Source organism: Mirounga angustirostris, unplaced genomic scaffold (assembly GCF_029215605.1).
Source record: "Mirounga angustirostris isolate CCGP_5_RB_7025 unplaced genomic scaffold, mMirAng1.0.hap1 SCAF_5, whole genome shotgun sequence".
Taxonomy (NCBI): Eukaryota; Metazoa; Chordata; class Mammalia; order Carnivora; family Phocidae; genus Mirounga; species Mirounga angustirostris.
The window spans coordinates 79,201,831-80,355,263 of NW_026991713.1; the positions used below are offsets into that span (position 1 = coordinate 79,201,831).

General features: G+C 39.0%; 4 protein-coding genes, 3 long non-coding RNA genes and 2 pseudogenes across 18 annotated transcripts; 5 read left to right on the forward strand and 4 right to left on the reverse strand.

Annotated features, from left to right (window-relative positions):
- Positions 1-28,822: 28,822 nt before the first annotated feature.
- LOC129045579 (uncharacterized) lies at positions 28,823-33,100 on the forward strand. The gene is made up of 3 exons (XR_008505531.2): positions 28,823-28,918; positions 32,120-32,183; positions 33,009-33,100. It is a non-coding gene; the product is annotated as an uncharacterized LOC129045579 (long non-coding RNA).
- A 6,523-nt stretch (positions 33,101-39,623) lies between these two features.
- Positions 39,624-40,158, forward strand: LOC135364336 (large ribosomal subunit protein uL24-like; annotated as a pseudogene).
- Positions 40,159-66,839: 26,681 nt separating this feature from the next.
- On the reverse strand, positions 66,840-75,908 carry LOC123843890 (uncharacterized). The gene is made up of 3 exons (XR_006790662.3): positions 75,634-75,908; positions 70,253-70,377; positions 66,840-69,109 (listed from the first exon to the last, which is right to left on the reverse strand). It is a non-coding gene; the product is annotated as an uncharacterized LOC123843890 (long non-coding RNA).
- A 232-nt stretch (positions 75,909-76,140) lies between these two features.
- ITPR2 (inositol 1,4,5-trisphosphate receptor type 2) lies at positions 76,141-572,383 on the forward strand. Of its 6 annotated transcripts, none has more exons than XR_010411571.1 (58): positions 76,141-76,553; positions 112,164-112,234; positions 173,194-173,309; positions 174,104-174,190; positions 176,181-176,339; positions 182,185-182,283; positions 182,558-182,641; positions 182,945-183,091; positions 188,492-188,587; positions 203,572-203,616; positions 214,940-215,091; positions 218,519-218,618; positions 219,308-219,468; positions 229,964-230,105; positions 232,370-232,531; positions 237,189-237,361; positions 238,708-238,827; positions 238,943-239,128; positions 240,433-240,684; positions 241,284-241,428; positions 242,992-243,142; positions 264,859-265,052; positions 269,448-269,577; positions 271,557-271,614; positions 273,395-273,560; positions 274,836-275,009; positions 294,146-294,235; positions 294,353-294,478; positions 297,623-297,745; positions 298,400-298,600; positions 300,781-301,032; positions 303,856-303,981; positions 319,232-319,360; positions 320,606-320,726; positions 344,396-344,586; positions 350,943-351,085; positions 356,023-356,131; positions 410,065-410,173; positions 410,663-410,850; positions 416,974-417,157; positions 417,865-418,121; positions 421,268-421,468; positions 423,943-424,053; positions 428,603-428,698; positions 430,450-430,572; positions 464,673-464,780; positions 472,614-472,806; positions 475,358-475,483; positions 486,585-486,760; positions 494,697-494,861; positions 498,083-498,278; positions 502,125-502,217; positions 512,407-512,537; positions 513,647-513,812; positions 524,484-524,644; positions 568,575-568,662; positions 569,238-569,519; positions 570,503-570,639. XR_010411571.1 is itself a non-coding variant. In XM_064591479.1 (57 exons), the coding sequence occupies exons 1-57, from the start codon at positions 76,462-76,464 to the stop codon at positions 571,465-571,467; spliced, it is 8,106 nt and encodes a 2,701-aa protein (XP_064447549.1). In that variant the 5' UTR covers positions 76,142-76,461; the 3' UTR covers positions 571,468-572,383. The 6 variants fall into 6 exon arrangements, 3 of the variants coding, with proteins under 3 accessions (XP_064447549.1, XP_064447550.1, XP_064447551.1); XR_010411570.1 differs by having other exon boundaries at positions 569,271-569,519; XR_010411569.1 differs by having other exon boundaries at positions 568,575-569,519.
- LOC135364451 (uncharacterized) lies at positions 498,979-507,109 on the reverse strand. Its single transcript, XR_010411572.1, has 3 exons — positions 506,854-507,109; positions 501,547-501,629; positions 498,979-499,054 (listed from the first exon to the last, which is right to left on the reverse strand). It is a non-coding gene; the product is annotated as an uncharacterized LOC135364451 (long non-coding RNA).
- A 78,594-nt stretch (positions 572,384-650,977) lies between the features above and the next one.
- SSPN (sarcospan) lies at positions 650,978-764,877 on the reverse strand. 4 transcript variants are annotated; one of them, XM_045873734.3, is made up of 5 exons: positions 764,753-764,877; positions 761,615-761,714; positions 753,796-753,924; positions 661,462-661,548; positions 650,978-655,460 (listed from the first exon to the last, which is right to left on the reverse strand). In XM_045873734.3, exons 4-5 carry the CDS (start codon positions 661,516-661,518, stop codon positions 655,095-655,097), a joined length of 423 nt encoding a protein of 140 aa, XP_045729690.1. In that variant the 5' UTR covers positions 661,519-661,548; positions 753,796-753,924; positions 761,615-761,714; positions 764,753-764,877; the 3' UTR covers positions 650,978-655,094. The 4 variants fall into 4 exon arrangements, with proteins under 4 accessions (XP_045729690.1, XP_045729691.1, XP_064447552.1 ...); XM_045873735.3 differs by lacking the exon at positions 764,753-764,877 and adding an exon at positions 763,331-763,713; XM_064591482.1 differs by lacking the exons at positions 753,796-753,924; positions 761,615-761,714; positions 764,753-764,877 and adding an exon at positions 688,095-688,593.
- A 27-nt stretch (positions 764,878-764,904) lies between these two features.
- On the forward strand, positions 764,905-769,863 carry BHLHE41 (basic helix-loop-helix family member e41). Its single transcript, XM_045873732.3, has 5 exons — positions 764,905-765,493; positions 765,630-765,693; positions 766,023-766,130; positions 766,457-766,568; positions 767,031-769,863. The coding sequence occupies exons 1-5, from the start codon at positions 765,432-765,434 to the stop codon at positions 768,137-768,139; spliced, it is 1,455 nt and encodes a 484-aa protein (XP_045729688.1). The 5' UTR covers positions 764,905-765,431; the 3' UTR covers positions 768,140-769,863.
- A 30,779-nt stretch (positions 769,864-800,642) lies between these two features.
- Positions 800,643-803,588, forward strand: LOC123839786 (ubiquitin-conjugating enzyme E2 variant 1-like; annotated as a pseudogene).
- Positions 803,589-813,280: 9,692 nt separating this feature from the next.
- Positions 813,281-940,745, reverse strand: RASSF8 (Ras association domain family member 8). Of its 4 annotated transcripts, none has more exons than XM_045873737.3 (6): positions 940,607-940,745; positions 895,696-895,792; positions 840,886-841,090; positions 822,182-823,071; positions 819,499-819,643; positions 813,281-818,889 (listed from the first exon to the last, which is right to left on the reverse strand). In XM_045873737.3, exons 3-6 carry the CDS (start codon positions 840,986-840,988, stop codon positions 818,768-818,770), a joined length of 1,260 nt encoding a protein of 419 aa, XP_045729693.1. In that variant the 5' UTR covers positions 840,989-841,090; positions 895,696-895,792; positions 940,607-940,745; the 3' UTR covers positions 813,281-818,767. The 4 variants fall into 4 exon arrangements, with proteins under 4 accessions (XP_045729693.1, XP_045729694.1, XP_045729695.1 ...); XM_045873738.3 differs by lacking the exon at positions 940,607-940,745 and adding an exon at positions 897,118-897,136; XM_045873739.3 differs by lacking the exon at positions 895,696-895,792 and having other exon boundaries at positions 940,607-940,743.
- Positions 940,746-1,153,433: the final 212,688 nt, after the last annotated feature.

Here is a 1,153,433-nt window from a genome sequence, read left to right on the forward strand (position 1 = left end):
ATACACAGTTTAGTTTTGGAGGAAGGTCACCAAGTGTTTGAATTCTTGAATACTGCTCTTGTATTCCTGACTCTATGGTACACTTAGGTACCCTTAGCTGAGGACAAAACAGTCTATGGTACTTTGTTCAAGATTATTTTATGAAGCAATGAGTTATTTGCTTTGTTATTACTGGCACATTTCAATTAAAGTCACAAGTACAATTGCACCTATGTAGAGGACAAAAGTGTCCAGATGCTAATTTTGTTATGGACATGCTGCTAATGTGAGCAAATCTAGAAATTTCCATATTATTGTAAAGATTTGGAAACTTTGGGATCTAAATTTATACTTATCAAGTTTGATTTCTTTAAATTTTTTTTTTTTTAAGATTTTATTTATTTGAGAGAGAGAGAATGAGAGACAGAGAGCATGAGAGAAAGGAGGGTCAGAGGGAGAAGCAGACTCCTTGCTGAGCAGGGAGCCCGATGTGGGACTCGATCCCGGGACTCCAGGATCATGACCTGAGCTGAAGGCAGTCGCTTAACCAACTGAGCCACCCAGGCGCCCCATCAAGTTTGATTTCATTGAGATCTCTATTTCCATAATTAAAATGAACACATTTGATTGAACCATACGAAATTGCCATCTTTATGTGCAAGACATAATTGAATACTGGCAATTTCATATGGTTCAATATAAAGACATTTATTCATTCTGAATATTCAAGAGAAACTACAAATATAAGAATTTGCGTATATCAAGAAATAAGTTCTTCCTAGTGAAAGGTGAGAACTTAATTTAGTGTCTGCTGAGAAGTGTTCCATTTGTAACATTTTAAATTAATTCCGTGGGTGCTCTAAATCAATTGAAAATGAAAAGCTCTAAGAGAGAAAAAGTGATATTGAGTTAAAATGCCCCTGTAATTTCTTTCTTAGTAAGAAAAGGGGGTAATAACAAATCTATTTAGATTAGAATATTAAAAGTAGAGACAAAATACTGTTCTGTTTAAAAACTGATGCCACAGGGATGCCTGGGTGGCTCAGTCGGTTAAGCGTCTGCCTTCGGCTCGGGTCATGATCCCAGGGTCCTGGGATCGAGCCCGGCATCGGGCTCGCTGCTCGGCGGGAAGCCTGCTTCTCCCTCTCTCACTCCGCCTGCTTGTGTTCCCTCTCTCGCTGTGTCTCTCTCTGTCAAATAAATAAATAAAATCTTTAAAAAAATAAAATAAAATAAAAACTGATGCCACATTACTTCTATGTACTTAACATCTTCAAGGACAGTCACTGGGGATCATGTTTAAAGGGGTAAAAAGGGGCACCTGGGTGGCTCAGTCAGCTAAGTGCCAGACTTGTGGTTTCAGCTCAGGGCATTATCTCATGGGTCCTAGGATTGAGCCCTTGTGGATGGAGCCCTTGTGGAGCCTTGCCTCATGCCCCACATTGAGCCCTGAGTGGAGCCCCAAGTCGGGCACTCAGCAGGGAGTCTGTTTGGGATTTTTTTCCTCTCTCTCTTTGCCCTGCACCACCCTGGCACATGCTCTCTTTCTCAAATAAATAAATGAATGTTTTAAAAAATAAAATGAAGGGGTAGAAGAGAAGGAAAAATAAAAGAGAGGAAAAATAAAGAAGTGTCATAGGACCTGTAGAGATGTTCAGAAGACTAAAGTCTAAGGCCAACCAAAGGATATGCCAACTGAGATACTGATAATTTCTTCTGAAAAACTATTTCCATGGAATGGTGAAAGTAGAAACTACATTACAGCTATTAAAATGTCGCTTGAATGAAGTTAGAAGTAGAAGATGTAAGCATGGTCAGCGGTTCCAGAAGCACAGTAACAAAAGTATCCTTGATTGTTATGGTAGCTTGATACAAGAACAGAATTGAGGGAAGGTTTGTTATTTTTTGGTAGTCTTAAAATCAGTATGATGAGTTTGTTAGCAATCTAAAGGTAAAAATACAATGGAGAAGTAAAGATTCAATAATTCTTTGCTCATGTATAGTAGAACTTTAACTTATTATAGAATGTATTATTTAATGTTAAATTATTTGTGTCTTGGTGCTGAAGCTCATAATGAGTAGCTTGGATTGGCAGTTTATGGCATTTTTCGCATTTGGAGATGCTGTTGCCAATGGGGCAATTTCTTTCCATAACCATTGAGTCATTACAGGATTTGTTTATGGTAGTGGTCTGGATGCGAGAAATTTATAATTGACCATCCAAGCTTCCAAGGGGAAATAAGTGATTACAATTAATTGGTAGTGTGTTAATACATTTAACACAGAGGATGAATTATTTATTGCTCATTTTCTGACAATTTGATTCATCAGTTGTTTATTTTACCTAATTCCTAGACCAATTAACCCTGTTTCTTATGCAGGTGTTGATGCACATGGATTTCAGATATCATTACTTACTTTTCCTTGGGTTAATGAGATCCATTTCATAATGGAACAGGAGCTGATACTTTGGAGGTTGAGAGAATGGTGATTCTTGTTTCTGTGTCAGGGATTACATTTTCTCTGTAAGGTTGATGTTGAGAAGACAGTGGTACCCCTCTCCGTAACCGAGGTGAAGGCAGAGCTTCACACTCCAGGATAGGTGGCTTTCAGGACCTGAATACATACATTTTTTAGTCAGTATTACTTACTAAATTTCTCCCTTGAAACACCAGGGACTGAGGAATAAGAAAAGTCTTATATTTCTTACAGAAATGATAAGCTACACTTGCTGTTGTTACCATAATCAGTATACATATACTTACCAACAGAGCCAGAAAAAGATTTCTAATCCAGGGACTATTTTCCATGCTAGATGAGGCAAGAATGCTGTTTTCAATTAACGACCCGTTGTCTGGCTCCAGGATAAGGCAGATCCCACTCTACGTGATGTTCTCAATTGTGCCAGTTTTGTATTCTGATAACATAGCATCCGCAAAGTTTGGATGGACATTTCCATCAGGCCTCCTTAGGTTAAACATCACTTCCTGGACTTTTCTGTTAGGACACAGTTTCAGAGAACTGCCATTGACTAAACATAAAGTGCTGTGATACCAGGAGATAGCAGTAGACCCTGTCTCAGGGTAGTTAATACAATTTGTTCAGGGTTAGTGGAATTTAGATAGTCAGTGAGCTTAGCAAAAAATAAAACAAAACAAAACAAAAACAAAAACAAAAAAACACAATCCTCTCTATTTTCTTAACAAATGAGTAGAAACTGGGTTTTGTGTGTGCAGAGTGTTTAACTGTGGCAAGGAATACTTCTGGACAGCCTCAGTGCAATGGTCAAAAGCATCTGAACAACCAGGCCCCCAGACTCTGTGGCACAAAGAATAAATTCCTGAGGGGAATACTGAAAGTCCAATTCTCAGGGATATCCATATAGTATTTGATGAGTTGCATTAAACTGCAGCCAGCTCTCTGGGGCTGAAGGATATTCATTTACTGATTTTATTTCAAGGGTCAAGTGAGCTGAGTTGCCCAATCATAAAATGTGTCATGAGGGATTGGGAAATGAAGTCTGTACACCATGGTTGCCGTTATCAATGGAATTGGATTAACAACTGTTGGAAATGTGCTGGTTTGACCTAGAAGGAGCAAACAAGAAATAAATTTCAACCAATATCAACAGATACCACTCTTCATTTAGGTGTTGAAGGATGTCTTAATGGTTGACTTGTTCCCCCCGTATTCACTTTTTGACCTGCTTGCCTAGGAAAGTGGGAAGACATCTATTGGATACACAGTAGATATATGTTTGCCTTAGCAGGTCATCCTGTTTGTGTACCACATAAGTAAGCCCCAGAGAGGAGTGAAAGGAACTGACTTCTTTCACTGTTTTTGCCTTTGATTTGGGACACTTCCACCATCTACTCAAGAGTCCTCTTCATCCATCTCAAGCCCTGTCTGCCCTTCCTCTTTCATGTTCTTTCTCCCTCTTCCCTTCCCTCCTCTTCCCTTCTTAATCTTCCCTCATAATCATTTGGTAGACTTTGCATTTTGGCTTGATGCTGCTTTGACATATTCATGGAATTTGTTAGTTTCCAAATTTCCTAATCCTTTCAACCTTAAATTATAGTATGAAGAAAATCTTCAAATTAGCTCATCAAGTAACCTTGGTTCCTGGGTTGGAGGTTGTGGGCTCAAATTCCTAAACTGATTGTGTGTGTGTGTGTGCATGTGTGTGGTTAAGAGCTCAACAGGGAAATGTTTTTTAAGTTCAGGATATTAAAGTCATATAATTGAACAAAGATGTAGAAATGAATTACTGCTCCAATTTCAATTAGAATATTTAATTTCAAAGAAGCTGGAAAGCAACTCAAACTCAGCATAGATATGGTGTGGTGTTGTCTGAGAAGGAAGATGAGGCGACTGATTATCACAAAAATGGGTATGCTGTGACATAACACATAACAAGGGTGGGAGGCTTTAGATACTGTGGGTAGCACTAAGTTGGCAAGATGAGGAGTGTCATACTGTCAAAAAAAGAACAACGAATCTAGAAGACAGAATAGGGCAGTCACTTGATGAACAAAAAGACTTTTTATTTTTTGTTTTTATTTTTTATTTTATTCTTTTTTGAGAGAAAGTGTGTGTGTGCACATGCATGTGCACACAAGCTGGGGTGGGGGAGGTGCAGAGGGAGAGGGAGAGAAACTTAAGCAGACTCCACACCCAGCGTGAAGCTCCACTTGGGGCTTGATCTCTGGAAGGTAGGACGTGCGAGGAAGTGAATCTGAGGCGATATTCGGGAGGACCCTGAGATCATGAAGTGAGCCGAAATCAAGAATTGGATGCTTAATCGGCTGAGCTACCCAGGTGCTCCAAAAAAGACTTTCTAAAAGTGAGACCTGAGCATACTTCGTGAGACTAATTAACAGTATATGTTCTGACTCCTAGGGAGATGAGCTCACACAGGCTCAGGTTCCATTAGCCTTACTAATCTTCGGGGATAGAAATGCTTACTTGTGTGTGACATGTCCTCAGGTTTCTGAGATTCAGAATGGAGAGCACATGCCAGAATCTTTCTTCCTTGTAGCAATTCATATTTATTGAAAAACAAACTGGCTGCACCTTGTCTAAATAATGTTTCTGGAAACTTTGTAGTGAATCTAGATAGAATGGTGAGCATCTATTTAATTTAGATGTTAAATTCAAACATAGGAAATCCCCCAGAATTAAAAATTGTCTGTGAAATTTTCCATGAAAGTTACCATACAAGTATGTTTCCATACGAAACGAGTTCTAAGAAAATCACTCTGATATGGGTTATCTAGTTCAGATATGAGAAGGGATAACAGCTTGCATTTCATAAACATTCACCATACACCAGGCATTCTGCTAAGTGCATATTTCATTTTATCTTCACAACAAATATATTGGGATAACTGTTATCCCCAATGTATACATGATGAAAGTGAAATAATAAAATTAAGTAACTATCCAAGGTCACACATATAGTATATTATAGAGTTAGCTTTCAAACTCTTGTCTGACTGTAGATACTGAATTCTTAATCACAGTATTGCAGGTGTTTACAGTTTATCATGAGACAGAAGCTAAATGAAAAAAAGATGGTCTTAAATTTACCTATAGAAACTGAGTTCATTAGGGGTACCTGTCGTTAAGTGTCTGCTTTCGGCTCAGGTCATGGTCCCAGGGTCCTGGGATCGAGCCCTGCATCAGGCTCCCTGCTCAGCGGGAAGCCTGCTTCTCCCTCTCCCACTCCTCCTGCTTGTGTTCCCTCTCTCACTGCATCTCTATCAAATAAAAATCTTAAAAAAAAAAAAAAAGAAACAGTTTATTAGCATGCATAAGGGTGCAAAAGATGATTAATGTCTTTCTGAGATAATTTAGAAATAATAGTAACTAGGGCGCCTGGGTGGCTCAGTCGTTAAGTGTCTGCCTTCGGCTCAGGTCATGATCCCTGGGTCCTGGGATCGAGTCCCACATCCGGCTCCTTGCTCTGCGGGAAGCCTGCTTCTCCCTCTCCCACTCCCCCTGCTTGTGTTCCCTCTCGGGCTGTGTCTCTCTCTGTCAAATAAATAAATAAATTCTTAAAAAAAAAAAAAAAGAAATAATAGTAACTAGACAGAGCATGTTCTAAGAGATAGCTTGAAGTTCCTTGCAGAGTTGTGAACCTTTGATATATCCGAATATTGTATTTAATGTGTATAGGGCATAAGATGGTGCTGTAGTTTCTTGTTGACTTTTCTTGTGTACTATATCTTAAATTCTTTTCTTCTGAAAATCACTATGTTCCTTGTAGAAATATTGGAAAATACAGAAAATGTATAGAAGAAGAAATTTAAAAGGTCATAATTTCACCACAGTGAACATTTAGGTATTTTAATTTTAATATTTTAACCAACATTTGGTTACCGCTCGTTACTATGAAGATTCACTGAAAAATAGAGCAGAGAAGTAAGCAAGGGGTGGTCCAAGATGGCAGAGGGGTAGGAGACCTGGATTTCGTCTGGTCCCAGGAATTCAGCTGGATAGGGATCAAACCATTCTGAACACCTACGAACTCAACAGGAGATCGAAGAAAAGAAGAGCAACAACTCTCTGAACAGAAAAGCGACCACTTTCTGGAAGGTAGGACGTGCGGAGAAGTGAATTCAAGGCAATATTCAGGAGGATAGATGGCGGGGGAGGGGGCCTCCGTCAGCCACTTCTGGCAAGTGATAGAGCCGCAGAGCACAAAATCAGAACTTTTAGAAGTCGGCTCCGCTGAGGGACGTCGCTCCAGTGGCTAAGCGAGGGGTGGAACCCTCATGGGACAGTGTGGTCTCAGGACCCTTGGGGTCACAGAAAGGCCGGGGGTCCCTGAGTGCGGCAGAGCTCCCAGGTATCGGAGCGGGGAAGCCGGCTGCAGAGACGGAGCCGAGGCGCGGGCTCTCAGCTCGGGGTTGCCCTAAACCATGATCCGTGGCACAGTTGGGCCACTGCTCCTCCAGCAGGGACCCAACAAGCGGCAGATCCAGGGAGACTCCCTTTCCTCCCCCAGGAGGAGTGGCGCGGGAGCTCACCACAGGGATCTGCTGGGTTTGGAGACTCCACACAGGGTTGGGTGCCAGAGACAGAAACGCTCAGTCACAGGCCAGGGGAGCGCGGAGTGCGGCCGGAGACTGGGGAGGCGGGAGTGACTGACTGCTTTTCTCTGGGGGCGCACTGAGGAGTGGGGCCCTGAGTTCTCAGCTCCTCTGGGGTGGAGATTGGGAGGCCGCCATTTTCACTCTCATCCTCCAAAGCTGTACGGAAAGCTTGCAGGGAACAAAAGCTCCCAAGAGCAAACCCGAGCAGATTACTTAGCCCGGACTGGGCAAGGGCAGGGCAATTCCGCCTCCTGCAAAGACATTTGGGAACCGTGGCAACAGGCCCCTCCCCCAGAAGATCAGCAAGAACAGCCAGCGAAGACCAAGTTTACCGATCAATGAGAACAGCAGAACTCCAGTGCTAGGGGAATAATGCACATAGAATCCATGGCTTTTTTACCATGATTCTTTAGTCTTTCAAAGTTAATTTTTTAAATTTTTTAAAAAAATTTTTTCTTCTTTCCTTTTTCAACCAACTTCTTATCAATTCCTTTTTTAAAATCTTTTTTAATTTTCATTTTTACAGTCATATTCTATCCCTTCATTGTATTTAACCTTTTTTTAAAAGATTTTATTTATTTACTTGACAGAGAGCGAGTGAGAGAGAGCACAAGCAGGGGAACAGCAGAGGCAGAGGGAGAAGCAGGCTCCCCACTGAGCAGGGACCTGAACTGGGGACTCCATCCCGGGATCCTGGGATCATGACCTGAGCCAAAAGCAGATGATAAACTGACTGAGCCACCGAGATGCCCCATGTATTTAACTTTATTTTTTGTGTATATATATAAGTTTTTCTTTCTCTAAAATTTTGGGATGCAGTTTCTTCTAACAGACCAAAATACACCCAAAATCTAGTATATGGCTCTGTTCTATTCACCAGCCTGAGCATTTTTTTTTTTTTTCCTTTTCCTCCTGGTTTCGGCTCTCTTCTGATTTGTTTAGTGTATATTTCTCTGGGGTCATTGTTACCCTTTTAGCATTTTGTTCTCTCCTTCACCTATTCTCCTCTGGACAAAATGACAAAATGGACTAACCTCAAAAAAAAGAACAAGAGGCAGTACTGACTGCCAGAGACCTAATCAATACGGACATTAGTAAGATGTTGGAACTAGAGTTCAGACTAACGATTATAAAGATACTAGCAGGGCTTGAAAAAAGCATAGAAGACATTAGGGAATCCCTTTCTGGAGAAATAAAATCTAACCAAGTCAAAATCAAAAAAGGCTATTAATGAAGTGCAATAAAAAATGGAGACTCTAACTGCTAGGATAAATGAGGAAGAAGAGAAAATTAGTGATATAGAAGACCAAATGATGGAAAATAAAGAAGCTGAGAAAAAGAGAGATAAACAACTACTAGATCATGAGGAGAGAATTCGAGAGATAAGTGATACCATAAAGCGAAACAATATTAGAATAATTGGGATCCCAGAAGAAGAAAGAGAGAGAGAGGCAGAAGGTATATTGGAGCAAATTATAGCAGAGAACTTCCCTAATTTGGGGAAGGAAACAGGCATCAAAATCCAGGAGGCACAGAGAACCCCTCTCAAAATCAATAAAAATAGGTCAACACCCTGACAACTAATATTAAAACTTACAAATCTCAGAGACAAAGAGAAAATCCTGAAAGCAGCTTGGGACAAGAGGTCTGTAATCTACAATGGTAGAAACATTAGATTGGCAACAGACCTATGCACAGAGACCTGGCATGCCAGAAAGGACTGGCATGGTATATTCAGGGTACTAAACAAGAAAAATATGCAGCCAAGAATACTTTATCCAGCTAGGCTGTCATTGAAAATAGAAGGAGTGATACAAAACTTCCAGGACAAACAGAAACCAAAAGAATTTGTGATCACCAAACCAGGCCTACAAGAAATATTGAAAGGGATCCCCTAAACAAAGAGAGAGCCCAAAAGTAACATAGACCAGAAGGGAACACAGACAATATACAGTAACAGTCACCTTACAAGCAATACAATGGCACTAAATTCATATGTTTCAATAGTTACCCTGAATGTAAATGGGCTAAATGCCCCAATCAAAAGACACAGGGTGTCAGATTGGATAAAAAAGCAAGACCCATCGATATGCTGCCTGCAAGAGACTCATTTAGACCCAAAGACACCTCCAGATTGAAAGTGAGGGGGCGGGAAAAAAAAAAGCTTTTGCACAGCAAAGGAAACCGTTAACAAAACCAAAAGATAACCGACAGAATGGGAGAAGATATTTGCAAATGACATCAGATAAAGTATCTAGCAGACAAAACTGCTAGAACTCATACAGAAATTCAGTAAAATGGCAGGATATAAAATCAATGCACAGAAATCAGTTGCATTTCTATGCTCCAATGAGACAGAAGAAAGAGAAATTAAGGAGTCAATCCCATTTATAATTGCACCCAAAACCATAAGATACCTAGGAATAAATCTAACCAAGGAAGCAAAGGATCTGTACTCAGATAACTATAGAATACTCATGAAAGAAATTGAGGAAGACACAAAGAAATGAAAAAACGTTTCATGCTCATGGATTGGAAGAACAAATACTGTGAAAATGTCTATGCTACCTAGAGCAATCTACACATTTAATGCAATCCCTATCAAAATACCATCAATTTTTTCACAGAGCTGGAATAAACAATCCTAAAATTTGTATGGAACCAGAAAAGACCCCGAATAGCCAGAGGAATGTTGAAAAAGAAAAACAAAGCTGGCGGCATCACAATTCCGGTCTTCAAGCTCTATTACAAAGCTGTCATCATCAAGACAGTATGGTACTGGCACAAAAACAGACACATAGATCAATGGAACAGAATAGAGAGCCCAGAAATGGACCCTCAACTCTATGGTCAACTAATCTTCAACAAAGCAGGAAAGAATATCCAATGGAAAAAGGACAGTCTCTTCAACAAATGGTGAAAATTGGACAGCCACATGCAAAAGAATGAAACTGGAACATTTCCTTACACCATCACAAAAATAGACTCAACATGGATGAAAGACCTAAATGTGAGACAAGAATCCATCAAAATCCTTGAGGAGAACACAGGCAGCAACCTCTTCGACCTCAGCCGCAGCAACTTCCTCCTAGACACATTGCCAAAGGCAAGGGAAGCAAGGGCAAAAATGAACTATTGGGACTTCATCAAGATAAAAAGCTTTTGCACAGCAAAGGAAGCAGTCAACAAAACCAAAAGACAACCAATAGAATGGGAGAAGATATTTGCAAATGACATATCAGATAAAGGGCTAGTATCCAAAATCTATAAAAAACTTACCAAACTCAACACCCAAGGAACAAATAATCCAATCAAGAAATGGGTAGAAGACATGAACAGACATTTCTGCAAGAAAGACATCCAAATGGCCAACAGACACATGAAAAAGTGCTCAACATCACTCGGCATCAGGGAAATACAAATCAAAACCACAAAGAGATACCACCTCACACCAGTCAGAATGGCTATAATTAACAAGTCAGGAAACGACAGATGTTGGCAAGAATGCAGAGAAAGGGGAACCCTCCCACACTGTTGGTAGGAATGTAAGCTGGGGTAGCCACTCTGGAAAACAGTATGGAGGTTCCTCAAAAAGTTGAAAATAGACCTACCCTATGATCCAACAATTGCACTACTGGGTATTTACCCCAAAGATACAAATGTAGTAATCCGAAGGGGCACCTGCACTCCAGTGTTTATAGCAACAATGTCCACAATAGCCAAACTATGGAAAGATCCCAGATGTCCATCAACAGATGAATGGATAAAGAAGATGTGTATACACATATATACACAATGGAATATTATGCAGCCATCAAAAAAATGAAATCTTGCCATTTGCAATGATGTGGATAGAACTAGAGGGTATTATGTTAAGCAAAGTAAGTCAATCAGAGAAAGACAATTATCATATGATCTCACTGATATGTGGAATTTGAGAAACAAGACAGAGGATCGTAGGGAAAGGGAGGGAAAAATGAAACAAGATGAAACCAGAGAGGGAGACAAACCATAAGAGACTCTTAATCTCAGGAAACAAACTGAGGGTTGCTGGAGTGGTGGGGGGTGGGAGGGATGGGGTGCCTGGGTGATGGACATTGGGGAGGGTATGTGCTATGGTGAGTGCTGTGAATTGTGTAAGACTGATGAATCACAGACCTGTACCCCTGACACAAATAATACATTATATGTTAATAAATAATTAATTAAATTAAAAAAAAAAAGAAAAGCAACTACCACAATCTTTCATCGTATACTGTTAACATCATAAATAGTCCCATATCTTGTTGTCAGTATGTTTTTGGAGTTTCATGGGTGACTTATCACCATTTCAGGAGAATCGAATTAAACACTGTTGCCTGGCAAAAGTTTGTTAGTTCTTATGAATTTGCTGAAAGCTAAATATTCTGTGACTCAGTACTAGTCAGTAAGAAAATGCATTATAATCTCTGAACCCATAGTTTCTGGTAGCCTAGAGGAATTTGCGAATTTGGGAAAGTCAGAAAGGAAAGAATCAGATAAATCACGTAGCTGAGTAAATGATGAGGTCTCCCTAGAATAGGATTGAGTTTTCATAATCATATCACATGTTGAGTCAGATGTACTATCCCATAAAATTTTCTATTTATGCTCATGCCAAGAGGTAATATTGTTTCTGTAGGAATGAGGAATGAATGAATCTTGAGAAAACTGTAGACATATGCTTATGCTCGTGAAGATGCTTTTGCTTTAGCTGACTTGACAGGTGCAACTGGCTGAACTCAAGGGGAAAATGGGAGGCTGCCAATGTCTCCCTTGTTGATTCTGAAGGTGTCAACAAACTGTAAGATGACTGTGCAACTCTCTCCAGGTAGACTGGAACAGAGCCACTCCAGTGGCTGAGAAATGTCATTGAAGATAGTCCTTCTGAAGGTGTGGCTATATTCTGTATTACTTCCTCAGAGATAGAGGACCCGAGAAAATGAATGCTTGGATAAGGCAAGGAGGGCTTGTGAATGCCAAGCTTGACTAATTGATTCTGAGACAGGTCAGATAAAACAGGAGGCTTTTGTAGTTTTGTTGTGGGGATTAGGGTGTGTTCCTGTATTTCCCATTCTGTAGAGTCTAGTTTTTCTAATAACATTGATACTGTAGAAGTTCTACTCTGAAGGAAATCAACATTTGTGAATGAAGTAGCTGTTAATACCCTAGAAGGAATGCCCTCAGAGAAAGTAAAAGAGGGGCACCTGGGTGGCTCAGTCAGTTAAAGCGCCTGACTTCAGCTCTGGTCATGATCCTGGGTCCTGGGATCGAGCCCCAAGTAGGGCTCCCTGCTCAGCGGGGAGCCTGCTTCTCCCGCTGCCCCTGCTTGTGCTCTCCCTCTCTCTTAAATAAATAAATAAATAAATAAATAAATAAATAAATAAATATCTTGGGGAAAAAAAAGGAAAGAAAGCAAAAGAGTATTCTAGGTTTGTTGTCAAGGGCACTTCCTTAAATAAATTTTGTGATACCACTGTGTGTAGTGGGCTTTCAATCTTCACACATCATAGAGTATTTGGCATAAGGTCAGGATCAGGGTTAGGAGCGAACTGTCTTAAGGCAGCAAATAAGCTAGGAATTGATGATGCCTCATCTTTAGGGATCCAGTGAGTCACTAAGGTGGGTAATGAAACAGAGAAAGGCTTGCTTAGTTTTGTTGATATTTCATTTGACTCCTTTGTTGTGATTGAGATAGCTCTTAAATGTTTGTGTCTTCTTTGAGATTTTTGAAGTAATCTCCAACCTTCAATCTTATATCCTAAAATTTGTGGAAGATACTTAGAGGAAGCTTGATATTGAAAAACTTGCATTAGCTCAGGCAGTAATGTAGAAACCTCATACTCCATAGGCCGGTAGAATTGTAGACAGTGACCTTGTAGACCTTGTAAAGGAACGCATGTCTAGGATCTTCAGCCAAGACTGGAAGATTCCACAGGTGCTTTTTTATCTTGCTTTTGAATGGGCTCATAGTCACTAAAGAAGTATCCAAGTGGAAATAGTCTGCCAACGTGTATACCAAAAAGAGATGCTTTTGAACACCAAAACCTTCAGCAGCTGCTTTAACAGTAATTTCAGTTAAAATGGTGGAGAACTCCTTTGAGCCTCCTTGGGCCCTAACACTGAAGATTTAAAAGAATAGCACAGCATGGATTATTGCTTTTTTGGCAATTCTTTAGTTTTATGTAGTCCTTCAGAGTATACATAGTATTCTCACATACATCATCTCATTGCTATCTCCAATAACGAGGAGGGAGGGAATGGCGAATATTATAATCCCTAGTTTATAGTTGAAGAAACTGATTCAAAATGGCTAAGTAAAATGCCCAAAGACATGAGAGTAAGTTCCTGATCCTAATTCAGGTGTTCTGACTTCAAACTGGAAGGTAGGGATGTCAGTGGAAAAGTTGTGGGTTTTGGAGTTAGAAAGTTTATAAATTCAGTTTGTCACTTGGACAAGTTACATGATCTTGAGTTATTTAACTGATCTGAACCTCACTTTCTTAAAATAAAATAGGTGAAATAACATTTACCTTGCAGAGATATTTTGAATATTAATTGATAGAAGGCACTGTGCCAATTACTTGGCACACGGATAAGTCCTTCACTCTACTGTGCCTTTCCTGTTCCTTTCTTTCCTTTTCCATTTTGCTGGGAGCTTTCTTATCTTTCTCCTCCCTTCTCTTCCTTCCATCCTTCCCTTCATCTTGCATTGCTATGTTATGCTTCTTTATCTCACACATTTTGCATCTAGACCAACAGTGGATCTCCTCTTAGATGGAAGTACTGGTTAGTGGTCCCTACAGTTACTAAATGTGCTCTTTGAAGGAAAAGGACCCATGGCTGGGCTTCCGTTCAGAGTTGAGTCATGACACCAATGTCTAGAAGACCTTGGCTATGCTGAATGAAAACTCAAGTAATAACTCAGAGATCCCAAAAGACTTTGAGGGTGGAATAGCCCCACTGTACTGTTGAGATGAGCAGGCATGCTAAATCAAAAGATTAAGTATAAAGAACTATGAAAATGATTCTAGATCTTTGAGGAACAAGAACATAGGATTTATTTTTAGGGGGGAATGAAGGGGTTATGTTTGTGATGTGTTCTTAAGGCTTCCATTTCTTTCCTTCATCTCCAAGACTTTCAAATGTCGTAACTCCTTGTGGAACCCACAAGGCTTTTCGAGATCCAGGCTCTGCTAGCCTCTTCAGCCTCGTTTCCTGCCGCTCTCCAACTTGCCCTGTGTTCCAGCAATATCAAATTTCATGTGGCTTCCCAAATACACAAGTTTGTTGTAACCATTGGTTTTTGTAACTCTTAAACAAGTCTATACCTGTAAATCATACCAATGGTTTTTGTAACCATTAAACAGGTCGTTCTTTCCACCTATAGTGCCTTTCCTCATTTTCTAGCTGGCTTCTTCAACTTTAAAAACCCATCATGGACGTTACTACATCCAAAATGTTTTTGCCAACATCCTCCCCCAAACTGTGTTAAGCTACTCATCTTTTTTTTTTTTTTAATTTTTTTTTAAATTTTTTATTTATTTGCGAGAGAGAGAATGAGAGACAGAGAGCATGAGAGGGAGGAGGGTCAGAGGGAGAAGCAGACTCCCTGCCGAACAGGGAGCCCGATGCAGGACTCGATCCCGGGACTCCAGGATCATGACCCGAGCCGAAGGCAGTCGCTCAACCAACTGAGCCACCCAGGCGCCCTAAGCTACTCATCTTTTTAAAAAGATTTATTTATTCATTTGAGAGAGAGAGCGTGTGTGTGTGTCACACACATCCACAAGTGGGGGGGAGGGGCAGAGAGAGAGACTCTTAGAGCAGACTCCCTGCTGCGGAGCCCGAGGTGGGAGGCTGAGACAGGGCTCGAGCCCATCACCCATGAGATCATGACTAAAGCTGAAACCGAGAATCAGACACCCAACCTTCAATCTTATATCCCAAGCCACCCAAGCCACCAAGATACTAATTTTACCTCTATATCTAACATACGGTTCTGTCACTGCATTCATTGTGCTATATTGTGATTTTTTAGTTATTATTTTTTATATTTCTGCATACCCTTCTGGACTGTTAGACTGAGTTCCTTAGTGGCAGTATATTTATATTATCTCCTACTCCTAGCTCAGGGATCGGACAAATAGTAGGCAGTCAACAAATTCTTACCTGATGAATGAATGAATAAATGAATAAATGAACAAAACAATGAGAAAAAGATGCAATGATATATGTAAAAACACTTTATAAATTGTGAATTGCTATGTAGGAGTTAATTACTATTGACCTGAACTATAATTTTCATAGTTTTGCATAAAAATCCTTTTAGAAATGAAAAGTCACTTTGCAAAGATAAACTTCAACATTTTAGATTAAGAGGAATAGAGAACGACAAGGTTATTTCCATATTGGAAAATTATTTGAAGAAAATAAAAAATATTCGAAATGTAGAACTGCCTTTTAATCTATTTTTCATAGATACTACATGAGCACAATATAAAATTCACGAAGTACTTTTTTTACCCCCACACCCTGGTTGCCTAATCTCCAGTTTCTCTCCTTCATCATAATATTCAGACATATACGATGCTTGTAAGACATGCATGTTTACAGGATGCTGCCTTTTGAAAGAGAGAAAGAGAAAGGACTATTTTCAATCAATGCATGGTCCCTGAGTGTATAATCAAATGGTATGAAAAATAAAAATTTAGTTCTCAAGATTTCACTTATTTTGGGAGGTTGTTTTCCAATTCAGTGAATTTCCGCAATAAGCTTTGCTTTAAGATCTCAGTGAAATGTCTCTACTTCTCCCGTTTTGTGATGGTCTTCTTCTGTTCCTCACTCTTTCCCCAGTATAAGATTTTACTTCTTCAAATCCTGCCGTGGATCTTTCAACTAAACCCATAGGCTGAGCACCACATAGAGCTGCCCTGGTACTTTTTAATGAGGACACTTACCCACTTGGAGAAGCAATCAAGCTTTCTCCCCTTACTTCATTCCTGGCCAGCACATGAAGGGTAAAGATGATGGAGGCTGTTTGTGTTTGCTGACAACAGAAATCTCCAGATACTAGCACCATGATTTGGTAATCTCTTCCCTCATCTTCTGGGGGCAGTCCTTGCAAGGTCTTCCCCATGCCCCCCGCCCCACCCCGGGGAGAAATTATTTTATTTTAAGATATTTTTATACATTGGGCGCCTGGGTGGCTCAGATGGTTAAGCGTCTGCCTTCGGCTCAGGTCATGATCTCAGGGTCCTGGGATCGAGTCCCGCATCGCCTGCTCCTTGGGAGCCTGCTTCTCGCTCTGCCTCTCTCTCTCTCTCATGAATAAATAAATAAAATCTTTAAAAAAAAAGATATTTTTATACATTTAACAAGAGGATACATACTGAATTACATTAGCAGAATTACATTTATAATAGGTAATTTATACCTGGAAAGCTAGTTAGAATGAAAAAATTTTTGTTTCATTAGTCTTCACAAACGGTATTTATTAGGTAGTTTATGTGATTTCTGTGAAAATGCACTGTAGAAGATCTTCCTTAAAACAAGTATGTAACAATCTAAAATATCATTAAGATTTCATTAGCATACAATCCCAAACTGACAAGGTCTTGATAGGAGAATTGTATTCCAGCTATCTTGGCAGTTTGATGTTATGAACAAGTGTAATGTTCAATTACAGATGAAACAAAGTATGAAGTTGCCTATAGAAAGGGGTTTTAAAATTGCTTGCTGTCACAGAGGTGACAGAACATCGATATCAAGAATTAAAGATCTCTGTTTTGGTCCTTGTCAAGTTTAATCATAAACCCAGTCCTTTTTTAAAAACTGTAATAACAAATACTCTTTTCTTTTCTTTTCCTTTCTTTTTTAAAGATCCTACCCATTCACTTGACAGAGAGAGACACAGCGAGAGCAGGAACACAAGCGGGGGGAATGGGAGAGGGAGAAGCAGGCCTCCCGCAGAGCAGGGAGCCCGATGCAGGACCCGACCCCAGGACCCCAGGATCATGACCTGAGCCGAAGGCAGATGCCCAACAACTGAGCCACCCAGGCGCCCCCTTTTTTTTTTTTTTTAAGAATTTATTTATTTGAGAGAAGGAGAGAATGAGCGGTGGGGAGGGGCAGAGGAAGAGAGAAAGAAAAAGAGAGAGAAGCAGACTCCCTGCTGAGCCGGAAACCCAACCCAGGCCGATCCCAGGATCTGGAGATTATGACCTGAGCCGAAGGCAGGCACTTAACTGAGTGACCCAGGCACCCCTCAATCTCAGGCTTATAAAGTCCTTACGAAAAACACAAACTTTGAGTAGAAATCACAATATAATTATTAAACTCCTTAAAATACTTGGCTAAGTATTTCACCAAAAAAAAGGTTTACCAAAACCTAGCAACTATTTAATATGACTGACAATTAAGGCTTGTGTCTAAAAATGCTATATTCTATTAAATTAGAATATTGAATTATTTTTCTTCTCAGACTGGTTTCCTCATAGTCGATTGTTATTTATCAGCCTTTAAAAATACTTTAGTTTTCTTAGTTAGTGCTCTGAGACACCTACATATAAACTATTACAGGGGTCAAGTTGGAAAATTTTAGCCCTATTTACTTTGAGTATCTATAAGGACAAAATGCTGAACAGATAGGTAAGAGCTACTTGGACGCTTACCTAAAACTGACTTAATTTTCCTTGGAAGGCATATGGAGAAATTGGATAGTAGAATAATTTTCCAATAATAGCAACTGCGCCTGGAATGCCACGGAGAACTCGGATCTCCTCACATGAGGGGTGAGCAGTCAGTCAGCATATTCATGGACACAGATGTCAGAACCAGCACAAGATGCGGTATCACTTAAACTCTTCTGATCCAGCCGAGGAACAAATGGGAACAGGCATTGCCTTCCATTTATTTCTTACTAGTATCTATTGCTTCGGTATAGTTAACTCCATTTAGGTAACTGGATATCACTGTACTGAACCTCAAACTGTTTGATAACAAAAGAAGCAACATTTGAGCTCAATCAATCAGTACTTCTTGGGAAGGGGGAAATAGATTTTATCTACAGAGCAATATTTAAGGTTTAGAATCCTTTTGTTTTTATATATCGTTCACATCAATTAATGGAGAATTAAAATAAAAATTCTGGGGGCACCTGGATGGCTCAGTCAGTTGGGTGTCTGATTCCTGATTTCGGCTCAGGTCAGGAGATTGAGACCCGCGTCAGGCTCCACGGTTGGTGGGGAGTCTGCTTAAGATTCTCTCTCTCCCTCTCCCTCTGCCCTGCCTCCCCATGCTTGCTCTCATGCGTGCGCTCTCTCTCTGAAGTAAATAAATAAATATATATATATTTTTAAAGTTGATTTTTCATTTTTTTTTTAAGATTTTATTTATTTATTTGACAGAGAGAGACATAGCAAGAGAGGGAACACAGGCAGGGGGAGTGTGAGAGGGAGAAGCAGGCTTCCTGCTGAGCAGGGAGCCTGATGCGGGGCTCCATCCCAGGACCCTGCATTAATGACCTGAGCCGAAGGCAGACGCTTAACCACTGAGCCACCCAGGGGCCCCAGTAAATAAATAAATCTTAAAAAAAAAAAAATTCTACTATCTCAAAACATGACTGCTCTGTGGTGACTGTCAAAGGAGTAAGAGAGGGAGACTATTGATGCATTCTGATGTAGCATCTGCTTTGTACTGCTTCCTGTAGTGATCTCCACCCAGCTAGACCTAGAGATTAAGATGGAACTCTTAAAAGAATGAATTAATGTAATAATACAGTAAACAACAACAACAACAACAACAAAAAGCCTTCCTTATTGCATTTTCATCTGTCCATGTATTAGACACCAGCATCCCTGTCCCACTTTTAGTCATAACCCTCCCTTTGGGAAAAATTTCCCTCTCCTACCTTTTGATGATCTGATGTAGCTGCCAATTACAGTGACTCATCTCTCTGGCCAAAGGGGTGAGCAAATGACACAGGCCTGGTCAATCATGATACTCAGTGCCTCTTGCCACTGGGAAAGGCCAGGTTTGAGTAGGAGAGCCAGGCTTGGTTTACCAGAGTCTTTTCCTGTTTTCTGGGATTTTTGTATGAAAATGCTGGGACATAAAATCTCTCCCTCTCCTCCAGGGTTGCTATGTCAACCTTCAGCTACCCAGCCTTCTCCTCCCCACTCCCACTCCCTCTCAGTCCTCTCTCAGCACCCCAGTCCAGCTCCGAACAGCTAAGTCATATTCAAGCACTCTTGAAAATGTTGAATAACCCATGGTGACAGTTATCAATTTATTTCTTTTCAGCTCCTGTGTCCACTCTGTGAGAATGGATTGATTTTTTTTGAGAGAGAGAGAGAATGCATGCATGCAAGCCCAGGAAGGGGGGAGGGGCAAAGGGAGAGGGAGAGAGAATCTTAAGCAGGCTCCACCCCCAGCATGGAGCCAACTTGGGACTTGATCTCACCACCCTGAAATCATGACCTGAACCAAAAATCAAGAGTCGCAGGCTTAACCAGCTGTGCCACCCAGGCGCCCCAATGGATTGCTCCTTATAGCATTTCTTCATTATGGTGAGCACTACGCCAGCAGATGGTATGGGAGAGACATTTCAGGAAGAAGGAGGTTTGTGGCGTCAGTGTGCTGTGTTCTGCTTTGTTAACTTCCGCTGAAAGGCGCATCAGTGTTTTGTGGAGGGGGATATCCAGAGACACTGCACCACCTACACACCGTCCCCTGGTGACCTTGCAGCCAGGCCCAGGCCCAGTGGTGACCACTTGACCACAACTCTTCTTACACGGACGCTGGATTGTTCCAGACCTCCTGTCAGCAGTGGTTCCTGGACTCCCTCTGTGCACCATCCAACCAGCCTTGGCTCATCTGTGCCCTGGAGGGTGTTGCCTGTAGCCTGGTGACTATGGACCAGCTTTGACTCAGGTAACCCAGCAAACTTCCCTGCCACCCAATGGGTGGCAACCATAATTTCCTTAACGAGGTCTAAACCCCACCCTTGGGGAGTGGGCTGTCCTCCAAGTTTTCCCTTCCTTGGGAACTCTCCAACAGCCTAGATACACATCTAGATACCTAGATACATCAAAGATACCCTTTATATCTTTTAAAGTTACTCTCCTATTCTAGTCTAATAATTCTTTATATAAAACCTCCCTTGTTCAAATTGTGTGTGTTTTGTTTCCTGATTGAACCCAGACTGATTAACCCATTCTTCTTTTTTTTTTTTTTTTGGTTAAATACAGTTGATTTTTTTTTTTTTTCAAGTAAGCTCTGTACCTAACGTGGGGCTTGAAATCATGACCCCGAGATTGAGAGTCACATGCTCTACCGACTGAGCCAGCCAGTGCCCCTAACCTGTTATTCTTTTTTTTCTTTAAGATTTATTTTATTTATTTTGGGGGCACCTGGGTGGCTCAGATGGTTAAGAGTCTGCCTTTGGCTCAGGTCATGATCCCAGGGGCCTGGGATCGAGCCCCACATTGGGTTCCTTGCTCAGTGGGGAGCCTGCTTCTCCCTCTCCCTCTGCCATTCCCTCCACTTGTGCTCTCTGGCTCTCTCTATCTCTCTGTCAAATAAATAAATAAAATATTTTTAAAAAAAGATTTATTTATTTTAGAGAGGGAGAGAAAGAGAGATGAGTGGGGGGAGGGGCAGAGGGAGAGAAATCTCAAGCAGACTGCCCAGTGAGTGCAGAGCCTGACGTGGGGCTCAATCCCACCACCCTGAGAGCATGGCCTGAGCTGAAACCAAGAGTTGGACACTCAACTGACTGTGCCACCCAGGTGCAGTCCACTAACCTGTTATTCTTAATATTAATTTTAGTTTCTGTGATTGACTTGGATCTTTTCTTACCTCTATGTTGTTTTTTTTCCTCACTATTTATACATTTTTATTTTTATTTTTTTGATGATTAATATTTTTTTAATTAACATATAATGTATTAATTTGTTTCAGGGATACAGGTCTGTGATTCATCAGTCTTACACAATTCACAGCACTCACCATAGCACATACCCACCCCAATGTCCATCACCCAGCCACCCTATCCCTCCTACCCCCCTTACCTCTGTGTTGTTAATGTTTTTATTATTATTTTATTTCTGAAGTTCTATGTAAAATGGGAGAAGCCATGCCTGTCTTATGTGTTATCATGAATAAGAGAGAGTTTGTAAATTATGAAGTGGTATTTTATGTGTGTTGTATTTATTATCTAATAATGCTTCTTTATCTTTCTGGATTTTCTTTCTCCTCACCCTCTGTCTGAATGTTTCTGGAAGGCTGGTTCTTGACTTTTGCCTTCTCCCTATTCCCTAGCTTCCGATAGCTTCATGCCGATCTCTTGCTGGAACTCTGGGCTCACATCTCCATTACTATCATCAGTTATTCCCCACTGTCTAGATGCTGGAAGATAATGTCCTAAATGTTTAATTTGACAGTCAAGACCCCATTAATTCAACATACATGAGGACCTATAATGTGCAAGGCACTGCTCTAGATGCTGGGTATACAGAAGTAAATAAGGTAGGCAAAACCCTTACTTTTATGGAGTTTACATTCCACAATTTAACCATAATCTATTCTTTCAGACCTATCTCCCTTCATCAACTTGTGCTCCAGGGGAAAGTGAACATCTCTTTGTTATTTTCCTGCCCCTTTACCAAGTATCATACCTGAAACGATCTTCACCTTCTCTGTCTATCCAAACCCAAGCTTTCTTCAAGATCCGGTTTCAACCCATCCATGAATCCTCAGGAGACTACTCTCAAAGCACTTTTTATAGCGGTAGTTCACAACTTTTCTCCATAACAACTTATCTGAGAGATAAAATATGCCCTTTTGTAACAGTGGCTCAAAATGCATCTATTCTCAATGGGTAAAGAAAGGGTTTTTACCAAAATCTCAGCACATGGGTGTGGGGACATATATAATTTGAAGAGTCTCCCCAGCCACAGTAAACTATGGCTCTTTCCCTGTTGAGAACAGCTGGTCTATACCTTATGCTTCTCAATGAAATGTGTGCTGCTTTTAAAACATTTTCATTATTCAAATTCTCATGTGTCATCTCTTTAAATAAATGGGAATGCATTAGAAAGAAGTCAGTGGAGGGGGGCACCTGGATGGCTCAGTCAGTTGACTCTTGGTTTTGGCTCAGGTCATGGTCTCAGGGTTGTGAGATCAAGCCCCAAGTCAGGCTCCATGCTTGGTGCAGAGTTTGCTTGAGATTCTCTCCCTCTTCCTCTGCCCCTTCCCCTGCTTGCATGTTCCCTCTCTCTCTCAATAAATACAGAAAAAAGAAAAAAGAAGTCAGTGGGTCTACTACTTCTTGACCATCTTCTCTGCCCACAATTCATGGTTGTGTATACAGATGGTCCCCAACTTAACGATGGTCTGACTTATAATGGTTCGACTTTACGATGGTGTGAAAACAATACGCATTTAGTAGAAACCATACTTTGAATTTGGATCTTTTTCCAGTCTAGGGATGTGCAGTGTGATCCTCTCTTACGATGCCAGACAGCAGCCGTCACGGCACCCAGTGAGCCATAGGATCAGGAGGGTAAACAACTGGTTCTCTTACACAAACACTCTGTACCCATACGACCATTTCAGTACAGTATTCAATACATTACATGAGATATTCAGTACTTTATTATAAAATGGGCTTTGTGTTAGGTGATTTTGCCCAACTGTAGGCTAATGTAAGGCTTCTGAGCACATTTAAGGTGGGCTGGGCTAAGCTATGATGTGCGGCAGGCTAAGTGTATTAAGTGCATTTTTGACACGATATTTTCAATTTACAGTGGGTTTATCAGGACATAGCTCCCTTAGAAGTCGAGGAAGATCTGTATTACACACAGAATGTTAAGAAATATTGAAATGATTATTGATTTTATTTGTAAATTGCAAATATATATATTTATATGTTACTCACCTTAACAACTATTGCCAATGCTTTCCATTTTTTTTCCCCAAAGGATTTCGAAGCCCATTCTTTGGTCTCATGCACTAAATTTCAGATGGAAAAATCAAGGTTACAGCTAAATATAAGAGTTAAAGCTATAAAACTTCTAGAAGAAAACTTAGGGAAAAATTTTATGACCTTGGATTAGGCAAAGAATTCTTGAATATGATATAAAAAGCACATAATTATTAGAATGATTAAAAAAGTTTAAGTTAACAATACCAAGTGCTGGCAATGATGCAGAAAACCTGAAACTCTCCTACATTGCTAATGAAGTTGCAAAATGGCACAGCAATTTGAAAAATATACCTACAGTTTCTTACAAAGCTAATCACATACCTATAGAATTTATCAAATATATAGTTTATTATTATTTTTAGTGGCAATATAATAATACAGAATCCCAAATATGAAGCTACCTTTATTAAAGATTAACATTTTGCTTTTCAATGAGGTAATCTTTCCTTACAATATCTCTTAATGTATTTTTTCTTTTTTTTACAGTTTTATTTATTTTTTTTGACAGACAGAGACAGCGAGAGAGGGAACACAAGCAGGGGGAGTGGGAGAGGGAGAAGCAGGCTTCCCGCGGAGCAGGGACCCCAATGCGGGACTCCATCCCAGGACCCTGGGATCACGACCTGAACGGAAGGCAGACGCTTAATGACTGAGCCACCCAGGCGCCCTTAATGTATTTTTTTTCTGCATTAAATCATCACCTAGCTGTCTCTTTCAGGTAGACATCCCCACCTCATTTGTCTCCTATAAAGAAACACTTCCCATCCTTTAGTCTTTTTAGCTATTTATCTTATACCCTCTTTAATTTCTCCAACATTCACATGAGGAGAGTAAACGTAGCCACTAACGAAGGGTTTAATTTTGCCTAAATATAAAAAGAATATTTCAATAAAGTGATTACTAGGGAAAAAATGTAATAAAGTACTAGCAACATGTTTGAAGCTGCCTTTGGAAAATTAGCCACCCCCGCCCTTTCCCCATGTCTGCTGGTTCTGAGATTCTATCTTTGAACTCCCCTCATTCTGATGAGTCCTGAAAACAGAAAGCTCCCTCCAGTGCACAGTTTGTATTCTTCTTATTAGGCATTTTAAGTTTTAATTTATAGAATGTGTCAGTCAGAGAAAGACAAATACCATATGATTTCACTCATATGTGGAATTTAAGAAACAAAACAGATGAGCAAAGGGAAAGAGAGAGGGAGAGAGGCAAATCAAGAAACAGACTCTGAACTATAGAGAACAAATTGCTGGTGACCAGAGAGGAGGTGGGTGGAGGATGGGGGAAATGGGGGATGGGGGAAATAGGTGATGGGGATGAAAGAGCGCATTTGTGATGAGCACCAGGTGATGTATGCAAGTGTCGAATCACTGTATTATACATTGGAAACTAATATAACACTGTATGTTAACTAACTGGAATTAACATTTTTAAAAAATGAAGTTTTAACCACAGAATGATAAAGGGAAAGTGGTAGAATAAATAGGAAGTTCTTTGAATTGGAGGGAGTTAGACCTGGATTCTTGTCCCGTATGCAATTAACGAGCTGGGACACCTTGGGAAAATCATTTTTCTCTGGGTCTCAGATTTGCAGTTGTTAAGTGAGGGAGGGTCAGACTCAAAGCTCCCTCTGGTCCCTTTTGGCACTTGCATTTTCTGATTTTGTAGTTATAGGTGTCATGAACGTTACTAGACTGAATTGTTCTCCCCCGTGGCAATCTTAAGGGCATTAACAGAAGTAACTTCTCTTGCTTACTTGGCTCTCAAGAGGGAAGCACTTCAGGGTGCCTGGGTGGCTCAGTTGGTTAAGCGACTGCCTTTGGCTCAGGTCATGATCCTGGAGTCCTGGGATCGAGTCCCACATTGGGCTTCCTGCTCAGCAGGGAGTCTGCTTCTCCCTCTAACCCTCCCCCCTCTCATGCTCTATCTCATTCTCTCTCTCAAATAAATAAATAAAATATTAAAAAAAAAAAGAGGGAAGCACTTCAGTGACTTGAGAGTGTTGAAGAGATGGAACACTTCAAATTCCCTTTCATAATATGAATAATATAATATAATACTCTTAAAGAAATCCTAAACCGGATTATTGGATAGCTTGAGAATATGTGATTGAGTCACTTACAAAGCTACTATCCATTTCTATATGTAGGAACTTTGGGGGTTTTCCTCTATTCCTTGCAACAAGTGGTAGCAATTAGAATTTAAGTAAGGCAGGCTTTGCCAGAGTTTAAGATTCTGTATTCCTTTTGGTGAATGAGATGATTGAAGAAGTAAGTAATAGAGGAATGATCCCATAGTTTCAAAATCTCGACTTTACAGGACTCTTCCAAAAGAAAAGAACATTTTATAAGCAAGATCTAAAAACCATGCCAATACAAAATCTATGGCTAGAAAATTCATGAAGTTTTGAACTTATATATGTTAGAGTTTGCTTCGTTTTCTTCCCTGAGCACTCCTCACGCAATGTTGCCTCGTAACTGCTTATTTACGGTGACAATGGGGGTCATTCCTTTTTTGCCTAATTCCAAAACTAGAAAATTCAGAGACAAAACAGTGAATGATTTGTTTCATTGATTATCAGTTTGGTTTCTATTGATTTTCAATCTTTCTGTGTTCTTATGTTTTAGGAGTACTAGCTTTAAGCAGCTGGATCTTTATTTTTACTTTTATTTTTTTAAGGTAGGCTCCACGCCCAATGTGGGGTTTGAACTCATGACCCTGAGATCAAGAGTTGCATGTTCTACTGACCGAATCAGCCAGGCACCCCTGAACACCTGGATTTTTAAAAATCCAGTCTGACATTTGCCTTTTTTTATGGGAAAATTTAACACATTTTCTTTTATTATGATTATTGAAATATTAGGATTATAGAAATAAATCTTATTATGTCTTTTCTCTTTGTGCTACCTTTTTTGTCTCCCCTCCTCACTATTGCTGCCTTTCAAATTCATCAAGTTTTCCTTTCCTCTTCCTATCTGATTTTTTATATGTACTAACTTAAAAGTAATATATTCTTTTTTAAAATTTTTGCTATTCTCATGTGAATAGTTGTCAGAGTTTACAGAGTTATAGAGTTCAATATTTTTACTTAAAAAAAATGCTAAGCCCTTAGAATGTTTTAATTCCGACCACCCGTCACGATTTATAAGTTACTATAATAGTGTTTGAGACCACTTATTCCCATCAATTTTTATTAAATTACAACCAATGTAATCAATTATTACAAACAATCACTGTTGCTTTCTTTTGCCCACATATTCCTGACATCCTTGAGCACCATTTCTTTGCCTTAAGTCCTTCCTTGGAAATTCGTTCTATGAGTTCTTTTGGTAGTAAGAACTTTCAGTTTTTATTGTCTGGAAATTATTCCCGTTCCCCCCTAGTTCTTAAAGGGTACAGACTAACAGATTGACAGCTGTTTTAACACAGCTGATTGAAGATATTATTCCACTATCTTCTGGCTTCCATCATTGCAGTTGAAAAGTCAGGTGTTGGCCTAATTGTTATTTCATCGTGCATGATTATTATTATTTTTTTAAGATTTTATTTATTTATTTGAGAGAGAGAGAATGAGAGAGCACATGAGAGGGGGGAGGGTCAGAGGGAGAAGCAGGCTCCCCGCCAAGCAGGGAGCCTGATGCGGGACTCGATCCCGGGACTCCAGGATCATGACCTGAGCCGAAGGCAGTCGCTTAACCAACTGAGCCACCCAGGCGCCCTCATCGTGCATGATTATTATTCCATTGTGGGTAATGTGCCTTCTCTCTGCATGCTTTTGGAGTCTTTTTATCTTTCAGTGTTTGCAGCTCTAACTAGGTATAGATTTTTTTTTTTCTCTCTCTCTCTCTCATTTTGCCTTTTTAGTTTGGTTCAGTTTGGTTTTCCTAGATCTGTGTCTTTTCACAATTCTGGGAAATTCCCAGTTATTATCCTGACAAATACTATTTCTTACCCATTCTATTACCTCATCCTGGAATGATAATTAGACCTCTTTACATCCTATGTCTTTTACATTTCTATTTCAAATTTTGCATCTCTGGGATATATTCTGAATTTCTTTGTATCTTTCTTCCAGTTCTCAACTTGTCTCTTCAGGTATAGCTAACCTGCGATTACTCCATTGTCTACTATTTTTATCGATTCAGTTTTTGACTTCTAGAAATCTATTTGCTTCCTTTAAAAATCTTTTCATTCATCTCTAGTGTCTCATGTTCTTTTTTTTTTTTTTTAAAGATTTTATTTATTTGACAGAAAGAGACACAGTGAACGGGAATACAAGCAGGGGGAGCAGGAGAGGGAGAAGCAGGCTTCCCGCCGAGAAGGGAGCCTGATGGGGGGCTTGATCCCAGGACCCTGGGACCATGACCCGAGCTGAAGGCAGACGCCTAATGACTGAGCCACCCAGGCGCCCCAAGTGTCTCATGTTCTTTATTCATATTTTGAATTTTCACTTTTATGCCTTTAAACATATTAGATATAATTATTTCATATTCTGTGTCTAATAGCCACAACATCAGAAGGCTTTTGGGGTCATTTTCTCCCTGTTGTTCCTGCCATCTCTTATTCATGGTGCCTTGCTTCCTTGTGTTTTATGTGATTCAACACAGTTATTCCTTTTTCTTGGATCTTTATCTATGCAAAATTTTGAGGCCTGGATTTTATTTTCTTTTGCCAGACATCTAAGGGACAATATCACTACTTTGAATAAAAATTTTAGCTTAAGTTTGGTTTTTTGTTTTTTGGGTTTTTTTGTTGTTTTGGATCACAGTGGCCAAAAGAGTTCAGGCTGGAAATCCCGGTGAGAGTCAGGCCATTACTTCCTGTCAGAGAGCGCTTTTACTTGGTTTGAAGGTCTGAATATTTCTTACTTTCCTGCTATCTCAGGAGTTTAAAAATATATTTTTATCCTTTATTTGTCTTATTGGGAGAGTCATTTAGAGCATCTAATCTGCCATATGGAATAGTCTGGATATGGTATAGTCTTACAAAATTCCAAGTTGATGCAATTAGTTTTTGTCAGCAGCATTGCTTTTTTAGTACAAGGATCCCAGTGACTAAAATGCCCCACAATTTGGACCAAGCTTAGCAAGAATTAGTAAATGAGAATTTATTACAAAGTAAATGAGACTATAGTTATACCTCTGTGACATCTATGGCACATAGAACATGATACTCACCAGCTTTGAGGTTTCACTATACTTAAGATCTGCACCGCTGACTTTGAAATGTGAAATGTGAGTTTTAAAAGAGACTTGGATGAAATTTCTCATAATAACTTAATGTTAATGAACAAGTTATATTGATTTAAGTGCAGGATCTACTCTGGGAATAGCTGTTCATAGCTGATACTGGATAGGAAGGAAGGTATAAATTCCCACTGATGGATGTAGCCAAGTGTACTGTGTGGACACCCAGAGAAAACATTCCTCTTTGCCTTCTTTTATTTTTTCTTTCGACTTGATTAGTTGCCCTGTGGTCAGACACAGGGCAATGTTTTCTGAGAACATATCTAGAAAATAGTTCACTTAGGAAATTCATGTGAATAAACTACCCTTAAAGCCAATAGCAAGATGGTAAACATCATGTGCCTGAGAAAGACAGATGACTATATCCCTGTTTCTTCCTCCAGGGAACACAATGAAACCTGCTGTAGTAAGAGTTCCACCAAACCAATGAAAAGAAGTAAGTCCTATATTCAGCTGCTGCTTTTTGTAGTCAATGTAGATCAAGATTTCTTCTGGCATAAAAATGTTTCATGTCTTTGATTCACTGAAGGCTGCTAATAGAAACTTCCATCATCTCTGGGAAAGCAGTAGCTGAGTGTGCGCCTTACTAGAGGGTGAGTAGCTCACGGCCAATGATGGCACCACCACCCCCTCCCGCCCCCACCCCAGGTCCTGATCAGGCAATTTAGAATGCTGGTCAAAGAGAGACAGTCAAGCAGTTCAGAATGTGTGTGCATAAATCTCACAAACAGCAAAATGGGTGAAGGGGAGTGGGAGAGACAGGCTTCCAGGTGTGGAATGAAAAAGTCATAGGAATAAGAGGCACAGCATAAAGAATATAGCCAATGATATTGTAATAATGTATCAGGACAGAGGGTAGCTACACTTGTGGTGACCACAGCGTAACTATAAACTTGTCCAATCACTATGTTGTACACCTGAAACTAATGTAACAGTGTGTGTCAACTGTACTTAAAAAAAAAATCTCAAATAGCAGCTTGTTCCATTAATGAGTTCCCACTGTGGTCTGGCATTGTTCTAAGTGCTAGGAATACAATAGTGAGCAAAATAATCCCATCTGTTCCATCTGTAGGGACAGTTCACAGTCCCCTGGTGGGGGACAGACAAAAAGAGACAATTCCATTATTAGAGTTGAATGAGGGCCTGGAGAGGAGTGGTAGAAACTGCTACCTAAACCATCTCTATGTCCATTTACTGGTTCCACATTGAGCTTTTCAGTCAAAATTGTAATACCTGTCACAACAGAGCATATAAAATGGTATGCTAGAAATCATGTCCCTAACATAAAAGAGATATGGAGGGTGGGGGAGGGCAGGATGGGAAAGGGAACAAAGAATGATGAAAATACTATGATCATTTGACCCTTTTTGACCTTTCAAAGAAGTTTTAAATATGTTATATCAAGAAAGCCTGCTGAATCAGTGAAACATTGGTACATTTGTCTGACATATGTAACTCTTAGACAAGAGTGGGAAAAGGAAGTGAAGAAAATTTTTAGTTTGGAACTAAGGAATCAAATTTTGGTATATTTCCATGTTAAAAAAAACAGTCTTATTTTAAAAATAAATTCCTTATGTAAAGATTATTTTTAGGGTGCTTGGGTGGCTCAGTGGGTTGAGTGTCTGACTCTTGGTTTCAGCTCTGGTCATGATCTCAGGGTCCTGAAATAGAGCCCCAGGCTGGGCCAGGCTCTGTGCTCAGTGGGGAGTCTGCTTGAGATTCTCTCTGCCTGTCCCTCTGCCCTTCCCCCTCTGTCCCTCCCCCTGCTCGCAGGCAGGCACACGCACTCTCTCAAATAAGTAAATAATCTTTAAAAAAAAGAATATTTTTTAGGACAGTGAAAAAAAACTGTATGATATTATAATGATGAACACATGTCATTATACATTTGTCCAAACACATAGAAGGTACAACATCAAGAGTGAACCCTAATGTAAACTAGGGACTTTGGGTGATGGTGACATGTCAGTGTTGGTTCACCAATGTAACAAATGCATCATTCTGGTGGGGAATGTTGTAATGGGGGGCCCTATGCGCGTGTGGGGGCAGGGAGTATATGGGAAATCTGTACCTTCCTCCCAATTTTGCTGTGAACCTAAAACTGCTTTGAAAATAAAGTTCTGGGGCGCCTGGGTGGCTCAGTCGGTTAAGCGTCTGCCTTCGGCTCAGGTCATGATCCCAGGGTCCTGGGATCGAGCCCCACATCGGGCTCCCTACTTAGCGGGAAGCCTGCTTCTCCCTCTCCCACTCCCGCTGCTTGTGTTCCCTCTCTCGCTGTGTCTCTCTCTCGGTCAGATAAATAAAATCTTAAAAAAAAAAAAAGAAAGTTCTGATTTAAAAAAAAAGAATATTTTCCATCTTGGTGGAACAGGAATGGCTGTCGCACTCAAAGTGTTGGGAGTTGTCTTAGGAATAATAGTTAAATAAAGCTTAGCACTTTCAATAGGGGCATTAAGACCATTTTTATCTCCTTCAGAAGCCAAACCCCAGTGCTGGCTTCCTGCACCAGCGCTCCCTTTATACGCACCTTGTAATTTGGTTCCTGCTGCTTGTCAACACCTGCACTTCTCTGTGTTCTATCCGCTTGAGCTCTGGGCACAAAAGCAGAGCTTGATAAGTATTTTGGCGACTGTCTCCCTGGTGACTGTGGTAGGAAATAACCTTTGACCTCTCCTCTATTGTTTGTAGTGAAAGCCTGACTTGGGGCTTGCAAGCTTTCTTTTGCACTCTCCTGAAAAAGCAAGGCTGCCATATTTTCTCTTGGGCCCTGGCCATCTGGCCCACTCACCATGCATTGTTTTCTTGGATCAGGAGATCAGGGCAACCACCAATTCTCCCTGAGGGGGAGCAGGTGAAGGAGGGGTGTGGGAGTGGGAAAGCCTCATTAAGGAGTATTATGGGCACGATACTTGCCAGGATAGCCTGGCATGATGAGAAATCTTTATATTTTCATATCTTCAACCACATTCTTCTGCTCTGTGTGCCTTTCTCATGGCTAGTTCTGAAATTTTTACTTATTTTCTCTTACTGAGAAAAAAAAGTCTGTATTTAACTTAAAATCATTACACTGAGAGACTTTCAAACACCTGGCCCTTTGCTTCCCATTGTCAGGTCACAAAGATAAGTTGTGTTAACAAGTGGGACACAAAAGAGGGTTTTCATGAGTCCTAGGAAAATTAGATGTTAGGATACAGACTGTAGATGGGATGTTGTGTGGGAACTCTGGGTGCTGGTGATAGTTGGTGTTGGTGGAAGTGAGTCAGACATCAAGAGAAAGGAGGGATATAGCATGAAAGAAGATACTTGGCCTACCTCAGATATTTTGTTTAGGGCAAAATTAACACCTATCATGCAGCATGCATTTGCCCAAAGGTAATTTTCCTAATTACCAGCAGGGGGACCTCGCTTATAGTAGTCAGGTGACTGCATTTTGAAGGCTCCTCATGGAGTAGGAAAACCAATTGGCTTTTCAGCATTAATTTGGGGACCTTGGTTTTGCATGTAGCTTTTGAATAAGATGCAACTTTATGCAAATCTTTATCGGTGGGTTAAATAGCTTGATTAGACTGAGGTTTTTATTGCTTTTTTTTTTTAAGTAAATCATATCTATGCCCAAAGTGGGGCTTGAACCTGTGATCCTGAGATCAAGAGTTGCATGTTCTACCCACTGAGCCAGCCAGGCACCCCAAGGTTTTTATTGTTGTTGATTCCATGACAGGTTCAATTTTCACTAAGTTAAAAAGATATTCATTCACAATTCCTTTTTTTTTTTTTTTTTCCTGTTTGGTTTCTAGTTGGTCAGTTCCAGTTTTTAAACTTACCCTCAGGAATATTTTGTCCAGCCACGGGAAATTCCAGGTATGTATCCAGGCTTGCACAGGAATCAAACCTTACCTTTTTCTGCATCTCATATCCTATATCCAAGTCCTATTGGTTCTTACTTTCCAAATATAGTATATTCTTAAATCAAGTATGTCTCAACATTACCATCTTAGTCCAAAACACCATTACTTATTTCCTAGACCATTGAACTTGCCTTGTAACAGGTTTCTTTACCTCCATTACCCCTTTGCCTCCCACCCATCCAGCTGTCGGGTTGAGCTATTGAGTCTCCAGAGGTTCAAATAACAATTTTTTTTTTCAAGGAAATCATCTTGGTGGTCACCTCCCCTCCCCCAATTTGTTTTTGCCTTATCTGGATGGTCATCCCTGGGGCGGTGGGTTAAATAGCTTGATTAGACTGAGGTTTTTATTGCTTTTTTTTTTTTAAAGTAAATCATATCTATGCCCAAAGTTATCCCTGGACAGGTGATGTATGGGAAACTAGAGGTTGCATAAGTAAGTGCAAATCTCTTCCACGGAGTGTAGCACACTGAAAAGAATATTCTAGTTCATGTTGGACAGGAGGATTTTTGCAAAGAATTCAACCAATAAGGGACTCTCACCTTAAAAACTTCTGCTTCAAAATAAACAAGTTCCAGGACAAAAGCTTAGTGTGATCAGAGACTCCAAAGGGTGTGAGCAGAAGGTCACATAACTTATGAAGAATAAGGTCCAGAATGTTTCAAGGAAAAATAAACTTGACACTATACAAATAGGATGACCTCAGTAAACATGATAACATAAAACACGGGCCAAGTTGAAAGGAACATTTGTCTTAAAGGAATTTCTTTTTCCCCCTAGATTTCTATTTGCAAGCTCCAAGTACTATTCCCTTCTCCATCCGATCTGAGGTATGACTCTATCACATCTATAACACAACTGTAGCAAAATGCCAGTCCACAAACTTCACTGTACAAGAAATCTACGTTTATCTTTTTATAACCTAATTTCTGTTTTGAGCCCTCATTCCTCCAATGCAGCAAAAATTGATCTCTGCTAAATTGGGCTAAATTGGTGATTTCCTCCCACGCTTCCCAGAGTTGCCTCTAATTTCGGAAGCATGTTCCAAGTGACAAGAAGCAGGGCATGGGGGATGTAGGGTTTGAGTCTGGTCTCTGGTCGTTATCAGTCCATGCTGGAATCCACTGTGACAGCCAACCCGGAAACATAATACCTCCCGCCACTGTGGCTCCCACAGGGACTACTCCCTCATATCTATCTGTTGGCCACACCCCAGAGTCATTTCTCTTTGAGGCCGTTCTTGCTCTTTCCCTTTGATCTGAGAATCCACAAACCCATCTGGAGCTTCGGTAATCCCCTCTTCCTATCTGACTCTTGAATGGGGAGAAGAAGAAGGGACAGACCCTGCTCAGAGGCTACATTAGCATCTATGTTCTGACTTCTTTCTAACACATCTCCTTCCCCCACACCTGGGAAATCTTTGTGTAGTCTTGGGTGGAAACTCGTTCTCTAAATTACCAAGTAAACTTCTACATCTTATGTATGCCTTCCTTATTTCCCATTCCCCTTGGGGCCTGAACTTTGAAGACTTAAATGCAAAAAGAAGTTCATTTTTTTCCTCTGCTTTCTGTTAACCTAGTCTACCTGGGGGTAACAGAACTCAGAATAACATATCTGCTGTTTGAAGGAGGGTAAGAATGAAGAAGTAGTAGAAAATTTTAGGGGAAAACATTGACTAATACTTCGTAAGTGTATCCTACCTCATAGCTTTCTACTGATCAATTCCCTAAAGAGAGGTAGCTGGAATGGCATCTGAAAGAAAGACTAAATATTTTGATGCATGCTAAATGATGCATACAAGATCTAATAAAATACATAGGAGCTCCTAAGAAAAAATATTACTGTAACAAATGGAAATTATTTAGGATATAATCAGCTTATATGGTTTTCATCTCTGCTATGATCTGACTGTGGAACCCCACCTAGGCTAATCACTTCGCCTTCTAAGCCTGGCTTTTCTCATTTGTAAAGTGGGAATAATAACTCCATTTAACAAGTTTTTAATAAGATTTAAATTACCTTAGGGGTGCCTGGGTGGCTGAGTCGGTTGGGCGTCGGACTCTTGAGACTCTTGGTTTTGGCTTGGGTCATGATCTCAGGGTCATGGGATCAAGGTTTGGGGGGTGGAGGGGTGGACCTTGGCTCCACACTCAGCAGGGAATATGCTAGAGTTTCTCTCTCCCTTTCCTCCCCCCCCACCACCCGCCCCTGCTTGTGTGTGTGTGTGCATGCACACTCAAATAAACCTCTAAAAAATTTTTTTAAATTACATTAGATAATCAAGATGATGCATGATAGTCACTTAATAAATACTTGTTTGTTCATTCATTCATCCATGCGTTCATACTTTCTTTCATCGGGTATGCATGCCTCACTCCTGTAATAGCAAGACTACAGCCACTGTTAATAAACCTTTTGCAAAATGTACAAACACCTGTTGGGTAACAGGTGTGACTCTGCCCTAGCCATTTATCTAGTTAGTAATAGATTAATAGATATAAGCCCTAAATAAGATCAGTGCAGGTAAGCCTCTCATACTCTCATGGATTCATACTCTGATGGATCTAATGAACAATACTCAAGGGTCTTCTATTGCTGTACTCGTTTCTAGTAAATGAACTTTGAGCAGTAGTAGTACTTGTGATGACAGAGAGCCTTTGATTGTGCACAATGTGGGCAACAGCATCCCCCTCACCTCTTCTCTAAATGGATGTTGTCAGTGATATTTTCCCAGCTTCACATAAAGAGTTGGATGGGATAAAATCTTAGGTGCAGAGCAGAATTCATAACTATTCTTTTTGTTTTATTGAAGTATAATTTTCATACAATAAAATGAACAAATCTTAAGTATTCAATTCAATGAATTTGGCAATTCTATACACCCATTCAACTACCACCCAAGACAAGAATTTAACATTTTCATCACGCCCAAAAATCACCTTCATGACTCTTTCTAGTCAATCCCCAATATGGCATAATTTTTTTATTGTAAGATCTCCCAAATGTTCTTAGGGATGTCTTCTGCTTTACTTACCATTTGAACTCTCACAACTTTCTTCTGTTGGAAGTAAACTAATGAGAGGTTTGCATGCATCATCTCAATATTCATAACTATTCTAGGAGGTAGGAACTATCACTTCTTCCATTTTATAGATGAGAAAATTGAAGCTTAATGAGGTAAAGTAAGTTACCCAAAGGTCAAACAGCTCTTAAGCTCTTAAGGTCTCAACAGCTCTTAATCCCAGAGCTGGGATTTGAACTCAGATTGGTCTGATTCTAGAACCTGACTTTTAAATCACTATTCTAAGGAGCAGATACATCAGGAGGTTTAGCTAACAAGTGCAATTTTCCTGGGTCTGGATTTTGTGCATCTGTTATTGTGACAAAAGGAGAGAAAGTAAACTGGTTGATTTAATACCATCTTATAGTATAATTCCATATCTTTTATGATACCTTATAAGCTCGGTTACTCTTTCATGAACTTGTGCCTGCAAGATTTTTACCAGCTGCCCGCTAAGAACCATGATGGGGATCACCCGGACGATGACAGTTAGAAGGGCAAATTTTTTTTTTTTTTAAGATTTTATTTATTTGACAGAGAGAGATATAGCGAGAGAGGGAACACAAGCAGCGGGAGTGGGAGAGGGAGAAGCAGACTTCCCGCGGAGCAGGAAGCCCGATGTGGGGCTCGATCCCAGGACCCTGGGACAATGACCCGAGCCGAAGGCAGACGCTTAACGACTGAGCCACCCAGGCGCCCCAGGGCAAACATTTTTGAGCACTGAATATGTGTCAGGTGCTATGTAAAACACTGCATCGAAATTTCCTGATTTAGTTCTCCTAACGACGTTCAGGGTAGGATCTGTTACTAACAGTTTTACAGACTAAAAATTTGCAGCTTAGCGAGCCTGAGTGACTTTGCCCGGTGCTGTACAATTAGAATGCGGCAGAGCTCATTTTGAATCTTGTCAGGCTGTCCTGAATGCCTGTATGTCATCCCCTGCCGTAAACAGCTTCTTAATCCTCTAGGTAGTCCTGTTAATAAAGAATGGTCTCAGTTCCTGCCTGAACTAGATTTCACCGGTATAAATATGTGAGCATGATCTCTGCCAGCTGGCATGCTTTTAGATAAGATCCTGTTAGTCCCAAACACTTAACTCCACCTGGTCTTCAGAAACTTGGAAAACAGTTGGCCCTTGGCCAAATTATGCGGTACATGAAGTTTGTCTTAGACATTTGATCCTCCTCTGCTCTCTGCCCCTACCCTCGAAGTAGCCTCTCAAACAAAGACTCTTCTTTCAATTGCTGGAGCCCAGGTCTTGCCAGAATTACTGAGTTTACGTGTTCAGACCCTCTGATGCTCCTCGGGCTCCTCCCCTGCCCCTGCCTGTTGATTTTCCCATCTGTACCTGAGCCAGTTTCGTTCTAGCTTTACCACCCAGGCCCGTGCTAATGTCTTCTTGGAGGGAAGTTGGTGAAGGACCTCCAGATGCCTGAGGCTTTCTAGAGCAAGGACTCCCACCTGTTTGGCAACCTGAGTGGTGTGTCTCCCAGGACTGACAAGAAAGGAAGACAAGGTGGCCTTAGTGGTAACAACAGCTGATATATAGCCTTGAATCTGCTCCCTGTGCTGTTCTAAGTCCTTTATATGTAGTAATTTATTTAATCCTTAGAACAGTCCTATAAGATGTGTTAGTCAAGGCTCCAGCAAGAAAGAGGAGGCATGCACAGATGGAATTCTGAAGAGAAGTTAAAGAAGAAACTATTTGCAGATGTGTAGGCAGATTTAAGGGAATCAATCAGGGATATTGAGGCACCCAGCAAACTAGCTGCAGTTGGAAGCTGTTCCCACTCACAGGCTGAAAGGACAAGCAAGGAAATGGTGTAACCAGAGCCTGAAGAGCTATTCTCGGAAAAGCTGCTCTAAGAAACCATCTGCAGTCATGGAAGGATGTGGCCAGAGACCCAGGGTGTGGAGGTGGGGGTGGCAGGTGAAGAGAACAGCTCGGGGGTTAGTGAGCTATTGGAGGAACAAATACTCTAATACCCCCTCCCACCTTCCAATTTCCCTTTGACTGAAACAACTAGAAGCCTGACATCAAGGGAGTCTCGGTGATATAGACTTGAAGTGTCAGTCGCCATGGGGCTCAGTATGGGGCAAAAGGACAGTGAATAACTAGTCCATGAAGAAACTGAGGCACAGAGAGGTTAAGTAACGTGTCCAAAGTCACACAGTTATAAGTGGCAAAACCAGGATCTGAACTGAGGTTGTCACGTCTGGTCTCGGGTTAAGGAGCTCTCCCACGCTAGTGTCTTACAATTTCTCCAAATGCCTTCTCCAGAGAGATTTTGGAAGGTTCCTGCAGGAGGTATTTTAGAGCAGGCACCCTAATCATATTATTCCCACTGACTTGGGAAAGATTCTAGGATCAGGCATTTGGGGCTCACCAGTGGATGACACTGTTGGGATGAATCTGGGCCAAGCATGGAAACTCACATGGGTCTTAAAACTGTTTCCACTAGTAACAGAGAGGAGCACCTGTTACAAATAAAAGGTTGCATTCATCTGTTCAAGATATCCCTGAACACAGTAGCCTCTTGGCAGAAATTACGTCGTGACACATACAGGTAATACCGGTAGGCTTTGGCCAATTCAGTGGGTTCATGATAACTAGCATGGTCAAGTTTATGAAACAGAAAGATCACGAAATACTAAGTTTGTCAGAAAAACACTGATAAGATGGGGAGAATCATTTTGCCTCAACTTAGGAGAAACTGAGACTTGTGGTTTCTGTGTGAGAGAAGCCAGTACTCAATTTGAACTTCTGCAAAAAAAAAAAAGAAAAAGCCACCCACCTGGGTTGAACCCAATCAAGGCAGACCAACTGATAGAAAATATAATCTTTGTGTGGAGACATTTCCTGTGAAATGAGAAGAGGAGGTACAGAAAAACACTCTTTTGTAAAAAGATAGAAAATTCAAGAGAAATGAAGTGATTAGCCTACGTCTTTTTATGTTAAAGAAGGAAAGCTCCAATGAGAGCCATTTAGAGTTTGTTATTTTATTTCTAATTAAGTTTTTTGTTTTCTCCTTTGTAAAATTAGGCAGCGAGCTGGCAGTTTTTATATAAACCAGGGCTTCTAGCAAGAAAAGGCGTGAGGCTGAGAAAGAGAGAAGAGGCCCAAGATGATGCACAGGAGAGTAAGAAAAATATCAACATTTCTTATGTAATTTAGCAACAAAAATGTATAGCATGCAATAGGACACTAAAGCTTGGCATTATTGCTGTAATTTGAGAAAGGAAAGCAGTCTTACTGATCTAGCAATCCTATGAAAGAACCCTGTGAAAAGTAAATGAAATGTATTCAGCTTATGATCAACTGGATGTTATACCCCTAGAGAACGCTCTTGTCTACTAGACGTTTTTTCTCTCCTATTATCTGTTCAAAAAGTGTTCTTTTAAAATTCTATCCTATTAAACTACTTGAAATGTGGATGTTTTCTTTAGGGAAGCAATCTTTATTATTTGTCATGAAGGTGGTATTTAATTGGCTTAACTGTTCTTCTTTCCACAAGTTAGTCATTTCTAGGAGTTGGTTATTAACAGTGTTTATTATACAGAAGGATTTCACATTGCAGCTGGTTTCTTTCAAACCATAAATAATGGAGGCGTACTCTATATAAATAGTCATGCATACCTGAGAAATGCACTCCCCGTTTTCCTTTCCTCTGGACTCCGGGTTTGTTAGGATGCTATGGGATTGACCCTGTGGGGGTAGGGATGGTAAAAGGTTGTCAGAGGGGGCTCCATTTGAGCAATGATCTCAGGAAAGGAGAGTCAAAAAGGTCAAGAGCCTAATCTACATGCATCCAATCCTCCCAAAGGCTGGGAGCTTATACTTGCATTTAAAAGTAAAAATTAAAGGGGGGCCTGGGTGGCTCAATTGGTTGAGCATCCAACTCTTGATTTTGGCTCAGGTCATGGGCTTGGGGTCATGGTCTCAGGGTCGTGAGATCCTGGCCCGCATAGAGCTCTGCGCTCTGCAGGGGGTCTGCTTGAGATTCTTTCCCTCCTCCTCTCCCTCTACCCCTCCTCCTGCTCATGCACATGTGCACTCTCTTTCTGTCTCTAAAATAAAAATAAATCTTAGGAAAAAAGTAAATTGGGGCTCTTGGGTGGCTCAGTCATTAGGTGTCTGCCTTCAGCTCAGGTCATGGTCCCAGGGTCCTGGGATCGAGCCCCGCATCAGGCTCCCTGCTCAGCGGGAAGCCTGCTTCTCCCTCTCCCACTCCCCCTGCTTGTGTTCCCTCTCTCACCGTGTCTCTCTCTGTCAAATAAATAAATAATAAAAAAAAAGAAATAAGGTAAAAATTAAGGAAGTGCTAGCAGCCAAAATGAAGTTCAATCCCTTTGTGATTTCTGACCATAGCAAGAACTGTAAAAGGCATTTCAATGCACTTCCCCACATTTGTGGGAAGACTATGTCTTCCCCTCTTTCCAAAGAGCTGAGACAGAACTAGAACATTTGATCCATGCCCATCCGAAAGGATGATGAATACAGGTTGTGCAAGGACACCACAAAGGTCAGCAAATTGGCGAAGTTGTCCAGGTTTACAGGAAGAAATGTCATTGAACAAGTACAGCGAGAGAAGGCGAGTAGCACACCTGTCCATGTGGGCATTCATCCTAGCAAGGTGGTTAGCACTAGACTGTAACTGGACAAAGACTGCAAAAGCTCCTGAACATAAAGCCAAATCTCACCAAGTAGGAAAGGAAAAGGGCAAATTAAAGGAAGAAGCAATTGAGAAAATGCAGGAATAAAGTAATCTTATATGTGACTTTAAATAAAAACTGTTAAAATGAAAAAAAAAGTAAAAAGTAAGAATGAAATAGGAATACCATCATCTAATTTATAAAATAAAAGATAAATTGAGTAATACCATCATCTAATTTATAAAATAAAAGATAAATTGAGTAATGTCCTTAAGAATCCTAGAAATGGTTTACCTTTAAAATACTATTTAAACCAAGGACATTTGTTTGTAATTAATACATACCAGAGGGGCGCCTGGGTGGCTCAGTCAATTAGGTGTCCGACTCTTGATCTCAGCTCAGGTCTTGATCTCAGGGTCATGAGTTCAAGCCCTGTGTTGGGCTCTACCCTGGGTGTGGATCCTCCTTAAAAAAAAAAATAGGAAGTGGCAGTGTTATGGTCTGTAACCCATTAGAAATAAAGTATGATCAACATTGTTTTTCAATCAGATTTATAGATGTAGTGATTTGATTAATGGGATAGAGAAGAAAAAGAAAGGGGATTAAGAGTATGCTTTGTCTCTATTCTTTCACACTTTGGGAGGTAGGGAAAACCATGTTTGCTGAGCTGTGACAATACATCGTCATCTACCTGTTAACTCTCCTTTAGATAAGGTGGAAAGGCAAAGTTATCCTTAATGGGGGAGGTGGTGGATAACTGCTAACCCACAGGCTGTGATTTTACAACATTCCCCTCTAGGACTTGTGTGCTTGCTGGTAACACATGGCTTCGATAACACACATCCACTCTTTTCATTCGCCCAGTGACTTTGGCTAGAATCTGGGGCCCATCATAGGAAACCACATGTCCCCTGGCACCAACACATCCTCAACAGATAGCTGCCTTCCCACCGTGCAGTCCACACTCCTTCCTATGTTCTCCTTGCTCTGCTTGCCCAAGCCCTTCCTGCCCTAGAGAGCCGGTGTCCATGTGGAGAAGACGATACCCAGCATGAAGGATGAATGTTGCCAAAGGTAGGCAATTTAAAAATATAGGCAGTTTTGATTAGATACAGACACTAATATTAGACAATCAATATTTGATTTCTCAATTCAATATTAATTTCTCATTATCTCTGCATTTCATGATTTCAATGAATGTAACTTTAGCCAAGTCAGTATGATGAGCAACTGACAGATTTCATGATTTCAATGAATGTAACTTTAGCCAAGTCAGTATGATGAGCAACTGACAGATTTAAGCAGTTGCAGGACTGTCTTGATATTGGATCCTATCCATCTAATGAAAATATTGTGATTATATTTGAAAGGCATTGTATTTTGCTTTATCTAGTCATCTCCTTATTGCTCTCTACTTTCCCTTTCATCTCCACAAACCCTTGAAAAATATGGTGGCTTCATTGACTCTCTTATTTGCCACAAGCTATGTACCGACTTGGTACATGTACAGACTCATTTAATCCTCATGACAACCCTATGAGATGATAACTCTTTTTCCTCCCAGTTTATAGGTGACAAAAATGAGTCAGAGAGGTTCATTTTCCCAAAGGCATACAACTAGTAAGAAGAGAACAGGGATCAGATCTCAGAGGGTCAGGTCCTAGGGCCCGGGCTCTCAACCACCACCTGAAGTGTCTGCACATTGTTCGCTGGTTTGTACTGCAAGAGTGGTTTGACTTGTTCTCATCTTTGCTCTCATGCATGCTGATTTATAAATAGGATTGTTGGCCTAAGGGTTCATACCTGTGTCCCCTTCCCTTCCCTCCTCTGTGTCCTGATTCCTGTCTATATCCCTTATGTTCTCCCTGTGGTCACACCATCTGATTCCACAGTATTCTGAGCCCTCTAAGGGGGGAAGCCCAGCCAGTTGGTGAGTGCACTGCTGACCATCCCCACTGTCCAGATATTTGAATCAGGAAATTTCATGTCAACCAGAGGTACAGGGAAAAAGGAAAGACTGAGTCCTGGATCCAAGCATTCTCCATAGATTTTGGAGAAGGGGCTAGCCCTCTAAGATACAAGGCCCCTTTGGATTGTCTATGATATGTGGCTTTCAAAACTCTTGAGCACAACCTATCATAAAGGATATATTTCTATTGCAACTCACAACACATGTATTTATATACAGAGAACTGAAACAAAAGGTCACAAAATGCTTTACTATGTGGGATGTGCTTTGAAAGTTTCTATTCTATTTTATTAGTTTTTAAAAAAGATACTGGTCCAGATCCAGCAAACTTATTTCATAACCCTCTAGTAGGTCATCACTGGCAGACTGAAACATACAACAATAAAGAAGTATTTTTAACTTAATATATAATGATTTTTCACCAATAATAGATTTAGGCTAAAAATGATAATTCCTTGATTATCCACAAAAAGTTCTGCAAATTATTTGTGTTCTCCTCTGTTTCAGATCCTTGTTGGAGATCAAAATGCCAGTAAGGGCAACATCATGGGAGAGATATGTAAGATAAGACATATGGGCATCAAGAAAGTATTCGTACACCAAAAAAGATTGTGGCCTTTCCTGAATGCCAGCTAAGATTGCCTCGGCAAACTTACCATCTTCTAAAATATTAAGATTTGGTCAGTTACATATTGGGGACAATTGGAAAAATTAGAATGGAATCTAGGTCTTAGGGAATTATTGTTAATTATACTAGGGTGTGGTAATGGTATTATGATCATGTAGAAAAGCATCCTCTCTAAATGTTTATAGTGAGGTATTTATGGGTGGTACGTCATGATGTCTATCATTTATCTTTTTTTTATTATGTTATGTTAATCACCATACATTACATCATTAGTTTTTGGTTTTTTTTTTTAAAGATTTTATTTATTTATTCTTCAGAGACAGAGAGACAGAGAGAGAGAAAGAGAAGCAGAGGGAGAAGCAGGCTCCCAAGGAGCAGGGAGCCCGATGCGGGACTCGATCCCAGGACCCTGGGATCATGACCTGAGCCGAAGTCAGACGCTTAACCATCTGAGCCACCCAGGCGCCCACATCATTAGTTTTTGATGTAGTGTTCCATGATTCATTCTTTGCGTATAACACCCAGTGCTCCATGCAGAACATGTCCTCTTTAATACCCATCACCAGACTAACCCATCCCCCCGACCCCGCTCCCCTCTAGAACCCTCAGTTTGTTTTTCAGAGTCCATAGTCTCTCATAGTTCATCTCCCCCTCTGATTTCGCCCCCTTCATTCTTCCTCTCCTGCTATCGTCTTCTTTTTTTTTCTAAACATATAATGTATTATCTGTTTCAGAGGTACAGGTCTGTGATTCAACAGTCTTACACAATTCACAGTGCTCACCATAGCACATACTCTCCCCAATGTCTATCACTCAGCCACCCCATCCCTGCCACCCCCAACCATTCCAGCAACCCTCAGTTTGTTTCCTGAGACTAAGAATTCCTCATATCAGTGAGATCATATGATACATGTCTTTCTCTGACTGACTTATTTCGCTCAGCATAATACCCTCCAGTCCCATCCACGTCGTTGCAAATGACAAGATTTCATTCCTTTTGATGGCTGCATAATATTCCATTGTATATATATATATCACATCTTCTTTATCCATTCATTTGTCAATGGACATCTTGGCTCTTTCCACAGTTTGGCTATTGTGGACATTGCTGCTATAAACATTGGGGTGCACGTACCTCTTCGGATCCCTACATTTGTATTTTTGGGGTAAATACCCAGTAGTGCAATTGCTAGATCGTATGGTAGCTCTATTTTCAACTTTTTGAGGAACCTCCATACTGTTTTCCAGAGTGGCTGCACCAGCTTGGATTCCCACCAACAGTGTAGGAGGGTTCGCCTTTCCCCGCATCCCCGCCAACATCTGTCGTTTCCTGACTTGTTAATTTTAGCCATTCTGACTGGTGTAAGGTGATATCTCATTGAGGTTTTGATTTGGATTTCCCTGATGCCGAGTGATGTTGAGCACTTTTTCATGTGTCTGTTGGCCATTTGGATGTCTTCTTTGCAGAAATGTCTGTTCATGTCTTCTGCCCATTTCTTGATTGGATCATTTGTTCTTTGGGCATTGAGTTTAAGAAGTTCTTTATAGATTTTGGATACTAGCCCATTATCTGATATATCATTTGCAAATATCTTCTCCCATTCTATCGGTTGTCTTTTGGTTTTGTTGACTGTTTTCTTTTGCTGTGCAAAAGCTTTTTATCTTGATGAAGTCCCAATAGTTCATTTTTGCCCTTGCTTCCCTTGCCTTTGGCGATGTTTCTAGGAAGAAGTTGCTGCGGCTGAGGTTGAAGAGGTTGCTGCCTGTGTTCTCCTTTAAGATTTTGATGGACTCCTGTTTCACATTTAGGTCTTTCAACCATTTGGGGTCTATTTTTGTGTGTGGTGTAAGGAAATGGTCCAGTTTCATTCTTCTGCATGTGGCTGTCCAATTTTCCCAACACCATTTGTTGAAGAGACTGTCTTTTTTCCACTGGACATTCTTTCCTGCTTTGTTGAAGATTAGGTGACCATAGAGTTGAGGGTCCATTTCTGGGCTCTCTATTCTGTCCCATTGATCTATGTGTCTGTTTTTGTGCCAGTACCATACTGTCTTGATGATGACAGCTTTGTAATAGAGCTGGAGGTCCGGAATTGTGATGCCACCAGCTTTGCTTTTCTTTTTCAACATTCCTCTGGCTATTCGGGGTCTTCTGGTTCCATACAAATTTTAGGATTATTTGTTCCATTTCTTTGAAAAAAGTGGATGGTATTTTGATAGGGATTGCATTAAATGTGTAGATTGCTCTAGGTAGCATTGACATCTTCACAATATTTGTTCTTCCAATCCATGAGCATGAAACGTTTTTTCATTTCTTTGTGTCTTCCTCAATTTCTTTCATGAGTATTATATAGTTTTCTGAGTACAGATCCTTTGCCTCTTTGGTTAGATTTATGCCTAGGTATCTTATGGTTTGGGGTGCAATTGTAAATGGGATCAACTCCTTAATTTCTCTTTCTTCTGTCTTCTTGTTGGTGTATAGGAATGCCACTGATTTCTGTGCATTGATTTTATATCCTGCCACTTTACTGAATTCCTGTATGAGTTCTAGCAGTTTTGGGGTGGAGTCTTTTGGGTTTTCCACATAAAGTATCATGTCATTTGCAAAGAGTGAGAGTTTGACTTCTTTGCTGATTTGGATGCCTTTTATTTCTTTTTGTTGCCTGATTGCTGTGGCTAGGACTTCTAGTACTATGTTGAATAGCAGTGGTGATAGTGGACATCCCTGCCGTGTTCCTGACCTTAGGGGGAAAGCTCTCAGTTTTTCCCCATTGAGAATAATATTCGCTGTGGGTTTTTCATAGATGGCTTTTATGATATTGAGGTATGTACCTTCTATCCCTATACTCTGAAGAGTTTTGATCAAGAAAGGATGCTGTACTTTGTCAAATGCTTTTTCTGCATCTATTGAGAGGATCATATGGTTCTTGTTCTTTCTTTTATTAATGTATTGTATCACATTGATTGATTTGCAGATGTTGAACCAACCTTGCAGCCCAGGGATAAATCCCACTTGATCGTGGTGAATAATCCTTTTAATGTACGGTTGGATCCTATTGGCTAGTATTTTGGTGAGAATTTTTGCATCCATGATCATCAAGGATATTGGTCTGTAATTCTCCTTTTTGATGGGGTCTTTGTCTGGTTTTGGGATCAAGGTAATGCTGGCCTCAAAAAATGAGTTTGGAAGTTTTCCTTCCATTTCTATTTTTTGGAACAGTTTCAGAAGAATAGGTATTAATTCTTCTTATATGTTTGGTAGAATTCCCCCGGAAGCCATCTGGTCCTGGGCTTTTGTTTCTTGGGAGATTTTTGATGACTGCTTCAATTTCCTTAGTGGTTATAGGTCTGTTCAGGTTTTCTATTTCTTCCTGGTTCAGTTTTGGTAGTTGATACATCTCTAGGAATGCATCCATTTCTTCCAGATTATCTAATTTGCTGGCATAGAGTTGCACATAATATGTTCTTATAATTGTTTGTATTTCTTTGGTGTTGGTTGTGATCTCTCCTCTTTCGTTCATGATTTTGTTTATTTGGGTCATTTCTCTTTTCTTTTTGATAAGTCTGGCCAGGGCTTTATCAATCTTGTAAATTCTTTCAAAGAACCAGCTCCTAGTTTCGTTGATCTGTTCTACTGTTCTTTTGGTTTCTATTTCATTGATTTCTCTTCTGATCTTTATTATTTCTCTTCTCCTGCTGGGTTTAGGCTTTATTTGCTGTTCTTTCTCCAGCTCCTTTAGGTGTAGGGTTAGGTTGTGTATTTGAGACCTTTCTTATTTCTTGAGAAAGGCTTGTATTGCTATATACTTTCCTCTTAGGACTGCCTTTGCTGCATCCCAAAGATTTTGAACAGTTGTGTTTTCATTTTCATTGGTTTCCATGAATTTTTTTAATTCTTCTTTAATTTCCTGGTTGATCCATTCATTCTTTAGTAGGATGCTCTTTAGCCTCCATGTATTTGAGTTCTTTCCAACTTTCCTCTTGTGATTGAGTTCTAGTTTCAAAGCATTGTGATCTGAAAATAGGCAGGGAATGATCCCAATCTTTTGGTACCTGTTGAGACCTGATTTGTGACCTAGGATGTGATCTGTTCTGGAGAATGTTCCATGGGCACTAGAGAAGAATGTGTATTCTGTTGCTTTGGGATGGAATGTTCTGAATATATCTGTGAAGTCCCTTTGGTCCAGCGTGTCATTTAAAGTCTTTATTTCCTTGTTGATCTTTTGCTCAGATGATCTGTCCATTTCAGTGAGGGGGGTGTTAAAGTCCCTCACTATTACTGTATTGTTGTCAATGTGTTTCTTTGCTTTTGTTATTAATTGGCTTATATATTTGGCTGCTCCCATGTTAGGGGCATAGATATTTACAATTGTTATATCTTCTTGTTGGATAGACCCTTTAAGTAGGATATAGTGTCCTTCCTCATCTCTTATTACAGTCTTTGGTTTAAAATCTAATTTGTCTGATATAAGTATTGCCACCCCAGCTTTCTTTTGGTGTCCATTAGCATGGTAAATGGTTTTCCACCCCCTCACTTTCCATCTGGGGGTGTCTTTGGGTCTAAAATGAGTCTCTTGCAGACAGCATATTGATGGGTCTTGTTTTTTTTTTCCAATCTGATAGCCTATGTCTTTTGATTGGGGCATTTAGCCCATTTACATTCAGGGTAACTGTTGAAATATATGAATTTAGTGCCATTGTGTTGCCTGTAAGGTGACTATTACTGTATATTGTCTGTGTTCCTTTCTGGTCTATGTTGCTTTTAGGCTCTCTCTTTGCTTAGAGGACGCCTTTCAATATTTCTTGTAGGGCTGGTTTTGTGTTTGCAAATTCCTTTAGTTTTTGTTTGTCCTGGAAGCTTTTTATCTCTCCTATTTTCAGTGACAGCCTAGCTGGATATAGTATTCTTAGCTGCATATTTTTCTCATTTAGCACTCTGAATATATCATGCCAGTCCTTTCTGGCCTGCCAGGTCTCTGTGGATAGGTCTGTTGCCAATCTAATGTTTCTACCATTGTAGGTTACAGATCTCTTCTCCCGAGCTGCTTTCAGAATTTTCTCTTTGTCTCTGAGACTTGTAAGTTTTACTATTAGATGTTAGGGTGTTGACCTCTTTTTATTGATTTTGAGAGGGGTTCTCCATGCCTCCTGGATTTTGATGCCTGTTTCCTTCCCCAAATTAGGGAAGTTGTCTTCTATAATTTACTCCAATATATCTTCTGCCCCTCTCTCTTTCTTCTTCTTCTGCGATCCCAATTATTCTAATGTTGTTTCGTCTTATATCACCTATCTCTCGAATTCTCCCCTCAGGATCCAGTAGTTGTTTATCTCTCTTTTTCTCAGCTTCTTTATTTTCCATCATTTGGTCTTCTATATCACTAATTCTCTCTTTGGCCTCATTTATCCTAGCAGTTAGAGTCTCCATTTTTTATTGCACCTCATTAATAGCCTTTTTGATTTTGACTTAGTTAGATTTTAGTTCTTTTATTTCTCCAGAAGCGTTTCTCTAATAACTTCCATGCTTTTTTCAAGCCCAGCTAGTATCTTTAAAATCATCATTCTGAACTCTAGTTCCGACATCATACTAATGTCCATATTGATTAGGTCCCTGGCAGTTGGTACTGCCTCTTGTTCTTTTTGTTGAGGTGATTTTTTTTCCGTCTTGTCATTTTGTCCAGAGGAGAATAGATGAATGAGAGACAAAATGCTAACAGTGTAACAACGTCCCCAGAAAATATACACTAAACAAATCAGAAAAGACCTGAAACCGGGAGAAAAGAAAGGGAAAGAAAGAAAAAAGAAAAAAAAAAAAAGAAAAAGAAAAAGATAAAAACAAACAAAAACAAAACAAAACAAAAAAACAGAATATGATCAAATATAATCAGGCTGGTGCATAGATCAGTGGCACACACTAGATTTTGGGTGTATTTTGGCCTGTTAGAAGAAAGTGCCTCCCAAAATTTTAAAGAAAGAAAAACTTATATACATACAAAAATAAGGGTTAATATGATGAAGGGATGGAATATGACTGTAAAGATGAAAATTATAAAAGATTTTATAAAAGGAATTGATAAGATAAGAAGTTGGTTGAAAAAAGAAAGAAGAGGATTAAAAAAAGAAAGGGAGAGAATGTGATCAGGCAGGAGACTAGAACAAAGCCATACACTAGAGATTTAGGGTATATTTTGATCTGTTAGAAGAAACTGTATCCCAAAATATTAAAGAGAGAACAACTTATATATATATATATATACCAAAAATAAGGGTAACTACTATGAAGGGATAAAATATGACTCTAAAATGAAAAATAAAAAAGATTTTTTTAAAAAGGGATTGATAAGATGTTGGTTGAAAAAGGGAAAAAGAAAAATTCAAAAAAAGAAAAAGAAAATTAAAAAAATTAACTTTGAAAGACTAAAGAATCATGGGAAAAAAGCCATGGATTCTATGTGCCCCTAGCGCTGGAGTTCTGCCGTTCTCATTGATCGGTAAACTTGGTCTTGGCTGGCTGTTCTCGCTGATCTTCTGGGGGAGGGGCCTGTTGCCGTGGTTCCCAAATGTCTTTGCTGGAGGCAGAATTGCCCTCCCTTGCCCTCCCGGCTAAGTAATCTGCTCGGGTTTGCTCTCGGGAGCTTTTGTTCCCTGCAAGCTTTCCGCACAGCTTTGGAGGCCGAGAGTGAAAATGGTGGCCTCCCAATCTGCGACCCGGAGGAGCCGAGAACTCGGGGCCCTGCTCCTCAGTGCGTCCCCAGAGAAAAGCAGTCAATCACTCCCTTCTCGCCAGTCTCCGGCTGCACTCCATGCTCACCTGGCCTGTGACCGAGCATTTCTATCTCTGGCACATGACCCTGTGTGGAGTCTCCAAACCCAGCAGATCCCTGTGGTGCACTCCCGCACGGCTCCTCCCAGGGGAAGAAGGGGAGTCTCCCCGGATCTGCCGCTTGTTGGGTCCCTGCTGGAGGAGCAGTGGCCCGACTGTGCCGCGGATCACGGTTTATGGCAACCCCAAGCTGAGAGCCCACGCCTCAGCTCCGTCTCTGTAGCCGGCTTCCCCCCTCTGATACCTGGGAGCTCTGCCACACTCAGGCACCCCCGGTCTCTCTGTGACCCTGAGGGTCCTGAGACCACACTGTCCCGTGAGGGTTCCACCCCCCACTTAGCCACTGGAGTGATGTCCCTCAGCGGAGCTGACTCCTAAAAGTTCCCATTTTGCGCTCCCACTGCTCTATCACTTGCCAGAAGCGGCCGACAGAGGCCCCCTCCCCCGCTGTCTATCCTCCCGAATATCGCCTCGGATTCACTTCTCCAAACGTCCTACCTTCCAGAAAGTGGTCGCTTTTCTGTTCAGAGAGTTGTTGCTATTCTTTTCTTCGATCTCCTGTTGAGTTCATAGGGGTTCTGAATGGTTTGATCCCTATCCAGCTGAATTCCTGGGACCAGAGGAAATCCAGGTCTCCTACTCCTCTGCCATCTTGCTCCTCCTCCTCATTTATCTTAAAATAAACTTGAACAGCAAACAAAGACTGGGGATAGGCATAGAGAAGCAGCACCATACCTCAGCCTCAGCGACAGCGGATGCTACCATTGTCTTGCTGCCACTTCCCCAGTCCCCTCTGTGATTAAAACTTCAGTTGCTGAGAGAATGAGTAAGAAAAAGGAAATGGGGAGAAACCGTCACTGACCTACTGAGAGTGAGATGTTAAAAAAAATCGCGCTCACGGTTCTGGTTCTGGGATGGCTGTAGCAAGCACACTACCTGTGTCTCCCACTGTGTGCAGCTATAACACCTGAAAAGCTGCATGGAACAGCTACCTGAGGATTCTGAAAAATAAGTCAGAACTGGCAGATTGGGGAAGAAGACCAGAATTTGGAGGAACACAAAAATGGCAGTGAATTTACCTATTTTTAAAAACTTTGTGTTGCCCAGCATGATTCAATACTATCTGAAACTGGGATGTGGACATCATTGTGGACAGAGAGAGAGCTCCTGAAGTCTGTCTGTTCAGGCACAAGGCGCAGGAAAGAGGATAGACAAAGCATTTCTAGATGTAAAACTGAAGGCACCATCCCCTAAAAGAAAAACTTGGCCAATTATACTTTATCAAATGTGAAACTTTTATTATGTGAAAGACATTATAAAGGGAATGAAGAGACAAAGTATAGACAAGGGAAAGTTTTGTAAATCACATATTCAACAAATACTTGTGTCCGGAATATTAGAAAGGACTTTGAAAATTAATAATAAGGAAATAAACAGTCCCCTTTCCCCCAAATGGCCAAGAGACTTGGACACTTCATCTAAAGAGGTATATGGGTATAATTTTTGAAAGATAAATAATATGCAGATATTTTATATCTTTTTTATTATTAAAAAAGAATTTATTAAATATTTATACTCATCAAACTGAAGCCTATGAATGCATCATTGGTCCCGGGCAAAATTCTTGATTACATTAGTAAACGAGTGACTTATGAGCACCTAGAAAAGAAAGCTGTGGTCACTAGAAACCACAGATTCACAAAGAGCAAGTTCATTGGACTTTTCCTTTGATAGAGTTACTATCAGAAAAGTATAAACCAGTTCAAGGCCTCTGTGAAAGCCTCATGAATTCTTTCAGATATATTTGAAAAATATAGGTTGAGGGAAATAACAATAAAGTCATTGATAAACAATGATTTCCAGAATCTGGAGGGAGGTACATCCTTCTTGTTTTTTCCCTTGACTTCCCATAATAAATATTTTGCTTGGTGATTTGATTCATGATAGAGAAAGAAATGCTTGTAAAAATATCTGTAGATTCTGTGAAGGTAGAAGGATTATGCACATTTGGATATCACGATCAGGTTTTAATAAATTCTTGATATTTGAAGGGATGGGATGAAGCAAGGAAAATAAAATCGATGTCGACGATTGTTAAGGTTTTTGTTTTTACATCCATAAAATCAATCATATAAATGTAATATGGAGTTTTGCTATAGTATTTATGAACAAGACCTATATTAACTTAAGCTAAATCTGAGTGCATTTGTTTCCTATTTCTGCTTTGGAAAAACTGTCACAAGTTGAGTGGCTTAAAAGACTAGGAATTCCTTCTCTCACAGTGATGGAGGTCAGCAATCTAAAATGATTCAGTAGGGCTACATTTCATCTGGGGGCTCTTGGGAAGAAGATGTTTCCTTTGCTTGTCCCAGCTCCTGGAGGCTGCCCACACGTCTTGTTCCATGGCTCTGCCTCACTCTGACCCCTGCTTCTGTGGTCATAGCTCCCTCCTGGACTCCGGCCCTCCTGTCTCCTTCTTGTAAGAACACTTGAGATTATATTTAACCACCCAGATCATCCAGAATAATTTCCCGTTTTCAAGATCCTTCACTTCATGGTATCTGCAAAGTTCTTTTTGCCATATAAGGTAACATACTCACAGACTCCAAGGATGAGGACATGGATATCTTTAAAGGGCCATTATTCAGCGAGCCACAATGAGTCAACAGCATGACGTTATCACTAAGAGCTACTGGATCCTTGGATGCATTAATATTTTGAATGAAATATTCTGATAACATGTAATAACTATATTAATCATATAGCAAGCAATAAATAGAATACTTCAAAGGAAAGCTTATAGGGTTTCACTCTACTCCTCCTTATCGGACACCTTACTTGGATAATTGTGTCCAGCTCTGAACACCACACTTGAGAATATAATCAAACAGGGGCACAATCAAAGAAATATTCCGAAAGAGCATAAGAAAGAGGAAATAGAATTAAGAATTGTCTACTAGAGAAAAGAAGTCAAGAGAGAGTATGATCGCTATCTTCCCTCTTTGAAGGGATGACAGCATATGGAATAAGCATTAGAGTCGTGAAAACCTATAAAAAGGCAAACTCGGAAAGGAGCTACACATCACGGAAATGAATTCAGTTCAATGGAAGGAAGAGCTGTCTAATCTGCAGTGGGTGCCCTACAGAGCTACGGAGTTCTCCTTCACTGGAGACTTCTGTGCATTAACTCCTTATGATTTAAAAAAATTTTTTAATTTAAATTCAATTAACATATAGTGTCTTATTAGTTTCAGAGGCAGAGTTCAGTGATTCATCAGTTGCTTATAACACCCAGTGCTCATCACTTCACATGCTCTCCTTAATGCCCATCACCTGGTTACCCCATCCCACCACCCCTTCCCCGCCAGCAACCCTGAGTTTGTTTCCCAGAGTTAAGAGTCTCTTATGGTTTGCCTTCCTTATGATTTATATAAAAGTGATGCGGGGGCACCTGGGTGGCTCAGTTGTTAAGCGTCTGCCTTCAGCTCAGGTCATGATCCCAGGGTCCTGGGATCGAGCCCCGCATCGGGCTCTCTGCTCGGCAGGAAGCCTGCTTCTCCCTCTCCCACTCCCCCTGCTTGTGTTCCCTCTCTAGCTGTCTCTCTCTCTCTCTGTCAAATAAATAAAATAAAATCTTTAAAAAAAAAAAGTGATGCGAACATATGGAGAGTCCTGAGCCAGATGAATTTCAGTGCCCCTCCCACATGTCAAGTTCTTGTGATTCCAATGACTAAATGTCTGTCCCTTCTTGAGGAAAGGAAAGAGAAATAACCAGAGCAGGAGAGCCAGTGAGCAGATAAGGGCTTTGTAAGGGTCTGAATGGGCTGTTTTCATGACTGACAGATTTATGATGGAATAATTTCCTCCGTTTGTCCTGTAATGAGTGTTTGTACCTTGGGTTTGCAGCAAACTCCTTCCCCTGTGAACATTTCCAGCTGGATTTCAAAGAAAGGAAATGGTTTTGCTTAAGTGACAACAGAATTCCTGTTGATTAATTTTTTCCTTATTGTTTTCAGCACAGCCAATAGGTAGCTATTTGTTTCAAAGTAATAAACCTAAAGTCTTATAATTTTAAGATAAATGTTTACATTTAGTTTATTTACATAGCATATGATTTCCTCAATGCCTCAACTTTCCATAGATCCTTTTATTCTGAACACAGAAATATAAAATAGGAACCTAGCAGCATCCTAGCGCTCTCCCGTAGCAAGCGGTACTTCTTGTCGATCTAGTTTTTTTCCATTCTACAAATAAGACTTTTCTTAATAAATACCTCTGTCACCCTCTCCCTCTCTTTGTTTCATACATTTCCTTCTCTCTTTTAGCCTTCTCCCTTTCTCCCACTTCTCCCTCTCCTTCACCCTAGTTTGTTAAGAAAAAAAGGAATCAGATGGTACGCCCTCATATTCCCATGAGCAATCCCATGACACGCCTATTTCTGTGCCCATCACCTTCTTCTTTCCTTCTGTTTCAATGAAAGAAGTGTTCCTCCCTCTCTTCCTCCTCCTTCTTTTTTTTGAAAAGGACTTTTTGTAAAGATCAAAGGAGAGCTAAGTTCTCTGTTTATGAAGAATTAGGGGATGTTGTGGTAGAAAGGAACAGGCCACAAATGAGCAATAAATGTGAGCTAGGCTTATTTTTTGCCCCCATAAAAAGAGAAAAATAAAATGATTTCAGAATTCCTACTGTACCATCTAAAATTTGGTTGTGTTCAACTTGAGACAATCAGTCCACAAGCATTTACCACCCTTTTACCTCATATACAGGAAAGAATTTTATTTTATTATTTTATTTTTTTAAGATTTTATTTATTTATTTGACAGAGACAGAGAGAGAGAGGGAAAGCAAAAGCAGGGGAAGGGGAGAGGGAGAAGCAGGCTCCCCACTGAGCAGGGAGCCCGATGCGGGGCTCGATCCCAGGACCCTGGGATCATGACCTGAGCCAAAGGCAGACGTTCTACTGATTTAGCCACCCAGGCATCCCAGGAAAGAGTTTTATGTTTAGAGGCAGATGTATTGGAATTCAGGTATAGTGATCACAGCTCTGGATTCTGCCTTCTTTACAGGCATGAGCTTATTATCCATTTCCTGAGTCTTCTCAGGGTTCTTTTCATTTTTTTATCAGATATTCACATATTTGTATTGGAGACTTTTCTCCTGAGATGAAGTTTTGCATCTGTTACTGGCTGGATAAGCAATTAGTGAGCATTACATGAAAAATAGAACTTTGTCAGGAAATTGATTGTTAGAAAATAATTGGCCCTAGAAAGTTAGTATCATTTCACTATACTTCTAACCTATCTTCCCACAGGATAATTTGGTTTATTTTTCTGGGAGTTTGTCATGACCCTGAACATGAGGAGATAATGTCTTTTTTTTTTTTTTTAAAGATTTTATTTATTTATTTGAGAGAGAGAGAATGAGAGACAGAGAGCATGAGAGAGAGGAGGGTCAGAGGGAGAAGCAGACTCCCTGCCGAGCAGGGAGCCCGATGCGGGACTCGATCCCAGGACTCCAGGATCATGACCTGAGCCGAAGGCAGTCTCTTAACCAACTGAGCCACCCAGGCACCCGGAGATAATGTCTTTTACCATAATTTTTCTCTTCCTCCCCACCTCTATCCAATCCGTCATCACGTCCTTTGACTCAACCTTTGAGATAATTTTAAATGAGTCTACTTATTTTCAGCTCTGTCACCACCACTAGAGTTCACACCAATATTACTTTTTACCTGGACAACTACCTTAACTTTCTCACTAGTGTCCCTCTATCATTTCTTATTCCCCTTGAACCCCTTTTTTCCCACAGCCCGAGCAATTTTGTGTCAAATGCTGCTGACCAGTCAGACTGCAAGTTCTCTATTAGACAATCAAGTTTGGATGTCTAGGCAGGTGGGTGTAGACTTTGGAATTCAAGCTGGAGTGGAAAACTTGTGAGTAAAGGTAGACTGATAAAAGAAGGGGTGCAAAGCCTGGGCCCTGGAGTCCCCCTTTGTTTAGATGTTGGGGATATGAGAAGGAACCAGTAAAGTCTGAGAAGTGGTCAGTGAAGTACAAGGTGAGCCAGGAGTGTATGGTGTCCTGGAAGGCAAGTGATAAAAATATATCAAACAGGAGGGAGTGGAGGACCATGTACAATGCAGCTGACAGGGCAAGTGAGAGGAGGATGGAGGACCACTGATTTAGCGTCATGGAGGTCACCGGGGACCTTGACAAGGGTGGATTTGGTGGATTCCTGGGGCCAAGCCAAAGGGTAAAAAGGATAATAGGAGGAGGAAAATTTGAGGCAGCAAATAGGCACAACTCTGTTCAGAAGATTTTCTGGAAGGGAGTGAGTTCCTAACAAGAGGACAGAAGGCACAGGAAATGACATAGAGGCGTTGGCAGGTTCTTTCGCAAGCTCTGTTTAACTTGCTTCTGTTCTGTCAGTGAAATAAGAGGCAAGGTCTCAGCAGGATAAAAGTAAGGACTGGACAGGAGCTGTTGGCATTTGAAGAGGGAGCAGAAAGTTTGAAGGAGTCATCTAGAAGGCTGGAGGAATGAATGGATTAAGAGAACATGTTATGACTGCCACATTCCCTCGAGGTCCAGTAGTCAAGTATTTAGAATGAGACGGGTCAGTGTGGTTTTATATCTTTCTCTAGTACTGTAAGTCAGCAGCACAGGTAGAGAGCAAGCTGAGCATTGGCTTTGACCAGGGTTGGATTTACCAGGTGAATAATACAAAGAGAGAGGACAAAGAGAGTTGAGAATAGTGCATGGAAGAATTATAATGATCAATTCTTTTTTTTTTTTTTAAGATTTTATTTATTTATTTGACAGAGAGAGAGAGAGAGAGTGAGAGAGGGAACACAAGGAGGGGGAGTGGGAGACGGAGAAGGAAGTCCGAGCAGGAAGTCTGATGCAGGGCTCGATCCCAGGACCCTGGGATCATGACCTGAGCCGAAGGCAGACACTTAGTGACTGAGCCACCCAGGCGCCCCTATAATGATCAATTCTAATCCAGCTGAGTAAGACAGGAAAACAGGACATGGGAGAGGCCGGTTGCCATGGAATCATGGTGGATCAGTGTGATTATGGGGATTTAAAGCTGTAGGAGTGAGGGTAGTTAGAAAGATAGGAAGTAGTTGGCAGTAAGTGAGTGAGCTGATTGAGAATGACATTGTGGATTGTAATTATTGGTAACGATAGGATCAATGGCATGCTCGTAGAGTGAGTAGCTGAAGCTGAGAGGAGGACTTGCAGTGAATTATATTGGAGGCCAGGATGTGAGAAAGACCATTTACATAGATATTGAAAGTATTATGAGTTATGTCTGGAGAAGTGTTGGCAAGAGTAATAATGAGCCCAGAGGTAAATCTGCAAGGAATGATTCAGGGGTCTGGTGATGACTGCGACAAGGATGATTAATGCATATTTATAGTCTGATGATATAGAATATTCCAGCCTGGGAGCCATAGAACAATAAAACTCAAACCTTAATGCTGGAATGTAATAGATCTCATAAAAGAGGTACATAGTGCTGTGATAATTGTTCTCAAATTTTAGCATGTATTCTGATACTTCTTAAGTGATTTGTTAACGTACAGATTGCTGACTCCCCTCCCCAAGTTCCTCCTCAGGAGGTCTGGGATAGAGCCCAGCAATTTGCATTTCTTTTCTTTCCTTTTTTTTTTTTAGAGAGAGAGATAGAGAGAGTGCTTATGTACATACAAGCAGGGTTGGGGAGGGGTGGGCAGTGAAGTGCAGAGGGAAAGGGAGAAAATCTTAAGCAGGTTCCATGCTCAGTGCGGAGACCGCCTCTGGGGTCAGTCTCACGACCCTAAAATCATGATCTGAGCCAAAATCAAGAGTCAGACACTTAACTGACTGCACCATCCGGGTGCCCCAACAATTTACATTTCTAACAAGTTCTGAGGTGGCACTGATTCTGATGGTCTAGGGCACCACATTTCAAGAACTGATCTGCTATGAAAATTCAGAAGAGAGATGGATTGCTTCTGGCTGCAGAGATCAAGGAAGGTTCATGGAGAGTATGCTTTATTTCCACTGCAAATGCTTAGAAACAGCAGTTTGACATGATCAAATAGCATATATTGATTAATAAGAGAAGTCGTACTTTTTGGGGTCCCATATTTACTTACTCTGTAAGTCAGAGATGCAGAGGAAATGTAGTTCCTTTATTTCTCTAAAACTTCATTGTATCAAATCAACATATTGTACACCTTAAACTTACACAATACCATGGGCCAATTATATCTCAAAAAAGCTAAAAAGAAAAATAAAACTTAAATTGTCTAAAGTGGATCTGATCTTCATCAAGATTCCACCTGCTGGATGACCAGGAAAAAGCTGACTTCTATTTCTGTTTAAAATTTGATCCTTGGCATAAATTTGAACAATCTCTTTAGGTAAATGTCTAATGTTTGGTCTCTTAGATTTCACCTGGCCGGGTGTGGTTTTGTGACCTTGTGGCTTTGGTGGTGGTGAGGGGATGGTTTCCTTGTTCTGTATTCTGGCTTCTCTGTTCTCTGTGGTAATGTCTCTTGTCTGCCAAGGAGCTGCTTGCTCAGCTGGCATGCTAGGCTGAGGTCTGCCCCGCTGTAACTCATGGTCTGGTCACTTAGCTTGACTGGAGCTCACTGGTTCTCCTTTACTGACTTGGCATTATCTTGCTCACTATGGTTCCCTCCAACTTTCTGCCCTGTTCTCTATCTGGCCACTAGCCTACTGGATCATGGATCATCTCACCCTGCACCAGAATGCAAAGTGATTTGTACAGTGGCCCTGTGGCAACACTACTGGGTCTCAGTTCACATGCCTTTCCATTCTTACCCTTAGAATCAGCACGTTTGGGTCCCATCTACACCACATGGAGTAGAAACAAACTTTGGGGACTTGGTCTCAAACTTCCCTCCCTGTCCATTTACACGGGGTCACTACTTTTTCTCTGATGTGACATCCTGCCTCTCCCATGAGCATGGCGATTGCTTGAGAGGCAGCCTCCTTTTAGAACCCTAACTGGAAGCAGGGCAAGAGCCCTTGTGTGTCCTCAGCGCTGCCCTCAAACTAGCCAATGGGCCTTCTTCCTTCCTCCTGTTTCTAAAGTGAGATTCAGGGTGTCTTGCCTCCCTCGCCTCCTTTCGTATTCCGTCTTTAACTGTATTTCGTGCATTCTGAGATCCACTTTCCACCTCCCTCCCTCATTATCCCTGTTATAATCTCCCCTTCCTTTCTCTTCTGTTCCTTTTGCTTTTCTTCTCCCCCCGAAACAATGCTGATTATTTCTATGAGAATTACATTCCAGTGGTTTCTATTCTATTACATTTTTTAAAAATGCTGCCATCACTGATATCATGACCTAGTAATTGGTCACAGTTTGCAATTTTCTTTCTCTTTCTATAAGTTTTAAGTTTATGGAATTTAAAAAAATCCCACTTTGTCTTATTTAGAATTGATAAAACACATCTATTAAGTGTCAAGATACACCACCAAAATAATATTTAATTATAAGAAATTTAATTATAAGCCACTTTATTGACCTAATATATATATTTTATATACTGAATATACTTTATATATATATATATATATATATATATATATATATATACACATATATACATAAGCTCTATGCCCAGTGTGGGGCTTGAACTCACGACCCCAAGATCAAGAATCACAGGCTCCACTGACTGAGCCAGCCAGGCGTCCCTAATATATTTTTAATGTGAAAATATTTGATATCCCTTAATTGTCATACAAACCATGAAATCTGCCTTTTTATCTTTGAGCATCTCTATAATTAATAATTATCTTAACAATATATGTTTTTAGAATTTTTTAAATGTATGCTTTGGAGGGCATGTACCATTATTCATATTATTCATGGATGATAGCACATGGTTTGATTTTTTTTTAAAAGATTTTATTTATTTATTTGACAGAGAGAGAGACAGCGAGAGAGGGAACACAAGCAGGGGGAGTGGGAGAGGGAGAAGCAGGCTTCCCGCCGAGCAGGGAGCCTGATGCGGGGCTCGATCCCAGGACCCTGAGATCCTGACCTGAGCCGAAGGCAGTCACTCAAACAACTGAGCCACCCAGGCACCACATGGTTTGATTTTTGATTATTTTCCTCAGAGCACCAATTTTCTAAGCTGTCATCCCCTTGCCAAATGATTTCTTAATAACATACATGACAATACATCCCTATCAGAGCTAAGTGGCAGTCCAAGAAGTTCAGAAGCTTAATTTTTTAAAAAGATTTTATTTATTTATTTATTTGAGAGAGACAGAGTGCTTGGGGTGAGGGGCAGAGGGGGAGGAAGAGGGACAAGGAGACTCTGAACTGAATGTGGAGCTGGAAGTGGGGTTTGAGCTCAAGACCCTGAGATCATGATCTGAGCGGAAATCAGGAGTCGGACACTTAGGACATTTAACTAACTGAGGCACCCAGGCGTCCCAGGAGCTTAATTTTTATTGTGAATTTGAAAGATAATACAATTTAACTTAAACTTTAAAATTTTGTTCAAAAAATAAGGAGGAAAATAGCAATTTGAGTAGGAAGTGAGATTTTTGTCTGCCTCTCAGTAGGTGTAGCTCAGTGAGAAGGGAATTGTTCATTTGTTCCTCCCTCTGTTTGAGTGACCTCATACCTTGGAGACCGTGAGCATATGACAGTTCTTGATGAGATTCTAATGCTTAAAGGATAATTTTTTTTTACTTTATTCAAATGTTACCTTAATTCTGATTTTAGAATTCCATCTTCAAGCCTGATGAACTGAACTGTAAAATTGATAAAGTATTTAATATCAATATTTTCTTTTGTCTTAATACCTATCCAATTTTACATATTTTACATGACTTACAAAAATCGGCTGGCACTTTTTTTTTTTTTAAAGATTTTATTTATTTGACAGAGAGACACAGCGAGAGAGGGAACACAAGCAGGGGGAGTGGGAGAGGGAGAAGCAGGCTTCCTGCAGAGCAGAGAGCCCGATGCGGGGCTCGATCTGAGGACCCCGGGATCATGACCTGAGCTGAAGGCAGACGCTTAACGACTGAGCCACCCAGGCGCCCCTGGCACTTTTTTTTTTTAAAAAGATTTATTTATTTGAGAAAGAGAGAGTGTGCGCGACAGAGCATGCGCACTGAGAGGTGCGGCAGAGGGAGAGGAAGTCCCAAGCAGACTTCTGCACTGAACACCGAGCCCAATTCCCAGCTAAAACCAAGAGTTGGTCATTTAATCCACTATGCCACCCAGGTGCCTCTAGGCTGGCACTTTCTTTTTTTAAATATTTTATTTGACAGAGAGATAGAGAGCACAGATAGGCAGAGTGGCAGGCAGAGGGAGAAGCAGGCTCTCCGCTGAGCAGGAGCCTGATGCGGGTTCGATCCCAGGACTCTGGGATCATGACCTGAGTCAAAGTCAGACGCTTAACCGACTGAGCCACTCAGGTGCCCCCTAGGCTGGCACTTTCTGATGCATGTTTAGGTCAAACTCCTTGAGGGCAGAAACAGTTTCTTATCACTCTTGAATAACTACCATTTAGCATAGTTCTTTTGGCACATAGTAGGTACTCAATAAGTATTTGTGGAATAAATAAAATGCCAATATGTCCCATTAACTTTGAACAGACGGTTACATTTATTTTATTTTTTTTTAAAGATTTTATTTATTCATTTGAGAGAGTGAGAATGAGAGAGAGAGCACATGAGAGGGTAGAGGGTCAGAGGGAGAGGCAGACTCCCTGCTGAGCAGGGAGCCCAGTGCGGGTCTCGATCCTGGGACTCCAGGATCATGACCTGAGCCGAAGGCAGTCGCTTAACCAACTGAGCCACCCAGGTGCCCCAAAGGTTACATTTAAAGCATTCAAAATGTTCATGTCTACTTGCTTTATAAGAACATTTTCAGGTGGATGACAACACAATTAGTTTTATTTCCAAATCCTGTGTCTTATTGGGTCTAAGTTGACGTAGTCATGGATGAAGAGAGCACAGAAAGAGTCCGTTTGGGGGGCAGAAATGATAGCGGCTGATACTTCCATCAATTTGGTGGGAAGAAATGAGTAAATATTCAGAACTGGAGCAACATGAAAGCATCTAATGCAACATAAACCTTAACAGGGCTCTTGGGAAAGGACAAAAGCTCTATCAGAAAGAAATATGACCGGTGCCGTGGAGGATGTCACTTGGATTGGTGGGCTGTATTGCAGCAGGGGTGAGAGTAGAGAAAATGAGGTCTCCTCTCTCCCCATATCCCTGTCTTTGGTCTAAGAATAGGGCTGACAACAAGAAAATCTGTGAAGGAAAAAAAAGAAGGTTATGTAAATATTAAGTTGGAAGAAAATACTAATGACTGAAAAACAGATGATAAAACTGAGACTGTAAAGTTAATGTAGATTTGTAATATAGCTGCTGAAAAACCAACATGGTGCAATTTTTCATGGGTATGTGTATGCCGGTGAATTCGGGGAGATGGCATATAATAAATCTTCGTGTTAGACATATGGGAAGGAGATTTCAAATGCCGTGGGAATGGAAGAGTTCTAACCCGTGAGTAAAGTAGCATGTTCATCAGAAGTAAAGGGAACAGATGCTGCTAACAAGTTTTCTCAAACGTTCTACCACTGCTCCCTGGCCACCCTCTGGTCCTACCCACTGCCATTGATACATTCTCTGGCACTTTCTGATGCATGTTTAAGTCAAACTCCTTGAGGGCAGAAACAGTTTCTTATCACTCTTGAATAACTACCATTTAGCATAGTTCTTTTGGCACATGGTAGGTACTCAATAAATATTTGTGGAATAAATAAAATGCCAATATGTCCCATTTATTGTGGAATAAATAAAATGCCACTATGACCCATCGTAGAAATTCTACGATGCCAAGACAGACACTTAAACAGTCTATGAGGAAGTGAGTATGTATTTAAAACCTGGTGTTGTGATATCTTAGTTTACACACAAACATGGGTAGGAAGTGGCGTCTGAGGCAGGTGTCCGGTCCGTCCTTTCAGGGAAATGAAAGTCTGTGTGAAGCAGCTGGGAGGGGTGAGTATTTGAAGGAAAACAGTGTTCTCTAGTGTAAACCTACTTCTGTAGGAAAAATACTAGAGTAGATTAGTACAATCATCTTAAAGCATTCTTAGGAGTGATACAATCTGAGCTGAGTTTAGGCCCATCTATTTGAATATCTGTACAAAACTCCTACTGAAAAGGGTTTAACATTTTATCTATCAATATTTCTGTGTCATTTATTGCAAGGTTTATTCAATATCATGCCTGCTCCAGTTTGATAAGCAGAGATTGCAGCGGTGATCATGGCTTAGCCCAAGGCCCATAGCTAAGGCAAAAATGGTAACAGGTTGAGTCACAACACTTTCCTGGAACATGGCACCCAGAAATAAGCAGACTCCAAACACTGATGAGGTTGTTATGGAGAACTGCATTCTGATCTTAAATCCATTTCTGCCAAGAAGGGTGGATTCGAATTCTACAAGCTTCTTGGATTTTCACTTGGCACCTTATTCTACTGAGATGTTCTGAAAGATGCCAGGAGACTGGCCTAGCCGAAACTGAATTACTAAAATGCCGTGAAGCTGTATGTGCTCTGCTTATGATTTCACTCAAAGAATGTGATAAACATTTTCTTGAAAATATGCATTAGTAGGAAAAGACTAATTAAAACTCCACAATCAAAAGGTTCCAAACATATCTTCTGCACAGCTGAATCTGATGATTCCCTTTTTTTTATTGCCCTGACTTCACTCTGCTGTGTCAACTTAGACTTTCTTTGAAAAATCTTTCCCATAATTTCTTCTCTCGAATTTTTCAACTTAAAAGCAAATGTCATTTATTGCTGTTTTTAAATTTTTTTTCATTTAAAAAATAACATATACTCTCTAAAACATTAGGAAAGTAAAAAAAAATAATACCCATAGTTTTATCATGCAAGTCTTTTTTTTCATATATTTTTTCTACATTTTAGTGACCATACTTAATATAGAACTTTTATCCTGTTTTTGAAGTCATGATATAAATCATTTTATATATTATTACATATGCTTAACGAGAATGATTGGCTACATATCATGTCAGCTGCTACAGTTTACATCACTAATTTGCTATTCAATATTTACTTCATCTCCAATGTTTATTATTATTAATACTATGATAAACACAATTGTAAATAAAGTGTTTTTCAAATATAAGATTATATCCTTAGGATATATTCAATAGTTCCATTTTGCCATTTAAAGTGGTTGTAGAAGATATGAGATTGGTTGTTTCAATATCAGCCTTGGTTATTATAACTAAAAAATATTTTTGCTAATCTGATACGTGAGAAATGGTATCTCACTACTATATGATCTTAATTTCTTGGCTATAATCAACCTTTTGCCTATAACATTTGTTGCAAAGTTTTTAATTTTATTAGAGTTTGGACATAATTCAAAGTTGTATGAATTAAACTTTCTTGATATTTTGCTTTATATTTTTATATTAATGCATATATATTTCTAAGCTAAGAGATCCCTTATTCATAGAGTGCTAAATTTAAATTCAATCTGGGGGAATAGTTTAGAAATATTGAGTGAGGGCGCCTGGGTGGCTCAGATGGTTAAGCGTCTGCCTTCGGCTCAGGTCATGATCCCGGGGTCCTGGGATCGAGTCCCGCATTGGGCTCCCTGCTGGGCGGGGAGCCTGCTTCTCCCTCTGCCTCTGCCTCTCTCTCTCTCTCTCTCTGACTCTCATGAATAAATAAAAATAAAACATTAAAAAAAAAGAAATATTGAGTGATAATATATTCACCTGAATTTATTTTACCTAAAGATAATCATGTGATATCCTAAAACTGTACCAAATTGGTATTCTCCATATAAGTAAATAATCACCTCAGCATCATTTTTTGAGTAATCTTATGCTTTCTCATTGCTTTTTGATGCTTCCTTTATCATCTACTGAGTTCTTACAAATAATCAGGCCTGAAGACTGTGGCTACGCACCGACCTGCACAACTAGCTGGCACCACACACCACCCCCGCTTACCCCCTTCCCCTTCCTCATCCTCACAGGTGTTTGCTCGGAGGCTGGGTAAGTGCAAGTCACATTTCCAGGAGCATTCCTCAGGAGGCCCCACTTCTGACCTCTCTGAAGTTTACTCCTTTAGTGATTTCTAAATGTGCCTATCATTTAAATAAACACTCACCTGGCTCCTCTCAATCCTTCAGATATTTATTTGGCCCACATACCACCAAATGACTTGAAAAGACAGAAAAGCCCATGGAAAGAGCCCATTCCAAGGCATTCATCCTGAGCAGCTCAGGAATGGAAGTATTATAACCAGGATTCGAGAGTATTTCCTGCATTAATGACTTCAGCCCTGTGTGTGGGCATGAGGGGAGATGCAAGAGAAGTACAGGACAGAGTTCTTGCCTTGAACGGGGGTAATCTGGATGTGCATGCCTGAGATAATGCACAGGAGCAAGCCCACGGAGGTACACTTCATACTGTGTATACGAAGGAGAGGAACCACAGCAAATTTGGGGAAAGGGCTGGGGCTGGGAAGAAAGAACTTCCGGAAGTTCTTCCGGAGAATCCTCCCTGGTTTTATCTTTATCCGAGTTATGGTGCTATTTTCTCTTTTCTCTCCAGGTATCTTACTAACTGGGGGACCTTGGGTAGATTCCCTAACTTCTCTAAGTCTCAGTTTCTGCAGCTATAAAATGGGGTTAAGAATAGCAATTATCTCATGGAGGTTATTACATAATGTATGAAGAGTGCTCAGCACAGAGACTCAAACAGGAACGTTGTTAATATATGTTAGTTTCCTTCTTCACAGTCCATGTCTTTCCCCTCCACCAAGACTCGCTCTTAAATCGTTTATTCCCATTAGCATTTACTGTTGGCCAGTTTGGCCTTCCTTATCTGTGTCCCCTCATCAAGACAGTTTAAAATTCTGAAGTAAACATTCAAGAGCCATCCAGAAATCCTGGGGGATCTTGGGTCCTGGACTACACTTTGAGAAATCTCTCTTAATTTGGATTTTAGGACCTTAACAGCCCAAGTTGCCCTTCTTATGATCTCCAGAAGTCTGCAAGAGGTGAGGGATAGTCCAAGTTCTGCATTACATCTTCCCCGTTATTACCCAGGTGACCACAAGCATGACAGTGGTGTTAGATGGTTGTTTTCTCTGTGGGTTTTATCTGTTCCCTTCTGTGAAGAGATAAAAGCTGTCAGCTTGTGGAAGGCAGAGATCCCATCTGACATTCTTGGGTGGTTTTGTAGCACTGGGCTGGAAACTTAGTCACTTTTGTTTCTTTTGTCTCAAAATTTGTGTTCCGTATTATGTCTGAAATTTTCCTCTTAAAAATTAGATTTCTTTCTCTTAAAGACTTTTTAAAAAAATTCAAATATCCCTGAAAGAGATCAAAATCTCAATAATTATCAAGTGTTTACTACTGTTTACTGAAGGGACTGATGTGTAAATGAAAGAGCAATTGACTCAGAGTCTTTGGAGCAGGCTGGTGCTGGCTCAGTCACTAGTGTGTCTTGAACAGGTCACAAGGTCTCTGATGCTTGGTTTTCTTATGACCCTTAATATTGCTTTTCTCTCAGATAATGATAATCATAAAAATAATTAGCATTTATTGAGCACTTACTTTGTGGCAGGTACCATGCCAAGCCCTTTAAGTGTATTTTCTAATTTAAGCCTCACACAGACCATAGAAGGTAGGCACCATGATTGCCCTCATTTTACAGTTAAGGAAAATGAAATCTCAGTGGTTACTTTTTTTTTTTTTTTGTAAAGACTGGGGAAATTAGTACTTAAATCAGTTCTATGTGATGCTTACATTCTTAAAAAATTCTGCTATATAGTTATGAGATCCTCTGAAATGATTGATAAATGCTATCCTGACATATAGATGGAAATATAAAATTGTATTTGGGGAATAATCATTGTAAATTGAAGTAGGCAAGATTCAAAATATTCATATATTTTTCTTTAAAATTTCCATTCTCCTTTGTTATCGCAAGTAGGCCATGAGCAGTTCAATGGCAGGTAGTGTAAATATCTCTAAGCGCTATGACCCTATCACATAAGTTGAAAGAATCTTTTAATAGGATGTTAATTTGGGAATTTCAGCAGAGGCTTCAAAATACAATGAGACCAAGATGCAAATGTTAAAAGGAAATAGTTGAAAACCAGGCTATAAGGCTTAAAACTCTGCTCCCAGATCAAAGATATAAAGCAGTTGAGCTGTTGGAGATAAGAGAGGATTCTGCAATGATGAGGGCTTTGTAGTGAGTTGCTGCTGTGTTCTGAGTCCTGCTCCGCCCCAGTGCATGGGAGAGGACCCTGGTGTGGAGGGGTAGAGGTAGTGATTGACTCTCATATCTAGTCTAGAGAGGAACTTCAAAGCCTCCACTTGGGGAGCCTGGTGTTTGTCCTCTGTAGGGAAATAAAGTAGACTGATGTCAGACTCCACTTTTGGAAATAGAGAGGTTAAGGGTCAGGAGATGGGCTGGACAGCATTCTTGGCAGGAAACTCGGACTTGCTGCTCCTTTGAGACTGGCCTGCATTTCCAGAGCTTTCTCAGTCTAAAGGATTGTTTCTTGTGAACCACGCCTTAAAAAGAGAGCAAGTTTGAGATTATTCCTAAACTCTTGTCTAACAGACAACACTTTGACAGTGATCAAAATTGATATCATCAACAAGAGGGCAGATGGTACCTGGGGAAGAACACATCATCACTTATATAGTGTTCTGGCTGGAAATGCTCCACTTCATCAAATTCTGAAGAAATACAAGACAAATCCAAATTGAGGAACACTCTATAAACAAATGGCCTGTGTTCTTAAAAAATGTCAATGTCATTAAAGACAAAGGATGGCTGAGGAATTGGTATAGATCAAGAGACTAAAGAGATTTGACAACTAAATGTTACATGTGATCCTGAATGGGATTCTGTGCCAGAGGAGCAAACTGCTTTAGATTTTTATTTTATTTTATTTATTTGAGAGAGAGAGAGTGAGTGAGAGAAGAGTGAGAGAAAGTACGAGCAGGGCGGGAGTGGGTGGGTGGGTGGGGGAGCGGCAGAGGGAGAAGCAGACTCTCCGCTGAGCAGGGAGCCAGACTCGGGACTTGATCCCAGGACCCCGGGATCATGACCCAAGCCGAAGGCAGACGCTTAATGGACTGAGCCACCCAGGCGCCCCAGAACAAACTGCTTTAAAGAACACTATTTGGACAGTGGATACATTGGAATATGGGCAATAGATTAGATTCAAGTTTTAGATCAATGTTACATTTTCTGAACTTGATCATTGTACTGTGGATATACTGTAGTCCCTCTGGTTTCATTTTTCCACGACGGTTTTAGTTACCCTCAGTCAACTGTAGTTTAGAAGCAGGTGATCCTCCTGATGAATCATCCAAAGGTCAGTAGCCTAACACTACATCACAATGTCTGTCATTCACCTCACTTATCTGATCACATAGGCATTTTGTCATCTCCCATCATCACGAGAAGAAAAAGAGTGTAAGTACAGGGCGCTAAGACATTTTGGGAGAAAGACACCACATTCACATACATTTATTACAGTATATTGTTATAATTGTTCTTTTTATTAGTTTTGTTGTTAATCTTTTACTTTGACTAACTTATCAATTAAACTTTATCATAGGTATGCATGTATGTGTAGGAAAAACATAGCATATATAGGGTTTGGTACTATCCATGGTTTTAGTCATCCACTGGAGGTCTTGGAATGTATCTGCTGAGGATAAGCAGAGACTACTATATAAGAGAATCTCTTTATTCTTAAAAATGCATGAAGTATTAGGAGGTAAATGGGCATGATGTATTCAACCTATACTTAAGTAATTCTGGAAAATAAATTGTGTGTGTATGTGTATGTGTGTGTATGTAGAGAAAGACAATATAAACAGACATGGCAGGTTATAAAAATGCTAAATATGGGTCAAAGTTGTGTACTCTCTTTGTAATGGTTCTGTATTTGAGATTATTTTAAAATAAGAATGAAAAAGTCATTTTCTCAGCAAGACCTCCCACTAGCCAATGTTTGTTTTAACCTTGCCTCATACAACCTGTGCCCATGCATAGTTCCCCATTCAGAAGTGCTAGTACGCTCCAACCCAGACCTGCTAAATCCAAATCTTTGGGGATGGGGCCCAGGGATCTGTGTTGTAACTCTCCAGATGGTTCTTATACACAAGAGAAGTTTGAGAAGCACTGGTTTCGACTAGTCAGGAGCCATGCCTGGAATTGGGTATGGTGTTAATTCAGGCTGTTAGACGGGGGGAAGGGTGATTGCTCTCAGGGAGGTGACCACAGGATCTAGCTCACAACAATGTGAGGACAGATATGAGATTCTCTTTCTATATCCCCCCCCGATACCATCCACTATTCTTCTTTCAGCTTAGAGACCTCAAGTACACAACATTTTTTAGTCCAAAATTTCACATCAGGAAGTATCAACGACTAATGTATGAGAGAACAAAGGCACAGATTCTCCATAGAGAATATAGATCGATTATAGTGAATCGGCAGAGTTGTCCATCTTCAGCTGAGGTACTGAGAGATAGTAGAGCTTTTTCCTTGTCTCCATGGAGGATATTTTGGAGCGGAACATGCGAAGAGTGGTAGTGCTCATGAGAAAAGGAGCCCTGGCCTTGAATCTCCTAATTGGAGGCAGCTTGGTACTTGGTATGTCAGACTGGATCTGTCTGAGAAGGGAAAAGGAATTAGAGAGAGATGGAATGAGGGGGCCAGCGGAGTATTTTATATGCCCACTCTGGTGCAGTAAGGATGTCTGAAATCAGGGCTGGCTACATAATTTTCAGGGCCCAGTGCAAAAGAAAACGTGGGCCCTCTTGTTCAAAAATAAGAATTTCAAGATGGTGCCAGCAAAATACCAAACCAAGCATGGGGCCCGTCTAAGCCCTGGACCACGTGCTACAGCACAACCATAAAACAGACCCTGCCTGAATCTTCCATGGTCAAAAGGAGACCACACTTGCTAGAACTCCGCCCAAGAGGGTGGTCTGTCTGTGGGGTACACTGTCAGTGGTGTAGCTACAGCGTTTGCAAGAAGTCAGGCCAGGGGTAGTTCTCCCACTTCAAAGAACTGTGGGCTGTGGAAATCCTTCAGAGCTGCTAAAAACATCACCCATGAGCCCAACAGAGAGCTAACATTTGACACCTACCTGAATGAAACCAGTCAGTGTGGGCCAGACAAACAGCAAGAGTCAAGAGGACTGAAATCACATATCCAGTTCAGAATGGTATGTTTGCCCATTTCATCTGGATCCTACTTCCCTATCTCAACATAGAAGGAGCTCAAATGTGAAGATGTATGGGTAGGAGTAAAAGAATAGCTCCACACTCCCTTCCTCATGGCTGCCTCATTAAGGAAGTCTGGAAGAGATGGGACCAAGTTTTAAACTGACCTGGAATGGGGTATGTGTGTATGTTTAATAACTGAAAATAACTACATCCAAGGGCTATTCTTGAAGTATCATTAAAGAACAGAACATACAGATTTGATGTTGCAAGGCAGTGATTTAAAAACTCATATTTTATTTGTACCTAATGAGGCAGACTGCTCAATAAGCCAGTTACATATTAAAAATTATATTTAGTACAAGGAAGGGAATGAGGAGAGCTATTCATGACTCAGTTGATGAATCACAGATTACAAATCCTTTCACTTCTAATCTTGATGTGAGGGTATCCAAGTGAACAGTGAATATAAATCACCCTGAAAATATCTCTGATGGAATAACTTTTTACTGGACACTTATTTTTCTAATATAATCAATCTTTTGGGAGTAAACATTTCAAATATTATGCTATCCTGTATTCATTACCTATCTTGTAGATGTTTTAGGGCAATGATGACTGGGCTTCTGCTGAAGTGATTCATAGTCTCAGCACAGGAGACTCTTTGAATGCCATTTGGTTGAATTGATGTTTGTGACATCTACTGTTGTTCCTAGCAGAGGTAATAAAAATACTTAAGCATTAAAAAATTCCACATCAGGGGTGCCTGGTGGCTCAGTTGGTTAAGCATCCAACTCTTGACTTCGGTTAAGGTCATGATCTGAGGGTGGTTAGATCGAGCCCCGGGTGGGGCTCCTTGCTCAGTGTGGGGTCTGCTTAAGATTCTCTCTCTCCTTCTTTCTCTGTTCCTCTCCCCCTGCCCCCTGCCTCAAGTGTGTGCTCTCTCCCTCTCTCTCAAAAAAAAAAAAAATTCCGCATCAGTTATTTATTGTTACATTAATCTATTAACTCTTTATTGAAGCCCTAAATGAGGACTGCTAGGCCCCATAAGGGATAAAACATGAATTAGGCACTGATCTCATTCTCAGGAGGTAAGGCTCAAGATGTATGGAAATAACAAGAAGGCAAGGTGGAACATATTGAGTGGTACCTGAAAAGAGATGTGCCCTTAGACTGGGCAACTGGGCTCCTGCCCAGGGCTCTGAGTTGTAGAGGGCCCTATTCTGGACCAATGAGACATGCCCACCAGCAGCCCGAGTTTCCTTGCACTTCTAGAATATGTTCTGGGTATCTGAGACCCCAGAATCCCACACATAGATGGCTCCTTACCCATCTTCCCAAGTGTGGACTGCACATCTGGTGTGTGCAGGGGTGACCCAAGAAGTGGGCAAGGGATGACTGCATGCAAGGATGTAGATAGGACGAACTTGGAAATGTAGGCCAATTCTCCCTGTACTACCTATAACAGTTTCATTTGCAACTTTTAATATTCAAACTCTGTTATGAGGGTCTCCAATTACTCTTGCCCTGGAGACCCACAAATGTTAGGGGCAGAGTGGCCTGGCTATGGGAATTCATGTAAAGCGAGAAGTTGGCCTTGGCAGTATCTGAGAAGCCTCACTGGGGAAGTGGAGCTTGAACAGGCAGAGGTAGAAGGGAAGGAGGAGAGGAATTTCTGGCAGAGGGGGACATCACACTCAAAGACATGGAATTAAAAGTGCCAGTTTGTATGTGGGAAGTCTAGCTTTCTGTGAGGATATCAGGAGTGGAAGAGTAGAAACCAAGGTTAGAGAAGAAGGAGGAGATCAGATCATGGACCGCCCGGAATGCTAGGACGTGGTGAAGTGTCTTGTATTCTCAGCACAGGGGATCCATTTACATGGACTAATGATCACAACATCTAATATTCACTCCAGCAGGTTAGGGTCTTTGAACTTCCTGCTGTTCCCCCTGCTTATGCTCACTCTCTGTCAAATAAATAAAATCTAAAAAAAAAAAAAAAAAGGGTGATTGCTAGGGGTGCCTGGCTGGCTCAGTCAGTAGAGCATGCAACTCTTGATCTCCAGTGGTGAGTTTGAGCCCCCACATTGGGGGCAGAGTTCACTTTTTTTTTTTTTTATTTGACACAGAGAGAGAGCACAAGCAGGGGGAGTGGCAGGCAGAGGGAGAGGGAGAAGCAGGCTCTCTGCTGAGCAGGGAGCCCGATGCAGGGCTTGATCCCAGGACCCTGAGATCGTGACCTGAGCCAAAGGCAGATGCTTAACCAACTGAGCCACTCAGGTGCCCTGGTAGAGTTTACTTAAAAAAAAAAAAAAAAAGCAAAAGGTGATTTCTTTTGGAAGCTGGGACACTTTTGACCTTGCATAGTTACATGATTAGTGAGGAATTACTGTTTTACCCTACCTTCAGAATTCTTTTCAGTTCTACTCTAACACATTTTTCTGGTCTGAGCAGCTAGATATGAGGTATGGGATTGCTCAAAGTAGGTGTCAGTTGGGACCAAGAGCACAGAGGTCAAGTTAAAGAAAAAAAATTGCCAAACACAAGTGTAAGTTTGAAGAATACTTTTTGAGTGAGTCTCTTTTAACCTTACATTTTGTTCCTCTCCATCCCCCCACCCTGAGACTGTTTTTTTCCCACTGATTTTTTTTTTTAAAGATTTATTTGAGAGAGAGACAGCGAGAGTGTGAGAGAGCATGAGCAGGGGAGAAGGGAAAAGAGAGGGAGAAGCAGACTCCCTGCTGAGCAGGGAGCCCAAGGTAGGGATCGAGGGGGGGCTCAATCCTAGGATCCTGGGATCATGACCTGAGCCGAAGGCACACACTTAACTGACTGAGCCACCCAAGCATCCCAATAGGTTTTAACATAGTCAGAGTTGTACAACCATCACCACAATTTTAGAACATTTTCATCTCCCCCAAAAGAAAGGCGGTGCGATTTACTTACCTACTCCAAGCCCTTTTTATCTCCATGGATTTGCTTATTCTGGACATTTCATATAAATTGAATCATATATGATCTTTATGTCTGATTTCTTTCAATTAGCAGAATCTTTTTTTAAAATTTTATTTTGTTAATCACCATACATTACATCATTAGTTTTTGATGTAGTGTTCCATGATTCATTGTTTGCGTATAACACCCAGTGCTCCATGCAATGTGTGTCCTCTTTAATACCAATCACCGGGCTAACCCATCCCCCCACTCCCTCCTCTCTAAAACCCTCAGTTTGTTTCTCAGAGTCCATAGTCTCTCATGGTTCATCTCCCGCCTCCGGTTTCCCCCCCTTCATTTTTCCCTTCCTACTATCTTCTTCTTCTTCTTCTTCTTTTTTTTTTTTTTAACATATAATGTATTGTTTCAGAGGTACAGTCTGTGATTTATCAGTCTTACACAATTCACGGCGCTCACCATAGCACATACTCTCCCCAATGTCCATCACCCAGCCACCCCATCCCTCCCATCCCCCACCACTCCAGCAACCCTCAGTTTGTTTCCTGAGATTAAGAGTCTCTTATGGTTTGTCTCCCTCTCTGGTTTCATCTTGTTTCATTTTTTCCCTCTCTTCCCCTATGCTCCTCTGTCTTGTTTCTCAAATTCATCCCATCAGTGAGATCATATGATACTTGTCTTTCTCTGATTGACTTATTTCGCTTGGCATAATACCCTCTACTTCCATACATGTCTTTGCAAATGGCAAGATTTCGTGTGTTTTTTTTTTTTTTTGATGGCTGCATAATATTCCATTGTATATATATATACCACATCTTCTTTATCCATTCATCTGTTGATGGACATCTAGGCTCTTTCCATAGTTTGGCTATTTTGGACATTGCTGCTATGAATATCGGGGTGCACGTACCCCTTTGGATCACTACATTCGTATCTTTGGGGTAAATACCCAGTAGTGCAATTGCTGGGTAATAGGGTAGTTCTATTTTCAACTTTTTGAGGAACCTCCATACTGTTTTCCAGAGTGGCTACACCAGCTTGGATTCCCACCAACAGTGTAGGAGGGTTCCTCTTTCCCCGCATCCTCGCCAACATCTGTCGTTTACTGACTTGTCAATTTTAGCCATTCTGACTGGGGTGAGGTGGTATCTCATTGTGGTTTTGATTTTTATTTCCCTGATGCCGAGTGATGTTGAACACTTTTTCATGTGTCTGTTGGCCATTTGGATGTCTTCTTTGCAGAAATGTGTGTTCATGTCTTCTGCCATTTCTTGATTGGATTATTTGTTCTTTGGGTGTTGAGTTTGATAAGTTCTTTATAGATTTTAGATACTAGCCCTTTATCTGATATGTCATTTGCAAATATCTTCTCCCATTCTAGCAGAATCTTTTTAAGGTTCATCCATGTTGTAGCATGAATCAGTACTTTATTCCTTTTCATGATCAAATAGTGTTCCACTGTGTTTATCTATTCATCAGTTGATGGACATTTGGGAAATTTCCACTTTGGGCTTTTATGAATAAAGCTACTGTGAACATTTGTGTGTGTGTGTATATATATATATATATATTTTTTTTTTCATTTCTCTTGGATATATCCCTAGAGATGGAATTGCTGGGTCAAATGGTAACTCTATTTTCAACTTTTTGAGGAAGTCCTAAACTGTTTCCCAAAGTGCTGTGCCATTTAACATTTCCTCTAGCAGTGTTTGAGAGTTCCAATATCCAAGGAAAAACATTTATGACTTTGAGCAGTAATTGTTGAGCATCCATTACATGTATGGCACAGGACTACACAGTATGAGCAACGATAGAATGTAATAAACAAATGCCCTGGATAAACAGAAACCTCTATTTCCAGGGTCATCATTTTGTTCCATCTGAAGCTTGTAAATAGTTCATGTTCAATGTCTTCGAGGCTTCAAACAGTAATACCATTTGTGTAGACAGAGGAGGGTTTCTATCATGTAACAGCCATTTCTAAGTTGCTAAGTACCCTTTTCCAAAGGAGAACAGAGATCTGTCAGCTGCATGGTAGGAAGATGACTGGGTCCAGTTTATCTCAATACTTACAGGCTTTGCGGGGGGCATTTCCTGGATTCTGGGTCTAACACTCTATTCTTTTCTTTCCTGTAGGCTTTCTAAAACTACACATTTGACTATTAAGCTTATTTTTCTTTCATATTCCATTGTGTGATTATAAGTCTCAACCCAAACCATCTCAGAACTGACTGTAAGACGTGTAAGACGTCTCTGAACTATAATTTAAGTTTTGGTCAGTCGCACAATTTGACATACATCCCTCTACATGCCCCAGCCCCATTCCTCTGCCTTTCTGTAAACCTTGCTCTGTGGAGATTACTCAAGGTCGCAATTCTTTAATCAGTTTGCTAGTGTCATAACCCACGTTCAAAAGAGTTTGCCTTCTCCAGGTCTTCCAGAAAGGTAGGGCTTCTAAAATGATAAGATGAGGGGTACAAAAGCAACAGAGGTGTGGAAACGTGTCCTGCCCCCACTTTCGTGGCTGCTAGAGTTTTAACAGTCAGCAGCTTTAAATGTAAACACAGGAAGATTGTCAGTGAGATGATGACAGTGGGCTCAACCTTGGCTTGGAGTTAAGGAAGCACGGGAGGCGTGTCCTTGGAGACTAGAGAAGGTTCACAGCCACCGGTTGGCCACAAGAATTGCTGGCTCGGCCAAGTGACGTTTACCTCCATGGCGGTTCGCGTCCACCTGGACATCTGCTGACAGGTCAAGTTTCTCTAACGCCATATATTTGAGACAAAATCCAAAACCACATACTCCCAAGTAAATACAGATCCACCCTCACTCTCTCTCTCTCTCTCTCTCTCTCCCTCCCTCCCTCCCTTCCTTCCTTCCTTCCTTCCCCCTCTTTATTTTCTTTCTTTATTATGTATTTATTCTTTATTTCTATTTCCCCCCCTTACTTCAACACCGTCCTTTCCCTCGTCAGCAAATTACCCACCCCCACCCCACCCATGGACTCCGGCTCCACCTTTTCATCTCTCGGCGTTTAGGGGGCTCACTCCACCGCTCGCGTCCTCCGCGTCCTCCGCGCCCGCCTCAAGGCCAATTGTCACCCTCCCTGCCCCCTTAAGAGCTCGGGGAAAACGTCCCGGCCCCGCCATCCTTCGCTTTCCCCGGCGGGGACTGTCGCACGCCAGGTCCGGACGCTCCGGGGCGGCTATGAGGCGCCCTCTCCCCGGCTCGCGGCCCCCGCAGCCCCGCCAGCGCCCGCCGTACACCACAGCGCGCCGCCTCCCGGGTGGCCGGGCCTCCGCTCAGTCGCCCCGCCCGGGTCCAGCTCCGCCCCCGGCCGCCGCTCGCTGATTGGCCTCCCACCCCCTTCACCCGGGCTCCTCTCCACCCCTCAGCCCAATGGGCATCGCCACCTGGTCCAAAAATTCCCCCGAGGGGACCGAGGGGCTCTGCAACCACCAGCAGCCGCCGGGCGCCGGGGACGGCCGCGGTGGGGCGCAGAGCGGGGAGGGGACACGGAGGGGGGAGCGGAGGAGGCGGGAGGAGGAGCAAAGGTGTTGGAGAGAAAACTTCTGAAAGGAACAGGAAACCTGCCGGGGAAGTGGCGGCTGCGGCTCTCGGGGCGCCGGGGCTGCGCACGTCGCGGGGTGTCCGCAGCGGCGGCTTCGCTCCTGGTCAGCTCCCCCGGCGCGGGGGCAGGGCTGAGCCACGACACTCGGTCGCTCAGGCCGTGCCCTTCGCCGCCGCTGTCGGCGCTGCTGCCGAGCGCTCCGTTCCGCCTCTGCCGCGGCGGCTCCCCGGAGAAGGGAAGAGGAGGGACGTCTACTTTGGAGCATGAAGCAGCATGTCTGATAAAATGTCCAGCTTCCTCTACATAGGGGACATCGTGTCCCTGTACGCGGAGGGCTCGGTCAACGGCTTCATCAGCACCCTGGGGTAAGCCGGGGGGCGCGGGCTGGGCAGCGCCCGCGCTCCGTCTCCTGAACGGTCCCTGTCCCTGCTCGCGCCGCAGTGTCCCCCAGCTCCCGCCCGAGGGTGGCCGGGCCGCGCGGCTGGGTCTGCGCCCGCGGACAGCGCCGCGCGCTCGGCTCGCTCGCAGGAAGCTGCCCCGAGCGGCAAGACTTTCTCAGCAACCTCGTAATCTCAAGCTCGGAGACATCAGAAAAGGAGGAAGTGATTCAAAAGCCCCGAGACAGGCCCTGCGAGGGAGTCTTCGCTAGCTTCTCCATGGGTTGTTTTCGTTAAAATGTTTGTTTTCCCTTAAAGATAAAGCAAAACTGCACCTCTCCCCCGGTGTGCTAGCGACCACTCTCAAGCCCCTGTCCCTCGGGGCCGGGTTTGTAAGAGCAGGGGATGAAAGTCTGTGGCCTTGGACGTAAAACTCAAGCGATGTGGTGGTGAGCCCAAGTGTGGCTTTGCCCCTGCGGGGGTTGCTCACCATCCCCTCTCCGCTGAAGTAATTTCCTTTCAGCTTTGCCCATCGGGGACTTGCCCCCCGCTGTCAGGGGCAGCCTAGGTGCGAGCGCAGCGCTGTGACCCTCAGAGGTCTCCGAGGGCTTCCTGGGTTCCAGAACTCAGACGTGCTTTTCTCCTTCCCGGGCCTTAGCCCACTGAAATCCTGAATCTGTCCTGGAACTCGGCCAAGCGCACGGCTCTTGAGATTCGAGTTGATTTATGAATGGGGGAAATATGTATGTAAACATAACATGTGCTAGTTGGTTAAATAACACTTCCTTGATTACTAGCATTTTCTCTCTGTCCTGATTGTGAATACCAGTTAGCAGTTGAAATGCACTTGTGAATACCAGTTAGCAGTTTAAACGCACAAGGCAGTGTATTTTGATGCGCAGGCATTTTTTGGGTTACCTTCTGGTCTCAGTACTTCACACTGCCCCGTCTTCAAGATTTCAGGCTGTGGAACTGGTGTTTCCACTCCTGGCTGGTCACTGTTTTCTGCTTGTAGGTTTTAGGGCACATGACTGACATGCAGTGTCCTTGGACCGTGACTGCGAGCCCTATTATAACGGGGTGGTGCCTACTCGGCAGAGGACGAGGAAGTCACCAGTACTTACACCGTTTGTGTTAATTGTGCATCTCCCCTAATAGGAGAAAGAAGGGAGGGAGATATAATTTAATCCCTTTAAGGTCACTGTTAATTGTGAAACTGAAGTGTGAAAGAAAAATATATCAATGGCAAGTGCCTGTGTTGGGTTTGTAAATCATGAGCTACAGATTGTTCCTGACAGAATTCACAGTATAAGGTCAGTTTTTGCTCCCTCAACAACATTTTGCAGATGAACTCTGCTGCACTTCGCCTTTCCCACCATAGACTCTCTAGGTGGTAGTTAAGCAGGAAATGCTCCAGGGCCAAAATGTTTAGGGTCAAATCCTGGCAAATCCGCCTGTGAATCTTATGACTCTGGGCAAGTTACAGAATTGCTCTGTATCTCAGTTTTCTCATGTCTGAAAATGGGCATAATACTGGTTTCTATCTCATAGGGCTGTGTTGAGGAAGAAGGGAGTTAATATATGTAAAGTGCCTAGCCCAGTACCTGGCACGTAATAAGCACTTATGTGTAATAAGCACTTATGTGTTAGCTATTGTAATTATCACTACCTTTGTGACTGTGGGCAATAGTTACACTTGTAGACAAAATAATAAAAAGGACTAGGAGTAGAGTATAAAACCTGGATAAATAAAGGGCCATGTTTTTGTAGTGTCTTGTTCAGCATAGATATGTGTTTGTGTACCTATACTCACATAAGGCCAGAGATGGTAAATCAGGAAACTAAAACGTTAGTGGAGTCTCTCCTGTTCCTTCTAGAGATCAAGGAACTGAGGGGAAGAGAAATGAAGTGACTTGCCTAAGAAACAGAGGACAGTCATGCCCCAAGCTGGAACTGTAACCCTGTCTCCAGATTCCCAGCAAAATGTGGGTTTCTTCCGTTACACATTATAATCTTTAAGCCTTGAGAAAAGTAAGCTCCACCTTTAACATAGCATATGTTTCTAAAAATATTTATTTGTATTCAATATTTTTTGCTGGTGATTTGAAAGTTGAGTTTCCTTAGAATGTGTGTAGTATTATTTTTCTGTTAACAAACTGAGTGTCGTTGAGGTTAATAGGACAAGACCTCTGTACAGCTTGATTCTGCGGGTACGGAAGGATCTTTAGAAATGCTGCCCTTGGTGAAGCTTGGTGCTTTGATTGGATATTCTTTTCTCTAACTTGTGGAGCTAAAGATTCATCTTAAAGTTTCTGATTTCTGTTTTAGCTTTTTATCTACCTGACACTTTTGATAGCATGATGGTTTTTAAAATTCAGCCTAAGGGAGTAGTTAATGAGAACTTAGTTTACACAGCATTTCAGGGTAATTCTTGGTAAAGATATTTGTCTGCAAATTAACATTTGCTTTTAACATTTAGCACATAAGGAAGTTTTGGAGGATATGCATTATTATCATTTAGCTTTGGGAAGTTTTGCAATCAGGTAATGAATTTTTCTGCTAAAAAAAAATTAGTTTCACTCTATGAGAGTTTAGCAAGCTCCTCTTAGAGGTACTTCCTACTAGAAATGTGGGAGGATTTTCTTGGGCTCTGTGACCCAGCTTCTAAGTTTGATTTTTCAGTCTGTGAGAAATTAGAATGCCCCAGTTGCAAAGATTTGCATTTCCTCTTTTTTTTCTCCAGTTATCCTTTAACCAATAATTACTTGATGTTTCTGAATCTCAAAGTGTTGCTGACTGAGGTCTTGTTCTCCCAGCTTGTGTAGGTGCCAGAGGGGCCTAATTGGTATTTTCTAACTTAACTGTTCATCTAAAGATCTATTTAGGAAACACATATTGATTTAAGGAAAACTTTAAATCCTATAGAATGATGATGGTGCATATATTTTAAGTAAATCTTTTTACTGCTGGTACATTTTAAGGTTGTTATTTTTATTTTTTAGAAAAGAAGGGAGGCAGTAGGGGTGCCTGGGTGCTCAGTCGTTAAGCGTCTGCCTTCGGCTCAGGTCATGATCCCAGGGTCCTGGGATCGAGTCCCATGTCAGGCTCCCTGCTCATTGGGAGGGAGCTCCTCCCTCTCTCTCTGCCTGCAGCTCCCCCTGCTTGTGCTCTCTCTCTGACAAATAAATAAAATCTTAAAAAAAAAAAAAAAAAAGAAGAAGGGAGGGAGTTTTGGGATCTGCTGTACAATTTCAAATGTAGTGGTAATTGTTTTTTCTCCCCTTTAAAATTTTCATTATCCTGAAACTTACTTCCCTGGTCGTTGCCATATGTGACACTTCATATTTCTGGGTCCATCCATTTGACCAATGGTTAGATACCATACAGTGGGAATGAGCACAGCAGAACTTCCAGGACGGGTGGGATAGAATCAGTGAAAAGGTACTGAACTCCTTCATTGTCTATCCTCCACATGGTTGAGAGGTTAGTAAATGACATGTGTGCATAAGTGTATTTGTGTGTGTGTGTGTAAGTGATTGCTTCTTCACAGGGTCTACCAAGATTCAACACCCACTAGTTAAAGTCTCAGGAAACCCTCAGGTGGCATCATGGATGCAGTGATTACAAAGCATCATAATAATCTCTTAGACAGAGTGACAGAAGATTGGACCCCTTATTTTTGTACACTCTCGCTTGATTTTGGCCAATTCAGTGAACTTTTCAGTTCCTTTGTTTCCATGTTCAATGATGGACGTTAGGTAGGGTGGTGGTATGTCACACAGTTTATAATTCTGACTTCATTCCTTGGATGAATAAAACTTTAAATGTGTACCTTTTATTGTTCCCAATTATAGTCCCTTGAATTTCCCTTCCTGATCTTTTACTCTGTTTCATGTTTTGGATTTAAATGTGTGCAGATCTGATTTATTATTATCTTTTCTGTTTGTCATTGAATTATGCTACTCTTATTATAGCTTTAAAAATCTTTCTCTTCCTAGGACTGTCTGATCAGTGAAGAGTTAAGTAGATGAAACAAGGAATGGTTATAGTCAAGTGTTATTTTAGAATAATTTGTAGGTTATCTTTAGTTTTCCAGATAGAACCCTTCAAGTTAGCAGCCAGTATTTCCTGCTAGAACTAGCTATATAAACTTAGCTTTGTTTTGGCTAAGGCATATGTTATTGTGATAAAAATATCTAAAAATCCATTGAATATTTGCATGCGTGTTCAGTGGAGAGGAAGAAGACAGTATAATCTTGAATACTCGGTTGTTTTGGAAAGTCTAAGGGTTAGTCCTGTCACGTTATGGAACTTGAAATCTGCTCAAGTACAAAGACAGTTTCTGAAGTGGTGAACATAAAGCCTATTTTAAGTTAACAGGTCGACTGTTTCTTATACTTAGAAGTCATTCCATAAATAACATTGCAACTTTTAGACACTCTCTTGTGGAGAGAGCTCAGTCAGGTAAACAACCATCCCTCCTCAAATGCCCCTGATGCTTCCTTCTGATTGACTAGAGTTCACAGGCAACTCCTTGGCCTCATTCTAAGTTTAACAGAAGATTTTTTTTTTTTTTTTTGCATAGGTAGCATATTTCATAATCGCATTTTTCCCTTGGAGCTGTTCTTGTACAGATGGAATATAGACAGAATACGATAGACTCATAATTTAAAACTGAAATTCCAGGCACAGGGTGTCTCTTCATATATAAATTTAGAAGAAGTAATAATGGACCTTTCTGATAAATTTATAGCATAATAACAGAATGAATTTTACTCCTTTTTTTTTTTTTTTTTTTTTTTAGAGAGAGAGCATGAGAGGGGGGAGGGTCAGAGGGAGAAGCAGACTCCCTGCTGAGCAGGGAGCCCGATGTGGGACTCGATTCCAGGACTCCAGGATCATGACCTGAGCCAAAGGCAGTCGCTTAACCAACTGAGCCACCCAGGCGCCCCTTACTCCTTTTTTTTTAAACACCATATCTTGGTAGCAGATCATCAGATTATAATGAGAAGTGAAAGTTTAATGATCATTCATTCATTCATTTAATGGATAAAACTGTGCCTTTCAAATGTATTGATGCCTATTTTTTGTGGTTATCTTTCTTCTCCCATGCAGATTTAGATAGGAAAGTTTTCAATATATGCCTTCAGAAAATCATAATTCTAATTAAAAAATACAAAACACTATATACGGAAAATAGTGAAAAAAATAGAATAGCATATTAATGGTGGTGGTACTGCATGGTGAATGGATAGGTGATTTTCATTTTCACTTTTGTATCTCCTGTATTCCCAGATTCTAAATATGTTTCTTTAATTAAATATTCTTTAATTAATTACTGTATTGTCAGAAGAGTTAGCTAAAGTGAAAGTGATATTTTTAAGGATTCTTCAGTTTCTTATTACTGTTGGTCAACAGTATTTATCTTTTTTTTTTTTAAGATTTTATTTATTTATTTGCCAGAGAGAGAGAGACAGAAAGAGAGAGCGTGAGAGAGTGAGCACAAGCAGGGAGAAGCAGACTGCCTGCTGAGCAAGGATCCTGATGCGGCACTCGATCTCAGGACCCTGAGATCATGACCTGAGCTGAAGCCAGACGCTTAACCAACTGAGCCACCCAGGTGTCCCAACAGTATTTATCTTAAAAAGCATAAATAAAGTATTGTCCTGGTCATGCTCAGTGAAGGAAATCTACAAACTAGGACAGTGCATGTTGCTGAAATAGATGGTCATATGTCTACCATAAACCAAATTTGTTCCTTGCTATTATTAGTATTGAAAATGTATTATGGAAAAATGTTTGACCAGTAATGCTGAGCAATTATAAATGATTGATTTAACTTAGGCACTAACTCGATAGTTTGTTTTATTTTAGAAGTCTGTTTATGCATGTAAGACGTATGCACTTTAGCATGGCTGATCTGTCGATGTTTGGAATCTAAGTAGTCACTATACTTTTATATCCTGAATCACCCTCTACAGGCAATAGTTTGTGAAGGATTTCTTTTTGGGTATGTATGATTGAAATGTTTTTATTAAGTATCCTTTTTTTTTTTTTAAAGATTTTATTTATTTATTTGACAGAGAGAGACACAGCGAGAGAGGAAACATAAGCAGGGGGAGTTGGAGAGGGAGAAGCAGGCTTCCTGCTGAGCAGGGAGCCCGATGTGGGGCTCGATCCCAGGACCCTGGGATCATGACCTGAGCCGAAGGCAGACGCTTAACAACTGAGCCACCCAGGCGCCCCTTTATTAAGTATCTTCAAAATGGATGGATTAGCTCTCTCAAAATAAAAAATTAATAATTGGTTAGCAATAGCTATTTTGTAGTTTATACCAACACATACCCACAGAAATCCAACCCAGAATTGAGAATAAGTTAAATGATGAGGTTATTTAGAAAAAAAACTTTAATCATAAAATTGAAGATGTGTTTACATCATGAATCAAGTCCATAACTTTCCTTGTGATGTGGTTTATGCTGGAGCATGCCACAGATGGAGTCATTAATTCATTCAACAAATATTTAATGAACCCTGACTATGTGCTTGGGATACAGTGGGAAGAGATGCTAGATTTTTTTTTTTTAAAGATTTTATTTATTTATTTGACAGACAGAGACACAGCGAGAGAGGGAACACAAGCAGGGGGAGTGGGAGAGGGAGAAGCAGGCTTCCCATGGAGCAGGGAGCCCGATGTGGGGCTCGATCCCAGGACCCTGGGATCATGACCTGAGCTGAAGGCAGACGCTTAACGACTGAGCCACCCAGGTGCCCCTGATCTTTTTTTTTTTTTTAATATTTTATTTATTTATTTGAGAGAGAGAGAATGGATGAGGAAGGGGGAGGGGCTTAGGGAGAGAGAGACTTCCCCGCTGAGCAGGGAGCCCAATGTGGGGCTCAATCCCGGGATCCTGGGATCATGACCTGAGCTGAAGGCAGATGCTTAACCAACTGAGCCACCCAGACACCCCAGAGATGCTAGATCTTATACTGTGTTAAATTATTATCTCAAAAACTAAAACTGTCAGGGCGCCTGGGTGGCTCAGTCAGTTAAGCCTCTGCTTTTGGCTCAGGTCATGATCCCAGGGTCCTGGGATGGAGCCCCACATCTGGCTCAGCAGGGAGTCTGCTTCTCCCTCTGCCTCTCCCCCTGCTCATGCTTGCCTGCTTGCTCTCTCTCTCTCAAATAAATAAATAAATAAAATCTTAAAAAAAACACACAAAAAACTAAAACTATCTTTGAGAATTTATAGTATGACATTCCTTTGAGAACTTGGCTAGGATCTATGGGAGTAAATGTATTGACACCTTCTTTGCTCTTAGTGCTATAAATGCCACAAGGTAAGGAACTGTCATTAAACAATTCCTGTTTAATAAATATTTGTGAACTAACTAGTGGTTACTAGTTACCATTAGTAACTAGTGATGGAGGTAAGACTGATATTGAATAACCACAACATGAGGCAATTCTTTTCAAATGTCATAAGACGATTAAAACCAGTATCATAAAGAAGTCAGAAGAGGATTCGTTGCTTCTGGCTGGTATGATCTGGGGAGGGCTTCGAGGAGGAGGTGGTATTTAAGCCAAACTTTGAAAGATCATGAGGATGGATACTTGTCTCAAATCCATACCCATAATTTGATCATATATTCTTGGTACTTTTTTCTTCCATTGAAAAAGAAGCTTGGTGAAATTTTACTGTCCATTTGATAGCTCCAAAAAAGGACGGAAACAATTTGATATTTTTGAGATATGAAAAGATAGAAGAAATGATCTAAAAACATACTTTATGCTTATTTACCAATTGTGAGAAGTTTAAATTTGGTTCAGACCCTCTAAGTTTTTGCCTCATACTGCCTGTGACTGTTCAACACACACACACACACACACACACACACACACACACACATTCTCACTTGGTATAGAATACCTTTCATAGATTCCCATGAACACAGGGAAAGACTTAGGAAGTGAACAAAGCATAATCTGAATACATGCCTAAATTCTTAGAATTCAAATGTGTTATTGAGGTTCTATCGATTAGTAAGTATTTGATCTACTATTAAAATACCCTCATAAAAAATTTCTTTGTGTGGGGGGTGCCTGAGTGGCTCAGTCAATTAAACGTCTGCCTTCGGCTCAGGTCATGATCCGGGGGTCCTGGGATCGAGCCCCGCATCGGGCTCCCTGTTAGCGGGGAGCCTGCTTCTCCCTTTCCCTTTTCTCCTCCCCTGCTTGTGCTCTCTCTCTCTCTGTCAAATAAATAAAATCTTAAAAAAAATTTCTTTGTGAAAATTACAAAATGCTGGACTTTTATTATGTATTAGTTATCCAAAACACTTCTCAATAGAGTCCTAGAGAAAACTGAAGTTTTTAATTAAGTAATTCCTAGATATCTAGCTCTCCAAGGCCTTGTGATAATGACTAATTTTAAAACAATCACTAAGAGTAGACACTACTCTTCTCCACATCTTATCTCCTATCGAAAAGAGGATTCTTGGGGCACATGGGTGGCTCAGTCGTTAAGCCTCTGCCTTCGGCTCAGGTCATGATCCCAGGATGCTGGGATCAGAGCCCCGCATTAGGCTCCCTGCACAGTGGGAAGCCTGCTTCTCCCTCTCCCACTCCCCCTGCTTGTGTTCCCTCTCTCACTGTGTGTCTCTCTGTCAAATAAGTAAAATCTTAAAAAAAAAAGAAAAAAAAGAAAAGAGGATTCCTCAAATTATGCAAGGATCGTCAGAGCTAAATATAAGAGCATAAACAAACAGAACCCACAACAAGCCAAAAAATAAAACTGGACCATAAAGTTGTTGATTGACTTTTCTAGTGGCAAATCAAAGTGTATTACAGGTGTCTCCTACTATCTGAAAGTTCACTTTATCCCATTTTACACTTACAAAAGACCTACATTAATAACCTGTCTTCACTAATTGAAAGAAATCCAAAGAGGATTTTTGCTTTTATGAAATGGTAATTGCTTCTTTGCTTTATGCCATTTCGGCTTTTGAAAGGTTTCAAAGGAATGCTCTACTTTCCGATGGGGGGTGGGTGGGGAAGCAACCTGTTTTTTGTGAAAATTTCAGAGAATAAAATGATATTCCAACTCACATTTAGTTAAATTATCTACAAACCTTGTATTGAATTGTCTTGGGACTCTTGAAAAAACAATCTATCAGTACCCTTTACTATCTTAATTCTTTCCACCTGATCTCAAAAGCCCAAAAGATTTGGAAAGCAAAATATACGTGTATATCATTTTCCCATATGGATAAAAGCTAAGAATCAAAAGTCTATAATGTATTAGAAATAAGGTTCTTTTGTTTGTAAGGAACAGAAACCATCTCTGCCTAGCTTAAGCAAAGAAGGAAATGTTAATTATAAGGATACTGGAGGAGCTCCAAGAAATTGAATGATGAGCTCAACAACTGAGCAGTAAGAAAGGCAGAAACCCAAGGCTGCTCTGGGAATCTAAATAGCAAAACTTTCTCTGAGTCCTGCCTTTCACATGACTTGGATCCAGCAATTCCTATACTCTGCGTCTTTCTTCTTAAATTTCAGAATATCGAGTGATGGAATTTGGCTCCATTTGGATTATTCGCTTATGTGAATGAAGGAAGTCACAATGGCAGGTTTGATTACCAGAGAAATCACTGAACAGGGCTCTCTGATTTCTGCCGGCTTCTGGGCAGTCCGGTATGGGAGAGAAAGAGCTAAGAGGAGTGTGAGCTTAGATCACTGCTTAGTAGGTAAATTAATAGTAACTTCTTAGTGCCTTTCTAAATAGTAAATGTGGGAAAATATATATAACATACAATTTACCATCTTAACTATTTTAAGTGTAAAATTCAGTGGCATTCATCACATTCACAATGTTGTGCAACCATCACCAGTTTCCATTTGCAGAACTTTTTCATCATCCCAGACAGAAACTCTGTACCCTTTAGACAATCACTCTGTCCACGTCCCCTCCTCCTCTCTGTAACCCCTAGTCTACTTTCTGTCTCTATGAATTTACCCATTCTAGGTGCCCCACATAAGTGGAATCCTCCTTTTGTGTCTGGGCTTATTTACTAAGCATAATGTTTTCAAGAATCATCCATGTCATAGCACGTACCAGCACTCCATTCCTTTTTATTGCCAAACAGTATCCTATTGTAAGGACTTAGCATGTTGTGTCTCTCTATTTATCAGTTGAGGGATCTTTGAGGTTGATTCTACTTTTTAAGTATTATGAATAATACTGCTATGAATAGTCTTGTACAGGTTTTTGTGTGTATGCGTATGTTTAATTCTTTTACTAGGTATATACCTAGCAGTGGAATTGGTGGGTCATTGGTAACATATTTAACATTTTGCCTCAGTCTTTCCTATTCTCCTTATCCTGCTTTACCTTCCCCCCAATACTATCTTATTACATACCATATAATTTACTATTTAAATATCCATTGTTTATCGTCTGGCTATAAACTCTTCGAAGGCAGGGATTTTTTGGTTTTGTCACTGAGTATCTCAAGTGCTTGGCTCCATAAATATTTAGAATATATATATTCTCAAATCTCTAAGTAGCTGTTAACATCAGTCCTTCTCTGGAAAAAAGTCAATGTAATTGTTCTTCTTATTAAATGTTTTGAGAATCCATATAGGTAATTCTTTTAAAACAGATGAAAATTGTCATTAGTTTTATGGTGCCATTAAATCTTATTTTAATAGGTAGTTTAATAATCTCTTGGGTCCTATCTCTGTACTTACTGGCCCAACATGTGATAAAACCTACAGTCTGGAAAAAATAATGTATATAGCCTTATTTAATGGTTTCCGTGTTATAGCCACATTAAAGAAAAGTTGATATTTCTGAAAGTTCAGTTTTGTTTTTAATGTGTGCAAAGGGTGAATTTGTAAGCATTTTATGAGACAATTTCTTACTTTAAATCCGCTCTTTCTCTTTGTGGATATTATATAACACATGCACAGAGACATTTTTTATTTTAACTGCTATTGGCAAAGAAGTTTAGTTGGAAATAATTTGCTAATATGAAACCAGAGAATAGTTGGGGAATTTATTGAACTTAAGAAAAATAAAAGAGAGCATATGACAACTGGTAATTTTTATTTTTGAAATTTAGGAATAAGTTCTGGAAAAGGATAAGCATTTAAATACAGGTTGAAGAGAGCAAGTTGCAGTATTTTTTTTCTTCATTAATTTATATTCCGTCTATTGACTGAGTCTGTTAGAATGTGCTTTGACTCAAGCTTATTCCAATATATACATGTTTGGCCATTCTCTTTAAGAACTTAAAATTCTCCAGTGTTGTTATTTGCTCTTATTCTTGGAATCTTCACTGGTAGCAATGTACAAATAAGAACTTCTTTGAAGTGTATTTGCATATAGGACAGAGAAATAAAGTGAAAAATATAGATATGTACAAATTACAAAATAATTTAAAAAGTAAAACAATGTCATTCTATTTCCTCTCATTGTAATGTGCCATGATCTTCTATGATAGGTGTTTAAATTGTAATATCTTTAGAAAAATACTTTTGAGGTGAAAGATACAAAACATTATTGGGGTTTTGCTGCATTTCTGTAATGTCCAAATTAATTTAGTGGAAGCACATCATACCAATTAAAGACAGTGACTTAAAAAGTATATTACACAAATCACCAACATAGTTACATTAGGGATCCAAAATAAGTTAATGATTTAAGGACTAGTTACTTGTGTTTGGCTAAAGTGTTCAAGGTCATTACTGATATCAGGGACATAACTACTTAAACATTTGCATTTCAAGTAGATTTTTGTTTTCAACCATGTTTTCAAAGAGGCTAATTTCAAACCTGGTGTGTTAAAATAGGCAGGAAATGTAAAGGAAGGAATTTTGTTGTACTAAAGACTCTATAGTTGTGGCTAGAAATGGTAAATATTGTGACATTTTAAGTCAAATTAAGCCTCATTGTCAATGAAAGTTATTTAAAACTTAACTAAATTAATCCATCTCTTCCATCTCTAGGATTAATAACAAATGAGAAAAGGGCCTTTATTTACCTTTCTTCCCTATTTACCTGGCAGGACATGATTTAATAGTTGAGTTCCAATTCTAAACTCATGTGAAGAATGAGCCTCCTTCCCTGATCAGTACAAATGAAGTCATTGTTATCTGTTAGGGTGAAACCCAGTGCTTATTTCCAGTCTTAGCTGCTAAAGAATCTCTCAGAAAGTCTTTTAAAATATCAAATTGCAAGTATAAAAACACTGTTATTATTGAGGAAACTGCATAAAGAACTGTTTAGGTAAATAGTCATGTAGGAGTTTTGAGAGGCAGTAATTACTTTGGGAATAGTATATAAAGTTATACTGTGACAGTTTTCTAAAGAGTAGGTCAACATTCATTTTGCACATTTTTTTTTTTTCTGAAATGGAAGTTGTAATTAATGTGATAAACTCTAAAGAACTGATGCCAACTGCATCATTTAGTTTGAGCTCTGTCCAATTTAGCAAAATGCATTTTTATTTCAATTTCTATATCAGAGACTGCTAGTTACTCCCTCAAATTCATTTTTCCTTTTTTCCATACTAACAGAAGTATTTGAGTTTGTGGGTGCCCAGAATAAAGACCACATTTCCCAGCCTCCCTTGCAGCCAGGGTGATCATGTACTATACTTTGAGGTCAGGCCTTTAAAGGAGGCTTTTGCTGCCATCTCCCCTTCCCTCCCCTCCCCTCCCTCCATTCAGTTAATTGTAATATGAGCAGGTAAGAAGCCATCTTGAATCATGCTGATGTGACCAATATATTGGGAATAATCAAGCATCAATAAATGAACCTGTTCTCTGGACATCCTCAAATCCTGGCTTGACTATATTCTAGCAGAAGATGGAACTGGATAGGAAGACAAAGGCCAGATCATATATTCCCCATTAGGTAATGTGAAGACGTTGAAGGATTTTTAAGGAGAGTGAAATGATCAGGTTTTGCTCTAGAAGGATCAGACAGTGGTAAAGAGAAAGAATAGAATGAGGTTGCAAATGGTAGGCATAGGAGGAATCAGGGTCTAAATGAAGCAGCCTGAACCAGGTCGCTGTACTGGGGATGAAAAGGAACTTGTCTTAGAATCACTGAAGGGACAACATTGTTTCACTTTAGACCCAAAAAGTTTTCCAGATTAAAATATTCATTGTGACTTTTGAACGCTTTATTTTAAAAATGGAACACATAGACTTGAGAGTTTCTCTTTCATTTGCTTATGTATGGATAAAAGGTCATTAAGCCCAGTGCAACTTCAGGCTTTTCTGGACTCTGAGATACAAGCCTCATCTTGTTCCATGCTTTCTTCCCTGGTTTTCTGCTTCGGGCACAATGCCTCTCTCCCCTCCCCCCTGCCCGCCGCCACCTTTTTTAGTTGCATATACATTCTGAGTTCCTTCTTACCACAGGGCCTTTTTATATGTTTTCTCATCTGTCTGGTAGGTTTCCCTGCTTAAACCTTTACCTTTTACCTAATTTATACCTAACCTATTCATCATTCAGATTTCAGCTCACTGACCCTTCTGCAGTGAACTTTTCCTGGTCTCCCAGACTGTGTGAGCTCCTTTTTTGTATGCTCATATAGCACCATATTTTTTCCCTTCAGAAAATTTATCACAGTTGTAGTTTTAATTTTACTTAAACTCTGTAAGGGCAGAGCCCGTCTGGTTTTGTTCACAATTATGTCCCTAATGCTGCATACAGTATCTGTCAGATAATAGGTACTCAAGAAATTCTGAGTTTGGTTCAGACAAACCTGATTTCAAATTACATCTCCAGGCTTCTTGGTATGACCTTAAGAAGTTACTTAATACTGAAACCTCTATTTCTTTATCTGTAAAGTGGGATTATTACTTAGGTTATACTATTGCCATGAGATTAATGGCAATTAACATTGTGAAACACTTAGTAAACATCAAACCCTTAGCATCAGGCACCTAAATTAAATAGGTAGAAACCACTGTTATTACTACTACTATTATTGTTATTACACCCAAAAAATCAGCATGAGTCTCTTTGTGGAAGCTTGGTTGAGTTCATAGTGCATGGATGTTGAAAGTTCTCCTGCATTATGTTTATAAAATTTTGCAGTAAACCAATTTAAGCTGGTATTTGTTTAATAGGCTGTTCAAAGGCACAGTGCCTTATCTATTATTTATTTTGGTTTTGGCTTTTTTTTCTTCCTCACTTTGATAATGCAGGTTACTAAATTGAAGGCACTTATATTTATCTTTTTTTTATTATTTGTTTTTTTTATTATGTTATATTTATCTTTTATTAGTGGTTTGATGCCTGCTATCCTTTTGATGTAATGCAAACACCTGAAGTGTATCAACATTAGTAATAACCTTAGAATTGCTTGGCATATATATGCCCTATCTTCCTTGACTAGAATTTTAAAGACAACCTGTTATTTTAGTTGCTAACATTTCTTCCCTGGTAGAACATAGTGGTAAAAGGAAACAATTCTATTTTATTTATTGAACCAAAAAACAAATGTTTGCTTTGGAGCCATTAGGGTAGAGATTTTGCACAATTTTCCACTGGACAGCTTCTCTAGTTTCCTATTGGCCAAGAACTCCTAATGAACATCTGTGACTGGTAGAGGGATTAGCAAAACCATTGATCTAATTTGGATAATTAATCAGTTTATAAATAAAAAAATTTGCCTAGGATAATCTTGTTAAATTTTGAATAGTGACTAATCAAATGATGATGGTTACTTATCCTGGGAATACTAATGATTTTTAGACAAAATCATAGGGATCTGAAAGGCATGGAGAGTGTTCTTACTGCTGCCTCTTGGATATACCTAATGAACAAAAATATGCAGGCTCTAGCTTTCTTTTAATTATGCCATAAAAGGAGATTTTACTATCACTGGAATCTTAGTGTATATATATGCACACAAACTGTTGAAGAATCCTTGTAAATAAAAGCATTAAAGGAAAACACTTAAAAACCCCCTCTTTATAAACTTTTTTGAAAGTTTCTCTGTGATGCTTCCTTTCAGCTAACATAAATTCCTTTTGTTGCAGTTTATACCAGTTTGCTCTTTCTAGTCCTACTGGAGTAATGGATAAGAGCTCCAAACATGTCACTTTCCTTGTTATGACAGAACTAGTGAATCTGAAGACCCTTTATTAATCAGGGTGCAAGAAACTGAGGACCCAACTGGAACAATTGTCAGCAAAGAGAACTTTGTAATCAAGGTAACCGAAGAGTCTAGGCATAGCACTGTTATAGACTCTATGCCTTGATTCTGTTTTATCATGAGCGTTGTTTCCATCCTCAGGCAAGCTTCCGCCTATGGTGACGGCATGGCTGCTAGCAACTTCTGCCTTACAGTACCCTATCCTCTTACACCCAGAGCTGAAAAGAGTGCCTCATTTCCTCAGACCCCAGAAGGACAGCAGTCATCACTGTTGCTCGACTGGGATAATGGTCCCATCTTCAGCCAAACATTGTGGCTAGGGAATGAGATGCTCTGCTTACAGAGGTGACATCATCATGCTCTGAGTGGGAGAAGAGCCCTTCTCCATTATTCTGTCAGGGTTCTGTTGCCAGAGAAAAGCCATGGACACTGGAAAGGCAAAGACAACACGTGCCCACTGCAGCCAAATAGGATTACCCCTTAACTTCCAGGAAGCCATATTTCCTATGTCCTTTCAATCAGATTTTCTTTTTCTTTTTTTTTTTTAAGATTTTATATATTTATTTGAGAGAGAGAATGAGAGAGAGAGAGAGAGCACATGAGAGGGGGTAGGGTCAGAGGGAGAAGCAGGCTCCCTGCTGAGCGGGGAGCCTGATGCGGGACTCAATCCCGGGACTCCAGGATCATGACCTGAGCCAAAGGCAGTCGCTTAACCAACTGAACCACCCAGGCACCCCTTTCAATCAGATTTTCAAATGAGAAGACTTTAATTACCTTTCGTGCTTCTAGAAGACTATTCTCTTTCCAGTTTAGTACTTTTGGGCTTTTTATACTAGCGCTGTTTCAGGCACAGTTTACTGCTTGATGAAAAGGAGGATTATCTGAATACTTCTACATGCTGTAGTAAAGCCTCAAGTCTGGTCCAGTCTAACCTTTGGCATCAGCTCTTGAAGGAAGGGACTCTGAGGAAATCAAAGGGTGGAGGTCATGGTGTGGGGTCAGAGGGAAGGCAGCAGTTTATTGCACCTAAATAATACTTCAATAATGTTGCTACAAAATAAAAAAAAAGAGGGAGTTTATGAAACAGACTTTTTCAAAATAAGTACATTATTCATTAGCACATGAATAAACATGATTTGAGACCTGAATCTTTTCCATGAAATTATATACATGAGAATCTCTATTTCTTACAGTACATTTAATTGTGAATGTATTTCCTTTTAATGTAGATAGCTTTTGTTTAGGCACGAGTAGCTTATCCACTTGATGGGGTAATTGTGGCACCTAATGTTCACACAGTGTACATGAATTAATTATTATTGTGGAGATGTATAAAAAGCAGGATTTAAAATACAGATTCTGAGATAATAAACCATTAGTTCAGATCTCAAAAATTAGAAAATTTTATTGCAAAAATACTTTCAATTAAAAACTCCCCCGTAAAACAAATGTATTTTGTGCCAGAGCTAGATATGAATTATGATTCCTAATTAATATGTAATATTGAAATGTGATCTTTGTGTAACCATTTCAGAAATGGCACAGTAAATTTTTCTATCTCTTAAAAGTCTGTCTTCAACTCATTTTTTCCCTCCTATTTTAATATTTAAAACTTGGGTCCACTTTGAACTACTGAAGAAATTGGTTAGTTATGATACAATTATCTAGAAATCATATTTAATTTCAAGGTTGAAATCAAATCATTAAGTAAATAGATGTTTGATAATGAGCTTTTAAAGGCAATGTGGATTTTGGAAAAGCTGTTGAAGTGCTCAGGTTTGAATTCTATTCTACCTTGAAGAGGTTCTGAGAACTTGGACAAAGTATTTAATATCTGAATTCGGTTCCCCATCTTTAAATTGGGAGTACTAATTATATGTGTCCTCTGTTCCTCAGTGGTTCTTTGGGGGTATGAAATGATGTTATGTCTGTGTGAATGTTTGGAAAGCTATACAGGTACATGCCAGATATTTTAAAAATTCATATATATTTTCTTTAAATGATAACGTCCTAAGGAGGACACCTAAATCTATTTACTAGCATGAGTTGAATCATGTTACACATTTAAATATCAATGGTTTCTTTTTCCAGATTTGCTATAATTTAAAAAGCCAGAAAATGTTTCGCCTATAAAACATTTCCCAATGTTTTCCCACTATTGTAGCAGTGATGTAAATAAAAAGAAAATGTTGAGTTAGTTACATAACCCAGTATTTTCTTGATTTTATTTTGTGTTTATTGATGAAGGAACATAGAAATAATTTAGTTATACATAAATATAAAACATATATATAATTAAATATCTTGTTTTAGGCAGCAGTTTTATTATTTATTTATTTTTTTAAAACGTTTTATTTATTTGAGAGAGAGAGCAGAAGCAGGGGAAAGAGCAGAGGGAGAGGGAGAAGCAGGCTCCCTGCTGAGCAGGGAGCCCAATGCGGGGCTCGATCCCAGAACCCTGGGATCATGACCTGAGTCCAAGGCAGATGCTTAACGACTGAGCCCCCCAGGTGGGGGCAGCGGTTTTAAAACTACACTCCAAGTATCATCTGACTACAATTCAACAGATCAATCATGGTATTTGGAGTGTCATTAAGGTATACTTTTTTATTAATTTTTTTTTAATGAGACATGAGAGAGGAGATGAGATACGGATTTAGGGTTTATTGATTGTTAAAAAAGACATCTGGTCAAGCTGTTTCTTCTAACTCCAGCGTTCAGGGAAGTTTAAAGGGTGAAATAAAAAATAAATAAATAAATAAAGGGTGAAATACTCAGCACAATTATGTGTGTAAATCAAGATATCCATAAATTAAAGGAAATGTAACATTGAATGAGGGAAAATAAAACATTTCCTATCACATCCTTTCTTTTCCTGTTTTTAAATTCCAAGCCCTTTAAAGAAAACTTTGCTACTTAGCAGTTCTTCAGGCCCTGTTTGGAATGCTAATGAGTCTGGCCTAGTAACAGCCCCAGCACTGCCAAGTTCTTGGAATTTAGATTTTTCTCCAGTCATGGAAGGGGCTTTTGATTGGTGTGTGAAAGGAAGGGAAGTCTGAACATCCCTTGATGCTGTGCTTGGAAAAGGGAAGAATTACAGAGGGTGGACACGGGTAAAGTGGCGATCATGGCTTTCTTATATTTAGAGAGAATTCAGTGGTTTAGAATATTGAATAAGGCAGGGAACCAAAGGGATGTCATTTCATTCACTTAACATTGAAATACAGGACACCATGGGGGGAAAAAAACTCTAAGGATTTTTGGAGACCATTTACTGTAGGGACTATCCGTCCACTTGCTTTGCGAGAGGAAACTGAGAAAGGACCAGGGAGTTCTCTTGGTAATGTGCAATCTCCATTCAGAGTGCATCTTGCGCCTTCCACAGACCTTCTTCTGACAGGACAAGAGCAAGGGCCAAGGGGGACCATGAAGGTTTTTTATTCTTTATGATTTAGGATAATTTCTCCTTATCCTGGCAGAAGACGCCACCATCCTGCACGGATGTGGTCTCTCATGACAAAGCCCTCAGTGTACAACCCAGAAACAACACATAGTTGAAGAATTGTTTCTCTCCTAATGGATGTATTTTTTCCATATGATTTGTTATTGGGCACAGCATTATGACTTAGTGTGCAGATCTAGAGGAACTTGAAAAAGAAAAAGCTGAAAGCTGTATTGGTTTGTGGGAGAGGGTGAGTATATTACAAAATCTACATGTGTTTCTTATCGCATGTCCCGTAAGATAGGGTGACCATGGAGGTTTGTCTTTTCCTTCTTGATTAGGAGTTTGGCTGGAAACCATCAGTTTGGCAAGATAATTGGACCCTAAACACAGTTTCTTAAAAAGATGGTTTAAGGGGCGCCTGGGTGGCGCAGTCGATTAAGCGCCAGATTCTTGATTTCTGCTCAGGTCATGATCTCAGGGTCGTGAGATCAAGCCCCGCTTTGGCGTCCGTGCTCAGGGTGGAGTCTGCTTAAGAGTCTCTCTTCCTTGCTCTCTGCCCTTACCCCCTGTGCACTCTAGCTCTCTCTCTCTCTCGCTCTCTCAAATAAGTAAATAAATCTTAAAAAAAAAAAAGGGTGGTTTAAAGAATATTTTGAGTAAGTTTGAAGCTTGACATCATAGAAGAGAAAGAATGAGAAAATCAGATACAGGTAGATAAGAGCACGTGCTATGGAAAGACAGTAGCTGGTTTTATTCATGGGGCAAAATGGCTGCTGATGACATTGTTCTCTCACCTCCTCCAGGAGGCCAGAGAGTCATACCGTGTGGGAGGGGGTTGGGAAATCTTACTAAAATGTCAGGTGAGATCGTCTCTCCCTAGGGAGACATCTCTTATTGAAGAGTGAAGGTAGTGCGTACCCGGTAAATAGGAATCGGTGAATTATCTGGGCAGGATAAAAAAAAAAAAAAATCATTGTGGACATTTGATTACTTGGTCTTTAGTTTCACTCCCAGGAATGGCAGGAGGTTCAGAAAGAAGTTGTTTTGCCTTGAAAAGCAATCTGCTGTTGGACGTCTCAGAGTAGGAAAAGCCAAGATGAAAGCCACCAAATCAAATTCTTAGAGGAAATTTTTGTGAGAAAATTGTTATAATGAATCAGCCGCTGTTAAAACATCTCCAGAAGACCATTTTTGAGTAAGGAAAAGCAGTGACGCTATTTCCTGTTTTTTTTTTTTACCAGATAGACTCTGATCAATATCAGTTTAGTAGAAAACCATTTTGCTGATGAAAAGGAGATACCTTTCCTTTTGGGTCCAGGAAAGACAAGTGTGAAACAGACAGCCTATATATATATGCTTCAAAAGGAATTGGAAAGTAGGTACTGAGATACTCCCAAACATTCAAATGATGGTCAGACTGCAGAAGATGATACCTTTCTTGAGCTTGTCTTTGTAAAATTATTTGCCTCTGATTTTAAATACTGTAGATGAAGCTTATAGCTTCAAGAGAAGCTTCTCTAATGTTAATTTCCCCTATAACTTTTCAGAATTATTGACATTTTGAATTTTGCAACTTGATTGCTGTTTGGTTCTATTAAATTATAATGAGGAAATGTTCAAATTCAAATTAAGTTGCTAAGGAAAAAAAATAAAGTTGTCTATTGATGATAGTGATGATAGCTGGACCCTTTAAAACTTAATGGTGGGGGAAGTCCTCCCTTTTATTTTTTTAAGATTTTATTTATTTGGCAGAGAGAGACACAGTGAGAGAGGGAACACAAGCAGGGAGAGTGGGACTTCCTGCCGCGCAGGGAGCCTGATGTGGGGCCCGATCCCAGGACCCTGGGACCAGGACCTGAGCCGAAGGCAGACGCTTAATGACTGAGCCACCCAGGCAACTCGGAAGCCCTCCTTTTGAAGAGTGATTTCTTTGCTTCCCATTAGATTTTTAAAAAATCATTGAACTATATGTTGGCCACAAATAGCATCCTAAGAAGACTGTATGTGATCTACAGGAGAGGGTCTAAATCCTCTTCTCTATTCAGCTTTTAAAGCGCTAATATTTGAGATGCTTTCGAACTTATTAGGGGTTAAGGCAACCAGCTATTAGCTATTAGTTTTGTTTCTATAGAAAAAAAGAATTATTAAAGGAGTTAGCCTCATAATATATTTTAAAAGAGAGTGATATTTCTGTGACATGCCTGTTCCATAAAGTGTGTCTTCTCTGAACAAAACTGTGCTAAGGTTAAGGGATGAGAATTTCCATAAAAACTTTGAGGTGTCTCGATCCTAAGGTATGCTTGTGCTCTAAGAGTTTTCCTTAATCTTGTGGGGGTCATATGTCACTTTGAGACTGAGGAAATTCATGTTGCAACTTCAGATGAGTGTACAAAAACACAAGAGTTTACATGCATTTGATGGTGTTCAAGACTCCCTGAAGATCGCCTGTTGGATCCGAGCTTGGCAATGCTTGTGCTAATGTGCAATAATAGCTCTTCATTAAGCTGGAAGCTTTGGGTTTGGTTTATATTGGACTCTGTTGTTTCCTCAATGCCTAGCACAGTGCCTGGCTCATAATCAATGAATATTTGTTGAATGAATCAGTGACAAAATGGACATATTTTATTTTGGACATATTTGGTGTGTGGTTCATCTAATCTGGATTTTCTAGTTGCTTATACTTTACCAGTTCTGTACTTTATAGGACCTTCATTTACTTCTTTTGCAAGGGATAGAAACCCAAGTAGTTTAAGCACAATAGGAGCTCTTTGGTTTGCATTACTGGGGAGTCCAAGAGGGGGTTCTGGCCTCAGGTTCAGCTGGGACCAAGGGTTCACTTGAGGGTACCAGGGGTTCAGTTGAAACTAGGATTTTGTCTCTCTTTTTTCACTTCTTTCCTTCTTGTAGGACTTATTCTCTGGCAGACTTTTTCCATTCATGGTGGGGAAAAATGATTTCTGGCAGTTCTAGGCCTACACTTTCTCTCATAATGCTTGATTTTAGAAGGAGATAGAACCCTCCCTTTCCTTTCATTGTTCATATCTGCTTCTGTAGAGGCACTTTGGCCCTGCTTGGGCTATGTTCTCTCCTCTGGACCAAGCACTGTGTCTGGTGTGATGGGAGAGAGAGGGGGCCCGCCTAGGTCTCATACTCTCTCTTGGGTGGTGGAGGGATCCCATTGTTTCTTAACCATGCCATCTTAAGAGTTATTAGGTGGGAAAGAGTTATTAGGTGCCTCTTCTAAAAGAGGCAGGATAAAACATAACAGATGTCCAAGGCACGTTTTATATGTGATAGTTTAATTAAGGTTGATATTGTGGTCTTAGGATGTCAGTGGGTCCATTGAGTGTCCCTTACTGAACAACTGGTTTTCTGGATATTATCATCAAAACATTTAGGTCCTCAAAGGAAGGACCTGTGTCTTTTTGAGAATTAGGAGAATAAATACCAACATTTGTGCAAAGGGAGGAAAAAGTAGGAAAGCATTATAGGAATCTTGTGAAACATATCATAAAGCTGCTTTCTTCAGACTGCAGAGGCAGTAATTTGGATTTACCAAATGTGATGTCAGGTCTAGCTTTAGCTTTTCACTTGCCCTGTGGTGTCTCCAGCAGGACATTGGCATGGGCTGAGCATACCGTCCTTGGTAGGGCTCATAAATGGAACCAGTGCAGGTTAACTTTGGGTGGGGAAGGAAGTACTTTGAAATGTATGGGTATTATTGAAATAACTTTCTATGTACTTTATTACAGGAGAAAACACTCAGTATCGATGACCAAGATTCCAAATGACTGTAATTTCAATTATTCTTTAAGCTCTATTTCATTGGTTTTCTAATAATTCATATATTTTTCTTTAAAAAGAAGAGTATTTTTTTAATAATTATCATGAAGGTTTGAGAATAACACTTAAGACTCAGATACATTCAAAACTTTAAGATATATTTAGATAAGTTAAGATGACTTAATATTTAACGGCATAATGCTCTTAATTTTCCGTTTGGTCCATTGTGGACTCATGCTGAGCAGGAGACTATTAGTTCCTTGATAGAGTGCTAACTTTTGAAACTTAGATCTTTAATATGTTCAGATTCTCACCCTGAACTGTTTTTTTGTTTTGTTTTTTAAAGATTTTTTTATGTATTTATTTGACAGAGAGAGACACAGTGAGAGAGGGAACACAAGCAGGGGGAGTGGGAAGGGGAGAAGCAGGCTTCCCACCGAGCAGGACCCTGGGATCCTGACCTTACGCTTAACGACTGAGCCACCCAGGCGCCCTGCTGAGCTGTTTTTCATGTTCAGTAACTAAATGTGAATTTATCTGGACTATTTCCACACCTTTATTATTGTTTTTTTTTTTCCTTGAAGTCTTAGTTAAGAGACCACAGTAGGTGGCCAGTTGTATTTGTTTAATGAAATGAGTGTAGCGTATATCAGTGTGCCTAATGAGCAGTGGGTCTATGTCATTTTTCCTATTAAATATCATATTTGAATAACATTTCTCACCAAGAAGTTGAGTAAATTTAGATTTACTAAATTAAATAAGTCATTATTATGTGTTTTCTCTGCACCAGGCACTGCTTAGTTTTTTGGCTTTGAAGTACTTATTTATGGTAAATACTATATTGCATGTATAATTCCACCATAAAACCAGTATGGTAGCCCTTAAAGAGAATAGCAATTTTTATCTCTTTTGAATTTCCTTGCTGTTCTTTTCAGTTAGAGTATTGATAGTTTGTATGGAACACATTTATGGATGTGTTTTCTCACTTGGATTTCTGTGCTAGTCTCTAAAGTAGTACCTTCCTCACTCCCACCAGTTTGCTCTCAGCTCGGCCACCAGAGAGATCTTTCTAGAAATAAGCCAGATCACGCTGACCTTTCTCTGCTCCTTCCAGTGGCTCCTGTCTCACTTGGAGTAAAAGCCAGAGTCTTTACTATGACCTAGGAGGCCTATAGGATGTGGCCTTTGAATCCTTGACCTCTCTGACCTCCTTTCCAATAGCTTACCTTCTTCCTCACTGCTATCAGCCACGATGTCTTCCTTGCAGGCTCTCGAATACGCCAAACATGCTCCCACTGGAGAGTCTGCATTTGCGTTCCCTCTGCCTGGAATGCAGATATCTTCCTCATGTCCTTTAAGTCTTTTAGCATGTTTTATGTTTCTTCTTTTTCTATCGCATTTATCCCTTAGCACACTATAAAATTTATGGATTTATTATTGTTTATTATTTGTCTACTCCCTGCTACCCCCAGCAAGAGTGAGTGTTGGTTTTGTTTGTTCTTAGAACAATGCCTTGCACATAGTAACTGCTCAGTAAATATTTGTGGAATGAATTTCCTGATGAAGAGATTTAAATAAATTTTTTCTGAAGTGATTACCTTACTGGTCAACTTCTTTCAGCAATTAAGGGTAATAATAAATAGTAATGTTGATGAATATTATGACAGTTAATAATTACTGAGTATGGGCGCCTGGGTGGTTCAGTTGGTTAAGCGACTGCCTTCGGCTCAGGTCATGGTCCCGGGGTCCTGGGATCGAGTCCCGCATCGGGCTCCCTGCTCTGCGGGGAGCCTGCTTCTCCCTCTCCCACTCCCCCTGCTTGTGTTCCCTCTCTCGCTGTGTCTCTCTCTGTCAAATAAATAAATAAAAAATCTTTAAAAAAAAAATTACTGAGTATGTACTTTGTGCTAGGCATTTATAATGTTCATGATGATGATGGCTAACCTTTAGTGAATGTTAACTTTGTACCAGGCATTTCGCATTATCAGATTAGTTGATTTTCAAATCAACTTTATAAAGTTAATACTAGTATGATCTAAATTTTATAATTAGGCCAGAGAAATAACTTTCCAACATCACGTATTTAGTATGAAATTGGTACAATTGTGATATTAGAATCTTAAAAGGAAACATATATTGTTAAATTTATTACTATCCCATTTTTGTCCTGTTCTAGCAGAAGTCAGTATGTCTCCTTGGGAACTTTTATTTGTGGTTATGATTATCACTGTCTGAAGAATTACTATTAGGATTAAGATTATCCTTGCATTTAGAGATAAATTCATTACCTGGTATTAAATACAACATCTAACTTAAGAGTACCACTATTTCTGTCTGCAGGGATTGGAATTTTTTTTTTTTTGTCTAACCTAGAAACAAGGGAAATAATTCAATGCATGCATGCGTTGCTTTCTTCAGCTGTTAGACTTATCTGCTTCTTTTTTTTTACCTTTGATTTTTGCCTTCACTTGGCTCTGCTTTCAGAGGTCATGTGCGTTGCTTCATTATTTTCAGGTAAGGATTCATTTACTCCATCCCACAGAGGTCTCTACTTTTTAATTAAAACATGCCAAAAGAGGATATATCTCTCATTTCAGCCACATTAGACCCTTGCCAATAACACAAATAAATCTGGGATTATTTTCTTCCTGCACAGAAAAGGCTTAAAAGGGGGTCTTATGCCCATTGATTCCATCCTTACCAATTATAAGTGTGACTTTAAAATGACATCAGTGTGTGTGTGTGTGTGTGTTTTTAACTCCTGTTTATTCACATTTAGCCACTGTAAATTAAATGTTGGAACCTATGTCTCTGGGAGGTTAATTTTTAAGAGTTTTGAGCTCTTCCCTTTCCTGGTAGTTCTTAGAAATGTCCCAGATCCTTATTGACTCAAAACAAGAGTCATCTGCTTGTATTTTTAACAAGGCAATTGTTATACCCTCCAACTTTCTGGAAAAAAAAAATCCAGTTTCTCATGCTAGAATAATTGTGGGAATTGGTCTATAGCTGCCAGAGGTTTTTCTGGCCAGGGAACTTCTCTTGCCAACTGTTTCTTCCTAGATATGTTTCTCTTTTATGTGTGATTAGCCAGAAAGTGGTAGATGGATCTCATATTCATCCTTTTGGAGAAGGTAGCACACTTAAAGGAACAGGGAAGAGGCATGTCCTTATAGCTATAAAACTTAATCACCAATAGCACTGTGCTTTGAAGATTTCCAAAGAAGGAAATATTTTTGGCTAACTTATGTTCTGTTTTGCCTAGGAGCTCTTACTGATTGGCTTACTCTTTAAGGTCTCTTTTAGCCATCCACTTCTAGAATGTATAATTAAATGTTACTGTATGATTTGCTAAGGGGATGAGCCAAGGATGAACAGTTAGTTTTATCATTATCACATATTTATTTAATCTTTCCTGCCTATGATCTTTCATCATCAACCTCATTTTGTCTTTTGCAATTTGGCTTCTTGACCTTCCTGATCCATTCATTCATTGAATTATTTTTTGTGTACTGACTACATGCTAGTCACTGTGCTACATAGTGAGGATGTAAAGATTAAAAATATACTCCTGCAAGGGGCACCTGGCTGGCTGAGTTGGAAGAGCATGCAACTCTTGATCTCGGGGTTATGAGTTTGAGCCCCATGTTGGGTGTATAGATTACTTTCATAAATAAATAAATGAATGTAAAAGAATATACTCCTCTTGCAGTCCTCAAGGATCTCACTGTTTATTAGAGACATTGTATCTTAGAAGTAGAATAGTAATAAATATCAGCTTGTAAGGGTGCATATCAAATATGGTGAGACCATAGAAGGAGACCCTCTGCCTCTGAAGGATGGATGGGTATGGGCTTTTTAGCTAAACATAAGTGCATTATGAGCCAAGAGAATAATATTTTTAAAAACCTGTAAATTTAAGCTATATTTTACAAATATAGTAGAAATATGAAAACCATGTGTAGTAATCTGAAAACAGTTGAGGGACCTGGTATATTAATGTTCCATATATGCTCAAAAGAAAGTACTTTCTCCAATTCTTGAATTTTATATGTTTCCATGAGGAGTTACATGTTTTATATATGCCCATTAGGTCAAGCTTGTTATTTATGGGTTTCAAGGCATGCATTCTTACCAAATTTTGTCTGTTTGCCCTATCAGTAGTTGAGAAGTGTGTTGAAATCTCTTACTATTGTTAATTGCTCCCTGTAGTTCTGTAAGTTTGGTTTGATATAATATGAGGCTATTACCCAGGCACCCCTGTTATGTCTTTTTCTATCCTTATGTTCTAGGATGATTCTTATAATTATGTAGGACATGGTTGGATTTTTTTATCCAGTCCAAAAATCTGCTTTTTTGGGGGGGAAATCTGTCTTTTAAATGATAAGTTAAAAATTTAAATTTATTATGATTATTGTTGACTTATTTATATCCTCTTACTTTGTGCCTTATATTAATCATAATTTTTCCCTGATTTTTCTTTTTTCTTAAATTTTTTTTTGTTCTGCTTATTTTTCTTTTGTTTCTTAAATTTTTTTTGTTTTGCTTATTTTTCTTTTTATTCCTTTCTTCTCTTTCCTTTCCTTCTGTATTTATATACTCTGTTTCTGTTGTTTCAGTAGTTAAAAGAAATTATACTCTACATACTTAAGAAAGTATAAAGGTGGGTGCCTGGGTGGCTCAGTCGTTAAGTGTCTGCCTTCGGCTTGGGTCATGATCCCAGAGTCCTGGGATCGAGCCCCGCATCGGACTCCCTGCTCCATGGGGAGCCTGCTTCTCCCTCTTCCACTCCCCCTGCTTGTGTTCCCTCTCTCACTGTATCTCTGTGTGTCAAATAAATAAATAAAATCTTAAAAAAAAAAGAAAGTATAAAGGTAATTGATATTTTAACTCATTTGTGTATAATTCAGAACCATGGGACTATTTCATTCTGAGGGGCAGAGGGAGAGGGAGAGATAGAATCCTTAAGCAGACTTCCCGCTGAGTGACAAGCCAGATTCAGGGCTCGATCCCAGGACCCTGAGATCATGACCTGAGCTGAAATCAAGAGTCAGACGTTTAACCGACTGAGCCACCCAGGTGCCCCGTTTTGTCTTAAAACATTCATAATAGTTACCTCATATTTTTCAGTTGATAATTACACTATCTATTGTTTTTGCTTATGCATGTTTGTTGCCTTGTCTTATTAGTGATTTAAAAAATTTTTAAGCTCATATTTCTTTGAATTTAATCTACAGCATAACAGTTATACACTCTGGATAAAGTGTAAAAAAAATAACTATGTGAAGGTGTGAATGACCAAAAGCAGTAGAAACCTGGGGTAGGGTAGGTTGTCTATACTTGGAGGAAAAGAGTGTCCCTAGGGTGAGTTTTCCATTTTATGACTTTTTTTCCTGAGAACACCTCCAAAATGGTGCCAAATTGGTCTTGGTGGCCAAAACTTAGAAAGGAATGTCAATCTGATAGGAGTAAACATCTGAACCTGAACTTTGCCTCGTGAGTCACTTTTACCAGTGCCAATGATTTTCTAGCTCTTGGCAGATGACTGAGAACTGATAGTAGTCAAGGTCAACTCAGCATCACTAAATACTTGATCTCAACTGGTAGAGATGCTCATTCATATCCTGAGGAAGGCATTTTGCAAATGCTTTTGACTTTTATGAAAACAGTAATAGGCAGACTAGGAGAAAATGCTGTACAAACTGACTTGCAACATTACTGGATTCCAAGAGGTCAAGGAGAGAGGGGTAGAGAGGGGAGAGAGGATCAAGAAGAGGAAGTTAGATGCAGAACTTAGGAAGATCCGAGAAAAAGTGGGTTAGGACTTGAAGCTTTCAAAATATATGGACAAATCCTCTCTGAAATCATAGTCAGGTACATGTTTCTCTTTGAAAGGCAACATGTAACTTAGTATCTCCCCATCTTCTCCCCCCTCCTTCCAGTTTCATCAGCATCTGTGCTCTGAAGATAATTGTTTCACAAAATGATGGCTTCTTGCAGGGATTTCTAAAAAGGTTAATATGTGCAAGACGTCATTGCCTTCGGAGTCCACATGATACCGCCCTTTTTAAAAGGTCTTTAAGTCACTCAGGCTAAGTGATAGCAATCATTGAAAAACTTAAACACAAGGATTCATCCAGTCTTTTAGGGGTTTCTGTGCAGTAGTACTTCAACATTTAGTGTTGATGCTATAAGTTATATGTGATTTAAATTGATTTGGTCTTTTTCATGGAAAAATAACTGTAGACATTTTAAAGACCTAAGAGTAAGCACAATTTCAACTTTGGAAGAAACCAGTTTTAGAAATATTAGCAGCCACCAACCTGTGTATGATTGAAATACTTCAATATGGAATTAAGCATACTTTTAATATTTAAGCTTAAAATATTTGTGTTAGTAAAAAATGTTACTGTAGTAAGAAATCTAAAAGGAGAAAATAAAAGAAGATACTGTTAAATTTTGTTGGTTCAATTTTTAGAAACCATACATTTTTTTTAAGGAGAACATTAACCTTTTTTTAAAGTTTTTTTTTTTTTTTAAAGATTTTATTTATTTATTTGAGAGAGAGAGAGCATAAGCAGGGGGAGTGGCAGGCAGAGGGAGAAGCAGGCTCCTTGATGAGCAAGGAGCCCGATGTGGGTCTTGATCCCAGGAAGTTGGGATCATGACCCGAGCCAAAGGTAGACGCTTAACTGACTGAGCCACCCAGGTGCCTGGAACCACACATTTCAAATGGCAAACAAAAGTGAAATTAATTCTTCTTTTCATTATAGACAGGCAAAGTAGGAATATAGCTATGAGTGAATTTGGTATGTTGCATCTGTTTTGCATTTATAAAGTAGAACACTTTTTGGCAGAAAGTTTTGGCAATGGTTATTTCTCTCTTTGCATGATTTGAATTGCTTATGGCTTTGTGCAGGGATTATGTTCATGAGACCTATCAGTTATAAGGTATGAAATTGGACATCTGAAGAATTTCCTGTTCAGTTACTCTGAATTATGAGACAAATTAATAGGCATACATACAAACAAGAATCTATAGGCTTGAGGTTGGTTCCTTACTTGGGCAACTTGAGTCCTATAAGTACAAAATGTCCATATTACTAAATGGCAAGATCTTAAGATCTTTTGACACCATGTTCTGAGACAATGATGAGTGAACAGAACAAAATCACATACTTGTACTTTGCTTGGAATGATAAAATAATACATCAACTTAAAAACATTGATACTAAACAGTTAAACATTCACACTACACTGAAAATATTATAAATGTCGGTTTGCTATTAAGGAATGATACCACAAGCCAGCTCTAATAACAAAATAGGAGAAATGAAAAAAACAAAAAACAAAAAACAAAAAACAGAAAAAGAAGGAACTTGTGAGATCACAACTGCCCCATTTAAGAAATAAGGTACAGAGAGGTTAAAGGACCAGTGTAGACACAGCTGGTTTTGTAGTGGCAGACCAAGGATTAAAACTTAGTTTTTTGTTTTTTTTTCTTCTGTTCTAGTGCTGCTTCTAAATGAAGGTGAAAGAGGGAGGTGAATAGGTGCCAGGGTTGTGGGGGCTTTGGGATGGCAGGTGGTGGGGTTTTGTGGGGAGGATGGATAGTTTAGGTAAGACGCCAGAGGACTGCAGAATTTAAGAGAGAAATTTATATGGCCAGCAAAGTGAACCCAGATTTGGGGATAAAGTTATTTGTGGTCAAGTTCAGGTCAAGTACTTTTAGGGCAGTTCCTTTTTTTTTTTTTTAAGGGATTTTATTTATTTATTTGTCATAGAGAGAGCGAGAGCGGGAGAGTGAGGGAGCACAAGCTGGGGGAGTGGCAGGCAGTTGGAGAAGTAGACTCCCCGCTGAGCAGCGAGCCCGATGCCATGTGGGACTTGATCCCAGGATCCTGAGATCATGACCTGAGCCGAAGGCAGACGCTTAAAGGACTGAGCCACCTCGGCATCCTGAGGGCAATTCCATCATGCTTATGAACTTAGCCACAATCCTAACCCCCTTTCTTAGTACACGTTTTTGATAATATCCATTGTGGATTCCCCACTTTCTCTTTCTCCCTAAATTCCTTTTGTTTAAATGTGCTTCAGAGTGGATTTCATTAGAAATGAACTATATCACTTAATGGTACAAGGATCAGATACACATGGTAGGCCAACATCAGGAAAGTAATATACTTATTTTACAAAGTATTCAAACTAGAAATAGTTTCTTTTGTGGTTTCTGAAGGAAAAAGATAACGATTGTTAACTTTAAAAATAAAAGTTTTTTTATCAGCAAAATTGGGTTTATTTGGGAATAACAGAATTGCAATTTGGGTCATGCAGGCTGTGGCAAAACCATAGGCAAGTCCAACAAACAAAAGAGAGGACCATTATTTTATGGAGAAGGAGGAAGAAGTTGAGAGGGATGGTTTTGAAGGAAAGTCCATTGGAGAAAAACATGAGTCCAGGGTGATGATAGTTTCTCAATGGCTGAGTTTCAAGGGTGGTTGATTTCTTATAGAAGACGCAGTATATACATCTTTCCTTTTGGGGGCCTGTAACTGATGATTCTTCTTGTTGATGTTTTTTTTTTGTTGGAGTCTGTACTTGACAATTCTTCATGTAATTGACCGTGAGTGGTATGGCCTCCTCTTCCAATCTCCCCTTCTATCCTCCCTACTCCATTTTTGTAAGATTTCCCTTTATTCACATGACTAACATATTTTACCTACTATGTGACATTTTTCTTCGCAGTTGGTGGAATAATAAGGGACTAGAGATCAAAGGATAATTTGCTTTCTTTTGGAAATCTTTTAAAAAATCTGGTAGCCATGTATTTTTATACAATAATTTGTTTATACTCCATGCATATTTCTGAAATAGCTACTATTTAGTCTTGCCAATTTATGCCTTCTATATCAATGGAATTATATAGCATTTACTAGTTTGGGACTTGCTTCTTTTAAGCTCAACTTTATGTCTTTGAGATTTTTTTTATTGGGTTGAAAGGGGCTATATGAGTTATAGTTATTTAAAATAGGCTATCTTGGCCTCTTTCAGGATTTGATATTTTTGATAATTTTCTGAAATTTCTGATAGGAAATGTTACCCACCCCTTCCTTATATCTACTTTTAGGCAACTGTTTATTGGTTCCAGTTATTTTTACTGTTTCTATGACTTACCAAAATAACATTATTGACTTATTCAGTGATTCAAAAAGACACCCATTCACTCAATTAATAATTATTTAGCACCTTCCATGTTTGAGGTCTAATGCTTAAAGTTGGGCATATTATGGTGAGCAAAACAGAAATGATCTCTCTTGGAACTTATCATTTATAGCATTAGAGACCTATGTATAAAAAAAATTATGATGGAGTGTGATAAGTTTTATTGATAGAGGATAGCCTAGAGTACTATGGGAATGCTGAACAGGTACTCCTGATCCATTTAAGGAAGGTGAGAGATTTTAAAGAGATTTATTTATTTATTTGAGAGAGAGAGAGAGAGAAAGAGAGAGAGAGTGCAGGAGGGGCAGAGGGAGAGAGAATCTCAAGATTCTCTCAAGATTCTCAGGAGAGAATCTCTGCAAGGAGCGTGGAGCCCCACCTGGGGCTCGATCTCATGACCCTGAGATCACGACCTGAACCAAAACCAAGAGTCCGATGCTTAACCGAGTGTGCCACCTAGGCGCCCCTGGAGAGATTTTTTAAAAATACAGAATCTTGGTCTTGATCCCCAGAAGTTTTGATTCTGTAGATCTGGACCAAAGAAACTCATTGTTGTTGTTAGTGTTATGGTAATGATTATTATTTTAACTCCCCACATGGTCTAGCCAATTAGCCAAGTTTAGAAAATACTGTGTATGAGCGATTAACATGGGCAGTAATCACGGCAGGGTCTCTTAATGAACTAGCTAGGGATGGGATAATGGTTTTTAGATAATTTCTGCCCATAGGCCAAAGGTTGAACTTTGTATTAATCCCTATTCAATTGTAAATTCTTGTCCTTAGGTCATAAAAGTTAACTGCTCCAGTGGTGGGTGAGCCTGCAGGTGGGTGAGCCTGCATGGCAGGATGCATGGAAAGGACCTGGGATTGTTGTGTAGCTATAAACCCAGTGAGAGTCAGAGGTGGGCCTGACTGCCACGGAAGCTGCCATGACCTGAGGACACATAACTGTAAGCATTGTATCAGAAGGAAGGAGGCAAGATTCCCTTGTGGAGCACTCATTGGAGGGCCTATCTGGAATCATGCGGATAGTCTAGGATCATATTTAAGGGGGATGTTGACACTTGGGGTGTATGAAAAGATGTTGAGCTCCCTGATAAATATCCATGTGAGAAAGAATTGGAGAGAAATAGTCTTATTCATCCCAGAAAAAGAAAACTTAGTGTACATAGTTCCAGAGGAAAGAACTGGGACTAAAAAGAGAAGGTTATTTGGGAAGCAAGTCTCATTTTACTCACTGACTAATTTATTCATGTAACAGATATTTAATATCTACTATAACTCATGCTCGAAGTTGCCAAAGATAAAATAGTAAACAAGATGGATTCAGTTCCTGACTTCATGAAGCTGTAATTTATTGGAAGATCCAGACAATTAAGCAGGCAGTTTAATGAAAATGTGATAAGTGCAGTAACGGGAAACACAGGTTGCTATTTCCCCTCCATATAAAACACCTCTCTGATATTCATGCTATCAGAAAGATGGTAAATGATGGCTACTCTGACCTTGGAGGTATTCAAGAAGAGGCTGTGGGAGTAATGAAGACGTTGTGCCAATAACTGCCATTAAAATCCTATTTAGCTTTTAGCATCAGTGATGGTCTATGTCTTTGTAACAGACTCACACTCCTTGCTTTTTTCCCCCTTCCTATCCCGTCCTTCCTTTTCTTCCATTTTCATTTGCAATTATTTAAGTCTGTATGATGGAATGATTTTGTGATTTTCACAGATGTTTGTCTATAAAGAATAGGACCAATTCTTAGAACTGAAGTCATTCTTAGTTATTATGTTTTAATCTGGGCTATCATGTAATTGAGGAGAGGTATAAGTGTTTACATGAATGCACTGTGATCTGATTTATAGCTTCAGTTTTTCTCATTCCTCTTGATGATTAACCCATGCAGGTAGGGACTCTTAGTGGGCTTTATAGTGGGGGTCTATATTTCTGGGGGATGGGTAGGCACAAAGAATGAGTAGAACATCAATGCTGCTTTTCATATAATATTTATGTGTTCTAAAAAAGATTATGGTTGTTTTGATCGTTATATTTTGAATTCTTAACACGTCTTAAATAATTAGAAGAGCTTTTAATTCGTAGCACTTAAGAAAAATTAAGTATTATGTTGTGACATTCTCAGGACTCTCTGAGCCTTTCACATTCAGTGTTTTAGGCTGAAGCTGGATATTGTGGAGGTTTGGGTTTACTTTCTCTTGACCCAATATGACTTCCTGTTTCTAAGAAAAACAGTTTTAAAGACTTTTAAAAGGAATATCTTGCATGCTTGGCAACTCTTGTAAAACCACATGTTAGTAAACCAGTGTGAATGAAGTATATATGAAAAAAAAATCAAAGAAAGAACCATATTGCTCGACCAAGTTAGCATTTTGTTTTGTGGAAATTGGACGCCATAGAAAAATTTGGTGATTTAGGAAGTGTCTGCTTTTGGTCCAGACAAATCAGGAACCAAAAGTTTCATTTTGATTTAGTTAGTCATCCTAATTCAAGGGGACAATTGATCACAAATTGGGGTTTACTCAGTGCTGAGTTGATGCATACTAGTGATTCTGGTTATATGGGTTTTTGTTTGCTTGTTTTTTTTTTGTTTGTTTGTTTGTTGCAACTCGGGCACCTCCTTTCAAATGAATTCATAAATTTAATTCACATGCATTCTCACAATATCCTGGGAAAAAAATCCAGTTATTCCTACCACTTAGCCAATGAAGAAAATGAATATTAGTGAATAAGGTTTGGTAGTTAGATAATTCTCTTTGAACAGGAGGTTCACGTCTCCTGGCTCTCAGGTCAGAGATTGAGCTTCTCTCTTGGTATTGTCCTAGAAATTGGCTTCTAATGAATATTTTAATAGGAATTAAATATGTTTTTGTAACTATAAGGGTGATTTATTCATTTGATTAATATTCACTGAGTACCTAGTATGTGTCAGGCATTCTTCTAGAAGCAGACTGTATGGTAAGGAATAAGGCAGGCAAGTTCTTTGATTTTATTTTTAAAGATTTTATTTATTTGAGAGAAACAGAGAGACAGAGAATGAGGAGAGGGAAGAGAGAGAAGCAGGCTCCCCTCTGAGCAGGGAGGCAGACGTGGGGCTCGATCCCAGGACCCTGAGATCATGACCTGAGCTGAAGGCAGATGCTTAACCAACTGAGCCACCTAGGTGCCCCACGTTCCTTGATTTTTATTTATCTATTAAACACTTATTTAAAGGCTTACTATGTGCCAGAAACCATACTAGGTTCTTCAGAGATATTAGGTCATTTAATTGTCCTAGCAATGCTATGAGGTAGGTATCTTTATTATACCGGTATAAAGAAAGAGGCTCAAAGTCACCTAGGTAGGAAGCGGCTGACCCAGGGTTTGAATGCAGGATATCTCATTACCACCCATTTTATGGTCCTTCTGTGAGCCCGATCTCCTGAGCGCACACGTTCCTTGTTAAAAAACAAACAAACAAACAAAATATCCCACCAAACACACACACAGGAAAAAAATAAAGGAAAATCAAAACTATGTAATCTGACCACTGTTAATATTTTGGTGTCTGTGTTCCGTTCCTTATATGTGTATGTTTAGAGGGTGTGTGGGTGTGTGTTTAAATATATATGATATCTTGTTGGTTTGTTACCACTTATTTTCATAAACATATTATAAATATTTTGCAGGCCAGTACATTTTAAAAATAAACTTTTAAATAGCTTTACAGTGTTCCATCATTTGTCTATATCATGATTTACCTAACGTATTTCCTTCCCCTTAACCAAAATTTTCAATTTCATAAACCCTGCTTTAATTAGTATCTTTATAACAAAATCTTTTTACAAATTTATGATTGTTAAAAAGTTTTTTGGTGAAAAATGGTATTCATACTTTTTGTAAATATTTATACAGTAGCCACATGAAGTCTGTGCTTTATGAACATGATGAGGTTATCAACGTCAACATGCTTTGTCTTCTAGGTTAGTGGATGACAGATGTGTCGTGCACCCGGAGGCAGGAGACCTCGCCAACCCTCCCAAAAAATTCAGAGGTAAGAAATAAATATATATATTTTTATTATGTGACATAAGGGCATGAGACTATTTTTGTGTCTTAAAATAAGTCATGTTAAAACTTTATTCAGTATGACACTTTCACGTATAAATATGTCCACTGAAAAGTCTTTCAAAAATTTCTTCATTGTTTTTCTTCTTTTACACATTGAAGGATTTACAAGGAAAGAGTAATTTCAATTTTTGTTTTGCTGGACAATAGTCAGTCTCTTGAAGGGAAATCTTGATGATGAACTCTGAAAGGCTACTTTCCAAACCAATAAATACAGCCAAATATTTATTTATGTATTCCTGGGACAATTATACTATAAATGTTTGTGTTTCATTATCAGCTCTTTATCTTAAATCTCCAGGAGGGTAACAGTGATTTGTTCTTGTAGCTTTTAAAATGTCACTTTGGATGGCATGTAATAACAGATAATTGTCTTAGAACTCCTTTCTAAGTATAATTTTAGAGTTAGCTTGATAATATCAACTGAGACATGGGCCATAATAGGAGACCGATTGTAACTGGACTGTTACGAAGGAAGGATTAATGGAATCTGCAAAGAATCATAGACAAACTAAAATCAGCAGTTAAAAGCTTGCTCAAATCAATTTTGTAGTTTGTGTGTACTTACAATAATAAAAATAATTTTAAAGCAGCATTCACTTTGAACACACTGTGGAAGCATTCCTTCTCATACTGGTGAAAAGCAGCTTTAATGTGGGATAAAATTCCAGAGAGAGAAAGTGGAAGGGATTCCCCAGAGTCCCAGACCCAAGTCAGGATGTTCACATTCGGCAAATGTTTCCCTTGTTTCACTCCCTGTGACAGACACTTTTCCACCCAATTCTCATTATAAGAATATCATATATATTTCATTTTCTCTATACTCAGAATCTTGCGGAGTGACAAGCCCAATAAATATTTTTTTGAATTAGATCGGTCACTTTGAAGGAGAACTCCCATTTTTTCCTCCATGTGGAGAAATGAACATAAAACCCGCCGTGGGAGAGACACTGCCCATTAGAAGCACCCACGAAACTAGTCAGTAGGGACTCTCCCCTCACTCTGGGCAAGTGAGGTGTTCCCTCAACGGCCCTCACTGAGGACAGACTCACCATAAAACTGCCAGCGAGGAGAGTCAGCAGTGCGACTGATGAGTAAATAGTGCTGTGGCGTTTCTAAGGCAAACGGGGAAAACAAATCTGTCTCTGTAACGGGAAAAAGCATGGGGTTCAGGTTTTGATGGTGCTGCTCACTGGCTGTGTCATTTTAAGTAGGTCGCCTAACCACTTTGAGCCTCAAAGGGCATTTGTCGTTGGCTGGTGAGAGCAAGGGTGGGTCATAACAAGAACAATGTCCCCCCGCCCCCGCCAGAGCTTTGTGAGGCTCGAAATCTTCCCAGAGAATAAAAGTGAAGTGTTTTAAATCATTATAGAAAAGATGGTTAACTTATCATCGAAAGGCATAATGTATTTCCTTTTAACATATTTGACTCTGCTCTTATGTTGTACTCTCTTCGAGGACAGGATTCTACTTTTTCCTTGTTTTCCAGGCACTTGCCCATCCTAGACATCCCAAAAGCTAGACATTAGATGCTTTTGGATGAGAGACCCAAACGTTCCCTGGGGTCACATGATAGAACTTGGTTCCCAGGGTCGCTCCACACATCACCGCCATGCGATCGGGTAGTCTTACTCCTCTGGCGGTCAGGGGAGATTAATCTTTCAAAGATAACCTTCAAGGTTTGTGGCCACCTCTTCTTTCTTTTCCTCTTTCCCAGTGAAGCGAATTGTTTTAAAGCGTGAAGATTATTTTAGTGTATTTGAGGGAGCCCTGTGGTAACACTCTGTACCCAGGAGGTAATTATATACAGATGCTTGGTGTCATGTTATTTGGTGGGCACTGGTTCAAAGTATGAATCACTCAGGTGCTCCATCCTGCCCTTGGAAGGCCGGCTTTTCCTGTAATCTAATACTCTCCGTCATTGTCCTTGCTAGTTTGCTCTGATTTTCTACCTCTAGTTGAAGACTAAACCATTTTTCTTATGCCATTCATCATCAGAGAAGGAGAGTCCTTTTTTCTTCTTCTGGGGATTGAGGGTTTCCTTTTATCTTAAAGCTCTGACTCTTCTCTGATGATTCTTGGAACCCCGTCATGACAGAGTCCCAGCGGATAATGCCCTGAGATGGGCTTGCCTTGGTCTTCAGACTGCTCAGCAGCCGTAAGTGTGCCTTCTTGTCCCAGATGCCTTGTCTTTTCACATAGCTCGTCCTTTTACAGCTCTTGCATCTCACCATTCTCTGCCTGCGCGTATTCCCCCTGTGCCCTCTGGCTTTGAAAATCATCATTCTTTTTCATAGACTGGCCTCCCAGCATCGCCACCCCTGCCTTTCCAGACTCCTCAGCCAAGTTTCCAGCGCACCCTCCCTCGTTGTTACTTTTTAGATAAGGTGAAGAAACAATAGCATATTGTGGTTCCGCTACACCTCAGTTCCTCTTGCCTCAGCCATACAAATGATAGTCTCAAATTAATTTGAAAAGATTTTTGTTTCTCAGTATATTATTTGTCCGAGTGAACCATACAATTTTAGAGCTTCTAGGCGATTAAGTTAATCTAGTGCAACTCCCCCAGTTTTTGGAATGAGGAACCAGAGCTCCAAAAGGGATAAAGTGATTCTCTCCAATACACACAACGATGCAGCAAAACATTCTTTTGACTGTGTCACATTGCCTCATGTATGAAAAGAGGAAACTGAGTTTTTTTTTTTTTTAAGATTTTATTTATTTGAGAAAGAGAGAGAGAGCACAAGCAGGGGGAGCGGCAGGGGGAGAGGGAGAATCAGACTCCCTGCTGAACAGGGAGCCCGATGTGGGGCTTGATCCCAGGACTCCAGGATCATGACCCAAGCCGAAGGCAGACGCTTAACTGACTGAGCCACCCAGGCTCCCTGAGGAAACTGAGTTTTAACAATAACTTCCCAAAGGCTATTTAAAACCTGACTGACAGTTGTTTTTCAGTAGAAACCACGTAATCAGACTAATATTAACAGAAGCACAGTGGCTTTCTCTTGTCAGTGCATAATTCCTCTCATGGTTAAATACTGCCTATTTTCTTAAGAGATAAACCTTAAACTGTGGAATAAATTCAGATGTACAGAGGAGTTATAAAAGTAGTACAGAGGGTTCCTCTTCACCCAGTTGCCCCTTGTGTTAGCATCTTCCATAACCACGGTGCATTTGTCAAAACTAAGAAATTACCATTTGTACATTACTATTGACTAAGTTCCAGACTTCCTTTGGATTTCACCAGTTTTTTGACTGCTCTCCCCTCCTCATCCCTGATCCCATCCAGGACCCCACGGGGCATTTAGTCATCCTGCTCCTTAGTCTAATCTGGTCTCTGACATTTTCTCAGTCTTTCCATGTTTCATGACCTTGATACTTTTGAAGAATACTGGCCAGGTATTTTGTAGAATGTCCCCTCATTTGGGGTCTGCCTGATGTTTTTCTCATGATTAGACTGGGGTTAAATTTTTGAGAAGAATACCACTGAGGGGGGCACCTGGGTCACTCAGTTGGTTAAGCATCTGCCTTTGGCTCAGGTGATGATCCCAGGGTCCTGGGATCAAGTCCTGCATCGGGCTCCCTGCTCCGCGGGAAGCCTGCTTCTCCCTCTCTCACTCCCCCTGCTTGTATTCCCTCTCTCACTGTCTCTCTCTCTGTCTGTCAAATAAATAAATAAATAAATAAAGTTGATTTTTTTTTTTTTAATAAATTTATCTTTTGGGGGCGCCTGGGTGGCTCAGTCGTTAAGCGTCTGCCTTCGGCTCAGGTCATGATCCCAGGGTCCTGGGATCGAGTCCTGCATCGGGCTCCCTGCTCCGCGGGAAGCCTGCTTCTCCCTCTCCCACTCCCCCTGCATATGTTCCCTCTCTCGCTGTGTCTCTCTCTGTCAAATAAATAAATAAAATCTTAAAAAAAAATAACCCTATAAAGTGGAAATTGTTGCTATTCCCAGTTTTGCAGTTGACAGAGTTAAGTATAAAGAAGTTATGTAGCCATCTTTAGGTCACTGACTCCAGAGCTTTTTGTTTTTAATCACTCTACCATACTATTTATTGAATTATCCCCTCCTATAAGTTTTACTTAGTGGTTCTGTATACCCACATAGATTAAATCTAATCCCTCTTCCACACAACAGCCCTTTGAAGTATTGTTTAGAATGATCACATTTCTGCAGATCTTTCCTTCTACAGGCTTACTTTTTAAAAGTCTTTCACTTGTGGCCATTCACAAATTCCTCACAGTGATTTCTCTAGTTTTCATTATACTGTTTTGTTTGTTTTCTGGTTAGGCTCCCGTTTGTCAATGTAATCCTTAGAGGTGTAGAAAGAAGAGAACATAGTACATTTGGTTGCAGTATGATGAGGATTTTCCTCTGTTTGGGATCTTATGCTTGTGGCCCAAGAGTCCTGGGCAGGACTCCCTAACTCACCTCCAGCTGTTAGTCAACCCAGACTCCTGACGCTTTTCATTTGTATCTCTGAATCCTCATTTTCCTCCTCCTGTGCTGTGTAATTGGTACGTTAGAAGCAAGTAGAGAATCTGTTACATTTCATTTTATTAGCATTGATTGGCTTATTATTCTAGCCTGCCACTCACTCTGTCTCTCACTCTAGCTCTCTCTCTCTCTCTCAGATCCTAACTCTTATCCAAATTATTTATTCAAATTCCCAGCCTTACAACACCTTGAAATTTGTTAAGTTGGTAAAAGGTAGATGTGTGATCCTCTGAATCCATGTGTTATTCCAGTGTTATTGAATATCTCTGAGGAGAAATAGAGTATGATTGTGTTAGAGTCTCTACAAATCAGACTTTGGAAGACATGGGAGGTGATCTCTGGAAGCACAGATGAAGAAATGGGGGGAAGTGAGCCTAGGGAAAGAAAAGGCAACAAATTGTCCATTACCGTCCATCACTGTGGCAACTGGAACTCAGTGCTGCTGGGGCCCTCTGAGACTCCATGAGGACCATGCCTCAGAATCTCCTGCCCAAGGACAGAAAAGCTGGGGCCAACTTCCATCCTCTGTAGGTTACGGGTTGCCCCTAAAAAGGCATTATCACCCTCTTCCATAACATACATCTGGGCTACTCCTGCTTGTAGCTGAGCCAGTTCTCCAAGAGTCAGGGAAAGCTTTCATGAAGAGAAGAGAGATGGGGGAATTGGAGGTTGGAGGCTGTTAGCATGCTGGAAACTGTCCACTGTAGTTGTCAGTGAACTTGGGCCTGAAGACACATAGTCACATTACTTGTGCATGCTCAGAAATTGCACCTGTTTCTTTATTTGAAAGCCCTGCAGTTAGGCTATAAACTGTATGAGGGTAAAGACTGTGATAGCCTTGCCTTCTGGGGCATTATCAAGATTAAGAACAGTGCTTTGCATATTGTCGGTGCTGAATTAATTTTTGTTGAATGAATGAATAAAGTTCTAGAAAAAATTGTAATTCTTTTATTTTTATTATGTTATGTTAATCACCATACATCATTAGTTTTTGATGTAGTGTTCCATGATTCATTGTTTATGTATAACACCCAGTGCTCCCTTCAGTACGTGCCCTCTTTAATACCCATCACCAGGCTAACCCATCCCCCTACACCCCTCCCCTCTAGAACCCTCAGTTTGTTTCTCAGAGTCCACAGTCTCTCATGGTTCGTCTCCCCCTCCGATTTCCCCCCCTTCATTCTTCCCCTCCTGCTATCTTCTTCTTCTTCTTTTTTTTTTAACATATGATGTATCATTTGTTTCAGAGGTACAGGTCTGTGATTCAACAGTCTTTCTTAAAGACAATATAATTTCAGGTCTGTCGTCAGATCCTTTTTTGGGATCTTAACACCACCCAGCATATAACAAAGTCGCTGGCTGATTAGTTGTTTTATAATAAAGCAATGTGTAGACATGTTATTTTGTTATAGTCTTAAAATCTAGTCCTCTAGATTTAAGTTCACTGGTGTCAAGGGTGCATTCTAACATATTAATCTGTAGGGTGAATAGCAGAAGATGAAAACTTCTTCATGTATCAAGTGAAGTTTTTTTAGGTTATAGCATTTTGTAGTTTCCTACAAAGAAGTCTAGAAAATTCCAATGGATTTCTAAGCCAAAAATTACATGATTAATACAAAAAAAACCCCCTTTAAAACCTCCAGTTGAATGTTACTGCTGCACCGACCCTGTGTATATGTGGTAAGTCATCATACTAAGAACCTTCTACAGCTAAGTCCATGTTATTAAACTCTAAGAAGCAGTGGAAACTGGATAATAAGTTTACTCTTCTCAGTGAGGTTTCAGAGAAGGGCCAAAGGATGAAATGAAAATAGATTGCTTTTCCTCTTTGCTGCTTCCTTAGGAGCTGGTCAGGATTGTAAAAGTGCTCGTGCTGTAAGATGCTTCAGTCTGTATTGGATGGAGGCAGTTGCTGTGGTTCTGAATGGTCAAATAGGACTACTTTTGAAGTCTCACGAATCGCTATTTAGGGCAACAATCACACAATTAATTATGTATCTAAAATGTATATGGCACACGGACTTTGATTTGTGGCTCTAAGCTGTGAAGTTTAGTTCTCTCCTTTAAGAGCAAGAAGTGACAGGCAGAAAACGAACACTTGTGATGTGCGTGTTTCATGGCGTTAGGACAGCGGTGACTCCCCCACTTTCTAATCATCTCTCAAGGGGCCGATTTTCCTGTGCTGCTAGCGCTCGTGTAAAAGTCTCCCTTCCAGTATTGAGTATGAAGTTAGTTACGTGTCTACATTCCCTGTAAATATTGAGTAAGTACCCTTTGTTAGAATTTTAATAGCCAAGACTACTCTTTCTGAGATAGAAAGTTCTAAATGTTGAATTTCTTTTTTTTTTTAAAAGATTTTATTTATTTATTTGACAGAGAAAGACACAGCGAGAGAGGGAACACATGCAGGGGGAGTGGGAGAGAGAGAGGGAGAAGCAGGCTCCTCACTGAGCAGGGAGCCGAATGCGGGGCTCGATCCCAGGACCCTGAGATCATGATCTGAGCCGAAGGCAGACGCTTAATGACTGAGCCACCCAGACGCCCCTAAATGTTGAATTTCTTAACTTTGAGTGCTTATGTTGGCCTTTATCCATGTTACCTTGTTTAATTCTCAATAGCCCCATTTTACAAATGTGGAAACTACACTTTAGAGAAGTGGAGTAACATGTTTAAGGTCACACAGCTACCAGCTAGGAGGTGAGGCAAGTTTGTTTCAAGCTGGTGTTCTTCAACATTATCGGGTCTTGGGATACTTTTTAGTAGAGATTTATTCAACATCCATTGTGTGCAATGCAGTATGTGAACTTGTTGGTATGGTTCAAACGAGTCAGAAATGAATGCTGCGCTCAAGGAATTTATAATCTAATGAGGGAGATAAGATGTATATAAATAATTACAGCACAAGGTGGAAGCGATAAAGGCTAAATAAAAAAGTGTGGTGAAGGTATTGTAGGAGGATGGAGATTTTAATTTCCTGTTTTGAGAGATGAAGAAAGCTTCTTAATAAAGATAGCATTTGACCTGTAGCTTAAAAAATTTGTACCCACAAGGAAGGGAGATCTAGGTTTTTCAGGCTGAGGATGAACGTTTTCATAAAAGTAGTTCCTAGGGTAATAGTATGCAAAGCTGAACTGCATCTTTTTTTCAAACAGTGACAGAACACTTGGCATTCTTTCAAGTATAATGCGAAGAAGAAAGCACTCAGCCATTTACCCCAATACATTTGGTCTTCTAGGAGATAGACAAGTTAGCCAATGATACTGAAATGTGACCAAGCCTACTCTCCTGCTACCACTGCGGATGTCACATTTATTTAGTTTTCACTATATGTCAGGTAATGCTTCATATTCTGTTAATCCATGTGATCCTTACATAACCCTAAGAGGTATGTATTATTACTGACACAGTATATGTGCATGAATTAGATAGGTGCTACACCAGAAGTAAAACAACCACCACCACCAATGGCTTATATAAGATAGAAGTTATTTCTCTCTCATTTCATAGTTCCTAGGTGAGTGGATCAGAACCATCTTGGCAACCCTACCATCCTCAACACATGGCTCCCAAATTTGTTCCATTTGTCACCATTTCCCAGTCAGTGGAAAGGGGGGAGGAGCACCTGGGTGGCTCAGTTGGTTAAGCGTCTGCCTTCAGCTCAGGTTGGGATCTTAGCATCCTGGGATCGAGCCCCACACTGGGCTCCCTGCTCAGCGGGGAGTCTGCTTCTGCCTCTCCCTCTGCCTCTGTTGCTCTCTCTCCTTGCTCACTTTCTCTCTCACTCTGTCTCTCAAATAAATAAAATCTTAAAAAAAAAAAAAGGAGATAAAAGGAATCCAGGGCAAGTAGATTTTTCTTTCAGGAACATCTGGAACCTCATGTATCACTCCCATTCATACTTTATTGTCACATGGCATATTGGGTTGAATGGTGGCCCCCAAAGGTAAGTCCATGTCCTAATACCTGGATCCTGTGAATGTTATCTTATTAGTGAGGAAAAAAGAGTCTTTGCAAATATAATTACATTAAGAATCTTGAGATGAGATCATCTTGGATTACCCAGGTGGGCTCCATATCCAATGACAAGTGTCCATGTAAGAGACAGAAGAAGAGAAGACACACACACAGAGGAGAAGGCCATGCAAAGACAGACACAGAGCATGCAGTTATGTTGCCACAGGCCAAGGAGTACCTGGGGCCACCGGAAGGTGGAAGAGACAAGAGAGGATTGTTTCCTAGACCCTTCAGAGGGAACATGGCTCTGTCGACACCTTGACTTTGGACTTACGACCTTCAGAATGACAGGAGAATAAATTTCTGTTGTTTTTAGCTGCCAAGTTTGTAGCCATTTAGTCTGGCAGCCACAGGAAACAAATACATACGGCCACATTTTGCTGTAAGGAGGCTGAGGAATGTGGTGGTTAGTGGGCTGGCCACGTGCCTACCTAATAGGAGTTCTGTTACTGAAAGGAAGAAGGGAATGGATATTGGGGGTGAGGGGTAACATTCTCTGGCACATACCATTTTATAGCTGAGGAAATTGAGGTTGGAGAAGTTAAGTAACTTGCTCAAGGTTATACAATGAAAAGGAAGCAAAACTTTGATTGAAATCCAGACCCTTAACCATTAACTGTACTGCTTTTAAGCCCAGCGGGCTTTGGAAGCACAGAGAAGAGGACTGTAATTTGTTTAGGAATTCAGAAGAATGGAGGTGAGCTGGAGCTGTGGAAGAAGGAGCGGTTGTTAACCAAGTAGAATGAAGGGGGTGGAGGAGAAAGAAGCATTTCTGGCTGAGGTGCAGAGGAGTGCAGTGGCATGACCCATGTGTGTTTGTGGCTTTTAAGAATGTTTAAAGCTTAGGAGAATGTGGAAGAGTGGCAGAGATGAGCTTGGAGGAGGGTCAGATGCCTCATGGCCTTGTATGCCGCGCTGAGGCATTTGCTATTTATGTTAAGACAGTGGAGGACTATTAAAGAATTTTAAGCTGATCTGAGACATGATCAGAATTGAAATTTTGAAAGACTGTTCTCTTGCATGGAGAGGTTGGAAATATAGGATGGGATATCAACTAGGAGACTATTAAAAATAGTCTAGAAAATTTGGTAATGGAATAAGCTAGTAGCTATGGATGGTGGGAAGGGGATGTATTTGACCATATTAGGGCTTGATGACTAATTGTATGTAGAAGTGGGGTGGGAGGTGGAGGTGAGGGGAGCGTGTGTCCCAGAATTCTCCCAGGTTTCAGATTTGGGCAATGTAGTATATGGTAGTAGCATGTATTGAAATATGGAATACAAAAGAAACTACTTGATAGGGGAAGGTAATTATATCAGCTCTTTCTATCTTACTGTCTGTCAAAACACCCCCAAACTGAGTGGCTCACTTAGCATCCATTTATTTAATTCATGAATCTGTGGTTCGTTGGCTGATTCTTTTTTTTTCTTTTAAAGATTTTATTTATTTATTTGACAGAGAGAGACACAGCGAGAGAGGGAACACAAGCAGGGGGGGTGGGAGAGGGAGAAGCAGGCTCCCTGCTGAGCAGGGATCCCGATGCGGGACTCGATCCCAGGACCCTGGGATCATGACCTGAGCCGAAGGCAGACACTTAACGACTGAGCCACCCAGGCACCCAAGAGAGGTAGATTTAGAAGACTGCTGGATATATTGACCTGTAGACTCAGAAATCTAGATGGAAAAATAGAGATTTGAAATTGATTGAAATATGGATTGACTCTAAAGCTGTGAGAGTGAGAAGAAAAGAGTAGCCTAATTGGAATCTTGGGGAATATCAACATTTAAGGTGCCAGAAGAAAACATCACAATATCAAGAGCCACCATGAAGTACCACTACAAAAATGGCTAAAATTAAAAAAAGGGGCACCTGGGTGGCTCAGTCGTTAAGCATCTGCCTTCGGCTCAGGTCATGATCCCAGGGTCCTGGGATTGAGCCCCACATTGGGCTCCCTGCTCAGCGGGAAGCCTGCTTCTCCGTCTCCCGCTCCCCTTGCTTGTGTTCCTTCTCTCGATTTGTCTCTCTCTGTCAAATAAATAAATAAAATCTTAAAAAAAAAATACTGAAAATACTAAGTGTTGACAAGGATGCAGGTCAACTAGGACTCTCATACATTGCTGGGGGTGTACAAGATTCTACAGCCATTTTGGAAAAGATTTTGGCACTTTCTTATAAAGTTAAATATGCACATACTATATGACCCCCAAATTTCACTCTTGGGTGTTAACTGAAAGCAGTGAAAAATTAAGTTCACACAAAGATTTGTACATGAATGTTTATAGCAAAATCTGGAAACAATCAAAATCTCAACTGGTCAATGGATAATTAATACATGCAATGGTATATCCACATAAAGGAACATTACTCAATAGTAACAAGAAATGAAGGACTGATATACCCAACAACACAAATGAATCTCAAAAGTGTTATCTAAGTGAAAGAGGCCAGTCTCAAAGAACTATGTAATGTATGATTGCATTAATATGCCATTTTGGAAAAGGTTGAGGCAGGAGGGATGAATTTAGCCAACTCAAGATAGAATAGCCCTGAGGTGGTTCAAAGTTCTGTTGACTCAGATGTACTCTCTTGACTTCACTGAAAAAAAAGAAATGAAGTCTCCCCACTTTACACTTGTGTGACTGTTTTTTTTTTTGCCTCTGTGGCTGGCTGTGTGAGAAGATGGAGAAATAACTTATTCATTCAGATGTCTTTGCCTGTCCTTGGTGAGGTCTTCAGATATTTACATGATACAGTATTAATTTTGGGGAAAAGAATGATCCTTATGGTAACTATTTTATTTATTTATTTATTTAATTTTTAAAAAAAGATTTTATTTATTTATTTGACAGAGACACAGCGAGAGAGGGAACACAAGCAGGGGGAGTGGGAGGGGGAGAAACAGGCCTCCCACAGAGCAGGGAGCCCAACCCGGGGCTCGGTCCCAGGACCCTGGGATCATGACCTGAGCTGAAGGCAGACACTTAATGACTGAGCCACCTAGGCACCCCTATGGTAACTATTTTAATCACTTTTATAGGATGTTTGCTCTTCTAAATGATCTGGAGGGTTAGACGTTTCCTCCTATGTAATATTTATTATTAACTTTGTATTCCTTAGGAAAGTAATCCAATTATTTTATTCCAGTGGAATTTCCTATAGAAAGTGCATTCTTTTTATAATGTAGTTTCCAGGAACACATTATGGTAAGAAGCACGGACTGTTTCTAGAACTGAAACTATGGCTCACTCAAAAACTCTTCAGGGAAGTAAATAGTAGTGATTTTTTTAAAAAGATTTATTTATTTCTTTGAGAGAGAGAAAAAGTGTGTTTTGTAGGGGGAGGGCAGAGGGGGGGAATCTCAAGAAGATCCCCCGCCCACCACAGAGCCCTATGCAGGGCCCATCTCATGATCCTGAGATCATGACCTGAGCAGAAATCAAGAGTCGGTCTCTTAGCAGACTGAGCCACCCAGGTGCCCCGATAGTCGTGATTTTTAAGCCATTTCTCTTGTCCTCTCTTATCTTGTCATATAGTAGGCATATTAAAAGGCATGTTAAAAAGTCAAATCACTTCAGTTTTCTCATGCTCTATAGCATAAAGTATCTACATGTGGGAGAATGTCATATATGTATTTGTTAAGTGGAAGTATATGTGAATTAAGATTGTACTTTTATGGTTTGTGGTAGGTGGGCCATACTTGTTTCACTCTCTTATGAGTATTAAATAAATTAATACAAGTTATATTTTGTGTATGGAAGTCTCTGTGTATCTCCATAAAGCTTACTAATCATTAACTTATTTAAGCTACCACTGAGATAAAAGATTGATTTGTACATTGTGTATTCAAGTTCAAGTAAACTGCCTCTCCTTCCCAGGTGTTGATTTAGTGAGTAAGCCATTTGAAGATCTTCTCTGATCAGGTGCACTTGTTTACAGTTTGTGGTTTTCTAGGTAAATACAGCAATTTCAGAATAAAGCAAACAGGTGCAGGCAGGTGGCATTGTTTGTTTTACAAATGCATGGAAGTAGTTTGGAAACTCTGTCTTTTAGAGAATAAAGTAGGTAAAAACCTAAGAAAGCAGCCCTCAAAAGTAGAGAGCCAGCCTCACTTGGCAATGCACCACTGACTCACCCTTGTTCTTCTTGAGCCTTGCTTGCCCTTTTTCAACTGGGGACCCCTACAAAGAGAGATAGATGTCCTGAAAATGAAAGTGGTGGCTCCCCAGGAACTCGCTGAGTCTTGGTACTTCTCTGATGTTTTGCTACATGGCTGGCTGCTGTGTGCGTGTGTGTGTGTGTGTGCGCGTGTGCATGTGTGTGTCAGTCTTCCACTGGATGGACTTAGAGGTGGTTAAACTTAAATTTCCGGAGGCTCTCAAGGGACATGTGGAACTGGAAGATAATAGGCTTTTTAAATAAAAATTTTTTATTGTTATGTTAATCACCACACATTACATCTAAGAGTGTCCTATCTTGAAATCATAGGTATAGGGAGGCTAAAACTGGCTTTTAAACTAGCATTTTCTAAATGCCAGAAGTTTCAGTTCCTGTTTAGAAACGGGGCTGCTGAATTCGTCCCTCTGATTCTATTTAGAATACTTAACGAAGCACAAGTACAGCTATGGTTGTTGTAGAAAGCTTCACAGTTATGCAACTTTCCTTCTGATTGTATCTGCATAATTAAATACCTCGATGTGGGTAAATATTAGAAGGAACGGAGTTAAACTAAGTTAATTGTGGGGCACCTGGGTGGCTCAGTCAGTTAAGTGTCTGCCTTCAGCTCAGGTCAAGATCCCAGGGTCCTGGGATCGAGCCCCCCACATTGGGCTCCTTGCTCAGCGGGGAGCCTGCTTCTCCCTTTGCCTGTGGCTCCCCCCTGCTTGTGCTCTCTCTCTGACCAATAAATAAAAAATAAAATCTTTGAAAAATAAACAGTTAATTGTGTGGCTAGGTTGGGAGTTATGTTCTGTAATGTTATCATATAAAAGAAAAAATTCAATACCTGAAATGTCATGTTAAAAAAAAAAGTGTGACTGTCCAGGGGGCAAACATAAAAACAAAGCAAAAACCACCCGATTCAGTGTAACTAATATTTTGACTTAAGACATTAACGATGGAAGTTCTTTAATTCCTATTTCTTTCTCACCTTATTTTCTTTCTATATATTTGGCCAACATCGCTAGTAAAATGAAAGGCTGGTATTGCCATTAATTGGCTTATGCATATGTAAACCAGGAGAACAAGATAGTTCCCTACTTTGATCCTAACACAAGGGACTGGTAGCACTGTTCTAGAGTCTTATTTGGATATATTACCTGTCCCTTCCTTGCCCTCCTAAGTAAAATTTATTCAACAACCTGGAATTCAAGGTTTCATCACTTAAATAGCCTAGAACTTATAAATAGCCTAGAAACACTGACTTAGTTGAATAAAACCTTTGGGATTTGGAAACTAATCACTTTTTACAGAGAAAGCAAAGGCAACCAGGAACACTTAACACGTGCCCTGTGAGCCATGCCATCACGGTGTATAGCAACCAGGCTAGCTGGAGACAGTCCCCTTGTGGTTGCCACAGGCCATAGGAGATGGTCAATGCACAGTGTGAATCAGGTAACAGAAGAGATCGAAGAACAAAGGCCTTCTTGTGGTTCGGTAGCTTGGGGTCCTCAAGGTCCTTTCAGGATGATCTGTAAGATCAAACATTTTTCATAATGAGACTAAGACATTATTTGCCTTTTTCATTCTCATTCTTTCTTGAGTGGATAGTGGAGCTTTCCAGAGGCTACATGAAGTGTGGTGGTTGTCACCTCTCTGTTGGCCAATGAAATATGTGCTGGTGTTTTACTGCATTGTAAAGTTCTTAATTTGTCATACAATAAACATAGGTAGAAATGGCCCACAAAAGGAAATCTCTTTGGGGTTCTGAGTAATTTTTAAGAATGTAAAGGCGTCTTGAGACCAACAAGTTTGAAAACTGTTTGCTAAAGGAATAGTCAGGTAGCAAGAATTAGGAATCAATTTCAGTAAGCTATGGGAAAAGACATGCGTTAAGAGCAGTGGATAGACAGGGAATAGGCAAGAACTGTGGTCAGGAAAAGTAATTAGAAATCAGGATGCCAGCAGGTATACCAAGGAGGCAGAACAAAATGAGGGGACAGGAGAAATACCTATTTTCTGTGTGCTTGTCAAGGTTCAGCTTAGTATCCCTAGCACTGTGCCTACAGTAGGATAGGCCTGTGATGAATATTTGTGAAAGATTGAATTTTTAAGTATAAAGATTGTAGAACCAAATAAAAATTTGAGAAACATATGAGATGCAGTGTTTAACACAGTACTACTTTTAATGGAGGGAATAAATATACAAAAGGGGGAAAAAGATTTTTACATCATTATGTGTCCTAAGTGGGAATTTAATGTTTTCAAGGTAATATTTAATGACATTAGAAGATGTGAAGTGTAAAAAAGTTTTATGTAAACTGTATATATTTATATATACAGTTTATATAAATGCATTTCCAGTTACTAAAATATGATATGCCTATATAAGTGTGTATTTTGGTCAATTTCTCTAACTGCCTGTCTCTCTAAGGATATACACCAAAATGATAAACGTGGTTATCCTTGGGGTATGAAAACAGGTGGAATTTTTTTTTCTTTATACTCTTTATATTTCCCCACTTTTTTCCAGTGGTCATTTATCAGTTTTATATTCAGAAAAACCCATGTTTTTTTATACACACAGACATACGCACACATTTTTTTAGGCCACTAGAAAAAAAAAAACTAGAGTTGTTTCATATCATCATAGCTTTATATCCCAGGCTCAGAATTTTTTTTTTTTTAATTTTTTCACTGTCTATGTGAGGCTCTTGAATGTCTGGAGGCAGCATGGGCAGGTGAGAATTCCAGGGGGTGCACTGGAAGCCAAATATTGCGGATACCAGAGAGAAAGCATGAATTCAAGAAGTTGCTTTAAAACGAAATCCAACAATACATGAAAAAATCATTCACGATTAAGTGGGATTTATCCCCAGGATGCAAATGTGGTTCAAGATTTATAAATCAATCAGTGTGATACATCACATCAACAAGAGAAAGGATAAAAATCATATGATCATTTAAATAGATGCAGAAAAAGCATTTGACAAAGTATAACATCCATTCATGATAAAAACCCTTAACAAAGTAGGTTTAGAGGGAACACACCTCAACATAATAAAGCCCATATATGAAAAACCCACACCTAGTATCATCCCTAATGGGGAAAAACTGAGAGATTTTCCCCTAAGATCAGGAACAAAACAAGATGTCCACTCTCACCACTTTGATTCAACATAGTACTGGAAGTCCTAGCCACAGGAATCAGACAAGGAAAAGAAATAAAAGGCATCCAAATTGATAAGGAAGAAGTAAACTTTCACTGATGACATGAAACTGTATATAGAAGACCCTGAAGATTCCACCAAAAAAATACTCAAACTGGTAAGATTATTCAGTAAAGTTATAAGATACAAAATCAATATACAGAAATCTGTTGCATTTCTATACACTATAGTGAAGTAACAGAAAGTAAGAAAACAATCCCTTTTACAATTGTATCAAAAATAATAAAATACTTAGAAATAAACTTAACCAAAGATGAAAAGTTTTCTGTACTCTGAAAACTATAAAAGATTGATGAAAGAAATTGAAGATGACACAAACAAATGGAAAGATATTCCGTGCTCATGGATTGGAAGAACAAGTATTGTCAAAGTGTCCATACTACCCAAAGCAGTCTACAGATTTAATGCAATCCCTATCAAAATACCAACAGCATTTTTCAAAGAACTAGAACAAATAATCTTAAAATTTGTATGGAGCAACAAAAGATCTTGAATAGCCAAAGCAATCTTGAAAAAGCTAAATAAAACTGGAGGTATAACAATTTCAGATTTCAAGTTATACTATAAAGCTGTAATAATCAGAACAGTATGTTACTTGCACAAAAATAGACACATAGATCAATGGAACAGAATAGAGGGCTCGGAAATAGACCCATGATTATATGGTCAATTAATCTTCAACAAAAGAGAGAGCCATGTGCAACAGGACAAAGTCTCTTCAACAAATGGTGTTGGAAAAACTGGACAGCAACATGCAAAAGAATGAAACTGGACCACTTTCTCACACCATACACAAAAGTAAACTCAAAATGGATTAAAGACCTAAATGTGAGACCTGAAACCATAAAAATCCTAGAAAAGAGCACAGGTAGTAATTTTTCTGACATCAGCTGTAGCAACATTTTTCTAGATTTGTCTCCTGAGGCAAGGGAAATAAAAGCAAAAATAAACTATTGGGACTACATCAAAATAAGCTTCTGCAAAGCAAAGGAAATGATCAATTAAACTAAAAGACAACCTACTGAATGGGAGAAGATTTTTGCAAATGATATCCAATAAAGAGTTAGTGTCCAAAATATATAAAGAACTTATACAACTCAACACCCAAAAAACTCAAATAATCCAAGAAAAAAATGGGCAGAAGACATGAACAGACATTTCTCCAAAGAGAAATGGCCAATAGACACATGAAAAGGTGCTCAACATCATTCATCATTGGAGAAATGGAAATCAAAACCACAATGAGATATCACCTCGCACCTATCAGAATGGCTAAAATCAAAATCACAAGAAATAACAAGTGTTGGTGAAGATGTGAAGAAAAGGGACCCTTTTGCACTGTTGGTGGGAATGTAAATTGATGCAACCATTGTGGAAAACAGTATGAAGGTTCCTCAAAAAATTAAAAACATAACTACCCTATGATCCGGTAATCACACTACTGGGTATTTACCCCCCAAAATACAAAAACACTAATTCAGAGAGATACAGGGACCCTTATGTTTACTGCAGCATTATTTACAATAGCCAAGATATGGTAGCAACCCATGTATTCATTGATGGATGAATGGATAAAGAAGATGTGGTATATACACATACAATGGAATGTTATTCAGCCATAAAAAAGAACGAAATCTTGCCATTTACCACAACATGGATAGAGCCAGAGAGTATAAATGCTAAGTGAAATAAGTCAGACAGGGAAAGACAACTACCATATGATTTCACTCATATATGGAATTTGAGAAACAAAACAAAGCAGCAAAGGAAAAGAGAGAGAGAGACAAAAACAAAATCAGACTCTTAACTATAGAGAACAAACTGATGGTTATCAGAGGGGAGGTGGGTGGGGGAATGGGGGAAGTAGGGAATGGGGACTAAAGAGTACACTTATCATGATGAAAAAAATTAAATGAAATGATAAAAAAAGGTGAAACGCCCATACACAAAAACTAACTCAAAGAACATCATAGAGTTTAAATATAAGAGTTAAAACTATTAAACTATTAGAGGCAAACATAGGAGTAAATCTTCGTGACCTTGGGTTCTTTAATGATTTTTTAGTTCTGACATCAAAAGCACAAGCCACAACAACAACAACAAAAAATAGATAAACTGGACTTCATCAAATTAAAAACTTTAAAAACTTCTGTGTTTCAAAGGACAACATCAAGGAAGGGTAAAGACAACTCACAGTCTGGAAGAAAATACTTACACATCATGTATCTGGTAAAGAACTTATATCTAGAATATATAAACATCTCTTACAACTCAATAATAAAAAGATAAATAACCCAATTGAAAAATGGGCAAAGAATCTGAATAGATATATCTTCAAAACTTAATAGATATTAAAATGGTCATTAAGCACATGAAACGATGTTAAATATCATTAGTCATCAGGGAAATGCAAATAAAACCCACAACAAATATCACTTCACACTTGCAAAGATGACTGAAATCAAAAGGCAGATAATAACGTGAATTGATGAGGATGTGGAGATCTTAGAACCCTTATACACTGCTGGTGGGAATGTAAAATAGTGCCTGTTTTACATTTGGACTTTGGAAAAGAATCCAGGAGGTCCTCAGAAAGCTAAAATAGAGTTACTGTGTGACCTAGCAAATCCATCTGTAGGTGTATACCCAAGAGAGATGAAAACATATCCACACAAAAACTTGTATACAGATGTTCATAGTAGCATTATTTATAATAGCCCAAAGTGGAAACAACCCAAGGGCCCATCAATTGATGAATGGGTAAACACAACAAGATACATCCCTTCAGTGAAATATTTTAGCCATAAAAAGCCATTTATTTATCCATAAAAACTAATGAAATACTTATACATGCTATAACATGGATAAACTTTGAAAACATTATGCTAAATGAAACAAGCCAGTCACAAAAGACATTGTGGGATCCCATTTATATGAAATATCTAGAATAGGCAAATATGTAGAGATAGAAAGTAGATCAGTGATTGCCTAGGGATGGGGAAAAAGGACATGGGGTTGATGGTGTTGAGTACAAGATTTCTTTTGGAAGTGATGAAATATTTTTAAATTAGTTTATGGGAATGTTAGCACAACTCTACGAATACACCAAAACCACTGAATTGTACACTTTGTTTTTTTTATTTTTTATTTTTTTTAAATTTTATTTTATAATGTTATGTTAGTCACATACAATACATCATTAGTTTTTGATGTAGTGATCCACACTTCATTGTTTTCGTATAACACCCAGTGCTCCATGCACTACATGCCCTCCTTAATACCCATCACCAGGCTAAACCATCCCCCCACCCCTCTCCCCTCTAACACACTCAGTTTGTTTCTCAGAGTCCATAGTCTCTCATGGTTCATCTCTCCCTCTGATTTCCCCCGCTTCATTTTTCCCTTCCTTCTCCTAATGGCCTCCATGCCATTCCTTATATTCCACAAATAAGTGAAATCATATAATTGACTTTCTCTGCTTGACTTATTTCACTTAGCATAATCTCCTCCAGTCCCATCCATGTTGATGTAAAAGTTGGGTATTTATCCTTTCTGATGGCTGAGTAATATTCCATTTTATATATGGACCACATCTTCTTTATCCATTCATCTGTTGAAGGGCATCTCGGCTCTTTCCATGGTTTGGCTATTGTGGACATTGCTGCTATGAACATTGGGGTGCATATGGCCCTTCTTTTCACTACATCTCTGTCTTTGGGGTAAATACCCAGTAGTGCAATTGCTGGGTCATAGGGTAGCTCTATTTTTAACTTTTTGAGGCACCTTCACACTGTTTTCCAAAGCGGCTATAGCAACTTGCATTCCCACCAACAGTGTAGGAGGATTCCCCTTTCTCCACAACCTCTCCAACATTTGTTGTTTCTTGCCTTGTCAATTTTTGCCATTCTAACTGGTGTAAGGTAGTATCTCAATGTGGTTTTGATTTGAATTTCCCTGATGGCTAATGATGATGAACATTTTTTCATGTGTCTGTTAACCATTTGTATGTCTTTTTTGGAGAAGTGTCTGTTCATGTCTTCTGCCCATTTTTTGACTGGATTATTTGTTTTTTGGGTGTTGAGTTTGAGAAGTTCTTTATAGATCTTGGGTACCAGCCCTTTATCTGTAGTGTCATTTGCAAATACTTTCTCCCATTCTGTGGGTTGCCTCTTTGTTTTGTTGACTGTTCCCTTTGCTGTGCAGAAGCTTTTTATCTTGATGATGTCCCAAAAGTTCATTTTTGCTTTTGTTTCCCTTGCCTTTGGAGATATATCTTTTTTTTTTTTTTTTTTTTTCTTTTTTTTTTTAAGATTTTATTTATTTATTTGAGAGAGAGAATGAGATAGAGAGAGAACATGAGAGGGGGGAGGGTCAGAAGGAGAAGCAGACTCCCTGCTGAGCAGGGAGCCCGATGCGGGACTCGATCCCGGGACTCCAGGATCATGACCTGAGCCGAAGGCAGTCGCTTAACCAACTGAGCCACCCAGGCACCCTGGAGATATATCTTGAAGGAAGTTGCTGTGGGCGATGTCAAAGAGGTTACTGCCTATGTTCTCCTCTAGGATTTTGATGGATTCCTGTCTCACATTGAGGTCTTTCATCCATTTTGAGTTTATCTTTGTGTATGGTGTTAAGAGAATGGTCGAATTTCATTCTTCTGCATGTGGCTGTCCAATTTTCCCAGCACCATTTATTAAAGAGACTGTCTTTTTTCCATTGCATATTTTTTCCTGCTTTGTCGAAGATTATTTGACCATAGAGTTGAGGGTCCATATCTGGGCTCTCTATTCTGTTCCATTGGTCTATATGTCTGTTTTTGTGCCAGTACCATGCTGTCTTGGTGATCACAGCTTTGTAATATAGCTTGAAATCGGGCAACGTGATGCCCCCAGCTTTGTTTTTCTTTTTCAACATTTCCTTGGTGATTCGGGGTCTTTTCTGATTCCATACAAATTTTAGGATTGTTTGTTCCAGCACTTTGAAAATGTCATTGGAATTTTGATCAGGATGGCATTGATGGTATAGATTGCTCTGGGCAGCATAGACATTTTAACAATGTTTATTCTTCTGATCCATGAGCATGGAATATTTTTCCATCTTTTTGTGTCTTCTTCAATTTCTTTCATGAGTGTTCTGTAGTTCCTAGAGTATAGATCCTTTCCTCTTTGGTTAGGTTTATTCTGAGGTATCTTATGGTTTTTAGTGCTATTGTAAATGGAATCGTTTCTCTAATTTCTCTTTCTACAGTTGTGTTGTTAGTGTATAAGAAAGCAACTGATTTCTGTGCATTGATTTTGTATCCTGCCACATTACTGAATTGCTGTATGAGTTCTAGTAATTTGGGGGTGGAGTCTTTTGGACTTTACACATAAAGTATCATGTCATCTGGGAAGAGAGAGTTTGACTTCTTTGCCAATTTGAATACGTTCTATTTCTTTTTGTTGTCTGGATTGCTGTTGCTAGGACTTCTAGTACTATGTTGAACAATAGTGGTGAGAGTGGGCATCCTTGTCGTGTTCCTGATCTTAAGGGAGAGGCTCTTAGTTTTTCCCCATTGAAGATGATATTCACTGTGGGTTCTTCATAGGTGGATTTTATGAACTTGAGGAATGTTCCCTCTATCCTTACACTCTGAAGAGTTTTAATCAGGAAAGGATGCTGTATTTTGTCAAATGCTTTTTCTCCATCAATTGAGAGGACCATATTGTTCTTCTCTCTCCTCTTATTAATGTGTTCTATCACATTGATTGATTTGCAAATGTTGAATCACACTTGCATCCCAGGGATAAATCCCATTTAGTCGTGGTGGATGATCCTTTTAATGTATTGTTGGATCCTATTAGCTAGGATTTTGTTGAGGATTTTGGAATCCACGTTCATCAGGGATATCGGTCTGAAATTCTTTTTGTTGGGGTCTTTGTCTGGTTTGGGGATTAAGGTAATGCTGGCTTCACAGAATGAGTCTGGAAGCTTTCCTTCTGTTTCTATATTTTGAAATAGCTTCAAGAGAATAGGTATTATTTCTTTGAATGTTTGGTAGAATTCCCCAGGGAATCCATCAGGCCCTGGACTCTTGTTTTTTGGGAGGTTTTTGATCACTGCTTCAATTTCATTACTGGTTATTGGCCTATTCAGGTTGTCAATTTCTTCCTGTTTCAGTCTTGGGAGTTTATAGGTTTCCAAGAAGGCATCCATTTCATCCAGGTTGCTCAATTTATTGGCATATAGTTGTTGATCATAATTTCTAATAATTGTTTCTATTTCCTTGGTGTTAGTCGTGATCTCTCCCCTTTCATTCATAATTTTATTAATTTGGGTCCTTTCTCTTTTCTTTTGGATAAGTCTGGTCAGTGGTTTATTGATCTTATTAATTCTTTCAAAGAACCAGCTTCTAGTTTTGTTGATCTGATCTACTGTGTTTCTGGTTTCTAATTCATTGATCTCTGCTGTAATCTTAATTATTTCTCTTCTAATGCATGGCTTAGGCATCATTTGTTGTTTTTTCTGTAGTTCTTTAAGGTGTAAAGTTAGTTGGTGAATTCAGGATTTTTCTATTTTTTTAAGTGAGGCTTGGATGGCTATGTATTTCCTCCTTAGGGTGGCCTTTGCAGTATCCTGTAGGTTTTGGACCGATGTGTTTTCATTCTCATTGGTTTCCATGAATTGTTTAAGTTCTTCTTTGATTTCCTGTTTGACCCAAACATTCTTGATCAGAGTGGTCTTTAGCTTCCAAGTGTTTGAATTTCTTCCAAATTTTTTCTTGTGATTGAGTTCCATTTTTAAAGCATTATGGTCTGAGAATATGCAGGGAATAATCTCAGTCTTTTGGTATCGGTTGAGACCTGATTTGTGACCCAGTATGTGGTCTATTCTGGAGAAAGTTCTGTGTGCGCTCGAGAAGAATGAGTATTCTGTTGTTTTAGGGTGGAATTTTCTGTATATATCTTTGAGGTCCATCTGGTCCAGTGTGTCATTCAAAGCTCTCGTTTCTTTGTTGATTTTCTGCTTAGATGATCTGTCTATTGCTGAGAGTAGAGTATTGAGGTCTCCTACAATTAACGTATTGTTATCAATATGACTCTTTATTTTGGTTAATCGTTGGCTTATGTAGATGGCTGCTCCCATATTGGGGGTGTAGATATTTACAATCGTTAGATCTTCTTGTTGGATAGACCCTTTAAGAATGATAAAGTGTCCTTCTGTGTCTCTAACTACAATCTTTAGTTTAAAATCTAATTTGTCTGGGTGCCTGGGTGGCTCAGTTGGTTAAGCAACTGCCTTCGGCTCGGGTCATGATCCTGGAGTCCCGGGATCGAGTCCTGCATCGGGCTCCCTGCTCAGCAAGGAGCCTGCTTCTCCCTCTGACCCTCCCCCATCTCATGGACTCTCTCTCATTCTCACTCTCTCAAATAAATAAATAAAAATTCTTAAAAAAAAATCTAATTTGTCTGACATAAAAATTCCTACCCCAGCTTTCTTTTGAGGTCCACTGGTGTGGAAGATGGATTTCCATCTGTTCACTTTTAGTCTGCATGTATCTTATGTTCAAAATGAGTCTCTTGTAGATAGCATATGGATAGGTCCTGTCTTTTTATCCAGTCTGCAACCCTGTGCTGTTTTATGGGAGCATTTAGGCCGTTTACATTGAGAGTGATTATTGAAAGATATGAATTTATTGTCATCATGTTGCCTGTGAAGACCTTGTTTTTATAGATTGTCCCTGTAAATTTCTGTTGTATATCGCTCTTGGGGCCTTTCTCCTTTTATAGAACCCCCCCTAAATATGGGGGGGTTCTTGCAGGGCTGGCTTTGTGGTCACATATTCTTTCAGTTTCTGCTGGTCTTGGAAGCTCTGCATCTCTCCATCCATTCTAAATGATAGCCTTGCTGGATAAAGTATTCTTGGATGCATTTTCTTCTCGTTTAGTACCCTAAATATGTCTTGCCAGGTCTCTGTGGATAGGTCTGATGTTATTCTGATGTTCCTCCCTCTGTACGTAAGGAATCTCTTCCTCCTAACTGCCCTTAAGATGGTTTCCTTTGTTCTAAGATTTGCGGGTTTTACTATTACATGCCGGGGTGTTGGCCTGTTTTCCTTGATCTTGGGAGGGGTCCTCTCTGCCTCTAGGACATGAATGTTTGTTTCATTCCCCAGATTAGGGAAGTTCTCAGCTACGATTTGCTCAAATACATCTTCTAGTCATCTCTCTCTCTCCACCCCCTCAGGGATCCCAATAATTCTGACATTGGAACCTTTCATGGTGTCACTTATTTCTCTGATTCTATTTTCATGGATTCCAAGTTGTTTTTCCCTGGCCTCTTCTTTTCCCTTCTTATTTTTTTTTTTAAGATTTTATTTATTTATTTGACAGAGACAGTGAGAGAGCACAAGCAGGGGGAACAGTAGAGGGAGAGGGAGAAGCAGGCTCCCTGCCAAGCAGGGAGCCCGACACGGGGCTTGATACCAGGACCCTGAGATCATGACCTGAGCTGAAGGCAGACACTTAACCATCTGAGCTACCCAGGAGCCCCTCCCTTCTTATTTATTAATTGGTCTTCTAAATCACTAACTCATTCTTCTGCCTCAATTTACCCTAGCTGTTAGATTATCTAGATTAGATTGGATCTCACTGATAACATTTTTAAATTCTGCCATTTCGGCTTTCCTTTCTGCCCTTAGAGACTCTATGTTGCCATTAATCGATTTCTCCATTCTAGCTATCGTCTTCACAATTGCTATCCTGAATTCCATCTCTGACATCTTGGTTATATCTAAATCCATTTGTAAATCTGTGGCATAAGTCATAGTCTCTGAGTCTTTCCTATTTTGGGGGTTCCTCCTCCTACTCATTCTGTTGAGGGGTGGTTGAGGGAATGTATAAAGTCCAAATTATTGACCACAACCCAAGCAAGATGCACCTGTTTTATAGGGACCTTAAGGTTGCTGGCCTCTTCTTTTCCCAGCCTGTCTTCTGGGGGAGGGGCCTGGCATGCTGTTACTCAGGCAACCCTGTTGGGCAGAGTTGCCCTGCCCCTGTGATGGGGGATGGGCTCAGTGGAAACCGCTTTTTTGGGGCTTTTGTTCTCTGGTGGCTTTCCCTGGTGGCTTTCTGCATCTCTTCGGAGAGTCAGAGCAAAAGTGATTGTTTCCAACCCTCTGCCTCAGAGCAGAGATCACAGTCTGTTCTTCCGTGAGCTCTGCAGGCCACACTATCTGCGTTTCTGTCTGTGCTGCTATAAACTGCAGTGTCCTGGGTTGTGTGCCCCTCAGCAGTGCTCCCAGTCCTTGCCTCCAGGTTGGGGCACATCTCTGCTCTTTGTGCTTCTAAAACTGAGCCCCACCACTCTGGGTTTCTGTCAGGGGGACTGCCCTAAAGTCCTTTGCCTGTCACTACCGGTCTGCAAATCTGTGCCCCGTCCCCAGTGCAGGAGGCTATTGCTCACCGGTGGTGTAGGATCCCCATGGATCCCTCCCCTGCCGTTTATCTCTGATATCTGCCCACGGAATCACGGCTCCCTGCTTCATACCTTGAAACCAAACACCTGCGATATTCTGTTTGTCGAGATCCAGATCTATCTTCTTACATCTCAGGCTGATTTTGTGTGTGTTTAGAGTGGTCTGTTAGATATCCAGCTCAATTCTGGGGACTGGTTGGAATAGTGTCCCCTACTCCTCTGCCATCTTTTCCCTCTCTCCTGAATTGTACACTTTAAAGGAATGAATTTAATGATAATTAAATTATATATGAATAAAACTGTTATAAAAGCAGAAAGTATGGAGCTAACATGTGATAAAATGTTAAAACTCACAAATAATTACCAAGTTGAAAGAATTTGGTGTACCATTATGTCTGTCCAGGCAGCCAAAATATGTAAAAACTATAGGCTTTAAGAAAGGCTATGCTTTGTGGAACTAGGCACTCTCACACTGAATGAGAATCTATAAATTGGCACAGACTTTCTGGAAAGCTGTTAGATGAACCAGACATAGTTTATAAGGCTTGGCTAAGGGAGGAAAATATAAAATAACCAGTAAGCAAAGAATTCTGATCTTAAATATTAAATAATAAAGTTCCATTTCTACATGCTCATGAGTACAAGTTCAATGATGAACTAGCCCATAAAATGTATTACTAGCTCATAAAATGTATAATTAACATAGTTTGTTGAGTCAATACAGAATAGGAGAAATTTTAGGACAATTTTGATGTGCTTCCCACAGAAAATACTGGCTATTTTGTTGGGTTTTCACACAAAATTCTTGGTTATTGCTTAAGTTCCATTTACACAAAGAGGTGTTCTAAGTTCAGTCAGAGTTTCCTTACGGTCCGATCTGACAACAGATCTAGATGGAAAGACCTGATAATCTTAGTCAAAACCTCTGTTCCAGTTGGGTTTTAGAGTTGTCTGGAAGTGGCCAAAGAATTGGCAGAAAAATTTTTAAAACTGTGTTTCTCATAATCGCTAACAAGGGAAAACAATAAAAATATTCAACAACTTAGGGATGGGTTAGTTAGTAAAGTAAACCATGAAGTATCAATGCCATTAAAAAGAACCGTATACTTTTGTATACACGTTCATGGGTATAAATTTCTTCTACTAAAAGAAAAGCTTCACAATGGGAGAAAATATAACTGTCTTGTTCATTTTTCATCCCCAGCAAATATAGTGTTTGGCACATACTAGATACTCAGTAACTCACTAATAAATAAGTCTGGAATATTTTATTTTTTGTTAACAATTTTTCTATATATTTGAAGTATTTCATCATTAAAAATTAAAAAAAAACCCCAACAATGTACCTACCTTTATTGTTACTATATAACATTTTGTTTTTAATAAGGACTCATTGTTTTATGTTTTTTTTATTATTTTTTGAAATATTTTCCTTTAAATTTGTTAGGCTATCTCAAGTAAAAAAAATAAAATTGTTAGTACAATGAAAAAAATAAGAGCAGCACATACTTTTTGTCATCATAGAATATTAGGAGCTACTATTTGGTGCAGATTCTAGTTGTTCAATCAGTGTCCCAATCCACAATTCACAATCCAGGCCCCATGATCAGTCTTTCTGCTTTCTGGTGGAAGGGCAGAATTAGGGCTTTAGGACTTTTTTGTGGGGGGGGAGGAGAGAAGGAGGGGTAGAGGGAGAGAGAGAGAATCTTAAGATAACTCCATGCCCAGTGCTGAGCCCAATCTCACAATCCTGAGATCATGACCTGAGCTGAAATCAAGAGAGGGATGCTCAACCTACTGAGCCACCCAGGTGCCCTGGGTATTAATATCATTTTACAGTTGAAAGAAAAAGGTGGAGGAGTAAGAAAGCAAGAGTGCAAAGGTAACTACTCCTCTTGCTTGATAATTACCACTTGGAAGAGTAGAAAGGGACGAGGAAAGACAAGAGCTGCCAGTATTAGACCAGCATCAGCTTCCTCCTGTTTGTCTCCTCCCTGTAGTTGTCCTTGCTGCACTTTGGGCTCTGCCACTTATAAAAGGCTCACTTCAGTCCTTGGGGACATTTTCCAAGGCTAATTCCATTCTTCTTAAGGCTTAACAGATTTTTATTCTGCTTTTTTCATTTAATTTTATAAGTTCTTTCCCATATTGCTATAAATTCATTATAATTATCATTTATCTTTGAAGTCACGATATCCTAACTTTTAAAAAACTTCTATTGTGAAGTAAAGCATGCAAAGATATAATGTATACCTTTGTGTGTATGTGTATAGATATGTGTGCCAATATATGGACATAAATTTTATAGATATAGTAACAGAACTAACTGGGCAGAGCCCAAAAGTAGCCCTGCTCTCTCTCTCTTAATAGACACCATTTTTAGAGCAGTTTTAGGTTCATGGCAAAATTGAGTGCAAAGTACAGAGAAGTCCCATTATACCCCTTGCTCCCTCACATGCATAGCATCCCCCACTGTCAGCATCCACTACCAAGAGTGGTACACTTGTTACAATTCATGAATCTATATTGACATATCATTATCACCCAAAGTCCACACTTTACACTAAGGTTCACTCTTGCAGGTGTATGTTCGGTGGGGTTTGACAAATGTATAGTGATGTGTATCTACCATTATACTATTGCACAGTAGTTTCTGTGCCCTAAAAATCTTCTGTGCTCTACTTACTCATCCTTCCTTCCATTATAAACCTGTCAACCCCTGATCCTTTTCTGCTCAGTTTTATTAAGATGTAACTGACATACAACATTGCATTAGTTTAAGGTGTACAACATAATGATTGGATGTGTGTATATATATATATCAAAATGATTACCATAGTAAGTTTAGTTAACATTCATTATCTCACAGTTACAATTTTTTTTTCTTGTGATGAGAACTTTTTTTAAAAGATTTTTTTAAAAGATTTTATTTATTTGAGAGAGAGAGCAAGTGCAAGTTGGGGGAGGGGCAGAGGGAGAGGGACAGAGAGTATCTCAAGCAGGCTTCACGCTGAGCATGGAGCCTAGTGTGGGGCTCGATCCCACGACCCTGAGATCATGACCTGAGCTGAAACCAAGAGTCGGACACTCAACTGACTGAGCCACCCAGGTGCCCCAAGATTTTGTCCTTTTAAGTGGGGCTTGTACTTATAACCCTGAGATCAAGAGTCACGTACTCCACCAACTGGGCCAGCCAGGTGACCCTCTTGTCATGAGCACTTTTAAGATTTACTTTCTTAGCAACTTTCAAATATACAATACATATTGTTAACTATAGTCATCATGCTGTACATTACATGTAGAGAACTTACTTATCTTATAACTGGAAGTTTGTGCCTTTTGACTGACTTCATGTACTCTCCCTAACCCCCTCCCAGCACAGCCACCACAAATCTGTTTTCTGTTTCTATGGGTTCAGTGTTTTTAAACTTCACATGTAAGTGAGATTGTACAGTATTTGTTTTTCTCTGTCTCACTTATTTCACTTAGCATAACGTCCTCAAAGTTCATCCTTATTACCACAAATGTCAAGATTCCCTTCCTTTTTAATGGTTGAATAATACTCCATCATATATGCCATTAATGCTCCATTTCAATAACATTCCATTGTATGTGATATATATCACATTTTTAAAATCTGTTCATCTGTTGATAGACAGGTTGTTTCCATTTCTTGTATATTATAAATAATGCAGTGAATGGGAGTGCAGATATCTCTTAAAGAGTGATTTTGTTTCTTACAGATATATATCCAGAAGTGAGATTGCTGGATCACATATGGTAGTTCTATTTTATTTTTAAAGATTTATTTACTATTCTATATATAGAGAGAGGGAGAGCATGCGTGGGGTTGGGGGAAGGGCAGAGGGAGAGGGAGAGAGAATCTCAGGCAGATGCCCCGCTGAGTGCAAGGTCTGAGGGCAGGGCTCCATCCCACGACCCTGAGATCATGACCTGAGCTGAGAGTTGGACACTTAACCAATTGAGTGACACAGACACCCTGGTAGTTCTATTTTTAATTTTTTGAGGAACCTACAAACTGTTTTACATAGTGGCTGCACCAATTTACATTCCTACCAATGGTGCACAATGGTTCCTTTTCTCCACATCCTCACCAACACTTGTTATTGCTTGTGTTTTTGGTAGCCATCTAACAGGTGTGAGGTGATACTTCATTGTGGTTTTGATTTGCATTTCCCTGATGACTAGTGATGTGGAGCACCTTTTCATGTGCCTTTTGGCCATTTATGTGTCTTCTTTGGGAAAATGTCTATTCAGATTCTCTGCTCGTTTTTTTCAATCAGATTGGTTTTTTTTCTTTTCTCTTTTTGCTATTGAGTTGCATGAGTTCCTTATATATTTTGGATATTACTCTCTTGTTAGATACATGATTTGCAAATATTTTCTCCCATTCTAGCCTCTTGCCTTTTTCAGAGTGCCATGTAATTGAAGTCATACAGTATATAGCCTTTTCAGATTGACTTCTTTTACTTAGTATATGCAATTAAGGGTCCTTCAAGTCTTTTCATGGCTTGAGAGCTCATTTCTTTTTAGTGCTGAATAACAGTGCATTGTCTGGATGTGCCACAGTTTCTTTATCCATTCATCTACCGAAGGACATATTGGTTGCTTCCAAATGTTGGCAATTATAAATAGAGCTGCCATACTCTGGTTTCTCTTCAGATCGCATAAATCTTTCGCCTTTTAATAAATAGAGCTGCCATAGACATTGGTGTGCAGATTTTGTGTGGACATAGATTTTCAATTCATTTGGGTAAATACCAAGGAACATGATTTCAGGATCAGATGTTAAGGGTATGTTTAGTTTTGTAAGAAACCACCAAATGGTCTTTTAAAGTGGCTGTACCATTTTGCATTCCCTAGCAATTAATGAGAGTTCCTGTTGCTCCACATTCTTGTCAGCATTTGATAGTGTTAGTGTTTTGGATTTGGGGCATTCTCATATGTAGTTGTATCTCATTGTTGTTTTAATTTGCATATTTCATATGAAGTTGCGCATCCTTTCATATGATTATAATACCATCTGTGAATCTTTTTTGGTGAGGCATCTGCTTAGGTCTTTTGCCCAGTTTTTAATTGGGCCATTTGCTTTCTTATTGTTGAGTTTTATGAGTTTTTTTGTGTATTTTGGATAATAGTCCCTTATCAGATATGGTTTTTTTTGGGCAAATATTTTCTCTCATTTTGTAACTTGTCTTCCCATTCTCCTGACAGTGTCTTTTGCAGAGCAGAAATTGTTAATTTTCATGAAGTTTAGCTTATCAATTCTGTCTTTCATGGATTGTGCCTTTGGTATTGTATCTAAAAAGTTATCACTATTCTCAAGGTCATTGAGGTTTTCTCCTATGCTATCACCTAGGAGTTTTATAGTTTTGCATTTTCATTTAGGTCTGTGATCCATTTTGAGTTAATTTTTGTGAAGGATGTAAGGTCTGTGTCTAGATTTTTTTTTCTTGCTTGTGGATGTCCCAGCACCATTTGTTGAAAAGACTGTCTTTTCTCCATGTACTGCCTTTGCTCCTTTGTCAAAGGTACAGTTGACTATATGCATGTAGGTCTATTTCTGAGCTCTCTGTTTTGTTCCATTAATCTATTTTCTAATTTTCACAAATATCATACTATCTTGATTACTATAGCTTTATACTAAGTTTTGAAAGTTGGATAGCCCTTCTCTTTCCTCACTAAGGACAAATTGAGCTGAGGGCAGGAAGTTGGATACCAAAATTTCACCTTTTATATAATAGAGGCTAGGTTTGAAGTTTTGGCTTTAAGTATTTTGGCCCAGTGGGTGTGTTAATTCTGAATTTAGAATCAAGCAGAACTCTCTACCCAGTCATAGGCAGCATTCAGGTACTCAGGAAGCCTCTTCACTTCCGCAGGCACGGGTAAACACAAGGGTGGAAAAATGCCACAGTTTCACTATTCGACTTCCTGTCACCAGAAAGAAACAATAAAAGTGGGGAAGAAAGTCTTCACTAATGGTACTATAAGAAAAACACCAACATGAGTGCCTGCCAACCAGCTTAAGAACTAGAACCTACAAGTACCTTGGAAGCCCCCTCTGTGCCCCTTACTTTACTGTGTCCGTCCCCCCTTTCTTCTCCCACAAAGGTAACTGCTATCCTGACTTTTGTGTTAATCATTCCCTTTCTTTGGTTTTATTATTTATGGCCTATCCATGTATTCCTAAATTACATGGACACATCTTATTGTTTTCTGAGTCCATGAACTTGGACAGAGAAAAATTCCATCTTATTTTCACCAGCCTTTTTTTTCATGAGTTTCATTTTTTTGCCAGTTTATTGCCTTTGATTATGGATGTAGGTAATAAAATATTATTGTGAGAAAAGGACTTTACTAGATTGTCAAAGGCCCATGGCACATTCTTGCTAGGGTATTTCCCGAGGAGTAGCATTGCTGGATCTTGGAAAACATGTTTTCACACAATTACTAGGAACTCGGCACACACTCCATTCTCTCCTTTCTCACCAGGATTCCCCATCTGTCACCGAACACAGATAATGTGAGTGCCTGTTTTCTCAGTTCTCCAAAGGATGGTACCTAATCAGCCCATTCTAGATACAGAGGAGAGGTTAATTTGTTATATACAATGAATTCCTTAAGGTATTAGGGCTTCTGTTCTGGAACCACAGTTTTGGCATTCAGGTTTTGGTGGGGATCTTTTTTTTACTGCATTGGTGTAATAGAATCAGACCCTGGCTCTGCCACTTACTAGGAACTTGGCTTTGAGGGGCTCCTTCATCCCACTCCGTGTCAGTATACACACTGTAAAATGATGGTGATACAGACATTCAGGGGTTATCTGAAAATGAAATAAAATAATTTGTGTAAAGTAACTAGCATGGTTGCTGGCAAGGGTCGGATCAGTGAGGGTTGTTTTTTTCTTAACCCCCATCCCCTATATTATAAGAAATCAGAGATACAGATGTTTAGATATACTTAAAATGTCCTTTTCTTTCTTTCTTCTTTGAAATGCTGACAGTTGTTTTTAATTTCCTACTTATTATTTCAATGTAATCATATTTGATTCTGGTGACCTCTATCTTGCTATGGGTTTCTTTAGTTCAGACTTCATTGGGCTTAGTGGGAAGAGTTCACAGTAATAACTGGCAGCTCTAGAAAAGATGGCGTGGAAGTGACATACTGTGTTCCTGGGCTTGCCAGAAGCTGCTAGTCCAGTGTCTTGCGCACTCTCCTTTAGTCTTGCTTCACCACCTGTGATTATGTGGTAGTCTTTGAAGGCATTGTTCTCACCTTTCATGAGGTAGTTTGTGTGTGCCAGCTCATAGTATTAGTAATTTTGTACTTAATTTGTCTAGATTTGCCTGGTGTTTGCAAAGCGAGGGTAATTTCCTTAGGTAAGATATAATTTACAACAGAATGACACCTCACAATTTAAATAGCAGCTGTTAAGGGAAGGCAGACGGTTACAAACTACTCCTTGCTGCCCTTTTGAAAAAGAGGTATGCAGTGATGAAATGAATAATGTATTTTAGAACATACCCGGGTTTCCTACTGTGGCTTGATTTACATGGATGAAGGGAAAAAACCCTCCTCATTTGAATTTGTTTTCAAACGTAACACAAGTTAGATTTCTGCTAGGGAGTTTTGAAAGAATATCTGTCTTGTTACTAAGAGAAGGAAATTCTTTCAGCTAGTTCATGTAATGCATATGGCCCACTACCCACTTCTTGTGAGGGGTATTTCTTTTGAAAGGTGAGAATTTATATGTCTGCATCATTCATTGATTTGTAAAGTATTTATTGAACACTTCTTAAGTGTTAGGTATTTTGATAGATACTGGAGGTCTTATTGTAAAATAATACAGATACTGTTTCTGCCTTTCTGCCCTCATGGTGCAAATGGCCTTCGATGTCCAGAGTTTAAATTTGGCCTCCTGAACTTGATCACAGAGAAGACTATATGCAGGATTGGATGTGGCCCACAGAATATCAACAACCTGTTGTTTGAAAAGCCAGAGGTTTTGTAAATATTTCCTTTGATAGTTCCCTTGGCATTTAATAAGAACATTAAAAAAGAATGCTGGCTGATTTCCTTTGAGCTAAGGAGGATGTAGAAAATCCCTCTTCCCATCCATGTGTCTGGGTCAAAAGATGGACATGTGGGTTGCAGCTGGAGAAACAACCATAATGGAACCTGAAACTCAATAGGATAGTCCAACTACTGGATCAGATATCTTGTTCTCCCTGGAGCTTCCTTCACAGTCTGGTCTGTGGATTTTTTAGGAGCCATCATGGCTAGAAAGACTGTGGGGAAAGGCTAGTGTTAAGGTGGGGAATCCTTTCTTCTTCATTTAGGGCAATTGATCTTGACAAATCAGTCAAGTAAGGGCCAGTTGCAAGGCAAAAACAACACACAAAGGGGGGAAGTTAATGTGAACTAACGTTAATAATCATCTATTATGTACTGGGTAGTATTTGGTTATTTCTAAGTTTTCATGTTCAGCTTATATATATATACACACACACACACATATATATATATTTAAAAATTTTATTTATTTATTAGAGAGAGAGAGCACAAGCAGGGGGAGCTGCAGGCAGAGGGAGAGGGAGAAGCAGGCTTCCTGCTGAGCAGGGAGCCCGATGCGGGGCTCAATCCCAAGACCCTGGGATCATGACCTGAGCCGAAGGCAGACACTTAACCAACTGAGCCACTCAGGTGCCCCTCAACTTATATTTTTAAATTGAGAAAAGAAGACATCAATATATATTAAGTGGATATTTAAAATACAGATTTATATCCTGTGTTTAGTTAATGAAGAAAGAAGATTAGAAGTGGGGAGATAGAGGGTGAGAAAGGCAAGAGAGGATGAGGAAGAGATTGGCTCTCCATGACCCAAGGAAAGAGATGGAAGAGAGAGCCATGTGGAAGGGAAAGCGGGCAGGAGAGGTTCTCAGCTGGACTGTTAATTTGGGCATTTTTCTTCAGAATCAAATTTTAGTAACTACTATTGTCCTTTGGATTCTAATTAATTCATAAGTAATTATAGTCGACACTTCTAGAACTGTCTTTGAGTTTCTACAAATTCTTAAGTAGGAGAGTCCTGGCAGCTGCCTCCTACCCTCATTTTACCATTTGCGCTTTTGAAAGAGGTATTTTTTTTTAAGGATTCTGCTTAAAGCATTATCATAACATAGAGTAATTCCGAAGAGCCACATAAAGTCAGAGATGAATTTGGATCAATTAGAGAAAGAAGAACAGTTGCGTTAAAGAAACAGTTTCATGTATTTGAAAGTTATTATGCCTATGTGAAAACTAGTCATTATCTCAACTCAGATGCAACAGGAGAAATTAGCTTAACCATTCTGAGGAACTTAGCAAAGGCAAGAAGCACTTTATTACAAAAAAGAGGGCTGTTGAAGTTAAGATGAGTTTTTAGATGTCTAAAGAGAAATCTTCTAAATTTTTTTTTAAAGGAGGGAAGTTCACCCATGATAGTTAATTAATCCTGCTTATGCATTTGAGTTTCCAGACTGTTAAAAGGTAAACTGAGGCACATTAAATTTTGAAGTTTATTTGGGCAAACATCAATTGGAATTGGGCAGTCGTACACCAGAGTGGTTAGGAGTGTTCCAATGATGGGAGCTAGGGGCGAGGTTTTTATAGAGAAGGTGCAAAAGCAAAGCAATTATGTGATTGTTTATAATTTACAGTGTTATGCAATTTGGGAAAGCCTAGTTGGCTGTTTGTGATTGGTTTCACTTTCTTGGATTCCAGGGCATGGACTCTGGCTTAGGTTTTGGTTTGCTTATGTAGGCTACCAAGCCACGGGAGCCTACTCAGTCTCATGGCCTCCCTGTTTAAATATTTTAACAAGACTGTAGACACATAGCTGTATAATTCTGTGGGATTATGCATGTAGTAAAAATAATTTTATGTCTGGGCTTGAAAGCATATTATTTTGTAGTGTTGATTTAGGACCTTTAAAACTTCTAGTATAAGATGATGCTTTTGACATTTCAAGCTCAGTTAATTGAACTGATGGGAGTTTGTTGTTCGAGCCTGTAATAGAAAAGGGAGGGAGAACACAAATCAGTCCGGGTCACCACCACCTGGGCCTCGTGGCTGCACGCCTGGCTCTAGTAGTTTGAGATTAGTCTTGGTGATGCCACAGTGACTGTGGGAACTGTCCCTTCAGAAGTGGCATCCATTGCTCTGAACTCTAGGGCAGTGGTCTTTCAACATTTTGATCATATGCCCCATCAGAAAGAAAGTGAGTGTAACAGTCATAAATTGACTTACAAATTATATATGTTTATTACTATCATACTGAGTTGTGTATATTATTGAACATACACGAAAATAAATTTTAAAATAGAAGATAAAAAATGTAAATTTAATTTCTAGCATTTTCTTCCACACTCTACTACTTTGTTTGGGCACTCCTCTGGAATGTGCATACCATTTTTAGAACTTTTGCCCTGGTATTTTGCCATTATGATGACTCAGCTGTTTTTGTTACCTGGGCGATTTTAACTAGCTGCCTGATCTTGAGCAGATATCCTCACTTAACTAAAGTGGAAGGTGATTCATAGCTATCTCATAGAATTGCTTTGGAGATTAAATGCAACAAGATATCTAAAGTTGTTAGCACAGTGTCTGAGATATTAACCACTTCTCCTGATGTCATTGACAAGTTTTTCTCCATTTCTGTCTGTCTCACCTCTTCTTTTCATTCATGATTACCTACTTCCTTTTCTTCTGCCTCAGGACTTTTGCTTGCTGCTTTCACTCTGTGTGTTTCTGCTGGCTTTCTTCTCTCATGTATAGAGAGAATATCTCTTTGGGCTAATTGGTTATAACCACATGTTCTATTTTTCTGAGACAGTCCTGGTTTTCACCTATTATCCTGATGTAATACAAGGTTCTTTTAACTTTAAAGGTGTCTTGGTTTGGAAATAAAGGTAAAGCACATGGTCACCATATTAATCAGTCACCATCAAGTACAGTGGACCTCTGTGGAGTGGATCTCTTGAATGAAAGGCCACCTCCTTGGTACTGTACAGCCTAGTGATGGTTCTCTTCAGATGAGGTATGAATCTCTAGTTTCCCCGAGCTGTTACCCAAAGAGAGAGGTCCCATAATTTACTATCTAAGGAGATGACAATGGGAGTGGTGAATATGGCACACCTCAGAGATGTCTAGTGTAAGAGGTAACTATAAATTACATACAACAATATATTACTTTATGGAACAGCAGGGCAGTTGGAGTCTATAGCCTTGATTGCCCAGATTGCACAATGAAAATCAAGGATTTATTGGATATTGAACTTGGAAATCTAAACCCGCCACCTGAAGCTTAACATTATGGTGAATATTTTTCCAAACCGAGAAAAAATTCTTTTGGTTTGGAATGAAATGTGCTACTATTATATAAGGTCACACTAAAGTTCATAATAGGAGTTAGAAATAGGCCATCTTATTCCTCACCAGGCTGTCTGGAAGGTGTCGGACAAGTTTCTTGTTCTCTAGTGGTTCATATTATCTCCTAATGTTGTTCCTTGTCTGGCTCCATGTTTTACCCCTGTTGGACATTCAGCAAATATTAATTAGCAATTGTGAAGGTTATTCTAACAGTGTCAATGGTGGGGGAGGGGTGGGTGGGCGGGGGAATACATGATTAATAAATTATGTACATCTTCAGTTTCAAGTGATTCCTATAACTGTGTTCCTGAGGCATAGTATTTAAAATTATTAGTTATTTAGGGAGTCATAGATAGAGGACATATGTCATAATAAAGAAAATGAAATTTTTGGTGTTTATTCCTACTTTGATGACACTTATGGGAATTGATAATACTAGAAACAGATGGACAAATTAACTTTTGCATTTCCTGAGAACTACAGGCTTGGTTTCCTAAAATGAACATGGTATTTGGTTGTGATTTTTAGAATCCTTACAATCCTGGCACAATACTTGAGAACAAGGGTCTTTATTTCCTCTCACAGAATCAAGTGCAGGTAGTGAACGTGGTGGAACATAATCAGTATTTCATTGTTTCCCAGGAGAAGAGAAAATAGGAATTGAAACTGTATGATTACCCCACTTAGGAAATCTGCTGACTAAAGTATGGCTGCAATACAGATTTTTCCACTAATGCTTGACATTTTACATTATGAAATAAGCAGTAATTTTCCTGCAGAAATTTTCATGAGTACTATGTCTGAATGATTGCTGCTTTGGATCACAGTCCATTTTTAATTCCCTGACCTGGACATTCATAAGTCAACGCCAATGCATCCTGAGTTTAGTTTCTTCTTCTAGTTTCCTATCTTGAAACAGAGGAGTAGGTGTAACAACCTATAGAAACTTAATAGGGAATCAAGCTAATCCTGTTAGAGAAGGGCTGGAGTTATGTGAGTGCTGTGTGACTCCTTACAGTCAGATCCCAGCAATGAATCTTACTTGTTTTTGTCCCTCAACATGTACTTAAAGTGATGGATTTCCTCAGGTTTTGCCCCTTCCCTTTGCATTCCTTTACTTCCATTTTTAAATTTCATCTATTCCTATAGTTTAAATAGTTATCTTTGTGTTAATAGATTCTAAAATTTGTATTTTAGATACTAAAATACTGCTACTTGTGATTTTCCTAGTCTATCCAGTGACTCGTCACCCATGGGTTTCCTGAGGGAAATGGTATTTTAGAATCTCAAATACTCTCTTGCAATTTAAAAAATAACTTACCCATGGGGCACCTGGCTGGCTCAGTTGGTGGAGCATGCAACTCTTGATCTCAGGGTTGTGAGTTCGAACCCCACGTTGGGTGTAGAGATTAATTAAAAAAAATAAAAATAAGGGGCACCTGGGTGGCTCAGTCATTTAAGTGTCCAACTCTTGATTTTGGCTCAGGGCATGATCTCAGGGTCTTGAGATTGGGCCCTGTGTCAGGCTCCACGCTCAGTCTGCTTAAGATTCTCTCTTCTTCTCCCTGCTTGCATGCTTGCTTGCTCTCTATTAAAAAAAAAACAACACAAATATCAAGGAATGACCATCATAACTGCCACTAAGATTAAAAGGAAGGTCTTATCTCCTATGGAAAATGGGACACCCTAGTGGATATATTCTGCAGATGTTTTGGAAATCATGTTACTGAAGTTTTAGTGAGAAGATGGTTTGGAGATAATATATCTAAAATTCAGGTAGGAACAAATGTGAAAACAATGAAAAATAATGATTTCTTTGTAATATTATAGCATTAATTGAGTGTTTAAAAGTTAATTAGGGAAGGCTTCCCAGAGAAAGTGTTTCTTCAGGGCTTTGAAATTAGAAGGGACTTGAATTGATAGACTGAATTATTCAGATGACAGACTAAGCCACATAAGTCTCTTATGAAGGCCAAAGAGGCTATGGGTTTGTGATAGGGTATTTTCTTGCCTAGGATAGATAATCTGTTGCAGGATAATGAGAAAGGTTAATGAAGTAATGGCATGAGATAGATGACTTGGTGGAGGACACTCAAGATGAGGTAAATACATTTTTATTTGATGCAGAATTCTTGAACAGGAAATATGTTCAAAGCAGTGTTGGAAGAAATTCGTCCAGTGGTCTTGAGACTGACTTGGAAGTGGAGATATGAATGATGTAGAGACATGCATGGATATAGTTATAATTGTCCTGCTGAGAGGTGGTGAGCTCCACATTCCAGTGCAATTTAGCAAATGGACAATGATCGCTATGAAAGTGGAATAAGAGATATATGAGATAAACCTTATGGAATTTGAGTGGACAAAACTTCATATTTGAATGAGTAGCATGAAGAAGAGAGGAGTTGAAGATGTTTTTAAGCATATATTAGGTTTGAGCTGTATGAAATTACCAAATTCAAACTTCTTAAATCTACCAAAGTGGTAGTTTTATATGGGTCCTTGTATACACAACTAGTTGGAGGTGACTACTCTCAAAAATGGGTAATGTTTGGGCACCTGGGTGGCTCAGTCTATTGAGTATCCGACTCTTGGTTTCAGCTCAGGTCATAGTCTTGGGGTTGAGGGATCGGCCTGTAGGGCTCCATGCTCAAAAAGGAGTCTGCTTGAGATTCTCCTCCTTTCCCTCTGCCCCTCCCCTGTGTGCATGCACATACACACACACACACACACACTCTCCCTCTCTCTCAAATAAATAAAGAAATCTTTACCAAAAAAAAAAAGTGGGTAATGGCATCAATGAGGAACCAAGAATTGCAAGGGTAGCAATACTACCAATGATGTGAGAACAAAAATTTTAAGTGATTGGGGGTATCTTCAGAGCTCTGAGCTGGGAGCAAAGTAAATTGTAGAATTGAGAACTAACTAACTAAATGCAAATTTCATGAATAATTTTTTTTTGAATTTTAAACATGTACACTTATATGTACTAACTGAAGGACCAGTAGACGAACTTTGGAAGATTGGTTACCTCTTTGGAGTTTGGTTCTGACCTGGGCAACTACTCAATTTTGAATTATTTGGCTATTTAGTAAGAAAAAGTAATTTTGTGAATTTGAAAGGGAATCTAGAAGCATGTTTTTCTCACTTTTATTTAATTAATTAATTAATTAATTAATTTGTTTGTTTGTTTTTTAAAAGATTTTATTTATTTGACAGAGAGAGATAGTGAGAGCAGGAACACAAGCAGGGGGAGTGGGAGAGGGAGAAGCAGGCTTCCTGCCGAGCAGAGAGCCCGATGAGGGACTCGATCCCGGGACCCCGGGATCATGACCTGAGCCGAAGGCAGACGCTTAACGACTGAGCCACCCAGGTGCCCTTTTTCTCACTTTTATAGTCATTCTTATGTAGCCACTAAGAGAATTAGATTCAACTAAAAAATGAAACAAAATAATTCTCTGTTTCTTTTTCTCACTTACGCACGCACACTCACACACACCCTGTTAAGAGAATACGTGAGATCTTTGAAGGAAAAAGCAGGTACATACAACAATGTACTATTTGTTTATTGAGATATAATTGGCATACAACATTATATTAGTTTCAGGTATAATGATTCAGTATTTGTATATATTGTGAAAGACCACCTCAATAAGTCTAGTTAACATATGTCACCATATTTTTTCTTGTGATCAGAACTTTTAAGATTTACTCTCTTAGCAACCTGCAAGTATACAATACAGTATTACTCACTATAGTCACCATGCTGTAGATTACTTCTCAATGACTTATTAATTTTAAAATTGGAAGTTTGTACCTTTTGACCCCTTCACCTGTTTTGCCCATCCCTAGCCCCCTGCCTCTGACAACCACCAGTCTATTCTTTGTATCTCTGAGTTTGTTTGTTTATTTTTTGATTCTACGTGTAAAAGATCATATGGTATTTGTCTTTCTCTGTCTGACTTAATTCCTTTAGCATAATGCCCTCTCAAGATTCATCCATGTTATCACAAAAGGCAAGATTCATTCTTTTTTATGGTTAACTAAAATTCCACTAACTAATACATAATATATATATGTGCCACATTTTCTTTAATCATTCATCTGTTGACAGACACTTAGGTTGTTTCCATATCTCGTCTATTGTAAATGTTGCAATGAACGTGGGAGTGCATATATCTTTTTGAGTTACTCTTTTTTGTTTTCTTTGTATAAATACCCAGAAGTGGAATTGCTGGATCATATGATAGCTCTATCTTTACTTTTCTGAGGAACCTCCATACTGTTTTCCATTTGTAGTTGCACCAATTTACATTCCAACCAACAGTGCACAAGGATTCCTTTTTCTCCACATCCTTGCCAACTCTTTGTCTTGTCTTTTTGATAATAGACATTCTAATAGGTATGAGCTGATATCTCATTGAACAATGCACTGTTTCCAAATATTGAACTAGGCTGAATTGCCTTGATAATCCTCTACTTTTCTTCATGCTGGTCTTATTGGTGAGTATTATTCATAAATGGCTCATGTTTGCTTCAGTAATAAAGAAGATAACAGCATTGTTAGATGAAGTTTGTCATTTTCTCAGCAAACCAAGGTGGTGTGAGTCTCCGGAGGAAATCTCCCACAGACTCCTTTAAAAAAGATGTGTCAGTAGACCAGCCAGCTCTCCAAGGAGGCATGCCACATTAAATAGGAACAAGTAGCAGCGAAGGAAAGAAGGTTACATCTTTAAGAGTGGCAAATTGTCAGGTTGTTTCTTCTCATTTCTTATTCAGACTCACGTCCAGTGCTTCCTAAATACCACAGAAACACTAGCCCTGTCTTCTCTAAGCTCAGTGAATGTGGGGCATGGGGCTCAGTAGAATGGGCTCATTCTCCAGGTTCCCTCCATTTGCATGCATATTTTATTGGGTCTTCAAAGAAGCAGCTCATGAAGAGCCATGCAAGAACGTGTGTGTGTGTGTGTGTGTGTGTGCGTGCGTGAGAGAGAAAGAGAGAGAGAGAGAGAGCAAGAGATGAGAGAGTGAGAACCAGTGATTATGTTTTGAGCTGTTTGTGCTCACTTAGGGTGAAAGAGGTAAGATGTTTCATATTTAATGTTTCCTCATGGTTAGGTACTGTTGGGTTATTCAAAAGAAATTTAATGCTCAGTCTCTGAATTTGAGGGAGTTGGGAGATAAGTTGGGGAGATTAGCATGTATGTATAAAATAAAGAACAACAATAAACCATTTGTAATCATTATTGGGTGGTAAGTATTATACGGGTCTGAGGAGGGGTTTTTTTGTGAGGTGATTTAGTCAGGAAGCCTTCTTGAAGAATGAGGTTTATATTTTAGAATTGAATTTCAGTTAAGTTAGCATTTATTGAATATCTACTATGGCAGTCTCTGTTTTCAGTAATGGGACTAAAATTTGAATTCTGAGTGAAAAAACACTCAGGTGTGATTCTCTTTGTATAGTTTAGGTAGAGCCACTTAAATGTTTTTCTATAATTGTGTTCCACAAGACAACATTATGAGTGCCACATTATTGTCTTTTTTCTCTCTTTTTAAAGCAGAGATTTCTTAATTTTTGCTTGGTTAAATTGTGATTTTCCTATAGACTTCTAGATGTTCTCGAAGTGAGGATTTTGTTCAGGAATTTCTTCCTTCCCGAGCCCGGGGAAGGCATTCAAGGGTGCTTCTTCAAACAGCATGAGTCAGCTATCTCAGTAGCAATTGTTCTAACAAGCAGACAGTTCCACTTTGCAGTTGGGGTTATCAAAAAATAATCCTGTACCATTTCCCTGGATTGTTAGCATATCCAGAACTTATGCCTCAAATCAACTTTTATGTCTGTGGTGCAGAGTCTTCTGCCTGGATTCAGTCACACAGAGTGTGAACATCACAATGTGTATTCCTTAGAAGTGCAATCAAAACTGTGCATCAGTTGAACCAGCTCATATTTAGTGAAGTCACATCTGCTTTGTGTCTGTGTTTGTTCAAGGATGAAAGGAAAGAAGCGCCAGGGCTCCTTTATGTTCTCATGTTTTCATCTAGCAGGCAAGGAGCACGGGAGGTCTGTTGTTCATCATTCCTGGTTAAGATCAAAGCCCGCCTGTTCTGGCAAAGCCGTTGCTAATCTGCAGGCAGGATAGGCCTCGATGACCCTTGAGAACATTTATAATGCTGCTACCTGGGAAATATCTCTCACTTTCGCAAAACATTTTATCTGCAAAAAGTTGCACCTGCCATCATTTGCCTAATTTTAACAGAGAACTTCTGACAATCTAGAAATGAATAACATTTGGCCTGCAAAATTACTTTTCTCCATACTCACACTTTCTTAATAAGGCCAAGTAGGTGGTAAGACACTCAAGAAAGAGCATGTTTTCTCTTGCTTTATTGTTTTCTTTTACTTTTTAGGCATATCACGAACAAGATCCAGTAAATTGCTGGCTCCTATGTCTGTGTCCTGTGTCAAAATAATTCATACTTATGACAAAAGATATAGATTGTACCCAAGGTTGTGGGATTTTTTTCGACATCCAAGAATTGATGTAACTGACATCATTCATTTCTTGTACTCAGTTATTCATGTGTGTGTTCATTCATTTAGGACCCATCCTCTGAGTGCCTACTAAGTGCCAGGCATCCATCAGGTGGTGCTGTGCTATGTAGAAAACTAAAGCAAGGTAACAGAGTGTGGCTGGAAAGGGGTTGCTGGTTCTGCAGTGCCCAGGCAGGCCTCACTGATGTTTGAGAAGAGGCCTAAGTAGGAGGCAGGATCAACTCTGCAAAAATCTTGGGGACAAGACAAAGGTGGCATCCAGGTCAGAGGCCCCAAGGTAGGGGTGTCCTGAGTAAGTGCCAATAATAGCACGCAGGTGGGGTGGCTGGGGTGAGCTAGCGAGTGTAGCAGATGAACTCAGGAAGGTCGTTGGGGGTGGCGGGGGCAGAGGGCCATTGTCGTCGCATTTTGAGCAGAAGCTGACTGGACCTGGCTTGTGTGTTAATAGGATTGCCCACCCCCCCCACCCCCCCCGCCCTGCCATGTGGAGAGTTAACAGGCAGAGGGGCAGGGGTGGAAGCAAGGAGACTGGTTAGGAGGATTTTGCCATAGCCAGGGGAGAAATTATGGCAATTTGAATTAGGTTGACGAGTCAGTGAGAAATCAGATTCTAGATATATTTGAAAGGTAGGTCTTACAGGGATTTGCTTATTTTGGACTTGAGGTACAGGAAATGGGATGAGTACCAAGCTGGCCCTCAAGTTGATAATTGGGGCGCCTGGGTGGCTCAGATGGTTAAGCGTCTGCCTTCAGCCCAGGTCATGATCCCAGGGTCTTGAGATCGAGCCTCGCATCGGGTTCCCTGCTCAGTGGGGAGTCTGCTCCTCCCCCTCCCTCTGCTTCCTCTCCTTCTCCCCCGGCTCATGTGCTCTCTCTCTCTCTCTCTGTATCTGTGTCTTGAATGAATGAATGAATCAATCAATCAATCCTCAAGTTGATAATCAAAGTGACTGTTCACCATTGTGCCTGTGTGATTTATGTTGTTGCATGTGGGAGCAGTTCATCCTTTTCATTACTTTTTTAGGACTCTGTTCTATGAATATACCACAATTTGTCCATTCTCCGATTGATGGTCTTTTGAGTTGTTTCCAGTCTGGGGGGCTTTGATGAATAATACTGCTGTGAATATTCTTTATGTGTTTTTCGGTGGGTAAAAGCAGTCCTTTCCCCTGGGTAGATACACAGAAGTGGAGTTGCTATGTTGTTCTTTCTCTGACTTTCCACATCATCCAGGCACTCCCTTAGATTCTTGTGGACCTGCCCTAGGAGTTCTTCCCTGCCTGGGCACACGTTTGGGACTGACTTTTCTTTTTTTTTCTGTTCCCTCTAAAGCATCTTGTAACAATCCTCTTTCTTTATGCGTTTTTGCTTCCATTGATTAGCAAAGTAGAGTTTAGCTCATGCCTGCCTACAACTCACTATGTTTGTACAGTTACCAGCATGGCAGCCTAACATGATTTGCAATGGCACATTTTCTTACAGTTGCAGCTGCTACAGGTTTTTGAGGGACCTAGATCCCTCCCTCTCAGAATGTGATAAAAGCTGTTGGCTCTCTGATAGAAAATGCACCTTTGGGGGTCACCTGGGTGTCTCAGTCCGTTACACGTCTGACTCTTGATCTCAGCTCAGGTCTTGATCTCAGGGTGGTGAGTTCAAGCCCCGTGTTGGGTTCCAAGCTGGGTGTGGAGCCTACATTAAAAAAAAAAAGAGAGAGAGAGAGAATGCACCTGTGAACACACACACTTTTTCTTACACTTTTGGGGGATCTGTGGACCTCCAGGAATCCCACTGAACTCTGGGTTCATGGTTCCTGGATTAAGAATCTTCTCTATTTTGTAATGCCTTAAAAATGGGTCAGTATTCTTTCGTCTACCCTGACTCTTTAAGATCTTCCACTCAGAGCTGACACTGTCAACAGATGTGGACATACAAAGGACCACATATGCATAAATAGAAGACTAACTAATAGAGAGACTCTGACATAGCTGGCCGGAGAGGTAAGAATTACTAGCACTCAGAAAACTCATTGTAATTCTCGTGGAATCCTCATTCTGTTCAGTTCTGCAACCATTTGAGAACTTTTCTAATTGTATCCTTCACCACTCTTGTTAAACTGCATAACTAGAGATTAAAAGAAATTGCAGTTCACCTGGACCCTCCCAGGCTGAGAAGGCCTCGCCTTGGCCTCAGGGACAGCTGGCCTGCGATGGGGATGTGCCCGCCTGCTGTTCCCACCCTCACTAGGAACCTGCCCCTCCTCAGCCTGGGCACGTTTCCTGTCTCCTATTTTCATAGTGGGTGAATAATTGGGTGCTGCTCCATCACAGAGGTCATGGAAAAGAATGGGAAAGGACTCAGTGAAGCACACAATTAAACAGTCCGTAATTAATGAGATCCTTTTCTTGAAAAATGAACGTGTTTTTGGTTTAAAAATTTATTGGTTTGAAATATTTACAAAGGTAAGAGGACAAAGTGAAGATCCTTTCTCCTTGTCTGCCATGCCCATTTCCACTCTGCAAGGAGAGCCGCTGTTCATAGTTTGTCTTCCCAGAGTTTTTATCAAGCATATGGAAGCATCGTATAGATTTGTTTGTTTTTCCTGGGCTGGGATCACGTTACATAGAATTGTGCTGCCTGTGTCTTCTACTTCGCGGGGTGGCACAGACACACTTTTGTGCATGTGCTGTGTTTGCGCCGACTTACCTTCCTCTTACCTTGTCCTTCTTTTGAAATGTGCCTATTCTCCTTTACTTGTTTTTAGAGTAATGAGCTGGGACCCTAACCTTCAAAGGAGACCAAAAAGTATTTTTTTTATACCTATGAACTCTTGGATTTTAACCTGTTTGATGTGCGTTAGTCCAATAGTCAGTCATTAATCTGGATGCTTGGATAGTCTCATCTTTGTTCACTGTGAGCCTTTTCAAGTGTTGTTGATGTGACTCAGGGGTCTGAGCTGAATTCCTCACTTTCACATATGGCAAGGTGTTCTAGCCTATTCTTTCCCCCAAATTAAAATTACATTTTGGAATAAGGCTCCATTTTATTTTGTGCTGTGTTTAGGAAAGTCTGTCTCACAAGGTTTAGCAGATCTACCTGCTGCACCCCTGCGTATGCCTTATCAGTCAATCACCAAATACTTTTGAAAGCCGCCATGTGCAGGGAAGCCAGCTAAATCCTGTTATGTAGCAAACAAGCCACCCAGTCTTCTTGCTCCCATAACAAACAAACCACGACCTAAACAACAAAAACGAGTCCTTATTATGTCTTTAAAGTTTATTTTTTATCTTAAGAATATTTTTGGGAAACCACTGATCCATAGAAAGGTAAGCAGTTAAAAGCCACATACAAATATAATAATTTTTTTTCAGTTTTATTGTACAGTAATTGACATACAGTAAAATCCACTCATTTTAAGTGCTTAGTTCAATGAGTTTTGTAAATGCATACAGTTGTGCAGCCAACACTACAATCATTACAATCATACTTTCATGACCCCAAAAAGTGTCTTCTTTTCTTTGTAGTCATTCCTTGTCCCCACCCCATTTCCAGGCAACCACTGATCTTTGGATGCTATAGTTTTGCCATTTCTAGAATTTCCTATAAATGGCATCCCGTAATATGTAGTTTTTTTGTGTTTAGCTTCTTAAAATTAGTAAGATGTTTTTGAGACTCATCCACGCTGTTGCATATGTCAGTAGTTCAGTCTTTTTTTTTTTTTTTTGCTGAGTAGTATTCCACTGTTCAGACATACTATCACATTAAAAGTTGGGTTCCCCTCCCCCTTTGGGCTGTTATGAATAATGCTGATATGAACATTGCATACAAAGCTTTGTGTGGACATATTTTCTTTTTTAAAGATTTTATTTATTTATTTGAGAGAGAGAGAGAATGAGAGAGAGCACATGAAGGGGGGGGAGGTTCAGAGGGAGAAGCAGACTCCCTGCCGAGCAGGGAGCCCAGATGCGGGACTCGATCCAGGGACTCCAGGATCATGACCTGAGCCAAAGGCAGTCGCTTAACCAACTGAGCCACCCAGGTGCCCCGTGGACATATGTTTTAATTCTCCTGAGTAGATACTTTGGAATGGGATTGCTGGATCATATATATATATTTTAAAGATTTTATTTGTTTATTTAGAGAGTGTGCAAGCTGGGGGAGGGACAGAGGGAGAGGGAGAGGGAGAGAGAGAGAATCTCAAGCAGACTCCCTGAGGGAGCTCGGAGCTGATGAAGGTTCGATCTCACAACCCCAAGATCATGACCGGAGCCAAAACCAGGAGTCCAATGCTCAACCAGCTAAGCCATCTAGGTGCCCTGGGATTTCTGGATCATATATTAAGTACATGTTTAACTTTTCAAGAAATCACCAGTATATTTTTCTAAGTCTTTGAACCATTTTGCATTCATACCATAGTTGAGGATATGATTATATGTATGTATCATATATGAAGGTTCCAATTGCCCTGCATCCTCGCCAACACATGGTATTATCATTCTTTTTAATTGTAGCCTTTTTAGCAGGTATGTAGAAGTAAGTAATCAGAGTTTTGATATGCATTTCCCTAATCAGCAAAGACGTTGAGCATCTTTTCATGTGCTTGTTGGTCTTCCATATATCTTTCCTTTGTGGTGTCTGTTCATATCTTATTGGGTTGTATGTGTTCTTTATTGAGTTGTAAGAGTACTTTCTATATTCCAAATCCAAGGCCCCTTTAGATATATGTATATGTTTTGCTTTTGCAACTTAATTTTAAGTTCAATTTTGATAAGAAAATGTCTAATTCATCTACATTTTTATTTGAGGTACAAAACATATAATCTTATCCAAACAAAATCATAATACATTTTAAGCACACTTTTTAAAAAAATTTTTATTTAAAAAAAATTTTTTTAAAGATTTTATTTATTTATTTGACAGAGAGAGAGACAGTGAGAGAGGGAACACAAGCAGGGGGAGTGGGAGAGGGAGAAGCAGGCTCCCCGCGGAGCAGGGAGCCCGATGAGGGGCTCGATCCCAGGACCCTGAGATCATGACCTGAGCTGAAGGCAGATGCTTAATGACTGAGCCACCCAGGCTCCCCTTAAGCACAATTTTATAATCATGTAAGGAAGAGAAAGAAAGAGAAGTCAAGAGAAAGTTCAGAGAAGAGATAAAGGAAATATTGGGGAAAGAGCAAAATAAGAGAGAGTAAAAGGAAGAACATGATTAGGAAAAAAGAAAGAACTAAGATAAAATGAAAAAGAGAGATGGAATGAGAGAGACTCTAAGAAACAGATGAAGAGAACAGCACACACATTTGAAGTTATGGGGGAAAAAGGAGAAATAGATATGAAAGGAGAAGACAAAAAAATGCAGGGAGAAGAAAATGCCACAACTGTTTCTTCTAGTTCCCTTGTCCTGTCTCCTGCATCTGCTACTCTGATACTTCATCTCTCTGTTTCTGACTTCTCACATCTAGCCTGCTTTCTGGAAGTCTCACTTTTCCTCCCACTTCCCAATTCTTCAATATTTTACTATTCTGACTTCCAGACATGCAAAATAGCTGGGTTGTGTGTGTCCTTTCCATCTTCAGAGTATAAAAGCACAGACTCTGCGGGCGCCTGGGTGGCTCAGTCTGTTAAGTGTCTGACTCTTGATTTCTGCTCAGGTCATGATCTCAGGGTTTTGGTATCGAGCCCCACATTGGGCTCTGCACTCAGTCCAGAGTCTGCTTGAGTTTCCCTCTCCCTTTCCTTCTGCCCTTCCCCCTGCTCTATCTCTCTCAAATAAGTAAATAAATAAAATCTTAAAAAGAAAAAAAAAAAGCACTGACTCTGAACTTAGGTGTTTGGGTTTGAATCGTACCTCTGCTACTTGCTAACTCTGTGACCCTGGGCAGAACCTAACATTCAAGGTCCAGTTTCACCATCTGCAAAGTGGGAATGGTGGTGCTACCTGTCTCACATTTTTCTATGAAGATTAAACAATGCATGTGAAGCTCTTACCATAGTGCTTGGTATGTATGTAGTGCTTGGTTATTGAATGGTAGCTGCTAGTGGTGTGTGTATGTGTTGAGGGAGGAGGTGTTTCTTGGTTATCATTCTCTTTAACTTTGGTTCTTTGTTCATCCTCTTTTAATCTGGGAGTATCTTACCAAACTAAAATATTTATGTGACAGAATATCACAAGCATCATGCTTCCGGAACTCCAAGATATAAACACAACTGTATTTGTTCATCTGGAATGTAAAGTTGAAGTAATAATAATGAATATTTATGTAGTGCTTTAACTTGGAGCATTTTAATGTAGTACTGACAGATGTTTAGTCAACTTACAGAGTCCAGGGCTGGAATTTCCTGGTGTCTGTAATAGGGAGATGCCAAACCAAACCATGGTGTGACAAATATAGCTGAGGAAGGTGAGAGGTCTGAGCTTTTTATCAGTAAATACTGGACATGAACTCTATCCTTTCATGCCAGTCACCTCAGCCACAATTGGCATTGTTAAACGGAAGGTCGTATTTGGAAGGGGCTCCTTCCCAAGGCAAGATCCCCTCTGTAGCATTTCTCATCCACCTCTGCCTGAACATTATTGTAAAAGTTTACTTGCTGATTAATTTGTATTTTTTGGATTTTTCCAATTGCTAGCAAGATTTTCTTTATACTTATAAATACACTGACACCCTTAGAAATTTTGCTTTGATCCTGGATCAATATGGAAAAAAAATGTCTTCCTTCTATTACACGTAGACCATCAGTTATATAAAGTGAGATTATGCCTACTCTTCATTTTCTCTGTTAGACATTTCCCAGTTTCTATTTTTGTTCCTCAAATAATATGACTAATATATTTTGCTTGCTTTCCTACTTGCCTAACTTTGGATCCAGGTAATCTGTTACACCTTTTAAGTGGCATCCATAATTGCGCCTAATATTCTGTCTATGTGTAATTGAGCCCAATGATCTGGATGTATTCCTACTTCCTCTGGTTATGATCCCATTCTTCTGTTAGTGAGCCCAAAATGGCTGCATCAGCTTTCAGCTCTCACATCACCAGTATTCATTTATTATATTTGGGACGATCATATACTTTATCATCTAAGCCAGGGCACTGAAAGTGAAAGGGGACACAGTTAATAATTAGGTTCAGGCAACAGGCATAAACCAGAGTTGTCCTGGGGAGGGATGTATGGCCGTTGTAATTATATTAATTTGAATTCAAGCCTAAGATCTAGGCTTTTTTTTTTTTTTTTTTTTTTTAAGATTTGTTACTAATAGCCCTTTGGCTCCCCTCTATCATGTAATTAAGCAGTTGAAATTTTTTGAACATAAATACAGAACGTTATATTTAGGCTTGTTTCAAATTTAATTATGTTAATGTTTGCCCTGTAGAGATTATAAAATCTAGATTTTGATCTGTCAGATTAGCTATTGCTTCCCAATCTGCGTCGTCTGAAAATCCGATAAACAACTTTCCTGTATTTCCTTCCCAGTCATTGGCAATGGGAAAGGTGTCTTACCCACACCTGCAGCGCCCATCCCCCTCACCCGCAGGCAGCGCTCTGGCAGTAGGGGTCAACTGAGAACCAAGAGCTCAGTCGTTCTCTTCTCAGGTATTTGCATTTTAACAGGAGACAAAAGAGACCATTAAACCTTTCTGAGCAGAAAGAAGAGTTTCTAATGATTGCTTCTCAGGTATCTTGCCAGGAGTTTCCTTCTGCAGATTCTGAGCATTTTCTATATACCAGATAATAGGTGCTGAATGTAGAGTTGGGTGCAAATGTGTTAACTAATGCAAGATACCATCTGATAGATCGGTGCTCCAGTAAAGGTCGAGGTTAACCAGAGTGGGGGTGAGAAGGAGGAAGAGTTTTAACACAGCATCTTCCTGTTCCATTGTAATTGCCTATATAAAAACTTGATGCAGCAATTAATAAAAGGATAGTTTTTGTAGATTTCCAAAGTCATTCATAGAGCAAAAAATTTCCTTTGGTGCTCTCCTCTCCGCTCCTCTTGACCACAGGATTTCTTTCTGTTTCTCTCTCCCTATTATATCTATAACATATCTATTATAAGTACATTATGTATCTATCTAATGTGGATATTATACATCTCTACTAACTTGTATAATATGTATACTTTTAATTTGTATTTATATAATACATATAGATATGAATATAATACATTTGTGTATATGTTATATGTATTTTTTAAATTTTCAGTTCTGTTAACCCTAGCTGGTGCACATGAGTAGTCCTTTAGAATAGTGACTTTCAAACACTTTTTAATGCAACTGTCAGTAAGAGATATATTTTACATTGTAATCAAGCGCACATACACACACACACACCAGAAACAAGTTTCTTGAAAGAGTACTTGCTAGTTGTAGTGTCCTCTATTTCTTTTCCCTCCCCGCCCCTCCCCTCTGCCCTCCCCACCCCTTCACGTTCCATTCCATTTCAATCCATTCAAAAAGGGCTAATTGAAACCATATAAATTAATTTCAAACCTGGTTTGCACAATGACAGTTTGTAAACACTGTTGTAAACTTATTTTTTAAAAGATTTATTTATTTATTTGAGAGAGGGACAGAGAGCAGGGAGAGGGGCAGAGGGAGAGGGAGAGATTGAACCTCAAGCAAACTCCCCACTGAGCGCGTGGAGCCTGACCCTGGGCTGGATCTCATGACCCCGAGATCATGACCTGAGCGGAAATCAAGAGCCTGAGGCTTAACTGAATGAGCCACCCAGGTGCCCCAACTGTTGTAAACTTATTGTCCATTGACTCCTAAATTGTCTGTAGTGATAGATTAATTATGGTGGTAATCAATAGAAAGCTTGTCTCACTTGGGCATAAATCAACAATGATAATGATGATTAGGACTCTATGATCTTTTTTGTTCATATGGATACATCCGCTGCCCGTAAAAGACCTAGTACAATGAACTGATTTTGTTTTAGGTTTTCCATATGAGAATAGCAGTTAATTCAGTATCTAGACAATGAACAGCATGCAATTCTTTAATCTAGATATTTCTATTACATAACTATATTGGCATAAAATACCCTGTTAGACTTAAAAAGGTTTTTTTTTCTTATGCCAGGAGTTATTATTGCCATGCTAAAATTGATTTAAAAAGGCGAGCCTACCTCTATAAAGTTAATTTATCTGTATTAACAGTTTAATTGTTCAGCTATTTGAAAATTGTTACTTTCCAAGTGGAGGGCACGAAGCTGTAACGTTCTCTGCCCAGGTATTTCTAGCTTGCTACTTTGCTATTTCTCTTAGGTCAGAGTTACAGGTACTTAAATACTCTTAAATATTTTTGGTCCTTATAGAAGGTCAGCATTTCTTGGAGTATGAAACCAGGGAAAGATAGAATATCATATTGTGTGTTTTAATTTGAGAAATACAGAATGCCTTCGATTAAATTGTGGTGGGCTTTGGAGACAGATTGATGTGGATTAGGTCTAAAAACTCGTTTTGAGACTTAAGGATAAATCTCTAAAATGTGCCAAATTTCTCTTTCTTCATTCATAATACTAATGCTTTTCTTAAAAGGTTTTTAGAATTAAATGAGGGAATGTATGTGATAACCTCTGATATATAGGAGACACCATAACAATATATTATCCACATAAATAAGAATACAAATAAACATATAAAACATACTGCATAAAAAACTATTATATATATATGTATGTATATATATACATACACGCACACACATTTATGTATGTATAAATTCACTTTTTTTTTCAGACTTGATATTTGTGTAATTGGGTTCAGAAACTTCCATTTAGGGGCACCTGGGTGGCTTAATTGGTTGAGCATCTGCCTTTGGCTTAGGTTGTGATCTTAGGGTCCCGAGATCGAGCCCCATGTCAGGCTCCCTGCTTAGTGGGGAGTCTGCTTCTCCCTCTCCCTCTGCCCTCTCCTCCCCCTCCGCTCATGTTCTCTCTCTCAAATAAACAAAATCTTTAAAAAAAAATAAAGAAAAGAAAAGAAACTTGCATTTGGATTTCTGAATCAGTCTGTTTATGACACTCTTGATTATCAGTGGTAATATGATATTTTGAGAATGGGATAATTGATTGCAAAATTATACATTATGATTTTTTGAAAAAATTCCACTTATATGTAGTATAATGGTCTGCTAATGCTCAAATTTAAACCTTGACTAGAATGAAAATTAACATTGATGCATTTGAATTTTATTTTTCTCCCCACTCCAAATGAAGCAAAATAGAAGTTTCATTTGTTTTTGAATATTTACCCATTAATGTATGAATTAGTTAATGTTTTTGAGACTAAGATTTTTGTAACATTCCTATTTTAGTTTTAAAAGATTTATTTAATTATATATGCCTATATGGCATATTTCCCATGAAAAACTATTCATTAGTTTCTTTTGAGGTATTATGACTCTTGTAGAGATTTATGTATATATATATATATATATACACACATATATAATATATGTATTATTTCAGAATATTTCTCTAGAAGTTGTATTATGTTGCAGGACTGTGGTAGCATGGAAACCGAGGCACATCTCACTCTCTGACCAGTGTTTTTACTATTGCATATACTTGATAAATACATTAATAACTGCTTTAATAAATGCCTTAACAAGTCAATGTTTAATTGGCTAAAATCTCATCTATTGTGAGGAAGTATTCTTCATATTTTATAATAAAAATGGAATTTTGTGAGGAGACCCCTCTGTGGTAATCAAACCAAAGATGAGCTCGGGATGTCAGATGGATGGTGACTTCAAATATTTAGGACCATTGTGTAGAAGTCAGATTAGATTTGTCTAATTGGTCTCGAGGTGTACATGTAAAATTTTAACAGCTTTTCAAGTGAGACAGATTTTGCCTCTGTATTGACATACCTGCTTCCAAATGGTGACAGAATATTGGGTTGGGTTCAGAGGATCTCAGTTCAAATTCCAGCTCGATTCCTTACCAACTGTGTGGTCTTAAGAAAAGTCTCCATTTCCTTCTCTGGGATAGGCGGAAAATAATCCTGATTAACTCTCAAGGTCTCAAATGATCTTGACTATCAATGTGTGGTACTCTTGACAGTTTACAAAGTGTTCCACAGGAGTAAATTGGAATGAGCAAACCAAGTGTGGTCTTGCCATCACTCCCTACCACCAAGAGGCCAGTCACTTGTGAAGGCATTCAAGCATCCTATGTGTGGTTGTACTTCTTCATATTTGTAATTTATTTTGATCTAGAGATTCTATCATGAACGACCTAGGCAGCTTACTCTGAGTTTTTACTTCTTCATCTCAAAGAAGGAAAAGGTTAGATTTTATCTGAAGCCCCTTGGAGTTCTAACATTTTAGCTGTCTAGAAGTCTGTAACTACAAAAGGCTATTTCTCTCTCTCTTTGGTAGTAAAATAGCTGACTTTTGCCTAGAGGAAGTTATCTTGCATCTTCCTGGTTGCCCATCCAGGGGTTGTGATAAACTTTAATGTTTGCTAATCCCTGTAATAAATTTTCTACAGGACTCTTTCCCTCTTACACACCCTCTCTACCCTTGCCTTAGGCTATGACCGAGGGAGGTAGAAGTTTTGTTTGCAAAACAAAACACACTCCTTTTATTTATTTTATTTTATTTTTTTGAAGATTTTATTTATTTGTCAGAGAGAGAAGAGAGAGAGCACAAGCAGGCGGACCTGCAGACAGAGGGAGAAGCAGGCTCCCTGCTGAACAAGGAGCTGGATACGGGACTCAATCCCTGGACCCTGGGATCATGACCTGAGTGGAATGCAGACGCTTAACCGACTGAGCCACCCAGGCGTCCCCAAACACACTCCTTTTAAAAAACACACTCTAACCATAAAGAGTTTTATACAAACACTGTATTTCATGATGCTTTCTTAGAGAAACTGAAAGACAAAAGAGAGCTACAGTTACATTTTCAGTTAATGAATGTGTACCTGTCTTCTGACCAACTCTGAATTCTAATTACGAGTATCCAATGGCCCCTTGTGTGCCTATCCCTTACCCTAGGGAGAGTTTTCTTACAACTTTCCACTTTATCATTGGGAAGGTCCCGTAACATTCACTGAGTGCTGCTGCGTCCTGTTTATATCATAAAGAGAAAAAGGAAGGCTCCAGACGCCCTCCCTCCCTACCTTTCTCCACGTGGAAATAATAAAGCCCTTGGCAACCATGTTCCCTGTAATCAGTATGAGGTAATTTTACAAGCTACCGTGAAAGAACCATTTGTTGAATGCCTGCTTTGTGACAGGCATTTGCTGATGGTTTCATATGTCTTGTGTCATTTAAATCTTACAATATCTTTAGGAGGGAAGAGAAATGAAACAGAAAGTTTTCTTTCCACCATTACCAAAGGAAGTTGTTGGCCATTACATAACTTTGCATCTAGTAGCCTAAATGGAGTCCTATGGACAGTTTCTGGGGGACAGAAACTGCCTTAGATGCAAATATTTAGTACAGATACAAAGCAAAACATTTCAAAACTATTTAGATAGGTGTTGTTAAGTGGAGGTTTAGACTGGTTTCCTGCCAGATTTAGATGGAATCATGTGGGAAAGGTAGTTCTTTGGTATCCACATTATGTGCTCTACACTGTTTGAATGGCTTTCATATTTTTTCCTCCACTAGTGTTTATAAGCAGCCAAAAAATGCTACCAATTCTTTCAGTTAAAAGTGAACACTTTTGGGAGGCTTATTTTCCTTCCAGAGTTGTAAAAAAAAAAGTTATAATTCTAAGGCATTGTTCTTATAATATTGCCTGACTGAATATATCATGCTTTGTAGGATTACTCACATTTCCTGAACTTCTGTAATTCTGCAAAATTATTGGCCTTAGGTCTTCAGGTTAAGCTTTTTAAAAAAAACTAACTTAAGTTACTTTCTTTAATTTGTGCTTTTAGTGTTGGCCCTATGAGGCAAAACTTTCCTTTTTAAAAATTATTCTTTGAGTCTTGAAATGCTGACGAGAATGTTCTTACCTAATTAACAGATGACACTGAGCTGCTTTCTGATTGGACAACCTTTTTCTTTTTTTTAAATTAACTTATTAAAAAAAGATTTTATTTATTTATTTGACAGGGAGAGAGAGAGAGAGAGAGAGAGAGAGAGCACAAGCAGGGGGAGAGGCAGAGGGAGAAGGAGAAGCAGGATCCTCGCTGAGCAGGGAGCCCGATGCGGGGCTCGATCCCAGGACCCTGGGATCATGACCTGAGCCGCAGGCAGACGCTTAACCAGCTGAGCCACCCAGGTGCCCCGGAAAACCTTTTTCTTATATACCTTTGAATTTAGAGAATGAGCAGACCAAGAAATACTAGAGGGCACGGTGAGGAGGGCAGATAAGAGAGGATAGCTCTGAAAGAGCAAGATTCCTACTGGCAGAGGGGGGAGAATGTGGGACTTTTGTGGAAGACTCCACCTGTGCTGGTGTGAGAGATTGTGTCTGCATATGTTAAAGGTAGTAGAGATTGCCTCCTCTGCTCACTGCCATGCTGTTTCAGGGAATTTGAGAATTTTATACGATAACACACTGTGGCATCTTAAACCACAGGTGCAAACACCTTGTTGTGAATTGAGTGTTTTTGGTTTGTGTTCAGGTTCAACCCGAGGACTCTGCTTCTTGTTGCTCTTTGCTGGGAGCTCTGTAAGGGTTTGGTCATCTCTTAATCTTAGGGAAGCGATTGCTGAATGAATGAAGCAATATTAATAATAATATCTTACATTTATAATAAGGCTTTACAGTTCACAGAGTACTTTCACACAGATTTCCTTTGCGAATCTCAGTAGTCCTGTGAATGAGGCGTGGCAGGTATCATTAACACTTTTATTATGCAGTAATTTAGAATCAGACAAAATATGTGAGTAGCCCAAGACCAGTAGACTTTTTTTTATGTTTTCTAAAAGAGGAAGAGAGAATTAAACACCCCCCTACACACACCCATCACCATCAGCACCATCAACAAGAAAAGCATTTTTACAGACATCTGTGTATGCCCCACATTCTTTCCCATCAACCAAAATAGTCCTGTGATACTAGTTCCCACACAGAAATGGATTGGTTATTTATTTACTGTAGTACGAAATGAGATGTGGCCAGTGGGAGGCTGCTGAGGATGACCACAGAACCAAGGCCCTGACAATGGAAAGGCTTTTGAAATCCGAGGCTTTGCATCTCAGACACAAGTTGGTGGACGCTTATTCATCTGGCCATCTTCACTTTCCCTCCTTCTCACCTCTCCCCACCCCACATCTCATAGGTTATTAAGCCTGTTGGTTCTGCTGCTTTCTTTGAAATCTATGGCTATCCCCTAAGTACCATATAGCCCACATTCAAATCCTTGCTGTCCCCCAGCATGCTGGCAGGGGGCTTTCTGCTGGTCTCCTTGCCTATCGGTCACATCTTCTTTCACACACTGTGAAGAACTTAGAATCCTTTAAGAGTTCGACGTTTTCCAGGGAATAAAGTCCATTCTTCTAATCTAGCACAGAGTACTCTACTGACCCCTACTTTGGCCAACTGCTCCATTCTCATTTCACAGCCTAGGCTGTAGTTTCTTGTATGGTTAGTAGGTTCCTTGGCACTCTCCTTCTCTGCCTCTGTACCCACCATTGGCTCTGTGTGGCATACCCCTCCCCTCTGTGCATTCGAACCCCCTTGCCAATGTGCTGAATTAATGTTGGTTCTTTCAAACTTGGATTGTGTCTTCTCCTTTGGGAGGACTATTCTGACCTCCCCTGGTGAAGTGGGCCACATGCATCTTTGTGTCCCATGGTACCTTCTCAAGAGCCCCAGTGTGAAACTTCCAACACACGGTAGACGCAGTTCTCATCCACTCAACTGTGAACTTTTTGGGGACAGGACCTGATTCTTAGCACCTAGCAGCACAACCAGACCAGTAAACATGGGTTGGCTGAGTGTTTGGCTTCACTTCACAATAACCTCAGCCACAACATTCAGGACCATGACACACACAGTCTGCTTGCTAGCTACCCAAAGATACCACTAATTAGGAGTGCTACCGAGGTGATCTAGAATTTAGCAAAAGTATTTTCTTCTTTAAAGGACCGTTTCCTAATGAACTTAGTTAGGAATTTGAAGTCATGGAGAGGGACACATTTTTCTCTTCTCTTTTCATGTGTGGATGAAGTCAGAAGTATAGGTTGCAGATGATGGAGTTCAGTTCCACTTGAATATGGATTTGTGTTTTTGCTACACTAAGACAATGTAGAATTCAGTCACTGGCCTAATACAGGATAGTCAGAATAGTCTGCTGCATTACATTAGGAGCATTTTTTTGGTGATATTAACAGCCTGTATATTGGTGCTTGAAAAAAATTTGTATATTCTCTTTGTAGTTACTAATATGTAGGAAGTAATTTCTAGGGCTTATAACATATGTTGCCGAGGGAAACAGTTTTCGGGTCTAGTTATTTGGTTTTCACACACATGTGCCAAGTGGAGATACCAATATCATACTATAATTGTGGTGGTCTCTCAGCCTACTTTTAGCTGGCAGAAGGTGTCTGTTTCCTGCTATGTATGAAATATTTACTCACCGAATAACTTTTAAACCAGAAATTAACAATTAGTTTTCTACAGCCTGTGTGTACCTTGAATGGGAGGACAATCAATAGAATTTGTTTATAATTACAAACTATAGAAAGAGTCATTATTTCTTCTGTGTTTTTAAAATTTCTTTAAAAATGTATAGTCATATTTCTTGATCATTTATGCCATTAGAACCGTAAGAGATTTGAAAAGAGATCAAGTCCATCATTTAATTTTATAGTTTTTTTAAAAAGATTTAGCTTATTTACTTGAGAGAGAGAAAGAGAGAGAGAGAGCACACATGAGCAGAGGAAGGGGCAGAGGGAGAGGGAGAGGTAGGCTCCCTGCTCAGCAGGGAGCCCAAAGCGGGGCTTGATCCCAGGACCCTGATATCATGATGTGAGCCGAAGGCAGACGCTTAACCAACCCAGCCACCCAGGCACCCCAATTTTATAAATATTTTTAAAGAAAATAGAATGAGTATATATATAATGTAGTCAATAATGTAGTGAAATTGACTGAATTTTATTTTATTTTATTTTTTAAAAGATTTTGTTTATTTATTTGAGAGAGAGAGAGAGAGAGCTTGAACGGGGTAAGGGGCAGAGGGAGAAGCAGACTCCCCACTGAGCAGGGAGCCTGATGCAGGGCTCGATCCCAGGACTCCAGGATCATGACCTGAGCCAAAGGCAAACACTCAACCGACTGAGCCACCAAGGCGCCCCCTGAATTTTATTTTTGTGATACATATTTAAAAAATGAGAATGATCCTAAATATTAACACATCAACCAAAATAAATTTATTATATTAAATTAATAGTTTTTTGTGAAAAAAAAATGAAGATAATGTTTGGATTTTCTGCATCACTATTCCTTTATCATAGAATGTTGGGAGTTGAGGGGCTCCTGGGTGGCTCAGATGGTTAAGCATCTGCCTTTGGCTCAGGTCATGATCCCAGGATCCTGGAATCGAGCCCCACATCGGGCTCCTGGCTCAGCGAGGAGCCTGCTTCTCCCTCTCCCTCTGCCCATCTCCCTGCTCATGCTTTCTCTCTCTCTCTCTCTGTATCTCTGTGTCTCAAATGAATAAATAAAATCTTAAAAAAAGAATAAAAAAAAAAGAATGTTGGGAGTTGATCTTTATTCTGGATTGTAGTCCATTTCACAAACATACAAAATCATTAGCATATGGAAGGATTGTTTAGTCAAATTTACAATTTCCTCATTAAAAAGAAAAAATATATTTAACTTTTGATTTAGAGATATCATTACCTGTATTATTCCACTATGATTTCCCATCTTGATATTTATTACAGGTACATGGAAACTTGGGGAATAGATGACAGAAATGTGATTTATTTATTTATTTTAAGAAAGATTTATTTATTTATTTGCGAGGGAGAGAGAGTGAGCATGAGCAGGGAGAGAGGCAGAGGGAGAGTGAGAGAGAGAGAATCTCAAGCATAGCTCAGAGCCTGATGTGGGGCTTGATCTCATGACCCTGAGATCATGACCTGAGCTGAAATCAAGAGTCAGACGCTCAGTGACTGAGCTGCCCAGGCACCCCTGAAATGTAATTGTTGTGACTGATTGTTTCTACTTTTGTATCACTTTGGCTGTCAAAGATACATACCATGAATAAATAATTGTGCAAGGTGAGGGAAGGTAGTGAAAGTCACTAATCTCATTCTCTTCACTTTCTAAGACCAGGTACCCCATTATCTTTAAGAAGTACCTTATAATGGAATGATTACATTGACTTGATTTTTTAATAAATTACAATAACTATGGTAGCCTTTCAAAAACCTAAACTAATGAACCAGAAGGTATTTTAACAGTCTAAGTAATTATTTGGAAAGGATGTTATGGGGGAGTTGAGTTGACTGGGAGATGGGCTCAATGTTCTTTCTGCTCAGGGATTACGAGATGCCAGGGCTAGGCTCTAAAGAAAATCTAAGAAATGCTGGTTGCCTTAGTTACAGTGTTTTTGTTTGTTGCTTTGTTTTAGACTGCCTCTTTAAGGTGTGCCCTATGAACCGATATTCTGCCCAGAAACAATATTGGAAAGCTAAGCAAGCCAAACAGGGGAACCACACAGAGGCAGCCTTGCTGAAGAAATTACAGGTAAGGGCCAGGCTTCCATTGGTCTGGCTTAGGCTAGACCTAGAACAGCAATAACAAACCATCTATTTTGTATCTTAGTGATTTCACTCAATACATAGAGATTTAGAATAGATGTAGCAACACATTAAAAGTGGAAGGGACTTTTAAGTTATAGGGTGTGACCCCTCATTTCCTGGCATGGAGTTAATACATTCCTGCTGCTAATTTTTAGGGTGTGCCAGACTAATTCAAAGATTCACATCAAACTAGAAACAATTCAGAATCTCTGTAGGAATCTCAAATCCAGTGATATTTTACTTGGCATATTACTTAATTTTTTTTTTGAAAGACTAAAAAAAATTGAAAGTCTGTTGCTTCTGGTTTGGGCTGAATGTAAATTCGATAGAACTTAAATTTTGTGTTACTAAAATTCCTGTTACTTTCAGAACTGAAACTATTTTTAGTCTTTTGAAATTCACCTTCTATTTTTATATTGTTTGGTTTGTCTAACAATATTCCTTCTGAAACTAATTTTGTAAGACCAAACAGCCTAGTACTTTTCTGAGATTTTTAACATAAAAGCATCCCGAGATATTTTTGGCCACATTTCAGCATCAAATTGAGACAATGATCATACTATATTATAGTCATTTATTTAATTGTTGGTCCCCCTACCCCTAGCACCAAGAGTAAAGCAGCCAGCCTATTTTATTCATGGTTATAGTCTTTGTTCCTAAAATAACCTTGTTTCTTTGTTAATTATTGTACTCTGCTTACTATGTTTCCATGCTGAGTATTTGATAATCATTTTACAGCATGCTGCAGAACTGGAACAAAAACAAAATGAATCAGAGAATAAGAAACTGTTGGGAGAAATTGTGAAATACAGTAATGTTATACAAGTAAGTCTATTTACTTTCTCTTAAAAAAGGTCAATATCTTATGGATAATTTGCATTTGCATAGGAATGTCAAGCTGCATTAAAATTGGGGATACAATAGTTTGTTCTTTGATGGCAATTATGGATATTGTGATATTTTCAGGTGATGTTCAGCACAGTATTCTATATGTTTGTGAATAAGTCTGATGTATACACGTAAGAAAGTGAGTTAATCTAGATGTATGCACAGGTCATTACATCAAAAGGAGGAAGATGGGGAAACATAATTTCTAAAGGCCTGTAGTAAAATCTTCCTTTAGAATTAATGGGACTACCATGTAACACACGAAGCTTAATTTTTTCATTTTGTAGAGAGAGGAAAGTTTTCATATTGTACTTTTATATGGAAATTGTCCTTGAGTTGTTATTAAATGATTTATTTCAATGAGTATGCACACTGATTTATCTCAGCTGCATTCCTCTCTTGTGTTTCACTTAGATCTTTTAACTTTTTACTTGGTTTATTTGTTAATATATGCCCCACCTTGTTCCAAAAAGAATGTAAGGCATTTTCAAAAATACATACCACATAAGATAAAATAGAAATAAATAAGGCAACTGGGTCAAAGGGAAAAGAGTGGTTAAATGAATAAGGTGAAGTCAGAGCGGAGGCGTGTTTATAAAATCCATGTTGTAAAGTCCGGTCAGCTTTGCTTGGAAGCCTTTTCGTTGCTCACCTTGCTGTAAAGGAAGTATAATATATTATAGCACTCCCCTAGGAGGTCCTTAACATAGAACTAAGTCAAAGGTCTAGAAGTGCAAATGTTCCCAGGAAGACCAGAGAAGTTTTCCTCCAGTGAGCTCTCATAAAGGGGACACTGTTTAATAGAGTAAATAATAGCCTTAACAACTTCCTTACAGTAAACACTACAATGAGGTGTTTCATAGAGCTGTTTTAAAAAATAATATCGCCTGATGTTTTGTTATTGGCCAATGGCAAAATGCTAGTGCACAGGACTGTCAAAGCAGCCCTCTCCTGGGGCATGATGAGAGTGCCTGGATCTGCAGCAACCAGAATGTAGGACTTCATCTAATGAAATTATATGATACCTGTGGCATGGGTGGGTTGCATGTCCCTTGAGCAATCCTCCATAAATAGAGTTTTTCTTAACCAAGGTTTGATTAATGTGAAGTGTCAGCAAGAGGAGCTTATGTTTCTTGTCAAGAACCGGAAGCACAAATGTTTGCATGGTCAGTTAGGGACCGAGCCATGTGCTCTATCAAGGTAGATTTCAAAGGAGTGGGGTTGGGCCAGGGGGGTTTCATTGGCTCATGAGATAATTTCTTTCTTATATTGTGGATATTAAAATGACCATTCTGTTTTGAAATGATTGTCATAATAGACAGGAAAGGTTATTTGTTTTAGCTTTCCTACTCGGTAGAATAATATCTTGGAAAGGTTTTGTCCATGGCGTCCAAAAAGTCTGAGAAATGGTGCATCTTTGCTCATCTGAGAAGGGAGTAGGATCCTCCTGCAGGAATTATTTGGGATGCAAAGCCCGCCTCTTTACAGAGGAAGAAGTAGGGCTGTCCATGGCAAGGATAGTTCATGATACTAAGAGGTTTGGTGCATTATTTTAGTTTCTTGGTTATTTTTTAGCATATTCTGGTTTTGTGTCTGTGCAAGAAATGAAGAAAATGTGATTTTGGGGCATTTCCTGGTCTCCTTTGGGAAGCCTGGTTTTATCTTATTATTTATCAGTAGATGAAAATTTTCAGATGTGTGCTCTTGTTTGATTTCTCCATGTGCCTGGTTCATTGTGGGGTAGAGGTGAGGAGGAACCCAAAGAAAGTCAGCTTGGAAAGATGGTGAGTGTGAAGTTTGAAGTGTGCCTTTGTTTAACCTGCACATCAAGCAGGATTATGTGAGCACAAGATATATGTACAAACACATACATGTAATTAACAGAGGACATCAAAGAATAAAGGTGGTAATGTCTTTTTCCCCACAGCTGCTGCATATAAAAAGCAACAAGTATCTGACTGTCAACAAGAGATTACCTGCTTTACTGGAGAAGAATGCCATGCGTGTGTCCTTGGATGTTGCAGGAAATGAAGGGTCTTGGTTTTATATTCATCCCTTCTGGAAGCTGAGAAGTGAGGGTGACAATGTATGTAAAAACAAAATTAAGAGGGAAACAGCGTGTTCCTAAGGACAATAATTTTTAATAAGTGAGAGAATCCAGATAGCACAAAGAAAGAACATGTAGTTTTCAATCAACACATTATTTTTATGGTGATCTCTTGAATAGGCTAGAACTATTTATTTATAGTGCACATTGTGCTTGGGAATCATAAAAAGACAAAACTGAGATTAATTAAAAAATCATCTTCCAGCTGGAATTCATATGAAAGAATTTAAGTAATGTTAACATTGGCTGAACCTTTTAAAGGAGAGGTAGAATTTGTTTCCTTTCCTAATCAGAAGGGAGCACGGTTGTAAGGAGAAAGCTATGCTTAGGAAATGTTGTTTATCCCTTTGAATTAATAGAGTAACAGTGAATTATGACAATATTTCATTTACTGGCTCTATGGTCAGCTGTTTACAGTCTATAAATCTTAAAGACGTATAGAGTATGAGGAGCTATATAGATAGGCACTTGCTTGTTGATGACAATATTTAAAATATGTTTTGGAATACAGGTATGTTGTATCGTGTAAATTTTAGTAGTTGCTAAAGTATTTTCTGCTAGTTTATGGAGTAGGGAAAATAAAAATTATGTGAAATGATTCAACAGGATCAATTGTTGGATATTTTTGTTTGTAATAAAGTAGCAAATGACAGTTCCTAACACATGGAAAATGCTCGATAAATGCTAAATAACTTTCTTAAATAGAACACCTTACAAGTATTGGGTCAGGTGATCAAGAAAAATAGTTGAGATTTAAAAAAATTAATGTTATAAATTCAAAGCAATATAAAAGTATAATTATTCTGACAGTGTTCTCAATAGTTTGATTACATTTTAAATATGTTTTGGATATTTCTTGTCCTATAAGTGTCCTCTTTTATAATGAATCTATATTTTCAGCGAATTTTGAAATACAAATTCAATTCCACAGGATGCAAGCTTCATGGTTTAATTTGGTTAATAAATTATCTGATGATATCCTCCTTAGGTAAGGTTTGGGAGATGCATGGCATGCAGGAATGTAATGCACCTTAAGTCTTGTGTTGGATTCCTTTAAAAAAAAAAAAAGTTCTACTTGTTTATTATTTGGCATCAAGTGATGTGTGCTGTGAGCATGATATATATGTTAATTTCAGTAGGTAGTTAATTACAATCAACTCTCAATTATATAGGGACTGATTATGCAGTTTATGAACTCCCCATGTCTTCTGGTGCCCTTTCTTGTAATGCTTTTTTCCCCTCTCCAGTCTCCCATGGAACAGTGTCCCAGTCTGTAAGTGGTAATGAAAATCAGACTTGAAAATGAGTAAAACCCGAGCTAAAGTTCTGAGGGAATACGAGGAAATGATTGGATAAATTAGGGCCTTTAGATTAGCTGTGGATTTTATTCATTCTATCTATTCCTTTCCCTGCTCCCAAATGCCTTTTATAGGATCAACTGAGAGTTGAATGTAATGAACTATTTCAAATAATTAGTTGTACTGGGGTCGGGGGGCCTCCCACCCAAACATTCCGTCTTGGTAAAATGGACAATGTAATTGTTAAGTGCAATATTGGAATCCTCCTTCTATAGATGTGCTCCATAAAGCATGGCTAAAACAACCTTCCACATTGCTTTTTGCTGGAACATCTCACGATTTTTGCTCACCACTATATAGCTGTTGTATGTGATTAAGGTTGCTGTGAAAACAAGCACACCCACATCCCCTGTTTGGCGCATAGATAATTGTCTTGTAATGCTCATTTTCTTCCCTAGAAATAGGTAGCATTCCCTAGCAATAAGTATCATTCTAAAATTCCAAAATGTATTTTATTGAAGGCAGTTGCAAATACTGTCACTTCATAACAAGTGATTTAATTACTACTGATTTTCTTTAAAAGTATAGTAAGCTAGGAAGAAGAAATTGTAAAGTTCAAAGGATTTTTAAACTTATATTTTACTATTAAGCAATTAGTAAGTTGTGATTCAGGTTGTAAGTATCCAATAAGATGTTCAGTGACAGAAATGAAATGTAAGAATGAGGCTGATGATAGTTTGGGGAGAAAAATGCGCATATCCTCAAAAATCAGTGGTTTCTACCATTTATAGAAGGGTCAGTTGGGTAGTTTTTGGGGGAAAATAGATTCATGGATCCCTCAACTTTCCAGCTGTAAAGAGGCCCTTGTTTGCTGTTGTTTAGTTAGAAAGTCATTGGGGATAGCAGAGTACATAAATATTTCATTTTCATTTATTTTCCCATGACTGAGTGGTTAATTTTTTATTTTCAACTTTAATGAAGGAAGACATTAGTTCTTTACCTTGATGGTAGATTTTTTTTTTTAAGATTTTATTTATTTATTTGACAGAGAGACACAGCGAGAGAAGGAACACAAGCAGGGGGAGTGGGAGAGGGAGAAGCAGGCTTCCCGTGGAGCAGGGAGCTCAATGCTGGGCTCGATCCCAGGACCCTGGGATCATGACCTGAGCCGAAGGCAGATGCTTAACGACTGAGCCACCCAGGCGCCCCAGTGGTAGATTTTAAAAAGGAGGAAAGCCCAGATATTCTTTCAGTGAAAAGAAAAATTCAACTCTTAGGCAAAGAGCCCCTTCAAATAGCAAGTCGATTTTCTTATTTTGCAAAACTAATTCTCTTGGAATTCTAGGCAGGACTAGATAGATCCCTGGTATGTTGGCTTCTACTGCAATGTCATGCCAGGTGTCACTTCCAAAGAAAGGTAGCTGCCAGTGGCATTATATTACTCTTTATTTTCAGTAAAATCTCAGCTTGGATCTTCATGGCTGTTGCATAGAATCAACAGAAGTGCTTTTGGAATTGGAATTTTTAAAAGATGCTTGTGTACTAGGATGAGCGTGACATGGCAGAAAATGATTGTATCCTCAAGTTCCTTATTTTAAATACACAGCTTCTCAGAAGGTATCAGACCACATCAGTGGACCAGCCCCGTGCTATGTTCTTCAGAGCATATTACCAAGTTCCATATTTACCAAGTTATCTAATTAGGTGTGAATTCCCTGAGGACAGGGACTGTTTGTCACACTTTGTATTCTTTTTGGCACCTCTAATGTTCTTTTTATTTCTTTTGATTAGCATCTTGTCCATTCCATCTGCAAGATTTTTTTTCACCTTGGTTAGTCAAAGTAACTGTTGTCAAGAACAAGACTGAGGACTTGGAAATTAGTGAGTTAATGTTAGATCCTCTTTGTGAATACCATTCTTATTCTTGGTGTTTAGAGCATTTTGGCTATATGGCTGATCTCTTAAAAATACACAGTAGAAGACTTTTTGGGCGGTGTTTTGAAATAAATATGACATATGAATTGACCCAAAGCTTACAGAAAACTATAGTAAAATAGTAAGATGTAGTGGATATAGGTGCAAACAAAAATATTCTTTTAATTAGAAGGACATAGCTAGAATATATCATTATATTTAGAAGCTTATTGGCTAATATTTTACGATGCAGACAAGAATGACATTGTAGACCAAATCCAATTGTCCTTTAAGAAATTGGAAGATCAGACGCAGCACGGGCAGGATGTGTATTAAGTCCCAGTATTTGTAGTATGAATGGCTACGTAGACTTCTGTCTGGCCCTGAGAGTTGGAGCTGCCTTGGTGTCATGTGCAATAAGTGTGTGTGTGTGTGTGTGTGTTTTGGAAGGGGATGTTGGAAATACGTTTATGTCATGGTGAGTTTATATGTTTTTGCTTATATTTAATTTTTAAAAATACTTACCAATTTTGGTTCAAAGAAAACAATATAAAGATGTATTGCTTAAAGTCTCTTATCCTTTTTTCCATTTCCCCATTTTCTGTCCCCTGTACCACAGTAAACCCCTGGAAAGATTTCTGATGCATGTACTCTTACTCCCTCCCTCCCTCCCTTTTTTACACAAAGAGAGCCTGGCTCTGCCCCCTCACCCTCTCACTTCATGTTTCTTGATGATATTCCCTTATCTGTGCATAGAGAGCTTCTATGATGGCTTTGGTGAGTCACGGCCCCAGCAACCGACTGATGATGGACTTGAAAGGCAGGTGATGAATAGAGACCAATCCTGTAAGCAGTAGAAGCTACTTCTGCAAACCTAAGAACAACTTCCCTTTGCTCGAATAGTGAGCTTGAGGCTTCTTTATCATAGTTTGTGACAACAGTACTTTGTGTAAATGTAGACTCCTGTATATAACCCATAAAGGCTTAATTTATATTGGAAATATGAAATTATGTTCCTGAAAGTCTAGGTCTAGGTTAAGGGAGGAGAAGTTTTGTTTATTCTTATTTTCTGAGGCCTAATTTTTCAGTTATCTGGCAAACTAATGTACTCTAATACTCAGTAAGAAATATGCAAAGAGAAGGTATTAGTTTTCATTTCTGAGATGGTGAGCAATTCTATATGAGAATTGAGAATGTAGGTCTTATATAGTAATAAGTCTTTTTTTAAAAAAGATTTTATTTATTTATTTGAGAGAGAGAGAGGGAGTGCAAAGAAAAACAGAGGGAGAGGGACAAGCAGGCTCTGTGATCAGCATGGACCCCAGTGTAGGACTCAATCCTAGGACCTTGATATCATGACCTGGGCTGAAATCAAGAGTCGGAGGCTTAAGCGACTGAGCCACCTAGGCACCCCATACAGTAATAAGTCTTCTAATGGGTTGTAACAAGAGAAACTTTAGTAACTCTAAAATTAAACTGTTCATTATTACCATTAAGAAAGCATAACTTAGGGACGCCTGGGTGGCTCAGGCAGTTAGGCGTCTACCTTCAGCTCAGGTCATGATGCCAGGGTCCTGGGATCGAGTTCTGCAAGGGGCTCCTTGTCAGTGAGGAACCTGCTTCTCCCTCTGCCTGCCACTCCCCCTGCTTGTGCTCTCTCTCTCTGACAAATACATAAATAAAATCTTTTTTTTTTTAAAAAAGAAAACATAACTTCATTTCCCACAATTTGAGTTATGAATATAAATTCTTGAAGATAAAATGGACATTGTTAATGATAACATAAATGAAAAATCAACTTCGACTTACTTCTCTGGAGCATTTCTCCCAAAGCCAACTAAAAAAATTTTTATATATATTTTATTTTATTTTTTTTCCGTAATCTCTACTCCTCTGAGATCAAGAGTTGCATGCTTTACCACCTGAGCCAGCCAGGCACCTCCTAATTAAAAAAATTTTAAGTTAAATTTTTTTTTAATTTAAAACTGAACATCAAAGTTTAAAGAGCAATATTAGTTTGGGATGTTTAAAATAAGAGTGAACCAGATGCTCAAGGACCAAACAATAAGCATATTTCTACAAGGTCATTCCTAATTGGGCATTTCCTGGATCCAGGTGACATTAGAATGTTTAATGCATTTCTGGGATGATGGGAAATTTCAAATTTAACAGACTTGTTTTTAATCCCATAGATAATACAAATGAGTAACACTTTCTGCTTGCACTTGATGTGCTTCTACTATTTAGGCAGATTGATTGTGGCAGATGTATTCACTTGCTCTGCTGCTGCGCTCACGGCATAAGACCCGGGGTGCAGGGGTAACGTCCTATTTATTGACATTGAAAAAGTTCTTACTGAAATGGGAGACTAATAAGAAAAGGGTCCACACTAGTTTTATGAATCCAGGCTGCTAGGCACTCTGAAACATGACTACATGATCATTTATCAGAAAATATTTTATTCAAAGAGAAAAAGAATTGAGCTAAGATTTGTGTGGAAGCCAGACCAGGTGTTAGGTCAATGACTGACTTCCCTGCAGTTATTTCTAGCTTCAGGTATAGCACCACAGATGTGCTCGGTGTCTCAGTTGCAACTTATTTCTGATTCCTAGATTGTCGTGGGTGATAAAGTTGTTTTGATGCCTGTGAACGCAGGACAACCACTGCATGCCAGCAACATAGAGCTTCTCGATAATCCGGGATGTAAGGAGGTGAGTTCAGGAGGAAAGAAAATGAATTTGTTTATTTTTATCATGAGAGGGAAAAAAAAGTCACAGCTTCATTCATTGTTGTCATGAACGTGATTATGCTAATTAATATTCCTAAGATCTGTGTAGATAGTGATTACTATTTTTGGATGGTGTTTGTGTTGAGGTACATACTTCGTTGTCCAGAGTTATCTTTTTTCTCTTTTTTACTAGTTGGAGGAATAATTTCTGGTATAAAATGGAATCAGTTTTACAATTTCACATTCTTCATTAATAGGTGAATGCCGTTAATTGCAACACTAGCTGGAAAATCACTTTATTCATGAAATATAGTTCCTATCGAGAGGATGTACTAAAAGGAGTAAGTATGTGCTACAGGGAACATTTGCTAGAAGAATTGAAAGTAGTCTTACTAAACTTCTGGATGCAAAACTTGTGTATTCAGTAGTATTCATAGTTCAGAAGATGATTATAAACCTTAACATAGTCACTATGAATGTTTCATTGAGTTTTCTTCTCTATAGTTTGACATGTATAGATAATCATTAAAAGCCAAGTAAGTAGCAGAAGGGCCCAGAGTATCAAAACCAGGAGACATCTGCTTCTTATGTCTATTTGTTCAGACTTCTCTTGGAAATACAGTGTTCTCTTCCTGCTTTCCTAGGGTGATGTTGTTAGATTGTTTCATGCGGAACAAGAGAAGTTTCTGACTTGTGACGAATATGAGAAAAAACAGCACATCTTCCTTCGGACAACCTTGCGTCAGTCAGCTACTTCTGCTACCAGTTCTAAAGCGCTCTGGGAAATAGAGGTGTGCAAATATTTTTTGGATTTTAATTAATATTTATATAAAAAAGACAAGATTTACTAGGCTGATTATTTTATTGTTATATGCATCATTTATGATAAACCCATAACACAATAGTATTTGTGGACTAACTTGTACCTCTTTGTTACTGTGATCAATTTGAAATGTTGCTACTTCCTTTACCTATCCTCTCTGGGGTATGTCTTTTCCTGTCTCTTTCTTTCTCATCTAATAAGGGAATATATAGAGGTTGCTTTTTTAAAAAATTTTTGTTATGTTAATCACCGTACATTACATCATTAGTTTTTGATGTAGTGTTCCATGATTCATTGTTTGTGCACAACACCCAGTGCTCCATGCGGAACGTGCCCTCTTTAATACCCATCACCAGGCTAACCCATCCCCCCACCCCCCTCCCCTCTAGAACTCTCAGTTTGTTTCTCAGAGTCCATAGTCTCTCATGGTTCGTCTACCCCTCCAATTTCCCCCCCTTCATTCTTCCCCTCCTGCTATCTTCTTTTTTTTTTCTTCTCAACATATATTGCATTATTTGTTTCAGAGGTACAGATCTGGGATTCAACAGTCTTGCACAATTCACAGTGCTCACCATAGCACATACCCTCCCCAGTGTCTATCACCCAGTCACCCCATCCCTCCTACCCGCCACCACTCCAGCAACCCTCAGTTTGGAAGTTGCTTTTTAAAAAATCCATCGTGAAATGTTGTCAGGACTGACCGGACTGCAGGTGATGTGCCTCAAATGGCATTGGAGTTACGATGGAACTTCCACGCACTTTAGGTAGAGACAGATATCAGAACTGTACAGTCATGGAGAAAAACACTTGTTTCTTTTGGGGAGCACCATTTTTATTGGATGAGGAGACCCATAGTTAAGAATTCATCCATCCCAGGGGCGCCTGGGTGGCTCAATCGTTAAGCGTCTGCCTTCGGCTCAGGTCATGATCCCAGGGTCCTGGGATCGAGCCCCACATCGGGCTCCCTGCTCCATGGGAAGCCTGCTTCTCCCTCTCCCACTCCCCCTGCTTGTGTTCCCTCTCTCGCTGTGTCTCTCTCTGTCAAATAAATAAATAAAATCTTTAAAAAAAAAAAAAAAAAGAATTCATCCATCCTTTATTTTTATTTATTTATTTTTTTTAAAGATTTATTTATTTATTTATTTATTTATTTATCTGAGAGAGAGAATGGGAGACAGAGAGCATGAGAGGGAGGAGGGTCAGAGGGAGAAGCAGACTCCCTGCCGAGCAGGGAGCCCGATGCGGGACTCGATCCCGGGACTCCAGGATCATGACCTGAGCCGAAGGCAGTCGCTTAACCAACTGAGCCACCCAGGCGCCCCTCATCCATCCTTTAAAAAGCGTTTCTTAAATGTTGCCAATATGGTAGAGTAATTAAGAAAATGTAAGGTATGGATTTTTCTTTAAAGGATCTTTCTGTATAGTGGAGGAGATAAGATGGACATAATTACCTATGAACAAGCCGACATTTGATAAGTTCCATCCTGATTTAATGGACATCCAGGCTGATAGTGGTGGTTCTCAACCATTTTAAACCCATCACTTCCCTTTTACAGCATATATTTCGTGACACTTCTTTAATATCTTAAAATGAAATTCATAGGTAATATTATTTATAGATTTACATGATTAAAAATTAATGACATCCCTAAATTCCAATTTAGAAAAAACAAAAGGAAAATAATTTATAATAAATAATTGATAATAAAATAATATGTATTTCAACATGTAAATAATTACTCTAGAAGGTGTAATATTTGTACCTATCTTGAATGAATACATTTGGATTTGAAAGAAGTGGTAGAAGATGAGAGGATCAGAAGACATTCAATACAGGGGCGCCTGGATGGCTCAGTCGGTTAAGCGTCTGCTTTCAGCTCGGATCATGATCTCGGGGTCCTGGGACTGAGCCCCGCCTTGGGTTCCCTGCTCAACAGGAGCCTGCTTCTCCCTCTCCCTCTGCCTCTGCTTTTGCTGCTCCCCCTGCTTGTGCTCTCTCTCTCTCGCTGTCTCTCTCTCTCAAATAAATAAATAAAATCTTAAAAAAAAAAGACATTCTATACAAGTACAGGGAAATGAAAGAGCAGGGGTAAATGTGGGCCCTTGACTATCTCGTGATCTTGTGTTAAGGGAAGTAATAACAGAACACATTTATTTGTCCGTGGTTAAAAAAAAAAGAAGGAAATAAACATATTGAAATAGGGATAACAACAGAAATTACAGACTATTGAAACAGAAAATGAGGAAGTATGATGTTTATGCCAATGAGCTGAGCCTTAATTATAAATGTAACATCACAACAATTCTCTAAGTTATGACATGGTTTAGAATAGAGATGAACTAGTACAAAAAGCATGTTTTCTTTCTTGAAACCCCAGTACATATTGAGGCATACTTTCAGTCTCTAGCATTCAGAAGAGACCTTATCCTTCAACAGGATAGGTTTACAGGGAATTGAGAAAGTCTCAGGAAAAACAACCATCATTCTTCCATGAAGTCTACCTGACAATGTCTTTTATCGGGCTAAGCCTGAAAGATAACAGGCAGCCCCCCAAATAAATACATAATTGAAATATGTATTTTTCACACCGTAGACTTCTTATCATTGTGCTCTAAAGAATTTTTTTTTAAAGATTTTATTTATTTGTTGGACAGAGCACAAGCAGGGGGAGTGGCAGGCAGTCGGAGAGGGAGAAGCAGGCTTCCCGCGGAGCAGGGAGCCCGATGCGGGGCTGGATCCCAGGACCCTGGGATCATGACCTGAGCCGAAGGCAGATGCTTAACAGCTGAGCCACCCAGGCGCCCCTCATTGTGCTCTAAAGAATTAAAGAAATATAGGGATAGCAATAATGTGAGGTATAATTTTAAAGCTTTATTAATGAAATAGTCATAAAAAAGTCACATAGTGACTTCCCCATACAGTGAGTTTCCCTCATTTCATGTGTCTCCGCCTATGTGATATTTGGCTCTAAGTCTTTTAAAGGAATTGTGAATCTTCTCTCTTATCTATTTACTATTAGTTTTATAGATTTTGCTGTAACTGTATCACTGCATCGTAATCCTTTCCAACAACACGTGTAGTTGAAAATACCGAGCAGTCAACATGGAGAGAATGAATCCATTATTTAATAATTCTGAAACAATGTCTTACACTCAGTTAAGCTTCGTAGTGAATTTCTCTTCAGTTACTGGACTTGTCATCTGACTTGATATGAAAACTTTTTAATATGATTGTATGTTAAAGTATTACCAATTTCTGTTTGTGGTAGGTTCGTTTCTGCAGGAGGTTTGAACGAGGTGGGCTGTGGGACATTTCTCTATCGTGCGCTGTGTCAGTCAGCGTGGTTGAGGTTGTTTCAAGCAAAGAGGTATCTGGTGTAGGAAATGAGGTTTCAGTGTTACTGGAAGGACCGGATGGGGGAAAACTAGGGTAGGGAACGTGGTCTTATTTGAAGATCAGGCAATGCCGAGAATCACCACTGCTCCTCCTCTGAGCCCTCAGCCCTCTCCCCCTTGCTTCAGGAGGTGCCCACATCACCTTGCAGGAGGCTGCACTAGGCAGCTGCCGCCCCTTCACCGGACCCCGAAGGGGAAGCTTTCGTCTACTTTTCTCTGCTTTCCATCCTAATGGAATGACTCCAGAACCCTGCTGGTGGGGCTTTCCACCCTCACAGAGACACCGAGAGAGGAGCGCTTGGAAGGATGGGATGGGACCCGAGTGCCACACGCAATATCTAGCCTGTGCTCAACTCCCCTGAGACTTGCAGCATATATATATATATATATATATATATATATATATATATATATATATATATAGTATCTTAGCCAACGCCCGATGATGCCAGTAGCATCCCTCCAAAATCACTGTGATGAATGAAAATGTGTTCTGTATCTCCAGTTGTCCCCTAGGGCCTCATACTGGTGTTGCTAGACCTACTACTGTCTGGGATAGGAGTTCTTAGTCTGGGATCCGTGGTGAGCCTCAGGTTATTCGTGAACCTCTAGCAGCTGTATACAAATGTGTGTGTATGTTCGCGAGACCACCAATAGATTTGATCAGAGTGTCAAAGGTGTCTATGCCTTCGCCAAAGGAGTTCGATGGTAGCCGGTGTGATTGCAAAGGATTTGTGGAAGAAGTTTGATTTGAGAACTTAGAACTTAGCCTTGGAGGATGGGTAGGTATTTGGTCACAGGGACAGTGGTTTTTTTTTTAAGACTTCCTCCACTTTGAAGTCTTTTCATAATTATTATCTTATTTGAACTATCCGAGTAGGGGAAGAGCTAGAAGCTAGAGTCTAGCAAAAGCATTAGGAGGTTATATACAGCAGCACGCAGAATCTGAGGCTGTGCAGGAGTCCGGGGGGGTGGGCGGGGGGTCAGTATTAACAAAAAGAAGGTAACCTGTTGGGGGAGAATAATGAAAAGTTCCCTAGTACTTAATCTTCAAAACAATCCTATGAATTAAAATCATTTTGTACATGATGGAACTGGCTTAAAGATATTAAATTACTTGCTGCGATCATACCATAGGAACTGGCAGAGCTGGGACTCAAACACAGTCATCTTCAGGCTGCAAAATGTAGGCTTTGTGACTGCCCCAAGGCACCTGCTTCAGAGCATCTACTTTTATTCTCAGCGAGCCTAGTGGCTCAGCATCTGGGGCAACGCCAATTCCAAGGACAGGTATCAAAGGCCATGGTATTAATAAAAAAGCACATGTGGAAAGGGCCAAGAATTAAGTTCGTTGAGAGCTCCAGGCCTTGGCATTTGTGGTTCTCTCTGCCTGGAATGCTATCTTCCGATCTCTCTACGTGACTGTTCGTTCTGATCCTGCAGGTTTCAGCTCACATGTCATGTCAGACAGGCCTGGGCTAATCGCCGCATCTCAAGAAGCCTTCCCTAATTATTCAGTCATGCGCTCTGCTTATTTCCTCCTGGCACTTGCCAAATCTTATTTATTGAAAGCTCTAGTCTCATTCATTGCTGTGACCCTATTGCCCAGAAGAGTACCTGGTGTATAGTAAGCTTTTAATATGATTTGTTGAATGAATATTTGAATAACAAATGGGGGAGAACCCCTCAGCGTTTCCAGTTTTGGCCTGGGAAACCTGTCTCTTGGAGGAATACCATATTTACACATTTAAGGCACGAACATCACGCATGCACACAGTGAGCGAACTGTTATGCCTCTTGCTTATTTGCGGGGAATTTTGTTTTTCTGCCATGTTGTCCTCTCATGAAAACATATATTGGATTTGACAAGTTAGCATTAACAGGCGAACGCTTTGTATAAACTGTGGGCACCTGCTTGCCAGCAACATGAATATCTTTTAGGCTTTATTGTTGTTGCTCTTTTTGTCTGTAGGTCGTTCACCATGACCCATGCCGCGGGGGTGCTGGACAATGGAACAGCTTGTTCAGATTTAAACACCTTGCAACTGGGAACTATTTAGCTGCAGAGGTAAGACTAATGGATACAGTGCTATTAAATCTCTGACTCTGAAATGGTGAAATAAGCAATTAGGTTCTCCAAAAGATGTTGTATTTATAGGAACAGTCATTATACCAAATTTGATTATTGTCTGTCATGATCTGGATTGGCATATAAATGATTCTTAAAATGTGAATATTAATCGAAGCCTTGCAATAATCTTTGTCTTAAAAATTAAAACAACAAGGGGGGCCTCGGGGGCTCAGCCAGTTAAGCGTGTGATTGTGATTTCGGCTCAGGTCATGATCTCAGGGCGTTGGAATCGGCCCTGCATTGGGCTCCGTGCTCAGCCCAGAGTCTGCTTGAGATTCTTTCTCTCCCTCTCCCCCGCCCCTCCCCACATTTGCGTGCGTGTGCGCATGCTCTCTCTCTCTCTAAAATAAATAAATAAAAAAGATTTATTTTTTTATAAATAAATAAAACAACAATAACAACAGAACACTGGTTGTTGGTTTACTTTAAGGTCAAGGATGGTAGAGTATCTAAATTGCATATGTATGTGATTTGTTCTGGACTTTTTTATTAGCTTAACTCTTTCAGAAGTCCGGGGGCGGGGGGTCAGTATTAACAAAAAGAAGGTAACCTGTTGGGGGAGAATAATGCACAATGCACTGGAGACACGATCAACTCATTGTTGGTGTAGTAGAACCTTGATAGTTTCAGGTCATCTTCACTGAAACTGGTTTCACTGGTGGATGGCTTTTATTGTTCAAACCGTTGGAGAGGAAAGGTGTTTCTTCCTGAGACACTGAACTGTCCTGAAGCTGTTAATAAAAATGGTCAAAACAAATAAAGGTCTTTTCTTTCTCCACTAAAAGCATGCTGACAGTCAGGTAGCTATGAAGGGTGGCTAGAAGTAACAGCATTGAAGTTTTAGAAATGACTTAATTAAAGTTTGGTTATCCAATGTAAAAGTAATTTTGAAAATACTTGTTTTTTAGATGCATGAAAATACCCGTTCATTCTACTCTCCTCAACTCTGTTTCTATTTTTCAAGATAGGGTTTCTTCTGGGATTTGAAACCAGAGTTTGGCCTTAGAATTTTTCGTATTACTTATCCAACTTTTGGTTTTGGATGTGAGGGAGGATAAGGAACTGGGGATGCAGAAGGGATGAGGAAAAGGTGTGGGAAACAGGAAGTTTCTGTAAACATGCTGAGCCCTGTCTAAACCACACTCAACAGCATTACCTTCTACCTCCTATTAATCTGCCATAATTGTCTTCATAGTACTCGCCACTATCTGACTTACGGTACATTTTATTTTCTCAACATTCTCTGTCAAAATGTATGCTCTCTGAAGGCAGGGATTATTATTATTATTTTTTTTTAACATCACCACTGTGTCCCCAGCATCGAGGGCAGTGCCTGGTACTTAGAAAGGATTGGATTTGATGAATATTTTTTGAATGAATGAATGAATATAAGGAAGCTATTCAGGCTTCTGTAAGCTTAGAGGATGGAAAGATTTTGGGATTTGTATCTGAGTGGCATTTGGAGCCATATTTGGGCAAATTAATCTCTCTAAGCCCCAATTTTTTCCTCTGGAAAATGGGGATAATCACAACATTTGTATAATATGAGTATTAAGATAATTAAATGAGGTAAAGTGCTTGGCCTGACGTGTGGCTCATGGTAAGCATCCAGTAAGTGATGCTGGCATGGTTATTAATGAGAAATAGGGATTACTCTTACTTTTATAAATATCTGACTTATTATATATGAATCTGTTCAAATAAATGAAATATAGCTTTGCAATTTATGGACTGTTTACACCATGAATGATTTGAAGTAACTTTTTTGAAAAATAACACTTTGATGCAAAATGAAGCAATAAGGTAGAGAATCTTGTCTAAAATAAGAATTAGAAAAGTCTATTAGATGTCCTGTAAAAGATAAGAAATTAGTATCAAAATTCTCTTGGATCTTATGTTAGTGACTCTTCTTCCTTAATTTACTTCAATCAATGGCTATATCAACTACTGACATTCTATAGAAAACTGATATGATTATACATTATTAGTTTTCTTAGTTAATTTCTGCAATTAAAACTTGTATCATTGACACATTCAAATGACTAGATTATTAAGAATTAAATTGTTTATTAACTTTAATGAAGATCTAAGACCTTAATAGAAATAGAAAGTAGTTCATTCCTTGAAAAGACTTTGAAAGACTCTTTATTCTGTCTTTAGAGAATATGACTTTAAATGCCAGATGCTATTTTGTTCATTCAAGAGTCTGGTGTACTTGGAGGATCTCTTCTTTGACCTTTAGTACTTGAGATAACGTCTTTTTTTTTTATGGCAAGGTGAAAGAAAGAGGATTAAGCATTAAATACATCTCTGAAAATTGAAAGCTAGGAATTTATTTTCTACTGATTTTAACTAGTAAAATAGAATGGGTGCTTCTGTGTAGTATTCTACCATCAAAAGAGAAATCTTAGCCTCAAAATACTGTCATCCATAGGTTAGGGTTTTATATTTCATTTGTCAACTAAGGTCAGGTAAGATCCTGGTATAGTCACATCTCAGGATGTATGTGTCTTACTGGTGTGAAAGTGTCTACAGGTGTGGCAAAATCACAGTTATTGTAGTCATTGTCACTTGCCAAAAAATTGATTTCCAGTTCCAATTCTACAACAGGTGGAAATTAGCCTCTGACAGTATTTAAAACACAATGCTTATCCTTTTATTATTTTGCTTTTTAAAAATGCCTAGGTCTTTAGTTTTAAATCATTCCCAACATATGGATTTGTAACTTCCTAGTCTTACTCATTTTCTTATATTATACTTTTATTCATAGGAGAGGAGGTCTCCATGGCTTTTATTTTACTTTTTTAATTATATCTTTAATATCTAGATACTTCTTAAAAAAATAAGACACACATCATAGGATGTTGAAAATGCAAGAGTTGGGAATAATTATTTTTGGAATTCACAGCAGCAACAGACATCCTGTTTAAGATTTCATACCGTCTTTAATATATGCTTTTTAAGTGACTGATAAATGCATAGCATGGTGGAGTATGCTGTAGAGAAGGAAGCAGAGGAATAAGTCTCTGCCCTCAAAGAATTGACTTCCTACTTTGGAAGACAGTCTACAAGGTAATGGCCACAGGATGGTCAACAGGCAGGGTCATGTCAGGCTGATTATGTGTGCAGGTGGAGTAAGGCCAGCAGGAAATTAGCCAAAGAAGGCCCTTGCTTGGGTGAACTTTTCCCTGGTTCACCAAGAAAGGAATACACACAGATTGGTAGAGAAACAAAAGGACAATCATTGTAGAAGTTGCCTGGGAGACACAGATAGGGTTGTGCAATGTCCAAATCATAGGCAGATGATGAAAAAAGGGAGGCCTGGCTCAAGGAAAGGGGTTCTAAAAAGAATTATTGAGTGACAGATCCCTTTGCTTGAAGATTTTGATTGAAAGGTTTGGATTTGATCTAATTCGTAAGAGGAATAACGTTTGAAGTAGTTACCTTAGAGGCTGAGGCTGGATAGCTATTTGTAAACATTTGGTAGACACCAGTGATATCCCTAGAAAATCTAATTTCTGCCCTTGAGGCGCTCTCAGTACAGTGTAATAAGTGTATTATAGCAATAGGAATAGTGGCGTGCTTATGGGGAGGTACTAAGATGCCAGGGGGGTACAAGGAATGGTGAGGAGGCCGGAGGAGGTGCTGCTTGGTGGATGGGTAAGGCAGGTGGGGAAGGGGGAGAAACCATGTTCAGGCGGTGAGGATGGCTTTTACACAGGCAAGGAGGTGTGTGGTATTGTACAAACTGGTTTTATGTCGATAATACATATGTGTATCACACATAGGCTGTGTGTGAGTTTGGAAGTGGTGCTAGACGGTGGGAGGGGAGTAGTAGGGCCAGACATGTAGGGCAGCTGATTTTTTCAGGCCATATCTATTAAGCTAAGGAGAATTGGTTTTATTTTTAAAGTATAAAGAACAGTGTTCTAAATAAATTTGTGTTTAAAGAGGACCGCTCTAGAATTTGCAATGGCTAATGTGGTAGCCACATGTTGGCTATTTAAATGAAAATAAATGCTATTAAAATTAAAATTAAGAAGTCAGTTTGTCAGTTACACTAGCCACATTTCAGGTGGCTCAATAACTACAGGGTATTGGATAGCGCAGATATAGAACCTTTCCATCATCACAGGGGAAGTTCCAGTAGACAGAGCTGCTGTGGAGCCTTAGCAACTGGAAGGGATCACCTCAGAGACAGGGAGCCCAGATAGGAGACAAAAGTCTGATACTTTCAGGGAACTTTGAGGATTTGAACCAAGGGAGTGGCATTGGTAATGGCAAGAAGGGGAAGGGGAGAAGACATTTTTAGGACATGGAGGCAATGGAGCTGTAATCCACAGAATGTTAAAGGTTAGGGAGTTGGAGGATTCTGGCTTTGGAGCGCTGGTGATGTCATTCATCAATTTAGGGAAAATGGGAAAGGGGTGCAGCACTGATGAGGAAATAATCCATTCAGTTTGGACTCGGTCTAATTGGAGGTGCTGTAAAATGTCCAGGTGAAAATGCCTGATAGGCACAGGGTTCACGTCTTCTAGAAGTTTGGGGATTGGCTTGACAGGTCAGCATCAGCATGGATGAGATCATGAGGCAATATGAAGAGAGTGAGAAGGTGTTTGAAGGTGGACCTCAGGGGAACATCATCTTTCAAGGGTGGACAACAGATGGGGTGCCTGAGAAGTCAAGAGAGGCAGCTGGAAAGTCCAATGGGTTGAAATTCGCAAATGTCAAGCAAGGGAGGCTAGAGTTTCAAAAAGGAGTGAGTGCTACCGAAAAAGCTCAGGAACAAAATGTATTTACAGCATTTGGCAAGAATACAGCCATTTGTGATTGAGAGCATTTTTAGTGGAAACCAGAATCCAGGGGATGGAGGAACGACAAGGATGCTGGGAAGCGGAAGTAGGGGTGGACTGACTTTTCATATCAGGGCTGTGAAGGAGCAGGAACAGTAATAAAAGGAAAACAGTCCTCTGAGATAGGCTTTTAAAGGTATATTTAAAAAAATAAGATGAGGGCACCTGGGTGGCTTAGTCGTTGGGCGTCTGCCTTCAGCACGGGTCATGGTCCCAGGATCCTGGGATCGAGGCCCGCATGGGGCTCCCTGCTCGGCGGGAAGCCTGATTCTCCTTCTCCCACTCCCCCCGCTTGTGTTCCCACTCTCGCTGTGTCTCTGTCAAGTAAATAAATAAAATCTTTAAAAAAAAATAAAAAAAATAAGATGAGAACAGAGCCGTTTTCGCATTAAGGGGAAGCTCCTGTCAGAGAAGCAGGACCTGGCAGGGCATTACTCTTTTCCCTCAGCCTTTCCATTCTCAACACACATATTGATAATTTGAAATATTACTTTAATGTGCTTGAGGCATTTCTGGTAAATTGGATTATGTAATTCTTGAATTGCTTTTGAGTATGTCATGTTTATATTGGCCTGTGTGGCAAAGAGAGCCTAGTGTAGTGGGGAAAATATCCCATGTATACTGCTCACAGTCTATCTGACTTAAAGCAGATATTTAACCTCTCTGAATCTCAGTTCCCTTTTGTGTAAAAAAGATGATAGTATATATTCCATGGGATTATTTTGGAATTAAGGAAGATACGGAAGGTTCAGCACCTTGCATATAAAATATATTCAGCAACTATGAAGTCCCCTCACTTCCATTGAGAAGGGGACAAAAAAATATGGAGTAGTGTTATTATTACTATCACTACTTCTACTGTTATTATGATTACAATTTTTATCCAGCACTGGTATTTTTTTGTAAGCCAGGTAACTGAAGGTTGGGGGGGCGTGGAATCTTGGGGCTCACCACTGGATACCTTGTACACGGAATTTATGTTCAGTAAATACTAGATAATCCAATGGATGAATCAGAGAGAGAGACTGAGGCCGTGAATCCAATCATTTCACTTCCCAGAAGAGGAAACCCAGGTTCAGAGAGGTGATGTACTTTGTCCAAAGTTCAAAAACAAGGTCATGACAGTCTTCGGGTTCAATGGCAGACTTGCGTTGCTTCATCTATAGCAGTTCTCGCCTAGGGTGATCCTGTCGCCCAGGGGCTATCTGACAATGTCTGGAGGCACTTTTATTGTCAGGCTTGCGAAGAAGGAGCTACTGGCCTCTAGTGGGTAGAGGCCAGGGATGCAGCTAAGCATCTGTGCACAGGACGGCCACTGCAACAGAGATTTATCTGGCCCCAGATGCCGGTAGTGCCGACATTGAGAAACCCTGACTGCTGTTACACCAACAGTACACAGTCGTTTATTGACTGCCTCCCAGGTGGAAGCACTGTGTTGATACTGTGAAGAAAACCAAGGCGATCAACCCTTTGTCCTTGTCCTTTGGGAGTTTGCAGGGTAGAGGAGAAGGACATTAATTCAGTCGCTGGGACATCTCCTTTCCAATTATTTCCAGCATGCATACACATCTGAGATCATCAGTTTTGTGTAATGTTTAAATTATTAACATCCAGAGATGACCACGTTAAATCTCAAAGTGAGTTTAAGGGGCTGCAATCTTAAATCTAAGCACAAATGAGAGAAAAAAAAAAACACCTCAAAATTGTACTTATACTTCCTACTTATACATATACTTCTGATATTCTATTTTAACCAGTACTTACAGGGAGGCCAAGTTTTCCAGAAAACTGTAATGAAGCTATTGCTTGGGGAGAAATGAAAGGTCTCATCTGCCTTGAGACCATTTCGTATGCTGAAGCTTCTGTAGTCTAATTATAGAGACAAAGCACATAAACTGCAAGCTATTTAAGAATAGCACTATAAATATAGTGCTATTTTGTTTTAGGGAGTTCAAAATTTATTTATTTATTTTTTAAAGATTTTATTTATTTATTTGAGAGGGAGAGAGAGCATGAGAGTGGGGAGGGTCAGAGAGAGAAGCAGATTCCCTGCTGAGCAGGGAGTCTGATGCGGGACTTGATCCCGGGACTCCAGGATCATGATCTGAGCCGAAGGCAGTCGCTTAACCAACTGAGCCACCCAGGCGCCCCAAAATTTATTTTTGAGAAATATGCAATGCTAGAAGCTCATGGACAAAATGTGGAACAAAGTATTTAATTGTGAATTAGAGAACGAAGCCATTTGTGGCTTTGTCAGATAAAGCCTTCCGGAACATTTACAGTACTGTATTGTTAGGCTGTCTTCCTGTGATGTCAGTTTCTGTGGGCCATGCAAGAGAGAAGGTAACATGAGGGGAAGGAACGCAAACAGCCATGTATTTTTGCATTTAATACACAGCACAGTTGTAAGCACGCTCATGGCCATTTGCCCTGGATCTTTTACTTGTATCACCTTATTGGTGCAGGAGAGTTCACAACCATATCAGTGGGGGAGAAAGTGATTTTATTATATTTTGAATGGGATATATGGGAGCCTCAGGAAACCATTCTTCCATTGTCATGGGAGCAATTATAAATCAAGTATTACAATTTCTGATCTGCTACTTCTACATTTTCTTTCTTGGGATATTATTAAAGCCATAAGGATCCTTTCCAGAACGATAGATCGCGTAGTTCAAATAATTTTATTTGTTAAAGATTTTATCATCGTGCTTTCAAATAAGCAAGCAATAGCTTATTTGTTTGTAGATAGGCCAGACTTCCACCAGATGGCAGTAAACTCTTATTTCCTAACTGTGCAACAGACTTTGGATTTAATTAATTAGTTAAAAACTTAGTACTCAAGAACCTGTACATCAGCATAGAATCTTACGAATATTAGGGTTATAGTTTTAAATATCTCTGTGTTTAGTTTTCTATTAACTATATCAGCCATAGTTTATGGTTTGTATGTTTGTGTATGTATAGGTATATATAAATAAATATGACAGAAGAATATATATACCAGGTCCTCCATACACAACACACACACACACACACACACACACACACACACGTAAATGTTATATATCAAAATATAAATTGTGTCTGGCACATATAAGCATTTAATAAAGGTTATTTTTTCCCTTCTTTTCTTTTCTAGACTTGTCAGTCAGAATAATAGATTGTCTCTGAAATGCCAGGCATTGGAAAAAAAAAACATATAGATATATAATTATTTAAAAATATACAAGCGATGATTTTAATGTTATATATCATAAAAATTGATCAAAACACATTTCCTCATAGAAAACTAACATTTTTGTTTTAAGAAAATGAGCATATATTGTGGACTTAGAAGGGTTCTGTCTGCTTCTTGATATTGTGTTAGGTGGAAAGTTGCAGTTGTCTTTCACTTGACTGTGGTACAATCATGGTTTTCATTGCCTAAGTGTTCATGATATTTCTCTGTCTCTCTCTCTTTCTCTGCCACTTCTCTATTCTGACTTGTGACATTCTCTACCTGACTCCTTTCCAGCTCTCTTTGGCCATTCGAATGAGAACTCCCTTCAAGGGTTCATACTGGGTCTTTGCTCTTCACAGTCTCCCTGTTACTCACCCCCATGGAGTCAGTGGGCCAGGAATTTGATCTCGGATATCCCACTGCCATTGAAGCTCAATAAATATATCTAAGATTGAATTGTTTCCCCATGAAACAGTGCATTTTCTTAGTGCAGTGTTAAAAACCTGAGAGTCATGACAAACATTTTTCTGTCTCAGTTTACACATTCCAATTCTACTGACTCGGTTTCCATAACATCTTCTGCATCTGCTTTTTCCTTTACATTCAGCATGATTATTTTTGTCAGGCCTCTGCTACCTCTTACTAGAACCACCATGCTTGGTTTCTTTGCCTCTTTCATCCCCTGTCTCCATCTTCTACTGACCATGGCCGGTTGAGGATTTTTAACGTAGTGTTTTTGCAAACACTTCCCCAGTGATATTCAAAACCTTTCTGAAGATGTAAACCCATTAGCCTATGGTTTAAAAGCCCCATTGGTCTGGGCTGGCTTGGATCCTACCTTGGATCATGCCCCTCCTCTTTATGGAGGCAGGAGGGAAGTAACATGGTATCGTAATTAAAGGATGGAGCTTTGGAATCATCAGACCTGTGCTTCCAAGTGGTGTGACTTTGCACAGAAGACTTCACTTGATGTGCCCCACTGGGGCCTCATCTGTAAAGTGGGGTGAAGAATTCCTCCTAATAGGGGGCACCTGGGTGGCTCAGTTGATTGAGCATCCAACTTGGATTTTGGCTCAGGTCACGATCTCAGGGTCGTGAGATCGAGCCCCGAGTGGAGCCCTGCGCTCCAAGCTCAGCAGGGGAGTCTGCTTGAGATTCTCTCTCTCCCTCTTGCCACCCCCCCCCAATTGCCCACTCTTTCTCTCTCTAAAACAAATAAACTTTTTTTTTTAAAAGAAAAGAATCCCTTCTAATAGGATAATTATAAGAGGAAATGAATTAACCTTTAAAAACATGTAAAAAGTATTCCATAAATGACATTTCTGGGTCTTCTCTGAACAGTCTCATTTTCTTATCTTGAATGATCTATGAATTATCTATGAATGAATGCCAGTTCATTTCCCCTGTACTGCCTTTCTTCTTCACTCTTTTCTTTCTCTGCCAGTTATGATTCAATCCATCCTTCAAGGCTTATCTTGGATGCTACCTTCTCTATGAATAATCCTTTTTTTTGAGATTTTATTTTTTTATTTGAGAGAGAGAGAGCAGGAGTGGGGGTGGAGCAGCCGACGGAGAAGGAGAAGCAGGTTCACTGCTGAGCAGGAGCCCGATGTGGGGCTCGATCCCAGGACCCTGAGATCATGGCCTGAGCCGAAGGCAGATGCTTAACTGACTGAGCCACCCAGGAGCCCCTCTATGAATAATTCTTGGCTAAATTTGCCCACCACAGATCCCTCCTTCCTCTGACCTATATTATTTATAAATTATTCATTCTTGTCTGGTATCTCTTGTCACGTTCTATTTTATATTACAGCTAACTGTATTTATGTCTTATTTTCCTTCCTAGATTGTAACGTCTCATGGTCAGCGACCATATTCTCTTTGTCTTTGCTAAAATACCATATGCCATAATGCTTTGCCCATTATAGATGTTCTATTAATGTTTGTTGAATAAATGATTGAAAAGCATATTAGGTCTTCCCAAGGGAAAAAAAAAGTTCTCTCTCTCTAATGCCAGGTTTATAATTTATTTTTAACATAAAGAAATATTTCCTTTAAAGTCCTAAAAGATTCCGGAATCTTCACATGACCATGTCTTTTTACCCCTTCTTTAGAAATAATATATTTTTGATTCATCGTTAGTCTAATTACTTTAATAATTGCTGCTCTTATATTCAGAGAAGGAAAGCAGCACTATAATTAAAACACACATTAAAGCATATATTTATTTGGTCTTCAGTTAATATTGGTGAATTTATATAGGCATAGATATATTTGGGTGGCTTCCCCTCCTCTTCCTCCTCTTTCTCCTCATTATTATTATCACTTTAATGAATTTACTGAAGCAATAACTCCATATTAATTATTAAAAAAAAAAACACATTATAGCCAGAGAGACACAAGATGAGGCAAAATCTAACTGATCAGCAAGCACCATCTTTAGTATTGTTGCCAAAGACATGAATAAATAAAATTTAATGACATATAATTAGTACAATTAAGCTTTGGTCATAGACTTTTCTCATTTAACAGCTGAGGACCCTGAGTTCCAAGGTTAGGTGAACTTTCCTAAAGCTCATGGGTATCTCTTCCCAGGGCAGAGCCTGGAGTCCAGTTTCCAGACTTCCCTGAGGGATTGACCTTGGGGATTGAAATGGGTGACCCCGAGTCGGTGAAATGTATGAAGACTGAATTTCAGAAAGTAGCGTTGTCTTTGGGTTGGAATATAGCTTACATTTTAGAGGGCATACATGATTTTGTGTTTGACCTAAGTATGTTAATTCCCGTTCCTTTACACATTTTATTTAGGATACATCATGGTTTCCAGCATGAATTCCCTCCACAGTGTCTGTGGCCAAACTACTCTTAACGCTTATTGAATGAACGCTTTGACCATGAGATCTATCCACGGCTAAACATGCTGCATATCTTTTGGAAATAATTTAGCTATAATTTTAGTATGGCTATTTTTTTAACTTGAAAAAACATCTGAATTCTTCAAATTGAAAACAAATTAAAAAATGCAAAACAGTAATGCGTGACTAAAATAGCTGGATAAACCCCTCCTGGGCACTATGCTGGAACTATCATTACTACCAAGGAAAAGTGTGTCGTTTTGTGTTTGATTAATCAGTACACAGGAGGCCAGTTAATTCCCTATCTTTTTGGCTTTCTACCTTTCACTCTTGGATTCCAAAAGCAAGAATAAGCCTGTTTTGGAATAATTCAAGGGAATTTAAGGAGCCTGAGATACGTATCTCCAAAGAAAAAGAAAAGTTCTGCCTCAGGTCTCCCCAGTTGCTGGCCTAGCACTAAGGGGCAACTTGTAACTGGATTCCCCTTTTCTTGCCCTCTCCCCTGCCTCCCATTGTTAGTTCTAAAACCTGAGAGACTCCTGTCATGTGACTCTTGGGCTGGGTTCTGCTTTCTATCCACTCCCCTCCCTTGTACCTCCCCACTCCAGCCCTCAATTTCTGGTTTGTTTAACCACAGTTTAGTTTTCTCTGACCTTAGAATTGGTGTAAATGGAGTCATACAGTGTCAGGCTTCTTCCACTTAAGATATTTTAAAAAATTAATATGTAATTGACATATAACCTTTTATTAGTTTAGACGTAAAACATAATGATTTGGTGTGTGTATATATTGTGAAATGATTACTGCAGTTAAGTCTAGATAACATCCATCACCACATGTAATTATTGGATGAGAACTTTAAGACCTACTGTCTTGGCAACGTTCACACATGCAGTACAGTATTGTTAACTATAGTCGCCATGCTGGACATTGTACCTTCAGGACATATTTTCTTATAACTGGAAGTATGTACCTTTTGACTCCCTTCACCCATTGCACTCATGCCCCATCTTCCACCTCTGGCAACCCACCACTCTGTTCTCTGTACCTATGAGCTCAGTTTATTTTAGATTCCACAGATAAGTGAGATCTTACACTATTTGTCTTTCTCAGATTTATTTCAGTTAGCACAGTGTTGTCAAGGTCCATCCATATTGTGGCAAATGACAGGATTTTGTTCTTTTTTTATAGCTGAACAATATTCTGTTGTCTATATTTTTGACATCCAGCCTTGTTGCTATATCAGCAGCTCATCATGTTTATTACTGAGTAGTACTCCATTGTTTGAATATGCCCCATTTTTATTTATCCATTCTCCTGTTACATGGTAAGCATTTTTGTCTAAACCTAATTTCTGGCTCTATTTTATGTCCCTACCATTGTTTTCCCTTTTGTCGCCCCTGCTCATTGTCCTTAAAGAATGTGTCTGTCCATTTTAGTTGATTTTCCTGGGGTATGGTAACCTCTGCATACCCAGTTCTTCAGCTGAGCAAAGCTTTGTTTTGTATTATCTTTGATCATTGCTTGTATTCCACTAATTTTCTCTTCCTCTTCAGTACACCCATCATCTGTTAATTGATAGGCCCTTCTCTGGTCCTCCATGACTACTTGCTTTTTCCTCATTTTTATTTCTTTATACCCTTCCTCTGTATTGAGAGATGGCTGTTCAATTCTTTTATGCTTTGCATCACTCATTTCCTGCAGCATCAAATGTGCTTTTTATTGCTGCCAACATGGAGTTTAATTTTGTATTCGTGTTTTCATTTTTAGTGAAATCCTTCTTCACTTTTTTTATAATTATTTATATTTGTATATTATTATTTATGTCATTATTTTTGTATTGTATTTTCAGCTGTTCATTTTATTCTGTTGTCTTTACATAGAGGAAATGTTTACTTACACTTTCTTGAATATGTCAAACCATTTCCTGAAAGTCGATTCTTCATCATACCATAGAAAATATTCAGAAAGACTCTGAGAAAAGAATTTCCCCTTATAATATGCTTTTTAATCAGTCCCATGTTGTTTCTTCCTTCCTTCCTTCCTTCCTTCCTTCCTTCCTTCCTTCCTTCCTTCCTTCCTTCCTTCCTTCCTTCCTTCCTTCCTATCCTCAGACAAGTGGGCTCTGTGCAGAGCCAGATGGGTTGAGTGGATGGTCATTTTGTTCTATTTGTTAAAATTCTTGATCCTTTTTCTCAGTCTTCAGCCGTAGGGCCCACTGTAGGTCCCAGGTCCCGCAGATGGCGACTCTGCCTACCTGGGCTCTGTGGCCCTTACTTCTCTCTTCTACCCCTTTGCTATTTCTACAATGTTAGGCAGTCTAATTCCCATATACGAAGCCACTGTTCTTGCTCTTCTCTTTCTTCAGGAAGTGCTTCTCAGAAAGCCCTCTGCTATTATCTGCCCCCTTGACTCTCTGCCCATTTGTTTTCTGAGCTTTGTTGCATTTCTGTGGTCATGAGAAGACAGAGGTAGTGGGACAGTGGATGGGAGTCCCGGGGAGACAGGTTTCTGCTTAGTCTAACAAGGGCTCCTCAGCGACACACACTTCTGTGTGGGTTTCTGGTGGGCAAATACTCGGGGTCTGTGAGAGAATGGACAAACTGTGGCAGCCACAGCAAGTATCTTAACTGTGCTCTAAAGGCTGTTAGCTTAAAGTGAGGTGTGGGTATGCCGGGAGGGAAAAACTGGGGACGTGTCTGCTTCTCCCCCAGCACCAGCTGCTTTGGGAAGACTGACAGTTCATTGTAGATTTGGGTTTAGGTTGTTTTTCAGTCTTAGTTTTCAATGAGATTCAGACTTTTTTTTGTTTTGTTCTGTTTTGCTTTTGATCCTTTGCAGCACCTTCACTGATATTTAGTAATAAGTTGAGAGGACATTCCTCAGAGCTACTAGCCAAGTGTCGTTCTGAGAAAGACTCTTGACCTTACATTTTAAATATTTTTTATTTCTCCTCCCTACAATCTTGAATTTTCAGTCTTTATTTTATTTTATTTTTTTTTAAAGATTTTATTTATTTATTTGAGACAGAGAGAATGAGAGAGAGAGAGCACATGAGAGGGGGGAGGGTTAGAGGGAGAAGCAGGTTCCTTGCTGAGCAGGGAGCCCGATGCGGGACTCGAACCCGGGACTCCAGGATCATGACCTGAGCCGAAGGCAGTCGCTTAACCAACTGAGCCACCCAGGCGCCCTTGACCTTACATTTTAAATGGTGACTTTCATACCTGGGGTTACATATTATAGACACCAACTGATTCATATTAAAATAGTAAAAATCAAGTGAACAACTCATTATTTAGAGAAAAACACCTTACTCATAAGTCTGTTGCTTTACAAATTATGAACTAGTTGTTTCAGTACAATGCAGACATCTTTTTGGGACTGTGTCATCAGGCGGGAGTCGGGAGGTATGGATTCTGGCCAGCTGGAAATGTGCGGGCCAACACTCAGCATATCCAGAGCTCATCCATCTTTGTTGGAATGACCCCCAAACCCCACAACACTCATGCATTAACCCTCATATCTGATACAGATATCTGATAGATAGCTCTTCTTTTGCTTGATTTTTCTTTTCTTGTGTATATAGCATGTGGAACATGATCTTGAATCGTTGTTACAAAGACTCTCCTTTGGTCTAATTTTAAAAATTGAGTTATTGATGAATAGCAGATTTTGTGGTGGGCAACATGACGAATTCTCTTGAAGGCTTCCTCGGAGGATGTGAGATTGTCAGCTCTCACTTGTTCAAAGATGTAAACTGTTCTAATATAAACAAAAGCAATAAACATGGCATTTTAGCTCATGTCTCCTGCAATTAGAGTTTGAAAGTAGTGTTTTAAATTGTACTATTTAGTAATGGTTTCTTCCTTAGGTTTTTTTTTTTAATATTGAATTTAGTTAAGGATACAATAGTGAACTGAATTAAAGATCATTGGTCTTGTTAATGTGCTTTTCATAGAGATTCAAAACTGGTTTTGTTTTGTTTTTTAGCTTAATCCTGATTATCGAGATGCTCAAAATGAAGGAAAAAATGTGGTGAGTGAAATTGTTTTCTCCCCAACAAACTCCAAATATATTGTTTATATTTTATATGAACAAATTGAGAAGTTAATAGAAAATTTGAAGACTAGGGATTCTGAGAGAGATTCTCAGACTAGAGGCTATGGATCACAGATAAAAAGTAAAAGATGACATGGCTTACATTATAAAAAGATGTCCAGTAGTGGGTATTTAGGGAGATTTCTAGCACCTTGGAGGCCATTTATGATAGAGCACTGAAGGCAGTGGGCATCTGGGAGATATGGTGGCTCTAGGTATAGTTTTCAGAGTGCATAGAAGTTAGGAAGGAGAAATTGAATTATGGTATGATATTAAAAGAGGACAACAGGACAATCCTTTCTGACTGAAAATAATTTGGGTTCTGTTTATGGGGAGAAATTGAGGCATCAAACAATTGTATGACTGATTTTTCTGATATTCTAAAACATGCTATTCAGAAAATCTCAATCTTATTTTAAAGCCAACTTTCATTAAGATATTTATTATTATTCAGTCTGATCTTTTAAATATTATTATTTCAGTTGTTTGTAAAGAAGATGACTGTCTGACAACAACATGACTTAATTCAATAGAAAATTCTGAAATTGAGGATATTTGATGTAATATAGACAAAAGCTGGTTGATGGGCTGGATTTATATACATATCTATATATCTACATATTTTAGCAATTTAGCTAGATATTTTAAAGTAAAATAGACACAGTCTATAATTTAATTTTCTTAGGAGTTTAGCAGTCTCTTTTGGAATTGCTAAGAATTATTACTGCATCGTCCAAAATTCTACCCTTTGACAGAATGGGTTGGACTATTTAATTGAAATGACTTCTGTCTTTGCATTGGCTCTCAGCTTTATGTTTTATGAGGATATTGATATGGGGGAGGTGAATCAAATCAGAATTTCTGGACCTGAGTCAATCCTGTTTGACTTCTTTCTCCATCTATCAGGTTTACAATAGAAATAAAGCTGAAGTATCAAGTCATTGGCCCAATGAAAACTTTAATTTGTATCAAAATGTCCCTAAACACAGTAGTAGGCTTGTTAGATCAGTTGGATCACTCATTTCTAATTCAGTTTTATGTCCCTGTGGGGACTCTTCTCTCCTCGGTTTTCAAATAGCTAGCCCAGGATTGTTGTGTTCTTATTTTCCTTTGATTTAGAAAAATGCCATCTGTAACCATGTTTAAAAGCTGAGTCTTTGGTTCTTGCTATAAGCTGATCAATGGTCTCTGGCCAAAGACCACCAGGAACACACCTGTTCTTAAACAAGTGGAATTAATTACACATTGCACTTACACCCCTGGGAACTGTGGGGCCTCTCAGAGGGTGTTAGAAAGAACCTGTGGTAGGATTTGGGCTTGTATAAGATGGTTTTGGGGAGGATTTAAGGCAGGGGGGCTTACTGTAGATAGGAATGAATGCTGTCAGGAAGAGGAAGTATCTTAATACAGTTTATCTATAGGGAGGGCAAAAGATGAGAGCCAGGCTAAGGTTCTAAGTGCTAAAGAAGCAGCACTCATTTTAGGGGAGAGGGATCTTAGATAGTTTTTATGGCTTGGACAACCTCCACATTTTGTTGGTGTTCAGACATGACTATGGAGCAGCCGTGTCTGATGTCAGTGTTCTGTGGAATCGCTCATGTTCACGGGAGGACAGTGTGGCCCATCCGTGAGCGTCGGGGTGCCCTTGGCCACACTGAGCCTGCCTGGTCATACCAGGCCAACCATCGGATGTCAGGGGTTGCTTTTTCTCTTTCTCGAGGTCTTTATTTATGATATTCTACATGACTTCTGCGTTGTATAGAACCAGGGGAGTTCTACTTCTTGCACCACCATTGACTTGTGTGGCCTTGGACATGTCAGATAGCCTTCCTGAGACTCCGCTTTCTACCCGAATGATGGGATGAGGATGTTTGCCCTGTGTTCGTCACCTATATGCCATGAGGTTAACATTCAATCAGATAAAAGGAAACTTTGAATGAAAGATGTTGGTAGGCTAAAAATGTACGTTGTTTCTGTTAGAAGGGCATCACCCCAAAGCTTCAAATTGTGCAATTGAATTATATCTCTTTGCTTACGTCCTTCCAGCTACATACTATTTGGTGATGCTGCTGATGCTTCTGGGCAGAACTGAGTGGGAGATAGAGTAGGAAGGTTTATGAAGCAGCACAGGGAATACAAGTAAAGAATCCATGAAGTTTGCTGTTCGTGTCCATCGAGCTTTTAGTTAGACTTCTTTCCTTTATGTTCTGAAATACAAGTTCTTCATCCACCTCTAAAAGTGAGAAAGAGCACTCTTCTGTGAGGCTGTTACCAGCAGTACTTTAATTGCATATAACACAGGTGGGTCTGCTTTGCCTTAGAAGTTTATGGCTGGATCTCGTCTGCCATCTCAGAGAGAGATCCAACTGGAGACATTTGATTTCATTTTTTTTTTCCCTATCCTTAATCCCTAGCTTGAAAGTAAATAAAACTGAAAATATGGAACAGTAAAGCTAACAATATGGCTTCTTATTTTATAGACCATTTGCCACCTAGCAATAATTATGTTTCTGTCTAAAAAAGAAAACAAAGGGGGCGCCTGGGTGGCTCAGTCGTTAAGCGTCTGCCTTCGGCTCAGGTCATGATCCCAGGGTCATGGGATCGAGCCCCGCATCGGGCTCCCTGCTCAGCGGGAAGCCTGCTTCTCCCTCTCCCACTCCTCCTGCTTGTGTTTCCTCTCTCGCTGTCTCTCTGTCAGATAAATAAATAAAATCTTTAAAAAATAAAAAAATTAAAAAAAGAAAAAAAAATAAAAAAGAAAACAAAGGAGCAGTTAGAGCTTAGCCTGTGAAAAGTGAAATCAATTTCCCCAAACAGAATGCTATCTCACCTCAGATCTGGGTTTCAGTAACACTGAGTTCACTGTGACCATGCTAATTATTTTTCTTTCCAAATTTTCCTTTATGTTGTCTATTTAATATCCAGTTAATATTTTTCCTGTAATTGAGAAACCTTTATCAAAATGTTGCCTTCCAGTTTTGAAGTCTCAAAGGTCAATGCATGGTGCTAGTGAAATGAGGCGGTGTGTGTCAGAGCTCCCATTAAGACCCAAATTGCTGTATTTATTCTACAAAGGAGCCTATTATTTCCAATCTTACAAATGTACAGCATCCACAGGGACCGTGTAAACATTGGAACTGTGTCAAGCCCAGCTGGGAACCTGACAGTCATTAGTTTTCTTCTCCTTGAAAGGCTGCATCTTTTCAAATGGCTCTTTGAAGGGGATTTTTTTTTTTTTTGGAATAACACCACCCATTTTCACATTACCATATTGATGTGGAATGTGATCGGATTTTTCAAGGGAGTGTCTTTGTCTATGCTGGGGATTCTCAAGCTCAGCAATACCGATAGATTGGCCCGGAGAATTCTTTTTTGTGGGGTGCTGTCCTTGGCACTGTCGGAGGTCGAGCACATCCATGGACTCTGCTCACTGGATGCCAGTTGTTGTCCACCCTGCTCTCAGTTGCGGCAACTAAAAATGCATCTGGAAATTGCCAAAGGCCCCCCCTGGGGTCCAGACTCTCTGCCCATTGAGAACCACCAGTCTTTGCGTATAGACATACATAAATAGCAGTGTTCTAGGAACCATGATACTTGGCTGAAATGTACTGGAAGATTCTATTTTATAGACTTTTTTGGGGGAGAGTGGTGGTGGGGGACCAGATTTTGAACAAAGACCCCCAAATTTCCTTGAGTTTATATTCATCAGTGGTAAGGTGATAAGGAAAAGAACGGAAAAAGGGTCATAGTAGGAATGAGTTTAAGAGTAACAGAATCTTGGGCGCCTGGGTGGCTCAGTCGTTAAGCGTCTGCCTTCGGCTCAGGTCATGATCCCAGGGTCCTGGGATCAAGCCCCGCATCCGGCTCCCTGCTCCGCGGGAAGCCTGCTTCCCCTCTCCCACTCCCCCTGCTTGTGTTTCCTCTCTCGCTGTGTCTCTGTCAAATAAATAAATAAAATCTTAAAAAAAAAGAATAACAGAATCGTAAGGAACCAGGCAAGAGAAGAAGCGTCTGCAGCTTTAAATAGCAGGGTTATGTCTGTTACATAAAGTCAGCCGTGAGGCCCTGGAGGGTCTGACCAAAAACACAGATGCCTGCACGTCATGATGCTGCCGTGCTGTGGCCGCACGCGGGTCTGCATCAGCCCCGAAAATGCATATACATTCTTTCTTACAGAATGTCTCTGGCTCCGAGCAACAGAATTGCAACGTGATGTCTCTGCTAAAAATTCGGTGACTCACAAATGAGTCAACAGAGAAGGTGTTACAGGAGGCTAAGGGCTGTGCCTCCACCAGCAGGGCCCAGGACAGGCGGGAGAAGCGAGGAGAAGCCGGGAGAAGCCGGGAGAGCCATTCGTTTACTCGGCTGTTTCTTCATAAGGGGATTTTTGACTTGTATAACCCGAGAGGCTGTGTGCCTTTGTTTCCAAGAGAAAACGCCAGTTTTATAAGAGCCCAGCAGACTAGGTTAACATTCTGAGGCACTGCATTCCCTAAGTGGAGGGTTTTGGATAGCTAGCTGATATTAAATCTAACACCTGCTTAAGCTTTCTTGGACCTTAAATGTATTTTCAAGATGTGAGAAGGGAGGCATTTCGCTTCTGTAATTCTGTGTGTCTTGTTTCTTTCTTTCTTTCTTTCTTTCTTTCTTTCTTTCTTTCTTTCTTTCTTTCTTTCTTTCTTTCTTTCTTTCTTTCTTTCTTCTTTCTTTCTTTCTTTCTTTCTTTCTTTTTTAGTTTTTGTGTGTGTCTTGTTTCTTACTTAAAAAAAAGATATGGGTTTACAAACAAAAGCCACAGGCACACAATTTTGAACAGAACTGCCTTCATATTATAGGAATACAATATTGGTTTTTCTTATGGATTGAAGCTTGATCCATACATTTAAAAATTATATATTTATATATATAAATATATATTTATATATTTATAACTCATCATTCATGTTTTATTGTTCACAAATTTTGAGGGGCTGTCTTGAAATTTACTGTGGAACTGTTTATGAAGGGGAGTTTGTTAAGCAAATTAGCGGAGTATAAGAGATTAAAAGCAAAATGTATAGCACTGCTTTAAAAAACTGCAAAAGATGTTAGAAACTCTTTTCACCCATAAATAATTGTTATACTATTTATAAATGGAATTTATCTATTCATTAAATCTTCTTCCTCCCCCTCCTCCCCCGGGGACCTAAGCAAATTATTTAGGGGTGTAGTGGTACATTCCACTTATCCTATGTAATTAAAATTAAACCATAGGTCTTAAATAGTATGAGTAATTCAGAGTGACCTCTTTTAATTAGCCCTAATAAACGAGTTTTCTTTCTGTGTTTGGAAAAGAATGTTATTGTTCATTATAAGAGTGTCAAAACAGAGAGGTTCCTGACTACTTTAGTTGGGAACCCACGTATTACCAAAGGGGGTGGAGTAGGAGGACAATCTAGGATTCTGGATCTGCTTTCTTTTTGTAAGGCTAGAAAATTTATTTTATGAGCATTTCAAAAAGAGAGTATATACAGTAGGATTGACTTGTACTAAATGAACTCACAAGTGACTGATGTATAAACCACAATGCCAACTTTCAATTGCTAAGTAAATCTAAATTGTTGGGTTAGTTAGTGCATTTTCCTTGAAGTAAAATCTATAGGAAAAGCTGTTATAATTAGAAGATTTGTGTGCGGGAGGCTCAGGAAAGTAGATGGCACATATTCTTTTTAGGGATATGGTATTCCTCCGAAAAGACCAGAATATTAATTTTTTGCATCTGCACTAGCAATGATGAGAGAAACTGCCAAATCCTGCTCACCGAATCTCTATTTATTTAGGTTACATGTTCATCTCTGTTAATAAAGCCTTTCTTCAAACATGGTTCAATATAATTGATTAAATTTTATTTTCCTTAATTAAAGTCATATTTTATTTGTGCCTTTCTAATAATCCACTGAAGCCACTTGTTCTCAAATCCCTTTGCCTACCTATTCAAAAAATCCTTTGGGTTATTTCTACAATTGACTGATCTTGTCCATTATTTCTGTGTTCCTATGTTATGAAGCAGTCTTCTCTCACATGTATTAATTAATATTAATTATGTTGGTGGTTCTTTCTTTTGGCTGCAGTAGCACTGTAGAGTCTAAAAACCAGTTCTTTTATGGTATTTCTTTGTGACTGTAATTCTTCTGGTCTGTTTCTCCTCAAGTTTTCATCTTATGAGGATTATAACGAAAGCAAACTTCCTCTTCTTTCTTTCAGAATTATCACTTCCTCTTCTTCTTTTTTATTTATTTATTTATTTATTTGAGAGAGAGAGAATGAGAGAGAGAGAACACATGAGAGGGGATAGGGTCAGAGGACGAAGCAGACTCCCTGCCGAGCAGGGAGCCTGATGTGGGACTCGATCCAGGGACTTCAGGATCCTGACCTGAGCCGAAGGCAGTCGCTCAACCAACTGAGCCACCCAGGCGCCCTATCACTTCCTCTTCTTAAACCTTCTCCTTCCTCCTCTCTTGGTTTTCTTCTTCATCATAGTCATTATCATTTTCAATATCAGATGGCACCACCATTTTTACCATTGAGAAGGAATTCCTAGGTGCAAATGGTATTCTCCAGGGCCGCGTATAAGAGGATTCTGTAGAACTTCTTGAGGCTTTCTTGGCGTTAGCTATTTGCACCCAGGCAGAAGTGTGGTTCTTGCGTCACCATTATGTTCCAGGCAAAATGCTTCTTTGCCATCCATATCTTAGTATAACCCCTGAATTTTCATATCGACCTACATGGCAGACATCAATGAAACAGCATCCTTTGGAGTTAGTTTGTTCATTTGTTCCTTCCTTCCTTCCTACCTTCCTTTCTTCCTTCCACAAGGAGAAAGCCTAAATCCGTTAACAGTCACTTGCCCTCCTCCCCTCCCCCAGGCCCTGGCAGACATGAATCTATTCTCTCTAAGGATTTGCCTATTCTGGACATTTCGTATATGGGCTTATAGAATATGTGGACTTCTGTGTCTGACTTCTTTCACTTAGCATAATGTTTTCAAAGTTCATGCATATGCTATAGCATGTATCTGTACTTCATTCCTTTTTATGACCAGATAATATTCCATTATGTGCATATACTGCATTTTGTTAATCCATTCATTATTTGATGGGCATTTGGATTGTGTCCACATCTTGGCTTTTATAAATGCTGCTGTGAACATCCATGGACGAGTTTTGGTGTGGAAATATATTTTCATTTTTCTTGGATAGGTACCTAGACTCAGAATTGTTGGTCATATGTTTAACATTCTGACAAACTGCCAGACTTTTCTGAAATGGCCACACCATTTTATGTTCCCCCAGCAATATATGACTGTTACAATTTCTCTGCATTCTCACTAACACTTGTTACTGTCTGTCTCTTTGGTTATAGCTGTCCTAGTTCATTTTACTAATTAGTAATGATGTTGACCATCTTTGCATGTGTTTATTGGCCATTTGACTATCTTCTAGGAGAAATGTCTCTTCAAATCTTTTGCTCAATTTTTAGTTGGGTTGTCCTTATTATTGAGTTGTAAGTGTTCTTTATACCTTATCAGGTATATGACTTACAAATATTTTCTCTCATCCTGTTTTTTTTTAAATAGACACTATTTTTAGGGCAGTTTTAGGTTCAGAGCAAAATTCAGTGGAAAGTACATGTTTCCATATACCCCTGCCACCACACAAGCACGACGTATCAACATTTGACACCAGAGTGGTACATCTGTTACACTGATTAACCTACTTAACATATTATTACCACCCCAAATCTGTAGTTTACATTAGAGTTCACTCTTGGCATTGTACATTCTCTGAATTTTGATAAAAGTAGCCATCATTTGACGTGCATCCAGTATTATAATATCATACACAATAGTCTCACTGCTCTAAAAATCTTATGTGCTCTGTCTTTTCATTCCTTTTCCCCCTCTACTCCCTGGCAACCGTCGATCTTTTTATTGTCTTCACAGTTTTGCCTTTTTTGGAATGTCATATGGTTGGAATCATACAGTAGGTAGCCTTTTCAGACTGGCTTCTTTCACTTGGCAATATACATTTTAAGGTTCTGACGTGTCTTTGTAGCTGGATAGCTCATTTCTTTTTAGCACTGAATAATATTCCATTGTCTGGATGTCCCATAGTTTGTTTATCCATTTGCCTCCTGCAGGACATCTGGTTCCTTCCATGTTTTGGCAATGACAAGTAGAGCTGTTATAGACATCTATTTCCAAGTTTTTGTGTGCATATTTTGGTAAATACTAAGGAGCATGATAGCTGGGTCATATGGTACAGTGTATGTTTTGTTTTGTGGGAAGCCACCAAACAGTCTTCCAATGTAGCTGTATCATTTTGCATTCCCACCAGCAATGAGTGAGTTTCTGTTGCACCACATCCTTGTCAGCATTTGGAGTCCTCAGTGTTTTGGATTTATTCATTCTAATAGGTGTGTGTGTGTGTGTGTGTGTGTGTGTGTGTGTGTGTGTGGTTAGCTCATTGTTGTGAGTGGCATCTCATTATGTAATTTGCAACTCCCTAATGACATGATGCTGAGCATCTTTTCATATGTTTATTCGCCACCTGTATGTCTTTTTCAGTGAGATGTCTGTTCAGGTCTTTCACCCATTTTTAAATTGGGGAATTTGTTTTATTAATGCTGAAGTTTGAGAGTTCTTTGTATATTTTGGGTAACAGTCCTTTATTAGATAAGTATTTCTGCAAATATTTTCTCCTTGTTTGTCGCTTGTCTTTTCATTCTCTTGACAGTGTCTTTCACAGAGCAGAAGAAACTGGTTTTCATGAAAACCAATTTATTAGCTGTTTCTTTCAGGGGTGGTGCCCTTAGTGTTGTATTTCTCTTGTATACTCCTGTTTTTCTTCTAGAGTATCACATTCATTTCCCTTTCCTTTGCCCTGTTTCTACCTTTCCATTCCCTCTTTCCTTGAGGATCTTCCTCCTAATCCATTTTGAGGGTTGAAATGCAGGAAATAAACAGAACTGTACAAAGACTCTCCAAATTTCAGTAGGGAATAACTAAAATGAAACCAAATGTTTTCAAGACCCAGAAGAATAAATTCCAAATGATAGAATTTCACTTGAGTAGCTACTGTCAGAAATTTATTTGGGAAGAACTCTTAGCTCACAGATGGTCTTTAAAGACCCTTCCCAATCTCAAGATTCAGGAGCCTAATTTTATGTTACCTGAGCAGTCATCTCCCCCAACTCATTTGTCTGACCAGGCTACTCTTATTGGGTTATTTAAAGACATTTAGATTTTCTTTTCTCAGGATATGAGGGTGTTTTTGTCCCTCACAGATTTTGTCTTCAATTCAGACTTCATTCCCTCAACTCAGATCACTGTGAAAATTCGTCTCATGACCCATGAAAATTTTTTCAGAAGCCCTAAGGAAGGTTCTTAGTTGTGAGTTCTTTCCTACCCTTTGAGGAGTAACTTAGTGAGTGTTGGAGGGCTCAGGCCAGGCCACTGGCTTTGGTTCACTTGGATTAAGGGGTGGCTAGTTGAATTTGGCGTTGAGCATTCACTACCACAAACCACTGCTCCCTTCTCCTTCTTTCCTTCTCCTCCTTCTTTTTTCTCTCCTTTTTCCCTCTCTTCCCCTTTCCTCATCCTTCATCAACTGTAGGTAACTGCACTCATCTCTTTGTCTGAAGGAAATGATAATATTCATCTTCCTGTCTTTCAAATTTTTGTTGTAAGATTAGTGAGAACAGCAATGACTTTGGTATCATGAGAAGCTTTGTGTAAATTGAAAAATATGGTTTGCTTACTGTTTCTGCATTTTTTTCCCCTATATCTCTACATTCCCTTATAATATGCTGTAAGTTAGTTAAGTGTGCTTTTTTCCTGATCAATAAGTATAGTTTATACTTACTGATTAGAAACAACTATTGTGGGGGTCAAACTACCTGGGGACAGTTTGCCAGACTTCTGCTTTCATTTAACTCTGAATTTTGGTCTCTGTAGAAGACATATAAGTCAAAGATGTCAGGAGCTACCAGTGCTTCTGGATTATGTGAGGCTTAGCACCTAACAGTTTTGCTCCTGCTTAGGAGCCCTGGGGTTCCTTTGCCCATTCACAGTTCAGTGGTGCTACCAATTTGCACACCATTTTCAGAAGACATCACAATGAAACCGCAAAGGAAATGATATTCCCAATCTTGGGATGGAACTTCAAGTGAATGTTTTGGAATGATTGGGTGTAATATCTCGTTGTCATAGTGGCCATTAAACACCTGCTTGTCGTTGGGGCATGGACTGCTTTCATCTACCTTTCAAACACTCCTTCTCTTCCCTACTTCAATTCAACTTCTTGTGATGGTACAGTGACACTCACTTTCTCTCTCTCTCTACTTCTTTTATTTAAAAATTTCATTTCTGGGGAGCCTGGGTGGCTCAGATGTTGGGTGTCTGCCTTCGGCTCAGGTCATGGTCCCGGGATCCTGGGATCGAGCCCCGCATCGGGCTCACTGCTTGGCAGGAAGCCTGCTTCTCCCTCTTCCACTCCTCCTGCTTGTGTTCCCACTCTCGCTGTGTCTCTCTCTATCAAATAAATAAATAAAATCTTAAAAATAAATAAAAATAAAAATTTCATTTCTTTCAATAAATATGTGTAAGTAATTATATTTATGTATGTAATTACCAATCTTATATTACTTTTGCTGTATCACTTTTTGGTTTCTTGTGCATCATATTCTTCCACAGGGATTGAGACTTGGTTCAAGTAAAAATATATAATTACCAATCTTATGTGGTTGCCAGCTTAAAATGGGGTGTTTCTCTCTCCCAATTATGTTCTGTCTCCCAATTATGTTCTGGGAGTTAGTTAGGAACTCTGAGACACTGCCATGTTGATTCTTGAATTTATGAAATCTAGATGATTCTACACACTATTTCTTCTCTCTGTTTTTTTAAATGTGGCATGATCAAAACTACTATGTAAATAGTTTTAAGTTTTAAGACAAGGTAAGGGAACACAACTATTATGACTGTTAGTGCTTTGATAATTTGCCCAGATCAAGCTGTCCCTCCAGGAGTGTGTGACTTATCACTATTGATAATAATTACCTTCAGGGCTGTCAGGCCTGACCTGCTTTCTCTGGATGATGTGAAACAGACATCTCCACGATCCAATGAAGAAATGATGGACAGATTTAAACCTTATCTCCTGATTAATTGGAGAATTTGATAAGAAACCTGCTAAAAGTAAATAACTTTGTACCTCCTCAATAGAGAGATGGAGATCTTCCAACTTCAAAGAAGAAACGCCAGGCCGGGGAGAAGATTATGTATACTTTAGTGTCAGTCCCACATGGAAATGACATTGCGTCCCTTTTTGAACTGGATGCCACAACTCTTCAGAGAGCTGACTGCCTGGTTCCAAGGTAAAAAAAAAAAAAAAAAAAAATATATATATATATATATATATGTACACACACACATAAATATATTGTTTAGCCATATATACAATAAACAATATACAATATACAATAAATAATAAGATTTCTTTGAGTAATTATAATGGTAGGTAAGGAATTAACATATAATGTTAATAGAATTTTTGTGATATCAAAGGAGCAAGCGTAAGTAAAGAACCACTGTGTAAAAATCATGCCTCTTTTGTGAGAAGATTCACATAGTTTGTTTTATTCTCATAAATAATTAAAATGTGCAGGATCAAAGAAATTCTGAAAAATTCATAAGAATTATTTATTCTTATTACTTGTAAGGCCTTTGGTTACTAACATGAAAAATGATCTAGGAGCGTTTCTATCAATACTTATATCATTTATTTCTATTATGTCAAATTCCAGCTTTCATTTATGCATTCATCCATTTGTTCATTTATTTAGTCATTCAGCCAATAAATTTTTATTGAACTTAACAGACATTGCCCTTGGCATTGGGAAGAGAACTGAACAAACTTAAATTCAAATGAGGCTGTAAGGCAATAGACAAACATAAAATAGGAGGCCAGGTAATATAAATGCTTTAAAAAAAAAAATTGCAGAGAGAGTTGTATTAGGTATGACTGTTCAGAAACAGCCTCTCTGATTTAGGACATTTGAGAAAAGACCTGAATGTTTTGAGAGATCAAGGCCTCTCCATCAGAAATGTTTCAAGCAGCAGGAACACGAAACAGAAAAATCTTAAAATTTATCAGGTGTGCTGAAGGACCAGCTAGGAAACCAATTGGACCTAAGTGAGTGATGGGTGAGAAAGTCGAACTGGTAATGAGGTAGCCAGGACTTACTGTCAGAGAATGTCTTACATTCTTTTGCTTGGATTCGATTATTTTAATTAAGCTCTTTTTGCCCCGCAACTGTCTATCTCCCAACAGTTGTGCTATGATGCACTATGATGCAGTCTCTAGGTGTTATCGAGGAGTCTTGCCCATATCATTAGATCTAGTGGGATGGTTCTAAATTGTCCTTGATAAGGCGCCTGGGTGGCTCATTCATTAAGCGTGTGCCTTCGGCTCAGGTCATGATCCCAGGGTCCTGGGATCCAGCCCCACATCAGGCTTCTGGCTCAGTGGGGAGCCTGCTTCTCCCTCTCCCACTCCCCCTGCTTGTGTTCCCTCTCTCGCTGTGTCTCTCTCTGTCAAATGAATAAATAAAATCTTTCAAAAAAAATAAATTGTCCTTGATAGAGCATTATTGTACTTGGCCTTGGGAAGATGGCAGTGGTTATACTGAAGGTACGTACAAGATGCAGACACCGTTGTGTAGGTGACTTCCAGGGAGCACTGCTGCATTAGCACTATCAATAAACTTTGCTTCCCAAGGTGTTACCTGGTTATGCTCGTTCATGGGAAATGCTGCCCAGTCTTGGCTTTATATCAGCCATCGCTCATGCTTTCCTGTTCCACTGTTATAAGCCTATAAAGAGATCCCATCTGAGGGTTTTCCCTGATCCAGGTTGCTGGCCTTCTCTTCTGAGTACTGGAATCTTCATCAATCCTTACTGTAACTTTAATCATTTTAGATTTTAACTCAGTAAAAATGGCGTCCCCCTTGAACTCTAACCAAGAAAGTTTACATAAGAAAATGATAAAAGAATCTCACTAGAGAGTGCACAGACCCATGATAAGTGGTTGATTAAAGGTAAATTTAGTGGCAAATGAGAGGTAAATTAGTGGTAAATTTCTGATTATTTGTACAAGGATTGGTTTGTGCTATTTTATATTTTTGAAATTCAGTTTTTATTGTATCTACCTTTATGAAGGAGCAGAACCATGATGCTGAGTGACTCGCTCTTTCCCGGAGGCCCTTGTTTTATTTGGTTCTGTCTTATTGACCTTAATGCTTTTTACCTCATGTTATATGATTTATTTATGCCTTATATTTCCTACCTAACTCTCAGCAACTTGGAGGCACAGAACTTACCACAATGCTTTTGTTTGAACAGATATTTTTACACATATTTGTTAAAGAAATGATGTTAATAAAAGATTCACTAAAATGATAATGTTTGAGTTGGATGAAGTTCTAGCTGTCCTTTCTCGGGTATTTCCTCACAGTTCACATACAGTTGATTCTTGTTTTCCCCAGTACATTGAATTAGCAAATACTGAGCCATTGTTCCTAGAAGAAATACGGGGTTAGGTTCCTGTGAGCCTCTGGTCACAATATTTTCATCAGTCAGTACCACATAACCTTGTGTTATGTGTATTTTTGTTTAAAGACACCTTATTTAATATGTATTGTTGATTCATTAACATCGAACTTACAGCCATCAGCACTATAACTCATGCCTGAATGAAGCTTATCTAACACGAGCATTTTCTCCATAAGGCACATTGCAGCCTTGTTCTTAGGATCACTGGACAGCACTTCAGCCCTGTGCTTGGGACTGTTTTAAGCAGCAAGCTCATCAGCAAAAAGCACAGAAATGTGGAGAAACGTACTAACTAGACCATGAAAAGGACGCTTGTTTATAGTATAAGCAGAAACGAGAAGGCAGAGCATTGCCTTGTTCAGCCTCACTGGGAATGTGCACAGTGGGGACTCAAATTTTTTGCCACTCTGTCCATGTCCGAGAAGATTGCAAAAATGCCCTGTTGATTTTGGGGTTACGAATCCATTTTAGTGAATAGGTGAATTCACAAGTACAGAATTGGCAAATAATGAAAATTGGCTGTACATACTTTTACATGCAGATGATTAAGCCGCAGAAGGGCCTATGATCAGACTCAGTGTTAGCTGAGGTGGCTACTCAGTCAGTGGTTCTCACATCGGCATTGCCTGGAGAGGCTGCTGAAAGACTCACTGTTGGCCCTACCTTCAGAGTTTCTGATTCAGAGAACTGGGATGAAGCCTCAGAATTTGCATATTTTTTTTTTTTTTTAAGATTTATTTATTTACTCCAGAGAGAGAGAGAGCATCTGAGAGAGCAGGGGAACAGAAGGGATAGAGAGAGAGAAACCCAAGCAGACTCCATGCCAAAGCATGAAGCCTAACACAGGGCTGGATCTCATGACCTTGAGATCACGACCTCAGCCAAAACCAAGAGTTGGTACTTAACCGACTGTGCCACCCAAGCGCCCTGAATCTGCATTTCTAATAAGTTCCCAGGTGATGCTGATCCTGCTGGGCTGGGACCACACTTTGAGAACTACCGGTCTAGGTAATAATACCACATGCTTTGAAATAGTCTTTGACTCAGAACTTTTTCTTAAACTAGACTGATCTATACTTGAGTCAATTACTAGTCTGAAATACATTCATATCATTTATGAAACTGTTAAAATATGTTAATATGTAAGTGTGCTAATTTTTTATAATCTGTTTTTTTGTATTTTGCTTTTAGGAACTCATATGTCCGGTTGAGGCATTTATGTACCAACACATGGGTAACAAGTACTAGTATCCCCATAGACACAGATGAAGAGAGACCTGTTATGTTGAAGGTAAATGTTCTTGAGTGGTTTAATTTTTAGCCATATGTTGTGTGATTAGGATCAGGGGGTGATTGACATGGTGCTTACAATCCATCTTTACCAATATTAGAGATTGTTGCAATTAATTTCATCACGTATTCATTCTGCCAGTTGCTTAGGTTGCTGAACTAAGTGGCTTGGCTGCTGGAAGGCTGTGATTCTGGAGGATGCAGCACACATACCCAAGTCATAGGAGCAGCATGTAGAGGGGCGCCTGGGTGGCTCAGTTGGTTAAGCGACTGCCTTCGGCTCAGATCATGATCCTGGAGTCCCAGGATCGAGTCCCGCATCGGGCTCCCTGCTTGGCAGGGGGTCTGCTTCCCCCTCTGACCCTCCTCCCTCTCATGCTCTCTGTCTCTCATTCTCTCTGTCTCTCAAATAAATAAATAAAATCTTTAAAAAAAAAAAAGGAGCAGCATGTAGAAGGGGGGGGAAGATTTCAGGAGTACATTCTCTCTACTCTGTTGACACTGAAGCAAAGGGCAAGTGTGAGAGGATATGGTTCTAGGTGGGCTTTGGGAACAAGGCAGGAAATGGGTGTAGAAAATCTGTGTATCCCTACAGTCTTTCATAGTGGAAGATGCATGTGGGAATTATTGTGTGTGGATGAGCTATTCCTGTCTTATACAACTGATCTGAATGGAAAAAACACATTGCAGATTGGAACTTGCCAAACAAAAGAAGATAAAGAAGCATTTGCCATTGTGTCTGTCCCGTTGTCTGAGGTCCGAGACTTAGACTTTGCCAATGATGCAAATAAAGTGCTGGCGACCACAGTTAAAAAGCTGGAAAATGGTACAATAACTCAGAATGAAAGGAGGTTAGTAACTTTTTAAATGGCTCTTAAATCATCAAGAGTCAGTTGTCAACTCTTGTGGTAAACCTCAAGTGAATGAATGACTCTAAGGGAATATTTAGAATGGTCTCCATAGCAGTACACCTGCTTCCGAATGAGCGGATCATGGTGAGTGAATGAAAATGGTGACATTAAAATCTGGTGGAATATTCACTTTTTCCATTTTAGCTTGGCTTGAAGACAGTTGTTTTTTTACTCGCCAATCTTTCCTTTTAAATGTTTCATAAATGACTTGCACTTCATTTAATATTTGGATTTAAGAGTTATAAAAGTCCTAAAAGAAGTTTTATGTTTTTGTATTCTTATTTATTCAAGACACATTGTCTGCTCCTGTACCACAAAATAAATATACTAGAAAACAATCTGCAAGGTATAGCACCCTGCCCTTATAACTCCCACAGAGAAACTGGATCCTCGATTCTTCAACTTTGGTTCTAGAGATAGTTGAGAAAGAGAATGCTACTGAGAGCTGTCAATTATATCATTCCTACTTTGTGTTGGTACTGTAAATATATTTTATCTACTCCTTCATATAGTCCTGAGATGAACATTATTCTCATTTTATGTAAGTGGGGGATTTGATCATGTGTGGTTTTAAAGCCTACATGTTTTCAGTGCACCAGAACACAAGCACTCTCTATATTTCCCTACTTGATGGTCTGCCACATACCTTTACATTTGAACAAGAAAAAGCTATTTGCCAATTTCCCAGGCATTCCTACATTGGAACTCTCATCACAGCTGGGGAGATGATAACTGGTATAAACACTTTGGAAAATAGTTTGACAGTAACTTGCAAAGTTAAAGCAATCACTCCTCATATAAGCAGAAGCATGCAATGCATGTTCTGGGACTAGCTCATTTCACATAGTGTAATGTCTTCTAGGTTCACCCATGTTGTCGCATGTGACAGGATTTCCTTCTTTTTTAAAGCTGAATAACATTCCGATGTATATGTGGGAAGGGGGGAATGAAGAGTTCTTGTTTAATAGGTATAAACTTTCATTTATACAAGGTAATCTGTTGTACGGCATTGTACCTGTAATTAACAATACTGTATTGTGCGCTTAAACATTTGTTAAGAGGGTAGATATCATAAGCGTTCTTACCACACACACACGCACACATACACACACTCCGTGACTCACCAATTCTTCTCCTAGGCTGCACGTTTTTGAACATCTGTCCAAAAGAAGCTCCTACATGTATGCACCAGGACACATGTTTAAGAATGTTCAGCCTTATTATCAACAACCCCATACTTAAAAATACATCCAATGTTCATCACCAGTTGAATAGGTGAATACAATTTTGGTAAGTTCATGTGATGGACTATAGTATAGCAATGACAATAAATGAACTACATCTATGTGTAACAACATGGATAAATCCAGTAAAATTCAGATTGAGCAAGAATTAGACATGGTTACATGCACTGTGATACTATTTGTACAATTCAAAAGCGAGCAAAATCAAATTCTATTTCTTTGGAGTGCTTAACTGCACTCCAAAGAAATAGAATGGCAGAACTCTAAAGAAATGCAAGAAAATAATTGTCACAAAAATCAGGATGGTGTTCCCCTTAGAGGGAAAAGATTCAAGGAGGCTTCTGCTGTGTTCCATTTCCTGCTCTGGGTGGTGGCTTTATGGGGTCCCCTTAGAAGTATTCCACAACTAAACATTTATGTTTTATGAACTTTTAGATGTATCTTATAATACAAAGGAACAAAAATGCAACTTGCCTTTTCCCACCCCTATCTGTAGAAAAACATCACAAATAGGCAAACAAATGGAATAGCTGTTTCTCAGCTTACTTTCTGTTCTTACCTCTGTTTTGCCCCTCACAAACGTGAATTTGAAAATAATTATTGTATATTCAATTGTACCCCAAACCTTATTGGAGAAAATAAATGAAGGCCAGAAGCTGAAACAACAGCCCTGCTCTTCTGGACTATAGACAATTAGATATCTGAGCTGGATCACAACGTGTGATGGAATCCAATGTGCAAATAGCACTTTTTATCTGCCTGTTATTTGTCAATGCTTCCTTTGGATGAATCCATTTCTTCGTCTCTGTCACTCACATATGCACAGAAATTTACTCAGCCTCACTTAAAAACTCTCCCTTGCTAATAGTAAGGTGTTTCTTGAAGAAAAGGACAAGTGAAGAGCAGATACGAGCCCTCCCCCGTTGCTGGTTGTAACCCCGAGCAAGTTGTTTGTCACTTTCTGCCAGAGAGAATCTTGACCCTCTCATGATTCTTAAAGGATGGTGTGCTGGACCCAGGGCTGACCAGGGTTCATGCATTTTTGTTTCTCCTGTTTCTTTCCCCATGTTTTAGAGTGAGAAACATCAAAGTGAAGAGAAATATGCCTGAGAAATACGAAGTTGCAATTATTGATCTTCATTTAGTAATTTTAGGAAAGTCATCTCCCATCAAAATTCATTCAAAGCTGCCTGTCAGTACAGTGGAACTTATTGGCATACTTGAATGCATTTACGTTATTTTCTCTGTTTTAGAATTCAGTATAAAATTCTTTCTGAAAATACCTCACAACTGTGACTTTTTTCTCCTCTGGAGAATGAGGTTATTATTAGATCTTCTTTTACTCAAAACCAGAAAGAATGAGACAAGGTCAGAGGGAAGGCGTTAGAATATTGCAGATCTAGCTCAAAATGTCTGTGTTGTTTGAATTCTCTCTCCTGGCTCCCCCTCTGCTCGCCCCAGGAATGGCCTCTGGAGGCGCAAGCTCCTATGCTATGCTCCAAGATCCTCAACCTCAGATATTTTTCAGTGGAATTTTCTGATCTTACCGTGCATAGTTGCACCAACAAAATAGAGAGTGTTGGGAACATATTAGGGGGTGGGAGAGGAGGTAGAATGAATGGGGGTTAACTGCTGTTCAGAGCTGGAAGAAGTGATGCATGCAATCATAAACCAGATTTTCTGCACCATGTTTTACCTCTGAGGGTCCAGAGAAAGATGTGGGCTTCCTCAGCAGCATTTATAGTTCAGAGCTGTAATTAATTCATGTTTCATGAACTCCTGGTATATGCCAGGCACGGGGACATGCAGCATGCACACACACTCATAATGAGGTAGTGAACAGCACAGACTATGGCCATGTTTTTATGCAGTTTACTGGTTTGAGGTTGGTTCTAATTCCTTGAGATAGAAACTCTCAGGATCTAGAATAGTGGTCATCTCACATGGAATCACCAGTTTGTTCATTTGTTTTTTTCAGATCAGATATCCTTGTAATTCAAAGTTAATATCTTCCTTAGCAACGTCATTTTTCCTTAAATTTTATTTGCCTGGTAGTACTATTGCTACAGTAGCTATCTTTTGTTGAGTATTTGTCTAAAGCCTCTTTTCGAATATCAGCTTATTTCAGATTTCCTGGTCATTTTGTTTTAGTAATGTCTCTCGTGAGCGGCAGAGAGCTAGATTTTATTTTTATTTTTTTATTCTTTTTAAATTTTTTTTTTAAAAGGTTTTATTTATTTATTTGACAGAGAGAGAGAGAGAGGGAACACAAGCAGGGGGGGTGGGATAGGGAGAAGCAGGCTTCCTGCAGATCAGGAAGCCCGATGCGGGGCTCGATCCCAGGACCCTGGATCATGACCGGAGCCAAAGGCCGATGCTTAACAACTGAGCCATCCAGGTGCCCCATATTTTTAAATTTTTTTAAAGATTTATTTATTTATTTGAGAGAGAGAGAGAAAGAGAGGAAGTGAGTGCACGGTGGGGGAAAGGGCAGAGGAAAATGGAGAGAGAGAGAGAATCTCAAGCAGACTCCCCGCTGAGCACAGAGCCCAATGTGGGGCTCCATCTTATGACCCTGAGATGATGACCTAAGCTGAATTCAAGAGTTGGATGCTCAATTGACCGAGCCCCCCAGGCACCCCCAGAGAGCTAGATTTTAAAAATCTAATCTGATCCCTTTCTTTTCTCCTTCTAGGTGGGCAGTTTGTTCTTTCAGTCCTCAGATTGATTTCTTGGGTCTTCAGAATGATTTGGTACTGATCTAGATGTGTTCAAGGGATAAGACAAGCATAGGGTCCCCCTACTACTCCACCATTTTAACTCCTCACCTAATTTGATCCCTTTCATCTGGAGCCCCCATCTTCCAGTAATTCTCCAAAAAGACCAACACAAAGGGAAAGAGGAGGGGTACCTGCTATATTCTCTAGCCTTTTAGAGAACACAGAGTGCTTCCTTTGGCCACGTACATGCAAATCTACAAGAAAGGTGATATTGTGAACATCGAGGGAATGGGCACTGTTCAAAAAGAAACGCCCACACATGTTACCGTGGCAAAACTGCAAGAGTCTACAACGTTACCCAGCATGCTATTGGCATTGTTGTAGACAAACAAGGGCAAGACTCTTGCCAAGAGGATTAATGCATATTAAGCACTCAAGTAGAGATAGCTTCCTGCACAGTGTGAAGGAAAATGATCAGAAAAAGAAGGAAGCAGAAGAGAAAGGTTCTTGGGTTCAACTGAAGCTCCAGGCTGTTCTGCCCAGAGAAACACCCTTTGTGAGAACCAATGGAAGGGAGCCTGAGCTGCTGGAACCCATTTCCTATGAATTCACGGCATGATAAGTATAAAAAAATAGAAGGCTTGAGGACAATAAGTAAATAAAAAAATAAAAAATCTAATCTGATAGCCTTTAAATTATTTTGCATTTAAGAAATAATGTGTTTAGGGGAGCTTGGGTGGCTCAGTCGGTTAAGCATCTGCCTTCGGCTCAGGTCATGATCTCAGGGTCCTGGGATCGAGCCCCAAGTCTGCCTCCCTACTCAGCGGGGAGTCTGCTTCTCCCTCCCCCTTCCCCTTGCTCCTTCTCTCTCTGGCTTACTCTTTCTCTCTCTCTCTCTCAAATAAATAAATAAATAAATAAAATCTTTCTCTTTAAAAGAAATAATGTGTTTGTATTTAGTCTAATTTTTTTCTTTAGTATAGCTTTTTTTCTTTTCCCTCTACTTTCTTGCTTTCTGTTAGATTGATAAAGTTTATATTTTCTCTCCATTTTTCCTTTTCCTCTACTGGTTTAAAAGCTTTAGGTCATGTTGCTAATCTTTAGCAATTGCCTTTAAGTTCTTGTCATACATTTTAACTGCATAACTGCATATTCTTTCCTATAAAATTTGAAGCTATTAGATATTTATTTCTTCTGCTCATGAGAGAAAAGCACCTTCTGCTCATGGGAGAAAATGCACTGATACTGTCTCATCTTCCTTGGAATATTTGTCTAGAACCATAGTTCTGTGTTATTTTTTTTCATTTAAAATTTTTATTTTATAATAGTTGATATCTACAAAGGAGTATATGTATCCTATAAATTATGATATATTATCTTTTTAAAATTTTTATTTCTAATAATTATTTTTACTATGAATTGTATTTCTTGATTCTCTTCTGCTTGCTATCTTCTGCTTGTTTTTATTTCTTGCTTCTCATTTCTTCTCTCTGGGTTCATTTTTCTTTTTGTTGAAATTTATTTAAAGTCATTCAGTAGGGTCTATGGGTTATAAATCTTCTGAATTTTTAAATATATGAAAATATATTTATTTTACTGCCACTCTTAAGTGCTACTTTAACTACATATAGAATGTTAGCTTGACAGTTATTTTCCTTTAGGATTTTAAAGTTATAATGTAATTATTTTCAGACATATTTTGTATTCATTAAGAAGTCTTTTGCTGATAGACTTTTTACTTTTTTGACCTTTTTTCTTTGCTTTTTGTTAATTTTGTACATTTTTTCTTTGTGTTTGATGCCCTGAAGTTTTACTCCGGTGTGTTTACAAGGAAATTTTTAATGCATTTTTTAAAAAATTGAGGTATGGTTGGCATACAACATTATATTAGTTTCAGGTGTACAACATAATTATTTGATATTTGTGTATATCATGAATGATCACCGCATTAAGTCTAGTTAACATCTGTCACCGTACAGACTTAGGGAAATTTTTTTTCTTGTGATGACAGCTTTAAAGATTTACTCTCATAGCAACTTCCAGATATATCATACAGTATTATTAACTATTGCTGCTATCTGTACATTACACCCACAGGACATTTTTTTATAACTGGAAGTTTGTACCTTTTGACTTTCTTCACCCATTGCACTCGCTCCCTACCCTTCACCTCTGGCAACCACCAATCTGTTCTCTGTATCTATGAGTTCATTAAAAAAAAATTTTTTTTAACGTAAGGAAGTTTAATTTTTTTTCCACCTGACTTTTAGGTATGCTTTTACTCTGTATACTTATATCTTTCTTTAATTCTGAAAAATTTTCAGCCATTTCCTTTCAAATGCTACCTCTTTATCTTTTCCCTCTTTGCTCTCTCTCTTAGAACTCCTATTAAATGTATGTTGGACCCTCTTAATTCATCCTCCTAATCCCTTAACTTTCTTTTTATAATTTTCCTTTTTAAATCTCTCTGTGCTCCTTTCTGGATTGACTTTTTTGATACTGTCTTACAAATCACTAATTTTTCTTAGAATGCGTGAAGAATAGTTTACCTCCATGAATTAGATTTTTATTTAAATGATTATAATTTTATTTCTCAGGTTTCTCTTGGTTCTTTTGTGTATCCACCTGTTCATTTGTATCTGCCTTTTTAAGATATGTTTGTCTTTTTCGTATATAAATACAAACTTTCTTTATCTCTTTGGTGATTGAAAAAGCTTATTTAAAAGTTATTTTGAAATTGTTCTGTTACTTGCATTTTGTTGGTAATGAATTGGCCTCTTGATATTTTTTTTTTAAGATTTTGTTTATTTATTTGACAGAGAGATAGAGAGAGAGCACAAGTAGGCAGAGAGGCAGGCAGAGGGAGAGGGAGAAGCAGGCTCTCCGCTGAGCAGGGGGCCCGATGTGGGGCTCAATCCCTGGACCCTGGGATCATGACCTGAGCCAAAGGCAGCTGCTTAACCAACTGAGCCACTCAGGCACCCCTCTTGATTTTTTTTAAAAGATTTATTTATTTATTTGAGAGAGAGAGCCCACAAGAGAGCACAAGTTGGGAGAGGGGCCGAGGGAGAGAATCTTCAAGCAGACTCCCCACTGAGCACAGAGCCCAACACGGGGCTCGGTCCATGACCCATGAGATCATGACCTGAGCCAAAATCATGAGTCGGACACTTAACTGACTGAACCACCCAGGCACCCTGGCCTCTTGATTTTTACATATGATGGGTCTGGCTTCACGTCCATTTTCATCATGTGCTTTGGAATTTGAATATGCAGGCTCTTCTTAGGTGGGTGGTTTTTGCTTTTCCTTTCTCTACATTTGCTTATCTCCTCTATCAGTTTCGTGGTTGCCTCCACTTGGCACGTCTCAGCTAGTTCAAAGCCAGATCTGAAATTGAGGACTAAGAGTCCATGTCTTATGGTAATTTGATGCTCAGCAGGTGGTGAGGTCCAGTCCTGTCTTGAGTTTTCTCTCTTCCTCCTACCACCGCATAGCCAGAGCTGAAAAGAGGCCACCAAGGTTTTAAGGTTCTTTTAAGAGGTGGAAAATCCCTGCTTTAATATCTGCTTTTATATCTTCAGCTTAGTTCCCTACCATGTGCTTTCAGTCCCAGTTATCTTACAAGGATTGAACAGTATCCTTGCTTATCGCCATGTTTTTCTTATTTTGTTCCTAATCCACAAAGCGTCTTATTTTCTTAGGTATATCTTTTAAAAAATGTATTTTATTTGTCATTGCTGCATATGACAAAGTCTCACAAAAAGGTTTTAGTACAAGCAAATTAATAAGATTGAGTGAATTAGTAGGACCAAACCACTTCTGAGTATAGAAGTGGAGTTTGATCTAAACTGAAAAAACCCAGTTGCTTTGCCACAGATGGGGTGCTTGAGGTGAAAAGCGGGGGGGAAAGGGTTTCAACAGTTTCAGAGGTTAAGAGACAAGACTGGTTTTCTTGCCTTCCATTGCCCAATCAGAGGAGCCAGGTGGTGTAAGCAGGGCTAATGTATAGTGATCCTCCATTAAGACTGTTAATTGTCTTGATCATCATTCCAGTAACTGTCCCCCATTTCAGGGCATTTGGAAGACTTTGAAGCAGAGTGATTTGTAGTTGTCCCACAGTTGTGCTTTCTTAGATGTCTAATCATCGGAACACACTTAACTTGAAACAGGAGAAAGAGAATATTAATAATTTTAAAAGAAAATACATATATTTATGGACTTAGAGACTGGACTTAGAGACTGAACAGATAGCAACTGAAGTTCAACTTCATTTCAATTGGTTGAAGAAACCTGAGCTCAAAATAATTTTTATTTTTAGGAATACCAGAATGACTTGGAAGATATTAAGTCACAATTTCAAAAGAAATTCACACCACATTTCAATGCACATGAATCATAGTTGACATTTCTGTGGTTGCCCCGAAAGGTTATGTGAGTGAATCCTACACAGGCACATTTTCAAAAAGACACAGATTGGGTTAAAATTTAAAATAGGTACCCCAAGAAAACATAGAATCTCTGGAATGTTGGAGTGGAATTTATGATTCCTGGAAATAGGCTGAAATTTGGCTGTAGGTGGCTAAATTCTGGATTAGGCCTTGTCCACTTGGTTCCAAGAAAGTTACATTCTCTTTTAGGAGGTAAATCTGGAGACAGATCCTCCATGTAATGTGCTTCTCTTCTCTCCATGCTGCCAATAAGCCAAATCAAAAGCTGTGAAAAAAAAAAAAAAGTGCTCAAGAAGGTGTGTAGATGAGAAAGTGATTTATTTCCAGGTCAGTCTCTGTTTCATGAAGCTACCAAACTTTAAAAAGAATGTCACTTTTTTTTCCCTTTGTTATGGAACCCAGAGATTGTAAAAAGAAAAAAGTTTTTGTTGCATTTTTGATGCTGGCACGAGGTTTTTGTCCACTTTTTTTCATGTATCTGTGTATAAAAAATTCTGTCCATTGTTTACTGTGAAATTAAGTATTACATTTTGAGGTAAACAAAAGAATTTGTATTGCTTGATAAACTATTAGCTTGTAAATTTAAAAGGTTTCTTTTCCTCAATTAACTTAATGGACCAATAAACCTATGAAAGATGCTTTCTTTAAAAAAAAAAAAATCTGGAGACAGATCAAAATGTTCCCTAACTGAATACATTCTACACTTTTCTGGATATGTTGAATCTCTTATAGTGTAATTTTCTTATTGATGTGATCATGATTGATCGTGCTAATAATAGTGAATGATTGTGCTGAGCTATATGGATACATATATGTATACATATTTGCTGGACAAAATTTTTCAAAAAATTAAAACAAATTTAAAAATTCATATAGAACATGATAAAGAGCAGACAGGAAGGAGGAAGAAGGTAGCTAAGGGAGGAAGGGTTTTCAAGATACTTCAGGTTCTAAATGCCACTGAAGTTCAAGTAATAGTTAAAATAATAACTAAAATGTAGAGTTAAAGGTGAATGTGTGTATGATTTTTGAATGCTATTTTTATAGATCAGGTAATAGTTCAAGAACAGTTCATTTTTTTATTATTTAAAACAATTCTTTAAGATTTTATTTATTGGGGCTCCTGGGTGACTCATTCGGTTAAGCATCTGCCTTTGGCTTGGGTCATGATCCCAGGGTCCTCGGATCCAGCCCCATGTCGGGCTCCTTGCTCAGTGGGGAGCCTGCTTCTCCCCTGCCTGCCGTCCCCCCTGCTTGTGCTTGCTCTCTCCCTCTCTCTCTCTGTCTGTGTCAAATAAATAAATAAAATTTTTTTTTAAAGATTTTTATTTATTTGACAGAGAGCGAGCACAAGCAGGAAGAGTGGCAGGCAGAGGGAGAAGCAGGCTTCCCGCTGAGCAAGGAGCCCCATGAGGGACTCGATCCCAGGATCCTGGGATCATGATCCGAGCCGAAGGCAGTCGCTTAACCTTAACCAAACTGAGCCACGCAGGCGTCCCTAGCTTAAGAATAGTTTAGAGCAGCTGATTGCTTGTGCTGAATCTGCTCACAGATAATTTAGGTTTTTCCTATTCTGTTCATTGGAGATGTAGAAGTGTGGTAAGGATTAGGAAATGTAGTTTGAGCCAATAATAGAAAAATAATTTGAATTTAGAAATTTAGAAATTGCGCTGTTCTCCCTTAAGCAGAAATACTCTTCTTTGCTGCTCAGTCATAGAAAAGGATCTGGTGGTGTTAGCCTATCAACTCATCTCCTCTTGGGGCTCATGTGGCTTTATCTCATAATTGTCTTTGCAAATACTTGATTAGAAACTCGAGGCAGGAGTGGGGGCTGGAGGAGCTGGAGAAGGCATGTTCTTTGTAAAGATTTAGGTAAATGTTAACTGAATTAGATATTTTGTCGATGAAAGAATTTCTATTACAAAATACTCTCTGTGTTCCAATATTTCAGTCCTTAGTGTTTATTGAAAAAAAAACCATTTTCTAAAATTAGAGTAAAATTTCCTCTTCGTTTTATGACAGGTTTGTAACCAAATTATTGGAAGACCTCATCTTCTTTGTGGCTGATGTACTTAATAATGGACAAGAAGTTCTGGATGTGGTTATCACTAAGCCAAACCGAGAACGTCAAAAATTAATGAGGGAACAAAACATACTGTCACAGGTGAATGTTTTCATGTAGTACATTTGCATATTTAATTTTTTTGAATTATAGCATCAGAAAGTCCTTGTGTTCGTTAACTGTTGCTGTGTAACAAATTACCCCAAGACTTTCATGGCTGAAAACAGCAGATACTTGTCTCACAGTTTCTGTGGATTAGGAATCTGGGAGTGGCTCAGGTGGGTGGTTCTTGCTCCGAGTCTTTCACAAGGTTGCAGTCAAGGTGCTGGCTGGGGCTGCAGTCATCTCAGGCTTGAATGGGAAATGATTCACTTCCCAGTGCACTCCCCACCCCCCTCAGTAAGACTTGCCTCAAGACTCAGAAGCTTCTCTCCTTAGAAATGCGGGGTCCAAGAGAGAACGAGGGAGGCCACCTAGATGGAAGCCACAGTCTCTTTTATAACTTAATCTGAGAAGTAACACCTCATTAGTTCTCCTGTGTTCTATTAGAAGGGAGTCAGTAGACCCAGCCCACGCTCAAGGAGACAGGATTGCATAAGGGTGTGAATCCTAGGAGGCCGGGATCCCTGGGGCCATCTCAGAGACAGCCTCCCGCAGATCTCTCACAAAACCTGCAGGGTCAGACTATCTCCAGGAAATGTGTTGGAATAATTTTCTAGGTAGAATTTCCAGGATAACTTGGGAAGTGCCATCTCCATCTATTTCCTACTTCTGTCGCTCTCTTCCCTAGGAAAGTAGGGCAGTCTATCCATCAGCTCACAAGTGCTCTATATAATATTCTAGTTTTTTTCCTGGAAGTTTAGAGCTGTACCTATACTATGTCTTTCTGAAATTGTTCATAACATACCAGTAAATTAATTCACTTCCTGATAATATGCGTATATGGGCATGCCTACCTTTATGTGTTTTTTTTATTCAGTTAATTGCTGTACAAAGTAATGGTCTTCTGCATTAATTGTGAACTCAAGAGAGATACTTAAAAAATAAAAAATCGTGTTATTAATATACGTGTTCTTGTGGAGTTGGGAAAGGAGAACAGTAGACATATTACCAATTAATATTCTATAGCTGATTGTCTGAAAATATAAAATCAACATTTCTCTCAAAAGAAAATAAAGGTTGCAAATCTAATGAGACAGAGGCTTTTCTGACGTTAGCATTCTTTTGTATAAAACATTTGATTTCAAGGACTTTTAGGACCTTGAATGATTTATTAATATTATTTTAACCAACATATGCCTAATCTTTCAGTATTATAAATATAAAAGTATAAAATACAAAATTCAAGGTGTAGTGAATATAAAATTATTGAAGTAACGTCAATTTGTCTTGCATTTCAGGAGCTACAAAAGATGATTCCTTTCTATTTTGCTTTCTTGTATTAATACCCATGCCCTTGTATGGGTGCTCTTTCATAGACAATTTACTCATCCTACCAGCTCATCCCTGGATGACCTTACCTGCTGTCCTGCTGCCTAAAAGATTTAGATTCCTCAATGCTTTTTAAATATTTCCCAGCTGCTAACCTTGGTATAATGTGAGTCATTACGTACCACCAGTTGCCCATGTTGCTCTCGATTTATTTGAATCCTGATACATTCATTGATTTGGCGACATCTTTATGTACCAAGAACAATAAATGAACTCTTTCCGAAAGAGGTTTAGAAGCAGTACTTGGAGGTGATTTTCTGATGTCAATTTCAGATGAAAAGTAAACGTTTTCTTTATATTATTTTGATTTTAGAAAGTTATGGAACACAGTAGAAGTAATTATAAAGCCTACAGAAATGAAACTATTTTTAGTTCATTTGAATATGTTCATGTAATTTGGTACAACCGACATCTTTATATTTTTTAATTTATTTTATTTTTTTAAAGATTTTATTTATTTGAGAGAGAGAGAAAGAGAGAGCACGAGCAGGGGGAGGAGCAGAGGGAGAGGGAGAAGCAGACTCCTTGATGAACAGGGAGCCTGACGCGGGCCGACCCCTAAGATCATGACTTGAGCCGAAGGCAGATGCCCAACTGACTGAGCCACCCAGGCATCCCTATATTTCTTATTTTAATAAAATGTAATTTCTAAACAAAATTAAGTATTTTATTTAAATGTTTTTGTCAATTTAGTGAATCCTTTAAATGGTATTTTTTTGTTTCTTAATATGTTGGTTCTGTATTCTAAATCTCCTTTTTCCTTTATATGAATTCTACTCAAATATTACAGAAGTGCTTTTGAGTCAATGTACTTATTTGTAAAACATACACCTCCATTCATCAGAATAGGTGGTTGTTTTTTTTTTTCCTGATAGGTATTTGGTATTCTTAAAGCACCCTTTAAGGAGAAGGCAGGAGAAGGCTCAATGCTGAGACTTGAAGATCTGGGGGACCAAAGATACGCTCCCTACAAATATATGCTGAGGCTGTGTTACCGTGTGCTGAGACATTCACAGCAGGACTACCGGAAAAATCAGGTTGGAGGCCACCATCTGTGTCTCTGCTTAACATTTTTGTTAAACATCTTTGCCTCTGTTTAGCATTTCAAGTAAGGGCAAGGTTCTTTGGTTACTGTTCTAAAATACATAAAGTAGGAATGGGAATTTCCACTCTGTAATGAAATATGCAAAAACGACCTGTAAGTATTTTGTGCTGACATATGTATTTATTCTTCCGTGTACAATTAGAATCTTTGAGGGAAGATGTCTGAGGTCTTCGTGCATGGTATTAGCTTTTGCTAGGCAGGAGGCATGCTGGATGTGTTATATAAAGAGGAGGGAGATATTCCTTGATATTTCTAGGAACATGTGAGGTTCTGCATCGTCACGTGTAGGCCAAAGAGTTCCTTGTCTGGTGGTGAAGATTGGCAGGTACTATCTGAAACATAAGGGAGAGGCAAAATGGGGACATGAGAGAGAAAAGGCAGCATTATGGGAATTCAGAAGAGACAGAGCTCAGTGTGGCTGGGGGAGCCCAAGGAGGGTGCTTGGAGCGGGAAGCATTTGAGGAGGATGAGACTTTTTCTTTCTTTTTTTTTTTTTAGATTTTATTTATTTATTTGACAGAGAGAGAGAGAGAGACGCAGCAAGAGAGCAGGGGGGAGTGGGAGAAGGAGAAGCAGGCTTCCCGCTGAGCAGGGAGCCCGATGTGGGACTTGATCCCAGGACCCTGGGATCATGATCTGAGCCGAAGGCAGATGCTTAATGACTGAGCCACCCAGGCGCCCCGAGACTCACTTTCATAAATTGTATGGGAACAGGAATTTCAGTGAAGAAGGGTCTATGAAGAGAGTGCTGGATGCTAGAAAGGGCACTTTTGTCCCAAGATAGTCCTAACTGTAGAGGACAGGAAACCTAGGGCTATAGCTAAAAGTTGCCAACGGCAAGTGAAATTTCTTTTAAATCTCCTTTTTATCTTAAAAATACACAGCATTTTGCAGTGTGTTTAATAATATACATTTGTTTAATATAAAATTGTTTAAAACTAATTATCGTATCCTAAATTAGCATCCTGTGTTTCTCTTAGCCAGTTTGAGAGAAGAGTGTGGACTCAGTAAGTTTTGTTGATTAGTTTAGTGGGAGAGAGGGTGGTTGAGGCAGGTCGGGCTGAACCACATAGGCCAGGATGTCAGGCCTAGAGAGTGGCATTTATTTGGGAGTAGTCAGTAGTGTTTACTGAGTGCTTACTTCCTACCAGCCTCAGTTCTAAGCACTTTTCATAACTTAACTCAGATAATACTGAGTTAAGATGAGGAACTGAGGCACAGAGAGGTTAAATAACTCGCCGAAGATTACACAGTGCTAACTGACACTGGAGCCAGGATTCAAACCCAGACTCTTAATCATCACACTGTGCCTCTTGGTAGTTTGAAAGTCTTTCGACAAGAAAAAAGAATCCGCTTTAAGAAAAATCTGTTAAAATATATTGGCTTTGAAATTCTATTTCAAGATTGAAAAAAGGTCTAAAAAGAATATGTAAAACAGACTCGTGAGAAGATAAATAATATGGCAAGGAGCAAAAGAGTGAGGAAGGGCACAATATAAACAAATCCTTAAAGACTTTTGAATATAATCCTATTATAAACAGCCTTCCTTGCAATTGGAAATACTGCCATTGGAATTCTTTCCCCCAGCTTCCCTGCATTCCATTAAAATGGAAGAAGAATCACGTTCCAGGACATTAAATGGTGGACCTTCAAGCACTCGGAGAATCAACGTTCCAGAAGCCGCCCAGTATTAAGGCTCATGTTATTCTGTGGGGGTCTGAGGTGGAGATGGGGGCTAGAGGTTGCTCAGTGTATGCCACCTAGCCTCATCTGTCTTCTTGGGTCTGGAAATATCTACTTTGCTAGATAGGCCACCACTCCACACACACAAGCAGTACCATGTTAGAGAGATTGAATCAACTGAAAAAACCAACAAGTCTACAGAATTTACCTGGTTCTCTGAGTCCCACGGGCTCACATTGTATGCCATTCTTTTTTTTTTTTTTTTTTAAGATTTTATTTATTTATTTGACACAGAGAGAGAGATAGCGAGAGCAGGAACACAAGCAGGGGGAGTGGGAGGGGGAGAATCAGGCTTCCTGCTGAGCAGGGAGCCCGATGCGGGGCTCGATCCCAGGACCCTGGGATCATGACCTGAGCCGAAGGCAGACGCTTAACGACTGAGCCACCCAGGCGCCCCTTGTATGCCGTTCTTAATTGTGCTCAGCCTCTGGAGGGGTCCCAGGGCCCTCCTTTCTATAGCACTGCCCTGGCTTCAGTGCCTGATCTCCTTGGGTTTGGTTGTTCAGCTAGTCCTTGGTAGATTCCCTGGGCAGCACATCTTAACTGATGTCCTTTCTTCATCTGGCACACCAAAATTTTCTCACTCCTTTTAGTTTTAGCTGAGGACTCCTGTGCCTAGTGTGCTGAGATGTGTGCAATTTCTCCTCTGAAAACATTCATCCTTCTGATAAGTGGAAACACACACACACACACACACACATTCAGCTCCTATAATTATTCCTCTTCTTTGTTCTTAGTTCACCTGACCCAGGCACATCACTACTCTGGGTAAATGATTATTCACTTTAGGGGACCTGCTTTTTGGTTTCTTTAGAGCATATGACTGTGGCGGGCACTCTTTCTCTCTTTTGGGATGTCTTCCCAAGGCATAGATAATTGAGCTGACAAAAGAGTAGAAGAATCACCAGCATCCACTGAGGGTTAGATTTTGTTTTCCCTTATGTTCTCATGCATGCTCCAGTTCAATCTCAGTGAGGGTTGAATAATGTTTTTCTCATTTCTTTTGAATCAGGAATGCTTTTGTTAAGCATAGAGTAGCTTTCTGATATTTTTAGAGCATGATTTTAAAATATAAGTAGAAATACTTTCTACTTTTTGCATAATTACCTTGTTTTCCTTCAGCCTCATCTATATTGTATAGAGTCCTAAGAGGGAGTTCTTTTGTGATTTAGTGCTAACCCAAGTCTTTAAGGTTGAGTGTCTGCTTATTATTATTTATAGAATTTGGTGACAACCTCTAAATTGATTTGATTTTTTATCAGTATCTTGATCTATTTATCAAACACCTTGGAGGTTTGCCTTATACTGGGGTATGATTACAATAGTCATAAAAGAGTGTAAATCAATACATGTCTTTAAAGTGATACACTAACAGAAGACATTTACTTTACTTAAATGGATACCCAATATAAAGGTATCATTTTGAGAGGCCACAAAATCACTGCTTAGAATATAATTAGATTTGTGCAACCTGTATCATTTTCAAGGAGTAGCTAGGTTCCAGTATATTTTACCTAAGGCAAAAAATACTTTCTAATCAGTAAGTTTGTCCATCATAGAACCAGAGATACATTCCCAAGGAGAATCCCCAAGAAGCTGAAGTGAGAACTATGGATTGTGGAAGGGGTTAGTTAAGCTTACCAGGTCTATCTATGGTTGTGTGGGATTCTTGCTTGTACACAGAATACAGGACATGAGCAATAGTGGCTTGGAATATAGGAGAGTCAGTGTGAAGAATGAGGAGCAGATTAAATCATGCATGATTGAAACTCCCAGTGGCTTTTTCTTGCTCTCAGAATAACATTTTGCTCCTTTACCCTCGCTCGCAAGGACCTACCTCTCCAACTTCAGCTCTTGTTTTCTTTTTACTTACTACCCTGTAGCTACACTGGCCACCTTTGTCTATAGAACACAAAGAGTGTGGTTCCACTGCCTACCTAGATTTTTCTCCTCCTCATGGCTGCCTTCTTTTGATCATTCCCTTCTTTTTCATCCCAGCTCAAATATCACTTCTTTAGTGTCTACCCCATATGAAGTTGCCACCTTTCCCCATCCCTTTGTTTCATTTCACTTATTAACATATAAAAGGATCATATTTATTATCTAATTTACTGCCTTTTTTTTCACACTGGGAGGTAGGCTTCATGAGAACTCACCTATCTTGTTTACCACCGTATGTCTAGTCTCTCAAACAGCCTGGAATGTAGTAGGCTTTCAAGAAGTATTTATGGGATGAATGATCTGGTCAATAAAGTGATTGATTAATCATATTATCTTGTTTGATAGCTTTTTAGGATAAAGAGTGGTATGGAATTTTATCTTTATTTTTAAAAAGAAGATTTAACAGATTGGGACATGTACAAAAAAGAAATCGCTTCAAGTCAGCCTGGGATCTTCATGCGACTGTATAGCTCTCATGCCTCATGAACAAAATTTCAGAGAGTCATTTTCTTTCTGTAATTATGATACAGTCAGTGGTTATAACTTTTAGTGTGAGTTAGAAGAAGGGCCTCTGTTAGGCTGGTAAAATTTACCATGTCGAAAGAAATTATTATTTTAACTAGGTTTATTTTTGTTTTTCCCACTTATGCTTTCAGAGTATAAGCACCCACATTGAATATTTCTAGGTATATAATTTTCTATTATAATTTAAATTAGGCATATGCTCATATGTTTTAATTTCCTTTCTCAAAAAGCCATATTTCTTGAAGGATTATTGCTTTTCTTTTGACAATGCATTTGAGTTTTTCTGTTATGAATAAATTAATCGATGTTGCTGACTCTAATAGAACCTGTTATTTCTAAGCTGTTTGGCAGCACATTCTGACAGTCTTTCTTCTTTGCAGGAATATATTGCTAAGAATTTCTGTGTCATGCAGTCCCAGATTGGCTATGATATTTTGGCAGAAGATACCATCACAGCTTTGTTGCACAACAACAGAAAACTACTAGAGAAACATATCACAGCAAAAGAAATAGAAACATTTGTCAGTTTACTCAGGAGAAATCGTGAGCCAAGGTTTGAAGTGGTTCATGTAGTATTCTTTACTAGTGGGAATATTGTGCTTTATTTTTTGTTTTTTTTTTTGCAAAAAAGCTTTTTGCTTTATTTTTAGAATGTTTTAAAAGTTGGAATTCTTTTTCTTTAAGATTTATTTATTTAAAGGAGAGAGAGAGTGAGAAGAGTGAGAAAGAGAGAGAGAGAGAGACCGCTTGAGTGGGGGGGGGAGGGGCAGAGGGAGAGAGAGAGAGACTTCAAGCCGACTCCCTGCTGAGGATGGAGCCCGATGCAGGGTTTGATCCCATGACCCTGAGATCATGACCTGAGACGAAATCAAGAGATGGACCCTTAACTGACTGAGCCACCCAGGTGCCCCATAAAAGTTGAAATTCTTTCATATCACTAACTTTCATGGACAAAACTATATTGGGTTTGCTGTTACAATAATTATGTATCATAGAGTTATTACCTCACAGGAAATGAAAACCTTTTATAGACATATTTAAATATAAGTGACTTTCATTCTGATCATTTATGTTTTTATAGTACTTCTAGTTTTTCAAAATCTATTCATGTACATTGTCTCATTTAAGCCCTTGTACATTTCCATGAGGTAAGCTGGTTGCATATTATTATTTTGTTATCAATATATTATATTATTGTAAATTATTATCCACATTTTTAGAGATGAGAAAACAGAAGCCTAGATAGCAACTTGTCCAAGAATACCCCAATAGTAAGGAATATTACTATAATATCATAATTACTTATTACTAATATTATGGTAATATTCCTTACTATTGGGGTATCCCATCAAATTTACTTTCTATTGCACCATGCTGCTTTATCTGGGAGAAATGAATATAGAAAAGTCAAGCAGACTGACAGTTTTCTTTACTAATTAGCACAGCAAATGAATGTTAGAAGGTTGAAATGGGCCTTTGACTCAACTAGGCCATGCTCACTTTTGTTGACTGTGTGCTGTTTTCCTATTTTACGCGGTACAACATTAGCTTTCATCTGCTTTTGTTTTGTTATGTGTTCTTGGATAGTCTCATTTTAAGGCAGATAAATGATTTTCTAAACATAATAAGTCACAGTGCTATGGGAGGAATATCACCAAATAAATAGAAGCAAACTTATCTCCTTTTTTGAAACAAGGTTTGTATTAAACACAAATAATTGGATGTTTAATTTGCTTCTAATGATGCAGTAGATAAGCAACATATTAAAAAATGTTGCGTGGAGGTATTAGAAATAAATCTAAAAACTTACTTGCATTATATCCCCAAGGATATTTTTATTGTGATATTGTATGAAGTGCCTTTTCTTAGTGTTCAATTTATTTTTTTTCCTCTTGCCAGGTTTTTGGATTATTTATCAGATCTGTGTGTATCTAATACCACTGCTATACCTGTAACTCAAGAACTCATCTGTAAATTTATGTTGAGCCCAGGCAATGCAGACATTCTCATTCAAACTAAGTAAGCCCAGATAGGGGAGGAATCTTCTTCTGTTCATTATTTGTAAGCATTGTAGCTCCTGTCGTATTTGTGAGTTAGCTTCTTAATTGATTTTGTATGTATAATTTATTTCAAGGCTGGTCTCAATGCAAGTAGACAACCCCATGGAGAGCTCCATCCTTTCAGATGACATTGATGATGAAGAAGTTTGGCTCTATTGGATTGACAGCAACAAGGAACCTCATGGCAAAGCTATCAGGCACCTTGCTCAAGAAGCAAAAGAAGGCACCAAAGCTGATTTGGAAGTTCTTACCTATTATAGGTAAAGAATCATAATTGTCAATATTACTTATTCATTGAGAGAAGATTCTCTGAAACCTCTAAAAGTCAGGTATCTATGAAGAGGAAATTTAAAAAGTCATGTCAAAACTAAGGTAGCTGAAATATTTAACATTATTTAAAATATTCAAAATAAAAGTGAACATCTGTGTTTTCTACCTATACAACTTGCGATTTTCTGACTTTTTCACTAATTTGGAATTGGTGTGCAGCAGAGGGCTTTTTCCTGTTATTGATTGGTATTAGATGAGAGACATGTTGGGACCACGGTGTTGGACTTGAGGGATGGAGCTGAGCTGGGTGTGTTGATCCAGCTGCAGAGGTGGCCCAGGAGAAAGTTAGCCAGTAGGAATGTAGATAGTGCTTATGAATATGTGGTGACCTAGGGTTGGAGAGAAGCTGCTATCTATAGTTATGAAAGTTCGGTGGCGGCACTTGGCAGCAGAAGTTGCCATGGTAGTTGCTGGTGGTCAGTATGCTGGGAGCAAGAACCTAGCTGGTGTCTTTGAGTTTAAGGTATCAAAACCTCTGAAAGACGCCCTTGGGAAATGTTGGGCCCAAATGACAGGAATCTGAGAAAGGCCGAGCGTGGCTCGTGTTCCTCGTTTCTATAGGTATCCCAACAGAGCCAAGGCTAATTCTTGATCTCAGAGGCTCTTGAATCCAAGTGTAACTGATGCCATTTGGATGGGTCACATTTGGTTTGGGAACCGAGTGGATCTGAAGTTAGAGTGTAGCTAGATATTAGGGCCGGAGCTAAGTGGGAATGGGAAACCGAGAGATGGTTTTGTGTGAGCGGTTTGTTATCCATAGCCCTCAGGCTTAGTGTATTTGTAATCCTAGGAAATCAAAAATGGAGAGCCCAATGCCACTTTCCTCCAGACAACATGTTACTGGAACAAGTAAGAGAAATTGTAACTTGAACAGACATAGAGACAATTTCATGTATTTGCTGTCATTTGATTACTTCACTCACTACCAAAAAAATTCGACTCCAGTGTCACGAACACTTGGGAATTTCGGTGTTGTATAAAAGTAGATAGTAGATACTGACTGATACTGTTTAAGAACTTTATCAAGAGGGGTGCCTGGGTGGCTCAGCCGCTAAGCGTCTGCCTTCGGCTCAGGTCATATCCCAAGGTCCTGGGATCGAGCTCCGCATCGGGCTCCCTGCTCCACGGGAAGCCTGCTTCTCTCTCTGTCAAATAAATAAATAAAATCTTTAAAAAAAAAAAAAGAACTTTATCAAGAGAAGACAAATAATGTAGTATGTTTCATATTTTTAAGGTACCAGCTAAACCTCTTTGCAAGGATGTGCTTGGATCGCCAGTATCTGGCCATAAACCAGATTTCTATGCAGCTCTCGGTGGATTTGATCCTGCGGTGTGTGTCGGATGAGAGCCTGCCATTTGACCTCCGGGCGTCTTTTTGTCGCCTCATGCTCCACATGCATGTTGACCGGGATCCCCAGGAGTCTGTGGTGCCTGTTCGCTATGCCAGGCTCTGGACCGAAATTCCCACAAAGATCACAATTCATGAGTATGTTTGGAAACATTTCCTGAGCACTTTCAATTCCATAGATGAACTCAAAATCAAATGTCTTTAATTTTGAAGTGAGATATATGGAAGGGCCTTTCTGTGTTCTAACTCAAGTTGTTAGTCTTTTTTTTTTTTTTACTGCTTTTATTTTTTTATTACTTTTTTAAGTTTTTATTTTAATGACAGTTAGTTAACATGCAGTGTTATATTAGTTTCAGGTGTACAATATAGTGATTCAGCACTTCCATACATCACCCTGTGCTCATCATGACACGTGCACTCCTTCCTCACCATCAACCTATTTAACCCCCTACCCCCCAACCCAGGTTGTTAGTCTTTCAAATACAAATAAGATACTCTTTTTGGAGAGTAAAATAACAGCTCTTGATAATAGAAACGTCATTCTGGAGATCAATAAGCAGAAATTGTATTTATAATAGGAGTAACAATTTTTTAAGTGCTTAATATTATGGTAGAAACATCTTGAAGGGTTAACTAAGTTACCTAAACTTAAGAAGCTGGGAGATTAAAGTATATATATTCTCTTATTTTTGAATGATTTCAATCAATTTAACTTGCATCATATTCTTTCTTTCTAGATATGATTCTATAACAGACTCTTCCAGAAATGATATGAAGAGGAAATTTGCGCTGACAATGGAATTTGTTGAAGAATACTTGAAAGAAGTTGTAAATCAGCCATTTCCTTTTGGGGATAAAGAAAAAAACAAACTGACATTTGAGGTATTTTATAAAAACAATTCATTTGTGAAGTTATTCAGTTTTCCCTGTCAAAAATTAGATATATTGAGCGTCAAAGATTTTTTCCCCTCTAATATTTAGGATGTTTTGGTAACTGGATAGTTTAGTTGATAAAGGTATGATTCCCTCTGCCATTGATTAAAAGATAGATTTGATGCTTTAATTAGACCTGATGTCTAATATAAAATATTCTATTTATAATTACCGGTTACCTACTGTTTTCCTGGATTTTGGGGGTTTTATTTATCTGTGTAAATTTTATTGCATTTCATGAACAAAGACAATTTGCATACATTGTAATTTGTTTGGATACATTTTTTTCTCTGATCTCCATGGAAGTGAAATTTTTAGCTTCATTAAACTGAATTGGAATACCTTTGATCTTAATATCATTTGGGGGATATAGTGACAAAACTAGAGAAAAGATGCCATTACTTGACACCTGGTGTATTAGGTATCTACTGGTGTATAAGAGATTACCTCCAAACTTAGCCCAAAGGAACAAGCACTTATTATTTTACAGTATCTATGGGTCAGGAATCTGGAAATGCATGGTTAGGTGGTTCTGGCTCAGGGATTCTCATGAAGTTGTAATCAAGCTGTTGACTGGGGTTGCAGTTATTTCCAGCTAGATGACCTGCTGCTAAGCTCACTCATGCGTTTCTTGGTGGCCGTATCTCCTTGCTGGCTGTTGGCCAGAGGCTTCATCTTTTTGCCAGGTGGGGCTTTCCACAGGCTGCCTGTGTCTTTATGGCATGGTACCCAGAGCAAGCCACTAGAGAGAGAGAGAGAGAGCCCAAGATGGAGCTTGCAATCTTCTCTAACCTAATCTTGGAAGTGGAATGCTATTACTTCTGTTGTATTCTGTTTGTCACATGGACCATCCTTGGCTCAGTGTGAAAAGAGACCATACTTTGGGGACCATGCTGGAAGCTGGCTGTCATACCTAGAATGTCTTATAGTGTCCAGAAGACCACAAAGCAGCATAGGGAACAAATTATTTCTGGACAAATTCCTGTATAATAGCCATTTATTAAAGTAATTCATTAATGTAACCATTTATTAAGTGATATCCTACTGACTTAAATAAGTTAATATTTACTTAAGTAAATCATCTAATGTAAATTTCTTTAAGCACCTTGATAAACCTAAAATCTCTTTTCGGCTTCCTTGCTGGCTGTGGATCAGACACCTCATCTTGTAATCTGGGCTTTTGAGAGAGATGGCAAACTGGCCTTATTTTGATTGCTTTTTCAGACATTTTAATTCCTAGGTATTAAGAATTAGAAAGTTTAGAAATACCTTCACTAATTTGGATAATATAAAAAAATCAATGTTAATTTTAGGGGCACCTGGGTGACTCAGTCAGTGAAGCGTTCGACTTGTGATCTCAGCTCAGGTCTCGATCTCAGAGTCATGAGTTCAATCCCCCCATTGGGCTCCATGCTGGGCATGGAGCCTACTTAAAAAAAAAAAAAAATCAATGTTAATTTCAGTTTCTAATGTTTTTTGTTTCTTTCCCACTCCCCTTCCCTTTTTCTTAAGGTGGTACACTTGGCTCGGAATCTTATATACTTTGGATTTTATAGTTTCAGTGAATTGTTAAGACTAACAAGAACACTTCTGGCTATCCTAGATATTGTACAGGCCCCCATGTCATCATATTTTGAAAGGTTGAGCAAATTTCAAGATGGAGGTAAGAATTTTTTGAGAAAAATTATGATCTTTTTGAAGGTGAGATAAAAACAAATCTACAGAGAAATTGTTGTTAACATGTACCTGCTAATGTATGTGTACAAATGAAAAGTGATTCTATAATAGGACTAAGTGATAATAGGCTGGATTTATAATTTATAAACTTTCTTCTCTGTTTTTAAATTAAAAATTTGAAGGAAAAATTCATAGATCAATGAGTTCCAACTTTGGCAACTAATGTTACAGCTAATCCATTAGTGAAAGTATTATGTGTTAAAAAATAAAAACATCTTAATATTTGTGATCATCCTGGTATGTGTGATATGCTGGCTATGCTTCATAGCAGAGCACAGAAAAGTGCAAAGAATTGGAACAGTAGTGGTCATACCAGAGAAGCAGTGAATGCAAAACCAGTGTGAGAGGCAGTATAGTGAAGTGGATAAGAGAATGGGCTTTTGAGTCAGAGTGCTGTAATCAAATCCTGCCTTTACCATTTATTAACTTAGGCAAGGTACTTAACTTTTCTAAGAGTTTATTTTCTCATCTGAGATATGAAGATAATAGTAATAGTATCTTCCTCACAGCTTCCTTGTGAGAATTAAATGAATGTATACAATATATTCAAGGTACTTATAACAGTGCCAATCTCATAACTCAAAAATTTTTTTGATGGTGATTGTCTTAGGTTGGATGCCTTGTAAATAGTGAGAGGTAGAGAATTGTTTGCCGAGGGTATATTGAAGAATGTTTTCAGGATATACACCTCTAAGGAAGTGAAGAAGGTAGGATTGGGCAGATAGAGAAGCTGATCCACACTGCAATTATAACTGAGCCATCAACTGATCCTACAGGTTAGCTCTACAGCAGGGTGGCCCTTGGCAGTTGTCATAAATTAAGGCAAAGGTACTGAGTTTTGTATTCTTGTATCAGCCAACCATTGATTGATGGCTTTATCGTGGAGGGGGGAGTGTAACCTTGGGTAAGGCAGTTTCCTTTGGCCAAGGGTCATTCTTAGTGAGAGGCATCATGGGAGGTTGGCAACTATGATGCTCCACAACTAGGAGAAAATGTGCCTGAACTCTGAAGAGGGGACCTGTGTAGAGCACAAGGTGTCCACTGCAATGTCTACTGCAGGATTAAAAAAGTAAAACCAGAAATGTAATCTCAGACTTAAGGAAGAAATATCTCGTTAAGAATTATAAATGAGGAACTTCCAGGTAGCTGAAGTAATTAATTGCTGCTGCCTAAATCTCAATAATTTCTACATCTTCCAGAAATCTGTAGAGATCAATCAGACTACATTTAACCATATAAATCCCTCACCTTTAGCAGAAGTAGAAGACAGAGGACAATTCAAACTTCAGGTGTAAGTAGAAAGGTAGCATCAGTTTTCAGTAGAGCTGTCTCACGAGTTCTCACTGCAAGCCTTTGCCGACAGTTAGAAGGTTCTGGGAAAACTATGCAGAAGAGACAAGAAGGGATTGTATGCAAATCTCCCTCAGAAAGAAAGTCTACACTAAGTGTGAAAATATTGACAGAGAATCCAGGTAGATAAGAGCACTGAATAAAGAGGAAGGGGCTTAACAGTACACAGGTAGCAGCTGTGGAAAAGCAATGCTTCTATAGATGAAGTGGGTTAATGTTCATCCCTAGGGATGAGGGAGAGTCACCCTTTGGAATCTTGTTGGTGAAGGGAAAAAGAAGCAAGATGATGAAATCCTAAGTACCACAAGATAAAAGAAACAAAAAAATCAAAGGAAATGTATGTAATTCCTTTCCATTGCCATCCACCAAGAGCTAGACTTTAAAGAAATTGAACTTTGCCACTCTGACAAGGGAGTGTTCTTGAACTGAAAATTATGTGAACCAGCTCATATTGTCAACCTTGTCCAAGAAATGCATATATGAAATCAGTCCTCCTATATATGAAGCTACTCTAAGATCAAAATAGAATGGAGAATCAAAACATTTCATTTGATGGAAATTCTCCTCTGAAAACTAACCATGAAAGAAAAGAAAATTGTAACATGAGACTCTAAAGTTAATTAAATATCTTCAAACAAAAATTGGGATATGAAAACCACCTTGAATCATAGATTAAAAAACTAAGGTTAGAAGTGGACAAAAAGCCAGGAGGAGATGAAATGAAAGTTTATTGGACTCAGGAAAGAAATAGAATAAAATGGTAGACTTTATTCTTTTTAGATATACAGACTAAATTACATTATCAAAAGAATAGATTTGAAGGAAAGTATAATATGCACCATTGAAGAAAGGCAGGAAAACAATGATGAGAATGTCAGTGATATGAAGAAACAAGTAAAAAGAGTCAGAGAAAAAGTGGTTGAAATGGAAGAAAGGCAAAGAAGAGCCATCATATGAGTAATTGGAGTTCCTCTGAAGAAGAAAAATAAAACCGTGGAGCAGAACTTATATTTAAAATTACAATCCAAGAAAACATTCTGTAAATAAAAGATAGCCTAAGTTCTCCATGGTGAAATTGTCTGGAATGGTGATCTCTAAGACATAGCATGATAAAACTGTAATATGTAGTGTATATTAAGAGAGAGTTGTGGTGTGTAGGGGGAGGTGCTATGAAAGCAAGTGGAGAAAAAAATGAAAAGATATATAAGCGTTTTGTACTCTTCTTGCATCTTTTATATAAATTTAAAATTTTATAAAAATAAAAGTCTATGAACAATATCTGAATGAAAGCAAAGGAAAAGCCAAGAACAACAATGGTAAATGGCAGGGGACATGCCAGTGGTCTATCCTATTTCTGTTTTCTGAATCTCACCAGTGAGAGCCTCTTCTTAACAGTCCCAGAGGGTACACAAGAGTTGAGATGTCAATATTAAGGGTGCTTCTTGGTGTGATGCTTTTATAATCTCCAGTTTACTCTGAACCAAATCATTCTTTAAAAGTTAGAAATTGGTCTTCACTATTGGTCTATTGGTCTCAGTGCTCACAGTCTGCTTTCAGAATTTTATCCTAAGGGAAAGTCTTACTTTTCCTCTAAAAATTTGCAAATATCTTGTTTGCATTCTCTCTGTCATGTCCGTGTCTACCCTATAAGACACATTTTTTACTCTTTTAAGTTATTTATAATTCTCATATTTTCTCATGGACTCCATTCATCTCTGGATTTCTTAATCATTCTGTCAACAATTTGAGAACCATTTTTAATTTTTTCAACAAGAATTTATTGAGTTACTATTGCATGCCAGACACTGTTCTACTATTGGGAATAGAGAAGTTAAAGTCCTTAGCCACAAGGAGGACAGACAGTTAATAAATACAAAGGCAGAGTCCCTCCCTTCTCCCTACTGAGGGAGACAGATAATAAACATATGAATATACACTAAATTCAGATAATGCTATGAAGAAAAATAAAGTGGGACAATATGGAGAGTGGTAGAGTAAGTGGGGAGGAGGACAGAATAGATTGAACAACCTCTGACATTTGAGCAGAGACCTACATGTGTCAAGGAAGCCCTGAGGCAGAATAAACTTGACATGTAGGAGGAGTAGCCCGAAGGCCATTTTGGCTGAGGTAAAGTGAGAGAGGGGAGAATAATAGGAGAGAAGGTTGGAGAACCCTGGATTGTAAAGCCTTGCAGACCTGTGAATTTGAATTTTGTTCTGAGTTTGATGCTCAACTTTTGGAAGGGTGTGAGAAGGGATTGATACGATATAATTTTGGCTGCTGAGTAGAGAATGGAGAATACTGATGTGGGCATAGTGATAGGAAGACCATAGTTAGGAGGCTTTTGGGGAATCAGGTGATGGTGATGAACTAGGAGAGTAGTGGTAAAGTAGGGGCAAAGTGGATGAATTGGGAATTTTACAGTCTTAACTGATAGGACGTGAATGTGGAATGAGAATGAGGAGAGTAAGAGATTATTCCCAGGTTTGAATTAACATTTGGGTAAATGTGGTACTATCATCAAGGTAGGAAGGACTGGTGGATGAGGGGGTTGGAGGGAAAATCAGGATTTCTGTTTGGGCACATTAGGTTTAAATACCTATTGGGCATCCAAGTGGAGATGTTATGTCGACAGCTGGATAGATGAATGAAACTTCAGGGTAATGTCAGGGTAGAAATTATAAATGTGAGAATTAGTGTATAGAAGACATTCAAAATATCAAACTGAATAAGATCACTTAGGGAGTACTTGTTGATTGGGGAGAAATGAGGTCTAAAGATTGAATCCTGGGACCCTCCAACATTGAGCCATGAGATGAGAGGAAGTGTCAGCACGAGAGACTGGGACAGAGCAGCTAGTGAGTAAAGAAGAACCCCAGGACAATGGGATATCTTGGAAGCCAAGCAAAAAGTAACGCTAGTAATTTTAATTATTTGTTGGCATATATAAATATACTTTCTACGTAGCTAATATTCATTGAGTACTTTATGTGCTAAGTGGTTTTACGTGGATTACCTCCCATGTAGTGTGATTTGTGCTTAACAATGACACACTGTATTTTACTCCATTATTAAGATATGAAACACCACACTTTTACTCCAGTATTAAAATAGATTCATAATAGTTTTTATGAGCCAATTATAATTCTCTAAGAAACTTTATGACGTATCGATGGAAAATATCTATATATGTACTGAATGAACCGAGACTCAGAGGTTTCTTCCTTTTGAGACTGGTATGTCGAATAGAACAGTGTCTCTTGATTTGGGGAAATAGATTTTCCTAATTGGTGGAAAGGAGTTTACGGATTTTGGCTAGATTTTTGGAATCTGAAAGAATGTGCCTATCCCCTTATGAATAAATACCCAAGAATTCTGTTATCCTAGTTTTTGGTGTATTGAAATTAATTTGAATTTAAGGACATAATTTCAAGATCCCTTCCTTGATAGGGGCGCCTGGGTGGTTCAGTTGGTTAAGCGACTGCCTTCGGCTCAGGTCATGATCCTGGAGTCCCTGGATCGAGTCCCGCATCAGGCTCCCTGCTCGGCAAGGAGTCTGCTTCTCCCTCTGACCCTCCCCACTCTCATGTGCTCTCTCTCAAATAAATAAATAAAATCTTTAAAAAAAAAAAAGATCCCTTCCTTGATATCTGCAAATCAGGGAGTAAATTATATTTTTATACATTCCTATGATTGGGTACATAATATAAACTGTGAGAAAACATAGTTTGTTGTTAAGCATGATTTGATAACAATTGTAATTGAATTACAGATACCTCTGAGAAATGTTGTTATGCTGGGCTTTCTTCCTTCCGCTCACCTCTAGAAATCCTTCCCGAGGAATCATTTTTGCTTATACTAATGTTCAACATTTATTTAATGTTAACTTGTGTTAATTATTAACTTTTTAGAAAGTTTTATTTTAATGTGCAAATATAGAAAAGTATATTCAGGGAGGTTAATTAACTTGCCCAAGACGCACTAGTTAGTTAGCAGCATTGCTAAGAGCTAAAGCATAAGAAATTAGTCTTCCTATCATTTGTACCACTTGATTATTTATTAGTCCAATAAGCTAATATATATTTTTTCTCTATCTAGCCTTCAAATTTATTGAGGAATGATGATGACATAAAGCTGGATTTATCATATCTGTATTTGTCACAAAATCTAGAGATAAAATCAGTTTTATAGGATACGAAGCTTGGGTGTATCATGTTGCTAGCAATATTGAACAATATAACGTAAACTTAATGCTCTTCAACCAATGACTGCTGTCGTTTGCCATCCCTGTTTGGGGCCTGTTGAGGTGCCTTAGTTATCCACAGCTTCTGGAAAGCCACAATGATGTTGAGGTCTATGGCAAGTGCTACTCAAGTGGTGTATCAGTCAAAGACCAAGCAGGAAACAACACACTCTACTTTAGCTTCATATACAAAGGTGTGGGAAAACCACAGAGACAGTGCAGTACATACCATGAGGTAGTCCAATGAGCTAATATTTTAGAAAAATTGTAACTGAGGTTCGAATTTTGGTCATAAATTTTTTAAAAAAAGTGTACGGGTTCAGTCTCTTAAATATGGATATTTTTTAAGCTAAGTAAACAAAATAGAGAGCTTAAAATAAAAGGAAATGGGGGCAAAGCAATGTCGTGTGCCTGTAGATGTGATGCACCGAAAAGGACATAACATCACCTAGGAATTATCCTTGACAAAAATTCAGAATTTCCCGCTAATTGTGAAGAATCTTGAGACAAGTACAAATTGTGGGAAATTTTATGGAATAACTGGCTTGAACTTTTCCAAATGTCCATGTCATGAAAGATAAAGGCTAAAAAACTGTTCCAAATTAAAGGAGATTAAAGAGACATGACAACTGGATACGATATGTGATTTTGGATCAGGGAGAGTATCATCTACAGAAGATATTATTGGCCCAATTGGTGAAATTTGAATATGGATTGTATATTCGATTGTGCTAGTAGATCAGATTTCTTGAATTTTATAATTGTACTGTGGTTATGTAAGAGGATGTCCTTGTTTTTACCGAATACAAGGTGAAGAATTGAGAGTTAAAAGGTCAGGATGTGTGAAGCTAACTCTTAAATAGTACAGGAAAGATATATATTTATGTATGTAGAGAGAGAGAGAGAGAGAGGATGCAAATACAGCCAAATTTGTGAATCTCATAAAACTGGGCAGAAGGTATTATAGTGGTTCTTTGTATTATTCTTGCAACTCTTCCCATAAATTTGAAAGTGTTTCAAAACAAAAAGTTAACGACTTAATAATTAGACAAGTGGGAAAATGATTTATTATATATAAGATGACACTTCAAACTGAAAGCATTATCTTCTGTCCTAGGAGGTGTGTTATTATAGCTGAGTTCTATTAGACTATAAATTCCTAACAAAGGTTCTATTAGACTCTCTAAATTCTTAACAAAAGAAGCAAGAGAGAACACATTTCTGGAATCTCTAAAGGTGGAGACAGGCTTTTCAGGCCTGGGAAAAATTCCTGTGGTACAGGATGAGACAGAGGTTGATGCCAGAGAGGAAATCCCAGATTACAGAAAGTACCTGGGGGGAAAAAGAACTGTTATTTGAAAGGACAACTCATGGGAGCTGTAGCAATGTGGCCACATTGCAATACCCAGTGTATCATCATCTTGGCTCTTTTATATTTAAGTGATCTGGATTATATTTTCCTATTTTAATGAAACCTTATTCAATTGGAAGTCATTTGCAAAGCACGATTTTTTAAAAATAGGAAGTAAATTTGTAAGCATTGTTGCTAGATGAACCAATTCCTTTAAGTAAGTGATAATAATCTTTCTTTCTCATACCGTGTCTGGAAAATTTTGTGCAATCGAACCAGGTCTTTTTTTATCCTTGTGATCTACATACCACTTACTAATTCTGCTCCAGCACAGTTGGGGTTGGACATTCAGAGAAATGTGTTTGGTAGCTGTTTGGCAGGTCAGACCCATGGGAGCAGAAGAAGAGGAATGTCCAGAAGGAAAGGGCTTAGAGTTCCTGGAGTTCCATTTTGTGCAGGCCTCAGTGGTGCTTGCCTTAAGGAGGGTGTGCACCTACAACATTCATTTGTGTTTCTGGGAAATCCTGTAGGTTTAGATGTCAGTGATTAGTGTTTGAGTTTCTGGGGATGTCTGCCTTGGAAAGTGGCGATTCCAGACGTTTTCCTCTTCTGGGTCCTTGGGAACAGTGCAGCCCACTCTGTGTCCCGGTGAGCTGTCCTCATTCTAGAGTTGGCTGGGGGTCTGAATCTAGCCGCCAGGCTGTGACTGCTCACCATCACTGTGGCTTTAGGTGGCATGCTTGGCAGAAATTGCTAGGCTGAGAAGCAGCTTTTCATTTTTGTGCCTTCGAGGTGGTCCGTTCGGAAAATGATGCAGGCATACTCACATGGAGACGCTGGGAGCTGGCACCGCCCTGTCCTGTGCTATCGTGAAATAGAAGGGCCTGACCTTCGGAACCACCCATCCGATACCTTTCGTTGGCTATGTACTCACTTACGAAAAGAAATACTGTTTTCGAACAAATGTATTCACTCCCAGCAGGCTATGCTGTTGAGTCAATTTGCTTTGCCTAATACCTATCATTTGCTCTCAGTGATTTAGAACGCACAGGCCCCATTCAGTGTAATTGATCTTTTGGGTAGAAGGATTATGTCAAGCAGGGCTCTTCTTTGTCAGGTATAGAAGTGAAAAGCCAATGCATATGCTGGCTGGTAAGTCAGATATTTTCTTTTTTTAAAAAAATTTTTATTTAAATTCAATTTAATTAATGTATAGTGTATTAGTTTCAGAGGTAGAATTTAGAGATTCATCAGTTGCATATAACACCCAGTGCTCATTCCATCAAGTGTCCTCTTAATGCCCATCACCCAGTTACCCCATCCCCCAACCCCCTCCCCTCCAGCAACCCTCAGTTTGTTTCCTAGAGTTGAGTCTCTCATGGTTTGTCTCCCTCTCTGATTTCATCTTATTTTATTTTTCCCTCCCTTCCCCTATGTTCATCAGTTTTGTTTCTTAAATTCCATATATGAATGAAATCATATGATATTTATCTTTCTTTGGCTGTAAAGTCAGATATTTTCAATACACTTTTGAAAGTACATTCTATTTTAAAAAATTATACTTTTCTTCCTCTTTATGCCTGCTGAAGGATATACAATCCAAGGATTGATAATAGTACTAATTAAGATCACTTTTTTATAGCAGGGTGGGTACATTTTGCTCTCCTAGAGAGTCATTCAAATATTTGGGAACAAATGTGAATACGACTTGCATTCTTCTAATGAACAACATAACATGTTAACTTTGGGTAGTCAGAGAAAGCCTCGTCTCCATTTGAACAGAATGCAGAACGTGACACAGTCTGGGAATGGTTTGGGTCTAACTTAGTATTTAGTTATCCTGTCAATGTCTTTCCACTTGTCTGTCATTTGAGTGGAACTGGGATTCAAATTTAAGCCTCCAACATGGAGCAATGAAGTCTTAACCCTGGAGTATGATGTAGGCCTAGTTAGGGTATCTAGGCCAAGACAGTCATTTCTTTTCACAGTTGTCTCCCCGGCCTTGAGCTCACCACAGTTTGAAAATGCGATACATCAGAAAACTACCAAAACACCAAAAAAGAGCTGAATAGTTTCTTGTAATCTTCTATCATTTTGCCTTTTTTTTTTTTTTTACAACTTGGGAGTTTCCATAGCCAAGCCCTGAAATGTGGGCCAGTTCCTAATCAGTGACCAGATAATCTCTTTGATTGGTATATATGTGTTCTAATGTTGAAAATGGGAAATCACTACAAAAGTCAAATGGAGAATTCCATTTAATTTTAGGATTCCCTTTCTTTGGGGCTTCAGGTTTGGAGCTGAAAGTGCCTTTGGTTTTACAGAATAAGAAACAGATAACCACAATGCCCTGAAAGAACTGGAGCTGCACTGGGTGACTTAGAGTCCTGTGGGTCCACCCAGGGGAGGGAAGAGATAAGACGGGCGGGTGGTAAGAGGCACTTGGATATATGTCTGTCTGGGAGCATCCCTTGCCCCAGGAGATTTGGGGAAGAGAGTGTAAGAGCAAGCTAACTCCCTATCTCGTGGCAAACAACTGGCTATTTCTTCAGTTTAAATTTTTTTTTTTTTTGTCTTGGCAGGGACTTTACATGATCCACCTTGAAATATGCTTTTTCTGGCAGCATAGTTGCTGTTAAAAAGAAGGGAAATTGAGATGGGAGGTGGAGCAGAAACATTTTTTAATATTGTTATATGGGTGGGAAATGAAGAAAGTATTTGCCGGCAAAATATCTGCCAGAAAATAGTTTCTTCCTTTATAAAATTAGATTAGTCTAACTGATCTTTACGGTCTCTTTCAGTTCAAAACTGTGATTCTTTGAAGATTAGTATGTAATTCTCATTCACTCACTGAATGGTGTTCTTTTTAACGTGTGTTGCAAAACATTCCTTTTAGCCAATATCCATGAAGTGTTTGTCTCCTGGTTAATAGCTGTGATCACTCTTTGTAAAGCCACCAGCTAGAATGCCTTGACACCAGAAACCTTTGTTCACTTAAAATATTAAGTGTATCACAAAAAAAGCAAGCAAGCAAGGATTTACCTGGGTGCAGGTGAGGCTGAAGACATATATATGTGGAGATGGGGATGACAATGAAAAGAAATAAGGTTTAATATGATGACCATAACTGAAGAACAAGTACCTAAGGTATAAGGCAGCTTTCATTTTAAGGACTCTTTCAAGTGTTCCTTCATCTTCTTTTAATTTTTCATCTGACTGAGCTCTTTCCAGGTCTCTATAAAGGATTTAAGTTTGCAGGGGAGTTCACAGTCCTCAGAAGCGTTAGCAAGGTTTACTTGTAGGGAGAAGATACCACCATTACCATTCATGTGAAAATCTCTTGGAGGGATTTCTGGACTTATTTTTTCCTATTCTGCCTCTCAAGGTTCTTCTTTGGATGGCCTTATTCTTTGAATTTATGCTCAACCAACTGAGCCTCCCAGGCACCCATCTTCCACTGATTTTTAAATAAGAACAGCAATGGCAGTAACAATGATGCCAATGTCCCCAAATCTCTGGAGTTATTTATTGCAAGTTGTGTTCCCCAGGAAGCAGAACCTGAGTCAGAGATTAGCATGAAGGAGGTTTATTAGGTTACTCTTAGGATCAACCCCAGTAGAACGGAAGGGAAAGAAGCAGGATCGGGCAAAGGGAGAAATCAGGTTGTGATGCAGACCTAGTGGGAAAACTTTGGGATGAGGGGAGATGTCTGCAGTTGGGATGTCCTTTCAGAGTTGTCTCCCATTGGAGTAAGGGTGGGGGCTGAGCCACCCCCATGGGCTGCCCTGCAATGGGTGTGTAGCCTTGCTTAAGGTGGATCTCTTCAGAATAGTCCGTCCCCACCCAGGGCTGACATTTGAGGGCTGTTCTCTGAGTAGCTCCCAGCAGGTGAGGCAGTATATTGTCCCTCATCCCTGAGAGGGAATCTGGGCATTGACTATCACAGCATCCACCATAGGTATCTTCCAGAAAAATACCATGATGGGAAAAGCTGTGGGTCAAGATTAAGATCTCATAGGAAATTCAGATTCGGAAGAAAAAAATGATTATGATCTTATAGGAAATAGAGATTAGGGAGAAAAATAAAAACATTAAGACATTTAAATGCACAAGAAAGTTCTAGATATGAAAGTTTTCTAGAAGCTGCCTACTTCCAAATGCCCCAGAATCAGTGGCATCAGAAACCTGTTCTGGGAAGCAAGTCTTTTCCAGAATCCTCTTCTTCAAATATGAAGGAAGAATTTCTGTGACATTCTGATCTTCTGAGTCTGGTTCTCCCACAGCTTTGCGCTATGCTGACTGTTCCTCTGAGTTCTTTCTGGCTTAACGCATCCGTCCCGTCCCCCCCCCCCCCCCGCCTCCCAGCTTTAAGCTTTTGTAAGTTTTAGAAAAAATGCCTGTGTAACTGTCCAGTTTCCTCTTAGTTATTAATAAAGCCTAAAAGGACTTCATCCCCCTTTGGGCTTAATCCTCTCTTCAAATATCCAGAAAGTTTCAAACACAGGATCTATGTTAGGTCATGTTCCTTTTAAAACTCAAATGCATGTCTAAAAATAGGTACAGAATAACTATGTAATATGTCTACTTTATACTGAGTTTCTACCACGTGCCAGGCCACATATTGGCAAAAGATTACTATAATAGGGTATTTATTATTTATATTCAACACCTAACACACCTAGAGATCTATCTTTTGCATACTTTTATTTTTTTAAAAGATTTTATTTATTTATTTGTCAGAGAGAGGGAGAGAGAGAGAGAGAGCACAAGCAGTGGGGAGCGGCAGGCAGAGGGAGAAGCAAGCTCCCCACCAAGGAAGGAACCCGATCCGGGACTCGATCCCAGGACCCCTGGGATCATGACCTGAGCTGAAGGCAGACACTTAACTGACTGAGCCACCTAGGTGTCCCGCACACTTTTACTTTTAAACCTTATTGCACTCCAGCAATTAGATATTATGGTCACTGTTTTGTCCAGGAAATTGCCTAAGATCCATGCAGCTTGTAGCTTGCCGAGCCAAATTTTGAATTCAGATTTCTTTTCCTTTTTCTCCACTTCCTTAAAAAAAACCCACAGCCCTACAGTTGATGTTTTTTCTGCTATTATTATACTACTTTCTATCTAGATGATTTCTTTATCTGCAGGGGTGCTGTTTTCTTTTTCCAAGTTTAGTTTCCAAGGAAGTTTAGTACTAAACAGTAGGTGTTTACTGAAGAGTTTTGATTTTACTTGAAGCGATTACAGGTCAGATCAAAAAAGATTTTTTAAACCAATAATCATCTCTTCTTGAATGGTTGGCTTTTCTCAGAAACAAAGTTTCAATCACAAGTCTTAAAAGTTTTACCCCTTAAATATCTCTTGAAGCTGAATGTTCCTCTTCACTTGCTGCAATAAATTTCTGACTGGTCTCCCTGAGTCCGTTTTTGGCTCTTTTCTCCACATTCCAACATAAGGATCCTTCTAAATCACATACTCTAGCTCTTTTACTAGCTCTCATCTTCTCTGGAGAATAACTCAGTTCTTTAAGTTGATGCCCAAGGGTCTTCATAATATGCATCAGATGTCTCTAGCTCTGTCTCTTGCTGTTTCCCCAGTAATTCTAAGCAATTTTATCTTCTTAGACACATTTCTGTATCTCATATATACTTTCATATCTCACTTATCATTAGGATGAACGTATGTAAGTGCCAAGCCTTACATAAATATGCATGTATTTGGAGGACAAAAGTATTTAGAGGTCCTAATATTCCAAATATATATTTGTGTCTTTCTTTTCTTAATTTTGTAATTATGTTTTATAAGTCTGTTTTTTTTCTAGTAGACTTACAAAAGGCTCCATGACTCTTAGATTTACCATCTGGATAATTCCTTAATAAAGTTTCAGATTTATTGACCGAAAGAAGCAAAGTGGGGAGAAAAACTATGAAAACAGATTTTCTTTCTGATTCTATAAGTTGACTTGTACCATGCATAATATACTATTATTTACATACTAGGCTTTGAAAAATACTGAGTGAAATGCATTTAATGAATGTATGTAAATTACATGTTTTATATAAAATGTAAGTGTTTGAATATTAAAAATATTTTCTGGACCATGACATTCCAAATATAGGATTGTTTTTCTTTTATTACTTATGAACTTCTAGTTTCACTTTCCAAACTTGCAATGAAGGAGAGAGAACATGACAAATGCCAGTTCATGTTAAAATATTTCCTGGTATTTTGTTCCTGCAATTTTATTTGAGCAGTTTTAGTGATTAATGTTATACCTTTCCAGTGATCTCTGATGCACCACCTTCATAGAGTAATGTGATTGAAATATTCACTTGCTAACTGTGTAAGTTAATAAATTTCACAAGGACTTAATGGGTATGATGCATGCATAATTTACATAGTACACTAAGTCACGAAGTACCTCTTCCTTTTGGTTCTCTCAGTCAGATGTTACTCACATAAAGTTATAATACATAAAATTATTTTTGTTAGACTTCATAATTGATTGACTAGTAGAGGCAGGAGACTGATTCTGTGTTTGTCCGTGTTTCTGTGGGATTTGTCAGAAACAAAGGCATCATGTGTAGTTTTTTGCCTTTTGGTTTCCCAAAGGTATTAGTCACACAGTGAGGGGAGCACCTTCCACAGTTTAGTGTGGGATTTATTCTTATTCTTTAAACTCTAGAGTGACTCTAGGAGTGATATGAATGGTCCCTGGCACCCAGGAAGAGGTACTACCATTACCATATTGAGTTAATAGGACAGAATCAATACCCAGGGATGACCTCACAGATAATGAGAATGACTGAGGAGGGCCATGTTGTCCTCACCTCCTCTCTACTCCAACTCTTTTCTCTATTTATAAATACTGTTTGAACCTCAGAATCTGATGCTTCAAGGTGTTAAAACACTGGGGATTAGGTTCCCCAGTTCTCTCAATTTCTGCTGAAGAGAGTCCACCAGTGACCTCTAATAAGGTACATTTTTGGAACCTAAACATAAATTTATAGAATGTTAGCGTATAAAGGGACTGTTGAAATCATCTACACAATATACAAACTTCAAATCTTCATATAACACCCATTACAAATGGTCATCTGGGATCTCCTTGAACATCAGAGTGACCAAGATTTTGTTGCTGCAAAAGGCAGGTCTTTCTTATTTCCAAGAGCTCCAATTATTAGGTCTCTTTTGTTATATTAGGTCTGTTTTGTTAGATTACCCTAACTTCCCTCTAACTTCCAATTAGCAGTCCTACTTTTGTTCCCTGGAGCCACATCACCTCCACATGTTGGTTCCCTCCATGGTTGAAAACGGCCAGGGTGTCACCTGCGCGTCTCCTCCTCTCTGGGTAGTTTAACTATTCGTCTTAGGATTCAGATGTCACCGATCACTGGTCTGACCAGCACAGAGGCAAGGACAGTTATTTTTCTCATTCATTCTTAACACTTTACTTTTGTAATGCAGTCTAGGTGAACTGAGTGTTTTTGGTAACAATGACACCGTATAGGTCCCCATGGAACCTGAACAGAACTGAAGTTGAATTTGTGCTCCGTTATATCACATTTTTCCATCATATACTTCAGTTGGTTTTATTGGGCCCTATGTACAGGGCATTTGATGTTTTGATTTTACCCTGTCTTCAACCTGTTGCTGTAGTTTGGGGAGTTGATGGAATCAGTCATTATATTAGTTATCCTTTCTTGTTTCATGCTACCTTTACATTTAAGAAACATGCTATTTCTGACTTCACCAGTCATCAACAAAAATACTTACCTGGTTGAGGCAATGGGAGAGCAGCAAGGAACTAGAGGCCCTACTGCACTTTAACAGTGATTGATGTACTGGTACTCTTTGGTTATGATCATTTAACTAAAGTCATACCTGTGAAACTGTACATAATTCAATGCACGTGTCTATAGTGTGATGATGAATCAGAACACTAGTTGCTCTTGGTGGTGGTGGTGAGGGGGAAGGTAGAGGAGAGGACCTGGAGAAAGGCACAAAAGAGCTTCTGGGGTAATGGAAATGGTCGGTATCTGGACGACATGTGGTTTATATGGATGTATGTCCTTCTTCAGCAGAACTGCTGAAACCTTTCATATAAGATCTGTGCATTTCATTGTATCTAAATTGTATCTCAATCGTAAAACAGTATGTAAATTCATTTATTGCTTAGATTACCAACTGTTAAGAATTAAAGTCAGCTTTGCAAATTAAAATCTTGAGGTTTGGAATATTGAAATGCCTTTGTCAGTATTTGACAGTGATGAAATCCAAAGTAGGATGTAGAACTCAACCACTGTTTTGTATGAATTGCTTTTTAAATTCATCCTTTGAATAACACTTCTTTAGGGTGTGGGTGGGATGGGAAATAATTTTCTTTTAAGCAGTCTACTTGATATTCAAAAAAAGATGGATGATAACATTACTATATTTTGGTAACATATGTTCGATAAGTTTTGCTTTGTTCTAATTCTAAGGTTTTGGAAAGTTGGAATGTGTAAATGGGTTATCAACATACTGTATTCAAAGACTATTTATTTAGAATGAAGAAAATTAGGTGTCATATGGTCTGTTTTGTCCACTGAGTATTCTTTATAAACCACTTCTCTGAAAGACTTCTCCTTTTTGAAGTGATATTGTGTGTCAATCAAGCCAGCGTGTAAGAGATAATGAGCTATGATGGAACCACACATTCCTTAGTAGGATGGTGGCCACTCTAATAGAACATGATGAAATGGAGAATAGTTGTTTTTCAGAGATGTAGTAAAAGCACGCACATGTCCTCCACTTTTCATTTTGAGGTCAATACATTACAATTATATGATACTTTTCTTTTATTCTTCATGACTTTTTTGCACATATTATATAATCTTATTCTCACAGGACTTGGAACATATTTTGTTAGATTAAGAGTGTGTACACAGGATGGTGAAATAATTTGAGAAAGATCATGCGAATCTGAATCTTCAACTCCATTCAAAGCCTAGTTCAAAACTGTGTCTCTTCAGTGAAGCTGCCCTTCTCTCTCCTCACCCTAAAATGATTTACAAAATTAAATTAAAAAAATTTTTAGGGGCACCTGGGTGGCTCAGTTGGCCAAGCATCCGACTGTTGATTTCAGCTCAGGTCATGATCTCAGGGTCGTGCGATTGAGCCCCACGTTGGGCTCAGGTGCTTAGTGTGGAGTCTGCTTGAGATTCTCTCTCTTCCTCTCCCTCTGTCCCTCCCCCTGCTTGTGTGCACTCTTTCTCTCTCTAAATTAAAAAAAAATTTCCAAAGCAACCTTCACACTGACCATTCTATACTATAACTATCTCAACTGCCTTGTATTTCTTCTTAAATTTTTTATGGATATGTTTTATGTTTTCTTAGCCATGCTTTCCTATGTCCTCCCACCCCCATTGTCCCTAGTACAGAGCCAGATGAACATTGGTTATTTAATAATACTTTCTGAGCAAGAGCTGCCCTTAAAATTAAATTGTGCAATGCAAATAAAATGCTCCGAATAGTGTGTGGCCCATCATAAATAATAAAAACTGGTTGGATAAGTTCGCTTGGGGATAATATGACCAAATTTATTATACGATTAATAGTAATTTCACATTTTTATGCACAGTTTTAATTAGAATCTTTGCTCTCTGGGGGTCGCCTGGCTGGCTCAGTCAGTAGATCATGTGGCTCTTAATCACAGGGCTGTGAGTTCAAGCCCCATGTTGGGCATGGAGCCTATTTAAAAAAAAAAAACTATTATACGCGAACAATGAATCATGGAACACTACATCAAAAACTAATGATGTAATGTATGGTGATTAACATAACATAATGAAAAAAACAAAAAAAAAACTATTAAAAAAGGAGAATCTTTGCTTTCTGCATTGGGTAGGTTTTCTGAGTTCTAGTATAAAATCTTTGGAAATTTGTAAGATGATGATCTCCTAGCAAAGCAGCATGGTGTGGGGAAAAAAGCTGCATGTTGATATTTGTTGACCTCTATCTGAAGCTCTGCCACTTTCTGGCTGAGTAAAGCAGGATGGGCCCCATAAGCCCCCACCCTGCAGTGAGGGTCTGTGTGGCCTAGCAAAGTACATAGGATGTGATTTGCCCTTGATAAGGGCAGATCATGATTCCCCTTCTCTCACTAGTATCTATTTTATTGCTTTTTCTTTTCTTTTTAATGAATAAGTTTTCAAGTAACATGGAAATTATATATGCTTTTTGAAAAAATTTAGAAAATTTGGGAAAATATAAAGGAGAGCAAGCAAAAACTCACCTTGATGAAAGACGGAATATTTTTAGTGTAATAAGATCCAATTTTTTTAATAAAAATGTCAATTTCATTTTTAATAATTCATTTATCAAATCTTTTTTTCTTTTATTAGTGCATTAATCTAGCAAATATTTATTGAATGACTACTGTGTGTCAGGCACGATTCCAGGTGTTGGAGACAAGGCAGTAAACTAGGCACGATCTTCGTTTTCATGGAGCTCATGTGTTTTTTTTCTTTTTTTGAGGGGAATATACAATAAACACATAAACAAATATAAAATATGACATGAGATGGTGAATAATGGCATGACTGAAATGTAAAGCAGGTGCGTGGGTCCAGAGTGATGGCAGTCCTCCTTTAGAGAGGGTGGCCAGAAGAGGTCATCTGAGGAGGTGACATTGTATCAGAAATCATAAAGGCGTGAGAAATCAAGTTAAGTGACCATCTAGTTAAGAGAACTCCAAGCAGAAGAATGGCAGTTTCCAGCACAAGGTTTAAAAACCTGATGGAGACTGGATTATCTAGCTCTCTAAAATCCCATGATCTAACTTTGAACTGGGAATGCTGGTTATCTATGTCCTCTTAGGGTGTTACGTCTTGATCTTCCATTTAATCCAGGCTGATACTATGGTACCCATTGCTCTGCTTGTATCTCTAGCTTCATTAAGGCTTTGATCTTGTGTTAATGTTTTTGTTTTGCATATAGAAAAGTCTTTTTATAAACAGACCCTCAACCACTGGGAGGAAGCACTGCTCCAGAGAATGTTCAAAATAGAAAGCCACTCCAGTTCTAAAATGTAGGCGTCTTCCAGCTAGTGGAGGTTTAAAAGGAGCTGCTAAGCAGGGATGGGAAGTAGGAAGATTTCCTGAGTCATGTCTTTATGGTTTAACATCATACTGTTTCATATGAATTATTATAACAGCAGATGCATTTTTTCCAAATCCAACTATGAAAATACATTTCAGGGAAGGAAGAATGGTTTTTGGGTTATCCATTCTTCAGCTTCCATTATAAAACATTGAGCTGACTTTAGTAGTCACAGAACAATTAAATTGCTGTGAACAACTATTCACAAAACTTTTCTAATTGAATATTTCTATGATCTCTTATAAATGCTGAGAAGGTTCCAGAAATGTCTACTTGAAATCTAAACAACTGGAAAATTCAAATTATCGTTTCTAGTGTTATGTATTTCTAATAGAAAAAGATCACAAATAAAGATGACTTTAAATTAAATAAAATACCAATACTCATAAGGTAAATTTCAATCGAGTAAGATTCTATTATATCTCTTATGCTTTCTAGAAATCCACATAACTGTTAATGATTGTTGAGTGCAATAATGCTCACAAGCAGTAATACGACTTCTGAATAGGTACAGTTAAATCATGGTCAGCTCAGCTTCCGTGTTATGTGGATCTCATTGCTTTTTACTTCTCTGGAATTGGTAATGGGAACTTAACTCATCGGAACCATCAAAGAAACAAAGAAACAAACTATGTATTCTCAGCCACTCCCGGCCATCATTCCTGTTATGCATTCAGTATACCTGTTTACTTTCGGGTTTTTCTCTTGAGGAAATTAGGATTAGTAAAACTATCCATACAATCATGTAATAAAAGAACCCGAAAGTCCATCTGTTTTTATTTCTAAGCAATTCCTTCTTTCTTACTTTTGCTTAACAAAAGATGACTCCCATTTTTTCAAACTATCTCAACACCCTTTACACATAAATCCAAATTCTGGCTGCTGGGTTAATAAAAAAGACATAGAAAAGCTGATTTTTTAGGGGTTAGTCTGTCCAGAAGATTTATATGGTGATACAGTAGCCTTTTTAGTAGTGTTAACTAATTATGATTGAGAGGAGAAATGGTAAGATTTCTTCTTTGGCAGTATGAAAAACCGATGGCCTCTGACTTATCTCAACAGTCTAGAATCAGAAATTTTTCTCTGGAGAAATGGATACTTGGGAGCCTTGCCTGTCTGTGATTTATGTGGCATTTGACTTATGTTTTCCAAGCTGTGGGAGTTCACAATTTAAGCACTTCTCATCACCACCAAGCAACTCCAGAAAATATAGCATCTTTTAATTTGGGACCTCTCAAATTAAAAAATTGGCCATACAAGGAGATGTCAGGAGAGTTTTGTGGCGACCACGTGCCATAGGCATCTAAGGATGTGGTAGAACAGGGACGAACCCCCCCATGTCATTGACAAAATGTGTTACATATTATTATGGTTCTGGCCTCTAGATTTTAATTTCTTGGTGACAGGATCTATATTTGGGGAAAAGAATTGTCTGGGCTAAATTTCTGTGTAATAATCATTTGGATTAAATGATTATTTTCCATGCAAATCTAAATAAGATGCAGACACTGTGGGTGCCAAGGATTTCTGTGTGAATCAGGGGTAGGAATGACAAAGGAGCCTGTTCGGTGTTAGTGGTGAGAAAGCATCTCTTGGAGGCTAACACATATACATACTCGAATCAAGATTCGGATAAATGTACTGGTTTAACATCGGGGACCTAAAACCATTGCCAACCACCAGATGTGCATCCCTGCAATCCACGTAGCAAACAATGGAGGGATTTGGAAGTAGTCAACTGCTGTGATTGCTTGAGAACCGCGGAAAAGGAAGCATTCTGCCTCAAGGTTGTTCTAGAAAATAGGGCTCTCTCAAATCCTTTATCTCAATCTTGTCTAAACTTGGAAATTACCTTTCATATACATTTTTTCTTTTCCCCCTTTTTTGGTCTATGCCAACAGCAGTCAAAGTTCATAGACTCTCAGAAGGAAAACCAGTTAATTTCTGCCTTGAAGATGCCACTTTAGGAAAAAAATGTTACTTCTCTGCCTACTCCAAAATGTACTATTTGAGCACCACCCTCTTTTATGTATACGAATTTCATATATGATAAGAATAAGTTTTAAAAGGCATTTCACTTTTCACCGTGATTACTGGTGGCTTGATGATAATTGTGGGTTGGTCTATGCAAGACCATCAAGATTTTTTTGAGTCATCCTTTCAATATTTTCCTTTTCTTTGTTTGCCTTTTGATTCTGTAGGTATCCCTACAGTTTATACTCTTCACTTAGAGCCGAGAGTTTTATCTCATCCCATCTTATTTCCATTTCCCTTTCTCTTGGTTTACACCCTGAGACATTCAGGGGAAGGAAAATTATTTGCCAGATTCTTAGGCCTTTGCTTGAGGCAAAGCTCCATGAACATACACAAGCAAAGACCACTGTTCCGAAAGAAAAGTAGACAATTGTTCTTTTGAATCCTTGCTGCTTGTTGAGGGAATTTAGAAGTGAGAAACAACAGTCAGGCCGGAGAACATAAATTGGAGCAGTATCAGGAGGATCCTTTGGTACAGCTGCTCGTGGTCAGTGGAAGGAATGAGCGTATGTGCAGTTTTATTGGAGAACAAGTGAATGAGAAGTCAAGTCAGAGAGGGAGACAAACCATGAAAGACTCTGGACTCCAGGAAACAAACTGACGGTTACAGAGGGGAGGGGGGTGGGGGGAGGGGGTAACCGGGTGATGGGTATTAAGGGGGACGCGTGTGTTGTTGAGCACTGGGTGTTACACACAACTAATGAATTGTTGAACACTACGTCAAAAACTAATGATGTACTCTATGCTGGCTAATTAAACATAATAAAAAAAAGATTAGGGAATTAAAAAAAAACAACAAAAAACTCAAGAAGACATAGAAGGGGAGTGCTCCCTTTTTGAAAATGATCATGTTTGTCACTAATGTGTTTTCATAATTACTCAAACATCATTGGTTTTGTGGATTTTGAATAACGATTTTTTATTCCAACTGGATGAAGGAATGGGAAGTGTATTGGCAAACACATGCTTCTTCCCCAGATAAAACTTTCTTTTTCTTAAAATGAAGTTATAGCAAGCTCCCCACAAGCTCTTTTCACAAGCATCAGGAAAGCAAAGCCGTAAAGTCCTTGGTTTGAGGGTAGGATTAGGATGCTAGTCACCATTTCCATGTTTTCGTGTAATGCCTGTATACTCACTTGCAGCTCATTTGTCGTAGAGCTCATTTGCATTTTTGTAAAAGTTAGGGCCTATTGGTGTGAGAGTTGGTAGGGCTTCCTGTGTTCCAGAAGGACCTGACTTGGATATTACCAGAGCTACCACAACTCACCATGGTGCATCATTGGAAAACATTTTCTGAGAAAAGTTTTTTAAACTTTTTTTTAATTTAAAAATTTTAAAATCTGTCATTTTGAAATGTGTCTGCAGTATCTGTGCTTTGTAAGGAAAGAGCCAGAGCAGTGCTGGTGCTATTCTTTCCTATCTTAGTACTTTTGCTGTCATGCTTGCAGTCTGGTTCTGACCAACTGGATATTACACCTGATTCTGCCGGTGTCGTGTGTGTTGACTTAAAGGCTTTTCTTGTGCCAGGAAACAATGTCATGAGAACCATCCATGGGGTGGGAGAGATGATGACCCAAATGGTACTCAGTAGAGGCTCTATCTTCCCCATGAGTGTGCCTGACGTTCAGCCCAGCATCCACCCCAGCAAGCAGGGGAGCCCCGTAGAGCATGAAGATGTGACCGTGATGGACACCAAACTGAAGATTATTGAGATTTTGCAGGTATGTTGCATAATGGAAGTGAAGTGACAAATACCTAATTGTGCATCTGTGTTTAACTTCTTACGCTCTTTGTTCCAAATCACTGTGGAAATATTCTGAAATGCTATTGATCTAATTTATTTCCTTTGAGTTAATGATACTATTTAACATATTAGTTACATGTGTTCATTTCCATTAAATGTATTTCTGGTGATATCTAACAATTGTGGAGTGCTTTGAGGTTGACAAAACCTCTTTCATATGCATTTTCTCATTTAGTATTGACCCTGATTTCATTTTACCTTTACTTCAGGATTTCAGAGCAGGCAAACTGAGATTGAATTCTAACTCTATTTCTATTTTTAATTGAATTGGACATGTAATTCTAGGTATCCAGATTTATCACTGTAGCAAGAAACTCAAATAAAATTGTATTTATTATTAACAAAAATGTTAATAATTGGTTTCAGTATTTTATATAAGTGACTATCTCTCTTTGTGTTTTTGTTTCTAAGAGGCTAGGAATAATATATGTTTTTAAAGTTGATATAGTCTAAAACCTAGCTCCATGAATTTAAAGGAGGTAAATTATTATTTCATGCCCACTGGTTTAGTGAATAAATTCCCCATTACTGTAGCTGTGAATTCTTAGCATTTTTTTTTTTTAAGTTTGGAAAGTAGCTTTATGATACTTTAATTATAGCATTTATTCCAGATTTGGAGAATGAAGCCTGGAGTTTTCAAGGATCTATTAAGATTCTGGATACAGTTTACTAAGTCTTTCATCATAATTTAATGTAGACTGAGCTACCAGAAGTGGGTTAGTAGTCCTGGAAGGATCTGTACATTTTTATTTAAAGTAATTAGATTTATAATCATAAAAGGTTTCACAGTTCCTCCAGAAATTCCAAAGGCTGAATCCTGAGAAATTTTGGCAGGCCTCCCAACCCTGTGTTCATGACCCTGTAAAATCACTTGGTTCTCCTATTCTTAAACTGAGAACGGTAGTGATCAACTGACGTGCGGACGGAAAGAGCCCGTAACTTACATCATCCTACTCACGGGACAACATCTAAGATATGTGACCTCAGTTTGGTCCACAGTTACAGAAGATCAGCATTTGAAAAACAATCTAACTGCTAAAAAAACCAGGAGATGGAGATATTGCTGTAGGGCAGATGAGGGCTGACCTCTCCTTGCTGCCTCTTTTTTTTTTTTTTTTAAGATTTTTTATTTATCCATTTGAGAGAGAGAGAATGAGAGAGAGAAAGCATGAGAGGGGGAAGGGTCAGGGGGAGAAATAGACTCCCCGCTGAGCAAGGAGCCCAATGCGGGACTTGATCCTGGAACTCCAGGATTGTGACCTGAGCCGAAGGCAGACGCCCAACCAACTGAGCCACCCAGGCGCCCCATCTTTTGGGTTTTTAATGTATTTCTTGTTGAGCCTCTTTTCTCACTCCGATTTTTGTGTTGCGTTGAATCAGGGTCTGATTCACCATGTGTTCCTATGTGCGGCTCTTGAATACGTTGCTTTCTTGGAACACCTCTTCAAGAGTTTCTTTGGGGGTGCCTGGGTGGCTCAGTCGGTTAAGCGTCTGCCTTCAGCTCGGGTCATGATCCCAGGATCCTGGGATCGAGTCCCGCATCAGGTTCCCTGCTCAGCAGGGAGTCTGCTTCTCCCTCTCTCTCTGCCTCTCCCCCTACTTGTGCTCTCTCTCTCTCACTTTGTCAAATAAATAAATAAAATCTTAAAAAAAAAAAGAATTTATTTGGAGCCGTGTTCCTCATACAAGTCTCCTGCTTTCTGCCAGCTCTTCCTCTTTACAGGGTCTTCCTTCCTTTTTCCCATCATTTTATGTATCTCTCTTCTTATTTATCTCTCTCGTTCTCTCCCTCTGTTTTTTTTTTTAAGATTTATTTATTTGAGAGAGAGGGAGAGAGAATGAGTGAGCAAGTGGGTGAAGAGGAGCAAAGGGAGAGGGTGAGAGAGAGAGAATCTCAAGCAGACTCCTCACTGAGCTCAGAGCCTCACCTGGGGCTCGATCTCACAACCCCGAGGTCATGACCGAAGCCGACACCAAGAGTCAGATGCTTAACCTACTGAGCCACCCAGGTGTCCCCCCCTCCCTCTGTCTGTCTTTGGTCCTCTCTCAACTGTCTTTCTCTGTCTTTATTTTTATTCTTCCCTCTGCCCCTTTCCTACCTTCCATTTATATTTTACAATTAAATATATTATACGTTGAAAGTTTTAATTTTGGTTATATGTATAAAATACAGTTCTATGAGCGCTAATCTTCAACTGAAAGTTAATAAGTGTTTCACTAATTAGTGTCTTATTAATTTGTTCTTTACATAGTTTTTTTTTTTTTTAAACCTTTCCTTTCAAGTCCCTGCCATCTAGTTTCTGTTCCCACCCAAGGCTATCAAGTCCAATGGCCCCTTCTCAGCTCTGTTTTCCCACAATCTGTCCCCTGCTTTGAAAATCCTCTTAACTACAATCCACTCAACCAAGATGCGTTGCAGCACTTACCACATGGTAATAAAAGAGACTCTTTGGTGTTTGTTTTTCCTTCCACATTATATGTTCTTCATAGGCAGGTCTTTTTTTTTTTTTTTAATTAATTTATTTTTTTATTCTTATGTTAATCCCCATACATTACATCTTTAGTTTTTGATGTAGTGTTCCATGATTCATTGTTTGTGCACAACACCCAGTGCTCCATGCAGAATGTGCCCTCCTCAATACCCACCACCAGGCCAACCCATTCTCCCAGCCCCCTCCCCTCTAGAACCCTGTTTGTTTTTCAGAGTCCATCGTCTCTCATGGTTCCTCTACCCCTCCGATTTCCCCCGCTTCATTCTTCCCCTCCCGCTACCTTCTTCTTCTTCTTCTTCTTTTTTTTTTTCTTAACATATATTGCATTATTTGTTTCAGAGGTACAGATCTGAGATTCAACAGTCTTGCACAATTCACAGCCATAGGCAGGTCTTATCCTCGACACCCCTTTTGTACTCTCAGCACCTTTCTTAGTTCCTGGCTTAGCAAATGTTTGTTGAACTTAGGTGACCATAGCTGACATGGAGCATGTTTGCTGCCCGTAAGAAGCATAGGGCTAGCAGAGGCGAGAAAGAGAGGAAGAGACAGAGAGACAGAGAGTAAATAAAAGAAGTATTAGGTCGACAGTAGACAGGTGTAAATGCGTTGAGTGAGCAAAAAGGAGAAAAAGGGATTTAGACAGGGATCCAGGAAAAGCTTCATTTTAAACTGAATCTTAGAGGATATCTCAAACACTGGTTACGCTGGGTTGGAGGAGAATATTCAAAGTAAAGAGGACACTGAACACATGTGAGAAGGCAGGAGAGAAACATCCAGTGCTTCTGGAACAGAGCAGTGTGAGAAGGAATGAGAGGAGGAAGGAGCGGGGGAGGGAGGGGGCTGCTTCAGGAGCCACAGAAATACTGGGAGATCAGGTCAGACAGTACCATGTGTGACCATTACTGCTCACTGTCCAAACAAGGCTCTTTTGAGAGTGTAGGGGACACGGATAGTAATTATGCTAGGACAAAAGGTTAAACCAGGCTTGTCTCGGGCAAACTGGGATGGAAGGGAGCCCTGTATATAAAACCACTTCTCTGTTGTTTACCTTCTCCACTCAGAAATCTATAGCACATACTTTTTCTTTCTCTGATCTCCACTGAATTTTCTATACTACATGATTTAGCCTTCGATGCTTTTCTAATTATGTTAACAATGCTATATTTTGTTTTCCCAACTCAGACTTTGGCTTCGTGAGGCCAGAGGGCTTCGAGTGTTTGCATTCTTCCTAGTGCCTAGCATAGACGGGAACCTTATTGGCACTTAGTTTCCGCCAATGTGTTAGTTAAGGAAGACAAGGACAACTACACAACCTAAGGAAACAAGCACCAATGAGGCGAATCCATGGTATATTTGGATGCTGTTGTTACTTCAGCTGTCCTTTTGTAGTCCAGATCCAAGACCGATTGTGGTGTAGCCAGAATCCACACTATTGTACCTGAAATTTTGGCCTCTCTATGCATGAGTGAAGGTCACAGCTCCAGCACTGTCCTCCCAGAACCAATGGTAACTCTGCAAAGTGCAAAAAATCATTACCTCTTCATCCAGACTCATTGGATACCTCTATCTGGATTATTCAAAGAGTAATCATGGGAAGTCAAGTTTTCTTCCTCCTAAAAACCTGCTTTGGGATCTTCCGGACATTGGCTAATGGAAATGTATCACTTTTCTTAGGTTTATGACTGATAAGCATGTATGCCACTGAGATTTCTAATTAGTTCATGTGATACGTTGATAGTTATGTTGTTCTTGGTGTAATGAATTGTAGTTTTAACCACTATGCTAAAAAAATAAAAGTATGTTTTTAATGCTTTTTGTAGTTTATCCTGAGTGTCCGACTAGATTATAGGATCTCGTATCTGCTGTCAATATATAAGAAGGAATTTGGAGAGAACAATGAAAACACGGAAACATCCACCAGCGGCTCTCCAGATACCTTACTACCGTCAGGTATCTCCTTTGTGCCCGTATTTGCTCTGTAGCTTTAGTATTTTCAGACCCAGTAGTGTTTCCATGAGACAAAAATGTGGAAATAATACCCGCCAATGACATGAAGAAATTCAGACAGGGCATTAGATGACTTGCCTATGATGGCTGGGAGGATATTTGCCATTACTTGGTGCTCAGTCCTCAGAATGTAGTTTATTTTGCAATCTTCACAGCTTGATGAGGTAGAGGTGCTGTTTATTGTGCCATTTTACAGATAAGAAAACCAAGGTCAGATGGATTAAGTTACTCGCTAAACATCATGAAAGTAGTAGAGCAGGGATTTCCTCGGAGGTCTCTCCAACTTCAGAGCCTGAATATTGTAAGCATCATGCTGTTTTGGTGAAAGTCCAAGGGAACTTACTTGCTTAATCAGAGAGCAGCGTGAAATGTAGCTGTGGGGCAAAAAGTTGTTTTGTAGGAAGCTGTTGCCCAACTCAAGAATAAAGACATGGTATTTCCCAAAGGTCTAAATGGGGGTATTAGTGTGTGTGTGTGTGTGTGTGTGTGTGTGTTTACTTTGCATGGTTATGAACTGGTACTATATGTCAATTTTTCACATTTAAAAAATGTGAGAATGAAGCCAGTCTATCTCTGTGTAGGAGCATAATGAAGAAAGAGCATAAAAATTATTGTGAAAATTTTGTGGCTATCGAAAGTACCTTATGAAACCTAAGAAATATTAAATTTCAATTTTTCTGGATAGATCCTACCAGTAACAGTGGGTTAGAAACTATGTCATATTAAAGATTTAGCCAGGTCACAGAATTCTTTTTCTGAGGATAAGATTTGTACACAGATAGGAAATTTTCTTCTAATCACAACCACCGTGAAAATAACAGGTATCCTCCTCTCTTTCACCCATCATTCAATATGACAGGAATGATTCAGTGATTGTGTGTAGTTAAAATGAATGGTAGACCAATGTCCTGATCTCCGACTCGTTAGTACCATCCGAAAGGCAGCATGTCTCTGTAGACGGAATTAAGCTTTCCTAAGGGAGAGGTCACTTCTGGTGTATTTGCAACCATGTTGTTTTTGTGCTTCCCAGAAGTATAGAACCCCAAAGGGCTATTTCCAGGAATGATATGGCAGAACCCGAAAATCTTGCTGGTGGTTGCATTGACAATGTAATAAAAATTATTGGCTCTTAGAAGCCAGACTTCTGGAAACAGAAGCTCTAAGTGTCAGTGAAGTATGGTTACTGAAGTAACCCTCAGAAAACCAGTTCTCTCTGATTTACCTGATCTTTCATTGGTTGAATCTGGAAGAGAGAGCTTTCTGGGGAGGATTCTTTTTCCTTTTTTATAACTTGCTCTGTTTTCTTTTTAAACTTTGGAGATAAGAAATAAATAATGTACTTATTTAAATGTGTTATTTTAACTAAGATATCTTCAAAATATTAGTGGTGAGGATGGGTGAGGAATCATGATTGGTTCACATTAAAAAAAGAAGTTAACGTCCCATAAGAAGAAGGGATGGAATTTTAGAAGGAAGTGTGGGTAAAAGGGTCATGTTGTTTGGAAGTACCATATAGTAACAAGGTTCATTATTGCTATATTTTGATTCTTTAAAAAACATGTTTAAAAAACATCCTTCCATCACCCCATTAAATTATATGTTTTTACATATGTGTGTGTGTGTGTGTGTGTGCCCGGAGTTGATGCATATAGATACATGTTTATACAGGTGAAGCAACTTTGTAAATGGTGCTTTCTGGTCTTCTAAATATATCTTTGACTATAGCAATATATATTTAAAATATGAACTTTGTTTAAAATGTTGATCTCTAAGTGGACTTAGATCGTGACTTTTTAAACTGTTACATTTGGTGGTATAAAGAAATTAATACAAATATTTTTAGGTATGCTAATATTGGTATAAATACTGTGACTCCTAACTAGGATACAATAACGAATGGATTTTGCCATTTGTCTTTTCAGCTATTGTTCCTGATATAGATGAAATTGCAGCCCAGGCAGAAACTATGTTTGCTGGAAGGTATAGTAACATTTATGTATCTTTATCTTGTGGATAAGATTTTGCTTAGAGTTCTATTGATACTTTGTTATTGTTTACGTCCCTATATTTATTTAATTTTAGATCCTTTATTGTTGTCAACATAATTTCTACCAGAAACAAAGCTGCTAATTTACTGTAGAAGAGAAAGCATAGCTTTTCTTTTTTTTTTTTTTAAAGATTTTTATTTTATTTATTTATTTGAGAGAGAGAGAGAATGAGAGAGAGCACATTCTTTAGGTAGGTCAGGGGAAAAAGACAAGAGAGATGAAATCAGCATATTGAACTTTTCCCTGAATTCTTTGCTTTTCTTTCCTCAAATAAGGACAGCACACAGATGCCCTTTAAGTCCCTTGGTATAAATAGCACTGCATCTTGCAAAACAGTGCTTTCCTGCATCTGAGAATTTTGAGGCAAGAAAGTGACTTCTTTCAATGTTATCATTAACTTCATTTGTGAGAAATAAAGCTATTTTCTGCCTGTTGGAAATATCCCTGATTAAAGAAAATAAAATGCCTCTGGTGTGACTACCCTCCTTTGTTTTTAGGAACCCTGACATTTATTGTTTTAAAGTTGTTTCTTTTTCCAAAATGAAATAGCACTAAAAAAGAAAAGCAAAAAAAAGCCCTAAAATGTCTAAGCTATAAATTATTGAGTTTCTTGCATTCATTTCTATTACAAATTTGCCATGAGAAACTAAACAAATTTCACACTAAGCCCTTTGTTGCATTTTCTTTGGTTAGAAAGACAAACAAGAATGAAGAAGGGGACCAAAAAGGATTTTTTTTTAATCTCTAGTGAACATTTGGTTTAGCTTTGTTTTTATATTGTTTTGACAGCTTTTGTTGTTGTTATTGTTGTTTTCCTATTTAAGTACTTCACTATTCCTGGGAAGAGACAATAAATCAGTGTATGATTTTTTCACCTTAGAACAAACTGAGGGTTACAGAAGGGGGGGTGGGAGTTGGGGTAACCGGGTGATGGGTATTAAGGAGGGCATGTGTTGTGATGAGCACTGGATGTTATGCGCAATTAATGAATCATGGAACACTACATCAAAAACTAATGACGTACTATATGTTGGTTAATTGAACATAATAATAATATTAATAATAAGAATAAAATAAAAGCTTACTAAACTTCAAAAAAAAAAAACCAAAACGATCTCTTATCCAGTGCAGTCTTACCCAGGGTCTGAATATACCAAGCACAGAGAGCAGCTCTGGTGATGACTGTGTGCGCATGTGTGTGCATGCACGTGCGCGTGCCCTTGTCCTTCCTGGCCGCTCACCACCTGTTGTGGAGAGGTCTCTAGGGTGCTGGGGAAAGTTAGTTGTTGCTGTACATCCGTCCTAGTATCTCTTCTCAATACTAGAGTTGAAGTTTTTTTGGATCAATTTTTGGATTGTAGCTTTTGTCTATGTCTAGGTGAGCAACTCATCCTGCTTTGCCTGGTACTTTCCCAGTGCAAGTCCTGAAAAGTCCTCCATCCTGGGAACCCCCTCAGCCTTGGACAAATGGGGATGGTTGGTCATCCCTGCTTTTGTGGACAAAAACATGTTTTTTTTTTTTCTTTTTTCTTTTTATGTGCTTTGTTTCTTCATCAGTTACATGAAGGGAAAAAAGTAAAATGATCTTCCTTTTTACTTTCCAATTTTGGGGGGAAAAGTCATATAACTGAGAATGTATACACAATTTTAACCACTTATGAGTAAATTTTTGGTAAATATAAGTTATTTTAGAATGATTTTTGGTTTTATAGAAAGGAGAAAAATCCAGTTCAACTTGATGATGAAGGAGGCAGGACCTTTTTACGGGTCCTCATTCATCTGATCATGCATGACTACCCTCCTTTGCTCTCGGGAGCCCTGCAACTACTGTTCAAGCACTTCAGCCAGAGAGCAGAAGTTTTACAGGCATTTAAACAGGTAAGATTGAGGAGCCCTCACTGCTGCCATAGCAGAAGCTCCGAAAATATTGTTTAAAACATCTGACCTCACTTCATGGTTGCAGAGTTAATCAGACTGTGTGGCTTCTCCTAGAGACACTTTCTATCTTTAAAGACAGATGTCACCTTGTCTTTTATTTTATTTTATTTTATTTTATTTTATTTTATTTTTTTAAAGATTTTTTTTTATTTATATGACACAGAGAGACACAGCGAGAGAGGGAACACAAGCAGGGGGAGTGGGAGAGGGAGAAGCAAGCTTCCCGCGGAGCAGGGAGCCTGATGTGGGGCTCGATCCCAGGACCCTGGGATCATGACCTGAGCCGAAGGCAGATGCTTAACGACTGAGCCACCCAGGCGCCCCAGATGTGGCCTTGTCTTAAGCTAAGACATGATCTATTTTAGAAAGAGTTCCCCACGAATGGAAATGACAGGCACGAAGATTTAGGAAGGCACTGGGGGAAAATACCATATTAGGAATTTTGTTGTCACTGCTATTATTTTGACCCCAGATTTTACTGATAAATTTGGATAGGACAAGCAGTAGCGCTGAAATAAATATTTTGTGATTGAAAAAATGTATAAATACAAAAGAAAGTAACTGTTTTGGATCTGATCTTTCTCTTTGTCATCTGAATGACATCGATTTTGAGCCTACTAATGAATAATACCTAAGGGCTTACATGTGTGTTTCACTAATATTTATTGTATTTAATAAAACATTGATTTTCATTAAGAAGTTTTATAAGAATATATTGAAATATGAAATAATTACAAGAGTAATTATAGAAATAGATATAATTATGCATAATTTGTATGTCATGTAATACATATAAATTATAATAAAATAAAGGTTTATAACATGAGGTTTCGACCATGTCAGAATTTTCTTCCACTTATTTCTGTATTTCTACCTCTTTTCAAATAGATAGAGTCTCGGGAAAAATTAACTTTAACAGTGAAATTAGAGTTAAGGTATCTTTTATTTTAAATTACTCTTTAGCACTTTGCTAGGGCTCACTTTTTAAAAATATATAATTCTTTATAACATATGAATATATTAGGTAGTGTTCACAGATACTTCCTGGTAAGTTTTCATGGCCAATATATATCTAAAATATCCATAAATATTCTAGAAATATTAAACTTCAACTGAAACACATTTGTTAAAAGACTTGGGATTTTTGACATCAATGAAATAGGAATGAAGGAATTTCCATAAGTAAATTGAGGGTTCAAATTCTTCTCTTTCCAGGTGCAATTGCTGGTGTCCAATCAAGATGTAGATAACTACAAGCAAATCAAGGCAGATCTAGACCAGCTTCGACTAACTGTAGAAAAATCTGAGTTATGGGTTGAGAAGAGCAGCAACTATGAGAATGGAGAAATGGGTGAAAGTCAAGTAAAAGGTGGTGAAGAGCCAATTGAGGTTCGTTTTCAAGATGTATTTTGAAATAATCCAAACAATGTCTTTTAATCATATGCCCTATAGCCAAAATTATCCATAAAGAAAAATTTTGTTCTGAGTAACAGAGCATACAATTTTCATTTGCCAAATCAATTAACTCCATAAACCTGTGTTTTGGTTAATTCTTATGGGTCTTGTGGGTCCTAAGCATAGACCTGTAAAGAGGTGGAAGTTCGTTGTTACCCTTCACTATGGCTATTTATTGCCAACCTGTAAATCATTTCTTTCTTCACTGCTTACCCTTATATAATACATAAAAATAGTTACATGGAACAGTATGCTTTAAGTGCCAGCATGAAAATACCAAAAATCTCTATTTACTCTAAAGAGTGGTAAGATGGTGATCCTAAGTCTTCCGTTGTATAGGTTTTAGTTTTTGGTGGGTTAAGTAGTTGTTGTTTTCACATTTCACTAAATACTAAATAACCATTTAAAGTTTTTAAAGCCATGTTTTAGTGGTAATACTTGGCAAACGAATGCCAACATCCTAATTGATGAGATATTGTTTCTTAAATTCCTGTCTTGTGTTTTATTTAGTTGTTTTTTAATCTGCGGGAATGTAGACTATTTAGAGAGGTTTACCTACCCTAGCTTTTCTGTTTGATGGAATACCCAAAATGTTGTGTAGTGAAAGGTGAAGACAGAGTAGGGGAAAATTTCAGTCCTCAAAATGTGGAAGAGTCCTGAAGGCAAGTTCATCTGGTGGGTTACTCCTTCTTCCTTGTCTCAGGACTCCTTACCACTAATCTGCACAAAATGTTAGACTTAAATTTTTAGCAACTTTTTTCTGTGATTTTATAATGGAAGTTATTAAAATGTAGAATTCCTACTCCATATAAATTTGTTTCATGACCAGCTCTTTTGTTGTTGATATAGAGTTCTTCCACAGCATATTTAAGAAATAAGAGGACATTTAACATTTATGTAGTACTTGCTGTAGTCGTCTTATAGCAGACATTTTCATACATGTTATCTCTTTTTAAATGTTACAACAAACTTTGGAGAGAGTTAGAAAGACCCAACTGAGATTTTAACCCAGGTCTTTCAGAGGATAAGTTCCAGGCTCTTTAATTGTACAATTGCACTTTCTGATATAATATTTAAAGACGTTAAGAGATGTGTTATGCTTTCACAAGGCTGGAATACCTCTTTTGCAGATACATCCTGTGCACATCTTCTAGAGAATAAACATAATGTTGCTTCCCCTTTTAGAACATTGCATTTTTAAAAATAAAGAACAGCTCTAAACCATAGGAAAATACTCTTTGTAAAAGTTTGCAAAAAATCATGTCAGAGTATAGGTGAGATGTTCCATGAAGGATGTTAGTCACTCGTCTGCAGTTTAAATTCCTAATTCTCTGAGCGAAGTGGAGAAAGAGCCTTCATCAGTGTGTGTGTGTGTGTGTGTGTGTGTGTGTGTGTGTGTGTATCTCCATGGTATCCCCGAAGCAGTTTAATAAGCAATTTGTATTGATGTAAGAAAGAAGATGAATAAGTTGTCTGATTGGGGATACCTTAGAAACAAAACAGCTTTCCACGTGGGTTGTAAATCTATTTTTCTAGATACTTGAGATGAATGTAAGTCATTGAAGTGGGAATTTGTTTATTGTTTGCTGAGTACAGGATTTATCAGTTCAGAAAATGGTCAGGATTTTCGGTGCTTGAAGCAGGAAGTGATTTAATACAAGGAATTGCATTTTGGGAAAGTCTCGAGGAGTACAGCTTGGAGGCTGCCACTGGACTGTTGATTTCAATGTCAGACAATCGTAGCTACGATTCCGATTCTAGAAGCTGCTTCAGCTGCTGCCAGCACTGAGGCTTCGCCACCACTCGCTCACACCTGAAAAGCACAGGGCTAGATAACGGAGCACTCGGGTCTCTCAGGAATTTTCTTCTCAGCCCTTACAGCCACAGAACGATGGCCTTCAATGGGTAGGGTGTTAAGAGCATGGGTTTTGATGTCACATACCTTAGAATTTGCCGCTAAGTATATGTGTGACTTTGGGCAACTTATTTGAATTCCCTGGTTTTTTTTTTGTTTTGTTTTGTTTTTAATATTCATTCAGTGGACATAATAATGGTATTTCACTCATGAGAATACTAGATCAGATGAGCAAACTGTGCACATGGCATGTCAGTTAATACAACTTCAGTGCGAAAATAGAAACAAGAAGGCGATATGTTATTTACCAACAAGTCAAGAAGTAAGGCTCCAGCTTTAATTAATTCATTTTCTCAGTGTGGTCACTATGGACCAATAGACGTAATTTTGGGACTGATCTTTTCATGGTTGCATCATGGAAGCAGCATCCTGGACATCACATCTCTGCACAACAACACCGAAAAGAGTATCTTTGCCTTTTTACGCATTTCTGAGTCTCCTGTGTAGGAGCAAGGAAACCTTTTCCAGAGATCCCTTAGTAGATTCTATCTCATGTCTCCTTGTCCAAAGCAGGGCCACATGTTTTCTTCTAAACCAGTGGATTATAAGATTAATTTAGCCTAAGTAAAGGATGACCCTCAAGCTCTACGATACCCTCCCCTGAATTACGTGGGGAAAGGGTAGATAGTAGAACAAAATTGAAATCTGCTATCAAGGAAGAACAAAGAAAGGCTGTTGGTTAGCAACTGACAGTGTCTGCCAAAGTCAGCAGTCAGTGACTGTTTGTTATCATTTTTATTGGTTTTTATGCACAACATATTGCACTGTTTACTATGATGGGTATGGAATTATGAAATCTTAGAGTTAAAATATACTTGTAGGGGTATCAAGTCCAATTCCCGTCTGATACTTATTTTCTCTCTAAATAGCTCACGTGAGTGAGATGTTTCTTAAAACAAAACGAACTTCTGTGATGGCAAATTCAGTAACTCTTGAGGTAGCACATTCTATTGAAATGAACACATAGCTTAAGAAATAGAATATTACTAGTAAGAAGTCCCTGCGGTCCCTCCCTGTATGCAGGAAGAGACCGTTATTGTGAGTTTATGTTAATTTCCTTGCTTTTCTTAATGGTTTCTGCCACACCTATTTGTATCTCTAAAACATGAAAAACCTATGAAAAATATTCCATGTAGTCTGTTTTGGATATATTTTTGCCCTCCTTCCTTGCTGATGTGTAGCTGCAACTCATTCATTTTTTCTAATATATATTAGAGAAAGCGCATTACACTTGATGCACATGTTTATCTAGTTAACTGTTGGTGGACATTTTCATTCTTTACAGTGCTTGTGTTTTTAAAGAAACTTTGCTACCAAAAGCAATGCTGCTTTAAAAACTTTTGTATGCCACCTGATGCACATGTTTAAGAGACTCTTCAGATTAAAGACTTAAATGTGAGACCTGAATATATAAAAATCTTAGAGGAAAACACAGTAATTTCTTTGACATCACTGTAGCAACATTAAAAGCTTTTACACAGCAAAGGAGCCCATCAACAAACAAAAAGGCAACCTACTGAATGGGAGAAGATATTTGCAAATGATATATCTGATAAGAGGTTAATATCCAAAATATATAAAGAACTTACGCAACTTAGCACCAAAAAACCAAATAATCTAATTAAAAAATGGACAGAGGACCTAAATAGACATTTTTCCAAAGAAGACATACAGATGACCTAACATAAGATGCTCAACATCGCTCATCATCAGGAAAATGCAAATCAAAACCACAATGAGATACCACCTTACACATGTCAGAATAGCTATAAAAAGGCAGGAAATAACAAGTGTTGGCAATGATGTGAAGAAACCTTGTGCACTGTTGGTGGCAATGTGAATTGGTAGAGCCACTGTGGAAAATAGTATGGAGTTTCCTTAAGAAATGAGAAATAAAAATACCATATGATCCAATCATTACACTCGTGGCTATTTACCCTAAGAAAATGAAAACACTTCAGAAAGATATATGCTCCCCTATGTTTATTTTAGTATTATTTACAATAGCCACGATGTGGAAGCAACTTGTGTCCATTGATAGATGAGTAGATAAGGAAGATGTAGTGTATATGCACATGCACACTGAAATATTATGCACCCATAAAAAAGAATGAGCTTGTGCCATTTGCAACAGCATGGATGGACCTAGAGGGTATCATGCCAAGTTAATTAAGTCAGACTGAGAAAGATAAATACCATATGATTTCACTCATCTGTGGAATCTAAAAAAAAAAAAAACTCAATGAATAAACAAACAAACAAAAAGCAGAATCAGACCTATGAATAGAACAAACTAATGGTTTGCAGAGGATAGGGTAGTGAGGGATAGGCAAATTGGATGAAGAGGAATAGGAGATACAGGTTTCCAGTTATGGAGTAAGTCACAGGAATAAAAAGCACAGTACAGGGAATATAGTCAATGATAATGTAACAGTGTGGTGTGACAGATGGTAGCTACACTTGGTACCATAATGTATAGAGAAGTAGAATCTCTATGTTGTATACTTGAAACTAATATAACATTGTGTGTCAACTATCCTCAAATAAAAAAAATAAAAAAAAAAAGAGATCCTTCAGGATATATATTTAGGTATAAAACATCTAGAATATTTACTTTTACCAAATAATGCTAGTTGTTTTCTGAACACCATGTGACACTCCTTCTAGCATTATATGAGAGTTCTGTAGCCCCATATCCTCACGACGGCTGACTTTCTCACTTTTTCATTTTTGATAATTGGGTGAATTGATATATTCTCTGTTGTGATTTTGTGGGATTACTCATGAGTTCGAGCATATTTTCATAGGCTTATTGGCCATTTCACTTCCTTTTCCATTTTAGATTAAACTAAATCTTGTATGGGCAAGTTAATTAGGTCCTACCAATTCATGTGTACCTACTACCAAGGTTAAAAATATTTTTGACTTCGGGGCGCCTGGGTGGCTCAGTCGTTAAGCGTCTGCCTTCGGCTCAGGGCATGATCTCAGGGTCCTGGGACTGAGCCCCGCATCGGGCTCCCCGCTCCACGGGAAGCCTGCTTCTCCTTCTCCCCCTCCCCCTGCTTGTGTTCCCTCTCTCGCTGTGTCTCTCTCTGTCAAATAATAAATAAATAAAATCTTTAAAAAAAAATATATTTTTAACTTCAAGTCATGGTGATGCTATAGTTCAAACTTGAGTACAATCTTTTCATTTCTTTTTTCTTCTTTGTTGCATTGGTAAAAATTTCCAGTATAATGTTGAATAGATGTGGTATCCTTGTCTTGGTTCAGATTTTAAAGGGAATGATTTTAACATTTTAACTATTGAATATAAGGTTTATTATCCATTTGTGTTTGTAGATACCCTTTATCAATTATGGAAGTCCCCTCTATTCCTAGTTTGCTAATTTTTATCATGAATGGTTATTGACTTTAATTAAACACAGTTCATACATCTATCAGGATTGTTATTTTTCTTTAATCTTAATCTGCTAATTTTTTAAAAAAGTTTTTATTTAAATTCCAGTTAGTTAACATACAGTGTAATATTAGTTTCAGATGTACAATGTAGTGATTCAACATCCATACATCACCCAGTGCTCATTCTTAATCCCCATCACTTATTTCACCCATCCCCCTCTTAGTCTGCTAATTTTAATAACAAGAATCATAAATAGAGCTTCTACCATAGTAACCTTGCATTCTAAAATAAATTTATCTTGTTGGTAATTTTTACATTGCTAAATCCAGTTTGCTAATATTTTGTTTAGGATTTTACATCTTTGTTGTCAGTGAGATTGACCTGTAAGTTTCCTTTGTTCTACTGTTCCTGTCAAGTGTTGGTAACAAGGTTAGACTAACTTCATAATAAAATGAGTTGCAGGATCTTCCCCTTTCTTCGCATATGTTTAGATATGTATTCTGTGAATGTTTGATAAAAAACGTATCTGTAAATCTGCCTGGGCCTTGGATTTAGTTTGTGGGAAGATTTTAACTACTGATTCAATTTTTTTAACGGTTATAAATTCATTCAGATTTTCTATTTTGGGTCAGTTTGCTGTATATTTTTCTAGCCATATGCTTTAGTTTTCAAATTTATTGGCATACATTTGTTCATATTCTTTCATTATCTTTTAAAATTTCTGCTATCTCTGTAGCTGCAGAACCCCTCCCTTTTTAAAGATTTATTTATTTTGGCGGGGGAGGGGCAGAGGGAGAGAGAGTCCCAAGCAGACTCCATGCTGAGTGCAGAGCCCAACTTGGGGCTGGATCCCACCACCCTGAGATCACTACCCGAGCCGAAGCCAAGAGTCGGACACTTAACTGACTACACCACCCAGGTGTCCCAAGACCCCCTTTTTATTCTTGATATTGTTTACTTGTGTTAACTTTCTTATTTTGACCCTTTAGATTTCACTATTTGTGTTGTATACTTCTGTGGGTTTTGACAAATGAATAATGTCACGCACGTATCATCTTACCAGCATTGCACGTATTTTATTCATGCTTTTTAATGAATCTGTTTTTGGCTTTGTTGAGCTTCTGGGTTTATTTTATTATATTTATTCTATTCTCACCTTTTATGTTGACACACTTTTCAGACTTTTAAAAAATTTAATGGTAAAATTTCCTTCTAAGGGACTGCATTCCACAAATTTTGACAAATGCCTTTTATATTATTGTTCAGTATTAGATATTTTAAAATTTTTCCATTATGATTTCATCTTTCTCCCAGAATTACTTGGAAGTGAGGTCTTAAATTTCCAAATGTCTAGACGAAATTTATTCCTTTTTGTTATTGAAGTCTTAATTAATTAACTTGTGGCGAGAGAGTTATTCGGTTCTCCAAAATTTGTTGAGACTTGCTTTTTGGCCTATTATATACCATCAGGTTTTGTGAATGTTTTATGTGGGCTTGAGAAGAATGTGAACAGGTATCGGGTTCCTTGTATATGGCTAGTAAGTTAAGCTTCCTGTGTTTGAATCATTTATCTACTTACTAATATTTTTGTTTTCTTGACGTTTCAATAGTTGAGAGAGGGATTTGTTGACATTTTCCACTATAATGGTAGGTTTATACATTTTCCTCTGTACTTTTATTAATTTTTACTTTATATGTTTTAAGGCTATTTTTGTTAGTTTGGTTTTCTTGCACTTCGCTTTTTTTTTTTTAATTTGAGCATAGTTGACACGTTTTAAGGCTACTTTATTTGATGCCTATAAACTTAAAATTATTTTTTTCCTGGTAACAAAAACTTTTATCAGTTGAAAGGTATTTTCTTCCATTTCTGATGATAATATTTCATGTCTTCAGGCTTCTGTTGCTGCTGTTGAGACGTTTGCTGTCTGTTTCAGAGTGATGCTTTAGTTCTGAAGCTGATTGTTAAACCTTATTATTGCCTCAATATCTGTTAATTTCATTTTTATATTTTCCATATCTTGGACTTTGTGCTGAATTTGAGTAATTTCTTTAGATTTATATGAGTCTCTCTTTGAGTATGTCTTATCTGCAGTTTACCTACTGACTTTTTAATTTCAGTCATTATATTTTTTCATACCTGCAATTGAGTTTTAAAACAACCTTTTTGGTCATTTTTTGATCCTCTTTTGTTGCTTGCTAATTTTTGTGATTCCATATGGCTATTTTATAGACTTTGTATAATAATTCCAGGATCAGAAGTACTTGGGCATTTCTTACGATTCTCACTCACGGTGCTGTTGCTTTATATATTTGGTCACCTTTGATTATGATCTCATACTTTTTTTTAATAGACTTTATTTTTAGAGCACTTTTAGGTTTAGAGAAAAATTGTGGACCAAGTACAGTGAATTCCCATACACTCTCCCCATTTTCATAGTATCAACATCTTGCATTAATGTAGTACATTAATGTGGTACATTACAATCGATAAGCCAGTATTGATACATCACTATTAACTAAAGTCCATAGTTTACTCTAGGTTTCAGTATTTGTGTTGTACAATTCTGTGGGTTTTGACAAATGCATAATGTCACATACAGTATCATACAGAATAGTTTCACTGCCCTAAAAATCCTCTGTGCTCCACCTCTTTGTCCTTCCCCTGTGAACCCCCGAGTCCTGGCAGCTGCTCGTCTTTTTTCTGTCTTTATAGTTTTGCCTTCTCCAGAATGTATGGTTTTAATGTTTATATAGTTTTTACAGACTGGCTTCTTTCATTTAGCAATACACATTTTAGGTTCTTGTATGTCCTTTTGTAACTTGCTAGCTCATTTCTTTTTATCACTGAATAACACCCCATTGTGGGATGTACAGCAGTTTATCCATTCACCTATTTAAGGACATCTTGGTTGCTTCCAGTTTTGGCCCATTATGAATAATGATGCTATAAATATTCGACTGTTGGTTTTGAGCTTTATGTTTTTGACTTCAGAAATGGGGGTTGAAATTGGGCATGTTTTCCTTCTTAGAGTATTTGTGATTACTTTGGCCTGTTGCCAGGGGTCACTGCTAGCCTGAGACCATGATGCTTTCTCCTCCTACATCTGTCTGAAGGCAGGAGTCTCAGGTTTAGCTCCCTGAATTTGACACGTGCTTAGAACAGACTTCACCTCTGAGTTGCTAGTGTTGGCATTTACCTTCAGAAAACCTTATCATGTTGCCTTGAAGTTTAGAGTTCTGATTTGGTTTCAGCTTACTTTTTATTTTTTATTTTTTTTTGGTAGATGGAAGGTGGGGTTTTGGAGTCCTCCTTTGTTTTCTGTGAGTCCAGAAATGTACTTAAGATAGGTTCTTTATCTAGGATGTAGCTGTTTTGTAATAGGAGGGCCATTTGCAGCTTTTAAGTTTGCTACTCTTGCAGGAGTTCATGGGAATGTGTTTACTTAGATATTTAGTAATTAAAAAAAGTATTATGAACTTAGATTCTTTGGAACTTTATATGTATAATTACTCTGAGGGTTATGTTTAACCCAGAGAAAATTTCATTTGCTTCTATGAGGCACTTTGGGTTGCTATATTTTTTGTAACCATCTTAAACAATGTTTTGGGCTTGGGACCTTTGAGGCCCCTTTATTAGTGGGAATTCTAGTTCCAAATCTTATGAAAGTGGGCTTGTCCTATAGGAGCTCAGGAGAATTCTTCTCCCTTTTTTTTGGCTTTGAATAAGCCAAGGCTAAGCCAGGTACCCCTTTCTTCTTCTGTGGGCCGCATCTTTTCCTGCCTTATTCTGGATGGCTCCTCTAAGGATTCCTGGTTCTAAGGCGGGTTCTCTAATCAGCGCTCTGTCTTGCTTGGGATTCAGGCTTTGTTTCCTTTCCATTGTGTGTGTGGGACATATTCAAACTCAGTATCAAGGTTATCAGATATGGACGGACGCCCTCAGGGTGGGTCCTGCTTGAATCCAGCGCTTGACTACTACTTGGAAATTTTGGTGAATCTTTATGTGTCTGGCCTCCATTTACTTCCTATTCTTTACTAAAAAGGGATCTTTTTTTCTAAAATGGGACATTTGAAAGATTTTATCTATCACTCTTAGATGCTGTATAGTTGGAGGGGTTTCTCTGCAATTCAACTTTGTCACATTTGACGTTCTTAAATTTTCTTTAAACTCTTAGAGACTCGGGCACCTGGGTGGCTCAGTAGGTTAAGCGTCTGCCTTCAGTTCACGTCATGATCCCAGGATTCTGGGATCGAGTCCTGCATCAGATTCCCTGCTCAGCGGGGAGTCTGCTTCTCCCTCTTCTCCTCCCCTCTGTTCTCTCTCTCACTCTCACAAAATAAATAAATAAATAAAATCTTAAAAAAATAAACTCTTAGAGACTCTTCCTCAAACTCTTCTTTATTTTGGGCCCATATATTTATCCTTTGAATGTCTGTTTATTGATGCTAGGTTTGTGGACCATATCTGAACCACCTCTATTTGGTTGCTGTGTGTCTCTCTAGAGCAAAATCCTTCTTTTGAACTTTCTGCTTAAAGTATGATTTTGGTTCCTTCACCATCATGCCTATGTAAGCCTTTGTACACACCTGGACTTCTCATTTCTGTTCTTACTCCCTTTTGATCGATACCTGTAATCAAATCTAATGTTCGAGATAATGGCTCTTGCCCTCAAAGAATGAACGCATAGAAAACAATACGCCAGAATGTCTGATTAAATACTGAGCTGTGTGGTCAGACGAGGGAGGAGTCAGTGTGGGCTGGAGGACTTGGAGAAGGCTTCACTGTTCTGAAGGGTCAGGAGGATTTAGTTAGCTAATATATTCAAGAATAATAAAAAGAGAATCAGTTCAGCAAGAATAAGTGGTTTGTATTTGAAATATCTGGAAATTGGGAGCCTCTGACCATTCTTGGGTTGGGAGGTGAGTATACCATCTTGGAAAATTTGGTCTGGCAGAGCAAGAGACTAAAGGTGGGGACCAACTAGGAGCCTCTTGCTTAAATTGAGGTGTGAGGTTATGCAAGCATGAACTAAGGTGGCAGCAGTAGAAATATATACAAATGGGTAGATTGAGAAACCAGGAGAGTGGTAGGTACATTTATAATAGCTTAATATAAGAAGTAAAAGTGAGAAGCTACAAAGTTGTTAACTTGTACACAACCAAATAATCTACACTTTGCAATGAACCAACTGCCAAAGATAGTGACAATTTATCGTAAACAGGATGAAATATGTCACAATGTCAATGGCAACAGCCAGTAGCAGGCAGGACGGACTCTAGCAGGCCAATACAAATAATAATCCTTTGTTGTTTAGTAAATCTTTACAAAGGCTCTAAACACAGAATGATTAGCATTGTTTTAAAACAGATCATAATGGTCTAACTTTGTGCCTGCTTAGATATCAGAAGACCAGATAACATCAATGTGATTTTTTAAAATGTGCTTCTTCATCTTAACAATAAAAAATCTTTCCTATAACATAAAAGTTTTTTTTTTTCCCCCTCAATAGTAGTTTCTCTTTACTCTGGGCCATAAATGGGAATGGATAGTCTTTCTACTAAGACTAACAAATCTCAGCATATGATCCAAAATTATCCTGTTACTGTAGGGAGGTGGATGGGATAGGTTTGGTCATCTAGTTAGCCCATTGCATCCCTAGCACCTATGAGCTTTACTACCTGTTGTATATGATAATATTTTCTTTTATTAAACTTACCTTCCAGGGCATTAAAAAACTATACCATCCTTGTTGAAAGATTAAAGGCTAGAGTATAACAAGTTGACAATATCTGTAGCATTAGTAATTCATCACATTCAAATAGGTGTTGAATTCTAAATATAGGGAAGGGGGGATTAACTCAGAAAATCATATCTGAATGGGTTAAGTCAGGATTGCCCTTTATGTTCATCCACCTCTTTATTAAGGGTTGAGAAGCAGGTCACTTGGGCATCATCGAGCTTCTAAGAGAAGTTCCCACTCATGTTATTCATTTTGGCTGTTAATTTTTCTTCACAACAATTGTGCTTCTGTATCTGTATGTCTGTATCTCTGTATTTATCTACCAACCTGTATTTGGTTGCATGCTTCTTTTTAAAAAGCTTACTCATACTGTCACTGATCTAGAGTTTAATATTTGAGCCGTCTATCTAGTTTTTACCTCAGGGACTATTTTTTTTTTTTTTCATTTTCAGCGTTTCTACTTGGTTCTTTTTCACATCCATGCATTCTAGATTCGTATCTGCCCGCTTAGCTTCATATTTTTTTGTTCTTTTAATGGATTTGTAATGTAAGGAACAGAGTTAACTGAAAAATGTCCCTAGGGGCTCACTCTGGGTTGTGTAGACAGCAGGCTGGCTGTACTGTGTGTGGGGAATGTGGGAGGCAGTGTCTTCTTTTCTGAGAAGCTGTACACCAGCTTGGCTTCTGATGGGATCTGTGGCTTCCACTCCTCAGCAGGAGCTGTCCAATTCCTGTGGGCGCCGTAGCTGGTATTCCTGATAAATTCCTATAAATGATGGGTACCTGAATCCAGACAGCCTAGTGCCCAAGAAGTAAGTTTGTGTGTACCTTTGCTGGTAGGTTGCTCTCACACTTGCCCCATAAGAAGTTACTACAAGGTGGGGATAGGAGAAGTTACTCAGAAATCTAGGCCCATACTGGTGTTCGGCAGAGCACCCAGCACCTACTGTGGAATGATGGAGGGATGGGGGACACTTGCCTTCTCTTGCCGGCACTTGGCTTGTAGTTTTTCCCCTTTCCTGATGAAGCTATCCTTGATCTCTGCTAAGTGATGCTGTGGAGTCAGCCTGAGCATGTGGCAACCACAGAGGGGTCTGCATGATGTGAGAGACGTTATTCCTCATTTTATCTCTATGATTATTTTAAACAAACTTTTAAGTCCTTGAAGATTTCTTGACCGTTTGCATTTCACTGGGAATGATATACTCTCATTATTGAGGTTTCTTGTTGTCTTAGCATTAACTTTCCTCATAGGCATTTGGATTTTATGCAGATTTATCTTAGTGAGAGAATGAATTTAATTCCTTCCTTTCTTCTCTCCCTCCTTTTCTTTGCTTCCTTCCTTTGCCTTTTCTCTATTTCTCTTGAGATACATTTTCCTTGTCTCATGATTTTTCTGTTACCTCCATATGCTATTATTCTTTTAAAAATTAAAAAAAAATTTTTATTTTATTGAGAGAAAGAGTGTGCAAGCAGGGGGGAAGGGGCAGAGAGAGAGAATTTTAAGCAGGTTCCATGCCCAGCATGGAGCCTGACATGGGCTCAATTCCATGACCCTGAGATCATGACCTGAGCCAAAATCAAGAGTTGGACGCTTAACTGACTGAGCTACCCAGGCGCCCCATGCTATTATTCTTTAAAAGCAAAAACTGGTTTCCATTCTTTGCCTACCACTTCTGATCTTTTTCCTTTGATAAAGCAAGCAAGCAAGAAGGCAGATCCCTCTAGAAGGATATCTGCAAAAAAAAAAAAAATATACTGTGCTTTTCCAAGTGTTAGTACTTTAATTCTGCACAGCAAGGAGAATAGTTCTACATAAACTTTGTTTCTTCAGCAAAACTTATGATTGACTAACTCTTGACAAAAGCAACTGGTAGAATGTCTAACCTTCATGGCTTGGTTTAGATGGAGTCCATATGCTTTATACAGAACCTTCCTACATGACCTGATCAATGAGGGACACTGTGGTCATTGCATGAAGAACTTTTATCCATTAATTTTGGAGCGTGTTTTTCTGAATTTCCCTTTTCTGAAATTTGTTTTCTTATCTCCTTTTTTTAAATTTTTGCCCCAGACTTCATTGTATATTTATTTCATTTATTTATATAACATTACATATCCCTGTCCTTTGCCTCTGAGCAAATGCTACTGAAGGTGATGGCTGTAGATGAGTGTTACAGAATAAGTCCTCTCACAAGACATACAGCTGAAAACTAATTTTTGGTTTTGAGCCAAATACTACTTTTACACATCCTCATTCTATTTGGTTGTCATGTAAATTCTTAAATGTAATGCTTTTATCTCCTGAATTTGTTTCTTTAAATTACTTCCACTGTAAGAATCCTTTCCCTTCTTGTCCTTTGGGACTACATTTACAATTAATGCTGTTTTAGGATAAACTTAGTATTTCTCCTCTTGTTATATCATTCCAATTTTAGTATATGTGCTGCGGAAGCGAGCACTCTCCTCTTGTTATAAAGAATGGTTACTTTCTCACTAATTTTTTTTTTTTTTGCTTTGCCATTTGTTCTCAATTTAATATAAGTTGTTAGTGAGGATTCTAAGTTCCTATATGGTTTATTTTCCTCAGCAGGTGGCTTGTAAGAAAATTCTAGAAGTTGATTCACTTACATTAGAGCGTGCAGAGGTCATTAGACCAGGTATTAACGTTTCTGTAGTGATTGCTTGCCAAAGAGGGAAGTCTGAAAGAAGGTGCCAATGACTTTGTCTTACATTCTATATGGACAACCCCCTTCTCACAGCTGTATCAGGGAGTGTTGTGATATGAGTGTGACTGGGGAAGCTTCTTTCACCTAACATATCAGGTATCAGACACAGTCTCTAAGGGCTCTATTATGTTGCTGTTTTCATTTCCTGTACGGTGCTTTGTTATTCTCTGTCACCCTGCTGACTAGAGGGTTGTCTATCCTTTCTATGTTTTATAAATGCTGGGGAGGATTACCTAAAAAACTATTATATATTACATTATATAAATAAAGTATTATAAAAAGTATTATACACTGCTGAACTGTAATGGGTTCCTGTTGCATTTTTATGAAAACAACTATGAGTTCACATTGAACATACCCATCATCAGTATATTCCCAATGTTTTCCCAATATCCCTCTAATGGACTGTAGTGGCACACACCCTTTTTTGGTACCTTATTTGTCAGAGATATAGATAGTTGAGGAGATTCGGGATGTTTTCTAGGACATCTGATTAAACATCATCAAATACTAATTAAAATGATGTCTCATGAGTCAGAAAATACCAATATTGTATTTGTCTTGGGACAAAGGGAAAGGAAAACAGGTTTGGGGTTAGGTTAGGAATATGTTTTTACCCTCTAGAAGGGAAAGTGTTTGGGCTTGAGCTGAGGGAAGTCTGGAGGGAATTTATCTGCCGGTAATGGTGGACATCACCTCTTCTGCACGTTGTAGATCTTGGGCCAAGTCTTCAAGCAGCCTTAGATGCCAACCAGGGAAGCAGAAACTGTCAGCCATGACCCCATAATTGTCCAAATTAGCTTTACATGCAAAGTCAGATAAGTAGATCTAGGGTGATTTTAGGGCTCTGTAACCCTCTAGGTATCTTCCTAAATGACTGGTATATGATGTTACTCTTAGATGGGAGGGAGAAAAAAAATATCATTCCACAGTAAGGTGGAATTCAGTTGTCTGAAGGAGGTGACATTTGTTATGAAGAGCTTCAACTAAATTATAATCTGATCGGTGAATCAAAATATAAAAGACTGGTTATTGGATTTTCTTTCATGTTTTGGAAGAAAGTGGGAAGGGAAATGAAGGCATTTGACATCCGAAGTTGGGAGAATGGTGATTGGTAAGTGATGTCACTAATGGAGTTGAATAATGGTTATAGGAAGAGAAGGCTAGGGATACAGACGGGGAGCAGAATGCTTTGCAGACTTGCTGACTTGACAACATTGCTGTGGAAGTACATCCTTTAACTTCACTGGGGTGGGGACAAAGAGAAGACGTGCACTGAGCTATTTTAATCATGCAGCTGCAGATGCAGGCAGTTCTACATTGTAGGATTTGGAAAGTCTTTTTTTTTTTTTTTTTTTTTAATAAGCACGACTGCCCTTGTTTAAATTAAGGAGCCAGATTCCCATTAATTGGTGCCAATATTTAGTTCACCAGATAGTTCATACAATATCACTTCCCTATATAATTTTTGCTATTGATATAAAAGAGTTTGCTTGACTGATGCAAAATAAATTTTGGGGGGTAGCTATATTCAGAATCAGTATTTGCTTAGGTATTCACTTTTTGAGTCTCTGTCTAGAACTCTGTTACCCATCCAATTTCTAGACTCTTCTAGAAATATCTAGACCCTTCTAGACTATTCTTGCTATATTGTTTCTAAACCTGCTGTTTTATGTTACAGTATATGCTATGCAATTAAAAATCTAGCTGCCTCTATGAAATCACTGAACTTAGTGGTTTCCCATACTCCATTAGAAGAAATAAGTTCAAATTCTTCCAGATGACAACAAATAATTATAATAAAGTGCAAATACTTTTGCAGTGCCATATTTATTCTTCATCACAGTTGTCAAAAGGATAATTTGGGTATCTACTATATGCATGGCACCATTCTCAGTGTTACACATTTTTTTTCTGAGCCTGTTCAGCTCTGGGACTCTGCATAAGTTACACTTCTGCATTTTGTACCTTACTAATATTTTGACATTAGAATGAAGGCATGACTTTGTAGATTTGGCCACGGACCTAAGATCAAAGTTACATAGGGTATAAAACGTATAATCAATTTCTGCCCTTTCTGGAGGAAAACTTTTGGAACACCTTTACTTCGAGCATTTTGGCATCAAAATAAGAAAATGAAACCTAACTGTAATTACATAGTTTACATATTTCTTAAATTCCCCTGATACACTTTGGAATCATCCAGATGTTCTGTGGGTTAATATTTTTGTTCTGTTTAATTACATTGAACTATTTTCTGAAATTAAAAGGGGCTGCTTATTGAATTCTCCAGTGCTGCCTCTTTTTGTTGAGTGCTGGCAATTTTAAGTTAGAATAATTATTCTTCATAATTCCCATACTTATGGAGTTTAGCATTGTCTGTATTTTCCCCTGGGCTGAACTAAAGAGCATAGCTTTTTGTAATGTAGTACATTTTGCCTGAGATTACTTTTCTTAAAACAAGACAGTTGCTTTTTCTTCAGGTCATTGTTTGAAAAATAGACTTAAATATATTTGCTAAAGCTTTGCCTGTGCTTGCATCTGATTTTTTTAAAGGTGACATGTATCAGAAACATCTCCTTTCCACTATAGGAGCTTTGTCAATCTTTAGACTTGGTAGTATCTTAATCCTGGTTTGTAGTACAAACTTGGTTTTCTTTAATATTTCTTTTCTTCCAGAAAAAAAATGAACGTGGCCTTTTTAAATTTCAACCTCCACCTTTGTGATCAGAAAAAGGAAATTTCATTATATTTCTAGCTTTTGAAATTTCTGCTTCTCATCAATAATTTTTGCTATCAGAAAGAAACCCTGTTTGTCTCATTCTCTGACCCCCCGTCTTTATCCATCTAAATACTTGCCATTCATATCAGCACTTGGGCTCCTTCCCTCCACTGCACTGGCTTCTCTTAGGTATGTAGCTTTACATTTGCTTCTACAAGTTTTTAGGATTCACTTACTGCTTGTTGTCTCGCAGACAATCTCTCGCATTCTTTTTTCTCTTTATTTACCTGCAGTGGAGGTTGGACTGTTTTCCTTTCCCTCCTAGCATTTGTTAGGATGGATAGGTGACACAATCCTGGACTCCAGCAGTAACACTGTGAATGTTTTCAGCGTTCACTAGTCTTTACTTTTTGCAGTTCCAGTTCTGTTGAGTGCAAGAGACAGGTGGTCAGAAAGGTAGAAAGTAATTTTGAAGACTATCAATGGCACGATAAAACAAGGAGAGTGGGATTTAAAGAAAATGATAGTGAGCTACAGAATCAAATGCTAAAGAAAGTTTTGGTGATTATGAGTCATTGGCACATAAAGCAATTTTAATACAGTGTGGTAGAGAGTATTCTTTTGAGAAATCTAGTGGGGCCATAACCTGAGATGCATGAGTACTCTCAAGGAGGGGCAGTATCACTGAAAAATGCTTGGTTATCCTCAACTTAGCCATATTTTTAAAGAGGTGAGAAAGAATCAGTAGACAGCAGAAACTACTCATGCACAGGAAACAGAGATGAAGCACGGAGAGGAGGCAGGGGAGATGGAATTTGAAAAATCCATGCACCAAAAGTTTTTTTGTTTTTTTGTTTTTTCTTCTGAGACACAGCAGGAAAGGTAAGTTTGTGGATGGTACTGGAATTTGCAGGTGGAAAAGAGGAAATGTTCATTTCCTCCATAAAATGGTAGGAGAGGTTATTTGCTAAGATCGCATTCAGACTGGAAGCCTCTCTCTTGGACAGTATTTGCCAGGAACAGAAGCAAAGACGAATACCAAGCTTACTAAGTGGTGATGGGTCAGCACTGGTCAAGTCACTCTCCTTCTTGAAGGCTTTCCTCAGAATTCTTTGACGAGCGTGGACAGTTTTTTCCTTTCTTTCTTGGTTTGTATTAATTTTGTGAATTTGTCATGGAAACAGCTTGGGACAAATGAAATTACATTGATTGTCTTTGCATATTTTTGTTACTTTTCCCTGAACTTAGATTGGGGTCCCCTTTAACTGTGAGAACCCAACACCATCAATATAGTCAGGAGTTCAGTGTGTTTTTGACTCAAGCTGGACTTGACATTCATCCCAGTGGCATTTTGTACATATTGTAAATCAGGAAGGCAATCAGGTCCCACTCTACTAATTGCCCTCTCTCTTGCAACATGTACTAGCTCTTCTTGCCATTCTCTGTACACTCTCATATGGGCTCTTTCTGCAGTACCTTTGACTAAAGTGACTTCTTCACCTAACAAGTGCCCCCCTCCCTCCACATATCTCTCATGCTTAAATAGTTTTCATCTTTCAAGACCTTGGCTTCCACTTGACCTCTTTCATAAAGCTGTCTAAAGATAGAGCTATTCTCCCTTTCTCTCTCTGTATAGTGAATTCTGCTCAGTTCAAATCTTTATTTTCATATTTCTTCCAGTTTTCTTAGTTAGACTGTAATTTTCTTGTGGGAAGGACCACACACCCTATTTCTTTTAGATCCACTCACCTTTGTCTAGTACCAGGCATGTATTAAGTCTTAATAAATGCTCAGGTATTAAATTATTTGTAATGTGTTTTATTTTTATTTAGTGATTATAAGAGTTGATATTTAAAATATGTCACTCCCTATATTTGTCTTTTATTGTGCTGCTACAGATAATGGTTGTTACAGTGAAATATTTTTGGCATTTCAGGACCTCTTAATAAGCTTTATTAATTTATTAACTCAAAATATTATTTTTTAATTTAAATTTTATTTTCCTTTCTTCAATTTCATGGTTCTGTACATGCTTGGCTGGCCCCAAGTCGTGACTCTTAGGGATGTCATGGTAACCTGGCAGAGAATTCTTGGGTTAAAGTGTTCTTTCCTTCCATCTCTGATATGTTTTTTCAGCTGTTATGATATGCTTTTTCACCTTTTTTTTTTACCCCCTGTAGCTTATCCCACATGATAAAATTACACATTTTATCCCCTGGATTTTTACTATTCCTTCTCCTATCAGCTCTGTAAAGCAATGATATGTCTGGTATATTTAGCATAAGGAAATACACTGTGTAATAACTTTTCCTTTTTAACTTAACTCATTAATTATTAGTAATACCATCTATCATGTAATTTGGCTGTTATTGGGAATTGGTAATTTGCATGATTCCTTCAAACCAAGGAACGTTTTATGGGATAAAAAAGTAGAATGGTAACATTTAAGTTGAAAAATAAATTACAAAATAATTATCAAATATATTTATTATTTATTACAAAATAAATAAATTTATTACAAAGCTATGTATGGGGTAAAAATACATACTTGTGTTTATTTTAGGAATCAAGCATTTTAAGCTTGGTGCAGGATGGAACAAGGAAACCTCAGATTGACAGCAATAAGAGCAATAATTACCGGATTGTAAAGGAGGTCAGCACATGTCAAATGTTTTTATATGGGTTTATATTTGGGTGGCAAATAACTTTTGCTTGTGTATTACATTTAATGTTATATTCCTTATATTTAACGCTTTTCTTCTTTTTAAAGATTTTGATTAGACTAAGTAAACTCTGTGTCCAGAATAAAAAGTGTCGGAATCAACATCAACGATTACTGAAAAATATGGGAGCTCATTCGGTGGTGTTGGATCTTCTGAAGATACCCTATGAAAAGGTTAGTGCTTAGTTACTTTTAAAAAAAAAAAAGTTTTTATTTTGATATGATTTCAAATATATAACAAAGTTACAAGAATTTTTTTCCCTGAACTGCTTGGAAGTGAGTCGCCAACCTGATCAGCCCCGAGCCCTTTGGTGTGTGGTTCCTACGCAAAGGATGCTCTTCTTTCTGCATAATCACATGACAAGTTTCCAGATCAGGGAAGAGCATGACACTTGACTGCCACTTAATCCTCAGGCGCCAGTCGTATTTCTCTCATCTCAACTGTGTCCTGTTTGACAAAAAGGTCCACTTCAGAAACAGGTGCTGTTTGGTTGTCATGTTTGTTTATCTCCTCATGCTGGCACTCCTAGGAAATTGACACTTTTGAAGACAGACCAGCTCTTTTGAAGACTGTTCCTTTTGGGCCAGCTAATATTGCCTCGTAATTAGATTCAGTTATGCATCATTGGCAGGAACATAACAGAAGTGAGGCTAAGTTCTTCCCACCACTTCCTATCAAGAGGCACATGATTTTGATTTTGATCCCATTACTGATGGTGTTTACTTTGATCACTTGATTAAGGTGGTGTCTGCCAGGATTCTTCACTGTGAAGTACTCATTTTCCCTTGGTAATTAATGAGTATTTGAAACTAAGTAACTATACCGTTCTTCATCAAACTTTCAATCTATTTATTCACTTATTTATTTGAATCCGTATAAACTTGTAGATGCTCATTTTATTCCCTAGGTTACACTAGGCTTCTCTAATTATCTTTTTTATTCTCAGATGGTCCCCAGTCTGCCCAGTGGCTCCCCTTTGAGCTAGCTTCTCTGTCCTCTAACATGCACATCATTCTTGAGTAGTTCTTTGCTTTTCACACATTAAGATGTTCCAGGGTCACTGTGCATTTTTCTTACTCCAGCTCTGGAATCAGCCATTTCTTTAAGTGGCCCCAGTTCCGTTTGGGGGAGAACGATTGTAGAAGCAAAGTTCTGAGAACTAAGTGTACGTACTGCTTTTGGGATTTTGTTCTTCTAGGCCCTCTAAAGAGACAAAGCCAAGGAACATACGTGTGTGTTGAAATACTCATTTGTTAATACAGTAAATAGCTAATCTTCCATCACTGCAGCGGCCCCCTGCTCCATATGGACACCCTCTGCCCCTCACTCGGGCTCTGACGGCACCAGGGTGGATGCCCCCTTTATCTCCCGGGTGCTACCTGCCACACCACGCCTCTCCTGGTGCAGATGTTCTCCCCACTTGGACTTACACTCCTCAGATGGGGTTGCTTCCTGATTCAGCCTACTTTTTAACATGTAAACTTATCAATTCTACCCTTCTTAGGTGGCATAATTCATTCTATGGCACACAATGCAATAAAATAATTATTGAAAGGCAACAAAAGGTATTAAATCCTCAGCATTTACTACCCACATTATTTCATCTTTGATATTGTAACATGGGCATTGGACACGTGACCAAGTCCCTTCTTCTAGTAATATAACTTAGCATTCAGTATTTTACTACTACATTATGTTTATAGATTTGCTCAGTTTTAATAACTGGATGGTGCAGAAACAAAAAAAAGAGTAAGAGGAGAGTTTCAAAGAAATGTCAAATACAGTGGAACTGGTCCTGGTGTTCTTCTGTGTTGGCTACCTTTCAGTGGGGACTAGGTATTCCTGTGGCTGAAGTCTCATTGATGTCTTTCAACTATCCCTGCATTACACAAGTAGAGGAAAGTGTTAGTAGATTTTGAATTAAAATTTCCTATATTTAAGTCAGGAATCAAGTTTTTGGTCTCATTTACTCTTCTAGTTAAATCATCCTTATTTTAAATATGAGGAAATGGGCCTATTAATGATCTTGGGCTGTTTGTTTAGTTATAGATGGTGTAAGCTATAGACTCTTATAAAAAACAGAAAACATTAAATTATTTATTAAAACTACTACTAAAAACATGAGTCCATTTTGTATCTCTGACACTATCTACATGACAAATTGGATAATCAACTACTCAGAAAGAATTTAGGTGGTTTCAGTGCTATCTCCATAGTGTTATGGGATTTTGGAAAATGACAGTGTATACGGAAAGCAACTTACGAGTACATGTGTTCAGAAAGAGGGGGACCCAAAAAGATTGGGGAATAGAGGAGATCAGAAAGCAAAAAGGAAAAGGAAAACAAAGAGGTGGAAATAGACAAGATAAATAGCAAAAGGATGGGTATTAAGGAATGCACATGTGATGGTGAGCACTAGGTGTTATATGCAACTAATGAATCATGGAACACTACATCAAAAACTAATGATGTACTATATGTTGGCTAATTGACCATAATAAATAAATAAATAAATAAATAAATAAATAAATAAATAAATAAATAGCAAAAGGCCAGGGTTGGGGGGAGGATAGAGTCGAGATGAGGTCAGAAATATATATAGAGAGAGAGAAAGAGAAATTTACCGGGGCGGGGGCAGGGAATAGAGGAAAAGTGAATGGAGAGAAGAAAGGGACTAGGGACAAAGCAAGAGGATGAGGGATGACGGATGCTGGGAAAAGCAGCAGGAAGGGAAGAGTTTGAGAAGGGGGAGGATCTAGAAGGTAGGGAAAGAGGAGAAAACAAGAAACAGGAAGATTCAGATACATGAAAATATTGGGAAAGAGAGCAAGTCCCACAGAAGGGAGGGATGAGAAGGATGGGAGTGAAGCAGAGAAGGGAGGGAACAGAGAGAGTGAAGGGCCAGAGAGAGGAAGGCAGGACAGACGAGCTCTGGGCAAAGAGGCTGTGGGCACAGAGGCGGGGGAGGAAGATGCAGCTGTGGGCAGATGGGAGAATGTAGTGGATAGGCAGAGAGGTTGGGGAGAAAGAGAGACAGACTGAAACAAAGAGGGGTTGAGAGAGTGGAGCGGAATAGGTAATAGAAGGAGAAATAAAGAGAAGGTGAGAAACATCTAGAAGACGGTGAGGGATGATGGTAACAGTGGGATAACGGCAGGGGTAGGGAGGTGTAGAAACAGAAAGGGCATAGAGGAAAGGGAGCAAAACACAGTAGCAGAGAGGATAAGAGAACATGTGGGAAAGAAAATGCTTTTTCATAATATTTGGTATTATGGTATATTTGTTTCTCTGTATCATCGCTACTCTTTCACTTACAGAATGATGAAAAGATGAACGAAGTGATGAATCTGGCCCACACATTCCTGCAGAATTTCTGTCGGGGAAATCCACAGAACCAAGTTCTCCTTCATAAACATCTGAATTTGTTTTTAACCCCCGGTGTAAGTATTTGAGTGACTTCTAATATTGATAGTAAAGTGTCCCCCCGATTTGTTTTAGCAGCATTGATGAATGGAATTTTATTAATCTTTACTACCATATTAGTCTTTACCACCTTATTTTTTTCCTTGTAAGGGTTCTCTCCCTAAAAGTGAATATGTTTTTTTTTTTCCATTAAGGAAACATTCACAGAAACTTGAAATATTACATGAATTTTACCTGCAAGTGACAACTTCCTTTATATGTATATAGTTTAACATTAGGAAAAAATCTAGTAGAACCAAGAGCAACTTCAATGCCATGAGTGAGATAAATATGGAAAACTCAAAGGTAGAGGTAACTCTGTAAAATGTGTGTCAGTGGATACTAGGGAAGAACTAACTTTGAGTAATAGATAATTAATCTCAAGAATCCTGTTGCCAACACGTTGACCTTTATGATAATCAACTCCTTTTTCCAACTAAATTCCTCTGTGAGCTCAGTTTGCTTTTAGTGGTGAATGATCTCATTGCATTTCGTAGAAGGCTTGCCCAGGAAACTCACTATGGCTTTGCATAAAATAAAAAACTGATCACAAGCAGGGAAATTAGTCTAAGCACTGTAAAACAGAAAATTGATCTTGTTAGAATTACAAAGGTACATTCCTCTCTGGTTAGCTCCTGGAAGCAGAAACCATGCGGCACATCTTCATGAACAATTACCACCTCTGCAATGAGATCAGCGAGAGAGTGGTGCAGCACTTTGTGCATTGCATCGAGACACACGGCCGCCACGTGGAGTACCTGAGGTTTTTGCAAACGATTGTAAAAGCAGATGGTAAATATGTGAAGAAATGCCAGGATATGATAATGACAGAGGTATGTTCTCGGTTTTCATTTTAACAGCTTCACATAAGTAATGTGCTCAAGGATGTGTTTTCTGTTAAAGTATGGTGTAAAACACCCCCACAGCATAGGTGTGGAAAATAATTTCGTCCTGATGGCTTAAGCAACAAGTATATTTTGTTTAAATCTGGTGAAGTAACATACCATTAAGTTGATTGCATAATTTTCTGAGTTTATTTTTCTTTTCTTTTCTTTTTTTTTAAGATTTTATTTATTTGACAGAGAGAGACATAGCGAGAGCAGGAACACAAGCAGGGGGAGTGGGAGAGGGAGAGCAGGCTTCCCGCCGAGCAGGGAGCCCGATGTGGGACTCGATCCCAGGATGCTGGGATCATGAGCCCGGTGGAAGGCAGACGCTTAACGACTGAGCCACCCAGGCGCCCTTTTCTTTTTGATCCTTAAGGAATTTGTGTACTTTAAATAGCAAAATTCTGTGAGATGTTATAATTGAGAATGAAAGTGACACATTTTATATTTTTAAGTTTTCAGTCTGTAACAAAGATGGTTGTAACTCTGTTTTCCCACTGCCTTTTTTGCTCTATTCCTGAAAGAAAGAATCCATGTTCTCTGCTACTGTTTGCAGAAGGGTTTGAAGGGCATTAAGTTAATTAATAGCAATTATCCATCAGTGATTTATGATATGTGGAAGCTTAAGTTGAAAATTTAAGAAATGCAAATGGTTGAAGTACCTCATTTATTTTGTTCTCTTCACTGTGATATTTGACATTGAGCGAGATTTATGCAATGAGTAAGTTACTCACCAGGAACCAAGTGGTACTTTGGAGAAATTGAGTCCATTTGGGTAAATCATTGCTCTGTGACCTAATGGTTCTCTAAAGGCCTGGATGGATTAAGCCAGCTTTCAACCCTGGCTACCAAACAGTTATGTAATAGATTATATTGATTGAGGGGATTTTCATTATTATATACTTTCAATTTGGGAATGAGGGGAGGGGGACTCCTATACTGATATAATGTGAGTCCCTCCTGCGCCATAGAAATCTTAAAATTAGTTCAGCTTAAAGCCTTGGATTTTTAATGTAAATTATTTTTATTAAGCATTTTAAAGATCATTTTAAAGTTTACCTTTTCCTTACCTATATTTACATTCGTAATTGTTCTTCATTGCCTAGAAATGTGGGAACTAATTTGATTTTGCATTATGATCATCAAGGAAAGAATTAAAATGGGAAAGCAGCAAATAAAAATTAGCAAAATTTTATGATACCAATTAGGGGAAGTGTTTTTATGTGGAAAGAAGTATTTGTAATATTATATTGTGTTGACATATAATACATATTTTAACACATGTACATTCTCTTTCAACAAAACGTTCAAAGCAAGCCAGTTGTTTTATCGATTTAAATCTGTTATCAATTTAATTAAAATAGAGAAAAAATATATCCCCCAAATATCTCCCATTGGGGTTAGAAAATTGGTACTGATAATAGACAATAAGATATTATGCAGTTTGAGCAATAAAAGTACCACCTGCTGGAATTCTCCACTAAAATTATATAAATAAAATAGGAAGGAAAATGTATATCCTAAAAGCTCCTGCTTATCCATTTCTTTGTTTTTCTCTCTCTTTCTCATTTTAAGTCTTTTCTCCATTTCTCTCATCTCCGCTTTTACCTCCATTCCCTACTGGTGCCCACAACACATGGAATTTCCAGATTCTTGTAAAGTTGCATTTGGCTCAAAGTACATGCTTTTTTATTCCGTCACTATTGAAGGGGGTTGGGATATTTTACTCTGCTTTAGTAAAATTAGACTTAGGAGATTTCTCATGTCTTGGCAATGGCATCTTCCATTTGAAGTAGAGGCAAGCAACTTCCTTGAAATATTTTGCAGGTTTAATTTCAGGGGATAATTCACTGGGGAATGATTAACTATCATCTATGCCATTTAATTCTTGTCCCCATCCAGCTCTCCCCTATCTCCCTGGCTTGCTTGTGATAGTATTCATAAATAATCACTTGGCACCTGACTAGAATCTTTTTACCATCTTGCCTTGGTATAGTTCTGCTTTTGCAATATCATCTGTGTTTTTAGAAGGAGATGCATGTGTTTCCAGATAGACCAAACCTTTGACAATAGCTGCAAGGATGAACATTTGGACTGCTATGTAGACTCTCTTATTATCATTTCAGTTGATAAATGGGGGTGAAGATGTGCTGATATTTTACAATGATAGAGCATCATTTCCCATCCTTCTCCATATGATGTGTTCAGAGAGAGACCGAGGGGATGAGAGTGGCCCCTTAGCTTACCACATCACCCTGGTGGAGTTGCTAGCAGCATGCACAGAGGGGAAAAATGTCTACACCGAAATCAAGTGCAATTCCCTTCTGCCCTTGGACGACATAGTGAGGGTGGTGACCCATGATGACTGCATCCCTGAGGTAAGCCTGGCAAAAGCTGAGCAGCCACGGAAGTACATAAGTGCCAGAAGTCCCCATACTATTTATAATGAGATAATGTATTTAGTCAAGAAATTGTACTTAGCTATATAATTAGGAAAATTTAAAAGAGCATAAAAAGTTTCCTTTTTTAGTTCTACAGGAAGCTATGAAAGACGGTAAACTTTTTCAAAGTAGAGGCACTGTTGGTTTACTGGAAGCTACTCTAGGAGTCTCTTAAATTCTAAGTATGGGCAGTGTGATAAAACTGAGATTTTACTTGTTACCTCTGGTATGTTCTTGAGCATGCAATAGATGCTTCATCAATAATTCACGATCATTGGTAGGAGAGGCCAAGATGGTGCAGTAGTATCATCTATTAGACTCGGTAGGTTTGCCTTGCTTTACAGAATAAATGCATTCTTGGAAATATGGACGTGCATTTTGCTTTATTCGCACATCATTCTTTTACCCTCTGTCCTTGTTTGGCTCTGATAATAGGGAAAAAAACTCATTAAAAACTGGTTGTCTGCCAACAGGATTAATGGGGCTTCCAGGAATGTACATTGCAATAATTTCTTTCTTTTCTACTGTTGTGGTGTATTGTTGCAAAGTTCATAAATGTGTGATGCATCGAATATGATATAAATCCAAACATTTTAAATCATAGTAACTTAAAAAAGTGTAGGGTTAAGTTAACTTCCCTAACTTCCCAGTAGTCCTATGTAGTGATGGACTTAAAAATATATTTTTGTGAAATTATTTTGTGGAATTATTGACACTTCATAGCAAGGGTACTTCATGCTTTGATTGGCTTGAAAGAAGATGGCCAAGAAAGGAAGCATAGTGTAGCGATTAAATTCCCAGGTTCTGTCTTTATTTGAGGTCCTGATTCTGACAGTACTTCTTCCCACATGCTGTTCTTTCTGACCACACCACGCTGGCCCCTTATGTTCACCTACTTCACTCCTCTTCATCCTTCGTATCTTGATTCAAGCATTACTTCCTTAAGGAAAACTTCCTTGGCCTCTCATAGTAGAGTTGTAAGAGTCTACAATTTGAAATTTGACATTTGAATGTTGTTAGTAAAGGTCTGTAGCCTTCACATCCTTGCCCAAGATTATAAGCGTGATGAGAGTAGCAACTAGGTTGTTTCTATTTACCATTATATTACCTGATCCTGAGTCTATACCTAATAAATATGTTTTGAATGAATGAACAAATGAATTAAAGAATGAGTCAGAATCCTGGATCCATTACTTCTAGCTGTGTGACTGATTCCAGCAGGTTACTTAACCTTTCTGATCTTCCATTTCCACAATTTTAAAGCGAAACAGTTCTGGTATGTATCCGATTGCTGGAGGATGGAATTAAGGAAGATATTACATACAAAATGCTGAAGGGTAGCAAACAATGAATAAATATAAGCTGCTGTAAAGATGATTATGATAATGCACTGAATTGTTCTGATGTCTCCCTGCCCTACGATCAGTTCTTGACACAGACACCCTGTCTGCTTTTTGGCCTTAGTCAAGGAGAGAGAAGCACTAAGGGCATGAAAGCTGGCCCTGTATTCCTTATGGTTCTAACTTGAATTCTATGAATCCTTGAAATTATTTACATGATTTTGTATGTATATGCATTTGGGGTGGTTTATAGCACCCATCACATTATTTATTTATTTATTCATTTATTTATTTGTTTAGAGAGAGAGAGAGAGCATGCACACATGTGAGCCAGGGGGAGGGACAGAGGGAAAGGGAGAGACACAATCCCAAGCAGACTCCACGCTGAGCACGGAGCCTGACTTGGGGCTTGATCTCATGACCCTGAAATCATGACCTGAGTTGAAATCCAGAGTCAGATGCTTAACCAACTGAGCCACTCAGACACCCCTCATCACATTTTCATTAAAAAAAATAAAGAAAGAAAGGAAAGAGAAGAACCACAAACACCACTGTTCCACACACTTAGAAATACTCTATGTTGGTGAGACTCACCCCAGTCCTGTATGAGGGATTTTGTTAAATATGGGAAAGAGTGGTACTACACTTTAAAATAATATAATTTTTTTTGTAAACTGTGAGCCTGTTTCTTCTCAGAAATAGTAACTTAAATATTTCCAAATGGCATTAAAGTATTATTTAATCAACACATTTAAACATTATGTTAGAACTCTCTTGGTTGCAAACGACAGAAACCTAACTTGAACTGTTTAAATTAAAAAAAGGGAATTTTATTGGATCCTGTATTTGGGAATTTGAAGGATAGTTGTTCTGATGGATCAAGAGGTTCAAACAGTGTCAGAATTCTTTCCATCTATTGTCCCCTTTTCCTTTGTGGTTTTGCCTCATTCTCTTTTTCTGAGCATAATTGTCCTCCATGTACTTGCAGAAGATGGGTTCTTGGAGTTTGGGTTTACCTTGTTCCACTTTAGTGATGAGTGAGAGAGAGAGAATGACAGAGACAAGAGAGAGAATGACAGAATGTCAGAGACAGAGACAGAAAGAAGGGGAGGGAGAGGGAGAGGAAGGAAGACAGGGAAAGGGAGCACATTTGACTCTCAGTGTCTCAACTAGGATAGACTTGGCTTCAATCAGGTGTACTTGTGCATTCCAACACTGGGTGCAGGGGAATGGGCTACTAGGTCAGGGCCTGGAGGGTTTTAGTAAGAGAAGGGAAATGCGAATGCTTTCTAGGTAGACATAAAGCATGCTATAATCCACAATAGTAACTAACCGAGATTTTATTTAACTTTTCATATTTGATTTTTGAAAATGAACAATGAAGAAAACTCACTTTCTCTTGTATTTGAAACTTGCACAGGTTAAAATTGCTTATGTGAATTTTGTTAATCACTGTTACGTGGACACTGAAGTGGAAATGAAAGAAATCTACACAAGTAACCACATTTGGAAATTATTTGAGAACTTCTTGGTGGACATGGCAAGGGTGAGTTACACTTTCATCATTAAACACTACTTCATGTTTAGTTAGGTTGTTGATACATATTTCGACTAAACAGGATCAAGGGTCTGGATGAAAATTTGGAATTACACCCTCTAACTTTGGATGTCATCCATTACATTCAAAAAGATTTCACAAGATTGTGAGTGAGATTTAATGAGTTCCTACACACAAAATGCCCAGTATACTGTGTATAGAAACAAAGTGTCCATTTCTACTTTTACCACTGGCTATATTGATTTGTTATTAAATGGAATTTTAGGGGCCTTTTTATGTGGGGAAGACATTGGCAGAAGTCAGTTTGGGGACATTGGGGAAGACATTGGCAGAGGTCAGTTTGTGTTCAGCCTCTTATCATGGATGCAATTACAAACTATAGATGGAAGAGATCTCAGGAGGCCTTGAGCGCTGCTTTCAGACAGATCGGTACTTGACCAGACTACCCAGGGCTTAGCATTGCTCAGTGTTGCCTATTCAGAGTTTTCTTTGGGAGAGCGCTCCAGTAATTGAATCATCTGGTTTGACTCGTCAGTCAATATAGGTCCTGCTTTTTACTGAGTCCATTTCCTCCTGTTTGGCCTTTTGGGGGAATTGGAGAGGACATGTGGAGCTGGTTGGCATTTTCTAGATATTGTCCAGCATATGTTTTTGAGTAAAATTGAGTGAATGAATGAATGAAGAAAGGAAGGAAGGAATCTTCTTTATAGATAGTGCTTAATTTTAGTTAGTATATCTTCAGCTCCCCCCCCACCCCCGCCTTTTATTGGCATGTTGAATTGTCATAACATAGAGGGTCTATTATTTTGGGTTTTTTGATCTTTAGTTTTCCCTTTGAAGTGATGGGATATAATGTTCAAATAAGAGTTTCACCAGTGGAAGATAGTGTATAGATAATCCTTAGGCCTGTGATGACTTATGGTGGGCTGTCCCAGTTTTTTTGACTCTCTACATTCCTGAGTGCTGGTAGCTTTACACAGGCCTTATTTAGATGTATTTGGAGAAGAGCAGAGTTAGTGAGGTCCATATTTCTACTGTCTTATAAGAATGGATGTTGATGGTTATCCACTAGCTAACTGGCTCCCTACAACACTTTCTGGAAGGAAGGAAGACAAGGGGGATATAATAAAGCATCGACTCAGACTCAGACATCAGGGCTTTGCAGGTGAAATGTGCTTATTTTACCCTCAATGTGGTGTAGTATGAGCCAACTCCACTAGGTTCAAGCATGAGTGGAGTAAGGCAGTTCCTAGTTTACTTCATTTCTATAGAATGAAAAGCCACTCATTACCTTTTGCAGGCAAACCAGTACCTGTGGAGAAATAATCTTGTTTTACACACGATTTTCATACCACTCATATTGACCCCCATGTCCTTGTGAAAGCCCTTGTATCCGATGGGCTACAAGGATCTCTAGAGACCTTGAAGTAAAGGACGGGTTATATGCCGATGACTGAGCTTTAAAATTGCACGTGCAGGAAGATATTAAAGAGATTATAGACTGATTTGCAGAGTTGCACAGTGCTACGGACTAAAGATAAGCTTGAAAAGACCAAGGTCACATTCTAGGCAGCATGAGCTGCAAAGCTAAAAGGAGTTTTATTATTTAAAACAAAGAAAGCTGATGGTAACTGCCATTGGTTCTGCCACCTTGGCAGCACCCTTGCCGTTGAGGTATTTATAAAGCTAAGACGTAGGTATTCTTTTTTGTAAAAAAAAGCATGCCTGCTAGGAAGGATTTTTTATTTTAACTATTTTTGATTAAGTAGACATTTAATGTTATTTATTATATAAAGGCTTGAAGGGAATTTTGAGATCTTTTTAGTCTACTCATTCATTATGTCTAACCACAGTGGCTTAGCTATACTGTAAAAAAGCATTTTTTTTTTCTTTCCTTCTGGTTTCCCTCTTATTTATATCTTATTTATATTTTATTTATTTATTTATTTATTTATTTATTTATTTATTTTTAAAGATTTTATTTATTTATTTGAGAGAGAATGAGAGAGAGCACATGAGAGGGGGGAGGGTCAGAGGGAGAAGCAGACTCCCTGCCGAGCAGGGAGCCCGATGCGGGACTCGATCCCGGGACTCCAGGATCATGACCTGAGCCGAAGGCAGTCGCTTAACCAACTGAGCCACCCAGGCGCCCTCTTATTTATATTTTAAAACAGCAGCTCTCTTATCCCCTCACCAAGAATGACAAAGAGTCACCCTTCCTATTTCAGGGAAGGGACAGGAAACCTGGCTTTTCTGTAACTGGGCTTTGTCTTTCTGCCCTTGAAGAGGGATTAAGGAGCCACCGCACACTCAAATTCAAATACAAAAAGTTGTTTAAATAAGTAGAAGTGGTTTCCTAGGCAAATTTTCAGTTGAGTAGATCAGTAGTTCTCAAACTTCAGTGAGCATCAGAATTTATCTGGAGGCTTTGCTAAAGCACAGATTGCTGAGCCCCACCCCAGAGTTTCTGATTCAGTAGATGTGAATCTTTGCATTTTTAACACGTTTCCAGGTGATGCTGACGCTGCTTATCCAGGGACCACACTCTGGGAACCATTGCAGTAGAATATAGTAGTTTAAGAGTAGGTACTTTAGAGGCATTAGCCAGACCAGCGTTCAAGTCCAGATTCTGCCGCTTCCTAGCTCAGTTACCTTGAGCAAAGTACTTACCACTCTGATTCAGTTTCCTTATTTGTAAAATGGATACACATTCCTCATAGGGTTGCCAGGAGGCTTCAATGAGATAATGCGTATAAAGCTCTTAGCACATGAGTGGCACTTAATCAGAGAGCTGGTAACATCATCTATTTCATCCACATCATGGTAACATCACTGGTATTATTACAAGGTTATATGTAGCCTTTAAAGCAATTTCAACAAGCTTCCTCCATACCTATACCAAATAATAATGTTGAAGATAACCAAAAGGAGAACAGCCAGTACAGGCAAGAGCTAGAAACCATGTCTGGGAAACTGGAATTGCGGAGTAATGACTTGACATAGAGATGGGCTAAATGGAGGTGTTCCCACAAAGTGATGAAGTCCTGGAGCAGCTGATTTACATCAGTGAGAAATGGTGGAGGTAACCTGGAGGAAAGGTATGTGGCAAATTGCCCCTAAAGAATCATAGGATCTTAGGGTTGGAAGAGACTGGCAGTCATAATAGCTCACACTCTTCAGCACCTGCCTGTATATTTCCAGTAAGAGTGATCTCACTATTTTTTTGAGACAACTGGTTTCATTATTACATAACTTTAATTGTGAAAAACTCTTTTTTTTTTTTTTAAAGATTTTATTTATTTGAGAGAAAGAGAATGAGAGACAGAGAGCACGAGAGGGAAGAGGGTCAGAGGGAGAAGCAGACCCCCTGCCGAGCAGGGAGCCCGATGCGGGACTCGATCCCGGGACTCCAGGATCATGACCCGAGCCGAAGGCAGTCGCTTAACCAACTGAGCCACCCAGGCGCCCCAGTGAAAAACTCTTAATATTGAGCCAAATTGTTATGTATTATAATTTTTGCCTATTTCTTCCTTCTGTAGCAACATAGAATGATTCAGTTCAACAAAAGTGTAGGTATTTACCATAAGCAATATATTCTCCTTGCTGGTGATCTACTTTCAAATAAAGTCATACAATTTTTTTTTTTTAAAGATTTATTTATTTATTTATTTGAGACAGAGAGAATGAGAGACAGAGAGCATGAGAGGGAGGAGGGTCAGAAGGAGAAGCAGACTCCCTGCCAAGCAGGGAGCCCGATGCGGGACTCGATCCCGGGACTCCAGGATCATGACCTGAGCCGAAGGCAGTCGCTTAACCAACTGAGCCACCCAGGCGCCCTAAAGTCATACAATTTAAAGAACTTAAGACCATTGAGGTTGACCTCATAATTTTGCCCCTCAGTTCCAGAGAGATTAATTTGCTAGCATAGGGTGACTTGCCTAGCTAGAAGCAGAGCTGGGAAATCTGCTGGAGCCTAACCTGGTGCTTTTTCCATAACAGCTTCTCAAATTTGTTCTGGGCTCCTTCCTGTTTTCAATATACTTTTGGGTTCTCTCTAATATATCAGTGTTTTAAAACTGATGGCATTTGGGTATGCATCCTTTCTGATGACTGAGTAATTTTCCACTGTATATATGAACCACATCTTCTTTATCCATTCATCCATCAATGGACATCTCGACTCTTTCCACAGTTTGGCTATTGTGGACATTGCTGCTGTGAACATTGGGGTGCATATGGCCCTTCTTTTCACTACATCCTGTGTCCCCAAGTAGGGCAATTCCTGGGTCACAGGGTAGCTCTATTTTTAATTTTTTGAGGAACCTCCACACTGTTTTCCAAAGTGGCTGTACTAACTTGCATTCCCACCAACAGTGTAAGAGGGTTCCCCTTTCTCGACAACCTCTCCAACATTTGTTTTTTCTTTACTTTGCAGTTTTTGCCATTCTAACTAGTGTAAGGTGGTATCTCAATGTGGTTTTGATTTGAATTTCCCTGATGGCTAATGATGATGAACATTTTTTCATGTGTCTGTTAGCCATTTGTATGTCTTCTTTGGAGAAGTGTCTGTTCATGTCTTCTGCCCAGTTTTTGACTTGATTATTTGTTTTTTGGGTGTTGAGTTTGAGAAGTTCTTTGTAGATCTTGGATATCAGCCCTTTGTCTGTAGTATCATTTGTAAAAATCTTCTCCCATTCCGTGGGTTGCCTCTTTGTTTTCTTAACTGTTTCCTTTGCTGTGCAGAAGCTTTTTATCTTGATGATGTCCCAAAAGTTCATTTTTGCTTTTGTTTCCCTTGCCTTTGGGGACATATCTTGAAAGAAGTTGCTGTGGCTGATGTCAAAGAGGTTACTGCCTATGTTCTCCTCTAGGATTTTGATGGATTCCTGTCTCACATTGAGGTCTTTCATCCATTTTGAGTTTATCTTTGTGTATGGTGTAAGAGAATGGTCGAGTTTCATTCTTCTTTGTATAGCTGTCCAATTTTCCCAGCACCATTTATTGAAAAGACTGTCTTTTTTCCACTGCATATTTTTTCCTGCTTTGTCAAAGATTATTTGACCGTAGAGTTGAGGGTCCATATCTGGGCTCTCTATTCTGTTCCATTGATCTATATGTCTGTTTTTATGCCAGTACTATGCTGTCTTGGTGATCAGGGCTTTGTAATATAACTTGAAATCAGGCAACATGATGCCCCCAGCTTTGTTTTTCTTTTTCAACATTTCCTTGGCGATTCGGGGTCTTTTCTGATTCCATACAAATTTTAGGATTGCTTGTTCCAACACTTTGAAAAATGCCATTGGAATTTTGATCGGGATGGCGTTGAAGGTATAGATTGCCCTGGGCAGCATAGACATTTTAACAATGTTTATTTTTCTGATCCATGAGCATGGAATGTTTTTCCATCTTTTTGTGTCTTCATCAATTTCTTTCATGAGTGTTCTGTAGTTCCTAGAGTATAGATCCTTTACCTCTTTGGTTAGGTTTATTCCAAGGTGTCTTATGGTTTTTGGTGCTATTATAAATGGAATCGATTCTCTAATTTCTCTTTCTACAGTTGCATTGTTAGTGTATAAAAAAGCAACTGATTTCTGTGCACTGATTTTGTATCCTGCCACATTACTGAATTGCTGTATGAGTTCTAGTAATTTGGGGGTGAAGTCTTTTGGGTTTTCCACATAAAGTATCATGTCATCTGCGAAGAGAGAGAGTTTGACTTCTTCTTTGCCAATTTGAATACCTCCTATTTCTTTTTGTTGTCTGATTGCTGTTGCTAGGACTTCTAGTACTATGTTAAACAATAGTGGTGAGAGTGGGCATCCTTGACGTGTTCCTGATCTTAAGGGAAAGGCTCTCAGCTTTTCCCCATTGAGGATGATATTCGCTGTGGGTTTTTCATAGATGGATTTTATGAAATTGAGGAATGTTCTCTCTATCCCTATATTCTGAAGAGTTTTAATCAGGAAAGGATGCTGTATTTTGTCAAATGCTTTTTCTGCATCAATAGAGAGGACCATATGGTTCTTCTCTCTCCTCTTATTAATGTGTTCTATCACATTGATTGATTGGATCAACCAGGAAATCAAAGAAGAACTTAAACAATTCATGGAAACCAATGAGAATGAAAACACATTGGTCCAAAACCTATGGGATACTACAAAGGCCGTCCTAAGGCGGAAATACATAGCCATCCAAGCCTCACTCAAAAAAATAGAAAAATCCTGAATTCACCAACTATCTTTACACCTTAAAGAAATGGAGAAAAAAACAACAAACGATGCTTAAGCCACACATTGAAAGAGAAATAATTAAGATTAGAGCAGAGATCAGTGAATTAGAAACCAGAAATACAGTAGAGAAGATCATCGAAACTAGAAGCTGGTTCTTTGAAAGAATTAATAAGATCTATAAACCTCTGGCCAGACTTATCCAAAAAAAAAGAAAATGATCCAAAATTAATAAAATTAGTGAATGAAAGGTGAGAGATCATGACTAACACCAAGGAAATAGAAACAATTAGTAGAAATTATTATCAACAACTATATGTCAATAAATTGAGCAACCTGGAAGAAATGGATGCCTTCCGGGGAAACCTATAAACTACCAAGACTGAAACAGGAATAGACAACTTGAATAGACCAATAACCGGTAACGAGATTGAAGCAGTGATCAAAAACCTCCCAAAAAACAAGAGTCCAGGGCCTGACGGATTCCCTGGGGAATTCTACGAAACATTCAAAGAAGAAATAATACCTATTCTACTGAAGCTGTTTCAAAAAATATAAACAGAAGGAAAGTTTCCAGACTCATTCTATGAGGCCAGCATTACCTTGATCCCCAAACCAGGCAAAGACCCCATCAAAAAGGAGAATTTCAGACCAATATCCCTGATGAATATGGATGCCAAAATTCTCAACAAAATCCTAGCTAATAGGATCCAGCAGTACATTAAAAGGATCTTCCTCCACGACCAAGTGGGATTTATCCCTGGGATGCAAGGGTGGTTCAACATTCTTAAATCAATCAATGTAAAAGTATGGCATTTGGGGTGGAACCCAGTGTTTCAGGTGGGGTCCGGCCAGCACAAGGCAGATGATTATTTTAGTAGAAGTTTGGAGAACAGTATTACCTAAAAGGCAAAAGAAATATTAATATGTAGTGGCATTCATACCACCTTCCACCTTTCTCTTCATGTTGCTCTGGAGTCATTTCTACCAGGTTCTTTTTTGTTTGCTCTTGGGTAAAACTCTCAAAAGAGTCTTAATTAGTATCTTTCTTATTCCTGTTTATAGCCCCTCATCTTTTATCTTGCTAAGACCCATATAAGAAAATCTTCCTGAAAGACTGTTTTTAATAAACTGGTGCTAGGTTTCACACACTTAATTCCATTCTGATTCCCTGACAAACAGTATCCGTGTTCTGTAAATACACCAGATTTAGGCAGGCAGCAAAGATATTAGACTCATGAAAAGTTGTTCCTCTGTGTTCCATGTGGCTAAAATTGGTCCTCCAGGTATCCTCAAGACTTCTTTCATGTTCCTGCTTAAAAGTCTTCAAAGACGCCTTCACTTACCACCCTGTGTGTAGCAGCTTTTTCCTTCTGCCCCCCACCCCTTCGCTTGCTTCAGTTTTCTTCATAGAACTTATCCCCATGTGACATTTTTATATACATTTGTATTTGTTCCTACTGAAACAAACAGAGGGCAGGGATTTTGTCTGTTTGGTTCACTGCTGCACACCTAACCTAGAACAGTGTCTCACACATAGTAGGTAGTTCATATGTATTTGTGAAATAAATGTCCACTGAAGTGAAAAATACTTAAGAAGTCCATTTGAAAACAAAGTAAGTGTAGTCTTAGCATCGAATTAAGTGGACATATCAATGGAATGAAATAAATAGGCATAAACAGATTTTTACATATGTAGATACTAATATATCATAAAGAAATTATTACTCATTAGTAAGGAAGTGATTAGTAATTTTCAGGGATGAGCAAACTTTCTCCATGAAAGCAAGGTAGTTCATATTTTAGCTTTTCAGGCCACTATTATTACGGTTATAGCAATTACTAAAGGGAAAGGAGCCATTGACAATATGTAAACGAGTGGCTATAGCTAGATTTGCCCCATGGGCTGTAGTTTGCTTACTCCTGGTAACATTAAAGTGATAATATAAGCTCCATTAGGGTAGTGATTCTTCTTTATTTTATTCGATAGATTCCAGGTACATAGAACATTCTTGGCATGGAATAGACATTCAACAAAAATTGTTGATTTGAACTAAATCAAAATGCCACTTGAGGACACTGGCTATTTGGGGTGAAATGAACTCAGTTCGTAACCTAAATCATATAATAGCATAAATTGCAATTAGATTAAAATTTTAGAAATAAATGTGGAACAATAAAAATGGATGGAAATGTAGGTGGCTATTTATCTGTCTTTGGATGAGAGGTTCTTTTTAAGCATAAAAGTAGTGAATGAGAATAGCTAAGGAAAATAATAGACGTTTCATTTTTTGAAAATTTCAAATTTAAGTACATAAAACATCACACATAGCAATAAAAAATCAAAATAGAAAAAAGTTACTAATATTTCTAAAAAGGCTTAAATAATCTTTACATAAAGAACTTGGGACGCCTGGGTGGCTCGGTCGGTTGAGCTTCCGACTCTTGGTTTTGGCTCAGGTCATGATCTCGGGGTTGTAAAATTGAGCCTCATGTCTGACTCCGTGCTGAGTGCAGAGCCTGCTTGGGTTTCTCTCTTCCTCTCCTTCTGCTCCCCACCCTCTAAAATAAATAAATAAATCTTTAAAGGCCCAATGCTTGAAAAAGAAAAAAAAAAAGAACTGATTTATATAGATAGATAAGAAAAAGCACTAACGATCTAATAATGAAATGGTCAAGACCCAGGCATTCATGACTTATAGGGGAGGAAATACAAGCAAACCCTTGAAAAAAATAGTCAACTGTTAATAATTTTTTAAAAATACAATGAAGAATAAGATCCAGTTTCTAACTATCAAAGTTGTAAGGGCAAAAAGATAAAAGTAAAGAGATAATATTAAATGTTGGTTCGCATACTTTGCTGATGAGACTGTAAATTCATGCTGTCTTTCTGAAAAGAATTTTGGTAATACATTAAAAGAGACCTTCATACCTTTTTAATGTGTCAAATAATTTACTTTCCACGAATCTGTCCTCAGGAAATAATTAGAAATGATATCAAGGATTTATGGTCAAAGAAGTTCAACATGCTGTTATAATAATATACAGTAAGAAATAGTTTCAAAATCGAATAATAGAGAAATGGTTCAATAAATTATGATATATCTATAAGATTGATGTTATAGAGTCATTGAGATTATTTCTTGAGGATTTTTTTTTTTAAAGATTTTATTTATTTATTTGAGACAGAATGAGAAAGACAGAGAGCACATGAGAGGGGGGAGGGTCAGAGGGAGGAGCAGACTCCCTGCAGAGCAGGGAGCCCGATGCGGGACTCGACCCCGGGACTCCAGGATCATGACCTGAGCCGAAGGCAGTCGCTCAACCAACTGAGCCACCCAGGCGCCCCTTTCTTGAGGATTTTTAATAATGTGGGAAGTACTAACTGGTTATCTAGAATAATTTCAGTTATGTAAAATATACATGGTAGAGCACAAAGATTAGAAGAAAGGATTCTAAGAGGATAACCATGGTTTGATCTGGATTTTTGTATTAAAGATAATTTTTGTTTTCTATTTTGTGATTTTCTGTATTTTTTTCAGGGCTCCTACAATTAATATATATTGATATTAAGAAAAATATTATCTTTTTAAAAAATGAGTTTAGAATTCTAAGAAAGCAAACTGAGTGTATGAACCGATGACTCACCTTTTAAAAAGGAGATGTTTAAAAAGCAAATGTTTGGAAGTTTTGGCCTCATGAATGAAGAGATGCAAATTAAAATAAATACGTGATATCACCTCAGCTATTTAGAGGAACGTGTCTACTGTCTACAAGGAATACAAAAACGATCCTTAGGATTTGTATTCCTTGGTCTGTGTGATCAAAAGTATGTTACTGGCACTAGAGCTCTCCTATCCTGCAGGGTAGAAGCTTGCCACATTTAAATTTAAATTTTAATTAGGTAAAATTAAATCGGATGGACAATCCAGTTCTTCAGTAGCATTGGCCACCTTTTAAGTGCCCAATAAGCACAAGTTTGACATCACTTATATGGATTTCCATCACTGCAGAAAGTCCTATTGGACAGTGCTGCTCTAGCATTTAACTTTTCAAATCCCATCTGTCATTTTGGAAGAGTAGCGGTGACTTTAGAGTGGAAGAGAGAAGGAACATCATATATGCAAGGGGAGAAATGTCAGGCATAATTATGTCTAGAAATGTTTCATATTTGTTTTTCAGCAAATGATTTCATATCTACTGTGTGCTGAGGTCCTGCATGTGCGGTGGTGAGCAAGTCAGACTAGTTTCCCAGGTCCAGGGACTTATATTCTACTGGTGGAGACAGATTTTCCTTGCTCTTCTTCCCAGAAACCTCCAGGGCTGTTTCCTCACTTCCTTCAGTTTTTTGTTAAAATGTTGCCTTATCCAGAGAGGTTCCCCAAGCAAGTTAGGTAAAATAGTAATCCTCCACCATACCCACTCCTCCGGTAGCATAAAAAGGAGCTATACTCCTCCTCCCTGTACAGCTTGCCCTTCTTTATTTTTCTTCTAGAGTATCCTATTTTCTCTATTTTCCACTTATATTATGTATTTATTAATTTGTCTTTTGCGTGTCTTTCTTGATTAGAGTAAAAACTCTTATGTAAGAGTAGGGATTTTATTTTGTTTGGTTCACTGTCCTAAATCCTAATCCAATATTTAGCTTTAATTTATTTTTTTTAAGATTTTATTTATTTATTTGAGAGAGAGAGAATAAGCAGGGGTAGCAGCTGAGGGAGAGGGAGAAGCAGGCTCCCCACTGAACAGGGAACCTGCCCAGGGGCTCGATCCCAGGACCAAGGGACCATGATCTGAGCTGAAGGCAGACGCTTAACCGACGGAGCCACCCAGCCACCCCAATATTTAGCTTTAATTTAAATAATAATAATTTAAACAAATAATTTGAAAAATAATGATATGTGGAGCTTGGGATTATTTTAATATTTTATAATATTTTACAGATTTTAAAATATTTTAAAAATTATGATACATGGAATATACCAGAGAGATATAAATAGTAATTAGTGATATAAGACAAACCTCAAGCAACCTAAGGGTGAGACAAGAAATCACTGTTCAGTAAATGTTTGGAGGACAGTTGGATGGATATCAATATTGGAAAAAATTGATCAGAATCCAAAAATCAGGTCACTACAGCAGCAAACTTCTAGATAGCGTAAATAGTTAAGTGGGAGTCAGGATGCGTATGGGTTGGAGGGGGGCTGGAGGGATGGAGGAGGACTCCAAAAAAAAAAAAAACAAATGTGTAGAATATCCTTTGCTTTTGTGGAAGGGAGGTTTTTTTCTTCTTTATATTAAATAAATAGAAACAATCTAAATAAAAAATAGTGCCTGAATGCTAAGAATTGACACAATGAAATTTAAAGAAATGAACATTCTAAATAAAAAAATCAGAATGTGAAAAATATATGTGAAATGATAATCCAAAAGAGCTTATTATGAAAAATATGTTAAAATGCTATGTCATGTGTCAGTCATTATCCAGGTCTCACTTAAAGTGGTTAGAGGATTTTGAATCATCTGTACGTGACAAAATATCGGCATGAAGTGATTATGTGGAAAGTGCCAACCCTCATTAGCAATGTCAGAAACACAAAATAAATTTTAGGTATCATTAAATGGGCGAAAATAATGATAATTTACAGGTGGGAACAGTTTCCGTGGGAACCAGATGGCATCCTCCAGGAGGTGTGGGCAGTGTGAAAGGGACCAAGAAGGCACAGGGGAGCACCCTGGAATTGGGGACACTGCAAAGCTGTTTGCACCCAGGCATGAAGGGGCGAAGGCAGCGCCATTGTTACTGGGGACACTGCTGAAGGGCTCAGTGGGGGCTGCACCCAGAAATTCAGACACTGCCAGAACCTCTGTGAGGGGAAGAAGATGGAGTTGGAAGCAGAGGTCCAGTAGGTCCCTGAATTCTCTCTCTCCTACTCTGTTCTGCCAGTGCCTCACATCAGCTGATCCCAACCAGAGCCTGAAAACAAGAGCTAGTTGGAAATAATGAGGGACCATCCTGTATATCCACACATAGGTTGTTGATAACATTGTACATTTGTTATTTTAGAGGATCAGCCCAGCGACAGTACAAAACTGTTTCTATATCCTCATCTGGTGATTCCTCTTTTGGTAGAATATACACCAAAAATCTGAAAGTAAATGTAAGAATTTTGCACAATTCGTTATAGTTGCGAAAAAAAGAATTAGGGAAATCACATAAAAGACTAGCAAGAAGGAAATAATTAGGAAAATAAGAAAATGATTTATATTTTTGGTTATGTATACCTCAATTTATTCCAAAAATGGATTTAAAGCATGATGGTGCATTGGTATGATGGAATAAATATTACCTTTTATTTTTATTTATTTTTAGTTTTTGCAATTCCTCAAAGTTCCAACTTTATCTTTATTATGTTCCATTAGCCAACATATAGTACATCATTAGTTTTTGATGTAGTGTTCAACGATTCATTAGTTGCATATAACACCCAGTGCTCATCACATAACCTTTTAAAATAAGTGTTTAGAGAATCACACGGGCCATGCTTTGTAGGAAATAATGGTATGCGAATAATATGTGCAAATAGATCGAAATTTTGAAAATACATGTATTACACATCAAAGTTAATTTCATGTGGTATCATTTTTTTGAATCATTTCCGATCTTTATTGGAACGAGGCAGTAAAAATAAATGAAAGACAGAATGGGTAAAGAAATATTGTTATTTTGGGGGTTCTTTTTTTTCCTGGAAAGTTTTAAAAGATTTTAATAAGTAAAGTGGCTTCTTGCATCTCTTGCCTATCCATGATATTGCAATGTAGGATGCAAGTTTCTGGAGGTACAAAAATATTATCATTCATATGGGGCAGAAAAAATATCTTGAAAAATTGTTAGAATTTCTTGTTCAAATGGATTGAGGAATAGGTTTGTAAACCCAGGATTTTGAGGAAACTCTTTATCTAGAAATAGATTACTTTTACTAATCCACTGATGAAAGCAAATTTCTTAGTGGTGCTTTAGCAAATGTCCAGTTGCAGGTAATTCAGGGTGGTACTGCAATAGCTCGGCAGAGCCCCCCACAATTGTGTGAAATGTCACTGGATGAGGAAGAAGCTTATTTGGGCTGGTTATGGTAGATTTGGTCAGCTACCTCTTCAACTTTAACATATTTTTATCCTGTGAATCAGAAAATTTCAGTATCAAAGCCAGTGCTGGAAAAATACTAAACAAAATAAATTCTATGTTATATCCATCATGGGATAACTAATTTTATATTAGTGCTGAGACCACACTCAGTTTTAGTCCTGTTGTTCCACAAATATAGCCTAACCCAGAGTGAACCTGTAACAACATAAGAGTCCTGTTCTTTCTTATTCTTTCATTTTTAAAGTGAATTGATTCATTCATGTCCCAAACATTAATTGAACATGTTGTATATGCCACACATTATGTTACCTGCTTGAATGCTGGTTAAAAGATTGCATAATTTGACATCATTTATTTCCTTTAATTGCACTGTTCCCTACAATAACTGTGAGATTAGTTCTCATACAACCCTGTGAGGGAGGTGTCACTTAATAGATGAGGAAAAAATGAAGAGCCCTGATGGGAAGTGATTTAGAAGCAAAGCAATCCCCGTACTCTTTCTTTTACCAGCATTCGGCAAATACTGTTATTTCCCCAACCAAAACTTTGGGACACACATTTGAGAAGGGAATTTTTCTCTTTTGTGAACTTATTTGTGTGAAAGGTTTTTAAAGCAATATCAAATTAAGTTATAATTACTTATTCTTTTTGATGAATCACCTTACTGAAAAGAAAAAGAAATGATGTAGAAATTTGGATTGTCTAAGAACATCTGGAACATCTGGCCACCATATTTCCCCACCATCACTGTGAATATTTAAATGTTGTTACTCTGCCCCAGTTTTTTGGGGTTTTCTCATACCCTATGCTTTTCCCCTCCACTTTTTTCTTCTTTTTATCTTCATGGTTCTTTTTATTAGCCAGCTTTTTTTCATTTGTTTTTAATCATGTATCTTAGCTTTTGCAATTTGTCTACCCTGACATATTTGGAAATTTGTGGTTTGTTTCACAAAATGACCAATTTCTGCGTCATTTAATCACATAAAAAATCAGGGCAGAAACCAGGCCTGTATTCTTTTCTGGTTTATCCTTAGTGCTAGTATTGTCTCTTCTTGCTCAGCCCTACTCAGGGAAGGAAGCATGCAAAGGCACACTTCAGTGCTTCCCGGAGCATCTATGCTATGGATGAAAAGGTCTGAAGTGTTGGAAAGAGTTATATCTTCTTGTAGCTTTCTACTTCCCTTGCCAAATATTTTCTGTTTGCATCCTCCAATTTGGGCCAGGTTTTATAAGTGAAAATATGTAGAGATATAAACCACCATTAATCACATTCACCACTTTCTTTTTTTTTTTTTTAAAGATTTTATTTATTTATTTGAGAGAGAAAGAGAGAGCACATGAGAGGGGGGAGGGTCAGAGGGAGAAGCAGACTCCCTGCTGAGCAGGGAGCCCGATGTGGGACTCGATCCCGGGACTCCAGGACCATGACCTGAGTCGAAGGCAGTTGCTCAACCAACTGAGCCACCCAGGCGCCCACCACTTTCTTATAATGACTGTTCCTCTTTGATTTCCTCACATTAAGTGGAAGATGGAAGGGCGTTTCCAGCAAAGCCATGCTTGAGAACAGAGGGAGAAGGTTGGTGTGCAAAAGTAGGGAGAAGCAGAGCAGGAGAAAGGGACTGGGGGCGTTTGTGAAAGAATTCTTCCAAGGATGAAATGACAACCAAACTTAAAGGAGCAGCTATGGCAGAATGATACAATTTTAATAGATGTTTGGCAGAAATATGTCTATTCAAAGCAACTTTCAAAAGCAGAAGAAATGTTATAAATAACTGTTTTGGGACAATTTTTAGAAGGTTCTGGTATTGATTTATATTTCAAAGTTGTGGTAGAGTGTATTGAGTTGTTCAATTTTTCTCTCCAGGTTTGCAATACAACCACAGACCGGAAACACGCAGACACCTTCTTGGAGAAGTGTGTCACTGAGTCAATAATGAACATTGTGAGCGGCTTCTTTAATTCCCCCTTTTCGGACAACAGTACCAGCCTCCAGGTAATGTAAACAAACACAGGAGCATTCTGTCACACAGAGTTTATTTACCTTATTTGAGTAGGAATAAACTTTAATCTGGTCAGGAAGTCATTTCCTACACTTCTGAAGGTCACTTTTCTCTCATATTATTTACTATTATGCTGTTTCTGAGTTTACCAAGTTTTATTTTAAGTAAAGAGGCCCCATCTTCAAATTGAATTATTCCTGTTCTCCCTCCAAGTATAATAAGAAACATTCATATCAGTATGTTGGCTGTTTGCCAAGTGTTGCAATAAATGATTCTTTCAAAGGATACGCATTTTGACTCAATAAATTCCACCTTAGTAATTAGCAGGAATTTATATACTAAGAATTAGTCTGGAATTAGAAGAAATTTATATACTAAGATTTTCATTCAAGTATTTATAATACTTAAAAATTGGCTTCGACCTTAAATGACCACAAATAGAATAGCTAAATAAATTATGGTGTGTCTGTAGGATGGCTTATTACATAACAAATGGAAATCGTGTTTTAAAAGAAATATGTATGACTAAAGAAAAGGATTGTGAAGTAATATTAAGTGAAACAGTCCCCAGAATTGCATTAGAGTATCATCCAAATCTGTATGTGTAAAGAACATATGTGCCTATATACATAGGAAAACTCAGGAGGTAAATATCTTCAAAATGTTTATACTGATTATCTCTACATGGTAGGAGTATTGGTGATTTTCATTTCTGTGGTTCCCCCAAATTCTATAGTGATCATGTATTACCCTTATAAAAATATCATTTTGAGTTGTACTTTCTTTAGGGAAAACTTTTAAATTACTAGAACCATATGAAATTGTTTCGTAGGTCAAAATTGTTGTCTCCTGTCCTTGCACATCATATGAAACCAAAACATACAGTCAAATAAACAAACTCAGAACACCGGCTCTACTTATACTCGGAAACAAAACAGAGATATTAAAAAAATATTTAAATTCATGTCATTGGCTTCAAGAAATGCCAATTTTTTTCTGATTAAGTGTATAGTTAAAATGCAAGTAATCGATTTTCTATAGTGTCTGGCATGGTGCCTGTCATGAAGTGGGTACATAATAAATAGTTGTTGAATGAGATACTCTGTCAGTGGCGCTGATGCTCAAAAAATACTGGGTTGTGTTTTATTTTGATGAGCCTTTTTGCTAATGCACAGCTGCCATGTTAGGAGTGTTAATGGCTTTAGTGGCCTATTTGCCTACTTTCTTTCTGTTTTCAGACACATCAGCCTGTTTTTATTCAGCTGCTGCAGTCTGCCTTCAGAATTTACAATTGTACCTGGCCAAATCCCGCACAGAAATCCTCCGTGGAGTCTTGTATCAGAACTTTGGCCGAAGTGGGTAAGTCAGAATGTTGGGTTTTACTCACTCTTACATTTTGTGAAAGAGATTGGACTTTTGGCTAGTAGCCAATACAAGCGGCTTTCCAGTTTACAACTTAATAAGAAAAAGCAGGTACGGTTTCTCCAAAGCTGAAGAGCAATGACCAGCAAACAGTTCTGAACATTGTGGCGTACTTTGTGGGAGGGGAAGATGATTCTTGTATTTCTTTTTTCAAAATTTCAAAATTTATTTATTCTTAATTGTATTTCTAATTGTAATATTGCATATGACACTTTAACACAGCTCGGTAAGATTTTACAGGGATGAGTTTAGTTTCGTTGTCGTCTCAGATTTCGTTATGGAACTGTCTTGTCCATTAAGTAGCCTGACATACTAATACGTTCAGAGGGCAGTGGGACCTTTTAAGGGTTTTTTAGTTTTCCAGTTTGGTCTGAAATCCATCAGTATTTACTAAGGGCCTGTTGTGTATAGAAACCTTCAGAAATTACAAATGAAATGGAAGGCAAGGGGATTACAGCTAAGGGAAGGTTAGTAGATTTTAGAGGGATTTTCTCATATATTCCTCTTTCCTTCCTTCCTTCCTTCCTTCCTTCCTTCCTTCCTTCCTTCCTTCCTTCCTTCCTTCCTTCCAAATGATTCTTATTTATTTATTTATTCAAGAGAGAGCACAAGCAGGGGGAGCACCAGAGGGAGAGGGAGAAGCAGGCTCCCTGCTGAGCAGGGAGCCCAATGTGGGGCTCAGTGCGGGGCTCGACACAGGGCTTGACGTGGGGCTCAATCCCAGGACCCTGAGATCATGACCTGAGCCAAAGGCAGATGTTTAACTGGCTGAGCCAGCCAGGCGTCCCTCTGAAAAATCCTTTCTTTCAGGTTAATTAGGGCCATACTCCAGATGGTGGAGGGGAGGCAGGAAAAGAAATAATGGGCTTAAAAAAGCAAACAGAGGAGCTTGGCCATTCTCTCAACTAATATAGCACCGGGAAGGGCAGTTTATAGTGTTTGTCATCACCGCTGACATTTATTGAGCACTTGCCATGTGCATTGCTAAGCAATTTGCTTGATTTGTCTCATTTAATGCTTGGATAGGTTCTTTGATAATTTACATTGTACAGTTGAGAAAAACAGAATTATCCAGATTAGGTAACTTGGCTAGGGCTATAGTATATGCTCAGTAAATATTTGATAAATGAATCAATGATTTAACTAATTAATGGCCATTTAAAATTTTTTGGTCTTTCCCCCATCTGCAATTTGACGTAAGTGACTGTATATTAACAAGATTTAATGACTGCTCAACTTTAATTTGAATAAATAACCTAAGATAGCCTAAGAGGATCAATTTAAAAATTTTAGAACTAAGAAGAGTTCATCTCAGTGATTAATTATAAATAAGTATTAAACTGGATAGATTTTCTATATACCAAAAAGAAACAGTGTGTAAAACACATTATTCACAATAATAATGAAAAATAATAAATACTTAAGACAAAGTTAACAAAAACATGAGAGAAGAATATTATAATACTATTTTGAGGGCTATAAAAATGTTTAATAAAGGAAGAGCTTTACTATTACTGGATTTAAAAGTTCCTTTTGTGAAGATGCTGGCTCTCCTCAAATACTTGATAAATTTAATGCTTCAACCTGCCTGGGAACCCTCCTCCACACACATCCTTCCTCCTCACAGCCCACTTGGGCTTAGGTACCACATGCAGGGCCAGACCCCACCAGGATGTGTCCCTTGGCAGTGTGCCCCTCTGTGAAGGCATCGTCCTTACCTCCCATAGATTCCCTCAGGCTGCTGAGGGATCTTCTTTCCACGGTCATGGCCTCTGACTCTGCTGGCTCACTCCTTCACATGCATTCCCACATCATCCTTGGTACCCTGTGCCAGGCTGTCCTCCCACCGGCTGACATGCTCTTCACCCCGTCAAGTTCTGATTCTCCACCGTGGGCAGCCTCCTATGCAGGCACCTTCCACTTCTTTTTGGAGTCAGAAGCTCTGGATCACCTCATCCCTATGTGCACTTCTTGCCCAGTGCTGATGCTTAACTTTGCTCTGCTCCTCCTACAGACTTTAGGACTGAACCTTTCAAGAAGGGGAGAAATAAAGGAAGAGGCCACAATAGGTATCGTGTTAAAAATAAAGAAGGACACAAAAGAGAAGCTAATTCTTACTTTAAAAAGATACACATAACAAAATGTCCAGAAGGATATAAGTGAAATATTAACATTGATTATCTGAGTGGTGAAATTATAGGTGAATCTGGTTCTGTTGTTCATGCTTTAGTGTAACCTCTGAGTTTTTAATAATATACTTTTTAAGCTATAATGAAACAGTGCTAACAGCATTTTTATTTGGATGAAGTCATCTGGGAAATAGACTAACCATTAAAAGATAAAATCCCAAGGAAAAACAAAGAAATAAGATGATGCTCTTTCTTTTTCTTTTTTTTTCTTTACATAGGAATACATTGTCTTAGCTGCCAAGTATATTTCTGTATTTTAACATTTTAAGGCAGCCTCCCCTCTTCTTCCTTCTTTCTCTCTCTGTCCTCCTCCTCTTCCACCTCCTTCTTTTTCTTCTCGTCCATCTTGTCCTCCCCCTCTTGCTCTCTCAGTATTTAGCAAATGCAATGGGGGGGGGTGGGGAACACCAGTTGGCCCTCCACAGAGCATAGAAGGCATACTGTTCAAAACATTTAAAAATTGAGATGAAGAACTTTCAGCCACAGGGGAGACCCCATGCTGTGCTTTCCATCTGACTTCCCACTTTAGTGGTGTTTCTTGTGCTTTGGGATTTAAAATAGTCACCGACACTATATTAGTCTAAATATATCTTTCATTTCCATTATAAGATTTCATTTCCTATCAATCCTCTACTGGCCCAAACCTTATGATTTAGCAGGATAGTTTAGTAACTTTTTGTTATGCTTTAAAGACATGTGTGATAGATAGGAAGTCAAAAATTATATCTAAGTCTGTAATCAAGGTAGGTTTGGAAGAATGATGTTTTTGTGTAGAATCTCAGTTTTATCTTTGTGAGGAGGCACGTTTTCTTTCTCTTCCTGGTTTGTTCTTTCCCCTTGAGCAGTTAGGAAGCCCTGGAAATTTCATCCCCACTATTATCCCTCTGCATTTGTACCTCTCCTTCCTTCCCCTCCATAAAGGCCTTGTTTAACCCCTCATCACTTCCTTCCTGGACCCCTGTAGGAATTATTCAGTGTTCTCTCCCCCTGTCTTTCTTCACCTAAAGAAATCTGCTGCCAGAGTAATCTCCTCGAAGCCCCCAGCCTTCAGCCCTGCCCCTTTGTCTAACAAACTCTTGAGGATGGATTTCCCATTGTCACGTTCATAGCCCCTACAGCACAGCCCTCCCTTACCTTTCTGACTTCCTTGCTCGCTGGTTTCCACATACCTCTTGTGACCGTGGACAGATATGATGCCCCATGCCTTGCTCACGCTGTACTTACTTTCTCATTCTCTGTTTCGTTCTTTCTCGTTCTCTGTTTTGTTCTTTTTCTTTCTCTCTCCAGTTTCCACCACCGCCACCTGTCAGCATCTTTCCCATTATTCGAAATTTTTTATTCAAATTCCTCCATGAAAGCCCTTCTTAACTCCCATATCTACAGCTGAACTTGGCCCCATTTGACCTCTTGTACTTTTCTTACGGTCTTCCTTTGATCCTATTGTATCCCATCCTAAGTCCTCATCTTATTTCCCCTATTAGACTTTCAGGGACAGTGATTATGAGTCACAAAGACATGAATAAAAAGCTATTGTCTAGGATGAAGAATGTGAAAAGCAAATCCCGCTTTGTGATAGTTAGACCACCTCTTTTTTTGCTTGTTCATGAATTGCTGCACATAGAAAAACATAATGAACGTGAGAGGCATTCAGAAGTGAGCATCCATAGTAGTAAAGTGATCTAGACCCACCTTACTTGAATAGCGATTGAAAACACTTGAAATATTTAGGCAAAGGAGAGAAATCTGAGGGAAGACATGAGAATCTTTCAACGTTTGAAGGTGATCATGGACTTCTTTTACAGGGATAAGGTTAAAACTAATATAGGGTAGCTGCCACTCTAAAGAATAACTATTTTACAGTTAGTAATCTTTGAAAACCATACTGATCACATTTGATTGTTCTCTTTTGTTCACTCCCATTAAACACAAGAGCAGGTTCTACTGACTTCACTTCCAAAATGTATCTTTTTCTTTATCTTGTGTGACGCCCTTGTCCAAATTCACCATCATGTGACATGGATTACAGAAGCATTTTCTTTTTTTTTTTTTTTTAAGATTTTATTTATTTATTTGAGAGAGAGAATGAGAGAGAGAGAGAGAGAGAGAGAGAGAGCACATGAGAGGGGGAGGGTCAGAGGGAGAAGCAGACTCCCTGCTGAGCAGGGAGCCCGATACGGGACTCGATCCCGGGACTCCAGGATCATGACCTGAGCTGAAGGCAGTCGCTTAACCAACTGAGCCACCCAGGCGCCCCTACAGAAGCATTTTCTTACTGAACTCCCCACCCCCACTCCTGTCTTGCTAGCATCCATTCCTTACACAGCAGTTAGAATGATCTTAAAATGTACATCAAATCATATCACTCACCTACTGTCCATTGCACTTGAAATTTGTATTCCTTACCATGGCTTAGAGAGTCCTTGATCATCTGAGCCTCTTCTTTTTTTTTTGGATGTAGTGTTCCATGATTCATTGTTTGCGTATAACACCCAGTGCTCCATTCAGTACATACCCTCTTTAATACCCATCACCAGACTAACCCATCCCCCCACCCCCCTCCCCTCTAGAACCCTCAGTTTGTTTCTCAGAGTCCATAGTCTCTCACAGTTCGTCTCCCCCTCCGATTTCCCCCCCTTCATTTTTCTCTTCCTGCTATCTTCTTCTTCTTCTTTTTTAAACATATAATGTATTATTTGTTTCAGAGGTACAGGTCTGTGATTCAACAGTCTTACATAATTCACAGCACTCACCATAGCACATACCCTCCCCAATGTCTATCACCCAGCCACCCCATCCCTCCCACCCCATGCCCCACTCCAGCAACCCTCAGTTTGTTTCCTGAGATTAAGAATTCCTCATATCAGTAAGATCATATGATACATGTCGTTCTCTGATTGACTTATTTCACTTAGCATAATACCCTCTAGTTCCATCCACGTCATTGCAAATGGCAAGATTTCATTTTTTTTTTGATGGCTGCATAATATTCCATTGTATGTATATACCACATCTTCTTTATCCATTCATCTGTCGATGGACATCTTGGCTCTTTCCACAGTTTGGCTATTGTGGACATTGCTGCTATAAACATCGGGGTGCACGTACCCTTTCGGATCCCTGCTTTTGTATCTTTGGGGTAAATACCCAGTAGTGCAATTGCTGGATCATATGGTAGCTCTATTTTCAACTTTTTGAGGAACCTCCATACTGTTTTCCAGAGTGGCTGCACCAGCTTGCATCCCCACCAACAGTGTAGGAGGGTTCCCCTTTCTCTGCATCCTTGCCAACATCTGTCATTTCCTGGCTTGTTAATTTTAGCCATTCTGACTGATGTGAGGTGGTATCTCACTGAGGTTTTGATTTGGATTTCCCTGATGCCGAGTGATGGGGAGCACTTTTTCATGTGTCTGCTGGCCATTTGGATGTCTTCTTTGGAAAAATGTCTGTTCATGTCTTCTGCCATTTCTTGATTGGATTCTTTGTTCTTTGGGTGTTGAGTTTGATAAGTTCTTTATAGATTTTTGGATACTAGCCCTTTATCTGATATGTCATTTGCAAATATCTTCTCCCATTCTGTCGGTTGTCTTTTGGTTTTGTTGACTGTTTCTTTTGCTGTGCAAAAGCTGTTTATCTTGATGAAGTCCCAATAGTTCATTCTTTCCCTTGCTTCCTTTGCCTTTGGTGATGTTTCTAGGAAGAAGTTGCTGTGGCTGAGGTCGAAGAGGTTGCTAGCTGTGTTCTCCTTTAGGATTCTGATAGACTCCTGTCTCACATTGAGGTCTTTCAACCATTTGGAGTCTATTTTTGTGTGTGGTGTAAGGAAATGGTCCAGTTTCATTCTTCTGCATGTGGCTGTCCAATTTTCCCAACACCATTTGTTGAAGAGATGGTCTTTTTTCCATTGGACATTCTTTCCTGCTTTGTCAAAGAGTAGTTGACCATAGAGTTGAGGGTCCATTTCTGGGCTCTCTGTTCTGTTCCATTGATCTATGTGTCTGTTTTTGTGCCAGTACCATACTGTCTTGATGATGACAGCTTTGTAATAGAGCTGGAAGTCCGGAATTGTGATGCCGCCAGCTTTGCTTTTCTTTTTCAACATTCCTCTGGCTATTTGGGGTCTTTTCAGGTTCCATACAAATTTTAGGATTATTTGTTCCATTTCTTTGAAAAAAGTTGATGGTATTTTGATAGAGATTACATCCGAGCCTCTTCTTTTTCTATCTTTTCCTTCACTCGTCCTCTCCTGACTCCGCTGCCCCACCCACACTGGCCCTCCTCCTGTTTCTAATCTACACCAGATTTTTTTCTCATCTCAGGGCATTTGTGTGTGCTGTTTCCTCTCTCTGGATCCTCTTCGCCCCAATTGTCACATGCTCAAAATAGAAGTGCTCAGTGAAATGTTCCAGAACATCCCATATACAGTGTCCCAGCTTCTTCCTGCTCCTTATCCTATTATTTTTTTTCCCCTCTTAGCACATAGCACTATTTGAAAGCATCTTGTTTGTTTGTCTATTTATTTATTTTTCCTTCTGGTTGTCTGCTTCTCCCATTAGAATGTAAACTACAAAAGCAGGGGCTTTGCCTTATTCACTAACTGGTAGGGCCTGGAAGTATCTGACACCAACTACACAGTAATCCATGGGCTAGGAATTTTGCAGATAGTGAAATTTAGGCTCAGAAATGTTAAGTAACTTGTCCAATTAATAAGTAGTTGAGTTGAGTTGAAAGTCCAAGTGTCTCTGAGTATAAAGTTTATGCTGTACTGCGTTACCCGAGAAGTCCTACCTTAGGAAGCGCTAACGTATAAACTAGAGCTTGGCAGTTTGGCTTGCTGAGTGGGGATTAATCTGAAGTTTTACAACTCAGTTGCAAAAACATTTTTGTGTTTCAGCAACTCTTTAAGAACACAAAGAGGCACTACAATTTAACACAATTCAAATACATAAGAATTTATAATATTGGAGAGAACAAAGAGGATACATATTTTTTTAAAGATTTTATTTATTTATTTGACAGAGAGAGACACAGTGAGAGAAGGAACACAAGTGGGGGGGGTGGTGGGAGAGGGAGAAGCAGGCTTCCCGCCGAGCAGGCAGCCTGATGCGGGGCTCGATCCCAGGACCCTGGGATCATGACCTGAGCCGAAGGCAGATGCTTAACGACTGAGCCACCCAAGTGCCCCAAAGAGGATACATATTTAAGCAAAAGTCAAGAGAACAAAGTCAAGAGAACACAAAGCAAATGTTCAGGGCATTTACAAATTGGTCAACACATTCCTGTAAATGCAAATATCTATTACAGATCCTCCTCAACTTACGATGGGGTTGCATCCCTTCAAACCCCTCCTTACTTGAAAATACCTAAGTCAAAAAACGCATTTAATACACTGAAACTACTGAACACCATAGCTTAGCCTAGCCTGCATTGAACGTGCTTGGAACACTTACATTAGCCTACATTTAGGCAAAAATCATCTAACACAAAGCCTTTATTCTTTAATAAAGTGTTGAATTGAGGTATTCACGTACAGACGCAGAACCCTCCTGGTTGTGGGGCTGACTGGGAGGTCCAGTTGGCTGCCACTGTCTGGCATCCTGGGGGAGGATCCTACTGCACATCATTAGCTTGGGAAAAGGGAAAAGATCAAAATTCAAAGTACGATTTTCTACCAAATGTGTTTCACTTTTGCACCACTGTAAAGTCAAAAAATTGTTAAGTCAAACCACTGTAACTCAGGGACCTTCTGTAGAGTTACATTTACATAACACGTTACAATTTGTAAAATGCTCTCAACTGCATAAGCTCAACTCATCTATCACCAAAAAGTCTTAATCTAATTCTCTTTGTGGTTTGTTCATTAGATACAAAAGGTAGTAAAAGGCGGGCACCTGGGTGGCTCAGGTTAAGTGTCTGCTTTCAGCTCAAGTCCTGATCCCAGAGTCCTGGGATTGAGCCCCACATTGGGCTCCTTGCTCAGTGGGGAGTCTGCTTCTCCCTCTCACTCTCTTTCTGTGTTCTCCCTCTCTCTCTCTCTCAAATAAATAAATGAAATCTTAAAAAAACAACAACCCCCCCCCCAAATGTAGTAAAAGGCAAGAGCACTTCCTTAGTGCTCACATTCCTGAGAGCAGTGAGTATTTATTGAGTATCGGACAGTGTGGTAAACTTTATGATGTGGACATAATTCTTACCCTATTTTACAGTGGGGATATGAGGTTGGCAATGTTAAGCACCTTGCCCAAGGTCACACAGGCAGGTGGGGACAGAGCCAGCACCTTCTAAACTGACAGGCTCACAGACATTTGTGATGCTCTGCTATCATAGATTGGTTTAAACAAGCATTATCTATTTGATGCCTTTAAGATACAAAATATGGATCAAGATGCTAATTTAAGCTGTACATGAAATGAATTCATGCAGTTTTCAGATAACTTAAAAAGAAGGTAAGGAGATAGTGAATTAAGTTAGTAAGGGTTCGGGGGGAAGTCCTCATAGAAAAAGAGTGCTTCCTATCATTTGTCTCTTTTTCCTTGATGAATACTCCAGAAATTTTTTATCAGCTACTATCGAATGTATTGAGGCCGTGATCAGTTGTGCATTTATTATGTCATGTTCAGTTTTTCTGTTAAAACTTCATAAGCATTTAAAACTGAAGCCGTGATCAACTGTGAATGTACCATGCCTATCATGTTAGGGTTATCCAAACAAACTTCCTAAGCTTCTAAAAGCTGAGGTGCTTTGAATGATTTGTATCTGCAGAAATTACCGATAGCTACCTCCATTGCTACACTTTCTCCTGAGTTATGTCAAATTTGAAATTGATAGGAAGATACAGGGTCTTCAGGGGTAATAAATGTGAATTCCCAGTAATACCATTCCCTGCGGGGGTGCCTAGCTGGAATGTAAGATATACACGTGTGTATCATTCTCTACCCTCAATGAGGTAAGTTAAGGCTGGTTTGGGAACAAGTAAGGATGGGGACCTCTGCAATAAATGAACCCCATGATGTTCACTGAGATTTGAGAAATGGTAGGGCCATTGAGGCCATGTAAAGTTTTAAATGCTGTTGGTCAGTTCCTGTTCCTCAGTTTACTCTTTTATATAAAACACAATAGCACATGTTAGAAGTAGTTTGAGAAAAAGCATCCAAAAATTACTTCCATATTATTTCACTTAAAAAAGAATTTTGCTCCATGTGTTTCATAATCTTCAAATGATTTGGGGGGATTAATGTTGGGTACTTTGTTGGCAACAGAATCTTTTTTCCAAATGGAAATTCTGTAAAATATCTTCTACAAATGGTTTGAATAATGAACATCAATCTTCAAGCCAATTGTTCCCCCAAAATTTGAACATGTAGAAAATAGTAACCCTTTGAGGAGAGAAATTCAGTGTCTATTAAACAAACAAATCTGTTTTAATCTACTTAGGATGTAGTTGATTGTAAGATGAGTTTGACACAACGTACTCCTGTAATTCTGGTTTTTAAAAACATCATTATTGCTTTTTAAAAGTTAAATCTGAATAAGTTACAAGATAGGTCAAAATCTTATAATATTTTTCACATATTCATTGATTCATTGGATTTATAATGATCCCTCATTATCTGAAACATATTATTTTAATTGTTTGGGAAATACATTCTCAAACTGTATTTCCTGCCCTCAATAAACTTTTAGTACACTGGGAGTAAATATAACAGGTACAGAAATCACAAAGCAGAATAAGTGTCTTAACTAAGCAGTACCAAGTAGCTTATCTGTTATAAAGTTTTAGAGCCTGAGATAGTACCTAGAGCTCAGTAGGTACTCAATAAGTATTTATTGCATGAATAAAATAAATGGATGAATACAGATAAATGCGTGAATATCTTACTCCTCTCATTGGCTGCATAGTATCTTATTATGTGCCTATATTCTAATTTATTTAAGCCCATTGCTGGATATTTATGTTGTTTCTAATCATTTTTGCATATGAGGGAGAATAAGGTGAATATCTACGAGTAGAATTTCTAGGTATTTTAATTTTGACAGACACTGCTGTCTGTAGAGATCATTTAATTTACATGTCACCAGTGATGTAGGAGAGCATTTTCTTCCTCGATAACGTGTTGTTATCAAATTCTTAGATCTTTGCCAATCTTGTAATTAAATATTGTTATAGATAATATCCTTACAAATATTGTTATAGAAAATATCATTATAAATAAAAGTATTATTATATATGTGTTTCTCTTTTTATGAGTGAAGAAAAATAATCTGTCCATATGGTTGAGTCATTGACATTTCCTTTTCTGTGGATTGTCACTTCTTGTACTTTGCTTACTTTTTCTAAAGGTTTTTTTTTCTTAACAGTTTCTCAATCATTATAACCCTTTATTTATTAAGGAAATACGCTCTTTGCCTATAAGTAACAATTGAAATTTTTTTTTCATTAATGTCATTTGAAATTTTATTTTATTTTATTTGTTTATTTTTAGTTTTTATTTTATTTATTTATTTTTATTTTTTTATTATGTTCAGTTAGCCACTGTATCATCATTAGTTTCTGATGTAGTGTTCAATGATTCATTAGTTGTGTATAACACCCAGTGCTCATATAATTTTATTTTATTTTATTTTTTTGGCATACAGAAATTTATTTTCTATTAGGCTTACAGGTTTTCTTTCATCTTCAGAATGGCCTTGATTTAAAAGATGTTTTTAAATTCCCATTGAGAATTTTGATGGCTTTAGTTTCTCTGTGTGCTTGTTTCTGTTTTTGGTGTGGCTCTTTACAATTGCGAGCTCTCTGGACTAGATTCAGTTATAAGGTAGAAGGTATAGAATCAGCTTTATTTTTTCCAGATGACTAGTCAGGTGTGCCAATAGTAGTTATTGCATAACCCATAAAATTATAGTCTTTATTCAATTTGGGGATTAATTGAATGTACTTGGAGTGCCACACAGAAAGATGCATTTCATATCTTTAGTGTTCTTTGCATTTAAGCACACTAGTGCTTTGGTAGAGACTTATCCTGGACACTGGGACATGGTACAGAAAAGGCACCACACTGCCCACCCTGTTACCCCTTCCTTGTGCACCGGCTGTTCTAGTTCTTATGGGCCTGCACAGTAGGGCTTGACAACCAAGCAGGGCTTCTAATTTCTGCTGATACTTTCTGTTGCCTTTCCCTCTACCTGTCAGTTTATCTACCTAAGCATTTTTTTCCATGGCACCTATCACTGCAATATGTGTGTTCTCAGAGATTTGGTTCTGGCAGGTACCATCAGTGATTTTGTCTAATTAAAAAATGTCACCTAATCTGCAATATTTAATGAATAATAATTAGAAATAGATTTCAATTACATCTTAAAATCACCGCAAGGATGAGTCATATCGAGAAAATTTTCAGGATAAGCCTAATTAGTAGCTTAGCCAAATCATCAAAATACCGGTGAATAAATATAGCTCATTTTAGAGAACTAGCTATCGCTAGGCAGAGCACTACAAAAGATAAATGCATTAATGACAGCCCATCCTTTCTACTATTAGTTTTTTAAAGAACTTCATACACTTACTGTCTGACAAAGCATCCTTAACAAGGTAGTATCCCAATTGCATTCTAATTTAGAAGAGAAATAGGAACACTTTTTTTTTAAGATTTCATTTATTTATTTGACAGAGAGAGAGACACAGAGAGAGAGGGAACAAGTAGGGGGAGTGGTGGAGGGAGAAGCAGGCTCCACACAGAGCAGGGAGCCTGATGTGGGAGTCGATCCAGGACCCTAGGACCATGACCTGAGCTGAAGGCAGACACTTAACGACTGAGCCACCCAGGCCGCCCCAGGAACATTTCTTTTTTAAATGTTTTAAACTTTAATGTGACTCTTTCCACTAAAGCACACAGTTGGAATTATTGCTACAGGCTAGAAGAATGACTGCTGTAGTAAATTCATTAGTTCTTTCTTAATGGGGGGGGGGCAGGGAATAACCAGCAATCCCCAAATACATCCTAGTTCACATTGCACTATACTGTACTATATATACCAGAATTTTCCTAATTTAATAAAAGTAAGCTAAGTTGAGATTATATTTTTGGTTGCATTTGAAAAATATTCTAGTTATTGTTTTTGTGAGATGAATTAATTCTTTTCCTCATCACAATTTTCCTTTCTGCTTTAATTTTTAAACAATATATGGAAAGCTAATTAGCATTGTCAGCTGTGCTTTTGAATTAATATTTATAATATTTTGATGGTGCAGAGAATCTATTTCAAGCCATACCTTTAAAGGGATTATATTTTTATAATTGCTTGAAAATTTTTTATCATTTCCACAGCTGTCTTATTTTAACTCGAATTCTCTTTTCCCCAGTTGCAGAGTTCATTTTCTTTTCTGACTTAGAAATTGTGATTTAGGCCTTGGCTGGAGTTTACCTTAGGCAAGAGAAAGTAAAGAGCTTTTATTTCACTCCGTTAATTTATAATGCACAATTTGTGCTAGGGTAGGAGACTAGAAAATACCCATTAAAGTAGTACAATTTGGGGAAAGTAAACAAACAGACAAACAAAACCCTTTCGACAAAGTTTGGGATAGTGAATTCTCCTGAGCCTGGTGTGTCCGAGCTGTTGGCCCTAGTGGAGTAGTGGAAGAAACATCTGGGGTGGGTGTGATTCTCCCTGAGATGGCTAGCTAATTAGAAGCCTGCACTGCCGGGACTAACAGAGATCCTGCCATTGGACTGAATCTCCACCGGTGTCATTAGAAAAATATTCGTTGAGTCCTTCTTTGTGTCAGTTCTGTTCATAGCACCAACACTTAGTTGATGGTCAGTTGTGTCTAATGCACCTGATTCCTAAAGGGGAGATCAATCCCAATCCCCTCCTCAATTTTTTTTAAGTGTTAGTGTAAACTTGGTTATAATATATATTGAGGAACATTGAAGTTTATACGTTTTTGTTTCTTCGTTGCTTAGAAAGTAACGTACAACAGCATTGTCTTCTGTTTGACTTTTGAGTGTTCAGAGCGAGCCCAGCTTATGTGTGAAGCAGCCAGAAAGGGATCAAAGTCTCGCCAGGATTTGATCGCGGTGCAGGATTGAGTATTTATAAAAATATGTGCAGCTTGGCAGTGCCGAGGCCGTCTGTCCTTCAGATGGAAATGGGGTGGAGTTGCTCCACCGCTGTGTGTGACGGACATAAACAGAGATTGTGTATGCTTTGGAAAAGGGACATTTACAATGAATATGGGAGAACATTGACTAGGGAAATCTGGGCAGCGCTGCAATTGATTGTTTAGCGTTATCTTACAGCTTTATTATTTCCTTAAATTTCAGCTAGAGCTCTTGCTTATTATATTGGTAACTTTTTGTGTTGGTAGCTAAAATTATCTGTTTTCAAAGTAGTTTTAAAGTATCTTTCAACTTCAGGGAATTTTCACCAGCAGAACTAGTACTGACTACTGTCATTGTTCTCCTTTCATTATATGAAGCAAGCCAAATTCTCTCTCTCTCTTTTCTTCCTTTCCCAGTTTCATTCATTAAAAAAAGTCTTCCAGGGGTGCGTGGGTGGCTCAGTCGGTTCAGTGTCTGCCTTCCACTCAGGTCATGATCCCAGCGTCTTTGGATGGAGTCCCGCATCCGGCTCCCTGCTCAGCGGGGAATCTGCTTCTCCCTCCGCCTCTGCCCCTCCCCCTACTCATCCTCTCTCCCTCCCTCTCTCTCTCCTCGCAAAAAAATGAATAAAATCTTTTTTTAAAAAAAAGTCTTCCAGCGACTATCATGATAACTTTAAATAATATCCTTACATTTCTGTGTTTTGACTTAACAGCTGTAAATAATATCTGTATTTCCATGCTGAAAAATAAGGAACATAACATATTGCCTTCATTTTGACCTCTTCTCTCCCACTCTGAGTTCTAATTATTGCTTAGTAGATTATTGGTTTTATGTTGTTATGATTTCTGAAACTTGTATTCTATTTGGAAATATAATGAAATCTTTTATAGGATAATAAAATTAAAAAATCAGATCATTCAGGGGAGGAGCAAGATGGTGGAGGAGTAGGAGACCTAAATTTTGTCTGGTCCCAGGAATTCAGCTAGATAGGGATCAAACCATTCTGAACACCTACAAACTCAACAGGGGATCAAAGAAAAGAATAGCAGCAACTCTCTGAACAGAAAAGCGACCACTTTCTGGAAGGTAGAACGTGCGGAGAAGATATTTGGGAAGATAGACAGTGGGGGAGGGGGCCTCCCTTAGCAGCTACTGGCAAGTGATAGAGCCATGGAGCACAAAATCAGAACTTTTAGAAGTCAGTTCTGCAGAGGGACATTGCTCCAGTGGCTAAGTGGGGGGGTGGAACCTTCACAGGACAGTGTGGTCTCAGGACCTTCGGGGTCACAGAAAGACCAGGGGTGTCTGAGTGCGGCAGAGCTCCCAGGTATCGGAGCGGGGAAGCCGGCTGCAGAGACGGAGCCAAAGTGTGGGCTCTCAGCTCAGGGTTGCTATAAACCATGATCCGCGGCACAGTCGGGCCACTGCTCTTCCAGCAGGGACCCAACAAGCGGCAGATCCGGGGAGACTCCCCTTCCCCCCACCCCCGGGGGAGCTGCGCGGGAGCACACCGCAGGGATCTGCTGGGTTTGGAGACTCCACACTGGGTCATGTGCCAGAGATAGAAACACTCGAGCACAGGCCAGGTGAGCACGGAGTGTGGCCAGAGACCGGGGAGACGGGAGTGACTGACTGCTTTTCTCTGGGGGCACACTGAGGAGCAGGGCCCCAAGTTGTCCGCTCCTCTGGGGTGGAGATTGGGAGCTGCCATTTTCACTCTCATCCTCCAAAGCTGTACAGAAAGCTTGCAGGGAAGAAAAGCTCCCGAGAGCAAACCCGAGCAGATTACTTAGCCTGGACCCGGAAGGGCGGGGCAATTCCGCCTCCAGCAAAGACATTTGGGAACCAGGGCAGCAGGCCCCTCCCCCAGAAGATCAGCAACAACAGCTGGCCAAAACCAAGTTTACCGATCAATGAGAACAGCAGAACTCCAGCGCTAGGGGAATACTGCACATAGAATTCATGGCTTTTTTCCCCCTGATTCTTTAGTCTTTCAAAGTTAATATTTTAATTTTCTTTTTCTATTTTTTAAAAATTTTTCTTTTTCCCTTTTTCAACCAACATCTTATCAATCCCTTTTTAAAAAATCTTTTTTATTTTTCATTTTTAGAGACATATTCTATCCCTTCATAGTAGTTACCCTTATTTTTGGCATATATATATAAGTTGTTTTCTCTTTAAAATTTTGAGATACAGTTTCTTCTAACAGATCAAAATATACCCTAAACCTCTAGTGTATGGCTTTGTTCTAGTCTCCTGCCTGATCCCATTCTCTCCCTTTTTCTTTCTTTTTTTTTTTTAAAAAAATCCTCTTCTTTCTTTTTTCAAACAACTTCTTATCTTATCAATTCCTTTTATAAGATTTTTTATATTTTTCACCTTTACAGTCATATTCCATCCCTTCATCATATCAACCCTTATTTTTGTACACATATAAGTTTTTCTTTCTTTAAAATTTTGGGAGGCACTTTCTTCTAACAGGCCAAAATACGCCCAAAATCTAGTGTGTGGCACTGATCTATGCACCAGCCTGATCATATTTGATTATATTCTGTTTTGTTTTGTTTTGTTCTGTTTTTGTTTGTTTTTATCTTTTTCTTTTTTCTTTCTTTCCCTTTCTTTTCCCACGGTTTCAGGTCTTTTCTGATTTGTTTAGAGTATATTTTCTGGGGATGTTGTTACCCTGTTAGCATTTTGCTCTCATTCATCTATTCTCTTCTGGACAAAATGACAAGATGGAAAAAATCACCTCAACACAAAGAACAAGAGGTAGTACTGACTGCCAGGGACCTACTCAATAAGGACATTAGTACAATGTCAGACCTAGAGTTCAGAATCATGATTTTAAAGATACTAGCTGGGCTTGAAAAAAGCATAGAAGTTGTTAGAGAAACCCTTTCTGGAGAAATACAAGAACTAAAATCTAACCAAGTTGAAATCAAAAAGGCTATTAATGAGGTGCAATCAAAAATGGAGGCTCTAACTGCTAGGATAAATGAGACCAAAGGGAGAATTAGTGATATAGAAGACCAAATGGTGGAAAATAAAGAAGCTGAGAAAAAGAGAGATAAACAACTACTGGATCATGAAGGGAGAATTCGAGAAATAAGTGATACCATAAGACGAAACAATATTAGAATAATTGGGATCCCAGAAGAAGAAGAAAGAGAGAAGGGCAGAAGGTATATTGGAGCAAATTATAGCAGAGAACTTCCCTAATTTGGGGAAGGAAACAGGCATCAAAATCCAGGAGGCACAGAGACCCCCCCTCAAAATCAAGAAAAATAGATCAACACCCTAACATCTAATAGTAAAACTTACAAGTCTCAGAGACAAAGAGAAAATCCTGAAAGCAGCTTGGGACAAGAGATCTGTAACCTATAATGGTAGATTGGCAACAGACCTATCCACAGAGACCTGGCAGGCCAGAAAGGACTGGCATGATATATTCAGAGCACTAAATGAGAAAAATATGCAACCAAGAATACTATATCCAGCTAGGCTGTCATTGAAAATAGAAAGAGAGATAAAAACCTTCCAGGACAAACAAAAACTAAAAGAATTTGCAAACACGAAACCAGCCCTACAAGAAATATTGAAAGGGGTCCTCTAAGCAAAGAGAGTCTAAAAGTAACATTGACCAGAAAGGAACAGAGACAATATACAGTAACAGTCATCTTACAGGCAGTACAATGGCACTAAATTCATATCTTTCAACAGTTACCCTGAATGTAAATGGGCTAAATGCCCCAATCAAAAGACACAGTGTCAGATTGGATAAAAGAACAAGCCCCATCAATATGCTGTCTGCAAGAGACTCATTTTAGACCCAAAGACACCGCCAGATTGAAAGTGAGGGGGTGGAAAACCATTTACCATGCTAATGGACATCAAAAGAAAGCTGGCAATCCTTATATCAGACAAATTAGATTTTGAGCCAAAGTCTATAATAAGAGATGAGGAAGGACACTATATCCTACTTAAAGGGTCTATCCAACAAGAAGATCTAACACTTGTAAATATCTATGCCCCTAACATGGGAGCAGCCAATTACATAAGGCACTTAATAATGAAAGCAAAGAAACACATCGACAGCAATACAATAATAGTGGGGGACTTTAACACCGCCCTGACTGAAATGGACAGATCACCTAAGCAAAAGATCAACAAGGAAATAAAGACTTTAAATGACACACTGGACCAAATGGACTTCACAGACATATTCAGAATATTCCATCCCAAAGCAACGGAATACACATTCTTCTTTAGTGCCCATGGAGCATTCTCCAGAATAGATCACATCCTAGGTCACAGATCAGATCTCAACAGGTACCAAAAGATTGGGATCATTCCCTGCCTATTTTCAGACCACAATGCTTTGAAACTAGAACTCAATCACAAGAGGAAAATCGGAAAGAACTCAAATACATGGAGGCTAAAGAGCATCCTACTAAAGAATGAATGGATCAACCAGGAAATTAAAGAAGAATTAAAAAATTCATGGAAACAAATGAAAATGAAAACACAACTGTTCAAAATCTTTGGGATGCAGCAATGGTGGTCCTAAGAGAAAAGTATATAGCAATACAGGCCTTTCTCAAGAAACAAGAAAGGTCTCAAATACACAACCTAACCCTACACCTAAAGGAGCTGGACAAAGAACAGCAAATAAAGCCTAAACCCAGCAGGAGAAGAGAAATAATAAAGATCAGAGCAGAAATCAATGAAATAGAAACCAAAAGAACAGTAGAACAGATCAACGAAACTAGCAGCTGGTTCTTTGAAAGAATTAACAAGATTGATAAAACCCTGGCCAGACTTATCAAAAAGAAAAGAGAAATGACCCAAATCAACAAAATCATGAATGAAAGAGGAGAGATCACAACCAACACCAAGGAAATACAAACAATTATAGGAACATATGAGCAACTATATGCCAGCAAATTAGATAACCTGGAAGAAATGGATGCATTCCTAGAGATGTATTAACTACCAAAACTGAACCAGGAAGAAATAGAAAACCTGAACAGACCCATAACCACTAAGGAAATTGAAGCAGTTATCAAAAATCTCCCAACAAGAGCCCAGGGCCAGATGGCTTCCCAGGGGAATTCTACCAAACATTTCAAGAAGAATTAATATCTATTCTTCTGAAACTGTTCCAAAAAATAGAAATGGAAGGAAAACTTCCAAAATCATTTTTTGAGGCCAGCATTACCTTGATCCCAAACTTAGACAAAGACCTCATCAAAAAGGAGAATTACAGACCAATATCCTTGATGAATATGGAGGCAAAAATTCTCACCAAAATACTAGGCAATAGGATCCAACAGTACATTAAAAGGATTATTTCACCACGACCAAGTGGGATTTATCCCTGGGCTGCAAGTTTGGTTCAACATCCTCAAATCAATCAATGTGATATAATACATTAATAGAAGAAAGAACAAGAACCATATGATCTTCTCAATAGTTGCAGAAAAAGCATTTGACAAAGTACAGCATCCTTTCTTGAGTAAAACTCTTCAGAGTATAGGGATAGAGGGATATACCTCAATATCATGAAAGCCATCTATGAAAAACCCACAGCGAATATCATTCTCAATGGGGAAAAACTGAGAGCTTTCCTCCTAAGGTCAGGAACATGGCAGGGATGTCCAATATCACCAATGCTATTCAACATAGTATAACAAGTCCTAGCCACAGCAGTCAGACAACAAAAAGAAATAAAAGGCATCCGAATCAGCAAAGAAGAAATCAAACTCTCACTCTTTGCAGATGATATGATACTTTATGTGGAAAACCCAAAAGACTCCACCCCAAAACTGCTAGAACTCATACAGGAATTCAGTAAAGTGGCAGGATATAAAATCAATGCACAGAAATCAATGACATTCCTATACACCAACAAGACAGAAGAAAGAGAAATTAAGGATTTGATCCCATTTACAATGGCACCCCAAACCATAAGATACCTAGGAATAAATCTAACCAAAGAGGCAAAGGATCTGTACTCAGAAAACTGTAAAATACTCATGAAAGAAATTGAAGACACAAAGAAATAGAAAAACATTCCATGCTCATAGATTGGAAGAACAAATATTGTGAAGATGTCAATGCTACCTAGAGCAATCTACACATTTAATGCAATCCCTATCAAAATACCATCCACTTTTTTCAAAGAAATGGAACAAATAATCCTAAAATTTGTATGGAACCTGAAAAGACCCCGAATAGCCAGAGGAATGTTGAAAAAGAAAAGCAAAGCTGGCGGCATCGCAATTCCGGACTTCAAGCTCTACTACAAAGATGTAATCATCAGGACAGTATCGTCCTGGCACAAAAACAGACACATAGATCAATGGAACAGAGTAGAGAGCCCAGAAATGGACCCTCAAGTCTATGGTCAACTGATATTTGACAAAGCAGGTAAGAATGTCCAATGGAAAAAAGACCGTCTCTTCAACAAATGGTGTTGGGAAAATTGGACAGCCACATGCAGAAGAATGAAACTGGACCATTTCCTTACACCATACACAAAAATAGACTCAAAATGGTTGAAAGACCTAAATGATGTGATATATATATATACTTATCATAATATGGTAAGTATATATGTGTGTATATATATCTATACACACACAGACACAGACACACACACATTGGAATATTATGCAGCCATCAAAAAAAAAAAAAACCCTGAAATCTTGACATTTGCAACAACGTGAGTGGAACTAGAGGGTATTATGCTAAGCGAAATAAGTCAATCAGAGAAAGACATGTGTCATATGATTGTACCGATATGAGGAATTCTTAATCTCAGGAAACAAACTGAGGGTTGCTGGAGTGGTGGAGGGTGGGAGGGATGGGGTGGCTGGGTGATAGACATTGGGGAGGGTATGTGCTATGGTGAGTGCTGTGAATTGTGTAAGACTGTTGAATCACAGACCTGTACCTCTGAAACAAATAATACATTATATGTTAAAAAAAAAAAAAAAAAAGAAGATAGTAGGAAGGGAAAAATGAATGGGGGAAATCAGAGGGGGAGATGAACCGTGAGAGACTATGGATTCTGAGAAACAAACTGAGGGTTCTAGAGGGGAGGGGAGTGGTGAGATGGGTTAGCCTGGTGATGGGTATTAAAGAGGGTATGTACTGAATGGAGCACTGGGTGTTTTATGTAAACAATGAATCATGGAATACTACATCAAAAACTAATGATGTAATGTATGGTGGTTAACATAACATAATAAAATTTAAAAAATTTAAAAATCAGTGATCAGAGCTGACCATATTATGATAAGTAAATATTTTTTGCTCTATAACCATTAGAGACAAAGATGTAGTGTGATGATATTGAGACTTTTCTAATTTCCTAACCAGGAACGTCTAATGGATCTTCCTTCACGTGTGTCTTGCTTTATTCTCTTCTTCAGGTTCATACTCAGTTGCCATGATTTCTTGTATTCACATTGACATTTTCTTGGATTCCTTTCTCTCTCTCTCTCTTTTTTTGTGTGTGTGTGTGATTTTCATAGTGGGTTTACAGAAAAAATTCTCAGATTTACATGTTCTGAAATGTTTTTATTCAGGTATCACTTGTTATCTTCAGTTTAGATGGGTATAAACTCCTAATTTCAAAATTTGTTGTCCATTAGTTCTTAAACATATTATTCTACAGATTCTAGCATACAGTATTGATGGTGAGAAGTTTGGTGCCTGTCTCTTTTCTGTAGGAATCCTACTTTTTCTCTTGGCTGTTGGCATTTCTATTAGTTTTGTAGGGCAACCATAACAAATTTCCTGAACAAGGTGGCTTACAATAATAGAAATTTTCTACGTCACAATTTTGGAGGCTAGAAGTCTGTAATCAAGGTGTCAGTGGCCCCGTACTCTCTGAGAACCCCATGCCTTTCTCTTCACTTCCGGTGTTTGCTGGCAGTCCTTGGCATTCCTTGACTTGAAGCTGAGTAAATCCTGTCTCTGCCTTGATCTTCACATGGTGTTCTTCCCTCTGTGTGTCTCTGCTTCCCTTACCCCTTTCTTATAAGGACACCAGTTGTATTGGATAAGGGCCCACCCTAATTTAGTATGACCTCATCTTAACTTGAATACATTTGCAAAGACCGTATTTCCAAATAAGGTCACATTCACAGATCTCTATGATTTAGACTTGAACATATATTTTTGGTGGCACGACTCAATCCATGATAGCATTGTCTGTTTTTACCAGAATATGGTCAATATGCTTATTTAATCCTGTTTTATACACAGTAGGTCCTTTCAGTTTGAAGACATACATCTTTCTTCAGATCAAGTAAATTGTTGTTTATTATTTTCTTAATAATTTCTTCCCTTCCATTGTCTCTGATCTTTCTTTCTGAAACTTATATATTTTAGATATTTGACTTTCTGGATGACTCTTTCTCTTTCATATTCTCTCTCTTTTATACTCCTTTTTGATCTTTTATGCTTTATGTTCTAGAAGATTCTTTGACTTTCCCAGATTATTAGCTTGGTCTTTATTCTTATCCTTTTCTTTTTCAGCCATTTTGAAATGTTTATTTGTGTAATTATATTTTAATTTCCAAAATTTCTTTCTTTTTCTGATTTTGGGGGAGTTTGGGGGAGTAGTATATACCCACATTTTCTGAGGATGATAATCAGATTATTTAAATATTTTCTGTTCTTCCCTGAATCATTTCTGTTTTCACTGGGGCCAGTTATTCTTAATGCTTTTAGTTTCCCCTATGATTCTTGGTGGTGTGTTCATAATTATAAAGGTCTGTAATGACTGCACAGCAGTTCTGAGGGTCTGTTTCTCTACTAGCATTCTTGTATAAATGACAGATCTGACCCAGAGTTCTGGGTGAGGGGCTGAATAAATGATATACAGGCTTTCCTTTGGGGGGTGTGTGTGTGTGTGAAGCAGAAGACCAGCTGAGAATACTAACAAGTGTTATAATATGAGAGCTTTGCTCCGGGGTTAGAGTCTTGAATATTTTTTCTTTCTGCTGGAGCTGCTTCTTCTCTCTTCCCTCTTCTACTTCTTATTTGATGAAGATCTCTGGAGTTACTTCAAGCTCTATTCTGCTTCTCTGTCAAGTCCTGACACCTTCATTTGGCATTCTCTCCAGGTAGGTATTTCACTTCCATGAGAGTTCCTTTCTATAATTCCCTAACTTTATCCTCTGGATAAAAACTGCTGTTGCTAATTGCTCTGTTTATGCTAGTCAGAGCGGGGAGGATCTTAACTTCCCAGCTATGCACATGCTGTTCTTTAATGAATTGCCCAGATAATTCCCCTACCCCCCATTACCACTCTTGGTGTTGGTTGACTCTCTTCTAAGGAAGACCTTTTCTAACTCTTATCTCTTATAGAGCAATGTCTGTCCTCTTCCTTCTCTGATAGACTAATCCTGTCTTCATTCTGCTTGCAAAAATGCCTCAACATTTTTGTTTTCCTTATGGCAAGCATTCTCATTTTTTCAGTACTATGATGTAAGTCTGATAAAATATATGTTTCAGTGAATTTGGGGAAGAAGGACATGTACAATGTGCCCTCTTCAAATACAGATTTTTTATACTATTCAAGTTTTTATTTCTTCTCTCACCTGTTTTGCTACCTGAAATTTTGTGTGTGCACATGTGTATGCATACACACATACACATCAATTATACTAATTAACAGACAGGCAGGATTTTATCATGTGTTTTCTGTCTGCTTTCTTATTTTTCTTGGCAGCTGGGAAAACACAAATTCACATGGCTGTTTTACACTGTTTTCTATAATGATGCTGTATGAAGTGAATTTCAAACATTAATCATCAAGAATCAAATAAGGTCTTGAATGTTTAATGAGCTCACTTTAATAATTGGTCTTAAGAATTGAAATGCTTTCAGGTTAAAAGCTTTTGTAGTTATAGAAAACAATTAATGGCAGAGTTTAAAGATTTGATTTTTTTCTGTTTTATTGAGATATAAGTGACATATAACATTGTATTAATTTAAGGTGTACAACATAATAACTTGATATATGCATATATAGCAAAATGATTACCACAATAAATTTAGTTAACATCCATCACCTCACATAGTTACAATTTTTTTCTTGTGGTGAGAACTTTTAATATTTATTCTCTTAGCAAATTTCAAATAGATGATACAGTATTGTTAAGTATAGTCACCATACTGGTCATTACATCACAGAAGTTATGGTTTTTCTTTTTTCTTTTCTCTGTTTATAAGATTATTTCAGTAATGTGTAAGAAGCTGTAGTCATAGTAAGAGAAAAATATTTTAATTCTTTCTTTTTCAGCAAAGAATCGTGGGATTGCCATTCCAGTGGATTTGGACAGCCAAGTTAATACCCTTTTCCTGAAGAGCCATTCCAATATGGTGCAGAGAGCAGCCATGGGTTGGAGACTATCCGCTCGCTCTGGACCACGCTTCAAGGAGGCTCTTGGAGGGCCTGCTTGGGATTATAGAAATATTATTGAAAAGTTACAGGTACAATGAGTATGCAATGGTGTACCATTTTCTAAATTATAATTTTTAATATATGTAGTAACACAAATAGAATATGGTTAAAAACATCAAGTTCTAATTGGGGACCAGGCTTTACTTTACAATTCCCTACCAATATTACTCTTTTTAAAAGCATGGCTTCCAGGTAAAAGTTGTTATTTTTAGTGATTATGTATTATCTAATACATACTGGGTCTTAATATCAATGGGTCTTAATATCAAATGGCTCTTAATATCAAAATAATACTCAATAAAACTTGGAAAAATAGGTCTTGGGAAAATTGGATAGCCACATGCAGAAGAATGAAACTGGACCATTTCCTTACACCTCACACAAAAATAGACTCCAAATGGTTGAAAGACCTCAATGTGAGACAGGAGTCCATCAAAATCCTAAAGGAGAACACAGCTAGCAACCTCTTTGACCTCAGCCACAGCAACTTCTTCCTAGAAACATCACCAAAGGCAAGGGAAGCAAGGGCAAAAATGAACTATTGGGACTTCATCAAGATAAAAAGCTTTTGCAAAGCAAAGGAAACAGTCAACAAAGCCAAAAGACAACCGACAGAATGGGAGAAGATATTTGCAAATGACATATCAGATAATGGGCTAGTATCCAAAATCTATAAAGAACTTATCAAACTCAACACCCAAAGAACAAAGAATCCAATCAAGAAATGGGCAGAAGATATGAACAGACATTTTTCCAAAGAAGACATCCTGATGGCCAGCAGACACATGAAAAAGTGCTCCCCATCACTCGGCATCAGGGAAATCCAAATCAAAACCTCAATGAGATACCACCTCACACCAGTCAGAATGGCTAAAATTAACAAGTCAGAAAATGACAGATGTTGGCGGGGATGCAGAGAAAGGGGAACCCTCCTACACTGTTGGTGGGAATGCAAGCTGGTGCAGCCACTCTGGAAAACAGTATGGAGGTTCCTCAAAAAGTTGAAAATAGGGCTACCATATGATCCAGCAATTGCACTATTGGGTATTTACCCAAAAGATACAAAAGTAGGGATCCAAAAGGGTACGTGCACCCCGATGTTTATAGCAGCAGTGTCCACAATAGCCAAACTGTGGAAAGAGCCAAGATGTCCATCAACAGATGGACAGATGAATGGATAAAGAAGATGTGGTATATATATATACAATGGAATATTATGCAGCCATCAAAAGGAATGAGATCTTGCCATTTGCACATGGATGGAACTGGAGGGTATTATGTTGAGCGAAATAAGTCAAACAGAGAAAGCCATGTATCATATGACCTCACTGATATGAGGAATTCTTAATCTCAGGAAACAAACTGAGGGTTGCTGGAGTGGGGCATGGGGTGGGAGGGATGGGGTGACTGGGTGATAGACACTGGGGAGGGTATGTGCTCTGGTAAGTGCTGTGAATTGTGCAAGACTGAATCTCAGATCTGTACCTCTGAAACAAATAATGCAATATATGTTAAGAAAAAAAAAAAAAGAAGATAGTAGGAGGGGAAGAATGAAGGGGGGGAAATTGGAGGGGTAGACGAACCATGAGAAACGATGGACTCTGAAAAACAAACTGCGGGTTCTAGAGGGGAGGGGGGTGGGAGGATGAGTTAGCCTGGTGATGGGTATTGAGGAGGGCACATTCTGCATGGAGCACTGGGTGTTATGCACAAACAATGAATCATGGAACACTACATCTAAAACTAATGATGTAATGTATGGGGATTAACATAACAATAAAATTTAAAAAATACTTGGAAAAATAAGTTACCATAAATTCTCATGTAATAAATTAAATATTCATAACCTTGCTTCAGTTTATCTCTCAGTATTCTCTTATACTCTTTTGGTGAAAATGGTGTAAGCACCATTATTTGCATAGTATCCCAATCCTGTGTTTGGCCTGGATTCTGGGACATCAAATAAAGAGAGACATTGTGTTTGTTTGCTCAGGCTGCCATCACAAAATACCATAGACTACATGGTTTAACCAACAGCCAATTATTTTATCACAGTTCTGGAGATAGAAGCCCAAGATCCCTCTCCTTGGCTTGCAGGTGGCTACCTTGTCACTGTGTCCTCATATGGTCCTTCCTCTGTACACATATGTGTCTGTATCCTTATTGCCTCTTCTTATAAGGACACCAGTCATATTGGATGAGAGCTGCCCATATGAATTCATTTTACCTTAATTATGTCTTTAAAGGCCCTATCTACACATATAGTCACATTCTGAAGTACTTCAACATATGAGTTTTGTTAGGGAGACACAATTCAACCCATAACAGAAATCTTCCCACCCACATAATTGTAGACAATTTCATGGAGTGAATTAGGGTATGGTTTGAGGAAATTGTTTGGCTTAGAGAATAGTCAAAACATGAACTGGAATAAATATTGCAAGAGGTTACATGTAGAATAATTGGTGGAGGTTCAGTATTTTAATAGCTGAGTGTTATGTGTGATTAAAAAGACAAGTTAGACTCAGTGTGAAAAACTTGAAGGTTATAAGTCATTGAAAATTTGGGTGAAAATGTCATTATAAGTTATTAAACAGTTATTGGTTTGCAGGAAAGAGTTATCAGGAAGAGACTAGAAGAGAACAGACTAGTTAAGAGCCACTAAATATCTGGGGTACATCGGTGGCTCAGTCAGTTAAGCATCTGACCCCTGATTTCCATTCAGGTCATGATCTCAGGGTTTTGAGATTGAGCGCTGTGCTGGGTGTGGAGCCTGCTTAAGATTCTCTCTCCCTCTGCCCCTCCCCACCTTTTCTCTCTAAAAAAAAAGAAAGAAAAGAAAGAAAGAAAAGAATCACTAAATATCTGAGCCAGCTGGCAGTATGAATGAATTGAAGAAACAGGGCTTATATCAATAATGAAGGCAGGGTCAACAGACCTGCCTTGGGTGGAGAGAGGGAGAGAGAGGCGTTTAAGAGGCACTGATGATCGGAGACTAGGTGCTATTATTAAGATGTTTTATTGTAGGAGAGAAGGAGAGACTACAGTAGAAGGAGGTTGTCCATGGTCATTGCTAATATGCTGAATCACATTAACAGGCTATTAAATGCATTGGAAGTTAAGTCTATATTTGGAGATATTATTTGGAGCAAAGACAGTGGATGGTGTTGCTAAAAGGGAGAATATAGTGATAGGAAAAACAAAGAACATCTTGTAAGAGGCCAGGAATGGCAGAATGGCTTAATAAGAGGTACAAATGGTAGGGTCACAAAGAAGAGGAGTCAGGTTTATGAGAGCAAAAAGAGTAGAACATTTCAGAGGAGAGATGGATAGAAGTGTTAGCCAGCGTATAGAGAGGACATGCGTTGTTTCACTCATTAAATAAATACGTCTTTAGTAAAAAACTCAATGCCAGCTACTGTGTGCTAGAGAAGAGCTGTGAGCCCTATGCTCTCATGGAACATACATTCTCACCCATTAGATGAATGATATAATGTTAGGTAATTAAAACTACTATGAATAAAATAAAGCACGGTAACGACATGGTGAAGACATACTGGGAGAATGATCTTATAGTAGACACCTCTGTTGAGGTGACATTTGAGTTGAGACCTGAATAAGGGAGAGGAATAATCTATTCAAAGATTTGAGGACAGAGATTTTTATTAGGAGGGAATAGTAAATGCAAAGGTACTTAGGCAGGAATGAAGCTGGTGGGTTTGAGGAGCCAAGAGAAGCCCATTGGGGTAAGAGTATAGTGAGCAAAGGAGGAGAGGATTATGAAAGTAGGAGCCAGATCATGTAGAGACTTGCATGGTAAGGCATTTGGATTTTATTCTAAGTGAGATGGCAACTCATTGGAGATTTTCAGTAGAGGATAATCATGACTTGGTTTGCTTTTTAAAAGGTCACTGGATTTTGAGTGATGAGTGGATTATAGGGTCCAGACATAGAAGCAGTGACTCTTTTGCATTAATTCAGGCAAAAGATGATGGCAGCTTGGCTCATGGGGGTAGCAATTGTAGTGAAGAGAAGGAGATGAATTTTGTATATATTTGGTTGTAGGGCCAACAGGACTTGGTAGATGGGTGGATGAGTTGTGGGGGGGTTGGAAAGGAGAATAGAGGATATGATATGATTGAATCATTTGCTAAGATAGGGAAGAATGGAGAATTGTAATTAGGAATTCTGTGTGTGAGATTTTAAGTTTGAGATGTCTATTTAGATATCCATGTGGGTATGTCAAACAGGCAGTTGGATATATGAGTCCAGAGTGGTTTGGAAAGATGTCCATGCAGGAAATATAAATGTGGAATGTTCCAGCATATATATAATATTAAAACCATGGACTTGAATGAGATTTCTCACAAGAAAGGACCAGGAGCTACTGGGAGTTGGCGAAGGAATGGTCAGGACATAGGTGGAAAATAGAGAAAGTATGATGTTACGAAGCCAAGAGCAGAGCAGGAAGGGTTTGACAGAATAGAAACAAGTGTGTAAAATGCTTAGCAGTGGTTGGGTAAGATGAAGGCAGCAAAGTAACCACTGGATTTGTTAATAGGGTGATGATTGCAACTAACTGTTACTCAACAGTAATGATTACAAACATTTATTGAGGAATAATAAGTGGCCAGTATGTGTTAGAGGCTGTCCTGTGTACTTACCTTTAATCCTCACAGCAAACCCATGTGAGTGTGAGTATCATTATCCTGACTTTTCACAGGGGGAAATAACAAGTTAGAGATTACATAATTGGCCTGTGATCAAAATAAAAGCTGAAGACAGAATTCACATCATAGGAGCCTGAACATAATTTGTTTAGTAAATGAAATGAAGATAGGTAATCTGAAAAAACAGATACATTTTATTAAATATGGTCATAAATTTGATAAGCATATTCTCTTCCCACATTATAGAGTATCTAGTTTCCAATTTACATTATTGCCTTCCTGATAGTCTCTTTTAACTGTCATCAGAAATTTCTCAGCTTATTAGAATAGTTGAAGTAGAAATCATCACTTTTGCTGAAAAGGGAAGAAAGGGTTAAACAGGAGTTAACTCTGAAATCTAGCCATAAGAAATCAAGAGAGGTGGTGGTACCCCATCTGTGTTGCTGTAGCTGAAAGTAACAATAAGCGATTGGCAATCAGTTTTCTGCTGAACAAAATATGTCATAGGTATGGGTGAATAAAATATTGCTTTAGGTGAGAAGATTTTTTTTTGGTCTTTTAACATAGTTATTTTAAAAACAAAAAGGGAATGCTTTAGTCATTAAAGAATGTTCAGTAAATTGTCATTGCCCACAGACCATTTTAGAAACATGTCAGTGAGAATGCTTCAGCTATAATTAACACAATTTTAATGAAAAGTGGCTTAAACAATTAAAGACATGTCATTTCACATAGCAAGGAATCTGGAGTTGGGGCTCTTCTCAAATTGGTTAATTTAGTAGCTCAAGAGAGCAGGGCCCTAACACTGTTGGTCTATTGGCTTTCAGCCTAAGGCTGGTCTCCAAAATTCATATGGGGGCTGCCTCCCATTTTGGGTTCACATGCTTAAGCTGTCTTGAGAGCCATAGGTAGTTTCAAAAGAGCCCACCCCTGCCTCCCCTAACACACACCACTGCCTGCTCAGCTAACGTCAACCAATGTCCTATTAGCTAGGACGGTGTCACATAATCATGTCTAGACTAATCACTGGCAGGGGAACTGGAATGACCATGACTGGCTTAAAGTAATCAACCATGACCCCAACCTGAGGGGGCTTATACCCTGAGGATGTTGTTGCCTAATTGAGAAACAACATGGGGATCCTATTAGTAAGGAGAAGGATGGAGAAAGGCTGTTGGGTAGGTGACCAATAATGTCTATCAAAAAGATGTAATTTGAAATAGTATTAAATGTCATCGAACCCTTGTGAAGTGCTAATACTCCTTCAAAGAATATATCAAGGAATTTCTCCAGTGGAAGATACGGTTAGTTCCAGATGACCAGAAATACATATGGAATCTTTAAGCTGTTCCTCAAGCATACCCCAATTTATTCTGATTTGCTGAATACCTATCGTGTCTCCATTAAAATCCTAGATACTGCAGGGCTTGTAACAGTGGCTTTACTCACTTTTCACCTTGTATAAATATCCTTAGAAATCATATACCTACCCACCCCTCTCTTATCTTATAAATGAAAAAGGTGACCAAAGCAATATTCATACAGACAACCAGACTATACTTTAAGCACAGACCTCTGATGCCACAGGAAGGTAGGGTACATCTCTGAAACTCCCACGTCTTATTTCTGGTTAGTATTCTTAGACTTGTCATATCTTCAAATGATGAAATCTGACTTAGGTCTTCATGTGGGTTCCCTTGTGCTTTATTCCTTAGGATGTAGTGGCCTCGTTGGAACAACAGTTCAGCCCGATGATGCAGGCTGAATTCTCAGTGTTGGTTGATGTGTTGTACAGTCCAGAACTACTGTTCCCCGAGGGGAGTGATGCAAGAATAAGATGTGGTGCTTTCATGTCCAAGTAAGTGGGTACAATCTGAGATTCTGCTAGTGTTACCAAGCCGAGATGGCCTCTAATACATTTCTGCTTTTTACTCTGCTGGTACATGACAGTCCACAGAATATGTGAAAGATCTAAAATCCATGTTAAAATACACTTTCAAAATCATTAATTTGAGTCAATTGAAATTTTATTTTGGTGAAGGTCAAGTTATATTTTACTAAAATTTACTGAAAATAAAACGTCATTATTGGGCACGAAATATCACATGAAATAAGTTCTCATTCCTCTCTATTCCTCTCTAATCCCACACACAGTATGTGGTGTGACCTTCAAAAAGATTCTTGTTTAAAGTCACTTATTTTCATTAACATAATGGAAAGAAGGGGAAACTAGCATTTACTGAGGTCTTGTTGTGTGTGTTATTGTCCTCCATGTGCTTACCTCTTGAATCTATCTGCACCAACACTCTGTGAGATTGAGGACTCAGCCTCATTTTTGTGGTGGGAAGGCTGAGGCATGCTTTAGATGAAGAGCTATGACGTCTCCACACAGCCTCTGCTGCCTTGATCATCCTCATCTGCAGCCTCTCATCTACTATTTCCCTCAGAAGATCTGCAAGTTGCGAGAGAAAGTGTAACTAGCTCCAGAAAAAAAGAGCCATGTCTTAATGTGAGGGCACTCATTGAGTGATTCACTCAAGATGGCCAGTCAGAGGTACTTGCTAACCCCTTGACCATATCTATCACAGCTAATTCCTACATGGTTGAGGATATTGCTAAAACCCCCTCCATTGACTGTGATGCACTTGAGGTAAAAATGGAAGGACTGGGGGACACAAGAAGTGTGTTCCTTCCTTTTACCAGTTAAAGCTGGGATTTGTGGAGAGAAAACAAGATATGGGATGAGAAGAACTGACTGCAGGAATCATTTTGAAGAATAGGCAGGGTTTCTGTATTATAGCCAGAATCATGGATTCTTGGCTCTAGACCCACTATGTCCTATAGGGACTAGGAAGAATGTGTTCGTCTGGACACTTGTCAGTCTTCTGATTAGAATTTTTAAGTGAAGAGGTCCAGTGTATCTGCAAAACTGATAACCATGGAAGCCATTAGAAAAAAAAAAATAAGTAGAGGTATTCACTAGTAATAGGGCCTTTGAGAAATATCCTTTACCTCCTGTGAATGTATATCAATGCATAGAATGTGAATTAAAAAGCGGGTAGTAATCGAGAATTGTAAGTCCAGGAAATTAATATGATACTATAGATATGTCCCAGAGACTTGATAGTCTAGGACAGGGGCTGGCGAACACTGGCCTTCGGGGTAAATTGGTCCTTTTGATGATTTTTGCGAATAAAGTTTTATTGAAACACAGCTACACGCTTTGATTCACATGTTGTCTGTGGCTATATAGTATTGTCATCTAGTTGCCACAGAGATTTTGTGGCCTACAAAGCCCAAAATGTTTATTCTTTGGCTCTTTAGAAAAAAAGTTTGCTGCTTCAATGTCAAGAATTAGGCTGTCAGTATGGTAGTTACTAGCTACACATAGCTTTTTAAGTTAAAATTTAAATTAATAAAAATATATAAAGAAAATATTCAGTTCCTATCACATTTGCCACATTTTAAGTGCTTAATAGCCATATGTGGCTAGTGGCCAACAAATTTAATAGCACAGATAGAGAATGTCTCAATTATTGCAGAAAAAGTTATGTTGGATTTCACCGGTCGAGAACTTAAAGATGTAGGTCTATGTAAAGATGACATAGAGTGACTCACAATGCCAAGAAAATATTGGCCTGAGCTGAACATGTGCTAAAAGCAAATCTGTTGCAACACCAGGTACCGAAAAGGAGAGAAACAGAGCAATATAATAGTAGGAACATATTACAGATACTACACTCAGATGGAAAAAAGAGATGTCACATACTTTTGTGGTTAGAGAAGAGATTTTTGTGCTATTATGATTGTAGTATGGCCAGTGACTCAAGAATGTCTGTTTTCTGCTCTAGTGCTTTTCCTACTCCTTCCCTAACTCTGTGAAGAACCAAGGGTTTTATTTGCAGGGATGTCTAATAAAGTTAGAATCCAACCTTATTAATAGCTATGCAAGGGGCCCTGTATTACTGTGCAGAGCTCTCTGGTAAAGCTTAGCTGGAGAAGAGAGCTTAGGTCCAAGGCCTTTGTGGGGCCTCCGACTTCCTCAAATGAATTTAATTTTTGGAACTTGTTGACTCAGATGGGTCTGCTGGAGAATGTGAGGGGTAGATCCCAGGAAAGATCCCAAATTCCCATATCTACTTTGTCACATAAATTGAGGCAGAAGAGAATAAAGAGAGAATAAGTCAATGTGGGTATTAACCTTTAAGACGTCTGGTTACAATCTATTCAAATTAACACTTAACTCCTCCCTTATGAAGGATAATCTCATAGTTTATCAAACTGTGGGATGTGATTCATTAATGGGTTTAAAAGTTAATTTAGGGAGCAGAGGCAACCATAAAAAATGAATTAAAAAATATAAAATATCAGTGCATCTCATATATAACTTTTGTGTTAGTTTAATACACTACACACATGTACTTATATGGTGCATTTTTTCGTGAAACTTATTTTTTCGTTAGATCATAGAAAGCAATATTAGAAGGCCACAGATTTTATTTTTATTTTTAATTTAATTTTATTATGTTATGCTAATCACCATACATTACATCATTAGTTTTTGATGTAGAAGGCCACAGATTTTACTCAACCAGACATTATGTAACGGATGAATACCTTGTATAAATTCCTAGCAAATGGTATTCACCCTTATGCTTGATGTTTTCAAATGGTTGGTGAATGAAATATTTATCTAAAGAAAAGTTAAAGAAAATTAAAATAGCCTGAGAGAAAAAAAAAAAATCAAAGGAAATTTACGATGTCCACCAAAACTATGTTCATGCATTCAAGGACTACCATGCAAAAGAAAGGACAAAACAGCAGAAGTTTCAGGAAGGCAGGTGTTTACCTTGCAAGGAGAACTTGAGAACAGTTATTCTGCCTGCTGAACCTGATCACATGTCTGAAAGGAAATCACTGTTCCTTCCTTCACTGTGTGCTCCTCCTTCAGCATGGCATGGGTATCATTTAAAAGTATCCCTGTCCATTCACTCACCCTGTCCATAAATTTCAGGTGTCTGTCATCTGCCCTTCCTCTTCTTCTTCCATTTCTGATTTGTCATTACTTACCAAGTCCTGGCTGTTTTATTTCTATATTGCTTTTTGTAGATTACCCCATCACATGCCCTGTGCATCCCTTGCCTTGTTCTTACTCTTCCATGTCATCTTTCACACGTAGGCAGGGTCATTCAGGTCCTTTAAAACAGAGGTCCCCTATTTTCTATAGCGTACATTCCAGACTCTTTAGCGTAATACTGCCTGTTCCTTCTTTTCAGATTGCATCTCTTATCCTCTCTTCTTTTATGTCTTCACGTGTCAGCTGGAGATAGAGTATTTATCATTTCCTGGACAGGAAGGTCAGCTTTCTGCCTCTGCCCTTTGTTCATAGTCTTCCCTTTGAAAGGACGCCTTCTCTCTCCACCTTTTCCTGCTGGGTGAAATCTTCATCATTAAAAGTTATCTCTTCACTGGAACCTTTTATCAGCCCTAGGAAACTTCCCCAAAGAATGTAGTAGTTTCTTTGTCCAGTTTATGGCATTTGCCATTACCTGTGTTGAAACACTTACCATATCACATAAGAGGTGGCTGAGTGGGGACTCTCTTCACAGTAACTCTGAGACTCAAGAGATTAGTAAATGGGTCATGTCACCACAGAATGGTGCTTCACAAACTTGGCTCTGTGGTCAGATGGACATGGGTCTATTTCCAGATCCCACCATTCAATGATTGTGTCACTACAGGCAAGTTGCTTTATCTCTCTGGACCTCTGTTTTCTCAGGAGCCAGGTAATAGAACCTGTGCCATTGGCTTGTTGGGAAGATGAATTGAGAGAATCCATGGGTAGTCCTAGTACTTCACCTTGACACCTGATAAGCTCTGACTAGTCATCTTCTAGTGAAAGCTCACTTTTCCTGAGGGTTATGTCCCATGGTACTCCTGTTATGTCACTGAAATGGGGCCATTCCATTATGTTCGACATCATTCTGTTTTTCTAGGAAGACATGTCTCACAGGGTCATTGTGAGAACTAGCTTTTTCAGAGTTATATAGGATAAGCTATGCATTCTGATTATAAACATTTTACTTGATTTTGAGTTCTTGAGGATGGTATATAACTATGATCCTCAAACTTTTCTTCTGACAGAATACCAGTGCAAAGGTTACCACTATAAAATTAGAATTTTTTGCCCACATTATAGTAAAAATAGTACATGGATAGACTGTCCTGGTGTTACTTTGTTGTTGTGGTTTTTGGCTTCTGATCACAAAACTGCCTGTTTCTACCAAGCCCTAGTAGTGAAAAATAGCACATTATTATTATTATTAACAGAAACTGGAAAACAGCCCATTATGCTAAGGTTGCAGTGTTGTATACTGCTACTGAACCTATGTAATTAAGGTAAGATAGTCTATAGAAAATAATATAGTATAACATAATATAATAAAATGTAATTTGCTGCAAATATTCCCGTTTCTCTACTAGTAAAGTTGGTTTAGTTCATATGATGGCATTAAAGATAATCAGTGTCTCATTGTCTTTTAGAGTATTGTGTCCCACTAAAAGTATGCTACTTGAATAAATTTAAAAGCACTGAGATATACTGCCTGTAAAGCAAAGGATGTTTTATAATACAAAGTCTGTGAGCTGAAGTGTAATTTTAAAAGTTTTGAAAATAGGTATCATGTTTACTTCATATTCTCAAATAATAATGTGACTCTTTCCCCTTTAGTATATGATGTTAGTAGATTGAAGAGAAAGCACTGTTGTATTTAAGACTTAATATTCTGCTTTAAGGTTGATTAATCATACAAAGAAACTAATGGAGAAAGAAGAAAAGCTGTGCATTAAAATTCTTCAGACTTTACGAGAAATGCTAGAGAAGAAAGACAGCTTTGTGGAAGAGGTATATATTTTTAATTTTTAGTATTTGAAAATTAAGTAGAATTTCTAGTATGCCATAACCAATGAATTACATGGGCTATGAGATGATTGCTTATATTACATTCTGATGGCATAGTACTTAGATGAATTAGATAATTTGTTTGTTTGGTATTCATCTTTCATGTCTGCTTTGAATTGAGAAAAAACTAAGATTAGAATGGCCCAAGTATTTGGCTCATTTGTTTTATTATATTTTATCTTCAATATGTGTATTTTCTCATATAGACCAAATGATTTTTTTTTTTTACAATGAACAACTGAGATTCATTATTAAAATTCTGTATAAAGTTCTGCTGCATATTAAAATGGTCTATGCATTTGGGCATATGTTGATCTTTTATTGTAAATATATGTCGCTTTTGTTTTCTATAATATTATGCCATGTATTATAAAATAATAATATTTTTTTGTAAGTGGAATAGTAAGCTTCTATTCTTACCTATATTAATTTAAGTATTGATTTTCAGGGAATATAACTTACAGATAATAATTGTCATTCTGTTATTAAAAATGACAGCTCAGGTGCTCATTAAGATATAGCTAGCAGCATGCCTAATACCCAAGGTGATACACTTAAATATAAAATATAAATCCAGTGAGGTGGGTTTTTTTTGTTTTTTGTTTTTTGTTTTTTTTTAGCTAGCTACCTATACTTATATGTTAGGTATCAAACAAAATTTGTACCATGTTCCTTAATAACTTTTTGGTCTGATTCTGTAAGTACTAATCATCTGATATGTTTAAAATAGGAAGAATTTTATTTATTAATTTATGTATATGCTATCTAATTCCAAAAAGATCATAGTGTCAGGGTTTGTTTTTTTTTAATTTAATCTTGTAGAAAAGAAATGCAATGGAATCTTGGATATTAATAGAAGGGGCATAACTTCAAACTACTCTATTTGAATCAGATGCTTGCTTTATAATCAAAATGACTTTTGCTTTGCATTAGTTCTCTTCATCATTTAAACTATGTTTGGGAAGCGAATTACAGAAATAAAGGTGGTCAGTGCAATTTTGGCAAATGTTTCTATGACACAATGTTTCTAGGACTCAAGAAAAATGCTTATAAGTCTGAGTATTTGGTACGCTTGTAAAAAATAGTCAATTTCAGACTTTATTGTTTTCTTTCTCTGGTTCTTTAAAATACTGCTATAGCTGGTTTGATTTTGATTAAAGTACTAGATCCTAAAATAGAAAAATGGGGTCAATATAAATTTTGACAGAAGAGTGAGGTTTACAGTAATAGTAACTTGTGCTTAACAGGAGATACGTAAGAGTTCCGATTTTATATAACAGATTATTATGGAACCGCTCTAAAGAAAATAAGAAAGAAATAAAGTAAGATTTTACTTTGAGGGGCGCCTGAGTGGCTCAGTTGGTTAAGCGTCTGCCTTCGGCTCAGGTCATGATCTCAGGGTCCTGGGGTCCAGCCCCACGTCAGGCTCCCTGCTCAGCAGGGAGCCTGCTTCTCTCTCTCCCTCTGCTTCTCCCTTTCCCTCTGCTGCATGCTCTCTCTCTCTCTCTCTCAAATAAATAAATAAAATCTTAAAAAAAAAAGATTTTACTTTGACTAATCAAGAGTATTAGAGTGTATCTCCCAAACCACCCTAGAATAAATCTCCTTTCCATTCCCACTGCTATCACTACTTCAGACTCTCATTATCTCTTGCTAGAAAACTCCAGTAGTCCACCTCTCTGAGACAGAGCTTGAAAGAAGCTAGAGCTGCTGTTTTCCAAAGTCCAAGAGGCACCATTCTCATATGATATGAGGGTGAATGGCCCCAGCAAGACATAGCCCTAAGGGAAGACTTAAGATGAGAAAGGCTAGTTGGGGTTATTCACTCAGTCACTTAACACATATGCTATGAACAATATTTAATGCTGGCATTGTGCCTGGGCAATGGAGATTAAGAGAGGAATGACACAGCTTGCCAGGGGCCACTGTGAGGTACAATTCACATGCTAGTGGACTCATGGAATATAGTTTGCAGAGATCGTAAGAGTCTTTCAGAAACTGTCAGGGGCTCTGCACTGCCTTGGTGTTCCAGACGCTCCATAATGTCCCCAGTGCTTTTTGCCCCCACCCTTCCTCATCCATTAGCCTCCAGAAATCTGTGCTGTTGTGTGCCTGCAATGTGCCTCAGGCTAATCCTGCACCAAACCTTGCTACATTTGGAATCATGTATTGCTAAAATCCAAACAAACCTCCAAAACCCCCAGTGTTATCTTTGTGGAGGAGCTCTAATGGGTAGTACTTATCACTTGTTCCAGCCAGTGGTGATTACTTTCTCAATAGAATTACCAAAATACACTGTGCCTCCCTTTTATGATGCTTCAGGCTATTTCTGAGTATTTAGTCCAAGCATTTATAAAGGATGTCATGGAGACCCAGAGACAGTATGTGATTTACCTGAGGTCACACAGTAAATGCCAGACCAGGACTTTACTTAGCTCAATTATTCATGTCGGGGGTCGGGGGGCAGGGGGCAGAGTGAAATGATTCACCAGTCTGGGTGAAATGGCACTGGGTAACAGATTCAGAAACCGGTCAAAGATATTCTACAACTCATTGTGTGCTCTCAGAAAAAAACCCTGATTATCAGTAGCAGGATTATAGGTGTCTGTGTTTTCATGATTGTATTAGTTTTCCATTTACCAAAATTTATCTTACAGTTTTGGAGGTCAAAAGCCGAAAATCAAGGTATTGGCAGGGCTATATTCTATCTGGAGACTCTAAGGGAGACTTTCTTTGCCTTTTCTAGTTTCTAGAGGCCTCCTTCATTCCTTGGCTCGCGACTCAGTTCTCCATCTTCAAAGCCAGCAGGATAGCATCTTTCAACCACCCCCCCCCCACACACACTCCATTATCACATCTCTCACTCTGACCCTTCTGCCTCCCTCTTGTAATTACAGTGATATTGGACCCACCTTGATAATCCCGTCTGTTCTCCCTATTTCAAGATTCTTCATCACACCTGCAAAGTCCTTTTGCCTTGCAAGTTCACATATTCACTGGTTCTGGTAGTTAGGGCATAGACATAGTTGGGGTATGCCACCGTTCAACATATCACAACGGTTCTTTTACTGACAGAGATGACATGTAGTATGTAGATGGAGAGTTTACTTGTGGCTGATTAAAATTGCTATGTAGGACAGTTTAAATGTGAATGAATATAACAAAAAAACCTGGAGACACTTGGAATGGCATTAAGTCACAAAGGGTACCTAATATCTGGTTGTCTAATAACTGGATTTCTACCATCAACTGGTTTTCTACTGTTTGTGTTCGAAGCATTTCCAAAAGATCTCTCAGAAGTAAATCAAAACAGAGAATTCACACCAGGTACCAGGGTTTTCCCGCACTAGCTATCCTAATACACGTTTCCCCTGCTATCCCAAAGTAGTGTTCCTATAAAACCTTTCATAGGCCAAAATGGTATAAAGCAAATAAATGATAACCATTAATTTATATGGAAAGTGTTTATGCATTCCTAGACCTAAGATATAACCTGTCTTAGGCTTTTCTGATACCTTGGGACATCTCTTGCTAACAAATGCACAGACTAAATCGAAATAAAGCACGGGTGCTCACAGACACAGTTCAAAACTCTGGGGGCTTGATGCTGAGACACTGAGTGTGGTTCCAGGGGAAGGAGCTTGGGGGTGCCACTCGCTGTTTGGGGTGCTCGCTGCCTCCATCAGGGCTCTGCGGCAAAACAAATGCTGAACACCATTTTCGCTTTTTGCCTTTTTTTTTTTTTAAGATTTCATTTATTTATTTGAGAGAGAGAATGAGAGAGAGAGAGAGAGCACATGAGAGGGGGGAGGGTCAGAGGGAGAAGCAGACTCCCTGCCGAGCAGGGAGCCCGATGCGGGACTCGATCCCGGGACTCCAGGATCATGACCTGAGCCGAAGGCAGTCACCTAACCAACTGAGCCACCCAGGCGCCCCTGCCTTTTTTTTTTTTTTTTTTTTTTTATAGAAGTGAAAATCTTCAGATTTCTTTCAGTGAGCGAAAACAGGTACTAGGGTGGGTCTTCTGTAAAAGCGAAGCGGTGTATCATGAACTTTTTAAAAAGCATAGGGATACGTTTCAGACTCCACCTATTTAAATTTAAAACCTTAAGAAATTGCCATTTACATTAATCTTCCTTTGGTTTGTAATATCAGAAGTTGTGTATGTTTGTGTAGCTGGTAAAATTAAAAAAAATGGAGCAATGAAGCATAAATTTGCTTCATGGTTGAAACAATTTCCAACTTTAAGATCCCAGCTTTCTGATTTTGTTTGCCTTAAGTAAAATCATCATGTAACTACATTTTATCTGGTATTTAGTCAGTTATTTTTAAAAACATTTACAATTTATAATACTCTGATGGCAATTCCTAGATGAATTTTACTTAATATTCTTTTTGTTTCATGTTTCTTAGTTTGTGCCAAAAGTTTGAGATACAAAATGTGGATGGGCAATATCTTGAAGAGTCTCAATAGAATAATATAAGTAGAGGAGAATTTAATTTTCTGTTATGTGTGTCTCTGTGTGAATCACCTAGTCATCATATATGACCTATATGTCATACTATAAGTTATAGTACTTAATTTTCTTGAAGGATAAAACATGAAAGGTGTATATAGAAAGTCCTTAAAGGGAAAAATTACCAGAATTTTAAAAAAAAATGCCATGTAAGGGTATGTATGTTGACAGTTTGGGGAGGGAAAGGGAAAAGAAGGAATGTTTTAAAGTGGCTTTGGGGGGGGGGGCGCCTGGCTGGCTCAGTTGGTTGAGCATCTGCCTTCGCCTCAGGTCATGATCCCGGGGTCCTGGGATGGAGCCCCACGTCAGGCTCCCTGCTCAGTGGGGAGGCTGCTTCTCCCTCTCCCTCTGCCCCTTCCCCCTGCTCATGCACGCTCTCTCTCTCTGGAATAAGTAAATAAAATCTTTAAAAAATTAAATAAAATGGCTTTAGGGCAGTATGATTTCAAGGGTCTCAATCCTGAAAGCCATTTTGTCCTACTCTTATTTCTATGACCTCTCTACCACAAAAAAGAAATATCTGATAGGATATGTGTGCTGTTGAACAGAGCAGAGTGATCATAGCACCACACCATCGTTTTGTGTATTTAAAGACATTTCAGGTCCAGATCTGAGTAAGGGTTTACCTGAGGTGGTAATGAGGGCACAAGCTCTGGGGGTTGGTTAGAGGTGGTCTGATGAGCGGGAGCAGGGAACAAAGAAGGACGGTGTTCAGAGGATTGGTTTGGTTTTAAGGATTTTTTTCCCCACTCGTCTTATACTCTTTTTTTTTTTTTAATTTTATTTTATTTGAGAGAGAGAGAGAGTGAAAGAGAGAGCACAAGAGGGGGTAGGGTCAGAGGGAGGAGCAGACTCCCCACCGAGCAGGGAGCCTGATGCGGGACTCGATCCCGGGACTCTGGGATCATGACCCGAGCCGAAGGCAGCCGCCAACGAACTGAGCCACCCAGGCACCCCTTCGTCTTATACTCTTTAGTATACATGTCCAAGAAGATTTATAGAGCATTACAAATTATTCCTCTCATAAAAAGGGAGAACCATATATAAATCATAAATATAGATGTCTATAAGCTCTGATCCTAAATATGTAACATTTGTAGCTTCTGTACTTTAGAACTGGAAAAGATAACTCGTACTGAAAATATTTGCTGATGGCTTGTGGAACTGGTAATTTAAAGGTACTTTCCTTATGCTGTAGTCAAAGAAGTTGACCTATTTAGAATGCCAATCATAATTTCCCCTGAGAATATGTTGCTATCTACTCATAAGTTACACTGACATACATATGATCTACAGGACAACAAAGATATTTCAGTCAGATTCAATATTCTTAAAATGTTCAGGTTACAATATATATCCTTGGGATTAATAGAAACTGCCTCTATAATAGCTATGGAGTGGTTTTATGCACTGATTTTTATAAAGTGGTAACAGCTAGCATTTATTGGGAGCTTAATATATATCAGATACTGTCCCTGATCTATGTATTATCTTATTTTCATCTTCAAGCCCATGTGGTAGGAGGCATTATTACCTCCCTTTTACTAGTGAGGAAACAGGTATAGAATATAAGGTCACACATCCGACAGGTGGAAGAGAGCTGGTATCCCAGCCCAAACATTTTGGCTCTTGAGCTCACACTCTTAATGAGCATATTAGAGCCAAACAGGATATAGGACTTGAAATCATGACCTTTTATTTGCTCAGATATTCAGGTAAATAAAATGAGAAGCTCTTTGATTTTATTCTTAATGAAATTTGCATACATATGTATTGGGAAGCATAAACCATTATTCAGCAGGTTACTAAGGAAAAAGCTTGAGATTTTAGACCAAGTTAAGAACTTGGGAAAGTTGGGAACAGTATGATGCAATAGTTATGGGATTTTTCAGGTGTATTGTTACAGACCTACAGATCATCATCAGAGCTCCCCACATCCCACCTTATGATCATAGTCTGAGCTGTTGGGACCCTGCATATTAGATTTAAAAGTTCTAAACTGTACTTTATAAGATGACCACCATAGGCAGCCCCTTGCGGAAATGTGGCATTCAACAAACGGCACAGCATCTAATTGAGAGCTGTGATCTTTACAAATGCCCAAGTGGGGTAGGTGGTATTTACACATTGAACAATGATGGCAGATAGTGGCTTCTTGATTTAAAAGTTGGTATCTGGAGTGATATGGAATAAAGGTCTTTAAGAAATGATGCCTTTGGTTATTTTTAAGATATCTTCCATCATTTTTTTTTAAACTCTAAAATTTACGTCAGCTGAGTTAACAAGAATTTATTCTTTTCCTCGGAAAAAAAAATCGTTGTAACTAATCTTTTATTTCTGATTTTGAGGAGCAGCAAAAAAGAATAAGCCAGAATTATACCAAGAAATTTACCTCCTACATCAAATATGCAGACCTGTCAGTCTTGGCAGTAATCACATTGTTGCAAATTTGTAAATTGTATCAAGCTCCTCTTGTAGTAAGAGTCTGTGCAGAATCATTCACCTTCTATGCATATACTCATTTCACTTTCTAGCAGGCAAATAAACAAATTTAAGTAGAATTGCTATACAGAGTGCACAGCAGCCTAAGAATTTGGTAATAACTGTTTTGCTAAGGGGAAATAAATTTCAGTTTTTAGCATCAGCTGCATTTTGTAGACTATCTTATTAAATACACTTTAGAGGTGAGTGCAGTTATTTATTTATTTTTGCAATGTTCTAATGCTGTTTTAAACTAGGTACAATAAGTGATGTTGCAGATATGTTGTGCTATCTTAATCACCTGTAAATTGTATTATGTGTTGTTTAAATTTAGGTAACTAAATGTTTGGAAATATGAAAATATGTGATATCTCCTTACAATAAAAGATCTGTTTTAGAAACATAATTAATATACTCTTTAACTTTGGAATCTTTATTTTATATTTTCATCTAGGCAAAAAGACTGTGATCATTAAGGTGGGCATAAAAGCAAAAATTTTTAGAAATTTACTTCTTTCAATTGCTGAGCTGGCTGGTCACTTGTTAAGCCATAAAATTGCTAAATTTACCAGGTTATAGTCATTGTAATCTCATTATTGCAACAATTTACAAAATTCTTTATTACACCTTGCCTTTACTTTTCCATTTAAAAATCTGACATGGTAACATCATTGCTTCAGTGGTTTTTGGGATATGCTGTGATTCTATAGAGATCAATGACTAAAAAGATCATGATGAAAACATCATTGGTACTCAAAAATTAGCCAACCACTCATTGCTACTAGTAAGTGTAAGACATTTGGTAGTTAATGATTGTAGGTGAAAAATGGTATTGTAATGGAAGAAAAAAGAATAAAAAGAAAAATGCATGAAGATTAATATATTATGATAGTTTCTTCCGCCTAAATCTAAGTTAAACAAACCCCTGTTAGGAAGCATTTCCTGATTATTTTCTTTTAACTTCATGTTATTTTAGTTTGTAACCCTTTCAGCACTTATAAAATCGTACCTGTCTTGTTAGCATAGACATTTTAATATCATGCCTATGAAGAGTTTCTTTGCTCTACGTTGTTATTTTAAATAAATTAGAAACTCCTCAATAGGTCTGATGCATAAGATAAAGAAATGTCCAGAAGGCCTTTCAAACCTGAGATTCCATGAAGGTATAGTTCTGCATTTCTCTTCAGTCCCACTCCATTCTCCATAAAGTGTTGTACCTAGTGAGGGCAGAGACTGGTGATCCTAGTCACTGGGGTATTCCCATTGTCTAGCATTGTTCCCCTCACATAGTCATTGTTCAGTAAGTGTTTGTGGACTGACTTATTCACACATGGTAGAAATAAATGTTACCAGCTATCTGCAGGTATAATACATTTACCTTCAGTAGTGGTATCCAAGAAGTAGCTTCTAGAATTATCACTTCAAGTTCCACTTTCCATCTCTTTGCAGCCCAGGAAGTGGCAGATTTCTTGATACTTGGCATGCAGAGTTGGGCCAGCAGTGGACAGAGCGATGGCATAGAGGGCTGATGAGATTATCTTGTAGGAAGCATGGTGTTGGATGGACTGTGTAGCGTTTGTTGCTGTCTGACTTGGAAAACAAAAGGGGAGGGAGTGGAGGGTCCCCAGACCCTGCACAGTAATGGTGGGAGCTCAGCCAAAGGAAGCTGGAGCAAAGGAAGGATGACCAGATCTGAACAAGCAAATGGGAGGAAGGTTCCAGCCACTGAGCTTCTCTTTCAGGAAGGGCTTAAAGGGACCCGGGAAGAACTAGTGAGTGACTCAGGCTACAGAAGAAGGAGGAAAAGCCCACTATAAAACCAGATGAATGACAGAGCAACTGGGGCTCTGGAGAGAGGCTGAGGCCCGGTCATCCAAACTGGGACACTGAGTTAGTCAGCTCAGCTAGAGTAACTAGCTGTAGCTTCCATCTGTGATCTCCAGTAGCACCAGGATCTCCTGCCACAAGGAAAGTTGGCCTTTGGAGCTGGTCTGTGTTGTTCCTGTTGTAAGGAGGAAAAGGTACATAGAAAGTTCGTGAAGCAAATTGGGCCTGATACATTTTACCTTTCTATCAGGACATTCATTCCTGAACTTCTATTTGAACAGGTCCTCAGAGAGGGGATATATAATCTGGTATGTGAGGTACTAAAGCTCCGTTATTATTATTGATGTTGTTACTTAACTTTGTTGACTGTGCGACTCTAGGAAGGCTATTTGCAGAGCAACTATGTGTGTGCTCTTGGATCCTCACTGTACTCTCTGAGGTAGAAAGTATTTTTTAATCTCCATTTTATAAGTAAGAAGACCGAGGCCCAGAGGGTAAAATGATCTACTAAGAACCATACTATTAGTAACTGACAGAGCAGGGATGTAAATCAAAGTTTTCTGAGTCTGCTCTGCATGTGATGCTTTTCCACATGGGAGAGAATTAAATAATGTTGGGGAAAATAAATGATAATTTAAATTTGCTTTTACCTTTTTAAACCACCTCTTTGAGGCTTTTACTTCTTTTACAGGAGTTCGAATCTGAAGGTTCAAGAAATCTTAAAATAAAAATTTTAAAAAAAGAAAAGTATTCTTTTTTAAAAAAAGATTTATTTATTTGAGAGAGTGGGGGAGGGGCAGAGAGAGACTCTTCAGGCAGACCTCCCGCTGAGTGTGGAGCCTGGTGTGGGGCTCGATCTCAAGACCCTGAGATCATGACCTGAGTGAGCTGAAACCGAGTTGGATGCTTAACTGACTGAGCCACCCAGGCCACCCCCCCCATGGAAATGTATTTTTATCCACTTTTAGGTACATACACTAAGAAATAGTAACAGCTAACACCTTTATGATGTTTACTATGTTATAAAAGCCAGATGCTTGCATAAATGCTTTCTAGTGTTACTTCATTTAACCTTCATAACAACATGTTGAGAAAATTGTGGCACAGAAAGGTTAAGGAACTTGACCAAGGTCACACAGGAAAAGGGAAAAAAGGATGAAAACTCAGGGTGTCAGCTCCAGTGCCCATAGTTACTATCACTACATGAGACTGTCTTTATTATCTCCTGGGATCAATTTACAAAGCTGTAGGACTGTCAGCCATGGCTTTCAAAGGAAAATGATTTTCCTGTTTAAAATAACACAAAAAAACCTTAAGAGATTTCTTCTGTGTGTAATGATTTTGAACGTCTACTGTGCACTGAGTTTTTCAGAATAGGCTTGGTTTTTGCACATTCTATCTGGTGCTTGAAAATCTCAAACATTTTTGATAAATCTTAGTTACAATGAAACAACACACATTTTGAGTATTTGCAGATTACTCAGTGCGACTGTGAGGTTTATCTTTGCTTAGTTGCTCCTAACCTTTGGCTGAGTTTTTAATTAAACCTCAAATTATAGACCATACTGCTTCTACTGTGATGCAAGAGGGGAAACCAATATGATGTGTTAATAAACACAACGTAGCAGCTTGGTATAATGAGTTGGTGGCACAAGATCTAAATGAGGGCATGTGGACAATAATAATCAGATCAAATGCTTATTATTAATATCAGATAGATGGCATAATGTTGAAGATAGTGACTCACAGACATGTACTTAAATTCCATCCCAAGTACTGTGCTAATTTCACTTTCTCTCAAAATACCGGAGTGTGGTAATCCGAGAGGTGCTGGCCAAAAGGTAAGCGGTAACCAGCAATAATCTCCAATGTGGGCATACTTTGGAGAAGGTTGCTTCTTTAGGCTTCTCACCACCTACCCACCTACCACCACGGTGTGTGTGGTCGCTTATTCATCTATTCATTCACCAAATAGGCTGCCCTGTAAGCAGACTGATTAAGAGTCCCTCATTCCCTTGGTAGAGTTGGACAAGACCTCTGGCTACTACTAGGCCCATTGCTCACTCCCTTGAGAGGAGCTGTTGATATCAAGTCTACCATGTTTTTCCCATTCAGTGCACAAAGTGTAAGCACAAGATCCCTCCAGCTCTGGCCCCCCATGTAGCCATGGCGTTCCATGTCTCCTTGCCCTGACCCTGCCATTTCTCTCCTCCTCAGCCTCCCAGGCTCTTCCTGTCCCTCTCTGTCCCACTCAGCAAACGCTCCTGTGTCCTTAACTCCTTCTCCAAGGGTTCCCTCTTCCTTCTTGCTTTAAATGAAGACTCACTCTCCCTTCAGGCTTCCTGGCTCTTCCCAGCAGCTCTGTCAAGTGGAGTTTTTTCTCCCTCAGGTAAAGAGGCTTTGTGTTCCTGTTGTTTCTCATTGTTACTTGTAGCCTGATTCCCCTGCCCTCTTTTAAACTCTAAAGCTCCTTTGAGGTTACGCCTCTTTTTTTTTTTTTTTTTTTTTTTAAGATTTAATTTATTTATTTGAAAGAGAGAGAGCACGAGCAGGGGGGAGAGGTGGGAGAGGCAGAAGCAGACTCCCCGCTGTGCAGAGAAGCCCGATGGGGGACTCGATCCCAGGACCCTGAGATCATGACCTGATCTGAAGGCAGATGCTTAACCGACTGAGCCACCCCAGAGCCCCAAGATTAAGGTTCTTTGACTGCATCACCCTGGCATCTGCCAACATCCCGGTCCTTCCCTTTTCTGCATCTAAGACTGTGGAACCTGGCTCACATTCTGTGTCTTGGCCCCTACACCTGTTATCATCAGAGGTGACTCTGGTCCTCATGGGCTGTGTATCCAATATGCTGGCTGCCCAGGCCCTTGCCCTCTGTACCTGCACTGACCTTTTTGTCTCCAAGTCCTTCACCCATTTCTTCTGTAACACCTTGGAAGCGCTCATCGCCAGGAACTGCTTCTTTCCCACAAGAGCCGATTCAGGCATCTCACTGGTTGACCTTTACTTTTTCCCATTCAGCTTGTTCTTTCAGCTAAATCTATTATAACTGTCCTTTTAGTTAAACAGATCTACTGACTCCTGTGAGTTCCCAGTTGCTCAGTTTGCTCCCTTCCTCTGCTTATTAACCCCAGATTTCGTGGTCACAAGCCCAACGATTGAGCAGCTGTTTAAGATAGGGCATTAACACAGAGTCCCAACAAAACAGTGTGGATGAGGGGAGGGATGGTTTCTCATAAGAGAATCCAAATATTGTTGCCAAAAGGTAAGGGAAATGATACCAGGCAGGCCAAGACACTACCAATGACCATACTGATTTCTTCTGCAATTTCTTCCTGACAGACTGAGTTATTTAGATGATCTGAGTTATTTGGCTCGTTTTCTGTTCATGTTCAACTTCAACTGTGTATGCCACCTCTTTCCAACTGGAACCAGAAATCTTGGCTCCAAGTTCCCTTACAAAAAAAGCTTCTACTTCACTATATACACAGGCACTCTGTGTTCTCCAAAATTGAAATGACTGAGGATATCTCTTCTCAAGGCTGAGAAAACATATGGACGAGAGTATGCTACTTCTCATCGTCTGCAGCCTTTTGACAAGACATCTGCTACAACATTTTTTGTTCTTGGATCATGGACTATTGTTTGCCAATTGTTTTCATAAATATTAATCCTTGAAATCTTGACTGACATCTAAGTTGTTCTTTTTGGATTCTTTTCTTCTTTATATGCACCATCTTTAAATAATTGTGTCACAATATAATAAACAAGGTTTTTCTTATGAAAAGTGCCTATTTTAAAATTGGAGCCTAGAATTTCTAATTCAAAAGCTTGTGTTTTCTCGCTTTTTTTCCTTTACATTTGAATTCTTCTTGTCTTTCCTTTACTTAACTAGATTTATTACTGTCGGAATACTGCTTCTGCATTAATTTTGCAAACAGTCTTTGACTTCAGCTCTTAGAAGTACCTCAGGAAGACATTTAAACTTAACTTCCCCAAGTACTTGATTGATTTAGTCCCAAGGTAGTTAACTATTCCTTCTCAGCCTGAAATTAGGAGCTTTACAGCTGGGTCAGGATTTTTTTTTTTTTTTAAGATTTATTTATTTATTTAGGAGGGAGAGAGAGAGAGAGAGAGAGATTGAGAGCACAAGCAGGGGAGGAGCAAAGGGAGAGGGATACCAGCAGACTCTCCGCTGAGCAGGGAGTCCAACTCCGGGCTCCATCCCAGGACTCTGAGATCATGACCTGAGCCAAAATCAAGAGTTGGACGCTTAACCGACTGAGCCACCCAGGCTCCCCAAGCTGGGTCAGGATTTTGAACTGGACGATGCATCGCCTATTTAAGATGTTTACTAATGTCAGCCAATCCATGTTAATTTCTAATCATACCTTTGCATGAGAAGATAATTTCAAAGTCTGCGATGGAAGATACGATGAGCCCACCTTCCACCAAAGGGTGTTATTTAGCGACTCTTGATAAAGTTTTACTGGCCTCTACTGTGCTCTAAGTAGCACGTGTGCAGCACTATAATTGCTACATGCAGCTTTTGGGGCTCGTTCTTATTGTGCATGGTAGTTCCTGATTTATTTCGCTGTTACCTCTAAGGCTCAGTATTTCAGCACATTTTAAATTGTTTCAATTATTTCTCAATTAATAAAACAACTTAAGAATGAAAAGCCTTCTGGGGCGCCTGGGTGGCTCAGTCGGTTAAGCGACTGCCTTCGGCTCAGGTCATGATCCTGGAGTCCCGGGATCGAGTCCCGCATCGGGCTCCCTGCTCAGCGGGGGGTCTGCTTCTCCCACTGACCCTCTTCCCTCTCGTGCCCTCTGTTTCTCATTCTCTCTCTCAAATAAATTTAAAAAATCTTTAAAAAAAAAAAAAAAGAATGAAAAGCCTTCCCCATAGATATTTGTCTGCGAGGCCTGCTAGCAGTCATCGACACCAAACACAGCTGGTGATAAATTGAGAGGGAAGTTTATTTGAACACAATGCCAGAGGATCTTTTCTCCTCCGTAAACTACCTGTTCAACATTGAATTTAATCTATGTTTTTAAAAATACATTTTAAGATCTCAAGAGGAATGCTCTTAGGTTTTCATAAGAGGTTTAGGTTTTTTTTTTTTCCTTTTTTCTTAAACCAGAATACTCTCTTACTAAAGGAGAGTTAATAAATTGGAAAATATAGTAACTTATCAACATATGATGAAATTGTTATGTCTTCGGCTCTATCTAGAATCATGTAACATTATATTTAGAGGAGAAGAGATTTTCATATTTTGGTATCTCTAGAGGCCGTGTCAAGGATTGGGAATGTATCTCACAGTTGGGATCAAGCAGAGTTTCCTCTGATGTCTATTGACAAGTTCAGCTGTCTTCTACATCTGCCATTTTCTGAGAGTAAAATGAGATTCACATGTTTGCATACCATCTTGCTGATCCTTGCCAGGGATACTTTCTGGAAAGAGCATACTGAGTATTTCTGCTGTGCCTCTATTTTAGGGAGAAAAGAGAATCTCACAAAAATTGGGAGCTGTTCCAGGGTTGGGCCAGAAGTTGAGGAGTAGATGAAGGGCCCATTTCAGGGAGACAGCTGCTGGGACAGCTAGTGATTCCTTGCAGTTAAGAGGATGGACTTGTTGAGCAGTGTTCCACCGTGTCAGGGATTAGCACCAGAGAGAGGATTATTTGGAGACAAGCCTGGCCTCACTTGCCTGGTTTCAGTCAATGACCAATACCTACTGAGTCTTGTATCACACTCTGTGGTAAGATACGAAGGAACAAAATGATACCACCTGTATTTGTTTTCTGGGGCTGCCATCATAATGCACCACAGACCGGTAAACAATAGAAATTAATTGTTTTGGAGCTCTGGAAGCTAGAGGTCCAAGATCAGATGTCAGTACGACTGGTTCCTTATAAGGGAAGAATGTGTTTCGGGCCTCTCTCCTTGCTTATAGATGGTCATCTTTTCCCTGTGTCTTCATGTGGTCTTCCCTCTGTACATTCGTCTGTGTCCTCTTCTTATAAGGATACCAGCCATATTAGACTAGAGCCCACCCTAATGACCTTGTTTCAATTTAATTATCTCTTTGAAGTCTGTCTCCAAATATGGTTCTATTCTGTGATAACGGGGTTTAAGACTTCAACATACGAATTTTTGGGTGATGCAATTCAGTCCATAATACCACCTCAGTCTTTAATCTACTCATAGATAAGACATATGCAAATGTTTTCTGTGAGCCTTTCCTGTGCTCATTTTGCTGAGGGCAATCAAATGCACTGAGCAGATTGCTGGTATCCAGAAACAGAGATTTAGGGAGTTATTTCTAAGCATTATTATTTAAGTCAGACTAAACCAACAAAGAGACATAGAAAAGGGATTTTGCTTTTTTCTTATTTGTAACTTAGACTAATGCTGAAAGAAAGCAGTTGACTGGCATAAAGACTCCGGTGGCACCGAGAAGGACATTGGTAGATGTTTGAGCATAAAATTGAAACATTATATATGGATCTGATTAGTTCTGAAAACACAAAATGAAAAAATTTGAAACTGTGATAGAATTTTAATTTTAATATTTGTGATATTCTTTAGCTTCAGACTCTCTCAAAAGCACAGTCTAGTTTATTTCTTGAGCACTTTTGTCAAATGTTTCAGCACAATCATGAAAAGTTGCAAGTGTCAGACATGATCTTGGAAGTTTCTGTATTCTTACAAGTTGAATTAAAAAATTATTCCGGGCTATTGTTTTGGCAATTTATCATTCTGTTTCTCTCATTTGCAAAATATACACTTAAAAATCCTTCATTGCAAAATGTCCCTTTTCTGAAGGAGTGCTTCATCCTGTTTACAAGTATTTGTAAACTCTACATGCACAATTTTACTTTTAATTTTGCCAAGTGACCAGTTTTTAAAATGGTTATTTCTAATACCCACATAAGGATCAGGTGACTTTTAAAAAAACGTGACACAAACAGGGGCACTAGCCTGGCCCCAATGCCTTATTCCTTGCACCTGTATGTGGGAGGTAACAATGAAATGAGTTCTCACTGTTTTAAGAAAGAAAAAGACGCGAATTACAGGATTAATTACTTCTGTAAATATCCTGGCTTGTAGAATATTTTTCTGATATTTTAGGGCAGCATTGTTTTATTTTCTTAGGTGCAAAGTTCTCCTCCTTGTATATTTTAAACCAGTTCTCTCATACCGACAAAACTAGGATAAGCAGCGTCCGAAAAATAATAAGAGTTCAGGATACATTCCAGACTAATTCCTTCTGTCCTCAAACAAGTGACTATTTGCATAGCTAAGTTAAGATTATTGATCATTTTTGTTTTGATGCTGGTATAATCTTTCCGATGAGACTCTAAGTCATTGCTTACTTCAATAACTGCACAGGGAAAGGGAATTTTCATGGATCATTCAGATATACATTTATACATATAGGTAAGTGCAGTAAACATGAGGCGTAGAAGTTGGTAGCAGGAAATCAAGGGTGTAAGTGAGAAAATACCACCTGTTAAAAATGAGACTGAGGTTCATTATTCTGGAAGTGGAGAGTCAATTTAAGCCATATAAGAATAACAATCACCAGAGCATTGTTATTGATGTATCACGAAGCTAAGAGGAGTGGAAAAATCCAGAAGCAGCTTTTAAAACCAATATTTCTCTAAATTTGGTTTTTCCTTCAGTTTGATACACATGACCAGTATGTGGTAAATGGTTAGGAGCAGGTTACAGAATTTAATGTGAAAATCATGTGTCTGATTTTATAGTTCACGGTTGTTATTTTCTGTGCATTTATTGAAATGTCTTAAACACTTAATGCTGCAGAGTGTTACACTTGTTTGTACTTCACATTTGCCTCAGATATTTCAGTGGGCAGAATACAATAAGGTGCATTAGGAAAGTCCAATGAATATTTATGGTAATCCAAGGGAACCACACACAGAAATGAAGTTGCTTGGTTCCCAGACATCTATCTTTCATCTTACTCTTAAGGGTATTTAAGATAAAAACAATTTGCTATAATTGATTTGTTTTACCAAATATACTAAGCATTCAGTGCTTATCTAAACCTAAAAAATGTTGGTAGTTCAACACTAAAAGTGGGTTTAAATTGAATCATAAAAGGATTTACTCTAAAAAGTTTTATTTTGGTCTTTTATCTGTCATCAGTTCTTCTTTGTTGAATGTAATTTTTTATGATTTAATATTTACAAATTAGGTAGCATGCATTTAGAGAACCCAAAATGAGAAAATAAAATATTTCTGGAAAGAAGTATTCCTTTTTTTTCTCTCTGAACATATTGCTACAATCCCATGTAGATAAACTACAGTGTTGGACAAAGCTACATACATGTGGCTTTTCTATCCAGAACAATTTTCATACCATTTAAGAACACAGTAGGGGGGAACTTAAGGTAGAGACTGACTTCAGAGAATCCCATACCAAGTACAGTTCCTGATACTGGAAGTAGAAGGCAGGAGACATTGTGTGTGGAGGTTATGACCCCGTTGATTGCAGTTGTTCATAGCCCCTTTTGGTGGGCCAAAGAACGAGAGTCCTCCTACATTTACTCCTGAAGGATCAAAAAAGAAAAAAAAAATCTCTAGGATTAGTGGGGAAAATGATCCTCAGCAAATAATATCATTGGAGGATTATTAACATTGGCAACACAAAAATGAAGTGTCCATGATATAAACATGAACACAAGAGAATAGTCTATATAAGCTTAAGTATTCTGTGGCATCTGGGTCTTTCTGTGAGGCCTTCAAATCTACAGAATTCCAGAACAAATGATTGGGAAATCAGCTAGTTTTCTGACCCCATATAGATGAGAAAACAAAATATCATCTATAGATTCTTGACTGTATACAGCTATTAAATATGAACTTAATCAGCCTGACTCTGTACACAGATCAAATATGGCCTTTAAGGTAACCTTGTGCAATGTCAAGAGCACTGGTCTGGGACATAGGGGCTCTCTCTGTATCATGATTAGCTGGGGGATCTTAGGCCCCTTGGCTCTCACCTGCCTCACCCATCAAGTTAAATTAAAAGCCAAAGCTGAATCAGATGATCTTTTGAGGTCCCTTCTCTCATGCTTCTCTGACTTTCCTTCTGTTTTCTGGATTTAGATTCTTAATGTGACTACAAAGTAAGTAAATTCCTATTCAGAAATATCAGAGTATAGACTTAAGGTGCTCCCCCCAAGATCATAATAAAAAAATTTATTAAGCTGCTTTGCAAGATTATAATAAAAATAAAAACTTGAGATATTTAATCCTCACAATAACTGTATGAGGTATGTGTAATTTCAACCTCCATTTTAAAAGTGACAAAACTGAAGTATAGGCACGTTAAGTCATTCGCCTCAGGTTTCATAGACAGACCCAGGTGACCCGGCTGGGATTAGAACCGAGGCAGTGTGGTTCCTAGGATCTTTGCTCTTTAATACTAAATTACTTTGCTGTCTCTCTTTGGGTACAAGCAGGGTGAGAAGAGTGAAAGGTGACAGGGGTTTCTGTTTCGTGTGGACTGTTAAGGGAATGCCTCTTTGACAAGGCAATAATATTTGATGGAGACTCGAGGAAGGTCAAGGGGCCCACCATGCTGATATCCAAGGGAGAGGAAGCAGTGAGTGCTAAAGACCCGAGCTAGGAGCTGGCTTCCTGTATTTGGGGAGTGGCAAGGAGGACAGTGTGACTAGGGAGGAGCTAGTGTGGTGATGCGTGGCACTAGGTCATGAGACCAGAGAAGTGGGAGAGGGACCAGATCATGTAGGGCTTTTGTAGGACATCATAAGACCTTTGGTTTTTCCCCTAAGTTAGACAGGAAGCCAGTGGACGGTTTGGAGTATAGGAATAAGTTAAATCTGATTTATGGTTTACAGGGACCGCTGTGTCTGCTTACAGACAGTACACTGAGGAGGGAGAGCTGGGAGAAGTTTTAAGAGGTTATTGTAGTCATCTGGGTGAGAAATGAAGGGATGGACCAGGGTGATAGTGGTAGACATGGAAAGTCATAGGATTCTGGGTATATAATGAAGCTTGAATGGACGGATTTTGCTGATGGATTGAATGTGAGGTATAATAGAAAAATGAGTCAAAAATGACTCCAACGAGTGTGGACTGAATGACAGGAAGGTTGGAGGTGCCATTTATTGTGAAGGAGGAGACCATGGGGAGAGCCTCCCCCACCTTGTGTTGCTAGTGCTCAGCACAGCAAATAGGTATATTATGGAACTGAACTGGTTAGGTGCAGAATTATTCCTACTCCTCAGATGAGTACAGAAAGCTAAGGCAATGAATTCTAGCCAAGAAACCATGTCCCATTTCTGTGGTATTTTGAGCATGCAAATGGCAGCAATATCAAAAGGGAAAGTACAGTTTTAATTTGGAGGGAGATTGAGTTTCATGAGTGATGAACTTGAAATTAAGAAAGATCTGTAACATAATTCTTCTACAATGTATAGAGTAATTTTGAGCAGGATTTCAGTGACTGGTGAAGAAATGTTATTCCAGTACATTTTCCGTCTTCAGGTTTTCATAAGGATGGATGTTTTATAATAAGTGACTAAGGAAGAATTTGGAAGAGGATGATAGGATAGACACTATTATCTGGAGTAGATGTAGTGTTTCTAGAACGTCTAAGTGTGTTGGATCATATATTTAGCTCTGTAGCCCCCAAAGAAAGTTCAACAGCTGGTATGGCTCTAATTCAAACTATTGTTAGTCTTAGGGCTCAGGGAAGCCCTTTATGTAATACCTCTGTCCCAGGATTTGGAACAGTTGAGAGACAGGAATCATTCAGATCGAGGCCAGAATGCAGCTTTAATATCTTCAGTGTCCAACTGGAAAACATACTTGAGATGTTTTCACTGGTATTTTGCTCCAACCTGGTAACAACCCCACACTCCCCCAGAGGGACAGGCCTCTAAGAGTATGACAGAGAGCAGTGCAGAACTTAGGAGAGGCTTTGCTAAGCATCCTCTTATTCCTTCTTCTCAGCTCACTAATCGGATAAAGTACTTCCCCTTTTCAGCGGAGTGGGTGATGAGTGGGTGGGCAGAGACAGGTCAGAAGTGTCACTAATCAGAGTCCTCCACCTGTGATGCATGAGGTGAGGAAAAAGGAACTTCTCCACTGACCTTTCTCTATTGGGAGCTTTTCTCATTACATAAATTTTCCTTGTCTTTATTCACGCAAGTTCACGTTTTTTTTTTTTCTTAAAGATTTTATTTATTTATTTGACACAGAGAGACACAGCGAGAGAGGGAACACAAGCAGGGGGAGTGGGAGAGGGAGAAGCAGGCCTCCCGCAGAGCAGGGAGCCCGATGCGGGGCTCGATCCCAGGACCCTGGGATCATGACCCGAGCCGAAGGCAGACGCCCAACGACTGAGCCACCCAGGCGCCCCGCAAGTTCACATTTTTATGAGAAATACCCCATACGTATATTATTTGCTTTGTACAATAGGAGCAGCAGGCTGTAAGCTTTTCCCATAGAACCATTGCTCAATAACAAGGCGTCAGTGTTGATACCTCACTATGTGCTCCTGCTAAGCTATGCCTAATGTCGGGTTTCACTGATGCTAAATCATTTCTTTTCTCTGTGACCTTGAAACTAGCATAGGCATGTTTCAGTCAAGATGGACTAAAGAAAATTTCCTTAAAATGAACATTTGGAATGGATTTTCCCAGTAAGATTGCCAGTGTACCTGAATTGAAAGGTATTCATTTGATTTCCACTCCCCAAATGCTGAGTGTTCAACTATATCAGAACCATATTGATTGGTGATGCAGTGTTTAATAGAATTTTCAGAATTGGATGCCACTGTTAAAACATTATGCTCTTTAGCATTAACAACAAACATTTATCAAAGCCTGCTTCGTACAAAATACAATACCAAGTTCTGAGGCAACAGCAAACATCAATTAACGGCCCACAGGATGTTTGTACTCCAGTGTAGAATGCATGCCGTGTGAGTACCTGTGAAGAGTAAATAATCTAAGTTAAGTCTGTGCTACCTGCTAAGGGAGTTATGTAGGTGTTAGGGGCAGAATGTGAAGTCTTGCACCAAAGACATGTTTGACAGGTTTAGAATGGCTACAAGCATTTCTTAGGAATTATTCATAAAACTTGAGACACTAGAAGTGAGCGTTACTGTTACTTTTTTAGGAATAGATCATTATGGGCTTCTTGGTCCTAGGGAATTTCAGGATGCAGGCAGAATTTTAGCTGGTCCTCAAATATCCCAAGGACTGAGTTGTTTGTGCCTTGCTCACATCCCCCTGCATTCCTCTGATTAATAAATAGCATCACCCTCCTCCAAGCCGCTCAGTTGGAACTTAAGTGTCATTCTTGGTTCCTTTTTATCTCTCACCCCATATGTTTTCACTGGTATTTTGCTCCAACCTAGTAACAACCCCACACTCCCCCAAAGGGTCAGGCCTCTCAGAGTATGACAGAGAGCAGTGCAGAATTCACATGCTCTTGTGGTCAGGAAGAACTTAGGAGGGGCTTTACTAAGCATCCTCTTATTCCTTCTTTTCAACTCGCTAATGTGATAAAGTACTTCCCCTTTATCAGGTGATGAGTGGGTGGACTTGCATCAGCAACTCCCGTTGATTCTGCCTAAAAATGTTTCTTGAACGCGCCCAGCTGCCTGTCTGCCCTGCGACCCTCTGGTCTGAGCCCGTTATCCTGAACCAAGACATCATCATCTCCTGTCTGCACCACCCATGATCTCCTAATTCATCTCCCTGCTTCCAGTGCTTATAACCTCCAACCCATTATTTCCATAGAACTATAGTTGTAAATCACGGATCACATTATACCATTCTCCTGTTAAAACCCTTTGATGTTTTTCTATTGCTCATTAAAAGAAAATTCACATTTCTTACCAGAATTAAGTAAGGCCCTGCATGACCTACTTTGTGCCACCTTTTTAACTTCTCTCCCTTATTTTCCTATAGGGTAGCCACAGTGGTGTCGTTTCTGTTCCTCAAACAAGATCATCTCTTTCCATTTAGAGGCTTTTCATTTGCTATTCCTTCTGCCTGGAATGCTGTTCCTCTGGCTATTTGTGCACCTGACTGCTATTATCCTTCAGATCTCAGCTCAAATGTCACATTCTCAGCTCAAATGCCTTTCTTGACAACTCTGTCTAAATAACTTTTTCCAGGAGCGACTGAGTAGCTCAGTCAACTGATTGTCTGACTCTTGCTCTCAGCTCAGGTCATGATCTCAGGGTCTTGGGATTGAGCCCTGCATGGGGCTCCATCCTTGGTGCAGAGTCTGCTTGGGATTCTCTCTCTCTCTCCCTAAAACAAATAAATAAAATCTTAAAAAGAATGAATAAAATAACTTTTTCTCACTTGTTCTTTATTATAACATCCTGTTCATTATCTTTCGTAGTACATTTTAGAAAATGCAAACTAGTTTCATTTTTTGCTATTGTTTACTTGTTTATTGTTTGTTTCCCTCAGTAGGCCTGTAACTCCACGAAGGTCAGAATCTTGTCTTTTGTATTTATTATTGAATCTGCAGTGCATATCAGTGTCTTACATTACTCAGCAGTCGTTTGTAAAATGAGTAAAGAATGCAGCCTCTAGACACAGAGGAGAAAGAAAGTGGCATAGCAGTCTGGGTGAGTGTGAGCAGAGGGCCCGAGACAGTGTGCTGAGCATCATGGTGCAGTGCTGGAGTCCTCCAGCTCTGGGGGCCGGGCAAGCCTAGCAGGAGTGTTAGCAGTGGTGGCCGGGGCTGGAGGTTGGGGCCTGGGGCTGGTCTGGAATGACTGAAAGTGAAATAGTCTCAGGGGTGAGTATGAATTGTGTTCAAAGAAGGAAACAAGAGATGAATAGCAGAAGAACCATATTAAGCAGCAGGCCTGATAGGGTGAGTTCAGGTTGTAGAGGGAAAATACCAGAGAACATTAGGAGTAGTGCATCGTGTGGAAGACAGAAGCATAATCACAAAATAGTTCAGGCTGTGGTTTATACAAATCATCCCGAGTGCTATTCTGGTTGGGTTTATAGGGTGCAGAGTTGTATTTCATGAATACTAGGATAGAAATTTGGAGAGTAAGGCTAACTTGCAGGTAAAGCTAACTTGTAGAAGGTCTTAAAGTCAGAGCTGTGGGAGTAGAATTCGCCCTTCCATCATCTTGAAGCTCCTGAAGAAGATTTTTGATCAGTAGAGGTAATCCTGCAGGTAGCATTGGTGGCAAATACTGTGAGGTCAGGGAGGAGAGGATTGTCGTGGGCCAGGCAAGAGCTTAGGAAATGTATTTCTGAGGCCATTTCATTTGGAAGGATGGGCTTTTTACATCTGTCATGAATCCCAAACTAAAAACTATTCATAGGAGGTTATTATGCAGTGAATGGAGTGAGGACCTGGCCTTTGGGAAGCTTTCTGGATAGAAAGGTTGGCAGGAACATAAGAGAATCTCTTCTCTGCCATTCCTTGCCTTCCGTGTTTATACTGTCCTCACCACAGGGATACTCACGTTCTGCACTGAAATTTGTTGAAATTTCCTTTTCCTGTCTCTTCTCTAATGGACAAAGGGCCTGTAAAGCTGGGCTGTAGTATTATGACACATCAGTAGGTGTCACCATTCACAGATGCTTTATCCCACTCAGAATTTCTCAAGTTGGCAGCTTTAAATGATAGAAAATACATTAACGTTTTATTTTATCCCATATATTTTGAGTTCTCACTCCATAGTTATAAGGATTTATTCAGGTCACAGGAAATCAAATTTTTTTCTAAATCTTGTTATTTACAATAACATAGTCACATTTTATTCAGAATTTTTTTGGTGATACTTTTGTACAATTGGTAGGCTGCTTAATTTTAGCTACTGTAATATTAAGTTATTTATTTTACTAATATTTTAATATTTGGTGGAGCTATAGACACATCTTGGAACCAGAAAAAAATATAGTCTGTGTACTTGGTTTTCATTTTTTTTCTTTCCGTGTAACATTTCCACCATCACAGAAAGTTCTATTAGACAGTCCTGGTATAGATTAAACTGATCTCTTCCGTTTAAAAAAAAAACAACAACAACAAAAACTGCAGACATCATTATGTGTCTGGGTTCAGGATCTTACACATAGATATGTTTTAAAAAATTTAAAACAAAATTTGGCTGGGAATTTATTTTCTTAGTGTATTTCATTCTCAGTTTTAGAGATTCGTTTTACATTATTAAGACACAACATTAGCAATAAAATGGAAAGAAGACAAGGGCTAAATGTCTAGGTATATATAATAGCTCAATATTTACTTTTTAATTTAGTTTTTTATATATACAACGGAATATTACTCAGCCATCAAAAAGAATGAAATCTTGCCATTTGCAGGGATGTGGATGGAGCTAGAGGGTATTATGCTAAGTGAAATAAGTCAGTTAGAGAAAGACAAATACCATAAAATTTCACTAATATATGAAATTTAAGAAACAAAACAGATGAACGTGGGGGAAAGAAGAGGCAAACCATGAAACAGACTCTTAACTATAGAGAACAAACTGATGGTTACTGGAGGGTAGGTGGGCAATAGAGGTGAGTTAAATGGATGATGGGGATTAAGGAGGGCACTTGTGATGAGCACCGGGTGTTGTATGTAAGTGATGAATCACTAAATTCTACACCTGAACTAATATTACACTATATGCTAACTAACTGGAATTTAAATAAAAACATGAAAAAAGCCCAATATTTATAAATCTAATAACGTTTCTTGAAAACTAGATATACTTAATATTTTAAAAATGCATATTCTGACTGATCCCTGGAAATAAAATGATGAGAATATGAGGCTAGGAACCCCTGTGCCTCATGTTTAGGACTAGACAACTCATGTTGGACAATTGGTTGTAGTCTATGTTGTATGTTAAATATATTTATTATTCCCGTGCCTTTCCAACTGAATATTCATTTGAAATGGCAGAGATAATGTTGTATATCCTTAATGCCTAGGAAAAGCACACTATTTTCCTTTACTCTCACACTTTACTTCTGGCCACCAAGTGTGTGAGTTTTTTTCCCATTGACCAATTCTCTATCACCAGCTGGACATCCTTCAGTGTAGCTCAGTTCTGCACCATCTACCTGGTGGTAGTGGCAGACCCCATGGGTTAAGGGCTCGGTCCCACAAGGCTGCTCCCCTTTCTAAGACGTCTACCACACTGTGCTTTTGACCAACCAGCCCGAAATCTGAGGTTCCCAGGACCCCCTCCTCAGGTTTGATAATTTGCTAGAGGGGCTCACAGAACTCAAGAAAAACAGTTCACTTACTAAATCACAAGCTTATTATAAAAGAATACAACTTAGGAATAGCCAGATGGAAGGGCCATTCCAGACACACCACCCTCCCAGTACCTCCACGTGCTCACCAACCTGGAAGCTTTCTAAACACGTACTTTAGGGATTTTTAGTGGAAGCTTCATCATGGAGGCATGATCAGTTAAATCCCTTTCCAGTCCCTCTCCCGTCTCTGGAGAATGGGGGGGGGGGGGGGCGGGGGCGGTGGGTTGAAAGGTCCAAACTTCTAATTGTGAGTTGGTCTCTGTGGTGCCCAGCCCCCATCCAGCAGCCCACCAAGAGTTGCCTCATTAGAACGAAAGATGCTTCTATTATCAAAGAAATTGCAAGGGATTTAGGAGTTCTGCGTTAGATGCTTTATCACTTAGGACATGATGAGAGTTTTAGGGGCTTCTTGTCAGAAACCAGGGTCAAAGACCAAATACCAGCAGGAACTGGGGACAGAAACCCTTGTGTGAATTTCTTGTTATTCCCCACCTGGCTGTTTAAAAAAGTACAGTAGAATATTTGATAGTTGCTTTCTCCCTTGCTAGCTTAGAAGCCGCAGTATTCTGTGTCTTTTGTCCTGGTAAATCTTGTGTGCCGAATGACTGGTTTTAATGAACTGTTTCTACCAGTAGGGAAATGGTCCCTGTTTTATTTGCTGCTATGAAAGTCTCAAAACATGTGACTGTCCACGTGAACACTCTGTGCAGATTAAGACTGCAGGGCATGATTGGAGGAGACATGAACTGCCAAGACACCGAGGCGGCTAAGAAGGTGGCCTGCGCCAACAACAGCATGGGATTATGTAAGGCCTGCAGTGTCTGGCACCATGCTCTGCTGGAGACACATCACGTGTTGTGCAATGCTCTTGGCCCTGAAATTCAATTAGATTGCTTTGAAGGATCCGTGAGTCTGCATGAGATAAGCTTTTACTGCTCTACACTAGAAAGCAAATGGGTTGATTAGCTGCACATAAATTGATAAATTGCCATTGTAATTCGAGCAAGAATATTTGCATTATATATACATCATCATGCCACGGAGGAGCAGAATTTAAGCATTATGTAACCTGGAGAAATAATGGGGCAGAAAAACCCAACCGTCACGACTTAGAGAAAAAAATATTATCTTACAGACACTTAGCAGTAGTTTTTTTGTTGTTTTTATTTGTTTTTATAGATTTTGCCATTATTTGGGGGAATCTGCTTAGAGGCTGCCAGTATTTTTTTTAATGCCATGGTCTGTGAATGAGAATAAAGAAATTGACAGAATGATAATTTTGGTGGGAGGGGGGAAGGAAATTTTATTGGAATGGATTTTAAATTGTGAGTTTCAACAGCCTTTTAGCACTGAGCAGATTTACTTTCATTGTGAACTTGTAGTTGATCAATTTAAGGAATTGGGAACCTTTAGAAATTAACCTCATATTGTTTGGCTGAGACCCTTTGATACTTTTTCACAAAAGGGAGATCTGGGATGAAGGAGGAAAGGTAATAGTAAGTGTTGGGAAATTGAGATTTTGGAAAGAAGGTGAGGATGATTATCTTATTAAGGGCTTTGACGATCCACTGGGAAACCACCAAAATCAATGATATGAGCTTGACTTTCCTCCTTCTACCCCCATTTTCCTCCAAACAGGACTTAAGATTTTTACTGAAAGCCCTGGTAAGAAGTTGACGTTCATTAGAATGGTTTGGGATACTGAGTTGAAACCTAAGGCCCTGATATCTTATACAGAGAACTTCCATTTTGTTATATCAACAGGGATTAAGTGTACAGTTCTTTGTGATTTTAGGTGAAAAGGTCTTGAGTTGTAGTAAAACCAGTGCCATTGTAGTTTTCTCCCTATTGGAAAAATGCTTTTATTTCTGACCTATCTTTTGAAAACCTTCTCAGGACACAAATTTGCTCAATGTAACCTTATATCCTGACTTTAATCCAAGTGGATATTCATGAGTGGGTTTTTTTTTTTTTTCCTAACAAGTCATATTAAAACCCAGATTTTAACAGGTTTTTATTTTAATAGATTACCTAAATTTTGTGAGGTTCAACATGCATGTGTATTTCCCACTAATTAATTTTTCCAACTATCTGCAGTAAGTGTTGTTATTCCATTTAACCAAAAGGAAAACAGATGTGTAGAGAGGTCCAACGAGCTGCCCAGGGTCACGGTGCAAGGAGCTGACTGGATAAGGTTCCAAGACAGATTGTAAGCATTTCATCTCACTATAATAATGGCCCCCAAGTGCAGTTCCATGGACTGGTACCAGGCTGGCTCATATTTCAAGGAAATTCTATTTTATTATGCCTAGAATGAAGGTCTGGGAACCTATCATTTTTAGTTTTTATATTTTATTTTATTTTACTTATTTTATTTTTGGAATCTATCATTTTTAAAAAGCTTCCCAGATGATTCTGATGCAAGATCAGAATTGGGAGCTACTTCATGTCCAATATTCTGGGCTGTAGAGATAGCATTAGAACATCTGTATTTATGCTGTACTTCATATATATTTTTTCTATTCATCCTCCTGATATAGACATAAATATATAGTCTCCATATATATAATACATATATATATATTCTTGTAAATTCAAACCAAACCAAACTGTAAAAATAGAGTTCATTCTTTTTTGTTTCTTTGTAAAACTTTAATAAAAATATATTTTTCTAGAATAGACATGAAATATTCTGTGATTAACATGGTAGTATTTTTTAATAGTCAAAAGAATATAGTAGAAAATATAATGCAATAAGTGGCATCTGCTATAAAAAAGCTAGTCTCTAGGTCTTAAATTTATGCTAGCTGGTGTAACTTTGTTAATGAGTGAATTCAGATTTGGTTTAATGAGTTGGCGATAGAGGAATGGCTTGTTATCATCAGTGAATTTCACTTGCTGATGCATCTTTACAAAATAATAGAAAGGGACTAGCTCATCCTTTCCCTATCATAACTGAGTCTGTTTTTTTCCCCCTTTCCTGTTTGCATCTTTAAAAGATGATATATAATCCATCATTGCTGGGGCTAGGGTTCCATGAACATCTTTCTTTTCTTTCTCCTCCCCTTCCCCGCCCCCACCATCTTTTTGCGAAGATTGTTTTGTTTTGTACCACAAACATTTGTTTTAAAGGGGAATGTTTGAAAAGGCCAAATTAAGTCTGTGAACCTACATGTTTCATGATCAAAGTATTATGGCTCAGGCTTTGAATAGACTCCAGAGGGGGCTCTGAATGCGTACAACAAATCTGAAAATTTATGACAGTTCTAAGTTAATAAGCAGGGTACAGATAACTTTGCAGAACATGCACTTTCTAGAAACACATTCTTAATGTTTCAACTGTCATAGTGCATTTACCAAGTGTATGACTGGGAGTTAAGGCATTTTTTTTTTTTTGCTTAAATTTTATTATTTACGTTAACACCCATATTACATAATAAATAGCAGTAATCTTTCATGTGTTGTATTTATAAAAATAAATAATAATGTGTGTTATGGTTTTCTGAACCTCAGTCATGAGTGAATAAACTTTTCTTTGCAAATGAACCAAATATTAATGTCAGCTTTGCCTAACTACTGAAAATGCACTGCCTCACAAAAATGTCTTCAGGTAATAAAACAAATGAAATCAGCATCATACAGGTTGCTTAGGTGGAGTTTCTTCTTGAGGATTTATACCATCGAAAGGAAGCTACTCAAGGACAGAGTCTGGGTCTTCAATGTACTTTCTTCCCCAATAACTAATATTGCAACATTAATGGGATGAAGTTTGGTCCAGGATATAATTTATCAAGGTACTCTAAAAAGAAACAAATTGCATTCCTTACATAAATGAATTCTCCCCAATTCCTGACTTGTTCCACTATAATTTTTCAAAGCTCTACCAGCCTATAGAAGATCCACACCCACAAATGTCTAATCAAATTCATAAGTAGTATGTGCTTAAAAAAAATAAAAAGGAAGATCTACTTGATGTATTAGGTTTAAGGGAGGAACAGAAAAAAACATAAGAGATTTTAACAGATTATTTCATATAAAGAATTGCTAACTGGGAATTGGAAAAATGGAAGAGAACACTCCAGGGTCATCCAGATAGCAACTTTAAGAAGTAGCTGTCACCTCTAGGGCTGGAGCAAAGGGAGGAGATTGGAACTGCTAAAACTTAAAAATGCAGAGGAGGGGACCAGTGTGGCTGGATGCAGACTTCTGAGATCGCCAGCAAAGGTGGTTCTAGATGTACAAGTCAAAACAATTAGCAGATGTTTCTGGGGGAGAGGCATGACAGAAAAACTACAGACTGGTTAGCTAACTAGCTATGGGCAGGAACCGCCCCTGCCAGAATACTGGGTGGCTGGAATGCCACACAGAGGAAGTGGAAGCAAAACCAGGAAGTCAACAGGAAGCCCACCGGAAGCAGACAAGAAAGAACATGTGTCCTTCTCCAGTCTTGCAGCTCCTGTCCATGCCTTCGATGGGCAGAGCCTTGCCTGGAGCCAGTCGGCAAAGCACAGATGTGATTTATAAAATTCCAGCCCCACCATCACAAGGGCCTGTGTGGAGCTGAGAGGCAATAGCTTAATAATGGGTATGCTGAAGTTTCTCTGAGAATCTTAAAATCCTCTCAAATTATTTTAAATTTTTAGGGAAGATAACACATGGTGCAAAAATAAAAAGAGGATAGTTTCTCACCTTCATGCCCCTTGTATCCTGTTCCCACCCTCCCACCTAAACTCCAACTAGATAATCACCATGGTTAGTTTCTTATGCATACACAAGCAAACATAAATATATAACTTATCTCTGTAATCATATGAGTTATCATACCCCTATTTTGCACCTTGCTCTTCTTACTTAACAATATGTCTTTGATCTTGCTATATCAGGACATAGAGAGCTTCTTTGTGTTTTTAAATCTCATTACCTTAATGAATTCTCTTACTGTTTTCATAGTTTTTCACTTTATTCTCTTTGGTATTCACAGGATAAAATGATATCATCTGCAAATACTGATAGTTTCCAAATTTTCTATCTCTAAGATCATTTCTCTGTGCTAATTATTTTGGCTTGTACATCTAGCACAATGTTAAATATTAATGGTAATAGTGAACATCTTTGTCTCTTTCCAGCCTTATTGGGAGTGCTTCTAATATTTCCCATTAAGCATGATGTGGATTTGGGGATAAGAGAAATATATTTTATTTTGTTAAGGAAATATCCATTTATTGAGCTTATTTTTTAAAATCAGAAGTGATCAATTTTGTCAAATGGCTTTTCAGCATCATTAGGGCATGACCATATGACTTTTCTTTTTATACTTAATATACTATGTAATATATTTCCTTACACTTCCTACTTTGTTAACAAATTTCCTAATATTTCTACTATTGAGCCATCTTTGTATTCCTGGAACAAACTCCACTGGGTCATGGAATTTGCACACACACTGATAATTATAAAAAGGTTGTAGGGATTTATTATTGTTGATGACTATTTGTTAGGTTTTTAAAACAGTTTTACTTGTTTCATAGGAAGAATTTGGAAGTTTTTCTTGTTTGCCTCTGCTCTGAGCCAGTTAAAGAACATCAGAATGATCTCTCCTTTAAATTTTGGTAGAATTTCCCTGTGAAACTATCTGGGCTTTGTACTTTTTGGGTGTGTAGCTCTTTGACAATTTCCTCTGTTGGAAATGGTCCTTTGAGATTTTCTGTCTCATTTTGGTTCAATTTTGGAAATTATATCTTGCTAGAAAATTATTCCTTTTGGCTTTCAAGAAGATTTTTTTTTTTAAAGATTTTATTTATTTATTTGAGAGAGAGAATGAGAGACAGAGAGCATGAGAGGGGGTAGGGTTAGAGGGAGAAGCAGGCTCCCTGCCGAGCAGGGAGCCCGATGCAGGACTCGATCCCGGGACTCCAGGATCATGACCTGAGCCGAAGGCAGTCGCTTAACCGACTGAGCCACCCAGGCGCCCCAAGAAAATTTTTTTATGGAGATGAAAAACTGTGTTGGCCATAGAGAATCTTAGGAGCGTTTATTTTTTGTTTGTTTGTTTATTTCCCCTTTACAATGTGTTACTTAGTGCTTTAGCATTTTATTTTTCTTTCTTTACTGGATTGTCTGATGCTTAATCTTTGTCTTTTTTTCTCCCAAAGGGCAAGTTTTCAAAAATTTATTAGTCCCTTTTATTTTCTTTTGTAACCATTATATTGTACTTCTGTATTTAAAAATTTATCTGACTTAAATTTTTGCTATTTTTTATTTTTGATTATGACATTTAATTTACTTTAATTGCTATGAATATTTAAGGCTGTAGCATTTTCTCTCAGCACCACTTTAGCTCTATCTTATAGCATCTCTTTCTTTTTTTTTTTTTCTTTAAAGATTTTATTTATTCATTTGAGACAAGGGATACAGAGAGAGAGAGAGAAAGCATGAGCAGGGAGAGAGGCAGAGGGAGAGGGAGAAGCAGGCTCCTTGCTGAGCCGGGAGCCCGATGTGGGGCTTGATCCCAGGACCCTGGGATCATGACCTGAGCCGAAGGCAGACGCTTAACCATCTGAGCCACCCAGGCGCCCATTATACCATCTCTTTCTATATAGGAATTTATTTATTGTTGTTTTCTAGAAATTCTGAGGTTCAGTTTGAATTTTCTCTCTGGCCCTGAAGTTGTTTAATGAGAGTATATTATTTTCCAGACAGAAGGGATTTAAATTTTTTTTTTTAATTATTGAAGTAGAGTTGACATACAATGTTATATTAAATTCAGGTGTACAACATAGTGATTTTTCATTTCTATACATTACTCAATACTTTCATATCCTTTTTATATATTTTTCTGTTGACACAACCAGTAATTTACAGGAGGTCTTTGAAGGTCCAAAAGCTCTTTCCTTTTCTGCCATCACAAAGACAGAACAGACCCTATAAATATGGCCTGCTTTGATGATCGCTTTTACAGCTGTCCTGCCCCTGTATCTCTGACATCGCTTTTCCTCACCCGCATTCTGACTTCCAGTGACACAATATCGAACGGAGTTTTTGTATTTCTCGTGGGTCCTTAACTTCAGGAGATGTATTTTTGCCTTTCCTTCCTGGGGCCGCTGCTGGGCGGTTTGACCTCTCTCATTGCTTCTTCCCTTTACTTTGTCCTCCCTGGTGTCTGCCTGACGGCTGCTGACACACGCCACCCTCATGTGGCCTCTGGAATCTTCAGATTGTATCTGTCTCTTCCTTTTGCTGAAAATGAAGTTTTCAGGGTTTCCTTTTATTCTCCTTGTGGTTTTTATTGATTTCCACAGAAGTATCATGATGTTAAATGAATTAGCCATACATAGACTGGAAGTTAAGATGTGTTTTTAAAGAAGAGCATTTTAATATAGGGCTTTGATAGCGTACAGAGGTATGCAGTAATTAGAGCAGGTGCTACACAAATGGGGAAGTGAAATGATGTTCAGACCTCCCCAGAAAAGTCACTGTGGAAGATGAGAGAGATGCTGCTTTTCTCTTAACTTGCCTTTCATTTCCTTAAAAAAAAAAAAAAAAAGCTTTAGTATTGGAATTTGGTGCTAGTATTTGGATAGTCCAGAAAGATTATTTTCATTAGTAAATGATATAAAGCTTCCGGGGTTTTTGAGTTATTTTTTTTTTTCCTACAGTTTCCTATTTTTTTTTTTTTAACCCATAGGTTCTTTTTTCTCTTTTTCTTGTTCTCTTGCTGGAACTGGAACAAATTTGTTCAGTCTGAGTAAAATTTTATGGACCCTGTTTTTCACTGTTCTTTTAGGTATCTTCTAACTTTTGATAGTGCAGAATAGGTTACTGAGTACTGAGATAGAAATTAATTTGCATGTTTGTTAAACTGTTCAGAATTTCAGACAATACTTTTCTACCTTCTTACTTTTAGTTACTAGAAAAATGCACAGATCGTGTTCTGTTTGAAGGCTATTTTTTTTTTCAGTCAGTTGTTATAAATCCAGACCATGGTTGATAATTATGTTTTGCCTGAAGAATTATAACCATAGTTTATATTCAAGTTTTAATTGATAAATTAAAATAAAAAATTTAAGGTCAGCTGTTCATGAAATCTTATTCCGTTTTGGTTATTGTTGGTAACCAAGGTTAAAATAGCTTGAATTAAGATGAAAAGTGAAGCTTTAGAATTAATTTCCCTTTTAAAATACAGTTCTCAGCGACAGTCAGAAAATAAATGAACTGAAGTCAGTGTTCCAACAGCGTAACTCACATACAGTGGCAAGTTCCCGGAGCTAGCAATTTTCAAATGATAGTAGCTGGTTATATAAGTCACCCAAGATGGCTTAATGTACTATTATTTCCAGACAGAATTGGAAATAACACGTGCCAAGGCAACAGGCAGTCAGACGAAAACATAACAATTTACTTTCCAATAATTATCATCACCTCTAGCCAGGCTGGAACTTGACTGATCCAGTACAGAAGAATATCTTTTGTATGGATTTATTTCAAGCCCCGAAACATCGTGACTGCAGCAAATATTCCTATAAATCATTTGTGGGACTTTATTAGAAGTGGTAATAATCGCTTCATTCCTTATATGTCAAAGGAAACTGATACAAATTCCAACCACTGTGATCCACCCATTCATTTGCCCCCCCCCCTTTTTTTTCCCTTTCCCTCACTCTTTCTTTTTCCTCTCTCTCATTTTAAAAATTACAGTTACCTGGAAGCTATTTTTTTTACATGCGGGCCGATTATACTAAGGAATTTAGCTCATACTTCTTCCATAGCTGGTAAAATGCTAAAAAAATAAAAACAAAATCTTGCTTCATATTATGCATAAGTATCACATCGTGCTCGAAGTATAAAGTTAATTGTGGGATTTCTACGTACTTTCAGCAGCGTGTTAATCCTAAAGCTATCACCGTGGAAGGAAACTATTTTCAGAGATTCAAAGGCAGGACAAATGAAAATGGACAAATGACAAGGGTGGTGGAAAATAGCTCAAAGCTAGAGTTTGAAACAGTTGATAATGTCCACGTGGCCTGCAGTCAGTTGATTTTCCTTCTGGGGAGCTTTTATGGGACTGGATCTACTCAGGGACAGTCACAAAGGAGAGAAAGTGTGTGTGTGTGTGTGTGTGTGTGTGTGTGTGAGTGTGAGAATTGTAGTACTGGGGATTTGGAGACCATGGAAAAATTGGATAGCAACGATAAGGCAAAGATACTGGAAAGAGGGAATGCGGTGACAAGTTAAGGGAAACCTGGAGAGACTCTGGTGTTGATGAAATCATATTCCCAGATGACTTATGGCCGCTTCGTGACGAGCTTGTGCTCAGCGTCAGAGTTTCTCCAGACAGTGGTGGGTCGGGGCAAAATACCTCAGGAAGAGTCTCACAGCTGGAGCTGCTCAGGACAAGACTAGCGATTACCCATCTGGGCTGACCACACTGGCTTGTTTTGGTTAAGGTTAGCACTAGCTGACCAAACAGAAGCCTGAAAACCTCTGGGGCTTAATCCGATAAAAGTTTACTTAGGTTAGCGTAGTAATCAAAGTTAAAATCCCAATGTGAGTGTTCTGCAGTGCAGCTCGCCTCCTACCCCGCTCCCCTGGCAATTCCAAGCCCTAGGTCCCTTCCATTTCGGGACCCTGCCTCTTCCCAGGCTGCTTTCCCTGTCTGCGTCAGGCTACAGCAGAGGAAGGAAACACAGGATTCCCACATGGGCCGGGTTCGTGTCACTTCTGCTCACCTTCAGTCTGTTCATCCTCAACACGTGGCCCCACCTGACTGCACAAAAGACGGGGTCATGGAGCCTAGTTGGGTGCAGATGGAGGGGATTTGGTGAGTAGCTGGCCAGCCTCGGCCTCCTCTAGCAAAAAACCAGAGGGTTATCCTTTTACTCTCTTGGGTTGCTAATGACAAACTTACAGGGCAGGGCTCTCTGATGGTATCTTTAACAAGGTACTTTTACACAAATATTATGTTGTCCAGAGGGAACAACCATACTGATATTCTTTCTTCGTGGAGCTAAAATGTTAGCATCATGGCAATGTCATAATGAATCTGAATTCTGACTTAAGCAGAGGCTTTTTATTTTATTTTTATTTTTTTAAAATTTTTTTAAAGATTTTTATTTGTTTATTTGACAGAGGGAGAGACAGCGAGAGAGGGAACACAAGCAGGGGGAGTGGGAGAGGGAGAAGCAGGCTTCCTGCCGAGCAGGGAGCCTGATGCGGGACTCGATCCCAGGACCCTGGGACCATGACCTGAGCTGAAGGCAGACGCTTAATGACTGAGCCACCCAGGCGCCCCTTAAGCAGAGGCTTTTTAAAATGTAGGATGGAAATGGCTTCCACAAACCTGAGAAATCCCCTGGGCATAAATGCAGCATCCTGTGCTTCACCATGATATTGCAGAGTGTTTGCTCCCTGTAAAGTGTTTGCTCACATGCATTTGAGTTACAAATTGGTTCCCTTCTCCGTTCATCGAGAGGTAAAACAAGGGCAGAGGGATGTTTTCAGCTGAGGTTCGAAATGAGGTGGAGAGTAGCTGAGGCCGAGTGGTACCAGGAGGTTGTTCTAGGTGACGGATGCTGCAAAACAGAAGATTTTCATGCTAAAGGAACTGATGCAGGCTGAAGGGTAAAAGAGGAAGACAGAGAGGGCTTAGGCTTCAAGACTTCATTTTCGTCTGGAGTGGACATGTGGAAATTCCCTTCCGCCCTTCCAGCCTCCGGTTCTTTGTACATTGGTCCCACATGTGTCCCAAACATGGCCACACATATGTTTATATGTTGGTCCCACAAGTGCTTCCCAGTGATGATTTTTTGTCCAAAGGAGGCCAAAATAGAATGAATAGTATTTATTTCATGGTATGACTTTTTAGGTGATTTTGAAAACAGGCATCTGATTCTAAGAAAAAATGTTCTCGTTAGGAAGTCATGAAGATGACAGAAAGCAGAGGTCTTTGGAAATAAAGAAATGCATGAGACAGTTTATACTTACAATAAATTATTGAATGTCTGCTAAATCCTGGAGGTGTGTCGATGAACAATCTATTGTACCCCCAGAGAGTTGTGAGTTTAGTGAGAAAGTCAGGTACTAACCAAATAGTGGGACAGGGATTGATTAATTTCTTCTCTTTACTTGATTACTCTGAGGGAGAAGTCCTGAGTGCCATAAGAGGGTGTCTCTGGAGGCTAGGGCAGGGGTATTCGGAAGATGATTTTTCCCAGGAAGGTGACACTGAAGCTGAGACCTGGAGAAGGAGGGGTTGTTGATGAAGGCAGGAGGAGTCAGTCATGCAATGGTGCCCAGTGGAGGGAGCAACGAGTTCCAAGGCCATTGCACCACTCATGGGGTGATGCTAGTAGAGATCTCTTCCACCTTTAAGAAATTAGACGCCTGGAAGCAACAAGGGATAGCAGGGGAGGACTTGGTTACAGTTCAGGTGAAAAGAAACTGAGAAAACAGCAAGAATGTGAGTGAACCAAGATGGTAATGAATAAGAAGTAGGGGAAGAGACCTGACAACAGTAAAGAAAACTTGATTAAAGCGGAGTTCTATTTAATATACATATTTTTCTTGGTAGAGTTCTTTTTTGTGTTTTTCTACTACCAATTCCTGTCCCCAATACTTTCAATGAACATTTTCTAATTGTTCAAAAATTTATCTTTAACATTAAATTAAAACAAATACACGCTTTTCAAAAATATTTGGGAACGGAATAATGCAGTTGACTCTTGCTGTTAAGCTGGGTGCCATATTAGTTTGCTGTGAGCATCAAATGAGATATTTGTGAAATTGTCCTTGTCCATAGTCAAATATTGGTTTACTTTGATGAAAACGTACTGATGCATTTGTCTCCTTTGTTAAAACAAGTTGTGTCCTTTTCCCTCACTCATGCTGGATCTCATGTAATGATTGGACTAAGTGGTCCAAAGAAAACAACTACATTTCCATGCATGTTGATTATCTCTTGGGTTCTGGGAATAAATCCCAACTTGATTGCCTAATAGTGGAAGTGATCTGGGGACATGGAAAAAGGCTAAGGCTATGACTTTCTCATTCTTCCTTCTTTAACCTGTTAAAGGTGTGTGGTCAGGTCTTCTCAACAAAGTGGTATGAAGAATGTCTTCTTTTCTTATGGAGGCTACATGTATTCTTCTTATGCTATATTTTGTCTGATTCTGACATGGTTCATGAATAACACTGTGGCTTTTATGCTACATCTGGAAGGCATGTAGTCTTATTTCATGGGAAGGAGCAAAAGGATGGTGGGTGGAGTAACCTGGTTGTAATTACAGTGTACATTTATTTGGAAAGATCAGCATATTAGTATGCAGTGGCCAGATCAATTAAACTCAGCTGGAATAATTCAATCGAGTTGGTTCCTATAAAAACGAAAAATCTTTAAAACTCTCGAGGTTTGCTGTAAACCTTATGATGACAGAAGCATTTTGAGTATGTCTTTCCCTCTCCTATGAAGTATAAAGCAACTTAAAAACTAGCCTTTTAAAAATTTTGCCTCCCTCTTGCCTCAAAAAAGAACAAACAAAAAACCAAAAACCCTTATCCACTTATCAGCAAAATAAATTCTAGCATCTTTCTTCAGGAAGATTAGTATTTTTTTTTACTAATATATTTTCCAAAGCGTAATTTTTGTGAAGTTGTTTAAAATTTTTAGTTTCTACACCTCAAGTAATGTGAGGTATCCATGGAAACTGTCTAGCTTATATTCAGTGCACTGGACTGCCTTCCCACACAGGTCGAGACACAAACAGTCCTAGGTATAAACTCGATTTACTGTGCCTTAGGCATTAGGCAGTTTTAACAAGAAATTGGCTTCTAATTGACACATACATTTTCATATTTAATTAGCAGTTTGAGCCTCTGCATTTTACTAACAGATGTAACATTCAAAACGTATGCCATTCGCCGTTGTGATACATCTGTTGCACAGATGTACTTGAAGGCAGGGACTTTGTGGCAAATAGCATTAATGCCTCAGCTGCTTAGCAAAAATTTGGACAGAACTGACATTATTTTCTTTAAGATATTTTTTTTTTAATTATTTAAGGAGTGAATTTCCTCAACCAATCTAGTGGATTTATTTTCCATTTCTCTAACAGCTTTATTGAGATATTCACACACCATAAAATTCACCCTGCTAAAGTATAGAGTTCAGTGGTTTTTAGTATAGTCATAGATTTGCAAACAATGCCCACTGTCTAATTTTAGAACATTTTCATTACCCCAGAAAGAAACCACATACCCATTGGCAGACACTCCCCATTCTCCCACCCCTAACTCCTAGCTACCACTAACCTACTTTCTGGCTCAATGGATTTGCCTCTTCTAGACATCTCATGTAAATGCAGTGATAAAATATGTGGTCTTTTATAACTGTCTTCTTCCACTTAGCATAATATTTTCAAGGCTTATCCATGTACATTTTCAGTACTCCATTCCCTTTTTATTGCCAAATAATATTCCATTATATGTATATACCACGTTTTATTTATCTGTTTATCATTTGATGGACATTGGGTTGTTTCTACTTTTTTAGCTATCATGAATGTTACTGCTATTTACATTCGGGTGTAAGTCTTTATGTGGACGTATATTTTTATTTCTTTTTTGTGTATCCCTAGGAGTAGAATTACTAGGTCATGTGATAACTGTTTAATTTTTAAGGACTGCAAAAATAGTTTTCCAAAGTGGTTGTACCATTTTATATTTCAATCAGCAGTGTGTGAAGGTCCCAATTTTTCCACACCCACAAACTTATTATTGTCTCTCTTTTTTTATCTTAGCCATCCTGGCAGGTGTGTAGTGGTTTCAAGGGGTTATTTTTTTTAAAGGAGAGCAATTTAATATTGTTTATACTTATGGGGCGCCTGGGTGGCTCAGTCGGTTAAGCGACTGCCTTCGGCTCAGGTCATGATCCTGGAGTCCCTGGTTCGAGTCCCACATTGGGCTCCCTGCTCAGCGGGGAGTCTGCTTCTCCCTCTGACCCTCCCCCTCTCATGTGCTCTCTCTTTCTCTCACTCTCTCAAATAAATGAATAAATAGGGCGCCTGGGTGGCTCAGTCGGTTAAGCGACTGCCTTCGGCTCAGGTCATGGTCCTGGAGTCCCGGGATCGAGTCCCGCATCGGGCTCCGTGCTCGGCGGGGAGTCTGCTTCTCCCTCTGACCCTCCTCCCTCTCCTGCTCTCTGTCTCTCATTCTCTCTGTCTCAAATAAATAAAAATTAAAAAAATATATTGTTTATACTTATAAATTAATTAAATGCATCTCTATTACCTATTTACTTATCCATTGCTCTTGATTTGTAAGTAAATATGCCTCTTCTCTCTATACTGTCATTTTCTTTATTAATTTTAATGCAGGCCCAACTCAGTATGTAACATCAAAACTTAAGTTGGAGGTGAATCGAAGTATCATATAGAAGATGTAGCAATGAAAAAGGGCAAACATTAAAAACAAATAGTTTGAATATAAGACTCATTCCCTAAATTTCTGGCATAATTTTCTCTTGCTTAATATGAGCTGAAAAATGGATATGTTAGTGATGTCACGTGCGCTGAACCTTTATCGGTTTACAATGCCAGATTAAATTCATTCAATATAATGTATCTCATCCATTCTAATATGCCAATAGTTGTATTACTAGAAGAAGAGCACTGCTGATTGAGCTATAACACACTATTGATTTTGGAGTGATCTGTCATTCAGAAATGTTGCAATGTGGGGGGAAAATGTGTGTTAGGTTCACTGAAATATGATAGAGAAAGAGGTGAACTTCTTCTTTTTTTTTTTTCCCTTGGAGGCAACCCAGTCATCCATGCTTACCGATACCCAGGGGGGAAAGCAAGACGTTTAACACCTCAGGACTTGATAAATGCCTTTTTCAAATAGGCATTAATATCCAGGAATATAAAAATGATGTATTACACACACACACACACACACACACAGAGGAGAAGAGGAGAGAGGTAGTTATTAGTTTAGGGGTAAGAGATCAGCAACCTATACTTCACTGAAATGATTTCTTTCCTTCTCCTCTTCAATTTGCTAATTAAAAATAGCTGGTTTACCTCAAATCGTGTTTATTAAACATTGTAAGCTTTCTTTTCAGCCTGAGAATGTTTTGTTTTGTTTCTTTCAGAAGCCAACATCAACGGGTAATTCATAAGCCTGTGAAAACTGTGTTTACAATGCAGATGCCTAGCACCCCAGCATTACCGAGAAGCTATGCTTTCATAACACCACACGTGCTTTGCATGTTATCAAAAATAAAGGGTTACTTTTTTAGTGTCCTGGATCCTAGTTAGGTTCTAGATATATAAGGTAGTGAGATATCTGCTATGGTGTATGCCAGAAGGAATCAAAATGATTTTCAAAAGCATGTTCAAAAGACTCTAATAAGCCTACCCAAAGACTTTCTGAAAAAGCCTGCTCCTGAGGAGGGCATTTGGCCTTTAATCAGCTCAGGCATCTTTAGGTTTGTTTGAATTGAGACCTCTTTTTTTGGAAGGTAATAATTGTACTGGTGCCTTGAAATGTTGATGAATATTTAAGGAATTCCTAGTGTCCACTAGCTCTAAATCATTGTCTCATAGTTTTTCACCGTGAAATTCTTTGAAAATTATGATTAACATGGGACACAATTAGGAGCTCATGAGGGCAGATAATAGCTTATATCAAATCAGGCAAAATATATCGTCTCATGGACAGTTTGATGCAGGAAATGATCAAAATTAGGTCTACGTAATTTTTTGATGTCAACAACAAACACTAAAGAAAGGAAATGATTTTCATTTTATGAAGGAAAAATGAGACAAAATAGAATTATCTTTAATTTTACCTTGTATTAAAAATTATGACACACCCAAACATATCTTAAAAAGACAATAGTGGCTTTGTAGCTTTTTAAATGACATCTTCACATAATATTAGAAATTATGTCTCTAAGTCAGACCCTTGCATGATGTGCAGCAGCAAGGTGGTTTCTATGTTTATCAATAAAACATAAAAAATCCTATTTCAATAGACATATTATAACAAGGGAAGGCCTTGGACTAGACTTTTTAAGTATTAGTGTGTTCTTTTTGCATTAGGCCATATCTGTAATCATTAATTAATATTTTACCTTCTGACTTTTCAGAAAGAATGTTGGAATTGTTCATCTGTACTTTTAAGTGTTTTCTAAAATTTGCATATTGGATTCCAGCACAACTTCGTTCTTACTTCCAGAGAACCTTAGTTAATGAGCTTGTATACTAAAAATATTTAATATGTGGGTAACATCGAATACATCTTAAATATTTGCCAAAGTTATAAGGCGTGATATACAATATATATCAGTCTTTAAATAGATGGCACTCAGCATCAAATTTTGTTGGTAAATATAGTGATCTCTGATGCAGAATCATGGACTCGTACATCCACTCAAAAATATTTATTGAATAGTTAATGTGTCAAGGTTTGCATAGATGTTAGAGTCATTGACCAGCCAAAAAGGAAAAAAAAAAAAAAGGCAGTCCCTGTCCTTGTGGTGCTTACAGTCTAGTAGAAGGATACTGAGATCATTCAAAGATTGATATAAATAAATATAAAACTGAAACATGTAGTGAAGCATATGGTGTTATGAGAGGATTGATTGGGAACTGACTTGGTGAAGTCGGAAAGGATGACTCTGATATGGTTGAGCTGAGACCTAAAAGTTGAGCAGGAGTTAACTAAGCAAAGCTGGAAGTACTGGTGTGGAGGGGATAGGCACTGAAAGCATGGCTGGTGAAAGGGAACATCATCTGCCAATGTCCTGAGACAGAAGGGATCATGGCGAGCCGCCAAAAGGCTTGGATGGCATGGGGAAGATGTGGATGGGTTGAGAGAGCAATTATGATAATGGTTCAAGATATGTGGGTGTCGGATTCTGGATCCTCACCTAAACCATGCAATGGATTGTGGTCAGTATTCAGAGGGGTGAAAAGTGACAGAACATCAAATGTAGGAAGCCACCACCATTTTGATGTTTAATACTTCATGAGTATTCTCTTTTAATAGAATGTTGTATTTATACAAAATAATATGTACAATATCATTTTTAATTTTAAAGCATAGTACTATAATGAAGACCTATGAACCCCTCAGCCAAGAGAAGAATGAAAAAATTACCCATGTGCTCTGGCCTCCCTTCCAGAGACAACTGGTAGCTCATATTTTTAATATCACACTAGATATTAAAGTGTGGTATCTTCTAGGATTTGCTTTTTTCCCTCTCTCTCAACATTATGCTTCTAAGATTCATCAAAGTTGTGTATTGCTGTGAGGCTCTAGTTCATTCATGTTTGCATCGTATAATATTCTACTCTGGGAATATACAATTTATTGATCCATTTTCCTGTCAGTGGATATTTGGATGCATTCTAAATTTTTTTGTTTGTTTTATTTTTGTGTTGTTGTTGTTTTTACTATTGATGCTAATATGAATGCCTGTAGTACGGTACTATGTGTCTCTTGGGGCACATGTCTCCCTGGGAATGGGATTGCTGGGTGGGAGCATATGTTTTCCAGTGTGGTTGTACTGATTTTCATTCCCACAATTGACCTGCATCCATTCCAGCACTTGGTTTTTTAAGACTTCTTAATTTTTGCCAATCTAGTGGGTATAAAATGGTGTCCTATCATAGTCTTACCTTGTATTTCCCTAATTGCTAATAAAGGTGAGAAATTTTTTCATACTTATTGGTCGGATGTGTTTCTTATATAAAATGCCAGCTCAATCCTTTGTCCACTTTTCTACCAGGTTATTTTTTTTTTCATTGATTTGTAAGCATTCTTTCTATATTCATATATTCTGAATTCTAGTTCTCTGTTGTTTCATATCCCTCTGAATACTGAGTGAAAAATGAATTAGAGGGGCACCAAGTGAATATAAGGAGACTAGTTAGGAAGTACACTCTTTCCTAATGAACAATCATTGCATAATAATTTTATAAATATATTTAATACCTTTCTTATATTTCTTGTGTTAAAATAAAATAAAATAATATTAGGAACGTGGGGCATTTGTGGGGCATTGGTTTTCCTACTGCTACCTTAAGAAAAGTTGGCCTAAATTGGCTTCTGATGAATTCTGCTCTGTGCATACAAAGGGATGGTTGAAACCTGTGCATTATTGGTGTTTTTATGAAAACAGCTGATGATCAAAGTAGCTTCAAAGTAATCTTCGACAGAATTAATGCTGTTTTCATTTGCCTTCTCTTAAAAATTGTAGAAGTTCAGAGCTGGATATTGATGTGAGTGGGTAAAACTCTATCTGTCTTCATGGCCCTGAGCATTGTAATGTACATGCCGTGAGTTGGACAAGTGTTATTTTCCTGTAAATGTTTAAAAAATATCACAATAACTGTTTATTTAGTACTTATTATAGACTAAGGGCTTAAAGCTTTTCGCATATCATCTATATCCTTAAAATAGCCGTGTGGTATGGATATTATTATTCACAGATGGGGAAATTGAGTCTCAGGGCAGTTAAATAAAATTCTTGAGATCACAAAGCCATGGCAGAACCTGGATCCAAGCCAATTACATTGGTCTCCGAGACATTATCTTTTCTACTAAGTACACGGGCTTTTCATGCATGGAGTTTCATAAATTACATTAATTATGTGTTAAACTGTGTGTGTGTAGATATCTCATTTAATTCTCAAGAATTTCCTTTGAAATTGTGCTATGCAGAGCTCCTCATCATTTCATCAACTCCGTAAATATTTCTCTCCGATCTGAAGAACTTCTAAATATATTCTGAATTTATTAAAATATGGCTTCATACTTCTTTTGTCAGAATATTTGCATTGATTGTAAGTAATGCAAGTATTAGTTTTCTCCCTCCCTTTTAGAGAGAATTTCTTTCTAGTATATGGGAAAAGGGATGAGGTCTCCCTCCCACCCTCTGTGTGTGTATGTGTATGTGTGTGTGTGTGTGTGTGTGTGTGAGGGTGGGGTGGGTTCTCTCCAGTGTTGTTCCCTTGACAACTTCAAGGTCGTGTGTTCCTCTCACTGCCCTGTGGGCTGGCACTCTCTTGGTTCTGATCAGTAGTTCACAGCTTGTGCTGACAGACTGCGCTAAGAACAAGAGACTGCATAGAAACAGGAAGGTGTACAAAAGGCTGAAGAGTGCTGATCTTACCTCTATGTATTGTTTCCTAGCTCTTGTTACACCATCTTGCGAAGTGGTACCTATGTATCAATCTTTACTAAATAGTTGTGGAGATATAACAGGAATCCCAGCAAGTGAGGATTGAAGACAGCAAGCTAAATCAGACTTTTCCCATCATCCAGGAGGAAACATCTTCCATTGTACTTCATATTGTTATTCAGATCAAAGTCGGTTCTCTCATTTATTCCCGTCTCCTCCCACTCCTGCTTTATCCCCTCATTTTCTCTGGGACCTCCCAGAGGCTGAGTCTATTATTGAACTATATACATCACCATATCATCCCTCAGGGACACAGACTTTGCAGAAGCTTTGAAATGACCACTTGAAATTCCATTTTCCCCCGCCTTTGGTGTGAGAGCACGTGCTGCTTGCATTGGCAGCATATTGATGCCATGTTTTCGGTAACAAATAGCACTCAGTAGGTTTCTACACTATGTACCAGGGGATGATGGGCTTAACGTTAGTTAAGTTGTGTGCACTGCCATTTGAGCGTGATTTTATGAGGTAGTGATTTATGATGTGTGAGGCTAGTAGTGGTGCTTCAACGGGGAAATGGTATCCAAAGCTTGTCTGTTTATTTCTTGCTTATTTACTCTTTCAACTCTTTACGTTCTGCAGATCAGATAAAGACCGCTTACTTAGAAAACTAAGCAATTAGATAGCAGAAAAAAATCCATTCTCCAGTACCGTGGGGGAGGGATTACATATGGTCTCAACCTCTGAATTGCAGCAGACCCTGTATTTAAACTGTTGAGGTGTTTGAGTCTGTTGAGTTTGATATTAGTCAGTATGCTTCTTGGAAATCAAATATTGAGAGGCTTTTATTACACCCCAAAAGAAAAGAAAGAAATCGTTTCCTTTACTCCTCACTAGTTATGGGGTACATTCCCTAACACAGCCTTTTCAGCAACCTTGTTTGTCTAGAGGCTAGGATATTTGAGAATCCTGGAGTGATGGCTGAAGTCATTTTTATCTCTAGCATCATCATCAAACGTTTAAGTATCATGTACTGTTTGAATGTGTAAATCTCACAAATGGAATCAAATGGTCCGGTGAGGATTATTTATATTGAAAAATAGTGCCATGTGTCTCAACTCTCCAAATTTGGAAATTCTTTTAGCATATGCTGCAGAATTGTTTTTGCACCCCCACTCCCGGTTCCTGACACATGGTAGAAATGTAATATGTCTTTACAATGAACATGAAAAAAGGGAAGGAAGGAAGATGGAAGTAGATTGTCACAGTGGTGTATGATCATTTGTTTTAACATTTCCCACAGCCTTTTTTTTTTTATAAGCCCTTTACTAGAATTGTTGAGACATCCATATGTTTTTCAGGATTGTAATGATTGTGTTGTTATATTGATGAAGAGCATCTTGTGAATGTATTTTATAACTACTCCTATTGACGTTTGTGTTTTTCATCTTATGAAAGACGGGAAAAATCATCAGGGGAAGGAACTGGCTTTCACTCCTTGGAGTTAGTGACTAAGAAATTTGAACCATTAGATGGCTAGATTATAGGACATTGGCCACATTTTCCCAAAGGAGTTCCTTGAAGATGTAGTCGATTATATTATTGGAATTACCTTATCCAATTAGGATACAACTGTTGCAATAGTTTATTTGAAATTCAAAATGTATCTTTTTACCCCTGGGAATTCAAATGAGGAAAAATATCTAAGCAGACATGCTATCATTAAACACAAAGGTTAGGGAAACACCAATTAGGCTAAACCAAGTTTATGTTAAAATGAGACTGTGGAGACTATAGGTACGTACCATAACCCCCTTACAGATCTGATCCAAGCTGATTAGAAGTTAAACATTAGTTTTTGAGGGGAAAACCCTAAATTAACCATCTCCACGTGGCAGTTTTCATTGCCTTTTGAATTCCCAATTGAGGACTTAGTTTTTTTTAGGATTCTAGTTGTAGTTGTCATATTTTGATGGTGTCTTCATTCTATTTTCCACAGTGGAAAAAAATATTACTTTATCGTGTCATTTTTCCAAGGGAAAGGGAACAGATGTGGAATCAGTACCTCAAATATCATCACATCCTTGAACTTTTCACTCCTAATGCTATTAACTCATATTAAGGCAAACAGGGTTGTGCTTTCTCAAAAATCAAAGAGAATCTTTAGTCCTTTCTAAGACTAATAAATTTTTGTTACTCTTTCTGTCCACGAAAAGCAATAATTTCTAAGCTTGATTTTTGATTCGTTGGAGTTGGTGCAATAGGAAGTGGCCAGGAAAAAAATGGTCCCTTGCAGATATTCACAAACTGTCAGCATGAGTGCCCTGGCCACAGAAGATGTCTTTTTATGGAGATGTTTTGTTGTAATTTCAGAAGGTGGTTGTTAGTTATCTTGGCTCCATTACATTTAGCACATCTGGGATGTGTTCACATGAAGACATTGGCTAAAAGCTGTGTCTTGTGGCCTGGAATTGACTCTGATATTGAAAAGACTGAAAAGGACATTTCTCGCTAGTTGGCCTCATCCAGCAAGGACACCTTCCATGGGAAGCCCAGTCAGGAATTCATTTTGGAAGTGAAGAGTGAGTGTAGAAGTCAAACTTCTCAATGTTGTAGAATTCTTTTCAAACTGGCTTAATGCGCTTTTAGTGCTTTCCCAAATTTCTGCCTTGACAATTATAGCTCTGAGATGATTATTTACAAGCCTGGTACCAGAATTTCTGCCGGTGAGTCCACCATTAATTTATTGGAGTTAAAGGAATTTGTGAAAATGACTTGCATCTGAATTATAGCCACTGTAACCCATCACAGATAGTGCCGGCCACTGAGGATGCCCCGAGACAAGCTGGAACACAGCGCTTGCCTCGATCTCTCAAGTCAGAACTCGATATTTGACAAAAGCAATCAGTTCTGCTAAACTTGCCATGTAGCAATATCTGAAGTTTTCCAATATTAAATGAGAATAACTCAGACGAACAGTAGAATCCTGTTGCATCCGTACCTATTCTTTGTTCATTTTTAGTGCCAAAGTTTGCCTTTGTTGAAAACTATGGAGTTTGGGCCATGGTAGAATTCATCCACTTTAGTTGGAGTTGTAAGGTCCATTTTATATAGTGAAGTATACACAGATTAGCTCACAAGGATATGATTCCAAGGGCTGATTAATAGTGGACAAATTAGGATTTTCAGGTAATTTATCATTTATTATTTTTGCCATTTTCTTAGTGTATGTATACAGAAATGTGGGTATGTTTGGTGTAAAGTGAGAAAGTATGTACAAAAGCACTTTGTAAAGTGTCCACTGTTGTGTCATCTGGATAATATTAATACTAGCAACAATAGCATCAACTCTGCACAACTTATGTAGCACCTACTGTGTGCTGGGAACTGTTCCAAGTACTTTACGTATTTTTACCTATTTAATCATCACAGAAACTGGAGAAGGATAGGTGTTATGACTACTCCACTTGATAGTTATGGAACTGAGGCCCACGGTGGTGGAGTAATATGCTTGAGACCATCCAGTTAGTATGTGGCATAAGGGGGATTGGAACCCAGGCAGTGTGGCTCCAGAGTTAAGAACAGGGATAGAGGAAATCCTTCCTTCTTTCTATGGCATTCTGAATATTACATAGTTAGAAAATATATGCTTCTGGCAAGGCTGGAATTGGATAAGAAAAATAATTTTAAAAGATGAAATTGCTCATTTGATTTTGATGTTTATAAATCTGATAAGCACCTGTGATTTTATTTTATTTGTCCAAAGAAAATTTAGAAATAATAGCAAATTTGATGCTTATTTTAATTTGATGTGAGACCCTTCTAACTCTATGGTTGGTTTTGAACAGCTTTATTCTTCCAGCAATATAAATAGGGCATCTTTAAAAACAAAGGATAAAATGCAGCTCTCTATTTCTCCTTTTAAAAAAGACACACCATTGTTTTTATCTCTTGGTTGGGTCCTTGCAGTAATGTGGTTAAAAGGCTCCCTTACATAGGATAAAAAGGGAGCTAGTTCATAAGGACCCAGGGTTCTGCTCACAGTAGGTTCTCTTCCAGATGGTGACAGGGACTTGTGCAATTTTAAGAAAAATAGACCTGGATTTTCATGTTTTTCAGCTTTATTTATTGTAGCTGGACCAATTGTATCTTACAGGGCTCAAATGAGAAGCAGTAAATTGGTCTGTAGAGGTGAGAAGCATAATTAGTAGAACAAACTGAGCTACCCTTTATAGAAATTTAGTACTTAAGTGAAAATGTTCTCACATTTTTCCTCCAACTTACAACCTCAACTCTGTAGTTTATGGGTCTAAAAGTTCTCTTAGAGCATCTCCTTCTGCTATAATAAGATGTAAAGTAAAAGCACATTTGACTCCAAAGAAATGTTTTATTTTGTTTTCCCTCCCATTTTGGAAGGATCATTTTTTGGCCGAATGAAATTGGCCGAATGAAATTAGTGGAACATAAGGAATAGCATGAGGACATTAAGAGAAGGAAGGGAAAAATGAAGGGTGGGGAATCAGAGGGGGAGATGAACCATGAGAGACTATGGACTCCGAGAAACAAACTGAGGGTTTTAGAGGGGAGGGGGATCGGGGGATGGGTTAGCCCAGTGATGGGTATTAAGGAGGGCACGTACTGCATGGAGCACTGGGAGTTATACAAAAACAATGAATCATGGATCACTACATCAAAAACTAATGATGTATTGTATGGTGACTAATATAACATAATAAAATAGAATTAAAAAAAGAAAAAAGAAAAAAAGAAATTAATTAAATTGAAAAAGCTTTCTCTTAAAAGAAAAAAAAAAGACAGGCTTTTTTTTTTCTTATGTATTCTCTAGATTCTCTATTTCTTCCAAGACTGGTCATCACCTTTACTCACTACAGCACTATATGAAAAAGTCTTGAAGGAAGAATACATGAAATAGGGAGCAATGGTAAATGGCTGTGTTCTAAAAACTTATTTATCAGTAAATAAAAGTCACCATAAGGATAAAGAACTCCAGACACTCTAAGTGTCTATTAAAATTCTTGGCATTGTGACATTTGGGACATTTGTTGTGCACAGGACAGCTTTGCTCTGATGATCATATAGTTAGTAGGGGAGATATGCATGTAAAAGCTCTTCGAAGTCGACTGTTTTCTTTTATGTGCTTCCATAGGGCCTAATATATGTGCCTATTATGGAACTGACCTTATTGTTAACACTTTGAGGTGCGGGTTATATCTTATTCACTAATTCTAAGACACAGTGAGTACCTAATGAATATTTGTAGAATGAAGAAGTGGGGGATAGGACGTGTCCATAAGTAAGACAGAAGGAAAGCTTTTCAGGCAGAGAAATAGGATATGTGAGCAAAGCAGAAAGATAGAAAACTGTGGTTGAGAAATCATCACATAGTTCTATTTGGTTAAAATATGTGTGAAAACACTATCGGAAGCTACAGTTGAAAAGTTAGACTAGGTAGGATTTCACAAATCATTGTCAAGATGAGGGGTAGTAAATGAGCCCTTAAGTTTGGGACCTTAAATGATCAAGATGGTTCTGATCTTCTTAAAATAAATTGAAATTGAAAACAGGATTAAGAAAGATGGACTATTAGTGATATTGAGCATCTTTTCATGTGTCTGCTGGCCATCTGTATGTCTTCTTTGGAAAAATGTCTGTTTAGGTCCTCTGCCCATTTTTTAATTGGTTTGTTTGTTTGTTTTGGTGTTGAGTTGTATAAGTTCTTTATATAGTTTGGATATTAACCCTCTATTGGATATATCATTTGCAAATATCCTCTTCCAATCAGTGGTTTGCCTTTCTGTTTTGTTGATGGTTTCCTTTGCTGTGCAAGAGCCTTTTCTTCTGCAGTAGTCCCAATAGTTGATTTCACTTTTGTTTCTCTTGCCTGAGGAGACATATCTAGAAAAATGTTTCTATGGCCAGTGTCAAAGGAATTACTGCCTAGGAGTTTTTTTGGGGGGGAGTGTTATGGTTTCAGGTCTCACATTTAGATCTTTAATCTGTTTTGAATTTATTTTTGTGTATGGTGTAAGAAAGTGGTCCAGTTTCATTCTTTTGCATGTAGCTGTTCAGTTTTCTCAGCACCATTTGTTGAAGAAACTGTCTTTTCCTCATTGCATATTCTTGCCTTTGTCATAGATTAATTGGCCATATAAGCGTGGTTTCATTTCTGGACTCTCTATCCTGTTCTATTGATCTATGTGTCTGTTTGGGGACAGTACCATACTGTTTTGATTACTACAACTTTGTAATATAACTTGAAATCTGGGATATGATACCTCCAGCTCTGTTCTCCCTTCTCAAGATTGCTTTGGCTATTTGTGGTCTTTTGTGGTTCTATACAAATTTTAGGATTATTTGTTTTAGTTCTGTGAAAAAAATATTGGTATTTTGATAGGAATTGCATTAAATCTGTAGATTGCACTACTCATCAGGGAAATGCAAATTAAAACCACAATGAGATATCACTTTACACTTGTCAGAATGGCTAAAATAAAAAACACAAGAAACAACAAGTGTTGTCAAGGATGTGGAGAAAAAGGAATTCTTGTGCACTGTTGGTAGGAATGCAAATTGGTGTAGCCACTGTGAAAAACAGTATGGAGGTTCCTCAAAAAATAAAAGGAAAATTATCATATGATCCAGTAATTGAACTAGTGGGTATTTACCCAAAGAAAACAGAACCACCAATTCAAAAGATACGTGCATCCCTATGTTTATTGCAGCATTATTTACAACAACCAAGATATGGAAGAAACCCAAGTGTCCAGTGGATAGATGAATGGATAAAGAAGATGTGATATATATATATACAATGAAATATTACTAAGTCATAAAATAGAATGAGATCATGCCATTTGAAAAGCATGGGTGGACCTAGAGGGTATAACGCTAAATGAAAAAGTCAGTCAGAGAAAGACAAATACCATATGATTTCACTCATATCTGGAATTTAAGAAACAAAACAAATGAACAAACAAAGGAAAAAAGAGGCAAACAAAGAAACAGACTCTTAAATACAGAGAACAAACTTGTGGTTGCCAGAGGGAAGGTGGGTGGGCGATGGGTGAAATAGCTGAAGTGGATGAAGAGTACACTTATTTTGATGAGCACTAAGTAATGTATAAAATGGTTGAATCACCTATATTGTACACCTGAAACTAATATAACACTGTCTGTTAGCTATGCTTCAAGGCAAAGAGAAAAAAATAGAGGATACCAGTCCATTGTGAAAAATCAAGTTTCAGGTGCCAGTAGAACCTCCAGATGAAGATAAGGCAATCTAAGTGGAAACAGGATGAGAAGCTTAGGAGAGCCAGGTCGGGCTGGAGGAAAGACATTTGGCAGCCAGACTGCAGAAAGGGTTGTGCAACCAGGGATCAGATAAAATTGCTGATGGGGAGAGGGAAGATGAGGAGAACTGAGGATAAAACCCCGGGGTGTGAGGGGAAAGTATGACCAGAGCATGAGAGAGAGAAGGAGCAGTGAGGGCCATGTGTCACAGCGTCACACCACCAGGAGTTGTGCCTGGGGAGGGGCGTGGAGCACAATGTGGGGCGCAGTCGAGCATTGAGTTAGGGTCTTGCTCTACCACGTGTTAGCTGAATGATCCACGTAACTGGAGTTACCTGAGCTCTTGGGCTCCAGTGTCCTTACCCATAAGATGGGACTAACACCTCAGTAGTTGCTGTATTAATTTAGTTTAATAATACCTTAAAATCACTCTTTTTTAATTTTTATTTTTTTATTATGTTATGTTAATCACCGTACATTACATCATTACTTTTTGATGTAGCGTTCCATGATTCATTGTAAAATCACTCTTGTCTATTAAAACAATAAGAACAAATAAAATGGGGCGCCTGGGTGGCTCAGTCGTTAAGCGTCTGCCTTCGGCTCAAGTCATGATCCCAGGGTCCTGGGATCGAGTCCCACATCGGGCTCCCTGCTCGGTGGGAAGCCTGCTTCTCCCTCTCCCATTCCCCCTGCCTGTGTTCCTGCTCTCGCTATGTCTCTCTCTGTCAAATAAATAAATAAAATCTTTAAAAAAAAAAAAAAAAAAAGAACAAATAAAATGGAAGATTTGGAGTTATCTGTATTTCTTATGTACATCAAGCAACTATAGTACAACATACAGTATTTTAAAAATGTCTTGTAACCAGTATAAGATTGAAGACTTAGGATTTTTTTGAGTTACATGTTTTATAAAGGAATACACTGTCTTTTACCTGTCATCTTCTGAATAAAGCCCTTGGAATTTAAATATAATTCACTCTGTCTTATCAAGCATAAATTTTGGAGCGCCAGCTCTATACCCACCACTTTCCTAGCTCTTTTTACTAAGCTCCTTCAAATAGGGCTTTGGGTTTCCAATTCTTAGGGTGTTTATTAAGCCGTGTTTTTCTTTAGGCATCACTAATATTCTTTTTTTAAATTAACATGTATTATTAGTTTCAGAGGTAGAGGTCAGTGCTTCATCAATTGCATTTAACACCCAGTGCTCATTCCATCAGTTGCCCTCCTTAATGCCCATCACCCAGTTACCTCATTCTCCCACGCCCCTCCCCTCCAGCAACCCTCAGTTTGTTTCCTAGAGTTCAGTGTCTCTTCTGGTTTGCCTCCCTCTCTATTGTCATCTTATTTTACTTTACCCTCCCTTCCCCTACAATCCTCTGTTTTGGTTCTTAAATTCCACATATGAGTGAAATCATATAATTGTCTTTCTCTGACTGACTTATTTCATAACACCCTCTAGTTCCATCTATGTTGTTGCAAATGGTAAGATTTCATTTTCCTGGTGGCTGAGTAATATTCCATCATCCACCACATCTTTTTTATCCATTCATCTGTTGTTGGACATCTGGGCTCTTTCCATAGTTTGGCTATTGTGGACATTGCTGCTATAAACATTGGGGTGCAGGTGCCCCTTTGGATCACTACATTTGTATCTTTGGGGTAAATACCCAGTAATGCAATTGCTGGGTCATAGGGTAGTTCTATTTTTAACTTCTTGAGGAACCTTCATACTGTTTTCCAGCGTGGCTACACCAGTTTGCATTCCTACCAGCAGTGTAAAAGGGTTTCCCTTTCTCCGCATCCTTGCCAACATTTGTTGTTTCCTGACTTGTTCATTTTAGCCATTCTGACTGGTGTGAGGTGATCTCTCATTGTAGTTTTGATCTTTATTTCCCTGGGCATCACTAATATTCTTAACAACTCTAAGACCCTCAGCTTTTGAGGCAATCTTAAATTTGTAGTACATAAGTGTTCCTAGTACAATCTATTGTGATTTTCCCAGTACATTTTGTTGAAAATACTATATTTTATTTCTGGGAGAAGCAAGATCATTATTTTCTTGGGAAACATTTGCAAATTTCTGTCTCAGAAAATATTATGCTGTATAAAATTTCTATGTCTCACCATCATGGATAAAATGCATTTTAAGTGACATTTTAATGTACTGATACATTCCCTTCTCATTAGAAAAAAGACCAATAAGAAACACCTTTTCTTATCCTCTGTATTAGGGTAACACATTAAGAAAAATACTCCTGAATCGCTACTTTAAAGGAGACTATGGAGTCGGTATGAATGGACACCTCTCTGGAACCTACTGCAAATCTGCACAAGGCGGAGGTAAGACTGATCATTTTCTCATCATTGTGGGATTCTGGTCACATGTCTTCACACTGGTGTTATGCTAGCATTTTACTTAAAATAGAACAAATATAAAAAATCCACTCAAAAAGCACTATTAAAAGCCATTGTACAAAATTTTGCATTCATAACACAAGGATCTGAACATCTAATTTTGCTCTTTGATGCTGGAAAATAGTAAATTATGTCATAATTTCTTAATATGTAAATTAAGGACAAAAATAAAGCTAGTTTTCTTTTTCTAAAATATTATTATTAAGAAAAAACAATTATAGGTGTTATACATTGAATAGAAAGCTATGTTTTTTCAAACTTCTGACATTTTTTTAAAACCCTAGCTTTATTATATTTAATGCTGAAGGGAAAAAATTCCAGTGATAAATAATATTCTTACAGTCTAATAATTCAAAAACCTATGTGCTAATAATGTCTGGAAATTAAGATTTTTTTTCAATTTCCTAAACACAGGGAACTTCTCTGGACAAGATTCAGATAAGATGGGGATATCAATGTCAGATATTCAGTGTCTACTGGACAAAGAAGGTGCATCTGAACTTGTCATCGATGTTATAGTGAACACCAAAAATGACAGAATTTTTTCAGAAGGCATTTTACTTGGCATTGCCTTGCTTGAAGGAGGAAATACACAGACTCAGGTACCTGTTTATCATGATGAGTGTTATGTTGGTTATTTGTATTTCTTATTTACTTGTCATAGAAACCAAGGAAAGTAATGTATTTTTCTTTTTGCTTCTCATGACTATCTAAAAAAAAAAAAAACCCAACAACCTGGTATCACATTTTCCTTATAAATTTATTTGATTTACTGTAGAAACTGCAGACCTTCACAAATTATTCAGTGAAGCAGAACATTCCTTAGAAGCTTCCTTTCTAACATTATACCAGAAATTCTGATTTGTTTAGGGAAATTTGAGGCCTACTTTCAGCCGATAAAAACATTTTGACTCATCTAAGAATTAAATGTAAAAATAAATAAATACATAAACTCCTCACACTGTGGCATTATAACAGGTTTTAGTACCACTGATCACCCCTCCCAGCACAGCCCCTCCCATTTACTTTTTTTAGAGGTTTAAAACAGCCTTTTTATTTGATGCCCCAAATCTCCCAGTTCTTATTACCCTGATACCTCTAAGTAAGTGAATTTTCACTGGTCTGGGGAGAGAAGAACCATTTCCTTTGTTCCTTCAGCTTGGGAGGGGTGAGTTGAAAGCGGCCATTCATGTCTTCTGCATGCAGGCATCATCATACCACCATTTCCAGAAGCCACACGTTTTACTTCGAAACTCCTACCACGTCCTCCTGGGCTCTGCCACTCCCAAAGGCAGAACACACTGGTGGTGGTGGGGGCGCTGAGAGCAGAGCTGGGGAGTGTTCCCAAAGAACACACATCTTGCTCCTAGTCCTACCGCCCGCTCACCTGCTCTTTCTGCGTTTGTCTTGGTTGGAGAAGGAAACTATGCTTACAACTAGTTGGAAATTTCAGAATCCGCTTTTCCTGTTCAGGGCAAATGGAAGTCACATCTAATTGAAAACTAGGATAATTCCTTTATTAATCCAGCAAAGGCAATGGACAACAGGAATTTTGCTAGATCCAATAGCAGGTGGCTTTAGGAAGAAAGGCCTCATGTACAGCAGATGTCACAGTGACCAGAAAACAAGTCCCAAACACTGATACTGTTGAAAAACATCTTGAAAAACATCTTGAAAATTCTCATGGTATTAAAGCTGCAACACAGATTCCTCTGAGGGGAGTTGGGGAAGTGGGTGGTGGAGGGATTTGTGTGGGTTTTCTTGGAAAGGGTCTTGTCTTCTACAACCAGATATTCAGTTGGGACTTTCTAAAGAAATTGTCTAGGCAACTACATAATGTGAGAGATAGATTATCCAGATAGTAGTGAAGGATTTTTTGTTTTTAATCTCTAGATAGAAGCAATCCTTGCAATTAAAGTGCCTTCTAGATTCCTGTTACTGGACCATGCAGGGTCATTGGATGAGATCATCTTGGACCCTACCTACATATTTACGTTTATTTATGTCCTCATATTGCTGCAGAATAAGCCAGCTTCTGCCAGAAACTTCCTGTTCCACTTTAAACTCCTGACAAGGTCCCTGCATCCCTTTAGAGCCCAAATACCTTTCAGTATTTTTTCACATGATGTTTCTGTGGCAGTTGTCACTAGTGACTTTTTCTTTGTTTTTGAAACCTTTTCTTTCTTTTTCCCCCCATTTTTTAATTATGTTCAGTTAGCCAAAATATAGTATTCATTAACTTTTGATGTAGTGTTCAACACCCAGTGTTCATCATAACACGTGCTCTCCTTAATATCCATCACCTGGTTATCCCATCCCCCGACCTCCCTCCCCTCTGAAACCCTCAGTTTGTTTCCCAGAGTCCAGAGTCTCTCTTGGTATGTCTCCCTCTCTGATTTTCAACTTAGGTCTTGGGACACCATTCTCTTCTCATTTTACCTCCTGCCATTTCTTCTTAGCCTTCTGTGAAAGCTCCTCTTGATCTACTTAACTCTTGAATCCTGACATCTCTCACGTTTCTTTGGGCTCTCCTCTGTTTATTTTGCTTGTTCCTTTAGCCTGACCTCGTTCATTTCTGCATCTTTAACTTCCATTCAATGCTGATGATTTTCCACCCACTCGATGCACTTCTAGACTCTATATCCAGCTATCTTCCAGAATGTTTCGTGGGATGTCCCACTAGTACCTTAAACTCAACGTGTCCCAGACTGAATACACTGTTATTCTCCATCCACCCAACTCCTCCTTTTACTTTGCCTCCCTCAGTAACTGCAGGACCATCCACCCAGATGTCTGGCCGGAAGCTGAAAGCCCACTTTGACCTCAGCTAACTCACTCTCACTCCCTTCCTGAGTATCTCACTGAAGGCCAACGTCTGGTGATTCTGCCCTGCTAACATCTCTCATATCCACACTCTGCTTTCAGTCTCTGCATAGCCAGCCCTCTTTACCCAGCCTTCTTATCTTTTCTGGGCCACCAGGTCTTCCGGGAGGTATCCCTGATCCCAGTTTTGTACTTCTCCAAATCATTCTCCAGTTTGCCTCCAAAGATATCTTTCCAAAAAACATGTTATTCTCCTGCTTAAAGTCAGTCACTTGCCCTATAAAGGCAGAAACTCCCTAACACAGTCCATAAGATCCTTCATAATTTCATCTCTTCACTTTTTGCTTTCTGATTCCACCTTCTCCCTCCTCTGTCCTCTCTTCTGTGCACGAGGTATACTGAGCTCTTCCTAGTTCCTCATATGTCTCGTGCTATTTCTCACGTTCCTTTTTCCTCTAGGTGGACCCAACTCATGAACTTCTCTTGGAAGCCTTTTCCAATCCCATGTGCCACTAGGCAGAATGGTCCACTAGTTACTGCATGCCCCTGCTATATCCTGCAGATGTCTTCAGTGGCATTTCTGCCACTTGATTGTGCCTTTTCATGAATGTGGCAAGCTCGATCTAGCAAATTATGGATCCTTAACAATTGAGACCACATGAGGTTCATCTTTGTGTCCCATGTGTCTGACACCATGTTTGGCCTTATGGCTGTATGAATGAATGGTTTGAATCAGATTCTACCCCCTTCACAAAGTCTTCCCCATCTGGCTCAGGCCTTGACAACCACTCCTTTATTTGAGCTCCCATAACATTTTTTCCTTAATATCCATTTGGCACTCTGCCTATGCTACTTTGCTTTGTTGTTATTTGAATGACATTTTGCCTCTCTAATTAAATTTCATCCTTCTGAAAGTAGATCCTGTCCTATTTCTTCTATCCACAGTGCTTTATCACCATTCAACAAATATTTGTTGATGAAATAGCATTAAATTATTTTTGTATATGAGAGCCTTTTTTAAAGATGAGTTATGACAATGTCATTTACTAGCCACCCTCTATTTAGGTTTATCACTTTTCTACATCACCGTGTATAACCCAAATAGCAGCTATGTTCTCCGTCTCTAAAAGGTCTCACTGAGGTCAGCTTGAATCCTATTCCTTGCCCTTGAGCAGTCTAAAACCCACTCCTCCCCAGGACTCCTGCTGGTCCCCAGGGAGGGTGGTTACATTCTTACAGTGCCCTTAGGCACTAATGCTTGACAGCCCTACTTCTATAAGAATCTGATTCCCTTCCTTAATTTATACCTCCTAGCTACATCAGTCAATTTATATGTTTAATATACATTATTAAAGATTGGTTGAAGGGGAGCAGAGGGGAGGCATTTCTGTTATAATTTCAAACTGAACACTAATAATAACACTAATCAAAGTAATGCCTGCTAAATACCAGGCCCTGTTCTTCGTGCCTTCCATGTACTGACTTGGTTAATTCTCACGACAACTGATGAGGTAACATATGTTATCTTCATCTTACCAAAGAAGAATCTGAGATAGACGGTTTGAGCTCCTTTACCGAGCTCACATGGCTAGTTACAGATAGAGTGAGGACTCGAACCCATGCAGTCTGGCTCCAGGGTCTGTGCTCTTAACCACTCTAGACATCTCCTTTCTGAAATAACCTTCTACTTCCTGACCCCTGGGAAATTTCTCTGGCTGATCCACCCTGCATCAGTGCCTTAGGCTTACACCATCTCTCCGGTTCCTCCCTTCATTTTCCTTCTCTGCCTTCCCTCTTCTGGGCTGCCCCATCCTTCTTGGGGGAAAGTCCTTCCTCTGTCACACAGATCTGTTGACCCATCACCCTTGGTTCCTGAAAAAACCTCAGAGTTTCCCCTTATACTCTGAAGCTTATGGAAGCAGTTTCCTAATCAAAAACCATATCTTTCAAAATAGAAATCCTTATGCTATCTGTTGAGATTATGTACACATTTATAAAAAACATGCTTTTTATCTTTATTAAAGTCATACTATTCAGCTTTATAGTGCCCTGGTTTTAAAAAGGTGGAGCCTATATAAGTAGCCTGTGATTTTGAGCTTAAGAGGTTACTTTAATAAATTTAATGACTTAGAGTCAGAGAATCTAGATTTAAATCCTAGCTTTACCACTTACTAGTTATGTAATATTGGGCAAGTCATTTACCTTTATTAAGCGTTATCTTATTGATCTGTAAAATGGAAATAAGAATACTTATTATTTATCACACCGTTGTACTGAAAGTATCAATGAGATAATGTATTTCAAGGAACTAAATAAATTATAAAACTTTGTTTTAATACAGCCACAAAGTTCCTGCAACTTCCTCATTAATATATTGGAACCTCTTTTCACCTTCTAACCCAGTTATATTGGAAATATTAGGGTCTAAACATCAGCTTAATTTGTGGGACTGGAGAGGTCTGTAAATGCTGCATTTATCCTTTGAATTAACAGAACCAGCTTCACTGTTTCATTGTAGTTGCTATGGTAACTGTGGCTTTTTGCCCTGCTTTCTTGAGGGGTTGCTAGCCTTCTGCTTAGAGCTTCCCCCTGTAGGTATGAAACCAACTCCTAAGGCTCATAAATTGCTCTGTACTCATACATTGCCCATATTGAAAATTGCAGGACAGGCATCCATTTCAAGACCTGATGTCATTAGAGTCTTATCTGCAAGCCCCAGGATCTATAGGTCATGGTTCCTGGCATTCTTTTAGGAAAGCCTACGTACAGGAGCCAAACTCATCAAAATTGTCTGTTTACATTTTTGGATTATGGTTCATTGTACTTGATTTGGGAGTCATTGTTTTTCATATGTTTTCTTCACAATGTCTCTCATCAAGGTTATATAACTGTCTTTTAATCAGTACAGTTACTAGAATTATTATCTTTATTATTTTTTTAACTTTATTTCTATTGTACCTATTGTGCGTATCCCATGATTTTCATATTAGTAACATACAATTTCCCCACCCAGTACAAATTCTGTCTTCTCTGGAGTGTATCACCTTTCCCATCTCCTATTTCTTCTGGATACTTCCATAAGTCACTAAGCAGACAGTGATTAGGCAGATATTTTCACGGTTCAGTATTTCTACCTCTCACTATGATATATTTTATCATCATTTTGGTGTTGAATCCTTTCTACATCATTATTCACTCTTAAAGCAGAATCCATTTTATACATTTTATGGCAGGCTTGTCCTAGACCCCATGCAAAGCAATGTAGCTAATGAAGTACCAAAAAAACTTAGTGCCTATCTATTAGTGGGTTCCTGTGAGTGAGGCTGCCATGGTAACACATTCTAAATTAAATGTACTGTAATTTAGATAAAGAGAAAAATAACTCTTTGTAACTCTGCGTAAACTCACATTTACACAGGATGATCATTGGATTAGTGGCTGTTTTCCCCTCCAGGTGACAAACTCAGGAGGGCAGGGATTGTGGAGGCTTTTCCTTTTTGTTCTGTCCCTAGTAGTAGCCAGGGTCTGGCACATAGTAGGCACTCAATAAATATGTGTTGAATCAAGACATGAGTTTATACTAATATAAAAAATCAAGGAACTCTTTGCATACAACTTCTTACAGTGCCCTTGTAAGTTTTTAAGATGAAATAATCAGTAAGGATGAATGAAATAACAGGAAAATATATTGGGTTTTAGTCGAAAGTTCTAAGCAAATACAAGCTATTATTAGTATATGCTAAATTGTACAGGAGACTGGTAAAAGCTGCTAATTTATGAAATAATAATGGGCAGCACATTAAATGTGTGCTTTTATCCATGATGTTTATGTTTATTTCAAGCATGCAAGCACTATTTTTCTCCACTTGGGTATTAATATCTTAATATATGTTTTCTTGCAGTATTCCTTTTACCAGCAGTTGCATGAACAAAAAAAGTCAGAGAAATTCTTCAAAGTTCTGTATGACCGAATGAAGGCTGCTCAGAAAGAGATAAGATCAACAGTGACAGTTAATACCATAGACTTAGGTAACAAAAAAAGGGATGATGACAATGAATTGATGACATCTGGTCCACGAATGAGAGGTAAAGAAATACCTGAGTACTTGGGGGAATAGAACAGAAGGTCTCACAACTTTTAAGTCTCACTGATCTTTGTCATCTCACCTACCTTAGTCTCATTCTCATTGTCCCAACTGTGGTTCTGTGTACGGAGTTCCATTCTCAAATTATCATGACCATGGGGCTGACTTTGAAACAGCTGTGCAGGACCAAACTCAAACAAGGCATTATCAGTGCAAAGCAACTAAGTGACATGAAAATGTTTGGCTTCATTGTGGAGTGCACGGTAAAGAGCCAGCTGCCCGAACCTTTGGAGTGTTCGTGGAGTCCAGATTTTAAGAATAGAAATTATAGCACCATACTCTAATGAAAGATTCTTGGTATTTGGAATAACAAAGTCATTGGCAAAGTAAATATAAATCATATAAACAGTAAGGTTTTGAAGTTTGCCATATTTTCCCCACCTTCTTGAATCAAGAATTCTCATATTTTATATTTATCAGAAAGACACGAGCCCTTCTAAAATTGGTGAAGCATTAAGATCTTTTTTTTAATGTCCTGTGCAAATTTAATATTTTAGTTGCTACTTCAGATTGTTTTGGGGAAATTGTTGCACCTCGTGTCAGATGATTTTTAATTCAGTTTTAGAGAATTTGGGTAACTGGCTGTCTTGTTTTTTAATTAGCAAAAGGAAGTTAATTCAGAAATATAAGAGTACTGTTTTATTTCAGTAAGAGATTCATCATTACTTTTAAAAGAGGGAATGAAAGGGCAATTAACAGAAGCTTCTTCGGCAACGTCCAAAGCATACTGTGCATACCGAAGGGAAATGGATCCAGAAATAGACATTATGTGTACAGGATCAGAAGCAGGAAATGCTGAGGAAAAGTCTGCAGAGGAAGTAACGATGAGTCCTGCAATTGCCATCATGCAGCCCATACTGAGGTTTCTTCAGTTGCTGTGTGAGAATCACAACCGGGAACTGCAGGTATTTGTTCTATTTTGTGTAAAAGCTGAGAAGACAGCCTATGATTATAGGTAACTAAATTCAAATACTAACGCGTAGTTCAGGAGAGAGTTTTGGAGGGATAATCAATAAAAACCGATAGGGCTCTTCTGAGTTGGGAAGAAACATTTGCATCTAAGTGAAGAAAAATGAGGGGAAATTCCTTTATGCGTGAAAAAAATCAGGCTCATATATTATTGGCCATTGCATCCTCAACTCACATCTTTTCAGCCTCAGTTGGCATCATCTAACCCTAGTAGTCTGGTATTTGTTGGGTACGGTCGCATTTGCCTCTTCTATACCTTTCATAGTTTTTTGGGGTTTTTTTAAGATTTGTTTATTTTTTTTAGAGAGGAGGGGGAGGGGCAGAGGGCGAGAGAGAGAGAATCTCAAGCAGGCTCTCTGCTAAGCACGGAACCCCATGCAGGGCTCAATCCCAAGACCCTGAGATCATAACCTGAGCCAAAACCAAGAGTCAGATGCTTAATCAACTGAGCCACCCAGGTGCCCCTACCTTTCGTGGTTTTATAAATACAGGGGCTTTCATCATTTCCAACTCAATTCATATATCTTGAGTGAGGATACAGACTATATTTATACGTCTTCATTAGAAACAGTGAATATAGGAGGATTATTTAGGACAGTAAATGTTGATACCTTTGTAGACGAATATGGTCCTGGTCTTACATCTTCTTTGGTACATTTTTCTTTTTCAAATAGATGGACTGAGGGGCACCTAGGAGTTTTGGCCTTTTGTTTTTTGCATTGTTTGTGCACTGCTTATGTCACCATGGCGTAACTACATGAAAGGTAAAATCGTCTCTAAGAGCACATATCCAGGATTAGGGAGAGCAGGGTTTGAAGCTGTGTTCTCTAGTGAGAGCCTAGAGTGAAGGTGTTCTGAGTTGGTAAGAGATGGTAGATTCATACGAATTGAATTAAACATCCTCTAAGGAGATGAGAAGCTCAGGACTTCGTGAATGGTAGAAACTATGAGTCTTGTGGCCCACCCCACCACAATGTGGATAGGGCTGCTGCAGAGCTGTGGCAGGCAAAGGCCAGAAGTATTACTTCCAGAGGGAGGATCCTGGAGATGTGCCTACACGCTTATCCTGATCCATTTGGTCTGTCCATGTAGGAGATAGATAGATAGTATCTGATCAAATATTTTTCTAATAGGAGTGTAAGATCAGACAATTAGGAAAATGTTCTTATAAAATAGTTTTGAGTGTAATGTATGATTACATTACATTCTTATAAAATTGCTGGGGTGGTGATCTCAGGGTCATGAGATCGAGCCCCACATCGGGCTCTGCACTCAGAGGGGAGTCTGCTTGAGATTCTTTCCCCTTCCCTCTCTTTCCCCCTCTGCTCCTCCCCTCCACTTGAATGCTCTCCCTCTCTCTCAAATAAATAAATAAAATCTTTAAAATAGTTTTGTTTTAATAGAATAGATGGTGAAATTATTCACAATAGCTAATATGTAGAAACAACCCAGTGTCCATTGACAGATGGATATACAAAATGTGGTATATCCATGCAATGGAATATTAGTCAACCTCACAAAGGGAGGAAATTATGACATGTGCTACAACATGTATGACCCTTGAGATATTATGCTTTAAGTGAAGTGAGTTAGTCACAAAAAGACAAATACTGTGTGATTCTATTTTTTTTTTAAAGATTTTATTTATTTGAAGAGAGAGACACAGCGAGAGAGGGAACACAAGCAGGGGGAGTGGCAGAGGGAGAAGCAGGCTCCCCGCCAAGCAGGGAGCCCGATGCGGGGCTCGATCCCAGGACCCTGGGATCATGACCTGAGCCAAAGGCAGACGCTTAACGACTGAACCACCCAGGCGCCCCTGTGTGATTCTATTTATATGACCTACTTAGAGTAGTCAAAATGAGAGAAACAGAAAGTAGAGCAGTGGTTGTCAGGGGGAGAGGGGAGGGGAGAATGAGGAGTTGTTAATAGGTATAGAGTTTTAGTTTTACAAGATGAAAAGAGTTCTAGAATTGGATGATGGTGATGGTAGTTCAACATTATGAATATATTTAATACCACTGAACTGTACACTTAAAGATGTTTAAGATGGTAAATTTTATGCCATAATAAAAAATTGGAAAAAAATCACACAAAAAAAACTAAAGAAAAAAAAAGAAAGTGGTGGAAATAAATTCAATAAGTAAATTAAATAATAAATTAAATTAATAAAAATAATTAATAAATAAAAATAAAAGTTTCCCTCTCTGTTTACCTTTCACTAGGTTTACTCCTCCCAAGAAAGTACTGTTAACAGGTTGTGCTTCCTTCCAGGGATTTTTATGCACGTAGAAGCATATTGATCTGTACACGTAAACTCTTTTTAAAAAACACAGATTATGTAATGTTCCTCAAGTTACTTTTCATTTAGTAATACACCTTATTACTAGATTTTGTTTATATCAGTACGTATTGAAGTACCTCATTTTTATAGCTTTGCAATATTCCAATGTTTGGATGTACTATTATTTGTTAAATCAGTCACATTATGATAGGTATGGTATGGTTTCCAGTTTTTGCTATTATAAGCAGTGTGTGTGTGTGTGTGTGCATCATATGTATATGATGATTTTATATACATATGTGTATGTGTGTGTATATATATATGTATATATACATATATGAATGAGGTGGAACTGTATGTTAACTGAGTATTTTAATAGGTGCTTCTAGGTTGCCCTCCATAATGGTTGTATGATTTACTGTTTGAAGATGCACTGTTCATAAAGGATCATTTACTTGAAAATTGCTTCTTTCCCTGATGAACTTCTTTCTAGCTTCTTGTGTCCTTCTCCTTTTCCTACTACTTATTTTTTTTTTTTGCCTTCTCCATATAGTTTTAAGATAATGACATTGTTATGAGCTATACAGATAAATTTAGATTCTTGAGGAAAAAACTTAAGACTTTATTCTTAAACCTAGGGGAAATTTAATAAATGTGAACACTTTCTTATAAAGAGCAATTCCATTCCACATTGCCATGGGGATATTTTTGAGTCAGGAAAACACACATAGTGAGAGAGCTGAAAGCATTTAGCATAGTGATTTCTTTTAACTCCTCAGGTATCTTTTCTTTTGCCTTCAGAACTTCTTGAGGAATCAAAACAACAAAACAAATTATAACCTCGTCTGTGAGACCCTTCAGTTTTTGGACTGCATTTGTGGAAGTACCACGGGTGGCCTGGGCCTGTTGGGTCTCTACATCAATGAGAAGAATGTAGTGCTGGTCAACCAGACTCTGGAGAGCTTGACGGAGTATTGCCAGGGCCCATGCCATGAAAATCAGGTAACCGTGAAAGCAGTTCTTCACGCAGAAGTATTCATGACTAATTAGCAAAAGGATCAAACTGGTGAAGGAGCCAAGCTTTGTCTACATGTAAAAGATCTTTCTTCTTGCTTTGCCAGATATCTTTACTTTTCTCACGAAACATACAAAGACTGAATTCTAGACTAGCAAATACTATGCCCTATTTTTATTTAATTTCATCATAAAAGAAAATTTCCATGAAAATGTTCCAGATAAAAATCAGACCTCCCGAAAAGAGTGAAATGTGTTTCTTCACTGTTGCTCAGTTTTCATCTTTAGTGACTCTTTCCCAGGATTTGTGGAATACACTCCCTTTGGCTTCTACCACTCTGCTATAGTGTGTAGTATATATTATCTCCTTTATACTCACAGTAAACTTATGGAAATTATGAAATAGGTCTTATTGCTCCCATTTTGTGGATGAATAGGTTCTGACTCAGAGATCAGGTGATGTTCCATGGTCTCGGAGTGACAGAATCAGTATATTGTAGAGCCATTCTTAAAACTCAGGACTTTTGATTGGGTCTAAATAGAGTGCTCTTTTGACTGCATTACATTTTCAAGGATAAAATTTCATCTCTCTCTTCCAGAAGGTTTGCCTGATTCCATTTTCTTGGACATCAAGGACATATTGTGAGCATAGAAGACAGGACACTTGAGCTAGTACAGAGAGGGGAGTCACCCTAGAATTTATTAATTAACTGTTCACATCCACTTAAGTGTTACGGGGCTATCATTGCAAGCATGGATTCAGCCTGGAAGAAAGAGTTTTCAAGTGGTAAACATTTCTGGATATAAATCTTAAAGAAGCCATTGAGACCAAACATCAGTGCATAACAGAAAAGAAGTGTGAAAAAAACCAGGCTGCAAAGTATGACATATGCACATATGTATGTATAAACATGTACACACATATGCATACATAGGTATGTAGAATAAAAACCAACAATTACTGACATAAAGAATTTGTTGTGAGGATACTTTCCCCCCTCTGTAATGTGCATGTTACCTGGTAAAGAAGTCTGCAGATTTTGCCCTGGATTTTCCTGGATTATATTTCAGTCTCCTAGGGTAATGATACAAGAAAACTTAACTGTTGATTTAAAAGTTGAGGAAAAATATACAAATTTGGAGACTTGGTTTTGTTGCTGGTAAATAAACATGCATATCTATAATATCAAACACATATTTCCCACTTTTGGTCTTATAAAAGGATGAAATTGAGTTTTGAAATTAATTTACTAAGTCAGGTAGGCTCTAAAAGTAAAAACTAATGATAAAATAACATAATAAGACAGTAATAAATAGTGATAATAAACATGAATCCCACATTACTCTCAAAATATCCTTACTTTGAACCCCAACCTCTGAAAATGTGTGGGAGAAAAGAAGGTTGCCAGAACATTCCAGAAATGATCTGCAAATCGATTCCAAGTCTAGCAAGTGTCTTAATAATCAGAAGAACCTCAGGGAATGTGGGAGATGGATGGAAGATACCTTTCCCTTGTGTTGGGGGAGTAAAAAATTTTTTGTGCAAAGGGAGAAATGAAGCCCATTCTGAAAAATAACCGTTATTTCAGTTACCTTGAGTTTACTCTTTCTCATTTAACTCACCTGGGTTTCCATTTTTCAAACCCCCTTGACACTGGATACTGCATTGTAACGTGTTGTTCCACGAAATCCAACCCACAAGTTTCTGATGTTCAAGTTCTACCCATTGAGTTAAAATCAGGATCCTGTCACAGTAGACCCTAACCTTCAAAATACTGATTATCTCTCAGGATGTTTTATAAACTTCCCCCCAGTCAGGTCCCTCTATAAATCACTCAGGTTTAAGGACTCTGCAGAACTGTCCTCAACCACCATACTTGACAGATGTCCCCAGAACATTAGAAGGTGCCTGTCTTCCTTGTCTGCTGCTCCCCAGCAGGTGCAGCAGCATCACGTGTGACTCATTCAGCATTCAGTAGCAGCTAAACTGATACGCTACATCAGTGCCAATGACATTGACTTACAAACCTCAGACATACTGTGGACACTCCTTTCATAAATTGGAATATTCTCTTAGCCAGGAGAAATCAGATCTTAAAATTCTGAATTTAAGGCACTCCTCTAGTGGAGGGCATATTAGAATTTGTTGTCTGAAAAGGGTATTTAACTTAATTTTTGAAGTTCTTTGAAATTCTATAAAAATGGTTCATTTTAAAAGATACCTATTTACACACATTGTCTCTTTCAGTGTTCTGCATTCAAAGCCATTTAATCAATACTAATCAATCAAAAGATTCGATATGAAAGAATAAGTCAAATTTAAACCCTTGATTTAATCATAAAGTTAAATCTTAATTCTGTTTTAAAGGTCAAAAAAACTAAGGTGACTGTTCTTTTATGTCCGATGATTTCTAGTGCTTTTATGTTGTAAATAAAACATTGGTAAACACTTTGTTTTCTAGACATGTATTGCTACTCATGAATCAAATGGGATTGATATCATCATTGCTTTGATTCTAAATGACATAAACCCTCTTGGTAAATATCGAATGGATCTGGTGCTCCAACTAAAGGTAGAGTAAATCCACTGTTCTGGGGTGAAAGTGACATTTTCTATATAAAACTTCCTTTCAGAATTGACTCTGAATCTTCAAGTAGCTCTTGTAAAAACCCAGGTATTATCATCTATTCAGCTAATGAATTGACAGAAAAGAATAGTGAAAGTATAATGTGCTCTAAACCCCAATAAACGTCCAATAAGCTTTGAGGTAATGTTCAGTTGGAGGGTACTTTACTGAAAGTTCTTTTAAGTAGCCACTTTGTTTCACTACTTCTCTTTGTTTTTATTTTATATTTTTATTACATCGAGGAAAAAAAGGTGTTAAACATTCAATTTGCCATATATTTTTAATTCATCTTGACTACAGAATTCTATCTAGCAAGTCACAATGAATTAGAGCAAGTAAAAGAAGGGCTGCATTTTAGTTTCATGGCTCTCTTCTCTCAAAAAGTTGTTTTCTTTTACATCAGAATCGTGGTTTTTTGTCAAATACTGTAAGCAATGTTCACACTCCCTTTGAGAAGCTGCTTTAACTTAAGTTGTGCACATACTTCCCAGTAGTTCCATTTATCAGAGCTCAGGAAGAAAATGGAATTTTAAAAAATTTCTTCAACTTTTTCTTTAAATGGAAATAGATGACTATACACAAGAAGCTAAATAAATCCCAAATCCAAAGGCATGATATTTAATACAGATAAATTATTAAAGACCACATTACTGTGTTTAGTGTTAAAGAGGTAAAAAAAATCATCAGTTAAATACAATTTTTGTAAAAACAGGTCCATCCAATATCAGAGCAATTTTTTTTTGAGAGAGAGAGAGAGCTCACATGCATGAGTGGGGGTGGGGGCACAGAGGGACAGAGAGAGAGAATCTTAAGCAGACTCTGCATTGAGCGTGGAGTCTGTGTGGGGGCTTGATCTCATGACCCTGAGATCATGACCTGAGCCAAAAACATGAGTCAAATACTTAACCGACTGAGCCACCCAGGAGCCCATAGCAAATATAATTAAACTTTGTATCGGTAAATTTATGGCCAGAAAAAATAGGAATGATATTTTTGTAATTTTGTTTCTAAATATAGATTTAGATATATAATAGAATGTATATATATATCCTACTTATGTGAAGATTGGGCTAGGGGCTCCTAATTAGCAAATGTTTCTTTTCATAGACAGGTGAATTTTTATTTTTTCACTGTTTTCATTGGCAATATGTATGAGCCTTGGATCTTTCCGTTCATAGAACAGAACAAAGGTGATCTGTATGTAGATTGAACTTGTGTCCTTTTCCTCATTAGCATCATGCTTTTGTTAATGAAGCATGCCTCGGCCTATATGACAACTCAAGTTGAGTTACTAGAAAAATGTTTATTTCATCTTAAATTTATCTTTAATCATAATTCATAAAGAAACAACATATAGAAGCCTTGGCCTTTGGCTCTTTAAATCCTAAAGACTGTATCTTTAAATCTCATTTTTAATTGATACAACTTAATGGAGGAAAATACTGATTTACTTATTTATTTATTTATTTATTTATTTATTTATTTATTTATTTGAGAGGGGAGGGGCAAAGGGAGAGGGAGAGAGAATGACAAGCAGACTCCCCGCTGAGAGCAGAGAGGGGCGCAGGGCTTGATCCCACAACCTTAAGATCATGACCTGAGCCGAACCCAAGAGTCAGACGCTTAGCTGACTGAGCCACCCAGGAGCCCTGTGATTCATCAATTTAAAACAAAGTATTAAAAAAAATAAAACCAAGTATAGGCATACAGATTATTTACAAATCCAAGCATATGTAAAAAACTAAATGATGGGGTATTACTTAACAGTGCATAGATATTTTTCGCTATTCAAATGAAAATGCTTTTTTGAAAAAGGACTATTTAAAATTTCATTTGTTACTAACCACTATATATGTATATTTTTTTGAAATGTGATGTTGGCTAAATCAAGGTATATATAAAATACCAGGTGAATAGATCTGATTTGAAATATTTAAAATATAGTCTTCTACTTAAAGAACAAGGCATATGTACCTTTCTAAACAAGCTATGAAGCTTTGTGTATAATGGACAATATGAGAACAATGCTTATAAGGCAGAATGATATATATTGGCAGATTTTAGGGGGCTTCCATGAGCAGAATGGTTTTAATTATAAATTCTCCATAACATTATAGAGTATGTCATATTACAAAATGCTACATTAAGGTTTATTTTGTATCATTCATCCTTAAATTTAATTGCTTAATCATTTATGCTTTCATTTATAATTTTAAGTATACTTAACTCTATATACTCATTTACTATGAAGTCTTATGCATTTTTTTCATGTATCTGTCTTGTCCTTTAATTTTTAATTTACATTTCATGACTGATCTGTGACTGCAAAGTTTTGAATTTGTAAATAGGTATTTTTTTTTAAAGGTCTCTAGCCTCCTTTGGAAGAAAATCTGTTAACACCAACACACACATTTGATTTCTTAGTGTATATAGGCTCTTATACTTTCAATTTGATTCAGATTTCAGGTCATCTACAAGATTTCTATTTTTTTTTAATGTTTTATTTATTTATTCATGAGAGTCAGAGAGAGAGAGGCAGAGGCAGAGGGAGAAGCAGGCTCCCCACCTAGCAGGGAGCCCGATACGGGACTTGATCCCAGGACCCTGGGATCATGACCTGAGCCAAAGGCAGACGCTTAACCATCTGAGCCACCCAGGCGCCCCAACAAGATTTCTATTCTTTCAACATAGTGTAAAAAGAAGATTGGTTGGAAAAAAAATCATATTGCCAATGGTATTCTGAGATTGGATGTATTTTTAAGCTATTATGTATTGGGCCTGCTAAGTGAGGTTCATTAGAGAATACTGTTAGTGTTGCCAAGGTTTTAGCTTTGAATTCTGTGTGGTCAGTTCAGATTGCTCTGAGGATTTAAGTTCTCCACTAATCCTAGAACCTTATTATTTTAGGTATGTTGTTTGTATAGGATGCTAGATTATAAAAATGGATTTTAGGATAGGTACAAATCTGCAAAAAATTGAAAATGGACCAGAAAAAAATAATGCCACTTCCCTTACAAAATACTAATTTTTTTTTTCAGGATGGGTCAGTGATCTTGCTACCATCATCATCAGACATCATTGCTGCTAACATTAGTAATTTAAAGATAGTCTTTAGGCTGCACTCCTAAAAGAACAGAATAGTTGGATAGAATTTGGTATTAAGCTAGTCAGTAAAATTAATTTGTATAAATTTAACACAATTTATGTGGTGAATGTCTGCATACATCAAACAGCTGATTCAGTTCAAGTTTTTATCCTACAAGATGTTAATTTTTAGTCACTGAGAAACATCTTAAAGCCATTTGACTCTACTTCTCTTGTGCTCCTATCAAAGATTGCATGTGGAGCTTGAGATTTTTATCTAAATATTGCAAAAACACTGTAGAAATATCTCCCAGGTGGTTTTTATCATTTCACAGTTTGCCGCAATTCTGGGGCAGTGCTACTGAAAACAGTGTAAAGAAACATCTTTCCAAATGTTGAGGATATTGTGCTTTGTGTAATAAGACTTTCTATAATTCTTTGGATTATAAATCAACTATATCAGAAACATTAATGGTATCTACAGGTTACATATTTGAGAATATATACTTATAAACCAAAGTGGAAACATCAAAGACAACATAAACTATTTTTAGTCTCTATTAAACAAAAGAAAATATTCTTCTTCTACAACCCAGATGGTAAACATGTTGCATATATACTGCCGTAGAGTGAGACCAGTAAACTATTATCAATAAATTTTTATTTTACTAACTCATGAATCTAAAATTTTATAGATTAATTCTCGGTGATTGTTGCTCAAATTTATTTAAAATTTTGATATGCTAATATGTATTCATGTTTCATGTGAAAAACAATTGTGCTAAGTTCTTTAAATTATATTCCATTTCTATAAAATACATTATTGATAAATTCACCTTACCATCTTGTTAAAATGGCATCAAGGATGTCTATTTAGAAAATGGTGATGGAAAATAGTATATTTTAATGCATTACATATGAAGTTTCAATTTTGTATTTAAAACAGCCTTTTGCCAATATTTAAAATATTCTTTGTGGGCGCCTGGGTGGCTCAGATGGTTAAGCGTCTGCCTTCGGCTCGGGTCATGATCCCAGGGTCCTGGGATCGAGTCCCACATCGGGCTCCCGGCTAGGCGGAGAGCCTGCTTCTCCCTCTGACCCTCTCCCCTCTCATGCTGTTTCTCTCTTGCTCACTCTCTAAAAAATAAATAAATAAAATCTTAAAAAAATAAAATAAAATAAAATATTCTTTGTAACATACCTCTCATGATTCATTATTTTTATTTTGTGTTGACAATCAAGTGAAACCTTCTATATTAAAATGTGAATTAGCCAAATGAAATTAGCAGTTTAAAATTCTGTTTGTTTGTTTTTTTTAAATGGTCCTGGTAATGTCAACTAAAACAAACACAGGGATTGTTAATCCATGAAACAGTCTTTCCATGTGCATTAACTCAATCTGTATCTCTAGAACAATGCCTCTAAGCTTTTGCTGGCCATTATGGAAAGCAGACATGACAGTGAGAATGCGGAAAGAATTCTTTTTAACATGAGACCCAGGGAACTGGTAAGAAAATTTTTGAAACTGTATTAATAATGTTCATCCTAAAAGGGATAAATTTGTAGTATGCATGTCAGGAAAGAGGGCTAGTGGCTTTCACTGCTCTACCAGGACATAATAGCACATCACAACTTACCTTTACATGTAACTCAGGAGGCCCTGTGATGGCAAAAACCTGCGTGATTTGGGTCCTTACTTCATTGGTTTTATCCACTCTAAGCACTTTTCTTAATCATAGTGTCACAGTCTGTTAAACTATCTGAAAATTCTTTTTGCCCCCCCCAAAAAATAAATTTGCTTTAGTTTGTGTATTGGCATATATGAGAAAGGTGTCTAAGAAATGTTTGTGCTCCTCAAAAATTTTATTTAGACCTCTTTCTGAACAATAAAAATAAAACCAATACCTTTTGTACTTGTTTCTATCAGTGAAATGTTGCACCATGCTTGGCCTAAAGGAAATCATATGAAGACTTGATGGGGATTCTACAGAGATCATTAGTGTGTCTTCTTACTGTAGAAGTTATATTTTCCTCCTCACTTACATGGAAATTAGGAAGTAATATCAGCATGCTTTAAAAGCATTAAGTTTCTTTTTCTTTAATTTCAATTCCAGTATAATTAACATACAGTGTTATATTAGTTTCAGGTGCACAATATAGTAATTCAACAATTCCATACATCACCCAGGACTCATCACAACAAGCGCCCTCCTTCAACCCCATCACCTATTTCACCCCATCCCCCCACCCCACTCCCCTCTGGTAACCATCAGTTTGTTCTCTGTAGTTAAGAGTCTGTTTCTTGGTTTGTCTGTCTGTCTCTCTCTTTTTTTTTTTCCTTGAAAGCATTGGGTTTTAAAAGCATTGAGAATATACTCAAACCCATATCACTCAGCGGCCCCATGACTAGGTCCCAGTCTTAGAAGCACCACTGTTGGCACTACGGGGAGATCCTGTTGAAGACACTCTTTTGCTCTCTCTTTAATAGTAAGGAATGGTGTTGAGCAGGGCTGATAAAGAGAAATGTAAGATGCAATTTTATTTAGCCTATATTTACAGAGAGTCTCGTATCTGTAAGGCAGTGGGCTAAGAGAAGCAAGACATTCTCTATTCTTAAGGTTAAATGGAGCAATGAGTTACATGTTCATACAACAACAGCACTGTACAAGAACCCTTTGAAAATACAATCTCCTCTGCCTACAACACCTTTATCTCAACATCCACTTCCTCCTTGTGGCTCACCATCAGTCTCTTGCCTGAGTTCATGCCCCCACTCTGTGCTCAGTGCCTCACACTTAGAGCGGCTGTGGGACTATTGTGTTCACCTCTTGACGTGCTGACTCTCCCACTGGACAGTAAGTTCCTGGAGGGCACATACTATGTTATACTCACTGTTGGGTCCTCAGTGCAGAAGACGGTGTCCAGTTTCCCTTGTCCCTGTTACCTAGTGGGTGCTTAATACATAATGGATGGTTATTAGGGTTCTGGAGTCTCCTAATTCATGGGAACTTTGGCACTGTCAACATTCAGACATCAAAGCAAAATTTTTCAAGGAAGACAGAAAATATTGTAGAAAAATACTTTCACATTCATTTAAATAAAGATGGTTTCCAAGGCCATTTTCAATTATAGTTCTTTTATACTTTTCAAGTCTTAGGAAGTGTTGCAGTTTTTAATTATACCCCATAAACAACATAAAATGCCTGTTGTTTGTGGCATTTCAAATCTTGTTGTTCCTATTTGTTTTTTTTTTAATAGGTGGATGTGATGAAGAATGCCTATAACCAAGGATTGGAATGTGACCATGGGGATGATGAGGGCGGAGATGATGGTGTTTCCCCAAAAGATGTTGGACACAACATCTACATCCTGGCCCATCAGGTGTCACATTTTAATATCTTGTATTATTGCTAATCTTATCAATTGTGTTTTGTGTCATGACTTGTTATATTTTCAAGTTCTGGTCCCGTCATTTATTCAGCACCTCTGCCCTTGCTCTGAGCCAGGGAAAGGGAAAGCCTCCCAGAATGCCCGACTGTGTTCCCAGAGCTCTGCTAAGTGTTGATCCACAAGAGAATGATGCTTGCCCCCCAAAACTGCTGGGCCAGGAGACAGTGCCAGGTCAGAGGCTGAGAAATAAACAAACCGTGACAACAAATGGAAGCTTGAAGGAGAGAGGAGGAGAGGCTAACTGAGAAGATAGAGAGTGCGAAGTAAGGGGGTACATTGGGTCTAATCAGGACAAACCTTGCAGACGGCTTCTGGCCTCTCAAGTTGTAGGTTGGCATGCTTCATACAGAAGCCAGAAGCGGCGGCCTCTAATTGGTTTCACTGGACTTCTAACAGAGATGAAGAATTTAAATTTTAAATTCTTTTAGAGGACCCATTTCCATCCTATAGTACTTTATGAAAACAGGTACTTGATAAGTGTTGTTTGAGGAATTTAATTTTATTAACATGAAGATTAACTTTAAATTTGCATCTTCTAATGAAGATTTGTTTAGGAGTTAAAATTTTTATTTCATTTCATTTTATTTTTTAAAGATTTTATTTATTTATTTGACAGAGAGAGACAGTGAGAGAGGGAACACAAGCAGGGGGAGTGGGAGAGGGAGAAGCAGGCTTCCCGCAGAGCAGGAAGCCCGATGCGGGGCTCGATCCCAGGACCCTGGGACCATGACATGAGCTGAAGGCAGACGCTTAATGACTGAGCCACCCAGGTGCCCCAGGAGTTAAAAATTTTAAATGTACAGTGCCAATTTGATTTTTTTACAGTAACTCCCTCTTTTTTATGGAATACAGTCCAAACTTTGTAGACTTTCCCGACCTTTCTTTCTAGTCATCTTCTCACATTGTCTACCCTCTCCCTCTTCCTTCTTCCCCATACAGCTTGCCAATTGATTGAACAAACACTGATAGATATACAGTACAGTGATTTATTCTCACTTTTTAATTTTTCCAGTTTTATTGAGATATAATGGACATATACAGCACTGTGTCACTTTAAGGTGTTAAAAGGTTGCTCTTTAGACACTTCCTGCCCTTCTTTTCTCTGTGTAATTGTATGATGTATGTAAACTGGAGTGTAATTTTTACAAAAGATTCTGGGAAGGAGTCAGGTTTTAAAATATATTAACAAAAGAAGCTGCTCTGTTTTTTTTAATACAGTTCCGATCCCTGTGGAGATTTTTGGGTCTCTCATCATATAGCAAAGTGCACATATAGACCAGAAACAGATAAGGGCAGATGGGTTATAGCTAGAAAGACAAAAGAGAATTTTAGGTATTGAGGAACTGAAAGCCAGAATGAAGGACAAGTTGAAGGAAGAACACAGAGGTTTAGGAGATGGAAAAGGTGTCATTTTATTTTTATTTTTTAAAGATCTATTTATTTGAGAGAGAGAGAGAGCACGAGCAGGGGGAGCTGCAGACAGAGGGAGGGGGGAAGCAGACTCCCTGGCTGAGCAGGGAGCCCAACGTGCGGCTCGATCCCAGGACCCCCAATCGTGACCTGAGCCAAAGGCAGACACTTAACCGACTGAGCCACCCAGGCGTCCCAAAGCTGTCATTTTAGAGAGAAAGCAAAATTCAGGTGACAGGAATGGAGTCAGTCTAGAAAAGAAATGACTACAGATTGAACGTGAGTGGAAAGAAAAAAACATCACTGGCTGAAAATTAAAATCAAATTGGCTACGAGGAGGAAGAGAGAAATGCGATGGCCCAGCATGTGCATGGGCAAGGAGCTATTTCAGAAGCTGTAGCCTTGTGGAAGGAAACCAACAAGGAAGAGTGGGCCAGAGTGAGCAGTGAAAATTTTAGAGGAAGGAAGTAGGGGAATTCAGCTGCCCATGTTTTCTTGACTGAAAGCTAGTCTCACTCTATCTGAGGAGGCTGTCCCCTCTTGCACGAGCGAGCGGCTACGCGAACAAGTCCTGGCCCGACAGACAGCCTTTCAGTGGGAAATGCACAACCAGCCCAACTAAGTCAGCCTTGGAACCGGTAGACTGGCAGATGTTTGAACCTATCACCCACATCCGTGAAGAGGAGATTTAAAAATGCCATCTCAGATTACCTGTATAATAGGCGGAACAGTAACAATGTCGAGGTCAAGAAAAGACTTTTCTAGGCCAGTTCATTTTTAAGCAGACTATGTATAAGAGTAGAGAGTACAGATCTTAAAAACAGGCTGTGGAAGATGTGGAGGAGAATGGAGAACGAGGATAAAGAATGCAAGAGCTGATCATAGAATGAAGGATCATGATATAAAATATGAAAGAAGTTAAAAATGCAGATGGCATAAGGGTCAATGATCTTGATGGGTGTAAGTTTATAACAGTGCTTGGAGAGAACAGATTAGATTCAAAGATGATGGTGGTGTTGTCCAAGGAGTGGGAATTCAGTAGTAAAAAAAAAAGAACAAGAGGATACAATTTACTGAAACGAAGAGATAAAGTTACGGATGTGAAAATGGCTTGAACGGATATATAGAGGTTTCTTAATTTCGCAAAACCAAAATGTTGAAAAAGCAGTAGTTTGCAGAGCTGGGATGGTACAACATAGAGATACATAAATGAAGCCAGACTGAGTATAGGGAAGAAGAAAATTCTGAATTGCTGGACACTCTAAGCCTTGTGATTCAATGGTAAGAGTAAATATGAAACCAGAGTCCATGTGTGTTCTTCTAGGAACTCAAAAAACGGGATGGGAGTGGCAAAATATATGGAACAGTATGTGTAACTGACAGTGAGAGTTAAGCAACTGTCTGCTTATTTTCTTAGAGTGACACAGAACATTGTTACCTTATTACTTTTAAATGTATTCTCTTGGGTGACTCCTCCCACCATTTTTTTTTTTTTTAATGAAATATTCAGTTTTCACTCAGTGGGCAAAAAAGCCCACTGAGCTTTTTGGATCTTTCCACGAGTGACTCCTTTGGCGTTCTCTAGGCTGGCATTGTTCTATTTGGCTTCTTGGGAGGCCAAACCATGGTTGCTGAGTACCTTATGAATCTGTTGTCCAAACAGCTACCACACCGAAGCAGAAATGCAAAGTGTAGGAATCCCGTGCTTTGCTTTCAGGAGCAGCCACGTAGCTGCGCTCCAAGGGTTTGGTTGAGCCCAGGTTTTGTTGCTTTCATTGTGGATATGGAATCCTTTGCCTCCTGAATGCTGATGACCATGCAGATTGGTTTCTGCCCTTGCACAGTTCAGTAATTCCAAAACCAAGGCTCAACTTCCTCCTTGTTTTACTATAATCATCTTTTGTATAGACAGTTTATTTCGGTGCACTCAGACTTTCAGTCTTTGTTGTTGTTCTTTTCATGGTAGTGAGGTAGTTCTGCTTTTTCTACCGTGACATCCTTTTTGGCCCTTCCTGTGGTTGGTGTTACAAGAAACAAATAATGCTTCTTGTAAGTGTCTTGTCTGATCTACATAAAACTATAAATACATCAAAAAGGGAATTTCTTAAGTTCTAATACTATGGTGCGTGCAGAACATTTCCTTAAAATTCAACTATTGGTCCTTTTTGACTTTCTGTTCTCCACATGTTCTCCTTGGATATCTCTGCCTCCTTTTTCTGCTGTGGGCTTGTTCTTTTATATTTTGCCTTCTTACTGTTCCTTCTCCTCTTTATTCCTGTCTTTCCATAGAATAGTCACTGCCTGCAATCTAGGACATACTTCAGTACTTTGTATATGTTTAACATGTATTAAACCATATTATTTTTCTGGTCCCACGTAGTAATTTCTGTTTTTCGGTCTGAAAAACTTTATTTTATTTCCTCCCAGTTTTATTGAGATACAATTGACACATAACATTGTGTAAGTTTAAGGTGTATGATGTGTTGATTTGACACATTTATATATTGCAAAATGATTACCACCATAGCATTAGCTTCATCCCATTGCATCATTATTTCCTTTTTGGTGAGAACATTTAAGATACACTCTCTTGGCAACATTCAAGTATATGATTACAGTATTATTAGCTATAGTCACCATACTGTACCTTAGATCCCCAAAACTTGTTAGTCTTATAACTGGAAGCTTATACCCTTTGACCAACATCTCTCCATTTCTCCCAGCCTCCAACCCCTGGTAACCATCATTCTACTCTCTGTTTCTCTGACTTCAACATTTTAAAATTCCACATATAAAAGATCATATGATATGTCTCTCTCTTTGACTTATTTCACTTAACATAATGCCCTCAAGGTCTATTCAAGTTGTTGCAAACAGCACGATTTCCTTCTTTCTCATAGCTAAGTAATATTCCATTGTGTGTATGCACACCACATCTTCTTTATGCATCATCCATTGATGGACACTTAGGTTGTTTCCATATCTTGACTATTGTGAATAATGCTGCAGTGAACATGTAGGACCCTTTATTTCAATACCTACCAGAATTAAGATGTATATGGAGAAAAGTATTAATTAGCAAGCCTATGGAAATCAAAAATAACTCCTGGCTCATAAGGCAAGAAAGAGTGGATCACTTTAATTGGCTATATGGAATTCTTTTTTAAAATATAGGTTTTAAAAATTTTCATGAGTATTTCCCTATGTCACTAAATGGTCTTTGAAAACATAATTTTAAAGTCTGCATAATCATTCATCATTTGAATGTAGCACAATTTTTTTAATCACTCCTATTGTTGGATATTAGGTTTCTAATGTTTTTGATGTTATAAATTATGGTATGATTAACATCCTTATACATTAATCTTTGCTACACTGATTGCTTCCCTAGGATAAATTCCAAGAAGTTTAATTATTAGGTCACAAGGTAGTAACTATTTTATGGTTCTTGATGCATATCATAAAATTGTTTTCCACAATGTGTGATGGTACTAATCTTACTGAATCCTAAAATTACTACCATTTAAAAAAATCTTTGCCAAACTTACAGTGTTTGGAACATAGTGACCACTTCACAAACATTTGTTAAATGAATTAATGAATTATAGATGAAAGGGTATCTCATTTTAATTCCCATCTTTTGGATTACCAGTAAAATGGACTCTCTCTCTCTCTCTCTCTCTCTTTTTTTTTTTTTGAAAGAGAGGGTGAGGGGAGAAGGGGCAGAGGTAGAGAATCTCAAGCAGACTCCCCACTGAGTGCAGAGCCCGACGTGGGTCTTGATCTCACAACCCATGAAATCATGACCTGAGCTGAAACCAAGAGTCAGACACTCAACTGACTGAACCACCCAGGTGCCCCCATATGGACTCTCTTTTCATGTTATTTAGTATTTCTATTTTTTTTATGTGAATTGTTTGAAAATGTGTTTATCCATTCTTCTGACAGGGTTCATTTTTTGTTAGTGAATTTTAATTAAGAGTAACAAATCTTAGTCATAGTAGCTATAGCTACTTCTTCCTGATTAATTGCTTTTTAATGTTTTAATGATAGGTTTCTTCTGCCCCGTTGATATCTCTTAAACACTCACTTAGATTTTCTTCTGGTGTATAATGAATTTAGTTAAGTATTTGATTATATAATCTTCCCATGTCATAATGCAGAAATAATAAAAAAGTAAGTTCTGAGTCTAAGTTATCTCTGAAGATATAATCCCAGATTTAGTAATAAGAGGAGTCCACGAGGACATGGTTTATAGGAGTCACATGAATGTGATATAGAGCATGGGTCACAGAGAGAGCTTTAGCAGAAGAGGTCAGGGCCAAATCCAGACCACCTTCAGGGTCAGACAGGGCATGTGAATGAGCGCTGGGGGAGCAGGTGAGCCTGGGACAGTCTGGTGACCCTCTTCCAAAGCAGGCAGCCTTTACTCACGTCTGCTGACTTTCCAATTTGGATTACAGGCCCTAGATTTCCATTTCTTTCAATATCTCAAAAGAAACCTGAATTTTGAAATTTTTGAAAAATGTAAAATCTCTTAATTTTTAAATGTTGACAACACATTTGATATTTTTAAAAACACTGAGCAGTCTAAACAAAACTCACCAGCAAGTGGAATGTAGCCCATGAGCCATAGTTTGCCACTTATGGAATAGAAGATCCAAATTTCTCATTTATTCTTCATTCAATTGCATGGACTTTTGAGTGCCTACTAGACGCCAGGCACTGTGTTGGACAGTAGGTGTACAGCAGTGAAGACTAATAAGAGATCAGCTTTCAGGGAATTTACGTTCTGACCGGGAGCAATGAAGAGTAGACAGACCAGAAAGACAGCAGATAGTGATACAAGCCCTGCAGTAAGTGAGAACAGGGTGTGATAAAAGGCAATTATGGAATACTATTATAGATTGGGGATCAGGAGGGTTTTCTCTGAGGAGCTGAAGTTGAAGCTCACTCTAAGTGAGAAAGCAAATACCAGCAGTATGAAATGGGGAGATATGGGAGACATCCCAGAGAGTGCCTTGAAATTGGAAATGAGCTTGGCGTGGATCACCAGACTGTCCCAGGCTCACCTGCTCCCCCAGCGCTCATTCACATGCCCTGTCTGACCCTGAAGGTGGTCTGGATTTGGCCCTGACCTCTTCTGCTAAAGCTCTCTCTGTGACCCATGCTCTATATCACATTCATGTGACTCCTATAAACCATGTCCTCGTGGACTCCTCTTATTACTAAATCTGGGATTATATCTTCAGAGATAACTTAGACTCAGAACTTACTTTTTTATTATTTCTGCATTATGACATGGGAAGATTATATAATCAAAAGATCTGTGTAGCTAGACCCTCAACCAGCTGTTAGCACTCGAATATTATAATAATCATATACAATGCACCTGAGGCTCATTTATTTTAAGATAGCCATTCAAGAACATTTATTGAGCACCTCTTACATCAGGCACTGTTTCAGTTGCTAAAATGGAAAGATGAATAAAGATGCTATCCAGAAACTCACAATTAACATGCTTTTGTTAAAATGGAGGTATGCACAAAACAGGTATGCATGAGATACATGTTCCCTAGGAGTCAGGATTCATGGAAGCAGTGACACTTGAACTGAATCTTCAAGGATAGAAGGAGGGGGGAGAACATTCCATCAGAGGCAACAACTTCTGCCAAAATGCACCAGAGATATTTTAGAGAAAGGACCTTCTTTTGGGAATATTAGTAGGGTTCTTGTGTGGTATCTACTTATGTCTTTATGAAATGAATTATAATAATTTGAATTAAGTCAACATTTTTGGTAACTGTGAAGACCTTGATTATAGGCATCTAATAAATGTTGCATGAATGAAAGAAGCGAATGAATGAAAATTGAATGAAGGAATGAATGACTAGGACATGACATACTCTAAAACTTTAGTATTTATAATTTCAGTATTATAACAAAAAAAGCTGAATAAAGATAATTTCTTGTTATCATCATGATCAAAATTAATAATAAATTTTTCCCCTGGAGTATAAATTCTGTGTGTACAGGCACAATTTTTTTTTTCTGGTCCTATGCCAACTACATATGTTAGCATATAGTAGATACTCAAAAAAGAGTTTGGGGAATAATTTCTTGTAAAAATGCATGCAGGCTGATAATATTTTCATGTAATACAGGTACTAAGTAAGATCAAGAGGGTCCTACCAAACAGGTATTAGCATGCTGGCAGTCAAGGATCTTATTCAGCTTCTATGGTCTTTTAATTCCATAGAGTGCTCTTTACCAATCATGTCAGCAAACCCTACATAGATAGAGCCCTGTAATATCTCCATCATGCCAGGCACTTTTCTTACTTTTGTTCATGATGCCACCTCTGAACTAATAAAATATCTCCTCCTTTTCTTAAAACTCATGTTAGTACTTCCTTAGTTTTTTTAAGATCCAAATTGAGACCGACTTACCCCATTTCTTAGATGAATTCCAACCAACAATGATCTTTTCTTTGTATTGAATTCTTACATCTGTTATGTTCACCCAAAACTGCATACCTACTTTCCCAATAGCTTATGCTGTATATCATCCTAGAATTGTTCTTTGTTTCATGTGTGTAGGTCTTGGCTACTTAATTAGTAGTAGATTCTCCAAATCTGGGCACCCATGAGGCCTCATTTAAAAAAAAAAAAAGGAAACTTTCCACAAAGAAGAATATCTTGGGGGAAAAATACTTGACATAATAGATTTAAGTCCTCTAATGGGCACCTACATATCTTTCACCAAGCAACAAAGAATCTTTGGATGACTGCCATTTATATGACGGCTCAAATTCATGGTTAATGGGAGCAATAAAAAATGCAATCCAGGAAATGGATTGAAATTGGACTCTGTAATTGTTAGTTTGGTGTAAGGATCATGAAGCCAAGTTCAGTGGAAGCAATTACTTTTCTGCTTAACATTTCATGTTTGGTAGATATATATTTATTTCTGAGTGACATAATTGTTAGAGCATCACTCTGAATTCTAGCAACTTTGAAGGCCTTTGCTGTGTCTTTGGCTCCTCCTTATGTCTGCTCTGATTTCAACTTTATCCACTGAATTCAAAGTCTATTAGGAGAGCTAGAGATATCAGGCAGGGAGGCTTCTGTATATTTTTTCCATACAGAAAAATACATAGCATTTCCTAACATATTTTAGACACTTGGGTTGTTACCCTGTTCCCAGTCAAAGCCAGTATCTCTTTCTTTCCTTTCAGGAGAAAGAGAAAGCATAGTAGGAATAGCCATCGTGTTTCAAGGACTAGGATTCTTTTTGTTATGTTATGCTGACGCAATTTGCTCGATGTCCTGATAGTCCTCATTCATCCACTTTCTTTTCCTTAAGAATTTAACCTCATAGCTGCAATTGCTTGAGCTATATTCATTTTAAGGGATATGCATATACATACTCTAAATAGCTAAATTTTAATTTATACTGAAGTGGTATGAAGTGTATATATTACTCAGACTACTTATGTTTTCCTTAGAGACTTTGCAACTCACCTCTTTGGGGCTTCTATTTTCTTATGCTAATATATAGTAATCAGCATTGCTTCATTTACTTTATTTGTAGAAACAGAAAGATGTAATTGGATACATAACTTCCATCTTTAATATCTTTGAAGGGTTTTAACTAACTTACAATTACTTCATCTTTATTATTGCTTGTAGTGCAGAAAGTAGAAAACACAGCTGGGTTTTTCAGTTCACGGAAGCACTTGTAGCTCAGTAACATGTTGGCTAGAATATTGTACAAACAGTGTGGCTGTTATTCACCCTTGCACCCTGTATTTTCTCCATTAGCTGATGACGTCACTCAACTTCTCTGACTTCCCCTTCCTCATCTATAAAAATATGAGGGGTATCCAGCAACTATGCTTTCAGAGTGAACTTTCAGAGATTTTATGGACCCTAGAAAGTAGTTGGACCATGATGGCTCCTTTACTAGATTATGTTTTAAATAATGTAACAGAGAAACTGACCAGCTACTGGATATTTTTGTATTTATGTATACCTTACCTACATATGAAAGGAATTTGAGGTTGAGTAAGAAATGCACTTGTAAAATTAGACTGTTAGAATTCAAGATCAAAAGCCTTGAGAAGGAAAAGGAATCTAAGTCTGCTAAGGGTCTCGGCTAACATTCTTACTGCTTATCGGTAGGACTCAGAGCTTCTTGGTAACCAAGAGTGAAAAATTATGCACAATACAATTAATATCTGTACTATTCATTAATGATCACCTTTTTGCTAGTATTTAATTCTAAAAGGAATCCATGAAAGGGAGAGGACAGCAGGGTAGACAGTGTTTTCTAAACAGCTCTGCAGAATACACCAGATTGAAAAAAAATGCACAGAGTGTTTTTCAGTCCTCGGAGATGAATAATGTTCAGCATTTCTGAGTTATAATCAAAAGCGAGTATAGATAAACGTGAAGCATGAATACAGTAGTCATTGTGAAAATAGGTATGTAGGGTCACTTCATAGGGAAACTTTGATAATGTAGAAACTTTCCAATATGTGAACTTAAGTTGAAAAAAATTTTCTTAATATCAAAAGATTATCTTTCTAAAATCTCAGAAAACAGACTTAACCTAATTGCCCAGCTACGTGAAAAAAATTGTTGTTAATCTTGACAACAGATACGTAGAGAGATATAGGCAACTAAAGAAACTTTGCCTGAAAACGTAACATAATTGCACGTTTTCTTTTCTAAAAGAAATAAGAAATCCAGGATCAACTCTTTTCCCCCCACTGAAAGAAATTTTTCTATGTTGCCTTCCCAAAGCAGTTTGAGGTAATAAAATAGATGATTCTTAACTAATGTTAGTTTGAGCATTAATTATTCTGTGTTTCTTGGCAACCAAGGCAAAAAAAGAAATACTAGTTACATGATTCATATATAATGCAAAAAAAAAACACAAAACAACCCACTCATATTGATTATTAGTGAAGCACAAAATTTCTTTGTACTTAATTTGAAGAGGAATTTATTGTAGTAATATGTAGTAATATTAATTATTGGTGGTGTAACAGGTTAAGATTAGTAGACCTTCCTCACTAATATAATTTAGAAATAAAAAATGCCTATTAGACACCAGATTAAAAAAAAACAACCTTGTTGTATCCTATTGCCATGCATTCTTTGTAGTAAAAAAGGTAAGCAGATTTCCAATTAAAATTTTAACATAATATAAAGTTTGAAAATTTTTTCAACAAACATTTCTGCACATGCATCCAGCATCTGCACAGAGCCTGGTGCTTAGGAAGTGCTCCATAAATGTTAAAACTCATCAGAATTACTTTCATGACTTTCCCCAGCTAAACTCATCTTAATTCATTCTTTATTCAAAGTATACTTATTGGTTACCTACTAGAACCAGACTGTATTCCCAGTGCTGGGGATAAGGAACTGAGCACACAGACCCAAATCCCTCCCCTCCATGAGCTTACATTCTCATGGGGATGTCTCCCTCCTTGTGATCACATTATTTGCTCCTTCTGGGGGCAGATATTCTACAGACGTCATTTGGACCACGGACGTGAAGGTGAAGGTGTGAAAATGAGATACAGTCTCTACCTTCAGGAAATTTACCATTTATTACAGGGAGACACGAAACAATCACAGTGTGCCAAGTCCTGTGGAAGATGTCTATCTGGGTGCTCTGGGGTCTCAGGTTAGGAGAGGGCCTGGGAAAGTGAGCTTGTGGCAGAGACAAGGGAGAAGAGAGAGTCAGGGGAAGAGTCAGAGGAGCAGAGAGAGAGAGAACAATTTCCTTCTATACTCGATCATTCCATCATTTGCTCCGCATTCAAGCATGCAAATCTGCTTCTCTAAAGCCCCATAGTCCGCTGGGCCATAACTTGGCTCCCTTTTATACCAGAACTTCTCAAAAGATGGCACACAATTGCTATCTCCAATTCTTCTCTTTCTATTCTCTCTTGAATTCACCCCTGTCAGGCTTTCATCCTTGGCATGGCCCCAAAACAGCCCTAGTGACTGCTGTCTTGCTAAATTTGATTTGTTCTCATTCCTCATCTTATTTGACCTGTCACTAACATTTGACACAGTCAGTCACTCTCCTCTTCTGGAAATACTTCCTTCACTTAGCTTTCACACTGCACAGTTTCTTGGACTTTCTGCTTCCTTATTGGCCCCTTCTCAATTTCTTTCATTGCTTCCTATTCCTCTCTCCTGCTTCTATCAGAAGTGTTCCAGTCCGCGTGTTCTAGGATTCATTCCATGGATCTCTTGTCTCCTCAGTTGACACTCCCAAGATAATCTCATTCAATCACATGACTTTAAACACCAGCTGTACCACAATAAGTCCCAAATTTATATCTTCAGCGTGGGCCTCTCTTGTGAACACTGGACTGGTACATCCAACTGCTTGTTTGAGATCTGCATTTAAATGTCTTTTTAGGCATCTCACACTTTACATAACCATAATGGAACTCTTGATTTTCCCACCGTTTTTCCAACTTGGATACCAATCCAGACACTCTGACTCCAGAACCCGGGTTCCTTACCATTACTTTAACCCAAGTCTGTTCCTGTGTGTTCCCATTGCACACTGTACTTACACATATCACTGAGTTTTTGTGGCCTACTTAGTTGTTTGTCTTCTCTGCTAGACTTCAAATTCAGTGAAGGCAGGAGTTATGTTTTATTCATGAATGGGTTGCCTAGTGCATAATCCTTGTGTTTGATACAATAGATACTTTCGAATGAATTAGTGAGTAAATGAGCAAATATTGTAGTCAACAAGTGAGTGCCAGAGATGACTAGAAAGGAAATAGGTTGATCTTGGCTGGAGTTATGGCAATTGGCTTTGTGAAGGGGCTGACATTTTAGATGAATCTTACATGTTGATGAGATTTAGATAAGCAGAAAAAAGAGAGGGGGCCTCTCTATCATAGGGAAAGAATGAGCATAAGCAGAGGTGATATTCACCATGATATGTGTGGGGAGGTTACATGCTCTGGGACATTACATTAAAGGGATGGAGAAAACAGTGTGGTGCAGATGTGGGAGGTAGCGGTGGAGGGCACATCTTACCAAATTCTAGTGGGCTCTAAAGACCAAAAAATAATTCAGTGGAAATATTTATTGAATTGTGACATAGCATAAATTTCTGCTAAACTGTTCCTTAGGGTACTTAGTTCTTATTTATGTCACCCTAAAATGAATGAAACATTAACGATTTTGTAGAATGCTGAAACAATAACACAAAAACAAATGGCACAGAAATCTGCTTTAGAAGGTATCCACCAACTCAAAAGCATTATTGCAAGACTTTAAAAGATCTCTTAATGGTTGTACTTTTTATTCATGACGAATTCATTCCCTGACATTATTAAGCAAGTATTTAAAGATAAATCAATTAAAAATGAACCCATGAGAAAATATAATTAGTAAACACATAAGCCAGTATAAAAACACGGATGGCAAAGCACTAAGTAATATTCTGGGCATGTGTTTGTGTGTGTGCTTGCATGTGTCTGCCTATGTGTATTGATTAACTTGTTTTTCTAGCTAAAATATAAATGTAAGAAAGATACTCCATAGCTGACCCTTTATTCTGAAGACGCATTGTGGAAGTATGAGGTGGGATGGCAGTACAGAGGGATCCAACTAATATCTTCTAGCCAATAGATCCAGTGCTAGAATATTAATTTGGTGTATGAAAATAACTTTTTTCTGATTTAAGAGCCGAGAGACTCATGGAGGTATGTGAATCTTAATAGCAATGCAATGAGCTTGTTCAGCATTTGTGTTTTGTGGCTGTTGGCCACAATTTGTGTTGTACATTTTGAATTTCAGAATTACTTACAGAGGCACAGAAAAATGACAGACCATTGTAACAAAATAATTCTGGAAGATCAACTGTTGAATTAAAAAGTCAAGTTTCAGGAAGGGAAATAGTTATCCTCAGCCAGACCAAAAAAGTCCCCCTTCGATGTCACAACCAAGTAGTTATGTGAAATTATACGGTAGGGGAACAGTAAGGTTCTGGAAAGTCCCTTGTGGAGATTTATGTTATTAATGAAATAAAATCATTTTTAGAGATACAAAGTTGGTTGGCTCAAAAACTATCTTCTGGAAACCTTTGTGTATGTGTGTATCTACGTATCTCTTTATCTATGTATCTGTCATTTCAACATCTGGTTGGCTCTGTGCGACCTGCAACCTGTGGGTGTTACTTTTATAAAGGGTTTGCCAATATTTTGCAAGGGGTCACGTAGTAAATATTTTAGGCTGTCTCTGCTGCAGATACTCAACTTTGCCGTTCTACTGTAAAAACAGCCATAGAAAATACGAAAACAAAATGAGCATGGCTGTGTTAAAATGAAACTTCGCTTAAAAAACAAAAACCAAAAACAGGTGGCAGGCCCAATTTGACCCATGAGCTGTAGTTTGCCAAACCCTGCTCTAGATAACTTTTATAATCTTCACAGCCAGAAAGTTTCCTGTGTCCCACGTTTGAAATATCTTTATGAGTAAGAATTGATAGGTCACAAATTTGTAAGTAATCTTCATGTTTATATTTATAATGTTTAATTCATTTTGTATGTGAGTGTAACACGCACATACACACTCACACACACGGAAAGACATATACTTAGAGTTTCTGATTAGAGAGAAGAGAACACACTGGATGTTCTTTCCTTCCATTGCTGTGATTCTGTGATTTTAGTGTTCTGTGACCAGGGAGAGCCTGATCATACATGAGAATTGACTGACCAATTGATGGGACAGACATATGTTCATTCATTAGACTGAGCATATGAATGAATCACGTATGAAACAGGAGTGTGAATGAATCAAGTGGAACAAAAGCAGAAGAGGGGGGCATGAAGGCAGAAGTAATTGGAATGTGACAGAATTCGGGGTCAAACTGGAAGAAACTTCACTGGGGGGATGTGCTTGCATCTGATACCCAACTTGGGAAAAACCATGTCTTAAAGTTGAGGTCAAAAGCAGTGGTTCTCAAATTGTAGTATGCATCAAATTCCTGGACCCCATCCCCAGAAACTTTTAATTGAGTAAGTCTGGGGCACAGCTCCAAAAAGCTTTTTACCATAACTTCTTGATATTTTTACTCAAGTTGTTTGCACGCCGCAGTTTTAAAAAAGTTACTCCAGACTTTCTCCCTCCTCGGCTTCCTTCCCTAATTATCTGAGAGCCAGATCACCTGACCTCTTCCCATTCCATTCCCTTTCTTCTCCTTTTGTGCTTTCCACCTTCCACATATCAAGCTAATCTGATTATCACCTAACTCATTTCTGTTAGCCCACCCTTTTTCAGAAAGTAAAGGAATTAATCTCTGCTATTTAGTAACAGGATGATATCTTTTTATTTATTTATTTTTTTTTAAGATTTTATTTATTTATTTGAGAGAGAGAAGGAGAGAGAGAGAGAGCACATGACAGGGGGAGGGTCAGAGGGAGAAGCAGACTCCCTGCTGAGCAGGGAGCCTGATGTGGGACTCGATCCCGGGACTCCAGGATCATGACCTGAGCGGAAGGCAGTCACTCAACCTACTGAGCCACCCAGGCTCCCAGGATGATATCTTTTTAAACATGCTTGCAAGGCACCTGGGTGGCTCAGTCGGTTAAGCATCCAACTCCTGATTTCAGCTCAGGTCTTGATCTCAGGGTCATGAGTTCAAGCCCTGCATTGGGCTTCAAGCTGCACAAGAGCCTACATTAAAAACAAATAATAATAAAAATAAAAAAAAATGCTTGCACCAAAACAAAAAAATGAAAACCATGGCTCTTTTCTAGGCATATATTCCTTGGCCCTATAAGGCAATGTGAGAATCCTGAGTCTCTCACATGTAAAGTCCCTAATGGCCAAACAGAAAGAGAAGGCCAGAATATTGGGCAAATGAGGGAGAGGGCCAGAGATGAGGCCGAGGAGGTAGGCAGGGTCAGGTGAGGAGGGTGTGTAGGTCTTGCTAAGGGTTTTAGCAATGGGAAGCCATCACCACCACCTTAACCCAAACACTACTTCATCTCTGGCCAATTTAATGACTGGGAATGGGATGAAGAGAGTGGGAATGTGTGAGTCTTGGATAACTCCCAGGTACAGTGTTGGTGGGTGGATAGGTGATAGTGCATTTCACAAGACCAGCAATACAAGAGGCTTGCAGTTGGAATGGAGAGAGAAGAAGCTTGGTTCTAGACCTTTGGTATCTGAGAACTTAGAGGACATTAGGTTGGAGGTATACAACATGCAGTTGATTATGTGTACTTGATTCTCAGAAAAGAGAGCCAGGCTTGGGATATCAATGTACAGAGATGTTAGTATAGATGCTGTTGGAAATGGTGAGTGTAGTTGAGATTTCCCAGGAACAGCTACTGGAGTGAGAGGGATAAATGAGATCAAGAATGGAACCCTGGGTAATATCACCCTTTAAAAGAAAGCAGGAGGAGAAACTGACAGAAATGGGTTGAAATTAGCTGGTCTGAGAATGGGACATGAACATGAGGCAGGACACAGACTCACAAAGGGGAGTGGGACCAGTGGCCCCAAAGAACTCAACACGCAAGGTGCAGCCATAAATCTGATCCCAGGATTCGGCACGTAGCAGGTCACCAACAGCCTTACCAAGAGCGAGTGGGGGCCCCAAATGGGCAGCGGCAAACAGAGGAGGCTGTAGGATTACTACCTGAAAAGAAGATACACTCCAAAACGCACGTTAGAGTCAGGGAAGCAGTGATTCAAAGCAGCTTAGTCAAAGTGTCCTGTTCTGATCCCTATCTCATGCACAATGAAAGTGAAATATTAGTTCTAAAACTCAGAGGGGAGGGAGAATGAAACACTGGCGCCATTACAGCTCACATTGTCTCACCGTCACGCTGAGCAACTTTACTGATACCCTCAATGCACTGCAGTTGCTCTTCAGAAGTGTGTGTGTGTGTGTGTGTGTGTTTTGTTTAAAATGTCCTCCAAGATTTCCTACGGCTCCTCGTATTTACACTTGCTCTCCTCCTAGCTCAGTGGCCTTGCCTGAAAGCAACATCCGTAAAGGGCTAATAGGACATCCTCACAGGTTCCAGTGTGCAAAAGCAGATCTTGATCTGTCACACGGGGCTTTGTTTTAGCTTGTACCCGCTCTGTGTGGTGCTTTGTGGTTATCTGGGAAGGCATGCTCTGGGATCACAGCGATGGTGCTAATTAAATGTCAGTGGGGCTGGGAGCTGCAGCGAGGCCTTCACGCTCAGATTGCTGAGACAGAGGCAGGAAGGAGAGACCCATCAACCTTCCTGAAGCTCATTAGGGTAGGGTAGGGCTCGCATTCAGACAGCTTCGGCGTTCAGACTCTAAATGGAGGCTGCAAGAGGGCCCACAAATGAGTTCCAAAAGGAATAAACAACATATGTCTATATGGTTTTAACAGAAAACAAATTCTTAGGGCAAGTTTTCCTTGAAATTGTTCCCCTCTGTCACCCCTTATTTTATTGACTGTATCACTGATTCTAGAAGTGCCTCACGTTTAACTTGTTTTTAAAGTTGATCACTCCCACATGTTCAACATTGACACAAAACTAAGGGAGAAGTTTTCCAAAGTAATAAACTGAACGCACATCTCGAGAAAAGATCAATGCTTTGGGTGTAGGTGGCAACAGGCAGCCAGGCCGTTCCTTGCTTTCCCCGAAAGCCCTGACCTTCTCCTTTCTCATAGGCTGCAATCTGAGCCCAGGGTGGTACAGGGAAACTCAGTCTAGAAGTCATCATCTGCCTCCCCCTAGGTTACTCTGAGCTCACTTTCTTGTGAGTGGTGTGCTTCTTTAACCAGTTATCAAGCTAGAATGCTGGCATTCGTTGTGATCCTTCCATGCCCGCCATCCAGACAGCATGTCCTGTCTGTTCTACCTTCTGGATGTCTCTCAGAGCTGCCCTGCTTCCTATTCTTCCTGCCTTTCCTCCTCTCGCCATCCTCATGTCCTGCCCAGACAATAGCAATGTTTCTCTGCCTCTGGTCAGATTCCTTTCAGTCCACTTTCCACAGGGAAGTCAAAGGGGTTATCCTCAAAGGTGTCTGTCTCCTCACTCAGCATTTCACTAGCTTCCCACAGAACAGCATATGCTCTCACTGGCCTGACTCAGGAGACCTTTTCACATCATGTTCCTGATTCCTCTTACTTTTTTCTATTATTTTAGCTCATATTTAGCAAGTACTTACTTTGTATCAGGTGCGGTGTCTCATCCAATCCACTCTGAGGTAAATGTTAAAGGACACTGTTATTAACCTCATTTTGCTGAAGAAGAAAGTGAAGCTTAGTGAAGCTATGTGACCTTGCCCGTGCAGGTTTGTTAATAAGTAGGAGGGAAAGGATTTGAACCTCGGTCTATCAGAGCCCTCGATGTCAACTGTGTAATCCTCCTCTCTAGCCATCTCTGTCCTCATCCGTCCTCTTACACTGGATGTTCCAGAATCTGCCCACAGTCCTTGCTCCCACCCTGGTCCCAAACCACCACCTCTCACTGGGATTACTGCCCTAGGTGTCTGTTCTCCCTGCTTCCATTCACCTGTGCCTTCCTTTGCATCTTCTCTGACACAGTGGCTGCTCTAAACCCTTAAAAACACAACTGAGATTATGTCACCTGTCTGCTCAAAACTTTCTGACATTACCAGTTTCTGAGCAAAAGTCAAATCCTGGCATTGGCCTCAAACGCCTTTCGGTATGACTTGGCCCCCTTCTTCACCCTCCCTCCTGCCCTGCTCAAGCCACGCTGGTCTCATGGCTGTGCCTTGAAGTCAAGAAATATTGCTGTGTGTCATTGAATTTACTGTTGCTTCTCCCTTTTAACTTTCTGTGAAACCAGTCTGACCATTTGATTTAAAATGGCAGCTTCCATTGCCCTAGGACTCATTACTCCCAACCAACTGCTTTATTTTCTTCTTGGCACTTGCCCATCTGTTTGTGTCTCCTCCACTACCAGAAAGTCAATCCATAAAGGTGGGAGGTTTGTCTGTCTTGGTCGTTATTATAACCCCAGTTCCTGGAGAATTACTAAGCACACATCAGGGGTTCATGAAGTGTTTTGGAGTGAGCATACAAGGCGTACTCTAATTGTTATATTTAGCTCATGATTGCTTAGGTTATAAGGAAACTTGTTTTGATGTTTTGGATTGGGGTAAGTGAGTCTTCATGTTATGCAAAAATTACATATAACATGCGTTAAGGATCTAACAATTTTGTGTTCCGTTTATAGATAGCTCATGACCTCATCATATAATACCAAAGAAACTTACCCTACAGGCAGTAACTGTCTACAGTATCTATACGTTTGTGTTCCATACCTGCACCCTCAAATGTCTTCTCTACCAGTTAGCTGTATAATTTTCTGAGGCAGGAGAACAAGATTTCCTAAATGAGTTTGTTTCTAAATTGTATTTCCTCCCTTCCTTTCTCTTCCTTTAATGCCCTCCTTTGTCTTTTCATTTGCAACCTGGGTAATTTAACTTCTGAATGACTAGATAACATTTAAAAGGGTGTTGGATGTCACAGAATGAACAAGTAACAGAATACATCTGTTCAAAATTCTTTGTCTCTTTTCATTTTGATTCAACTGATCTGAATCCTTACTTAGAGTTGAAATTCACCTTGCCACCTCATTTCCTCCTTTATTAGGTTTGCCTTGGAAATGCAGAAGTTCACTTGCACAATAATTTTCTCCCTTTTGAGAACCACGCGATCCAACAAAAGCTGACCTTTTTTAAAGCAGCTGTTGATTAGACAGTTAAACATAGAGGCAGCGCTGACATGATATTTCTCAGTCTGATGTAACTTGGAAATAGAAAGCTATAACAACCTGAGGTGGAAATGCTTTCAAGCAACTGAGCTTAAAGTTCCTGAAAATTATCTCGTAGTGCTTCTTCTCAATTCCCCACATTCCACCCCCGATTTTGCCTCTGGCTAATTTGTGCACTTCAGATTGGATTCCTGAGCACAATGGCAGTGTGAGAACTGTTGTGGAACTCATCATTATAATTCCAAGCCTTTAATTAACCCACTTTAAAGTGGCTCTGTCACGTCTAGGAGCAACAGAAAAGCAATTGATTCATTCTTAGAATAGGTGTATCATAGAGGAGAGTAGACGAGTAGTACTGTGCTCTTAACTAAACCTGGTTGGTTGGGGAGCATAAGGAGCATTAAGAACTCACCTGTACCTCTGAAACAAATAATACATCATATGTTAAAAAAAAAATGAAGAAGAGGAAGATAGCAGGAGGGGAAGAATGAAGGGGGGGAAATCGGAGGGGGAGATGAACCATGAGAGACTATGGACTCTGAGAAACAAACTGAGGGTTCTAGAGGGGACGGGGGTGGGGGGATGGGTTAGCCTGGTGATGGGTATTAAAGAGGGCACGTACTGCATGGAGCACTGGGTGTTACACGCAAACAATGAATCATGGAACACTACATCAAAAACTAATGATGTATTGTATGGTGACTAACATAACATAATAAAAAAAAAAAAAAGAATGCAGATCCTCCAGTAATTCTGTTTGATATAGTAGTGTAGGTATTGCTGTTCCTTCACAGCTAGGTAAAGTAGACATAAAAAGGTCAAGTGACTTGTACCTGTTCTGTGAAAGGTCAACGGCAGAATCAGAGATAATCCCTCAGTGAATAATAAGCCCACTCACTCCAACAATCGCTTTGAGAGCAAAGACTCTCTTAAGTTTTCCCAGTCAACCATAAGACCTATTTTAATATGGTCAAAGACCTCAAAAAGATGATCCTTTTCACCTCTTGGCGCTTGCCTTGGAAAAAAAAGAGTCACTAGGAACAGTGAAAGCATTAAAATACTTTTGAAGAGATAAATGATGGTATAATTATTTTTTTTAAGATTTTATTTATTTATTATTCAAATTCAATTAGCCAAGGTATAGTACATCATTAGTTTTTGATATAATGTTCAATGATTCATTGGTTGAGTATATCACCTAGTGCTCATCATATCACGTGCCCTTTTTAATGCCCATCACAGAGTTATCCCATCTCCCTTTTGGCAACCCTCAGTTTGTTTCCCCAGAGTCAAGAGTCTCATGTAGTTTGTCTTTCTCTCTGATTTCTTCCCATTCAATTTCCCCCCACCCCACCCCTATTATCCTCTGCACTATTCCTTATTTATTTATTTGAGAGGAGAGAGAGAGAGCATGAGTGGAGGGGGAGGAGAGGGAGAGAGACAAGCAGACTTCCTGCTGAGAGGGGTACCGGTCGCAGGACCCAGAGATCATGACCTGAGCTGAAGGCAGACGCTTAATCGACTGAGCCACCCAGATGCCCCATGATGGTATAATTCTTATTTTCTTTATGTTGTAAATAAATAACTAATTACTTTATTCCAGAAATAGGAATTAAAACATCTTTCACATTTATAAATTGTACTTCAACATTTCCTAAAAATCAATCTCTTCTGGTAAATTAAACACATACACAATTAAAAATTGATCATACAGAAACATTCCACGACCATCCATTCAGTAAATATTTATTAAGGACCTAATTGGTACTAGACATTATTCTGGAGGCATGGGATGCAACAGTGAATGAAACAAAATTCCTGTCCTCCTGAAACTTATATTTTAGGCAAGGGAGACACACTAAAATCGAATAAATAATACTGCACACTCACGTATCATTATCTGAATCATCATGGAGGAGGATCCTTGTGTTCTGCTGGTATTACCCAGATCGTGTTTGAAAAATCACTAGGGAGCCTCTGGGCTGTCCTTCATGGTCCAGTAATGATGGCCCGAGAGAGGCTGCTGACCTGGGCACTTGGAGGTACCTTCAGGCCTGGCTCAGCAGGGTAGGGGGGGGTGTGGGGGGAGGTCACCCACCTTTGGGAAAGGAAGGGCTAGGCGGTGACCGCCATCAGGTGGTGCTGGGCCTGGGGTGAGGGCAGATGCCATTGGAACTGCCCAGCTGTCCTGGAAACTGAGGGCCCACCCACTAACTGCCTTTACATGACTTGGGTGTTGAACCCTGATTATAATATCTGTATGGCACCTTTCCTAGTCCAGCCCTGAGCCCTGGGGAAGCAGGAAAATGTGGCTGGCCTCTTGCACAGCTTTGTCTCCAAAATAAACTACTAAAATTAAAAAAAAAAAATTAAAGGAAAAAAAGAAGAAAAATCACTAGGGAGGGAACATGGATGGGAAATATCCAACACATTTATTTGTAGGTTCTTGACAGAGCTACTAAAGTAATATTATCCTCTCATCTCTGGATCTGAAGAAATACATTACTTCCTTTATAGGAATAGCGAGACCTAGAAATTTCAAAGACTTATCTTTATAAACATCAAAAAGAGGGGTGCCTGGGTGGCTCAGATGGTTAAGCAACTGCCTTCTGCTCAGGTCATGATCCTGGAGTCGTGGGATCCAGTCCTGCATCGGGCTCCCTGCTCAGCGGGGAGTCTACTTCTCCCTCTGACCTTCCCCCTCTCATGTGCTCTCTCATTCTCTCTCTCAAATAAATAAACAAAATCTTTAAAAAAAAAATCAAAAAGAAATAGGGTCTGAAGTAATGTCTGTCTTTCATCAATTCTATAGAACAAAAGCAAAAAATCCAAGTGTACATCATTTTGGTGTTTCCTAGAGATTGGTTAGTTGCAACTTTCTTTTTCTATTAATGTTTATTTGTATTTTGGATAACCACATGAAACATGTAGAATTAGTTTCTTTTCTTGCTTCTCACCCAGAAATATTTTATCTGTTTTGAATAGGACACTGCAACAATGATTAATATAGAAAATTTTTGTGATATACAGATTTCAGATAAGATGACCTACTTACTATTTATTTTCATGTAGCTTTAGTCATTCAGGAAATATTGATGTATATTCTTACAGTGATATCAGAAGCAATTAAGCATTAAATTATATGATTAAATTTTGCATGAAAAATATAAAATGACAGCTATTTTCCCTTAAAATGATAAATTCTTTATAAAATCCTAATATACATAGCTTTTGAACTACTGAAGCCAAAGAAAGTATGATCGTTTTAATTAAGCAAAATTGAACTCAAGAATAAATTTGACTTAAGGGCACCTGGGTGGTTCAGTTACTTAAGCACCTGACTCTTGATTTTGGTTCAAGTCATGATCTCAGGGTTGTGAGATTGAGCCCCATGTCAGCCTCCCCACTGGGTGTGGACCTTGCTTAGGATTCTCTCTCTCCTTCTCTCTCTCTCCCTCTCTTAAAAAAAAAAAAAAAAGAATAAATTTGACTTAAATAATTGTAGGGAAAGAGCTTGTTTTAGAAGGTAATTTTGTTTATCTACTCTTTTCATCAAAATAAGCGTATAAACTAATTTTATAAACTAATGTGTAATATATATTTTGGTATATAATTATATAAACCTCCTTATAAGCTGATTTTTTACTTGAATGGGATTTTAGTACAGAAATATTTTTAAAAGTGCAGAGTTCAGAAATTAAAGCTATGACCAATTAAAGCTACAAATGACCAATATTTATTTATTATTTATTTATTTATTTTTAATTCAGGTTTTTGTTTAAATTTAGTTTTAGTTTTTTTAGTTTTGTTTAAATTTGTTTAAATTTAGTTAACATATAGTGTAATGTTGGTTTCAGGAGTAGAATTTAGTGATTAATCACTTACATACAACACCCAGTGCTCATCACAAGTGCCCTCCTTAATACCCATCACCCAACTAGCCCACCCCCCACCCACCTCCCCTCTGATAACCCTCAATTTGTTCTATATAATTAAGAGTCTGTTTCTTGGTTTACTTGTCTTTTTTTTTTTTCTCCTATGTTCATCTGTTTTGTTTCTTAAATTCCACATACGAGTGAAATCATATGGTAGATAGATGACCAATTTTTAAAAACTAAATGGAATACTTTTTGTGTGTCTGATCCCAATTACAATTAAAAAAATTGTTCAAGAAATTATTTACTGTTATTAAAAGTATCTAATAATGTTTACATTTTTCTTGTAGGGAGGAAAAAACTCCTTTAAAAACAGTTGCTTCTTTAGTTTTAGATTTTAAAAACACTAGATTCCTATCCTGAATCTAAATTGGTCCTGGTGGTAAGATTTTCTATCTATTAGGACAGTGGTTCTCAAATGTTGGCAGGATTGAAATCACCTGGAGGGCTTGCTAACATCATTGCTGGGCTCCACACACAGTTTTTGATTCTGAAGGGCCTGGAGATGGGGCCCACGAATTTGCATTTCTGATGAGTTCCCAGGTAATGCTGATGCAGTTGAGGGAGAAGCAGACTCCCTGCCGAGCAGGGAGCCCGATGCGGGACTCGATCCAGGGACTCCAGGATCATGACCTGAGCCGAAGGCAGTTGCTTAACCAACTGAGCCACCCAGGCACCCCCAGGAACCACATTTTGAGAACCATTCTGTTAGGATGAATTTTAGCAATCATTAGGAGAGCTAGATTCTTCATCACAACATTTTGATGCTTTATGTCAAAACCATAGTGCAAATATAACTTACTACCTTAAGTCATTTAAAAATGCATTGTTTCTCCTGGCCCATTTATGTTGTTTTTTTTTTCTTTCCTACTTTACCCTGCTTCAAAGGTTGATCTATCAAACATATTTTCAAACTTATTATAATAAGACTAAAGGTCTTTTATTGATTTTACTGTAATTTTAGACAGACCCTAATGAATAGGAGTCTAGATCATCTGAAAATTGAGGGATTTTGCTTTGCTTTGTTTTTTGTCTGTTTTTTGTTTTTGTTTTTGTTTTTTAGTTTTTTTAGTTTGTTTAGTTTTAGTTTTTTAGTGAATTTCTTGTCATTTTGCACATCTTTGTCTTAGTTTGGCCACAATGGAAGTAATGCACTGATCTCTAAGAACTATAAAAAAATTTATTTTAGATCTTGGATGAGTAAAACCTATATATTTTTTAAACTCCTTTGTTGAAGATGCTCTAGTGTAGGGTAATGCTGGCATTTTAGGCTCCTTCCTTCAGTGCCATGGAAGGAGGGACGGGACCAGTTCCTTACTTCTCTATGGTTGTGTGTATGTGGCAGGGATGGGGAAACAGTCCTGAGGTGTCACAGTTCCCTTTGGGTCTGAGGTCTTTGGTCTGGTGGTCCGCGCATCCTCCACAGCCACCTCATAAGGCACTCTCGGGTTTGTGTCATTTCTTTCCCAGGTTTACTGGAACGCCTTCCTCAGAATGACACCCGCTCTGTTCTCTTTCCTGTCCATTGCCACGCTTTCCTCTTGGCCATGCTTCCTTTGAGGCGTTCTCTTTGGATTCTCAAGAGGCTATTTGGCAAGTCCAGAAAAATAAACATTATGTCTTTCTCTTTCCATTCCAGTTACAATCCAAATTCTGCAAGACAACATAGACAACTGTGTTTGACTAGGGAACAAGGAAGTCTGGGAAGGAGAAAAAAGGACAAGAATTAACTTTAAGAAAGACAGACTTTCCAGCTAATCCATTTCATGATATTCTTTGGTGGAGAATCCTTACTTTCATCTGCTTTTCATAGCCATATCTATAATACTATATGGGTATTGCTATATAATATCAAACCCATATCTGTAGTACTCTTCCACATTTCCTCCCCTCACTTTACCCCTCATCCCCAACTCTGTAATGTTCTCCCCCTGCCCCGCCTTTGGGAAATGCCACCATTTCTGCATCTTTGTTTAACCTCAGATTTAAATTGGATATTAATGGGGGTTTCCTGCAGCCTAGATTCTACAGACTGAAATGGAGAGGGTGTTCTCTCTACTAGGTGTGCCAGAAGCTGATATCCTTGTCAAGAGTCTAAGTGCAAATACTCCTGCCACAGTGAGTATTTTCTTGCTGAGACCACAGAGTTCAGTCTCATGTGAGAAAGCCTTTTCTTCTTCGTAACATGACTCTGGCCCTACTCCTAACAGAATAATAATTCTGGCATCAGTATTCTAGAGGAACAGTTATTTCTTCTTTGGGCTGTTTTCTTTATAAAGGACTTTATGGTACTGAGAGTAGCTCTGGACAGTTGGCACCATTCCCGAAAGATCCTCTTTATTCCTCCGTTCTTTTTTCTAATAGAAGGAAAAAGAATGGGTAAGAGGATCTTAGTTTATCATGCCACAATTAATAGAAAAATTCCTTTACAGCTCACATTTGTATTAGCTTCTTCTATAGACTGAATGTTTGTGTTACCGACCCCGAATTCATATGTTGAGTCCCAACATCCAATGTGATGGTGTTTGGAATTGGTACCTTTGGGAGGTGATTAGGTCATGATGGTGGAGCCCTCATGAATGGGATTAATAATGCCCTTATACGAGAGACCTGAAAGATCCCTTGCCCCTCCACCAATGAGGTTTTAGTGAGAAGATACCTGTCTATGAGGAAGCGAGCTCTCCCCAGACACCAAATCTGCTGGCGCTTTTATCTTGGACTTCCCAGCCTCTAGAAGTGTATGAAATTAATTTGTGATATACATAAATAAAGTGTAATATGTAAGCCACCCAGGTTATGGTACTTTTGTCTATAGCAACCCAAACAGACCAATACAGCGTCCCAGGACTACTGTAACAAATTACCATGACTTTAATATTCTAAAACAGCTGACATTTATTTGCTAACAATTCTGGGGGCTGGAAGTCCTAAATGAAGATGTTAGCAGAGCCATGCTTTCTCTGAAGGCTCTAAGGTAGGATCCTTACCTGCTTCTTCTTAGCTTCTGGGGGTAGCCAGCAATCCTTGGTGATGCTCGGCTTGTATCACTCTAATCTCTCCTGTTACGTGGCATTCCCCCTGTGTATCTATGTCTATGTCCACATTTCCCCACTCTTACAAGGACACTAGTCATTGGATTAGGGCCCACCTTCGTCCAGTATGACCTCATCTTAATACATCTGCAAAGACCCTATATTCAAGTAAGATCACAGTTATAAGTATTAAGGGTTAGGACTTGAACACATCTTCTTGGTGGACACAGTTCAACCCTCAACAATACTCTCCATTCAAACTCCTACTTGGGCATGTAGTATGGTTGCAAATTCTAGACCTCTGTCTCTCTAGCCATCCTCTATGACTTTCTTCATGCAGGTCCCTCTCTCCCCTCAGAATGGCTTCCTCATGCCATCCTCACCTCCCCCTTCCTACCTATGGACATTTTATCCATTTTTTAAAACCTTTATCAAATGCATTTCTTACATGATTCTTATCCTAGTGCTACCAACCAAATGGGATCCCTTGCATTTCTGTCCTTATTTTTCCTCGTATTAATTACATGTCTGTAATTGTTCTCATTCTACCAACTAGAAAGTAGATTGCTTAAAGAAAGAGCGTAAGTCTTACTATCTCTATCATCCCACAGTAGTTTTTTTTTTTTTTTTTTTTTTGCTTTGCACAGAACAGAATCACAAAATCAGAGAAAAATAGATGTTTTGAAGATACAGGGTTTGTGTATTTTAAGCATGTGAGAAAAGGGAAAACCTTAGTTTACACTCTCTTCTGCTGATTTCTCTCTGCTCCAAATAGGAAGAGTGTTTGGTATAAAAGCATTGTACAATTATTAACGTAAATGTATGAGCCAATTATTCTGACTGCAGGCTCCAGCTCACTTTATGATCTTTGGAAAGGCAGTTGCTGTGTCAGTTTTACCAATTAATAAAAGTGGAACTCACATGAAAAAAATCACATATGAAAAGTGCCAAAGAATAATTATTGTTGAATATCATTCAAGCGCAATTGCTTGATTTTTTTACTCCATCCTTATTTGCACCCAAACTGAAATGAACGTCAGAATCCTAATGATAAGAAAATAAATGTGAATGGTTTAATAAGGGCTGCTGCTAAAAGTGAAAAGCCTAAATCTGTCATCTTTATTCCCTAATCTTAGATTTAAAAAGCTGCACAGTGTTACTTAAAGACTCTGCTGTGGGTTTTATGTGTTTGTGTGTATATATATATATACTTATGAGTATATATGTATTTTACATATATGCACAAATTTTCATTCCTGTTTAAAGTTGCATATGTGTTTAAATTACTAATACATCATGATTAGTAATGAAGTGCATGATTTTCCTTTTTTCATTTCAATACATAATGAAACAATCCCTATCCGTTCATGGGAGTCTTCCCCTGTAGGAAATATGTCTTTATTCTTTTATAAGGCTAACTATCCACCAGTGTTTTGATTCCTTTCTCACTAATATATATGCATATATCATGTATTACATTGCATTTTTAAAAACTTTAGTATTATGGAGGATGATAAATTATCTCGGGCTAGTTTTTTCTTTTTGTAATAATGAGCTACTAAGAGTTTTTTATTGATAAATTTTTTCATCACCACTTACTAAGTAGGTATGGCAAATGTAGGCATCATCATCTAAGTAGGTATCTGCCATACCTACTTAGTATAAATGTATAAAACAATTGCTACAATTTTGCCTAATAAAGATTGTCGTGGATTCTAAGTATTTCTAGGACTCAGAGATTTCCTACCTATGACATTATTCCTTTTTAGTATTCAGTGACAATGCCCATGTTCAGATTCTCATTGTTAGCAACACTGAATGATGGCTGGTTTTCCAGACCATGTTGTGTAGTGACATCAGCTAATTTCAAGTACTGTTGTGAGGGTCTCTGCGAGCTGAAGTTGGATATCAGAAGATGACTGTCCTTGTATGTCTTCTTTAACTTTTTTAAGTTTTTAATTAGGACTTAAACTAGATTTCTGATTGTGATGGATCTCCACAGATGTGCTATACTTATCTAGAAACTTACCAAGGTTTTTCACATTTGGTTTCCAAAGCACATAATATTAAGTGATGCTTTTGCTTCTTTGGGTTCTGGGGTTGTTTTTCTTTATTTATGTCATATAAAAGGGGATAGAAGAGAAAATTGGCTAAAGCAAAGAGCCCATCACTAAGAAAAAAAACTGATGCTTTTGATTGGCAGCCTGGCCATTCTAGATATCATTTTTTAAAGGATTGCATATATAGGGCTCTAAATCTTTTTTAAACAACTACTGGACATATGTTAACTAGTCTCTGAGAATTTGTACTGTGCTTCTAGTAAACTATAAATTTGGATCAGAGAGCTCTATATTGATACTAGTCATTTTCACATGTTTTAGAATCATTGAGATATTCTTTACTTCTTTTGTATTTTGTCTATATAATAGGGATGCTGTCCTTGCTTCACAGGGTTCAATTCCTCATTTATTGAGTACTCAGTTCCTTCTCCAAATAGCTTATGATATAGCAGAAGGGATGTAAGTACACGAATTAACTATGAAATAAGAAAAAAATATTAAAATATTTTATTTCTGCAAACCCTGGGAATTCTACTGTCATCTGATATCTAATTGTATTTCTTTGGCTTTTATCTTTTGTCAAGGAGGAAACAGAGGGATAATTTACTGTGATTTAAGAGTTTTTGCCCACATAAACACATAGTGAATGTCTTCGCTGACTTGTGTTTTTGGCAAATATTCATTGTGTCTATTTGGCTCTGTTTTTGGCTCTGAAAATGTAGAGGTTAAGATCAGACCCTTTTCCTTAAAAATGTTGTAGCCCACTGGAGAGAGCCAACATCTACTAAGACGCAATGTGAGAAATTTTGCTATCTAGGTATGCACAGGGCACTATCTGAACGCAGAACAAGGAAGAGCAAACTAGGCTACTGAGTCAGGAAAGGCTCTCAGTCACAAAGAATGTAAAAGATATCCAGGTAGAAAAATGGTACAGCTATTTCTATTTTGTTTTTTCTTATTATATCTTTCAAATTTTCCAAGATATGTATATGTGGAGATGACGTATATAATCATGAATAAGAATATTTTTTAACTGTTTAAACATCTGAAAGGAGGCTGAGGCATCTTATTTTTTTAAAGGGCCTTTTAGAGTGCCACTGAAATGCAAGAAAACAAGACAAATGTAGAATCATCTCATTAACACTGCAGGAAAGAGAAGTCCTGGTATGTTTCTGTGAAGTAGGATATACTAAATGAAAATTATTTGTATAGATTTGTACTATGAATTATATCACATAAAATAGCATTATTGATTTCTTAAAATATTTATATTAATTTTGGCACTATAAAATAACTATAAAGAAGTAAAAGTTTTTAGTAAATAAATTTATAAGAAATTATTCAAATTAATGTCTCATATTGGAAGGCTATCCTTTATTTATGATTTAAGAGTTCTGATATTTACATTTATTAAACAAGTATGTATTGAGTATCTACTATGTGCCAGACACTGTTCTAAGCCTTGGAAATAGAACAGTGAACAAAATGAGTGAAAATCTGTGTCCTCTGAAAACATAAGCTTACTCTAACATAAGCAGGGATTGTTAATGAAGAGATCGATAATAAAATACGGTATGTCAGATCATAATATGCTATGGGAAAAAATAAGGCAGGAAATAGTGTTGGGTGTATTAGGGGAGGTGGATGAGTTGATCATTAAAAGTGTGGTTATTGATAAGACAATATTTGAAAGGAGTCCTGAAGGAGGTGAAGAAGCAAACCATGCAGGTGTCTAGAGGAAGAGAAGCTGGGCAAAGGGACAACAACTATAAAGCCTTGAGACAAACACATGCTTCTCAGATGGAAGGAACTGGCAGGAGCCCAATGTGGCTGGGACTGTGGGAGGGTACAAGGAGAGGAGTCGAGAAAGGCATAGCGAGGCCAGATTCTGTAGTCCTTATTGGCCGTGGTGAAAAGCTGGCTCTAATTCTAAATAAGATGACAGCCATTGGAGGGTTTGGAGTTGAAGAGTCACGATCTGACCGAAAGGATGCCTCTGGCTCATGTGTAACAGCTAGACTCAGGAGGACTAAGGTCAGTGAGGGAGACCAGTTAAAATGCTTTTGCAGTGTTCCAGGTGAGAGAAGCTGGTGGCTCAGAGTAGTGTGGTAGTGGAGGTCCGATGTTGGACATATGGGCACACCTAAAACCTGATCATTACTAGTCACTGCTCCCTGCACTCTGTCGGTAGGCTCCAATTCAAGTATCTCAGGCTAGCTAGCCCTTTCTTCCAAGCACTGCAACACATTTCTTACCACAGTTAAAGCTACAATTCATTCATCCTACCACCTTTTCATCATCCCTCTTGGGCTTCATTTCCTTTATTCAGCTTAGATTCCATGGTCCCATTTAAATTCCTTATATAGCCTCTTAATTTCCATGTATCTCTTTTTGGTGTGTTGTTGACCTTGCCCTGAAAAACCACACATCTCATTAATTACAACTCTGTCTACTCCATGCCTGGACCCAGACAACTGAACCTCACTGGAGAAAAACACACAAACATGCTTACTGACCTCACTTTGACCATAACAGAAAGGGAGCCCTTCAGACTTCCTGACAATCCTACTATATTTTCTAAGGTTGTTCGCTTTCCCTAGCTCACTCTCATACCTTCTGTTCCTCAAATTTCTAACACCTCCTCTCTCATCCCTATTATCAACTTACTACTACACTGAGAAAATAAAAGTAACCAGAAAAAAAAAAAAAAACTTTTCTGCGTTTCCATCATCAAAACCGCCACCCTCCTGAAACTGTGACCATATTCTCTGCTGTCAGTATGGTTGAATTTGTTTCTGTCTAAGGCCAAAACCTTCCACTTATATACTAGGGCATTCCATTCTCACCTGGTCAAGATGTTGTTTTAGCAAACATTCCATCTCTCTCAAAATCAAATCAACATGTCATCATTCCCATCTTTAAAAAGCCCTCCCTTTTACCTTATCCATTTCTCTAGCTACCACCCTATTTCTTAGCTCCCCCTTTTCAAGAGTTTATACTTCTTCTTCTCGCATTCTTATTTAAACTCATTACAGCGGCTTTGGTATCCACTAGTCCCTGAAACTGTTGCTGTCAAGGTTACCAGTGACTTGTAAGTTGCTCAACCCAATGGCCACTTCCTGGTCCTCATTTGAGTCAACTGTCTGCGACTTTTGACACAGATGATCACTCCCTCCATCCTGAAGTTTTTTTTTCATTTGGCTGCCAGGACACCAGGTTTCACTGGTTTTGTTCTGACCTCCCTTGCCCAAATTTCTGTCTTCTTCACTGTGATGCCTCTCCTCTTCCTAACTTCTGTTGGTGTTCTTTGGATCTCTTTTCTCTGACTCAGCTCGCTTTTAGGTCATCCCATGAAGGCTCATGATTTTAAGTATCAGGCATATACTGACAACACCTAAATATATAGCTCCAATCCTGACCTCTGCTCAGAGCTCCTGAAAAACATATCCATCCAACAGCCTGCTCATCATTTCCTTTTGCATAATATATCAAGTTTCATGTGTCCAAGACCAAAGTCTTGATTTTCTTTCCCTAAATATGCTCCTTCTGCATTTTTCCTTAGCAAGTGGCATTTCTAAACTTTCAGTTGCTCAGGTTAATACTTTCAGAGTCAAACCTAACTCCTCTTTTTCTCATGCCCCAGATGCAAACTGTAAATGAATCATGCCAATTTTACCTTCAACAAACTTCTTAAAACATATGCTAATGTGCCTAAATGATTACAATAATTGTATCCTTTGAAACACATTTAGATTTTTAGAAGCACCTACGAGTCACAACAAATTTCATGACTACAGTTTGTAATAAAAATCTGTACAATTCACATTTAGTCAGGAATGAAATGTAAATAGTTTTCTTGAGTGAGTTATAAATATCCCTGAAAGCCAATTCTAAAATACTAGTTTCAAAAATGATTTGCTCTAGAGCAGCATCAGTGGGATGAATATTTAATTTACCATGTTATCACTTACAAGGATAATGTTTATTAGGCTTTATAGGTTCTGGATTATTATTTAAAATTTATCTCCATTCTTTATAATCACAATTTGAATTAACATCTCAAGAATAGTACAAAGACTTATTTATTGCTCTGTAATGTTGATAAGAATACTGCCTCTGAAATCATTCTGCTTGCATTCAATACTGGCTCTATCATTTTCTAGGTACATTATCATGGACAAGTCCCTTAAATGCTTGGTGCCTCAGTTTCCTCATCTGTAAAACGAGGATAATGCCAGTGTCTACCTCAGGATTTCCTCGTAGGATCAAATGAGATCACGTACTTAAGTATTTAGGATAGCGACTGGCACAGAGTAAAAGATAGGAACGGTGCCAGAATAAAAGAATTATATGGAGATTCTTTGATTTTGGAAGCTCTCAGGGAACTTGAGGCATAAATAGACTATCTGAAAGGTCATAGACATTGGGGAAGGTATGTGCTATGGTGAGTGCTGTGAATTGTGTAAGACTGTTGAATCACAGACCTGTACCTCTGAAACAAATAATACATTATATGTTTAAAAAAAAAAGAAGAAGAAGAAGATAGCAGGAAGGGAAAAATGAAGGGGGGGAAATCGGAGGGGGAGACAAACCATGAGAAACCATGGACTCTGAGAAACAAACTGAGGATTCTAGAGGGGAGGGGGTGGGGGGATGGGTTAGCCTGGTGATGGGTATTAAAGAGGGCACGTACTGCGTGGAGCACTGGGTGTTATATGCAAACAACGAATCATGGATCACTACATCAAAAACTAATGATGTAATGTATGGTGATCAACATAACATAATAAAAAAAAATAATAATAAAGACATTGCAGGGTTTCAGGAATTGTTCAAGAGAGCCAGGAAAGTGGCATGTGAAAGCAATATGTATTAGTTATCTACAAAGTGAGAGAACCAGCTAACAAATGTCATAGACATTCAAATGAGAAAGATTACTGGGCGCCTGGGTGGCTCAGTTGGTTAAGCGACTGCCTTCGGCTCAGGTCATGATCCTGGAGTCCCGGGATCGAGTCCCGCATCGGGCTCCCTGCTCGGCGGGGAGTCTGCTTCTCTCTCTGACCTTCCCCCTCTCATGCTCTCTCTATCTCATTCTCTCTCTCAAATAAATAAATAAAATCTTTAAAAAAAAAATGAGAAAGATCACTTCCATCAACGGCAGTTTAAGATCATTCGTGGTGAAATTTTCGTTATTTAAATGCCCATTTCGAATTACAATAAAACTGAGATAAAGCGCCAGTTTTGACATACAAATATTCAGAAGCATAGGACTTTAGTACAAACTGTTAGTGTAGGTTGATTAGATGCCATAAGAGAAATCCTTCCGAAATGTAAATACCTATTTATTTAGGTAGATAGGAAGCTGCCATTTAGATTGGTATTGCTACCCTACTGAAGTATCACACTGCTGATCAGTTTGATGTGCATATAGTTTATTGTAGAGAGCATCAGTTATATGTCTCTGTGGCTGTTTCTTCTTCCTGGAACAATCATACATTTATCTAAGATATAAATTTAATCAACAAATATGAATTGAGCACCTGCTCTGGGCGAGACACGGTCTTCTCATGCTAGGAACATATACATTGCCAAATAAAAAAATGTAAGATTGATGTAGTAATAATAGCTGATCCCCATGATTTCATTATTTATTCCTTTCAAATAGGCATGTTTCCTGAAGCATAATTAATCAGCATTAACCCCAGAACTGTGAAGCTATGGGTACCAGTGGACAAAGTAATTTCAAAGTTTGACCCCAGGAAAGGGAGAAAAAGAGACCTAAACGCTTTACCTTCTCTTTCCCTCTAGTTGGCTCGTCACAACAAACTCTTACAGCAGATGCTCAAACCAGGATCGGATCCAGATGATGGGGATGAAGCCTTAAAATATTATGCCAACCACACTGCACAGATCGAGGTAACCATCTCTTATTTCTCGAAAAGGATCAACTGTGAAAATATATGTTCCCTTTCTCTTTCAGACCATTTTCATAATTGTTTCCTAGAACAATGAAGCAGAATTGAAAAATAGAAACTGTAAAAGTATACATCAAAAGATAAGATGCAAGGAGTGATCTATGAGAAATTGAAGTGCATATCTTTCAAAGTGGTCTTTATTTTTTGGCCAGAACGATATGTGAATTTTCTTTTGTAATTAACGTTATTTTTATGTTGTGTTGGTCATGGAAGCAATCATTACAGAGCAGTGATGTTTTGATAAAAAAATAATTACATTACAAGGTATCATGCAAGAAAAGCATTCTCTGTAGAAACTATAAAAGGCTTGTTAAAAGAGAGATCTCTGTGTAAAGCAGTGTTCAAAAGTGTGGAAGGCACTATAAAGTACTCATAGCGATGGCATAAACCTGGAGTGCTTTAGCAGCTCTCATTTTCAGTACACGGCAATTGACCCCCCCCGCCATGCAATATTATTTAATAGCTTTTGGCAGTTGAGGAGGGGTAGGTCAACATGGACTTACCATTATGTGTTGTGAGACCCATCTGGCTGTCATTTACTAGCTCTGGTATCATTTTGACACTGGTTGGCAGAGCTAATCAGGCAGAAGTGAGCAGAGTAGTTGACGCTTGTCACTTGTAATTTTCATTCATACATTTATTCATTTTGGTGGATATTTTTTAGTTTAGAGCAGAATGCATGATGGGTATCACTGCTATTAACTCTCAGGATATATAATCACGGTACCTTGCTGTTTGCTATTGCCAAACATTTGGAATAATGAACATGTCACAAAATTGATCACTTGCTCACGTTTATAAACATTAATAGTACTGCAGCTTTGGTGGGAGACTCGACGTAGGAACCCATAAGCTGGACCAGCAGCAAAAATGTTGCTTATTGCATCAGGTGATTAGAGCCTGAGAGGCTGGTCACCTCAGGAAGCTGGAGAAGTTGATACGGATTTATCGCCAAACCACTAAGGTTCTGAGGAAGGTCCCAGAAGTCATGGTACAAAGCTACATGATTAGAAGAGATAGGAATAGCAGGTGGGCTGAGTGGGCCAGAGGAAGGATTTGGTTAATACCTGTGTGAGAGCTGGGGCTATTGTCTGAAGTAGGACTTTTATTGGTTTCCCAGCAATGAGGACGGATTTCACTGTAAATACACAAATTTGGTAAATGTTTGCAGATCACTTACTCTCTCTCAGTTACATACACATACAGAAGATAATTCCGTGTAGTAAGTGCATAAACAGAGGGCCAAGGAAATGTAGAGAAAACAGCAATTAACTGTGCCTGGGGAATTTCAGGATGGATTTCACAGAGATAGTTGCCATAAAGAATATATTAAAGATTGAGTAAAGATTGGGCACAGAATTTCAGATAGAAGTAAATGAAGGGAAGGTGTGAAACCATGAGAGACTTGACTTCGGGAAACAAACTGAGGGTTGCAGAAGGGGACGTGGGGAGGAGAATGGGGTAACTGAGTGATGGGTATTAAGGAGGCCACGTGATGTGATGAGCACTGAGTGTTATACAGACTCATGAATCATTGAGCACTACATCACAAACTAATGATATGTTGGCTAATAGAATTGAAATAAAACAACAAAAAAATGAAGTTGTTAAAAGCAAAAAAAAAAGAACACACAAGGCGGGGGACTCTTTTCAAAAGATTACTCTAGTTGCTGTTGGAGAAAGAATTGGAAAAGAGAATGGGGCATGGGGATGCAGGTAGATCAGATGAAAGATATTTTAATAGAAAATGTGAAAGATGGTGGTACTGAAGATGACTGGATTGGAGAAAAATATACATACACACGTGTACATACATGTGTGTATGTGTGTGTATGAGGGATATTTATAATGCCCCTTATAAAATGTGACAACCTAAGCAAAATGGTATGGAAAAGGATGCCCCTGGGCTTCTGGTTTGAATAAATAAGCAGAATTGGTGTAGTGCATTGGGATCCTAGCTTGGACAGTTAAAAGAGAGAGGAAGATCATTTATTGGTTCTTGGATATATTGAATTTGAAGTGACTTTGAGGCATTCCTGAAGTTGGGTACAGAAGTCCAGTGTTCAAAGGAACAGTCTGGGCTGATGATGTAAATTCTACATGTTGACCAGTCCCCATGCTCATTGGAAGACCAGCTCATATGCTCTATTCAGAGAGGCTTCTCACCCATTAGGCATTCATTAATTTTATCCCACTGTACTCCCACAGCAGTTTGATCATGCTGTTAATTTAATACATCATATTGAAACATGTGTCTTATGTGTCACTTGTCCCCTACTGACACAGTGCCTTGGAGCATCACCACAATAATGATTATTGTTGAAAATAATTTTTCTAAAATAATAAACTCAAAGATGCTGAGAAATATGAAGGACCTTGTGTGTTACCTGGTTCACTCACCCATTCAAGGAGAAATTACTCTGTAATGATCTTGCCTCTACTTTAAATTGTTCCTGTGATAGAGATCTCACGACTTCAGAAGGAAACAGATCCAATTTTGAACAATTTGAATAATTAGAAAGTTATTTTTTATAAAGAGTTCACACTAGCCCACCTTAATGTTTCCCCACTGTTCAGAACATTTGCTCTTCTGTTAGCATGATAGCTTGGCTGTAACATTTGAAGAACCATAATGATTACTTAACTAGAGGCTCTTATAGATTGGGATTCATGTTGTGTTTTCACTTTGAGTTCCCCAGACCTCCTCACCTAAGGAGTGAATAAGCATTTGTTGAAAAAATGTATTGAAACAATTATCCATTTTGGCTTTTTACAGTTAATACACTCCCATTGTCTGCAGTAATTCCTCCAGTTTGTCCGTGCGCCTTATAGAATGTGATGACCAGAATCAAACATAACATTTCATAAAGGGACTGAATTGTTTGGTCTATAATAATCAAAATTCTATTTCTTTTTTTTTTAGATGTATTTATTTGAGAGACAGCACGCACACACAAGTGTGCACAAGTGGGGGGAGGGGCAGAGGGAGAGACTCTCAGGCAGACTACCCACTGAGCATGGAGCCCGTTGTGGGGATCGATCCTACGACCCATAAGATTATGACCTAAGCCAAAATCATGAGTTGGGTGCTTAACTGACTGAGCCACCCCAGCGCCCTTCCGTTTCTTTTTTTTAATTTATTTTTATTTTTTATTTTTATTCTATTTATTTAAATTTAAAAAAAAAAGCAAAAACAATGCACCAATTTTTCCCACACCCCATCCACTGCCTCTGGCAACCACCAATCTATTCTCTGTATCTATGAGCTTGTATGTATATACGTGTGTGTCTATGTATGTGTATATATGTATATATATATTCAGATTCCACATACAAGAGAGATCATGTGGTATTTCTTTCTCTATCTGACTTATTTCACTTAGCATAATGCCCTTGAGGTCCATCCATATCTTGTCACAAATGGCAAAATACCATTCTTCTTTATGGCTGAATAATATTCCACTGCATATGTATACCACAATTTCTTTACCCATTCATCCATTGACAGGCACTTAGGTTGTTTCCATATCTTGGCTATTGTAAATAATACTGCAGTGAACATGGGGGTGCAGATATCTTTTCAAATTAGTGTTTTGGGTTTTTTTTGATAAATCTGCAAAGTGGAATTGCTGGATCATACAGTAGTTCTTATTTTAATTTTTAAGGAATCTCTGTATTGTTTTCCACAGTGACCACCACAATTTACATTCTCACCAGTGGTGCACAAGAGTTCCCTTTTCTCTACATCCTCACTAATACTTAATATTTCTAGTTTCTTTGATAATAGTCATTCTAACATGTGTGAGATGATATCTCATTGTGGTTTTGATTTGAATTTTCTTGACGATTAATGATGTAGGGCCTCTTTTTGTGTATTTGTTGGACATTTTTCTGTCTTTTTTGGAAAACTGTCTATTCATATCTTCCACCCATTTTTTTAATCAGATTGGGTTTTTTTGCTATTGAGTTGTATGAATTCTTTTTTTCTTTTCAAGTTTTTATTTAAATACTAATTAATTAATATATATGGTAAAATTGGTTTCAGGTGTAGAATTTAGTGATTCATCACTTACATTTAACACCCAATGCTCATCACAACAAGCGCCATCCTTAATGCCCATCACCGATTTACCTATTCCCCATGCACTTCTTTCCATCAACCCTTAGTTTGTTCTCTATAGTTAAGAGTCTCTATGGTTTGCTTTCCTCTCTTTTTTTTTCTTCCCCTATGTTCATCTGTTTTGTTTCTTAAATTCCATATATGAGTGAAATCATATGATATTTGTCTTTCCCTGACTTATTTTGCTTAGCATAATATACTCTAGCTCCACCCATGTCATTGCAAGTGGCAAGATTTCATTCTTTTTGATGGCTGAGTAATAGTCCATTGTATATATTAACCAGATCTTCTTTATCTATTCATCAGTTGATGGACATTTGGGCTCTTTCCATGGTTTGACTATTGTTGATAATGCTGCCATAAACATTGGGTTGCATGTGCCACTTCAAATCTGTATTTTTATATCCTTTAGGTAAATGCCTAGTAGGGCAATTGCTGAATTGTAGGGTCGTTCTATTTTTAACTTTTTGAGTTGTGTGAATTCTTTATATAGTTTGAATATTACCCCTTATTGGATATTTGATTTGTATGTATTTTTTCCCATTCAGTAGCTTGCCTTTTCATTTTGTTGATCGTTTCCTTTGTTGTGCAAAAGCTTTTTAGTTTGATATAGTCCTACTTTTTAATTATTGCTTTTGTTGTCTTTATTTTTGGTGTCAGATTTTTTTTAAAGATTTTATTTATTTATTTGACAGAGAGAGAGAGCGAGAGCAAGAACACAAGCGGGGGGAGTAGGAGAGGGAGAAGCAGGATTCCCTCCAAGCAGGGAGCCCGATGTGGGGCTCGATCCCAGGACCCTGGGATCATGACCCGAGCCCAAGGCAGATGCTAAATGACTGAGCCACCCAGGCGCCCCTTGGTGTCAGATTTAAATAATCATCTTCAAGACCTATGTCAAGGAGCTTACTGCCTGTTTTCTTCTAGGAGTTTTTATGGTTTCAAGTCTTATGTTTAAGTCTTGATCATTTTGAGTTAATTTCTTTTCTTTTTTTGTAAGGTAGTGCTCCAGTTTCATTCTTTTGCATGTAGCCATCCAATTTTTCCAAATCCATTTATTGAAGAGGCTGTCCTTTCCCTATTGTATATTCTTGGTTCCTTTATGATCAATTAATTGGCTATATATTCATGGGTTTATTTCTGGGTTCTCTATTCTGTTCCAATGATCTGTATTTCTGTTTTTATGTCAATACCACACTGTTTAATTCTATAGCTTTGTAATATAGTTGAAATCAGAGAGTGTGAAACCACCAACTTTGTTTTTCTTTCTCAAAATTGTTTTGGCTATTTGGGGTCTTTAATGGTTCCATACAAATTTTAAAACTGGTTGTTCTTTTTTTTTTTTTTTTTTTAAGGGCTCTTTGTCCTATTTGAAAAAAGGCCTTGGAATTTTGATAGGGATTGCATTGAATCTATATGTTGCTTTTGGTAGTATGGATACTTTAAAAATATTAGTTCTTCCAATCCATGAGCATGAAATATTTTTCCATTTATTTGTGGCTTCTTCAATTCCTTTCATTAATGTCTTATAGTTTTCAATATATAGATCTTTTTCCACTTTGGTTAAAGTTATTCTTAGGTATTGTATTCTTTTTGATGCAATTCTAAATGGGATTGTTTTCTTTATTTCTCTTTCTGATAGTTCATTATTAATATATAGAAATGCAACATATTTTTATGTGTTGATTTCTATATCTTGCCACTTCTGAATTTGTGTATTATTTCTAATAGCTTCTTGATGGGATATTAAGAAAACTTAATATCATGTCATCTAGATATAGTGACCGTTTTACTTCTTTTTTCCAATTCAGATGCCTTTTATTTCTTTTTCTTGCCTAATCGCTCTGGCTAGGACTTCCAATACTATGTTGAATAAAAGTGGTAAGTGGTAACATCATTGTCTTGTTACTGATCTTAGAGGAAGAGCTTTCAGCTTTGCACTGTTGAGTATGATGTTAGCTGTGACCTTGTCATATATAGCTTTTATGTTGAGATATGTTCCCTCTATACCCCCTTTGTTGAGAATTTTTATCATAAATGGATGTTGAACTTTCTCAAATGCCTTTTCTGCATCTATTGAGATGATTATTAAGTTTTTATCCTTCATTTTGTTACTGTGTTGTATCACATTGACTGATTTGTGGTTATTGAAGCATACTTGCATCCCTGGAATATATCCCACTTGATTGTGGTATAGAAACACTATTTCTTAAATGCATCCTGAGATTTTTGGTTTGTTTGTTTGTTTGACACTGTTGGATCAAGCAAACCTTTTTTCCCCCTACAATACCAAATAGGTCCAATTTTTCTTTTGTACAATTGATTTCTTTAACCTATGTTCAGGAATTTTATTTACCACTACTAAATTTCATTTTGTGTGTTTTATGATAGCATCCTAGTATGTAGTTTGCATATTTAACATATTATTTAGGATAGCTTCAATTACAAGTACCAGAATACCAGACTGACAATTATTTGAACAATAAAAATATTTGATTATCCCACATAAAAGGAAGTCTGAAGGTACCAGTAGTTCTACAGTTGACTCATGACTCAATGATGTCTTTAAATATGAAGGTGTTTCCCATCTCTCTCTAGGTGTTCCTTATTACGCTGGTGATATCTTACCTCATGGTTGCAAAATGGCTGCCAGCAAGGAAAAGGCCCTTATACTACCTTTTGTTCTAAGTGGGAAGAAAGAGGATACAGGCCAAAAGAAGTGTTTTTGTGTTGTGTGTTTAGTTTTTTGTTGTTATTATGTTGTTTGTCTCATGTGGCTGTCTGCCTTTTCCTGATTCCCCTTCCCCCCCCATCACCAGCATATTTCTACTTGTGCCTCACTTCCTGGAACTAGTAACATGTTTGCCCCTGTATCAGCCCGTGGTGAAGGGGAATAGGAGGACCCTTCTGGCTTAGACCAATCCTGATTCATTCTTGAGGGCTGAGCAGAGTATATGAATATGAATCTTGAGATTTAGTCAACATAAAACCTTGTTACATAGTAAATTTCTGTGAAAATATTCATCCTGTTTTTGTTTTGTTTAGTCTAACATTACACTGTCACAAATATCAAATAAGACAAGTTCAAAATAATGAATATTTACATCCAGTTATATACTTGAATGGATATGAAACCTACAAAAATATGTTTTACCATGCGTAGGAAAACATTTTAATAATACAAAGCACCTTTCTCTGCAGAACTCAAGGCACATCATGTTGAGTATGTCATTTGGTCCCTAACAGCAATAGCTCTTTTAGGAAGACCAAGCTAAGAATAAGATACAGATATACTAAGTACTGTGTTTAAGGTTATGTAGCCAATCACTTAGTTCTTAGTTCTCTGCTGTAATTCATGGAAATAAAAATGGGTGGCAAAATTTTAATGTTAGTCCAAAAAGAATAAAGATTTGGGGTTTTGTTATTTATAAGATATTCATGATACATTCATCAGTTAATTTTTCTTAAAGACAACAATGAAAAGTAGTACACTAAAGAATTGCTTTAGGTATTTCAAGCTGGCATATTTTTTTATTTTTGGTTTTTTGTTTGGGGTGGCATATTTTTTTAAACCTGAATTCATAAAATATCATTCATAAGCTCATGCTAAAAACAAAAAGTAGTCCAAGACTGACAAATGCAAATTAATATTTTCAGATTGTTCGGCATGATAGGACGATGGAACAAATAGTTTTTCCTGTCCCCAATATATGTGAATACCTTACACGAGAATCCAAGTGCCGTGTGTTCAATACAACTGAAAGGGATGAACAAGGAAGTAAAGTGAATGACTTTTTCCAGCAAACGGAAGATCTCTACAATGAAATGAAGTGGCAGAAAAAAATCAGGAGTAAGTACAGTAAACCAAAATTGTTAGTTTTGAGCGTAACGGTAGATATATTGGTACTCTGGAATACATGACAGCATTCATTTAAATCGGTTTTTAATTTCTTACCTTCTGATGTTACTGAAGTCCCTTAAAGCCTTAAGAGTGTAAGCTCAGTCTACACCTGGGTGGGAGCTGAGACACCTGTGGCTTAATAAAAACAGAAGACTAATTAGATCTTTTCATGCTGATCCTATAGTTTTATAAATATTATGAAATGCAGGGTTGCAGCTGTATGTTTCAACTGCTGAGCAGCTGCAGCTTTGCAGTCCTTGGCTAGGTTCTGACTGGCTTTAACAATCGGTGAGTGGTATGGAGGGGCATTGGCACCAGCATGCTTGTCCTCCGTTGTCTTATGATCTTACGATGGAGTAGATTGATGTTTTCTTGAAAGTCATTCTTTCTTTCAACATATCTTTACCTTTCCAAATCTGACTAAAAATTCTGTGGCACTTATATTCCCATAAGGCAATGTTATCATTTTACAGTTAAAAAGTAGCATGATAATAGTTCCCATTACTTACATCTCAAGGGGTCAAGTCTATTTGGAAATTTCTACCTCTCCTAAATAATTGAAGAGATCTGCAGTGCATACAAATTTGACCACATGACTTTTCCAGGTCTTGTCCCTTCTTAACTCTTAATATCTAAACATAAGATCTAAAATATTGGAGTTAGTTGAGGGAGTAAGTGTCAGAATTTTCAAACTTAAAAAGTTTTATTACACTAAGCTTTGGTTTATTTTCCCATATATCATGAGTTTTTAACAAAATATAATAGGGAGACACTGTTGATTAGGTCTTTGCTATCTTTGGGGGAAGTCTTCCAGACAAGCAGGCCTATGTTCTCAATACCTCTGTTCAACAGTGCTTCTAGTTTTCTAGGAACTTTAATGAGCATGGTTTATGAATTTGAGTGGAGCTTGAGACACATCATCTTTGGATATAAGATTATATGCATTTTGCATATGCATATGCATGCATTTTTAGGCTTTCTTATCAGAATATTTGAAAAAATAAAGAAATGACTCTCCCTTAGTATTTTGCCATGTAGAACCTTAGGGGATTCAGAGAAAATTTTGAGTGTCCAGAATATGTGAAGACTCAACAATTTTATTTGGGACATTTGAAAAGCACACATTTTATCCTTGACAAAAGTAAGTTGAATAAGGATGTAGTGCTTGTGGGGTTTGTTCTTTTTTGGATAAATATCTTATCATTTATTGGAAAACAAATCTTAAAATAATTTCCAATGCACATATTACATTGAAAATTTAGAAGCAACTTACTATAAGGTTACAGATAGAAACTAATTCATTAGATGGATATACTGCAAATATATGCATCAACATCTTCTAATTTTGTCTTAACATTCTCCTTTTTAAAACGAAGACTCCTAATTCAAAAATGATGGAGATGCAGATGTTTACAGCATAACATACGTTAGTCAACTAAATGCCATGGCAAATCACAGCCTATTCCAGGGTTGGAATGCTTCAGTCTAAGAGAAGGAAAACAACATATACTGAAGGGAAGTACAGTTTAGAAGTAAGCAGAAGATCCCAGATTGGAATTCACAGAACCTAATTTGAAAAGTTTATAATTTCTATTTGAAAGTTGATGTGCCTTTCTCCCTCAAGTAACTCCAATATTTTAGATCTTATGTTTAGATATTAAGAGTTAAGAAGGGACAAGACCTGGAAAAGTCATGTGGTCAAATTTGTATGCACTGCATATCTCTTCAATTATTTAGGAGAGGTAGAAAGAACTGATTTTGGGTTAGGGTCAACTATGTTCAGTAGATGAATTTACTAATTCATTTCTGAAGATAAATATGGAATCTCTTTTCTGAAAATATTCGGTTAAGACTCTCCTACTTATTAGTACTTCCTATTGTATCTTTCACATTTTTTCTGCTGTTCCAAACCCAAGTGCTTAGGAAGCATTACGGTTTAAAACTTAGGTATCATAAATCACTAGTTCCCAATAAGCAGTTCTAGGCCATGGTCTTCAGTGTCTGGATTTCAGGTAACTGTGACTGGGTCATAAGAGTTTTCATCAGACATGTATCTGGCTTGGGTTTTTTATTTGACTGTAAAGCATGGGAGTGGGACCGTTTTATTAATATTACTGAATTATAAAGTGATATATACTATTCTGTGAAGAGATGCCCCAGGCAGCCATTAACGTGTTTCCCTTAATCTGCTCTAGGGATGTATTAGAATTGTTACAGAATCACTTATTCTGACCATGTTTAGCAATTGCAAAATTTCTCACCCTTTTACCATGGCTTAGGTGTAAATTGACTGAAGAATAAAAAAAGGAATCAAATCGAAAACCCCCTTATAGTATTGATTATAAACTTTCTTATATAAGTCATTTTGAATATTTGTTTCAGTATACTTTTATACTACTTTGCAAAAACACATTTGGTAAAATGTTATTTCCATAGAGTTCATGTGTTGAAACCAAAATTAATTATTCCATTTTGTCCCATCGTACTTTTTGCTTACTAGATAACCCTGCACTGTTCTGGTTCTCGAGGCACATATCCCTCTGGGGGAGCATATCCTTCAACTTGGCTGTGTTCATCAATTTAGCTGTTGCACTCTTCTACCCATTTGGAGATGATGGAGATGAAGGCAAGTGCTTGTCTTTCTTTAAATGATAAATATTTTAAAGTTCTAAAAATAATACTCTTGATAATCCATTCCTTGGCTATTTAGAGCTTCAAAATAATAATAACACAATTCTTTTTTTTTAATTATTTTTATTTATTTATTTATTTATTTATTTATTTATTTATTTATTTTTTTTATTATGTTATGTTAATCACCATACATTATATCATTAGTTTTTGATGTAGTGTTCCATGATTCATTGTTTGTATATAACACCCAGTGCTCCATTCAGTACATGCCCTCTTTAATACCCATCACCAGGCTAACCTATCCCCCCACCCCCTCCCCTCTAGAACTCTCAGTTTGTTTCTCAGAGTCCATAGTCTCTCATGGTTCGTCTCCCCCTCCGAATTCCACCCCCTTCATTTCTCCCTTCCTACTACCTTCTTTTTTTTTTTTTTTAACATATAATGTATTATTTGTTCATTGGGGAGGGTATGTGCTATGGTGAGCACTGTGAATTGTGTAAGACTGTTGAATCACAGACCTGTACTTCTGAAACAAATAATAATGCAATTCTTGTTAAAATTTTCTGTATTCATTGAAAGTGGAGCATGATGATAAGTAGATTAGGCAGAAAACTACGGTCAATAGAAATGTTAGTTTTCAAAAAGCTCATATACAGAAGAGCTCTTGGAACTATGCTATACTGGCAAGCAAGGCAATGAAAAAGAATTATTTCTACTGATTAATATGACTGAAAGCATTTTAAATATGGCATCTCAATTATATGGGAAAATGAGTGCCAAAATATTTATCATGATTACCTTAAATAGTGGAGTTTATATTTAACCCTCTTCCTTGCTTTCTATCTTGTCTAAGGTTTCTATAATGAGCACACATGGACTTTGAAAAAAAAATTTTTAATGTACAGCATAGGACAGAATATGATCATAGAGAATATCTCAGATCTCCCAGTCTAGGATGTCTCTACAAGGATGATTGACTGAAATTAATATTATTAAACTAATAATAAATGAAGTTTTACAAAAGCAAAGACAAGAGAAATTATCCCATCTTAGGTGAAATGGGATGTAGAGGTGAAATATGCTAATGGGTGGCACCATGGGAATTAAGTTTTGTTTAAGTCTGGCAAAGTGCATGGGAAAATATGTTACAGCCTTGGGATACAATCAGGTAAGTAGCTTTGAAATGTGTGCAGAAAGAAGGCCTTGAAGGAAAAGATGAACGACATCAGGACACAGGAACCACAAATTGCTTTCATATCTCACCTGTAGGACTGTTGTAAGAATTTAATGAGATGCTATCTAGGTCAGGCATTTAGAATAGTGCCTGGTAAGCATTCTGTGAAGCTTAGTTGTTGTTGATGTCATTGTCATTACAAGGTAAATATTAATACTACAAGGAGAAGCCCAGTGAAAGTGAGGGTATGATGAAAACAACAGGTATGTAAGCCTATTTCAGATGAACTGGGGGTGAGCATGAAGGGAGATGGGAGTCCAGGAGTAATTTGCTATTTCAAAGCTCCATTACAGATACTAGATATCAAAGTCCTAACTTTTAGATATAATTTGAATGGTTTTTAAAAAAATTTGATTTTTTTGAAGGCATGCCAGTGCCAAAAGAAGAATACTCGGCGGTGGAGCAGATGTGTGATGAGTGAAATAGCAAATGAAAGCAGAGCAAATATTTGGCCATCCATTGTGGGAAGTTGCAAATACAGCAGGAAGTGGAAAGAGCTTTCTTTTCACTGTGTTTAGTCTTATTTAGTGATGATAGCCTTCTTGGCACAGAAGAATGTAACCCTTGTAAGGAGAGAAGTCCAACATGAAATGATAAATTGGTATCATCTGCGCACAGAACGTTGAGAGTAAATTGTAGAGTCCCAGTTAACAGAAGCATAAAGTCTTAGATATGGAAGCAATTCTAGAGATCATCTAATATCAAATCTTCATTTGACAGATGAAGAGATGGAATCCCTGAGAGGCTAAAAAAATGGTAGATCTTAGAGTAGAAGGTTAACTCTTTCGTTTCCCATCCAGGACTTTTCTATACATAGATAATTGGGTTGGAAGTATATAGATAACCGGAAGAGAACAAATCTTCATACAGAACATATTTTTTTATGAGTTCCATTCCATGATAACCCTTACTTGACCACGAGAACCAATGCATATAGCCTCTGCTGCCACCTATTGTATGTGAACTATAATGGTAATGGGCAATGCCACCCTCTAGACATCTACTTTTTACTCATTCAGGAGAAAGTAAAACACCTGATGCATTTTTGATACTTGCCAAGTAACAGTTACAATAGTAATATTGATAATAATAATAGCAGCTGATGTTGTTTACCATTTAGATTGGGTCAGGCAGAATGCTAAGCACTTCCCATACATAATTTCACTCACTCTTCCTGACAATTCTGTAAAGTAAGCACTTCATCTTTATGGATGAAGATCTGAGGCTTTAGAAGATTTGCCCAATAATTCAGCAGTGGAGCCCATAAATATGTATTTTTTGACAAGCTTCTGAGGTGTTGCTGATGCAGCTGGTCGTTGAGCAAGCCCTTGAAACCACACATGTAGTAGAATTTGGAGTAAGACTCCAAGAGAAGAGAGAAATAGGACTAACAAAACAAGACTGAAAAACAAGGTGCCTCATCATCAGGTGACAGACTTTACTCTTCAGAAAGACTGGATGAAAGTTAACAGTCATAACCAACGTGGAGGCTCAATCTTAGGTATCTGTGTTGGGTAGGGGGCGCTGGTGCTGAGAGAAAAGAGAAGGCATGAGCGGCCATTTTGGTAATATAGAATCCCAAAGTCATGTTTGGTTAATCTAACTACAGTTCTGGATGAGTTATTTAATTGTAACTCTAGGAATACAGTTAAAATTTTGGTCAGGATGAGCTCAGCCTCTAACCTTCAGCTGTACACTTTGAATAGCTAGAAAGACTGAGAAAACAAAGTCAAAACTGAGAAGCATACTTGGACATCAGAACTGTCTGGAGAAGGAAAATCCTGTGCTGGATGTGCAAGTTCTCTAATACCGGATTTTGTCAAACAAAGTTTGGATGACTACTTGCCAGGAGCACTTCGAGCTGATTTAAAGGTGGATTAGTTGAGCGTTAACATTCCTTCCAAAAAAAATGATGGAGACGTGTCAAAGAACACAAGATCCAACTTGAAAGGACTCCCAAGGACCACATCTGCAGAAATTTTGAGAAAAAAAAGGGTTGACAATAATACAAAATAACCCATAGAATAAAATAAGAATCCAGGAGTCCATATGGATTGTGAGACGAGAAACCTCCTCCTTACAATAGTATTCTAATTAATTAGTGTAGGAGGAATTAGGATAGCACCATTTGGCAAATGGCACTGTAGTAAGAATCATCAGTGGATGCTAAAATTAATAGGTGAATGTTAGATGAAAAGGAATAACGAGAAAGAGGTTATTGACATAGTCTCAAAGTATTTCACCCAACATACTGACTAATTACAAGAGGAAAAACAGTCGTGTGGAGAAATCACTCTAAGTGATCAACGTTAATGTCACCAGTGATGAGACATAGCAACATGGGGCGCCTCTTGGTACAATGCACTGACCAGGGCATGGCATCCTGTGCCAAAAATACATAAACCGAGGAAACTTTAGACAAACCCAAAATAAGGGACATTCTTCAAAATAATTGGTCAGTAATCGTGAAGCTTACGAATAAAGATAGAGGAATGGCTCAAATTCAAAGAGACTAAAGAGACATGACAACTGATGTACTTACTATGTGACCTTAGTCCAGAAAAAGGATGTTAGTTGGGCAATTAATGAACTTTGAATAAGGCCTATAGATTAGATAAAAGTGATATATTATAATAAAACACATAGGAATAAGCTTAACCAAGGAGGTGAAAGACCTGCACTCTGAAAGGTATAAAACACTGATGAAAGAAATTGGAAAATGACACAAACAAATGGAAAGAGATTCCATGCTCACAGACTAAAAGAACCAATATTGTTCACAAAGAAATCTACAGATTTAAAGCAATCCCTATCAAAATACCAGCACTGTATTTCACAGAACTAGAAGAACAAGTAATACTAAAATTTATATGGGACCACAGAAGACCCTGAAGAGAAAAAGCAGTCTTGAGAAAAAAGCACAGAGCTGGAGGCATCATAATCCCAGATTTCAAGTTATACCAAAAAGCTGTATAATCAAAACAGTGTGATACTGGCACACACATACAAAAAAAGACACATAGATCAATGGAACAGAACAGAGAGCCCAAAAATGGACCCACGCTTACATAGTCAATTAATCTCTGACAAAGGAGGCAAGAATATGCAGTGGAAAAAAGACAAGCTCTTTGACAAATGGTGCTGGGAAAACTGGACAGCTACATGCAGAACAATGAAACTGGACCACTTTCTTATGCCACACACAAACATAAAATGGATTAAAGATCTAAATGTGAGACCTGAAACCATAACACTCCTTCGAAGAAAACATAGGCAGCAATTCCTTTGACATCGGCCATAGAAACATTTTTCCAGATATGTCTCCTCAGGCAAGGAAAACAAAAACAAAATTAAACTATTAAGACTACTCCAAAATAAAAACCTTTTCATAGCAAAAGGAAACCATAGACAAAACAAAAAGGCAACCTACTGCATGGGAGAAGATATTTACAAATGATATATCCAATAAGGGGTTAATATCCGAAATATATAAAAAAACTCAAAATATATTGATTTATATATCAAAATATATAAATAACACCAAAAAAAAATCCAGTTAAAAAATAGGCAGACAATATGAATATACATTTTTCCAAAGAAGACATCCAGATGGCCAACAGACATATGAGAAAATGCTCATTAATCATCAGGGAAATGCAAATTAAAGCCACAATGAGATGTCACCTTACACCTGTCAGAATGGCTAAATCAAAACAACAAGAAATAACAAGTGTTGGCGAGGATGTGGGAAAAAAGGAACCCTTGTGCACTGTTGGTGGGAATGCAAATTGGTGCAGCCGCTGTGAAAAATAGTATGGAAGTTCCTCAAAAAATTAAAAATAGAATTACCAGATGATACAGTAATTCAACTACCAAGTATTTATCCTGAGAAAATGGACACACTCATTTGAAAAGATATATGCGCCCCCATCTTTATTGCAGCATTATTTATAATAGTCAAGATACGGAAGCAAACCAAGTGTCCATCCACAGATGAATGGATAAGTGAAATAAGTCAGAGAAAGACAAATATAGTAGGATTTCACTCATATGTGGAATTTAAGAAACAAAATAAGTGAACACACAAAGGAAAAAGACAAACAAAAAGACAGACTCTTTTTTTTTTTTTTAAGATTTATTTATTTTAGAGAGAGAGTGGGGGATGGGAGAGGGGCAGATGGAAAGAGAGAGTGAATCTCAAGCAGACTATGTGCTGAGCATGGAGCCCAACACAGGGCTTGATCTCACGACCCTGAGATCATGACCTGAGCCGAAATCAGGAGTTGAACGCTTAACCAACTGAGCCAACCAGGCGCCCCCCAAGAAACAGACTCTTAAATAACAAACTGATCATTGCTGGAGGGAAGATGGGGGAGGGAAATGAGTGAAATAGATCAAGGGGATTAAGATAAGTACACTTATCTTGATGACATTGAGCAATGTACAAAATTGTTGAATCATTACGTTGTTCACCTGAAACTAATATAACATTGCATGTTAATTATTCTTCAATTTCCAAAAAGAAAAGATAAAAATGGTGTATCATATTACTTTCTTGATATTGATCATTGTAATGCGGTTATGTAAGGTGAAATCCAGGTGAGGGGTATATAATAATTTTGCGTTCTATCTGCAACTCTTACATAAATCTGGAAGTGTTTTGAAATGAAAAGTTAAAAAAGAAAAAATAAATAAATATGAGGATTCTTGGGGCGCCTGGGTGGCTCAGTCGTTAAGTGTCTGCCTTCGGCTCAGGTCATGATCCCAGAGTCCTGGGATCGAGCCCCACAATTGGTCTCCCTGCTCGGCGGGAAGCCTGCTTCTCCCTCTCCCACTCCCCCTGCTTGTGTTCCCTCTCTCGCTGTGTCTCTCTCTGTCAAATAAATAAATAAAATTTTTAAAAAATTAAAAATAAAGATAAATATGAGGATTCTGTCCAACCGTAAAGTCCCTGGATTCTGGGTGTAGATGTTAATCATGAAATCACCTGGTAAATCCTGGGCCAAAAAAAAAAAAAAAAAGACCTTTGGTCAAAATGAGCCACCTTCCCCAACCCCAGACCCTCCTCCAGGCTTCTCCAGAGTCACTGTGTCCTCTGTGAGGACAGGGGGTTGGCAGAGGCAATGGGTTGTGTAAGCTTTCTCCAAGCATGTTTTCCAGCCTGATCACACATAAGCTGGGAATTACTTAGATCTGGTTCACTGTTGGGTTGTAATATTAACTGAGAGAATATTGTCTCCCTTCCATCAGAGTAGTGGTGTATAATAATTAAAAGGAGATACTTAGGGGAAGGTGATTCTCAGGGGATCAGCTTATAGTGCACTCCCTCCCCGACCCCTGCTGTAGATAATGGCCTTTCATTGCTGGGCTTTGAAGAGCTCAGATTGCATGATTTTATTTATTTATTTATTTGGTGGGGGGAAACACTAAGCAGTTGTTTTTATTTATTCAACTATAAAGACTACAGCAATTTTTTGATTCGTAACACCTTAGGTTAATGCTAATTAAATTGCTATAAACGTGGTTGAGGATCAGAATAGGATTCAGGAACAAGGAAGAACAATAACAACAAACATCTTCAAACTTTTTTTTGAAATACCATTTTTTCCTTTAATTAAATGCAGCTTTCCCATAGACTTCCCCAGACTGGTTTGCAGTCTAAGGTGGTCGGAAACGAGGCTTTGGGCATTCTCAAGAGACTGCAGGGTAAGCTACGGTGCCAAGCAGGAGACTGAAACCCTGATCTGAGGCAATCTTAGGCATGTTCTGGAGGAGAGGCAGATTCTCAAACATTTCCTAGTGTTCCTTCCTTTTCACGAAATTTCCCCTTCCCTGGCTAATTCAGTGCAGTAAGAATCCCCTCACCGCCTTTCCTGGTTACACTGTCATGTAGAGGGAACCTGACAGGAATGTGTGGTTTCTGCTTAGACTGGAAAGGCAACTGGACTCGCTCTGATCCACCTCCTCCGGAGAGGCTGAACGGTAGGGAGATGCCCAGGAAGGCCCCTTCGGGCAACTGAAAGGCCTGGTGTACCCGGAAGGGCACTGCTGACCCTTGGAAAATAGAAGACCTCTCAGCCTGAGGATGTGAACTCTTGAGGGCAGTTCCAGGTCGCCTCTCCTTTATCCCACACAATTCAACGTGTTAACTGGGCTTTAGGAAACTCATAGTTAGGTGTAGTAACAAAAAGTTTACGTATACCACTTTTTAGGCCATTCTAAATATTTTTGGCTTCTTCTGTCCTCATTTCCTCTTTACCATTTTTGGAAGGGAAGCCATTTTTTTCCCTTGACCTTTCCCAATGATATGGATTGATTCTGAGTAGTCATTTCCACCAGGAATCACAGGCCACTGAGGCCAGGTTTCCCAAGGGGGTGAGCTTGGTTTGCATTTATTCAGGAATGCAGGGCTTATTTGTGTGGCTATAGGTTTTGGTTTGGTCAATTGGTTTATTTATCTAACATATGCTTCTCTAAAAAGGAAACTTGCACCCAAAGTGGAAGAATGAGGTGTTGGTGGTTTGGGCTGAGAGCAGCTTTTGGTGCTAGAGAACATCCCAGATGTCCATTCAGAAGCTGAACATTGGCCATGCCAACTGTCCCTGCCCAGTTTGGCAAAGGCAGACTAGTTAGTGGAGAAAACTGCTGCCATGTGCATTTCTTATTTCCAGATAGCGTATGACTTTTTTTTTTTTAAATCAGGTTCAAATTTAGAGTGTAATTCTTTTTTTTCCCTCAAATGCTTTGTATTAAAGAAAGTTAAGTTCTTCAAGGTGATTTTAATTCATTCGATTTAATAACAACCATTGATGAAGCGTGGCTATGTGCCAGGCACTGTACTAGGCCCTACAGACAGACACAGAAGTTGGTAAAGCTGTCCTTGTCTTCAAGGAGCTCATGATCTAGTTCAGGGACAAAGAAATGATTAAGGCACAATAGTAAAGACCACCCATGGATTTATGGATGGATGTCCACTTTAGCTGGATTGAGGTGGGGGAAAGAGTCTTATGAAGTTACATGGGAGGCAGAGAAATGGAGAGGGACTGGAGGTAAGAAGCAGCATGTTCTGTACAGTGAACTATACACGAGTCATGTGAGGTGGATAGGAAAGTTCCATTACATGACTTGAATTGAGGTCTCCAAATTGGCTGTTAGAACTTTCTTCCATAAAGGACAAAATTCATACTTTCTAAGATTTGAAAATATGTAGAGCGAATTCTAGAAAATTTTTCCATTATTAAAGGAACAATGCTTATTATAGAAAATTGATACAAATATAAAGTATTAAGAAGAGTTCCCCCCTCCCATCCTCAGTGGGTAAAAACTGGCTTTAACAATCCGTACTGTCTTCTCTAGAGTTTGTCAGTTTCAATTTATTAATTTTTGCATTAAAGCTTCAGCTAAAAACCAATGTGACTATTCTTACAGAATATGATTACAAATTATTGACAATTGACAATTGGCAATATTGTCAATAGCCATTTTAAATAACTTTATAAGTTTATTTATAAGTTTATAAGTTTATTGATTTCACAAATACATATTAGTATTAAACTACGTGCAAGGTACAACATTAGATTATCTTTGAGTTCTTTCTAAAAAGAGATCAAATGCCCAGTTTTAAGTGCATGGTTATAATTTCTTGTTTAATCAAGGGGAAATCTTGGCAAGCCAGATATTGCCTAGGAAAGAATAGTCAAGATGTGGTTAGCTTATCAGGCATTAATAACAATGAGCAGTGTAACTATAGGTGTCAATGCTAGGACTTTTAAAGTAAGAATGTCACACCAAGACACTGCTTATGAATTATACTGAAGAGTCCAGTGACTCGCTAAAAGTCATTAAATGTGCATAGATGTTGAAAGTTTTAGTAAACTTAAGAATGGCTCCACAACTTGGCAAATTTATAACTGGAGACTTAGTTACTTACTCAAAATGAGTTCACAGATTATGTTTTTGTTTATTCATTTAATCAGTAAGTATTTACTTGTTGCTACATGCCACATACCGTGATAGGCTCAGAGATAAGAGATGATCCTCACTCTTACAAAGCTTACATTCTGAAGACATCCAAATAAGCATGAGAGAAAGTCGAAGGTCTGATTCTGTCCATGGCTCTTTGAGATCTGGGAAGCTGGTGGTCAGGTTATGTTGTGGTAGACACAAAGTGCTTATAAACCAACATTACAATAAACCTGAGTTGGGTATCCATTTTTTTAGCATTGCCAGAGGATGTGAATTAAGGTAATTTCCAGAGATATGTACCCCTCTTCTTTCCCCTTCCCCAAAGTCGTCTTATCAGATCATAAATCTGGTGAGAGGGGTAGCGCACCCAGGTGGCTCAGGTTAAGCATCTGACTTCTGCTCAGGTCATAATCTCAGGGTCCTGGGATCGAGCTCCTGCATCAGCTCCCCGCTCAGCGGGGAGTCTGCTTGTCCCTCTCCCTCTGCCCCTCCCCCTCCTCCCTCCCCCCACCCACAGGCTCATGAACTCTTTCTCTCTTGCAAATGAATGAATGAATGAATAAACAAACAAATAAATAAATAAATTTGGTGAAGGGGTTAGATCAGATCTCTCTTCCCAACCATCTTTCATCACTCTTTGCTTGAGTCAATGTGGTAAGAACAAACATTGCAAAAATAAACATGTCTAAGCTAATGCTGTTTGCTACCTGACTTTTGTTTTGTTTCTTAATGTCTGACAGGCTCTTCCTACCTACTTTTGATCTATTAGCACTCACTACGAACTAAAGGCTTACACAGAATTCAATGAAGGAATTCAGATAATCCCAGGGTTTAACTGATAATACAAAAACTCTACACACCAAAGCACTTGTGGTATTTTGCATGCAGAAGTGAATTTTATAAATAATAGAAACAGTCCAAAAGAAATAACTAGTGGAAAATCTCCATTTTGTTGTTTCCCCTGTGACTTCATTAGCCAATAGGCATGTGTTTGAGGTCCTATAGCTGATCTAATCAGCCCAAGAATGTGGCCCCTTACTTTACTTCAGCAATACAGCACCACATGACCTTCAACCGGGGATTCCTTAAATTCACATAGTCCGTGCAAACGTCAATGAATTATACTTTTTTTTTTAAAGGAGATATATTTTTAAACTTCTTTTGGGCAATTTATAAAGAAATTTTGTGTTATGGGGTTCATTTTTTAAGTATTTGGAACTTTTGTTTTCTGATGATTTTTGTTTTGTTTTGTTTTCTGATGATTTAAAAGCTCAACTTTTTTTAGAGCTTGAGTTGGCTTTCTAGTACATACACTCATACATATACACATACATCATATACATTTATACACATATATATTTTAACAGATAAAGCTTGTGTCTATTTTATTAAAGACTGGATATTTTACATTCTGAATTCTTTAGAAGAATCTGCAGTATAGAAACTTTATGACAATAGAACAAAACAAGGTATGAGTTCAGTTACAAAATCCTTGGTTTCATATGATTTAACTGTACATTTAACACTCATTAACCATAAATTTTGAATTAAAGTTCCCAAGTGAGATACATTAGCAGAAGTGTTTAACATGTAACTCTCATAGGAGAGAAAGATGAACAATTCTCAGAGTTAACGGAAGCTACATTAACTAGTGAGTATTTTAACATCCTGAAAATAATCACAAACTTTCTGGAAATGCAATGAATATTTGCATTGAGTAATGAGTAATGTGTTCAGAGACATTTCCTCTAAATATACAGTGTGTAGAGTGGGTTGTTATGAAATTCAGTGTCTTATGGTTTGATTTGCTATGTTACATAAAGTAGAGTGGCAAAGATTTTAACATTTTCTACTTTTGTTCTTAGTAAAAATAAACTTCTTCCTCATATTACAGGTACACTTTCTCCCTTGTTCTCAGTTCTTCTTTGGATAGCAGTTGCAGTCTGCACATCTATGCTGTTTTTCTTCTCCAAGCCTGTGGGTATTCGACCATTTCTTGTGTCAATAATGCTCAGATCAATATATACAATAGGTCTTGGGCCTACGTTAATACTTCTTGGTGCAGCTAATGTAAGTATTTTATTTAGCTTTGTCCTTTTGTAAATTCATTGAAAAAGTGTACTAAATGTAAAAATGTAGCTATATATTTTAATTCGTGTATACATAGTAAATTCTTGTTTATTGTGAATTCAATTTAATGAGAGTTTAATTTGTACATTTGTAATTTTGAGAGAGAGAAAAAAATGACAAGTAAAAATTTGATATATTTTAAAAAGGTGGCATTTGGGGCATGACCCAGTTCTGCAATCAATTTAATCCAATCCAGTTTTAATGCCTTCTGTATCCTATACCCAAAGATATTGACAAAAATGACTCTAAGCCAGTGTTAACATCCCAAAGTGACTTCTAAATCACCCAAGAAAGATTAAATTATAGTTGGCAGAGTTTTAGAAGTGAGTACCTTTTATAAAATGACCAAAGAAAAAGGATTGCTATATGAGAAAATATGAAATTTGGCTCTTTTTATGTGAACAAAACCCATAAACTTGTGAAAGGCATCGATGAGATTAATATTTTTTTTCACTAAATTTTAAAATACTGGAACAAAGGAGCATATTTCAAATCCTCAGTTGGTAAGTTGAGAATAAGTAATCAGAGCACTATTCCAAATAACAATAATAGTACCCAAGAGATAAAATTTTAAAGGGACTAGACAGCTTTCTACATGGCATATTCATAAAGGGATATTAAAAGAAGGGTAAATCATCAGGTTAATGAAAGAAAAAATGTCCAGGCGCACAAATAAATATTGTTAATATGTCTGCTGAATCCCTAAAGCACGGTCTCTATCTTGTATGGGGTTTCTAACATAGTGTCCTATATTCTGGTATCTGCATATATGCCTTATCTTCCCTACTACATTATACAGTTCTTTTTTTATTTTATTTTATTATGTTATGCTAATCACCATACATTACATCATTAGCTTTTGATGTAGGGTTCCATGATTCATTGTTTGCATATAACACCCAGTGCTCCATGCAACACATTATACAGTTCTTAAGGATAATGATTGATCATTCAATGTCTTGGAATGTCGTTGGTATCCAACAAATGTTTCTTAAATAAATTAGTATTCACAGTGAGTGAATGAATGAGTGAAAAATTATCTTTGTATCCTTATACATTTACAGTGCCTTGTACATGAAATACATAGCAAGTATTTATTGAAAATGAATAAATGAAATAGCCAGCCAAACTTCTGAGAATTATAAAGCTGAGCTAGAATGACCAAGTCTGTGTTTCTGACCACTATTATATTATACTTCCTTGAAAATTTGACATGATGTAAATGACAGCTCCCAGTTAACTAGAACATTCAGGCAACCAAATTACCAGTTATTCTTCAATCATTGTTAATAAAGGGAAGTGTACTATACATGCAAAGATGTCTATCAGTAAAGAATTCTGTCAAGTACCAAATACAGGATTCTTAAGTTTCTTGAGGGCAGAGGTTTTCACGTTCATAGGTATAATCCTGCCCTCTTCACTCCCTCACTCCTGACTCCATTTTTCTCCCACTTAATCCGTAGTACTTAAACATTCAAAAATTCTTTACATGAACTGAACTTGTACTTTGAGTGTTTTGGAAACCAAGCTAATTGAGGAATCTTCATGTATTTATCTAAATTCTTCTAACCCTATTAGAAAACTTGAGTTAGGTAAGTCCAACTTATTATTAAAAATACATTGACTATTGAGCCAAATTATTTGAAGAAGCAAATAATGTTCCTAAACTGGCAGCTGGTCCTCAATAAGACATTAATTCGAGAGAGAAAACCCAAGTTTGATAAATTGAAATAATAGCTACATAGAGTTGGGCCAGAAATAACAAGCATTTATTCAGCCTCTGTTATCTGATAGACATTGAAACTACCAAGAAGTAGAGGATGTGGTTCTTGCCATACAAAAGCTTCAAGAATAAATAAAGAGATAAGGAAAAACATTTTAATGTCTATTGGGGAAACCAAAAACATTTGGAGTTATTTCTCCTTTCCCCCTTAGGGGACAGGATAAAAAATAATCTCTGCCTGGTTTGGTGAAAATAGTTCCACCATAGGAAATGACAATTCATATAAGAGGCAACTTTTATACTTGAAAAGAAATATATGTGGAAATGTATCTCTCTTATTAACTGTATGAATCTGTGGGTACTCTCATATCTCTCACAGCATAAAAAACCCATTTGCACAGCCCCCCAAACAATACATTACAATTTGCCAGTTCAGGGCATTTTGGCAAAGAAAATATCAGCTTTAATTTGGAACAAACAAATTGGATAGAATAATTGTGATTTCGATAATATGGATATTGATAGTTTTTATCTATAGTTTTGATATTGTACAGATTAATAAAATGTCTTAGCATGTAATTATCTATCTTAACTTTTGTCATAATAAACTTATTATGTGGCTTACTATTTCCCAGGGGGCAGGAAAAAAATTAAATGAAAACATAAATCAGTCACTTTTCGTAAGTTAGGATTTAATATATTTATTAATTTGTACTTAAAAGTTTGCATTGTTTGACAGGTAAAACTATAGGTACTAAAATTATAAGTATCAGAAGCAGGAAAAACAAAAGAAAATATCTACCTGACAGTCAAGCCTTAATGAGAATCAGAATTCTAGACTATAGGCAAATTGAGCCTCTGAGTTTCATTTTTCTCATCAGTGAAATGAAGATGTTGAAGCCTAGTCTGCACTCACCAGTTGTTAAGAAGATTGGTGGAGAAGATTAGTGTGAAGCTTTAGAGCAGAGCAATAACAGTGATGATATAATAGCAACAAAGGCTACTGTTTATCAAGCTCCTAACATGTGAAGTACCATTTAATTGTGAAACATCGGTATCACAATCGTAACAGTATTTGTATTTTGGTTCACAGAGGGTTGTTTGTTTCTGGACTCAGTGTCTTTCATAATGTCAGGCAAATGTAGAAAGTTGCTTTTCTGGAAAAGGAATCAAGTGGAAGGAAAAACCTCAATCTGTGTTCTGAGCATTTAGTATTATCAGTTTCTGTTTATTAGGATGCTTCATTTTTATCTTTACTCATTTCTAACAATCGAAGTTTTGATTCGATTGCAACTAATTTATCCATCTTGTCACAAGGGTTATCTCAATGTTTGAGATGTTTCAAAAATTTCAGATGTTTTTCTCTGTTATAAAGCATATCTTATAACCCAGTACAGTTTTCTTCTCACAATCTACATTGCAATGGAAATTAAGATATTATTTTGGCAAATATAAACACACATTTTATAAATTTTAGATCACCTAATATTTCTATACCACTAATAATGATAATATTCCCAGTCATGTGGACGTTATATAATCTGTTTAACCATTCCATTAATTTTTATTGTTTAGATTTTTAGATATTTTTCATAATAAATAATGCAGTAAATACCTGTGGAAGATCTTTTAATATCTTCTAAACACTTCTTATGTACAATGTTTTTTTTCTTTTGTAGTAGTGCCTGGAAATGTGTAATTTATTTAATGGCATTTATAAATTATTTGCCTTTCTTACAGTTATTTGTAATATGGAAATGTTCCCTTATGCTGAAACTTGGTCTCGCCATTTTGCAGAGAGGAGAAGCAAGTGGAGTTTAGCAGATAGCTGTCTATTAGCAATAAGCCACAGTGTTCACATTTAATAGTATCATGCCCTTATTACTTACCTGCAGATAGTTTTCCTGGGAGGGCTCATGTTACTGCTAATCTATAAGGTTGAGCCCCACCATATGTTCACTTAACATACACAAATTCAATTATATATTCTGAGACAAAACATTCATTCTCTCTCTCTCTCTACCCCCCCCTCACACACACACACACACACACACACACACCCTATTTTTCATATAATATGGTCACTACATTCTCCTAATTCATTCTGATATTCAGTTGTAGTAGCAGGAAACTGCTTCAGTGCTGGGGGAAAACTAGAAATGTTGAATTTATTTTAAAAACAGTATAGCTTATACCACCCTTGTTTATTATACCGCTTTGTTGGCAATTTAAAAGATTTCCAGGGTGATGTTGGCCTGAAAATTTTGCCTTATGCTTTGACCATAGAAACTTATCCTGCCTAAGGTGTAACACTACTGAAATGGAGATTTTTGAATCAAATCACATAGATTTTAGTAAGGTTGATATTGATGGCAATACAGTAATATGGTTAACATGTAGTTCAATAAATTCAGTTTTCCTTTTCAAGAAATACTAGACAGTATGTATGTATGTATGTATGTATGTATGTATTTATTTATTTATTTATTTATTTGGCTACAGTTTATTCCTGGAAAATAGGTCATTTTTTCCCATAGGCACAATGTAAGATAGGGATAGAATTCCTGATTAGGAACATAGAACCAATAAGACAAAAAAGGATAATATAAAGGCAGCTATAAATTTCTGTGATCCCATAAAATAGCAAAATTTAAAGGACACCCTATAGAAAATTCTAGAACTTTGAGTCACCTTAAGGATTATTCATTTCTAGGCATTTCATTTTAGAAATGAGTATACAAAATCCTGTAGAGACAAGGAGGATTTACCAAAGCATCTGGTGGGTGGCAGAGCCAACACTGGAACCCAGATGGCCCAACTTCTAGTCCAGTGTCCTTCCAGTATACTGCACTGTTAAAAGTCCTACAAAGACGTATCAATGAATTATGAAGTATTTATGAAAACAGTACAGGACAATTAATTTCCCCGATTAAAATTAATTAATTTTGTTCACTCTACACTAATTAACAAATGAACATTAATTTTGCTTTTGTTTTTAGAAGACCTACTGGTAAATCATCTTTGTAAAAAAGACTGTTGGAGGGGAGGTGGACAGGGGGATGGGCCAAATGGGTGATGGACATGAAAGAGGGCACTTGTGATGAGTACCAGGTGTTATATGTAAGTAATGAATCACTAAATTCCATTCCTGAAACTAATATTGCACTATGTGTTAACTAACTAAAATTTAAATAAAAACTTGAAATATTTAATTAATTAATTAATTAATTAATTAATAACTGCACAAAAAGCTTACATTGATACTGTTTCCCTACCCCATTCCCCACTTTTTCCCCCACCATCACACAATTCACCCCATCCTCAACAAAACATATACGAAATGCAATTTTGAAGAATAGATGGAGAAAGATATAAATATTGTGGGACAGTTATGGTCATTTATATTGGTATTTGTATGCTGATTCAAGAGTCTTTTCAACACCAAATTAGAAAGGGCTGGTCTTTTAGCCACCTTGCCCAGTTCCCACGCCCTCCATTTATCATTGCCCACATGGACCCTTGCATAGAAACAAGATTGCCTACATAATGACATTGACAAATGAAAGACTGGTTAGACAACTTCAAGTAAGTCATGACATGAAAAGGGAGAATAAGTTTTTGTAATGTCTTCATTCCCATAAATATCCCCAGCTTTCATGGAAATGCTCTATAAAAACAATTTATACATTTCAAGGTCACGGTGCAGGAAAAAACAGAGTTCAACTTCTTTCCTCTTCAGATCATTTATTCTTGCATTTATTTCTTCTTGGTATGAACACTTCAAAACAAAACGACAATTTCCTTGTTTCTGATCTCTACAGGAATAAATGGATTTCACTGCCAATATCAACTCCATTCTAGTTTGAGACTTAGTCAGGAGAACAGGGACGTATCCATCAACACCAAGCTCTAGATCAAATTTCAAAGAAAATAAAAATCAACCTGTACATAGAGAAGGCAAACCTTTATTTTTCAATCAAAACTGGCAGAGGCCCTTTTAGGCAGAAATGTGTCCTTCATTTTGCATTATTTGAGAATTGAAATGCATTGCTTTTTTTGAGAACTTGAACCCAATGTATTACTTTTCCTGAATGTGTAGGACTTATAAATAGTTTTCCTGCATAATTTTTTAATGATTCAGTTTAGGGAAATAGAGATCAAGAAACAACATATAAATAATTTGTCATGAGCATATCATCCATCCTTCTGAAAAGTCATAATTCCAATTTTTAACTTTATTTTTTATAGAACTTATTTCTATTTCATATTGATGAATATAGTGGGTGAGGAAAGCAAAAAATTTGAATTTAAATAGTCAAGATGATTTAAAGAGTAAAACACTGAATATTACTTCATCTAGACATTCTGTATTTCACCATTTTCATGGTTGTTTATTGTCAAATACCATATGTATCTGAGCACCTTGTATATATTTCCTGAGCTTTTTAAATGACTTTTTATAATATTAAACTTACTGTTGGATAATAAACATAAGGACATCATTATACTGTAGCTATGTTTAATAGTAATGTAAATATACGATGATGAAACTAAATAGTGAAGTGTAACTTTCTGCCGACATTATTCAAATTATTCACAAGATGATGAAAGAATGGAAAACACCGATTACTGAGAGGATTATTAATTAGCATGGGGAAAACTTAGGAAGTTTGAACTTCTATGTTGTTGATTTGGTTTGGCTATCTTCACAACATGCAATGTTAACCCATTTTTCATTTATTTATTGATTTGAACTTCAGAAAGTTGAAAGAAAAGGTTTTTCCAACCTCTCAAATTTCACTTCTGCCCATTATTTAAAATCATTCCACAAGGCAATCTCTTTTCATATATATGAAAAATCAACGCTGTTGCAAAGGACAGCGTGTTTTCCCAAAGTTAGCTTTGGACATGTAAAGACAAATACAGTGCCACTAGATAACTTGAAGAACTCAGGGAACAATTTAGAAGAACTGAAATTTGAAATCTGTAATTGTTTCCATGATGACTAAGATGCAAAATGGCTTCTTCAGTTTATAAATAATGCAGTGACTCTAGAACCAAATATCTGGCACTAAGTTTATGATAACTGTGTTCTTTGGAAATCATTGCATGGATCGTTGTTATTGCCAAAGAATCTCTGTGTACATTTCAATATTGCAAAATCATGCCACAAAGGGCAATTTTAAATAGTTTTAATATAAATACATAGCACCAAGCATAATAAACACTCCAAAATGTTTACTGAATAATTGCCACCTGTGCAGCTTAGAAAATATATGCATGCAGGACGCCTGGGTGGCACAGTCAGTTAAACATCTGACACTTGGTTTTGGCTCAGGTCATCATATCAGGGTCATGAGATCAAACCCCTCATCGGGCTCCACGCTCAGCTAGGAGTCTACTTCAGATTCTCTCTCCCTCTCCCTCTGCCCCTCCCACTCATGCTCTCTCTCTCTCTTTCAAATAAATAAATCTTTAAAAAAGGAAAGAAAATATATGCCTGCATTATATTTGTTTTAACCTAATTATGTAAGTATATTTATATTTTTATGTATTTAAATGCAAAAAAATCACTTTTAATGGCTTACTTGTTTACAGTAATATTCAGGAGAGAAAGTTTAGGCTGAAAAAGTGAAGGATAGATATTTTCTGAAAAGATATTTTTCTGTTACATTTCCAGTATAATAAAAATATTATATCTATTACTTCTAATATGGAAAATATGATGGGTAGTATCTAAAGAGTCATTGTACTAAGTGTTTCATACGCATTATGAATTGTTTAATCCTCCGAAGAGTTCTATAAGGTCGAAATCCCTTTGCTCCAATTTTTCCAAAAAACCATCAAGGCCAGCTGCTGCATGACCTTGTACAACAGTAGTGAGAGGGCCAGGGTTTAAATTCAGGTCTGTCTCGATTACTAAGCTGGTGCCCTTAATCATCCTCCTCTTTTCTCCTGGAACTGCAAATGATACAACTTTGGGGTGTTTTATGTTTACACACAGATTTGTAAGCAATGTCGAAAAATTACGAGATGAAAAATGATAAAAGAAAACCACAGACTTTGTGAATGCTAGGTTTTGTCAACGACTGCTATTTACGCGAGTTTTGGGGATAAATAAGACAGTAAAGTCTAATATTTTCCTCCCTGCAGCTTTGTAATAAAATAGTGTTTCTGGTGAGTTTTGTGGGCAATCGTGGCACTTTCACCCGAGGCTACCGAGCAGTCATCCTGGATATGGCCTTTCTCTACCACGTGGCCTACGTCCTGGTTTGCATGCTGGGCCTCTTTGTCCATGAATTCTTCTATAGCTTCCTGGTGAGTACTTCTCCATGTGGACAATCACTGCTGGAAAAAATGACACAATGGTGCTGCTTCTTATGCTTCTTCCTTTGATTTTTTTTTTTTTTAAGCAGGGCCTGACATTTAGGACAAATTATGTTATTTTTAGAATTTCCTAGGAAAATCAGGAATTAGTATTATTTTTCCTCTCTTCCTCTGAGAACCCACATAGGTGGTGGAACTCTTTATTTCCTCCCTGAGAAGTCACCAACGACCCGACCTCTTGACCCGGGCTTCATATAGCAGCTGCTTTTTGGTTTCAGCCAAATCCTTCCTTCCCCTTACATTTAGAGGTTCTCCAACAGAGTGTAGGAGAAAAAAAAAGTGGGGATATGTTTTCTTAGCCCTGGAATCGTTGTACTTTATTCACAACAACAAATATTACTGTAACTCTAGAATGGCATATAAGTAAAATGAGTAAACTGCCAACCTCGCAAAAATACTGAGTTGTTTGAAATCTTAGTTTCAGATTTAATGTGTCATTGTTTTTAAGCTTATCTACATGTGTCTAATTCATTAAGCGGGCTTTCACATTTCTTCTAGATTTTTTCTTCAGGTTATCAGTTTTACTTCCTACATATAGACTGTTCTATAGCCATCAACTAGGAGGAAGGGAGGCAATATAAATTCATGATAATGTTTGAAACCCAAAGCACTACCAGGTTAGCATCATGATGCCATGGGAGCAATTTATTTATATCTCCAACCCATGGTTGACATGCAGTGGAGACCACCACCCAATAAAATAATTCCTGAAACCTCAGTTGAAGATCTAAAAACATTATGCTGACCCTGTCTGCTTCTCTCACAAGGGACAAATCCGTCACCTGCCGCTTTCCTGTTACCTATCTAGCAAACCCAGGTAGGAAGACTGAAAAGAGGCAGATTTTCCATTTACTTGTCAAGCATTTGAAAGAGCCCCCAGGAAGCGTAGATTTGTCCCTTTTACTTTGATACAAAATTATCTTCTAGGTAGTTAAGTTAGATGATCCAACAATCAAAAATAGAGTTTTTACTGTTCCAGGGATCCAGATGAATTCCCTTTCTGCTCTAATTTACCACAAAAAAATCCATTTTAAAAAACATGCCCATGATATATGAAGTCCCATTACACCCAGCACTTTGACCTGACTTGTGACATGTAATATTCTGTAACATCTATAAAATGCATAGAGATAGTATGATAGACTCATACTATCAAGATTCATTAGAGAGATAATATGAAAAACATATGAAATGGTGTATTAAATCTTTCTGTTTTCCAAGGAAAGGCAATTGACAAAATAAAGGTGTATTTGAACCATTACATGAGCTATTGATAATAATGTTACTTTTAATTTATGTTACTTAACCTAATTTTCTAGTTGTATTTTCCTCTTGTCTTTTATTGTTCTAATCTTACAATAGTGATGCTAATCTGTTTTCACTGGGTTGTTGGTGAAAAGGATATTGTCCATTTTGATGTTTATAGAGTATTAGGAGGAAATTATAATGGACATAATGCCAACATGGCATTTAAGCATATTTTAAAAATATGTTTTATATTTAAAAAATACATGAATATGTATTTCTAGTTATATCCACAAATACCAATCCTTTATCCAAAATAATAAAAACCACACTCTAGATTTTCCTTTCAGAAATAAGTAGAACCATTAACCTGTCCAGTGTCTTACACCTTTTTTGCCTCCTCAAGATTCTGATTCCAGGGCTATGGAATGGGGTCCAGAAATAAGCATTTTTAGCAAGCATCCCACGGGGCTCCTGAATGCTATAAACTTTTAGAAACCATTCAGAAGTGACCTAGAGCCCATTTCCAGACCTTTTCTTTAAGTCACTGTTGAGTTAAAGTAAAGGAAAATCCCCTTTATGTCAACCAAAGTTGTTAAGTAAGCTGAATGAGTCAGTGTGATAATTTGGAAGTTGGATTTGCATTAATTAATTTGTCTCTCCTGAGAAATATTGACTTTGTTTCTAGAAGTTGTTTCTCCCTCCAGAAGATAAGTACTTAGCAAAATAGTTAAACATATTCTTTTGCATATGATCATGATAAAATAGCAGTTTCCTAGGGTGAGCAAACAAGGTAATATCTTTATGGTAATTATTGGCAAGACTGAAATTAAATTGGAAAGTAACTCAGTCCTCAGAAAAACAGGACAAGCCCTGGTGTTTCTGCAGGAGCTCGTGACACTGGTAATGCCTCGTTTCAACCAGTGCAGAAATTTTAATCACTTCCCACAGATAGTAGGAGACAAACCTTAATTATTCCAACTTTTAAAATACTGTTCATTTCCAAACAGATATTTGTGCCTTTTTAAGTGAATATTCACTTACTGCTTTTAACTAGCCTTTGATAATATAACATGTACTTCCTAACGTATAATTTCAACTTAATAATATAGCAATAAATAAAATTGTTCTTGGTGTTGACTCCAGAGAGCAAACACATACCTAGGTTCTAGACTAGTGCAGAGACTTTCTGCTACTAAACACAAAATGGGTAATAACCCATTAGAGGAAGTGAAAATTTTTTTAAAAATTGTGTTTTATATTTTTGCTTATACTTCTGTTTCCAAAATTACATACTAAAGTAATAGGTTTTGCCCTCATTATACTCCTTTAGTAAAGAGAGGTGCTTCTATTTCTCAAATATTTTTTTAATTTTCCATCTTTTCTATTGCAGCAGGCTCATAAAATTGTTCTAGTAATTTCACCCCTAATTCCTTGATTAAGCAATAACGCCTAATGATTCTGTCAATTAGCCATCACTTAGGTAAACATAATTCTGCATTTTCACTTTAGCCATCTTACGTATTTCAGAAGCAACTGCAGAATATCAGTGAAGATAAAAATAAGGAATAAGTAGCTAAGTTGGTTAAGTATAGTATTATAATTTTTTTAAATTCAAATTTGAAGCTGTGCTATTTCTGTATCTTACAAAATTGAAATTATGTTGGTTATGAAACCAACAGATGCACATTATATGCTGTGTTAGAGTTATCTTTATTGAAAAACAGTTTATTAATACGTTCCAACTGTAGAAGACACATGTATTTTGGCGTATTTTTAAGGTATCAGTTAGGTTGTTATTTTTTTCACAGGTAAACTAAAATGGCTTGCATCTGTATTTGTAATTACCTTTTATGTTTATTCAGCTTTTGCGTCACTGCATTTTTTTCCTTGTTTTATTTTTGTAGCTTTTTGATTTGGTGTACAGAGAAGAGACTCTGCTTAATGTCATAAAGAGTGTCACACGGAATGGCCGCTCCATTATTCTAACTGCAGTTCTGGCTCTCATCCTTGTCTACCTGTTTTCCATTATTGGGTTCCTTTTTCTGAAGGATGACTTCACAATGGAGGTGGATAGGCTGAAAAACAGAACTCCTATTACAGGTATTGCTACTACCACTGCATGAGCTTTCTCTGATGGCAGATACAACTTGTACACAGCTTAAGAGAATTACAGATAAACACTAATGGAGGAAATGTTTTCTTTCATTCCTTTGAAAACATGTTCTTATTCACTGAGAGCTCATGAATGTGAAATACTCTTCAGCTATCAGCTGTCAATGGGTATAGGAACATCTTGATATAAGAAACATCATCTGGGCTCTGTCTCAGTAAGGATTTTCAACAATGTTGATTGTATTCCAGTCAACAACTTCAGTGTAGGATAATGGCTTTGGGATTCTCTTCTTCTTTTCCCTGTCTCCCCCAAGAACAACATCTAGCATCATTCACAACCATTATTCCATATATGTTTGCTCACAGTACATCATACTTACCATGCTTAAAGAATTGAAAATGGTAAATGTTTTGATTTAGAAACCATCAGGTAGTAAGAAATCGGGTATAGCAAAAATGCTCAGAATACTGTCATTAAGGAGCTCAATTCATCAGTATGTGTTGTCACAATGTACGATATTTATTTCTGTTGTCTCACTGGTTAGGCATCACCCATTTACACTTCCTGTGATTCTTGTGGTGTGAGGGCTTAATCTTTCCATCTTACTTTGAATTTTTATTTATCAGCCTTTCTAATGGTTTCTTCTTCCCCCATGCCTACCTTTTGTCATTCGGGTTAAATTTCTTCATTACTCTTTTTCCAAAGCAGGATACAAATCATAGTTCTGCACTTTGCTGTTTGTTTCTCTGGATGATTCTGTAGCCTATGAGTTGTAGAGAATAGAAACCACAAAATTACTTTCCCCTCAAGCCATTACATCTAAAGGTATGATTTAATTAGTGGTGATTTATAAACAGTAGTCTTTCTTGCCTTTAAAAAACATTTCTTGATTATTAAATTGATGACATATGGTAGTATCTTTCTTAGGATATGGGGTAATTAAATGGCATTTAGATCTATCATTAAGTCTAAGTGATCAAAGCACAGAATAGAAATGTCATCTACGTAGATTCAGTTGTTAAACTTGAGACTGAATTTCATAGGTATTAGTCTTTATTCAGAGGCATGTGAAATATTTTGTTACTGCCTTTCCTGTTCTCCCTTAAATGTTACTTTTTCCGGAGTTTTACAGGTGTAAATATTTGGAGGAAATATTTGGAGGAAAAGCTCCTATCCATAAATAGCCCCCCCAAACTCAACTTTCACAAATTATCTGTGAATCATAAACTATCTGTTCTCAAAAATCTTCAAGTTTTAATTATTTATTATTTACTAGCATGATCACATTGAGTTATTCAATACAGGGTGAGTCTGAAGCTGAAGCGTCATGATTCCTGAATCCAAATGTGTACAATAGTTATTGTTTTATGAATCTAGTAGTACTTTTGTGTTATTTAAAAAGGAAGTTAGTGTCATTATGAATATATTTTCCTTAGAAATACAAAAATATCTTCTCTCTTTTTTCTTACAAAATAGGCAACATTAGACCTAGAATGTCAAGATCTTTATCAAAAATATGCATATTTATATAAAAAACTGCTAAATAAGAGAAAGCATTCGTAAATACTATTAAAATCTAGTATATGAGAACAGCTAACAAAGTTAAACTCTTGGATTCTTCATAGATTGCGAATTTTTGTTGCATCGGCTGAGAATGAATGTGATATCGTGCCCTGGGAAAAGCACCCCTACTTTCATAATATTTTTAATTTAATTTGTAATGCCATCTAGTATGTCTATTGATAAATAGCATAAAGTTTATTTTTTCAAGTATTGAATGCTATTGACTCCCAAAGTGGAGTGAAATTATCGAGGATAGCAAGTGACGTCCTAGGTAGCAAGTGACGTCTAGGGAGTGCAGAAGGACGCAGTTGCTCAGGGAGTAGGAAGTAGTCATCAGGAAGCCAAGGGATGGGAGCCCAGAGGGGAGGCTGAGCGTTCTAGAGGTAAATCACAGAACATCACAGGTGCCTATGAAAGTGGAGGATGGATAATCTGCAAATGGCATCAGGAATTGAGGAAAATGTAGATCCTACCTCTGGGACCAGTGGAACTGGGCTTGATAGAGGAAGCAGCCGCCGCTTGACCATGTTGAGGGGAGTCGTGTCTTAGAAAAGCCCAGGGAGTTGGAGGGCAGTTTCCGTTGACAAGCGGAGGTCACAGTGTCTCTCACATGTGTCCCTTCTTCCCCATTCTCAGTGCCACCCTCCAGTTTCCCATCCTCGTTTCTGCTCTCCCAGAGGACTGCGGGAACATCCCATGCAGCTTCCCCACCTTCAGCCTGTTCTGCCTGCCCGATTCATTCATTCTAACCACCTCTCTGATTGGGTCTCTCATTGATTCAAGAACTTTGCTGGGATCTGCCCCGACTGTGAGATGCTTGGTTTAAAACATCAGCCTGGGAGCTCAGGTCACTCTGCTCCCACGTCTGTGCCTTTGCTAGCCTCTGTGACTTTTGTCAGACAAACTGCACCTGGGATTGCGACCTTCTTCCCCTCCCCCGCCAACCCGGCTCATCTTTCTGTGTGTAAATCCCATGTCTCCTTTAGGTTGATCCTTCTCCAAAAAGCCTTGTATTGTTTTCTTTCTAAAATTCACTTCTCTGTCCTAATGCACTATATTACATTAACTGTGCTCAATTCCTCCCCTCAAGTATCATCCCGTCTCTGCCCCTTGGTATTCCCTATTTGTTAGGTCTGCAAGGCCTCCACTCCATGTCCTCAGAGCCTCTCATGAAGTCAGGAAATATGAAGTAAGGGAATGGCCACCAGGACACACTCAGAAACCCCATCTCTCTCTCTCTCTCTCTCTCCCTCACCACCAGAAACCCACTCCAACACCAAATGATGTAACCACTCTTTCCCCCAAGTTTGGCCCAGTGTGGGGGCAAGGAGTGATGGAGGCAAATGTGTGGCCTCCCTTCCCTGAGTGGACTCGGTCTTTCTCAGCTCCAGTGCTGGTGCTGCAGGCAGCCCGGTCCTGGTTGCCTGGTCCTTCGCCCGATCACACGTCCTGACTCTAGGTCCCTTTTGCCACGTCTGCCTTCATCTCATCAAAGAATCAGGGTAACCTTGGTGTGGTTACTTGCACTTGAATATTTCAACCCTTTGTATATAAAAATGAACTTGCTCCTGTCCCCCGTCTTATGGACTTTCCTTGATGACTCTGTTTGAAATGTTGGTTTGAGAGGTACAAATGTCTTTACTTTCTATTTGTTACTAACAACCACAACAAAATGTTTTAAGTTCTTCTCACCCAGATAGGAAAGTTACTATCTTCTGGTCCATTCTGGCCAGGGAAATAGGTGGTGCACTAGCAAGCAGGTGGATCTTTGGGAACTAAGGAAGAAAAGAAAGATCCTGAGTAGGATCTGACAGAAGATTCTTGCATTTTAAACCCTGTTCCCCTACTTCACTGTTAGAACTGCCATGACCTACAAGTCTCCACTTGCTATAGGGACTGACCAGTGGCTTGGAGCTCGGGAAACACCAACTGCTTTGGGGAGGTGTGTTCCTGGCATCCCGGGTCTGAACTCTGAATGCACTTGGCCATCCAAGTGCTGTTACACATGGTGGTTAAGGTCTACATTATTATTAATACAAGTATAAAAGGCTTCTAGTGGATTGGCTTGTGAACCTATTCTCTAGTTATAAAATTGCTTCCATATACAAAACTGCGTTCAGAGTTCCAAACCAACTTACTAAAAAAGACTTCAGGAGCACAGCTACATCGGAGTAGTAGTGCCTTTTGTTTACATGTCTTTGTAACCATATGTTCATTTCTTGTCATTTGCAAATTTGTCTCTATACCATATTCTAATTTGTGTGTTCCAGGTAGTAATGAATTTCCTACTATGACTTTAACTTCAACAATGGAAACATGTAAAAAGGACAACTGCTCACCCACAATACCTGCTTCGAATACAGGTCTGTAAAAAGGGCCCCAGAACAGTACAAACCTGATATTTTGCAGTTATGTTTCTTTGGAAAATGTTATTACCGCTAAGGGAGTGGCTCTAAGGATTTCGTGGTGGGTTGAAATAGAATCATGGAGGGTAAAAGAACCCAAAAGTTTCAAACTAGAGAAAGGATTCCCATATCTGTCATTTTGTATCCCCCACCCCATTCTTTATATTATTTCTATTCATGAGAATTAATCAGATTTACCCTGTGGGACAGCTGCTAAAAATACTGTTACCGTATTGCAAACCCATGCCACACGGAGACCCTTTTATTTATATGGCCTATCACAAAGTATCAGGAAATGCACAGGCTTAGAACTCAAAAGGCTTGGTATAATCCTGGGCTTCCCACTTTCTAGCTCTCTGTCTTAGATATGTTATGCAAATTTCCTGGACCTTGTTCAAGATGGTTTGCCCAGAGAGGGAGGGAGGGAGGGAGCAGACAGAGAAACAGAGAGAATATGATACTTTCCCTGTTTCCAAAGGAGCAAATGGAACCATGCTCATAAAAAGAATTTTTTAAACTCTAAATTGTTCTCAATGGTTTGGAAACTATGGCATATGTGAAATTTAATGAACTGTAGAAGGAATTAGTGATCTCTTTCCAGCGGCAGCAATGATGTAGGGAGTATAGATCTTTAAATATTTCAGGAGTTTTATATATTAGAAAGGAGTGGATTTAGTCTGTGTTACATCTAGGAAGGGCACAATTGGACTCGGGGAAGATGAGCGATGGAAGAGTTAATAAGCCCAGTGTAAGGATGGGGTCCCCCACTGCCATCTGGGAGCACATCCGTCTGATCATAATGAAAGGGGCGTCTTGCCCAAGCTTCCTTTTTTCTTGAGATGTTGGATTGTTGCATGAAGAAAAATGGATCGTGCCTTCTACAAACAAAATCTTTCCTGCTTTATGGCCTAAAGGGAGAAATATATACATGTGCATTCCATCCCAATGCCCCAGCAGCTCTATGAACTGTGAGCAGCTGCCTCCAAGACTTCTTTCCTCTCCTAAGGCCTGGCTAGCCAGTCAAGGCTTCCAAACAACAACCCAGCTCATTCCTTGCTTGTGGAGCTTTACTGTGCTCTGCAATTTCTAAAATCCTGTTACATGCATCCTCCGCTTTAAACACCTCCAATTTCCTCGGCCTTCCTCACACAGTCTAGCAGTGACTCTTGATGTCACACTCCAGGGCAAGGAACTGAGTGATGCTATCATATTCTGGGTAGTGGAATTTACCCTTGACCCATATTTGGCTGACTTGACTAAAATGCCATTCTTCACTGGTTCAGCTGTCAAGCCATAAATGCCTATCCTGTACTCATGTAATTGGGAGTTTGGGATTTCAAGCACAAAACGATGCATTTATTTTTATATATTTCTGCCAACCTAGACTCCAAGGCCATCCCAGTTTGTCCCAGGAATAGATGAGGAGCTTTTTGGACTAGATGATCTCTAGGTTTCAAGTCCCTCTCCATTCTCATGTGTCATGGGGCTCATGGTATCTTTATGGATCCTGATTCTATGAAGCAATATGTTTACTCTCTCTTGTGTCATCCTCAAGCTGATAAGCTACAGAACAGGGACAGGCGAACGACGGCCCGTAGGGAAATGTGACTTGCCACCTGTTTTTGCACAGCCCTCAGGGTAAGACTAGATGTAACCTTTTTAAAAAGTATTCTCTTCAAAGAACACGATGCAATGGAGACTTTATGTCACCCACAAAGCCTAAAACATTTCCCATCTGGCTCTTCAGAAAAAAAAAATTGCCAACCTCTGTTGTGGAAGATTTTCACTGAAGGTGCTAGAAATGTTGCATGGGACAGTGCTAAGGACAAATTCTTGAGCATGCTACTAGAAATATGCTTTCAGACCGACATAGTCATGTTCTATGCAATTCTTCAGCCACACAGAACTCTGTCTTAAATAAATCATCAGTTAACCCATGTTTCTCCATCTTAAAAAAAAAAAAAAAAATCATGAGACTCCTCAGAGCCTCCTTGCCAAAGCCCAGATACACAATGTCTGTCACATCCCCAGTTTGAGGTTAGTGTGAACCGTACTGGCTCCTCTTGATCCCACCTTCTTCCCACACTATCCTTTTAATGATCCATTTGGGTGTGTTATCTTGGGGACCAGCATCAAGCTCATTTGTCAGCGGCTTGCAGAATCTGTTACAATCTCAAATTCAGGTCTACAAATGCTCCTCTCCTCTTATTATTCATATTTAAAAAAAATATCACAGCAAAAACTTGGGTATAGTTTAAGTAGCTGGGTAAAATTAAATAGCTCTTAGGATCTTTTGGCTGTCTTGAACTTCAATTTTTTGTCTCCAGTACTTGTTACTTTCTTTTCAATTGGACACGCTTTCTCCTTAACAGAGTGTGGAAAATAATAGGTTAAAAAATGTACTTTCTCATTAGCACAAATATTCTAACAACATGGTCCCAAGGATATTGTAACTGTATTCCTGCCTTGCTCTCCTATCTGTGAATATTACCTTAAAATTATTTCCTTTGTTTTAAAGCAAATATACTATAACTATAGTTTGATTTTGAGAAAGGAATATTACTTTGCCAGTGAACCAACAACAAAGCCAGTGTTCCTCCTGCCAGAGACTGTAAAGATGGCTGGCCCAGGGGCCCGCACAGCAGATGCACTAGTGATGCTCATCCACAGCATGGGAGCCGGAAGCTCCTAAGACGCAGTGAGGTCACGGCCAGAGCCTCCTCTCCTGGAGTGAGATCTTCCCAGCTATACATGGTGTATGCATAGCCCAGGATGTGGCTGCCCAGCTCTGTGCAATCATGGAAATCTTAGGCTTGATAATCAGCCAGACATTCTATTGTAATTGTTTTATGTGCTATTACTAATTATGACAGTTTGATCTTAACATTTAAAAAAATGAAGTGAATATTTTTGTAAAACAGGCAATTCATTAAGTCAGCTCAGCACAAATCCTTGATGATGATGATGAGGGTGATGGTGATGATATTATCATAAAACCTTTATTCATTCATCCATTCCTCCAGCAAAATTTGTTCAGCCTGATCTATTGGCCAGCCCCCATGCTGGTTGTTCAGGACATAGTATTGAGTAGACAAACATGATCCTAGCCCTGATGGAACTTTATAGAATAGTAAGGGAGGGGGAGGCATAAAAAGTTATAAAATATGGTGAGTACTACCAGCAGTGCCATGATCGATAATCACAAGAGAGCTTGGCTGTAGGTAGAGCAAACAGAAAGGCCCTTCTGAGGAGGGATTATTTAAACTGAGACTTGGAGCATGAGAAGGAGTCAGTCACACCATTCCAGGCACAGGGACTAGCATGGGCGAGGGCCCTGAGGCATGTCAAGGATAGATAGATACTACTAATTATCCTCACATTATGGGTAAAAACACCGAAGGACACAAACTTTAAGTAAGATCACATAGCTAGTAGACTATTTTAGATCTCTGATGCCAAGGTCTGTCTTCTAGTCTTCTAAGTCTTATTGTCCTCTAGTTAAAGGATTAATCTCTGTACATTTTTTTCTTCCCTAACCAAAAATTGGATTGTTAAAATTCTGCCTATCATATTGCCTTTCAACTAGAATGCTTGGATAACTTTTCTTTATGCATGCTATCTTCTAAAGGCAATACTTTGACATAAATATTCTCAATTATGTATGTCTCAACAGGAATTGATCCCTCCCACCCCCCCACCCCCACCCCCCCTGCCCCATTCTCCCATCTCAAGACATTTGATCATGCCTGGAGATATTTTTGGTTGTCACAACTCCAGGAGGAATGCTTCTGGCATCTAGTGACTAGAGGCCAGGGGTGCTGCCAAGCACCCTCCAAAGCACAAGACAGCCCCCCTCAACAAAGAACCCTCCAGCCCAAAATGTCAGTAGTGTTGAGGCTGAGAAACTGTTCCATCACGAGGACTGTTTGGAGACTGGTTTATAACTCTGAATACAAACTCATAAAAGGCTTCTCATAAAATCCTCTACAACCTATTTCTCACCTAATATATTACATAAGGAACAGAACTTCCCTTTTCTCTATGGGCAGATGGGGACAATTCTTGCAGGCTTATTACCCCTGGAGCAACGTCTCCATGATTTTTAGGCTCCGCCCGAGCTGGGCGTAGGGAGAGGCAGGTACGATTTTGCAGGAAAGCTCCCAGAGAAGGAAGAAGAGGATAATGGAGGAATGTCAATGCTGGAGGTGTGTGGCAGGGACACTGTTGGGGGCCAGAACTGTTGGCAGTGGCTTCCCACCACCTGGGGTCATTCCTAAATCAGTGTTTGAAACTACAAGGATGCCTGTTATTAATGTACCTACTCTTTCCTCTGTGCCCTTTTTTTGCGTTTGATACAGTAAGTGATAAAATTCATCTGACTGAAAATTCCACAGATTTGATCTTCTAGCCCTTGCCCCCTTTAAACCTTGGCCACACGTATTTAATCGCAAAGGTAGAGGAAAAGCTTGCCCCTGGTGTTTGTTGTGCAGCATGGAATGCTTAGATTTAAAAATAACTTTTCCATGTCTAAGACCAGAATTAAATTTTAATTTGCAAACCCTAGTGTGCATTTGTGATGGCCTTGGTTTGTTACCTTGTGGACAGCAGGTCCACATTACAAAGGCCCAGACCCACACACAGGAGCAGAATAACAAGCCTCGTAGTGATTGGGGAGCCCAGCGCCTGGTTCCCCAGGAAGCTCCAGCAGATGCAGGTAGGGTCATTGTCCCAGCAGGTGCACATTCACATGGTAACGGGCAACCAACTGTGGCCGGAGAAAAAAAAATAAAGAGAACTTTTATTTCATTTGCTGCAGACCTACCTGACTTCTTAGACAAATATAATCACTTAGCAAAGAAAAACCAAAAAAAAAAAAAAATTTAAAAACCGTCTTTCTAGAAAAGTGAGGCCTTTTTTGGGCAATTTACAAAATATCGTTACAATTATTTTCTAAGTAAGGGTCATTTGAATGTACAGAAAAGGGAGGAAGTTCACAGATGTCACACATGTATGAGCCATTCAGATTTAATACGTTTTGGTATTTTACTTTAATAAAACAGCCTGATGAATAGCTGAAACTGATCAGCCTTGGGGCCACTCTGTGTTTTGGCTTCCCACGGGGTGCCCCGCATCTTAAATTTCTCTTTCTAGTTAACATTTTTAAAAAAGAATTTCCATAATGAATCGATTAGAATTAAAGTTTAAAACAAACAAGATGTTTTCAATTGCACTTGGACTTTCAGCTATATCTCAGTGGCAATCGGTTGTTTCTAAGAAATCATAAAAAAAAATGGGTACTTTAATTATTAAAGCAGAAAAATAGCATTATTAAATACTCTTATTCAAGCATGTCCAATATTCAAAAAAACATAGGCCAACACCTCAGATCAGAGCCAAGAGAATATATTCTTATTCCTTTCTTTGTACAGAACACTTTAATTTCTGTTATGACTTAAGAAAAGATACTTTATTTTACTAATGCTCAATTGAAAATGAAGATAATTTCGTCTCATCTCGTTCAAGTATAAAGTTGGTTATGTTAAAACTATAACTTTGCATAAGATTTTATAGCCATCTATCGGTAATAATGATAATTATGACACCTAGATTTGTTACCCCCTATGTGCCAAGTGATGTTCTAAGTTCCTTACATGTATATATATATTTAGTTTTTTTAAATGTGTCCACATTACACATCTATTTCCACTAATTCTTTCCTTTCGCCTGTACGCAAGCATGCACTCTCACTTCTTCTTTTTAAAGATTTATTTAGAGGGAGAGAGAATCTCAAGCAGATTCTCTGCTGAGGGCGGAGCCTGCCGGCAGGGCTCAGATCTCACAACCCTGAGATCATGACCTGAGCAGAAACCAAGAGTCTTCCGCTCAAACCAACTGAGCCACCAGACACCCCTCTCTCACTCCTTTTATAACCACCTGATTTCATCATTACTCCCTTGCCATTGTTAGCTAGCCCATTGTTCGTTCTTGTACCTGGAACTGCCTTGCTGCCTCAGTTTGAACCTTCCTCTGCACTCTTGTTACCTGCCCACACGAATCCATCTCCTTTTCAGGACCAGGGTTTCCGATAAAACAACTGGCCTGCACTTTCTCCTTCGATTTCTGCATCAACCATCTTCTGTTTCACTATTTGCTGTCTTCCTGTCATCTCCTGATGACCTGAATGTTCAATCCAGAGACCTTTTCTTGCTTCTCATTGCTTTTGACTCTTCCCATAATTTTTACATTTTTTGGTGTCTTCTCCATCTTTACATTATTTTCTTCCTGAATTTTGGATCACAGTACTCTCCCAGCTCTCTTGTGCTCTCTAGCTTTGAAAAATGCCTTCTCATCTTCTCATCCTACAATCATCTGAAATTCTTGCCTTGCCTTCATCATAACACCTTGCATTCAGCTCCTCCTTCTCAGTTGTCCATTTCTGTGGCCTAATGGGACTGCCCATTCCCAAGTCAGCTCTGGCCGGAAGCTCCAGCGGGATGTGTAACCCTGCCTTCCCCCTCGGGCCTAGGGTCATGCCAGCCCCTGTTCATCCATCCTTTCCATTCTCATGGCCATGACTCCTGGTTGAGGCTTGTCACACATTATGCCTCTTAAGCAGTCTTTCTATCTCCAGTCATTCTCTCCTCTTCAATTCGCCTACTGTATCACCACTAGATCACTTGTCAGAAATCACTGCTTTGAATATTTCCCCCTTACCCCCAACTTGAGATTTTCATGATGCTCCATTGCCTGCCAAATAAACCCCAAACTCTCAGAGAGCTCCCAGTTTATCTCCCCAGCTTTATCTTCCATTCCTCTACATGCTGGCTTATTTGATGTTCATCATATAAGAAAGAGTTTCCTACCTCCTGCGCTCTCTGGCCATACCATGGGAATGCCTCTCTGCTACTGTTTTAATCCCTTGACTATTTTTGAGGCAAACTCAGAGTCTACGTTAATTAGAGGGACTCCCCACTCATTATCCCTAGTATTAAATGCTCTCTATTCTGATCTCTTTGCACCACTTCTGTGGCTGTAATCACATGTTAACTTGTCTTGTTATTTAAGTAAATGTTTTATCTCATACTATTTCATTAGCTAGATGATAAACCACCTTGCCCCTGTTTAAAGTTCTCCAGCGGCTCCCCTGGCTTTCAAGATAAAGTTTAAACTCTTTAGCTAGGCGTATGAGTCTCTCCATAGTGAACAGGTCCCTTCCTGTTTCTCTTCTCACACTTGTCTGCATGCACCAAAGGCCCAGTCATTCCAGTGCACCTGCAGTTCCTCAAACGCTCATCCTCTTTTCTCTGCCTAGAATGTCTTACTTTGCTGATATTACTGGCCAGGCATGTGTCTCTTTCAATATTCAACTCAGGTGCCACCTTCTTCAAGATGCTATCCCTGATGCCTCCTGCCCCCGTGAGATGCACACTAACCTGTCTGCACGGTATCCTGGGATAGGACATTGCCTTTGTTCATCTGCTGACCCACCTTTCCTAGGAAACCATAAATCTCCTAGGGGCTGCCACACTTTCCTCTTTCCACCTGTCTACCTAGCACCTGGCCCAGGGTCTGTGGAGACAGTGAACTGAAGCAGGTTTGGCATGGGGAAGGCCTGCTGGTTATGTAGGTAGGTCTCCACAAGGTGGCATTTACTTAGGTGAATCTACTATGACCCAGGGCCTGGCTTTTAGCCTGCAGGCAAGGGAACTTGGCTTAACATATTGTGATTAAATCCATCTCACAAAGATAGAGGCTTGTTAACCAAACTCATGGAGGCTCCTGTATAAAACTAACACGCCGACGCACCAATTCTTACGGAGTGGGTTGACTGGACTGTTGCTATCATTGACCTGGCCTGGGCATTCTCCCCCTGCGTACATGCTATACAGAAAGTCAATACTCTCATTTTATGTATTTGCAGCCAATCTATTTTATTTCACAATGGCTAATCACATGAATTGTGTGTGGATTTTACTAGCTCACCTGTTAACGAATGAACAGCCTCATTTTTAAATTCTTAGGAAGAGGGCGCCTGGGTGGCTCAGTTGGTTAAGCGACTGCCTTCGGCTCAGGTCATGATCCTGGAGTCCCGGGATCGAGTCCCACATTGGGCTCCCTGCTCAGCAGGGGGTCTGCTTCTCCCTCTGCCCTCTTCCCTCTCGTGCTCTCTGTCTCTCATTCTCTCTCTCTCAAATAAATAAATAAAATCTTAAAAAAAAAAAAATTCTTAGGAAGAGATGGGAGCACTTTCGTGTGGCTTCTATGGACTGACTAACCTGGCACTTTGTTAAGTCTTCAGTATATATTTATGTCACATGACCAGGTAGTTGCTGATTGACTATATGAAGATCCTGCCACTAAATATAAGATTGCTTTGACTGAACATCTAACCATGGCAAAGTAGCATATAGACATATTCCATATGACCTCATTACTGGAAAACCACATCCCTCTATAAAAATTCCTTTAATTCCCTTACCCATTTCTAACTAGTTTTCTTCACGTTCTTCCTGGCCATCACGTTAGAACCCACCTTCAGGTGTCGGGGGCCTAACTAGCATGTTTTGCAGACAGAGCTTTCTCTGCCTGCCTTATCTCCTCCCCACAAGCCTCACCTCTTCCCTATTTCTCCTTCCTCCAAAGGCAGCTTTATTTCTTCTGCTTTCTAAATCAGAATGTGCCTTGAGGCTCACCTCGAAGGTAAGTGGTCCGGCACAGACCTGGCTGTTAGCTTTGATGCTGCAACATCATGCCTACCCATCTCTGACTTCCGCCCTCCTCTTGGGGTATATATTTATGTTTTAAAAAGAAACCGCTCTGAGTAAAGGGAAAATATCAGGATCCTCCCATCTATAGATGTGAAGTTAAAATAAAGTCAGTTCACAAGAGGAAAATCAGCCTTTTTGTAACAAAGTACCAAACAGGCTATTGGTCATGGATCATGTAGACAAAATTAGACTGTTTCTTTTTCTTTTTTCCCCTTTGGTTGTTTTTACATTTGTGCCTGTGGCTACACAATTCCAAAATTCGACACCACTATGGTTCTTTAGCCTTGTAACAAGAAAAACACATTTCTGCTCACTTATCAATTTTAGGAAATCCGATTCTTTTTTTTTTTAAGATTTTATTTATTTATTTATTTTAGAGAGAGAAAGTGTGTGCAAAGTGGGGGAGGAGCGGGGGGGGAGTGGGGGGGAAACATCTCAGGCAGACTCCACACTGAATGCAGAGTCGGACATGGGGCTCGATCTCATGACCCTGAGATTGCGACCTGAGCCGAAACCAAGAGTTGGACGCTTAACCGACTGAGCCACCCAGGCGCCCCAGAAATCCTGATTCTAATACAGTATGAACTTTTCACTATTTTAAATGACTGGGAAATTATTACCAAGTTTACCTTTAAACCAAATTAAGACCAGGAATTTTTTTTGTCACATTTTATCTTTTCTGTCTCCTCGTTTCTCCCTAAATATTTTCACATAAGTACATCCACATAAAATAAATTGTTCACATAAATATATTGTGCTTCTTGTCCATAGCTCAATGCTCATCATTAAAAGAGCTTAGATGCTTAACTAAATTAATGAAAGAATATCTGCCCTAATTCTTAAGCACCTACCATGTGTATTCTAATCCCTGTTCAGTGTTTTACATATCCCAAATATAATCTTCTGAAGGGTTTCATCCTTAATCAGACATCCCCATTTTACAGATGAGGATAGTGAGGTCAAGTGACTGCCCAAGTCTCAGTACTGGGACAGAGTAGAGTTCGGAGCCATGCGCACCTGGCTTCCTTGTGCACTCTTTTTCCTGCAATATCTTTGCTTCCTGGGTGAGTGGACTGTCTTCCTGAGGTCTTACCACAACCTCCCCGCACCACAACAGTGCACCAGGCAGATGAGCTTTCCTTATGTTGTCCTTTCCATTCTGCCATTTGTCACTCTTGGAAGAAAACAAATATTTCAGAATACTATTGTGTGGCCTTCTCAGCCTGTATCAGTCATGGGCTACTACAAGTCAAATACGTGCTATTTGCTTCAAAAAATTGTTTCATGGCACAGTTGTGAAGGAATGGCTATTTGGAAGTAGACAATAGCATATCTAAAACATGAGTTTGCTGCCTGGTTTAACTTGTGTGTTTTCATAGCTGATGAAGAGTATGAGGATGGAATTGAAAGGACATGTGATACTCTCCTTATGTGCATCGTCACCGTCCTGAACCAGGGCCTCCGGAATGGCGGCGGTGTGGGAGACGTTCTCAGAAGGCCATCGAAAGATGTAAGCTGGAGAATAAAATATTTTTTTAAGAAGAACATAAGCATTTTTTAAAATTTTCTTAACAGCATCTACAACACAATTTTTGTCTTCAAGATGCTATATTGTGTCATTTGCTTTAAACGTATGTATAATGGTGGCCATTAAAACCAATTAATTGTATATTAGAGCTACACAGAAATAGCTAACGTCCTAAAAAAATATATGTCTGTTAGTAGGGTTATGAAAAGTTTCCAAGTTTGAACTGTGTATTGTATTACAACCATGAGATCATGACTACAAACTTGGTAGAGGAGTTAATGGTTGCATAAATAACAGAAACTAGGCTGCCTCTTGTCCATTAGGCTTCTCAGACATGAAGATGTACTCTTTGCCTCTGAATAGTAATAGCGGCCATTATTTATCCATGATGAATATAAAATTTGAACAAATTCTAAAATGATTTCATATATTAAAATGGCAAGGCTAAAAAATTTCTCATTAGCTGCAAAAGCTCGAGCACCAGGCTGAAGGCTTGAGAAATCTGAGTTCTGCAATAAGCCAGCTGTGGCGTATTGTCAGTTCATCTGATGGTTCCTCATCTATGAAATGGCTGGATTGCAGCATCTCTAATGTGTGCTTTAATACTGCCCATCAGGTAGAAGTAAGCTGGAGCTGTCTGTACTTGACCCTATAAGGCCAAGAACAAAACCTACTCTGGAAATTGATTAGGCATTAGGTCCTTCTCAGCTCCCTAATTGCTGACCTTGGGAATTGCTACTTGTCTACCTTTCGTGCAGCTTCTGGGATGGGATCCCAATGTGCCAAAATGCATTTAGCAGAATGATACAGTACAGTGGTTTTTAATAAAAGGTACGTTCCCCATTGATGGGAGGGCATAAGTCCTGGAGAATGGAAGGGGCTCTGAGAACAGATGTGAGGTTTATCTCACAACACTTAAAGGAAAGAAAATGAAGACAGAAAGTGGGTCTTATTTTTTCCAACTTGGAGCACTATTTATACTCATTCAGCAAACCTTTATTAAATATATTCTCTGTGCTAGACTGTATGTCAAATCAACGTACCTTGAAAATATGTATACGTATACATTTTTTTTTTAATTTTTATTTCAGGAGCCCTTGTTTGCTGCCCGAGTGGTGTATGACCTTCTTTTTTATTTCATTGTCATCATTATTGTCCTTAACTTGATTTTTGGTGTTATCATTGATACTTTTGCTGATCTCAGAAGTGAAAAACAGAAAAAAGAAGAAATTCTAAAGACAACTTGCTTCATCTGTGGTAAGTGTTCTCAGGATACTAAAATAGGTGAAGAAACTATCCAGGAGGAAGGAGGGGCTAGAGTGATTTTTATTTGTCATGCTTTGGGAAAAATAATTTTAATTTGTGTTTTTTTTTTTAAGAATTTATTTATTTGGAAGCGAGAGAATGAGAGACAGAGAGCATGAGAGGGAGGAGGGTCAGAGGGAGAAGCAGACTCCCCGCTGAGCAGGGAGCCCGATGCAGGACTCGATCCAGGGACTCCAGGATCATGACCTGAGCCGAAGGCAGTCGCTTAACCAACTGAGCCACCCAGGCACCCTGGGAAAAATAATTTTAAAATGAAAGCTGGACAAAAATTATGTAACCGAGCATTAGACTAGGGTTCTCTGCTTCCAGAAATAGATAGAAGAATTATATCCGAAAGCTATCTTGTCATTATTTCTGCAATTTGTATGACTCTCTGACTGTAGAATGTGTTGCAAAATTTCAAAAGGTTACACCAACTGGCAAACAGATTTTTAATCACAATAACATATTGATTAAATGACAGAATGATTTTTATTTTATTTTGTTGGATTATGAATCCACAGATGATTTCTCTAGCAGCTTGAACTTCTATTCACTGACTGTACTTCTCTCAGTTTTTCATCTCTCTCTCTCTCACACACACACACACACACCACACTCTCTTCCCCTTTGCCCATTGTTAGCTCTCAGACTGACCCAACTCTCTCCTTGCCCTCATCATTCCCTTTTGCTCTACCCTCTTCTCAATGTATTTCAGTCCTTTGGTAGTCTCTGTAGCTGACCTAGCATCCTAGAGTTCTTCTTTCTCTTTGAATATTCACTAAGTCCAGGTTATCCTCACCATCTATTTCACCATGTTGAGCTGAAGAATCTTTTGGTTAAAGTCACATAACAAGCATAAGGGCTTCACTACAACATTATTCTATATAACTCAAATTGAGCCCTCAATAAATCCCATTCCCTCCTTGATTCACTTTTTGTCAGTTGTCTCATTCTCCTCAATGGGTCTCCCAAACCTTTCCAGCATTCCTTCAACACTCAGAGTGTACCAAGTACTAACCTGTAACAATGAACTGTATTCCAAAGAAACAAACATGAGTTGGACATGCCCGTCTTCAGGGTGTTTACAATCTAGTGTGGAATACAAACACAATAAGTATCACTGCTATCTAGTGTGTTAAGAGACATGATAGAGAAGTTCACAGGCTGTTATACCCCTTCAGGTTGTGGTGGGGGCAAGCAAGAAAGAGTCAAGAAAGGCTTTTAGAAGAGATGGTCACTGAACTGATGGTAAAAGATAGAAGGTAGCTAGTCATATTAAAGTGAGTAGAAGCAGGGTGCCTGGGTGGCTCAGTAGGTTAAGCATCTGCCTTTGACTCAGGTCATGATCCCGGGGTCCTGGGATCAAGCCCCACTTCACGTCAGTGGGGAATCTGCTTCTCCCCTCTACCCTTCCCCCTTCTCGTGCTCTCTCTCTCTCACATAAATAAGTAAAATCTTTTAAAAAATTAAGTGGGTAGAAGCAGAGTGACCAGCATAAGAACAGGCATGAAGGGAAGAACAGCACAATGGGAGTCTTCAGTTACTATAAGGAGCTCAGTGTTGCTGGAGCATGAATTTCAGTGCAGTCTATGCCCCAAGAAGGGGTTCACCAGAACATGGCCTTTTATGTTAAAAGACTTGGACTTTGTCCTGTAGACTTATAGAGGATGCTGAACCATTAAAGAATTTAAGTAGAAGAGTACAGGGTCTAATTTTTGTTTTAGAGCAATGGGGCAGCTACAGAAGTTGTTTTTCAGGGGACATAGTCCAAGTGAAAGGTAACAAAACTTTGATGCAGGAAAGTTAGGGTGCAGTATTAAGGGTAGAGGACAGGGTCATGGAATACTTAGAGACAGACTTTTAAAATCTCAGTGGTTAGGAATGAATATGAAAGATAGTTGGGTGTGTGGGTGGGTGGTAGTACCAACTGTTGAGTTTGAGAAGAAAAGAAGAAAAGATTTGGAGAGGAATATGCTGAGTTTGGCTTTGGAAATACTGAAATTTCAGTGTGTACTCAACACCCCAGTGGGCCACACCCAGCACAGAGGTCAGCATGGGTCTGAGCCTCAGAGAATGAGTCTGCACTAGAGACAGTTATTGGGGAATCCTCCGTCTGTGTGTGGTAGCCAAAGCCAGAGCATGGGGAAGACTTCAGAGGGGGAAGAGAAGAAAATGGGGTTTAAAGTGGGAAATATCAGCACTGAAGAGTTGAGAGAAACAGGGTCAATGCACACACACACACATAGATCTTTCCAGTCAGAATGGTGTGAGGAGAACCAAGAATTTGTGTCATATGGATATGAGGGGAGGACACAGCCTTGGAAAGAAAGTGATTGATTATCAACTATTTCAAAGCAGAGAAGGCCAGTAACATATTATGCCAAATAGAGCCTTTGGATTTCTCATTCAGGTGATTCAGAATAAAGATGGAGTACTTTCCATGAGGATAAGTTACACAATGCTGGGGGAGATTTACCAGAAGGAAATGAGGCAGAAAGAAGAGTCTTTCTTTATATATCTAGACTAGATGGAGGGAAGCAAGATTGGGATGGGGCCAAGGAAGGTATCGTACAATCATTCAGCGGTTTGGGGAAGAGAGGCATTGTATGGAAGAGTGAGTTCTGTGGAGGAAAAGACATGCTGCCCTTGAAAATCTTTGTGTGTGTCTCATGGTCTTGCTTTTATAGTGCTTCCTCTAAGTCCTTCCCTTCACAATCATAGTAACTATTATGTCAGCGTGCAACCTTGGAAGAAAGGGTTCTTTGGAAGAATGTATCAGTTAGATGTGAGCCTCATTTGAGGCCGTGATCCTTCCCCCGACATTCTAACAAGAAAGATGAACAGCAAAGCAAGCCCATCGCTTAAGTACCATTCCTGCTCCTCTAGGCTTTCCCTTTGCTGTCAAAATTCTCTTTGGCTTTCACAGTTACTTAAAAAAACCTATAACTTATAAATTCCTTAAAACATCACAATAACCCTCATCACCAGATTGAATGTTTTTCTTAACTCTCCCCATTAGGTTCCTGCTGACCTTTTCTTCTGCCTTGGATTGCTCATTTTCTCGTTCTATCACAAGTGTTCTCCCAACCACTGGATAAGCGGTTCGGATTTTATTATTGCCAAATGTGCAACCACAGCTCCAACCTCTTTCCAGGCTTTTGTCCTTTGTTTTCAGTTGTTGACGGACACCTATGCAGGCATGACTTTGGCAGCCTCATCTACCATGTCTGAAAAACAGTGCCGCTTGCCTTTCCATCTTCTTCTTCTGACCTAGCAGTTTATCCTGATCTCTGTATTGCCATTGACGACATCCCGCTGGGCCTTCAGTTTTCTAGGCTGGGAGCTTCTCCATCATTTTTAGCATCTCCTTTTTCCTGTTCGAGGTGCACTAGTTACCATGTGCTAATGAATCTGTGTTCCCCATCTCACTCACTTCCTTCCATACATCCCGCAAGCCACACCTTGGGTTTTCAGGCTCACCTTGGCTCACACCCCAAAATGTTCTGCTCAATGCTGCCAGACTAATTTTTCCAGTTTGATTTCATCATTTCCTTACTCAAAAGTCTATCGATAGCATTGCATAGTCTGTAACTCTAAAATTCCAAATTTCCTGGCGCATAATGTGCTCCATAATCAAGCTCCCTTTTTTGCCCACCTTTTCACCCAATGTTCCCCTCTTTATAGATCAACTTCCAGCCCAACTACATTACTCATCTTCAACTTAGAGACTCTCCACGTGTTCTCAGTTATGGTGTTTCCATTTGGAATGCCCAAACGCCTAAGCTGTTCAACTCCAACCCTCTCTCTAAGGCCAGCTCTAATGCCATTATTCCATGAGGACTTATCAGATTTCACTAACCAGCAGCAAACATGTCTGCTTCTAAATTGCTCACATCACACTTAGCAGTATGGTACCGTACTTATTTTTTGTTGTCTTATCTCTGTCAGATGCTATACACTGTCACATCGTAGAAAGGGCACATCCTGGATATGTGATCTTGGCCAAGTTTCCTTTTCACCTTGAACTATTATTCCCTCATCTGGAAAATGGGGAATATAATGCCATCTTTTGCGGTTTTAGTGAGTATAATTGAGATCATGTGTATCAAAATTCCTAGCTCAATGCTTAGCTGAGTAAGCCCTCAATGCACATTAATTTCCCTTCTTTAAGATACTTATTTTTTTATGACTCCTTAGTATGTATTGAGGACCATTCATAAATATTTGCTTAATGAATGACTATTCAATAAATCAGCTTGAATTAATATTATCTCTATGTTTATGTGGCTGATAACCTACAAAAGGAAGATAAATTGGGTAAGTACTAGGCTGATATATACGGCAGACAAAAAACCTGGGTGTACCAATTCCAAGTTATTTTAAATTTTGTCACATTCAGGGTATTGTTTCGGTAGCATACACATTACCACAGAGCTATAGGGTGATAAATCAGGAGGCATAGGAGGAGATATTAGATCAACATGGTCTATTGTACAGAAGCTTCACATTTATTCAAAAATCTGAGAGACCATTTAGGTAATTTAACCTAAGAGTAAGTTTTAATAGTATTTTTTACATTAGAACAAATAGTATGCTATAAAGTAAAATAAATTTTTAAAGTAAAACAAATTTAATGTGAACATTTAAAATAAAACAGAATTTTTTTTTTAAATTGAAAAGTAATCCCAGGCGCTTATAGCTGCTCACCCCTGTGACCTCAGCAGCATAAAGTTTCTCTACTCCCTGCCCTCAAAGGACCTTTAGCAGAAATATGTGAGAAGCATTATCATAATGTATATCTAGATATGCGTGCGTTCCTGGAATTGCTTACCACATATAAGATCTAATACATCCCATATATGTTAAAAGAACTTAATTACAAGAATGATCTAGACAGTTGGGACACTTGGGGGTTGTACTAGTAGCTATAAAATAGTGGTGATCAATTGATAAACGGTTCCTGTAAGAGTTGGGTGTTAAGTTGTGATCCAAAGAGGGATATCGTATCAAACAACAGAGGAGAGACTCTCCACAGTAGGAGAGAATTGGCTCCAGTACCACACGTACCACATGACACCCATAGTAACAACAGAGGGGGAGGTAGATTCTGTGACAGGCAATGAGAGCAGATGGGATGTTCCTTGCCTTGAAGGCAATGACCAGATGTTTGAGAATTATGACTCAGAGAACAATTGCTAATGATCCAGAAGGTGGTCACGATGGGGTGATGATTAGCAGATGACAGAGCTGAAGCAGTAAGCATAGGAACAAATTGGCGCTGGTATCCATATTAATTATTAATTTTGAGTTACCAGAGGCTGAAAATCCAGCCAGAAGGAGATGTTGACAGATCAGTGTGACAAAAATACCAAAATGGAGAAAGGATTGATGGTAGTCAGGTGCCTAGAATGGAAGATCTTTCTAGGTGATTTAATAGGAGATAAAGGCTATACTGACAGAGAGGGGCAGTGTGTTCTTCTCTTAGTATATTAGTTCTTTATCTGTACTTGTGCATCAAGGTCATTTATACTTTATTTGTTCAACAGTTACTTACTGAGTATCTACTATATACCAGGGTACTGCAGTAAACAAAATAGACAAAATTTACTGCCATCATGGAGCTCATTTCCCAGCACACATAGAAGGTATGATGCTAAGGGCTATGCAGAAAAATACAGCTGAGAAGAGGTATAGTGATGGGTGAGTGAGTGTCCTCACCTTAGTCATACTTTGTGGGAAACACAACATAGGTACCGTCTTATTTTTTCTGAAACCTTTGTGTTGAGTGCACAGAGTTCCTCTTATCCTTCCTTTCTTTCCGCCTTGGTCATCTCCTCCAATACCCTGGCTTTCGTTGTTTATTTTATGTCACTTATCCTTGAATTAGTATATTTACACCTTGATGTCTCTGTTTAAAATTTCTAGCTTTGGACCTAACAGCCCAACACTGGTTGTTCTATAGGCATCACAAATTCAGCACATCCCCAGTCAAATGTATCTTCCCTCTAAAGTCTCTTCCTTCTTTTGTTTTTCCTTGCTGTACTGATATTACCATAAATTCAGTCATTCAGGTCAGGAATTGTAGGGTCATTCTTGATTCCTCCTAAATCTGTCCCTCTAATTGGACATCAAGCCCTCTTAAATTTTCATCCAAAAACTTCTCTTCAATCTCTCCCTCTTCTTCTTTTTTTTTCAATTATTCTGTCAATGTTAGTTGAATGCCTACTGTTTTCCAGATACTATGCCAGGTGCTGCTAATACAAAAATAAACCAGACAATAAAGTGGTAGAGGCTAAGATAGAAATAGATAAATTTTCATAGCAAAGTGTTATGGGCACAGGGAGGATCCACTAACTGTGTCTGTGCAAGTCAGTGGTAGTTGAGCTAGGTCTTGAAGAAGGAATACCTATAAGGCAGGAAAGAGAGGAGGTGGAGGCATAGAATTTTCCAAGGACACGGTTTGTTTGGAGAATGGCGAGAAAGTCAGAGTCGCTCTAAGAAATGTGCACAGAGTACATTGTCAGAGTATGAGTCCAAGGATGACTTCAAGTTCCCTGGTTGACAAGGACTTCATTAAGAGAGGTAAAGAAGAGCTAAAGAAACAAATTTTTGATGACATGCCCATAAGCGAGCCAAGGGGATTTACCCAGTAGACAGCTGGAAATAGAAACTGAAGTCGAGAAGAAAGGTCAGTGCTGGGGCCACATCACCAGCACAGTCATGGCTGAAACCGTGGGAATGGCTGACAAAGCTTAGAGAGCAAGAACCAATGAAGATGAAAGACAACCAGTTCCCTGCCTTTACATCCCCCACCGCCCTAGTCCCCCAGTCTCCCCACTCTTAGCCTCTATTCCCAGTCTTCCTCTAAATCCCACCACAGGAAGTTACCTGAAGCACAACTCTAAACAGGCTAGTCTCCACTCAAAGGCCTTCTGGATAAAGTGCAGTTTCCATAGCTTTTCATTTAAAGCTCTTCACAGTTTAAAAAAAAATAAAACTCTTCATGGTTTGTGCCAAATGTACCATTACATCTTCATTTCCAAATGTTCCCTTCGGAGGAATTGACGCTCCCCCAAACAGGTGATCTACTTTCATCTGTAGCTTTGCCCTGCCACTTCCTTTGCCTAGAAGGCCAAAGAACATGGCTTTTGAGCTAGAAATTTTTTTGTTTATATACCGACCGACTTCTCCACTGACGAGAGGTGTTAACTTGAGCAATTTATTGAATTCCTCTGAATCTCTTTCCTCACATGCTGAAAGGTCAGGTTGGATTATTGTAATTATAAGAGCATAATTAAACATCTTTCTGTTGTTGTCAGCACAAATAGGTGCTCAATAAAAATTAGCTAGCTTTTATTACCATTTATCTCTTTTCCACTTGCCATAATCCTGTTTCAAGGCTAGACACTTAAAGCTTTACACCTCTTTTAAACCTTTTAAAATGTACCTTGTCACAATTCATTTTGTCCTCCTCTGTGCTTCCTTGGCAGTTTATACCACTTCAGGATATAGTGCAAGCTATCTGTTTTCTCTACCATATTACAGATTAATTGATAGTAGACACATTATTTTTATAGCCCTATGTACCTTGCAACAGAAAGGTAATTGTTTGAACTGAATTCTGGGAAAATCTACTTTAACATTCTCTCTCTCTCTCTTTTTAAGTGTTCTATTGAGATATAATTTATATACCCTACAACTCACCCATTTAAAGTCTACAATTCAGTGGTTCTTAGTATATATTCAGAGTTGTGCATCCATCATCACAATAAATTTTAGAACATTTTCATTGCCCCCAAAAGAAACCTCATACCTGTTAACCATCACCCACCAACCCGCCACCCCCAACCTTTCCTCCTCCTCAGCCCTAGGCAACTGTTGATCTACTTTCTGTCTCCACAGGTTTGCCTCCCCTGGACATTTTACATAAATGGGACCGTATAATATGTGGCCTTCTGGGGTCTGCTTCTTTTACTTAGTATGATGTTTTCAAGATTCATGGTGTAACACACATCAGTGCTTCATCCTTTGTATGGCTGAAAATTCCATTGTATGATATGATATGATATATTTTGTTTATCTTTTCATTCATTGATGAACATTTGGATTGTTTCTACTTTTTGGCTCTTAGGAATAATGCTACTGTGCACATTCATGCCCTAGCTTTTGTGTGGACATGTGTTTTCTGTTCTTTGGGTTAGGTACCTACAAGTGGACTTGCTGGGTCATATGGTCACTCTATGTTTAACCTTTTGAGGAGCTGCCAAACTGTTTTCTAAAGTAGCTGTACTCTTTCACATTCCCACCAGCAGAGTATGAGGGCTCCAGTCCATCCACATCACCACCAAGATTTGTTATTAATCTGTTTTTGATTATAGTCACCCATGTGGAATAACATTTTATTAGTGAAATATTCTTAATTCATTCCATAAATACTGTATTCAGGGCTGACTATAAACCGGACACCCAGGTTAGCTATAGTACCGTTGGTGAAGAAAAGAGACAAATATATCTGCTCCTGGACACACAATAAATAATAAACATAATAAGTTCTTATCTAAGTTCCTAGATAAAATGGCATTCCTTTCTTCTGTACTAATAAGCAGGCAAGCTTTTTCTCACACAATCATTTTTACCTCTTTATCTTAGACTTGTGGTCCAGTTTAATTTAACACCTTTGTTGTGGCTATGTTCATTTTGTTAGGAGGTGATAAGCACTCTAGGAAAAAGAGGATAAAAGAGAAAGAGTGATTGAGGCTGTTGGCAAAAGGGAAGGGGCAGGTTGTAGGACTAAATAGGGTGATCAAGTTAAGCCACATGGAGAAGGTGAGATTTGAGCAAAAGCTTAAAGGTGAGCAAGTTAGAGAGACACCAGAGAGAAGAGCGCTGTGGACAGAAGAAGCAACCAGTCCAAAGGCCCTGAAGTAGGAGTCTGCATGCGAGCAACAAGGAGGCCAGTATGGCTGGATGAGAGCTCGCAAGGGGGAGGAGAGTAAGAGACAAGGTCAGCGAGGCTATAGGGCTAAATCACTTACACTTTAGCAAATAGATACCACATGGGACCTACTTATACTCAACAACTGGTCATTATTTATCTGAACCTCAAACTTAACTTGGTCTCACCTGAGCATCCTATATTTTATCTGGCAACCCTACTCATAAGCCATTGTAAGGCCTTTGATCTTTATGTTGAGTTGGTGGAGAACCACCACAGGGTTTGGAACAGAGGAGAGACACCATCCTACCTTGGGTTTTGAAGTATCTCAGTGGCTGCTGTGTCGAGTATAGGCCACAGAGAGTTGAAGTGGAAACAGGGGGGCCTGGGAGGCAATTGCAGTAGTCCAGGTGAGAGATGATGAAGGCTCAGATAAGCGCGGCAGCTGTGGAGGCCGTGAGAAGGGACCAGATTCCACGTATATGTTGAAGGTAGAGCCAAGAGAATTTCAACATGAATTGGATATGGGTGAGAGAAAGGATTTGAGGATGACTCCTTGGTTTTTGGCTTGAACAATGGAAGACTAGAGTTGCCATGGAATGAAGAGGAGGACTGTGGGTGGAGCAGTTTTGGGGAAGAGTATGGATTTTATTTGGGCCATGCCGAGCTGATGATGGGTCAAATAAGATGAGGCATCACCATCAGCCAGCTAATTTTATGGTATTTTCCATTAAAATATCCAATAATATAATTTAAAAGGTCACCCTTCCACTAGGGACAGATTTTTTTCTTTTTACTTATTGTACTTCATATCTTATTATTTAAAGAGTCTTCTTCAAGCCTGAATGGCTTTTTTAAATTATGCTTAGAAAAGAATAGCCAGGATTGGAATTCAATTTCCTAGTTTCTTCTCCAGTATCTGCACTGCAAAACCAGACTGAATCCCAACATCCCATTTTACTTGGCAATTGAATTCATTTTTCCGTAGATGTTTTTCTTCATCTCCATTCATTTTCTTTCATCCACCCTTCAACCCTTGAGAGAAAAGAATCTTACTATGCAGAACCTCTCCTCAGTGTCCTTCCAGCAGCTGAAAATCTGCTCTGGATATTGAAAAGACCATCTCCTCCTTAAAATTCCAGGCACAGTAGTCTAAAGGGCTGGAGCCCTACTGCACTCGGAGCAAAGATCACTATGGACGCTGGCTTGCCCTGTGCTGATTACAAATGGTTTTCAAGATGACTCTCTCAGCTGCCTCTCCTCTTTTTACCCAAGTTCCTGGATAAAATAACTTTTATTTTTTATGTCCTGATTAACAAGCGTGCCTTTTATTGCACAATCATTTTTACTTTTTCTTAGATTTGTGGCCAGTTTAATTGGACAGTTTTGACATGGCTATATTTAAAATTATCTGCAAATTTTACAATGATAACAGGACCACACATCTCCAAGGATCCATTGGATAGGGGATGGAGGGGGGAGAATGTTAGTTTGGAAGAAATCTACAAGCTATGGCCTTTTTTCTGGAGGTCTTGTGTACTGTGCTGTTTTTAATCATAACATTCTAAATTGGCACACTCGCAGAAAGCCTTTATTCACGTAATTGTGATGTTTTGTTTTTATGCTAAGAAGTAAGTGCTGATTAAATGACAAATTACATACATTGTGTCTTCTGTGTTTTGCAGGACTTGAGAGGGACAAGTTTGATAATAAAACGGTTTCATTTGAGGAGCACATCAAGTCAGAACACAATATGTGGCATTATCTGTACTTCCTAGTCCTGGTGAAGGTTAAAGACCCAACTGAATACACTGGACCTGAAAGTTATGTGGCTCAAATGATCGTGGTGAGTGATGAGAGCATTTGAACCTTTGACGAGGTTGCAGTTGTATGCTTTCCCCTTCTCTACCCTACCTTCTCCCAATCATTGTGTTAACTTCTAAATAGGACTGTCAATGAACAATCCTCATACTGGCTAAATCGTTGGACTTCTTGGTTATAGAAACCAAATCTAAGTCTCAAGTGCACAGATGATATTTACTGAAGAATTCTCTGTGCAGTGAATAGCACCATCTCAGCCACGTCTGTCATCTTCTGCCCTCGTGTCATTGCTGATATCTCAGTTCCCCATATCTGGAACTTTCCCATTGGCAAATATGAACAGAAGAGTCATACTTTAAGAAATTCTTGGATTTCAGAAATCAGGAGTTTAAGAAATTGAACCGTGTTTGGGAAGAGTATAATGTTTGATCTCAATGAGAGAACACTGGTTTCCAAGCTATATACAGTTTGGGGTGTTGGTAATGATTGGCACTGATTCTGCCATACCTACTTGCTTATAACTAACTCCTCATTAAGATCAGTAGCAAAGGCTGTGGTTGTTCATGACTTGGACTTTCTTCTGTTTTACAGAAGATTAAAACTAAGTGGCTTAAAGAGAAGTCAAAGTTACAGCGTTAGTGTATCATGATACACATTTAGTGAGTATTACTGCATCCGATATAAATTCTTGTATTCTTATAATAAACACAGCTGTATGTTGGAATTTTTTTCTCAAAAATCTTATAAAACTATTTGAGAGTGAGGCTTTAGAAGAGTCATGATCCTCCTTGCTGCCTGGTCCCAAGGGTAACATTTAGTAAACACCAATGCTGAAGCTTCAGGAGAGCCAGGTGACAGTGGCTGTGTGTCCCTCTTTCTGGAAGCTGGTCATGCACGTGGGAAGACATAAACTACAGTAGATGGAGCAACCAAAGAATATGTTTGGCGGGTAACATATTAATAAGTGCAAGTTAACATTGCAGTAATTTATCTTACCTGACAATATTTATATGTCACAGGAGGGCTACATGTAAACTGAATTTTTATTGCTGAGCATTTTTCATGTTTTTTTCTTTTTGACTTGCATCCTACTATAAGTTGTTCTATGTGATTAGAGGTTTGCATCTTACTATGAAGTTGTCATTCCTTATGTGACAGTGGGCACAACCTAACATTGTTTCTTTTTTCTCCATGTTTCCTTTTCTGCCCTCTCTCCCTTCTGCATTAGGAAAAAAGGTAATTGGTTTGAATATAGGCACTCATAGTCGTTATTTATACATTCTTGATCTCAAGATGTTCGGGGACCATCTATGTGAAATATTTTGCATCTGCTTGCTGGGGAAGAAACATGTAGAGCATTATGTTTAAAATGCAACTTCACATTGCTATATTTTATCAAAGTTTGAGTCAATTTAATGAATATATATTTACTGGGCATCTATTGCATCCCTTGGACTAAAAGATTTGGGGGAATACACTGAAGAGTCTGACACATTCCTTCTCTGCCAAGGAATTTAGAGCTTAATAAAAGGGAGAGGAGAATAACAAGCCAAAAGTAAAATAGGCTAAGTTCCCCAAGAGTGGAACAAATGAAAATCTGCGAAGGCTTAAACATGTAGAGTGACACCCAACAGAGAGGTGGTGGAAGGGAATTGTTTGTTTGTGTGTGTGTGTGTGTGTGTGTGTGTGTGTGTGTTGGGGGGCAGTATATCAGACAGGGTGGGATTTGTGTAGATTGGGGGTGTCTGTTGGATTAAGAGTGAGTTCCTGTAAGAGGGAGAAGCCTGAACAAAGGCATAGAGATGGAACACTCAGACATTCGGGCGGACATTGGCCCAGTTTCACTGGCACATAGTCCACTTGTAAAGGAACTCTGAGAGAGAGGATAGAGAAAATAGTTTGGACTTTTGAGTGGTAAGTGTCAGTTTGGGATAGCATTTCATCAGGAATTGGGAGCCACTGAAGGATTTCACTACGGGAATGATGTGGCCTAGAACAGTAGTCAGGCCATGGTGCATAGGCTGGTTGGGAGAGGGGAAAGATGAAATCAGAGGTGGTATTTGGCAGTTGATGAGATTCGGGGTAGGGAGGATCAGGAGAGGCGGTAGACTACAAGATGAGCCCAAGACACCTGACGTTGTGAGCCTGGTCATTGGGAGAAAGGTGGTGCATCGGTTTCAGAAGGACTTCTGCAAGAGGAGAGGCTGCTCATAGAAGAACACTTGTTGATTTCAAAATGAGACTAGAAGCTGAGTCATAAATTAGGAGGGACAGGGTAGTGACAACAGCATGAACCTTCGAGCCAGAAAGATCTGGCCTCAGACCTTAGCTCTGTCACTTACTTGCTGTGTGGTCTAGGATATCTTGGGCAATCTTTGAACCTATCAGGGCCTCTGTCTCCTCATCCAAAAGGAAGAAAATTGGTGTGAGATCAGTGAGATAATACGTTAAACGTGGCTAGCAGTGAAGGTACTCGGTAGCTGACAGTTTTTACTGTGACTGTCCACATGAAGTGACAGTTGAAGTCATCATATTATGGAGAGATGGGAGAAGGGAGAATGTGTAAAGAGAGAAAGGAAGAGAAAGCCCAAGACAGAACCTGGGGGATCCCCCATTCAGGAAAAAGAACAAAGACAAGTAAAATAAGTAGAAAGGAAGACAATAAAAGGGGCAGAAAGAGAACTAGGATGTGGAGTGTGTCAAAAGCCAAGAGATGAGCCTCACAATCCCAAGAGTTTCAACAGCATTAATTGCTGCAGAGAGACCATGAAGAAGAGACTGGCCAAACAGAGCCTTTGGGTTTTGTAATAAGGAAATCACCAGGTGGCCTTTACCATAAGACCCATCTTTCACCTTAACATGAAAACCAGCATTTTGCCAAGCCCTTGTACTTGAATTTTTAAGGATCCCTGTACTTATCCATGTTTCTGCCGATCCTATTCCATCACCTCTCTCCAGAACCGTGACAGGAGGGAGGAGCACTCACCAGCTTATTCCAATATGAACTATCTCATTCTCATCCAAGCAGGGCATGGCCAAGAAAACAAGCACTGTTTCTGAATTTCAATGGCCAGGAGAAGGAAGAGGGAAATTATTAAGCTCAGGACATGGAAACAAAAAGTCATTTACACAGAAGAGTGCTCACTTACTGGAATAGCCTTTTTGGAACATTTCAAAAAATCTGTAGCTAATGAACCCAATTTAGAAAATCTGTTACTCCAAGCTCTGTGGAGATTATGGCTTTGTAATCCTGATCCTCAGAGAGAAGGAGAGAGAGAGATTGAGATTTTAGAGCACACAGCAAGTTGAAGCAAGTCTACGACTCAATTCAAAGACTATATATTTCCTCTCTCCAACCCAGAGGCAACTACTCATAACAGTTTGGAAGGAAACCTTACAGACATTTTCCTACCACTTTTATTTTTGCTCCTTAAAAATAGTTCATTTACCAGGTTGATTTAAGTGCTTGTTTATCAGTAGAACTTCTACTACACTGTTTAAGTATATCTGATTTGTACTTTGAGACCCTTAGGAAGTGCCTCCTTCCTTTTTTTTCTTTTAAAGATTATTTATTTATTTATTTATTTATTTATTTGACAGAGAGATAGAAAGCACAAGTAGGCAGAGAGGCAGGCAGAGGGAGAGGAAGAAGCAGGCTCCCTGATGAGCAGGGAGCCCGATGCGGGGCTTGATCCCAGAACCCTGGGATCATGACCTGAGCCGAAGGCAGCTGCTTAACCAACTGAGCCACTCAGGTGCCCCGGAAGTGCCTCCTTCTTTATGGTGACATGAGGAAAATGAGAATATAACAAGTTTGGGGGATGTTTCTCTCCTCAGTATATATTTTTTTCACCTCCAATGCTTCAACTTTATTACTAGGTCAATACGGAGTATTTATATCAATATGCATTAAATCATACATTGTAAATAAGTTGATTTCTAGAGGTTAGAATCTAAGGAAATATACTTGTGCCTCTACATCCATCCAGTAATAGGATCAAGACTCCGAAATATGAAGAGAAATTGAAATCTTCCTTCCTTTGCCTTCAGACGCCAAACTAAGCTGTTTGATTATCAGCCACTGTCTGAGTATCTGAACGAACACAGAGTTTCTCCTGGGATATTGTTAGGGGAGATGTGAGTTGATCAAGGTATTTGGGGAATATATTTTCCCCTGGCAAGCAAATCCTCATTTTTGGTAAGGGAATTGATATTTTGAGCTTGTATTTATTGGGAACAGAAAGTGAGAAGGAAAAAGGAAGGCCCATGCTTTGGCAAGTAAAAATCATGAAAGGGAATCCAATAAACTGGAGGAAAGGGTATAAAAGGATAAATCCTCCAGCCTGTACTAGTAATGGCCTTTGAGCATCACTAAGCCCTTTTGCTTCTCCCATTACCCAAAGGATGATGACTGAGAAGGAACAAACAAAATTGAGATCATTAGAAAAAATGCCCAAGGCTTTTAGACGTTTCTCTAACATTTTGAGGACATTTTCAGATTTTCAGTGTTCGTTTGCTGAGATAGGGTTGGGGCCTTTGGGGATATTTATAACTTAATTTGGCAAACAGCAGGATCAAAACCAGAGGTGCCTGTAAGAGAGCTATTGTGCCCATTCAGAGACCTGCCACCTTCCCCGTGGGCTCCGCCATCCTGGGCTGCCACTGAGACCCTGGCAGGCCACCCCCCCCCCAGCACCATAGGTTTTCGGGGGTCATTTGCTCATTTTTAGTACAGGGTACTTTTAAGCTCTTCTATTTACTTGACTCCTGTCTAGTGTCCCAGTATTATGGCGATGTCCGCTAGGACAATTTAACTCAGGCTGTGGTTAACATAATAATTGTCTTGACACAGAAAAAGAGTTGTGAGTTTCTTGAAGGCCACAACCAGGAACAGCGAAGCCCTTTGTTCTTTGTAATAGCAGGGCAGGTAATATCTGTAATAAGCCTTAAAAGCAATTTGATAAACAGTGAGTGCTCCCTGTCTCCTAGCAGCTCTTTATGGGTTTGATACAGAAGGAGAAGTAAGAAAGAGCCTCTTTCCCCCAGGAAGCTCAACACATTTATTGAATGAATAATAAAATAACGAGTAAATTAACAAATGAATGGTTTTTTTCTTAGCCCTCTGGTCTTTGGACATAACTTACAGAAAGATACACCAAAATAGCTGCAGGAGTTCAGAACATGAATTTCTCATTAGTCAAATGTCATCTTTTCCCCTCTTTTAAAATTGGAAGATAAAGATGCAGCAGGAAGGGTTAGGCCACCTGAACCAAGTATAATGAATGCAGTATTAGAAATCGTGTGGCTGATTGGAGAGCCAAGGCAATTTAATCCCCTCTTGCCGTGTTTCTCAAACCCAGTCCCCCTACATTCCTGCCCACATCTCAGGAGAGGGCCTGAGGCTGCTGTCCTGGCAGAGGGGTGCGCATGTGCAGTGGAGGCTTGCACAGCGGAACTCACCCTAAAGAATAAATTCTTCCTTGCAGTAATCTATTGAGACTTCAGAAAGAGAGGGGTGGTCCTTTCAATGAGATAGAAATCTAGTCACCCATTACTCTAGCTCCAGAACAGAGGAAAAGAACTAACAATTTTCCAGATGTTTTCCATGTCTAGAACTCAGAATCAATCTTATTTATAGTTAACCCAGGTTTTGAGCAGTAACTGTTGGAGGGGGAGATGTTTGGGCTCACGAAAGACATCAAGTCTTCCAGGATTTGTATGCGCCCCTCCTCCGTTAGCACCATTTGCCGACTTAATTTCTGCATTATTGTTATGTGTCATAACTATGAAATTATATGTTCTGATTCTATTGTTTCTAATTTATGCCAATTATGTAATTGGATCTAATTAAGCCAATTATGTAACTGCTCAATCTTTAAAACCTACGACTTTAGAACTTCATAAGACACTGTTAAAAATGTTTACATTTTGAGACAAACCATGGGGGTCTTTGCAGCTCAGGATGCACAATTAAGAAGTAAACATATACGTTGAAGGAGACACCACCTTTGCTTTCCATATTTTAAGTCCAGACAGGTGTCTTCAATTTAAGAGGGATCCTTTTCACTTCTCAACTCTGGATTTCATTGTCATTGTGGGGTCTATCCTCTACATTATTCTAATTCCTTATTTCGTATTCATATATAATATCTATGAGTTACCACATTTAACCTCGTTCTCATCTTCTTTTTAGTTTGTAAAAATAGAGATAAAAATGGTAAGTACTTCTTACTTAAGGGTGGCTGTACACAGGGTCTTCATCTCAGACTCTGTCCTCAGTGCTGGAAGTGAGGATAAAGGACTGGGGCCAAATCGTGTTTAAATGAGCTTCGTGGAGGGGAATGCAATGGGGAATAGAGTCGAGAGCAGGCAGGTCTCATTGACTACTTCCTGAACTCTTCAACACTGAATCTGCTGGCAGCCAGGGGATAGTTCTCCGAGTTCAAAAAGCCAAAAACTGGCTTTTGTTTAGTGTTTCTAATCAGCGCTGAGGAGAAGCTCAGTGTAAAGGAGTAAGCCTAGGTAATAGATTCTGAAGTTTGACTTCTTAGGATTTCCATTTACACGATGGGTGACTTTCCCCTCTTCACTTCGCCTTACCCATCAATGAAGCAAGTACAACCAGCCAGTCAGCACTCAGAATAGAACTGGCTGAGTGTGGCTGGATCCGGGAGGCCTCCTGCTGTCCGGGGCCCTGTCCCTGTCCCTGTGGTTGCTGGATTGGGGGCGGGAAGCAAGGATTCCAGGGTCCCAGGGAAAACACCTGGGCAGAGAAGGCTGCAGGGTCCTAGGGGGAGAGGGAGTCTTTGGAGGGCTGGGACAGTGGCTAATTTGGCAACTAAGAAATATTGCCATGGTCTTAGCAACCAGCACAGTCGTATCTCCATGTACCAGCTAAATGTTGGCCCTGGATAGAAGGCTTCCCTTGCAGAGTTGCTATGAGGACGAGATAAACTCATGTGCGCTAACAGCACCACTGCGAATGTAACTGACATTTGATGAGTGCTGACTCTGTGCCAGGTGCTGTGCTAAGTGTCTGTCATGTGTGATCTCTTTTACGGCCCTGGGACAACCCTGGGAGGCACTCTGCTAGAACTGTCGCCATTCTGCCCATGAGGAAGCAGGCTTAGAGAACACTGATGACTCGCCCAAAGTTGCACAGCCAGCGGAAAGGTACGCTGTGTCTGTAATGTGCCCGGCACATGCAAATGGCCACTGAATGCTCTGTTATTATCAGATGCCGTGGGGTGTCCAAAGCTAGAAGCCGTGCTTCCTTTGAGAGCAGGCCAGGCCGGCTACACCCAGCACCCCCAGCAGCAGGCCTCGTGCTCTGCAGACCGGGGGAGGGGAACTATACACATTCAGTCCAGGGCAGAGAGTGGACCTGGCCGGGAGACAGGAAGTCAGCTGACAGCCCTACAGTTGCAGGAAGGCCTGAGAGGAATTCAAATAGGAAAAATAGACTCGTTCAGAGCTGGTTGGCAACTGCAAGCTTCCTACGGTGATTCGAAGTATTGCAATTACAATTATTACAACTGCAGGCCAGAAAGACAGAGGCTGCAGGATATTTCAATTTCATTTGGCAAGAATTTGCCAGGGAGCACTGCGCACAAGGCACCAATCAAAACAAGAGTAAAACCTGGTCACTGGCCTCACAGAACCACAATTTGACAGAAAAGACATCTACCATCACTGGAAACTATAGCACAAATACCTCTGGTGAGAGGTAAAGTAGACATACCAACACACAGCATCTGGAGAAATCTCAAATGACAGTTATGCCCCTGCCTGAAACCTTTCAGTGGTGCTTGGAATAAGATCCAGACTCTTTCCCGTGGCCCCTCAGACCACCTGGGCCCAGCCTACTTCACCAGTCTCACCTCATTCCACCTTCCTTAGCCAACTACAGTTCAACCATGTTGGCCCTTTTCTGGGAAATTCACATGTCTTCCCTGGCCAGGGCCTTGGCATGGAGGTGCCCGCTCTTTGCAGTTGCTGTTCCTAACTCTTTCCATGCCGGCACCTTCCTGGACACCCCCATTCCAGTTACTTCTCTCCTGTCACCCTTTCGAGCACCTATATTAATCTGAACCTAATATTGTTTTTATACTTACTGATGTGTTAATTCCTCTCCACTATGACTTCAGCATTTACACACCTGGTTTGATCACTGCTGTATTCCCAACACCTAAATTCACACCCAGCACACAGTAGGTACTCAGCATAGATTTGTTGGGCAGAATGAATAAGACATGGAACCACTGGAGCTCAGATGGCAGGACAGGTCTTTGTGGCTGAAGGGACTGGGGACAGTAGCACAGAGAAGATTATGAGGAGAATTGGACCTTGAAAAGGATTTCGACAGAAGAAATGGAGGGGAATATATTCCAGACAAGGTGTGTATCTTAAAGGGAAAGTGTGCATAGCCAAGAAGAAAGGAAACCAAATTTATGATGTGTGCCAGCAGCTTTGCATGTTATTTAATTGTACCCACTTTATGGCAACTGAGGCTTAGAGAAGTTCATTACTTATCCAAAGGTGCTTGGCAAATAAGGGCTTGAACCAGGACCCAGCTACAAATTTTTCTGGGGCCAATGGCTATGATTTTTACTTTTAGCTGTGCTTCATCTACTGAAGAATCAGGCAAAATTTGACTAAGATCAATTATTATGTAAGTCAAGTGTTGGAGAAAAGGTAGGGAAAAAACCCAAAACCAAAAGACATCTTTGGAAGGATGAAAGGATGTCTCTGATATTTTAAGGAATTAGAATTCTTAGTCTTTCAGCTGCAGTAGTTGAGGTACGATGTAAAATGCCTTAAAAATTCAGGCCAATAAATTATTTCCCATTGGTGAAAGGTTTCTCATCAAACAAACACTGGCTGAGTGCTTACTACGCTCCAATCGCTGGGATGCCTAGGGTTCAAGGTTGAGCTTCCTTCAGGAAGCTTTGGTGAAATCCAGAAGACAGAACTTCAACAAAGGAGAGGTGATGGCTCAGTGCAGTGGTGGAGCCTGCCATGGAACGGGCAGCCTGGAAAGGGAGGCTTCCTAAGGTCATACCAGATGCTTGAGTAAGTCAGGGAAATGAGGACGGAGCAGGTGGAGGGAGCTGTTGGGCCTGTCCAGAGAAAAAGTGGGGCTAAGCAGGGAAACAGGAGGTAAAGCAGCCACCAGGAGCCAGATCACAAGGACCTCTTGCTTGGGAGTCTTTACTTTATTCTGAAAGCAAAAGGAAGCCCTTCAGAGCTCTTAAACCAAAAAGAGATATGGTGAGATGTGTATTTTAGAAAGCATGTTCCGTGGCAGAGTAAGAAATGGATACAACGGGACCATCCGGGAGCAAGAAAAAGAACGGGTAGAATGAGTTCATTACCCAGTAATCGTGATGACAGCTGGTATGAAATGCCACTGGGGATTGAGAGGAAATGGTGGATGTGAAAAGATATAGGTAGAGGATTTACTGAAGGCGAGGGGAAGGTGGTGGCTCAACCTAAATCATTGGGGTTCCACAGGAGTAAGTTGAAGAAATGTGATAATCTCAGTGTGCCTCATAGTATCCAGGTGCCTAGGTCCAGCTTGGGTTTCCAAGTGCATATGACCAATAAGAAACTGAATACATGGGAATTCTGGTGAGAAGTCTAAAGTGGACAGTCCACTAGAAAAGATAAACTATCGCAAAGATAAGATTTCAGTCTTTTTTTGTTCACTAGGATGCCCCGGGAGCATAGAACAGTGCCTGGTATATAATAGATACTCAATAAAGATTTATTAAATGAGTATACGTATTTATTAATTCACTAGAGAACACATGATACATGACGTTACAGATTAGGACAAGGCTAATCAAGGGATGCTACATACAGTGAGTAAATCAGAAAAAGCATGCCCTTAGGCTAAAAGATAAAGAGGTATAACCATTAATTAACACTAATAATAACCAATGATGATGATGATATTAATATCAATAGTCTTCCACACAGATTTTACTTAACAAAAAATAGAACCAGAAAGGAGAAAACAATTTTCATAGGACTCTAAAAGAGGATTTTAACTTCTCATCAGCAGGTGAACATAGAAATGCTTTGGTCAGTTTTGGGATATCTTGTGACCCAACATTGATTAATAAGTTTTAGTATGGAATTATGTTGCAAACCCAAATGTTGACAGCAAAATGATTTGGATTTCGTTCAACATCTAGAAGCCTCTTTGAAATGGTGACCCATCCTAAGTCATTTATTTTGAGCTTATAAAGGGATGTTCATGTCTCCAATTCTCATAACCTTAATAAAAGCATTTCTTCCCACTGTCTGAAGAAAATTCTTGTTTCCCAGTCCTACTCATTACTGTAAGTCTTGTTCAATTCTCAGTTGGCTTTCTGGAATAATCATGTCCACATTGTTAGGACTGATACATTTTATTCAGAAATACTGGCTTTCTTCCAGAGAGTAACAGATACCATCAAAATGTAAGTTGTGGGAATGAGAACTATATACTGTAAAGCCACACGACTTCTGTCTAGTGGATTTTAATAGACTACATCACCCATGCCATATCATGAGTCATTAGCGGAGATGGTAATTAAGCTGCTCTTATGTTAGGTAAGGTTATCAGGCAAGCTAATTGCCACTGGATTTTGGACTAGTTTTAGCTAAGGGAATTCCTGAAAAATAAGTGCTGAACTTTACAAAAGTGATTCAGCACTTGTATGTCAAAGATTAGTCATTTAATGTCATGTTAGTGGAGTCCATTGCCTTTGGGGGGATTTAGAGATCAAGGGGTTTTGATGAAAGAATGGCAGCTGAGGTAGGTTACCCCAGCTCTCTGAGTCTGTTTCCTCATCTGTAAGTGGAGGTAATACTCTTTGGTAAGATTCTTCTATGGTTTAAACAAAATTCCATTTACCCTAGTGCCTAACATGGTGTCTGGTTCAGGGTTATTGCTCAATAAGTGTTTGGTCCTTCCACTTCTACCTAAAATATTTAGCTACTTAATATGGCTAAATTTAAATACTACTTTGCAGATTCAGAGCATTCTCTTTTTTTTAAGATTTTATTTATTTATTTGACACAGAGAGTCAGTGAGAGAGGGAACACAAGCAGGGGGAGTGGGAGAGGGAGAAGCAGGCTTCCCGCGGAACAGGGAGCCCAATGCGGGGCTCGATCCCAGGACCCTGGGATCATGACCTGAGCTGAAAGCAGACGCTTAATGACTGAGCCACCCAGGTGCCCTGATTCAGAGCATTCTTAAGCCTTTTAATGATCAAACACATTACTGATTCTGCATAGTGGTCCTCTTAGAGTTTAGGCCATGGCCAACTTGCATTCGTTCGGTGAACACTTACTACCTACCAGGTCCCAGGCTCTGTGCTAGCCCCTGGAAAGGGGGACAGAGGACATCAGGATAGGCATGGCCTGTCACAGAGCTTCCTGTTCAGAGCAGAAATCAGGTCCTAAAAAGTCACCACCATTTTTACATGGTCAAGTGAGTGTCACCACTGGGACAGACTGGGCAGAGGAACCGTGCTCTCTCATGGCCAGACTCAACCTCAAGCCCATTAGCCACCTGTTTCTTTGTTAACCCGAAAGTCAAGAGCTCACTTACCTATTTCAGTTGCTTGAACCACTAATGAATCCATTTGAGTTTTACAAGTGACATTAGGAGAGATCTGCCCGCAGAGAGTATGGTGAGATAATACCAGCAGTGTCCCCAAGAGCACATGGGGACATTGTGAAGGGGACTATTAGGAGCTGCCGTTGAGTCAGAACAAAGATTGTATAAGAACAGGTTTTACCTTGCTTACTTACATGCTCAGCCCCGGGAGGGGGCGGGGGGGGCGGAATGGGAAGGGCACACTTGGCCTTTTTCTTGGCTCTGTGATGGAAACAACAAAGGAAGTCACTTTCATTTTCCAAAGAGTGCCTCCTAAGCTCCTTCAGGTGAAGAATTTGCTGCACGTTTCAGTCATGCAATCACCTTTTCCGTCTCTTTCAGCATTTGAAAAAGTCCCAGTGAAAAGCACACACATTTTGCTTTAGAAGAAATCTTCCAGCTCTCTAAATTTCCTTCTGCATTGGTGTACCGTTGTCATGATGAACTCTTAAGAAAGATTTCAAGGTGTTTATGTTACTCTGAGCTTATGGATTAGCATTTCAAATGCAGCCGACATAAAAACACCAGTTCACCAGAATCTGAAGTTCAAAAATAGCCGAACTCGAGGGTGGTTTATTACAAAGAGATAATTGCCCAGGGTTTTCTTCTAGCTCTCCGGGCGCCAGGTTGTGCTGTCAAGGACCTTGGCCCTGGTTCTGTCTGAGGTTTGACTTCCATGCACATCAAGTCCTCCTCATTCATGTGAGAATCGGAGGGGTTTCCGAAGTCTGTTCTGGCCCAGTTCTAAAAGTCTGACAACTTTAATATCTACAATATTTTTATATCAAGTTTTGAGTATGTTACTCTTTGTTTTATGTTACAAATGGGAAGCAGTTGTGGCAGGAGTTTTGGCATGGTCAGAATTTAACTATTTCCATTATCTTCACTGGGAGGACATATATGGATTGACCCCTCCCCCGACCCTGGCTGGAGTCTGGCTGTTAAATGCCCATGATCTCCTGTTCACATGATTACACCTCTGTGCTGCCGGCCATCTCTGTAGGACAACACTGATTAGGGACCAGATCGTGAACGTTCCTTTACGACCTGAAGCCTAACCAGATCGTGAACGTTCCTTTACGACCTGAAGCCTAACGTCCTGAGAAAAAATTCAACTGTGCTTCTGACAGGGGTCAGGAAATTTCCGCTGTCTCAGGCTGCAACAGAGAATTTCTGTTTCCTGAGCTGAGGGCCTAGTACTATTCGGGAGCCCTAAACCCAGTTTGAAAATATCATTAGAAGACAAAGACTTGGTGCTGACAGATAAATAATAAGATAACTAATTTTACTGGAGATTATAAAATTGATTCTTACTTGAGAGCAACATGTTTTCCTTACTTTGTTTTCTAGAGTATAACTCACTTGTGCCCAAGTAACCAAGAGTAATGTAAGAGTCTGGGGTGTTGAAAGGGAGTTGGAGGAGGGGTGTTGTGTGTGTAAGGGAGACACAGAGTGGCCTAGTGCTTTAGACATGGACTGGGGACTCCCAGAGCCTTGGGCAGGTAACTTAACCTTCCTATGTCTCAGTGTCTTCATCTGTAAAATGAGTAAACATCTCTACCTGTAGGGTTTTTATGAAGATTAAACAAGTTAATATTTATACAGTATCTGATACATGGTAAATGTTACATTCAATTTTAAAATCTATATGTTAGGATCAGAATAGCATTTCAGAGCTCAAAAAATTATTATTTATTCAACAACTTTAATTTAGTGCCTACCATGTCTGTAGCAATGGGTTAGATATGGCAGGGGGGACAAATGAGAGACAAATAAATTCCCTGCTTCAAGCATCTAGGGCCTAATTGGAAGAGCATGATATGTTGTCCTGAAGGTTGGATGATAATACCAGGCAGCGACATTTGATGAGCTACAGATGAGGAGCTATCGTGCAGGTTGAGGAGAAGAAGCTGTGCATGAAAAAAAGGAGCAGATTTGAGTAATTGATATCAAAGCACAGATGGACCCATCCACCTGGATTAGGTTGGGGCTAACTGGTAGCAGTAATTACTTGCTCAAGGTAAGAAGTTTCTGCTTGATCCCACAAACAAAGGAGAGATATTGATGACTTTTAAGTAGAGGAATTATATGATTTTTTTTTTAAATAAAGCATCAAAGAGTTCATAGTAGGATGTAGTAAATGGACAAGAGGTTGGAGGAAAGAATGATCAACACGCTAATGGAAAATGTGATGGGAGGAACCTATAATAGAAAGCAAGGGATGGGTGTGGTGGAAAGACTTGACCCAGAACAAGGATGGGCTGTTGTCTTCATTCCACCACCCATGAACCAGGTGGGACCACCCCCCTCCCAGGGCCCAGCCTTCCTGGCTTTCTTTCTAAGGTTTCCAGTTCTGCCAACCTTGTCTTCTGCTCTTCCCTTCACCTGGAATGCTTATCTCCAGAAATTAAAATCTTCCTTTCCTGGCCAACCCAACTAAAGAAGACCCAAGACCCCTCTAAGAGTACCTTGTCATATCTTACCCAAGGCCTGCACCCCTATCTGAAATGATTTCCCTGTCAATTCACTCAACTACTTTTAAAAATGGTCTTTATTTCCCTGGACACTGGACCCTTGATGGTCCTTGTCACTGTTTCCTCAGTACCTAGAACAGCTTCTGGATTAAAAGGCTCTCAACAAACATTTGTTGAATAGAGTCATGAAATAACTGATCTCTGAGGTCCATCCACACTAATTTTTAACTCCCTGATTCCAGGTGCAAGATAAAGTAAGAAAAATGTTTGCTGATGGTGCATTTAGGAGAAGGGAAAAGAAGACTAAGGCTTTGAGCTTGGGTGACTGGGGGATCAATAGTTACTCCCTCCCCCAAAACATTCGGGGAAACAATGATTTTGGTTGCCAGTCCATTCCGTGGATTGGGAGCCTTGGTAATGATTCCGTTGGTTCTTAGAAATAACAAAACTGGATTTAGGAGGGGAGACTAGCCAAAACTGAAGATGGAGTTTTGAAATCTTACATAAGAGGCATGTTCGCTGACTGATAATAACAAATGTATTTGAAAGTATCAACAGAGCTATTGATATTTGAATGAAAATTCCACATGTGGGAAAACACACTAAAGGAAAATGTCAAGAAACTTTAGCATGGTAAATCAGTGTTCACATGTAATATTTACTTGGATTTGCTCATTGTTTAGGACAGCGGGATGGTGGGACCACCTCTTCCCATTACAGCTTGGCTATGGATAAATCACTCTCCCCAGGTCCATTCTGTCTTGTACAGTGACAGTGACCCAGGACATTCTTCTGACCCCCACTGGTGTAGTGTATGTAATACCATTCTGGCGTGAGCAGGACTGCCCTCACTACGCGCTCATTGGGCAGTTGTGTAACCCCATGAAAAGGATGGTTTACAGTACCACTCTGATGCTAACTACCCAAAGTTAGCTCAGACCCCACAAGTTAGAGGGTGTGGTCCCCAACAAGACTGCCCTGACTTCAGATGCCAATTGCACTTTGAGTGTCCCCAGGCCCCCCCTGCTTCCGAAAAACAGGCTTCACATTCAGGGTTTTCCATGGCTCCCTTCAGGTTGGATAATTCACTAGAATGACATACAAAACTCAGAGAAGCACTCTACTTCCAAATTTTATTATAAAGGGTACGGATCAGGAATAGCCAAATGAAGAGACCTATGGGGTGAGATGTGGGTGGGTTTCAAACAGTGCTTCTTGCCCTTTTTCTGGAACAGGGCACATCACCATCCCAATGTGTTCACCAACCAGGAAGCTCCATTGAGTTTTGATGCCCAGAGTCTTCATTGGGGTTTCATTACATAGGCATGACTGACTTAATCATTTACCATAATACTGAACTCAGACTCCTGCCCCCTTCCTCTCCCAGGAGGCTGGGCTAACTCAAAGCCCCAACCCTCTAATTCCACAGGTGCTCTTACCAGTGACCAGCCCCCACCCAGAGTGGTCTCATCTCCTAACATAAACTCAGGTGTGATGGGGGGGGTCATGAATAATGGAGATGCTGCTATCATTAGGGAAATTCCAAGGGTTTTAGAACCTCCCTCTCTAGAATCAGGGACAAATACCAGTCACATGCTTTATTAGATAGCGGTTGTGTTCCCCATTTTCTGCACATGCATTGGTTGCTTTTCTTTCTTTTTTTTTTTTTTTAAGCACTTAATTGGAAAGGAGTTTTAAACCTTCGCTGGACGTTAGGACTCCTCATTCTTCTCTCTCTTATATGCAACATACACTTCAGCAAAATATCTCATCTACCTCCACTATCCAATCAAATAGATGTAAATCTACTGCTTTCTGAGACTTCTAGCACTCTAGTCCAAATAACCTTCAACTCTCACCTAAACTGTTACAGATGCCCTTCAACTGGTCTTTCTGCCTCTATACTTGCCCCTCTACTGATTATTCCTCAGAGAACAAAGTGATCATTTTAAAAATGTAAATCAGAATATGTTACTCCCCTGCCCAGAACCCTCTACTGGCTTCCTAGTATGTAGAATAAAATTCAGACTTCTTGTCCAGGCCTCTACACCTTGACCCCTGCCATTCTCTGCCCCTCCCTCATTCGTTGGCTCCAGCCGTATTGGCCTTGCTGTTTCTATAATAAGCCAGGCTTGTTTCTACCTGAAGACCTTTGCATTTGTTCTTCCCTCAGCCTGCAACATTCTACTTATCTTTCGTATTCTGCATTTCTCTGCTTAAATGTTATTACCTCAGAGAGGCTTTCTCTGATCACCTTTTCAAAAGGGGTCCCTTCTCCCAACTATATCATTCTTTTTTTAAAATATTTACTTATTTATTTGAGGAGGGGGAGGGGCAGAGGGAGAGAGGGTCTTATGCAGACTCTCTACTGAGTGCAGAGCCTGACAGGGGCCTGATCCCATGACCCGAGATCACGACCCGGGCCAACACCAAGAGTCAGACGTTTAACCCACTGTGCCACCCAGGCCCCATTACCACCACTATATCATTCTTAATTCTCTTAGCCTGCTTTCTTACTTCCCCAAAACACTTACTGCAATCTGACATTATGCTGTATATTTTTTATTGTGTGTCTCCCTCATTTGAATATAATCTGCATTAGAGCAACAACTTTGTTTTGTTCATTGCTGTATCATCAGGACTTAGAGCTGTTGGTGGCACTTACTAGATGCTTAGTAAATATTTGCATCCATTTGATTGAATGGATGGCTGAATGAACAAACAAATGAGTAAGAAGTAAGTAATGATATCTCTTTAGTGACTTAGCTTAGCTTCCTAATAATGCAGATGATAACTAGAAAGCAATAAGAAAAACACAGGTATTTGACTGACTGAGTTTACATCCCAGAGTGGCTACTTCCTAGCTGTGTGACTTTGGACAATTTGCTTAACCTCTCTGCCTCCATGTCTTCATTTGTTAAAAAAGAAAAGATAGCATTATCTACCTTAACTCTTAAAACTGTTTGAAGACCTCCAGTAATGAAGAACTTCCTCCCATTCTCTATAACTCTTCAGTCTACACACATTCAGCTGGAGCCTCTGATCAGAGGGTCCAACAGATCTAAAATCGACCTCTTGTACATAGAAGATTGAGTTAGAAATTAAGAGACACCAGAGAGCTTACCCAGGTTATTTAACCTCCTCCTGCTGTCTTTTATGAAAAACAAAGGGGTTGAATTCCGTCTATCAAATCTATCAAAAGACCGTTCAAACTTGACATTCTGTGGTTTTATAATCAAAACCACAAGTCTGGATGGACTTAGAAGCCAAAGGTTTCTAGGAGGATCATATACCAACCTTAAAAGATTCTGCTCTTTCAGGTGGCCACCAAGTAGTCCTACAGTGTCAACTAAATTTAATTCACAGGAAATAACTTGCCACTGAAAAGCATGGGTTGGTTGGTTGCGATTAGGTGGCCAGCTCTGGTCTACACAGGGAAATGGCAAAGAAAATGGAGTTAAAGCTGGAGTCAGATTTAGATCAACAACCCACGTCAGCCATCTCTTTTCTGTCTTACTCTTTGTCTAATCAAGTACTACCTAAGAAGTAATAGAAATTAGTTTATATCATTAGTGAAAGAGAGGGCACTAAGACAAATTAGGTAGAAACATGGGTGAACACAAGTGAATGCAATTTCTCCATCTGGCAACATGCAGATTTTTTGATCTGTTCAAATCAGAGTAACATAGTGAGTCTCCCCAGAATGAATAATTTGTTCTGACTGCTCGATTTCTCATTCTTAGTTTTTCCAAGTATGTGTCTTAGTTTATTTCTATTGCCAGATTTCTTTTCTTCATATAAAGTCATTGTTTCATTAATTTTCCATATCTGCCTTATGAGTTTTTGTCAGATTTTTATATTTGATTGCAAATCTGCTTTGTGGAATCTTATCATTTCCTATCTTCATCTTTTCATTGCTCTCTTGTTCTCAGTAGTTTGATGGATATGAATGTGATAGAAGCTAAGATTACATCACCTTTAATAAAGGAGAAAATATAGAGTATGTAGAAATCAGGTGAGTTTACAGAGAAAAAAATCGATCAGGTTGGTAAATTGCATCTATGGGACAAAGTGCAAAATGCGTGTTTCATGCAGTATTTATTGAACAAGTTTGTGGAGAAGATGGTTAGAATGTATATGGAAAAGTAAGGAACCATTTTGTTCAATTTAAATGACATTGACGAATTTTTACATTATGAAATCCTTCAATGTTTCCAACAATCCTTGATGTAGTATTTTACACAATTGTCTCAAAGGGCTTTCAGAGATAAAAGTATATATCTAACATTGTAAATTGGTTTCCAATCTATATATCATAGAAGCCTCTACAGTCACTCCACAAAATTCCATAGATCAAGAATGGCATTATAGCTTGGAAATTTGGGGGAAGTTGAGGTTTTGAAAAACCCTCAAAGACCATGGTAAACTGTCCTTGCTTTTAATCAATTCCAGTTCAAATGGCATATGGGTGATTTTCTGTAAGACCAAGTAGTCATGTTATACTTTTTTTGTTCACTAGGAAAAGGAAGTCATAATATTGGTTTTATAGAGTCAGAAAATGTATTCTTCCAAAATTAGCAAAAGTGACAAAATGACTTTTCTTTCCTTATGGTTATTGGAACTCCCAATAGAGATATCCTTTCTAGAAGTGACTGCTCAATAGATTGGGTGTTTTTTTTTTTTTTTTAAGATTTGCTTATTTATTAGAGAGAGACAGAGAGGGGGAGGGGCAAAGGGAGAGGGAGAGAGAATCCCAAGCAGACTCCATGCTGAGCATGGAACCCAACTCGGGGCTCGATCTCATGACCCTGAGATCATGACCTGAACCTAAACCAAGAATCAGACGCTCAACCGACTGCACCATCGAGGTGCCCCAATAGGTTGTTTTTATTGCTATTTATCAAAAGCAAACATTCCAGCAAAGAACACCCTCCCAGATCAAGTGGGTGCATCCCTCCAATAATGACTATAAATAAGGGTATACCACAGGAGGAGGGATGTTCTTATAAAAACTGGCATTATCTTTCATCTTTTTATCCTAAAAGAAATCCTAAAACAACAGTGGAGAAGAACATGGTAGATTGTATTTGAGTTATTTCAACAACAGAAGAATGTGTTTGTTTTGAAGATAGAGCAAAGATGAGACTGTAGTTGGGTGACTCCCGCTAAAGACATCTCTGCTAATGAAAACCATAAACATAACCCAAAGCTACTTTCTGTAAAATATATCCCTAGTAAACATCAAAATATCAAACTAAAATTAGCAAAAGGAATTGTCGACAAAGGCTTTATTAAAAAACAGTTGCAACAGGGTGTGAAATTGTAGTTAAAGCTCACATAGCCCTTCATTACTTATTTGCAATTTTAGTTGGATTTTCTTATTTCCCTTGCCTGTTGCTGTAATTAGCCATTAAGCTAGGAGAAACTACATTTTCTACATCACACAGGAAATGCCTTTAAAGTTTGCAAAGAGAACAAAGAAAGCAAGCTAAACGGTTTCATGAAGAGACCAACTAATGTAGAACAGAAGAATATTCGTTGCATAATCACTGAAAACTTGTCAGCAAGCAGAAGAGGATATTTAACTGGTAATTAATTTAAAATAGATTTCTCTTGTGTCCTTCTAAAGACATCCTATGTGTTATTTTTATTTTCTAGTTTAAAATAATGGATAGTTTTCATGGTAAGTTGGACAGTGTGCAAGAATAATACCATATTAACCTAAAAAAAATGCTCAGGTCAGAAATGATTTCTGTACAAGCACCAGCTGTGGGAGCGTTGGGTCAAGGGTCTCCCCCTTGCACACTGACTGGCTCTTGTGCCCAAACACCTCGGCTGCTCCCATCATAGAACACTGTCTTAAGTGGACACAGTTATTTTTAAGAAAGCATCCTATTTAAACCCTTTCAACGATAGATTTTTTTTTAATTAAAACATTGAATTTTTTAAAAATAGTATGCAAATATTTTCCACAGTTTATTTCCTATAGAGAACATTTTCTTTTCTGCTCCTTACCTTCTAGGATAATGCACAGATGGACAAATTTATTTTAAGATTTAAAACTGTACATTCATATATATAATGGTAAACAAGCACGAGCAATTTAAAGTTTCAAGGGTGTCATGTGTACTTAATGAAAATTCTGATCTATGACTTTGAACTCCTGTGTCTTGAGTCTGGCAATACAATATGTCAAGGAAAAAAATAACAGTTTCCCCCCAAAAAGATTCATGTAATTAAGGTTGCGGGAGTCATTTATGGACTCCTGACATGTTTGGGGAATATACAACGCCCTGCTCTGATATTAAGAATATTGGTAGGTACTCAGGCTACAGGAACTACTAAGCTTTCGATTTAATTTTCGTTCTGTCTAGCTGCATTGTTCGTTTTCCTTTCTTCAAGTCCTCTGTGTTCAGGCATGAAAACTGTCTGACTTGCTTAGAGTTTCCAGTTGAACCTTGCTAGTAAAACCTGAAATAAAACTATGACTTGCTTTTGTACTCTGGCTGAGCCAGCAGGATACCAATGAGCTTCATTTCACAATTCATGTTCATCACTGTCATTCCCAAATTATGCCAGATAACTGCGGTCAGAATAGCGTTCTGCTAGAAATGCCTTATCCTAGGTCAGATGGGAATGCAGTGATATGGGGCTGCCACCTGGGGAGGCTGACTCACTGCGGGTCACCAGGTGGTTTTCCAGAGACAGCATTCCTGACAGGCCTTAGGTGATAAAATTCTAGATCCTGTGCTAAACTTTGCAATCTCAGATAACCTGATGCCATCAGAGGACACAGAATGAATTGAGCCGGGAACATACTAATCAGAGTCAAGAGGCAGAAATGTGGAAAAATCAGAATGCCTATGGATTGATTTAACAAGATAAATTATAATTTCCAAGCAGAACAGACGTGCATGATGGCTGGTCAGTGTTTTTTGTTTTTTTTTTGTTTTTTTTCCTGAGAAGCCAGATTATAATCAGAAGGTTGCTTAATGAGCAGAGGTTTGTAGCAAAGGAAGTTAGCTGGTTGCATGATTTGAATGTTTAATGGGTCAGATAAAGATAAACTGATGCAACCTCACTATTGCACACAGCTCTAGACTGCAGTTGACCAGAGTGTAACAGAGAGCATCCTTCCTGTGTGTGAGCTCTGGCTATACCACCGACCAGCTCTGTGACCTTGGGAAACAGTCACTCCGCGTGTCAGTTTGCTTCTGGGTAAAATGAGCTAGGACTAGCACCTACTTTAGGGTTATTGTGAAAGTTCATTCTTTTATTATTCCTTTCCAACTATTTATTAAACACCATGTGCTGGGCATTATTTTAGGCCCTGAGGAACAGCAGTGAACAAAACAGACAAGAATCCCTACCCTCGTGAAGTTTATGTTCTAATAGCAGGCAATCAAAAAGTCACTAACAGTCTGCTAGATCATACTGGTTGCTACAGAGAAAAATAAAGCAGGGAAGGGAAAATAGGGCGGTGGAGTTCCTTTAAATACAGTGAAATACTAAATGTAAATATGGTAGCACCTGGACCATCGTATTTTTTTATTCTAACTTATGATTATTACTACCACTCTCAGTTTTTCTTCCATGAGTAACATGTGGAGCCTAGCCACATACCCCTGGGAGGGTGCTAGGCACACAAACCAGTTCTGCTGCCTTCTGCCCCATTTGTTCCGAGCTAACTGCCCGCCTCCTGATTGACATAGTTGTTTTTAGATGTGTTTGTTCCATTGATTAATTCATAGTTTGGGTTTTCTTTGTTCTGGAAGATGTTTTATCCTTAAGGTGTCATTATATACATTTCATTGATCACAAGTTGAGTTTTTAGGTCTAACTTCAAGCATTTTGGAGGTGTCTATACTTAGAGCATTATGTAGGACCCTTTTCTAAGATATGGTCATGAAAAGAATTCTAATATTTCACAATCTCAAGAAAAGGTCTTGGGAACTGGAAATCAGAAGCCTATCTTCTGGTTCTGACTTTCTCATTCTCTCTGTGACACTGGTTAAACGATGGCAGCTATACCTTAGTTTTCCTCTTTTGTGTCTTGGGGACCCCTGGGGCTGCCCTTCACAGGCTTTATGAGCGAATAGAATGAAATAATAAATGAATAGAATGAAATGACAATGAACTATTTAGGGGACTATGTGATTGAAATAGTACCAATTTTAATGTTATTGTTTCTGCTCCACTTTCCCTTTCCTACCTATTCTGATTTTTTTGCCCACAAACCTGAGAGGAGTTGAGATGATAAAGCCTGAGCTTTAGAGAATCTCAGGGTTGCAAAGAACTAGTCCAACCTCCCAGTCCAGCTCAGGAATCCCTCTCCTAAGGGAAGATCAGAGAACAAAAGTGACTCACCCAAGATCAACTGCCAGGAGGCTCCCTATCTTTTGCCCTCCTGATTCTGCATTCTTCAACCACATTACAAAAAGTGACGAGGGAGGGTGAGATGCTGAGCAGGATACAAGAAAAGGTAGCTGTCAATGAGGTTGGGTGGCTACATACTGGTTGGGCTTAACGTTATACCAAGAGACCAAAAAGTTTAGATTTGATTGGTTAGGAAGTGATGGTGTTTGAGCAGAAGAGCAGCCCATGATGATGTTTTTTTAATTAATTAATTAATTAATTAGAGAGAGAAAGAGCATGAACAGGAGGGGCAGAGGAGAGGGAGAGAGAGAATCTCAAGCAGACTCCCCACTGAGGGTGGAGCCCGATGCGGTACTCGATCTCAAGACCCTGAGATCATGACCTGAGCCAAAACCAAGAGTCCTGATTTTAACTAACTGAGCCATCCAGGCGCCCCCATGATGATGGTTTGTAGGACTCTGGCAGCACTATGGTAGTGGAAAAGGGTATGCTATGAAAGATGTAATAGAAAACAATTGTAAGCAATCAGTGACTAAACAGAAGGAGCAAGTGGGGGAGTGATGATCGTAAAAGTCTATCCACGTTCTCGCCTGTGTCCCTCCATCCCCAGATGTCTGAGTGCTTGCCGTGCTGAGTGTGCCAGGCGACAGGCAGAAAAAAATCTAAGTGGTCTTTATGTAGCATGTGACAGCAGGGAGACCTGGAAAGACATGTTTTCTAAAATGTTAGGTTGGCTTTTAGGTTTCAGGAGAGCTCTGTAAATTGTTTTATTTTCGATAAAGAATACATCCTTGTGAGCTCTGGGTTTGCTCTTCAGCCCAGGCTGGAGATATATTGCCAGTGAGCAGCTCTGAGGGAGAGCCCGTCCAGTGCTCTTGACGAGCTAGGCTAGGTGGCAGGCTGCTCTGTGCACCATCTGGTCACGTGTGGCTGCAGGTAATTGCAGCCTCTTTAATGGGTCTGAAGCACTTTGACCCCAGCTGGAAGCCTGGGAATGCCATGCCCTCCAGCCCCTGGATTCCAAGCCACTTCGAAGTGGGGCATATCAGAACATCTCACTGCCTTGCTCTTGCTCCAGCTGTCATAAGTGTATTTATTACTGTGGAATTCTATGCAATAAGACAGTGATACTGTGACTCAGGGAATGAGCACGGGAGATGCTGTATTAAAAGTGGGATTTGGCTGGTAGAAAGTTTACACTGCACATTGCATCAGCTACTTTCGTCCTATAAAATTTGACTTTGCAATAAAATGGTTGTCAGTATAAATAAGATTTTTCTAAATTAGCTGCCTAACCTGATAGAACACATCAAAATCATCTCTCCCTCACTTTTTACAGTAGGCATGTCTTTGGAATGTTGCATATAAATGTGTTTTGTATTGCAAATTGAATCATGCTTCTAATGCATCTGGGGAAATTGTTACTTAAAGAAATCCTGTGGTTATTCCTTTAGGAAAGAAGCCTTTTGAGATGAATAGTAAACAATGTGTTGTGGGTTCTTTTATATATCACATTAGCCTAAAGGCACCTGTATCTTAAGTTAAAATAATTAGATTACCTTTTTTTCAGAAGTAGTTGGTAATTGTGCAGAATCTAAACCGATACAACCAACATTATATATATAGTAGTATTGTCAAATCATTCCCCACATTTTTCAGCAAATTAAAAAAGAGTTATGAAGCAATGGGGTGGGGGGGCAGATTACTCTGAGGAACCAAAATGTGGGAAAATTATGTTAAATCTTATGTGATACATAAATCTGACCAGGGATGTAAATCAAAGCCAAATACCTTAAGTAATGTTCAATAGATGTTGCTATAATTCCAATAGATAGCGTCATTCCCAGCCCAACCCAATACAATTAATTGTGAGGCTATTGACAACATTCTTTTAAATTCTAAACAAGTACCCCAGATTCCAAAAAACGATTAAACTTTGGGGTAAACAACTACAATAGCTTTTAAAAATATTTATGACTGGCACAGAAAGATTTAATCAAATTACATTAAAATCTTAATAGGAAGAAAAATATATATTCACATCTGCCTGGAGACATTTATAGGATGTAACAGAACATCGATTGGAGAGCGAAGGATAAATTTGAGTTCAAGAGGACCCTGGAAGTCTTGGCTACTAACACTGGCAAAACCATCAATTTTCCATTCCTGGCGATAAATTTTAAATCCAAATAAATCGTGTTTGTTAGGGCATAAAAAAGCCTCGTCAGCTCTAAAGTCAAGCAGGCATGCATTCACTGGCAGCGTACTGAAGCCACAAACTGGGCCAAAGAGCAGACATCCCCTATCATCTAATTTTCAAGCCCAAAGTTATGGCGAAGCCAAAAATGGCTTCAAGGGCAGGTCTTCTGTAACACAATTCATAGCATGCCCATGCACTTTGAGAGCAGGCAAAACTGAAGGCCATCATCATTTCTCCAAAACAGTAGACCTTGAAAGAGAGGTGACACAGAGGCCAGAACAGGCGAGGGAAGAGAGAAACTTGATGTGTGGAAGTGGTTCTCTGTGTCCCGTTGGGTAAGATAAATAAAAGGGAGCAAGTAAAAGAGGATTAATAGTATATTTAGTAAAATGTGGAAGGGCTAAAACGCCCTGGAAAAAAAAAAAAGCCTCATAGCTTTCTTTCAAAATAGCAGTCCAGATACACAAATGGGGTCAGCTCTGACGGTGTGGGCCTAGGAAGCCTGACCACAGGTTGCTCTTGCAAAGAAACGGAGACAAAAATAGAATTTTCCCATTCTGGGGGGTGGTGTGCCAGGGATTTTCAAACAGTTGATTTTGAAAAGCCCATGGTGACTTGAGGAATTGACATTTTAGAAAGTGGGCACGTGGCGACGAACGTTGTGTTTGGGGACATGGAACAGATGAATGGGCTCCTCATTCCCATGAGATTACTGAGCAGTGAGGTGCCAAGTAGCAACTGGCATGGGGCAATTGAAAAACTCACGTTGGGGTGACTCCTTGTTCTTGTCCCTGAAAATCTGTTGACTTCTGGGATGTCATGATCCATGAGGCCAGTTACAGGTGACTCCTTTGCTCCCTGGGTCCTCTTTGCCCTGAGCCATACGTCCCCACATGCTACGCCCACACAGCCCTGCCCTAATTCCCATTCCATTCTCCCCCCACCCTAGAAGCATGTCATAAACATTAGCTCTTTTTTTTCCCCACAAGGGAAAGGTGTTGCACTAGATCCTCTACATCATTTTATCAAATCCTGATAGGAATCCTAAAAGATAAGCGTTATTACCCACACTGTCAGAGAAAGAAACTTAAATAATAGTCTTCTCTGACCACACACCTAATGAGAGGCAAAGCTGGGATTCAGACAAATACTGCTGCCTCCACAACCCTTCCCTCTTAGACCACAGCTCGCTTTACTCGTTCCCTGCCCATCTAAGCATCCTCTCATTTGGAAGTCTGTGGAAACCACCATCAAGAGTGGCATTAACATGGAGCATAGACCCCCCCCACCACCACCACCTCGGTTGGCATTAACATGGAGCATAGACCCCCCCCACCACCACCTCGGTTGGCATTAACATGGAGCATAGACCCCCCCCCCCAGCATGGCACAAGTCACTTCACCCCTTCCCTGAATATCCCCCACCTCTGGACCTTTGTAAAAATTGCAGCAGCCATCACAGAACACTTTTCTTGCTCTGCATCCTCCGTTTTGACCTACCTCTGCATTTATTCAGCCATCACTTATTGAAAGTCTACAATGTGCCAGGCGCTGTTCTAGGCTCAAAGAACACGGGTACAGAACCCTGCCTGCCTAGAACCCGTGCTCTCTTATTGGGAACAGACAAATAACTGTTTAAGGTAGATCACGTCAGGGAATGAGGAGGAAGAACAAAGCAAGGTAAAGGAATAGACAGGGATGGAGGTCTATCAGATTGGACTGTCAAGGACAGCCTCTCTGGGGAGGGAGTTTGAGCAGAAACCTCAAGGGAAGAAGTGAGCAAGCCATGGAAAGATTTAGAACCAGCAAGAGCCAGTCTCTGACAGGAATGGGCTGGACATGAGGGAGTACCAGCAGGAAAGCCCACGTGGCTGGAGCTAGTGAGGAAGGCAAATGGAGACCAAGGATGTGGGAGGGGAGAGAGATAGACTGGATCACGCCAGGGCCCCCCTAGGCTAGGAAAGGAGCTCAGATTTTATGCTAGGAAAATTTATTCTAAAAAATATATCAGTGCTTTCACTTTTGGGTGCAAAGTCAATTTTTTGTAGTACACAAAATTCACTCCTGGCAAGAAAATGGGTAGAACACATTAGAGTAGACAGTTCAGTCCACAGAGCATTCACAAGCTGGTAGGTTTTAAATTGCTCCTGACCCAAAAGGCAGGATGAGTAGGGGGTAAAGAGAGAACTTATTTAAGGTTGCAACGCAACAGCATCCTTTTCACTTTATTCTTCTGCTGTAAACATACCCTGCACAAATCCTGCTTTGCATGGTGGTATCCTAAGTGTGTATATAGCTATACGTCTCTGGGTTTGTTCTGTTTTCTGTAGCTCTCTTTAAAAAAGTACAATGGAATATTGACTATTTATAGGTTTCAGACCAGCAATGATTAGCAAGAGCAGATGCCCATCTAGCCCAGTTATACCTGGACTGCTTGTCCTGCAGCATCTTCACCGTTGCTTCCATGGCACCCTGCCCCTTCTTCCCACCTGCAGCAGCTCATGGCCACAGGGCCCCCAGCCAGAGACACCGAACAGGGCTGATGCCCATTCTAACACCTACCTATTCCCTTTTAGCCCCAACTAGGAGCACTGCAGTTTAACTCTGGCACTAACCACTGTGAGCTAACACAGATCCCATAAGTTAGAGGATGTTGTCCCCGGTGAGATTGCTCTTACTTCAAACACCAACCACACTTTGGGTGTTCCCAGGCCACCTGCATTTCTGACAGACTGGATATAAATTCGGGGACTCCCACAACCCCTTCAGGCTCATTGATTCACTAGACTGACTCCCAGAACTCAGGGAAACACTGTACTCACAATTACAGTTTTATTATAAAGGATACAAACCAGGAGGGCCAGCCAAATGAAGAGATGGATGCGACAAGGTCTTGGGGGAGTGTGGGGGACACAGAACTTCCAGGCCCTCTCCTCATACAATCCAGGTGTGTCACTCTCCCTGCACATTCGTGTGTTTACCAACCAGAAAGTTCCACCGAACCTCACTGTTTAGGGTTTTTATTAGGCGTTTATTACATAAGCCTGATTTGTTGAATCATGGGCAACATGATTGAACTCAATGTTCAGCCTCCCTCCCCTCCCCAGAGGTCAGTTGAACTCAGAATCCCAACCCTTTAATCATGTGTCCTTGGTCTTTCCAATGAAGCTCCCCCATCCCAAAGCTGGTCAGGTATAATCCAAGGGGCAGGTGAAGAGTAAAGACATTTCTACCATTTGGGAAACTCCAAGTACTTAAAGTCTCCCGCTAAGGACCAGGGACAAAGACCAGCCTGATTCTTTAATATACAATGGTGTCCCAGCCAGGGAGGCTGATGAATCTGGGAGCAGGTGAGTCAATAGCGGGAGGAGGGCAGTGGAGGTAGAAGCAAGCTGGAGGAGAAATACAAGATTAAGAATAGCTTGTGCTGCTGTGGGAGCCGTAAACTTTTATATATCTATATGGTTTCAGCTCTCAAGATGTGTACCATCTAATTGAGGAGTCAAGATATATACTTAAAGCAGGAAGCCATTGAAAAGTCAGTCAGTATGCATTGTAAAATGCCTTAGGGTAGGACCTGAGTCCTCATCAGCACCGAGCCCCCACGTACAACTGCCACTCATAACCAGGCATTACATTATTTCATCTGACCAGCTCCATCATGTGTCAGAAACAAGTTTCACATGTACCAATTGCTCTAGTATGTCATTGAATTTTTTTGTCTTCTCTCAGATTGATATTCTATAAAAACTAATGATCAGGGAAATGCTTCAAAAATGGAAAAATGGATAAAAATGCAGAAAACCCAAATAGCCAACTTTTAAAAATGGAGGAATTTATTTGTTAAACTGCACAAAACTAGGAAGGCAGCATCTACCATAGGATCAATAATTGCTTCCCTGTTGCATTTGTGTAAGCCAGCTCTATGGCTCATGGCCACAATTCCTAGTCACCAAAACTCTGTGCCTTTTGTGACTTGGTATTTCATAATTATAATTAGCCAGGAGCCAGTATTCAAAAAGAAGCACCATACTCTGGAGTTACAGTGTATTAGACTCTTCTTGCAGCCTCACTTGTGTCCTGGGCAGCCCATACCTCTGCTTCATCATTTGCAACCCCTCTTGTTCATCCTACCTGAAATTACCTCACTTCTTGTCACCACGTAACAGCTGCTTGGCAGAGTTATGTGTCCTCACCTATGGTTGCTATTGCTCACTGTGTTCAGTACTACATGGCCCATCAACCCAGCTAGTCAGCTGTTGACGCATTGATGGCCACGGTAAAATTCTTTTTTATGCTGTGTGCCATTTGGTAGTCTGTCCAAGTCCCAGAGCCAGCTAGACAGTGGTCACAGCCATACTCTATAAAGCTATCATCTAGCTGGGGGTTCAGTCCCATTTTGACATCACACCCACTTGCCCCTCTCCCAGAAGAACATATTAGTTTGGACTCAATTCAGATTTTTTTATTCAGTATCCCTCAATCCCCATGATGTCCTATTTGAAGAATCCAGTGAAGGAATTTTAGCTCTTTGATGCTAATGAAGAAGTTTGGCCTGCGTGTAAGATTTCTTTGGTGCAACCTGGCACATCATCTTGGTCCAACTTTGAGTTTATTGTTAAGTCTGTGTTGTGCTGACTCAAAAGAACTACTCCAGATCTTTATCCTGACCATGCCCCAGATCTTTGGTGATGGACTTCTGAAACAGTTCAGAGGCTGGTAAAGAGGCCAGTGATGGTAAAGTCCAAAGGAAAAAATTGGGGTTTTCTAAAAGGTCATTAGAATCAAGGAGAAATCTTGGAGAGTGTTAGTGTACGTCCATTTTATAAGAGAGATGGGAAATAATGAAATGAGAGTGGCAAATATGGACCTCTCCCATGAGAAATATGTCAAAGCTCATATTTATGGGCAATTTACAAATGACCAAAATATTTACGACTTCCTAGTTGATAATATCTCAAAAAGGTCCTCTCAGCCATTTATGTACATAAATGAAATTTTCTATATACAGAGGCCACTCAGGTACTGTTATGGAATTCTATCATTCTCCTGACTAGTTAGTCTAGATACCATAAGTGATAGCTCAGGTTTTAATGGAACCTAGAGGGACTGTAGTTTTGACTATAACAGTTCAGGTTATGCTCTTCTCTCTGCATTATTTTTTCTTAAGATTTTATTTATTTGCTTGACAGAGAGAGAGAGAGAGAGCATAAGCAGGGGGAGTGGCAGGCAGAGGGAGAAGCAGGCTCCCTGCTGGGCAGGGAGTCCGATGAAGGGCTCGATCCCAGGACCCTGGGATCATGACTTGAACAGAAGGCAGACGCTTAACCGACTGAGCCACCCAGGCACCCTCTGCATTATTTTTAATAGCACTCCTTTCATGCTCAGATGTGTCCCTATTTAGTCAACAAATTGTGTGATTATTCCATCAGTGTGTAAGATGAGTACAATTAAATATTTTTGTTAAGGTTCGTCCAATGATTAGTGGTGTTAAGGTGTCACTGGTTAGGTTTTGAAATATCTGGGGTGGTTGCTACCAAACTTTAGTGTACATCGGAATCACCCAGAGGGCTATTAAAACACAGGTCACTGAGCCCCAACCTTAGACTTTCTGATTCTGCAAGTCTGGGGTAAGGCCTGAGAACTTGCATTCCAAACCATTCCCCAGTTGGTGCTAATGCTGCTAGCCCAGAGGAGACACAATTTGAGGACCACCAGCTCTTTTCCTCTGGTTGGGTAAAGACAAAGGGAAAGACTTAAAGATAGCCCAAAAGTTAAAAGAACAATTTGAGAAAATGTCTTAATATGAGGGCCTAGTGAAAGAACATCAGCGGGTGAGCTGGCCAGCTACAAACTCATTTTAATCAGATTACAGTGGTTAAAGCTCTGTGGGGATGATAGCCACTCCGTGGACTCAGCACTGAGCTGTGCTGGGTGATTTTGACATTTGGTGACCATTCTTTAGCATATTCTCAAGGAACAAAAAGCACATTCATTATCATCATCATCATTATTATTATTACCCCAAAGGAGGAATTTTAGTATTTTAGAAGATTTACCCATTTCTAAGTATGAGACAAACGTATATGTGCTCCATAGACACGTGAGAAAAAAAAAGGCAGTGAAGTTCAAATGGTAGTAGATGCAGTTACTACAACAGATTTTTTAAAAAGATTTATTTATTTATTTGAGAGAGAGAGAGAGAGTGCGCCCGCTCCTGTGCGTGAGGGGCAGGCGCAGAAGGGGAGAGACAGAATCTCAAGCAGACTCCCCACTGAGTGCAGAGCCCAATGTCAGGCTCAATCCCATGACCCTGAGATCATGACCTGAGCCAAAATCAAGAGTGAGGTGCTTAACCAGCTGAGCCACCCAGGCACCCACCACAACAGATTTGAATTGCATTTGTTGTTGCATTTGATTCTGGTGTGAAAAGATTTGGGGAAATGTTTTTGTCTCTAGATATAGCTTTTTCTGTATAGATATTCTATAAGGACTCTATAGACATTCTTAGAGACACTGTATAGAAAATTATAGACATAATCTTCTCTGAACTCTACATATAAATCTACAATTATTAATTCTCCTAATAAGTTACATAGAATAGAGATGAATATATTATATTTGAGAGAAATATCAGGAAAGTCCTGTCAAAATATCAGATAGGACTTACAGAAAAGTTGTTTTGATTTACCTTTTAAAAGGAAATAAATCAACTTGTAGATTCACTGAGACATGCAGTGAGCCAAATTATTATTTTTATGATTAAAGCACAAAATGGAACCTATTTGAACCTCAGTATGGTTTGAAAATCCAAAACCCTCTCTTTAGATTGCTTCTAGAAGATGAGAGCATGAAGATGTCCAGACAGACTCTTTCATAAAGTTTGTACAGACCCCTCTGTAAGAGTCTAGCCTCCAAAATGCTCAGATGTATCTTTCTCTAGGCTGCTGTGAGTCTGCTGCCACCATGACCTATCCAGCATTTTCCCAATCACATTTGAAATATAAACTGTACTTTTTGTTTTTATTGTTGACATTTTTTGATTTTAAAAACAGGATGATCTTGATATAAATATGCTTTTCATCATCATAATCAAGGAGAGTGGTATCCAAAGTACATATGTAAATATAGAATAACAAAGATTCAGAAAAAAGATTATTAAACCATGAATCCAGTAAACTAAAAATAAATTCAGACCATGGTACATTCTAAGGTCAAGAGACTTTAAGTTTTTAATTTTAATTCCAATATAGTTAACATATAGCATTCTATTAGTTTCAGGTGTACAATATAGTGATTCAACAATTCTGTACATTACTCACTGCTCATGATGATAATTGTACTCTTTAAGAGAAGGGTGTCTTGGGGCCCCTGGCTGGCTCAGTTGGTTAAGCGTCTGACTCTTTGTTTTGACTCAGGTCATGATCCTGTGGGTCGTGAGATCGACCTGAGTTGGGTTCCACACTCAGTGGGGAGTCTGCTTGAAGATTCTCTCCCTCTGCCTCTCCCCCTCCACTTGCGCATGTGCACTCTTTCTCTCGTGCTCTCTCTCAAATAAATAAATAAATCTTAAGGAAGGAGGGAGGGAAGGAAGGAAGGAAGGAAGAAAAAGGAAGGAAAGGAAGGAAAGGAAAGGAGTGTCCTTGGTGTATTAGGAGATTTCCACTGTCCTGGTTCTGCCATGATCTTCTGGTATGTGACTTTGGGTCAGTGGTTTAATTTAAACTATCTTTACAGATTTCCTCATCTCTATTAGTATTTTTGTTAACGTGTAACAACCAGTTCTGGCTTCCATTGTGTAAATACTCCCACCATGGCTGATTTCAGGCTACCAACATGGTGTTACTGAATGCAGATGTGGAACACAATGGCACAACCCAGTACTCTTCTCTGGGGGAACAGCCATGTGGTTCTGGCCTAATAGATCATTTAGAGGCTGAATTATCCAGTCTGTTTGCTCACATTAATCCTGCTAATGAGATATTTTGATCTCTGAATGTAATCTTATCCTACAAGAAACAGTGCTGTCAAGTATACATTTTCAAACACTCATTTACTGACTTCAAAGCCCCCTTGGCTGACATTATCGTGGTAGCCCCACTCCTACCACTCTTGCCAAAGCCACCATTAATGCCCACCTGGAGACAGTGGTCTCCCAATGAGAGTCTCTACCATGTCCATTCTCCATGCAGCAGCCAAAGTATTCTGGTTTTTTTATTTATGTGTGTGTGTGTGTGTATACACATATGTATGTGTATATGTATTTTTGCTGTAAACCAGGAATTGCCATTTGTCTGTTGGAAACCAAAATCCTCCTATAGCTCCCTCTGTATACAGGGCTGTCTGTAACTCATGCCTGTTCACCTCTGGTTCCTTACCTCCTACCACTCCCCGCCTCTCAGGTCGTGCCTCACTCCAGTTACACCAATCTTCTTTCTTTATTTTTATTTTTATTATTATTTTTTTATGTAGTGTTCCATGATTCGTTGTTTGCGTATAACACCCAGTGCTCCATGCAATATGTGCCCTCCTTAATGCCCATCACCAGACTAACCCATTCCCCCCAACCCCCTCCCCTCTAAAACCCTCAGTTTGTTTCTCAGAGTCCATAGTCTCTCATGGTTCGTCTCCCCCTCTGATTTCCCCCCCTTCATTAGTGCTCACCATAGCACATACCCTCCTCAATGTCTATCACCCAGCCTCCTCATTCCTCCCACCTCCCACCACTCCAGCAACCCTCAGTTTGTTTCCTGAGATTAAGAATTCCTCATATCAGTGAGATCATATGATACTTGTCTTTCTCTGACCAATCTTCTTTCTATTCTTCAAATATGTCAGCATCGTTTTCAGCCTTGGGACATTTGCATGATTATTCCCTCCGCCTAAAACTCTGTCCTCTCATTTCTGTGCAAAGTTATCTCCTTCTTGTCAGTCAGACATCACCTCCCCACAGCAACCTTCATGGCCTACCCAGCCTACAGTAACAGCCTCTTCCCCCAAGATAATCTTCAAACCCTCATTTTCTTAATAGTGCTTATCCTTATCTGAAATTATTTATGTTTATTTATTGTCATCTCCACCCTCTTTCATTATTCACCTTCCACTCAAATATAAGCTCCGAAAGAACAAGGACTCTGTCTGAGCTATTTACTGTTTTAGCCAGTACCCGGAAGAGTATTTACTACCTAGTAGGTGCTCATTAAATATATGTTGAAGAAAAAGAGAAAGGAAGGATTTTTGCTTTATATTAGTAAAGAACAAAAAGAAAGAGAAATAGTTCATCCTAATAATATATCTTATTGAGGGCGCCTGGGTGGCTCAGTCATTAAGCGTTTGCCTTCGGCTCAGGTCATGATCCCAGGGTCCTGGGATCGAGTCCCACATTGGGCTCCCTGCTCGGCGGGAAGCCTGCTTCTCCCTCTCCCACTCTCCCTGCTTGTGTTCCTGCTCTTGCTATCTCTCTCTCTGTCAAATAAATAAATAAAATCTTTAAAATATATATATATATCTTACTGAAAAAATCAGGTTACCCAGCTTGCCTATATTCATTAGTACCATAGACAACTACTAATAAGCTGTCCATCTTACCAACAATATGTGGCAGGTCCCCATGTCATACAGATTCTATCAAATGGAAGGTATAAGAAGAAATCCAAAATGGGTACTCAAAAGTTTATAAACTAAACAGTTCACAAATTTGTCCTCTGTGTAATTATCAACCCCATAATTAATTAATAATATCATAAAAGGCATCCAAGTTGGAAAGGAAGAAGTAAAACTATCACTCTTTGCTGATGACATGATATTATATATCGAAAATCCTGAAGACTACACCAAACAACTGTTAGAGCTAATCAACAAGTTCAGAAAAGTTTCAGGATACAAAACCAGTACATAAAATTCTGTTGTGTTTCTATACACTAATAATGAACTATCAGAAAGAGAAATTAAAAAAACAATGTCATTTATAATTACATCAAAAAGAATAAAATACCTACAAATAAAGTTAACCAAGGAGATGAAAGATCTGTATAATGAAAACTATTAAGACATTAATGAAAGAAATGGAAGAAATCATAAATAAATGAAAAGACACTCCATGCTCACATATTGGAAGAATGAATGTTGTTAAAAAATCCATATTGCCCAAAGCAATCTAGAAATTCAGTGCAGTCCCTATTGACATCCCAATGGCATTTTTTTCACAGAAATAGAACAAATAATCTTAAAATTTGTATGGAACCTCAAAGAAATCCCAAGTAGCCAAAGCAATCTTGAGAAAAAAGAACAAGACTAGAGGCATCATGCTCCCCGATTTCAAACTACGTTACAAAGCTATAGTAATTAAAAGAGTATAACATAGGCATAAAAACAGACAGATAGATCAATGGAATGGAAGAAAGAGCCCAGAAATAAGCCCATGTATATATGGTCAATTAATTTGCAATGAAGGAGACAAAAATATACAATGGGGAAAGGACAGTCTCTTCAATAAATGGTTTTGGGAAAATTGGACAGATACATGTGAAAGAATGAAACTGGATGACTATCTGACACTACACAATCACACACACACACACACACACACACAATGGAATTTTATTCAGCCATAAAAAAGTGTGAAACCATTTGTAACAACATGGATGGAACTCAAGGGCATTATGCTAAGTGAAATAAGTCAGAGAGAAACAAATACAGCATGATCTTTCTTATGTATGAAAACAACCAACCAACAAACAAGCTTATAGATACAGAACACAAGTTGGGTGGTTGCCAGGGACAAGGGGTGGGGGTGTAGGATAAATAAAAATATAAAATAACTGAAGCGTCAGGCATGCTTGGATCCAAGGACTTGAAAATAATGAAAAATGAAGATCAATTACCAGCCAGGAAGTGAAGTTTTATCATCTTTATCCTGGACAAAATTGGCCAGTGTTAAATATCACTTGGCCCTATTAATTTCTCAACACTTGTACCAGCCAGGGTTCTACATTGTAAACAATAGCAACTGGCTATGGTTACCTTAGGGAGAAAAGGGATTTGTGGAGGGATATACAGAAGTAAGAGGAAGGTGACCACAGGGCTCAATATGGGCAGAATCCCAGTGAGGGAGCTGGCCAGGGCAGGGGAGGGGGGAGGGCTTCACCACAGCCAGACATCACTGCTGCCACCACTGTGAGCAAAAGGAAGCCTATATTGCTTCTTGGCATCACTGGTTCCTCATCCGAATCTCAGGCAGGAGCAACTGATGGGCCAGTCTTAGGTCATGTGACCAGCTCTACTGCCCCCAGGGAGGACAGACAGCCTATCAGCCTTCCTTCTCAGCTTCTGTAGCCAGATGCTGGACCCAGCCTCCCACCACGACCCCAGAGTGGTGGTGCCTGCAAACACAGGAAGGACATCACATGCTGAGTGACCAAAAGTTGGACAAATGCCCACTCCAGTATTCAGTACTCTATTCAGGATACTTTGCCCCAGTCTCACAATGAAAAGATCTCATTTTTTTCTATCCCAAAGAGACTTGCAAATGCCCATATTTCAAATTATTTGCAGGAAAAAATATATATATTCTTTTTTTTAAAGATTTATTTATTTATTTGAGAGCGAGAGAGCTCGAGTGGGGGAAGGGGCAGAAGGAGAGGAAGAGAGAGAGAAGCAGACTCCCCACTGAGCACCGAGCCCACTGTGGGGCTCGATCTCATGAACCTGAGCCGAAACCAAGAGTCAGAGGCTTGACCGGCTGAGCCACCTAAGTGCCCTGAAATATTTATATTCTTTGATAAAGAGGCCAAGAGAAACTTAAGAGATAAAATATGGAAATTAATAAAAGTTTAAAAATGAGTTAAAGCCTCAAGGATAAAGATACAGATTAAGTGGAGTTATGAATTGACAAGAAAAGAAAAACACAAACAGGAAGGGAAATGATTGGCCCTTCAGCTTAGCACTGTGCCCACCGCAGTCTGTGGGTAGCACCTTGGAACCATCTGGCATCCCCAACAGCCTCCTCTGATGCACAAGTTTTACTCACTCTGTGTGCGCGTGCACGTGTGCGTGTGGTCAGAGTGTTTCCCACTTAACACTTATGTAGGAAAACCAGCAATAGGGATCTAGGGAAATGCTGGGGCAGGTTCTTTGGTTCCTTGCTCACTCACAGCCGCTTGGCAGACAAGCCCCCTGCTCACTGCATCATCAAGACCCATGACTGGGTTCCAGTCCCTAGGTCTAGTACTGCCATGTATCTCAGAATGAGCTGGCCGAGGGCTCAAAGCAGCTCACAGTGCTGGGCTCCACTCGCCCCTCTCTGGTTGCTGCTCCAGGTTGGCTCCGTGCCTCATCCCTCATAGCCCTCCAACTGCCCCACTACATAGGCACCCCCCTAGCCAGAGCCTTGTGCCCCTTAGTGTTCCTGGTTATTGACTAGCAATCCTGTTAGTTATTGGCAGCAGGACCACAGCTCCCAGCAGCCCTAAGCTACTCTTGGGCCCAGGCCCTCTTGCCCTCCCAGCCAAGGACCACTCCCTTTCTCACAGTGGCTCTGTCCCTGGGTGCCTGGTCAGCTGGAGACAGATCAGAACTCGACCATTGGCAGATGTAGCTGATGCGTTTTGTAGACACCCGATGTTAGCTGGGATGAGAAGACTAGGACCAAAAGAGAATCCACACGCAGTTTTGCTTTTGGGTACAGCCATGACTTCCCTCTCATTGTGGAGGCTGGGAAGGAGGGCAGGACAAGGAACAGGGATGGGAAGCAAGGTGGGTTTTCAGGGGCCATAGTCTCTGCTTACAGTCCAGCCCGCTGTCTGCGGTGGAACCCGCCACTAGCCCCCGGGGGCACAGAGCTAACCTGAAGGATCCTCATCACACCTGTACCAGCACCTCTTTCTTGGGTCACTCCGGCGAGCCCTGCTCTCCAACACTGCTGCATTTTCCTTGGCATAGGCAGGCTTTGGAGAGCCCAGTTCTCTCAGCCTCCAAAATAGCCACCATCTGGCATGCATTCCACCCTCGGGGAATGACTTTCTGGTCGGCCTCGTGCACGCAGCACCTCTGCCCATTGCAGGAAGCCACAGCCCTCGTTTCCAGCCACCTTTACCACTTCCTAGCTCCCCAAGCAATCTGGAAATGTCGGAGGACAGGAATCTTGACCTGTGAGTCTTCAGAACTCCAGAGCCTAACGCTCTTCCTAAGACACTTTTATAAGTTTGTTGAACTGCTTTGACCCCCTTTTCGCCTGACCCCCACACTCACTTGTTCCCTCTGGCTCGCTAAGGAGAGGAAGCCACAGAGAGAGGGGCCTTCGTGTTTCCACCTCTGCTGACACTCGAGGCTGCGAGGTGGTGGCGAGCATCCCTGGCCCCCTGCTCGCCCCGCACTGGCCACAGGTCATGCCCGCTCCTGCCTCGGCTCCGCTGCAGAGGAAACAGGGGGTTGTAGAATTGGACCAGCTTCCAGTCCCTCCCAGCTGTCACCTTTTGATTCCCAACCTGCAGCCCTGCTGGGATAAAGAGCTCTGTTACGTTGGTTTCATAACGGTACACTCCTCCACGGGACCTCTTTCTCTCTCTCTGCCTTCTGGAGCAATGACCACTTCCTGACAGCCTCCCAGGCCAGCAGCCCCCTTCCCATCCACACGCTGGAGGTGATGCCATGGACGGGGCCAGGTAGGAGCAGAGCGTGGTCATCACACCAGTGGTCACTGCTCACTGAGCATTCGGTTAGGTGCCCTCCACAGCTAAAAGGTAGGGGCCCCACCTTCTCTACATCCCGCCTCAGCTGTCCAAGGATACTTTGTGTTTGTGTAGTGCTTTGTAATGTTCAAACCGCTTTCACATACATTATGCAGACTTGATATCTGAGCATTTAGATTTTTAAAATATTTCAAGGTCTGACAATGCCACTATAAAGGGGTTTTGTTGCTTTACAAAATCATTCGATACAGATTTGCTTTGGAGAGCTACCACATTTACATTTGTTCAAACAATACAAATTTTGTACTCTACTACATTTGCAGGAACCCACCAGTTACAGAAGAAAGATACAGGGAGATAAGGGTACAGAATAAACAGGGAGATACAGAAGGAAGGAAGATACAGTTAATAAGGACTGGCAAAGGAATCTTCCAGTTCCGTAACATGTCATCTTTTTTTTTTAAAGATTTTATTTTTTGACAGAGAGAAACACAGCAAGAGAGGGAACACAAGCAGGGGGAGTGGGAGAGGGAGAAGCAGGCTTCCCGCTGAGCAGGGAGCCCGATGTGGGGCTCAATACCAGGACCCTGGGATCATGACCTGAGCTGAAGGCAGATGCCCAATGACTGAGCCACCCAGGCACCCCTTCATGTCATTTTTTTTAACACATAGAATGAATTGCCAAGTTTTTCTTTTATTTGTCAATCCAGGAATAGTGTTTTAATTTCAAAGGACATGGCTAGATCCTTTCTGTCCCCTCCAGTCCCTAAAGTTTGTCAGACAAGTTGTGTATTTTCTAGCTCATCCTTCCTTCCTCATGAACCCAGGGTCTGCATCTGAACCCCCATGAGAACCAGCCTTTTTGTTGCCCACATTAGGCAATACTTGTCATAGGCAGGTGCGATGTTTAAGGCTGGGAACAAGGCTAGAAACCCAGATGCCAGTTTTGTGGGTGTCCCTTAAGTTTTTGACCTGCCATCAAGGTCACCATGTTGGTGAGAGGGTGAGCAGCCCCTACCCATGCCTCTACTCCATTGAGCAGAGGCTGGATTGGGGTACATGAAGTCTTCCCCCTTGCCAAAATGATTACTTTCACTTCACAAAGAATCCTTGTTCCAGGTTATTTTTGTAGGTCCGAAGTTCCCAGAAAGGAGCGATGGTGTTTCCCCTCAGGGACCTTCCAGTAAGTAGGTAGTATTTGCATTGCCAATGTTCCTTTGGAGAGCCATTTCTGCTGACATCTTCAAACCAGAAGGCAAAGAGAGGAATGCAGCGGGTCATACTGAGGCTTTGGGGAAATGGTTATACTTGTCAGCCTAGGAGACTTTGCAAATGATTTCAGATTGGAAAATGTAGTAAACAGAAGACTTAGAAGAGAGATGGTAACCAAGACCTTAGCAAAAATGGTCTTGTGACAGCACAGTCTAAGCAGAGTCAGGGAGAGTGGAAACAGAGGTGAAGGTCTATATTAAATGGTTTATTGACATTCCGTGACAATACAATACATGGTATGTTCAGTGTGTTACCCCTCATTAGCAATACTTTAGAGCACTCTGCAAAAATGCCGTGAATGTCAAGTGTCGATGCATTTTCATCAGTATCTGCATATGGATCTGATAGACTGCCTAGAGGCTTTGTGTTTCATATTTTCAATAAGTAAACCTCTAGCATACCCCAGAAGTAACCAAGGGGGCTCAAGTTATTATATTCTCACTGTGGTCTGTTTTCCTTCGCAAGTTCAGAAGCTAAGCAATGACCCCTCCATTAGACGTGAATTAGTCCAAAGCAGTGAAAGGAGCACAAGACTTCCAGTTGCACAGGGTGGAGGCCAAGGGCTGGCCCAGCCACTTATGGAACATCTGTGTGGCCTTGGGCAAGAAACTAATCCTTTTCCTGCCTCAGTGTTCTCATCTATAAAATAGGGATGATAGCAGTCTCTACCTTGTGGAATTGTTGTGGGTGTTTGCCAGAGCATGACTAAAGTGCCTGACACTTGCTAGGCAGCCAAAAAGTGGGATCAATTACTATGATGGAGAATACAGTCCTTGCTTCCTCTTTAGCTTACAAGCAGGCAACTTTTAATGGGTACCTAGTAGAGCTAAAAAAACACAAGGCAACTTCACCAAAGCTTGGTTCACTGAAATCCATCCCATTACTTCTTCTTTTTTTTTGTTATGTTCAGTTAGCCAACATATAGTACATCATTAGTTTTTGATGTAGTGTTCAGATAAAGGGCCGGTATCCTAGATCTATAAAGAGCTTACCAAACTCAACACCCAAAAAACAAATAATCCAGTCAAGAAATGGGCAGAAGACATGAACAGACACTCCTCCAAAGAAGACACACAAATGGCCAACAGACACATGAGAAAATGTTCAAAATCACTAGTCATCAGGGAAATACAACCCATTACTTCTTAATCTCACTCTGACGTGGAGAGAAATCATTACAATCCTACATGGTCTTGAGCCCATGGCCAGTGAAGCATCAATGGGGATAGATTCCATAAAAACTGTTCCACTATGTAATGTGGAGGAATTTGTCCAGAAGTGGAAATCAAGTGCAGGGACATCTGCCACTGTACTGAAGACCTCCAGGAAACCGAAACTTTCTAGGTTTCAGGCGGGGCATTTGTACCGTGCTGAGCCTGGCTTATGTGGTTTCAAGGTCGCTTCTAGCCTTAACGCTATGTTTCTGTTTACTCACTTGGCAAGTCCATTTCCATTTACTCACTTGGCAAGTCCATCAAGCAATTTGATTTGTGAAGCTTGCCTCGAATTCGTGGCTCACAGAAGGATGAGCTGGAGGAGACACAGAGACCACCTGGGGTCACTTTCTGGTCCTACAGATGAGGAACCTGGGACTCAGAGAGCCAGGCTCCCCCCTCCCCTTATATCACATAGCTAGTTTTCACCTGCGCTAAAACCAGAACCCAGGTGTTCTGACTCTTAGGTCCGTGATCTTTCCATCAGACCACATTGCCTCTTTGGCACAAATGGGGTATCACGCTGAAGAACTAAACATGAAAACAGCACAGCTAACCTTAAGGGACACCTGACACCCTAATCATTTTATTGAATAACTACAAAAGTAAATAGATCATGTTGATCTGACTGTTGAACGTACTATTTGAAAAATTTTTTTCCTTTCTGGTCATCTAGAAAGGTACGTTATTTTTAGAATCTAGGGATAGCTAGAGGGTGATGGTCAGCATGCTTTGTGAGTCCTTTCGCAGAGATGTGACTGGTTTATCTCTGAGCTTTGCATTTTAGAACCCTCGAGAAGCTCTGAATTTCCATTCACCAAGTTACTAGGTTCTTATGCTGTCACCTCAGAGCCTAACAGTTAATCTGCAACTTCTCCGACTTTATGCTACCCTGTGGTCAAATATTTTCATTCCTGGTGGAAGAAGGAAATTATTTCATATTGACTAACAGAAGTCAACATGGGAATCTACCAGTCATGTGCATGATCACAAGATGTACATAGCCTATATGAGTAACTGAGAAATAACGGATCAAATCAAGCTGCTTTGTTAGATGGCAGGCACATTACAAGCCAACAGGGTAAGGAAGTGGTGTCCCGTTCTGTACGTCTCTCTTGCATTTCTGGCTTAGACAAAAATCCAGGGTCTCACCCTGCTCAGTCTGAGCCTTCCATGGAAGCCGCTCATTGTGCCATGAGAGCAGAAAGAGGAACCTTGGAGCATTTAATTGGGGGCCACTTTTGATGAAAAAGCAAATGCAGCATTTATTCTGAGAACACTATTGTATTTGAGCTAATTTTGGTGAAAAAAAAACATACTTCCTGCACTCATTTGAAGAAACATCAGTTGTGAACATTATTTTTAAAAGACTTTGTAAAAAAGAGGACAGAGAACAATTTAGGCTGGTTATTTTTTTCCATTTTAGTGAGAGATGTAAAACATTTCTGTCCAGTTCCTTAAAAATTAAGGAAAGGATCTACAGAGCATTCAATACTGAAAAGAAGTGTTAATTACACACGGTATATAGGTTTCTGATTATGATCCACTGATGTAGAGAGGAAGGCCAGAATAAAACAAAAGCACAAACGTGGGAGAGAAGAGATTGAGACACAAGCAAACAGGCAGAAACAGAAAAAGATACAAGCAGCAAAAGGAAGAAAGGGGGGAAAAAACGAGAACAGCTTTTGGGGACCCCGAGAAAGGACCGTAGGGCCCGCAAGCACGAGCTTGTCCTTGCTTTCACCAGCCTTTGGCAGAAGTCTTTACTCCCCACCTAGACTGGAACTGTGCTGTTTTGCTCGATGTTGTTTTCCCAGTGCCTAGCACTGACGTGGTAAACACAGCGAGAATGAGTAAATGAATGGATGAACACAGGGACAAGTGGAGAATGAGTGTGTAGGGAGAGTCCTGACCCTGGGGCACCTACAATAGGATCCCTTCAAAGGTGGTTTCACAGAGTCTCAGCCATGTTCTCTTTGAAGTAGTAATGCATCTTGGCTAAGCATCAGAGCAATGGTTTCCTTCTGTTTCTTTTGGAGACTTTCTGAAAGTTGATGTTTCCACCATCCTGACCCTGGGTATCACCATGTCCATTAGCACCTTCTCACTCCAGGCCCAGCTGTCTGAGGCTCTCCAACCCTTCTGGCTCCCTAGAATCTCTATCCTGGTACAAGCCACCTCTCCTGTCCCAGAATGCTGCCTTCCTGGCTCTCCCAAGACAGTCCCTCGTTTAGCCCACTTGCTGACAGCTGCCTATTTCCCCAACCCTTCTGCACTGAGGGCCCTGCTGACCTGGCTGCCCTTCACTAAGGAATCGTTGCATCTTCACTCGCACATGAAAATGCCTTTTTCAACCCTTTCCCATCACTGCCCTCTGCTACCTCCCGCTCACTCCTGTACATTCATCACCCACAGCCTCCTCATCCACCCCAGCCACTGACCGCCTTCAGGATGACCTCAGGGACTTGGTGCACAATTCATCCAAAAGATCAGCCCCTGCAAATCCAGTGATTTTTTTTTAAATTGTAGTAAAATACACATAACATAAAATTTGCCATTTGAAGTGTACAGTTTTACAGAATTACATATAGTCATGTTACCATTGCTACAACCCTCTCCAGAGAATTTGCATCTTCCCCAATGGAAACTCTATACCCACTAAATACTAACTCCCTCAATTCCCTGATATTTTAGCAAATTGAAGGCACTCTCACCCTAAAAACTTCATTTCCTGAAGTTGTCCCACCCTCGGAATCTTCGAATTTATCATTGCACTTTCTGTCCACAGTCTTCCATCTTGCCTTGCAAGAGACCTCGATGCAGATAGGTCTGGGTTGGGGTCCCAGCTAAACTATGTGCTAGCCTCAGTTTCTTCATTTATAAAGCTCCGACCGTAGATAGTACTGTAAAGAATATAGATACTAAGCAGATAAGAGAACCAGTGGGCTGTTGAAAGGATTAAGTGCTTATAGAGCAGGGAGCCCAGGTCTGTTGTTCTCCATCCTGCCTACCAGGTTCCTCACTCCAGCCAGCACTTCGCTGACAGTCCTAGCTTCCCAACACCGTGTCTTTCTGATACAGGACGCATCATCCTGCATCAGTCCGGCTCTCTGCCTTACCTGCGCATCAACCGGGCTGTTGGAAAACCATGGTTTTTGCAGGTGTCATGGTAAGACATGGTTTCCCAGTTTGCTGGGCCACCCATCCAGCCCTAGAAGCATTTAATGGGTCCTTATTTAGCTTCCTCCTCCCACTCACCACAACAGCTATTCCAGATCTTTCCCCTTCAGTCCATCTCCCTACCCTGCCATTACTCCAGCGGTTATCATGTATCTTCTTTGTCTGCATAGACCAGAGTTCTTAAGCTGGAGTGCAGGTAGGCATCATGCACATTCCCAAAGAGGTTCTGATTTGGAAAGAGGTAGTGGGATTGAAATCTGCAGTTTTAACAAGCAACCCCTGAGGATTTTGATATACACAGTGCACAGTCCACTTTTCATGGAAGGCTGTCCTAAGCCACAAGCCCCTTGGAGCAGATATCTTATTTGATTTTCTAAATACCAGGCAAAAGATGCTGAAGGAGTGATCGAATGAATGAATTTGGCTGTCACTCTGGGCTTCAAACTAAGTTACCATCCTCCTTTGAAATGCTAATTAGCTACAGCTGTTTAAATGCAGTTTCAAATTCTTTAATGTGTTTTCTCTTTAATTCTTTATCTGCCCTTTTCATTGCATTGGGGATAGGGAACCATAAAGAACTTCTTGTTTTCTGAGCAGTGACAGTAACTGCAGAACACCAGCAACAGCCACATGGCTAGACGAGATTGAGACAGAAGGACAGAGACAGGTCGGACCTTCCCACTGAACCTCAGGGGAGGAAAGTACTCTGTGGACCTTCATTCTAGTGATTGACCTGGCAGAAGTCATGGCAGCCCCTGCAGTGGGCTTTTCTGAAGTGGGAGGAATCTTAAGCGGGGAGATCACCGCTAAGGATGTTGGGAAAAGGTGACCTAGAGAAATAGGGAGGTAAGTAGCGATGCAAGCTGACATACCCAGTCAGTGGTGGAAAGGCTCATCTGGCTTTACATCCTATCTCTGCCATTCCCTCACTTGTCAAATGGGTGTTTAAACTGTTGGGGCGGCTCGTTGTCTCATCTGTAAAATGGGGACAATATGATTTACCTTGCAAGCTCTTTTGAGGATTGAAAAGTGTACTCTAAGTAATGCACAGTGATTCTATGATGTTAAGCAATCAGAGTTTTCGAGAGGGCCGGGCATCGGGTAAACTCCTTGTTTCTACAACAGTGGAGGGCTACACACATACAAAAACCCCTACACCCAGTCTGCCTAGAAAAACAGAAGTGGTACCAGCTATTGCCCCCTGGGGAAGTCTAACTCCAAAACCTCATCCTCACTGTAATAAAATGTTTCCAAAAGGAGCAGACAGAGTAACCTAGGGCCATGCCCTCCCACTTCCTCTTGCCTGAGCAGAGCTCAAAGCCTGTCTTGGGGAAGTGGGCGGTAAACTAGTTTAGCATGGGTGGCTGGAACTGAAACATTTCTTTTACCACCCTCCTATTCTGCCACCCCTTTCTTTTCTGGAGCGAGGGAGAAACAGCTCATGCCTCTCCTGTACCCACACCTACTTGGATCTGTTCTCCGCAGCCTCCAGACCCTACCTCATCATTCATCAGGATTCACTGAATGCCCTCTGGGTCCAGGGTGCTGTGCTAAATGCTTTCCCCAGGACCTCCCTGGGAGCCCATAGGAAGTTTGTTCCAACATTTAGAATCTTCCCCCAGCTCATGAAAACCAAAGCCTAACCTGCACTTCGTTCCCATCCGCAGACCATCCCCAGGCCTGGCCAGAAAGAGTCCCTTTTGCTTTGAGTACTAAGAAACTTTGATTTAAATGTTAATACTAATGAACACCTATAACCCTTCTTTGCAGAACTCCAGGCTCCCTTCCAGTACTTACTCCCTTGCTCTTGAACATGTATTTGCTTCTAGGAGAAGAATTTAGACTGGTTTCCTCGGATGCGAGCCATGTCCCTCGTTAGCAGTGAAGGAGACAGTGAGCAAAATGAGATTCGGAACCTGCAGGAGAAGTTGGAATCCACCATGAGCCTGGTCAAACAGCTGTCGACACAACTGGCAGAGCTCAAGGAGCAGGTCAGTGTGCTTGGGGGGCTGGAGCTGCAGCTGGGTGGGGTGGAATCAGGGGAGACCTGAGGCTCCTGGGAGCAGGACTGTTAATCACAGAGAGCTGTAAATCCCAATAAGGAACCCCCATGCTCTGCCGTGAGAGCCACATCTTGGCAGCTCGAGGCTTCTCCTTATCCCATTCCCACCTGTGTGAGTCTTCTCCATGTATGGAACAGGGGGTGTGGGGGAGAAGGAGCAAATGCCAAAATACAAGGGCCTCTTTGCACTTTCTGATAGAAAATTATATTTTCTGCCATCCTAGCAATTACTAAGCTCATCGGGAAGGCAGATCGTCCTCGGGACCTGTCATTTCAATGCTATAATCAACCCCTTCATCATGTGAAATTATTAGCAGTAGTAAAAATACTATCAAAAGCAGCTGTGGTAGCTATTAAAATGACTACGGTGATGGTGATGATTATCTGACAAGTCAGGGCTGTTTGAAAAGAACCCATGGTTCCTGTTTTTAACCACAGAGAGGGGTTTGCCTTTTTTTTTTTTTTTCTGTTTATGGAAATTCACTTTAAAAAATATTTTCCTTTTTTTTTTTTTTGGTAACTATATTCTAGAGGATGCCAGACAGACTGTAGATGCTTGGGAAATATTAACCCCACATTGCATAGCCCACCAGCACTGGGCAAAAGTGAGACAATCAGCTCAACTCACTCTCTCTTTTCCCCCAGATGACAGAACAAAGGAAGAATAAGCAGAGACTGGGCTTTCTCGGATCAAACACACCCCATGTGAATCATCACATGCCACCACACTGATACCATGGGGGGGAAGCCGTGACTAGCCTTTCATCAGTGTCCTGCCTGATCACTGAATAAAGAACTGAGATGGAGGGGAGTGAACAGTGCCTATTGTTGAAAGTTAAAAACAACCAAGTGCCAAGATGTTGAGTGGTTTAGCTCTGAGAACAATTTATAACTGTGTTTTCATGGTTGAGAAGACCAAACTTAAAAGCTAGAAAGCACACATCACGCATTCTTAATGTAACGTGCAGTAGCTTGCTCGAAATGGAAGGAGAGGATAGGGGGAGGCAGGGTGCAAGGGGGCGCGGCAGGGACAGAACGATCTTTGGCTAGATCAGTAAGAGTCAGTTTTGTCTTAAATGCTGATGGTGACCTTCGTCGCGGTCGGTTGGGATTTATTTCTTTTAAATACGGCGTATAGGTTAACGATACAGGAATTCATACAGGGGCTAAGATTTCCTAAGGAAAGTAACAGCAAAGATTAAAAATGAGGTTTGCAAAGAAGAATGTTAATGCTTCCAAACCGTAGCTGTCACAGGGCAATTTTCTTATTTATAACGTGCAACACAGTGGATTTCCAGCTCTCAGAACGTAGTGCTTTGGAACTCATGCCCCTCATGCTGATAGCGCAACTAGAATGTGAGTGCTTTCTCCCGGCTGCAAAGGGGATGCCACTGTGGAGCTCAAAAGGGGATTTTCATGTAACCCATTCAACTATGTTTTAAGTCATGAGGGGGAAGATTTTAAAAGATTTGGGGAAGAAAAAGCTGACAGTAAGCCCCGGCGAAGATTTTTTTTCTTTTTTTTTGCGAACATCTGTATGCTCTTGAAATATATTGAAAATAATAAATGGAAATGCTTAAAGGTGACAGAGAATATTGAGAAACTTATGATGGTCACATTGCCTTTTATAAATATTGAGTAAAATCTATTTGATTCGTGTTTGCTGTGCTTAAGGAACTGAGTGGTTTTATTTATCCTATCTCTGCAGTTAGGGGGAAAAAAATCCAAGAAATGTATTGAAGACTCAAGAAAATGCAGCATTTCAGTTGCAGATTTTAAACTGTATCGGTAAGAGCTTTTCAGAAGGTAGAAAGATAATCATCTCTTCCCCAAATTGTTTTTAGCTGAAGTTATGCAATCAGGATTTGTGGAGGGAGACAATAACCTGCCGTGCTCATAATATTCGTAGAGACTATACATTTAGGATTTTAAAGCAAAATACGGGTAATGGAAGAATGGCTGCATGGTGATAGGACAAGGCCCCTGACCCCAGACTCTGGGAGATGCTTTGCAAATTGATCTCTGGCGCCTGCCCCCCAAGGAACAAACAATTACCTCCGGAGTCTTAAAACTCTCAAGTTATTACCACCAAGGTTTAAAGTCTGGATAGGGTTTGCTATGAGTTTAAAGTTTAAAGCTTTTTGGATTGTTGTCATTTAGTTTAAAACTATTGGCTCTTAAAATTCTCAAATCATGGTCTGGGTAGATTATAAAGGATTCCTGAACCCATCCTTCTCCCACAATGTTGAAATGTGGACTTGGAGCGAAGCTGTGGAAACCCAGAGCAACAGTTTCTTACCTGAATCTACTGGTACCTCCCACCTCCCACCCCCCACCCCAGTACTTCCCCACGCTAAGAATTCTTTACTGTGACACCATAGTATTTTTCCTTACCAGAAGAGCCATGATCCCAAAATACTAAGAAATTGGGATATATATCTGCCTGCAGGACAGAACTTTGAACCTAGTAGCATTCAACAAGTGTACGAGAAATTTCACTATGGCTCAGTGACCCTTAATGCTTTACTATAAAACTTTGAACGATATCACATACTTGATTTTTTTTAAATGGCTTCACCAAGCCAAAGTCGACCAAAGCAGTCATTGTTTTAATCCAAGACCATCATTGTTATAACAGTATTAGATGAAAGTACACTTTAAAGTATTTTAATTAGACAGAGTTTGCAGATGGGGAGAAGAAGAGGAAATTGGTAAAGATTGACGTATTCCAGGGTAGGAACCCATCTCTGTTTTAACATGAAAGAAGATATTTTTGATGTCTGAACATCAAGAGAAGAAATTAATTTGTCCAATGAGAGCAACCTGCTTTTCACTTGATGAACTATCTATTCTTTTCTGGGGCCATGCTAGTTCTTTTTTATAGTGAATAAGCCATTGGGTATATAACTGCTATCGACAAATGGCCTGACCTCTCCACCCGTTCTCAGGGGCAGCTCACCATTTCACGGCATGTTTTCTCGAATGGGAAGTAACCGAAAGAGATTGCAACTGACCTCTTACTTGTTCAAAACCGGAATATTTCTCAGTTGTGTTTTTCTTTCCTGCCTAGATACTTAGAGATTATAGAGCAAAATAAACAAAACAAAACAAAAAAGCAAAGAAAAAAGACACTCTCCAGGCTCTTAAAGTCATGTCACAAGAAGGTAATAATGGGGAAATTTGACATTTGATATAAGTTCATACTTGTTATGTATATGTTTGTTAACGTAACTGGAATATTTGACCTAGGCAAGTCTCAGTTAATGTTTTTATATTTATATAGTGATATTAAAATGAGTACAGTAATCTTTGATTTTGATGTTAAGGGAAATGTCTTACTCCTTAGTTATTAAAATACATGTCAGTTTAAAAGTATCAGTTTCTGCTGAATATAATTTTTAATTTCAAAAAGATTTTATTCCCCTGCATGCTACATTCTGAGGCCCAAGAGTTTAAAGAAAGTATGTTTCCTAATTTATATCATTTGAGATGAGAGTGTTTGTATCATATAAGACTATAATATTAATAAATAAATTATATACATGTAAAAATTGCTTTTTCAACCCCTTGAGAAAGTTCATTTAGAAAGGGCTTATTTTCTTGCTTACTGAAATTTTTCTGTTGATGAAGATACAGTTTCTAGTGGGTTATTGATTATATCAGGAAGATATTCCATTCAAGTCAGAACTAATCATGTGCTTATTTCCATATTCTCAGCTCACAACTCATTGTTTTGGCTGCTCTTTTTAGTTTGTGGTTGTTTCATTACATACAGTAATACACTAGGGCTCACCCCCTCCCCCACGTGCCAGGGGTGAGATCAGTGGACAGGCTGGTGGTCTGGGGATTTGGGCAGGGAAGGTGAGGATTGGATCTTCGCTATGTTAGGGAAAAGGAGTAAGTGAGAGATAATAAGAAGAAAACAGCCGACCCTCCAGAGGCCCAGTGGACTAGGGGGCAAGTAGGTAAATACTGCCCAGGTGTAATGATGTAACAGATTACAGACCTGAGAGCTAACAATTAAACATGCCTCAAACAATGCTCTGTGGAAGAACAGCTGTAAGAGGCATACTCCCTCACCTGTTCTTAAATCAATATGGAATAATCCACAGACCTGTTCTAATATGACACATGATACCGTTCGAAAGAGTGGAGCAACCACCTTAAACACAAACACACATGCTTCTAGGAGCTGGGCAAGTCACTAACATGGGTGACATCGTGGGGTGCATACCATTTGTAGGGAGTGGGGAAGCTCCGGGGAGCTTTCTATTTGCAAAAGTTGACAACTAAATCCAGCTTTTAGAAAATGCCTGAGACCGGTTGAGGCCCTCCAGTCACTCATTGGCTATCTGTGAAATACTCGTTGGTCAAGCTCTGCCATTTAGTAGAAGAAAACACAATACCAAAATCGAGCAGAGGCGCTAACATACACGTGGAAGTAGAGAGATCCAAAAACAAAATCCAAGTATCATCTCTGACCTGGAGTGTTTCCACAGACTTGAATCATTTATAAAACTATCATACCACGGGAAGCCTGGGTGGTTCAGTCGGTTAAGCATCTGCCTTTGGCTCAGATCATGGTCCCAGGGTCCTGGGATCGAGTCCCGCATCGGACTCCTTGCTCGGCGAGGAGCCTGCTTCTTCCTCTGCCCATCTCTCTCTCTCTCTCTGACAAATAAATATATAAATAAATCTTTTAAAAAAATTATCATACCACTACTTCTCATGTCGTTTTTTTTCCTGCAGTCGAGTGTTACTGTATTTGCCTCAAATAATATGATTCTAATAGAATATGCCAAGACCAGATAAGTATAACTTATAAATTATGAATAAAATGGGATTTGTGTAACTTTTTTTGCGTGTGATACTTTAAGTGCCTTTTTCATTTCTTACCATGTTTCTACATAATCTATCCATCGGTACGAAAGTCGTTGTTATTGCTATCTTACATAGTGAGACATGAAGGACAAAAAATTTGGTGGCTTGAGCTGCACTGCGCTAATCCAAATGGAACATCGTGCCCAGCATTTATTGGGAGTTGGCTAAATCCCCAACTGGCCAACACCTACTGGTATATCTCTCTTGGGTCTGGGGCCCAGCGTGGGCTGGGGGGGCATAGGCCACTTGGTCATCTAGCGTTTCCCGGTTCTTAACACGCAGTACTTCAAGAGGATAGTTCCCCTCAGAAGACCACGAAGCATGCAACAGCTGAGATCAAAACGAGTTGCATGAATCACATGCAAACCGTGAATAGAATCCTTTGCTCGTGTGGGCATTTCCCAGTGTGCCACAGTTCCTTGCAGCAGTGTGGCAAGAATTGTCTTGTTTTGCTTGGAATCGGAGGAAAGGGTGAGGGAAGGAAATTGGACAATGAGTTCCTCTTCCAGTAAGAATAAATGGCACAAAGGGCAGGAGTTTGCCTGTGGAGGGGAGTGTGATGGATGTCTGCAAGTCATCCTGCCTTTGGTCAGCCATGGTGCTTTGCGGAAGTCTCAGGAAAGCCTCTAGCTCCACAGCAGGGCCAGAGATCTGTGCGCATTAGCCTCTCCTGTGTCCTTCCACAACAGCAGAGCTGCGGGTACCTTCCATGGAGTCGGCCACATTCCAAACAGAGAAATACAGAAGCCAAACTTGATGCAGGTAGAAGATTTATAGGAACAGAGATTAGTCATTGAACTTAGTTTGACTCAATTTAATGGAAAATTCTGGTTTTTACACTTCAATGCGGATTTCCTCTAGGTTAGCCTGCTCCCTTTTAACACTGGTCCTTGGGCTCAAATCACCTCCTCAGAGAATTACCTCCTCACAGTGGAAATGTGGATACAGGTGTGGATTTCTTCTGCAATGCACTGCGACACAGCCCTCTGAAGCCCCCCTCACCCCCACCCCGTCACATGTGTTTGCATAGAAAAAGGTTTCTGAGGCTGCTCCCTATTCTAGTAACTGCTTTTAGTCTTGATTTTACCATTGTCTTCACTTCGGACAATTGTATCTGCTTTTCTGTATGGCATAACCTCTTCCTTCTTTTTCAACATGGATAAAATGTTGCTTTGTGATCCTGGTCTTCTTGGCAATATATTCAAATAAAAATTCTGTGAACACAATAGCTTAAAATTAGACCCTGCTCTGTTAAAAAAAAAATTACTGTATTTCATATCAATTAGGTTTTATCAGAGAAGCAAAATCATGAGGACGGAGATTTATTTTAAGACTTTGACGTGATGCAATTGTAGTGAAGGACTCTATGGAAGGCTGGTGCTTCTGCATCTGGCTGTGAGTCTGAAGTCACTAAGTCAGCGGGGCTGGCAATCAGGAAGAAAAGCTGGGTGTGAAGCAGGAAAAAAACAAGGACAGACTGGAACCCATGGGGACAAACAAAAATTTGCATCTAGCTCTCACCACCACCAAACTCCATAACCTGTGGGACTGAAAAATGAAGCTGGCGTTCTCTACCTTGGAGCTGCACGTGCACGTGAATGGGACCCAGGACTCAGAGAAGCTGAAGGAGCTCTGATGGGCACTGGGGGGTGTGGACTGGCTGCTACTCTCCGCCAACAACGTGCGCCAGGAGATGAGCCTGTGAGCTGCAGGGGCACCTGTTGCCTATTCTTTCTGAACTTGAGGGCTGTTGCTTTCACCTCCATCTACCACGTCTTGTGAAAGTATCTCCCGTAATTAACCCATACTCCTACGAGAAAGGGGATTCTGGGGAATAATAGCTCCAGCTAAGCTACATTGACATAGTACCTAGCCATCCCACTGGAGTAGACCTTAATGCTTACTAAGAGTGATGTTCCTTTTCTACTGGACACATACTAGACATGTTTCCCCAGCACCTATTGCAGTTGAGTGGAAAATCCATGACTAGTTCTGAGCAATGGATTGTGAGTGATTGACAAGTTGAGGCAGAAAAAAGTCCCTCCACAACCTCCAGTTCTTTCCTCACCACATCAATTATGGAAACCAAGATGGAACCAGACTGAATCCCTGAGTCACCTCTTTGAAGGGAACTATCCTGAAGAGCCTTGATAGGCATGGCAAAATTGGTATGAACGAGAAACAAACGTTCATGCATTAAGGTGTTGAAATTAAAGGAGTTTTTGGTTGTTCTTAAGTAAATGAGATCAGGGTATGTGTGATTGTTACTGTAGCATAACCCAGCCTACCTGACTAATACAGACACATGTATTAGGCACCAGAAAATTGACCCAAATATACCACTTCTGGGAGGTATCTAAGAAAAATAAAAAGTAAAGAAAAATCTACATATGCAAAATATTCATCATATCATTATTTACAATTCAAAAATTGAGTGCAGTCCAAAGTCCAGTGATTTTGGTGTGTTTAAAATTTATACTTCACTCATAGAATGGAATGTGATGAATCTATGAGAACTATGCAAACCGAGGCAACATTGGAAAACAGGTAGGATAAACTTTAAAAATAGCTACAATTATATGTACACCATTAACTGTATAAAAGCATGTTTCTCAAAAAGACATGAACAAAATGCACCGTAATGATATTTGTTTTAAAATAGCTGGGATGATACATTATTTTCCTTTCTCTTTATTTTCTATATTTTTAAAATTGCTTTTATAGTTTAATAATACCGTTTTTTAAAAGGAAGTAAAAGTTGTACTAAGTCCAGCAAGTATTTCCTGAGAATAAGTTTTCCCAAACTCATTTACATTTTTATAGGATAACTGGAATTGTAGATGAAGTAAATACCATAGCCACCATTTATATTGATTTCAACAAGACATTTAAGAAAAGTTGCATGATATTCTTGTAGACAAGACACAAAAATTTGTCCTGGATCAGAGTACAGTTCTACAACTCTGTATGCAAGTGAATACTTTTACTTAATGTGAGGTTAGAGTAAAATATCCTTGGCCTATTGTTAGATGTCAGTCTTTGGCCCTTTCTTGACCAACATTTATTTCAATGTCTGGAATAAAAAATAGATGGCAAAATTACAAAATGTGGGGATGACATAAAGTTGGGGAGTAGACTGAACATGATGGATGACAGTAACAATAATGTCAGAAAACTGGAACAATGAACAAATCTATTCTGATGAACTTTAACTGGCAGAAATGTAAAATTTAGCTCCAAAAAGCTCAGTTGCATAAATATATGATAGAGCAAACAACCATTCATGTAAAAAACAAACCACGAAATTTTGAATAAAATCTAGCTCCATGTTTATATATTTATTTTAAGATATGTTTATTTAGTGCTTACTGTATTTAAGGACTATTGCAAAAGTTCAGGCAAGATATGATGAGAGTTTTCTCTCAAGGAGTAAGCACTGGGGATAGAAAGAGAGGTTGGTTACAAGAAATATTTAAAAGGGAAAATCTATAGAATTTTGGTGCTCAATTGGGTGTAGAATGAGAAAAAAAAGGAGAAATCCAGAATGACTCCTGGGCTTTGGGCTTGATGAATGTGAAAATAGTGCTGTTGTCCATTGAAATAAGGAATACTGGAGGTGTAGGCTGTAGGGGGAAGTACGTGATGAGTTTATTATTGGACATACTAAGTTTTAGTTCCTTGAGACATCAGGAAGAAATATCTGTTAGATCATTGGATATATAAGCTTAGAGTCCATGAAAGAAATAAAGGCTAGAGAGAAAAGATTTAAAAGTCATAGACATACATGGCAGTGAGAGCAAAGGAATAAATGAATGCTAAAAGACAGTGTAGACATTAAGAAGAGAAGATCGAAGATAGAGCCCAAAGAAAATTTGCAAGTGAAGCTTAAAAAAAAAAAAAAAGTGAGTAAGAAAAATCAGAGAGCTAGTGTGAGAACAAAAAGAAATAAGGTTTCAGAAGTCAAGGGAGGAGTTTCAAAAGGTATGGGACTTCCTATCAAATATGCTCAGATCCTTTCAGATCCTTACATATCCCTCCTAACTTTCCATTCATAAACATATAAAAAGTAGAGAGTAATACCACATCTAATAATATAAAAACAAAATACCATAATCATACATAAACTAGTTAACTTAATACCCTTACTAAAGCTAAGGAAAGTCTAGTAAGGAGTTTTTCTAACTGCATCTGGGCCACGTGCTAGACATTCCAATCTCAGAATCAGTTTGTGGACAGCCTAAGGTAAGAAACGCGGAGAAAACTTTGATGTACTCTCACAGTTTGTCTCTAATTCCTGGACATGGGCCACCCTCGTCTGAAAAAGAGGTGGCCATCCCCTTTTATGGGAGAACTATGTTCTGAGTCAGTCAGTTCTACCAACCTTCCCTACCTCCCTTCCATTCTCACCAAATCTTCTTATTCGATCTCTAGAGGTAAACTTCCTGTTTACGACACTGCAGGATGTCGAATGGGGTGGCCAAGAAGCAAAGGGGAAAGGTGATGTAAGCCCAGACAGGAAGGTTGCTGGCACTGTGATTCTCCACATATAGTGAATAAAAAACAATGCAGTGCATCTGACTCTAGAATCAATAAAGAAGGAAAGCCTTTCTGCTTCTTCAAGGATTGGGGCAATGCAATTTGGGCTGCCAGCCATGCATGTCAGCCTGCTCAAGCAAGAGAAGTGGAGTAGGAGTGAAGAGAATGACCTTCTACCCAAAGAAATTCATATTCTCCTTCTTCCAGCATTGCTGATGAAAGGCAGCTGGGAAGAAAGCATAGAATAGGTTCAGTATAGCACGAGATGCCCCAGGAACCAAGTCCCCACGCTTTCAAGTCAACCTTTCAAGTCAGCCTTGCCATTGTGGAGATACAGCTGAATGCCGAACTGAAAAGGATGGGCCAGAGGAGGCTTACCTGCACCTGAACTTTTAGATTGAGTTACATGAAGAATTACAGAGAAGTATAAGGTCAGGAGATTTGAAATGAGAGGCATATTACCATCATCCATTCAAACTTGTTTCATAATTATAGGCTTCAACGTTCTGGCTTCAAGATACATAACAATTGGTGTGCCTGGGTTGCTCAGTCGGTTAAGCGTCTGCCTTTGGCTTGGGTCATAATCCCAGAGTCCTGTGATCAAGTCCTGCATTGGGCTCCCTGCTCCGCAAGGAGCCTGCTTCTCCCTCTGCCTCTCTCTCTCTGTCTCTCATGAATAAATAAATAAAATCTTAAAAAAAAAAAAGATACATAACAATTTGCCTGTGTTTTTTAACGGTTTAAATATTGGTCTATTGGCTGGACATGGACATTGTGGCATGTCCCTTTTCTTGGTTTAAAATAATACAGCAGTATTGTGTGTGGATGCGCATATAGATAAACACAGATAATAAGTGTACTATACTACGAAGTGCTGAGACTGCCTTTGCACCCCGCACAATCTTTTTACTCTAGGGTCACCTTTAAAGACCCTGGACTGGCTCAGTGAATGAGCTATGCGGCAGCCAGTCCAACAGCATGATGGCCAATTCTGTGAAGGCTATGCCTACCCCTGATTGGCCAGACTCCACCATCCCCTGATTAGAACTGTTACTCAGTAATCATTTCATTAAATTAAAAATAATTGTGCTGTGCATAGAGAATGGAGGAATAAAGTAGACAACTGACTTCAGAACACACTCTGTAAAAAAACCCTGATTGGAGACTGTGGCATTCTAGCATTTTCCCATCTTATTGGCAAAAGTTCAGTGATATAGATGCCTGAGTGAATGAATTCTTTGAGTGCCAGCTTTGTGCTGAATGTTATTTTCTAGGTGGAGAGTGGCAGACAGGGAACAAAGAAATAAAAATAAAAAGACATGAGAGGTCTTAAAAGAACTTAGCAGCTACTAAGAAATAATGATACATAGACAATTGCAAAGCCAGGTGATAAGCATGAAAAGAGAGGTAGACTGTGGAGCCCAGCAGAAGGATCATGGAGGAGAAGGGACGGTTTACAGAGGGAGCATTCATATTTGAATGAATACGAGTAGCAGCGAACATTTCTGAGTGTGCACTAAAGGTCACTAAAGGCTGCACATGTTTTAAATCATTTAATCCTCATACAACCCTATGAAGCAAGGATTAGAATCACGTCTTGTTTAAAGAGGATGAATCCAAAGCACAGGGAAGTTAAGCAATTTGCCAAAAGTTTCACAGCTTATAAGATCTGAACCTAGGCAGTCTGCTTGTAAAATCCATACTGTTAACCCATATGCTACCACATGCACTGAGAAACAACTAGAAGATATAGGACAAGTAATGTTCCAGGAGAGATGGGGATGTAGTGCTGTTGTTTACTAATTAAAGAAAGGTCGATGCAAGAGAGGTAGAGATGGGAGGAACAATAGGCAGCTCTCAGAAGATGAAGATCCAGGACAAATGCTTGAGGGACAGGAGCAATGCCTCTTCATACATTTATTGATCCATCAGATATCTGCCAAGGTCAGGTACTGTTGCGGGCACGGGGCTAGGCCCTGGAGATATAAGAAATCAAACACCAACACTGATCTCACAGAGCTCACGTTTCAGGAGTAAGACAGTCCAGAATGTATTTGAGTACAATGCAACACATGCTATGGTCAAAGGGTATCATGGGAGCTCAGAAGAAGAAGGTGCTATGGCCAAAGGGTTGAGATGGCTCAGAGAAAATGACACTGGGACAATTGAATGGGGAAGTTAGAAGCAGTCAAGAAAGGAATCAGGGAGAAAGGGCATTCAAAGTTACAGGCAAAGTGAAGGCAAGCAGGGAGAGAGGAGAAAAAGTGAATTGTGTTCATGGAATGGCCAAAGTCACAATGGTTGGTATGTCATGGAGGAGTGGTAAGAACCAGGCTATGAAGTTGTTCCACGTTATTAACCTAAGGCAAAATGGGGGCAGATAGGAGGGTAGCAGAAGCCTCTAGAGGAAGCAGAACATGATCATGTTTAATTTTAGGAATATAACCAGAGGCAGAGTCAGTGGTGGATTGGAGAAGAAGAAGCTCGAGACAGGAAGGTCAGTTCAGTTAAGAGGTTGTTGCAAAGATCCCCCCAGGGGAACAGAAGGCCTGCACCGGGGCAGTGGTCGTTTGACAAGGAAGCATGCACACACCCGAGAGACACACATGAGGTAGAGGTCCAGGATTGTAGACCAATAGAGCGAGAATTGTTGAGGATTACCTCGAGATTCGAATTTGAGAAAGAGGGTAGATGTCTATTAGCAGAGAGAAAATTCGTAACAGTGGATACATTTGCAATCTGTTGAGTTTGAAGAATCGACAAGGCATCCGGTTAAATATTATAGTAGACTCTATAATTGCTGAGGCAAAGTAATATCGTCGATGTGATCTCCTAACACCTTGTTTTTGGTATCAGATAGCTTTACTGTAAAGACACTAGCAATGGATAGTAAATATTCAGCAACCCAATCAGTTTCCTGAACATTATAAATGGAGATGCAATCATCTCCACGTACTTTGATTTCAGTTAGGAAGAAACACGATTTGTATCAAGTTTTATAGTGCTTTGACATATGTTATTTTTAATCGCCCCAGCAATCCTAGAGGTAGCATTTAATATTCTTCCAATATTTAATATCCTTCCTATTTTACAGACGAGGAATCGAAGTCCATTGTCTTAATTATCACACAGTGAGTAGTAGAGCTAGGACTGGACCCTTCTTCTACCTTTTCCTGTAGAAAAAGACCATCTTCCTGAGACGGCAAACCCACTGAAGTCAGAACCGGTCTCATTAATTCTTGGGATCTTGAAGTTTATGACAATGCCCAGTGTATGACCGCACCGCATCACTGGATTTATTCATTTGTAGATGGATGCTACACATCTAACCTGCCAGAATGCTCTACTCTGTTACATAAGGTGACTACATTGCTGAGTAAATATTTTCGTGGAAATGAAAAATTAAAGGTATTAGTTAGGTGGGTGTTACTTCATGTGGAATAGCTGGGGAGAGTGGGTAGATTCCATTAGCTAAAATAACACATATGGGAGAATTAATGTTTTAAAGAGAATGTATACAAAGAGGTATCTCCATGCAACCTAATCAATTTCCCCAACTGGCAGCAGGAAGTCCCTGTCCTGAATCCTACCTGAGCAAGCATCTTCCAAGTTTACTTCCCAAGGGTGTGTCTCCACACCAGCTCTCCTTGCCTTCTCTGCCTGCCTCTCTATTTTATTAGGTGACGTTTTCATTGAGCTATTGAAATTGGATGTGTCAGACACATTAAAATCAATGGCAGTTGTGGCGAGTTAGTTGATATATTTTAAAATAAACCAAGAGGGCCATGTAGATGTCAGGGGAATAAATTGCTCTGTTTAGCAACAAGTGATTTATTTAACTACTGTGGACAGGGTCCGAGGGATGCCAAGCTGCATACATTTTGGGAAAAGCGGAGCTATTTTCTCAGAAATCTCTCATGTGGGACCAAAATAAAAGCAGGAGAAGTTTATGAGAAAATTAATTAAATTCTTGATTTGGGAATGACCCTAAGGAATGGATTTTATTTCCCATGCGCGACAAGATTGACCTTATAGCATTTCTGAAGGGGAGACACATTCTGGAAGCTTCAGGTATTAGCACTGACCCAGACTTCAGGGGCTCCCTTCAGACCGCAGTAGCAGCATTTCTCCCTAGCTTGCCTTAGAGGGTGGTGTTTCTCACCAAGAGCGCGCTGAGCGGAAATGCACATGTGTGGGATCTCACTCTTGACCTTGGTTGGCGACTGCTGGCTACGAGGGAATCCATCTATGGGAATTGATCGGTGTCTCAAGTTGCAGAAGAGCAAGTAACACAGCAGCGGAAAGCAGAGCTGCATCCTGGTTCTGCAGCTTCCTCATGGGGTGACCGTGAACGACTCTCTGGCCTTTCTGTAGCTCAGTTTTTCTCATCCACGGATGAAGATAGTAACAGTACCGACCACATACAATTGATGTGAAGTTCATAAGTTGCTGCAAGGGCAAGAGGGCCCGTTGCCCTTGTTCCTTCTCTTATCTATCTTCTCATCGATCCTTCCCTCTGAGGGGTTCATTCCCCTCAGCACACACACAAACCGTCATAGCTCCCTTGACCGAGAATCCTTGATCCTACATCCTCCTCCCAGTTTTGACCTTATTCATTTTCTCCCATGCACATCAAACTCCTGGAAAAACTTGTGCCTCTGCTCTTTGATCCACCCCAATTGGACATTTGTCTCTTATTCCAGTGCAACTGTTCATCAAAATCACCCGTGACCTCCATTTTATCTAATCTAAAGGTCAATTCTTTTTTTTTTTTTTTAAGATTTTTATTCATTTGAGAGAGAGAAAGAGAGGACAAGCAGGGGGAGAGGCAGAGGGAGAGGGAGAAGCAGACTCCCCGCTGAGCGGGGAGCCCGATGCGGGGCTCAATCCCAGGACCCCTGGATCATGACCTGAGCCGAAGACAGACGCTTAACCATCTGAGCCACCCAGGCACCCTTTTAAAGGTCAATTCTAAAGGTCCTCTGGTGGGACACAACTTTTCAGCAGCATTAGACCCATTCTCGACTCCTTCATTCTGAAACACAGCTCTTTCTTGGTTCTCCCTGCCCAGGCCCAAGAAAGAGTGGCTGAAAAATTGATGAATGGTTCTTCACGGGAGGCCCTGAGGTTCAGCCTCTGGCTCTTCTCTCCTTTCTCCACACTTCCCAGATGATTTCATCCAGTCTCACGCTAGCTACAGCTACAGACTGAGACACACTCCCAAACCAATACCTCCAGCCACAGCGTTTCCCCTGGAATCCCCTGAACTCCAACTCATTTTTCATATTTCCACTTTGATGAATAATAGGCCTCTCTTAATATCATCAACCCTTATTATTGCCGGATTCCATATTTGCAAATTGGCCTGTTGGCGAAAATTGATTTGTGACCCCCAAACTCGACATCCATACTGCTTTCACAGTCATTGGCAGACATGTGCAGAGCTGCGAAAAATGCGAGACACTCACCATGCACATTCCAGCTGAGGCAGAACACGGCAACACCCTCCTTTCTTGTTTCGGCTCTCATGATATAAATAAGCATCCTTTTGTGATCCATTTAATGCTACGTTCTTTGCATTTTTATGCTTTTTGTTGATGATTTCGCTGTTTAAAATGGTTCCAAAGCATTGTCTCAAAGTGCTGTCTAGTGTTTCTCAGTACAAGAAGGCTGTAATGTGCCTTATGGAGAAAATATGTGTGTAGATAAGCTTCATTGAAGCATGACTGGTAATGCTGTTGGCCATGGGTTCAAGGGCAAGGAGTGAGCAATATATATTAAATAAGGTGTGTTTAAAGCACACATAAAGCAGGGGTGCCTGGGTGACTCCATCAGTTAAGCATCCGACTCTTGGTTTCAGCTCAGGTCATGATCTCGTGGTTGTGAGATATAGCCCCACATGGGGCTCCATGCTCAGTGTGGAGACTGCTTCAGATTCTCTCTCCCTCTCCCTCCCCCTCCTTCCACCTCCCCCTCTGCCCCTCTCCATATGGTCTCTCTCTCTAAAAATAAATAAATAAAATCTTTAAAAAATAAAGCATACATAAAGCAGATCATGTATTGATCACTTGACAAAAACATTTGCCACCAGGGGCCTGAGCCTTCGGCTCAGGTCATGTTCCCAGGGTCCTGGGATCGAGTCCCACATCGGGCTCCTTGCTCAGTGGGAAGCCTGCTTCTCCCTCTGCCACTCCCCCTGCTCCTGCTCTCTCTCTGTCTCTCTGACAAATAAATCAATAAAATCTTTTTTTTTTTTTAAGGAATCTAACCCTGTATTTTCCCTAGGAGCAATTCAGTATTAATTGATTCAGTGTTCATGGTGACATTATAGAACATAACTATCGTGAATAATGAGAACTGATGATATACCCAAAACTTAACTGTGAATTCCTCTCACCCAATTCTTTTCTCAGAAAATAACTTCATTTTTCTAGTTGCTTAGGCCAATTCCCTTTGTTATCTTTTCCCCTCACTTCCCGTGCGCAATATATCAGCCAGTCCATTCATATCTTCTTTTGGAATTGCTCCACTTCTTACACCTACATTGTTTCAACACAGGTCCAAACCATGGTCACCTTGACAGTGACAGTAGGGACCTCAATGGCTACCCTGATCCCATCCATGACCATTCCCACCCCCAAACACACAGGTAAGTCCTATCATGTCACTCTACTGAGAATCCTCCAGTGGCTTCTCATCTTATTCAGAGCAATAGCCAAAATCCTCACCATGGCCTTAGCTATACTGTTTTCTTTGCTGACCCTCTAACACATCATGATGTGCCTCAGCTCAAGGCCTTGCACTTGCTCTCCTCTCTACTTCAAGCATTTATCCGCAAGAATTCACATGACTCACTTCCCCACTGCCTCTGTGTCTCTCCTCAGCTTACAAGAGAAAGCTCCCCTAGGGACTCCCTATAAAATTACACATCCCTTATCCTCTCTATCCTTATCCTGCCCTATTTTTCTTCATATCAGTTATTACCTGCTATATTCTAGATCTGTTTCCTTCCTCTCAATAGAATGTAAACTTTTGAGGGTAAGGACATTATCTGTTATATTCACTGCCATTTCCCCAGTGCCTGAAACAGTACCTGACACAAAGTATATGCTAAATCAAATTTATTGGTAATCTGAGTGATTTTTTTATTTCTTTTACGTGAAATGGAGATGATATTACCCCAATTTCGCACTATGATGTATCTGTAACAATGCTAAAATATACTTTAGACTGCCTTTCCTGCTTACTCCCATGCCTCCGGGCCATCTTCAACAAGTCTGCTCAGGGAAGGCACACACTCGCTGTTGACCCAGGCAAGGCAAATGATACACTCCATCCCACAGCCAGATATCAGGATGTTGCAATTGCCTACTGCCCCTGCCCCTTGGCTTTGGTAAGGGGGAGTAAGAATGACTGAGTTGCTTTAGAAAATATCATCTTGAAAGCTGGATGGGTGATGAGCTCTGTCTCATAAATTGCCTGTTTTCTTTCCAGTATGCATTATGGAGGAGACAACTTTCTTTTCAAAGGAAGATGTGCCATTTGAAAATTTTTGTTCCCATGCAGGGTGCACCATAGTGAGAATGCTGTCCAGCTAACCGTGGTAATGTGACCCAGGAAATTCATGTAGATTGAATGCTTGAAAAAGTTAACTGCATGAGTCCCAGGTGTTAGGGCCTTTACCAAGGTTGTTTGCTTAACTTTGGGGGGTTTTTTGTTTGTTTTTTTTGTGGGTTTTTTGGGGTTTTTTCTTGTTTGTTTTTTTAGAGATTGAGAGAGAGCAAAGGTGGGGAGGGGCAGAGGGAGAATGAGAGAGAGAGTCTTAAGCAGACACCATGTCCAGCATGGAGCCCAACATGGGCCTCAATCCCAAGACCCTGAGATCATGACCTGAGCCGAAATCAGGAGTTGGACGCTTAACCAACTGAGCCACCCAGGCACCCCATTTGTTTAACTTTGAAAGAAATGTTTCCCTTGGAACATACTTCCTGGTGAACAGGATCATCTGTTGCTTAATATATATTAAATTGATACAGAGTAAACCATGAGCTTATTTAGGGGAATTAGCTGTTACGGCAAACTCACTCTTCAGTCTTAATCAGCAAGTCAGAATTTTTGGGCAGTCGGGCTGGAAGCCACATGCACTGAGGATCTGAGAAACCACCCACAGAGGCATCATTCTTCCAGGCTCAGGCTCCTCTAACAAAAATCCCACTCTGTTCCTAGGCCAACGAGCCTCCAGGGTTGGAATTGCTCAAGCCGTGGTTCACAGCTCTGTCACTGTATTCATTTGCTCCATAGGTATGCATGTAGGTTGGCCCCATACACCACAGTCTAAGTTAACAGAGACCCAGGGAACTGATATTTATGGCAAAATGAACACATGGTCATTATGAAAATCTTGGAGCATACAGGAAGAATCATGAATAAAAAAGGGACTCATAATTCTAAGACTCAAAGATTAAACACTGTTACCAATTTATTATATGTCCTTCTAGTCATTTGTCTGTATGTGTGGGAGTATATGTGGTTTTAAATAAGTCAGATTATTCTCACAGTGTTGTTTAATATTCTTTTCTACTTACAAGTCTATTGTGGACATTTTTCTAAGTCATTAATTATTCTGCCACAATCATCTTTTTTGAATGGTTGTCTAGCATTCCAACATACGAATGTACCATGTTTTATTTAAAAACACTTTACCGTTTAACATTTAGAAAATTTCCAGCTTTTCTTTATTAAAGATAACAGTGTGATGAACATTGTTGAACATAAATAGTGATGTGTATCTTTGATTATTTTCTAAGAATAAATTCACTCAAGTGAAATCATACAGTAAAAGGTATGAATATTTTTCAGCCTTCAGAAAGTGTTTGCCAATTTTACTCCTACTCGCAGAGTATGAAAGCGTCTCTTTTCCAGAGGTGGCTTTTAGATGAGGCTGTTCTGGGAGTCTCTCTTAGGGTACCCTCGCCTCTGATAGCGCCGACCTGTGCCCCCAGATGCTGCCGCAGGGCAGCCATGCGCAGAGGCTGTCTCTGCGCCCCAGGGCCTTCCGGGCCACGTTTACTCATCTCTACAGCTGGGCCAGCTGAAGCATGTGGAGGTCAGGTGATGTGTGCGGGGTCATGCAGCCAGTGGTGACTCAGCCAAAACCACTCCAGCTCCTGAACCTTGCTCAGATCACAAGGCTGAAAGCATTCACTTCCCTGAGGCCCATTATTCCCAAATAATTAAAAGAGGCCACTTGCCCTTGAGTTTGTGGATATTAAGTTTTGGAATGACTGGCTCAGCCCCATGACTTTGCTAATTGGTGGCACTAGATGCTATATAATCCTGCCATCTTTTTTCTTTGGGGAATTAATCAGATAATGATTTGTAGAGTTTCCCTTCACAACACAATTTGCAATGAAACCATGTAATGGGTGTATCCAGGTGTCCATCTGAGACTCTCAGACTCAGAGACATAACTGCTGAACTGGATCAAAACAAAAATCCTGATTCATTATGACTCATATGTAAAGTCCAAGCTATTTGGTAAGGTACACCCTCACCAACATTAAAAACAAACAAACAAACAAAACCCTGGTGACACAGATGAAGGCTTCTTGTCTATATCATCAATTATTCAACAAACTGAAATAAATTCAAGCGACCCAGACTCAGCCAACCTAATAATTAAATCTCTGCAGGTGGCTGGGCCAATCTAGGGAATGACTATAGCTGGTCCGTGACGGGTCTGTGCTTTTAGTGGATTATTGTCCCTGAATTCTTCCCTGGAATGGTGCCTATGAATTCAGGGTCCACCTTGGACAGTGTTTTTTTCTGACACTTAGCCACACCTAGTACGAGTTGAAGCTTAGATGCCCGCCTTAGATGCCAGTCCCACTTGCACAAAGGGTAAGAGAAAGTGGTAGAGCGCTGACCCATCCCCACGGGTGACTCCTGGCTCTTTTCCTAGGAGGGTAGATCAGTTACATCCTTTGCATTAACAGATGAGCCTGATGTATTATTATGTATATAACGTATTAAAATAAAACAAAATAAATACACTAAAGCTGTAACGTAACTGTCAAGTTTATTTAGCTGCATATATAAATATACAAACACACACCCCAGCTGATCCCAAACTGGGATGCAGGGGGTTGTTTCTAGAACCAGAGACTAGAAACTCCTTTCAGTACCTATTTGCATGAGGTTGAGTTTCAGGAAAGCTTTTGGTTTTTCCCTAAAGCATGATGATGGCCTTTGGTAAGGAGTCCCTGAGACAGACAGCAAGCTGGGAGGGATAAAGACAGTGGAGAGATAGCATGGCACTTGGTTCCTGTAAGAGCCTTGAGAGTACTTTTGAGCCCTGAAGAAAAGAGGGATTCCACCTACTTTTACTCAGCACTGCTCTGACACTCTGGGGGTCAGCAGATTTGGGACCCTGGAGTTGTGCTCTGAGCATGGACCCTAGTGACGCTCATGACAGATCCTGCCAGCAATGGTATGAGTGAGGTTCCTTCAAAGGGTGTTGAGAATAAAGGACACTAAGGAGAGGGAGGGGAAGCGAGAAAAAGAATAGGGCAAAACCCACATGCGACTGTATCCAACAGACTGACTTCAGCCCCTGTGAAAGAACACTGGGGACTCATAGAAATCCCTGGGTCAGGGAGACTTTATGAAGTTCTGGAGGGCCAGAAACAGGAGCCTAATTGTCAATGCTAATGTATCCATCACACCAGAGTCCTCCTCTGTTTTAATGCATCAATCCTTTATTGCTTGGTATTTAGGTAGTTTCCAGTTTTGCATTATTAAAAACATCCTTAAATAGAAATATTTTAGTAATTTTTATTCATTAAAGCAGTTTTAGATTCATGGCAGAACAGAAAGGAGGTACAGAAAGTTTCCATCTACTTATTCCCACACATACATACCCATCCCCATTATCAACATCCCCCACCAAAGTGGTACGTTTGTTACAATCAATGGACTTACAATGACACATCATGAGCACCCAAAGTCCATAGTTGGCCTTAGGGTTCACTCTTGGCGTGGTACATTCTACAGATTTGGACACATTTTTTAATAGAATAAATCCACCTTTATAGCAACATCCAGAGTAATTTCACTGCCTTAAAAAACTTCTGTGCTCTGCATATTCGTCTCTTCTCTATCCCTAACCCTGGCAACCACTAATCTTTTTACTATTTCCATAGTTTTGCCTGTAGTAGTCGGGTTTTTCCAGAAACAGAACCAGTAAAATATAGATATAGATAGCTATAGATATAGAGAATGATTTATTATAAGGAATTCACTCACATGATTATGGAGGCTAAGAAGTCCCATGATTTGCCATCTGCCAGCTGGAGACCCAAGAAAGCTGGTGGTGTAATTCAGTTTGAGTCCAAAGGCCTGAGAACCAGGAGGACTGATAGTGTACATCCCCGTCCAAGGGCCAGATTATATGAGATGAGGCATCCCAGTTCAATAGGCAGAAGTAAAAAGGGGAGAATACTTCCTTCCTGTAACTTTCGTTCTATTCAGACCCTGGCTGGATTGGATAACCCTTACACATAATCTACTTTACTGAGTCTGCCAAGTCAAATGTTCATCCCATTCAAAAGCATCTTCACAGACCCACCCAGAAATAATGTTTAATACGGGTATCCTGTGGCCAGTCAAGTTGACACATAATCAATTATCACATGCCGTTTTCAAAATGTCACATACGGGGCACCTGGGTGGCTCAGTCATCAAGCGTCTGCCTTTGGCTCAGGTCATGATCCCAGGGTCCTGGGATCGAGCCCCACATTGGGCTCCCTGCTCCACGGGAAGCCTGCTTCTCCCTCTCTCACTCTCCCTGCTTGTATTCTCTCTCTCGCTGTGTCTCTCTCTGTCAAATAAATAAATAAAAAGCTTTAAAAAAATTGCTATTTAAAAAAAAATGTCACATACTTGGAATCATACAACAAGTAGCCTTTCAGATTGGCTTCCTTCACTTAGTAATATGCATTTAAGTTTCCACAATGACTTTTTATGGCTTGATGCCTCATTTCTTTTTAGTGCTGAATACTATTCCATTGTCTGGGTGTACCACAGTCTATCCATTCACCTACTGAAGGACATCTTGGCTGCTTCCAAGTTTGGGCAATTATGAACAAAATTTCTATAAACATCTACAAGCAGGTTTTTGTGTGGATATGAGCCTTCAACTTCTTGGGTAGATAACCAAAGAGTGCAATTTCTGGAGAGTATATTAAGAATATATTTAGTTTTGGGGCGCCTGGGTGGCTCCGTTGGTTAAGCATCTGCGTTCAGCTCAGGTCATGATCCCAGAGTCCTGGGATCAAGTCCCGCATCAGGCTCCCTGCTCAGTGGAGAGTCTTCTTCTCCCTCCCCCCTCTCCTTCTCTCTCTCTCTATCTCTGTCTCTCTTGTGCTCACTCTCTCGCAAATAAATAAAGTCTTTAAAAAAAAAAAAAAAGAATACGTTTCATTTTGTAAGAAATAGACAAACTGCCTTCCAAAGTGGCTGTACCATTTAACAGTCCCACTAGCAAAGAATGAGAGTTCTTTTGGCTCCAAATCCTTATTGTCAATGTTTGGGATTTGGGTCATTCTAATAGATGTGTAGTGGTATCTCATTGTTTTAATTTGTAATTCCCTGATGACATGGGTTGTGGAGAATATTTTCATATGCTTATTTGACTACTGTGTATCTTCTTTGGTGAGGTATCTGTTCACATTTTGTTCCATTTTTTAATCTGGTCATTTGTTTACTTATTGATGAATTTTAAAAGTTCTTCATGTATTTTTGAATAACTGCTCTTTATCAAATAGGTTCTTTGCAAACACTTTCTCCCAGTTTATGGTCTGTGTTTTCATTCTTTTTACAATGCCTTTCACAGAACATATTTTAAAAATTTTTAATGAATTCCAGTTTATCATTTTTTTCTTTCATGGATTATGTCTTTGGTGTTATATCTAAGAAAAAATCCAAATCCAAATTATCTAGATTTTCTAGTATATTATATTCTAGGAGTTTTACAGTTTGTGGTTTACATTTAAGTCTGTGATCCATTTTGAGTTAATTTTTTTGAGAGTTCTAAGGACTTTCTCTAGATTCATTTTTTGCATGTGAATTTTTGCATGTGAATGGTGAATGCACCATTTGTTGAAAAGACCATCTTTTCTCCATTTCATTGCCTTTGCTCATTTGTCAAAGATCAGTTGACTATTTGCATGTGGATCTGTTTTCTAGGCTACTTATTCTGTTCTGTTGATCCATTTTTCTGTTGTTTTGCAATTACCACACTGTCTTGATTACTGTAGCTTTATAGTAAGTCTTGAAGTTGAGTAGTATCATTCCTCAAACTTTGCTCCTCAATATTGTGTTGGCTATCCTGGGTCTTTTGCCTTTCCATATACACTTTAGAGTAAGTTTGTCAATATCCACAGAATAACTTGCTGGTATTTGATTGGTATTGCATTTAATCTATTGATCAAGTTGGGATGAACTGACATTTTAACAATATTAAGTCTTCCTATCCATGAACATGAAATCTCTCTTCATTTTTTGGTTCTTCTTTGATATCTTTCATCAGAGTTTTATAGTTTTGCTCCTATAGGTTTGTACATATTTTGTTAGATTTATACCTAAGTATTTAATTTTGGGGGGTTGCTAATATAAATGGTATTGGCTTTTTTCCTTCAAGTTTTTATTTAAATTCCACTTAGTTAACATACATTGTAATATTAATTTCAGGTGTGGGATTTAGTGATTCATCATTCACACACAGCACCCAGTGCTCTTCACAAGTGCCCTCCTTAATACCAATCACCCATCTAACCCATTCCCCCTCTCATCTCCCCTCCAGTAACCTTCAGTTTGTTCTCTATAGTTAACAGTCTGTTTTCTGGTTTACGTCTCTTTTTTTCCCTCCTGTGTTCATCTGTTTTGTTTCTTAAATTCCACATGTGTGTGGAATCATATGGTATTTGCTTTTCTCTGTCTGACTTATTTCACTTAGCATACTACTCTCTAGCTATATCCATGTCGTTGAAAGTGGCAATAGTTCATACTTTTTAATGGTTGAGTAATATTCCATTGTATATGAATAGACATTTTGCCAAAGAAGACATAGAGAAGGCAACAGACTCATGAAAAGATGTTCAACTTCACTCATCATCATAGAAATACAAATCAAAACTACAATGAGCTACCACCTCACACCTGTCAGAATGGCTAAAATGAACAACACAGGAAATAACAGATAATGGTGAAGATGCAGAGAAAGGGAAATCCTCTTACCTGTTGGTGGGAATGCAAACTGGCACAACCACTCTGGAAAACAGTATGAAGTTTCCTCAAAAAGTTAAAAATAGAATTATGCTACAATCCAGCAATTGTACTACTAGGTATTTATCCAAAGGATACAAAAATACTGACTCGAAGAGATACATGCACTCCCATGTTTATAGCAGCATTATCAACAATAGCCAAATTATGGAAAGAGCCCAAAAGTCCATCGACTGATGAATGGATATAGAAGATGTGATATATATGCACAATGATATTGTGTTTTTAATTTCCAATTCCATTTGTTTATTTCAAGTGTATAGGAAAGCAATCAACCTTTCTATATTAACCTTGTATCCTGCAACCTTGCTGTAATTTTTTCTTAGTTCTAGGAAGTTCCTTTTTTCTTTATCTCTCTTTCTTTCTTTTCTCTCCTTTTCTTTCTTTTCTCTCTTTCTTTCTTTCTTTCAATTCTTTTGGATTTTCTATGTAGACAATAATGTAATCTCTGAACAAAGACAGTTTTATTTCTCTTTCCCAATCTGCATATATTTTGTTTCCTTTTCTTCTCTTATTGCATTAGCTAGGACTTCCAGGGCAATGTTGAAAAGAAGTAGTGAGAGTGGACATTTTTGTCTTGTTTCTGATCTTAAGGGGAAGCTTTAAGTTTCTTACCATTAAGTAGGATGTTAGCTGTAGGTTTTTTGTGGATATTTTTTATCAAGTTGAGGAAGTCCCTTCTATTCCTAGTTTACTAAGAGTTTTATTATGAATAGGTGTTGGATTTTGTCAGATGCTTTTTCTGTCTATTGATACGATCATGTGAGTTTTCTTTTTTCAGCCTATTGATATAAAGGATCACATTAATTGTTTTTCAAATGTTGCAAATCAGCTTTATATATCTGGATAAATCCTATTTTCTCATGATGTGTAATTCTTTTATTTTTATACTTCATTGGATTTAGTATGCTAATGTTTTCTGAAAGACTTTTGCTTCTGTGTTTATGAGAGATACTGGTTTGTAGTTTTCTTTTCTTAATAATGTTTCATCTGCTTTGGTAGTAGAGTAATGTTGACCACATAGAAAGAGTTAGGAAATACTCCCTCTGCTTTTATCTTCTTAAAATTTTTGGTAAATTTACAAGTGAATTCATCTGGATCTGGCACTTTCTGTTTTGAAAGATTTTTAATTATTGATTCAATTTCTTTGATAGATATAGTCCTATTCAGATTTTCCATTTCTGCTTGTGTGCATTTTGGCAGGTTGTGCCCTTTAAGGAATTGGTCCATTTTATTTAGGTTATCAAATTTGTGGCTATAGAGTTGTTTATATCATTCCTTTATTATCCTTTTAATGTCCATGGGATCTGTGGTGACATCCCTTTCTGATATTAGTAATTTGTGTCCTCCCTCTTTTTTCTTAGTTAGCCTGTCTAGAGGGTGTATTGACTTTATTGATCTTTTCTAAGAACCAGCTTTTGGTTTCCTTGTTTTCCTCTATTGATTTCCTCTTTTCAATTTAATTGATTTTTGCAGATCAGTTGAAAGTGCACATTTGAAGACGATGAATCCCATAAGATTATGAGTCTTAATTCCACAGTCTCAGATTGTCAAGGGCAGGTCGAAAGAACATAGTGGGTTCAGATCAGGGCTTGGGGTTGGCATGATGAACACAGCAAAATGCTAAATGGATAGAGATGCCTAGAATGATGGGGGCAATGTTTTAATAGCTGACCATGGAGCCCAAGTTGAATGAAGCATCAAGAGGAGTTAGAAGGGCTCCCATGTACTGGTGTGGTAAAAGAATGATAAGTAACTGAAGCTAGTATAAGGGTAGAAGAGGACTTTTAGTTCTTATGAGTGAATGTAAGAAACAATAGATGAGGAAGTTGCACTAAAAAGATGAAAGGACCAATTTGAGATCTTGGTTGGGAAATGTGCAGAGAGCCAGGATATAGCTATGTGGGTGGGAACCTGGTATGGACTGGAAATGAAGGCTAGTAAAGCCATATAGGGCAAGTGGACATGAGGTCCGTGAGTTGTCATCATCGTTGTCATTAATAAGCTTTTAGTAAAGGCTGGAATAATCATATTTGAATTTCAGGGGTTGCACAGAGCAGGGTGATAGATGCCATATCTGGCCACTAGAAATTTATCATTTGAAACCCCTGGAAAGAAATGAAAACCAATTTCCCCATTCCTGGAGAAAATACTTCACTTGCTTTTTCCAAATTGAGAGGAACCAGGAGAATGTTTTGGTGACAAGTATTGTCTAAAATGCTAAAATAAGTTGAAATCTACTTTGGTGGACTGAAGGTCAGAATACATTTTTAAGAAACAGACATTGAAAGGCTTCTTCTTTCACTTTCTGCCACAGTGTCTGCTAGGCAAGAAAAATGACTCATTAATAAATTTAGCACCAGAGGCCTGACTCATTCAGAAACCTCTTAACAACCACCTCACCCAATCTTACCATACTTTAGCTAATGATATTCTCCAGCTTAGGCTGTCAGAATTATGCTTCACACATGGGTAATGGGTTTTATAGTTTGTACTAGAAGTAAGCCAGTAGTATTAATTCCCATTTTAGTGATGGAGAAGCTGAGCTAAGTGAATCACCTTAGGCTAGACATTGAACAGCGGGTAAAACTGTACTTCTTCTTACCATAAAAATCAGCGAAGTGTCCACAGCAAAACATTTAGTCTTAGAGCAGCCACTCCAGGTGGTGATTTGAGATCTAAACCTAGTGACCATGCAGAAATGACTTCTATCGAATTTTAAAAAGTGATAGCATATCTACTAATGAATAATTTCAGGGTGGGAATAATTTCTTATCCAACTTTATATTTTCTGTACCTATACAGAGGTTGGTAATAAGTATTCAAAAACATGTTTGTTAAATGAATGAATGAATGAAACATCTTAAATATGAATTTGGTGATCACTGTCTTTCCTGAGAGGAACATAATAAAATGCATGCTTTGTAGCTATGGCAAATGTTGTAGTTCTCAGCAGTGAAGTGTAGTCAAGTGCAAGTATCAAGGTTAAAAAGATCTATTGCATTACAGAATTTTCAGTCTCCTTGGTCTCATTTTCTTGATTAGGGTTTGATGCTAACATCCACGTAGTTCTGGGGACAGAGGTAGGGAAGGAGCACAAGATAATTCCAAACAGACCAGCTTTCTGGGCTTAGGGTCCCTAAAACCTTAAATTTTTATGTTTATCATCAGAAGCTTGGAAACTTCATTTGCATCCACTATAGTGCTAGTAAGATAGAGAATGCAGGGGAATCTCAGAGAAGTCAAATGCAATCAATAAATATTTACAGACACATCTACATCTACAATAAATATTTACTGACATCTATGTCTACGTTAAATATTTACCGACACATTTGGGGGTTACAAAATGTAAGATATAGGTTTTCTTTCAAAGTGTTTGCAATATACCTTGGGGAAAAAGATATAAGAAGTATGAAAAGGTGACAATAAAAAGTACAAATAGCAGTTCAAGATAATAAACACTTGTCAGAGGGCAACTTATAACTATGCAGCATTTATCTCTCCTCTTCTTGATTCCTACCAGAAGTCCAACTTTATTCAAGTATCCATTCCTCCCAGAGGACAGAGGAGAAGATAACTCTCTCCTAGACCAGGTGATAGTCCTAATTAGTTAAGGACCATTAACATGTGACATTCCCTGTACTACTGTTATTGGTTCAGCAGTAGGCATATGACCAATGCTGGCTCAAGCCAACTGAGAGAAACAGACAGCCACTGCTCTAACTCTATGCTGTTAGATATAAACAAAGAAGAGTGTGACCCTAGCTGCTTTTGAAAGTCATCTTATGACCACGAAGAAACCAGATATGGGATGGCAGAGTGGAGAAAACTTGGGTCTCCTATGGTGTATTTAGTCCCTGAATCAACCTTGGAGCCTGTCCTAACTCAGAACTTCCTGCTACATGAGATAATAAATTTCTTTATTGCTTAAGTTGGCTTGGTGGGGGATTTGTTTCCAAAAGAATCTCAAGGAGACAATGACCAATTGCCAAATGCGTGGGCAGATAATAATGACTGTGAGAGTCCAGAATGGGCAGAGTTCACAACAGGCTAGAGTGGTCAGGACAGCATTCAGAGAAACAGAGGCTTTAAAAATGAATAGAATTTGTACAGAAGGAGAGGCAGGAGAAAGGCATTCCCGGCGAAAACCAGAAGATGAAAGGAATTTGAGGAACAATAAAGGAATAGAGAGTGCAAAGTGAGGAAGGAAAGGTCAGATCATATTTTAGAAGACCTTGAAGAGCAAGTTCAAGTGCCTGGGACTCTGCTATTTAGGCACTAAGGCTTCAATAAAGAGTTTTGAACAAGCAAATTATCTGTTCCTGCCTGAGCATTTGAAGTCCGGTCCATCCAGCACGCATCATACTCCTGCTGGTCCATAACAAGTTTCCAACATTATTGGGTATTTTAAGCAAATGGCCCATACCACTGCCCTTTCCCCCTGACCTACGTCACTTTGATCTCATCTCTCTGGCTCCACACTCATATCTCTGGGATCCTGACTTGGATCCTGTGTCTTTGGCTTCTGCAGATTAGTCTCTCATCCTGCTCACCCCACCATCTAGTCTTTGTTTCTTTTCTCATGAACTATGGGGTAACATGCCTGTCTGCACTGGAACCCCTCTGTGCTCTTGTTGGATGCTTTACTTCCTCATAGGCCAGTCTCCATGCCAGGTACTCAGGAGACAAGAATAAGGGGAAATATTTATTTATTTATTTACTTATTTATTTATTTATTATTAGTTTTAAAGATTTTATTTATTTATTTGAGAGAGAGAGAGAATGAGAGAGAACACAAGAGGGGGGAGGGTCAGAGGGAGAAGCAGACTCCCTGCTGAGCAGGGAGCCTGATGTGGGACTCGATCCTGGGACTCCAGGATCATGACCTGAGCCGAAGGCAGTCACTTAACCAACTGAGCCACCCAGGCACCCCGAGGGGAAATATTTAGATAGAAATGGCAATGCAGAAGTGAGCCAAACATGGTCATGCTCATGGTTTGAACCAAGTGTGTTAAGGGAAGTCATGTAAGGAGTTAATATATATGCTATGCAAAGAGTGCTTAGAATTTGATAAGAAAAATACAAACTACCCAACAGAAAAATGAGTAAATGGCAACCAACATGAGAAAGTTCTCAAATTCCTTAAAATTATGGGAATGCAAATTAAAGGAACAATGAAATATCACTTTACTAATACCTGTTACTCTGGCAAAAGTTAGAAAGAACTGTACTACCTATTGTTGGTGGAACTGTAAAGAAAAATGTACTTTCATACATTACTACAGGAAATATGAAGATTTACAGCCTTATTGGTGAGAGCTAAATGACAACATCTCTTAAAATTAAGAATACATCTAACCTTCAATCCAGCAATCCACTGCAATCCACTCCTGTTTTACTCTCATAGACATAAAAGCGGCAATACAAAAGACATAAGTGCACATATATATTGCAATGCTATTTATATGAGTGGGAAAGCCAGAAAAAAGAGAATACTCATCAAAGAAAGAGGGGCTGGATAAATTATAGAATATTATGTAGCCATTATAGTCGATTAGTGCTCTGCCTGTTGACACGGAAGGATTTACATGGGGAATAATAATGGTTCAGATTTATCTACTGCTTACTACATGCTAGGTACAGTTCTAAGTGCCTCACATGTATTAACTTACTGATCCTCATAATAATCCTGTGAACTAGGTATTATTATAGAAAAGTGAAGTAACTTGTCCAAGGATGCAATTAGTAAGTGACAAAGCTGGGATTTGAACCCATGAGGGTGTGGAACTGCTAAAATCAGTGGATTGGGGAGACTAAGAGAGGAAATCCAAATTAAAAAAAGGAAAAGCATCAGACTTTACTTACTAAATAAATCAGGTATGACATAATAACATTTATGTGTTATAAAACTATGCAGTTTTATGTATAAAGAAACTTGGTTTTTTAAAAATGAGAAGTTATGGAATCATAGAATCTTAGAGTCGGAAGAGAATATAAAAGTCATGTAACAATCACCTATCTGAGGCTTGGAATGCCTCCATAATATTCCATCAGTTAGAAAATATGCCAGGATGAGAAACTTAATATTTTTAATTAATTAACTTTTCAGGTAGCCCCTACTGTATTTGGATCTCTGGTTTTTATCCATTAGTTCTTGTTCTATCATTTGATATAAGCCTATTCTCTCTTTCACGAAAGGCCTGTCATATATTTTAGGAAAGAGATCATACTCCCTCTAGGTATTCCTTTCTCCAAATGCCTAGTTCCTTCATGAACCTTCAACATGATTCTGAGTTTCCATTAAACTGGTCATTTCTTTACAAATATCTGGTTTGTTTGTATCTCTTTTCAAGCATGGTGCTCACAATTGGACACTGTACGGTAGATGTGGCTGGTACACATGGTGATCACTCAAGATTCTGACCCCACATTGCTGCCAACTAAGATAATTTTGGTTTCCATGATGACCGAACCATGCTATCTAAATGAGGTTACTGCCAGCCAAAACTACTGTCTTCTTCACTACAAAGTTTTCTTACATACACATCACATCACATCAAGAGTGGTTTTTCAGAAGCAAGTGACACTGTAGAATGATCTTTAGAGAGAGACTGTTTGAATCTTGGTTCCATTGTATCCTATGACACTTCAGGAAAGTCAGTCGCCATGTCTAACCTCAGTTTCCTCAACTGTAAGGTAAGTATAAAAATTCAACGTACAGAGTTGTTTTAAGGATTAGAAATAAGGTGTATAAATGCTAATCCATATAGGTACATAATACAAAAATAGCTATTTTTTTTTTACTAATTCTTGTCATTGGTAGTTTTAGCTTACCACACCAATATTTGGGGCCATTTGTGATTGGGATAGGTTCTTTTTGTTAACCCTTCACCCCTGCTTCCTGTCAACTGCCACCAGAAACATCTTCTGATTGACAAATCTTCATCCATTGGGTAAGGTCAGCAACTATTTATTTTCCATCCGATTATACTTTTCTCCAGTAGTCCCTAGGCTATTTTGCAGAGAAAGAAGTTAGCTTGATTTTTTTTTTTTTTCCCACAATTCTACAACATTTACCAGTAGTGGATTTGGTGATCTCATGAATGAGGAGAATTAGGTTCATTTAGAGCAGTTAAGGGAATCAAACCATTTTCTCTCAAAATTCCCATCATTTCCCTTTCACCAAGACATTCTTCCTTATTAAACTAGAAGCTCCCCCGTCTCTTCTTCCATTAGTGATTGATAATTCTGTCAGCAAAGTAAGACAAGAGTTTGTCAGATGCTCCACTTTTAGCCAAATGAGACTCCCTGCAGATGCCCTCCTGGTTGGAGTAGGCTTCTAAGTTGTGTGGAGATCTGGGTCAGGAAAGCATCCTCGCCGCCAGCCGAGGTGTGTTCTCCCTGAAACCACCCATATGCCTGTCTGGGCTTCTCATCCTCAGATTCATACATTTCTACACAGGGAGACAGCTTCTTGACATGCAGCTAAACTGCATTCCCTCCTACGGGGCCAGATCTTTTTCAATCTATTGAACCTAGAAATTTTTCATTATTCATTATCCTCCCTCATGTCCCTACTTCCCTGCTTAGTCAGCTTAAATTGCATCATTAGAAAAACTCACACGCATCTCAAATATCTTGCTCTTTTTTTTCCCCTCCAACATATTTACTTGGTTAAATGCTGGTCCTGATTACATCCTGTATTGAGCCAGCTCCTTCCATCTTAACAATGCTGGAAAAAAATCATGGAACTATACTGAGTAGTCTCATTTTAAATTTATGACCACAAACTTCAAATGGGCTCACGGCACTGCTCAGCACTACTCCTCCATTTCTCTAGTTATTGGTTTGCCTCTCTCCTAGCTATAGTTTTCATATACCTTCTCACTCCTTGAATACTCAACAACTCCTTCTCTTTCCTTCTGACCTTCTATGTGCCCATGCTCTTTCTGTTCCTTTGTGTTTGTTGTTGTTGTTGAATGTTCTATTTCACCCCCCCTTCTTAACTTCATGATTTGCTCCTTCATTTCATCTATATTTTTGTTGAGGCCTTCCCTAAACACCTTAGCTAGGAGGCCACCCTCCATCACCGACATATATATGTATGTGTATATATGTGTGCATATATTTTGTATGTATACACACACATATATGGTAGACATATGCCATTGGTAGATTTAACTCACTGTACCAATATTTGGGGACCAGAGTTATAGGGAAAGGAAGCACATACATATGTGTATATGTATACACACATATATTACTTTATTGTAAGAATACAGTTATAATACATATAACATACAAAAAATATGTTAACCAACTATTTATGTTCATCATTAAGGCATCTGGTCAACAGTAAGCTATTAGTAGTTAAGTTTTAGGGATGTCAAAAGTTGTTTGTGCATTTTTGACTATACAGGGTGTTGGTGCTCCCACCCCCTGCATTGTTCAAGGGTCAACTGTATATATGTCTATATATACTACACTTAGCCATAAATATTTTCACTTTCATAATTTCCATATGCCTATTTTTATTTTTTTCTGGATGTTCCATCACATAACCATCCATAATATCCACCCTATAGAATTTGGATACCTGTCTCCTAAGCCCCCCATCCTGCTGTTCTAAACTGTACAAGTTGCTCTCAATTTAGGCTGTGTAGTGATTATCCTAAGTCTTCTCTCCACCCTTGTCCTCAGTTGAACCCACTCTTTTCTAGATAATATGTTTTGTTCTTTCTTTGTTTACTTCTTTGTGCTAGAGCACATCTTCTGAGACTAGGATTTCTAGATTCACAGAGCCCAGAGTTATAGGAACAAGAAGCTTAAATTTCCCAAATGGGTCACTGGGAGTGATGATAAGAATTACCACGCCTTATATATATACAATGGAATATTATGCAGCCATCAAAAAATTGAAATCTTGTCATTTGCAATGACATGGATGGAACTAGAGGCTATTATGCTAAGTGAAATAAGTCAATAAGAGAAAGACAATTATCATATGGTCTCACTGATATGTGGAATTTGAGAAACAAGGCAGAGGATTATAGGTGAAGAGAGGAAAAAATGAAACAAGATGAAAACAGAGAGGGAGACAAACCATAAGAGACTCTTAATCTTAGGAAACAAACAGGGTTGCTGGAGGGGTGGGGAGTGGGGGGATGGGGAAACTGGGTGATGGACATCGAGGAGGCTATGTGTTGTAATGAGCACTGGGTATTATAAAAGATGAATCACAGACTTGTACTCCTGAAACAAATACATTATATGTTAATTAATTGAATTTAAATTTAAAAATAAATAAATAATAAATTAAAAAAAAAAAAGAATTACCACTCCTATCTTCCCCCCCTTATTTCCTAGACCCATTTATTCTTCCTTTTGGAGGCACAACACATCATAATGGTCATTGATTTATGGCAGCTATTCTTAACTAGGATTCTCCATGATAATTAAGCTCTACTGCCCTAGTATATCCATTATATATCATGGGTTAACTTTCTTCCTAAGAGTCTAAAATAGTATTGGCTATGGACTGTCCTTGAGAAAATTGAAAAAATAGTCCATTTTTGGTGTGGTTTAAATCTCTCATGGAATTCTGGTTGAGAAAGACTGAGGTATATCATATACCCTAGAGGGTGACTTCTATACAAGGTAGTATCTCCACGCAGACACTGTACTTTCAAAAGACCATTTTGTCGCTCTATCAGGCCAGCAGCTTCTTGGTAGCACAGTGTGTGAGAAGACCGGTAGATATGATGGTCATATCCCCAATGCCACATCTTTTTTTCTTTTTTGCTACCAAGAAGTGGTTCTCAAACATTCATGTACTTTAGAATCATCTAGAGGGCTTGTTAAAACACAGATTTCTGGGCCTTACCTCAGTCTCATCTCTAATAAGTTCCCAAGTAAGAGTGGTACTGACCTGGGACCACGCTTTGAGAGCTACTGCTATAAAGTGAGTTCCTTGGTCCAATGTATTGTTATACAAGATCCCAAGTCAATGGATCAAACACTCTATAAGCCTTTGGATAGCAGTGCAGGCTGAAGCTCTAGGAAAGACTAACTTCATACCCACAATATGTGCCACTGTCATTTCTAGGTTGAAGGGGTCCAGTGTAATCAACTTGCCATCAAGTAGTTGGTTGATTTCCTTGAGGGATGGGATCCTATCAGAGACTTAGCGTTGGTTTCTATTGATGGCAGACTGGACATTAGGCAGTGGGAGTATCTAGACCAGGCTTGGTGAGTGGAAGCCCATGCTGTTGAGCCCATGAATAGCCTGCAACCATGCTACCATTGTATTCCATTCATACTCTCACTGTGTCAGCACTGAAGTGTCTGATGGCAGAGGTTGCTGAAGTCAACTAGCTGTCATTCTACTTAATATTTTAGTGCTTTGTTTGTGGTTGATGCCATTTAATATGTAGATAATATGTGATATGAATATTTTTACAGTTTGTGTTCAACTCCCATAAGTCCATCCGTATTATCTTCTTGAATTTATTGAGACTTGATTCTCTGTTATACAATGACCTTCATTTGTCTCATGATAAAGGGTCAATTCATCAAGAAGATACAACAATTGTAAATACTTATGTATCCAACATTGGAGCACCTAAATATATAAAACAAATACTAAAAGAACTGAAAGGATAAATAAACAGCAATACAATAGTTGGGGACTTTAATACCTCATTCTCAACAATGGATAGATCATCCAAACAGATAATCAATGAGGAATCACTGGATTTGAACAACACTAAAGACCAAATATACCTAACATATATACAGAACATTCCATCCAATAGAAGCAGAACCCACATTCTTCTCAAGCACACATAGAACATTTTCTAGGATACGTCGTATGTTAGGCCACAAAACAAGTCTCGATTGTTTCTTAAAGCCTAATTTGATGTGTGTAAGCATAACTACCCCTGTTTTCTTTTGGTTATCATTAGCTTGAAATATCTTTTTCCATCCCTTCATTTTTAGCCTTTGTGTGCCCTTAAAGCTAAAGTGTAAGCAGCATATTATTGGCTCTTGTTTTTTTTTAAAGATTTATTTATTGGGGCACCTAGATGGCTCAGTCGGTTAAGCATCTGCCTTCAGCTCAGGTCATGATCCCAAGGTCCTGGGACTGAACCCTGCATTGGGCTCCCTACACAGAGGGAGTCTGCTTCTCCCTCTGCCCCTCCCCCCACTTGTGCACGTGCACTCTCTCTCTCGCTCACTTGCTCTCTCTCTCGCTCACTCTCTCTCTCTCTCAAATAAATAAAATCTTTAAAAAAATAAATAAAGATTTATTTATTTATTTCAGGGTGGGGAGGTGCAGAGGGAGAGGGAGAGAGAAATTTAAAGAGACTCTTTGTTAAGCGTGGAGCCGGACACGGGGCTTGATCTCACAACCCTGACTGAGATCATGACCTGAGCTGAAACCAAGAGTTGGCCACTTAACATACTGCACCACCCAGGGGCCCCAGATCTTTTTTTTAAATCCATTCAGTCATTATATGTCTTTTGATTATGGAATTTAATCCATTTACATTTAAAGTAATTATTTATAGCTGAAGACTTACTATTACCATTTTATTGTTTTATGACTATTTTGTAATTCCTTTGTTACTTTCTTCCCCTCTTGCTGTTTTCCTTTTTGATTTGATGATTTCTTGTGGTGGTATGCTTTGATTCTCTTATCATAATCTTTTCTGTGTGTGTTACAGGTTTTTCCTTTGGGTTACTATGAGGTTTAGATTAAAATCTTATAGTTATAACATCTTATTTTAAGCTAACAACTTAACTTTGATAGCATACAGAAAGTCTACACTTTTACTTCTCCCCCTTCCTCATATTTTAGGTTATTGATGCTACCATTTACATCTTTTTTATATTGTGTATCCACTAACAAATTATTATAGCTATAGCTATTTTTAATATGTTTGTCTTTTAACTTTTAAACTAGAATTGTAAGTGATTTACATATCACCATTACAATATTAGAGAATCTGACTTTGACTATATATTTACCTTTACTGGTAAGTTGTACACATTCATATGTTTTTGTGCTGTTAATTAGCATCCTTTCAGCTTGAAGAACACTCTTTAGCATTTCTTCTAAGGCAGGTCTAATGGTGATGAACTCCCTCAGCATTTGTATGTTTGGGAAAAGTCTTTATCTTCCCTTCATTTTTTAAGGACAGCCTTGCTAGGTATAGTATTCTTGGTTGGCAGGATTTTTTCTTTCAGTGTTTTGAATATTTTCTTTCAGAGGCCACTCTCTTCTGGCCTAAAAACTTTCATTTTTTAAAAAATTTTATTCATTTATTTGAAAGAGAGGGAGAGAATGAGCAGGGGGGAGGGGCAGAGGGAGAGAGAAGCAGACTCCCTGCTGAGCAGAGAGCTCAAGACTGGGCTCAATCCCAGGACCCAGAGATCACAACCTGAGCTGAAGGCAGATGCTTAACCAACTGAGCCACCCAGACACCCCTGGCCTGAAAACTTTCTGCAAAGAAGTCCACTGATAATCTTATTGGGGCCCATTGGCTTTTTATTGCACTTAAAAAGAAATCAAAATTCCTCATCATTAGTCTCATAAAACTACATGATCAGGCCTTATCTACTTTTCCCACCTCACTTCTTCCCAATCCTCCCCTCCCCCACTTACTATCCTCCAGCTACTTTGACTTATTTTCTGTTTGAGGGGTAAAGTCCTTCCTCAGGGCCACTGCAGATGTCATTCCCTCTGCCTGGATCATTCAATCCCCATTCCTTCACATCGTGGATCCATCCTTCAGGACTTTATTCACATGATACACTTTTAGAGTGCCCATTCTCATTACCTCCCCATCCAAAGTTAACTGCTCACCTCACTACATCCCCACTGTCAGTCCCTCAATCTTATTACCTTTTTGTCATAGTAAATACTACTATATGAGATACTCTTATTTATTTACTTGCTATCCTGTTTATATTTTGTCTCTCACCCTCCCATTTGTTAGTAAACTCCATCACTGGAAGGCTCTTGTCTCTCTCATTCAGTGTTCTATCCTCAGCACTCCAATAAAATAAGCACTCAATTCATATTTGTTGAATAAGTAAATGACTCAGTAGGAAATTTTACCTGATTCTTGAGTCCTGCTCTACCCAATTTTATTGCTATGTATAAAAGCAAGCCCAATGTTGTATTTATGGCCCAGCTGTAGGCCTAACAAGTCATCCTTCACTCATCACCTCCCAAGCACATACATTAGCCAGTTTCAACAACCCTTGGCAACCTAGAGAAGATCACAGCCTACTTATTGAACCCAGTTACTACAAACCACTGTGGGATCAAATTCACAACCGGTTCCCATCTTTTGGTCTCCTGGCCTCTTGCTCTATTCCACAGCTATGGTGAACTCTTGTTCTGAAGTTTCCTTGGGCCCCAGGGACAGAGGACCAGGTACCCACATCATCAGCTCCAGCTCCACTGTGAATTCCCCATGGTCTGTGCACTGATATTGAAGGCTACTCACCATCCCACTTGTGACTCACTATGTCCTTTCCCACTCTGTTTCTTCTTTACCTGTTTCTACCTGCAACCTTCCATGGTAAACTGTCTTCCTAGGTTTGTCTGACTATTTTTCTCCCTCCTCCACTATACTGACTTTAAAGCCTTCTGGTTCTGTCAATCTAGGTAGACACTCCTTTTGTGCATATGAAATGTGAACCACCCATGGCCAAGAATCTAGTACTCCAGCATCATAAGCCAATGGTCTCCAAATCCAAATCCAGTTCATCATCACTATCTGGGCAGGCAGGCATTGATCTCTTAGCTTTTTCTCTTTCATCTGAAATCTATACTCTCAGTAGAATTAAGTGATAAAAACAGCACCTGTGCCCCCAAGTAATTTTTTGTTGTTGTTTGAGAGTTTGTCTTCTCTAAAGCCTCTTTCCTGAGACCCTCTGATTTTCTCTTTTTTGAGACTCAGATGCTGCCTCTGTTTTCTCTTTGCCATAGCCAGGTTTCCTGTGAACAGGTCTGGGCTTTGAGCATCTCCTTACAATCAGTGCTAATGTAGGCCAATAAGTTCTTTGTCCCCATACTTCCATACACCTCAGAGATCTTTCCATCAGATATATCAGAACTATTCATGCTTTAAAATATAGTTCTTTATGGAGCTGAAATCCCAGACTCAGGAGATCTGCGTACCCTTACATGAAGGAGAATGAGCGTGTGGTGGGGAAAAATGATGACAGAGAAGAATGAACCCAGTTCCTAGGCAAGAATTACAATGTCCATGGCCTATCTGGGAACTTTAAAAATCTCCAAACGGAAATGGAGGGATCAATGAGGTCATCTCATGTACTTTTTCGCTTTTTATTGCATCCATAAACTTTGCAGAACAATCTGCCTCTGAATCAAAAATTTTGTTGGAATATCTCCCACATTTAAGTTATAGATACAATATTATACAATAATAACTACTAGGAAATGAGAACATCAAGCTCTTTTCCAAACTGATTAGTCAGTTTACTTTGTATTAGTCAGTGTATTTATGTAATTATGAATGCAGTTAATGTCTCAAGCCACAAAGCTATAGCATAAAGCGCTTGAAGAAACCAGTGGTTCAAAATAGCTACCACCAGGAGAATAGAACCCAACAGCACAACGGGGTTTAGAATCAGATCTAGATTCAAATGTCAACTCAATCGAGTCCATAACATTCAATCTCCCCGAACTTTCTTTCTTTTTTTTTTTTTTTTTTTTAAAGATTTTATTTATTTGACAGAGAGAGACACAGCGAGAGAGGGAACACAAGCAGGGGGAGTGGGAGAGGGAGAAGCAGGCTTCCCGCGGAGCTGGGAGCCCGATGCGGGGCTCGATCCCAGGACCCTGGGATCATGACCTGAGCCGAAGGCAGACCCTTAACGACTGAGCCACCCAGGCGCCCCTCCCCGAACTTTCTTAAACTCATATATAAGGACAGAAGTGAAGACTCCCTTCTGGGTTGTTCTGAGGATTTAATGACATATCTACAGGAAAGCACCAGCACAATGCTTGACACCTGACTATTCAATGTTTGTTTATTCTTCTTCCCTTTTTTTTTAAAAAAGATTTTATTTATTTATTTATTTATTTATTTATTTATTTATTTATTTATTTGACAGAAAGAGAGAGAGAGAGAGAGCACAAGCAGGGGAGTGGCAGGCAGAGGCAGAGGGAGAAGCAGGCTCCCCGCAGAGCAGGGGGAGCCTGATGTGGGGCTTGATCCCAGGACCCTGGGATCATGACCTGAGCTGAAGGCAGTCGCTTAACCAACTGAGCCACCCAGGCACCTTATTCTTCTTCCTACCAGATGATCATCCCAAACTCTGAGGTTTTAGACTGCATACAAATATTAGACATTCAGAGAGCTATGTCCCTTTAAAAAGTAGAAGGAAAGAGCTTTGTTCTACCTCCTTAAAGGCCATTGGTTAAAACAGCTCCCTTCTATACCTACTCAATAGTGTTTAGAAAGGAAAATCTCAAGTTTTTTCTTCTGGGGGATATTTAATGTTGGAATACAGGGAGTTTCATGGTATCTATGCTTCAGTCTAGTAGGAATTTCAATTCAGACTTCAAAGCAGAAAAATTTTAATTCTATCAAAAACATATGTACATGGGAGAGGAGCAATAGAAGTGGATGAATCAAAATTCAATGAGAGAAGAAAAAAGAGGTACACTGAGAGAGGGTGTTCATTTGTTTAGTGATGAAGTCCTGGACTTTCATAGTAAATCTCACCCCCATGTCCTTAATTTGCCTTAGACAATTTTGTTTACATTAATGTAGAGTAAAATGCAAAACTATGGCTCTCATGTCATACTATGGACTCACTCTCAACAAAACATTTTGTTATCTTTGTGAACTTAAAGAAATCTTCAAATGAAGCAAAACCTCAGGAAGAATAAAACCATGGCCTTGGCCAATGTACCTTGTTTCCCCTCCTGTTCCCATGGCAGACATCACACCATGGCACTCATTCCCACTGACCTTGGATGTGGTCTTAGAATTTCAGCCAAGATTGTGGAGTCCAGGACAGGCAAAGGTAGGTAAGCAACTCTGATCACAAGTCTCCTGTCTGTCTAGCTATACTGTGTGCCCTGTTGGCCATGAGGATGAGGAGAAAGGTACTCTATAAAATGATGCCAATATGTATTTGCTACTGATTGACTCCAAAGAACTTGCTTCTCTTTTGCTACTCATTTGGCTTGGACTTTTGACCTCAACTCCTTGGATATCAGTGGCTTTGTTCGTGCTCTTCTGAAGGCCCTATGTGGCACAGAGCTCCGTTTCCTGCCTGGCACACACTTAGCTCCAGACTGCACTTCAGATGCTCAGTTGGTGCTGCTTTTGCTCACTGAACATAGGTCTCCAGGACTTCCCCAGCAACCAAAGGCTTTTTGCTATTCCTACTGCGCAGAGCCCGCTGTGGCCTTAGCAGGCAGCCACTCTCAGTTGTCCTCACCTGGTCTGATTAACCTAGTTCTGGGAAGCTGCTCTGTGGGGTCCATTCTTGCCTGCCCTGGCCTTGCCCAGGCTTGGCACCGGAAGGGTCTTCAAAACCCGCATCTTTCCTCAAGGGACAGCCTGTACCTGAGTCAGCCCCCACCAGAAAGGCAGTCCCCTCTTCCTTTTCTGGATTTGTGGTTTGCTCATTATTCCTCAACCCTACCACAGCGGCCTTGGCAGCAACACACCCTAGGGCCTGCTGGGAAAATTCCACACTCTGATTTGGCACCTGTTCCTGGTAGCCGACAGGCCCAAACGGCTGGAAGAACGCAGGCATGATGAATTAGATATTGAACTGATTGAAGCAACAGTGGCGTCCCTTTGCATAAAAGTGGCCTGCAAAGCAGAGTTAAGAAAATGACTTCTTTTCTTTCTTCTGTTAGCAATAAATCCTTGCACCCCAGGACAGCCTCCGCTTGGCAGGCTGACACCCAGATGATTTCTGGTGGCCTACGTGCCGACCACAAGGCAAGCTTGCGCACTGCCAATTCAACCCCCACGGAGAATCCCTTCTCTGGGGAGGAGAGGTGCTGTTCCAAACCCCAGCGTGCTGGAATGTGTCCACTCCTACCCCTTGCATGCAGCGCCAGTGAACAGTGGTCAGCCGAATCGGGAGAGCCGAGGCATGGCCTGTCTGCGCAGGAAATGTCAGTCCTTGCTCTGAAATCTGAGACAGGAAGAGAAACACGGCCATAGAAGAGCTGCGGTTCCAAAACTGATAAAAATGTTCCCAGATCTTGTGCTATCGTATGCTTGATTACGCCAGTCCTCAGGATGGCAAATGAGCTTCCATCTTAATTATAGCTTGGGGAAGGGATGCATAGACAGTTCTTTGACTTCTGTTTTATTCTGTCTGTCCATTCCAGATTGCTGCTTCCAAAAGGAAGAAAGAAGAAGAGAAATAAGTAACACTCCGTGGACTGTCTCATTTGCTCTGGAAAATCTCCTAAAAGGTTAACATTGCTCTTCATGCTTCTGGGCATGTGTGGGTCACATGCTGGGCGCCGGGCAGTGAGTCCAGACTCCCGCTGTGGTAATGCCCAACCAGGCAGCTAGGGAAGGATACCAGGCAGCACGGACATAAGCTTTGGCAAACCAGTGTTGACCTCAGGGTTATGTCTGTGACTAGCAATCACATGAGGAGAGAATGCCCAGTTTCCTTCCTTGGGAGAAGATGGTACAAGAGAGGGAAGGGCAGAGTGATGATAGCACCTTCAAGGTGTCCAGAAGGGGGAAAACCCCTCAGACAATGAAAAGCTGGAATCCCTGTCTGCCTCAGTGATGCTGGAAGCATCGGGATCCCCAAGGAAAAGGGGCACCTCAATTCCTGGTCGGCACGTGACCGATTTCCAGGGCCGAATATTCTGACCAAGGCCTTTTGTGGCAAGGAGAAAGGAAATGAATAAATGGGTCAAACCCCACTGGAGACTGTCTCATGGGAAAAAGCCAAATATCTGAGTTACTCCATTTCTCTGGAGTCTGAGAATCCTCACACTACAGGGCAGGGAGCCCACGCCTCACACGACAGCATAGGCCATCAGGTGCCAGAGAACCTGGCCAGAATTCTGCTTTGCTGTGGGGAGAAAGTGGCTACATCCTGCCAGAAAGTATGGGGATCCTGTCAGTGAGGATGTCAGGAGAGGAGATTCAGAACTCACCCCCAAGAGGCAGAGATGTGGGATGCCTGTGAAAGTGAGGTAGGATGCAGCTGCAGCAGTTTGAAGGCAAACATGGCTGCAAATGCACCTGCCCTCAGCAGGCGAAGGGAGAAACGAACCAAAGCCTCTGAGGGCAAATGAAGCAAGAAGATGTACGCAGGGTTGGCACCAGGATGGCCTGGGCTGTGAGAACAACCTCGTCCCCCCACTGCTTCCCTGCTACCTCCCAGCCTCATGCGGTTCTCCTGCGCCAGCAGAGGCTCTTGGATCCGTGTGAAATCTGTTCCCACTGGTGTTGGAGGTGGGCCAGATGCCTGGATGCCCTGTGATTCACCTGCAGCAGGAGGAGATCATCACTCTCCCATCTGCTGTCCCTGCTCTCAGCCTCCAAATAGAGCTGGCAGCTGGGAATTGGCCAGAGGACCTCAGCCTTCTCCCCCTTTCCTGCCCTGCCCACCAGAAGTGAGTGGGCCTGGGCCGCTAACCTTAGTGCTCTCTGGCTGTCCGGGGTGGGACCATCATCACTGCTAAAGACCCCCAGCAAGGGCAATTGCCTGTGAGTGACACTGGAATGTGTCCATCGGAATCAAGAAGTGTACAGTCTGTCTGGGAACCCTGGGACCAGCACTTCAGGCACTGAGAAGCCTCCTCTGCTCTCCTCATCTGGCTGGGAAGGCGGCAGAGGCCTGCTATCTCTTTTGGTTTTAGCTGTTTAGGAGGGAGAGGCTAAGATAAGAGGCAAATTCCTGTTGTGCTTTTGTGTCAATTAATAGTCTTCAACCTGACCACATTTTTTTTTTTTTTTTTTTTTTTAGAGAATGGTATAACCTGAAAGGTATCAAGGACCTCAAGGGGTCTTCTGGCTTGGTCTCTCTTATCCAGGAAGCTCTGTAACATGAAATCATTCAAGACAGAAAAGAAATAATTTTAGGAGCAAAGGTTTGCCCTCCCCACCACATCTAGCATTTGCCAGATGCCCTGAATATTTCACAGATGAAAGTTGCTCTATTAAAAATATGTACTCAAACTAAACATAATTTATAGTGGAGGCTAGGATTAATTTCTTTAAAAAAAACTTTATTGATTGCTTAGTATATGCTAGTCACCAATGAAACTGAAGCCTAGGGAGACTTACTGACTTCTCTGTAGACATAGCTAGTAAGTAGGAGCATCGGAGCAGAATCCACATCTTCTCAAGTCCCAGTCCAGTGCTCTGGGTTTCAAGGAAATGTATTTCCGACTTTGCAAAAAAAAATATCTTTGCCAGTAAAATTCATATATAATATATCATATTATATAAATCATATATAATATAATCTAAAACTTAAAGCAATATTTTCACAAACAAGGTGAGCATGGTCCTGATAATTTGGTCTTCCGATATGGTGCTTAGCAAAACCCTTTCCCTTGGTCACTCCCATCTTAATGAGTACGAAGCCAAAAGAGTGGGTCCCCAAGTAAGGACACATCCTAGAGAATAAGGCTCATGGCCTCTCCTAAGATGAGGTAGGCTTGCTATATGGCCACTTGATCCACAGACAAACTTCCTTCAAAAATCAGAGAGCACTTATAATTTCCACCATTGCAATGTTTGAGAGATGCGATCAAAATCCCTTTGGCAGCCGTGTCCTTCTCAGGACTTCTCCTACCTCAGAACTGGCACACGTGGCGAAGGTAAGCTGATACATACCCATCCTACACCCATGACAGTCATAGCTAAAGAGGGTGACTCTTTGGACAATGGGGAAGGGACTAGGAAGTGTTCTGCACTTCAGACTAGCATGACTCAAACTTTTATGTGCATGTGAATGAATCACCTAAGGATCTGGTTAAAATGAAGATTCTGATTCATTAGGTCTGAAGTGGGTCCTGAGTTTTGTATTTCTAATGAGCTCCTAGCTGAAGCTTTTGATCTGGGGTCGATACTTTGAGTTGAAGGCTTTTAGACATGACAATAAACTTAGTCTGGTATTATCATTTAAATAGTCTCCTTATGTAATTTTGTAGTCTCTCTTACATAAAATATTTATTCTTTCTGAGTTCTGTCTCCTCCCCCTGTTTCTCCCAGAGATAGTGTCTGGGTATATGGGGAATTGGTATGGCTTCAGTGACCTCATGGTGGAATGGGGAGACAGTATCTATGAACCTATACGGAACCCTCTGGATCATACCCCTAGCTTCTATTGTAAGGTGGCTGGTCTGGGCTGCTCTCTGGGCTGGTGGCCACTAAGGTTTAACTGGTCTCCTCTTTGGGCCTGATTGTGCCCAGAAGCTAATCTGATAAACTGATCTTGCAGAGATATTATGCATGGCATTGACTTCCTGAATCTCCTGTGTCAGAGAAACTGTGAGCATCTAGAGAATTGGAAGCAAGATGGCAGACTGAAGTTTGGGAGCAAAGGGTTCAATGCCTCTCGAATCACAGGTGGCTACCTAGGGATAAGACCACACGAAAATTCACAATGTCTCCAAGCCTTAGTTTCTTTTTCTGTAAATCATACCCATACCATATGGGTTTTGCCCTACACAAACAATATTTTTAGTGCCCTCCACAGCTACAAGGAAGCACAGCGAGTCTGCTTTTGGCTTCATTTCGATCCAAGTGAAACCTGAACTCTGTTGAGGTAAGAAGAAGGAAGTTAACATGAAGAGTGCCTGAGGATCCTAAACCCCTTAGTCTTGAGAATTCCAGAGCTAGGATAAAACTTAATGACAGGTGTCTCTTTCACTAACTATGATTTTTGTCATCTCTTCACCATTCTATCTCACCAGAAACATTTGTTAAGCATTTAAATGTGTCACATGCAGAATGGTGCACTAGGTGGGAGTCGAACTTTCGAGGTAATTGAACATATAAAGTTCAAGGCCACAATTCAAAAACACAAATTTTCTGTTGCCATAATTTGCAAAAGGAATATAGCATAATCTCACTCCGACGTAAAACTTGCTTTGGAACGGTCTTGACTTAAGTTTTGTTGAAAGCCACTTTAAGAAACACTCTAAAGAGTCCCTGAGATTTTCTCGGGATGCTGCAAACCATGGCTTTTAGAATGTTCTACAGATTGCTGTTGAGAGCTCCCATTAACTTGCAAATCCACTTGACTATCAAAAGTGAAATGAGGATCAGAGCCAAAGTCTTGTAAATAGAAAGAGGTCATTATTGCACGGATGGAACCAAGTTGCTCAAACCTTTCCACCAAACTAATGAATTCTCCCAGCCCCTTTTCCCTTTGGAAAGAAAGAGCAGACAGATTGGGTGACTTGCCCAAGGCCACAGAATGTGCCACCACCCGGGTTTGTAAGGAGACATATCATTCCTGGCTCTCGGGACATTTCCTTCACAGTCTTACCTATATTTGGCCACGGGGGTTATTATGAAGACAAAAAGAAATGGACATTTAGTTATGTTATTTTTATAGCCCTATTATATATGATATTTCCCCCTTGTGAATTCGCTCAGTAGATGAGGACAGCTAAGGATTTCATTACTCAGACAGAGAATAAGGCCTGGTCACCAGTCCTGGAATTGATGGGAGGGCTGCCAGCCCTTGAGTCTTTGGAAAGAGAATGCTGATGGGCCTTGCCGATAGCTCTGCCTTGGCTTGAGCCAATCATGTGAGACAACTTAGATCTCTACGTGGGGCAGGAAATTAACTCATGATGTCAGTAGTCCCAGCATTGGAGGTGTGGGTATGTGAATGAGCAAGTATATCTCATCCTCAGTACCCCTGCCTCTCCCAAAATGTTGATCCACTTTACAAAATGAGAATGAGTTGTCTTGCCTAGCACCCTCGTAATGCACTAAGAAGGGGAGATAGTCTTAAGCCTCAAATTCCTTAGCTGACTCTTGCTAACTCCTAGCCCTTGGGGTCAAAGGGCACTGCATGGATCCTATTTTTCAGCCAATCAGCTCCTGGCTGCATCTGGGCCTAAAATGGACAGTCCCACAGAAACCATAGTGCTTTTCACCTCCCTGTACCTCACTCAAGGTCTGGAACTCCCTTTGTGAACATAGCCTGAGGGATGGCCCCCCACTAGCACTTAAGTGAACCACACTTAAAGTTCCAACCCATTAAATGCCCACTGGGCCCTGTGCATCAGGCCCATGACTAAGCTAGCTGAGGTTAACCTCTGCAGGTAGATTGCTTCTCTTTCACCTAAGCCTTCATTTTTGCTTTCTCATCCTTATCACCAATGTCAGTTTTGACAAGTTTAGAAAGGTGGCTGTTCCCATTATGGCAAGGTCAATAAAGAGAACGGTGCAGGTCTATGTCACAGAAACTATAGGAGTAGTCCAGAGGTTGGCAGGGTGAGTTATATAGGCTCTTTTCCCAGGCCTACATATCAGCTGCCTAGAGAAATGGCCTTAATTACCCTGATAAATGCACACTACCACCCTTGGCTGGAACCCTGGCCCTTTATCCCATGCTTTAGAGGTCCCTGCTCGAACCCTGACCCAGGTGAATGAGGGTCTACAGGTCTGAGAGGACATGGTTACCCAGGGCCCTGGAATTCCTGTCCAAACAGTTCAATGCCCATTTTGAGGACCCGACTGGGGGTCTTTCCCCCAGGTTCATCCCTGACTAGTGGAAAATGAGTGCTATGTGTGGAGGTGGGTGGTGGAGATTGGGGGTTGTGTACTAGTGGGCTGGGGTCTCCACACATATACGTGAGTCCCCTCCTGATATGATTTAGAGCCTCTGTGTGTACTCCAGCCCAGGGGCCCCTGCAGGCCAGAGCATGAGAAATCCCCAAACATTCCTTTCTGGAACACTTTTCTACTTTCCATCTGCTAGGGCAGCTCATCAATTCTCATGGGTTCAAATACCAGCTTCTTCATGCTAATGGCATCTTAATTTATACTTTTTCTCCACTGAGCTCTAGAATATCTACTTGATATTTTAATATCAAGGGGATATTATGGGGTAATATGGGATACTTTAGTATTTCCTGCTTAGATCAATCAGATATCTCAGACTTACCGTGGTTAAAACAGATTTCTTGATTTTTTTTCCCCCAAGACATTGTGCTCCCATCTCCAAGCTTCCTCATCTTAGTAATGGTGTCACTAGCCACTCAGCTGCTCAAGCTGAAGGACCTAGGAACACCCTCCTAGGAGATCCAAGGAGGATCTCTCCCTTTACTCCACATCAAATCTACTAGCAAATTCTGTTGGTTCTATCTCAAATCTCTTTCTTCTTTCCCCTTCTATTGCTGTCCCTTTAGCTCAGGCCACCATCATCTCTTATTGGACAACTAAAGTAATATCCTAACTGGTTTTTCTACTTCCACTCTTGACCTCCGGCAATCTATTCTCCCCAGAGTGACAAAAGTGCTCTTCTGTCCATGTAAATGAGATCTTGCCTGTTCGCTGTGTAAAAACGGGGAAATGGCTTCTCTCAGCCTAATAGACATGGCCCTTGCCTGCCTCTCCATCCCTATCTCATGCCTTCCTCCTCTTCTTTCACTGTCTAATCAGGCTGGTCTTTCAGTTCCTTCAGGCCCTAGGCTTTTCTACATCTTGCATGGCCAGCAACACCTCATCGTGAGGTCTCAGCTTAAAAGTCCCCTCCTCAGAGAGCCTTTCCTGAGCAGTCCTGCTAAAAACGGTCCTGATCTGCCCACCTCCATATTGAAGCCCTTAATTTCTCCGTGCATAGCACCTACTATACTTGAAATTATTATTCTAAGAGATATATTTTCCAATCTATCCTACCAGAAAATAAGATCTTTAAAGGCAGGGCAATGTCTGTCCTCTGTACCCAAGGCAGTACAAGGCGCACAGTGAGCACCGGGGAAACGTTGGCTGTACGTGTAGTGAAGGCTGGGGCGGGACTGGTGGGTGTGGCAGACGCTAAGTAAGAATAACATTTATGTCCCTCAGGGACCCGGACCTCGTCATTTTTCCACAGTCCAAAGAGTCAACTGCCAATGTTTCAAGTTCCCTTTTCTCCTGATCACTCATGTTGGTTTCTAGATCCTCTGTATGCGCCCTCAGATGGCCCCTTTTTAATCTGTTTCTATAGAAAGAATTTAAGACCCTGGCTAAAGCTTAAACTAAGAAGTTCCACTGGGCCTCAGCTATTGAGAGAAACCAGTACCCTGAGAGTGACAGGTTACGTCTCTGCCCACGGGGGCAGCCCCGTCCTCAGAGAGCCCTGTGGGGTTGCTTGGGCCCGGAGATTACAGAGAGCCTCTCTGTTTGGGGTGGGTTTTCTCTGCTTTGTTTTCTTGTGTGCTCAGTGGCTTGTTCCTAACTGGCGGCCAATCGCCGCACTGCCAGATGGTGCAAAAGATTTACCGGAATTTCATTTTCAAATAAACCACAAGCTTGGATGAGCTAATGTTGTTCCACATAAAAAAGCCACAAAACTGGACAAATTAGCGTTGTTTCAAGAAAAGAAACTTGGCCAAGCCATCAGCTCTGCCCTTCTCAAAGGGCTCTGATAGCTGCATTGAAGGCACGGGGGGCTGGGGTCATTCCCGTGTGAGGCCACCACACCAAAGGATGGGTGGGGAGGGAGCACCCCTCCCCTCCCCGCTGACTCCACAGAATAATTTGGCAGTGCCGGGGAGGATTGCATTCTCCCGTGGAGCTGAATTGTCTCTGGCTCTGTCAAGTTTGTCTCGGTTACACCAAGAGCCGGACGATGGCAGGGGCCTCTTCCAGCCTGTCTGCAATGGCTTAAACACAGACTGCCTGTGAGCTTTCCTGGACAGCAGGTCATCTGATGGCTCCTGAGCAGGGGCAGGAAGGCAGATGATTTATACACCACAACTGTGGGGGCTGTTCCAGCAAGACCCCCCTCAGCAGTAATGGCAACAGGGCCTGGTCGACTCAATGCTTGCCCAGATTCTAACCCCCGCTGTACCGCTTACAGCTGTGGGATCACGGGCGGGGTGCAAGCCTCGGAAGAACACTGTTGTCTCATCCTTTGGCTAGAGAAAATGATATTAAGCCCACAGGGCCATCTTGAGTATAGCGCTGGACCCGCCACATATAGCAAGTGCCCCCTAAATGTGGAGGCTCTATGGTGTGATGAGGAGGAGGATGTCAGTCGTGTGGCTGCCCTCCTCAGCTGCCAGCACTCAGAGCCAGTCTCAGAGGAGGAGTGTCGTCTGTTCCCTGTCATCAGCCGAACTCAACAAAATACCATGAAGTAAATCAAGCCAAAAAATCAATCAATATAAGTGAGGCCAAAAGAGCTCTTCTTAAAGAATCTAAAGAATTGCTTTATCTTTTAGGCCTTTCTTTTCTCAACCAAACACCAGAGGTGGACCCTTGAGACCTTTGTGATGAATTAGAATTCTAGGAACTCACCTCCCTGTGGAAAGTTTATGTCATAAATAAATGTAGAAATACTCTAAAGGGGGGTCCGTGATCGGGTGTGGGGGCGGGGGTTGGAATTTCGTTTTGCTACGTGGGATAAAGAAATCTGAAATGTATTTCAGGAGAGATTCCATTTTATGGGCTAGATAATATAATAACCAAAATAGCTATCATTTGTTGTACTTTCCAAGCCAAACAACTTTCTATACTTTATTCCATTGACTCTTCACTATACATTTTTATTATTTCCCCCATTTTACAGATGAAAATGCTAAAGGAAATTTCTACTAGTTGTAAAAAGGTCGTATCTGCCTGACCTTAAGAACTGCTCCTGCTATTCTATCTCACTAACATGTTTTTGGGTAGAAATCACTAGAGATGAAAATTATGCTAACATTAAATAATGATGGTAATGGTAATGATACTGATAAAATGACTATCATTATCACTAATGACAGTTTAAAAAACATCGGAGCGCTTTGGGAGTTTTCCCTCAGACCTTGCAACCCCCCTGTGAGGTAGAGATTCTCAGTGCCTCCATTTTACAGATGAAGGAACCAAGAAGAGAAGCTAATTGCACATCAAAGTCACAGAGCCAGTGGTAGGTAGCTGAGCTGGGATTCCAACCCGGGCAGTCTGACCTTGACCTCTAGATTCTGCAGCTCATAAACACAGCTCTGGGCCTCCTGAAGCTAGTACACCGAAGAAAATGTTCCCTACATTGCTCGTCAAGCAAGCTGCCCTGAAATTCTTGCAGTGCCCTTTACCGCAACGTCGGGCAGAACCACCAGCTCTGTAAGAGACCCCTGAGTTCACACACAGATTTATTTGGGTGGTGACTTGCTAAAGAGGGACAAGGGAGCTGTGGCTTCTTGCCACGCATGTTGAAAAGCATCACAGGGAAGGAAGTTACAAGAAATTATTTGCTGATGTGAAAAGTCAGTAAACTTCGACTGGATTTCTTAGAAGAAGGACAAATAACTATCTTCTTGTGAAGAGGGACGAATAATTTCTGGCCCATTTTCACACAGGGCTTAATTTTGTTCTCTTGGGATTTTGTCTGTTTCGTTGGCTCAGAAGGTGATGAAAAATAGAATATCTTAATTTTTTATTTCTGGCTGAAACCGAACCTTCTAACTTCTCAGTTGATATAAATATATGCCCCCTCTTCTCCCCACCCCCCCTCCACTGCACATCTCAGACTCATTTCATTTCTGAGAATTAAAATAAGGTTTGGAGAAAGCTCTGTTCATTCTGAAGCTCCTGTCTTCACCCCGACACTCCTGGATCCTGACTGGGGCCTGGAAAAACGCTGTAACTGCCCAAGATAGGAAAACCCCTGTCAGGTCAGCCATGGGCCTAAACAGTGAGTCTCCTCATAGATTGCCCAGCGGCGAAGCTTCAAATGCCCCTCAAGTCCCCTTCAGCACCTCGACACGTGAACCCTCCGGGGGCCTGTTATTTCAGAGCTTTCTGTGGTGCTTTCCCTTCCCAGGGCAGCCTCGCCCCGGCCCCCCCGGGCACTGACTCAGTCAGTGCTTATCACTCTTTACTAGAAGTTCCGGATGAAGCAATTCAGGGGAGATATTCACTGTTTCTACTCCCTAAATCTGACCATGACTCATTATTCAGCAAACACCAAATGGTTCCACATCCTCCTCCCGAGGAGGCACTGAGCCCGTTACATAAGCAGCCGTCTACAGCTGCTCTTGGGTAATTGAAAGTGAAGCCTTTCTGACTGGAAATCCTGCTGGGAGTGACATGACTCTTTCTTCACCCCATGATACCAATCTTTACGAGGGGAAAAGCCTCTCCGGGAGAGGGCCCCCAAAGCCTGGGTGTGCTGCAGGGTTTGTTTTTTGCACAGTAGGCCTGAGGTTTGGGATAGCTTGTATTTTCTGCCTTGTTAAAACACGGCCCTTCCGCGGTGTTTCTGATGCTATCTCTTGATGAGCTGGAGCTGAGCTGCGTGAGGCAGACTCTCCCCCAGCTCGCTGAACAGAGGAGGAAACATGGCATGGGGCTTCAGTGCCCAGGGACCCACCCAAGAAGGACCACCCAAGAATCATCATCTTAGGGAGAGGGAGGATTCATTCGCAAGGGCTGGTTTTTGTATAATAAGCTCAGCACTGTGATCATAGAAAATAGAGTTGAATTGCAAAGCCCAGAGGAAAGGAGAGAGTGGTTTATCGGGTTCACGCAGAGAAGTGATTTTAAATTGCTCTTCGAAAGAAACAGAGGGGTTAGGCGAGATCATCTCTGGGCTCAGTAATCCTGTCTTCTTTCCTAGCCTGCCTTGCCAGGGAATTACTTTTGAGTAGTGGTAGGAAGCAAAACAAATTCTGAAAATCCATTTCTGGAATGTGCTTTACACAGAGAAGGCCTGCTTATGAACACCACAGGAAGTACAAGCTGATGAGGAGAGGGCTATCTTTTTTAATGCCACCTCTGGGGGATTGGGGTGTGTGTATGCCCGGCTCCTTAGGCAAGAACACAGCCCTCCTTAACTAGGCCTCACTGTCTGTCTTGAGCTGAGTCCGGAAGGGCCTGTAGGGGAGGAGGGGTGGGTGATGGAGCATATCAGCCACCAGCTTGGCCATGCTGTGGTCCTCAAGAGGAACGTTCTAGAAAACATCCCCAACATCACAGAGAAATTAGATACTGAGAAGACTGGTCTAAGGAGCTTGGGAAGGTCAGTAAATTTGGGGCATTTGGGTAAGAAATGGAGATGGAATGATGTTGTTGAGTTATCCAAATGTGACATGCCACCATGAATGGGGAATTGCCTTGAGGTTCTCAGCCTTCCCAAGAGTCAGAGACATGGTATTATAGGCTGAATTGTGTCACCCTGCAAAATTTGTATGTTGAAGTCCTAGCCTTGAGTATCACAGAACGTGACTGTGCTTGGTGAGAGAGTCTTTAAAGAGAAAATTAAGTTAAATTGAGGTCATAAGTTGGGCCCCAATGCAATACGACTGGTCTTACAAGAAGAGATGATTAGGACACAGACACAAGCAGAAGGAAGATCACGTGAGATGCAGGGAAGAGACAGCCATCTGTAGGCCAAGGAGAGGGGCCTCAGAAGAAACCAACACCACTGACACCTTGATCTTGGACTTTCAGCCTACAGAACTGTGAGACCATACATTTCTGTTGTTTAAGCCATCCCGCCTGTGTAGTTTGTTGTGGTAGCCCTAGCAGACTGCCACGTGGTGACCCTGCAAATCCCTAAATGTGGAGACCTTGGCCTTTCTGTGTAGCTCAAAGCCTGACCTTTGCTACGTAGTTCTCAGAAGATAAGCCAGGGCGTGCAGAGAGAGAAGTCTCCCTTTCCCCATTATAACCTCTGAGTATGAATGGAGCTGTGGAGACCAGCTTCCTGGGCTCTTTGAGAAAAATTCCAAGGCTCATAGCCCCCGTGAGGAGAAGTATAAGAGTATTCCAAGGCCCTGCTAAGGAAATACAGGTACGTGGGCTTTCTAGGCCAGGACGTTTTAACCCGCACTGTCTGAACAGACAATGCTCAACCTACAGGGCATTTTCCCTGAGCTCCAGTTTACAACCCCATTTACCTGGAGCCTAGCCAAGCCTCCAGAAGCCCCTGCACAGTTAAGAAACTGCCAGAGGAGTGGCTTATCCATATGCCTTGAGTATATCAAGGGAAACTAATTTGAAGCTTTGACTGAGAGGGTCTCAGTAGACCCTTGAGGAAAGAATCCTGCCTCATACACAAGACTAGACAGTTGGCTATTAGCTTTGGTAGAGTTTAGTTTTGTGTTCTCTGTCCTGTGAGGCAGGTACGGACAGCAGCATTGGCAGGCTAATATGCCCCAAGGATTCACGACTGCATTCCCCAACCCCTAACCGTACCACCATTGTATTAATTGCCTCGGTTTTATCTTTTCTAATCCTCCAGAAATCTGACATTTTAACGGAATCTTCTAGTTTTGCCTTCTTTCTTTCTTCCTTTCTCTTGTAAAAGTCTATTTTAATTCGATGTTCTTTGGTGCCTGGCAAAGCTAACCTCAGCTCTTAACGTCCCTGGTGTGAGCAGGCAAGTTGGAGTTTGAGCTGCCCTTCAAAGTTGCACCAGTTCCTTGTCCCTTCTAGAACACCCACATGAAGAAGAAGACAATAGGGCACTGTGAGCCAGTGTCTCAGGACAGTTCCTCGGAGCCACTTCCCCTCACGCTACTCTTCCCCGCAGGGCTGTCAGGTATGGGTGGGGTCTGACGGAAGCTTTGTGTCCTCATCATCTCATCTGAGACAAAATCTAGAGCTGTCTTAAGAAGAAAACAGAGCATGAACGGCATCTTAGCATGTGCGGCAATTCAGAGCGGAAGTGTCATTTAGAGAAAAAAAATTAAACCCTAAACCCATAGGTAACCACTAAATCCTAACATAAACGCCTCATAAACTCGGAACCTCCAACACGGCCCTGAGATGCCACCCTCTCCCACACACTGACGGCACGCCTGGCCCTCCGCCAGGGAGTTCAGTTGCAAAGCTGGAAACTCCCTGACTTAAAACAATGTCTGGGTGGTTCCTGCTTCATAGGACCTCTGAAGGAGAGTAAAATTTTAATAAATGTGTTGTTTAATTTGACTTCTCCTAACTTTCTGTGCCTATGTGTTTCACCTGCCTTCATTATCATGCCTATTGTGAACGTGCCAGCCATAAAAGGCGGGGCTGTTAATAACCCAGTGAACCAAATGAAGGGATCGCTTCCTTTTCATCGTCCATTGGGGAGCATTGTCCTTGGGCGCTGTAGAGGACAAGCCCCTCTCCAAAAAATAGGATAGAGTCCCTGGTTTCCAGGGGTCTCTTGGTCAAGGAGTCCAGATCAAAGACGAGTCATCCCACTAGGTACATATTTCTAAAACTCATCTCCTTTTTTATTCTTCACCTTCTTCTTCTCTCCTTTCACTTTCCCTCCCCTTCATCCATCCCTTGCCCTCTTCCTCCTTCTTTACTGGGCCACAGGTAAAATAGCTAATCCTTTATTGCGTCTAAGGTCAAGGGCAAAAGGAAGTGACTCGGAGTTGTCTTTGAAGTAATCTTCCCCACCCAACCCAGCTTCTCTTTTTCAAAGCTTTGGGGAGTGAAATTTGAACAAGGAAAAGAAGTGGACGCAGGAACACCTCATGAAAAAGTATTTGTTAGCAGGGAAGAAGATTGTGAATGCATAAGTGGTAAATCCCAGAATTTAGAGGTGAAAAGGGGGTATGGGCACTTGTGAATTTACTCTCTTACCTTCAAAATAAGGAACAGGAGACCCAGGAAGGTTGGAGACATGTTCAAGGAGAGAGGGTAATCATCAAAGGGTCTAAGACTTGGGTTTTTCTATTTCCAAGTCAATTCTCCTTCCCTAGGTTAATTTTCTCTTAGATGCCAAACAAATACATGTGATTGGGGAGGCCATCCAAGGGCCTAATACTACCCCATCTTTACCCACACCTTCACCTGCAAGTCCTTTCCTCCTCACCCATCACATTCAATGACATTTCCCAGGGATGTCACTTTAAGCTGTTAGCTGTCAGTCATGTCTCCATGTAAATGAGTGATGCGAGGATGGTGGAATGAGGCAACACTAAGTTAGGAGCCATGAATGCTGACCTGCCTCCACTGATTGAGTGGCCTTGAACAATGCATTTAGCAGAGTAATCTAACCAGCGTTGTCCAATAGAATTATAATGTGGCCATGAATGTGAGCCACCTGTGTAATTTTGAATTTTCTAGGGGTTGCATTTAAAAAGGTAAAGTGAAACAGGTGGAATTCATTTTAATGATATATTTTATTGAAACTAGGCTAAGATATTATCACTTCAACCTGTCATCAATAAAAATGTATTGGTGAGATATTTTACATTCTTTTTTTAATATATATACTAAGTCTTTGGAATTTTGTGTGTGCTTTGTACTTACAGCCCATTTCAGTTCAGACCAGCTATTTCAAATGCTCCCTGGCCACCTGTGACTGGTAGCTACCATATTGGACAGGGCAGATTTAGATCCATTTTGTCATCTCTAAAATGAAAGGATAAGAGTATCAAACTGTCTTTACTTAGAGCGCTAGGAATTCTTAAGAGGTGCCTCAAGGAGTGTGTGTGTGTGTGTGTGTGTGTGTGTGTTATGCATTTGGGAGGGGTAGAGATGACCAGCTTTGGATCATCTACTTTCTACTTCATGCCAAATACTTCCAGAGTTAACTGGAAGTATTTAAATATTGGACTTTGGTGTGAGATTTTGTTGGGAGAAGAGTATCCATGGCTAAGTAAAGATGTTAAAAACCCTTGCACAGCATAACTTGTAAGTTGCACCAAGAGCTCTGGCCCAGCTTCTGGAGTTATGAAAAGAAGAGTAAACAGTCACCTGCCAAGAAAGAAAAGGGCCAGGTGACAAGCATGGGAGTGGCCCCGCACTGCAGCTGGTTGCACAAGACATATGGCCCCATGGCTGCAGCCTGTAAACTAGTGTATCAGGAATAGACTTGACTCCTTTCCACCTGGTCAAGTTAATGGTTAACCATCCCAGTTATCCGCTGGGGCTTTGTCTGGTGGGGCTGTTCTGGAGCCCTAATCTTTTCCATCAGCCAGAGTGTCTGGAATCTGGGCTGACTGATACACAGAGGTCGCAGAAGGACAGGCTTTCTGCAGAACACTGAACTTTGGCTCTCTTGCTCCCTAAGCATCCTACCTTATGGACACTCTGCCCATGGGGGCTCCATGTGTGACTCCAAGAATTCTTCCTGCTCTCATCATTTGCAACTATAACACAGAAGAAAATACACACCAACAGCAAAGCAGCTGCAAGAGTCAAACAGCTATATCAGCAAAGGATGCAGTGTTGGAGGATATCATTAAATCCAGCTTCAAGCCCGACAGCCAGCACACCCACTCACTTCCCAGGCCCAAGACAGTATGAAAAGGAGCTCATGGCTGCAGTGCTCTGAAACCCAACTGCTCGGGAAATTCTCACATTTTTGTTACATGATTATCCTTCATTAGGCCCACTGAGTTCAGTTACACACATGGTCCTCACTCTTCTGGAACTTCTTAAATATTATGATAAAATGAAGATGTCCTCCTCAGCTGTTGCCCAAGGATTCCTAGAGTCTTAGACAAGCTAGAAATGAGCAAAATGTATAGCAGTCCCTGACATGTTTACATTACCAAGGAGATAATTAAAAACATAGCCTCTCCAGGCTATATCCTCAAAAAATTAAAAATAGAACTACCATGTGATCCAGCAAGTCTACTTCTGGGTATTTACCTAAGGGAAATGAAAACACTAACTAGAAAAGATATATGCACTCCCATGTTGACTGCAGCATTATTTACAATAGCCAGGACATGGAAACAACCTAAATATCCATCAACAGATGAATGGATTAAAAAAAAAAAAGTGGTATAAATATACACAGTGGAATACTATTCAGCCATAAAAAAGAAATCCTGCCATTTGTGACAAGGATAGACCTATGGCATTATGCTAAGTGAAATATGTCAGAAAAAGACAAATACCATATGATCTTCATTAGATGCAGAATCTCAAAACAAAGCAAAACAAAAGCAAAAACTCTGAACTCATAGATACAGACAACAGCTTGGTGGTTGCCTGAGATGGGGGGTTGGGGGTGGGTGAAATAGGTGAATGTGATCAAAATGTATGAAATTCCAACTTTAAAATAAATAAGTCCTGGGAATGTAATATACAGCATTAGTATTATTGTGTTGTATATTTGAAAGTTGCTAAAAGTGTAGATCCTAAAAGTCCCCATCACAAGAACAAAATTTTCGTAACTATGTGTGGTGATGGATGTTAATGAGATTTATTGTGATGATCATTTCACAATATATGCATATATCAAATCCTTATATTGTACACCTGAAACTGACATAATGTTATGTGTCAGTTATAGCTCAATTTTCATAAAAGGTGAGGCCTAGTCTTAGATCTATCCCTAAAAACAAACAAACAAACAAAACTAGAAATAAAGATGTTTCTAAGAAAAGAAGAAAACATAGTCTGTATGTTCTCCACTCTTCTCCAATTCTCCAACGCTCTTCAAACTGTTCTCCATTTACTTCCCTCTGTTTAGTGGCATTCAGGTCTTTGGGTTAAGAATAAACAGAAAGCCTCAGAGAGAGCTCTGGATGTTTCTCCAGGTACAAGGGAAGATACTGCTTAAGGGTCTAGCAACATACAAATAATAATGAATCTTTCAATGAGCCAGACACTGCTGCACATTTACTGTGGCATGTTACTTCATTTAATTTTACAACAACCTTTGTCCATACCCCATGATTTATAGAAGAATAAATTGTCTTAGGATCAGACACTTTCCCAGGATCACAAAGTTGGGGTGTGATAGAACTGGGATTCTAACTCAAGCTTAAGGGCCCATGTACCTTATGTATAGCATTCTCTTGCCACCCTATGGGTGGCCCAATGCATTTTTTAAAAAGAAAATTCTATAGCAATTCATTGGCCATAATAGTAGAGGAGAGAACAAGTGAGTATATTCCTGCTCAGTAGTTATTAACTTGAAAGGGGGTATTCATTCATAGATCTGATAGACACAGAGAAGGCCCCCATAATTGTAACACATTATTGGTCTAGAACAACTCCTTATCATCTATAGGAAGCCCCTTTCCCCCTTCCTAAGAACAAGTGTCTTTCCTCACCCCACCTCCTTGACTCTTGCCAAGGGCCTGGACTTATGTCTTACTTCTATAGGGAAAAAATTGGACAAGTGGTTTGATGAATTATTTTTCTAATGTGGATTTATGATATTAAATCTTGCAAAACTTTTCAAATGCATTACACTCAGTTCTACATTTAACAAGTTACTTTTCTTGAAAAAAAAAATGAAGTGAAATTTAGATTTCCCAGGAAAAATAGAGTACAAGCATCATGACCTGACCTGAGAAATCTCACTCTCTACCATCTGAAAACTCAGACATCTCCTGATACAAATGCATTATCCAAGAAAAGCAGCTGAAAAGCACTGGGGTTTCTAAGTATTTGCCCCTTTTTTAAAAAGTATTTATTTATTATTTATTTATTTATTTATTTATTTATTTATTTATTTATTTATTTATTTTAGAAAGAGAGAGAGCACGAGCGGGAGGGGCAGAGGCAGAGGGAGAAAGAATCTCAAGCAGACTCCGCACTGAGTGCGGAACCCCACACAAGCCTGGGGCTGGATCTCATGACCCTGAGATCAGGACCTGAGCGGAAACCAAGAGTTGGATGCTCAACCGACTGCACCACCCAGGCACCCCAGTGTTTGCATTTTAATAGGGGCCTCTTGAAGACCAAACTTTTCTAAACTCAAATAATGAAATTGTGATGATGGAAAGACCTGTAGGTGGGCTGTTATGAAAAATAGTCCTCATTTCCCTAGAAATCCTCAAAACTCCAATACTTCTGAGCTTCTTTTTGACACATGACCTTTTTCCCACATCACTGCAAAAAACAGAAGCAATCAGAAGAGAACTTCCACAGGATGCCAACCACATCTCCCACATAACTGTGTCGATCCCCACATATTCTGCCTTTTCTCCATTTGCTGAGGATGAACTGTCTGTGCTTCTAAGTCCAAGCCCCATACTTTCTCATCCTCTCTCATCAGCTCATTAACATCACTTATCTCCTCTTTCCTATAGCAACATTTTTTTTTCCTTTTCTACTGGACTGTTTCCCCCAGCATACAAATATGCTGTTATTTCTCCCATATTTAAAACAAAGTAAAACAAATAAAACAAGAGTCCCACTCTTGACCCCATATTTTTCCCTGACTGCTGCCATATTTTCCTATTACTGCCATGGGACAGTTCTCTTTATTTACCATCTCTTATTCTCCTCCTCCAGCTTTCTCTTGAACCCACTGCATTCAAACTTCCATTTCTACCACTTAATGAAACAGCTCTTTTCAAAGTAACCAATAAATAAATTCTCAGTTCTCTCTTACTTGACCCATCTGTAGCATTGAACCCAGTTGCTTGGTCCCTCCTCCTTCCAACACTTCATTCTCTTGGCTTCCAGGATGCTGAGCTCGTTGGTCATTCTCCTGTTTTCTTTGATAGTTCGTCCTTGTGTCCTGATACTTAAATGCTGGGTGGCCCCCAGCCTAGTCCTTGGTCCTATAGCTATACTCACTTAGAGATCTCCAATTTCATGGTTTTAAACTATCTTTACACAGATGTCCACTCTCCTTAACTCCACACTTGTATGACCAACCACCTACTTGACACCACATAGTTGTTTCAGTCCTGTCAACCTTAACCTATCAACTTGAACCTGCTCTCACACGGTCTTCCCTCTCTCAGTAAATGAGAGCTCCATCCTTCCAGCTTCTCAGAGCAAAAACCTTGAAGTCCGGAAGAGAGAACAAAAATAGTAGTTACCTCATAGGGCTATTGCAGAGTAAATGAGTCAATATTTGTCAAGATCTTGGAACAGTCCCTGGCATATAATTAGTACTACATAAACTTTTGTTAAATGAGTAAAATTAATATTCATCTTTGGTTCTTCTCATTCTCTCACACCTTGTTATCTCATCATCAGCTAATCTTGTTGGCTCTTCCTTAGAAATATATACAAAATACAGTCACTTCTCATCTCCTCCATTGCTAACCCTTATCTAAGCCATCATTACCTCTTGCCTGGATTATTATAATAGCATCCTAACTGGTCTCCCAGCTCTGCCTCTGCCCTACTATAATCAATATCAACACAGCAGCTAAAATAATCTTTTTACAACAGAAGTCAGATTGTGTCACCTCTTTGCTCAAGATCCTTCAGAAGCTTCTATTTCACTCAGAATAAAATCAAAAGTCCTTAAAATGCCCTGCAAGTCCCTTCATGCTCTACAAGCCAGATCATGTCTACTTCTCCAAGCTTAACTCTACCACATACCCCCATCCACGCTGTGCTACACCCACACACTTGCCCTTCTTGCTCTTGAATATACCAAGAATGCTCCTGCTTATAATCATTTGTATATTATGTTTTATCTCTGCCTTCATTGCTTTCTCCCAAGTTAGCTGTGTGATTCCCTCTTTCATTTCCTTCAGATGTACTAAATGTCATCTTGTTAGAAAAGCATTGGCCATCCTTTCCACATACAAGGGTAACTGCCTTCTTCACCATTCCCCCGTCCCCCTTTCTTGCTTTTCAGGGCTTTGCAAAGTCCTTACATACTCAACATCAGCAACTCACTGAGATACTTCACTTTCTTCCTCAACTATAATGTAGGTGCCATGAGGGCAGGAACTTTGTTATATATCCTACTGTACTTCCAATGACTAGAAGAGTGTTTGACACAGAGCAGACACTCAGTAAATGTTTGTTGAAGAATTAATGAGTAAAGCCCTAAATTAGCCCAAGGAACCCACATTTTGGAAAAATTCTGACACATGAGATCCTTCATATTCAACTTTTGCTGAGGAAAAGAAAAAGATTAATTCTATGAATGTGAGTTAAAGTTGTCCAATTACACCTGGTAAAGGGCCTCTGGCTTGTGACTACTCAAGTGAGAAATGGCTTGTTCATGTGATGCGTCTCCCTCTTTCAAATCACCCTGACATCTGTCCTTGTAGGAACAAAGCTACAAGTGCCCAAAGTACCACCTAGTGGGTGAAGGGCACAGCATGAGCAAAGACACAGACATGAAAAAGTGGGTCTAAAAGCTGCTTTGATGGAAACAGAGTAGATAAAAGAGAATAAATTGTGACAAGAACATGCGGCAACTTGAATGCCAGGCTATAGATTATACAGTCCATGGAACATGGTTAATATTTTAAAGCTCAATTGAATAAATTACTAAAAATTGATTGAGTAATCTTGATGAGTTGTGTTCTAAAGAGAACATAATAAAGATACTCTTCTTGCCTATAGTGACTTCTGTTGAAAGAATTAAACACCTTAGACATTTTCAATTTTCTATAATAGCTATATTGAGGTATAATTTATATATAATAAAATTTACCTACTGTTGGGGCACCTGGCTGGTTCAGTCAGAGGAGTGTGCAGCTCTTGATCTCAGGGTCATGAGTTTGAGCCCCATGTTGGGTATAGAGACTACTTAAATAAATAAATAAGCTTTAAAACAAATTTACCCATTGTAAATTTATTAACCTCCAATTAAATGATGGTAGTAAATTTAGAGATGTAAGCAAACATCACATCCACAGATTGAAGAAGTTCTCTTTGTTCTTAGTTTGTTGAGAGTTTTTAATCATGAATGGATATTATGTTTTGTCAAATGCTTTTTCTGTATCTGTTGAGATGATCAAGAGCTGTTTGTCCTTTATATTTTAGGTTTATCTTCAGGGTTAAACCAGCTTTGCATTCTTGGATAAATCCTACTTTATCTTAACTTTATATATTGCTGGATTCGATTTCCTAAAATAGTGTTAATGATCATTGCATTTGTGTTCATGAAGGTTATTATTGGTCTGTAATTTTCTTTTGATGTCTTTGTTTGACTTTGGTATCAGGGTGATACTAGTAATACTCATAAAATGAACTGGGGAGTATTCCCTCCTCTACTTTCTATAAGATTTTGTGAAGGACTGCTACTATTTCCATACATTTTAGCCAAAATTCACCAGTAAATTCTCTGGGCCTAGGCTTGTCTGTGTAGGAAGATTTTTAATTACTAATATCATTTCTTTATTTGTTATAGATCTATTCCAATTTTCTATTTCTTCCTGAGTCAATTTTGGTAATTTGTTGCTTTCTAGGAATTTATCTCATCTAAGTTGTCTAAGTTACTGTTGTACAGTTATTCATAATATTCCCTTATAATCCTTCTTAGTTTCTGGAGGGTTAGTAGTCATATCCTCCATTTCATTCCTGATTCCATTCCTGATTCTTCTCTCTTTTTATCCTGGTCAGTCTACATAAAGGTTTGTGAATTTTCTTGATCATTAAAAAAAAAATTGGTTCCATTGATTCTATTGTTCTTGTGTTTTTTATTTCATGGACTTCCGCTCTAATATTTATTATTTACATTTGTCTATTTATTTACTTTACTTTTCCTAATATCTTAAAGTGAAAGCTTAGGTTATTGACCTAAGAAGCCTTTCTTGTTTTCTAATACAGGTATTTAAAATTAAATTTCCCTCTAAGCACTACTTTAGCTACATCTCTTAAATTTTGGTATGTTATGCTTTAGTTTCATTCAGTTAAAATATTTTCTAACTCTCATTGTGATTTCTTCTTTGAACAGTGGATTATTTAGAATTGTATTTTTAAATTTCCCAATACTTGGGAATTTTCCAGATTTCTTTCTGTCGTTGATTTCTAGTTCTGTTGTGATTGGAAAGCATACTTTGTAAGGCCTTAATCCTTTCAAATGTATTGAGACTTGTTTTAGGTCCCAGCATATGGATGATCCTGGTCTAACCACATGTGCTTGAAAGAAGGTACGTTCTGTGTTTTTTGGGTAGAATGTCTCCATATGTCAGTTAGGTTGAGTTGTTTCATAGTGTTGTCAAGTCTTCTATATTCTTTCTTATCTTTTGTCTCATATTTCTATCAATTATTGAGAATGAGGTATTGAAATCTCAAACCATAATTGTTGAGTTTTTCAATTTTATTAGAGTTTATTTCATGCAACTTGAGACTCTATTGTTAGGTGCATTTACATTTATAAGTATTGTATCTTCCCGATGAGGTGACATAGAAGCCTCACCATTTTCCATTTTTAAGATTATATTACCCTGACTCTGAGCTGTTGCCTCAATTTCCTTACAAGTCAAATAGAGTTGATAATACCTATCAGATTGTTGTAACAATGAAGAAGTGCAATGGAGAATCTCTAGCACATTGTTAGGCATATAGCAGGAACTCAATGAATATTAAGCCCCTTTTCATTTTCCCTTCTCTTCATGTTATGGGAATGGGTACAGAGTTGGCTTTGAAAACAATTCTAAAAAGAGCAACTGCTAGTATTACTTTTGTTTCTAGTAAATATTGTTATACTCAATAGGAAAGTGGAACAAAGGTCATTAGGCAAGCTGATCGCTGGGAGCATGGCTTTATTTTTCATCACTACAAGCTGCTGGAGAGTAAATAGTATACTACTTTATTAGTTTCTGTACAGTTTTTGCACACTGTGTCTCTCAATAAATATGAAATCAATCTACCAAACTTTCTTGGGCAACTCATAAGTTATCTCAGTCTTGCTAGAGGTATCTCTCTTTAGGTGGTAAAACTAGAAGAACAAAGTGGGAAAGTGTTTACCATATAAATTAAGAAAATTGGAAATTACAATTAAATACCAGTTATCCTTACAGAGGAAGGAAGTGTTTCTGAAGGAGGAGAAGTAGAAGGGGAAAGGAGAGGGAGGGCTTTTGGATGCTGGCAATGCATTTTTAAAAAAATCTGTGTTTGTTATCTGTGCAACACTTTTCTGTTAACGATTAAACAGGACCTTTACATTTTAGGTGCTTTTTATTACGTGTTTTATATTCCAGAATTTAAAATTAAAAATAAATAATTTTCTTCAAATGAGTTAAGTGCTAAGGGGGTGATTAGCTGCAGTTCTTGACTAGTAATGATTATAGTTCCCACTTAGTAAGAGCTTACCATGTAACGGGTATCACACATGGAGCTTTACACTCATTATGTCATTTAATCTGCCGTGTACAGAATTATCAGCCATGTACTATTACCATCATTCCAAAGATGAGGACACTGGGGATCTGAAAAGTTCATCATTTGTCTAAACTCCCACAAAGAGGAAGTAGTATAGGTAGAATTAGGTCTCAGGAGTATCTGATTTCAAAGCTGGCCCTCTGCCTTCTGGGACTACTACCAATTTGTGATTATCATACTGACAGAATTTTCCAGGAAAACGCACTTCACGTACTATTTTTGGTTATTTTTACTGACAAATAGAAAAAAAAGTGTTCAAGTATTTACCATAAAAACCCAGGTTGACTGCTACTTCACAGCTTTAAGAAGTCGTCCAGATTGGAGCTGAGAAATACCCCTGAAGAGAAAAGAGATTTTTAGCAATTTTTTGACTGATTAAAATACCTCGTTTTGAGGTATTATGAACAAAATTTTTTATCAAGAAGACAAAATAAATAATAAAATTATTGTCCAATACAAAGTGAACAAAATATGACAAATTTTTGAGAAACTGATGACATATCTATATAAGAAAAAACAGTATCCATTTAACCTTAATGCTGGGAACATTCTCCTTCAAATAGTCCAAAAGTTATGACACTGGACCTGCAGATAAGCATACTTCATCCTAACACACAATTTGGCACTGCTGTGAAAAATACTTAGTCCTATTTATGTAAATGTAATTTATTGGCTTTCAATTTTTAGAACAAATATATTCAAATCACAAAAATGTAAACGTAGTAATAAAAATAGCAATACTTACTGAACACTGATGATGATGATGATGATGATGATGGTGATGATGATGATGATGGTGATGATGATATGCTAGTCACTCTTGTAAGCACTTGACATGCATTCACTGACTTATTTTTCACAATAATACTATAATGTAGGATGTACTTTTCTGTCTTGATAATACAGATAAGGAAACAGCTACAGAAAGATTACTTTGCTTACCCAAATTTAATATGCTTATGTTGAGGTGCCTGGGTGGCTCAGTTGGTTAAGCATCCTACTCTTGGCTTCAGCTCAGGTCATGATCTCGGGGTCCTGGGATCGAGCCCTGCATTGGGCTCTGAGCTCAGTGGGGAGTCTGCTTGAGATTCTCTCCCTCTGACCCTCCCCACAATTGCTCTCTCTTATGCTCACTCTTTTTCTGTCTCTCTAAAATAAATAAATCTTTTTTAAAATATATGCCTATGTTAAGTAGAACTAGGGTCAAATGTAGCCAATCTGCTACAGATCCTCTTCTTATGCTACAACACTATTATTGTTATAGAACAGAATAGAAACATTATCAACCTTGAAAATGTGCAAGTAAATGCATGGTTGATGGAAACTGGGATTCAGGAAACAGAGAAGTGGTATTGACGAAATCGTAAGGGTGATTATATACTCATCTTGCTTGGTTAGTGTATTAGTTTTCCACTACTCTATTACCACAGAGTTAGCAACTGAAAACAATACCCATTTATTACCTCATACTTTTTGTAGGTCAGAAGTCTTGGCATAGATTAGCCAGGTTTTCTGCTCAGAGTCTCAACAGGCTGATATCAAGGAGTCAGTCTGTGATCTGATTTTAGGCTGGGGTCCTCTGCCTCCTCACAGTTATTTTTATTTCCTTTAAGATGTCCGTGAGTATTAATTCAGACTAGCTTTTTGTGTTAGTTTCTATGGCTGCAGTAAAAAATTACCAGAAGCGGGGTGGCTTAAAACAACAGAGATTTAATCTCTCACAGTTCGGGAGTCTGGAAGTCTGAAATCTCTTTCACCACACGAAAACCAAGGTGTCAGCAGGACCGCATTCCTCCTGAGGCTCTAGGGAAGAACCTCTTCCTTGCCTCTTCCAGCTCTCCTGGCTGTTGGCATTCACTGGTTTGTGGCCCCACCATACCGTTCTCTGCCTCAGTGGTCACATTGCTTTCTTGTCTTCTGTGTCAAGTGCCTCTCTGCCTCTTTCTTATGAGGATGTATGTGATTACATTAGGGTCCACCCAGCTAATCCAGGATAATCTCCCCATCTCAAAATTCTTAATTTATTCACATCTGCAAAGTCCACCCCCCTTCTTTCTTGCCATATAAAGTAACATTCATGGGGTCCACGGATATCTTTGGGGGTCAATATTCAGTCTCCCATACTTTCATTCTTTAGATGTATAATCATTGAGCTAACTTTCCAATGTTTATTCAAAAGAAGGAACTATCTCTGAGGTAAAAATAAAATGTTCAGATCTAATTTATTTAGGGCTCTGGAATCACAGTGAAAGTAAAATATAGGATGGCAGAAAGCACCCACATTTTTCAGAGCTAGGTAGTTCGCTTAATTATAGTAGCTTCTCCTACGATTTTATGTATACTCTCCCTACCTTATTTAGTATTTGACCTCTGGTTTTTTACTCTTTTAAAATATTTTGTCTTCCATTATGTCTTTAAGTTGACAGGGGATAAATATGATGAACTGAATAAAAACATATCTACAAGTAACATGTTTTCATTTATTCTTTGTTAATAGCTACTCTGCTCAAGTCCATCAATTTTCTTCAGACATTAACTTGGTTTAAAAAAAAGGTATTTGTTTGACTTTTGTACATATTTTGTGGGTATGCAGTCTCTGTTCACTTGTAGTCTGAAGAATGCCTCTAATCACTGGGTGTTTAAAACTCCATCCTTTTACAAAAATAATATTATGTCATTTTAGCCATGTTAGACATAATCACAGAATTCATAATAAAAATCACGTCCCCTTTCTCTCATATTTATCTTGCCCTTTCTTAAAATTTTTGAAACAAAAGGAAGAAAGGGAGAAAGTAAGCCACACAGAAAAGGAATATTTGAAGGAGTTTCATAGGTCAACTCCCCAAAACATTTATTTGTCCAAGCTCTTTCATTGACTGGATCTTCCAGGGTGGTGCCAATGTCCTGGAACAAAGAGAGACCACTGTGGTTAAACAAGTGGCTAAAACTGAAGGTTCTCGTCTGGATCTCAGAGGGAGACTTGGTACTCTGTGCAAATATGGATAAACCTCGCCACTTGTAAATTACTGGTTATTGGTTTCTTAAACCAAGTTGTGCCTTGTCTTAATGGATGTGTAAGTTCTGGGGACTCAGTGAGAAAGATACTGTTTTCTCTTTCCTGTGTCAATTCAAAATATCTTAAGATAATGCTCTTTCCTAGTCAATTCAAAATATCTTAAGAGTTGGTTGACTTTGAAAGATTAAAGTCCAACGTGACCTGTGTGTGGATGATGTTGTTCCATTTCAGGCATTAATTTTATAAAAGGGCTTCGAGAAAACACTTGCCTGATTTTCCAACCTAGCCCTTCCTTTTGCATTGCTGAGAAATTGTTCATCCTTCTAAATATCAAATCTGAAGTGACACTGAATTATAAAAACATAAAATATTTTCATAACCTTAACTCGGTTTCTACCCTAACCATGTGTCTTCCTTGTGTTTGTGCATATCTATGCATCTATCATAGTGGGGAATGGGAAGCAAGTTAAACATCATGTCACTTCACTGCTTACATACACTCTGGTGGCTTCCAAACCACTCCTGTGGCCTACAAGCCCCTCTGCGATCCAACCCCAGCCTACCTCCTCTTCCCTAGCTAGTAGCAGCCTGTTCCTCCAATATTGTGATCAAGCTCTTCTCTTTGTTCTCCTGATGGCCTAACTTTATCCCAGGGCATTAATCTTTGCTGTTGCTTCTGCCTGGAATGCTTTTTTTCCCCATTGCGTGGCTCACTCCTTCTTATCACTGAGGTCCCAGATCACATGGTGTGTCCCAAAAGAGGACTTCTCTTATCATCCCAGCATTACCCTGCCCCTTCACTCTCTCCCTTAAGACTGGTCTCCAGAATACTCATCACTATCTAAAATGTTCTACTTATGGGACGCCTGGGTGGCTCAGTCGGTAAGCGTCTGCCTTCGGCTCAGGTCATGATCCCAGGGTCCTGGGATCGAGTCCCGCATCGGGCTCTCTGCTCCTTGGGAGCCTGCTTCTCCCTCTGCCTCTGTCTCTCTCTCTCTCTGTCTCTCATGAATAAATAAATAAAATCTTTTAAAAAATAAAATAAAATAAAATAATATAAAATGTTCTACTTATTTGCTTGTGTTTTCATTATCTGTTTCTCCCACAGGAATGTAAGCTTTATTGATCTCTATACATCTGGTTCCTGGAATGAGGACTATTACAAAGTAGGTATTCCACAAGCAGGCACTGGAGAGCTGAATCTTACATCTCCTTCCCTTCTTGCTTTGTTTTTTATTTTGTGACCAAGAGGTACAGGTGTTCTGGAGAAGCTCAGAGCATTCAGTGTGGCTTCAGGTATAATAAAAGGTAGCTTAGAGCAGAAGACTAGGGAAGGGCTTGGAGTGCTAGGATCTTGAACACTCGGGGATTTGGTGGTGAATGTTAATACCTGCTCCTCCACCCACCACATTCCCATCCACCCACACCAATCTCAGCTGGCCTCTGACAGCCAAGAGACGTCTTTTTGGTCACCTCTTCCCCTGAAAGACATTTGCAAAATGGGGTACATAAATAATTTAATGACCCAGGTGCTATCGGCCATTTCCGACAGAAGTGTTCAGGACAGGGTGAATAAGCAAGCTGGAAAGATGGCACACACATCTACAGCCGTGTAATATATGCCCTGCCCTGTTCCCGCCAGGAAAGGGGTTGCTTTGCTGAGTCACTCTGGTAAGGCCAGGCAGAGGAGACAGCTGCAGGGACAGCCTCGTTTCTGGAGCTGTTTTCCTTGCCTCAGAGGAGGAGAGCTGAAATGGAAACTTCTAGCTAAATAGGACTGGAAGGTGGGGAGCAGGGACAGCGGTGGTCCTGGCTTTCTGCCCTCAGCTAAATTACTTTTATTATTGCTCAATTCGAGTTTGGTTAAAAGCAGACAGATTGTCTTTTTCCTCTTTTTCCTCCTTCCAGTAGGTGTCCAAAAGTCTAAAAATTGATATAATTTAAAGTTAATGAAAAGTAAGTTCAGCAGCTGCATCGGATTTCATGCCATTCTTTCCCTCGCCTCAGTCTGGCCTCCCCCAGGCCCTGCAGCCTTCTGTTGTATGGCCAAGGGCACGGCACAGAGCAGAGGAGCCCGTTCCGAGGCCGTGGCAGGCTTCCGTGGCTCACTCCACACTAGCTACTCACTGCGTAGAAGGCAAGTGGGAGTCCGGTCCTTTTCTCAAGTTGAGTAGGTGAAGAATACTTCTAATTGTTCTAGTGGCATGACCGATGCTGGTGCTCATTCCTGTTTTACCTACTGACTCCAAAGTCCTGTGTTTTGAGCTGTGAGTTGCATATTTGATTCCCCCCTCCAATGCAGTGGGGACGGGTAAGCTCTGATGGCTTTGCAAGGAGCTTGCACAACTTACTGGATTCTCCAGTCATCGGGGGTGTTGCGTGTTGTTGTTAGTGGTTGTACACAAGACATAGATTTAAAAATCGGAAGCAGGGCGCCTGGGTGGCTCAGTTGGTTGGGCGACTGCCTTCGGCTCAGGTCATGATCCTGGAGTCCCGGGATCGAGTCCTACATCAGGCTCCCTGCTCGGCGGGGGGTCTGCTTCTCCCTCTGACTCTCTTCCCTCTCGTGCTCTCTGTCTCTCATTCTCTCTCTCAAATAAATAAATAAAATCTTTAAAAAATAAATAAATAAATAAATAAATAAAATACATAAAAATCGGAAGCAGTGGAAGGTTTTCCTGCAGCATGTCATTATGTGATACCTCCCAAGTGGTCCACTGCAACCCTACGAAAGGCAAAAGGATTGACAAAACACTGGAAAGATGTGGGGTTTGGTGGGACTGTCCTTCGCTGTTGCAGATCTGGAGCTACAATGAGAAAACTCAGTGCATACTAATTATAGAGAGGCTGATTAGATCAACCAGAGACCAGACTCTAATCTAGAAGTCTTAAGTCTACCGGAGAGCTCTCTAAGAAAGCACATTCTGGAAACTGTTCTCTATTTTGAATGTATACATTAATGGTTTAGCAAATTTATACATTAGGTATAAGAAAAAGGATTTTCCACTGTCACATCAAGCCATGACTGTGTTGTTTTCCTAAGTACCTGGCCAAACATAATAAAACAATTCCCTCTTCTTCCATCTTTGGCCCAGATTTTCAGATCAGCTGGGAAACAGGGTTGATAATAGGTAATGATAATGATAAGCATAGATTATGCCCTTAGAATGTTCCAGCACTCTTTCCAGCACATTATAAATATGAAGTCATGTAATTGTCACAACAACCCTGTGGTAGGTTGCTCTTATTACTCTCATTTTATGAAGGAAGGAACTTAGGTATAGAGTAGTTAAGGAATTTGTCCAAGACTCTAGAGCTAGTAAATGGCAGCAAAACCTAGCCTGGGACCCCAGGCAATCTGACCGTTTCTAGAGTCTGTTTTTAACCAAGATAGACAGGAAGCTCCCTTGGGGGTCAGGAAGGTCCCTTGCAGGCTCTCAGAGAAAGAGGCTGCTTTGGCCGTCCCCTCAGTATTCCTACTCACACTTATAGCTACTCTTCTTCAAACTCTCGGATCACCACAAACCACCTTTTTCATTTCACTATTTCCGTTCCTTCAGGGTCACTGAGGTTGAGAGAGGATGAGTAAGTTTTATTTTATTTTATTTTATTTTATTCTAAAAAAAAAAAAGCGTAGGAGAAATGTCCCAGAGTACACTGGGAATATGAATGTGGAGTTTTTGCCCTGTCCCTGGCCTTGCCTAGCCTCCATAAGAATACTGAGCAGGGGTTTTCCACTTGTCGAAATAAGTGTATAATTGCAGATCGCAATCAAACGGTAAAATATTTTAATTCATATGGCAAAAAATAAAGAAAAACATCAGGGAGAAAAGTTTTGAGCCAAATGTGTACATTAAAATGAAAAAAAAAGAGAGAAATTGAGTCGCATGACCTTAAGCAAGTCACTTACCCTCATCTGGGCTTCAGTTTGTTCTTCTATAAAATGAGTGAATTGGACAAGGATTCCTTCCAGCTCTAATATAGATTTTTTTTTAAAGATTTTAATTATTTATTTGACAGAGAGAGTTACAGCAAGAGAGGGAACACAAGCAGGGGGAGTGGGAGAGGGAGAAGCAGGCTTCCCGCGGAGCAGGGAGCCCGATGTGGGGCTCGATCCCAGGACCCTGGGATCATGACCTGAGCTGAAGGCAGGCGCTTAACGACTGAGCCACCCAGGCGCCCCTCTAATATAGATTTTAAGATAAGAAATAAATATTAAGGGAAAGATTTGGGAGTAACTAAGAGATTTGTAAAACATTTTTTCCCTTTTTATATTTTCCTTATTACAGTAAAACAAATATAATGAATAACTCTTGACTGTAAATAACCAGATTCAAAATTTAAAACTTATGGGCAGAAAAACATTTCTCCCTTTTGCTTTATGTCAAGGGTCATGACTGCACTGGGAGAGAAATGCACAGACGTTGAGTGTGAATGGGAGTATAATCCAGGGATGGAAGAGAAATATTATCTCTAAAAACACATTTAAAAAGCTGATAATTTCATTTAAAAACCCACCTGAAGCCTAATTGCTCTTACAAAAGAGTACAGGAACCTTCAGTAAATTCTAGACTTCCATACAACCCTGGGGCTTGTCTTGGAGTCACTCTGACCTTCCAACTCTTTTTCATCCAGAACTGCTTTTGTGTCATAGGAAAGAATACAAAAAGCTGCAGGCAGATGTCCAAGGGCTCTTATGCTAATGTCTCTTTGGTCCCCTCCTGCTGGTGGTGGTGTTTCTTCCTCAGCATGAAAGAAAAGCAGAGGAAGAGAATAAACTTGAGGAAGATGGGGAGGTGGTTTGGGGTCAAGTGCGGTGTGGGCCACGTCTCTTTTTTGACGTCAGAGTTCTACTACTGTCAAAGCAATGGGTGTGGCTTGGAGTGTCTGCTTGCGGTCAGATGAGATCCTATTACATTTCTCCTTAAGGCAAGAAAGTCACCTCTCCTCCAACAGGATAGTTTGCTCATGTCTGTATTTAATTTCTATTTTTAATTCACAGGCATGCTGTGAATCCAAATCTCGTCTATCTTAGCTCTTCAGAGTACCCAAGATGTCAATTTATAGAACTCTGCATTTAGGTCTAGACAGAGGAGGCTTGCATGTTGAGCCAGCCCCAGGGGCCTCTGGTGCAGGCAATGCAGCCTGCTGGGAACAGCTTTGGACAAGTCTTCTGCAGGTTTTCTCTCTTGGATTCCAGAATGGACCTTGGCTATTTGGACATGGATCCATAAAATTCAAGGACCCCAATTTGCTCTGAACCATTCTGTTTTCACACAGAGGTCCCTACCAGAGTCTTACCAAAACCCTACCCCTACACGGAGCCTGAGTTCCTGGTGCTGGGCAGGGTTCAGCTGGGGGATGGTACGAAAAAAGGACTCTGCCAGGTAGTTTTGAAGTCATATATATCTGTGCAAACACTTAATTCATAAACCTGCCAGTGTCTCCAAAGCAGGAAGGGTGGGTTTGCCCTTCCCAGTGTGCCTGGCCCACTACTTAAAGCCCTTTGTTACTTTTTTACTCCCTTAAGGGCTACATGAAGTATTTATTATAACCTGTAGTCCCCTGTATCTATGGGAGTAGGTAATATGCCCACAGGATGGCTCTGGGCCCTAAAAATCTTACTCTGGCCCCCGCATGTCACTCCTCCAGGTCAGTGAGCCCCGGGGCTCCCAGATGCCAGAACTTTGAACCCTGCTCCAGTTTGCCCACTGAGTAGAGATCATGGCTGGGGAACAAATATAAGAGAATTATCTATATTGTACTTCCCATGCTTACAAGAGGCAGAGGGATTACTGTTCTGTACTTAGGCTCCAGAATATAGAGACTATTAATTTGTGTGTTTCTTCAAAGTGTTTTGCTCTAGAAATTTTAGAGGCTACCAGTTTTCCTGGTTTCCTAATGTGCTCCTGAATTTCAATTTGTTGACAGTTTATGGTCAACAGTAAACACTTACATAGCATTAATCATAGGCACTGTTTCTAAATCTATTATAGATCATCATCCATTCATTCATTCATTCATTCACTCTTTACACATACACTATGATTATCCTTCAGACAAAGAAACTGAGGCAGGGAGGTGCAGAGAGAGTTGGTGGTTTGCTCAAGGCCAAGTATGCCCAAGATTCAAGTGTGGTTCCAAAGCCACACTCTTAATGGCCGTAATACGTGGACTCTCAAACATACATCGACACTGAATTCAAAGGGTCCTTAAAATATCATTCCAAGATTTCCCAAGCCCAGTTAAAGAAGATCATGGTTTTGCATATTATTTTCATGTATGTGCTTAAAATATGTCGTCTATAATGAAAGAATTTTTAAATTTAATTTGTATTTTTTTAAAGATTTTATTTATTTGACACAGAGAGAGAGAGGGAGACTGCAAGCACAAGCAGGGAGGAGGGGCAGAGGGAGAAGCAGGCTTCCCGTGGAGCAGGGAGCCCGATGTGGGGCTCGATCCCAAGACCCTGAGATCATGACTGAGCCGAAGGCAGACACTTAACCAACTGAGCCACCAGGTGCCCCTTAATTTGTATTTTTATTGCAAACTTGAAGTGATAATTTGCTGATATTTCAATTCTACTTTCTAGGGTTGGCCTCTTAACTTCCCTATTTTTGATTCTGTCTCCAAAATTCCTAAGCCAGAAGTATTTTTAGACATAGAAGAGGCTGAGGGACATGTAAGAAAGGACAGCAACACAATTAGAAGTCTGTTGGTTTGGTAAATTCCCACAAATTCTAGTTGGAAGAATTGCTTTTCTTATAAATTTTAGGTAGGGTTTGAAAGAAACCATTCTAGGAAAAGAGTTGTGTACTATTTTATTAATAACCCTTAGATAAGATTATTTAATATTCTATAGAGATAGGGATCTCTTCCATACTTTACACATTCGTGGTTAGGAATTTTTCCCAATGTCTATTCTAAATCCTTCCTACATAGCAAGTTAACATTTTTAAAAATTTATTATTATTATTACTATTTATTACCTTTTTTTTTTTTTTTTTAAGAGAGGGAGAGAGAGAATCTTAAGCAGGCTCCACACCCAGCACGGAGCCCAACACATTCTTGATCTTACCACCCTGAGATCATGACCTGCACCGAAATCAAGAGTCAGACCCCCTTAACAAACTGAGCCCCTGGGCGCCCCAGCATGTTAGCATTTAAAAGGAAAACGGATTTGTAATGACACTTCCATGAGCTCTCTTACACACTCAACTGCCTTCTGAGTTGCTCTTGTAGTATAAAGAGTTCCCACCCATTTTTGAATGCAGATTGTATTCCAATAAAATGGCAACTACCCAGTTTTTTCACTTGAGGTCGACTTGAACTCCACCTGGTCTCCTGGAAATGGGAAACCACCGAAGAAGATTTATTCTTACTCTTATTATTTCAAAGCTGGTACCATTTCCAAATTACGCGCCTTACAATTCTGCCCTGTCGTGTAGGCAAGTAGCTTCTGCAAGAAGCTTGAGCTTCAGGGATCCTTGTGGAAATCGCTGTTGGAAAGCCAGAAGGGAAGCGCCCTCGTACTCTCAGCTTTTTCCAACTCACTGAGCGGAACAGGACGAGACGCGAGCCACACGTGCCACGGAACTCAGTGCGGCAACATTTCGCACATGCTCGGGGTGGCTGCTGCCGTCCAGAGATCCATGCGTGGGACTTGGTGGATCGGTCCGTGGTACCGAGGTGTTGAGGGAAGTGGCAGGGGCAGCGGTGGCCAGGGGAGACAGCCCCTCAGCTTGTCCCTCCATGCTTCTTAGGTGTGCTTTCCAAGGCAGTTGGAGATGGCTGCACTTCACCAAGCTCAGGGAGCCTTTCTGAGAGCTTTGTCGAAGGTCCCCATGTCACGGAGCAGGGAAAGAAATGTGCCTCCACCTGAAACTAATCACGTCGTTGGTCCCAGATGAGAAAACGTCTGCCGCAGAAAGAAAGAAGTAAGAGTCTTCAGGGATCCTTGAAAGACTATGAGATCCACTGGGAAGAGAGCGGGCTGGAGGAGGCTGGCCCCCACCTCTCTCCAGCTCCTCTCCCCAGGGCTGCTCTGGCAGCAGAACCAGATGGAAATGTCACCTAACGCAGAGTGTTTTATTCATCCTGGTCTACACCCCTGCCTTAGACAGTGAAAACTCCTTGGCAACACCAGGCAGACAGAGCTTCTTTTCATTTTTAATTGAATCCTAAGAAGTATATTTTTTTTTTCTAGAGGTGCCAGCTTAAAGTAATTACTAGAATTCCCAACTGGGCTAATCAGAGATTCATAGAAAATAAGATGGAAGAGAAGACCTTACCCAATGGGTTTCTGTTATTCTGCTTCGAAGGCCCTTGCAGTCCAGGGCAGTGATCACCGTTCTTGGCACTGGGGATTCTCAACAGGAGCTTCGAAATGAATCCCTGCCCCGGGAGGGAAGAGAAGCTAATTTTCCTGCCTGGGTATCTCTCCTCTGATGACCAGACACCTTCCATTTTCATCAGCTGTTTATCAAAATCAGATTAGTGAAAGAATCATCCAATCAGCATTGTGTATGCCTGTCTCAATCTTGAATTACAAATGACTCTCTCATGGGCTGCTCGAGCAAAGTACCATGACCTGTAGATAAACCAGGCTTTGTATTTCCTGCACCTTGTCCTGAACTTATGATTCCCCCAAAGACAACAGTCATTAAGTCTTGTTGTTGATTATCGATCTGAGTAAGATAGGTGAGGCCAGCTCCATGGGGGCTGTGGCTATGTGGGTAAGAGAGTCTATCTTTGTGATAAGTCATAAGTCACTAATGGGTTATTTTGAGCTCTCCCAAGTGGAAGACAATGGAGCATTTAGTAGGTTGTGCAGTTACGTAAGACATCTCTTTCCAAACAAAGAGGAGGCAGGATACCCAGCCAAAGGCTTGAGCACAGGAGGCTGTGTGGTCTGGTGGTTCCAGGGAGAGATGTGGGGCCAGGCCTTCCTGGGTTCAGCTACCAGCCGAGACTCTGACTCAAAGGGAGCAGAGCCAAGTCTCTTGGCTTGAGGCGGATAGACTATAAAACCCAGGAGAGAGAAAACCGCAGGTCTGTGCTCAAGGACTCTGGGGGAAAAGCACATTTTGGAAATTGAAAAAAAAAAGATCACCCTGTTAAGTTACAATTTGGGACTTTTTCAACAAGAAATGAGCATTTTTCTTGCTTATTGCCTGACACGTCCTCTTCTGGGCAGCAGTGTGAAGCCAAGCCAGTCTCTGAGGGTGTTCTGTGTGGGATGAATAGAGAAGCCCGGGGGTCTGAGCAAAGTTAGTCAACCTTGGTGAGTTGTCACAAGTAATGCTCAGGGAGCCGGGCACTAGGGGCAGAGAGGTTCTGCATGAATTCTTCCCACCACCATCCCCCCCCTACTTTTTTTTTTAACTTATTTACTCATTCTGCCTTCCACAGTAAAATGCCCTCTGAAATCGTGGGAGGAAAAACCCCTTCCCTTAGACTTCTGGATGCTTCCCTTTAGCCAGTTTGAGCCGAGATTTGCTCAGCTGTAACCAGCAGCTGGTTCAGCTGCAGACCCACACAGGTTCCCAGGCCGCAGCCGGAGCTGGGGCTACTGGGAAATGTTCTCCGAGTCTCACCAGCTCTGTGACCATGACTCTTCTGGTCAGACAGAGTAGGTGGCTACCTACATGACTGAGTTTGAAGGACTACTGGGCGGGTCCCCCCTCCCCCATCATGCCTCATTTTTCTGGACCTGAAAAGCTTTCTGATCTTTAGCAAAATCCTACTATAAGAAAAAGAATATTTATGGGGATCTCCCTATTTAAGGTTTTAACCCTGAGCATTTGAGTTAACAATACTTGAGTTGATTGTCATAGAAGTGGGACAGGGGATGGGAGAGGGGTGGATTTTGCTGTGGGAGGAGGTGGGCGAGGGGCAGCAGTCTCTTTGGAAGGGTAGAAAGAGCCCAGGAGAGGAGAGACATATAAATCCCAGAAATGGAGGTGGTGTTCTTGGTCACTTTATCCAGAACTGTCCAAAGCAATTTTAAAATCTCTTGGTAGGTGGGTGTGAGGGTCACACCAGGATGGTTGCTCTTCCTCTAACTCAAGCTAGGCCAAATGGAATCCAGGTTTTCACTTGTGATTACCTCATCTGGACCCCAAATATGTTGATGATGTCATTCCTCCTGCATTTGCCTGAGTGCATATTACCAGCCATTGGTTAAATAGCCATGTTCGGTGTCCCTGGGCCTAAGCTTCCATATATTAAAATACAGTAAGCTCTCTCTTTTTAATTGTAATTGTAATCTAGAAAAAAAAATAATAAAAACTTAAAAATCGACTCCAGTCCAAAAGGTACCTGAGGGGTCATTGTTTATTTTGTAAGAATACATGAATTCTATCCTGAGTGAAAGAGTAATTAAAAATAATCCACTGAGGAGTGCCTGGGTGGTTCAGTCAGTTAAGCATCTGACTTGATTTTGGCTCAAGTCATGATCTCAGGGTTGAGGGATTAAGCCTGTGTCAGGCTCCATGCTCAGCAGGAAGTCTGCTTGAGATTCTCTCCCTCTGCCTTTGCCCCTCCCCCCCACTCTTTGTCTCTCTCTAAAATAAATAAATAAATAAATCTTAAAAAAATCCATTGAGGCTAGTGACAACTTTTTTTTTTTTAACATTTTTTATTTATTTATTTGACAGAGAGAGACACAGCGAGAGAGGGAACACAAGCAGGGGGAGTGGGAGAGGGAGAAACAGACTCTCCACTGAGCAGGGAGCCCGATGTGGGTCTCAATCACGGGACCCCGGGATCATGACCTGAGCCGGAGGCAGACGCGTAATGACTGAGCCACCCAGGCGCCCCGAGGCTAGTGACAACTTTAATCACATAATTTTCAGACTCTATTTCTTCTGTCTCTGATAATTCACTGCGGCCAGCACACCACGTTCAGGCCTTCCCTGGGTCACCAATAGTCCCTAAAACACGTGCCTAGGAAGATGTAGGGAGACCCGTTGGGAGTGGCTTGCATGAGATGACAGGCATCTTCTCTGCTCAGAAGTGCCACGGCCCCTGTGGGCCTTGAGAGTCATCCTCGTGCTTCCCGTAGTCATACCTGGTCAGGCGAAGACAACACAGTGTGCCCTGTTGAGAAAAGGGGGCTGGACGGAAAGTCAGAATCAGCAGAGCACCACACCGAGAGAGAGGTGTAGTCCTAAATCTCCAGGTTCAGAGACCCCGGAACCGCCCACGGACATCTCACTGTTCAACTCCCTCATCGGGCGTTAACCGAGCCACCTCCACAATTCCTGGCAGCAGTAGGTAGGGCCAGACCCCCTCTCGGAAGCCTCTGCCTCCTTCTCCAGCCGGCTTCCGCATGGAAGGGGCAGAACCATCACAGGTGCCACAGATGAATCTCCAGGCCTCCGCATCCCCCCTGCGCCAGCCAGAGAGCCTTGTTAAACAGTAAGACTTCATGTCTCAGCTGAAATCTGTGTATTTGGATTATGGCCTTACTATCTGCTTTTTCCCCAAGAATAACAGATGAGTATATGTCCCACATCCCTTTGATTAAAGGATCTTTCTGATGACCTTCCCAAACAAACAACAACAAAAAAAGACTTCCTCTAAGAACCCATGCTTTGGAAGGGATCAGGAAACACATATAACTATGTGCTGGAAAGAAATGAAAGAACGAGGTGTTGTGTCCAAGCTGGCATCCCCATACAGTTTCTTTTTTTTTTTTTTTTTTTGCCTACAATCTGCATTTTAAAAGTAAAATAGCCAATATTGGTCCTGTACTTCATAAAGACTAACTTATAAAAGATGAATCTGTCAAATGAAAAAAAAATAATTTATAACTATTATGAATTACAAAGAGAGATAGACTCCATCAAGGGAGGAAGTAGATTTCTGACTGTATGATTTTAATAACTTGCCACAGATTTAAAGATTCGTATGAATGTTCTCGTACCTAACCTGGAGAATGAAGCTCTAGGTGGTATTTACTGACTATGCTCAAAAATAGACCTTTTTATGATTCTTGAATGAGAATCAGTGACCCACAGAGTCAAGCATACCAAAGGTGGTTGATGGTTTGTTTTTAAATAAATGAGGGGTTGCACATCACAACCTAAAATACAGGGGACTGATAATGTACGAAAGCTCAATAAAGTTTCATTTTAAAATGTTGGGGTTAAGCACACTTCTATCAAACTAAATTCGAAGTGACATGAAAATCAGGAGAAATGCCTCAGCTTCTACTTCTCCCTGAGAGAAGATCTGAGAAAAGATGGCCCCATTTGGGAAACACCCAGCTGTGTAAACCAACAAATAGGGATCCAGCCAGCACATAATTCTGTGTGCTATCATCCGTAAGAGTTGGCGCTATCTTACTTTAAAAGCAGAATTTCTGTTGGCAGTCCCTTTGATAATGTTCCTGGCTTATAAAAAGGGAGTCAAAGAAGGGGGTAGCAAAGCAGAGCTATGTTTCTAGTTGGATGTGGGGACAGGAGAGGCGGGACAGGCTATGCAGAACCCAGCTAAGGATGGAAGAAACCAAATGTTTCTTTCTTTTTTTTTTTTAATATATTTTTTTAATTTTATTTATTTTATTCATGAGAGACAGAGAGAGAGAGAGAGAGAGGCAGAGGGAGAAGCAGGCTCCCAAGGAGCAGGGAGCCCGATGCGGGACTCCATCCCAGGACCCTGAGATCATGACCTGAGCCGAAGGCAGACGCTTAACCATCTGAGCCACCCAGGCGCCCAAACCAAATGTTTCTTAAGCTCTCTCTGAACCAGTCACTTTGCTAAGTGCTATTTCATTTAACTTTCCCCCTTGGTACTGTGAGGCAGTTATGTTTTTCTCCACTCTGTAAATGAGGAAACTAAACATGAAATGGTTTGTCAAAAGTCACACAGCCAGAAAGTGGCTGTCAGATTTCCACCCCTAGGACCTGCAGCCCTAACACTAAGGATAGGAAATCCACCTCAGAGAGTGTATCCTAAGTCATGATTCCATTCTTCTTCCATTCTACAAGCTTTTCTAACTCGAATAAACAGAAAGGACCACTGCATTGTACGGTATCATCAACTATTTAAATTGCCTCAGAGTTCGTAAGAAGCAGTCCTTGCATTCAGAGTTGGAATGGAATTGGGCCGTCTGTTTTCCTGTATAATTAAATGTAGGATATGATTGAACATGTGGCACCCAAACATGTATTCCTTTCTCTAGGCCAAGCTTTACTGACATTAATAGATACAAATTAAGAATCAGCATTCCAAGTACTTTCTACAAGATTTTTTTCAGCTCCGGCTCTCTCTGGCCCGGGGAGCATTTATAACCTTGACTTGCACAGTGGGTGCCCTGTACCAAAACAGAGACAGTCCCTGGAACAAAGGAGTCAAAATGAACATTAGTTCGCATCTATCCCCAAACCGGAACTTTGAAGCCAACACTCATCTGAGAGATTTTATGTATGCAAGTTCATGTGTAATGTACTTCAAAACACATCCAAACAAGGTGTTTTCAGAGATTATGAAAATTTTATTAACAAAGAAAATCTGCATATGTGCATCCCGTTGAAAAACAACCACCTCAAACATGTAGAAAGCACTTTGTTTTCTATTCACTGTTTCATCAACACCAGAAAAATGCAATCGCAACACCAAAATGCAGACCAATATTTTTGAAGGAGATGATCATTTGAGATAATAAAGTACTAGAAAATCAGAGGAAAAGAATCAAGGTATCCATTTCACAGGCTGAAACACTGAGCCTGCAGCCAAACAAATGTTTCCACTGGGAGTCAATCTATTTGGCAGCAGCTCCTTTTAACACTGTCCTGAAGACCCCGTGTACATCCAGAAATATGACCGAGGTCTTAGAGTACAGTAAAAACCGACAGCCAGCACGACTGACAGAAGTTAATGGCGACCTAGCAATAGCTCAGAGGCAGTCACTGGAAAACGGAAAGGTGGGCTTCATGACAGGTTAGGATTGGTTTTTCAGGGCAACTTCGAAGTCTGTTCCTGATTAAATAAGCGCCCCACCGTTGTCCTCCAGAACCTTCCTTGGATACCCTCTGCCCACCCTTTACTAAAAATCTATAAACATATTCCAGATACAGCGCATGCAAGGAGGGGAAGAACAAGAGTATTTAGAGATTCTGATGTCCCGGCTGTGAATAGAAAACACACATATAATGGGTCCTCCCTGTCAGAACCCCTCCAAAGAGATCATATAGACGTTTAATTCAAAGAGGGGGGCAAAAGTCAGGCCTGTTACTTGACTACAGTTTCTAGGGCCTGGTGTAGCTATATTTTTAGGCTCGGCTCCAAGGAGCTGCCTCCACAAATTTGGACAGAGCGAGGGAGGCACAGATGGTGGTCACGTGAAGGCACAGACCGATCTAGTGGGCTCGGTGACAACGTCTGTACATTTAGGCTGCTGTATTCCTCCTATTTCAAGTACTGCCAAGTCCCGGCAGTTTCCCCTTTCCAAAGTCTTGATTCATTTCATTCTCCTGAAGGAGGTGGAAGAGGAGGAGGATTGCACAAATCTTACTGTTTTATGGTTTAGAAGAGACAGTCACCATCTTGGCTCCTTGTCAGTTTTTAAATGTAACATTTTGCTAAGTGTAAAGCTGTGTATCTGTTCCTTTTCTGTTGCCATTATTGTAACTTCAATATTTGCAAAACACAACCTCAAAATACTTTAAATCCAGGGCAAAGCAGTTTGTTATTCATGCAACACATTTCTTACATGTATCAATACTCAGTGAGTTCACAGCCCAGGACTCCTCTCTTGGTTTCTTTCCTGTTTTATTTGTTCCTTCTTTTACTTATGATTGTTTTTTTTCCTTCGGAGATTTAATAATGGTTTAATTACACAATAGCAAAATCCCCAATTTATATATATGCATGTATGTTTGTATATATATATATGTATGTATACATATACATATATATATATACTGATTATTATCAAAGTTATGTCAGTCCTGCCTGGTGGCACTGTTTAGAGAAAGAAAGCACATAAGCTAAAGTTATTCTACCCTTTGAAATACCTTGTGAATCACTTGTAAAGCATCGAGCACCTTGGTGTTGTATAGAATTTTAATTTTTCTAATATAAAACCTGTAGTGTTTGCTATAAAAAGTTGTTGAAGGAAGTCAGGGTGTGCTTCCAGTGGTGCCTGATTCATAGCAATTAGCATTCAATCACGAGTTTCTCACTCTCCTTTACAGAACAGCTACAATATTTCAGATTCGCAGCCATTTTCTTCTTTACGTAGGAAACTGTCCAAATCAGAATGGACTCAGTTATTGTTTTTTGTTTTGTTTTTTTTTTTTAACAGCGCACAGAGTATTTTTCAGGTCGTCATCAGGATGCTTGGTGTTCTCTCGCTATAGTTTTTGTGTGTGATCAAACCTCTGCCCCCAGGATTTTATCCACTAAGCCCTCCAATGTGAGTTCTTGGCCTGAGCTCATGTGCAGGAAGGCCGTTTTTAAAGCGAGTCAATACATAAAAAAGATTTTCACATCTGTTAATCAGGTGTTTTATCTGGGGAACATAAAAGCTATTTACAACCCTCCAACTTACCGACTTAATGTTTTTCTTTTTACTTGGATATTTATATTGTGTAGAAACTGACACCACTGTCGCAATCAATGGGATTGTTCGACTATCTTCTAAGGCAAACAAGAAAATGCTTTTCTTTTAGGTTTGAAATTCATGACTAGTGGAGTCTATCAATAGGCAATGTGGAGAGGCAAATTCATCTCCATTATTATCTTGAATCTCTGATTTCAATAGAGCATGCCAGTAGAGAAAGATCTTGATAACATTTATGCTGCATGAATTTGCATTCTGAGCTCCGTCCTTAAGACATGGATATTGTTCAGAACTTGATAATAAGAGAGAGAAGACTCCCATCATAGGGTACTTGTGCTTTTTTTCAAAGTCGCGGTAACTTAAAAACAAAACAAAATAAAAACTACTTTCCACGTCAGCGGGCAGATGCTCAAGTCAGGACTTCAAAACAGGAGTTGAAGTCTCTGGGTGGACTGTGCATAGAAGTCAATAATAGGATAACATATCAGATACACTTTTATGAATGGAACGCATTGGCATTCCCAATCTTCCTCAAAAGTACTTAGCTGCCAAGAGAGATACTTCACAACATATCACAAATGTGCTATTTGTACAAACATTGCCCATTACAAATGCTCTTGTTTTTGTTTAAATGAGTATTTTTAACCTGAGCTATTAATAAAAAACTTTTCTCTTCTCCCTTGTAAAGCTTGGCTTTCAGAAGAAAGAATCTTTAAGCCTCCTCTCTTGTGAGAGTAATTTCTCTGATGGTGCTATGTAAGAACAGCCAGGGCTCATTAAGTAGGCTTCGGAGCATAATTATAATTAACAATTAGGTAGAAATTAGTTTTAATGATTTGTTTTAGATGATAGAATAGAAGCATAATGTAATTATTTTTGAGCCTTCTACATCATTAAGAATACAACTACCACCAACTTTCAATTATTGAGAAGCAGACAATCATCCAAAGCATTTAGTTAGGGATCCACTTGCAGAGCCAAACTAAGGGGGCTGAGGGGAAAAGGGCCTTGGCCCCAGCCCAGGTGTTTATAATTATTCAACCTTTGCGAAGTCTCTCCCTTTTCTACTCGGCACCTTCAAGCTGTTTCATGCCTTGGAGACATCTCTACCAGGGAAAATAGAGACTCAACCTGGCTGTTCAGCTCTTCCCCACCCCCTGCCTTTCTCTAAGACAGTGGAGATAAGGTGGGGGTGTGGGTGGAAAATTCTGGAAAAGACGGCATAATTTAGCAAGTGAGCCTGAAATGCCAATTCACGCTATAAACTGAACTCACAGGAAAGAAGATTGTACAAATGATGAATAAAATGAAGACAGGTTTCCCCCACTTTCCGAAAGTTTGCTTTGTGCCACTTTGCTTTACAAAATAGCCATGTGAGTACCAGTTTTCGCTAATCGAAAGAAATCGGAAGAATTTTCACTTCTACAAAACAACTTCTTCGCTTTACACCATTTCAGTTTATGAAAGTTTGCATGGGTGGGAATGCTCTACTTTCAGAAGGCGGGGGAAATCTATAGGAGGAGGAAATTCCAGGCAGCAAGGATAGACGCATGCCGTTCTTTCCCTGTTCCGTGTTCCTTTAACGTCCCAAAGTCAATTTGGATCTGATTTTCCCTGTAAAAGGTTTTTAAAAATACTATAGAAACCTGAAGAGATGCTTTTATTTCCTGAAAAATACAAAAATATTCCTTTAGAACAGTAACTATTAGTTATTACTGTCAAAAGTTTCTCTCTCTCTTCCTCTCTCTCTTCCTTTCTCTTTTTTGACCTCAGCTAGTCAGTGGGCTGATTCCTCTCCCACCTTCCAGCAAGAACGCTAGACCTTTTGCTGCCGGCCTTCGGAAGCCGTGAGGGAGCACATTCTGACACCGACGTAAAAAACCTGGTACCTGTGTTTCCACATCACGAAGCAGGCCAGCAAGCACACGAGGCCGCAGAGCAAGTTAAGAATCATCTGGGTGAGTAAGAACAGTTTGAACGTGCCCGTGATGCTGGTACAGTCGGTCACATCCCTGTACACAAAGGTCCGGCTGAGGGGCTCCTCGGAGGGCAGCTTGCAGTGGCAGGCGTCGAGAGCCGACCCGCAGGAAAACTGGGTGAGCTGCGAATAGTGGTGGGCGGCAAAGGCCACGGCCAGCACGCAGACCATCAAGCCCCCAGCACTCAGCAGGAAATACAAGAGCTGCGGGAAAGCAGAAGAGAACCTTGCCAGTTACAAAGAACATTGGATGACTAGCTAATTCATCGAAGCTGTGCTTTCTCTTCTCTCATCAGGAAGGTCCCGAGGGAGGGGCTCTTCTTGCCTCAGAAACGGAGTCCTCAAGACAGAGGAATGGTCCTTACGCCCTGATCCTACGTTTATTTGCCATACAGATGTCGGGTGCATTTCATACATTGCGCCAACAATGTTAGCTTGATTGTGGGTTGTTTGTGGATGTGGATACCAGTTTAAGTGACTCCCAAGCATGAGAACCATCCCTGAAAGGCAGGCTGTGACTGTTTCTGACTTGAGAAACTGCTCATCTGAAGACTGCAGAAAGACTGGGAAGTAAAGAACACGTTTCTGCAATGTAAACACTGTGTTGGCCAGAGTTGGCAGTGATTGATCAACTGGGTTAATAAAAATGACAGTGTTCAATATAGTGACTGCCAACCTGTGTCCAGGAATGCCAGGATCCACAGTCAGAGGTTGCTGGAAAAAAAAAATTATGGTTCCAGAAGGTAGACAGCTGGATGTCAGCTTCATCACCTACAAGTCCCAACCCAAGTCTACCTATAACCCTGTAGTTCCAAGCATAAAAATAAACCCTAAATGGCCCTTCAGTTGCCAAGAGATTCTGAACACTGTTGGCCTACATGATAGCCTTGTGATGGAAAAGTCAGGTTCAAGATCTAAACTCTGCTGCTGAAGAACCATGGAATCCCTGAACAGGACATTTAGCTTACACCTGAAATGTGTTGATCAAAAATTGTGAGTGCTTGTTGACACAGTCACAACATAAAGCATTTTATTTTTTATTTTTTTTTAAAGATTTTATTTATTTATTTGAGAGAGAGAGAATGAGAGACAGAGAGCAGGAGAGGGAGTAGGGTCAGAGGGAGAAGCAGACTCCCTGCTGAGCAGAGAGCCCGATGCGGGACTCGATCCCGGGACTCCAGGACCATGACCTGAGCCGAAGGCAGTCGCTTAACCAACTGAGCCACCCAGGCGCCCCATAAAGCATTTTATAGAACAAGAAATGTTCCTGGGATTGCACTGACCTACTGGAAACATTTCTCTTCATGGTCCCACCTGCTGAGGGTCTAGATAAGGAACAGAGTCCCTAGCTGTTGGAACTAGTGTACTGAACCCAGTTCTTTGTGTGAGATTTGCATACCACCGTCAAAAGTTTCTTGTAGAGCAGTTCTGGTGAATGTGAACTCCTCAAAGTAAGGATAGTCCTACTCGTGTCCAGGTTCAGATTAAAGTAGCTCTAAAAAGATTATGCACTCCCTCCACTTCCAATGATCTGTCATTTAAAATAAAAACACATATCTAAGATTCTAAAACATGGGTACAAAAGTCCTCCAAGTGAGTGATTCTCCACACAGTGACAATTTCAAGTGCTTTCAAGTCTTAAATATAGAATACTTAAAAAGGTGTTTTTTTTTCTTTCTTGTAATTTGCATGTGTGCTGGTGCCCTAATCATGTGTCTAGTTTGCCTGAAGCTTGACTGAGGGCATAGGAGGAAGGTGGAACTCACTGGCTAAACCATCTTGTCTTAGCATGTCTACACAACCAAGGAGTGCCTAGCTTCTCTGGATCGTCCCATCAAAGACATCATAAACACACACACTCTTCTTCCTCTTCAAATCACTTGAAGAATTGTCAGTTGGAACCCACCTGTTTAATCTGCAAAACAGTTTATTGCAATGTCTTCTATCTCAGGGACACAACAAGGAGAACTTCTATTTAACACGTTTAGTCTCCCTTGGAGGAAGGGAAGCAGATAAATCCAAATGGGCACCGTTAAAAATTTAAAAAGGAAAGATTCAATGTGTTATATTGAATATATCCCCTCCCTAAATTTTCAGTGGCCGTATTTTCTGCAAACACTATAGTGCTCAGGCTAAAGAGTATGAGTTTATTTTTGTGGGAACACTGGGGCAGAATATTTGAAATATTCTGGGTGGTTCTGAAATCTTTGGGCCTGACGATCGACTTCAAACTCCTGACACTAAGAGCCAGGTTAAAGTGTGCCCATCAGAGCCGTGTTTCCAGTGCAGGCAGCATGGAACTGGGAACTATTTGCTTTGGGGATGTGGGTACATTGGTGCCTTTACCAGCAGGGAAGGCCCAAATTAAAGGAATAATTTCCCACCTGAGAGTCATCTGCTTAGTAGAATGCCCCCAATTGGAGTTTTGTCTGCACATTTTATTGCTATCAATGGATGGAACTGAGGAGGTCTTGCAATAACACTCCTACCTCCAACACACACATACATCCTTAGCAGATTTCTTTAACATTCATTGGGACAATATCTTGAAGCAATGAAAATAATCCCTCATTCTCAGTCTGCAAATAGCTCGAATGCTCGCAAAAAATATTATTCTCTCATAATCACAGAAATCCATTTGCTGAAATGAGAATTTTGCCTATTTTTAAAAGATCACCTTTTGGCTTAGATATGAACAGGTTTGCCTGAGACATTTAACAAGTGTACAGCAGATTGATGGTTAGGAGCATAAACTGGGGAGCCAGAGTGTCCGCAGTGGAATCCTGATTCTTCCCTTCTTAGCTACGGACCTAGGGCAAACTAATCAATCCCGTGTGTACCTGTATTTCTTCGCCTTTAAGCTTGGAATGATGATCATAATAGCGCCTATGGTCATAGGATTATTATAAGCATCAAAAGAGTTGATACCGGTAAAGGGCTTAGAGCTGTGTCTAGTACATAGTAGCACTACTTAAGTATTTGTGAAATCAATAAGCAAATTACTAGAGATGGAAAGAGCTGCCAATTCTCAAGACTCTTAGGATATCAACTCTACCGGCTTTGTCTTATTCTCTGTCACATGGGAGTAACAGCACATACTTGGCTTATAGAAAGGATGTAAACATTTACACAAACACTGGGCTTGCTCAATCTTAATTGAGCATCTTAAAGATGCTAGAAGCCAGCTTGCGCACAAACAAAAGCCATGCCCCTCAGCTCCTTTGAACATGAATGCATTTTCATGGGGGCGTATCTCACACACTGTGACTCTGCATCTCCCACCCCGTGAAAACATCAGGCCGAGTAAACGGGTGTGAGCCACAGAATCAAATTTCTTATCCATTTTAAGACATAAATACATATTCGATCCCCGCTCCCCGCCAAGCCTGCGGGCTCCTTCTGCAGCGCCGTATAGCATTTCTCCTTCACGGCTCTTAAATCATCTGACAGCAACAAGCTTCTGGGTGAGAATCTGTAATTTAAAACCGAGGGGCTTGCTTTACCTACACGGCACGAATAAACTATCAATGAAAGTGTTCACGATGACCTTGGGAATGCGAGCAAATAGATCTTGATGGAAGCGGGGCCCGGGACGCGTCTGTCTCGCCCGCGGGCGGGCAGGGGGGGCGCCGAGGGCCCCCGCGCTTATGTAACGCTCGCTCGCGGCCTCTAATTGGTACCCGGCTGCAGCCTCAACGCTCGGCGGCTCGGGGAGGAGGGCGGTTCGGCTTCGACTTAATTACCCTCCCCGGCGGCAGGCGCGGGGAGCCCCCTGCAGCAACAGCGGCAGCCGGGGGGCCTCGTGTCCGTGGGCGCGGGCGACCGCGCCTTAAATGCCCTCGCGGGGAACGCGCCCGGGAGTGCTGCCAAGCACATGAACCGGACACGTTTCTGAAAGTCAGCCAGGTGAGCGCCGAGAAGACAGGGCCACGAGGAAAGGCGGGAGGCCCAATCCCGGGCCCCAGGGGCAGGGCCAGGGGGGAAGGAGCAACGCGCCGGCGGCGTCGCAGGCCCGCCCGAGCGCGGCCAGCGAGGACTGAAGTCGCCTGAGGGGCAAGCCAAGTCCCCCGGCCATTGTCTCTAAGAAGAAGGGAGAGGGGCGCGCGCGCGCGCGCTCAGGCTGCGGAGAGCCGCGGTGAGCCCCCGGAGTGACTGCCCTGGCCGTCTGGCTCTGCAACGGGAGCGGGGAGAAAAGTCTCCAACAAAGCTTAGGCCTGGGTATCCATACGCAGGCACTCAAATGCGGTTACGCTAGTGAGAAACATCTCCTGAAGCTGCATTTCGTGCCTTCCCTCCCCCCGCCCCCCAGCTGGTGTGGAGGCACAAAGAAAGTCGGCTGTAACTTGGGCCTTTGGAAACCCTGGAGACGGGCTGAAGCTCATTTTAGACCTGAAGATAATATAGCGGGCGCCTTAGAGAGCTGACAGCAAGCACCACTAAAGGTCACACTCAGGAGAGGAGAAAACTGCCTCCGTATTTGTCAGTGCCTGTCACAGGTGGGGCGGGGCGGGGGGGAGGTAGCTAATGAGATCTTCTTAGTGCGGAATTCTCAACCTGGCTGACATTGGCACGGACTTATTTTATTTTATTTTATTTTATTTTTGTCCTTGCTCCTTATTTTAAGTGCAGGTTGTTGAGATGGCTTTGGGGGTCTCTGTGAAGCTGATGCTGGTGCTTCTGCTGGGTCATCTGGAGGGGAAATGGGGGCATTTCACATAAGCTGATGAACCTAGCAGAGAGCACTTTTTTACCCTAGTGAAAGAGGTTCCTGTAATTTAACAGGGCATTTCTTACTAGGCTTTCTGGCTTTTTTTTTTTTTTTAAGTCATCACTAAGCCTTGCTGTGTATAGTCAGACCTCTACAAAAAAAGTAAACATGGACTGATGCCTGCTCTATCTGGCCTTCTTTTAAGGAACACCCTCGGAAAAAGTAAAAATTCCAAATGTAGGCATATCCATGAAATTATATCAATTTTTTAAAATAGAATCCCTTATTTTTTTAATTAGAAAAGTTATATCTAACTATTGGAGAACATTTCAAAATTAGAGAAAAAGACTACAGACTGCAGTTGTCTTCCCACCACTCACAGATAACTATTTTTTTCTATGCACAGAGCTATTTTTTTTATTTCTGTAGGATCATACCATATATTTTGTGTAGCCAGCTTTTGATAATAATGTGAACATTTTTATTCCATTAATTACTCTTTTACAACCTGATTTAAATCTCATACATATAAGCATTTTGCTGTTTTATGTCAACTGCTTCAATTATACTAGAATACAAAATATCTTTTCTGCAACTTCCTAATTTCTAAATAAGAGCTGACTTACTCTTATGCACTATGCTTTCTTGTTTGAACAAAGAAGTATCCAGTTGTTATGTGTTTTGTTACAAAAGAAAAGTAAACAGTGTGAATGGACCAAAAAAAAAAAAAAAAAACCAACAACCCTCAATAAACTAACATTACAGAAAACGTTTTGTTCTGGGCTACAAGTAGTTGAAAGAAAATGTAGGAATTTGATTTCTACTAGCTCTGATTGCTGAGTTGGGTGTTTATCTCCCTAAACTCTAAAAGGGTGTGTCTGTTTCCCTCTGGAGCAGATTCTACTGTGCAGTGAAAATGCTGTGTACTTGAAATGGTTCCAACCAAATGCACCATCTTTAATGGAGGAAAAAAAGATACATGCATGGGAAAGACACACACACTTGTTAAACCATCCATATCCCTCCCCTCCCCCACTTTACCCTCAGACTCTTGGCACAGATCATCTGGATACACCCAATGTACTTTTTCTGTCTCAGTGATCCCACCTACAGGAGGAAATACACTTAGACCGCCTCCTTATTAAAATATTCTAAAAACCCCCAAGATATGGAAGTGGGCACTAACAGAGACACCTTTTCCCTGGCCAAGTGTTTTGCTGAACTGATGAATTTTCAATATTCCTTGTAAGGACACTGAAGGACAGATTTCATATGCTCTGTGCCAACCTAGTGCATGGAAATTAAGACTTTAAAAAAAATCAGCATTACCTTTGGGGTCTGGATGAATGCCCTCCTAAAACATTTTTTTGGCCTGCATAAAAATGCAATTTCTAGAATAATCTGATATGCAACCCCCTAAAAAGCATTCTTTTATTTTGTACTTGTGGGTTTTTTTTTCTGTGTGATGATAAAAGAGAAAGAAAAATGACAACTTACTTTCATAACAAACTGGATACATGTCCGTTCGTCAACTTGATATGAGACACAAAGCATAAACAAACCAAGATAGGCCACTAAGCAGACCTGCAAGGAAGGACATGGACGAAAAGGGTGTTATCAGGGCCAGTCGTGCATCCTAATGACATCAATCTCAGCGTCTTTCACCAGTAAAAGCCTTGTTATCGAGGCGCTCATTTCATTTACTTATCTGTATGTGTTATTTCTTTCTCGGCTTGAAGAACAGAGTTTTCAAAATAGTAAAATCAATTTCTTTCAATTGAGCCAGTATTTATTAAGTCCTTTTGATGTGCCAGGTGCTGTATGAGGTCCTTTAGAATACAAAATGATGAATAAAATTTCCTCAACCTCAGCAAGTGTAGAGTCCAGTCGAGGCCAAGATAAGTGCCCGTACTATTCTAAGACAGGGCATTATATGTTGAATGCTATTCAGAGAAGTACAAAAAGGGGAAAAAATAACATTGAGTTGGGCAATTTAAAAAGACTTCACTAAAGAGGCAGATTTGAAATGGTCCTTGAAAGGGATGATGATAATAATGATAATGATTGTGAACGTTTACCTACGACTGACTTTGTGCTGGCGATCTTCTAAGGGCTTTGTATGGGTTTCCTCGTGCAATCATCACAAAACCCTAGGAAGTAGGTGCTGTTATGATCCTCATATTATAAATGAGGAAACAGAAGCACAAAGCTAGTAAATAATGAAACCAGCACTCAAAAGAGGTAGTTGGGGTGAACAGCACAAGCAATTGCACAGAGGTAGGCTGGTGGCGGGGAGAGTAGCAAATATATACCTGTAGTTGAAATAACAAAATATAGAGCAGAACAGTCAGTTAAAAATCTAGGGATATAGGATTGATTTAGGAAGTAATGGGACTCCCTTGAAATTTTTTGACCAAATGACATGACTCAAGACATGTTTCAGGAAGATGAGCAGTGGTGTTGGGTAGGTTGGCGGTGAGAACGCCGGGATATCATTTTACTAATCTAAGCAAAATTACTATATCAGGGGGGCCAGAGCTGAGATGACGCATGCAAAGTCAGAGAAAGAGGCAGAGAGGAAAGGTATATAGTCCAGCAGAATCTGCACGTCGTGGCTTCAGCATGACTGACAGGAGGACACTGGCCAGGGAGAAAAAGGAAGTGATCCCCCCATGTTTGAGTGTCCACAAAGGGAAGAAGGGGGCTGGGAGGAGGAGGAATGACAACTTTGAGAGAAAAGATACTAAACTGCTTTGTCAAACCAGATTTTTTTTTTTTTTTAGTGCACTGTGATTTAGTTTCTAATCAAAATGTATTTATTCACACTTAATTTTGGAAAGGTTAAAATGTTGCTAAGTTCTACTTTAGGATAGAAACCAAAAGCAACAGAATTGCATTTTCTAATAAGCACAAGTTTCCTAGAGACAGATGTTAGAAGAGTGGCTGAGTATCACCTGGCAAGTCATTAAATAACTGGTTTGGTGATCATTTCCACCCCTAGGGCTAGCTTTACACCACAGGGTGGGAGAGCTGTTTACTTACAATGCCAACATAGCATTTTAAGGTAATGCTTCTATCCTATTCTCCCCTGGACATAATCAATAAGTTGCTTCTGCCCTCATAGGTTCCCAAGTCGAGAGTTGTTCAGGTTCCTACTGGGCCGTGAAGCCAAAAGCCAAGCCTGCTTTTAGTACAGGCTTTTCCATCATTAGGACTGGCTGATAACTTAATAGTAACATTCCCAGGGGAGAGATGCAGCATTAAAATACATGAGCATGGCACAGGTTGGAGAGAGCTGGGTGGAAAACAAAGTAGGTAGGACCCAGGGAGGCAGCTTTTTGGCAAAGCACTGGCAGATGCAGAAGTAATGATCTTGAAGTTACGTGTAGAGCCCACAACATGGCTGACATTCCCAGGTCAGGGATGGATTTCTTTCTCAAAATTCATTTTTAAAAATTATCTAATTGAGGGGCGACTGGGTGGCTCAGTCGGTTAATCGGCTGCCTTCGGCTCAGGTCATGATCCCGGGGTCCTGGGATCAAGTCCCGCATCGGGCTCCCTGCTCCGCGGGGAGCCTGCTTCTCCCTCTCCCTCTGCCTGCCTCTCTGTCCGCTGTGCTCTCTATCTCTCTGTCAAATAAATAAATAAAATCTTTAAAAAAAAAATCTAATTGAGGTATAAGTTTGATCAGGCCTGTAGGGGCTTACTATGTATTCTCACATTACAAATTTACAGAACTGAAACAATGGAAGAAAGACCTTTTTTTTTTTTTTTTGCTTATTGGCAACAAAACAGATGGAGGCTTCTCCATCTTGCTTTTATGTGGAGTGTTAAATCCCTAAGCACATGCCTGTACACCCCTGTTCACATCTGTCTGCAAGTACCCAGGATCCAGCTCTCTCCCATATAACTGTCTTTGTCTCTAGAGGCTGTTGTGAAGTGGGCACCTGCCAAGACTCTCCTCTTTGTCTTCATGAGAGACACATTCCCATAATCAGGCCTAAATGACCCACATCTTCAAATCTGACTCTGTGCCTTGCTTGAACAAATTTTCCCACTTTAGTAGTATCTACTTCTTTGTAGCCTTAATTTAGGCCAATTTCCAGAAAGAAGGTGCACAGGAACATATGACCTCATTCTAGGGCATTTCTCTTAGTCAACTGACAGAACTGTTTTGAGAACATACACTAGCCAGACCTTGTGCATGGCTCTGGGAATTGAGAGGTGAAAAGACAGAGCCTCAGCCTTCCAAGAGCTCTCTCCCAGTGCAGTGGGGAAAGAGAGGACAATGAAGTTAGAATACCATGTAAGTACTAAGACCTCGTCTGTCATCATACCCAGGAGCGGTGATCAACCCCAAAGGCAACTTGGGGACACTTCCTGAAGGGAGACGGATTTTGAAGGATAAGCAGAAATTAGTTAGGAGAGGAATGTGAGGAAGAATAAAGAAAGTACTAGTAGGTACAAAAGCATGGTGAGATGCAGAGTAAACATTTGAGGACTCCCATAGCCCCCGTGCAGAAGATTAGAGAAGAAACAGTGAAAGATGTGTTTATAGAGATGGACAGGAGGTCGGTCACAAATGACTTTTGTTTCCATCTGGGGCATTCAGCACAGTGGAATGGTACAATCTACATGGCCTTTTAGAATGGTCCTTCTGGCCGTGAAGAATGGATTGGGAAAGGAAGACTAGCTGAGAGGCCCTGGTGCATCTGTGGAGAAATGGTGAGTGCCTGAGCTCAGCTAGCAGTGGGGAGAGAGAGTGGGTGTGTTGAAACGACAGGAGGGAAACAGAATCCTTAGGCTCTGAAAACCACCAGAGGTGAACCCTGCAGGGGCGGGAGGGGCCAGGAAGGTGCTCAGCGACCTGACTTGAGCTGCCAGGTGGATGGTGCTGACATTTAGGGAGACACAAGAGAGCAGAATGGGAGTGGAAAGTGATGCTGCCCACAGGGATTCAAAGCTCAGCCACATGGCCCTAGAGCTCAGGAAGGATGTCTGAGCTGGAGAGAAGCACTTGTTAGTCATCAACATACATGAAGTCATTGAAACCATCAGAAATGCTAGATCATCCAGAGAGTCTAGTGAAAACAGAAAAGAGCCAAGGAAGTTGCCCAGTTATGAAAAACTTTTGACTCTTTTGAACGGAAGGCATCTCAAACATACTTATAATTTTGGTGGTACATCATAACATGTCTAAATATTATGAAACTGTCCTTTTGGATTTTGGGATTTCACTTTTAGGTCCTTGTAGAGGGTCTTTGCTATAAAGCCTGAATACATTCAACACACTTTCATTTCTTAGCCTTCTGCTAGGGCTCGGGAGGCTCCAGGAGGGGCGAACTTCTTTTTCTCACCTACAGATCCACATGTTAGAACAATACTTCTTTATCAGGCAGCTTATTGGTGTTTGGCACTTTTAGAAGAGTAGTATTTATTGAAACTTAAAACTGAACGTTTTATGGCCATGGGGAGGAATCCAGATTTCTCACGCCAGACGAAGGGTCTCGTTTCCTGAGCTGGCAGGCCATGGATGCCCCAGGAAGACAGGGTGTTCTGACTTCCCAGGCAGGGAGGAGGAGCTCATGTTAATGAGCAGTGAGACCCGCCAGGTCTATCTGGAACAACATTCCTGGATTCTGGGCCAGAGCTTCCATTAGATTTGGTGAGGTGAGGCCCATGGGACAGAAAAAAAACAAAACAAAACAAAAAAACAGTTATGTAAGGTTTTCAAGAAGGCCCTCGTTGGACCAGACACCCAGGCCTGGGGTGAACAGGTGGTATCACTGAGCACAATGCCAAACAAGAACGGGGTGGCACTGGGGAAAGGACATGTGGGCTTTAAGAGCCTGGGAAGATTTAGTCCATGTACAGACAGATAACAGAAGCTTGGAATGATTTTCTTTTTAATGGGAAAAAAGATGACTACTATCATCTTCAATCAATTTTTAGATGTATGTTTCTACAGTTTGTTTAGCATCAAAAGAAAACCCAAGTCCTACATTCCACTTTCTGTCTAAAGATATTCTTTATCTGCTCAGAGTGAAGGCTTCACTCTTTCTTGTGAGTTAGAAAGTTAGACAGGGATGAAATGTTCCCTGAGTGTTAGATCCATTTCTAGATGTAGGAGTCTTGAGTCTTGTCACACATTGTCTTTGTTTTCATCAGTAGGCCTATTGTGCCTGCAGTGAGGCTTTTTAAGGGCTGGCATTATGCAAAAAAGGTGAATGCCGGACCAGTGTCTGGGAGATTTACCTACATATTATTTTTTTCCTTTTCATTCTGGCATAGCTAGAAGATACCAGTGTAAAACATTTTGTGAGAATGTGAATTACTGATATTTACTTCTCTCCATGTCGTCTGGATTTATATTCTGGTCTTGTGACATTCACACAACCTCCAATTTATTTGTTTTCTTCTTTTTGTTGTCGACAGAGCTGCTTGACAGGGCTACCTGGGGAATACAACCTTCCCCTGTCAAATGCCTTTCAAAGTCTCTCTCCTCCTTCCACCCCAGCCCTTTCATCTGTGTACCTGAAACGTGACTCTATTTCTGTAAGTTAATCAACTTTCACCTTTATATTCAGTCAATATAGTAACAAGATGAACTCTCTTCTCCTGTTTGAACAGAGAATTGATCAACGAGAGATGTAGCAGAACTGTAAGTCTTCCTCTGGATGTTTCTTAAGAGAATGTCTGGATTTTCATCTATTAAATAGGATTTAAGGGAGACTATTACAAATCTTTTTCAACAAATGATCAACATGGCGATCTGTCGACCCGAATGCAGTCTCACTTGGGAGAATTGTTGATTAACACATAGTGTATCAGAGATTTAAATAATATATAAAAAAACACTTCATGAGGATCTACTAAGGAATGTTTATTGGATCGAGATTTCAGAAGGATGGGAGAGAATATTTTAGCATCACTTAAGCATTTTTACCAGATTCTCATTGCCACGGCCTTATGGTAAGACAAAGTCGAAGCCAGTGGTTCAGAAGGACTTGGTAAAAACTGGCCCCATCCCCAGAATTTCTGATCCAATTGGTCTGGGGTGGAGACGAAAAATTTGCATTTTTAACAAATTACTGGGTAACATTGCTGGTCCTAAAACAACACTTTGAGAACCACTAGTCTAAGCTAAAAACATAGTCTTCTTCATGTTGACACCTGGTATGGGGTTTATCTGAAAGATTGGGATCTGGAGTGATGCACTGACAAGCGGAGTTTCCTATAAAAGACTTGTTTATTATAACTAATAATGAGATATAATAACAATAATTTCCTCATAAAGAAATTTAGTCTTTCCTACTGTAGGAACCCTTAAAACTGGAGGGAAAAATCCTTCGTTGCTATCAACGTGAAGTCACTGAACTTGGTGTTGGGAAGAGATGTGCACAGTCTGCTCTCTCAAGCCTGGAGCACATCCTGGCACCTCTACCCCATTCTCTGCTTCCTGTGAGTCCCTGCTCTTGCAGAAGCATCTGGTAACCAAGTGAGATTCGTTTGCAACTAAAGAGGAAAGTTTGGCACATTACTCTTTCCTAGTTCTTTGGAATCCCTGAAACCAGCCTGCAGAATCAAATATAAAGATGCAAGGGAGAGACCCAGAGACAAATCCTAATATTCATCTCCTAATTTGTGGAAATGGAGTAAGAACTGATACAATGTAATCTTTCAGATCTTGCTATTAACGGTCACCCTGATATCAGTATTACTTCCCACTGAGGTTAGCTCAACAACCTTTATTGAGGTAGATACTGGGACTAGGAAGAAGAATAAGATACCCTCTTTGCCCTTTGGAAATTCACAGTTTAACCCCTACTTTGCTGAAGAACTGAGGCATAGGAAAATTAATTGCTGTGGGTAATGACCAAGAGGGAATATGAGGAGTCAACAGCAGCTCATACAAATCCTTCCTTACTATTCACTCATCAAAACCCCTCATCCTTCCTAAGTGTAAGGAACATTGAATCAATTGTGTTTTTTTTTCCTCCTGTGTATTTTTTATTTTTTTTAATAAGTTTTTTTATTTATTCATTTGAGACACAGAGATACAGAGAGAGAGAGAGCATGAGCAGGGGGAGAGGCAGAGGGGGAGGGAGAAGCAGGCTCCCCGCTGAGCCAGGAGCCCGATGCGGGGCTCGATCCCAGGACCCTGGGATCATGACCTGAGCCGAAGGCAGACGCTTAACCATCTGAGCCACCGAGGCGCCCCTGTGTATTATTTTTTAAAGACAATAAAGTTTTTGGTGTTAAATGGGACTTCAGTATGGTAGAATTATGAGGTTATTCCCGCCCCATAGTTATTATTATTAGTTATTATTTAAATTACATTTTTGGGTAAAGCACGATAAAAGGACTCAAAAATACTCCTCCTATCAGATGCGGTAAGAAAAGTAAAAATAACTCTCAAAAGCATGAAACATTAATTAACAGTTTGTTCAACAATGGTAACTGTTATTTAGTTTTGTTAAAATCAAGTAGGAAACTATAAGTATAATTAAATGCCACACGGGGGGAAACTGTAGGCTAGGGTTGATGCTTGACTCTATTATCTTTCTAGCTAAATGATCTTGGACAAAGTTATTTAATTCTTCTTAGCCTCAGTTTCCCCATCTATAAAATAGAGACAATAATGCCTTCTTTTGGTGGTTAATTCAAAGAGTAAAGATAAGGTAAATAAGGTGCCTACAATAATGCCTAAGAAATAACTGGTAGTAATTATTATAATAATTATTATTGCAAGTCACTTATACGTTTATTAGAGTAGACCAAATTTAGAGCATATTTAAGGGCTCACAAATGTATTTTTTTTAAAGATTTTATTTATTTATTTGAGACAGAGAGAATGAGAGACAGAGAGCATGAGAGGGAGGAGGGCCAGAGGGAGAAGCAGACTCCCCGCCGAGCAGGGAGCCCGATGTGGGACTCGATCCTGGGACTCCAGGATCATGACCTGAGCCAAAGGCAGTCGCTTAACCAACTGAGCCACCCAGGCGCCCCAGAGCTCACAAATGTATTACCAAAAAATAAATTAATTAATTAAATAAAATTGATAACACGTGTACTGTCTTGGTTACAAATACCACGCAGTCTACTTTGTATTAGTGGATACCAGTGGATATTTGCCATGATCTTTATATTTACACAAGAAAAACTAATTATCAAGTCTAGATGTTTAGACATCTTAAGGCCAACTTTCAGCACTTTTATGTGCCAGACATTACAATTAAGCACTCTAGGTAAATTATCCCATTGGGTCTTCATGAAAATCCTATGAAGTAGTCACTGTTATTAGCCCCATTTCATAGATGAGGAAACTAAGCCTCAGAAGGGTTTTATGCTCAAAGTCACAGAGCAAATACAGAGCTGAGGGCTGTACCAAGAGTCCAGAGCCTGGCTCTCAACCATCACACAGCCTGGCCGCCCCCATGGAGGAATCTGGACAGCACTGGGAGTGAAATGGGAACTGCAGAAATGTGGAGAACATTTCAGCATCTGCTCTTCTCCTATGCTGAAAGCACCACTTCTCCTATGCTGAAAGCACCACTCCTGAGGCACCCTGTGCAAAACAGTCTTTCAGATGCAAATGACTGGCCAAGCTTGGGGAAGGTGATGTAGTCTTTAAGACTCCGCCTCTTCATGTGTAACAGAAAATAATTCTTTATAATTTGTGTTAAGGATCATAAATAACGTGCCTGCAATTGTAGTAGGTTTTATATTTTTTTTCCCATCTCATATGACCTCAAACTGTACCAGTATAATTTATGCTTAAATTTGAGCTGAATTGATTAATACATATAAATGTAGCCCTCTAACCCATCTTAGAAATAAGCTCATTCTGTCCCTTCAACAAATATTCATTTTGTACCTACCGCGTGCCAGGTACTCTTTGAGGGTCTGGAGATACCTCAGTAAAGAGAAGAGACAAAAATGACTGTCTTGATAGAGCCAATGTTTTAAAGTGGACAGGCAGGGGCGCCTGGATGGCTCAGTCATTAGGGGTCTGTCTTCAGCTCAGGTCATGATCCCAGGGTCCTGGGATCCAGCCCCGCATCGGGCTCCCTGCTCCGCGGGAAGCCTGCTTCTCCCTCTCCCACTCCCCCTGCTTGTGTTCCCTCTCCAGCTGTCTCTCTCTCTCTGTCAAATAAATAAATAAAATCTTAAAAAAATAAAAATAAAAAAATAAAGTGGACAGGCAGACCATAAACAAATTGGTCGACATAGATACATGTCGGTTGTTGGGAAGAGCCATGGAGGACATAGGACTTTACATCATTGCTTCTTTTTCCCACAAACATGACATATAGTAATTAGCAAGATACAAACAATAAATCCTCAAGGTGCTATGTTCCCCCCTTAAACACTGAACTGGTAATGCCCACCACACCTTTAAAAAGATGGTGGACTCACAGTTGTTTCTTATGAGAGCCTCACTCTTTCTGTTATTTCAACAACATGTACGCACTGTAAGTTACCTAAGATCTAACAGGCTCCATTAAAGATAACATACACATACCCCCAGAAAAGGGGCAACAGAGGGTAACTATATAAAGTTTTACAGCAAAGTGGGTCGCATGCCTAAAGATAGAGATGGAGGCAACATATCTTAGCTCTGGATCTGACAGACTTGGGTTCAAAACCCACCTCCACCACATTCTAGCTTTTTGTCTGGGACAAGCTAACCTCTTCAAGCCTCAGTTCCATCATCTGTGAGATGACCAACAATGCCTACTTTGAAAATGGCTCTAAGGCCTATAGGAGACAGTATATGTAAAGGATGTCATACAGTACCCAGGACATATGTCAAATGAATCCATTCATTTTGTGACTTGGGCTACTTTTGCTTTCATAGCAAGGGCCCACTTCTCAAAAATCTTCCCAGTATTGTTGACATAAATAGTTTGCAAACACCTAAGAGTTATACAATTCTTTTTCTGCTTCTTTTCCTTTTTGCTTCAAACCTATTTATCCTCTAATACCCAGGAAATGTCAACCTTGGTAACCATGCGAGTTGTATATGTTTCTCTGATGACACTATTATGGTTTTACAAAGACAAGTATTTAATTTCCGGGAAAAAAAATGCTGTTCAGCTAAAAATATTTTCTGTCCTAAGCATATCCAAGATTAATATTACTTTTTTTTTTTTTTTAAGTAGAACTGTTTTAGCCAAACGTAGTGCACGGATATTAATGGGAAATTCCAAAGGCGATAGGCATATAAATGTAAAGATTCAAAATCAACAGGAGAGCTTATGACAGAATTGAACGTCAAGATGCAAGGCAAAAGTGTAGCTGTCTCTAAACACTACAAATATTAATGTACAGGCATTAAAGCCCAGATCATTCATTACAAATTTGAAAAAAAAAAACAACTGTAAAGCAAAGTAGTAGCTTCTTTTCCACTATAAACAAAACTATAGCTAGCAACAACCTCTTATGTCTAGCAACTTCTGCTAAAGAGAGTTTTATTTGGCTTATGAAATTATCAGGAAGAGATTCAGAGCCTTTTCATTTGTCTTAGGAATCTACAACCCCAGAGCTTTACTGTTTTACTCTTTTTACTTTTGTTTTTTCCTTAGAGTAAAAATTGCCAATGGACAGCTTTGGTGCAGAAAAATTCTCTTCATTCAAGAACTAAATTCCACTTGGCCTGGGAAGAGTTGGGGTTAGAGCACACATCTTCATCTATACATTTCCCCAGCCTCCTGTGGGGGCTGGGGGTACAATTTGTAATATTTGTTTTGCGAAGACAAGCCAAGAGATTATTTTTAAAAGAAGCTGGTAGAGATCCGGGTCAAAAGCTCTCCGTGAAAAGGCAATTCTGGATAAGCAATTCTATCACAGAAAATTATTTCTTTTCAGAGTCTAAAGGGAAATGACACTTGCTCAGTCATACCTGAGTTTAGACCATCTATAATGCCCTCTCAGTCTTTTTCTCCCCTTTATTATTATGATTGTCCTTTTGACTGAGGAGCTGATACCTGACAGGTCCATGTCTGAATTACTGTAAATGTACAGACTTTTCAAATGTGGTATGCAAAATAAATAATTTAATGTGGTAATGAATTAAGTTGAAAAACAAAGCAGGCCTATCATCACCTAGAACTTGGCTCTATCTAGATTTCTCTGGAAAATACACTGTAAACACAAGATTTCTAAGAAGTAATGAGGCAATTCTAAGGAAATCATTGCTCATGTAATCATCAACAATGAGATAGAGTCACCTGTTCTGTTGAAATCAAAGCTCTGACTAGTTGGTAAAGAAGTAGGGAGTATTGAGGCACCTGGATGGCTCAGTCGGTTGTGTCTGACTCTTGATTTTGGCTCAGGTCATGATCTCAGGGTCGTGGGGTCGTGGGGTCAAGCCCCGCCTGGAGCCCGCCTCAGGCTCTGCACTCAGTGGGGTGTCTGCTGGAGATTCTCTCTCTCTCCCTCTGCCGCCTCCCACTGTGTGCTCTCTCTCTCTCTCAAATAAATAAATAAATAAATAAATAAATAAATAAATAAATCTTTATTGGGAAAAAAAAAAAAAAGGAGTAGGGAGTATTAATGAGCACTTACACACCAGGCTGAAATCTTTTCCCGTGGTAGCATACATCCTTTCTAATTCAAAGTGTTGGCTTTTATCATGATTTCAAACTACCCGATAACCAGAAATATATAAAATATATTTACATGTATTATATATCTTTACATTTCTTTGTATTACATATATTTTTAATTTGAACCTTCTTAGCCAACGTGGCATTGTAATTTCATCACTGTGTGGTTCAGCCAGATCTGTATACCAGCACAGAGTGGGAAGGAAATGTGCTTGTCAAGTGACTGCCTTATTTCTCAGCACACATTGTGCTTTGCAGATGTTCACTTGTATCTCATTTGTTGTTTTATAAGATAATAGAAAACTACCCTGATAGAACTGTTAAAAAGGAGTTGGAATCTGTGACCAGCAGCTGGATGAAAGGAGCCTGAATCCCCCAAATCCTATGGATATAGTGTGCTTTTCTTGATGTCCCTGCCAAAGTAAGGCTGGAAAGCTAGGGAGATCTTTGAGAGATGTGCCAGCACGAAGTTGCTACAATTCATAAGTTCCAAAAACCTTGCCTAAAGATTATTGCAAATAGCTCATTTTAAACCAATCAGTCTCACAACTGAGCATTGTATCAACTCGGAAAACAGAAGAAAAATCCAACAACTATCCTAACACATGACTTATCATGGAGACATTCAAGTAGAATCCTTTTGGTTTGGGTCTTATTTTAATATTATAACAGATTTTTGTGTCTATGTTAAGATTCATATTTGATAGTAACTACTGGGAATTTTTTCAATTACATCCTCAAAAAACTGAATGAACACAAACAACAGAATTGTGAAGCAATAAAGTTGGTTGTGGATGAAAATTGAGTTTAGGACATGAATTGTGTCTTCCACCTAAAATGTCCTTTTACTTTTTTATCCTCCTGATACAGTACCCCCCCTTCAACTACTTTGAATCCAGCATTATTCATTCTTCAAACCCTGCTCAAGAATCTCCTCTACCCAGAAAGGGTACCTTTTGTGCATTACCCACTTCGTATATATTAAGCTCATTTATTTCCTGAAACAATGCTCTAAGTAAAAAACAGTACTCCACTTTATAGAAAATTGTGACTCAGAGAGGTAAAGAAACCTGCAAGTTGATCCAAAGATGATTTTTTAAAACATCAACAGGTTTTATTTCTGCATAAAAGTAAGGACTGTCAGGAAACCCTTCTTGCTATAAAATACTTTAAAATGTTCTGAGCTTCTATTGGCTAAGAGATGGAGCTAAGACCATGGCATAAATCTAGGCCCCTCAAATGGCTACACCCTTACATGACAAGAAAATAATGAACCCACTAGCACTGGAAGTCATCAAGACAAGTATTCTGTTTTAGCTGATGGGGGGCGGGGTGGAGGTGGTTTTGAGAAAGTAGTCCTGAAAAAACAAAACAAAACCTTCATTTTTTCAACAAAAAAACTGTGAAGGGGAGAGAAAGAGGAAGGTAAGGGGAGGCGAGGGAGGGAGAGAGAGAGCACACTTTGATTGAAAGGAGAGGGAAAGGGTAAATCTTTGAGTAAAGGAAACATAAGAAATATATAAACTCATTGCAGTGTATAGATCTTACTGGGATCCTGATTCTGACAAAGTGTGAAGAAATATTCATGAGTTAATCATGGATATTTGAACATTGATTTGATCCTATTAAGAAATTGTTAACTTGTTAGGGATGATTAGTATTTTGATTACTTTTTAGTCTTCATCTTTTGACTTACATGGTGATGTATTTATGGATGAAATGATATAATATCTGGGATTTACTTCAAAATAAACCAATATGTGGTATGTGGATGTGGAGTATAGAAGTAAGTAAGTACTTACTGACAGTAAGTAAGAAGCATACAGATGAAGCAAGATTGACCATGAGTTTATAATTATTGAAGCTGGGTGATGGAAACATAGGTGTACATTATACTATTTGATCTACTTTTTTTGTATGCTTGAAATTTTCCATAATAAATAGGTTAAGTAAAAAAAAAAAAAAAAAAGTGGCTCTAGGCTCATGATATCACTGGGACACCTGGCAAGACAAACCATTTGGAAGGGTTACACCCTCAAATAGGCCACATCAAATTATTACATATAAAGAAAGCCTCTTGGAAAATGACTCACGAACTAATTATAGCAAACACATAAATAATCATTTCATTAGCAAAGGCCAGCACGTGTGTGCATTAACACACTCTCTAAGAATTAAAGCTTGTGAATTTCAAATAATGGAACTAAAGAATAGAGCCTATAAAAAAAGTACACTCAAAATAACTGAAGCCATGAAAGAAGAAATAGAAAACATGAACAAAAAACAGGGCATTTTAAAAAACATTAGGGATATATTAAAAAAGAAAACATCAGTAAACATAGAAGTTCTAGAAATGAAAAAAAAAAAACATTGGAATGAAAAACTCTATATAACAGACAGGTTCAACTCAGCTGAAAAGGGGAACAGTGAACTAGAAGATAGAGCTGAGGAAATAATCCAAACTACAGAACAGAGAGATAGATATGACACACAGCGGAGAGGGTGAAAAACAGGGAAGATGAAATAAGGATGTCCAAACATACCTCTGACAGTAGTTTCAGAAATGGAGAGACTGAAGAAAGAGACGGTATTTTAAAAAAAAAAAAAAATACATTTTTTTTCAAATATTTCAAATATTCTGAAATTTTTTCAGAATTGGTGAAAACACAAAAATCTTAGATTCAAGAAACATAACAAGTCCCCAGTAGGAAAAATAGAAAGAAAATCTACATTTGGACACCTTGGGGCTAAACTGTAGAGCATCAGGTAAATGGAGAGAGGTTCTTTGCTCATGTATATCAAGTACAAATCAAATGAAAATATCAACAGTACTTTTCTTGGGACCTCAAAGGCCAATTCTAAAATATATATGAAGGAGAACATGGCTAAGTCTCACCAAGGCCATTTGGAACAAGAAAACGATGGGAGTGGTGAAGGGGGGAGGTGAGCTGCTATGCTACCCTCTTCATCACAAGGAGCCCTGTGACGCTGTTAATTTAAACATTGTGGTATCAGCACAGTGAATGACAAATAAAATGATGAAACTAAAGAGATTCACAGACACAGTCCTCAAATCCAATATGGAAAGCTGATAGATGATAAATGGACATAGTCATTCAGTACAGAAAGGACCAATTATTCATTAAATAGTACTAAAACAATTAATAATTTGTTTGAGAAAAATGAGACACTACTTTACCTCATATATAAAAAGTTAGAACACATAGATTAAAGATAAAAATACAAAAGCAAACCTTCAACATTTTGGGAACACAATCTAGAAAAAGATCTTTATGACTTGGAGTAGAGAGAGATTTCTTTAAAACATATCAAAGCACCTACCATAAAAAAGATCGTTAAATATAAATATGTTAAAATTAAATCTTATTCACAACAAAGGCACCATGAGCAAAGATGAGAGGTCTGGTACCAACTAAGAGGAGATATTTGCAGTAGATAAAATCATAAAGGTTAAATAACAAAGATAAGAAACCCTATAAATCAATAAGTAAGAGACAAACAACTCAGGCAGTATTTGTGGAGTAAATAAATGCTAGAAAACAAACAAACAAAAAATGGCCAGTAAACATTAAAAGATGTTCAACTCCTGGAGTAATCAGAAAAACATAAATTAAAACATGATATTGCACATAAATAAGATGTGCAAAAATGTAAATTGCCTGACAGTAAGTAATGTTGACAAGTTGTAGATTGGTGGGAATTCTAATTTACTGCTGGTGGGAGTATAAATTCATGCAACTGTGGCTTTGTGGTCCTGATCTGGCACTAGCTAGCAAGTTGAAGATGCCTATATCTTATGATCCAATAAGTCAATTCCTAGGAATGTGCCCTAAAGAATCTTTGAAATAAGTGCATGGGGAGCCATGGGAAAGAATGTCCATTACAACACTTTGTAATTGAAAAAAAAAACAAAAACCAGTTTTGAAAATAACCTAAGTTTTCATCTACAGGAGAATAAGTTAATTGTATATTTCTATAAGGAATTACAGCATAACAAAAGTGAATGAATGGTATCCATGTACTATTATAAATGAATCTCAAAAACAATGTTGAGCAAAAATGATGTTATGCTACCATTTATATAAAATTTGAAACATAAAACACAATTAATTATTGGTTATGGTTATATACATATAAGAAAGTACGAAAACACGCACAGGTGTAATAAATGTCAAATTCAGGAGAGTGGTAACAGGTAAATAGGACTAAGAAACAGGTATTGTAATGTTTTCTTTCTTAAAAAAAACAAAACACTTATGACAAAATATTAAAATGACAAACCTGGGTATAAGTAAGTGGTTGTCTTCTTATTCTCTACATGCTATTATATACTTGAAAGATTTCATAATTTAAAAATAATAATAGAATTGCCTAGAGCTGCTGGTACTTATTCAAACCCACACAAAAATGATAATAAGGAGCAAAACCAACGATTTTTGGAAATGGCTACAAATCGATAGAGCTAGGATTCTACCCACATTTGTTTCATTCCAAAGCTGACGCCTGTCCTGCAATTTCAGACCGCCCTCACCTTGCCTTTTCTGATCCTCCCTAAATGGGGTTAATCAGAGCCTCCCCTGTGTTATCTTCTTCAGGGCACCACCTCAGTACCTGGTTTTTTAAACTGAATTGTAGTTGGTTGTCTGTGTGTCCTCTCCCAGACACTGAGCTCCTGGGGGGCACTGTCCCTGGCATATGGAAAGACCAACGGAGACAGGCAAAGATGTGGAAACTCTAGGGGTGCCTGGGTGGTTCAGTTGGTTAAGCATCCAACTCTTAGTTTCGGCTCAGGTCATGATCTTGGGGTGGTGAGATGGAGCCCCTAGGCAGGCTCCATGCTCAGTAGGGAGTCTGCTTCAGATTCTCTCTCTCCCTCTCCCCCTCCCCACCCCCTCTCTCAAAGTAAATTAAAAAAAAAAGATGTGAAAACCTGAAGTATTCTTTCTCATATAGGTTTCTGTTTCTGTTCTTACAAACCACCTAACTCACTCTCGTGGTGATTAATCAAAAACTAATCGCCAATGAATTCAATAAATACCTACATTTGCAAAATTATCCATTTTCAAAGAATGTAAAAGAAACAAAGAGTGTGTTCTAGCATTTCCCACGAATCAACAGAAGGGATAGAATTGCTATATATTTGTGGGAAAAATAAACAACTTATACTTCATTTGTTTCACTTTGGGATTTTTCAAGTCCTCAGAAGAGAAAGGAATCTTGGAAATGTGGATTTTTGCCTCCTCCTGTGGTATAGTTATGGGCTGGATCTTATCACTCAGCATAATTAAGTAGGTTCTCAAATTGGGTCCCACTTTATAAATGATTGCAAAGATAATTCTACAAGAATAACCTGGATTCATATATCTGAAACAGTACAATAAATAAAAATTTATGAAATAGTACAGCACACAGAAATTATGCAGTAAACCAATATATTTATTTGAGAGAGAGAGAATGAGAGAGAGAGAACACCTGAGAGGGGATAGGGTCAGAGGACGAAGCAGACTCCCTGCCGAGCAGGAAGCCCGAAGCCCGATGCGGGACTCGATCCCGGGACTCCAGGATCATGACCTGAGCCGAAGGCAGTCGCTTAACCAACTGAGCCACCCAGGCGCCCGCAGTAAACCAATATAAATTCAATTATATAACACTGTAACAAGAGTGTAAATGAGAGAACCACCCTGTTCAACCCTTAAAAAATATTATCAAGTGGCTTTTCTAATTGAGAGCACTTTTTAAAAGGAAAAAAACAGGCTATAATGTAACATTAAGTAATATATAGTAATATCACTTCTCCTTTGAAAAGTGTTTGTTTTGTCCTTTTCAAAATGAAGAGGTCAGTATCCCCAAGCAGCCTGCAGCCTCTCTAGCATTTCTCCTGTTCCCTTCCATGGCAACATGGGTTAGCTAGACACTGAGCTTTTTGTGATGTGTGTGAGGACAGGGAGAAGGGGAGCGAGGCCTCAGGGAGGTCTCAAGGTGGAAAAATTTGTGACGCACCAGATTCAGTGACTGGATGCGAATTATTTATTGAGGGTTCTATAACACAATAGTTACAGTCACCCTATGTTCATTTAAAAAATTCTATTTGGTCTCAGAACCCTTAACTCAGATCGAAATGTTTAATAGGCATCCCAAACTACCTGTTCACAAAAAGATTATGAGACGAAGCCAACGTGCGTGGGTTTGATCCTTCTGTTTCAGAATCTGACGAGCTGATTGCATGAGAGAAGTGCATCACCCCACCGAACATGTAACATGTAAACTGAAATGGCTGGGTTCTGTCTCTCATCTACATGCAGTCCTAGAGGAATTATCTTTCATTGATTATAATGTCTTCACCTCACGGAGACCTGGTTTGCTCGCTCGTGGCCTTGGACGCTCCCCCCTTTCACCGAGGGAGGGATGGTCGTCCTGCACCGTCCCTAAGTGAGCAGTACACTCCGCCCTCCAGCAGAAATGATGAACCCTGAAATGCTATTTCCCTTACCTTGGAAAAGGCCTCTTTCCTTCACAGCGTTCCTGGCACAGCTAAATGTGAGATAAGACGCAGCCTGAGCCTACTGGCCTGATATGTGTACCACACCTGATACTTTAGAAGGAAGCTGCTAAGGGTTACTTCTTTTCCCCCTGGTAATAAAGCCAAAATTCTCTCCCTAGTCAGGGTCTAGGTAACACATTAGCAAGTCCCCCTCTTTCCTTGTCACCTGTCATTATCTTCCACACAAGAGAGGCCTTCCTTGGCAATAACCTATCTTAAAGGGTATTTTAATGGCTCGTTACAACGAGTGCTGAATCAAACACTTTCAAAACAACAGTGGAGTGGGATGCCACGCAGACAGCAGCATCCCCCAGGTTTCTTGCAGCCTCTCCCAGCCAGGGCAGAGCGTTGCTCATTTCAGCAACAACAGAAGCAGGCCCTGACAGCACTTCTTCAGCAGCATCTGAGAAGGCTGTCTGTGAGCAAACCCTTTGCTTTTCGGTGTCCGGTCACCGACTGGCCTTTTACCGGCATCCAGGAAACACAGCACTCAAACACACTCTTGGCTGTTAGGCAGGGGACATGGCTCTAGAAGATCCGCTTTAAATATGCTCAAAGATCGAGCGCCTGGGTGGCTCAGTTGGTTAAGCGACCGCCTTCGGCTCAGGTCATGGTCCTGGAGTCCCAGGATCGAGTCCCGCATCGGGCTCCCTGCTCGGCAGGGAGTCTGCTTCTCCCTCTGACCCTCCTCCCTCTCGTGCTCTCTCTCATTCTCGTTCTCGCAAAAAAAAAAAAAAAAAAAAAATTTAAATATGCTCAAAGATCAACCCGGAGACATTGCAGGGTATCCCTGGCACGAGGGCCATGCCCTGTGTGTGCTCCTCATTCTGGGCCTCGGACTGGATCAACTGTTGGAAGGTGGCATACCGGACAGTTCTAGTTAGTGTCCTTTCATCTCTCCCTCTGGGATGGTCTGCGCTGTGTGGCACTTGATAAAGGAAAGCAGAGCCCCATTTGGGCTGTCTAAGCTGGACAAACAGGATCCTATGAGAAGGTGAGCCAAAGGGGCCATCTACCAAGGAGATGCAGGCTCCTAGGCTGTTACATCATGAGACTCAGGTGGGAACAGCTCCAGAGTTTTATTCTGACCCATTCCATAGAACAATGACTGGTCATCTGGTCACTTTCAGAACCATCGTCAAAAATGAGAACAAGAGCTGCATGGTATAAAGACGCGAGAGGTGACTTCCCTTGAGCTCTAGAAACACTAAGCATGAGTTCACGGTCCGTCAGAGGCCAGTGGCCATCACACAGCCAACCGCCCTCATTTCCTTGCCTCAGAATCCAAGGTGTCATTTCACTAGGTCCTGACAGCGAGTCACTCCCAGAACAGAAAACAAAGGCAGAAATTTACTGAACAGTGGTTCCTAAGCCTTAAAGAGCTAAGGTAGCAAATGAAATGCCCAAGCTAGCCTAAGAATTGTGGTCACTAGCTGAATCTACTACACTTTATTTTTACGGAAATTTGACAGAAGCAGCAATCTGTAAACGCAGTAAAAACCACCTCCTTGGGACTCACTCCTCACTACCAGCATGAGCACAGAGCCCTGCCACCCCGCTGCACCCCCACATATCAGTTCACTGGCTCCGAATTCCCATTAGAAACATTCAGACTGGGCGCCTGGGGGGCTCAGTTGGTTACGCATCTGCCTTCGGCTCAGGTCATGATCCCAGGGTCCTGGGATCGAGTCCCGCATCAGGCTCAGTGGAGAGTTTGCTTCTCCCTCTTCCCCTGCCCCTCCCCCTCCACTCATGCTCTGTCTTTCGCATTCTCTCTCTCAAATAAATAAATGAAATCTTAAACAAACAAACAAACAAACATTCAGACTTCCGGCTGTTCCAGTGGAAGCTGTAGGGCCTTCAGGAATAAGCTGGGAAACAAGATTAAGAAACACTGAGGTGGTTGTACCAACTTACATCCCTCACTGAAAGGGCTGTGGATGGAACTGTGTGTGTCCTCCCCAAATTCCTATGTTTAAGCCCTAACCCCCAAGGTGACTGAATTTGGAGATAGGGCTTTTCGGAAGTAGTTAAGGTTAAGTGAGGTCAGAAGGGTGAGGCCCTAATCCGATAGGACTGGTGGTCTTACGAGAGGAAGAGAGATCGTGCTCTCTCTCCAAGCACAGGCACGGAAGGAAGACCATGGCAGCACACAGTGAGGAACAAGCTGGGAGGAGACACCCGTGTACAAGCTGGGAGGAGACACCTGAACAGAACCCACTGGAGCAGACTAAGACCGAAAGGAAAATGCATTTTCGTTATTTTCAAACACGTAGGTATACACATATAAATTTTAAAATGAACCAGGGTGATCCACTGAGCTGCCTAGCTCAGGCATCTGACAGTTACTCCTGCCAAGTTTTATCTCAATACACTGAGATGTGAGGCGGCATCCAAAAAATCTCAAAGAGGATGTGCCTCTGAAATAGGCTTTTATACGGTTTATGTTATAAATACTGTCACCAACATCCACTTAAAAGAAAAATAGTTCAGCTTCAGCTTATGAACTCGTTGTCATAAACCTGGACTTGGATATTCACAGCAAGAAATAACTAGAGTTAAAATCATGATCATCATGAGGTCCCATCCAGCTCTAGACTCTGATGGACCCTTTCTGATCAGCATTTCTCTAGTTTGCAATGACATAGTATCTAACTAAAGTTTAATGACTAGATTCCATTCCTGTCCTACAGCAACAAGGAAATATGCATACTGAGCTCTTCCCAGAGCCTCGTGTGGATCCTTTAATGTCGATGCTAACTCTTGGGGTGGGGGGTGGGGGGAGAACACCAGCAAGTAGACCGGGTTAAAGAATGCCCCTAGTACAAATGTCACAGACAAGGCTAAAGGCAAGAAAAGGACTAGAAAACAGCCATTTCCTCAGAACAAATTCAAAGTGGATATCATATTGGCAAACTATGAAATTCTTAGACTAAATTGGGAAATCTATGCATTGCTTTCTTTGTAGAAGGAAGACATCGGCATTCAGCCACGTGAATCCTAATTTGTCCTAATTTATTCTACTTAGAGTATGTGAAATAAGTCAAATGACCTCTTTTTCCTCTTCTTTTTTAATCCTGTAGTCATTTTGTAACAAGAAATAAAACATCTCAGTAATGCTAAGTTAGTGTATCCCGGATATTTCTGGAACCCCGGAGCCCAAAATGGAGTAATAACACATTCCTTATTATTCCCTAATAGTTCTTTAAAATGTTATCAATAAACTTAAGTCTGTATTGCAAAACACAACTATATGTCATTCCTCAAACCATAGTTTAAAAAATGCGTTTTCGGAGGGTGCTGGGTGGCTCAGTCTGTTAAGTGTCTGCCTTCGTCTTAGGTCATGATCCCAGGGTCCTGGGATTGAGGCCCACATGGAGCCCCACACTGGGCTCCCTGCTCCACGGGGAGCCTGCTTCTCCCTCTCCTACTGCCTGTCACTCCCGCTGCTTGTGTGCTCTCTCTCTCTCTGGCAAATAAATAAATAAAATCTTGAAAAAGAAATGGGTTTTTGTAAGTTCAAACAGAAGCAAAGATAATGGGAAGTATGGAATAGACAGAATCCAATTCAACACCGATCAGGTACCCATCATGTGTCCAGGGATACGTAGGAGTCTCTTGGACATACACTGTATTTAAAGAGAATAAATGTCTTTCTGTTTCATTTGATTACCCCCAAATTCTATGCACTAGTATATCTACCATAAAAAATAAAACCGAATGATGATTGATATCTCAAAAGTTTCCAGAGATTAACTTTCTGCGTTGAGTAGATCCACACTACAGATTGAAAAATATCAGGACCCACCACTTCTCCTTATTTTAAAAAGAGATAGAAGATCCAGGGATAACTTCCTCATTAAACAAGCCTTTCCTTGGCCTTGGCATGTGTGGCTTAGTATCAGGCTAGCAGGAGAGGTGAAAATACATTTCTCCTAATGATTCTGTCCAATCTTAAGCTTCCTTATTCTTTATTCTAATATTCTTTCAGGAAACAGATCACCAAATTCTCAAATAATCCCTTTTATTTTCATACACTGATTACAATTAATTTCTTTTGACAAATTAATTATTATATTCCATTTTTATACTTACTGGGAGAACTTCATGTACCTGTAAGATAATTTTCCTACCATTATTTATTACATATGCTCCGTGGAGACTGAGTTAGGCCGTATAATTACCACTCCTCAGTTTCTAACAAACCTGTGACAGTTGTTATAATAAAAGTTATTTCCCAGTAGTACCAGAGATATGATATTAGATTTTGGAAGCATATCAAAGTCCCAATATGAAAAATAATGTATTACTATATAATGTATTCCTAAAAACATAATTTGAAGTTAACTTTCTCAAGTGTCAATATACCTATATGGAAAACTGACACCACTTTTAGCTTCTTGACTTTTTTAGGGTCTATCTAAAACCCAAATGCCAAACCTTCCTCACTTCCAATTTCTCCTATAACCATGATCAAATTTTGTAGCCAAATCATCATGTCTTAACTTAGTTTTTCTACTTATAAATTATGGATGATAATATCTGTTCCTTACTTGCTACATGTCATATATCTACTTGTGCATTTCAGGATATACTCTGTTTTAAAATAAATAACCACCCAATTTTCCCTTCCATTAAGCCAAGGTTAAAAATAGATTTTGAAATCTGAATACACCTGCATTTTGAATTCCTTAGAGTAAGTTAACATATGAAAACTGTTATTGAAATTCTTGACAGGACTCTTAATCACTACAGATTCATATGATGAGTTTTATGAATGACATTAAGGAAAGGAAATATTCTTCCCTTCCTTTTAAGCCCTTTCCTTAAATTTTCTAATGTGATTAATGTGGTATTTATCTCAGGGTTTTTATTCTAGCTGAGTGCGATACGGGAGCAAAGGAGAAAATTATGAGGAAAGCTGAAAACCACAACAAGGCAAATTCCTACTTTCCATGGGAATATTCCCTACAAGGGCCAAGAGACTAACAAATACTATGCATCCCCATTGGGGATGAGACGCAAGAGTTTGCTCTGAAATTGACTTCAGAGTAGAGATGCCAAAGCAAATAAATCACTGTAAGTGAAATACCTTGAAAGGTAAATGGGCTTTAAAAATATTTGTGTAGGTTAAATTTTTTAATCGGAAGTATTCATTACTGTCGGATGTGATGAGGGCACATGCCCATCAGGATCTCTAGAGATCTCCTCCTCCTGGTATATGATTCATTATTTTTAGACCAATGCCTAGCACAGCACTCCCAACAAATGTTACTGCATGAAGGAAAATAAGCCAAAGTTCAAACATGTTACACTTCACCTAAGCCAAAATTGTATTCTATTGAGCAAGAATTAAGTAAAGGCCTCAAAGTTCTTAGATTCCTTCAGTCCATACACATTTATCATCAATAAGAATTCTGGAATGATGAGCAAACTTAAATGCCTATTTGACCCAACTACTCAAACCATTAATAGAATAAAATGCAAAGCAGACTTTCATTTCCTAGGACCCCCTACCCCTAGCCAAGTTCATCCTCAAAGACCCTGTTTCACTTTGTATTGCCATTGTGGTGTGACTTAGAACCCTCAAACCATTTATACAGAATTTTGAGAGAAGAATGGTACTTTTACAGGTTACCAAGTCTCTATAGTGGCTCCATTCCATTTTTTTTTTTTTTTCCTTTAGAGGAATCTTTTGTAACTTAAGTAAAAAGCCTTCAGTCATCTCTCTGACAGAGGATGAGGGAAGTCACATTTACGGATAGGCAAGAAATAACCTATTTGTTTTCCTAAAATTCCACTGGACATAAATCTCTGATCATAGATCATCAAGGACTTCTCCAGTTTATAGCCAGAAGTTCACTGAATATTCATCAAGTCACCCAGATATTGATCAATAAGAAGTCACCTAAGTGGATTCATCCACCTACCCAGATTCTATGATGAGAACGGTGACTCCCAAATCCCAAAGTAATGGGATAGTCACCTTTGTAAAGTGAAGTAAGTACTATACGGTAAGAGGGAACCAGTATAAAGAGAATTAGAAGAGTGAAACATTAAAGATGCCGATGGACTGGGTATACAGTCTGGTGGCCCCAGCTTATTCGAATTCAGCCTAAATTACCGAAGTGGGTTTTGACTTTGCTTCAGCCCCTGGGACTGACCTGTACTGCTTTGGTCTAGCAGATCTCAACAGGGCAAACATTTCAGCATTCCCTGGAGGATATCCCAGACCACAATCACTCCATGTCCCCGAGGGAAATGACCCCGAGGAGGTCCCTTTCCTCCAAGTTAATTGTTAGAAGTCTCCAGAGAGATCCAGAAAGTACTGGATTAATCTAATACCATAAGATTGTTAGTAGTAATTTGGCTATGAACAGAAAAAGTGGAGACCGTCAAATTGGTATCACCTTCAGGGTTCAACTGGTCTAGGAAATGTAACGAGTCTGGAATAACTCTTCCGCAAGACTAGAAATAGAGCCGCCTCCAATCTGAAGAGTGATTGCCACTCCGGGCGATTGCTTCTCTGACTGCTAATAAAGAGCTAACAGTTCACTGAATGCTCACCATTAGCCAGCCCTGCTCTAAGTATTAGAACATGTATTGATTTGTTTAATTCTCACAACAACCCCAAGAGGTAGTAATTATTACCATTCTGATTTCATCAGTGAAGAAATGGAAGCCTAGAGAGGTTAAGTAACTTGCCCAAAGTTACTCAGCAAATGATGTCCAACCCGTGGCTCAGTACCAGGCGCGGTGTTTATGCTTCTGTACGTTCTCATCCGGCCGCCCTCTCACTTCCCTTCCCTGAAAGTTTGGAAGGGCGCCCGTGACCAACCACAGACAGCCAGATGAGGACGACAAGCACGGTGTCTGTGGGAGGCTGCAACTCTGGCCCAGCGGGGAGGAGAGTTTTTCCTCACCTGGCTCCTCAAGACCCTCCTCACCGGTCTCCCCTAACTGCTTGTCTCTCCACAACTTCTCTGTTGAAAGAAAGCTTAGATTTACAGATACCATCAGGGCTACACAGCACGAGCAAACTTCAAGTGGATCCTACTTTATAAACTGGAAAACTAGAAACAACAGAGACCTGGCTGTCTGCGATGCTCTTTGTATCACACCCAGGGAGCTTCCAAGGCAATTAGGAGCACATGATGCTCCCAACAGGCGCTCGTGAAATTTCAGAGTTGCATGATTTGTATGTGCGTGCCTTAAACATCAAGACTCATTTTGCCCATCGAATTTGCTTTTCTGGTACCGGGCTTTTTAAAGTTGATATAAAGAAAGGATAGAAGACACACTTGTAAGTGATATTCAAAACAATGGAATGAAGGACTTTCATTCCTTCTTTCTTTTAATTCGCCTGGTCTTAAAAGACACACTTTTTCCCCCTCTGAGTATCTTGACAGTCATTTAGGTTACTAAAATACCCAGTATATCTTAGTGAAAAGCTATTTTTAAAATTACTTGATTTAGAAAACTCCAATCATGATAATTTCATGGGAATTCTTAGTACACAAATTAAAAGTTTTAAATTACTTGGCAAGAATTTGTGAGTTCAAATACTCTTAATGAGGAAATTCCTGCATCAGTGCATATTTATCAGGTGCTTTTAACATCTGTCCCTGATACAAAATTATTTTGAGGGTAGTTCCTGTGGTCAGTAAAAGCAGTCATGACGCAGTATGATATTAGGGGCCAGAAGTATCCATTCTAGTGTCGCCTGGTTCTGCCACTTTTAATCTCTGGGCCTTGAGAAGGTCATTTAACTTCTCTTAGCTTGCTTCCCCGTGTGCCCAGAGGGGTCACAGTTCCCACCTCCGAGCGTTGTTTCACGGATCAAATAAAATAAAAAACTGCGGACTAAATGTACATGAGAGAGATTTTAGTCAGCCAGAATATTAAAATTACAAACTAAACGGGGTGGCAGTGTGGCTCAGGGAGGAAAATGCAGATGTAGTCTGGTTCAAAAAGGAATCAACTTGGCTGACTGGCCAACTTTGCCAACTCACGGCCCTGGGTGGTGAGTCCGCCCTCAGTGTTCTCATCTGCGAAATGAAATAATAATAACTATCCCATAAGGATGATGTGGGGTTTAGAAATAATCAGTGTAAGGCCTCTACCAGGACAAGCAACACGAGGTGCCCAACAAAGGCCCCCATTTCACATCAAAGAAGCCCTTTAATTAAGCCAAGTATGCTGTGTGTTTCAACACTCACAACAGCTGACCAGTGTTCTGCCTGGAACAGTACATCCGTTAGCAGAGTCCCAAACACGCTTCCGCCACGACCAGCCCCCTGCCTTTATCCCACTTTAGGCTCCAGCAGATTAAAGCTGTGCTGGCCGTATTCACATTTCCTGCTTTAAAACCTTACTTTATAAAATTCACTAATGCAATCTCCAATGTAAAAAATCAAATTAATACCCCCCAGTGTGGCAACCCCAAGTGCAGGCTTTTTCCTAACCTGCTTTTCCTCCGTGAACTTACTTCACTGTTTGTTACTTATCTAGAGACAAGGGTGGGGTCCGGGGACCAGGATGGGGACAAAGGCGAAGGGAATCTGCTGTTGTTGTCCAGAACGTTCAAGCTGACCAAAACAAGCCGCCTCTGACTCGCCTCCCCAGCTCCAGGCCGTTAGAGGCAGGCCCGCCCGAGGCGTTTGGAGCAACAAACAAGCGGAAGAGGGGCTCGAGTCCCACCGCGCCCAGCCTTGCCCCCGGGCACACACACCAAGGGTGGTGGCCCGCACGTCGCCAAGCAGAGCGCGAGTTAGAGGAGTGCAGCCGGGGAAGGGCGCATGCAGTTGGGTTAGTCTGGACTCGACCACGCTGCTGTGCATTCCTGCTTGGCAGACGCGCTTAGGCAAAACAGGCTTGATGCTTACAATGATCCCAGCCCAAAATGGAGTGTCTCTGACTAGCAGGGAGGAGCTGATGCTCGCCATGAGAAAGCCCACCACGGTCACGGCGATGCCCAGGGCCAGCTGCAGCAGCGCGAGCAGCAGCGGGAACCGGCAGCCGCAGCACGTCCGGGCCTCCTCCTCCCCGCACTCCTTGGGGGCCCGTTTGCCCGTCTTCGGCCCCAGGTCGTCGGGCCCGGCGGCGTCCGCGGCCGGCCCCCCCTGCCTGTGCTGGCCGCGGGGCTGCTCGTCCTTGCCCATGGCCGCTGCGTGGGTGGGTGGGTGGGTGCGTGTGCGGCGCGCGGGCCCCGGAGCGCGGCGCTGGGCGGGCTGAGCCTGCCCCGGTATTCGAATTACGGAGGCTGAACAAATATGGAAAACATTTGGAGCCGACTCGCCGAGCCTCCAAAGGCCACAGGGAGCCCGCAGCAGAGGGGGAGTCGAGGGGGGTCGCCAACTGCCAACGCGCAGGGACGCAGCGCCTGTTGGGCCCACCCGCGGGGGGTGCGGACCCCCGCGGGAGACGGCGCGGCTCCCTTGGCCTTCGAAATCCTGGGATCCGGGGCACTTGATGCACTTTAGACAGGCTACGTGTGTGTGTGTGTGTGTGTGCACTTTAGGCTACGTGTGTGTGTGCGCGCGCGACGGTTTTCCTCACTCGAAACCCCAGGATGTTCTTGGTTTTGGTTTTGTTTTCTGAGAGGTGCAATGCAAGGTGACGAATGTTTAATCATTTGAGTTTAATTAATAGACAGTTTAAGCCAAAATAGGCATTGCTGGGCTCCAAGCTGCGAAGTCATTTCCAGAAGTTAAATTGTTCTTATTTTCCAACAAAGGAATAGGCTCTTCTCCTTCTTTATAAATTCTGCAATCCAGCTGACAAATAAAGTCACTTTTCCCATTGAGGTATTTGCTTTTGAAAGCACTGTTTATGGAGATGTTGGGCTAATACATTCTCCCAATTGTATGTGTTTTTAAAAGTTCTTTCTGTCGTTTATGTGGACTTCCCAACCAGTCTTCAGTAATCTCCACATCAGTGCCCAGGGGGCTTGTTATATCCCTTGGACATGGACAATTTAATGCAGTCCACATCAGAGATATTTTTAAAGCACCTACAACGTGTTACAACGTAAGGATGTTGAAGATAGATTCAGTCCCAGCCCAAAGTCACAGAACGAATCAATAAAACCGATTATTCTTATTCCCACATATCTGTACTCAGTAGCACTTAGAGAAAATTTCAGTGAAACCACTAAGAAATTATCCAGTCCTTTTGGAGTATTTAATATCTACTTTGGTATGGTCATTGTAACATTCAGAAAGATGTATTTAAAATACAAATGATGTTGCCATGATGCTGGGAGAGATAAAGCCTACTCCTAGATTGCTCACTATCAGCTAATTTTAAAGAAAGTCTAATTCCCCGCTTTGTTTTCTTAGAATTATAAACTAATCGTCATCAACTCTCCTCGTAAACTGTCAGGTCCTAACAAAGGTACCTTTGAAAGTATAAAATATATTCTTACTTTATGAACTTCAGTGTTTTCTTATACCTTCCTTCTGGGTCAGTGAGAAAAATATGGTCCACGGAATAAATGCAGTAGCTCGAAAAGCAGAATTCAAACCACACAGGCCAGTGGTCCCCGTAGAAGGGGTAGAAGCAAGGTTCTCTCACAAGAGGGGCATAGGGCTGAGGTAAGGTCATAATCAGCTGTGGGGCGACCACACCACTAGGATTTCTAGTGAGAACAGACAAAAGCTGGTGTTACACCAAGATACCCGCCTCACTTGGGCCTGACTGAGAACAACCCAAATGACAAAACTGTCGTGGTTTTTCTATGTAAACATGGTAAACATCTTTAGGAAGCTAACTGATTACACAGAAATAATTACTTGTTGTTATGAATAATATGGAAACTAATTACTGAGTATCCACTCTGTATTAAGTACATGCTAGGTGCTTTGCACACCTGACTGTTACTCCTCACAACCACCTTATAATTATAGTTCCCACTTTTAAAGATGAAAAAATTGAGTATCAGAATTATTAAGTGACCAGATTAGTGGGCCACTCACCTAGTTAGTAAGGAGGGGGTGGGGGAACCAAATGTGAACTCTTGTGGATTGCCTATTTTATTAATTACTTCCTGCAGGCAAACAAGTGGATTGTGTAAATCATTTATGATTTTAAACAATTTAATGATCATAGGTAGTATTTTATCCATCACAGAACTGGCTATTAGCCTTGAACCTAAGACTATTTGAGAATTTTATAAAAATATCTTGGTTCACCACCGTAATATATATATATATATATATATATATATATATATATAATAGTTGATGAAGAGCATTATTTGTTTTTTTTTTTTTAAGATTTTATTTATTTATTTGAGAGAGAGAGACTGAGAGAGAGAGAGAGAGCATGAGAGGGGGGAGGGTCGGGAGGGTCAGAGGGAGAAGCAGACTCCCTGCCGAGCAGGGAGCCCGATGCAGACTCGATCCTGGGACTCCAGGATCATGACCTGAGCCGAAGGCAGTCGCTTAACCAACTGAGCCACCCAGGCGCCCGAAGAGCATTATTTCTGTTACTCATTTGTAACTAGGCACAGGCTTTATTTGCTGACCATACAAATGAAACCCGTAGCAGTGAACAACAGCCCAGGTGAACGGTAATCCTTCTAGTCTGATTACAACCACCAACTTCAATTTTCAGCTTCCAGGGAAGGAAGCGTAATACAGGGATCCTTACACATGCTCGAATTCCCAACTGCTTGGCTGAATCTATGTTGGAGTGGGCCTGGTCTTATAACCACGAGATGATGGTGATAAGAATGGTATTTTCACTTAACTGACATGGGGAAGTAGAAGCAAAGAAGAGCATGAGGAAAGTTGTCAGAAGGTTAGTGATAAAGAATAATCAAGGCTAAAATGGAATGGGAGGGTCATTAAGGATACAACAAGGAAAGCTTTTCCTTTATTTAACATGTCCTTTCCACTCAGAAAAATCACCATTTCCAGCTCATCACATAGTTTAACAGAAATGAGCAGGGTTTTTTTAGTGTTCATAAATTATAATGTCTCTGTTTTATAGGTCAAGCAATAATCTCTTCAGATATTTATACTACCAGGAAGAAAGGGAAAGTAGAAATAAAGTGTTTTCAGATACTCTACTGGCTACTCTCATAACTCAAAACTAACAGAGATTGTAAATTAAAAATTGCAGAAGAGTAGTTAATATATGATTTGAGATTATTTTGATCCTCTGGGGAAAATAACAAAATTAAGCTTAGTATCTATCTCTGCTGGGTCCCCAATTCCACATTACTGGGAAGTATTTACACTTCAAAAGTTCAGAACTGGGAAGATGATAACTCTCTTTATAACTAATGTCATTAACAAAATGTCCTTAGGAGATCCAACTAGAAATAATCTTTAAGCCAATGTTTTTCTGGACACATGATCATAGATTCACCAAGAACAAAAAAGATGTCATAGGAAAATTATTACAGTTCCAAGGACTGTATCAAATATCTTTAATATGTAATTAAATATATCAGAGTTCAATCAGATTTGATTAAAGAGGTATCAAATACTCTACAGAGAACAACTGAAAAGTCATTTATGACATGCAGCACCACTGGGCCATATGAAAATGACTATAGGTATTGCTGATATGTGCGTGTGTGTGTGTCCCTGTGTGTACAAGACATTTTAAAAACTCCCATTTTTTTCTATTTTCTTTTCTCCTATGTCATTAATTTTCAGTGTGTCTTTTGGTTCAATTTTTTTTTTTTTTTCAGAGGAATTGACCCATTTGTGAATTTTTTCATGGCAGTTTATATTTTCAGGGTAAGTATCGTAAGGGAAGTATACCCTTTTGGTCAACAGAGGACTTACAACTTTCTCATTCTATAGAGAGTCTATAAAGATGATAACTACCAGTCATTTTCTAATTCATTCCACCTCCTTATATGATGTTATTTATAATGCTATCAAATTTTTCTACATATAATTTTCTTCATGTAGTTTTGTCCATGTAAGTTCAATGTTTTCACTGCATATGAAGAAATAACTAAATCAATTTTAAATAAGAATACTGGGAAAAGAATGGATAGACAAGTTGTGGTACATCCATACAATAGAATACTACTTGCCAATAAGAAGGAATGTACTATTCACTGTATGTTAATTATACTTCAATTAAATTTTAAAAAAAAGAATGAACTATTGATATAAGCAATGATCTGAATGAATCTTAACAGTATGCTGAGACAAAGAAAACAAACATAAAATAATACATGCTGTATAATTCCATTTATATACAAAATTTTTAAAGGTCAAAACTAATCTTTGATTATTGAATTTAAGAAGTGATTATGGAGTTGGCCTAAGAGAACTGACTGGAAAGGAGCAGGAGGAGACTTTCTGGAATGACAGAAGTCTTCTTTATCTTGGCTTAGGTGATGGCTATGTGAGTGTAAACAATTGTGAAAACTCATTGAACAACACTTAAGATCTATGCATGTTATTTTATGTAATGACATCTCAGTTTTCAAAATGTGATAAAAAGAACTCTAGGGAGTTACTGTACATCCATCAGTAATTAACAATTGAACAAGTTGGGAATTTTTTATTATTGAAGTATAGTTAACGTACAATGTTATATTAATTTCAGGTGTCCTCAGATTTCACAATGCTATTCATTAATCAATGCTCACCATGGTAAGTCAAAATCGTCACCATCTGTCACCATACAAAATTATTGCAATATTACTGACCATGTTCCCTATACTGTACTTTTAATCTCTATGACTTATTTATTTTATAACTAGAAGTTTGTACCACCAATCCCCTGCATCTTTTTCACCCATCCCTCCACCGACCTCTCTTCTGGCAACCACTGTATTTAAGAGTCTGTTTATTTGTTCTGTTTTTTAGATTCTACATGTAAATAAAATCATAGGGCATTTGTCTTCCTCTGACTTATCTCACTTAACAGGATACCCTCTAGGTCTATCCATGTTATGCCAAATGGCAAGATTTTCATTCTTTTTTTTTTTATGGTTGTCCCAAATGGCAAGTTTTCATTCTCTTTTCCATTATAATGGAATATATATATATCATATCTTTATTCATTCATCTATGGATGGACACTTGGGTTGCTTCCATATCTTGGCTATTGTAAATAATGCTGCAATAAACAGGGGTCCATATATCATTTTGCATTAGTGTTTTTGTTTTCTTTGGGTAAGTACCCAGTAGTAGAATTACTGGATTATATGATATTTCTATCCTTAATTTTTTGAGAAACCATACTGTTTTCTATTGTAGTTGCCCCAATTTACATTCCCACCAAGAGTGCACAAGGATTCCTTTTTCTCCACATCCTTGCCAACACTTATTTCTTGTCTTTTTGATAATAGTCATCCTAACAGGTGTAAGGTGATTCCTCATTGTGGTTTTGATATGCCTTTCCCTGATGATTAGTGATGTTGGGAATCGTTTCATGGGTCTGTTGGCCATCTCTGTGTCTTCCTTGGGAAAATGTCTATTCAGATTTTCTGCCCATTTTTAAATCAGATTGTTTTTTGGTATTGAGTTGTATAAGTTCTTTATATTTTTTGGATATTAGAGAGTTGGGTTTTTTCAATTATCTTAACAAACTCTTAATTTTCTCCTGCCTTTCTGGCTCCTCTGTATTAATCATCTATTGCTACATAATAAATCACCCCAAAAATTAGTGGTTTGAAACAATAATATCTATTATTTCATAGTTTCTGTGGGTCTCATATTCCAATGGGGCACAGCAGGGATGGTTTGTTTCCTCATGCTATCTGGGGTATCATTTGGAAGGCTTGAGGACTGGGGCCTGGAACCATCTGAAGTTTTGGCTGAAGCAGAAGGCTCTGCTTTCAAGGTGACTCACTCCTACAGCTAGCAAGTTTGGTCCTCTGCATGTGACCTCTCCACTCACTGGCTCTCCACAGGGCTGTTTGAGTATCCTGACAACATGGTAGCCAGCTTCAACCAGAACAAGAGAGTCAGAGATGGAGAGAACAAGGTAAAAGCTATCCTTTTCATGACAGGGCCTCAAAAGTCTTAGTAACTTAGTAACTCTTGAGTCACATTCTTTAGGAGAGAGTCACTAAGTCCAGCCCACACTCAAGGGGAGAAGAATTTAGATCCTTCTATTGAAAGGAAGAGTATCAAAGTATCAAAGACGTATTTTAAAACCACCACAGCCTTCCTTCTCAACTTTCTTCATGGATTGTATTTCCTTCGCCAAACTCCTAGATGTTGGTATTCTTTGTCTTCCGTCTTCTTACACTACACATTCCATGGCTTCACTGCAGATTCCCAAATCTAAGGAGCCCAGACTTCTGTCCTTAGTTCTAGGTCTGCAAATATAAATACCTACTCATATCTCCATTTGAATGTCCCAAATGTACCCCAAACTCACTCCCTCCTTGAACTCCACAGAGAATCAAGTAAGGTAAACATAAAATGTCCAGAGCCTTTAGTGGCAAGATGGCCACTGACTGCTTTTGCCAAGAGCAGTCCCATATAGTAGTTTTAAGGTTTCAGTGAGTTTAAGAGTGAGTGGGAAGGGACAAAGGGGAAGAACATGTGTAAAGAAATCTATGGAAAAGCTTAGCAGAGAAGGGAAAGGGAAAAAAAGATGTAGCTAAAGGGATAATATAAAGTTGAGGAAAATTTTGCCTCTTTATTTTTTTTTGGATAATTGATCAAATAAGTTCCTTGAGGCAGGAGAATTAGTCAGATGGAAATTCCCTTCATAGGCTGAGATAGGAGGAAAGAATGTAAGACTCAATAGAATGCAGTTAAGTTTGCAGGGTTGGAAAGAAGGCAGTTGAGAGAATTCAGATCTTCAGCCTCTTCTAAGATATGTATACAATGAATGTATTATCAAATATTTTTCTTCTAAATGATGCAGATTTTAGATATAGAGCCTTTCTACTTCCAGATTCTATCCCACAACATATTTATCACTATGCCTAATTATAGACACATTTTCATAAAACCACATCGTTTTCTAAAAATTTTCTCTAAAAAACCAAAAACATAATTTTCTGTGAATTACAAAAATGATGTCTGGAATGTGTATACATATTTTTATAGGTTAGAAAGTTCTCTCACATATTATCTCTTTAAATCTAACCAAAACTCTATGGGGCGCCTGGGTGGCTCAGTTGTTAAGCATCTGCCTTCGGCTCAGGTCATGATCCCGGGGTCCTGGGATCGAGCCCCGCATCGGGCTCCCTGCTCCGCGGGAAGCCTGCTTCTCCGTCTCCCACTCCCCCTGCTTGTGTTCCCTCTCTCGCTGTATCTCTCTCTGTCAAATAAATAAAATCTTTAAAAAAATAAAAAAATAAAAATAAATAAATAAATAAATCTAACCAAAACTCTATATAAAGTCAGAATTTCTTCAGAGTGGTTAAGTGATTTGCTCAAGGCTATATTTTTCCTTCTTACTCTAAGACCGGTGTCCTTTCAATATATATTTTAGCTGAATGACTTGGACTTTGTTAGATTTATGGATACACAAAAAATTGTACAAGTTTAATGTATATTTTGAGTTGAATTTTTCATTGCATGAAGAAATTGCATTAGTACATTTATGTTAACACACAGGTTTGACATGTTAACATATGTGTTAAACCTATGTAATAAGAGCTCTGCCCCCAATTCCAATGTGTGGGCTTTTTCCCCCGATAACACCAAGCAGTTCTCCAAACGCCAGCTGGGTGTTCTACATTTCAATTCAATTCTGACTCTATTGACCTAGAGACAGCCTTGATTCCATAGGTTAAGGGTTCAGCCCCACTTAGACAAAGACTGGTCCAACTTCAGATGTTGTTACCTGTGCTTCCGACTTACTGGCTGTGGATCAGAGGTTCCCATGATCCTCTCCTTGGGTTTGATTAATTTGCTGGAGCAGCTACAGAACTTACTGGCTTGTTACAAACGATATTCAAGGATACTAACCAATAGCTAGATGAAGAGATACAAAGAGCAAGGTCCATAACAAAGGAGCTTCTGTCCTCATGGAGTTTGGGGCCTGGCACAGTGGCATGTGAAAGCATTCTAGTTCACCAATGATCCCTGTCCTTTGGGTTTTTATGGAGGCTTCATTACATAGCCTGATTAATTCATTGATTATGGGTGATTGATTCAACCCCCAGTCCATCTCATCCCTGGAGGTGAGGGGGTAAGACCAAAACTTCTAACCCTCTAATCACACTGTTGGTTCTCCTGGCAACCAGTCCCCATCCTTAGGAACAATCCCAATATCATCTCATTAACATAAAAAAGACATCACTTAGGAAATTCTGAGGATTTTAGGAGGTCTGTGCCAGAAATGAGACAGAAACCAAAGATATATTTCTTATAAAATCACAATATCACAAGGGTACACAGCGCTTTGTACACAGAAATCCCTGCCAAGTCCCAGGGCAGCAAGGACAGATGCTATCTAGAGTCCAGATCATAAGCACCATGAGGGCAGACACCATGCCCTCCTAATCACCACCAGTCCTGCAGTACTCAGCACAGTGCATAGAAGCTGTATGGTTTTAGCAAATATTTATAGATTCTAAATAGTCATGCTGCTTATACACAATTCATCTGGATTCAGATATTTCTGACATAAACAATATTTCTTTAAAATCCTTGAATTTTATATTCTGTTTGCCCATTTTTAAGAGTTGTCTTTAGGAATCATTCAAATGGACACTTTGGATGAATGATAATCAGGCTTTCTAAATAATAACATTAAAAACACCACAAAGTCATTTTTAAATACCCGATGTGCTATAAGCAAACTCTATGATTTTCACTCTGACCACGAACCCTCCTCCTTAGTTAGAAAAACTGAGTCACTGTCTGACCCTAAGCCAGACTGACGTCTTTTATCCTTTTCATAATACGCAGGTTTCCATAGACTTATAACTCCCAGCATTTGGTTCCATATCCAGTCATCACCACCTTTAAAGACATCTTTGGCCCAAAGACAAATTCATGCCGGCCATGTTCTCTTTCTCCTACAGTTCTTCTGTGAATTCTCTCATATGCAGCTCTGAGAGTCTTAGCTCTAACTCTTACCAGCTGTGTGATGTAGACACTTTCCCACACCTCTCTAAGCCTCAATTTCCTCTCTATAAAATGTGAACATTACAAGTACTTATCTCAGAAGGTTGCCATGAAGTATAAATACAGCAGTTCATGAAAACATGAGACCATTTCCTGACAGGGGTAAGTAATCAATAACTGTTAGCTATTATCCTAGCCCTGTCCTGTTTTCTTATTCACTTTTCCTTTCCTATGCATTATCTTTCTCTTTGGCAATTCTGTCCTCGTGGTTTTTCCTCCCACATTCTCCACAGAAGAGTAGAACCCTCCCTGTCCTCTTATACTCACTGCCTGATATCTCTCTAGCTTTAGCTACTAAATCAGTGCTTTGCTTCATAATATAATTTTATTTTTCCTCACCACCACCCACTGTATTCTCACCCAGCTTTGTAAGTGGGACTTTTCCAGAATGATCCCTAGAGAAAGATGATTCAGCCCACTCTCTTCTATTGCTTTCGAGCTCCCTCCACAGGAACTTTGACCCCACCCACTGCTTCAGGGAAGTGACTGTCCACAAATGCTGTCTGACACCCCAGCCAATCATAAAAGGGCTGCCATTTTATTTATAATCTTGTGCTATGCACCCTATGAAGGTAACATCAAATTAAGATGGAAATTCACACGTGACTTCCCCAACCGATTTCAAATTATGTTCCAGAAGTTGCTAAATTGCTGGCACTTCAAAAACAATGTTTTGATAATCTAGTATTAAGCTAAATTAGTTAAATTATGACAGAAAAAAAGTTTCCATTTCTCAAATGTTATACTCCCTGAAAGATCACACGTGATCTGATGGATGACACTGTTTTTGATGGCCTAAAATCCCTCTAATGTTGGAGGATGACCCCTCACCCATCTCAATATGGTCTTGTGAGACTGCTGCCCACTCCATGACCGCGGTAATGGGCCTTTGGCCCTGGTCTAGCCAATCACAGTATCCCTGCTCCTCCCCTGGGTTTAAGGGTCAGGTACATGAAGGAGAAGCCAAGGCAGAATGAGTAAGAATTCTTCCATTAAGCATGAGGTAAGGATGCTGGGGTGGGGTGCAATCCTCTCTCTCTCTTTTTTTTTTTTTTGGAATGGAGTCTACCAATTGTAGGGTTTCTTTCCCACAACTTGGAGAGAGTCTTTCTACAACAGGTGAGAATAAGATCAATGAGCAGAGGAAAACAGAGGTGAGAGAGAGAGAATTTGACAATGTTATTTGAGCTTCAGAAGACAGCTCTGCCTGAAGCAAGCTCCTTGAGTGTTCCAAGGCAGGAAATGGTCTTGTTTGCCACTATGCCATCATTCTCGGCAAACTCTACGTGCTCAATCAATATTTGTTGAATGGTTAATAAAGAAACAAGTCAAAAGATATTCCTTTTAAGTGAGTTATTTCTACCCCTTGAAGCTGGAAGCTACCCTAACTAATGCACCCAGCCAGGTGAATTTCAGCATCGCCCACGAGCATCCTCATCTCTGCAACAACAGACCTGCAGTGGCAGAAGAAAAACATAGAGAAATGACAAGTGAGTAGTGAGTTCATTTCCAAACAGACAGGAATGTTTAAATAGCACATTTTTTTTCTGTCAAACTGTGTAGAAAAATAGGAAGCCATTGTAGGGTAGGATAGACATTTTATAAAAAGGTGTCTATTTACAACAATTTGGCATGTGGGGAAAGGCCAATTGCTATTTATAATCTACACCACCTTTAGCTTAGGTGCACTTGTACAAATAAAGCATCGTGCTCAATTAGTTAATTATACCTGAAACTTTTGTTGCTCTTTTATTAGCCTAAATCATAAAATTAAGAAGTTATGTTAACAGATACTTGCATGCACTGGTGTTGAGCCAAGAATGCAGGTCAGAATTGCCTATAGAGTATTTAAGATGTGTTTTGGTGGTGTTGTTTTTTTTCCTAAGTGCCTAATTTAGTTATATTTGGGATGCAGTTTAGGCATTTAGTATATTTAGGATGTACCCTCCTGCTTAAGTCTCACTCTACAAACCTGCCCAGGACACACCCCAGCTAAGCTCAACACTCTGGCCGTCTCCTAATGCAATTCCTTTCCCAAAGGCTAACTGTTTAACTATATCATTTTAATTCTTCTCAGTGCCACTTTCTCATTAGTGAGCTGCCTTTACAACATTCCTTCCTGCGTTCATTCATTAAACATTTACTGGGTGCCTAATATTGTTAAGTAACCCGGGTGGCACGGAGGGTTAAAAGGCAGGTTCCTGCTCTCAAGAAGCTCACATTCAACTGGAGGGAGACACCTCCCAGAAAAGTGTAATAAAGTGTGACATGTGTGAGAACAGGATTGCGTGTAGAGTACAGCAAAGCACAAAGGGCAAAGTGACTCTACTACAGTGTGTCACCATCTAAGGCACACAGACTGGGTAGTTGGGAAATGTGTGGCATAGCAGAGTGATCATTCATGCCTTGTCCTTATTTATCTGTGAGGTGACTCTGGAATGTATCAGGTAGGACCTGCTGGTTCATGAAATCCTGTCACTCAGCCAACAGCTCCTTCCCAGTTTCACTTTTGTGCTCCCCTGCCCCCAGGGTAATAAGGGTATAATCAGACTAGGACAAGGTATGGGGAGGGGGGTGTGACTGACTAAACACCCAACTATATTGCTGGCCCTGGGGGGACAGCTCCCCTGAATACTGGAGAACCAATTCTTGCTGGAATTCATGAACCCCATGCCCATCAATCATCCGCAGTTTTCTTCAACATCTATTTTTTACTTAGTCATATTTTTTGTCCATAAGCTATCTTCAATAAACATTTAACACATCATGTAAGTGGTCAGAAAGAGCATTTTTTTCTTTCTTTTTTTTTGCACTTTTTTCAATATCATGTATGGTTCTAAAATTCATGCATAATTTTAAGTTTTGTTCCTAAAAGCCTAAACAATCCATATTTTAAATCAAAATGATTTTATCTTCTTATACATCCTCTTTAGAGGGAGTAGGGGAAGCAACACAAGAGAAGAAAAGGGAGGAAATGTGAAACATTGATCAAAGTGAGTTGCTTGGGTTTTAATAAGAATGAAACTGGCACCTAGAAAACAACTTATCAAAATGTTAAAAGCAATTGCTTGGGGGAGCAGGGTAACATGGATGATATTTTCCCCTTCTTCCTACTTCTCTGTTGTCCTCTAATGGGCACATTACATTATGATGTAACTAACCAACAAACAAACAAAAACAAATTAAAAAACAAAACAAAACAGAAAACCCCTTAGTTTTCTTTTTTTTTTTCCCCTTAGTTTTCAAAAGAAACTCACTTCCATTGTTCCAGAGGCTGCATTTCATTTTTGCTTTCTTCCTCTTTATGAGAGAAAATATTTCCGTTTTATTTACTAATATTTATAACAGTCTTTCCTCTGTGGTTGCCTGTCTAGGAGAAAGATGAACTATGCCATTAAATGTTCTACATATTGACCACTGATGGTCTTTGGTCAGATCTCCAGCTTCTACTCACTTTCAAAGTCCCAGCTGACTTGTCACCACTCTCCAACATCCAAAGGGAGAGTTCACAGCCCTGGTCACAGGTCAGATGTTTGCTCCGTAAATACAAGGTTTACTCTACAGAAAGGTCTATCTCAAGCCCCCCTTCTCTGTGAAGATTTTCCTCACTCTCCATGCCATTGAACTATTTCTTTTTTGAACTTCTACAGCATTATATATATGATGTAAGGTAATTATTTATATGATCTTTCAGTCTGTATTTGCTTTACATGATAACCTTCACTTGTAAAGCATCACTGGTTAGCTACTCTGTGCTAGGAACTGTGTTAGCACTCAAGAGCGAACAGGATGGGGGCGCCTGGGTGGCTCAGTCGGTTAAGCATCTGCCTTCAGCTGGGGTCATGATCTCAGGGTCCTGGGATGGAGCCCCACATCAGGCTCTCTGCTCAGCGGGGAGTCTGCTTCTCCCTCTCCCTCTGCCTCTCTTTCCCCACCTCCTTGCTGTGCTCTCTCAAATAAATAAATAAAATCTTAAAAAAAAAAAAAAAAGGATGAATGGGATGGATTACAGAGTAGAGTACAATAAATAACAGCAATTTATAAATACACACAGTGCTCTGCAAATCCAGAAAGGGAGTACCTTACTCTTTGCCCATCCAGATTGTTTTTTGCAGGCTCTGGAGCAGCAGTTTTCCCATGTTCCACCCTACACCTTGACCGCCACCCTCAAGAAGTTGTTATGGGCTTGTTAGAATCCAGTGCACACACTGGCATAGTGGTGTCAGCAGGACAAGCTTGCTTGTTCTTCCTCTCATCAAGTTTTCCTTCATAAGTGAATGTAGCAGGCTGAGTTGGGGGCTGTTTCTTTGGGAAGCCCATGGCCCCCTGAAGCTCTTATTTGAGGACCGGTTCCCTTATTCCAGTTTCTTCCTTCCATGTGGCCATCTAGAATACCGTATAATTTGGGATGATGACCAGGAGCTGCTATAAAGTGCAGGATGGATGGCTAGCCTAGGCTTTGTGATCCAGCTCAGAACCACACTGCAACCTACAATGGTGTCTGGGTCCAAAGTCCAGCTAGCAACTTCCCACATTCTCTACACATTCATATCGCTTGGGAAGCTCATGAGGAAGGGAGGCTGTGGTTGGGAGTACATCTAAGTAGTCTGAGTACCCCTTTTATAATACTATCAACACCCTCCCTAATTTCTAACATGGGCTATTTGGGGTAGAGATTGGATCTTAAATTTTTTTATAGTTATCTAAACAACAGACAATTCAATACATAGAGGATGCTCAATTTAAAAAAAAAAAAAAGACAACTTAGTAGATGGAGAAATTCTCTCTGGACCAGATGTTCATATATTAATTGAATGTAGTTTCAATTATAAGATGCTGCTAAGATAATACTTTTAAAAGAAAGTTTTGTGATAAAAAGAGATAGGTATAAGATACTAAGATAAAGGTAGCAATTTCTGAAAGTCTAAGGGGGTAGAATCAGTCAGTGGTTCTGATTCCTGAATGTGTATCAGAATCACCCACAACGTTCTTTTTAAATGCCTGTGACCTAGACCTTTCTCTAGAGATTCTAATTCAGGAAGTGGATTAGGCATACAGCATTTGTACTTTTCAAAGACTATAAATGATCTTGATACATGGCTAAGATTGTAAACCACTGTCTCAAATTAAAAAAAAAAAAAAAAACGGAACAAAGTCCAGGCACCAATTAATGCATCTGAAATAGCTCTGGAAAGACACGTATCATATGACCTCACTGATATGAGGAATTCTTAATCTCAGGAAACAAACTGAGGGTTGCTGGAGTGGAGGGTGGGGTGGGAGGGATGGGGTGACTGGGTGATAGACACTGGGGAGGGTATGTGCTCTGGTAAGCGCTGTGAATTGTGCAAGACTGTTGAATCTCGGATCTGTACCTCTGAAACAAATAATGCAATATATGTTAAGAAAAAAAAAAGAAGAAGGTAGCAGGAGGGGAAGAATGAAGGGGGGGAAATCGGAGGGGTAGACGAACCATGAGAGATGATGGACTCTGAAAAACAAACTGAGGGTTCTAGGGGGTAGGGGGGTAGGGGGATGGGTTAGCCTGGTGATGGGTATTGAGGAGGGCACGTTCTGCATGGAGCACTGGGTATTATGCACAAACAATGAATCATGGAACACTACATCTAAAACTAATGATGCAATGTATGGGGATTAACATAACAATAAAAAAATTTAAAAAAAAGAAAGTTAAGCTTTTACTTAGTAAAGCTAGAGTTGCTCCAACATTTGGAACTTTTCTTTGGGAGGTTTCATCAAAGATGATTTAAAAACTAATCAAGATAATTATCCTTTTTACTTAATCATTGAGTAAACCTAGCCTGTTATTGTTATTTTGTTAAAGACTGATCAACTTAGGACAGAAATTTAGAGTCAGAGGTAATCAATCAACTCATTCCTCCACTCCCGCATTGAGCTTCCCATAGTGAATGCTCAATAAGCCCCTCTTGAATGAATGAATGAATGAATGAATGAGTGAATGATTCCACGTCCTCATTTTTACAAATGAGGCTCAGATTAGTTGAGCCACCTGCCCACACGCTCACTCCGCATTGATGGCTGTGTTGGGACTTAAAACCAGGTTAGCTCACTCTTCATGCTCAACTCCTTCCAGCCTGCCACGTGCTTTACTCACCTCCAAATGGCTGTCGATCTGGAGAATGCTATTAGCTGCCATATCAAGCATTAAAAATAATGTACCACACAGGGTTTAAGAACAATTCTCAAACAATAATTAACAAAAATACGTGTTGCAAACAGGAACTATGTGAGTGGAAAGTGACACACTTATTTTCTACAGAGAAGCTCTGGCTTCTTTAAAACTCAGGTTTTGATTCTGTATTTCTACATTGCACAAAGTTACACTCTCCTTATAGGCATTAATAGGCCAGGTTTAGTTTACTTTGTATTGTCCTTCAGGCCATTATTTCACTGGATATGTTTGGCTCTGATCATCCTAAAAGCAAAAAAACAAAACAAAACAAAACAAAAACAAACCAACAAAACAAAAACTTATCCTTGATCTATAATTGGTGTCTCTGTTGTCACAATCATACATTTTTAAGATAAGACTGCCAGATTACCTCCCTGATAGCCTTTTGTAAACCATCCTGTAGACCAAGAGAAACTGTGGGTTTAGAATGCATTCTCACCACACCTCCTTTTTAAGCCACCACTGAGAAAACAATTATAGCAATAAGACAGAGGAAGGAGGCTACCATTGTTACTGACCTCCTTCCAACAGTCAGAATGTCAGAGCAGGACTTTGGTCCTAAATAATAATTTTGTTTTACAATGTAATTTTTGCTGCTATCTTGTCTTTAAATAGAAGATCACAGTAACATTCATTCAGGTAAACAAAGAAGTGGATAAAATGAAAGTTTTCCCAACTCTATTGACAACAGTTTCTTTGGATAAAAGGAAGAAAAAAAATGAGCATTAAACTCTAAGAAAGGAAAAAGATTTTCTCAGAGATCACAGTTTTTTGCTGATATGACCGAAGCGATAAAGAAAATAGATCCCCTTTAAACAAAAGTAAAACTTGTGTGAGATTCTGTGCAGTATCAGAAAATCATTCTGCTTTCTGCGAAGCCTGTTCCTGGTCCTCGAACAATACGGTCTCTTCCCCAGAGCACAGCCAAACTGGTGAGCGTTATCATGGGCGCATCTAAATGGACTGGCAGTTAGTAGGGGTTGTTTCCCCCCTGGAGATCCTTGATTCTTCCCTTCCAGAGCTGTATGTTCAGCTACATAGCTCCCACTTTTATTCTTGCCCCCAGTAGGCTCTATTCCTGCAAACAACACTTGATACGTGTTTTAGCTTGGAGCTGAACTCAATGCTGCTGAGCCCCGAACTATGTTCGGGCTGCTGTATGATTACAAGATGTTTCCTGATGCTCGAGAAGATAAAAAGACAAAAATCTGACACCCTCTCCATTCCTCTCCAAAGATCTCAAGCACCTTTTGAGTTTTTGTGTCTCTTAAAAAATAATGTTTCTTCACCCCAGAATATATCTCTGGAGTAAAAATGCTTAGTTATTAAACTGTGAACATTAAAGCTAAATATTAGCTCAGGGGGAAAATAGACTGTGTACCCAGAAAGCCCAGGGGACAGTTAAGTGAGAAAAATCAAGTTTCTTAAATTTAGTGGTTTAGTTTACATTTTGTAGGATGAGATTATGTGTATGTAATGTACAATGGTGGGGCTTCTGGGGCTGGTGTGGGAGGTGAAGTAAAAAGTCCCTTCCCTTGTTGTCACCCCTGACTAGGTTCTGCAAGCACCCTAGTGTCTCAAGGTGTCGGGACACTCTGTTCATCGTGTCAAGAAAAGAAATCTCGCCGCTCCGCGCACAGTCGTGCGAATGAATATTCAGCACCTCCAACTCAGATTCACGGCTAATGATCCAGATTCTGTATCTTCAAGGGCCAATTGTGCGGCCTCCTTCTTGCACGCTGCCTTTCTTTTTTAGCAGTTTCATTATTTGTTCACACCTCCAGGAGAAGAAGTGGAGAAAGAAGATGAAACATAAATTCACCAACTTTTTTCAACTTACATCCTTGCCAAGTTCTCTGGTTCCAAGAGGGCTGTGGGAGAGCCCGGAGCTCTGAGGGGGGAAGGCTTCTGCTGCCTGTCACCAGCCTACCACCCAGCACACACCCTCACCTCGGGACAAACGCACAAATGGGTGTCCTCTGGACAAAAGGACAGCAAGCAGCCTAAGTAAATATTTTACTCCGGCACTGCAGAAAACCAAACAAACAAATAATAAAAGCCTGGCTAAATTCAGGATCCAACCCTTCTGAAGGTTTCAATCACCCAAGAGCTGGGCAAGAGCAGAGACGGCAACACCGTGTGTGTGTGTCTGTGTGTGTGTGTCTGTGTGTGTGCATGTCTGTGTGTGTGTGTGCGCGTGTGTGAGGGTAGTCGAGAACCCACAGAGAGGCAACACCTTGATTGGGTTTGTTGCCTACTTCAACAGGTAGCCTTACACTGAGAAGGATGAAATTCAGTTTGCTTGTTCTTGATGGCTTTCATAGAGTCTGCTGGCACCATTTTGTGGGGGCTCTTAGGAAGCGTTTGGAACTTCGGCCACACAGTAGAGCCAGGATTTCTGACACGGTATGAGTGCAGTCATGAGAAACTGAACAAAACGCCCAGGCAGAGCTTTTGTTGGGGATGGTTTAAGGAACACAGTGCACCCACAAGCAACACTGTGAAATGGAGAAGGTTTCTCTTGACATGGGACCCCCTCACTTTTGAATCCTCCTCTATCTTGATGGTACCGTGTCACTTGCCTCCACTCCCCACACCAAAATGCAGGAGACGGCAACCCCTCAGCATGAGTGAAATCCAGGCCACATGGTACGAGCTTAATCACTTCCAGCCCTTCCCCTTGCCCCCAGTATAGAAAGTACAAACCCCTCAAGATGACTCCCCGCCTGGCCCTGCCCCCCCTCCTCTCTGCCCAGTCTCCAGCCACACGAGGGTCCTGTCCTTCCTGAAGCACTGCTCCCTTCTTGCTGCAGGGCTTTTGAACGTTCTGTTCTCCATGACTGGAAGACTCTTTCCCCCGCTGTCCCCCTGCTATTTCCGAGGAAGCCTGCCTTGACCCCAGTCAGCTCTGCCCCTCAAGCCCTTTCCTAGCGCTCTGTGCAGCTCCTGTCCAGGTCCCTATGTCAGCGCTGGTTCTTTGTGTGATGCTGTGCTCCCTCCCCAGCAAGAAGTCTGTGTGTCTCTGAGCTCTTGATATGGACATAGTTACTCTGCATCTCCAGCACAGAGACTGGCCCACAGCAAATGCCAAATAAATATTTGATGACCGAATGATTCAATGAACTAATTAATCTAGCCCAGATATCTACACTAATATCATATCTTTAAAGAATCTAGTATCTTTTAATTCTTAAGAAGGCTTTCAGGTTTTTACCCCAGGCCGACTGCTCCTACCGGAGGAACAGACCAGAGGCCACCCTTGCTGCAGAAGAGACCATGGAAGATGCTCAGGGCACATCTGAGCTTCTGTGTTCGAGCAGCTGAGACATCTGCCTGCATCTGAGCCAGATGACTCTGTTCTTTGTTCCTCTCCTCTCTCCCTAACCCCTCCCATATTACAGTCCCTGAAATTTCAACTGAGGAATTCAGAATCCATTCTTACTGGGCTCATTAATTTGCTTTCCTTCCCCAGTCCTCCCACTTAATCTGGGTTTCACCTTCTATCCGGGAACTTACTCCACCAGCCAAGCAAAGACAGCCCTTCTTCATTTGCCCCCTTCTGGACTTCAGATTTGCGTCCTTACAATGATTGTTAACACTTACACAGCACTGAACATATACTAAGCACACATGTGCTTGCACACATACACATGTATTTAATCCTTATGACAACAATATTAGGAAGGTACTATTATTTCTATTCTCTAGATGAGGACAATGAGGCACAGGAAAATGAAGTTACTTGCCCCAAATTACCAGCTAGAGATAAGGTTGAAACCCATGTGGTCTGGCTCCACAGTCCATGCTCTTAACTACCACACTTTCTTGTTCCTCATGTATTGGGGAATGTCTATTATTGCTCTGACCATATCATTTTCTGCAGTTCTCACTCCTAATACCTACTGAGTGAGCATCAAAGCATGTGACCTTGCATTTCCTGGCCTCGAATAATGGGACAACTGCTAAATAGCTGACCTAGGAGATTTGATCCATAGGTCAGCCAGCGAAATAAGATTTGGGCCCTTTTTCAAATGATAATTTAGACCAATCAGATTCTCCTCTTGAAAGTCTGGAGCTGGGAAATGAGCAACAAGACCTGCCTTTGGCATATGTCAGAGATGACCTGCCCTGATACACAGGATATATACAGAATTGGATGGCACCACATTGGGTCTTGTGCAAGACGAGTAAGTAGAAAGCTGGCTGAAGCAGAAGAGCATAGCAGACAGTCAGATGTGAGAGAAACTATGTGGCACTTAAGATTCGGAGAGACTACTTCCAGTTCTTGAGTTTTCTAGTTCCCGCTTTTCAGGATTTCTGTGCCTTACAACCCAAAGATGTATGACGAGAACCTACTGGTTCCTAAGGGCCCAAGTCAGCTCTCCCAGGCGAGAAGAGGAGAAGAAAACAAGGAACTCCTTGATGAGAGGAGAAGCTACAGGTGGTGCAGAGTGGGCTTAAGTCATATGTGAAGTCCTATGGGAAGCTTCTATCACCTTCACAGCCCTTCCTCCAGGATGATCCCAACTATCCACTGGGCACCATGACTGCTCAAGGCTGAGCACCTGTAAGGGTTGAGGATGGAGACAAAGGTGTCCAACAGTACAGCATTTATCTGAGTTTCTAGAGTCATGAAGCAACCAACCCCATATGCCAAGGTTTCATGAGCATGGGCTGGAATAGCAAGCCACTTAAAAGTGAAATCTGGTATTCTGTAATTCTCAGAGATTCACTGAGAAACAGGTATAATACTAACATGATAATGACATTAAAATAATGTTTTATGCTTCACAAAGCCCTTTTACTTAAATTGCCTCACTGTAGCAAGCATGCTACAGCCCATATCCATTCAGTCGCTGAGCTTCGCTAGTTTTATATTCTGAACTTTTTTTAAAAATTCTATCTTCCCCTGTTCTTTCATTCTTATGTTTTAGGATAAAATTCAACATGAATAGCTTTGCAAAATCACACTAAGAAATTTGGACTTTATTCTTAAGGTAATAACCCAGATCTGAGCAGGAACGAAGTGTGTTTAGATTCAGATTTTGAAGACACTACCTGGCTACTGTGTGGGTGATGGACTGATGGAGAGAAAGAATGGAGGCAGGGACATGAGGAGGAAGGCTGCTGTAAGAATCCAGCAGGGAGATGGTGGTGGCTTGAACAAGGCAGTAAAATTGGGGATGAGGACAGAAAGAAAATCATGCCCCAGTATCTGACTTAACCAACTCGGGGGGTGGGGTTTCCATGATAGAGGATAGAGTGGCTACTTCCAAAGAGTATCTAGATCATACAACTTCAATTGTTTTGGAGGAATATCTGCTTTTAATTTGCACAAGCACCCGAGAATACAAGAATAGAAGCAATAAAGAAGATTTTTGGTAATGAAGATACTGAGTTGGTCAGCTTCCAATTGCATGCAAAGGGGTACAACCAAATCCAGGCTGCTGGTTTTAAATATACTGCTTGAGCATCCTTATCTAGAGTTTGTCTTCCTTCCAGGATTAAATTTAGTAGAACTCTGATGCAAATAGGAGAGCCTTATGAGAGGTATAGACCCATCATTCATACTCTCCCTTTCATTTATTACTAAATGTGATTCATATAACCCAATATTCTATGACCAATCTAATGATTATGAATCTTCTATCTATAAAAAGCTTGAAAGACTGAATAAATTATTTCATTAGAATAACTCAGGTTAAAATATCTGAATGAAGAGAGAGAAACAAAAAACTAAAAGAATTTCTACATCTGAAATATATTTTATAATTCAAGTAATTCAAAATATTTTTATACTCAATATGATTCACTTAAAAAAACATGAAATTACAGCTTTTGTAATTTTTTTATTTTAAGAAATAAGCTCTGTGAATTACATAGAATTGTATTTCCCATAATAACTAATGGTTCAAGTAAACCGCCTCTTTGAAATGTATGTCTGAAAGTCTGAGGCATCACCTCAGCCTTTCTGTATAGTTCTCTAAGACAACTGAACTGGATATAGTATTCATAAATATGATTGTCATTAGTCCTTAAAAAAATTAAAATTCCCATAAAGACTACAAAAAATACAATTCTCTAGGTGGTAAGAGAATGAAAAGATGTGCCATAAGCTGGGAGAAAATATTTACAAATCACATACTGATAAACGATCTGTGCCCAGAATATATAAAGAATTCTCAAAGTCAAAAATAAGGATAAAAATTAACCCAATGAAAAGTGGGTCAAAGATTTGAATAGACATGTCACAAAAGAAGGTATATGGATGGCAAATAAGCACCTACAAGTACAGTAAGTATAATGTGTAAGTAAGTATAATATTGTTAGTCATCAGGGAAATGTTAATTAAACAATTAAATAATTATAATCGATTAATTAACTAAAATTAATCTTATTAATTTAAATTAGTTAATTAAAACAACAATGAGCTACCACTACATACCCAATAGAATGGCTAAAATAAAGAAACTGAGCCTTCCAAGTGATGATGAGAATGTGGAGGAATTGGAACTCTCATACTCTGCTCGTCGGCAGGCAAAACAGCAGAAGTTTCTTAAAAAGTTAAATATAAACCCGGCATATGACCCAGCCCAAAAGAAATGAAAGCCTATATCCACACAAAGACATGTATGCAAATATTCATGGCAATTTTATTTGTAAGAGTCTGAAAGGAGAAACCACCACACGACAGAACTGCAGAAGTTATTCAGTGAGAAAAAAAGCCAGACAGAAAAAAGCACATATCGTGCTATGAAATCCTAGAAAATGTAAACTAATCTATAGTGGCAGAAAGCAGACCAGTGGTTTCCTGGAGATGGTAGGAGAGATGGGGAAAGGCAGAAGGAATGGATTACCAAGGGACAGAAGAAAATTTTGAAGGGTGATGGATATGTTCGTTATCTTGACTGTGGTGATGATATCATGGGTATATACATATGTCAGAACTTATTAAATTGTACACTTTAAATATGTGCAATTTATTATATGTCAATCAGACCTCAACAAAGCTATTACAAAATGGGGAAAAAAAATTGGTAGATGTGGTCAGTATTTGTAATTTAAGTAGAGCCTGAAAAACAATCAATATTTAACTAAGAGGGTATTTAAAGATCAGATGTGTATAATAAGACAGTGATGATGCCTGAAAGTGTGAATTCGACCCTCAAATAATGTCTAACATTTTTCATGGCTACTGCAAGGAAGTTCCCTGATTTATTTTTACTTCATCTCTACTAGATTGTTAACAAGATGTATTTATTTTCTTGGTGACCAAAGAAACCCTGATCATTTCCTCCCTAGGAAGCTTTAACCATGACAGCTCTGCCTTCCATGTCCTAGAATGTTCCATTAAAAGAAATCTGTGACCTTAATACAGAAATCATATGTATTGCATATTTATTTCATTTGAGTGTTTGAGATGGCTGCAAATGAATTTTTCCTTGTCTATCAGTTTTATAAATCTTCATTTCTTCATTTATCCTTGAAGACATCATTTAAGTTAATCATCACCATACATGAGCCACAGTCAACATAATCACAAAAAAAAAATAAGAAAAATAATCAGGGCAATATATTTTAATGTACTGAGATTTCACTTCCAAATTTCCTGAGACCTAAAATTTGAAGATACGACAACTAGTCCATCAATCCTTAAAAGTTTTTTTTGTTTTTTTTTTTAAGAGAAACACCACGGGCTTCTGATATAATGATTGAGCATACGTATTTCCTATCCTCCTTCCCAAGACCCTACTGAAATGGCCATAAGGAAGTAAAAAGGGAAGGGAAAAAAAAAGCCTGTAAGTTTAAAGAGTAGTGAGGGAAGGGAATTATCAGCATGTGAAAGAGATCAACAAATATCTGAACATGAGTAAGAGGAAGGAAGCATTCTGACTGATTGTCCCCCCAAAAGAGGATTCGAGTTGGCATTCCAAGTAGAGCCCTAGGAAGGACAATGAGCAAAGTTCAGAGGCGACCTGAAAACTGGGGACTTGATGAAAGCTCTCTTTACGGAAAGTGTGCAGTTGCACACGTCATCCCCATCTCCATCCGCACTCTGCAGTGCAGAATACCCGGACATGCCAACCTGACATCTAGCCCCATGCTCTAAAGAGATGAAACAGACGGAGATTCCTATGATGGCAGGTCATGCTCCAGAGTAAAGTCTCCCCAATTCTGGAAGTTGGACATCACCCGGAAGCCTGGCACTCATTATATCCTGTCCCATTGTCTAAATATGAACAGGCAATCAAGGATTATGTAATGCATCAACAAAATGTCCTTTAGGCTGAAAGCCTCTCCCCTTCCAGTGGCACAAAGATCTCACCTGGCTTTGAGCCTGTAGAGAAGGACGTGCAGTGAACAGTATTTATAAAGTCATAGCAGTGCAAATGCTGTTCACTGAGAATTCAATACACACAAAGACATGATATAGGAAAAATAAGTTGATACAGGATAAATGTACAGGATACACTGTCAAAAATAGGGAAGCAGAAGAGAAGGAGTAAAGATGGAGGGAAGGTGAATAAAGTCATATCCTCTTGCTTTATAGGGTAGAGTCAAGAGACTATTTAAAAAAGTAGTAGACTAACAAAGGGAAAAAATGTAGTAAGCAGCAAGTCGAGGCCTAATTATCTTATTTATATTTAAAATGACATATGAGCATCTAGTTAGGGATAATACAATAAGCTATAGCTTCATCTTTCACAGCATAGACCTTTTAGACACTCCCTAAAATTGCTGAGCAAGAAATGGAGGAGTAAGCCTATTACTTCGAGTAGTGATGGTCACTACCCAGAAAAATGAAAGCAGCAAGGGAATAGAGTAGATATTTACCTCTGGGGAGTGGAAGTGATGAGTTAAAGACCTGGAGACCTTTTTCCCACAAGAAATCCCTCTTCGAATGTTTGGATTTTTTTTTACCATATCCTTGAATTATTTTCATATGCATTTTAAAAATCCTAAGGTGAATGTATATACTTCACACCAAAATAAACATCAAATATTACGAGTGACTCTCATGACTTGGGCAATTTTACATATTGTATCTCATTTGAGCTATACCTAGGGGGTGGGTAGGCGTGGCCATCCTCTTACTTCAGGGAGAAACCCAGACTAGCTGTGTTCCGATGCCTCCCCCCCGGGGCACACAGGCCAAGTGGCAGAGGTGAGGACAGAGCAGGAGTCTTCTGATGCCAACTCCAGTATGCATTCCTCTGTGCCAACCCTTCTCAGAAGCTGGGTTTTAGCATTTTTTTAAAAATTTTTATTTATTTATTTGACAGAGAGAGACACAGCGAAAGAGGGAACACAAGCAGGGGGAGAGGGAGAGGGAGAGGGAGAAGCAGACTCCCAGCTGAGCAGGGAGCTCGATGTGGGGCTCGATCCCAGGACCCTAGGATCATGACCTGAGCCGAAGGCAGACGCTTAATGACTGAGCCACCCTGGTGCCCCTAGCATTTCTTTATGCTCCTACAAATTCAGAAGCCCAAAGACATTGTGTCTATATAGATCTTACCTACGGATATTTACTGGATTAAAAGTTTAAATGGAGATCTTTAAAAATATTTCTTTATTAATCCATTGAAAAACAAAACAAAAAACCCATAAGGTAACATAAATATTTTAAGAAATGTAACTGTGGTTTCTGCAACAAAAACAGTAGTGAAAACAGGGGCAATATTTTAAATATTTGTAAATCTCTGGATTGACAGAAGATGGTGGGGTTCTCATAACTACATGTGCATGCATTGGTTTGAGACAGCGCACATGAAGTAGCCCCTGGAGAGGTTCGTCTGCCCACGGAAAAAGGGCAAAGAATATCTTAGCATAATTAAGGAAAGAGTTTTGACTTTGCAAGCCCCCTGAAAGGGTTTCAGGGACCTCCAGCGGTCTCCAGACTATACTTTGGATTCCACTCCTTCAAGAAGCTTTCCTTGATTCACTAGCCTTTGGAGATGTATCTTGAAAGAAGTTGCTGTGGCGGATGTCAAAGAGGTTACTGCCTATGTGCTCCTCTAGGATTTTGATGGATTCCTGTCTTACACTGAGGTCTTTCATCCATTTTGAGTTTATCTTTGTGAATGGTGTTAGAGAATGGTCGAGTTTCATTCTTCTGCATGTGGCTGTCCAATTTTCCCAGCACCATTTATTGAAGAGACTATCTTTTTTCCATTGCATGTTTTTTCCTGCTTTGTCGAAGATTATTTGACCATAGAATTGAGGGTCCCTATCTGGGCTCTCTATTCTGTTCCATTGGTCTGTATGTCTGTTTTTGTGCCAGTACCATGCTGTCTTGGTGATCACTGCTTTGTAATATAGCTTGAAATTGGGCAACGTGATGCCCCCAGCTTTGTTTTTCTTTTTCAACATTTCCTTGGCGATTCGGGGTCTTTTCTGATTCCATACAAATTTTAGGATTGTTTGTTCCAGCACTTTGAAAAATGTCATTGGAATTTTAATCAGGATGGCACTGAAGGTGTAGATTGCTCTGGGTAGCATAGACATTTTAACAATGTTTATTCTTAGCAAAAATGAACTTTTGGGACTTCATCAAGATAAAAACTTCTGCACAGTGAAGGAAACAGTCAACAAAACAAAGAGGCAATGCACAGAATGGGAGAAGATATTTGCAAATGACACTACAGATAAAGGGCTGGTATCCAAGATCTATAAAGAACTTCTCAAACTCAACACCCAAAAAACAAATAATCAAGTCAAAAACTGGGCAGAAGACATGAACAGACACTTCTCCAAAGACATACAAATGGCTAACAGACACATGAAAAAATGTTCATCATCATTAGCCATCAGGGAAATCCAAATGAAAACCACTCTGAGATACCACCTTACACCAGTTAGAATGGCAAAAATTGACAAGGCAAGAAACAACAAATGTTGGAGAGGTTGTGGAGAAAGGGGAACCCTCTTACACTATTGGTGGGAATGCAAGTTGATACAGCCACTTTGGAAAACAGTGTGGAGGTGCCTCAGATAATTAAAAATAGAGCTACCCTATGACCCAGCAATTGCACTCCTGGGTATTTACACCAAAGACACAGATGTAGTGAAAAGAAGGGCCATATGCACCCCAATGTCTATAGCAGCAATGTCCGCAATAGCCAAACTGTGGAAAGAGCCGAGATGCCCTTCAACAGATGAATGGATAAAGATGTGGTCCATATATACAATGGAATATTACTCAGCCATCAGAAAGGATGAATACCCAACTTTTACATCAACATAGATGGGACTGGAGGAGATTATGCTCAGTGAAATAAGTCAAGCAGAGAAAGTCAATTATCATATGGTTTCGCTTATTTGTGGAACATAAGGAATAGCATGGAGGACATTAGGAGAAGGAAGGGAAAAATGAAGGGGGGGAAATCAGAGGGAGAGATGAACCATTAGAGACTTTGGACTCTGAGAAACTAACTGAGGGTTTTAGAGGGGAAGGGGGGGATGGGTTAGCCCGGTGATGGGTATTAAGGAAGGCACGTAGTGCATGGAGCACTGGGTATTATACGAAAACAAGGAATCGTGGATCACTACATCAAAACTAATGATGTATTGTATGGTGACTAACATAACATAATAAAATAAAATTTAAATAAATAAATAAATAAATAAAATCTTTAAAAGAAAGAAGCTTTCCTTGATCTCCCCAGGAAGAACTCAGTCACCTTCCATCTTGTTCCCACAGCTCATTCCGTGAACATCTAGTTCTAATTTTATTAACACTTGTTAACAAACCCATGTCCTCTACAAACCCGAAAACTTACCTGTGTTCCAGTCCCCACCTAGCGTCTTCTACAGTAGGATATACTTAGGAAATACTCAATACATGTGGAATAAATAAATAAACGAAGTCCAGAATTGTACCACAGCGACTGAGCAACAGAACAATCTACAGTGATCTGATGGAGAAGCAGAACAACCAAACTAGAATACAGTGACATTGCTAAGAAAAGGAGCTAGTAAATTAAGCTGAATGGGTTTGAAACACATCTCTGCCACTTACTCGCTGTAGAATTTTTTTTTTTTAGCTATAAGATTTTTGACAAGATACTTAATGTATCTACATCTCAATTTCCTCATCTGTAAAATAAGGTTAAAATAATACTTACTTGTACAGTTACTGTGATGATGAAATGTGATCATTTCTATAAATTGCATACAATGCCGAACAAATGATGAGCACTTATGTTTATTATTACTTCTATCATTGGATGGGCAAAGCTATCATTCTCTCAGTGTCCACCATTTAACTAATAAGTGGGGCAAAAACACAGGGGAAAATACCTACCTCCAAAGAGGAACTTGTTCAATAAGTATTTATTTATTCAATGAATTCCAAAACATAAAATATCAGATTCTGAATTGAAGCAAGTTTCCTCTCGCTTACTCGGAATTAGCAAATCATAGCCCACAGGCAAAAATTAGAGCAATGACAATAGATGATTAGAGAACAAGAGGTGAAGCCAACGATTCAGGGATATTTGTGGAGATTTTTTACAGTGCTTCGTTACTTTGAAAGGATTTCAATAGTGGTAATCAATCCAATTGTTTGGATCCTATTAAATACATGAAGACTCTTAAAATAGCACTATATTCTGAAGTCGGCTTTAATGTCATTGGAGGAAGATGGTCTAATAAAGCTTAGGACAGTTCTTCCAGCAATTGGAAATAATGCCATGCATTTTGAAGACAAGTTTCCTAGTTCAGCTTTATCCTGTACCTATTGAGTTACACTGAGAGTCATTTATTGAAGTCAATCCTCATTTAACTCCTAATTTTAACGATGTGTAGAAATGCTGAATATTCACTCACAGTGTATACACCCAGTTGTACAAAGAAATGCAGCTTCCTTATTTTATTATAACTTTTCAGATTTCCTCTTAAGTCCCTACATTTCAGGGGAATTGGAGAACATGGGGGGTGGCCAGTGGGCACATATTTTGTTTAATCTGCAGACGTTAATCCCATCCCACTATTTGCACTGTCTCTCCAGAGAACCCACCTTCTGCTTGGATGACTTAAGTGCTCAGGCATTTCAAAGTTGGCTCTCTCCTCTGTTTCTCTCTAGGAAAGCTTCTGGGTACAGGAAAGGGGGCTGAGTCTTCTGCATCCTTACAGAAGCTTAGGGGAAATGCAGGGGGGCTGCTCTTTGGATTGGTGACTGCTGAGGTGTGGCAGGTTCTGTCTGACCTTTGAAGATGAAAAACTTAGTTCCCAGCACTGGAGTGTCTGTGGTGCCGATCATTTGCCTCTCATTCTTCACAGCCTTTAGCCTCCTCGCCTCTCTGTCCCTAAACCTCTGCTGGTCTACAAAATCTTTCTGCACTCCTGAGATGCCTCACAGAGTGTCCCCTTTTAGATCACATATGTGGGTAGGAGGAACCAGTTGTTCATTCTTGAGCCACATTGTGCTGCTACCTCATGCTGCTATCTTCCTCACGCCATCTTGGATATGCGACAAGCCAAAGGCTGGAACTCTTGGGGGGAACCCACAGCCTCTTCCACACTACCAGAAAAGTAAGGCATTAGTGCAAATGTCCTTCAGCTTCCACACACCTATCTGGATGTTTCTAAAACCTTACTTACTGAGCTTTCAACCTCACATGGGAGATGGAGCTGAGAATTTCATATTTGATGTCCTCAAACTCCTGTCATCCTTCCCTTGGACCAGAGGGTCAGGCTTTAGCCTTTCCATTTCCTCTATATCATATCCTCTCATCTTCTTTATCAGCCATCCTCGTAGCTTAGCTGCCTTAAGGGGAAGGGCTATGCACTATGCACTATGGAAGAAAATCTGATTGAAATTTTCATGGCTTAGTCTTGACAGTTAAAGAAATTTAGAAAACTCTTTCTTTCCAAGCAAAATTAATCATCATATTGCTTTTTTGAAAATCCTATTTTGATGTCAGAGGCTAAATACTAACCCTTCCTGTATTTACTAACCTTTGGTGTTTATTTTTTTGTTTTTGTTTTTTCTTTTTCTTTAATTACTATTTTTTTAGTTGTGTATGTGTGTTTAAGTAAGCTCTACAACCAACATGGGGCTTGAACTCATGACCCCGAGATCAAGAGCCGCATGCTCTATGGACTTACCCAGTCAGGTGCCGCCTAAATACTAACCCTTCCTAGCCCTTTATAACATTCCTAAATCCTCTCAAGGCAAATGGGTGTTTCCAGAAGAAAAAAGAATGCATGAGAAAAATCTCAATATATTTCAAAACTAACCCCCATTATGACTGATTATCATTACTCCAAATTCAGGCAATTTTAATAGACAACATTAATTTGCATATTAACTGAAAGCCTTCCAACTGCTTTTGAAAGGTTGAAACAAAGACAAAATTGGTTAGTAGAAAGCAGAATCAATTCTTCAGGAGCTTCAAAACTAAAGAAATGCTTGCTGAATATTGGAATACTTGTCAAGACTGCCCCTAGAATTCCATAATTCCAATCAGCTAACTAGACAGTTGATGTTGGATGACCCACTGTTACCTTAAATTGTTTTTTTCAAAACTAGGCTCATAATCTTTCTTTTAAAAAAAAATCTGGCTTTCTTTATCTTTTAATCTTGTTAATGATACTACATTTCCCCCAGCATTACAATCATCTTCAACAAATTTCACTCAAAGCACATTTGCTACCTGAATGGCAGGTGCTGGGTAAGCCATCTGTACCCGGTCTAGGGCACAAATTCTACCCTCAGGGAAAGTTCTGTATAGCGCCCCCCGTTCTAATCAATCACTGAGTCACAGAAATTTGTCCTTTGAAAACGTGTCTCATGTTTTCCTCTCGTTCCTTTTTCTGCTGTTACCACATCCTCATATCTGAATCATAGCCATGACAGTTTGATGCCCCACTCCCACCATGCCACCATCGCCCTGCTAGCCAGAACACAACACTGTCCTCAGTTATTTCTTGACCCCAATGCTGTTGGTGCTCAAGAAACACTTATCAGATTTAATTCACGTTTCCAGTCCCTACATAGATGTCTCTGATCACCGTAAGAACTGTATCCAAAGATAAGGAGGGAGGACCATCACGAATGTTGATGTTATTTCATTCATGTGGAACGACCATGGGTGGTTGTCCGCTACTCCCACTGGGTCATCATTGCCATGACCGCCTCAGGCCACTGGGCTGGGTGGGTCATTCTTTGGATCATTCCGGTATTTTTAAAACTCCTTTTCTTTGTCTTTCTATGGATGCCTTATGCCCATAATTTCTTAATGCCCTTCAGTGTTTTGTGCTAGTCACATTTTTAATCCTACTAATATGTTGCCTTTGCTACTAATTTCATCCTTATATGTCTCGAAATATTGAAAAGCAATATTAAGAAATGGTGATGCTGTATTACCTTAAAGACTGAAATGTAATGTGATTAATGGTCATTTTCCTGACTAGGGGGTGGGAGGAAGAAACAAGGGTATTCAGTATCCAGGCTCCAGAACCAATTCCAGTTCAGAAAAAACTCTCACTTCAATCTTCTCTGGTGTGAGTTCATAGGTCATTGTGAAGGACACGGAAAGCCAATTATATCTCTTCAGAGAAAGGGTTGGGGTTTGCTCAGATGGCCCAGCTGATGGTAAATATGTTTGTTTTATGTTTATTGGATGGAGGGACCGTCTTTCATACCTCCTGGCTCCCTGAGTTGGTGGAGGTAGAAAGCAGGGAAGTTTTTAAAGGGAGGCCTGCTCTTTTCTTTTATAAAGAGAAATGTGGCAAAAGAGGAGATACAAGCAGGAATCGCTGGAGCAGAACAAGCCACAGTCCCTAGGGTCAGGGGTCCTCTGCACGCCCCACCGGGTAGTGTCAGTCTTGTGGAGAGCTGTTTGTCATCCTCTCTGGCACTCTGGCTTTCCCTAATCTTTTCTGAGAAGGTTTTTCATATGTAAGTAAAATAAACATCATACAGAAAAAAATAGAAATACAGATGAGAAAAATAATCAGCAAAATTGATCCCTTTTACCAACTCACTGTAAACACTTCCGAGGTGGTTTTTCCCCTCTCATGTATATGATATATGCCTCAATAATATTCTAGCCCCCAGGGGCACCTGGGGGGCTCAGTTGGTTGAGCACTCGACTCTTGGTTTTGGCTCCAGTCATGCTCTCAGGGTCGTGAGATGGCACCCCGCATCCTCAGCGGGGAGTCTGCTTCCCCTCTCCCTCTCCCACTGCTCCTACCCCAGCCCACCCCCCACCCCCACTCGTACTCTCTAAAAATAAATAAATAAATCTTTTAAAAAATATCTTCTAGCCCCAACAAATGTTTATTAGATAACTTAATTAGTGGATTAAGTAAAGGCTAGAATCATACAAGTTTGTGCTCTGATTTTTTTTCCACTTTAATATAAGCATTTTACTTTTTGATATTGGTAGATAGTCACCGCCTTTATTTTTAATGGTTTTGAAAAGTTCCATTGAATGGATATGCCACAATTTACTTAATAAACCCCTGCACAGTTGGGGAACATTTATACTTTTCACAATTTTCCTATTACAAATAACACTGTGATGATAAGCTTATTCCACATTTTGTGGGCTGCTTTTCAGATAGATTCTCTAGATCCGGGATAGGCAAACTTTCCCTGCAAAGGGCCAGACAGCAAATATTTTTGACTCTGCAGGTCACATGGTCTTTGTTTCAGCTACTCAGCCTTGCTGGTGTAGTACAAAAGCAGTTATAAACAATACGTAAACGAACGAGCATGTCTATGTTCAAATAAAACTTGATATGTGTGCAATCAAACTTGCATTTATTTCACCTTTAATGGGTCATGAAATGTTAGCTTTTTTTATTGTGTTCCAATCATGTAAAAAATGTAAAAACCATTCTTAGCTCACAAGCTGTACAAAAATAGGCAGCAGCCTAGACGTGGCCAGCCGGCCTAGGGTTGGCTCTAGAGTCCAGGGATTATTGGGTCAAAGGATGCACCATCAGGGACGCCAGGGTGGCTCAGTCAGTTAAGCGTCTGCCTTTGGCTCAGGTCATGATCCCAAAGTCCTGGGATTGAGCCCCAGGTCAGGCTCTCTGATCCATGGGGAGCTTGCTTCTCTCTCTCCCTCTGCCCCTGCTGTTCCCACTGCTTGTCCTCTCTCTCTCTGTCAAGTAAATAAATAAACAAAATATTTTTTTTAAAAAAAAGGATGCCCCATCAGCCAGGCCTCTGCTGGTCATTTGGATGGTTACCTTCAACCCGATTTCATGGTTGTTAAATTTCTGAGTTCAGCCATTTAAATAGTCAGTGTTTTCCTCCTGCATTACATAATTATGGAGCAACTACACAGAAGAACTGCCTTCTGCAGTTTATTACCTCTGGACAGTAACCATTTTCTTTTTTTTTTTTTTTTTTAAAGATTTTTATTTATTTATTTGAGACAGAGAGAATGAGAGACAGAGAGCATGAGAGGGAGGAGGGTCAGAGGGAGAAGCAGACTCCCTGCCGAGCAGGGAGCCTGATGCGGGACTCGATCCCGGGACTCCAGGATCATGACCTGAGCCGAAGGCAGTCGCTTAACCAACTGAGCCACCCAGGCGCCCCGACAGTAACCATTTTCTTAAAATCGATTTAGGGTGACAAGACCGTACGAGAGGTCATCTGCCTCAGCCACCTGAAGCAAGAAAAGCTCTAGGTTAGAAGGGGTCGAGAAGGGGCACTCCAGGATTTCATCATCTCCCCTTAATCTATGCATTCAAACCCATTTCATTCTAATTCTTCAGTTGAGCCTGAGAACACCTGGCCAGCTGCCACCTTCAAACACAAAGACAATTATTAAGTTAATCCCTCTGCATTTCTTTCTCTATCCTGGGCTGATAATGAGGAACAAGAACTATTTCCTTTTGTGGATTGTGAAACCGAAGAATAAAAGTGCCTTTTCTCTGATTGGATAGTAACTCCGAAAAAAAGGAAAACCATGTTCCCTGCCTTTAGGGCTAACTGTCATGATCATAAATTAGTATTTATTAAGCATCTTCTGGTTGCATGCCACTGTGTGAGGCACAATGGCAATTAGTCCCATTCATTACTGTACATTTTTAAATTTTTTTCAATTTATTAAATTGTATCCTGGATGATTAGATTGCTTCAGGCCGTAAGTACAAAATTGAAAATATTCAATTAGGATACATACAACAAAGCAGCCACAGTTAAAACACGGTGCATTAAAATATCAGCTTTACAGTTCCTGCTCTCAAAATCTAGAAGGGGCAGATTTACAAGATGTTCTGAAGGCCAGAGGACTTGCAAGAAGGGCAGTGAACTCTTTGCAGAGAGGAAACCCTTTCTCCAGCTCTCCATAGATGGAAATCGGGGCCCAAGATTTGTGGCAGTTTATCTCATCTGCCAGAGCTTTTCTAAATTAGTTCTTAATTTTAAGATATGGAGAAGGTACATCTACTGTTTTTATTCCAACTAAAAGTTAAGAATCTTTCAAATAAAATTACTCATTCAAGAACCCTTCTTTATATTTTCTCCCATGCTCTAAATATTTTTTAGGGGATTTTTATATAAACCAGGCAATAAACTAAACCCAAAGAAAACAGTCATTTCTCTTTATGAGAATGTCAAAGGAATTAAGGCCAAAGTTACTCATGGCTAAGGATGACTAATGAGTAGTGTAGTATTCCATAGAAATCAGCCCAGGGAGGAGAGTTACAAGGGGGCTTGTTGGTCTTTTTTTTTTTTTTTTCTTAAAAATTTTATCTATTTATTCATCAGAGAGAGAGAGCAGAAGCAGGGGGAGCTGCAGGCAGAGGGAGAAGCTGGGTCCCTGCTGAGCAAGGAGCCCAATGCAGGACTCAATCCCAGCACTTCGCGATCATGACCTGAGCCAAAGGCAGATGCCTAACCGACTGAGCCACCCAGGCATCCCCCCTCCTTTTTTTTTTTTTAAGATTTTATTTATTTATTTGTCAGAGAGAGAGTACAAGCAGGGAGAGCAAACTTACAAATGAGAGAAGAAATCAAATGTGGGCTTAGTAAGCATGTGACTGGTCTAAATCATGCAGGACTTTTAATAAATACTGCAGACAAGAGAGCTCAGTTCAAAACAGTTTTGGCTATTAAAAAATCTTATTAAAAATCTATAGGTTTTTTAATAGTCAAAAGTTATGAAATTCAACAGGGACATTTAATAAGATGAAATTTAAGTAGGGACAAATAACTCTAAAAAACAGTATGGAGGTTCCTCAAAAAGTTGAAAATAGAGCTGCCCTACAACCCAGCAATTGCACTACTGGGTATTTACCCCAAAGATACAAATGTAGAGATCCGAAGGGGCACCTGCACCCCAATGTTTATAGCAGCAATGTCCACAATAGCCAAACTATGGAAAGAGCCCAGATATCCACTGACAGGTGAATGAATAAAGAAGATGTGATATATTTACACACACACACACACACACACACCAGAGTATTACGCAGCCATGAAGAAAATGAAACCTTGCCATTTGCAACAACATGGATGGAACTAGAGGGTATTATACTAAGTGAAATAAGTCAATCAGAGAAAGACAACTATCATATGATCTCACTGATATGTGGAATTTAAGAAACAAAACAGAGGGTCATAGGGGAAGGGATGGAAAAATAAAACAAGATGAAACCAGAGAGGGAGACAAACCATGAGACTCTTAATCATAGGAAACAAACTGAGGGTTGCTGGAGTGTGGGATGGGGTAACTGGGGGATGGACATTAAGGAGGGCACGTGATGTAATGAGCACTGGGTATTATAAAGACTGATGAATCGCTGACCTCTACCTCTGAAATCATTAATACATTATATGGTAATTCATTAAATTTAAACTTAAAAAATGTTTAAAAAATTAAATAGGGACAAATACAAAAGGATATACCTAGAGGGAAAAGAAAAGTCAACAAAGAATACAAATGTAACATTGCAAAGGACTGATTAGGCATTGATACAGTAGAAGGGAATCTGGGCTAAAATTTTTTTTCTCTTTTTTTTTAATTTTTTTTAATTTTTTAATTTTTTTATTAACGTATAATGTATTATTTGTTTCAGGGGTACAGGTCTGTGATAGATCAGTTTTACACAATTCACAGCACTCACCATAGCACATACCCTCCCCAGTGTCCATCACCCAGCCACCCCATCCCTCCCACCCCCTCCACTCCAGCAACCCTCAGTTTGTTTCCTGAGATTAAGAATCTCTTATGGTTTGTCTCCCTCTCTGGTTTCATCTTGTTTCATTTTTTCCTCTCTTTCCCTATGATCCTCTGCCTTGTTTCTCAAATTCCACCTATCAGTAAGATCAGATGATAACATTTGACAATTAACTGAATTAAATCAATAATGGAGCATCACTGGAAGAAAGCCAATATAAATTTAGGATATCTTTATGTTTGCTATCCTGTCATAGGTTCAGGTGTATAAAAAATCATTCTGTGTTAAACCCAAAAAGCATGATTCTGAAACGATGCCTTAGTACATCTTGAAGATGCTTTAAAACTAAGACTCCAGCACTCATCTCTGCAAATATGATAGTAAGTTCTTGAGAAGGATCTCAAGAATCTGTGTTTCAAACAAGCTTGTGCCATGATTCATACGCAGGTTGGTCTCTGGACCACACTTTGAGGAACACTACTCAAGGGGGTGATTGATTTTTTTCAGGTACTATGTCTGCAGTTCAGGTACCTACTCTTGGTAGGTGGCGCTGCCATGACTTTCAATGGAGTGACCTGCTCACTGGGCTTTGTACAGACCTGAGAATTAAGAGTAGCTCCATTCATGTGCAGGCCACCCACTCCTACTTTTTTATTTCTTCAAACCCTTTACTAAAACAACTGCTCAAATGATATATGCTATGATTTGAATATTTCTCTGTCCTCTAAGCTTCTTGAAAACAGAGACTAGTTTTGTTCACCTGGTGGTCTTAGTGCTTAGCACAGTAGAGTTTAATTCTATTTTTTGTTGGATGTTAGGCACGATGATTTATCAATGTTATAAGATATGATATATAGCATATCTGTATTTAAAGAAATATAAATCTCTGAGTGACAGAGATTCGCACTTACAGTCGAGCACTGTCACAATGAATGGACAAACTTCTTTCTCACTTTTTCTTGTGCTTGGTATTCACCCAATTCTACCTACCCTGAAGACTTTCAAGCCATTTCAGATGGCCTTAACACTTGGTTACAATCTGCCATAGAGAGGGTATGAATTGCCTTCTTAAGGACAACACTGTGTGTCACTCTCCTCCCCACACTTAACCTTCAGTCCATTCAGGTCTACACTTGCCCTCTACTAAGACTTCATTCAATTTCTCTATGCTATGGCCGTATTTACATTCTAAGTTCCAAAGATCCCAGGCCTCAGGCTTTCTTGTTCTCTTGGTTAGCAGTCTCTCTCTGTCTCTCTGTCTCTGTCTCTCTCTCTCACACACACACACACACACATACACAAACACACTGAAGCAGACAGTATTTGATTCTGCCTAATCTTCTTCTTCTAATCCCCTTTTTCCACTGTAGTTAAACATCCTCCTACTCTCTTAACTTCATTTGGATGTTTTTTTTTTTTCCAGATAACATTAACTCATCTTCCCAAGCTTTCAGATCACTTTTATAGTATCTTCATGGGATTTCTCCTTCTGCCATGAACATTTTACCGTTTGAACCAAGCAAAACTCTTTTAAACCAACTTATATACGGTGGTTGCCTCATAAGGCAATCCTTGTTCACCACTTTAAGCAGCTTGAGCTGTAGTGAACTGTTGCATTCAGTAGAGTCTGTGCCACCTTTTGAAATCTATTTGTTAAAGTAACCTGTTTTCAGGAAAAAAAAAAAGTTCCCTGGGAAAGACTAATGATATTAGGGCTGTTTCATCTCTAGACCAGAATGCTAAGGATTAGCTTTACTTTCTTCAGCTCCATGGAGGGCTTTTGGGAAAGAGGTGTCTGGTTACCAGTTACCCCTGTCTAGAGAGAATAAATAAGAAACTCAGGGCTTAAGTTAAAGCAAGAGAGTCACAAGTTTTACAGCAGAAGGAATTCAGCTCCAACAGTCCGCTGGGGATGAGAAGAGCAAGCATGCGGGAAACTCTGGATTTTCTACTTGCTTAAAAGCAGGACCTGGCTGAGAGGCTCTCTTGAAGCCCTGTTGGACTGGATGAATCATAAAAATAAAGCACAACTATGGGGATGAATATGAATGTGATTTTTCTCAAGTTAAAAAAAAAGGAGTCTTTGATGTCGGCATACAAGGTAATCAAATGAGATAGCAACAGGTGCTCAAAGAACAAATGAGGTGATGAACGAAAGGACTGGCGAGTGGTCTGTCACACGGAAGGATGACAAAGGTTTGTGTAAACTAACATGCACCAAAACCATGCACTTGTCCACTCACTCGTTCAGCAGTCTGTACTGCGTACCTATCACCTGCCAAATGTTGTTCTAGTACTTGCAAAAGAACAAAACAGAAATCCCCTCCCTGTGTAGCTTACATGCTATTAGTGGAACACTCACAATAAATGACAAATAGAATAAATAAGGAAATCCTAAAGTAAGTTAAGAAGTAGTAAGTGTTGAGAAAGAACGATTGCAGATGAAGGGAGATCAGGCGTGCTGGGGTGAGTGCTAAGATGCAGAATTAGAGTGGTCAGGGCAGGACTCACTGAGAACGAAGATTTAAGCAAAGACTTTCAGGGGAGAGGGACTGAGCCTGGAAGCAGGCTGAAGAAGGGAAGGGCAGGCGCAGAGAGACCTTCACGAGGTGCTTGCAGTAAGACGAGCCGTGATGAGAGGGGCTCTAACCTCTGGCCTGGGTGGTAGCACTAAAGGTAATGAGAGGGAACCAGGTGATAGCAGGTTATAAATCAGGAAGGAAAACAGTTCAAGCGCTGCCACAGATGAGTTGTGCCTATAAAGGAAAACCTCACACATTCCCTTTTTCATCAAGGACACAAAATGAGCCACTGTGTGTTTATAGTGTTGATGCTGAATGTTGTTGTTTGCAGAATTTCTCAAAATGATTGACAGTATCGGGTGTAATGATGAGTTTGCTCTGGCAACTCCTGTAAAACAGCAGTCATTTCTCTTACGACCTAATACACTGATGTTTCTTATGCGTTTCGGTAGCAGTGATTACTTGAGTCTACAAACAAAGTAAATTGACTTAAAAAATAAAGTGGAAGCTCATTTGAACATTAAAAGACCATTTGGGGAGCAAAGGTAAATGAGGAATATAAAACAAGTGTCCATTTATACACAAAATAATTTTTCTGTTTTCTTTAGCTTGGTCAAATATTGAATATCGTGGACTGTCCATGACCAAGACGTATACTATGCTGTTGGGTTCTCTCTTTCAAAATGGAATTCCACCTTTCCTCTGCCACCTAGATCATCACCACCGTGCCTGCTCCATCCCAGGGTGAGGGGGGACCTAGTTTCAGCTTCCCACCCCTTCTGCACGTCTCAAAACCCGTAGCAAGCTTTCCTGGTAGTGCTGCAGGGAAGGGGTCCACTCAGATCCGCAGGATCACCTACACATATTCATCAGGGGACAGATATCAGGCCAATCCCCTTTAACACCCAGACCCTGTCAGAGGGATTCTCTTCTCTAGCAAGCAATCCTGAGCAAGGGCAGTCCACTCAATGAACGGTAACTGTGTTCCAGGCACTATGCTGGGTACTGAGCATACCACTCAGGGAGCATCTGTGGCTGCTGGCAGGTTAGAAAACGTGTTTCTCTCATTCAACCGTCTGTCTCTTTGTAAATTCTGCCTCCATCTGGGATTCTGTCCTCTGGACAGGAATACTCAAACACTGTCTCTATTCCTGTGTCCGCATATCAGCCCTTTCTGTTTATAGACATGCTCATCCTCACGAATGGGGACAGAATGGACCCTGCTTCTTGAAACTTGAACCACCCCGGAACAGCCCCTATGATCATCCAGAAAGACAGAACCAAAGGTGGCTCAGCTGGGCATTAGCCCCCACACTGCTCTACCTGCCCCAGGGGATCCCTGCCTGAACGCACGCATCCATCTTGACCCCGGGACACCATGCCCCCCTATGCCCAATCTTCCTTTGGTGGCCAGTCTCTAGCCTGGTCATGTTGCCTGGACTTCTGTGCGGCCTATACCCATTTCCTCATTTTAACTACCCATTGTTTAAGGTATTAGCAATACTCCTGCCTGAGTGACTCAGTTAATTCTTTGGACGGAGAGTTAGCTTTGGGACCTCTCTGCTGCCCTATAAGACCCCTGCTCCAAGCCAGGGCATGTCCCATCAGCATCAGACCTCTCAGCCCCACTGTCCTCTGTCAGTCTGTATGTCACACCCCCTGGAAGGGTTCTGCACTCTCGCTGGCACCACCTCCTTTCTCCATCCAGTATGACCAGGCCCAGGGCAGGGAGAGCAGTGCAGCGCTCAGGTGTGCCATTCCTGACCCCAGAGCTGGTCACGTGGTTGCTCTGCCCATGAGGGGTCTTAATTAAAGGCAATAGAACAAAGGAGGGTGTGGCCCACCTTGTTCCTAACAGGCCGCCCTTGCTCCTATAGTTGAAATGGAAGATACCCAGCTGCCTTCCCCCGTGCCTCTGAGCTTGGGCACACTATGGCCTACACTGTCCAGAGGTGGGCGTGGGGTGGGGTCAATGTCATGCCCACGGCAAGAGAATAATCTCACAACACTTGGCTTTAAAGAGGCCACTGTGTGGCAGCAGGGGAATCAGAGTCCGAGATAAAAAAACTATGTTGCAACGGTCAGCTTTGGGAGCAGTCTTGCTGCTGGGACTCCTCACCTTTGTTTGTTTAGCTACCCTCTGTCCAGCCTCCCTTAGCCAGGATCCTATCTGCCTGTCCTGGGTATAAAGAGAACTGCCAGTGCCTTTCAGACTCAAGGAGCAGTTAGAGGGACTCCCTGGAGAGCGTGTGACGCAGGTGGTAAGAAGCCTCTGCCACTCAGAGCCTGAAGGTGCTCTAAGCCGCTGCACCTTCTTTATCCTGACCGGCTGGTCCGAGGCTGTCCGCTATGGCCAGCAAGGTTATGTGTCTGTTTACAGAACCTGGGCACGGTAGGCTCACACTGGGCCATGTCCTGGGGAACAGGAGACCCAGAGCAGGAGGGAGAAAGATGTGCAAATATAGGAGACTTAAAAAAGAAAGGAAGGAAGGAAGACCAAAAAATGGGAGGAAGAGAAAGAGAAGGAAAGAAAAGAAAGAAGGAAGGGAGGGAGGAAAGGAATACAGCAAGGTGGGGAAGATTCTAGAGATCTTCTCCCACATCAAGCTACTAATTAATATCCTACTTGTGTCTTTTGTCATATTAAAACAAACTTGTTTTCTACCTTCTAAAACAAAAGCTATTCTCCATTTCCAGTTGCTCTGGATTTGACATTTTGAGCAAAGAAAAAAGATAAACTACCCCTTTCCGATGACCTTATCACAGATCAGAAGGTAGATAATGAAATTCGTGTGCTTTTTCTTGTAAAAATACTTTGAATTCCGAATAAAATGTGTTAAAAGCAGAAATAAGCACATTGCCTGTCTGTACTCAGGAAATAGCTGATTTCTTCATGAGGAGCCTAGATAGTAGTCAAGGCATTGATTTTTGTCCTGTGATTTGGGGTTGCCATGCTGCCACTGAACCATTTAGTCTTATCAATAATTGGGGGAATATTTATTTTATCCAAGTGGAATGAAGCAGGGGTATAGAATATAGCCACGAAGTGTCTAGAGACATTCAACAGTGAACTTCAAAGTCACCTTGACCATGATTTCTAGTATCTTCTATTTACCTTACCACAGAAATCGGCGGGTGAGAGGTGCCATTCTCCAGATTTCCTTAAAGGAAAAGCAAAATTAGTCATCTGAACAGCTCAAGTGGGTCAGCATGGCATTGATAATTGTGAATATACCCAATGTGAGTTTTGTGGCCAAAATAAGCTGATCCTATTCTGAACCGGCCAACGTTAATTCACTCCACTTGCCTCAGACCTGCTTAAGTGTGAAACAAGGACTCCAGGGCCGGGGGGTGAGGCTGGACTTCGCAACAGTCAGCTTACTTCCATGAATGACATTGAGCTGGTCACCAAAGAATTGTTTTTCAGGAGATCATTGTATCCTGGACAGCCACAAACAAAAGGACTCTCAGTGAAATCCGCAATCATTTTGTGAAGTCAGCATCCACCTTTGTTAATGATTAGCCAACACAAGGTTAAGGCTCTATATGAAGCCGCACCTGGAAAACACTAGCACCACCCAAACCTGCACGAGCATGACTGAGCTGAATGGCATTCTCATCCTGAAAGTAGGGTGGTTTTATTAAAAGCCAGGGAGTTTTTAAAAAGAGCTACCTGGAGAGCACAAAGTAAAGAGCCCTACTCAAAAATATTTCCCCCGTTACCTGATAGCCCAAGTTCACCATTAGAAGTACATTTCTTGACATGAAAATGGCACAGTGGTGATTGCTCTAGACTTAGAGTTAGGCACCAAGATTTAAGTCAGGCACCAGAGGCAAGTCCTCAAACTCAATGGGCTGCGGGTTCCTTGTATGCAAAGTGGTGATAATAAAACCTCCTCTACCAGCTTCGGAGGGTTGTTTTTCATACCCATCTACGTCTCTCTCCACCCCGTATCGTAACCGTACTTCCTGCCAACCACCGCTGGAGCATTTTCCTGAGCTACTCTGTATTTATACCTTTTTAAAATTATTGTTTTCTGTGAAACATCTGTCACAGCCAGCAGTATGCCAATTGTCTGGAATCTCTTTCTTGTCACAGTTTGGGGTATCTTCAAATCACATGCCTCAATGTCTCTGAGCATTTCATGGGACAGCCGAGGGAAGAGTCTCTGTTGGCTTTTCTGAGCCACTCGGTTGCTTTGTTTTTCACTCAGCCTTTAAGAGAGACCTCTTTGGCCCAAGGAAAAACAGGTGGTGTGAGCCTAATCATCACCCTGTGGTCCTCCCTTTCTCATTTCCTTTTTTTGGCTTTCTAGTCATGTTTTATTTGCATTTTTAGCCCACCATTCGAAGGAGATGCCATTTCTGCTCTCTCACACCCAGTCTCGGCACTTCCTTTCCCAAGGCAGCTGCTTGAATGGAAATACTGTGGGCTTTCTAGTGCTGCTGAGAGCGGTTCTAATCCTGGCTCTGGTATTTACCAACGAAGTGATTAACGGTGACTTCTCTGCATTTCTAACTCCTCATCTGTGTAAACGGAAATCATGCCTATCTATTTCAAGGGGCCCTTGGGTGATAAGAGATGATATATATGCAGCTGAGTCTTCAACTTGATCAGTAAACACCAATTTCCTTACTCCTTTGTAAATGCTTTCTTCTTTTTATTCCTTGCTATGTCTTACTTTCCTTCTAAGATTCTTTAACATCAAAGTTCTGTGTACCTTTCCTTCCCAATCTTCTCCCAATCTTCCTCCCTTCCTCAGCCCTTTGGGCACTGTTGCTCAATAGTTTAAACACATGACCTTGCGTCTCCGAGAGCCCCAGATGCACACCTCAACTCCCCTTCCTCCCAGCCCCAACACCGTGAAGCCACCAACTTACCCTGTTACATGGGGCCAACCATAGGGCTCATCTCAAAGGCTGTGACTCGTCATGGCAGATGTAAAAAGCTTGCCATAGTGGGCTTCATGGGTGGTACATAGTCACTAATGTTAGCTTTATTCTTTGTCCCCCTGATTCATTATTAAATCTTGCTCTTCCCTTTGCATTCATCATGAATGATTTGCCTTCATGTTCTTCTAACCTCAAATTTCCTCTTTCAGATTAACTCTTCCTCCTTCAGCCAAATTACTCTCTCACCTACACACATATTACAAAACCATTCAAGGGGCATCAGCCTCTTATTGTGCCAGAGGACACTTTCTTAAATGGATTTTTATTCCTTTTGAGGTCTTAAAGTTGTATGCTCTAGCCATGTAAAGATAAAGCCTGGATCGTTTTTATTGTTGAAGGCTTAGCTCTCATTTTTTTATCTCTGCCCACAACATAACACCATCCCCTCTATTTCAGATACCTGCTTCTATCCCTTTCTTCTATGGTCCCCTCTTTCATGTTCACAATTACTTCTTCTTTAATTTTCACCCCTTTATCTAATGATTCCTCTTTCCTTCATCAATCCAGACCAGTAACTCTAACTCGTGATTCACTCTCTAATACATGATCTAACCAATATAGGAAGAAACAGACATTACCCAGTGGCCTTGCTTTATAGGATGAATATACTAGTCATTAGTTTAAAAATCAGCCAACTGCCAAGTTCTTCTAATCCAATGGTCTTAGAACATGGTTTTGCTTTTTTTTTTTTTTCTCTCCTCTAAAAAGGAGATATTTAGTGAAGAATAGAGAGAGATTCTCCAGTAGTCTGATAGAGATCCAGATATCACTCCCAATAAAATTCCCCAACCATCCTGGGTTCCACAGATTGTTTTCTCTGTTGTTATGCTGTCATGCCCCATTTCCTCACCACACACCTAACAGTACAGTGCGCCAGCCTCTGGGCCCAAACCTGTTTCTTCCTAACACAGTTCTGGCCTAAGACCAGCAATAAATCTGTTACCACACTGAATCCTACTCTGCTGTAGACATACAACTTGCCCCTTAATCTGCTTGCTGATAATATGCAAACAAAGAGCACTCTACAAGATTCATATCTATAGCTTCCAGTAATTTAACTCATAGTAGGTACCACATTCTGAGCTAAAATTACATACCCTATCTCAGTTAATCCTCACAGGCATCATTTTTAATTTCTATTTTACAGATGGAAAACCCAGAGAGGTTATGTAGCTACCTCAAGGTCATTTAACTATAGTCATTTAACTTGTCATTTAACTTGTGTCAGGACCTGAAGCCAGGTCTATCAGATTTCAAAGCCTGACCTCTTTTTGTTCAGTGCCTCCTTTGGAGGAATTGAGAAGAAAGAAAGGGAGATTAGGCAGAATTTCTGGCCTCTAGAACCCCGCAGAACTTTACCAAGGCCCTGCTTTCTAGGATTTCAGATATCTAATTTGATATTTTCCTGAAAATGAGAATCCTTCTTTCATCCATAGGTATTATTCCGTGCTAGGCCCTGTGTAAATACTCACTATGCAATGGTAAGAAAGACAGGCAGTCTGTCCTCTAAAAGCCCACAGCAGAGAGAAGGAATTGATTTTCCAGATCAACAGAGGGTGAGCTACAGGAAATCTTCATGAACCCTTCCATCTTCTGACATATCAGGGGTCTAAATGAAAAATGAAACATATGGGAATAGGCCTTTCTAAATCACCTTCTTGAACAACTGCTCAGGTTTAAGACAGGTGAACTCAAGATAAGGTCTTGCCGTAGATGATACATCTGCTCTAAATACAACCACTAAAAAAGCAAAGGCTGTAAGTCTTCCCCAGGACTACTCTAAGTTTTTCCACTAAAGGTAATCATTGTGGACGGAGCCTCTTCATTAAGGAGAACAAAGATGTCCCGAGGCACTGGACTCCCAAGCATCAGGCTGCTTCAGAAATCCCCAAGTTCATCGTTCTGTGTCTGGGCTCATTCTTCACTATGAGTATAAGCTACCAGTTCTCACAACTTAGACTTCACTGTGGAAGCTCAATTGAGCCACCGTATTACCGACAATCAAGGCCACCTGGCCATCAGCGACTTGGCACTCAGGAAGGACCAGTGTTCAGTATGTTGCAGGAGTCAAGGAATTCTACCACCTACATGAAAGACTGTGTTTTTACAATCATGCCAATTACACGCCTCTTTGATCATTTTTTTCTGAAAATAAATCAAGGTTCAGAATGGTGTCACTATCAGTTCTTGTGTTTATTTACTTATACACACATTCATTCAAAAAATGCCAGGCACTATTCTAGGTGATGGAACACAGCAATGTGCAAGGCATTCAAGTTCATGGCTCTCCAGTGGGGGAAGCAGAAAATAAATACACAAACAAATGCACAAAGTACTTTTAGGCAGTGATGAGCACTTTGACCATTTCAATAATAATATCAACAATGATAATAATATCAGCAGTAAACTTAATGCAGTGTTTAACACGATCCAGGTGTGTTCAAAATAGTTTACATATATTAACTCATTTGATTTTCACAACCCTATGAGGGAAGTATTGCAGTTATTCCCATTTAACAAATGATAAAACTGAGGCATAAAAAGGCTAAGTAATTTGCCTGAATTTGTGGAAATAAGGTAATGTGACAGAGTGGTGATGTGGGGAGTGGGGGCAACTTTAGATTAAAAAAAAAAAAAAGGCCAGGGAAAACTCTCCTAGAATACTGTATTAGTCAGAATTCTCCAAAGAAACAGAACCAATAAGGAAGATGATAAAGATAGATAGATAGATGATAGATAGATAGAAGATAGTAAAGAGAGATTATGATAAGGTATTGGCTCATGCAATTATGAAGGCTGAGAAATCTCATGATCTGCCATCTTTGAGCCAGAGACCCGGAAAAGCCAGTGGCATAGTTCAAAGACCTGAGAGCCAGAGAGCCAGTCCAAATCTGAAGGCCTGAGAACCAGGAGCCAAACGCAGGAGAATAACTGATGTCCCAGCTCCAGCAGTCAGGCAAAGATGGAATTTCTCTGGCTTTTTTCCCATTCAGGTCCTGAAAGGATTGGATGATGCCCACATACATTGGGGAGGGCCATCTGCTTCATTCAGTCAACCAGTTCAAATGGAAATGTATTTTGGAAACACCCTAATAGACATACCCAGAAATAATGTCTAACTAGATATCTGGGCATCCCAAGGCCCAGTCAAGGTGACACATAAAATTAACTATCCCAAGTCCACTTCTTGTCAACCTGGCAGCATATACATCTCCATAAACCATACTTAATTTGCAAAAAAAAAAAAAATATATATATATATATATGGGTCAGCTGGGTGGCTCAGTTGGTTAAGTGTCTGCCTTCGGCTCAGGTCATGATCTCAGGGTCCTGGGATCCAGCCCCGCATTGGGCTCCCTGCTCAGTGGGGAGTCTGCTTCTCTCTCTCCCTCTGCTCCTTCCCCTCCACTCATGCTTTCTCTCTCTCTCTCTCAATAAATAAATAAATAAATAAATAAATAAATAAATAAATAAAACCTTAAAAAAAATAACAAGGTTATAATTCCGCCTAACAAGATATAACTATCCTGTCTACAACTGAAAACGCTTTAATCTCTTTCCCAGAGGAGAAGGTAAAGTGATGTTATTCTCCTCCTTGATATTTTGTAACTTCAATACTATGATGTAAAATTAATAATACTTAAATACTATGATATAATATCAATACATCTTATGTTATATGATAAAGGAATAAGAGGAAAGAAATGAAGATATTTGATGCATACACACACAAATGTATTCATAACAAATTAAGGAGGAAATGCTCATTTTAATAACAGCCTTCATTTCTGTGACTGGTCACATGGTTGGGGCTGGTAACATTCAGTCCATAGCATTCCTCAAGGGAATTCAGCCTCCCCTTCTTGCAAGGGGTTTGGCTCGAGTCTGGGAATTGATTAAGGGGCCATGACTCTGTTTTTATGGTTCAGGTTAGACTTTGGTTCACTTGACCTAGAATTTTTCTGCTTACACAGATCAAGTAAGCACTTATCAGGCTTCCTATTTGATTTCTAGGAACACTATGATCAACTTGTCAACTCCGTAGGTCTGCATGAGTCAGATGACTCTGACTGCTGCTTTCATTCTGCTGTCCATTACAGTACCCACGCTCACCTTGCCATCGCTGTCGAGTGCCGCCACCTGGCCCCAGCCACCCTGGCATCCAATTACTCCCATCATATTTGGGTTTCCCAAATCAGTGGCTACAGTTCCCACTGTGAGGTCTGACCTACAGAGAACAATTACAGAGCTCTTGGACGATGTCAGGGCTCCCCTCACAAATGTATTTCTCACAGTATTGGGGAAAAGTAGGTCTTCCAGACCCTCCCAATGTGGGGAAGGAGGTCTTAAATGACAAATCCACTCTAACATTCCAACCTCCCTAACCCTTTCTTTCCATCCCTTCTTCTACATCAAACCAAGGCAGGTTGGGCAGTTTCAGTTCATTCACCATGGGCCACCTTTTGAACTAACCAAATTGTTAGAGCCCTTTCTAACTGCCTTGGCTACAACATGAAATGCAGAATCTCTGTTAGTGAGCCCACATCAATAAATCCAGCTTGATCCAACCTTAGTTTCCTTTCTCCATGATTCCACACTTTTAGCATCCATTCACACAGATGTTCCCTGGATTTCTGTCTGTACAAATTAGGAAACTCAAAGAGTTCTTTTGAATGGTAGAGTATTTCCTTATGGGTCTCACTTTGTACCTTGCCTTTAGGACCCTGCTAGGACTTGAGTCGTCTAGAAACAAACAAAGGAGTGGTGAGGGTGCGTTCTGAGCAGAAGCAGCATTGTCTAGCATGGCACCTTCTTCAGGACAGGCCATTACAGTTTCTCGGGCATTACACAGTTAATCCCCTCAGCTGGAAGTGGAAAGGCCAGTACCACTGGAGGTGGGATGCTGTCACCACTTGGGGTAGAGAGGCCATTTCTGCTGGGGGCAAGGAAGTTACTTCCTGTGGGCTGGGGAGACCACTTCCACTCAGGGTAGGGAGATCTCTTACACTAGCAGAGAGAACTCATCAGAATTTAGGGGCTTATCCCGATCAAAATTCCAATGACATTTTTCAAAGTGCTGGAACAAACAATCCTAAAATTTGTATGGAATCAGAAAAGACCCCGAATCGCCAAGGAAATGTTGAAAAAGAAAAACAAAGCTGGGGGCATCACGTTGCCCGATTTCAAGCTATATTACAAAGCAGTGATCACCAAGACAGCATGGTACTGGCACAAAAACAGACATACAGACCAATGGAACAGAATAGAGAACCCAGATAGGGACCCTCAACTCTATGGTCAAATAATCTTTGACAAAGCAGGAAAAAACATGCAATGGAAAAAAGACAGTCTCTTCAATAAATGGTGCTGGGAAAATTGGACAGCCACATGCAGAAGAATGAAACTCGACCATTCTCTAACACCATTCACAAAGATAAACTCAAAGTGGATGAAAGACCTCAATGTGAGACAGGAATCCATCAAAATCCTAGAGGAGCACATAGGCAGTAACCTCTTTGACATCGGCCACAGCAACTTCTTTCAAGATACATCTCCAAAAGCTAGTGAAACAAAAGCAGAAATGAACTTTTGGGACTTCATCAAGATAAAAAACTTCTGTACAGCAAAGGAAACAGTCAACAAAACAAAGAGGCAACCCACAGAATGGGAGAAGATATTTGCAAATGACACTATAGATAAAGGGCTGGTATCCAAAATCTATAAAGAACTTCTCAAACCCTCTTGAGAACCCTCTTACACTGTTGGTAGGAATGCAAGTTGGTACAGCCACTTTGGAAAACAGTGTGGAGGTGCCTCAAAAATTTAAAAATATAGCTACCCTATGACCCAGCAATTGCACTACTGGGTATTTACCCCAAAGACACAGATGTAGTGAAAAGAAGGGCCATATGCACCCCAATGTTCATAGCAGCAATGTCCACAATAGCCAAACTGTGGAAAGAGCCGAGATGCCCTTCAACAGATGAATGGATAATGAAGATGTGGTCCATATATACAATGGAATATTACTCAGCCATCAGAAAAGATGAATACCCAACTTTTACATCAATATGGATGGGACTGGAGGAGATTATGCTAAGTGAAATAAGTCAAGCAGAGAAAGTCAATTATCATATGGTTTCACTTATTTGTGGAACATAAGGAATAGCATGGAGGACATTAGGAGAAGGAAGGGAAAAATGGGCGGGGGGAATTGGAGGGAGAGATGGACCATGAGAGACTATGGACCTGAGAAACAAACAGGGTTGTAGAGGGGAGGGGGGAAGGGGGGATTGGTTAGCCCGGTGATGGGTATTAAGGAGGGCACGTACTGCATGGAGCACTGGGTGTTATACGAAAACAATGGATCGTGGACCAAACTGATGATGTATTGTATGGTGACTAACATAACATAATAAAATTAAAAACTACAAAAAAAAAAAAAAAAGAATTTAGGGGCTTAATGTCCCCAGCTTCATCAGGGTCTTTGCACATGTGGGAACTTACAGGATCTGATTATTTCCCAATCCATACCCTCACTTATACAGTGGACACCTTGCAAAGGTGAGAGTTTAACATACAGTGTAATTGAGCCAGTCACATCTACTAGAGCTACCCTATGACCTGCATCTACTAGAGATAAGGGTCTCCTTCAGGGCTCAAACAGAAGCCTTCAGGTCATTATACGTGCTTGAGCTGGGAATTCAAATCTCTGAGCTCATCCTCTTTGTTTACTACTTTGTTCAGAGACATTCGGAGCTGCCAACCAATGTCATTATATTCATTCGTTTTCCAAAAATGTTAGAAAGTATCACATACACAGTCGTTCAACTGCTTACTTCTTACAAGTGGTTGATTAGGAGTATCCAATGCAGATATTTTGCGTATCTCTATTACAAGTTCACTCCGTGAACTGTCAGTTCTCTCTTTACTACCAGAAATAAAGTCATTCTGTCATTAAATCTAAACAGATTAGAAAGCCAATTCAACCTTCTTTGCCTCTTTGCTTCATTCAGGCCCTCAATGGATTGGATGGTGCCTACTCACATTGGGGAAGGCAATCTGCTTTACCCAGTCTACCAACTCAAAAGCCAATCTCTTTGGAAACACCCCCCCTCCCCCCCCCACACACACAGAAATAATATTTAACCAGATATCTGGGCATCCTATGGTCCAGTCAAGCTGACACATACAATTAACCACCACAGGAATATGTCACTGAAACCTGATAAGAAGGAGCCAGCCCTGGAATGTTGTGAGAGAAAAGCATTCCCAGAAAAGGGAACACATGACGATACCGAGATCGCTACAAAGTAGATATGCTTTAGGAAAAGCAAGCAAGCCAGTGTGGCTGGAAGGTGGTGCTTGAGCAGGACGATGGGTCAGATGAAGCTGTAAGGGGGTTGTAGGTAGATGATACAGGGCCTTATGGGGCGTGGTAAAAGCTTGCGTTTTCTTCAAAGGACAATGGGAAAATGTTGAAGAGTTTAAGATAGGAAGTGATTATGATGCGATGCACACTTGAAAAATTGGACACTGGCTTCTGTATGGAGAACAGACTGTAGACACATTCGTAGTGGAGGCAGAGGGAGCAGTTAGGAGGATGTTATAGGAACACAGGTGAGAGGCGATGTGATGAGAAGTCAGGTGGTAGTAGGGAGGTGAGCGATTTGAGGTATGTTTGAGAAGTAGAGTCAACATAATTTGCTGTTGGATTGAAGGGGAGTGATAAGGGAATTAAAGAGATCATTTATGATTACTAGGGTTTTGGTCTGACATATGGCTTATAAGAGTTGATTGCTAAATTTCTAGGAAATTTGCAAGCCAGTTGTCAAACACAGCCATTATTAACAATTAAAGTATGTAAATGTATAAGTATATAAATCATATTAAAAACAAAGGCAATCAATACTCAAAACTCGTCACTTCCTAATTATTTTACCACATGTTTACTATTATTTACAATCTGGAAGTATTCCGTGATGGGAGCTGTTGCACATCTTCCCTATAACGTTCAGTGACATCACACTGGCACCTTGAAATCAGCCAGGGTAGAAGTATTCGCACCATTAGATTGCAAATGCTACAGGCGGGGCTTGATTTACTGTTTGGTTGATTGTCTAGACTTAGGAACATGATGGGGGAAATGTTAATAATGCAGATTAGATATAAAAGTGTGTTGTCTCTGTAGATGCTGAATTATGAGTAGCACGAAGTATTGAGAAAATAGTCTTCCAGTGTTCAAAAGTATTATCTGATGTAGTGCCTCCTGCCTTTCCCTCTCTCTTTCAGTCTAGAAACTAAGTCTCACCCAAAAGCAATGGTTACATTGCTGCACTGGATGAGAAAAAAACAAAAAACAAAAGAAACCTAGCTCTTTGCTGTGTTTTATTTTCATTTTCTACCAGGCAGGGGCACATAAGGAAGAAAAGAGCAGGTACAGAGAAAATTTTAAAAAATATTTACTTTCTGTATATAGGAGTGTAATGTGTTAGCTGAATTTGCAGCCATACCACAAGCAACTTATAACAGATCCCCTTGGACCAGAGGGACCCTTTAAGCATGCTGCAGGCTGGCTCCTGTCATGCATAGACAAGTTAGCTGCTCGGTGGGAGCTGAACTGCAAGCTCTAAGAGGGCAAGGAGCTTTGTCTGCTTGTTCACTGATGAGCCCTGAGAACTTTCAACACCGCCCGACACACACTAAGCATTAATAAACATGTGTTGAATAAATAAATGCTTTTTAAAATTGGATAGTGAAACATTTATATGGAAAAGTGCCTCCAAACAGAAGCTTTGAGACCCCGCTGAGGATTTTAAGAAGCAGTCATGCTGGGTAACAGCAAGAGAAAAACTAACACGATGTATGTGGCTATTTTTTCAAGATTGGGAAGAGATCTAAAAGGGAAATGATGCCAATATTCATCTAAACATCCCAGAATGAACTTTATTCCCTTTACTTCTCCTCCTTGCTCTCTTCTAGCATCTCCAAACAGATTCAGTAATTTTTGATGGTTTTCCTTGGGTATTTTAACAAAAGCTGATCTCATACCGGCATTATAGCATGATTATTTTTCCAAAAAACCTGTTCAAAAGACAAACAGGGCATTTCAGAGTTCTCTGAAAGAAAGAAGAGTCATGGAGTTTTTTAAAATATACACTAGCTCCTTTATTTCTAAGTCCCTACCTGAAAACCCCACCAGGACTTGCCTTTCTAGTGCCTAAAAAGCAATGTAGAAGTTTCTCTGTACCTTAAAAAATTCTGGAAATGATTGTTACAAGTCATTTCTCAACCATTGTTCACACTGGCCAATGAATAGCATTCTTGGGTTCTCTAGTGAGCAGAGCCAAACAAGTGACTTCAGACTTTAAAATCCCAGGAGTGATTCTGGCCTGGCTCTGACTTTCCCAGAGGCAAAATTATCCTCATGCAGAATACATCCAAATCCCAATGATGACTGTCTGTTCCTAGGTTTTTAAGAAGGGTCTAAAAAAAAAAAAACCCAAAAAACAAAGCCTTATGTCTCCTTCCAAAATCTATCAGCCCTCACAGCATTGGGCTTTATGCTCATTTATTACAAAATATTCTCAGCTCTGGGGTCTCAAGGGTCTCCCTTAATGCATTTTTTAGTAGGTAGATAGATTATAATGATGCACACACGACTCTCCAAATTAAAAATGCACAAGGATTTCACAAAAAGAATAAACTAAGACTTTTACACTTTTTTACACTTGGCTTTTATTTTTAAAAGGACACTTGTAAGCAAGCTTTTTTGCAGCATATTTAAAGTATATGTATGGGGCAAAGAAACAACTTAGTCATTCCCGGGAAAATAAAATCATTAGCTTAAGTGAAAAAATAATAAACCAGTTTTATGGCTTCAGTGTGTAAAACTGTAACTGGTGCATAGACCAACCTTAGTCTATTAAATGTGAGGGTGCCATTCTGGGGAGGGTGTCACACAAACATTACCAAAAGCGTTCCCTGAAATGTGTCGTTCAGCGCTGGAATACTGAACTGTGTGATGCTGCAACAGCACCTGTAGGAAGTGTAATGTGTGTGAGTCGAGTAGGCAAGACAAAGCGTCCCTGTGCCGCCCCAGAGTCAAATCCACCTTTCGAGCTCTTCGAAGTGCTTTCTCTCTGATGGCTAATACAAGTTTGGCCTTGGGCCCTTCCTGACACAGTCAAGAGGCAGCTATAAACCATGGGTGCCCTAGGTTAAGACGGTGTTCAGTCAGCCAGAATTGCCTTCCAGTTTGAGACAGTACGCCATATAGCATAGTTATGTGCCCATGTTTCTTCCTGCACTTGAGAGGTGAGAAGTATTGACCTTGGGAATGTATGTATCCAAATAGAGGAGGATTTAAATTCTAAAGCCTCTTTTTAAAAACTTCAGTTACAGTATGTATGGACTTGTGTGGGTGCATCTATTACCTTTATAATAGAAGGTACAGTAACTGACTAATGGTTATCACATTTTTTGGGTAAAAAGATTACAACAGGGGCATCTGGGTGGCTCAGTGGCTAAGCCTCTGACTGGCGCAAGTCATGATCTTGGGGTCCTGGGATCCAGCACTGCCTTGGCTCTGTACTCAGCGGGTAGTCTGCTTCTCCCTCTCCCTTCACCCCTCTCCCTCCTCCTCTGCTCATGCATGCGCATGCTCTCTCACTCAGATAAATAAATGAAATCTTTAAAAACAAAGATTACAACATATGTCCTACACAGAATAGTATTTCCAAAGTATTATTATTGTTATCATTGCTGTTGTTGACCCATTGCAGCAGGATGATGGGAAGGGACAAATCATCAAGAGTACAATATATGTGCCAGACCATTACTGGCTTGTTTAATTTGCACATGAAACTTACAAGCTGTATGTCATTATCAACAGAAAAGAGAAGAGGAAAATGAGGCTAGCAGAGGTGAGGAAACTTGCCCAAGGTTAGAGTGAGACAAAGGTGAGGCTGGGCTTCACGTCTGGTGTCTGGTCTCTGTGCAGCCTATTTTTTACGCTAAAAGAAAAGAGTTAAATATTTAAGCCATGCGGGACAAAATTTGATCTTTCTTTGATGATTTGAAGAATAATGCCTATTGTCACAGTACCTCTGAATCACCAATTTGGTCACTAATTACAAGGATAAAAAATTCAAAGCATTGGGATTTCCAATCGTGAGAATTATGAATGAGGAAATTTTTTTAAAGATTCTATTTATTTATTCACTTGAGAGAGAGAGAGCAAGAGCGCGTCCAAGCAGGGGCAGTGGCTACAGCCAATTTGAAAATAGTTTTTACATATCAAGGGAGTAAGCCCTGTATTCCTCAATTTATAGTAAGTACTTCTCCACATAAGATAAATGTTCCAGAAGAAAAATCTACTGTTACTTTAAAACCCAAGACGGCTTGAAGTTTTTCTAATTGCACACCTTAAGTAGGAATAATACTTGATGAGGAACAAAGAGAATTTCTGATTTAAAAAAATATCCAGGCATTTGCGTGGGGCACCCAGCAGGTCTGAGTGTGTAACTGTGAGATGAGATGAGAACTGTAATTGCACCAAGATTAGCCAGTAATGATCGGGCAGACATAGCATTTTGTCCACTGTGATTCCTGTAAAGTCCTCATTTATTTCAAGACATTTTTTTTTTTAATTTTATTTATTTGACAGAGAGAGACACAGCGAGAGAGGGAACACAAGCAGGGGGAGTGGGAGAGGGAGAAGCAGGCTTCCTGCGGAGCAGGGAGCCCAATGTGGGGCTTGATCCCAGGACCCTGGGATCATGACCTGAGCCGAAGGCAGATGCTTAACGACTGAGCCACCCAGGCGCCCCTCAAGACATTTCTGAATGCAAATGTCACATAGCACAACTGAGAGAATCTCATAATGATAAAGTAAGCTTTTTTCAAAAGGAAAAATTCACCATGTTATAATCTTTCGAGTTCCTGTTTTCACTTGATGTAGACATAGTTTTAGAAAACTATGCTTGAAACAAGGTGGAATTGAGTTAAATATTATAGAACGCAAGATGTCAAAATGTAAAACCTTAAGTAGAGAAACTATAGCTTTCTTCAACCCCTGAATTTTTCACTTACATCCAGTCTATAAAGCAGTATATCATGTTGGTCAATTTTTTATAAACACACAAGCCCACAGTGTTCATATTTATCTTGCAAACGTCAGTTCTAAAACATTCAACAGGATTATTCCCTGCCTCGATTTCATTCAGATCGATTTGGGATCTCCTCCCCATCACTGCTCAGAACAAAAACACAAGCTAGGCAGCATCTAAACTTTATTCACTCCGGGAGAGCATAAACCCAGGCCATTCTGCCGAATTAGAATCTGGGGAAGAAGCCAGGCGACTCCAAAATAGCCTCGAGGTAATGACGTACATCAAACCACCATGGACATACTCCGACATTGAGGGTATGAGTAGGGAGGAGAGTGGTTAGGGAATGGAAAAATAAACAGGGCCGGATCACATAAGTCCATAAGAAATGCACAGTGTTCATTTACAGGCTGGTATCCACATATAAGATCTTTGAATCCCTCCCTTGACAGAAATTCACATAATAGAATTTCAAACCCTAAAATAAATGTACCAATTATCTTATAATCCCTTGGCCATTTATATTTTATGAAATGAAGAATTTGCTTCATTATATAAATATTCAGATGAATTCTAAAGCTCCAAAAAGTTCTCTCAAATACAAAGGCAAAACTTCACCTGATGATGGAAAGGGACAAATCATTGAGAAGCAAGGACTCGCTGCCTTAAAAGCCTTCCACTGTCAGGCTTGCTGAGGAAGAATGGGAAGAAAAAGAAGTGCTCCACCACTTACAGTTGTTTTTGGTCATGAAGAAGTTTATGATGTTGCATTAAGTAGTATTTGAGTAGCACCTCCAAGCCTCTTTGCTTTGTAAATATTACTGATTTTTTTCGTATCTAGCTACATTATTTATTGCTTTATTACATATATTGTAGGATGTCTTGGCGGAGTTAAGGCTCAGATATGGATAGTTCCAGAAAATGCAATTATATAAAACCCTTACCTCCACCCATCCAGTTGTATTTACTAATTTTGTTACATGTTGATGAGCTTCCTTGGAAAGAAAGTTGAACACTACCAACCTGAAATCTTTGTTCAGATACATTAATCCTTGTTATTGGTCACTTATTAGAACTTGGATAAACTTGCACTGCACATTGAAGTTTTATTCTTGTATATTATTTAGACACATAAACTTTAGAATTTATGAGTAGAAATATGTATTTTATTTTTTTTAAGGGGGAGAGGGGCAGAGGGAGATAGATAATCTTAAACAGGCTCCAAGCCCGGCATGTAGCCCGACACGAGGCTTGATCGCAGGACCCTGAGATCATGACGTGAGCCGAAATCAAGAGTCAGACGCTTAACTGACTGAGCCACCCAGGTGCCCCAGAAGTATGTATTTTAAATACTACTTTTTAGGTGGAATCAATGGAGTCTTAAGAATTTAAAGTTTATTGAGCTTATTGCCAGTAAATAGAGGTCATGACTTCACATGCCTCACTTTGACATGTATCATGTCTTCTGCTAAAATATCCCTTATAATGTGGACAAATCGGGACCCTCACACATTTGTGGCAGGAATGCAAAATGGTGCAGCCACTTTGGAAAGCAGTCTGGCAGTTCAATTACCATATGAACCAGCAATTCAACTCCTAGGTATATAACCAAAAGAACTGAAAACATGTGTCTACACAAACATCTGTACATGAATGTTCACAGCAGCATTATTCATCATAATGGCCCAAAGTGGAAATAGCTCAAATGTCCATCAACTGATGAATAGATAAACAAAATGTGGTATATCCATACAATGGAATATTATTCAGCCATAAAAGGGAATGAAGTATAGATACATGCTACAACATCAGGGAACTTTGAAAACATTATGCTAAGTAAAAGAAGCCAGACACAAAGGACAACATATTGCATGATTCCATTTATATGAGATGTCCAGAACAGGCAAATCCATAGGGACAGAAAGAAGATGGGTGGTGGTCTGCTGGGGAGAGGGGTGTAGAGGGCAGTGAGGAATGACTGGTAATGGTGACTTTTTTGGTCTAAAAAGGGCTAAATGGGCTAAATCTGATTGTGGTGATGGTTGCACAACTCTGTGAATATACTGAAAGCTAATTACACACTGTAAATTAATTGTACACTGATTTTATAGTATGCAAATTATACCTAAATAAACCTGTTACTTTAAAAACTTACAAACAGAAAGTTTGCCTTAACTCTCTACATGGTTTTAAACATTAATAATTGTGTATAGGGAGGGTGAGTTTCCTATTTAGTACTAAAATTAAAGTGAATCTGCCTTTTGAGGAATTATGCAGATGACTAAATCAACTGATATCAAAGAATCACTCCTGGGGGATTGCAATCTACCAGCATGAATGTCCCTTACACCTCTTAAATGGGAATGGCCCCAAGAAAGGTCAAACTGAGACTGCGGGGGATTCAGAAACTCACCAAGTTAGAGCTAACGAACTAAAAGTGAAGGTAACTAGTACAATCATACATCTGCATATACAATGGAAAGGGACACCCAAATCCATCCCATCCCAGTGTATCCACCAAGGTAGTTTGTGCACTCTGGAGAAGGAAGAAGGTGCTCATTCCGGGCAAGAGAGAGAACTGCAGACTCCTGGCAGAGGGGCATAGGACAGCATTTCAGTTTCGCCTTCATGGAGTGACTCATCTCCACCAGTACCGAGTCCAAGACCGTGGTGGTGGCGCTGGTCCTACCTCGTATGCGGAGTTTCATGAATATGTCCAGGACTGTGGGATCAACAGGAGGGAGTGAAAGCCAAGACTGAGTCTTAGGCATCCCGAGGAGTCCTCAGTGCACAGAGGCTCTGTACAAGACCGGATATCCTGCTCCTTACTATGTGACAGCTCATGGCCATCACGGTGTGAATGCTAATGTCATGAGTGTGGTGGACACCACTGTTTTTCACCGGCTCTTTGATACAGATCCCAGCTCATCTCCAACCATAAGAGCAGAGCTATTACTGAGGCTAATGGGTCAGAGCCTCTCACCAGTCCTTCTAGGACATAGAAACTAACCAAGTTCCCAAAGGGGCCAGTCAGAATCCTTTCCCAGCTGTCTTGAACTGAAACTGGAAGGATTAACCTTCTTCCCTCTGGTTACAAATCTGAAGATATGCCTCAAAGCTGCAGCAGCCGCCCCACACCCTACCCCCCTCCACACACACCTGAGTTTTAGCCGTGGGGAAGAAGCCAGCTGAAGAGAATAAAGCTGATTTGCAGAGAGCGCTCGAGGGATGGAGACAAAGAGATCTAATGACGTTCACATCCATGGTTCTGTCACCTAGCCCTCCCCTTGGTTGCTTACACAAACCAATAATCTCCTTCACTGCTTCAGCTAATTTGAATTTGGTTTCTGTCACTTGCAGTGGGGTGAGTCCTGAATAATACAGTGGTGTTATCTGGTTGGTGAAGTCTGAGATATTCTGATTACAAAAATGTAGATGTGACAAGAGTTTGGCAGACATGTCAATTCTAGTTTTTCTTAATAAACTGAAAAAAAGACAGACTATATACAATCCCTTGACTATGGATTTGAGTTGTTCGTGTCTCACATTATCATAATTTTTTTTCTCTAACAATATAGTAAGATAGTCAATCATTTAAATTTGCTCTATCAATTAATTGAATATTAGTTAAAAACATACCAATATGATGCTATCGAAGTGATTATATACTAGGAAATTTATCATTATGTTTTGGTTTTCTTTAAAGATTTTATTTATTTATTCATGAGAGACAGAGAGAGAGAGAGAGAGGCAGAAGGAGAAGCAGGCTCCCAAGGAGCAGGGAGCCCGATGCAGGACTCGATCCCAGGACCCTGAGATCATGACCTGGGCCGAAGGCAGACGCTTAACCATCTGAGCCACCCAGGCGCCCTATCATTATGTTTAATAATCTGAAAAAATGAACTGAAAAATGAGTAGTTTGTTGTACTGCATTAGCACAGAAGAAAAGTGACCAATATAATTTTTAATAGGAATTAAAACTATCAATAATATAATCCCAGACCTTAAAAATGGAAAGATTTAGTAGGTAATCAATTTCACCTGTCAGACAATTGCCCTATTCTATAAAACCATTCCTTCAACAAATATTTATTGAGCTCAGAATCTCTCTTAAAAGGCCAGCGGTAAACAAGAACAGCAAAGCCCCTATCTTCTGAAGCTTGTATCTGCCCCTTCGCGATAATTGCTACATGTATCCTATTCACTGCCTGCTCTTGTTTTGTATTTGCTACAGAATAATGGTAAAAGTGAGCTCTGTTCTTGATAGGCTTATAGTCCAATAGAGACACAATTTATACAGTGTATGTTACAATTTTAACAGGCCAATGAGAACTAAGACCATTCCCAACAACAAGTTAAACAATAAAGAACCAGGGGGAACTGGATATTACTACTAGAACTGCAGTAACAGTATCTCTTAAAACTTGCCTACTTTGGGCACTAAAACCTCTTTTGGGTCCTTTACTCCATTAGATTCACTTGTTTCTGCCTTAGATCATGGTGGCCAATATTTGGTTTTTGTGCTATAGAATTCCACAGCAAAGTTCTGCATTCTAAATCTCTTACTGGATGAATTGATCTTATTTTGGTATTTGTTTAAATCGGCAAGTCTTTATTTTAAGGCAAATCACAAAAATGCAACTGTTTCACATGCAAATATGTCACATATTTATTTCTAACCACTCAAAATGCATCCCTGATTATGGGCACTTAAATTACCAAAGTCCTTTCACAGGTCTCTGAATTTCCCCTCCTGCACCTGACTCGCCTTGACACAGAGTTTTCTATATGTTGTCACCTGAAAGGCACGAGCACTAGAGATAGGCTGCCCAGCTTTAAATCTTAGCCCTTTAGTGACTGTGTGTTCTTGGACAAGTTATTCAACTTCTCTGAAATTCTTATCCTCCATCTGTGAAATGGGAATAATAATAATGCCATCCCCATAGGTTATTGTAAATATTACATGAAATCATATGTATAAAGAACTCGACAGAATGGCTGGAACATAGTAAGCGTTCAATAAATAATTCTCTATTATGACTACATAAGAATTCATAACGATCAAGTATATCGAGATGATACACTACGGTCATCTTGAAATATTTTGCTAGCTGTTTGGTATCACCTATATTTATTCAAATGATCACTGTTTTCTTTAAAATATAAATAATTCTTACTTTCCAAATAGTATTTGCTGGATTCAGCGGTCATATTCACTCGTCATAAAGGTAATATGTGCAAGATATTCTACCGAGAGTTCCAAAGAATGAAAACTTAGTGAGTCATAGTCTCTGCACTCAAGAAATTTACAATATAGGAGTGAGATAATTAGACCAAAGTACAAAAAGAAGAAAGAAAGTTTCCGAGCGGCAATCACATAAAATAGGTACAAATAAGTTGTGATACAGATTCAATAAAAATCATTTGCATCCATTTGAGAGGACTTCAAAGAGGTCATATTTAAAATGGGTGCTAAATTGCATGTGCAGATGAAGGAGCCAGGCATTTGTTTTTGTTTTTTTTTTTTAAGATTTTATTTATTTGACAGAGAGAGACACAGCTAGAGAAGGAACACAAGCAGAGGGAGAGGGAGAAGTAGGCTTCCCGCCCAGCAGGAAGACCGATGTAGGGCTCCATCCCAGGACCCTGAGCGGAAGGCAGACGCTTAATGACTGACCCAGGCGCCCCGAGCCAGGCATTTCTGGCCATAAGAGCAATATTCTTGATTCTTTTTCTTCCTCTCTAATTTTTCTTGGTCCTATTCTTGGACTAATCTTCTTTTATCCAATATATAAAAATTGATGTTCCTCAGGATTCCACCCTCAACCTTCTTCTAATCTCTCTGTCTTTGGAACTGTCCCAACCACTCACATCTCATATGCCACTGACTCTCAAATCTAAATTTCTAGTCTTGGTCTTTCCTCCAAACTTCAGATCCAGTTATCCTAGTGCTCCAGAGATGTCTCCTTTACCCATGGCACCTCCAACATGTCATAGTGAAACTTGCCTCATATCCTCCTCCTGTATTCCCTATTTTTATTGGTGGTAGCACTCTCTCCCCAGTCACTCAAGCCAGAACCCAGGGAGTCATCCCTAATCCCTCATCTCCCTCACTCCACACGACAAATTGCTCACCACTCGCATAGAATCTACCTCTAAAATAGTCCTCAGATCTCCCCATTCATTCTCCATCTTCATTGCCACTGCCCTAGGGTCTTTGACAATGGCCATGTGCCCCAATTGGTATTCTGTTCTAGCATCCCTCCCCTTCAATCTGTTCTCAATAGTATCATCAGAATACATTTTCTACAATGCAAAACTGACATTTCTTACAACCCTTCAAGGCCTCCTAATTACCACCCAGACAGATTAAAAATCTCTTGGTAGGTCATGTCAAGTCTTCTGTGGTAAGGCGTTTTCTGACCTTTCACCTTAGGCTCCCAAGGTAACTGAACCACCCGCAGTTCCCATAATGCCTTTGCTTTCACACCTTTGTGCTCCTGCCCCCAACCCCCAACATCCTCTGCCTGACAATCCACCTGCTCCTTTTCACCTGGCTTTTGCTTTCCCAGTTTCTCCTCAGGATTCTTCCCAGTCGTCATTCCTCTGGAAAGCCTGCCAAGGTGCTTTTCTCCCGGGGGCCCCGACATCCCACAGGGACTGTTTTCAGAGCCTCAATTATACTGTTCTATCATCATTGCTTTTTTCATCTTCTCTCCCACCGAATGTGTGCATGCTTAGGCAAGGTGCCATGTTTTCATTCATTTTTTCAACAAATATTCATTGAGTGCTTACTGAGTGAACATGACACACTGGGTCCCTGACTTCATGAAGTTTGATGGTACATGTCTGGTGGGAAGCGGAGGTACAGAGACAAGAAACAAATAATTAAGACAATTTCAGGTCCTAATAAAAGCCGCTCAGAAAATAAAACACAAATTAAAAAGTGACTAGGGGATGGTGCTTTTTTGAAGAGGTTTTCGAAATCCAAATGACGAGTAGCCGACTATGTGAAGACCTTGGGAAGACAGTCCTAGGCAAGGCAGAGCTGGTACCAAATCCCTGAGGAAGGATCCGCCTTGTTATGCAGACAAAACAAACGTGCAGATGGCCAAGGCACAGTGAACAAGGTGGGAGAAGGACAGGCAAGGGGACCCAAGAGAGGCCGGTCTTCGAGGGCCTTGCAGACTCCTGCATTCATTTCCTATTGCGGCCGTAACAAATGGTCACAGATTTGGTGGTTCAAACAACACAAATTTATTATCTTACAGTTCGGTAAGTTAGAAGTCTGACATGGGTCTCACTGGGTTACAACCACAGTGTTGGCAGGGCTGTATTCCTTTCTGGAGGCTCTGGAGAAGAATCCATTCCCTTGCCTTTTCCAGCTTCTACAGGCCACTCTTATTCCTTGGCTTTTGCCCCACTTCCTCTGTCTTCAAAGCCAGCAGTGTGGCATCTCCCTGATCATTCTGTGGTCACATCCCCCTCTAACTCTCTTCAACCTCCTTCTTCTTCTTCTAAGAACTCTTGTGATGACATTGAGGCCATGTGGATAACTGCCCCATCTCAAAGGCCTTAATTTAGTCACATCCTCAAAGTTCCTTTTGCCGTGTAAGGAAATATTTATTCACAGGTTCCGGGGATTAGGACGTGGACATCTTTGGGGACCCATTATTCCGCCTACCACAGACATGGCCAAGACATTTGGACTTTATTCTAATTATAATAAATAATGGCTAGAGAGATTTCAAACAAAAAAGGTGACATGAGCTGGGTTATATTTTTAAGAGTTCATTCTTCGTATTGTGTGTAACGTCTGTATGAGGAAAAGTAGAAGCAAGGAGACCAAGTAGGAGTCTCTCTGTAGTCCCAGTGAGAGACAATAGATTTGATGAGGATGATAGCAGTGAAGATGCTGGAAACTGTCCAGATTCAGGAAAGATTTTGGTATAGGAGAGACAGAAATTGTTGATGGATTGGGTGTAGAAAATATGAAAGAGAAGGACCAAGGATGGGTCTTAGATTTGGGGCTCAATTCAGTGGTGTATGGTGGTGTCATTGACAGAGCATGGTGAAGAATCAAGGAAGAGTGGATGGACCTGGGGCAGAAGGTGGACATTAAGATGTGTCAAGCTGGAATGGCCATGTCAAGTTTAGAATAACCATAAGATATCCAAGAGGAGTTATCAAGTAGGCTGTTGGATTTATGAGTCTGGAGCTTACAGCAGAAAAGAGAGATGGAAACATAAATTTGGGAGTCATCAGCATAATAATGATATTAAAGCCATGAACCTAGATGAGATCATGCAGGGGGAAAATGTTGATACAGAAGAGGGCAAGAGCACATCCTGGAAGGCACATATATTGACAGGCCTGATTCATATTTATAGCCTAGCACTCAGTCCCGGCGCATAGTGGCCCCTCAATAAATTGTTGATGACCACGGGACTGATTCTGGGACTAGCCATTATTAGAAATTAAGTCCTATAAATTTATCACTAAATAGAATATATTAAGAACAAAGGCAGTTAACACGCAAAACTCACCACTTCCTAATTACTTTATTTACATCTTATTATTATCTATGCCCTTGAGGTGAGTTATGTCTCCTGTAGCATACCAACTGGACTTCTGGTGCTGCTGTATTGCTAGCCTATGGTTGGTCATGGTGGGAGTACTTATGCCATGAAAATGCTACAAATTAGAGCTTGACTTCTTATTTTGTCAACTGTTAGACTCAAGAAAGTGATAGAGAAAATGTGAATCATCTAGATTGGACTTAAAAGTGTGTCATGTCTATAGTCATTATATTGTGAATTATACAGAAAATTGAGGAAATCTTTTTCTAGTATGTGAAAAGTATTATCTGATTTAGTGAAGAAGTTGCTCATATCATTGATGAAGGAGTCAGACTCTAACAACTGCCTTTATTGTTTCAATTTCACCTAGCTCAACATAAACAAAAATACCCAACATTCATGTCAGAATTATACTTGTGAATTAATTGCAACCGTAGGTTGGCAAGGAATAAAAGAATCTGGCAAAAATCAATAAAAGCATTCAGTGAGAATCAATTGGCTATATGGAATTCATAGGAGTGATGTATATTTTATCATTATGTTTAAATGGGTGCTGAGCTACACATCCTTTATAATAGTAAAATGTATAATATACTACACACACACATACACACACATTTTTCCCAGAGGACCGGTTAAACATTTACCAGTACACTGGCTTATATCCGAACCCGATAGGCATATGATATGATATGCAGTATTAAAATTATTATATTACTATCTGTTTATGGGAACTCATTAAATATTCATAGCAAATTCATGATCAGTATTTTAAAATGTTGGTAAGTTATATCATTTGGGTTCCCGTAAAATTAAAATGGATCTGTCAAATATCATAAAACCTAGTGAAGTTGATGGCTATAGTTTTTCTTTATTTGCCTGAATTTATGCTTGATAATTGATACGTTTTTTCTTCCTATAAAGATGCTGAGCATCATAGACACTTCAGGAAAAGAATAAACTAAAAATCTGTCTTGGCTTTCTTAAAAGAATTATCTGCTGGTCAGCTAGTATTTGGACCAGATTAAAACATCTAGGCTTTCACTGTACAATATGACCGCCACTAACCACATGTGTGTCTTTAAACTTAAATTAGTTAAAATTAAATAAAATTAGAAATTTAGTGCCTTAATTAAACTAACCACATTTCAAGTGCTCAATAACCACACACGGCTGGTGGCTACCACATTAGAGAGCACCGATTATAAAACTTCTCCATCATCACAAAAAGTTCTGTCAGATAGCACCAATAGAGAATGCCTTCCACATAGAAAATGATTTACAATTATTAACTGAGTGATCAAAATTCACCCTATTCTTTTAAAGTGAAAAGTTAAAGAAATCAAGAATGAATTTTTCAGGAGAAAAGAAACCACCAATAATTGCATACTTGGGTATATTTAGGTATGTAGCATTCAAGGAGGGCACTAACATTTCTTGGGCATCTCCTGTGCGTCAGACATACTATTAATCCCCCTCACAACGGATAGATAATTTCTTCACTGAATAGGTGAGGACCATGAGGTTCACAGAAGTTCAATACCCTGCCTTTCTCAGTTAGACAAACAGTGGGTGGCAAAGCTTAGCCTTGTGGGCAGAGTTTCAGATGTTCCTTCTGCACTATGACCCCTCTCTTCTCTAAACAAAGTCATGGATGGCGAACAGAAAGATCCCATTTGTCTCGGGGTATTGGGGAAGCCAATGAGTAGAGGCAGTAAATGCGAGACTGCGGGCACTGGTTCCGCGGGCACAGTGCCCGCCTGGAACCCTGACTCCAGCACTTCTTAGCTGCGTGGCATGGACACATCACCCTCCTTTTATGAAGGGCATTATCATGGGACCTAGCTTAAAGGGTCTGGGGGCAAGAAAGGAGTGGGTATTTGTAAAACACTAAAACAGAGCAGAACATGGCACACAGTAACTGCAATAAAAGTGCTTGCTATTAGAAGAGATGACATAGAGAAGAAATAAGTCAATATATCTCCCACAGCCAGATAACAAAATGTGAAACTTAGTTCATCTATGCCAATCATTTAAAACCTGAAGAAGGCTTTAACTTACGACCGAACACGGGCTGACAGCACTTCCCCCATTCGTGCACAAGTGTGGAGCTATGGAACCTCTCCGAAGGGCTGTCTGAAGAGTAGGACTTCAAATCAGACGGTTGTGGCTGGTATTGCCTATTTCCAGCTAGCACATGAAACAAAACCGTTATCTCATTAATGGAAAATCACATGGACAGGTCTGGCCCTCGGTTTTATTATTATTCACCTATAAGTAAAGGATAATCGAAAGCAAAAGGTTTACATCTCAAACTTAAAATATGTTACTTAACCTATCAATTATTTTCCAACCACATTCCATGATACCCACAACTTTGACCAGGCAGCTCAAATCGGGAAAATAAGAGCTTCTGCTTATGGCTCACCTACTAGGCCGTGGGTGCCCTTCATGCATTGTCCCCAAACCCTACAACAACCAGTCAGAAGTAGATACTACTCTCTCTGTGTCACATTTGCAAAAATCGACTCATTAATAACTTGCCAAAGGTCACACGGCTTTTCCGGGGAAAATGGTATTTGAACCCAGGTCTTCATTTAAATCCAGGGCCCACAGCACTCTGCCACTATAAGCAGGACCATGCAATAAAATGAGAGGTGACAGAAACATGAGATGTGTCTATTTCACGACCTTCAGTACATCTAAAGCAGAATTTCAAAAATATAATAAAAAACATAGGTTCCAGAAAAATCATTAGCATAGCTATCCAAAATCACAACAGACTCAGAATTTTATCTGCTGGGTCACCCCTGGCAATGCAGGATGGCTGAGCAGGTGTGGATCAGACCCAGGCCTCCTGATGGCTTGCTATCACCAGAGCTATGTTCCGTGAGTGCAGTCTGATTTTGCAACCCCATGATCAGGAAAATCAACACTGCCTGTCTGAATACATGAGTAGAAGAATGGGACCTCTGTTTTTGCAAGTATTAAGTGCCAAGAGTACATGCAAAGTTGGTTTGTGGATGAGGGTCGAAGTAGTCTTGCCCATGTTTCCAGCCCATCGGTGGCATGACTGACCAACCCAAAGAGAAAGTCCCCCCACCTCAGCAGGCTCTCATCCCAACCTGGTGTCTGCCTCCCCGCCCCCCCACCCCCCGCCCCGCCGCCCTGCAACCCCTTCTTGCTCCAGCTCTCTTTTGTCTCTCCTGACCTCTCACTCCTTGTCTCCTCTGTGACTACCAGTCTGGCATTCTGATAGATTGGCTTCACTGGCTCTCAACCCTCCTACTTTGTTCCACAGTCTGAGGCTTGACTCCTACATCCTGGCACAGGGCTTGTTTCTTTCTGCACTCCTGGTAACCAAGCTCTTTGGCACTGTCCCAGGACCCCCTCCTGTGATCCACTCAGCTCGGCTAGACCCTGTAAATACGGCTTGTCACGCCGAACTCTGCATCCCCTCCCCACTTCTGGCCTCGGAGGGCCATGCCCTGGATGTCACCTCACCCATGCATGGTCTATGGAGCACCTGTGGAATTCAGCTGGTGCGGCTCCAGCCCCCGCAGTCTCTCCGCCCTGCTAATGCGCGCTGGGAGAGGCAGTACAATTCTGAGAGTGAGAAACGCCAGCGTACCACGGCCATTAGGGAGCCCACTGGCAGAGTTCACTGCCGGCTGGGCACAGAACATGTCCACCCTGGCACAGTGACCAACAGCAGTTCCAGAGGGCTGCCCCCAACAGAACTGCCCGCCACTCCACTAGAGACCCTGCCGGGCTCCTGGGCCTCCTGCTACATCAGGAGCACTTTATGATCCCTCATGTTGTCTACTTCCTAGTCTTTGCATGCCTAGTAAGGCCAAGAAATTCACAGTGCCCCGAGTGGAGTGAGGGTCCACTCGGGGCGCTGCCCATAAGAGCCACATTAATATAGGAAAGTCCTAGTGGGGGGAAGGGACGGCAGGAGCCAACATTCGATCCCCACCTCTAGCAGGCCTGAGGACTCCTCAAATGCTCTGTGGCTGGGTTATGACTTGTCCTGCAAGCCTTTTCTGGAACAAGCCTTCAGTTCAAAGATGATTTGGTGGCACACCTGCAGGAGTCATTCAAGAAACAGTTGAGCGTCTGCTCTGAGCTTTGTGCTGTCCTGGGCAATGGAGACACTGCGGTCAACAACTCAGGTGCCTGTCCCCGGGGGGCTCACAAACTCGTGGGGGATGCAGATATTGGAAAGTCTTACGAGTCTTTCCAACAATATAAATGTTATAAAAGAGAAGGATAAAGTACAGAGGAGCTCACAGAAGGAGACAAATCTGCTCTAGGAACTCAGAGAAAGCTTCCTGGGGAAAGTGATACTTCTGATGGCATTTGAAGGATTAGCAGGTGGAAGGGGGTTGAATGGGGTTGGAGAAGTGGGGAGAAAAGCATTCCAATCAGCTGGAACAGCATAAGGGAAGGGCCTGAAAGAGTGGAGTATGCTGAAAAAAGAAAAACTGAAAGAAGGCTGGTATGTTGGGTTATAGAAAGAAAGAAAAATGAGAGGTGAGACTGAAGATACAGGCGGGGGCCTGTCTCTGGGGCCACGGAAGAGTTTTTTTTATTTAGCCTCAGGGGAATGGGAAACAAAGGGTTTTGGTCAAGGGAATGACATGCACAGAAAGATGGCTCTGCTCCTCACCTAGGAGTGAATTAGGTGTGGTGGAGGGAGAAGGCGGGCGTACACAGTGGGTATGGAGTGTGAGGTGCCAGCTGTCAACACCAGCCCTGCCGCCTTCTACCCCCCGGCTCTTGTCCCAGGTCAGCAACTTGGGAAGGACGTTTGCCCCTGGCCCTCACCCACAGGGTTCCAGCTTAGACTGTGCCCATAAGAAGCCCCTGTGCATGATGTGGGAAGTGGAAAAGACACACCATACGCCTTCAGTGGCAGCTGGGTGTGGATGTGAGGTTTACAAAGGCTTCCAGGGAAGCTCCTGCAAGTCAGCCTCTTCGGCAAGGCAGGCAGCTGAGCTCGATGGCATCCAGCGTTCCCTGAAGCTTCTGACTGTCAACGTTTCTCGGAGGTCAGCAGCAGTTTTTCCGCAGTCTTGATTACCCCAGCTTTTGTATCCAAAGGTTATGCCCGCTTCTAATCCCTCTGTTAAGTCCCTCCTGCCTGAGATATCTAAAGTGGTTTCCGTTTCCCTTACTAAACCCTAGCTGCTAGGCAGTTAAGTTCTCGCAGTATTTGGGTGTGAGATTAGGTGGGGCTTGGTCTAGAGTGTAGGCACTGAGGACGGAGGGGGGCGGGGGGGGGAGGATGGATTCAATGTGTATTTAAGAAGTGGAATCTATAGGACATCGTTATTAATTAAATGGGGGGAGTGAGAGAGATGGAGGGATCAAAAATGACCACTAAGTTTCTTTTTCTAAGCTCAGGCAGTCCTGCTAAACTTGCCATCTGGTCCATAGAGCTGAAAGGGATGCAGACGTCGGGCCGCCCCAAACAGCCAGCCTGGCCTGGCCCCCTTCCAGATTAGAGAGCCGAGGCCAAGAAATGAACTAAGGAAGCTGACAGGATGATGGTGGAGAGATGTGCCCTTTTGCAGGATGTGAAAATCTATACCCTGGAGGTTATGAGCCACTGTAATGAGTTATCATCTTTTCCAAAACTGCTCTAGCCTGCTCTGGAGCAGACGAACTTAGTTAAACCAAGCTGTGTCCAAATTTCAACCTGGGGCAATGAGCAAGCTAACTGGGGTCAGGGGTGAGGGGTGAGCGCCTGGGATGGAGCAGAAGCTTCTTACCAGAGACACCAGAGGGTGTGGAGCACCAAGGAGGAAAACCAAATGTTCATCCACAGGATGAAGTTTAGATTCAATTACCAAAGAGAGAAAGTTCAAACCCTAAGCCACACGGGGAGAAGGTCACAATACGTGTCATAGGAGCTGACAGAATCACAGACAGCAGATCAAGAGCATATAATGTGAAGCTGTATATACTTGCAGAGGATGCTGTTGAAGAGGCATTCCCACCAGTATCAGGGAGGCAGGCCAAACTGGGGGAGGGTAATGATGGTCTAGACAGCGTACGGGAGCAGGGCAGACAGCATTCGCCTCGCCCTTCTCTCCATCCAGGAATGTTTTGATTACAGGAGAACAAGGCTTACCCATAAGCTGAGGTCACTGACTATACTTTCTGGAATGATTTATAAAGTGCATTAGTAGAGAAGCACAGCTGTAAGTGCATCTCACCTGCACCAAAGCGGAGGTTCCTGAGTACTGCCTTTGGAACATGCAGAGGCTTTAGGATAACTACTCGGGTTTCTTCAGTGATCTCTCCCCTTTAACAAAGTGTGATCTATTAGATCGTAAGGTCACTGAAGACGAGGTTCGACACTGAATCCCTAATGCCCATCCCAGCTCACAGCCTCTCTCAGCACGATAGATATTCCAGTGGACTAACCACAATTCTCACCCACATGTCTGTGGGGGGATCCACCCAGAATTCCAACTCACATGTCAGGACCCCACCACACAGGCTCAAGAATGCCTCATCCCTCCATCCTCCTCATCTCTCAACTACTCTAACCAGCCTCCGGCGGTGGCTCCCATGACCTAGAGGGGCTTCACCAAGGAAGGTAGAAGGCTGGGCTGGGTGGGGGGTGGATTCCCTCCAGGGTTGAGAGGAGAAGATGCCTGTTTGAATCCTAGACTCCAGGTAGTGACAACACCCAGCAGCATACCTTAGGTTCCCTGTTGCCTGGCTTCGCTATTTACTACATGGCAATGACAAGTTACCTAAAGTCTCTAAACTTGAGTTTTTCCATCTACAAAGTGGAGTTGATGGTGCCTAGATCCAAGAGTTGAGAGAACTAAATAAGGTCTGTAGGACAACTGCCTGAATACCTGTGCACACTAACATGCCCCAGAGATGCCTTCTCTTACAGGGTTCACTTCTCCATTCCAGCCTCAGAGACTGGCCCCTCGCCTCCCCTTCCACTGCACTCACCTCCCTCTCCTCTCCTCCTTCATCTACTTAAGAACCCAAGTCAATCACAAAGCTCTGCTGATCTTCTGACCCTGAGGCCGTTGTGGCCTCCTCCTGTGTGGCTCAAAGTAGATGAAGAGCAAAGTCCTAGCTACAAGCAGGTGGACACTATCGGAGAGCGCATTTCTGCGGGGAGTTGCTTTCTTCAACCCAAATGCCAGGGGCAGAAGGCAGAGCTATGCAGACAGAACAACCAGAGGACAGATGCCGCTACATAAAAAGAAGACAATCATTTCCCAGAAAACATGCAGCTGCAGTTTGCGTTCTACGGGAAGAAGAGCAAACCCTGTTAAATTCCCTCCCTAAGCAGATTTCTGTAATTATTAGCACTTAAGAATACAGATGTTAAGGAGCTTGTGCTTAAGGAGCTAGTTAAGTTTGGGCAATTGCAGATGGAAAGACTGAAAATTTTCTGAAATTGGTATTAAATACCCTCAAACAATAAAGGGACACTGCCAACACATATGGCATAGAAGAGAAAGAAGACCCACTGATGCAAAAAAGAAGAGGACCTGAACAAGCCATTTCCTTTAGTCAGACCACCACAGAGATGGCTAGTGCCAACCCAATATCCATTCTCTGCTCCCTTTGTACTAAAAGAACCCCTACATTATTGGAGAACCTCAACTAGAAAACTGTACTTCTACATAGATATAAGCAGAAGTTATTGGGTGAAAATTATAAGAAAAGTTATTGGGTGGAAATTATAAGAAAAGCTCAGACACTGCTCTTAACTGATACATCTAGCCTAGATTTCCATCAGTTTCCTTGTCAATGAGGATTATAAGTTAATATCAGAACCATATTACTTTTTTGGATAATTAGATACGAATTCTTGCTTTAAGTTAGCTGTCGAATAAATTTTACCAATAGTTCTAAGTGTAGATTAAATCCTCCTTAGCTAATCTTTTTGTTGCCTTTATAAAGTACCAGACTCTGTTAGCAGATGGCTCTCTGCCCTGGGCCGACACCATCTGAAATCACTATCCAAGGACCATGCCTATAACGGGCAGGTGAGATAAATGGTTGTCTAGTACTTCTTATTCCTAGTTGTGTTTCACAATGCATAAACATGTATCTCTTTGAAAACTTTCTACAGATCTTCATCAGCAGTAACAAGGGGGGAAAAAGGAGTCCAAAGACCCCATCTTAATGCAGCTTCTCTGGATTCCACTATCCAGCTAGTCCAGGAGAATCCAGAGAGAGGTAGGGATCACTTTGTGGAAATCCTTATGGGCTTTCACGTGCTCCACACTCTACTTTTCTGGGTTCAATCAGAATTTTAAGCACATGGGCACCCAGAGAGACCAGGCAGATACTTAAGGAGAGGAGAGCCAGGGAGATCCCCCTTATAGTTGTCTCTGTCCTAGTTGTCTTTTGTATGTGATCACTCTAGGAATTTGAAGCATATATTAAATTCAGGATAACCTGCATGAGTGTTTGTGATAATCACATAAATACAAAAACACAAAGGTTTCAGCAGTGATAAAATTCATTTCCTCTACTTCCTCTTACCTGCTCCTTGGTGCTATGTAAAGACAAGTAAGTGCATAAACGTCTCGAGCAGTGTTAACATAAATATAAAACGTGATTCATTTGTATGTTTACAACCACAGACACATTAATTGGTAGTCTACAGAAAGACTTCAGTTCTTTTACAAATTAAACAGAGACACTTGTGTTGTTCCTGCTAATTTGCTGAGTATGGAACTCCAAAACCCAACCTTCTATTCTGGGATTTTAAATCTGGTACCTTCACAAAATAGCATTATCAATATTGAGAAGTTATATTTGGCTTCTGGAGAGTAGCACTGGGGCTTCCCTCCCTTCTAAGATCCTTGCATCGGGTGGCCTTCTTTCTGTGTTATGCCTGACAACACTAACGTTTCTCTGCTGAAAGCAGCGTGCATGCCCCGAGAAAGGACTCCAGGGGAAGTTTTAATTTACCCCTAATCTATCATCCCACTCTACCTCCAACCCCACCCCACCCCCCGACCCCCGCCGCCTTCATTTTAGCATTAACCGTAAACTTTTTACTTCAGATTTTTATGAACTCTGCTTCATGGGATCCCTTTCCCTTTTTGATGTAAAACGATGTAGAGTAACTGTAAATTTTCTGTCCACCACCCAAAACAGAGGTGATTAAGAAAGACATCTGCCCTCTAACAGGGTATTTTCACAGCAGTACGGGCAAGAAGATTCACACCCTCGGGCAGCTCTGGGGTCTTTAAGGCTATTAGAGATGGGCACTTAGTTTGAATCGGACTGGGAATCCCAAAACACCCTAGTCACCTCCCGGGAGAGTGGTATGGCTTGCAGAACCCTAGAGGCAGAAAACCTCTCTTCTTTATGGAAACTTTAATCCTCTCAGGAGAGTTCAGTTTCTGCTGGAAATCCAAGACTTTGCAAGCAAACAAGATAAGACCTTCCAAAGTCACAAGGTGAATATAATGAGCGTAGCGCTCAGAATACTTACGTGGGGGTGGGGGAAGGGGGTGGCAACTGGGATAAGTGTTCCCTTTCATTAGCGTCTCTATAGGTAGTGATTTCCCTACTTAACCAAAGAAAAGCAATGGAAGCAGTTTCCCCCTCGCCTATTAAAAGGAGAAAGATGGGTATCTTTAATTGAAAGCAAGCCATCACAAAATTCTCTAATTATAGCCTCAAAGGGGTTTCAAGCTCATGTTGTATCTCCTTCGCTTTCAGCAGGACAGCATTAAACCTTCCTAAAAAGATAAGACTCAACCTATTTTTAAACATACCCAAAGAGTGCATTCTAGTCTTCTGTTCCTTTGTTAGACAGGGGAGTTTTTTTTCCCCTTTCTAACCTCACCACAGGTGAACTTTTGCTATTACTAACCTGAAGTCTTCACATTAGAGTTCGGCTTGGTTTGCTCAGTGGAAATGGTGAACAGCTGGTCAACGTTAGCCTTTTCTACACTGTACTTCCATGTGTCCATCTGTATGAAATTATAACAATTAATTAGGAGATTTGGGTTTAAATCAATAAATTTGGAGCTAGATGCCAATGCAATCACTGACAAAAGACTGCCCCCATTCTTTCTTTCATACTTTCTTTCTCTGCCATCTATTCCAATGCTAACATCTCTCCCTTTCCCACCTCTCTTCCAACAATGCCCCCCCCCACACACACATACACACTACAACAAATGTGCACACTGACACTGGTAAATTGCTTAAAACACCTGTGTTTTTAAAACACAGCTACTTAACATTCAGACCTTGGCCCTATTACCCCACCACCAAGGGGTATTAATAGTTAAGAGCACAGACTCTGGAGCTCACTGTCTGTGCTTAAATCCTGGCTCTGGGAGCATAGGCACATTTATTTCTATCTCCCAACATACCTACTTTGTCATCTGTAGAATGGAGGCAATAATAGGATCTACCTTATAAGGTTGTGGAAAAGATTAATGAGTTCATACCAAAAAGGTCCCTAAAGTGGTTTTCTGGTTCTCTAATTGCAAATGCTATATGTTAGCTATTGTCATACCCTCCTTGCAGCAAAAGGACATTAGAAAGCATTAAACTATGCCCGATATTCCAGAAGGCAAGAGTTTGAGAAAAGGAGTAGGACTCGGGTTTTAAAGGAAGTGGATAAGCAAGAAGAGTTACCCAGGTGAACAATGAAAGAAAAAAGACAAAAAACAAAGAAGGATAAAAGTAAAAACGAAAGAGGAAGAACAAAAGCAGACCTTTCATGGGGAAAAGGTAGAAAGAGGAAAACATAAGGGAAAAGAAGAAAAGAAAAAGAAAAACTAGTAAAAAGATGGGCATGGAAAGGAAAGAAGAAAAGGAGGACGGAGAATCACAAAGGAAACCAAAAAATTAGAAAGGACTCCATCCGCAGTTTGGGCTGGGCCTCAGAAAGAGAAAGGACTGGAAGAGAAAACAAAAATGTCGGCATGGTAGGGAAGCTTGGGATAGGATGAGGAGATCCAAGTAATAACACAAAAGGCTTCATTTGCAGCCACAGGCCTCTCCATCTTCCAATGATGAGAAGTGTACATCCAACATTAACACACCCATGATCCACTAGTCTTCTTTCCCTTTTCCTCCTCTTCTAAACTGCTTTAGAGTTGGCCCCAGAATTAGGCCCTAAGGCTGGCCCTAGTCAGCTGTCTGCCTTGTGTCTTGTCTGCTCTACCGACAAGACCAAGATGAAGTGACCCAGACCTTCTTCTTTTCACTAAGTAGTCTATCTATCCTTTTCAAGGGAACATTTAGCTGTGGAGCAAACACTTATACCCTCGTCCTACTTCGAACATTCACAAACCTATAAGGGGAGGTTTCACCTTAAAGGCATCCTCCTCCTCCCCCTCTTTCGGGTCAATTTAGAAGAAGCAGAGAGTACTGCAGGCATATGCCACTTGTAGGGCATCAAAGTGCCCTCCCCACTAAAGAGAAATAACCACTCAATGACTTGGAAACAAGAGAGAGGTTGAATAGAGGTTTAAAATCAAATCAGTATTTAAAAATTACTTCTTCTAAGTATTCTCCTTAAACGGCCTGTTTGGTGCAAACTACGTCCCCGTATTTGAGGAAGTCGAGAGACCTTCAAGGGCCCTCTCCCGAGACGAAGTGGACGGACCGCGAGCGTCTCCTCTTGCCGGGGTGAGCCTGGGCCGCCGCCGCCGCCGCCGCCGCGGGAGTCACGAAGCCAGACGCGGCGCGTCTCCGCCCAGGACTCGGGAGACTGCAGCAGCGCGCGCCGTGGCCGCGGCCCGGGCGGCTCCTGGAGGCTGGGAGGAGACGCGACTCCCGCAGACACGTGACCTCCTCCCAGCCGCCGCTTCCCGCGACCCAGATCCGTCCCCGGAACCCGCGCTGTGCGGGGCGGGCCGGGGTGGGGGTGGGGGGGACACGTAGCGACGGCCCCAGTCCCTGCTGCGCCCCTGTGCGTGTTCCTTCGGCGTACTTCTCCCCTTGGTTCACGCGCCGCTGGCAGTAAGGAAGGTTTCGGGGATAACCCAGGAGAATTGAACCTTACTCTTGCTGCAGGAAGGAAAAACCTTTGATTTTTATATCTATCTACTTATATAAGAGAAATCAACATATATTCTCTCCTTTCCTCCCCCAGCAGAGCCGAGTGGCGGCAGCAGCGGGGCGGGAGCCCTGGGAGTCCCGCAGGACGAGATTCCCCACCCACCCACCTACCCCCCCCCCCCGGCCTCCAAGGCCCCTGGTCGCCCGCTGCGTCGGGCGGCGTGGGCAGTGCGCATCTCTGGGCACCTCTTGGTAACTCTCGCTAGCAGTGAGTCATGCTCCCGGGATGGCTCTGGGGAAAGATAACCCGGCTCGTGCTGGCTTGCGCTTCCCCGCGCCGAGCGCCGCTGCTACAGGGCGAGCGCGCGCGCGCACGGGTTCCCCGCGCAGTGATGTGGCAGCAGCGGCAGGTCGGATCACGTTGCTGGCCCTGTGCTGGTACCCGTTTGAGACAGGATTAAGGAGGGAGGCTTTGGAGGTGCCAGCGGTAGTAAACGTGGGCTCTGCACACTCCCGGCGTCGCTTATCACGCCGCGGGGGGCGGGGGGCTTGGTGGGGGGGGAGAACCACGCAGCAGCACCCGAGGCGATGAGGGGCGACGGAGTTTAGCTGGCGAGCGATAATGCTGCATTGCTTTTCCGCGGTAGCCCCTCTTGTGCCACCTCTCCTCCCCCCTCCCTCCCGCCGCGTTCCTCTGGGAGCACCAGAGGCCCCAATCGTCGTCATCTGTTTCTGTGATTAGTGGCACCGCAATTCCGGCTGCTGCGGGAAGTTTGGGTGGCTCAGGGACACCGTGTCGCCGAAAGACACTTGGATTGCGACATTCTGACCCAGTGACTACATTTTCATTTATTTTAAATCCTTCAGGGAGCGGATTTCAAGTTGCCCCATTAAGGGGCAACCTCCAACCGGGGCCAAGGGGTCCCCCCAGGCCACTGAGCGATGAGCAAACAAGTCTCCACATGTTCCTTCGGGACTGAAGTTTACCCACCGTGAATTCTCTTTCCTTTCTCTGGTCCAAACCACCAGTGCAGTCGGTGGCGAAGCAAAAAGCCACGTTCACGTTCCTGCACCGTAATGACGGACGAACTGAGGGAGTAGCATTTCCGAGCCGAGGAAGCCCGGGCTGCCCCGCACCCCCGGCGCCTCCTCCCCCTCCCCCAGCGGACTGCAACGCCTTTGGGAAGATGAATAGCTTGGCCGAAGTTGTTTTTCCTTTCCGGTGGCCCTGATCAGGTGTCCCCGCCCCCTCCTGCCTTTCGCCTTCCCTCACAGCCTGCTCCCGACACCCCCTCCTGGCCCGGCCCCTCCTCCCCCGCCCCCCTCCGGGCTGGACCGCGGATGGTACGTTCCGCACGTGAGCTGGGTGCTGGTCTGGCCGGCGACGCGCGTGCCCTGTGGCCAAACACTGCCCGGAGTGAGAGCAAACTACCAGCGCAGTGGGGCCGGCGCGAGTGTGCGTGCGTGTGTGTGCGTGTGTGCGAGAGAGCGAGCGCGGTGGGAGGGGGGGAACCAACTGCTTCACACTTTCAACACTGCACTGAAGAAGGGAGAGAGAGAGAGAGACTGGAGACGCACAGATCCCCCCAAGATCTCCCAAAGCTATCGTCCCACAGATTATAGAACAGAACCCCAAAAATCGAAACAGAGGAAACGGACAGCGGTTGAACATGGACGAAGGAATTCCTCATTTGCAAGAGAGACAGTTACTGGAACATAGAGATTTTATAGGGTAAGGTGCACGCACCCTTGCGAATATCTGTCTAGGCTTCAGAGTGATTTTTTTTCTTCTCCAGAAAGTGGTATGGAGCGGGCAAGGGCAGTGCCCCTCCCCGAATGGGTGCCTGATGCTGATTTCTGTTTTGCAGACTGGACTATTCCTCTTTGTATATGTGTAAGCCCAAAAGGAGCATGAAGCGAGACGATAGCAAGGTAAGTGTAAGTTTCCGATGTTCCCCATAACCTGCCTGGATAGTTAATTAGGGTCATTGATTTCACAGCGAAGCTCTGCCCGCAAATATATTCCAGCCCTTGAGCTTCCCCAACTGTGAATTTTAAGCGGTTTGCTGGATACTCTCAGGGGGAGATTAAACATCACACCTGAATTCAAATTGCATTTCAGAACAGTCCAGAGGAAAAGGTTTCTTGGGCATAGTTTATCACATAATATGGGGGGGTTTTCTGAGGGGGGGGGGGTTATTGATTTATCCAATAAAGTGTAGCTTATTGTTTTCTTTCTTCCATGATTGTCGTATATTAAGGATACCTACAAATTACCGCACAGATTAATAGAAAAGAAAAGAAGAGATCGAATTAATGAATGCATTGCTCAGCTGAAAGATTTACTGCCTGAACATCTGAAGTTAACAGTAAGATGCACATTTTCATTCTTTGCTGCTCTCCAAGGGCGTGTTAATAGCTTGGTACTACTCCCAGAGATATAAGAATAAATGTAAATATCATATGCCTTACAACTTGTGCTGTAGTGTAGAGTTTCCCACAAACTCAAGAGTAGGTGCTCACAACTGAAGGCAAGAAATCATGTATAACCCGTCTTCTGGAAAGCTCAAGAAGTATAGGAATAGCACTTCTTTCAGAATGTTTGCTTAAGTTGCTGTGCTGAGTGGAGAGCCAATCAAGCCAAATGTGTGTTTTTGAGTAACCAAGTGCCCCCTTCTCTTTTGCACCACTGCAGACTCTGGGGCATCTGGAGAAAGCGGTAGTCTTGGAATTAACTTTGAAACATTTAAAAGCTTTAACAGCCTTAACCGAGCAGCAGCATCAGAAGATAATTGCTTTACAGAATGGTAAGTCAGTTCAGGGAGGCCAACCCACCCTGATGAAGCTGGGCAGCCCACAGAGGGGCAGTGTTTAGGACTCTGCCCCCACCCCCTTCCTTGGGCCCACGGGCTCACTCTCATTTGTTAAATTGCTTATACTTTCCCTTCATTGGAAAGTGCCCATTTCCCGAAGCATCCCAGAGGCTTTCAGCAGCTCAGAGGAATCAGATTTTTCTTTAAAGTCGCGGTTGCGCTCTCCACTTTGGTTTTTCAGCTGGGAATAGGGCGCCCCCTTGCTCCCCACCCCCGCCACCACCCCCCACCCCCCTACCCCGGCAACCGGTGGATTATATCACCCGAATACAGAGGAAAAACCGAGATCACTTTAGTCAATGTAGGGCCCACGTGATAAGCAGATGTTTTAACGTCGGTATTTTTCTTCTTGCCTCCATTCCTCTGCCCCCACCCCCACCCCCTTCCTCATCCTAGGGGAGCGATCTCTGAAATCGCCCATTCAGTCCGACTTGGATGCGTTCCACTCGGGATTTCAAACATGCGCCAAAGAAGTCTTGCAATACCTCTCCCGGTTTGAGAGCTGGACGCCCAGAGAGCAGCGGTGTGTCCAGCTGATCAACCACTTGCACGCCGTGGCCACCCAGTTCTTGCCCACCCCCCAGCTGTTGACTCAACAGGTCCCTCTGAGCAAAGGCACCGGCGCGCCCTCGGCCGCCGCCCCAGGGTCCGCGGCCGCCCCCTGCCTGGAGCGCGCCGGGCAGAAGCTTGAGCCCCTCGCCCACTGCGTGCCGGTCATCCAGCGGACTCAGCCCAGCGCCGAGCTCGCCGCCGAGAACGACACGGACACCGACAGCGGCTACGGCGGCGAGGCCGAGGCGAGGCCGGACCGCGAGAAGGGCAAAGGCTCCGGGGCGGGCCGCGTCACCATCAAGCAGGAGCCCCCCGGGGAGGACTCGCCGGCGCCCAAGAGGATGAAGCTGGATTCCCGCGCCGGCGGCAGCGGCCTGGGGGGCGGCGCGGCGGCGGCGGCGGCCGCGCTCCTGGGGCCGGACCCGGCCGCCGCGGCAGCGCTGCTGAGACCCGACGCGGCCCTGCTCAGCTCGCTGGTGGCGTTCGGCGGAGGCGGGGGCGCGCCCTTCGCGCAGCCCGCCGCCGCCGCCGCCGCCGCGGCCCCCTTCTGCCTGCCCTTCTACTTCCTCTCGCCTTCGGCGGCCGCCGCCTACGTGCAGCCCTTCCTGGACAAGAGCGGCCTGGAGAAGTACCTGTACCCGGCGGCGGCCGCCGCCCCGTTCCCACTGCTGTACCCCGGCATCCCCGCGCCGGCGGCCGCCGCCGCAGCCGCCGCCGCCGCCGCCGCCGCCGCTGCCTTCCCCTGCCTGTCCTCGGTGTTGTCGCCCCCTCCCGAGAAGGCCAGCGCCGCCGCCGCGACCCTCTTGCCGCACGAGGTGGCGCCCCCTGGGGCGCTGCACCCCCCGCACCCGCACGGCCGCACCCACCTGTCCTTCGCCGGCGCCCGCGAGCCCGGGAACCCGGAGAGCACCGCTCAGGAAGATCCCTCGCAGCCAGGAAAGGAAACCCACTGAATCTTCGCCCCCTTTCTTAGACAGGACGAGGGTTCACGCGGAATGATAATATTAATAAGTTGAAACACCCTTAACGTTTTTAAGGGAGGAAGTGTAATAGATGCACGACAGGCTTTTAAAACAACACAGGTGTTTCGTGTACATTTGGAGTTCCTGTTTTGCTCATCCCTCACCACCCCACCCTCCGCACACTAACGTCCCTTTCTTCCCCCACCAGCTCTAAAAGAACCTCTGCGATATTGATACTTTCTTCTTTAAAGAATTCGCCCAAATAAGTTTTGCCTTCCTTTAGGCCATGTTCCATTATCTTTTAAAATACAGAACCTAATTCTGGAGGAAGAAGGGTCTGCTCTGTGGGTGCGCTGATTGAACCAAGGTAGGGGAAAGGTGGCGGAGGAGTTGACCTCCAACAGCCAGCAGGTAGTTATTATCTGCCTTTCGCAGAGCTGTCCCACCGGCTTCAGGAGGCTTTCCACAACCAGTAAGAGGATCTTTTAGAATTGAATTTACTCTTCAGTATTTTATAATGTTCAGCTTTTTTTAAAGGCGTATATTTTTCAAAGAGGAAGAAGTGAAAATGCAGTCACTTACGTTGCAACCTATTCTGAAGTGGTTTGAATGGTATCCCTTAGTAACTTGCTCTTGTTTAAAGAGACTCGGAGTTGGGCCGTTGTCAGAACTGAGTCAGGGAAGGAGATGGATGAGGAAGGCCAGAATCATTCTTGGTACACTTACTAGCACTTTATGGAGAAATTGACCGTGAATCAATTGACGTGTCTTAATTTCATTCGTATATATAGTACTATATATATATATATATATATATATATATAGTACATCTATTCCCACCTTGTCATTATTTAATTCACCATATTCCTAAATTTTTATAACCTTGCTGTAAAAAAGGAATGTGCACTGAACTTAAAAACAAAGAAAACAAATCCAAAATGATTTATCCTATATTCTGTTAAATAACAAAAGGGGAGGAAAGCATTAAACTGGTCAGTTTTGATTGGAAAAGCTCTAAAGATGTGGAATGAAGCCCTGTGAGGCCTTCCTATCTCCAAGTCTATGTATTTTCTGGAGACCAAACCAGATACCAGATAATCACAAAGAAAGCTTTTTTAATAAGGCTTAAACCAAGACCTTGTCTAGATATTTTTAGTTTGTTGCCAAGGTAGCACTGTGAGAAATCTCACTTGAATGTTATGTAAGGGGTGAGACACAACAGTCTGACTATAAGCGAAGAAAATATCTGGGTCTTTTAGTCAGTTTGGTGCATTTGCCGCTGCTGTTGCTTTGTTTGCCTCAAACGCTGTGTTTAAACAACGTTAAATCGTAGCCTACAAGGTGGCTCTTATGTACATAGTTGTTAATACATCCGATTAATGATGTCTGACATGCTATTTTTGTAGGGAGAGACTATGTGCTAATGATATTTTGAGTTAAAATATCTTTTGGGGAGGATTTGCTGAAAAGTTGCACTTTTGTTACAATGCTTATGCTTGGTACAAGCTTATGCTGTCTTAAATTATTAAAAAAATAAATAAATACCGTCTGCAAGAAACCAGCTGGTTTAGAAAACTTTAGTATGTGAAGATAAATGAGAAATTATCTTTATATTCTAGTATTTTCAGCCCTCCATAAATTCTATTACCTAAATATTGCCACACTATTTTGTGATTTTAAAATTCTTACTAAGGAATAAAAACTTTAATATACGATATGAGATTGTCTACTAATTAAAAAGACATAATGCTCAATTAGTTTTAAGGTATCTATGAACTTAGGGATGAAAGTTATTAACGTTCTCAGATGTACTTTGTCATTGGCTTGATATCACACGTTTCCAGTTTCTTACAAGCCTCCAAGCTCTGGCCGTGTCTACCTACTTGTTTCCAATGTATCTCAATGAAAAATGCAAAAGAAAACCCTACCAATCACTTGCGTGGTCTGTTTATGTTAGACCAAATTTACTAATGTTTTTGACTGATGAATTTTTCACTTCTCATCTTGACTCCAGATAGACTTTTGTATGGTCTGGCATTTCTCCTTCACTGGGTCCAGTATAAATACACTGCCACTTAGGGGTGCTTAACTTCTCCTTATATTTTTAGCTCCTTAACCTTTATAAAAAGAATTCTCTTGTGGGACTTAATCATGGAATTCAAGGAAAAGAAATAATTAGTTGTAGACTTTTCTCAGATTCATAACCAAATTTGTGATCCGATATGTGAAGGATTGTCAATTTTTAGTTTCAATAACGTTCTTCACAAACCCCTTGATTTTTGAAAGGTGTTGAAATAATAGTCAAAATTTATGAGACGTAGAAAAAGTGCTCCCTCTGCTGACTTACCGCAACCAAACTACAAGTCCTAGAATGTGGAGCCAAAGGAACCTCGGAGATCAGTTTGTCCAGCCCCCTGCATTTTATAATATGAAGCCCAGAGATATCATATATCCTCCTAACATCAGATAAACAGCTACCCCGAGCCAGCACAAAAGGCCAGATCTACTGCCTCCCCCAGTCAGTAAACTACCTCCCACTGCAGCATCTTCAACCACATAAACTGAATTTGATTGGGCAGCATTCGTGAAACGTCATAAATAAAGCACAAGAACAAAGGAAATAAAAGTTACCATTAGAAAACTATGTAGGATTTTTGAGCATTGTAATGTACTGAACTTAGAAAAATATTGTCTAAATCAGAATAATGGGAAAAAGTAGTATCTTAAATATTTTGAGCTACATTTTAATGCCATATTGTAATAATATTAGTTTCACAACCAAAAAAGATTCAAAGTCAATCAGAAAACCATAAATGTTTTAGCATTTGTATAATATGGTATAATAAAGTAAAAAACCTTAGGGTTGGGCCAGATTTTACAGGTCAGTTATTTAGTCCAGATGCCTATATACTTACATAGTAATAAGATAAAGTTGGTGAGAACAGAACTGCAAAATAATATTTTCTATGTGGCATCTGAAAATTGTTATTTTGGTAATTGATTATGTCATGAATTAAAACACTGGAGTAATGACTCCAGTAATGATTCACTAAGGATGGTCCTATACCTACAGCGGTGAAATTTTAACCAAAATGTGTTGTAATATATGTGATTTTTCAACTTAAGACAAATATGAATCGTGGGTTAGTGCTGCTTTTATACATATAGTATATGCGTAGTATTATGCCACTTGATTTTGCATACATATATTTCTCAGCAAACGTTATATTGAGTTGATAAGCGGCCTTTTCTGCACAAAGAGCTAAGGCACTAGAAACTACATTTTTAATAGCTATTTAAAGTGTGACTGGAGTTTTAGTTCCTATCATGGTGAAAACTATTTTTCATTTAGTTCTCTGTTATTGGCCATGCAGGCCATAAGTCTGGTTATTGCTCATCATCTGAGATTTGTTCAAAAGTAGGTAAAAGAAGCCTCAGCCTATTTCTGAATATGTCACAGGTCAATTTTGAAGCTCTCCATGGAAGATGATTGCCAGTTCTGAGATCCTTAGAAGACAAGGCTGGGCAAACATACTAAGGCCTTTAGATAGAAATGAACAGAGCCCTCATGAACCGATCAAGGCCATTATAATGCCGAAAGCTGGCTGTACTATTGTGATAATAGTCTTTTACTTCAGATGGCAATCTGATGTTTTTCATTAAACAAAAATTCTTAATCTCAGATCAATACCCATTGTTCTGTGTTGCTTTACATCAGCTCAAAATGGATATACAGTGTAGGCTAAAGTCCAGTGGAAGTCCTAGTTTTTCATAGAACTTACTAGAAGATTTACACAGAAAATTATCACACATTTCCTGTGACAGGATGAGATTTATACTGAAAAACATGTTCAGCGTGTACTTTAAAAATAGGCTCCTAGAAAGGAGTTGGACATTTGTCTTATAATTGGGTTGCTTGCACTAGTTCAGTGATTCTGTATTGGAAACTCCAAATGTAAAACTATAACTTTTTTTAAAAAGTTGATATTTTAAAATTCTGAATTCAGTGATGCCCAAGTTATCTGGCCTCAGGGAATGATATGTGCCCCATGAAACAATGATTCAGAAAACTGAAGCTTCTATGTTCAAGTGCCAATATTGTTTATCTTTTCTTTTTTTCCTTACATTCTTTTAGTGGAAAGCTTACCAAAATATTACACGTGTCCTCTAAAGTGTCTTACACATGTCCTAGAAATAAATACCCTCTCCGTAGTTATCTATTCTCAATAAATCAGGGTCAACACGATAAACATCACTTTTGCACTATGCATTTCATCTGGCATCCGTGCTAAATTATTTTTGAGTTCTTATATCTGCTTTTTACAGGTTTTTCAGTATTTTTACTCTTGATCAGGCTGCCGGATGTCACTTCTTGATGTGTCAGAGTGCCTGCCTCCAACTCTTATCTAATTTGCTATCTCTGACTTACTGTGGCCTGGGAAACCATTTAACCAAAACCACACCCATTTGAAATGTGTCTAAAATTAGAATAAATAGGCTCTAACAGAAGTACCTGAGGGGCACTTTGCTAAATTGTGTGAGCTCGTAGAATCAGTAACATGTTTCTCCCACAACCTTTTTTTTCTTCATTTCTTTTACTTTGCACATTCTCAGCAATGTTCCCTATGAGAACACTTACGCAAAAGCCCTCAGATAGTTTATATATTTTTTGATCATCTCATTACATAAAAAAGCAGCTTTCTAATGGCTTTATTCCACAACTAACCACAAAATACAGACATTTCCACAACTGAAACAAATTATTTTATTTGATCAACACTTCTTTCTCCCAGATTGATAGGAATAGGTGACCAAGGGCCATTAAGTGAAAACTGATTCAGCATTTTGATTCATGGATGACCCTGGCCCTGCTTCTGGTGTATAATTTCTTCCACTTCTGAGTTTTGGAAATATTGGGTGGCAGGTCCAGCCAAACCATTCTGGAGAACTGGGAGGGAGGTATGTAGGCCCAGATGCTGCCTCTGAATTTAGACACACCCATCAGAAAGCTTCCGGTAAGAGGTTTCAGACTCCCTACTGATTGTAACATATGCCTTTTCTCTGTGAGCCTATAAAGTCAACAAACAGTGGATATGGGGATAGGGTATGGGTTTTGCTGTGATAGTGCTGGATAACCAAAGATTAATCATCTCTGAAGATCTCAAAGTCTAGTGGGGGTGACACCCACACCAAAATAAATTACAATGCAACATACTAAGGGCTATACAAAGGTGAATACAATACTAGGGGGTGAGGGGTGCTACCTTCATCTGCCCGGGTCAGAGGCCTAGAGTTGTAGCTGGGTTTCACAGAATGAACAAGGGAAGGAGTCCATGGGGCCATCTCCAAGGAGAAGGTTCTGATATACTCTGGTCCTGTGCTGAGCAACAGGAGTTTAATTGGCTATATTTGACTAATGTCTGAGCACTGATTTCCTGATTTCTCAGTCTCTTTAGAACTTGACAGCTGTATGATGGCTCTCACCATCATCTCCTCCTGGGAACCTGAACCGTGAGCTGGGACTGAGGGGTCATGGTGTTTCCTACTGCATGATAATTTCTAATGCAGAAGGTGGGGAGAGGGGCTAGAACCTCACAAGGAGTTTGATCTCACCTCAACCATCTATCTGTCTTACAGAAGAAACTAAGGGTGATTTCTTTCCCTTCAAGAAAGGGCATGATGATCCATGTTCTTCTCTTAGTACCTGAAGGGGAAATGAGAGAGAGAGCAGTTCTAGAGGGAAACAAGGAATCCTAAGGTCTATTTATTAAAACCTCCAGGAGGAAGCTGAAGCAAGCAACTAGTCCAAGGTCACGTAGCTGAGTAAGCAGCAGAATCAGGACTGGAACCAGATTTTTTAGTTCTGAGTCCACTGCTCTTTATGTTATTACCCCATAACAATAACAACGAGGAGGGGACAGTCTGACCTTTGCTCATGACATGAGTTGAGCTCATCCCTGTGAGATCCTAAGAGGCAGAGTATGTGTTGTTGGTGGAGAAAGGAAAGATGGTCGGGTAATGGTTTGCTTTCTAAAACATGGCATAGAGCATGTAATAATTGAAGATACAGAAATTCTGGAGACACAATATTCAAGGTCCCCTACAAAGAACCGTACGATTCCGCTGTTTACTCAATTTGGAGACACACAGAAATGTGCCCTCTTTTGTTTGGAAGTCCCCACATGATCTGGTGAGCTCTCCACCTCTGCCTCTACCCCTCCTACCTATGTGGCTCTTGTTGAACTCTAAAGACGCTCCATGAAAGAAGCGATCAAAGCAAACTATGGATCTGGACAGAAGGAACATTTAGAATTGAGGAAGTAGGAAAGAGGGCGATTTGCTACAGTTTTTACATGGGATATTTTTAGGGTGCTGTAAACTTTAGCTACAGTTTCCATTTGAAGTCTTTTACATATTGGTGTGCACATGTGTATACCTAGAATATCAAATGTTTCACAACTTAAGTATTGAGTATCCACCGCATAGCCCTGTAATAAACTTTGCTTCCATAGGCGGCTTTGCAGGTTCAGCATCGTGTTTAGAAAATTAGCTTTCACAATGGAACTTCAAACCTGCATCCTGTAGACCTCAGTTACTTAGGGTAGTCAGAAAATATCCTGTAACACCACATTTTAAAGACACCGGCTTCTCTATGATACCTTAAGCAGGGCTTGGTTTTTGAGTATGTATTATGCTGAACAAGGCTCATCTGCATAGCTGTACTGTAGCTAGCTGGCTGATCCTCATGTGACCGAACAGGTGAAGAAACCTGACTATATGCCCGCACCCCTGGAGAGCTCTGCAGACTCAAGTGGGCACGATGATGGATCTATTTCTGAGCTCTGTGTTTGAAACGTACTCATTTAAAAACTGGTAAACCGACTCTAGCTCCTTAGTTCGCCACACGAGCGCTGCTTGGTGGAGAATTAAAGCAGGGGGGAATAACGTGATCAGCCTTGAGATCTTCAAGGAGCTCTAGCATTGGAAAGAGAGAAGCATTCTTAGGTTGCCTAGCGATAAATCTGCGGATGATATCATTCTCCCGGAGGCCGGCCTCCCCCTCCGGTCCCCGCCCGGCCGGCTTCCCTCCCTACCCTCCCTTCCCCCTCCCACGCCGGGGTTCAAAGTACAGCCGCGCGGGGTGAGGGAGCCGGAGCCGGACGCGGCGCTGTCACGTGCGCCCGCACATGCCCGGGCGCACGCTGCGCGGCACGTGAGAGGGGGCGGGGCGACGCCCGCTCGCCGCTTTCCGCGCGTGCGCACTAGCCCCCACGCCCGCCGCCCACCCTCCCGCAGACGCGGACGCCCCCGGAGCTGGAGGCCGGCGGGTCCGGTGGAGGATTGCAGGGCCGAGGGCGGGGCGGCCGGGTGGGGTTGAGGACGCGCCCTCCCAACAGCTGCGACACAGTCTTCCCTGCTGAGTCCTAGCGGGCCGGCTCTAGGTAGTCATTCCTCCCAAATTAAGGCTGGCTCGGACTCCGGGCTCCTCGAACCATTCTGACACAGCAGTTTCCGAGCTGCCCTCCTGGGCGCGGGTTAGAGGAAGGTCGACAGCCTCCCGGGGAGGGCCTTGAGGCGGGGACTTGAAGCCTGGGCTGGCCGCGGCCGGGGGAAGTGAAGTGCCAGGCGCGGGGGCGGGGGTTGGGGGGAAGGAAGGTGGCGGACACGCACGGCCGCGCCGGGACTAGGGCCAGACCGCGTCCTGCCCGGGTTCCCGGGCCACGTCTTGCTGGAGAAACCCCGGGCGGTCGGTGGGACTGAGGAGAGTGCTAGACCAGATATGTGGGCAAACCAGGCTGGTGGAGGCATTGCATGTTTCGTTGGTCTGTTTTGCAAATTGAATTCCCACTGATTAAGCACTGGGGGCTTTAGCTAATTGTGATAAAATACATTGGGACTTTCCGTGCAGCGTGTACAGTAAAAAAAAGTGATTTTGTGGCACCAGTGGTGCGGTAAAGTGCATGGTGCGGTGAAGTGAAGGAAATTAATGTAGTCAGGGGCTGAGGGATGGCTTTTCTTTTTAAGTTATATTCTACAAAAAGTGATTAAATCGCACACTTACACTTTTCGAAGTGTTCGCGTTGATTTTGTAAAACTTCTAGAAACATGCATGTTTATAAATAATCTGAGTAGCGTGGAGGAATTTGGACTTCAGGATGCCCTTTAGATAACCGAGAATGCCCAGCAGTGTAACAAAAGTAGGGAAGCACCACTGCCTCCTGCAAATACGGTTTTGGTCTTGTGATGGAAAGCGATCTCCGCGTTGCCAGTAATATTTGGACAGGTCAGGTGCCAATATTTGCAAAAACATCATAGAAAGGTTGTGTACTGTCCAGTGTAAAGGGCACAGTCAGTGCCACCCTGGAGACAGACTGCTGTAAGCTAAGAGACGTTCACAAAGCACAAGATGAATTCATTGTTTGTTGCTGGCCTTTTAATGATAGGTATGCATAATGTCCGAGATGGCATAGTTAATAATATCCTGAAAGTTGAAAAAGCAAAGATAGACTTCAAACATGCACAACAAATTTATATTGAGCTCTTACTATGTGCCAGGCATCGGGGATACGGCAGTGATCCATATTGACAAATTCATCACCCATTATGGTGCTCAAAACTCGTGATCAGTATCCCTCTGCACTGGATTTTTTTTTTTTTTTTAACTTGGCACCTAACGAAAAATGCCAGGTGAAAGTAATAAATCTCTAGTGCCATCAACGCACACACCCTCCCTCCTATCCCTTTTCCCCTTCCCTCACCCCCTGGATCCACACTTGTCTGGTCTTCCAAGAGGGCAAGCTTGATCCTTACCCAGAGTATTTGTACTTGCTCATCAATCTGCCTGCAACACTCAGCCCTAGATGTTTGGATAGCTGATTCCAAACCCCCCCAATTCCCACGTTTTTATAGATGTCTGCTCAAATGCCACTTTTTGAGAGAGGCCCTCACTGAGCAGCCCAAAGACCTTATATAAAATACTAGTTCCCCCCATCATTCTTTATTTTGACTCTATTTTTTTTTCACAGCACATATCACCCCTGACATAGTGTGTGTGTATATGTACACACACACACACACACGCACACACATAATTTGCTTACTGCTTGTCTGACTCACCAGGATGAACAGGGACTTTGCTCATTGCTGTTTGTCCAATGCCAAGAATGGTACCTGGCTGGAAATAAGTAAATATTTGTCTTTTATGAAGAAACGTGTATCAATTCTCAATAAATATTAGCTGGATGAATGAATGAACATCTCTGGCAAGCACTTTAGCTTGATCATCTCACCAAAGGTCACAGCACAGTCCCTCTCAAAGTGTCCTTTTCCATATTATGTATCCATTTCCTCAACACTTACTAAGCACCTGCTATATTCCAGGTACTGCATGACATGGAGATGTCAGCAAGTGGTAAGAAGTCAAAGGCAGTTAGCATCCCATACTTGCAAATGGGAAAAGACTTAGAGTGGTTTGATTGAATTTTATTGTCACAATAAAATTATATGATATTAAAGCATTAATTGAGTCCCCCTAACAAGAGTTAATATCAATTTCATCTTATTCTAAATGATTGCAACTTACTACGTTAAAAACATTATTTACTTAAATACCTCCTTTGAAATTAAAAAATATTCTGATTATTTCTCCAACCCTTGAGTTAAAGAGAACAAGCTACAATAGCCCTGTAGAAGGAGGAAGTTTCAAAACAGGTTGTATGTCAGCTCTCAGATGGCTCCTGACCCCGTGTAGAATTGAGTGAGACCCTCCAAATTCCACCCATGATGGAATACACAACATATGTGACCAGGGCTTGAAGCTCCCAGACGCTTCAGCTCTTCACTGGCTCTGCCAGGTGTGGTAACCTTGGTCCCCTAGTGAATGAGCTTCTTCGAGGCAAGAGCCAGCATCATCATTATCAGGGTATGCTCAGTACCAAGCACAATACCTGGCACACAGTAAGCATTCAATAAATGGCTGTTGAAATCCAAACTGTCCTCTCCATTCCCACAATCATTGTCCTAGTTTCAAGCATTATCATCTCTCACCTGCATTATTGCAAGAATCTGCTGAGTGGCCTTTGTCCAGTCTTCCTTTCCCCAAGTGCCCGCCACACTGCCAGCACAATCGTGTACTAAAGAGTTGCCAGGGACTCCCCATGACAGGAAACAGGCATGAAGGCTTAAACCTTCCCTTTTCAGGGGGGCCTGGGTGGCTCAGTCGTTAGGCGTCTGCCTTCAGCTCAAGTCGTGATCCCGGGGTCCTGGGATCGAGCCCTGCATTGGGCTCCTTGCTCAGGGGGAAGCCGGCTTCTGCCACTCCCCCTGCTTGTGTTCCCACTGTCAGTGTCTCTCTCTGTCAAATAAACAAAATCTTTAAAAAAAAAAAAAAAAAAAACCTTCCCTTTTCGTTTCACCCACTTCTATCTCATCTCCTATTTCCCCCAACTAGGAATGGGCAGCCAATGCCCTAGCTGCCCTGAACTACCACAGGTCCCTGAATATGCTTTGTGCTCTCCAGTGTTTGAGTAGAATAGCCTTTATCTGGAGGCCTCCTACTCATGCTTCAAAACTCAGTTCAAATTAAATCTGCTCTGAGAAAACTTCCAAGACGATCTTAGTCAAAACTTAACCTCACCCACTCCTTTGCTTTGTGTTCTCTTAGCCCTTTCCTTAAATCTCCATTTGGGTATTTAAAATCTTATTCTACAAACGTGTATGTGCAAGAACTGATATGTGTTCTTGTTTTCTATCATTAATTGTAACTTCAAGCCACGTCCCCAAAGGCTGGTGGAAAACTGTCACTGTGAGCTCTCCTACTCCTAGGTTTTAGGATTTTACAAGGACCTGGGGTACCACAATTATGGAGGAAGAACCCCTTTATTCTCAGATTGTCCTAGATAACTGTCAGTGTCCAAGCCTGCTGCTTGGTATCCCTAGCTCCTCTGCCTCTTTCTGGGTAAGAGTCTGCCAAGGCTGGATGATCCAGACCTTTGGGGCACTGGGTCCCCATTCTCCTCTGTGTCTTTGCCACACCAAGGAACTGCAGACCTGGGAGCCCACAGGCCTTACTGCTTCTGCTTCTACTTCTTCCTCCTCCTAACATAACCTCCAGCCTGAGAGGGGGTTCTAGGGACAGGCAGTTAACCTACATGAGTGGTGTTGTTAAGTGGAAGACCATAGGGAACTATAGGGACCACAGGAAACAGGGGGTTGTAAACCCTTACAAGAGGCAGACATCACTCGGCTCCAACTAATTGTAGCCAGATGAAAATGCAGCCCAGGATCGCCAGGCCATCCAGTTTTTCCAGGAGAGGCTAAAATCTGCATTTTAAGGTAAAATCTACTTTCAAATGCTGTCAACCATTTTTAACAACTTCAAAACACTGTTCATTACAAATGAAGCATACCTGTAAAAGTCTTAGCCCGGAGAAGGTCACTTCAAGACCTCTGCTTTACAAGAGGCCTGGTGGGAGGTTTTCTTCAAGCATTTAACCCCAAACTTCCCTGATGCAGATAGCCCTGAAGGCATTCTTGAAAACAGGTGGAGGGGAAACTACAAGGAGAGCAGACACAGATTAATGTCTCAGTAAATGACCCTGTTACACTGGGACTTTCCACATTGTATTGTAATTAATTGTGTGTGTCTCCCTCACCTGGTGGCACAAACCCTGCCACTCAGGCTGGCACCACCTCCAGCCTCCGCTCGGCGCTTGGCCCTTGCTGCTGTGTGTCAGACTGTTTACTTGTTCTGAGCTCCTTCTCCAGTTTCTTTTATGACCCTCCCAGACCTCTCTCTCCCACTCACCTCAAGACCTCGGCTTGCCTCCAGACTCCTCACTCTCAGAAAAACTCCTGCTTCATCAAGAGAATTCAGCCCATTGCACATAATACCCCCAAACCCTCAACTCTTCCTGCCTTCTTCCTCCCACACCCTCGCTCCCCTTCCTACCACAGCAAAAGGAGAGGTGGCCCTCCTGCTCAGAGCCGACCCTTTCCTTTGTGTCATCCATAGTGCAGTAAAACCACCTAGGGGCGTCTGCGGGGCTCAGTTGGTTAAGCAGCCAACTCTTGATTTCAGCTCAGGTGCTGATCTCAGGGTCCTGGGATGGAGCCTCTGTTGGGCTCCACGCTCAGGGAGGAGTCCGCTTCAGGATTCTCTCTCCCTTTGCACCTCCCCCTGCTCACTTGCACGTGCTCTCTCTCTCTCTAAAATAAATAAATAAAATTTAAAAAACAAAACAAAACTATCTTTTAAAACTCCTCTATTCTGTTCATGCTATAAATCTAGATCTCTGTTAAGGGAGCTGTGTTACTACCTCACGAAGGTATTCCTGGAGCCCAGCACACCGCTAGGGACAGGGAAGATGCCCCATAAACACGTATTAAATAAATGCCTTTTTTATTGGGGGGCTGTACCATGGTTCCTAAAAAATTGTCTAGAGACATAAGACAACTGCTGACACCTGATGCTTTGTAGGTTATTAATCTAGAGAAAGTAGTTTCCCCTGACTCTGAACGCGGGCTAAATTTGGAGGAGATAATCCAGGAGGGAATGTAGCTGGCAGGCTAGGGAGTTTCTCCTGGGTCAGGTTGGTGCCATCCAGCTGTGAGTTTGCTGTATTAATACCTCCTATCTGTCTTCTCTGGTTACTGCTGGTGAGGCTGGCCTTTGGCACTTGCTGAGGGGAGCAAGGGGGAAGCCTCCATGACCAAGGTGTCACATTGCTCTCTGTCCCCTCAGGTTCCACCCAAAGACACCACTACTTCATTAGCAGATTATCTCGGGGAAAGATAATAAGCACCAAGCCTTCTCATTCCTTGTTAGGTTTCAAAACATTTTTTCTCTTCCCTTTTCCTCTAAATTTCAAACTTTTTAATTTTTTTTAATACTCTGATGGTATTTTATTTATTTTTTTAAGATTTTATTTATTTAGTTGACAGAGAGAGACACAGCGAGAGAAGGAACACAAGCAGCGGGGAGTGGGAAAGGGAGAAGCAGGCTTCCCGCCGAGCAGGGAGCCTGATGCGGGCTCGATCTCAGGACCCTGGGATCACGACCTGAGCCGAAGGCAGACGCTTAACGACTGAGCCACCCAGGCGCCCTCTGATGGTATTTTAAATCTATATAAATCATCTAACTATATTTACCTTTAATCCTACTCTCATGTTTTAAACAAGTATCTCATATCCTATTTTCTATCTTCCTTATTACCCTGCAGGCTTTCAACCTTTTCTTATTTTTGAATAATTTTTATCTGTTTAAAATTATTTTATAACTGACTTCCTTTTTATTTTAATTTTAACAAATTACTTAACCTTCTGGTTTCCTTTTGAATTTTATTTTCTTGGTCTAATCTTCCTTCAGCTTATTTTATAGCCCATGTTGTGCTTTTGTTTTATGAGTTTTTATAGTCCTCCTGGTTTAAAATCTTGCCTTACCATTTCTTCAAGATTTTCTTATTTCTCAGTTTTCAACTTTTAATTGCTTGTAAGTCTTCCAGAATCCTTTGGCACCACATTTTAATCTTTAGTCTCTCTTCCCTTTCTTTTTTTGGCACTATAACTTTTTTACCTTTTCTCTTATTTATTATCTGTCAGCCGATCTAGTTTAAATGACTTGTAAGCCACACACTGAAATTATGAAAACTTCTCTGCCCTTCCCCCCTTCCTGCTAACCATTACTCTAAGTACATAATTTTTTTTGCATTCATGCTGCTTTTTGTTTTGTTTTTTTTTATTTATTTTTTTTTATTTATTCATTTGAGACACAGAGATAGAGAGCATGAGCAGGGGAGAGGCAAAGGGAGAGGGAGAAGCAGGCTCCTCACTGAGCCAGGAGCCCGATGCGGGGCTCAATCCCAGGACCCTGGGATCATGACCTGAGCTGAAGGCAGACGCTTAACCATCTGAGCCACCCAGGCGCCCCATCATGCTGCTTTTTGGCATAGCATTCTATGCAATCTTTATTCTTATATTGTATATTTTGAAATCTATGGTTTCTAATTGTTTTAATTTCTTTTGGTTGCAAGGAACAAGCTAATTCCAGTTACCTCAGCTGATGGGCATTTTCCTGTAGGAATGAATGTGTGAAAGGGCAAGCAGAAGTCTCAGCCACTGTGTAAGCCAGGCCTCACGCCAGTCCTACATGGAGCCCCCATGGAGGAGCTAGAACTGATGTAGATTTGGGCCTCATGGGCACTAGAACGACAACAAGAAAAGTTTGGAAGCCAATGCAATATCAATGTGGGAATCTTCATTTTATACTTTATTAGTACAGGTAACCTAACTAAATCTGGATTTCGAAGATTAAAAAGAGAATCAGATGGTCATCCAGGAAGAAGAGTCAAGCCCCCCAAAAGGCCAAAAAAGGTCAAGTTCAGGTAGCTTCAGATTCCTCCCCAGCAATATTTTCTAGGGAACACAGAGGAGTTAGGTTTATACCTTTGCTGTTCGGAAATGTGGTTCATGCACCAGCAGCATGGTATCACCTGGGAACTTCTCGGAAATGCAGGACCTCGGTTGCCATTCCTGCCATTCCATATCAACTGAGTCAGAATCTGCATGTGACCAGATTTGGACGTGATTCCTATACACATTCTGAGGGAACAAAAACGTGATACAGGTTTTAAAAGCCCACCCAAGGGCCGCCTGGTGGCTCACTCAGTTAAGCGTCTGCCTTCGGCTCAGGTCATGATCCCCGGGGTCCTGGGATCGAGCCCCGCATTGGGCTCTCTGCTCGGCAGGAAGCCGGCTTCTCCCTCTCCCACTCCCCCTGCTTGTGTTCCTGCTCTCCCTATCTCTCTCTCTCTGTCAAATAAATAAATAAAATCTTAAAAAAAAAAAAAAAGCCTACCCAAGGAGCCTCTAGTGTAGAGACGACAAGTTCTCAAATCTGAAAGAATAAAGCAGTGGTTCTCTTTGACCCTTGCTTGCAACTTCCCTCGGACATTTTTCCTCCTAAGAGAGCCTGTTTGTGTAATTTCTCTGAGATTGGAGATATTGACTTGTCTGCATATTAGGACCATTTGAGAATTTTTTAAAATACTGTTGCATGGATCATACTCTTAGAGAACCTGATTGAATTGGTCTGGGATGATCGCCCATAGTCACTGGTTTTTCAGAAACTCTCAGGTCATTACAATAGGTGGCCAAGGTTGCAAGTCATTGACTCAAGGAAAAACAAGTCCAAAAACCGTCCTTGAAAGAACTACTGAAAGATGAACCCCAGACAACAAAGAAATGAATCAAAATAAAGAGCTCAGGAATGAAGAAGCTGTGGTGAGAGGTAATTATTTAATTGATTTAAGAATAAACTACAACTAAATAACTTGGAATTTTGGTTAGAGAATATCATGATTGGCCCTTTAGGAGGCAAATCTGGTATTGTCTCCCCCCTAAATTTCTATTTATGCTTGGTGCACTCTCTCACCAAATCATTATTTCCTGGGTTTTAGCTCATTAGTTCTCAGGGTTTCGCAAAAGTGATTGTTGCTCCACGTTCCTCCTTCTGCCCACCTGACTCCTGGCAGGTATCAGTGATGAATCTAGATGAAGTGTATGTGGGGATTTATCACACTGCTTTTGTATCTTTCTTAGAAGTTTGAAATGTTTTCAAAATACAAAGTAAACAAACCATCCCTTGCATGAGGTCTAGACTTAGTGATTCACATCAAAGTTAGAGTATGGAAAGAAAAAAGAGTAAATTTACGGTGAAGAAACCTGGCAAACACCACCTTAACCAAATGATTAAGACTAGTATCACCAGTGGTAAGTCATGTAGATATCATGTGCCCACTGATATGTGATGAAAAGGTTTTCTCAATCAAAATTTATAACCAGATTTAAGAATTAATGGGTATCCTTAAATATACCCTTCCTCAAATACTTTTTTTTTAATTGGGTAAATACTAGCCTTTTCATTCTATGTCTACCTAGCTTAAATAGAATCTATCTGTAGAGAAATTATGATGTGTGTTCATTTATCATTTTTATAGTCCAGAGAAATATATGACATTTGTATAAAACAGTGACTTTTCTTTTTAAGTGTAGTTCTGTTTTAATCCAAATGCCAAGATTACTGAATTAATGTCATTCATACCATTTGAATGACATTTAGGATATCTTTATTTAAAATAATATTTAAAATATTAAGGCACTTACATACTTTAAAAAATATACACATACATACTTCATGTCATTAAGAAAGGAGGAAAGAAGGAATTTTTCATTAAAAAATCTCTTTGACTTCGCCGGAATCATTCCTTCCCAGTTAGAAGGCAATAATAGGACTGTTGACTTTGGAGATTGACTATCTGGGTTCATCTTTTGGATTTAGTAGGAGTGTCTTCATCATAAGGTATTGTGCGTATTGACACACATGTATGCATTACATTTGGAGCAAACTGTGCTCACAGAGTAAAGGTCAATAAGGAGCTATACAAGCCTGGCACACAACAACAAACTTCGGAAAATATTGGTTATATCATTGTTTGTCCATTATTTTTAGATCTTGTTTGCTCAAATCAAAGAATCACTGGACTGGTGGCCCTTTGGGTAAAGTGTCTTCCCTACTCCAATCAGCTGGGACGATGAGAAAAGGTCCCATGCCCAGCACAGCTGCCCTTGTCATCAATTGCTGGGATCGGGGAAATTTTCATGAGAGGCCTTGAGCTTAGGAAGGATGGTCGGTGACACATATAACACTTTGCATTGCGCTGGGTTTCAAGCAAACTCTGATCAGAGGAGAGGGGGGATAATCCTGAATTGGGTTTTTAAATAAAGTTATTTGTTCTCCTGGGTAACGACTAAATTGTCATGATTTTAAATATGTTTAATGCTCCCCCCAAAGATATTCATGCCCTAATCCCTGAATCCTGTGAATAGGTTACCTTACATTGCACAAAGAAGCTTTGTAGATGTGATATAGTGAGAGTATCCTAGATTATCCAGGTATGCCCAATCTAATCACATGAAATAACAAAAGTGGAGAATCTTTCCTGGTTCAGTGAGAGAGAAGAGAAGAAAGAAGAAAAACGAAAGCCTTGAAGTGGGAAAGTGGCTTACCGTGTCATTGCTGGCTTTGAAAATGGAGGTGGGGGGCCATGCTAAAGGATGTGGGAAGCCTCTAGAAGTGGGGAATGGCCCTCAGCTGAAAGCCGGCAAGGAAACAGAGACTTCAGTCCTACAATCACAAGGACTTACATTCTGTCAACAACCCAAATAAGTAGGAAATGGATCCTCCCCTAGAACCTTCACAAGGGAACGCAGACCACCAACACCTTGATTTTACTGAACTTCCAACTTGCATACTAAACTTCCAACCAACAGAACTGTAAGATAATAAATTTGTGTTGTTTTAAATCATTCTGTTTTTGGTAATTTGTTATGGCAGCAGAGTTAAATGAATACAGCAGGTCTCATTGAGAAAGTAAAGTTTCAGCAAAGACTTGAAGGGAGTGAGAGAGGGAGCCATGAGGAAATCTGGAGGAAGAGCATTCCAGGTAGAGAGAACAGCAAGTGCAAGGGCCCTGAGTGAGGAGCACGTGTGAGGAACAGCAAGGAGGTCTGCATGCCTAGTAGAGAGTGAGCAAGGAGGACAATCATAGGAGATAACATCAGGTCAGGAGGGCTTGCCTTCTCTACTGTGACTGATTGTACATCCTACCCAAATTTAGAGAAAGATAACCACCTTGACCTTTTTCTGATTGAGCAGTTAGGCACAGGCCTCTCCCAACTACCCAATTCCACTTGTCTGAGTGGTCATTTGGAGCATGCTCATTGTTTGATGCTCCTCTTTTTCCTGTTGGTGAAGGCCCATTCTTGTACCTGGCTAGGAATCCCCCAGATGGCCCAATTTCAAAGAACTTGTTATCAGGCTTGATGAGTTGGCTTGCCATGGTCATGGCCACTTTGCAAGTCAGTGCGGCTCTATCCCTTTATAACCAGTAAACTCTGACACCAGCCTATGGAGACCAGGCTTCCTTTCCTGGAGAGCTGGCTGTGGGAAGAACGCTGATGTGCTGGTGTTCCTCACAGGACTGAGCATCAGTCTGCAAGACGTCTCAAATTTTTAATACTCAACTCCCCTCCTCATGGAGGGGAGCCATTCATGGCTTCAGTCATTTTAATCTTTCTGGCTGGTAGGGAATATATATTTTGGTAGAGGTAAAGGTGAATCGCTCATCTTTACACCTGTCAAGCACCAAGGCACTGTTATCAGGCACCCAAGGCTATGTTTCAGGAAACTTTTCCCTTCAGTTTTGATCTACGTCTGCAATAAACTCGATGTGATCTGTCTTAACATTAACAGTTCCTGTCCAAGGCACGTGTGGGTGGTTTGGAGTGAATGACACCCCTCTCCTCACACAGGGGAGAATATGTGCTTTCCAGCTCACACAGACAACAAAGTAATGAAACCAGAATAGGGCAAAAAAGCCTTCTAATTTCTATTTTTGAATTTTTCCCCAAAGTTTCCATTTAGGATACTCCTAATGTCTTTACATTTCTTTTTCCTTTTTCTTTCTTTCTTTTTTTTAAAGTGATCTCTACCCCCAACATGGGACTCAAACTCATGACCCTGAGATCAAGGGTTGCGTTGTCTACCAACTGAGTCAGCCAGGCACCTCATACTTATATTTCTTAATCTTGATCGTGAAGTTATATTGATTATATTGACATCCAGGGTAGTTTATCGGGTTTTATTTGATTATTAATTTGGGTATTCCCAGTACCCAGTACCATGTCTGGCATTCAGGAAGTATTTTAAAAATTCATTCATTCACCCATCACTCATTCATTCTTAAAATGAATGGCCCTTCTAAATTTTGTATGTTTCTGCTATTGGAAATAGGTAAAATTTGGTGATGCTGACAGCTTATTATGTAGTTGAGGGGGGAAAATGCATTACCTTTTATTTCATGGATTGAAAATATTTTTTTAAGATTTTATATATTTATTCATGAGAGACAGAGAGAGCTAGCAAGAGGCAGAGGGAGAAGGAGGATCCCAAAAATATTTTTGATGAAGTTTTATCTCATGACAACAATATACTCTACTTACATTATAAATTGACAACAAATTAATTAGAGAAAGTTAAGTAATTTTACAATTGAACCTAAAGGGATTAACTGATTAAACATTTTGTTGGGGGGCGGAGCAAGAAGGTGGAGGAGTAGGAGACCTGGATTTCCTCTGGTCCCAGGAATTCAGCTGGATAGGGATCAAACCATTCTGAACACCTACGAACTCAACAGGAGATCAAAGAAAGGAATAGCAACAACTCTCTCATCAGAAAAGCGACCACTTTCTGGAAGGTAGGACATGCGGAGAAGTGAATCCGAGGCGATATTCGGGAGGATAGACGGCGGGGGAGGGGCCTCCGTCGGCCGCTTCTGGCAAGTGATAGAGCCGCGGAGCACAAAATCCGAACTTTTAAAAGTCTGCTCCGCCGAGGGACATCACTCCGGTGGCTAAGCGGGGGGTGGAACCCTCCGGGACAGTGTGGTCTCAGGACCCTCAGGGTCACAGAAAGACCGGGGGTGCCTGAGTGTGGCAGAGCTCCCAGGTATCGGAGCGGGGAAGCCGGCTGCAGAGGCGGAGCCCAGGCGCGGGCTCTCAGCTCGGGGTCGCCATAAACCGTGATCCGCGGCACAGTCGGGCCCCTGCTCCTCCAGCAGGGACCCAACAAGCGGCAGATCCGGGGAGACTCCCCTTCCTCCCCCGGGAGGAGCCGCGCGGGAGCGCACCGCAGGGATCTGCTGGGTTTGGAGACTCCACCCGGGGTCGGGTGCCAGAGATAGAGGCGTGCGGTCACAGGCCGGGCGAGCACAGGGTGCGGCCGGAGACCGGGGAGACGGGAGTGACTGACGGCTTCTCTCTGGGGGCTCACTGAGGAGCGGGGCCCCGAGTTCTCGGCTCCTCCGGGGCAGAGATTGGGAGGCCGCCATTTTCACTCTCCGCCTCCAAAGCTGTGCGGAAAGCTCGCGGGGAACAAAAGCCCCGGAGAGCAAACCCGAGCAGATTACTCAGCCGGGAGGGGGCAAGGGCGGGGCAATTCCGCCTCCGGCAGAGACATTTGGAAACCACGGCAACAGGCCCCTCCCCAGAAGATCAGCGAGAACAGCCGGCCAAGACCAAGTTTACCGATCAATGAGAACGGCAGAACTCCAGCGCTGGGGGAATACTGCACATAGAATCCATGGCTTTTTTACCATGATTCTTTAGTCTTTCAAAGTTAATTTTTTTAACTTTTTTTTTTTAATTTTTCTTTTTCCCTTTCTCAACCAACATCTTATCAATCCCTTTTTAAAAAAACATTTTTATTTTTCATTTTTAGAGTCCTATTCTATCCCTTCATAGAAGTTACCCTTATTTTTGGCATATATATATATAAGTTGTTTTCTCTTCAAAATTTTGAGATACAGTTTCTTCTAACAGATCAAAATATACCCTAAACCTCTAGTGTATGGCTTTGTTCTAGTCTCCTGCCTGATCACATTCTCTCCCTTTTTTTTCTTTTTTTTTTTAAATCCTCTTCTTTCTTTTTTCAAACAACTTCTTATCAATTCCTTTTATAAGATTTTTTATATTTTTCACCTTTACAGTCATATTCCATCCCTTCATCATATCAACCCTTATTTTTGTACACATATAAGTTTTTCTTTCTTTAAAATTTTGGGAGGTGCTTTCTTCTAACAGACCAAAATACACCCAAAATCTAGTGTGTGGCACTGATCTATGCACCAGCCTGATCATATTTGATAATATTCTGGGGTTTTTTTGTTTTGTTCTGTTTTTGTTTGTTTTTATCTTTTCTTTTTCTTTTTTCTTTCTTTCCCTTTCTTTCCCCCCAGTTTCTGGTCTTTTCTGACTTGTTTAGAGTATATTTTCTGGGGATATTGTTGCTCTGTTAGCATTTTGTTCTCTCATTCATCTATTCTCTTCTGGACAAAATGACAAGATGGAAAAAATCACCTCAACACAAAGAACAAGAGGTAGTACTGACTGCCAGGGACCTACTCAATACGGACATTAGTACGATGTCAGACCTAGAGTTCAGAATCATAATTTTAAAGATACTAGCTGGGCTTGAAAAAAGCATGGAAGTTATTAGAGAAATCCTTTCTGGAGAAATAAAAGAACTAAAATCTAACCAAGTCAAAATCAAAAAGGCTATGAATGAGGTGCAATCAAAAATGGGGGTGCTAACTGCTAGGATAAATGAGGCAGAAGAGAGAATCAGTGATATAGAAGAACAAATGATGGAAAATAAGCTGAGAAAAAGAGAGATAACTACTGGATCACGAGGGCAGAATTCGAGAGATAAGCAATACCATAAGAGGAAACAACATTAGAATAATTGGGATCCCAGGAGAAGAAGAAAGGGAGAGGGGGGCAGAAGGTATATTGGAGCAAATTATAGGAGAGAACTTCCCTAATTTGGGGAAGGAAACGGGCATCAAAATCCAGGGGGCACAGAGAACCCCTCTCAAAATCAATAAAAATAGGTCAACACCCCAACATCTAATAGTAAAACTTACGAACCTCAGAGACAAAGAGAAAATCCCGAAAGCAGCTCGGGAGAAGAGATATGTCACCTACAATGGTAGAAACATTAGATTGGCAACAGACCTATCCACAGAGACCTGGCAGGCCAGAAAGGACTGGCATGATATATTCAGAGCACTAAACGAGAAAAATATGCAGCCAAGAATACTATATCCAGCTGCGCTGTCATTGAAAATAGAAGGAGAGATAAAAAGCTTCCAGGACATACAGAAACTAAAGGAATTTGCAAACACGAAACCAGCCCTACAAGAAATATTGAAAGGGGTCCTCTAAGCAAAGAGAGAGCCTAAAAGTAACGTAGACCAGAAAGGAACACAGACAATATACAGTAACAGTCACCTTACAGGCAATACAATGGCACTAAATTCCTATCTTTCAATAGTTACCCTGAATGTAAATGGGCTAAATGTCCCAATCAAAAGACACAGGCTATCAGACTGGATTAAAAAACAAGACCCATCGATATGCTGTCTGCAAGAGACTCATTTTAGACCCAAAGACACCCCCAGATTGAAAGTGAGGGGGTGGAAAACCATTTACCATGCTAATGGACACCAAAAGAAAGCTGGGGTGGCAATCCTTATATCAGACAAATTAGATTTTAAACCAAAGACTGATATAAGAGATGAGGAAGGACACTATATCCTACTTAAAGGGTGTATCCAACAAGAAGATCTAACAATTGTAAATATCTATGCCCCTAACATGGGAGCAGCCAATTACATAAGGCACTTAATAACAAAAGCAAAGAAACACATTGACAGCAATACAGTAATAGTGGGGGACTTTAACACCCCCCTCACTGAAATGGACAGATCATTTAAGCAAAAGATCAACAAGGAAATAAAGACTTTAAATGACACACTGGACCAAATGGACTTCACAGACGTATTCGGAACATTCCATCCCAATACAATGGAATACACATTCTTCTCTAGTGCCCATGGAACATTCTCCAGAATAGATCACATCCTAGGTCATAAATCAGGTCTCAACCAATACCAAAAGATTGGGATTATTCCCTGCCTATTTTCAGACCACAATGCTTTGAAACTAGAACTCAGTCACAAGAGGAAAGTCAGAAAGAACTCAAATACATGGAGGCTAAAGAGCATCCTACTAAAGAATGAATGGGTCAACCAGGAAATTAAAGAAGAATTTAAAAAATTCATGGAAACCAATGAAAATCAAAACACAACTGTTCAAAATCTTTTGGATGCAGCAAGGCAGTCCTAAGAGAAAAGTATATAGCAATAGAAGCCTTTCTCAAGAAACAAGAAAGGTCTCAAGTACACAACCTAACCGTACACCTAAAGGAGCTAGAGAAAAAAACAGCAAATAAAGTCTAAACCCAGCAGGAGAAGAGAAATCATAAAGATCAGAGCAGAAATCAATGAAATAGAAACCAAAAAAACAGTAGAACAGATCAACAAAACTAGGAGCTGGTTTTTTGAAAGAACTAACAAGATTGATAAACCCCTGGCCAGACTTATCAAAAAGAAAAGAGAAATGACCCAAATCAACAAAATCATGAAAGAAAGAGGAGACATCACAACCAACACCAAAGAAATACAAACAATTATAAAAACATATTATGAACAACTCTATGCCAGCAAATTAGATAACCTGGAAGAAATGGATGCTTTCCTAGAGATGTATCAACTACCAAAACTGAACCAGGAAGAAATAGAAAACCTGAACAGACCTATAACCACTAAGGAAATTGAAGCAGTCATCAAAAATCTCCCAACAAACAAAAGCCCAGGGCCAGATGGCTTCCCAGGGGAATTCTACCAAACATTTAAAGAAGAATTAATACCTATTCTTCTGAAACTGTTTCAAAAAATAGAAATGGAAGGAAAACTTCCAACTGAGGCCACCATTACCTTGATCCCCAAACCAGACAAAGATCCCATCAAAAAGGAGAATTCCAGACCAATATCCTTGATGAACACGGATGCAAAAAATTCTCACCAAAATACTAGCCAATAGGATCAAACAGTACATTAAAAGGATTATTCACCATGACCAAGTGGGATTTATCCCTGGGCTGCAAGGTTGGTTCAACATCCGCAAATCAATCAACATGATACAATACATTAACAAAAGAAAGAACAAGAATCATATGATCCTCTCAAGAGATGCAGAAAAAGCATTTGACAAAGTACAGCATCCTTTCTTGATCAAAACTCTTTAGAGTATAGGGATAGAGGGTACATACCTCAATATCATAAAAGCCATCTATGAAAAACCCACAGCAAATACCATTCTCAATGGGGAAAAACTGAGAGCTTTCCCCCTAAGGTCAGGAACACGGCAGGGATGTCCACTATCACCACTGGTATTCAACATATTATTAGAAGTCCTAGCCACAACCATGAGACAACAAAAAGAAATAAAAGGCATCCGAATTGGCAAATAAGTCAAACTCTCACTCTTTGCAGATAAAATGATACTTTATGTGGAAAACCCAAAAGGCTCAACCCCAAAACTGCTAGAACTCATACAGGAATTCAGTCAAGTGGCAGGATATAAAATCAATGCACAGAAATCAGTGGCATTCCTATACACCACCAACAAGACAGAAGAAAGAGAAATTAAGGAGTTGATCCCATTTACAATGGCACCCAAAACCATAAGATACCTAGGAATAAATCTAACCAAAGAGGCAAAGGATCTGTAGAAAACTATAAAATACTCATGAAAGAAATTGAGGAAGACACAAAGAAATGGAAAAACATTCCATGCTCATGGATTGGAAGAACAAATATTGTGAAGATGTCAATGCTACCTAGCACAATCTACACATTCAATGCAATCCCCATCAAAATACCATCCACTTTTTTCAAAGAAATGGAACAAATAATCCTAAAACTTGTATGGAACCAGAAAAGACCCCGAATAGCCAGAGGAATGTTGAAAAAGAAAAGCAAAGCTGTCGGCATCACAATTCCAGACTTCCAGCTCTATTACAAAGCTGTCATCATCAAGACAGTATGGTACTGGCACAAAAACAGACACATAGATCAATGGAACAGAATAGAGAGCCCAGAAATGGACTGTCAACTCTATGGTCAACTAATCTTTGACAAAGCAGGAAAGAATGTCCAATGGAAAAAAGACAGTCTCTTCAACAAATGGTGTTGGGAAAGTTGGACAGCCACATGCAGAAGAATGAAACTGGACCACACACAAAAATAGACTCCAAATGGTTGAAAGACCTCAATGTGAGACAGGAGTCCATCAAAATCCTAAAGGAGAACACAGGCAGCAACCTCTTCGACCTCAGCCGCAGCAACTTCTTCCTAGAAACATTGCCAAAGGCAAGGGAAACAAGGGCAAAAATGAACTATTGGGACTTCACAAGATAAAAAGCTTTTGCACAGCAAAGGAAACAGTCAACAAAACCAAAAGACAACCGACAGAATGGGAGAAGGTATTTGCAAACGACATATCAGATAAAGGGCTAGTATCCAAATCTATAAAGAACTTATCAAACTCAACACCCAAAGAACAAAGAATCCAATCAAGAAATGGGCAGAAGACATGAACAGACATTTTTCCAAAGAAGACATCCAAATGGCCAGCAGACACACGAAAAAGTGCTCAACATCGCTCAGCATCAGGGAAATCCAAATCAAAACCTCAATGAGACACCACCTCACACCAGTCAGAATGGCTAAAAGCAACAAGTCAGGAAACGACAGATGTTGGCGGGGATGCAGAGAAAGGGGAACCCTCCTACAGTGTTGGTGGGAATGCAAGCTGGTGCAACCACTCTGGAAAACAGTATGGAGGATCCTCAAAAAGTTGAAAATAGAGCTACTATACGATCCAGCAATTGCACTACTGGGTATTTACCCCAAAGATACAAATGTAGAGATCCAAAGGGGTATGTGCACCCTGATGTTCATAGCAGCAATGTCCACAATAGCCAAACTGTGGAAAGACCCAAGATGTCCATCAACAGATGAATGGATAAAGAAGATGTGGTATATATATACAGTGGAATATTATGCAGCCATCAAAAGGAATGAGATCTTGCCATTTGCAATGACGTGGATGGAACTGGAGGGTGTTATGCTGAGCGAAATAAGTCAATCAGAGAAAGACATGTATCATATGACCTCACTGATATGAGGAATTCTTAATCTCAGGAAACAAACTGAGGGTTGCTGAATGGGGGGTGGGGTGGCTGGGTGATAGACACTGGGGAAGAGGGTATGTGCTATGGTGAGCGCTGTGAATTGTGTAAGATTGTTGAATCACAGATCTGTACCTCTGAAACAAATAATGCAATATATGTTAAGAAAAAAAAAAAGAAGAAGACGATAGCAGGAGGGGAAGAATGAAGGGGGGAAAATCGGACGGGGAGATGAACCATGAGAGATGATGGACTCTGAGAAACAAACTGAGGGTTCTAGAGGGGAGGGAGGTGGGAGGATGGGTTAGTCTGGTGATGGGTATTAAAGAGGGCACGTTCTGCATGGAGCACTGGGTGTTATGTACAAATAATGAATCATGGAACACTACATCAAAAACTAGTGATGTAATGTATGGTGATTAATATAACAATAAAAAATCAAAAAAGAAACATTTTGTTATATTTTATAACTGAAAAAAAACCCAAACCAGTTCTCCAGATGAACAGATCCAGTACCTCCGTGGTGGAGAAAATGTGGTAAAATGGGTGTGAGGTAACTGATCCCAGGGGCTCTCTTCTCCCTTAGGTCGAGAGGCCGCCTCCGAATAATTGCAGGTATCACCGAGTTCACAAAAACTTGTTCATGATGGCTGCCGGTGTTTGAGACCAGGCAGCACAGTGCCTCACGACCAACTCAGAGGAGTAAACTCTGACAGAGATCTATACAGGTTGTTTCCTTTCTCACATGGAACAATGTCCTATTGATTCATTAACGTCCCTTCACCAGACCTTCTGAAATCCATAATAAGTAACAGGTTATTAGATAAAAGTAATGGAGTAAGTCTGAAAATGGCATTTTCTCCAAAATTCAGAGATGTTTGTCCTCCCGAGGGATGGAAGTTTCTCATGTTGTGGTGTCCTCGCTCTTGGCATCCTGGACCATTAGTGTTTGCTTATTAACCCTAGGGGGGATTTCCATGGGGTCTAGACATATTACTTTAAGGATACTGCTTAAATCTAAAAGTGCTCTCTCAAATATTCATCTTCAACAGAGAAGACCTTTCCAGATTCTACAAATCCTACATACCCTCTAGAGAAAGGGAGTATAGCTCGAGGGTACAAATGCAGTAATCAGGATGCAGGTGATTATTAGCTAATTCTATTCATGTAAAAGCATTTTCCGGGGAGACAGCAAAGACAAAAACAGGCTGAGGTCGTGATCTCAGAATCTTTTCCCTTTGGCCAGGGTGCTCAGCATAGCTCACCCCATTCTTTCTGAGCACTCCTATTGTAAATTCTACTTAGATTTAAAAGACTGGGGTGCAAATCTTGCCTCCACCAGCTAATTGTATAAATTTGGGGAAATGCCTTACACATCATTTTGTCTGTTTACTTATCTACATAATGGAGACGGTGGTGATAGAAGGTGCACGAGGGTTTGGAACTTCCTGAGTGTTCCAACACTAAACAAACATCTATTGTGATTGGTTCCAAGGAGGCAGGCTAACATATAGTTTGGGAGCATGGGATTTGGAGTGAGGCAACCTGGCATGAGGCTTAACCTCAAGTGTTACTTCTCTAAATCTATGGTTCCCTTGCCTGTAAAGAGAGTGGTTTTAATGAGATAGGATAGTTCTAAGCACTAAATGACATAATCTAAAACCTCCTTTGCATTTCTTTCCGGGCAAGTTCAGTGGTTACACAATGCTGTGGAAAGACGAGAAGGAAGGAAGATAGATGTAGCTTCCATTTGGTGTCACGGGCCCGCGTGTCCCCGCTGCATTAGGCCCTCTCTGGGACAGCAGAGCTGCACGAAGATCCAGAACCCGTTCCCACACAGGGTACTCCACACAGATGCCCCCTGTGAGATGTAGTGGCCCTGCTTTTCCTGCTCCCCCACACAATGTGACCAACTTTTAGCCACCTGATAGGTTGTAAAACTAATTTTCCTGGTGTCTTGCCACCTAATCAGTTCTCACATGAGGTGTTGTGTTTTTTTTTTTTTTCTGGGTCAGAGGATCATGAGTTCTTGGGTTCATTGTGGTCAGAGTCAACAGCCACCTATCAAGAAGTTACTTCGCTCATGAGCTAATTCAGAATTTCTTCGGGAACTTCTCTCTCTTGCTGGGTAACAAACTCCAATATCTAAATCCACACAAATCTTCCATTTGCCTAACTTGAACAACTGAATACAGCTTAGTCAGGAATGCCCTAAGCTTACCAGGCTGTCAAACACTCCTAATTACACTGGGACTGTTTGGCATCTCTCACATCTGGAGCCCTGAAGTACGAAGCAAGTCATGTGAGTGCCTAGTTTGGTCAAGATGGCCCTTCCTAAGTTAGGCAATTGTTCCCATCAACAGCCCTCATGTTTCTGGTCTGGAAAAGAGATACGCTAACACTTCGCTATGTGCCTCTGACTATAAATGCTGGGCCCTGTTCTGAGCACATAATATGTCCTAATTCATTTAATATGGTGCTATCATATAAGGAAACCCAGGCACTGAGGGGTCAAGCAACCTGCTCCTAGTCACATAGCCCCCCTTCCCTAACCTGCTTTGCCTTTGTTCATTCCATTCTTGATTTTAGCAACCAGCCAGAGGAAAGGAAAAAAACCCACAGTAACATTTGTTTCTAATAAGTGCAGAGGACTATTTCTTTCTATTACTGAATTTACTATAAAGAATTTGATTCCAGCCATACCAAAGAGCTTTAAAAGATACACTAATTTCACAGTCATGTAATTCTGATTCTTAAAAAAAAGTATATTTATTTTATTTATCATATTTTAATTTTTTTTCTTAAAAGTTGATTTATCTCAGGGTACCTGGATGGCTCAGTTGGTTAAGCATCCAGCTCTTGGTTTCAGCTCAGGTCATGATCTCAGGGTGTTGAGACTGAGACCCGCATCAGGTTCCACACTCATTTGGGAGTCTGCCCCTCCCCCTGACTCCCTCTCTCTCCCTCTCAAATTAAATAAGTAAACTTTTTTTAAAAAGTTGCTTTATCTCTCATAATGTGATTTTTTTTTTTAAGGTTTAGCTTTATTTTTTTCTTGCATATCTATTCTGATTTGGTTCCCTGTTGGTTGGTTTGTTTTCAGAAAGAGATGTTCTTTAGGGTAGCAATGATTTTGGTCCTATTTAGATACTATCTGTTTACTAGTACTTTACTAGTAAGGTACTTGGTAATACTTAATGAATGAAATAATTAATATGTACTTTTGACAATGCTATATTTATATCCGTATCATTTAAGAATGCTCAACTTAACAACTGTCTATTTAAAAATTATCAGAAAAAAATTATTAACCAGAATAACATTTTCTTCATGGGCTAGCTACTAACCATTTCTTGTTACTGCCCATTCCCTTCTCTGCAAGTGGCAGGGTAGGGCAGGAAGACAGGGAGAAAAGGTGAGGTAGCTGCCTGCGGAAGGAAGACCCCTAAAGCCTTTGCTTTCAAACCTAGGAGACCCTGAAGTCCCTTTTATGACAAATATTTTGTTATGCTCCTTTACTACCCTGAAATGATATCCATAGAAAATATAGTCTGTAATACACAAAATTAAAACCACACACACACACACAGAATGCCTTAACTGCCATACAAAGGATAAATGAAAGAAATATACATCCAAGTATGGGAATACACAATGATAACTATACTAAAAAGCACGATGAAGTGGTCAGATGCCTACACTGATTATGAGTATGCTGGAATTTAAGAGAGACAGGAAACTCTTCAACCTGATTCTTCTTTTTATATTTAACATTTTGAATAAAAACTAAAAAGGTATATTTAAATGTACACTTAGAACCACTACAAATCAAGAGCTATAAATGCAGAATGTTCTGTTGGTGACTCGGCTCCACCAGATGCAGCTGGTGACACACTCCTCAGAGATGGTTACAAGTCTTGGTAAAGTTCTGAATGAAATAAAGCACGATCTTCCCTTGACTTACCTGGTAGTTATACCCCTGGAGCACTGAATTTTATTAAAACGACACTACAAGTAATTTGTGCTTATATGTAAAATAGACTTAATTTCTAAGAAACAGAATTTTTCACCTGTAAATTTAAGGCAGGGCATTAAAAGTTGTGAGAGACGTTTGACAATACTTTCCCATTTTGGGAGGATGCCCTATGCATCGTAAGAGTTAATGTCCCTGGCTCACCACTATATTAAAAGGAAGTCGTGCCTCTAATCACTGGGACCACCAGAAACACCGCTGCAAATTTCCAAATGCCCCTCGTGGATAGAACCGCCTCTTTTGAGAAGCACCATCCTGGAGGTTTGTGATAAATTGGGATAAAAGGAACTTTTTCTTAATTCTTTCCAGAGTCGTATTCACTACAGTGGTTTCTTTTTTTTTTTTTTAAGATTTTTTTTTTTTTAATTTGAGAGAGAGAGAGACAGAGAGAGAGAGCACATGAGAGGGGGGAGGGTCAAAGGGAGAAGCAGACTCCCCGCCGAGCAGGGAGCCCGATGCGGGACTCGATCCCAGGACTCCAGGACCATGACCTGAGCCGAAGGCGGTCGCTTAACCAACTGAGCCACCCAGGCACCCGCTACAGTGGTTTCTTAACATACTGTTTCATAGAACTTTCAGTCCACTGTTTGCAAAATTTTTATTTGGGAAATCTTGTGGGAGCAACTGAATATAATACTGCAAGCTATGTTTGAGCCAACTCATCTGTAGGGCAATGCCATTCTCGCCTTCATGCTAACTGCATAGCTTTCCATATCTTGGTAAATATAGTGATCTTTGCAAATTATCTCCTTTAAAATATGGGCTACTAGATTCTTGTTCTGTTCAGCACATTCTGATTCTTCAATTCCAGCCATGTTGAGTGACTGTGGATTTTGCAAATGGTTTTCTAATCCTTTGACTTGGCAGTTTTCCTCTGAAATCTGCGCACTCTTCATGATTACAAAATTGTTACCACTTGATAGCTGCTAAGTGGCCTCAGTGAAATGAGTTGTTTCTTTTGATCAAATCCATAGTTGATAAAAATGACCAGTTACTACTAGGTTGTACAGGGAAACTAAGTTTAAAATGATCTTTCAGGGAGTGCCTGGGTGGCTCAGTTGGTTAAGCATCTGCCTTGGGCTCAGGTTATGATCCCCGGGGCCTGGGATCGGGTCCCACATCGGGCTCCCTGCTCGGCGGGGAGTCGGCTTCTCTCTCTCTGCTGCTCCCTTTGGCTTGTGCTCTCTCTCTCGCTCACTCTCTCTCAAATAAATAAATAAAATCTTAAAAAAATAAAATAAAATGATCTTTCACACTATGTTACTATTTTTTAAAAAGATTTTATTTATTTATTTGGAGGGGGGAATGAGGGGCAGAGGGAGAGGGAGAAACAGGCTTCCCGTTGAGCAGGGAGCCCAACGTGGGGCTCGATCCCAAGACCCTGGGATCAGGACCTGAGCCAAAGGAAGATGCTTAATGGGCTGAGCCACCCAGGCACCCCCTGACTATGTTACTTTTCACTTTAAGAATGTGTCATAGAGTGTGAGCAGATAAAAACACGTTCACTGGTACTTCATTTTTGGCAAAGAAACACCTCAAGTCCTTGGAGTAAGAAGCCCATCGTCTCTGAAACAATGCAGCAGAGCAAATTAACATAAACAGCCGATTTCTTAGGTAGTCAGTATCTCTTCATTTCCTCAGGGTCTCCTAAGTAAGGAAATCACTGATCCTGGGCTTCAGAGCCCTAGAGGGCTGACGCACGGTAGCTGCTGCCCCCTAGCGTACTGTCCCTTGTTACTGCAGACATTAGGTTGACAAATGCTTGGGAAATAAAGGTGCTTTGTCTAAATGATGCAGGTAACGGAGAACTTTTTAGTATATCACTCTCTCGGAATGAATAGTTACAACACTTTTTTTGGCAATTACCTGAAGAAATAGTCATTTAAATGTTTTCCTGTTACTGCTTCAAGTTTTACTTTCTCCTCATCATTTTCTGCTTTTCCTACCTCACGGCTGGGTACATAATTCACAGTGCTCACGCTAAATGAAAATGTGGGATCCTGGTTTAAAAATCAGGGAAAGGGTGCCGTTAAAGGTACTAAAGTATCTTCTCCTTTCTTCTGCAATTTCTCTCTTGACTTGTTATGGTGGTTTTTTATTTGCTATTGTCATTCTAAAATAAAGAAAAAATTAAAATTTTAATACTAGCATGAATTTTATCTTTATCATTCATCTTTATATTGTGCAATGCAAATTGTAACTGCAACTATAAGAACAAATATAATTGTATTAAGTGCAAATATGACTTGCACTGAAATTACACAATGTATATCTTGTACCTCATGCATGCGTATGTATTTTGTTCTTCCCAGAGCGGTGGAAATACTGAACAAAAGTACTTCAGCTGTTTTTATGTCACTTCCTGATTCATGCACATTCAGGCAACACTCTCTGCCTTTGGCTTGCTGATGAGTAAATAAGGACCGAAAGAAAAAGGGACTATGGGTTGTCCTATCTTTCCTTTTTTTTCTATGCCAAATATGCACAGTAAGTGGTTGGCTAAGTAACATGAGGAAGAAAGGATATGGCAGGTTTTCTTGGTCATTTGTGTTGCTTAGAACACCGTTGCCTTCTATCTGCATCAGAAGAATTTATGATAAAAGAAAAGGATGACCTCTTAGGGCTCTCAGGGCTCCCATTTACTCAATCAGAGATGGAACACACTTACCTTGTACCTGCTTTGAGTTTTGCTGGAGTCCCCCGCATCGTGGGCCCACTGGACTTCTGTGTCCATGGGACACTGTGACGCCATGTGTGAAGGGTGAGATAGGGAATAATGGAGATGCATGTGAAGGGATCCCCTCTGCTCACACGGATGCTCCGTTGTCCCAGCTGACGTCACTTACAAAACCCAAGTCCAAACCAGAATTACTAAATATTTCATGACAGCGACAGCAGAGCATTAAAGCAAGCCCAGGGCCCTTCTGAGTGCAGGGGCCTAGATGATTGCACAGATTGCACACCACGAATCTGGCCCTGTGTAACTTCCAATCGGTTCTGTTTTGCTTGTTCGGACTTCCATCAGTTCCGCATGGGAAGACATAATTTAGACTCTGGAAGAATGCGGAGGGACTTTTCCTAGTACACAACCACTGGCCAACTCGTGGCACGGACAGCTGAAATGGGATTCTGTGGTCGAGCCAGGTGCTGGGTAGTGGCCTCTGGAGCGCCGTGATTTGCACTCGGGTTTGTGTTCAGAGCCATAGTTCCAAAGTGAGGAGGAAGATTGCTAAGGTAAGAATCATGAGAGAATGTTCACCACGTCTAATGCGGGCATAGTCTAAGAGACGAGAAGGATATTTGCCGTAAAGCAATCGGAAAAAGTTTTCCTGACTCCTCAGCCTAAACATGGGACAAGAGGCAAAATTACGTTTGCTTTTAAAACTTCATAGTATTTGAAAAATAGACAAGTGCTAGGGTTTCTTCAGCTTATCCTTTCAAAAGGGGTAGCTAACTATGCCTTCAGGAGGACTGAATTTTAGTGGAAAGTCTGGAAATGAATGTATCAAGGATTCAATCAAAGGCACGTGTTGCGTGGGTACCGTGCTTAGAGCACGTGCCCCGAGGGCAAACAGAATTGGGGATCCAGAGGCAGAAGGCAGAGTTTCTGCCAACCAGGACCCAGCAGGAGCCACGAAATTATCAGAAAATGGTATAAGGTCTATTTAAACAATTTTTACTAGTCTAGTAAGGAAATTTTATTTTACTCAATTTAGACAAAATTCTCTCATAGACATATCTCACTTTTCTTAAAGGGTATTTTGAATTTGATTGTTTTTTTCTTGGTGGCCAACACAAATTGGCATTCACTTACTGGAATTTTAAAATTATTTCTTCTTCTCCTCTCTTTCTCCCCCTCCTCCAATGAATTTTCTTTTTCCTGTTTTCTTCCCTAGGTGTAGGCTTATCGGCTGAATTCCTTTGCTGAATGATGTGTGTATCTGTTTCCACCAGACCTTCTACTCTCCATTTCTTCATTTGCTGCCTCTGGTCTGGTAGAGACTGGAATACCAGCTAATGAAATTTGTATCCATGGAAAGCTCTTTATTCCTTTGTGGAGATCCACATTTCCAACTGGTATCATTTCTCTTTCTGCCCAAAAGACTTCCTTTAACATTTCTTGTAGTGCAGGTCTTCTAGTGAAGAATACTTTCAACTTTACTTCACCTTTACCTTGAAAAATAATAATTATCTTCACAATCAGCCAAGATATGAGATTTATTTTTGAATGTAGGTGCCCCATGTTAAAGTGAGTTTTTATTCCATTGATCTTGTGGGCTTGACCAATTAGTCCACCACCATAGATAAATAGACTTGGCTAGATATGTATTTAGTTTTCCTACAAAGGAAGTTTTCTTACAATGGAAGATGCCATGGATTTTACTTCATTTCTGCTAGTCTTTATAAAGAAGTATAGTCCTGAGTCCTTTTTATAGAAAGCATTGTATAATTGAACTTTTTTAAAAAAGATTTTATTTATTTGTCAGAGAGAGTGAGCACAAGCAGGGGCGAGAGACAGAAGGAGAAGCAGGCTCCCCACTGAGCAAGCAGCTCGATGTGGAACTCGATCCCAGGACCCCAGGATCATGACCTGAGCCGAAGGCAGACGCTTAACCAACTGAGACACCCAGGTGTCCCTGTATAAATGAACTTTAAATCAACACCACAGACCTATAAGAGTTAGAATGAGTCTTAGAATCATGGAGCCCGATCCCTGTCCCAAGTCCACAAACACAATTTTTTTTATTTTACAGATAAGAAAGCTTAGGCAATTTGTAAGAGTTAAGTTCATTTGCCACATGTACACAACAGAAGCCATATTTTTTGTATGAAGAGCGTGTTCCTCTGCTCTAGATTATTTCTCCACATTAGCAGATTTTCAGTATGATATCCTGGAAGTCAGTTCTGGGACCCAGCAGGAATGGTGGGGGGTAGGAAGCAGCACATTAACTTCCAGGCATGCAGGGACACTTTCTCTTAGTCCTAGTTTACAAGGTCCAGGGTTTGTCCGTCTTTGTATTTGTAGCACCTAGCGGAGTGCCTGACTCATAGTAGGTACTCAATAAATGTTTTCATTGTAGGATGATCAAGATCCTTAACTATTATCCCTGGCTAAAAGACTGATGCTGGAAACTGAAGAATCTGCAGAGTGAAGAAACATCTAAGTTAAAAATAATTTGAGCTTCCAGTGACAGCGACGCAAGATGGCAGCCACCACGGGCTCGGACAATTTACGAAAACCAAATATACAGCCTTAAAATAGAATGTGGACCTAAATATCCAGAAGCACCCCCCTTTGTAAGATTTGTAACAAAAATTAACATGAACGGAGTTAATAGTTCTAATGGAGTGGTGGACCCAAGAGCCATATCAGTGCTAGCAAAATGGCAGAATTCATATAGCATCAAAGTTGTCCTGCAAGAGCTCCGCGCCTAATGATGTCTAAAGAAAACACGAAACTCCCTCAGCCGCCCGAAGGACAGTGTTACAGCAATTAATCAAAAAGAGAAACCACAGGCCCTCCCCCCTCCCCCCATTCGATTTAAGCAGTCATTTTCCACAGCAGTACATTTTCTAGATACGTCTTGTAGACATCAAAGTACTGGAAAGGAAGCTCTCATTCAAAGGCAATTTATCTTAAGATACTGTAAATGACACTAATTTTTTGTCCATTTGGAATATATAAGTTGTGCTATAACAAAAAAAAATAATTTGGAAAGGGAAGAGTGAAAGAAAACAATCTTTTTTTTTTTTAATTTTAAAAACATGGCCATATTGACCGTGTCATTGTTTTTCTTGAAAGATCTGTATGTAAAATCATCCGTGTCTGTTTAAAAGAATATAGCTAATGCAACAGAACCATAAATATGGCCATTAAAAGGCATAAGAGATTAAGTAGGAAATAAAATGAATTAATACGAATTTTTAAAAAAGCAATACACATCAGCAGAGAAGGGTGACCCAGGTGTAAGTATAGGGTGACGAATTTTCAGAGCTGGAAGAAATCTTGGAGCTCATGCTGGTCAGCTGTTTAATTTTACAAAAGATAACACTAAAGCCCAGAGGAGTGAAATGGCTTTTCAAGGCCTCACAGTAAAATAACAGCAAATTAGGCCTAGAACCTCATTCGTTTCTCACTACAACACTCTCTGCTCTTCAGCTCAGCCTGCTCCGAATGTTTTCTCTGCAGTATGAAGCATCAACTCAAAATACAGACTAAAAAATATAAGGGAAAGACTCAGAACAAAGGAAAAACCAAAAGGTAATTGGTTTTCTATGCCAAGGGATTTTTGAAGTAAATTAAAATCAGAACATTAATGTCGGTATCTGAACTCACCCCCGCCCCTCAAGTTTGAAACTCTTCCAAGCACCAGAGTTTCTCAACGTAGATAGAATTTTTTTTTATAAGTGAAATTCGGTCCTATGAAAACAAATCTCCAACTTTAAACAGATGGGCATTTGTGGGGTAATTACAGGTAATATGCACAGGGTCACGAGACCAAGCTCTGGCTTTGTAAGGGCTTTTGAAGGCACTCTGGAGACGACAGAGCCAAAACAGAGTCCTCCTGCAGAGGGCACCGGATGACCAGGCAGGAAGAAGGCGCAGTGGTAGCGCAGTGCCTCAGCCTGGACGGCGAGACCCTTCTTGATCACGCTCTGAGAGAAAACTCGAGAATTGCTGTGGCAGCTGGAGGAGAAGAAAGGACGCAGCGTGAGGCTTTAGCTGCGTGGTCTACGCAGTCAAACCTGACTCCGCACACGTTCCCTGCCCCGCAGGCTGGTTTGGGGAAAGTTAGGCTCTTTCCTACTCAAACAACTGTCCACAGAGGCTGAGGAAAGTCTACCGGGAATGTGTTTTCTCTGAGTTGAGATAAACAGAACAAGCAAGTAAAAGACTCATTAGAAAGTACTTTGAGCCATTTATACTTTGAGAATTTGCCTTGATGCCATTCTAAGGTGAAGAGATATAGTTAAGCTAATTTTCTTTGCGGCAAGAATGTGTTTATTCTACCTATCTTAAATTAGAGGTATTATCGCCTCATGGATTTTGAGGGAATAATTCAGGGAGAGGGAGCTGTGGGCCTGGAAGAGAGAGGGGGTGGTAGGCAGAGCCAGCAGATGGAGTGGACATGTTGAGGAGCGTAGCTCTGGGCAAGAGAAGGGAATGGAGCAAAGAACACCTGGGCTCTGGAAATGGACCTACAGCTTGGCATGGTGGATCAATGGCTGACCTCAGGTATCTGGGCCAGAGATAAAATTGCTGCGTTAGGAATGAGAGGTGATCCCAAATCAAGTCTACTGGACAAATACAAATACCATGTGTTTCCAACTTGAGTGTTTGTGTCCTGGAGTCCATGAGATAGATGAAGGTGAGTGAGAGATGAGAGGTCATGGTTCTGAGTATGTCACTATGCTCCTCCACATGAGGGTGGCACCGGACGCTGAGACCTTCTGCAAACAGGTGGACTTTTTCCAAGTAAGTGCTGAGTTCATGTTCGTAAAGTAAATCCTGAAGGGGCGCCTGGGTGGCTCAGCCGGTTAAGCGTCTGCCTTCGGCTCAGGTCAGGATCCCGGGGTCCTGGGATCGAGTCCCACATCCGGCTCCCTGCTCCGCGGGGAGCCTGTTTCTCCCTCTGACCCTCGTCCCTCTCATACTCTCACTCTCTCTCAAATAAATGAAATTTTAAAAAATCTTAAAAAAAATTAAAAAATACATACATATCCTGAGCATTGGCAAGCACACAGAGAAAGGGCAAGTGAGGAGGGAGCAGGTGTGCGGTCACATACCCTCAGCTGTGCACCTGCTTCTCCCGCTCGGCTTCCTCCTGCACCCGAGCTGTTGCCGGGAGCCTCAAGTCCAGGAGAGGGACGAGGACACCACCCAGAGTGGAGCCAGTGAGAACAGGTGCATGTTTTTGTTATCTCACTTGTTAGTAATTTGACGTGGTCAACGAGACTTCATCTTCTCATACGCAAGATGAAATTCATTCATTCACCTTTTCATTCAATTAATATTTATTGAATGCATATCATGTGCCAGGACCTGTGGCAGGTGCTGGAAATAGAGGGGGAACAAAACAGACAGGGTCCCTGTCGTGTGGTGCTTACAGTGTAGTAAAGATAGACATTAAATAATCAGACAAACCACTCTCTAGTTATGATAACTGCTGTGATAGAAAGTAAAGGATGGGGGGGCACCTGGGTGGCTCGGTTGGTTCACTGTCTGACTCTGGATTTCGGCTCAGGTCAGGAGATTCAGGTCCTGGGATTGAGCCCCATGTTGGGTTCTGAGCTCAGCACAGCCTCTGCTTCTCTCTCCCTCTGCCCCTCCCCCTCCCCTGCACCCACTCTCTCTCTCTCAAATAAATAAATAAATAAATAAATTCTTTTAAAAAAATAAGTAAAGGATGCTATTAGCATATAATAGGTGAAACTAAAGAGTGGGGTTGGGGGAGGAAAGGGGAAATGTTAGGTCAAGTTTTTAAACTAAACCCCATAAGGCAGGTGTGAGGATCGGCAACACAGGGGACTCTTCATGCAGGATCAGTCTTGAAGAGCCAACAGGCAGCCTAACGTACAAGGAGGACAGTGTGTAGTGAGGGTGTGGGAGCAGACTCTTTTCAGTCTGGTTACCTCTTAATAATTCTGTCTTTCCTGGCGGCCCATATCGTGGACAATGTTCAGTAACAAACTTCAAAAAGATTAAATTGATGGACAAATTTAGTTGCTGCTGTATTCGTGATTCATGTTTTTTTTTTTAAGATTTAATTTTATTTACTTAATTGACAGAGAAAGAGACAGCGAGAGAGGGAACACAAGCACGGGGAGTGGGAGAGGGAGAAGCAGGCTTCCCGTGGAGCAGGGAACCCGATGTGGGGCTCGATCCCAGGACCCTGGGATCATGACCTGAGCCGCAGGCAGACGCTTAACCAGCTGAGCCACCCAGGCGCCCCTCATGTTTTTAATCTTCATGATTTTCAGACCTTTCTACATTTATTGTCTTTGTTACATGTCATTGACTGTGGGGGCTAGAGCTGGAAAGAGAAATCATTGCATCTTAGCTCTTCATTTTACAAAAGTGGAGACCGAGGCCCAGAGAGAGTCAATGCCTTGACCAATGTCATATGGCTATTATGAGATAGAGATGATGTTAGAACTTGAGTCTCCAGATTCCTTTATACTTGCTGCTCCATCATTTTTTTCCTCTAAAAGTATCTGACAGAGTCAGGAAATGGGGAATTCAAGCAGACATAATGTTAACCGATTAGAAACCATTTTCAAGAAAATCTAACAGAAATGAAGCAACTCTGGCAGGAGAGGGTAAAGGAAATGAAACAGGCATACATTTCTCCACAACATTAAGAGTTAAAGAAATATCACATTTGTTCTTTTTCTTAATTACACATGGTATCAGTCATTTTTGGCACGCCCTCCTTTGCCCCAGTTTGGAAACACGAGAACCCCTGGACTTATATAATTCAGGGGAAAAAAGGGGGGGCCTAGTTCTCAGTTTCTGTTGAGGGAGAAGCGTTGAGGGTGGCCGTGGCAACCGGGCTGCTCCACCGACCTCCACACACGAAGCCCCGAGCCCCGACCACGGAGCCCCGAGCCCCGGGCCCCGGGCCCTGAGCACGGAGCCCCGAGTACCGCAGCCAAGCTCAGCACTGCCCTGGTGTGCAGAAGACTGGTGGGTCTGCCGCCCAGAATCCTCATCCGCTCTTTCAGCCCCGGGCAATCGCATCTCCAGCTGTCGGTTTACTCCCCTGCTCAGCCCTCGCTCCTGAGGTCCAATCCAGCCTACTCCTTTTGCTGGGCTGTTACTGTTAAACCATAAAGATTGTTTGCGGGGCCACCGACTCCCATCTCAAAATTCTCTTCACTTAGCCAAAATCACTCAAATACAAACAGCAATTTGCCATTCTAACAGCTAAGAAGAGCCCAGATGTGTGGATACTTAATAATCTTTTCTCCTTTCAGGGCCTGGAGGTCAGAGGAGCAGAGAAGGGTGATGCTGTTAATATTCTCTAGAAAATCTGGAGTTGCTAAAAACAAAAACACTAAAAACTAAATGACACTGGTTACTTTCATCCTCATATCACCCCCTTACTTAAGTAGAATTCTGTTTAGACGAGTGTTCCATCCACCTGCTTGTTGACAATGATCCTTCTGACATTTTCGGCTCCTAATTCCTCACGGCCTTCCTCTCTGGTCTCCTGGCTGTTGGCCTCGCAAATGCAGAGGATCCTCCAGCTCCTGTCCTCGGTCCTCTTCTTGGACGACTCCAGCACTTCTCCAAGTTGAGTGTGCATGTGAAAACTGTGGCCTCTTGCTGAAGCCCAAATTCTAATTCCCTAAGTTGTGCGTGGGGCCGGAGACTCTACACTTCTAACTGGTCCCTGGGGGACACTGAGGCTGCTGCACGTCTGACCGTACTGAGTACCAAATGTTTATCTCTCAGAGCACACTTGTCTCCTCTCCATGTAAAAATACATTCATATGTATTTAAGGGGGTTTTCTCCTGCATTTTCAACTATTGCCTGAGTGCAGATAGTTTCTATCTTCTGCTTTGTTTCCTTCTCAAGCTTCAGTCCTGCATATTCAAATGCTTTTTGGATGTCTTAGTGCGGATCCTGCCAGCATCTTGGCAGGACAGGGGCAACACTTTACCCACTGTCCTCTACGTAGCTCCTTCCGGGCGGATCCCACTTGCATTAAAGATGTCACAAAGAGGTAGAATTTCAGTATAATGTCCACCAGCTCCCCAGGCCCCTAAATGCACCCCCAAAACATGGCAAATGTTTGTTGATTTGGCAAAATCGAGGATATCACTTTGAGGTCATAGCATAAATGAAAAAAAAGTGAAAGTCTGGTTTGGAAGTATTCTCTCACATTTGCTTGTGCCAGAAAAGGAACTGTCAAGGCAGCGAGCCACGTATGGTTGGGCAGGAACTGGTTCCTATAAAATGGATTTTCAGGAACTTGCCTGGACTTCCATTTGGTAGCTCCATTTAAAGTTCCATTTAGCACATTGCAGAGGGAAGCCCTCCATGAGTATTTGCTCAGAGAAGACCCTGTAAAGAGTCGATCCTCTGTTTTCTCTGAATCTCAGAAGTTTATTTGGTGTCAGAGTTCTTGGCAAGAGGGATATGGTCAGAGAACAACAGCAGGAAAGCAATTCCAGTAGTTTACTCGAGACTCATACTGAAGAGTTTGTGTACAGTGGTATTCAATAAGAAAGGTTTTTATTTGGCTGCTATTGTATTAGAATACTAGGTATATAATAAGGCACATATTTATATACATACATACATCTAACTATATTTATATACACACGCTCATATGGTTGTACATACATACTGTGATGGTTAATTTTTATGTATCAACTTGACTGTACCTTAAGCCAGATGACAGGCTTTGGAATTTTTGCTGTGCCATTTTTTAAAAATTAGTTTAAGGGTAGAATTTAGTGATTCATCAATTGCATATAACACCCAATGCTCATTCCATCAAGTGCCCTCCTTTATATCCATCCCCCAGTTACCCCATCCCCCCACTGACCTCCCCCACCAGCAAACCTCAGTTTGTTCCCTAGAGTTAGTCTTTTATGGTTTGCCTCCCTCTCTGTTTTTATCTTTTTTATTTTCCCTTCCCTTCCCTATGTTCATCTGCTTTGTTTCTTAAATTCTACATGTGAGTGAAATCATATGGTATCTGTCTTTCTCTGACAGACCTATTTTGCTTAGCATAATGCCCTCTAGCTCCATCCACGTCCTTGAAAATTGCTGGGCCATTATTTGAGTAATCTCTCCAAATCTATTCTCGTATGGCAGAGTCTAGGAATTATCCATTTAAGTCCACCTGGGGCTTTTTCATGGGCTATGCTAGACATATGTTCAGGGCAAAAGGCCAACACAAGGTGAAGAGTTGTCAATGCTATTTATTAAAGGTGAATTTGGAGGGGATGGAAGATCAGGACAGTTTTCATAGAAGATGTTAACAATGTTGCAGATCTATTACAACTGCCTTGCAAGGGTGTCCCTAATACCGATCTCTTCCCACGGCTGCCCAATCACTGCAACATTGACACAGTAAGCTTTCAAAAAATCAAGTCTGATCTTAAGGCTCCTTTAAATTCATCTGGCTCTCCACTACCTACGTGCTGAAATTCAAAGTTCTTCACAGTATGGCCCTACCTCCTTTACTCCCTCCTCACCTTACCCCCTACTCAGTGCACACTCTACTTTTCCACAACTCCTCAAATGTCTATTTTAGGAGTCCCTATACAATGTGCCTCCAAAACCTTTCCTAGGAGTCCATGGACCTCAAATTACAGATCCCTTCCATAAACATAGACTGTAACACTCATCAACATATGGTAGAGAGCCTGAAAATGGCTTTTTTTAAATTATCTTGAACTGAAAACATTTTTAGGTTAGAAAGCTGCCTTAAATTTGGGAGGGAGGTCTAGTAAAATAAAGCATCTTTAGATATAAAAGTATTCCTTTAGCCACAATTTTAGAAAATAGAGTAGATCAAATACAAGTCTATTCATAGAAGGACATTTTACCTATGAATTTAAATTTGTAAAGGATTAAGAGTAATTAAATTTTCAACATTTTTTTTTCCATGCTGGGCATGGAGCCTAATTTCGGGCTTGAACTCATGACCCTGAGATCAAGACCTGAGCTGAGATCAAGAGTCGGACATTTAACCGACTGAAGCACCAACGTGCCCCTAAATATTTTTTAATATCTTTAAAATATCTCTCTGTTCACTTACTTAGATTTGAGAGGATTGATCAAATGAGTAATTGGAAGAAGGATTTACTGCTCACAACCAGAATAAGGCCGATGCATTCTGAGTCAGTTGCTAGGAAACAGAAAGCTAGACTCCACAGGGTTCTCAGGCATCCCATACATTTCTGATGAAGCCTAACATGGGCTATATGGCCCAGATACTTCCTCTTCATTTCTGCAGGTGCTGGGACTACCTTTAGGTCTTTACTCCAACATCACCTTTTAGGAGAGGCCTCAGGCAACTTATATAAAATTGCAATTTTTCTCCAACTTCTGGTACTTCCTATTGCTCTTTGCCACTTTATTATTTTTCTCTTTAGCTCTTATCACAGTAAAAAACATTATATATTTTACTTCTTTATTCCTCTGTCTTTCCTTCTAGAATATAAACTCCAAGTGAGCAGGGATTTTGGTCTTTTTTGTTCACTGCTGTATCTCTGGTGTCTACCACATAGTAGGCATTCAATAAATATGATGAGTGAAAACCTATTCACTCTTCAAGAGTTCAATTCAGGAGCCTGAACCTCCTCAATGGTGCTTTTTCCTGATTTTTCCACTCACCTCATGTCTGCTCCTATAGCACTCTGTCCTCAATCAAAGTAACATCATTATCGATCTGACATTGAAGCTCACATCTTCCTTTTGGGATTTCTTAATTTCAGTGTTTAGAGATGATAAGTATTTTGATATATTAAAATTTTGCACATGCATCCTAAAACTCAACCATACACATATAGGAGAGATTTCACTGAAAGCAGAAAGTGTGAAAAAGACAGGATTTTAGTGAACTATTAATCAGTTCAATGATTTAATAGTGAGCTGAGGTTCACAAAGAACTAACCAATAAAATAAATCACCCAGTTTAGTTTTAGACTGCCTAACAATGAATCAAGTTCCTCCATGTTGACCTGGTCAAATCACCAACGGAATTTTGTGATTAGTTTGGGCTGCCACATTCAAGAGTATTCTGCAGCATATTCAAGAGAGAGGAGACTGGAAATTATACTATTTGAAAGAACTGGGAATTGGGAAAGGGAACAGTAAGAGACATAATAGATGCCTTCAATATCTGATGTGTCATCAGGTTGGTGAGAAACTGTTTCTTCTGTGCGGTCTTAAGAGTTGGAAATTTTTTTTGCCTAATAAAGGGAGAACTTTCTAGCCTATTGAGATGACCCGGGATGGTCAAGTCCTTGAAGGTTCTGCTGCAGGCTGGGTTTGGTAGGGAAGTTATGAAGTAGGTCAGAGCTTAGTCACAGCCACACTGTCACCCTCTTGGCTGCATGGGTGGCTCCTGGTGAACGTTTTGCTCTTCCCAGCCTCCATTTACATGCTACCTGTTGCCACACTGCATTTTCACAGCATTTTAGCTCGTGTTCTTTGTTTAAAGTGTCTTTTTTTAATTTTTTTTTTTTTTTAAGAGAGAGAAAGAGTGCGTGTGCCTGTGTGCACGCATGGGTGGGGAGGGGCAGAGGGAAAAGGAGAGAATCTTAAGCAGGTTCCACGACCAGTGCAGAGCCCCCCATGTGTGCTCCATCTCACAACCCTGAGATCATGACCTGAGAGGAAATCAAGAGTCAGACGCTTAACCAATTGAGCTACCCAGGAGCCCCTGTGATTTGTTTTATGCTCTAAAAAATCCTTTGTTACTTTAGTATTCCAATCATTTATTTGATTTTCACACTGCTAGCAGTTGCAGGAAACTTGTAAATACTGGCTTGGCATAGACAGAGACGAGTTTGTATTGTCCACCCTCTTCACTTCCTTTCATTCTGGATCATAGTCAGACCCTTCTAATGTCTTGGACACATTCTCATGGCAGATGAATTAAAGTGGCCTATATAGAACATAGAGCCAAATACAATGCCGGGAAAACAGGATTCCAACATACCAGATGAAGAGACTGATGGTTAAATCTGGTGCTGCAGAGAGCTTTTCCCCAAATCCACGCCATCCTGGCAGAAAAGACTGCAGGGACTCTACAAGAGGGAGGCCCATTTGAAGGCCTACTCTCAAATACATATGCTTCAGGTCTTTATTCTCTCTTCCCTTCCCCCTCTCCCAATCTTTTGCCCCCAGCATACAGAACAGAGTATCTGTGACTACTCATCATGAAGAAACTCTCGGCACCATTATTATCAGCCATTTGCGGCTGTGGATAGCTGTCAAACACCTGGAGTTTCTTGGATTCTTTTATTCTGCCCCACCATTTAAACCTGATATCCTTTTGCTACTGTTTACTTAGGATGTCTATACCCTGTTTGGTTCTCTTTTTCTGGCACAAAGTAGGTGCTTAATAAACACTTGTTATTGAATAAGCCCCAATTACTTACTTAGTTCAAGTTACCATTATCTTGGCCTAGATTCCGGCAGACCTCTTCAGTGCTCTTTCTTGCCTCTAGTCTTGACCTTTCTCGTCAGTTCTCCACAATGGCAGCAAGAAGTATCTTCTTAAGATGCTAGTCTGATAATTTCATTTCCATGCTTAAAACTCCTCTGTAGGTCTAAGGATAAAGTCCTTACTTACCATAGCAACCAAAGCCCTCCTTGATACCTTCTCTCTTAGCCCTCCCGACATTTTCACCATCCAGTCAGATATCCCTCCGCAGTTTATATTCCCTTCTCCAGGGTTTGCCAACACTCTGGATTGGGGTAAAGCCCTTCTGGTGGGTTTCCACCGCCCTCTATCCTTGTTCCTTTAATGGTGATCATTAGACTGTAACCTCCCTGAGCTGCAAAGCCAATCATGTTAATTTCAGCAGTGTCTGGCCAACAATAAAGGCTCACTAAATGTCTACAGAAAGTACAAACGTGTCCAGCAAGTTTGTGCCTGTTTTATAGGACTCTGCTGGCCCTGCCTAAGACACAGCACAAATACGTGAAGTGCGCAGCAGGTGTCAAGAGTCAAGTGAACAGAAGTTTATTTCTTGCTCTGCCATTAACTAAACAAATGCTTTAGAGGAGGACAGTATAATTAAAATTTTAAAAGTCCCCCAAACTAGGACAAAGAATAATTTATATTTTGCATTATTTTGTTAATAATTTATCATTTTTTATAACATACTGTTATTATTCATAATTTGACCAAGATCTTACTTATAAAAATATGAAAATGACAATTTATGTACTTCCACATTATTTTCACTTTAAAAACATAAAAAGCTACTTAAGCAGCTTATCATGGAATATAGGGAAGTATTCAATATCTGAAAGGTCTATATTCAAGTGCCCTGTAAGCTACTTATTAGCTGTATGATTTGGAAGAGGTTCCCTAGATGGCTGAATGTATCTCCCATTGTACCTGGCACATAGTAGGTACTGAATTGTTCCCCTCACTTGTTTTAAAGAAATCTGAGAATATAGAGGTTCATTAAGACACAATGTTTCCTTTTGCTTTTGAAACAAAAGGGAGACAATTTCTTGATTCAGTTATACTACGATAAAACAGCTATTTTTTTAAAAAAGATTTATTTATTTGAGAGAGAGAGTACGTGTGTGTGGGGGCGGCAGGGCAGAGGGAGAGGGAGAGAGACAATCTTAAGCAGGCTCCACACCCAGCACGGAGCCTGATGCCAGGCTCCATCTCATGACCCTGAGATCATGACCTGAGTGGAAATCAAGTTGGACATTTAACTGACTAAGCTACCCAGGTGCCCCCAAACAGCTATCTTTTTTATTTTTATTTATTTTTATTTTTTTTCAAAGATTTTATTTATTTATTTGAGACAGAGAGAATGAGAGAGACAGAGAGCACATGAGAGGGGGAAGGGTCAGAGGGAGAAGCAGGCTCCCTGCCGAGCAGGGAGCCCGATGCGGGACTCGATCCAGGGACTCCAGGATCATGACCTGAGCTGAAGGCAGTCGCTTAACCAACTGAGCCACCCAGGCGCCCAACAGCTATCTTTTTTAGAAATAGATAATTCTTTAGTTATAATAATTAACATTACTTTTAAAGAAATGTAATTTTATATCACTGATATGCAGACCTTTTCTCTTTGGCATCTTTTAAAGAAAATAAACTTATATATTTTAAAATATTAAACACATAAAAAACAAACCAGCAACTATAATGCCCCAATGAATCCTGAAAATGTACTACTTGGGAGAATATCAGATAATTGATCCTTTGTTTTACAGCTCATGATAATAATCAGAAAATATACATTTTGAAATGAAAGTCAAAAAAAAGAATAATTACATATAATACATATTACAGATATTTTATTGGTACATAAGCAAAGCAGTATTAAAAAGCATATTTATGTGTCCACAGTAGTGAACATGGCAATTTTCTGTTTAAAGCTGCAGCAACTCAAATCCTCCTTGGGTCAATAAAGACAGACTGGAAATATATTTAGGGCTTATCACCATGTCTGGCTGTAAACCTATTTTTTAAATCTTTCCCTCCCCCCATATATATATGTATATATTTTATTGCCTTTCTATTTCTGCTGGTTTAATATAATTAGTATACTAAATAGTTATCTGCATTTATTTGGTTTCTAAAAATATATAAAATGCATTGGAATAGAGCTCCTGCAGCTTTCAAGCAGTCAGCATCCTGGCATCGAAAGCTTATTCTGGAAATGTAAAGCAGCAATTCTGAATAAATAGTGATTGTTTTCTCTTCTCCACACAGCTGATGGCCTTCAGCCAAAACCTAAAAACACTGTAGCAAATAGTATAAACATGCAAAAAATGGACATAATATAAAAGTAATACTTATGAGCTAAATTTTAATACAATATAGATTAATAAAGACAACTTCAGGTAGAAGAGGGATGGGAACACAGCATTGTTCTATACATATAAATTAAGGCCCAATTTTTCAAAGGCAATGCACACAGGGAAATGCCCATCTGCCCACATCCTTTGCACACCCGAAATCAAGAGTTTTTGCCTTTTCTGTATCATTTCCTCAATCCATTATTATAGTTCTAACTTGGAGAGATGTTCACAGAAATGGCTTTAACTGATGTTTCTTACTCGAAAGACCATTTTTCTCTTATTCACAAAGAAAATGTCCTTTTAATGCAGGTACAAAATTTACTTCTGCTCTGGAAGCAAGTGCTTTATTTGTTTTTCTTAAACACTATTAATCACATTTCACACCATAAATTCTGTATTTTTGCTGTTTTGGCTTGAGTTTATGACTATTTTGAACTATGGGAATTGATGAGTACTTCAGGGATGACTGAGGGAATTAAATGGGTAATTCCTATCAATACCAACCAAAGTCTCATATATAAATTCTCTGTGCATCAGGACAAAAAGCATGCTAATAAGCCAAAATATCTCATAAAAAAAAAAAAAAAGGACTGAGGCAACCCACTATGGGTCATTCTCTGAGGATGCTAGACACTCAAAAGGGTCAAATATACCAATGCTATTTCAAATCATTCCTTGGTAAGAAAAAAAAATTATCTTCTAATGTATTTAATACTTATAGGAAATCATAATGAAACAACTTGCAGTATAATAATAATAAAAAGCCCCTTATAATCTAGTTTAGTATTTAGAACCTGAATATTCCCCCCGATGCAAAATTTTATATTTGGTATTTTTGTATATCATTGTCTGCTCTCCCCCTCCCCACCCCCCTGAAATGTACCAAAAGATGTGGCACTTAATCTAACTCCTCTGTGTTCACAATAGATACAAATGACCAGGAATACACCATATTATTTTTAAGATGTTCTAGGAGAAATGAGTTTTCTTTCTTCTATTTTAAAAAGACTTAGAAAATATTTCTTAGAGATGTTCTTTCAGAAGTAATATAACTGATTAAAAAGTATAGCTGCTCAATATATTTATCAAATTCACATTTATATATTCTTCTCATCTAGGAAATAGTATTTCTATCTGTAATTAGGTCTATAAAGATTATTTGGCATTTGAAAATTCAGATGAAGTTGTCACAATGCTGCCAGTCTCAAAGTTATTAGGTTAACGCTGATAATAATTTACAACAATTAAGTTGGACACTGACTTGGTGTTTTTGACGGCATACCAAGCATCTCTGCAATTAAAAACTGCAATGTTTATTATATCCTCAGTTTAACATTTTGATTTAAAGAGAATGTGATCAATTTATAAAAATGTTTTTCTTTGTGAATAAGATCTTAATTTCTCTGAACAACAATAACAAAATGACTCTTGGTATAGGATGGAACCCTTTAAAAATAAGGCTTATATTGGGCATACATAAATCATTACTGTCACAAAATCTACAAAGTATCTTGATATTTTTTAATTTTAATTTTTAAATATGGATATGAAATAACTATTATAAATTGAGAACAAATGTGTATAGGTTGGGGTTATGTAGGTAAGAATAAATTATTTCTCAAGTTATTTGCAAAATAGTATAATGGCAAGGTCAACTTGATAACTCCAAGAACCCAAAGAAAATAATACCTTTAGTTGAGGTCTGCCATTTAGCTGGACTAGAAAAGGCAACTCTGCATTATTACTTTCAGTTCTCTAGAAGCTTCTATATAATATTTTCATAGCCATTCTTAAAATTTTTCATTGGAAACCTAAATGTAGCATTCGCAACATTCATTTAAACCAAAATAAGTCAAATGTGTTAAAACATCCAAAGTTGCCCTCATGCATAAGATATAACTTACATCTTTTTATTGTTACCATGGCATTAATATACTAATCCACTTTTACTTTGTTGCATGTAAGTAATACAGAGAATATATTTTCCTCAGAATTAAAAACCACTTTAAATTTCAGGTTAAAGTCTTAATTATATTGTACCAAATTTTGATCAGAGGGAATGTAAAAATGGCAAAATGGTATCTGACCACATCCATTCAGATACTACTTGTGACTTTTTGGTTTTATAAATAAATAAGAAAATATATGTACAATTGGGAGACTCTTCCTCATGTCCTGTAAAAGCCAAGCTCAAAAATTAAAAAAAAAACAAAAACAAAAAACAAATTTAACTTTATTTCCTTTGTAAAAAATACCGAACTCCAATGTACTTTCTATCTAAGTGACTGGAGAAGTAGCAAAATCCATAAAGTACAGATTAAATTATGTGCAAGCGATAACTTACCCATGGGTGCTTACACCAACAGACTATACATATGAAATGGGTTATTTTAAAAATATATCACTTAAAGTAACCTTTCTGAAGTAGGTCAACCAGATATCTCTAACTTACGTATTATGGCAACTCTGAGGATCCATGAGATTTAAATGATTAAGGCAGGGCAGAAACAAAATACATAATGTATAAGGAAACCCCATGCCTGTTTGGACAGATATTCAACAACTACATTTTTTGTTTAAGGTGTTCAAAGTTCTGCAAATCTTCTAAACATACAATTTACCTTGTGAAAATACTGCTCTTCTGGTATGTGGTCATTCATACACTGGAAATATTGTAAAGCAAAGATCCAAGTCCAGATTAAAACTAAAACCTGAATTATTTCATCTAATGAAGCAATGGCTAGGACAGGTACACAAAATAAATACAAGTGGGTTCCTTTGGAGTTAGTTTTGATGGTGGAGCACCCTATGACACTTGTATAGTTGTAGATCAGCAATGTACAAATGTAGTCTGGCAACAGGCACACACAGTCATAATGTAATTATGTAATATATAATGTATTTCACACAAAATATAATGTAATTCAGTCACAGGATAAGTATTAATAAAAAATATTAAAACATCAACATTCACCCATTAATCGATTATATGGAATAAATTAAACTAAGCCAGTCACATATTTCTCTTCGCTCTTAAGTCATGGTTTTATTTACGTATACACACAGTATACTACTTTCCTAACGCTCTCAAAATGCTACAAATAAAAATGAAGGCTTTGCATTACAGCTGCTGGACAAACATGTCAACACTGTCGATGTGTGAAAACAGTTTCTTTGTTCTTTAGCATCAGTGCACAGGGTATGGCTCCAAGTGGTATGCAATTTAGGACAGAAAAAAGAGACGGTGGCTTGTGAAATAGATCCTCTGTTCATCATTGGCACAAATCAAAGAAGGAATTTTTACTGTCCTTGGTACCTTTATTGGGTCTCTCCCCTAAAGACAGATAATGTTATACATAGATGCCTTCAGGATTAAAACCAGATGAGACAGGATTCTGTAGAATACGAAGATTACTGGGGAGCTGCCGAGATGAACCAGGCCGCTTCAGGGACCCAGACTGGAATGGTGCCTCTACACAGAAAACAAAGAAAGTCATTTGGTGTATTCAGCAACTTGACATAGTCAGCAACATGAAAAACTAGAACTTTTCTTGCCCTCAAGAGCCAAAGAGCAAACTGTAAAATTGCAGTCCCCTGTGGGGCCTGGGATAAGAGGAGAAAGCTAACTCTTCTTGACCCTCTCCATTGATAAAAACAGTTTTCAGTGATTTCAACATCTTTTTAAAAAGGTGAGCATTTTGCTTCTCTTTCTTGGTTGTTCAGATGATACACATCTTTTAAATATCAGCACAAATTAATAAGAAAGACTCTTAGGAGAGGAAGAAGGGGCATTAGGAATGCTAATAAAACCCAACAGATGATGACTCAAACATAAGGAAAAGGTTTCTTAAAGAAGCAGTTTAAAGCAAATGATACAAGATTTGGGGATTACATGCCCACGTACGTAAATCAACAATCTAGATATTATTGATTTTCTCCAGAAGCAGGAAGTATGTCAATTTTTTTTTTTAAGTGGCCCAAGCTTTGAACAGTAGGCTAATATTTTAACTGAATACAAGTAGTTTCTTCAAAGTTAACCTGTGAGAATAAAGTAAAGCGAGCAGATTTCTCAACACCTTACCCCTTTCTATGTCTGCATGTGAGGCCTCTACTTCAATGGGCTCCGCTGGCAAAACGGTAACTTTTGTCCCTGTCTGTTGGATAAACTGCTGGAGATTGACTTGCCGCAGCTCTTTAGTCAACTGCTCCAGTTCTTGTTCTTTGTCCTAGATGGGAGTTAAAATTTGTCTTTTTATTTGAAGATTCACTCTTGGCCAGCTAAAGACATCCCGGTGATAGTCCATCTGCTAGAGGGGCTGGATGTGCGATATGCACTTTCCCAAGAACGCCTTTAACAAACCTGGTTAATGTTGATACAATGGGCTAAAAAAAGAGATCATTTTTGCTCTGGGGAACAGGCCAAAAAATAAGCAAATAAAGGACAACAGCTTCTTCAGTCCATCCTCTTAAATGTGATGCCTTCCTCTGTTAGGAATACACTATGCACCTGATGAAATAAATCTATGTCTCTATAAACTTTTATCAGTAAAATACTAGTTTCCAGGGGCACCTGGGTGGCTCAGTCGTTAAGCATCTACCTTCGGCTCGGGTCATGATCCCAGGGTCCTGGGATCGAGCCCCACATCGGGCTCCTTGCTCAGCGGGAAGCCTGCTAGTCTCCCTCTCCCACTCCCCCTGCTTGTGTTCCCTCTCTCGCTGTCTCTCTGTCAAAAAATAAAATCTTAAAAAAAAAAAAATACTAGTTTCCATCCATCCCAGTGTTTACAGCAATCTTGCTATAAGCTATTCACAATTAAATTTCCCTAATGACTTCATAACTGACTGCAAAATCCATAGTCATTTGGTCCATGAGATTCAGAGAAGTTCTTGTTTTTGGTAAACTGTTTTCATGGGATTCATTATTGAGCTATATATTAGAGCATGAGGAAAGCAAGATTCCCACAAGATTTTCACTTTGGGGTTCTTAAGTCCTTGGCAAAGACAAGTCTGAGAACTGAAGACCCTTAAAGAAAGGAGATCAAGTTCGGATAGCTAGAAAGCTCAAAAAGCAAGGAGAGGTATTCCATGATTTGAATGGATGTTCTTTCTCTCCCTTACTGCATTACAGGAAAAAGTGGCAAGGCCTCACCCAGGCTGAGTGTGCCTGAAGACTGGCAGTGGTAGGAAGAGACACCAGAAATGAGTGGTTGTTTCCACCAGAAATGAGTGGTTGTTTCCTCCACTTACTATTCGTGTAGCGGGCACTTGGAGATATGTTAGTTTGATTATGAGATCCCTTCCAAAGGGTAGGGAGATTTACTGGCAATGACTGTCATAAATTAGCGTTTACTGTAAACAGTATCAAAGGCCACACAACTTCCAACTGCATCCTTTTTAAGGGTCAAAATGAATCCAAATAGCATAATACTGACAAATCAGAGGTTAACAACCTTGTACTGCATGAGAAATTCTTGATTTTCAAAATTTTGGTGGCAGTTTTACCTCTCGACTGTAGTTTGTGGCAGAGAATGGAAATCACATAAGAGATTCTTGAAACCTCAGCTTTCTCTGCTTGTAAAACTGTTCATATTCTAAAGTAGCTCTGCTCAAACCTCAATGTGCACCAGAACTATCTGGAGATCCTATTACAGTAGAGATTCTGAATTATTATTATTTTTTAAAGATTTTATTTATTTATTTGAGAGAGAGAATGAGAGAGAGAGAGCACATGAGAGGGGGGAGGGTCAGAGGGAGAAGCAGACCCCCTGTTGAGCAAGGAGCCCGATATGGGACTTGATCCCGGGACTCCAGGATCATGACCTGAGCCGAAGGCAGTCGCTTAACCAATTGAGCTACCCAGGCGCCCAAGATTCTGAATTTTTCACAAGTGTGCCCTGAACTACATGGATCACTCTTTGAATAGCAAGTCACCAACCAGCACTGACCAATACAGCGACCACTATCGAGCACTTGAAATGTGGCCAAATGTAACCAAACCCAGAAATTTACATTTACTTAATATTTTAAAATTTATTTAATATTAATATTTAACACTTTAAATATTATTTACATTTAGTATATTAAAATATTATTTCTATTTAATACCTCTTTGCAACTCCCCTAACATCAGCACATTTTCTTCTCGAGAATGGGTATCCGAGAAATGTAAGTTGAGTGATCAGGATCTCATGGCAAAATATAAAAGTTCTTGTATGGGAACCCGAGAGGGGAAAATCACAGAGGAACCTTTGTGCCCCTCTCCTCAGGAAAGCAAAGGAAAATAAGTAATGTGGAGAAAAGAAGGGGACTATTTACATCTCAGGAAAAGATGGGGTGAGCAACAGTGGAGAAGTAACTGATAAGCAGTCAACTAGCCACACAATCCTTGGTAGACCAATCTACAGTAATCTCTTTTGGCTTTGATTTCCTTCTCTCTAAAGGAGAGAAGGTCAGATTCACTATCTCATCATTAGTGTCCATTCCAGCTCTGAGATTCTATTCTCTGTATCCAATAATGTTCCAACTGCCACAGTAAGACACCTCTTTCTGTGGAGCAAGGATCAGTGAGGCTTTAGCTCTCATCTTTGTTTTGGTCTCACATCTTAGCTTTGTCATAAGTCACAGAAATTCTAAGAAACTTATAAACCAAGGTAGGTTTCTAACTTTAAATGTAAGAGAAAATGGACAGTCATTAAAGAAAATGCCAAGAATATATTAATTCTTTTAAACAGATGAAACATTTCTTTTTATAGAGATGTTCTTACCTGTAATCGTTTGGTGGCTTGTCCAAGAGATCTTTCTACAGCTTTAATGCCATTTTCCAGCCTCACACTCTGTTGGCCTTGAATGTCAATTTCTCCTTTGACCTTACCAATCTTTCCTTTAACCTCTTCTTCATTGACTTGTGCCTCCTGAACTTCCCGTTGTAATTTTTCTGCTTCAAGACCGCTTTCCATAGTCTGGATCTGAGCCAAATAGTCCTTTAATTTGCTCTCGCATTCTGTTATTTTCTGTCTTATTTCTTGAAGTTGATCCTTCAGCTGTTTTTCATTTTCCTGTTCAATCTGCAATTCATTTTCCCAAAATTCTTCCTCTTCAATTTCGACATCATTTCTTTTGATCTTTTGCTCCAGGCGGACAATTTCCTCTTCAAGGTTAGAATTATATTTTTGCTCCCAAAATTGTATTTCTATTTCATTTGATTCTAGCTCTTTCTCAATGGACTGAAGCTTCTCTGTCTGCAACCGGATCAGCTTCTTTAATTCATCTGCTGTTGTTTTGCAGTTATTCAGCACCTTTTGCTTAAATTCAGTTTCTTTACCCTTTCCAAAAATGTCCATTAATCCTTTGGCACCTCCTGTAAATGTTAATGATTTCCTTTTAGGTTCTCTCCTTTTGATTGATTTGTCAATCTGAGGCCTCAGTTTAGCCAGGGGGGGCAAACTCTGCCTATATAAAGTTCTCTCCGGAATTCGAGCCACACTGTCTGAAGTGGGTCGCTCACTAAGAGATGGCCCCGTTCGACGTAAAATTAGCTGTACATCACTAGCATACTGCCCCCATTTGTTTAAGGATATGATAGGATTTTCATGAGGTGCTAAGTGTCTTTCAGTATCTCTCCATTTTTCTATAAGAGTGTACCTTCCGGTTCGACCTAGATAAAAAAGATAAGAATAAACTGTTAAAGTGGAATATGCAATAGCTAAAATAATGCAACAGAGGACACTATTTGATAACTGTGTCATCTTGATTAGCATCCAAGTCCAGTCCATACTACCTTTAAAACTTCTCTTGAAGAAAAAAACACCAAAACCAAAACCAAACCAAACCAAACAAATTCTCTTGAAGGTATGTTAACAGCATAAAATTATGGGATGTGAATTACACATACCCTTCTGACTTGCTTAGAAATTCAACTATATACTTTAAACCTCAGTGAGACTCTTACATTCTTGTCAAATGCCTGAATGCCTAGACTTTCTTGTTTGGGGCAAGACCTCCAGCTGAAACAAAGGACGACACCAGAATGCCCCACTGAAGTCATGAGGGCCCGGTCCCAGAGCTGGGTAGAACTTCAAAACTTGAATAAATTTCCACTTTGTGACTCCCTCTGCTTTCTCTGCACATTGGAACGTGAGAAGGTTGGAGGCCCCATTTGCCTCCTGAAGGGAGGTATGGAGCCAGTGGACAACACGTTACTCAGCTCACAGGGGGTTGTACAGGTCTTTCCTCTGTCTCTGCATGAGGGTTTGGCCAACTCATAGCTCACACTGCTGCTATCACACCCTTGGCAAAAAAAAAAAAAAAAAATCACCTCAGTGAAAATGACCCTTCAAAATAATTTATAAAAATTTATAAAAATAGGGGTCTGAAGAAAAGTCTTCTACAGTTTTGGTAGTTGTAACTTCAAAGATTCTTGTTAAAAAAAATTTAAAAGGCAAAAATATTAAAAAACAAAAACAATAAAATCATATTTAAGTAAAATTATACTGAACCTAACTGGTAATTACAGAAGATCAAGCTTCAGAAGACAGTATAGTATCATTTACTTGAACACACTTCCTAAATACTTCCATTTAAGGTGGGTGGGTCAGATTGATTTTATTTTGTTAGAAGTGTCCCCTGGACACCTGAAACTAATATAAATGTTACATGTCAATTATATCTCAATAAAAAAGTATCTGTTACTACTTAACATTATTACAAGGAAGAAAATACTGATCCTGTTGTCTTGCAATTATAACACTGGTATATACAGCTATTGATTTATCCTGTTTTTTAATTTCATGAGCTTCTGAACCAAGAGCAGTTATTTTCTCAGTTATTATGGAGGTCAATAAATGGAGGTCTGGATACGTATGTATGTGAATATCCATGTATGCAATTCAGAAGTAGTACATTAAGAGTGATATTGCTCTAAACATGCATATTTTTTCCTATGGAAACTGAATCTTGGGTACAGCAGAAAAGTTGCAGCTCGCAAGGCAAACAGAGTGGAGTTTTAATCCCGAGTTTTAATTACCTACTGGATAAATAGTGTACACCTCACAGGTTCTGAGAATCAGAGTCAGGCATAATAAGCACCCACCACATCGCCTGGCCCAGGGCAGGTGTTCAATCAATACAGGTAGCCATTACTAATTTAAAACCTGTTATTCACGTAACAAAAGGGCTGACCAGAGACCTCTTAAAAATGACGTGACATGACAATAAGCTGGCTTAAAAAAAAATCCTTAAACAACTTTTAGCAACTCCCAACAACATAAAGCTGGAAAGAGCAAAGGCTCTGCAGTCGGAAGGCCTGTGTTCAGGTTTGGCTCCGCCAGCTATTTAAATGATTTGCGCAATTTATTAAATTTCTTTTGACTTCAGTTTCCTCATCTATAGGGTGAGAATAATATTTTCTTACTGACAATGTTGTTGCAAGAGTCAAGTGAAATGTAAAATATAAAACTGTTTTCTAAAATTGAGCAGTTCTATACAAATGTTAGTTGTTACTATTGCCAAAATATCTGGGTAAACGAGGGGAATGAAGAAGAAACCCTTAATACAGTGGATTGGCTTCTGGGAATAAAACATGTTTCTAGTGATTTTCAGGTTAAAAATTACTGTAATTACTCCAAGAAAAACCACATGATAAATCTGCAAGGTTAAAACTGTTCCATGTGTACACACTGCTTCAAAGATCACAGCACTTTGTGTTCTTGGCTTTGCTGCCTATCAACTACTTTTAGAATCTCACTCTTCTCTGGAGCTCTGTGTCCTCATCAGTAATGTGAGGGGTTAGAATAGATCAGCAGAGCCCTCTCTAATTGTCTACCAGGCCAATGAAGCATCTTGAAAAAGAAAATGGAATCATTACATTAGCCAAGTTATATTAAGAATTTTAAAGACCCTAATTTAGAGCCATAATTAGGATTTTTTTCCCAATGCTTAATGGTACCGCTGCCCTATGAGAATGTCTTACTAGAAGATTATTTAGAATTTCTTTCACTGCCAGTTTTCCCTTTTTGTTAAATAACACATATTTATAAATGTGCAATTGGGCAAAAAGAAAAAAAATCCTATCAGCAATATAAAACAGCTTTTATAAAAACTAATGATGTACTGTATGGTGACTAACATAATAAAATAAAATTTAAAAAAAGGTAAATGAATTAATAGCTTTGATTTTTTTTTTTTTTTTAGATTTTATTTATTTTTTTGACAGAGAGACACAGCAAGAGAGGGAACACAAGCAGGGTGAGTGGGAGAGGGAGAAGCAGGCTTCCTGCTGAGCAGGGAGCCCGATGCGGGGCTCGATCCCAGGACCCTGGGATCATGACCTGAGCAAAGGCAGACGCTTGATGACTGAGCCACCCAGGCGCCCCTAGCTTTGATTTTATTATAAAAGTTAGGTTTTAGATAGGTTATGTAAAAGTTAAATCCCATAATCATTATTTTTAATACTATCCTTGGTAAGGCCCTAAAGATCCTATTTCATTTGGAAGGATTCAAATTCTTCTTGCAAAACTCCTTTCAATGTATTTTACTAAATGGATACATTTAGTTGTACCTTGCACACTATCATGATGTACCCCTAAACCTAATAAAAAGGAATATCTATCTACCTACCTGCCTACCTACCTACCTACCTATAGCATTTGTAGTTTAGGCTGTTTTGGCTATCTAGAAATGCATGTCACAATAAGTAATGGTAAATAAATAAAATACTGACTATACTTTTGAATAGTTGAAGCAATTGAGTGTAATCCCAAGGACCATTAACTTCATATAATAAGGAAAATCACATAAAGAGACTTTAATGCATTGGTGGAATCTCATTGGATGACTGACATGAATTAAAAGGAAATAGGATAACAGATTACTCTCACTTAATTTAAAGCAGAATAGTATGTATAACTGTGGAGTAATATGAAGTTTTTGAAAATATACACCCAAACTCAAATATTCAAATATGGGTCACCCAAAAACATTATGCCCTTATTTCAATCACTCTTTCAACGGTGCAACCATTTTTTTTTTTTTTTTTTTTACAATTTTAGGAAATTTCTTAAAGCCAAAGAACAAAATCATGATTTAAAAGTCACATCTCAGAGCTACCATATGACCCAGCAATTGCATGACTGGGTATTTACCCTAAAGATACAAATGTAGGGATCTGAAGGGGTACATGCACCTCGATGTTTATAGCAGCAATGTCCACAACAGCCAAACTGTGGAAAGAGCCAAGATGTCCATCGACAGATGAATGGATAAAGATGTGGTGTATATATACAATGGAATATTATGCAGCCATCAAAAGGAATGAAATCTTGCCATTTGCAACAACGTGGATAGAACTGGAGGGTATTATGCTGAGCGAAATAAGTCAGTCAGAGAAAGACATGTATCATATGATCTCACTGATACGAGGAATTCTTAATCTCAGGAAACAAACTGAGGGTTGCTGGAGTGGTGGGGGGTGAGGGGTTGGGGTGGCTGGGTGATAGACATTGGGGAGGGTATGTGCTATGGTGAGCGCTGTGAATTGTGTAAGACTGTTGAATCACAGACCTGTGAAACAAATAATACATTATATGTTAAAAAAGAAAAAAAAAGAAGATAGCAGAAGGGAAAAATGAAGGGGGGGACATCGGAGGGGGAGACAAACCATGAGAGACTATGGACTCTGAGAAAGAAACTGAGGTTCTAGAGGGGAGGGGGTGGGGGGATGGGTTAGCCTGGTGATGGGTATTAAAAAGGGCATATACTGAATGGAGCACTGGGTGTTATATGCAAACAATGAATCATGGAACACTACATCAAAAACTAATGATGTAATGTATAGTGATTAACATAATAAAAAAAATAAAAGTCACATCTTGTTATTTATTCAACAAATATATATTAAACACCAAATATCTGTCAGAAATAGTGTCAGGCCCTGGGGATTCTATTAAACACCTTGATCATCAACCCTCTTTATAAGATTTAGTTTTAACTGACATTTGGTTTTTTCTTTAGTTTCAAATCCTTCTTACCCCAAAGATGAATACTGTACATTATTCAAAAGAACATGACAGGTGCGCCTGGGTGGCTAAGTCAGTTAAGTGTCTGCCTTCAGCTCTGGTCATGATTCCGGGGTACTGGGATCGAGCCCCGCATCGGGCTCCCTGCTCAGCAGGAAGCCTGCTTCTCCCTCTCCCACTCCCCCTGCTTGTGTTCCCTCTCTCGCTGTGTCTCTTTGTCAAATAAATAAATAAAATCCTTTAAAAAAAACAAAACAAAAGAACATGACAGAGTTGGCATTAATCTCTTACGAATTTAATGCTAACATAGCCTCCTGTTTCTGTACATATTAGAAGTAATGTCAGTAACAGCTTATTCTTAACCATGAATAATCTATCCAACCCCACTGAGCTTTTCTGGTAACAGATACTTTGCTCCTTAAGCTATATAAACATTTTGGATTCTTATACAGACTCTAATGAGCATAACTAACCCTTCTCATAATGACTTAGAATTCTTACCAGGAATATTTATCTCTGTAACAGAAATTACACTGTTATCATTTTATAGTCTGTTAAATGCTTTTGATGTTTACATATATATATGTATATAAAAATAAAAAATATATAAAATATATAAATATATATAATATATATGTAATCCTAATTGGTTTTATGAGGTAAGCAGTATAGATATTACGATCCTCAACTTACCAGTGAAGAAATCAAAGCCTAAAGAATTTAAAGCAATCTTCCAATATCCTGCAAATTTATCAATGAATTTTCTACAAGTCCTGAGTGTAGCTATTAAGATAACTTTACCCATGGAGTGTTTATTTCATGATGACAGTGATATAATGTAAATATCTCTGAGTATAACCTGTCAGCCAGCTGTGCACAACTCACAGCTAAATCATTCACAGTATATTTTCCCAGTGTGTTGATGAGATTATCATGTAATCACAGAATTACTGCATATTAATTTAGGAACTATTTAGGATTATATGTTAAGCTTACTACTATTAAAAAATAATGAAAACATAAAATTTATTGATTTCATAATGATTAACATTTATTATGCCTGTATTTGCTGGGCACTATGCTACTTAACTTTGCATAAATACTATTAACCAAAATAACAGCTAACACTTATCACTATAGACCAGTAAGATTTGGGGGATATTTTATTAATGTAGCATGATCTAACCTACCTTGACTGATGCATGCTACGAATTGCATGTCTTCACATTCATTAAAATAATGTTTTATGGATGGAGAAAACCTAGAAAGTACTTAAAATTATGAAGATTACACTATTGTCATAAATATCAAAACTGTAAAAGATGATCTTGGCTATAAAAAAGCAGTATATTTTACTATTAAGGTTTTTATTTCTTGTTTCAATATAATTCAGTCAATAACTATATTTCCTAACAGATGCCCATTGAGATTATAGGGGGTATAATCAACACAGTGTAACAGTAGTTAAGAGCAGGGTTCTTGAGTCAGACTACTGGTTTGGATCCCAGTACCTTCCTTACTAGGTACAGGAGCTTGGGCAAGTTATCTGATAACTCTGGGCCTTAGCTTGATCATCTGTAGAGATAATAACACTGCTTTCCTCATAAGACTGTTATGAGGATTAGGTGATGTGGAAAATTTAAATCACAATCCAGTAAATGCAAAATGAGATTTTAAAACTATTAAGAATTATGGAGAGTGAAATTTTTGTTTTTAAGCTCATCTAGAGGTACATAAAAAACGCTGCTTACAGTGATTACTCTTAGGAGGTAGGGTCATTTTTTTCTGTTTTGTTTATTTTCTAAATTTCAAAACAGTCTACAATGAATAGTATTACTTTGTAAACAGATACAATATTGATAAATTTGTAAATTTCTAAAATTGATAATTTATGCATGAAATTGAGTTAAATGTGGCAATATAAAATATTATTTTAGTTATCTTCTAAAGGATCATATAATCTTACAGATGGATGAAACATTAGGTGGTCACCTAGCTCAGCCTGTAATTTATAGAAAAAAAAAAACCTTAAAAAATTCATTCATTTATTCACAAATACGTATTGTCTATTACTTAGGCATGGTTTTAAGCTATGAGAATAGACAATAACAGAACAGTAGCAAGCAATATACAACACACAAATAAGTAAATGTAGGTCTACTGTCCATTATCCAACAGCTTTAAGGCCAGATATGATGAAAATTCAGAACTTCTTGGATTTTAGAAAGGCAACATAGTGCTATCCTGTAGGTCTGTAATCAAACATATTAAAATGTATAAAGTTAAATGTATCAATGTTCATAGCAAATGGAATAAATATAAATTAATAACTTCATATCAAATTAGAGCAGTTTTTACCACCCAATGAGTTCAAAACACTCCAGTTATGGCTAACAAATAAAGTATGATAAACTCTAGGCTTTTCAGAAATGTTTAGATTTGAAAATGCATATATGGTCTATATATGTGGCCTGTATGTAATGTCAGGAGGGGTAGGTGCTTTAGAGAACACTAGAGTATGGCAGATAAAGAGTATTTGAGTGTATAAGCATGTGTGTGTGCATGTGTCTATGTACATGTGGTCAGGGACATCTGTGAGAAGATGATATTTAAACAGAGATCCAAGGGAATGAATTTTGAAGATATCTGGGTGCAGAGTATTCTCAGCAGAGAAAAGAAGAGATGCAAAGACTGAGGCAGAAATGTCTTTGGTGTATATAAGAAGCGACAATCAAAAGTAAGTGGCATAAAATAAGGTCAGATTGGTAAGGGGATAAAGTATGGATTCATTAGGGTCCTGAAGACCATTGTACAGACTTTGGAATTTTCTGAGTAAGAAACCACTGTGGATGAGGGGACGGTTTGAGCAGAGGAGTGATATGATGCATATTTTAAAAGTATTACTTTAAAGATGTGGTATATACATAAAAAAACAGATACACACACAATGGAATATTACTCAGCCATAAACAAGAATGAAAGCTTGCCATTTGCAATGACATGGATGGAACTAAGAGTATTATGGTAAGTGAAGTCCATGAGAGCAAGACAAATACCATATGAATTCACTCATGTGGAATTTAAGAAATAAAACAAATGAGCATAGGGAAAAATAAAAGAGAGAGAGAGAGGCAAACCAAGAAACAGACTCTTAACTCTAGAGAACAAACTGATGGTTACCAGAGGGGAGGTGGGTGGGGGATGGGGGAGATAGGGGATGGGGATGAAGGAGGGCACCTGAGATGAGCACCGGGTGTTACATGTAAGTGCTGAATCACTAAATTGTACACCCGAAACTAATATTACACTGTATGTTAACTAACTGGAATTTAAATAAAAACTTTAAAAAAAGTATTAACTTTAAAAGAAATTTGTTGAGAATAGGCTGGAGGGGACCAAGATGATGCAGATGATGCAGTGAGATGAGTTACTGCAAAAATCTAAGTGAGAAATGATGGTGGGCTTACATCAAGGTGTTAACAGTGGTTGTGAAGAAAAACAAGATTCTGCATATAGACTGAAGGTAGTACAAATAGGATTTGTTGATGGAATGGTTGTGAGATATTAGAACAAGAAAAGAAGCAAAGATCACATAAGTTTTAGATCTAATCAATTAAAAGAAAAGTTTTCATTTGCTGAGATGAGCAGGAAGAAATCTGAGGGTGAGCAGCAGCTGAGATACAGAGGTCGGGTTCTGACATTTTAAGTCTGAGATACCAATTAGTCATCTCCTAGAACTGTTTACTACAATACCAATTAACCACTAGTCACATTTAAATTTTAATTAAAAATTCATTCCCTCAGTTATACAAGCCACATTTCAAGTGTTCAGTAGCTGCATGTGGCTGGTGGTTACTATACTGGACAGCACAGACAGGGACCATTATTATCCTTGCAAAAAAGTTCTACTGGACAGCAGTGTTTTAGAAACTATGTTTTACTGAGTACTTACTTTAGGCAAAGCAATGGTGTAAGAAGGATAAACAAGCAGGGCCCCTATGTTAGAGGGACTTCCAGAGAAAAGAAATAAGTATTAAATACTTAAACTAGAATTCAGTATAAAATGTGTGTGTTTGAAAACTGATTTTCAGGGTGCCTAGATGGCTCAGTCAGTTAAGTGTCTGCCTTCAGCTCAGGTCATGATCCCAGAGTTCTGGGATCAAGCTCCACGTCAGGCTCTCTGCTCAGCAGGGAGCCTGCTTCTCCTTCTCCCTTTGCCTGCCACTCCCCCTGCTTGTGTTCTCTCTCTGTGTCAAATAAATAAATAAAATCTTAAAAAAAAAATAGAAAACTGATTTTCTTGGGGCAAACCATATGAAACATGGCTTTTTAGGAACAGTCTACTCCACCTTGGACCCCAGCCCCAACCAATTTGTCTCTATTAAATGCTAACTCTGGCCCCAGTTGAAGAAGATATGGGAACAAGATCACAAGAAGTGGGAACAGAGAAAAATTCTGAATCTTCAGTACTTTAAATGGCACCAGGCAACAAAGGAGTATGAATGAGAAAACTTTTCCCTCAGTCTCCTTGATTTTTTCCTCCTCTTTTCCTCTCTAATCTTTTGTTAGCCATACTCTACTCCAGTTCTAAGCTACTTGAGGGCAGAAATACATTCTTTTCATATTTTGGGGATATTGTAAAAGCAAACGCATTTTCTGGACTATAACTTGAAACAGATGAACAGCCAAAGGCTTTCTGTTTCACATACAGATTTGAGAAGCAGTTTGAACTGTGAAATAATGGCATTTCTGTGATAATTTATGGGAGAAACAAGATAAAATACTCGAAACTGGGAATGTGTCAAAAAGCCCAGCATATATAGTGACCAAACACACAGTGCACTGCAGGGCAGTTTAACCACTTCATGCCAATTAAAGTGTTTCAATTATGTTTTTATTTTGTTATTCTGTCTCATAATTTGGATGTGTTCTATTTCCACCACCCAAATATATATATATATATATTATATAAATATATAAATAAATATAACCTGTCAAGGTAGTCAAAGATCAGAGCGGAAAGGATTTCTTTCCATATTACCAGATACTTTCAACATCTTTTACCAAATTATGTTCTGTCTTTAGCTATTTTCTAATTTGATTTCATTGATTAGCAGCACAAAGTCAAAAAAGGTTCTCTGCCATATATATTTGCAGATTGCTAACTAATGTAAATATTTTTATATCTTGATGGTTTTCTGAGAGTAATTTTAGCTATCCAGAAAAATTCCTAACAATCCCTAATCAAGAGTGTATCTTTGATGCTTTCACCCCATGCGGCAAATATGTGGGTTTAAACCCATGACGGGTGCCTGGGTGGCTCAGTCGGTTAAGCGTCTGCCTTCGGCTCAGGTCATGATCCCCGGGTCCTGGGATCAAGTCCCGCATCGGGCTCCTTGCTCTGTGGGGAGCCTGCTTCTCTTTCTCCTCCCCACTTGTGCTCTCTCTTATCTCTGTCTCTCTCTCTCAAATAAATAAATAAAATCTAAAAAGAAAAAATTTTAAACCCATGAAAGTATTCTACAAGTTGCTTCATTATACATTTTTTAGAAACATCTGCATTTTGCTCAGTCAGTCAATACTCTGCTCATAGGATAATCTTTTATTGTGTTAAGCCACCAAAATTCTGGGGATGGATGTCACAGCATTAATTTTTCCTAACTAACAAATCCCCTATTATTTCTTACAGTGGAAATAACGTCAAAGTACTATAAAAATTTCATTTAGTGTATAAACTTTGAATACCAATAACTCACATTACAAAATAGAGAAATATTTAGGTAGGTATCAGAAGCATATTACATTTGATGCTGAGAAAATCTTACAGCACCAGGGAAGCAAGGATCAACAGTCCTCGGCTGATTGCCAGTTGAATCATCTCTCAGGTGAATTCTGAATTCAATGAAGTATTTATGATACAGAAAAAGAGCTGTTTAGCCAAGTTTGGAGAAATACCATAAAAGTTGTCAACTTTTCAAAAACACCTCTGGACTGAGTTAACTGACAAAGCAAAAATGGGGGTAGATTCAGTTAAAACTTTTTAGCTTGTTCACAAACAAGTACAGTACACTGTTTAGTCCAAATGGATAAACACACACCTGGTACATCTGTGCATTTTCCCCTTGAAATTCTGTATAGAAAATGTGGATACCAGATGGACAGATGTAGCTAACTACACTCCTCAGCCACGCTGTAAAATACTCAGTTTCTTTTAAACCACTGCCCATGGCCTGATTCTCAAATATAACAAAGAAAGTTAGATTTGACAATTGCTAATTTTAGAGTTTTTACTAAGCAGAAAAAAACAAAGATGGAGTATTTTTATTTAAATAAATTATGTGGGGTCTTTTTCCCCGATTTGTTGTTTCTTCTCTTCAGTCACTGAAGCATATTTAAAACCTCCCATTACAGTGGAGTGTTAGTTTCTTTCTAGTTCCGTTGGTTTTACTTTAATATATATTTAAAGATTTATTTGAGAGAGAGAGCGCGTGCGCGCACAGAGGGAGAATGAGAGGGAGAAGCTGACTCCCCACTGAGCAGGGAGGCCTATGTGGGTCCCAGGACCCTGAGATCATAACCCGAGCCAAAGACAGACACTTAACCAACTGAGCCACCCAGGCACCCCGGTTTTACTTTATATATTTGAGGCAATGTAACTTGTTGTATGTAAGTTTACAATCTTTTATCTTCCTTTGAATTAAGCCTTATATATGCTAATGTAGTAAGTCTCTTCTTTCTAGTGTCCTTTGTCTTAAAGCTATTTTTTCAATATTAATATGCCTAAGTGACTTTATTTTGGTTAGTATATATGTAATTGGGTCTTGAGACAAAATACCTCTCAGTTCTTATGTTTTACCTTTTTTCTATCTTTAATTTTTTATTTATTTTTATTATGAAGTACAGCTGATATACAATGTTATATCAGTTTGAGGAGTATAACACAGTGATTTGACAATTCTCTACATAACTCAATGCTCACCACAGTAAGTGTAGTAACCATCTTTCACCATACAATGTTCTTAAAATATTATTGACTATATTTCCTATGCTCTACTTTTCATCACTGTGACTTATTTATTTTATAACCGGAATTTTGTACCTTTTAATCCCCTTTACCTATTTTGCCAATCCCCACAACCCTTCCTCTCTGGCAACCACCAGTTTGTTCTCTGTAAGTCTGTTTGTGTTTGTTTGCTTTGTTTTTCAGATTCCACATATCAGTGAAATCATTTGGTATTTGTCTTTAACTGTCTGACTTATTTCAATAATACCTTCTAGATCTATCCATGTTGTTGCAAATGGCAAGATCTCACTCTTTTTTGTGGCTGAGTAATATTCCATTATACACACACAGTTATGCATATATATGCATTATACACACACACACACATATATGTACACTCACACACACACAACTTTATCCACTCATGTACTGGTGATCACTTAGGTTGCTCCTATGTCCTGGCTATTAAAAATAATGCTGCAATAAATATAGGGTGCATTTATCTTTTCAAATTAGTGCTTTCATTTCTTTGGATAAATACCCAGAAGAGGAATTACTGAATCATATGATATTTCTATTTTTAATTTTTTGAGGAAACTCCATGCTGTTTTCCACAGTGGCTGCACCAATTTACATTCCCACAAACAGTGTACAAGCATTCCCTTTGTTGCCACGTCCTCACAAACACTTGTTATTTGTCTTTTTGATACTAACCATTCTGACTGGTGTGAGGTGATATCTCATTGTAGTTCTGATTTGCATTTACCTGATGATTAGTGATGTTGAACATCTTTTTATGTGTCTGTTGGCCATCTGTATATCTTCTTTGGAAAAATGTCTATTCAGGTTCTCTGCCCATTTTTTTAAGCAGATTTTCTTTTGGTGGTGAGTTGTATGTGTTCTTAATATATTTTATGTATTAACCCCTTATCAAATACATCACTTGCAAATATCTTCTCCCATTCAGTAGGTTGTCTATTCATTTTGTTGATGGTTTCCTTTGCTGTGGAAAAGCTTTTTATTCTGGTGTAGTCTATATAATATATATATATTTCTTGTTGTTGTTTTTGTTTCTCTTGCCTGAGGAAACATATCCATAAATATGTTGCTAAGGCCAATGTCCAAAACTCCTTTTAGGAGTTTTATGCTTTTGGTCTCACATTTAGGTCTTTAATCTACCTTGTGGGGGTGGGGGGGATCCACCTTGAGCTTATTATGGTGTGTTGTCTAAGAAAGTGGCCCAGTTTCATTTCTTTGCATATAGTTGTTCAGTTTTCTCAACACCATTTGTTGAAGAGACTATTTTTTTTTCATTGTATATTCTTGCCTCCCTTGTCATAGATTAATCAACTATGTAACTGTGGGTTTATTTCTGGGCTCTCTATCTTGTTCCAATGATCTATATATCTAACAGTACCATATTGTTTTAATTATTATGAACTGTGTAGTATATCTTGAAATCTGGGATTGTGAAACCTCCAGCTTTGTTGTTCTTTTTCAAGATTGCTTTAGCTATTCAAGGTCTCTTGTGTTTCTATACAAATTTTAGAATTATTTGTTCTAGTTCTGAGAAAAGTACTATTTGTATTTTGATGGGGACTGCACTGAATCTATAAATTGCTTCCGACAGTATGGACACTTTAACAATATTAAGTCTTCCAATCCATAAGCATGGTCTATCTTCCCATTTGTTTGTCTTTCTTTCAATTTTTTTCATCAAAGTCTTAAAGAGTTTTTAGAGTGTAGGTCTTTCACCTCCTTGATTTAATTTATTCCGAAGTACTTTATTCTTTTTGGTGCTATTGTAAATGGGATTATCTTAATTTTTCTTTCTGCTACTTCATTATTAGTGTATAGAAACACAACAGCTTTCTGTATATTAATTCTGCATTCTGCAACTATACTGAATTCATTTGTTAGTTCTAATTGTTTTTTAGTGGAGTCTTTAGGGTTTTCTATACATAGTTATGATGTAATCTGCAAATAGTGAGTTCTACTTCTTCCTTACCAATGTGGATGCCTTTTATTCATTTTTCTTTTCTGATTGCTGTGGCTAGTACTTCTAGTACTATGATGAATAAAAGTGGTGAGAGTAAACATCCTTGTCTTATACCTAATATTAGAGGAAAAGCTTTCAATTTTTCAACACTGAGTATGATGTTAGCTGTGGCTTTTTCATATATGGCCTTGATTATATGTTGAGGTATGCTCCCTTTAAACCCACCACTGACAGTTTTTATCATAGACAGATGTATTTTGTCAAGTGCTTTTTCTGCATCTATTGACATAATCATGTGATTTTTTTATCCTCCCTCTTGTTAATACGATGTATCACATTGATTGATTTGTAAATAATGAACCATCCTTGCATCCCTGAAATAAATACCACTTGGTGATGCTGAATTCGGTTTACTAATGCTTTGTTGAGGATTTTTGCATCTATATTCATCCGGGATCCTGGCCTGTAGTTTTCTTTTCTTTTCTTTTCTTTTTTTTGTAGTGTCTGGTTTTGCTATTAAGGTAATAAAAGCTGGCCCTGTCAAATGAATTTGAAAGTTTTTCTTCCTCTTCTGGTTTTTGGAATAGTTTGAGAACAGGTACTAACTCTTTAAATGTTTGGTAGAATTCACCTGTGAAGACATCTGGTCCTGGACTTTTGTTTGTTGGGATTTTTTTTAATTACCAATTCAATGTTGTTACCAGTAATCTGTTTGTTCAGGTTTCTTATTCTTTCTGATTCAGTTTTGAAAGATTTTATGTTTCTAAAAATTTATCTATGTCTTCTACATTGTCCAACTTGTTGGCATATAATTTTTCATTCTATTCTCATATCTTTTGTATTTCTGTGGTGTCAGTTGTTATTTCTCCTCTTTCATTTCAGACTTTTATTTACTTGAGTTTTTTTTTTTTTTTCTTCCAGAGTCTGGCTAATGGTTTGACTATTTGATCTTTTCAAAGAACCAGCTCTTATTTTCATTGATTTTTTTTTCTTTTTAGTCTCTATTTCACTTATTTCCACTCTAATTTTTATTATTTCCTTCCTTCTACTAACTTTGAGCTTTGTTTGTTTCCCTAGCTCCTTTAGTTGTAAGGTTAGATTGAGATTTTCCTTGTTTCTTGAGGTAGGCTTGTATTGGTGTAACTATCCCTCTTAGAACTGCTTTTGTTGTGTCCCAAAGATTTTGAAGTTGTGTTTCCATTTTCATTTGTCTCCATGTATTTTTTTTTTATTTCCTCTTTGATTCTTCACTGACCCACTAGTTGTGTAGCCTCCATGTGTTTGGGTTTTTCCAGTTTTTTTTTTCTTTGTAATTAATTTCTAGTTTCATACTGTTGTATTCAGAAAAGATGCTTGATTGATTTTAATCTTCTCAAATTTATTGAGATTTGTTTTGTGGCCTAACATGTGATCTATCCTAGAGAATATTCCATGCTCATTTGAAAAGAATGTGTATTCTGCTGTTTTGGGGTTGAATGTTCTGTATATATCTGTGAAGTCCATCTGGCTGAATGTGTGGTTCAAAGCCAGTTTCCTTTTTTTTTTTTAAATTTTAAAACTCCTTTATTCATTCTTCAGTATCCTCTCTGGAAAAGGGCACATATACTGAGAATCAAAGCCAGTTTCCTTACTGATTTTCTGTCTGGGTGACCTACCTATTGATATAAATGAGGTGTTAAAGTCCCCTACTATTACTGCATTACTGTCAATTTCTCCCTTTAAGTCTGTTAATATTTGCTTTTAGATTGAACCCTTTTTATCATTACATAATGCCTTTCTTTATCTCTTATTACAGTCATTGTTTTAAAGTCTGTTTTGTCAACAAAAATAAATGAATAAAATAAATTTAAAAAATTAAAAAAAAAAAAAGGTCTATTTTGGTCTGATGTAAGTATTGCTACCCAACCTTTTTTTTTCACCTCCATTTCTATGGATTATCTTTTTCCATCCCTTCACTTTCAGTCTGTAAGTGTCTTTTGATATGAATTTTTCTCTTATAGGCAAGAGGGGTCTTGTTTTTTTTTTAATCCATTTTGTTACCCTATGTTTTTTGCTTGGAGCATTTAGTCCATTTATATTTAAAGTAATTATTGATCAGTATATACTTACTGTCATTTTGTTAATTGTTTTCTGGTTGTTTTTATAGTTCTTCTCCGTTCTTTCTTCTTTCATTCTCTTCCCTTGTGGTTTGATGACTTTCCTTAGTGTTATGCTTGGATTCCTTTCTCTTTATTTTTTGTGTATCTACTATGGAATTTTGATTTGTGGTTACTATGGGGTTCATATATAACATCCTATATATATAGCAGTCTACATTAAGCTGATAATCACTTAAGTTCGAACACATTCTAAAACACTAAATTTTTACTCCCCTATCCACATTTTATGCATATGATATCATATTTTACTTCTTTTTGTGTATTCTTTGACTAATTTTTACAGGTATGATTGATTTTTACTATTTTTATGTTTTAACCTCCATATTGGCTTCATATATAGTTTTTATAAACAGTGAATATTTTTTCCTTTCATAATTTTCTCATTTCTATTTATGAACTTTTCCTTCCACATAAAGAATTCCCTTTAACATTTCTTGTAAGGCCAATTTAGTGGTGGTAAACTCCTTTGTTTGTCTGGGAAACTATCTCCTTCAATTCTGAATCATAACCTTGCTGGGTTGTAGGTTTTTTCCTTTTAGCACTTTGAATATATCATGCCCCTCCCTTCTGCCCTGAAAAGTTTCTGCTAAAAAATCAGCTGATAGCCTTATGGGGTGTCCATTATATGTGTTTGCTTTTCTCTTGCTGCTTTTAATATTCTCTCTTTATCTTGAGTTTTTGCTATTTTAATTATTATGTGTTTTTGTGTGGACATCCTTGGGTTCATTTTATTTGGGGCACTCTGTGATTCCTGGACCTGGGTATCTGTTTCCTCTCCCAGATTAAGGAAGTTTTTCTTCAAATTATTTCTTCAAATAAGTTTTCTGTCCCCTTTCTTTTCTCCTTTGGGGGCTCACTATAATGTGAATGCTTGATGATGTCACTGAGTTTCCTTAATCTATTCTTATTTATTATTATTCTTTTTTCTTTTTGCTGTTAAGGTTGGTTGCCTTCCATTATCCTGTCTTCCAGATCACTGGTCCATTCTTCTGCATTCTCTAATCTGCTGCTGATTCCCTCTAGTGTATTTTTCATTTCAATTAGTGTATTCTTCAACTCTACCTGGTTGTTTTTTATAGTTTCTATCTCTTGGTTGAAATTCTCACTGAGTTCATCCACTTTTTTCTCAAATCCAGTGAGTACCTTGATGATCATTCCTTTGAATTCTTTATTAGGCTTGTAAAAGGGACAATTACTGAATAAGTTGGTTGCAAAGAATATGAAATAAAATCAAATGTCTTTATTTTCCCTTCTTTAATAATTAAACTTAAGTCCACAAATATAATTAGGCCAAAATGCAAGAAAATTTCACTGAATGTGAAAGCCTAGGATTTTTAGCATTGTTTTAACATATGTGTGTGCTACAAAGTATTTAAGGAAAAATAAAAAAAAGTCAGTATTAAAAGAAAGTCTCTATCTTTGCACAGGGCACTGCCCACTTCTTAACAGTGTATCTGCCAGAAATGTCTCTACAAAATGCTAAGGTGTCATGGTGCAGGGTGACTTTTCTCAATCCTGAACAAACGTGACATGTTTCCAACATAAACTAGCACGACATAAAGTAAACTTAATTAGTTACTCAAAGACAAAGAAGCACTAAGCATGGTGCTGAAAACAATTTCCTTTTAATACATGTTTGCTAAATGATGGACTTAAGATGCAAATATAAACTGTAACCCACATTACTGGCTTTTCTGATATAGGTGCTTATGCCCTCATCATGTTCCAAAAGGGTTAAGGCAACTAAAAAACATGCATAAAAATGATAAACTGAGACTAAGAAGAAAAGTTGCAACACTGTAGGTGAACAAGATGGAGCGAGTAAGCATGTACTTGACAACTTCATCTGCACTGTATAGTAAGATTTAAAAATGCACATATTATCTTTCTATTGAAGGACCATGCTATTTGTTGCATTTTTCTTCTCTGAAAGTAGTCAGAATAAACAGTAAATAGGATTTTTCCTAATGAGGGGTCTGGGAACTAGGAATGTTTTGGTTCAAGAAAACATCTTCAGTTCCACAAATCATTGTTTAGAATAAACAACAATAGAGCAGAAGGCATGCAGACTCTAGTCTGAAGATCAGTAAAATCTGGGGGGAGACAGAGAATAAGTGTCTTTACAGATTTCTTTAAGCATTGGGTAATAATAATAAGTAAAAGTATACCTGCAAGTTGTATTATGGAACCAAATAAACAAAAAACTAGAAATCTATATTTAATACAAGCAAACATAAACAAACCACAAGAGGAAGCATAAACCACTTTATCTCAGATTCCCAGAAAGTCCACTTACCTATTGCTTGAGCTAAGGCTATTACAACCTCCTGGCAAGTTGTAACTTCGGTGACCCCACAAACAATCCTCTGAACTCCATCCACCCATACTTTAAGTTCCATGGTGCACCAGCCAGTCACCCAAGGGCCCTGAGACTTGTCATCAAGGTGTCAGGTCATGTCGCTGGCTATGGAAATATGGGGAAGGCAGTCTTGTGTAGTCAGCTAAAAAGAGGAAAAAACATTTTTAATAAAATGAGTCTTCAAATTTCTTCTATTAAGTATTATGCAAAATAAATTCTAGTATCTCATAATCCTACTACCATTAATGACCATGTACATACTTATTTTATAGAACTGAATTCAGTAGCATGAATACAACTACAGTTACTTCTTCATGATATTGTTTCATATTACTATAATTTTCATAATTATAATTTTAATCATAAAGTAACTCTAAGAAATCAAAAAGCAACTCTAAGAAATCTTACTTATTTGACTAAGCCCTACTGCTCAACATATAAGCTATTCCTTTTTAAAAAAAATTTTTTTAATTAACATATAATGTATTATTTGTTTCAGGGGTAGATGTCTGTGATTCATCAGTCTTACACAATTCACAGCGCTCACCATAGTACTTACCCTCCCCAATGTCCATCACCCAGCCACCCCATTCCTCCCACCCTCTCCACTCCAGCAACCCTCAGTTAGTTTCCTGAGATTAAGAATCTCTTATGGTTTGTCTCCCTCTCTGGTTTCATCTAGTTTCATATTTCCTTCCCTTCTCCTATGATCCTTTGTCTTGTTTCTCAAATTCCTCATATCAGTGAGATCATATGATACTTGTCTTTCTCTGATTGACTTATTTTGCTTAGTATTATGCTATTCCTTTCTTTAAAAAAAAAAAAATCTTATCAGGATCATTTGTAAGGTTAAAAAAAAAGTTTTTGTCATTTTTTTGAATAATAAACCAGTTGAACCAGTTTCCCTAGCCTTGCCAGCATTTGTAAATCCATCTTCATAATTCCATTGCATTCCTTTGTTTATTGTGTCCCTTGCCTCCCTCTCTTCACCAAAGGGCTGAGTGTCCTCTTCAACACTAAAACTCCAACACCAACCACAGTATAAGGCATAGGTGTGCAGAAAATATTAGTTGATGGAAATTAATTCCTTTACTGGCTGACAACTTCCCCATGTATGAACTGTTTGTCCTTTTCTCATTTGAGGTTTGATAGTATTCTTAAATTACAAGAGTTATTCTAATTATATAAACCTCAACTTTTTGTTACACTTGCTGTTTCCTCATTGTTTGATTTTTTTGTTTAGCTGCTTATATATATATATGCCAAGCAGAAATTTTTACATTCTCACACAGTCAAACCCAAATGTCTTGATTTCTTGTATTGATTAGAATGTTATTATTAGCTGGTTAAAAATGAATTGCACACAATTCTTTTTCCTGTAGGTTTTTAAAATCTCAGCTCTTCCTGTGTTAAAACTTTAATTAATCTGTGATTTGTTTGTCCAATGTCCTATGATCTTCCTATTTTTTTGCTGGTTTTTGAAAAGAATGCTAGTTTATGAGATGTAATAAACATTGATTTAATTAAAATGAACATTTAAATTTATTTAAAGGTCGACAATGGAACTGGTGTTTCAGGATTAATGACTTACTGATTTAAAAAACACTAAAAACATGTCTAGTAAGACAGTATTTACTACAAACAGTAACATAGTCTTTGTGCATTTTCTTAAAGGACCTAAGATAGTTCTAGGCTACCTGTCACCTGGGTATATGAGTCAGAACACACATGAGTGAAGGAGAATAAGCCTATTGCTTTCTCCAGAGAAGGTACAAAAATACTTTTTGTCATCCTGAAAACAAGGGAAAGGACTGACTGTTTCCCAGTGTGTTGATTTGGCTCCCTCTGCCTACACATTGAAGTGCCAAGGTGGTAACCCCCTACATGCCCAGAAGAAGGGCCACTTGCCTCTGACAAGCTAATTTCCATAACTGTGTTCCTCAGTTATGACATCCCGTGAGATGCTAAAGTTTCTGGGGGCCAGGGGGAAGGGTTCCAAAGCCAAAGAAATGTAAGAAATCTTCCAAATAAAGTTAAACAAGTTTCTTTACAGTTAGACTACTCTGAGCATTTAATAGGCTGTTGCACACTCAAAATTACAAAGAGAGGTTTATATATGCTACTGTCCCCAGTCCATTTAAAGACCACTTAAGGAAAGGAAACAGAAGAATTCTGACTTAAAACAAGATCTTTTTCCTTCTCTGTCAGCTGCTCTATTTACTAAAAATAGAATATGTATTATTCCTCTTGGAAAAAAAGATTAAAAAATGGCCAAACATTAATATATTGTACTAAATTAATATATTAAAATTAAATTATTTTATTAAATAAAAAACTCAGCTGAGTTTAAAAAACTAAACTGAATTAAAATCTATTTAATACCTACTCCATTATTTTTCATTAAAAGATCTTAAACTTGGGAAACCTAGCAAGAAAGACAGATTTCATTAAAGGCCTCCTCCCCCAAGAGAAACCTGTCATTTAAAAGAAACTTATGAGGTTCATTTCTAAATTCTATAAAAGTTTTAGTATATCACATTTTCTTATCTTGAATTATCATTGTTTTACCTCAAACTTTTAACCATTAAGTGAATACAAAGGAACATAGAACACATGTACATCTGTTAAATATTACAGAGTATAATAACGTTGTGGGAAAACATTGAGCATAAATAATATTGCTTAGTTGATATAAACTTGCAGGGTATTTAACCTCTTGATCAGAGACTTCCTACCACAGCTCATCACAGAGAAGACCATCTGCATTTTTCTTTTAACACCATTAATTTTATCTTTCAAACTTAAATCCTTAAGGAGAGTAAAAAAGATGCCTTAATAGATCAGATCAGGGACGCCTGGATGGCTCAGTCAGTTAAGTGGCTGCCTTCAGCTCAGGTCATGATCCCAGCGTCCTGGGATAGAGCCCCGCAACTGGGCTCCGTGCTCAGCAGGGAGCCTGCTTCTCCCTCTCCCTCTGCCTGCCTGTCTGCCTACTTGTGATCTCTCTCTGTCTCTCTGTCAAATAAATAAAATCTTAAAAAAAAAAAAAAAGATCAATGAACCACATGGTCCAAAATTTTATTTCTAGCACAACCACTATTTTCAAAATATGGCTTCTGTCAAGTTTGGGGCTATACTAACAATCATCCCCCTAGCTTCCCTAAAAATCACAGTGTTATTCATGAAAGTCATTTGAAGAAACTGTCTTCTCGGTAGAAGCCCCTACTACTCCCTTCCGTTTTATCATCCAGAGTCCAACTCCTATGGCTCTGCTCCCAGACCCACAACTAGACTAGAGGGAAAATGGAAGTCCTACACTGTAGGTGGATTGCTCATCACTGGAACTAAGGACTCAAGAAGCTAAAGGGCTTTGGCATCTCAGTTGGAATTTGGAATAAATTTTTCCATGGAAACAATGATGTAGGTAGAAGTAAGGTTCTATTGCTAGGGCATTATATTATAGTTCTTATTGTTTTTACCATAAGGTCTCTATATTCAAATCATTATTATTTTATTTTTTATAATAAAAATTAAGTTTATTCAGTAACATGTTACTGGGAACAAGTGTTCTTTAGTTAAAAACTCTTATCTTGAAAGCCTATTGGAATTAAGCATGGGCATTTGTGGAGACATATTCCCCCCAAAACAGTGCTTTAATAAAACAATTTTAGTCAATCCTCATTATTCACGGGTTCCTATTTGTGAATTCACCCACTCACTAAAATTTATTTGTAACCCCAAAATCAATCTTTATGGCACTTTCAGAGTCATTCAAAGACACGTATATAGCAGTGAAAAATCTGAGTTGCCTGACCTACATTCCCAGCTGAGGCTGTAAAGAAGCAATACTCTGCCTTCTTTCAGGTTTCATACTGCCGACAAGTTATCTTTTTTCAGTGTATTTAGTGCCATGTTTTGGCATTTTTGTAGTTTTTGTTGGTGATTTCACTGTTGAAAATGGCTCCCAAGCATAGTGTTGACACTATCAAGTGTTCCTAAGTACAAGAAGGCTGTGATGTGACTTATGGAGAAAAGTACATGTTGTTAGGTAAGTCTTGTTCAGGTACGAGTTAGAGTGCTATTGGCTGTGAGTTTAATGGCAATGAATCAACAATATATGTCACATAAGGTACCTTTCTACAGAAAAACACATAAAACGAGGTGATATACTATCTGATCAGCTGATGAAACTGTTGTGACCAAAGGCTCTCACAAATAACAAGAATTGACTGCATACTTTAAAATGGTATAACTTCCTTGTGATGGCTACCATCAAGCTACTAAGCAAACTGCATTACTCCCTGGACACTAGACACAAGCATACAGGTGGCTTATTGCCAATTTTTACACTTCTTTCATGTCCAGTTTTGTTCCATATCTATGGTTATTGCATATTAAAGCATTCTTTATAGAAACAGCATACAGATAAAATGTGTTATAATAAAATCTTCACAATCAAGCTAGCTACTTTAATTAAAAAAACACTGATGCTAGCCACTAGTTCTTTTGGCATCATACAGAAAGAGATTCTGCACAATGAACACTGTATATTCTGAACAGTACTTATTAGAACTAATAATCAGATACCCAAATTCTCTTTTGTACAGAAAGCTAGTTAAAAAATAAAATCTAGGGGTGCCTAGGTGGCTTAGTCGGTTGGGTGATCGACTCTTGGTTTTGCTCAGGTCATGATCTTGGGGTCATGGGATCGAGGCCTGTGTTGGGCTCTGCGCTCAGCGGGGAGTCTGCTTCCCCCTCTTCCTCTGCCCTTCCCCCTGCTTGCAAATGTGCACTCTCTCTCAAATAAATAAATCTTTAAAATAAAAACTAAAGGGAGTTTAGATTACCTCATTCTAAAACTAATTTGATGTGAGATTAAGTGAAGTTATGGAAAACAACTGTTATGAACTAAAAAAGTATTAACTTTTTAATGTTCAAATGGTTACTGAGGTAAGTAAAAAAATGGGTACTTCTTGCCTGTGGGAGATGGAAAAGTAACCAAAGATAAAAACAAATAACAACAACAACACAGAAACAACCTGGAGAACACGACAGGATGAAGCACAATAAGAGAAGGAGAGAGTGAAAACACATTAGGAAGGAAAAAGTGGGTAAGAAAACAGATTTTGGTAGGTACAAGTAACAGTTTCTGGAAAACTGCCTCAGATGCCAGTCATAGGTTACTTGCTCCTGAACTGCAGTGTTCAGGTGATGCATGTTTACAACACTCTGGTTTTGTATTTTGGAAACCCAGTTAAATGTTCAGTTGCTTGTAGCAAACCCATTGTTTTTGCAGTTCTGCAAATGGTGTCACAGAAAGTAGGTTGTCATAAAAGGTACACAATGTTAAACAGTGGACACTAAGGAAGAGGACTTCAGCGATATCAATAAAAGCCTCCCAAAATGAGATATTGAAAACAACAGTCCTGTGACATGCACCATGGAAATAAGGCTCCCCAGTCTAATAATTTTGTGAAACACTTCAAAACACATTGTCTCTGGGAGACCATGTGCAGCAAGATACTCTACAGCAGAGAAACTGGTTAAACTCTGTTAAACTAGTACTCAGTGACTTAGCATGGAAGGCGAGACAGTGGAAAAGAGGCACAATGCCTATAAAATACCCCGTTGAACTACAGGATACAAATGACCAACTTCTGAAGATACGCTATATATAAAATGAGACTTCCGCTAGCCCTTTAATGTACTTTGAAACACCCAGGAGTGGTGATAGATACATTGTGTAAAGCTGTACTTGTAGGGACAATATAGAACAAATGAGAAAGTTTATAGCTTTTCTCTTTCTCTTATATGAAGTCTTAACTGTCACCATTAAGCTATGTCTTCTAAAGATGGGTTTTGTATTTTTCTTTTTAGAGAACTGTCTTAAGTCATAGGATTTTTGCTTTGATAGTATGTTTTTAAAAGTTCACAATGCTAAGGAATATTTGCATATTAATTATTAAATCCAGTAAACCCATGCTCTTTCCTCTACTATTCATCATCCTTAGGTCACAGCATTCAAACACATGCGGTGATTTAACATTTCCCAAATTTAACATGTTCAAGTGACCATTCTGCAATTATGGTGACGAATGGCATGAGTACTTACTATCTGCTAAGCATGGTGCATTGTGTCTCACTTATTCCTCATGATACAATTCAGTGAGTTAGGTATCATTAGCCTCATTTTAAAGATGAGAAAAGTGAGTCTCAGTTTAAATAACTCTCCCAAGGTCACAAACCTAGGAATTTAGGGACATATATTCCAAATTGGGATGAGTAAAGAAATTATAGCATGAATAAGGCAGACTTCTCTAAAAGGATTCAATGTACCCAAATAAATGTTTTTAAAATGTTCTAAGTTACACTAAGAAATCTCATCTACCATCACTTAAAAATTTATTTTTATCAATAAGCAATGATCAGACAACATGTACAAATTTTCTGTTCTGGGGGAAAGAAAAGAGTAAACTAACTAAATCATGTTAAGAAACTATAGTTTTAATTCAGAGAAGCTATGATAAATAACTGCATGTGTCAGCAAAATGAGTGTCTCATGATCATGTTCATTTTTCAGTACTAACAAATTATTCCTCCAGTTTTTGAAAATTACATCCAAATTTATTTTTACAGATTCTAAAATAAATATGTCTGCATATCTGTGATAATTTTTAACTCTTGCCTTAAATACAAACCAATGCTCCTTAGAGATTTCTGGTATTTTAAGTTCACACCATTAAAAACTACTTTTTGGAAAAAGCCATTTTTTTCAAGGTAACACTGATTAGTGGAAACAGAATATACCAAGGTTCAAATCCTGAGTCTATTACTTACTGTGTGACTTAAGTCAAGATGTATAACTTTCCAAGAGGCATTTGTGAGAAATGAAATGTCTTTTTAAAATGTACTTAGTGCAGGGCTTGGAACAAAATATGAATTCAACAAAAGTTAGTTCTGTGTATGGAAATAAAAATTATAACTTTCAAAAATTAGAAATTTCTTTATTATAGGAAAAATCAATATAAAAGCAAAATTTCAGAACTACTGTTACTATTTTAATAAGAGCATCTAAAAATAAAGACATTTTAGGTTATTACACCATGTACCTTAAGAGCAGCCAACATTCTCAAAGTTTCTAAATCAAGATTAGAAATGATAACTGGGACTAGCATCCCTATTAAGAAAATTTCAATTACATCTGGTATAAACATGATACAAATCAAGTTAAAGTTACTGGTATAAAAAATACTGACCCTGCTATTAAGAACTACCTTTCTCTCCTTAAAAAAGTAAACTTTTAAGATGAATATAGCTAGTAACTTTAGTTTTTTATTTAATATCAAATTTGGTGCTATAAGAGCCACTGCCTTCAGTTGAGTTTCTTATTCTAAGCCCACCTCCAGATGGCTTATTGAGGATAGTATTTTTCTAAATCATATGTAATGTTAAACCCATATCTGTGACTTTGAAATGGAAACTTCTCCTATACACAGGTGATAACCAAACGCTCATAAAACAGTACCAAGAATCTTTTGGGAGTACAGAACTTCACCAAACTGATTTCTGAACTAATAATTTGGGTAAACTTTCATCTGTTAATTAAAGCTCCGAGCAGGAACACAGGATTTCTATGTAATAAATATAATTTTAAGAGGAAGCAAAATCTTTACAACTGCCCATTTTAGAAAATAGAGAGATGTGTTTCCAGCAACCAAGGCTAGTCTCAATAGCAAACTCTGCTTCAAAATAATTCCTTCTACCAGTCTAATATACTGACACTACCAGAAAGTAATTTCTTACCTATTCCCCTCAAAATGGTTACCATTTGTACAGTCATTCTAGTATCCCATGGATACACAAGGCCATGTTTATTAGACTGAATTCTTCTTTGACTTCTGGTTGACAGAACATTACTGAATCAAGTGTTCTGACTGGGAATCTAACCTGGAACATCATACCCTGAAAAGAAGCACAGGAGAAGAAGATACGGAGGGGCCAGGGAGCCATGGTGGCATGAGACAATGGCCACTTGGTAGGTATGAAGGGATGTCATAAAAGTGATGGAAATGAATGAAGGCCAACACACAGAAACAGCCATCATTGTAAGCCAGTTCCTGGTGGCACAGTCTCTCTAGTGGTCGTAGCCCTGAGTCGAGTCAACTTCTACACAAGTGCCAGTAAGATCCCAGCACATGCCTCTTCTTTTATTCCTTCCTTTCTACCATTCCATCCTTATCATATTCTTCTTCCCAAGTCACAAGTCAACCAACAACACCCCAAAATACACTTGGTTCTACCTGGCAAAAGTTGTAACAAGGAAGCTGTGGATTCCTTGCACTGGAGAAACCGGAGAGGGACGGGCTCATGGTGGTATTTTCTCTCTAGGTAAAGGTCAATCATTTCATAGAGTTCACCAAAACCAAATGGTTAAGATATCTTGCCTTTCAGAGCTAGCAACTCATTGGCCACCAACTAGTATAATCATTTTACTGAACATAGAAGACTGAGGCCTGGCCAGTTTACATCATTTGATCAAGATCACATGGATAGATGTTAGCCAATATTTGGAATAATATCAGATTATTCTGAAAATGGGTATTAAATATATTTACATATACTGAAATAAATTAAGTGCCCAGTAGAGAAGATGTTGAAGGAGTTGTTCCTTTAAAGAATTCTAGTTAAAACAGTCAGGCCATAAAATTGGGGTTACCACTGATATTAAAGTAGGAGTATGAAAAAACTATGTGTTGCTGTTCTTGCTAATTCTGTTACATGTTTATGGAAGGTGGAACAGTGGGGGACCTTACAATTTAGTTTTACCAGCACAAAATCTCTTAAGAAATTAAAAATAATATACCAGTGGGTTCTATTTCTTACTGCAGTATTATAAAAAAGGAATATAAAAAGCCATCTGTTTTGCACTTACATCTTCTGTTAGGGTTCCAGTCTACTTTGTGGTCCTTTAGAGATAGTTGGAGGCATGGTATAATGCCAAGATCTGTGATAGCTTAACTCCTGTTAGAGCTCTAAGGCCTGGCATGAAGGATCACATTCTCAAAGTCTTAATGCAAAAAAACCCTGAACTCTGGCCTCAAGTAAATTTGTGCCTTTTACTATATGTGCTATTTCAAGGTTCTCATTCATAGTCTTTAGAAAACTGGCAGGGAGTAATGTTATAATGTACTTTAAAAAAATTACTGAACATCTGGTTACATTTTAAATGATAGATGTAAATGAAAACAGGTATGTGATATTTCTCCTTGAGCAGATGCACTTTGGTATTTTCATTGTAAACCAACCCTTCAAATAAAAACACATCTTTGTTACTTGCATAACAAGAATAAATAGCTAATATAGACTGAACTCTTACTTTGTGATAGATGAAAAGTTGAAAAGTTAACTACTGTATTTAATCCATTCAATAGCCATCTATATCTCTACATGACATGAATTATTTTGATACAAATGAGGAAATGGAGGTATAGAGAAATTAGTAATTCATCCAGAGTTACTCAGCCAGCAAGTGGCAGATCCAAATCTGATAATGCTCATAGGAACTACTAAAAAGTTACTTATATTTATGAAATAAAGTTATTAGTAAAGTTTTCCAGGACTTTGTAATCACCAGTCCTGGCTCAGGAAAGAAAGTAATCAAGTAGATGTGACCATAGGATGTAGAAATTCCAATACTACGAAGCTGAATGATATAGTTAGCCTAATTACTGCCACAGAGCTGAGAAGGAGCAAGGAGCTGATGTTCAATAATCAAATCAGACCTAGTAAGGAATACATGACCCCTGAAATTCCTGCTGGAAACTGCTCCTCCCACCTCTCCCTTGTCTCAGTGAAGCAGGAATCGAGCTGAGGTCTAAATTCAAATGTTATCAGACCCCCAAAGCCCAAGTTCTTTCCACTAGAACAAAGTATCTGCAGGGCAGAATCATTTTCTTCTCCACACCTGAACAGATACAGGCTATTTCATGAGTGACTGTTATCCATTTGAGTGACAGCAAATTGTGTTGTGACCTTATGGTCATCATTCAGGTATAATGAATCCATTTCCTGAATTTAGTATTTATGACATTCTGTGATGAAACCCGCTGTTTTACTTCATAGGGGATAAAAATAAAAAATATTTTTTATTCATGAAGCCAAGATCACTACAGACTTCTCATTCATATTTTTATAAATACTGAGCCTATCAATTCTGACAAAGAGGTCCATTTTTATATTTACAATGAAATAAGTGTAAAGTTTTCAACAAAACAACATTTTGACTTACGGTTACAATGGTAACTTTAAATAGCCAAACTTTGTATGTCAAAACATGTTCCTCTGAAGGCATAGGAAATTAGTATTTCTAAGCTAAATTAGTATATAAACATTTGAAAGATAAAAAGAATTTTGGGAGGAAATGCTACCAAAATTAATATATACAGTTAAAGAAAATGTGAGTGCCTGATTCCTGGGTCAAAGTAGTTGCCACACTATAAAACTTGTACTAACTTCAATTTTAACGCAGTATATAACGTGGAACAGTTCAAATATTTCCCAAAATTTCATTACTATACTTACTCAGTTGGTAAAGTACTAAATGCTTTAAGAGTATGGAAGCCAGAAATTATATTTGGCAAACTAAACATGCATGATCCCTAAGAATCTTTATTAAAAAGTAGGATTACTTCGATTCAAAGAAAATTTAAAAAGTATGAACAATGTGAAAAGGCAGTTTTCCCATAATCTTTAAGAGTCAAGAAGAATTTTGCTAATTTTTAAAATTTATTTCTTGAAGAAAAATCTAAGTCAGTTAAATAATTAAATCCCTAGATAATATACAAAAATAGGTGCATCTTTTGGTGATTTTTTTCAAGTACCAGGTATTTTCCATTGTAGCAGAATTTTAATAGAGAGGTTAATTATTCAGTGTAATGTAACACAAAACGCTATTGTTCCAAATTGCCACACTTTATTCCTTATATTATCTTTAGGTGCCACTCTCTTTGAAGAGATACTAAGTGCCACTCTGCATTTAGTTGGGGGAAGTTTTGGACTTCACATAACCTAGGAAGTGTTGCACTGTTTTGTGGGCATTCAGTATTACTGGAGAAGACAGATGCTAAGTTTGAGATGTGTGCTGTGACACTTCAGGGCAAAAGGCATGGTACTTATTGTAAATATTACCAGTGATGCTGACTGAAGTGGTATTCTACTTGACAATATTCTATTTAAAGAACTGGGCTTCGGCTGAGTCCCTGCCCTTTACTGAAACTAGCGGAGCTGGGTGAAGGTGGCTACGACCTGTCAGTCAGTGGACAGACTGAATGAGGAAAGCTTTAACCTAGAGCACATGAATAAATATAAATGACGCATCTGTAAGGCACAGCAAGTAAAGCAATTAACTTAAAAATCCCAATATGCTTTCCAAATTAAACTGCTTGCTTCAGGGGGAAAAAACCTCCTTAGTTTTTGTTATATCTAAATACATTTACTTACATTTCATTAGTGTATCTGATTTCCACAATGTGTTTACATCTCAACAAGCCCTACATTTTCAGAGTAAAAAGCAAAGCTCAAGCAAGCACTGGTAATCCAGCAGTTATCTTGGCAAAGTCACTTGTAGAACTATCACCCCATTGAATGAAATGGGTCAAAAATTAGGCCAAGGATTACTCCAGTGGTTGCCAAAACCTACCCCCTGCCTCAACGAGTTGCAAAGTGGGAGCGAAGTAGCCGCAAGATAGTAACTATGTCACTATTTAGATAGAAAGGGGCTTTCTAGGGAAAGGGAATGAAACAGTGGCCCTGCTTAGCAGTTAGGAAAACTGGATTTTTAGAAAAACATTTAACTGAAATGTAACATTTCAGAAATCTTAAAAGTCTGACCAATTTTCACAAAGCAAACACATCTGTCTAATGACTTTTTAAGACCAAAAAGAACCCCTCGCCTCATCCTGAGCCCTCCCTGACAGGCAACCATTATTCTGACCTCCATCATCACAGACTAGTTTCACCTGGTTTTGAATTTTGTATAAATGGACTGCATCATAGGAAGTGGTGTCTGGTTTTGTTGGTGCACCAGTATGTTTGCTGAGCTTCATCCATGCTGCTGTGCATAGCAGTAGTTCATTCTTTCTCACTGCAGTCGAGATTTCCATTGTATAAATAAACCCCAATTTGTTCATTTGCCTAGGGTTGATAGACACTAGGGTTGTTTTCAGTTTTTGGCTATTACAAATGCTGCTTTGAACACGTGTACTGCATTCTGCAGCTGCCTTCCAGCTGACCCCTCTGCCTTCCTATCCTACCTCTTCCCTTGCAAGTCCATTTGGTACATTCTTGCTAGAGAAATCTTTCTTAAATTCAAATTTGATTCCACACCCCTGCTCAGAATCTTCCAAAGGCTCTCTACTGCCTTCGGATCCAAAAAATCTGAAAAATCTATAAAATCCAAGCTCCTCACAGGTCACTGATGTACTCCTTCTTGATCCTCTTGCAACTCTCCCAGTTGCCCTCTACCATTATGCTAAGACATTGTGGTTCATTGAATACGTCATTCTCTCTGGCATCTTTGCCTCCTTGGAAAATACTTTCCTGACTCTTGCCTCCTTCTAGGCATCTTTCCCCCAATCTCTTGGCTCCTCTTCTGATCTGAAGGTGGCCACTCTCTGTGCTTCCAAAAGCATTATGTTTTTGTTTCATCATGGCAACTCTCACAGAGCTTTATCTGCTTACTCTTCTGATTCCTGTACTACCTCTTGAACCCTTCAGCACAGTGGCTGATACATAGTGGGTGCACCATGTGTGTTTGCTGGATAACACAGGTCCTAACTGTACAGGACAGAAACTTGACAGTTTACATCTACCTGGGAGAAAAAAGCACAGTACTAATGTAACCTCTGGATGACAAAATAGACACTGAGGTATTTTAAGCCCAGTCAAGCCCTGATTTAAACTCTTGGAATAAATGGTAAATCTTATCATTAATGATGCTACTGTGAATATTATACTGCACTGTAAAAAATATATATTTTTTAATTTATTTATTTGACAGAGAGAGACACAGCGAGAGAGGGAACACAAGCAGAGGAAGAGGAAGAAGCAAGCTTTCCACCGAGGAGGGAGCCCAATGCGGTGCTCGATCCCAGGACCCTGCGATCATGACCTGAGCCAAAGGCAGATGCTTAATGGCTGAGCCACCCAGGCACCCCTGCACTGTAAAATTCTTAAATATTGTATATCCCAAGGCAATGCCTACAAAAGGAATACTACTGTTTTAATCTACAATTTATAGCTTCCACATGATCTTAAATCAAATATTTAACTGAAATAATTGTATGGATATTCATTTTAAATGCTCAATGCAAGTAAATCATACTTATGAAAGAGTGGATAGAAAAATAACTGCAAAAATAATGTCTAATGTTTAGAAATGGAAAAAAAAAATCAGTGCAGTATAAAATTCTGCTGACATGGCTCTTTAACACCTTATCACTTTAAGCAAAGCTCTTCCCTCCCTAAAAACAAATTAATCAAAATAGGCCAAATGTCACCAGTTAAAAAGACATGCTCCACCCTACACACTCAAAGAGTTTTAATAAAAAGAATGTAAGGAATTTAATGAAATCATAACAAAGGAATTGATAAAATAAACAGCAGAGACTTCTCAAGCCATTTTCAGATTCTGGTTTATAAATTACCTATCTAAATAACTTATCTAAGATTATGAAGACAAATAGACCCACAGAGAGACCTGTGGCTAATATTCTTTTCCATTTCAAAGCTTGGGAATACACAAAGTGAACACAACATAATGTTCTTTTCCCAAACTGTTCCTTCAAATATGTTGTTTTCTCTGTAAACAAGTTCTTAAATTGCTATGTTTAGCTCACTTAGGTAGGGAAAAAATAAACTAACCTTTTTTGACTTGTACGTATATTATTTCAGAAAAAAATTAAATAAACATGTACCTCATTTTATTTTTAAAATTAGACCCTAAGAGTTCCAAAACACTTACAATAACTAGCAATTCATATTCTCAATGATTCTGTCATAAACAAGAAGTTATTAAGTCTTGGATATTTTGAATTTCTAAGAGCAATATTTCTGTAGAGCTATTCGGCAAAATTAAAAATCTGCATCTGGAGCTGAGAAGACAGATCCAACACATCACAGTATCAGAGAGGTGACATAAAGCTATAAAACTCACTCAAGTATACTCTATGTCCTTAAATAGTATCTTCTTAGCTTTTTTTTTTTTTTAGATTTTATTTATTTGAGATACAGAAAGAGAGAGCAAGTGCATGAGTGGGGGGAAGCGGGGGCAGAGGGAGAGGCAGAAGCAGACTCCCTGCTGGGGAGTCTTCCATTGTAAGACTGATCTAGACTTGCAATTTAGTATTTTAATGTATGTATATGTGTATGCGTATTTATACACATACATGTGTGTGTGCATGCCCACAGACACAGACACACACCCCCTTCTCTCTCTCTCTCTGCTTCCTTAACTATAATTTAAACTAGAAATCAGAGTTCCTTTCCTTTATAACTGCTAATCTTGTGAACAAAGTGCATGCTCTTTATATTAGTAATAACTGTTCAAGTTATACAACTATCCAATGTCAAAGCCAGGAGATCGATGCATTTCTGACAGTCTAAATTTCCACAAATCCACAATGATATTAAGCCAACTAAGCTCCCAAAGAAGTAAAAGAGTATAGACCTCTGAGGAACAAACTAAACAATGAAATACTCTAAAAGCCTAGTATGTACTAAAACTAATGTAAGAAATCTCAAAAAACTTATGGCTCGTGTTTTAATGTGATGGATAGCAACATATTTAGGGGAAAAGATAAATAAATAAATTTTAGACTATGAAAACAAATCACAGAGAATAAAACCTATATATAAAAATTATTATTATATTAAATTCATGTTCATCCTACATAAATATATTCAGTGCTCAGAAAACAATGAGAAGTCTCAGTCCAAATAAAGAGTCAGCGGTTACCTTAATAATAAAATGGGAATCAAGCATTCAAGATCTAACAAATTTACTATTTAAAAGCTAGTAGATTTAATATCTAAAAGCTGAGAAGGTTGGGGGGATGGGGGTGGAAGTGAATGAAGAAGGGCATTTAGGAGGTTTCAGCACAGTAGCATGGGATACAAGTTTTTACAGTCAAGAGGTATCTATCTATAATCAGTTCACTGAAACACTAGTAGAAGCATAACTTTAACCTTCTGGAAGTTTTTCCACTGCTCAAAATTTTCCTAGAAGTGGCAGAATGACTAAGAGAATGAAGTTGTTAATTTTTTAAAATTCAAATCAAGGAACCAATTATTTGTGCTTAGCTATTGAACCAGAAATCCTATGTTAAGGAGATAAACAGCGTCCTAATCTCCTTTTTTAAAAAATCAAGAACACTATATATTTAAAGTTATGATTCAATAACAACTACAAAAACCAAAAACATCAAGAATATTACCAAAATCAAAACAAAAAAGCGACTGTTCAAATAAATCTAATACTTAAATTTGTGGAGAACCGATCAAAGTCAAGAAAATGAAATAATGATTTAATTTTAAATACATGATGTGTTGACGAGGGTTAATTTATAAAGTTAGCCAAGCAGTTATCACTATCATTTTGTGATAGTGTTATCACACACCCACTTCCAAAAACAAAACAAAACACCAAACAGCTGAGGCTAACAGATGGTTTCAAGAGGGTTCAGGAGTTAAGGTTAAAGGGTTAGGTAAAGAACTCAAGTCTCTGATCTTCAGTCCTCAAACATCCAGCCTCAATAGGAGTCTAGGCTGAAATCAGGACCCACTCAGACCCCTATCAGCCTCCCAGATTTATCACAAGAGATCTATAAGGTGCAGATAAACAAAGAGGACACCTTCCACCTGCCTAAGCAAAACCAAGGAATGGAGTTTGCCTTATCTACTTAGCAAAACTAATTCTTCTGGGGATTCTTTTGGAGATGCTTGCAAGTCACCTTAAGAATTCACCTTCTGAGCCTACCCCTGAGCAGTATGTTAAATTTCAAGAGTGGAGGAGTTTCATAGAAACTCACAGCTTTGGATCAGTTCCTTGCCCAATCATGAGGAACGCCCATGATATCCCTTCCAGTTGTGATTCTAATGCTTCACATTGTGAGTGCCATTAGAATAGTTAAAAAAAAAAAAAAAAGATAACTCAAAAACAAACTTGAAGAATATAAACATTTTCTAGGAAAATAAGAAAAAGTCCTACAATTATGTAGGAAGAATAAACATCTGTGACTGTTCCACAAAGCTCTAACTAGAAAGGACTGACACAGACCTGAGTGACAGGAAGGATTTGTCTTTGAAAACAAAGGAGTAATTTGTCAGGCCAATAAATTCATTGTGAAGACACTAAAGTCAAATTAAATAAAACCAACAAGAGACAAAGCAATGTCCTAGTTTTGTGCACTGGGAGCTGAGGCTTCACTAAGCACTAATTATATCTCGTTGGAAACGAGGCAAATTAAATATGTTCCCTTTTAAAAGAGTGGGGTTTTTTTAAACAAGAATTTTAAAGAAAGCATTGTGAATTATTTTCCCAAATTAATCTTGGGAGTTAAAGAGTAGGTTATACATGTAATTTTTTTTTTTTTCTAATGTGCCCTGGGTAACAATGATAAAGGTATACATTGAAGAAACACTTAAAAGCCAAATATCTAGTTCTATATTTTTGGGCTTTCTAACATGACCCAGAAGCTGGGGTTCTAAGCACAAAGTATAAAAACAAATAAAGTAAGTATGCAGGATCTGGGGTGCCCATAAATGACTGAGAAGGTAAAATACTTTCAGGAAACTACCATAACCACGTATTTCGGCTTATTTATCTTTGTGGTCTTTACTGCCTTTTTTTTTTTTTTTAAACTTCTAGTCAGTTCTATTTCTAAAGTTGCTGAGGATATTCTCCTTTGAGACTTTCATCTTGAAACAAACCTTCACTCTAAGAAAAAAGTATAAAACAGCAGAGAAAACATTATGAAGAGAACAAACTATTTTATCATGGTGGCACTAGTCCACCCAAAGCATATATACCACGTACAGCCTGTGTGCCAAATCCAGATAACTGATGGTGGAGGCATGTACAAGGTAGAAAGACAATACACTAAAAAGGAGGTGAGATCTTAAGCATACACATGTCACAGGCACTCAAGCTCAGTCCCAGAATTGAGTTTAATACGTATTTGCTTACCTCTCTCTTAAAACAACAACAACAACAAACCTTTAAATTGTTTCACACTCAGGCTGGTGGGGCATTATTTTCCTTTAGACTCTGACTCTTGGGAAACAAGTATGTTGTGGTGACCTTTAGGGACAGCTCTTGGTTTCAGGATGCTGACCCTCCTCTGAAGCTCTTACCCCTGTACCCCATTCATGTGTCTATGTGTACACAAAAATGGGTGTGCACCCCCCCATATAGAAGGGCCCACTGAAGTAGTCATGGCCGTCCATCAGCCATAAAAAGGCTGTCCATTCTATGATATGTATTTGCTTTTGAAAATAGTTACCTAAATTTCCTGTGTTAAACTTATTATTTCAAGTGCTAATCTGAATAAACTAAAAGTGTTAGACGTCTAATAAAATTTTCAGTCCTAAAAGTCTAACAAAAACAAATAAAATTACTAATAAAATACAATTTGGTCATAAAATTTTTATTTTTTTTATTTTTTTTTAATTTTTATTTTTTTTAAAGATTTTATTTATTTATTTGAGAGAGTGAGAGAGAGAAAGAGCACAAGAGGGGGGAGCAGGAGAGGGAGAAGCAGACTCCCTGCTGAGCAGGGAGCCCGATGCGGGACTCGATCCCGGGACTCCAGGATCATGACCCGAGCCGAAGGCAGTCGCTTAACCAACTGAGCCACCCAGGCGCCCCGGTCATAAAATTTTTAAAAATGGGATGGAAATTTTGACAAAAGATAGAATAAAATGGGATACTGGTAGTAAAATATGTTAATCTCTACCCTATTTCTAAAAATACCTCCAAAAAGTACAAAACACAAAAACTATATAAAATAACATGAAATTTTAAATTTATTTGTAAAGAGCTCACTTTTGTAAGAGCCCTTGAAGGGATCTATAGATCAAAGAGGGTAAGAGGTGGGCATTGGCAGTGATCCACTGAGGTGAAGGAAGAGTATTTTATCATTGATATTATTTAATTTGAGAGGATGAAATGGCTTCCTATCTTTGTTTCCTTCTTATTTCTCTTTGCTACCTATGAAAAGGAGGTAATTTAACAAATTCTGAGGAAAACAGTGCTAGGCTACATTGAATTCTTTCTCATGACTGGTCTGTTTAGTTTGTTGTACTTTAGAGCTATGTTCATAACTCACTAAAACATAGATGCTATATCACCAGGCTCAGCTGCTTCTCCCCTTTTTGTTTTAGGATAGTCTCCCATCTACTTTCTCATAGTACTTCTTTAGTAGCAGTAACATGCATTTGAAAAGATACAGACCCATAGCCCTTGAAGGGATCTATAGATCATCTAGGTCAGGGATTCTTCATTTGTTTTACAGTCCCAGGACTTAAGGGACAGGACACACATCTTTCGTGAACACAGTGGTCAACTGGGATAGTCACAGCAATGGTCGGTCGGGGTAGGGGGATGAGAGAAAATACATCAAAATCCCTGAGTTCACAGGGGTAGGATGAAGTACCACCATGCCCTATCTAGGATTTTTATCACTCTTAACTACTTCTGAAATTAAAACTCTTTTTTTTTTTTTAAAGTGGAAATGATCAAACAAATAAGCTTCTTAGAAAAAAACTTTATTTTTTTCTGGCAGGCTAAGTAATTCCTAGTCCTTATCCTCTAGCATTTACTGTCCATATTTCAAGTTAGGGAACACTGTAAAACTTCCTGCTTCTGACTTCCTTACTAAAATCCAGGGCTGAAGAGGGAGAAAAACCAAACAAGGGTGGGATAAGGTCCAAATTATTTATTGTGTCTTTTCCACATCATCTATTAAAATCTGTGATATTAATTCTTAATTGTTTTAAAGCCCATCTAACAAAAAAGTACCATATCGCAGATTCACAAGATGTAGGGTTTTTCTAATTGGTTTATTGCAGATTTCTTTTACCTTGGATATTTTCTTTTTATTGCAATACTTCAGTTTTAATTTCTATGTGCATTAGTTGCTATGAACCGTATCCTATTTTTGAGATTTATGACGATTACTTCAGTATTTCCTTATAAACTTTAATGGGCATTTTCCCAAATGTCCAATACTACTGGTAAAAAATTAACTCCTAGAGGTAAGGTTAATAAAGGTAAGGCTGTACCAAGGCACTGACCCTTCTTCTGTGGGCATTACTGTCTAGCTAGTTTTACTCTTGTGTAATTAAGTTGTATGGTCTAATGACAGTCCCTATCCTCACAGCTGGCTAAGAATAATTATCACCTGGGCTGGAACTTATTCATACACTTAAGACTTCTTTTTGAAGAAACCCATAACCATCCATAACCTCATTCCTCTAACCATAAGGGCTCAAACTCAGTCTAAACAGCAGATATCATGACAACCTCTTCATTTTAGCTTCTTCCCTCACCTCAAATCCATCCCAAAGCAACTCAGTTCATTTCCCCCATTCATTTATCCACTCACTAGTAGTATATATCTGGGCCTCTCCTGCTTAAATCCATGAATGTTCCTAACTGACTTTAGGATAAAGATCCTACCATTGTCCACCTCACTCCAGCCCCTCCTCAACTACACTTCCCCTTGTGAGGTAGCCATGTCTCTCTGCCCCGCTGGGTACTGTTTTCTAAACATCCCCCCTCCTTCCTACCCACTTGACCAGGCCCACCCCCAGTTATCAGCTGGTGTCTGTTTGATGAGATGGTGGTGGGAAAGGCACACCAGCAGATGCCAAGAGCTTCCTCTATGCCAGGCACATATACTAACTCAACCCACTGAGAAAATGTTATTATCATCCCCATTTTACAAATGAGGATGTAGATGCTTTCAAAGGTTAATTAACTAGATATAATACAGCTAGTACAACACAGAGCAGGGATTTGGACTGAGTTTGACTCCAGTCCTTGCTCTTAATCTTTACCCAGAGGGTGGGAAACCCCACAGGGACCAGGCAGATTTGCATATTAAATACGAAGAAACAGTTTTCACCTCCACAAAGAAACACACTTAAAAAAAAAATACATGGCCCTTTATTTCTTTCTATGAAGATTATTTTCTTCAGTTTCATCTTACATCTGTCATAAAAAAACAACAATAAATAGCCTGTCATGGGGGCACCTGCGTGGCTCAATCGGTTAAGCACCTGCCTTTGGCTCGGGTCATGATCCCAGGATCCTAAGATGGAGCCCTGCATTGGGCTCTCTGCTCAGTGGGGAGCCTGCTTCTCCCTTTCCCTCTGACTGCAGCTCTCCCTACTTGTGCGCTCTCTCTCTCCCTGTCAAATAGATAAATAAATAAAATCTTAAAAAAAATATCTTTCATGTTAATTTTCCCTCTAAAACAGAAACCTTGGATAATTAATTATATTAATGTCATTTTTACAGATAAATCATTTTACTCTTGAAAATTTTAATGTGCTTTAGGATGAAAGAATGAGAGGGTACCAAGCATGAAGAAGCTATAATATAGTGGAAAAATTTAAAAAGATATGGAAAAGTTCACTATTCATGTAATTTTCTATTGCAAAAGCAAAAAAATGCTGTAAACAATTTGGTATTTCTGTTCTGACCTGAAAGATCACAAGTTTTACTTAGAGCTTCAATATTTATATGAGCAGATATCAAATTATTTGATCAAAGGCGCTCCAACAAATTCTATAATGGCTTGAGAGCTGAGCCACACAATATTGGTAAGAATTTGATCTCCAACTGATCCTAAATCTTATCATGGAGTATTTGGGGTCAAACTGAACTATTCAGCAACATTTACACTGTCCTTTTTTTTTAGTATATGTGCTGCCAAAGTGAGCACAGCATCGTCCTTACTTTTTGCCTTAGAGGAAAACTCACTTTCAAGGATGGCTGAAGTAGCTGATATATGTATTTAGTTCCTAACCCATGTGTGCTTTAAAATAAATCACACCCATAAATTGCTCACTGTAGTACATTTGTGAGTAAGAAGCTCCTTTAACTGATTATGTAATATTTTATTTTAGGTAGTAAAAGATCCCAGATGTTTACTCTAACAGCTTTTGTAGACGCATGGGATTAATGTTAGACACGTAATCACTGGTTTTGGAACAGGGCCAAAGTGTGTACATATGCTGTTTAATTATGTTGGCACCCCAGGCATTTCAAACATCAACAGAATTTCTCAGTTGATATTCTCATTACTAACCCTCTTTCAAATAATTATAGAAGGGTAAAGAAAACTGGGCATTTCACATGTCAATGAAATCTATCTAATGCCTTTGACTTTTAATAGATTTGGAGGTTTTACAGATTAAAAATACCTTAGGTTATAAAGAACAGGTAAATAAGGTACAAAAATTGCCAGAAAATATTTCTTCAAAATTCTTTGCTGCACACCAGTGTAGCAATTTTCAAATCCTTTTCTGTTATTGTTCTCCCTTTTAAAAATTCACATGTCCCAAGGGAACGTTTGATTAAGCCATGAAAGTTTCCCATGAGACCTAGAACTTGACTTTGGGATATACTTCTTTAGAGGAAGCAGTGCTAGAAGTTTGTTTTGAATAAACATTCCAACGTTCCTTACCTAGATGATTTGGAGAAACCTACTGTGAATCTAACAGCATACAGACATAGAACAGTTTTTATATTAACGACTCAAATTTCTCCTACTTCCTTTTAGGAAAAATGAAGCAACAACATATATATTTCCACAAATTCTCCAAAAAGACATTCGCAAGTTTTACATATGAAAATAAATGAATAAATCATCACAAAAATGGATGAGCTGGGCCAATAAACACTACAGACTATTAGGAAGGATCTTTTCAAGTGAAGCATGCTCAATGGAAAAATTCCTAAAACCAGAATTTTTCCACACATAAAATTTCTGAACTTCCCAAGACCGTATGTTAGTTACTAGCTCTGCTGGGATATGGGAAATTTCCTTCTTATGCTGCAGGCTGCTGCTATCATGCACATAAATATAAATTAAACACAAAGAAACATACATTTCATTAAACTAGTATGTGATGATGGGAAACAAGATATTTTGGTAAATTTATTTGGAACGCATTTATAAATAAAACATATAGGTCATATCAAACCACTGAAACATCTTTTCAGACTTTCAAATTTTTCTGAATAAGAAATATTTTCAAAAATGATGGGAATAGCTGTGGTTTTACATGTATCGAAATCTCTATTAAACCCTTTTCTCTCAAGCTCTCCCACCCCGACTCTGATCACTCAGACTCCACTTAACAAGCCACCTTCAGAAGCAGATATTCATTTAACCAGTCCTCTATTTAAAAATATCTCAATCAACTATTTGCCATTTTTACTGGCAACAGTTCAAAACCCTTATTATTATAGAGAATATCTGTATTTTACATGATGATCATGTATGTGGATTACAGCAGCCAAGAGACATATTTTGCGAAATCATATTTGTGATTATTGAGTAATTAGTACATTCTTTCTATAACCAATGATAGAATATCTGTATTGTTTTATTACTACAGGACACTGAAATACTATGTTCCTATAGGAAATAATATACCAAAATAGTACACACTTATGAAATTAAGATGTCTTAGATTATCAATAGAATAGTGGTTAATGGTCCAAGAAATGTAATAATTAAGCAGAGTCTGGCCTTTGTTAGTATTGCTTTCTTTGTGCCATAGTTTGGATATATTTTGTGATACACAGTTAACCGTGAAAACTTAGTACTTGTCTGCACAGTTTGTGTGAAAAAATGCTTTTTCAATTCTCTGCTTCAGATGTTAATCTGGCGCTGCTAAATCTAATTTGGGAAAAAAGGGAAGTTCAAAGACAGCTACTTGGTTTACAAAATAAACTAAATATTATTTATTAGAATAATGCACTTTTCTACTACATTTACAGTAACACAGGAATTTTTGTTTCATACCAAACACCTCAGCAAAAATGCCTATGGCATTAGTAATAGTTCTGTAGAACATCACAGGCTGTAAAAATAATTCTGTGTATGACAGACAAAAACTCAATACTGGATTACAAAAGAAGAGAACCCACCTTATCTAGACAAGTGTTTTTAAAAAGTCATCCTACTGAACCTTACAGAAAGTTCTCTGAAAACAAGTATAATTCTGTGGAATGGATCCATTTCTGCTTCTTATGCTCTCCCTACTCAGGATTATAAAACATGAGAATGTAGGTTTTTAAACTGCTACATAAATAATTTTTTCTTTTCTCCTCAATAAAGACTCTTTAGATCATGGGGAAAAATTACTAAGAATTATTTTATTCTTAAGTCTAACCATATTAATCGGTATAACATTTATCAAGTACATGTTAGAAAATAAATGGATTAAAATCAATTTTGAGAAAATTTAGACATTCTGTAGTATAAACTGAACCAAGATACCTTATCTCTTTGCTTCATTTTTATTTTAAAATTTATTTTGACCATTTTTCAGTATGCCTCTTTTTAAGTTGTCCTAAATCCTTTTTAAACAAAGTGAGACACAAATGACCAAACCAGTGAAGATTGTTATGAAAACAAAATCGACAATTTGGCTGCAATTTAGTGACAGACTAAACAAGGTAAGGACAAGTATCTCTGAGGAAGCAACCCAAATTAAATACTGGTTACAGGGTTGATTCAAAGATAAATAGTAGCGTGGGGTATAAATCTGACAGCATAGTTTGACCGCTTCTTTAACCAGTAGGTAAAAACAACTATTTTTCTAATTAGAACGATCATTAATAACATTTATCAATTTTTTTAAAAGATTTATTTATTTATTTGAGAGAGAGAGCATGAGAGGGGGAGAGTCAGAGGGAGAAGCAGACTCCCCGCTGAGCAGGGAGCCCGATGCGGGACTCGATCCTGGGACTCCAGGATCATGACCTGAGCCAAAGGCAGTGTCTTAACCAACTGAGCCACCCAGGCGCCCTAACATTTATCAATTTAAACTAATAGAAAAGTTTGAAGTTTTAATAATATAAGAGTACCAAGAAGACAGTCTTGTTAAGAAAATATAATTAAATTAATATATTAATTAATGTTAGTTAAGTCATAACTATATGTTATATATTAAGCTATGCAACTATAATTATTAATAAACAGTCACTTTATTAATAACAATTACATAAATATGTAATTTTTATATAAATACAGTTACATTAATAATTAATAATTACAATTAACATATTTTATTAAGAAAATATTTTAGATCTCAAGTTAAAGCCAATTATGAATCCCGAGGGTACAGCTCATGAGTAACAAAAGATGCAGGATTTAAACATGATGGCAAAAGATACTTACCTACTTGGAATGAGTATGTGGAACATTACAAAAAGTGACAAAATATGAACATATGCACACAATTTGAGCAGAGATGAAATAAAGCTTTAGGTCTCCTGAATTTGGGGCTTTTTGTTTTAGCCACCAGAGGTCACCCTTCCCCAGAGAGATGAAAAACAGGGTTTGTGAAGCACTTGTCACTTACTGTGTATTTGTAATAAGGATATAAAAAATAACAAAAAACAAACAATGCCTGTATTTGCAATATTATCTCCCCACCCAAACCCTATCTGAGCATGGAACCCCCCACTACCTTTACCCTTAGTGCTGAATACAGGTAATGGAGGAACAGAAAAACTGAAATAGCCTGAGAGGCTAAATGATCCACATTAACAGTTGACTCAAGCAGTGAGGGAGGAGTGAAGAGGACAGTATCCTGGGAGAAGAAAGATTTGTGAACAGGTATCATGCTAGTAAGAGATAATGGAGAAAATTGGATGAAATTTCAGTTTTAAGAATTTTTATAAATATAACCATTCCTGGACATTTTTCAGCTAAATACTGCAGTAAAGATTTATACTGCTTTTTAAATTAGTTTGACATGTCAAACATAAGTTTTGTCTACCAAATATGGCTTTAAGGAAAAAGTAAATTAGCCGGGGCTCCTTTAGGGTTCAACATATATATTTACAATCAAATTAGAAAGAGAGACCCTTAATTCATCATAGTGTCTTGCATAAAATATGTGGTCAGTAAACACTCTTTCCCACTCAGCCCACCTCTCATATAATACAAGAAGGAGCAGACAACCAAAAGTTTCAATCTTGTTCATTTCAATTCCATTAGGTAAGGTAGGGCCCAACTGTCTCCATTTACTACTACTCTACTACTGTAAGCCACAGGTAGAAGTAAAATTCAAGGGTTAGAGGAGGCTTTTATTATTTCATGTATGTGGATTACAGCAGTCAAGAGACAGTTCAGTCTCAGGGTCCTGGGATCGAGCCCCACGTCGGGCTCCCTGCTGAGCAGGGAGCCTGCTTCTCCCTCTCCCTCTACCTGCCGCTCCTCCCTGCTTGTACTCTATCTCTCTAATAAAAAAAATAAAAAATCTTAAAAAAAAAAAAAAAGAGAGACAGTTCAGCACAGACCCTTATTTACCTATGGATTTAGAACCTTCTAAAACACAATCTTTCTTATTCCATGTAGCACCAAAGAAAATCCCAAAGAAAAGAGTTTTTAGTACTAGGCAGTAAAAGTCCTTAGCAGTCTGTAATATACTTGTTTAAAAAACATTGTTTTGTATTTCAACATATTAGCAAATAAGGCTACTGCACATTATTATAGCTTTTGGATACATAACAACTTTCTTTTCCAACTACAAAGGTAAAATATGTTCATTACAGAATATTCAGTAAATGGGCAAAGGCTCTAGGAAAATAAAATCACCTATAAGCCAAGAGAATATGGGGAAAGAGGATAAAGTTCTGAGTGAAACATATTTTTAAGATACTAAAAAATTTATACATGGCTTCAAATTCTTATAATTCATTTCCACTCACCTCACAAACTCCACTATCATATGTCCTCCCTTTACCAATGAAATACTTCCAACAAGTGCACCAAGAATCTCACGCTTGGAGGGCCATATCTTTCTACTCAGTTTACTCTTTGTACATTATTAATGTCTCTACAGCAGTGCCAATGCAGTGCCATTCCTTTGCAGACACTCTCCTGTCCTGATTTATATCCTATTCTCCATGGCCTCTCCCATTCATCTGGTCACTGTCTAACAGTCATCATTATGGGCTATTCTTTTCCATGTTAACCATTAACTACTGATTTTCTGGCTCTGTCCTCTATGCCACTTCTTTATGTCTTTTCCCTAAGTGACCAAAGTCATTTTTATGGTATCAATTATTAGCTACGTGTTAATAGGCAATAACACACAATAGATGCTTAATAAATGTTTAATTTTATTAATGACTTAATGACTTTCAAATCTAATCTTCAAGTTCTTAGCTCAGGATGCCTGGGTGGCTCAGTCAGTTAAGCATCTGCCTTCGACTCAGGTCATGATCCCAGTGTCCTGGGATTACGACCCCCATCAGGCTTCCTGCTCAGTGGGGAACCTGCTTCTCCCTCTGTCTGCTGCTCCCCCTGCTTGTGCTCGCTCGCTCTCGCTGACAAAATAAATAAATAAAATCTTAAAAAAAAAAAAGAAGTTCTTAGATCCAAGGCCAGAAACACCCAGCAGAAGTCTCTTATCCGCTACAGCTAGAATAGCAATTGGCTGGTTAATAGTAGAAGTGGATTAAGCAGTGAATCATAAAAACACATTTAACTTTAATCAAATAAATGTCCAATCATTTGCCAATATTTTTAGAGTCAAGGTCACTAAGGAAGACAAAATAATTATACATGTGCTCAAAATCATAGCATCTAAATATATGAAGCAAACATTGACAGAAATGAAGGGAGAAATAGCAATACAATAATAAAAGGGAACTTCAATACCCCACTTCCAACAACGGACAGATCATCCAGAGTAGATCAATAAAGAAACAGAACTTGAACACTATAGACCAAAAGGACCAAAAAGGCATTTCAGAACATTCTACCCAACAGCAGCAGAAAATGTATTCTTCTCAAGTGCACATGAAACATTCTCCAGGATAGATCACATGTTCAATCACAAAAAAGTTAGCAAATTTAAGATTGAAATCATAATAAGTATCTTTTCTAACCATAGCGAAATGAAACTAGATATCAATAGCAGAAGGAAAACTGAAAAATTCACCAATTTATGTTAATTAAATAGATTACTCTTGAATAACCAGTGGGTCAAAAAGCAAAAAAGAAATGAGAAAATATCAGTATCTTGAGATAAAAGAAAACACAATATATAAAAATTTATGGATACAGCAAAAGCAGTATGAAGAGGGTTGTTTATAGCAATGAATACCTACATTAAAAAAAAAAGATCAAACAAATAAGCTAACTTTATACCTCAAGGAACTAGCTGAACAATCTAGGTGCAAAATTAGCAGAAAGAAGGGAATAATAAACATTAAAGCAGAAATAAAAGAAATAGAGAACAGAAAAATTGACAAAATCAAAGTACTTTTAAAGATTAACAAAATCGACAGTTTTTTTGCTAGACTAAGCAAAAAATAGTTTAGACTCAAATAAATATTTAATAGATAACAGATATTAAAGAGGAGACATTACAACTGACACCAAAGAAATACAAAGGATGAAAGACTACTATAAACAATTACAGACTAACAAATTGTACAATTTAGAAGAAATAGATAAATTCCCAGAAACGCACAACCTACCAGGACTGAATCATGAAGAAACAGAAAATCCAAAGAGACCAATCATGAGTAAGGAGATTAAATCAGTAATCAAAAATCTCCCAACAAAGAAAACCCAAGGACCAGATGGTTTGGTGTAATTCTACCAAATACTAAAGAAGAATTAGTGCCAATCCTTCTCAAACTCTTTCAAAAAACTGAAGAAGAGGGAATATATCCAAACTCATTTTATGAGGACAGCATTACCATGATACAAAAGTGAGACAAAGTCAGTACAAGAAAAGAAAATTATGTCCAATATCCCTTAATGAACACAGATGCAAATATCCTCAACAACATGCTAGCAAACCAAATTCAAAAGCACATTAAAAGAATCATACACCATGACCAAGTGGGATTTACGCCTGGGATGCAAAGATGGTTCGTAATATAAAAATCAATTAATATGACATCCCACACATTAACAGAGTGAAGGATAAAAATCATGTGATCATCTCAATAGATGTAAAAAAGCATTTGACAAAATTCAACACTATTTCATATAAAAACTCTCACCATAGGAATCTAAGGAAATTACCTCAACTTATAAAGGCCATGTATGAAAAGCCACATCTAACATCATCCTTAACAGTAAAAAGTTGAAAGCTTTTCCTCTAAAATCAGGAACAAGGCAAGGATTCTTCTCTTGCCACTTCTATTCAACATAGTCTTGAAATGGGTCTAGCTAAGGCTAGACCAACTAGGCAAGAAAAAGAAAAAAAAAAAAAAGGCATCCGAATCGGGAAGGGAGAAGTAAAATGATCTGTTTGCAGATGATATGATCTTATATGTAGAAAACTCTAAAGAATCCATACATATACACACAAGAATTGTTAGAACTAACAAATGAACTCATAAAATCTCAGGACACAAAACCAACATATAAAAATCACTGTGTCGGGGCACCTGGGTGGCTCAGATGGTTGGGCGTCTGCCTTCGGCTCGGGTCACGATCCCAGCGTCCTGGGATCGAGCCCCACATGGGGCTCCCTGCTTGGCGGGGAGCCTGCTTCTCCCTTCCCCTTGCTTGTGCTCTCTTGCCCTCTGTCAAATAAATAAATAAAATCTTAAAAAAATAAAAATAAAAATAAAAATCACTGTGTCTCTATATACTAACTATCCGAAAAAGAAATTAAGAAAATAATCCCATTTACAATAAGCACCAAAATAATAAAATACTTAGGAATAAACTAAACAAGGGGGTGAAAGACTTGTACACTGAAAACAACAAAACACCGATGAAAGAAATTAAAGCATATACGAACAAATGGAAAGACACCCCGTATTCATGTACTGGCAGGCTTAGTATTGTTAAAACGTCCAAAACTATCAAAAGTGATCTGCAAATTCAATGCATTCCCTAGCAACATCCCAATGACAGTATTTACAGAAACAGAGAAAACAATCCTAAAATTCACACGGGACCACAAATGGCCATAGAGAGCAAAAAAAATCTTAAGAAGTACAAAGCCAAAGTCATCACACTTTGTGATTTCAAAATATATTGCAATATGTCTACAAGAAACCAAATGAAATTGAACCCTTATCTCATACCATACACAATAATCAACTCAAAATGAAATAAAGATATAAATGTAAGACCTAAAACTGTTACAACACCTAGAAGATAACCTAAGGAAGAAGTCTGACATAAGGTTTGGCAATAATTTCCTGGATATGACATCAAAATTACAGGCAACAAAAGCAAAAATAGACACACAGAAGTACATCAAACAGGCATGTATTGAATGGAGCACTGGGTGTTATATGCAAACAATGAATCATGGAACACTACATCAAAAACTAATGATGTAATGTATGGTGATTAACATAATAAAAAAAAATCGCACAACAAAGGAAAACATCAACAGGGTGAAAGGCAACCTACAGAATGGGAGAAAATATCTGCAAACCATATATTTGATAAGGGCTTAATATCCAAAATACATAAGGAGATCTTAGAACTCAGAAAAAAAAGGCCAGAAAGAGAAAAAAACAAAAACAACCCAATTTACAAATGGGCAAAAGAGGGGTGCCTGGGTGGCTGAGTTGATTAAGTGTCCTACTCTTGATTTTTGGCTCAGGTCATGATCTCAGGGTTGTGAGCCCCATGTCCAGCTCTGTGCTCAGTGTGGAATCTGCTTGAGATTCTCTCCCTCTGCTCCTCTCCTGGCTTGTGCACTCTCTCTCTCCAAAAAAAAAAAAAAAGAAAAAGAAAAAGAAATGGGCAAAAGACCTGAATAAGTGTTTTTCTAAGGAGGACATACAAATGGCCAACAGATAAATGAATAAGGCTCAACATCACTATTCATCATGGAAACACATATCAAAACTATAATGAGGTATCACCTCACACCCGTTAGGATGGCCATTACATAAAACAAACAACAGAAAATAAGTGTTGGTGAGATGTGGAGAAATTGGAACCCTTGTGCACTATTGGGTCCACTAATGTAAATAAAAACAGTATGGAGGTTCCTCCAAAAATTAAAAATAGAACTACCATATGATCCAGCAATTCCATTTTTAGATATCAACCCAAAATAACCAAACTCAGGATCCCAAAGAGACATTTGTACTTTCATGTCCAGTGCAGCATTATTCACAATTAGCCAAGACTTGGAAATAACTTTAATGTCCAGGAATGGATGAATGCTTAAAGAAAATGTAGTATATACATACAACTATTATTCTGCCATAAAAAAGAAAAATCCTGTCATGCTACAATATGGATGAATCTGGAGGACATTATGTTAAATAAAATCATCAGAGAATGCCAGTGTTACATTAGCAAAACTTCGTCTCTTTTTCTTATCTCTGGTAAGATGTCAGCCCAGATCTTTGGCTCAACTAATTGCTAGCGGATTGCTCTACTGTTTTAAACGGCGCTTTGGGGCATACGTTCTGATCCAGTTAAATTTGGGCATTGGTAGTTTTTTGGCTAGTCTTTGAGGTTTGTTCTCACCTCTTCTTAGCTCTTTTCTTGGTTCTGAGAACTCGCAGGCCTACGGGTTAGCTTTTTCCTCTTAATTAAGAGGATCTATCAGCCTGCTCTTACTTGCTTATTCTCAAGATCTCCATTGTTTTTGAGAGCATCCTTAGACTTGCATTTCCAGAACTCCATTTCAAGTAAAATTAGTTCCTCTGGGGAGAGCTTTGGTACTCTCTGTTCTTACGGATTACCTCTTCCCCAGGCAGAATCTTAGAGCCACTGCTCCAGGGGCTGAGTAGGGTCAGCAGCATCTGGTCTGCTTGGCTTGCCCCTCTCAGTGTGAAACTTCTGCTTTTATTTAAGCAAGGTAGAGTTGAAGACAACTGGGGCCCCAGAATTCTAGATCTGCTACATCTGGAGTAGAGTCTCCATTCTATCAATATGGGGGTGGGTGGAGGATGGGAGCCTTTGACATCTTGGCTGCACTCACCAGGAATGCAGCCTCTATAACTTAAAGTTGGAGGGGATGAGAAATGCTGGTAGCCTGCCCTCCTCGTAAGACACGGTATCCTTTGGGGTGCCTGGGCGGCTCAGTTGGTTAAGCATCTGACTCTTGATTTCAGCTCAGGTCATAATCTCAGGGTTGTGAGATGGAGCCCCCCTCTTCTGGCTCTGCACTGAACATGGAGTCTGCTTAAGATTCTCTCTCTCCCTCTGCGTCTCTCCTACCTTTTGTGCACACTCTATTAAATAAATAAATAAATAAATAAATAAATAAATAAATAAATAAATAAATAAATAAGAAAGATATGGTATCCTTTCACTGGGAGAAGAAAGAGCATCTTCTTAGCCACACCTGTTGAGAGTGGAGCTATTGTAACACTGAGCTGTGGTCAGTAGTGAAGGGTAGGGCCTGGTCATGACTTAATTGCCATAGTTACTAGCAGATTTTCCTGGATAAATGTTTCTTCAGTTGGTGTATACCTAAAGGACAACATCCAGTGACTTTAATTTTTAAAAAATCATTTTCACTGGTTATGCTTGTTTTGCTGTGGAGATCACAGAGATTCTCACGCTGCCATTCTGGAAGTGGAGCCTCTCTTCAATATCTTTATTTTAAGTGCAGGAAAAATAAAATGGGTTTTGAAGTAATCAGGTGAATAGTTTCCTTAGATTTTGAAAATTTTATTCCAATATATGTTAAAAAAAAAAGACAAAAAAATAAGTACTATACATTGCACACGTGGAATATGCTAGGCATTGTTTTGAGTGGTTAAAAATATTAACACATTTAGTCCTCTATAAGGTGCATAACTATTTTATTATCTTCATTTTATTGATGTGAACAGAGACCCAAAAAGCTTCAGTAATTTGCCCAAGCTCACAGAGTTAAGAAGTGGAAAAGCAGGGATTAAAGAAACGTAAATATGCTCCACAGACTGTATTTTTTATTTCACTTTTCTTTTTCTATAAACAGATAATACATACTTAAAATTTAGTTCATAATGTAAATTTTATTTTGTTTTAAAGATGTTATTTATTTGAGAGAGAGAGAGCACAAGTGGGAGGGGCAGAGGGAGAGCAAGAGAGAATCTCAAGCAGACTGCGCTGAGCGCTGAGCCCAATGCAGAGCTTGATCTTATGACCATGAGATCATGACCTGAGCTGAAACCAAGAGTAGGATGCTTAACTGACTCTGCCACCCAGGTGCCCCCATAACGTAAATAAATTTTAAACCCTGTTTTTACTTAGTATTATATTGTAGTCATATTTTTACCTTAAATATTCTTTGAAAATAGTTTCTAACGGCTCCATAATTTTGTTCTACCTTGCCAAATTTCCTTCACTTTCACAGCAGTGTATCATAGTACCTGTCTTATCTAGTCACCATCACTAAATACAATATTTTCTTTTAAAATATAGTTGTTAATCTCTGTAAAACAGTCTCTCATATGGTTTATTTTTGCATTTGTTTCATTTCTAGGTGTCTTACTCAGTTTGGGCTATCACAACACAATAGTACAGAATGGATGGTGTAGGAAACATTAATTTCTCACAGTTCTGGAGTCTGGGAAGTCCAAGATCAAGTTGCCAGCAGATCTGGTGTCCAATGAAGACCCACTTCCTGGTTTGTAGATAGCCACCAGGTCTCTGCTTATGAGGACACTAATCCTATCGGTTGGGCTCTACCCTCATGACTTCATCCAAACCTAATTACCTCCCAAAGGTCCCACCTCCAAATACCATCACATTGGATTTAGTAATTAATTTAACATAATGAATTTTAGGGGGAAACAAAGATTCAGTCAATCCATGCACTAAGTGAATCAGTTTCTTAGAACTGCTATAACCACAAACTGCTTGGTATAAAACAACAAAAATTGTTCTCTCATAGTTCTGGGGTCCAGAAATCCAAAAATCACTTTTGATTTTGGGCCAAAATCAAAGTAACAATAGGGCCATGTATTCATCAATGGCTCTAATACAGAATCCTTTCTTTGCTTCTTCAAGCTTCTGGTGGCTCCAGGCATTCCTTGGTTTGTGACCACATCACTCCAATCTCTGCTTCCATGGTCCCATTTCCTCATCATCTTCTGTCTCAGAAACTCCCTCTGCCTTTCTCTTATAAGGATAAATATGATTGCATTAGGACCTTCCCAGATAATCTAGTTTGAAGATTTAAAATCCTTATTTATTTTGCCATACTATATGTAAGGTGACAAATGAGATTCTTATGTTCATTACCGTCCTGTTACATCTTAGACAAATGCATAAAGCTGCAAATTTTAAGCTTCAGCCCTGAGGTACTTCCAGAAACACAATTTAAAAAACATTATCAAACAATGGATATCAAGAAAATTGAATTCTTTCTTATAAGAGAATTATCTAAAACATCAAAGTTAAAAATGTGTTATTAAATTAAGTAGTAGCTTTTTACCTCATCCAAACATTCTTTAAAAGAACAATAACTTGGGGTGCCTGGGTGGCTCAGTCATTAAGCGTCTACCTTCAGCTCGGGTCATGATCCCAGGGTCCTGGGAATCGAGCCCCACATCGTGCTCCTGGCTCCACGGGAAGCCTGCTTCTCCCTCTCCCACTCCCCCTGCTTGTGTTCCCTCTCTCACTGTGTCTCTCTCTCTCTGTCCAAATAAATAAATAAAATCTTTAAAAAATAAATAAATAAAAGAACAAAAACTCATTGTCTTTCTGCAAAATGATAAATCTTTTCCTACATTCAGGAATGTTTTTACAATTCGAAGTATCTTTTAAAACTCAATTTAGTAATACATAGACACACACATGCATACACACTTTCTTCTACATAAGCCTATGTATGCATGAAAAACATTTATATTATTTAGTCTGCTCTAGAAGGTAAAAATATGGATTTTGCTACACGAAAGCTATTACTAAGAGTTGTAAGTACAAAGTAATTAGACTATATTTTTCTTTAATATACAATTTCATACTTTACATGTAGATCTAGGGTGCTGTACCCATTAGGGTGGGCAATTTGGGAAATAAATACTTACTCATAATTTGCAACTTCTCAAACTATATAATTCTTCTTCTAGAAATTTCTTCTGTATCGTTTATTATACACCAAAAAGTCTTATTTTTAATGGCCATACTTTCTTTTAAAAGTATCAGTTTAGCATTCTTAAATTCATTCATAATTATTATTCACTGAACTTGAGATAGTTATGTCTTATTTTTAAAAAGCAAACTTACCCCATGTGGCATTCTTTTATATTAAGATTATTTTAAAAGAATAAAGCTGGTACACTGTAATCTGTAACCAATTTTGTCAAGCAGATATGTTGGTCAAACTGGAGACACTCACCAGTGAACAGTTATGACCACCACAATCCAGCTCTCCAGTCCCCTTTGTGTAGTCCATCCCCATGCCACCTAGGATCCAAAAGACCACTTGATTCAAGGACAGCACACTACCTCACTACTGTGGCCAAACCAAACCAGGTAGAAGACAATAGTCTCACTTTGCCATGATGCAAGAGAGCTTCAGGTTCACCAGAATTGAGTTGAACTCTTGAGAGAAGTCTTATTTAGAAAATTTGGATGTACCTACTGAAGCCACACATGAACTAGTTATTCTAAATACCTGACTACAAAGGGGCTAACATGAGTCATCAGGTCCAGGGCTAGATCGAACTTTCCAAATGCAGTGAAAGGCTCTTCTGATGGGTAGATCAATATCCTTGATTTAACCCAGTATCCATTCAACGTCCCTTTTCCCCTGGAAGTGGCATGGGGTACAACCAGCGCAACACAGGTTTACCATGAGACACTTTCTGCTAGTTCTCCCGCAGGACCTACGTAATTTCTGGTCAGTGATTTCAAGTTTTAATAATTTTAAGTGTTTAGTTTCCATACATCTAAGATATTAAAATCATGTTCTCTGCTTGGCTACAAATGCTAGGATCCATACTTGGTTTTATAAACTTCTCTCTTTTTATTTTTTTAACTTTTATTTTTTTTAGTAATCTCTACACCCAATGTGGGGCTTGAACTCATGACCCCGAGATCCAGAGTCTCATGCTCCTCCAACAGAGACAGCCAGGAGCCCCCTTTTCTGTTTTCAGTCTTGTCTTTTTCATCTCATGAATTTTGTCAATAAGAAATATTAAAACAGAATGTCATAAAATTTCAATCTAGTCATGTAATGTCAAGAATTTTAAAATTAAAAAATGTATAACAAGCTTCTAGAACTATTTTCAAATATAGTTTAAAGCAAGAATAAATTCTTCACAGGTGGCTGCCAATCGCCTGTGTAACATTTATGTGGATGTTTATGGTCTAATGAATATAGGTAAGAAGCATGATGAAATGAAGCAACACTTTTTAAAAAAATAATAAAAATTAGCTTTTATAGTGACACAGATTCTTAAGGACTCATCAAGAGAATAGATATACACCAATTACAAAGTATTAATACATTTCATTAGAAGTTAAATAAACTGATATGCCTAACAATTCATATGCCTCTTACAGACATGTTAGTAGAAATGGAATCAGGCTATCTCACAGACTGTCAGAGTCCATGGGAAAGGAAAAATGTTTTTTGTCATGAATGATCTTGCAGGTTATGGTGGTTATGAACTATTGCCTCTCAGCTCCAAATTCATCCTTTTGGCCTGCTCTGAAAATGGATCTGGATCCTTAAATAGGTTTTGACAACTGCAGCATATGAAGGTTTGTCAAGAGATGGCACTGGAGAGATGAACAAGAGAGGGCAAGAGGAAAGGGTTTTGTTCCCTCGTGGCTCCCCCAGTGCCCAGCTCCCGCAATACTGTAGGGAGGTCAGCTGACCCCGCAGCTTCCCCAGCACCAGCTCTGGGTGACTTTATAGTGGAGTGCCTCTGGTAAGATGCATCCTCAGCAAGTTGCCGGGGGGTGGGTTTTGGGTAAGTTCCATCACCAAGGCGCCACACGGGCTTTTCTGCAGTGAGCCACAGCCAGGTTCTCTGCAACAAACTCTGAAACTCAGTCCTAAGGGGCCTCTTCTTGGGGTACTCTATCTCAGCCATAGGGTAGTGGCTATTAAAATCGTATGATACCTGCTATTCCCGTATTCTACAGAGTTCTCTTTACCTCTTATCAATCTCTCACTTCCTATTCCCTGCCATATTTATAGTCCATTATATTAAACTGTCCCTGTTCAAATGCTCATGTGGTTCCTCTCTCCTGATTGGACCCAGATTTGTCCAGCAACAGAAAGCACTGTTTTCTGATTCTTCTTTGTATACCTCAGAATAAATATGCTTACTAATAATTAACAATACTGATATAATAAAAAGACAAAAAAAATTAGAAAAAGCTTTTCTGTTAAAAATATTTTACTTACCGGGGCGCCTGAGTGGCTCAGTTGGTTAAGACACTGCCTTCGGCTCAGGTCATGATCCTGGAGTCCCCAGATCGAGTCCCACATGGGGCTCCCTGCTCAGCGGGGAGCCTGCTTCTCCCTCTGACCCTCCCCCCTCTCATGCTCTCTCTATCTCATTCTCTCTCTCAAATAAATAAATAAAATCTTAAAAAAAAAATTTTACTTACCTAATCCTACAGGGATTTTCACTCCCATTTGAAAAACCAGAGGAAACATAAGTAAGAATGTTTCCTCATTTACTATTATTCATCTACAGGGGGAAAATTCCAGTTGAAAATACTAAAAATGTGAAGCCAAACCTTTTGTGAAAAAAGAAAACTTGTCTGGCTTGTGTACAGCAGAGAAATAAAGAATCAAGTCAATTTTACAAATCACTAAAAATGAAAAGAAAAAGGAAAGGCCTCAACTAATGAATGAACTTCATTTCATTATCTATCCTGTCTTGTTAATGTAAGTAAAAAATACAAATGAACATTTATGTAACAGGACAAAACAAGTCAGATAGCATGAAGAAAAAGGGAAAGAAGAAAATATTTTCACAACTCTTAAATGGGCTGACACTGACAACTGCCGGGAAACTTTATAAGCAACTTAAATTCTGAAAAAAAAGTTGTTAATTTTTGTATTTTATCTTTATAACTACCTAAAAACAACTTTCTCATTCAATATAAAAAGTGTACAGGGGCACCTGGGTGGCTCAGTTGGTTAAGCGACTGCCTTCGACTCGGGTCATGATCCTGGAGTCCCGGGTCATGATCCTGGAGTCCCGGGATCAAGTCCCACGTCGGGCTCCCTGCTCAGCAGGGAGTCTGCTTCTCCCTCTGACCTTCCCCCCTCTCATGCTCTATCTCATTCTCTCTCTCAAATAAATAAATAAAATCTTTAAAAAAAACTGTACAGAATTTAAAAGTTATAAAGCTCTTTTTCGTATGTCCTTATATAAAGATAATAACATCAATAAAAAGATCCTCCTATAATGAACTACCAGAAAATTAAGAAAACAATCGCATCTACAATTGAGTCAAGAAGAATACCAAAAACAAAAACTCCAATCAACGAAATAATCAAGCAAGCAAACAAACAAAAAACCCCTTAAGCAACCCTAATATAATTTCCAGATTTTTAAGTTTAAAACAAATGAAAATGAATTTCCCAAGTGTTTCAAGGGAAAATAGGCCCTTCCTGCCTCTAGTTAAACAAACTCTTTAGTTGAAGGTTCTGACTCTCCCATTTTGAAGAATATGACTGTTTGACAGGCAAAATACAGGATGAAAATAAAGATAATAGTAATTTGGTAACAAATTATAAACTTCAACTGGCCACCAGCACTTCAAAGTAACCATTAGTCAGAGTTGGTGGGGTCTGTGGTCACAGTGTTATAGAGAAGTACTGTCTTCTGTTTTTAAAGTATGAATAGCTAGGACTTTATCAATAAAGAGAAACCAGAAATGGTATTATTGAGGACAAGCAGCGTTACTAAAGAAACACTATTGAGGGGCGCCTGGGTGGCTCAGATGGTTAAGCATCTGCTTTCAGCTCAGGTCATGATCCCAGGGTCCTAGGATCGAGCCCCATGTCCGGCTCCTGGCTCAGCGGGGAGCCTGCTCCTCCCTCTGCCTCTCCCCCCTGCTCGTGCTCTCTCTCTCTATCTCTGTGTCTCGAATGAATAAATAAAATCTTCAAAAAAAAAAAAAAAACACTAGTGAGTTACTTCTCTTAATTTCATTTATTTTTTCAAAAAAGCACATTCAAGTCAGCATTGCTTACAGCATAATAATACACTGTCTTATTTTCAGTATTATATATTTTCTTCTCCTAACAACATCACTATGAAAAATAATGAAAATTTTCATTTCTTTACAAATGGAGATAAGTAACTTAAAGTTTAATGTTACTTAACTTTAAAGATACACACAAAAGATAAAGAATTTTCCATGGCCTCACATATTAATTTGGATTAAATTATACCTCAGTCTCTTTGCTGGTGAAGTAGCCTATCTATGGAAATATATTTTGATATCAGTTATTTTCTATTTCTCAGTTTTGTGTCAGATTTCAGAGGAGAATAATGAAGAGCGCATTTTCTAGAAATCTGAACACCAAGCAGCAGACAGGAATGTTAATTTATTACAGTAGGTATTACTGGTCTTTGGCTTACATACGCCAACCCTGAATCTTGTGCTAAGATGCTCTTCAATAATACTGCAGTGAGGAGGAATCCCTTACATCAAGGGGTCAAGAGACACAGTGGGATGTCTGTTTGATCATATGTGACATTTTTAAAAAATACTATCTTCAGTTGAAGTAGTAGTAAGGTCTGAAAGGAAGAAGGACCATAAATAAATAAGTAAGCAAGTTAAATAAATAAAGCTGTAATCCTAACAAGTTTTTATTTCTACAACTATAGCCATAACACAGAGTTTTAAATTCAATTGTTGAGGGATTAATATTTTGATCTATGATTAAAATATAATGAATTTTAAATTCATTTTCTGCTGGTTGTATAAAAAATCTAATTTCATTATAACAAACTCTGAGCACTGTCAAAATTTGTTTTTTATTTCAAATATCCATTTGAGAAAATTTTCAAATAAATATTATAAATCAGTAAAATCAACTTGCCTTAAAATTTTCTGACATGGAGAGGACTTTTATATGTTATTTAAAATGGAATTTATCCTGAATTCAATTCAACTGTCCACACCAATGAAGACTTCCATAGAAAAATATTGCATGTTTGTTCTTCCTATAAAACAAAGCGATAATTTACCTTATTTATTATTTCCCAAAAGCAAACTGGGCCAATTTCAACACGCCACTGAAATTTCAGAGAAAGTTAATAAAGACACATTTAGAGTGTATTTTACCTTGCCTATTAAAAGTCTGATTGTTTGACTACAGATGCCAAGAATGTCATGCTAAAAAGGATTATCAGCTCAGCCTTAACACACACCATGAGCAATTATGTCTGCTGTGAGCACAGGTATACACACATATTTCATCATCCTTCATGTGGAAGTTGCTGGTTAAGAACACATTTTAGTGGTCAGGCAGCCCTGAATTCAAATCCTGGCCCCACCACTTATAGGCTCTATGACTTTAGATAAATTCCTAGTTTCCTTGGCTCTAAAGTGGGAATAATCATCCTTAAATTTGTCAGAGCTAACAATGAAGATGAAGACTTAAATACAACCTGGCATGCAGTAATTACTTAAGAAAAAATAGCCATTACTATTACTATAGGAGTTTAGGTCTTTCAGAACACATTAGTGACCGATCACTGAGCGTGATCTTGAGACAGGCAGCTCTCTGCCTGACTCCGTTTCTAGAGTGAGTGCGCTTTCCCTCGGCGAGTCACTGGACATATGGCACCAGCCAGCTGTGGCTGCATCTGTGGCACTGGCAGCTCAGGCCGGGCACACGAACACAACTCCATGAAGCTACAAAGGTCCACACTCTCATAGTCTCCAAACCAATGCTACAGGTCTGAGGTTTGTCCCTGCAATACAGAAATGTGCCATTTACTCAGAATGAGGTTTAGAAGAATAATGGTTACAAAAATAGAACCATTTTCTTCTTCCTGGGACCACTCACCTACCTACCAAGTACAGGATAAGAACTGGTAATTACTTCTAAGAATTTCAGGAAAGAGTCAATCTAGGCCTACTCAACACTAGCCACACTGAAAGAAAAAAGACTTCTATCAACATGAAATCTACTTTAATGACAAAGTATACATATAATGAAAAAAAATCTTTAAAAATTTAAAGTTAGAAAATGCTTGTTATATAACTAGGAAGAATGAACAATATATCTAAAAACAAAGTAGGGTCTTTTATAAAAAGTAAACTTTTCAACAGTTAGATATAGTGTCAAATTTTATGGTATTTGAAATTCTAATTCTGTGATTATGATTTCTAATGGACAGTCTTGGCTACTATTCCAGGTCCTATTACATGATTTTACTGAGCCCGAGTGATTCTGATGAGAAAGCAATAAAACGGGAAGGACACGGGATTTAAGGAGTCAGCAGACCTGGGTTCAATGCATATTTTAACCGTGCAACCCTGAACTCCCTTAAACTCATGCAGGCTCATTTTTTTCAGCTGTAGAATACTGATAAGAATATTTTTCTCATTAGTCTGCTGTGAGCATCACCCTAAATTCACCTATTTAAATGTGTTTTATGAACACCAAAGTGCTGTCCCATCAGGTGGCTATCAGCCACATTTTGCCATGTGTTTATACAACCGACTTGGATTACTGGAAACAGGAGAGAAGCTGGGAGGGAAGTCCTGTGGGCACACCATATGAAGAGAATTCTATCCCCTTTATGACTATGAGCCTATTATCAACAAAGAACCCTGTGGATAACATGTTGCTGCCTACATGGAAATCTCATCATTGTCTTATTTTGGAAGATAAACTTTCCTTTATTTTGATTCTATTAATTTGGGTGGAGGGACAGAGCACGAAGATGGAACAAACCACACCACTCCAAACATTCTATGGAAGGAAACGTCATGGACACAGAATATCCGATAAAAAAACATCTGGATACTAATCACAGTCCCCACAAATTTTTAAAAGCTCAACTCACTTTTATGATTAGCAAAAATATAAACAATATATAAGCCCAGTGTCAAGAGTGATATACTGATACGAGGCCAGATGGGAAGATGACTTCTATTCCTCCATCTTCAGAAACACAGGAAGCTGTTTACATCCACTGAAAAAAGGCTTATCTAAAATTCACACAACCAACACTTAAGTATTCATTGCCAGTTACAGTGCTATTTGGGGGAGAAGCAGAGATTTGGTTTTCTTACTCTTTAAATATTAAATGCCTGACAGCTTTTGTTAAAGTCATTTGTAATATTTATTAAGTACTTATCATATGCCAGGAACTGTTCTAAGTGCTGTGAGTGTATCAATTTATTTATTTCTCATAATAATCTTAAAAGGTAGACACTATTATTATCCCTACTTTTTATAAGAGGAAACCATGGCACAACAAAGTTACAAAACTTGCCCAAGATCACATACCTTATGAGGAGGTAAGGCCAGGATCTGAATCCAGGCAGTCTGCAACCAGACCTCAAACCATGAACTAATAAACTCTACCATCTAATAAAAGAAATAATTAAGTAGAATATACATTATACTTAATGGTTTCAAAAAAGCATTTACGACTAAAGGTCTACTATTTGCCACACATATGATAAAAGATTTAAAGACACTAGATTTAAACTGAAGTTCATGGGTCAGTCTCCGTTTCTCAATTAATTATGTTCTCACATCTACCTGACTCAGCTATCTGTGGGACTAGAGGTGAAGAGGAAGCAAGGGCCTAGAAGAATACTACTAACAAAAATAATACTGCTTATGAAAAAGATGAAAGCTCTTCTGGGAAATATTTGACTAATATTTTGGACAAAAAGTTCTGGGGAAAGTCTCAAAGGACCTCCTGATTATATAACACTCAATCAAGTCAAACATCTACTGTTTTCAGTGTGGACTTCTTTCCATGGGCACATGACTGTCGACAATTAGATAAAGCAGCATCAGGCCTCATCCCAGAAGAAACTGCAATAAAAACTTCTGTCATATGATAGTACTGTTCCCAGATTCATTCATATATAAAGGTATAACTTTTGCAGTGAAATGCCTCCAGATCTAAAAAATAGGATCATTAATCAGTTACCTTTTATCTCATTCATAATTAGTCATGGACTTCTTGCCATTCCATGAGCCACTTTAAAATGAAGAAAACTTTCTCACTTGTAAGTTCAATGGGCTTTTCCTCAGTCTCATAATCAGCAACTTCCCAATTATAAGAGAATCACTGACCATATCTCTAACCACCTCCACCCTTTCTCTTCAAAGTGTGGCTGCTGCCTGCCCCTCTAGATACTTCCTCCTGATGGAAGCTCCTCAGAGCCATCTTTGTGTATCTCTCCCCACTACTCCTTCAGCTGACTCTCATTTTGTACACAAGCACATCTGCACCTTCTCTACACATCTGGTCCTAAATGTTCTTCATATGAAAATCTGTCAACTCAGATAGTATGATCAAGATGGTCCATGATTCTCTATTATACCTTTATCACTATGGCTCCCTCAGAGGCGACAAGCACAAGACCATATGACAATATTCTCCAGGACACAAAGGCTTGAGAATTCTCTGGGTTCTGCAGATGTTGCTGTAAGCCTTCCTTCAGTATCTGAGGTACAAAGATGACCTCTGATCACCTCAGAATCTTTCTCAGATCTGCACTGGGCAGAACAAGAAACTCAATTCTTAGGACTGACAAAATAAGTGATAACCTCCTATCACCCTTGGATTCCAAAGATGGAAAGACAAAATGGTACCAGGGCCCTTAGAACTCTTAAAAATGACAAATGTACTAAGCTAGAGAGGGACAGTTTCTATTCTAGTCTTCGCAAACAGAACTGATCCTAATCAGTCTCCCTTCTATCCCCCAGTTCCCTCTCACCAGCCTCTTAGGTATCCAAAATTTCATGTTCCTGGCCCCAAGGCCCCAACCAATCATTCCCTACTCTGTCTCATCACTAACAATACAATTTTGCAGCCCAGAGCATTTCTTCTTTACCAAGTCTTCCTCATGTTTGTTAGTCGCCAAAGTTGACCAGATATGGAGGAAGGAGAGGAATATCGGACTGACTAAAGCACATTAATCTCCAATTGATAATATGAGGAGAGATAATTAGGGAAAGAGAGTTTTCTATTGTTCCTTAAACCACAGTGCCTATTCTCAGGACCAGGGGAATTAGGGGGTGTGTAGCAAGCAAGGTGCCTAGGGTGCAAAATGCAATGAAGCATCATTCTCAAGTGCCAACACTGTATTTGCATGACTCTAAAAGTGAGTGCCTCCTTGTATTTTGCACCCTTGTAGGTGCCTCACTTTCCTTATTCTAAAGGCCCTGTGCCATTTTGCCTACAAGTCAAAATGGTTAAGATCGTTCCAAGTGGATAAGAAGGACAAAATTTAGCTGTTCTCAGGTAGTTGCCTATGGAGAAGAAATTGGTTCTGCCTTCCCTTCTAATTTCCCACTAATTTCTAATTTAGTGTCTGGCTAAAGCCTAAACCCTTTGGCTGGTGCCTGATCAACTTTCCTAAACAAAAAAGGAAGAAACACTGGCGAGTGAGAAAGCCTTCTGGTCCCAGGGTCTCAAAATCTATTACGTATCAGTTAGCTATTCCAGGGCTATGGCATACCAGATGCTTGGAAAACCAGTGGTGCAGTCATAGGCACACCATGGCCAACCAGGATGCCAGTCCCCTTATATCAGCTCCAGCATCATCACGATCTCCTTTGATTTTTATAGTGGATCAGAGAATAAATAGGTACCTATATTACCCATCATAAAACAAAAACAAAAAACAAAACAACTTTCTTCTGATCCCACTTCCCCTACCAGCTGTCCTCCATATCTTATTCCCTTTTCATATTCTCACCTTCTTTTCTCCACTGAGTTCATTCCTGTTAGGCTCTTACCCCTATCACTATACCAAAACCAAGCTCATCCATCATGCTTAGCTCACTGTTAAATCTAAGAGTCAATTTATTACTCCTTCCTCCTGATAAACTTTCTTCATTTGTCTTCCGGAACACCTGTACTCTCTTCTTCCTTTTCCTCCAACCTCACTGGTGTTCCTTCTCAATTTCTTCTCTAAGCTTTATTTATGTTTGAGAATCTCAAATCTCAATCATAGGTCTTTTACTCTTTTCCATTTATATTCACTCCCTTGGTGATTTCATTCAACTTGATCATTTCTTGAAATACTATATACCTGACAATTCCCATTATTTTGAGCTCAGACCCCTCTCTGAACTTCAGCCTCACATTCAGATGCCTAGTCAACATTGCCACTCTGATGTTCAGTAGACATCTCAAACTTAATATGTCTGAAAAGAACTTACTCTTACCCCCCTTATCTGTTACACCCACACTCTTTCATCTCCGTTCAAAGCAACTAGAATGCATCCTTTTAGTTGCTTAGGCCCAAATGCCGACAGTGATCCTTGACTTCTTTCTCCCATAACCCATATCTAATCTGTCAGGAAATCCTGTTAGCTCTATCTCTATCTACCCTATGTAACTGCTAACCTGAATAACTGCAACAGCCTCCTAATGAGTCTTCCTGCTTCTACCCTTGTGCTTCCTCCACCCCCAAACACGTTATTCTCAACATGGAAGCCAGAAAGAAATAAAAGAAAAATATTTTATAACAGAGACATGAATTTAAATATGTAAATGACAAAACATAATGAAGCATCTAGATCCTTATGTTTTCCCAGGCACACTTTGTTTTATTGTGCTTCGCTTTACTGCACTTTGCAGATCCTGTGTTTTTTTAACAAATGGAAGGTTTGTGGCAACCTTGCAACAAACAAGTCTTTCCATACCATTTTTTTTTTCTTTTTAACAGCATCTGCTCACTTTGTGTCTCTCTCATATTTTGGTAATTCTCACAACATTTCAAACTTTTTCATTATTATATTTGTTATGGTGATTTGTGATCAGTGATTACCACTCACTGAAAGCTCTGATGATGATTAGTATTTTTTAACAAGAAAGTATTTTAAATTAAGGTAGGTATATTGTTTTTTTAGGCATAATGCTATCATACACCTAACAGACTATAGTGTAAATATAACTTTTATGTGCACTGGGAAACCAGAAAATTCATTTGACTCGCTTTATTGTGATGTTTGCTTTACTGCAATGGTGGGGAACCGAATCTGCAATCTCTCTGAGGTATGCCTATACCATAAATGCAACAGTTGTAAGTGCAGGTATGTAAGTGTAGGTCTGTTGATAGGAAACTCAAATACTACACGGGGGACTGCTGCCTGTCACGTGGTTATTAAGCTGGGGAACAACTCTTTTTCAAATTCTGAATTAAATACAATTTTCCCTTAATTTCCGTAATAGTTGCATTCCTGGAAAATTCATTATATATTAAGACAATGCAAAAATGCCTTGGGTATACATGTAAAAAGTATGTTCGGTTGTGGTTTTTCAATAGGAAAACAGAGTGGGCTATTCTAATAGCACTGTGTGGAACTGTCCTGTGTACCACAGGATGCCTGGCATCTCTGTTACCCATTCACTAAATGCCTGTAGCATTCTTTCTATCACTGTGATAACCAACAATGTCCTCCCAAATTTCCTAAACACCCCTGATGGTGGAACTATTCCTGCTTAGAAACACTATCTAGAAATACAGCCTCTAATCCAATAGAATCTCTTGACTCTGCAGTTTAATCAAAAGAAGCATGAACAACATGCTGAAAAGCATAAAGTGCCATCCATCTTGAGTATGGAAATTAAATGTATTCAGGAATATTCTGGTATATCCATTGGTTCTCAGCCCACATAGTCCCCCGTCCTAACATGTTGGTGAGCGTGGCTTTCTTGTGAGATGGGGATGGGATTATGATAGCCAACAACTGTGCATTATAGATAATTTGAAACCTAGGGCTTCCATTTTGTAGTAGAAAAACAGATGGGGGAAGTATAAGTGTATAGGAAAGAACATGGACTGATTAGGAATCAAAAGATGTGGGTTGTAAGAGATGTATCCACCTATTTGACAGATTTTTATCTACTAGCTAGGCACTGGGACCACAAATATGTGTAGAAGAGTTTCTGCCCTAGAGAAGATGTCTAAAGGGAACAAATCAGTCTCCAACAGGGCCTTGGTTTCCTCTAGCTCAAATCTGAATGTTCAAAGTGCTTTCCAAGTAAAAAAGATTTTATGTATGTGCTATAGTGTAGCACAGGGAAAATACAAAATGAAGCAGGCAAGATGGTATTAGAACTAAGGTAGTCACCCATATGACATTATTTTATTTTTCACATGATGATATAAATATTACTACATGAAATTACTATTTTGTTAACAGTTCTACTTCTTAAGATAATAAAAAGATGGAGTGTATACATTCAAACAATTCTTGGGAGCAAAATGGAATAGAAATGGCAGTTAATATCAGCATATTTTTTTCTGAAAGTGTTATCTGCTGTACAAAAAAAAAGCAATTATTAATCATTTCATCCCTCACACAATTCACATTTTGACAAGGCAAAATTTGCAAAGAATTTGCACAGTAAAATTGTCTGGTGGCTATAGAGCAGCTCACAGGAGAAAATGTTAACAAAATGAATGGAATGTTAAATCAACTGGCTGGAAACAGTACAGCTTTTAATGTTATCTATTTATATCTAATTTTTTCAGTGCAAACATTTTATTTATTTATTTATTTTTAAAAATTTTATTTATTTGACAGAGAGAGAGATAGCGAGAGTGGGAACACAAGCAGGGGGAGTGGGAGAGGGAGAAGCAGGCCTCCTGCGGAGCAGGGAGCCCGATGTGGGACTCGATCCCAGGACCCTGGGATCATGACCTGAGCCGAAGGCAGTCGCTTAACCAACTGAGCCACCCAGGCGCCCTTAAATATTTAATTTCTTAAGATTACAAAGAAACTATAAAGAATAAAGAATGTGAGTAATCTTTCTCCTTACAGAGATTTCTGAAATTTAGGTTGCTCCAAATCATAAACACTTCTACTTCTTCTCCAAATAGAACTTTATCTACTTATAATTTTGATCCTTTCAATATAATAAAGCCCAGAGCCCCAGAAAAGGCTGTTTGTATCAATTAGAATAAGAATCCCATTTTTTAAAATTAGGCATCCCCTTCCCATCCACACTCATATCCACACTTAGCTGTACTTGTTAAGCCCCAAACACATCCTTGCTCCTCATGCACCTTTCTAGGCTTGGCATATGCCATTCCCCAGGCCATTTTCAAAGACTTTCTCCCCACTCCCTAAAGACCTACTCACCATTAAACACTTAATTAAATGGTATCCACAAGCAGCCTTCCTTAACCTTTGTACAAACTTCTTCCCCATATGCTCCCATCATACCTTCTTCATTCCACAACTGCATAATTTATGATATGACTAAAGTCATTTACTACCAATCTGTAAGCCTGAAGACCGGGCAATACCAGGTCTGAACACAGATTTGCTAATGAAGAGAACAACTATGGAAGATAATGGTGAAAATGCTGTGGTCATTTTGCCAAAGACCCGAACCTTGAGGTCTATTACTTCCTCCAGTTTTGTGTTATTAAAATTTATTTATAAATTATAAGAAAATCAAATTTGGTATATATATTACCAATTATCCTATTAATTTTCAAGGTTTCAGCTAGATTTTTTTCCCCAAGAAACACATCTCTGCAGCTGATGTGCAAAACAAGTGTCTTTTATTCACACAAAGTCTATTAAATGCATAAATGTTCATATTTGAAATATTTAAGGAAAAAAAATCCTCCTATTTAGACTATGAATCATCCAAAAATAGAAAAGCACAAAAGGAAAAAAAAAATACGACAGAGAATTTACAGGGAAAGCAGGTGTGGTTCCTGAACACTACAATTCATACCTTTCAATGTTAAAAAGTGCTTAATTGAAGCAATATAGACCAACTCTCCACTGTAAAGTAAGGAAGCACATGTGCAGTTGGTTATGACTACCACCTACCATGTCCAGTCAAATGAACTACAAAGATACATTAAGGAAGTGTGAGAAGTCAGTACATAACACAGCTATACACAAAACTTCATCCATCAGCATAGCTAAGGTAATTTGCAGAGACAGAGAGGAGAATTAACAGGTGTCTAATTTCTACATATATACTGTATTTATGAGATCACAATTTCATTTAATCTTTACAGCCACCCTGTGAGCTAGTCATCGTTAACCTCAATTTAACGAGTAAGGAACTAAAGCTCAAAAAGATGAATGGGAGCTCACTTGTCCTATATCCTCCCTGTCTCACTCAATGACAATGACCTGTGTTCTCTGAGCATGAACCACAAATCAGGTACTACCAGTATACCCCGAGTGACCACTCATCCTGGTTTGCCTAGAACAGCAATGGTTTGCATTGTTATCCCAGCATAATTATCAATAGTGCCAAGTTTCACTCTCCAAAGTGTCTGGTTTGAAAAATTATATAGTTTCCATAAGTACAGAAGAATGAAAGTCTGCTTATATAAAAGTATATCTAGCCTAAGTCTGAAACAAGATTGAAGCATTTGGGGAAAATATCACCCTTTTAATAAAAATGGTGATAATTACCATACACTGAATTTTGTACACGCTAAGACCCTTACATATACAGTTGACTCCCACAGGTTTGGACTGTGTGGGTATTGGAAAAAACAAATCCTCTGTTAAAAGCTGTATTCAGGAAGAACAGCACAAAAAAATTAAAGTTAACATTTAAGACTTCAGAGGCACAGCATCTCATGCTGGGTATATTTCCTAAAAATTATTAAGTTTCTTGCCCAGGTGTAATTGCTGTAAACAAAACAGTAGAGTCAATGGGAAAGGGGAGAGAAGGGTAAATAATCAAAATGGCTGCAGAATTAAAATAATTGTCCTAATTCTCCTACTTAATCCATAAAGACTTCAGTAAGTTTGATCCAATGTCATTGGCGATCAATATTTGAACATTTAAACTGCTGTGGCACTTGATACATAGGCATGGGGGAAAGGGCTGAGATTTGAACATAGGAACACATTGCTCTTTATCATTCTCAGGGATGTTGGGCCCCACACTCCCAGGAGGCATAATCACCAGATGCACAGGTATATACCACAGTCTAATATGAATGGTAGCTGGGGAGTGCAGTCTATTCAGCCCTAACCAGAGACTCTGATGATCCCCTCATTTTTTAATTCTGTATATAACCCATTTCAATAAATGTTTTTACAATAATTTTTTCAAGAAGATATATAATGAAATCTTAGACATTTGATCAACCTTAGATGTTTGGAAAACTAAATCTATTTTCAAATTTCTGATTATAAATATATTTGTTTTAGAGAATCTGTAATAATAATTTGATAATAATAATAATTATTCTTGTAGTTCTACCACTTGCAGATAGTCATCATTAACACTTTGTATGTTGCCTCCTCATTTATTTTCTTAGTAAATACACTTAAAAATTAAAGGTTATAGTTTATATTGTATCCTGACATTGTTAACTTTTTAGGTTACTCTCATTTTTCCATTTCATTAAATAGTAAAAAAAAAATATCTATAAATAAGCAGGTATGTAGATAGGTAGGTAGGTAGTCAGATTACATTACTAGCTGCAACACCATCTACCCTGTAGTTTCATTATACGAGCATTCTGGTCTATCTTCCCCCACAGCCAACATTAGGAATCTAGGTTACATTTTACAGAAAGGTCACTCATATATGTTTCATGTACATGTTTTTGAATCTTTAATGATATGATATACCAAATACGACATTCCCTTATTAAGTACTAAGACTGAACAAATCTTTAGACCTATATGAAGTTTAACAGTTTCCTGCCCATGGGCCATTCACATTTCTTACAGAGTTTAATCCTCAGCATAAGGATTGTTGCTACTATGAATGGTCTCTTTTTTTTCTATTTCTGAACTGATTATTACTACTACACAAATCATGCTTATTTACATTACAATGGAATTTTACTATATTAGTTTGAGTATCTTGGGCATTTTTTATTATCTACAAATAATTCTGTCCTTTCCAATAGTTCTCTCTCTTTTTCTGTTCTTAATACACTGGCTAAATATTTCAGAGTTACTTTAGTAGTGATGGCAGCAAGTATGCTGCTAATTCTAATAGGAGATAAAATTCTAGTGTTTCACCATTATTAGTATTTTGCCTATTGGCTTGATTCCTAATTTGTTTATAAAATTGCAGATACTTCCCATAAAATGTTTATAGTAAATATTTCTAACAGTGAGATAACAGGTGATTATATTTTCCTTCACAGTTTCCCAGTAAATGGATTATCTAGGTTTTCTACATCTACCTTAATACTTTTTAAAATTTAAATTCTGATTTATGTTTTTTAAAAAATTATCCATTTGATTAAGAGTCTCATATATATGTGGAAAAGTTTCTACAAGAATTTTACCATTTTTATCTACAGATAGCTACAGTTAAATCCAATAGCAGCTAATTTTGTATGTTATTTTTATTACTTAGACTAGTCACAAACTCTTCCAATTTATCTTCCAAGATTCCTAAAATGAATGGACACACACATCTTTATCTCCTTACTTCTCCTAATGTTCCTTGCTTAAGGAGAATGTTTTTAACTCCAAATTACCTTGATTAGTAATCAGTATCTTGCAAAAAGCAAAAGAGTGAAGCAAACCCTAAAAAAGCTTTGTCTTTAGAAACAACATTCTACTGTCCTTTGTGAAAGAGAGCATATCTAAAAAATGCCTGGATACAAATTTCTCAAAGTAAACTTATTCTGCTAACAAAAATGATACCTCATCCTTTTTATTTAAATACATTCATGCTTAAGTACAAGATGCCATAAAAGAAATATATTAACAATTTGGTATTAGGAAAATCCTAACATTCCCAGATCAGAGTTCCATGAAAACCAGATTCCAGTATGTTTAATATTAAAACTTGCATGTTAACAAATGTATGTGGCAATGTCTTCAAATCCTTATTAAATTCTGTTTTTTTTTCATATTTTATTAAGTAACCATTATACTGAACCTATCTCATCATCTGAAATAGTTTGAGATACAGTATCAGAAAATGCCAAGTTCAAATATAAACAGCTAACTTTTCATTTTTACTTTGCCAGGGAACTTTCAAAGTGCTAAAAAATGCAAGCTGCTACTCATCTTCTAAAAACAGAAATGAAATAATTAGATCACAATTGATGGCTCCTTTCTCAGAGAGCAAAAAAAAGATGAATGCAACTGGAATGTTTATTGTCACTGAAATTCTTCAGGCCTGGATTCCAAGTATAGGTTTGATGCAGGTTACTATGACAACTTAAATTACAGAAAATGTCCCCCCTTCTTCTACCAAGTTTTTCTGCCAAAAGATCATTTTGAGCCTCCTAAAATCTGTGTGCATGAATTACCTGTAACAACAATAAACATCTCTTTACAAGTTTTATTTAGAAATGCCCCCATCTAAACCATTAAAACCAAGTATAAGCAAATAAAAAATATTTTCCATTAAATCTACAAGGGGCAGAAAACCTAACCTGAAAACACACACACACATACACACACAGCTTAAAGTATTTTGAAGTGGGGGGATGGGTTAGCCTGGTGATGGGTATTAAAGAGGGCACGTAATGCATGGAGCACTGGGTGTTATATGCAAACAATGAATCATGGAACACTACATCAAAAACTAATGATGTAATGTATGGTGATTAACATAACATAATAAAAAAATGAAAAATAAAAATAAATAAATAAATAAAAATTAAAAAAAAAAAAAAGAAAAAGTATTTTGAAACTACTCCCCCCTACCAGAAGCACCCTATACTACCAACATAAGCTTCATTACAGAAACTATGGGAAATTACTTACAAGGCAGTTTGAAAGAAGATTATAGGGCTAAGTCCTGTTTATCATTCTTTTCCCTCTAATGCCTTTTATAGGAAGGTACCAGAAAAGGGGGATGGGAGAAGAATGCAGTCCTATTCCCAACAGAGAGAGAAGCAAATAAATAATCTGCAAAATCTCATTTTGTTTTATGTAATCTATTTTTTTTTTACATAAAATAGGAGCTTTGAAGTTTGTTCTCACACAGCCTCAAATTTACAAACCTAGGAAAAGATGCCTTGTGATAAATAAAATGTGAATTATTCTCTATCATTCCCTAAAAGAATAACGGCTCAGGAAAAACTGCATCATTGTGGAGAAAATGTAATTTAGTAGAAATAAATATTCTGATTGTAAAACATTAAAAATTTAAAGCTGCTCCATAAAAAAAAAATTTAAGGTAGCTTTACAGTGTAGCAATACTGAGAATTCAAAGCTGGTTTTGTTGCTATCAAAGTTAACATGACTGAAATTAGATGCTTCATTCAAAAAGGTTTAGGGAACTCACATATCCTTTTCAATGAGTAAACTGGATTACTGGATCCAAGAGCAAAACTGTTTTATGTATAGCTCTACCACATCCAGACAAAACTCCATTTAAAAAAGGAAAACAAGGCAGTATGTTAAGGGAGTCTCTATGCACTTGAAGTCAAGAATCAAAGGCTGTTAATTTTTAGCATACTAAACATTTGAAAAGAAATAGTAAAAAATTAACTCTTTGGCAGTGAACTCCAAGCAACTCCTACATCTCTTACCTGTATGAGGGGATAACTACCAGTGTTCTAAAAGAAACAAAATAATTGAAACATTCAAACCCAAGTGTACACAATCTCTAAACATTAAATCTGAACCATAGTTCCTCTTGGTATAACTTTTACATAAATCCTACCAAATAGAAAATAATTAATGTAAAGAAAAGAAAGATTTACAGAATAGCTCTATCAGTGATAAAAGCTAACTCTAAAATTTAAGTGATGACACAATTATGGAGAGAACTATAGTAAGTGGGACTACATAATACATTTTGTTCCTTATACTTTTCTTCTTTAGACTGTATTACAAATAACAGAGCTTAACTAGAATTTTTCAGCTCTTACATGGATATAACAAAATTGCTCGATTAGAATCAGACTATCTTTTACTTTCAACACTTGGGGCCTTCTAGTCATGGATTTTGCTAATGCCGCAAGCAATGCAACAGGGTCTACAGGAAGAAAACGGAACCAGTGAGGATAAGGACTTGTGGTTTTAGGAATCCATTTCCCTCCACATAGTTTAGCAATTACTACAAGGCTCTAAGGTCATACTTTTTTATTTCAGGGGGGAATTAATTATGTAAGACCTTTGAAAATCATCATTGAGGCAAAAATGCAAGCACATAACTTTTGCAAATGAGGGACTAAGGAATTTCCGAGACAGCATGCTGGTTGGTGCCCTTAAAGAGTTTATTCACCTGTAAAGTGTGAACAGTTTATTCACAAGTGATTCACATACTACAAACAAGGTCAAATTATTTTCCCTTCTGAGACCAATGAGTCACTTTAATGTTCAAGAGAGGATACACATCAAACGTACAAAAAGCAAGTGAAAATTAATTTAGTTGTATATTCCCACTTCAAGAGACTTTGTGACCCCCTTTACTTAATGAAGCCAATTACACTACTTAAGGGATGGAAGCTCACACTATAAGCTATTTCAGACTTACTGAGACCTTCTAACCTTCACTGTTAGAAATACTTTTTGGCTTTAAAAGAGGCTGCTATCCATCGATTGATGAATGGATAAAGGTGTGGTGTACATATATATAAATAAATATATATTTAAAATAGAATATTATTCAGCCATAAAAAGGAATGAAATCTTGCCATTTGCAATGGCATGGATGGAGCTAGAGAGTATATATAATGCTACGTGAAATAAGTCAAAGAAAGACAAATACCATCTGATTTCACTCATATGTGGAATTTAAGAAACAAAACAAACAAGCAAAGGGAAAAAATTAGAGAGAGAGACACAAAGCAAGAAACAGACTCTTAATTATAGAGAACAAACTGATGGTTACCAGAGGGGAGAGGGGTGGAGATGGGTTGAATAGGTGATGCGGATTAAGGAGTGCACTTGTTTTGAAGAGCACAGGTTGATGTATGGAAGTGTTGAATTACTATATTGTACCCCAGAAACTAATACAACACTGTATGCTAACTAACTGGAATTAAAATAAAAACTTAATCAATCAATCAATCAATCAATAAAAAAAGAGGCTGTCAATTTAGAGCATGAGTAGAATAATGCTCAGGAAACCTAAGAGTGGTGACATAGTAATTTGCAAAAATTTGCTTCAGACTTCAAATCTGAAATCTAAAGTATGTTTCATAATGCTATTCGTGTCAACCTAAATTTGAACCTAGGGTTTACATTACACTGGCAAAAGATACTACTGCTAATTAAACTTTATACTTATCTAAATATAGGGCTTACAAATGATGATTCTTGAGAGTTCACCAGTAAACACATCCTCTGAAAGCCTCCCAAAATTTTGAAAAATTGTTTTAAAAATGTCAGTTTAAATGATACTCTTCTAGGATATAGGCAAGGAGTACAAATTTGCCGACTCACCTCACGGCGCTGGAGTCCCCAAGGGGAGGAGTGTTGAGGTAGTCTTGAGGAAGAGTAGAGCACCAGACAGGTATTCTAGGAAGAGGTACACAGGCACCTGAAAGGGTACACAGTGTTCTTACAGTCCTGGCTCATTTTTATCTTAAAAATGCTAAACTACCCCATTTTAACTTATAATCATCAAAGACCAAATAAATAAGCTTTAGCTTCAAAAGTTTTCCCAAGAAGAATTTTTCATCCCCTCTCTGACTTCCCCCTTACTCATCTGAACTACAATACTTGTGGGGTGAGTCTGTTTTCTGTTTGGTTTCAATTAGCATTTTTCTGCCATTGAAAAAAGAATCTCAGTTGTTTCTGAAAAAGGTCATTTGATGGGCCGATGGTGTTCTAGGAAAGACTGTGTGCTGCCTTATTCTCCTGACCAAAGCTTCCTGCAACACCACAATAATTTCTTGAAAGCAGTTTAACAGATATTTGGAAAACTGCCTAGACCCAGGGCCTAGAAGTGACACTGAAGGACAGATCTCAGGTTTTCAGTCTTCAAAAATAAAAACAAAAACATGCCACACTTTTCCTTGGTGAGTATAAATTATTACCACCAGCTAACCCAAGAAAGAGGGTAACTTGGCACCAGTTCTTCTGACCATTCTATTGCCTAATGCTGTGAGAATGTGAAACTCTGCCATTAGTTATAAAGAAAGCTTAAGAAAGAAATCTTGGCCACAAGGCGGGAATTGACGAAATTCAGATGTCTGCCACATTCAGACTATGCCCTTAACAGATGTTTCTGCATTTATTTATAGAAAGGTTTACTTTAGTAACAAGACCATCTTCCATCAACTATTTTTTTTTTGCACACCAAGACACTAAACTACTTTTATTATGAGTAGAAAACACCATGAAAAAAGTTACAATCCTTAAAATCTTAGTTATGAAATAATATGAAATATCAAATTAGAAATAAAAAGAGAGAGCCCCAATCTGATGCAAACTATCAGAAAATATATAAATTTCAAACACAACTGAAGACAGGGTAAGTTACTCCAAAATTTCCCCTTCCACAGCTGGGCTCTCCCTGCAAGGCTACTATATCCCTGAATGGACACACTGTCTCTCAGTCTGGTTATCAGACGAATGTTTCATATAACTTAACAGTTGTATAAAAACACTACCCATTTCTAGATTATTTTTTACATAGTGTTATGGCTGCAGGGCAAAGGTGCATTAGTGCTTCCAAGTTTTCAAAGAAAAAGAGGACAGCACGCACATTAAAATTCTTTCTCATGAAAATAAATAAGCTTTAAGTGAACTAGGTATCACAGAATTCCTGTTTCATCATTTTATGTCAGATGGGTTAGAGCCTTCTGGCTTCAACTAGACCTACCTACCTACCTCCTAAAGAAGCTAAAGAAAGACACGTACTTGAGGCTCATGTGTCTTGGTAAAAGAGCCTGTCCGTGGAGCATGTCATCCAAAAAGCAATGAAGAGTCAGCCCTGCTGGGAGAGAGTACTGGAAAATGAATTAAAAACTGCGTGAGAAAGGCTAAATAGACTAAGCACCCTAATTCCCACCCCTGGGCCCAGAAGCCATCTGGAATCCAGCTCTCTGCCAAAGGGATTCTTATTTATCTAAATTAAAAATCTCATTTTTTACCTGTCTTTTCTTCTTTAAAGCCTCATCTTTCTTTTCAGTTTTGTTTTCAAAAAAACCTTTCTTTTTTAATTTAATTTTATTGTTATGTTAGTCACCATACAGTACATCATTAGTTTTTGATGTAGTGTTCCATGATTCATTGTTTGCATATAACACCCAGTGCGCTCCATTCAATAAAGAGGGCACGTATTGAATCAAAACAATCTTTTGAACCCGGGAAGTGGGCAGTTGAGGAGTTTCTAAAATTGATATAATCATTATCTTCTTTTATCCATAAAATAAGGTTATCAATACTAGAGCCAGACATTTAAAGGCCAAGAAGATTATTGTGCCTATTTCCTCACGTATAATTCAAACTGATACTTACATATATGCTAACATTAAAATCTCTCCTTTTTAGATTTTTATAATTGCAAAATTCTGGATGAGCCACAGTTCTTTGGAATGGGATGGCAAGTGTCCTGGGAACAGGCTTGCGATGCCTGTGGGAAATGCCAAAACTGACAAGAAGCAAGGGTCTCAGGCTCTTGTGTACTTGTACGCACCTCTCTAGTCTCCTGTGAGGCTTCAGTCCTCTCCCTACTGATATCTATAACCATCCTAACTATTCAACCCATTGCCCACACCACTTAAAACACACACACACATACAGAGCAAATCCTACAATTCTACTCTTTTTAAAAGCCTCCACAAAAAAAGTTCAAACTTCTTTTGTTTTGCCTATAACTGTAGTGACAATATTTTCCTAACTGCAAATATGGACATAAGATCTAGCAATTGTGAGGGTGGTCATGAGGCAGTAAGACATTCGTGATTTAAACTGAGATAAGCTCAGAAAACTTACGACGTCCTGGGGCTCCACCTGAGACTCTTCGCATCCTTGCATGCCACTGTCTAAACTTACTTCGAGTCATTCCCTTGAAGCCACCACAGGACATGCCCCAGCCTCAACCCCACGGCTCAGCTCCTCCGCCTCTAGCTCTCCTTCATGCTGGCGTCTCTTCCCGGGTTCCACCAACTTTCTGTGCTGACCAAACTCCAACTTACCCTCCAAGAGGCCACTCAGATGTCTCACATTCCCTGGAAGCCTTCCCTCATCCAAACTGATCATTCCAGAAAATCTCAAGTGGCTGGCTAATAGTACTCTCTGGGACTGTTTCCTAAATCCCCACAACTCTACGAGGAAGGTAAGCTATAAAAAGGGAATAATCAGAAAAGGAAACTAAAGAATTAGGAAGGTTGAATAAGAGGTCCAAGGTCATATAGCCAATAAATAAGGGAGCCAGAAATTGAACTCAGGCAAACTGACTTCAGAGCTCATGTTCTTCAACACCTGACCTCATCATCTTCAGTATGTACCTCTGTTGTAATACTTGGAAAAATTATAATGAAACATTTGCCTTTCCTTGAGGGCAGAGACATTTTGCACTGCTATCTATATTCAATTGAAATGGACCAATAATCAATATATGTCAACATGTGCAATTTGGGATAAAAGATGTAAAATCTGAAAACCTCCACACTCCAGTAATTATATTATTTTTGATAAAATTAAAATTTAAGTTATCTGAACATTCACTGGACACTTGCGCATATTAGATTAAACATTCTAGTTTTTTCAAGGTAGCCCCCAAAGATCCTTGCCTCCTGGTCTTCGTACCGTTGTGTATTCTCCTCCCACTATGAGCAGAGTTAACGTGTATAGCCAGCAGGATTATCATGGAAATGATGTGTGACTTCCAGGCTAGGTCATAAAAAACAATGCAGCTTCTATCCTGCTCTCTCATCCTTTGCTCGTGTTATTACACACGGTCAAACAGCCTTATGGAGAGGTCCGCATGGTAAGAAACAGGCCTCCTGCCAACAACCAGTTCAAACTTGCCAGGCATGTGAGCAAACTATCTTGGAAGTGAATCTTTCAGCCCCAGTCAAGTCTTCACATAGACTACTTATAACATGGGATGACAACTGGACTTCAATCTTATGTAAGATTCTGAGCTACAGCCACCCACCTAGGACATTCCTGGATTCCTGATCCAAAGAAATTTGGTGAGATAAAACAAAATAAACAAACAAAACATTTATTGTTTTAAGTCCCTAGGTTCAGGGCAATTTGTTATGCAGCAATAGATAACTAATATATATCTATTGTCACATACACAGCCTTTATTTAAATTAGTTTGTAAGAATGCAAATAGAAGTTATTGATGCAAATGAACACAGTATCAGGTTACTGCAATTCCTATACACTGAACAAAACCAAAACAGAATAAGAACTAAAGAGCAAAATAAATTCCAGTTTTCAAGAGATATTGCCTTTTTCCTTTCTTTCTTTCTTTTTTTTTTTTTTTAAAGATTTTATTTATTTATTCATGAGAGACAGAGAGAGAGAGGCAGAGGGAGAAGCAGGCTCCCAAGGAGCAGAGAGCCCGATGCGGGACTCGATCCCAGGACCCTGGGATCATGACCTGAACCGAAGGCAGACGCTCAACCATCTGAGCCACCCAGGTGCCCCCTTTTTAAAAAAAAAAAAAAAAAAAAGAAATAAAGCATGCAAGCCCTTCATCTGCTTGTTGGTATCTCTTAGTGACTGCTGATTAATTGTTTGGTATATTCCCTTCCTCTAAACTAGGCCCACAGATGGATAATCAACGGACAACAGTGGCATTTTTATTACTGTAGAACTCAGAAAAGAGCTTATTGCTCCAGTTATTTAAGTCTTATAGGTCAAATAAGAAAAAGTCTAGGGCACCTGGGTGGCTCAGTTGGTTAAGCGACTGCCTTCGGCTCAGGTCATGATCCTGGAGTCCGGGGATCGAGTCCCGCATCGGGCTCCCTGCTCGGCAGGGAGCCTGCTTCTCCCTCTGACCCTCCCCCCTCTCATGTGCTCTCTGTCTCTCTCATTCTCACTGTCTCAAATAAATAAATAAAATCTTTAAAAAAAAAAAAAAAGAAAGAAAAAGTCTAAAGGTTTGGAGGAAGCTATTCTTTCCTCTGTGACTTCAAGATGCCTGAAAAGTTAAAAAAGCACATTTCTTTTTATCAAAAAGAGAAAATCTGCCTAAATATTCAACGATAAATACTCAACTATAAATAGAATGCAATAGCATACTTTCATAAGTGATATCTCTTTATATACACAAATTAAAATCATAAATATTATGCAAATTTGAAAATCTCCTGAATTTTTAGTTTCTCTAATAAAAGAAAAGGTAGGAACATTCAAAGTTTTTTTTTCTTCTTTGACACCAAAACTCCCAGCCATCCTACATCTGTGAATATGATTCAGTTGTATTAAAAGAAATATGCAATGTTAGTAAGAAAAGTATCTTAGGTTTTACATATTCCATATAAAATGTTAAAACAATAAAATGATTACAGAAATAATAAAGGCAGAAATAAATCCATTATGATGCTATTAGCTGTATTAGTTTGCAAAGCTGAGGGCAATGATAATAACAAAAAATGATTATATAATAAACATTTACCAAACCCTTAATATATTTAAAATATAGTAGGGATAATAAATGTGAATAAGATATGGGTTTCTTTCCATTAATTCTGCAATATTTGTGTGACATAACTAATATGTAGTAATAGTAGTACCAAGTGAATGTTTTGGAAGCACCAAAAAGACCTGAAAAAAAGCTACAGTAGAGTTCATATCCCGGTGGATAGTCAGGAGGCCTTTGTGAAATAAGTCATTATACCTGCATATGACTGCAAATTTTTTGAGCTTTTTCACGTTAATATGTTCAAATTCCCATTATACAAATGACAAAGCTGAGGCTCAGAAAGATTAGGTGACCTGATGTGAACCAAGTTCCTGCCTCTTAAAGAAGTTTCAGTAGACACTTGGAAAATTAGTGCCAGGCAACACTCTATGCATAATTAGAAGCTATCCACTATCCTGTGAAGGTAAATCCTGACAGTCCCCATTTTGCAGATGAAGACACTAAGATCTCAGAAAGATATGGTACATTTCCAGGATCACATGGCTAGTAAATGGTGGAGCCCTGATTCGAACTCAGGAGTACTTGATTTGAAAGATCCTGCTTTTTTCTACCAGACTTCCATCCCAAGTTAATTCACATAACCCATGCTGATCCTAGGTAGTTTCTCTAGACATACTAAAAGGATTGGAGATTTCCAGTATGTTTTGTGTTATTTGTTAGACCCCCCCCACCCCCCCCACTGTACCATGGAATCCTGTTCCATTTCTTCTTTATAGTCCCAGCACCTCACACAGAATCTGGCACACTCACTAAATGAGGATGGGAGGAAGGCCAGCAGGAGGGGCTTGATAAAGCAGGAATTTGACATGCTATTTCCTGAGGTGGCATGCAGGCAGCCAGCTGATACAAATTTCTCTTTTCCTTCTCCACCTACAAGGACAGATTGGTTGGGAGGTAGGAGGACTAATTTTTAAATGAAAAAAAAAAACTTAATTAAAAAGCAAACTTGTGGTTTTGTTTTTTGTATTAACACAAATGAAATACCAAATATTGATTTTAGCCACCACTCCCCAATCACCCTGGAAATTTTTTTAAAATACCACAGATTTCTCTAGTTAACCTCTTCTTAGCTTATCAAATTTGATTATCCAGCTTTATTTCTGTCAGTTTACCATCTGTTCAATACTGCTCCCAGACAACAAGAAAAATCCCAAGATTGCTTTTGAAGACCTCACAAGTTCTGACCGGAAGGTTGTCTGTGGGGATGTTTTAAACTTTCTCCCATTTTTCTTCTATTGGTCTCAGAACTGACTTTTTAAAACCCTATCATAAAGAAGGGTATTTTCAAATGTGATGGATTCATTTTAAAAATAACACTAATTAATTTCAAGTGACAATGATTTTCATTCTCCTTTTAAAATAGGAGTTGACAGGGCGCCTGGGTGGCTCAGTCGTTAAGCGTCTGCCTTCGGCTCAGGTCATGATCCCAGGGTCCTGGGATCGAGTCCCATATCGGGCTCCCTGCTCCGTGGGAGGCCTGCTTCTCCCTCTCCTACTCCCCCTGCTTGTGTTCCTGCTTTCACTTGTGTCTCTCTCTGTCAAATAAATAAATAAAATCTTTAAAAAAATAAAATAGGAGTTGACAGAAAATTTTTAGCATATATTTAAAAAAAAGGCAAAAAACAGAGAGCAAAGAATACCCTGCTATTGAAATTGACAATTACTATGTAACATTTCAGCATGCTCAAGTATGTTTTAAACCATTATCTAATTTCCTAAATTGAACTGTTTCATAATGTATGTTAATCTTGAATAAATGTCTTCACTTCAGTTCAAAGAAGAGCATAAGCAATAAGGCTACCTTAAGCTAAAGAAGAGTATTTTTATGTTTAAATGCTATTTAAGTCAGGCACTTGTAATTATTAAACTTTACTTATTTCTGAGACCTTATCATTTCCTGCCTTAGTGCCTTAAGGAAGGGAAGTCCTTGGATCATTTCTGGAATTACAGTCTCCATAGGTTTGGTGTCTTCTTTTCTCTTAGACCTTATGATATTGACTGTAATGCTGTGCTAGTAATGCTCAATTTGTGTCCAGGTTAATAAAAATGAAGTTAGGAGGCAAGACCGCACAGCATAGTTGCCATTGATGTATCATGGATTTTGGGCAGCTCATACCACATTCCAGTTCATACCATTCACTGTCTAGCAATGACTCCAAAAATCAAGAGTCCACTCTGGACCCCAGATACAGGAAAAATGGCAGAAACATACAAGAGCCAGTGTGTAAGGATAAATAAGGGAGAAAATGGTATAAAAAAGGGAAAATGATTAAAGCAAACAGAAGTGGCAGAAGAGAAGAGGGGGAGAAATAAATAAATAGGAACTTGGTCAGGGTTGTGAAAAGCCAATTACTAAGGGAAATGATAGGTCAGATGTGAGGGAAACACACGGAGGAAGCCACTGGAAGTCTAATGCCTGCACGACTCAGAGAGAAATTGGGTTAAGAGGAGCAGTCAGCAGATGTGCTAACAGAAGAGGCAAGCAGTGCTGACATAAGGAAGCTAGCAACAGCCTACACATCACAGGCCCCAAAAGGCACTCAGAACCCACAATCTCAATGGTCCAGCCAACCCAAGAAATGTGAGGTCATCCATACTATCAGGTCAAGGCTCCAAGGAGAAAAGTGACCTTGCCCTCCACATGTTCTGGAGGTAGTGCAGCAAACACCCTAATCCAAGCTCTGCTATGATGTGCATTTGGGACACTCATAACCTCCTTGAGCCTCAATTCCTCATCTGTACAGCAAAGCTCTTGGGAATAAGTGCACCTGCTGTATCTTTTAATAAATGCATCATAATCAACATCTCTATGCCTCTGGAAGATGAAGGATCTTGGGAGAAGATGAACTGATGAATGTAAATCATCAAGACCACTCCCACCTCTGGGTGGCGCAGAACCCAACTTGGGATGCTGGGGAAACCAGAGTGGACGTAACTATCTCACCTCTTTAACACTGAGGGCAGGCTCTGCTACAGGGTCACAGAGACCAGGAGAATTGCTTGCTAGACCTATAGTCAGGGAAAAAAATTCTCTCACCACCTCATTTTATACCACTTTCTATGTGCCAAGCCACTGTTTTAAGTACTTTATGCATATTAATTCATTTACTTCTCATAACAATCCCACGAAATAAGTATTTTCCTCACTTCCTGATAAGGCAAATAACTTACAACCCAGCTCACCCTGCTAGCAAATGGCAGATTCTGAATATGAATCTGGCTCTGTCTACTGGAGCCTATGTTCCTAAACACTCCATAACACTGCCTCTAGCCAGGACTCTGCAGCTTGCTCTCCTGACAGGATGGCCTTCTTTACTTCAAATAGTGATTTTAGCTACTCCTCCCTGAGTTCCACATCCATAAGATGGCGATAAGACCACTTCCTTCCCATTGGAATAGAGTATTTTTATATGACAATGCCTAAGAAATACAGGAAAAGATGCTCTACGTCATATATCATTAGGGAAATGCAAATTAAAACAATGAGATACCACTACACACCTATCAGAATACCCCAAATCTGGAACACTGAGAACACCAAATGGAACAGGAACTCTCATTCACTGCAGATGAGAATGCAAAATGATACAGTCACTTTGGAAGACAGCTGGTGTGTAGTAAACACTCCTTCCATAGGATCCAGCGATTGTACACATTGATATTTATCCAAAGGAGTTGAAAACTTATGTCCATACAGGAACCTGCACATGGATGTCTACAGCAACTTTATTTATAACTCCCAAAACCTGGAAGCAAATAAGATGTCCTTCTGTAGGTGAATAAATAAACTGTGGTATACCCAGACAATGGAGTATTATTCAGAGCTAAAAATGAGCTATCAACCATGAAAAGACATGGAGGAAAGATGAATGCATATATGACTAAGTGAAAGAGAAGCCAATCTGAAGAGGCTACATACTATATGACTCCAACTATATGACATTCATTCAAGAAAAGGCAAAACTATGGAGACAGTAAGTGGTTGCCATGGGTTGAGAGACAGGGAGGAATGAATGGGCAGAACATAGAGAATTTTTAGGGCAATGCAAATCTATACTCTAATGGGGGATACATATCATTGTACATTTGTCCAAACACATAGAATGTACAACACCAAAAGCGAACGGTAGTGTAAACTATGGACTTTGGGTGATAATGATATGTCAGTGTAGGTTCATTAATCGTAACAAATGTATGACTCTGGTGGAAAATGCTGATAATGGGGAAGGCTATGCACATGTGGGATATATGGACAATCTTAGTAACTTCCTCTTAGTTTTGCTGCAAACCTAAGACTGCTCTAAAAAAATAAAATCTTTTTTTTTATTTTATTATGTTATGTTAATCACCATATATTACATCATTAGTTTTTGATGTAGTGTTCCATGATTCATTGTTTGCGTATAACACTCAGTGCTCCATTCAGTATGTGCCCTCTTTAATACCCATCACCAGGCTAACTCATCCCCCCACCCCCTTCCCCTCTAGAACCCTCAGTTTGTTTCTCAGAGTCCATAGTCTCTCATGGTTCTTCTCCCCCTCCGATTTCCCCCCTTCTAAAAAAATAAAGTCTTAAAAAAAATGCCTAACAACAGCCGGCGCACTGCAGATCCTCAGTAATTGCTAATTTATACCTTCACCTCAAGTGATCATTACCTAGATAAAGGCTACCATCTGCCCAGCCTTCCATGTCTATGTCCAACTAAGGCCCTGGTCAGACAAAATGGCTCCTTGCACAGCCAAAGACAGAGCAATGCTAGGACTGAGTCCGCCTTTCCTCCAAAAGGCACCAAACAAAATTACCCGGATGTGTCTCCCTTCGATGGATACTACCGAATTTAAAGATGCTTTCAGGAGCTAGGGAAAGCACAGGGCTTGTCTGAACCCAGCAATGAAAGATCCCATTCCTGAGCTGTTATTTGGTATATTATGACATGCCACATAAGGCCTACAGTACAGCATCTGACGGAAAAAAACAAAACCTTTAGCAAACTACACAACAATTGTAGAAATTTTTTAGAACTCATTTCTGCATGGTGCGACACAAGTGCAGCCCTAAGACTTAGCAGAGTTCACTTCCCACACATACTAGCCAACAGGCCTGGGGAAACCAAAACTGCCCCATGCTCAAAATTCACATGCTCTGCATCTAAAAAATGAAAGGCTCAAGACCAGGTTTATATCATCACCCTGGATATTTTCCTCTGGAAATATTCCAATTTCTTAATGTCCATGAACTAAAAATGACTAAGGACGGTCTGATCGGCATAAAAGATTTATTACCTGTGTTGATTCTGTCTTGGCTTTATTAAATTACTTTTATTAAATACTGAGTAGATATAAAGGATAAAGAATTCCAAGGGAATTCTAGTTGTACCCACAACTAGTTTTATGAAAAAAAAAATTACTAATATCTCTGAAGCTCCTTTTGACTCTTCCTAACCCACTCCCTCACGCCCTACTTAGAGGTTAAAACTCCCCTAAACTCTGTGTGTACTTTTGCCTTTAGAAAAATAATCATTTATACCTAATGATATACTATTTAGTTTGCCTAAATTTCTGAACTTCATATAAATGGAATCATACCACATATAATCTTTTGCACCTTGCTTTTTCTATTCTATTGTGTTGCTGCTTAGATGGGTGATCTATTCATTTTCAAAGCTGCAGAAAGAGTTCCCATGCACAGGTATGGACTAAGGCTGGCTGTTTCCAGGCAGCATGCACTCTGATGGGGTGGTGTCCATGCTGTATTTACTGGTGGTTCATCATGTTCAGTTATCACCTTAGTCCTACAGTAATCCACTGTATGTATAAAGCACACCATAGTTACGTTTTCTACAACTGATGTTTTGTTTTTTTCCAGGTTTTCTGGGGTGGGCCATATAAAGTACTCTGAACACTGGTGGATATATGCTGGGTTGTGGGGTATGTGTATTTTCAACTTTATTAATATCAGTTTTCTTCAAAACCGTACTCATGACTCACTGTGGTTTATAAAATTTCCTGGGTTGGATTCAACTTTTGTTTTTAAATGAAAAAGAACAAATTAGAAAGGAAAAATAATAGAGAACATTACCCTTAGGAGGAAACAATCAATTTCTTGAAAGTTTGGCTTAAATTATACACCGGTATCACATGTATACACACGTCAATAAATGAGTTTCTTACAGTCAGAAAGCTCAGAACTGTCCTCCAGTTTAAGAATTCTTTCTTTGGCTAGGTCTAATTTACCATTAAGCTTATGTGCTGATTTTTAAAATCCAATTATATATTTAATTTCTCAAGCTCTATTTAGTTTTTTCAGACCTCCTTTGTCATTTTTATATTCGCTTGCTATTCACTCACATTTTTAACATTCCCATTTCTTTAAGACAAAGTTACTCTACATTCTCTGTCTGATAACTATATTTGAGATCACTCTGTATCTAATTCTTTTTTTTTTTTTTTTAAGATTTTATCTATTTATTTGACAGAGACACAGCAAGAGAGGGAACACAAGCAGGGGGAGTAGGAGAGGGAGAGGGAGAAGCAGGGTTCTGGCTAAGCAGGGAGACTGATGCGGGGCTTGATCCCAGGACCCTGGGACCATGACCCAAGCTGAAGGCAGACGCTTAACGACTGAGCCACCCAGGCGTCCCACTCCATGTCTAATTCTATTATCTATTCATGATGCTTTGTTTACTTGTCTGTTTTATAATTTTGACTGTGAGTTAAAATTTCTTGCAATTATATTTTTCGAACTCTTCGAGGCCTGGGTTGAAGAAAGATTCCCCCAGAAGGAATCTGCACTTGCTACTGCCTGGAGCTACTATGCAAAAACCACTTTACAACTAAATATTGTCTTTTTTTGAATCAACCAGGTAGGTCTAAATTAGGACTGCAAACCTGCATGAATGCTAGTTATTGGTTATGAAATATTAGGCAGTTTTCCTTAGAGTTGCTGGGGATTGGGAGGAGTCAGAGAAAAAGTTAGTTCTAGTTCAACGCTCTACTATGAAAGTAGCCTTTAGGGGGTTCCCAGACGGATGTGAGACATCTATTAAACAATTTTTTCCCCTAACACAGGTTCTGGGCTTTGGAGAGAGCAACAGGAGACCAAGTAAATCAAAGTTCATTATTTGTTGGATTCAACAAGTGTTCTCATATCGGCCGTTTCACTCACCTCACTGAGTTCTCACTTTCATTTTCCGGCCCACGTTTCCCCCTCATCATTTTTAAAGGTACATTTATATAATTTACCTAGCGTTTTTATTTTAGTTTGTGGTAGAAGAGTAGTTTAATGTATCTAGTCTCACACACCACCAGAAATGAAAGGTTGCATTAACCTTTTAAGAGGCCACTGCTTCCTGTTCTTTTCATATGAGCTATGTTGAAATAAGTTTCCTCATTCCTGTACTTATGTAATTGCTGTTATTTTCAATCTAAATGTAGAAATTCATATTCCGACCCATTAAATTTAGTCTTTTTATGGTTCAGCCATTGTTTGAAGCCATTAAAATCTTTCTGAATTCTTGATCTGTCATTTTTAGATTTTATCTGTATCTTCAAACTTTTTCATTCACAAACTTGATTAATATGCCTTCTATATTTTTATTCCAAGTTGAAAAATATGTGGAACATGATATCACTCATATATAATTAATTATAAAATATAATTTCTGAAAAACATTGATACATCAAGAAAGTAGCACCCAGTATGTTCAATTTCATGCAATAAAAGATATTTGCCTGGAAATGTGCTTTTATAAAATCAAAGGTTTATTACCTTTACCTAAGTGTCATTTAAGGATGATTATGGATAATTTTTAGTATAGACCCTTGAAATGGGGATTGCTATGCCTCCCTCACATACCACAAATTAAATTTGATACAGATGTAAGAGTAGGTTAAAGTTAACAAGAAGGATGGCTTTGAAAACAACGATATAGAAATAATCAATCATGGTTTAAATGCTGCTGACAAGTAAAACCATGACAGCAATAGCAAAGATCCTTCAGGGAGGGCTGAGAGAGTCACACTGAGGTGAAGACTGGTTTAGCCTTTGCTTCAGTGATTAATTTTACGAGAAGCAACAAGGTCATTCAGCGTACCTGGCTCATTCCACCTCTATGAGAAAGGGACCAGCAACTAAAAAACACATTAACATTATATAAGGTAACCATATAATTTATCATCCTGGACAAAAGGTCCTTTGTTATGCCAGAACAACAGGACTGATCTAGTAAATCAGGACAAGTGTCACCCTAGCAATATAACTCTTTCTTCTTTTAATAAAGCAACTGCCTCAGTATCTCCTTAAATGGCTCATAAAAAGTGCACATCCACTGACAATTTTCTACCTGGCAAAATCTAAATTTATGGGATAATATACTAATAATGTCCTTCAACACCTCCCTCCCAAATGTTATGTTTAATATATTGTTTATTAAAACAGGCAGTTTGATATCCTTAATTCTTAAAATGAAAGTTTTAAAGGAATTTAAGTTATCTAAAAATTCACTGAATTGGAATATCTTGTTCCATGAATTTTTTTAAAAATTAGCTTAAATTTAAATTATTCCTGAAATGAGACTATCTTGACAATCTGACATCTACATCTATTGTGGTGAAAAAATTAAAATTAGAGCATTTCTAACTACTGCCCTTACCTCGGCTAGGCCTGCTCAGGTAACCAAGAAATCCCTTCTTACAGGCCTAAGGACTTAGTACTACCCCTACCCTACTCTCACCAGCTAACAAGAAGACATTATACAATTTAAAGCACAAATCCACCTTCCACTTCGTGTTCTATTGGGCCAACGTGGTGTTTTGATGTTTTTAACAGGTTGGAAATCACCCCCAAATATCCAGATATATGGCTTCTCTGAAAAAACCTGAAGATATGCCAAACCTTGGTCCAACCACATTTCCTAAGGGCAGTAATCAGGTTGAGCTGAGTGGCAACCACCCCCTTTAGGTAAGGCATATATATACTCTAATTTACCAGTTTTAATCATTCATCCTTTCTACCAACCCCACCTCACCTCTTAATGCCATCTGCCTGACTGCTGTAATGAGTTTGCAAACCCTGCCATAAAGCATTTGAAAAAAGAGATACCCCTTGTACACAGAAGGCTAACATATCCAAGACAAGGGCACTGTATACCCACAGCCTCAGGGGTTGTAGAACAAGAACTTCCAATACCCCACCAGGTCAGTCTGCTGACTGATTCATCTATCTGATCTCTTTCTTTTTTTGCTCACTTCCATGCCCTCCCTCATCTCTGCTTTTTCTCCTTCTTCTCAGACCAGCTCCTTCTCAGACCAGCTCTTCCTACTGGATGCTTAGTTAACTTTCTGTAGTTTAAAAAAATCTCTCCAAATCTATTTTCTCATTTGTAAAATGGGCAAATTTACCTTGCAGAGTTGTAAGATTAAACAAAAATGTGGGTAAAGGACCGAGCATAGCCCTGTACCTATAATAGTCACTCAGTTCATGATTCTTACTATTATTTTGGGCAACAACCCCCAAAACAAAACAAATAGTGAGCCAATGCAATAAAACAACTTTGTTTTATGGAATTTGAGTTAAAAAAAAAAAAGTTAAAATTTGCTTGCTTTTAAAAAAAATGGTAACAAAACTATACATAAAGAAGAAATAATAAACTCAGCTACATCATGTAATCACTTAATGGAGAGAGGGCACCTATGGCATGGAAGTAAAGTTACTCAGAAAGATCCTGCAAGATTTCCAGAGCTCCTTCTTTGCTGATTTCCTTGTTCTCCTCATTTAGGCAACAACTTCATTTCTTCTAAGGTGCTTTTAATGAAGGCGTAGAAATGATTATGCAAGAAAGGTCTTTCCCATCCCATACCGAAAGCATAGTAGTTACTACATTTATTAAATACTCTCTTTAAACCAGAGATGCTGTCTATCTTTTTGTTGTGTATATGTGTGTGCTTTTTAAAAATTCGTAAAATAGAATATGTGAGGGAAGTCTTTTCTTTCTCTGAAGAGAATGCTCCATATAATTGTATTAGGAGTGTTACAGCATAATGACCCACCCGGCCAAAACAAATAACAACAAAACATTCACATTTGTGAGTTAAATACCTCACGATACCTTGTTAGGACAAGCCCGCTGCAGACTTTTAAAGACATGTCATATTTGCTTAAATCAGTTTTTAACCATGGGGGAAAAATACTTAGAAAATCTGATGAAAAAAAGAAGTAGACCTAAGGATGAAATCCAGCTTCTTGCACTTAAATTTTTTAAACCACCACTCTAAATTCTGTCACTGTGAACCCCGGCTTAAGAGTCACCTTTTTTGATTCCTCCCCCTCCTTCCTCCAACAATTAAAAACTGGCCACAGTCTTCTTGTGGACTGACTCTACCTGTTACACACTTCTACCACAGAAATGAAAACACTGCAGGTGTTGTTGATCCATTTTCCCTACTACTCTTGTAAAAAGTCCTCTAGGGGAGGAACTGTCTCTGTGTCCCCATCACCCAACACAGTACAAAGAACACAAAAGCACCAAAACTCTATGTGCAAAGCTTCAGCATGGGATGGTATTTATTTAAAATAAATAGTGGTGGGGCCACCCTATGGTTAGAATCCTAGCTCTGGCCCACTTTTCCTACCCATGCAAGTTTGCATAAATTATTCTATGCCTCAGTTTTTGCACAAGTAAAACGGGGGATAAAAAAAGTATAGACGGGAGCCTGGGTGGCTCAGTCGTTAGGCATCTGCCTTCGGCTCAGGTCGTGATCCCAGAGTCCTGGGATCAAGCCCTGCGTCGGGCTCCCTGTTCAGCGGGAAGCCTGCTTCTCCCTCTCGCACTCCCCCCTGCTTGTATCCCCTCTCTCACTGTGCCTCTCTCTGTCAAAAAAAAAAAAAAAAAAAAAAGTATAGACTCCATGAGGTTGTTGTGAGATTTACATGAGTTAATACAAGTAAAGTGCTTGGCACCTGGCACATTACAGAAATTTGGATATTACAAATAAAATTACTATGATTATTTAAAAATCAGCCTATATTTCCTCACACTCTTTAATTCAATGCTTACTTCACTTTTCTTGAGAAGATCATCCATGACCTCTCCTTATTGCCAAAAGTCAAGTCCTTATCCTACTCGACTTGCCTCTTCAGCTTCAATACTGCTGGCTATCTGTTTTTGAGACTTTTCCCCTTTGCTCTCAGGGAGGGCAATGCTCTCACTTTTTCTCTCTGGCTTCTCTTCCTGCCTAGGCCAGCTGTTGTGGCTTCTCACTATTTGACTCTTACTCTACAGTCTTACTCTTCCAGGACAAGCTTGTCTATTAACTGGTCTTCAACTACTACCACATGTGGGAAAGCAGAGTGTAAAATTCACTATGCTTTTATCTTTGGGGGATAGCTATAAACCATAGATAGGTTAAATTTAAATTAAAATTAGAAAAAAATATATGTATGCCACTTCCTCACATTTTTTCCATAGGTAATATATTCCAGCCTATCCAAAAAACCATCTATATTATGTACCAAACTGCATCTACCATATGCTTGAGTGTGTAAATATTTGCACACAGCATTCACTGGGCTATATCTTGTTTATGTATGTATGGGTGGGTGTCAAAACCTTAGCCTTACTTCAGTAAGAGAAATCTTTAAATTTTTAGCCTTCATTTCTTCTCAGAAAACTACACCTGAGAGATACCTGGGTGGCTCTGTCAGTTGAGCATCTGACACTTGGTCTCTTGACTCAGGTCATGATCTCAGGGTCGTGAGATTCAGACCTGCCTGAGGCTCTGTACTCAGTGCAGAGTCGGCTTAAGATTCTCTCTCTTCCTCTCCCTCTGTCCCTCTCCCTGCTTGTGTGTTTTCTCTCTCTCTCTCTCTAAAATAAGTAAGTAGATCTAAAAAACAAAAACAAAAACCTACACCTGTGATTCACTGAGTCTTTGGGATATATAATAAAGTTGATATACTATACTGTACTATAAATAGTCACTATCAGACATAGTGCACACATGCCCTATTCATGCTGCATTAATATGGGCAAAAATAATATCACAAACCTACTTTCCACATTTTGTTAAGACTTCTATAATCAAATTAATGTGCCTGCTAATAGGCACAATTCTTTACTTTATTAAACAGAATACACAAATAATAGTGTAACCTGCCTAAATATCTCAACAGCCTAGATGTGTTTCAATATCTGCACTTTACTTTTTGAGCCATTTCAGCATAAAGCCTGTGATCTGTGACACTGTTTAGGTTAGGCAATAACTTTGATAGTAGGGGAATACACTGTCCAGGGTGGATCTGCTGGGCTCCAATCAGAAAGCCCATACTTCAGAGGTGGTTACAAGAGACAAATGCTTTGGGGACACTGCTCATTACCTAGTGGATGGATTTTCTTTGGTGTAATCAGCAGCTTGTTAATTATAATTAGCCTGATGAATGTTAGAGACAGAATCACCTGGTGAAACTAAAGGATTCAAGTATGTGTAGCTTGTTACAATGTTTTAGAGATACTTCCACCTTTAAGTAAACAGACTAAGAATCTGTTGAAGCCTGGAACCTCTCATGACAAGTAGAAGACCAAGAATCTCTCCTCTGCCATGCTGTTGTGTGCTTCGAGTAAATGCTCCTTGAAAGGTTTATCAGAACGCCTAAAAACACAAAGATCAGAGCCTTCCTCAAGCTTACAAACCAGACTGTATCAACAATTTAAGGCTACTTGCCAATGAATGTTTATCTAAACATTATCTGTATGTGTAGTTTAATCAAAATGAGCTTTCATTACAAGCTGGTAGTGAGGCCAGGTAATCCTCACCCGCTTCAAGCTTCTTTGGTAGATACCATTATCAACCTAATCCCCCAAATAAGACCTAGAAGGTTGGGCAGGACCAAACTGACTGTGGAAGAATGGTGTAAATATCTGTTACATGAGACAATGTAGTCTGTAACTTCCCTTTGAATGGACAATGTGAATGATGCTTAGCGTACCATTCTTACAGGTTTGTCGTACAATCACATGATTTAAAAGCTGTGAAAATTATCTGAAAACCATAAGGCACCATAATCATGTGTAATATTATTACCACCTTTTTGACTATACTTTGAACATAAAGAATGCTGCCTCTTTCCTGAATGTTAGTTTTATCTATGTGCCTATGTTTTAAGGCCCTCAGTCTGTTGCTCTGGAACCCCTCCCCACCAAACACATGTACACACAGAGGTTTCTGTCTAAAGTCTAAAACATTTTGGACTGGAGATAAGATAAGCAATATTTATTATTTATTAACAATATCATTATTAATATAATCACATGTAGTACACATATAATTAATATAGCATTAAATAAGAAATAATGAAGATAGAAGTGAAGGAACATAGACGTTTTGTGACTGCCACTGTACATGCTCTGATTAGAAATGTGAGGTTGGCCCCTCTGACTTCCAGACACATAAGGGTATTATATTTAGGCCAGCGCTAGTCATTTAGGAGCTTAAAAATAATTGGATTTGACCTTAGAATTGAACAAAGTGTTCCAGATCAGCTCTATCAGAAGCTCAGAAGCCTCTGCATGTTCAACTAGCGTATATCGTATGTTGTTTTTTTTTTTTTAACAGAATGTTAGAAGAGTTCCATCTTCATTTCTGAGATAGGTGTGAAACTTATTGTCATTACTATAATGCCATCAAATTACATTTACTCAGTGCTGATAAGCAAGTCCTTATTTTTGTCTGTGTTCTGTGCCTTTGTTGTCAGACTTGGGAAAAGCCTCCACATTCCCTCAAAGACCAAAGGCCTAGGCTGAGGGGTTTAAGACTGATCCTACTGACAACAGGGAGCCTAGGAGGAGTGTCTCAAGACCTAGTCCCACATCCTATTAACTATGTGACCTTCCACCGCTATTCTTCCGTGACTGCTCTTCTGAATATGGTACGACCTCCCAGTGTCAACACCACCACATCTCTAGTGGAATTCTATAGGTTTAGTATTCGATGTCAGTGGTCCTTAACTATAAAAACTAGTATTTTTGCCAATACTATAGCTGCCTTACAACCTAGATAGGCTCAATTATGACTTTTAAAAGGCCAACTTTGTTACTCCTGGCAAAATCAAAGAGAACTGTAAAGCAAGATTCCTGGGGTGCCTGGGTGGCTCAGTCAGTTACGCAGTTGCCTTCAGCTCAGGTCATGATCCCAGGGTCCTGGGATCGAGCCCCGCATCGGGCTCCCTGCTCAGCGGGAAGCCTGCTTCTCCCTCTCCCACTCCCCCTGCTTGTGTTCCCTCTCTCGCTGTCCCTCCCTGTCAAATAAATAAATAAAATCTTTAAAAAATAATAAAGCAAGATTCCTCAATTTTTTTTGTTTTACAAATATTTTAAGTTGTGCACTTAACTTCGTAAGTCATACCGCTTAAAAATGATTCACAAAACTAGTATATACTTAACTTTGTTATCTTGCTGAATATCTGAAAAATGGAAAACAATTGTCCGGCTAAATATATGAAATTAAGAATAAAAACTCTAATGACTTAGGTGGATTATTTCCAGAAAAAAAATCAAAATGATTAGTTGAATGAGAAGTGCCTGGGTGGCTCAGTAGGTTGTGTCTGCCTTCAGCTCGGGTCATGATCTCCTGGGTCCTGGGATGGAGCCCAGCCAGTCGGTGGGTCATCGGGCTCCCTGCTCAACGAGGTGTCTGCTCTTTCCTCTCCCTTTGCTCTCCCCCGCCAGCCCCATTCAGGCCTCTCTCGCATGCACATGCTCTCTCTCGCATGTGCACGCTCTCTCTCTCAAATAAATAAATGGAATCTTTTAAAAAAAATGATTAGTTGAATCAAAGAGGCTTACTTAGAAGTTAGGCTGTTCCTTTAATAGAGAAAAAATAAATAAGATGATTATAGGCAAACTCCCATATAAGCCAGTTTCTCTTTGTGTAATAACTACAGATGTGACCCATAATCTCAGCCATTTCAAAATATCCCACCCAACAGGGATGAACCCATGCAAACATCTTGCCGATGCCATAACAATACAGCTGGCGTACACGCACTGGTAGTCAGAACCACTAAAGTGGAAGCCTATGGCATAATGACTTCATGGAAGGAATCTTGGACCAAAGAGGGTCATAGTCACTGTTTCTAATTTCATCTTGAACTCTCACTACGGAATGATCTTGGGCTATTCATTTAGGTTCTCTGAGCTGATTTCTTTAACGATAAGCTGTCTGATTATTTCCAAAAACAAGAATCAAATTATATCATGGACACAAAAATAGTTGAAAAACTGAGCAGTGTGCTGCAAAAATCTAAAAGTAAGGAGAACCAACACCAAGGGATTAGGCTGCTATGAAAACATCCAGACCAAAATCACAATTTCCTTAGTAATCTGTACAAAACCAGGAGAGTCCCTGTCACATGGGATCAGGACTAGGCCTATTATACTGGGCTTGTTCTGAACATGGCAAATGGGAGGGAGAACTAGACAGTGGCAGCCTGAGTTGGTGAGGAAGACCACACAGGATTTGTTCTTGAAAGCTTACTGCCTTGGAATAAAGTTCAAATTCCTTAGTGCAGCATATAAGACCCCAACACCTCGCCCCAGCCACATATTCAGCCCTGTATCTCTCTACTCCCAGCAATATACTCCAGATTGAGTGACTCTAGACACTGTGTTACCTCCCAACCACGGTCCTCTGGCTGGGGTGGCCTCTTTCCAGTTCCCCAATCACCCTGCCCCACCTTACACCACTGTCCACCAGTCATATTTCTTTTGGTCTTTCAGTCCTTGATTAGAGTACACAGACTTCTAAATAGATTTTCTGCTCACCATAGTTCTAAGTAACAAGTCCATCCTCTTTCCATTTGCTATGATCTTTATTTCCATAATAGGGCCTTTGAAAGTTCAGACTTTGCTTTGCTAACTAGACTATAAGCTTCTTGAAAGACAGGGGCCACTTCCAGTCCTCAAAATACCATCCATAGCAAGTATAATTCCTTCTATATAACATGTGCTTCATAAATGTGAAGTGAATATAAACACGGTGATCTGAATACACTGTACTAGAAGACACTGAGTAGTACTCTAAGTCCCAGTTAATTCTAAAGCAACCTCAAAATTTCCTCCTAGTGTAAAATCTAAATAAACAGAAATCTTAATTCAGGACAGAAAGGGAAAAACTGTGTTTCTCATAACCAATCATGCTATCAACAGAAATGTAAACAAACTTTAGGACAAATCCTGGGGCGGGGTGGGGCCTGGTGGTAGTGGTGATTTCCTAATGGCTCCTGTCATTCCCTCACTCCATTGTATACGTCTAACTTCAGAGATATCAAAACTATTTGTATTCTCCAACAGACCATGTTCTCCGTTATGTATTGTTCCCAGGGGATATCTATCATTCTGTCTGTATGGAGTATCCTCCCAGAAAATGCCTTTCATCCTCAAGTCTTAGTTCAAGAGTGAATTTTCCTCTTAAACCTTCCCTGATTTCTTCAGGCTGACTTAGGAACATCTTTCCAGAAACACTCACTTCCAATTCCACCCCAAGAAACCACATTTCCATCTTATCCATGATTGCATTCCAAAAATGATTTCTTTAAATGCCTGGCCCAGATACAAACTATCTGGAAGATAAGACTGGTTCTCTTTGTTTTTGCATATCCAGCCTCTAGGCAACTCAACAGATACTGTGTGAATGGATCAAAGATGAGTAAAGACACCGCCCAATATACCAACATCATTTATCGGCAAATAGCTAACCTCCCAGTATTGGGTTCAGAACCTAGTGCTCAGACAAACTCAGAGTGCATTCCCAGAAATTTTCAGTGCACCTGAGTATTACTCTCACAGAAACAATACCATCCATGAATACAGTTCCAGGCTGACCCATCAAGCCCTATTCTATCTGAAGGATCTAAAATAGTTGAAACGGCTCGCAATTTTAGGTCTCAGAGCTAGAAAACATAATATTAGTCAAAGTTCCTTGCCTGTTTTGTAGACCTTTGTGGGCTAGACTAAAATCTTAGATCTCCCTTTTAGTGTAAATACCCTTGGAAAAAGATTTTCTAAGTTCCAAATCACTGTGGACTTCTAGAACACATTTTAAGTCAGAGATTTCCTTTAAATAGTGTTCTCTTTGTAGATTAGACATGGCATTTCTCACATGTCAGGAGGGTTTTCCTTCTCCTTCCTTTTTCTGTTTTTACCTCCTCCATCCTCCAGTTGCATAATGAGGAAAAAATCACCTTAATAGTAGCCCAAATAAAACATTCTTCAGGAGGAAAAACTCACACACTATATTCACATATATGCTCCAACCTCAGCTGGGCTCTCAACACTGCTGAGCTCTCCCTGCATTCCCCTGTGCCCCCTAGTTCCCTGAGCACATAGGGATTGCCTGCCCCAAAGCTTTTCTGCTTTGTGCGAACCACCACCTCAAAGCCATATACTTTCACTTACAAATAACTCTCAGCCCTCACTTCATAGAGAAAATTAATGGCAACTGGACATGAGCTCCCTTCCTGCACATCCAACCTCTCTAACTCCAATTTTTTTAAATGAAGGACCTCACCATCTAGCAGACTCACAGACTGCTATCTCAAGTTCATTCTTATGCCTAGTTTATAAGGAAGATATCATCACACCTAGTTAACCAATGGATGAGCAAACTGAGGATCAAAGAATTCAAGGATGTGTCCACAGTCCAAGGACTACTAAATGACAAAACAGAGTCTGGTTCTCTTGATGCTGAGTTCACACTGCACTGCACCACATTTATTTCTGAACAGCCACAACATATTTTCTCAATTCTCCTCCACATTTCCCATGGTCTAGCTGAACTAGGTAACTGAATCTACCTCAGCACAAACTTGGCATCTTCAAAAAAACAAATGTAGGAGCACCTGAGTGGCTCAGTTGGCTGGGTGTCTGCCTTTGACTCAGGTCATGATCCCAGGATCCTGGGATCGAGCCCCATGCAAGGCTCCCTGCTCAGTGGGGAGCCTGCTTCTCCCTCTCCCTCTGCTTGTGTGTGTGTATGTGCGCGTGTGCTCTCTCTCTCTCATAAATAATATCTTAAAAATTAAAAATTAAAAAAACAAATGTAATCTTTTTCTGATTATAAAATACATGCTCATTATAGAAAATTTTGGAAAACATAAAAGAGCAAGGTGAAAAGTCATCCATAATAAATAATAAGGAACAATCTACAATACGGGTGAATCATACATGTTGAATATAAGAAATTAAGAAAGAAGACAGTACATGTTGTATGATTCCATTTATATAAGGAACAAAAATGGTTAAAACTATGTAATGTCACTGAAAATCAAGAGCACAAGGGGACCTAGGGGAATGCTGATAATGTTCTATCTTTTAATCTGGGCACTTGTTGCATGGATATGTTTGGTGCGTGAAAATTCAATGAAGTGTATATTTAGGATATGTATGCGTGTATACACACACACAAAAAAAATACTTGAAGTCAGATGCAATGTTTATATTTTGGTGTGTTTTCTTCCTGGTGCTCTTCTTCCTCCTGGATGCCAGTTTTAAAAAAAGTTGTGTATGTTTATATTCTGATATTTCATCTAACAAAAAAGCATATGCATTTACCCAAATTACTATAAATTCTTCATAAATATTTTTAATGGCTAAATAACAGTCTAACTGGAACCTGTGCCATCACTTACTTAACCAGTACCTTGCAATCAACCATTTAGATGTTTCCAGTTATTACTATAAAATTGCCTTAGTGTGGCGCCTGGGTAGCTCAGTTGGTTAAGTGTCCGATTCTTGGTTTCGGCTCAGGTCATGATCTCTGAGTCATGGAATCGAGCCCTGCGTGGTGTGGAGTCTGCTTGGATTCTCTCACTTGCTCTGACTCTTCCCACTCGCACCATCTCTCTTATCTCTCAAAATAAATAAAATCTTTTTTAAAAAATTGCCTCAGTGAATACCATTACCCTTTAAGTCATTTAGCCACTCTCTCTTCATACTCTGCTTAATATATTTATAATATTACATATAACATACACTGCCATATGTACTTACGTATTTACTGCAACCTCAGTTCTCAATAATACGTGTCCACAGACTACATCACCCCTCCACACGTCCTCTACAAAACCTTACTCTTGAACATGGTAAGTACTCACTATTTGTTGAAGTGTTTTCAAAAGCCAAGTAAAATATCCATTCCTATCAACCCAATTTCAGTATCACCTCAGTCATCCATGTAACATGAATGTTTTAGTCATCTACATTTTAAATTCTTTGTTTAGTCATACAACTAAATGCTTAGAGACAGTTTAGCATGGTTCCCCTTGAGGGTAAATGCTAGCTAGCACAGTGAGTTCATTTACCACCAACAGTATCATGAGCCAAGAATCCAGGGAGAATCAGAAAAGTTCCTGCCATCAAAGAGCTTATAGTTGATGTATAATTAAATATGGATCCCACTTTCAAGGAGACCCACAATCTAGCATGAAACACATCCTGACTTCCCTACTCCTGAGCTTTCAAATCACAACTGCCAAGATGCTGGCCCCAAAGCCAAACTGAAAACTCTGCCTTGGGTGGGTGCCTTCATGTTCATTAGTCTGTAGATTAATGTGTTTGCTATATTTAAAATATGTTTTCAAGTATTTTACAAACATTATTAACCCTATTGTTATCTGATAATGGAAAAGTACAGTACATGCCTAATGTGCTAATAAAAAAGACACAAAATTATGATAGAAACAAAAGGAGTGCTAATAAAAATAGTTGAGAGTCATGAAAATATTTTTCTTTTTTTTCCTTTTACATATGGAATGAAGACTGGGAAGAAACTTAAAGGGCAAAGGATGAATGGGGCGGAGGGTGAAAAAGGCTAACCTATGCCTATTATAACCTAACAGTAATAATCAGCCAGAATAGAAAAGACAGATTTTTAGAAGTTTTTCCATTTTGAATGTATAACAGGGTGATCAGTGCTAAAGGTGGAAACTTGGCCTAATGTTGTTAGTTCAGGAGGCCAGGAAATTTTTTTGGAACACAAAGGGTGAACACAGCCAACACTGAGCCCACCAAGGCTCCTGTAATTCAAGAGGTAAGGAGGGAAGTTGGATTCCAAGGGCTACTAAGGGGCTTCCCAGGGGCTCCAAAGAGACCATGAGCCATCTGCCTCAAGAGATTTTTAATGTTGACAAAGCTGCTCCACTTTAGAAAAAGATGCCCCACTGAACATCCAGCAGCAAGGGCATAACTGGTTATAAAGCTTCAAAGGACCAACTTAACACTCCTTGAACTGCACTGGGGGACTGCAAGCTTAAAGTCTTCTTAGTCACTTTGAACCTGTGAACAAATGAGCTTAAGAAGAGCCTCTCAGAAGCTCATCTGTTTGAAATAGAGAGCTTCTGAAATTACAATGCAAAGAAAGAAGAGAAACGGGCACGCATATGGTATATAAAGAAAAGACGGACTTCTAAGGGAGTGAGCACCTCCTTCAGGAAGAGAGGATATCCAGGCTGGGTTTTAAAGCTACAGAGTATGGGTAAGAGAGAGGTTGAACCATTTTTTCATGTGATCAAATAGCATATTTAGATGTTTCAGCATCAATGCATAAAACAGCTTACTAATTTAATCCTGCTACAGGCTAGCACAGAAGGACAGGTGAGGGAGGAGAGCTGGAGGGCAGCCAAGCAGGGAGGCAGGACAGCCACCTGGCCAGTCCAGGACAGGGGACTAGTGCCAGATTTCACAGGTCTTGTATGCTATAACAAGAGTCTGAATTCAACCCTGCAGGCACTTACAAAGCTTAGTTTTTAGCAAGTCGGTAACAGTGAAATTTCTGTATCCAAGCACTCATCTGCTGATGTGTGGAAGATGGGTCTCAGGTGGAAAGACCAGTGAGGCAGCCAATAGTCTAAATGAGAAATGCTCAATTAGAGTAGTGAATGAAGGGGAAATGGGAAAAATTTCGTCAGCTGTCCAGGAAGTAAAATCAGAAGAACTAGATGAATAGTCAAGGTAAGGTGACACAGGAAAGGCAAGATTAAGAACAAGGTGGATGATGGTGCCACAAAGCCAGGTGGGAAATATAGGAAGAAGTTAGGAGACATGTTGATCCTGAGGAACTGCTGCATGGTTCAGCAGAGAAGGGTCTAGAGGTCAGAGCACAGAACAGAACAGGAACAGATTTGAAAGTCCATCACTACACAGGCCAGAATAAAAACAATGAAGTGGGTGAGACCACTCAAAACAAGAGTTCTTACATTCTTAGGATATGGACCCTTTTGAGAACCTGATGAAAATTCTTACCTCCTCCGCCCCTCACCAAAATGTACCTAAATAAACATTTTGGAAAAAAATACCAGACAGCTTACAAGCCCCCTGCTACCTACACAGGACCACAGGTTAAGAAATCCTAGGCCTGGGGGGGCGGAGCAAGATGGCGGAGGAGTAGGAGACCTGGATTTCGTCTGGTCTCAGGAATTCAGCTGGATAGGGATCAAACCATTCTGAACACCTACGAACTCAACAGGAGATAGAAGAAAAGAATAGCAACAATTCTCTGAACAGAAAAGCGACCATTTTCTGGAAGGTAGGACGTGTAGAGAAATGAATCCAAGGAGATATTTCGGAGGATAAATGGCAGGGGAGGGGCCTCCGTGGGCTGCTTCTGGCAAGTGATAAGAGCAGTGGAGCACAAAATCGGAACTTTTAGAAGTCAGCTCCCCTGAGGGACATTGCTCCAGTGGCTAAGCGGGGGGTGGAACCCTTGCTGGGACAGTGTGGTCTCAGAACCCTCGGGGTCACAGAAAGACCGGGGGTGCCTGAGTGCAGCAGAGCTTCGCGGGGAAGCCGGCTGCAGAGATGGAGCCAAGGCGCAGGCTCTCAGCTCAGGGTTGCCATAAACCGTGATCTAAGGCACAGTTGGGCCACTGCTCCTCCAGCAGGGACCCAACAAGCGGCAGATCCAGGAAGACTCCCCTTCCTCCCTGGGGAGGAGCGGCACAGGAGCGCACTGCAGGGATCTGCTCAGTTTGGATATTCCACGCAGGGTCATGTGCCAGAGACAGAAACGCTCAGTCACAGGCCAGGTGAACACGGAGTGCAGCCGGAGACCGGGGAGACGGGAGAGACTGACTGCTTCTCTCTGGGGGCTCAATGAGGAGCACGGCCCCGAGTTCTCGGCTCCTCCGGGGCGGAGATTGGGAGGCCGCCATTTTCACTCTCGGCCTCCAAAGCTGTACGGAAAGCTTACAGGGAACAAAAGCTCCCAAGAGCAAACCCGAGCAGATTACTTAGCCGGGACCGGGCAAGGCGGGGCAATTCCGCCTCCAGCAAAGACATTTGGGAACCACGGCAACAGGCTTCTCCCCCAGGAGATCAGCGAGAACAGCCAGCCAAGACCAAGTTTACCGATCAATGAGAACGGCAGAACTCCAGCGCTAGGAGAATATTGCACAAAGAATCCATGGCTTTTTTACCATGAGTCTTTAGTCTTTCAAAGTTAATTTTTTTTAACTGTCTTTTTTCTTTTTGGATTTTTCTTTTTCCCTTTATTAATCCCTTTTTTTTTAAAGATTTTATTTATTTATTCATGAGAGACAGAGAGAGAGAGAGAGAGAGAGAGGCAGAGGGAGAAGCAGGCTCCCAAGGAGCAGGGAGCCTGATGCGGGACTCGATCCGAGGACTCTGGGATCATGACCTGAGCCGAAGGCAGACGCTTAACCATCTGAGCCACCTAGGCGCCCCTTTATTAATCCCTTTTTTAAAAAACATTTTTATCTTTCATTTTTAGAGTCATATTCTATCCCTTCATAGTACTTACCCTTATTTTTGGCATATATATAAATTGTTCTCTCTTTAAAATTTTGAGATAGTTTCTTCTAACAGATCAAAATATACCCTAAATCTCTAGTGTATGGTTTTGTTCTACTCTCCTGCCTGATCACATTCTCTCCCTTTTTTAAATCCTCTTCTTTCTTTTTTCAAACAACTTCTTATCAATTCTTTTTATAAAATTTTTTATAATTTTCATTTTACAGTCACATTCCATCCCTTCATTGTATCAACCCTTATTTTTGTACACATATAAGTTTTTCTGTCTTTAAAATTTTGGGAGGCACTTTCTTCTAACAGACAAAAATACACCCAAAACCTAGTGTGTGGCATTGATCTATGCACCAACCTGATCATATTTGATCATATTCTTTTTTTGTTTTGTTTTGATCTGTTTTTGTTTGTTTTATCTTTTTCTTTTTCTCTCTTTTCTTTCTTTCCCTTTCTTTCCCCCCAGCTTCATGTCTTTACTGATTTGTTTAGAGTATATTTTCTGGGGACATTTTTTACCCTGTTAGCATTTTGTTCTCTCATTAATCTATTCTCCTCTGGACAAAATGACCAGACGGAAAAAATCACCTCAACAAAAAGAACAAGAGGTAGTACTGACTGCCAGGGACCTACTCCAAACAGACATTAGTACAATGTTGGATCTAGAGTTCAGAATCATCACTTTAAAGATACTAGCTGGGCTTGAAAAAAGCATGGAAGTTATTAGAGAAACCCTTTCTGGAGAAATAAAAGAACTAAATCTAAATAAAAGAACTAAAATCTAACCAAGTCGAAATCAATAAATGAGGCAGAAAAGAGAATCAGTGATATAGAAGAACAAATGATAGAAAATAAAGAAGCTGAGAAAAAGAGAGATAAACAACTACTGGATAATGAGGGCAGAATTCGAGAGATAAGCGATACCATAAGACGAAACAACATTAGAATAATTGGGATCCCAGAAGAAGAAGAAAGAGAGAGAGGGGCAGAACGTGTATTGGACCAAATTATAGCAGAGAATTTCCCTAATTTGGGGAAGGAAACAGGCATCAAAATCCAGGAAGCACAGAGAACCCCTCTCAAAATCAATAAAAATAGGTCAACACCCCAACATCTAATAGTAAAACTTACGAGTCTCAGAGACAAAGAGAAAATCCTGAAAGCAGCTTGGGAGAAGAGATAAGTAACCTACAATGGCAGAAACATTAGATTGGCAACAGACCTATCCACAGAGACCTGGCAGGCCAGAAAGGACTGGCATGATATATTCAGAGCACTAAATGAGAAAAATAGGCAGCCAAGAATACTATATCCAGCTAGGCTGTCACTGAAAATAGAAAGAGAGATAAAAAGCTTCCAGGACAAACAAAAACTAAAGGAATTTGCAAACACAAAACCAGCCCTACAAGAAATATTGAAAGGGGTCCTCTAAGCAAAGAGAGAGCCTAAAAGCAACATAGACCAGAAAGGAACACAGACAATATACAGTAACAGTCACCTTACAGGCAATACAATGGCACTAAATTCCTATCTTTCAGTAGTTACCCTGAATGTAAATGGGCTAAATGTCCCAATCAAAAGACACAGGCTATCAGATTGGATTAAAAAACAAGACCCATCGATATGCTGTCTGCAAGAGACTCATTTTAGACCCAAAGACACCCCCAGATTGAAAGTGAGGGGGTGGAAAACCATTTACCATGCTAATGGACACCAAAAGAAAGCTGGGGTGGTAATCCTTATATCAGACAAATTAGATTTTAAACCAAAGACTGTAATAAGAGGTGAGGAAGGACACTATATCCTACTTAAAGGGTCTATCCAACAAGGAGATCTAACAATTGTAAATATCTATGCCCCTAACATGGGAGCAGCCAATTATATAAGGCAATTAATAACAAAAGCAAAGAAACACATTGACAACAATACAATAATAGTGGGGGACTTTAACAACCCCCTCACTGAAATGGACAGATCATCTAAACAAAAGATCAACAAGGAAATGAAGACTTTAAATGACACACTGGACCAAATGGACTTCACAGATATATTCAGAACATTCCATCCCAAAGCAATGGAATACACATTCTTCTCTAGTGCCCATGGAACATTCTCCAGAATCAATCACATCCTAGGTCATAAATCAGGTCTCAACCGGTACCAAAAGATTGGGATTATTCCCTGCCTATTTTCAGACCACAATGCTTTGAAACTAGAACTCAATCACAAGAGGAAAGTCGGAAAGAACTCAAATACATGGAGGCTAAAGAGCATCCTACTAAAAAATGAATAGGTCAACCAGGAAATTAAAGAAGAATTAAAAAAATTCATGGAAACCAATGAAAATCAAAACACAACTGTTCAAAATCTTTGGGATGCAGCAAAAGCAGTCCTAAGAGGAAAGTATATAGCAATAGAAGCCTTTCTCAAGAAACAAGAAAGGTCTCAAGTATACAACCTAACCCTCCACCTAAAAGAGCTGGAGAAAGAACAGCAAATAAAGCCTAAACCCAGCAGGAGAAGAGAAATAATAAAGATCAGAGCAGAAATCAATGAAATAGAAACCAAAAGAACAGTAGAACAGATCAACGAAACTAGGAGCTGGTTTTTTGAAAGAATTAACAAGATTGATAAACCCCTGGCCAGACTTATCAAAAAGAAAGGAGAAATGACCCAAATCAACAAAATCATGAAAGAAAGAGGAGAGATCACAACCAACACCAAAGAAATACAAACAATTATAAGAACATATTATGAGCAACTCTATGCCAGCAAATTAGATAACCTGGAAGAAATGGATGAACTCCTAGAGATGTATCAACTACCAAAACTGAACCAGGAAGAAATAGAAAACCTGAACAGACCTATAACCACTAAGGAAATTGAAGCAGTCATCAAAAATCTCCCAAAAAACAAAAGCCCAGGGCCAGATGGCTTCCCAGGGGAATTCTACCAAACATTTCAAGAAGAATTAATACCTATTCTTCTGAAACTGTTCCAAAAAATAGAAATGGAAGGAAAACTTCCAATTAAATAAAACTTGTTTTATGAGGCCACCTTTACCTTGATCTCCAAACCAAAGACCCCATCAAAAGGAGAATTACAGACCAATATCCTTGATGAACATGGATTCAAAAATTCTCACCAAAGTACTAGCCAATCAGATCCAACAGTACATTAAAAGGATTATTCACCACGACCAAGTGGGATTCATCCCTGGGCTACAAGGTTGGTTCAACATCCGCAAATCAATCAACATGATACAATACATTAACAAAAGAAAGAACAAGAATCATATGATCCTCTCAAGAGATGCAGAAAAAGCATTTGACAAAGTACAGTATCCTTTCTTGATTAAAACTCTTTAGAGTGTAGGGATAGAGGGTACATACATCAATGTCATAAAAGCCATCTATGAAAAACCCAAAGAGAATATCATTCTCAATGGGGAAAACCTGAGAGCTTTCCCCCTAAGGTCAGGAACGGGGCAGGGATGTCCACTATCACCACTGCTACTTAGCATAGTACTAGAAGTCCTAGCCTCAGCAATCAGACAACAAAAAGAAATAAAAGGCATTCGAATCGGCAAAGAAGAAGTCAAACTCTCACTCTTTGCAGATGATAGGATACTTTATGTAGAAAACCCAAAAGGCTCAACCCCAAAACTGCTAGAACTCATACAGGAATTCAGTCAAGTGACAGGATATAAAATCAATGCACAGAAATCAGTGGCATTCCTATATACCAACAACAAGACAGAAGAAAGAGAAATTAAGGAGTTGATCCCATTTACAATTGCACCCAAAACCGTAAGATACCTAGGAATAAATCTAACCAAAGAGGCAAAGGATCTGTACTCTGAAAACTATAAAATACTCATGAAAGAAATTGAGGAAGACAAAAGATATGGAAAAACGTTCCATGCTCATGGATGGGAAGAACAAATATTGTGAAGATGTCAATGCTACCTAGAGAATCTACACATTCAATGCAATCCCCATCAAAATACCATCCACTTTTTTCAAAGAAATGGAACAAATAATCCTAAAACTTGTATGGAACCAGAAAAGACCCCGAATAGCCAGAGGAATGTTGAAAAAGAAAAGCAAAGCTGGCGGCATCACAATTCCGGACTCCCAGCTCTATTACAAAGCTGTCATCATCAAGACAGTATGGTACTGGCACAAAAACAGACACATAGATCAATGGAACAGAATAGAGAGCCCAGAAATGGACCCTCAACTCTATGGTCAACTCATCTTCGACAAAGCAGGAAAGAATATCCAGTGGAAAAAAGACAGTCTCTTCAATAAATGGTGTTGGGAAAATTGGACAGCCACATGCAGAAGAATGAAACTGGACCATTTCCTTACACCACACACAAAAATAGACTCCAAATGGTTGAAAGACCTAAATGTGAGACAGGAGCCCATCAAAATCCTAAAGGAGAACACAGGCAGCAACCTCTTCGACCTCAGCCGCAGCAACTTCTTCCTAGAAACATCGCCAAAGGCAAGGGAAGCAAGGGCAAAAATGAACTATTGGGACTTCATCAAGATGAAAAGCTTTTGCACAGCAAAGGAAACAGTAAACAAAACCAAAAGAGAACCGACAGAATGGAAGAAGGTATTTGCAAATGACATACCAGATAAAGGGCTAGTATCCAAAATCTATAAAGAACTTATCAAACTCAACACCCAAAGAACAAAGAATCCAATCAAGAAATGGGTAGAAGACATGAACAGACATTTTTCCAAAGAAGACATCCAAATGGCCAACAGACACATGAAAAAGTGCTCCCCATCGCTTGGCATCAGGGAAATCCAAATCAAAACCTCAATGAGATTCCGCCTCACACCAGTCAGAATGGCTAAAATTAACAAGTCAGGAACCAACAGATGTTGGCAGGGATGCAGAGAAAGGGGAACCCTCCTACAGTGTTGGTGGGAATGCAAGCTGGTGCAGCCACTCTGGAAAACAGTATGGAGGTTCCTCAAAAATTTGAAAATAGAGCTACCATACGATCCAGCAATTGCACTACTGGGTATTTACCCCAAAGATACAAATGTAGTGATCCGAAGGGGTATGTGCACCCCAAAGTTTATAGCAGCAATGTCCACGATAGCCAAACTGTGGAAAGAGCCAAGATGTCCATCAACAGATGAAGGGATAAAGAAGATGTGGTATATATATACAATGGAATATTATACAGCTATCAAAAGAATGAGATCTTGCCATTTGCAATGACGTGGATGGAACTGGAGGGTGTTATGCTGAGCGAAATAAGTCAATCAGAGAAAGACATGTATCATATGACCTCACTGATATGAGGAATTCTTAATCTCAGGAAATAAACTGAGGGTTGCTGGAGTGGGGGGTGGGGTGGGAGGGATGGGGTGGCTGGGTGATAGACACTGGGGAGGGTATGTGCTATGATGAGCACTATGAATTGTGCAAGACTGTTGAATCACAGATCTGTACCTCTGAAACAAATAATGCAATATATGTTAAGAAAAAAAAAAAGAAGAAGATAGCAGGAGGGGAAGAATGAAGGGGGGGAAATCGGAGGGGGAGACGAACCATGAGAGACGATGGACTCTGAAAAACAAACTGAGGATTCTAGAGGGGAGGGGGGTGGGAGGATGGGTTAGCCTGGTGATGGGTATTAAAGAGGGCACGTTGTGCATGGAGCACTGGGTGTTATGCACAAACAATGAATCATGGAACACGACATCAAAAACTAATGATGTAATGTATGGTGATTAACATAACAATAAAAAAATCCTAGGCCTGGGGACGAGGGGAGGGAGGTGGGAAGAAGGTCTAAAGCAGCATGTCTCAACAAAGATGTTACTGGCAATTTGCACAGAACATGTCTTCACCGTGTAGAATGCTGAACACCCGGGCCCAGCCCCTGCCCACTGAACACAAGAAATACCCACGGCCTAGTCTCTGTGACAGCCAAAAAAGGCCCCCACATATTTCCAAATACTAGTACGCTGTTTGAGTACCCCTGGTCAAAAGGGAGAAAAGGAAGCAGCAAAGAAGACTGAGCCAGAAAGATCAGAGATGGGAGGAAAAGCAGATGTATTCCTCAACCAGTAAGTCATCCTCTTTTCCAAAACACACCCATGATATGACCCTTTTCCCTACCTTTACCACTAGGACCTCAACTAAGCCATCCCTTGAATGAATTATTGCAATCATCTCCTAATCGGTCTGCCTACTTTTTTTCTTTCTTTTTATTAAGTCACCATGCTGTATATGACATTCCTGGATATATGTACTTTATAAGCACAAGTTTGTACCTTCTGACCCCCTTCACCCATTTCAACCACCCCCACTCCCCACCTCTGGTAACCACAAATCTGTTCTCTGTATCTATGAGTTGGGTGTTTTGTTGTTTTTAGATTGCACATGTATATGGGATCATACAGTATTTGTCTTTCTCTGTTTATTTCACTTAGCATAATGCTTTCAAGATCTGTCCATGTTGTCACAAATGGCAGTTTCCTTTCTTCTAGCTGAATCATATTCCATTGCATGTATATGCTACATTTTCTTTATCCATTCATCGACTGATGGATGCCCACGTTGTTTTCATGTCTTGGCTTTCTGCTATTCATAATTTCTCTTGACAAGCCCCTTCCACATGGCAGCAAAGTGAGCCTCCTTAATTTTACTAATTGTATTTAATAAGCATTTTTATACTATCTGCCATGCTTTTTTTTTTTTTACAAATATTAATTCATTTCAGCCTCATAACAACACTGTGAGATGGATATCATTCCTATTCCCATTTTACCCATGAGGCACAGAGATGTTACAGAACTACTACAAGGCCACAAAGCCAGTAAGTGTAGGGCTGGGATTTTAATTTAGGCAGCTGGCTCCACGGTTCATGCTCTTGCCTACTACTCTATGCTTCCCTCCAACTCATTCATTCCTCTGTTCAAGATCCTCAACTGTCTTCTTACTCAAGAGTAAAAACCAAGATCCCGGTCATAGACAGTAAGTGCCTGGTATATGGGCCCCCCTACCTCCTCTACCTTGTCTCCTGCTCCTATCCCCTGCCCTCCCCCTACTCCCAGCCTCACTGATATGATATGGGCACAACTGCATGCACCTGCTTCAGTGCCTCTGTACCCACTCTCTCCTCTATCTGGAGTGTTCTTCCTCCAGATAGCTGCAGAGTTATTTCCTTCACTTCATTAAGTTTTCTACTCAAATGTGCTCTCATGAGTAAGGACTTCCTGCCCATCTAAGATCAAATAACATCTCTACTCCCATCCCCACCATTTTCAATTTCTCCAACTTGTTATATTTTTTCTCTCTGATTCATTTATCATCCTGTAAAACATGTAAAATGACTCATTCATTATCTAACTACCTCCAATAGAGTGTACTTTCTATGAGGGCAGTTTTGTGTGTTTTTTTCTCTGTTATAACTCCCTGCACGGAAGGTCATGCAGTTCATTTCTGAATGAATTAATGAACAAAAAAAAGAGTGTTGACAAGGAAACCAAGAAGTCTTAAGACAGAGGGAGATGGCTCAACAGGGTAAACTTACAACAAAAAGCTGCTGTTATATGAGAGGTAACAAGTTTCCATTTATTTTGGCAATTAAGAAATTGGTGCCTGTGGCAAGAAATGTTTCCATATGTGAGTGAGTTGGTATGGTAATATAGTAGAGTGAGTTGGTAGGGTAATATAGTAGAACTATTAAGCATAGACAACTCCTGTAAGAAGTTGGTTAAGAAAGGAGACTGCTAGAAGGAGTAGCAATGTCAAGAGAGACTTGAGCATATTCTTTCCAGGCTGAACGTAAGGAGAGAAGGGAGGAGGAGCCTGAAAATCAATAGAGAGAAAGGATTACTAATGGAGAATGGCCTAGCAGACAGCCAACTCCAGACTGTGAGGGTAAGGATGATCATCCACGTTAACTAGTAAACACTCTTCTCTCACACTTGGATGATCTACACTGACCACGTTCTCTTCTGAGACCATCAGCTTAGACAGCCTATGGAGCATCTGTCCTCTCCAAAGAGCACTGAGGTCTCTTCAGACTCCTAGTTCAGACATAAGAAGTATACACAGCTTACTGGAGTTGGAAGGGGAAAGGCACTAACCCTTCACTGAGACATTTCATATGCATATTTCCATATATGGACATCTATAAACATCACTTTTATTCCAAAACAGCCCTGAGTGATGAATTAGTAACCCCATTTAAAGGAAACTTGAGAAGGGGTAAGCTTTATAACTCTCCAAGGCTACCCAGGTCCAGCCAGGCTTTTAACTGAAGTGGGCATTCTTTCCAATATATACCACATATCATTATTCAATAATATAATAGGAAAAGAGATCAAAATTAGAAAAATTAAAATGGAAAGTGTGATCTAGGTTGGGAGATTTTCAGAGAGAGAAAACAGAATTAATTTTCACTAACAGTAAAGATAATTAAAATTTAAAGGGGTAAGTTATGCATGTCCCCCACCACCAGACTGTATTATTATAATACATAGCAAATTACAAGAAGAGAAAGGGAAATGTTTGAGTAGAAAAGGTTTACATAAAGGTTACAGTAAGGAAACAAGAAATTTTATTAAACATGCCAAAAATACATTCATTGTCAAGTACACGATTTAGTTGCTTTTTCTTTAGTTTGTGTTTTCCAGCTGTGAATGTCCACTGATAAAATAAAAAGAGATACAACAGACAACTCCTTTTCCACAAAGATGCAAAGGCAATTCAGTGGAGAAAGAACAGTCTTTTTAACAATTAGATTTCAATATGCAGAAAATGAACTTCAATCCAAAACTTACTCAATATAAAATATTAACTCAACAGGCCAAACACCTTAACAGACACCTTGCCAAAGATATAGACACGGCAAATAAGCATATGAAAAGATGCCCCACATCATGTGTCATCAGGGAACTATAACAACAATGAGATATCACTACATACCTATTAGAATGGTCAAAATACAAAACACTGACAACACCAAATGCTGATAAGGATGTGAAGGAACAGGAACTCTCATTCATTGCTAGTGGGAATGCAAAATGGTACTCCTTGGAAAAGTCCTTTGGAAGACAGTGCGATTTCTTACAAAACTAAACATACTCTTATGATATGACCCTGCAATTGTGCTCCTTTGTATTTATCCAAAGGAATTGAAAACTTATATCCATACGGAAATCTGCACATGGATGCTCACTGCAGCTCTATTTATAATTGCCAAAACTTGGAAGCAGACATGTCCTTCAGTAGGTGAATGGATAAACAGACTGTGGTATATCCAGATAATGGAATATTATTCAGGGCTAAAATGAGCTATCAAGCTATGAAAAGACATGGAGGAAACATAAATGCATATTAGTAAGTAAAAGAGCCAATCTGAAAAGGCTACATAACATATGATTCCAGGGGCGCCTGGGTGGCTCAGTCATTAAGCGTCTGCCTTCAGCTCAGGTTATGATCCCAGTGTCCTGGGATCAAGCCCCGCAGGAAGCCTGCTTCTCCCTCTCCCACTCCCCCTGCTTGTATTCCCTCTCTCTCTGTGTCTCTCTCTGTCAAAAAAATAAATAAAATCTTAAAAATAAAAAACCAACCAAACAAAAACATATGATTCCAACTCTATCCCACAACAAAACTATGGAGATAGTAAAAACATTAGTGGTTGCCTGGCGTTAGTTGAGAGGGAGGGATGAATAGGCAGAGCACAGAGGATTTTTTAGGGCAGTGCAACTACTCTATGATGCCATAACGATGGATATGTGTCATTATACATTTGCCCAAACATATAGTACTTAGAACACCAAGAGTGAACCTTAATGTAAATGATACCATGGACTTTGGGTGATAATGATATGTCAGTGTAGGTTCAACTGCAACAAATGTACCATTCTGGTGGGGAATGTTGATAATGGAGGAGGGAATATAGGTGTGGGGGCAGGGAGTATATGGGAAATCTCTGTACCTTCAGTGAAGTTTTGTTGTGAACCTTAAATTGCTCTAAAAAATAAAGTCTATTTTAAAAAGATAACTTGAAATAGATTCATAGACTTCAATGTAAAACCTAACACTATAAAACTTCTAGGAAAAAAATCAGAAAATTTCTAGAAGAAAATCTCTGTGACCTTAGCTTAGGCAAAGGTTTTCTTAAGGACACCAAAAGCACAATGCATAAGAGAAGAAAATCATAAGCTGGACTTCATCAAAATTAGAAACCTCTCATCTTCAAAAATCACTGTGAAAATGAAAGGAGAAGCCACAAACTGGAAGAAAATCTTTACAAAGCATGTATCTGATGAAGGACTTACCCAAAATATATAAAGAACTCTCAAAATTCAATAATAAGAAAACAATCAACCCAATAAAAATGTGAGCAAAAGACTTGAACAGACCACCAAAGAAGATATAAAGATAGCAAAAAATACATCAAAAGATGCTCAACACCATTGGTCATTAGGGAAATGCAAATTAAAATCAAAATGAAATATTGCTAATGACTAAAATTAAAAAGACTAATCATACTAAGTGTTGGCAAGAATGTGAAGGAATCATCATGCTTATAAATTGCTGGTAGGAGAGTAAAATGATATAATCACTTTGGAAACAGTTTGGCAGTTTCTGAAAAAGCTAAACATAGGTCTACCATGATCCTGCCATTCTACTCCTAGGTTCTTACCCAAGACTAATGAAGGTATATGTCCATTCAAGGGTGATATGCAAATGTTCACAGCAGCTTTTAATAGACATAAATTAGAAACAACTCAAATGTCCATCAACAGGTACATACATAAATTGTCGTATAGTCATACAATGGAACACTATTCAGCAATGAGAAGAACTGAACTATTGTTGCATATATCAACATAAATGCATCTCCAAATAATTATTCTGAGTGAAAGAAGCCAGACCAAAAAAGACTATATACTACATGATTCCATTCATTTAAATTCTGGAAAATGCAAACTACTCTGCAGAGACAGAAGCAAAGCTTCTGGGGGGAGGGGATGATGGACAGGCAAGGGATTGCAAATGGGAATGGAGAAACTTGGGGAGGGTGATGTATATTTTCACTGTCTTGGTTGTGGTGATGATTTCATATTTATATACATAGGTTGGAAGCTTATCCAATTGTACACTTAAATATGTGCAGTTCATTGCATGTCAGTAGCTGTTTATCTCAGTTTTCCTCAGTAAAGATATTTTTAAAAAAAGAAATAGAAAAGGAAATCATTATATACAAAAAGAAAGAAAAATATAGCTCAAGTAAACTATTTTAGGTTTCCTGACATCTAATGGCATCAAATATTAGAACTTGTTTCAGAAATGACCAAATTTTACATTAAACACTGCAAATTATTCCCAACCTATCTTCAATAGTATTTCTATGTAGGGTTTCAGAAATTATAAATCTATTCAAATATTTTAAGCAAAAATTAGACTGATATTTTACTTTTCTGTCCAATACCTACCCATTAAGAGAACTCTAATTTTTTTCAATGTATGTGCTTCTTTCTGAAGAATAATTTAATTTGAAGTGATTTTCCAATAACAAAATTACTATAATTAAAGATAAACATGATTTAACCAGGGGCCAGTGACAGTTAACAAGTGACAAAATATATCACCCACATGAATAAAACCTGGTAGAAAATTATTAAAATTCTCCTCTTGTTACAACCTGTACTCGTATCTGATTTCTTATCAAAACAAAGAGTTAAAACACATGCTACTGAGTAAGAAAATATTTTTCTTGATGCATAAAACTTGGACAGCACTGGAGTTAATTGTAATGAGCTTTGGGATATATTTGAATGTGGCAAAAAAAAAAAACACATTGCCAAAAATAAGACTTCTAAATCCTATAGCAAGGCTGTGAAATAAATAGGTAATAGATACTATTGGTGCTATAAAGCCCCAGGCAACTTGTTCAAGGTCACCCAAAGTAACCAAAGTAACCAAGTAAGCATGTATACATGAGGGAAAAAAATAATGGGTTTTAAACAATAACTTTTTTTCCTCCTACTAGCTACAGTGGTAGCTATTCACGGTGCAAATGTCCTGGGGCACAGAGACCTACCTCAAAGACAAATCAAAGGGCATGCCCCTCTCTGGCCCCAGTTCCAATATTTTTAGACAAGTAAAATCAGGTCTAAATAAATAAAAAGCTAAGGTAATGGGTTGGGCTAGAGAGGGCTTCTCTATCTTGCCAGGCCTTCCCAACTAGAAAATAAAGGGTGGGTAAATGGAACAACAAGAACAATTTTCTTGAGTAAAGCCAATGTATGAAAAGCTGAAGCTTCCTTTTTATGATTTTAATCAGGTGAACTACTCATTCTTCTTTTGTGAAAGCACTTAGCCCAGAGCTTGGCACATAACAGGGACTTAAAAATGCTTTTTTAATTTTCCCTGCTCTCCCAACCCAAGGGCATCCAGCTTTTTGCTGACAAAAACTCAGAGTCCAGACCATTTATGAAGCATAACATTCAGGAGAAACCCAGAGGTCAAGTGCAAACCAATAAATCATGAAAGAACTAGAATCAACTCCTAAATTCTCTGTATACCTTATGACCTACAAAATACAAAACTAGAAAGGAACTGGAATTATACTCTAAGGGTAAAAGGGAAAATTCTAAAAGGAAACTCAAGTCCTAAGAAACAAAAGAAAATGTGGGTGATTATGTAAGAATTAGAGACTAGAAATAATAAGAAGAACATAAATACTTTAGAGCTATAGTGCATCAAACTAATAATTTGTAAAGAGCAACCACATGACAAAAATACTCAAAGCTTTAAGCCTTCCTTGGTCTTGGAATGTCATGAGACTTTTTTGGCTAAAAGAAGGAATGCTTTAGTGAGAGAAGGAAAAAGAATTTCCAGACCTCTAGGTGGCTCCAAGTTTTAAACAACTACTCTGCTACCTTAACTAAATGTTCAAATGATACCTAGTTATTTATGCAAGTCACATCAACAATTGGACAGTACTGAACATCCTGAGAACTATAACTCTCATTTCTCTACTAGTTTTCTCTATCTTCCTTTGAAGTGTGGCACTGAGTGATCAACAGCTGCTGACTAATGTATTATCACATGACATGTGTAAAATAATATGACATAGTAAGATTTCTTTCAGTAATCCTGTGCTCATGAAAAAAAAGCATAATTACTTTAATGATGTACTTAGAAAAAGGATTATCTACAACAGAAAATCACAAGGGTAACACTAATTAAAAGGTATCTCAATTTATTACTCTGAATTTTCCACAGAGCCCCCATTTTTTTTTTTTTTGGCATTAATTTTGCCTAGTATCTGCAAATGCTGTTCCATATTATATATAACACCAGAAAGGAAGAAAAACAGGAGAGTGTCAGTCTGGCTTTTCTGTTATGAAAAGCAGATTAAACAGTGATAAAGAAGGCAATCAAGATACAAATACAAAGCTAATGTTATTATCTTATTCATTATAATAATAACCGTTTATTGAGCACCTACTAAATGCATCAGGCACTGAGTACCGACTAGTGAATAAACCAGGCATTATTTCTGCCCTGGAAGGCAAGGGATAAACATTAAGTAGTTAAATAATACACAATTATAAGTTATGACAAACATTAAAAAGGAAAGATGATTGTGCTATGAGGGAGAAAATAAAGGGATTCTAAGTTACATGATGAGAAGGTTGATAAGACATTTATAAAGAGGGTATCTGAATTTGTACCCAAGGATGACAAATTACTCAAGGAGATGGTCCTAAAATAGAGACCAATAGCATGAGGAAGAGCCCTGAGGTGAGTCTGCTGGAGAACTGGACAATGTGGCTGGCAAAGGATGAAGATGGGGGGGGGGGGGGGCAGTGGCCAAATCATGCAGGACCTTATAGGTATGTTGAAGATTTCATATTTTATCTGGAGAAATAAATGTGTTTCCTAAGAGCTTTGAAGACTTTAAACATCAAGTGACTTTTTTTTCTTCTTAGGCTGCTGGTGGGAAAAGGGACTGGAAGGGGTACAGCGTATATGCAGAAGGCAATGCAGAAAGATAATGGTGGCTTCAGGTAGAATGGAAGCATAGTAGAGGCCAAAAATCAAACAGATTTGAAAGAGATTTTTCCATAAAAGTAGATAAGGTGGGTGTGGGGGGGAGTTGGAAGGGGTGAAAGAACAGAAGAGAGAATGAAGGATAAATTCCAGCCTTCTGGCCTGAGCCACTTGTTGGATGGATGAGATGAAAAACAGAGGAGGAACTGTTTGAAAGCTTGGGTAATCAAGAGCTCAGTTCTGGAGAAGTGTGAGATAATGCCATTTATTAGCTACGATGTACAAAGCACTATATTATATATTCTACTTGTCACAGAATCCCTTTTTAGTAGCGGTATCCCCATTTTACAGAACGCAAACTGCAGATCATGACGTTGCAGTAGCATGACGAACTCATTCGGTTCAAAGTGACAAAGTCACATCTGCCATCCAAGTCTGGTTGGCTGGCTGTGGGGTAAGCATTCTTTCCACAATACACAGTTCTTACAAACTATTTCTACACTTTGCATTTTGAAATCTATTTAGGGTTGGAGCAAGCTAGCACCCAAGAAGAGTAAACAGGTGATACCTTATTTTTTAAATCCAAATTCTCAGATTTATGGTGCATAATGTTTTCCTTTACCACTCCCAACCCCACTCCACTTCTATCTGCAGAGTTTTGCAATGTTTCGAACTCTAGCAAGGTATCTAGGACCTTAATGTTTTACAATAAAGGAGCAAAGCCACGATGCCAGGAATGAACCATAATGAAAAAAGCAGCAATACCCAGCAGCAAACAATATTTTTACTCTCAAGCCATACATATATCAACATAAGATAGATCAACTGAGCAAGAAATTCTGAAAAACTATTTCTCAAAAATGGCGAAGGTGTTCGAGTCCAAAAGTAATGCAAGCCACCCAGTACAGAAGGCTACAAAAGCTAAGAATTGAGATTCCCATTAAAAAACCAAAACCTTAAAAGAACAGAATGTTAGGCAAAAAGAAATGATACCACAACTGTATAGAATTTAATATCTGCAATTCCCAAATATCTTAACCAAATGCCAAATTCAGTAAACATGCAAGCTAAAAACCTAAACATTCTCTCGTCTTTTTAAAAGCTTTTCCCTGCAGCACAATGACACTTTAGCAAACTGAAATGCCTTTCCTATCTGCAGAGTCTCATGATTTTCTCCCTCTCTGGGATGATGTCCCCCTCAGCTACTGAAGCCCAGAAATTAGGCTTGATTAATGAACCTAGAAAGAACTCAATGTATTACTAACAATTGTGTCTATTATTGAAAGTACCAGCTTGAGGCTCTTAAAAGAGGAGAAAATGAGGAAGGGGGAGATTTTTGAAAGGTTTTATCACCTACATTACAAATTACATTTTAGTGGGTCTGATCCTTCAACATAATAATCAAATTACATTCAGTCTTCTTAAAGTAAGGTATGGTCATATGCAATTTTCACGGTTTTTTGGGAGAGTTTGCCATGGAGATAAATAAAAAGTAGCATTAATATGTCCACTAAAAGATAAACACACAAACCACCCTCCAAAATGATAGTACTACTGTGTCCTTCCTCCTGATTCTTGTGTCCACCTGGCACCTCTTCCTGCAGAGAGGTCTAGCAGGCATTCACTACTGCCTTACCCAGGCAGAGGACGGGATTCCGAAAATCCATTAAGAAAGCTTCCCATTTTCTATTCCTTCATAACAGGATGGCCAACTCCTGGCAACCCAAAGATGAAAAACTAAAAAAAAAAAAAAAAAAAAAAAGTGGCGGGGACGGGGGGGGGGTAACTACCTAAGGCCTTCTACCAGAATAAGTGGTTAATCCATTCGGCAGAAAAGCAGAGATCTGTACATATTTAAAGGTCCTTTCTGGTGACACAACAGGTCTAATGAGGAATTGCTGAGCCTCATCATACTGGAAAATCCGTAAATGTTCCTCCTCGCCGTTACCAGGCTGGAAGAATTTTTTTTTAATGCAAGGTTTTGATGTACTGACACAGCTAACCTGATGGATTTAAGTCAGCTAGGAAATGTGCCCTCCATCTATTTCCCTTCTAAATCCCTAAAGATCAGAGGCAATACTGACCCGTAATTACATTCAACGCTTGCACTGCTCAAGATGCCATTTGATGCTGAAAAAGTAGTGGTTTAGCAACACCAGGCGGCTCTACGATGCCAAAGTAACAACGCAACACTCGATTACGAACCCAGGTACTCGGCTTGTAAGCTCCAGTGCCGCACAAGGACCCACGTTCAAAGCTCACGTCCCTTCAGGTTGAAGCTTATTAAGCTTGCCGCGAAGTACCCTCGCAAAGTTTCTAGTCTGCAAAACGGAATTACTTTGAAAGTCCCCTCTTTTGGACTCCCCTCCCCAGACGGGTTGGCGGCAAAGGGAAACAGGGACAGAGGATGATGGTTAAGCACTGAAACAAAATTTTAAAACCTAAAAAACAGTCGTGTTTTCAGAGGAGAGACGTTCACCAAACCGCCGCCACCCGGCAAGCGAGCATCCGATTTTCATTCGGAGAGAAAAATATTGAAGAAGCTATACATACGTTTCCCTGGCCAACAAAAGTGGCCTCTAAACTCCCCTGCCAAGGACATTGGGAGGAAACCGAGAAGCAGGGCACAAGCCTGTACTTCTCAAGCAGAGGCGCGTGTGTGCGGCGGGGAGAAGGCGCAAAGGCGAACCCAACAGGGAAAGGTGAACCGGAGGAACAGGGAGCCCGAGGCCGGAGAGCAGAACCCGCGAAGAAACCCAAGGTGTCGACAGAGGGGCGAGGGGGCGGGGAAGGGGGAGCCCGCAGGCTCCACGAGGAGGAGGGAGGGGTCCCAAACGTTGCCCAGAAATCGCGGCGGCCGAGGAAAGTTAATACTTACTCAGTTTCGCAACTGCGCCGCCCCCGCAGGCCGCCCGGCGAGGCCGGCCGGAGCGCTGGGGACGCGGCGGCGTCCGAAGCTCGGCGGCCGCCCAGCGCCTGTCCCGGCCGCGCCGCCCGTCGCGCCTGCCTCCGCCGCGCCCGGCGGGCCGCGCGCCCCGCACTGGCGGGAGGCCCTGGCTCCCGGCGCGCCCTCTCCGCGCCCCTCCCGGCCGGCGCTAAGGTGAGTGTGGACGCCCCTGGTGGGGCTGCGGCGGTGTGCTAGCGCGCGGGCCGCCTCTGCGCCGCCCGCAGGAGCCGCCCCCAGCGCCGCCGCTGGTCAAGCGAGGCTCGGCGAGGAGCGGGGCGGCAGGCGCCGTGCCGGACGGCGGAGTTGGCGGCCGGCTCGCTCCCGCGGCCGGTGCCTCTGGGCTGGGGGCCGGGCTCGGGCGGCCGGGCGGCTCCGCCCCTTCGCCGGGCCGCGGGCAGAGCGCGCGAGAGGAGCGGCGCGGGGGCGCCCCCCTCGGCCGGGCGCTCGGGTTACAGCCGCGGCTCCCCGGCTTCCCCGCCCGCGCCTCCCGGGTTCGCCGGCGCCGGGAGAGACATTGTAACGGAACTGGGACGCCAGCGCTGCATTGTGGGAGCTTTTAAAGCGGCGGGGAACGTGGCCCGGCCGCTCGGGCCCACCGGGCCAAGCTCACCCCGGCGCCCCTAGCACGGCCCCGCCGCCGCTCGTTCCACCACACGCCCCACACCGCCGAGGCCTGTGCACCGGAAAGCCCGAAGTGGTGAGGTGACCGGTGCCTACTGACTCTCACAGGAGCACAGTCTTCCATAGCCCGGGGTGAGACTTGTAAAACTGCCCTCTGCGGTCATCCCGGAAAGTAGGAGGCTTTTTCTGCAGACGCTTAAAGAAAAAGAAAAAGAAAGAAAAAAAAAAAAAGCCCTTCCATCCCCCAAGAACTGGGCTTGAATTGCTTTTCCTCTGGAGTGGCAGTGATTCAGCGACCCCGTTCTCAGCAGCAGGCAGTGACAGAGACAGGAGACGAAAAACACAGCGAATGAATCAGACGTGAGTAACCAAGTTTAGAAAGAGCTGGGCTCAGATTCAGAAAACTGCCTTCTCCCCCCCCCCCCCCCCCCAAATACAGCAAACGGTCGAGGAAGAAAACCAGTGCTTTCATCGGGAAATGCAGATATGTGTGTTGTTCTCCCTATTCCACCCCCCCTTTTTTTTAATTACTGTAGCCACTGGACAAAATTCGGTCTTTGGTCCAGGCTTGTGCTCACACATGCCCACAGCTCAGCAGCAGCTATTAATTTGGAGGGAGATGGAGTGAAGATAGTGGATGAGATACAAGAAAACATTCCAATTATAAAATGCCCCTTTTAATTCTCCACTGTTTTTTTTTAATCAAAACAGGGATATTAAATTTGCAGCAAACTTGTTACAGCTCATCTTACTGAGGGCCTGATTTGTTTTGTTTTGAGTTTGTGTTTGTAGGCCTTTTGTTTCTTCCTCTTGTTTTTTGACCTTTCTGGAATTACTGCACAGCTCATTAGTCCCTTTAAGTTCGCGGTGAACTGAGGAGAGACAGAGATAGTAAGACTCAAATTTGGCTGATAAAGGTTTGGAGGATTTGAGGACAAGAATGAGTTCTCTATGATTCAAATGCAAAACCTGGGGGAATTTTATTTAAGGTGATTCTGTAGGGCATGGATCCTCAGAGGACTTTTCCAGCTTTAATGTTAACATTTCCTGAGCGCTCATTCCCTTGTCAACCTTTCACTCCGCTGAACATCAGTCACCCGCCTAATTGCCAAATCTAATGGGAAAATTTAATCCCCATTTTGTCATCCCCTTTGTGGCATTTGCCAATTTTGACCTCCCCTTCCTTCTTAGAACTTTCCTCCCTTTTTGTTGTTGCTGTTGTTGATAGTCATCCCACTTTTGTGGAGGTCTTGAAACAGGGCTGAGTGATAGCTGGCAGGATTGTGGCTCTTGTTAAACTAGGATTCAGGATCTTACCCAAGGACGTATTCTTTAACTTTCTGAGGAGGTAGTGGCAGTAAAAGAACCTTCAGCTAGTTTCTGTTGGTCACCAGTAGGGTCTTGACCTCAATTTTATCATGCATCCAGAGCTGAACAGTGGACTGACTCATGACAACCAGCTTTTGTGTGACTAGCATTTAAATCAGGATGAAATTTACTGTGATAGTATAACCATGACCTCTGTTTAGGATAAGCACTTATGAGGATCCAGGTACCTGGTGAAGTATCCCCACCTTCAAACCAGAATGTGTCTTACTGATGGCTGCCAAAGTCAGTGAATTTACCTCTGTCCCGTCCTGAATAAATGCAGAAAAATCTCTTCTCTGCCTCAACCCCATGTGGTTAATGCATTCTTTCTTCAGTGTATAGTGCAATTTGTTTTAAGCTTTCTTGGCTGTAGTCACATCTGTTAAGCCGTCCTGAGATCACACCAAATGTCCTTGACAGGATTTGTAAACAACCCTTATTTCTGGTTTCTAATTATATTCCCAGAAGTAACCTAACTAGAATCCGTGAGTATTCATGCATTTCAAGCCCTGTGACATAATCGGATTTGATTTTCAAGAAAACAGTTGGAGAGGGTAGATTCAGAAAAGAGGAGAATCCCAAGAGAGAGACTTAACGTGGAGAGCTGTGGGAATGAGGGGGTAGGAGACACCACCTAGAGATATATTACTATACCATTGCTAGCTGTAAAAAAAAGTTACCACAAACTTGGTAGCTAAAACCAAGAATGTGTTATCTTACAGTTCTGGAGGTCAGAAATTCTAAAATCAAGGTGTGGGCTGTGTCCCATCTGGAGCCTCTAGGGGAGAATCCATTTCTTTTCTTTTTCTAGCTTCTATGCCACCTGCTTTCCTTGGCTTGTGGCCCCTTCCTCCATCTTTAAGGCCAATAGTATATCATCTTCAAATCTTTCTCTCTTCTTGGGATCTCTGCTTCAAGGTTGGGGGTGTCTTTTTCTGTAAGATAGGCAAAGAAAATAGGAATTGATATAGATACATTTCTAGCCATATTATGTTACAAACTGAACTGATTTGGATTACTTGTGGAAAGAGATGACAGTGTTTTAACCACTAGTCGAATCGTCGTAGGGTTAACTTACTTGACTGTAACATTGCTAAAGTGGTGTGGTTAGTCCAGCTAAACCTATATCCCTCTGGTGACTCATGGAACTGAAGCCCAAGGTGTTAACACACTAAGAAAATCAGGTTCACATCTGCGGTTTCTGGGGATCAGTCCCTTTCTCTGGAAATCCCCGGCAGCTCTTTTTTATGGTGTCCAGTGGAGTCATATTGCCAAGTTTGAGAAATATGCATCTAGACCAGCATTTCCCAAACTGGTCCACAAGGGAACATCATCCTATAAGATGGGATGCTGGGAAGACGGTTGCTCCATGCTTGGATAAGGTCCATGGAACACAGTTGTGACTACAGTTCAGGCCAGCCAAGAAGCTTATCAGTGGGTCAGATCCATCAAGGGCAAAGTGTTGGGAAATTTTTTCATGAGGAAGTCTAAGGGAGAAACAAACATTTTCTCACAACAGATAGGTATGTGTGCTGGCAGGGATAAATTATGGACTTACGACTAAAACTTGTAAGTTTCTTTATTACCTAGCCCTCCTAGCTTTCCTTCTTTTTCTCTACTTCTTTCCCCACTCTGTGCTTTACCCAGACTACTTACAGCTTCATTCCCTCTCAAACGGTGGCTCAGGACCACTTCTCATTCTCTTACCATGTAACCTTGAAATTGCCTGTTACTTTTAGAGCCACCCCCATCCTCCCCTAACCTTACCTCCACCTGCTTCGTAACGCCAGGGACTATGTTGTATTTATCACTGTATTCCCCATGCCTCATACAGGACCTGGCTCAGACTGGAAGCTCAATTAATATTAGTTGAAATAACAAACGAGTGAGTGACAATATAAATGGAACAAACTAATGTCACTTACTCACTTGTCATACTTGTCTTTGATCTTGTCTTTAATTAATAAACATTTTAAAAAAGCAATAAGCTATGGTATTGTGCTAGGTTCTGAGATTACAAAAATTAATATGACATTATCCTTCTATGAACTCATAGTTCATCTGAGGAAACATGCTAAAAAAGAAAATGAGGCAGGTAATACTAGTTGCATATCCCGTTTCCTTCCTTCTCTTCTCTCTTAGTAACAGAAATCTGATTTTGTGCCTAGCGAAAAGTCTCATTTCACAACCTTCCTTGCAGATGGGGGTTACTAAGTATAGGCCATGATATGTGGATGGGAGGTGTTGTATGGGACTCCTTATTTGTGTATGTGGTAGTGGGGGCTGGGGGTGCTAGCAGGGCTGACTCAAGACTATTATCGCCTGGAATATAGTTGTGATAGATGGAGTCACAGCCACAATCTTGTGACATCAAGACTACCTGGAAGCCTGAAGTCATATGCTAAAATTTGTACAGATGGGGTCATTTAGAGTTACTCAGCCTATCTTACCAAGCCTTCATTTAGTCACTGTTACTGATAAATTTGGAAGGAAAAGGGAAAAAGTCATCTCTTCTCTTCAGTAGACATGTGTGGAAAGCAAGTAAATATGGTATTCTTTCTCATTCTTAATGAATATCTTGTATGCATACTGAAACAAGATAAAGATCTATAAATACTGTGATTTATTTGACAAACAAAAAAGGGCTTTTTAGAAACAGAGCACAGTTCTCATATCTGTAGGAATTTTTAGTGTCATGATAGTTTCTTCTTAAAAAAAAAAAAAAGGGCGCCTGGGTGGCTCAGTTGGTTAAGCGACTGCCTTCGGCTCAGGTCATGATCCTGGAGTCCCGGGATCGAGTCCCGCATCGGGCTCCCTGCTCGGCAGGGAGCCTGCTTCTGCCTCTGACCCTCCCCCCTCTCATGTGCTCTCTCTCTCTCATTCTCTCTGTCTCAAATAAATAAATAAAATCTTAAAAAAAAAAAAAAAAAAAAAAAAGAATACCTACCAAGTCATAAACTACTCCTTTAAAAGACTCTCCAATAGTTTGGTGGGGTCGGAGGGTGATGTGTTTTGTTAAACAATAAAGTGCAGTATGGAATGAAAATACAGCATAAACTGTAAATGGGAACTGCAACAGGCTCTACCAAAAGGAATACTTGCAAATATATTCAGAAACAGGATTTAAAATACGATTGGGTCCTCTTTCAGTAGAAGTTTTTTGAGAGGATAATCCCATGAAAATGAAAAAGTCTTGATTTTTTTATTATAGATTAGAAGAATGGATTTAATCAGCTGAGATTAATTATAGGGGACTCTTAAAGAGGCTATACTAGGATCAGTGTATTGGGGGAAAACGGTGAATGTGGTACCTGGTGTTATGAAGTTGCATTTTTGTAAATACGTGAAGTAAAATCTGGTCTGTTTGGCATTCTTCCAACCTGAATGCTATTCACCAATCTCCCTATACTTCTGCAGTACTATAATTGAAGCTTATAGTGATGACCCTGAAATGACTTCTGAATCCTAGCAGAAAGATTAAATTATCTTTTGCTTTGCCTACATATATTTAATTATATGTTTATTAATTGCAAGCTGGAAATTTTATCTGTTTTATAGCACTGCTGGATTAACCAGAACATGCTTATCAGGGACCACAATAGCAGAATTTATAGTTCATGGGAGGAAAAAAAAACCGAGAAGGTGATTAAAAATATTTTTTTTAATTTAAAATTTAAATTTTTAAAAATTTAAAATAATTAAGAATAATTATTACAAAATAATTTAGAATCATCCAGCCACATTTTTAAGAATTGCAACAAATGTATTGGTTAATGATAAATGTTACATAGCTAATTTTTAAAATATGTATATTAATTCATGTTCTGTAGTAAGAAAAGTTAGAGTATGAATAAATAAGTCTTCATTTTGGATTTGATAGAATGTGGTCTGTTAGTGTCTGCAAGAGAGCAGATACTAGGTATAGGCCTAGGAATATTATAAATTAAGTTGGGTTGTATGTCCAAATTTGGTTTAGGGTCCTGTTAAGTTGCTCCTTGTTTCATTGTTGTTTTTTTTCCAGAGATGTATTACTCTGGTGACAATAAAGGACCTCTAATAAACATGTGTCTGAGGTAGGGTTCCCTGGAAGTGGAGCCTGAGACAGGGATTCTGATGCAAGTGACTTATTGGGAGCATGCCTCAGGAGAAGGGGAGGGGAGGTTGCATAGTACAGTGGGGAATAAATAAAGCCAAGTAAGGACATGGTCTCAGCAGGAGAACTGCTTCAGCCTGATTCTGTGGGGAATTCTAAAGCAGGAATTGCACCACAGAGTCGGTCCCTTGGGTCAAGGAGGCTGGCCTTTTGCACCCCCACTGTCAGTCACTCATTGGCTGGGGGTTGGTGGTAACCCCCAAGGCAAGGCACCTTCTGTTCCCCCAAAGGCAAAGGTACTCTCTGAGAGGAGGGCAGCTACAGTTTGCAACCAACGCTCACGGCAGCTAGGGGTGCAGGTACCAGTCTGAGAAGAGGATCTGCGCAGGGCACCAGCAACATCCACTACATGTCATATATAGGTTATAGACCCAGAACAACCCTTAATGATACTATAACAACTGAAGCATACCTCTAAAAGCACTACAGAGGCCAAACAACATGTATGACCTTGTTTCTAAAGTTGTACTTTCAGAGTACGACTAGGGATGCAAAGAACATATCTCCCTTTCTGGCATGTACTCTCCCTCTCCTCTCACCTACCCTTTGTGCCAACCAGTGGTCGCTGGTGGTGGCTTCAGGGACTGAGGCAAGGTGCCCAGCAGGGAAGGAACTAAGGATGTTAGGAAAATTTAGGATCAATTCAGAGAAGCTAGAATGGCACTAGGGAACTCTTTGGTTAAGGCTTATATCTGAGGCCAACTTGCCAGTCTCCCCCTTTCTTTTCTTCCACTGGTTCTAGAAACATACTTGCCTGCTTATCTTTCCTTTGTCAATCCCGTTGCTGCTCACCAGCATTTCTGTCTCCCTTGGCATCCTCCAGAGCCCTATTTATCTTTCTTCAAACAGCTTTTCTATCATTCCTTATGTAACAATCAACTTCAGCTTTTCTGACATTTTTGAATAGTTTGACAGCTAAGTATGATGGTGGGTGTGGGGAGAGGGAATAGAGTAAAAATCCTTCCCATGCTCTTCCCTTTCCTAGATTTAGCTCAATAAGCCAAACCCAACATGAGTACTATGGGTGGGTCTTTGGGAAAAACAGGCCATGTAGTTGATTCACTTGCATTTCAGGGGAGCACCCAGAGGCTGTTCTGGGAGGTTCTCAGTGAAGGCTCTGGGATGCAATGTGAGAGTAAAGAAGGTAGGCAACTCCGGAGGAGATACAGGAGTGGGCAGGTGTTACAGGAGCAGGGACAAGGCAGTGCATACTTGTCCTCTAGCAAACTCAAGGACTTTCCTTCTCTTCCCTCTCCTGTCCCTTCACCCCCAGACCTTCCACTGAAGACACCATTTAAGACTAATGGAAGAAATGTTGACAACTGAGAATAGCTTGGTCTGGGACAGGAGTGGCAAGATACTGGCTACTATAGGCTCTGAAGGAAGAGAGGAAAATCATAATTTTTTTTTCTAATCTGGGAAAGGAAGAGACATTCCCTATACTTTGAAGCTGGGGTAGAAATAAATGATTTCAAGAACTACTGATACTGCAATTGTAAATACCACCACTATGGCTTCAATCAGAACGACATTCCCTAATATTGTACTCCAGTAAGTAGTGGGTTGGGGGTGGCCTCTGGCAGTACAGTCCACGTGAGTGCTGTGTGGCACAGTGGGAGGTAGGGGGTGGGCCTGGTTAGGACATTGATGTATCCTCATCCCATGCCTGACATTTTCCAAGAGACATTTTCCCCTTCCCTTGCCTCTGGAGATCCCAATCTTCCTCACCTGTATGGGAAAAGTCAACACATTTAAATACAAGAACTTTAAAAGAACTCTAAGGCCCTTTTCTCAGAGATTTGGAAAGTTGCCAAGACAGATCATAGTTCAAGTCCTGACTCTGCTTCTTACTACCTGGGTGACCAGGGGCACATTATTCAGGGTCTCAGACCTTAGTTTTCTTATCTCAAAACAAATAAGGGGTGAGAGAGGGGAAGGTAATAGTAGTAGCACAAAAAGAGTTATTATGATTAATTAGAATAGCGTGTGTACAGCATTCGGCACAGTGCCTGGTCATGTAAGTGTTGTTGTTGTTATCTGCAGGCTCTTAGGTGGGAAGATACTTCCGGCAAATCCAATAATTATAATTTTCCGTTTCAATATACTCTGTGCAAGGCATTGTTCTAAATGCCTCTCGTACATTAACTCTTTTAATACAACAACTTCATCAGGTAGGCACTATTATTTGACCCATTTTGTAGATTAGGAAGTCAAAGCAGAGAGAGATTAAGCACATTACCCAAGATTCATTGTTAGATAGTAGCAGAGCTGGGATTCAAACCCAGGAAGTGGGACTCCAAATCTGTGGTCTTTACCAGTACAGTATGTAGTTAAAGAGTAGGGCAAGAATCAAAAATAGCTGATAGACTGAAGTGTAGAATTGGCACAAGTTCAAAGTGAAAAGATCACCACAGTGGCATCACAAATTGAGGTCTGGGTTAAGCAGGTTCCTTTCACCTGTGCTGAGGGTGGTGGGTGGGGAGTGAGGAGTGGGCTAGCCCAGCAGCATCAAAGACTCCTCATCATAGACGGTTCACATAGCAAAAGAAGTTAAACTATTTTTTAGAAGGATTGGTAAGTTTCCAGGTCGATATACAATGAAATCAGGAAAGTAGCCCACAGACGACCATGACTAAGGTAACCATGTGCATTTTAAAGGACATTCCTGGTCATGTGTATCTTTTACTGGATAACAGACCATACTAGGAGATGACCCAGTGAGTGCTAGTTCTTACTGCTTAAATCAGCTTTGTGACCCTGGGCAAGTCCTTTTGCTTTCCAGGACCTCTGGAAGATGGAAGTATGATCTGCCAGTGATTTTTTGAACCCCAGGATTGACTGGCGGATCTGGCTGCCTAGTGGGAGGACCCTCTCCCTCTTCTGTTCCCTGTGTATCCCCCATGTGTGTTTATTTCAAGAGGGCTGCATTTCCAGGTGGGACTGCATTGTTCTTATACCAAGGGCTTACAAAATTACCTACAATGTCACATGTAGATCTAACATTCTGAATATGTGAATCATAAATAATTGATGCCATTGAAAGAGAGGAGACATGGCAGAATAGGCTTGCTTCCATTTCTAGTAATGACCCAAATAGCAGTTCCAAATCCAACTGAAAAATCCAGAAAAAAATTTTTAGGTAAGGCTTTAAAATAGATTTGCACCAGGAACATAGTATCAAGTGAATGTAATTCTATTATATATTTTTTACTTTATTCTGTGACTTCACTCTTAGCATTCAATTTATATATTAATTTGTGAGCACTGGTTTTCAAAAAAGTCATTATTCTGTGAGGTCTATGAACCAATAGAGCTTTACAACAAATAAATGAACAAAGAGTGGGTACCCTAAGAAGAAATAGCCTCCTGTTACTTGTTGCCTTTAAAACTGGGAAGTCCATCTACTAATAGGGGTCATGACAGCATGTCAAACTTAAGAAAAACTGCACAATACTCCAGTGATTCTAGATGGAAGTAGATAATCAATTCAGCTTTGGGTAGTTTCAGAGCGTAAATCAGGAAAAGGAAATCTTTTTCTTCTCCTCAGGGCAGAGACATTTTTTGTTTTGTGTTTTAATTTTAGCACCTTATGTTCCCTAAGGAAGTGTTGGTTAAAACAAAAACTATGTACTAGAACCCAATGTCAGAAATTAATCAAAGATGGAGTAGCATGTCAGTCTCCTGTCTCTTGTATAAAAGAGTAATCATGATTGTACTATGGGGGTCTTTGTAGGCAAGGGCTCCTAGTCCTGCCTGGTCATTTTATACAGGAGCAAATGAGGGGGTTATTAGGAAAAAAATCAAGGTAAAAAAAGCAAAACAAGCAAGACAAAATGAAATATGGGAGTTAAAATTCCAGACCTTGGCAGTCAACACCCATGCCTGGGTGCTGTGCAGAAAAAGGAAACCAAGGGAGACCCAATGGCATCGTCATTAAAGGCAGGTGATTTTAATTACTGTCTTTCTAGTAGGCTGAAGTTGGGAAAGGAAGTGGTGATTTGGAGGAAGAACTATTTTGCACATAATTATTTTACTGTGAGAGCTCAAGGACATCCTTAGGATATATTTTAGAGACAGTGCAGAAATCACATGAATGATTAAAATTCACATTTCTAAGATTGAGAGAAAGTAGACTATAGGTAAATGATTTCCTAATTTAATATAGGCAGAAAAGAAGATGCATTGGGAAGTAACAGGTTTGGAAGAGGTTTGAAAGGCTTCAGTACTGGGTTATAATCCTCCTAGGGCATGGACAACATCTTGGAGTTCTTTTCTCTACTTTCAAACCTACTCTCCACCAGCCAGTTCAGTAGTTACTATGTATGTAAGAGGCACCCGAGTGAGTCTTTCTGTTAGATAAATTAACGCACTTTTCAGAGCTCTCTTCAGAGAGTCTGAGTGAGGACAGTTATAAAAAGTTATAAAAAGGATAGAATATTTGAGAATGAAATATATTGAAGTCTTTAATGCTGTTAGTTTTAACCCTTCTTCCTCCTGGCTATCTTAACCCCTCTTGAAGGTGAGAGAACAGAGCGCTGTAGGTGGCTCCAGGCAAACTGACAAGTGTGTGCATTAGCATTAGCGTCAGTTTGGTGGTGCTGATTTGGCGCAATTTATTTAATGTGTTTGGGTCTCAGTTTCTGCATGTGTAAGAAGGGATGACTGTAATGAGTATTTACCAAATAGAGTGGTTGAACGGTTAACTGTGTGTGGCCTAGAATAGACTGCAGTTCAAGTTCAGTATTATCCTTGATCTTTCTACTGAAACCAGAAGTTTTGGGTTGGAGGCCTGATCTTTCAGTGAGGTGCTCCCTTTTATATGATATCTTATGTTGGGACAAGGACTCAGGTGTGAGATCAGAAACCTAGTCTCTCAGTGAGGAGTGGGGAAGAGGGAACTTGATGGCCTGGTGATGATTCAGAAATGAGGACAAATACCAGCTGCGGTTCTTAGCCCCCAGGTGGGTATTAGAAAGAAGAGTTTTTTCCTGTACTTGTTTTGTTTTTGGTCCATCCTGCTGATAAACATCCTCACTCAGAACTTATTACTGCACATGAAAATACTGGAAAACCAGGCCCCTGAAATGTCATTGCTTTTCTTTTTTTAAATCAGTCTTTTATTGAAAATCTGAGCCCAGACTTGACAATACTTTTGTGAATGAGAGTTCTGTGTGGCAAAGCAGGGGCTGAGCAGGAGGAGGCTTTTCTTGGTGTTGACTGTGAATGCCTGTTTGTTGCTTCGTAAAGTTGGCTTTGGGTAGTCAGGTATAGGAAAATCTTAAGAGTCTCATGGCAGCTTTTCAAAAACTCTTTAAAACTGGGCACAGAATTTCACAGTCTCACCCCCATCTAAGCAGCCTCTAGCAGGAGGAAGCAGAACAGCTGTGAGATATCTGTTCAGGGCAGTATTGCATAGGCATGAAGCAGTATGCTCCATCTTTAAGTAATTCAAGACTGCCAATAAAGTTCCCTGTCATGGCACAACTGAAGCTGAAAAAATTTGAATTATAGCCTGTCGAGCTGGAAGGGATTTTAGAGCTCATCTCATCCAATCCCTTCAATTTCCAGTTGAGGAATCAAATCCAGAGATGTCTAGGGACCTGCTCAAGATAATGCAGCTAATTAGGCTCAAAGTTAAGACTCCAGACAGAATACAAACAAACATTTGTATTGAAACCTCACATCATTTCTATCCCTTGTTTCATCAACTTTTATCTCTCTGCAAAATAGTTAACACAGCAGCAAGCTGGAGTAAGAGAAATTTGTGAGCAAAATTGTGCCAACATGTTTAGGATTGTATTAATATTCTCTGAAACCACAAAAAAACATTTGATTAAATAGTTTGCAGCCAATTTGAGAATTTGTTTATTTTCGAAGTGTGCTTTCATTTTCAGAAGTTAAAGAAATCTTTGTTCCGTGTTCAGGCTTTAAAGGCTGGGCTCTTGATGCCCATGGCAATGGTTCATTGTTGCTGGTGCCTCTGTTAGACCAAATACTGCTTCAAAAGCAATTCGAGGCTTGGGCTTTTTAGAGGAGCCCAAAGTCATGTCTTTCTGATTATAGTACGTGCAGTTGTCAAGTGAGAGAAACCAGTATCTCTTGGTGAGTTCTGCAATCAATGGGCATTGAGCAGTCAGACTCACAGAGAACAGCCGTCCACTGCATTTAAGATACAGGACTTACCCCCCAGATTAGGCTGCCTGAAATCGCCTTTTTACTTAAGATCAAGCATCTTCAGAAGTCATGTTATAAGCAGTAGGGGAACTATTAAGTTGTACTGGAATAGAACAGCTAGAAAAACCAAATGTGTACTGGAAAGGTGGGAAGAGGCTTATACTGGGTATATTTGTAGGGACCCTGTTTAGATGTGTCTTTTCTGCCATGAAGATTCTTCTGATTTGCATTTTGATAGGTTTTCCTTTTTTTTTAATTTTAAATCACGAACTTTCCTTGTGCCAATTAAAGAAAAATGGAATAGAAGTCAATTACTCCTTAAATTCCTCTCAGCCTGTGAACATTCTTTCTTTACACGTAGTCGCTTGTACGCTGCCTCTCTGAACCTGAGACCTTCTTTGCAGTAAGTAAATTCCTAGTGGTCGGACCAGAGAAAACTCAATCCCCAGTTGTTCTCATCCTTCCCCCTGAGAGATCCTGCATATGTCAGTCTTTATTTCTCTTCCCTCCCTCAACTTTGTCTTTCCCTCTGCTTATCTTTCTTGATATATACTTGTTGAGGTAGAGACAGGAGCACAGGGGACTTTTCCTCCCTTCCCTGATTATTTTACAGAACCCTCTCCCCCACATCTGTGTTTAGTATTTTCTCTCTTCCATTTTGTTCCCCCAAATCTAGCTGTAATGCATGGCTGATAAGCACCATTCATTTTGCTTGTGATAAACCTTGAAGGAGGAAAAATCAACCTAAAGAGCCAGTGCCAGAATGCTTTTGAAAGTTCCCCTTGGCTTTTCATGAAAGTATTCATTTCCCATTTCCTACTCTCTACCATATCCTTCTCTACTTAAACATAATTTCCTTATTAAAAATATTTTTAAAAATCATTTCTAGCTAATAGTTCCATTTTGAGAGCTACAGGACAGTATTGTCTTCCACTACTTTTCATTGCAGATAGACCACAGGAGGTAAGTGAGCCCTTTTGAAATAACTTTGGAACCTGGCCATTTTTAGAACATTGTTTCTATGAGAAAATGAATTCCCAGCTTTTAGAACAAGATTTATTTTAAGTTGGGTATTTCCTCTGTGTGTTTGATAACAAAAATCTTTTTGATGTGGTAACATAAAATCAAAGAGACCTGCCTTAGTTTTTACCTTGTTGAATATTCTCATAATAGAAAAAAATAACGTGTTTGTTATATTCTTTTGTGTTTGTATAACATTCTGGAGGCCTTGCAGTGTACGTTATTGGTGTTTTATAATTTTGAACAATCAGTATATGGAGAATGCAGTTGCCTGCTGCTTCTGTTTTTCCTTTCTTCTGCGTACATGGACAGACCATATTTCCCAGTCTCCCCTGTAGTGCCGTGTGGCTGTGTGACTGGACACTTGCCAGTGGAATATGAGTACAAGTGATGTAAGGAAATTCTACTTTATCTGCTTCAGAGGATATCCCTGGCCGGAGACTCCCTGGCTGTCCCCTATTTAGCCAGCTGGAATGGCGACACCCGGAGCCCTGCAAGCCAACAGCTGATGGCAGAGCTGCTCCCTGCCTGGGCGTCCAACGGCTGACTGGAGCAGAGTTGCCCACCAAGCTGGAATGCTTATCTTGCACTGTTAACTGGGAGACAAATAAACTTCATTGTTCTTTGAACCACTGAATTTGGGGGTTTTCTTTCTTACGGTAGCTTTGGCCTACTCTATAATACTACTACAGAAATTATTTTACAAGATGTCTGTTGTAAAGTATTTTACCTCAATGTAGAGAATAATCAAACTATATAAGCAAGAAGTAATTTTCTTCAGAAAACAAAGCTCTTGACATTTTCAGTTGTTTTCCTCTGATTCTGATAGTTTCTCTATACATTAAGAAATTAATAAGGCTAAATTTAATCTCCCATTCACACATAAAAATCTGTTTACCAAAGGCAGATATATTTTCCAGAGACTAGTCATTTGAAAGGGGTAATATGTTCTGACCTTCATTATATCTATTAAAGGAAAATAAGTAAAAGAATACCCGTTTCAGAAGCACATTTCTTTGGTATCCTATGATAATCACATTTTAATTAGGGCTAAATTCTGCTTATGATCATATGTACTCCTAAGAAACAAGATTCTTCAGGGGTCACCCTATAAGACCATAATGAAAAAAAACATAAAGCAAGGTTAATATCATCAAATTTCAAAAAAAAAAAAAAAGTATGAATTGGACTGAGGGTAGAATCACATACACCTGTTCATGGTTTGTTTTTTTTTATACCCATATTTGGTATTATACTTAATGGTACTTCTTTGCTGAGTACTTTTGTTTGTGTATTTGTTGGTTTGCCTTGTTTTCCTCACAAAGCAAAATCGTATTTATAATTTAGGTTTTTTTGGTAAAGTTCTTCTATCAGAATAGATATTAACAAAATAATAGAAAATATGAAAGTTAAAATAAATAGTGCGAAATTAGCCTATGGCTAAAAAAACAAACGTGGCGTTTGAATGACATAAGGGTGAATTCATTTCTCTCAATCCTAAAATTGAAGAGGTAGAAAAGGGATTACAGCATAATCTATGATCTCATAAAACTCATAAAAACTAAATGAATATTATAATATTCTTAGTGTAATACTCAGAACCCCAAGTGAGTTCTGAGAAAATACATGGAAGATGATAAATTAGGCATTAGCTATAGGAACATCGTCCATTCTCTCTTTCTAATAGCAAATGCATTTTTTTTTTTAAAATACAATACTGAGCTTTAATTCTCTCTGCTGGTACCAAAATAATGGTAGTTGTTATCTAGATCTTCATTACACTTATGAAGTTTTCTACTTCAACCTTACACTGACATCTGTGGAACTCTGCTTTAGTAAACATTGTTGCCTCTCTTCCACCAGTTCCTGGCTGCCTGACTAATCTAGGTAAAAGCATCATAATGAGCCATCAGACTGACCAAAAAAAAAAAAAAAAAAAAAGAACATGCTTATGGAGGGGCAGGGTGCGGTATAGTATAGATTATAGAGCTGAAAAGAGCCTTGACAGGTTTTCTACTTCTTTCTGTATTGAAAGATATAAACCACACATTATAGGCAATTGACTGCTGTGTGACAATTTATGTCCAAAAAGTCTGGAGAACTGAGTTCTAATGGTGGCTTTAGTACTCCTTAACTCTATGACAATCCAAGCTGGGCCTCAACTTCCTTTTCTGAAATAAGAGTGCTGTATCCATACTTGTTTTCCCCAAGCCCACTCTAAAGGAAGTCTGTACCTGCAGGATATTACACGGCATAAAACTCTTTATTTTAAAATAAAAATAAAGACATGCTTAAAGAGGAAACACTATCACAATGGGAAGGAGTAGTAAATGGCTGAGGAACGTGTGACTATGGGAATGCATCTAAAACAGAGGTCAGCAAATTACAGCCAGTGGGCCAAATCCAGCCTGCTGCCTGTATTCTTAAGAGTGGAGAATGACTTTTCCACTTTTAATTTTTTTAAATCCAAAGACTAATATTTTGTAAAACATTAACATTATATGAAATTCAAATATCAGTGTCCATAAATAAAGTTTTATTGAAACAGTCATACTCATTTATGTGTTGTAGCTGCTTTCACACTACAACAGCAGAGTTTAGTAATCATAGCAGACACCATATGGCCTGCAGAGGCTGACATATTTACAATCTATCCTTTATGGAAAGTTTCCAACCCTTTCTTTAAAAGATCCAAGGTAGAAATGTCCAGTGGCAGTTGGAATTTAGATTTTGGAATGATCCACAAGAAGCAACAGTTTAAAATGTGGGAGTTGGTGAAGTCAAGGAAGAGATTAAAGAGGTCTAGAGAAAGCACCTCGTGGAAGATCACTTTTGACAAGTTGGGAGAGGAAGAAATCAGAATCCTTGACAGAAGCAAGGAAGGCACAGTTAGGGCATGGTATGTCTCCTGGAAGCCAAGCAATGGAGTGAGTTCAAGATGAGTTGGTAAGAACAGACATGTCAGAATGAATAAGGTAAACTGAATAATAAAACATTTCATTGGATTTGGTGATTAGAAGTCATTGGTGGCCTCTGAGAGCAACTTTGATGAAACAATGTGGCATTCGCCAGTTTTCAGGAGATCCAGGAGCGAACAGATTTGCCCTAGAAAGGAAACCAAGAAGATAACAATCTGAAGGGATTGTAAAACCAAGGGAAGTTGACTTTTGTTTGCTTGCTTGTTCATTGTTATTCATAGGAAAGTACTGAGAGTGTTTGTAGGCCTAACAGAAGCATCCAGGAGAAAGGTGAAAAGAGGAGACCGAGGGACAGAGCTGAGCAAAGGCAATGTCAGGAAGAGGAACAGGGAAAGGTGGGATGATGACAGAGTTGAAGAGAGAAAAGGCAAAACTCCCTCTGAAGCAGTAAAGAAAGAAAAGAGTGGAAGCACAAAATTTGAAGGGGGGAGGCAGAAACGGGTGTCATGACAAGTGGTAAGATCACCTTTAAAGAATAAGGGAGATGGGATTGTGATGAGGCATTTCAGGAGGAGACATGAATAATGTCTTGCATGAAGCTGTACAAAGTCCACCGGAGGGTTTGAAAGGACTGCTGAGAAAAACTACTTGATATGGTTTTGTAATCTTTCCCCAGAGTTTGGCAGCTTAGATACGGGGATGGAAAAGAAAGTTGAGATGATCAGGGACTGGTATTAATGTGGAAGACTCAAGAAGAGTTAAGGGGTGGAATGAGTGTTAAAAAAGACAGTGTTGAAATAATTTGTCTTGGGCGCCTGGGTGGCTCAGTTGGTTAAGCGACTGCCTTCGACTCAGGTCATGATCCTGGAGTCCCGGGATCGAGTCCCGCATCGGGCTCCCTGCTCGGCGGGGAGTCTGCTTCTCCCTCTGACCCTCCTCCCTCTCATGCTCTCTGTCTCTCATTCTCTCTCTCTCAAATAAATAAATAAAATCTTAAAAAAAAAAAAAAGACTTGTCTTGCAGTTCAGACTGGTTGGTAGAGCAAAGGAAACCAGAAGGAACTTGATGGGCTAGGAATAGAAAAAAGACTTGAGACAAATAAGACCAAAGTGCCCTTTCTATAAGAAGAAGGTAGTACAAAAGAGAGAAATCAATGAAGATAAAAGCAGAAAGGAGGACCACTATCATCACTACCACCAAATTTAAGAACTTGGAGTGTTGAAAATAAGAACATCTGGCCATGGGTACTGTGGGGATCTCAGAAGAAATCCGAAGGTGGAACTCTAGGAATGTCTGTTTTACCTAGGAAGGCCCTTGTTCCTTATGAAGTTTTCTTGTTCCATGGGTGCATCTCAGGGCCCTCCCAGGAAGGTGATCAGAGAACAGACAAGTGATGTCTGAGCTGTTGCCAATGGGACCAGATCACAAAGAAAATCCTGAGCCAGAGAATCTTAACTTGAACCTGGGGCTGAAACAGAGTAGTCCTTTGGAATGGAGCTGAACAATGACTCAACTCATTGACTTTGGCTCACAAGGCTCCCTTTCCCTCCCTCCCAGGGAACTAAGATTGAATGAATAATAGCTGTGAAATACTCCCTTGAGAACAAGCCTCCTACACACTAATAAATACTAAGTGCTTTTCATTACAGTTTAAGTGAATGACTTGCTTCCCCAAAAATGCCTCATAATGAATGGCAGGAGAATGACATTTCCTCAAAATGTTACACATTAATACTAATTTATTATAAAATCATGCATGTCTACAAATTTTGTTGATTGAAAACTAATTGCATAAGCATTTGAGGACTGGTGGGAGGGAAATTAATAATTACCCAAACCAATCAATTATTTGAAGGACCTAAGCATTAGGTTAAATTTGCCAAAGGATAATTTCAAAGTATATTTAACAAATTGTGATATTTTGGGGTTATTTGAAATGAAAAACACCTTTTTTGTCAGCTCCCATTTTACCTCTTCCCTTTCCCCCAGTCCCAACCCTTCCCCCATCCCTGCTGCCCCTAAATATTCTTTCAGAGATTCAGCAAAAATAGGAAGGAAAAGACTCACATATTCCAAAAAGCAGATAATTTCCTGGTCTTCATGAAATAAGAATACTAGCTCTCCCACAGAGAAACAAATTGGATGGCAATTTTAGGATAATTGAATTGCCTGGTGCTTTTCAAGTTGTTGGGAAACCAGTACTGTGAAAACCAATTTTTTTTTTCAGTAGTAAACTACCTGTAGTTTCCTGTGATATGAGATTTTTCTGTTTACCTATTAAAAACAAAACACAGAGCAAAGATTTACAGATTTGTGAGTGGGTTTATGTTTTACAATGGCTGTGAAAATGAACACCTGGTAAACTAAATTAAAGCATACTGAGTTGCCTGGCTTTTCAATAAATCAGATATAATAATTAGGAGTGGAAAAAATATAAAAGATTTGTAGATTCTAATTTTAAATCACTTAAGGGGAAAATCGTTAACTTTTGTTTCCCTTTTTGGATGGCGATGGGGGCTTTCAGGTATGAAACAATTGATAATGATAACCAAACAAAATGGTTGGTAATTACAAAGGAGACTAAAGCACAAAAAGAAAAGTAGGCAGAGACAAGTCATAGAACTGAACAGAAACGGAATGATATAGGCATTTGGCTCTTAAACTTTTATGTGCCTCAGAATCACCTGGACAGCTTGTTAAAGCACAAATTGCTGGGCTCCACCCCCAGAGTTTCTGATTCAGTAAGTCTGAGTTGGGACCTGAGAGTTTCCATTTCCAGCAAATTTCCAGAAGATGCTGATGCTTCTGGTCCTGGGATTATATTTTAAGAACAAAATTTAGGTTGATTTAGAGCAACAGAAAGATTTAATAAGAAAGTGTTGAAGATAGGAGAGAGAGAAGATTATTGGAGAAAGTTAAAAGGAAGATGGAATTTAAAAAATGTAGGGATGACTAAATTAAAATTAAAATAATAGCAAGGGAAGGCAAACTTTAATTGAATGCAAAGCTCTGTGCTAGGCACTTTACATTCACAGTCCTGCCAGTTTAATAAAATAATGGTGACATCCAAAAGAGGAACCAGAAGATGCTCAAAAACTTGACAAACATGAGTGGATAATGACAACTATAGTTAAATAACTTTTCCAAGGTCAACACAGTTAAAAAGTGGTTCTGAGTTGTAAGCCACTTACAAGATAGACAAGGAATAGGACAAACGGAGATCAGAATACCATACTTACTACTGATTAAAGCTGGAAGGGATAATGTGGCTTAGCAGTGCAGCAACTGCGGGATTCCTGATACTGCATCTCAGAAATAGGCAGACTTATCCATTAGTCCAGGCCAGATGGACACGTTTCCTCCTGTGGGGTCCGCCCCTTTTAAAACTTCCAGCGCAGAAGAAAAGACATGAATATGTGCAAGGAAGGAGAGCATGCCAGCGGTTGAGCTCTGCAAACCCTACTTACTCTTCTGAAATCTACCAATCAAATAATTTGCTCCTCATTCCCTGAGGCAGAGTGGTAAAGGAGTGAAGGGGCCAGGAATGTTATATCAGCTGAGGTCTCTCAAAATACAAGAAGACATCAAAAGCCAGGCATAGCCTCATCCTAAAGGGTGGGAGAACCTAGATTAAAAGTACACTGTTTCACTCTAAAGCCTGCTTCCTGCCAATGATTCTGTTGCTTCCAGAAAGAAAACACACCAGAGACTGGGGAGTAGGGAATGCTATTCTTTACTAAGAATCCTAGCAATATGCAAGGTGAAGGAGCCACCAGTAACATGGTAGCTTGAATCACTGGTGCTCAACAACTGGCCATTGCCTGCAAGACTATAAACAATTGGAATTGGGACTGGCTGGTGGCTGGATCGATACCTCAAGGAGAGGCTGGTTGATCTCAATTTTGTTCATGGCTTCCCAGTCTGCTCCTTTTTGACTGTGACCATTTTTTAGCCAGAGGGCATAATTACTGGTTTTTGTTTTCAATATACTTATGTCCATTAGTTTGTCCCTTGGGTAAATGGCTCAACTTGACATTCAGAAAGGAAATAAGAAACTAAAAAGCAGGCTCATTCTACTCAAACCGACCATGTAGTCAGTCTAATATTTCCAGTAGTCCAGCCTGCCGCCGAGTCCCAGCTCATCACATCATCAAAGCCTGGTGCTCCAGTTCCCACAGAGGTGGAGAGCCTCCCTAGTTCTGCTTCTGCCCCGTCACAACAATGTTAGATTGCACTCCGAGTTCTGTCGTCAGTACACACTTCCATCTATAGCAGATAACGGCCAGGGTGTCCCTCATGGAGAGCCCTCCATTTGTCAATGTACTCGGGCTCAGCAGAGCACCTCCTCAGCACAGTGAAGGTTCTTCAAATCGGACTTTGTTGAAAGGCCGTTGGAGGCACATTTTAAAGCTGATACTTTAATTATGTACCATTAACAGCTGCTGCTTCCGTGTATTTAAATTCAGTTCTGAGGCCTTCTATTCAGTTAGGAGGCCTCAAGGATTTTATCCCAACAGGTGAAGTTTTATGTATGCAGTGAGTTTTTATTGTTGCTGTTTAAGGAAAAATGTTTGAATTCTGACATTCCTTGCTGAGATTCCAGAGGAGGAATCAGCAGATGCCCAGGAACTCAACAAATGAGTGGATGAAGATGAATATTGGAAAACCAGCAGGAACACAGTATCTGAACCTTCACACATTTTTAAAATTACTCTAAGAATTCTACTTCTTTTTGGCAAACCAGGGGGTTTATATTGGTATATTTTCTTACAGTTGAAATGATCAGAAAATTTAACCTGAACTCAAACCTATAGTTGGTCAAAACTCTTAGCTGGAAACAGAAGAGAAATGCTTAATATATCTTCTTGAAATTCTAAACACCCATATAAAATTCTTGCCACTTGGAAAAACTTTGTAACTTTTTAAGTATTAATTACCATAAATGTATCTTCCTAATTACTTTCTTAATATTAGTAAAATGCCTTCAAAATTTTTTTGTCCTAAATGTTTACTGTGGTTAGTGAGTGTTCAGTCTGTGTAAATGCTCATTTAAATTCAGAGATAGGAAGAAAGTGAAGAGATCAAGCTTCTAGTCTATATTCTGGCATAAACCAGTGATACAATCTTTGGGCAAGCTGATCTTCTTATATGTGAAATACCTGTTGTACAGCATTCAGAGATGTAGTATAAAGGCAAAATGAGATCATGTATACAAAGCACTGAAAAAAGTTTAAAGTGTTACATGACTTTTACGTAGTAGTATCATCATTTCAAATGGACAAATAGCATAAACTGAAGAAGTTTAGCTTAGGGAAGTTGAGGCAGAAGTGGCAAATCAAAAGTGTCTTCTGGTGTTTGAAGGGTTTGTTCTGTTGATCTGGAGAACAGACTTTAAAAGATGGTAGAAACTACAGTCCAGGAGTTTTCAGCATTATATAAAAAAGAGCTGTCTCCAACAGCGGAGCAGATGGACTTGTGAGAGAATGATCCCACTGTCCATTATGGTGTGCCAGCCAAGTTCTTATACTGATTATCAGAGATGACTTTTAGGACATTAGCTGCTCTAATTTATTACTGGACTAAGAAATCTTTAAAATCTCTCCAACTTTCAGAGCTTTTGTGTCTATGTTCATGCAACAAACTAATCAATGAATTTTCATTCCATTGACTACGTTTATATGACGTGATATAATCAAGTGGAAAAACATATTCACTTAGATGTACCTTAGAGAGTGTAATGTGTTATTCCTAGAGCACAGGAAGACTGGATGCTTAGTGAACTTTCCTTAACCCTCCTAGGACTGCCTTCACCGAGCAATACTTTACTGTCAAATGCCATAGACAATCATTTGATAGTAGCAATAGAAATCCAATTGAAGATAGTCTATACTATACTATAGTATGTATTATTTCTTCACATGAGAAATATTTTTCTAATTTTAAATCAAGGAAAGCCTTTCCTTTTCTGAGAAACTAGGATATTTCCTTATTCCAATAACAAAGCTTTATAATTTTGTGTGCTCATTGTCCTGGCTGCCAGGATGCTCAACACAGATTTGAAATGATCGTGGCAACTCTGACAGTGCTCAGAGTTGGCATGTTTACATTATTTTCTTTTCCAACTTGGTCTGAATATTCTTTTTCTTTTGTAATGTTTTAAACTGTGTTAAAATTAAAAGAAAAGATAATCGTATTTTTTAAATAGTCGCTGTAGATACCTTCAGTTGATTTTACTGAAAAGTAAAATCTTCTATAGCCAATCTTGCTATTTTCCACACACATTTTCTATATACCTATGTCCATTAGTTGTTCCATTGGCAAATGGCTCAAATCAACATTTGTACATCCTCAGAAAGGAAAAAAGAAACTAAAGAGGAGGACTGGTCTTTTCAAACATTCACTCTCCACCCACACACAAGCAATATAGTATCTCCTCTTTAATACATGCCGCAAATACACTGTAAAGAACTCAGTAAATTATTTGCAACTCTGAAAGCTTTGATAAGTAAATCTGATGATTATGTTTTTATGGCAGATGATCCATGTTTACCAAAAGATCAGGATGACTTTTTTCTTGGTCTTCTAAGGGCTAGGGAATCTGTGAAATATATTACTTCACAGTCCTTATGAAGTGTTTCAGCGAAGGCCAAGAAGTTTTGGACAGTGAAGGATTTGGGATTCTTTTAATCCTAAAGACAAATGTTAATTTGAAGTTCAAAGATTCCTAGGCTCTGCCAGTTTTTCATTCCATCTTATTTATTCAAATTTTATTCTCGCATTCCTACCTGCAATCTTTATGATAGCACTTAACCCTTTCATTAAGAAGCTTTTGTCTTTTTTAAGCTCCCTTGGAGTCAGCTACTAGATTTTTGGTTTTCAATTCCATGAACAGTCTTTTGCTTTTTCAGAAAACTCTGGAAAGCAGGCAACTTCCTCTTCACATCCAAACCTGCCACGGCTCTAACATGGAAAGTTTTTACATTCCATTTTGAATAACATATTCATATGCCCTCTGTAAGCAACTCAAATCTTTTGAAAAGAGGTTATCTTAAAACAATTAGACAGAAAAATCAATGAATAAATTCACTTGATCCTCTTTTTTTCAATTGTACAGCAATTGGCATGTAATTGGGTTTTAAATTTTTGGGCTCAAAAATCATACAGTTAACTGACTCCTTGATTTAAATTGTTCTGTCACTTGATTTAAATTGTTCTGACTCCAACATGTGTGCGGGTAATGGTATTGCTTCTTTAATGTGGAAGTTGTGTAGTTGGGCAATAAACTATACTTTTCTATTGTTGAGTTTATTTAAGAATAGAATATCTAATTTTATAGGTAATTTCTTATTTTTGCCCAATTCTTATAAAATTTTTTACTTTCATGATATATTATGGTTTTTAAAATTACATGAAGTATTTTAGGAAGTATCAGTGCAAGGTTTACAAAAGATTTTTGACACTACTTAAAATGATATTATAAAGCATGAAAATAACAAGTAGAACTATGAAAAATGACTGTGTCACTTCCTTTATTACTCTTTCTTATTTGTTTCCTGACCAGATTTGCTAATTAGTTTTGTAAATGATTTTTAATTGTACCCACTAGTGCCATGTGCCTCCAGATGTGAAGGCTTTCTGCCCCTATGTCTTACAAAGATTTCATTAAAAAAAAAAAATTCAGATGATTCTAATGGTCATTCAAAAACCAAACTTAGGGGGAAGCAAATTTTCCTTCACTGAACTGGGAGTAGGAAGGGAAGGTTGAATCCTCTCAGGGCTGTTTAAAAATACCAACGCAGCAAGATCACATAATTCGTTTTGAGTTTATTGTGATAATTTTTTTCAATTGCAAAGTTATTAAATTACTCTTCTAAACTAAAGAAATCTTCCCCTTTATAATTAATAGGTAAATAATGCTGTTTCTCATCAAACTTTTACCCACTGGTTTTATTATCCATTGATAATTTTCTACTTCCATCATATTTTTTCTATATTTATTAGTTGGCATTCTACTATAAGGAAGTATGTATGTATGTATGTATATATGTATGTATGTATGTATATATAATGGATATGGACTCACGAATTCTTATTCAGTAGGCTATAATCCATTGCTATCATCATTTTTATTGATGTTCAGATTATCCTAGATTTGGCTACTGGGAGCCCCAGTGATTCTTTTGTGTCATTTTGATATAGCCCATCATTTTTATAGCAATCCTTTATTTTCTTGTGAAATAAGATGTTCCAGGCTCATCCTGTAATTTCTCTGCCCCAGCCCTGAAATTAGCCATTTCTCCAAGCAACTCTATTTCCTTTTAATGGAGAATGGTACCAAGATTTAGGTGCTAGGTATGCTTATTGCTACTGGTATATCATTGTTTCCAGGCCATTTTAGAGAAGAAAAAATAGATAGATAGAACTCTGAGTTTACATATTAGAATATGATAGCTCCAATTCCAGTCCAGCACCACAGGCTACAGTGTATTTCAGCACTGTCCAGTGGATACAAATATGAGCCACATATGGAACCATAAACTTTCCAGTTGCTATGTTATAAAAGTAAAAAGAAACAATTGAAATTGATTTTAATAATGTACTATTTAACCCAATATATCAAATTTTACCATATCAACATATAATCAACATAAAAAGTTATTAGTAAGATATTTTACATTTTTTGTACTAAGACTTCCTAATCTAGTGTGTATTTAACCTTGACAGCATATCCTTAATTTGGGCTAGCCCATATTTTAAGGGTTCAAAAGCCACATGCGACTGATACCTACCATACTGGACAACACAGTTTTAGTTTTCTTTCTTTCTGTATTTGTTACCCAGTCTTCGACAGTGAGAGACCTGCCTCCCATTATTTTCAAAACCCTAGAATTTTGCTCAAGCGTAGAACATAGAAGGTAGCCTCAGAATGGCTAACTTATACTACTGAAAAAAAAAGCAAACCTACTAATTAAAGTTTATGCTTGTTTTCATTTTTTTAGACAAAAAATATAGAATGAAAGCCACAAATCTTGAGTGTGCAATTCAATGAATTTTTGTTTGTTTTTCATTCTTTTTTAGAAGTTTTTATTTTAATTCCAGTTAACATGTCATCTTATATTAGTTTCATGTGTACAATATAATGATTCAACAATTCCATACATCATCTGTCTCATCATGACAAATGCACTCCTTAATCTCCATCACCTATTTCACCCACCCCCCTGACCACCTCCCCTCTGGTAACCATCAGTTTGTTCTCTGTAATTAAGAATCTGTTTCTTGGTTTGTCGCTCTCTCTTTTTTCCCCCTATGCTCCTTTGTTTTGTTTCTTAAATTCCACATGTGAGTGAAATCATATGGTATTTGTCTTTCTCTGGCTGACTTATTTCTCTAACTCCGTCCACATCCTTACAAATGGAAAGATTTCATTCTTCTTTATGGCTGAATAATATTCCATTTTATGTATATACCAACTCTTTATCCATTCATCGGTCGAGGGACACATAATCTGCTTCCATATCTTGGCTATTGTAAATAATGTTGCTATAAACATCAGGGTACATGTAACCCTTTAAATTAGTGTTTTTGTATCCTGTGGGTAAAAACCCAATAGTGTGATTGCTGGATCTTAGAGTAGTTCTATTTTTAACTTTTTGAGGAACCTCCATACTGTTTTCCACAGTGGCTGCACCAATTTACATTCCCACCAGCAGTGCAAGTGCAGTTCCTTTCTCTCTACATCCTCGCCAACACCTGTTGTTTCTTGTATTATAGATATTAGCCATTCTGACAGGTGTGAGGTGATATGGCATTATAGTTTTGACTTATATTTCCCTGATGGTAAGTGATCATGAGCATCTTTTCATGTGTCTGTTGGCCATCTGGGTGTGTTTTTTGGAGAACTGTTTGTTGATGTCTTCTGCCCATTTTTTAATTGGATTATAATTTTTTTTTCGGTATTGAGTTTTGTAAGTTCTTTATATATTTTGGATACTAACCCTTTATTGGATATGTCATTTGCAAATATCTTCTATTCCATAAGTTGCCTTTTAGTTCTATTGATTGTTTCATTTGCTATGCAAGAACTTTTTATTTTGATGTAGTCCCAATAGTTCATTTTTCCTTTTGTTTTCCTTGCCTTGGGACCTATCTAGAAAAAAGTTGCTATGGCCCATGTCAGAGAAGTTACTGCCTGTGCTCTCTTCTAGGATTTTGATGGTTTCAGGTCTCACATTTAGTTCTTTAATCCATTTCGAGTTTATTTTTGTGTATGATGTAAGAAATGTCCAGTTTCTTTCTTCTGCATGTTGCTGTCCAGTTTTCCCTACACCATTTGTTGCAGAGACTGTCTTTTTCCCATTGGATATTCTTTCCTGCTTTGTCAAAGATTAATTGACCATATAGTTGTGGGTTTTCTGGATTTTCTATTCTGTTCTATTGATCCATGTGTTTATTTTCATACCAGTACCATACTGTTTTGATGACCACAGCTTGGTAATATAACTTGACATCCAGAATTGTGATGCCTCCAGCTTTGCTTTTCTTTTTCAAGGTTGCTCTGGCTATTCAAAGTCTTTTGTGGTTCCATATAAATTTTAAGATTGTTTGTTCTACTTCTGTGAAAAATGCTGTTGGTGTTTTGATAAGGATTGCATTAAATGTGTAGATTGCTTTGGGTTGTATAGACATTTTAACAATATTGTTCTTCCAATCCATGAGCATGGAATGTCTTTCCATTTCTTTGTGTCATCTTCAGTTTCTTTCATCAGTGTTTTACAGTTTTCAAAGTATAGGTATTTCACTTCTTTGGTTTAGGTTTATTCCTAGGTATCTAATTATTTTTGGTACAGTTGTAAATGGGATAATTTGCTTAATTTCTCTTTCCGCTGCTTCACTATTAGTGTATAGAAATGCAACAGATATCTGCACATTGATTTTGTATCCTTTCTCTATCCCCTCACTGGATTCATTTATCAGTTCTAGCAGGTTTTTTGGTGGAGTTTTTTCAGGTTTTCTGTATAGAGTATCATGTCATCTGCAAATAGTGAAAGTTTTACTTCTTCCTTGCCAATTTGGATGCCTTTTACTTTTTTTGTTGTTGTCTGAATGCTGTGGCTAGGACTTCCATTACTATGTTGAATAAAAGTGTTGAGAGTGGGCATCCTTGTCTTGTTCTTGACCTTAGGGGTAAAGTTCTGAGTTTTACCCCTTTAAGGATGATGTTAGCTGTGATTTTTTTCATATATGGCCTTTACTATGTTGAGGTATAGTCCCCTCTAAACCTACTTTGTTGAGGGTTTTTTATCATGAATGGCTGTTGTACTTTGTCAAATGCTTTTTCTGTGTCTATTGAAATGATCATATGGTTCTTATCCTTTTTCTTATAATGTGATGTAACACATTGATTGATTTGCAAATATCAAACCACCCTTTCAACCCACTAATAATCCTACTTGATTGTGGTGAATGATTTTTTTAATGTATTATTGAATTTGGTTTGCTAGTGTATTGTTGAGGATTTTTGCATCTGTGTTCATCAGAAATACTGGCTGTAGTTTGTGTGTGTGTGTGTGTGTGTGTGTATGTGTGGTATCTTTATCTGGTTTTGGTATCAGGGTAATCCTGGCCTCATAGAATGAATTTGGATGTTTTCCTTTTTTTTCTGTATTTTGGAATGGTTCAAGAAGAATAGGTATTAACTCTTCTTTAAATGTTTTATAGAATTTGCCTGTGAAGCCATCTTGTCCTGGGCTTTTGTTTGTTGTGATTTTTTTTGATTACTGAATCAATTTCTTTGCTGGCAATCAGTCTGTTCAAATTTTCCATTTCTTACTGTTTTACTCTTGGTAGGTTATATGTTTCTAGGAATTTATCCATTTCTTCTAGGTTGTTCAGTTTGTTGGCATATAGTTTTTCATAATACTCTCTTAAAATTGTATTTCTCTGGTGTTGGTTATTATTTCTCCTTTCTGATTTTGTTTATATGTTAATTCTGGCTAGAAGTTTATCAGTTTTATTGACCTTTTCAGAGATCCAGTTCCTAGTTTCATTGATCTGTTCTATTGTTTTTTAGTTTTTATATCATTTATTTCTGCTCTAATCTTTATTATTTTCTTCCTTCTGCTGACTTTAGGCTTCATTTGTTGTTCTTGTTCTAGTTCCTTTAGATGTAAAGTTAGATTGTTTATTTGAGATATTTCTTGCTTCTTGAGGTAGGCCTGTATTGCTATAAACTTCCCTTGTAGAACTGCTTTTTCTGCATTCCAAAGGTTTTGGACCATTGTGTTTTCATTTTCATATGTTTCCATGTATTTTTAAAATTTCTTCTTTTATTTCCAGGTTGAGCCATCCACTGTTTAGTAGCATGTTATTTAACCTCCATGTATTGTGGTCTTTCTGGATTCTTTCTTGTGGTTGACATATAGTTTCAAGCATTTTGGTCAGAAAAGATGCATGGTATGACTTCGATCTTCTTGAATTTGTTGAGGCTTATTTTAGGCCTAATATGTGATCTATTCTGGAGAATGTCCCATGTGCGCTTGCAAAGAATATGTATTCTGCTGTTTTAGGATGGAATGTTCTGAATATATCTGTTAAATCCATCAGGTTCAGTGTGTCATTCAAAGTGCTGTTTCCTTGTTGATTTTCTGTTTAGATGATGTTTCCACTGATGTACATGGGGTGTTAAAGTCCCCTACTATTATTGTATTATTATCAGTTAGTTCCTTTATGTTTGTTACTGTGTTATGTATTTAGGTGCTCCCATGTTGGGTGCATAAATATTTACAATTGTTATATCTTCTTGTTGGGTTTTCTCTTTTATGACTATATAGTGTCTTTCTTTGTCTCTTGTCACAGTCTTTGTTTTAAAGCTTATTTTGCCCAATATAAGTATTGCTACTCTGGCTTTCTTTTGATATCCATCTGTATGATAAGTGTTTCTCTATCCCCTCACTTTCAATCTGCAGGTGTCTTTGGTCTAAAATGAGTCTGTTATAGGCAGTATATAGATGAGTCTTGTTTTTTGATCCATTCCATCACCCTATGTCTTTTGATTGGAGCATTTAGTCCATTTACATTCAAAGTAATTATTGATAGCTATGTATTTATTGCTATTTTATTACCTGTTTTGTGGTTGTCTCTGAAGTTTTTCTCTGACATTTTCTTGTTTTTCTCTCTTTCATGGTTTGCTGTTTTTCTTCAGTGATATATTTGGATTCCTTTCTCTTTATTTTTGGCATACTTATTAGTAGTTTTGATTTGTGATTACCTTTAGGTTTGTATATAATATCTTCTGCATATAGCACTCTATATCTAAAAGTTGATAATCACTTAAGTTGAAACCCATTCTTTATTCTTCTCCCCACATATTAGGTATATGGGTTCATATTTTACATCCTATTATTTTGTGAGTTCCTTGACTGATATTTTGCAAAAACACTCATTTTTACTGCTTTTGTGTTTCCTACCTTCATACTGTCACTTTTGGTCTTTCCTTTCCACACAGAGTCCCCTTTAATATTTCTTGCAGTGCTGGTTTAGTGATCATGAACTCCTTTAGGTTTTGTCTGGGAAACTCTGTATCTCTCCTATTCTGAATGATAGTCTGGCTGGATAGAGTATTCTTGGCTGCAGATTTTTCCCATTCAGCACTTCGAATATATCATGCCACTCCCTTCTGGCTTGCCAAGTTTCTGCTGAAAAAATCCCCTGATAACCTTATGGGGTTTCCCTTGTCTGTAGCTGTCTTCGTCTGTCTTGGTGCTTTTAAAAGCTTTTCTTTATCACTATATTTTGCCATTTTAACTCTAATATGTCTTGGTGTGGATCTGCTTTTATTGATTTTGTTGGGGGTTCTCTGTGCCTACTGGATCTGGATATCTGTTTCTGTTCCCAGATTAGGGAAGTTTTCAGCTATTATTTCTTCAAGTAAATTTTCTCCTCCCCTTTCTCTCTCCTTCTTCTGGGACTCCTATAATATTAGTGTTATTACATTTGATGGAGTCACCGAGTTCCCTTAAGTCTATTCTCATTTTGCATAATTCTTTTTTCTTTCTTTTATTCATCTTGATTACTTCCCATTACTCTATCTTCTAGATCATTAAATCATTCCTCTTCTTCTTCCAGCCTGCTCTTCATTGCATCAGATGTGCTTCTAATCTCATGTATTGCACTCTTCATCTCTGATTGTTTCTTTTTTATCTCTGTAGTAAGGGTCTCACTGATGTCTTCCACTCTTTTCTCAAGTCCAATGAGTATCCTTATGATCATTGCTTTAAGTACTCCATCAAGCATGTTACTGTTTTGCTTCGATCTCTGGCTGTGGACTCTCCTGTTTTTTCATTTGGAACAAATTCCTCTGTCTTCTCATTTTGTCTGAGTTCTGGTGCCTGTTTCTGTGTGTTAGGAAAGTCAACTACATCTCCTGTTCTTAAGGGTAATGGCCTTATGAAGAAGAGGTCCTGTCATGTTCCCTCTTCCCCAGAGCCTAGCACTTCAAGGAGTATTTTCAACGTGTGCTGTGTGTGTTCTGCTGTTTCATCCTGGCCACTTTGTCCTTCAGGCCAGTCATTTGCCGAGACCTGAATGTGGCGCATTTAACTAGGTGTGCTCTGGTCTGCTTGTGAAATGAGACCCATTGTCGCTGCTGTTGGAACCTAAGCCCTGCAAAACTCCTGGGACAGAAGATGCAGTGTTGGCAGGGGTCTGGACTCGTCTTTTGGGGGGTGGACACTCACCATGATTGGACTGAGGCAAGTGTGACTGGGAAGGGCAGTTTTGCTGGAGTTGGGGACGAGAGTGGTGTAAGCAAGTTAGGTAGCAAGTGTCAGCACTGAGCCGGTTGCCACAGGTAGCCCTGTGCTTCTGCTGGGGGCAGGCAGGGAAATGGCGCCTTTCAGTTCCTTTGTTTCCATAGGGGTCTCTCAGTGAATGTTGCCTCTCTTGGATACTCTCTGAGACGAGTAAAATAACCTCCCCTCTGTGTGCCTTAAGTACTCTTCAGATTGCTTTTTCCGCGCTGTATGGATGTCTGTCCATGGGCTGTTTGCCCTGCCTTCTCTGTAAGATCAGTGTGATGCCCTCAGGGCTCTATCGCAGCCAAGCCTGCCAACCTTTAAAACTCCAGGCTTTAAGCCCCGCTAGCTCCTTGCAAGAAGTCATGAAATTCGGCCTCTTTTGCTTTCCAAACGAATTGCTATGGAGACCTGTCTTCCCCATGTACTCCCCCATGTGCCAGCCCATCCCTTGCCCCCTTCTGTGACCTCGGCTCCTTCCCTCCACCAATAGGGGCCACAATCTGTCTCTCTCCCAAACCACATCTCTGCAATTCCCACCTTCCTCAGTGTGACCTCCTCCCAACCTTCAGTTGTGGAGCTTGTTCTGTCAGTCTCCTGGTCGACTTCTGGGGCACTTAGCATGATTTGACTGCACTGGTCGCATTTGTGGGATGAGGTGAGCACAGGGTCCTCTCATTCTTTTGCCACCCCCTCACAGAAAGGGAAACTGCAATTCAATGAGTTTTAATCAGTGCATACACCTGTGTAACCCACATCTCTATTATTTTCAACACTCCGGAAATTTCCCCTGTGCTCCTTCCTAGTCAGTCACTTGCCCCTTCAAGAGGCAAAAACATCCAATCTTTTTCACCAGAGAGTAGATTTTCTTCTAGAATTTCACATAAATGTAATCACAGTATTGTCTTTTGTGTGTGTGTCTGACTTTTTTTCTCAGCATAGCATCTGAGGTTCATCCATGCTGTTGCCTGTATCAATAGTTTATTTCTTTTTATCACTGAATAGCATTGCATTGTGTAAATATAAATAATTCGTTTGTCCATTTCACTTTTAATATGCATTTGAGTTGTTTCCAGTTTGAGCTAATTTGAGTAAAGTTGCTAGTTTTCTGTTGGACATAGGTTTTCATTTGTCTTGGGAAGGTACCTAGGAGTAGAATTACTAGGTCATAGGCTAGATAAGTTTCTTTTATATGTTTAAATAATGCTGACATTTAATGTTATTAACTATTCTATGCTGAAACTTTTGACAATACTTTTATCTACAGTTTGGCTTTAAAAGCTAATTAATGACATTTATATTATCATGACAATCTTTCATGGTGGGTCAAAGAGCATGCCAGGATAATATTTTCTTCTTTTTATTTTATTTTATTTTAAAAATTTTATTTATTTATTTGACAGAGAGAGGGACAGCGAGAGAGGGAACACAAGCAGGGGGAATGGGAGAGGGAGAAGCAGGCTTTGTGTGGAGCAGGGAGCCTGGTGTGGGGCTCGATTCCAGGACCCTGGGACCACGACCTGAGCCGAAGGCAGATGCTTAATGACTAAGCCACCCAGGTGCCCCTATTTTCTTCTTTTTAGGGCCATTAACATTGCACTCTTTCTTCCTTTTGCACTTCCCTTGTCGCCTCCTTCCTTTTTGGACTGGTTGTCTCCTACTCATCCTTCAGGCCTCACCTCAGACTCTTCTCCTCCTACAAGCCCACTCTGACCTTCCCAGTATGGGTGAGATGACCCTCTAAGAACTCCTTCATTTCCTTCTATCATGATTTGTGTCACCCAGCTTTGTGAACATTGGTATAAACGTCCATCTTCTCTTTTCCATTGTAAGCTCTTGAAGAACAAGAATTATTTCCTATTTTTCTTTGCATACCTGTTCTCTAAGCATGTTTGACATAGTAGTCCCTCAGCAATGTTGGTTGAATGAATAACCAAAAGTGAGGTAACTTCCTCAAGGTTCATGGTGAGTTAAAGGTGGAACAAGAAAATTGAAGTTTTGTTTTCAAATTCACTGTTTTCCTCCTAATTTTCTGGGTTAAGCATTTTTTTAAGATAAAACAAAATAAAACATTTTCCAAACTTATTTTAGATAAAGAGAGAAACTAGTAAATCCCTAGACATCAGATGTAAGTATCCCAGAGACAAATAGTTGGGACCAGTGGTGGTATCATTAGATTGCCGTGGAAATAGACAGCAGAACCTGTGAGTTCAGAACCTCAAGAGAACTTGTGGAGCTAAGGCAGGTAAAAGGTGAAAGTAGGACCCATGGGGATGAGGATCTCTGGGGACACTGAACCCCCTCCCCAGGGCTGCTCTTCCTGATGAGGACCGAGCATTGGCATCGGTTACAGCAATAGATAACAATACAATTTTACCCACAATCTACACTTAGGTCACTTTGCTGGACTCTTCAGTATCCATGGTAATGAGTTGATCAACTAATTCCATACCTAGATTATACTTGAGGGGAAAGAGCTGCAAAATGTACAACAGTATTTATAGACAGACATGTGTGGGCAATAATATTGTCAGTCACTGTCAAACAAAACAAACTGTATTGTTGTTTTCTCCCCAGCCTTTGTTCTAAGTGATATTCAACTACATTAAAAGCTGGGATGGTACAGTGTTCAGTATTCTTTAATTCCTGTTGAGATTGAAATGAAATTCTGGCTATTAAGAATTGCAGAATGGGACCAAACAAAACAAAACAACAACAAAAAAACCCAAAAATGATAAATATGACATCAAAGCTTCTGATCAATTCACACTCTATCATCTGACTTTTATTTATCATATTTTTCTAGACTGCAGAGAGGTTGACTAAGGCACATCAGTGAGAATGTTAATAATAGTAAATCCAGTATTCCTGAGTTCAACCCAGGATGTATTTATTTTTCCTAAGAGCAGCAGTAGTACCAGAGTTTGGACAGATGGCCAGCGAAGCAAGATTTTTTTTAATTCAAACTCTCTGCTATGTTTATAATAAATAATCACAAGTTTTGATTATTGGACTGTTCTTAATCTTTTCTAGGAGTTAAAACCTCCCCCTGTAGACTTCCATTTGTTTTCTTTTTTCCCTTCTGCTTGCCTTTTCTTTTTTCAGATTCAGCCAAGTTTCCTAAGTCACGTTGATTATAGATTGGAATCTGATTTTATGTGTAGGATATATTTATGATTATAAAACATTTTTAAAATCTGACACCCAAAGACTTTTAGCAAAATTTAATCAATCCTTTTTCAATTAGTGATACCAGACAATGTCACAACATTACTCCAAAAAAGAAAAGTTGTATGCTCTAATTTTTTACAAGAGAATTATTTTTCATTTCTCAAAATGACAAATAACTTAAAACAATAGGAAAATTGATTGGTCGCCTTCAGCATCATCACAATTAATTTGCTGAGTTAAAAAATCAATTACCATAAAAGTATTGATGAAAATACCTAGCATCTTTGTAGTACTTTTTGTCAAATTTTGCAGACATGAACTATGCTAATTTAAACCCTATAAATGCAGTTAGTACTATATATCTAGAACTATGCTAATTTAAACCCTATAAATGCAGTTAGTATTAATAAATACATAATGTTAAAAATAAATATTACTTTCAAAAATGAGTAAGGATCCTGTTCTTTCTGAGTAGAGAGAGATAAAATTCAGCTCAGAAGCTACCCTTTTTGTTTGTACATATAGATATAACCTGATTTATTAGTCAGAGCTATTTTGTTTTCTCTTCTTTCAGGCAATCTTGGAAGGGGAATTATGAGTTAGGAAGCACAGAAGGGGCCAACCTAAGGTAAGTCCCAGCTTTGCCTGTAATCAGATTAAGTAACATCTTCATGTTTTAATTGCCTTTTTAAGCATCTCCCTTGATTGTTGGTAATTTGCTCCATGCCATAAAGAGGATATATTTTATAGGGCCTGGCTTCCATGAATATCAATCATGACTTTCTTCAAATTAAGAGAGGTGTTTATGAATTGGTTTGTTTGTGCCTCATTATGTGAGATGTCTGTCTAAAGACTTTATATGGAGGGGATATAGACATTAGACCCTATATATTTCAGCTGTTTTTCTTCACATACTCTTCATTTGAGATTTTTTTCTAGTATATTCTTTTTCAAAGAAGTAATTACATTTAGATTTATATAAAAATATTTTATCTACACATATTTCAGTATATACGTTAAAAAATAAGGACCCTTTGGGGCTCCTGGGTGGCTCAGTCAGTTAAGCGTCTGCCTTCGGCTCGGGTCATGATCCCGGAATCCCAGGATTGAGCCCCATGTTGGGCTCCTTGCTCAGCAGGGGCCCTGCTTCTCCCTCTCCCTCTGCCGCTCCCCCTGCTTGTTCTCTCTCTCTCTCTGTCAAATAAATAAATAAAATATTTTAAAAAATAGGAACCCTTTTAATTAAAAAAAAAAACCTCTCATTATAGTTCTCACATCTGAAACATTAATGACATGAATTTAAGTTTTGAGAAATTGGCAAATAGGTTGGTCTATATTATAACCAATATTAGAGGAATTGCCAGTGACAGGTATAATAATAGTCATTGATGAAGAATAGGGGTTATACCTTTGCTGAACCTGAAAATATTCTCTGTTGTGACTGTGGTATCAAATAGAATATTTAATTCACATAATCATTTGATATCTCCACTGAGAAGCCAAAGGAAATAAATGGGAAGATAATCTGGAAAGAATTGTGGGGTTATTTCAAAAATGGGTCTTACCACAATTGGAAATCCTCTATACCTTTATCTTATCAATCCTGTTAATTCCCAAGTTTGAGCGAAACCCCATTATACATATTCAGTGCCCTATTCCTCAGTTACTATTTCTGGAGTTCACTCTCTGTGTATTACTAATCTAAATTCTGTCAAACCTTTAATGCACTTTGGTAGATTTTTAATTGATCTGTATTTGATTTCCTATCAGTTTACTGTTGTTTGTGATTGGTCTGTCACATCAGGTAGAAGATAGAGAGTCAGACACATCCAGATGAGTCCCATGAGGACTACCAAAGGGCAAGAGTATAGGGTATGAAGCTGGAGGGCACATTTCAGGGATCAAATCCTAGTAGGTACCCAGACAGCGAGATCCAAGTCACAACTTCAAACTTAGGACCAGATAGAGAGTGGGAATTGAACAACAAATCAGTAAAAAATTATCTGGATAATCCCCACATATTTGGAATTTAAGCAACACATTCTAAATAATCTATGGGTGATAGAAGAAATCACAAGAAAATTTGGAAAATATTTTTAACTGAGTGAAAATGAACATACAACATAAAAACTTGTTGGATGAAGCCAAAGCAATGCTTAGAGACAAATTTATAACATTAAATGCTTATATTAGACAAGAAGAAAGGTCTCAAATCAATGATCTTAAAAAACCTGAAAAAGAAGAGCAAATTTAGCCCAAGATAAGCAGGAGGAAGGAAATAATGAAGATAAGAGCAGAAATACTGAAAGAGTAAACAGAAAAACAATAGAGAAAAATCAGTGAAATTAAAAACTGTCTCTTATGAAAGATTAATAATACTGATAAAACTTTATCCAGACTGAGCAGGAAAAAAAAAAAGGGAGAAAACACATAACCAATATTACAAATGAAAAAGGGAACCTTTTCAGATCTAACAGATCCAATGAATTAGATTATGTTTTTTATACATTCAATGAGTCTATCCTTAATTTGGTTTCCATCAGCACCAGCATTTAAAGGATAATAAAAGTATATTATGAAAAATTTATATGAAATTGACAAACTCCTTAAAGAGATCCAAACCACCAAAGCTCAGTGAAGAAGAAATAGAATACATGAATAGCCCAATATCTATAAAAGTTATTAAATTTGTATTCATTTAGCTGGGTCCACACTAGATCCAAAGCTACTGTGCAATAAGATGGTCAAGGCTGTTTAACAAAAACTCTCCTACTGTTCTACTGATTCACCTTAAAATGTCTCTTTGAACTCATCTAACCAGTTTTCTATCCCTCTGGACTTTGAAGAAAAGCATTCCTAGTCACTGATTCCCAAATATACTTGGTTTTGTTCATGCAAGCAGGATGATAGGAATAAAGTGAGTCATAGAAAACTTCACAGAGGAGATAAAATTTGATTTGGTTACTAAAAGATAAGGAGAAAAGGTTGTACAGCCATTATAGCGCTATGCTAGAACATTCTCGATAGACTCCCGTAATGGCTTCCATCCAATGGAAGGGCTACAGAAATGGAAAGTGTATCCTAGAGTGCTTCATTTATATATCTGGAAAGCTGTTGGAAACCAAGATTAAGTAGAGACTCATTAAATGCCCAAGAAACACTATTGGGGGAAAGGTTTATTTTACTATAAGGATAATTTGGTCGGAGCAAGATTTTGAGGAGGATTCTTAAAAAGTTATCAGGAGATTGAAGAACAAATTCTGACATGGATAAATGACTAGCTTGGAGACCTCAAACAAAAGAAGAATAAATAAGTATTTTCTAAATAATATAGAAGGGCAAATAGTGGAATTACCTGGGATCAGTACTGGAATGGGTTTATTTAAAATTTTTATAGATGAGTCAAAACTTCAAATTTACAAATTATATGACATTTTTTTTCCAGATGGAAGGGTGCCAGGTACACAGAAAATCTGAGGCAGTATCTCAGAGGCAGAGATAAAGGATAGGAACATGTCAAATGAGCTCCTTTCTGACAAACATAAGTTATTACACATTTATGTAAAAATAATTCAAACTGTATTCATAAAATGATGAGTTTTGGTAACACTTCCAAAAAGTAATTCAGGAGTTAGTGCAGACTATTCCTATTCTCCTGTTTTTAAAAAGAATATTAAATACATAGAAAAAGAAGATAAAAAATTTTAGTGTGTTCTTGTGAATATATTTTAACATCATTAGAAATGTTCCTCAAGTTCCAACAAGTGTCACCAGGCACCATAAATTGCCTAGAAATGACATAGTGTTACATTATTCTTAGGATTCCATTAAATTACAGAAATAAGGAGTCATCATTTTAAGAAATCCAACAAAGAGTATCTTTGAGTAGACGGCAGTGATGAAGCACAGGTTGTAATTTGTAATTACATCTGTGAGTATAGTCACATATTTACTTCTTGATTTTAGTCAGCATGAAATAATTATGTGTTCCAGATTGGAGTGCATTCAAAGTTCTGTTTAAAAAGTTCATGCAGATTTCCCACTTTGCTCTAAGAAAAATCTGCTCCTAATATTATGTTCCCCTCTGGCATGCCATAAACGGACACCCTAGAGATCAGAATAGCTAATAAGTGGAACAACTTAAGAATAGCTTCTCACAAATCAAACTGGAACAAATGTGAGATCCACATAGCAGCAACCAAATATATGCTTCCCGAAATCATATATCACACATTTAAGCTTTAAAGTATATCCAATTAACAAATTCAGGTTTGATCCTCTCTGTGGGCTTTAGTAATAAGTTTAAGAAATGAAAATGGCTTTACAGGATCAAGAAAACTAAGTAGAATATTAAACAAACAAGGAATATTTAACCCACATTTCCCTCATGGAATATGATAGCCATAATTTTTCTTTGGTTTAGGCCTCATATACCTGAATGCAGCATTTAGGTAAGCATAACAAGCCTTTCTAGCTTTGCTTTCATCTTTTTTCAGCAGCTTGTACATTTATGATTTTACATTAAAAATCATACTTGAAAATTGCTATCATGGCTGCTTCTTCAGGTACATCCATGCTTAGGTCAGGCAGTAAAAATGTTCGTGGGATAAGGTGGGACATAAGGAAATTGAATTCATGATGACAATTACAGGTGATAAAATTCTTGTTTTCCTGCTCAGAATTCTAAGGGGATCACTATTCAGTTGCCCTACCCCTACTCCAAATTCCTTCACCTTCATATACTAAGAGGTTTGTGTATGTATTAGGAAGTTCTTGAGGAAGGAACTTGGTCTCAGAGTGGTTTTGATCTCATAGGAAACAGAGGCTGAATTTATTAAGTATAAGAGCATGAACGTTCTATAGGTACACACTAAAATGCCTTCTAGTTCAGTGGGTTAGCTCAGGTAGTCTCTAAAGAATCTCACATTTGGTCTTTCATGCACACCCATAAAAAATCTCTGATACTGAGTGAGTGGGCTTGTTCTGGGTGGGAGAAATAATATGTCTGTGTGAAGTAAATGGTTCGTGTTTCTGACTTCACTTCATATATTATATACTCAATGATCTATGATGACATAGCTCAGCAGAGAGCATTAAACTTAGGTACTATTGGAGATGAGCATCTTTGGATAGGGGAATGTGCCCAGGGCTTGGAGTGACCACTGCATGTGAGTCCTGGCTCAGGCATGTGACCAGGAGAAGTTCTCTGAACCAATCTAAGTCCCCTCATTTGCAGATAGTGGTAATAGCAACAATAGCAACATGTCTACCCCTCTGGTGGTTTTCCATCATGAAGATGGAAAATGCTGTGTTTGAAAATACTTTGTAATTTGTAAAGCACTCTTCTAATGTTCATTATCGTTATTGTTCCTTGTATTTGATAAGAAAGCTCATGCCATTGCTGTTTCCCAGGCCAGTGTTCAGCTTGCCTTGGGATGGATTCTGAATTGTTTGAAGTGGACAATGGCATTTTATCATCACTTTCTGCTTTCTATGCACATGTAGTCTAGAAGTACACAATGCAAAAATGCTTGGCAAGTATCAAGTCATTTTATCAAGTGTTGGGACCAATTTCTCTTTAGCGTCCTACAGCGCTACTGTAAGCTCAGATTCCCCTTGGATTCTCTACAGTCCTGCCTTCAATCTGTTTCAATCCTTTCATGAATATAACATATCAGAGTTACTATCTTACAAATCATCACAATTGCAAGCACCAAATATGCAGAATAACCCTTTGTCTCCGTAACACATCTTTTTTTTTTCTTTTTAAAGATGTATTTATTTGAGGGAGAGAGAGAAAAAATGTGAGTGGGTGGGCAGGAGAGGGAGAGAAATCCTCAAGCAGACACTGAGCGCAGAGCCTGACTCCTGGCTTGATCCCAGGACCCTGAGATCATGACCTGAGCTGAAATTAAGAGTTGGACACTCAACCGACTGAGCCAGCCAGTTGCCCCTCCAAAGTACATAGTATATCTTTAGATATTAGCCACAGCTATTCAGGCCAAGACCTAGGTCCTCCTCTATGTGTTCCTTTGTTTGCTAGAGAAGCCTTCTCAATGTAAGGGATCAGAGCCCAAGGGAAGAGTGCAGATCAGTGGAGAACACAATGGAGAGATCAATGCCTTTGTCCTTTCTAGCTCCTCTGCCTAGGGTCATTACATCTCTGATTGTCGCTATGTGGTATCCTTGCACAAATAGAGTTTTAGAGGGGCACCTGGGTGGCTCAGTTGGTTAAGCGACTGCCTTCGGCTCAGGTCATGATCCTGGAGTCCCGGGATCGAGTCCCACATCGGGCTCCCTGCTGAGCAGGGGGTCTGCTTCTCCCTCTGCCCTCTTCCCTCTCGTGCTCTCTGTCTCTCATTCTCTCTCTCTCAAATAAATAAATAAAATCTTAAAAAAAAATAGAGTTTTAGAGAGGCAGCGTGACACATACTCATACTCTATGTTCACAGTTGTGCATTTACATATATGTAGATGTGTATAAATGAATGAATTGTATATTAGTATTTATTTAATCATTAAATACATTATCTTTGCCCTCAAGGAATTTATTATCTTAAAGAAGGGAGATAAAAATATGCAATGGAGGGGTGCTTGGCTGTCTAGCTCAATCAGAAGAGTGTGCAACTCTTGATCTTGAGGTCCTGAGTTTGAGCCCCATATTGGGTGTAGAGATTACTTAAATAAATAAAACTTAAAAAAAAATCAAATACTCTGATAATCTGGATGTTCCTAAATACAGATACACACATGGATTATCCAAATGTTTTATGTTTTACTGAGTGTATAGCATGTGCCAGGACTAATTTAAGCTCTTTACACATGTTGATGCAGTTAATCCTCCCAACACTTTTATTAAGTAGGTACCATATATATACAATTTATTTATATATTTGTATACCATTTATTTATATATTTATATCTCATAAGCCATATATATACTATATATATATATATAAATAACTGGTAGTAAAATATATTCAATTTATAAAGGAAGACAGATGCTAAGTTACACAGAGATTAAGGACTTTGTCCAAGGTCATATAACCATCAAGGGGCAAAGAGGTGAGATTCCACCTGTGCAGTTAGCTGGAGAGCCCAGGTGTTTAATTCCTCCACCAGGCTGCCTCTATGATAAATGCAGTCTCCAGTCAGCCTTTAGTGAGTAGATACTCCCAGCATGCCCCCTCCCTGGAATCTATACACATGATTAGTAGACTGTCATGAATTTTGCCAGCAGTATGGTTCTACCAGATTCTGCCCATATTGTTGGAGGCCACTGTTGTAGGCTGAGTTTCATTGACACAGGCTCTGAGATAGAGATTTTCATGTAGGAAGTTAACTGGGGAAAACTCTCAGGAACACTTATTAGGGAGTGAGGGAAATAAGGAAGAGCCAGCATCCACTCAGAGGAGATAGGAGAAGACTTGTATCATGATGCAGCTTCAATAGAGGTCTCAGCAGACCCCTTGCAGAGTTCCAGAGCTGGAATGGCCCTTCTTCAGTTGAGGCAAGGGTTCAGGGTGTTTGTGCCCCCATATCGAGTAGTCACGGGACAACAAGGCAGCTCCCTTTGAGGGCAATTCCTGGGGAAAGAGTCAGCTGGCAGTTCTCCCAGCAGCAGAGAGGATGAGAGGCTCAGCCTGCAAGGGAATCTGGGCAGCTCACCATGTACCCACTCTCAGAGTCATGGTGAAATGACAGGCACTGAAGATAGTATTTTAAGAAAGGAAGTCCCTGCTTTATCTCTTTACCTTGGAAAGGCAGATATTGTTATGGAAAATGACATTACACCCCCCCCACACACACACATACACAGTTGGGAGTGGTAAGCAGGAATGAAGAGAGAAGGTTCACCTACTCCCACCCCTTCACATATCCCACTCCTTTCCATGGCTGGATTGCCAGTGTTCTTACAAAAATTTGCAGGGGTGGCTCACCCAAGTAGATCAGACTGGTCAGCCTCTCAGGGAAGATATGGCTGATGGGCAATCTTTCCCTTTCCCTCTCCCTTCAAGAAAATTTCTTGCCCATTCTCTGGGAAATTAAAGTAATATATTTCTCTGAATGGAAGCTGAATCTTGATATAAAACTTATATAGCTAGGTGAGCTTTATATTATTCCTACATGGTGATGGTGAAATGATAAAGTAATTAAAGCATATTTCTATAGGCCTCCTCTTTCTCAGCAACATAGAATTGTTGCCGCTTTTCCTCCTCCCTCTTCTCTTCTCCCTCCCATCCCCTCAACCCCACTGTGTGTGTGTGCACACTTGTGTGTGTTTTGGGAGAAACATGGAGATTTGTTATGTTTATACCAATATTTACCAGGTGTTTAAAGCCTTCTATATGCTTTAAGCTACTTTATGTATGTTATTGCTAAATATGCCAATAACCCTGCACAGTAGGTATTATTCGTACTGTTTTACAGAATGGGAAATTGTTGCTCAAACAGTGTATGTGAACTGCTCATGATCCACAGCCAGTAAGTGATAGAGCAAGTATCTGAAGCACTGTCCAGATCCCCAGTCCACACTGACTCTCTGTGAAAAGGGGTTTGAAGTATCTTGCATCTCATTTGGAGTGTCTTGGGATAGATGCTTCCCTGAAAGGCAGGAAAATGAGTTTAGGTGTGGATAAATAAAGCTCTACTTATCCCCTACCCACAGTTCTCCTACAATCCACTTTATGTATCTTGTGTGTGATGGCAGGAGCTAAATGCTTACACATCCCCAATAACATAAAGTCTTTATTTAACTAGAAAACATTAATAACTGGTTTTTGCCTTGTTAGAAACAACCTCTAATCTTCCTGGTAGAAAGAGGAGAATTTTCTCTCACAGCTGGTATGGGCTTCCACTGCAGCGAAATAGTTAACTTTTCATTTGTTTTAACATCTTGAACAGGAATATGTAGTGTACAATTGCATAATGTGATAGTTCAAAGTCAAAAAGGTTTGCCTTTAAATATCATTGATAGGATTTTTCCTTTATACTTAACATTGAAGCTGGTAAATTTATCTATGGACTTAAGACCCTCTATGCTGGTTTTTAATAGGGGCCATCTGAAGAGACCGCCATTGCCTACATGATAGTTTTCATGGTGAAAATGTTTGGCTTTCATGCCTTCCAGTTAAAGAAGGATCCTACTGTTTGCCATCCACTCCCAGGTCTGGAGCAGAAACAAAATAAATGTGAGGGCATCAGTCCTCATCTTGGAGCAGAAATGGATAAAAATTTGTTCTTTCCCAGCTCCCAAAAGCCTCCCAAAGGCCTTTTCCCCCATAGGTTATATTAGTTTGGTCTCTGACATGCCCAGAAGATAGCCTGTGATATTTTTTTCTTAAACGGCACCAGGCTTTAGAAAATGAAGTCAGGTTGTCAAAATAAAAACAGGTTAAGAGTGTTTGTGCAGGTTAAGGCCTTTAGTCAAGGCATTGAGTTACTGAAAGATTAGCTTTATGCTGAAATACTAAATGGCTATAGAAGAAATCTGAGAAACACCGTTTAATATTATTAAAGACTCAAAAAAACAGGAACTGAATCATGAGAAAAGAAAGTACTGAGGAAAAGGGTCAGTGAATTGGAGGCTTACAGGCATGTTAGGATCTGTACTGGAGAGAAAAGGGGAAAATAGAAATGTATTGGTTTTTACTGCAGTCAGTGATTCTCTTTCTCACATCAGTTGTACACAGATTGTTAAATATTGCCTACAGGTAACCTCAGGGACTGAATAGCCAGTGTAGCTTTCTGAACTGTGATCATAGGAAGAGGAGTGTACTCGGGTTATGACATCGTTTGGTAAAAGATTACAACAAAACCTTTACTGACAACATGATACATTAGCCAATACAGCACAACAGGACAAAAACAGGCATGCTCACTGAGTGGGAGGAAGCCATAGGCTGCTCCCACCACATCAGGGAGGGCCTGATAAAGCACCCTGTGAAGAGTGATTTCAGCCAGCACAAACGCTGTGGGCATGGCTAACAGTTTAAGACATGAAATATGAATCCCGTCTAATTTGTTGTTCTAATAACCTTATGAGGAAAGGTCAGTATTCTATGGACACAAAACTCCTGTACCACTGACAGTGTTGTACAGAGTTCAACCAGCAATCTCCAAGCATGCTATAAACATGTAGTGTTTTTGAAGGAGAGAAACCTCCAGAACAGAGAGAGAAGCTGACTGTCTTACCTAAGGGCTCACAACAAAATTGGTCCAGCCAGCCACTGGTCCTTAGTACTTCCTGAGCTTATGTTTTTATTTTCCTTTTTGATCCACTGCTCATGATTTTCCTTGCAGCATGAAAAAAAATGCTTTAACCCTACCCCCATCCTTTTTTTTTTTTCTTTCAAGTTCAACTCAAGCCTCATCAACTTCTTTTTCAATCACTACAACACATAGATCACCTCTGCCATCCCTCAGTGCTCATTGCCTATACTTTTTAACGTACTTGAAAAATACCCTATGTTGCCATAGAGTTGAATCTTAATTTTTAAGATATAGCTGTCTTTCCTTAAATAGAGGAAAGAGGAATATATTTTTACTCTAAAACTATTCTTACACTTTTTCTGTTTTTGCCCAAACTTCTAACATAATTTTGAACTCCAAACAGGCAGCCAGCAAATAAATGGTAGTGCATGAATGAATGGTGTATTTATTAGGAATTGCCAAATTAGTAACAATTACCCAATAACCGTGATCTTTCACATAAAAGAAAGTCTGTGTCATAATTATGCAATATTGTCAATGCCCCCAGGCTCCTTCTAGGTTTCTGTTCCACTATCCTTAGCATGCAGAGACATTTTTAAGGTTTCCTCATGGTTGTAAAATTTCTGCTGAAGCTCCAGCCATCACATCTCAGCTAAAGGCTTGAAGAGGGAAGGAATGAGAAAGGCCCAAAGGAGCAAACCTTCCAAAAAAGTCAGCTTCCTTTAAAGAGCTTTCTGGAGCACTTACCCAATGACTACTGAGTATATCTCATTTACCTCTGAAAATAGTTACCTCTATTTTTAGGAGAGTAATCTTTGGCTATGTATATAGGACGCTAAAGAAAATCAGATTATCTTAGTAAAGAAGAAGGATATAGAGAAGGCAATTGCCAAAGTCTGCCATAGTGGTCAAAGTGCCTCTTGAGTGGGGTTCCGTCTCTTGATATACCTATAAGAGTAGGTGTTCTTCCCATATAATGCATCTCTGGGGGAGAAATCAATACTTGGGAATTTAGACAAAGAAATATAAGAATATTAGTCATCCTGGATGTAATTGATGAGTCAAGGATCTGGAGATGCCAAGGCAGGAGAAATGGGGTCTTCTGGGAATAAAGTGAGACCAAAAGAACTGGAGTTCTTGATGATGTTGAAAAGCAGGTATCGTGGTAAAGATGTGAAAAATTTAGAAAGCTAGGCTGCTGTCATCTAAGGATGGAATATGGGATTTCAGATTTCAGAGATTTAGCTGTTCCAGATAGTGAGTGGCAAGCTTCAGGGCTTGGTTTTTCAAAGTAGAGCAGAGCTGAAGGTCATTAGAGTGGAAAAGATTTATAAGTTCCCATGGTATAGAATAATACCTATTGAATGTGATGCTTTACATATTTTCTAGCTGGGCCAAGCATAGATGGATTTTCTTTTTGTCATAACAAAAGTATTACTACATTTTGGAAAGTAGAGGGGGAGAATCTTCACATTCCCACCATCTACACAACTCATACCTGGTTTGATGTATTGCTTTCCACATGATGTCCATAATTGCAACAAGAATGTAATTCTTGCACTTACTAGATACAGACCTTGATCTGTACTCTGAACATAGTTTACATATGATCATCTATTATTTTAACATTATAATTTAACATTATAATGGAAGTATTTTCAATGTTGTAACATAGCTTTTATATACTATAATTACAATTATAATTAATTTTAATTTGGAGATACTCCAGATCACAGATCAAGACTATCTTTCTAAAGACTCATTAATATAGCATTTACCATCATAAACACAGGCTCAAGATTCTAAGTGTGTATTTTGATTTTTGATAATTTTATTACATCTTTAATTCTAACTTGAACAATGAGAATTTTTCATCATGTGTCTTTGGATCCATTCTTGCCAGAGAAGACTTCAGGGGTTCTGCAAAAAAGTAAAATAAATTCTCACTCCACTAAATCACCCAGTCTTTCAGCAGACCTAAAATAAATCTTTTCCAACCCAGGAGAAAACAAGAGGGCAGAGAAATGAGAACCAATGAAATTTTGTAACCTTCATATCTTGTATCTATGGTAAGAATATATAGAAATCTTCTTAGTACACTTCTAAAGGGAAGCCCTGGTTCTGGGGATAGCTGAAGACCCATCTAATGTAATTCTTGCACTTACTAGATACAGACCTTGATCTGTACTCTGAACAAACTTATGTTAATATCCCTAACTTCAAATGGTTGAGGAACACAGTTGGCAAAAGGGAAGAGTGATGTTTGCAACATCAAGATAAGAGAAATCAGAATACCATGGGTCTCTAACAGTAAGACAAAAGTGAGTCATGTCTCTTTTTACTCCTGGTAATTTAGTTGATGTTTGGCAATCCTCGTCTTCAGTTTCACAGAAATGAGGATCTTAATCTGTGATCTGGAGTATCTCAAAATTGTAATTTGAACATTTATTAATAACCTATTGATTAATTATAATAGCTATGCTGCAGCATGGAAAATGCTTACATTATAATGTTTAATTAAAATAAAAGAATAGATGATCATATGTAAACTATGGTTGCAATTGTAGATATCATATAGAAGGCAATAATCCAATCAAGACATTAGCTATATAGATGGTGGAAATGTGAAGATTTTTCCTATTTTCTAAAATATACTTTTATCATTTTTAACAACAAAAAGAATCTACTTCAAATTTTTTGACATTGCTTCCTTCTGACTTATATGCCCAGAAAACTTCCCACTAAGTTCAATTCACCTATTCTTTTGGATCACCTAACATTGCTATACAAACTCATACAGCCCTGTGGATGGAACCCCTACAAAAGTAAGTTTTCCATTGTAGGCCAAGCTCAGTGTCACTTAATAATCCCTGTACTTTTCCCTGGCCTTTTCTCCCTCTTATTTCCCACAATGGCTGGTCCAAACACTTTCTACTTCTATAGCCTCATACGTGTGTATTTTCCAGGGTGCTGTCCTCAGGCCCTTCTCTTCTTTCTGTGTTCATTCTCCTGCTTTAACTACATCCATTGAGTTTCTACCTCCAAATCCCATCCATTCTCTGACTCCACACATTCATATTATACTGGGTACTTGGACGTTTGTGCTCTTGGATCTCACATGGGCATCTTAGCATCAAACTCATTATATTTTATAAACTTTAGAATATTGTTATAGGTTCTTTGTTTCAGTTCATTCTAATGACATCTATTCAGCCATCAGTTCAGAAATCTGGAATGCTCTTTTCCTGTTCCTTTCCTTCCCACCCCCCTTCAGTATAATAATATTCTATGAATTCTGTCTCTTATTTTCTTTCAAATCTGTCCCTCCTCTTCACTCCCATCCTTGCTGTGTCCCTCATCATAAATGACAGTGGTCTCATAACTGGTCTTCCTAACTCCTGAGTTGCTCCTCCAATCCACCGTCTTCTCTCTAACCAGCGTATAAAACAGTTTTTCATATGACTTGGTGTACATAAAAGCTCTTCAGTAAGCTCCTTCATCACTTAGAAGAAAAAACTTAACTCTTGAGTGTGGTAAACAAAGCCCTTTGTGATTTGAACTCGGTCTTACCTTTCTAGCATTATGTCTTGCCTCCACCAGTCTCCTATACTCAGCCACACTGAACATTCATTTCAACAAATGTGCTGTCTTTGACACTCCTCCATGCTGTTCCACAGCTGTTCAGTTTTCTGCTTATCATCTGTTGATCTTCTGGTAATTCACTTATTCCCTTGAACTCTAAGCAAAGTCAGGGCCTTTCTCCTCTTCCTGTGATTCTTAGATCATACTGCTATTCCCACTCTCATCACATTACTATGGCTATTTGTGTTTCTATCTTGTGCATTAGATTATGAGTCCCTTGAAGGTAGGGACCAGATCTCAGCATTTCTGTTTCCCTAGCATCTGACATATATTAGTTGTCCAGAAATTTTTTTTTAAAGCAATGTCCCTTTGATACTGGCTCCCCATTTTGTGTTCACTTCCTTTCAATCTTATTGAAGGAATTCTCAATACCATTCTTTCTACCTTTTTATTTCCCATTCACCTTGCCAACTCAGGGTAATAGGATTCGTACCCTCTTCACTTCCAAGAGGCACTCTTGGCAAGGTCAACAATGACTCGCATATTGCCAAACCCCAATAACACTTTCCAGCACTGGACTTATCTGATTTATCCCATGCCTTTGACACTAGGGACTACTCTTTTCATTGTAAAGCTCTTGTAAGGTGCTCTCTCTCTGATACTGGGAAGTTCTCTCTCTAGCCCTTTGTCCTCCTTTGTAAACCCTTTTCTGCTTGTCCTTCCCTAAGGTTTGATACTCAGTCTATTGCTTTTATTTTCAGCCCTCAAGGTAGCAAACTTCCATAATGGCACTTTAACCCTATGGTTTTAACTATCACTCATATTCTAATCAGTCTCCAAACTATATCTAGCCCTCACCTCTCATCTGCGCTTCAGATTCAAATATCCAGTTGCCCAGTGGGCATATATGTTCCATAATCTCTTTAAACGCAGTGTAAGCCTGAATTAAACATCTACCCTCTGGCCTTTTTCTTATCACAGTCTGCCCTACCCTCTCCCTGTGGAAGATTCCTTCTGAATTTCTTGTGTCAGCAACAACACCAAAGACCCAGTCAGTTGCCAGCCATCCTAGTGTCTTCTCTAATCCTTTTTCCTGCACAACTAACTTACCTATCCTCAGCATGGCACTGTACCCTAAATCCTCCACTGAGTAGAGAGAGCTTTTCAAGCACAAATTCTACTTTCTTCCTCCTTATTTAAACCCTTGAATGGCTTCCCATCCTCCAGGATTAAGTGGACATTCTTTAGCATGGCATACAGGCTCCCTGTGACCTCGCCCCATCTCCATCTCTAGCTCACCTCCTGCCACTCCCTTGTTTGCACTTTTATGCTCTAGAAACCTTGTGCTACTTGTGGTTCTACCTCAGTTCTTTGTTTTTTTAGTTGTAGCTCTCTGCCTAGAGTGGTATTTAACCCTCATTCACCTTGATAATCCTAATCATCACCCACGCCGCTCCCCATATCACATCCTTCAAGATGTTTTCTCCAGCCCTCCAGGCCTGGTGGTTAGGGCCTCCGGTTCTGGAGTCATTCTGTTGGGGTTCACACCCTGTTCCAAATCATATTAGCTGAGTGGCCTTGGAAAAATTACTAAACCCCTCCATTCATAAGTCCTCCCAACTGAAAAATGGGGATAAAAATAGAATTCATTTACAAGGTTGTTAGAGAATTGAGATTCACAGAACCTAGCACATAGTAAAAGCTCAATAAATATTTTATAACATGACTATCATTCTTCTGCACTATGCCTTATCCATTTCTGTATCACCAGAGCTAAGCAGTACTTTGCATATTGTAGGTACTCAACACATTGTTGTTGGATTGAACCTAAATTGAAAGAATTGATGAATGAGCTAGAGAATATTTATGCATGGTACCATATTAAGAGTGTACAAATGAACCAAACAGAAGAGTCTCAGTTAAATGATTTACTGTGATAAGTGGCAACTGCTGTTGTAGAAAGAGGTTGGTATATTTAATGTGCTGGACCCTGTGGAGCACTGCTCAGATCTGCCCTTCCAGATGGGAGCACTAACTCCTCCAGCTGCTGGGAGTATGATGGCAGACTTCTGATAGCTGAGAATCCCTTTTCTGGTGACTATGTGGGGCTGGAAAGAGCCATTTTTCCCAATGTGCTGCCCCTGCCTGCATCTAAAGACTGGTCCGCTCAGGAGACTGTTGTTGTCTGACCTTGCTCCAACTTGGGACAATTTTGCAGGGCCATTCTAGATGCAGAAGTCACCACAGGATGGATGAGGCTCTGGTGGGACTTCAGTGCAGCCCAATTGCTTCCTCTGCCCAATCCAACTTACTTCACATCTGTATAGATGTCGACCCCTGCTAGAACATACCCTGTAACATCCTGTGTGCAAACTTCAGTTTTAGAATATTTCCTGGAGAATCCTACCTGCAGCATTTCACAAAGGGTAAGAGTCAAGTGAATTACATTTTAGATACAGTTTATATGAGATGTATATGAAATGACGAGGAGTAAGACTGGCGCCAAAACAGAAGACATGATGATTATTTTTGAGGGTGACAGGATATAGAAGGGGGTGCCAAGATAGAAGCCACTGCTTACAGCAACTTTAATACCTGGCTCACCTTCTACCCCAAATATTGTGAATTGTGGGTCCTTTAGACTCTGTGTCCATATACATATATTTTCTGTCACTGTGTTGTACCAGGAAATGCAAACATGGAAAGTGAAAGAAACCCCTGAGGCTCCTGCCTATAGTAAGCTTTCGGGGAAATTGGGAAACCCTGTATTGTGACGATGTATCCCTTGGCAGGCAGTGATTTAGTACTGGGCTGCATTTTTATTAATAAAAAAAAGGGCAGCAAGATTAGAAACAATATGTTGCCTGCCTATATTACATTAGAGTATCACTTTAAAATAGTTTGTTCTAGAGAAAAAATCCACAAAATAACTAAAGCTAATAAGTTTTAGTTATTAAACTTGTCACAGGGTTTAGCTCAGGATAAATTAATTCTTACTATGGATGGCCAGGATAAGTTTGCTTTGTTTTTGTCTTTTTAAACTCCAGGGTAGGGGTGCCTGGGTGGCTCAGTCGTTAAGTGTCTGCCTTCGGCTCAGGTCATGATCACAGGGTCCTGGGATCGAGCGCCGCATCATGGTCCCTTCTCCGCGGGGAAGCCTGCTTCTCCCTCTCCCACTCCCCCTGCTTGTGTTCCCTTTCTCACTGTGTCTCTCTCTGTCAAATAAATAAATAAAATCTAAAAAAAAAAGCAAAACTCCAAGGTATATCATAGTTTCTATTTATGAATTTCAAAGAAAAGACACATACATTTTATTGCATAAAAACATGCACATAAAAGATAAATTAAAAAAGTGGAAGTCCTCCACCATTTCACTCCCCACAATGTCACTTCTCAGAAAAAGTCACCATGAAGAATTTGGTGCATATCTAGGAGAATATATCTCACCTATATTTATATTTATAATAAAACTGTGAAAAAAAAAACCCTGGCTAGTGAATTGGTTAAATTTCTTAAGCTAATATAGACAGACATGAAAACATCTATTTTCTCACTCATGTTTCTGTTCAGTTGAATCTCCTGCATATATAACACAGGCACCTCAGTTATTGCTAGAATATTGACAGTTGTCTTTTTCCTTCTTTCCCAACACAACTTCCTGTGAAAACACCAGTGGGATTGTGCATTTCTTTGGAAGTTCAGCTTCTTTTGAAAATGGTGATATCTCATCCTATTGCAACCTTGGCAGAAGGACTTCTTATTTTCCCCTTTGTATGTTTTGAATCCCCATGTTCATGTCACACCTAGATTTGCTGCTTTCATTAGTTCATATCACTTTCAATTTAATGACAACAGAGAATTAGAAAGTTTCTGCTTCTTAGGACGTTGCTAGTATTTCTCTTTCAATTTGTTTGTACCTTTCTCAACTCCTACTCTCTCAGGTCCCAATACCAACCAACTACATTTCCAATGTAAATGACAGCAAAAGGCCCCAGTCATTACTGCAGACATGATTAAGAAAGAAATCCAGATTTCGAGGCTTATCAACCATAAAATATACTACCATTGCAAATAATGCCCATTTCCTTGGAGAATTCAACAACATAGAAAGTTTGAACATAAAAGATTAGAAATCATCCAGTCTCATTTTATTGACAAATTTTTTTAAAGATTGATTTTTTTTGAGAGAGAGAGAGCATGAATGGGATGGGAGGGTGGTAAAGGGAGAGAGAGAGAATCCTCAGGTAGACTCCCCACTGAGTGGGGACCCCTGCCCTGGGGCTCGATCCCAGGACCCTGAGATCATGACATGAGCCGAAATCAAAAGTTGGTCGTTCAACGAACTGAGCCCCCAGGCACCCCTGAAGATGGATTTTTAACAGCACAGCAGAATAATCTAATATGTGAACATAAAATATGTCAGAACTATGAGTGACTTAGATTCAAATGCATTTAGAGGCAAGAATCTAGGCAGATAATCTGGATAAATAGATCTGATGATTTGATGACAAGACCTGGATGGAGTCCTTTGCATTAAGAAAACATATTATTACTGCTTTTGAACATTTCCAGCAAACTGGACAGAAATGAGCCAATCTTAAATCATGCCAGGTAAGTGAAGACATTTTTTAAAAAGGGTGAGCAGTAGCTAGAAATTTTTATTTAAGAGTTATCAAGTTCAATTTTTCAGGTTTGAATCAAAACATATGGAGCTTGGGCGCCTGGGTGGCTCAGTCGGTTAAGTGACCACCTTCGGCTCAGGTCATGATCCTGGAGTCCAGGGATCGAGTCCCACATTGGGCTCCCTGCTCAGCGGGGAGTCTGCTTCTCCCTCTGACCCTCCTCCCTCTCGTGCTCTCTGTCTCTCATTCTCTCTCTCGCAAATAAATAAATAAAATCTTTAAAAAAAAAAAAAAACATATGGTCCTTAATTTTAGACAGCTACTTTTTTCTTATAATAAAGAGCTAATTTATATTCGTATTTCTTTTTCATAAGAAATAGAAATAAACACCAAATTGTTTTATCTGCAGCATGGGCTATAAATAGAATATTTTTCTAGTCTCTATAGGTCGTTTGCAAGTCTTGAAATCCTTGCTTTGGAATTATCATTGTCATTAAAACGCCCTCACCTTTAGAATGAGTGGGACCCCACTTCTCAGACTATTCTCAGGAGTGCTGAAATGCGTGTTGCTCTTAACTACACTGGAGTAAATGGTTTGTCATGCAAACCAACAACTCAAGGATGCAACCATGATAGGAATTTAAATGTAAAATGAGTCTGTAAAGTAAAACTGTGAATACCATCAACATGCTGAAAATTTAACGTACAATATGGTAGAACTCTTTTAAAGGGAAAAAAAAAGCTGTGATGAGTCAGAAAGTTCGTGTCTCTAAGATGGCAGAATTGATAAACAACCATGAAAACAACTCTTCATATCATGCATCCTACAGATCCAGAACTTTTATCTTAAAGTGGTCATCCTTCTCAGAACAAAGAAGATGGTAGTCAGGGAAATAGGTTGTGATCTGCACAATAGGCTATAGATTTTATAATTACCACCATGCTTGTGTAACCGGATGTCATCTGAATATTCAAAAATCTATTATAATAGGCATACTTGAGCCAGTCAAGCACAGACTTTCATACAATAGATGTTTTGAATGAGTGGCTATTCAACCCTGCCTCTTATTTACTTATATAACTACTGCAGCCGACCATGCCCAGTTAGATGGAGAACATTCCCTAGTGTAACTATTGGCTTAGCTGCTGCTTGGGACAACCCACAACAAACCTGGCTGTAGCTGCCCCAGGAATCCAAGACTGAAAGAATGGTGATTCTACACTGATATTCTGCTGAAACTTCTGGCATCTATAAGGTTAAAATCTCAGAACATCTAGAAAGAAAAAAGTAAGTACTTTTAAAACAATGCTGCAGAAGGGCTAATAAATTCTTAGGATTAACACCAAAGTCTGATGCAAATGAATTTAATCCCCTTGATATTCAGGGAGAAATTAAAGCTAATGAATTAAATATGCAAGTCTTCTTTTGTTGCAATTCTCTTTTGCAAATATTGCAATAATCTTGCATTGTCAACATTATTGAGAGAGCTACTTTCTAGCTATTTTGAACATATTTCCCTACTGAGCATCTGTATGCTTAGAGTTTTAAGTGCATTGATTAGTTTTCAAGATCCTGAACTTCTTCTTTCATAAAATTTTTATTTTAGGAAATATTTTATTTTATTTTAGGAAATAGACAAAACCATTTTACATATATGTATGTGCCACTACCAAAAGATACCAGTATCTTTTGAAATAGATAATAAATTTATTTTTGCCATAAGCTTATTTAAAGATTTTTCCTGCTGTCTTAAAAAAGATATGCTAACCATAAGATTTTATAAGAAAGCAAAAGAGATTAGGCATTTTTAGAATTTCTATCCAGTATCAAAGTATTAATAAGATGATAAGAAATATGTTCTCATAGTAAATATATTTGTTATTTTTCATAGCCAAATGTTTCAACAAGATATTTCAAATCCTGGAATCACTCCCACTCAAGTCATTAATTCATTAACACATTGGTGGATTATATTTAGGTAGTTTGATGCATTATACTTTCCACTCGTAGTAAGCAAAAGATTAAAAAAGAGCCAAGCTAGTTTTTTTGAAGGGTTGTCCTGATGCGATATGGATTTATACTTAGTCTAAGGCTCTGCCTTTGAATTAGGGAGGGGGCATATTTTGGTTTTGTAATATATCTTGAGGTGAAGGTACACCATGTTCCTTTTCTACCACAGTGTAAAAAGAGTTAGTATTTTGATGACAGCAGTTGTAGGATTGATTGAATTGTCAGGTTAAATTTCTTAATCTAGGTTCAGAGGGACCAGAGATTATCTGGAAAGGTTAATGGGAAGCTGTGAGAAAAGATTTTTTCCCTAGGGTGTGTATAAATACTATACCCGATAAAATATTCAAGGATATTTTAGCCAAGTTTCATTAGACATAGCATCCCTTGGTTGGGTGGATGGCACAGTGCTCAGTCTACCTACTGCATTGTGGATGGGTTCATTTGAGCTTGCAGGGATTATCTGAAAAGCCTCAACATACCAAAGCTAGCTTCTAGATAAGAAACTGCATTGCCCATAATTATTTTATGTGCATCAGTGAGAAGTTTAAAAAAAAAAAGGGATGCTAACAATGGTCTGTTCTCCTCCCACCCTTCTTTTTCTTTTCCTTTCTTCCTCCTCTTTAAAAGTATAAATCCTTCCTCAGGGTAACCAATGAAATGGTAAGCAGTCCCCACCATTTATTAACTTCTTAAGTGCTACTAACAATGGATTTGAGGATGTTCTAAAAGGCCTGGTGGCAGAGCTCTCTCTGTGCTTTCTAAAGATGGATTTCTTTTTTTTTTTTTAATTTTATTTTCTTATGTTATGTTAATCAGCATACATTATGTCCTTAGACTTTGATGCAGTGTTCCATGGGTCATTGTTTGAGTATAATACCCAGTGCTCCATTCAATAGGTGCCCTCTTTAATACCCATCACCAGGCTAAACCCTACCCCCACCCACTCTCCTCTAGAACCTTCAGTTTGTTTCTCAGAGTCCATAGTCTCTCATGGTTCATCTCCTCATCCGATTCCCCCCCTTTATTTTTCCCTTCTTACTATCTTCTTCTTTTTTGTTTTTTGTTTTTTTTTAACATACAATGTATTACTTGTTTCAGAGGTATAGGTCTGTGATTCAACAGTCTTACACAGTTCACAGCACTCACCATAGCACATACCCTCCCCAATACCATCACCCAGCTACCCCATCCCTCCCACCCCCCACCACTTCAGCAACCTCAGTTTGTTTCCTGAGATTAAGAATTCCTCATATTAGTGAGGTCATATGATACATGTCTTTCTCAGATTAACTTATTTCGCTTAGCATAATACCCTCTAGTTCCATCCATGTCATTGCAAATGGCAAGATTTCTTTTTTTTTTATGACTCCATAATATTCCATTGTGTATATATATATATATACCACATCTTCTTTATCCCTTCATCTGTTGATGGACATCTTGGCTCTTTCCAGTTTGGCTACTGTGGACATTGCTGCTATAAACCCTGGGGTGCACGTAGCCCTTCAGATCCCTACATTTGTATCTTTGGGGTAAATACCCAGTAGTGCAATGGCTGGGTCATACGGTAGCTCTATTTTCAACTTTTTGAGGAACCTCCATACTGTTCCAGAGTGGCTGCACCAGCTTGCATTCCCACCAACACTGTAGGAGGGTTCCCCTTTCTCCGCATCCTTGCCAACATCTGTCATTTCCTGACTTGTTAATTTTAGCCATTCTGACTGGTGTGAGGTGGTATCTCATTGAGCTTTTGATTTGGATTTCCCTGATGCCGAGCGATGCTGAGTACTTTTTCATGTGTCTGTTGGCCATTTGGATGTCTTCTTTGGAAAAACGTCTGTTCATGTCTTCTGCCCATTTCTTGATTGGATTCTTTGTTCTTTGGGTGTTGAGTTTGATAAGCTCTTTATAGATTTTGGACACTAGCCCTTTGTCTGATAAGACATTTGGAAATATCTTCTCCCATTCTGTTAGTTGTCTTTTGGTTTTACTGACTATTTCCTTTGCTGTGCAAAAGCTTTTTATCTTGATGAAATCCCAATAGTTCATTTTTGCCCTTGCTTCCCTTGGCTTTGGCGATGTTTCTAGGAAAAAGTTGCTGCAGCTGAGGTCAAAGAGGTTGCTGCTTGTGTTCTCCTCTAGGATTTTTTTTTTTTTAAGATTTTATTTATTTATTTGACAGAGAGAGACACAGTGAAAGAGCAGGGGGAGTGGGAGAGGGAGAAGCAGGCTTCCCATGGAGCAGGGAGCCCGATGCAGAGCTCCATCCCAGGACCCTGGGATCATGACCTGAACCAAAGGCAGATGCTTAATGACTGAGCCACTCAGGCGCCCCTCTCCTCTAGGATTTTGATGGACTCCTGTATCACATTTAGGTCTTTCAACCATTTGGAGTCTATTTTTGTGTGTGGTGTAAGGAAATGGTCCAGTTTCATTCTTCTGCATGTGGCTGTCCAATTTTCCCAACACCATTTTTTGAAGAGACTGTCTTTTTTTCCACTGGACATTCTTTCCTGCTTTGTCGAAGATTAGTTAACCATAGAGTTGAGGGTCCATTTCTGGGCTCTCTATTCTGTTCCATTGATCTATGTGTCTGTTTTTGTGCCAGTACCATACCGTCTTGATGATGACAGCTTTGTAATTGAGCTTGAAGTCTGGAATTGTGATGACACTAGCTTTGCTTTTCATTTTTAACATTCCTCTGGCTATTTGGGGTCTTTTCTGGTTCCATACAAGTTTTAGGATTATTTGTTCCATTTCTTTGAAAAAAGTGGCTGGTATTTTGATAGGGATTGCATTGAATGTGTAGAGTGCTCTAGGTAGCGTTGACATCTTCACAATATTTGTTATTCCAATCCATGAGCATGGAATGTTTTTCCATTTCTTTGTGTCTTCCTCAATTTCTTTCATGAGTATTTTATAGTTTTCTGAGTACAGATTCTTTGCCTCTTTGGTTAGATTTATTCCTAGGTATCTTACGGTTTTGGGTGCAATTGTAAATGGGATCAACTCCTTAATTTCTCTTTCTTCCATCTTGTTGTTGGTGTATAGGAATGCCACTGATTTCTGTGCATTGATTTTATATCCTGCCACTTTACTGAATTCCTGTATGAGTTCTAGCAGTTTTGGGGTGGAGTCTTTTGGGTTTTCCACATAAAGTATCCTATCATCTGCAAACAGTGAGAGTTTGACTTCTTCTTTGCTGATTCAGATGCCTTTTATTTCTTTTTGTTGTCTGATTACTGTGGCTAGGACCTCTAGTACTATGTTGAAAAGCAGTGGTGATAGTGGACATCCCTGCCCCGTTCCTTACCTTAGGGGGAAAGCTCTCAGTTTTTCCCCATTGAGAATGATATTTGCTGTGGGTTTTTCATAGATGGCTTTTATGATATTGAGGTATGTACCCTCTATCCCTATATTCTGAAGAGTTTTGATCAAGAAAGAATGCTGTATTTTGTCAAATGCTTTTTCTGCATCTACTGAGAGGATCATATGGTTCTTGTTCTTTCTTTTATTGATGTATTGTATCACATTCATTGATTTGTGGATGTTGAACCAACCTTGCAGCCCAGGGATAAATCCCACTTGGTCGTGGTGAATAATCCTTTTAATGTACTGTTGGATCCTATTGGCTAGTATTTTGGTGGGAATTTTTGCATCCATGTTCATCAGGGATATTGGTCTGTAATTATTCTTTTTGATGGGGTCTTTGTCTGATTTTGGGATCAAGGTAATGCTGGCCTCATAGAATGAGTTTGGAAGTTTTCCTTCCATTTCTATTTTTTGGAACAGTTTCAGAAGAATAGGTATTAATTCTTCTTGAAATGTTTGGTAGACTTCCCCTGGGAAGCCATCTGCCCCTGGGCTCTTGTTTCTTGGGAGATTTTTGGTAACTGCTTCAATTTCCTTAGTGGTTATAGGTCTGTTCAGGTTTTCTATTTCTTCCTGGTTCAGTTTTGGTAGTTGATACATCTCTAGAAATGCATCCATTTCTTCCAGATTATCTAATTTGCTGGCATGTAGTTGCTCATAATATGTTTTTATAATTGTTTGTATTTCTTTGGTGTTGGTTGTGATCTCTCCTCTTTCATTCATGACTTTATTTATTTGAGTCCTGTCTCTTCTTTTTGATAAGTCTGGCCAGGGGTTTATCAATCCTATTAATTTTGGACCAAATGGACTTCACAGATATATTCAGAACATTCCATCCCAAAGCAATGGAATACACATTCTTCTCTAGTGCCCATGGAACATTCTCCAGAATAGATCACATCCTTGGTCACAAATCAGGTCTCAACTGGTACCAAAAGTTTGGGATCATTCCCTGCATATTTTCAGACCACAATGCTTTGAAACTAGAACTCAATCACAAGAGGAAAGTAAAAAAGAACTCAAATGCATGGAGGCTAAAGAGCATCCTACTAAAGAATGAATGGGTCAACCAGGAAATTAAAGAAGAATTAAAAAAATTCATGGAAACAAATGAAAATGAAAACACAACTGTTCAAAATCTTTGGGATGCAGCAAAGGCGGTCCTAAGAGGAAAGTATATAGCAATAGAAGCCTTTCTCAAGAAACAAGAAAGGTCTCAAATACACAACCTAACCCTACACCTAAAGGAGCTGGAGAAAGAACAGCAAATAAAGCCTAAACCCAGCAGGAGAAGAGAAATAATACAGATCAGAGCAGATATCAATGAAATAGAAACCAAAAGAACAGTAGAACAGATCAATGAGTCTAAAGATGGATTTCTTACTGCACATTTTATATGAGATGATCCTGAAAAATCTAATGGTGACATTCTCCCCACCTCCTGCATCAGTGTGACACATTGTCCCACCCAGTTAACTAAAAACTAGAAAATATTTCCTCTAGAGCTGATAATTCAATGCCCTAATCAGGGGGTTTCCCCAGGAGTCAGAGTACTCAGGCAGTGTTGAGTCTATTCACATGGCCCATATTGCCCATATTCTCTGGCATTATTCAGTACAATCCTTAAATGTTTAGTGTTAAAGAATTGGGCTTTCTTTTCAGTTATTTATATCAGGAATCACATGAGTAATCCAATATGGTTTGGAGAATAAAACTAGATTTGGAGAAATATCAAACCGCTATAGAACAGTTTATTAAATTCTTACCTCCTCTGGAAGGACTTAAGTCTTAATGAGTCATATTCTGAAAGGGAAAATAGCATTTAAAAAGGAAGCAGGAAAGCAATTTTCCCAGTTTAAGAATACAAATGAAAAGGATTATTTTTTTTCTCCAAGTGAGAATTAAGGGCATTAGAGTTAATAAAATCAGTTTAGTTTGTTTCAGTTCTTGTCAGTTCAGCAAGTATTTACTGAGCATCCATAGGTGCCAGCATCAAATGAGGTGCTGAGGATACCACGATGAAGAAGATACTGTCTCTTTATTCATGTAACTCAGGGCCTGATGCATGAGACAGGCACGCAAATGGACACTTTCAAAAATATGGCAAGGACTATGATTGAGTTGTTCTCCAGTACTCTGGGAACCCACAAGGAGGGATCTGAATTTAGCATAGGGATGGATGGGTGGATGCTCTTGGATGGGAATAATACCTGAACTGTGTTTATGGTTTGAAAAGAAGGTTGCAGGCTAAGAAAGTCTGAGGTAGGAAAAGGGAAAAGAAGAAGTGTGGTTGGGGAGATTAGAAGGCAATTCTAGTTAGATTAGAAGGCAGAAGAGACAAGGTGAGAAAGATGGGAAGACAGAATTGGATGTGCTAATTGAAGAGCTACAATCAGCTGTGGACCATGAGTAACTATTATGAGGAGGGGAATGCTGGAGAATGGGGTTAGAGAACCAGGCCCACTCAGATCACTGAGTGCTATGGCTCTTGGACTTCACTGTGTAGGTGACGGAGAGAAATAGGAAAGGGCTGAGTGACACAGACTGTGAAGGGTCTGAGATTTTAGTCACTTTGCAAGCTAACAAGTTAGGCTGCTAGTGTTTCATAAATGCTTGAACACAATACTCCTGGGTCAGAGACAAAGGATTTTGTTACTCATGGCACAATAGGCAGTACGGGGTTCAAATTCATATTGGTTTTACTTCCATGGGGGCAACAGGAAGGTGGGCCCAGGTGGATGTTGTACACATGGTGAGTTTCCATCACAGCCAAGAAACCCCAAGCTCAGAATTCCCCGATATTTTATAAGGGCAATGCATACAAACCTGCCCAACGTTTGCCCTGAAGGAAGATGTTATCTTTGTTTTACTGTATGGCAAACAACTATTCTCTGTCCTGAGGAAGACACTATATTTTCTAAGTATATTTGCTGTACAAATATTCTTGAAAGGACAGTCTGGAATAAAAGCTGTCAATGCCTCTCCTCACAAGATGCACAGAAATGTTGGAGATATGTGAAGAATTTTCCACAACAGTATAACAACCAGATGCGTGTTTTAGGTGTATCACTCCAGTGGGAGGTGAGGGATGGGGTTGGGAGGGTGTTGCAATAGTCCAGGTAAGAGAGAGCCTAAGTTTGAGAGGTGGTAGGAATGAATTTGAGAAATATATAGGAGGAAAAATAGGTAGTTTTTGCCTTCTGAGAAAGAGGGAATGATCTAAAATAGGGTCCAGCAAACGTTTTTAGACCAAGGGCCAGATAGCAAATATTTTAGGTTTTGTGGGCCATATGGCCTCTAATGCGTTCAACTCTGCCATTGTAGTAGAAGAGCAGCCATCGACAATACATAGATGAATAGGTGTTGCTGTGCTCCAGTAAAGCTTTAGTTATGGAAACAGATCCATGAACTATAGCTTCCCAATATCAGGTCTAGAATAAACCCTAGGTTTTTGTCTTTTATGACTAGATAGGTGGAAATGATAATAATTGAGAGAAAAGATTTAGCCAGTTTTGTTGGTATGTGTTAGAGAGTGAGATGAGTTTTTGAAGTTTTGAATTTAAGAAAGTGAGAAATATCCAGGTATGGATGTTACTAGGCAGATGGATATATGCATTTGAGGCTTAAGACAAGGTCAGTGTTAGAGGTAATGATTTAGAAATTCGAAGCATATAGATGGAAGTTAAAACCATGGAAGTGAGTATCATCATTCAATGAGAACATAACGAATAAGTAGAGAGGTGGGCCAAGACAAAATCCTAGGAAGCACCAATTTTTAAGGGTCAGGCTTACATTAGGAGGTACTCCAAAATTTCTTCAGATGTAACATCTTATTTGTGTGTACTTGTGTGTGTGTGTGTGTGTGTGTGTAAAGAAGGGATTAGAGAATGTACTTCAATGATAAAACAATCCTCCCTAAGACCATCAACTCTGAAAACCCCCTGAAACTGTATAAGTCATTTATTCTTCATCAGAATAATAAAAAGTTCCTAAGAAATTTAAGAGGCACACTCATACTTTTCTCTCTTTTCAATTTGTGATTTTGAGTAAAGTTAGCTGAGAAGGACTTGATTAGTCATACTGAAATCCAAACTACTTCCATTAGAATCCAGGTTTTCATTTCATCTGGGAAAGGCATATAGGTAGGTTTGTTCCACTCTTCTCTTCTGAATAGAAGTATGACTGCAGTTATTAGTTCTTCATTTATTTGGTCAGTCACTTAACAAATAATGAGCATCTACAATGTGCACAGCTAGGCACTGTGGAGGATAGAAAATGAACAAGAGGGCGCCTGGGTGGCTCAGTCAGTTAAGCGTCTGCCTTTGGCTCAGGTCATGATCCCAGGGTCCTGGGATGAGTCCCGCATCAGGCTCCCTGCTCCATAGGGAGTCTGCTTCTCCCTCTGCCCCTCCCCCCACTCGTTCTCTCAATCTCTTTCTCTCGCCCTCTCTCTCTCAAACAGATAAATAAAATCTTAAAAAAGAAAGAAAGATGAACAAGATACAACCTGCCTGGGTTTAAACACAATATAATGAACATCAAGCAGAATGTGATCATTGGCTCAAAAATGGTCACTAAAACCATACTACTGTTACTGGTGTGTTTTCTCTGCTATTCTTTGTAATAATGCTTAGAAACTCCCAGAAAAAACATGAATCCATATTTTTAAGTCATAAATGATGTATGGGGAAACTGTAAATAAGGAAGGGGAAACTAATTAAAACCACATGCTTGCACATTCTCGGTCAGAAGAATTTAGAGGGATGAAATTCAGTCAGTACTATTGCCATCTATTTGAGCTGTAAGCTTTATTTAGTAGCTTGTTAAATATACTCAGATTACAAGGGTAGAAAATGCCTGCTTTTAAAAAAGAAATTAAAAATCATGCAGTGAGATAATGATTATATTTACACACACAAATGAGTTTGACTTTAGTTCAAACAACTATTTTTAATCTATATGACAATTTAAAATCTTTAAACATATTTTGAAAATTAAAGTCTTTTGAAGTGATTTAAAGTTATGTAAAATGCAAACAAACAAAAAGCAAACATTTTTCTTGCTTGCTTTAGCTCCAAAATGGAAAAATCTAATATTTAGGGGATACGATAAGTTATATTGTCACAGGGGTTTCCTATTTCATTATCAGTGCAAAACAAGTCAAACCAATAATCAATTTCATGTCACAAGCATATTTCTACATTTGAATGCTGAACGAATTGATATATTTTCTTGAGTTATTACTTTTTGGGTCTGATATAATGTCTTGTTTATAGAAATCAATGAAAATTTGTTTGCTATGAGTACATTCTTTGGTGGTTTACTGTTAATTCTGTGGAAAGCCCTAAAATTTTTAATCCTCAATTTATTTTAATTCAAATAATTAAAGGAGCCCCTAGATTATTAAAAGCTATTACATGTTCAGTTAGAAGGTCTATTAATTCATCCTTTCTAACATTCATTATGGAAATAGGTAGTGTTAAATCACAGCTGAGTTTTGGCACTATATTTTACACAGCATTTGCATCTGTAAATAATGGTGATTGTGAAAAATGCCTGTTTGTGTTCATCAAAGTAAATTTCCTTGACCCACTAGTTGGATAACAGATCTGACAAGGCCTTTGATGAGTGAGTTCTTTCAAGGATCAAGAGATGTTGGCTTGATGGACCACTCACCGCCACCCCCCTCCATTATTTTGAAAGCCTATTTGGAAATTGTAGGCTAACTTCATAGCAGCAATAACCTGGTCCAGCATGATCAGAATTTCATATTTCTTGTTTACTCACATCTACTCCTTAAAGAAGAGGGTGAATTTGTCTCACCTTGAGTGGATCAGAATAAAAGAGGGTTGTAAATGAATAAAGATGTATTTGGAAGATTCTCCCATCAGTTTTCGTATAAAACTTAATGAACAGTATTACCTATACTCAGTCCTCACGTATATAGGATTGTAATGTTGCCTCATAAGTGCTTTATATGTTATAGTTTCTGCCCTTCTTCAGATCTTCTGCAGAAAGTGTCTGATTAAGTACAAGTGCATCTTCAGTATAACTAAATTCATTGCTGAAGTTAATTTTGCCTTCATTAGGCTGTGAGTTTCTCTGGGAGGAGCTGCTTCTGCTGTTTCCTTTACAACTCTCCTGGTAGCAAGACAGATGCCCATGACTGGGATTCAGTGGGCATTACTGCTTGTTTGCCATCAAAACCTTAAGGTTTATTAATAAGAAGCCAAGAGCTGAGATATAAGATTAGTTGAAAGCATGGGTTGGAGCCAAATCATGTTTGGCCTTATCTGCCAGACAGATTTGGACTTTATGATTTTTGAGAGCAGAAGGTGTGATAGTAGCTGTGCTAGAGGAAGCCCAAGGACTTGGGAGGTAGAGAGCGGGTAGTGGAAGTTAGGGAGATGGACCAGGCCGTACACAACTGCTTAAGTTTAGGCAAGAAGAATCAAAAGCCATAAGTACAGATGACAAATATCACAGTGAAGGAAAGCACTAATCAATGAAGTCTGAAGGAAGAGGTTAGATTCAGAGTGGGGAGAAAATAATTGAGCAAAAAGAGAAAGACAGAACATTCTAGTTTGCTAGAAACATTAATGGAATTTCAGTTACTGAAATATTTTTTGATAAAAGGTTCATGTCTTGGGGTGCCTGGGTGGCTCAGTCAGTTAAGCATCCGACTTTTGATTCTGGCTCAGGTCATGATCTCAGGATCCTGAGATCAAGCCCCATGTCAGTCTCCACGGACAGCGTGGAGTCTGCTTGAGATTCTCTCTCTCCCTCTCCGTCTGCCCCTCCACCCACTCACGCTCTCTCTCTCTTTCTCAAAATAAATAAATAAAATCTTTAAAAAAAAAAGTTCATGTCTTTCTTTCTCACCAGACTGAATATTTCATTTTTCCCTCCCCTCTCCACCTTCCTTCTTTCCCTCCCCATTTCTTTCTTTCCCTTCCCCTTCTTTCTTCCCCTTCCTTCCTTCCTTCCTTCCTTCCTTCCTTCCTTCCTTCCTTCCTTCCTTCCTTCCTCCCTCCCTTCCTTCCTTCCTTCCTCCTTCCTTCCTTCTCATAAAGAGAGAGTTTGATAAGAACCAAAAAAAATAAAGAGGGGAGGTGGTATCAGAAAAGCAGAGCTTGGGAATTTCTGAAACTGTAATGCAGATACTGAAGTCACTCTTCAGGCGGGACTCCTGTGACTCGGCAAGGTGGCTAAATTTACTTAAGGGATTGAAATGGGGTGGAATTACCTTTTCCAATCCCAAATCACCAAAGAAGTTTAGGAAAAACATCTCTCCAAATTCCTCATTTTTTATTTGCAAAAAAGGGAGAGACAATAAATACTCCTTGTTTTATACTCTGTGTAACCCATCAACTTATTTAAATCTTAATCAACTTAATTCCAGAAAGAAGAAAAGTGATTGAAATGTATGATTTTCAAAGACAACATGTTCTTGGCAAATTAAAGATATATAGCTTTGTGGTTTAAAGTTCAGTCTCTGGAATCAACCAAACCTCGGTTTGAATCTTTGTTATTTATAAGCTATGCTAACTTGGGCAAGTTCCTTAAACTCTGCAAACCTCTATTTCATTATCTCTAAAAAGGGGATAAGAATAATACTTATCTCTTAGGATTTGGGGGATAATTTAATGAAATAATAAATCATGTGGAATGTGAGGCAGAGAGTAAATATGCTCAATAATGTTATTGTTACCATTATGATTATTTTCAATCTAATTTTTCCTTTTCTCAGATTACTTTGATATCTAATTACCTCAACTATATCTTTAGTATAAAGAACGAAGTTGGTTTCAAATAATTTCTTTTCTTTCAATCTAACACTGGGTGCAAATTGTACAAATGAAAACATTTGGAATTAAGTACAGTAGAGCAAATATTTTTGGACTATTTCCAGACTCCATGTCATGGAGATGGAAATGCTATTCTTAAATGTATCTATTGAGTCCTAGCTCTAAAATTTTAATATACTGGAGTGAGCTGTCTAATAAGTTAGCAATGCTTTTTATTATTAACTAGGTATAAATGACCTTAGCAGGTTCTGTGTGAGAAATGAGGGAGAAATGCAATATTGAATTTTGGTCACAGGGCTCCTATTGCCAAGTTAAGGAGATAGAATATAAATACACGGGAAATGAGAAGAAAATGTGCAAATGAATACTTTAATAGACAAATAAGTGAAAATAAGAAAATTGGAAAATAAGTGCTGTATACTTTACATGGAGTTGAACATATGTGGATAGATAATTTTGCTTTCAGCTTTTTCCCCCTAATGTTATAATAATTTACCTATATCATTAAAAACTTTTGTTCTTAGTTTCTATTGACATTTTTAACAACTTTGTTGTGATAGAGTTGCCACACCATACAATTTGCCCATTGGAAGTAGACAATTCAGTGGTTTTTAGTATATTCACAATTGAAAAACCACCACCACAATCAATTTTAGAACATTTTCATCACTCCAAAAAGAAACCTCATACCTATGAATAACCAGTCCATTCCTCCTATCTCTCCCCAACCCTTCCTCAGCTTTCCAGCCCTGGACAACCATTAATCTACTTACTGTCTATGGATTCACCTCTTCTGGACATTTAATATAAATGGAATTATAAAATATTTGGTCTTTAATGACTGGCTTCTTTTATTCAAGATTTATTTATTTATTTGAGAGAGAGAGAGAACGAGTTGGGTGAGGGGCAGAGGGAGAAGCAGACTCCCTGCAGAGCAGGGAGCCCTATGTCGGACTCAATCCCAGTACCCTGGGATCATGAGCCACCCAGGTGCCACATGGCAGGTTTCTTTTACTTGCATGTTTTCAAAGCTTATTTATGTGTGGCATGAATCCATACTTCATTCCTTTTAATTGTCAAATAATATTCTATTGTAGGGAAATACCGTACTTTATTTATCCATAGATCAGTTGAGGGGTATTTGGATTATTTGCACTTTTTGTCTATTATGAATATTGCTGCTATGAACATTTGTATATAAGTTTTTGTGGAGATGTATGTTTTCATTTCTCTTGGGTATATACCTTGGAGTAAAATTTCTGGATCATATGGTAATTCTATGTTTAACATTTTGAGAAACTGCCTAACTCTTTTCCTAACTGACTGTACCCTCTTTTTCATACTCCCCAACAATGTATGAGGCTTCCAATTTCTCTATCCTTGCCAGTATTTGTTATTTTTTATTCTTTAAAAAATTAAAATCATTCTAGTAACCTGGTTTTGATTTGCATGTCCCTAAATACTAGTGATATTGAACTTTTTTTTTTTTTTTTTTTTTTTTTTGAGAGCAAGAGGTGGTTGGAGGGGCAGAAGAAGAGAGAGTCCACACTTGGTGTGGAGCCTGACCTCGCAACCCTGAGATCATGCGTTGAGCTGAAACCAAGAGTCTCCACTTAACTGACTGAGTTATCCAGGCAACCCGAACATTTTTTTTAAAGATTTATTTATTTAATTTTGGGGGAAGGGGCAGAGGGAGAGAATCTTCAAGCAGACTCCCTGCTGAGTACAGAACTAGATGTGGGGCTCAATCTCAAGACCCATGAGATCATGACCTGAGCCAAAACCAAGAGTTGGACATTTAACTGACTGAGCCACCTAATTACCTGAACATTTTTAATGTACTTATTGATTCTTTGCATATCTTCTTTGGAGAAATGTTTATTTGGAACCTTCACTTATTTTTTAATTTTATTATTTATCTTTTTATTATTGAGTTGTAAGAGAGATACATATATACATATATGCACATGTATATATATACATTTACATATACATATATGTATTCTGGGTACAGGTTCTTTATCAGATATGTGATTTGCTAATACTTTCCCCAATCTATAGATTTTGTTTTCACTTTCTTAATGGTATTTTTCATAGCACAAAAGTTTTTGATTTTGATTAATTCCAATTTATTTATTTTATTTTATTTTATTATGCTTTTGGTGTCATATCTTAAAAGCCCTTGCCTAATCAAAGGTCATAAATATTTACTCCTATGTTTTCTTCTACGAGTTTTATAGTTTTAGTTCTTACATTCAGGTCTATGATCCATTTTGGGTAATTTCTGTGTATAGTGTAAGAAAAGGTGCAACTTCCATTTTTTGCATGTGGACATCTGCTTGTTTAGTACCATTTGTTGAAAAGACTACTCTTTCCCCCATTGAATTATCTTGGCTAGCTTGTCAAAAAGCAATTGACTATATTATTTCCATTCTATCACTTCTATTTCATTGATCTATCTGTTTACTTTTGTCAGTACCACACTTTCTTGTTTAATGTAGCTTTGTAGTAAGTTTTGAAATGAGGAAGAATGAATTCTCCAAGAACTTTTTTCTTTTTCGAAATTTCTTTTGCAGTTCTGGATCCCTCACATTTCCATATGAACTTTAAGATCAGTTTTTTAATTTCTGCAAAAAAAAAAATTTCACCTAGGATTTTAATGGGAAGTGCATTGAATTTAGAGATCTGTAAATACTTTTACTTCTTCCTCTTCAGTCTAGATTCCTTTAACTGAATGCCCTGTCTAGAATTTCTGGTACAATTTTAAATAGAATTGATAAGAGTGAATATTCTTGTCTTGTTCCTGAAGTTAGGGGGAAAGTGTTGTCATACACTTTTAAGTAAAATGTTGGTTGTGGGTTTTTCGTAGATTAGTTTGAGTAAGTTCCCTTCTATTCCTACTTTGTTTCTTTTAATCAAAAAAGGGTGTTAGGGTTTTGTCAGGTGCTTTTATGCATCTATTGAGATAATAACATGGTTTTTGTTCTTTATTCTTTTAATATGTTGATATGTTGCTAGATTTGGCTTACTAGTATTTTGCTGAGGATTTTGTGTCTATATTCATAAAAGATACTGGTTTCCGGTTTTCTTGTATTGCCTTTGTCTAGTTCTGGTAACAGGGTAATATTGGCCTCATAGAATGAGTTCTGCCTATTCCTTTACATACATGCATTTTACATTTTTTGTTTTACAAATCATTGTCATCATTTTTGCTTCAATAATCAACCACAATTTAGAAAAATCAAGAAAAAAAGGTCTATTATATTTACTCAAAATTTTACTCTTTCGTTACTCTTCCTTACTTCTTGATGTTCCAAGATTCCTTCTTTTGTTATTTACTCTCTGTTTCAGGAACTTCCTTTAGTCATTTTTTTAGAGTAAGTCTGTTGGTAACAAATTCTTTTTGTTTTGCCTCCTCTTAAAATGTCTTGATTTCTTCATTTCTGAATATTTTTGCTGGATAAAAAGTTCTAGACCAGCAGTTCTTTACTTTCAGTACTTGAAAAATGTTATGCCACTTTCTACAGGCCCTTGTGGTTTTAGATAAGAAATTCCCTGTCATTTGGATTGTTTTTCCCCTATAGGTAAGATGCCATTTGTCTCTTGCTGCTGTTAAGAATTTTTCTTTGCCTTTGGTTTTCAAAAGTTTGACTATGACCTGTCTTATTGTGGAATTCTTTGAGCTTCTATTTGGAGTTTGCTCAGTTTCTTGAAAATGTCTGTGTTTTCCAAATTGGGGAAATTTTCAGCAATTGTCTAAAAATGCTTTTTTCTGCCCTCCCTCTTTTTCTTCTCCTTCTGGGACTTTAATGACATAAGTGTTAGATCCTTTGTTATAGTCCCACAGTTCCCTGAGGCTCTGTTCATTTTCTTTTCAGTCTATTTTCTCTCTGTTCAAATTGGTTTATTTCTTTTGTTCTGTCTTCAAGTTTACTGTTTATTTTCTCTGTCCTCCATTCTTCTATTGAGCTTATCTATTGAGTTTTTCTTTAGTGTTTTTTATTTTTCAATTCTAAAATTTCTATTTGGTTCTAATTTATATCATCAGTTTTTTCTATTGTTTTCATTTGTTTCATGCATGTTCAAATTGTTGAAGTATTTTTATGATGAATGCCATAAAAATCCTTGTCAGATAATTCCAACATCTGTGTTATCTCAATGTTGGCATCTGTTGTTTTTTTCTCATTCAAGTTGAGATTTTCCTGCTTCTTGATATGACAAGTGACTTATGATTGTATCTTAGGCATTTTGCCCACCTATAGGTGGGCAAAAGAGTCAACCTCCCCACTGGGCCACCAGTGACATCATCCTGGCCTGAGGAAAAAAGTGCCTCATTCCTGGTCCCTACGTGGTCTCCACCAACACTGCTGTGGGGAGGGGTTCCTTGTTACCACTAACTAGGAGTAACAGTCCACATGGCCTCCACTGATACCATTCTAATGGGAGGGTGAAGGGATGCCTTGTTACCACCAGGTGGGGATTGAAGTCTAAGCTCCCCCTGTGATCTTTATGGACACTGTAAGGGAGAGGGGCTTGTAACTGTTAGGCAAGGATGAAAGTACTGGCTCTCCTAGGGAAAAGGATGTTCCTTATTACAGACCAGCAAGATCCATAATCCCCACTCAACCTTTGCTGATGGCATTGGGAGTGGGGGTGCACATTTCTCTACCACCATTGCGGTGGTATCAGTAGAAGCCATGTGGACTGCCACCCCCACTTAGTGGTATTGGTGGAGGCCAGGTAGGAAGCAGTAATGAACCACCCCTCTCCCTCAGGACCCATTGGTTTGGGTAGGAGTGGTTATTGTCTAAAAGTTTTCTATCTTACTAGGCTATTCCTTTCCTAGTCCTTTGTTTAGAGAGAAGTGGCTCTTCCTTAGGACTTTTTGTTTGCTTGTGCCTACTGGCACTTATAAGTTACTATTTCTCCAGCAAAAAGAAAACCCAGGGAACTCACTGCCATGTCTTTTTTCAGGTCCTGAGCCAGTTTACCTTTTCTCTACTTTTTTTTTTTCCTTTTCTCTACTTTTTAAAGTCTTCTTATGTTTGTTTTAGATATAATGTCTAGAGTTTTAGTTGTACTTCTTTTGTGTCTATCTTTGAGCCATAATTCATAACTAGTGAATGTATAAGTTGATTCTGACTTTTGGTATTATATGTAATTCTTCAGTGAACATCTTTATGACTAAAACCTATGAAGGAAACACTGACCTGAAGAATGTGTATATTTTTAAGATTTTTGACATATTTTGCCAAATTGCTTTTCAGAAATAATGTACCCACGTGTACTTTCACCAGCAGTGTGTGAAAGTACTCAATTCAAAAGGTACCCTAGCCAATTGGACTTTATATTTTCCCCCAGTTTCATAAGTGCATGTTGGTATGAGAGCTAAATTTTTACCATGGTTTTGAAAGATACGAAGGATTACCATCATTTATTGTAAAATAATTCACCAAAAAAAAGAGGTAATGATAATAACATTGCCTTTTGAATGGTTAGAAGTGCCAGGCACTCTGCTGAACATTTAACATTTTATTTTCATAATAACTTATGAGGTGAGTATTATTATCTCCATTTTTATGAGACTTGGAAAGTGGAGGTAATTTGTCTAGGTGACATAATTAATAAATGGTAGAAATTGAAATGTAATCCAGTTTTCCAGTTTTCTTTAGCTCCAAATCCCTTGCTTGGATTCATTGTGGGCAGCAATAGTGAGCTGATTTACTTAAATGATTAACAGGCTCCTTATTGTCATAAATGAAGGACAGAATTAGAACATTTCCTTTATCAATATCAGCAGATGGCACATAGGAAATACCATTCAATCTAGTGATTCTTATTTTAATATACAGCTATTAATAATTGGTATTGGAGAAAAGCATTCAAAGATGCCAAATTTTCACCTTAATTGCAGACTATTAAAGAAGATAGTAGAAAGGGAAAAATGAAGGGGGGGAATCGGAAGGGGAGACGAACCATGAGAGACTATGGACTCTGAGAAACAAACTGAAGGTTCTAGAGGGGAGGGGGGTGGGGGGGTGGGTTAGCCTGGTGATGGGTATTAAAGAGGGCACATATTGAATGGAGCACTGGGTGTTATACGCAAACAATGAATCATGGAACACTACATCAAAAACTAATGATGTAATGTATGGTGATTAACATAACATAATAAAATTTGAAAAAAAACAAACAAAAACAACTTTCAAATCAGGGGCGCCTGGGTGGCTCAGTCAAAGCGTCTGACTTGGTTTCAGCTCAGGTCATGATATCATGGGTCCTGAGACCAAGCCCTGCATCAGACTCTGTGCTGGGGTGCAGTGGGGGGAGTCTGCTTCTCTCCTTCTCCCTCTGCCCCTCCCCCGGCTTGTGCTGTCTCTGTTTCTCCAATAAACAAACAAATAAATAAATACATACATAAATAAATAAATCTTAAAAAAAAAACCTTTCAAATCAATATCTAGTTTTAAAATAGGTGAATGATTTCTTTCCTAAGAACTGCATTCTAGAAATAATGATCAAATCTGGCAGAGAACAAACTGAGTTCTATCAGACTGGGGTTTGGGTGGGATTGGCTGTGACTGACTAATGCTTTATTACTCTAGGGATTAAAAAAAAGATCTTTTGCTTTTTAAAATTTTTCACTCAAGTCTTTTAAAGATGGACTATGATTACCATTAGAGCTCCTGCTATGACAACAATGCTTTGAAATACTCAGAGGAATGAGACAGCAAAAAATTGCCTTTCCAATCTCATCTTACATAACAATTACAACTTGAATCTGAGCTGAGGGAATTATAACAATTGCATAGAGTCAAACAGCAGGAAAACCAAGTTTTTATTCCTCACACCTAGACTGTCATTAGTGAACACCTGTGGAGAGTCTCAAGCGTATGAAGAATGTCATAAATTAGTGCAGGTGATCTTTATGCAAAGTGGACAGAAGTGTGGAATTACTATAAAAGGAATATTTATCTAATATTTGGAAGTCTTGTTTGAGAATGTGTCAGTACATATATAAATTGGCCAAGCCTGAAAGTTTCAGATCAGCTAATTTACCACAGTTTATTAAGTTGATCCTAATTAGGGGGAGATCAATTATTTCCAGTTGCTGTTCAGTGGTATTATTTGAACAGCCCAGATTTTGCCTTTTTGTCACCTGTTAAAAGGTGTGGAACTGATGAGGACTTGTTAGATATAAATCGGGTTATAATAAAAATGCTGAAATCCAATTTTAATGCCTGTTGTTAGTTGTAATGGGATTTTGATAAAACACAAAGACTATTATATCTAAAGGATGAATATCATGTTATTAATCAGAATTCCTGCTGCTGTTATTCTATTTTTATGTTTAATTTTTGTTAATTAATGAACAGTGTATTCAGAGAAAAGATAATACCTCACTAAATGGCTTTTTCATACAAAAAAAGAGAAAGATTATTTGATAACCAACTGGCAAATAGCATATATTCATGTGAGAGAGTGTTTCAGGGAAATATTTTGCCTACAGAATATTGAATCGAGTGTTAGTATATATGTATATAATATACATATTTATATATAAATATAATATACATATATATAAAAATTGCTTTTTCTCTGTCCCTCTGGAAATCATTAAACGTTTTCTCCAGTGAGCAAGCCTATTATTTCTATTTCTTCATAAATTATTGGAAAAATTATATGAGTAACATTTCAGGTGTCAGTTGCATGCTTGGATGACAGACTGCAATACATGTTGACCTTGGGGTGAAAATTAACTCAACCTTGATGAAATTTGTTGAAGATCAAATTAGATGTAGTCAAAATATGAAAAATGCAAAAGAATCTGATTAAGTTTTGCTTCCTCTAAAGAGATGAGATTTTATGTGTAAGAGCTAGAGTGATTTATATTCAATCCATATTTATTTGTTGCACTCAAAATTGTAAATAAAATATTTATTATTGAAGAAATAAGGAATTAATGTAAAATTTGGAGAAATGGTATATACAATTAAAAGAATTCATAGCATATTGACAGTAGGCTTTGAGTTACATGTATTTTAACCACTTTTGGAGAATAAAAATATTAGTGTGTATAGTTGTGAAATTGGCACATTGTTTTTTATGCTATTGAAAAAATAGGCGAAATACTTGGAGAAAATACTTACAACTTATATATTACATTTAATATAAAAACATGTACAAATTTATAAGGGAAAAACAATCTTATTGAAAAATGGGGAAAAGATATGAAGTAATATGAAAAAACAATTTAACCTCAATTGTAATCAGTGAAACATAAATTTGAATAAGAATGAGATATGATATTTTGCCCATTGAATTGGCCAAAAAAATGTATAATATCCAGAGGTGGTTGATAAGGGTATGGGAAGAACATAGGTGCTGTTGATGGAAGTAGAAAATGGCATAGCGTTTTAGAAAACAATTTGACAGTATATAGGACTTACAGAATTTATCCAAATATACATACACGTGCACAAAGACATATGTATATGGATGTTCACTGCAGCCTTATTCATAAAACCAAAAAAGGTGATATCTAAATGTTCATTTATAGGGTAATGATGACAAAAATTATGGTTTGATATACCACTATGAATTCATTAATCAGGTAGCTTTATATTAGGGGACCACATAATTTGCTGTTCAAACTAGGCTACTTTTGATAGTGAAAGAGGATACTTTCAATAATTAATCCAAGAAAATATGATAAATCTAGGCATATAATTGCTGAACTCAGTAGGTACTAATGTGGAAGAAAGTTCAAAACACTGTAAAGAAAGCACTTTCCAAAAAAAATATGTGTGTATGTGTGTGTGTGTGTATGTATATTTATCTTCCAAAAATAAAACTGGGTGTGCATATTTGTGTAAATGCATAGGAAAAACATAGAAAAATATGTACTAAACTACTAATATTTGTTACTTCTGGGGAGGAGGATAGAATTGGGGAGAAGAATGAAGGTAAACTTATTCTTCTAAATTCTATGTCTACATTAGTTGATTTTTTTTTTTTTACGATGAGCAATCTTTAATGTATTACAAAATCAAATAGCAATAAAAACCTTCCAAAAAATAAGACCATTAAAAAAGGGTCTTTGGATGCATCACCCAATAATTTAGTTTTGTTAATTGTGATGATTGCTTCAGCGGATATGGTCACCTTCAAGTGAGGACCCTAAAATGTCTAACCACAAAGCTGAAGGCAATGGAATTACTCTCAACAAAAAGCTTTCTCAGTGGTAATGAACAGTGAGCATTTTGTTGTTACCAGATAGAGTAGAAAGCTGCAGTTATGAATAAGCACAGCTTTTATACTATGCTAAAGAATTTAACACAGCTTTATAGTCATTAATTGTCAGGCAAAGACTGGTTATAAATTATTATGAACCAAATTCTAATTCTGGTGCCTTATTCTGTGTTCATGGAAACAGTTCAGACTCTATCTGACTTTGCTAGTAGTTTCCTGATGGAAAAGACAATAACTAAGTGCAGGGTTCTTTCTATGGTCAAGGTTTTGCGGGTCAGTCCATTAGGTCTTTGGAACAAACACCATGATTGACAGTCATGCTGAATCAGCAGTTTATTCATTGTTTCTACAATGCTTCTGGCATTGTTCTAGGCACTAGAGATGAAGAAAAACATTAAACATTCCTGCCCTCATGGAACTTACTTTCTAGTTGTGGAAAGTAGGAGATAGACGTTACACAAGATAAGTAAAGTATAAAGTTTATTAGATTGTGATGAGTGTTATGGAAAAATAAAAATTGACCAAAGAATGAGTGAGAGAGATATCTTATTTTTAAATAAAGTGATAAGATAAGGAAAAAACCCAAAGGAGGTGAGGGAGCAAGCTGGGAGGATAATTGGGAAACAAGAGGAGCAAGTGCTCAATGCCCAAGCATGCCTGCAGACTTTGAGGAACAGCAAGGAGTCCAACATGGCCACATAATGAGGGTGGGGAAAGAGTAGTAGGACTTGAAGAACTCAATTCAGAGAGTCATGTTCCTGCTCTTGTAGGGCCTTGTGAGTTAGTAAAAATTAGTAAAAAAAAAAAAAAAAAAAAAAAAATCAGTAAAGGACTGACTTTTACTGAGAGCAAGATGGAAAGATATTGAAGGATTTTGAGTAGGAGTGAGATGATTTAACTTATATTTTAACAGGATCATTCTTCAAGCTCTTTTTTCTACCAAATGCTTTCATCCATTTAGGAAGCTGGCTCACTAGGGTTCTGGCTGATTATTAAATTCTTTTATAGCATGTACTACAGGTAAGAGTTGGTAAAAAGTGTGTTATAAATGTATTTATATTTAGATCTTAATCTCAAATACCTTAATCTCAAATAACATTAGACAATTTTTATCCAGTCCATGGAGCAAGAAAGTCAACAGGTTTCACTCACGCATACTTAGATTCTAAGAAGAAATTCAAAACAATAGGCATGTTGTATAGAAATTGAGAGAAAGAAAATCTCAAATTCATCTCCTTTTTTTTTTTTTTCATCTCTACTGCCCCAGCCTTGTTTTAGGACAACATCATTTCTTTCCTGGAGTATTGTGGTAATCTCCTCCCAGCTGGTTAGAGTGCTTTGAGCTAAACTTCCCTTCTGTCAATACCATAGTTCAGATGTCATCTCTTTTCTAAAGTACAACAGCTTCCCCTAAACTGTGTTTCTGCCTGTATTCTTGTTCTGCCTTCAGTATATTTTCAGTTGTGTTATCAGAGAACCTTTTTCTATTATGGAAATTCTATTCTAACTAAATGTTTCAATGACTATGTAGAAGGTTCAGGTTAAAGTCAAACTCCTAGGATGGCATAGAGGCTTAATGATCTTATCTAGTCCTGCCTACTTCTGTCACTTCTATCTAGTCTGCTGACCTCATCTTATAATACCTATGTTCATCTTTAAAGAACGACTTACTTTTTTTTTTTAAAGATTTATTTATTTATTTATTCACGAGAGACAGAGAGGGAGAGAGAAAGGCAGAGGGAGAAGCAGGCTCCCTGCTGAGCAGGGAGCCTGACGCGGGACTCGATCCCAGGACCCCGGGATCATGACCTGAACCGAAGGCAGACGCTTAACCATCTGAGCCACCCAGGCGCCCAAGAACGACTTATTTCTTGAATGTGCTGTGGTTTCCCTTGATTCCATGCTACTTTGCACATGCTACCTTCTTGCTTCACTTCTACTTGTCATTGAAGATTCAGTCCATGTGCTACCTCTTTTGGGAAGTCAGAATTATCTGCCTTTTCTATAATTATTGTGACTGTTGATTTACTCTATAGGTTTATAAACTATTTGAGAGTAGAGTCTAAATATTATTTACCTTTGTGTTTCCAATACTTAACATATAGCAGGTGATAAATAATTGATCTCTTGAGATAAGGAGAGTACGATGAAGAACAAAGTAAGGAGAGAAGATTGGTATGTAATATAAACATGATTTCTGTCCTGGACCTTAAAGAGAAATGGAATAGAGATGCCAATAATTGCCTGAGATTATGTGAGGCAAAAGAAACCGGGTCAGCATTCTCCCTTGCCCAGAGTTTATTAGTTACTTAAAATGAGTATACTGAAGCAGAACTTGAAAGTTATGGTTGCTTTTACTATCATTGTCACTAGTGTTTTAAATAAAGATTTCTACCATACATACACAAATCTGTTAGATCTTCATTTTTATGTGTTTTTTTTCCTTAAAATTCCAAAGAATATAAAGGCATCGTGGTGGCCTATTCATAGGTTAGACTAGAGGAAGAATTGATCATCTAACTAATCATGTAACTTGAGTTAGAATGTCTTCAGTTTCCATTCTATAAAGGAGCATGGGGGTAGAAATGATGTTGAACCAAAAAGATTCAACAGATTTGGTTTAGCTTAGCTTTCTGTCACATCCCTGGCAGTTTTCCTGTACAGTCTGAACTTCATGAAAGGAAAATTCATTCAACCCAGTTTCTCCCCTGTGGGTGTGCTTCCCTCATGAAACAGAGACCTATTTACTTTTGACATAACATTTTGCATTTCTGCTTTGCCTGAATTCCTTCTCTCATAGATGGTATTGGTGTCTGTGTGTTGGAATTTTCAGAAAGTCTTGCTTTTTTTTTCATCTTTATGAATTGGGCCACTTTATGGTTGTGATAAAATATTTGAAAAAATGAAACTATTCCCAGTCCGTAGAGTGACATATTGAGGACATATTAAACTTCCTTCATTTATATTGAATTCATTGAGAAACTTAAAATGCTAAATAACCAATAACTTTTGTAACCACAGGGTTAATTGAATTGTCTGTTAATAGCAATAAGGAATTGTTTGTCACATTTGGCCCATTATTCCTTTGGCATTCATAAATATCCAAAAGTAGCCAGTTGCTAGGTCATCACCGTAGCAGTAACTGTGCAGACCAAGTGTTAAATTAGTAAATTACAAAGATTTGGTCAATTCAGTTGGAGGTATCTGAAGTGACTTATTGATTTTAGTCTTTGTCTAATTTTTAGGGAGGATCTGGTGTGATATTACCAAAAAAGGTTGAAAAGAATGATTCAGAGCCAGGGTCATAACTGGCAAAGTGTGCTGGAGCTGGTGTTCTTGGCCCTAAGGACAACATTATATTGTATTATGACATGTTTTTTTCTACTACGGTTTTCTCTTACTCTTCCTATTATTTTATTTTTAAAATTTTAATTCCAATATAGTTAATATACAGTGTTATATTAGTTTCAGGTGTACAATATAGTGATTCAACAATTCCATACATCACCCAGTGTTTACCATGACAAGTGCACTCCTTAATCCCCATCAACTATTTCACCCATCCCCCTACCCACCTCCCCTCTAGTAACCCTCAGTTCATTCTCTAAAGAGTATGTTTCTTGGTTTGTTTCTTTCTCTCTCTTTTTTTCCTTGCTTATTTATTTTGTTTCTTAAATTCCACGTATGAGTGAAATCATATGGTATTTGTCTTTCTCTAATTTTCCTTAGCATTATACTCTCCAGCTCAATCCATGTCCTTGCAAATGGCAAGATTTCATTTGTTTTTATGGCTGAATAATATATTGCAAATATATATATATATGTGTGTGTGTGTGTTTGTGTATATATATATATTTACTTTTTCTTTAACCATTCATCTATAAATGGACACTTAGGCTGCTTCCATATCTTGGCTACTGTAAGTAATGCTGCTATAAACATAGGGATGCATGTATCTCTTTGAATTAGGGTTTTTGTATTCTTTGGGTAAATACCCAGTAGTGTAGTTACTGAATTGTAGAGTAGTTCTATTTTTAATGTTTTGAGAAATCTTCATACCATTTTCCACAGAGGCTGCACCAGTTTGCATTCCCACCAAGAGTGCATGAGTGCTCCTCTTTTCCACATCATATCAACACTTGTTTCTTGTGTTTTTGATTTTAGCCATCTGACAGGTGTGAGGTGATATATCATAGTTTTGATTTACATTCCCTGATGATGAGTGATGTTGAGCATCTTTTCTTGTGTCTGTTGGCCATCTATATGTCTTCTATGGAGAAATGTCTGTTCATGTCTTCTGCACATTTTTTAGTTGGATTATTTTTTTTTTTTGGTGTTGAGTTTTATAAGTTCTTCATATATTTCGGATACTAACCCTTTATTGGATATGTCATTTGCAGATTCTTCTCCCATTCCATAGGTTGCCTTTTAGTTTTGTTGATTGTTTCCTTCACTGTTCAGAAGCTTTTTATTTTGATGTAGTCTTAATGATTTATTTTTCCTTTATTTCCCTTGCCTCAGGAGACATATCTAGAAAAATGTTGCTATGGCCGATGTCAGAGACATTACTGCCTGTGTTCCCTTCTAGAATTTTTATGGTTTCAGGTCTCACATTTAGGTCTTTAATCCATTTTGAGTTTGTTTTTGTGTATGGTGTAAGAAGGTGGTCCAGTTTCATTCTTCTGCATGTAGCTGTCCAATTTTCCCAAAGCCACTTGTTGAAGAGACTCTTTTTTTTCTGCTTTGTTGAAAATTGACCATATAACTGTGAGTTTATTTCTGGATTTTCTATTCTGTTCTCTTGATCTATGAGTCTATTTTTGTGCCAGTACCATACTGTTTTGATTACTACAGCTTTGTAATATAACTTGACATGTGGAATTGTGGTGCCTCCAGCTTTGCTTTTCTTCTTCAAGATTGCCTTGGCTATTTTGGGTCTTCTTTGGTTCCATATAAATTTTAAGATTGTTTATTCTAGTTCTGTGAAAAATGCTGTTGGTATTTTGATAAGGATTGCATTAAATGTGTAGATTGCTTTGGGTAGTATAGACATTTTAATAATATTTGTTATTCCAATACATGAGCATGGGATGTCTTTCAATTTTTAATGTTGTCTTCAATTTCTTTCATCAGTTTTTTTTTTTATATTCATCAGTGTTTTATAGTTTCTAGAGTACAGGTGTTTCACCTCCATTCCCAGGTATTTTATTCTTTTTGGTGCAATTGTAAATGGGATCAGTTTCTTAATTTCTCTGTCTGCTTCTTCAGTATTAGTGTATAGAAATGTGACAGATTTCTGCACATTGATTTTTGTATCCTGTGATGTCACTGAATTCCTTTATCAGTTCTAGCAGTTTTTTGGTGGAGTCTTTCAGGTTTTCTATATAGAGTATATTTGCAAATAGTGAAAGTTTGACTTCTTCCTTGCCAATTTGGATGCCTTTTATTTCTTTTTATTGTCTGAATGCTGTGGCTAGGACTTCCAGTACTATGTTGAATAAAAGTGATGAGAGTGGACATTCTTGTCTTGTTTCGGATCTTAGGGGGAAAGCTCTCAGTTTTTTCCCATTGAGTATGGATGATCACTGTGGGTTTTTTATATACGGCCTTTCTTATGTTAAAGTATGTTCCCTCTAAACCTACTTTGTTGAGGGCTTTTGTCATAAAGAGATATTGTATTTTGTCAAATGCTTTTTCTGGAACTATTGAAATGATTATATGTTTTTTTATCTTTTCTCTTATTGATATGATATATCACATTGATTTGCAAGTCAAATTGATTGTGGTGAAAGATTTTTTTAATGTATTTTGGATTCAATTTGCTAGTATTTTGTTGAGGATTTTTGCATCTATGTTCATCAGAAATATTGGCCTATAGCCTCTTTTTTATGGTGTCTTTATCTGGTTTTGGTATCAGGGTGATACTGGCCTAATAGAATGAATCTGGAAGTTTTCCTTCTTCTATTTTATGGAATAGTTTGAGAAGAATAGGTATTAACTCTTCTTTAAATGTCTGGAAGAACTTGCCTGTGAAGCCATTTGGTCCTGGACTTTTGTTTGTAGGGCATTTTTTGGTTACTGATTCAATCTCCTTGCTGGTAATCAGTCTGTTCAAAATTTCTGTTTCTTCCTGCTTCAGTATTGGTAAGTTATGTTTCTAGGAATTTATCCATTTCTTCTAGGTTGTTCAATTTGTTGGCATATAGTTTTTCATAATATGTTCTTATAATTGTTTGTATTTCTGTGGTGTTGGTTGTTATTTGTCCTCTTTCATTTGTGATTTTATTTGAGTGTCCTCTCTCTCTCTTTTTGATGAGTCTTGCTAGAGTTTTATCAGTTCTGTTGATCTTTTCAGAGAACCAGCTCCTGATTTCATTGATCTGTTTTTTATTTATTTATTTTTTTAGATTCTATATCATTTATTTCTGTTCTAATCTTTATTATTTCCTTTCTTTACTGGTTTTGGATTTTTTTGGTTGTTTTTTTCTAGCTCATTTACAAGTAAGGTGAAGTTGTTTATATGAGATTTTTTTTGCTTGTTGAGGTAGGCCTGTATTGCTGTATATAAACTTCCCTTGTAGAACTGCTTTTGCTACATCCCAAAGATTTTGGACTGTTGTGTTTTCATTTTCATTTGTTTCCATATACTTTAAAATTTTTTTTAGAGATTTTATTTATTTATATTTATCAGAGAGAGACAGAGAAAGTGTGTGCGCACGTGCACAAGCTGGGGGAGCAGCAGGCAGAGGAAGAAGCAGACTCCCCACTGAGCAAGGAGCCCAATGCAGGACTCAATCTCAGGCCCCTGGGTTCATGACCTGAGCCAAAGGCAGATGCTTAATGGATTGAGCCACCCAGGCATCCCTGTTTCCATATAATTTTTTACTTCATCTTTGATTTCTTGGTTGGCCTATTCATTGTTTAATAGCATGTTATTTAACCTCTATGTATTTATGGTCCTTCCAGATTTTTTCTTGTGGTTGACTTCTAGTTTTGTAGAGTTTTGGTGAGAAAAGATGCATGGTATGACTTTGGTCTTCTTGAATTTGTTGAGGCTTGTTTTGTGGACTAATATGTGATCTATTCCGGAGAATGTTTTATGTGCACTTGAAAAGAATATGTATTCTGCTGTTTTAGGGTGGAATGTTCTGAATATATCTGTTAAATCTATCTGGTCTAGTGTGTCATTCAAAGCCACTGTTTCCTTGTTGGTTTTCTGTTTGGATGATTTAACCATTGATATACGTGGGGTGTTAAAGTCCCCTACTCTTATTGTATTATTATCGATTAGTTCCTTTATGTTTGTTATTGTTTTATGTATTTAGATGCTCCCATGTTGGGTGCATAAATATTTACAATTGTTATACTTTCTTTTTGGATTTTCCCTTTTATGACTATATAGTGTCCTTCTTTGTCTCTTGTTACAGTCTTTGCTTTAAAGCTTATTTTGCCCAGTATAAATATTGCTACTCTGGCTTTCTTTTGACATCCATCTGTATGATAAGTGTTTCTCTATCCCCTCACTTTCAATCTGCAGGTGTCTTTTGGTCTACAATGAGTCTCTTGTAGGCAGTATATAGATGAGTCTTGTTTTTCTTATCCATTCCGTCACCCTATGTCTTTTGATTGGAACATCCAGTCCATTTATATTCAGAATAATTATTGATAGCTATGTATTTATTGCCATTTTGTTATTTGTTTTGTAATTGTTTCTGTAGTTTTTCTCTGATCTTTCTTATCTTTCTCTCTTTCATGGTTTGCTCTTTTTCTTTAGTGATATACTTGGATTCTTTTCTCTTTATTTTTTGCATATTTATTAGTTGGTTTTTGATTTGTGGCTACCATTAGGTTTGTATATAACATCTTCTGCCTATATTAAGTTGATGATTGCTTGGGTTTTAACCCATTCTTTACTCCTCTCCCACCCATGTTTTAGGCATATACATAAATAGTTATGTTTACTGCTTTTATGTTACATGCTTTTTATATTGTCACTTTTGGTCTTTCCTTTCTACTCAGAGTCCCCTTTAATATTTCTTGAAGGGTTGGTTTACTGGTCATGAACTCCTTTAGTTTTTGTTTGAGAAATCCTTTATCTCTCCTTCTATTCTGAATGATAGCCTTGCTGTGTAGAATATTCTTAGCTGCAAATTTTTCCCTTTCAGTAGTTTGAATATATCATGCCCCTCTGTTCTAGCCTGCAAAGTTTCTGCCGAAAAACCTGCTGATAGCCTTATGGGGTTTCCCTTGGGAATCTGTCTTCTTTCCTCTTGATGCTTTTCTATTTTTTTCTTTATCAGTATTTTTTTTTTTTTTTTTTGCCATTTTTGATTACTATGTGTCTTGGTATGGACCTCCTTTGGTTGATTTTGTTGGGGGATCTCTGTGCCTCCTGGATCTGGATATCTATTTCCTTCCCCAGGTAGGGAAGTTCTCAGCTTTTATTTCTTCAAATAAATTTTCTGCCCCTTTTCTCTCTCTTCTCCTTCTGGGATCCTTATAATGAGAATATTATCATTTTTGATGGTATCACTGAGTTTCTTAAGTGTATTCTTGTTTTGCATAATTCTGTTTTTTTTTTTCATTTTCTCAGCTTAATTATTTTCCATACTGTGTCTTCTAGTTCATTATTTAATTCCTCTGATTTTTCCCAGCCTGCTATTTATTCCATCAAGTGTATTCTAAATTTCATTTATTGTGTTCTTCATAACTGATTGGTTCTTTTTATCTCTGTTTTAAGGGTCTCCCTGATGTCCTCCACTCTTTTCTCAAGTCCAGTGCATATCTTTATGATCATTATTTTAAATTTTCTATCAGGCATGCTATTTATATCCATTTTGCTTAGGTCTCTTGCTCTGGTTTTGTCCTGTTCTTTCATTTGTGACATATTCTTTTGTCTCCTCATTTTGCCAAACTCTCTGTGTCTGTTTCCCTGTTTTAGGAAAGTCAGTTATATCTCTTCCTCTTGAAAGTAGTGGGTAGGAGGTGCACTTTTAACTAGGCGTCATTGGTCCTACTCCACTGGGACAGGCAGCTCCTGCAAAGACCAGGCAGGCAAGGGGCTATTCCACAGAGCTTGTGGCAAGATGTAGTTTTAGCATGCTGTTGTGCATGCTCTGAGGGAGGCAAGAGACAGATGGCAATGTTTGCATGGGTCTTCTGATGGAGAGGATCCACAACACTGGGACTGAGGCAAGATTGGCTGGGGGTGGGGGCAGGGAATGGTGTAAGCAAGTTAGATTGTGAGTGAAAGCTTTGCACTGGTTCCTGCAGGTGGCCCTGTGTTTATAATGAGGGGCAGGGGAGGGAAATGGTGCCTGCCAGCTTTGTTTCTGGAAGCCCCTCAGCGAACCCTGACATTAGTAGCTAACTCTTGCTCCTGTAAGCCACTGGCCTTTCAAACTGCTGCTTCTTAGCTGTATCTCTGAGGGCTCTTTGCTGTGTTGTTTCTTTAAGGGCAGGGACTCAGCTTTCTATTGCCCTTTGGGCCCTTGCAGAGCAGAGCCTGCTAATTTTGAGAGTTCCAGGCTTTAAGTCCCACTGGTTGTAAGCACTCACAAAATTCAGACCCTCTGATTTTCAAAGCCAAATGCTTGGGGAATTTTGCTTCCCTTTGCACACTCCCCGACGTGATAGTCTGTTTCTGGCCCCTCTCTGTGTCCACAGCTCCCTCCCTCCAGTGTTCAGACCCACAGGGTTTAGGTTCCCACGAAGTCTTTGCCCTTTCTACCCTCTTCTATGTGGCCTCTTCTCTGTATTTAGTTGTGGAGTTTGTTTGGCCAGTCTTTGGTCCTATTCTGTATTGTTTGCTCTGGTGTGAGTGTTATATAGTTGTATCTGTGGGATGAGGTGAGTTTAGGATCCTCCTACTCCGTCATCTTCCCTGGAAGTTCTATGGTTTTTTTATTACTATTATATTTCTATTACTAATGTTTTCTATTACTATATATTTTTCCATTACTAACCTGTTAAGACAGATAAATGGATTAAAATGTTCCAAATTTTACCTCTTATTTGAAAGAGTGTTTAAGACAAGATGCCCCACTTATTTACTTCTTTTTTTATAATTAATTTTTTTATTATGTTATGTTACTTGTTTACTTCTAATTAACTTTTCAATCCATATCAAACTTTGCTTTAACAATTGCCCATGCTTATGTTTTATTAAGTCTTGACTCTTGGGCTAAGACTAACAGTTCTCATAGCTTAAAGGGCTCCTCTGCTTGAATAGCTTATAGCTACCTCAAAATCTATATGTGCAGAATTGAGTTCATTATCATCAGTCTAATACCCAAACCTGTTCCCATTCATGACTCCCTCATCTCAGACTTCACCATCTATCAGTCTACCCCTTATCAAACTTAGTCATCCTGGAATCCTACCTTTCTCTCATTTTCCATATCCTAATAGTCAGTAAACCTTATAAATTCTAACTCTAAATTGTCTCCCAACTCTGTATGCACCTGTTCATTACTACTGATGTTTCCTTAGTTTAGGTTTTACATGTGTATTCATACCTCTGTGCTTTTGCACAAAATCCTCTGCCTGCCTGTATGCACTTTTCTGCATTACCTGCCTGATAGATTCCTACTTATTTTTAAAATCCCAGATTTTCTCTTCTGCAAAGCCTTCTTACTTGCTTCCACTACTTGGCTACCCACCAGATTTAGTTACTTCTTCCTCACTTATCCTATATCTTTTGTAACATACTTTTATGTAATACCAGTTTAAATTATAGACACTATAGTTATACAATAATAAATTACTGTAAAATTTAATCATATTTAATAACTCCAGCCCCTGGGCACTAAATAAATATTTGTTGGATAAAGTAATGAATTAATTAACAAAGCTGGCAAATTAACAAATTGTTCATTCTTGAACAGAAAAAAGACACTAACAAAAGATTAGGAAAATATCTTTAGGGACTGTGAATTTTTAGGCAGGAAACTAGTGGACTATAGGTCATGTTTCCATTGTTTCTTTTTCATTGGAGTAGAACATTTGGAAGATAGGGGAATCTCTGGGAAGGGAACTACTGACAATGCAGTTAGTGTTAGTGAAATGGGCTTAGATACCTGGACCATGACTTAATATCCTGGAATGATAGGCTCTTGGGTGACTTGCATATTCCAAATGGGGAAGAACAAATGTGTTTTCCCAGAGGTTAGCTGATCTGTTCAAGTGGGCTCTACACTGAAAATATAAAGAAAGCAAAGCAAACTCCAAGATAAAGCCATGATGCTGATTTCATTGGAGAAAAACAGATAGGACATGGAAAGAAAAATAAGACTGAAGGAACTTCTCAGTGACTCACATGAGAAAGACACCAGAAGTATTGCTTAAAAATTCAAATACCACAACAAATGTAAAGCACATGGCTTGTAAATAAAACGAACAAACATTACAACATGTATACACACATATAAGCTAAAAGGGAAATACCAAGACATGTTAGAAGTATTTTCATGAAAAAGCTTATCTCATACACCAAATAAATAAGTAATAACTGAAAATCTGATAGGAGGGAAGGTATAACAGTATTGTATGTCAAGAAGATACACCTCTAAGGAAATCCACCAAATATATACCTTAGAAATGAATAAATGAGAAAGAAATGATGTTGAACCTACCTCAGAGAGGAAACAGATGATGTCTTCTTGATATATTTTACAAAACTGGCACAGAATCAAGATATAGTAGTAATGGGGACATAATCTGGCTATCTGCTGGAAGCCTTAGTCAGCTAAACACAGGGCATTTGACAAGTTCTTGACCTGCGTGATGAAAATTCTGTCTCCCATGAGGGTGAAGGAAAATTTCAAAACTCATCCTAGAAATGGCAGAACTAGTATGCTAACATTTTGTATTTTTATAAAAGGAAAAAAAAAAGAATATGTGATTATGTGTTTGATGTGTTTTTATATTCATTTAAAAAAACTCTTCAAGGACACAGAAGGAATTGGTAACATTGGTGGTTGTTCTCTGGAAAAAAGGGCCGGCGGCTAGGGAGCAGGGGTAGCAGAGATACTTTTCACCGTTTTACTTTAAAAATTTTGTACTATAGACTTATATTACTTGTTCCAAAAGATAAATTGAAATAATCAAAGGTAGAAGAAAGAGGAGGAGGAGGAGGAGGGGTGGTAGGAGGAGAGGAAGAGGAAAAGGAGGAGGAGGAGGAGGAAGACAGAGAGGGGAGGAGGAAGAGGAAGAAGAAGAGGGAGAAGAAATAAGGCTGGGTAACAGAGAAGGATCCTTTTAAGATATAACTATTTTGCATAAGCTTTTATTAAACCATTTATATGGTATTACAATAATATAATATGGAGTAGATCTCTTAAGCAAGCTGCCAGATTAACCAGAGCATTCCCTGCTGTCTCTGAAATGTAGCAATAGATACCCAAGGTGCACTGAATGCTCCCAGCTGGAAGGTCTCCCTCTCTTGTTTGCATGTCTTTGCCTCCCTCCCCTGGGGTGTGCACTTAGCAAGAGTCAGTCATGTTTGTACTCAAACCTGATTATGTTAATTATACTTGATATTTTAAAACATGTAATTTAATTAGACATTAACCTGATGAAATATTAAGTGTGGAATGAAAGAGAGTTATTTCTTGAAAATGTATCTGAGTACTTTGGAAAGACTATAAAAATGAAGTGCTAAAACAAGTGCTATCAGAATAAGTATGAGCAAGAAAAGTGTAAAAGACTGGGAAAAAAATCACAAAAATGTAAATGGTTTTGGTACAGATACTTCTACAGTGTTGTAACATTCTTACTCTGTTTAAGCAAACTGAACCTAGAAATTATAGATGAAGTGTTATGGCTATGCAAGAAAGAGTGTGCAAATTCCAATAAGCAATGGAAGAAAAGACCTTGACCCTATATCTAAATGAGTCAGTATATATTTAAGGGTTTAAAGTGAAAATTACACACTTCAGTTATTTATGTTATGATTATCCACTTTAATCGTTTGCGTGTGTGTTTAACTAACTGACCTTATCCTGTGTTGCTTTAAGCATCTGTAAAGTTCCATAGAAGATGGGCCATATCTTGTTCATCTTTGTAACCCCTGTGCATCATATGGATCTTAGAACATAGAAGATAGTCAGTAAATATTTGTTGAATAACTAGTATACCAACAGAGTTGGAAGTAGCATATGTATTTGCTGAGTCCTGATAATGTGGAGCCTCCAGGCTTGTCAATAAAACTTGAGAAGGGTAGAGTAAAAATGGTACTGGCCAAACTAAATTCAGGTGCTGGGTGAAGAGAAAGAATATCCAGGTTAATAGAAGGAGATGGAAAAACTCATCTTTGGTCAGTGTAAGAACTAGAATATGAAGAAAATTTAGAGTCAAAGCCAGCAGAAAATAACAAACAAGAGGAAAATAATCAACATATTAGGAGTTCCAAGCAAGAGTTCATTTGAAATATTACAGTGTGCCCCTTTCAACATTCCTCTCCTGAACTTCAAGATAAAATAGAGTGAGCTTTCAACAGATGAAATTCTGGAAACTTAAGCTAGACCTAATTCTATACGAATTTGTTGGTGAGGGGGAAGTGAAAGATTTCTTGGGACTAAATAACTAAGTCATTTTAGAGTTTGTGATAACCAGGGAGGGAGAAAGTTATTTTAGATGCACATAGAGACCGGAAGTTCCCAAAGTGTGTTATATGGAATACGAGATTGTGACCATTACATTCTCTGTACTACACATTTTCATATTTATTTATTTTTCCTTTATTCTGTCTCCCCTTCTGAAGAGCAATCTCCATGATAGAACTCGCTCTTCTGGCCTGTCTTGCTCGCTGCTAGGTCCACAGTTTTAAATAGAATGTGGCACATATTAGGTGCTTCAGAAATATTTATTAAATGAAGGTCTGGTGAACAGTGTGGAGAGGCAGGAACCCAACAGCTCCAGAAACAGCAGGGGCAGAGTTCACAAACAGATCACAGATAAAAAAAATCACTGTAAAACAGGAGGAGGCATCGGTTACCCAAATCCCCACCACCAAATAGGGTGTTTTTATTTTTAAATTGAAAATAAAATGACCTCTATTTAACCCACTACAAGGTACTGTGGTGGAGAAGGAAGAATCAGGTCTGCATGCCTGGGAGACTAGTAGTGACGTTATTAGAAACAGAATACCTCTCTCTATGGAAGGTGAAAAATGGTCATTACTTACTTTTATAGAAATTTGTGTCTGACTTGGTTTATAGAAAAAAAAGTTCATTAGCTGGTGAACATAGTTTCAATAATTTAAAAATACAATTTATGAGACCATTTTATAGTAACTGTAGGAGTTACTGTATCATTGCTCTTCAAACAAAAAGAATCATTATGCAATCATCTAAGTATTCTTAAAGAGATCATGTTCATATTATAATCTTCCTTAAAATGGCTAAATTGTGAAACTAAGGGACAAAAGAAAGAGAAATAGGTATTTGATGCCTTTGCATACATAATTCCATGGAGCTTGAGAATTTTAAGGAACAAACCAATGACAAGCCACACCCCAGGCCAATTAACTCAGAATCTCTGGGGATGGGGCCCTAGCATCAGGTTTTAAATGCTCCACAGTTGAGTCTAATGGGTGGGACAGCTGAGGACAATGAAACCAAGGGATATTTTGGAGGGGGGAATAGGAGACTAGTCACCTTTTATGAGAGTCAAGCTGAACTGTAGTGAGAAGCTGCAACTGAAATTCACGCCCATGGTTTCAAATCTGAATGCTCTAAATATGACATTGTATGTGGAACCCTAACTTAAAATATTATACATATTTTTCATTAAGGATTCAAAGTACTGATCTGGAAGTTGGTTAAAGGAAATAAACTGTTCAGAAAGAATAAGAATTGGCCATTAGAGACAGAATATCATTATGCATTAGAAATGATCGTTGTATACCTACTAAAAAATTTTTTTTTTATCTTTCTGAAGTAAAGATTGTGAGCTGCTGAAATAGTTTGTCAGGTGAGGCTGTGAAAATTACTTCTCTACAGATATTTGAAATTAAAGTCATGTTACATTTTTTGAGACGTTTAAATGGAGTTCTGCCTAGGGAAAGGGAAACAGACCAGAGGATTTAGAGAAATTATTTTCAAACCAGAGGGTTCATTTATTTTACTTTTTAATCTATGATTAAGCTTTGCTGAAGGACTCTTGAAGTCAGTCTGATGGTGTCTTGCACTGCAACCACACATTCCATTTTTAGAAAGATGGCCAACTAGCTATAAGGTGCCCAGTGTGGGTGTGGACAGATGCTCATTCCCTGCCTGCTGTGACAGTGTGGCTGACTTTAGTAAAGGGACACTCTGTTTCCTTATTCAACTCTTCTCCCCTGTCAATCAGCTTTCACAACACCATTACTAGTCTCTGGGCCACTGTTCTACTCCTACTTTAGAGTGGATACTTAATTTTGTGCCAGGAACTCACAATACCCCTACACTATAGACACTATTATTATGTTCACTTTCTGGATAAGGAAAGAGGGGGATGGAAATGTAAGACAGTTTTCCCCAGACTCTCAGCTCGTGAGTGGTAAAGGCACTCTTGGATCTTAGGTCAATTTAATTCAGAAGTCCAAGCTCTTAAGCACTATATTTGCTCCTTCATTTTTTTACTGTGGATGGATTCCCAGGTGATACTTTGGGCTGCTGCCCACTAGAGTCAGATCCTGTTTACCCGGTCTCAAAAATGTAACATTTCTGCGCTTTCTAACGCCTCACTACCTGGATCAGTTCTCATGATCATGGATACTACACCCAGGATATGTGGCATCTAGGGAAATTTCACCAAAGGGGAAAATGAGGTAGGTGTAAAAATCAAAGCATGGCCTGGTACCCACATCCTAAGGGCCTTTCCAATGGTACATTGGTCTCTCTCAGCAATAATCTCTACTTATTGCTTGGAAAGGAGGGTAGGATCACCTTCTGATTCTCATTAGGCTTTCCTTCATGCAGTGGAGCTGAATACTTGTGTTAAGATTTTTCCCATATTATATAAGACTGATGAATCACAGACCTGTACCCCTGAAATAAATAATAAAAAAATAAAATAAAAAAAGGATTTTTCCCATAAGAATGCCCCAAGAGCCTTCTCTATAATCAGTAAATCAGGTCTTCCTACAATTTTTATAACCAAATATTAAATATATTTATGTATTATACATATATATTTAAAGGCAAGAGATGGCTGTTACTTCTGTAAAAGTGTTACAATTCCTTGAAAAGGAGGCAGCTGGCTTTTATCCAGCGCTACAAATATTTCAAATTAGAGCCATTGATTTATTGAATGTCTTTACATAATATATCTGAAGAAGAAAAAAGTCATCTACTCTGAACCTTGCTAAACTGCCAGGAGAAATAAATGTATGTTCCTTAAAGAAAGAGAAAGAAAGAAAGAAAGAGAAAGAGAGAGAGAGAGAAAGAAAGAAAGAGAAGGAAGGAAAGAAGGAAGGAAGGAAAGAAGGAAGGAAGGAAGGAAGGAAGGGAGGGAGGGAGGGAGGGAGGGAGGAAGGAAGGAGGGAAAGGAAGGAAGGGAGAAAAAAGTGTTACTTGTTTTTTATGCTGACTAACCTGGTAAATTGGTTCCCTAATAGCCTAAAGGTAGCCGGTGGTGCTTAATTACAACCTAAGACTATTTGGAGGTACAGAATATCTCGCTCTGTGAGTATCATTATACTCCAATCTATTCTCAATTTGCGTCTGAAATGATACTATTCACTTCAAGCACAGTAAACCTTGCCTGAGGAGGCTCACTTATGTGAAGAATTCTCTAAAGAACTTATTACCTGATAGTAAATATATTTTGGATAAATCATGAAGATGATCAATTATATACAATTACAATGCTGAGGGAAGTACAAGTAAGACTTTGAATCAGGGTGCTAAATTTGTTTGTATTATTTGACAATTTTAAATATTTATTAAACTTATTTGAAAGGTTCAATTGCCTAAAATTAATTTTTTTAGAAGTGATAAGCATGTTAGAATCTAGTTGCTGACTCTTGTGTGTCTGTCTTGGATCTTATATCAGGGTCTTAATTGATAATATAAGGATTTTACTATAAGTAGATATATACTGTAAGTGGATTTCATAAAGCAAGTATACTGAACAATTGTTTTTTTTTCCCATGACGATCTTAGTAATAAAATAATTTGAGGATTAATAGAAAATTTACAAGGCCTCAAATCTTTCAAGTTTGGAAAGTGAACAAGTGAATAGTATTTACTAATCTATTCATTATCATATTAAATTATAAATTAGATAATACAGAGAAAAGTTGACAAATTCTGTAAAAAAACTATCGAAAAAATACTTTAAAAAGACATTTCTATAATAGAATGTATTTTATACTTGTTTTTAAAAATGTTTCATTGCTGCTTGTAAGATACTAGATTCTGGAAAATATCAAGTCGATGTCATAAAATAAACATTTGGACTCAACTACATTAACAATAGCTGCACAAATAGATTGGATGGTAGAGAATGCTATTTAGGGACTCAAGTTGATGGAATGCTGTTGCAAGTTGGCAAGGTGGGCATCTTGTGGTTTTACCTGCCCTATGTTCCTTCTCCTTAAATGTGGCACACCTAATTTTGGGGTGGGGGGAATCATTCCTCCTCTCTGAGTCCACATAGATCCAATCAGAGTAACTTTAATGATTAAAATAGTTGATGTCAGGGATGGGTGACACAGGTCTGGGCCAATGAGAATACATACCCTCTTGGCCCCTGGAATTAGTTCAGATTTGGCTCCATGACCCATATTAGGCCAAATAGAGTTCATCCCAGGACTTTAGAGCTATCAGGAAAAATGTGTACTTTTACAACAATTTTGTTGACTGAGTTCATTGGATGTAAAGACAAATGAAGCTAATGGCAGTCATTTTTTATGCTACACATAAAAAATATGCCTGGAAATAAACCTAAACCAAAGTAGACATGGAGACAGACAAATGCCTGACAACATTTGACCACTTGGATTCTGTTTGCTCCACCCAAAGCTTGTAAGCCCTTGAATCTCCCAGATATATGAACCATCATTTTTGTTTTTGCTTAAACTAACATGATACTATGTTTCCATCCCTTGCAAATAAGGTATCTTATTAACACATCTAATTCAAATAGTGGTAGTAATAAATAGTTCATTTGTAACAGTGGCAGAGAAATGTGGTAATTAGGCAGAAATTTTAAAAGAAAAAAATTATGCACATCAAATAACATGAAGCAAGAATATATTTTTATTAGACCATTTGAAAATTCAGATAGAATTATAGAATTTTAGAATGATAGAGATTTTTTCTTTTAACTTTCTAAGGGTAAACTGAGGCCTGGAAAGAAGCATCTAAAATAGTCAATAGAGATTATAGACAAATGCTTCCATGTAATTATAATAATGGAAATAAACAGTGGACTGCTGAAGGATTTTGAGATTTAAATTTCTCAAGGCTAACTAACTGTATTAGGAACCAAATTAATGTTATTTTTCATGCAACTTAATCTAGCCAAAAAAGAACCACATGACTGAAATAGGATGGGTCCACTAATTTAAAAATAGTTAATTTCTTTTCCTTAAAAGTGATTTCACTCTTTGTTCAACTAGGAAATGTAGATAAAATTTACAAACAGACGTGAATCCAAAAACATGAATTGGTTTATTCCATATTAAAATATTAATTTAGTTTGTTTACTCTCTAAAGGAATAAATAAGCACCTATCCTCTTGAAATGGAACTTTGGTTAAAATTATAAATTGACATCACCTTAACTTTAATTTCTAAGCAACTATCAGTATTTTCATGTTACCAAAGTTAATCAAGTCATTAGGAAAAATGATCAAATCCATTGTTTGGTATAATGCAGCCCAAACAGCTGGCTGACTTAGATAAAGATTTCATTCTTCCGTAAACTGACTTGTGACATACTGGCATCACCACAGAAGACTGGGGGACACTGTATTTGTTTTTAAAATTACACTTGGGGAAAATAAAAACCAGGTTATCTGTATTTTGAAATATGTTTTGTTGTTTATTTCAGCCATTTACTAATTTATAACTGTGAATCTGGATGGTGGAATTATGGGTAGGATTTTTTATGGATGGGTTTGGAAGGTTTTAAAACAGAAAAGGAAACTATTAGTCCTGTCTTTGAAAAACAACAAAACACAATGGAAACATTTCACACCATATGGAGGCAATATAAAAATAGCAAGAAGATTGTGTCAATTTATTATCAGTATAAAACAGGGCACATTCCTACACTTTATCTTTTGTGAAAAGTATGCCTAATAAAATAAAGCGAAGCCAGTTGTTAGTTTTAATTACTAAAGGTTAGTAGGATACAACAAATATGCTCTCCTGAAAAAATAAGGCTATTAAATTGCATTTAAATAATCATGTAAAGCTCAAAACTTGGAAAAGCAAAACAATAAAGGGAATGAATATTGATCAGAAAGTAAGATAAATAGACTGAATGAAAAAGACTGAAGTCACTCATATTCATGTTAGAGATTCCATGGTTAGCAGAGTATCTATTGGTACATAGGCCAGTGACTTCAGCTAATGCAGTTATTTGGCAAATGACTAACCACTTTCTGTGCTGTTAAAGTCATTAAAATTTTGCTCAGTCGATTACATGGTAACTATACAGAAACTGACCCTAGAAGAGCTATTACTAATAAGCATTGAGAACATTAAAAAATATACTTAGAAGCAAATATGATCATTCATACAATCAGTGTTGATAGTATTTCCTCTGTCAAAGGGTTGGAGAATTAGTAAAATAAATGAAAATTCTGAGAAATTATGTGGAAGTGAACGTGAAAGTCTGCTCAAATACTAACGTGTTGCTGCACTGTAAGGGGCCCCAGGCTAAAGAAGGTCTTTCACTGCTGTATGGTAGACATTGGTCCCTTGGATACAGGCCTCATTAAACAACTTGTTCCAATCTTTTCTTAAAAAAAAAAATTCAAATAACATATAAGTAAAAAGGGTTAAAATGAAAATACTTCTTGGGGCACCTGGGTGGCTCAGTCGGTTAAGCGTCTGCCTTCGGCTCAGGTCATGATCCCAGGATTCTGGGATCGAGCCCTGCATCGGGCTCCCTGCTCAGTGGGAGGCCTGCTTCTCTCTCTCCCACTCCCCCTGCTTGTATCCCCTCTCTCGCTGTCTCTCTCTCTCTGTCAAATAAATAAAATATTAAAAAAAAAAAAGAAAATACTCCTTTACTCATGTATTGTTCTTCTCAAGGATTTTTCAAGGCCCACATCAAGGCCAGGACTCTGGTATGGAGAGTGAGGGATCAAGTGTGTAAAATTAAAGAGGCTTTGAGAGTGAGCACCTTACATTTTGTGTTCTAAGCACCTCACTTACATCCCCCTAGTCCTGGTCCTGAAACTTATGCAAATGTATGTATATAATTTATACAAATTTACATATAATTTAAAATCAAAATGAGATCATCCTCTACATGTGTAACATGCTTGATTCACTCAACAATATATGGCAAGTAATTTTCTTTATTATTATATATAGTTATATGTCATTCTTTCAAATATCTGCATGATATGTTACAATACAAATGGACTATAATTTATTAAATCCCCCACTGGTGATGGGTACTTATATCATTTCCAGTTTTTGAGTACTGCTAATAATACTGCATTTTATACATAAATCTTTGTGTACTTGTGTGTTTCAGTAGATTATTGTCAATAGTGTTGTACATTCAACAAATATTCACATTTTAAAGGTTGATAGATACTGACAACTTCACCTCTAAACTACAGCAATGTCAAATCAAACTTTCTGAGATGATGGAAGTGTTCTCTATTGGTGTTGTCCAGTATGGTAACCACTACCACATGAGGCCACTGAACACTTGAACTGTTGCTAGTGAGACAAAGGAATTGAATTTTAATTTTATTTCATTTCAAATCTAAATTTTTCAGTTGATTATCTTTGATTTTCATTGCTTACGGTCATTGGCTAGGGCCTCCATAAAAATATTGAATAATACCTGTAAATAAGCAGATTTTTTTTTTTTATTCTGAGCTTCAATCAGAATACTTTGAGTGTCTCACCATATGTGTGACATTTGTTTTTGGTTTCTGATAGACTGTCTTTATCAAAGTAACAGAACTTGCTAGTGGGCTGACCCAAAAGCCATTCTGTGGCCTCTCATTATAGATGCTGGAGAGCCTGTTATAGGAAGTCTGCTAGTGTTTTAAGAGAGAGATAACTTGAATCATCTTAGGGGATAGGTGTCAGTTCATATGTGAGTGCAGAACTTGTTGAAAGTTCTCCTTTCTCTACATCTAGTCTTGCTGTGTGGAGCTGTGGCAGCCCTTCTAATCATAAGCAACCAGCATGAGAATGAAGAGCTGACAGCTAACTAAGCGTGGTCAGAACACAAAGCTGGAATGAGCGAATCCTGGGTTATATTTTTGGCTCACTGACCCAGTTTTGAGACTGTCTGCTTCTGAAATTATTTTAAAATAAACACAAAATGTTTTTGTAGCTTAAACCACCATTCATGGAGTTTTCTGTTATTTTCCACCAGAAGCATTCTTAACTGATACCTCAAATTAAGAATTTTTTTTTCTATTTCTGGTTTTATGAGTATTATTAAAACTAGAAGTGAATGTCATAATTAGTCACATATTTTTTCAAAAATAACTTTCAAATAACGGCAGATACTTAAATAGTGCTTAATATATGGAAGGCACTTATTCTAAATTTTTACATTTATTAACTAATTTAATTTTTGTAACAACTCTATGGGGTAGATATTATTATTATCCATATTTAAAGATGAGGAAATTGAAACACAGAGAGGTTAGGTAGGTAAATTGCCTATGGTTACACAGTTACTAAGTGACAGAGTCAGGATTTGAACCCATACAGTTTGGCTCCAGAATCCTGGATTCTATTTTACCTCTAGTATTGAAAAATGATGCATGGGCCACAATATATCCTTCTCAATTCCATCATTATTATTAGTTGTCTTTATTGTAAGAGTGGCCAACAGAGCCATTTAACTAAATTAATGGGAAATGAATATGAATTAAGTATTGTAATGTGTTCTGTAATTCACAGTAAAAAGAGCACCAATAAAATTCAATTGATTAAGCATCAAAGCAAATCCTAGCTTTTCTTACTCAATTTATTTTCTTAAAGTTTGACGTCACAAATTCATTTCTTGGATTTCTTTTTTCTTTCTGGGACTCAAAAGAACAATATCCTTTTCTTATTCTTCCTGAAGCTAGAATTATAATAGATGAATTAAGGCATTTTTTTTGCCATTTCTTTGACATGTCCTGACTTTAGCCACATTTTCTTCTTTTTCCTATGTTCCTTCTTTGATCAAGAACAGTGATGCTTCTGTTCTATGTCATCCAGGAGAGTAGCATAGAAACAAACAAAACAAGCAAGAACTTAATACTCCCACCTACTCCTGGGTTTTTATGCCTCACTCATTTGTTCTATCTAGACTGAGTGTGACTCAACATAAAGGGACAATGTCTTAAAATCCTGTTGGCACTCCATAAATAATAAATGGTAATAACAGAGCCTCCTGACAACAGCAGTTCTGTAAGTAAATGTGAACCTGGATTATCTACTATGTAGAGTACAATAGGAATTACTTTTCAGCTTTCCAGAAGTTGTTAAAAGAAAACTATTGATACTTGATAATGTTTTAAGGCACTTGTTCTATTTTTTTTCTCTTTTATATTCTTTATGTATTCACTGGCATCTGGCAATGCCTTTGGAAATACATAAAATTCAAAATCACTAAGTAGGAGTTGTGCAAAAGACAATATTAGTGGCATGATTACAGTCAACCATGATTGTAGGCTTATTCGTTTTAGGCTTATTTACCATCACTTAAGAAGGATAGGTTTTTTTGTGTGTATACAAGTATAATAATATTTAGTTCATAGATTTATCATTATCATCATTGTGATCTTTATTATCATTATCAAGGTGATAAATTAGTCATAATTATCACTGTTATGTGAGGTTTTTGTGTATTTGCCATTTAATATAATTCATTTTTAATGATTCTTTTTAAAAAAATCATTGCTAGATGTGTAATTAAATGTCAAAGAATCTATATAATTAATATATACTCTGGAATAAACACTATAATCTCAATTGCAAATAAATTCATGAGTTAACAAATATATTCTTACCTCTCTTTGGCAAATATATACATAAGAGATTATATAGATGTTATCTATTATGTAAATATGGGGTTTATTTTAGCTATCCCAGACAGAAAGTGAGAAAAATAAAGAGGATGATGTCAGAGGATTTATAACATTCACAGGGGCAGGAGCAGGGGTATTCATAATGTTCACAACCACACAAGAAAATAGAAAGAGTAAGATGGGCCATAAAAATGAAAGTAGTAGAATAGAGTGAGAAGAAATTGAATAAAGGCAATGAGATTTAGAGACCTGAAAGGGAGGCTGGAACTATTGCTTTGATGTAAAATGCACTGGAACAAAATAAAGAATAAAATAAAAATAAGTAGGTTGAAAAAGGAGACATTCTAGAGAATTCAGATAGGAAATTTGGGTTTGTTTGGCATGGCGGTGTCTTCTTTCAATTTCATGCTTATAGGAGCACAGATGGGAAACTTAAAAAAAAAAATCAGGGCCTTTAGTGGGAGCCCTAAGGGTGTTACCTTATTATTATTATTCCTGAAAGAGTACCAACTTTCCATGCTCTTTAATTTTTCTTTTGTTTCATAATGGGATTTAGGTAAATTGCCTGTGTAATACCCTCATAGACATATCAAATTTTCGGAAAAAATAATATTTTCTTCTCTATGTCATAGCTTCATGGTGGACCAAGCTTGGTTTCTCTGTGTGTTTGGACTATTGTCATGCACAGCTTCCTCTGTGAAGTCTAAAATTAACTCTAGAGTTAAAATTTGAAGCAGGGTTCAAATCCTGGTTCAGCTGCTAGCCGTGTCACAGGTTCTATAAGCTTTTGTTTCTTCATCTATAAAATTGGGAAAACAATTACACCTAATTCAAAGGCTGTAAGATAGGAGATAAGCATTGTGAATGGAACATAGCAAATATTCAGCAGTTGTTATTATTTCTTTAATACGAACCATCTAATAGCCGTTAACTCAGTCATTATCCACCTGCTGCTTTGTTTAAAGGCTGAGTATCGTACTGATGGGAAAGATCACTCTGCCTAACTAAATGTTTTTTTTTCTGGCCATGACAGGGGTATCTGCCTGGTTTACTGGTTTAGAAAGAAATAATGTTCATGTGTATTTGTGATAATATTAAAGTTCCTATGAATCAGGAAAAACTACATATTAAAAGGCACCTATTGTTTGGAACTGCATAGAACCAACCAGTTTGATGGGGCACCTGGGTGGCTCAGTCATTAAGCATCTGCCTTCAGCTCAGGTCATGATCCCAGGGTCCTGGGATCGAGCCCCGCATCAGGCTTCCTGCCCTGCGGGAAGCCTGCTTCTCCCTCTCCCACTCCCTCTGCTTGTGTTCCCTCTCTCGCTGTCTCTCTCTGTCAAATAAATAAATAAATAAAATCTTTAAAAATAAATAAAATGCTTAGAACCAACCAGTTTGACCTTGTGACTCCCACAAGATGAGATTTGAAGTGTTATTATCATTGTGAGGATGCAGGATGCAGGGAGGCAGGGTAGGCAAGGGCAGAAAATATTCCTCTGGGACCCTTCTGAGTCTAACTGGATCCTACTCTAATATTTGGAAATAAGGGGAACACAATGAAGAAATGGGTAATTTACAATGCTGTGTGCACAGTGACTTGGGCTGGCAGCTTCATGGAATCATCATCCCTTCATCATTCTTCAGATCATCAGTTAAATAAAGCAAATGCAGACTGACATGACTTCTGTGGTTGTTACCCCTTGATTTGAAAGATATTTATTAAGATAGTTGTTTTGGGAAAGAAGGAGCAAGAGATATTTCTTAAAGGTTAGGACCATGTTTCTCCCTAATATGGATTGTGTATCACAGTCTTTTACAACTACAATAGTTTTTTTACTCAATGAAAAAATGAAACCCTTACTTAAAAAATTGATTTGCTTAGATTTGCTTTTGCTTTTAAAGTTACACTCATTCATTGAATTTAATTATAAGGGAATTGAAACTCATGCTTTTAATCTATTTTATCTCCTCCTGACTACAGATCCATAATGTATAAAACCTTCATGTGTGGTCTCTTCTAGTCCAGAATCAACATATATTAATTCCACTTATTCTTTTGAATATTTCATGGCATGGACATTAAAATAGTATATATATAGGGGCGCCTGGGTGGCTCAGATGGTTAAGCTGCTGCCTTTGGCTCGGGTCATGATCCCAGTGTCCTGGGATCGAGCCCCACATCCGTCTCCTGGCTCAGCGGGGAGCCTGCTTCTCCCTCTGCCTCTCCCCCTACTCATGCTCTCTCTCTCTATCTCTGTGTCTCAAATGAATAAATAAAATCTTAAAAAAAAATAGTATATATATATTTGTCTCACCAAATTTTCTCTTTTCATCTTAGATATATTAAATAAAAACAACCAAAGAAAGGCAGCAATGAAATCACTAATGCCTACTGTTTATTTTTTATTTTTTAGTAGAAATATTTACAATAAAATAAGAATCAGAACATAGATTTATCACTTAGAAATGTCTCAGCGATATCTGTAGCTTTTCAAGCTATGTGTCAAAGTAAACAGTCTTGGATTTCTTTTTAACACACCTTTTTTACTGAGGGAAATTGGTATATAACATTATATTAATTTCAGGTGTATAACATAATAATTTGCATGTTTTATAATTTGTTTGCATATATTGCAAAGTGATCACCACAAAATAAGTCTAGTTACTATACATCAACATAAAATTGACCTTTCAACCTTTTCACTCTCTAAATACCTTCCCCTCTGATAACCATCAATCTGTTCTCTATATATATGGGTTTTGTTTTGTTTCTTAGGCTCCACATATAAATGAAATCATATAGTATTTGTCTTTCTCCATCTGATTTACTTCACTTTGCATAATACTCTCAAGGTCCATCCATATTGTTGCAAATGGTGAGATTTCCTTCATTTTCATGGCTGAGTAGTATTCCATTGTGTATATATATCACATCTTTTTTATTCATTCATCCATCAATGGCCACTTAGGTTGTTTCCATATCTTAGCTATTGTAAATAATGCTTCAGTAAACATAGGGGTAATCTTTTCAAATTAGTGTTTTTTAAAAGATTTCTTTATTTTAGTGGGGGAGGGGCAGAGGGAGAGGGAGGGAGAGTATTTTTAAATTTAAATTCAATTAATTAACATATTATGTATTATTATTTACAGAGGTAGAGTTCAGTGATTCATTAGTCTTATATAATACCCAGTACTCATTACATCACATGCCCTCTTTAATGTTCATCACCCAGTTACCCCATCCCTTCATCTCCCTCCCCAGCAACCCTCAGTTTGTTTCCTAAGCCTAAGAGTCTCTTATGGTTTGTTTCCATCTCTGATTTTATCTTGTTTCTCTTCCCCTATGATCCTCTGTTTTGTTTCTTGAACTTCCAGACATGACTGAGATCATATGATAATTGTCTTTCTCTGACTGACATATTTTGCTTAGCATATTACCCTCTAGTTCCATCCATGTTCTTGTAACATGGCAAAATTTCATTTTTTTCATGGCTGCATAACATTCCATTGGATGTATATATATATATATATATATATATATATATATACATACCTCACATCTTCTTTATCCATTCATCTGTTGATAGACAACATCTGGGCTCTTTCCATAGTTTGGCTATTGTGGACATTGCTGCTATAAACATTGGGGTGCAGGACCCCTTTGGATCACTACATTTGTATATTTGGGGTAAATCCCTAGTAGTGCAATTGCTGGGTCATAGGGTAGCTCTGTTTTTAACTTTTTGAGGAACCTCCATACCGTTTTCCAGAGTGGCTGCACCAGCTTGCATTCCCACCAACAATGTAAGAGGATTTCCCTTTCTCTGTATCCTCACCAACATCTGTCCTTTCCTGACTTGTTAATTTTAGCCATTCTGACTGGTGTGAGGTGAGACCACATTGTGGTTTTGATTTGTATTTCCCTGATGCTGAGTGATGCTGAGCACTTTTTCATGTGTCTGTTGGCTATTTGTATGTCTTTGGAGAAATGTCTGTCCATGTCTTCTGCCCATTTCTTGATTGGATTATTTGTTCTTTGGGTGTTGAATTTGGTAAGTTCTTTATAGATTTTGGATATTAGCCCTTTATCTGATAAGACATTTGCAAATATCTTCTCCCATTCTGTCAGTTGTCTTTTGATTTTGTCCACTGTTTCCTTTGCTGTGCAAAAGCTTTTTTATCTTGATGAAGTCCCAATAGCTCATTTTTGCCTTTATTTCTCTTGCCTTTAGCAGGAAGTTCCTGCAGCCGAGGTCATAGAGCCGACTCCTTAATTTCTCTTTCTTCTGTCTCGTTGTTAGTGTATGGAAATGCAACTGATTTCTGTACATTGATTTTATATCCTGCCACTTTGCTGAATTCCTGTATGAGTTCTAGCAATTTGAGGGTATAGTCTTTTGGATTTTCCACATAGAGTATCATGTCATCTGTGAAGCATGAGTTTGACTTCTTTGCCAATTTGGATGCGTTTTATTCCTTTTTGTTGTCTGATTGCTGAGGCTAGGACATATAGTACTATGTAGAACAGTAGTGGTGATAGTAGACATCCCTGCTGTGTTCCTGACCTAAGGGGAAAAGCTCTCAGTTTTTTGCCCATTGAAAATGATGTTCACTGTGGGCTTTCCGTAGATGGCTTTTTATGATATTGAGGTATGTACCCTCTAGCCCTACACTCTGAAGAGTTTTAATCAAGAAAGGATGCTGCACATTGTCAAATGCTTTTTTGCATCTATTGAGAGGATCATATAATTCTTGTCTTTTATTTATGTTGTTTCACATTGATTCATGTATGTTGAACCACTCTTGCATCCCAGGAATAAATCCCACTTGGTTGTGGTGAATAATCCTTTTAATGTACTGTTGGGTCCTATTGGCTAGTATTTTGGTGAGAATTTTTACATCCATGTTCATCAGGGATATTGGTGTGTAATTCTCCAATAATTCTCCAACACAAAAATTGGTGTGTAATTTTTGGTGGGGCCTTTGTCTGGTTTGTGGATCAAGGTAATGACAGCCTCATAGAATAAGTTTGTAAATTTTCCTTCATTTCTACTTTTTGAAACAGCTTCAGAAGAATAGGTATTAATTCTTCATTAAATGTTGGGTAGAATTCCCCAGGGAAGCCATCCGGTTCTGGACTCTTGTTTATTGGGAGATTTTTGATGACTGCTTCAATTTCCTTACTGGTTATGGGTCTGTTCAGGTTTTCTATTTCTTCCTGGTTCAGTTTTGGTAGTTTATATGTCTCTAGGAATGCATCCAATCCTTCCAGATTGCCTAATTTGTTGGCATATAGTTGCTCATAATATGTTCTTATAATTGTTTGTATTTCTTTGGTGTTGGTTGTGATCTCTCCTCTTTTATTCATGATTTTATTTATTTGGGTCCTTTCTCTTTTCTTTTTGATAAGTCTGGCCAAGGGTTTATGGATCTTATTAATTCTTTCAGAGAACCAGCTCCTAGTTTCTTTGATCTGTTCTACTGTTCTTTTAGTTTTTATTTCATTGATTTCTGCTCTAATCTATTAATTCTCTTCTCCTGCCAGGATTAGGCTTTATTTGCTGTTCCTTCTCCAGCTCCATTAGCATTACTTTAGAGTCTTTATAAAGTAGATTATTTATCCTTGTTTCATTAAGGTCTTTTTCCAAGGTTATCTTGCTCTTTCATTTGGAACATATTCCTGAGTTTTTCATTTTGCTTGACTCTCTATGTTTGTTTCTATATACTAGGTGAAACAGCTATCTCTTCTCTTTGAAGGAGTGTCCTTCAAAGGAGTGTAGTAGATGAACCTTATCTCTTAACCTTCCCCTAGCTCTTGGTTGTCTGTCAAACCTTTGTGATTGTCTGAGTAGACTAATTTATTCTTTATAGGTACCAGTTGTTGAGGGTGTGCTAGAACCTGTCAGGGTTCCAAAGGGAATGATTTCAGTCAGCACCTAGATGCAGGCTAATTGGAAGCCAGATCCTCAGGCAACAACTTTTAAAGTGTGCAAATATATACAGTCCTATGGGATCACAATCATAGATCTTGCTGACCCCTAAACAGAAGATCTGGAGGTGTCCCCTGAGAAACATTTGCAAGAACTGGGGCTTCAGACAAGTGTTTAAGCACCTTTTTGGGAGGTACCAGTGAGCTCTGGTGAGGCCAAGGGAGGGTGCACATATGGTATGTCCCTATCTATATTCCCTAAGAACAGCTCTGTAGCCTTAAATGTGTGGCAAACCTGAATCCTGTCCCTCAGGTTGAAACTCCAGGACAAACTCCAGTGAGCCTTTTTCATGTGCAGACTGGGGTTGTTGTTTCAGTGTGCTGTCTGCTGCCAAGAATTATCTTTCTGATTGCTACAGACCCCTGGGGTCCCGGAACACAAGCCCCTTTGACCACCAGAGCCAGACAACCAAGAGGCCTTCTCTGTGTAGACTGCACTCCCCACTGGCTTTAGTGAGGCTGTGGTTGCCTGTGGCTTTATTGAGTTCAGGAAAGAGTGTTGGGGGCGGGCATGCCTGCAGTTTTAGTGATGCCAGAAAAGAGCGCTAGGAGTACAGCATGCCTATGGCTTTAGTGAGGACCTGGATGCACTCTGGGGGCAAGGCAAGCCTGTGGCTTTATTAAGGTTGTGTCCATGAGTGCCTACTTGTGTTAGCAAGGCAGCGAGGGAGTGCAAAAAATGTCACTCTCCAGTGCCTTTGCCCCCAAGGAAAATCCCAACTAATTAATGCACCTCTGGCAGATGCTTTAAAATTATCAACCGAATCACCCTCACAAATAATCCAGTCCCCTCTCAAACTACTGCCTTTGCCCTGCTTTTTGGAATGAGTGAGTTTACACAGGAGCCCCTCAAAAAGAGTATCTCAGATTCCCACAGTTCTTTGGGTCCCTTGGATGTGAGCCCCATTGATTTTGAAAGCCAGACATTTTTTGTGCCTCCTCACTGGTGTACGTCCTAAGGGTTAGGATGCCCAATGTGGGGTATAAACCTTTCACTTTTCAAGGAGAGGTTCTGTTCTGTAAGATCACTCCTTAGTTTGTGCTGCCATGTGTAGATTTTGGTAAGACTTCTTCCTCTCCTACCCCTCTTCCTCCCTACCCCTCTCCAGCCCTTTTATCCCTTGTGGAGAAAACTGGTCAGCTAGTTTTCATGTTTTTTTTAAGTGGGAATTAATCCATATGTCATTGTGGATTTGGAGGAAGTAAGTTCAGGGTCTTTTTATGCTACCATCTTGGACCACCCTCTCTATTTCCAACATATCTTAAGAAATCTGAAGAATTTCTTCACCTTAACCAATTTGAGTAAATGTGATTATGTGGGTTTTTTGGTTGGGATTTTTTCAGTGGCCTCAAGGACAATCTGACCTTCTCATTTATTCTCTTATAATAAAATGTACAGGCATTTCAAGAGATGAGAGACAGGCTGCCCACTCAGAAGCATCATCCCACCCAGTAGGAAGAGAACCCAAATTAAGGATTCCAGAAATTCCAAACAAGCAACAATGTGAAAAAGAAGCCTAGTGCGGCAGAGGTGATCTGGATCCAGGAAGAAATGGAAGATGCCTATAATAAAAAAGTAAGTCTTTAATTATAAAATGTGCTCTTGCTTGTCTTTTTTGCAGAATTTTAAATGCTATTAGAATTCACTCAACTGCTTTCTTCCTCCAAGACTGAATCATTGCTAATGTTTACTAAAGAAAAGTGCATTGTCTCTTGGTCTTTAGAAAGATTGATAAGTTTTTCTCATCTCAGTGAAAAAGGTAATTATCATAGTGGAAGGACTCAATTGCTTAAATTATATTTTGGGAATTGAATTTTTTCTTGGGGTCTTACTCTTTAACTTACTGGCTATTTGATCTCAGTCACTTTTTAAATCTCCATCTACCACAGTTTCCTAATCTGTAAAACTGAGATAATAATAGTACCTATAAGCACTTGAGACAAGTGTTAGCTATTGGCAGAATTATTGTTAAGTGAATGTTCTGCAGTAGCCTTCCTACCCTTTTACCTGATGACTTTCAAGTATAAAATGTCTGGCAGGTAGAATACAGTGATATCAATAGTGGGCATTACCATTAGGCCTGGGATTGAACCAGGTGTTGAGAAAAATGAAAACATGGTCCTGACCTTAGACATCTTAAAATTTATTTATGTGCATAAAAATATGCCATAGCAAAGTTGTATTCAATTGTGAAAATTTATTAAGCTATATTCTTTGTGTACTTTTATACATATTATTAATCAATAAAAAGCTAGAACAAGAATTAGACAATTGCTATGACAATCCCCTAATGTGGGATGATAAAAAATAAAGACATTTATAGCCTGATTGGAATTAGAAATTGGAATTAATTAAGTTTTGGAACCACCACACTGATAATAAAGTAGAAATCATCATAAATCACCACTAATTTGGTTACCTTTTTAGAATTGGAGTTGGTTCCAAAACCAGATGAATATCTTTGCCTGCTTATAGGACAGCTAAAAGAATTCACTTGCTCTTTGTCTATACTATTTGAACATGGCCTCCTAGAAAGTTTCAAGGAAGTAAGTCTTACGGAAGAGTTTGCTTAATTAATCTGTGACTTGCCAAAAAGCAAGAGAGAGTTTTTCTTCTATCTCTAGCAGAGAAGTCCTGGGACAGAATGTTTGCCCCTACTTATCATAAGCCCACCCCTAAACCACTCATTTAGCCTCAGGGGATGAAGCTCTCACTGCCTGGCTTATAATATCATAGAGGGTGAGAATATTGTGACTGACAGTCCCCAAGACAGCATGTTTTGGGAGAGACTGTTCGTTGAAGGAGATGAAGATAGGCAAGCAACTCACATCTGTTTGCATAACATGTAAAGAAGTTTAGACATTCTCCTGCTTGATCAAATTTTCTAAGTGGAGATAAGGGGACCAATCTAAAGATAATTGCTGCAATCTGAGTAGGACCAATGAGGACAATAGCTATGGAGAAGAGATGTGATAAGGAGAGATCTGATGGATGTAGTATCTATAGAAATGATTGACTCATTGGGTACAGAGGGAGGAATCCAGGGTGGATCCCAGATATCCAGTTTGGGTGACTTGGATGAAGGTGGTGACAAACCTCTTAAAAAAGGAGACAGTAAGAGAAGTAAGTTGAGGCAGAAAGGAAATCCTGAGTTCAGCTTGGGACATGTTGAATTGTAGAAAATGATAATGAATTGGAAAAACATAAGTAAAACCATACTGTAAAGATTTTAAAAAAATAGATTTTTTCAACAAATCCAATATTTACATAATTCAAAACATCTACAGAAGGAAAGGAAAGAAGAAAAAGAAGAGTTCAGTGGCTGAGTTTGTTCTGGCAAAACCAGCTCATTGTGCACTTTGCTTTATTTGGGTCCCTAAAGCAGCCTTGGCCTTCTATTAAGAATATCTTTGTTCCACTGCATTTTGTTACTACTGAGAATACCTCTTTAAAGAATATCATTTTTCTCATTTCAAAATAATTCATACCTTTTAGAGACCACTTGAAAAGACAAAGTAAAACAATACATCATGTACAATAATAAATATTTTGACCCAGTCTATCCTTTGTAAAATGTTTCCAGTTATAAATAACATGTCATTATAAAAAATAGTCTAACAATACAGAAAAAGAGTAAAGATCACTTAAATCTCACTACCTTGAACTAACCTGTTAGTGTTTTGTCTATGTTTTCATGTATCTCAGACACATGCACACCCACAAATGCACATTTATTTAGATGGGGTCATTTCACATATGCTCTTTTTATCATAGACATCTATGTATTTTTTAAACTGTTTTATTATTTACTTATGTTTCTTTTTTGTTTCCTTCCTTTTCTTTATTCCTTTATTTTATTTATTCACTGTCCAAAACATCTTATATTAATGATATATATGTATATATATCTTATATTTAGTAAATTACATATTATATAAATATATATACACAAATTTTATATGTGTATGTTTATGGATATATACAAAACTATGGAGGAATTGGTAATTGTTTTAAAATTATTTTTAAAAACTAGGGTCATTAATATACACTTATATACACTTTTCTTGCTTTCCTCCTTTTCTCCTCCCCTATTATGAAAATCCTGCCAAATCTCTTGTTTTAGGTATCACATTAGATTGTCTCATCTTTTTGAAAGTAAGTTTCCTAAGAGCAGGAACAGTGTCGTATTTGTTTTCTGTAACAGACAGAGACATAAGAGTGAATATACTGGTATTATCAATAGCTTGAAGTGAGGCTATTGAGAATGAAAATATTTGGACTGAGTAATTTATCAAAGCTCATTTATGCAAATCATGAAGTGACAACTCAACATCCCATGAAGCTGATAATATTATTATGACTTCCCATTTCACACGAAGAAAAGGAGGTGTATAGACTTAAAATAACTTTTCCAAGAACATGAAACCTGCGCATTGCACCAATGCCAACTGAATATGTTATTCCTCGTGTTTTGTGCAATAAATGGCAGCCATAATAAAATCAGTATGCCCTACTTAGCTAAGAGAGTAATTGAGTCTTGAGGACTCACACCGTGTTCTTTGCCTGGAGCTTTTCTTGCTCCCCCCATGGTCATCTTCCTCTTTAGAGGTCTTTTCAGTGAGTAGTGGCATGAATTTTCACATTCCATTTATAGAGGAGAAGAATGAGACACAGTAAGGTTATTTTGTCAAATGACATGCAAGACGTCAGTAAAGGAAAGAGACAAAGAAACCAGTTTTATTGATCCCCAGGCTATAATTCTGCTTCCTAACAAAACCTGAATTCTGGAAAACCCCATTCAGCTTAAGTTTTGTTGTAAAAGTAAATCTCAGCACTTGGTTAATTTATGGCTTTAAGGAGAAGAAAAGCAGGACATGTGGTGCTTCATTAGGAGCTGGTACATAGCTGGGAATGCAGAGTCAGTCTGGGTCTCTCCTGAGCTGTGTGTGCTGCACAGAAGGTCTGCATCAAAATCTTCCAGAGAGTTTGTTGAAAGGCAAAGCCTGGGTCCACCCACCAAAGTAGAATCTGGAGGATGGAGCCTGGAATTTGGAGGATGGACTATAGGATACACTTTTAATAAACATGACTGATAGCTTTTATACATATGTACATTTGAGAACAATTGTTATGTCCTCCAAAGGACTCTTTTGGATCTTGGGTTAGTGGGAAAGGCAGACGCATACTGTAGGCTTTTGGGGAAGTTACTTAAACTCCCTGATTCTTGGTTTTCACACCTATAAAATGGGGATAATAGCACTTACTAACACATGAGGTTAGTGTAATAATTAAAAATAAAATATGTAAAGATTCAGTACCTAATGATTAACTATAAATGCCATCAAGAACAAATTAGTCATAGTTAGAGAAAAAGCTTGTGAGCTTTAAAAAACATGAATCTGATTAACTTGGTGTCACTTTCAGTTTGGAAAAAGTCTTGAAGAAAGGAAGTTAGGAATTCAGTGATACACAGTGACTAAATTCAAATGAAGGTCAAGGTTTAAAACTGTGTGAAGCACCATCACTCCCTCACGGCATTCTTTAGGAGCAGACAGATGGGTAACATAATGGTAAAGCAGACCCAGGCAAAGGCATGCAATAGAGGAGGGCAGTTGTGAGTCCCATTCCGATGGGGTGCTGTTGTGTAGATAATGGTGGTAAAACTATGTTGACTCAGGTGCCAAATGGTGAAGCCAGGATACCAAGACAACCTGGAAAATAGCAATATAGATACAGACCTTAAGGAAAAGATTAGGACATGCCAAGTTAGGAAAAAAATGAAAAACAAAACAAAACAAAAAACCCAGAATCTTCGTGAATTATAATTTTGTAAATGCATATGGTGGGAAAAGTTCATACCTTTTCTTAAAAAGGGAAGCAATTAAAAAATGAAATTTAGAACCAATTCTAATGAGCACTGTAAGAAATTTTATCAAGGGAGCTTAGATGTGACTAGAAAAAATCACAATCTCCCATAGCCTTGGAGATCTTGACAATGGAAAGAATAACTAATTGTCTCTTACGGCCTATTTCAGTGGGAGCAACCTCCCCGTCCCCATTTTAGAATAACACAATAAAATGCTGACTTTGGTCTTATTTAGTCTAAGTCCATTCTGAATTAAGAACATTAACAAAACATCATTTCTATTAATAGGTTTCCTATGTTGTGCCTCTTGTTTTATATTCTATTATGTATTGTTCGTTTATACAAAACCAAATTAATCAAAGAGAGGGAAGAAAATGTTAGTTACTATTTATTGGGTTTTTAGCTAAGGCTAAGATTATTTTTTTTTCTGTTGAGTTGTATGAGTTTTTTATGTATCTTCAATATTAACCCCTTATTGGATATATGATTTGCAAATATTTCCTCATTCAATAGGTGGCCTTTTTATTTTGTTGATGGCTTTTTTTGCTGTGCAGAAGCCTTTTAATTTGATGTAGTCTCACATGTTTTTTTATGCTTTTGTTGCCTTTGCTAAATACTATTATGATGCTCATTTTACTTATGAGGAAATTGAGTAGCAGGCTCAAAATCATTGAACTTGTCAGGGTCAGAGGAGGGATTGGACCCATACTACAGTCTATGCACTAATTACCATATATAGAGAGAAGAGGGGCCACTCATGTTGCTAGATGAAAAGAATTTAGAAGTTCTTTATTCCATCTGTAACTGGAGAAACCCTCATTGTGTTAGATTCTAAGTCCATTCCTGTATTTGCCCTGCCTTCTATTCCTGGAATCATCCCCTCAGAGACCCAAAGGGTGACATTACAGCAATGAAATGAGCCATCTGTCACTGAATATTTTGGCTGCAAAGCTTTATTTTGGATCCAGTAGGCAGGAAAAAGACCTGATAGAGATTCTGCAGGGTGAAGTCCAGGGCAAAGGTCTGGTAATGACATTGCTGGTGAATGAAAACCCTTCCTCCTACCCCCAAGGGCTTGCACATGCCTGCTACCCAATTTGATTGTGATGATCTGGGAAATATTATCAGGAACTGATTCCCCCAGTTGTCATACTGCTTCATTTTTGTTATCTGGAATCAGGGACGACTTACCTAATGACATAGAGGGAAAAGAAATAAAATACTTTAAATGATGTTAAAAACAATTTTTAGCCTGTGACCAAGAATACTTAGAATATTTTTTATTTTTAGAAATTAATAAAATTATGCTTACATTTAGATTCCCAAAATTTATTTTCAAAGCAAAGTTTTCTGCTTTGATAAAATTTACTCATTAAAAAAAAAAATAGGAATTTCACAAGGCTTGCATTTTAGCTTAGGAAACCGTAATAGGTCAACACTTTGTTTAAACTGAATGCAGTGACTAAGGAAAAACACTTTATTTTACTTGCATGAATATACCAATTATTAATCAAAATCAAGATAAAAAATACATGTTTAATAGCCAGCAAAAAAATTTCTGACATTGGCCTCTGAGTTTGCAGGGACCAGGGAATGTACTTACCAGGAAACTAGTTAGGAGCAAATTTTGTTCCAGTTAAATAGGAAAAGGCATTTCAAAATTCTTAACTTCTATTAACCTCTCAACTTCCAACAGTGTGGCTGGCAATTTACCATTTATAAACCTGGGCTCATCTTAACCTTTTACGTTTTGGCGTTTGAGTGATATATAGGCATTAAATTGGGGATGTCTACCCAGAACATCTCAACATCATGAACATAATCATACCTGGGCAAATACATCACAAAGCATTTTAACACTTGCTCGTACCTTGCCCATCTGCAAGTATGCCTAATCCAAGAACGAATATTTACCTAAATGTAAAGGAGACACAAGTCATTCTAAATAAGCAATTGAGTAAAATAAATAATAGGTGATATATTTTTATCATGTGTAAATGGAAGAACAAAGTGCATAAAAACAGGATGACAAACAAAAGGAATTCAAGAGTTACAAGTTTAGCCAGGGAAGAACCAGTTATTCTTTGAGGATAGGGCAAGTTTCCTTGGCAGGTGATGTGATGCTGAGAGAAGTCAATCACAGGGGCCCTTTGACTTGGCAGAGAGAGATGGCTCCTGACAAGTTGCTTATAGAATGGCCAGAAGCAATGCAGACTGGGCAAGAGCTACAACAGTTAGCTCCAGTGGAGCCTGATGGGTGATAGAAGGCAGTGCACAGAAACTAAGGGCTGTGCTAAGGGCTCAGGAACTGAGGGGAACAGGTCAGGGGATAGAGTGCAATATGATTCAAGGCTAATTTAAAGACATCAGCTGTGAATGAAGGAGAGGATATCAAGGGATAGCTGAATTAAAGGTATAGGATCAGCAGGACAGCTATGGTTTATTTTTTGTAAGGCAAGTTCAGATAGTTCAGTGTCTTCTAAAATTATGTATTAAGGAAGATTGGTTGCTAAAGTAATGTTGCAACTTTCTTCAAAGGACATTGGCTCTTTACCATTTCAGTCTAACTTTTAAACTTTAAATTTCCATGTTCAGAAATTTATTTTATTTATTTTTACATTTTTAAAAACTTTATTATGTTATGTTAATCACCATACATTACATCATTAGTTTTTGATGTAGTGTTCCATGATTCATTGTTTGCATATAACACCCAGTGCTCCATTCAGTATGTGCCCTCTTTAATATCACTGATGGGTATCCATGTTCAGAAATTTAAACATGATTCTCAATGTTATTTCTAACAGCTTCACCTATACTTAGAATGTCTTGATCTTTTGAGGGTAGGACAAGCCTGACAATATTTTTATTAGTTCTGCTTGCTAGGTGTGGTAGGCAGAATTCTAAAATGGCCCCCCAAGGATCCACAGAACCTCTGAAAGTGGTGTATTATATGGCAGAGTTAACCTTTTCAAAGAGAGATTATCCAAGTACATCTAATCTAATTGCATGAACCCTTAAAAGCAGCAGGCTTTCTCCTGCTAGTGGCAGAAGAGGAGGACAATCAGAGATTCAAGACACAAGAAGGATTTCATGTGCTATGGCTGGCTCAAAGAACCTGAAGAACTGAGAGCAGTCTTGGGCTGACAGCCATCAAGGAGATGGAGCCCCTGTCCTATGGTAACAAGGAGCTGTGTTCTGCCAACAGTTTGAATGCACTTGGGAATAGATTCCTCTCCAGAGTATCTAGAGGAGAGCTCAGCCCAGCTGACACTCTGACTTTGGCCTTGTAGGATCCAGCCAAGACCACCAGACTTTTCGACCTACAGAACTGTGAAATAATAAATGGGCACTGTTTTAAGTTGCTAGTTTGTGGCAGTTTGTCACACAGCAATAGATAAATGTTAGCTGTTATGTCTAGGCAAATGGGACTCCGGCCTGAGTGATGGAATAAACCTCGTCAATGCATTCATTCTAAATTTCCATGATCCTGTGGCTTCATCTTATATCACATTTGTTCATTAGCGTACATTCTACTTTGTCAGGTACCGAGTATGATGAGGCCTCTGTGTGTTCCTCTTTGACAGCCTGGAGTGAATGATGTTACACTTAATTGTGTATCAGCTGGTGCAGGATTTAGCTCCATGAATGCAGAAGTCAGGTTCACCAGCTGCCCTGTGCAGGGAAATCACCCCTGACAAGTTGAGATTTTCCTGTCACTCACTCCCTGAAATTCTTCTCATTTATGAGAGAAAATGTAAAAACAAAAATACATCACAGGCTGTTAAAATTGGGTGTTGCAGAAGGAAAAAAACCCTTCACTCCGACATCAGACAGATTTTCAAAAGATTCCTGGGGATTGCAGCATTAACTGTTAATGCACTTGGACACTTGTGTTCGGGAGAATATATGCTGTTTACATATTCATGAGGGATCTTTCATTTGCATACATCCTAGTGTGAAGGAGAGTCAAAGCAATCTAATCTAGAAGGTTGTCCCATTTTCCCTTTAGGACTGAGACTATGAAGGACCCCCTGATCAAACCTTTTAAAAACTTGATGTAGACCAGAAAAGCTTTCTAGGGACCTGCCTTATGTTTTGTTTTCTTTCTTTCCTAGTCATACATGTGAGAAGAGGCAAAAGCCCAAGGAAAATCTTTATCTTGGGGCCTGATAAACTAATAGGTTGATGTTACCCCTACCTCTGCTTCTAAGGGCCCAACAGCACCCATTTACTGGGTGAGCCAAGTTGAAGCAATCATGAGTCCCAGTCCCTGCACTCTTCTCATTAGAAAATAAGAATTTTCACATCTCTAAAATGGGGAAAATAATACTTACCTCATAGGGTTTTCATGAGAATTAAGTGGGAAGGGTATAGAAAGCCTTCAGCATTGTATCTGGCATTGTAAGGGCTCTGGGGAGCAGCTTATTGATGTTATTTTAACTTCCCATTTCTCTGGAGAAGACAGAGGGTGTGTGCTTGGAACTCGCTGGTTAATTCCTAATACGGCTTTTGCAGTGTAAGATTCAGATCTTATAGTTTGCAGGTAGCAATGGCTGAACAATGCAAGAGTTGTAGGACCCGGTGAAGCGGGAGGGTTGTTAACTTAGTTAAAATGTGCCACACACTTTCATGCACTACTTTAAGGGCAGTATTTAGAAATGATCCTGATAAACTTATGACAATCTGCTTACATAATTATATATTTGAAATACATGTCCAGATGACAGTTATTCTTGATTATAATACAGGTGATGTGGAGAAGTACAGAGCCCTATAAAGGGATTTTGTAGGTAACTAATGTCTACATCACATTTCATAGTTTACAAAGTCTTCCACAGCAATTATTTTAACAGACCTTTTGGGTTATAATACATTATCATCATCATCATCATTATTATTGTTATCCTCATTAAATGAATGATGACATTAAGATTCAGAAAGACAAAGTGACTTGCTTGAACTTGTGCTTTAAATTCCTAGAGATTAGGAAAGAGAGAGAGAGAGAGCAAAAGAAAGAAAAAAAGAAAGAAAGAAAGATAGGAAGAAAGGAAGAAAGAGAGAGAAAGGAAGAAAGAGAAAAGAAGGAAGAAAGGAAGAGAGAAAGAAAATCCCTAGGGAATAAGATTGTTCGTTTTCTCTCTAAATATTCCTATGAAGAGCAATTTACTTCTAAGGAGTTACTGACACATTCAACTGGGGAAGGACAGATTAATTATTGTATTCTACCAGGAAACCAAATTAGAGATTATCACTGTATAATACAATGAGTCATAACAATCTAAATTTGTTATCAAGACAGGTAAATTAAGAAATCAGTTATAAATCTTCTGTGTGTTTTGGACATAAGGATATAATTGAGTAAAGGGGTAATGTATTTGTGATATTTAGAAAGAAGGTGGAACCATGCAATGGGTTTCCTAGATAGTTCCATTTCTCCCTTACTCATTCATGACATAAATCTCCAGAGAAAAGAGACATGTTTTGAAGTTCATTTTCATTTCCAGTTGTTTATCTGTGGCCATGGAAAAATAAATTTCATGCTTCAAGAGCTGGAAAATAATTCTGGAGTCATATCCACTTAGAAGCTCATTTATAACAGCTCCATAATTTCAGAGTTTTGAAGTCGCTTCCATACAAATATATCCCTCATCTGTTTTCCTTCCTCCATCCACATTTGGAAACTGGTGGAATCTTGGTAATAAAACCTCTAAGTGCAATGCTATTATAACCATTGTAGGGAAAATAAGTCTTAGGGACTTCTTGGAAAGTGTGCCTTTGGGAAGGGGCGATCTTATCCCTTTTCTTTGGTGATACTGTTAGAAATTATAGATTAGTTATGTGTTCAAGACATTTGTGGTTTTTTTCCTTTCACCAACTACTCAGCTATTGCTTTTCCTCCAATAGATACCATCTCAGTTGCTACACAGGCATCTGTTTTCTGTGGTTCCCAAAGCACAGGGCCTTGGGCAGTTGCCTTGCAATTTGCCTTAGGTTGACCTTGCATTAACACATACATTTTGATTTCTGTAAAAATGATAGTTCTACACATTTAACTCTGGTACAACTTAGAATGATGCTGCTAAAACTTTGCCAGTGGACTTTTGCCTTGAGGTGTGGGATTTGGATAGTATGGCACAGTCAATGAAATCAAAAGGAATGTATCACCTGGGGAAAAGCATACATCTTTTAGATAAGCATGGAAATAACCATAACCCAAGGGAATGCAGTATGTTCTTTTCCTCAGGGTTGGGGAAGGATGGGGAGTAATTCAAGAATATTCTGATTGGTAGTATAAAAATGGGTACACAGGGAAGGCTGTTGCTGGCAGAGGTGAGCTAGGATACATGCACAGGCCTTAGGAAAATGATAGGAAGAGCTTAGCTGTCAGTAGACATTCTGATCCTAGGTCTTAGCCCTCCCTTAGGTTGTTGTATATTTTTATGTTATTAGGGTACTTGAGTTAGTGAGAAGTTTTGGTCTGTATCTTGTAATTAGAAGAAAAAATGTCGCATATACCAGGTATGACTCTGGGACTGATGAGGACCGGTGAGATATTTGCCTGACCAGTGCCAGTCAGAAAGATTGAGCATCCAACAAGGCAGGAGCAGGAGTCCAGGACTCTCTCTCAAGTGGACCTAAGGTGAGGAAGTTGCCTCAGTGACTTATCTAGATCAGTCCATGTGTAGTGGGATGTGAAATGCGGTTGTTCCTTTTGTATTACTGAGGGATTAAAGGCACCAGGTACCTCACATTCTACATTTAGAGTGATACCAGGGTATAGTGAGAGGTGCTGGTACTGAGAACCAGCCCTATAACCAACCACCTTCCCTGCCTTCCCTTCCCAGATAAGGTCCCCAAGTAAACTGCATGTATGTGTGTGTGGAGGGGGGGGTTGGTGGGTGGGAGTGGTTGGAGAGAAAATGCTGCCTCTGAAAAGGTGCTATCTTTGTGGGGAGAAGTTATTCTTTCCATATATATACATTATCACCTCCCAAGACCAAGGAAGGGAGACCTCAAGATAATTGCCCAAGACAGTTTGTGGGGCTGGGGTGTGTGGGGTGGGTCGAGGGTGGGAGTGAGTAGATGAGGGATGGTAGGGGACAGGTGCCTGAACTCTTCCGCCCTCCCCACCTTCACAGAGTCAGAAACTAGGGATCTCTTCGTTGAAATTTGAGACTCATTGGAATTGCTGAGTGCTGATTGCTCCTGGGACAAGTAGAGAAAGGTTGGCAAAGAAACAGAGTGGGAGAGCAGGTGGCACAGACACAGTGGTACTTCATTCATTTAGGCTGACAAGGACATGAAAGTTGAGTGGGATGGCGGATGGGGCTGGGCTATTTTCTGGAAGAGGAGTTCTCTGAAGCAAGAGGCTATGGGGCTGATGGCCAGGGGTGGGAACTAAGAGTGGATGAGTAGTTTGGCCAGAGCCCCCTCCCAAATCTGGAAACCTTGCAGGAGGAAGGCTGGTCCCACAAAGAACCCCATGTTTTTCAGACCAGTGTTTGACCCTGAGACACACAAACAACAACAAAGCCAGTTGTTATAGGTTGGAGAAACAGAATTGACAGCAGTCAGAACTGCAACCTTGCTCTGTCAAGTAAGGAGGCATTGGCCCTATTCCTTCATTACTCACCACTCTAACGCTGGAGGAGTCAGTGCCTAGAAGAGGAAGGGATGAGGCCTGCTAGGGCAGATCAGAAACCTGTCCCTAAGAGCCATCCCTTGTCCCCACCACACACATTGAACACACTCTCCTTAGCCTGAGCTAAAGAGAGAAAAGGAAAAATATTTCAATCAAGCAACTTAAAGTTTCGAAACAAATAGTACTGTGTCTTAAACACTGGAATTAGACTATTCTAATAAGTGGCTGAAAATATTTTTAAGGGCATTAATCAGCAAGAGGAAAAGGGGAGCATTGACAGAAATATTTGGAGGCAGTTATTTATTGGAAGAAATAGATGTTTTTGTTTACACACAGAACAAATCGAGTCTCCTGAATAAACTGGGTAAATATAACTGGGCAGACTCAAGGTGGTAAAAAAAACACTGCACCAGCTAAGCTGGATGCTACCAAGAAAGGAGAGAGACAAGAAAAAGAGAAGAAAAGGAAATGGGTGGGAGGAGGGAAGCAGGGAGTAGAGCCCTTTATCTGTTTCTACCAAATTGAGGGCTGTGGAAGCTTCTAAAATGGGCCTGAGGAACCACCTTTGATGGACCCTGAATCCAGAGGGTAATTCTTAAGTCTGTTGTACTTCATCTGATTGTTCAACAATAAGTAAAACCAATGGCCACTCCCTTTCATAATTGTCATTTAAACATATGTGCCTTCCTCTAGCTTGAACATGCATAGTTCTTTTCATCATTGAAATCTTTCATTATTTTTATTCTTTCTCTTGCTCTCTAAAATGTGGTACCTTTGGCTTAAAAAAGATATATATATTTATATTATATTAATTCTTTAATATAATATATTATAACATGTTATATTTATATTAATAATATAATATATATATATAAACAGCAATCATTTTCTGAGTCTTTCATTTCCCTTCATGAACATAAGTAATCATTTGATTTTGTGCCTTGAATGTGAGAAACAGAAGCTAAATCAATACTACTGAACATATTTGCAAAAGAAAAGAGTTTTTAAGTAAGTTTCCCAATACACACAAATAGATAAACTGCCAGGATAGATTATTTGTCCCATTTCTAGAAAACAAAATAGGTATAGATTCTTTCCATCAAAACAGAGTTTATTTCTTGCCATTCCACACACTGTTTATGCCAAAAAAAGTAAGGCAATGCCTGTAGTTAGTTGAACAAAGAGTGAGTGGCCACTGAGATTGCTTTTTTTTTTTTAAGATTTGAGTGATTGATTTAGAGAGAGTGCATATGCGTATGCATGCATACGAGAGCCAGGGGAGTAGCAGAGGGAGATGGAGAGAATCTCAGGTCGACTCTGAGCTGAAGGAGGGCCCATGGGGACTTGATTCACAACCCTGAGATACTGACCTGAGCAGGAACCAAGAGCTGAAGGCTCAACCGGCTGAGCTACCCAAGCGAGCCAAGATTGTTTTTTGATTAAATATGCATACACAGATATTCTCTTTTCTTGATCAAGAAAATTTTTATCTGCCTCCACACTTCCAACCTGGCTAAATGTAATTGTCAAGTTGCCAAAACAAGTTACCCTTAAATTGAGAATTTTACTGGAACAGTCACCATAGATGGCTGCCACACAGTTTGAAGGGCCACGAATACATCATCTGTAATGCTGGGAGGAACTTTCTGGAAGAATATAAATTTTACTCCCACATGATTTCAATTTTATGGGAGACCATAACTTCTGGAATTCCTAATAAAGAAGGAAAAGAGGGTTGTTTTTAGTAGATGGTTTTAGAAGAAACGATTCAATGTGTTCTGCCAATATGAACTCTTAAAAGTGCAGGTGCCTCATAAATACCCAGGCTTAGCCTGTATCAGGAACGCATTTACTGCTTTGATACTATGAATAATATAGACATTTACTATCTGGTATGACTCCCTAGTAGAACTTACATCAGGCACACTTAGATTACAGGATCTAAAGAAAGCTAACTTTTTGGTACACTTGAAAAAATAAAGCAATGAGATATACTCTTGGCTGTGGATTAGTGACTATTCATAGAAATCAGAGGTTTTCCTTTTTTCTTCTCACCACTCTACTTAAATGAAATGACAAAAGTCAATATTCATATGTGTATATTTGAGTATGTGTGCTGCTGAAGAGAGCACGACACCTGTATATATTTGAATAAACCCACACATTTAATTTTTTTCAAAGATCACAATGCTTTAAAAGTATTGTCTTCTAGATCCTTTTCAGAAACTTTTTTTACCCACACATCAATGATGGTACTTTCTCTGTTAAATAACACCTATAATGAACACTTGCAGTGAGTAAATTCTTCAAAGGAATTTTTTTCTCTTCTTTTTTTTTAAATTTTATTTATTTATTTTATAAGATTTTATTTATTTGACAGAGAAAGAGATAGTGAGAGCAGGAACACAAGTAGAGGGAGTGGGAGAGGGAGAAGCAGGCTTCCCGCCGAGCAGGGAGCCCGATGTGGGGCTCGATCCCAGGACCCTTGACCATGACCTGAGCTGAAGGCAGACGCTTAATGACTGAGCCACCCAGGCACCACCTCTCTTCTTTCTTTTGGGTATTCTGGAAGGGTATTTATTTGCCCCCATCCAGTCCACCTCTGGAGAGACTGGACTTCCCAGGCTAATAGTAAGGGCAGTGAAAGTAACCTCAGCTCGAAATGCCAAAACCTCTTTGCTCCTGTGACCAGTAAAGGAATTTTCCTAAAAGCTGTGCACCCTTTCAGTCATTTTTAACTTGACATCTAAATTTGCTTTAATTGTAAGTTTAAGTAAATTCATGTTTTTGTAACTAGAAAGTAGAAAATATTGAATATCATAAAATTAAATGACTGTAATTGGTTAAATGTTTCACGATATGATTTGATTAAGTGCATTTTAATTGCCTTACTGGATAAAGCACCCTGAATAGCAAAGAAGGCATGTGAAATTTATAGCTATGTGGTTTTCAAAGTATCTTAAGTTTTTAGATAGTCCTGTAAAGAACTCCAGTTACAACAAAAAGAATCAGTATTATTGATCTATATTTCCTCAATTGTTCTGAATTCAGAAAAATTTAAAAATGAGTTAAAAAATTTTCCTTTTTAATGCGAACTTCATCTTAACAGATATATTTATATATATTTATGTTCATTTGTAATATTTATATATTATATATTATAAAATATATAAAATAATATGAAACTTTAAAATATGTTATATATTACAGGGGAGGACAGGTGTTTTATATGTTATAAAACAAGGGAAGACAGGTGATTCTCTGTATTTAAGATGCCTTGATTAATCATGAAAGGAGTCTTCTTCCAAACCAGTCTTTCTTTGTATGCCTTTGTTTGGGGCCTTGGAGACTTTTACACCCCAGAGAAATGCCCAGTAGTGAGATTTGGGGTGTGTGTGTGTGTGTGTGTGTGTGTGTGAAGGTATGTCCTTTTTCTATCAAATGGGAGAAGAACCATGGAGAAGTAGCCTCATTCTCAGGCAAATAATTTTTTGGAAAGAGCATATATGAAAGTTGAAGATTTGAAAATTTAGTCCCCCTCTGAAAAACAAACTGAGAGTTCTAGAGGGGAGGGGGGTGGGAGGATGGGTTAGCCTGGTGGTGGGTATTGAGGAGGGCACATTCTGCATGGAGCACTGGGTGTTGTGCACAAACAATGAATCATGGAACACTTCATCTAAAACTAATGATGTAATGTATGGGGATTAACATAAGAATAAAAGAAAAAAAAAGAAAAAAAAGAAAATTTAGTCCCCTAAAACTATTTGTATATGTAAACCCCCAAGCAAAGCTCAATGTAAAGACCAACCTAACTAGGCAATATCTTTCTTGATCTCCTACAGTCGAGTAGAATTTTACAAGGCATACCTTGAAGTGAACCTTGATCTACTGCCAGTCCTTGGTTTACTTGTTGCAGTAAGATTGACTAATTAATAGAACAGGTGAATAATGACAACATCATGATTCAGAAGAATGATGGTAAATGTTTAACAACTGGCCCTTGGGGAATTGCCCATTTCTGTGGTATAAATACTCCCACTATAGCCTATTTCAAGCTACAATATGAAGTAATCTGGCTTGCAAAATTCCTGAAATTAACAATCAGCTCTCAGGCTCTCATGAGCTGGTCTGAGCCAGCTTCAGTACATCAGTGTGTCATGATTTATTAATTACACTGTTCTGATCAGAGTCAGCTGGGGAAGCAGTGGGTTTGCAGTCTCCCAGGATTTTTCAATATGTATGCTTACATTTACATACTTATAAAAAACTGATACCTCTCTTCAGGTTTCCACCTGACACCTCCCTTGCCATCTCTACCATTCTTTGGCCTTGTACCTAGAATGATGACGGACCTGTCCTTACTTGGAAGCAGACCGATGCTGAGATAAAGATTTGAGTGCAATTTAGGGGAGCAGGGAAAGAATACAGGGAAGGGAAGGCAGCCCATAAAAGGTGCATTATTAAGCCAGCCACAATGAGTGACAAGAGTTACTCTCAGAGGTAAACACAGGCCTCAGAATCACCCTGCCAAAGAGACAGGGAGCTGAGGCACTTATACATGACTCCCTGAGAGCTGTTGGTTGAGGGCTGCTTCTGAGCTTGCTCATCCTGGCTCTTGCTGTTTTGTTAGTTATGTAGGCCCTTTGGCCCTCAGTTTTGAGATTTACATCTCAGGCCAGAGATGTAAATATTGGCACCTGGAAGAGGCCCAAGGAGTAAGGGTGGGCACTGATCAATGTCTGCTATGTGTTAAAACTTTCACCAAATATGGGAGTGCTTCATTAATATCAGTATTTTGTCTAAAAAGTCCAGTTTCTTATATAGCATATGCATGGTACCTAAAGAAACCAAACTCAAACCAATCACATTTTGTCTTGACCAGGGTTTCTTACATTAGGTAGGCATTAGAATCTCATAGAAAAATGCTTCCAAACACAAAAACCAGAGACCCCACTTATTTTTTTAAAGATTTTATTTATTTATTTGAGAGAGAGAGCAAGCATGAGCAGGGGGAGGGGCAGAGGGACAAGCAGACTCCCTGCTGATTGGGAGACAGACGTGGGGCTCAGTTCCAGGACCCTAAGATCATGACCTGAGCAGAAGTCAGTCGCTTAACCAACTGAGCCACCTAGGTGCCCCAGCCCCACTTATTCTTAAATATATCAAAACTTGAGAGTCATTTCTTTAGAAGGTAATTCCCAAATACTGGTCCACCCAAGGGATAGAGGGAAGTTTATTATGAAACAATTATCTAGGGTTATTGTATTAAAAATATATCCAGGAATGCTCTCCAGGCCCCCTTTCTCTGAAGGTGTGGCCTCAGGTATGTTTGTCTGTTTAAAGCATCCAAGTGATAATAATGCACAGTCTGGTTTGAGAAAAACAGAAGTAGAGTTACTTGTTGCAGTGGTCATAGGGCTGCAACTACAGGGGCTGGAACCAGGGATGATTTCTAAGCAAGAAACTGTAACTATGTTTTTAATATTTATTTTAATATATTATTTAATATTTATATAAATATTATGTATTTACATAATATATATTATATATTTGTTACATATATACAATATATATTTATGAATTTAATATTTATGTCAGAATTCCTAAGGGCCTGGTGGGGTGGGGTGGGCCTTTACCGCATCTGGCAAAATTGGGATTAAAAGTGAATTGCCTGGTGGTAAAGAAAACCCACTAGTTCAGCATTTGTGTAACCCTGCCCTGTCTGAATGAGTGTGGATGTCGGGGCAGGCACTTACTAGACCAGTACTGCTGCCTGCAATCTAGACCAGCCTACTGACCAAATCTAATGTCCCTTCAGAAGTTTGTGTATAAATGGAGAGAAGGAAAAATAATAGCTGTGGGTAAAGGAATGAATAAATGAGTTATGTAATGAGGGAAATCCAATAGTACATTAACACCTCAGAAAAGGCTCAGAGCAGGAAATGATATGTCTCTTACTATGGTGAAGCCATATATTGCTGGCACTGCTATTGCTTTTGGAACCTGACAAGATGGAATGGAACCCTGAACACCTGAGTGGCCTTAGCTTAGGAGACATTGTCATACCATGTGATGACAATGGCCTGGATAGTTATTAATGACTGAATGAGATTCTAGTAATGTGCCAATATCTTTTGACTTTTATGATTATTTTGCTATTAGGGATTTGTGTTTGGGGTTGGGATGTGATAGTGTGATTTATAATAAGAAATATGTATTTGCTCTAAGTCCCATTTCTGGCAGGGAGCTGCTAAAACCCTTAAAATTTCCTAAGTAATAAGAGTGATAAAGGTGTCTTGATATCTATAAAAAACACGTTTCAACCACACCTGAGTTTATGTTATGCATTAACTTTTGGATAGCCCCTGGGGATGAGGGCTGGTTGGCGGGGGAACCTCCTTCAAGGAGAGAAGAGAGGCTAGAGATTGAATTCAGTCACCAATGGGCAATGATTTAATCAATTATGCCAATGTAATGAAGCCTCTATAAAACCCCCCAAAATTGGGGGGCACCTGTGTGGCTCAGATGGTTAAGCATCTGCCTTCGACTTGGGTCATGATTCCAGGGTCCTGGGATCGAGCCCCACGTCTGGCTCCTGGCTCAGCGGGGAGCCTGCTTCTCCCTCTGCCTCTCCCCCTGCTCGTGCTCTCTCTCTCTCTCTCTGTATCTCTGTGTTTCAAATGAATAAATAAAATCTTTAAAAAAAAAATAACCCCAAAATGGGGTTTGTAGAGCTTCCAGGTAGTTGAACATGTGGACGTTAGAGCAGAGTGGCACACTCAGAACATGGAAGCTGTATGACCCTTCCTATACCTTGTCCTATATATCTCTCCCATCTGGCTATTCCTGAGTTATGTATCTCTTTATAATGAACTGGTAAATATAAGTAAATGTTTGAGTTCTGTGAGCTGCTTTAGCAAATTAACCAAACCCAAGGAGGGAATCTTGGGAACTTCCAGTTTATACCTGGTTGGTCAGAAACACAGATGACAACCTGGATTTGAGGTGTGTGTGTGTGTGTGTGTGTGTGTGTGTGTGTTGGCAGGGTGAGGGGGCAGTCTTGTGGGACTGAACCTTTAACCTGTGGAATCTGATGCTATTTTCAGATAAATGGTGTCAGAATTGAGTTGAATTTAGGACATTCAGCCAATGTCAGAGAATTGCTTGGTGTGGAAAACACACACACACACACACACAGATTGGAATTGTGTCAGAATTTTAGAAGCATATCTGTGAATGTTCACCAACTCTGCTTAAGCATTTTAGAGGAATTTTTTTCCCTTTGTCAGTGACATAGTTGATTTATATTTTGCCTCCTACTCACTCTCATCTTCTAATACATTCCCTCTCAGAGTCTCTGCCATAAATACTATTTTTTAACTTTCTATTATACAGACTATTTTCTTAAAAGTTAAATTAGAAATTTTGCTAGTTACAGCAACTCTTCTAGGAAGCCTTCTCTGACTTCATATTCCTTTGGCCTCCCATACTCCGGTAGAAGATTTCCTCATGGCACTTGCCCTGGCATGGAAATGATGTGTTTGTTATGTGTTGATGGTTCCTGCAAGACTGCAGGCTCCACAGGTATGAACCTGGTTTTACTCATCTTTGTATCCCCATCCTTGAACACAGTGTCTGGTAGGTACTGGGTATTAATAAATACCTACTAAACAAAACCACATTGCTCTTTAGGAGCATATGAAAGATACCCAAGAAGATAAACATTCTTTGTGAAACAAAAACATTTATGAGTCCTTTTGAAAAGGGAATGTTCAATCTTATAAGCTATAAAAACTGATAGACTTTCATAAACTTGCATTTGTACTTCATTCCTAAAAGGATTGATTTGGTTAGTATTCTTGCAGCAAAAATATTCCAGCTATCCATGACCAGTCATTAATGTGTATCTGTCTGTTCCTTCTCTTTTTCTTCCTTTCATTCTGTTACATTAGAGAATAAATATGGGCCTTTTTAAAGGATATCAGAGACAGCAATATTATCTACAATGATTAAAGATCATCATAAAGGTAATTTAACAATAAATACCTTTAAGTCAAAATAAACAATTTTTAGTAAGGATTACATCATTTATTAAAATACGCTAAAGGAAAGAAAATAAGAGGCTGAATAAAAGATAACTCATTAAAAATTTCATCCTAACAACTTGTATAATGACCAAAAAGTAAAATGTTAGTCTGGTGACCTGAGAAATTCCCTTTGTGGAATATGACTTTGAAATGAAAGATTTTCTTTTTTTTTTTTTTTTTTAAGATTTTATTTATTTATTTATTTGAGACAGAGAGAATGAGATAGAGAGAGCATGAGAGGGAGGAGGGTCAGAGGGAGAAGCAGACTCCCTGCCGAGCAGGGAGCCCGATGCGGGACTCGATCCAGGGACTCCAGGATCATGACCTGAGCCGAAGGCAGTCGCTTAACCAACTGAGCCACCCAGGCGCCCCTGAAATGAAAGATTTTCAAGAATGATTCATGGATATATGTTTTGTTGCTGTATTTTCACACCCTGTTTAGCCAAAGCCGCAGAAGTTATTGGGAGATGTTATAAATTTTTTTTCCTTGAGGACTCCGAAGTCGGGGATTAAAACCACTCTCGCCGAGGGGTTCTAAAAGTGGTCTGAGACCAGAGGACCCTTTAACTCTTCTTTTAGCCTTCAGAATAGTCCCCTATGATAGTGGCTGGATATTTCAAGTTGGATTAGAATAAATTTAAGACTAAATTTATCTTTATAAAGAGAGAAAAATGCTGCAATTTGGTGATAATGATACATTTATTTTGGGCTCCTGGGCTTCAAATTGATATGGAACTGAATCATATAGAAATCGTAGTATGCAGAAGTAGTTGAGATACCAGAGCTTCCTCTCATGATATTAAAATTAATGCTATCAGATGATGCTGCATGTTAAGTCAGGAGAAAATGTTCTCGAATGTTGGATTTCATGTTAGAACATCAAAAATCATCGTTTGGTATCCTGTGATTTTGACTGGGGACTTCTTGTGATAAAACAAGGTTTTCTCCCTCCCCTCAACCCCTTTCTTTTTCTTTTCCTTTTTTTTAGAGGTTACCTTGCTAGTTCTTAATTTGGTAATATTTTTATTCTGCTCCTGATAGGAGATCATAAAAAATAGTGGAATTTCTGAGTCAGTCATAATGTGGAAAATACAGTTATCTCACTTTGTGTTTATGAAGGAGAAGAAGCAAAAAGAAGAAGAAGAAGAAGAAGAAAGATAGTATGAAAACATGATCTTTTTAAAAATGGGGAATGATTAAAGTGCTTTCAGAAATGGCCAGATTTGTAACCTGAAAGACTGAAGGCCCCATTTATTCACAGAAGAGGCACAGAGGAGTTATCTCTGCTGTAGTGACTCATCCGGCTGAGCTGGAAGGCCTACCCACAGATGAGAGGGTAATTTAGTTTCTAGGACAGTTTAGTCTTCTTGTTCGTTTACTCACAAAGGTGCTAATTAGGGAAAATTGTTATGGTGTTATTTTTTCACTTTAACATCTGTTCCCCATGAGCTGGACACAGAGAATTAAGTCGTTTTGTAGAAGCAGCCAGGCAAGTTGGATGGCAGTGATTCTGCGTCATTGTCCTAAGAAGTTAGAGTGTAAAGCAAAGGCCTGGGTATGATAGGATCAGAACCCCATAAATCCATGGACTTCCAACATCCCGCTAAATAAACTCTCCATGCTAAGATTAGAAACCACAGCAGCCACTGCTATAAAAAACAATAACTTTTGCACATAAGAGTTAGAGATGAATAAAAATATATACAGTTTTACCTTTTTCTTAAAAATATGTTAATATTTGTACCTGGCATTGTTCTAACTATTGACATGTATTAACTCATTTAATCCTAATACCAACATCAGATATAAGGTAGGTATTATCCTCATTTTACAGAGGTCAAATAAATACTTATAGGCAAGGAAACTGAGGCATGAAGGGGTTAAATAAATAAGTTGTGAGTCTAAGATTCTAACTCAAGCAATCTTACAACTAAAAATAAAATATCTATGTTGATATCTATATGTAGAAACAATAAGGACATATTGTATAGTAGAAACTTAGTACTCTTTTATTTATTATTTTTAAATTTTTAGAAAAGATTTATTTATTGAGAGAAAAAGAGAGAGAGCTGCACAAGCAGGGGGAGGGGCAGAAGGAGAGAGAGACAAGCAGACAAAACACCTAACCAACTGAGCCACACAGGCACCCCCCCAAGTACTCTTTTAATGAAGAGTTTACCTGAAACTAATTCAAGTATATAAGTTTTGCCTAGCAAGAAAACATTTAGAACTTAGAATTTAAAATGTCCAGAATCCAATACTGTGATATTTTGATACTTGCAAGAGTCTCACCTGCTGTAGTTGTGTTCCCAACTCCTCACCCCACATTTTATAGGACTTAAAGTGTGAACACTGATTTGAATGTCCAAACCAGGATCTAGGGAGAAGCTACTATAACAGGTTAAAACAAACTCTTGCTTCCATGGGTACATTGCCTGTAGGGAGCTACCAAATACCTAGGAGAAGCTGTAAAATAATAATGACTACTCAGATGATCTCTTTTCCACTACTTTATATAAAGCCCATAAAGAGTTATTGTTGTTTTCTTTACCCATATTATAAAATACAGGTCATACAAAGGGACAGTGAAACTTAATAATTGTTCACTAGCTTTGGAAAAAAGATATATAGAAAATCATCTGTGGTACAGAAAAAATGCAATCTAAAAAAAATATGGGCCCCAAGTACTTATTCAACAAACTTGGAAATCTATAGAAATTGAAGATTTTAAGTGCTTGATAAAATTCTCCTATAATTTATTTTCAGTTATATCTATAGGAAACTTTACTTTGCTGTTTTGCTGTTTGTTCATTTGCTGAAGAAAGTAAAATTTTATCATACTATGTTTTTCATTTGTGTCCATGTGTTGGTATAAGGAAATCATTCTTTATTGGTACCATGTTATCAATGAACTAGAATCAAAAATCTCCTCATTAAACCTCCAGATTACTCTTAGAAATCCTAAGCAGGCAATTTTTCAACTTATGAAAAATATTTTCCTTTTTACTAATTGGAAGATATTTTAGATACTATTAATTTCCTGTAGTACTACCATCACATTACATGATGTTTCATGTAATGAACTGTATTTTCCACATTCTACCATTGCTATAGGAGGTTACATTAGAGAAGGCTAATCTAGTCTAAATTGTATATGACAAATACAGAATACTTTTGGCAGTTACATTAAAATTATCTTTCCAAACCTTCTTTGCAATGTAACATTATAATTTTTGTATTTATTTGTTTCTCTTATTTACTTATCCCACTATAAGCACTCAAGACTTGTCATCAGTGTTTCTGTTCTGGGAGGCTTGGAGAGGCTATTTGTTTAGGGTCATTGTGTTAATATGTGGTGGTAGGAGATGGTTTCTATTCTTATTAAAAAAAACATTAAACCTTTGTCCACGTAGACCCTGATGTTGTATATTATCTACTTTCCTCTAACCAGTCACAGTCCCAGCCTGAGCCAAAAGGGATGAGCCATAATGTATTTAGGTATGGACATGTGATGCAATTCTGGCCAAGGAGACAAACATTATAATTCCCATTTCACAGAGCAATTAATGAGGCTCAATTGGAACCCAGGTTCCTTACCACAAGGCCAACCATTGGCTTTGTTCTACACATGGGAAGACTCGTGGAGAGCATGCTTATTTTTTACAGCATTTGGATATTTATTTGCTGTCTGAATTGTCTTCTATTATTTCATAACAAGTAATCCCAAGACTTTGTTACTTGCAACAACAAATATCTATTGTCTCACCCAATTTCTGAGGGTCAGGAACCCAGGAGTGTCTTAGCTGGTGGCCCTGGCTCTGGGTTTCTGAGGTTGCAGTCAAAGATGGCTCAGTAAGATATTTTGAGGCAGCATCCAGAAGCAGCTAGATAGAGAAAATAAAAACATACATAAGGATTTGGGTTAAAAATTCTCTTAAATTTTTTTCTCAGTCTTTATATTATATCAGAAATTTCCCAATCATGATCTGGATACCTTAAAGTAAAAGAGAACAGTTATTATAGATAGCTGTATTTGGTATTTATCACACTATATTGCAATTATTTAAATAATAAATAATATAAATAATATATAAATAAAATAGAAATACATTAAATATAATATAATAAATATAAAATATAAAATATAATATAAATAATATAATATATAGTAAACTATACTATTATATGATAATAATGATTCTCCCTTTAGATAAGGAGTCCTCAACACTGGACACACATTGGAATAACTTGGGAGCTTTAAAAAAAGTACTAATACATGGACCTCACTCCCATGTAATTGAATCTGAACCTGTAGGTATGACTTTCAAGAATTAGTAGTTTTTAAAAGCTTCCTGGGGGATTCTAATATATACCTAGGATTGAGAATGACTCTCTCTTAATTAATTTTTATCCTTGTGTTTGTTTTATACACACTTTTGGGAATCTAAGCAAAACTATGGATCTTTCTCCCTAGATAAATGTGATCCATACATTCATGAAAATATTGTGTCTAATTTCAAGGGATTGTACATTCCTGATTTAGGCTGTGAGCTCTTAAATGATAGAAACTCTATTTTTACATTTTTGTAGATATATGTATTTTTTGGTATGAACCTCTCTCTGCTTTACCCACCTCCACTTCAAGAAGTGAGAGTTTGAGTCCTGGCGTAAAGACAGACATATAGACCAATAGAATAAAACTGACAGTTTAGCAATTAACCCTAACATCTATGGCCAATTGATTTTTTCTTTCCCTTTTTAAATCTTTTTGAAAAAAAAAAAAAAACAGTCTGTATAAACATTACAAAATAGGAACATGTCCCATTGCATTGTGCTATTGTATCTTTAATGTAGCTTCTTAGATATATCTTGTAAGAAGTGTTCTTAAACCATTCCGTATAAGCATTACAAAATGTGTATGTGTAACACACACTAAAATCTCACTGTGCTGAATTTGTATTTAATGTAGCTTCTTATTGTTTTATTTTTATTTTATTTTGTTTTTTTATTAAAGTATAATTAACATTCTGTGTTATTTTAGTTGTATGTATACAATATAATGACTCAACAATTCCTACACTTCTCAGTGCTTCTCAAGATACGTATACTCTTAATCTTTTTTATCTATTTCACCCATCCCCCCACCCACCTTCCCTCTGGCAACCACCAGATTATTCTCTGTATTTGAGTCTTTGTTTGTATCTTCTTTTTCTTTGTTTCTTCATTTGTTTTGTTTTTTAAATTCCATATGAGTGAAATCATACGGTGTTTGTCTTTCTTGACTGACTCATTTTACTTAGCATTATACTCTCTAAGTCCATCCATGTTGCAAATGGCAAGATCTCAGTCTTTTTTTTTATGGCTGAGTAATATTTCATTATATATATAATGACATATATATATATCATATAATCATATAATATATAATATATATATATCACCTCTTCTTTTATCCATTCATCTATTGATGGAAACTTGGATTACTTCCACACCTTGGTTATTGTAAATAATGCTGCAATAAACATAGGGGTGCATATATCTTTTTAAATTAGTGCTTTCATTTTCCTTGGGTAAATACCCAGTAGTGCGATTATTGGATCATACAGTGATTCTATTTTTAATTTTTTAAGGAACCTCTGTACTGTTTCCCACAGTGGCTGTACCAGTTTGCAATCTCACCAGTTTGCATTCCCATGAGGGTTTCTTTTTCTCCACATTCTTGCCAACACTTGTTATTTCCTGTGTTTTTGATTTTAGCCATCTGACAGGTGTAAGGAGATATCTCCTTGTGCTTTTGATTTGCATTCCCTGATTATTAGTGATGCTGAGCATCTTTTTATGTGTCTGTTGTCCATCTGTGTATCTTCTCTGGAAAAATGTCTATTCAGGTCCTCTGCCCATTTTTAATTGGATTATTTATTTTTTTGGTGTTGAGTTGTATATGTTTTTTTTAATATATTTTGGATATTAACCCCTTATCACATACATCATTTGCAAATATCTTCTCCTATTTAGTAGGTTGCCTTTTGTTTTATTGGTGGTTTCCTTCACTATATAAATGCTTTTTATTTCGGTGTGGTCTCAATAGTTTATTTTTGCTTTTGTTTCCCTTGCCTGAGGAGACCTATCTCGAAAAATGTTTCTACAGCCAATGCCACAGAAATTACTGCCAAACATAGGCCAATTGACAATTAAGTCAAGGGTGCCAAGACAATTAAGTGGGAAAAAAATAGTCTCTTAACAAATGGTACTAGGGCAACTGGGTATCCACATGCAAAATAATGAAATTGTACCCCTACATTTTACCATGTACAAAAATTAATGTAAAATGAAATGACCTAATATATGAGTTAAAACTATAAAACTCTTAGAAGCAAATGTAGGCCCAAATCTTTGTGACCTTGGATTTGGCAATGTATTCTTAAACATGACCCCAAAAGCAGCAGAAGGAAAAATAGATAAATTGTGCTTCATCAAATTTAAAAGTTTTGTTATGAAGAAAGTGATGAGACAACCTATACAATGGGAGAAAATATTTGCAAATCACACATCTGATAAGGATGTTCAGAATACATACAGATATTCAGAATATATACAAACTCTTAGAATGCAACAACAAAAATACAAACAACCCAAGTAATACATATACAAAGTACTTGATAGACATTTCTCCAAAGAAGATAGACTGTCAATAAACATCTGAAAAGATGCTCACCATCATTAGGCATTAGAGAAATGAAACTCAAAACCACAAAGAGATGCTACTTCACACCCAATAGGATGGTTATAATTAAACACACACACACACACACACACAAAATGGAGAATAACAAGTGTTGACAAGCATGTGGAGAAACTGGAACACTTGTGCAGCCCCTGTGGAAAACAGTTGGGTGATTTCTCAAAAAGTTAAACATAGAATTGCCATATGACTCTGCAATTCCATTCCTGGGTATTTACCCAAAAGAATTGAGAACAGGTACTCAAATACTTGTATATGGATGTTCATAGAAGCACTGTTCACCATAGTTAAAAGGTAGAAACAACTCAAATGTCTGACCACAGACAATTAATAAACAAATGTGGTATATACTTACAATGGAATACTACTTAGCCACAGAAAAGGGATGAAGTATTGATATATGCTACAATGTTGATGAACCTCAAAAACATTATGCTAAGTCAAAGAAGTCAGACACAAAAGTCATATATTGTATGATTCTATTTATGTGGAATGTCAGAAATAGATAAATCTATAAAGACAAAAGACAGATTGGTGGTTGCTGGAAGCTGGGGGGAGGCAGGAAGAGTGGGTGATTCCTTAATGGGTTAGGGAGTTTCTTCTGAGGTGATGAAAATGTTTTGGAACTAGATAGAGGTTGTGATTGCACAACATTGTTAATGTATTAAATGCCACCAAAATATACAATCTAAAATGGTTAATTTTAAGTTATGTGAATTTCACCTCAATTTAAAAAAAATAACTGAGGCAGTCCCAAGCACATTGGGACAGGTTGGTCATCCTATTCCTTGTAATGTGAGAAAATCTGTATGAAAAGTAACTGACTCTGAGTTATTCCTTGAAACTATCTAAGACATTTGTTGGAACACACTAAGAGCTCAATAAATATTAGCTACTATTAAAAATAAGAAGTGGGGATTGGAGGCAGTTTATAAAAACATTGACTTTGTATCCTCAGCCCCTTGCAGTTTTTGACACATGGTACACATTTTCTTAATATTTATTAAACTGATCCAACTAGGAATTCTCTAGAAACATTCAAGAATGAGTTATATATCTCAACACTTCGGATCTCTGAAGATTGGCTGATGGATGCCTCAGAGGAGAATGAAATTTGGACAATAGCTGTTACTGCAAACACTATTTCATACAAAACATTGAAGAATCAAATCATATCAAACAACTGATATGGCATGAAGACCCATATTTAGCTTTCTATGAGTAATTTTATACAATTAATAATTAGTCCTCTAGTCAAGAATTTGAACCAGGTAAATCCATGTGTAACTTCTGGAAATCTCCTCAACTCAAATAGCACAGAAGTCCAAGGAAAACAGGGAGAATCTCATCTCTAAATATAATGGACTTTACTTCAAATATAGCATTAGTACCTTTCCAGATTGTGAGCTTTGTCAAATTACTTGTTTTTTTTTTTTTTTTAAAGATTTTATTTATTTATTTGACAGAGAGAGGCACAGGGAGAGAGGGAACAGAAGCAGGGGGAGTGGGAGAGGGAGAAGCAGGCTTCCCGCTGAGCAGGGAGCCTGATGTGGGGCTTGATCCCAGGACCCTGAGATCATGACCTGAGCCAAAGGCAGACGCTTAATGACTGAGCCACCCAGGTGCCCCCAAATTACTTGTTTTAATAGTCACAGACTTAAACTAGGACGGATACATGAACAGAAGCAATGTCATTTGTTAAACTGTTAGAGAAAGCATTTATGGGGGAGGAGACTGGGCTAGTATTTTTAAACCTCTACTCTTATTTTTAGTACTACTGTATCTAACAATGCATTTCTGGATACTAAATTAATGACCCTTCCACATATTACCAGTACTTTCCTCTGAGAAGCTCAAAATGGCTGTGTCCTGAGACTCATTATAGTTCTCACATGGTTACTTGTTATACCAGGTTGAGACGAATAATTACAGTATTTAGTTTTGTAATCTCATTTTATAAAGCAGATATTTCATGGCTCAAACAGGATCAACGATGAGGTTATTTGTAAGTGAACTTCTGCTTATGGCCACTTCTGACAAATTAAATCTACAGAATCAATCCATAAAAAGAGCATTAAATGGAATTCTTGATTTTGGACCCCCATATTCCCCCCAAATCTGTTTCCCATTGTCTGATCTTATTCATATCAGTGCATGCCACCCCTGGCCACGGTTCAAGGTTGCCAAGTGGAAGTCACTGTTGAGTCTTCCCTTTTCTTGTGTCGCCACACCCACTCCATCAGCAAGACACATCTCTTCACTCTTTCCATTTCCTTGGCCCTGTTTGGTCCTGTTGGCCACTTCCCTTACCAAGACTTCTGCAACAACCCCTCCACTTTTGCTCTTGACTCCTCCAGTCCATTCTCTGTAAGACAACCAGAACAATCTTGGCAAAGGGGAATTGGTCACTGTGCATGTTTGTTCATAATTTCTTATTGCCCCTCACACTCTTTCTACCTCAGGAGCAATAGTGTTGGTGTTTTTCCCCAGGAAATGCTTCCCCATCTTCCTACGGCCAACTCCTCATTTGGTTTTGGTCTCCATCACCAGTACACACAACAGCCATTGCTACCTTCCAGCCCTCATTTGTTTCTTTCATAACATTTCCAATTTTATACTTACTTTATTATTGCTTGTTTATTTGTTCACATTCCTATCTTTATAATGACAGTTCCATGATAGTGGAGCTGCATCTTATTGACAGTGGTGTCTTCAGCTTGGTGAGTGAGCCTGGTCACTGCTGATAGAGTAAATGTGTCACTTATGGGTCCTTCCCACTTCCTCTGCCTCTTCTCCCACAACCCCACCCCTCAAACCTCTGAATATTTCGTAGGTACAGGTAAAATAATTGATAGAGGTTAAACACTGTTTTATTTACTGCAGAGATGATTTCCTTATGTTTCTTTAACTTTCCTTTTCACCTGATTATACATATGTGTGGGAAAGGTGAAGGTAGGAAAGAGTTGTATGGAAGAGTTCACATAATTTCTCTCCCAATCTGTGAGATGTGGAAATGAAAAGGGGGTAAATATTTGTAGAAAATATGAAAATAAATGTTTTTGGAGACAGATTCAGCTTTTGGAAGCAAAATACCATTTCTAGGACTCAATCTGATTGACTGCCATGGACCCATTTCATGGAAAGTGGGCCTAAAAAAAGACATATCAAGGTTAAAAATACAGAAAAAAGGCCATAAATAACCCTTTCTTATGAAGTTTTCCCTTGAGTACATACCTATGAGAAAACTCCTTTGTCTTCTGATTAAACATACAACTTAGCTATGATATCTTAGAATTGTTTTTATTTTTTTAAAAATATCAAAAATGGTCAGATGTTTACCTGTAGAATCTTCCTGCTGGTATAATTTTTATAACCTTTTACCTACAATTTGGAAAACAAGGTTGGCCTTCACTTCCTAGGTAGAGGCTGATTTTACTTGGGTGATGTGGGCTATTTGTGAATTCATTCACTAATTACTTACTACACACACACACACACACACACACACAGAGGCACTGTTGGTTGGTTGAGCAAGATTAACCATTACGGACTAGTTTATCCACTGTCTTCTGCCATTTTAAGCCTCTCAACAATATCAGAAGAGTGCCTTCCATTTTGTATTAAATGTGCCAGGTTAGACATGAGATCTAAACTTACATATGTTTATTATTTATTTTCTGTCTCTTGACATATTGTCCTCCTTTTTATTATTTTACTTTCACCAGATGTAATCCATCCCCTTCACTCTGTAATTTGCCTCCTGTGATTCAGCCAGTTTTTTGAATACTGTTATCCCATGAAAAGCCATATCTTTTAAATTACTTTTCAAAAGAGACCATGTCTCTGGAAAATTTTTGGACATAGCAAAGTCGGTTTAATTCTGGGGATGGATTCCCAGAAATGTCAGGATCATTTCTATGTGGGTTCTTTGGGGGACAGCCCTGTGGAGGTGCTTTTCAGACAATTAACATGGCAAATCTCTTTGCTGGTCAGTTCTCCAGCTTGCAATGATACTTATGATGTTTATGAAGGTCAAAGGACCTTCAAAAATTAATATGTGCTTTATGATCTTTACTTTCTGGTTCCTAAGTCATTTCTCTGAAAACACCTTGTGGTCTGCTTACCCCCCTCACCACCTTTGTGTACATATTACTTCTGTACTCTTTGACTTATTGTCATTCATTATGGGTCAAAACTTCACCATAAAAAAAAAATAGTAGAAAGAGCAGTTACAGCATAGTAAACAATACACATTTTAGAACCTAGTTAACTTAGGAAAATCAAGTAGAGTACTTTTTGGCAGAGGGTCTTTGCAATGTGGTGGTGGTGCACTAATTTCCTTTAGCCAGAAATACATGTAAAATACGGTGTGTTGGCTAGATCTCACTGACTGAGAATGTACCACCTAGATCATGGGTGGGGTGGGGTAGAGGAAATGTATGTATGCATACACACATACATATATTTGTAATATACACGTATTTATACTTTTTAAAGGAAAGCATATCAGAGATTTAATAGAAATTTAATGAAGCATCACTGTGTGCAAGTTTATCAAATTGGGTCTGTATGTATTACCCTAGATATGAATTTCCAGAAAATACTTAAGTGAGTGCTCCCAACAAATTATAATAGGTTTAGATAGTACATTTAGTGTTTCATTTCTTTCTGCAATTGAGAACCTAGAAGTTGGGATCTGTCATCCAGTGGATTCCACTGGACTCTGTTGCCTCTCAGAATGCAGTGAAACTTAAGTTATTTGTACAATGAAACAATTGTTTACAATTTTAATTTACTTTGCCATGTTGTTTCTCACAAATCATCTATATGCCACCTTCTTAGTGCCATGTGGTTACTTTTAATTAAAATCCTAAAGAAGCAGAACCAGCAAAGTGTATTATCATTATTCTTCATGGTGCATTGTGGGCTAAGGCCTTTATTATAAATGTGTAACATAAAATTATACATTGTGAATATCAATGGAACTATCCTGTAAAGAAACTGAGATTTTAAAAAATCTGAACAAATAATATTCATGAGAAAAAAATCTAGTTTATAAAAGGGAAATGTATCAGATAATGTAATTATTAAGTGAATGAACTTGTTAAAACATGAATTGGCTACAAAATGTCATAAAATGTAGCAGATTAAACTACTTTTTTGGGAAGTCTTGCCAGATTTTTTTAATAGGTTTATACATTGCTTTTAACCAAGAACTCCTGTAGGCAGAAAAGAAATTGGGATTTGAAAATTCCCATCATGCTTCATTCTCTGGTGGAATTTTCAGACCTTGATTGGATTTGTTTCATAATCAGCTTTGGTGTTCAATGGCTTCTTTTATTATAAAACAGAGAATTCTTGCCCAGCACAACCCTGATCACTCCCTCCCTTTTTTTTTTCCTGCTGTTTCTGGAGTTACAAATGCATTTAAACAATGACTAAGTCATGCTTCAACAGGGAACAAATGAACAACCGCAACAAGAAATTGCTAAGCTTGGGTCTGAAATCCTAGCTTTGGAGAAAAAAAATGAGATCAATAATGCTCGAAAGTGTGAGTTGATGGAAAATTTGAAATAACTCCACTGGGTTTCATATCTGCTGTTTTATCCTTGCTCTCCACAGAACACATGAATGGTTGGTATTATGGAAAGCATTATAAAACAATTACTTGCTACTTTTAACTATATAATATTTGGAAAGTGTCCAGATGCAACTGTCAATTTTTATTTTTACTGGGCTAGTAATAATTAATAGTAATAATAATTAGAAAGACAGCTGAAAGTTAATGAATGCAATAAAACAACTATATGACTTAAAATTTGTTTTACAATCAATGCTACAAGTAGCAGATAAACTCTAGGTGTCATTGAACCTTCAGATCCCATTGTAAATATGTTGCTACTTTTTATTTACTTCAGGAGATGAAACTTCTTAATCTTCCTCTACATATTATATTAATTTCCCCCAGACTAGCCCAATGTACTTTTCTCAGCAATGAAAACCCCAAGTTTCTCACTTTGGTAACTTACCAAAATGAGAGATTTTTTTCTTACAATCATGAACTGGCTAAAATTCACCCAAGATATGAAAGTGATATAATTATCACCAAGCATTGCTATAAACTTGTTTAATCAAATATTAGACAAAAAGAGTAATTATTTTTACCTAAGGATGATGATTGCCACTGAACTGTACACTTAAAAATTGTTAAAATGGTCAATTTTGTGTTATATATATTTTACTAGAGTTTAAAAAAAAGCCACAAAAAAAGAATTAGAAAAAGATAATTATGCAGTGTTCACTTGGACACCCACTACTAAAGTTAAGAAGAAAGCACTACATTTAATTTTGCTGTCTTGTGAGTCTTTCCAAGGTCTCATCCTCTACTTTTCTCATAGTGTATCCCTGTCCTGGCCTGAATTTTGCATTATCATTCCTTTGCTATATCACTTAATATTGCATGTCAAAGAGCTTTGTAAATGGAATTTTACTTCATGTATTTTTCTGCTTTTTGTTTAATCTTTAATTCCTGAGATCCATTCATATTATTACATGTAGCTGTACATGTATTTATTTTCACTGTCATGTACTATTCTATCACATGGCTACACCATCATCTATGTATCTACTTATTGTTGATCTGTTGATTGATATTTGAGTTGCTTTTCTTTTTACCCTTTTTCTTTTCTTTTTTCTTTTTTTGGTTATTACACTAGTGTTGCTATGAACCTTTTTTCTCCCTGTATACAGGGACAAAATTGTCCTTATGGCATATATCAAGGAGTAAAACAACTTTCTAGATAATGTCAACTTGCCTTACAAAGTAGTCCTCCCACCAGACTTGGGTAAATGCTTGAGTTACTTCATATTCTCACCTGACTTGTAATGTTTTCCCAATCTGGTATATGTAATATGGTAGTTCACTGAGGTTTTTATTTTTATCTCCCTGATTCCTAATAAGACAGTATATCTTTCTCTTTGTATTGGCCATTTGTATTTACTCTTCTGTGAAGAGCCTGTTTAAGCCTTTTGCTCATCTTTCTATTGGATTCTTTGTCTTTTTCTGATTAGTTTACAAAAGTTCTTTTTGTGAGTTATGTGCATTACAAGTCTCTCCCAATTTGTGACTTCTCTTTCCACCCTCTTTTTGGTGTCTGCATCAACCATTCTTTTACTTTCTATTATGGGTAAAGTCATGAGGGAAGGAAAACATATATTTAGTTTTCTCAATCGAGTCTATCTCTTGTAGTCTCATAAATTATTCAGGGCCTATCATCCAACAAGGTTGAGTTCATTTTTTCTATCAATTGAAGGTAGCAACTATATCTCAGCATTCAACTGCATCTCAGTCATCATTAAGTGTTTTTGTGGTAGTGTTTTAGCTGTGCCTGAAGCAAATGATTGCTCCATCTATTTCCCTGTCCCATTGTACAGCATTATTCAGTAGCCATACAACCTGACAAACATAGAGATGCTTTATTTTCTAAGATGTTCAAGACTCTCACATTAGGAGCACAGCTTTGTAGTCAGACAGACCCAGTTTCAAATACTTCCTCCTTCACTTTTCAGATGTATGAGGTAAGATAAGATCTCTAGGCTTCAACTTCCTTATCTCTATTTTGGGACTAACAATAGCTACCTCATAGGGTTTTTGAGTATATTTAATTACATAATCTATTTAAAGTACTCACCATTTAATACATGCTCAATAAATAGTAAATATTAGTGGTATTATAATTACAAAATAAATGGCTGTACCAAGAATCACTGCATAGAGATACTTCAATTTTATTAAAGTAAAGGAATAGAAATTTAAACTCCAGGGGAGGTAAAACTTATTCTAATCAGTTCTCAGGAGCAGTAGGACAAATGAGTTGGTACTGTAGCATCAGGACCACAATCATAAGGTGAGACAAGGCTATGAAATTGCTTAGCCTTCTCCCTCTGCCTCCAAATCCCCATTATACTTTTGGTTTAATCCAGCTGTGGCACAAAGGAATAGAGTAATTAGGAAGTTGGTGACACAGAGGACATTTTATTTCCTTAATGCAGATGGAGGACTTCTTAGAGGCCAGCCTGGAATTCTTTCCCATCTCTCTATCCACGTTGAGCTCATGGGTAGCATGGAGATCTTGTGATGTAGCCCTAAATCATCGATGAAGAATACATTATTGCTGCCCTTAAAGAGTTTATAATCTAGTTGGAAAGATAGCAATCCCTATAAAACTGGAGACTAATGAAGAAAAGGTAATTGTCAAATTTGGCTTTTATTTTAATAGCTGCATCCTAGAAAAAGTTAATTGATATAGTTAAATCATTATTAATCTAAATTGGTTATTTGTTTTGAAATTTACCACTTATTAAAAAAAGGCAAATGTGCTTTTAATTCAATATTTTGTTTCCTGTGTAAATGTCATCAGTGCTTGTCCAAACTGATACAGTGTCAGCTTCAAGTTAATTTGCTGCATTTTCTTTCACTGTGTTCATTATCACTTTAAAAGTGGTTCACTTGAGGGGCGCCTGGGTGGCTCAGTTGGTTGGGTGACTGCCTTCGGCTTGGGTCATGATCACAGGGTCCTGGGATCGAGTCCCACATCGGGTTCCCCCTGCTCTGTGGGGAACCTGCTTCTCCCTCTGCCTCTACCTGCCACTCCCCCTGCTTGTGCTCTCACTCACTCTCTCTCTCTGACAAATAAATAAATAAAAATCTTAAAAAAAAAAAAAAGTGGTTCACTTGATTGACAGGAAAGGTGGATCAATTTGTGGTAGCTTAAGTGAACTAATCTGATCAAGGTTACTGACAAACAGGTAGTCATTTCCATACACAGAGCTGAAATATTTAAACTTGTAATTTTATACTTCTCCTTACCACTGTTTTTCTCAAGTAAAGATCTATTTTTGCCTGGGTAGTTTAAGTAAAGTGTCATGTTAGTGACAGAAATGGCTCTCAGAGTGAACGTGAATCTTAGCTTCTCAGTGACAGCCTGTGTCTGTCGTTCTCCTCCAGGATGCTTTCCTGCTTAGCATGGGAACAAACACAAGTGAACATAGGTCCCACTGCGCTGCTGTGCCTTCGAAAATACTTGTAAAATAGAAATCAGGGTTTCCATTTCTGAAGCAACTGCAACAACTCTTTAGCCCAGAGGATGGGTACATGATAAATTTGCAAAACTCTTTCGAGAGTAATTTTACATTAAGATACCCAGTAAACAAAACCACAATGACTGAAAACAAAACAAAACAAAAGGAAAGCATCGGCTACTCCTTTGTAAAATTTAGGATATATCTCTACTTACACAACATGTTCTAAAATAAAGCTATTATTCTCCCCTGATGGCAAATGTAGATATAAACACCCAACTAGCAAAGTCTTGCTCTCTGAGTTTATAGACTGCCTTGTTCTAAGAATATGGTTTAGTGATGGTGTCAGCTGTCATACTTAGGCCATCACTCACACAACAATTGAAATGATATGCTGTATACTCGGCTAAGCTTAGGACAGGATGCTTATTGTCTAGCCAGGAAATGAGGCTTCTGACATTCTCTTTGGCTGTTAAAGATAAAACACTTAAATATGTTTGATAGCTCCCTGCTGAGTAAACATCTTCATGAACAGTACACTTTTGACAATCTTTCCTGAGTTCACTAGAGAATGTGTACTGCTTCTGACCACAGTTGAAAGTGAGCGGGTACAACTAGCCTGCTTTCATTGCCTAAAGAAGGTGTTTGCTTTTAGAAACAAAAATATTCTAATGAAAATAGACACTCTTAAAAAGAGAGAAACCAGAGTATTGATTTCCAATATGATTCTTGTGTTGTGTTTGGTGACGCAAATAATTCTAAAAGTAATTAGGGCATACTACGTCTTTAAGGTTTTCATATATTCAAGTATTTGTTCCATCTGCTCCCTTCTAAAATAAAATTACTTAGTAAAGAATTAAAATCTATTGAAATTGAATGGGAATCTGAATTTGTTTTATACTGGAGAAAGAGAGGAACCACTCATACTGATAGGCCCATCATAAAAAAATTTTTAATAGAAGGATTTGTTATAATTTGCCCAAAGGATCTACCTTTAGAATCACCATTGGAGTATGTGAAGAATGGCCAAATTATTTTTTTTCTTACTAAAATATGATTGACATAAAACATAAGAGTTTTAGGTATATGGAATGTCACAATTCTGATAAAGGCAGTTGATTAGGTTCCTGGTTTTGTTTTTGCTCTTTCAACTCAGGAGATGATGTCACCTTTACTGTTACCTCTCTGGCTATTTGACCAATGTCCATCAGGTTTCTAGGTAAAGAAACATTTCCAGAGATTATGACTTCTGCCTATGGATGGGTATAAGTCATTATTAGCATCAGAATATTAGAGAGTTGTCATGTTAGAAGATAAGAGATTCGAGATGGCAAGTGGCTGCTGGTTGAGTTTTTAGATGTTTTCTCTGATGCTGAGCTAAAGACACATGCCTTGTCCCTCCCCACTCAATTACTGGATTCTAGCTTCTTCCTCACTACTCAGAGTGTGGTGGGGAAACAATAGCATCCTTGGCACCTGGAAGTTTGTTAGAAGTGCAAAATCTCAGATCCCATTCTAGGTCTACTGAATCAGAATCTGAACTTTAACAAGATCTCTAGCTGACTTACATCCACATGAAAGTTTGAGAAGCACTTCTTTATTATATCAAATAATCATTCTATTTGGTCTTTCCTAGCCCCCACCCCTCGCCCTGTTACTTCAATCAATTCCAAATATTCTTCACTATTGAATTAGATTATGTAATAGATGGGACTTAATGTTAGAATCTGCCTTTTCTAGGTGGAATATGAACTCAGGATTAAGGAAAGGCAATATAAAAACTGGGTTATTCATAAATTATGTCTTTTACATTCTGAGTTTGTTACATTAAAAATGTATTCTTAATGGATTGGTCTAGTCAAAACTACTGGATAAATACAATACTTACTAAATTACAATAATTACAGTAATAATGTCCATAAATGAAACAATTGAATGAGACATTCTTTTTACCTCTGAATTTCTGTATTTTGTGTTTTTATTTGTGTCATAATTGCCATCACATTGGGAAAGAATCCGTTTGATTTAAATCTGAAGGAAATAGGCAAACAGATGTCAAAGTCTTAAGTAAAGTCCCTGAGGATAATGTCTTAAGCATTGAAAAGTTTTAATGAAAATTTTCCTTCTTTTGTTGAAGCTGGATACTATGGATAAGTTATGTGTCACACATGTCTGTGGCACAAAAGCCTTGGGTTTCTTTGAGGGAATGTCACAGTTCTGTTGGTTCAGACCACATTCAGAATCCTGGGACAATATCATTCAACCACCCTAGGATAACACCACCGATGGTGATATCATCTCAAATGTCTGCAAGCACATTATATTAGAAGTACTCAATGTTTTATTGAAAGAAAACAAAAAAAATTATTCAATAATAAGCAAATAGTAAAATTACAGTACTCTAACACACCACAGTGAAAATTGTTTCCTATGTGCTATAATCCCTCTTAATTACTTGACATACATTGTCTCCAATAATAGGTGAGAGTTATTACTTGTACTTAAAGAAACTAAGGCTCAGAGAAATTTTAAAACTTTCCCAAGATTACATATAAATAATATGTTATAGAGCTCACATTCAAACTAATGTCTGCATTTCCTGAAGATAGGCTCTTTAACCACTTGACATATAATGAGTAATTGTCATTTCAAGTTTTAGGAAAAGACAGCCACATAAAGGCCGCTCCTACAATATTCCTCAGCCCTGAACACTGAACTCTTTGGTCGTTCTGGCTAAAGATAACAGGCTACTGAAGTCCTAGATCATGGTGATCCCAGGTCTCCAAAGGCCCTGCTTGTACTGTCCAAAAAGAGTTTGTGTTCATTTGGCAATTTGTTTTTATAGCTACAGTAACTTTTATCAGTGCTGCTATTATATTCTATTCCCTTAGGGTATTTTCTCTGTTATTGATCTCTCTCATTTTTATATTCCTCCTCTCAATCAGTCCCCTCCTCCCCTTGTTATGGGCATACTCAAACCTCCCATCAAACAACCAACCATCACCAACAAAAATTTTCCCTGATTCTGATTCTCTTTCTTAGTATTGCTCTATTGTTCCATATCCCTTTGCCCTCGTCTACTTTTAAAAAGAATGGCTAAGTCACTTACTGTCTGTAAATCATTATTTTTCATTCACTTCTGAACCCATTATCATCCAGGTTTCTCTTCCATCACTCCCTGAATCTAATTTAACCATGCTTAACAAGTTTCATTATGCTGAGGTCCAGTAACCTTCTTAATGGAGGAAAATGGAAATGGAGAGAGAATACAAGCTATATTTATGGAATACCTACCGTGAGCCATCTTTAGCAGTGGATTTTATGTGCATTTTCTCATCTAGCCCTCATAGTAACTCCATAATATTTTAAATTATCAATATTATTATTTAAAATTTAGAAAACACTTCCAGAGCATTTAACTAAATAAAGTCAATATCTGATTCAAACCCAAGTCTATCTGACTCAAAATCTCATGCTCTTTCATTATGCAAGGAAAGAAAGAACTGGAAGGAGGAAGAAGAGAGACAGTGAGGAAAAGTGGAAAGAAAAAGCTGAGGAAAGGACTAGAGGGAAGTAGAGGAGGAAAGCTGAATCCAGAAAAGTTTCTCTATAACAAGCAAGAGATTGAAATTGACTATTAAGTAATTTCGTTGCTAGTTATCTTTTAATTTTATTGTACAGGAATACCCTAAAGTAGGACTAGAAGCAGATCATAGAAATTGGAGGAAAAAAGTAACATTAGTAACAAAATGTAGTATACTTATGGAAAGACCTCTGATCCTTTGTTAAATTGTGTGTTCTTTTGAAATGAGGGCTACCTCTAGAGTATCAACTTGCTAATACTGCCACCTTGCCCAACTTTCTGAGGTTTTTATTAAAGCCCAAGAAACTAGGATATAGAGCTGATAGCGAATGAATTTACTGATCTGTGTGTGCTATTTAAATTCTCTCAGAATTATTCAAATTTCTCTGGCCTAGAAATCAGGACAGAACCTCAGGACAGATGGCTTGGTAATGAGTTTTTCACCTCTTTCCGCTGCCAAGCAATTTGGAAATTGCACTAGGCGAGGCCTCTGTCAGTTCAGTTCAGCACTTCAACTTGAAGACTAGTCTGACACCAGGAAGTTGTCATCAGCAACAGCTAATGCTTAGCAAGCGTGGCACGCCAAGTGTCATGAAAATGGAAAGAAAAAGTGTTCTGTTCTGATTGCAACTTCCTAACAAGTTTGGAGTTCAACTGAATGTCTGTGTTGAACTAGAAGTTCAACTTCTATGAACTTCTATCTCTAGTCCAGACACTCTTCTTTGTTTTGGACTCATGTATTTGATTATCTACTGGACATTTTTACTTAGATATCATGTAGGCACCTCAAAGTACACATGCTCAAAACCGAATTCTTCATATTCCCTAAGAAAACTTCTTGTTCCTTTGCTTCCTATCTTCATGAATATTATCATCCATCCATCCAGGGATTCGGATCTAGAATCCTTCTTGACTGATCCCCTCCCTCCCTACACCACAACCAGTCACTGTTGATTGTACTTCTTAAATGTCTCCTGAATCTTTTCACTTCTCTCCAACCCCATTGCTATCAAGATACTTTAGGCCACCATCAATTTTAACTCACACTGGGCATAGCTCTCTCACTGAAGTTCATCACCTTTTTTTTTTCCTGCCTGATCCATTTTCTCTAATGAGCTAGTTTGGTACCCTGCTGAAAACCATTCCATGCTTTCCACTGATTGGAAAATGACATTTGATCATCTCAGCATAACTTAGAAGGCTATCATTTACCTTCTCAGCATCATTTCTTACCATTAGTCATTTAGTCAACAAATACTTATTGAGTGCCTATTGTGTGCCAGACCTTATTTAGGCTCTAGAGACAGAATGATCAAAACAGTCACTATCCGTAAGAAGCTTACATACTATTGGGAACAGAAAGACAATAAACATGGAAACAAACAAATGAATAATTTTAGGTACTGAAAAATACCCAGAAGGGAGATGTTTGTGGAATGTACCTTCTATATGCTTTTCCTGATCCCACCTAAACTTAGATGCTTCTTGACATGTACTCCTCTATAAGCTATAAGCTTATAAGCTATAATAATATAGCACCCTTTATTTTATTTCTTGTTTGTGTTCTATGATGGATCATTATAGATTTAGTAAGGGCAAAGATTCTTTCTAGATATTACTACCATAGTGTCTGGTTATTGCTTGGCATATATCAGATGTTTAATAAATACTTGTGAAATAAATGAATGCTACTTCTTTCATGAATTAATTTGATAAGTTCTTATCTCAGTAAGTGAAAATAAATAGTATATAGTGAAATAAAAAAATTAGGAGAAAATTTAAAAATATAGGCCTTCTAAAGTTTATAACTGTCCAGATATTTGCAGACTAACATGAACTATATTGAATTTTCAAACACATAAATTGATTAAATTTGTTTAAATCACTAAATTTCTACAGATAATGAAATTCTATAATTACCGATTTCTTAGTTTTTCTTCTAATTTATTGAGAAAACCAAACTGAGAAAGAACTGTGGAAAACTGTAACATGGAAAAATATGTTCTAATTAAAACACTGCAAGAAGAAAGCATAGATGGCTTCTATGTCATTTTAGGTGAAGAAAGAGGAAAGTAGATGATAGACATAATCAGGCACTGCTGTGCTAATACCTTCTGTTTGTTCAATACATTTACCTTTCGAAGGTTTATACCTGCTAATCGTAGATATCAAATTTTAAGTCCTTGCAAGAATTAATAGAATTATGCCCTTCTAAAGGGAAATGGGATAACCATACTATCTTCCATCTTCAGGTTTTGTGGAGAACATTTTGTCTACTTGTGCTTACCATAAAGCCAAGCAAATCACAACAAATAATACCATTTTGAATAAAAGTTTGGATTGGCTTTTATAACCTTTTTAAAAAAATAGCTTGTCCCACCCTTAAAACAAAGTATTTGGTTACACAGTTTTCACTCTTTTATTTCGTTGTAGATGAAAGAAACTTCTGGGAGATTTTGAGTTCCAAGTTCTTTCATATTTTCTTCTTAAATTCTTTCTTACAACATCCTGTGCTTTCACTGTGGTGGTTTAGGGTGTGTATCAGAGTTTCTGTTAGAAATATTTGCTCTCAAAAATATTTGGCACAAAGAATCTATAAGAATAGCTGTCTTATCAATTTCTCTTAAGGGTGAATAGTGCTTTTTTACTCACCGTCCTTCCTCACCAAGCTCATTGCTTGCAAATATTTCAAAATATACTTACAGTTTGAAATCAGTTGCTGGGTTCCCAAATGGAAATAGTTGCAGACAGAATGCAGCACAGTGTTGCAGAAAAACCATGGACTCTGAATTAAAAACCATTAAGCCAGGATATTCGCTCAGTGAAATGATACAGCCCCTCCTTTTGATCCGTATTTTCATCTCCTCTTAATTCCTTTTCTAGAATTTACCTCTTGAGTCCCTTAGTTCCAAACCAGCCAAGGACTTGGTATTGGTTTCTTTGCTATTGCTGGTTTAGCCAGCTTATTGTTTTTGTAGAAACTCTTACCTGTATAGAAACTCAAGTATATAAACCCTTACTGCAAATAGAAAACCCTCCAAATATTTCTCAACAATTACAATGTACCCTACCCTTTTCTGGGTTTTAATATTATGTAGCCCAGGTCCCATATCGAGCTTAAAACATGAGTGAAAGATGGACTAATAAGAAGAACCTAGCTTGGAAAAATATCTGACTAATGAATTCTGTGAATCTATGTGGCAGTCAAGGTTCACAAAGGCTCTGAAGCCTCAATTGTTTTAAAAAAGAAAAGAAAAAGTACACAGATCACAATTACCAGTAGCAACATGGAAAAACCCATAGAGCATGTCACTAGCAAAACTCCTCAGAGAGACAGTTTCCCAAATGTGGAAAATATAAAACAAAACCTTCTTTATTTATGATAAGTATTTGAATTTCTAATTCTCCAGGCCTTACAATTTTTTTTATGAAAACCAAATTCAGTTCCCCTAAGGGTGAGAAAAAACCACTTCCTATTGCATAAAGTTATAGAATAGCAAATTTTTAAAGCCTCATAATTTGTTCCTGGAGTAGCATTATATTGTCCTTTTCAGGGTTATGTAAGTCTGCCTTGGCCTTTCAAACACAGAAACATTTTACCCTTGACACAATTTGGAATTTGGAACTGCCTGTGAAAACATGAATGACTTCATTTTTCCATTTGAAAAGTCCCTAAACACAAATTGATAAATTCTCAAAGAACTTCTGTGCGGAGTTTTGAGGCTAGCATTTCAACTGCCAAGACCTATATTCAAAGTGTTTGAATTGCCAGAAAAAACACAGCTGTTAGTCTATATCTCAAGTAATCTGTACACCATCTTTAGGGCAGGAGAGATTGCAAAATGGGCCGAAGGTTAGATGCAAGTCTTAGGAGAACAACATACAGTACTGGAAGGGCACTTTACCCAAAGTAAAAAACCCACATAAGTCCCAAATATTAATACTAACTCAGAATATCAGAAGTTCTGAATTACTGCTTATTTTAAAAGGATCCTTCCTTCCCCCAACCAATCAAAAAGTTACGGGCATCTACCAGCCAAAAGTTTTCTTCTAACTTTCAGTTGTACTCTTGATAAATGCTCTTGTATCTTGTTTTAGCTATTATTTAAATAATTGTAATGGCCTAGAAACTGACCACCTGGGGTGATTTCATGGAGTCATGGACAGAGAGTCTCATGAGGTCAGAGCAGCTGTGACAGACAGTCTCTGACATTTTCATAAACTAAATTGAATTCTTGGCTCATTCTAAGCTTGGATAGCATGAGTTTCCAGCCCTGCTCCCCCTTAGCTGTATCAATTCTGCTTTAATTCCTGCCCTGATGATATGATAGAATAAAATGGGCCTTTTTTTTAGCCAAAATTTAGGAATGATCTGAGATACAACAAACCACAAATAATAAAGAAATTTGTTACCAAAAATGTGAAAAGCATCTTTGGATTTTCTGTGTCTTTTATTATTAAGGTATAAATTGTATATCTAAATCCACCCAAGGGTTTAGTCCAGACTTTGACAGTCTGGCTGCTATAGAGATAAGATTTGGGCTATGTATAATTTCCTATGTACATACTCTAATTTCCATCTTTTCCCACCACTGCTGTAATTCCCTAATTTGTTAAGATATTTTCATGAGAAACCCTGTCCTAGATATTCCAGAGTCTTCTAAACAAAGCCAATTGGTCACTCACACTCTCAATTCAATGAATATTTACTCAGTGTACCTACCTTATGTCAGCCTTTTGCATATAATGTTTTGATTAATTGTCAAAAAAACTCCTATTTTGCAGATGAAAAAAAGAGTCCAGAGAGTTTCAATAACATGTCCAAGTACACATGACTAATAAGTGGCATGCCAAAATGTCTATTTGTTTTCTCTGAAACTATTTTTAGGTACCATTAATCATTTGGAGATACCTTAAGCTGATATAGTGGATGCATATCACAATGGAAACCATGTATCTACTGAATGGGACTAAGTAATATAATCAGCCCTGCTTTGCACTTTCTGACATGGAAATCTATGGATGCTGATGATGTAAAAATTTGATCAATCATATATCAAAGTGATCCTTCCATTTCAGAAAACTTATACAACTTTCAATCAATATTAGCAACATCAAATATCAAAGGCCTGCTATTCCATAGGCCTCAAGAGAATTATAACTGGCACCTAAACATAGACATTCCATAATTTAGAAGTTAATGATCTTCCAAGCTTCTTGTTACCAGCTACTTTATTAAACGTAATGAATGACTTCTCTTAGGATGATTTTTTTTTTTTTCAGGACACAGGTAATATTAAAAATCTCTCTCTCTGGGACTTGTAGCTGTGATTTTAATTGGATTCATGCCACTCTGATCCCAATCTCAGGGTTTCCTAATGAAAATCATAGAACTGTTTGAGTAAGAAAAAACAAAGAGATCAGCTAGTCCTAGAGTCTTAAACTGACAATCCCTAAGCTGCAGCTGGCCCTAACTATATGTTATTTGTTCTCCACAGTGATGACACATGTTGAGTTCTTATAATTCTTTGAATTGGTTGCTAAAATTTTCAAGTAAATGATTTTCAAATAAAATCTGTATGTTGGCTTTCTCTTGAAAATTTGGAATATTAGGCAGTACAGGGCCTGCATTCCTACATAGTGAGCAGCAGGTGCTTCTTATAGATGGATCTGGGCTTTCCAGTGTGACACCATCCTGGCATTCTTTGATGGATTGGTAATATTGTGGCCAATGGTCTATTTACATTGATCACTGTGTTTGTAGTTTTATTTTCTTGTAGTAAATTTAGTAAGAAAGAAAAATATTTGTTTCTGTCAGAAATGGGAAAACAAGGGACCCCTGGGTGGTGCAGTCGGTTAAGTGACCAACTCTTGATTTCAGCTCAGGTCATTATCTCAGGGTCATGAGATTGAGGCCCATGTCAGGTTCCATGATGGAGCCTGCTTAAGATTCTCTCTCTCCCTCTCCCTCTGCCCCTCCTCCCCATCTCTCTCTTAAAAAAAAAAAAGAAATGGGAAAACAAAATATGAGATGGTTTGTGTTTACAAAAAAATAGAAGAGAGCAAGTTTCTTTGTGGAAGTGAAGAATGTGCCTTTTTGGTTACTGTGTAAATGAAATGTCTCAGCTTCAAATTCAATTATGGTATTTCCTTGGCTCTGTAAGCATTTGAGAGGCATGACATGGTCTTATTTTGGTGTTCTGAACACAGGGATAGAGAGCTTAAATAGCTTCCTCAGGGTTTATATTTTTCAGGCCATAACTAGAGTGAGGGTTTCCTCATCTATTAGTACAGTGCTTGGCATGTGTAAGATAACAAGTACTTGAATAAGTCTGTGGGCTAAAACCTAAAAAAAATTATTTTAAGGTTATGAAATGTTTTCAGAAAAAGAGGACATGGAATTAAAGAAATTCATATAAACTTTAAATGGGTACAAATACTGGAGGTGCAAAGACAAAAGAGGAAGATGGCCACAGTGTAGGAGGACTCGAGGCTCATCTTGTCCCACAAACAAAGCTAGATAACTATCAGATCATCTTAAATACTTCAGAGATCAACCTGAAGACTGACAGAACAAACTCCACAACTAAAAGGAGGAGGAGGCCACATTAAAGAAGATAGGAAGTGTAGAGATGTGGTTTAGGGGAGAAAAGGATCATAGGTGCTGCAGACAGGATGGAGCTATGGTTCTAGAGAAGGGGGAGAGAGAGAGAGAGAGAGGAATGCCCAAGGAGAGCATTCCAAGCCATTGGCTTGGAAAATGAGAGAGCCTGAATTTCATGAGTTCTTACAACCAGCAGGGCTCAAAGCCTGGAGTTTTAAAGGTCAGTGGGCTTAGCTGGGATAGAGCCCTGAGGGCACTACCCTGCTCCTGGAGAGAAGGCAGGCAAATAACCTGGGGGCAGAAAGTATGTTAATAGCAATCTGAAGAGCACTGGGGCACACAGTGGGGAGATTATTCACTTTTTTTTTAAATTTAATTTAATTTTATTATGTTATGTTAGTCGCCACACAATACATCATTAGTTTTTTGATGTAGTGATCTACGATTCATTGTTTTCATATAACACCCAGTGCCCCATGCAGTACGTGCCCTCCTTAATACCCATCACTGGGCTGACCCATCACCACCCCCACCCCCTTCCCCTCTCTTTTCAGAAGGTGTCCCTGAGAGGCAGTGTTCACAGAGGCACCTCTCTGGGAACAAAGGAGCTAGCTGGTGCTATTTCCCTTCCCCACCCCTCAGCATAAACACAGAGCCACCTGAGGGAAGAAGCTCAGCACTAACACTGGCTGCCTAACTTGCTTACACAAAGCCCCACCCTCCCTGTGCGTTGGTGGGACTGTCCTTCTCAGTCAAGCTTGTCTCAGTTCCCTACCCTCAGAACCCCTCCCCAGAAGACCACAGCACACACCCCTGCCCACACCACATCTGACCAGAGAGTTCTGTAGGGTCTCAGTTCTGGTGGAGTTGGGGTCAGGTCTCATTTCATAAGCAGACCAGAGCACACCTAGTTAAAATGTGCCACATTCAGGCCAGGAACCAAACACTGCCAACAGCAAAAAAGACCCTCTGCAGATCACTAGCCTAATGGATAGAGCAGTCAGAACACAATAGCAGAGTGCATGTAGCATACATCAGAAATATTCCCTGAAGTGCCAAGCCCTGGGCACTACATGAACTCTTTTTCATTCAGGAACAGGAGACATAACCAACTTTTCTAACACATAGAAGAAGGCAGAGACTTAGACAAAATGCCAAGACAGAGGAATTTATCCCAAATGGAAGAAAAAGATAATGCCATGGCCAGAGATCTAAGTGAAACAGATATAAGTAACATGCCTGACAGAGAATTTAAAGCAACAATCATAAGGATAATCACTGGGCTTGAGAAAAGAATGGAAGACATCAGCCAGACTCTTAACACAGATATAAAAGTTAAAAAAGAAACAATCAGAGATGAAGAATACAATACATGAGATTGGAAACAGGCTTGATGCAATGATCAGCAGGCTGGAAGAAGTAGAGGAACAAATTAATGACCTAGAAGACAAAATAATGGAAAATAATGAAGCTGAACAAAAGAGAAAGAAAAATTATGCAATACAAGAATAGACTTAGGGAATTCAGTGACTCCTTCAAATGTAATAACATTCGTATTGTAGGAGTTCCAGAAGAAGAAGAAGAGGGAGAAAAGGGGAGAGAAAATTTATTTCAAGAAATAATAGCAGAAAACTTCCCTAATCTGGGGAAGGAAACAGACATGCAAATCCTGGAGGCACAGAGAACTCCCATGAAAATCAACAGAAGCAGGCCAACACCAAGACATATTGTAATTAAATTTGCAAAATATAGTGATAAAAAAAGTCTTAAAAGCAGAAAGACAAAAGAAGTCTTTAACTTACAAGGGAAAACCCAAAAGGCTAGCTGGGGATTTCTCAACAGAAACTTGGCAAGCCAGAAGGGAGTGGCATGATAGATTCAAAGTGCTGAATGGGAAAAATCTGCAGCCAAGAATGCTCTATCCAGGAAGGCTATCATTTAGAATAGAAAGAGAGATAAAGAGTTTCCCAGGCAAACAAAAACTAAAGGAGTTCATGACCACTAAACCACCCTTGCAAGAAATATTAAAGGGGACTCATTGAGTGTGAAGGAGAAACCAAAAATGACAAAGACAAGGCAGGATCAGAGAAAATCTCCAGAAACAATGACAAAACAAGTAATAAAATAGCAATAAATACATCTATCAATAATTACTTTGAATGTAAATGGACTAACTACTCCTTCAATCAAAAGACACGGGATGTCAAAATGGATCAAAAAAACAAGATGCATCAATGTGCTACTTACAAGAGACTCATTTTAGATCTAAAGACACCTACAGATTGAAAATGAGGGTGAGAAAAATTTATCATGCAAATGGATGTCAAAAGAGAGCTGGAGTGGCAATATTTATATTAGACAAATTAGACTTTAAAACAAAGACTGTAAAAAGAGACAAAGAAGGGCATTATACAATCATAAAGGGGACAATCCAATAAGAAGATTTAATTGTAAATATTTATGCACCCAACTTGGGAGCACCCCATTTACATCAATGGACAGATCATCTAAACAGAAAATAAACAAGGAAACAATGGCTTTGAATGACACACTGGACCAGATGGACATAACAGATATACTCAGAACATTCCATCCTAAAAGAGCAGAATACACTTCTTTTCAAGTGCACATGGAACATTCTCCAGAATAGGTCACAAATTAGGCCACAAAACAAGCCTCAACAAATTCAAGAGGATCAAAGTCATACTAGGCATCTTTTCTGAACAAAATGCATAAGAAAAAAATCTGGAAAGACCACAAGTACATGGAGGTTAAATAACATGCTACTAAACAATGAATGCATCAATCAGGAAATCAAAGAAGAAATTTAAAAAATACATGGAAACAAATGAAAATGAAAACACAATGGTCCAAAATCTTTGGGATGCAGCAAAAGCAGATCTAAGAGGAAAGTACATAGCAATATAGGCCTACCTTGAGAAGCAAGAAAAATCTCAAATAATCAACTTATCTTTACACTTAAGGAGTTAGAAAAGGAACAACAAATGAAGCCTAAAGTCAGCAGAAGGAAGGACATAATAAAGATTAGAGCAGAAATAAATGATTCATAAACTAAAAACAAACAAGCAAACAATAGAACAGATCAATGAAATCAGGAGTTGGTTCTTTGAAAAAATTAGTTAAATTGATAACCCCCTAGCCAGACTTACCAAATAGAAAAGAGAAAGGACCCAAATAAATAAAATCACAAATGAGAGGGGATAAATCACAGCCAACACTACAGAAATAACAATTATAAGAGAATATTACAAAAACCTATATGCCAACATATTGGACAACCTGGAAGAAATTGTTAAATTCCTAGAAAGGTATAAACTACCTAAACTGAAACAGGAAGAAATAGAAAAATTGAACAGACTAATAACCCACAAAGAAATTGAATCTGTAATTAAAAAACCCCCAACAAACAAAAGTCCAGGACCGGATGGATTCACAAGTGAATTCTACCAAACATTTAAAGACAAGTTAATACCTATTCTTCTCAAACTATTTCAAAAAATAGAAAAGGAAGAGAACTTCCAAATGCATTCTATGGGCCAGCATTACCTTGATACCAAAACCAGATAAATAATCCACTAAAAAAGAGAACTAACAGGCCAATATCACTGATGAACATAGATGCAAATTCCTCAATAAAATACTAGCAAACCAAATCCAACAGTACATTAAAAAAATCATTCACTATGATCAAGTGGAATTTATTTCTGGGTGGCAAGGGAGGTTCAATATTTGCAAATCAATTGATGTGATATACCACATTCATAAAAGAAAGTAAGAATCATATGATCATTTCAGTAGATGCAGAAAAAAACGTTTGACAAAGTACAAAATTCATTCATGATAAAGGTGAATCATCCATTCTGGCTTACATCTCTTTCCCACTATTTGTTTAAATTTGATCAAATTACTTTACTTCTCTAAGCCTCTCTTCATATGTATCATGAGAATAACCATAATAGTAATACTTACTGTCTTAGGTCAGTTTCCAGGGAAATAGACTGAGAAGGGTTTGCAGGCAGGAAGTTTATTGCAGAGACCCTGGTATTCACAGCTGTGGGAGAGTAAAAAAAGCAGGATTGGACAGAGGGAAGAGTTGAACTATGATGCAGTTCCAACAAGGGCCTCTTCTGATCCCTCAAGGAGCTCAACAGCTAAAATGGCTTTTCAGAGTGACCCATTCTGAGACAAGGGGCTGGGCCTTTAAACTCTTGCATCAGCCAATCAAGGAAAGAAGCATGACCTTGGGTGACATGACTCTTTTCAGTGAGGGCAATTCCTGGAGAGTAATGCAGCCCCCAGCACTACTGGGAGCCAGAAGGGGTGTCTTGTAGAGGGGATTTTGACAGAATGCACCATGTACTCACTACATTTGCCTTTTGTGTGGTTCCATGAGGATTAAATGAGTCAATCCATAAATAGCATTTTATACAGTGTCTGGCACACAGTTTACTATAAATATTATTCATTAAGCACTTATAGGGTATTCACTATTTGAAGATCCTAGAAGAGACACTGAAGACACTTAGAAAAAGACAAAAATAAATAATGAATAGACCCTGCCCTGAAGAGATCACAGCTGAATGGAGAAGAAGAGAACTGGAGGCTACAGACAGTCTAATCCTCCTGGTCATTCCAGAGGCCCTTTACATTAACCTTCAATTACCAAATGGATACTGGATATTCTCTCTAGCATATTCCTGCCTTTAAGCATCTTGTAGCCTCACTGGAAAGTCAAGGTTTATATGCATGCAAGAACTAGATAACAGTGTGACCTATGATTAAGTGTCAAAATACGTGGCAGGAACTCACTGGTGAGGCAGGTCAAGCTTGGCAGAGACGGGCAGGGGTTGGGGAGTGGTTGGTGGAATAGTCAGGAGGGCTTTGTGGAAGAATGGATTTGACCTGAATATTGTCACATGCTTAGATGTTGGATAGATGGAGGGAATGACAGAACTCCAGACTGAAGAGGAGAAAGAGTGAAGGATCTGGCCATGCCTGTGGGTAGTGAGGGAGTCAGCTGCACAGCAATGACATTTTACATTGACACATGCTATTAAATGGACCTCTGCTAATCAGTGGAATCAGATTACTTTTGTGACAGATTAGATCATCTATGCCTGATCCTACCAATGTCTAGGATTTTTTAGTAACTTGGAAGAAACTCTGTAACAGGAAGATTGATCTGGTGATATTGAAGAAAATGAGCTATAAAGGGAAACCAACATTTATGGGGAGCCTCCCAGATAATCTCAATACCTTCTACTATTTTTATTGAGTAACCTCGTGACAGATATTGAAACTGAGACTGGAAGCTGGAGTTGGGCACACAGATTATCAGATGCTTAATGAAGCAATTTTAGCAGATGGATAATTTGCATAGAGGAAAAAGCATAGGCTTTGGATCCAGACTTATAAGGTAGGAGTTCAAACCATGGTTCCACAACTTAGATGACATATAACTTTGGACAAACTTTGTAATCTTCCTGCACCTTTATGTTTTTGTCTGCAAAATGAAGTCAATAATTCTCACCTTACAGTGTTGTAAGGACAAAATAACAGATATAAAATCCACTGAAATTGCCTGCTAAATTTATAAAAGATGATTAATAAATGCTATTATTATAGTTGCCAATATTATTATGACCATGTAGTAGCCTCTCCCCACCCTCTCCTCATTGAACTTATATTTTGAATTTGTCTCTGATTGGCTGGAAATTCACAATGCTTAAAATACAGTATCTAAATTCCACTCGAGTTCTAATTGTAGAGCTTTACCATCCTTTCTCTTGAAAGTGTTGGAAGGAATAAGACTGAAGGTAAGTGGTACCTGCTGTTGCTAGATGGACATGCCTTGATGAGAAGTTACTGGTAAGAGGCACACCCTTTAAATTTCAAGTGTATATTAATTATTCCACCTTGAGAGCATTTATTTCTTCAGGTCTTAAAGTGTTTTCTAGAGCAGACTACTAAACTGTCACCATCTCTGACAGGAAGTCACACAAGATATCTTTGTTCAGACTGCTTCCTCTTTTTCACTTCACTATCACATTGCTTTGGAAAGGAATAGAGCTTAGTGATGAGGAGCAGACCTGCAGATCAGGAGCTAGAACTATCAAAATTAGGTAAGGTTAAGTAAAATTAAAAATTCAGAGCTCCGGGGCACCTGGGTGGCTCAGTTGGTTAAGCGACCGCCTTCGGCTCAGGTCATGATCCTGGAGTCCCGGGATCGAGTCCCGCATCGGGCTCCCTGCTCGGCAGGGAGTCTGCTTCTCCCTCTGACCCTCCCCCCTCTCATGTGCTCTCTCTCTCTCTCAAATAAATAAATAAAATCTTTAAAAAAAAAATTCAGAGCTCCATGTGGTTAGTGGCTGCTGTATTGGACAGTACAGATACAGAACATTTTGATTATCGACAGAAAGTTCTTTTGGACAGTGCTGCTCTAGAGCCAAACTGACTGGATTTAAATGACATCTTTGACACTTACTGTTTGCATGGCTCTAAGCAAATAATTTAATGTTTTCTGTGTCTTAATTTTATCATCTATAAAATGAGACTATAAGTGTCTACTTACTAGTATCATTTATCATTTATGAGAATCAGATGAAGTAGTATAAGTAATATATTTAGAGCAATCCCAGGGATATAGTATTTTCTCAACAGTTGTAAACAATTACTATTTTTTTTAAAGATTTTATTTATTTGACAGAGAGAGGCACAGCAAGAGAGGGAACACAAGCAGGGGGAGTGGGAGAGGGAGAAGCAGGCTTTCCACTGAGCAGGGAGCCCGATGTGGGGCTCGATCCCAGGACCCTGGGATCACGAGCTGAGCCGAAGGCAGACGCTTAACGACTGAGTCACCCAGGCGCCCATAAACAATTACTATCACTTAAAAAATCTGATGAAATGACACCCATTTCAGAAAGAAAACATAGAATTTATAGATGAAGGGAGGGTGGCTAAGAGTAGTTGCTCATAACCTGTGCTCCCAATGTCAATGTACATAATTGCCATGGAACCATCATAACATACTGTTTTTTTCTATGTCTGTGCCTGTTTTCTTTACTAGACTCCATGGACCAAGGACTGGTATCTTATTCCTCTCTATATGCCTAGTACCTACGATGGTGCCCTGAGCACAGATGACACTCAATAAGTATTTCTATTTTCAAAAGAGTTGAACTAACTCAAGTGCTGAAGAACTGACAGGCTTATTATTTATTAATATTTTAGTAGTAATAGTAGGATTAGGATTTTGCTAATTTCACCATATTTTTAACCATATATATAGAGACAATAAATTTTAGTTAGGTTTCATGACAAATGGGAAAGAGTATTTAAAATTAAGAATGGATGGAATATCTAAAATAGATGATCACTTCATATGTTGGAGAAAAAGAGAGAGAAGAGAGAAAAGGGAAACGAAGAAGAAAAGAGAGGAAATAGAGTTGATAAGCCCTGTGGGAGAAAGCTCAAAAATAGATTTTTCCTACTTCAACATTTTACCACAGGCAGATCCTGAAGCCCTAGATGTAATCATCTTGGCTGGAATGCCAGGGCTAGAGTAAACAGAAATCTGAGCGTGTCAACAAATTATTTAATTAAGCAGAGTAGGTGGCAGTGTGAAAGCAAAATCATAATGTGCAATAGGATAATGTGATTGAAAGTTGCAGCTGTGTTGGAATGCAGAGACTAAGACATGAAAGAAAAAATTACAGTGCTAGGGACCAGACTATGGACTCGGTTAGCCAATGTGAAAAAAACAAAAAAACAAAAACAAGAACAGGAAATAAGATTAAAAAATGGAATTGTATTATTCAAGAAAACACTTCCTGAGTATAAACATAAATTTAAAAGCAACTGAGATTAAGCCATCATTTTAGATGAGCCAAGGGTCAGGCGGACTGCAAATGGCATTAAAAAGGGTCTCAGGATTTGTGCCATCAGCATAAAAGTGGCAGTTACAATTAAAAGCAGAAGTGAAATGACTAAGAAATATAAAAGCTAGGTATGAACAGATGGCCAGGCATTCAGCTTGCTAGACTGCTAAAACTGGATATATTTTATATTTCATTCCAAATTAACAAATATTAGGACATTAAAATGCATGAAACATGGTGTGTATCCCATCTTGCCATGTTTTTATTACTAAGTTAGAAAGAATTAGACTGCATGGAACGTATGCAAATACATCAGTCTAAGCAAATGCTGAGTCAGGGGAGATCAGGAAGGTCAGCTGGATTTCTAGTTTCCAAAGAGAAGCCTGGTCAGTTGCATACTAAGCATCCTTTGTGGAGCTATTCCTAAAGTGGCCACCCACTTGCAAAAAGACTGTAAAGACTAGATTGCTGGATGACACTTTCTTTAAAGGTGGCAGTAGCCAAGCCTCCCAGCCTGTTTTGCTTTTAGTACTAGCATTAAATTTAGAAAGTGTGTAGAATGTTTACTCTTTGTATGGAAGATGTTTCTATTGGATTTTAGTATGTCATTTAGGAGCAATCATTAATAAGAGGTAGCTGCACTAGGATCAGGAGACTATTGATAATACCAGACTGTCATTATGAGACATGTTTTTCACAGGTTTGCTGTTGACTCTGGAGCTTTCTGCATAGGTTAATTGAGGCCAGATGGAGAGAACAAGGATTTCATCAGTTCACAAGCTTATTCATTAAGGAATATGAGTATGTTTAGACTAAGTGACCTCTCTTCAACTTCTTTGTTTAATCTTAGTCCACACCTAGGGTTCTGTAACCAGATCATGACTCTGATTCTTTTTCTTTTTTTTTTTTAAATTTTTTTTTAAAGATTTTATTTATTTATTTGACAGAGACATAGCGAGAGAGGGAACACAAGCAGGGGGAGTGGGAGAGGGAGAAGCAGGCTTCCCGCTGAGCAGGGAGCCCGATGTGGGGCTCGATCCCAGGACCCTGGGATCATGACCTGAGCCGAAGGCAGACGCTTAACGACTGAGCCACCCAGGCGCCCCATGACTCTGATTCTTTAATGGAAAACTTGTGAAGTTTCTTTTTGCATGGTTGGAAAATAGCACATGTGTTCTAGGCCACCAGATTTTCTTCTCTATCTTCACAATACATAGTGATGAATCCCTGAAAAAGAAGAGAAATTTCTTTTCCCCCACTTTTCATTTTTGCTTGAACCATGATTGCAGTATGTTCATTCATTCAATCACTTAATCTATATCTTTTGAGTGCCTACTATGTGCTCAGTACTGAGAAAGGAACTTGTGATAAAATAGTCTTTGCAACTTATGCTTAAAAACAGACCAACTTTCTCACACCCTGTGTTTATTAGCTCACATTCCTTTTGACATAACCTAAATGCAGTGTTGAAAACATCCAAACCTAAGATTTATGGGAACTGCAGCTGCACATATAAAGAAATCCTTAAGACACTGTGTGCCATTCCCCTACTTCCAATTCCCATCTGCTCAAAGTTACATCCTAGATCTACTGTACATAGAAAGGGAGTGTCTGTGAATGGTGTCAAGTTTGCTCTCAGGTTGTGAAGTTATTGGGATAATATTTAGTTTCCTCTATGCATCATATTAACATCTGGAAGGAAAACCACTTTTTGACCAAAAGAAGGAAATAAAAATGTGTGCAGTCATATACATTATTACATACTTATATGGATACACCTGAAGATATAGATACAATAGAATATACATATAGATATACAACAGAAAATAGCATATATGTTTAAACATGGTTAAGGCAACTCTCACTGTAGACATGGACTTTTGAAGTATCGTGTGTGTGTGTGTGCACATGCACACATGTGTGTGCATGGGCCCATGCACATATGTTGGAATAAGGATGGAGGCTAGGGAAGGATGGAGAGAGTATGAGAAGAAATGCAGAGCACAGAAACACAGAATTCTTTGGCATCCCCTATCATGATCAGTAGTGATGGTAATAGAAGGGAGAAGATGGAAATGATTATTAGAGGAAGGGTTAGAGAAATATGGCACCTTAGCTGCATTAGTAACATATCCTATTGCTAATTTAATATGTAATAGTGTGTATTTATATGTAATATATTGATGTATATAAAAGTACACATATACACAGATAATATATGCATAAATTATGCACCAAATAATAAATAGAAATATCCTCCACATTTCCAAAGTTTCTAAGTTGACAATAAGTTTCTTTAGATGGTAGCAAAGGTAAGCCACCTTCATTTATAAATATAAACTATATATAAAAAATAATTTAAAAACCCATTTATATGAAATTTGCTATAAAGAATGAGTGCGTTTTAAAACTGATAAAATATGTATATCATTTACAGCCATACTCAGCTGTGATTACATGATTTTTTAAAAGCCAATAATTATTTCAGTATTCATCTAAAATATTCTGATTGAATGAGGAATGAACAAATCTGCTATTAGAAGATGAAAGGAATATGTATATGTAAAATTATTGAAGAGCATGCTTGAGAGAATTACACAAATGCTTGAGGAAAATTTAGGTAAATATCACTTTTTAGAAACTTAAATGCAAAAAGTTCCAAAAGTGGAATGCTATTATGTCACAAATATGTATCATTCTAAAAGTAAAGCTGAAGGCATAAAGCATTTCTCTTCAGGATAAGCACTATTTAATGAAAATAGAAAAATATTTCTAAAGTATCTTGATTGCTGAGTGTTCACATCAGTTACAACTGTTTCAGTAAAAAATAAATACAGATATTTTAGTAGAGGTAGTAACTGAAGGATGCTTTTTCTTGAAAATATATGGCTTAAGGATTGGGTGTTTCAAAGATAGAAATAGTTTTAAGGGCTTCAGAATAACACCTACAAAGTTGAAAAATAAAGTATATTTTCTAGGAGATTTTATAAATATAAGTTCTTTTCACTAGCTCTGTAGTTACTCCCATTCTCTCATATGACTGTGGCCTCTGGCATTAGTTAGAAGACAGGAAAAAGAGTCCGTGGACAGGAGCATGGATGAAAAAGACAATGGACTTAGGGTATTATACATAGGTATACCTATGAGTGCTAGGAACCTGAGATAAATTTTATAAAAATAAATAGCTAATATTGAGTGCTTACTACGTGCTAAATATTGTGAAGGATGGTTTTCATTTATTTTTAAAATTTATTCCTTCCAAAAACCTGTGAGAAGTTAACTATTATCACTATGTTGCAGGTGAAGAAACAAAGATGTAGTAATTTAAGTTAACTTGCCCAAGGTTGAGCAACTAGAAAATGGCAGACAGGACTGGACTGGAACTTAGGAGGCTATGCCTTTAACCACTGCTCTGCATGGCCAACCATATTAAACCTGACTATTATTCTTTACGATTAATTTTCTCTTCAGAAGTCGGAGAACTGTAAAATAACCTGTCCAAGGTTATTTTGCAGATTAAGTGTCAGAGCAGGATTTAAACTCAATTTGACTCCAAAGCCACCTTCCACGGTGTTTTGCTGCCTTTCATTTGAGATGTTGCCAAATACTTGCACCACATATGGTACCTGCAGTTTATTGAACTGGTGGCATCAGATCAAGGACCCTCACAGGGTCCTAATGCATTAGTAGGAAGCTAGCAGAGGATCCCTGCCTAAAAATCTATCCTAACTGTCCAGCTGCAAGTCAGAATCTGTTAACTTTGTGTGATGCTGACTCCTCATAGGACCTACACACTATACATTACAGAACTGAACACAGTATCTCAAAATGAGTTAAAATGTGTGAATAGCCATAAATCATGGGTGGTAGATGAGGGTCAAAAAGTCAAACTAGACACACTACTACTAATAATAATAAGAAAACTATCATATACATATTGGAGTATCTAGCAATTAAATGAACATTAAGAAATGTATCTGAGTACATATAATCTATTATGGAATTAAAATACTGACTATTGCTTAGAACCAGATTTTTTAATTAATGTAGCCTTATATGGGCTAGTAATCATTATACTCTTCATTATTTTGGATAGTAATCAAAACAAACATTATTTCTCAGAAGAATTATAATGTGAATAATGTTAAATATATTACTGAAAAGGAATTTTTTTGGCCTCAATGTCAATTATATAGATCTGTGGAAGAATTTCTTCAAAATAACTCTTAAGGATCTAGATACTTAAAATGTATGTATATGTTTCGTGATTGCTTGAATGTGGGTATGCTGACAATGGAAATAAAAACTTTGGAATTATTAGAAAAACACTCTCCCAAACAGATCATTTTTAGTGAGTATAGAGGCCTTTTGAACTTTGCCAAAACAGGTGTTTCATGCAGAGAAGACTGCTGAGACCAAATGCTAGAATTATTAAGTAGCCATTAGAGAAATTCTAAATAGAAAGAGTGCTATGAAAGGGCAGAATTTGATGAGACAAATGACCTCTCAGTGTTGCTAAGGTATTCTTGTGGTGGATTTTCCCCCTTTACTCAATAGCCAGCAAATAAAGCAATAATTTTGAACATGCCCAACCACTAGGAAATAATTTCTCCTGCTAAAAGGAGTCGTAATAGGAAACAGAACTCAGATGGTTGAGTTGATAGTGTTCTGCTCCCATGGGGCCCATTCTTCAGTGGTGAGCTTTCCCAAGAGCTCTGTGGCTGATAAACTGCTCTCCCCTGGAGTCGTGCCCCAGCCAGCTGACATTAAGTGACTGAACACTGAGCAGACCTGTCCCCCTGTATCAACCAGGCTCACTGTCCTTTCCCAGACAGCAAGGGACTCCAGAGGAGTAAATGCAGACCCAGTGTGATACAGGGATTTCTGGCATGCACTTCTCTTTTCCCTCCATCTGTGATTCCTTTAAGCCTGGAGAACTGGAAAAAATATTCATGAAGAAATAGACCTGACCTCTTTCATGACAGGGGACATTGTAAGTCAAGAAAAAGTGTTCTCTCTTCACTGAGAAGTGGATGTCATTTAGATTGTTTTAGGGCTCTCTGACAAAAACAATTGGAATAAAATACTTGCTACATTATGTGGCAAAGTAAATAAAACAAATAAATATATAAATAAAGCCTGTCTAAAGTGTACTTTAAACCCAACATTTCCATTACTCACCAACTTACCATTCTCTGTTAGTTACTGCACTATTAAAGTGACCACCAAGTGAACCCTCATTAAGGATACAGTTATAGCTGGAGTCTGGGTCCTGGACCAAGTATTTGTTTTGTTTTCCTTCTCGCAATAAATTCCTTGTTCTATACTGCATGAAAATCTGATTTGGTTAACTCTGCCGAGTTGGATTTTTCTTTCCCCAGAATTGCCTATTTGAGAAATACCATGATCCTGAAACCTTAAGAGATATGTCCTATAAGTGATTTTAGCTAACCCTGTGACAGTTCTCTGAATAACAGAAAAGGCTGCTGAACTTCAAGTTCTAGTGAAATTCTTGAAGGATTAATTCACTGTTAAAGCTACTACCCTACTCATTATCCAGAGAATGGTTAAGTGCATAATGGGAATGTTGGGTTTTAAAGTACCCTTAGACAGGCTTTACTTTATTTATATATATATTTTTGTTTTATTTATTTTTGCCTCATAATGTTGCAACTATTTTATTGTAAATGTTTTTTTCAGAATAAAGAGAGTCCTAAAACAATCTAGACAATATCCACTCCTCACTGAAGGGAGAACAATTTTTCTTGTGTAACAAGATCCCCTGGCATGAAAGAGTTCAGCTTATCAGACAAATCTTCCTTTCAATGTCTTGCTCAAGGTGCAATCATGTGACTGCTTAGCTCTTGAAGTGTGCTGTTGACACAAATAAGATCTCTATTTACTAGTGAAAAAAAAAAAAAAAACTTAAAGCCAAAGCCCTAAAAAGAAATGGTGTGAAGCAATGTGTTTTCAAGGAAAACAAAAACAACAACAAAACACCAAACAACCCTGTTTCTAATGAGACTGATTCTTTGATCCCCTGGGAGAGGCTGGACTTGATTTAGTCCAGAAAAGCTAGAAGATCAACTCTGGAGAAAGGCAACTTGAACCAGGACCTAAGAAACTTGGTGTCTAGTCCTGAATTTGCTAGTAACGTCTTGTGTCACCTTAGGCAGTGGTAGTGTAGCCCTCCCTCCAAGTTTCAGTTTTCTTTTTTATTAGGTGGGGAGAGAGAGAGCTTAATTAGATCTCTGTGGTAGTTGCTAGCCTGAAATGCCATGGTCTCTGATTGCACTTGAAATATCATGAATATCAAAGTCAGAAATACTGTTTAATAGTAACTGGAAATATGTTTCACATTCTCATGTAATTATATTTGGGATTGTACAGTGTATTCATGATACTTTTTTTCTCTGATTATTTCTAAATCATAATGAATTAAAGAGAGTATCAATACATTTTTAGTTCTTAGAAGGAGAATATAGTTGTAGGATAGTGTGGGCAGGTTCTTTATGTAAGGCACAAAGTCACTTTTACTAAATCCCTGCTAAAAATTCTAAATGGAATATTATATTTCCAAGGAACTATAGAAGAGGTCTCATTTGAAATTGTGAGAGTCTATTTCTTAAACAATGATTTTTCTTACATTTTCTTTCTAATCAAGTAATTGGAATAAACTAACTCATTAATTCACTTCACTGTTTCTTAGGTGCAGATCACTCTGCTAGGAACAGTGGGGATTAGTGAAATAAGTAGGACACATTTCTGCCCTCTGGGAATTTATGATCCACAAGTATAGGATTATATGCTTACAGGATTTAGACATTTGAAGAAATAATTATATCAGTCATTTCCATATTACACTTTTTTCCTTTCTTCACCTACCTTATCTCAAAGAGGAGAGAAGAAACATCATTTTTAAGACTACTTACAGAGAAATGCTTTATCATTAGGGAGAAAGTTTTTGTGGTGCAAAGAGGAGTCTTTAGTCATCTTTTGTCTGGTGATGCTAGGGTTAATACAGTGCAAACCGTGTCTGTTTTGAAGCACAACCTGCCCTAATCCTTAGGTATCAGGGTGTGCCTGATGTTCATGTCAGCACTTCTTTTAAAGGCCGCTGTTTGGCATCACAAAGCAGCTTAAGGGAGCACTTGCATAGGTGTGGGGAGTATTGCCATCTACCTCTCCATTAACTGTACTGTGAGTCTTCTTTCCATACATACAAAGACGGGAGGCATGAAAAAGGGAAGAGGGTTTGGGATGCTGCAATACTGGACAGGAGTTATTTTACTATACCCTCGGACTGTGGATAAAGAATCCCTGATCTAGGATTTCTCTGTTCCCATATTTCAGAAATTGGGCAGCTACAGCCTGTAACCTTCAGTCAGTGAAGCTTGCTACAACTACACAGTGAACAAGTGAAATATTTGGGGACCAAACCTGTTGTAGTGAAAGGCTTGCTTCACTGTTCATTGGTGGCAAGAACTGACTTCATAAAGTAACTTAGAGAGGAAAAGAGATATGTTAGAAAGTGAGGAATTTCCTAACAGTTGAGTTATGTGAAGGTGGAATTGGTCACCTATCCATTGTTCACCAGCACAGACAAACCAGAAATATGTTGAAGATGAGGGAAATCAAGTAGCCACTGGGGATTTGAATTGCCCTGTTTCTGTGAGTCTATGAATTAGCTCTTTAATTTTTAAAAAGTTCTCTACTGAAGGAGACTTTGTAGCAGGTGAGTGTAGTACAGATTCTCCTAAATTCTGTCCCATGCAATGTGAGTTCTTGGAGATTCTGGTTATGCCAGTAATAAAGGAGTTCTGTGACAGAACAGGTTTGGAAAATGTTGGACACTAGACACTAGAACCCTCCATTGGAGATTTATAATGCATATTACCAGTGTATTTGACAAAGTTGGTAGTATAAAAAAAAAAAACTTGTTTAAACTTTAAGTCAGTATTTCTCAAACATATTTATTCTAGACATTATAACTCTTATTGTCCCATAAAATTAGTATTCCAAAATCCATAGGTGATCTGTGGGAAGAAAGAACATGACTTTTTAGTCATGTCAACTTGGGTGGCAAGGCTGGCTAAGCCACCAATAAACTGCTTGAGCTGAAAGAAGCTTCTTGCTGTGTCAAGCTTCAACGTCCTCATCTGAAAAATTGTGGAAATACCCATTCAGGGTCTTATGAGTATCAAAATAATTCTTGTAAGGTTCTTAATAGTGCCTGGCCAAGAGCAAGTGTTCAATAAATTGTGACTATGTCTACTAGAACTAATATTAGGATTTTTTTTCCACTTGGGTACCTCACTATTTCTTTCAGTTTAAAATGCATTTCCTTTCATTGGTCTTTGATGAGGATAGGGATAGTGTCATTAATCATTAAAATAATCCTGATTGCATGATTTGATGAAATAGCTGTGGCTTCATCACCCAGTCTTTGCCCATGGGACAAAAGACCTCAGCTGCAGCTATCCCCTACCCCTAATTTCAGGGAGCAGCTCAGCTTTAATCACTCTTCCCAGATAGACCTGGAGCTGAGGGGCACAATATTACAATGGCATCCTGAGCAGGGTGCTTGAAGGTTGAAGAACACCCAAACAGTATTTCCCTTCCTTCTTTGAACTTCCACAAAATTTTGTTTGAACCTCAGTTATGAGACTAATATTTTAGGACTGTGGTGGGTAGCGTACCTAATGCATCCTCTGCCCTACTGCCATGAAATTCATTCTCTGTATCTTGTATTCTAAATATTAGTTGTCCTAAATGCAAAAATGGTCCGGCCAATCAATCCATGATCTATGTCCCCAGGTTCAGCCTCAGAACTTAGGTATCATCTCCATGTTAGTCTTTATAAGAGCAAAATTCTAATTAAGAGAGCATCATTTCAATAATGCTTTTCTTTGCAGAACATGACTTCTTTCTCAAATGAGAGACTTAAAAGCAAAAATCTGTAACTATTGTAATGAGGTCAAGAGAATGCCTTAGAGTGGATATCTGATGTACTGAGGGACTTTCAGTGGTCAGTGGTTAAGATGTAAACTGAAATATATCTATTGTTGATGATTAGTCAGTGCTCTTGTGACAACACTCCTGTCTATCTCCCTCTCTCTTTCTCTTTGCCGAAGGCACTTTCTTTTGGGAAACCATGGTGATTAAGGGCATAGGCAGACCTTGTTCAAGTGGCCTTGGGTGGGTTGCCTTATCTGATCTTTAGATTCTTCATCTGTAATGGGGTATTTATTCCAGGGGGTATTGTTAAAGGTAAGTGTGAAAATAAATGCACATATATACATAGTACTTGACACAAGGAAGTGCTCAATAAAAGTTAGCTATCATCGTTATCTTTTTAAGTTTATTTATTAACAAATAACCAAATAATTAGCATTATATGGCTTTTTGTATGTGTCATTATATTGGATACTGTGAGACGATTAATTAGTACAAAGACTTCATTCCCACTGGAGTTTACAGTCTGCTCTAAATATAATGCAGACATGAGTCATTTCATCTAAATACAGGGAGGAGAAAAGTATTCTTAATGGGCTCACTGAATCTTCATAGTATGAAGAAATTCAGAAGTCATATATTATGCAACATTTTTCATCAGAGGGAAATATAGTCTATAATTAGAGATATCTAGAAAGGGCTATTTAATAAACTTCATTTAAATTTTTATGCTAAACCTTTAAATTATTTTACTCATCAGATTATATTAGTGATTCCAAAATATTATTATCCTTGGACCCCTTCTGGAAGTTCTTCTATTTGGAGATCAACAAATATTTTTGAATAAGGGGATTCATGACTAAGTGAACTTTGGTGATTTCTAGATGTCAAAATATATGGGCATGTCTTTGCATTGTTTTTCCAGAAGAAAAATTTAAAGCAATAGCTAGGAGAAGGAAAAGTTGAAACAATCCAAATATATGGTGATAAGAGATCAGCTAATAGTAAAGAAAAATGGGAATGCCAGTTTATTGGAAGGAACTCAGAAGGATGAGTTTTCCTACTACCATAGCTGCTAAACAGTGCTTTGGATTTTCACAGCTCTGTTTTCTACTTTGTTTGAGGGAGAATCATTTCTTATATCAACTAAAGCTTATCATTTCTAAGTTTAAAAAATGAAGACAAATAATCCATAATTGTTCTAATTTTTCTCTAACCCATAATATGACTTGAACTGTGAATACATCTTTGGTTTTACTGATTACACTTGTAAATTACATTGTTTAGAACTCTGATAGAGAAATTGGGAAGAACTGAGGCCTCTGTTACAAATAATCAGTGTTTGAGAGTTCCTTAGACTAATATTGCCCAACATACTTTCACCCTATATACTGAATAAAAATCCTAATTTGCAGTCTATCAAAATGAATTCTTCCTGGGATTTATATACCCAGTGTAGGGAAATTATTTCACTCCTCACTCCTCCAAAATATCCACTTTCCTCATGTTAGTAAATTCCCATATCTTCCAAACTAGTATTAGGACTCTTCAGCTAAAAATCATAGGTTGATTCTGACTTGCCCATTAAAGCAGTGATGTCACTTAAGTGATTTCTTGTACAAACAACATACCTAAAGAGAAAACCCATATGTTTTGTATCTTTCTCAAAGCTCTCAAAATTTTCTCAAAACTTTTAGGACAAATTTAGCATATCTAGCTTTACTGCAAGGATTACTCAGATTATTTCATTTTTTAAAAAGTATAAAAATTCACTGTTTCAAAATCATTTGCTTTTCTAACTATAAGTGTACAAGAAAAATAAAAATGTCATTAAGTGTTTTACTAAAATCAGGTGCTGGGGTGAGAATAGGCAACAACTGAAACTCCCATATACTGTTGATGGGAGTGTAAATTGGTATAACTACTTCAGAAAACCATTTTTCAGTATCCAGTAAAGTTGAATAGATGCAGACCCTGAACATAGGAAAGATTAAAAAATACATAGGTATGTTCATCAAAAAAACGTGTATAATTTTTTAAAATGTATGTAAAAAGGTTTATAGCAGCCTCTCATCCATAATAGCCAGAAACTGGAAGCTATCCAAATGCTTATCAACATTAGAATGGGTAAGAAAATTGAAATATAATTATGTAATTGGATACCACACAACAATTAGACCACACAAACTACAGCTACACACAACAATATGGATGAAGCTTAGATGCATAATGTTGGGCAAAGGCAGTACTTACTGTATGATACCATTTACATAATATTCAGAAATGAAGCCAGGATAGTGATTGTTTTGGGTGCTAGTGACAAGCATAGGGCACAAAGGGCACTTCTGGGATGTTGGAGATGCTCTGTTTCTTACACTCATTAGGCTATACACTTGTGATTTGTGTACTTCTCTAAACATATGTTATACTTTCCTAAAAAGTTTTTTCTTCATGCTCTAGTGTCAAAGTTATGATGTTGAAAAGATGGCATCCAAATAATACTATACAAATTCATATGAAAATTGGTTGTAACTTTTTCCAGAGAAATCTTAAAATGTTCAGCACATTTATGACTCAAGTTTCATGTGTTTCTTTCCCTCTTACACTGAACATCATCCTGGACATTTGGAAGGCCTGCCTATTTCTTTTAATGCACCATACGTTAGTATCTTCTATGTGTCTGAGATGTAGCTCCCTGAGATCGAGGACTGTTAATATTATAACTCCTGTTTACCAGAAATACCCAAAGTTCATGGAAAGCATTTGCTTAGTCTTTGCAGAGGTAGGAGATAACAATGATGCTATATACATGACTCCTAACTCAGCTTTACTATAATTAGATTAAACAAGATGGTGTATGTAAAAAGTGCATTGTAAACTTAGTCTTAAATTTAGACGTTTCATGTGATGTATTTCACTATTTGAAAACATCTCTTATTAAAATATGCAACATTAAGAAATCGATAAAAAAGCAGAACTGAAATCTCCTTAAAATGAAAGGATCAACTATAAAATAGATCTCTAGACAGTGTTTGCCCATTCACATACATGTATTGAAAGTGTTTCAACATTTTAAGTGACCATAAAAAGAAGGAAACAAATTTTCTTGATAAGGAAAAACCACTTACCTTTTCTGTACTTTTTGTACTATTGACCTATAACTATTTTAGATCAAGTTTTCTCTATTTCACAGAATATTATTTTACATGCAATTAACAATTTCATGGTATTAAAAAGAGAATACCACACTCTAATTAAGTTCCTTGAGTACCAGACATGGTTCTATCAGTAGCTGGAAGTCCTTGGAAAGGGATTTAGAATGATAGAAAATCAGATGTGAAAAATATCTTAGTCCCAACCTACCATTTTGCAAATGAGGATGCTAAGACTGAGATCAAAAAGTCCTTATTAGTACTGGATCCAGGACTGGCACCCAATTTTCTAAAAACTACTATGCCAATGTTATAATACTTTGCCCAAAGAGAGCAGCTTTCTTAGTTTCATAACTTAAAAATAGTATAAATCAAGTCAATCTTAAGACTTACATCTGGCTTTATTTTTAAAAATTACTCAAACTTTTTACTTTTATAGTTCATTTTCATTTGATCTTGAACAGTGATATACAAATATTTAGTCTTTTTATGCTCTACATTAAAGCATAGTCTTCTCTGAATTAGAATTTGAGTACTACACAGTCAGTCATACACTCTATATACAAACATAAGTATAATTTTAGTTGGAGAAAAAACTCCTCTCATTTCTTTTGTAGTTAGGATATCCCTTAATTTTGGACTGTGATTCATTGTAGCACTGAAGTACAGAGTTGTGAATTATGGGGGGACAAATAGTACAAGAAAAATACATGTTTTATTCCAGATCTCATAACATTTACTTATACAAGTCTCATTTTAATCAAAAGTGGAAAAGCAAGCCACTATATTATTGCATAGGATGGCCAATGAAACTTTACTACTTTGAAGTTGTAAGAAGTTTCGTTGTTTACCAAGTTGAGAAAATAAAAGTATAACTTTTCTTTTTGGCAGCAGAGAGAAAGTAATATGAGAAAAAGTTCAAAATTAAGATTTTCATCTAGGTTCTTGATATAGAGTTCTTATCTACTAGATGCATAATTTTGTGATGACTAAATGACTTTAAGACTCAGACATAAGTGAAAATAAGAATGGGGATTTGGGTTTGAGATGGTGCCCTGCCACTTTGATTTTAGGTGAATCACTTGGTTTCTCCTTCACAGGTTTCATGTGACAATTAGGCTCGATTACATTTGTGAAAGTGCCTTGGAAAATGGATATAAGTATACAATTGTAAAATGATATTATTGTTATTAACTCATTATATGTTCCTGCTAAAAGGTTGGCACCATCTTACAGGACTGGAAGGTCCTTTTCTATTTCACACTTTCCTCCCTTCCAAATTTTCTTTAAGATTTTTTGCAAGAATGTGATCCTGGATGGCCCAACTTTAATACTTAGCAGGAGGAAAGAGTGGGTTCTTCGTACATTACAGAGAAAAATAATTAGTTGAAATAAGAAAAATATTGCAGTTTTAAGAGATCTCATCAAAAATGCCTTGGGTGGGAAGAAAATTCTATCTCTGAGTCACAGGTCCACCCACAGGTACCACATTGTAATGCTGTTATCAAAATACTGTCCTTTCTATCACTGATAGGTTCATGAATTGGAGCATATAGAGAAATGTACCTTGTACAAAGTATTGTTTCTATTGTTTGCTAGGTTTAAGAATGGGTGTAGGGGCGCCTGGGTGGCTCAGTTGGTTAAGTGTCTGCCTTTGGCTCAGGTCATGATCCCAGGGTCCTGGGATCGAACCCCACATCAGGCTCCCTGCTCAGCAGAGAACCTGCTTCTCTCTCTCCCTCTGCTGCTCCCCCTGCTTGTGTGCTTGCTCTCTCCCTCTCCTCTGTCAAATTAATAAAATCTTAAAAAAAAAAATAAGAATGGGTGCATGGTAGTTTAGAAAGAATATTTCTATTTTTTGATGCAACATATAATAGCATACTTTGTACTTACGGAACTAGATGTATAAGGAATTGTAAATAATCTAAACATACCTAGAGATAAGAATAATTCAAAGAAGCTCTGTTAATGTCAATGGATTCTGCTACTGATAAATGATTAAGATGTCATATTTGCAAGTCATTCATTCATTTATTTAACTAATATTGATTAAGTGCCTTGAAAAGTTATTGTACAAGGTGCTAAGGCTTTGTGTTGGTGATGAAGTGCATATTATTCATTCCATATTCTTTCCTATCCTAGGATATTTTCTCCATCTTATACCTGAGGTGTTTATTTCTCTAATTTAGGTTATAAGCTCTGGGCAGAACTCATGTTCTATAGTGCAAAAAAAGCAAATGAGGGAAAAGAGGACGTATTGGGAAAAGTCTTAGTAGGAAAGAAAGAAAGAAAGAAAAAGAAAGAAAGAAAAAGAAAAAGGAAGGAAGGAAGGAAGAAAGAAAGAAAGAAAGAAAGAAAGAAAGAAAGAAAGAAAGAAAGAAAGGAAAGAAAGAAAGAAAGAAAGAAAGAAAGAAAGAAAGAAAGAAAGAAAGAAAGAAAGAAAGAAAGAGAAAGAAGAAAGAAAGAAAGAAAGGAAGAAAGAAAAGAAAGGGAAAGAGAGGGAAGGAAGAAAGGGAGGGAGGGTGAGGAAGGAAGGGAGGGAGGGAGGGAAAGAGAGAAAGAGAAAGAAACTAAGAACATGAAAGCTACAAGAAGGAAGTTATGGTGCTTAGTTTTATTAATTTATTAAAGGATCTTTTGTATAAATTCTCTTTCTGCTACTTCATATTTAGTGAAAGAAATACGACAGATTTCTGTGTATAAATTTTGTATTCTTTGACTTTACTGAATACATTTATCAATTCTGGTAGTTTTTTGGTGGTTTTTCCGGTTTTCTGTAGATAGTATCATGTCATCTGCAAATAGTGAAAGTTTTCTGATTTGATCCCTTTTATTTCTTTTTGTTGTCTTATTGCTATGGCTAGGATTTACAGTACTTGTTGAATAAAATCAGTGAGATTGGACACCCTTGTCTTGTTCCTGATCTTAGAAGATAAAGCTCTCAGTTATTCGCCATTGAGTAGGATGTTAGCTGTGGGTTTTCCACATATGGCCTTTATTATGTTGAAGTATGTTCCCTCTAAACCTACTTTATTGAGAGTTTTTATCATGAGTGGATATTGTACTTTGTCAAATGCTTTTCCTGCATCTATTGAGATGATCACATGGTTTTTATCCTTTCTCTTATCAATGAGATGTTTCACCTTGATTTGTGATTATTGAACTACCCTTGCATCCCTGAAATAAAACCTATTTGATGGTAGTGACTGATTTTTTAAATATGTTGTTGGATTCAGTTTACTAATATTTTATCAAACATTTTTCCATCTATGTTCATCAGAGAGAGTGGCCTGTAGTTTTTTTCTTTTTCTTTCTTTCTCTTTCTTTCTTTCTTTCTTTCTTTCTTTCTTTCTTTCTTTCTTTCTTTCTTTCTTTCTTTTTCTTTCCTTCTTTTCTTTTTCTTCTTTCTTCTTTCTTTTTTCTTTCTTTCTTTCTTTTTTTCTTTTCTTTCTTTTTTTCTTTTCTTTCTTTCTTTCTTTCTTTCTTTCTTTCCTTTCTTTCTTTCTTTTTCTTTCCTTCTTTTCTTTTTCTTCTTTCTTCTTTCTTTTTTCTTTCTTTCTTTCTTTTTTTCTTTTCTTTTTTTTTCTTTTCTTTCTTTCTTCTTTCTTTCTTTCTTTCTTCTTTCTTTCTTTCTTTCTTTTTTTCTTTCTTTCTTTCTTTCTTTCTTTCTTTTTTTCTTTCTTTCTTTCTTTCTTTCTTTCTTTCTTTCTTTCTTTCTTTTTCTTTCTTTCTTTCTTTCTTTCTTTCTTCTTTCTTTCTTTTTCTCCTTCCTTCCTTCCTTTCTTCTTTTCTTTCTTTTTTTTTTTTTAAGATTTTTTATTTATTTATCTGAGAGAGAGAATGGGAGACAGAGAGAGCATGAGAGGGGGAGGATCAGAGGGAGAAGCAGACTCCCCGCTGAGCAGGGAGTCCGATGCAGGACTTGATCCCGAGACTCCAGGATCATGACCTGAGCCGAAGGCAGTCGCTTAACCAACTGAGCCACCCAGGCGCCCCCTTTCTTTCTTTCTTTCTTTCTTTCTTTCTTTCTTTCTTTCTTTCTTTCTTTCTTTCTTTCTTTTTCTTCTTTCTTCTTTGTTTCTTTCTTTCTCTTTCTTTTTCTTTCTTTCTTCCTTTCTTTCTTTCTTCCTTCCTTCCTTTCTTTCTTTCTTTCTTTCTTTCTTTCTTTCTTTCTTTCTTTCTTTCTTCTTTCTTTTTTTCTTTTGTGTGTCTGTATCTGGTTTGGCACTAGGGTAATCCTGGTTTTGTAAGATGAATTTGGAAACTTTCCTTCCTATTCTGTTTTTTGGAATAATCTGACAATAGGTATTAACTCTTCTTTAACTGTTTGGTAAAGTTTACCTGTGAAGACATCTGGTCCTGGACTTTTGTTTGTTGGGAGTTTTTTGATTACTGAATTACTGATTCAATTTTATTGCTAGTAAAAGCTCTGTTCAAATTTTCTATTTCTTCCTGTTCAGTTTTTGAAAGTTATATGTTTCTAAAAATTTATCCATTTCTTCTATGTTGTCCAATTTCTTAACATACAGTTTTTCATAATATTCTCTTATAATCCTTTGTATTTTTGTGGTGTCAGTAATTTCTCCTCCTTCATTTCTGATTTTATTTTTTTAAGTCCTCCCCCCTCCTTTTTTGGAGGAGTCTGGCTAAATGTTTATCAGTTTGTTCAGTTTTTCAAAGAACCAGGTCCTGGTTTCATTGATCTGTTCCATTGTTTTTTTAGTTTCAATTTCAATTATTTCATTCTAATTTTTATTATTTCCTTTCCTCTATTGGCTTTGAGTTTTGTTTGTTCTTTTTGTAGCACCTTTAAGTGTAACATTAAGTTGTTTATTTGAACATTTTCCTGCATCATGAGATAGGGCTGTGTTGCTATAAACTTCCCTCATAGAACAGCTTTTGCTGCATCTCAAAGATTTTGGACCATTGTGTTCTTTTTTTTTTTTAAGATTTTATCTTAAATTCCTTTGACTCCATGTATTTTTTATTTCTTCTTTGATTTCTTGGTTGAACCGTTCATTATTTAGTAACATACTGTTTAGCCTCCATGTGTTTGTGTTTTTTCCAGATTTTCTCTTGCAGTTGATTTCTAGTTTCACACTATTGTGGCTGGAAAAGATGCATATGACTTCCGTGTCTTTGAATTTGTTGAGACTTGTTTTGTGACTGAACATGTAATCTATTCTGGAGAATGCTCCATGTGCACCTTAAAAGAATGTGTATTCTACTGTTTTAGGATGGAATCTTTTGAATATATCTGTTAGGTTCATCTGGTCCAATGTGTCATTCAAAGGCACTGTTTTCTACTTGATTTCCTGTTTGGATGATCTATCTATTGATATAAGTGGTTGTTAAGGTCCCTACTATTAATGTATTACTATCAATTTCTTTTTTTATTATGTTATGTTAGTCACCATATAGTACATCATTAATTATTGATGTAGTGTTCCATGATTCATTGTTTGCGTATAACAACCAGTGCTCCATACAGTACGTGCCCTCCTTAATACCCATCACTGGGCTAACCCATCCCCCCACCCCCCTCCCCTCTAAAACCCTCAGTTTGTTTCTCGGACTCCATAGTCTCTCATGGCTCGTCTCCCCCTCTGACTCCCCCCCCTTCATTTTTCCCTTCCTTCTCCTAATGTCCTCCATGCTATTCCTTATGTTCCACAAATAAGCGAAACCATATGATAATTGACCTTCTCTGCTTGACTTTTTTCACTTAGCATAATCTCCTCCAGCTCCATCCATGTTGATGCAAAAGTTGGGTATTCATCCTTTCTGATGGCTGAGTAATATTCCATTGTATATATGGATCACATCTTCTTTATCTATTCATCTGTTGAAGGGGTTCTTGGCTTTTTCCACAGTTTGGCTATTGTGGACATTGCTGCTATGAACATTGGGGTGCATATGGCCCTTCTTTTCACTACATCTGTGTCTTTGGGGTAAATACCCAATAGTGCAATTGCTGGGTCATAGGGTAGCTCTATTTTTAAATTTTTGAGGCACCTCCACACTGTTTTCCAAAGTGGCTGTACCAACTTGCATTCCCACCAACAGTGTAAGAGGGTTCCCCATTCTCCACAACCTCTCCAACATTTGTTGTTTCTTGCCTTGTCTATTTTTGCCATTCTAACTGTTGTAAGGTGGTATCTCAATGTGGTTATGATTTGAATTTCCCTGATGGCTAATGATGATGAATATTTTCTCATGTGTCTGTTAGCCATTTGTATGTCTTCTTTGGAGAAGTGTCTGTTCATGTCTTCTGCCCATTTTTTGACTTGATTATTTGTTTTTTGGGTGTTGAGTTTGAGAAGTTCTTTATAGATCTTGGATATCAGTCCTTTGCCTGTAGTGTCATTTGCAAAAAAAAATCTCCCACTCTGTGGGTTGCCTCTTTGTTTTGTTGACTATTTCCTTTGCTGTGCAGAAGCTTTTTATCTCGATGAAGTCCCAAAAGCTCATTTTCACTTTTATTTCCCTTGCCTTCGGGAACGTGTCTTGAAAGAAGTTTCTGTGGCCAATGTCAAGGAGGTTACTGCCTATGTTGTCCTCTAGGATTTTGATGGATTCCTGTCTCACATTGAGGTCTTTCATCCATTTTGAGTTTATCTTTGTGTGGTGTAAGAGAATGCTCTAGTTTCATTCTTCTGTATATAGCTGTCCAATTTTCCCAGCACCATTTATTGAAGAGAATGTCTTTTTTCCATTGCATATTTTTTCCTGCTTTGTCGAAGATTATTTGACCATAGTTAAGGGTCCATATCTGGGCTCTTTATTCTGTTCCATTGGTCTGTGTGTCTATTTTTATGCCAGTACCATGTACTTTGTTTTTCTTTTTCAACATTTCCTTGGCTATTCAGGGTCTTTTCTGATTCCATACAAATTTTAGGATTGTTTGTTCCAGCACTTTGAAAAATGTCATTGGAACTTTGATTGAGATGGCATTGAAGGTACAGATTGCTCTGGGCAGCATAGACATTTTAACAATGTTTATTCTTTCGATCCATGAGCATGGAATGTTTTTCCATCTTTTTGTGTCTTCACTATCTTTCATGAGTGTTCTGTAGTTCCTAGAGTATACATCTTTCCCTCTTTGGTTAGGTTTATTCCAAGGTATCTTGTGGGTTTTGGTGCTATTGTAAATAGAATCGATTCTCTAATTTCTCTTTCTACAGTTCCATTGTTAGTGTATAAGAAAGCAACTGATTTCTGTGCATTGATTTTATATCCTGCCACATTACTGAATTGCTGTATGAGTTCTAGTAATTTGGGGGTGGAATCTTTTGGGTTTTCCACATAAAGTATCATGTCATCTGTGAAGAGAGAGAATTTGACTTCTTCTTTGCCAATTTGAATACCTTTTATTCTTTTTGATTGTCTGATTGCTGAGGCTAGAACTTCTTGTACTATGTTGAATAACAGTGATGATAGTGGGCATCCCTGCTGTGTTCCTGCCCTTAGGGAGAAAAGCTCTGTTTTTCCCCATTGAATATGATATTTGCTGTGGATTTTTCATAGATGGCTTTTATGATATTGATGTATGTACCCTCTATCCCTACACTCTGAAGAGTTTTAATCAAGAAAGGATGCTGTACTTTGTCAAATACTTTTTCTGCATCAATTGAGAGGACCATATGGTTCTTCTCCCTCCTCTTATTAATGTGTTCTATCACATTGATTGATATGTGAATGTTGAACCACCCTTACATCCTAGGGATAAATCCCACTTGGTCATGGTGGATGATCTCTTTAATTTACTGTTGGATCCTATTAGCTAGGATTTTGTTGAGAATTTTGGCATCAATATTCATCAGGAATATTGGTCTGAGATTCTCCTTTTTGATGGGGTCTTTACCTGGTTTGGGGATCAAGGTAATGCTGGCCTCATAGAATGAGTCTGGAAGCTTTCCTTCTGTTTCTATTTTTTGAAAAGCTTCAGTAGAATAGGTATTATTTCTTCTTTGAATGTTTGGTAGATTCCTCAGGGAATCCATCAGGCCCTGGACTCTTGTTTTTTGGGAGGTTTTTGATCACTGCTTCAATTTTGTTACTGGTTGTTGGTCTATTCAGGTTGTCTATTTCTTCCTGTTTCAGTCTTGGTAGTTTATAGGTTTCCGGAAGGCATCCATTTCATCCAGGTTGCTTAATTTATTGGTATATAGTTGTTGATAATAATTTCTAATATTTGTTTCTACTTCCTTGGTGTTAGCTATGATCTCTCCCCTTTCATTTATAATTTTATTAATTTGTGTCCTTTCTCTTTCCTTTTGGATAAGTCTGGCCGGTGGTTTATCGATTTTATTAATTCTTTCAAAGAACCAGCTTCTAGTTTCATTGATCTGCTCTACTGTATTTATGGTTTCTAATTCATTGATCTCTGCTCTAATCTTAATTATTTATCTTCTAATCCATGGCTTAGGCATCATTTGTTGCTTTTTCTCCAGTTCTTTAAGGTGTAACGTTAGGTGGTGAATTTGGGATTTTTCTATTTTTTTGAGTGAGGCTTGGATGGCTATGTATTTCCCCCTTTGGACTGCCTTTGCAGTATGCCATAGGTTTTGGACCAGTGTGTTTTCAGTCTCATTGGTTTCCATGAATTATTTAAGTTCTTTTTTGATTTCCTGTTTGACCCAAACATTCTTAAGCAGAGTGGTCTTTAGCTTCCAAGTGTTTGAATTTCTTCCAAATTTTTTCTTGATTGAGTTCCAGTTTTAAAGCATTATGGTCTGAGAAAATGCAGGGAATCATCTCAGTCTTTTGGTTTCGGTTGAGACCTGATTTGTGACCCAGTATGTGGTCTATTCTGGAGAAAGTTCCATGTGCGCTTGAGAAGAATGAGTATTCTGTTGTTTTAGGGTGGAATGTTCTGTATATATCTATGAGGTCCATCTGGTCCAATGGATCATTCAAAGCTCTTGTTTCCTTGTTGATTTTCTGCTTAGATGATCTGTCTATTGCTGAGAGTGGAGTATTGGGGTCTCCTACAATTATGTATTATTATCAATATTTCTCTATTTTGGTTAACAGTTGGCTTATGTAGTTGGCTGCTCCTATATTGGGAGCATAGATATTTACAATTGTTAGATCTTCCTGTTGGATAGACCCTTTAAGAATGATACAGTGTCAGGGGTGCCTGGATGGCTCAGTCATTAAGCGTCTGCCTTCGGCTCAGGTCATGATCCCAGGGTCCTGGGATCGAACCCTGCATTGGGCTCCCCACTCGGTGGGAAGCCTGCTTCTCCCTCTTCCACTCCCCCTGCTTGTGTTTCTGCTCTCTCTCTGTCAAACAAATAAATAAAATCTTTAAAAAAAAATAAAAAATAAAAAATAATTTTAAAAAAGAATGATACAGTGTCCTTCTGTGTCTCTAAGTACAGTCTTTAGCTTAAAATCTAATTTGTCTGATAAGAAAATTGCTACCCCAGCTTTCTTTTGAGGTCCGTTGGCATGGAAGGTGGATCTCCATCCCTTCACTTTCCATCTGGATGTATCTTTAGGTTCAAAATGAGTCTCTTGTAGACAACATATGGATGGGTCCTGTCTTTTTATCCCGTCTGCAAGCCTGTGTCGTTTTTATGGGAGCATTTAGGCTATTCACGTTGAGAGTGATTATTGAAAGATATGAATTTATTGTCATCATGTTGCCTGTGAAGTCCTTGTTTCTATAGATTGTCTCTGTAAATTTCTGTTCTATATCACTCTTGGGGTCTTTCTCCTTTTATAGAACCCCCCCTTAATATTTCTTGCAGGCTGGCATAGTGGTCACATATTCTTTCAATTTCTGCTGGTCCTGGAAGCTCTGCATCTCTCCATCCATTCTAAGTGACAGCCTTGCCGGATAAAGTATTCTTGGCTGCATGTTCTTCTCATTTAGTACCCTGAATATGTCTTGCCAGGCCTTTCTGGCTTGCCAGGTCTCTGTGGATAGGTCTGATGTTATTCTGATGTTCCTCCCTCTGTACTTAAGGAATCTCTTCCCCCTAACTGCCCTTAAGATGGTTTCTAAAATTTGCAAGTTTTACTATTACATGCCAGGGCATTGGTCTGTTCTCCTTTATCTTGGGAGGGGTCCTCTCTGCCTCTAGGACACAAATGTTTGTTTCATTCCCCAAATTAGGGAAGTTCTCAGCTACAATTTGCTCAAATATATCTTCTAGTCCTCTCTCTCTCTCCACCCCCTCAGGAAACCCAATAATTCTGACATTGGAACATTTCATGGTGTCACTTATTTCTCTCATTCTGTTTTCATGGATTTTAAGCTGTTTCTCCCAGGCCTCCTCATTTTCCATCTTTTCTCAGTTTGTCTTTTAGATCACTAATGTATTCTTGTGCCTTGTTTATCCTGGCTGTTAGAGTATCTAGATTAGATTGGATCTCATTGATAGTATTTTTAAGTTCTGCCAGTTCAGCTCTCATTTCTGCCCTTAGAGACTCTATGTTGCCATTAATTGATTTCTCCATTCTAGCTATTGTGTTCGCAATTGCTACCTTGAAGTCTATTTCCAACATCTTGCTTATATCGATATCCATTAGGTCTGTGGGAGAGGCCATTGTCTCTGGGTCTTTTCTTTGTTGGGAGTGCCTCTTCCTAGTCATTCTGTTGAGTTGTGGTTGAGGAGATGTACAGTCAAAAATATCAACCACAATCCAGGCAAAGTGCACCCTGGGAAAGTTCGGAGCAATTGGAAGCCACCACCAAAAAAAAAACCCAACCAAAATGAAACCCAAGAATAAGATGTATAAAGTACAAAAATAAAAACAAACAAATAAATCCACACACATGCAGAAAAACAAAAACAACAAAAAAAGGGGGGTGCAGGGAAGGTGGCTATAATTCCTCTATGTGGGCAAGGTAGAGTGTTTCAGCTCTTCCTGGGTGTATTTTGTTCTCTTTGTTATAGAACAGTACTTCCCAGAGATATAGGGAAATTAAAACTGGTATATATATATAAAGGTAGTCTTGAGTAGGGAAAAAAGAACTACATTGAAGCTTATAGCTATATATATAAAAAAAGAAAAAGAGAAAAAGTATATGTGTGACAAAGTTCAAGTTAAAAAGTTACTATGGAATATGTTGTATTAAACATCTCTCAACCGATGATCCTCTGCCCCATAGAGATCCAGACGTATAATCTTATATCTCAGGCTGATTTCATGGGTGTCCAGAGTGGCTTGGTAGATATCTAGCTAAATTCAGGGGACTGGTTGAAATGGAGTCCCCCACTCCTCCACCATCTTGCCTCCCCTCTCCGGTATTAGTTTATTAAGGGCTAATTGTCACTTAACAACATTCCAGTGTTTTAATGCAACTGTTCACATAATTCAGACAACACATTTGCATTGCATTTATAAACTCCATGGCATGAGTAAGCTCTGTGAAGAGACAGTAGCAGCAGCCAGAGTGTACAGCAAGGTTAAATGTTTCATTCTTTAAAATTACAAACCCTTCAGGCAGTTAGCATAAGGTCTTGCATAGAGAAAGTGCTAAATAAATATTTGCTAGATTTGAATCAAATAAAGATTGATCATACCCATGAATACGTTGTTTTTGGAAAAGTTATGTAGAACTTGACCACTTGAGTTTTCAGGTTGGCTGCTCCTGCGATGACTCCAACTATTACTATTGCTAATACTCCCATGTCCTAGGGCATTGTAGTTCTGACCCTTAGAGTGAAGTGTCAAAAATCAGCACTTAACTAAATGCCTGGTCAATGGCAGCCAATAAGCATTGCCAATACCTGAATTATCCACATGAGTAAATATATGACTTAAAACTTCTCTAGTACTCCATTAGGACATATTTAAACAGTTCAAATTGAAGTAGAAACTTCAAATTTCTTTTCAATTATATGTAATGTCATAAAAACTCCCTTAGATATAAGAAATGGGAAATAGTCTCTTATTACTATTTATCTTTTAGGAAAATGACCAACAAACAGAAAAGGAAATGTACTCACTATTTGATATCAAAACCAATACTATGTGGTTACATGTATGGAGCAAGCTTTTAAACTGGATACCAAGCCTAATTCAAGAACATGTAACAATGAACCTGGTGATTCCTACATATTCCCAGAAGGGAGACTCTAGACATCCTACACTCAAGCAAATAGGAGTTGAAGACATTGGGATTATGAAGTTAAAATCATTAATTGATTATGTTAGATTGTTGTTCCATATCTGCATGTTCAGTCCTTCAATTCCTTCAGACCTCTTTGTTTAAATGTCCCTTAGTAGAGACATCTTTATTGATCACACTTTTATCTCTATCTAGCTCCCCAGTCCGTTATCTTTATTCTCGTTCTTCTTACTCTGTTTTAATTTTCTTATTAGCACTTATGCCTCCTAACATAATGTATATTTACATTGATCTGTTAACTTCATGAGCAGGGAATTTGGTTCATCCATTTCTATATCTCCAACACTTAGAACAGAAGCACATAATGGGTGTTCTATCAATCATTCAATCAATCCATATTAATTAATATAATTGAATATATGATGAATTGCTATCTATATACTATGTGCTCTGAACTAGGCATTAAGTATAGTAAAGAACTGGCTGTCTTCATGGAGTTTACCTTTTCATGGGATGATCAGTGAAGCTAAGATGCTCTGTTTTCTCAATAACCTGTCTCTTTATACTCTTTATTCCTCCCTGCAAAACCTAGCATTTCTGCCAAGGAAATAGTGCCCTTCACAGGTTCACAGACCCTCAGGCTATCTTTATGACTTTTCCTTTTGAACTTCAAAGCTGTCTTTGATGTTCATAATAGTGTCTGAAGAAAGCTAGCACATGGTGAGCTTTGCCCTCACATCTGTTTGGCTGACCTTATTGTTCTGTGCTCTCAGGCCAAAGGACACATAAAGGACAATGACTGTATCTAAGAGATGAAATATTTGCTTGACCCTTTCCTCTCACAGAACCCTCCATCATGGCTCACCTAAATGTCTTGGGTCTGGGGTTAAGCTATACCCATGACGTGGTCTGGAAAATTTCTGAGCAGTTTCTCAGAAGGCAGAGGTACTTCTCTTCCCTAACACCACTATTCTTTCCCTAGAAAATACATAGTGGAACTTATTCCACCTGGAAACAGGAAAACATTAGGTTTACCAGAATAGAATCAGATTTTTGGTTGTTAAAGTAGAAGTTCGGTGCTACTGGGGCAGCATGGCGCAGCTGAGAAGAAAAGCAACTGAGAAGCCAGAGGACAAATATTTGAATCTAGGTTCTACCACCTGCCAGCTCTGTGACCCTGGACATTTAACCTCTCCAAGCTTCAATTTCCTCTGCTGAATAAATGCTGAGGATAATAGCAATACTTATCTCCTATGAAAGTTTTGAGTGTTAAATAAGAGAACGTATGTAAAATGAGCTAAACGTTTGTTATGTATCTCATTCAAAACTTTTGCTATCATTAACATTAGAATAACAGCTCAGACTTCTTAATATGAGACATTTAGGATAAAGCTAATGTAGATAGTAGATTCCAGACTAACCAAACAATATTTTTATTTAGATTTAAATCACAAGGTTAAAAATGAGATATCTGTTTTGCGTCTTCCACTACTGTCAGTACATGTCTGTAGGTACTCCTTCTTTATGAATACAAATTTTATGTTTGTACATGAACATATATATCAATGAATTGATCAGTTGATCAATTGACAGAGGTTTATATTCTGACTTTCCCAATCAAGTAAAAAAATTCTCATGAGTTTTCTGCATCTGTCATCTCCATACTTCTCCACACCCCAGACCCCACAATATGCCCTTCCTGCTTCCTAGAGCTATAGACACAGGGACCACAAATTCCTACACATTTATACATATTAAATAAAATTAAAAAGAGAACCACTGATTGAAATCTCCTAAATTTTAAAGTTTACCATTTTCTGACTTGAAGTAACCAGTGTTCCAGAGAGAAGGATTTGTACTTATACCTTAGGTATCTGTTTAATTAGAAGCCTGCCCCTGGGGCTGCAGCTCTAACCGTAAGCTCAGAGGCCTCTTTCATAGAAGGATTGATTGAGGTTCTGGGTCTATTGCCTTTTGATGTGCCCAGGGTTGGGGGAGGGTGGTGGTGGTAGCTGGTAAAGAATTATTTCTCTGTGGGTTATAGTCCTCTGGGACCCCCAAGCATAAGCACCACTGGCCATCAGAGCCAAGTGAGGTAGAGCAGCAGCCATAAAAATCAGGGCACCGGAGGGGTGGCACAGTTGGTTAAGTGTCTGACTCTTGGTTTCAGCTGAGGTCATGATCTCAGGGTTGAGACTGAGAGATGGGGCCCCACGTGGGCTGGGCTCCATGCTCAGTGCAGAGTCTACTTGAGATTCTTTCCCCCTCCCTTTGCCCCTCCCTGCTCACCCTTCTCTTTCTCTCTCAAATAAAATAAATAAATAAAATCTTTAAGAAAAGAAAAATCAAGCCACCAGAGAAGGGTATAAGCTCCTTTCTGGAAGACACAGGCAAACTGGAACAAGGCAGAAAGAGAGCGCAAAGATGTATCCACACTTGGCTGGTAGGCCCTTATAAATGTGCCAAAACTCTGTGCCTCAGGCCAAAGTGCTTGGACATGCAGACAGGCCTCTTTCTTAGAAAGACAGGGTGTGTTTCAGTCGGCTATCTATGCAGGATGCTGGGAGTGATATTCTGACAAGAAGTGAATATCTGATTGTTATAGTCCCATGGGACCTAGGAATGCAAGCTTCCCTTAGCCTCCAGGATCAGCCAATTGAACGGTGTTCCATGGATTGCAGCCACAAAAACTGGGTCCCCAGACACACGTAGAAGGTCCCCTTGGAGAGATACTGACACTCTGGTGTGCAGTAGAAGGAGAACGCAAAAATGGTGAGCACTGGCTGGAAAGAGGCAGGGAAGGAGTGCAAGGATGGCTCCCATGGAGAAAAGAAAAGAAAGAAAAAGAAAAGGAGAAACAAAGAAAAAGAAATAAAGGGACTAGAACATGAGAATTAGGAATCTGGGAACTAGAAAAATTAGTCAGCACTTCTGAAGCTACCAGAATATAAAATAGTTCTTGATAAATATTACTTTGGTTATTTATATTAGAGGAAAGAAAATGAAAAGATTTTTATAAGATAACCACTATGGTGGTTCTGTAATGTATTGCAAATTAATTTAAATCCTTCCCCTATCCCAGTTATTCTAGGATTTATCATCAGGAACATGACAATGTTTTGGTTACTAAATCACTGAATTTAGGAGTGAGAAGACTTGGGTTTAAGTTCTTGTATGCCAAGACTATAGGAAAGGCATTTAGTTCTTCTGAGTTTTCTCATCTTAAAAATGAAGGTAAATACCTCCCCTAGAGAGCTATTGAGAGTTTTAAATGAATTAATTTGTGGGGGAACATTTTGTAGCATTTGGTAGAGCAGAAAGAGCCCTGACTTTGGAAGAAGAGAGACATTGTTTCAAATTCCCACCCACCTCTACTCATCCAGAAGACCCTGGAACCATAATTTACACATTGTGGATCTGTTTCTTCACCTGTGGAAGGGGGTAAACTACCTTAAAAATAGGGTAAAAAAAATAATATCTAAAACTTCCCATTATATATTTGGCCCCAGAAAATTCACTCTTCGAAATCATAAAATAATCACCTGTAGAAATTATAATGGTGCAAGGAAACTCAACCTTTTTTTAACTTTTAAAAATTAAATATTTAGTAACAAGAAAAGCATTTTGCACATGTGTGTAAAATATTAAGAATAACAATAAAATCGACCTATGTGTACTGGCCATAGATTTAAGAGATATAAATTATTTTACAAACATCTTTGAGAGATCTCCTGTGGGCCGCTCCTCAATCCCATCTGATCCCCTCTCCCCTAAAGTAGCAATAATCCTAAATTTGGAGTTCCTCTTTTTACTATATATGCAAGTATTCTCAGACCTATTTTAGTTAAAAAATTTTTATATTAAAAAAATTTTTCATATTAATAAATTTTTATCATATGATTATTTCTCTGACTTTTTGACTCAGCATTATGTTTGTAAGATTCATCCATGTTGTTTAGCTACAGATGAGTCATTTTCACTATGTTATCTCATCATGTAAATATACCACAATTTATTCATTAATTCTTCCTTTAATGGATATTTGGTTTGTTCCCATTGTTTTGATAATATAAACAGTGCTGCTATGTATATTTTTGTATATTCTTGTGATTTTTCTTTTGGATATGCATATAGGAATGGAATTGCTGGTTTATAGTTTATATATCTTTACCTTTACTAAAAATGTCAAATTGCTTTTAAAAGAGGTTATACCAATTTAGACTCTCACAAATAGTATATAAGGAGCCTAATACAGGGCGCCTGGGTGGCTCAGTTGGTTAAGCGACTGCCTTCGGCTCAGGTCATGATCCTGGAGTCCCGGGATTGAGTCCCGCATCGGGCTCCCTGCTCGGCAGGGAGTCTGCTTCTCCCTCTGACGCTCCTCCCTCTCATGCTCTCTGTCTCTCATTCTCTCTGTCTCAAATAAATAAATAAAATCTTTAAAAAAAAAAAAAAGGAGCCTAATACAAAGCCTAATATCCAGGGCACCTGGGTGGCTCAGCTGGTTGAGCATCTGACTATTGGTTTTGGCTCAGGTCATGATCTCAGGGTTGTGAGATCGAGCCTGGTGTCGGTCTCCATGCTCAGTGAAGAGTCTTCTTGAGATTCTTTCCCCCTCTCTCTCCCTCCCCCTCCGCTCCTCCCCTTGCTCATGTGCTCTCTCTCTCGAAAATAAATAAATAAAATCTTTAAAAAAAAGAGAGAGGCAAAAAGCCTAATACTCAGTGGGAGCTCCAAAAATATTTATTGTGTTGAATTAGGGAGTAATATGTTTAAGTGTTAATAATCTAAGTTACTTATCATAATGTGGATTACTTTATCAGATTTTGTACTGAGATAGATTTGATAGGGATGGGGAAAAAAGAACAAGGGTATTTGGTGCCTTGCAGAATGGGAGATCAGGGTTACTGAGTTGGTGTAGAAGCACAAAAAGCCAAAGAATAGAGACAAGTCTCTTTGATGATTTTTCATAAGGCCAGCTTTATTTTCTACCTTTCTTCTTGACACATCTAACCTAACTCAGCTTTTGGCCCAAATATTCAAACAATTAAAAAAATTTTATATACAATTGTTTTCTAAAAATATTTTTGTGCATCTATTCTAATTAGAGAGACAGAAAGAGAATAGCTAATTATCTTCCTCTTATTAACAACACTTCATGTGCTTGGGAACCATGTGTGAAGAAACTCTCTTTTCTAAGCTAAGCAAGAGCAGTTGCTTTCCCCATCTGATGTATTTTTCAATAATTGAACATGTTTATCATTTTCCTTTGGGATTGCTTCCAAACCTCCCTCTTCTTTGCAGTGTGCAGCTCCAGACTGTCTCCATTATTCTAATGTGAGCCTCACTTAACTCCAAATATAGGATTTAGAAGGATAACCCAATTTTGTTTTTATTTTCATTTCATTACAATGTGAGCAGAATGTAAGGTTTGTGATTTATCTTTAGATAATTTTATTAAGTATCTGTAGGTGTGGTTTTGCCATACTGGGGCAATAAATAACAAATTAAATGGGTAAAAGCCCTCCTTTCTAAGAAACAAAAATAAATCAGACAACGTGATTTAAAAGACCCATAAAAAATGAGAAATTTTAAATGGTGTATGAAATAGAAGTTTACAGAGTAGCAAACCTCAAAATTAAGAAATTAACTATAATATATAATTGGATTTTTCTCTTTTACCTTTAACAACTTCCCCCACTTAATATAGGTATAGTTAATATTAATAGGAATGAATAAGATTTGAAATACAGTTTCAAGACATTGGAAAATAAGGAAATTAGAGGACTATTTATTAAATGCATGTATCATAATCTTTTCTGCTTCTTTCCTAACTTATTTCACAAAGAAATCATATCAAAAATGTGTAAGGCTTAAACTGAAATAATTATAATTGCAAATTATGTAACAATTTCTTAAATAATAAAAACATTAACATATTTTTTCTAGCTTTATTGAGATATAATTGACCTATAACATTGTGTAAATAATGTTAACATACTTTAGGTTGGCATTTCTCCTTTTTGGAGGTATTAACAGCATAGGAAGTAAAACAAAGAAATGTTTTATCTATTGCTTAAATAAATATTTTTATATTGTCACAAAGAAGACAGAAGTCTTTTGTCCAAGATTTCAACATTTGGATCTCACTTAAATAAGACTTAAAATCCAAGAAAGAGAAGTTGTGTTATAAATAATGGCTGTGTTGGATGAGTTCATTCCAGTTTTTGAAGATGAAGGTGCAGAGAGATTCCTTGTCCACAGCAAGGATATTATACACACACGAGGAAAATGAGGTTTATGCCCTTCACTAAATTGAAGCATAAGGATCCTAGACAGTCAATTTTGGATAAATGAAACATATTTGTGGAAATAATGACCAACATCATGACTATAATAAGGGCTAAGAAAATAATCCATCTTTCTTTTTCTTTCTTTTGAAAACCGGCAGCCTAAGTGGTCTGTAGACCTCCATTACTGGAGGAGACACATTTAATCCTGATGTTCACTTGTAAAGCATTTAACTTAAAAGGCAAAGAAAAATTATTCCTAGATAATTGTTTCTTAGAGCAGATTTATTGTGAATAGAACATTTGTGTTTATGTGTGTGTGTTTGGGAGTGTTGTTTTCCTGGGCACATACAGAAGACAGATTGTTGACAGTAAATGTTTAGTCAAGGGTGAGAATACTTTTGTTTTAGTTACAGATCCTTTCTACAAGCCAGATGATATTTTCTGCTTTTAATCAGTGCCACAGAAGCTTTTGTGCATTATAGGAGTGCTGCTAAATATGACGGAACAGCCGCATCTTTTAATTTAGTCCCAGTAGGAGAAAAAGCTATTCTTCTTTTACTAGGCGACAGACGGGGACTTTTTATGTTACCCAAAGCTCAGCTGTGCGAAGCCTTTGAGAGATGGTGCTATCATGTTGGACTTTCTTGAATCATTTACCAGAGGCAAATGGCTGTCTCTATTTTCTACAAAGCACTGCTTTTGAATTGGAAGGCTCTTTGGAAATGAGCCTATACAGGCAACATGTACACTTTGAGGACATTGTTTTACTAGTCTTAGACTTAATAGGTGTGATAGGACAAAAGTAATTAGCATATGAGGAAGGTTCTGGTTTGGCCTGCTCAGTTCCCTATCTTTCCCTGAATATAGAGGAAATTTTCACCAATTCCAGGCAATTCTTTAGGCTTTTATATGCAAAATTGATGGAATGAGGATGGGATAGAAAGGCCAAAAGCAAAGCAGGTGGATTTTTTACAGAAAAGAAGAGCACAGAAGAGAACTAGTGTCTAGAGGTCTGTATCAAGGCACATCTCTTGCTAGGGGGCTCTATGAAGAAATTATGAACTTTGTAAAGAAAGGAATCTGCATGATAGGATGATATGGAAGCATAAGCAATTCTTCTGGGGAAGGAAAGTGAGCAGTTTTCAGGGCCTTGGGCATAATAAAATAGGAAAAGAGGATTTTAATAAGTTTTGTTGTTTATGTAATGTATCCTCTTTAAAGATGTTGAAATATGTATGTAAACGTTGGACACCCTGTCTGGATTACATATCTCTGAAGTTAACAGGCCTCTGGGACTGAGCCAAGTGACCATGGATTCCTTAGGATTGTATCTGTATGATAGTTATGAGATTTTATAATGGACTTTTTCTTTGGGTGCTTACTATCTCAGCCACACTTTGGGGCATTGGAAAATTTCCAATGATGAGATGTTTCTGTGGGGATATGAATATCCTTGAACTGATAGACTTATTTATCTACAAGACCACTTTAGACACCCATGAAGTATTCTCTGTGTCACCTAAGCAGTGTATCTGCTGACAGTGCTATATCATAAAATAAGATTTGTGATACATTAGTGATACAAGATGGTGAGTAATGATGATGGAGCACAACATCTTAAGAGCCTGAAGCTGAACTGGAAAAAATTAACATCGTTTCAAAGATATATTTACCAATAAGAGTCTAAAGAAAACTTGACAGGATGGGTAGAAGCAAGTAAATATACAAGTGAGCTATCAAGTTGCTTAAGTCTTCATTTTGTTCAAAATATTCCAGTTGGGTAGAACTGTATTTGATCCCTTGCTGAATGTTCTTTTGAATCTCTGAAGTATCTCTGGGACTTTGACTTTACAGCAATAATAAAAGATTTTCAAAGGAAAATCTAAGCACCCCTCAAGAATGACTTCCATTTCTAAACATACATCTCTGATTCTATATATCAATTTTCTTTAAAATCTTTTCTTCTGCCCACTTGCTATAGGAGTCACTACTGGTAAGTCTACCTCTACCCCAAAGAAAGACAATGGGTTGTAATAAGTCCATTGGTTTAAGTTTTTATCCTGCCTGTGCAGGCATGTTGGGGAGACTGAGCTACACAGATCCTACAGCACACTAAGGTCATGGGAACTCTGGGAAGGATGAAAGAAACATTCACAGCACAGTCTTTTGCATTTTCCTAGGTCACATTTGCTCACCTCCTTGCTATTTTGCTCATTTTATATCATCTACTTATACCTATTTTTGTGGATAGAGTGTGTTGTCAATCACAATAAGATGCCTTACATGAAGAATCATAATTTCAATTTCAGATGAGGTCTACATTATTCTCTTGCTGTAACAAAGAATTTGGAAAAAGAGACTCTTTTTCTCCTATGTTCTAAGAGCACATTTACACCAGTACTTTATAGATACATTAGTGCTTGAAGTAATCCTTTGAGGTAGGTATATAAACTGGTTTGGATAAGTAATTCAGGTTGCTCCAATAAACCCCCAACTCTCACTGGTTGCACACAATAAAGGCTTATGCTGGTAAGAGTAAGTGAATAGTCTTACCTAGCAGGAGGTCTTCCACAGGGTCATTCAGAAACTCAGACATCTTCTAGTCTGGCTCTGCTGTCCCCTGGGGGGATCAGAGTCCTCTGCTAAATCCTTTGTATTCACCCAGCAGTCAGGAAAGGAAGAGCCTAGAGTATAACTTAGAAGATTTATATGGGCCGGATCTGAAGGTGGCATCCATCACTTCTCCCTTTTCCAAACAGCCAGCATCATCTGGCTACACCAGACCATAAGAGACTTTGGGAACTAGTCTAGCTCTTTAGCCTGAAGGAAACGGATTTGTTGAAACAGTAGGCAGTCTCTGACATAGTGTTATTATTCTCACTTTATTGATGGGGAAACAGACAGAAAGGGGTTAAGTAATAGTTAACCACTGGTTAACAAGTGGTGAGCTAGCATCTGAACCCAGGAATCTGACTCCAGAACAGCCTTTTAAATTGTGGTATATGCAGGGCTGCCTCCTAGATAATTAATGCAAAGTACTTCCCATTACTTCAAATGACTAAAATGAGGCAGAGGAAGATAACATGCCTCCTCCTAGTTCATAAATTAAAACAGACACAGGATTAATGTTTGCTTACTCTGTGGAATCACAGTCCCATTTAGGATGAGTGCATGACCCTCTGATTTCAGTGGCTTTCTTTCTGAACATCTTCGGGGAAGGGGGGCCTGTGTTCCAATCTCAGTGAATATTTTGGAGGTGAGCCAACTCATACTCTATCACTTGAGACCCTTGTTTCCAACAGCATGCCACAAAGGAAGCCAATGATTAAATTAGGAATCGTGGGGTCAAACAAACAGGCAGTATAGCATGGGGTTAAAAGGCAGAATCTGGAATCAGAGCTCCCAGATCAATAAAATCCAACCCTGGCTTTGTGATGTACTGGCTGTTTGACTTAAGTTACTTAATCTCTCTGTGCTATTGCTCATTCATTTGTAAAATGTTGAGAATGATCATATCTACCTCATAGGTTTTTATGAGGATTAAATCAATACATGTAAAGTGCTTAGGATCTGACATAAGCAATCAAAAGAGGTTAGTTATTATTGTTGTTATTGCTATTTACTTGCACCTGATCAAGCTAAAGATATGACACACATTTTTGCTGACACATAAAGAAAACTGTCATCTCAGTAAATGTCAACTTCATCTGTTCACTAACTCATGCTATTGGACTCCAGCATCCTTCATCCCCAGACTTTAATCCATTGGTAAGTTCTATGAGCTCTACCTCAAAACTATTTATTATACTTATTCTGTCAGTCTTACCTGCCCCACCTTTGTTCAGACCTCTGTCATCTCTTGCCTAGACCATTGCAAAACCCTTCTAAAATGTCCCTATTTCTCTTTGTGCCTCTACAATCCAGTCTCCACACAGAAGTCAGAGAGATCTTTTGAAAATATAAATCAGACAATGTAATTCCGCTGATTAAACCCACTAATGACTTCCCACCTCATTTAAATAAAATCTCAAATCCTTCCCCCAAGACAGTCTTAGTTTATACTGTTGTTCTAAGATTATTATTTATAACACCTCTGGGGCACCTGGGTGGCTCAGTCAGTTGAGTATCTGACACTTGATTTTGTCTCAGGTCATGATCTCAGGGTTTTGAGATTGCCAGCGGCCCCTCCCCAGTTGGACTCTTTGCTCAATGAGGAGTCTGCTTGAGATTCTCTCTCTCCCTCTCCTTCTGCTTCTCCCTCCTCCATCTCTCTTTCTAAAATAAATCTTTAAAAAAACAAACAACAACAACAACAAAAACCCCAAAAACACCTCCTTTTGTTCTCAGAAGTGTCCTGACCTATTTGATAAATTATATGATTACCCTGCTCATGGGATCTGGAGCATCCTTACCCTAAGTAAATATTATAAATACTACATGGTAATAAAACTTTTTTAGGGTATAGGGAGCTCACCTCCTAAATTAATTAATGTCCATGAACCTTAAACACAAAGCCTGAGGCATTTTGATTATAATACTGAAGTTTGAAAATAGTTTGACTGGTTTTAGCTGTGTTTAAAAGAAGCAGTGAGTTACTTTTATGTATGTACTCAGCTCTGCGCCTGAGCCCTGCCTTCTTCATAGAGGGATTCAGTCATCTCTCCAGCACAGCCTGAGTCAACAGGCTACTATCTAGGCCACACTTTTGCTATTACATGTGGACCCACTGGTAAACTGTGGATCCTTCCTCTATCAAACAAGGAAAGCCCAGTCTCTTGGAGAATCTGCAGCCCTCAAAGCAATTCATTTTCCAATTCTCTGCTTGTACCCTACCTGGAGTGGTGAGAAGTTTTACCCTCTGACTCCCCTTTTCTTGCCTACGAAATATCCCTTTTCTCCTCCACTGAGGATTGGGAAAACCAAGTGCATTTAACCTCCCTTGTCTAGTACTTACCCATGCCTTGTGAGGCCATGTGCTCTGTCTAAGATCCATTCACTGAAAGAAACAAGAACCTATTTCTAGTCCTTATCAGACTTTTGCGATCTGGCCTCTGCCTACCTCTTTGACTTCATTGCCTTTTACTCTTCCCCTTGGTTAACTACACTGCCTGCCTTTTCTTTTGTAGTATTTCAAGCATGATCCTGCCTTATGGCCTTTGTACTGCAGTTCCTTCTGCCTGGAATGCTGTTCCCCTGATCTGCTTGGCTCAGCTTAAATGGCACATCTCTGAGAGGCCTTCCTAATAACCCAATGTAAAGTAACTTTCCCAATCACTTTCTCTCATAATTCTGTTTTATTTCCTTTACAATACTTATCAGTATCTAAAATTTGGTTTAATTGCTAATTTTTTCTTTCAAACTTAATAATAACAATAATAATAACTGATTAAATCACTTGCCACTGGTGATTGAACTCAATTTCCAGCCCCTCCCCCCTCTCCCAGAAGTCAGGAAGGTGGGACTGAAAGTTCCAACCCTTTAATCACATGATTGGCTTCTCTGGCAACCATCCTTAGGTGCTCGCTGAAGTCACTCATTGACCTAAAAAAAGACACCTTACTGCTCTCATCGCTCAAGAAACTCCAGTGTAATCAGGACTAAAGAATGAAGCCTCCATAAAAACCCAAGAAGATAGGGTTCAGAGAGCTTCTGGGTTGATGAATGTGTGGCCATAGGGGGAGAGTGGCACACTCAGGGCATGCAAACTCTGTACCCCTTCCAACATCATTGCCCTATACCTCTCTTCCATCTGACTATTCCCAAATTATATCCTTTTATAATAAACCAGTAACCTAGTAAGTAAAATGTTTCCCTGAATTCTGTGAGCCACTCTAGCAAATTAATTGAACTTGAGGAGGGGGTCTTTGGGACCCGTAATCTATAGCTGATTAGTTAGAAGCCCAGATGATAATCTGGGTTTGCAATTGACATCTGAAGGGCAGGGCAGGGTGGAGGGCAGTCTTGTAGGAGTGAGCCACTAAACCTGTGGAATCTGATGCTATCTCCAGTTGATAGTGTCCTCTGAATTGTAGACACCCAGCTGGTGTCCAAGAATTGCTTGTTGGTGTGGAGAAACCTCCCACTAACACACACCAGAATTGGTGATCAGAACACCTTTAAACTCCCACAGGATTTGGCTGTTAATGTTTGTTGAACTTTGAGTGAATAAGTTGTTATAAAATCATGACCCTGTTTTATTTTTTATAAACAGAGAAGAAAACCTCTCACTTACCTACCTGAAAGAAATGCTGACTCTAGTCTCTTGTTTCAAGAGGAACTGGAGGCAGTGCCCTAGAAATCTGGATGGGGGGAAAATGTCATGCTGCCCCATGGCAGAACCTGCATGGAATCTTGAGAAATTTTTAAGGGTGGCTTTCCATGGGGTTTCTGAGAAGCAAAGTGTAGAGTGAACTGATAAATGCATAGAGTGAATCTTCCCCATCATCAGGGGTGGGCAGAGAAAATTAAGCTGTTTTAGATTGAATTTATACTACCTGCAGCCGAATACTAGAGAACCTCCTTCCCATATAGTCTACATCTTTGCTACACCTCCTTTGGGCTTCCACAACATTCTGTACCACCCTGGATCTTTCTACTCATCACGTTATATAGAATTTCACTATTCATCTGTACCCGTTCCCCTATAAATGGCAAAGCCCTTTAATAGTACCATGTCTCATTCATCCTTTATATGCCATAGCATGGTTCATAATTTACACTTGTTAATATTATCTGAGTCAGTCTAGCCTGCCTTAGTTTAATTCTCTGTGAGTAACGGAGAGTCACACAAATGATCTGCAAGTTGTATTCCAGCCCCATATGCTGTGTTGGTCAGGTGAGGACTGTTACATTGCTCTTGTTTTGGATTCAGGCCCCGCTACAAAAAGATGAGTCTGTCGGTGTGCACTAGAGTCTGGTTGTGTTCCAGTAAGTTTTTAACTAGATGAATATGCCCTTTCAATGTCGTGTTCCTATTTGTCCCCTATCTCTTCCCTGCATGGCTGGCTATTTATGTATTTAATATGCAAATAAAGATGCACCAGCTCATACATCAGAGGCCTTCCCTCAGTATCCATGGGGCCTATTAGAAGCAGATCTGTGCATCTTGACTAGAGTGAGTTCCTTTGAGGCCATTCATCTAGACTGGCTGTGTTTATAAGCTGGGGCTTCTCTTTTTGTCTCTCTTTACTTTCTTTGTATTACTAGTGTTTGTACAACTATTATTCAGTTCTCTTTTTCTGGGCATCATTTTTCTCAACATCTGTTATGTAGCCAATCATAAACACACATGCACAATCACACACACACACACACACATACACACATGCACGCACACATGCCTAAACATAACAACAACACTTACCTTACTCCCCAGGGAATTTAGACCTATTTATATAGTTGCTGAATGTAAAGACTATGATTTATGTAATTTGTATTCCAAAATTAACTATGAATGTGTTGGAATCAAGTTCTATGATTTTCTTAATCATCAGCTTCTTTACCACTGAAAATACTTAAGAGAAACTGAACCACTCTGTTTTTTGCAGCATTAATCCTAATATTCATTAACCCTGATTTAGTAAAAGGTATTTAGCTCCACAAGGATTTTGTTTTGGTCAGATCTTTGTTCCTTTTCCTCTACAATTCATTTGTTCATCAAATATATATTGAATATATTATGTGGTAGGAAGGAAAACTCAAAAGCCTCAATTTTTGAATATTGAGTCCATTTGTTAAATATGTTTTTTGACATATGCCATTGTCTAAGTGTATTTGAATGCATTCTGTGCCTTCTGGGACTGTCTTTAGTTTTCTACTTCTTTCTTTTAATGTGAGACCTAAACAGTATACTTTGCCCAGCATAGAATGTATAGAGAAGCAGCTTAATGATGTTTCTTTCTGGAAAAAGTTAGAGAATATTTTGTTTCCTGGCATGAGGAAGATAACCAATAAGGAGTTTTTGAATAAAAATGAATGGATGAAGTTAAATTTAAATAAAATAAAAATCTTCCAAGTGACACGACTGCCCACTTTACTTTTGTTACCATCCCTTCTATGCCTTTGCCATCAATAGGCTTATCAGTCTTTACCTTCTGTGTGCAAGGAACCTTCTGTCTCATTTCTCTCTGTGTGCCCTTACACCATTGACCTTTGTGGCTCTCCAGGAACAATGTTCTGAAGGTTCTAGAAATAAAGTCCATGATCATGGTGTTAAATTTGTGCTGATTCTCATAACACCTACGATGAAAAGGAAGTGGAAGAAAATGGGAAATCTAAGAAGAAAGGAAAGCATACATTTAATTCAACAAATATTTAATGAAGGGGCGCCTGGGTGGCTCAGTCGTTACGCGTCTGCCTTCGGCTCAGGGCATGATCCCGGGGTCCTGGGATCGAGCCCCGCATCGGGCTCCCTGCTCCGCGGGAAGCCTGCTTCTCCCTCTCCCACTCCCCCTGCTTGTGCTCTCTCTCTCGCTGTGTCTCTCTCTGTCAAATAAATAAAATCTTAAAACAAAAAAACAAAAAAACAAAAAACAAAAACAAATATTTAATGAATATTTTACATGTATCCCTGTTTTCAACACTGAAGAGAAACAAGTATATAAGATGAAAAATATTCTTCTTCTAATGGTAGAGAGAATAAACAGACTACTAGAGAAATAGAAAAAAAATCACAATATTTTGGGAGAATTAAAATAGAATGATGGAAAGAATGTGACTGGTAATCACTTCAGTTTGGTTGATCAGGGAAAGCCTCTTTGAGGAGATGATTATAATATTCATGCTTTTTATTTTCTGTGTTTTATGATGTTTTGACATCTTGGGACCTTGCAAATCCTGGAGAGACTGCCCCTCCTAGGGTGAACTAATTCCTGGAGACAGCAGATGCTCTTGATATGCAAACCAAACAATCCTGAGTTCATATCCTCAATATTTCCTTTTATCAGGCTTCTGCAGTCTAGGACACTATCCCCTTGCCCTAAATCACCCAAGACCAGGTGATTTCTTCCTGGCCCATTCTTCCTGTGAAAATGGCAACAAAGGTTTGGACTCATACTTTCCCCTCACCCTTCTGCCTCCTGACTGACCTTGATGCTTCCCCTGTGTGCCGTGCCTCCTGTTTCTAAGGACCTATGAATATAAAAATCCTCTTTCTTCATGATAGTTATTTCCATGTCTGTGTGTTTTGCCATTCCTGATTTTTTAAAATGTTCTTTAGTGAAGAGCAGCTATCATAATTTGCATGGATCACTAAGAAGGTAGAATTCCCCAGGAAGAGGTTCACAATGGTCTAGGCTTTAGGGAAAATCATGTAGAGAAATTTGGGGAGAGTGGCTTTAGACAGATATCTAAACTATGTGTGAACAAGAAGGAAGAAGGCAGATTTTGCAGTATTTGCAACATGAGTTCTTTCATGTTCATCTTTAAAGAGCTTAGAGAACTTCAGGTAACTGAAGTCATTGCAGAAATACAAACCACAATATTTGGAAAACAAGAAGGAGAGAACTTGAGGGCAGATTATATATTCATCTTAAAAAAGAAAAAAGATGACCTGGAAAATTATACCTCATTTTGCTATAAGAACTCATTATACTAACAAATATTTATAAAATATTATTTCAGCTCATGAATTTTATTTTAAACATCCAGAGTAAGACCCGGCTGTACAGAGCAAATGCCAACCATCCTTTCTATTCCCAGGTCTAGAGTAATACATTTCAAAGAAGGGTACTGGACCTCAGTTTACACTTTCCGATGATGATACCTGCCATAAAGTTTTAAACTAATAAATGGTTAGGTTTCACAAAAACTGTCCTAACAAACCCTCATTAATTATATGAAATCCAAGTTTATCACTGAAGGAATTCTGCAGAAACAAATTCAAATACCAATTAAAAATTGAAATAGATTAAAATCTGATTTCCCATGGCTGTATAGACTTAATTCTGATAGATGATTATAAAATCTGACCTCAAGTTTCTCCCTTTTTGCTTTCTAAATTTTATGATTTGTGTTTCTACAAAGATGCCTGCCAATGACTTCAGTAATCTGAAGCTCTCCCAGCACTTTAAAAATGAACACTAAAGAACTCATTAGCCTTATAAATATTTGTAAAATATTCTTTGAGCCCATGAATTTTATTTAAGCAGGACCTGATGTCTGGAAGTGGTCTCAACATAGGTTTGTGATTAAAAGCAGGATCTCTTCATCAAATCCCAAGTCCACCATTTCTTCAAATCAATATTCACTCAACAAATATTAATTCAGCATTTGCTAGTGACAGGCACTGTTGTAGATGATCAGCCAGTGAACACAAAATCCTTGCCCTCCTGAAGCTTATTACATGCTACTAAAGGAGACTGACAACAAAAGCTATACACTAAACTTTAATTTATTACCAAATTGTATAACATGTTAAAAACATGCTATATATATTTTTAGGATGGGGGATTGGGAATGCTGGGAGGGTCAGGAGTGATAGATGGTCAGGGTAGATTTCACTGAGAAGGTTATATTTAAATAATTGCTTGAAGGAGATGAGGGGGTTAGCTTTGCGGATATCTAGGGAAAGAGCACTCTGGGCAGAGAGAACAACACAAGTGCAAAGCCTGGTAGCAGAAGTTTGCTGATGTGTTTGAGAATACCAGGAGGCCAGAGTAGCTGGAATAAGGAAAACAAGGGGGAGAAAAGTACAAAATGAGGTCAAAGAGGTTGGGAGAGGAAAGCAGGTCACAGGGTCCTATGGGCTATTATAGGGACTTCAGTTTTTCTTCTATGGGAGAGGGAGAGATTGGAAGCTTCCTAGCAGAGGAGTGGTATGATCTGACTTATGTTTTAAGGGCTTAAGTTGAAAGAGAGTTCCACTTCTGGCATTACAGTGTGAGGAGTTACACATATCCACTCCCCGTGGAAACTAGTGAAAAATCTTTTTTTAAATCAACCATTTAAGGTCTCTGGAAATGGCCCAAAGAACATATGGCAAATAAAGACACATTTATTTAAACTCTACCAAAACTTGGTAAGAACTGCAAGTGTCTGTGATATTTGAACCAAGACCCACAACTTCACAAATCCCTCCCACCTCAGTGAGATGGAAACTTCAGAATGATACTGTCATGAACACAAGGCTCACTTTCTGGTCAGCTCCTAGTTGGAGGGCTTTCTTTTCAGGAGGAACAATACCTAAGCATTTCTCATCTGCTTCCAGTTACCTGTTACTGAGGCTAAGTTCCAGGTGAATATGGCTGAGAATGGCCCCTCCTTTTCCTGCCCAGTCCCCACTCATGGGATGGAGGCTATACTTAGAGCATGGCTTCATTGAGAATACGGGGACTCTGATCACTCTTTCATTGTCTTGTGGGGTAGAAGTTTCATGCTGAGAGAGTCAAGCTGAGCAGATGTGGGACTGTTGTCCCCTCATCCACTGAGTGCTCAGCTCCCAAAGTGGGGAGTCACTCAGGCATGCATCATTGCCTCCCCACCCCCCAACATCAGTGCCATGGCTCAGAGATTTTACCTAGGAGGAAAAGCAGGCCATAAAACAGAGAACTCAAAATCACTCCCCAAAGGATTGACTTTATTTGCAACAGTGTATAGAAGTTCAAACCTAAGGTCATTCAAAAACAATGGAAGTTGTGAAATTCCTCCAAGTAGGAGGAGACTGATAGATTCTTTGGTGATAAAGGCTAAGCTGTATGTAGGTCAGCTAGTTTTCCAGAGATATGGAAAAGAGACAGCTGGGAAAGCCCTCCTGGGCTCAGAACAAATATCACATACTGACTTTGGGAGCTGACTTTTCAAAGGTGCCAAACTTTGATTGGATTAGTCTATGAAGTGATTTATGCCACAAAACACTGTTGAAAATCAGCAATCAGCCTACAATTACTGGGGCTTGACAACTGGGTGTGGTCAGGGAAAGAGACAAGGAGAACCTTGCCAAAACCACTGTCATCCCAGAATAACAGTGGGCCTCAGAGAAATATGGGACACCATTAAGTGCACCAGCATTGATGTAATGGGAATACCAGAAGGAGAGGAGAGAGAAAAAGGAGAAGGGAAATATTTGAAGAAATAATGGCTGAAAACTAGTGAAATTTATTGTAAAATGTAATTTATACACTCAGGAATCTCAATGAACTCCAAGTAGGATAAATACAAAGAAATATAAAAATAGACATGTCATAGTAAAAATACTGAAAGACAAAGACAAAGACAAAATCTTGAAAGCAGCGGGAGAAAAATGACTTCTCATTTACAAGGGAACTGCAATAAGATTAACAGCTGACCTAGAACAAAGGAGGCCAGAAGGCAGTGGGGTGATATGCTTGAAGTGCTCAGTGAAAAAAATGATCAATTAGGAATCCTGTATCCAGCAAAGCTATTTTTTTGGTAAATATTTATTTATTTATTTATTTGAGAGAGAGAGAGAGAGCATGAGCTGGGGGAAGCGCAGAGGGAGAAGGAGAAGCAGGCTCCCTGCTGAGCAGGGAGCATGATGTGGGCTCGACTCTGAGATCGTGACCTGAGCTGAAGGCAGACACTCAACCAACAGAGCCACCCAGGTGCCCAAGCTACTTTTTTTTAAGTGGGGGTGAAATAGACATTCCCAGATAAACAAAATCTAAGCAAATTTTCTACTAGCAGACTTTCCTTGAAATACTAAAGGAAATTCTTTAGGTTGAAAACAAGTGACCTCCCAGATGGTAATTAAAATACACATGAAAATATGGTTTCACTCATATGTGGAATATAAGAAGCAGGGCCAAAGACCGTAGAGGAAGGGAGGGAAAACAGAATGGGAAGTTAACAGAGAGGGAGAAAAACCATGAGAGACTCTTAACTATAGGAAATAAACTGAGGGTTGCTGGAGGGGAGGTGGGTGGGGTGATGGGGTAATTGGGTGATAGGCATTAAGGAGGGCATGTGATGTGATGAGCACTGGGTGTTACACAAAACTGACAAATTATTGAACACTACATCTGAAACTAATGATGTACTGTAAATTGGCTAATGAACTTAAATAAAAAAATACACGTGAGAAAAAGCACTAATAAAAATAGTTGTATAATTATAAATGACTGTATAGACACTATAAATGTGTATTTCTTCTCTCTTAAATGATTTAAAAAGTAATTGTATAAAAGTATATATGTATAATTTATTTGGGGGCCTATAACATATAAAAATGTAATATAATTGCCAATAATAGTATAAAGGAGATGGATAGGTGTATCAGGCTTAGAAAATGACTCCATATGGTAAATTAAGTTTACAGGAAAAAAATGAAAAGAAATGAAAATGATAAATAAGATTAAGATAATGAAAGCTGTGAGTATATACTTGCTATTCTTTTTTCCTCTCAGCTTCTTTAAAAGACATAAAATTACATAAAGTAATAATTATAATAATGTAGTTATGGGTTTCTAACATTTATAGATGCAATACTTACAGCAACAATACCACAAAAATGGGGGAAGGGAATAGGACTAAATAGAAGTAATATTTCTATAACTCACTGGAATTAAATTAGTGTAAAACTGGAACTGTTCTTAATAAGATAAGGTAAGCCCTAGAGCAACCACTAAGGAAATAACTCAAAAAATAATATAGTGAAAAAATCATTGGAGAAATTAAAATGCTACACTAGAAAATATTCACTAAACACAAAGAAATCAGTGCAGGGGAAATAAAGTAACAGCAACAACAAAAGACATGAGATAAATAGAAGACAAAAAGTTAAACAGATGTAAATCCAACTATATTAGCAATTACGTTAAAAGAAAATGGACTAAATAGTATATCAAAAATCCTATCAGAGATTGTCGTGTTGTATAAAAAAACAAAATTTAACTATATTTTGCCTATAGGAGATGCATTTTAGATTCAAAGTTCAATAGATTGAAGGTAAAAGAATGGAAAAAAGATACATTGTGCAAATAGCAATCACAAGAAATCTCAGACAAAAATAAACCTCAAAACAAAACATATTATTAGAGATAAAAGAGAAACATTCCGTAATAAGAGTCAATGTATCAGGAATATATAATAATTATAAACATATATGCACTTAACAACAGAGCACTAAAATACATGAGGCAAAAACTGAAATAGACAATTCAACAATAATAGTTGGAAACTTCAGTAGCCCACTTTCAATAATGGGTTGAACAACTAGGCAGAAGATCAACAAGGAAATGAAAGACTTGAACAAAACTATAAACCAATAATACCTAGCAAACATCAGTAGAACACTTCCCACAACAGCAGAAAATACATTCTTCTCAAGTGTACATGGAACATTTTCCAGGATAGACCACATACTAGGCCTTAATAAATAAACCTTAATAAATTGTAAAGGGTAAAAATCATAAAAGAACATAAAATATGTTCTCTGAGCACAATGGAATAAAGTTAGAAATCAATAACAGGAAAAAAATTACAAAACCCTCAAATATGTTTAAATTAAACAACATATTCCTAAGTAACTAATGATAAAAAGAAGAAATTCCAAAGGAAATTATAAAATACTTTGGGATGAATGTAAGTGAAGACATGACATACCAAAACTTGTTGGATGCAGCTAAAATGATGTTTAGAGGAAAATTTATAGCTGTAAATGCCTATATCAAAAAAGGTGAAATTTCAAATCAATAACCTAAACTTTCACATAATACACTCGAAAAAGAAGATCAAACTGAACCTAAAGCAAGCAGAAGAAAAGAAATAATGAAGATTAGAGGGGAAATTAATGAAATAAAGAATGGAAAAATAATAGAGAAAACCCTATAAAAACAAAAACTGATTTTTTAAAAAAGATTAGTAAAATTAAGAAACCTTTACTAAGTGACCAAGAAAAAAAATAGAGAAGACTAAAATTACTAGAATCAGAAATGACAAAGGGGACATTACTACCAAACTTAAAGAAATAAAATAGATTATACAGGAAGACTATGAACAGTTATATGCCAATGAATTAGAAAACTTAGATGAAATGGATAAATTTCTAGAAAGACATGAGCTTACTCTACTTATTATGCTTACAATTTCATGTACAGGGTCAAGGATGGAAGTAGAGAGACCTGTTAGCTGTGAATGGCAAGAGATGATGGTGGTTCAATGAAGATGGTACTGGTGGAGGTGGTGAGACATGGTCAGAGTCTGGATATATTTGGATGCCAGGGCCAAAGAGATTTCCTGATAGTTTAGATATGAGAGTCGAAGATGACACCTTGTTTTTGCCTAGAACAAGCAGGATAGCTTTTCCATCAATTGATAGGGGGAAGACTCTAGGTGGAATTGTTTTGGGAGTGGGCAGGATATTTTTTATTTGCCCCTCTAGACCCACTGACTATCCATCTTCATTCTGTTCTGTGCCCCAGGAGGCCAACCTCTACAGAATACACCAGTTTATCTCTTTCTATCTTTCCAGCTTTGTTTAGGCAATGAGGAATACTGATGAGAGATTTGAAGGAAGGAGGAGTTGTTTTTAACTGGTTACACTCTTCCACCAAGGGTCACAGCTTCTGTCAATTGACCTTCTTCACACCTCTTTCTGTTTCCTCTCTCTCCCATAGTAACAACTACTTTATCCCTTTACTCCTTTGCCCTTCAGAGTTGGTGGGATAATAGCCACCTTTATTGGCACTGGGGTATTGCACTATATTTTGTTGTTTTCCTACACCCTGTAAATAGTTCCTTTATGAAACTATCCTCAAATTGCCTAAATTAAGTGTGCCATCTGTTTCTTGCCAGAACTATGACTGATATGGGAAGAAGGTAAGAAATTTGGCTTTGGACATACTACTTCCGAGATATCAAAGGGGAAGTGAGAGTAGGCAGTTGAATATTTGAGTCTGGAATTCAGGAGAGTGGCGTAGCCTAGAGATAAGAATTTGGGAGTCATTAGCAGAAAGAAAATATTTATTTTATTTTTATTTTTTAAAAGATTTTATTTATTTATTTGACAGAGAAAGAGACAGCGAGAGAGGGAACACAAGTGGGGGAGTGGGAAAGGGAGAAGCAGGCTTCCTGCTGAGCAGGGAGCCTGATGTGGGGCTCTATCCCCATGACCTGAGCCAAAGGCAGACGCTTAATGACTGAGCCACCCAGGTGCCCTGAAAGAAGATATTTAGAACCAAGAGACTTGAGATCATTGAGGGAGTGAGGAAAGATTGAGAATAGAAGAGGACTGAGACCTGGGCCTTGGATATGATAATGTTAGGAGGCTGGATACATGAGAGGGAACCAGCAAAGGAGACTGTGGGGAAGCAGCAAGAGAGGTAGGAAGAAAACCCACGGTGTGTTTTGGAAGCCAACTGAGGAATACATGTCAAGGAGAGGAAGTGATCCACTGGGTTAAATGCTGCTGGAGGCCAGGTACAAACAGGATTAAGAATTGGCCACTGAATTTAGCAAAGTGGAGGTCATCATTGATCTAGGCAAGAACATTTTCAGTGGGGAAGGATTGAGCGTGTTTTAAAGAGAATGAGAAGAAATGGAGAAAGCAAGTATGGACAAATCTTGAATTTTGCTCTAAACACAATAATACATGGTCAGTGGCTAGGGATGAAAGAGAGATTTTGCCTTTGTGTTTATTTATTTTGTTTTATTCAGATGGGAGAATAATAGTATACTTGCATATGCTGATAAGAATGATTCAGTAGAAAGGAAAAAAAATAATAATGCAGGCAAAATGGGAGAATTGCTGGAGGATGCCCTTGAATAGGAGAGGGTGGGGTCTAAGGAACAAGGAGAGGGATTATTTAAGATAGGAATACAGAGCACAGGGATAGCCTGAAACTGAAACACAGAGCACACAGTTCATCTGTAGTAACAGGTGGGATGGCAAAGTGTGCAGATTCAGAATTTCTCTTCTGATTGTATGTTTTTAGTAAAGTAGGGAGCAAAGTGGCCAGCTAAGAGTGAGGATAGGAGGGAGGGATTGGAAGTTTAAGAAATTGTAGCTGGTTGCCTTCAAATGGAAATGTTAGTGACCTAGGGAAATGTAGTGTGAATGCTAGCAGAATCAAGTGATCCCTTAAGGTCCGCTGCCATGATTTTAAAGTGGGATCATGTTCAGCTGAAGGGATACAGCTATAGAGTGATCAGAGATTTGGATTTAATATATAAGGAATTAAATTAAGCAAATGGGGTTTCATTAAGCAAACTGTGTGGCCTCATGTAAAAGGGGGATACTATTTACCATGAGAGTTGCTTTATGCATTAAATTAAATAATGCAAATAAATACTTAACACAATGTCTGGTATATAGTAAGTGCACGATAAACTACTGCTAGAATTATGGCTATTATAATATTTATTAGGGCTAGGAAAATTTCCAAAGTGGAAATGTTTTAATCACATCTGTGGTTACAAACACTTCTGTTGGCTAATTGTGGTTCACTTCAACTGTCTTAGCACATGTCTTCTTAGCAGATGGGGATGTAGAGACTGCATCTATGTTGACATTGTAACATTTCACTTCTACTTGGCATAAGACTTCAAAAAATAACTTGGGGAATTCCAATTGTAGAGCAACAGTTGGAAAGCCTAGCTTCTTCAGTTTGTTAGAGACTTCTGACGTTTGATCTTTTTTCTAAATTCTTAGCAATGGTCTTAAGGCAAATAGGAATTGAGTTGCTTAATTAGTATAACTTTAAAGTCATTCTTTTGTTTCTAACACTACTATTCTAAAAGTAGGAATTCCAAACAAGCACAGACAACTTGTATGCCTTGCTTGACCTTCCAAACATCATTTCTTTTATACTTGACATTCATTGTGCTTAATTAAGCAACCTACATTACATTACTTTGGCTATATGTACTGTTATTACATTTACTTCAAAGATTTTGGTTTGAAAAAATCCTAAATTATCCACTGAATAATACTATTCAGTGTAATAATTCACAGAATACATTCCTGAAGAGAATTGACATGATCTCTTTCTCAGGATTTTCAATTTTTTCATTTGTTTCAAGAGAATTTGTACTTGATTATTCCAGCATTTTTATTATGGCTGCTTTAAAGCCTTATTATCACATTATTCCAAGACATGATTCATGTTGAGGTTGGTGTCAATCCATTGACTTTCTCATTCAAGTTGTAATTTTCTTGGTTCTTTCTGTGACAGGTGATTTTTTTTTTTTTTTATTGTGCCCTGGACATGATGTCTATTATGTTAGGAGACTCTTGATCCTATTTAAATCTTCTATTTTAGCAGGTTTAGGTTTAGAATTTAAATGGATCATGATTTAGTTGTGTGTTGTGATTCTGAAGGCAGTTTAATTTTTAGAACCTTCTTTTGATCTGCTTGGTTTATCTGGTGCTGATGGAGTTCTCAGGCATTTTCCTTTTCGGTGCCCCCAAACTGTCCTGGTGTCTCTGGACAGGGAAGGATTGTTGTGAGCCCCTGGAGACAAAGAATCTTTCAAGTCAGACTGCTTGCTATATAGCTGAATCCCTCTTACCAATTTCATCCCTCCCACTCCTACCTCAATATCTTCATGGAGTAAATGCAGTTTTAGAATGTAAATCATTTTCCCTTTCCTACACAACAGAATTTGTCATTAATGTGTATGTGCTGCCAAAGCGAGCACAGTCATTAATGTGAAGAAGCCTGACAGTATGACTAAATACATAAATATATAGAAAGCACATAATATTTTTATTTTTTTTAAGATTTTATTTATTTATTTATTTGAGAGAGAGAGCACAAGCAGGGGGAGTGGCAGAGGGAGAAAGAGAAACAGGCTCCCCACTGAGCAGGAACCCCGACGAGGGACTCGATTCCAGGACCCTGAGATCATGACCTGAGCCAAAGGCAGACGCCCAACCAACTGAGCTACCCAGGCATCCCTATAATATTTTTATTTAAAAGTTTTTCCAACTAATAAAAAAGTTGAATGAAGAACAATGAACACTCATATACCCCTGTCTGGATTCAACTACTGTAGAGTTGACAGACAAAATACAGGATTCCCAGTTAAGCTTGAGTTTCAGATAAATGACGAATAGTTTTTAAGTCTGAGTATACATGCAATATTTGGGACATGCTTACACTAAAAAATTATTTGTTGTCTATCTGAAATTCAAATTTAACTGGGCATCCTGTGTTTTTATTTGGTAAATCTGACATCCCTAACTTTATGTTAACATCTGGCCTCACTTGTTCCAATCCTTTCTCTAGATACGCTTTTCCTTTGCCAAACCATCTGGGAAACATTTGAAAAATAAAATCCCAAATAGGTTTTGCATGTGTATAAGCAGACTCCCCTACTTTTTTAAAATAGTGATATTATATAGCACTGATTCTCCACTCTGCCTGGCTCTAGGTTCTAGGCTAGTTCTAAGTCCACATCCACATTAATTACAAAAACACTTCAACTCTCATGTTAAAAAACCACCAATTAAACAATAACCAAGTGGCCTCTGAACACCATCCTTCTAGAATTAATACTAAAACTATTTCAAGCTAAAGGTGAACACTGCATGGAAACTCTTGTATGATGAAGCAACTACTACTTGTTGGTTCTTATAGATTGTCTAGATTTTCTCAATTTCTCTAATTTGAGAAATTTTACCCAAAATCTCCTTTCTTTAGCTATATCCATATTGATAGGTACTTTAATGTAATGATTAAAAGCACAAGTCCAGGAGTCAGACAGTCATGGGTCAAAATCCTGTCTGTGTAGTCATGGTTAGTTCAAAGAAATTGCTTAACTTCTTTGTAACTTATTTTTCTCCTCTATAAAATGACGTAAAGTATCTACCTCCTGCACTTGTTGCAAGACTTAGGTGAGCCCTGTGCTTGGCACATAGTAAATGTTCAATTATCTTGGAGCTCTTCACCATAACTTTCTCAGAGGCCAATTTTATATTATGTATTCCTTATCTTTCCCTAGAAATAGTTTCCACACTTGTTTGAATACTTCTAAACCATAGCTACTGCTCACAACCTTCTTACTACAATATACCCAGGTGGCACATACAAAACCAGAATAGAGGTTAAAAGGGATGAAGTCTCAGTTGTATTCTTAAACCCATCAACACAAATATGGGTCAGGAACTACCATCTAAAGAGAAGTATATAGAAAATAAATTTGGCTCTATTACTGACCATATGGTGTGTTTGTGTGTTTGTGGGCATGTGTGTGTTTGTGTGTGTGCACATGTGTGTGCTAAAGATGAAAAATCCATATATATGTGTGTGTGTATATATATATATATCCCTGTATATTTTATAAATATTTAAGTTTATGTCATATATGGGAAATGACCTTTCTTTCATACTTCATATTAGTCAGATGTTTATCAGATCAATGTGTCCAGTTTGAGGCATCAGACCTTTAAAAGAATGTGGAGAAACTGGAACAGATACCGAGAAGAGAATCACAAATATGCAAATGATATATGAAAAAAGTCAAAAGAATTGAAACTGTTTAGCTTTAGGAAGATCAAGGATGACCTGGTTTGTTTTCAAGAATAAGAAGAGCTTTTCATGAAGACCCTGATTAGCTATTCTTTGTGTCCATAGAAGACCAAACAAGAGGAAAGGAGTACCTTAAAACAGTACATATTTTTAAATTTTTATAAAGGGGGTGACTGGGTGGCTCAGTTGGCTAAACGTCTGCCTTCGGCTTGGGTCATGATCCCAGGGTCCGGGATGAAGTCCCATGTCAGGCTCTCGGCTCAAGCAGGGAGCCTGCTTCTCCCTCTCCCTCTGTGGGCCGCTCCTCCTGCTTGTGCATGCACTTGCTCTTGCTCTTTCTCTGTCAAATAAATAAATAAAATCTTAAAAAAAAATAAATTTTGTACAAAGAAGAACTTCTAGCAAGCTTAGCGGTAAAATAACAGACTGGACTACTGAGTTAGTTATGAGGTCTGTAATAGACGAGTTTTTCCTAACTTTATAGATAATCACCAGACCCAGCATTTTCAATTTGGCTTCTACCCGAACCAGGGGGCTGCACCAGATGAATGCTGAAGGTTCTTTATTGGTTGGAATACAACGAGAAAATAGCAAGGAGCTGCATATACATACAAGATATGTTGTACGATTAAAAATCTATTAAAAAATCAACTATTGAAGAGATGGGTCAGCCGCAATGTGGAGGCAAGTGTTTTAGCATGCTCCGGCTGTTAAACAAAGCACAACATGAGACCCATCAATCAGCTTCTAACAGACAATTCCAGGTCAGCCAGACTGACGGGATTTTTAGTGCTGATTGCATTAGATTTGCATTTGCTATTGCAAAAGAGAAAACCAACAATTTCTTAGAACATAAATCAGTGTGCATGCCTTGACCCATAACTGGTGAAACAAACAAAATAAAGAAGGTTGCCATTAAATTAATAATTCTCAGTATGGATGGGAATGTTTCCCTTATTAAATTCAGAGTGGATTCATTCTAGGAACAATTTTGGTGTAGTGGCTCTCACTTATTACAGATTACTGACTTTCAGTGCTCAGCTGCCAAAATACTTTGGCTCTTTCTCAAGCCCCAAGAATTGCATAAATTTTTCCTCTCCTCATGCTCCAGAGCCATTAACCATGTCTCCAGATGTCCTTTCTTCTCACTTTATCTACTTCTTTTGTCTGAAGTCTCCTAAGAATTTCTGTATACTATTTACACTGTAATATATTAATGATGCTTCAGAGCCATATATTGATTCTCATAATCCTCCCCAAATTATATGCCTTTATTTCTTTACTTGGTTGATATATTTTCTTGATCTGTCACAATCTCAGATAAGCATCTTCTGCAAGTCTGTTTTTCTCCACTCACCTGCATATGGATTGGCACAGACATTGACAAATGAAATGTAGTTTTCAGCCAGTTTTGTTGTCTCTAACCATATCTAAAGGGCTTGGTTGACTGCACGTAATAAACAAAACAACAACAAAAATAATGAAACAAATCAAAACAAAAACCCTGTGATTAAAATCAGCCAGAACTTTATGTATCACCCCCATGAAAAGATCTGGAAGTGAGAAGTCCTGGGCTTGTAAAGCAGCTCTAGAATTACACAGGTTTTGGACTCCTGTCCAGCTACTCTGCCATCCTCAGGATATGGCTCTGTGGTCCACGTGGCACCTAGCTCCAGCTATCACATCCACATTCCAGGAGGCAGGATGGAAGAAAGAAGGGCCGACACACTCCCTTCAAGAAAATTTCCTGAAAGTCCCACACACTTCTAGTTGATTCTCATTGTCTGGAACATAGGTGGGTAGCCACTCCCAGCAGCAAAGGAGATTGGGACATGTAGTCGTTTTCTCCAGGTGACAATGTGCCCCACTAAAAGCCAGGATTCTGCTATCATGGAGAAAGGAATCAATGGATGATGGACTGAACAATGACAGATATTGTGTTGACAAGAAGAGGTTCAACCCAAATATAGTGACTTAAAATGTCCGCGTGATGGGGCCTTTCCCTTTGGTAACTATGCACCAAATGCGATGCATCGTTACCAGTGCCATGCT

Bases quoted from the DNA above. Each gene is read 5' to 3' on its own strand.
- RASSF8 (XM_045873737.3), bottom strand. From the start codon at position 840,988: ATGGAACTTAAAGTATGGGTGGATGGAGTTCAGAGGATTGTTTGTGGG. The intron at 823,072-840,885 runs GTAAGTGGACTT...TTTTTTATCTAG, and splicing joins AGCCTTAGCTCAAGCAATAG to GTCGAACCGGAAGGTACACT. The intron at 818,890-819,498 runs GTAAGGTGTTGA...TTTTCTGTGTAG, and splicing joins ACATGCAGACATAGAAAGGG to AGGCACCATTCCAGTCTGGG.
- SSPN (XM_045873733.3), bottom strand. From the start codon at position 688,298: ATGGGCAAGGACGAGCAGCCCCGCGGCCAGCACAGGCAGGGGGGGCCG. The intron at 661,549-688,022 runs GTAAGCATCAAG...CCTTCCTTGCAG, and splicing joins CATTTTGGGCTGGGATCATT to GTCTGCTTAGTGGCCTATCT. The intron at 655,461-661,461 runs GTAAGTTGTCAT...GCTTTCCCGCAG, and splicing joins GTATCCAGTTTGTTATGAAA to CTCTTGTATTTCCTGCTGAG.
- BHLHE41 (XM_045873732.3), top strand. From the start codon at position 765,432: ATGGACGAAGGAATTCCTCATTTGCAAGAGAGACAGTTACTGGAACAT. The intron at 765,694-766,022 runs GTAAGTGTAAGT...TCGTATATTAAG, and splicing joins TGAAGCGAGACGATAGCAAG to GATACCTACAAATTACCGCA. The intron at 766,131-766,456 runs GTAAGATGCACA...GCACCACTGCAG, and splicing joins CTGAACATCTGAAGTTAACA to ACTCTGGGGCATCTGGAGAA.
- ITPR2 (XM_064591479.1), top strand. From the start codon at position 76,462: ATGTCTGATAAAATGTCCAGCTTCCTCTACATAGGGGACATCGTGTCC. The intron at 176,340-182,184 runs GTATGTAAAAAC...TCTGATTCCTAG, and splicing joins TGAGAAGTGAGGGTGACAAT to ATTGTCGTGGGTGATAAAGT. The intron at 498,279-502,124 runs GTATTGCTACTA...TGTGTGTTCCAG, and splicing joins AAACAGAACTCCTATTACAG to GTAGTAATGAATTTCCTACT.